Here is a 1153433-nt window from a genome sequence, read left to right as displayed (position 1 = left end):
CTGCAACTCGCATCCTCCCTTTGAACCGAGTATCTATTCTGTTCAAGCTGCCCGCTTGTCTGTCCCTTAGTCACCATTGGTCATCAGATGCGCAGATACACTACCCAGGAACATCACACACATCAGTGCACCATCTGAGGCCTCAGGGCATCCTCCGGGGTTCTTGAAATGGTATGTCCGAGGATACAGGGATTATTTGCATAAGTGACAGTAGAAAAGGCGGGTAAGCAATCTCACTCACTGTGGATTATGACGGCCACATGTTGCTGCTTGACACAATGTCACTTATCCCCTCACTTACAGGTTTAAGCCAGCAGGCATTGGGCTCTTTGCTGACTGCTTTGCAGACAGATGCTCAGACACTAGACTTTACTTGTTGATGCTTGGCTGGTGCCTTGTCTCAGCTCTCTGATGCCGAATCAAGATTAGTGTGATTATGGCTGACTGAGCTGAGACCATCGCCTAGAACTCCCACTCAAGGCTTCTCCAGTTGCTAAATTCAACAGGCACAGTCTAGGAGGCTGTAGAGTCAGGCATTCCTAAGAAACAGTACTGAGGCTTGTGGGGCTTGTTACCTGAGTTGGGGCACTCTCATGGTCCCTGTAGGTCTAAGCTATCACTGAGAATCATAGACAAACTTTGGGCAGATTTCAGGGAATCTTATGAAAAAAGGGGGAGATAGAAAGACCTGGGGGGGAACAGGAGCTCCACAAGGAGAACAACAGAACCAAACCAAACCAAACCAAACCAAAACAAAACAAAACAAAAACTGGCCCCAGGGGTCTTTTCTGAGACTGATACACCAACCAAGGACCAGGCATGGAGATAACCTAGAACCCCTGCACAGATGTAGCCCATGGCAGTTCAGTGTCCAAGTGGGTTCCATAGTAATGGGAACAGGGACTGCCTCTGACATGAACTCAGTGGCTGGCTCTTTGGTTACCTCCCCCTGAGGGGGAGCAGCTTTAACAGGCCACAGAGGAAGACAATGCAGCCAGTCTTGATGAGACCTGATATGCTAGGGTCAGATAGAAGGGGAGAAGGACCTCCCTTATCAGTGGACTGGGGGAGGGTCATGGGAGGAGATGAGGTAGGGAAGGTGGGATTGGGAGGGAATGAGGGACGGGGCTATGGCTGTGATACAAAGTAAATAAACTGTAATTAATAAACAAATTAAAAAAAAGAAATGAGAGTCAACTTCACCTATTAGTAGAGAGAATATCAAATAATTGGGGGGCATCTTTAATTAATTACAATATTGTGAATAAAAAGTGTGATAAAAATTCAAAGGAGGAATGAATTCATTAACATAAGAGTGCTGGTGGAGCTCAGTAAAAGTGTTAATTTTTCTAGCCTTAGGATAACATTTTTGTTTGTGTTTTAGGAACTCCTTTCAGAATGGAATATCTTAATCAGAGATAGCACAATGCAAGCCTGCTGTCTGCACAGACACTTTGCTTAGACAAATAGGGCAGTCCTTTTCCTCACTGGAAAACTTGGATAGGGTTTTGGTTCAGTTCTCATTCTGAACTCAGGCACACAAGTTCAATTTAACACTGGCTCTTTCATAGCCCATGTAGTTCTAGCTCATATTATTCATTCACTTTCTTTTAAACAAATGCCTTTTCCCATGTAGTAACACCCTCATCTCATAGGCAGCCAATTCAGAGCATACCATTGGCATATATTTTCAAATGAGTGCAGCTGGCATATGCAAGAATATTTTTGTGCAGTAGACTTAGCATGGACTTTACCATGCATGCCATATGAAAAGTACACATCAGTGATATTAATACGATCTCAAATGGGTAGAGTCGATATTGTGAATCTATTTCCAGGACATTTCAATTTGCAGGTATGCTGTGATTCAGGATGGCTATCAAGGCCGTGATGGTGTCAAGCAAATGCCTCAAAAAGAAACTCTCCAGTCATTAGCAGTGTCTGTCATTTCCTCTTTACTCCAGCTCTGGTAATATATCTCTTATATTCTGTGTCTTTTAAGTTCCTTTTCTTGTATAGTTTACATGTGATGCATTACACAATATTTATATCCCTTGTGTCTGACCCCATTTCCTTGGCATGGTGTTTTCAAGGTTCACATATGGTCTAGGAGGTACCAGAACCACAACTGCATTATTGTCTAAGGACTTTCATAGCAGGCTGGAGGATTCCCCTGTGCATTTGCTATTGGGACAGTTATTATTAGTATACTGTCTCCACTTCAATTTTTTTTAATGCTGTCTTCTTCCATGCATATTAATTGTATAATACACATTTCTATTCATATAAAATGACATTTCTACTCATGGGTGCTTTGGCCACATTCAGCCTGTCAATTTGCTTAGAGTAACTGGCCATTAAAACCATGAGTTCCACCTCTTCCCTGAAACCAACACGGGGCTTACAGACGTTCCACTGCTGTTCCTAGATTTTTATGGCTATTTGGGGGATACAAACTCAAGTTCTCATGCTTGCATGGCAATCACTTTACCTACTGAACCATCTCCGTCTTCCCAGCTTAAAGATCAAATGGTATTTCATGTATATCTGCACCACAGTTCACTTATCCACTCATAAACGAATACTAGGGTTCTGCTTTTTTGTCATTATGGACAATGATGCCATTAAAATGGCTAAATAAATATGCCTTTAAGGAGCAGGGATGAGACAGACCAAAACAGAGCCACAGCGGCCTGTCACCTTACGTGGAATGGTGTGGGGCTTGCCAATCTCGTTCTCACAGTAGCTTCTGCACAGGGATGATGGAAAGCTTGGCCAAGGAGATGGCCCCTCAGATGGCTCCTTGGAGCACATAACACCAAGACCAATGTGACTATTGTCATCCCCAATAGCTTCAAAAACCTTGAACCTGTTCTGCTGGCCAGGCCCAATTTGTTTCTGCACTGGCATCTTTAAAACCCCATCCTGTAGGGATGTGCCCAGGGAGAAGACAATAATCTCAGATTTCTAAGCAGGCAGGGAGAACAGGTAGATCTCTTCCGAGGACTCTGTCTCTATGTCCTGAACCAGGCAGCACTGCTTGGTGATGGGGATCCACTGGCATCTTCTCTGCTCCTGGGCCCAAGAAGCTACTGATGATGACCAGTACTGATGGCTGCTACACATCAGCCAGGGGCTGCACTGCCACCCTGAGCAGCTTTGCCAAGGCCACCTGTGATGCTGTCTTCAAGACCTACAGCCCCCAACCTGACCCCCAATCTCTGGAACGAGACTGTATTTACCAAGTCTCCCTCTCAGGAATTCATTGGTCGTCCGTGAAAACCCACACCAGAATCTCTGTTCAGAGGACCCAGGCTCCAGCTGTGGCTACCACATAAGGGTTTTCATACAAGAAAAATAAAGTGAATTAAGCCTGTTAAAACAAACAAACAAACATGCCTTTAGATTCCTACTTACATATTGTGTGTGTGTGCATGTGTTTGCGTGTGTGTGCATGTGTGTGTGTGTGGAATTACTGCATTGCGTGGTGCTTTTATTTTAATTCTTTGAGGAATTACCATCTTATTTTCTGTAATAGTTGCTTCATTTCTCCGTCTGAGTAACAGTACACAAAGGTGACAATTTCTTCACACCCTTACCAACACTTGTTAGTTTTCATTACTTTTTAAAATAGTATCTGTCCTGGCGGGGTGTCATCACGTGATTTCAGCACAGCGTGTGTTTCTTTCAGCTCCCACATGTGCCTGTACAAGTGAGCATCTCATCATTTTACCTAAAACCCAGGTTGCACCCTGCTCTTCGCTGTTGTCAAGAAAACGAGGGAAACGTGTGATTACTGTAATTAGTAGAATGATTTTGGCATCTGAGCCAGGGGATAGAATCGCTGGGCTTTAGAGTACCAGGGCTTGTGCTTCTTGCCTTGGTGAGGTAAAAGCAGAACGCTCTCTGAAATGGGTGCACCATCCAGGATATTCCTGAGAGCAACGCATACCACTGCTTCATCTCCACACTCTTAAGCAAGCTTAGTCCTCTCTGGTTTTCTAACACACGAAGTCTTATGCTGTGGACTTCTTACGTGTGTCCCCCTGATCTCTAATTATTGAATTTTTTCTTGGCCTAATTAGCTATGAGAATCTTATAGATTGAAATTTCCTTGTTTGTACTGTTTGTTTCCTGTTTTGAGCTGCTACGAGTTCTCTTTCAACTAGGATTACTGTTGACGTTTGGAAATGAGTCCCTTCCTAAGCAATACACTATTTTTCTACTTTGCACATACTTATTAACCTTATCTAAGTTGTTCAATAAACAAATTTTCTTAATTTTGAAATAATCAAATTAAATAGTTTTTGCCTATGTATGTGCTGTATTTACTCCAGTTGTTCCAGATTCACAGAGATGCTTCTCTCTTATAGGTCTATGAATTCTACATATAGTTTTGCTTTCCATGTTGAAATTTCCAGCCCAGTTTGCATTTATCTTTGTCTACAATGCTCAGTGGCTTTATTTTTTTCTATACATAGTGAAAAAAAATGGCTTTTAAAAGTAATCCTCTTATATTACTAATCAAAATAGGCTTTATTGATGTGCAATGCATTTTTTTATTTATTTCTTCTATCTATCTATCTATCTATCTGTTTGTCTGTCTGTCTGTCTCTTACTTACCTATTTTGAGGCAAGGTCTTCTTATGTAGCCCAGTTGCCCTCCTATGATCCTCCTGCCTCAGCCTCCAGGATGCTAGAATCACAGCCATGTCCTTCTGTGCCCAGATGGCAATGTCTTCTTTATCATTTTGTTCCTATATATAAGCAAGTCTATTTTTACATTCTATTTCTCCGCTTAACTTGCCTTTTTGCCTAATCAATATTAGTTTCTTAAGAAAAACATGCTTTCCATTTACACTTTAAAGTCTATGAAATTGCTGATATTCAATCACTCCCACCAACCAAAAAAAAAATAAATAAAGATAATTTATATGGTTCCAAATCTTAATGGCTGATTAAGAAAGCTTTTGAATTTTTAGATCAATTTGACATTTTATTCACATTTATTGCACTATATAAATTTTAGATTAAGTTTAATATATTTCTTTGTAAATCTGGAACTAGCATTTTTATTGCATTTCATTGAGTTTTAAATCATCATTAGAAAAACAGTCACTTTTATTATATTAAGACAGCTTACCTAAGAGTGTAGAATGTCATTATTTATTAAAATAATTATTTTTTACCTTCTTTATTAAAGTCTTAAAATTTTCCTCACAGACGGTATGAACATTTTTTATTTAGTTAAAGCCAAGATGCTTTCTAGCATTTATTGTTATTTTAAATAATATCATTTTAAATTTTATTCTGAGTAAGCCTCTACTAAAATGAAAAAAAAAAAAATGAATTGATTTTTTCTAGACCAATCTATCTGGATATCTTACTGAACTCTCTTATTACTTTAAATATTTTTCTATCGCAAGTTTGTTGATTGTATTGGGTTTTCCTGATAGATGATCTAGATAATACGATGTTATCGATAACTAGTGATGGCTCTATTTCTTTCTGATATTTTAACTTATTTTCTCCCCCCCCCATGCATTAATCAACACAGTTTAGAGAAGTAGGTGCTGATACAGGCATTCCCATCTGTCTTAATTTTAAGGAAAAGTTTGGTTTCTTCATCTTGTCTCCTTTGATGCTTGGAATTCTCTTTGTGCTCCCTATTCTTTCAGAGGGACCTCAGGACACCCAACTCAATCCCATTGTCTTTATTTAAGAAAAAAAATAAAAAATAAAACCACACACAGTTGATACCTCTGCTGCAAAGTAATGAAAGTTGTTACTGGGTCTCATATAATGTGTCCTTGGATCCTGTGTTATTCAAAGCTTCATCTTTCTGCTGTTGTGTGTAAAATAGGTGAAAACACTCTATTGTTAATTTTCGACCACTCGAGGAGGGCTCAAAGAAAACTATGTCTTGTTGAAGAGCTCTTTGATTTCCTACAAGGGCTAGCCTAACACAAGTTTATCTAGTCTGTCAGAGGCCATATCTGACACATAAGATTTGCACCCACACAAACCTCTAATAGACACGCAGCACCATGAGGTGGTCAGCTGTTCCTCCCCATGGCAACCTCTGCCCTACCTTCTACAGAACCACCTTATAGCTGATAATTATGGCATTACCTTTTACCTTTTCCTGTTCTGTTTGAGTGTGGTTTAAATGTTTCCGAACAAAGGGCTCCCTAGAAAAGCAGTTCGAATTGAATTGCGCTTCTATTCGTTATCTGAACGGCAAAGTAAAACCCGGCCTCCACTGTTATGCCGTCATTATTGCTCACAATTAGATAGGTTTATCCTAATTGATGTTGAGGAAAACATTTGTCCTCTGAAAGTAAAGGCTTGAGGCTTGACTTGGGTTAGACATTCTAACATTTTAATGGGAAATCCTGTTACGAAAGTATAGGACCTCATGGAAACAAGACAAATTGACTAATGACAGATAAGTTAATATCTGATTTGATATCTAATGGAGACTAGTTAACTTTCCACTTAGTGTCCATAGACACTAACAGGAAAGTGCAGGAAAAATGACCGATTCCCACTCACTCATATTACGCTCGGGTAATTCTATGCTTTCAAAAGAGGAAGATATAGATTATCAAGGTCATATGAGGAGTAATGGATCCTGGAGTTTTTGTGGAAGAATTGGAAAGCCAACCTGACTCGATGCTGAGGCCCTTGAGCGGTTCCCTTTAGCATAAAGCCACAGACCATTCTGTGTCAAAGCTAGTGGGTCAGTGCTCTCCCAGAGAGACTTTCGGCTGAATTTGTAGGTCACGGGAGCTGAGGTGAGCAGCAATGATTACTGACTCCCAGTGGGAGGATGGGAAACTTTGCTGCCTGAACAGCCAGCAGCAGCAGCAGCAGCAGCAGCAGCAGCAGCTGATGGGTTTTTAAAAAACTCTGCTGACTGTGTGCATGTAAGCAAGTTTTAACAGTGCCAGATCTAAGAAGACCTTTATCTAGTAACTAATTAGGATCAATAAATGAATACTTTTTCAAAACAGAAAGCACACAATGTAGGTGGGTTCGTTGGAAAATTCTACCAAACATTCAAGGTAGAACTTATACCAGATCGCAGCAATATTCTCCACAAAATAGAAGCAAAGTGAAAATATCTTTGAGCCCACCATTATACTATTAACAAACCAGATACACACATCACGAGGAAACAGCAGACTGGTCTTTGTAGTGAACACAGATATAAATGAATACCAGGAAACTGAGTGGAATAATATGAAAATAATTACATATCACAAGAATGGATTTTTAGCTCATATACTGAAGGCTGAGGTAGCATTAAGAATGAATTCTCATAACCGATCATGTCAAGAGACTAAGGCAGAAAGTAGCATGATCATGTTAATAGAAACAGAAAAGCGGGTTCCAAAGCTCTCAGTACACTGAAAATGGAAAACAATTCAATAAAGAATATTGAAAAATCAAAACAAAGAAAAGAGCCTCAAATTTTACTTGCTCAGCAGCAAGGTAAGTTTGTCCTTTGTCCTCCCCTCCCCTTTCCAACATAACAGTGGAAGTCAGAACCAATGTAAAACATTAAGAGAAGGAAACCGGGCCTGGTGGTTCTAGTCTGTAATCCCAGCTGCTTGCTCTGAAGGCTGTTGCAAGAATGCTCATGGCCTAGAGAGTGGATTCCAGGCAAGTTGGTGAGGTCTCACCCACTATAAAAATCACAAAAGGCATAAGCTCAAGTGCCTACCATGTATAAGGCACAGTGTTCAGTTCGCAGCACCCCAATAAGTAAGTAAGTAAATAAATAAATTTATAGATAGATTGATTAAAAGGCACAGATATTGGGAAGGAAGACATAAAATTGCCTGTTTGTTAATATCACAATTACTTAAAATTTACATGGGAAATATGAAAATATAAATAATACAACTAATCTTGAAACCAATAAAAAATCACAGCAAATTTGCAGGATACATATTTAATATGCAATATTCATTTTTTTCTGATGTAGCAGTAATGAACAAGTGGAATTTGATGCCAAAAACATTCCCATTACATTAGCTGCCCCCTAATAGAACTAGGTATTAGTGTGGCAAAATATGTGCAAGATCTTTATGAGAAATACTATGAGACATGATTAAGGGAATCTAAGAACAACTGGATAAGTTGAGACATATTCCATGCTCATAGATAGTAAAACTCAATATTGTCAAGCAGAGAGTTCTTTCTAAATTTGTCCATAAGTCCACTACGATCTCATTCAAAATTTGGAAAATTAGCACTGCAAATATATACAAACAGATTCTAAAATTCAGATGATGGTGTAAAATTCCTAAAACGTACAATAACCCTAAATTGAAAGAAGAACACAGCTGAAGGAGTGACATTACCCAAGCTTAAGACTTGTCACAAGAATCAACTCTAAACTGATCAGAGGCCTAGGTGTAAAATGCAAAACTATACAACTCACAGAGGATAGGGAAACAATTTAGAATACTTTGTTAGGTGATGCCATTTTACTTGTAACAGCAGTGACATAATCCATAAAAGAAAGGATTGATAAGCTGTACTTCTTCAAAAATTAAAAACATCTGTTCTGCAAAAGGGCAAGAGACTGAAAGATAATGCACAGACTGGAAAAAATGATAAACCTGAATATGATAAAAATGAAAATCTGAAAATGATAAATAGATCTGGTTGGGATCTATTGTTTGAGAGAAGAATCTATTTTCAATATATTAAAAAAAAAGAAGTTCAGTTAAAAATTAAAGGTAAAACTAAAACCTTGAAAAAAAAAGATAGACCCAATAAACCGCCATTATCCAAGACACACAAAGAACTGTGAAAACTCAACAACAAGAAAAAAATAAATAAGTGAAATTGTCAAGAATATCCTCCTTAAAGAGGACGAAAATGGTAAATGAGCTTATGAGAATTGGATTGCTTAATATTGAGTGCTGGGTATCTGAAGACTCAAGATGGTCACTGTCACTGCCTCAGTCGGGTCTTGCCCTTCTAGAACCCATGGGTATATATGTCTGCGATGCAGATTTCTTCCTACTTGAGGCTGCAGAGAATCTTCCTTATAAAAACAAGGAGATGAGTTTTAAGGAACCAGGTTTTACGCAGTGTGAGCTAAGGGTTGGCTTAATAATAATAGCAGGTGGCATAAACAAGTATGTCTATGTGTGTATATATATGTGTATATATATATATAATAATTTATATATGTATATATGTATATCTATGTATATATCATATATATTATATATGCATATACAGAATGATGAGTGCACAGACATTTCCTTGTTTCCAAGGCAGAGAGGGTCTAGAAGTAACTACACTCAGTATTAATGAGCACACTTAGCCCTCAGAAATGTGTTTCTAATACATCACCCAGTAAAAGAGCTGAGAATCCTGTGAGAAATGGCTGATTCTGGGAATGGTTCAGGAAACAAAAGATAATTCTGAAGCAAACTGTCGACCTAGAAATGAAAGAAAGCATTTTTTAAAGCCACAGTATTAGAAGAGAAGGAACAAAATGGCACCAGTTGAAAAATTAGGCAACAAAGTAAGACGTACGAAATAGAATCCCAAGAACAACAAACACCCTGTGAATAAATGAGTAAATGGGGAAAACCACACAGCTAAGCCCGAGTGACAAGCACGTCTATAGGAAGGGGAAGCAGCGAACCAGAGTGAAGTAGCATGTTAAAGAGGTGACTGAGGTAGGTCAACATCAGCTGTCAAAAGGTCACACTGACTGTGCGCATCCTGACTCTGTCAGTGATTAAAGTAGCGGCCATCACTGCCAAAATCCACAGGACCAGTCATTCCCTGGGGAGACAAGATATCGGACAGACTCAAGCTGAGCAAGCAGGCATGCTCAACCAGTGTTCTGCAGAACTGTTTAGATCTTCAGAACCAGGCTGTAAGAACTAATTTCAAAGAAGAGGAGCCTAAAAAGACCCTCTCACCAAATGGCATATGGCTTTCTGGATGGTAGACTGGAGCAGGGAAAGAGCATTACGTAAAAACTAGTTAATAACGATGTATCTGCCATACTGCTATAACATAACAGTTGTTGAGTGTCTAGGCATTCCGTTACCATCTTCTAAATCTTAAAATGAATGATTTATTAGAGAAACCCCACTAGAGCTTCTCAGAGGCTATGGGTGTAGTCTTAGGAGGGTAGTGGTGGTGGGTGGAAATCCACTCGCCACATTTCCAGGCTCTTTAAGTAGATGCGAATGGAAGGGGTGAAGAAAGGATATCTCCCTGACTTACTAAGTCAAAGAATGTCCATCTTGAGAGGAAGCCAGGCGTCTCCATCCCCGCATGCTCAGGGGTTCCTGACTCTGTCTCCTAGCGGCTTCTCCGCAGGAAAACCGGCAGCTTGATTGAAGCCACAATATCGCCTTATCTAACAACTTAAGGGAGGATGGGTGTCTGATGCATGTGTCAGGTACACATGCATCCATATGCATGATCAGACCTGAGCTGGAATAGTCCCATTGTCTAGCTGCTGGCTCTCCAGGAGGCATAGTAAAATAAACAAACAGGCGAGCAAACAATAAAACAAAACAAAACAAAACAGACATCCCTAGAATTCACAGGCTAGGAGGAGGTGCTGGAGGGACTGGGGCACAGACCTGTGGCATCAGAGCTTTTCTTTCCAGGTGCCTCGTCACTACCGGGGACAAACCAACACACCAGTCATTTATGCATTTTTCTCTGTGTATGAAGTGACTCTCTCTCACTGCCCACCTCACATCCCCCACACTCCAGCTTCTGCTTTGTTCCTATTTTCAAGGCCTTCTGGCATTACCTCAGAATAAATGAAAAAATCTCCTCAAATTGCATCCTTGACTAATTCCAGAGGGGAGAGTTTCTTTGTAAATTCTGTTTGCTTATGGATTCTGTACAGTGTTTGCAAATTCCACAGGGCTGGAAGGTCTCCAGGCCTATTTAAATCCCCTTTCCAATTACTCAGCCCCATCAAAGATGTCACTGGCTTGAAACAAAAATCCAGAAGGATTGTTTTCTACAGGGTGTAAAAGGCCAGAATTTTTTTAAGGCACATGTTGCCTGTCTGGTAATGTTACTTAGACACCAGAATTCATAGCTTCTAGCAACGAAAGCTGTCCTTGCATCTCCTAACTCAGAGCTGAAAGGGCCAGAGCCCAGGCAGGTGGTCAGGGCTTTCCACCCAGCATTTGGAAGGTCTTGTGTAAACTGGGAAAGAACATTTTAGGGTTCTGCCACCCACATTCAGTTTGGGCACTCCCTGGAGCCACAGCTGAGCTGTAGCTTGGAGAAGGTTGTAACAGTTGTCCCTCCCACCTTCTGAGAGATTGTTATACGTGGGCAAACCTACAGGTCTACTTTTCCTAAGGCCAGGGTTTCTGCTGTTTTTGTTGTTGTTTGTTTTGTTTTGTTTTGTTTTTTTCTCTCTTCCTTTTGGAGGTGGCAGATTGCTAAATATAAGGGCTAAGAGGCCTTAGTTTTGTAGTCCTTGGACTCTGGGGAGTCTTGCTTTGGAAAGAAAATCCTGTGTTCTTGGATGCTCAGAATGAGGAGCTTTTGCTGCCCCTGGGGGCTGTTTCACTTCAATGAATGTCTAGAACATTTCCACTCAGGAAGTCCTACTTGCCACTCTGGTGTCAATGATGATGCTCTGCCCTGAAATGAAATCTTATTAAGAAATAAAAAAGGTAGAGAGCATCACCTTCGGGGTCCTAGTCTGTGTGTATTTGTGGGTCTGCATCCCTGGAGATTTCCAGGTGCCCTGCACCCCACTCTGGAGGCATGTGTCGGCTGAAGCACATATCACTGTCGGTTGACTGGCAAGTGTGGAGTGTCGGTAGGCAGCAGGGGTCAGCTATGCCAAATTCTAAGGTATTGTTTGAGTAGGATTTTATGGCTTCTTCCTGTGCCTTTGTTTTCTGATTTGGGCATACGTACAGGAACTCATCCACAGACTTACCCTGACTATGGGCATAGCAATGCCATGGACTGGGGTCCCAGTCCGAATAAGAAGAGGAAGTGGTAGCATACTGTCATCTCTAGCTGCTTCCTGATTTCTGAGACCATGTGGTCAACTGCCTCCCACTCCTGCCACCATGCCACCACCCTGTGTCATGGTGGACTATGTCCTCAAACTATCAGCCAACATAAACCCTTTCTTTTTGAGTTGCCTTAGTCAGGTGCTTCATCAGAGCAATAGTTGACAACACAGGCATTTAATGAAAAGCAATCAGAAGGTGAAGGTGTATGCGTCACAAGAGAATACGGATGATGCTAGGCGGAATGGATGTTTCCTTTTTTCTATTTGCTGCTTAGCTACAGTTCTTTAAAAAGTCAGAGTCTTCTTCCTAAAGATTTAGTAGATTAGTACTCAGCCAACAGATTATCTCCTTTAATCAGTCAATCCACTAACACTCCTTGAGGGTTGGTATATGAAAAGCGTCTCACTGCTTACTCTGAAGAACACAAAGTGAATACGTGAATTCTGTGCCAACAATGTCTTCTTGAATAAACAGGGGTACACTATGGAAAGTAATGAGCTTCTTGTATGACATACTGCCTCCGTGTGTGGTGTCTGTTGGTGCTTCATTAATGCTACTCTAGCTCAGTAGCCTCCCCACTCCCTGAGCAAGCGAAAGAACTACTCTAGTCCTCAGTTTCCCTTTGGGGAAGATGGAGATGATGTGGTAGCCTTTGTTCTCTAAATCTGTTGAGTCTTACATAAGATTACATATGTAAAACTGCTTCGAACACTAAGAATCATGGAACAAAATTCATTTTTTGTTGTTGTTGTTAGTGAGAGGGATAAGAGCTAAATTCCAAATGAAGGGAAGAAATCGAGTGCTTTCATTGTAGCCTCTGCTCTTGGTACAGGCCTGGGACACGGTGTTGGGTCATATGTGCTACATCATCATCTTACATTCCAGGTGTTTGTGTGACTGACCATGCTGTTTAAACTATAATTTGATACAACCTAGAATCTCTTGAGAGGAGGGTCTTCTTTTTCTTTTCTTTTCTTTCTTTCTTTCTTTCTTTCTTTCTTCCTTCCTTTTTTTTTTTTTTTTTTTTTTTTTTTGGCACGATCTTACTATGTAGCCCTGATTGGCCTTGAACTCACTATGCAGACCAGGCTGGCCTCAAACTTAGAAAGAACTGCCTGCCTCTGCCTCCTGAGTAATGTGATTACAGGCATGTGCAACCATGCTCAGCTAAGAAGAGGGTCTTAATGAGGAATTGTCTCTATCAGATTGGTCTGTGAGCCTCTCTTTGGAGACTGTTTTGATTGCTAATTGACACAGGAAAATGCACCCTGAGTTTGAACATCATCACCTCATGTTCTGCGCCCTGGGCTGCATTAGAGTAGAAAATGCTAGCTGAATCTTGACTAAGAAAACAAGGACAGTTAACTCTGATGGCTCTTGGTGGTGGGTCTGATGTGACTAGCTGCTTGAATTCTTGCCTTGAGTTCCCCCAAAATCAATGACTATAGGTGAGCATTGTAAGCCAAATACACCTTTTCCTCCCCTCAGTTGCCTTTTGTCAGGACATTTGCCATACCAACGGAAATGAAATGAAGATATTGAATATGGAAGAAATGTCAAAAGAGGAAGCTGAAATTGCTCTCAATTTTTGCTCCCCAGGTAATAAGGCCATCCGCATGTTCATTCACTCAAAATTTCCTGGTAGGATCATGAGCGAAAGACCATATTCCCCACTGTCTGACTCTCCAGAGAATTTTACTCAAAGAATGTTCTCTTTAGATTTTACTGTCTGGCAAAGTGGGCATATGCCAAAAGCTAAGACACAAGAGGGTCACGGTCACCCCCGGAAGTGATTCAGGCCTTTGTCCTTGAGTTATAGCTGCTGCCTTCCAAGTACGAAGGGCTGGATTGCTAGAGCTGTCATAGCAAATCTCTGCAGGGTGCTTGGAAGGATTGCGCTGCCTTGCTAAGCTCCTGAATCTATGGCAGGGGTTCCTGAGCACTGGAAGGTGTCACCTAATGAGCTTCTATTATGCGGACATTTTTATTGTCTATCTAAGGAAGTGAAAGTCCCTTATTAAAACAAAATGCAGACTCACCACAGTTTTAGTCCTCATAGGAGACTGTCCAGGTAAGGAAAGGTATTTGGGCTACTAGCGCCTACCTCTCCCTCCTGTGTTTTATCTGTCTCCTGGGTCTGGCTCTTTTTAGTTACTGTGACACCGTTGCATCAGCTTCTGTGTAAACTCCGTGCTAGCAGTGAACAAAACATTCTAGAAGTTTTCATTTACACTGAAACATGGAGTTTTTGAATCTTGAGGACTAGGATTTTCTGAAAGACTATTCGGGAGAATAAACGAGGAAACAGAAAGTGTGAAATCCAGGACATGGATCTCTAGGTTGGTCACACCCACTCTCTATTCCTGCCCCTTCTCTGGATGTAGCTGGAGCCACAGCTGAGCCGAGACGTGAGTACTCTTGAGCCCTGAATGTCCAGCTCACATTCTTCTGGTTTCTTGTCTCCATTGATAGTGCCTGGACAGTTTGTGTACTTCTGAATCTATGCCAAAGTCAACAAACAAACAGAACATCCCTTCCCAGAGTAGTTATTCTCCATGAGAGCCAGACAGCAGCCACACAAGGATAACCCTTTCTAACATGGTAGCTGAAAGCATATGCCACTCTGATACGTTATAGTAGTAAAAGGGGTGCACTGACAAGCTCATTTAAGACCACGCTCTTTGAGACTCTTTTGGGTATATGCCTAGGAGTAGTATAGCTGGATCTTGAGGAAGTGCTATTCCTAGTTGTCTGAGAAAGCACCAGATTACTTTCCAGAGTGGTTATACTAGTTTACATTCCCACCAGCAGTGGAGGAGGGTTCCCCTTTCTCCACAAACTCTCCAGCATGTGTTGTCTCTTGAGTTTTTGATCTTAGCCATTCTGATGGGTGTAAGGTGAAATCTCAGGGTTGTTTTGATTTGCATTTCCCTAATGGCTAATGACGTTGAGCATTTCTTTAAGTGTTTCTCTGCCATTCGATATTCCTCTGTTGAGAAGTCTCTGTTTAGCTCTGTACTCCATTTTTTAATGGATTACTTGATTTTTTTGCTGTTTAACTTCTTTAGTTCTTTATATATACTGGATATTAGTCCTCTGAAAGATATAGGGTTGGTGAAGATCTTTTCCCAATCTGTAGGCTGTCGTTTTGTTCTGATGACAGTGTCCTCTGCTTTACAGAAGCTTTTCAGTTTCATGAGGTCCCATTTATTGATTGTTGCTCTTAGAACCTGTGCTGTTGGTGTTCTGTTCAGGAAGTTGTCTCCTGTGCCAATGAGTTCAAGGCTCTACCCCACTTTTTCTTCTAAGCAGTTTAGTGTATCTGGTTTTATGTTGAAGTCTTTGATCCACTTGGACTTTAGTTTTGTGCAGGGTGATAGGTATGGATCTATTTGCATTTTTCTACATGTAGATATCCAGTTAGATCAGCACCATTTGTTGAAGATGCTGTCTTTTTTCCATTGAATAGTTTTGGCATCTTTGTCAAAAATCAGGTGTCCATAAGTGTCAGGGTCTTGTATTCTATTCTATTAATCCAGGGAATCTTATGAAAGAAGTGGGAAACAGTAAGATCTGGAGAGGACAGGAACTCTACAAGGAGAGCAACAGAACCAAAACATCTGAACACAGGGGTCTTTCCTGAGACTGATACTCTAACCAAGGACCATGCATGGAGATAACCTAAGACCCCTGCACAGATGTAGCCCATGGCAGTTCAGTATCCAAGTGGGTTCCATTATAATAGGAACAGGAACTGTCTCTGACATGAACTGATTGGCCTGCTCTTTAATTACCTCCCCCTGAGGGGGGAGCAGCCTTACCAGGCCACAGAAGAAGACAATGCAGCCACTCCTGATGAGACCTAATTAACTAAGATCAGAAGGAAGGAAAAGAAGACCATCCCTATCAGTGGACTTGGGGAGGGGCATGTATGCAGAGGGTGGAGGAAGGGAGGGATTGGGACAGGAGGAGGGAGGGAACCACAGGGTGGATACAAAGTGAATAAAGTGTAATTAATAAAGAAAAAAAAAAAGAAAACAAAAAAACAAAACAACAACAAAAAACAACAAAAAAAAAACATGTTCTTTAAGGCCTGCTCTCTGTCACACCCAGTATGACAGTGGCGTCAATGCAGGTCCATTTGGAAGACACAGGACACTGTTATGGGTAGCTGACCAAAGGATTCTCCCTGGCTAAACCTTAATGAGAACCAGAATGTGGTTCAAGGCCTCTTCTCTTTAATTCTTCCCCAGTATATCTCTGTTTCCATGGCTGTCAGACATTCATTGTGGTTTGTCAATCCCCCATAGCTCGCTGGGTACCTCCCAGTAGATCTAGTCCTATCCTGATTGCTGTTTCTCGTCAGACTGGCATGCAACCTGGGAGGGACATTTTAGAGTAACCAGTCTTTGGTCGACTGCAGTCTTTCAGGTTAGACACTTTCTGTTTTCTGGATGGCCTTTCTGGTCCGCACAGCTAGGTTGGCCATCCAACTGGGACCTTCTTTCTTCTCATGAAGATTGTTCCTCTTTGTTCTAGGTCAGCTACCTCACTGAAGGGACAGTAACATGTAGCTGCTTCAGGCTGGGTGCCTGACTTCAGGAACACAGCCGAGACAGCTCATGTAGGTCCATCCACATTATATTATTTATGCCTTTTTGGCAACCTAAGAGGACAGGAGCTCTGAAAGTAGCAAAAATAAATAAACCGAAAGTCAAAACACAACATCCTGTCTGGGAAACCTTGAAAAAGGTAGAGCTGTGGTCACAGCCCAGTCAACAATATGCTGGTTGTTTGGAAGAGCAAAATAAAATTTCCTCTGTGTCCACAGCTGTGTCGGAGACAGACTACACAGACAAAGCACGCAGGCAGACACCTGTCAACACAGCAACACCCAGTGATGGGAAAAGTTCACTTTCCACAAACCTATTCAGAATTTTATAATCAAATAATTTAAAACACCGTCAAGATTTTCTTCTACAAATTGTATAATTTGGCATAAAACTAGATCTGACCCCTGGACAGTCTGGATACAGCTCAAAAACTTATGATCAACTGTGCATTGGTGTTTGAACACAACCATCTCTGAGAAGGGGGCCCTGATTTAGTTTACTGTTAAATGAATGTGCCGTTGTGATGTCACTGAATCCTCAGTTGATCCTATGGACAGTGAGGGATGGGGTCTAATGCCCCTCTTATTCTAATTTTCCTTGCCTTTCCTGTTTTCTACTCTTTGGGGTAGGCAAGGATATCACAGGGAATGAAAACGCGAACTTACATCGGGGACTTCTTATCAAGTTCATGTCATTGTCTATGCTTCCTTACGGCTCATATTTCCTAAGGTGTTTTGGAAAGAGTACATGCTACAGTTTGTATCTCCAACATCCCCCAAACACCCACTCTGAAAGGTTTGGTTCCCAGGTGCTACTCTAGGACCCTGGTGGAACCTCAAGGAGGTGGGGCCTAGGGGAAGGAAGTTAGGCCATGGGGGGTGTGCTCTTGAAGGGCCTAGTGAACCCCTTTCCTCTCTTCCTCTGGGTTTCTGTGATTGTGAGGCAAGCAGCCTTCCCTACCATGTGTTCCCACCACAATTCAGTGTGTTGTTTGTTATTAGACCAAAACCAATGTGGCAGGTGACTGTGAACCTTTGTAAACAGTGGCCCCAAAAAAGCTCTGTCTTTTAAGTTTTTTATTCTGTATTTTGTTGCAACTTAAAGAGCTGACTAACACAATATAACTTGTTTCCTAGTGTAAAACATCCATGGACAGCATGAGAAAATTGTGAGAGTAGTGACAAGGCCTATAATGACAGAAGAAATGCTTTTCTCTGTTATGGGGTCAGCTAGATATACCATAACTCAAACACCAAGTCAATGTAGATGACAAAAATTTATTGTACTCAAGCTGTTGCTGATTTATCAGGGCTGCAGAACAGACTTGGGAGCTGAACTGCATTTTTGAGCCAGAATATCACAGAATATCTAAGCTTACAAACCACAAACATCTATGCCAAATTATTGTTACATTTTTTTCACTAATCAGGATAGGAGTTGGTTCCTGGGCCTGGGAACATGAACTTGATTGACTCTGCCAGCAAGATGGAGAAGTTGCCCTTGAGATGGCTGGACTCAGACAACTGTCTCCTTACAACAGAAGCTGTTCAGCTATTGGGAAGTCACCAGCTCTCCTGGGCCCTGGGACTTTGAACTTAGTTTCCCCCTATCATTAAATGGCGTCTGAAAACAAAATGGCAGTACTTAGAACACGTTCCTTTTGCTTTTTCCCAACATTCCCTACAGAAATACCAATCTTTTTTCTCTGCTCTGAGAAGTGGCTTCAACACTCAAGATGTCTGCGCCAATCAAGTTTGAGGTCAGTTCTCCACTTAACTCTCCAGTCCAATAATAAGGAGAGGAGAAGATTGCTGTTGGAGCTATGGACTACTTGGAGAATTTAATAAGTGCTATCATTCTCTATAGAAAAAGACAGCAGTGCTTAAAAGTAGGCCTACAATTTCATACAGGTCATGGGTGCCCTCTCCCACTCTATTTCATTCTTGAGATTTAATCAAGAACATACATTCTAAAATGACCTTACAGGGCTCTTTTTCTCTATATCGCCTGCCATTTGAACATATTCCTATAAGTTTTTATGTGTTGGAAACTTAATCCCTGACTTCATATGTTAATGGCATTTGGAAGTGTGGCCTCTGGGAAGTAGTAGGATTAGATGAGGTCATATGGGCAGCATTATAGCGGCTTTATGGATTTTCTAAGATAGGCCTGGAGAGATGGCACAGCTGTTAAGAGCACACACTGCTCTTCCAGAATCTCAGAGTTCAATTTTCAGCTCTTATGCCTGGTGCCTTTGAACCCCTGTAACTACAGCTCCATGACATCATCTTTCTGTCTCCCTACTAAGCATTAGGCTCATATTCAAATACCTATACTCATCCCTCCCTCCCTAACACACAGATACTTTTTAAAAGTGCAGATCTAAAAAAAAGATTTCTTTTTTTCCTTTTAAAAAGATTTGTGTTATTATTTTATGTGAGTGTTTTACCAGTATTTATATCTAGGCACCACACGGATGCTTCCTGCCTGTGGATGTGAGAAGAAAGTATTGGATCCCCTGGGACTGGAGGTACAGATAGTTGTGAGCCATCAAGTGTGCTGGGAATCAAACCTGAGCCTCTGCAAGAGCAACAGTGTTTTTATAACTGCTGAGCTATCTCTCCAGCTCAAGATTTTTTTTTTGAAATAGCACCCTTGCTATGTTGTGCCATGTGGTACCCTGCATCATGCTGACCTTGGGAAGGTCCTAGCTAGATGCTGCGCACTGCTACACGTCCAGCCTCCATCACCACAAGCTAAACCAACTTTTCTGCAAAAATTACCTGGTCTATGCTATTCTGTTACAGCAACAGAAAGTGGCTTCAGAAAATGCCCCAAAGTTCCCACAGCTCAGCCGGTAATTCCCCAGAAGAATTTCCCCCCAAGAAATGCAAGAAGAGCTCTGTAAGTGAAAGCAGTCTTTGTAAGATTAATGCCAACCAAGCCTGTGGGATCCCGCAAAGAAGAGCTTTTCCTTCTTCTTTTAAACCCCACCATTAATGCTGTGCACAGGCATGTCTATACACAGAGGTCTCTGCCTTCCCTTAGGATTCTGTAAATTGTCCAAGTAATTAGCACGGGCCAGAGTTGCAGTGTTTTCAAGCTGCTAGTTGTGCAGGGGTGAATGCTGATTAACGAGAGGACACACATGCAATTGTTAGGTATGGTGATGGGCAGACAGGGAGCCAGGAGGGTCTCGGGAAGAAAAGGTCCTTAGATGAGAAGAGCTGTGAAGTACAAAATAATCTTATTAAAAATGCATGCTGTTGAGGAAGAAACCTTTAAGTGACCTCATTTTTGTTCCATTCTAAAAGATTTCCTACTCCAGCTGGTCTCCAGTGAGTAGATTGGGTCACTTTCTCTTTTCTCTTCCAAGCTTCCTGTTTCTTTTAATTTCTGCTGAAATCATCATCACCCTTGGGGTGTGCCATCCTTCCAGAAAGATCAACTTTTCAGTTCTCAACCCAGGCCTCTGCAGAGAGAACATGGCCTAATGTTCCTGCTTTCTTTAGTACCAAGTGAGACCAATTCCATCACATTGATCTTTGGGGATTTTGTCATGGTTTTCATTAGTCTTTTTTTTTTTTTCACTAGTATTTGGTTCGATAGGGATTTAAAGTTGTTTTTTTTTTTTTTTCCTTTGTTACTTGTTTATGGTTAAAATGTTTATGTGTGTTTCCAGAGAGCCTGATGTTAAGGAAAACTCTGTTTGGTTGGTTCAGCCCAGATCAGGTGCCTTCTGCATTGCCATTAGCAACTTCGGACACAGAGTCCAAGGTTAGGGCCCAAGTGATGGTTCGCCATGTCAGGGGCATTGTGGTGACACACACTCTTAGTGGCATCACAGAAACAATTACACTCAAAACATTTGACACAAACAAGAGGTGTGAGGTGCCACAAAAATTTGCAGTGAGGGAGGACCAAGAACACTTCTTGGAGGATGTAGTGATGTAATGTTGAAAGAAAAGTGTCGGGGGGGGGGGAAGTAGGCAAGTACAGAAGAGAGTTTGTGCTGCAGAAATCATAAGGGTTCAAGGGTCGTGAAAATAATTGAATGGTGAAGACATGATGAAGAATAGGAGCAATCAAATAGGGGAAATGACACAGTTAGATCTGGGACTTGTGGTTATTGTTGGTGAGTGGAAAAGGGGGAAGGAGGAGGGGCTGACTGGGAAGGGAAACACTGAAGGACTGAACTACTGTTACTCCATTGTCCCTTACTGTTCTCAGGAGATTGCTTCAAGGACTCCCAAATGTACCAAAATCCTGGGATGCTCACATCCCTTCTATAGACTTGTACAGAGTGAGCCTTCTGCATACTTTAAACTGTCTCCAGAGACTTAGAATACCTAATGTGATGTAAATGAATGTAAAATAGCTGTTATGCTGCACTGTTTAGGGAATGACAAGAAATTGTGTTTATATTCACTACTCAAGTTCTTTCTCTCTAAAATACTTTTTATCCTTGGGCATAATCCCATGGGTGTGAAGGCCACCTATGCTTGTTTTTAGGCTGGTTATGGGTACATAGCAGTTGATTATAAGAATCTTTTTTTTTTTTTGGTATATAAAAACATTTAATATTGGTGGTTTCTAAAGAAAAGCAGTAGACCTAAAGTGAAAACAGGAGAGTGGCAGAGATGTGGACCTAGAGGGTTAGAAAAACATTAAATAGAATATCATTTAGCTTGTGAATAAAATTAGAATAGTATACATTTTTATATATACATATATATTACATATAATTCTATATAGTTGTCTTAACCAATCTGAAATAGTGTAGTGATTGTTTTTACTATGTAGCTTGGGTAGCAGGATTCTGAAGCTCTTGTCTTTAAGATTAAGGGTAGTCTAACCTTTTGCTCATGAGTGATAGCCAGGGACTTTTACCAAGCTTGAGTGTTGATTTTTAAGCCACGGATGGCCTTAGGTTGTACCCAACGTGCAGGGGCAGGAGACAATAAAACAGTTGTTCTCCCTCTAATCATTGCAAAGTAATCTTAAAAACCAATAAGAAAAACACAATTGCTTTATGTCCTGTGAAATATTTTTTAAAGATATAAATGCTAGCTTTAAATGTACATAAAAATGAGAAACAACATACTAGAATTTATAGTGAACTTCGCCGATTACAACTTATAGCAGTCAAAATATCGAGAATTTAGGAGTCTTGTGTCTAAAAGCTTTTGAAAAGAGGGGTAGTGTGAATGGTGCCTGATTTCTTCTTGCACTAGAGCCTCCTCTATGGAGAGGGCATCTTCCCTTCACCTGGGCAAATCTGCACACAGTTTCTCAGTTTGCATCAGCTTCCAGTACGCTAGCCTTTGCACTTTCAATGTCACAAAACCTTTGGGTTTCCTAAATATTTCTTTTTGCTGATGTCACTTTCTCTGGACATCTTCATCCTTTCCTCATGACCATTTCCTAGTTCTTCTGTACAAACCCCTCGTTCCAGTTCCTCTTGCTGCTTAGGCAGGCCTCTTAATGGGGCAACACCCACATCCTTGTAGTCAGCTATTTCTTTTATAAGAGATCACTGCTTTTCAATTTAAATTCATTTCCATAGAGCATCATCACTTTTTATGTCTTTGTTATGCTTCCATTTTTTGTTGTTGTTGTTAGGGAATTCCCTCCTCCAACCCTTTACTTAAAACAACAACAACAAAAAAAACAAAACAAAACAAAACCTTGTAGTTTCTTGCTATACAATTCAGGACAGGCTAAAACTTTCTATATGATCCAAGCTATCTTCAATCTTGTAGGCCTCTGCCTCCATTTCTCATATGATATGATTATAGATGTGTAACATTAAACAAAGCCAGATTCCTTCTTTTTCTGTTTCACTTTGAATACAACATCTCATACAGCCCAGCCTTGGCTTGGCTGAGGCTGGGCTTGAACTCCTGATCCTTCTGCCTCTACCTCCCCATTCCCAAGCTTACAGACAAGGGACACCATGACAGGCTTGAATTTCTTCTCCTGAATATTGTTTTATAAAAGGTCGTTGGAAGATAAGGAATTGCCTTTCTGTCTGCACACAAACTGAAAACAAACTGAAACCAGTTTCCTGATAAACTCTGAAGGAAAAGCATGGTCCTTGGCGAGTATGCAATTTGTTATTTATGTAGCCATTTCTGTCCTAAATATCAAGCAGCAGGTATTGTGCTTAAAGCAATTGTTCACAGGTAATTCACCCTGGTAAGTGAGATCAGAGCTGGGTTCTTGGGAGGACTGACTATTTAACTGACTTGTGGTAATAGAAATTAAAGATTATAGGAACTTTGCAAAGCGTAGTCTGCTTGAGTCTGCTCTTGATTCAGGAAAACAAAAACCTCTCAGGAGAGAGAGAGAGAGAGAGAGAGAGAGAGAGAGAGAGAGAGAGAGAGAGAGAGCACTCTCCTATGGAAGCAGTAGGAAAGGATGTCCAGGCCAGGGTTCCCAGTAGTAATGTGCAAGAAATATATGAGGCATCTGTTTAGAAAATGCAAGACATAGAGCATGGGGCAGGCAGTGACAGAGACTGGCTGAAGAGAGACACTCCTAAGACAAAACTACAGTGTAACTGAAATCAGCTTCTCCTTCTTCTTCTTCTTCTTCTTCTTCTTCTTCTTCTTCTTCTTCTTCTTCTTCTTCTTCTTCTTCTTCTTCTTCTTCTCCTTTTAAATCTGGATTTGGCTTTGTAGCCCAGGGTATGCTTGAACTCTCCATCTTCCTGAAGCAGAGATGGAGAGCCTGACTCTTTTGGGACACTGGTAAGTACTATTAAAGCATCATTTCAATCAGGACCAATGTTCCTTCAGTTCCTGTATGCCCGCCCTCTGATGCCTCTTTTTCTGGGGATAAGTAAAGAGGAGGAGGGTGGGACAGTCTGCCTCCTTAACCGGCAGCTGTTAGATTTACCTTTGCTGTTCTAGACACCTTGAGCGGACAGTCCAAGAGCCAGCCAGATTATCTTAGGCTGATGGCAGCCATTTTGAGTATTCCGCTGACCCTACACAATCATTATAGCCGACTGCTTTAGCTCTTGAAGAGAAGTTTCACCGTCAGCTAGGACCGTTTCAAAGAATTTGCACCAGGCATTTTCCAAGATAACTCCCAGTGAATTCTAGACAACCCCCAAATCATTTCCACTGTGGGCAGAGGGAGAACTCATCCCTCAGAGACTTAGCAGAGGGATAGCTGTGTTTGCTGCTAAGAGGCCAAGGCTGTGATGTTTACAGTCAGTACAAACATAAACCTTCATTTGCTTGCGTGCTTTGCTGAGCTTAGAGCATATGCTTCTCCCTGTGACTCCATAACGAGGTAAGTCAGCCAGGAGATTCCCTCAGGTGCTGCTTCACCTGATACTGCAACATTAGGACCAATAAAATGCTTCTCGTGCGTGGTGCTTTCTTTTTTTTTACTGTAATTTTTCATATATTACAATTTATTCACTTTGTATCCCAGCTGTAGCCCCACCCTCATCCCCTTCCAATGCCACACTCCCTCCCTGTCTCATCCTCTCCCATGCCCCTTCCCCAGTCCACTGATAGTGGAGGGCCTCCTCCCCTTCCATCTGATCCTAGCCTATCAGGTCTCATGAGGACTATCTTTCATAATCTTCCTCTGTGGCCTGGTCAGGCTGCTCCCCACACAGGGGAAGGTGATCAAAGAGCCAGCCATTGAGTTCATGTCAGAGACAGCTCCTGTTCCCCTTGTTAGGAAGCCCATTTGGAGACAAGGAGAGCAACAGAACAACAACAACAACAACAAAAATCTGTGCCTAGGAGTCTTTTCTGAGACTGATACTCCAACCAAGGATCATTCATGGAGATAAGCTAGACCCCCTGCACAGAGGTAGCCCCTGGCAGCTCAGTCTCCAAATGAGTGGTGCTTTCTTACCTATTTTTATTAGTGTAAGAGAAGCTGATAAACATGCAGAAGGAAGCATGGGGACAGCAGGGTGGCAGTGATACCTGAGCAGTTGGTAGACCGAGCTGCAGGATCAGCAAGGGAGCCAGCTGCTTGACAGCTGACGTAGAAGCAGCTGAACAGTTTGAGACTAAAACCCGGGGGATGATGGATGTAAAGATGCTGAAGATGCTGAAGAAGGGTGAAAGGCTTTAAACACTAGGGGAGAGAAACTGCAGGCTCTGCGTACTGGAAGAATTCTAGAGCAGTAGTTCTCAACCCTCCTAATGCCGACACCCTTTAACACAACTTTAATACAACTTTATACAACTCATGGTTCAGTGACCCCCTCACCTCCAAACATACAATTATTTCTCTCTCTCTCTTTTTTAAATTCAATTTACATCCTGATTGTAGCCCACTCCCTCCTCTCCTTCTGGTCCCACCTTCCCTCCGTCTGCCCCCTACCTCCCTTCCTTACTCCTCAGAAAGGGGAGATACCACCAACCCACCCCAGCACATCAAGTTGAATCTGGACTGAGCACATCGTCTTCCACCGAGGCCAGGCAAGGCAGCCCCGCCAGAGGGAAGTGATCCAAAAGCAGGTAACAGAGTCCATGTCAGAGACAGCCCCTGTTCCCCTCACTAGGGTACTCACATGAAGACTAAGCTTCCCATCCAGTACATCTGTGTAAAGGTCTTAGGTCTAGTCCATGCATGGTTCTTGGTTAGTGCCTCAGTCTCTGTAGTCTCCCCTGGACCCTGGTTAGTTGACTCTGCTGGTCTTTCTGTAGAGTTCTTGACCCTCCGGGTGCTTCTATTCTTCCCCCAACCCTTCCAGAAGGCCTAAAATTATTTTGTAGTTTTTGTATTTAGTATTTTTGTAGATTTTGCTAGTTGTGAATCTTACTGTAAATATGTGTGTTTTCCAATGGTCTCAGGGAACCCCTGTTCAAGGGTCTTTTAACCTCCACAGGGGTCACAACTCACAGGTTGAGAACCACTTTCTGGAGCATTATTAAGCATTTAGGGCCAACGGTCTCAGACACACCAGACCTAGGAATGGCATCTTGGTATTTAGGCCTATCTGGGATCTACCATGCTAACTGTTTGCTTTTGGCTAAGAAATATCAAAATTATAGGCTCATCTTGGTAGAGCTAAGGGTCCCACTACACGAGAGCTGGAACAACAGGTGGTGCCACCTGCTGCTGCTCCTCTCACCTGCCTGCTGCTGCTCTCACCTGCCTACTGCTGGCCTCACTGGCCTTTTGCTGTTACCAGTGCTGGAGAGTACAGAAGCTGTTGAGCATTAGCAGTTTAGGACTTCTCCTTACCTGCTTACAATTTCTATTCAGGTAGCAAAAGACTCCAGTCAGATAACTGATAATTCTCCTTTTTCAACCTCCCCAGTTCTGGGGTTACAAGGGTGCGCTACGATGCCCAGCAAGACCAGTTACTCTTGCTTAAACATTTTTGTTGGGCTGGCCATTGGACTGTCGGTTGTTGCACGGAGATTCATTTTATGTTCCTGTCTCAGTGCAGAATTTGTGCCTGTTCTTACATTTCAAAGTAATAAATTATTAAAAGCATAGCACCATCAAACAACTGTCGTTGGATGACTGATTTAGGCATTTACTCTTTTGTACATTAATGTTTGTTTAGAGACCAGGGAGATGGCTCTATAGGAAAAAGCACTTGCTACAAACTTGACAACTGGCATTTGATTCCCCGGACCCATAGGGTAGAGGAGAAAGCTGATTCCCTTCCACAAGTTACCTTCTAGCCTTCTCACTCCTGTGTGCCCTCCCACAAACAAACAAACAAACAAACAAACAAACAAACCCACATGTAATTTAATATGATTTTAAAGGATAGTGTGCATGAAAACAAAACACATATTTGACCTTACTATCGAAATGCAAGCTTGCAAGAGTTTGGAATTTGCAATGGAATGTGATTGAAAAACATCTGGATGATACTATGTGGACAGGTTGAGGGATGTTACGGAGAACTGAAAGCACTCATGGGGCAATTCTCACAACCAAGGAGATGAGTTCTAAATCAATTCTATTTATAACCATGTAGAAGAGTGTGTATGTGTGTGTGTGTGTGTGTGTGTGTGTGTGTGTTCCCTCTTTTCTGATTTGGCAGGTGAGTCAAATTCTCTCAGCAGCTGTTCTGGGTTTGGAGGTCTCCAGGTATCCTCTCACTGCTCAAAATAAATGATGCAATGCTCTGAGAGTAAAAATAGTATCTTTAGAAATCAGAACAGATTGAGAGGGAAACTCAAATGTATTGAGGTCAGAGGAACAGGAATGCTCGTGTCCAGGTGAAAAGTCTAGGCTCAGAGGCTCCTGGAAATGACTGTTGCTTTATGGTACAAAATCACTACTGTATCTTGGTATAGATAAACCCTACAGACCTCAGGTATCATGGTGTGTTATCTTAAAAACATCAATAGACATGTTGGTGTCTTTCCACGATTTCAGAATCTATTGAATAACCTTCAGTTGACAATTTGAGTTTTTGTTGGCTGCAGTTTATCAAGTAATCCTGGTTTCACTTGATAGCAGGCTAGTTATGTATTCCCATTTTAATAACTAATAGTAACCTTCAGATTACATGTTTCACAGAGCAATGTGTGTGTGTTACAGAATGGTTACAAAAGGGTTAAAGAGGGCACAGAGTTCAAAGGGGTGTTGGTGGAGGAGGAGGCACAGACAGAGACAGTACAGAGGCAGAGACAGTCACTGCAGGTGGTTACATAAGATATTAATTAGCCCAGTTGGAGAGCTGCTGGAAGCAACCTAAGCAGAGCTTCAAGGTAGAGCCCAGATGCAGAAGCTTAGTTCTGTCAAAGGCAGAAAGCTACAGCACACTGAGGTGAGCAAGACAGGCTGCAAGACTATTGAGGTGAGGTAAAGTACCCAGCCTGGAAGAGCAGGTGGAAAAATCAATTCAAGTCATTCAAGCAATAGGGGCCATGTTGAAATAAATGTCCAGGGGCAGTTGGGTGTTGTCTGCCCACTGCTCTCTTGACATTTGCACAAAATCATCAAATGACAGGTCAGTGTGTTAGGAGAGTAGTCAGAGATTCTGGGTTTGAAAGTCATTGATGGATTCATTCCTCAGAGTCAGCTGCATTTACAAGTGAAAGCCAAAGGGGCTGGAGAGATGGCTCAGCCATTAAGTGTACTAGCTGTTCTTCCAGAGGACCTGAGTTCAATTCCCAGCACCTATGTGGTAGCTCCTAGCTGTCTGTAGCTCCTGGTCCAGGGTATCTGACCCTTTCCCACCTGTACATGCAGTCAAAAGACCAATGCACATAAAATACAAATAAATAAATTTTTAAAAAGTGAAAGCCAAAGTTGCAAGGTTTTGGAAAAGGGTGAAAAGAATAAGATTTGAGGTCTCTTTCTAGCCAGGCAGAAACATCACACTCTAAACTGCCAAGAAGGTCGGATTATCTGGTGGCTTTCTGAAAAAGAACAAAGGCATACCCTAATCTCACTCATAGAAAATCCAGAGTTAGGGATATGGCTCAGCAAGTAAAGCCGCTTACTGTTATCTGCTAGCCGTTAGTTAATGATCTATCAGGGCTCATTTTCCTCCCAAACACATGTAAAAGCCAAGCCTATGTAGGGTCTGTAATCCCGGTGCACCCATGAGGAAAGAAAACACAGGGACAAGAGAACCCCAATGGACCCTGTCTCAACCAAGATGCAAAAGTGAGGACCAGTACCGGAGCTGTCCTCAGACCTCTACATGCATACGATAGAACTTGTGTACTGCATTCATGTGTGGGTATAATATGTGCACTGGGCAAATAGATAAAAACAAATGAAGAGAGAGATCTAACAGCTAATAGATTGGTCAATTGCTGGTCAGGAAACAGGACTAAGGCTAGGCATCGGATCCGGAGACCATACATGGTATAAATTCTACCTAAAAATGCAGGTTTCCACAATGCTCTTCCTGGCCCTTGTCCACTCTTCACTTTTTGAGATTGTTCCTTACATAGAAAACAATGGTCCCTTTGACTGTTCCTTTCTAACCCTTTGGAGTGCCATCCACTATTCCAAATTTAGTGGTTTCTGTTGTCTAGTCTCTGCATGTATCCTTTGAATTCATTCAGTGCAAACCACTCCATTCAAGTGGAGGCCAGAGTGAGATCCTAGTAACAGCTGTTAGGTTGCCCCCCTTTTAATGCGATCCAGGTAGTGGTGCATCTACTGTTGGTCTAGGGGAATGGTCCTCATCCTTTCTAATGCTGCAACCCTTTAGCATTGTTCCTCATTTTGTGGTGACCCCCAACCATAATATTATTTTGTTGCTGCCTCCTAACTGTAATTTTGCTTCTGTTAAAGATGGTAATGGAAATATCTGATACGCAGACTATCTAATATGTGACCTCCAAATGGGTTGCGATGCACAGGTTGAGAACCACTGGTCTAGAGTGTTTAATAAGGCTTTGTAGCCTGGTTTTTCTAATACATTTCTAATAAGCTCATGTGCTTCCAACTTACGCGATATCCTTTTAATTCCACAAATAGGTTACTTATTACTCTGTGCCTCGTGGTCCACAATGCACAGGTGGTGGTGTTTAGAGTCAATAGCAAGACACGGAGTTATCTAACCTCTGTATTTTCACTCAAAGTTGAGCCAGCTGCTGACCTATAAATGGAATCATCCTGGGAAAGGCGCAGCCCAATGCTATTATCTCAGTACGGAATAAGTTTGAACGTGGCCCAGCCTAATCTCCACACAGGTTAGTATTCTTTATGTCCTCTGTGGAGAAGCTGATGTAGTTGGAGAAATGTCATCCACTTGGGTACATAATTAGTACCCAATCTTGATTTATAATTTTGGGCTTCCCAAGTCCTCACCTTATGGTAGAGTCATCCCAATAAAACTGAATCTTTTCCAGTTTGAACATAAAATGGGCTGAGCTCTTGCTTCCAGGGAGGTCTTGAGTACACACATCTTCAGAGATCACAGAATGGAAGTTCTTCATATGGACTCACCAGTCTCTAATAGATTTTTAAATTTTTATTTTTATTTTTTATGTGACTAGGTGCCTTTCCTGCATGTATCCCCCTGTACCATGTGCATGCCAAGCCCATGGAGGCCAGAAGATGATGTTGGATGCCTTGGAAATGGAAACGCAGATGTTATGAGCTGTCATGGGGGTACAGGTTATTGTACCAGGGTCCTCTGGAAGAGCAGCCAGTGCTCTGGAGTGCTGAGCCACCTCTCCTTTATAATCTTTGAACCAGGGATATTTATTGCTCCTTAATGGTTCTAGTAGTCTAATTTTAATTTTTACAAAAAGTAAAAAATTAAATCTCACTAACAGAGTGAATAAAAGTTATTCTGGAATATGGGTTAAGTATGTGAACTGCAGTTCCCAGGGAGGGGAACCACCTTAAGCCTTAAACGTGTTAGAGATTCTAGAAGGCTGTTGACACACTCCAATTGTGATGAGTTAAAATGTTGCAGAATCTCACTCAAATTATCTTGGACTATCTGACGCCCCCTTAACGGCCATTTGTTTTCTAGACTGTGTCTCCGTAACATCTGTCTACCCTGTGAAACCTCTAGGATATATTTATTAACTGACCATGCCTTCAGGATGTCACCAGCAAGCACCTGAAGCCAATAGCAAAGGTTTTCCCTTGCCTTTTGGTAACCCATCTGATGGTCCCATTACTGTGTTTGAAAAGTGCCTTGATTTAAGGTTTTCTTTTCTTCTGTGACTATAAAAACTTAATGAAGTCCTTACCATACTGGAGCATGTGGTATCTGAGACAACTAACTGAACCCATATTCCCAGGTCATGAGCAAAGAGCAAAGCCTTGTAAACCCTTTGGATAAAGTGATCTCCTCAAGTTCTGGCATCATAGCAGAGGATGATGTGGTGATGGGAGGAAGGTGTGACCTGGTAATCATGGTAATGAGCAGACTGAGTCATTAGGAGCACGGTGGAAAAAGAGCCATTAAGACTCAACAGGATAATCAAAAGAAAGGCGCACAACCCTTATCTGGGATCTCAGATCCCAGGGATCACTCATCCCTGCTTTTGAGTTGCAGGTGATCATGGGAGGAGCTAGAGAATACAGGACCTCATACTGCGTTTTCCCAAGGTCATTAGCCATGGTGGTGTGCGACTTTTCCTGAGACTGCTGTTTTTCAGTAATCCGCTTTCCTCAAAGTAACCCCTTATTCTCAGTCCAATAAACTCACTGGTTCACTAAATTGGACTTGGGTGCAGTCTTGGTTTTGGTTTGTTATTGGTGACTTACCTGGCAGAGGTTAGACATTTGTGAATGTCTCCCCACGAAAAGCATTGCAACACAAGTAGAGAAGGAAAACTTTAGGATATTGTTTGTGGCTTTCGTTAGAGATGTTATGGTGATTGCAATTTAGAGTCCATTTCTGGGTGGAAAATAGAAAAGCCACATAATGAAAGAAAAAAAAAAGTCCCTGCTTGATGTCCTATTATAACTGCAAGTTATTTTTTAAGATTTACTCATTTTTATTTTATGTGTATGAATGTTTTTGCCTGTGTGTATATGTGTCTTGTGTGTTGCTGGTGCCCATGGAGACAAGAAGGTCCAGATCCCCTGGAGCAAGAGTTGTGAACTGCCACGTGGCTTCTGGAGACCGAATCCAGGTCCTCTGCAAGAGCAGCAAGCGCTCTTACCATCTGAGTCATCTCTTCAGCTCCTAGTTATTAAAAGATATGAAATAAAAGATAGCGAGCCAGTGCGTTAGATTTATTTTGCTTAATGTTCACAGAAAAGAGTGGGCTGAGATTATTATCACTGTTACTGCCTTATTACTGATGAGTTACATAGTGGAACTTAAAATATAAAATATATTTTCCATGAGCATCATCTGCTCTTCATAACAGTGAGCAAGACAATGAGACAAATGTTTTGAGAATATTTGAGAATAAGTAAAAATCTTGATGAAATAGGAAATGTGTGTATATATATATATATATATATGTATGTATACCCACATACAAAATTAAAATTCTATTCACCATGGTTTTTATACACCATCAGTTTGCATAGTTTTGTTGAATGTTACTTACTCGTTCTAATTAAATTGCGCTAAAACTTATGTTTTTGAAATATAGTAGCATTTTCACTTAAAATTAAATATGATTATTTATTTAAAAGTTTATTATGCAAAAAGGGAAAGAAATACAAATTATTAATCTTTAATTCTTTTTGAGGCTATTTGATAAGCCTGAGGAAATACTGCAAAGCCAGAGTGCAGCAGAATCTCAGGGAAGAGAATAAAAGTCAAGCCCTCCCCCAAGTATGAAAGTCTGACATCACCCCCATACTTCCACGCAATGTCAGTGGGAGTGGCTGAGAGTCAGATTCAGGTAGCAGCATGAGGAATTCTCTTCAGAGACCTCTCTGGGTGAAACAGGAAAGAATTTCAGCACAAGTCAATATGAAGCAGCATTGGCGTTTATTAAAAGAGATTTAACTAGGAACATTAAGGAGGGGAGAGAAAGGCTTTTAGGGAAGTGGGAGTATGTACCTAAATGTGAGCTTGGGTTTCTTCAGAGAGTGCAAGTGTTTCAGCATCAGCAGTTCAGCAGCGTGTAGGATGTGGCTGTTGCTTAAAGGTGTTTTAACGAGCTTTCTTAAATTTTCCTCAGTAAATGAGATAGAGACTAAGGTTTCTGGGAGAGGCACTGAATTACAGGCTGATAAAGCTAAAGCATAGGTACAAGGCTCGCATGGGGAGCTAATACATGTTTTCATAGGAAACAAAGTTTATGGTTTTGTTTGTGATATTCCCATTAATTGCAGGTTTTGGTCTTGAGAAAGGAGTAAGATCATACTCCAAGGGTATGCTTAAGACTTAAGCATGGCTCATTGCTCTTTTAACATTCTTATTTAAAGCATCTCCATATAAAAGGAATATAGCCTCTGGGTAAGCAACCTTCATAGCAAATTTTGTTAATTGTGGTGGAATTCTTGATCTCAGCTGGGAGACTTTGACCAGACTCTAAAGCCTAGTACCGTTTTTCCTTCCCTCCCCTTCCTTCCCCTCTCTTTCTTTTCCTTTTCCTCTCCTCCTCTTACCTCCCCTCCCCTTCCCTTCCCACATCTCTCTAAGTGTTTATCTTTCTGTCCTCAACATAGTCAGCCTCAGAAGAGAGTAGTCCACAGGTAAACCAGCAGCCATACCTTCTTCCTGGGCTATTTTGAGATCTGCATGGTCTTACATTCATGGTCATTCTACAGCTGGGAGAAGAAAATAGTCTTTCCTGTGAAGGAAGGTCCAACTCTCTGGCTCTACCATCCTAGCTTCAAGCTATGAAAAGTCAATGATAGGAAGGTAGACATGGAAATAAGACATCATGGTCAACTGTTAGCAGACAAAAAAAAAAAAAACCCAAAAAACAAAAACAAACAAAATAAAACAAAACAAAAAGCCACAACAGAAAATAGGAAGACTCTATATAGGCTTTGGGTATAGTTCTAGCAGACTCAGACACCAGCACAACTGCCCAGTCTCTCTTTACTTGTCAGATTACATCTGCTAATGCTTCCTCTTCACTTTTTGGTATTTATGCTTATAGGTTAAACCCAGCCTGTGATTTTTTCCACTTTCAGAACTTTTCTCACTGAATTTAGGCATCAAGATTTTGTTAGAATTCTGGCATGTATTATGAAATATGCCCCCCCCCTTTCCTAACTACGGAGTTTAAGAAAGATTTTGAGTGTTGTCTCTAAAGTATTTTTCCCTGAACTTTAGCATCTGAGGGATGCTAAGGTGTCTTAGTTATTTGTGTGGGAGAGTTACATTATCAGGGCAAGCTGGTTGCAGCTTACAGTATATTCTCATCTTTTAAGTTCTTTGCAATCGATTTTTAGAAGGTAAAATGTTTAGGAATTCAAATTCACTTTCAGTGCTGGAGACAGGGACCAGGGCCTCATGCATTTAAGATAAACACTCTACTGCCAGGCTCTATGTCTCTCGAAATTCATCAATTTCATTTAACATTTCAAATGTGTTGACATAAAGTTGAGAATACTCTCTTGTGTTAATTCTCTGGAGCATGTCTATTAATGCATACTTATGTAAATCTGTGAGGTAGATTTTGTTACCTCCATTCCTTAAACAAGAGAACTGAGGCAAGAAAAATGTCCCCAGTACTTTAAGGATGGATCATATATTTGATCTCAAAATCCAGGTTTCACGTCTCTAATGTTATTAACCACCATGCTACACTTTCTCTATGGTAACAATGATGACAGTGTCTCAAAGATCCAAGGAATGGTAGTTTTGATGTCATAGGATATTTGTTAAACTCCTGTAAAAATTTAACTTGACTAGCTGGAAAATGGTCCTAAGGTGGTCAACATTCCCACATCAATCCCTGGATGGAAAAAGATGTTTAAGCCATTTTTTATTTTTCAGTTCAAGACTGAAACACTGAGACAGACTTATCAGACGAAAATTGCAGACTCTATTTATAGAAAGATTATATAGAACCATGATTCCTTCCTATAATTAACAAGAGATGTATTCCCACTGTTAAAATCCTGGACCAAAGCTGGGAGTGGTGGTACACGCCTGTAATCCCAGCACTTGAGGAGGCAGAGGCAAGTGGATCTCTATGAGTTCGAGGGCAGCCTGGTCTATAAAGTGAGTCCAAGACAGCCAGCAATACACAGAGAAACTCTGTATTGAAAAAACTAAACAAACAAACAAACAAACAAACAAAAAGTCCTGAGCCAAGCTTGACTCAGCTATTCAATCTTTAAAAAGGTCCACCTTTGGTCAGTTTTTACAAAGCCACTGTTCTTCCACGAAATTCTGCCTTCCATCTTGCCAAGTTATTCCCTTACTGTTAAACCTTCCTTTAACTTTTATTATAATGCTTTCCTTTTTCTTTTACTGTCAAAGACACAAGGCTGCTCAAGACACCTGACCTTAAGGAGATAATAGTGTTTATTACAGAAGGAACAGAAACTTAGGAAGTTAAGGATGGGGCAGAAGCCAATGAGATCTTTGTTCATGAGCAATCATCAGGTGAGCCGCTGAGGTAATACCATATAGAGAGGTTTCAAGGGTGTTTTATGTCCCTTCTTTGGCCTTGTTTCTTGGGTCACACAGATTGGATATTTATCCACTCAATATTGAGTGACAGTAGTTAAGGTTTTCTTCTGAGGGAATTAATTTCCTGGCAATGTGTGCCAGTATACTGATAGACCATACATGGTTTATGGTTGAAGAATGCTCAGTAAGAGGGTCATGGGTGCTTGGAGCAAAGAGTCCTTAGTGCATATAGGAATAATGAGTACCAAGACAGCGTGGGAGATGCTGCAATGGGTCACTGCTGTGATCAATTTCCATTCCACTGTAAGGTCACTCTGTTTGACCATTAAGTTTTCAAGGCATCTACAGTCATCATGTCATTCAGATATAACAAAACAAACCTCAACAGGAAGATTAGTGAGGCAAACCACAGCCCTTCGCTACTTCAATCAAAACCAAGGTTATTCTACCTCTTCCTGAATATCCATTCTTGATTCCTGTTCTACTCTTTGGTGCTTCTGCTATTAATAGCTAGGTCACTGTGAAACAAAATCCAAGCATTTATCATGGGGCAGTCTGAGACACTACTTACTCTGCCTTTGGGCATGCCATGACCGTTGTAACTGTCCATATATGGCTACTACTAGGTTTAGAAGCCCAGAAAAGCCACCCTTGAGTTCCTGATATTCTCCTCTCTTTCCCCTTTAACTAACAGCACCCCACCATTCTACTGGAAATCAAAGCTGTTTATACCTATCAACATAATGATTTTTCTATTTTCTTGTGTTATTGGTTTAAGGTGTCCCAAATGGACACATGACAACAATAGCTTTGAATTGAAAAGGTTTAGTTAAATACAAAGTTTACTGTGAACTCTTGGTCACTTCCCCTAAATCACAATTTCTAATCAAGATTAGTTTAAAATTCTACTGAAGTTTCTCCATGTGGGTCACTGGGGTGGTTATGCAGACACTTCCTTCATCCTAACCTCCTGGATCAATGCAGTCTGCACATGCTCACTGTATGTGTAATGCTATCACATACTAGCTGTGGATCACTTTGTAAGTTTATACTATGATGAGTATACTCCATTCTAATCCCATGGAAAGTTTCAGGCAGGCCGGGCTTGTGCCTTAGCTACGTGTTAGGAAGACACGCTAGAAAGCCTGGAAGTTCCGCGTGATATGGCACAAGACGTAGGTGATGAGAGTTGACGTGTGCCTTTTGTCACACTTGCCTCTGAGCAAATGACTGGCTGAACTGCTGGCATTGAATCTCGCATCCAAATATAGTGTGTCTGTCCTCACAGGTCTTTCCAATGTCTTCTTTCCCAAACTTGGTCTTTGACCTTTTAATCTTATGGATGTTGGCCTCTGAGCCATTCAAGCTGTTGTTCATCAGTTTTGGAGAGAATTTGTTTTGGGCCACTTCTTCCGCACAACTGTGATGGCCACAGTGTCCCTCTATACTGGGAGAGCTTCATATTTTCACTGTAAGCATTGGTAACTTCCGAGTATAGCCGCGGTTTATAATCCACCTACTTTTTAAGCTCACAATCTCTGTAACCGCCCCAACGGAGACATGAGAAAATGGTGTTCAGAATTCCTATTTGGATAACATACTTGCACTCTCCAGACCTGCGTGGTCCCGATTCCAAATGTGTAGTTTTTAACTGATGACGAGTTACTGCTGAGGCTTAAAAACTTGTCACTTGTTGCCTGTGATCATCCCCTGTTCATGAAGGTCTGCAACTGTCGTACAGTGTTTTGATCTGTGTTAGCACCTAGTGGCCAGTCAGGGGCCACTTTCTGGGTAGCAAATGATTCTCTGAGGCAGGTGGCATTGCTTTGCTCCCAAACTCTCGGGTTCTACCTCTACTGCTGGTATGTACCTGTGATTCTAGCGCAATTGGTTCTTCTGGAGCATTTGGCCCAAGTAGTGAGATGCTCTCTGGGCTTACTCAAAGCTTGCTGCTAACTGAATCATTCAAGAAATGGACCAGAATGGGTTTTCCAAGTGTGATATAAAATGTCTTCAGATTCCAAGGATGTGCCTCACTATTGCGCCTCTTTCTTAGCGGTGGGAGGTGCAAAGTGCAGTCGCTTGCCTTTTACCTCAGAGGGAGTGTCCTGGCATGCTCGAGACTTCACAGTTCTAGAAACCTCGTCATTTTTTTTTTTTTGTAGAGTATTTTCTTTTACCTTCTGGTATGTGTGTGTCTCCTCAGACCATTAGAAATACCTGCCATTCCCTATTCTATAGCTCTGATCAATGTGATATCATCAGTATAGCAAACTGGCATGAATTTATATAGAATATTGAGATGATCAAAGTTTATTTTGACTATACCATGACAAAGACAAGGAAAGGTTGAGACAGGAAATGTGCAAAGTTATGTGGATCTGGTTATCATGAGCAGCCTTTGATCCTTTCCAGAGAAGCACAGAAAAAGAATTTGCCAATCAGTATTCACATACCAAGAGTAAGATGCTATATCGGCATCGTTCTAAATCCAACAGAACTATAATATCAACTGTAATTGGGCCTATCCCCCGGTTAAGTTTGTGGACTCCTATCAGCAACCATGATCCATCTTATTTTTACAAAAGCCATATGGTTGAATTAAATGGAGATATAATAAGATTCACCACCTCTGCATGTTTTAAGTCCTCGAGGGTGGCTCTAATTTCAGATATTCCCTTTTGGAGGCAGTATCGCGTCTGATCTATCTTTGTTAAGGGTGGGAGGGTTTCAAGGACTTGCCCTTGGCCTTGTGTGCCATGTTACAGTTTTTACTCCATCAGGAGACCAATATGAAGTTTTCTTCCAGAGAGGATGTCCGCCTACCCCAGCTATGCATCTCAAGTTCAAGGAAGTGGCCATACAGTGGATCCACAGACACACTGGATTCACTGAGGGATGAGTTTTAACCAGGCCTCCATTTATCAACAAGTATCTAAAAATGCTAGTCCTAAGAAGACTGTGAGATGGTGTTTGGGGTTTTGTGGCCTCCATTCAGTTCAGGGCCTCGTGGAGTAGCTGTTAAAAATAATCAGGCAACTCCTTTTCCTCAGATTATATTTACTCTGACGAAAAGTCTTGAGCCTCTACAGGAAGAATTGTGATGATAGCTACTGCTTTTCTCACTGTTATATTGAAGAGAACAAGCTGAAGTCAAGAGTCCTGTCCACTATTCACAAGAGGCATCCCCAGGCAAATGTTTGGCTCCAGCTAAACTAAAAATAGTTTGTGGATTCTACCACTCTTGGGATAGATCATGTCTTTCTTCTAGAGAAGGGCTGTGCTTTCTTCTTTTGTTGTGAAGACAGTTAATCCCAGCTATTGGTCTGGAGGTGATGAGTAGAAGCACGAACAGATCTTGAGAAGGATGAATAACATCCCCAAAGCCATGGACCTCAGTTGGGGTATGTGTATGGTCCCTGCATCAGCAGAGGCTTCTCACCTCTGCAAGGGGAAAGCACTTGTATATATTCAAGTAAACCTGGGAGACTTAAGATTCTCAAGTATACCTGCCCAGCATTTCCATTTAAGGACTCACCTCTTCCATTTCATGGTCCCAATTTTATTGTAGGTATCTTGTAAATCTACCACAGTTGAAATAAACTATTATGTCCCATTATTGGTAGGTCAATCTTTACACCATAAGAGACAGGTCTCCCTCTGAACACACTTGGTAGACTTCACAGCAGACTTCAGGTTTGATAACTGCCATTTTATTTGTCAAGGCTTCTGTGATGGTTAATAACAGGCAAGTAGTTCTACCACTACCACTCTTCATAATCATTGCCTGCAAGTTCCTTGTGCTAGAGATATGGCAGAAGCCAGCCAGTGTGGTCCCTTCTACCTAGACTTCCCACAGCCTTCCCAAGGACAGTGCTTTATTAGAAATGAATTCATATAGATATAGTAATGGCTTCTTGCTGGTATCTGATTGGTCAGTTCTAGAATTTCATCCTAAAGTTTTTTTTCTTAGGTCTATTCTGGAACATGATTTTTAGCTAATGATAATAATGAGCTTTTGTTATGTTATCCACCACATCAGAATCGAGTGGCTTTTGACAACTTCATCTCATGATCAGGTAGGCCAATAAGTAGGACTGGAGTTAATTTGGATGGTTCTTCTAGCTTGTGCTGGGATACTCCTGTCTATGTCAGCAATGAGTCATTTGGATGTTAGCTCTGTTGATCTTAGCTAAGCCCTCCACCTACAGAGATTAAAATGTCTTACTCTGGTCCATGTGTTAGTTCATTATTTTGATGACAGTCTAGGCTTTACAGAGCACAGCTCAGGGCCCCTGAGAGTGGGCAGACGGCATGGACTTGTCATTTAGGTCTTGGCTGTGAATGTGTATGTATTCTTTGTTGCAGTTCCCAAAGTTAAACAACTCTCAGCATCATCCCAAAATCAAGGAGTCAGGGAAATTGTCTTCCTTTCTAGACTAGAGAAGTTACAAAGTCATGTTGTCAAAGATGATGTGGTAAGAGGGTAATTGCAGGCAATTTTTTTTTTTGCTACCAATTTATGAGTTTTCCCCTACCATCTGCCAATATATCCAGACAAGGAATTGATTGCATGAAGTTATTAGAAGGATGATTCTAAGGAGTAGAGCAAATGGCCAAAGAAGTGAGATAGAGATGGACAATGTACCAAGAATGTGTTTATGAGAAGCGCATCACCATGGGCAACCAAGGTCTATTACATAGGAAGTCTTAAAGCCTTGCAGAGATGACTTAGCAGAAGTGAAGGAAACTGAGTCTATGGGGCACCACCCCTGTCTCTCATTGTTGGAGGGCTGATCCCAAGGGAAGGAAGAGAAAGGAAGGACTTATTGTATTGAGGTAAATTGTATGCCCGTGTATACAAATGAGGATTGTTTGCTCAGTAGAGACCAAAAATGTGACCAACATGTGAAACAGAACTTCTCTTGGTCCCTTAGATGGATGTGTTTATTTCTGTGAATTCCAAAAGAGACTTCTTGGTATAAGGAAATAGAATGGCAGATTCCAAGAAGCAGTAACAGCATAAATAAACGTAAATAGAGCGCCCCAAGATTTGGCCATTAGATAATCAGCAGTCATCGTGGAAAGGGTACTTTTATTTTGGTAGTGGGAACCAACGTCCATTTAAAACAGGGGGGAAAATTAACGGGAGAAGAGATGGAGTAAAAGGCATGAAAAGAATCATATGGGGTATGAAATGGTCTGGAAGGGGAGGTGAAGAACAAGGAAGGGATTAATGTATTGAGAGTGTATGTCAGTGTCTACAAATGTGGATTGCTCAATAGCGTTGGAAAAATGTGATTAGCATATGAAACAGAATGGCTACGTTTGAGACTGTTGGAACTGGGGAGATGGACAGAGGTAGCGAGTTCTTCATGCCACTCAAAATCATCTTCTTCAAGAGGCATTTACTGATAGGTACCCAGTGTAAGATGTTTCTCTTTGCATAACACTGACCTATGCTGTTCTTAGCACTAAGTGCTATCTGTGCCTATCTTTATTCTTTCTTTTCTTAAGCCTGCCTTGCTGTAAGACATGCCCCACTAAAGCAAGGATCAGGTCTACCTTGCTCAATGCTTATTCACCATCACATTGCAGATTACTAAACAGATATTTATTGAGCAAGTGAATTGCTTGATGGACAGAATAAAAGAGCTTGACAGTCACTTCTTCGTATGACAACGATGTTTCACTGTGACAGGTTCAGTTCTGTCAGCCATAGCCCTCACACCAGCGGTCCTCAAGCTTCCTAATACTGTGACCCCTTAAGTTCCTCATGTTGTTGTGACCCCAACCATAAAGTCATTTTTATTGCTACTTCATAACTGTAGTCTTGCTACTGTTATGAATCATAATGTAGACATCTGATCTGCAGATAGTTGTTGGCAACCCCTGTGAAAGAAGAGTCATTTGACCCTAAACAGGGTCACAATCCACAGGTTGAGAACCACTGGTATGTGGATTGTCAGGCACCAGCACTGAGATTATGTGTGCACCATATGCTTAGCTTTTTACGTGGGTACTGAGCAGCGAGCTCAGGTTCTTATGCATCCAACACTTGAGTGACTGACCTGTCTTCCCAGCCATAACAGCCACTTCTACTAGAAAAACTTGAATTTTCAAGTTCCCATTTTGGCAAAATCAGTTTCAGTGCTGTGGTGGCAAGAGAAAGCCTATTTGAAGTGGAAGAAGGATGATCAGAAAGACTTTGCAGGTCCACCAACTAGTTTCCCCAACCCCCTGCTCCTTCTAAATCTAATTCTATATGCTTCTTCTTCCATTTCCTCTCTTCTCCAAAATCACCAGAAAACAATTGCAATTCTGGCAGAAGTGAAAATGAATCCAATAGTCATACTGATAGATTGATTCATTGCTGTTGGTTTTCCTGTGACTGTGTTTGTTAGCCTTTGTTCATAGCTGTTCAAACACCTGTCACTCAAGGGTTATTGTATAAAATGGAGAAACAGCCTTTCCTCCAGCTAGCTTGTTGTGAACTCTCTGTGGGTGTGTGACATTACAGAAATAGAATAGCACTTGTGGTTACTTAAGATTGCAACAGAGGGAAATGTGAATTTGCTTTGCAGCTGTTCTTTGCAAAATGGACCCATTCAATACAGTCTTATTTTTTTCCATTTAAGATTCCTAATGAGAAGGTCAAGTCAGTTGGCTTTGGTGAACTGAGCTGCATCAGGGACCAATATTTGCTGGCATGAGAGAAGGTGCCTGCTCCCCTGTTGAGACCCTAGTCAGGTCCAGGAGCTAAACAGAATAGGATTTTGGAATGATTTGGCATTTAACTATGGATAGTTTGATTTTCAAGTCCAATATTTTCCAACTTAATGCAGTTTTGCATAGATTTGCTGGTGGCTTAGGAATTTAGTTTCTCACTCTGGGACGGGGGTCTGTACTTGCTCTACTGATAGCTTGACAGCATATCTCAGCACGCTATAGTGTTTTTAGTTTGACTAGGGTTCATTACTTTGTTCTAAACAGTAGTATGGGAATTGGTTTGCCCGGCTAATACAATAGCCCAAAGGCTTGCAATCCTATTTGGAAAGCTTAATGTAATATTTATTACATTCTGGAGATTAATGTTGTTAATTCTTGATTGTCTAGATGTGGTTTATAAATATTATCAAACCCTCCCTTTTCAGATTCTGGCCAGTAAATTACACTGGAGAAACAAATTTCATAGTAAATGAGTTATTTCATATGCACAAATCTTTGTTCAATATGCATATGTTGGAATTTTATTTTGGTTCACTGCTGGGACATTATTTGATCTAAACAAGATGTAGAAGAAGGAGCTTGGTATAAGTAGAGAATCCAGCTTTGGATTAACGCTCCTGTACCACCTTAAAAAGGTAACATTTAAGGATTTTGAACAAATTTGAGCTTGCTCATACTCAAGTTTGGCATAATCAAAACATCAATTCTCTATTTTTCTCAGGACTACGTCAAGGATACAGGAAACTGAATATTGTTTATCTCTCATGTCATTTTTAAAATGCTAATGTGGTTGTTTAAGAAAATGCACCTTGAAAGCTGTAAAGAAATACACACCTATACTGAGATTCATGCTGTTTCTTAATCAGTCCTTCCTATTTCTCCTCTTCCTCTTCTTCTTCCTTCTCCTCCTACTTGGCTCGCTTCAGTTAAAGTTCCTCCTTTCCCTTCTCCTTCTGCTTCCTCTCCACCTTTCCCCCTCTTCGGCTTCTTGTTATAAGAGAAAATTAGATGTTTCTCAACAGAGTTTAAAGCTTCATTTCTGACACACCGCACTACTGAAACTCTTGGTCAGAGTTTGGCTTGTTCCCCTTGCTGCTTTAACTATTCATCCCCCTGTGCACTGTCACTCATATATTAGTTTGTCAACTTGACTCAAGCTAGGCATTGAGATGAGGAACCTGAACTGAGAAAATACCTCTAGCAGATTGCCAGATTGCCTGTAAAAAATCTGTAAAGCATTTTATTGATTAATGATTGATGTGGGAGGGCCCAGTCCACTGGGATTGGTGCTACCCTAAGCAGATAAGTCCCAGGAGATATAAGAAAGCAGGCTAAAAAGCCAGAGGAAGCAATTCAGTAAGAAGGGTTCTTCCATGGCTTCTGCTTCAGTTCCTGCCTCTAGGTTCCTGCTTGAGTTCCTGTCCTGACTTCCTTCCATAACGGTCTGGGATGTAGAAATGTAAGCCAAAGAAACCTCTATCTCCTAAGTTGTTGTTGGTCATGGCATTTTATAAACGCAATAGAAACATAACTATGCATTTCTGAGCATCTCCAAGTTACAGAGTTGGTTCAGTGGTGATGTTAAAAGTACAAGACGTGGTCTACCTCTATGAACAAAATTATTCTAGAGGAAAAAAAATCAGGACATCAACATACCTTTGTCTGACTGTTTAATAAAATCAAGAAAATATGAAATTGAATCTTTTTCTCTGACCCACATGTCCTACGCTAAGAGATTAGAAGAAAGTAGCACATTTTCCTGTTTCCATGGAGATGGACTTGATCAGAAATGCAAGAGACAAGCAGTAGTCACCTAGACAGTAGAATATTATCCTCCTGCAGGGGACATGTTGCTATGGAGGAGAAGGGGCACCGGCAGGATGGCCAGACACCAAGAAAGGAAAATTAAAACTTGGGGGTTTTGTTCAAAAGAAACAGACATGCAATTGAACATCTGTAGAAGCACACATTAATGGAACATGGGAATTAAGAGTAAATACCTTTTCTCTAAGAAAACAAAATTAGGAGAGTAGAAAAGTGAGACAGATATAGGAACAATTAGGGGTGGGAATATGATCAAAATACTTTGTGTGACATTTTTCCCTTTTATTGAAAATAAATTCTTTTCTCATACTATATATTCTTACTACAGTTTTCTCTCCGTCTACTCCTCCCAGTTCCTTCCCACCTCCCCTCCCATCCAGATCCACTCCCTTTCTGCCTCTCATTAGAATAGGCTTCTAATAGGTTGCAATAAAATATAACAAAAGAAAACAAAAACCATCACATCAAAAGTTGGACAAGGCAAACCAATAAAAGGAAAAGAGCCCAAGTGAAGGCACAAGATTCAGAGACCTACTTGTTTACACACTCGGGAAACCCCTAAAACACAATACGTATGAAGAGCACCTGGTGCAGACCCATGCAGCCCTGTGCTTGGTGCTTTGGTCTCTGCAAGTTCACATGAGCTTGCTCAATTGATCTAGAGGGCCTTAGTCTCTTAGTATCTTCAATTCCCTTTTGTTTTACATCCTTTCTGCCTCCTCTTCTGTGGGGTTTCCTGAGCTCTGAAGGAAGGGATTTGATAGAGACATCCAATTCAGATCTGCGTGCTCCAAGGTATCTCACTTTCTCAGTACTGCCTGGCTGTGGGTCTCAGTATTTGTTCCCATCTGTTGCAGGAGGAAACTTTTATTTTTTTAATTATTTTTATTAATTACAGTTTATTCACTTTGTATCCCCCCTATACCTCCCTCCCTCCTCCCCTCCCAATCCCACCCTCCCTCTTCCCCACCTGTGTCCCTCTACAGTCCACTGAAAAGGAAGGTCCTCCTCCCCTTCCCTCTGACCCTAGTCTATCAGGTCTCATCAGGAGTGGATACACTGTCTTCTTCTGTCACCTGGCTTTTATGATGATGACTAAATAAGGTACTGATCGATGAGAGTAGCACAATAACATTAGGAATCATTTTATCACTACTTCTTGTTTTCTTTTAAGATCAGTAGTATTTGGTTTTATTGTAGGTCTTTGGGCTGTATAGTCTCTGGTTCTTACAAAGTTGTCCACTCTCTCCATACTTATTCAATACAGTAATTGAAGTCTTAGCTAGAGCAAGAAAAAATTAAGAGATCATGGAAATATAAATTGGAAAGGATGAAGTCAAAGTATCTTTATTTGTACATGATAAGAAAGTATTCGTAAGTAACCCTAAAAGTTCAACTAGGAAACCCTATAGCTGATTAAAAACTTTCAGCAATGCAGCTGGATATACAATTACTCACAAAAAACAGTGGTCCTTCTATGTACAAATGAGAAATAGACTGAAAAAGAAAGCAGGGAAACAACATCTTTCACACTAGCCTCAAATAACATAAAATATCTTGGGGTAACTCTAACCAAGCAAGTGAAAAATTTGTATGATAAAAATTTCAAGTCATTGAAGATATCAGAAGATGGAAATACCTCCCAGGCTCATTGATTCATAGATTAACATGGTAAAATGGCCATCTCACCCAAAAATTTACATATTCAATGTAATCCCCATCAAAATTCCAGCACAATTCTTCACTGATCTTAAAAAGTCAATTCTTAGCTTTATATAGACACACACACACACACACAGAAAGAGAAAGAGAAAGAGAAAGAGAAAGAGAAAGAGAAAGAGAAAGAGAAAGAGAAAGAGAAAGAGAGAAACCAACCCCCCCTCACAAAAACAAGATAGCTAAAATAATCCTGAATATTAAAAGAACTACAAAGCTATAGTAATAATAAAAAAGAATGGTATTGGCATAAAAACAGACTCATTGCTCAATGGAATCAAATTAAAGATCCAGACATAAATCCACACATCTATGGACACCTGATTATTGATAAAGGAGCCATAAATACACACTGGAAAAAAAATCTTCAACAAATAATGCTGGTCAAACTGGATGTCTGCAAGTAGAAAAAGTCAAATAAATACTTAACACCATGCACAAACCTTAATCTAAGCAGATCAAAGACAACATAAAACTAGATACTCTGAGCATGATAGAAGAGAAAGTGGGGAGTGGCCTTGAACTCATTGCCACAGGAGACAGTTTTCTGATCAGAACACTGATATCACAGGCACAAAGATCAACACTTAATAAATGAGACCTTGTGAAACTGAAAAGCTTCTGTAAGACAAATGGGAAAAGATTTTTACCAACTCTACACTTGATAGAGGACTCATATCCCAAATGTATAAAGAACTCAAGAAACTAGATATCAAAAACAAAACAAATAATCCAACAAAAAAAATGGGGTACAGATTGAAATAGAGAATTCTCAATAGAAGAAAGTCAAATGGTGAAGAAATACTTAAAAAAACGTTCAACATCCTTATTCATCAGGGATATGCAAATAAAAACTACCTTGAGATTTTAGCTTACACCTTTCAAGGTGGCTAAGATGAATAACACAGATGACAGGTCATGCTGGTGAGGATATGGAACAAGGGAAATACTCAAACATTGCTGGTAGGATTGCAAACTTGTAAAACCACTATGAAAATCAGTTTGGTGGTTCCTCAGAAATATGAGAATTGAACCTCAAGATCCAGCTATATCACCCTTGGGCTTCAGCCTAAAGGATGCTTCCGCCGACCACAAGCTCACTTGCTCAACCATGTTCATTGTTGCTCTATTTATAACAGCCAGAATTTGGAAACAACTTAGATGTCCTTCAACAGAACAATAGTTAAGGAAAATGTGGCACATTTATACAATGGAGTATTGCTCAGCTGTTAAAAAATGTCATCCTGGTAGTGGTCCCAACTGATTCCCACACCGTGGGGGTTTCCTCTCACCTAGGAAACACGATCACTGTTGTAGCAGCTTTATTTGTAATAACCAGAAGCTGGAAACAGCCCAGATGCCCCTCAACTGAAGGATGCAGAAGTTGTGGTACATCTACACAATGGAATATTACTCTGCAATGAAAAATAAGGAAATCACAAAATTTGCAAGTAAGTGGTAGAACCTGGAAAAGATCATCCTGAGTGAGCTGTCCCAGAAGCAGAGGGACACACATGGTATATACTCACTCATATAGACATATAACATAGGATAAACCTACTAAAACATGTACATCTAAAGAAACTAATTAAGAGAGAGGACCCTGACTAAAATGCTAAATCCCCATCCCGAAAGTCAGAGGTTAGACATCAGAAGAAGAAGAAAACAGGAAACAACCTAGGAACCTGCCACAGAGGGCCTCTGAAAGGCTCTGCCCTGCAGATTATCAAAGGAGATGCTGAGACTTATGGCCAACTGTTGGGCAGAGTGCATGGAATCTTATGTAAGAAGTGGGAAATAGTAAGAGCTGGAGAGGACAGGAACCCCACAAGGAGAGCAACAGAACCAGAAAATTTGAACACAGGGGTCTTTCCAGAGACTCATACTCCAACCAAGTACCGTGCATGGAGATAACCTAGAACCCCTGCACAGATGTAGTCCATGGCAGTTCAGTGTTCAAGTGGGTTACATAGTGATGGGAACAGGGACTGCCTCTGACATAATCTGATAGGCCTGTTCTTTGATCACCTCCCCATGAGGGGAGAACAGCCTTACTAGGCCACAGAAGATGACAGTGCAGCCATTCCTGATGTGATTTGATAGACTAAGATCAGAAGGAAGGAGAGGAGGACCTCCCCTATCAGTGGACTTGGGGAGGGGCATGCGTGAAGAAGGGGGAGGGAGGGTGGGGTTGGGAGGGGAGGAGGGAGGGCCTTATGGGGGGGATACAAAGTGAATAAACTAATTAATAATAAAAAATGTAAAAAAAATATCATCCTGGAAATCAAAGACAAATGGATGGAACTAGAAAAAAAATTCAAAGTGAGGGCAGATACAAAAAGAGAAATATGATTGTATTTGCTTATATGAAGATGATTAGCAACTCAAGTAAATAGTAACCAAGTTACAGTCCATAAACCCAAAGAGGTTAGGTATAGAGGAAGGGACTAAGGAGGACACATGGACCTTCCTGGAGGGTAGAATAGATTTTATGAGTGGACTGGCAGAGGTAGATGAAAATAGAAGGATCATTTGAAGAGAAGGAGAGGATATGGGAATGAGGGAGGGAATTTGGGGAGGGACAGCTAGAATTATGAGCATTTGAGGGTGATGTAATAACCCAATGCAGTGGAAGCCTCCTAAAATATGGGAAGGAAGTTCTAATGAAGTCTCCAAATAATGAGGGTGATGGAAGTCCCAACTGGCCATCTCTTGTTACTAAACAATGCTTCCGTTATCAGGAATGGGTTACATTCAATTGAGTTGCTAGCTAAAAGGGGTCCCATGAAAATTCCCAAACAATCCAGGCCATTGTCAAGACAACTGGTTGCTCTCCACAAACTGATAGAAAGGCCCCATTGCTGAACACAACACCCACACAACTCACTGAACATGCAAAAGTGAGCTAGTGCCTACAAAGAACCTTCACATCTACATTCTAGTGTCTTTGGTACAGGAAGGTGTTCTGAAGGCCACCAAAGAGAAACAAAGACTCACCCAGCTACAAACCCTTTGATATAAAATGCTGTCCAGCTGACAAAATATGCTAGTGCAATGGTGGCACAAAACTGTTGAAGAAACCAACCAGCATCTGATTTGACTTAAGGCCTGCTCAATGAGATGGAACCCATACTGGACACTGCTCGAGTGACCAAGCACCAGAGACTGTACTAGTGAAATATTATTTTAAAATGATATATACATTATATATATATAGATAGATATAGATATATAGATATAGATATTCGATATCTCTATATCCACAGACACATATTAGTACATGTTATCAGAATAATGTAGAGGTAACCTTTGAGATCTTTATAACTGAGAATGATCTATCAGGGAATGCTAATTAGGGGCTGGCATAAACGATGCCTAGTGATAAGAATAATAACAAAAGCAAGATAATTGGTACTTCCTGTGTGCCAGGAAGCACATTTAATACTTAATACACAGCATCTCTCTTTTCTTCTGAGTATAAAAAATAAAGAGCATTAACTCCATATAGGTGATGAAAAAGAGTCCCAGAAGGTTAAGAAAGTTACTAAGATAAAAGTCATTGGTGAGAAACAACTGAGATTTGAACCCGTGTCTATTGCATTTACTGCTGAAGCATTTAATCATTATATTAGTCTATTAGGCAGCTTTTTAATCACTGCAACAGAATACCTGAGACATGGTACTTATTTTTTAAAGTGGTTTATTCAGTTCATAGTTTTGGAAGTTTGGAGATTCTCGTTCAGTCCTGATGTGGTCCAGTTGTGGCAGGCTTTGAGCAGCACCGGTGGGATTGTTTGCTGGAGTGGCCACATTTGGAGCTGGGAGTCAGAGATAACTGAATGGGCCAAGCTTGCCCTTTGTAACAACCTTCTCTGAAGAACTCAATGGGCGATATGAGCCCCACCTTCAGAGAGTACGTTTCAAGGATCTAAGGAGCTTAGGTCCAGTGACCTAAGCCATAACTCTTAAAGATTCCATGGCACCTCACAGTATGCCCACCTGTGGACTAAGTCTCCAACCACATAAACCGTATGCAACATACCCAAACAGTAGCAAATATCCAAGACGTCCGTAAGGTCTTGGATATCCCAGCCCCTCTGGAAAGAGAACACATTACCTATTTATGAGATTTGGTTCTGCCCTCTGAATCTCCAAACACAGAACCAAGTGTGCCATAAAGGAATACTGCAATAAAGGGGTATGTGAGGAGGAGGGCGGGAGACTCAGGAACTCCCCGTGCTGTGGAAAGTCTTATTCTGGTTTCTTCACCCTGGGCCCAGAATAAATCTCACAACTGGTTCTCTCCTTCTTATGTTACAAAAAATGCTCATTTTCCTCTCTCTGAGCTGTACTTGTCCCTAAAAGCATGCTCACTCCTTACTGACATGCAGCTTCCCTCTCACACCATCCTGGAGGTCCGCTGGCTTCTTCTCCACAGGAGAGGGTGGAGCTGGAGCCTCCTTGGGCTGCTGTTTCTCATACTGGTCCCAAGGAGGCAGTTTATGGCACTGCTCTGAAGAGAACACTTTGCAAAACGCTCAGAAGTGCCAAGGGGCTGAAGAAAGCTGAAAAGATCCTAAGGAGAGATCTGAGAGCTGCCAATAGGGATTGGGGAGTTGTGATGTAGAAGGGAACAGGGCAATTTGAGGATTTCTTGATTATCAGACATCAGTTCCTTAGCCCAGCAGTCTCATTTGATCCATGAAGTTGTCGCATACGTGTTGGGACTTGTCTGAGGTTGCTATGAATGACAGAAAAACTAATTTGTTGAATATTATTTGAACTACAACGCTACCTCACAAGAGAATAGGTACTCCATACAAGGGACAGGTCCCTTTCACCGTTGCTATGTGAATAGAAGCTGTCACTCTCAGAAGTATCCATACACCACTTGCCAATTGCCCTTGTGTATAATTGTAACATTTCTACAAATTACCTTAAAAATCGGTGAAGTTTAGCTTATTTTATTTAACACAAAAGATTTAAATTGTCGGTCCCTGCCATTAAGGTCAACGTCTGGCATCACTGGATAGTTCCTGAGCCCAGTGATAAAATGGCAGACTCCCTTCCTGAACTGGGTTCCCTCCTCTCTGCCTGATCTGGGGAAACCCCAGATCCTCTACGGAGTGTCACAGCCCTCCAGAAGATTACAGGCCCAAACCTTTCCCTATAAGAGACCAGTTAAGTGTGCATCTGGAGATTCCTGGGAATACCCTCCCCATGTTGAAGAGATGTCTTGGTACCTTAGCTTTCAGCCAATGACCTTTCCCCATACCCTTAATTGTACCTGCAGCTCTTCCTCCATCTCTGCCCGTAGGATAAAGTATGCCCACAAGTGCTGCTTTCTCCGTCTTATGACAGTTCTGTGCTGCTGCATGCAAATGAAGTTATTCCTGACATTCCTAGCCCCAGCCAATCAAATGCATTCATCCTCAAAACCTCTCCCGTAGACCAAGGTTTCACATGAAGTAAACAGGCCAGAATCATCTATTTCATCAAAGATCATCTGAGATTCATCATTTATTCTGGGGAAGGGAGGGCTCCCCTTCTCCCTGAAGTATTCATCGCTGGATCCCTGTGCTTTACTCCTGATCAGGCAGTCGTGTGCTGCTGGCCAATGGGCTCTTCCATCATTCACCTGTATGTCAGCTGAAGGTTGCTGCCGCCACCTTTTTTGCATCACTCCTCCCACTGCAGTGCCCATCTGCGGGAGCAAGCGTCCAGCTGTTCTCAAAGCAGCCTTTCGGTCAGCCTGAACAAAGCTGGGCTCCCACCTCTGCCTCCCTTGGTTTTGGAGCCCCGGAGCCTCCATTACAGGCTGCTCATGAAGCAGCTGCCTGAGCTCCAGAGCCTGTATTCTGGCTACAACCTGATCAGGCAAGGGCATTTACCGGTCCGAATGCAGCTTTACAAAGAGCTGTAACCTTTCTCTGCTGGAGTCATGGTTTTAAAAGAGCAATAACGCTTGTTGCAGAGAAATCCTGGCTGAACTGGAGATCTTGTGAAGTGTCATTCTGTGTCTGGGACTTCTAAAGAGATGTGTCTCCCGGAATGTCATTGAACAGTTTCAGCATACCACTTCCGTATTCATTATGAAGCTAATTAATACAGCGCTTTACATCCCATGTAAATCAGTGTTTTTTTATACTCAAGGAATGCCTGGTATTAGACTACATACATTTCAGTTGCTTGCTGAGCCATAAGTCCTGTGCCGGAAGATACAAAAGACCAGGCGACTCCAAATGTATTGTTCCTTGGTGAACAATCATTGAGCAGATACTGTTTCTGGGCACTAGGCTATTGGCAGTGACAGTTTGTGCTTGGGGGAGCAGTAAGAATGCCTTAGTTGAAGAGTGTACTTGCATGCTTACCTTGATTCTGTGGTATTTCTCAGCAGAAGGTGATGATTATTAATCTATCATTAAATGAACATAGGGATTCACGTCTAACCAAAGTGATGTTGCCCTGCCTACATTCTCGGCTGTCGATGTGTGGGAAGCTGCTTCTGGCACGGCTATCTGGGCTTGACTCTAGCTCAGCCGTTTTAGAGGTTGTTGCCATTTTCTTTACTAACCAAGCTTATAGTTTCTGCTTCTCTGCCAGCTAGGACTTTCCCGTATATTAGATGACACGCTGTTGCCGTGGGAAACTTTAGGAATCTGCTACGTGGGATTCTGCTTTCTGGCCTTGGCAGATACGAGTTTTATCTAAAGTTCCGGGACTGCCCTTGGTGGCCCACGGGAGAGGGGTGTTCTGTTCCTGAGAACCAGATAGCAAATTTCCTGCAAGCCTGGGAGCCGGATTGTAATTTTTGTATAACCTTGAGTGAATCCCCGGACACCTTGCCATATGATGCAATTACTGATACTGTGAGGAGACTCTTTTGTGATTCTTTTCTATTTAAGTGCATGCTTTGCCTTCCTTAAATCAGACTTGATCAGAAATCTGTCTTATCTCCATTCTTCATGTCTCTTGTCCCACACCGTTCTAGCCCCTCTCTTAGGGTCTCATTCAACTGACCTGCGGGACTGGTCATAGATAAAATAGGAACATTTAACCTCTGGAGTTTGTTCACTATACTTCACTAAAACTTCATATTTAATGACTCATAACTTCTTAGTTCCAGCTCCCCTTTGTCCTGGAAACAGCCACTCCACTCTTTCATTCCATGAATTTGGTTCTTCTCAGGTATCTGAAATAAATAAAAATCCTTGATATTTGCCTTGATGTCCTCAGAGTTCATCCATGTTGTCACATGTTGCATAATTTACTTTTAGAAGGGCCAAATAGTATATCATTGTGTGTTATATTCATATATGTATGTATACTGCATTTTTTGGTGTGTAAGCATCATTTTTGTTGTTGTTGGTTTTGTTTTTGTTTTGTTTTGTTGTCCTGGCACTCTCTGTGTAGATCAGGCTGGCTTTGAATTCAGAGATCCACCTGCCTCTGCCTCTGGGGTGCTGGGACCAAAGCATACATGTAACATTTTAATGTGCTTTTAGGTGAACATTAGCATGTTTATATATGCCCGAGGAAGCCAGAGGACAGCCTCAGGTGTCATTCCTCAGGCAGCTTCCACTTTTTGAGGAAGAGTCTCTTCCAGGTAAACCAGGCAGGCTGACTATTGAGTGCCAGAGATCTACCTTTCCTGCGGATAAAACTAAAGCAAGCAATTTACCAGCTGAGCTATCTCCTAGCCCCTACATGACTCTCTTCATTATCTGTTTGTGGTCATTTCTGTGACATCCATGCCTGGGCTGTGATGAAGGATGCTGTAAAGACAAAAGTGTCTTTAGTGCAGCGGAATATCTTCAAAGATTCTGATTTCATTTCTTTTAAACAAACACCTCAAAGTAGGATTGTTGGATCACAACAATAAATTCCATTTTAATGCTATTTGCAGAATCATCACCCCCATTTCCTATATTGGCTGCATGGCTTTGATTCTCACCTGCAGTGTGGGAAACTTCAGGTTTTTCCAATATCGTGCCAACACTTGGCAGTTTTCTCTTCAGCCAAAGTATGGAAAAACTGAATGTGTGCATACAAAACAAAGCAAGCAGACATTTCTCTTAGACTGTACAGAAAAATCAGATAAAAATTCATCATGAGATTTTAAAAGAAAAGGTCAGAAACTATAAAATCCCTAGAAGAAACTGGAAGGAAAATGTTATGATATTAGTCCAGGCAATGATTTCACAAAAATGACACCAGAAGCATAAAGCAACAACGAAAATAATCGAGCTGTCTGGCATCAAAAGAAACATCTGCACCACAGTGACCAACATCAACAGAGGGTAGGCAGCCTACAAAATGAGGAAAAAAAGTGCTTGCAAACCATTTATCAGGGAAGGGTTAATCAGATAACACATATTTTGGAATCCTATAAGCTTCTGTGGAAAGATGCTCATACTCCTCATCAGATAAATGCTAATCAAAACCACAAGAGAACACCTAATGCCCTTTAGAGAGAAGTTATCACAAGGGCAAGAGGCATTATCCATTGCTCATAACCCAGGAAGTCTGGATATCTGGGAGGCACAGAAGGTGGTGTAATCAGATTGCTCCAATCTGATGATTTCTTATTGTCCTCATAATGCAATCCATCACTTTAGGCAATATTCTTTGCTTTTCATTTGCCCAGATTGTGAATATCATTTAACCAAGAACTTCATCTGAGGCATTATTAAAGTTTAATAGGACAGTATCCACATACATGCCAATCTAGAAAGTTCTAAGGTCAAGGTGCAAGACAAAGCTGTGACTACTGGGGCAAGTTTCCAATCAGCATGAAGGTGGCTGGCAATGCCAAAAGAAACAAGGAGGTCAAGTCTTGAGGTTTCTAGCAGTTCTAAGGCAAGGTTTTATCACAGTGGTGCAGCAGAGGCCAGGCCAGAGGGGGAAAAGCAGAACTGGTCAGGAAAGTGAAGGCAATCTTAACACGCAGTCTCCTCTGTGTAAGCACACTCCATTAGGCCGGGCTTCCTGAAGTGGATGTGAATGGGCTTAAGAGAGAATCTAATTCTTTAAGTGCTTCACATTCTGAATGTCTGCTAAATTCCAAGTGCTTCCAGGTCATAAAAAATGATGCTATTTCTCATCCCTGATTTTATTCTCATTACAATGAACCTATTCAAAGAAGAAATGGGGGACCCAGAGGGGGTAAGGTAACCTTGATCAATTACCTTGATTCTGGGTGTTGTACAAGGAGCTCTAATCTCTTGAAAAGTAGAGAACAGGCAAGCATTTCCTGAGTTTGCTTGCTGGCTGCTATTCAGCTTACTCATAGTTTTTAATCCATGGAGAAAAAGCAGTGAAACAGAGAACAGGAAATTTCACCAAGCAGCAGGAACTGTTGAAATGGCCAGTCTGGCAAGAAACAACCCAGAATCTCTAACCACAGCCCCAGACTTCCCTTATACAGTGTTTGTCTAGAAAAGAATTGGGCTTTAAATATCACTCCTTTAACAACAAAAGAAAATATATTGATTATTAAAATAACACACTAGACTATTTTGTTAAGAAGTATGCAAGTTTTAACTAATTTAATTTTTATAAGTATATGAAGCCAAATAGTTTTTATCATTATTTTAAAGATTAGAAAGTAAGGGACAGAAATGAAAGGCGACAGAGCTGAACAGTGAATGCCAGAGCCCCAGATCTCACATAGTCTGTATTGTATGTAGCAGGCCATTGAAATAGAGAAAATATACCCTCTTTAAGTATTTCCTGAAGAACCAGGAGTAAACACCTGGCCTGGATGTCAAGGTCATAGAAGCAATTAGATGAGCAGAATAAGGCTTAGAAATCCCAGCATCTTCTTTGATACACTTCTGGATAGAGTCTTTAAGAGGCCTTCTGTGGTAGGTTTCCTGTTTTTTCCTTCTTCTAATGTCCATCCTGTTTGTCTTTGGCAGAGTCCAGGGAATCCTATGAAAGAAAGGGGGAGATAGTGGGACCTGCAGAGGATAGGAGCTCCACAAGGAGAGCAACAGAACCAAAATATCTGGGCACAGGGGTCTTTTCTGAGACTGATACTCCAATGAAGGACCATTCATGGATGTAACCTAGAACTCCTGCTCAGATGTAGCCCATGGCAGCTCAGTATCCATGTGGGTTCTCTAGGAAGGGGAAGAGGGACTGTCTCTGACATGAACTCAGTGTCGGGCTCTTTGACCACCTCCCCACCCCCACAAAGGGAGAGCAGCCTTGCCAGGCCACAGAGGAGGACATTGCAGCCAGTCCTGATGAGACCTGATAAGCTAGGGTCAGATGGAAGGGGAAGAGGACCTCCTCTATCAGTAGACTTGGAGAGGGAAATGGGAAGAAAAGAAAGAGGGAGGGTGGGATTGGGAGAAAATGAGGGAGGGGGCTACAGCTGAGATACAAAGTGAATAAACTGTGATTAATAGAAAAATAAAAATTTAATAAAAAAGAAATCCCCTCGTGGTCACATGCTTGTAATGTCTGTGAAATCTTAACCAAATATGTCAATCAAAACCCAAAATGTATATTGCAGACCAACATGATCACAATTATAGCAATAATACAAAGTAAATCTGTCCTAAAACAAACAATCTGCTGTCACTGGTGCAATCCAGAGGCCGACAGGAGGTTCACATAGACAAGAAGGAGTGGGATTTCACAGTTAAGGTCCTAGGTGGGACACGGACTAAGGTTGTCTCAGACATATGTATGAAAGTGGACATGTTCTTTGCTTGCTCAGCATAGTAGCTGCTAGCCGTGTGTGTTCACCAAGTACTGGTAATACAGCCAGCATGATTGAGGAAGTAAACTGTGGTGGACAAGCTTAGATTTGGTGTGACATTAATTTCTGTAGCTTCTGAAAAAGAGAACAATCCTAGGAGAAGATTACTATTTCCCCAACCTCTGCACTGTCTGTACCATAGTCTCATTTTATTTAAATTAATTAAAATTAATCGAAACTAAAGTTTACTTCCTCAATCATTACATGCATCCCACTTAAGCTTGAACAGAAAGGAGGAAAGCAGTGGTTCTAAGGCTAAGAATTGAAAGGTGGTGCTCATCATCATCATCATCACCTGGACATCAAATTAAATCCATCACCAAATCCCGGCTACTGTATCCTATTGTGTCTTAGGTGTGCCACTTACTTCAGGTGCTGCTTGCATTCTACTATTGTTCTAATTCCAGCATCATCACCCTTAGCCTCCCCACAAATAAGAGTCACCATGAGCTGGCCACCCACAAAGACAACAGAGGACTAGCTTGCTGAAAACATCTGCTAATGCCCCCTCTTCTCAGAAACCGCTGTTGTCTACTAGCTGCATACAAACTAAAACAGAACCCCCAGCCTAGGTTTAAAAACGTCTCCCTGTACAAGCTGACTTTTGTCCATGCTTTACTTGACCTTCAAATTCCCATGTTGAAGATCTAGCCCTTGGTAGTAACCAGTACCTGACTGGACCTGAGACGGGGCCCACAGAGTGATGCTTAAGTTACAGTGGGTCCTGTAGGGTCGCCCTTAATCCACCCTATGAGAGGTGGACACAGAGAGAAACATGGGGGATGCACCGAGGGCAGGCCATGTGAAGACACAGCCAGAAGAGGCCTTGTGCAAGAAAAGGCAGTCTCAGGAGAAGCTTGCTGATCCTTGGAATTCCAGACTTCAGAATTGTGACTCAATAAATCTGTTATTGATACTGTCTGATCATGGTGTTAGTCATGGCAGCCTAGCAATCAAATTCTCCATTTGACCCAGCCTGCCAATGCTCCAACTGGTCACCTAATGCTTTTGCTAACCTGTCCATAAGCCCTAAGGCATAACCTCAGTGATTCCTTAATGATTGGGACCACCTGTGTTGATTGTAGATTGTTCTTTTCCCCAGGCTTGCTTCCAGACCCAGCTCACAGCCCTCATCCTCTGTGATTGGGGAAGCGATCCCAGATGGATGGTTCTCTGTTTGCTCTCTTCTGGCCCTATATCTTCAAGTGTATCTTCCTCTTCTCCTGCTTAACCTGGCTACAGGGCAGTGAGCAAAGTGTCTAGAAAGAATGCCTTTCCAAGCCTCTCTTCAGGATGCAGGTCCCTGAAGTCCATCTGATCACTCCAAGTGGGCTTCTGGCTATGAGATGTGTTCAGTGAATACTGGTGGGTTCTTGTCAGTCTTAGCTGAGGGGAGATGCCCTTTACCCACACTGTCTCCAACATGTTTGTTCCTCCGCAGATTTCAACGTAAGAATGTGGTGACAGACCAAGTGGTATGGTGATAGGTCAGCCTTCAAGCATGTTTGCATGCACTGTCTTGCTGGATGGCTAGCTTTACTTCTTTGTCAACTCCCTGGAAAAAGGTATTTCAATTCTACTGTTTTTGGTTCCAGTCTGGAACCTCCAGACAGACCACCAGGTCCTCCATGTTGTACATACATCTTACTCAATAGAAGCGAGACACATATTAAACAGAAGGTGAGAAAAATTCAACCATTGTGTCAGTGAGCTTGGGCTGCCATAGAAAGTACTACAGACTGAAAGACTTAATGTAAATGTATTCTCCACAATTCTGGATGTTGAAGTCCAGGATGAATTTGGGAACAGAGTTGGCTACTCCTGTGACCAGTCCCGTTTGCTTTCCGGTGGCCCTGTGTGTTCACATGATCTTTTCTCTTAGCATATATATGTCTGGTGGCATTCCTGCTCAGATGGAAAGGTATCCTGGGCCTCTGGAGCCCAGGAATCATACAGTTCTGAGACGGAAGCCTCCTCAGCAGCCCTAAGGGAGGATATCCCTGGCTGAGCTGGAGTACCAGATAGAGTGTAACAGCTCAGCTTCATTGCTCCTATTCTTCAGCATCGCTGCTCCCAGGGAAGGTTATCCCTAGCTGAGCTGGGGACTTCAGGAGCCTCAGTCCAGCTCTGCTTCTTCGAAAATCTCATAAGGGAGATTTATTGGAAGGGATGAATCTAGGGGTGGCTGCCTCTGCTCCTGGGAGAAGACTGCAGGGAACTAAACTGTAGGCAGGGCTCATAAAAGATTTCTTGGGACAGGGTTGGGGGTGGGGGACTTTTTGGGGCAGAGATTTCCAGGGTGAGGTTTGGTGGGATTCCAAGTCCTGAGCTTGGGGGAAGCTCATGGATAGGGCTTGGTGGGGTTTCCTGTTCATAGATTGGTGGGATTTTTCTTATAGGGAGGAGTCTGGGCAGCCTCCTACCTGGGGCTGGGAATGACAGTTACAGCCTTTAGAAAATGATCCTTAGGGCTCTTAGAGAGGCTGGCCAGGGCGAGGCCTGGCTGCTGGAGCTCTTCAGGTGTGGACCAGGCCACTTTACTGCCTTGAGGGTTTACAAAGTTTACAAAGTATACAAAGGTTATAAAAGGGAGTCCAAGACAGGACAGGCTTTCTCTGCTGCTTGAGTGGAGTGAATAGCCAACAACTCTCTGAGACAAATCAAGCAGAATTAGAGCTCCATCTTAGTACCTCTCTTTCAAGGACATTTCTGTAAATAAGGTCATATTTGGTGGCGCTGGGAGTTAGGATTTCAGCATTCACATTGGGAGCCTAATTCAACCCACAATAACCTTCAAGTGTAACCTATGTATACAGAGAATACAACTAGAATTCAGGAACATCAAAGAACCCCTTTATCTCTGTAGAGATAAGGAGACTCTTCTATGTTTTAGTGGCTGAGTTGGGTCTGGAATGGATAGGCTGTCTTCTAGAGCATTCCACAAAGAAATGAAGGCAAGAACACAGAGGAAATTTCATTGAAACAATGAGTAGATTATTCATCTCTACTCAATGTACTGCACAGAATTTCCTTAGCCACTTTTCAAAGGGCCATTGATTATGTATACCTGTTGAGCAGCATTTATGATTGAGGTTTTGCAGTTAAGATAATCTGGGAAATGGAAAGAAAGAAAGGAGAAAGAATGGGGGTGGGCAGAGGGAGGGAAAGAAAGAAGGTGAAAGGTATAGGGAAGGAAGAAGGTAAGCTGGGAAGAGTGGGGGGAAAGGAAAGAAAAAAGTGAGGGAGAAAATCAGTCTGTGGCTTGCTTTTATTTAAACTTGTTAATCCACCGTAAAGCGTGTTCCAAGGATACATTCCTCTCATTTTCTGGGCGGGCCCTGCAGTGAAATAGCTGTGTGGGTGGCATTTCCACCTGTGATTCCTGTTTTATGTGGTATGTGGGAAATGAATTTGCCTGTTATGTGAGAAACAGCAAGAAATGAGCAAGCTTTACTGTGCTGCGGCCTCACCTTGAAGTCACAGAACAGAATGGCTCATAAAACCTTGCAGTGGGAGGGACAACAGTGCTTCTCCTGATGCTCTGGCTGGGAATAACTGAGCATGATTGAATGCGGCAGAGGCTGGGAGGGCTTATTAAGCCTGAGGTCATGAGCCAGGAGCCTCCTTCAGCCATGGAGCACAAACTCACGCTGTTGGGGATGATACAGGGCTAATGTGACTCTGGTCGGTTATTTCAAGCAGGAAAGTCCACCCAACATTTCCGCCTACCTCATCGCATCTGCCCCAAAGAAAGCTATAAACTTAGTTTTCTGACTGCCCCAAAGCTGTCAGATCTTTTTGTTAAAGCAGACTCCTGAAATTTGTTTTTCAAAACTCTGCTCACCTCACCTACATTTGGCTGAATAAAAGTTAAGCGTATAACATGAATAAATTCTCATAGTCGTTTCTAAGAATATTAGAACGTTTTGGATCTTACTGGGTTGATATATGGATTTGAAAAAAAATTAATGCTGAACCTTAAAACATTTGATTCTTAATGATTATAATTAAAAACAACCTTATGGATGGAAGAATTTTTTCCTATTTTTCCTGAAAAGCAAAATTGTCGGAAAACCAAGTTGATAGAGATGAGCATGGAGAGCGTATATTTTTATAAAGTTACTTTTTTTCATTTGCACATTCATTTAATTCTAGGTGTTAGTGTGTCCCAGGAAGGGCGGTCAAGAGTCTCGACTTCTAGGAGAGTGAGAAGGTTCATGTTTAAACATGATGGGTTCATCACCCGACTTTAGAGATGGGAAGCCAATGATGAGTGACATCTGCCACAGATCAGCATCAGTGTGCCTGAGGCAAGGGGCTTCCTCTTACTGCACGGCATACAAAAGAGGCAACTCATTTATCTTTTAGCAAATGTATGTATTTTTTAATTTAAACTTTAATTTTAAAAACAATTGACTGCCAAAGTTAATAAGTGAGATCATACAGCATATGCCCTGGTGTATTAATTACTTCTCTATTGCTAAGATAAAGACCAGGGCCAAATGCAGCTTAGGGAAGAGAGAGGTTGTTCGTTATTAAACAAAGGACTGGAGCTCATGGTGGCATGGGGGAGGTACGGTGGCAGGCATAGGAAACTGAGGCTTCCATTTTGAACCACAAACATGACACAGAGAGAACACACTTGAACTGGCTGGAGTGTTTAAATTGCCAAATCTGACCTTCCGTGGCACACCACCATCCATTTTGCCACACCTCCTAAACCTCCCCCACAGACCGGCACAGTGGAATTCACGCTTGTATGTTTGCTTGCTTGTTTGTTTTCACTCAGAAAAGAAAAGAAAAGAAAAGAAAAAAACATTGAGTTTTGTTTTGTTGCTTTAAAAAGTTGTGTTCCAGAAGTAATTGGCCATAAGTGAATACCTGAATAACAGGTTTAAGAACAGAACTAATGTAGTGTGATAGGCGGACTGGAGAAATCAAGAGGAGAGGGGGAAGAGAGAGGAAGAGAAGGGGAGGCCAAGCTTTGGTGGGAAGAGTGTGTGAGACACAGCCTGGAACTTTCTTTCAATATAAAGTCAGCAGAATGGGCCAACTCAGTAAAAATCTCCTGTGGTGCGGCAGAAATGAAGCCAGATTATGGCTAGTTAGTTTGTCACATCCTTGGCCGTGAGTTACACGTGGGTCCAGATGGCCTCTGTTTTGTTTGGCTCCTGCCACATTATAGAGGTTCGGTGGATATCATCAATTAACTGAATGAGTGGATCCGAACCCTGAGTTTCTATCACTGACTCCTGTTCCACACTAAAAAGCCGCATACGCTTGGCAGGTACTCTACCACCGAGCTCTTCACAGCCTAGAAGCCAGCAGCTTAGCTCCGCAAACCTGGCAATTTATTGAAACAGCTACATCCCACTCATAGTTAACAACCTGGCTTGTTTTCAATTATACCTGTGTTAAAATTTCTTGTGTTGCATCTGATTTCCTATGGATTATGCAGGTTTACTCCTTAATCCAAGGGCTTACCTGAAAGTGGATGCAGTCTGTAATGGCACAGTGATTAGAGTTTCAGGATGTCCATCCCACACTTGGGTCTGCAAAAGGGAGCTTGATTTCCCAGACACATAAACCTGTTTCTGGGATCTCTTTTCACAGAAAATATGGCTCGTGAATTGCAGGTCAGAGACCACTGCTCTGAAGTAATGGAGTTTGCAAAGATACTGTCATATAGTTTTGGCTTGGACATTGAAGAGAAGAAATGGCCTGTGGGTTACTTGTGACACTGCTTCATTCCCATTCGATCATCTCCATCTCCATCACTTCTACCTTTCTGTCCACTTCTGGCTGCAGAATGCTTCCTTGTATTCTGGCTCCTCCTCCTAAAAGAGTGTTCTCAAGATGGGCTTGCAGGACCTGCAAAAGAATTTCCTGGGACAGTCTTTAAAAGTGAAAATTGCAGAGCTGTCCATATTGAGCATGTTTGTTTTTCACATCTCTGTGTCCCGAGAGGCTGGCTCTTGTCCACTGGGCTCCCGACTCCTCTTCTGTCTTTCTTCTCTTTGCTTCACTGAAGGAGAGGCCCAGGGAAGATGCAAGAATAAGAGAGAACAGGAATGGCATACTTTTTCTAGGACTACATTCTACAACAGTAGCAGCAGCATAGTCTCTTCTCCTGCTGGAGGGCCCATCACCAGGGGTCCTACTCTCACTGGCATGGGTGACAAAAGCTCTATGCCTTGACTCTTCAAACTAAGTGATGCCTTTCTGCTGCTACTGTTTCAGCATTCCTAACAGGGCTTCTAAACCTTGCCCACATCCAAGTAAGTAGGCTTTGACTTGACCTTGCCTGTAACACATCATTCTTCTGATAAGTCAGTCCTGAAAAGTCAGGCTCTGCTGTGGGTACAAAGTCATTCTTCATTTCTTTTTCTTTTTCTTATTTCTCACTGTGGTAGGATACAGGAGGAATATCATATACTGTCTTAGCCAATTTGAATTACAGAGGATAGTGGTGTGAAGCACACTCACGTGGTTGTGCAACCATCATCACCATTAAGCTCCAGAACTCTATTCATCTTCCCAAACTGAGAGTGTCCTATTTAGCACTAGCTCCCCAGTGCTCAGCCCAGCACAGGCCCTGGAAACCACTATTCTACTTTCTCTGTATTTCTGTCTCTACATCTGGCTTCCCTGGTACCTCAGTTAAGTGGACACAGACCCAAATTTATCAACTTGCATGGCCTCACAGAAGCTTGGAATGGGCTTAGTCGTGAGTATAGTTTTAAAAAGATGTCTTCTATATTTAATGGGATCTCTTTAGAGGGCATTCATTTTCCCTTTCTTATTTGCGGGACCCTGCTGTTATGTTGAAGTCTGACATTTCTGGATAGCTTCTGAGCTCAGTACAAGATGACAAACTCACTGGGTTCCCTCCTGGCCTGATCTGGGGAATCCCGGATCTTCTAAGAAGAGTCACATAGCCAAGAGAAATCACGGGCCCAACCCTTTCCTAATAAGAAACCCATTCAGTGTGCACCTGTGGATTCCTGGAAACACCCACCCTATGCTAATAAGATGTCTGTGTCTTGGCTTTCAATCGGTGGCCTTTAACTTGTACCTGGTGTTCTTTCTCCACCCATAAGATAATTAAGTACTATGTTCCCTTGCTTATGATAGGACTATGCTATTGAACACAAATGAAGTATCCCTGGCACCCCTACCCCATGGAATCCAACATATTTACCCTCAAAACTCCTCTTACCGCCCAATGTTTATAAGTCCCTGTTTTGCAAGAAATAAACATGCCAGCATTGTTTATTTAGCCACAACCAGCTGAGACTTGTTATTTGTTCTATGGAAGAAAAATTCTCCCTGAGGAATACTTCACTGGACCCCTGGGCCTTGACTGATGATGCCGTGCTGGCCACTGCAAGCTTCTGCCATCCACCAACGTGTCAGCAAGGATAGCTGCCATCATCTTTCTAGTGCTGCTCAGCCCACCACAGTACCCATGTGTAGGAGCAAGCAGGCAACTGTTCCTGAAGCAGCCATTTTGTCCACTTGGACAAGATGGGGCTCCTGCCTCTGCCTCTCTCAGTTTCAGAGCTTCGAGGGAGCCTCCATTACTCATCAAGCAGCTACCAACTCTTCCAGGAGGGACTTTCGTTGTCACCTGGCTTGGGTTTCAGAGCCCTGAGCTCCATTGACTCTACACTTCACCCTTTCCTCCTAAGAGTGCTTCCTCTTTAGTGCTCAACAGGACTGAGCTTCCTGGGAGAGTACCTGACAAAGTCCAGGCTCCTGCTGGACACAGAACAACACTTATTATCATTCATGTAGATGCTAACATGATTTTCTTGCCTTTCTCAAGCTCTAGGAAGGTGTCCAGAGAGTACTCCTGGCTCCCCATTTTAACTGTGTCATTCTGCTTTTGTTACTGGAAGAAAGTTACAAAATTCCTTGGCTTTTTGTCTTTGTGATCGAGTTGGACAATTGCATGGTGGTTAACCTGCTCTTTGTACCTTGTAAATGAAGCACTCTATTTGGTTTAATTAGTATTCAGTCGGGAGTGGTTTAAACTTCATCTGGAAACTGGAAAAATGTGTGGAGATGTTTTGGGTTGTCACAGCTGGGGTGGGAATATGGTGGCCTCTCGTGGGTAGAGGCTGTGATGCTGCTAAATGTTCCTTCGATGCAACAGGACAGCCAGCCAACATGATATTTACCCAGGTGCAAATCATTAGTGACAAGGTCGAGACACCCTGTCCATAGGGAGACCCTGATGCTCCATAAGACACATCCAAGTTGTGCTTTCTCCGTAAGCGTGCCTAAGGAAACCCACAGCTGTGAGCTATGCAAGGATACTACAGAAAGAGTGAACAGAGAGCGTGTTTCGAAATGCTTTTGCTCCTTGTTCAGTGTGCACGGTTAATGGGAACTACCATTTCCCAATCAGTTTCATTTGTGGTGATGAAATAAGCTGTAAATGAGCGTGCCATCTGGGAGTGCTGAGCTGCACGCAGAGGGTAGATGGCTCCATTCACCTCCTCCTCCATACCCCCATTGGCTAAGTGAGAGTGTGAAATGGCTATCTACTCTGGGGTGTTCAAGACATGCACTTTGAAAGGTCCTTTGTTAAAGAAGATTGGAGAGGTGTTCACCTCAGTGTTACACATTTCATTTGTAGGGAAGTTGTCCACGCCTGGCACTTTCCAGGCCTTCTGTCAAGGACGGTGGTAGATCTATTGCCGTGACTTGGCTTCTCTGGATCTTGACTGTTGATCTCATCCGTTGGCTCTCTTGGCTCATGGCCTCCATAGACACTTGGTATACATATGTATGTCTAAACTGTGCTTCTTCAGGGCAGGCTGCTGGAAATCCATCTGTGAAGATGATCCCTAGGAAATGTCCGTGTTCTATGAAAGGGCTAAGCTAATATGTGGTGGCAGCAGTGGGGAGATCTTGGAAGTAAATGTCACCTTCATGCTGTTCCCTCTCCTCTGCCCATTTCCTAATGTGAAGCAGGTGGTGACTGAATGCTAAGGAGATTTGTTCTATGCCAACCTGGATATGCTTCATGTATGAGGAATGCAGGGGGAGGGGAGGAGGCAAGCAGCACAGCAACTGCCCTGTTCCCATGCTCCAGTGACCATGAGGACTAATTGCTGTGTTAACAAGAAGCAGAATGTGTTCAGATTTGCTGGATCGATGGACACATTCAATTTTCTATGGGCACAACTTGGTTCTGTTTCTGCCATTGCACTTGCATTCCAAAGAGGCACCAATCAAGGGACACCTCCAGTTGGCTGCAGGTCCCCATTCCACAGTCTGGGAGAGCCCTGTAGGCTGGCGGCAGCCAGTGCTGCCCTTGACTTTTATAGCCTCTCTCTCCTGCGTATTCTACCTATAGAGTTTTGAAATTGTTTCAAATTCAAAGTAGATGAGCCAAATGAATCCTGAGAGGCTGCGTGAAAATCCAGAACCATTAGTGCTGGATGACCACAGGAAATGAGATCTTGAAGGGTGGTTTGGAAGTAAGAGAGTAGAAAGCAGCTAGCACGCAATTTCAAACCAGATACCTTGTCCCTTTCATAGACTTTTATTATTGCATTAGTTCCCAAATGGTCTTCTCACTCCCCTTTTAGTCCTTCCAGTTTGTTTACTAGCCCAGCCAAGTTGATGATTTGGAAGCCTGAGTCAGACCAAGTTATTCTTCTGTGCCGTTGCTTATAACAGTCTTACCTAACTCAGCAGACTCCGCAAAGCCATTCCCAAGGGCCGTAAGACTGTTGTTCTGGCTTCATCACTTCCTGACCCCGTTTCTTCCTCGTTCACTCTGCTATGACTACTTTCACTTCCTTGGGGTATAAGCCATTGCAAAGTCTGCCTTGAGGGTCTTTGTAGAGAGGTTCCTGTTCCTGGGGCACATTTCTTCCAGATTCCTACACAATTAGCTTCTTCATTCAGCCTCCTCTTGAAGTTTCCATTCTGATAGTCAGCCTTGTGGAACAGCCTATAGAGCACAGAGGAGTGATTTGATCTGATTGTAGGTCTTAGCATCTTCACTCTGGGTGGGCTAGTGAAGGGACTGGAGAGGCTAAGGTCAAGAGGAGACCACTAGGGATTATTGAGCAATACAAGTCAAAGCTGTTGGCAGAGAAATGAATTTGGAGAGCATGGATGGACTGGACTCAGAGATTGTTTTCTATCTATTTACCTCATCCTGCTTTTCTTTATGACCACAATAAGTGTATTGTGTGTGTGTGTGTGTGTGTGTGTGTGTGTGTTATGAGCATTGTGCATAGTGAGCATTGAATATGCGCTGTAAGTGTTAGGAGTGTGGGCGTTTTGTGTGTATGGTGTATGAAATGTGCGTGCCATGTGTGTAGTATGTAGAGTGTATGTGATGTGTGTATTGCTGTATGTGTGTTGTGGATGTAGTATGTTTGGTGTGTGTAGTATGTGTGTGTGGTATTTTTCTTGTATGTGTGGTGTGGGTGGTGAATGTGTGTATGGTGTGTGTGATTGTGTGTGTGTGCGTGATGAATGTGTGGTGTGTGTCATGTGGGTGCTGTGTGGTTAGTGTTTGTGTTCTGTTGTGTTTGTGAAGTTTTTTTTTTTCCAAAATTTCTCCCCCTATTAGTGTGTATTAATTACACCAGCACTGGCTCCCTTTGAACTTCATTTCATACATGTATTTGATGGACTTTGCTCACAGTTACTCTCCCATACTCTTTCCTCCTGACTCTCCACCCAGTTCCCTCTCCTCTTCCTAAATAGTCTCCTTTCCACTCTCATGTGTTTTTTGCTTTTGTTTTTTAGTTTGGGTTCTCCATAAAACAGAAAGCATGGACTATCTAGTTTTGTTCCCCCCTCCCCCGCCCTGGCTTATTTTGCTTACCATGATGATCTCCAGTTTCAGAAAACTACAGTTTCTTGAAAAGGACATGATTTCATTCTTCTTTGGAAATGAAAAAAGCTCTAGGATGTACTCATTTCCTATGCTCATACTGATAGACATCTAGGCTAATTCTATACATGGTTATTATGGATAACACAATAAATGTGCCATCGTGGCTCAGCATTGTTTGCGTATATACCCAGCTGTGGAATGGCTGTTCTATTTCTAGGTCAAAATTTTTTAGGAACATCCCCACTGATTTTCATAGTTGCTGCACTACTCTCTTTCGACCCAGAGAGTATAAAGGGATCTTTGCTCACATAGACCCCATCAGCACTTGCTTGTATTTTCTTGCAGTAAGCCAGGCAATGGGAACTTACTAGAAGGGGTTTTCTTTACCACACATATGCTGTTGTTAAAAAAAAAATCTTCACATGACTAAAGATATCTGTGGGCTGTGGAAGTCTCAAGATGTCATCAACCTTAGAGCTCACAACCTCTGACACAAGGAGAGAAATTCCACCAGTGACTTCAGAATCCCAGATAGTGTCTAGTTGGGCATGGCACTCCACGTCTTCCCCATGTCCTTATAGCCTTGGATCAGCCGAAAGCACATCATCAGAGCAGACGTGTGAGTGCCAGGCTTCGGTCTTCAAAACTCCAGCTTCTGGCCTGGATGAACCACAATCTCTTCAGTCAAACATCAAGATAGAAAGTCTTTCCAGGGACTTATTCCCTATATCTTCACAATTCTCCATATATCAACAGTCAGATTTAGACAACACACAAGGAAAAATTCAGAGTCTTAAGTTAACCTTTTTTTTTTCAAACATCATAGGTCAGCATTTAGTCTTTGTTTAGCAAAGAAAATAACTAAAGCAATTACCTACATTACTACAGTGCAAATTTATCACGCCATGTATTATATGTACTTGACAATAAGCCCCAAGGAAGACATTAGAGTGGAGACAGGGAAAAGACTGTAATTTGAATATCTAGTCCTGGCTTCAGTTCCCAGGTTTCCTGTGGCAATGAGTCAGCTACTAATCCAGTGTGGCCAGGCACCTCAATGTTTAAGGAAAGTCGCTAGGATACTTGAAGTTTGCTGTTGTCATTTAAAACGTGGCATGTGCTGGGTTAGGAAGATAGCTTGTTATATGAAAGTGCTTGCTTGCCACATAAGCCTGACCATCTGACTTCTGTCCCTGCAGCCCGAGATGGAAGAACCAAGCAACTCTGGAAATCATTCCTCTTACTCCCCCCCCCCCCCACACACACATGCTCACATCTCGGTAATAACAATAACAACAACAGCACACCTAAAACAAGAATACCTTGGTATCGGTTATTCCACCCCAACAGCCTGCCGTACTTTGGAAATTAGGACCACATTTGTAGTGTGTCCTAAGAGCATCCTGTACACAGAGCTTTAGTTCTGTGAGCAGAGTTTACCAAAATGACCACGTCCCATGACGAAGAACCCACAGGCTAGACTGAAGGCACAACTGGGTTGACTCTTGCTATTTCCAGAACTTGCTGCTATACAGAGCGCTTGTGTCTAATGAGGAGCTATACTTGCCTGATTCATTTCCCATGACTACTTAATTTATTGCAATTGCTCAGATTAACTCTGTTATTTAATGTGGCATTTTATTTGAGGAAGCATGTCCACTGACGTACTCCAAATTATAATAACCAGAATGATAACACAGTCCCTTTGAGCAGTTTTCCAAATCTATGAATTCATGAACTATATTCATCACTTTTTTTTCTTTGTTTTAGGGATGAATGGAGTGATCATTTTACAAACCAAATTAGGCTGAACATCTGTAAGATATTCGGTGAATTTAAAGTCCTAAAAAGAATCCACCAAAAGCCAGAGAATGTATTGGTCTAGATTTAGTCCAAAGGCTGTTAAGGAAGGGTGTGTTTTATCCAGGTCTAACAGATGAAAGTAGAGGAAATACCTTCACTATTGCTAGCTTCATTTTCTGCTGAGAGCATCAGAGCCTCAAGTGGCTCTGCCCCCCACCTCCACAGCACTAATAGACTGATATTTCTTTTGTCAATTATTGCTTCTGCACGTAGTATATTTACCTCTGGGGCTCTGCACAGTTGCTACATCACTGTCATCAGCATAACATAGATGAGACATTTCTAGAAGATCGCGTTACTTGAGCCTGGCAGCAGTAAGTTTTCTCCTGAAATGGACCTTGACTAAGCTGCATGAAGCCTTAGCAGACACTTGAGACTAATTTTTTTCTATTCAGAGCAGTTAAGAGTTGAAAAGCTATTATTTGACATTAATAATTTAAGAATACTGTGTGTAGCAATGCAATAATGATCATTTGGGTTTTCTCCTCTTATAGAATGCAGCATGTGATAAAGAGACGAGAAGAGATTAAGCAAATCTGGACCCATTGCCTCAATATGTTCTTGACAAGTCATCTCGTGTAATCGCTTTTGGTCATTGAAATTTCCTGCAATGTGCTGGACCAAAGGCACTGTGTAAAGAGAACTGGATACTGGTTGATCACACACAGTGACCCCAATCTACTAACCATCCCAAGTCTGCTTACAAATATTTCCCTCAGTTATAGTCTGTTTGCAGAGTCTCATTCAGGGGCGTAACAAAGAATTAAGAGTGCACCCAGCTGATGGTTCTCTTCCTTGTGTAACGCTGTCCCTGAAGCTTCAAAAGACAGATGTGCCAACATGTAGATCAAGTTATACACGCTGAAATTCACTGGGCCCAAAGCGTAAGCTCTTAAGAAACCCGATTTTCTCATTCAAAAGCATAATGTAGCCTCGCTTCATAAGCTTCTAAATAACTTCAATGATCTTGTACTTTGTGTATGTACCATGATTTACTTCAATATGCCCCCTTCATTGTGCAAACAATAATGCAGTTAGCATCTAGGGAAACATACATTTGCATGCTTGAACAACTATTTGTATAGAATAAATTCCTGGAAGACAAATTTGAGTTTAAAGGAAATATATATTTAAGCAATATTAGGCATTACTAAAAACTTTGTTTCCACTTTCTTGCCAACTCTGAGTGTCAGCACTTTGAATATTTATCAACTAGTGTTTCAAAACGTACTGGTTTTGCTTTTCTTAGCATGTATTTGGTTAGTAGAGAGACTGAATATATTTTCATACATTTACTAGCCGTTTTTTATTTCTTCATTTGAAAATGACCTATTTATGGGCTTGGATCGCAATCCTATAGTTTTTTTTTTTTTTTCCAACAACATGAGCTCTTTACATGTTACAGAAAAAAAGAACTTTTGTTACATATATTACAACTATTTTTATGTGATCAAATATTGATTAAAATAAAATATTTTTCTAATAATATCACCCTTACTTGATGCTCTGGACAACTCCTACATATTTTATGAAAAATTTAATGAGGACACTTTAATATCATTATCAAAAAGAGAAAGAACTCTGGCCTAAATGTAGAATTAATGAAGAGGTGTAAATACTTTTATTAAGCATGAAAGCTATGGAAATGCCCAGAAGGTTGCAACCTCACACTTTTCTTAAAAATTCTTGGAACCATTAATGAAGACAGTTCAGCTAAGACAGGGAAATGATGAATAACTGTTCAAAATATAACAGTAACCACCATAGAAATGGGATATATTATATAGAGAACATGAAACATTCAGACACCAGGCTCATCATTCATCACTCATCATTCGCCACGTGGTCTTTGTATAGCCACTTCCTCACCTGCAAAATACACATAATTAGCCCCGAGTTGTAGGGTTATTATGACTGTTAAAGGAAGAATAATGTGTAAGATGAGACTGTGTATCCAGTAGGTATTCAATAATTCCTTTTGTTCCCTCTGCCACCTGCCATCTTAAGAACAAAAGGAAAGAAACATACCTAAACTCACTCAACTGTGACACAAACATTTAAAATGTAATATCGCCAGATCAATAAATACAGTAAGCTTTTCCTTGAAACACTCAATTGCTGACATTTCTCTCTCATGGGTACATCAAGCCTGATCTGATTTTCTAGACTGAGGTTGAAATTATAGTCTTTGCAGGATAATTCTCCGCCGCCTCACATATTAAATATTTAATGTGAATGCTGAAAATGATAAGTATTATGGTCCATAAACTATTGAAGGGAAGTGAGAGGCTAACCACAGTTGCAGGAAATGGACTGAGGAGCTTGTAGGTATGGCTGTCTTCTCTTTTGCAGAGAGTTAAAAGTTCGGGAGCATTCATCTTCTCGGGGATGAGAAGCAGACACCTGCGATTAGTCACATTATTTTTTTACTCCTGATATTGCGTGATGAAAATGGTACTCCACCTCTGTGGTGTCTCTGTTCAAAACCGCAAGCCCTGTCTAGCCATGAGGAAACTACTCAGAAAAAATTGTGACTGAGCGAGTCTCCGCCATACCTGGCCAGTGTTCCTTCAGACTGTAAGAGTCACACAAACTAGGTCTGAGAAACTGTCACCAGCCAGGGGAGCCTAAGAAGATGTAACAACGAATTATGGGTTGTGATGCTTAATCTTGACTGTCAACTTCATGGGGTTGAAGAGTGACAAAGTGATTTAAAGAGATCATCTCTGAGTGTGTCTGTAAATGTGCTTCCAGAGATATTAACTGAGCAAGGGGACACATTCCGAATATACCCGGACACCAATCACATAGCCTGGGGACCCAGTGTAATAAAATGAGGAAAACACTGAGAGTATAGGCATTTTTTCTCTCTCTGCCTCCTGGTCATTGTGATGGAAAGAGTTATACTCTGCCATGCTCTCCCTACCATGATGGACCAACACCTTTGAAATCCAGCCATAAGCCCAGAGAAATCATCTTCTCCTAAAGTATTTATGTCAGGTTGTCACATGGCAAAATAACTAACTTGTAATCAAATAACTTGTAGGGGATCTTGCAACAAAAAAGGGCAGTAGGTTGAAACTAAGGAATTCTAAATAAAGTTGGATCTTTAGTTAACACTAAGATAAATATCACTACTGATTCATAAGCTATGAGGACTGTAATACGCTAACACAAATCTTAATTATAGAGGACACTAGGTCCATGCTCCACATGGAGCATATGCAAATTCTTTTAACATTTTGGAATTTTATCTGCAAATTTAAAATGCTTTAAAATTTTAACCTTGATTTTGAAAAGGCAAATGGCTCCTTCAATTACTTTCTATTCCATTTTAATGTACTACTTCAAAAACAAAAAAAAAAAAAAAGAATTTTTGCTTCTATATCTGGACATAGTGTGCTTTTTGAGAAGGAAAAACACACTGTCCCTCATGTCATTGTTTAATTTTCTGATGCCTTCCCTCCGTGTGGTTTATCCACAGTTTAGAGGGTTCATCAACAGATGCTCCAAAAAAAAACGTTCAATCAGTGGAGTGATATGATCACCGAGATTGTTCTTAGGCAGCTTCTGATTTCTTGAACAACCATAGACCTTGCCATGAAGTGATTCTATTTTGCAGGAAGCCCATCTGGAGAACAAGTGGTAAATGGTGGGGGCAGTGCCCCAGTCTGCCTGTATATATGTGCAGATATGGCTCAGCTCATGCTCACTTATACATCCTAACAAGTCAATTCTGGACACAGGCTACACAGCCAGGTAGTCTTATAATAATGCCATGGTAGCCCTCTTCTCCTGGCTATTACATGATTTCGAATTGAGGAAGAAACCAATGACTCCAATTTTAAAAACAAACAAACAGTTCTCTTAGGCAGATAGCATGTGTGGAAACTGCCAGCATTCCATTTACGTTAATGAACCAAAGCATTTATCTGAGTAATTGACTAACGTAAAATTTCACATTCAAGTGAGTCCACATTCCAAGCCAATTTGGCATGCTCTTCATCTGTACTTATTGCAGAGTACTGTAATGTTTGCAGAGTATGTGAATTATAAAGATGTATCGGCCTTAACCAATTTATCTCACGTGTGTGTGTGTGTGTGTGTGTGTGTGTGTGTGTGTGTGCACGTACTCAGCATGCTGTAGCTGCTTGTATGTTGATGTGTTGCTGGTTACTAATAAGCTTGAGTCAGAGGAGAGAAAAAAATAAAATATCTTATATTTACTGATCTTTCCAAATCAATTTTAAAAGAAATTGCTGCTTAAGGTTTTCTTTTGTGTTGATAATGAAAAGTGGTGGGGGTGGTGGCTGCATCCTAACTGCTTGGGTCCTGAGGATGGTAACAGAAGGAACCCAGCAGGTCTGCCCACTCCTGTTGTTAATTAAAGTATTTTCACATTCTCCAGGGTGTAATGCACTCTGGGCACTGAGCCCCAGAGAGACTTGTGCAGCTTAATGATCACATATTCAAATAAACGCAGTTGGGGGCCACTGGGGAGCGGCGTGGCTTGCTTCCCCCACCTCATTAAGGGCTGCAATGCTCTGCAAATGTCTGGAATGCATGTGCTCCGTTTCTTATGAATAATAAATATTAGGCTCTCGGTTCTTCAGCACTTTAAGGTAAGGTGGATACCTCTTCGCCCAGCTGAGGCCTCCGTGGGGCAGGGAGTGACATTTTCAGCTGAGTTTTCATTGTTGCATTCACCATGAGGTCCTTGCCAAGCAGATTTCGTGTTTGTTACTCTCCCATCTGGACTGCTCGGAGTCTCGTTTGTTGGCAGTTAACAAGGTTGTCTGTGTAATGGGAGGTGAGGATCTTCCAAGTCTACTAAGTTGTTGGGAGGCAGATCTGCATGTACCCAATAGCCCAGGCAAAAGGGATGGGTTTTCAGAACGCAGTTCTTCCAGGCTGCTAGGTTTTCAGTGTGTGATGTTCTTCCAGCCTGCGAAGGTCTGCGTACAGGTCTCCTGGATGCTTGGAATTTCAGCCGGGAGCAAGCAGGGGCAAACTGACTGCAGAAAAAAAAATCACATAATAATAATAATAATAATAAACAATAATCAAAATGTGAAGCAAAGAACAGACGTGATGATAAGACTTTTACACCTTATTTGTGAAATATTTGGACTCCAGTTTCAGTTACAATAGGCTCAGCACAGGCTAACAGGACTTAATAACAAGTCTTGCTGTGCACATTGTTATGTGTATCTGCAGCTCACATTCGGTCCTCACAGTTTTTCTTCCTAATTTTGCTGTGTGAACTGGAGCATGTGTCTTAGCCCGTCCTGCCCTTAATTATCCTCATCTGTAAAATGGGGATAAGGCAGACCATTAAATGTTAGGTTGTTTGGAAGATTCAGTGGATTAATACTTACAAAGGGCCTAGAGTACTGTACTTAGCAAAGTAAGTACTGGTTGATTAAATCAGACACATCTACATATACGAAGTCTCCCTATTTCACTGGGCTTTATTAAAATATATACAGAACCTATATCATACGTGGACTAGCAAAGATGCAATTTATGGAATGTTTGATTTATGCATCAGCTATGTGATCTAATATAAACATAGGCTCTTTGAATGCCTCTGTCTTCCCTCCCTGTACCTTATTTGCAAGAGAGAAGCTCATGTAAGCACTGGTGATTGATGGCTTTGGCTGGGTTTTGGGAACAGAAGGACTCAGATTCAATCTCATGTGTTGGTAAGTGCATGGGAGAAACGTCAGACTTAGAAGGGAGTAGAGGTCCGGGTGGCCTCAGAAGGAGGAAGGCCTGGAATAGCATCATGCCGCCTTGCTCAGCCCAAGCTTCAGGCAGCTCTGCTCTTCAGACAGTCCGGCCTGGGCAGCCCCACCCTCACCTCGGCATCATGCCTTCAGAGAACATGCCTTAGAATCCACAGACCAAGTCCACAGTCCCATGGATAAGAATAGACCATGGACTTGGTCGAGGGACATAAAAGCTATTCACCCATTCCCTGAGAGTTCACATAAAAACTCCAAACCTGGGATGGGAGCATTGCTCCTTCTCAATTATGTGGTTAATCTGAGGGTAGGAGGAAGGGAGGAGCAGTGGAGGAGTAGAGAGCTGCCTGTGGGCCCATTGCTGAGCCAAAGTCTCTGTGCCAACGAACATGCATCTCTTTCCCCCACCACATACTTGTCTTCTTGGATGCCTCTGCCCTCCTTCCCCACAGGAAGATTGACAGATGGTTGCCAGTGTAGGTGCCCTAGCATCTGACACGCCCTCATTTTTGACCTCACCCTACCCAATCCACTGGTACTCAGAAAGGCACAGCTCTTGAGACTCCGGTAAGAAGTAGGAAGAGGCTAAGACAGAGTTTCCCCTTTGCTACCAACTCAGGGCTGTGCTCCCTGAGATGCATCAGAACGATGTTGAATTTGGGAAAATCAAGGTACACAGAGACCCTTTCACATGAACCAGAATTCAGCTGGCAGAAATGAGACCAGCCCAACCATTTGCCTCCAGGGAAGCTGGGACCAAGTTCCACCAGCATTATTCTGTTCCCAAGCTCCCTAGAGCCTTGCTTGGGATTCCAAGAACCATTCTAGACTTTCCTCAGAGCCTGAGACCCTGGAGGCAGGGGCCACGGTGATTGCGTGCTGCTCACATATCCGATTGTTACCAGTCAAACTTCATGGACACCAACTGTCTCCACTGTCTTTTCTTCTGTCATCAGCCCTCGCCAGCCTTCCTTCCCTGAGGACAGGACTGGACATGGGCCCAACAATGTGATAAAAGGACATTCTAGCTCTACTTGCCCCTCCAGACAAGACACTGCTCTGTTTTCTAAACAGGAAGGATGTGGTTTAGAAAACTAAGAAATTCAGCACTCTACACTGAAAACTGCAGTCCACTACATCTGCTCTCCTTCCCCTGCCACCAGCATCAGTGGCTGCAGATAATCCAGGGTCCACGGCCTTTGGTCAGGAGCAGGAAGAACAGTGTGGCCTTGCGTGATGTTCATGGAAATCATTCCAAGAACATGCCCTGGAGCCAGACTGGGTCCAAGTTCTTGTTCTGGTACTACAATGAGCTGGGATAATTTTTGGGCAATTGTTTAAGCCATATATGTCTCATTTCCCCTCTTCCTATGAGGTTATAAGCTGGATTCAGTTTTGTGACCATGGCAGGGATTACACGTGAGACTCCGCGTGCAGATTTGAGGTGAGTGGTGCTGAAATCTTTGTTTATCCCAGCCTGTAAGTGCCAGAATGATGACAAGGAAGAGATTCCCCTTGGTTGTGTGCAGCAGAACTAGGCTGTTTCTTACTCTGAGCCCCAGTTTCTTCAACTTGGCAAACGAAGAGTCATGTTGCTAAAATGATAGTTATCTGGAGAGTGTCTAGGAGAACAGAGAATTACCAACAACTGGGCTGGGGGCTGCAGCTTAATGGTAGAGTGCTTGGCTAGCATGCCCAAGATGCTGACTTACACTAAGCACTGGGGAGTGGGGAGAGGGGGAAGGAAAGGAAATTACCAGCAATGAAAAGAAAACAGAGACAAATTTAAAGCCCAAATGTCCCATGTCCTTTTCCAGAATAACGTCTCCATAAATGCTTCCTGCCATTGTCCGCAGGGTCTCCTTTCCGACTGAATGCACCCTCATAGTAGTTGAACCAGTGCTATGAGAGAGCACAAGCTACTTCATCAGTGCTTTCTACTCAAGGCCATTCCTACACAGGCTTTCCAAGGAAGCTTCCAGCCAAGAGCTGCCACTGAATCTGTACGATGACCAGTGATGTGCTAACTAATGCCCATGGCCAAGTCTGTCAGTTCTAATTCCATGTTCACAGTAGGAAGGCAGAGTGAGAGAGACGAAACGGAAGCAAGACTGTTTAAATCCCTCCTGGACAGACTGTATCAGTATCCTGGCCTATAAATTACAAGGTGAAGCCAACCTTGATGGTTGAAGACCTAGAAAGTTGAAGACCTGACGGTTCCTATCTGGTCCACCCTACGGGAGCCTGCTCCCAACTTTCTGACTGGGAGACTTGGTTTTGCAACTAACTCTGGACAGGACATAGCCCCTGCTCAAAGCCTTCAGTGAATAAGTTAGGGTGTTGGCTTGGCACACATCAGTTGTCCCACCAGCCTGTTGAGCCCAGGAAATTCACGCTAGCCTGTGCTATAGGTGGAGAGCCTAACTTAAAACCAAAGTAAGCAAACGTGGACTTTCGATGGCTCATTATCCCATGAGAAAAGATGACGAGTGCATGGTACAGGTGTCACAATGTTTCCCACAGTAGTCACAGTGGACAGCACCAGTCAGTCAACACTTGTCCTGCTGTCCAAACCACTGCAGAGGACACATGAACCTGTCCTCCTGCACATCTGCTGGGAGTTGGGGACTATGGTCACCTAAGTTGTTTTTTTTTCCTTCCTGACTAGAGGGAGAACAGGAAAAAAAAAGTCCAAAATATTTTTAAAATTTGTATTGCATCAGCATTTGGAAAGCAGAGGCAGGACAACTGCAGGTTCTGGTCTAGTCTGGACTATACAGCAGCCCCCTGTCGCAAAAATAAAAAATAAATAAATAAAATTTGGGCAAGAAAGGTAGATCAACTCATAAGTGCTTGCCTTGCAAGCCGGAGGATGATGCATACTCATGGATGAGGTGCTGTCCACAGATGTCCTCCCTGGGCAGGCAGGATTTTCTCTGCCCATGAAATAAGCCAATTCAAATCAAATTAAGAACATGAAATCAGGTTTATTAATAGACAATTCTCAAAGAGAGAATTCTCAAACAGAGAGAGAGAGAGAGAAACAGAAAGAGAGAGAGAGAGAGAGACAGCTCTTAGACGGGTTCACTGATCTCACAGGGAGAGGTCAATGAAGTCTACCATTCAGGCTAAAGCAAGGGGATCTTATAGAGCAGAGGAGTGATGGCTGTTAGCTAGGAGCTGAGATTGTGCCCATATATGGTAAAAAGCTGAGCCCCTTGGGCAGGCACTCTTGGGTAGGTTTCCAGGAACACAGAGGCAAGGGGGTGATGACTGCATTAGCCTGGAGCTTTCTCCCTGCAGGCAGGGTTGAGGGAAGGAAAGTGGAAAGGTTTGCCCAGCTTGTGTGGGGGCAAGCAGGGGTTCCAACCAAACATTTCCCACTGGGAGGACAGAACCAGACAAAGCTAGGATGTCTAGGAACAGCCCTTGGTGTACAAGGTCTTTCTTAATTCAACTCAGTGGATCAAAGCCTCTGCACAGGCAAATGAAGGCAGATGAAGTCTGAGAGGGGGAGCCTGCCAGACTGGAAGACCACCAGAGTAGGCAAACTCCAGCAACTTCTAATCCTGAAGATCAAGCAGTTACCCAAGAGACTCACAGCTGTCTCTCTAACATGTAAAACTGGACAAGCTTTTATGAATAAAGCTGCTATGAACATAGTTGAGCAAATGTTCTTGTGGTATGGTGGAGTATCTTTTGCCCAGAAGTGATATAGCTGGGTCTTGGAGTAGTACTATTCCAATTTTCTGAGAAAGCGCCAGATTGATTTCCAAAGTGGTTGTACAAGTTTGCATGCCCACCAGCAATAAAGGAGGGTTCCCCTTTCTCCACATCCTTGACAGCATGTGCTGTCACTTGAATTTTTGATCTTAGCCATTCTGATGGCTGTAAGATGGAATCTCAGGATGGATTAGATTTGCATTTCTCTGATGACTACTGATGTTGAGCATTTCTTTAAGTGTTTCTCTGCTATTTGAGATTCTTTGTTGAGAGTTCTTTTCTTATTTTTTATTAATTACACTTTATTCACTTTGTATCCCACTTGTAGCTACCTCCCTCCTCCCCTCCCAATCCCTCTCTCCCTCCCCCTTCTCTACGAATGCCCCTTCCCCAAGTCCACTGATAGGGGAGGTCTTCCTTTCCTTCCTTCTGATCCTAGTCTATTAGGTTGCCCCGACCCACGGGACCTAGTTATTCGTGGGGGCGAAGGGGGTCAATCCTGAAAAAGATGGGCGAGAGAGAGAAAGGACACAAGCAGACGGTTGCCAGTCAAGTGTCAGCTTTATTGAGCTTTGGTATTTCTTTTAAAGCACGGCTCTGGCAGGGCGGGGGAGAGGGGTGAGAAAAGGGGAGTAGTAGTGGAAAAATACCAAGACCCTTGGTGGGGAGGTGGGAAGTTCCCAAGACTAAGAAGGTGGGTTAAAGAGTTACAAGGCCCAAAGACAATATCTGTGGTCACGGATGTGTCCCAAAGCAAACAGTTTCGGGAACAACGGGTCGTAAAAAACTATAGCCTGCTGACCTCCGGTGCTTATCTGGCGGGCCAGGCTCTTAGGAAGGGTCCCAAGGCTTAGTTCCCAACATCTCCTCCCTTTTTATCTCTTTAAAATGAGGGGGCCCTTTAGGATTCTCAATGAGCATAAAAAAGGCATTTTGGAAGAGCCAATTTGTATAGCCTACTCAGGGTTATCCACACAAGCAAGTTTTGGAGGCCGCGTTCCCCAAAGCAGGACATCACCACCATTGTCGACAGTCTATGCCACTTCTGGTGCAATGGGACAAAACCCTCAGAGTGCTAGGGCCATAGACAGTGCATATCAACAAGTATGGCGGGCATAAGTCCTCATTATGATCAGGGGCACAAACGGGGTCTGAGCCTGGTGGAAGGCAATGCTTGGCCATTACCCGTCATTGGAGCAACCTCCTCTTATTGCGAGGCTGTCCTGTCTTAGGTGGGCGAAGACTGACTTGCACACAACCGTCTCTGACTTACCAGACCACGCAGTTTGTGAAACTGTAACACATTAACTCTCCTCAGAAAGAATGAGGGCCAACCCCGAGTTAAGAGCTACAAGACATTTGTTAAATATGTTTGAATTAATTTTAACAAAATTGGTCAGCCAATTGTGAGAATCGTAAAGGGTCCAGATCTAGTTGGGAGAGCGGCCCCAGAATTTCCATCTTGGGCCAGGGGATATTAGGGTGGAGAAATCGAGGGGGCGGGAGGCTGGGGCATCAGGTGGAAGCTCTACGGCAGATTCTTCTTCAGCCAGGCAATGGTAATGGACTCCGATGGGCTTGATTGCGGAGCTTACCTGGTTCTTAACAAAGTTTGTGAGACGATTAAAGGCCCAAGGGCCAAAAGAGAGGAGCAAGAATAGGCCCATGAGGGGGCCCAAGAGACTGGGAAGGAGGGTGGAAAGCCACAGAGAGGTGGCAAACCAATTTTGATACCAGGATTCTTGTTGTTCTCGAGCCTGTTTGCGTTCTTCTAGGCTCTTTTTGACCTTGTCTAAGCTGTTTTGTACCAATCCAGTCTTATCAGAATAAAAACAGCATTCCTCTTTAAGGGCGGCACAATTAGGTCTCATCAGGAGTAGCTGTATTATCTTCCTCTGTGGTCTGGTAAAACTGCTCCCACCTCAGGGGGAGGTCATCAAAGAGCAGGCCAATCAGTTCATGTCAGAGACAGTTTCTGTTCCCACTATGGAACCCACTTGGACACCGAACTCCTATGGGTTACATCTGTGCAGGGGTTCTAGGTTATCTCCATTCATGGACCTTGGTTGGAGTATCAGTCTCAGAAAAGACCCCTGTGTCCAGATTTTTTGGTTCTGTTGCTCTCCTTGTGGAGCTCCTGTCCTCTACAGGCCTTACTATTTCCCACTTCTTTGATAAGATTCCCTGTACTCTGCCCAAAGGTTGGCCATAGTCTCAGCATCTGCTTTGCTACCCTGCAGGGTAGAGCCTTCAGAGACCCTCTGTGGCAGGCTCCTGACTTGTTCCCTGTTTTCTCCTTCTTCTGATGTCCATTCTCTTTGCCTTTTTGAATGGGGATTGAGCATTTTAGCCAGAGTCCTCCTTCATGATTGTTTCTTTAGGTGTACAGATTTTAGTCTGTTTATCCTATATTATATGTCTAATATCCACTTATGAGTGAGTATATGCCCTGAGTGTCTTTCTGCTTCTGAGATACCTCACTCAGGATGATCTTTTCCAGTTCCCACCATTTACCTGCAAATTTCATGATTTCTTTGTTTTTTATTGTTGAGTAATATTCTATTGCATAGATGTACCGCAATTTCTGTATCCATTCCTCAGTAGAGGGGCACGTGGGTTGTTTCTAGCTTCTGACTATTACAAATAAAGCTGCTACAAACATGGTTCTGTTTACCTCTGTACCCCATTTTTTAAATGGGTTATTTGTTGGTGTTTAATTTATTGAGTTCTTTATATGTTTTTGGATATCAGCCTTTTGTCAGATGTAGGGTTGGTGAAGATCCTTTCCCAGTCTGTAGCCTGTCGTTTTGTTCTGAGGACAGTGTTCTTTGCCTTACAGAAGCTTTTCAGTGTCATGAGGTCCCTTTTGTTGATTGTTGATCTTAGAGCCTGAGCTGTTGGTGTTATCTTCAAGTTGGTGTTGTCTCCTGTGCCAATGAGTTCAAGGCTCTTCCCCACTTTTTCTTCTAACAGATTTAGTGTGTCTGTTTTTATGTTAATGGCCTTGACTCACTTGAACTTGAGTTTTGTGCAGGGTGATAGATATGGATCCATTTGCATATAGACATGTAGCTGGACCAGGACTGTTTGTTGAAGATGCTGTCTTTCCCCCTCATTGTATGTTTTTGGCTTCTTTGTCAAAAATAAAGTATCTGTAGGTGTGTGGGTTTATTTCTGGGTATTCAACTTGATTCCACTGATCAATCAGTCTGTTCTATGCCAATACATAATAGATGTTCTTTAGCTGAAGAACAGATAATGAAAATATGGCACATTTACACAATGGAATACTACTCAGCTATTGAAAATAAGGAAATCACAAAATTTGCAGGCAAATGGATGGAACTAGAAAGGATCATCTTGACTGAGGTAAGCCAGTCCCCAAAAGACACACATGGTATGTACTCACTTGTAAGTGGATATTAGCCATGTAGTATAGGATAACTATACTACTATTCACATACCCAAAGAAGCTAAGTAATAAGGATGGCCCAAGGGAAGCCCTTCTTGAATTTCACTCAGATAGGAAAACAGCATAGGCAGTGGAAAAGGATGTAGAAAGGGTTGGGGGAGGGAAACAAAGGGTATCAGATCTGGGAAGGGTAGGGAGGGAAGGTTTGAGGGCCTGGAAAGAAAAGGGAAAACGAAGGCAGGGGCATCACTGAGACACGCTGGACACCTGTTATAGGATAGGCTACAGGGAGGATATGGTGATGTCTACAAGATGTGCTGAGATAAATATAGAGTGGAGACTGAGGAATGACTAACCAGTGCCTGGCCCAACATGATACCCACTCCATGGAAGACAGCTACCCTCTAACACCATTAACAATACTCTGCTATGTTTAAAGACAGGAACCTAACTTAATCATTCTCTTAGAGTTCCCCCTCCCCCAAGCAGCTGATCCAATCAGATGCTGTGACTCATAACTAAGCATCAGGTAGAGTTTGGGGAGAGTGGAAGGGAAGGATAAGAAGGACCTAGAGAGTCAAGAATGCTGCAAGAAAAACAAGAGTCAACTACCTATGGCAGCTTACAGAGATGGAAGCACCAACCAAAGAACATGCATGGACTTGATCAGACACCCTACCCATATGTAACCAATAGGCATTTTAATCTTCATGTGGGTCTCCTAGTAAGTTGAGTGGATGCTGTCTATGACATGGACTCTGTTGTCTGCTTTTGATCATTTTGCCCTAGCCAGGCTGTCTTGCTGTCTTAGGGAACTAGTGCAGAGCTCAGCCCTCAAAGGACTAGATGTGCTGGGGTAGGCTGGAGAGGAGGAGGAGCTCCACTTTTCTGAAGATGAGGGAAGTGGGAAATAGGGTGAAGAGGGTGGCAGGAAGAGACTAGGAGGAGAGGAAAGAGGGGGTTATGATCAGGATGTAAGGTAAATATATAAATTAAAAATAAATTTAAAAGTGGACAAGCTTGTGTTGAATGGATAAATGGTTAAGCACAGAGCAACTGCGCCCTCAGACTGGAGAGAAGCTCCTGGGGCTTCTAAATCAGTGGTTCTCAACCTTCCCAATTCTGCGACCCTTTAATACGATTACTCATGTTGTATGACCCCTGACTATAAAACCATTTCCATTGCTGCTTCATAACTAATTTTGCTACTGTTATGAATAGTAATATAAATATCTGTGTTTTCCAGTGGTCTTAGGTGACCTCTATGAAAGAGTCATTTGACCCTCAAAAGGGAAGGAATAGATGGGGTGGGGAGGGAGAAGGAGGAGGGGCATGGGTGTTTGCATATTACACACAAGGTCAAGGTCCTTACAGTTTTCTGAAGGAAATTGGAGCCCATGGAACAAAGAGTAGGGAGCAAATGGTCAGAAAGCAGTAAGACAGGAAATACACCTTCAGCACTTAGTGACAGAAACCTGTGAGGGATCCCTTAGGCAGAAGTCTCAGTGATCTACGTTTTCCATATGGGAGTCTGGTGGTCAGATTCGTGTTGGGTAAAAGCAGAGATATTAAAAGCAGACAAGTAAGGACAGCTGCAAAGGTGCATTGCCTTGTTCTTAACGTTTCTGATGAAATCATCATCACTGATCCATATGCAAACAGCAACTGCTCTATCTGCACAATAGGATATAAACAGGGAAATGCAGAACATCAGCCTAAGGTATATGTGCATGCACACACACAGAGACACAGAAAAAAAGAGACAGAGACAGAGAGACACAGAGGGGGGTGAGAGGGGGAGCTCCTGGGCTAGATTGAGGTGTGCACAGAGGACACCAGTGGGCAATCAGCAAGTGCCTAGTTTTGTGAGGAACCTTGCTGCAGAAGCAGCAGCCCAGCCTTCCTACTGACCTCCACCCCAGGCAGGATAATAAATCTGTCAAGCAAGGCCCCAGGGGAGTTCAGAGGAAGCTGGGTTCCTTGAGAACTCTCTAGGTCCCCTGCAGAGTTCAGACCCAATCTTGAAGGCAACAGGGGGTTAGAAAACATTTCAAATCAGGAAACATCAACACAAACAGAGAGGAGAGCTTTGGAGGCAGGGGAGGGAGGAGGATGGGAGGGAGGAAAGGAGAGAGATGGGCTAGGAAGGGCACTTATGTATCTGGACTTAACTCAGTGATGCTTCAGTAGAGATGAGACAACACAGCATTCTGATACTAAAGAGTGTCAGATCTTAGCTCAAAGGCAGGAAAGCACAAGAGGCCATGACCAGGTATCACAGATAGTCACTCTCTAACCCAGATCAAAGTACCTGGCCTGGCTTTGCAGAGTAGATGGTGCTAAGAGAACTCCCTTGAGAAAGGAAGGAGGAGCCAGTCTTCAGAGTGTGAGGATATGTGAAGGAGACCAAAGAGGAGCAGGAATATCTGATGCACAGTGAGGTCTCTGCATATCTCTGTTGATATGCAGACAAAGATTTAAGACCAGAAATGAGGAAATCATTGGTATATGCCTAGACATCACAGTCCCAAGACTCCAGCCACCACCTACCAACCATCAGCTATCAACCTGTGTAGCCTCCATCTGGTCCAGATATACCTGAAGATTTTCTTCATAGTACAGGTTCCCCATAGGAAGATGTTACAAAGGGACTACAGGGTGGTTCTCTTCTCTGACAAGAGTGTTTCAAATCACAGGAAGCCATGGACTAAGAAGGAGAAGGCCTTATGCCCTCTAAGACCTTTGCTCCAGCAACCGAGCACTTCCCTTATCTTCCACATTGATACTGGAGGTGGTCAACATGGAGATTTAATAGTTTTGCCCCCAGTGACTTTCCTGACTATCCCATCCCCCAGTCTGTGGTGTGCTAGAACACCACCTCCTGAGTCCCTGGAAGAAGCCTGGTTTACCATTCCTATATTACTGCTTTGTTCTATCTCAGAGTAGGCCTTGCAGCCTCCATTAAGTCTCCCTTTTCTGTAGGGAGGAAAAGAATGTGGATGGGGGGGTTCCCTTTTTCTGCTCTTCTCGGACCCATGAGGTGGCTTTTGTGGGGTCAGCTCTGAGATCATCAGAATCAGCGACCTCTACGTGGGAGCAATGGGAAGCACTGGTGAAGAAAATGTAGACACCAACTGGAAGAAGGAGCACCATGCCTCAGATCCTGGACAAAGTCCTGCAAGGATGACATAATGTCAGGGAAAGTCCTTCTGCTGGCATCCAGTTGGTGGTGTGCTCCTGGAACTCTGATAATTGAGGTCCAGGTAGAACTCAAAGGGGTCCTGCAGAAGGACTGGCATCCTTTTCCATTTAATGATCTGTGTTTTGAGGCCAAAGCTAAATATAGCAATGGCTTTAAGATGAAAAAAAAAAATGAAGTGATCTGTGGACAGCATGCTGCGTGAATCAAGCAGGAAAAAAAGCACCAATATTGTAAAATATTTTCTGTTGTGCCAGCCTTGGCCACTTTCAGCTCTCTAGGACAAAATGCTTCTCTGTCCTTTAGAGCTCCATCAATAGAAAAAGAGAAACATTCTAATGAGCATTTCTTTTGAAATCCTCATCAATGACTTTGGCAATAATGCCCACTGCAAAAACATAAGCCTGCTGAATTCAAACACAATAAGTAAAGTCATCAACATGCCACTACTAATGCTCATGACAAATGTGTCTGAGGGAAATCACCAAGCACGGATTGAGCCTGGAAAAGCAGTGGCAGCATACCCACTCACTGAGCACAAATATTCCCATGGAATGGAAACAAATTACTTCAAGACACCGCCCTTCCTTCCGCCTCAGGTATCTAAGTACCTCGCCACCCTTTCTGGCTTCCTGGAGCCCTTCCCTATGGAACAGCTACCCTAAGAGATGTCATGCCAGCTAGCTCATCCTCAAGTCAATCCACCTGGCAACAGCCTAGCAACCAAGAGGCACGGGTCAGAAAAGAGTTCAAAATAAAACTTTCTTGAACTGGGTATGTCAATGGGCTTTTAGCCTGCCCATGCGGCCAGCATCTCTCTTGCCAGGGCAGATCTTTGGACTTTCTCTACTTGCTGTCTGTGAACATGGCAATCTACCCAAACCTATCAGGATATGCTGTGCTGTTTTAATTTAAAAAAAAAACCCTCTCAAAAACCATCTTTAGGCTGTCACCAACACGAAATCCTTCAGAGGGCTTAACGAAAAACTAGATTCTGAAGTCTAAAGACACTAATCCCGTGAACCTACTTTTCTCACAGCATCTGTCATACAGAACTTCTGGCAAAATATTCCAGAAAATATCCTCTCATCAGATTTCCTTTATAACTGGGTCTGTGTAGTGGATCAAGGAAATGAAGAGAAAATAAGTACAACCCAAAGGCTGTTAGGCCATTTTCTGATCGCCAATGTTGTTTCCCTAAGGTAATTGTGGGTATTAAGCAATATTTAGCACAGTGTATATGGCTCCAAGAATTCTTTGGCTGCTTGCTTAACCCAGCCCAGAACTAGAAAATAAATTTATAGAAAAGCTTCCCCTGCTTGCACAATTCCTGATTGAAAACTGTTGTTGGATATTTGCAGAAAAAAAAAAAAAAAAAAAAAAAACAAAAAAACATGTCCGTCTCTGGAAATGTTTCTCTGAGATGTGCCATCAGAAAGAATATCTGTCTTATTTCCAAGTTATCAATTCCTTCTATGACAGTCAGACAGACACAAGCCAAATGGGCATGTTGATACTCCTTTAGGAATGAGGTGAAGAAACTCAGCCAAGATGGCAGATGAAGAGAACCTCCTTTAACCCTCATGGATTTTGATGTTGAGCAGCCCAAGGCAGAAGACCTTTTAACCTTGAGCAACTTGGACATTTAAATGAAACACTGTACTGAGGCCAAGCCGGTGACTATTGCTGTGGAGTACAGAAATGTTTCACCAGAGTGTGCCAGCGCCCCATCTGCTACACGTGTGTCCAGATACCTGTCTACAGACGCAGCAGGTGCTCCCAAAACCCTGAAGGGACGGTTGCGCTGTTCAGAGTCCTGCGTCATCTAGATTCAAAGCTTTCTAATCTAAGGGAGTTAACTAGGAAACCCCACACAAGTCCATCTGGGATGCAGTGTTCACTCAAACAGATGAAGGTGGTTTGTAAGAAATTAAGCCCCTCAAGAAGGAGAAAGACATGTTTTCAACAAAGGCTGCTGATGGCAGTGTTTCAGCAGGAAAAACGTGGCGCTAGCCAAAAGCACTAAAAGGAAAATCTTTTCTGGCAGTGATGGAGGTCATGGGACACTTTTCCCTAAATTTAAGCCAGTGGTCCTTTCCACGGCTTCTTATAGTCCTACATCCTTATAGGATCATTTCAGCCCCTAACCCTGTAATGAGGACACAGCTGGATAGTCCCCACCACAGATGGCAGAAGTTCTCAAGGGTTCAAGGATATATCAAAACTGAGCCCTGCACAGGTGTCCATAACTACAAACGATCCTACCTCAGGGGAGTGTATTCAGAGAAGTAATAACAGTTGTGAAGGTGCTCTCTTGCACAAAAAGGATTAGCGACACTGGAGTTTGTCTTTAGAGATGGTGGGACAAAAGCTTACTGATTACAGTTTGGACATTAGGATTGAGATGAGCAAGATCAGTGTTGCACTTGACCCCAAACTTTGACCTGAGGGCTTACTCTTCCAGCTTATCTTCTTCAGACACGTCCCTATCTGGGTCACCAGCCAGCGTGCAGGGCAGGGTTTTTTTCTCAGATTTCTGAACACTCTATATTTAAACCCACTGAAAATTTCTCCCCAGCATATTGCATTTTTTCAGGTGCAAAGGAAAAAGGAAGAACTTTCTTCTGGCTTGAACGGTCCAGCCTTCTGAAATTCTTGGTCTATTGGCAGCCCAGGCCAGCAACCATCAGAATTACATAAGAAAGGATTCTGTAGAGTCACATTCATGTGCATTCTGTAACTTTTTACTCTAGCACATGGTTGAGAAATGTTTTCCCCAATTTGAGGAAAACAATTCCTCAAACTGAAAAGAAAACCTCCAGATCAGAGACATATTTCCTAAATGGACCTTCAGACTCACCTCCACATGTTCCATGAGAACTCTGAGAAGATATACCTTCAGGGAGGCTGAAGGACCCAGAAATGTTTAGATAGCCCACAGATGTCAGTCTTATTTCTATTGGAATTCATGGAGATACTCCAGCTCTCCCTGAGGCCTAGTAGAAAGTAGACCCATGCTCTGAATGTAGCTATCCAGGGAAGAAGAGAGTACAGGGAAGCAAGCTTGAGGTCTTGGCTTCAGGGAGAACTTTGTCTAGCTGTGACTCTGAATGACATGAGCACACTTGATGCAGGGCCTGCAGTGGAGTCTGATGATAGAGACAAACTTCTACTCAAAAGCATTTAAGTTCAAGACAAATCTAATGTAAGAACAGGAGCTGGGCTAATAATAATACAAAGCATGAGTTACCATGACTCCTTTTTATAAGAGACCTTGGGTAGATTTCACTAGAGATAATCATTGTTAGTTCTAAGTCATGAAAATTTTCCTTATTGGAATTTATACTAAAAAGTTTACCACCTAATATCTGAGAGACTTTCTTATTAAAGCATGGGACCAGCCCTGTTCTGAGATTTGAGGGATACCAGTCGATAGTTAAAGTCTCATCATGGAAGTGGACTATCTGTGCTAGCAATCTAAGAGCAGTGATCTGAGAAGGAGCATCAGGAGCAGAAGTGAGGTCTGGGGAAGATGGGACATTACAGAGAAACAGCAAGAAGCCACCAATCAAAGTATGACAAGAGAAGCAGCCAGGGTCCTAAAGAAAATCCCATACAACCTTTCCCTGAATCTGAGACAGTAACTATTCTGTAGCATCAATGAATCAAATGTCTTTACAGGATCATCCTAAGAACTAGCCTACTGATGTGGTTAGGGTGGAGAAAAATAGTGAGTCAGAAGCCATGGATACCATAATCTCCTCCCTCCCTCCCTCCCTCTCTTCCTTCCTTCCATCTTTCCTCCCATTGCCCCTCTTTTTCTTTCTTTCTTTCTTTCTTTTTTCCTTTCTTTCTTTTTTTCCTTTCTTTCTTCCTTCCTTCCTTCCTTCCTTTCTTTCTTTCTTTCTTTCTTTCTTTCTTTCTTTCTTTTCTTTTCTTTTTTCTAAGACAGGTCTCACTATATAGCTCTGGCTGTCTTGGAACTCACTAATTGGACCAGGCTAGCCTCAAACTCACAGAGATCTGCCTGCCTCTGCCTTCTAAATGCTGGGGATTAAAGGAATGCACCAATAAACCCAGCTGATGCCATAGTTTCTAATGCCTGTCTTGGTTGGTTAGTTTTCCCTTTAGTATTATGGAAAGGCCCTAGGAAACAGCTGTGTGGGCAAAGAAGGAAATGTTTGCTCATTATGATGACTTCCCAAAGGTGCCCTTGTTAGGAACACACTCCCAAATGCTATTTGTTCTTTTAGAACATGTCCTCCTGGTAACACCTGCTATCTCAAAGGGGAAAAAAAAGGTGCCTGTGCAAACATAAGAAAAAGGACAAGTTTGTGGGTGATTTTTCTTTCCTGGATTATTGGGGCAGGGCGGGGCAGCACAGAGGCAATTTCACAGAGATGCAGCACGTTGACACATTGGTGACAACATCTATGCAATGAGAAAGGATTGTTGTTGCAATGATGTCAGCAAGATGAATGCTACTCACCAGGATACTGAGAAGAAAGGCTTATCTGGAAAAGGAAAATGTGAGGCCCTTTCCACTAAGTCCAAGTTAGGGGCCATTTCCATGGCATCAAATAGTCATATGTCCTCCAAGGACAGGGCCAGAAACCAGTCTTTGATACAGACATCTGCACCCTTCTGGCTATACATAGCCACTTGCTTGGACTTCTTTAAAAGCTTCATGTTATTTCCTTCATTTTCCAGAGATTTTCTTCATAATATTTTCATTGCTTGTGTTCCCTGCTGATATTAGTGCAATGACAGCTTTTTCTCAACTATTCCACTATTGTTAGTAACATATGTTGAAAACATGGCACAGCTTAGCGAAAGTATTTCCCTGCAGTCCTGATTCTCGGACTGCGATCAGCCAGGGGAAAATCACTGTGGGTTCTCTTTTCTCCCAATTTTATAAATTAGCAATTAAGAGAATAATTTAAATATTTGCAAATTCTAAGGAGTCATAAACTAGAAAACTCAAAAAAGTGGCTACCAGGACTTCCTGGGTAGTCACTAGGTCTGGGTTCTCTTACAGAATTTTTCTATCCTCTCATCCCAATTGACTTGTAGTTTAGAAATAGTTTAGATACAAACCGAGTATTTTTTCTGCTTCTTTCTTTATTATTATTATCATTTATTACAATTTATTTAATTTGTATCCCGGCTATGGCCCCCTCCCTTGTCTCTTCCCAATCCCACCCTCCCTATTCTCTCCCTTATGCCCCTCCCCTAGTCCACTGATAGGGGAGGACCTCCTCCCCTTCTATTTGACCCTAACCTATCAGGTCTCATCAGGATGGCTGTATTTCTTCCTCTGTGGCCTAGAAAGGCTGCACCCCCCCCAGGGGGAGGTGATCAAAGAGCCAGCCACCAAATGCATGTCAGAGACAGTCCCTGTACCCCTTCCTAGGGACCCCACTTGGAGACTGAGTCTATGGGCTGCATCTGAGATGGGATTTTAGGTCCTCTCTGTGCATTGTCCTTGGTTGGGATATCATTCTCTTCAGGGCCCAGGGTTCAGTGTTTTTGGCTCTGTTGTTCTCCTTGTGGAGCTCCTGTCCCCTCCAGGTCTTTCTATCTTCCCCTTCTTTTATAAGATTCCCTGCACTCTGCCCAAAGTTTGGTTATGAGTCTAAGCCTCTGCTTCGATACCTAGATCAGTAGAGTCTTTCAGAGGTCCTCTGCGGTGGGCCCCCATCCTGTTCTCTGTCTTATTCCACTTCTGATATCTGAGGATTGAACTAGGGTCTTCTTAGTCATTTAGCTTCTTTAGGAGTATAGATTTTAGTATGTTTAGCCTATATTGTGTGGCTAATATCCACTTATGAGTCAGTATTTACTAAGATGACTATATTTATATTCATGGACTTTTCCACTCTCTCTTAGTTTATAGGTTACATTGGGGATGTTTTCTTACCCATGAAAAATTACCAGTCCTTGCTAGCCATAAGAGACAGAGGTGTGCCTCTTCCTTCATTTTAGCTACTCACATATAAAGAGTTCACTTGGAGAAGGGAGATGGCAAATGACATGCAGGCACCATCTGCTAGATTCTCCAGGGAATAGTCAGTCCTCCAGCGGAAAGTTGGATAGCAGCTGTCTGAAGAGGTGGACGATGCCTGACTAGCTCTAGTTTTAAGAGCAAAGTAACACCAGGAACTTTTCAAGGCAGGAGGGACAGTCCAGAGTGTCCCTGAGAGATTAGCCCAGATGGAGAGCTCCCCACTCCCAGTGAAGAGTGCCAAGATCTGACTAGCACTAGCCACAGCTTCACACTGGCTCAAGAAGTCTCCACTTCCCTTTCAGCAGTAGACATTTAACAGCAGGAAACAAAGCGGAGAACAGACAGATGGGATATGGCAGAGGAAGAGACGGTACTGTGAAAATCCTCTTTACTGGGCAAGCACCAGAGCAGCTGAGAGATGGCATTTTTAAGAGAAGCCTGCTGAGCCAGTGGCTGGGAAGCTTAGGTCCCTCTGTGAACTGCACTTTTGGAAAACTCAGCCAATTGTCACAGGGCTTTATGCTGAAACCTGGCCTGCAGAATAGATCTAAATGGTAAGAAAGAGTTCTTAATTCAGAGCCAGGCAGCAACCAGCAAAGTGAAGATCTGGTTAGAAAGAGTCTGCAGGACCACAGGCTCAAAGCAAGAGGAAAGGAAGGGCTGCAGAGGGGCGGAGCCAACATTTGCTGGAGTTCATTCCTGGGAGGCTGCTGGTCTTTAGTCTATATTGGAATCCTGAAGAAGCTGGATTTAATATCAGCCATAGTAACAGGCTAGAGAAACTTGCCAGTGAGAATGAGGGCAAGCAGGTAAAAGCAAAGTTTCCTTCCTCCATGTCTTTTTATGTGGGCTACCACCAGGAGGTTTGGCCTAGATTTGAGGTGGGTCTTCCAGCTTCAAATAATCAGATTAAAAAAAAAAAGAAACTCTTATAGGAGCGTCTAGCAGTTAGGATTTTAGTTGATTCTAAATGCAGTCAACTAAGATTAGACATTATACATGGCAAATTAATAAATTAATTAATAAAAGAGACTACAGAGATCTTAAATAAATATATACGAACTTTAGCACTTGTTTTGAAAAAACAAGAAGGCAAATCCCGTATCAGTAGATAGCCATAATGAAGATAAAGGCAGAAATTAGTGAAATGGAGATGAAAAAATCAATACAGTGAATCAATAAACACAATAAGATCTTTGAAAAGATAAACATTATTGACAAACTTTTACCCAAATTAACCAAAGTGAAGAAAAAGAAGACCCAAATTAATAAAATTGGAGATGGAAAAAGTATACGACATCAGACACCCATGAAACTAGGGACATCATTAGAACACCACTTGGAAATTATTATATCAGTAAATTGGAAGGTGTGAAGCAAATGTATGCATTTCTAGGTGCATAGGACCCACCAAGAGTAACTCAATAATTTAGGTAAGCAGTTTAATTAGATCTTTAGCTAGTCACAGGATCGAAGCTATGACAACAATAACAATAATAAAACCTTACAACTGAAAATATCTAGACCCAGATGGATTTTCTGCTTAATTCTATTACTTTCTTTGGTTGGTATTGGTTTTTCGAGACAGGGTTTTTCTGTATAGTCTTGGCTGCCCTGGACTCACAGGCTGGCCTCAGATCACAGAGCTCCACATGCCTTTGTCTCCCCAAGTGCTGGGGTTACGGGTGTGTGCCATTGTGCCTAGCTTCTATCACAGTGCTTCTCAAGCTATTCCAGAAAATTGAAAAGGAAGGCACACTACCTAATTCTATAAAAGCAGTATTCTCTAAATGCTAAAATCAGATAAAGCTACAATTTTTATTTTTTATTTTTATGTTACGTGAATGGGTGTTTTGCCTGCATGTATATTTGTGTACTGTGTGTGTACTCAAATAGACCAGGAGTGGAATTACAGATGGCTATGAGCCATCATGTGCTTGGTAGGAATAGAACCTATTGAAAGAGCAGCAGGTACTCTTAACCAGTGAGCAATCTTGCCAGCACCAAGACACATTTTTTTTAAGTAAATTATAAACTAGTCTGCCTCATGAATGGAGGGGCAAAAGAGCTCAACAAAATGTTGTCCAGCTCAGCTCAAGAGCACATCAAAAAGATCATTTTCCATGTCCAATTTGGCTTTATTCCAGAGATTCCTGATGGCTTAATATTGTGTGACAGTATTCCCAACAAACATTTAGTTACCTCAGGTAGAGAATCAACAACAGGATCAAGGTTATCACCAAGATCCAATTTGGTGAATCAATATTGAAGTACTGGTGAGGAAAACAGATGAGGGGTTACTTACAGGAGTAAAAAATGACTGAAAAACAACAGCATCACCACAAATCTGCATCAATATGGATGACAACTCATGAAATCTGGGAAACTGGAGCTCTCACAGGCAGCTCAGCTGGTCTGAACCTCTTCCATGTAGCTCAGCTTCTCTGAGAATGTCTCTCAGCTGTCTTTACTATTCATGTAAGCAACAGAATGGAGGAGCTTAATGAATCTGGTCAGTTTTAGGGACTTCCTGAAGCTATTGAGCTGTTTACTTTCTCAGTCTTAACAAGCTTCCTTGTAGGATGGTATATTTCACCTCCCTTTAGAACATCCTAAGTTTTAATGAGCTTTTGAAATGTTTTTTTTTCTTTAATCTCAGAAAAATTGCTATACAACATATAACTGAAAAGAAAATACAAATGGTCAATCTATATTTTAAAAAATCAACCTAAGAATCTAGCAAAGAAACACAAATTAAAACTACATTAAGATTCCAAGAAAACAATTTCTGGTAATAATGTGGACAAAATAGAACCCTTAATTACCAATGATGTGAATGTAAACTAGGCTAACTTCTATGGAAACCAATGTGCAAGATTTTCACAAAACTAAAATTATGCCATATGACCCGGCAATCCTACTCTTGAGTGTTTACACAAAGGACAACATACAATAGATACTTGCATGCCAATGTTCCAATGTTTTTGCAGTACTATTGACAATAGCAAAGCTATGAAACTAACCTATGTCCAATAACAAAGACATGCAAAATGTGACAAATATTATATATAAAACATAAATTAGATTTTTTAAGCCATAAGAAGAATGAAGTTATGCTAGTTGCAAGAAAAATGAATGTAACTGGAAATAACTATATTAAACAAATTAATATGCTAGTCTTGGAAAGGCAAATAGTATATGTTTTCTTTTATTCACTCATCTCTTAGATTTTATATAGTTGCATAAATTCACATATCCATTTATGGAACAAAAATGGAAGAGAAACTGCGCATGGGAATGAAAGGGACAATGGGAAGGGAGAGAGGAGACAAAGGAAAGTAGAGGCTATGGGGGATATGCTTGCCTTAGTTTCTTAGTGTCTTTTCCTGTTGCTGTGATAAGATACCCTGACAAAAACAACTTAAAGGAGAAAGGGCTTGTTTTGGCTTACAGTTCAAGGGGACAATCCTTGTAGCTTGATTTTGACACATCAGTCACCTTGCACCCACAAACAGAAGCAGAGGATATGAATGTTTGTGCTCAGCCAGCTTTCTCTTAAAAAAAAAAGATTTATTTATTATTTATACAGGATTCTGTCTGCATGTATGCCTGCCAGCAAGATGAGGGCACCAGATCTCATTATAGATGGTTGTAAACCACCATGTGGTTACTGGGAGTTGAACTCAGGACCTTTGGAAGGACAGCCTCTTAACCTCTGAACCATCTCAGCTTTTTCTTTTTTATGCAGTCCAGGATCTCATCTAAAAGAATGGTGCCACCTACAGTCGGTCAGTCTTTCCACCTGAATTAGCCTAATCAAGAGAAGCCCCAACAAGTGTGCCTCATCTTACTGGTGACCCTGGATTTCACCAAGGTGGCAACTGAGATTAACCATCACACAAAGGGTAGAAGGTTGCAGCTGACAAAAAATTTTAAGTTCTACAGAACTGTTCATACAATAGTTAACCATAAACATTGTGTAATTGATATTTTCTGCAATTGTTCTTGGCCCCAAACTGGTAAATATATGAGATAAACGGGCATTGTAATGAGATAATAGTCATCAATCATTTCACAATGAATAAGCAAATCAACTATCATACCTTAATATACCATAAATACATACAATTTTTATTAATTATACTTCAATAAAAGTAGAATCTCACAAAAAGATCAAACATCATAATATTTAATGCACAATATATACTTGAAGGGATTTTTTAATTGAATTTCTTTTAAAGAATTACTTACGATCTGTATGGAGTCTTTAGTTCATCATAAAATGGAATTATCTTCCGCAAACTAGCTTATTCTGATGCTTTTTTTCTTATCAAGAAAAATCAGGAAACTGTCTTACCGCAACTTCTTGCAAAAGAGAAATTAGTTTTCTCTAGTGGAGTTTTGCTGGTTATATTAACACATTTAAGAGGAGGGCACATGCCCAACAGTAAATGGCCAACATGAAATGAAAGCAATGGTGCTTTTGTCTCACATTGATTTATTTGGATACTTTTTGTCTTTCTGCCTTTTGCTTTTATAGTATGTTTCCTGATTTTGTGATTTTGTGGATTTTGCATCTTGTGTTTTTTTCTTTGCTTTTTTAAAATATTAGGGCATTTGCGGGGGGTATTTGATTTGTCTTTCTTTTTGTTTCTAAAGAGAGAGAAATAAAGAGCATGCATGAAATTGGGTGTGTGGGGAGGTAGGAAGGATCCCAGAGGAGTTGGGAGAGGAGAAACCGTGATCAGACGAATATAGTGTATGAAAAAAATTAATTAAAAAAGAAAGAAACTATCTTATCAGATACTAGGAAAAAAATAGTACAACAAGGTAAAAAATCATGTATTTTTAAAAACAGTTTCAGTCCTACTTAACCTCCTGGGGCTATGGCCCTGTTTGTCCTCCTCATTATAATTAGAGAACTCTGTGAGCAAAGATGTCCTTTATTGCATTGGCGATGCCAATCAGATGTGAATTTCACCTATAGCTAGTCATTCCCACACTGAGCCATGCGCACCTAGGTTCATCTTTTGTGGTACAGTGTTTAAAGTCAACAGAGACGCCTGTTATCCACTGGGCACAGTATTGTCTTGGCTAGTCAGAATGGCTTGGAATGTCTTCCTGGAAGAACTTCTTTCTTTACCCAAAACAATTATAGCCTCTCCCCTTTGATCTTTGCAGGTAGAAAACTATGTGCCCAGTTTGATTGCAGAGAATGGAGTAGTTGCTAAGAATTTTAAATCAACCATCCACAATCCCTCTTGTGTGGATACTTTTTAATATTGTTGTAAAGTGTTGCATGATTTGCAGATGTGCCACGTGTAATATTTACTATATTTTATGAGTCTGTAATATATTAGACTGATCCCTTTATATTATAGATAGATATAGATATTATATATATATATAATATCTAATAATGATGTGCACTTTTATTTGTAGAAAGCTAGATTTATTTCTTAGTTATGTGATTTTTCATGGCACTAAATGAGTACAGATGAGGTCCATGCTTCTGTGCCTTTCTTTTTTTCATAATTTTTAAATTTTTTATATGAATTCGAGTTTATTCACTATGTATCCGAGCTGTAGCCCCCTCCCTCATTTCCTCCCAACCCCACTCTCCCTCTCTCATCTCCTCCCATGCCCCTCTCCAAGTCCACTGATTGGGGAGGTCCTCCTCCCCTTCCATCTGACCCTAGCCTATCAGGTCTTATCAGGACTGTTTGCATTGCCTTCCTCTGTGGCCTAGTAAGGTTGCTTCCCCCTCAAGGGGAGGTGATCAAAGAGCCAACCACTGAGTTCATGTCAGAGATAGCCTCTGTTCCCCTTACTAGGGAACCCACTTGGAGTCTGAGCTGCCGTGGGCTACATCTGTGCAGGGGTTCTAGGTTATCTCCATGCATGGTCCTTGGTTGGAGTATCAGTCTCAGAAGAGACCCCTGAGCCCAGATTTCTTGGTTCCGTTGCTCTGCTTGTGGAGCTCCTGCATTTCTATGGAGAAAGAAGAAGAAGAAGAAGAAGAAGAAGAAGAAGAAGAAGAAGAAGAAGAAGAAGAAGAAGAAGAAAAGAAACAAATCAACACTATAAATCAAAATTGCTGGGATGCAACTAACTCTTTACAGGGAAATCATCACATTAAATACTACTATTGCCAAAGAATAATGACAGGAAGTAAGTGGAAAGCCATAAAAAATAATATTAGTATTAAGTGTTCATAACCCCCGGGGAAAAACATTCATGTTGAGACTTAATTCCCAACACAGAAGTTGAATATTTTCTCTCCAATTTGGATTGTAGATTCTAAACAAATACAGATAAGAAAAAAGTAGAAGGGGTGATTTGTATGGAAGAAGGCACATGCACGAGGGACAATGGGAAAAGAGTAATGGAGAATGATTATGGACAAAGTGTATATTAAATGGTATAATAATGTCACAATGAAACCCATTACTCTGTACAATGTACATGTGTTATTAATATATGTGTGTATGTGACATATTATATTAAAATATATAATTTAGTATAATTCTAGTTTCCTTTATTATTAAGTTAAATAACCATCTGTACTATTATAGTTTCTTCTAGCGTATTATATATTACAGGTGGTTATATAAGGAGATATATTTTATAACATTTGTGTGCGTGTCTGTGTGTACTGTATGGTATAGTGCACAAGTGACCTGTGATGGCCAGAGGCAACCTTCTGAAATTATTTCTCTCTTTTCAGCATATGATTCTGGATATTGGACCCAGGTTGTCAGGCTTGGTGGCAAGCACCTTTACCAGCTGACCCATCCCACCTGCACCAAAGAATACCTATTTTTTTAGCCCTCCTTTTATTAATTTGGCATTTTACATTATTGATTTTCTTGTATTGAACAGCCTTTCAATTCCTAGAATGAATTCCACTCTGTCATAGTACACAATTCTTTTTTTTCCTCCATTAATTAATTAATTTATACACTATATATAGGGATTGTAGCCCCCTTTGCTCCTCCCAGTCCCCCGTCATACACTGCAACCCCCATTAGAAAACAAGGAATACTTTTTAAAATGAAGTGGAGAGGACAGAGTAACAAGACGGAATTCTGCATTTTTAAGGCCTCTGAGCTTTGGTGAGTACCTACGAAGAAGCACTTCAGAGCCTCTGGAGGACAAAGCCAAAGCTCAGGAAAAACTGCCCGGCAGGCATAGGTCTTAACCTGCTGGGGTCTGTGCCTCTTCCTGGGGAGGACACAGATCTTGGATCCCACAGAGCAATGTGCCTCTTTCACAGGGTCAGGGGCCCAGAGGAGCCTCTATGGTCAAGACGACCATAGACTGAGTGATGACATTCACCCTGCTTTTCTGACAAAGGGGCAGTTTCCGCAGCTTCTGAGGAGGGAGCTCACCCATTGGAGAACTCCTCCGAAGTGGAAGAGTTGGGGTCTCCCACACTCACAGACTCCAAGTCTTTCTGTCATTGACGGGCACTGCTCTTCTTTCCTGGAACCGACTGTTAATAAGTGAGAGAGGCGTCACGAACTCTTGCTTCCGCCAGAGTGGTTGCTTACAGTATGGGTACATCAGAGACCCTCGCAGGGAATGACATACGTGAATGCGTAAAGTGTGTGGCTCAGGATATGTGCGTATGTGACATGTGTGTATGTTTGGAGGATGGATGCATGTACTGTGTTTAGTATGTGTACATATTGGATGAGCTGGCAGATTGGTGTATGACAGTGTGTATGCATGTATATGCTGTGTGGCATGCGTTTGTGTGTGGTAGTATGCATGTCATGTGTATTTGCATGTTCCCTGTGCAGGAATTTCTGTTTTTCGTGTTCATGCATTTGGCCTTTTCCTGGCTAACGCTTTAGCTCATACAGGCATCTCCCACACTGCTCTCAAGTGCCTGTGGAAGGGAGACCTCCGCTGCACCCTCCCCATTTCCTGGATATCAGACCTTTCGATACTTACCAAGTCTAGGATCATACTCTCACCAGCTTAGCTCAGTGACCCAGGACTTGGTTAAAGGATCTCGGCTCCCTCTCCAAAGCTTGGGTGACTTTGGGAAGGCAGGCTGGCCAGAACAGTGCGGGATCCGCCCAACCAAGATGAAGCACTTAAATTGCCTTGCTGCCTGGGGTTGAGGCATGCTCTTTGACTGACAGTCCACGGACGTCCGTGCTGACTCATGTGAATGGGTATATACAGATACGGGGACGGGTGTAGACACTTCTTAGGTGGTCAGCGCTCTGCCTGCTTCACGCAGCACCATTCCTGCCTCCCTCTCCTCACGAGTCTCCCCTCACCCCCTCCTTTTCAAGGGAGTAACCCTTCCTCTGCCCCCGTGCTCAACCTTCGCTGTTCTTTTTGTGAGTCCTGCTTCAGGGACTCACTTTATAGCACGCTCACTTTCTCGTCAGGGACTTGATCATGCTGGAAATTCGTGCTGACAGCATTTGGGGAAATCCCCTGAGTTACAGCCACCTCTGCACCCATTTTCTTAGGACAGATGGTATTTTGTGACAGCTGCCAGGTTTACCAAGACCTTCTGAGTCTTGGGAAAGATTCAAGTAGAAGCAGAAAGCCTCCCAGGGAGAGGGTAATGTCACCGGTCTCAGTTCTCTCTCAGTTTAACAGCAGATCTCTTTGATTCGCTGCCCAGTGGCCCCTCCTGTGCCTGTCTCTTCCTATCCATATGCTCTGGGGGAAGCACTTTGAAAAATTCCGAGACTGTTTTCATTTAATTGGAAACAATTTCCTTCCTCGTGTTTACTGTACATTTCCACTTTGGCCATGTGACATGCTGTTCTCAATGTTCATCCCAGCGGTTTTTTGGTTCTGAACATGCACAGGCCTCTTCTTCCTCATTATTCTTTAAATAAAATTTATTCTGAAGTGTCCTCCGATTTGCATCTTATCTGTGTCATGTGTTATATTAGAGAGCATACCCATTTCTCACTCTGATCATCTATTTTTGTGAGAAATCTCTCCATCTCCCTCTTTGAGAGTTTGGGAGACCAGGTGTCCTGCTCTGTTTTACATTGTCATGGCAAAATACTCGAAACAGTATTTTATGAGGAGGTTTATTTAGTTCATAAAATCTACAAGTTCAAGAGGATGGTTCTAGTACAGGCCTCGTGATGGATAAGATGACATGGCAGAAGACCACAGAGAGAAAATGCAGAGGTCAAATGATGAGACAGGAAGCAAGAGCATGGTTCTGTCACACTGTTTGATAGTAATCCGTTCTCCTGGAAATTATCCTCATCCTGAAAGGACATCATTAATCCATTACGAACATGGTGCTTTTATGACTTAATTACCTCTTACAGGATGGCAATCTAAATATCATTATGTGTGGACAAAGTTTCTAACATACTAGCTTTGGGGGAGACAGATGCTGTCCAAAACATAACATCATGAGATGTCTCAGATCATTACTAACTAAAGTGATATTCACAAAACCAGGATCAATCCCATGTTCTTTCCACTCTTACCCTTCTTGGAGGCTTGTCTGCGAGCTACTGCTTATTTGATGACTGACAAGTAATAAAAGGTTATACAAGGACAATTTGCTGTATGAGTGGATAGTCATTTAAAGATCCCGGCTGCTTAGTTAAATGGTCCCTTTCAATCCTGTATTGTCAGCAATAAAAGAAGCAATAGTTAGAAAGACACTTGCTTTACAACTCTGCATTTTACAAAACTCCCGTAACTGTGAAGACAGCATAAATGCACAGAAATAGAGGTGATTATAAATGGGTGCTACAGGATCCCAGATGATCAATATCAGTAGCATAAACCAGACTCACGTCTAGTCTTTTAAACCTCAAGCTGGTTCTTAGCAGGAGTTTACCTAGAGTAAAAATAAGTATAGAAATATTTGCCCATCAGTACCATATTCACTAATAAATTACTGTTTTTGTTTGGTTGGTTTTTTGTTTGTTTGTTTTTCCCTCTGATATAGTGCTCTCTAAGTTCTGGATCTTTAAGACCAAAACCTCATGAAAATAAAAGAACCACATTATTCTAGTTCTCAACTTCTGAAAACTGGGAAAATTTTATGCTTAAAAGGGAGAAAGTCTCTGCGGGAGACAATACCCAGAGGTCATTTTTGTTTTGAAAGCTTTTACTTAAGTCAGAATGGAGAAAGAAGCAAATGAGCATTGTGACTGCATTTCTAATTCACCAGGTCTGACTTTTAATAAAGAAAAGAAAAGAAAAGAAAAGAAAAGAAAAGAAAAGAAAAGAAAAGAAAAGAAAAAAGACATGGAACGCTTTGCCAACCTCTTCCCACGCTGCACAGGACCCTCTCTGGTCTTCCAAACATCCCGTCTTCCGAGGATGAAGGGGCTGAGTCCATCAAACACACCAATTTCATAAACTTAACTGAGGCAACCACCAATAATATGTCGTCGGCAACAACGGGGTGATGAAACACATGTGTGGCCGTCAGCAGACAAAAGCAGGTAAACGAGGGGGATTTCAAACCTTCAGGAGAGAGCATCGGTTTATTGCAAGGCCCAAGCATGTTTCCTGGGAATAAGTTTGTGAGATTCTGTAGAGCCTTAATCAGTATCTTTCAAAAGATCTGTAATTCATTTTTTATATTCTTTTGAAAGTTAAAGTAATTTTTAAAAGTTCAAACGTTTAAGGGCATACTTTTTAAAAGGTTAAAGTGCCAGCACTTAGGAGGCAGAAGCAGGCAGATCTCTAAGTTCAAGGCCAGCCTGGTCTAGATAGTGGGTCCAGGCCAGCTAAGGCTACGTAGTGATACCCTTAAAATAATGAAAATGTTAATTTTTATAATTAGTTAGTAGACAAAATATGCTAAAGACAGAAACTCTCATACGCTAGTCAAAGTAAGATTTTCTACAGAACTTTTTAGGCGACAGTTTGATAATACCAATCAAGAGATATTTTCTGGAGCCTGACACAGAGGGCCTCTGAAAGGCTCTACCCTGCAGGGTATCAAAGCAGATGCTGAGACTTATGGCCAACTGTTGGGCAGAGTGCATGGAATCTTATGAAAGAAGTGGGAAATAGTAAGATCTGGAGAGAACAGGAGCTCTACAAGGAGAGCAACAGAACCAAAAAATCTGAGCAAAGGGGTCTTTCCTGAGACTCATACTCCAACCATATACCATGCATGGAGATAACCGAAGACCCCTGCACAGATGTAGCCCATGGCAGTTCAGTGTCCAAGTGAGTTCCATAGTAATGGGAACAGGGACTGCCTCTGACATGAACTGATTGGCCTGCTCTTTGATCACATTCCTTTGATCGGGGAGCAGCCTCACCAGGCCACAGAGGAAGACAATGCAGCCACTGCTGATGAGATCTAGGTGAGTAGACTAGGATCAGAAGGAAGGAAAGGAAGACCTTCCCTATCAGTGGACTTGGGGAGGGGCATGCGTGGAGAAGGGAGAGGGAAGGTGGGATTGAGAGGGGAGGAGAGAGGGGTTTATGGGAGGATACAAAGTGAATAAAGTGTAATTGATAAAAATTAAAATAAAAAAATTGTAAAAAAAAAAGAGAGATTTTCTAATCTGTTACTGCCATATTTCTGCTTCTTGACCTGTTTTGTTGTTTGTTTTTAACAACAACAACAAAAAAATATTCACCACTGATGCCACTAGTCAACATTCTTATAGAGGTTCTAGACAAAATGATAAGAATTAATTTTGAGATGTTAAAGTACAGAGGTTTAGGCTCTCTGGCCTCTTATCCTAAGGAAGAGTTTGCTTCACTAGTCTTGGGATTCTTTGTGTCCTTCACTCCTTTTTATAGTGTTGGGATGTACTGTTGATTATACCTAGGGCTAGGGTTGAATTGCCAGTACGGAGGGCTTCCATGATCTCCACTGCTGCCGTGCTAGGTGTTACTGTTATCGGAAGCTTGCTGGGGGTCTGGGCTTCTCTGATAGAGTAGTGAATTATTTTAACTGCTGAGCCATCATTTCATGGGTGTATGGATTCTAGGTTTGGGCAAGAAAGAAAGAAGTATGATCATGAACCATCTGTGAGCATACAGCCCCCAGTTTGTTTGCTTGTTTGCTTTTTACTCTTCCTGCTGTCTTGCTGAAATCCTGAATTTCAAACAATGAAGCTTTTCCCCAAGATGAAAGCTTGCTTTAAGAAAGCTTCTCCTACCTTGTGATTATGAAGATTCTCTTGTTTTTCTGAAGCTGTCTAGTTTCCAGGGTTAACGTCTTCACCTTTACAAGCCCTGAGTTGGTTACCCTGGAGATTCTATTTCATTTTCATTTCTGCTCAGGCATCCAGTTGTTCCCTTAGGTGCATTCTCCAACTTAATCCTCACTGCAATGCTTTCATCTCTGATATTCATACCTTGGTTCTGGATCGGTTTTTTGGACTGGACTGAGCAGGAAACATTTCCTTCAGAATCTTCATTAAGGGGTGTGAGTGAGTTAGCATTCTCTCAGCTCTGGAAGAGGTTCTTGGTGAATACCCACCCAGGATGTATTTACCTTGTCTTTTGTTTTCAAGAAATAATACACCATTTGATTGTGACCTCCAAGGCAAGCAAATAGCTTGGGTAGAATACAGATACAAATCAATGGGACCCCTCGGGAGCCATCATTGAAACAAACCTTTAATGCTAACCAAAACCAATTCATCCAAGATGGCATTTGTGATTCTGGAGAAAACTATGGCTGTGAAGGACCTCTCAGAAGAGCTTGGACCTGCGTATACTGAACTCTTCTAATCTGTGGGGCAGAACAGCAATGACCTTCTTATACCTGTATGACCCACTCCAAATGATCCTAAAGGAAAATGCATGGTTACCTAGAGAGCAACATCACAGAAAACATGCCTGGGCGGCTTTTTACAGAATCAGTCATGCTTCTGGGAACAGCCACCACTCTCCTGTGGCTAGGGCCTCCTACAAACTCTTTTCTCCCTTAAGCAGGAGGGATAAGTTCCTGAAGCCAGTTGCAGGCTGTGGTTTTAGGGAGAGGGACTCCAAAACAGGCTACTTTGTCTGCTTCTATATAGGCGTGAGGATGATGGTATAAAAGCAGGCTAACTTATTATACAGCTTAGGTCCTTGGTAGGGGTGGAGATTCAAACAGGGATGAAGACCCAAGCCTTAGCTAGGACCACATGCATTTGCATCTATTGTTCCCAATTTGATGGCCAATTAAAAAGCTCTGGAAGTTCTAATGTGTAGACATAAAAGCGGATCTCTGCCTTGGAGATTAGATAGGTCAAGAAATGATAAAGACTCAATGACATGATCTATGAAGAGTTTTGTTTTGTCTTTCTGTTTTTATTTCTCTATACAAACAGGGTAACAACTGGATGAGGACAATTTCATAATTCTTATAACTCACAAGCTCCATGGGTTTGATTTTACATTTTCTAGAGGTGTGGCCAGTGCAGGGCACACAGATCTCCATGGACAGTGGACGTTCTTCTTCGGGATGATGAATAAAAAGTTCTCTAGAGAGGGAAAAAAGAACTTAGTTTCTAGAAAAATATGAGTTCATTACAATACTTATTGACTGCTTTCTACTCCAAAGAGCTCTTAGGCAGGGATGTGAAATAATTACTATCCAGTAACATTCTGTTATTCCAATAACATCCTGAAGGGGACAACTTGGTCATGACTTCTATCTACTGTTGAAATGGCTCCCAGGGTGAGCTGTCTTAAGAGTTGTGCTTGAAGCCTGTAGAATATGTCACCTTAGACCTGTATGTTCTTTGGGTAACAAAAACTTCAGAATCCTATCTCAAGCCCTGCAAAATAATTTCATCTTGAAATGTTCCAGCAGAAACACCAGTGAAAAAGCTGGTCATGGCTGAGCCCAAGTAGAAATCTTTTGTCTGTTTTTTACTTTTCTGCACCATCTGCTCTCTACTGTCACCTAAAAACAGACATTGATAACCAGATAGGCACAAACCAGTTGTCTTATGATTGAGGGATCAGATGACAGAGCCTCAGACCACCATGTCAGCTGGAAAGTGAGGGGGAAGTCAGAGAAGACAAAGAGCGTAGGAGAAAGCTCAAAATTATGTTAATAAAATTTACTCAAACCTTTGGCTGACCCTTGAAGTATGTATCCCTGGACTAAATATCAAAAATGATGCAAAAATAACTAAGCAGAGACTTTAGCCACTGCTGACCATAAACAATACAGGATTTAGACTTTGAGTATAGTTAGGTGAAATAAGTTCTAAAATGGAAAAAATCAATAGAATCCATGATCCCTTTGACCTATCATAACATCTATATGCAATGTAAGATTACAATACCAATAAAGAAGCTTCAGGCAGAGCCATGATCAAGAGAAAATAAACAAACACAACAAATGGATGATTTGGCTATTAAAATTACCAGGCAACTGTTTTTAAAGTAGTTACTGTAACAATGTCTAGTGACACAAAATAAGAGTTACTATGTCTGTATATATAGAAACTTTACATGGAAATCTAGTAGAAAAAAAATTGCAATTAGGAAAAAAAAGATTAGAAGGGAAACAAATGAAAATTCTAGAACAAAAACAAAGTCTCTGCAATAATACACTTGCCAAGGGGCTTAACAGCCAATGGAGATGACATGAGAAAGACAGGAAACAGGTCAACAGAAACTTTCAAGTCTTGAGGAAAATGTAGAGTGTTCCAATGGAGCAAGAACACCCTTCTAACGATGTCAAATTGGAACCGTAAGAAATGGAGCAGGATAGCACAGAGACTGTGTTTGAAGTAATAGAGGTAGGAAACTCCCAAAATTAGTGAAAAACTTAACAACTTCCTTAACTATGTTCTGTACTCATCTGTTTTGTCTGTTTTTTTGTTTTTAGCTCAACTGAAACATGTGTTTGAACTTATGCTTTTCAGATTTGACTTTTTGGAGAGAGAGAGGAGGGAGTTGAACTTCACAGCAAAGAAAGGTGAAAAAGACTACAGGATCCTCCATTTAGTTCCCTCGTGTGGGAACATGGGATCTCTCCACCTGTCAGAGACCCTTACCTGGAAAGAGGAATCTGAGCCCATGTGAAAGGCAGATGAGGCAATGCGTGGAGGTGGATGCTGCCCTGCAGCTCATACTATGAGATATGATGGAGATGTGATTTCATGTAACACGGCCATGAAATTTCTTTGAAGAGTTAGTGACACAGGTCGCATTGTGACTCGTCTCAAAGGTAGGGACTTCTGCCATGTCTTCGGTGGGGCGGGGCTCTCAGCAACTTTGGTTTCTGAAAAGATAAATCATAAATGGGATGACAATCACCAGATGTTCATGTGCTCCCACTTCTGGGAGGCTTGTCAGGCAATGTCAGAGGTCACCACTGGATGGAATAGAGGCCAACCTAGCAAAGCTCTCACTGTCTTAGAGTAACGGCCAAGAAGGCAGACAGATCTTAACAATTTAGCACAACATTTTGCAAGTCCATTGGTATTTAACCCATAATGCTCATTGGACAGGTCCTGTATTCAATTATAAGACCAAATGAACATTTTAAAGTTCTTATATAGTAATCTAAACTTGTGTTCACAAAATAACATTTTTTATGTAATTAAAATATACCCAGGGCAGCATTCATCTCTGTAGTGTGTGTCTGTGTGTGTGTGTGTGTATGAGCTTCCTCTTCTGAAATGAAAGAGCAAGCTAATTTTATTGTTCAGAAAATACAAATAAGGGCATGTCTTACTATGTTTTTATAAGTGCTTTATTTCCCAAGGGAGAAGCAAACTAAAGGTTGAAGTCTAAGAACAGATAGATCCGTCCTGAAGAATTAAATGAGATTCCTCTCAGCTTCTGAAAAACCTCTTCCAATTAGTGTTCCGCAGAATGATGAATTATGTTGTGACAGAGGATCCAAGTTCCACGTCAGCATCTATTACTCCTCACCACACACACACACACACACACACACACACAACCTTATTTTGCTTTTAGTGATATGTCCTCTTGATCTAGCCATCTCCAAGTGAAGTTCCCGTACAATACATCACTCATTTACTTTCTCCTGCTGGGAAGGGTAAAAGATTTTCTGTGAGTTCCCGTGTTAGACTCGAGACCTTTGGTATCTAAAAGATATCACCGTGTAGTTAAGGCAGAGAATTTTATGGCTGTTTCACAGAAGTTTGTTTATTAATTTGCCGCATTTTAATGAAAATGTGACTCAAAAGAATATGGTTTCATCTGTCTGTAAACAGAAGTATGTAAGCAAGCTTTGTTGAGCTTCCTGCATTGGAAGAACACAGCATGCTTGCTTCTTACCCTTTTTTGCCTCCAAGGAAAATTTGTAAATATGCAAAAGTTCTCATTCTACTTAGAGACTCTGAGAAAGTCAACTTTAATTGACAACATGACAATAATCTAGGGAGAGAGTCTCAGTGAAGGACTGTTTACATCAGGTTGTCTGTGAGCTTGTCGTAATGATCTTAATTAGATTAATTTATGCATAAAGACCTACTGTGGGTAGCACCATTCTCTAGCTAGGGCATTGTGAACTATATGAGTGGAACAATCAAGCCAAGGACAAGCAAGCAAGCATGATTGTATTTTTCTCTGCTTGTGACTGCGGATGTGGTGTAACAAGTTGTCTCAAGAGCCTGATGCTGTGACCAACCAAATTATGAACTGTCATCTGAAATTAGAAACTAAGTGAATCCTTTCATCTGTTGATTTTTGTCAGGGTACTTTATAACAGCAACAGAAATTAAACTAGAACAGGCCCACCAGCTAGCAACTAATATTGGAGCAATAAATTCTAAAGAAGTCAATACCTTCTAATTTTTAATTTTAATCTTTTATATTAATTACCGTTTATTCACTATGTATTCCAGATGTAGCCCTCTCCTTCCTTCTCTCTCAAGCCTATTCTCCCTCCCTCATCTCCTCCCATGCCCCTCTCCAAGTCCACTGATTGGGGAGGTTCTCCTCCCCTTCCATCTGACCCTAGCCTATCAGGTCTTGTCAGGACTGTTTGCATTGCCTTCCTCTGTGGCCTAGTAAGGTTACTCCCCCTCAGGGGGAGGTGATCAAAGAGACAACCACTGAGTTCATGTCAGAGATAGCCTCTGTTCCCCTTACTAGGGAACCCACTTGGAGTCTGAGCTGCCATGGGCTACATTTGTGCAGGGGTTCTAGGTTATCTCCATGCATGGTCCTTGGTTGGAATGTCAGTCTCAGAAGAGACCCTTTGGCCCAGATTTCTTGGTTTTGATGCTCTCCTTGTGGAGCTCCTGTCCCCATTCTTTTATAAGATTCCCTGCACTCTGCCCAAAGTTTGGCTATGAGCTTCAGCATCTGCTTTGATACACTGCTGGGTAGAGTCTTTCAGAGGTCCTCTGTGGTAGGCTCCTGTCCTGTTTCCTGTTTTTTCCATCTTTCGATGTTCATCTTGTTTGCCTTTCTGAGTGAGGATTGATCACCTTACCCAGAGTCCTCCTTTTTGCTTAGCTTCTTTAGGTGTATAGATTTTAGTAAGTTTATCCTATATTATAGGACTAACATCCACTTATAAGTGAGTATATACCATGTGTGCCTTTTTGCTTCTGGGATACCTCACTCAGGATGATCTTTTCTAGATCCCACCATTTGTCTGCAAATTTTATGATTTCCTTGTTTTTAATTGGGGAGTAGTATTTCATCGTGTACATGTTCCACAATTTCTGTATCCATTCCGCAGCTGAAGGACATCTGGGTTGTTTCCAGATTCTGGCTATTACAAATAAAGCTGCTACAAACATGGTTAAACAAATGTTCTTGTTGTGTTCTTGAGCATATTTTGGATATATGCCCAGGCGTGGTATACCTGGATCTTGAAACCTTCTAATTTTGTAATGGGCCATTTTGTTCTCTCACTTCAGTTACAGTATATGAAAGGGTGGCTTTGCATTCATGTCACACAAGTGAAGACTTGTTCCGATTAGAGAGCTCCAAATGCCATTTAGTGCTAGTGTCATATTCATATTAAAACCACATGAGCACAACTAGAGTGTGGTGGAAGGGAGTGAATTTTGCATGCCAGCTCAACTCTTTCCTTCTTTTTTTAATTGAATTTTTATTTTTTAAATATTAGTTACAGTTTATTAACTTTGTATCCCAGCTGTATCCTGATCCCTCATTCCCTCCCAATCTCACTCTCCCTCCTTCATCTTCTCCCTACCCCTTCCCAAGTCCAGGGATAGGGGAGGACCTCCTCCCCTTTCATCTGACCCTAGCATATCAGGTATCTTCAGTCCTGGCTGCCAAGTCCTCCTCCATGGCCCAGCAGGGCTGCTCCTTCCTTGGGGGGGGGGGTGGAGGTCAAAGAGCCAGCCATTGAGTTCATTTCAGAAATAGTCCCTGTTCCCCTTACTAGGGACACCCACTTGGATACTGAGCTACCATGGGTTACATCCAAGCAGAGGTTCTAGGTTATATCCATACATGGTTCTTGGTTGGAGATACAGTCTCACAAAAGACCCCCGTGCCCAGATATATTTGATCCTTGTGGAGCTCCTGTCCTCTCCAGGTCATACTAACTCCTCCTTCTTTCATATGATTACCAGAACTCTGCAGCAGGTTTGGTTATGAGTCTCAACTCTTTCCTTCTTTTCTCTTTGGGAAAAACAACACTTACTAACAAAACTGTTCCTGAGGCACTTTGTAAGAAGCAGTCCTCAGGACCAAAGTGGGTGGCATTGTTCAATCTTGTCCCACAGATGTTTCATCCTGAAGAATCACAAAGAACCAAGTCTTCTTCTCAGAGAAAAGTGGGGACTTATTCCCCCCCAGGATACAGTAGAGTTACAGGATATAGTAGAGTTACTCAGACTATTGGAGGCGTAATAAGGTTCATTTGAGCCAGAGCTGGGACTGCGAGATAAACACAGTGACTGACAGAACCTGAATATAAGGAAATAGGAGAGGACTGAAGAGGAGGAAATGTGAAGTGGCTCCTTCATGGGCCGAAAGTAACTTGATATTGCTTTTGCACCATTACAGGAGAGCTATGTATACATGATTATCCTTATAACGGGAAAATTTCTTTATGTCATGAACTGAACCACCACACTGTAATAAAACTGCATTGCTTTCACTGCAGTTGTTAATACACATTAATTGTGAATTTATAGGATTTGCTGAGGTGTTTTCATGCAAATGTCTCTTTTATTGACCTAGTCTAAGCACTCTTCTGATTCTCATGAGCCATTTTTCCTCTTGTTCTTTGCCCCTTTCCAGTTCCTAATGGCTCCTTCTCTATTTTCCAGACAAAGTTTAGGGCTTCTTATTTTGCAAGAAGATTGTCCTTCATTCACATTGAATGTGAGCCTCTTTATTGGGAAAAATCTAAGAAGGGAAAAGTGTCTTCTGAGTTAGTTTTCAGAGCTGTTCCTGCTCTGGAGATGATGTTTTCAGCAGCACTGGCCTAGGAAAACACTTTAATTGCAATAAAATGTAGAGAATTGGAATTTTGAAACCAGGCCAATCTAGACTAGGGGTCTGCATCTTGCATCTTCTACTTAGTGAATGCTCCTGGGGAAAAGGCTTCCTGTTTCGTGTTGTTTGATTAGCAGAGATGACCATGGTGACATCTAATGACATTGTGAAGGTTTGAAGATTGTAATAGTTTTTTTTTTTTTCTATGCTGTGTCTTAGCAAGTAGCAAATTCTCAAAAACTCTTAGGTGACAAGATTTTTTTTGAAAGTTTTCATTGTACTTTTATTGAGTATGTACTGCTTCCTGCCTTGTGCTAATTGTTAGAGCTACAATGACAAATGAAACAAAGGGTCTGAACCTGCTTATAGAATCCTACGTGGCCAGGACATATGGATGCGAGTTGCTTCTCTGACTTCCCACAGAGCATACAGAGAAACAGTTATCACATATGAGTATTTTCAGAACTATGAAACAGACATTTCAAATGGCTCTTGCTGAAGGCAACAGAAAACACCAAGTGGCTAGAGAAATAGGAGTGCTCTTGTGCTCATTTTAATTCTATGGTTCAGGATCCATTCTCCCTAAGAGTCCTATGGCATGATCTTCCTGAAAACATTGGCTCCAAGTCCAGAGTGGCAGAGAGATGATGACAGTATTTCAGATTTCACCTTTTACACCCAGCTGGGACCAGAGAAAACAGACTTGCTTCTGGGAGTTTCCTAGCAAAACATGCATGAACATTCTGGGGGAAAAGAACTCTATAAAACATAAAAAGAACCGTCTTTAGGCTTTGATCTTAGTGTCACTGACTTAAGTCAATGTTTTCACATCTGGACCAATCTACCGGTCAGCACAGGAAACCAGAGAGTGCCAGGCTGGGGTCCTCCTGGGAGAGACACCAAGTGAGAAGGCTGGAGGGTTTCACAATAGGCAGATGCTGTGAGAAAAGTTCTTCCAGGATTTCCTAAGGGAAAAACCAACATTGTAAGTATAAGGCCTTGAAAACCTCCTAAGACAATGGTCAATTACAATTGCTTAATCCACAGAGAAGGAATCCATGACAGACATAAATAGATAAATGGAATTTTCCATGGTTTCATAGCCAACTTCAGACAGCACTGACTTGGACTTTGGGATTAGGATTTCAGGTTGAGTGTGCCTTCCACGCCAGCTTATTTTTATTTTCACCCTAACTAATAGAAACAAGAACAAAGCACATGGCATGGGCAGATTATCCATTGCTTTAGAATCCCGGAAGCTTCTGGCTACCTGAACTCACCGGGAGGAGAATACTGAAGGCATCTTACTTGATGTAACTTGTTTTCAAGATCCACCAGTGCCTTCTGAGGCTACAGATTACCTCTCAACATTCTGGTGTTTCGTGGTGTTCTGTTTCCTTTCAATAAAAATGAAAAGGGCAGCTTGCGGTCTGAAAGAGGACCACAGTACCTGGGGAGCAGTATGTGCTAATGTGTGGGGACAGTGGTTAGCATGGCAACCACATTGCTGCCTCTCAATCACATGCAATGCATGTAGACTCCTTTGACCGTAAGGCGTGCAATGCAGAATTGTACATTTAATAGATTATTATACAATTAGTGTTTGTTTGTGATGTCTTTGCTCAAGGCCATGGTTTCTTCTCACTTGAAATAAACCCTGGGATAATAAGAGCAATCTCGTTATTCTAGTCATCACTTTGACATGTCGATGGGCTTACACAGAATCATTTTGAAAACAGCTGTATGTACCTGAGTGGACAGTTCTTTCATTTATTTTTCATTCATATCCCTGAGAGAGCTTTCAGGGATGACGACATTCACACGGGCAGCCTCCCCTGGCTCACCCTCACGAGTGAGCAGTTTCTAATCTTATGTAAATCGTTAATGTCACTGCGTCAGCAAGCCAGGCGGTCCCATCTGACCTGTGGCCGTCACGTTAGGTCGCTTCCATGCTGTAACATGCTCCAGTGAGATTTTAGTGTTGCCCTAAGGAGGTAGGTGATACCTGCAACCCATTGGCTGCTCCTCAGATCCCTACTGTACGCTGCCACTCTCATTGAAAAATGATCATGTGACGTTTTGGTGGTGTGTTTAGCCAGCGCACATTTACAATGTCACAAATCCCAAGGTTTCCCTTATATCTTACATATTTTGCCAATAAGCATCACATCATTTCTAAGTATTTGATGAAGGCGGGCAAGGGGATTAGTCTTCCTCACTTTTGTGACTTGTCCATTTGTTCCCAGTTGGAGGCATATCTGCCTAGGATTATCAAAACCAGTGAGCTTTTGGGTGTCAGTTTGTTTTTCCGTCTGTCCCACAGAGCCACGATGAGAAGGTGGCCTGATGCAACCGAGCTGTGCTTCCCTTCTTTTGGGTGTCAATACATAGATTTCTGAAAATTGAGGTGCTTTGGCAATTTCATCAACATGCTGTCTTTCCATTAGTTTGAGGTTTGCACCAATCTCTAGGTACTGCAATAAACCTGAGATCTGAGAGTCTTTCCCACTTCCCTTTCTACACTATGATTTCATTCCATGTCTTCTAATACTCTGGTCCTTTTACCATCCCAAATGGAATTAACCATCCTTTTTTATACTGTGGAATACTGATGAGTTCTATGCTTAACACTGGAACAAGAAGAATGTTTTTTGGAAAAAAATATTTCTAAACTTTCATCAATTTTGTCATATAGGGATGCTCAGATGAAAGTTGGAGGCTTGATTACTATAGAAGGAAAGAAGAGTGTCTATAAGGGATGCAAGTTGGCAGTCCAGTTCTGTGCATAAAGCATCTCTGTGCATAAAGCAGTTCTGGGCATAAAACAATTCTGTGCCCAGAGCAGTAGTACGCAGAGGACAAGAGGAGAGGGCAGCTCTGTGGGGGCCCTAGGGTGGTGGCTGGGAGTACCAGGATAAGAGGTGATTTCATACAGTTACATGAGACTCATGGGCCCATATCGTGACACTTTGGAAGCAAAGGGTTTCAACGCTGGAGCTTCCCTTTTCCAGCAGAGGTACTGCTGTCTGCAGCTGTGTCCATTCAAGAGGAGCTGGAGAACCCTTCCCTGGTGTCATGGAAACTGCTGCAGAGGCCTCCTAATTGTCTTTTCATACAAGGTGAAGGGGAACCATGGGTCTTAGCCCTTGATGTCACATAAGCATTTCTAAAACCTTGATTCACAACACAGCATTTAGCAGATGAGCCTCGCTGTGGCCTGAAGATAGGGCTTCATTAGGAGACATTGAACCAACAGCTCCCAAATAAAGTCAAACAGCTCATCACCCCGAGGAGGAGAGAGTACACAGAACACAGAACATCTAAGACACACAGCAATAGAAGGAACCTAGAAGTCCCCTCCTGTCCTCTCTAGCCCACAATTCTGACCTCTACAGTTTCAATCGCTTGAAGCTCACTATAGTCTAAAATTATGAAATTTGATGGAAGATCTATTTGTTTTTCTACATGGTATGTACTCACCTTTAAGCAGATTATAGCCATATAGTACAGGATAAACTAACTACAATTCACACACCCAAAGAAGCTAAGTAACAAGGAGGATCAGAAGGAAGATGCTTAAATCTCACACAGAAGGGGAAATATATCAGACAACGGAAGTGGTTGAAAAGCAGGAACAAGGTAAGGGAGGTAGCAGGAGAGAAATGAAAGTGGAGATCAGGCATGGGGAGAGCAGGGGCCCGGGGACAGAGGGCCTGCAGAGAGATGAAAAACCATGGGGAGGGGCATCTCTGTGACAAGCTGGAGACCTACAACAGAGCAAGCTTCTGGGAGGGTATGGAGGTGACTGTAGCTGAGACTCTTAGTAGCAGGGTCCACGGAGACTAAAGAGAACACAGTCTAACCAGGCAGGACTACTACTGAAAGGAGAGGAACACCAACCAGGACACCTTTGTTAGCATTCTAAGGTATGATGTCACATGCACTGAAAAATGCACATGTCCTGTGTTTGTAACCAAGACTGTGAAGTTCTACGACCCAACACAGATGAACCGTACTAGAAACTCCTCAGATTCCTATCATGTTGGGTTTCCGATGAATTTTTTGCCCATTGTAAACCCAGAAACCTTTTAGTGTTACTAAATTTTTTATAATCTCATTCAGAATCGTGACACCCTCTTCCCCACAGGACAATATGCTGGAGAAGCTATGATCAATGTGGCCTGTCAAGAAGCAAGCACATTGTCTATAGGTCAAACCTGTGAGAAGTGGTAGAAGCTGCTACCTCTCTTAACAAACAAAAGCCTCCCAGGCAATCAGTCCACATTGGCTAGCACCTAATTAATAGCAACTCTCTTGTTTGTGTCCCTACTTTAAACTTAGAGACATCTAGAGATGGTCACATAAAAATGACAGATATATACTGACTAAGCTGTGTGCAGTCTCCCAAGGGAAAAGCCTCAGTGCATCAGGGCATACCTGCAACCATCACTCCTTTATCCCTTATAAGGCTTCCCTAGTCCCCTGCCTAGTTTGAAGTCTATGCCAGGAATGTGAAGATGGCAGAGTCACTTGCAAACTTGGAATAAACAGATTCCTTGCCCCCTTTCGCTCCATCTTCATTTATTGCTGTAGAAACTACATTCCCAACTCATTCCAGCAGTTCTGCATGCAAGGCCTCCACTGTCACATCTTCCAAAAAAGCCCACTGTTCTCTCCCTGTCCACATCAGCATGGTTTCCTTCCGAGTCTATGACCTCAGGTTATCTCAGACAGTGGCAAGTGATCCGATATACTCAGTCCACAGTGTTCCCGCCATCTCTGTCTCATGCTGACATTTGATACATCTACAGTACCTTTAAGAAGTTGGCATATTTGATCTTGCTATACTATTTTCTTGTTGTCTAATATTCTTGTGTTCCATATCCTCCCATGAAACTGAAAATTTCCTAGGGGACCTCTGCCGCAGTGCTACTCAAAACGGATGCCCTGTTGTAGCACCAGAACCTACTGGGTAACCCTATAAACAGATGAACTGAGTCCTGGTTCTCACCTTTCCAATCAGAAAGTTCCCAGGGACCCGCATGCCAGTTGGGAAAGCTCTGCCCTGCAGCCTCTGGCACTGTTCTGGGGTCCTAGAGTTTGCTCAGATACTGGCAGAGTAGAATTGATTACATCCCTTTGAAAGAGCCAAGGCTTCAAATAGAAGCATCGCCTTTCGTCTTCAAGGACTAAATGAACACAACAGAAGGGAAATTTCTTTGGCCTGAGAACACAGGGTAAAAAGCACCGAGAAACAACCCCTCTCACACATTCAGCCTTCACACACAGACCTCAAGGAGGGGAGATGGTGATGGTCTGTGAAGACCAAGTTAAATACTAGCAAATTCACAGACTTAACGGTAGTGCTGGGTGGCCTACCAGATGGGACATCTTACAGGATAATGGAAGCTAATGGCCATGGGCAGAGCTGTTTCCTAACCAGAGGCTGCATCTAAAATGGTACCTTTGAACCAAAACAGTATCTCTAACAGAACCCTGAGGTATGCTGGCCACCACGGGAAAGATGGGGAAAGCAACATAGCCTCCTTGCTTGCCTTCCACAGCCAACATGGCAACAGATGCAAACACATATCCTGCACATTGCATATGCACAAGGGAACATATGTAAACCAATTGGAGGACTGGGAATAGAAATTTAAATTTTGGGGGAATCTTGCCTGTGGGTTATAGAGGGTATGTGGCAAACAATACCTGTCTGTTTACCTTAAGAAGGACTAGATGACCCTGCTTTTTCCTCCTTGTCTTTCTTCTCTTCCTCTCCAACCCTACTTCTTTTATCAGAGCACACACAGAGTTGACAAAAATAATAACATCTGAAACTAATTACACTTGTCTGCTGGGATCAGAGACCCCTGGCGATCAGCAACTCTATCATTTTATATCACAATAGTTTTTTTGAACAGGCCAGGGAGCCTGCTGGTAAAGGGCTGCAAGGAGGTTTCTAGAGTAGACATTATAGTGACTTAGTAGTTACGCTAAAGTATTCAGAAGTGTTCTGAAACCATGTCCAAACTACAGCTAGAATAAGAACAAACGTCCTGTCGGTCCAATGGGCTCATATTGTATATAAACTAAGGTCAGGCCTCATTTTCAACAGGCCCTATCTCCACCTCTCAGATCCCAAACTCTTCTAAAGACTCAGAGTGAGATTACAAAACAGTGAACGGGTTCGGCCCCTGTCCCAGCTCTGGATGCAAAGACACTGCTGTGAAAACACTGTTCATAAATCCAAAGAAGAGCTCCGTATGTATTTCAATAATGCCCGGTCTTCCTGCCAAGGAAAAACAATTAAAATGCTGCACCAAGATATGAGCCTGCTGTGGATGAGAAACCTGGTAAACGTATTAACACCACCTTAAAAGATGAGTCGTGTCATAGAACCATCTTGGCAATTAGACACAGCAGCGCAGAATAAAGAACTAAAAGCCAATTATAGGTCCCCTGGCTCTGGAGAGACTTCATAAAAAATTAATTCCAAGTGAAATAAAAACCATCTGAATTACAGCTGGTGGACATGTGGGATGCACTGTGACACCCAAGGCCAAGAGACAAAGAATGTTTTCCATCCTTGTTGGTTAGGCTGGGAAGGAAGGTCTTCTGCTTCAGCTTCTGCTTGTGCTGAGAAGCATTTCCAGATTTGAAATGTGTCGGGAAGTGAGGACCAGGGTGGGGCTGATAGTTGCCCATTTTATTGGGAACAAAGGCGTGGTTCTTATGTACTCTGGGTAGCAGAAATGGTCCAGAGGATGTGAATAAAAGTCTCTATAAGGACACGGCTTGTGGGTGGAAGAAGTTAGGGTTGGGAAATCTGGGCTGGATGGTGAATGTTGGTCTTCCTCTCTTCTAAGCCCGAGGGCTAACTGTAACCTAGAAAGGACAATCTCCCAGCAGGTCCCAAAGCATCATGTGATATGAGCAGCATGAAAAGATGAAAGCTTGGCTGTGGCTCATGATTTCAGAGGACTAGAGACCACGAACAATGAATTAATTTGTGTTGGAGCCTGCAGCGAGGTAGTGCAGTGTGGCAGGAAACTGCTTGTCTCCAGGCAGCCAAGAAACAAAGAGAAAGAGAAGAAGAAACTGGGGTGCCCATATTCCTTCAATGACACAGTCCCCGGAACCCTAAATTCTTCCCACTGGGTCCAATCCACTAAAGTTCCACCATCTCCACCACAAGCCTTTAGCAGGTAGACCTCTGAGAAGAATTTAAGATCCAAAGTATCTCAGTCTCCTCCCTGTGCAACAGAGATAGGGCAAATAGTCATAGCGAGAGTCGAGCAGAAATCATAAATGGGCTTTGTGGGGTTCAGGGTATGGGCAGCAGGGTGGGGGGTACTGATATTTTACAATGCTTTGTGGCTATGTTTTCTAGAATCAAAATAAAGAGTAAAGGGGCAGTTGCTATTTTTATAAGTGATAGTACTAGGAAAGCATGGGTTAAAGTGATGCAAATCAATTCGGATTCTTTCCCTTTTCTTGAGGGTGCTCAATTCTATGATATGAATTATGTATATAGTCAGTCCTTAGTATCCGTGGGCTTCACATCTTTGAGGTCCGCATCCATCTGCATCTGTCCTCCAACCAAAACTATTCTTTAAAATTGTGTCTGTGCCACAGTCATTTTTTTCTTGCCATCCCCCAGAAATGCAGAGTAACAACTATTTCCATAGCATCTGCATGACAATAAGTCTTATAACTCATCCAAAGATGGTTAAAGAACATAGGATGTGCAGAGGTTTTGTGCAAATACTAAAGCACTTTCCCCCTCATTTTTGTTCCTGATTTATTTTTCTCCACAGGACTTCTTATGATCTTATCCATTATAAAATGTTACTTTTTTATTTTTCTTTATTTATGAGAATTTTATGCATGTATGCAGTGAAATGTGATTATGTTCCCTAACACATCCTTTCCAACATCATGACTTTTTTTTTTTTAAATAAGCCACTAAGTCCACTTAGCTTTGCTCATGTTACTGATTCAGGAATAGCCTCTTACTGACCATTCAGATGTCCGACTGAATGACTGAAACCTCATCAACTTAACTGAGGTTTATTGATCATTAAACAGACACTGACCAGTCACGGCCACAATTTGGACTCCAGAGCCAGACTATGATATTGGTTTGCTCCTAAGGCAGTTTAAAAAAAAAAAAAAATATATATATATATATAAATAAATATATATATATATTTATAATATATATATAAAATATATATATATATAAAACTATAACCAGATAACAAAACTGTAACAAGGTGTAAGTAACAAGCCACAACTAGGAAACAACCAGGTAATAAAAATGCAATTAGATATTTAAGTGTAGGAAGCAATATTATATTATTTCGATTAGCCAGATAAAGCGTCTTTAACTGACCTTTAATTTGATTGGTTCTGCAGTTGGGGGACTTTATAAAGTGTCCAGGTAACAAAGTAAACAAAGTTTTAGAAATGAAACCATAGAGAAATAATCAAAATGGACACTTGAAGGCAAAATGGCTTCTGATATGCTAAAGGCTACAGCAGGTGTTAACAGAAGAGCCACAGTTACACTAAGAAACAAAGTGGGTCTCAACAGAGGGGCTATAGAATTTCAGCAGTTCACAACACTCATATGGGCATGAGTGTGGGGCCATCCGCTGGAGTGTAGAAGCCCTACTCACGGCTACACCCTGGGACTGGAGCATCTGGGGCTCTTGGCTTTGAGAGGAATATACAAACCATTTGTGAATAGCAAAAGATCATTGAAATATATACACAAATATATGTACATGTGTAGTGTATGCTCTTATAAATACATATATTTATATGCATATAAATTACTTTATGCAATTCCTATATGATAAAAGAGCTAGCTGTATGAAAATTAAAATATATGGTATAAGACAGGCAGGTAAGTAGAAAGATAGATGTATTAGATAGATAGATAGATAGATAGATGAGACATACATATATAGATTAGATAGATGATAGATAGATATAGATAGATGATAAATACATATAGAGATGATAGATACATATATAGATAGAGATAGAGATAGATAGATAGATAGATAGATAGATAGATAGATAGATAGATAGATAGATAGATTTAAATTTAGTACTATGGGAAGCTGTGTTGAATGGGTACTTAGGCCAATAGATCCAAGATTGTAAAAGTAACTTTTATTTTCCTGGTGTAATTGTTGTCTTGCAGGTTTATTGTCTTCTTCTGCTAACCCAGGCCTAACCCTGGAAACTTCTAGCCTCCATGCAATTTAATCTAGGCCTAGAGTGTTTTCAGCCTCTGAGACTTACTGCTGAATAAGCTCACTCTTTCTAGCTTTTTCTGAACTCTGGCTGGCTGGTTCAACTCAGCTGTTCTGGCTCAAACTCCTCTCCAAGCTGACTGATTAAAATTGGGTTCTCTCAGCTTCTGAATTGCTGAATTGCTCTGCTTGGCCTCAAATTAACTCTAACAATCTGTTCTAATATTCTGTCTCTTTCTTATTCTCTGGCTTGTTCTATCTTCACCTCTGTCTAGCTTGTTCTCTCTTCAACCTGTCTTTGTAAAACTGCCTCCTCTCTGTGCTGCTCTCTCAAGTAGCTTCTCTTTCCTCTCTGTTCTCACGAGAGTTGGGTGCTTCTATAAACTAACTTTACCTTCATTGTTAGAGATTAACGCTTTGTAGTAAGATCATGTCTGCATTCCAACCAGATCACACAGACCTAGAAGGTCTTTGGATGTGATTAGAGCAGCCATGTTGCTAGATTAAATTTTCTCTACACAAGATCAGTCTCTGAAAGACATTTTGTAAGACTGTCTCTGCAAATGTGTAGATTAGGGAAACAGAGTGGGCTCACAGGTCTGGTAAATATGGTCAAGTTTTGAAACCATGCCATAGCAACCCAAAGGAGAAAGGGGAAAAGAGCAACCACAACTGGGATGGATGTAAATGGGGCACTGGTTACTATTAGGCGGGTTGGTGGAGTGGGCCCATGTCACCTGATGTAGGGTTACTATGTGTGAATAAGACATTTGAGAGAGCATAAACCTTTACGTACACTTGCATTTATTTTGGTCCTCCCTTTTATGAGGCTTTCAGCCTTGGAAACCCAAGTGCAAAATGAGTGACAACCTGTTTTAGGCAGGAGATAAAACAGAACCCATTCTTCCATACGTAACTCAGCAACAGCCTTTACTTTCCAGGTTGGTCAGCAGCACAACCTGACTTCACCGATGTGAGCGATGTCATGGACTTTAGTTCACTAATTAATCAACATATATTTCTACAGACACACACTATATGCCAGATTAAGGCCATAAAAAGATATTTGTCATGGGAGTGAAAGATGAAATATTTTGAAATCTGCGGAATTATGGGGAAAGACTTGTTGATTAAATTCTGAGAGATTGGCTTTTAATACAGTCTCCCCTTCTGAACTGTATGCCTTAAAGGCAGACAGCATCCCTTATTCATCCCACCACCCTCCAGTAGAAGGTGTTAGATAAATATTTATTGAATTAATGTGTTTCACTTATCATTGCTCTGTAACAAAGTGCCCCAAGGCTTCGTGGATAAAACAGTCATTTTATTTCATTGCTCACTGATTTATGAATTTTTGTATGTGGCTCATCCAGGCAGTTTGTCTGAACTCCATATACCATTAGTTGGGTGCCTCTTTCTGTCCATTTAACCTTGGAGCCTCTGTTTCTCCAAGCATCTTCTGTGCTTCCTCCTCAGGTCAACCAGGCTGCAGGAGTCAGCTAAATTTTCTCATGTAGTTTTAGGATCCCAAGATCATGAAGCAGAAAACTGGCAAAAGCCTTGTGAAGCTCAGGTACTGACCTGGCACTGTCAGATCCGTTGTGCCCACTGGTTAAGGTGAAGAGCTACTGTGGGAGGGGCCACAGAAAAGGTGTGAATGCCAAGAGACATGATTAACTGTCCCATCTTCGGAAATCAGTTAACACAGAGTGAGCACCTGAGCATAAGCAAGAAGGGACTCTTCAGATCTGAAGGAAAATGTTTCAGACAAAAGGAAATACTTCCTAAAGCCAAGCATCCATGGAATAGGAGAGAACAGAGCCCTGGGAGGTGCCTGAGAGGTGGAGTGGAGGAGTGCAGGGGTTCAGATCACTTCAGTCCCATGAAGCCTGAAGGTACATGGTATCTCAGAACTAAGCTTACAACGACTAGTTCTGTTTCCCCCGACTAAAAGGTTTTCCTGTGCTCAGTGGTCCAGAAGGAGCACGGGAAACCAAGGGCAATGAACTGTGTCACTATCACAGACCTCCTCCCAGGAGCTAACTAACCCCACGCCGTTAGCACATTTAGACGACTAAAGCAGGCACACATTTAAGAAACGTAACACGATTTCTTATATTCTTGGGTGTTCTGTGCTCTCTCTCTTCTAGGCAAGTTACACTCTCTGAACTTATTAATAAAGAATTTAGGAATGATTTATATGTAAGATAGAAATGTGGGAAGTATTTCCAGTGGATCGTCATATATGTCCATATGGCATAACTAATGTGTCAGATGCTATTTTAATCACTTACAGTTAGCTTCGTGAGGGAGAGATGTGCCATTCAGAAACACTCTCTGAGTGAGGAAGGGCTTTGGCAGTTATCTGAAACTTCACTGCAGAAATTGCCAAGTGAGCATCAAAGAATGGAGAACTTGCCCAGTTCTCTTGTGGTGTTTTAAGGCCTGTGCATGCTTGTGCAATGGCTGTGGCAATTCATAGTTTGTATCCAGAAGTTCTGCGGTCAGGAAGCCCCTGAAGAACATCACGTCCGTGGTGCTGTTTGCACAGGGATCCCTTCCTGGGGGTTGGCTTTCAAATTAACTGTTTAAGAGCTGGAATACCATTATTGTTCATCTACTGGGCACAGGTCATCTAAAATCCTTCTCTGCTCATCTCCCCATACAGCTTCCTTGTGAGATCCAGAAGAGAGGGCTTTTCGTTTGTTTCGGTTACAAATATGGGTATTGTCACATAGGAAATGACAGTATCAACCAACTCCCACTGACAAGTGTGAGCTGCAGTTGAAACTCTCCAGGTGGCTCCTGGACTGAAAGCGACAATACGTATCATCGATGAGATGGTTAGCAAGTTAAATAGTTGTTTACTTAATAATAGAAAAAATAAGCGCAATAATTAATAGAGAGAGTGAGAGTAGTTATCAGGGTTGAGGGGAGGTTGTTCAGTGCACAGCCACCGCCCCCACTTGACACCCCCCCACCTTCCACCCCTGTGACCCTCGTGCAAGGATTGTTTAGAGCTGGCTTCATGCCCAGGTGGTAGCAGCATGTTGTGGGGGCTCTCTCTCTGACCGTCAGAACCTGTGGACCATTTCACCTGGAAAGTCAGATGATGTGCTGGAGATCCGTGAGTAAGTGGTAAAGAAGCCTAGGTTCTAGCTCTATCACCGCAAAGCACCAAATCCCTGGGGTACACAAATATGTGCATGCCTTCAGGGCATAATAAGCGAAGGCAGCCCAGCCGCCCAAAGTTGCTGGGAAGGAAGGTGATCGGGAACCACTCACAAATGAAGGCCGCGCCTCGAGTAGCCAACACAATGAGTAGACAGCTGGTGTAGAGAGCTGCCTTCAGCATGGATTTACTATTTCCTGAAATGAAAAGATGGAAAAATACCGAGGAGAAAGGAGGTATTTGTCACAGGCTTCCTGGGCCTTTCATTGTCAGTATGAGCCTTTGAAAACCTCGTTAAGAGCTTCTTTAGGAGAGAGAGTGCATGTCAAAGGTCACTTACTATGCTGGCTGGTTTTGTGTGTCAACTTGACATAAGCTAGAGTTATCAAAGAGAAAGGAGCCTCAGCTGAGGGAATGCCACCATGAGATCCAGCTATAAGACATTTTCTCAATTAGTGGTCCACGGGGAAGGGCTCAGCTTAATGTGGGTGGTGTCGTCCCTGGGCTGGTGGTCCTGAGTTCTATAATAAAACAGGCTGAGCAAGCCATGAGATGCAAAGCCAGTAAGCAGCACCCCTCCATGGCCTTTCCATCAGCTTCTGCCTCCAGGTTCCATTCCTGCTTGAGTTCCTGTCCTGACTTTCCTCCCCAACTTGCTTTTTGGCCATGGTGTTTCTACAGAGTGACAGAAACCCTGACTAAGACACTTACCTTCATCACCTGCTCACCACCATGGCTGGAACACAGCTGTAAATTTTTCAGCCTCCCTCTGGACCTCTCTGCCATGACACCTCCTACTGGAGTGGAAAGTTTCTTCTCTGCCACTTCCAGCAGCAAGGGCAGTGGAGGAGAGAAGCTCTCCCAAGAGGTAGACTTTGATCCTTCAGGTCAGAGACCAGGGCATCTTTGTACAAGGCCAGTTGTTATTAATAGCACCCCTCACTTCTTTCTGAAATCCAGTTCCAACCAATGAAGGTCTTATTAAGTTGGGAAAAAAAATAGCGGCATCTAGACATGACTGAGTTCTCTGTTTGTTTGAGATGTGAAATTTTGCGAGTAAATCAAACAGTGTTTGCTGGAACATTCACTACCTGAGCAAACACAGGCCACCTCCTGGAATTTTCGTGCTGGAGAAAAATGGTGGGTTCATTAGTAAAAGTGTCAAAATCACAGACACAAAAACACAGAATTAAGGAGTTAAGGTTTGGGGGTGGGGTGGGGGTTGTTTTGCTTTTGTTTTTCATCTCAAACACCTTCTGTTTGCTCCTTAGTCCCACAGGCTGTTCTGTGTTTCTGATGGGAACTGGAATCCCTGAGTGATGCGTTCAAGCATTCCTGTCTGCCCTTGGGATAGGCAGGGTGGTCCAGCTGTAGCTTTCTTTGTGTTTCAGTCAGTAGGACACTGGGATTATGGCCTTTTGCTGTGGAAGAGTGAGAAAGTCTCAGGCTCATGCAGGAAGAGGCATGCTGGTCTCTTTAGTGGTCCAGTGATGCCAGGAAAGTGAGGTCAAAACAGACTGATTCACTGACAGTTCTTCTTGTTCTGGGCCATAACTGAGGCCTCAGCTGGCATCAGTATCCAGAAAAGGAGCTTGCTGGCTGGCTGTCCACTGATGGGAGCCCTAGAGAGCACCTAGGGGCTTCTCCACACTCTGTCCTGCCCACTCTGTGATGGAGACTGCAGAAAAGAACCCCACAAGCGACATCCAAACTGGCTGTTGTCTGAGACCTGGATTTCAGGAATCTTCCCCGCGTTCCTTGGCTGATCAGTGCCACCCACTGTGACTACACTTAACAGAACTTCTTCTTCATGTAGACCACCTGCTTCCTTATCAGAGTCTAGGCCGTGGTTTCCAACCTTCCCAATGCTGTGACCCTTCCTCATGTGGTGACCCTCAGGCATAAAATCATTTCTGTTGCTACTTCATAACTTTATGCTACTATTAGGATTTTTTTTTTTGCTACTGTTATGAATCGTAATGTGAATGTCTGTGCTCTTCCATGGTCTTAGGCGACCCCGTGAAAGGGTCACTCAACTAATGACCAATTCCCTGGATCAATTCCCTGTAAGAATCCAGGGCACAGAATCTATCTCTCTGATACACACAATGACACGTCTGTGGTCGCTGCTGTGAAGTCTGACCCATCCTATGCGACTTGCATGGGAGAGAACCCGTCATCCTGATTTCCTGTGGCCCTTACCCATGAGTCTTTTTGCTGTAATAAACATATCATTGGAGCTTATGGGGCACTGATAGCTCTTAACATAAGAGGGTGGTCTTAGGGACCCTAACACAGGGACATGAGTCTTACTGCTATTTCCTAGAACCCTTTGCCCTCTGTAGGCTAAACGGTTTTCCGCTAAGTTCAGTAAAAAGGAGGCAATTGAGAGATATTGGACAGGGAGAAATAATCAAAAAGACATATTGGACTAATCCCGACCTTAAACCTTGCTTCTAGTAATGACTGACTCTCAAGCCCCCACCAGACAGACCCATTGGAATCCTCAGCCAAATGCTGACACCAGCTACCCCGTTTCTAATTGCGGGGTTGACTCACCTCCACTGTTTGTCCTCCTGCCTCTTCTATCAGCCTGTATAAATAATTCCTCTGTGTCAAGTTCTCTCTTTAAAAATACATAAAGTGGTTTTCCTTTTCCTCTTTTGACTCGCGTGCTATAAATGTCTTCTTCACGCCAAGTGAAAGGCCGTCAGATGTAAAAGACACCACACCATCCCCAAAGACCCCAGCGTCTGTTTACATAGGCAACTTCTGTATGTATCATTTGCTGGTTCAGCTCAAGGTTCATTCTATGACTAGAAACTGTTGTTCTGTCTCTGAAGCCACACGAGGCAATGCTCTAAGATATATGGGACTCAGCCACCTGCTAGGCTTGATGCTCCTGACACCGGGTTACTGACTACCTTATGAGCCCAGGAAATCCATCACATTTATAAGTAATACTAGATTGGTGGTGGACCAGTATTAAACTAATGCATACGTATACCCACTGGGCTGTGAGTTTTGGGCCAAATGTGATGCCATAGTAATGTCTGTGAAGGGACAAGCACATCTTGAATGCACAGCTTAAATAAAGGGCTGACTTCTGTGTAATCCGATGTAAGATGTGCAAGCATGGCCACTCTCGTTCAACTCCCTCACGGGTCTACCAGAGCACCGTGGCATCTTCGATCAGATCTTCTTCTAGCACGCAGCAGAGACTGGTGGACTCTGCATGGATGTCTTCAGCAGCCTCTCTCTGGCTGGAGTCCCTGTTGTCCAATGGGACACCAGTCAGGGAAGTGACCCTACGAGTGTCAGGAGTGTCGCCATTAGACAAGCTCCAGCAGGACACCCGAGACCCTGAAGCTGTGATCGGGACTGTTGACAGGGAGTAATCTTCTAGCAAGTGGAGAGGGATCAGAGAAGTGTATTTCTGGCTTGAGGCACAGAGTAGGAAGTTTAGTGATCCCAGTAAGGTGGGATAAGGAGTGGGGACAGGAGGGAGAAGACATGACCTGAGAGCGTGAAATATCATACAGGATCTTTTTTCAGTTGATGATTAGAACTTACTTTGAAAGCAAAGTTAGTTAGCCATGGAGGTGCTTTGGGCAAAGAATCTGGATCCAGATTTGATCTCTCCAGGGCTTCCTGTGACTGCACTGTGGAGAAGAAATTGAAAGGGTTAAAGAGGTAAGTAGGTTCAAGACGAATTAAAAGATAGAATAGGAGACATCCAGTGAAAGATTGGATTTGAGGCTCGGAGTGGGATTGCCTGGAATTGCCCCATGTCTGGAATTTGTGGCCGTACTCAAGGTACTGACAGTCACTGAGATAAGGAACTGTATGATAGGTTTTCAGAGAAAATTTTATCCCATCATGGAGACAATAAGTGTGGGCTATCACTGGGGTGTGTCAAGAAAAGATGGCCAGCGGGCAGGTAGTGAGGAGGGGAGGTCTACAGCTCTAGAAAAGACCATGGCTTGGCACCTAGATCTGGGAAGTTCTAGAAGATACATGGAGTAAAACTGTCAGAGTTGCTGGGATGATAAAAGGATAGCATGCTGCCCTGGAGGGAATGGCACAGGGCGCAGTGTCCCAGAGACCACAGAGAAGACCTTCAAGGACAGAGTGGGCAAGAGAGCTCAGTACCTCAAATGATGAAAAACTCAGTCTTCTTCTTTGGCTTGCAAACAGACATTTGGAAGTGCTCTCATCTCAATGTGGCTTCTCTTCTCCAAAACTCCGCTTGAAATTGGTGCCTCAGTGTGATACCATTGAGGGCTGATTAGACCTCTAAGAGGTGGGTAGGCCTTTAAGAGAGATCAGTGTGGCTCTTGTGGGACTAGGTTCATTACTCTGAGGTCAGTTCACTATTAAGCGAAGCTGCCCTCATATTTTCTCTTTTCCAGTCACTCCTATTTTCCCTCCTGCTTTCTGCCTCAGGAATACGCAGTATGAGGTAGACAGAGTCCTTCTTTTCGGCCTGCTGCACCTTGCAGTAGACTTGATAAACCTGTCCCCCTTCTCCCCCCAAAAGATGAGAAAGCACAAGATCTTTGCCAGAAGTTAAGAAGATGACAATGTAATGTTTTTGGGCTTCTCAACCTGCAGAATCATGAGCTAAATAAAACTTTTTTTTAAAATAAATGTCCCAAATTCAGGTATTTTGTGGCAGCAACAAAATGTACTAAGACAAATAGCTGTTTTTTTGTTAGTTTCAATAGCATAATGAAGGTAGAACCCAGAAGCCAGAGGCTTGGTGATAGCAGGGGGAAGAGAGATAATTTAAAAAATGACCAGAAAGACATGAGTTGAGAGAAAGCTTTTCAAAATGTTCAAGGGACTCAAATTGAAATTGTGTCAATGCTGACAGGAAGCAGCTGTGAGGGAGCTGGAGCTTGAAGCTGCCAGAGGAAGAGAGGATAAGAGGCACAGCAAAGCCCTTGGGAAAGTAACATAAAACAAGGCAAACGTTTGGTTTGGACAAAGAGGCAGGAGGACTTTTCCATTTCAAGGATACGCAGAAGAAAAAAAACTTGATAAAATTAGCTACAAGTCTACAGATATGGGACAGAGAAATGGGGTGGGGAGAGTATGAATTCCTGACTAATAGCATCTCTTGTTCCACTTTGAAATTTGAAGATCGTGTGTGTCAGGATCAGACATCTGAAGACAATGAGTGCACTGAGGAGGACCTTTGGTTGAAATGAGTAGTACTTATACATGTGACAATGTCAAAACAAAAGTAGGTAAAGTCTGGGGAAGAAAACTTCCTTTCCTTTCTCTGTAAGTCTTGAAGACACATCAGAATGGCTTTAACAGAAAACACAAAGTGTTTCTCACTTGTATGGCACTCTTAAGGGCATCTCCTCATCTGTACGGGAACTGGATACCAGTGTGGCTGTCCTGCAGGAAGTCCTGTGGTTTGGCTGGGGCTGGGCCTGGGGCTGGGGCTCTGTGGGTAATTCAAGGAGGCAGTTTTCTTTGCTCAAGAGGGACTCATTGCTCTTGCTTTATGTGTGGTCACAACTGTCTGTGTGACCTGTCTGTGAAAAGGCAGATCCTCCCTCCTGCCAGCTCACCACCCATCTGCATGGCAAAGCATTTCTCCACAGGAAAAAAAAAATATGACACTTTAGCCCTTCTGACCCATCAGGAGGGCAGGGGAGAGGCTGGCTAACACCACAGTGCCATTTGCCAGTTACTAGTAGCAGCCAGAGAAGGGAGAAGGCGACTCTGGGGATGGGGTGAGGAGATGACAACATGGGATCTTGGGAGCAAAGGGGTTGTGGTGGCAGGAAGGGGAACACGCTGGAAGAGTACATGGAAGCTCCTAGAAACAGATCTGCCCCCTCCACCAGCTGTCAAGAAAGGGGAGGAGAAATCCTCCGGGATGGGCAGGAGGGTGGGAGCCGTTAGGAAGTTATTTAAGAGCCAACTTTCTGGTCACTTTGCCTGAGTCCTTTTGAGGAAGTACCAAGAGGCACACATTGAACCTACCCGAGCACCCTCTCAGGAGTGCGAGCAGGTAAGAAACCCTCAGAGCAGCTCCGTGCAGCCCTGCCCCAAGCTGTGGCTGTCCCCGTGTCCCTACATTCTACATCTCTAGAGGGATGGGGAGGTCCCTGAGGCAGCCTGTCTCTACAGTGCCAGTCCCTCACCTCTTTAAGAGGGGCCTCTTTTTGAACTCCACCAAGCTATGGCTGGGCTGGTGTAGATGACTTTTAAATGGGGACAGGAGTGGAGTTGCTCCTCTAAGGGCAGGTCCCCTTTCTAGGGGAAGCCAGCTGTGGAGCAAGGACTAAGGTTAAAGGAGAAGGTAAGGCCACCTGGGAATGCCCACCTGACTAGAAGACAGCAGGATTCGTTGCCCTGTCCCGTTCACTCTTTCCCTCATCTCAACAGGGGACTGAAATCAAGCTCCTTTCCCTTCCCTGAACTGACCAAGAAGGACAGCTCCCCACTTGGCCTCACCCAGTGGCTTGCACTTCCTTTCTTGACCATCACCTGGAATGTTCCAGTTCTCTGCTTGTCTTGCTCTCTCCCAGAAGGCTGTCTGGATGGCCAGCACTGCTCCCTACCTCCTGCTGCTGGCCTCTAGTGACCAGTCACTCTGCCTTTGCAGAAGACTGACTTGTTTTTGTCTTCTCTGTCATTAAACCTTTTTCAATAAACTCTTCCTGCCTCAGCTCACATGAGATTATCTGTAAATCACCAAAGACATCTATAGATACCCACACCTATGCTGTTTCTTTATAAGCCCCTTTCTCCTCCCAAGAACAAATACTTTACCAAATGGTCCTGTGCTTGGCCTTGCTTCTACTGCTCCACTCATTTCTAGAACAGCCTAATCAAGTTGGTTTTATAATTGCAAGGGTATGCCTGGTTTTTGCAAACAGCCAGATAGTCAGGGGTCGCTGCCTGGTGAGCCAGGTGAAGAGAGCTCAGAAACAAAGTCCCCCTTGACTTTGGCCAGCTGGTCAACAAGTCCTTTGGGCCCTGAAGGTAAGGTGTGTAGCCTTTAGACTGGCTGGTTGCCTGCACAAACTCTGAGGGAAGGGGAAGCAGGCCAGACCAAGATAGAACACAGCCTTCTCACAGTTCAGCTGGACATGGCCATGGCCTCCATTCCACACACCCAAAGAGATTTATGTATGACTCTTTCAAGCTCATCTTAACCCCACTGAACTGTAAACTCTCAGGAAAGAGACACTGTTTCCATTATACCTACCTAAGTACTAAGATCATAGCCCGGCTCATAAGAAACCAGCAGTCAACAGTGAGGAAATTAAATGGCCGATGAAACAGGTTAAAGGGATCATCCTAATCCGGACAAGTTTAAGCCTCACAGTGACTTAGCCTGGCGAGTCTCCATGAGATGAGTAGGGGGATGTGATTATAAACACACAGACTTTGGGGTGTCGCGGAAAGGAAAATTCTGCTGTCTGAAAACTTCAAAGATTTTCTTTGCTTCAAGCAAACACTCTTTCCTTTGCTTTCTGTACCTACTGACAAACGGGGAGTCTCCCTGAGATCCTGAGCAAGCGCGCTCTGTCACTAGGTTGATTCTCCCTGCCACCTCCTGGTTTTCACTTATGCGTGACTTACAACGTGTTGCCTGGCCACTGCCACGCACCCTTCGCATCCCGGCCTCTCCTTTAGAGAGTAGTACTCGGCTCACATTCCTCTCCCTTCTCTTCTCCCTTCCCCAAGGATCCAGTAAAGCCGAGAATGTCAGATACTCCAGCAACCACCTTTGGGGGCAGGCGAGCAGTCCCACCCAACAACTCCAACGCAGCAGAAGCTGACCTCCCAACTGAGGAGCTCCAGGGCCTGGTGCCCAGGGGTGTCAACCTGCAAGGTAGGAGGAGCGTAGCACTGTATCCGGTAGATCTGGGCCTCCTTTCCCATGGTGGATATGTGTGAGAACCCTCCTCCACTAAGATCTACAAAACAAATGCCCTCTCTCAGTCTCTGGTAGCCACCCTCAGTTAAGATTCCAAAACCCTTTCAAGCTATAAAAACACCAGAGATTCCGGATGATGGTCCTGGTTTTGGCATTTACTGATCCTGTCATGTAGAGAAGCCATGTCCTCTTTCTACTTCTCAATCATTCTTTTTACTCGGTTCTGTATTCACTCAGGTCCTCTTTCACCCCTAACATTCTGTGCTTTGGAGAATGTTCTCTATCTGGAAGATTCCACTTCTAAAATATTGTGGCTGCGTGTGATTGTCTGGCTTGCAACTCCTTCCTTCTGCCTCCTCCGTCCATGGCTGTGAATCTCACAGCTGGTGAGAGGTGCCAGATTCTGACAGTAATAGAGATGGAAGTCCTCTCTGTGTCTCCTGAGCAGCTGGGATGGGGGGAGCAGGCGAGGCAAGCTGCTTCCTCTGCCTCATCCTGAGGGACCTGCTCTGGGTGCAGCAGCCACCAGCTGACCTCCTCTTGGCCCTGTCAGCTGTGACAAGGTCCAGGTGCTGTCACTGGTTTTTGATGCAAGAGCCATTCCCTTGGGGAATGATCAGGGACATCCAGGCTCTTGTCCCTGAATCACATCTAGCTGGATGATGATGGAATATTGTTTATGCACCAAAACCCAGTTTTACTCCTGTGGGCTCTCGGTGCTGTGTTGCACCGGGGATAAACATCTACTTGCTGAGGTAGGTTCAGACAGTCACACAGTGGCTTTTAGTGCCCAAGAACTAACTTTCCAGCTAAATGCCACATTGCAAACCCTGACATTAAAGTCACAGAACTGGGGTACACAACCACCTGGCCTCAGTTTCTTTTGTTAACAGGTTAGGAAACAGGCCTAGGGCAATCAGTTGATTTCCTTTTGCTTCTTTGCTGCCCAGACTAAAAATCTCTCTCTCCCTTTTTTTAAAGAATGCAAATAAAATTGGAAAGCCTGCAGACAGCAAGCTATCCCATGGGTCACCTTGGGGTATTCAGTTTTCTTGTAAAATTCCCCTCTGGCAGAGAAGACACTTTGCTCTGGAAAGGAGTGCATTGACTCTGGAAGAAGTCAGCCATAGGAAAACAAGGAGGAAGGGGCTCAGGGCCCCGCAGCAGGATTAATGAAGACACACACAAACCTCCATGCATGTGGTAGAGGATGCAAAGAATTGCTGGTCTCAGAGGCAAAACAAAAACAAAACAAACAAACAAACAAACAAACAAACAAAAACCAAACCCAGCTCCCTTCCCCCACCCCCAAAAATCCCAATGAAAAATCTAAGTGAGTCCTCAAGCCTTAATTTTCCCAAACAAAAAATAAGCAATGTCTCCTGTGCAGGGTGCTCCTAAGGACAGGATAAATATTGCCCACAATAGCATCTGACCCACCACCCTTGACCAATGATGGTCAGCTGACTGGAATATGCAGACGATCCTTCCCCATCAGAACTGCACTGATGGAGAACCTAAGGAAATGGTAAATATGAGCCAAATGTTGCCAACGACACATAACAATCACCGGAGCCTTTGAGTAGGGCAGCTGATTTTTTTTCCTCTTACCTAAGATAATTGGTTTTCTGTAAATGAGCCTTTGGAAGCAGAGATGGGGAACAAGTCACCCATTTTGAAACAGCAGTCTTTATGTACTTTGCAGTCCAATGTCCACAGCCCACAGGAAGCAGCCCTCACACAGGAAAGTGAGGGACCAGTGGCTGCAGAATGATCTGAAGGGATGGAAACAGTCACCCACAAATTGGATGACTCACCATGCCTAATCACTATAACTCATTAATAACATGTTTTGGTACGCGCTTGTTGAACGTTTTTTTTTTTTTTTTTTTCACTGAGTGCTGCGAGGGTGGAGCCTCTGAACTGATAATCATAGCTAGGTAGTCTCAGGAGAACTGGGCAGGAAAAGAAAACAAAACAAAGAAAAAAAATCAGCAGACATACTGTCTGAACCAGGCTATTATTCTACAGAGTTCGAATTTCTGTTTATTTGTCTAAAAAGCACAGAGTTGGTTTGGCACTAAATATATCAAGCCTCTCCACCAACAAAATCGCCTTTATAAAGGGACTAATGAATGCCGCGGAAGGCACCGGTTTGTGTAATCTTCTTGCAGTTCACCCAGTGGCCACTAGTGGACCCCGGGAGCACTTAGAGCTCCTCTTAGGATCCTCTGACTCCAGGATAACAGAACCTTATGACCAATTCTTTATCCCCACTACCCTCAATGGTAATTGTTTCGTTTTGAAAACTGCCCCTTTGAAAGTAACTGAGCAGATTAGAGAAGAAAGGAAAAGAAAAGAAAGAAAATGTTAATCTTTTCATTTTAATTAGTTCCATCACTTTGAATGCTGACTGTTACTGGAAAGCATTCATTAACATCCAGAATAAAACCACATATCTAGGATGTGACTGATGTGTATAATAGCCTGTCACCATAGCTGGGCAGACTTGGTTGAGAATTTTTTATTTGAATGAAGCAGGCCATATTCTCAACCACTTGGAAGCCTGAGGTAGCTGGAGAGATGGCTCAGAGGTTAAGAATACTGCCTGCTCTTCCAGAGGTCCTGAGTTCAATTCCCAGCAACCACATGGTGGCTCATAACCGTTAATGGTGAGATCTGATGCCTTTTTCTGCCCTGAAATCGTACATGCAAGCAGAACATTGTGTATATAATAAATCATGAAAGAAAGAAAGAGTAAAATAAAGAAAGGAATTAAGAAAGAAAGGCTGAGGTAAAGGATCACTTCAAGGCCAGCCTGGGCACCATAGCAAGAAACCCTTCTCAAACTATTATTTTATTAAAGTTTAAAAAAAAGCTTCACAAATTCACAAAACTTCTCTAAATACATACTATAGTATTTAAGTAAAACAGAAATATCTAAGATTATAATGGGACCTCAGTGGTAGAAGCAAGCTGTAGGCATACCTGATGTTATCACATACTTTTAGAGATCCTTAGTGTTCCCTCTGTGTCCTATAATAGGAAAATTGTCATGAATATATGCTCATAGTATTTAAATTGATATCAGTGTGTGTGTGTGTGTGTACTGGTGATGTATGGTGGCCAGACTTTAATGTTGGCTGTTGGCTATCTTTCTTGATTCTTTTTCACCTTGTATATTGGGGCTGGGTCTCTCACTTAAACCTAACTTATCAATTTGGCTACCTGCCTCCATGTCTGAAGTAAGGAGAAGGATCCAAACGATGGTCCTCATTGTCATGTGGCAAGTGCTTTTAGCAGATGAGCCATCTTTCCAGACACACATTGGCATCCGTTTCCACAAGACTGTTCAGCACATTCAGCTGGTGTTTCTGCAAAATCTCTCTCTACAGCCTTCCAGGTCTCAAGTTGTGGGTGACTAGAAATGTACCTCTACATAATACTGCTTCATCCTCTTGGGCTGTGGGACTCTATTACAAACAGAGTAGCCAATTACAGCAGTAATTCTAGTATTTACGTGGCAGGTCTACTGTGTTGGAGTCGAACAAGAAAGCAAAGATGGCCCGATGAACATTCAAATGGAGGCAGACCCAGCAGTTTTTAGGATGGTGGAATCTAGGTATTTTTCTGAGAATTTCTTCTCCTCTACCATTCTTTGCCAGCACTAAACCAATCTCTTAACCAGTTAGTAATCGCCTTTTCCTTGGAACCAAGGAGACTCTCTAGATTTAGGATTTTTTTTTTTTTAAAAAAATGAGAGGCATTCAATACATGATGAAGAAATGAAATTTTTAGGTTAAGTTCATCACTCACCCAGTTCAAAAACCTGTATTTGCTGTCACTGACATGTCAGAAGCTGTTCCAGAGTCTGTCTGGGGACAAAAAGAGGATGACAATCTCTGACATCAACTAGCTTTTGTTCTAACCACCTCCCAAAAAACAAACAAACAAACAAACAAACGAAAACCAAGCAAAGATCACTGAATAATCACTGATAATTGCAATTTAGACAAATTACAGTAAAACAACAGAGAGACACAGGTCTTGTGACACAGTGGAGTAGGAATATGCATGGGAAAAGCTTCTAGATGACTAAAACCTCTCAGGTGGATCTTATACAATGACAAAGAATGTTCCAGAAATGCTAGGCATGGCAGCAAAGACTTTTAACCCTGGCACTTGGGAGATGGCAGTAGAAAGATAAGTAATTTAAGTTCATTTTATACTATATGAGTTCAAGCTTAATCTAGGTGAATAGGAGAGTCTCTCTTTTTCTCAATAAAATAAGAAACAAAAGCAAGAGTCAAGCCAAGTGTGGTGGTGCAAGCTTAAAACCCCTATGCATGTGAGGCTGGGATCATGATTTTATGATCAGTCTGTGCTATATAGAGATGATATTGACCACATATCAAATGAAGAAGAAGTGGTGGGGTAGAGACAGGGCTTCCTAGATAAGAGAGCTTGATGTATAATTATGAGGACCAGACCCTACTTCCTAGGTAACTAATTAGGTACCCTACATGCCCCTCTAACTCCAGGTCTTGAGGTGAGAGGAGAGAGGAGGATTGGTGAAGTTTGTCTGTTTCCAACCTAACTGAGAAAACTTGAACCTCAGCCTCAAGGACAAACCATATCTTAAAGAAGCACACATAAAGTGCTTGAAGATAGCACCTGAAATCCTCGTCTGGCCTGCAAATACATGCACATGTATGCATACCATTTCCCTACACACACACACACATACATACACACACACACATACACACACACTTCACCTGTCAGGGCAAAGAATAAATAATTCTCTTAAAAGATGAAGGAAAAAAGGATAAAGAATACATGGAAGATTATTTTCAAAAGTGGTAAGAGTTGGCTATAGAACAAAGAAAAGATAAGCCTTAAAAACTTGGCAGGAGTCACACTATAATGAGCATTGAAGACCCTACTTTCATTCCATCCCACAGAACACAGGGGACTTGCTGTGGACTATCAAGAGCAGATTTATGTTTTATAAGACTAGTTATCATAGTAAAGAGAACATTGAGAAGAGATATTTCAGGCTAGAGGAGAGGTAGACCAGAAGGCGTTTAGCCCTGCAGAAGGTGTGAGTCTCATTTCTCTTATTCTAAGATTTTTGAAGCATTTTAGGCTATAGGACATTTTAGTAGCAACAGTTTAAATAATAGCTGCTGAATAAAGATGTCTTTAATTGTTCTAATTATACTTTCTCCTTCTGAGTTGACAAAAGATGTGTGAGAAAAAGCTTTCTTCCTCACGCACAGCATTAATGCCTATAGATTAGTAATAACGTTACCAAAGATTGCAGGGAGAACTCAGCTCACCAGGGAATTCCTAGAATATGAACCTAAACATTTAACTTATTTCAAGATTCCATCTGTGACAGGTATAATCATTCTCAGAAGAATATTTTTGCAACCCAGGGAGAGGATAATCCACTTTTTTTCATATTAGGGAGAGAGTAGGAGGACAAGGAGCCAGCTGACTCTAGAGAAGAGACGTTCTTTCTTTAACAGCCCATTTTCTGAGGTGTTTGGAATTAGACTAAATTGTGTTAGGTAGACTTTTTGAAAGCTGTCACTTTGAAAGGGCAAGCTGCCAAGTTCCTAACCATAAAATGACTTAAAAAAAAAGAAATGTCTTCCAAGTGAGCTGTTCCATTTTGCTAGGAGCTGAACTTGGACAGGGAGCTGTGAATTAATTTCCTGCTTGTGGTGAACGAGGCCTCAACAATGAAATAGCTCTTTCTATCTAAGTTATGTCTTGTTAGGCCGATAAACAAAGTACAATCCATCCAACCAGCTTAACAGACGTTCTCTGAGTACCGTGCACAGAGGAGGAGCATCAACAGGTAAATGGGCATTAGAATGCCTTATGTTATTCTTATACCTATGCTCATGTTTCATGGTAACCAACTGTTGTCCTTGCTATAACCATACACTGGAAGAACCTAATTCTGTTCCTGGCTTACTTTGTGGTGGCCAGCCATGATCAACCAGCGGAATGTTACTCATTTGATGACATTGGAGACCTCACCCCTTTCCCCAACACTAACTCTCAGCACTGTGATTTAGATGTAGTTTGGCCCCAAAGATTCACAAGCTAAAACCTGGTCTCAGTGTGGTGAAGTGAGAGGCATAGCCTAGTGGAGGGTCCTATGTCACTGGGGTGGGAGAAGGGTGTTGAGGTCCTCCTTGTGAGACCCTGAGCTAGTTCTCAGGAGCGTGAATTTTTATAAAAGATAGAAGCTGACCATAAATCACTCTCTGTGGGGCTGGCCACGATTTCTCATTTTTCTCCTATTGAGCTTCTGCCTTTATGATGGCATGCGCCACAAACCACGAGGCATTGTCCAGGCCCTTCATACGAGCCAGAACATGTGGTTTAAACTGTTGGCATCCAACCAATTCAGCTCTCTTCTCTCCTTAATCTTCTCTCTTCTCTCTCTCCCATCTCTCCTCCCTTCCTCCTCTCTTCTCTTTTTCCCCTCCTTTCTTCTCCTCTCCTCTCTTTTCTCCCTTTCTTCTTCCCTTTCTCCCTCTCATAAATTTCTCTTTTCTTTATAAAAAACCCAGCCTCAGATGTTTCTTACAGTAATGAGAAACAGATTAAAACACCTAGTGTTATAATCAGAAGGTTACTCTGAAGAGACGCCAACGTGGCTGTCATTTTCTACTTTCAAAGAATAAGTCGCCTGGTTTTATCTTTCCATGCATCTTACACATTTGACTGGCATTTTAAACATGTATGCTTTAAACCTTTTACCTATCAGGCGGCTTTTAATCTCTTGCACCTCAGCTAAGTTTCATTTTTATGTCTTTTATTCCAAGTCTCATTTTTTAAATGAAATACTTTTCTTAGTTTAGATTGTTGGAAGAAGGAATCTTAAGAGATTAGGTGAAGACTTTTTATTTAACTTGCCCTGGTTTCTCCTCTCTTAGAATGCAGCATTTTCCTATGAGATTTCCCCTTCTTTCCCCAAGGCACTGACTTATTAGGGTGATAGTATAATAAAATAAATAAATAAAAGATACTTGGAAAACATGTTTTTTATTTTTTTAATTCCATGCTTAACATTAAACATCCTCAAAAGCAGTGCAACAGGTCAAGTACATATATAAATACATACACATGCTATACACACATATGTGTATAAAACAGTGCAATAGGTCAAGTACATATATAAATACATACACATGCACACACACACGTGTGTGTGTGTATTTAGATTATGAAGTGGGTACTATGGATATGAACTCAGGTCCTCATGATTGCAAGTACTGCGTACCCATCTCCTAGGCCCTCTCTATTATGTTCAAAACAAGTTATATGTGTTTATTTTCACTAAGAAAAAAATCCCTTGCAAACCATAAGGGGTGTGTGTGTGTGTGTGTGTGTGTGTGTGTGTCTATTTTAGGCTTGATACACTCAAATTTCAGTAGCCCCTTTACCTCCTTTTTGTTCCAAACAGCATGAAGACATGGTGGTCTTATTCCAGTGTGAAACAAAAGTTCTCATACAGAGGCCTCAAACTCTGTCGTCTCCAATCCTTCCAACAATATGATGCCATTGAAATTGCTTGTCTTGAGAATAAACTGACTGATAAATGATATTTAAAGAACTGATAAATGATATTTTCCTCTATAGTTAATGAGACAATTTATTTAAAAATGAAAAAAAAAAAAACCAAACAAACAAAAAACAGGACCCAAATATTTAGGTGTGGAACTCATTTAAGTGAAAAGCAGCAATGCCTTCTGGGACATTTCTCACACACTTCCCCAGGCATGAGTGATGACAAGATGACCAGAGCATAGTCCTCTCCTCAAGGAGCGTCCAATCCTGTAGGTAGCATCACCTGTGTAAATGTAAAATAAAGTTGTTAATGGTGGTCTACACCTTCTTAAGAAGAGAAATGGGTTATTCAAAGACTGGAGTGGGGAAGGACTTTTCTACCCATAGAGTCAGGAAAAGAAAAGCAAGAAGAAAAAGAAGACAGGGGATGTGCAATGTCATGCTTAGGGTCAGGCAGGTTCCTTGAGGGTCTGCTTCATGATGGGATCCTGGAAACTGTTCTGTGTTCCCTGCACACCTTCCCAGACACTGATTTCTGAACTTTAGAGTCCCAGGGACTTCCAAGATGTTAGGAGCTACCGTTGCTGCTATTGCCTTCTGAGTGCTTAGCATGCGCCTGACCCCGTACACAGTACCCCTTCCACATTCTGCCCGTTCCAACTACACTCTGCAGATGAAGAAACTGGGTCCTAGAAAGGGTAGGCAGCTTGTCAAGGTCGTAAAGACAATATGTGGCAGATGTAAAGGGTCCTGACAGTCTGGCTCCAAATCCTGTTATTGCCAAAAATGGGCAACAGCTTCCTAGCTGTACTTCCACCCTTCAAGACTGACACCATCCCAACTCTCTTCCACTCTGTCCCCAGAAGAGGTTTAAACTTGCATGTATTGACTAAATAATTTTGTCAGGTTATTGTTTTGTATTCTCGCTAGCTCCTCAACACAAACTCTAAACCCCTGAACATGGCTGACAAGGCTTGCAGGAGCTGCTGGCCTTCAGCTTTCATTGTGCTCCTCAACCCAACCCAGCCAGCCTATTGTCTTCTAGCCTTTTATATGATCACTCACTATTTTCTGAGCCACCCTCCTCTGTAAGCACTCATCCCGAACTCTCCTGGTCAGCATTAACTGTCAACTTCATACAGCCTGGAATCACCGGAAACATGAGTTTCAAATGAGCATTTATCTTTACCAGATTGGTCTTTAGTTACATCTTAAAGGGTGGTCTTGATTGTCTTTCAGAGGGAATGAGGGCCAGCCCTCTGTAGGAGGGCCATTTCCTAGTCAGGAGGTCCTGGACTATATAAAAAAAAGCTACTGAGCTTATTACAAGCCAGAGCATAACTCCAAGTTCTGAACCCCAGCTTCCTTCAGTGATGGACTGAAAGCCAATTAAACCCTTTCCTCCCCTGAGTTGCTTTTGCTCAAAGTGTTTCATCACAGCAACAGAGATGAAGTAGAACCCTATTTTCTTCCTTTGTGGAAAATTTGCCTCCTCCGTTGGTCACTGCTTCTATCATACTTTCTCCAGAAAATGTCCTTCATCTCCCTTGAGTGAGGGGTTCTCCCACACCCCATTCCAGAACCCTAAACTCCCTTTATTATTTATGCTTCTTTTGGTTTTTTACCACTGTAGGCTTACTTAGCTTTCAGTTATGTAGCAATTGTCTAATTGTCTTCCTGCCTTGGATAACAGACAACACAAAACATCACACTATGGAAATCTGGCCGTAGCAAACAGTAAGAATACTGCATGCACACATAACATCCAAAATGATTGCAAAAGTGTGGAACAATAAACCTACTCTACCAGTAGGCATGTAGTATGAATTCATACAAGGCTTAAAGATGGAGCCACAAAGAAAAAAAAAAATCAGATGCATAAGTAAATATAGCCAAATAGCTACACAGGTGAGAGATCTGTGGGCGTCTGAACAGAACTGCAATCCGCTATCGATAGAAATGACATCAGAATGTGTTTTAAGGGTTTTGCTTCAGCAGATGCTTAATGTAAATCCAAAGTAAGATATCCGTATCCAATGATGCCCGAGCTTAAAAAAATAACCTTTTATTTTTACAAGTTGTAGTAGTTTCATTGTTGTTTATTAGAAAAACTACAGCCAGGATAATGCATTTTAGTTGAGGAAAAATTCTCCCTAAGGGAAACTGACAAAATGAAATCTATCATGAAACAGAATTCATTAAATTCTGAAAATGATTCCTTAAAGAAGAGGTTAAAAGTCGAGAGAGTTTTGCTCAGAGATATCTCCAAGTGGCCTCTAAACTCCAGGGTACCAGAGGGACAGACTTGCCCTGGATCCGTGTGGAAGTCAGAACCAGCACACCTGGTCAGAAAATCCACAGGGAAGCAGGTGACAGGGCATCTTGAGAATAGTAGAGCTGCATGAGAGTGGACTGTGTGTCCCATGAGGTAATGAGTTCCCTGTTCACACAGAGGCCAGGCTCCATGAATAGGGATAGCTCAACTATACCTAGAAGGTCTACCAAATGGTTTAGAGGTGTCTTTACCTCTTAATTTCAGCGAAGTTATGATATTGAGGGCATTCCTTCTACTGCTGTACAGGAATGGAAAGCTGATGAAACCATTTTGAGCTTTGGGGTTTTAGATGATATTGGTGATGATTAAAAAGAGGACCAGAAGAGTTGATCCATAAAGTCATTTTGGTGAGGATTTCCCATCTTGGTATGTGTGTGTGAGAGAGGAAGTGTGGGGGAGATAGAGGGAGAGAGACACATAGAGAGAAACAGAGACACTGAAACACAAAGAGAGGTATGTACATGTGTTTGTGTGTGCTCATGTGTGTGTATACATACTAGTGCATGTGCATGTGGAGGTCAGAGGTCAGCATCAAGCATCCTCTTGTACAATTAACCACTTTATTTTTTGAGTCAGGGTCTCTCTCTGAACCTGGAGTTAGATTGTTTAGCTAGCAAAGCTTGGGGATCTGCCTGTCTCTTAGGTTGCTTTAACATGGGAATTGTGGTTCTAATAAAGTCATAGAAGTTAGAAGAAAAGGCAGCATGGAGGAGAAGGACTCCAAAATTATACATCTGTAGCTTCCACTTTAAAGGAAAAGCGCTCTCCAGGGGTTGCTGTATGTTGACAAGTCTTTGAGATGACGCAAAAGTCCGAGTGTCTTGTGCTTTGCCTGCCTAACAGCACAGTCAGAGGAAACCATAAGTCCCCACCCTATGGACTGGCTTTCTCAGAGTTCCCGGTCTATGAGTCACTGTAGGTTAACGGTGCCACTCAGTGCCAGGGACAGCACCAGACCCATCCACTATAACTATAATCTTCGTAGAAATTTTCCAGGTAGCAATCTCCTCATCTGAGAGGGGAAGATAACTCAAATCTGGAAGAAAAATATCATCATATACAAGGAATTTTGAGACTTGAATTTTGACTCAATTTTACCCAAACCTTAACTTTTTTCAAGAGTGTTTCAGAGACTATTGAACATAAGAGTTCCAGAGAATCTTAACATACCCAACTTCTTCTTTTTTCTCTACAAGGGAAAAATAGAGTCTAAAGGGGCCGGGAGTCCTGTCTCGAGTTCACAGGGGTTCTGGGAGTGTTGCAAGAAGATGTCTCCACAAGGATTCAAGCCCAAGCTATTGTGCTTTCTGAATGCAACATGTCTCCAGCCATAAGAGGAAAGCATGCACCAAGTAGCCAGGCAGCTCTGAAAAGTGTGGCCAGGCTATCTGTCTCAACTTAATACATAGGACTCCAAACTTGTGTACACAAACCAGTTGACCCCGCTAATCTCCTGAACTACATTTCTGCCCTTCCTGTGCATGCTCATATGCACAAGGAAATGAAGAAAGGCAAGAAGGAGCTCCCCTTTCTCCAGGACTAGGACGTGTCAGATTATCTGCAAGTTCCTTTCACTCATGGAATCTCCTGTCACCATCATCTATGTGAGCCTCTGGGTGACGTTGTAGCCTAGCATGCAGGTCTGTAAAATAAGCGAACATATGCAAAATTACATGAGCAGCAGGCATAGAGTTGACATGTATACTCCTGACTCCAAAAGACAGGAAAAGCTTGGACATTTTGGCACCAAAAGGACAAGAGTCTGGCACCTACATGGCTCATTTAGGCAAGGAAGTGTGAGTCTGATTCTGCCTATGCCAGTGGATGTGGTCACATGTTGTCACACAGAGTGCAGCCTTCCTTTCTAGAGCTCTGTCCCCCCTCCTCCTTGCCTTTGAGGAATCAGATCTACTTTTAGAATTTCAGTAGGAGGACATTTGACCCTTCCTGGGGTAGGAGGGGAAGTTTGGATTAATGGCTAGCTTTGTCCCTTTGAGGCTTTGTCAGATTTGATTCCTCCCCTTCGAAAGATGGGGAAACTGATGTGGCGGTGTCACACAGGGAGGGATAGTCACAATGGGAAGAGCCTGGCTTAACAAAACCCAGCGTGAGATTTGAGCTGAAGACTTGAACTCTGACCCTCGCTTCTCTCTGTCTAGATCTACAAACCAGGCGCCCTTCTCTCCCAAAGTGAGTTAATCCTGTGTGCTGAAACAAGCTCGCAGGTGGGGAGAGGTTTAAAATGAATCTGTCTTCTACAGCCAAGAGGCTGATTCTTGAATCTGCTGCTCCCTCCCTTCCCTTGCAGCTCGGTCCAGCAGATTTTCTTCTAGAAAAATAAGCTTGATTATCGAGGGAGGGGCTAGGTCAAACACATTGAATGACTTCCTTACTTTGCTTTCTGCATGGACAGATTACCTGAATGTCACGGCTGTTCACCTGTTCAAGGAAAGATGGGACAGCAACAAGATTGATCACCACACAGAGAAATACGACAACAACAACTTGATTGTCCGCCGAGGGCAGTCTTTCTACGTCCAGATCGACTTCAATCGTCCATACGACCCCAGGAAGGATCTCTTCAGAGTGGAATATGTCATTGGTGAGTGCTGTCTGCCCTAACCAGGTTACCAGGGGTCACTGTAGACAGAGTTGGGCACTGGGTACAATTATTTCTAGCACCGTATTTAAGACTGACTGGAGGAGTGGTTAAATTGACCAAGCATCAAAAAATAGAAAATCTAGCATAGAAGCATATTTAGTGAAAAAAAAAATTATTGAACTGAGTGTTTTATTTTTCTGAAATGGCATTGCACAGTTGTGATTTGACTTCACAGTGATTTAGTTGGTTTCATGGGCTGGGAGAATTTGCAAACCTCAGCATCTGCTCTCCACATAGGCGACCCCAAAGCGAGTTCTGCATGAAGGCAATCTCTGATGAGAAATGAATGGAACAGTAATAAAACTCACTGGCCACTTTGTACTCTGCTCTTGAAGACTGACAACGTACATTTCCAAGGTTCCGGAAAGTACCATGTAGCTTTGTTTGGTCCTTTGATTCTCAAATTAATTTGATCTTGGTTCCTTTTTGCAAAATCACTAATATTTGGCATATTTTAGTAAATGTTTCCTGGCATTTATGGGTATTGAATAAATGCAGGCACAGAAAAGCAAGAGTAGCTCAAGGTAAGGAAATATGTCCACAGGACCACTCACAGGAGCTGAAGGAGAAAGCCAGGCAATCAGTGGGATAGTCTTAAACTTCAATTATAATCAGAAACAGGATAGTAATGCCTGCTGTCAGCATTTGTTTATTAAACAGCCCAATGAGGTTTGTAAAAAGAAACAATGCAAGAGGGATATCTTCTGTTAACAATGGGGAGTAAGAGTTAAACTGTATGTTTTTTGTTGGTGTTGTGTATATTTTTAGAAAACATAACAAAGTCAAAGGAGGGAAGGCATAACATTACTTCGTAAGATAGATAGACAGATATGAAAACTTAAAAATCATTCCCTTTAATCCTCTAGCATTAAGCACTTAGAAATAAAAAATGTTTCCTATATAATGGTACCTGCAATTTTGGAAGATCAAACTAAATATAAAAGAAATAGATATAAATCTAAATATGCGATATAAATACCAGTAGAAATCAATAAAAAGAAAAACATTCTCTTTGTTTTGTTGTTTTGTTTTGCCTTGTTTTGTTTGTTCAAGACAGGCTTTCTCTGTGTAGACTTGGTTGTCCTAGACTCTCTTTGTAGACCAGGCTGGCCTCGAACTCACAGAGATCTTCCTGCCTCTGCCTTCCAAGTGCTGGGATTAAGGGCACGTGCCACCTCGCCTGGCTCATAGTCTTAAAAAAGAAGTTTCAGTGTGTTTATATTTGTCTTTCCAGACGTTAGACAAAAGTTACAACATCCCCATAAACTGAAACACGAGTTTTGTGTCCAATTAACATGGTAACCACAGCTCATTCGTACTATGTAGTCTCACTACAGTTTCTTTGGGCTATCCTTGGGATCAACATGTGTAAAGGAGTTCAGGAGTCAGTGATGGGCAGAGGGAAGAGTTAGCAAGACAACAGCAGCCTCAGTAGACCCCGAGGTTTATAGCTGGACTAGATTCTTCAGAGTTGTTCCATTGCAAGGAAGGTTGTGAGCCCTCTGTCCCTGTACGTGGGCTGGTCCTTGGTTCTAGACTGCCCTTAGGGAAGAGCTGTAATAGAACACAGTTGGTTTCCTGTGTTGGCCAGCAAGACTCTAAGAGTGGGTCGGCGATAGAGAGCTGTCAGCCCCTACACCCTTACCAAAACAGAGAGGTCTGGGCACATACCACAGTATCTACTATGGTAAGAACTGAAGTCTTCAAACACACAAAAGAGAAACAGTATTGATTTTATTTCTTCAATATAAAGGAAGAAAATATATAGAGCATCTTACTTTTAAGATAAAAACCTGTAGAGTCAAACTAACATGTATTTTAAATCTTGTTTAGCCTCTTCATATTTTTAGCATTAAATGCTGTTCCATTGTGGCCCTTCTGAGAATTATTACATATCTGATTCCAAAGTTATCATCAATGTAAGAAAAAGAAAGTAACTGATTTCAACTTTCTACTGTTTAGTAGCCGAGAAGTCACCCACATGTGAAGGAGACGTAGAACCAGGGGTGGGGGATTTTTCTCCTGTCCAATTTTTGTTCCTATCATTCAAACTGTTACAGGGTCAGTGCAGCAATAGTGCTAAGACTGGGAGAGGCTGGAATTGCTCCAGCCCTTATCATTTTACTTCGGGAAGTGGATCTCTTCTGAAGGCTTAGGGGCTAGTTAGAAAGCTCGGCACTTGCTGCCAAGACTGAGGAGCTTAGTTAGATATTCAGGCTTCACTGGGTGGAAGAGGATAAATGGTTCCCACAAGCTGTCCCATCCACATACAAATGCATGCGAAAATACTTAAATTATTAAAAAGTGACAGGCTGAAGAAATGACTCAGGGTGTTGCTCCTGCGGAGGACCTGGGTTCAATTCCAGCTCCTATGTCAGTTGCTTCACAGCCACCTGTAACTCCAGCTCCAGGAAATCTGACACCATCTTCCGGCTTCTGCACACACCAGCATTCACATGCACAGACACACACATGTGCACATAAATAAAACTAGAATTAATCTTTAAAAAAAATAGAGGGTTGTGCACGATTAAATAAAGCCACAATATTACTTGAAATGTTCTTTTTGAAGAGCATTATCTACTACTTGCAGAATGTTATTACTATGTTAAAATCACACACACACACACACACACACACACACACACACACACATGCACACACACACGCACACACACACACACAAATCTTCCTGCTGATTTGCTTCCAGGCCACAGTCAGTACTTTTTATTATTGGTTCCTTCTGCTTTTCGGGAACTTTTGTCTGCCACACAACAGGTAACTACTGTGGAGTGCCCCTTCGTACCTGTCCTCAGAACCTAGCTTAGGGGTCTTATTTAGGAGTTATTCTGCCTTCTAACTAATTTCCTTCTCTTCCTTTCTTCTTTCCTTCCTTCCCTATCATCCATCTTCCATCTTTTCCTCCTTATTTAAATACACATTTAATGTTTAAGTGATTATTGTTAAAATATTTAAGCAAGATGGTCTTATGTGCACCGGTTTTCCAAGAAAAAGAAAAAGGTGTCCAGAAGAGCCCTCGGAGAGTCAGGGCGTTTCCTCTGCCGGCGTTTTGCAAGCTTGTGTTTGACAACCGCATTCATTAGCTGTGGGCAGACACAGCCAGCTGCAGTGTTAGGTGGGAGGCGTTAATGAATTTGAAGAGGTGGGTGTGGCTTTCTCTCTCTCCCTCTCTCTCCACCTCAGCCTGCAGCAATGATAAATCATGAAAGCTGGAACAGGGCGTTAATTGTGGCTCTGCTAACCTGTGGCTGCAGCTGGGACTTGAGAGCAGCTGGTGGTGTTAATTTGCTGTTACTTTAGGGTACTCTCCCCTTCTCCATACCTAGCTGAGAGAGAAAAAAAAATTATCCTTCTTTAAATCTCTACTATTATTAACACATATTAATTGTACAAACCAATAGGTTCTGCTGTGATAGTGCCACACACGTACATGCTGTGGCATATTCTCCCTCTCTTCTGCTATCTCCTACTCTTTCCCTCAACCCCTTCCCTTCCTCAACTTGTTCATCTTCTACTTTCAAGGCATTTTTTTTCTTTTGTTTTCATATACGACAGACAACATGACACCCATCTATCTGTGTGTGCCTTAATTTTAACATGGTGTCTTTTAGCCCCACGGTTTCTCCTGCATGTTACTTGATTCCATGTATCTTTAGAGCTGAATAGTGTGTGTGTGTGTGTGTGTGTGTGTGTAGCCACCTTGATCTAATTACCTATCTTGGCTGTAGTAAACAACATTTCAGTACATGTGGATTTGCCCTAACTTAGCTTCCTTCAGGTATGTTTCCAGGACTGGGATAGCCAGATCATAAACCTATTCCAGTTTTAATTTTTTGGTAGATCCTGCATCTGCTTTTCTACAGGGGCTATAATAATTTGTACCCACCAATAGCAATGTGTTCCTTTCCTCACATCCTGTCCAGTATTCGCTGCCCCCCCCACCCTCCCCATTTTGTTTTGATGATAACTATTTGGGCTGAGATGAAAAAGTTACTCCGAGGAAAGAATCCTTAGTTGCCTTCTTCACCAGTTTTCCCAACACAGGAGAAAACACTTACCCAGCCCTCTGGAGCAATGCTCTGATCCGTGAGCAATGTCCTCCTTCCTGGGCCCAATCTAGGAGCCCCAGAGGGTTGAGGCCAACACTTCAGAGCCTCTGTTGTCCTTTACCTCAGTCTCACAACAGCCCATACAGTCCCATGCTTCTTACTTCCAATTACAGCTGAAAGAAGAGGGAGAGAAAGACACCAGCAAGACCAGAGCCTCGTATCAAAAAAATCAAAAACAAAAACAAACAAACAACAAAAAAACAAGCATTTCACAGAAGCTACCAACAAAGCATGCATGCCTCACTTGCTCCTCTTCAGTGAGGAAAACCGCAAATGCATCCTTTTTCTCTGGTTGTATTAGTCACTCTTACATTGCTGCTGCCCAAACACAAGAAGACCACTTAAAGGAGGGAAAGTGTCTTCTTACCTATGATTCAGAGATTTTGTTCAGATTCCTTGCCCCTGCTGACCTTGAGTCCATAATGGAACATGTATGGAGGAGGTGGCAGTTCAATTCACCTATTGTAGACAGCAAGCAGGAAAACAAGAGGAGACAGAGGGCGGGGTATAACCTATGAAGACAGGCTTCTAGTGCTCTACTCCTTCCAACTAGGCCCCACTTCCTCAATTGTGCAGAACCTCCCTAAATGGTACCTCACCACCCAGAAACCAAGCGATCAATACATCAGCCTGTTGGCACATTGGAGATTCAATCCATAACACTAGGTGCCTTCAGAGGAGGTGGCCTATGAAGCAGGCTAGATTCCCCTCCACATACATCATCTTGTGAACACACAGGGCCAGCCCTTCATAAAAGTACCACGAAAGTGAGTCATTTGTGACTGCAGCCACCAGGTGCCCAAGCATTTCTACATATCTTGACCCCTACCATGCATCCGAATGTTGTCAGCAATACTTCAATGCCTCCGTTTCTTTCATTTCTTGAGTAGCAGGGCTTCAGGGTCTAGGATGGAAATGATACTGAGAAGTCTCATTCATGATGGTTAGCTCCAGCACAAAACATGTGGCTGTAGAACATCAATATTGGAGGAGGGATGCTCAGAGGGTAGAGGATGAGAGCCTGGATGAGGGCAGCAACTGCAGAAAGAAAGGAGTAATGGGATTCAAGAAATACTGAGGAGGCAAAACATATAAGGTGGGTGTGAGGTAAGAGAAAGAAGGAGTCAAGTGTAACGCCCATGTTCTTTAGGCTGTGATGACAGAGAAACAGGAAAGAAACCTGAGTGTGGGAAGCGAGGATGCTGGCAATGTTTCCCACTGGTGATGCACTGGCAAGGGGTATTTCAGTGCAGAGTGTTGTGTAATTTCCCATGCACTTCTTCTGGCACCTTTCTGGGCACTGCATTATGGCCACCTCTTTTCACATGGCATCAAGATTGAAATGATTAAACAAACATACCCAGGTGAACCTGAAAAGTACCAGGACTGCTTTTAAGGGGTTCTTGAGTGACTTTGGTGACTACATATTCAAAGACAGTCTGAGTATGAAGTGGAAAAGTGGTGTCTGATACGGCAGAAAGAGACTTAGATAGCATACACATGCAGATAGACAAGTTGATTCAGCAAAAGTTAATCATGTAAACAGGAGACAGGGACTCAAATCTTGGGGGAAACCAGCTTTAAAGGAAGATGCCAGAAACTGGGGTCCTTGAAGGGAAAGCAAAGGCCAAACAATCTGAGAATTAGGACAAAACCAGGTTATGTACTAAGACTGAGAGAGATAAGTTCCTTAAGAGGACAAGAATGACCAAGGTTAGAATTTCCCACTGGACTCAACAATTATGAAGACATTGATAACTTGGGTGACAGAAACACTTGTAATGATCTGAAATTAAATGAGGTGTGACATAATAGGTAGGTCAAAAGCAGGAAAGTAAAATCTCGGTGGTAACTAGAGACACGAGTTAGAGGGATGGCATCTTGGTTTGGTATTTGTTTCAGAATGGAGGGGCTTGAATGTTGTAGGCAGAAGGGGAAGAACAGTCAGGGAAAAGGCCCGAGAATCAGAGAAGGATAGAGTAATAGAATGGGTGAGGGGTGAGAAGAATGAAGAATCTTTTGTGCTCACAGGACGCAGGGTAGAGTTAGGAGAAGTGTGGTTGCTTTACATAGAGCTATGAGATTGCCTTGCAGTGTGCTCCTGACCCCAAGTTAGTCAAAGTCATGAGGTAAACAGGCACTGCAGGGCCTCAGGGTAGCAGGGGACCCCCCTCATATCTACATGCCAGGCCATTTTACATTGCTAAAATAAAATGCCCAAGGCTATGTACTTCACCGGGAAAAGGGGGGGGGTATTTAGATTGCTGTTTTTGACGTCCAACATCAGGTTGATTGTTCAGCATCTGGTGAGAGACCCATTCACTGTATCCCATCACTGGAGAACTGGAGGATGGCATTATGGAGGGAGCCGATGCAAGAGGGTGGAGTTTCATGGGAAGAAAGAAAGAGACTGGCAAGAACCAGGCTCATCATTCATCCCATCCAAGGCCAAGTCCTCAAGGACCTAATCACTGGGCACTAAGCATTTTGCAATGGTTCAACCTCCCCCTGACTCTGTCACACTGAGGACCAAGCTTCCAACACATTCTTTGGGGAACACATTAACACCTTATCCAAACCATTACAGTCTGAGAGCCAACACTTTAAGGACCATGTTCCCTTTTTTTATCATTCAGAAAATCTGGATGGAATTATCAAGCTGATGTGTGCTTTTCACACATATAACATGGTTTCCCTGCAGAGAACTTTCCTGCCCCAAATCTCACAGAGAAATAAGTCAGAGGGCATGTTGCGCCTGCACTTTATGCTTTATTTTGCTGAGAAGGGGCTATTTTGCCATTTCGAAGAAGCAGTTCTATGGGACGTCATTTTAAATCTTTGCCCTGTGGGTTTCTGCATTGACAACGGGTTTGCTTATTTCTAAACAACCGTGTGAAGCAACTAATAATGGCAGCCGAGAAACTAGGACAGCATTTCCCAGCCCGCCTTCCCTGTGGACAGCTGTCACGAGATGCTCCCTTGGAAAAGAAAAGAAAAAAAAGTTCTGTGGTCAAATGCATTTGCCTCGTGCTGTGGTTTGTGCCTCTTCAGTCACCACGCACATCTGCATATTAGAGGCTTCATGTTGGCGTGCAGTCAAAACACAGATCTCGTTTAGTGGAATATTTACTAAAATTGTTTTGCTGCAAATACTACTCTAGTATATTTTTATTGTTATAGCACCCTTTAATAAAATGCAGAACTCGCCTCTGTAACTGTGAGGCTCCAGCTGGCTATTGCCTTTGCTCTGTAGAACGCCGAGCAGGATGGATGATACAACACAAGTGGATTTGTAGTTTCATGGATGGCGATTAATATAATATCCACCCCCCCTTTTTTTTTACTCTATGGCAGTTTAAGATTTTGTGCCAGCATTACAATAAATGTCAAGTTGGCATTCATACTCAGCGACTTTCTTTTCCAAAAAAAAACAAAAAAAAATATAATTTTAAATATCCTCTTTATAGTTGCATTTTTATCTCCCATAATTTTGTTTGGCTTTTTTATCTCCCATAATTTTGTTTGGCTTCTTTTACCATAACGCTCTTTTTTTTTTTTCCCTTCAGAGTAGTGAGCAGTTATTGAGCACATTGCATGAGAGAGTACCAGACTGGGTAAGAACAGGAAGAGAGCCTCTGTCTTCACAGGGAGTATGGTCAGGACATTCTGAACAGTTAGATGCTCTCTCCCTGACTTCAGGAGGGTGGTCCTGTGGTCAGGAGGACAGTGTCAGAAGTAGGATGCTCATTTCCTGCCTCCAAGGAAGGGGCTGGTCCTCAGTCAGTGGGACAACCTGAGAAGCAGAGGTGGATGGAGTTCAGTGCCAGCTCCTTGGGAGAGCTGTTTAGAGTTTCTTTGAAAGCAGTGTCTCACTGAGCACAGCTCAGGGAATCCCCCAGGAAGAGCTTTTGAAGATGGGTCTGACATGAATGGCAGCGTCTATTCTGGGACAGGGGGCAAGAAGGTTAGTGGAGCATGAAAACTGAAACAGACAGGTTGTTTTATACCACTTGTTAAGAAGTTTCCATGTTGCTCTATAAATAACCATAAGCCTCTATGGAAAGGGCTTTAAGTAAACTGTTAAAGGAGATCTGAAGCGGAGAGCTGTAGCTCGCTCCTGTAAGCCCAGAGCTTGAGGTTGAGGCAGGAGGACAGCTACAAGTTTGAGGTCCAGCTCAGACCAGAGTGGGACTAAGTCTGAGGAACAAGAAGGAAGAGGAAGAGGAGGAGAAGAAGAAGAGTCTGCTCTCTGTGCAGCTTTTGGGATTGATCTAACTGAGGGTTTAGGGGACAAAGAACAGAGGGACACATACAGAAAAGCTGGCAGCAAGTTGTGCTCACTCAGATGGAGGACAGCAGCTGCAAAACCCAGGACAAACTCAGAACGTTTGATTTATTTTTGAATTGAGAAGACAGGTTTATTGTATACAGCTGGTTAAGGAAGAGGAGTTTAATTCATCTTGGTAGGAAGTCCTTATAGAAGGCTAAAGCAGAAGGGCAATTTGATCCCGGACTAAAACATCCAAACTTCCAGTAAAAATAAACCTTTTTTTTTTCTTTATAAGTTAATTCACTCAGATATCTTTTTACAAAGTATGAAGCTCACCAAACCAACTGATTATGGATTAAAAACACAATTTATGTGAAATATCCATCCATGCTAACAACAAAATTGAAAACAACAAAAATGGAAGCATTAAGGGCAGTAATGATTGCCATTGAAGACTGGGAACCAAAGGTTTCTAAGCAACGTTAAGGTCCCAGGGTAGCACAGTATTTTACATCCCACATGCCATATGTCACACACTGGAAGGACTGTGGGGTTGAAATGAGATCTCACTCTTATTTCTCCTGCCTCTTTCCTGGTCCTTCAATCTGACCTCACCCTTGTCCCTCTCTCCATCTCTAAGCTCAGTTCTTACTGCGATCCCCTGAGCTGGTGAACTGATACATTTGGCTCAATAGTACCCACAGAACTGAAACTGTTACAAAGTTGGAGTCCAAACGGAGGTGTGTTGCACCCCTGGATATGCCCTCTAACTCTAAGGCGTCTTGCCAGTGTAAAGTGAGGGGTGAGAAAAGTGGGGAAAGATGGCAAACAAGAACTACTGTGCTAAGCATCACACCTCTTGCTCTTGAGGCTCCCGTCTGAAAAGGAAGTGTGGTGGAAGCGGAGAGAAAACTCACTAAAGAACGGCACTAAGTGGACTAATTATTCACCACCCTTGCCCTCTGGCTCCTCACTAAGCACATTGACAGGGGATAACCGGAAGCTTCTTCAACGGCTTAGTGGTGGTTGCTTGCTAATAAGATGACCCAATTACCAGCCTCATTCTGAATATTGCAAGTGCATTGACAACTGCATCTCCGTGGCGTTACTTACAGGAGAATAACCCCTCAAAAAGGACCACTATAAGAGCAGCCAGACAGCTGCTCAAGATAAGCTATAAACCTCTGGGCATATCTTTGGCTTGCCTCACCTCCCAGGATCTAAGCCCTCTTTCTTGTCTTTCCTTCTCTTGTTGGAATGGGTCACTTTCCATCTCTGTCTCTCCACTCTTTCCTGTTCCCACCGTCATGTACACACACATATGTCCCTGCGTAAATGGTTATGCATTTATTCCCTGGCAAGAGGAGGAATGAGTTGCTGCCTCATGATGGGTCTCACTATTCTGTCTGTTCACAAGGATTTCTTTAGCCTCCAGGCATCCAGGAGCAGTGCTCGGGACCTGCCTCCCTGGCTCTGGCTAAACATTCTCTTGTCTACTTCTCTTTTATTTATCATGCTAAAGGTTGAACTCAGGGTTTTGTACACACCAGGCAAGCACTCCTCTCTGTGTTCCATCCCCAGCCCTTGCTCGACTGTTTGTAAGTTTCTCAGCTAAACTCCTGGAGAGCTTGTGATGGCTTCTTCAGTCTCCCAATTTATTTTTCTTCTATTGCTGTTTACCAGCTTTTAAAACATCACATCTAATGTCTACCTCAGTGAATTTGTGCATCTCAAAGCTCCGCTGTGTCCTGCATCCTGACATCCTGTGTGCTTGTCTGTATAACAGAAGTTTAACAGCCCATACTATCTTCATTTAGCTTGATTGAAATGAATATATCTTTAAGTGGCAGGTAAGAATTACATATTTTCCTATGGGAGAGAATACTATTTTGGTACATATACACATTGCTTATAGGCTTTATTATAAACTTTACACACATATCACCTGTCTTCATAAACACATTTCTCTGTGACGAGAATATTCAAACCCCATACTCTATCAATTTCATTTTCACAATACATTGTCATTGGCTATAATACCACGAAAGCTATTCCACCTACTCATCTGTATCTTTGTTCCCATTGAACAGTCTCCTTATGCCTCCTTTTCCCACCTTTCCCCAACCCCCAGTAGCCAGGCTTATACTTTCTATTTCTGTGAGTTTAGCCTTTTTGAGATATAGATGTGTGTGTGTGTGTGTGTGTGTGTGTGTGTGTGTGTGTGTATCTAAGCCTCTTGGTGTTTCCAGAAATGCCAGGGTTTCCCTCTTTTACCACTAAATAGTATTCCATTGCACATGTGAATCATTTTATTTTTTTCCTTCACCAGAGAACCCGGCTGTTGTAAACAGTGCTGAAAAGGATGTAGAGATGCAGTTTTACATACTGATCCCATTTCTTAGGGAGCACACTAGTGTTCCAAACCTGTCTTTAGAGCAGTGGTTCTCAACCTGGGTCTTGACCCCCTTTCACAATGGTCACTGAAGACCATCTGAAAACACAGACATTTACATTATAATTCATAACAGTAGCAAAACTAGTTACTAGGCAGCAATGAAAGTAATGTTATGGCTGGGAGTCCCCACACCATGAGGAACTGTATTAAAGGGTCGCACTAGGAAGGTTCCCATTAAGCAGTCTCCTTGTCCCTCCTTTTTCCACCCTTCCCCAGCCCCCACTAACTATGATTATAGTTACTGCTATGGGAACACTGCTTTAGAGTCTGCTTTAGCTAGAGTAATAGGAATTCTACAAACAGTTAATCAACAGTTAGGTAACAGGCAGGCAGTCTGGAAGGAGAGTAAAGCAAGAGCTAAAGAGCAAAGTCTTAGATGAGACAGGTAAGTCTTGGGAAGAAACTCGAAAATTGGGAGCATTTTGAGGATAAGATCCATGACTGGGCTCTAGGTGGGAAGCGAGTTATTCAGGGAATTCAAAGGACTTGTTCTCCAATGCTCACCTGCTTCTAATGGAAAAGAAATCCTTTACGGACTAAAGCTCCTGGTTATGTTCAGACAGAGCTTTGGCACCACTCACTCTCCAGAGACAGAGGTGGAGGTCAATTCTAGGGAGTCTGCGAGAACAAAACCCTGATCAGTAATGGAGCCAGTTTGCAGTCATTATTTGGTTGGTAACTTTTTTTCCTGCTACTTGGTGATGGGCTGGGATATCTGGATTCTCCACACAGCACCTCATTATCCTCCCCAAACAATCCATTTCACTGTGTTAGAGTCCAATGCAAACCCAGAAAATTTCTTTCATTAAATGATCAGAATCTTATTAACATGATCAAATCTAATTAAGTTGACATTAGTTTCCAAGGGGAGTTTCAAGGCAGCTCAAGGAAAGTGTAGACCTCCGTGCAGACAGGAGCTGAAGAGATTTCACTAGGACCTGTTCCTTCCACAGACTCTCCAAGAGCACTTGTGGGAAGGTTCCAGATGGTAGAGATGGACACTCCATATTAACCTGCCAATCTAGATAGATCATAATTTCATTCTTGGAGCTGTGAAAAAAAAATACTTTTCAAAATAGATGTTTCTAGAATAGATATGTAAAATGATAAAATGGTTTATAATAAAATCAAGTATTTAATATCAAGCATTCATCTGAGTGGAAATTGGGAGATTATGTCATCTATCTAGCCTCTGGTCAGGTAGAGATGCAGCTATCTGTGTGGTGAAACAGGAAGTGCTCCCAGAACAAGCCAGCTGGGTTCATCCATCATGGAGATACATCACCAGCACTTTCTCTAATGGAATGAGAATGCCCTGTGAAGGTAGTTAATCGTTTTCTGAGCTCTTCCTCATACATTTAAGCAAACTGGCCCTTTTAGATGACTGGCTGCTGCTCTGGAGACAGCAGTATCCTAAAAAGACACAAGATCACCATGGGAAGTTTGGAAGGACAAAGTTGTAAGTGCAGGGAGATGGGTATAAAGAGCAGGAGGGGCTGGCACCATGAGTCAGTGGCAGCTTGACTGATCGTCCTGAGGGTAGAACCTGCAGTCAAGGCAAAGTGGAAGAGTTGAAAGAAGAGACATGTCTGAGCTCAACTGTCTGATGAATAGTCAGGACTGGCTGCTGTGATTAGCATGTCTCTATAAACACTTAAATAGATGTGTCTGCGCATGGGTAAAAGTGATGTCCATCAAGAAGTTCCTTTCATGAAATAACAGCATAATACTTGTTGGGGCTCCATAGTCACTTTCCTCACCCTACTTACTTTGCAGGTCTAGAAATTGTCTGCACCCAATGAGGAGTTTAGACACTCTCCTACAAAAGATCAGATGGAACTGAGTGGGTCATAATCCAGAATATGGAAAGGGAAAGACAGTCTAGGAGTGGTGTTGAGAAAGCTAGCATATAGAATAATTAGAAAAATTGTCCTTAACAAACCTCAGATATATGAGTATCAAATCAGAGGGGATGGTTGTAAGAGGCTGTTACTAGAAATCTAGAGGAATGTGGCGGCGGCGGTGGTGGTGGAAAGAATCTCATGATATTAAACAATGTGAACACATTCCCAAATGGTGCAGAAACTCCATCTCTGTGACAGAAAGCATCAGCAACCAAGAAGATATGATTGGATAGTGTGTGTCATTGGTTGGCCTTAGCACTGCACAGTGGTTGCACTCAGCAGAAGTCAGGTCAAGCAGAGATGCCTGTTAAAGATAAAAACAGAGGGAAAAGAAAACCCATCTGTAAGGAATGGAGCAAACAGGAATAGAGCTAGGAAACAGATCCAGCAAGCACTGGGGAAAAAAAACATAGATTCTTCCCCACATCCTCACTGTGGAGACAGGAGGCTTCAGCCACTTCTGTCCTCCAGTAGTAAAGAGCCAAGCCTGTCTCTGAACCTGTCTGAGCTATGCAGGGTATTTTAGGATGCTATAGACACCCAAGATTCTGTGTAGAAGTTGGTAGACTTGAGCTTGTAGAAAACTTTAAAGGACCTACAGGGGAAATAGGCCTCACTACAGGAACTACCAGAACTTAGAGTAACAAGGGGATGAACAGGCCAAGTCACATGCCTCTGGGCTCTAACACTCTATGTGTAACCCAGCTACAGGAGGGGTGTGCAATGCCACATGGATGTCAGGAAACCTGGATGCTATTCTCCAAGCCTCTAAAGCAGTGGTTCTCAGCCTTCTAATGCTGTGACCCTTTAATACAGTTCCTCATGTTGTGGTGACCCCCAACAATAAAATGATTTCATTGCTACTTCATAACTATAATTTTGTTACTGTTATGAATCATAATGCAAATATCTGGTATGCAGGATATCTGATATGCAACCCCTGTGGGAATCTCAACCTACAGATTGAAAACCACTACTTTAATGTATTGCATGGACTTTGCAGAGAAGTCCAAGCCACACACTTCATCTGGCTCAGCCTTCCCTACCAATACCCTTGTCAGTGAATGTCTCCACGTGACGTTCCCCAAAGCAGCCATATTACAACTCATTCCAAGAAAGTTGTTTTCACCTGACAGTTTTGGCAAGGGCCTGATATATTCATTCTTGCTAACCTTTTAATATTTATGAGAGTGATTGTGCTGATTCTCACTCCATGTTTATACTTTGTAGACAAGAATGCTTAAGGTCCTAATCTGCCACAATATGGTTGTATTCACTGGATAGGTTGTAAAGAGAGTACTGGGTTCTTCATATTCTGTAGATATTGCCTTCCTCAAAGAATTTTCTAGATATAAGACTCACAGTCCAGCCATGAATACTGAAATAAGCCAACAATCACTATCTGACTTCCCATGATTCCTGACCAAAGGGAGAAAATATATGTCATGAGCTCAGTCTTAGTTCAGGCAAGGCAAACTGGAGAGCTCTTTAGTATGGGAGTGAGAGAGGAATTGGTGAAGCAAGATGAGGTAGGTTATGGGCTCTCTACCTCATGTATGTGTCCCTGTCCAAACTCTTATGTTTATATTCTATCCCCCAGTTTGATGGTATTTGGAGGTGGGGCCCTTCGGAGATGATTATGTCATCAGGGCAGAACACTCATGAATGAGGTTAGTGCCCTGCCCAGAAAAAGATGAGACCAAAATCCATACTTTAATCTCTTTTCTAATCACACAGGGACATAAATAGAGAATGCCATGAATCAGGAAGTTGACCCTCACTGGGAACCAAATGTCCCAGCACCTTGATCTTCAAGATCTCAGCTTCAGAAAGTCTGAGAAATACACATCAGTAGATTAAGTCATCCAGGCTACAGCATTTTTCTACAGTAGCCAAGCTGATGTAGATAGGCATCAAGGAAAGAAATATCTGGCCCTTCTTGTAGTCTGGTAGCAAAGTGTTTGCCACCTCACGCTGTGGGAGTGAGTGGCCTGCAGAGAAAGACATCAGCAGGACTGTTATTTGGGGGAAAGGGAGTACATTCATCTTCACAAAGCTCTCAGCCCCTCCAATAGCGGCACTGGGCTTTCTGTTTGAAATGTCCTAAGAACTGATGCTATTTTAAGTTCTATTTCCTTGTCTGGGAAAAACAGAAAAGCAGTACGCCTTTCTCTCCTAACCCCATCACTGGCTCCCCACAGTAAAAGCCACACTTGATACTCCACACTTCAAAACTGACAGTTACCTCTAGGTTCATCAGAAAGTTAGTGCCCAGATAGACAAGAGCCTCCAATATTCTGAAGCAAGTAATTTCACAAAAGAGGTGAAATGATGTTTCTGTGAGTAGAGTGACAGAAACGAGGTGTTGGGGACAGCAAGGATGGCATTTTCCATCCAACAGCTTTTTATTATTATTATTATTTGTGCAACATATTCCCGAGTGAGAGGAAATGACACATTGCCTCCAGGATCTCATCTCAACCATTTCAATCATTCCCAACTCTTGTATTTGTGAAACAAATTGCTTTAAACATGTCAGAGACACTTGAGTTGAGTGTTTAGCCAAATTTTAAAAATAGAGATGATTCATAAAGACAGCACTTGTGTTTGTAGACATCAGGATACAATTTTGATGAGGCAAAAACCACAGCCTTGATTACTTATGGCGTAGGCACAAAGTAATAGTCTTTAGAAATGAAAATGAAATTACCCCTCACACCTTATTTCTCCTAGATTTATTGGAGACCCCGAGCTGTGGTTGATCAGTCATCTCAGTTTTGGGGAATTGCTAAATTACTTCTCACACATTGATTCCTCAGCCCCTGGGTGTGGTCTGTGTTCTTGGCCTAAGCACCTTGCTAGTTGTTTTATCTTATCCTCTCCCACCAATCAGCCAGTGTTCCCTTAAAGCTGATACCTCATGAGGAAAGGGTCTTCTCTTGCCTCCTGGTGGAGACAGTGTGGTCCCTGAGAGCAGACGATGAGGCAGGTGTCCCTCCAACATGTTCTTCTGAAAAAGTGGGACTGATGCACCAGATTAAGTTCAAGAAATGTTACTTATCCTAAGCAATTTAGGGTTGCATCCATGACAGCTGAAAACAATGAAGGACATGGATTTGTAGAATAATAGAACAAACAGCGAATATGCGTGCACATATGTAACTATTTTATTATGTAACATTTTGTTAATTTTGAAACAAACTTCATTTTATAGAAAATTTGTAAGGATATAAAGTTCTGTTTTATACCAGGACCATCAGAGTTGTTAACCTCATATCCTGCCATCTTTGCATTTCAGTGTTTGGGTTGGTTGATTGGTTGGTTTTGGTTTTGTTGTTGTTTTGTTTTGTTTCAGACAAAGACATTCTCCTGCATAAGCATGGAGATCATGACATTATCATTAATGTCACGTGATCACCTAAGTTTCAGAACCCATTTGAATTTCACCATTGTTTCAGTAACGTCTTGAACAGTAAGGAGACCTTACTTATCCAGAACTGCAAAAGACATTTAGTTGGCATGTTTTGTGTCTATTTTTTTAATCTTCCTCAGTTATAGAACCAATTCAGAAGTGTATTGTGGTTTGAATGAGAAATGTCCCTCATAGGTTCAGACACTTGAATACTTGATCTCCAAGTGGCAGAGCTGTCCAGGAAGGTTATTGGGTAGAGAGATATACCCCTGCTGGAGTAAGCATGTCAGTGGAGTGGGCTTTGAGTGCTTAAAGCCTCACACTATTTCCCAGTCATTCTGTTTCATGCTTGCTGTTGTATTGTTAAAGATCTTCCACCTTCCTGTTCTTGCTACCATGCTTTCTGCTTGCTACCATGTCTCCATCCTGTTGTGATGGGCTCTTATCTCTCTAGAACCATGAGCCAGGGAAACTGTCACCTCTGGTCATGGTGTTCCACCACAGCAACAAAAAAGTAACTAATGTAAGCTGTGTCGTGTTCCTGTGACTTCTATTATGTGATACCTGTAAGGATTGCAAAGGGGGCAGTTTTGAGCATGGCTCTCACGGTGAGGTTTTGAATGGCATCTCCCTGTGATTAAAATCAGCTCACAGGTTTCTCAGGATGATCACAGAAGCAACTCTCTATTCTCAGATCATCATCTCAAACCATTTTCTATTGCTTTAAGAGACCTGGTACCAAAAATATATATGTATATTGGGCTTATAGTTCTGGAGGTTGGGAAATTCAAGATAAGGTAGCCATGTCTGGTGAGGTCTCTTAATTTAGTGAGTTACTTACATATGTTATTGATTCCTTAAGTTGATATTCAGATAGTCCTAGATGTCAACAGTTAGAAAGAGTTCAGTCTTCAGCATCCTTACTTCCTTATTTCATGACGTGCCATGTTTCAGGCTTGTTTTGTTCTCCCTGTCCTACCCCTGGAGCTCAACTTCTTTATGGCAGAAAGCAGTAATGAGAGAGGAGAATATGAGTCCTACTTGTGCTTGCATTTTACCTCATTCCAGGGCTTCTCAATATATCCTAAGCTACCATGTGTGGTTTTTTTGTTTTGTTTTGTTTTGTTTTTACTCCTGTGCCGTGCTTGTGGCAAGCCCTGTTTCTTCACCTCCATAATGTTTTTAATCCTTAAAGCTTTTCTGATTCATACCCGACACGACTTAGCATGGGTAACATCCGATAACAATACCACCTGAGAGCATTTTGGGGGTCTTTGCAAGTGGTCCAGGAATGCTTTATGTTCATGTTATCACTCCGCTGATGTTTTGTCCCAAGTTGTCAGAGCTTAGGACCCCAAACAACAAAATGTATTATTTTCATGTCAAATATGATTGTGCTAACTGGGGTTTCTATTGCTGATAAAGCACCATGACCAAAAACAACTTCAGGAAGAGAGGTTTGTTTGGTTTATACTCCCTGTCACATTCCATCATTGGGGAAAGTCAGGGAAGAAACTCAAGCAGAAACCTGGAGGTAGCAACTGACGTGGACGCCATGGAGGAATAAAGCATACTGGCTCAACTTTCCTGTCTTGTTCCGTTTGTTTTCTTACAAACCTGCTCAAGAATGACACTGCCCACAATGGGCTGGGCCCTTTCACATCAATCATAATCAAGAAAATGCCCTACAAATTTGCCTTCAGGCAACTGGTAGAGGCATTTTCTCGATTCAGGTTTCCTCTTTCTAGATATGTCTAGGTTTGTGTCAAACTGACTAAAAGACCAACCAGCACAATATTTGAATACGTGAGGAAGCCATACTGATCACATAGTAGTTAGTCTCTTCCCTTGAGTAGGAATCATAGAAATCCCTAATGATTTCTGGTCCCAGAATTGGATCTGGGATCTGGAAGTGTCTTAGAAAAGCAGAGTTCACATGATGGGAGTGAAGCACAGAAACTCAGTGCCTTTTCTGCATTTAATGTTATGAGCAGAATTCTGCTATAGCACATTGTCCTGAAGATATTAAGGCATTATTTCCTATGAACAAAATGTGGTGGGTGTTCACAATTCCATCACTGTGCCAGTTTTTCAAAAGATGAGAAAAAAAATGTGATTCATGGACTATCAAATCATCTTCTCCCTACACACACACACACACACACACACTACTCATCAGCAACCTTTATTCAAGCAGACTCTGGGCAATAAGGGGCCAGAGAAAATAAAGGTTTTAGGATGTCCAGAACAATTGTCTGTGGCCTTCCCAAGACATCCCTACAACAAAGTTTGACTGGTCCATTCATTGTAGGATGTTGCTGCTTATGTGCACGGTAATAATCACTCCTATACCTATGTTCTTTACAAAGAACAAGGTTGAGCATCATTCTTTGCATGATGTGCTTAAATGTAAGCAATGAACAAATCATGAAGTAGCTCTGAAATCCATCATAAGTGTTAAGCATCCAACGATACTTACTCAATACCCTCTGTGGGCACTCTGTGGAAAGAACTTATGTCAGGATTTCAACGTCATCAAATGAGATCTCCACAGCCATTGCCACTTCTGTCATGCCTAGGGAACTGGTGATGGAGTTGCATTCCATGGCTGATTCTTCCCCAACCTGGGGACAATTGTACAAACAAAGACAGAGAGTCTGACCTGCTGTGAAGTAATGTGAGAATCTTCGGGGCATGGTCTCTGGCATCAAAGTGACAGGCAGTGTCTCAGAAAAATGCTCCAGTGAAATGAAAAGTGTGTGAGTATTCTGATAACCCCCCTTCCATCTTGCTTATCCAGGAAATCTCCTAAGGAGGTGGCATCTGATGCTCTGTTTCCTCCTCCAGCCACCCTTTCAACCATCAGCCCCATTGTGCATGTGGCCCAGGTTCTCCTCCTAAAGAAAGAATGTTTAAGACTGAAGATATGGCTCAGAAATTAAGAGAACTTGCTGCTCCTCCAAAGGACCAAAGTTTGGTTCCCAGTGCCTACAGCAGGCAGCTCACAACCATCTGAGAGTCCAACATCAGAGGGTCTGACACCATCTTTTGGCCTCTGAAGGCACCTCCACACACATTGTATACACATATGCATGTATACACACACACACACACAAATAAAATTTAGTTGAAATTAAGAATTAGGTAAAACCTTTTAAAAAGAAACAGAAGGTTGGTAAGACTCTAATGAACTACATCTCAGCTCTTTTTTCATCAGTAGAAGTCTAATGTGCTATACATTGTGCCACAAAGCCACTTTACATCTTAGTTCCTAATTCCTGGACTTACTAATTCTTTTTCTCTTATTCTAAGACCATAATATAATCACATCATTTTCTCTCTTCCTTTCCCTTCCACCCCAAAATCTTCCCATATACTTGTCCATGCTTCCTTTCAAAGTAATGCCCTCCTTTTTCATCAATTGTTATTACAAATTTCTAAGTACATAAGTACAACATGATCAGTCTATAAATGTTACTTGTATGAGCATCTCATTCCTTTCTTCAAACTCGAATATTTGTGTATTTGGCTAGGTTTCCAGAACCAGACATGATTTCTCTCTTCTTGAGTGGGTTTTAATTTCAGTTAGAGAGCTGTTGGTTATCACCAAGGTGTTCATGTCACAACTGCAATCTTATGTTTGAATTATTTGGGACATCACTCAGGTGTTTATTTTATTTCTTTCTCTTTAAGTTCATTGATCTTCTTCTTTGTGGCACCTTTAAACTCCCTAGATTATCTGATAAAATTTATGCCTGTTCTTTCAAGTTCTGTCTCCTGGGGTTCATCTAGATCAGTGGTTTTCAACCTTCTTAATGCTGCATACCTTTAATACAACTTATGTTATGGTGACCCCCCCAACCATAAAATTATTTTATTTCTACTTCATAACTGTAATTATGCTGTTATTATAAATCATAGTGTAAATATCTGTTATGTAGGATATCTGACATGTGACCCCTGTGAAAGGGTTATTCAGCCTTCAAAGGGGTCATGCCCCACAGCTTAAGCACTGCTGATCTAATTCTCATTGGCGAAGTTTTCTACAGTGCTGATAGGTTTTAGAGATGAGATAATGTCTTGATCTTTCATATTGTTTGTATATTTGCAATAACATCTAGTTGTGTAAATTTGTTTTGTTAGTTCTGGGTCTGATGTGGACAGAGCAGGTTGGATGAGAATTGAGAATGTGCTAGAGGTTGAATATGGCTTAGATGGAATAAAGTCAGGTGCACACAGGGAACTGGGCTGGTGGGAAAGATAAACATTCTGCTCCAAGCATGGGTTATGGGGGTAGATTTGGGAGTTGGGGAGGATAAGTGCCTTTGAGTTAGGGGCAGGTCGAGCATAGAGGTCCTGACAAAAGTCTGGAACTTGGTTGTGGTGCAGGCAAGGGTAGGGTGGGCTAGGCTGGGCACTGGATGTGGGGCCCACACTAGAGCTACATGGTGGAGGAGGGTACATAGAGGGAAGGGTTATATGGACTCACTGAGATAGAGCCTGGAGAAGGATGTGTAAGATCTGACTGGGTGGAGAGGTCGGATGTAGCATGAGAGGGTCGTCTGAGTTGGGGACAGGCAAGGTGGGTCTGGGCTAGACCATGGAGAAGGACCTCATAGATTTTTTTAATGTTTATTTTTGTTTCACCCATTATTGGTTCAATCTGTGGCAATGGAAACTCACTTAACACTCGCTTGTGTATATTGCATGTACATACTGCATGCCAAAGATGAATAATTGTTGGAACTGGCAGTGATTTGTCCTCGTTCCTGTTGCCGTAGCCATAAAATATTAACAAGAATTGACTCTTTTGGATAAAATGCCATATGTTCGGCTTGCTTTGTTCAGACAAGTTTATTTGCTAAGCCTTTGATGTTATCATTGGTAGTCAATCCTTGATCCCTGGTAGGAGGTCCTTCGCCGCTTTTCAGCTTAGCTACCATGACTTAAACTAAATGAGTTATACTCTTTAAGACCTACAAGCAAAAATAAAAAAAAAAGACCTACAAGCATCATTCTCTCCACACAACAGATGAAATGTTTTCTCTTCCACACCAGTACATGGAGCTTTGGACCTTCAGGATTGCCATTTTGGAGGAAATTCAGTTCTTGTGGTTCACATCTGAGAAATTTCCTTAGCCATGGTCTGGATGTGGGCTGTGGCGTGCCAGGGATCTTCAGAGCCATCCAAAGTTTGCCCTGTCTCTCTTGTCCCTCAGATCTCTGGTGGCCAGTGTGAGAGGGCAGAAAGCAAGAAATATGGGAGTACTTTTTATTGGTTGAAATAGCTGCCTAACAGCTGGAATGACATGAGGGGAAGACGAAGCATGCAGCTTGGCTTATGCTTGTGTAATCCAAAAAGAAACGATAAATTAGACCTGTGTTACCAATATCCTCTCTTTTCCCGACATCTGCATCCTCAAAGACGCTTTGACACTTGATAATTATGTATTGACAGGACCAAAAATTAAAAAAGAAAAACCATACCCAGGGAGTGTTGACAATGAGGTGAGATCCTGCCATTCCAAACATCCTAGTATTCATATTAGCAATATCCACTTCCCTCCCAGCTATGAGAAACAGCCTTCGTGTCATAGCATACCCAATGTATCCAAATGGCCTTTCCAGCAGATAGAAACATTCAGTGTCATCTCTGATTTCTCCTCTTTTGGCAGAACCTTCATTGCTAATGGGCAACATCAGCACACAGTTGGAGGTGAAGTGACGCTCACAGGAAACTCCATTGCCTTCCTTCACACAACAGTCTAAGTGATAGTTTTAAATAACTTAGGCCAACCTGGTATCTTTTTCTAGTAACTTTCTTTTCAATCAGAAAAAAAAATACACACAGTAGGCTAGAAGGCCCCCAGGCTTTGCTGTTCATATCTCCCTCTATCCCAGACTCAGCAGCCTCCTCCAGTACAGAGCGTCTTCTTCATGGGACTATTGTACTCTTGGCAGCTCTTCCCCCATGTTTGTATGGCTTGTTTCCTCCCCCTTTTCATGCCTCTATTCAAATGTCCTACTTGTATCAACTTAGCACCACAATCTCTACTACTCTCTGTTTCTTAAGCTACTCTATTTACTTGTCATAAGTTCATCTTTTGACATAGCATGCCTTCGTTATCTATTGTCTGTTAGCTCTCTAGGTACTATACTCTCTGTGACCCTATCTGTTGATGCTACCATACTCTCAGTACCTAGAGCCCCGCTGGCACTCACATGGCACACAATAAGTATACTGGGGATTGAGTGAGTCCCCAAATCAGGCCAAATCTGCAGCCACCTTCTTCTCATGTGATTACTCCCAGATGTTAAAAAAGGAAAAACAAAATGGCACAGGCTTAGTGAGTCTCCTTTTTCTGGTGTGGCGTCAGCTATTATGTGATAATGGAAAAACAATAGTACTGTACTTGGATACTCAAATGCTCTTCCCATTGGTTATAGCTCAACCTACAATGGTCAATTTTATTGATGGAAGAGACTAGGCAGATAGTTATCAGACCACAGACCATAACTTGAACCCGAGTCTGTTTGAACCAGGGTGGTGGCTGGAGGATCTCTCTCTCTCTCTCTCTCTCTCTCCCTCTCTGCCTAAAGTTAGTCATCTGATTTCTGGGTCTTGCTTACCCACACATAAAATGCACAGAATGTTTCAAACAGATCCAAAGTGAGTAGATGTGAAACAGAAACTTGTTTAGATTTCAGCAGCAGAAGTTTCATGGAACACAGGTCAGGAAACAATTGAATCCAAACAGGTAACGTAAGAATTCCAACCAGGAATTAGCAGCTAGAATCAACCTTCACACCTGGAACTAGAGCCCATGGAGGAGGATGTTTTGTCATATCCTGAAGCTATCAGCAGGGACAGGAATCACAGTGGGACCAGCAAGTAAGGAAGAAAGCCATGAAGGAAACAGCATCCTACTCCAAAACCATAGAAAGGAGAGCTGTGCTGTGCAAGTTGGAAGCAAAGGGGATGTGGGAATGTGGTTTCCTGTGTAACCAAGCAGAGAGATATGGGGTCCAGGGGATGGATCTGGGAGCAGATGGATCTGTGACACAGGCACAGACAGCAGGGACCTCAAATTCAAACTCTCCAAGACCTTTCCTTGTTCCTTAGGATCAAATCTATTTGTGGTGTTATGTTCTGTAACCAACTTTGTCTAAATTACAGGGCTTTCTGCTAATTCTTTTTTTTTTTCATAAAGAATAAAAACAACGTGCTTTCTTTCAAATGAGGCAATGCGTGTGTTTAAGGCAATTTCCAGAAAACTAGTCTTTCATTCAATAAATTTGCACTGCAGTTAACCCCACCAAATGTTTGGATCTGACTCACAATGTAGTGTATAGGTCAATACTTGCAGCTCACTTACCAGTCCCAGGGTTACAGGGGCTGTTTTCTCTGTGGCTGTGTGCCTGGTATCTGTGAGCATCCAGAACATTGTACGCCCTTAAAATCTCTTTGAAAAAGAAGTACCAACCAGGGGTAAGCTTCGGCTCAGTGTCCCTGACTCAGTGCCAATACCTAGTCCAAATCAAGGGCCTGTGCTCTGTTTCCCTCCAGAGCCAGCTGTGCTCACTCTGAAGACATCTTTGCCTATGTGGTCAGCAGCTCTCTGACTTGCTTCCATGTCTCCAGTCTGGCCTCCTCCAGTCACTCCATTCTGCAGGGGTCTGTCTGAAGCACAGTCTCACTGTGTCACCAGCAACAAAGACAGAGGCACAGCTTCGTTGCCTCACCCTCTGTCACCTTCACACCTCAAGTTTTCTTTTCCCTTAGAAAATAAAATTCCCATAGAGCAGTGGTTCTCAACCTTCCTAATGCTGTGACCCTTTAATATAGTTCCTCATGTTGTGGTGACCCCCCAACCATAAAATTATTTTCATTGCTACTTCATCATTGTAATGTTGCTACTGTGATGAATCGTAATGTAAATATTTGTGTTTTCCAATGGACTTAGATGACCTCTGGGAAGGGTCATTTGACTCCAAAGCAGTTACAACCCACCAGTTGAGAAGCAGTGCTTTAGAGAAGGAAGTTCTCTTTATTTGGGTAAAAGTGGGAACTATCCAGAGCTTCAACACAGAAAAGAATTCCAAGCTGAGCCAGTAAGGATGAGAATAGGGGTTTATTAACAACATTTTAAACATAGATCCTAAGCACAGGGGTTAAAAGAAAGAAGGAGACTTAGAGAAAGAAGGAAGCAGTTTTTTTCTGTGAACATTTTTTTTTTTGTAAACAAAGCTGTAAGGTGTATTTACAAAGGGTATTGTCCAGACATGAATGAGAAGGGAGTGCTGAGGACTCATGGTTTCAGATCCTATGTAAGCAGAGTTTATTTGCTGAGTTTGACATTTTTGTTTGAGATGTCTGTAGAAAAACAGACTATCTCAGTAGGCATTTTTTTTTTCTTCATCAATGGTGCCTGAAATTTCTATCCTTCCCCAGTAGAAAAATTAGATTAGATCTCAGGACTCACTGCCCTGTTCTCTCTAACCATGTCAGCACATTCCCATCTTTCTACCTAGCCTCAGTTACACCATAGAAAGTTTATTTTTAATGCTTTAAGGAGCCCTGTAGTCCCTCCAGCCCCTCCCAAGAATAAAGCCCAAACACCTTAGCACATGGTCAAAGATCCCCACATTTTTTTACTCTTTTGGGTCAGCTGCTTCCTTTGCCACAGAACAGTTTTTCCTCCCACCCCCAATATGTGCCATGCTTTCATTCACCTCCTGCTAGGAAGACTTCTTTCTATTTTGTCCACTGTCATGGTATGGCAGAAAAATCTGACATAACCAGCTGAAAAGAAAAAAGACAGGTGGACTAGTGGTCTCAGAGGTTTCTGCCATCACAGTGGAGACGGTGTTGTTGGTGGGCACAAGAATATGTGTGCACATACAAGTGGAGGCCAAAGGTCAACTGTGTCTGTGTATCTGCACACATACAGGTAGGCTGGTACTATCTCTTAGAAACTAGGGACTCCACCATCACACCTACCTTTATAATTGTGCCCCCAAACCATTTCCTTTGAGGACTTCTCTTGGATGTCCATGGCATCATTATCTGTAGGCATAAGGTTATCGTGTAATTCAAATGCTGATTTCTGTATCCCCCATATCTGGTTACAGGCCTTGTTCTGAGATTCTCCTGTCTCAATGCTATATAAACTCTGCTTTCCGGGTGTTCCCTGATATGTCAATAAGGTAGCTTATAGCCAATAGCTGAGCAGGGGAGAGAATAAGGATGGAGTTTCCGCCAGCCAAGGGAGGAGGAGTTGGGGGAAGAAGTAGAGGATTCAGCCGTGAACAGATGTCCAGGTGACATCAGGAGAGAGAGCTCAGCACAGACAGCTACAAAGTGCAAGTATCTCCGTGATACATGCTGGGAGGAAGCCTAATTAGCCCAGAGGGTTAAGAATAGACTTAATACTGCTCAGGACTGTGCTGTGAAGAGTGTTAAAATAATACAACAGAGTCTCAATTATTTGTATGGTAGCTGTGTTAAGAAAGAAACTGAGAAACAGTTTTATAAAAATAACTTTAACACTGAGCCACTGCCTCTACTGGGTTATCACTCTGTCTTCTTCATAGCTGACTATACACATAGGGTCTTGGGAACATACCGATTTTATTGTTATTTCACAAGATTACATTCTACTTTAAAAGAAGCCTCCATGACATAGAAGACCTGGAAAGGAAAGAGCAGTATAGTTAAGGAATACCATCTACCTGTATTAAGGCAAGTTAGAGACTTGTAGCCAGAAGCACAAGGTTGGCCTGCCAGTGTGCCCCAGGGGTCCACCTGTCTTCACCTTCCCAGCATTGGGATGACAAGTATGCACCACCATGCCCAGTATTTTTATAAAGTGAGTTCTGTGGGCTGAACTCATGCTCACATCGCATGCACTTTGCTAGCTGAGCCCCTCTCTGTCTCTGACACTTCTTTGGAGTCTTATCCGTACTAAGCATGTGCCCTAACACCAAGATGCTCCCAGAAATTTTGAACACTTTTGACCCCCTCCTCTTGTTTGCTACCACCTATGACTTCTGTACCTTATTGGCTCTTTCTTTTCTGGTAGTATTGTCTTATATTTACAGTTGCTAACCTTGGTTCTAACTATTACTTAAATACCTAGAACATCCTGTTCTCTGGGAACTCCCAGACTGTTAGAACACAGTTGGGTTCCCTTTACAAAACTACTGTATTCAGGTCTCCAGTGTCACACATGCATTATGCTGTCACTGTAAGACTTCTGGAGCCTGCTTGGAGATAGATTGGTTATTTAAAACATGAAAGATCTGTCTTGGGAAAAACAAACAAATGTGATGGGAAAATGAATCAGCGTGTGAAACTCTCCTTTCTAGCTGGCGACAGGATGCATTCCTGAGTTCTTTAGGGACCACCCTCTTCAGGGAAGTCACTGTTGAAAGGGGTCTGCAGGGAGGTGAAGGAAGAGGTCAGATGAAAATGTGCTTGTATGAATGGAAATCAGGCCCAAAAGGGGGGACAAAACACTAGAATTATGAATCTGTGTTTCTTGTGCCGGGTGTTTGCAATGCACTGCTGGATCGAGGCAGACTCCACATTCCAGAGTTTCCACAATCCCTGGAAATGTTCTCCAAGGGTGTGATCCAGACAAGTCCCAGTGACATTTATGGGCCCATACTTAGTGTGAAGCACTGAGGTATTTTATGGGTTTTCTACAGATGGTAAGAACACGTCATAGTTCAGCTTAATAGAAGAAATGGATCTTTAGCAGATAGAAAAGAAAATAGGATTTTGCTTGGACTTTCCTGACAGTTGAGAAAGAGTCATGTGGCTAAGCATTCGCTTCACCGAATCCAGAATATTAGAATAGTCTTAGAGGGGATGTGCCAAAGAGATAGCACATCAGGATAGTGTGTCCTGAGTTAGTAACTTCATTCTGAACATTAGAGGGCCCAGTGATTGATAGGTGTTTTCCAGCCCCAAAGGAAGCTTGCAGAAAAAAAAAATGTGTTATAAAATTAAGTTGGAGCTAGAGGGAAACAGAGGGAGATGGGAAATAGAACAAGATGGGTGATAGATGGATATGGTCATGGATATGGCCAAAGTACACAACGAACTATATGAAATGTAGTGAAATTCATTTTTGCATTGTGGAAAATGAATATATGCAAATGAAATAATAGTAATGTACAAAGGAGAGCCAACTCTTAGGCCTATGCTCAGTTTTAGATGTCTTGAAAAGACAGCACCAATTTTAAGTGGGTGCGAAAGAATGCAATTGGTAATTATCACCCTTGCTTCTATTCGGCAGTCTAGCAGCAAAAAAACAAACAAACAAACAAACAAACAAACAAACAAACAAAAACAAAAAAACCCTACATCGCTAAAAACAAAATGAGGATTGTATGCAGGATCCTCCATTGCTTGTCTCTCTTTTCCTGCTCTCATTTTCCTTTAACGTAAAATTGTGCAATTTGGGGAGAAAAGTCTTTACACGGCCACTACACACTGTTGGCAAACATATGCAGGGGAAACCTATGTTTCCCACCTAGACCTGGCCATTGACAGCCAGGCATGGTGATGGATGAGTGTTCCAAGCTTGGCCTGATGGTGGTCTCTAGAACATGCTTACTCCTCAGGGTGAGAAGGGCTGTTTAGTGGGATGAAATACTACTCTGCCACAACTTCCGTCCTCACAATTCAATCATGGAAAATCCTTCCTCAGCGCTGTCACTGAGATCATTACACTCAGAATTAAACATGGTGTAATGGAGCCGCTGACAAGACCCTGAGGTCCTATTGACGTGCCAGGTCTCACATTAATAATCAGCTTTTTTGTAGAGTGGAAAGGAAAAGACCTACAAATTGGGGGTTGTTTTTGCCTCCCTTTAGAGCTCACATAATGACTGGCAGTTGCTTACTTGTTTTCAGATGTTGATCTGCAGCCTCCTGACTTGCCAGGTCAATGAGGCTCCTCAGCCTTCTCCCTTCCCCCTTCAGTGCCTAACCTTACTTTAAAACTCAAACCAAATCTGCATCAGCTCAAGCCTCCCAGTGCCTTCCTCTCTGCCAGCTTTCCCTTTTCATCCCTTTGATTCATACTTCTGGCTCACACATCTGTTACCCACCACCACAAATTGGCTCTTTGTCCTTTCCCTCATATTTCTTCCAGTTTTGCAGCTTTGTTCTTCCTTTTGCTTCCTATATATCTCCCTGTTTCTCCTAGTGTCTTTCACCTGTTCCATGAAGGCAGTAAGATCGAGAATGTTGAGAACAGTCTTCAGAGCAAATGACAAAGGCCCGATCTTTATTTACCCTTCTCTCTAATTAAGTTACATTCTTGCCTGACTATAGACGGGACTGTTGATGCCCAGACATGGTGCAGGCATTCACAGATGCTGTGATTTACTGATTGCAATGGCTGTGTCTTGGCCCCCCAAAAATGTCATTTCAAAGACTTTTTCCTATCTTCTGGTTCTTGCATCCTTTCTGTCCTTTCCTCCATGGTGCTTTCTGAGCTCTGCAGAAGATAGTGTAAATGACTTGTCTAAGGTTAAACACCCATCTCTCACTTATTCTCAGCACCTGCCTTGTTCATTCATGAATCTCTGCATTAACCACTGTGTTCACTAAAAAGAGAGACTTCTCACATTAAGGCTGAGAGTAGCACTTATCAGTGGGTGGAGGCATAAATGTCTAAAAGAGAAGATTGGCGTTACGGCACCTTTGCTCTACAATACTCAGTTCTGTAATATATCCCATGATTTCCCTCACCACGGCTTTTCAACCAGGTTTATAAGCATATATTCCCTCCCACGGAAGGTGTCTTGAATTCAATCACAGTGCATTTGGTTACCCTCATAATAGTTGTACCACTATAGCAGAAATGAGCACATCTTGCCAATCAGGTTTGTCTGATAGATCATAGATTTAAAAGCCCTTTCAAATGCCACACATTTAAAATCATGGGTGAGCACTGAGTTCAGTGGTGCTCACCTGTAATCCCAGCACCCTGGGAGGCAGAGGCAGGTGGATCTCTGTGAGTTTGAGGCTAGCCTGGTCTAAAAAAAACAAGTCCAGGACAGCCAAGGCTACACAGAGAAACCCTGTCTCAAAAACCCAAAAGCTAATAAACAAACAAATAAATGAATGAATACAAACTGTACTGGAAGGAATTTGGTGACATCAGCTTCTGGAAGCACTCTAGTAACTGAGTTACAGATCACATCCACTGAAAAGATTGCCTCTAATGTCCACACTATGTCCAAAGGCAGCTATGGAGTCTCTGGAGAGTAGCAAGGCCTATGGAGAAGAGAACTTCACCCCCACCGTCCTAGCATGCACAGCGAAGAGGGATGCACAGAAAAACGAAGGCCGGTGGCAGTGAGGGGGCAAGAGAAGAGAGACAAGAGTGATTTGGAATAAAAGCACTCTTGAGGGTGGATTGGTGCAGAAACTCCTTGGAGGCAGAGCCAGTGTATCCCCAAGAACATCCTCTATTTAGACAAAATCTGCAATACTGAGATTGTGGCTTCTTGGCAAATAGCCATGTGCGAGTCTTCATTGAATCAGGATCAGTATTTGTAATACTTGTTCTGAACTGTGATTAACTGATACTCACGACACACAGAATTTTTTTCTCCCTGGTATAACATCTCCTATATAAATCATTTTTAGTAAAATTACGCAACCTTATATCATTACACAGCAGTAGCTGGGGAAACTACTTCCCTTTGAGTGCTCTGATAGATTCCTATCAGAAGACTCTGCTGAGACCAGGATCGCTAGAGAAGGTGAGGTTAGCTTTGTTTGTGTAGTTTCTTACATATTGTGTATGCAACAATGGAAATGAATGCATTTTGCTCTTGAAGATTTCTGTTTGCTTACAACCCAAATAATTTACAAACTTACTAGGTATGCATCCTTTTACAAGTCAAGAAAAACAAAATATTTGCAAAAAAAAAAAAAAAAAAAAACAACCCAAAAAAACAGCTATGAAGTTAATCTTTGTGTCAAATTATACCATCAATTAAATTATAGGCCAATGAGTTCAGGTTAACTTTCTATTTTTAGCTTAGAAAATCACGGGGAATTTAGTTTCAAGGTTAAAGACCATGCAATAAGAATTTGACCCCAAATGGGATTAATAAGAGAAGTAGCATATGCACTGAGATAACTTATGCATAATCTATGATGAGCCTGGAAATATTACAAAATGATCCCCTGTTTAATGTTCAGTTAAAATGAGAGTTCAAGATTTTAACATATTTGTTATACATGATAAATTATGCACAAAGGATTTTGCTTAGACCTGGGTCTGATGGAACAAGTTACTCAAGAGAGACTTGGACAGGACAATTTGCAATTTCAAGGCTCTTCTGGACTGTAGATTGAATTCTAAAGCCATCTAAGAGACTTAGTGAGACCGTACCAAAATAAAAAAAAAAACAAGCAGCCAAACACACAAACAAACAAACAGACAACCCCCCCCCCCGTGGGATGCCACTCAGTATCGAGCATTTTAATGTACTGTTTTATTCTTGTCTTCCAGTGAACTTGTTAGTATTATCACTATTAGTTCAACTTATCGATGGAGATAAAGACAAGACTGAATAAGAATCTGTAAAGCTGGAGTTTGCCAGAGTGAGAAGTAGCAGAGCCAAGATTCAAACTCAACTCGTTTGCCCAGAGAACTTCAACTCAGAACTCTAGCCTGTGGCATCAGGGAGTTGGCAGAGAGCACTTGCTTAGGTTGAATCTAAAAAGGGCTGCATATGAATAGCTTGGAAGGGTGGCCAATTACAGGTGATAGCATAACAAATGCAATGATTTAAAATAAAGAAAAAATATTGGCCTCTGATCCTAAAAACAATGCTCTATGTTAATAGAGTACTCGCATTTTAAAGTATCTGTTAAAAATCTATTGTAACTTTTTACAGTAAAAATTTCAGTGCCCAGTAACCCCACGATAGTGTATAAGCTGTGTTTTATGTTCAAATTGGTATTTCTACATCTGGTTTTAGTTCATTGTCTAACCGATGGTGTGACTTAGATATAGTATCTCCTCCCAAATGCATGTTAAAATTTCATCTCCGTTATGAGGTATTACAAGAGCTGAAACCTGTAATCTGAGTGTGGGAGCCTTTGGGAGTATATTCAGGACTAGACAGCATCATCCAGAACTACCCTTAACGTTAAACACTAGTGACTTCATAACAAGAGAAAAAGGGCGTCCTTGTGATGCCCAAAGCTGTGTCAGGATTCTGAAGCAAGAGGTCATTGATGTGACCCAAAAGAAACTTCTTTTTTTTTTTTTTGTAAGTAAATTACCCAGCCTGTACTATTATATGATCAGTGATAGAAAGCAGGCTGAACTATCAACCAACAAAAATAATCCTCCCAAGAAGTGTTATCTGTATAAATTTTTTAGTAGTCATGGTAAATCAGAGCCCTGAAGAAATTAAGAAAATCAGCTACTATCACACCCTTGGCAGCAGAAGTGAAATTCATACCCGCTCTAGAACTACAAGTCTGATTACATTTTCCTTCTTCTGCCACACGATTGCGGAGTTGGAACAAGAGGTCTGAGAAACCTTTTGTTTCTTTTCTTTTTTTTATTAATTAATTTCCTTATTCATGTTACAACACGATTGTAGCCCCCTCTCTCTCCTCTCGGAGCCGCCCTCTCTTCTTCTTCCCTCCCTTGAAAGAGAATATCCCCCAACACACACACATACAAGCCCACTGCAGCTCAAGTTGCAACAAGACTGAACATGTCCTCTTCCCCTGTGGCCTGGTGAGGCATCCCTACCATGGGTAAATGATCAAAAAGCAGGTACATGTCAGATACAGCCCCCAACCCCCTTACTAGGGTATCCACATGAAGCCTGAACTGCCCATAGTCTATAATTGTGTAGGGGACCTCGGTCCAGTCTGTGCATGGTCCTTGGTTGGAGCTTCAGTCTCCACAAGCTTCTCTGGGCCCTGGTGGGAAATCTTCTCATCCCCATTCGTTCTTTTTTTTCTCACAGGTCGCTACCCTCAGGAGAACAAGGGCACCTACATCCCAGTGCCTGTAGTGAGGGAACTGCAAAGCAAAAAGTGGGGGGCCAAAGTTATCATGAACGAAGACAGGTCTGTGCGGCTCTCCATCCAGTCTTCCCCGGAATGCATCGTGGGGAAATTCCGCATGTATGTTGCAGTCTGGACACCTTACGGCATCCTGCGCACCCGCAGAAACCCAGAGACAGACACATACATTCTCTTCAACCCTTGGTGTGAAGGTAAGGGGCAAGGGTTCCATGTTCTCATCTTGAAAAGTTCCCGCGACTCCAAAGCACACTCCTGTGAAGGAGTAAAAAGGGTTTATTCCAAAGAACATGCCCCTTTCTGACTCTGTTAGTTACTTTTGTGTAACGAGACCAAATACATGACAAGCAGCAACTTGGAGGAGAAAGGATTTATCCCGGCTGACAGCCTGAGAACGAAGCCCGCCACGGCAGAGAAGGTGGCCGGTCACAGAGCATGCACAGTCAGGAAGAGAAGAGAGAGGAAGAGGGCGGTGCTCAGCTGGCGCTCTCCATCTTATGCAGTCTTAGGTTTCCCTCACCAGAAGGTGAAACCGCCTCTAGGGTGGGGCTTCATGGCCTCTCTGGAAATGTCTCCTAATGACTCTAAAGCCACTCAAGTTGGATTACTCACCATTCTGACATACACTGTTTTCTCAGGATTCAAAGTGAGAAAAATACAAGGCTCAGCCCCAGTATAAGTGAAATGAATGCTGCTACACACTTCGTCCAGGAATTAAAGATTGCTTCAAGTTGCATAGTGAGAACCTTATGGACCTGTGGTGTCTACTCAGGATATTTGTTTTCTAACCAAACATTGACCTATTAAACTCAATATCCAAACTACTAGAACCCAAGACTCTACTTTTAAAGAACAATAAATTCAACTCTGTAAATATCGGAACTAGTATCATCACCCTAATCCAGGAACAGAAAGTCTAACGAGATCTCACATTGCTGTCCATGTTCATAGTAGCTCTACATCTTACAAACTATCACCCTGCAAATACAGACCTGTGGCTGTAACTATATTTTAACATTATATTACTTAATCGCTAATATTATTTTGAATTATTTCCATATCCTGAGGAAGCTTAACCTAGTTATATTTAGATACTCAGTTGGGTTCAATGAGTTTCCTATCAAGCAAATTTAAAGCCTCAAACCACACACGATTTTCTCCCCTTCCTCATTTCTGCCATTCCATGTCTCCCTGCTGCTTCCATACACAACATGGACTGAGAGGCACATCTATTTCTAGATCTGTAGCAACCAGGCAGTGGGAGATCTGAGAACTGTGAGCAGGAGACAGCTCCCATTAGCCTATTGGAGTTGGATTTATCACTCCCCAAACATCTTCCAAACATGAGTCTGTGATATTTTTTTTTTTTACTTTGCATAACCTTTTGTTTGAGAAAGTTGCTTTGGGTCTGGACTTTCTGATGTAGATATAGACTAATAACAGGGCAGCAATGTTTTTACCCCTGTTAAACATATCCCTAGATCTCCATCCTTTGACTTAACTCTTCCAATGATCTTGGAGCGTGGAACTTAGCTGATCCTGCACTGCCATCCACCAGCTCTCAATGTGGCCTACTCATCACTTTTATCTAGATATACAAGACCCATGTCAAAGTTGATGTGAGCCAGACATGGCCACACAGGCCATGTGTAGCTCAAAGATGGAATACTGCTTATAGAAATCTCATCAATTATATATAAGGCATTTTACAACTGGGACATGGTGTGCTATTTGGAAAGATGGGCAACAGAGGTGACAATTAAGGGGCTGAAAGTGAATCAGAAGTGATAGCAGAAATAACCAGCAAGTTTGTGAATCTAGGACGGAGAATCAGAGTGAATTTGAGAGTTACGTAGGCCTAGAGAACACATCTAAACACGGTAGGAAAGAAAATATAATATGGTATGGTACAGAATAGAATAGAAGAGACAGAGACCATTAAAGAGTCCAATGGAGAAAATGGTAAAGGAAAATGAGCCTAAAGAAATATATAGAAAGGGCTAAGAAATTCACATTTTAAAACTCCACATTTATAAAATCAGTCAGGAGGTTGTAACTGATTTTTCTTTGCACTGCAAAAAGATAGTCACGAGCTTCGTGTAACTACAGGATGTCTGGGGAATGACATGATTTACCCAAAGTTTAATTTGTACACAGCTTTATGAATTGTCTCATCCATGTAATATGTGGCCACTCCCCCCGAGGAAAAAAATGTTAGTTGTTTTGCCTGACATAGTGATTTTCCAGTTGAGCCATCCAGGGAGTAAAGATCTCGTCATTTTTAACTGCCCCACTGCTTTTGGTCCACTCTTGTATGATAATCAGCTTCCAGTACTTTCATTCAGAATGTTGCTTAGTGACAGTGTGTCCTGCGCCCTCAGACCCAAAGATCCTCATGTTATCCCTGAAGCCTTAGTCGGGAAACACTGGCTCTAGAGGCAAATCAGCCTGAATGAGGTGAAGGAGCTGACGGGGGTGGCCTAGAGGTCCCAGGGTCTGGTGATCATGGCATTTGTGTGCTTGTACATGCTAATGCATTAACAGGGGATTCACTGAGACCCTAGAAAGTGGGTCATAAAAAGGATGGACCTTGGTTCAAGAGGAAAAAAATAACAAAGAAGATAAAACTGTGGAAACAGTCAGGAGCAAGGTGCTGACAACAGGGCACAGCCAGTGTGGCAGTGATGACTAATGTGACAGTGCACATTGGGTTGAAAAATTGCACCGGCCCAGACAACATTTGAGAGAAAATACTCGGCTGTGCTCCTGGGGGCAGTTCTGGCTGCTTCACATTCATGGGCAATTTATCCTACTTAATCACCAGATCATTAATGGGATCGATAGGAACAGCAGCCTGGCAGGGGCAGGGATGGATGCAAAGAGAATTCCTGTGTAGTGCTTAAGTTAATATTGCTAACAGAGCTTTAAGTTTGTTCTAACAGGCAACTCTTCTCCAGAGTGTTGGACTCAGAACTGTTCCCATAAAGGCAGCAGGAACGAGTTGGGCACTTATGGTGAATTTATCTTGTCTGATCACTGAGAAACTATGAGTTATTGAATGTCTTTCACTACATAAATGCCAACTGTTCCGTTTTAGCAGCGTGACATTGCTGTCAGTGAGTTCTCATAGGTTTAGATTTGTAGTGATTTTGTTTAGTACCCTAGGTCAGTATTTAGTGTTTATTTGAGCCATATCAGTATTTGTGTATTGAGTATACATTTCAGGGGGTTCTCCCCTCTTAACAACTGACTTTCCCTTATGTAATTTAACCTCACATTCCCAGCATCTCACACAGTGCCTGGGTAAACAGCTCGTAAATGTTTAAAGCATTTGTTTAATAACTCCAAGTAAACAGAAGTAGGTTCACCAAACCATATTACCACCACAGATCAGGTATAAATGTAATCTCAGGCCTTACCATGTTGTAAAGAGGGGGGGGAAAGCCATATGGGGCATGACAGAGGCACATGTCTGAAATATATATATATATATATATATGCATACAAATATATATATGTGTGTGTGTTTGTAGATTTCCCTATTAGTATCCAATATCAAGTTAGCTTGTAGGATTTTTGCCTTGTTCATTCCATGAAAATTTTGCATTTCATTTAAAGCAAGTAAATTGAATTAATTTAATGGAAAGAAATAAATGCTTGCCATTTATTGTATGCTTCTGATAGAGACTAATAAATATGGCCAGCCTGTGCTTTATTATTAAATCTACCTTTCAACTATTTGTTTAGTAATTACACACAGTCGTTAGGACCCTTTGGTACAGAATAGACTAGGATTCTCAGAGGAACAATGACAAATAGCCCCTGTTCATGAAGGCCCTTGAGCCTATATTCAGAATTCAGGCCAGAGCCATTTATCCATCAATCCACAGATGTAGGTGGTATGTCTTGCCCGTGGCCATGGCAACACAACCTATGCATGGTACAACAATATTGCTTATTCGTTTGCAAATATTAAGGGCTCAGTGCTTAATTTAGCACTAGGGATGGGCACTGAGAATGACATAATTTTGCCCTTACAGAGCTACTAACAGATTTTACAAGTGGGATGCTAATAAAATCTAATTGCAATTGTAAAAAAAAGAAAAAAATGTGCTTAAATAAGTTAGGGCCAAACAAGAGCATAAAACGGGGACCTCTGACCAAGATGGAGCTGAAGGCCGAGCAACTAGTGGCTTGTACATCACTCAGGCCCTAGAATGCCATCACATAGTGGCATGTCAGTTACTAGATCAGCTCTCAGAATATTATAACGCTTGTGTTTGCTTAGCCACAACCTGAAAGTCCACAGAGCAGGGACAGAGTATATCTAGCATGTAGAAGGGCAAATTAACTCTGGCTCGCCATGAAAAGGCAGCAGGACCTGTGAGCAAAATCCTAGAACATGAACACAGCTTCAACTCTCTGAGGCTTCAGACTCTACTTTTGTTACAGAAATTACTCTTTCTTTTCTCTTTTATTCTTCTCTCATATAATGCATTTTGTCCACAGCCTCCTCTTCCTTTCCTCCTACCAGTCCTCACCTCCCCTCTCCCCCAGATCCAGTGCTCTTCCATTGCCCTTCAGAAAAGAACAGGCCTCCCAGTGATATCAACCAAACACACATAACAAGATGCAATAGGACTAGACACAAACTTTCATAACAAGGCTGGACAAGGCAACCCTGTAGGAGGAAAAGGATCTCACCAGTGGGCAAAAGAGTCAGAGATAGCTCCACACCCACTCTCAAAAGTCCCATAGGAACCCCAAGCTAAACAACCACAGTATGCATGCAGAGAGCCTAGCACAGACTCAGGCAGGCTCGTGTTTGCCAATTCAATCTCTATGCACCCCTGTGAGCCCTGCTTGAAAATGAAAAAAAAAAAAAAGGAAGATAGCTAAATCACTCATCCCACCATCTACATCATCCTTTTTTTTTTTTTTTAAATACCAAGTGAACATCATTCCATGTGTCACAGCAATCAGAAGAGACCCTGGGCAGCTCGCAGGAGCACTTCTGTAACATGGTTCTGGAAAGATCAAGGATGAAAGAGACTAGCCTAGCGTCGTAGTCATGCATGTGGCTCGTGTTTACTTTGTGGGAAAATTTTTACACTCTTCAAGTATGCTCCTAGGTGTAGCTTCCCATTTTCTGTGTTTTGGAAGTGTGACCATTGGATGAGTGTAGTGATAAATACAGGTGATCCCAGCATGAGGCAAGATGAAACATAATTGCCAGTTCAGGGCCAGCCTGGGTTACATGATCAGCTTTTATTTCTCTCAACAAGAAAGAGAGACAAAGTAGGGGCAGGGAGAAAGAAAAGGGGAAGGAAATAAGAAGAGAATCAGAGAGAAGACGGAAAGGAGAAGAGGGACAGAGTCACCCTCATTACCAGAAGCTCAGAGTTGGAGCTCAGGGAGTATCTGCCAGCTGAATTGATGAACACCGCACCAAGAGGCCAGGATTAGATTGTTATGCTCATATTTCAAAAAAGAAACAGGCCTTGTGAGGTCACACGAATTGGTTAAGGTCATACAGAAAATTAGAAAACAAACTGGGACAAAAGCTTAGGTGTCTGGATCCATCTAGAGCAATGCTGTAGTTTTTTTTTGAGGCAGAAGCCATTTGCTGTGCTGGTTAAATTTTTGCCAGTGTGACACAAACTAACGGCAGTTAGTTTTTATTTTATTGTAAGCATGTCTGTGGGTATTTTCTTGAATAATGATTGATGTGAGAGGGCTCAGCCCACCGTGGGCAGTGCCACTCCTTGGCAAGTAGTTTTGAGTTGTGTAACAAAGCAGGCTGAGCAAGCCCGTAAGCGACATTCCTCCATGACCTGCTTCAGTTCCAGCCTCCAGGTTTCTGCCTTCAGTTCCTTCCTTGAGTGCCTTTCATGTTGAAAGCTGTAAGCCAAAACAAACCATTTCCCCCCATAAGTTGTTTCTTGGTCACAGTGTTCATCGCAATAAAAACTAAGCTAGAATATGTATAAAGAGAAACATCTGGATGGCCAGCAGACAAAATCTGTGACCATTTGTCAATGTTGGAAAGTCATGTCCTTAAAGTAAACAAACAAGCAAGCAAAAGGAAAACAAGGTTGATAGTTTTCAGATCAAGTGAAAATTCTTCCCTCAGAGGAAAAACAAAATAAAGAAAAGAAATTAAAGCATGCCGGTACAGGCACAGGCTCCCTCAGAGAATACAGCTAAGCAAAGAATCCCTGACATTTTCTTTGTAGAATTGCTTCATGAATAATAGTTTGCTTCCCGAAGGCACATAAGCTAAAAAGCCCTCAACCAGCCAAACCGACAAAGTAGCCCATACAGAATAAACTCACAAGCTGGTGTATGCTACAGCGTCACGCACCATGTTTCCAGAGAACAATAATGGCCCAGTCACTAAAGACCCATTAGTGACTCATCCATCCCCTTCATACTGGAGTTAACAGATATATAGCAAAGGGTTCCTGAATGGCTTCAAGCAGGCTATCAAGATGGAAATGTGTTGGAACATTCCAGAATAAAAGGCCACATTCAGGAAATGCCTTTCTTTCTTTCTTTCTTTCTTTCTTTCTTTCTTTCTTTCTTTCTTTCTTTCTTCTTTCTTTCTTTGTTGAGACAGGGTTTTTCTGTGTAGCCTTGGTTGTCCTGGACTCATTTTGTAGACCAGGCTGGCCTCAAACTCACAGTGATCTGCATGTCTTTGCCTCCCAGTGTGCTGGGATTACAAACATGTGCCACCATGCCCTGAAGACATGCCTTTCTTTATGGTCCAATGTGTTCCAGCTCTTGGAGGCAGGAAGTTATCTCTAACATGCCTGCAGGCCAAGCAGCCTCTTCTGATTTGCTGCCCAACTTTTACACAAAGGGAGGCCAAGTGCTAAAGGGGAGGACATCCAAAGGAATCCTGACCCTCCCTTTGAATCTAAACCTGCTCTAGAAGGGTCCCTGAGACCCTTTGCCTTTAGGATTAGAAGCATGACCAACTTCTGATGTAAATGCCCTGTGCGCAGACTTTCTACCAGCATAGTTTTTTGATCCTTCTGCGATTGTCTTGCTAAACCCATACACGTAGTGGCATTGGATATGGGACCTGCTTTAACTTTAAAACAGTGTGTAAATACCAGAAGGAATTTTTCAGCCTACACACTGATGAATGGCCTCCTTCTCCCAAAGGGGCTATATAGATACTAAAAATCAATGGGCTTGGCATTTGTCCTCATACATCCGTTGTAAAGTCTTCCTTATTCTGGGTGGGAGGCCAGTGGTAATGTCCACGGGGGTGCCTGAAATCAGGCTTATATGTGAGTCTTAAATTTTTTGCAGCCCACAATTTTCTTTTATTTTTTTTAACTACCTCAAAATTCTCAGCAAAGGAACAGTAAAATAAATGAGGTCATCATTCTTTACTGCCCGCCACATGCACATTGTTAGCAGGCCTAGAAGGGTAGGAATTTTCAAGGCATTCTGAAGTGTCCTGTGACAGCTCTGCCGGGGAAGACAAACGGAGAGGCAGTGTCATAACCACCAGTGGCACCTGTGTAATGTGTTTACCGCCAAGTTTAATCTCAAATGATGGTTCTTTACCAAAGGTCACTTAGAACCCAAGTAGGCCCGAGGTGGTATTTGATTCTGTGAGCCACCCACCCCTCACTTGCCCTCTCTACGTCCTCGCCCAAAGCTCCCAGACCTTGCACTTAACACACGCACACACCAACCATCCAGTAGTCCAAGTTGGTGGCCTTCTACAATGACGAGTTGGTTGTTGGTTTGTTTTCCACATGCACACAGTCCACTTGACGAAGTAGAAAACAAATTGCCTGTGGAACTGATAAAACTCACCACCCTTCTGGACCCAATCCCAAATATTAAAATAAACAAAACAACCACCGGCAGCCAAATGTCAAAATAGAAGCATGATTACATTTCCCGGGTTTTATTAGCCTTTCTAAAATAGGGAGTTTGGGGAGTTTCCATAGTGATGTATCTTTTTTCTTTTTTATTTCTTTTTTTTTTCCCGATTCACTTTAAACAGCTGTACTTTAAAGTGACAGATCTGAATAAAACACGGGACTAAGGTGCAGCCTTCCACCCTTAATCTTCCTTTAAACTCAAAAATAAATTTAAAATTAAAATTGGGGTTTCCCATTTGACTTCCTTGCCTTGTTGAGTATTCATGATTATGCCTGTCTGGTTTGAGGTAGCATTTACATCAGGGTGGTTTGGTGTGGGCCACAGAGCTCTGCCCGTTCACAGAGCCCTCAGATTTATAACACTCCATCAGCAGAAACCCACGCACAATGGTAAATTCTTATGCTCTTGGCCTTCTCTCACAGTCCAAGCTAAAGATATCATCTTTATCTCTCAATTCTACAACAGGTATTTATTTAGTTCCTACTGGCTATATGTTCCGTGGCTGGGGACCGTGACCTGATGCTTTGGTAGTATGGGAGACAGTTAACAATCAGTCAAATCCTTGTTTCAAATCTCACTAGAATTATGACTTTGCCAAATGATGGTCCTTTCCAAAGGTTGCTTAGAACCCAAGTTCTTAGTAGACCCCAGTCAGCATTTGATTCTATGAGCTACCTATTCCTAACTTCCTCTCCTCTGTGTTCTCATTTGCCTGGTCCCTGCCTCGGCCTCCTTGTGTGAAAAATGAATGCATTGTAGTACCTTTCTCATAGGGACCCGTGAGTTTTAATGAGTTAGTTAGGATAGGATTGGTCATTTCTTTGTGCTTTTTGGAAAGGGTGGTCTCAGATGTAGCCCAGTCTTAGCCTCATGCCTCAGCCTCATGAATTCTGGGGATAAATAGAATATTGAAAGTTTAATGCACATACTAAATAGTAAATATATATTTGTTTCGTAAGTAATTAAAATAGCAGTGAGGGAAATAGAATAAATGTTCCTTCAACACCGTTGGGAAATAGGAAATCAAGGCTCACTACAGCCTGTTTTGGAAATGGCACATGAAAACTTAAGTTCCATTGATACAACAGGTAAAGAAGACGCTGATAATTGCAGCCCTATTGCTCTTAAAGAGAAGTTAAGACATCCAAGTTGGGCATAAGCTGAGTACGGTGGTACAAGCCTGTAATGTCAGTACTTGAGAGACTGGCAGCAGGCGACTGAGTTCAACACCAGCCTGGACTACATAGAAAGGCTCTGTCTCCAATATAAACAAAAAGCGTTGGACTGTTGAACCTCTAAATAAACAGATAGCTTCACTTAAATGCAAATATGTTTTCAAAAATTGCTTTTCTGGTAATGAATGTTTACCCCAAACATAGACCTGGGGAGATGGCTCAGTGGGTAAAGCATTTGTCATGGAAGTGTGAGTTACTGGAGTTCAGATCCCTAGCACCCCGTAAATGCTGGCTGGACGTCAGACTACCTGCAGTCCTAGCACAAACTGGCTATCCAGACTAGCTGAAGGTGTAAGCTCAGGATTCCCTCGAGAGACCCTGACTCAGTGTATACCATGGAGAGCAACCAAAGCCACTGGACATCAAACTCAGGCCTCACACACCTTCACACATAGGTGAGCCCCAACACAATGAGCATACATGTGCACACAACCACACACACATACCATATGCCAAAAAAAGAAAGAAGTAAGAACCCGTACATAAAATGAAATCATATACCTACAAATCAGAGAGAACAACTATTAATATTTTGAAGTATCTCCACGCATTTAATACATTTAATCGACAATTAATTAATGAAATATATAGTTTTTTCGATAATGTGCATACATGCACATATATGACCAAAAGCACATTTTTGTTTTTACAAAAATGAGAAAAACAACGTTGTGTAATATTCCAGAGATTTTACTGTGGTTTTCTATAATAATGTCTCTATATAAAACTGAATCAAGCATTTGGATTTTTTGTTTTGGTTTTTATTTTTGTATGTGTTTGTGTTTGTTTTGTTATTTGAGAAAGGGCTTCTCTGTGTAGCCTGGTTGTCTTGGAACTCCCTCTGTAGACCAGGCAGGCCTCCAACTCAGAGATCCAATTGCTTCCCTGGTGTTGGATTAGCGGTGTGTGCTACCACTGCCTGGCTAAGCATTTAGATTTTTAAGCACAATATAGTTCGTTCTATGCTTTGCTTGCTTTTCCACTCTCTGTATTTCAGAGAGTTTTCTATACCAGCACACACATATTGTTTACAGAAACCTAGATACTATGCTGTATTGAATGCTATACCTACACTTTATACAAACGTGTTTCTGTAGAAACTCAGAAACGGTATTGCTTACTTAGTTGCACAGATATTACCAAATCACTTCTTTAAAAACCTATGGGGTCAGGTATGGAGAGGTGGCTTGGTGCTGGGGAGTACATACTGTTTTTGCAGAGGACGTGAGCTTAGTTGCCAGCTCCCAAATGCAGGCTGACTACCTCCACCACCAGCTCAGAAGTCCTCTCTGGCCTCTTCTGTTAACGGTCTTCACATGTCCATCCCTGACACAGACACAGACACACACAGACACACACACACACACACACACACACACACACACACACGCGCGCGCGCACACACACACAACATGTAAAGTATAAACAACCCCTTAATGAAAGGCATGGTGTTTTGTAGTACAGACACATGAGAAAATACCCATTTCTTCCTACCCTTACTGTTACCAGATGTTACCATCTGTTTTAATGTTTGCTAACACAGTGGGAAATCGTGATTATTTTCCTGTTGTTTTAGCTTGCGTCTCTGTGACTCTGGGGGGAGTTGAGCCTTTTGGCCTGCACTTGTGGTGTGTTTTGCTTCTGTATGTGATGTTATCTGGAACATGTTGAGTAAACTGAGACTCGGTAGGAAGAGACACGTGCAGATCTTCACCCTGTGAATACATTCTCCTGCTGCAGGTCAATGAGATGTTACAGAAACGTCTTTCCCACGTGCAAGCATGTAGTCGCACCACCACGTAGTGTGAGATCAGTCAACACTCACAGGTTTTAAAATCGTCTATGTATGACAGTCGAATGCAGGCTTGGGTCTTCCATGTTGCCATGCCAATGTTAGTTTTAATTGTTGCCCGGCTCCCGTCAGTTGCTTCACAGTACGACCCTGTAAAAGAACCAGAAAACTTGAGCAGCATGCAGAGATAAGCTTTTGTTCCCAAAGTCCTGGTGTTGGGACGATCTAAATGAGGCCTCTAGACCAGTTCTGCTTCCAGAGAGATCCTCCTCTTCTTGCACACCTATGAAGACACTCACTGTTGGACCAGTGGGTTTGCCAGAGTGCATTTCTCTAATGGAAACAACGGAAGCGTGAGGTCACGTAGCTCTGCAGCAAGCACATGCAGCCACTGTGCATCTGCTAAATCCCCGTACAGCAAAGTTAGCTGACAGCAGAAGGAATCTCCCACCTTTTTTTTTTTTTTTTTGGTAAAGCACTTCACTCTTCAACAATTTTTTTCCAAGTTTTCTTTGTTTCAGTCAAACTTTTGGGTCAGCATTCAGAATTCTACAACCTGAGTGGCATGTTGGTTGAGTCCATCTCAATTGTATTGATGAATTTATATCTTTACATTGAATTTTCACATCCGGTTAGAAGCTTTTATATGTTTTCACTTATTTAAGTTTTCTCTCATGTTCATTGGGAAAGCTTATTTTTACTATAAAAATTTTCAAACAAACTCAAAAGCAGAAAAATTGTAGAATGAAATCCATTTATATAGCTCCCAGACTTGACAGTAATCATGGCATACAGGTCATACATGTGTACCTGTGCACATACATGAAGTCATGTGATATAGAATCACATATGCCAATGACCGTCTTGATATACAGAAGTATTCCCATAAAGTTATAGCCTAGTGACATCATGAATGCTTTGGTTTTATGTCCATAAAACCACAAGGAAGGCAAGTGAACATCTCTCCGAATATATCCTTAGTGTTGGCTGATATATCACTATAAAGTTATGATAACAAAATCAACAAGGGCCAAATTTTACCAAACTAAAATTTACTTTACAGGTTTTTTGCTGCTGTTCAAATCAATATTTATAATTTGAACTTTCTGGAATGTCTTCAACAATCCTCTTCATTTATTTATTTGTTTTACCACAAACCCAATGCTGAAACTACATTGTCACTTAGAACCTACCATATTCTTAGTTTGCTAATTCTGGGCCTTGATGTCACAAAATATGTGCCTGTATCCCCATGACATTTTCTGCTAATATATGTAAGGACTGGATCGAATTCACTCTCAAAGATTCTGGATATTTTCTTGGGGGGATAAAAACACATCCTAACTCACGCCAAGCTTATATTCAATCAATAGATATGGATATTTAGGTTAATCAATAAACTCTGATTTCATTGCACTCGTACATCCATTACAAAGCTCTCCTTTGAGCTAATGATATCAAGTTGCTCCTATGATTTCATTAGGAATTACAAATAGCCATATCTAACTCTCTCATTCTTTCTGTATTAGCATGTTAGTTTGTCAGTCTTTTCTGATTTCTCTGTGTTCAAATCAGCAAGCTGCTTCCTAGCACTCAGTAAAATTGACCAAGTGCACTTAAAGATCAATATTAATTCACAAATACTAAAATATCTGATGTCTTCTACCCTTTTACAATGACTTTTGTTTCTCTAGCATTAGCTACTCCTTTGTCATGGCCCCTGGGATCATTGATGGTTTTCTTATTTCTTGCAGGAAGAAAGGTTTTAGCCTCATCTCTTGTTTCTTGACCCAATGTAATAAGCTGTTTGTTTTGTTTTGTTTTGTTTTTTCCATAGGAATTTGCTTTGCCTCTTGTCTTGGTCACTGTTCTATTACTGTGAAAATACACCATGACCAAGACTATGAAAGAACAAATTTAACTGGGGCCTTGCTTACAGTGTTCCAGGACTAGTTTATGATCATCATGGTGAGAAGCAGACAAGCATGGTGTTGGAGCAGTAACTGAGAGCTTTAAATCCTGATCCATAGGCAGCAGGCAGAGAGAGAGAGCCATGGGGGCTGGCCTGGGCCTTTTAAAACTCAAAGCCTTCTCCCAGTGATGCACCCCTCCAACAAGGCCACACTCCCAAATCTTTCCCAAACAGTGCTACTGTCAGGGAACCAAGCGGGCAAACACAAGAACTTAAGGGGCCATTTTATTCAAATCACCATACATTTTCCCATATCTTTCTTGTTCATGATTTTTTTTTAATCCAAGAATTCTCAGTTCTTTTAGACAGGCTCATGGTGTCCCTTCTAGATCCCCCAATGGTTTTCATTTGATATCCATAAATACATACACATTTTTCAGTCTTTCCAAGCAACGTATAATAATAGTGTGGATCCAGGTTTTTGTATCTGACTGATCATATTTCACATTTGACTCTTTCCTATATCTGACTTTTTGCTTTGTTACGGATGCAGTTCCTATTATCATTACAGTTTCCTTTAAGTATATTTCAGTGGCTAAATACTGTTTATATTGTGGGAAAATTGGAAAATATTTCAGGATTTTTGTATTTCTTCCACTATAATTATTACTACAATGAACAATTGTATGCATTTTTTTGCATCTTTGAATTATTTCCACTGGATAGATAAGCAGTGCTCTAGAATGAGGCCAAGTTACTGTCAGTGAAATTGTTGCCAAATTGTTTGAAATATTGCAGCTACGATCTTATCAACGGATCGGCAATATGGCACATATTAGCTGATATTGGACATTTTAAGTTTAAATATACACATATTTATGTATGCATGTATTTATTATATGTGTCAATTTTATTATTTTACAATTTTAGATTACTACTAAAAAATCATGTTTTCTGTATTTATCTTCCAATTGCAAGTCCTCCTTTATGGACTGGCTTTCATTTTCTGCTTTATTTATGTATTTTTGTGAAGTCTTTTTCAATTTACCAAAATTCTTTACATACAGGGAAATTTTACCAATATTTGTAAATAAATAATGATTATTGTTGGAAGCATTTCTATAGTTTATCACTTGTTTAAAGTTTATAACATCTAAAATACACAAGTTTTGTATATACAAGTAAATAAAATATATAGCATATTTTCTTTACGGTTTTTGAAAAAATATTGCTTTGATTTAGATGAAGATGTGCTGTGTGGAACTGAGAGTCAGAGTGCACAGATATCAAATCAGCGGGATAGTAAGGACAGGAGAATCACAAGAGACGGGGACTGTGCTGAAAGAACAATCACAGACAAATGCAAAGATGCTGTGACAGTGACATGTACGTTTATTATCCTGATTGGGTAACTGTAGGACCTAAGTTCGTGCAGTTTATTAGATATCGAAATATGCAGCCATGCCTTAGCACCCACAGAGGATCATTTTCTGGAACCCTCTGCAGGGTGACAAAGTCCACAGACAGCCAGGTCCTTTATTTTAAATGGTGTTCTGTTTGCATAGACTCTACACACAGAATCTTGAGGATTTGGTACCCAATAATATGAAGGTCGCCCCTATACCACACACACTCTTGCTTTCTCTCTCTCTCTAGCTCGCTCTCTCACTTGCTCTCTCTCTCACACACATACTAAGTGTGTGCACATGTGTAAGTATGTATGTGTGTGTGTATACCTGTGTGTTTGTGTGTGTGTGTGTGTGTAGTTGTATGAATCAATGCAAATGGGAAACAAGAAGCAAAGACTAAAAACAAAAGCTACAAGAAATTGCTCAGAACTACATGATGGAATTCCCAAAGGTTTCAGTGAAAACCACAGGACAGAGCATGATAGGGTCTAGGCTGACCAGACCAAGCAGACCATCAGACCTCACTGTGCTTGTTATTCCCCTGAGGATCCCATTAGTTGTCGTACAGATTTTGACTCTCCAAGACTAAGGGGTGTGGGAGGTGGATTGGTATTTTTCTCAGGCCACCAAAGATACAATGCTTGCTTGTCTTCCCAGTAATTCTTTGAGGAATTAGAGAGTAGGGCTTTGGCTGCTACAAAAATCATGGGGCATCTGAGAAACAAAACAAAACAAAACCCTACTGTCTGCATCTCATCCTGCCCTGGAAGCTCAAACTTAATCGATGCAGGATGCAGCATGGCCATCTTAGCCAGTTTACAGTTACAGTGCCAAACGCCCAGGACAAATCCATTTAAAGGAAGAAAGGCTTATAATTGGCTTCTGGTTTGAGATGTTTTAATCCACTTTTGCCTTTGGGCTATGGTGTGGCAGGACACTGTTGCAAAAGTGCAGGATGAAAAACTTCTCCTCGGTGGCTGGAAAGTGAAAAAGAGAGAGGAGGACACTAGGGCTCTAAACACCCTTCAAACCCCCTCTCTCGGTAACCTCATTTCCTTCCACAAGGCTCTGATGCATAAACACTCCACCATCTCCTGATACTGGCGCAGGCCACAGGCTAAGTTGGTAATACATGGGCCTTTGGAGCATTTAAAATCCAAATCTTAACATGAAATAAAAAACTTAATCTATCTGTCTGTCTGTCTGTCTGTCTAGCCTTTGAGAATGTCATTGGTAAATCTCTCCAGGTGATTGTAATGTTCAGACACTGTTGAGCACTGCTACACAAGATAGAGAGCTTCCTTTCTAACGGACCAGAATAAAGAGGACTTGGCTCTAAAGGCTTATAGAGATGGGAGGTGCAGAGAGACACACTAAACCTTCCCCTCCATCAGAGCCAGGACTGACCCTGTTTCATTTCAGGCAAATATACCTCAGTGGCATCGACACCTGTATGATCCTGCCTGTGCGGAAGATGTTTTTCTGGGCCGGGGAATACGTACCAGACAGACAGCTAAGTGGGTGGGAACAAGGCCTTCTTGACGTTAGAGCCACCAGAAAGGCCTGGAGATGGTTGGAGCTAGCTGAGCAGGCTTATTAGCTCACACACCTACAAATCCATCTACAAAGAAGTTTCATTATAAGATAACTGACATTCTGCCTCCTTCAAAGCCGTGGGCCATGGTGGGGCACAGCAAATGACGCTTCCACGTGTCCCAGATTTATTTCAAACATCATTTTCAGTTGAGCTACTTTTAACTTCAGTAGGGTTGGAAATTTGCCTGAGCACCACGGAATTTGTGAATCCACGAAGCACCCGCATCACAGAATGTTTAATGAGATGTGTCAATTTAATTGTGCTTTTAGACAGTGAGAGCCAGAGTTTGTCAGCATGTTGCTGACAAATGTCCTCATTTATAGACTGATCTTTGGTACTGATTATGTTCACTGCGACTAAAAATATTGGGGAATGAGCTATGCTTTGAGAAACAAAAGACATCTTTCCTCTGGGTAGATTGACTCTCAGCCTAGTAATGGCATGAAGTTGCAAGGGTTTGGAAACAGAGTGGTTGCTTAAAGGTCACTGTGTCCCCATCCTGATGCAGAGGACGCTGTGTACCTGGATGATGAGAAAGAGAGAGAAGAGTATGTCCTGAATGACATCGGAGTGATATTTTATGGGGACTTCAATGACATCAAGAGCAGAAGCTGGAGCTATGGCCAGGTGAGCCACTTAAAATCTGTCATTGTCAAGGACACTTCTCCTTAATATTTTCTGTCACATTTATTACTGCCGGGTGCCATGCATCTATATTAGAAAAGCACAATTTCCTGCTTTTCAGGATCTGAGACTCTAAGACAGAGTGCATGGAAGTGGAGACTTAGAGAGACAGCTGCATAATTTATCAGCTGGAGCCAGCTCTCTTCCTCTTATTACAAATGTCCCTGAGATGGGGGAGCCTACAGCTAACATGGCAGTCACTGAGATACACTTTGGCATCTTAGAGACCATGACGTCTCATTATTTCAATCTGAAATGGGCTGAAAGTTGTCTTTTGCTTATAAAGATATTTTTAGTGCAAATAATATAGCAGGGGGTGTGCCAAATTTAAGGGAGTAATTTTACAAGAAAAGTATTAGGGGACAGTGATGTGGCTCAGTGCTCACCACCAAGCTTAACAGCCCTAGTTCAGCACAGGACCCATATGGTAAAAGGAGAGAAATGATACCCCTAAATTTTCCCTGAACCTCACATGAGCACCCCACCACGTGTGCTGCTTTCTCTCTCTCTCATTCACACACTCTCTTTTTCTTCTGACACACATACGCCACTCAATAATCAAAAAATATAATGAAAGAAATTAAAAAGAGATAAAAAGTGTGAGTCTATTAACAAAAGTTATTAAGGAAAGACTATTTTAATTTTGCTGAAGGGTGTATCACTTAGGGTTTCCCAGAAAATATCCAGAGGTGTTTCCATAAGTTACACTCTCAAATTACTATTTAGGGGTTAAAAAAACTAATAGTAATTCCTTAAGATATTCAGTAATTCAAACTATTTCAACTGAGTATTTTTGACATTGGCTTAAATAAAAATTTGCCCCATTTCCAGAGATACATACAGGTCCTGTGTGATCTAGGCATATTGACTACCAAAAAAGGGAGTGTTTATCTCTCGGAGGATACTGGCAGAAATGCTTGGACCTGAATATTATTGCTTTGAGTGTCCAGGGAAAGATTTTTGTGGTATCTGGCCACACCAGGTCCCATGATACTGTCTTGGCTCCTGATATCCATAAGCAATCTCCCTGTGCCCCCCACACAGTCAGACTGTTGGTGCCATCATCCTGAACTCTTATCCCCATCGACAGTTTAGTGATTAGCTTTACTCTGGCCCTTAAGAATTACATTTAATACTGAGTCTAGCCCAGCTGCATCTCTGATGACCTGTCAAAATATAGTCTGTGGTTACTTGACATGTTTTTTTAAATTATGTCTGGCCCTCTAGTCATCAGACTGTTGGTGCTGTCTTTGTTTTCTGTTATGATAACAAAGAGACTGAGGTTAGATTCTTGATAAAAGGAAGGGTTGATTTGTTTTTATCTCACTGTTTTAGAATTGGAAGTCCTAGCTTGGACAGTTCCATATGGTCAACCTCTGCAAAGATCCCCTTAATGTCATTGCAACTTAATGGGGAGAGAAAGGGGTAACTAACCATATGTGCAACCATATGGATAAGGCCAGGCCTATAGGCTAGCCTTGTTGTATAACAACAGTGCTAGGGAGAAGTAATTTATTCCCTGAGATTGCATCTCAAGAATGCATTCCCTTCTCAAGGCATCCAATGTTCCTGTGACCTTAGCACCTTGTATTAGCCTGACTCCTAAAGGTTCTATCAACTCACTGTCCCTCCTCTGAAGACCCAAACCATTTCCAAACTACACCAGGTGCAAGGTCATTTATGATCCCCATGTGTTGTTATCTAAGTAGCTCATAAAGGGGAAAGTCATCAAAAGGAAATCAAGGAATTAGGATGCCATCCCAGCACAGGCAGGTTATACCTGGCAAACATGACTTTGTGGAAGCATGGGCCCTGTGCCACTATTCAACAAGGCTCTCAAGGTTGGTCATTCTGACAGAAGAACAGGACAAAAGAGTTGTTTGCAGTAATGCAGGGAAACGATGATTTCTTTGATGGTGTCGTTAATGTTGTGGTTAGTGGCTAACACAACTGAGATACTTTGTTTAGTAAGACCCAAAATAATGAGTTATTTATATATCCACAAAAGTAATTATGCCTAAATTATCCAGCTCTCTAGGATACAGCACATTCCATAGTCTAGATAGATCTAATAAGCAATTACATAGTAATCAGCCATTAACATTATAGTTTCTGTCATAATACATGGATGGATAGCATCCAATGTTTCCATATTGAGACGAATCTTCTACTGTACACAGTAGAGGGGAAATGTCCTCATTCTGTCTTTTTTTTTTTTTTTTTTGGCCTTTATTCTGTTTTAAGAAAAATTCTAGAAGCACCTGTAAGGAGAGTTTTTCCAAGAAAATTGAACTAGCTTCCAGGCTCCCACATGAGATACTATAATCTGCCTTCTCTAAAATGCCTGCCCTTTCAGGCTCTAGAAATCACCTTGTCTTGGAGAACAGGGGATCGTCAAGGACTTGCCTTACATGAGGTCTCCTCTTGCTTTACATGCAGGCCAAGAGGACCTGAAGTACCTCCCTGTGATACATCTGACAGTCATATATATATCTCAAATATATATATATTTAATTGAGAATAGATTTTTATATGACATATTCTGATTATAGCTTCCTCTCCCCCAAATATTCCCAGGACCTCCCCTTCCCCTCCTCCTTCCCACCCAAATCCACATCCTTTCTTACACTCTTCTCCTCAGAAAACAGCCATCTACAAAAGAAATGCTAATAACAAAATGAGAGAAAGTACAGTCTTGAGTTGCTTTTGAGGTCCTGGGACTTCCAAGTGACTTTGGGAAAAGGCTGTACTCTGGGCAATGCATCCATCCGTTGGAAGGATCTTAATGAACTTGTGCAGTGTCCTAAATAGTCTTGAGTCAGTGTGTGGTCCTTTGGTACACTGGCTTTCTAGTGGTTCCATTCATATTTCTGGCTTAAAAAAAAAATGCAGCCTTTTCTCCTCTTCAATAGTTCATGCTAAAGGTTACCAGCGGCCACTAACTTTTCTAAGCAGTACTTGTGGCTGCCCTTTATTTTTGCACTGAGTGGAGTTCAGACAGTTTCTCGTCGTCTTCTTCCAAACAGTTTGAAGATGGCATCCTGGATGCTTGCTTGTATGTGATGGACAAAGCCCAGATGGACCTTTCTGGCAGAGGGAACCCCATCAAAGTCAGCCGCGTTGGGTCTGCGATGGTAAGTGGCGGCGCTGATGGCTAAATCCAACATGTCGCCATTGGAGTCAGAATGCAAGTCGGTTCACGATATTGAAATAAATAGTGACTTAACTTTATAGACTTTCATCTGTTATGTTTGAGTTTGTGGTGCCCAGTTATTCTTGAATTTTCTCACTTTTTTATATGCTACAATATGACATTTTTCACTCAAAGCTGTATGTGGCTTTGGCTTCACACAAGATAAAATATATCTTTATACAGCTGAATAGTTATTCTTTTGTCATATTTTGTGTATTTATTTTATTTGTGTATGTGTATATATGTAAGTTCGTGCATGTGTATGAGCTCAGAGGACAATCCGTGGGGGTCAGTTTTTCCCTTCCATCTTGTAGGTCTGGGGATTGAACTCAGGTTGTCAGGCTTGATGCCAGGTGCCTTTACTCACTGAGCCATTTTGCCCTTCCCTGAGCAGCTAAGATTTTCTTGTCTGTAGACTAAAAAATGACCATGACAAAAATGCTCATGACTGAAATCAAATTATCAGTCAGTCAAACATCAGTAATACAGAAGCTAGATAAGCCATGACTTTTCCCCATGTTTACACTCGTGGAAACAATAAGGAAATAGGTAGCTGGGGCTGGAGAGATAGCTCAGTATGTGTGTGTATAGAGGACCCAAATTCAGTTCCCAGCACCCACATCAAGAAGCCTATAAGCAGCTGTAACTTGAGCCCCATGAGATCTGATGCCTTCCCCCGCCCTACTCCCAAGAGCACTTGTGCAACATATGTTGTACAGCCCATGGACAACACCCCCAACACATACATACACATAATGAAAAATAAGTCTTCTGTAAAATAAATAAATACTTTGTGAAATCCTACTTTTCCATGCAATGGCACCACATTGCATGGAAGTGGGGGTTGATTCTCCCCTGAGATCTTCTAAGATAAGTGAGTGGGCATTCATCTCTTTCTTTAGTTCTTATGCAGGAAAACAGGGTGGCAACAGCTTGTCAGTGATAAAGCTTTTGCCAGAACCTAGGTCCCCTAACTCCACCACTGGATGCGTTCTGCCTTTCACCTTGTAGGGGCTCCTAAAACTTCTTCAAGAATGCAGAGATCCCCCAGTAGAGCATCTAAAGAGGAGCTAGAAGCCCGTGGGTCAAAAAGGTAGGACCAGGGTAGGAAGTTAACTAAGGGACTCTCCCTGATCCTGAACGACAGCATGCCCCTATCACTCAGACAACCATGGTGCATAAGTGAACATCATACATGGTCCAGGAGCACAGCATTCCTCAGTCACAGTAGGCCGCATTTATTTCATACAAAGATTGAATGGAAAACATTGCGATATTGCCATTGGCCTTCATCTTTTCAAAACATTCTCCCTGGAAAGAATTTTTTCTTTGATTTTTGGTTTGTGCAACATCTGAGCCAAACAAAATCAATTTTGTTGACACATAATTACAAGATCAGGGAAGATGTAACGTGTACATTCTGACTAGGTGCTAAAAATGGCGATTCTTATTTTATTAAGAACTAAGTTACATGGAAATTTGAGATGTGCTTACAGAATGAAAGCACAAGCCAACACCTAAAGACAGCTTGGGGCTAGAAGCACAGCCCAGTGCTAAGAGCTAAGAGCATCTGCTTAACATGGGTGAAGCCTGGGAGAGAGGGTGCTCGACCATGACCCCCAAATAATAAAGGTACATATTTAAATACATAAAATCAATTAGCAGTTTTGAGCTGGACGTTGCCTTTAATCTCAGCACTCAGGGAGGCAGAGGCAGGTAGGTCTTTGTGACTACAAGGCCAGCCTGGTCTACAGAGCAAGTTCGGGAAAGCCAAGGCTACCGAGAGAAACCCTGTCCCTCTGTCTCAGAAAAAAACAAAACAAAACAAAACAAAAACAGTTTTGTTTTCTGGTGTCATTTGTATTTCATGATGAAAAGAGGATTCGTCCTAAAGCCTTTGGGAATCTCCATAGAGCACCCTTGTATGACACAGATTGGACCCGCATCTGTTCATTATATTTTCTACTTGAAGGGGAAACTTCCTTTCTTATTTATCATGATTATTAATTTTCTTTGTCCTTCTTAAAAGCAACCATGACAGGTTACAGTGGAGAGAGGAGCAATGTGTAGGAATGGTGAGATAGGAATTGCTTCCCTCTGGAGCCTTTTAAAATGATGAGTGTTAAACCCGACCTTATGTAGCCACTGTGTGTATGCCCACCAAATGCAGAAATCACCAGCCAGTGCAGAGCAGTGCAGAAGGAAGGCAAAAGGAGACGGAGACGGTCTAACCCACACTGTTTCTGGCTGCTCTGACTAGGTGGAGGACAGTAGACTGAACGAAAGGCATGACACCAATTTAAGTCTCCTCAAAATACCATTGGTTCTAAAGACCCTCTATCTAAAGTTCTGGTTTGGAAAATGCACACCGTAGTTCTGCAGCCTGGAACCAGAGATGAAATCTGCATGGAGACTAGTGTGGTTGGGGTTTGGTTTACTTTCTGGGGGGAGTGACCTTGGATGCCAAAGGACAGAGGAACTGCTCTGGGCAATTTGAAGGGATAACTCCGTTTCCTCTTAGTTCCCCCATGCTACTGTTCACAGTACAGAAAGCTCAATAGTTGGAGAAAACCCCTTCACCTCCGTTATCTCCTTTAATCCTCAGAATAGCTTTGTGAATCTTTTGAAAAATCTGTTCAGCTGCAGTAATTTTTGAAGCTGAAACCCTGAGCCTCCAAAACTGTCTGCGAAGGTGATACACAGAAAAAAACAAACAAACAAACAAACAAAAACTATTTTCTGATCGTGTAGGCAGACCCTACATGATTGATGGAAACACACAGTGGAATTTCGGCATAAAGTTAAGTAAAGAGCAAAGGTGGGGGTCGGGCTGACCTTCTAATTTCCCAGTTAAAGATTTACCTTAAAATGTAAAAAAAAATATTAATTTGGAAAATATAGCAAGAACAGGTTTGAGGCTGAGTGAGTCTAGCCTAAATCAAATATCACAGTTAGATGGCCATGTTGTTCTCCAGAGCTGGCCCCAAGCTCTAGGTAGAGAGATAGTGAATTGGGAGCATTTTCCATGTCCCTTTCAAATGCATCTCAGCCCTTACCCTGGACAGATGTGCCAGAACAGAGAGGCCTGTGGCCTGCAAACCTTTCGGAGGATGACACAGACCATGCATGGATTCCAGGAGATGCATGTGACCTGTAAACTCTTCGGGAGGACCACACAGAGAGAGTCATTGCGGGCACAGTCCTCCTGAAAGCAGCTGCTACCGGAAGCCGTGGGGAGGAGCAGCCCGACTCTGGCTGGGCACCTGAAGAAATTAAAACAAACATCTTGGAGATGGCACAGGAGCATGTGACTGGAGCCCCAAAGACAAAATGGCTTCCTGTAGTCATGGCACTTAAGGTTGGCAAGGAGATTGTAGGAAACTGGCTATGTGTGAGGCTAAAAGAACACAGATGATGACAAATAATGTGCATTTGGCTTTTATGTATCCAACTTCCAGGTAAAAAATCTTTGTGGTTTAGTACATCCACCCTTGGATGGCTGCTGTACTGCTCCTGTGTGCCACAGCTTGTCCAACAGCATCCCTGAACCTCTAGGAAAGGATTTCAGAAACACCTTCCCATAACACACCAGGTATTCATGATTGTCTCCAGGTATTACCAAATGTCCCTTGTGGGTACAAACCACCCTAACAAGGACAACAGCAGCAATCCTCTCTGTTGCTCAGTTTTTCCACCCATAGAATGGACATAACACCTTCTTGACTGCATAGTATACCTCACTCAATCTTGCTTTCCATTCTTTGCTGAAGAAACCATGGAGAACGCTTTGCACAAGAGAGGCTGCAGCTGTGTCAGGAGATGGAACGTTGGCTCTGGTTCTGCTTTTAACCATGTGAAGCAAAGAAGAGCTCTTAACTCCAGGACATACTTCTTCCTCTTTCAAATGAAGCTTTGCCTCTTCAGCCGAATACCCCAAATTCCCACTATTAGCAAGAAGATCTCTCTCTCTCTCTCTCTTTCATTCTTCAGAGTAACACTTTCTAATTCTTTTCTTGTATACATCCAGTATCTCCTCCTGTTATTTTTGGTTGCTATTGCTTCCCTTAGATAAAAATGTGGGAGAATTGATGGCCCTCTGGAAGCCAGGAGGTGTTGGCCTTAGCCAAAGTCTGGGGTTTGGGCCTGAGATGTGAGGATCTCACATGGATGAAGTTTTTTTTTTTTTTTTTTAGAATCCCCTAAATATCAAATGCTACATTTTACTGATATTATATTATAGATTTATTTAAGAAGGGAAAAGTGGAAAAGCCAGGAAATTAGACAAAGAAATTTGTTCCATGTAATACTTCCTCCCTTTAAATGGCTTCCAAGAGAACTGCTGGAAAGTATATGAGGAAAAGGTAAAGATGAGTTGTGCCATATGAAAACATAATTTCACTCATCTGACATTCAGTCACAGCCCTAGGTTGCAATGCAGCATCTGGATATGGACTCTGAGACCCCAGGAAGCATGGGCTTGGAGCCCCCTGGGGCATGGCCTCTGACACTCCAGGAGACATGGGCTCTAAGACCCCAGAGGGCGTGGATTCTAAAACCCAGAGGGCATGGGCTCCGAAACTCTAACAATAAAAGCCATTGTGCTGTGATATGTTTTAAAGAGAACAGAGCAGTCCTGGAATGAGGAAACCATTGTGACAATAGCCTGTCATTACTGCTGGTATTTACCTACCTGTCCAGCCTGCACCTAACTCATGACTGATGGGCTCTGGCACCTTCCCCAGAGGATGCAGCTACTGCTGTGACTACTGCTGCTGCTGCTGCTGTTGCTGCTGCTGCTGCAGTGGCCTCTCTTACTGCAGATACCTGACTGCTTAGTCACTGTTCAAGCCCTAAATGGCCCACCTACATGCACATTTGTTTTACCTCTAGAGGGTCTGCATCAAAATCAGCTCACAGGTCTAGAAGACTCTCCAGGGGTCTTTGGGATGAGAAAGCAGAAGTCTTTGGAAGTGATGTCATCCATTCAAGGTCATGTGGGAAATAAGTGGCTACGCTGGAACTGGGCACTGTCCTCTCTCTCAACATGTATTGCTTCAGCGCGTCTCTGCCAGCACATTATTGCCAGCAGCACAATCGCTGTATCAAATTATGTGGCTGTTGCCTAGAAAAGTACATGTCCCAAAGAATAGGCGGGTTTCAAAAGCAGGAATAAGTGAAGAAAAGGTGTAAGTCAGAAGATCTGAGGAGCCAGGGACCCTGTGTCCCTGGGAAAGAGGTTTCCAAGAGGATTAGATGCCAAATGTGCTGTGATAATGGAGTGATAATGGTGATGGTGGTTATAGCAGCAGTGATGGTGGTGATGGTGATGGCGGCGGCGGTGGTGGTGGTAACAGTGATGACTGTGGTGAGAGAGATTGTGGCGAGGGTGGCAGGGATGGTGGTGATGATAATGATGGTGATGGACTTAGGTAGTATGTCCTGAGGTGGGGGATGGTAGTGATGATGCTGGCATTGGTGGTGATGATGAAGCAGTAGTGATAGTGACATAATGGTGCTGATGATGGTAGTGACAATGATGATGATGGTGGTAGTGAGGGTAATTATGTGAGGATGACAGTTGTAGTAGTGTTGATGTGCTGATGGTACTGATGGTGGCAATGAGGGTCATTGTGGTAAGGGTGGGGATGGTTAGTGGTATTGGCGGTGGTGGTGATGGCAATGTGGTGATGATGCTGATACTGGTAAAACCTCAATCTTAATTCATCCATTCAACAAGTATCTGGGCATTGGGGTATGGTGGTATACCAAACATAGTTTTTGCCCACACGGGGCTTACCATCTCATAGAAGAGACAGACAAATAAATAGAAAAGTCCAATGCAACATAGAAAATTTTCCAATGAAAACAAGCATAGGTTTGTATGGGAGCAACAACAACAACAACAACAACAAAATATCTCTTCAGTTTAACTGCACACTTTTCTGGCGTCTACACAGAGTATAGAGCTATTGGACCAAAGAATAGTGGGACTGGCTGACAAATACCACAAAGTAATAAATAGCCATGCTGTTATTCACAAAAAGTCTTTATCCATGGTGGGTCTTTTGTGCAGATGGCTGATTACCAAATGCACTGGAGAAAAATGTAATGCGGAGGGGCCGCTGGAATGTGCTCCTCTGGGGCCTGCTTGCTGTGCATGTCAGAAGACACTAGGTTGCCTAACTAAGAGTTGTCCCGTGGTGCCGCAACAGTTATAGTCTATTGATCCTCAGGATCCTGTATTTGATTCGATTATGATTTAAAAAAAAAAAAAAACTAACATTATTGGGAAATTTGGGAAGTTGAAAAAGAAGAAACGAACATTTAAAAAGTTACATATTTTGAATTCCACACCTTTGTCAGCCCGGACTTCCCAGCTTCCCTTGAGGTGTGTACATTTATTTTTAACCATGGTCGTTTGCTAATATCGAGCCATGGTGTCATCATTAATCCCCATTAATGCCTTGCTCTGACTATGCCTTTAGGGAATTAAGTCAAGATTGAACTTTTTCCACCAATCGATGTTCTATGTAGTCTTTAGTGCTATTTCAAAAAAAAAAGTCAGGACTACAGCTAGTAAATCAAACTGACCATGCTGCAGGCAGGTTGCAGGTTCCTCAGACCTTTGAGACAACCACATTGCAGCTTTGGTCCCCAAGCCCCAACTGCTGTCAGAGATCAACTGAAAATAATGCTCTCCTCATTCTGGCCATCTTTCTGGCCCCTTTTTCTCTCCAATTTTTAGAAGATTTTTCCATCTGCGATGAAAACACAGTTACATCATCACTACCTTCCTATGTTGCCAAGCAACTCCACAGGGAATGGTGTTTTGTTTTGTGTTTTTCTGTCTTCCATTCTTTCAGTTGTTTCCTTGCCCATCTTGAATGATGGCTTCATGTTGAGAAAACATTCTTATGAGATGAACCTCAATCACAAACATTCAGATTGCATTTTAAGTTTGTTTGTTTGTTTTTTTTTTTTCAAATTAAGGATTCTACACCTGAACCATTCCAAAGAAACCGTAAAGTCAAAAATAGCTGTACAGAAGCTATTCTCTGGCCGTACATGCAAACAGCCACCATGCAGTCAGTCCCTCACATTTTGAGATCTGAAACTTCAACTCCGAGGTTTGACTTTTTAGATTTGTACAAGGAAAGACCCAAATTTGGTCTATAAAGCACACAAAAGTCCCTTTCTTAGGGTAGGATTGCAGCAGAGAAACCCCGTGGTCATTGTCCTCACCTCTCCACCACCAAAGACCTCTTTCACATCTCCTCCTGCATACCTTATTTCTTAAAAACAAACAAAAACCAACCAAACAAAAAAACCTTCATTTACCAAAAAGCATGATTAAGTAAAAACTCATATTCTCCTCATTCTTGTTCACCATTTACATAGTTGCTGGTCAGTTTTTCCAGTGGTGATGGGGGAAATTACTACCAGATTATCAGTACACACACAGGGATGTGAGTCCATGCCACCCCCCAAGAAAGAGGAGGTAAAGCTTCCATGGGGGTGTTACAAGAATCATGTGCCCATCACTCACTATTCATTTGCAAATTCCCGGTCTCTTGGACGGTGCTTGGAAGGAGTTGAGACACTGTCCAAAGTGCTACACCTTCAAAATTATCAGCTTCTATTTCTGTTGCTATCATCTACCTCCACGGTTCATGCACATAAATATCAGGAAAGGCATTACTCATTTGAAAATGGCTGGAAACGGCAGGCTCATAGATAGCCTCTGAAACCCTACAGTGAGGGCACAACCCAGCCATTGGGCAAGTTTTAGGGAATCTACTGGTTGGCATTAATGAAAAATGTCATAGCACTCCAACATGGTGGGATCCTAAATTAGAATTTTTCCTAAAGGTAAAAGGCCCCCTGTGGATCCAGAATGACCAAGGAAAATTGGGTGATTCAGGGAGGTCCGAAGAATAATTCCATTCTCCATAAAACACACCAGGTGCCTCTCATCACCAGAGACTGTCATTTCTGTTTATTGAAGGTTTTTAACAAATGACAAATCTATCAGAAACATGATGGGAAAGTGAAATTTTATCTAACAACAACAACAACAAAACCAAACAAACATCTGCATAACTACTTGTAAGAAAATATGTCAATTCCTTAAATAACTAATGTGCATGTGGAGAGGGTGAGGCATTGAAAGTCAGTTGACCTTATCCAAGGTCATAGTTATGGAGGTGGCCCTCTGGCTGCCTGTTGCAAACAGGATGTTATACTGTCCTTCATCCTGTCCTCTGTCCATTGCACAAGAGCTCCTTTGGTGTAAAGATTTAATTCCTGTCACTTGCTCCATCTGAGTCGATCCTTCCTTCCCTTCAGGTGGGGGCACGGAGGGACAGTGAACTGTTCAGACATCATTTTTTTTCCCTTGTGGTAAAAGCCAGCAATGTAATGAAGTTTCCATTTGTGGGCAAACAGCTTGGCTTCTCAATTATCAAGGTTACATTTCTTATGCCTGTTTGTCCCATATTTTTGGAGAAAAACAGACATTTATTACAAGCTATCTCTCCAATGTGATAATCATAGTCAATCTAAATGTCTGCTTCCCCTGAATTGCTTCCTGGAATGAGTTTCAACACAGCATCTATTTTGTAATCACACAGGCTATTTCTGAAGCACGGGTGCTTGCTTTTCAGCACTCCCTCCAAGCTGTGCAGACGGAGCTGTTCTCGTCTCCTGGGACAAACATCCCCAGGACAGATGGCTACAGTACAGCGCAGCCTAAGGGTCTCTTAAGACAGGCGCTTTTTGCCCTCTCTATATCTCCTTTTCATCTTCTCTTTTTGTCTCCTTCTCTGGCTTCTTTCTCTATATTTCCCTTCTCACATATATCTCTTTCATTTGAATATTTTTGACAACTGTTCTAAACCAGCAGTTCTCAACCTGTGAGTTGAAACCCCTTTGGGAATCGCCTTATCAGATATTTACATTATGATTCATAGCAGCAGCAGAATTGCAGTTGTGAAGTAGTAGCGATGAAATAATTTTGTGGCTGGGGGTCACCACAACATGAGGAAGTGTATTAAAGGGTACTGGCATTAGGAAAGTTGAGAACCACTGCTCTATGCCAACCAGCTCTATAGCATGCAGTAGGGATACGGCGATGGAAAAATAAAACCACTGGAGAGCTAGAACTCAGTTTCCCTCTTCATCCCTATTAAGTAATTTCACACATAGATAGTAAGAAATAGTGTAACCAAATGAAAGTCCTCAATTAGTAAGACACAAGCTAATAATTTCCTATGGTAATGTAATGGTTATTATGGAAAATGAACCTAAGTATTTACCCTTGTTGGAGTGTATACACACACACAGACACATACACACACACACCGTAATAATAGGTAGGTCAGTTATGTCTTTTATTATAGAGTTATATAGGTTAAGGTTAATTATAAAACATTTTTAGATTAAAGAAAGAGTTATATACAGTAAAAAGGGTAGCTATCAAATGTGTAAATATAAGTGATGTTTATGGGAATGATACTCAGTCCTAACAATATATAGGTGTTTCCAGGACCTCCCTGTAGTTCTTTGATCAGCCTGCACCCCAAGAATTGCTGCTTTATGCTCTTGCATAGGTACGACTCACTTCTTTTGGAACCCCGCATAAACATATTCATGAAGATGAAGTGAGATTAGCTTCATTCACTCCATGAATTGTCACACAAGTCTTTACCTTTATGAATGGAATTTTATTATATTGTGCATTACAATTTCTCTATCCATCTGCCTGTTAATAGACCTTCTAGATGGCTCCATTTGGGGGTTATTACACAGCTGCTATGAACATTCAGAATAGGTCTTTTCTCATTAAAGGTTTTTGTTAGCATATATTGATTATACATAATAAAGGGTTTTTTATGACATTTTCATACATGTATAGGAAACAGCTTGATCATATCCATTCCCACTACCTTCTCTTATCCTTCCAACTCCCACTAATTCCTTTCCTCTTCCCAAGTAGCTCCCCTTCTGTTCTAATGTGTGTGTGACCCAATGTGTGCCATCAAGGTTGTTTACAAGAGTGTGGGTGGGAGATTGTTTACGGGAGCATGTGTCCTGTCAGTGGCTATGTCACGGGAATAAAAGTCTCACTCCTCAACCATCATCTGCATAGAAATCCTCAGGGAGGGGTGGAATCCCATGAGACCCTCCCCATTCCGTGACAAGATGCTGGCAGGCTCACTACACAGAGCTTGCGTAGCAGCTATGAATTCAACAGTACAAAAGCCGTAAAGCGTGTGGAAGTCAGTTCCCACCTCTGCCTGCTTTCCTCTGGCTCTTACACTTTCTGTGCATTCTTTCTTAAAGTTCCCCTAGCCTTGGAAACAATAGAAATGTCCCCTTGGTGGCTGAACACCCAACATCCATTTATTCTCTGTGTTCTGACCAGTTACAAGATCCTGCAGTCACCACTGAGCACTGCAGGGAGAAGCTTCTCTGACTAAAGCTGTTGACAGCATTAGTCTATGGTGCCCACACAGGTATTTAGAAGGCAATTGGACAGGCACACAGAGTACATTTAGCAAAGCCGCAGTAGCAGCTTCCCCACTAGGGCCTGTGACCTCCTCGGCCATGGGCTTTCCTTTTAACTGAAAATTGTTTGTTTGTTTGTCTGTTTGTTTAAGACAGTGTATTCTGATTGCGGTTTACTCTCCCCAGGTCCTTCCCTACTTCCTGACCCACCCAAATTCACACAAATTTTTCTCTCTCAGGCATCTAAATAACAACAATAATAAATGAGATGAGATAAAATAAACAAGCCAGAATATGTAAAAAAAACAGAAAAGGGAAAGAGCCAAAAAAAAAAAAAAGCATAAAACGCATATGCAGGTGCTGAGACTCATGCACACACACACACACACACACACACACACACACACACACACATTCACACACACACAGAAAGTGCACAAAAACAAAATACATACATGAAAGATCTGCAATGCAAAGGGGAAAATGCACCAAAAAAGTATTGTGAAGCACAAAAACCTCCGAAAATATCGTTTTGCCTGTTCTTGGGTGTGGTTTGTATACAGTGAGACACCACTAGAGAAAGCTCATTTTTCCTTTGCAAGCAGTTATCAATCAGAGATGGCTTCTGGGTTAGAGATGGGCTTTTGACCAGGCTTATAGTACCAGCCGTGAATTCCCTTCCGTGTAGCAGACATCAAGTCCAATCAGAAAATGGTCCATTACCCCATAACAGGCCTGGAACTAGGGCACCCGTGGGCACATCTCGCCTATCTAGTTGGTATCAATACACACAGGGCCCAGAGCTGAGTGGGGTATTAGTGACAGTTTTCTTTCAACAACCTGCACAGTGCCTTCCATCTTCTCACGCACAAAAATTCTCCTACGTGTGGAGTAAACACACGTGAGAGTGTGTTTTACAGAATACATAGGCGTTTGATTTTGTGGGGTGCTCCTCTGTCAGTCGTACAGAATAGTTGTGTGCTTTACATTCTTCCAGAAATGTTTGGCAGGCTCATCTGTTCCTGTTGATTCCAGTCTTTTAGACTTACCCAACTCAGTGTGAACGTAGCCAGTTGCTGTTCTCATTTTATTTTCTCTGATGTTCAGTAGTGCTGAGCACCTTTTCACATGCTTCTGCCCATTCATAGACCTCTCCTGCTGCGATGTCTTTTCAGGCCTGCACCTGTTTTCCTGTTGGGTTACTTGTATTCTAATTACAAAGATGGGGTTGTTATGTGTCTATTCTGAAACCATGGCTCGTCTCAGATACATGTAGAGGTTATTTCCCATCAGACTCTGTGGTTGTGTGAGAGAGAGAGAGAGAGAGAGAGAGAGATAGATAGATAGATAGATAGAGAGAGAGAGAGAGAGAGAGCAGGAGAGGCATGCATCATGGTCTTGTATGGACAGAGGAAAGCTTTATGAAGTTCTCTCCTGCAGCCGTTATGTGGGTGCCAGGGTCACCAGGCTTCCGTAGGGGCTTCTTTACACACTGAGCTGTCTTTCCAGCTTTGTTCATAAAAACATTATTTAAAATGGTATAAAATCCAAATTTTAATCTATTTCTATTTGGCTTGATGGTACTGGGGATCACATTTGGGACTTAGGAGTGTTAGGTAAGTGCCCTACCATTGGGCCACACTACCAGCTTTAAACTGCTTTAAAAAATAGTTCTGTCTAGGACATATGCGATTTTTACAGGACACAAATATATTACCCTGTGTTTCTTTTGGAAATGTTCATGACTTGGGCTTTTGCATGTTGACCTATAATCCATCTTGAGGTTTTTCAATGACGTATTGAGGTAGGGTCAAAGGTTTTTATTCCCCACAAATTTTTCTTTTATCTTTTTTTTTTTCCAGCACCTTTTGTTTAAGCCATTCATTTGCCTCTTTCAAATTGATGTGGGGGCTTAGATTAATTAGAAATGAAATGACCAGATGAGTGTGGAGCTACTGTGGGCCCTGTTGTTTGTCTTTCTTACTCCAGACAGCACAGAGTCTGTTACTATATTGCTACAGAATTCGATACTACGATGGAGCAGCTGAGAGTGGCCATTGTCACGGTAAATTCTACCGGAGTGGACGCAGGACTAGCCACAGGATTATCAACATGGATTGCTGCAGCCATGAATCATCTGAAGGAATGGGCGGGCATGGGAGCGTTAGCAGGCCTTCTGGTGTTGGTCTCCTTGGTTTGCCTGTGGTATATATGCAAGATTAGAGTCTCACAACAGCATAATGCAGCCATGATCATTCAGGCCTTTACAGCCATTGAAGCAGGACATTCTCCCCAAGCATGGTTGGATACCATAAAAAGCTAAAATGATACGCTCAGGATGCGAGGCTAAGCACTGCACTCAGGGTCAGCCGCTTTGGACCCAGAGAAGAGCATGTCTGATTGCATGCGGGTTGATGCCCCAGGTCCCGCCTCTGAGAAAAAGGTATTGGACGGTCTGATGCTGTTTGGGTGGATGACACCTAAATGAACATCGGTACAAAGTCCCAATTTATTTCTAATATCAGAGATCAGACCTCTACTCTTGCCTGATGCGTCTAAAACAAAAAGGGGAAACTGTAGAGAGCTGCGGAATGCTATGCCTTAAAGATGGAGCTGGTTTCCGCCTTCCACCTTCCCGATGGTGAGTGCTCTCTGTCACGAACAACTCCACATTTGGCTAAGGCCGAGGATCTGGCTTGCTTCCATGTATGTGGACCTATCTGCATTGCCCCCGTGGCACGCCTGGGTTGGCTACCCAGAGGCTATTTAAGCTGTGGGCTGGCTTTCCCCGGGGTCCGAGGATTGTTCAATGTTCCTGAATAAACTGCATTGAAAAAAAAAAAAAAAAAAAAAAAAAAAAGAAACCTTCATCTTGCTCCGCCAGTATTATTTTGGACACCTTTGATTTTTTTTTTTTTTTTTTTCACTTCTGCACAGTGTTAGAAATTTATCTACTTCTGCCAGGTGGTGGTGGCAAATGCCTTTTTTTTTTTTCAATGCAGTTTATTCAGGAACCTTGAACAATCATCTGACCCTGGGGAAAGCCAGCCCACAGCTTAAATAGCTTCTGGGTAGCCAACCCCAGCATGCCACGTGGGCAATGCAGATAGGTCCACATACATGGAAGCAAGCCAGATCCTCGGCCTTAGCCAAATGTGGAGTTGTTTGTGACAGAGAGCACTCACCATCGGGAAGGTGGAAGGTGGAAACCAGCTCCATCTTTAAGGCGCAGCATTCCGCAGCTCTCTACAGTTCCCCCTTTTTGTTTTAGACGCATCAGGCAAGAGTAGAGGTCTGATCTCTGATATTAGAAATAAATTGGGAATTTGTACCGATGTTCATTTAGGTGTCATCCACCCAAAGAGCATCAGACCCGTCCGATACCTTTTTCTCAGAGGCGGGACCTGGGGCATCAACCCGCATGCAATCAGACTTGCTCTTCTCTGGGTCGAAAGCAGCTGACCCTGAGTGCAGTGCTAAGCCTCGCATCCTGAGCGTAACATTTTAGCTTTTTATGGTAGCCAACCATGCTTGGGGAGACTGTCCTGCTTCAATGGCTGTAAAGGCCTGAATGGTCATGGCTGCATTATGCTGTTGTGAGACTCTAATCTTGCATATACACCACAGGCAAACCAAGGAGACCAACACCAGAAGGCCTGCTAACGCTCCCATGCCCGCCCATTCCTTCAGATAATTCATGGCTGCAGAAATCCATGATGATAATCCTGTGGCTAGTCCTGCGTCCACTCTGGTAGAATTTACCGTGATAATGGCCACTCTCAGCTGCTCCATTGTAGTATCGAATTCTCCAGTCCAATTACCTAAAATATAGCTCGACAATTGTTTAGACAGATTTGCAGCACGGGAAAAATTCTCATGTTGTATGCTAGTGACACAAAGTCCAGCATACTTTCATTGACAGGGTGGCGAATGCCTTTAATCACAGCACTCAGGCGGTGGAGGCAGGCAGATTTCTGTGAGTTCAAGGCCACGCTGGCCTACAGAGTGAGTTGCAGGACAACCAAAGTTAAACAGAGAAACCCTGTCTTGGAAAACAAAAACAAAAACAAAACAAAAGAGAAAGAAATTTGTCTATTTGAAAATGTCATCGGCATTCTAACTAGCCCCATTGTTGTGGTATAGAAAGGAAATGTTAGACTCATATGTGTAATGTCACATTCATCCACGTAGCAGAAGTCTCTGAGTGCCGTTCACCGGTGGCCCTAGGAATGCATTCAAGTTGACGTGATTTCTTTTTTTTGCAAGCACAGGAAATCTGGTAATGGGAGCAAAGACGATCAAACCAATGACATGGCACCTTGTGGTAAACAGACGAGCAGTGTAAAGCAAAGTGTGAGCCGAGCAGGGATACCACAGTGACAGGGAAAAAGGTTCCCCATGAGACCAGCCGGGCTTTACACATTCAACAGGCACACGCGTGGTGATGAAATGGAGGGCTCGGCGTGTGGAAGGGCATCACAGGAAGATGGTACAACGTTACAGCAGCACCTGGGCAGAAAACAGCTAATTAACCCCCCATCATTCCACCCTGACTGTGAAAATCCAAGGTAGCGCTGGGATTTCTTTTCCTTCCGATAAAATGTTAACCTGGCATTGATAAGTGCCGTGAAAGGCCAGGGAGTTCCAAGGCTAAGGAGGCAGGCAGGGTTGAATAGAATCCCTGCAGCTCTATTTCTTCCTTCTTGGGCATATTTGCTGGGTTGGCTGCCCGTGGCATAGTCTCTTAAGAACTTTGAGCTCATCTCCCCTCTCATCCTTACCATGTAACTTGGGGGAAAAAAAAAAACATTAAAAAAAAAAAACAAAAAAAACAGATCTCCACATTCCCAGATAAATGGGGCTTACAGAATCTGTTTTCTTCACTTGCTTTTTTTTGGGGGGGGAATAGTAATTGAATACAAATGTATAAACGAAGAAGGGAACAGCTGTTATTAAGAACAGGTGACGCTTGTGGCCCTACAGCAACACTTGCCCCCCCCCCCCCCCGCTTTGCTCTCAATACAGTAGCTACTGAGTTTCACTGACAAAGCCCTCGTTGTGTGTGGGGGGGCACAGGTGGTCTACTACACCTAAGACAGGTCACCACAAGGCTGCAACTGGGGGACCTGTGGTTTACAAAACCAGGAAAGAATTTTTACTACAAATAGTTTCTTTCCTTCCCAAATGTAGCTGTATACTCCTTACAAGAGTTCGTGTTGTCCCAGATTCATATTCACTGGTTTGAGAAGCTGTAGGCAAGATTACGTATAAAACTATTTTCTAAAAGAGTTACAAAATCCTAAGCCTTTATTAGACCATAACTTTAAACAATGGAATTTAACGGAATAAACCGGGTTTACAACAGAGAAAAGTCATTTCATCATAGCCCGTATAAAATGTACATGCTAAAGAAGAGAGGTCCCTTTACATGCATAAAAAAGAAACAGAAAACAAATTGTAGCTGTATAAAATGAAAAATCTGGGCTGCAGAGAAGAGGACACTCCACAAATGTCAAATGTCTTCCCTCGTCAGTACTGAAGTTAAAATCTGCTTGAACTTCACAGCCCTCTTTCTATCATTCGAGTGGTACAGACAGTGAGCTTATTCCTGCCCTAAAGTGGAGCTCTGTCCGGTGTGAAGCTGAAGAGTGGGGCAGCCCACTGTCTTCAGCTGTGCTTCCCCAGGACCAAGCATGGCCAGTTCTGCAACCTCCCCGGTCACGAAGAGCTTCCTACGCAAGAGGCCCCATGTTCCCTGAACATTCGCCAGGGTTGCATGACTTTCCCTGGGAAGAGAAACTGTTTAGTCCAGTCCAGCTTGTAAACCAGGTTGTTCGTTGGGGTTCTCTGCAGGAATACGGATGACTAAAGAGCAGCCATGTCACGGTGAAGTCCGCCCCAGCCTGGCTGAGGGCTGATGGAAGCTGCATCCTCAGAGCTCCCTTCAGGACTCACAGGCAGCCCTACCTGGTAGCTCTGAGTCGCGTAACTTTTTTGAGCTTAGATTCATGAATCGTAGAAGCTGTCCCTTCTCCCTCTAAGGTAATGGTTCTCTCTTAAGATACAGGTTGTGACCCCTTTGGGGCCAAAAGACCCTTTCATAGGGATGGCAAAAAAAAGATATCCTGCATATTAGGTATTTAAATTATGAGTCATAACAGTAGCAAAATTACAGTTATGACCTCTGAGAAAAAGGTATCGGACGGGTCTGATGCTCTTTGGGTGGATGACACCTAAATGAACATCGGTACAAATTCCCAATTTATTTCTAATATCAGAGATCAGACCTCTACTCTTGCCTGATGTCTCTGAAACAAAAAGGGGGAACTGTAGAGAGCTGCATAATGCCGCGCCTTAAAGATGGAGCTGGTTTCTGCCTTCCACCTTCCCGATGGTAAGTGCTCTCTGTCACAAAATCTCCATATTTGGCTAAGGCTGAGGATCTGGCTTGCTTCCATGTATGTGGACCTATCTGCATTGCCCACGTGGCATGCTGGGGTTGGCTACCCAGAGGCTATTTAAACTGTGGGCTGGCTTTACCCAAGGTCAGATGATTGTTCAAGGTTTCTGAATAAACTGCATTGAAAAATAAATAAATAAATAAATAAATAAATAAATAAATAAAACAGCAAGAGGCCTCATATTTCCATGCAATTGGGCTCTTTGATCATTGGTCTTATGTCCTGTGCTAAATGGAGCCTTATTCAGGAATCCTCATATGTGCCTGTAAGTGGATGCATGATGCTTACTTTTCCCTTTAGTAATTTCAAGATTGTGTTGAAGTACTTGCACCATAACTAGCATTCTGTATGGTTAGGTACAGTTTTCCATCACTATTTGTTCTTGATGATGTCTTTTTTTTTTTCAGTGTGTAATTTTTTTGGAATTTTAATCAGTATCAGTTAACTTTAATTACATTACCATATATCTATGTTATCAATTATGGTTCATTGTGCTAGTGACAAGAATCTTTCATGGCACTGGAATATAATTTGTGATCACCTATGGTAATAATTCCTCCAGTGTCCTTTTGGTTCATGACTATTTTGTCTATAGTTGATATTTTGTGCTTTCATATAAATTTTTGGATTTTTTTGTACCTGTGAAGAATGCTTTTGAATTTGGACTGGGGTTGCTTGAATCCATAATTTTTGATGGGATGGATATTTGTATAATATTAATTGTTGCAAACTATGAGCATGGAATGTCTTTTGATCTTTAATGTCTTATTCCATTATTCTATAGCATCTTAAAATTTTCATTGTAGAGGTATTTTGATTACTTGATTAGGTTTATACCTGTGTGTGTGTATGTGCATGTAAAAAATGGGGTTGTTTCAATTATTGGTTTTCTGTATAGCATCATTCAAATTGGCATCTAGATTACTGATTGTTTTATGTTACTATTTCTATTCTCTTATTTTGCTAAAAATATTTATCAGATCTAAGAGTTCTTTTATTGTCATAATCTTCATGGCCTCATATTTAAAGAATTATAAGTCTCTTCTAGTTCCATCCATTTGCCTGCAAATTTTGTGATTTCCTTCTTTTTAATTGCTCAGTAGTATTTCATTATATAAATGTACCACAATTTCGGTATTGATTACTTCATTGATGGACATCTGGGTTGTTTCCATATTTTAGCTATTAAGAATAAAGATGCTATGAACATAAAAAAAATTACAGGTATGAAGTTAGCAGTGAAATAATTTTATGGTTGGGGGTCACCACAACATGAGGAAGTGTATTAAAGGGTCACAGCATTAGGAACTCTGCTCCAAGGACAATGCTTCAATTCAGGGGAACTAGCTGCAAAAAACCCCACATCTCAGAGCCCCCTGATGGTCTACTTCCTGGATGACTGAGTCTCTTCCCCTACCCCTTACAGAGCACTGTTTCCGCGCCCCACCCTTTGCTGAACAAACCTAGTTTAACGACTCCCTCAGACCTAAGTCATGAACTTGGAGTAACAGCCCCACTAGGCACCTTCCCTGACACTTGGTGGGAGTTTTAACCACTCTCTCTGCTTCAGCAAATACCACAGAAAACATAGATATTAAAATTAAGGAGAAATCTGTAATTGAATTTTCATTGTGGTTGATTTGTAAACATCCCTGCTTCCAATGCCTTTTATAAAAGCCCTTTCTTTGGCAAAAAAAAAAAAAAAAAAAAAAAAAAGCAAAGAAGAAAAATCCATAAAAATCTAAAGAATAAAATTAAAGCAGTATTCCCATAATTTCCCGCATTATTGCCAGATAGAATTCTCTTGTGCCTATATGCTGTGTGCTCCTTACTCAGCCACTTCCTATCAGCTCATCAAGTCTATGGCTCAGCATCCTGGCCGGTGGTGCAGTGAAGATGGCCTGAGACCACTTTAGCATACTGATGTCAAGGCTTTTGCAAAGGTACCCGGGAGTGGATTAACACACTGGGTAGTCATTCCTTCAGGCACTTCCGTCCTACCCTCCCAAATAGCTGTGCTAATTCACAACTCGCCAACACAGTATAGGATTTCCCTGAACAATGTGCAGGCAGCTCTTCAGTGAGAAGCCTCCTCTCATCCCTACAATTTTTTTTTTTTATCTTTATGTTTGGCAGTTCAGCCCCTTATCAGACATGTGGTTTTCAGATGCTTACCCAACCCATGGGTGGTCTCTTCAGCCTTGTGAGTCTTGTAAGTCCTGTGAGCCTTCCTGAGCCCCTAAGGTTCTCTTTCTGTATGATACCCAATTTTTCTATCTGCCTTTGTTGTACCAAATCTTTTGTCTAGAAAATTCCCTTTGCAGCTATGCCAAAAAAAAAAATTGGCAAACTCTATTTGTATGGGTTTATTTTTTGTGTTCTTTGTTGTGTTCCATTGATCCACTTGTTTGTATTTATCATAAATGGCATCATACTATTTAAAGAATTATGTTTAATCATACTGAAATCTTACTTAATTGTATTAAATCTTATTTTAGCAGAAGAAAAACACCAAAGTGTACAAAAGAAACTGTTAAAACTTCAAATAAATGTCTCTTAATTAGAGATATCATTTCCTAACAGATTCTTCTAAAATTAGTTCAAATTATGAAACCAATTAGACATAAAGTGATTATATACTTTAAATTATATTTTAACTTTAGATGGTGTCAATTAACTAAGGGCCAACACACCGAGTCGTTAGCATTTTCTCTTTTGACTCTCATCTCGTTTTCCTTGTAAAAACTTTTGGTCCTACGTTTCCAAGCTTTTAAACTCATTTTCGTAGCTGTAGCTCTGAAAAAAATGCTTAACTGTAATTTTCATGGAGTTTATGATTCTTGTGTTCTCTGGGATCCTTCAAAACTGAGATTTTAGGCTGCTTGGCCTTATTCTGGTACAGCGTGGCTGTGCCTTACACCCTTGAGACACCTACCTCTCAGGACTATGTGAATTGTGGTTGACAATGTTTTGTCACCAAATGGTACTTTGGAGAAATCTGAAGACAGCCCGATTCCCTCCATATTTACTGATTTGCACTATTTTGTCTAGGTAACCGAGAAATTATTTTCTTTATTCAAAACTTAAATTGCTTATGATTCCTAGGTAAGGGGCCTGTGGACCATGGATGGCTTTCTGTGTAGGGTCAGTGTTCTCACGGTTAAGCCAAATGCTCTAGATTATGGTCACACCTTTGGTTTCTATTTTGAGGCTTCTCTGCTTTAAGGACACTCATTCCCTTTGTGCTGTCATCTGTGTCCTCTTAGCTTCTCTCTAATAACTTCTGTCTTTTTAATTAACATTTTTAGATTATATCATTTCTTTTTGATGTCATTTATTTACTTTTAATACTTTCTACTCTGTATTTTGAAGTTAATGGTGCATTATTATTTTTGAAATGATATTATTTGGTCATCCATTTTGTCCCTTAAGTCAGTGATCTCCTTATAGACTGTAAGAAAAATGCTTCATGCTCCTTAGTTTTCTGCTATGTGTGTTCTTTTCTTTCTTCTCCTCATCCTATTTACTAGGTCTTCTGTTTTTATATTTATACACAGTTTTCCTTTGGGTATTTTACTTGTTCTGATAGGTGAAATCTGGCTCTTCTCAACCTAAGATAAATTTCATTTCTCCCCAGACATACAGTTCTTAGGGTAATGTACCACATGGTGTGCTCTGAAATTCATTGGGGGACTGGAGCAAGGATGAGCAACCCTGGGGCAAAGGAGATGGGCTGAGGAAAGGGATCATCCTTTCTAGAGTACTGCATTCTGCTCCTTCTTTTAGGGTTCCATTAGTTTTCATCTAGTCATGGCCCCAACTCCCCTGAGGAGACACTCTTGGGCTTTCTATCATTTCCATATCATAGTCGCAGAATATCTGCCTGTTTTGCCATGTGACCCTTCCCCACCCATTTTTCCACAGAAATTGCTCCATGTCTTTGGTCAGAACAAGATAAAGATACCATTGTAATTCCAGATTTTAAAACGCAGGTGAAAAACTGTAGAGTTGTGCCGCTTCAGCTGTCTGGTTTCTGAACAACCAACGGTTAAATTGGAACCTGAGCCCTGCTGCTTCCCTGTGCCACTTCATAGATACCTTCTGCTTTGGGCACTGGGTATTGGAGTTTCTCGCATTATCTTATACCACTAATGTTGCTGATAGTAACTTTGGGTGTGTGTTTTTTTTTCTTTTATCCAATTTTGTAGGCACTATGACATGAAAATTTAACTTTTTAAATGTATTTTATAATTATTTTATGTGTTTAAGTGTTTTGCCTGCATGCATGTTTGTGCACTGTGAGCATGCAGTGCCTACAATAACCAGAAGAGGGCATTAGATTCTCTGAAAGAATCCTTGAAATCAAACCCTGGGTTCTCTGGACGAGCAATCACTATTCTCATCTCTGAGCCATCTCTCCAGTCCTTGGAATGGAAATTTAATGCAGCCATATTAATGTTAAAGATCATTTTTAGTCTGTAGTCCCAGGTTCCAATTGTATGCTGGATCACCAAAGACCCAAAACCATGACATTTGTTTCTACACCTGCTCTAACTTTGAGTTTATATAATCAGTTGCTATAATAACCATCTCTCTAACAAGTAAATGCCCCAGAATGCCCTTCACTTGTCCTTCCAGTACATTTTGTTGTCTAGAAGGGGCTATTACTTTAACCCTTTTCATCTGTCATTGAAGACACATCTTGCTCTGTATCTGAGCTCCTTAAAAATCAATGTTCTAATTAGAACACAGTAGCTAATCTGGCCAAATGCTAATAAGTGAGAATTGTGATTTATCTAGCTACAGGGGCAACACTCAGCATTAACAATTAAAAGGTCTGTAGGGAAGAGGGCTATTTATTTCTTACTCTTCTCCCCAGCTGATTGGGTTCCGCTTTATGCTATTAGTAGCCTTCGATTTAACGGCTATCTATCTGGAAATCAGACATCAGAGCCAGAGTTTAGGGATTTTTACCTTGGGGATCCATAAACTCTATTCTGCTTTTCAATGATAACGTACTGCCTCTCCACAAAGACCAAGACATACCACAGGTGCTCCCTGCATTCCGCCATAGTAGGCACAGATGTTCTGATAATTTAATTCACCATCAAGGACAAGCACTGCTCAAGAATAGGGCCAGAAAGGCTGGCTGAAGGAAGTTCACATCAAAGCCTTGAGCTTGCTGGCAGAAACATGAAAGATTTCCACCTACCCCTCCCCATACACATTCAATGCATTAACTAAGTACTGTGCAAGAGTCTTCACTCTAGCTACACTGGACACAAAGTCAAAAGGAGGAAATAGCATTTCATTTGGTACTGACTACCTACATGATGATGATATAAAGGTTTCCAAGCTTGTCATATTATTTCATGACATCACAGATTTATTGAACTTCGCTGACTCGTTCTGGACAGCTTGAATGGCATCCCCTCTACCAAACCCCAGAGAATAGGATCACCCTCCAACCCAACTGGTTCTCTTCTCCTTTGAACCCCTGCTCTACCTGTATGCACTTTTGTCTTCATCACAGCAAAAATTATTCCCACTTGCTTGGCTTCTAAGGAAAAGGCCTTATGCATAGTCAGCGTCCAATGCTATATGGCTTTTGAAAATAGACCTGATTGTTGAATAACTATGGAACACCAGCTCTTTATTTGGACTTTCTGGGAATTTAGAAAGATATATTTTCACAATTTAATCTCCGTTTTCAAAGATCTCTTAAAATATTTCAGAATAATTGTCCTTTCCAGCCAAACACAGCAGGCCAAATGGAGAAGTCCAGCTGGTTGCCAAGGCCATGTAGTTGGTTCATGAAGCAGCAGAGACATAGAAACTCACTATATTTCCGTATTTCCTCTATGGCTTACCTAATCTAAGCACACAGCTTCAGAGCCTGTGTTTGGCTTCCATAACTAATTAATATATTCTCACTATCACCCAGACCGACACTTCCGAGCTGATGTGCATGTAAACTATCTGTGATTTGTGCTTTAGAGTACATATTCCTTTTAAGCAGGCTTGGGAAGAGCTTGACATCATGCTCTGATGAGCGTAGAGGGTGCCATTACTGCTGATTCTTGGACCACGCACTGAGTATTCAAAATCACTGTCACGCCAATTGTGAGGTAGTACCCAATTTGAAAAGAGTTCCCACTGTTCCTCACCTGGATTCTGGCAACAAAGAGATGAAAGCTATGGGCCAAAAGAAATAGATCCATCAGTGACATAGATAGATAGATAGATAGATAGATAGATAGATAGATAGATAGATAGATAGATAGATAGATAGATAACTAAATAAATATCACTACTTTCTGGCCTTTGTTTTATTTCTAAACATCTATATATTCTAAGCAACTATCTTTTGCCCCTCATGTTAGGTATACTAGATGTTTCTACTCTAGTGTCAAAGTGTCATCAAACATTCTAAATTGCTGCTATCTGCTTAAGTTTCTACCATCCTAAAATCATACTATCTCAGACCTTCCAGGTAAACTGAAAAACCTTTTAATATAATTACAAAAGCAGTAATTGAAGTGTAGTTCAATGGTAATTGTACGTGCCCAATACAAGGCCCAGTTTGATCATCAACTCAAATACATATGCATATGTATGCATATTAGTCACTTTAAAATCATTAAAGAATATTTTTATTTTATGTGTAGTGTAAGTATGTGCGGCGTGGGTGTATTGCTGCATGCATACATGACGGGGGCACACATGTGCATACAGAAGACAGAGGAGGATATCACTCAGGTATCCTGCTGTATCATCTTCCCCCCTTAGACCTTTGAGATAGGATCTCAAAGAGCTGCAGCCAGCAAAACTCTGCAATCCTCCTGTCTCTGCCTTCCACAATACTGGCGATTCCCAACTTTTCACATAGGTTTTGGGGATTTGAACTCACATACTTATTCTTATGCAGCAAGCATTCTTTTCCACTCGGTCATCTCCCCAGCCTGAACAGTAATCCTTTAGTGAAATTTTAAAAAGTAACTACTACATTATCTAAGGGAATCCATCTTCCTATTGACTGTTAGTGGTGCCTTTGGCAATAGGTATTGACCTTTGCAGTTTGTGAACATCCACTCCTTACCAGAGAAGTAAAAGCCCACTTTCACTGATTTCCCCTTTGTCAGCTGAGCCCACCTTTCACCAGTACAAGATTCCCTCCCAGCTTTTCATTTTGCAGTCCCTCTCCTGTCTTCCCTACGTCATTCTAGGCCAAACCACGCACCTGATGTGGATATTTTTCAAGCCGAATCAAGAAGACTTTTTTCTACTCACCACACAACTACCCTTGAGGTAGTCTTGGTCATCGGGCCTTCTCCTTGCACAGTTCAGTCGTTTATCATTACCTTTGGTGACAAAGTGATAAACTGAACAGGAACGGGAAGTGTTTTCGCCACGCAGGACAAACAGAAGACACTAGAAGCCTCAGTTTGCCCCTTGCCAGTCTGGATGAGGGGATCTTCTACATGACTTTTCTTCTTTTCCACCTCCCATGGCCTCATTTAGGTGAATGCCAAGGATGACGAAGGTGTTATTGTTGGATCGTGGGACAATGTCTACGCCTATGGCATCCCTCCATCAGCCTGGACAGGAAGTGTTGACATTCTGCTAGAATACAGGAGCTCTGAAACGCCGGTCCGATATGGCCAGTGCTGGGTTTTTGCTGGTGTCTTTAACACATGTAAGTATCCGGTAGAATAATGATATTTAATGTAACAGAAATTTCACTTCAAGTCATTTTGTCTATAACCTGGCAAGGAGACCTAACAGCTCCCATTGGCTCTATAGAATTTATGGGTGACTATTCTGGGATGTCATCAATGCATAATTAAATTGTTCTGGGACAAATATGCTCACAGTCTCTCTGACTGCAGAATCTTTATGGGAAGAATGATAGACTGTTTCCTACATGATCCATCATTTGACACCCAGAGCAATAGAGGGTCGGAGAAGCTAAGGAAGAGAATAGGAAAAGTGTGAGCCATTTTAAACATTTCTTTTAAAGGTTAAAGAAAAACTAAATAATAAATAATAAGGTAAGGCATATTACGATTTTTGAAACATTATATGAATATGCTTCTTTGTTTATCCATGAGACGTCTTGTAAGTACTTAAAAGCTTGTCCTAGATATGAAAGGTATAGTCAGGTCATTGCATCTTCTTCATCTGCATGTCTCAAGGAGCCTGATCAGTTAGCCATCAGTTCCCAGTGAGCATCTTCACCTCTCCAGCTCTGCTTCTGTGTTTAGACCACACAACATCCAATCTGCAGAGCAAAACAGATGAGATCAGAATGACTCTCTTTTGTCTTATGCATCATTTTACCAAGTAGCACTAGCCTTCCTTGGCCCGGGCACTGCTACAGTTAATTCAGTGAATATTTTAAAAGGCTATTCATTTCACTATGTCTTCACTATCCGTAATGATTTTCATTCACATAACATTCCTACCACCTTGGAGAAGCATTTAGTTCAAGTCAGGATGTCCTTTCTGCCTGCTCATTAATAAAGAGTGCTTTGCCTAGTTAGCATTTTTTAATAAAAATTTTTAACAATGAGAGTCTGGGGGAGTATAGGCTTGGGAAAGGACACTTTTTAAAATCAATGTGAGACCCGCCTATTTTACCACAAAGTTGTAAGAGTGTAGGGCCTACCTAATCTTGTTCCACACAAACAGAAATGACATTTTCTTTCATTTGTTGTGATTGCCTATGATGTCACCTGAATAAAAATATTTTCTGAACCTTTTGACTATATTCGAGGACTAAAAGAATATTCATTTTCTGGGAGCAACTATCTTCTGAGAGACTTGTCCTATGTCAGACAGGAATTTGAGCTTTGTAGTGACTGAAGGTTGGAGGGCATCTTGGTTCCTTGGGATGTTTAAGCCATGGCACAGAAAGGAAGCCACACCCCTAAACTCATTTCAGGAGACAGTAAAAGACCTCAGTCCTCCTCACACCTACAATTCCACTGCTATAACGCAATACCTTTAGGCTCAGAACCAGGTTAGACAGTGAAACCTTACATCCACGTATGCTGTTTGCATAAAGGAGGTTCTCTGTGCCTCAGAATGGGCTTCAGTGGCAAAATAAGCAAAGGCAGATCTTTGCTATAAAGAGATCACAATACAAGCAAATCAGGAAGGAAAAGTTGGTGGCAGGAGGATCTGGTACCCCAAAGTCAGCTTTCAGCTCTCTTAAATTATGAGTAAGGCAGAGTCTTCATCAAATCCTGTTCAATAACAATGTGAACTAGTACCCAGAAATATACATTATAATTCACCAGCAATGGAACATGAGTGTCAGTCATTATACTGGTGAATAGAGGAATATAGGAGTGACAAGCCAATGGTGGCTGTCACCCTGTTGTTTGGTGCTGGAGGCCAAGTCATTTAAAGGACAGGACACTGATATCTGCTAAGCTCATATTTGTACTTCCAAGGTTGTTCTGTTGAAAGGGCTGGATTGTCTTTGTTTAAAAAATGCTAAATTATTCTGATGTAGAGGAAGGGGGGAAGGCAAGCCAAGTCATTAATCTTAAAATTGTCAGCTGAATTATTTCCAATGAGCCCTGATGTCTGGTGTCCTGGGAGCCAGAGGGAGCATTTGGATTAAGCTTAATCAATAGGTGCATATGGCAAGAGATGCACCCGGGTAATTCATTATGTAATGAGTAAAAGGAGTCAGTGGTGTCACCCTGCACAGAGTGGTACAAGAGCAAATTTCATCCGGAAGTAGCATGCCCCACTGAAGACCTGCCCTGTACAATCCTACCTTAGGACAGACTTTCTAAAAGTTGTGCTTCCAAGAACATGCCTCCTTAAGAGGATTGATTACTGCTACTTTGGTGAACCCGTGGTTAAAATTAAACTATTTGTGTGAGCTATTGGGTTTCTGTTAGAAATGATCTTGTTGGCACCATGTGTTGTTCCCAAGAGTCTAAACACACGTTCTCTCTCCAGCCCTCAGGGGACTGAACAAGTCGCACTTTTTGGGTGTGGAACATCTGAAGAAGGGTCTCTCCATGTTGGGATGGAAGACTCATAGAGAAAAGGAGTTTTCATTTTGTTTTGTTAGGTGGGTTGGTGTCTCAAATGATTGTTCTCACCTACAGTTCTAAGATGCCTTGGAATCCCGGCACGAGTCATTACCAATTATTTCTCAGCCCATGACAATGATGCCAATTTGCAAATGGACATCTTCCTGGAAGAAGATGGGAATGTGAGCACCAAACTCACCAAGGATTCAGTGTGGTGAGTTTGACTTCCAATGGCATGGTCTGGTGTCAAGCAAGAGGGCTATTCCATGGGAGTTCTAAGACAGACATCACCAAGTGCTTCTCTCTTGCATTTTAAGGACATTTCAGTATCATAGGCATAAATGTCTTACTGTCACAGAATTTCTTTTTAAGTGGTGAATGGGAAATGGGAAATGAAAAATGAGCAGACAGTTCGGGCCATGGTGAAAAAAGTCAATCACCTATCTGTTTGAGAACAGTTGTCACAGCCAGCCATGGGCATAGCTAATGCACATACTTGGGCTGGTTCCTCCAGAGCACATGGTGAACACTGTGGTTGATGTGGGACCGCAGCCAGCACCCATATGTGCCCAGAGTCTCCTCTGCACCAATCTCACCTGTTCTGCAGTAATATCACGTGAATGACACATGAACCCTCCTTTGCAGATGAGGAAACTGTGGCCCAAAGAGATTTTTCTCAAGGTCACCTATCTGGTAAACTGGCAATAAACATCTCCGATTCTTCATGCCGCCTATTTTTACTTCTGAAATACAGAGTTACTCTTGGAGTATAGTGTTGAAACTGGCTTTGACGGTATGCCTGGTTTACCCTTACAGATCAAGATGGGGAAAAGGTGACATTGCTTCCACAGGCCAGCTTCATGCATCTTTAACCCTGGACTGCAGTACTAAATGCTGGTCACCCTACGGTAGTGTGAGAGCCCAAAGAAATTGTTGTTTGTGGAGAACCCATAGTCCAATGCAGCACGCTTATGTGAGGTGAAACTCCTCCGAGTCCAAATGAAAGAATATTTAGGAAATTCTATAGGGGACAAAATTGGAAGGAAATTTGAGCTGGCATTGAACTGGGTGAAATTTTTAAGCCAAAATTATGTCCTTTGTAGTTGTTCTTCGCAAGTTCATAAAGCTAAAGCGCTGTAGGTTGTAAAGGCACCCAAACGGGCATGGTGGGAGGTTACAAGAGCATCTTTAAGAGAAATTGAAAGTCAGAAGCACTGAAAATCCTGTGTTGTGGGCATGGATTGACTTCTGGAGCCGCATTAACCCACTAGGACCTGTAAGTGGCCACTGGAGAATGGTGAAAGGCAAATGGCTGAAGTGTCCCCCAACTCCCAGCAGCAGGTTACTATGAATAAAATATAGAGCCTCTTATTTGAAGCAATGGGCTGAGAGAGGGTGCTGGAGGGCATGGGCTAGACAAAGCCTGGCCCATGGAAACCCAACAGCAATTTAAAGAGCCATTTAAGCCTGTGGAATTGCAGCTCCCAGCACTGCCTGTCTGGAATGGCCAAAACAGACCAAAACATCAGCCCCTAAAGCCCACTGCTGATGGTAATGGCAGAATGAGAATGATTTTGCTTTCTCTGCAGCATGGCAACACACACACACACACACACACACACACACACACACACGATACCTTTATATAGGCAAGTTCAGTCCCTCAGCTCCTTGATCCAAATATTCCCATATTAGGTCCCCTATAAGGAACCTGCCATATAGTACGATGAGGCCCTAAATGCTGTTGGTAGGGAGTGGCTCGATCTTGCTTTTACTATCCAATTGTCTTTGACATTGTTCTGAGTTCTGTTCCCTGTCTCAGAGCCTTCCTTCAATATCCCCCCTAGCACATAAGACCTTGATCCTGGCCTGGCCTGCCACATCCCCAGGGTACACAGTGACCTAGGCTCTTCTGTCCTTCCCCAAGGCTCAGGGATTTGGGTATATGGTGAGTAGTGGCCTATGCTACCCCAAGTTGGGACATACAGACTCCAAGGACAGGGACAAAGAACCTAGGGTTTTGGCTCTCCTGCAAGCCAGCTGTGTGACCTTGAGCAAAGCAGAGTTTCTCTGGGCCTTTTCCCTTCTCTAAAGTAGAAATGACAGAATTCCCTATTTCAGTCAGCGCAGAGCCGAGTGGAGCAGGTGCCTAATGAACACTGGCTGCCGGGATCGCCTTCTTTATTAGATGCACAGCTGGAGTCTCGGGGAGGCAATATGTTGCCATCCTCCCGAGTACCTCGACAAACTCCAAAGAGAGGGGTGCCCAGTGTACTGCGATGACTTGCACTTTTGTGACTTGGGGGGTATTTTTAAAGAAAAGGCAGACTCTCGTTTGCGCCTGCACAAACACTGTTGTGCTTCCTAAACTACGTGTGTTCTAGGAAGCCAGATCATGTCAAGGACTCTTTTTGCTTGAGGGATTGATGAGGGGCTCACCAGGACACATGAGCTATGCCATGGTCATCACAGCCACATACACAGCCACACCCACATCAAGCTTTGGGTTAGGCTATTATTTGCTCTTTGGCTTTGAGGAAATGACTTCACTTCTCTGTGTTTCAGGGTCTTCACCACCATTTCCTAGTGGGGTGACTGTGACAAATAATTAAATGGGGTTATCTAGGCAAAAATACAGGTTGAGCATGTCTAAACCCAAAATCCGAAGTATTACAAAAATCCAGAAGTTCATGTGTAGAGAATTCCATACCTGCTCTCATGGGAGTCAGAATCAAAACAGAGCACACTGAAGGGCGTCACACACAATCAAACTTCTGAATGTATGTGAAATGTATATGACATATAGGTCAATTTCAAGTCTAGATTTGGGTTCCACCTCCAAAAATACCTTATTATGTGTGTGCAAATGTTCCCAAATCCAAAGCGATCCAGGACACTCTGGTGCTAGTATAGTTTTCTCAGTCTATATTAGCTAATGGCAGGTCTGACTAAGGAAGTGCTTGCCAGTGGTAGGAAGGAAGGTTGATCTGGGGGTTGAGGGGAGAGACTGATGCTAAGCAGATTCTAAAGCATTGGTAGGAATGATTGATGCACATCAGGCAACTCCTCAGAGGTCACTTTTGACCCAGTAAGTTTTCTAACAAAGTTCTGAGGAGCATTCCCCCTCTCCCAACCCCATTTTCTTACCTCCCTTAATAGGCTCCAGCATTCCTATCAAAGGATATCACCCCAGCCTGACCCTTCGCTTCTGTACCCACCATCAGCCCTCCACTCTCTAAAGAAAGGACATTGTAAGAATGAGTGCCCAATCCTGTTGACACTTAGGTCCCAGTGTTAGCGATCTGTGCTAAGCTGATTTGTCCATTGAGGTCTCTGTGACCTACGACATCTCCCCTTTCAGAATTCAGCCAGGTTTATGAGGGCCCAGATCAGGAGCCAGAGCAGCAGGGCCTTTCATAATGCTGGCTCGGGAATGTGCAAGGGGGTGTGACAAGGAGTACCGAGGACAGGACGTGTAGTTTAACTTCCTACTTCCTGTTTGCTGTCTTAGGTCCCCTCCGGTAGATACTCCGGTGTGGAGCATAGAGGGGATCTGTGAGTTATTATAGGCAGTTTGCCAAAATGGCTAACCCAGCACTTTACTGCTGCATTATGGGAATATGAAGGCTTCTCTAGGAGGGAGAGTCAATTCATGCTCTGTGGACATGACAGTTTCATTGCATCTTACAAGGGCGGTTTGGCCACCTCATTCTTTGCAGGTCACAGTGGAGTTGGAAACAATTTTAAAAGACTGAGTTGGTGTCGCTTACCGGGTCATAAAAGGTACTTCACGGCAGGGGGCCTCCCTCCTGCTTTGTGCAAGTGTTGCTCAAGTGTCCCTTGGCTGGAATGAGTAGAGAGTGGTTTGATGATTCTGAGTGGGAAACTGTGCCCTTCTTGCCTAGTCCCCATCAGAATGCAGCTTCCATCAGCGAAGCAGTATTTGGTCTCTTATCTGGTCTCTTATTTTGGTTTGTTTGTTTGTTTGTTTGTTTGCCTGCATTCAGCAGCTGGCAGGGTATGCAGCAAGCATGGGAAAACAGCAAAATGCTAACCAAAATGCTAACTGAATAAATACCACTTTTCATCCTATAAACCCTCACTGCACCTGACTATGTCCAAACTTCAGGTGCTGAGGTTACAGGACAAAGTAATCAGGTTTGCTCCCCTTGAGATGCTCCCTAGCGTTCCCCAGGAGGCAACGTACATAGAACGCCCTACATAAAATAAAAGGAGGTTCATAATATCCGCTGGGAAGCAGAGAAACCAAGGGGGGGGGCATTATTCTAAGCCCAGGGAAGCAAGACTGCTCTCCTGGGAAGTGGCTATGGAGTCAAAGTCATTATCCTTCTGCAAGCGTCTGGCTGTGCTGTTCAAAGATGGAAAGCCCCAGGAAATGTCCTTAGTCCACAGATGCAGCCCAGAGGTACCTCATTAAAGGTCCAAGGGCTGGACTGAAATGGCCAGACATTAGCTGCTTCAGGGACCAGGCAGTCAGGCAGGCAGGGATAGACCTGCACACAGGGATCGTGGACTGTTATTATGACCGTGGGCATAGTAACATTTTCACTCTCATGATGTGGCCGTCGCAGCACTTCCTGCATGCCAGCAAGAGGCTCTGACTCTTCATGCCACCTCCCTAAGAGAGATAATGGCCCTCAGCTCTGCACCTGCAGAAGCAGATCGTTCTTGCTGGCTGGGGCTGAGAGCGAATGCTGTTACCCAGGTACCTCTCCTTCTTCCAGTTAGTGCTGGCCAGTGAGTTATACCTTCTGCCTCCTTGAGGCAAACCCAGCCTTTGCCCTCTGACCTGTTTTAGAGGCTCCAACTTGCACATCATCCCAGAGTGTCTCTTAGAGCGAATGGCTTCACCACCTACTGAACAGTTTGACTCTTCATTGTCCAGATCCCAACCTTTCACTCCTGCCCTGCTCCAGCCCTCTCGCTGTGCTAGCCGAAGCAAGGAAGCCCACAACTTAGCCATGGTTTCGGCTACCACTGTTGACTATACAAAGCAGCGAAAGCACTTTGGGGTAGTCCAGTGATGGTCATGTGGGTGCTGGGGAAGCTTAGAATTCAACAGTTGCTGAGTCCATGACGATGGATGACTCGGTGGTCTCAGTCTGGCCCTGGAGGCCTGGACAGTTCCTGAAGAGTTACTGGTCTCTAGTCTGCCTGGAAAGCAGAAGGAGCCATATGGAAATCTATTGTTTTATAAGTTAAGCTCTCTCTCTCTCTCTCTCTCTCTCTCTCTCTCTCTCTCCCTCTCCCCTCCCTCCCTTTCAAGTTCTTACACACAGGAACACACACAGCGTAAGGTGGTATGTTTAGATCCGCCACCAATTACCTGGACCTTGGACAAGTTCCTCACCATCTCAAGACTTTCACAGCCTCAGATGCAAATGTAATACCTCAGTATTAATGAGCTATAGAGTCCTTCCCAGCTTCAACAATAGCTTTAGTTTAATACGTTATGCTGTTCTTCTATCCAGACCCTTCCTGTAGAGTTCAATGTTGTCTGTCACTTGCTTTGTGTGAGGGCTGCAAGCATGCACGCAGCCAGGCTGTGGCCAGCCGGCTCATACATAGGGGCCCCTGTGTGAACTAGCTTCACATCAGTTTCCGAGAGGAAAGAAACAGAGCAGAAGGAGCATGAGAATGTATTGCAATTGGTTAACCAACTCCAGTGCATCTAAAACAAAATTAAAAAAAAAAAAAGAAAATAAACAAACATTTCTTAAATACTTTCTAGAAAGAGTATAATTGTTGTTGCCTCTGCTTTAACCTCCAAATGCACCGGAAGTGTTAACCACCAAGCGCTGGCAGAGCACGAAGTTCGGATCTCTCACCTGGGTGCTCATCTCGCAATAGTTCGAATGCCGTTGCACCTACATGGTGATTTATACTCCACAGGCACATTTTTAAAATGGGCTGTACCGCCTTCACATAAGCTTAGACGTGCTGTATAGTCCTATAGGTTGGACTCCTATATTGCTGAATCATCTTCAGTTTCAATCACTGTGGAAAATAGAATGATCTGAAAATAAATCCCAAATAAAATAGTATAGAAGAAAAACCCTGAATATAGACTGAACTACTCAAAGATGTTGAAGAGTTTGTAAAATTATCTCACCATGCATCCAAGTTCCTAATTCTGAAACTGTATCCAAGAGGTTTGTTTTCAAACATTATCTTCTCACCCATATTTTTGGCCAACTCACTCTTATAACGATCAGCGGGAGCTAGCCCATGAGCTCCACCATTTGCAGACTGGGAATGTGCGCTGAACATGGACCAGCATGCTCAACAAAGACTAACAGTTACTTGCAAACTTACCTCCATAGAATCAAACACTCAGCCACTTTCTGAGCATCCTCGCTTGCTCTGAGCGATAGCCTGTTTAACCTGTTCGGTCCTTTAACAGCCTTTCCAAATGTTCTTACTATTGTCCTCATCTAAAGATGGGCAACTTAACCAAGGTCCCAGCTGTCAGATTGAATTACAACCCCATGGACCTAAACTGAGAATGCCCCGTGTGTGTGTGTGTGTGTGTGTGTGTAACTACATATATGAATATATATTCATTATTGGAAGGTAACCCAGAGATACAAAATATGTTCTTTTGAAGTGCACAGCTCAGTATTTTTATTATCTTCGGTGTTGGGTAACTCTCATTATCTAGCACATTTTCATTAACCCCAAATGAAGCCTCATTCCTCCAGCCCATGATGGCTACCAACCTTCTCTGTTCTGTCGCGGTGCCCGGGTATGGACATTTCATATACATGAGTCATACAATGTGTGACCTTTTGTCTGGTTCCGCAGAGCATGCTTCTCGTGGTTCATCCTCATTGGAGCATGTGCGGAGACTTACTCCTTTTAGCCGATGAATGAAATTTCCCTGTGTGGACAAAGCATGCTTTATTTAGCTAGTCATCAGCTGTCCATTGGAACTGCTTCTGCTGCCACTCTGATCAGCCATGTAGAAGTCTTTGTGAGAGCATATGTTTCTAGTTCGTTTAGAATATACTTACAGTTAGGGAGGCTTGGTCAGATGGTGGCTTTACGTTTAACTGAGAAACTGTGAAACTTAGTTCCGAATTATCCCCACTATTTTCTATTTCTACCAACAGAATATGAGGGTTCCAACTTCTCCATATCCTTGCCAAAGTGATAATTTTCCTGGGCTTTGTTTTTATTTTAAACTGTTACAACCATAACTGGAATGGCAGATTCAAGGCCCATTCCTTTGTGGACCGATGTTATTGAATGACTTTTCTCTTTACCTCTTTTACTGTTTTTTTTTTTTTGTTTGTTTGTTTTTGTTTTTAACAAAAATAGCCATTCAAACCCCTGTCCAATTTTAAAATTGGGTTGTCAATCACTGCATTGTAGCTGTTAGTTACATGTTGTGGATGCAAACAAGCATTTTCCTAATCTCTGGGCTGTCTTTTTCACATCACTAATGGTCTGTTTTAAACCAGAAAAAAATTAGTTAGTTTGTTTGTTTATGAAAACCATTTTACAATTTTCTCTTTGGTTGCTTGTACTTTTATTACTACAAGTACATATAAGAGATAATGTAGTTCATGCTGACAAACATTTGCTCCTCTGCTTTCTTTTTAAGTTTTCTAATTTTATATCTTACACCTGAATCTAGGACCCATTTTAAATTAATGTTTACTTAGTGGGGAGGAAAAATAAAGTAAGGAGGAAAGTTTATAAGAATTGCTTCTAGCTGTTGTAGAAAACCCAGACTATGGGTGGAACTATTTATACCAAGTGATCACTGGGTCAAAAGAATAAGAATAAATCCTGAGTTTGAAACTTTTCAAGAAGTTTCTAGAAAAGTGAAACAGTAACAATGGGAGTAGAAGAATCTTTGAGGGAGTTCAACCCTGTTTTTTTCTTCTCTTTAATGAGCTTGTAGGTCGTAAACTTTCACAGCTGTTGAAGCTATTTTCAAGATTGCCGTGGAGATAGAGAAAAGGAGATGAAAATAAATAAAACCAGACAACAATAAGAGCTCTTACCAAGAATGACATGACTTTCTTGAATACATGCTGCTCAGCTCATTGAGAGTTTTATGTTCATTACTAGAGTTCTAAAACTGTTGGTCTTTTTTCCACTAATATTATTGTTGTCATTCTGCCATTGAGGAAGTGCTTCCCAAGCTCTCTCTCTCTCTCTCTCTCTCTCTCTCTCTCTCTCTATATATATATATATATATATATATATATATAAATTACATATCATATAATTTGATATGCATGGGTATCTCTCCTGCATGAACATCTTTGTACTGCATCTGTACCTGGTGTTCACAGAAGAAGTCATCAGATCCCCTAGGACCACAGTAACAGATGGTTATGAATTGCCATAGAGGTGTTGGAACCCAACCCAGGTCTTCTGGAAGAACAGACAGTGCTCTTATACATTGAACCATCTCTCCAGCCCTCTCAAAGCCTATTCCTAATACTATTTAAGTAGATCCAAATGGAGGAATCCACCAGACCCTAAAGTGTTATATTGTATAGAGATATATTTTAGCATCTAATTTAGTCTTCTTTAAATATATATCTTGAAATACGTAAATCACATTAACGAGTCACTTAGTGATGAGGATGCCTTCTGAGAAATGCATCATTGGATTATTGTGTTATCTAAACACCAGCAAGCTCACATACATAAGCCTTGACACTGTAGGCCCATCATTGAAGTGGCCTTGTAAAGCAATCAGGAGGCACGATGGATGAGTGATGAGTTGTATGCAGCTATTGCTGGTGTAATGTACTTTTTGTTACAGTAAACTTTAACTCTTCTTATATTTGTCAGGGAGAAGTTGGAGGGCCTCCAACTTCTCCCTGACAATGTACCTCCCAACTTCTCTCTCTCTCTCTCTCTCTCTCTCTCTCTCTCTCTCTCTCTCTCTCTCTCTTTCTCCCTACTGAGTTCAGTTAGTGTTGCCTGTATGCTCAAGAACTTGAGTTACCCGTCCATTGGAGAATGGGCATCCTAACAGGGGCTACATTGCTGGACAAAACTGACCCCTTTTCTTCAGCAGCCATCAACTCCCAACAGCTTCTGAGCTAGGAGTGGGGCCTTGGGATCCTCTCCACCACTTGTGTTGGAATGTCAACTGGCTTGGGCAGATCTTGTGCAAGCAATCATGGCTGCTATGACTTCATAAGGACACATACCTCTCTCCTACTGTCGTGAAGACACTTTTACAGCAATCTTTCCCAACATCTGGTTCTTTAAATATTTATTCCACCTCCTCTCTTTCACTGTGTCTCTTGACCCCCTGGAGGTGGGAAATATACTAGAATGCCTGTTTAATGCCAAGCACTCCATAATCTCTGTACTTGGTCCAGTTATGAGTTTATATCAATTGCCATCCTCTGCAAAAATAAGCTTTTCCTGTGATGGCTGAGAGCTACCCTAATTTATGGGTACAAAGGTGAGTATTCAGAAGGCAGTTTTGATACTGTGCCCATTGAGCAAGAAAATAATAGTAGCTGCTCCCTTGGGGTATATGACTATAGCCACAGGTTCTCTGCCAGATGTACAATACTAAGCATGAATTCTGCCCTGTTGAACAGGCCTTAAATCTGATCAGAAAGTATAAGATCACCCCAATAACAATCATTCCACTGTTGAACCAGTAGGCAGGTCTTCGCAGGCTGATTATTATTAACGTTTTCAGGGTTCAGCACTGTGTAAGACTGTTAACTTCCCCCACCTTCAGCAGCCTGCCCAACACCTTCTGGTACTATGACAGCTAGACAACAAGAAAAAAGATTCCAAGTCAGTGCCAGTTTGATTTCATCAAGTTCTGCGAGCACACTGCGTATCTTCACCAAGTGTCATGCAGTCAAAATCTGATGTGAAGCAAGAACACTAGCATTACCTTGTATTGTTTTGGGGTTTCTCTGAAATCCCTCTGATCAACAACTTGAAGGGAGGTATCCCAATAGTGGTATTAGGATTTTGTTTGATAACACATGGCTTGTGGGAAGAACATTATCTATTTAGGGTAACTCCATTGTGTGTGAATGAGAGGTAGAGACAGAGAAAGACAGAGAGAGGAGAGAACCTAACTGATAAAATAATAGCTTTCCAAGTGACTTTTTAAGAGTCTTTTGTCATATTTGTCTCTCCCCCACCCTCTCCTCTGCTCTACTCTGACATCCTCATTTATGCCTTCTTCCCCCAATCATTCTCCATCCTGCCCTCACATCACCTGTGTTCTGCTAGTAAAATATCTTCACTTAAGATATTTCCTGTCCCCCCATAATGGCCCCTTCTAGTTTCCTGGCTTCTTCATGTACTCCAAGTGAAACATAAAATCTAAACATTAAAATCTAAGGTCAAAACCAGAGAGAGAGAGAGAGAGAACACCTTTGTGTTTGTATTTATGGGTCTGGTTTAGCTCACACAGTATAAAGTTTTCCAGTTTTGATCTATTTAAACTTTGTCAACTAACAAAAGTATACTACAAAGTAATGTTTAAGATATGGTACATCCAGATGGATATGGTAGCATACCTTTAATCCCAGCACTCAGGGAGGCAGAGGCAGGTGGATCTCTGTGAGTTCGAGGCCATCCTGGTCTACAAAGTGAGTCCAGGACAGCCAAGTCTACACAGAGAAACCTTGACTTGAACAAAACAAAACAAAAAAAAATATGGTACAGAAAATACATACATCAGTGTCAGAATTATTTACTGTTCTGATTACACACTGTGTGTACAGTCACATGTGCTATGCTTTTGTGAGATGGGTAACACAATAGTTTGCTTTATACCAGTGTTGCACAGACAGGTGAGAGAAAGGCAGTGTTGTAATATATGACACCAATGCACAAAAGTAACTTCTAGTTCAACATTAATAATATGTGTGATTCACATCACACACGTAGTCCTGCGTTAATCAAAGTGTCGTTACATGATACACGCTATGTCTCTGGTAGTCCTACTATGCCCTGTTAGGCATTACATGGAGCTGTTAGAAGTTATGTGTTCAGAAGGTGATCTGTGGATTCCATTTTAATACAATAAGCAGATGTGAGAAAGGGACATCCTGTCTGAGATAAGGGGTTTTCTAGGATATTAAAATTAGAATCTCTTCTCTTTCTATCACCTGCTGGGATATAACCAACAAATACTTGTAACCCGTGTTCTGCTTACCTTTCCTGAGAATGGACAAAAAGTGTTATGTGAGCTTCTTGTGATGGGCAGAATGAATAAAAAATAGGGAAAGCAAGTGCTATGATATTTTTTCTTAAGAAAATTTTAGATTCTGGTTCATCCTAAGCTCTGTGTAAGAGAAACTCATTATCTACAGTATTCATAGTTACAAGAAAGAAGTTAGAAGTTAATAAAATATGTATTACCAAGGCTAATTCCATTAGATAGTTAATAAGATTGCTGAAAAACTTATTTTAAAATAAGAGTAATAGCTACCACACACCAGGGCTCAGCTAGTTGAGCGTGGTGCTCAGCCCTCATCAAGGACACTTCTCTTTGCAACAGACAGAGACCATTACAGAAGACCACATCTAGTCAAAATGCAGGAAACAACTGATCATGGGTGCCCAACCCCGTCTGTTCCATTTACATTACTCCTGTGCTGAGGCTCGGAAACCTTGCAGCAGAGGGAGCAGAAAGATTGTCGTCCTCAGAGGACCACAAAATCTGCTGTGAGATTGTCTCCTGGAAATGTCAGAGAAGCTTTACCCTTGATGCCGCAGCAATATGGCTGCTTAAACAAGACCTGAAAAACTACAACACCAATAATCATGCTAACTGGGAAGAGATAAATAAGACAGGGACCCATCTGTACACAGAAAACTACACATAACTAAGGAATGCTGGGAATGAAAGAAATGGCTACCCAACACCCGGTGGTCCTCTCCAAAATCACATATGTATAAGTTGTATTCATGTATTTAGGCCTATGTATGCATATATGTGTGTGTGTGTGTGTGTGTGTGTGTGCATATACATATACAAAGACAATTAAAGGAAAAGAGGCTGATTTCGAGGGAGAAAAATGGGGATTTAGAGAGGATGGATTGAAGAACTGAAAGGGAAGAGAAAAACAATGTAATTATATTTTTAATTTTTTTAATTAAAGAGAAAAAATTCAGTACTTAAAAAGTAAAAATAAGAGCTGTCAACTTTAGAATAATTATTCATAAACATATTTATAATGCAAAACAGAACCTTTGGAACCTACTGAGACTGTAGGCTGTTGGCTGGAATGTTTTAAATCCTCTTTAATAATTATGGGAAAACTTGAGCCAAATTTATTATAGAAAGTTTTTATATATTAGAGTTACACAAATGCATATCTTCAAAAATCTAATCTTTTCTTCATTTTCAGCCAGGAAGGCAATTTCCAACTTGCTATGCTGGAAAGCGTGATGAAGTGAACAGGGTCTCATTTCCAATATGAGTCTAGTGTGGGGCGGGGGGCAGTTTCTTCTTACTGTGACAAACACACATTGATGTGAACGGTGCCACTTTCTTCCTTGAGCATTCTGAGCGTTGTCTTCATTGGGTTGCTTTTCTAGGGTGTGCTTATGAAATTCTGTCAGTCAGTACTTCGTTTTTGCTTAGTTTAGTTTCATCCTCCGTCTCTTCCACTCACTGGTGGTATGTTAAAAACACAGAAAAGATGAAAGAAGGGAAAACGAGGTATCTATGTGATCAATCCCTAATTTTCTAAAACAAAAAAAAAAAAATTAAAAATCTTTTATTTAAAGCAGCTGTAAATTTTTCCTAAAAAAAAATATTCAAGTTACCTATACCTCAAAGAGCTGTGCTCTCAGAACTGATGAACAACATAGTACCTCATTGGCTCAGATTAAGTACCACTTTTTTGGTAAAGCAATTGAGTCTGGACTGATGCTTAGTCAGTGTGTTCTAGAAAAGCCACACTGGCATTGAGAGCCAGTGTTCTGATTTGGTGGCAGAATTTGATAGGTAATTCATGTCTGTGTCAGAGCAGTTGATACATACACTTCAGTTTTCTTTTGGCATGACAGCAAAGCCCCAAGTCCACTCCCATATGCACCTTCTCTCTATCTGTGCCTCATGTGACTCAAGAGAGTATATTAAAATTGACTTCTCAGTGAGCCTAGAATCCCTTGCCTTTGTGGTATAAGCTAGGATAGGCTCCTTCATTATTTCTTGCTTTTCATGATGGAAAACTGGCATCTTTCATGGCATCCTCTACTAATCCGCATCCCGGCATCATCACACAGACTATCTAGGTTCGTTCAGGTGGTTCCTAACCAAGAAGAACCAAGGCAACTGTGCTTTAAAAGGAAGGGTGAACTGGCTGGTTTCTGCCTCTAGACCTCTGGCCTTTGATTGACATGACCTCAGGGAGTAGCCAAGTACTCCTTCCCAGTTTCAGCAGTTCAAGAACCCCAGCTAAGAACAGCTATGCTCTGAAGGAATTCAGTGCTCCCAGCTTCGTAAATGACTCCCCCAGCCTATCTCTGAACAATTTCATTCTGCCATCTTGCTCCATTGTATTTTCTAAATGGCAGGGTTTCCCTCAATCTCAACTTCCATTTCCTCTTTGAAGCATCTTGTTTGATAATTCTCAGAGTCCACCAAATTGTTTCCCGTTTGCCACTCCCTCCATCCTGCTCCCATCCTGTTCCCACTGCCATACTCCAGGTATGCTGCCATTTTTGTCACCGAAATATTGACTGTATTGAAAAATTATCAGACTCAGCGATGCTGGGTAGTTCCATCTACCACTGAAACAAGTAACCTGCAGGGTAGCCCAGGGGCTTTCAGCCTTCCAGCCTCTACTATTTTTGCAAATGAAAGAATTCCAAACATTTGGCTTGCTCCAAACACTTGAAATTGCTCCAAGTTCTCTCTCCTAGGGCTTTCTCTGAATTTAATTGGTGCTCTCCCAAGAGCCTTTATAAAGCTATACAAACAAAATTATAAGCTTCTTTCTTCTCTTTTAGGAACTCCTTCTGTGAAACTTTTCCAGATAAATAGTAAATGAGCTGTCCCTTTAGTATGTTTAAGTGGTTAGCCAAGGCTAGGGGGTGTTTAAATGGTTGGCCAAATCTATGGGGTATGTACGTGTTTAGCCAAGGCTAGGGGGTATTTCAACAGTTAGCAAAGGCTGTGGCGTATTTAAAAGGATAGCCAAGGCTTCAAAGTATTTAAATAGTCAGCCAAGGTAAAAGCTTGTTTTCCTAAGGTAACTATTTTGGTGTTATTGTTGTTTGAACCCAAAATGCATGAATCCAAGGAAATCTGTCTTGGTGTTAGCTACATTCTCTGCCCAAGTGTCCTCCATTCCATGAGCTCCTGCACATCTGGATAGGCTCATCCTGATAATAGCCTTAGGGCAGACCTTGAATTATGCTTTAACTTCTGAATTGAAAATAGTAATAATAATAATAATAATAAAGTCATCTTGGGCTGAGGAGATGGCTTAATGGGTAAAGGTACTTGCCTCCAAGCTTGGCAAGCTGAGTGTGGACCCCAGAATCTGAGTTGTCCATAGAGAGAAATGGCTCTGAAATTTGTCCTTAGATCTCTAGTGGTCTTCGGCAGGCACATGCTGCGTGCGTGTGTGCGTATGCAAACACACACACACACAAATAAAATTAGAATTGAAATAGTCATATTAGTTCCTGGAATGAAAGGTAATACACACTTATTAATGTTTTTTCAAATATTGCAACAGTGTGTGAAAGCAAGAGTTACCCCTTCTGACTACTCAGAACATTTGTCGTATTTTTGAACATCCACTCACGTCTCTGTAGACTGCGTGTATTTTTTATGGCTGCAGAGTGAAGTTTCACAAACGGATCAGCTTAAACCAACACATATTTACTATCAAGCGGTTCCTGTTGATTGGAAACTTGGCACAGGTTGGCTGGAGAGTTTTGAGCCTCCCTTCTCCATCCTGGAAATAGCTATAACAAAGCCCTTGCCCTAAAGCAGCAAAGGCCTCTCGCTCCTGGTTCCTAATTCTGCTGAGTCAACAGCATCCTTGAAAGGAGTCCAAAAATCACTGCCTGTCACCACTTATGGAGCATGGGAAGTGACCTTTAGCAGAGCTTGTCACCTCCATCATTGTGGTCCTCCAGGAAGTTTCATCCATTAAACAATTCTCATGAAAGTTATTTTAACTATTGTTTATTCCTTCTTTGGAAAGTGGCAATGGGGCAACTATACAACGTTGGAGATTTGCAAGTCTTTCAATGTTATAAACCCTGAAACCTTAGCAAGAGCTCAGGTTCCAAATGAAAGATTTAAGAAAATGTGAAACCATGAATCTTTTATTGTTACTACTATTATTGTTGTTGCTATCATACATTCATTTTAAGAAACAAGAGGCTTTAATGCCGCATTCTTATATAGGATATGTGTATGTATGCTACATGTAATATGCATATATACTATAATTGTAATATAGGATAAGATATATGTATATCCTATATAGGCATGTAAAGTATTTTTTATTATATCCCCCTTCCTCGTTCCCTCTCTCTTTTCCCTTACTAAGTCTCTCTTTTATTCTTATGTTCTTTTCCTCCCACATTCCCAGTAAGAGAAAACAAAAACAGGAAATTCTTATGTTTCTAGGTCTGGCTTATTTCATTCACTGTTTTCATCTCCAATGCTGTACATTTCCTGCAAAGAACATGATTTATTTATTTATTTGTCGCAAAATAAAACTACCCTATAGGGCAGGGGTGTAGCTCAGTGCTAGAGCGTTTGCCTAGCATATCCATGACCCTGAGTTTGCTCCCCAGCACTGCAAGCACCAAGTAAGTAAAATAAGAAACTCTGTTGTGTTTATAGACTTTGCAGATACCCTCACAATTCTGCCAACCAATACAGTGGCCCTCCATCTGAGGTTTCACTTTCCATGATTTTAGTTACCTCTGATCAATTATTGTCTAAAAATTCAATGGAAAACTCCAGAAAGAAGCAATTTAGATTTAATTTTTCCATTTTCCATTGTAAAGTGTATGTGCTGCATGTGAATTTGCACACGTCAGTGTGGTGCCCACAGAGTCTCTAAAACCCCATTGCATTCCCTGGAGCTCAAGTTATAGGTGGTTGTGAGCCATTCAGTTTGAGTTTTCTGCAAAAGCAGCACGTCCTCTCTCCAGTCCCTACAATTCATAAGCTTTAAATTCCATGTAATTCAGAGTAGCATGATGAAATCCCACACCAACCTGCTCCATCCCAGCCGGAATATGACTGACAACATTCATGGAAATTTTGTTGGCACTTTAATTTTTATATTTGTCCTATTTGGGTATTTCATCCTAGGTAAGGCTACATGGTGGTATGAACAGAGATGACCCCTTCTCCCCGCTCCCTACCAAAGGCTCATGTGTTTGAATGCTTGGCCCGTAAGAAGTGACACTATTAGAGGGTGTGGCCTTTTGCAGTAGATGAGGCCTTGTTGGAGGAAGTGTGTCACTGTAGGGGTGGGCTTTGCAGTCTCATATGCTCAAGATACGCCCAGTGTGGCAGTCTCCTTCTGCTGCCTGCAGATCAAGCTCCTTCCCCAGCATCATGCCTGCCTGCACACTGCCATGCTTCTCACCACGATGACAATGGACTAAATCTCTGAAAACTGTAAGCCAGCCCCAATGTAAATGTTTTCCTTTGTAAGAGTTGCCATAGTCATGTTGTCTTTTCACACCAATAAAACCCTAACTAAGACAAGCTACATAGGAAAAACTACAGTGTACGTTAGAACTGGTATTATCTGCAGGTTTGGGCATCACTTGGAACATATGCTGCATGGATGAGAAGGTCATCTGTACCCAGCACGTCCTGGTGGTAGACTTGGCTCCAGTGGGGAGAAAGTGAGAAAGAGCAAAATAAACAGAAGATTCATGTCTATTGCTGCATTATTCACAATAACCAGAAAATGGAGCCAGCCTTGATACCCATCAAGAGATGAATGGATAAATATACAATATTTTATTTACATACATACAAAATTTTATATACATAAAAATAAATATGAATGGCACATATGTAAAAAGGAATTTTGTTCAGCCATTAAGAAAAATACAATCATACAAAACTAGAAATTATTACTTTAAGCAAGGTAACTGGGACTCAGAAAACTAAATACCACATTTTTTTTCATTAAGTTAAGATCCTAGATTTTAAGACATAATCCTAAATTTTAGTTCCTATGTATGTGGAGGGTATAGGTCATGAGACAAGAAAGGAGACTGTGAAGGGAAAATGAGAATTAAAAGGATGTTGGGGGAGGGGGGAGGGATGCGAGCATACATACCACATAAAAGCAGAGTGGAGTTCTTAGGGAAGGAGGGAAATATGCTAATTTTTAAGAAGCAGATTCACACCCTCTACAAATACTTGGGAAAACAAATGCACCCAGGGGTTCCAGCTCCCAGTTCTGAGTGTTTCAGGCCCTAAGCTCACATGTACAAACCCAAACATACACACGCACATCTAGATATACAGCTAAGTTTTTTTACAGGACTGGAGAGATGCCTCAACTGTGATCTGGGTTTGACTCCATTCCCAGCACCCACATATTGACTAAAAACAGTTGGCTAAAACTGTCTACAGAGGTTATGAAGCTCACCTCTGACCTCCACAGGCACCAGGAACACACAGATGTGGTACACAGACATACATGCCTACAACACAAACACACACACACACACAAATACACAAAACACATTTTAAAAAATTAAAAATCTACTTGAAATCACACTGAACCCCACAAGTGTATATTCAAAGTATAGAAATTTTGTTATTATTATTTGATGATTTAAAACTTTAAAAAAAACAAATGTTAGTGGAAGCCTATCAGGTCAAAGGAAAAATAATATCATTTGGAAACTTCAGTCCTCAGAAATGTATGTGAATTGCATCGAAACAAAACAGAAACAAAGCAAGCACAAAGTATTTGATAACAGCCAGAGACAAATGTCTCTCCCTTCTGCTAAGTACCTCAATAAGCTGTTTAAATATTTAAGACAAGAAAATGTAAATACCTGCAAACATAGCTTCCTTTATGGGTGAACTTAGAATAGAGCAGGCCAGCGTGTATGCTGAAAGGAGAACTCTCTCACTGCTTCTCCATCCATCCTGAGCAAAAAAAAAAGCTAACTGCACTCTAAACAGAGTCCCCATGGCTGGGGGGGGTCCTCTCCCACTGTTCATGGCAGCTGGCTACCACTGGCCACCCACTGCCAAAGCCAAACCAGGGGAGTACAGCTTTCTTTTCTTTTAAATTAATTAATTAATTTAATTTACATTCTCCTCTGTCCTGTCCTCCCAGTCCCTCCCTCTCACCTTTCTCTCCCCTCCCCCCCCCATTCATCCTTCAGGCTTCCCTTTCTCCTCAGAAAAAGGGAGGCCTCCTAGGGATATCAACAACTATTACCTATGTTCAGAGAGAGGGTCTAGATCCATCCAATGCATGCTCTATGTTTGAGCTCTATGTTTGAGTTCAGTCTCTGTGGACCTCTGCGGTCCCAAGTTGCTTGATTCTGTAGGTTTTCTTGTGGTATTCTTGACCTCTCTGGCTCCCTCAGTCCTTCCTCCCCTTCTTCCACAGGATTCCCCGAGCTCGCCCCTAATGATGGTCTCTAGGTCTCTGCATCTGTTTCCATCAGTTGCCGGGTGAAGCCTCTCAGTTAACAGTTATGCCAGGCCCCTGTCTGTAAGTAGAGCAGACTATCTTTCAGGTGTGGGCTCTCTCTCACCACATGGGTCTCAAGCTGGGCTAGTCATCAATTTCTGTTCCATATTTACCTCTGCATATCTTGTAGGCCAGACAAACTGTGGGCTAAAGGTTTTGTGGTGGGTTGGTGTCCCAATCCCTCCACTGGAAATCTTTTCTGGCTATCGAAGACAGCCTTTTCAGGTTCCATATCCCCCATTGCTGGGAGTCTTAGGAGCCAGGAAAGGTCACCGTCATTGACACTTGCAAGTTTCTATTGTCCTAGGTTTCTAGCTCATCTCAGATGCCCCAACCATTTCCAGTTCTCTCTCCCAGTACTCAGTACTCTCTCCTTCTATCCTCTCCCCATTAGATCCCTCCTGCTCCCCCCAACCCCTTTCCCAGCTAATTCCCTCCCCCATCCATGCCCCACATCTATTCTATGTCCTCTACTCAGTGATATTCAAGTACCACCACCACACCCTTGGGACCTCCTTGTTAGCTTCTTTGGGTCTGTGGATGATAGCACAGTTATCTTGTACTTTATGGCTAATATCTACTTACAACTGAGTATATGCCATGTTTGTTTTTCTGGGTCTGGGTTACCTCACTCAGGATAATCTTTTCTAGTTCTATCCAGTTGCCTGCAAATTTCATGATGTCACTGTTTGTAATAGCTGAGTAGTACACCTTTGTGTAAATGTATATTTTGTTTATCCATTCTTCAGTTGAGCGACATCTAGGTTGTTTCCAGTTTCTGGCCATTATGAATAAAGTTGCTATGAACATAGTTGAGAAAGTGTCCTTGTGGTGTGATGGAGCATCTTTTGGGTATATGCCTGAACATGGTATAGCTGATTCTTGGGGGAGAACTATTTTCTATTTTCTGAGAAATCATCGGGAAAAAAATGATTTTCAAAGTGGTTGTACAAGTTTGCACTCCCACCAGCAATGGAGGATTGTTCTCCGTGCTCCACATCCTTGCCAGCATGTGCTCTCACTTGAGTTTTTGATCTTAGCCATTCTGACAGGTATAAGATGGAATCTCAGAGTCATTTTGATTTGCATTTCCCTGATGACTAAGGATGTTGAGCATTTCTTTAAGTGCTTCTCAGCCATTAGAGATTCCTCTGTTGAAATTTCTCTGTTTAGCTCAGTACTCCATTATTTTTTTAGTTGGGTTATTTGGTTTATTGATGTTTAACTTCTTTTTTTCTTTATATGTTTTGGATATCAGCCCTCTGTAAGATGTAGGGTTGGTAAAAAACTTTTTCCATTCTGTAGGCTGTTGTTTTGTCCTTTTAATGGTGTCCTTTGCCTTACAGACACTTCTTAAGTTTCATGAGGTCTCATTTATTATTTGTAGATCTTAGAGCCTGAGCTGTTGGTGTTCTGTTCAGGAAGTTGTCTCCTGTGCCAATGTGTCCAAGGCTATTCCCCACTTTTTCTTCTATCAGATTTAGTATATCTGGTTTTATGTTGAGGTCTTTGATTCCCTTAAACTTGAGTTTTATGCTGAGTGATAGATATAATATATTTGTGTTCTCCTAAGGTAAGACATCCAGTTAGATCCACACCATTTGTTGAAGAAATTTTCTGTTTTTCATTGTATAATTTTGGCTTCTTTGTCAAAGATCAAATGTCCAGAGGTGTCTGGGTTTATTTCTGGATATTGTATCTAATGTCATTGATCAACCTGTCTGTTTTCATGCCAATACCATGTGGTTTTTAATACTATTTCTCCGTAGGACATATTGAGATCAGAGATGGTGATACCTCCAGAAGTCGTTTTATTGTACAGGATTGTCTTAGCTATCCTGGGTTTCTTGTTTTTCCAAATGAAGATGAGAACTCTCTGGATAGAAATATGTTGGAATTTTGATAAGTACAACTTTCAGTCAGTTTCTTTACTTCCTGTGAGCTCCTCACCCTGTGAGGAAACTACACAGGTTATAGAGAGTGGCTTAGCAATAAGTGAAACTGCTAACCCAGACTTCATGGTGGGCAATTAGGTGATACACTGAGAGGCAGCTTTCCTCGCCTCCTGGATATTCGAAAAGAAATCTTACCTTCAAAGAAATGTTTTTGCCTGCTATCTGAAAATGCAGAGAGCATTTCTCTTGTCCCAGGCTAACCTTGCCAAGGATGTTTGCATTTAGTAAGGATAATCTGGATCCATGTCATCTAGGAGAACATGGAGAAAGCAGGCTAATTCCCACTCTGCCCTGGAAATGTCTTTTTTGTTGCTTTTCCTGGTGCCTCTACCTCCCTTCTCGAGTTAGGCAGGCAAGGTGCCACACAAAGGGACCTTCCTGAGACAGAGGTTGTTTTCTGGTAGGCCTTCCTCCAGCTCCTGCTCAGAGACAACACATGGTGGTCCCCATCACATCCTTACTCCCCTGGAGGCATGGGAAAACTTCCCATGCTTGTTCCATTGACTGTTCCTGCCTCTGCCTCTTGGTCCTTGTTATTTGATACCCTTTTTCTCACTTCCCACCCACTGATCCTTCCAATACTAAAGAAGCATGTCAGTCACTTCTCAGTTTTAAATACTCCAGGTAATCTTCTTTGCATTGTGTTATATAATAGCCCCTGACTCCTTTTCTTCTTCCCTTAACAACTTAGATCTCTTTTCTAGAATACCCTACTGCTCTTTGTCCTTTCTTCTCAATGGGTATTTGCCCCATTCTACCATCTATGAACATTCCAGCTATCTCTTTATCAATTCCAGATCGTCACGTGTACTAACAAAACTGCCTTTGGAGGTTTAACTCCATAGGCAAGCAAATGCCTGGAGTCCAGATTCAGCGGATCACACCCACAATCTCCACCGCTGCCCAGATAAACTTTGCTCTTTTTGCTTCTTCAGTCTGTCAGAGCACACGTCTTCCTTGGGGCTTGGGATGTAGCTCAGTTGGTAGAGTACTTACCTAGCATGCATGAAGCCCTGCGTTCGATCCCCAGGTATGATGACACTGGTTCCCAGCTCTCTAGACGTAGAGATGAATCAGAAGTTCAAGGTAATCCTCAACTACACAGATCAGTGGTTCTTGGCCATCCTTATGCTGTGACCCTTGAACACACCCTCCTATTGTGGTGACTCCCAACCATAAAATTATTTTTGTTGCTACTTCATAACTGTAATTTTGCTACTGTTGGGAACCATAATGTAAATATCTATGTTTTCCAATGGTCTTAGGCAACCCCTGTGAAGGGTTCACGACCCACAGGTTAAGAACCACCGAAATATAGTGTTCATGTGGGCACTAAGAAGGGGTTTCTGGCTCCCATGGTGATGACTCTCTTTGTGGTAGATACCTTGTTGGAATATTGTTGTAGATTATTTCAGAGCTTTAGTGTGTATGTGTAGAGGGGGAGGGGGGACTCTGCCAAATCCGAAGGCAATAGCACTTCTCCTCTTCCATAAACACCAGCTTGCAAATTTCATTCTACTCCTAGAATTATTTCAATAGCTTCTAATTAGAACAAGGCACAGATATTAATTTTATTCAAAATGTCTCACAATTTTCTCCCTATGCATGGGACAGCTCAGTATTAAGAACATGGACTACAAGGCTCTACCATTGATGACCTCTGTGATCTAAGGTTAGGTTCTTACATGCTGTGCTTCAGCTTCTCTTTTGAACTGGGGTCAATCATGATAAAATGTACAGGGTTCATGGACTATCAGGTGTGTTAACATATATAAAGATTTTTTAGGCTGTATGTATGTTAGGAGTCTTTGTTAGTTGCACCTCAAACTCTGATCAGTTTTTAGTGCCCCAGACAAATTGTGGCCACTACTTTCTGCCTACACAGATTGGCTTTTCTCTTCCCTTTGTCAGTCTGCTAAACTCCCCTTCATTATTCCAAACTCAGAACAACTGCCACCACGTCCCCACAGACTTCCTCAAGGCCCCGAGACCAGTCATGTGCCACTCAGTGATCCTGTGGCACATGTCATTTTCATTAATTTTGTTTTAAAACCCGAGCTCCTTTGTTTGAGCACTTACATATGTCAAGCCCTGTTCTAAATCCATGTATTCTCTTACTTATACCTTGCCACAAATATAGAACGTTTTAATAAGTGGCAAGTGACATATGCTGTTATTCCTTATACACTGTGAGGTTTTTTTTTTTGTTTGTTTGTTTCTTTTTTTTTTATGGTAGACTCTGCAATTCATACCCTGATCATCTTTGACTCTTCAGCTCACAGCAAGATGCCCTGTGCATTGTGGGTATGTGATTATGTTAGAATCTTTTCATTGACCCAATTAGAAATGGCTAGAATTAAGAGAGAGACAGAGACAGAGAAGCATGCACAAACTACTGACATTGAGGGACTTTTCAGGAGGATGGATGACGGCTGGATCTGAAACCATCAGTGCTATAAACAGAGCCTGCAATAGCCACCATTAAATCCTTATTACTATATGAACATTTTCCATAGTGCTCACAGGTTAATGTGCTCTCATTTGATTCTCTACTGTCGTATAATCTCAGGTCTTTCCAAGGACGTAATAATACAATTCATGATGACATTTTATTTTGTGCTCTTGCTTCGGGGATCATATGCAAGGTTCTGGGGAGTTTCAAAAGGCCTTAACTCATGGGGTGCCTGCTTTTGGTGAAGGGTAAAGAGAAACTTACCCTGGTGACCTTTTCTTCTCATTGAACAGCAAATGCAAATTGCCACAGATTTAGAGAATTATAATCAGGAGTTAATGTTGTCGTTCCTATAATGATGGTCTAAGACCATAAACACAAATATTGCTAAATTGTTACAGAATACACTTTCAGTAAATTGAATCCATGTGGAAAAAAAAGTCAGAGACAAATATTTTAACTTCAGCTGACATTTCTTCTCTACTTTTGAGCATCCTAACCTTTGGCTCAGAGGATGATTAATATCAAAACTGTTAGAGTATCTCGGGATGACCTTGAAGCCAACTTTAGTGGAGGGAAAGGAACAGCCAGTCATATCAGGGACCCCAAAGGATGCCAGTGGAAAATGGATCCACTACAAACTCAAATATGGGGACACAAGCAAATTCCAAACCCCACGGATTTAGCTTGATCTATTCAAGTGATCAAAGCGCATAATTGAGGTCTCTCTTTGGTTCCTTGGAACTTGGGGTATTATGAGAAGTGTAACGATTCAGGGACTACTGTCTCCTTAGGAACTACCACTGCTGGAATGAGGCTTGGATGACGAGGCCTGATCTTCCTGTTGGATTTGGAGGCTGGCAAGTTGTGGACAGCACACCCCAGGAAAACAGTGATGGTAAGCCTGACACTTTCCTATTCACTTTATTGCTCACCTCGGTGTGTGGGTAGCACGCTCATTACAAATCAACACGAGAAATGTGCTTGCTGGGCACGAATACAGGATTAACTGTCTGTCAATCAAGTTTCAATTCATTTCAATAGTCAGCTTTACCCTGATTGTTTTACAACTTTTGGAAAAAAATAATATAACTTATATAATTCATCTACTCTTGCTTTGATAAGCAGTTTTGAAGACAAGGGTGAAAAAAAATATCTGGGTAAGCATTTTTACTAGGGCTATAAAATACACTTCAACCCTCCCTGATTCACAATGATGAGGTGGTAAAAGGCTAGAGAGAAAATAAAGACATTGAAGATAATTATAAATCACCCATTAAGTTGTTGTTCTTCCAAAGCTTGCTGTCTCCTCATGTTCAGAGGTCTCTTTCAAAACTTGAGTGGGCAGATATTTGTCTTCTAACTTTCCAGCCCTGATGATCAGGAGCAGCTGTGACCAGCCCCAGATTCTTACAGAAGCACACTCTTTTTAACACGATAGACACCGGTGGACTGCAGACCCCATGCACATTCACCACTTTCCCCTGGTGTTGCTCTGAGGTGGTGATGTCATACATCTTCGTCGATATGGAATCATTCCGTCCACAGTCATGATACGGTCGTGCTGGGATACTGGATTTTATGGAGAAAGCCTCATGCTCTCAGGACTTTGCAGTACAAGGAGACTATAAAGCAACTAATAGCAGCTAATTTCTTAGGCAGTATAGCTAGATGGCTAAAGGCTCCTGGACTTCAGAAAGGTAAACATGAGCGTGCTGGATTGTTAAACTGGGATTATTGGCTAATGGGCATGGTTAGTGTCTAAATTCTACACTCCAACCTGACAAACATCCTCAGCAAAACAACAGTCGAAGTGAGAGCACTACAAATTCTGTGGCTGTATCAGGTACACCTCTAGTCAGGTTTCTGCTGCTATGCTAAACATCGTGACCAAAAGTAACTTGGGGAAGAAAAGATTTATTCCAGATCACACTTACAGTCCGTCACGAAGGGAAGCCAGGTAGGTGCTCCGGGTAGCTTGCTCAGTCTGCTTTCACATACAACCCAGAACCATCTGCCCAGGGATGGTACCACCTACAGTGGACTCAGTGCTCTGACACCAATCAAGAAAATTGTCCCCACAGACTTGCCCACAGATCAGCCGGTTGAAGGCATTTTCTCAGTTGAGGTTTCCCTCCCAGTAAATGGCTCTAGCTTGTGCCAGGTTCACAAAAGAACTAACCAGCGTAGGTGCCAGGTTTAAAAGAAGACAGACAGCTTAGTGAGTGGATCTGTAGTCAGCAGAACAGAATTGAGGATTCTGTTAACCCCATATTCTTTCCCTTCAGCCTTGTGATTGAGTTGGTCTCCCTCAGCTATACTCTTTTGATTCATACACATTGGTCATCTGTCTCCTGGAGCCAATGAAAGCATTTAGGCAAAGTCGGTGGTGAAGCTGAGGAGCGTGAGCCCCATGTGGACCTGCTCAGTGCTGTGTGCGGCCCTGTGGATGGAAACAACAGTTTCACAACACCTTCTTCTTTGTTTTCACTACAGGCATGTACCGCTGTGGCCCTGCCTCCGTTCAAGCCATTAAGCATGGCCACGTCTGCTTCCAGTTTGATGCCCCATTTGTTTTTGCAGAGGTAAGTGGAAAGCTGGAGGAAAGTGTCATTTTCCACCGCCGTCTCTTAGCACATCAAAGAGTTAGACACCAGGCTGCTACTTCCCGGTTTCCCAGGTACATGGTGCCGCTCTTCCTGTCAACCAGACACCCTTCCAGCCTCAGATTCTTAACGCTAAATGCAGTTTCTACTTAACACTTCCCTGCCTTGAAGTTTTGAGATTGTTTTTCTACTAAAGGCAAGAACTTTGCAAACCAGAGTTTCATGCTGGGTTTGTAGGCACCAGCATTGATAGTTCTGAAGGCATGAAGTGATGAGCTGAATCATTCAACTGAAACTTGGTTAAAAAACAACAAGGTGGTCTACTCCCATCTAAGACTGGCCCAGCAGTACCATAAATCAACACACACACACACACACACACACACACACCACCACCACCACCATCACCACCACCACTACCACCAGCACCACCAGCACCACCACCGCTGCAGCAGCTAGCCAGCCAGCCAGGCAGCAGCAGCAGCCAAAAAGAGAAGGAAAAGTATAAGGCACAACTCAAGTGGAAAAATTCGGGCCACTTAATGGGTTGATAAGATATTAAGTGAAGGGACTAGGATTCCAGAACCACAGGGCAGGAGTTAGGAGAGGAAACAGCTAACTAAATCAATGTGAAAGACATCAAGTAAAAAGAGAAGACTGGGAGTCTCTTGGTTGGGGGGAGGTGTTTAAAGGCTGAGATGCAGGACTCCCTTGAGGTATTTTTTACAGTAAGCAACTCTGGAATGGTACCTCTCCTGTATCCAGCTCTTGCTGTGCAATCACTTTGCCTTCCGTTTGATGCTCATAGTAACCCTTTTAAAGTGAGTATCTCAAGTTTTCCCCATTCAACAGAAAAGAAAATCAAGGCAATGAATGGCAGAGTGCCTAATATCCTTTCCCCAACCATCTAGCTAATAAAGAGGAATGCTAAATTCTGAAAACAGGTGAGCATCTGAGTTCTGCCAGCCATTCTGGAAAGAACATGATTTAGTTTAGCTCCCATCAGGAGAGGCTATGGGGAGCTCAGAGGCCCAGGTCTTTGGGATGTATAAGCCTCAGGTGGGAATGTGTCAGTACGTTCATCCACACAGCAGAAGTGAAATGTGAAAATACAAAGAACACAGGTAGCTACTGTATGAGCAATAAAGTCAAGACAAAATTGCATTTACACATGGAGATGTATTCATTGAGAAAGTGGAGCCAGGAACTGAAGGACAGGAAGTGATCTAGCAGCCAAGATTCCCTGTGTAAATACAAAAGACCCATGATAGCTCCATTATAATCTTTTAACTTTGTAATGGTATGAAGAAATGGTACAAATTCAATAAACACCACACTTTGGATTTTGAATTCGGATCTCTTCCTCCGTTAATCATACATGGTCAGATCTTGGGTGATACTGGGTGGCAGGAAGCTGCAGCTCCCAGTCATCGCCAGAGCCACATGGAAAATGTCAGACACCCCACAGTGTGCCCTGCCATTCGGCTAAGATGTCCTGTAGGGGAGATATATGAAATGCTTTTTCAGCTTATCAAATCTTCTATTTACAATGAGTTTAATCTAAGTATAATCTTATCAAAAGGCGAAGAACATCTGTGTAGCCATAGTTCTAAGAGCAGAGCACTATGGACTTACAGGGGAAGGAGCAATGATTATTCAGACAAAGGAGGTTGGAAAGAAGTCAAGAGGGCCCAGTGAGATGGACCAGTGGGTAACGTGAGTTCAATCTCTGGGGCCCACAGAGTAAGAACAAACTCCCTCAATTTCCCCTTTGATCTCAAAGAGCACAACACAGTGCACACATTAAATAAATACATTTGAAAGAAAGAAGTCGGGGGGAAAAAGGAATTTCAGGCAGAGGGGATGAGTTGAGCATCCACGCGCTACATGGACAGCTAACAGCCATATAGACCTGTCAGCATAGTAATGGTGTATCAGGGTGTCAAATAAAGGCAAAGGCTAAGGGAAGGCTAAGGGGGATCTTCATATCCTGAGAAAATAAGCCTTTATTCTGTAAGCTAGGGAGAGTTATTAATGCCAAGAGGTGTCAGCCAGAGCACTGACAGCCTGTGGAACATGGGTTGGATGGAAGTGTCACTGACGACAGGAGATCTACCCGAGAGCTTGGGTTAATGGAGTCGGGAAGAGCTTTATGTCCCTCTAATAAAAAACCAAACAAAAACCTGGAAGCATATTTTAAGGAAAGAATGGTTTATTGGGGCCTGTAATTTGAGGGGGAATGGTCCCTTGTAATGGGGAAGGTATGGCAGCTGAGGCAGGGGCATGGATCAACTGGCTGCCTAACCTCAGGCAGTCCACTGGAAGCAGAGTTGGCCCGCCCTGAGCATCTCACTTTCTCCAGCTAGACTGTAGCTCCTAAGGGTTCCAAGGCTTCTCCAAACAGTGCCACCAGCTGGGAAGCAAGGGCTTAAACTCATGAATGTGTGACTCACAGCCACATTCAAAGCTATAAAAAAATGGCGGTCACCAGGAATGGAGGGGGCAGTATTGAGAAGTATATTGGAAGTCAGTGTTGGCATTTAGACAGCAGAAATCACAGCTGTGAAATACACAGAAGGAAAACACTGTACCTGCCATTGCAGCTTCTAGAAGCCTCCGGAGACCAACCTTACTGTGTTTGGAGTTTTATCCATTTGATTTCACTTTAGGATTTGAAAATTTGTACAAACCTCCCGGGCTGTCATCTGACAGTTTATGACACCCTGAGACTCTCTTAATGGGAGAGCGCTCTGAAACCCACGAAGCTTTCTTTGTATATTTTTATTGTGCTTTATTGCTGCAAAGAAGGAGAGAGGATGGCCCTCCTTGCAGTAGTGAAGGGCCTAATAGCTGCTAATGCAGGCACTTTTTGCTGTTATTAAATATAGATCAGGGCGTTAGGAATGTCATCAGGATTTGCAGATAATTGTTCCTCTCTCACTGCTGCAGAGGCGTCTTTGTCAGGCAGGCTGTTGCTTTAGCTTGGGCTGGGCTCCAGGTCCAAGCTATTTTGTCAGAGATATATGAGCTGCCTGAAAGCATACGAGGTACCTTCTCTCAGGGGTGCTCGCTAAGACCCCACAGGGGTGATTGGGTGACTTTAGCATGAGTCTCTGTGACTCAGGTTGAGGCTGATGCTCCCTCCCTCCCTCTACCTGTGTGTCATCCTTCCTCTTCCTACCCGAAGGGTGTCAGCAGGCCGCTTGCCCGGCCCTGCCTCTCAGCCTGCTGGTTTCCCAGCCATTCCTCACCAGCTTCCCGACTGTCCTGCTCATCGACTAATTGTCAGTTTTTCCGACACTTTCCTTGGTCTCTGAGTAAAAATAGAATCTCAAAGTGGAGAGAGACATGGAAAACATCCCCTTTCTTCTCTCTCACATTTTATAGAAAGGGACGGAAGGGAGCACGCTGAGCGTCTACACCTGGGATTCTTTGCCTCTCCCTCCTCATGCCTCCTTCACATTGTTGAGTTCCCTCCGGTTCAAAGAGCCAGGTGCCACTTTTTTCCCCAGCCAACCATGCCTAGGGGCTTCTGAACAGATAAGTGGAGCATAGAATGGGTTTAAATCTGAAGTCATCGAGTTCCCATGTCCAACCTGCCTCAGTGGTCCTCAGTAAAGAACTGCTTCTTGGGAAGGATCATTCTCTTCTGCCTTAACTTGTGTCAGTGGACTCTGCTGCCATCTTTACACAATCTCACCTCACACGGACATACACAGGCTAATGCACACACATGTAGATGAGTCACACACACACACACACACCAGGAATAGAAGTTTCCTGAAAGTAGGATATCCTCCATTCTCATCAGTAGGAGCAATATCTGCTGCAATGAATGAATACATACATACATACATACATACATACATACATACATACAAACAAACATACATACGTAATACATACATCAAACAGAGAACACTGATAAAAACAGCATCTTGGATATGAGGTCTCTTGTGGTATGAGATTTTATGGGAGACAAAGAGCACGTGTGACCCTGCAGAGAGCACCCACAGAGCAGGACCAGGCTCCCACAATCACTAGCTACAAATGGCAAGTGCAGGGTGAATGTTTGGCAGACGTGCCAGGAGGTGCCAGGCTGAGTGGGAATCCAATAAGTTCCGGGGGAAGCATTGCTTTCTCTGTAGGGCCTGCCCAAGGTTGTTTCCACAGATAAAAGGACAAAGCAAAAAGGCTTTGTCCTTGGGTCCTGACAAGATAACTTGAAAAGGTATCTCCAGCCCCACTAGCAGAAAACATGGAGTACACCATGCTATGGGAAACAGAAGCAAGTTTATAGTGATCCTCTAGCTTGCTGTGGGTCCATCCCACCACTCTGAGCCCCCAGGACCTGACAAATAATACAGCCTGTACAAAAAGCACCATGTCTGACCAGAGGCTATGCCTGGAAGGCAACACCAGCTGTCATGGCAGGATGCCTGGCTCTATGTGGCCAGTCTCTTTGACTGTAGAGGTAGGACTTAGGTGTTCACGAAGATGGATTTCCATGCAAAATAAACAAAAACAAGACAGACCACAAAACACAGAGGCTTTACCCACCAGGTGTAGATACAAATCTGTAATCCCAGCCGTTGAGAGGCTAAGGCCAAAGCAGAAGACAGCCTTTATGGGTACTAAGGGTGGAAAGTGTACTAAGACAGGGCTATATAGTGAGTTCCAGGACAAGCTGTGGTACACAGGATGACCTGCATCAAGAATTAAAGACAGGAGCTGCCAAGATGGTTCGGTGAGTGAAGATCCTTGTTGCGAAGGACAACCTGAGCTCAGTCCCTTGAACATAATGCTGGACAGAGAGAACTGACTTCTGCCAGTGTCCTCTGACCTACACAGATGCCTCCCAACACACATAAACAAATAAACAATCATTTAAAAAACACCAAAACATATGTATTAAGCAGTGATTCTCGACCTTCCTAATGCTGTGACCCCCCCAACCATAAAGTTATTTTCTTGCTACTTCATAACTGTTCATGCTACTGCTATGAATTGTAATGTAAATATCTGATAGACAGAATATGTGATTTGAGACCCCCCCACACACACACAGGGGTCACAATCCACAGATTTAGAACCTCTATTCTGTGCTATGCTATGCTATGCTATAGAGAGCTTTCCCAAGCAATTCTGATCTACCTACCAACCCTTCAATTGAAGTCATTTTCTCTCCCATGTTCAGAGAAGGTCGCGCAGCCTGAAGTCATTATTCATTGCAGTGTATCTGTGCATAACTACTGCTCTGGGCAGTTGGCTGTGGCTGGGGCCTATCTCCTGCACCTTTTTGAGCACCTAGATTGTTCATCATTAGACATGGATACAGAACTAGCACACCAATAACTGGACTGAGAGCAAGCTGATGCCACTTTCCCTCCACCTCCCACATAAAGAAATGCTATCTCAGCCATACATTACTCCTGTCCTCTTCCCCCAAGGGGCAGTGTTGTGGGGCTGGCCTGGGGTTTCAGCTCCATACGCTTCTTCAGCCGTAGGTGAACGCAGTCCAGGACTTAATCACTTCCCCATTAACCTGGTCCTCCTGGGAAACTGTGAGCTGTGGCAAGGGTTGGGATTAGGGGATGTTTATTATCACTGTTCGGGGAGGTTGAAAGTAAGGAAACAGCTGTCATGAGTGTGTTGCCTCCTACAAAAGGAGTGTTGGCACTCTCGGGAGCTCATTTAAATATACCCAAGGAGACATGGTTCTTAGGTAGTTGTCTGATCTTTCTTGCTCTACTTTCGGAGGTCCCGTCACAGTCTTAGGTTGCATTAAGCCCCAAGCATGGTGGTGCCTAGGTGAGAGAGGAAGTATGCAATGAGGTTCAAGGGGATAGGGCCAGCCCAAGTCAAAGTTCAAGGGGATGGGCTTATGGGCTATACCAGGTCAAAGGTTGAAAAAAGCCCGTGGACCAACCAATGTGAAGATGAAGAGAATGAGTTTGGGGTTGGCTCAGGGACTGTACCTCTCCAACAGCTTCCTGATACAAGCCCACAAAACTTCACTTGCCCTAATGAGTCATCTGTAGCAAATAGACTAAAACAGACTTTGTGATATTGGTGTTTGTGGCTTCCATTTTCACCTACAAGAAGTCTTGGAACCTTATAGGGCAAGTATTGACTACATTCTCCCTAGCAGAGGCCATACTAAGGAAGTATGGAAAGTTGTTCTCTTTAACCACAAATTTTAATGTTAGGAGTCTATCACCATATCAGCACCATCGTGCTATGGAGAGCATGCCTGTTTTAGTCAACTGGGAACTTTTAAAGTCATGTCCACACAGATCTCATCTCATGCTGAACTAAAAGATTCCTATAAAACTAGCAAAACAGGAATGAGGGATTACCATGTCACAGAAACCAGAGCTGAAGCTCACAGTGACTGACATGGCTTCCTGCAGGGCTACATCCAGCAGCAGTGTCCAGGCCTCCTACCATTAATCCCACATCTCTCCGGAAGGTGAGAGGCCTTGCACCTGCCCATCTTCCACCTTCCTTCTTTTCTTCTTCAGACACCTACGCAGCTTGCACATTTCAACCTGTTATTCTTTGCCCACCTCCACACTAGTCTGTGCACTCACAAAGGATCTTGGAGTTGCCCTCTCACAGTGCTTATGGTACTGTCTCCAATGAGTTCTCAGTCCTGGGTATGCATCAGGGTCATCCAAGACCATTTTAAAAATATATTCAGAATGCCACCAGAGCTTCCTAAATCAGGCATATACTTGTTTTTAAGTCATTCCCCTAGCCACCCCGATGATTCTGACTCCCATAATCACACACACACACACACACACACACACACACACACACACACACACACTGTGTCAACTCTATAATGGAAGGACCAGATCTCAGCATTAGGGCTCTGGCACTTTGGATACTATCTGAGAAAGCTATTAAATAATACATAATTATCGATAACATTTACTAAGTGTTACCTCTATGCCAGGCACTATGGTAAGTAGTTCACATGCATTTATTTCAGTTAATTCTGCCAGTAATCCTGTGAGGAGGGCACTTTTATTACCTCACTTAAAGGAGTAGGAGCTGAGCTGGGACAGAGATAGAAAAACATACCAGGGACAATTGGCAGTGCTGCTGTTTCCCACCTGATGCCCTGATAATGAGCAGAACTTCAAAACAGGGAGTATGTGCACCACAGAAGGGGACTGTGGAATCAGCCACCTCCCAGGCAGATTTGGCATTGCCTCTAGAAAGCACCCTGGGGACACGGAACCTTGAAAGAGCGTGGGTTCAACTTCATTCCCAAGGTACTGTCTCCAGTTTCTACAAACAGCATTGTGTAGATGCTGAGTCACCAGAAATTGTCTGGATTCCTCCTGGATGGTTTAATTATATTTTTTAATTAAAATGCATTCTGCTACAAGTGACACAGATATGACCGAAACAGACAGGGGTTTCTTCTTTCTATGAAATCCTGAACTTGGCAGTCCAAGCTTTGTCTCTTTGAATGGCTCATCTGGGCTGCAAGCCTCTTTCCTCTCAGCTACTTTCTCATGGCTGACCAAGTTTTTCTGTTTTGGATAGACAGCAGGTAGACAATATCTCCAAGCAGTGTGCCACTCCCCATGAAGATGTGTAAGGGCGAAAGGGAGGGAAGATTCTCCTATGCCCCTCTTTCATTTGGTAGCAGTTAGAATTCTTCCCAAGAAGCCACCTTGCTGACTTTCCTCCCTCCTACAAATAGGTTTCATGGCCTTTGCTAGCAGGAAGGCAAGGAATGAGAATTATGCTCCCAGTTTCCCCTCCCCCCAAAAAAAGGTTGAATTCACTGGGAAGAGAAGGGAAAGAAAGAAATGTTCACTGATGAAAGAAATGATAGGCACTATCAGTGAGTCTCCCTTGAGTCATGACTGATCCAAAGTGGATTCTCCTCCATAGTGCTTTAAGCCTTTTTATTTATTTCTATTGGTGTGTGTGTGTGTGTGTGTGTGTGTGTGTGAAGACACATGCATTTATATGGCAATAAGAGGACTCTGTGGAATGGTTCTATCCCAGCATCTTTATATGGGTCCTGAGAACTGACTCCGGTGGGCAGGCCTGAATGGCAAGCACCTTTTCTAGCAGAGCTTTCACTCTCAGCCCAGGATGTTTTTAAAAGGAGCTTGTCCAATGGCTTCACTTCTGTTGAAGAAAGAAAGGAGCTCAGTTCTACAGCATGTGTATCCACAACATGGAGCATTAAAGATCTTGGAGATGGGAATTTACTTTGTTTTTTCCTAAAGCATGATGTTTGTGCATCTCGGTGTGACTTGAGATAGAAATGTGTGCTGACAAATGATGATATAATCCCAACTCTTCAGTCAGTTTTATGTGTTGGGAACTTTATACTTATCTCGGCATTCTAATGTATATCACAGACTGTATTAACCAGAGCCATGGAAAACGCAGAAGGAATTTCCTCACTCCAACTGAATGTTAGTGCCCCTGACTGAACTTTTTTATGCCTTTGCCTTGACTTCCTTGTCTCTAGAAACCCCTACTTTGTTCTCTTCGTCAAGATCAGCACTTCCATTTCTACAAAGTGAGAATGTATGGGATTTGTATTTCTGTATCTGGCTGATTTCATTTAGCATAAAGCCTTCCAGCACTACCTGTACTGCTACAAATAACAGGATTTTATGCATTTTATGGCTAAATAGTATCCTTGGCTATGTGTTTACCTATTCACCACTGGTGAGCATCCATGTTAATCACATGTTTTAGCTAATGTGAATGCTAAAGGTTAGGAACAAAAACATTTGATGATGGCTAATGAGCTCCTCTCCTCTTTCTAGGTCAACAGTGATCTTGTTTACATTACCTCCAAGAAAGATGGCACTCATGTGGTAGAAGCCGTGGATGCCACCCATATTGGGAAGTTAATTGTGACCAAACAAATTGGAGGAGATGGCATACAGGATATTACTGATACTTACAAATTTCAAGAAGGTAATTTGCTACAACTGAATGCATTTTTCCCAATTCCATTTAGTACTTATTCACTGTCAAGATGAAATATGTTCCAGAGAATGGCCTGGCATTCGCAGCATCTGGTATAAGGGCAGAAACATAAACTCTCACAAGCAACAGACACCCACAGTTCTTCATTATTTTGCTTGACTGTTTTGAGCAGAATTTCCCTTCACATGGCTTGTGATGTGAGTTTGTTTCAAATTCCACTTCAGTAGACTACATAGAATGTATTCTTGCTTATATGAATGTATAAGCAAGAATCCCATTAGAACACACTATCTGCATGATATCAACTTAATTAAATAATAGAAATTAAGTCACTACCTCACATTTGTTAAGTACTTTACAAATTATTTTTAATACATTGTTCCATTAGGTTGTCATGGAAACCTTCTGGTGCATATGATAGATTGATAAGATAGTACAAACTCACTAATTTAGGATAATTAGGTTGAAGCCAAGTTTCAATTACAAATTAATGTTTGGGGGTGGAACAAATTAATGTTGCGGTGAGGGGTGGAAACTTCTGTTGTATAGTATATTTCAGATCATACTATTGTGTTCAGTTACATCTCAAACAATAGTATCTAACAATCCTAACAGTAACAGTGCACAGGACAGTTTTTGTCCCCACACAAGAAGTAGAATCATTATCCAGAGAAGGTTGTAGGAACAGGAAAACGCTGGGTACCTAGAAAGAGAGTCCAAAGAACTGAAGAATGAGAAAAGACCTCATTTGAAGACATAAGGATAGGGATTCCAGGAAGCGGAACCATAGTCAAAGACAGGAAATGAGAAACAGCTCCAAATGTTTAGGGCATTGCTAGCCTCCATACCACTTCTAGCCTGGAATGCCCAGTGCCAGCTGAGTGAGAATGCTGGCTGGCTTGAGAGCAGAAAGATACAGTATTTTGGAAAAGGTTCACCTCCAGAGATTCTTAATAGTGGCATTTATTTTAGTGAATGGATAAAAAATTATGGCTAATTAGCATACACTAAATATTCATTGGCATTCCTGAAGTGCTAATGTGTGCAGGGTTTGTTTTCAGTGTTTTATACTGCCTCCTTGCTCTTATTTACAGAGACGATTTGCATTATAAAGACAAAGCCTGCTGAACTGAGACAGGTGTGCAGTGTTGACGCTTACAATTTCTGTCATCTGAACTCATGAATTTTTACTGTTTTTCCAAAATGGTTCGGTCTCTGCGTTTGGTAGGCTTCCACTGCACAATACAAACACACAAAAGAAAACTTCTCTCCCTCGTCGGCATTTTGACTTTTCTCTAGAAGGAAAGTTAAAAACAATACAAACACAATAAGACCAAGCAAGCAAACAATGCCCCCTCTTACAGAGAGGCAAAGAAAACGACTTGAAAAAGCAAAAGGGAGACTCCTTAGAGCATGTGTAAGAAATCCACTGCACCCACTCAGCAGCCTGTCTTAACCACACAACACGCTCCTACGTGGGGCTGGGGACACCACAGCCCTGCTGTGTGGCTTCCTGTGGAAGAAAGCAGAGCCCAGTCCCTGCTGTTCCAGAAGGGAAGTGCTACAACATGGCATGGGCGGATGGCCCAAGTTCAGAGAAGGGCACCCACCAGAAAGGGCCTTCAAATCTTCATGGTATGAAACTCAGTGTTTCAGTCACACTGAACACTGTAGGTTCAGTCTAGGTAGGCTCGGTAGGAGAGCACTTGCCTGGTTCAAGTCTCAGCACTACCAAAACTGCTATCCAAAGAGTAAATGAGAATTTTAGGTTGTGCTGGGGAAAGAGTTCTTCAGGGAAATGGATGAAGCAGGATGGCAGTGTGACTGCTTTTTTTTCTACTGAGGAGCTGTAGATGGTTCAATGAGTGAAAGGTGAGCTCACCATCCCTGTGAACAGTGTTCAGCCATGGGATCAGATGGTGGATGAAGGCAGCAGTAAAACCACTGGAAAGAGATAAAAGCCTGCAGCAGATCCCAGCTACCGTGAACTGTCAGTCCCAAAGGTGACAGTGGTCACCAGATAGGAACAGGGAAGGTTTAGATCTTAAGAGAGGAAGACACCTATCTATGAAAGAGAAGCTGGGGCTTGACCTGTGATACACAAATGTAAATCATGATGCCCAGCCATTCATGAAGAAGACTCCTGGGGTCCAGAGCACATCACCTTAACATGAAGGTGAAAGGTGAAAGGTGGTGGGTGTTTTGAACCAAGTAGAACTCCTGATATAGTGTAAGAGACAATTCAACTGCCTTCTGGGCTACGATTTGACACCAGGTAAAAATGCATCTCTTGATCAAGGATGCTTCCCAATCTAACTGCCCAAACTTTCCAGTGGAGTGCTTTTCTGAGACTCGAGGGACTCCATCAGACTGTAGTGGGAAAAGGGATTGATTATTGATGTCTGCTTCTGGCTTTCAATAAGAGTGAGCAGTGATTGCTCCTGGCTGTGGATTTTCTACTCTGAATCTCGCGGTGTATTTTCTGTAACTTCTCTGAATCCACATCCACTGAATATGGACAGTAAAATATGGAGATGAATGAGGACAGAAAAGAAATTGTACCAGACATAGGGATGGAATGATGCAGTTAATTAACTGGTAGAGAGATTACTTTTCACTTCAACTAAAACAGCATCAATTTAAACTTTTTTCAAAATATAAGATTTAGAAATGTTAAAGCCTTGAAAAGCAGAATTCTGAAAATGTTCTCTGGTGATATGTTCTCTTTTATGACGGTATCTGGACCCATTCTCTCTTTGCTCCATCTATTACTACAGCTATTGCTTCTCTCTCTCTTTCTCTCCATCTCTCTTCGTCCCTGCATGAACATTTAGGCATTTGCTATATTCAACTATTTCTCTTAACAGAACTGTTTGCAACACTCACTGTTCATTTCTACACATGCCCATTCTGTGCTCTTCTGCATCTGCTAGCCACCATCTTGAGAGACCTGGGGAGGGAGAATATATCCAGCCTGTTTTCTCCTGTCCCTGGGGACCATCTGCAAGCAACATCTCCAAAGCCATTCTTTTTTAAAAAAAAATTTAATTTATTACAATTTATTCAATTTGTATCCTAGGTGTAGCCCCTTCCCTCATTCCCTCCCAATCCTGCCCTCCCTCCCTCTTTTCCTCTCATGCCCCTCCCCAAGTCCACTGATAAGGAAGGTCCCCCTCCCCTTCCAACTGACCCCAGCCTATCAGGTCGCACCAGGCCTGGCTGCATTGTCTACTTCTGTGGCCTGGTAAGGATGCCCCTGCTCCTCAGGGGGAAATGATCAAAGAGCCAGCCACTGAGTTCATGTCAGAGACAGTCCCTGTTCCCCTTACTAAAATCCCACTTGGAAACTGAGCTGCCATGGGCTACATCTATGCAAGGGATCTAGGTTATCTCCATGAATGTTCCTTGGTTGTAGTATCAGTCTCAGAAAAGACCCCTGTGCCCAGATTTTTTTGGTTCTGTTGCTCTCCTTGTGGAGCTCCTGTTCCTCCAGGTCTTTCTATCTCCTCTTCTTTCATAGGATTCCCTGCACTCTGCCCAAAGTTTCGCTATGAATCTCAGCCTCTGCTTTGACACCATGCTGGGTAGAGTCTTTCAGAGGCCCTCTCTGGTAGGCTCTTGTCCTGTTCCCTGTTTTCTCCCTTTTCCAAAGTATATCCTGTTTGCCTTTCTTAATGAGGACAGAGCATCTTACCTGGGGTCATCCTTCTTGCTTAGTTTCTTTAGTTTCTTCTTTCCGTTTTGAATTTCCTTAATCTCCTTTATTGCTCTATCAAGAACTTCAAGAACAATGTTGAAGAGATATGGAGAGAGTGGGCAGCCTTGCCTTGTCCCTGCTTTCAGTGGGATTGATTTAAGTTTCTCTCCGTTTAGTTTGATATTGGCTATTGGCTTGCTGTATATTGCCTTTACTATGTTTAGGTAAGTGCCTTTTATCCCTGATCTCTCCAGGATTTTAAACATGAGAGTTGGATTTTATTAAATGCTTTTTCAGGATCTATGGAGATGATCATGTGAATTTTTTTTTCCTTTGGTTTGTTTATATGGTAGAATACATTGATGGATTTCTATCCCCTGCACCCCTGCATATCTGGAATGAAGCCTACTTAGTCATACTGGATAATAATCTTTGATGTGTTCTTGGATTCAGTTTGTGGGTGTTTTGCTGAGTATTTTTTGCACCAATGTTCATAAGGGAGATTGGCCTAAAATTCTCTTTCTTTGTTGGGTCTTTGTGAGATTTAGGTATCAAGGTGACTGTACCTTCATAGAATGAGTTTGGTAATATTCCCTCTGTTTCTATATTGTGGAATAGTTTGAAGAGTATTGGTGTTAGCTCTTCTTTGAAGGTTTGGTAGAATTCCGTGCTGAAACCATCTGGCCCTGGGCTTTTATTTTTTTGGATGGGAGAATTTTGATAACAGCTTCTATTTCCTTAGGGGATATAGGACTATTTAATTTCTTTACCTGATTTATTTAATTGATTTATTAAATCAATTAAATTACCTTAAAGGTAATTTATTAAATTACTTAATTTATTTAATTGATTCTGCTTTGGTAAGTGGAATCAAGCAAGGAAATTGTCCATTTCATTTAGATTTACAAATTTTATGGCGTATAGGCTTTTGTAGTAAGACCTAATGATTGTTTGAATTTCCTCATTGTCTGTCATTATGTGCCCCTTTTCATTTCTGATTTTGCTGATTTGGATAGTGTCTCTCCGCCTTTTAATTAGTTTGGATAAGGGTTTATCTATCTTGTTGATTTTCTCAAAGAACCAGCTCTCGGTTTCATTGATCCTTTGAACTATTATCTTTGTTTTTAGTTTATTGACTTCAGCCCTGAGTTTGATCATTTCCAGCCATCTAGTCCTCTTGGGTGTGTCTGCTTCCATTGTGTCCCACAAATTTGGGTATGCTGTGCCTTCATTTTCATTGACTCCCGAAGTCGCTCTGAACTGCACGGCGGCATTGTCATCAGTGTCTTCAGGCGCCAGCCTGCCTACCCGCCTAGCTTCCTGATGGTGTTCACCCCTTTCTTGTCACGATTCTCTTGTTTCTATAGCAGAGCTCTCTCATGGTTCCACCGCACCTATCACCTATTGTGTTCACTGTCTCCTGCAATCTAGGCTTGCCTTTCTCCACTCCACTCCAAATGCCCCTTGCTTCTGGCTGCCCTTCCTGGGCCCCAGGCCTACCAAATGTATGTTCTTCCTGGATACCTGTTAACTCTCACAGATGCAGTGATCACCCCCAAATCTGCATCTCAACCCAGGTCTTACATGGGTGTGCCACAGAAACCTCAAGCCAAATCTTCCCAAATTCTACTGCCTCCTTTTCCCCCTCCCCATCCTGTCCATTCACTCTCACTTTCTATCCTAATGAGGACATCCGTTATGGATCCAAATTTAGCTACCAGGGAAATAGGTAGCAAATCACTTGCCCCATCTGTAACAGCCCTCGATAACAGCTCTTCTCTCTGGTTCTATAACCATGCTCTGAGAATGAAACAGCACCCTGTGCAGAAAAACTTGATACAGAGCCTGGCACGTGATGAGGGTCCAGCAAGAGTTAATTTCTCCTTCTAATAGTAATGCTGCCTTTGCTACCATTACTGCTCAGAGTATTTCTGGCTGTATTTTTGCCTGGGAAATTAGCCGTTGCTTACTGCTCCCTCCTCAGTGTAACCCTTTCTCTCCACAAAAGCAATGAGTGCTCCATGACATGTATGCCTGAGCCTATCAAGGCAGTCTTCCCAGTGCCTCCAGAACACGCCAGGAATAACCTACAAAGCCACGCTAGCTGACTTTTTGGTCTCCTGGCTGTACTATGATCATCCACAGCTGTCACATGCAACAACCAAATGAGCAGCTGTCACTCCTCCCCAAGTAGCCAAGCTCTTGCATGCGTCCCTGTCTTTTCCTGCTGTGCTGAAAAGAGGGCTCCCGTGCCACACGGGCAAGCTAAGGGTGTTTTATGTCTCGCATATCTAGGGTCCTTATTAAATGTCTGTCCCAGCATCTCTGACCTACAAATCTACACTGTGATAGCTCTTCACCTACCCCTCTGGACCCGTGAGTGAAGAACTCTTTCTTAACGGTGCCTAGCACAATGTCTGTTCCCAGGACTCCAGGGCTGTGAGATAATCAAAGGGAGGGTCACAGGGCCATGCTCTCATGGGTCGCCTGAGCTGAGTGCACACTCTAGAGAAGATGTTATAGAGACAAAAGTTCTGCCTTGTGCTGAAAGCAGCATGTATCTGAAAGCCTCCTCCCCCCAGACTCTCAGTGTCTGCCTGGACCCCCTAGGGATACAGTGGTGGACAAGACAGAGAGCATCACTGCCCCCCTGGGGTCTGTGTTCCAGTTGAGGAGGTGACACTACACAGGACAATTACTGTGCTGAGGAAAAGGAAAGAAAACCTGGGGTCTGGGACTATATTCATAGAGTATTGAGAACCTTGAAGGAGAGGGTATTGAGACTATGACCAGAAAGAACAGTGAGAGGCACTTTATCCAACATGAAGGAGCCAGTTAACACCCTCGTTTTCAGTAAGGTGATTTTGACCTTGCTCCTGCAGAATACAGAGGTGTCTCAGAGAGCAGAGTCTGGCTCTAGATAACTCCTTACTGGTGCCCTGATACAAGAGTACACAATGGCTGCTGGAAAGCAGGGGCAAGTGTCTTAGACTCTGATAAACTTTCCCATTCTCTCCTGCCTGAAATGGCCTCTGCCAGCCTGCAACTGCCCTGTCCACGGGACAGAAGTAGGATTGAGGTTGCACAATCAGAACAGACTCTCAGGATGCTCAGAGCACAAGCCTCACTTTGCCCCTTTCTCACGCCTGGGCCAGCTCAGTTCCTCTCTCCCAAGGCAGCCATGGACTTCCCATGCTTTGTCTAAATGCATCCTTGGTCCTCATCCAAACTGATAGTTGTTAATGCCCTCCTAGTCGTGGATCTGTTTGCCAGTTGATTGCTGCTAAAGTAGTCTACTGAACTTTCATGGCTGGGCTCTCCCCCCTTCCTTCCCTACCTGTCTTCCTCTGGTGGATCTATAAACATGTGTCTGAGCCAATTCTGCTTCTAGACCTATTGTTTCTGGCACTTTCTTGCAGTCTTGACAGAGGAATTTATACTGCATGCTTGTGCACTTACACACACACACACACACACACACATACACACACACACACACACACACTGCATACAGCATTCCTTAGTGTTTTGTTCTGCCCTTCCAGACTAGTTTCCGTTTCTTACACCCCAACCCCCTTTGATCCCTGTAATGGTTTTATGATGCCTGTACTCTTATGTCACTGCTGCTGTTCATGGTGCCTAGCTTGTGTTTGTTAGGAGACTTGGCAGAGCTGTTGCAAGCAAGCCTGCCACGTGATTAGCATGTGATAATAAATAGCATCTGTTGACCTCCTCCCCATCACTGAATTTAGTTATTATTTTCTGACTTAATTTTTGGTATGGTAGAAAATAACACCTTTAAATGAACATTATTAGAAACGCCAGCTATCCGTATCTTAAAGCGATTTTTCCCCACCAGCCATTCTCATACCTAGTTTTCATAAGCCAAAGAATTTGCGTTCATCTTCTCATCTCTGTCCTCCACCATAAAAAAACAAAACAACAACAAAAAACCTGTATGCAGAGATGTTTAGGATTAAAAAAAAAAAAAAAAAAGGCCATGTGTCTTCTGTACTTCCAACAGCCTACCTCTGCAGCTAACTACTCTATCTAAACTTTGTAAGTACTGTTAGTCTATAGCTTGTCAGGGAGTCAGGGTCTGAGTACAGCCCCCATCTGAGGTAACACTTTTGTCTCTGGTTCTTGCTTCCCTACCTTCTTATGCTCTTTCTCTCTCTCTCTCTCTCTCTCTCTCCTTCTTTCTCTCTGTCTCTGCTCCTCTCTTACTCTGTATTGGTGTGTTTTCTCTCTGTGTCTCTGCCTTGCCCACTCTCACTGTGTGTGTGTGTGTGTGTGTGTGTGTTTGAAAAGCTGAGTATGGAATGCATTACCTTGTTCATGCTAGACAAGTGTTCTTCCTCTGAGCTGTATCTCCAACCTTTGTCTTTTGAGGCAGGATCTTACTTGGTAGCTTAGGCTGTCCCTGAACTCTCTTCCTGCCTCAGACTCCCAAATACAAAGGTTACAAATGCACACCACCATGCCTCCCTCCTCTTCCTCTCTTTCCTTCTCCTTTTTTTTTTTTTTACTCCAGAACAGACCCTTTCCCTCTCTTGTCTCCCTCTCCCCACCACTATCCCTCCAGAAACTCACTTGTAAGACTTTTTGCTCAAATAGTACTTATGCTTTAGACTGTATCAGGGCTGAGCGGCATTCCAACAGCAGTGCCTCAAAACTCTGCGCTCAGTGAGAGGCATCTGAGAGATCTTGGGTAACAACATTGTCAGGCTCAGAATCTTTGTGACCTCAGGGAAGCTATGGACCTTCAGCAGGTTAAACCAGGCTTCCTCCAGGGGTCTGACCGAGAAGCCCTTGGGCAGGAGAGCTTAACAACTGACAAGAGCCTTGAAGCACTGTGCTTTGGGGTGCTGGTGGGCACTTTAGGAGGCATAAAAGGGCATACAAGGGCCCTTCCTACCCCTAAAGTCACCTCAGAAGACAGAGAACGGAAGGAATTAAATAGGAGGAGGACTGAAGGGGGACACATCCTGTTTAGGTGCAGGGAAGGCTGGGAAAACATTGACATCAGTAGGTGACATGACAAGTGGTCACGTTTTCCTAACTCTGTGCTTAGAGAACCCTAAATTCTAACCTCACGGCTGGGACTCAATCAGCCATGCAAATTGGTACCTGCCAAGCTCAGAAAAATGGACCAAGAGATTGGCCCACTGGTGTAAACCCATTAATAGTCTTCATAGCAGATATACCCTGCCCAGATACCAAGTACCCTGGCAGCCTTGGGGGTGGGAGGGCACTGCCTATCTGGGAACTTAGTTTTGCAGAATGTAACATGAGGATACTGATCATACCTACCTCCAAGAGGCTGACAAGCTTTCAGAGACCATTAATCAGCAAGGGTGGCACAGGGCTTTTTTTTTTTTTTTTTTTTTTTTTAGCTCAGTGGAGAGTATTTCCCTTTCACTGTTATTATCTGTGGGTCTCTTCTAGGTCAAGAAGAAGAGAGACTGGCTCTTGAAACTGCCCTGATGTATGGAGCCAAAAAGACCCTCAACACCGAAGGTGTCGTCAAATCAAGGTCTGATGTGGACATGGACTTTGAAGTAGAAAACGCTGTGCTGGGGAAAGACTTCAAGGTTACCATCACCTTCCGGAACAATAGCTCCAACCTCTACAACGTCTCGGCCTATCTTTCTGGCAACATCACCTTTTACACTGGAGTCTCCAAGACAGAATTCAAGAAGGAAGCCTTTGAAGTGACACTGGACCCCTCAACCTGTAAGCCAACAAACATCTCTCCATGTAGATCTCTCCATGACTTGTTGCCTGTTCTCTGTCTCACTGTCCACACTGCCAGGGTTTTCATTCTCACCAGATCCCACCATATTGGGGGCCACATTGTGGGGAAATTCTGTAATACAGCCAATCCTCTTATCTCTGTGTCTCATGAACAGAAATGAATGCTGAAATCTTCTAAGACTAGCACTCTGTGAGTTGGAGAATTAAATGGAAACTCACCTCTTGCTGTTTAGAGTGCGTTCTATGAACCCACAGCACCAACAGTCTCAAGCCTTGGGCCGCATCCAAGATTCTGAAAGAGAATCTTCATTTGAGATCTAAACCTGCCACACAGGCCACATCAACCTCAGGCATCTTCCGTGATTCCTGTTTCTTATATATTAAGGCAGAGTCTCCCATGGAGCCAATAGCCACTAACTCTACCTGGATTAGGAACCCGGCTTGCACCCAGGATCTCATCTCTCCCTGCAGGCACAGGCAGCCACCATGCTTGCCCAGTTCTAACACGGGTGCTGGAGACCTAGACTCAGGTCCCACGCTGCATAGCAATGGATTTGATCCCGGAGCCACCCCGAGCTCCTTCCTCCAAGGATGACCTACAGTAGGCTCCATCCCAGAGTCTGCGCAGAGCCATTCCCATTGGTGTCTCTTTCCTGTTTATTCTCTCAGCTTTCCATACATCTGTCAGACCTGTTTTAGCACTATAATAATTCAGGATATTTGAAGCAGGGCAGGACTGACATGCCGCAGCATGCACTGGGGACTGCAATTCGAAAGGTCTCATTTTTCCTGGGGGTATGGAGTATTAGGTGGACTCGATAGGCCTATGATGGGCATAAGGAGTCAAGGAGAACTGTAGGCAGAGAGCTGAGTCAGAGAAAACTGAAACGGATTGTTTCTGGACCAGATATGTGGTACTGAAAAAGAGAAGAAAAGGGGTACAGAAGCAATACTGTTCCTAAAGCAGAGATAAGCAAACAGGCCCCGCCCCGCTCCGCCCCGCCAACGAGCCAATCACACATCTCTGTTGTTCTCGAGCTCTGCTGTGGCTAAGCCCCAGGACCTCCAGAGTTGTGTCCTGAGAGAAAAAGAAAAACTATTCCTGAAAATTCCGATTCCAAGAAAACCAAATTGAAGGAGGCGAGTATTTCTAGTTTCTCTGATGTAGCTAGTAGTCGAGGCATCACTGTGGCATTTTCTGTGGAAGCTAGAAGATTCAGCTTTCTCTCTTCCCCCTACCCGAAGAGAGAAGAAAGGCTTCACACACACACACACACACACACACACACACACACACACACACACACACACACACAGGCAGTATGAAGGACTAAAGAGATGGCTCTCGTGCTTACTGGGAACAGGCATGCATAATGAGCCTGGGAATCAGACATCTCTAAATATAAGGTGAGACCATATCCCCTCTGGATGTGTGTCGCTGGGCAGGTTATGTGAGCAAGATGGCCTCTCCCCTCTTTGAATATGGAAGCTGTACACTATAGGGCTATTTGATCTTTTCCTGCAAGGCTAATTTTGGTTGTCATGTCGACATAGCTGAGAAGAGGGAACCTCCCTGGGTGAATTGTTTACATCACAATTCACCTGTGAGCATGTCTGTGGGGCATTTTCTTGGTTGCTAATTGATGTGTGTGTTGGGGGGGTGCCACCTCTGGGTTGATAGTCCTGGATTGTCTAAGGAAGCTGGCTCACAAGCAGAGGAAAGAAGCCAGTGAGCAGCACTCCTTCGTGGTTGCTGCCTCCAGGGTCCTACCCTGAGCTTCTGTCCTGGCTTCCCTCAACTATAACCAACTATCCCTTTCCTCCTGAAGTTATTTTTGGCTGTGGTGTTTCGACACAGCAACAGAAGGCGAACTGGAGGATCCAGGTTCTAACGTTTGCTGGATGAAGGGGCGTGCCCATCTTTGCAGAGTTTCTGCTTTTGTAGAGGAACCAGGCAATCAACAAGCAAGCAAGTTAGCAAACGCATCATCTGGTTGTATGTATAATAAGAAAATGTGAAGCAGGTTAAGAGGGAGAGTCATGCTAGCCCTGTGGGATTACAACCACAAAATTAAAAAATTCTCTCTAGTATGGTGGTGTTAAACAGAGACCTGACAGAGAGTATTCCAGCCAGAGAATCCCACTGGTGTCATTAGATATCTAATGTTCTCAATGAGACACAAAGAAGAGTGAAGAACTATTTTTGTCTGATATGGCGTGGCCCTCAGTGTAAAGACTGATGATAGGAGAAGGTAGAGCCTTTGAGAGGCAGAGCCTTGTGAAAGATAATTAGGATATGTGGGCTTAATTGACCTTGGAAGGGATTGGTTCTGGCCTGTGGAATGAGTCAGTTCCCGGGAGAACAGCTTATTATAAAGCAGGGCTGTTTTGTGAGCATGGCCCCTTATGCACATGGCCAGTTCACTTCCTGCTATGCCATCACCGTGCTGGTTAGATGCTCCAGCCACTAACACTGTAAGACAACTAAACCTATTTTCTTTATAAAATTGCAAGCCTCTGTAATTTGGTACAACAAACAAAAACAGACTGAAATAAGAACAAAAGCAACCAAAGGAAAGTGATGGGTTTCAGCCACACAATGGATGTCAGCCCTTGTCCAAACTTTGACTTTACTTCTAGTGGGATAGTTCCTTCTAAGGCTTTGAGAATAACTTAACTTGGATTTTGAAAGCTCATACTGGAGCTGGTGAGATGGCTCAGTAACTAAGCACACTTGCCACCCAGCATGGCAACCCCAAGTTCCATCCCCAATGTGCTGGAAGAAGAGAACCAACTCCTGTTACTTGTCTTCTGATCTCCACCCATATGCTTGTGCCTACACACGGTGATAATTTTCTCAATTAAAATATAAGAAAGATCACACTGGCTGCTGTGCTAAGAGGCACATAAAAGCAGAGATGACGCTTGGCAACTAGTTGGAGGCTATAACAATCATTCAGCTGAAATCCGGTGGTGGTGTTGACAGTGATGAGAACAAGTCGGGTCTGAGCCTGTTCTGAGGGTAGTGTCCACTTGACTGGCATGTGCATGTAAGAGGAAAGAGTGGAGAAAATTCCATGGGTGATAGGTGTGAAAAGCCTTGACATTCCTGTTACTTTCCAAAATCGTGGGAAGCTCCGGCTGGCTTGATATAGTCAAAGCCATGAAGGTAGCAGAGCCTAGATCCCACTTGAGCAGGGACATTGAGCCAATGGCTGTATGCTTGAGCCCTAAGTGGAAATGTCTATGCTCCATCACATCTCTCTACGTCAGAAATAGAGCACATCCCTTTTCCAACTTCACACGCACCCTGTCAGTCTTCCTCCTTCCCTCCTTAACTCAATTAAAGGATGGACTTAAGCCATTCCCTAGCTGCAGAAGCAGCATGGCCAGCCCCCACAGCCTCCTGCTCCTGCTCCTAGCTCTTCCCCACTAATGGATTATAAGCCCTCAATCCATAGGACAAAATAAACCTTTTCCCAGAGATGAGTTTACATGAGTTAATGAACTAGAATGGATTACTCTACTGAGTCATTCATGTAGGGACTAAACCTAAGCCCAAGTTAATTTTAATACAGCTCTACCACTCAAACCACCCAGGGCTTGTCCTAGATAACTGCATGGGAATTAGAACGTCATTCTTCTTTCACTAATTTACTAATTAATGCATGTATGTGCTATCAATTGCATGCAATAAAATTTGCGTTGCAATCTGAAGTAAATCTTAGCCTCTTGCAAAAATCACATACCTCTGACCTTAATCAAGCATTCTTAGGTGACTATATTGCAAATAAAGTTTTCTAAGTAGAATGAGAGGCAGACTTTTCAGATTGGTGATTAAAGGGAATGTGTGGGCTACAGTCAGTTTGGGAGATTTGAATAACTTAAACCACCCAGTACCTTCAAAGGTGCTATCATTGTCACTTGGCTATATTTAGTTTCCTTTGCTTTTTGGGAGAGATGAGGCAGCTCCAGCCTGTGTCTCCCTTGGCTTTCCCCAGACACCGTAAATGATGTTGGCAGCCTCCCATCTCCACCACTCATACAGCGAAAATCTATTCCTCCTTCTCTTGCCGCGTTTAATAAACTTTATCTAGAACAATTTCTTGTGCGGTGGCAAAACACAGTACTTATATAACAGACTATTTCAGGAGTACTGTTCTCTGGGGCTCTGATGCACAGCCCCATTTCTTCAGTGCTGTGATTGAGACAAGGGGCTACTGCCAAGAAGAAGTGAGTCCAGAGGCTAAGGCTATAAGTGGTGACAGGAGCCTCTGCAAACATGGGCACAATGAAGGTGCACAAATCCTGCTACTCTAAGGAAACCTAGTAGCCAAACTCTTTCCCCCAAGAAAAGCCAGAAGAAGTTTGTTACTATCCTTGGAAACACTAGAGGGAAAAATACAGTTTCTAAAGACATACATACCCAGGCTTGGCCTATAAAACTGTCCTTTTGGGCTCTAGAATTGTGGAAAATGGAGCCACAGAACCACAGAGCCACAGATATAACTGTGCATCCTCGGCCTCCTTGGAGATTGGAAGGGATGTGAGGCCACACCCCATTTCCGTGCCATCCTGAGGAACTTATCCTCAACCCTGAAACCTAGCAGCAGTGTTTCAGCACAGAGGTCTTCCCAATCCAAAGAAAGGTCTTTGGTGGCCTTAGACTCCCATGCTCCTTTTCTACCAACTTGGGATTGCCTTGACTCAAGTGAAAGCAGCCATAGTTGACGCTCCTAAAGGCTCCACTTTTAATAGTTCTGATAAGGCCTTCCACTTTACAGCATTAAAAGCAATGCTTGAAAGGTTTGACAACTCTTTTCTCTAGAAAAACACCACTGAATATTACATTTCTGGTGTATTCTTTCTTCACCCAAGAGGCATGGGAGCTTGTCCCTAATTAACTCTTTATATCTGACTTTTGCTGTGTTCCTGGTGACTTGTGTGCTAAAGTGAGGAGAATGGGAGAGAGAAAGTAAACCAGATCTCATCTCATTGAGGTCTTGATGGAAGACTGTTGTTTTTTTCTTCCTTCCAGCCAAAAAAACGGAGATACTGGTCAGAGCGGGCGAGTATATGAGCCACCTTTTGGAGCAGGGCCTCCTGCACTTCTTCATCACAGCACGTATCAACGAGAGCAGGGATGTCTTGGCCAAGCAGAAGTCCATAGTGCTGACTATCCCCAAGGTCATCATCAAGGTCAGTAAGCATCCAAGAAAGAAGGGCAAAGTACATAGTCGGATAGTCAGATGGGCGGACTGTATATGTGTATACATATGGGGGTGGGGGGGAGGAGGGGGAGAGAGAGGTTCCAAAAACCATAATGGAGCTAGGATCCTCCTGTTCTTTGAAAGCCAGCCATTCTATATATAGTCAAGTACATGTAACACTCCTCTTCTCTCCTTATTTAAATATATAGATGTGACTGCAGATATAAATATAACCTGTGGTATAAACACACTTGTGGAGGAAGATAAATGTGTGTAATAGAGACAGAGACTCAGAACTCTCTGTGTCTTCAGAATAAAGTGGGTCAGGCTTGCAAACTACCTCCATTGTCCCCATCTGCATTTTGGACAGTGATGTCACTCGCTGAGGTGTGACTGTGTACGGTAGGATGTGCAAGCTGAACTGTACAACTGGAATGCAATAGCTGAATATACATATGCCATTATAAGCACCAGCCAGATGAAAATATAGAGGATTCCCAGTTCTCCAGAAAGTTCCTCCCTGCTTTTTCCTGTTCACAGTCCTCCCCACTCACCAAGATGACAAATTGTCTGGCTTCTGTCACCATGGCTTGTTTTTACCACTTGGCTAATGGCTTTATTCGTACAGATGGCACGGAGTTAGTCGTTCAGGTAATATAGGACATTTCTTCTCAAATTGTTCAGGTGGCTTGGTAAAGGAAAGCTGGGGGAATGGAGATGGAAGACGGATGGGGACCTGTTTTACCTGCTTCTCAGGAGCATAGGCTAACTTCCGGTGGCATCAGTAGACAGACTTAACAAGGCACCTCCCTCCCCTGCAAGCAGGAAGCCAAGCATTCGGTGGTCAGCTTGGAGAATGGAGTTTTATGCCATCTGGACGTGGGCTTAGAGAAGTTCCCGGATATCTGGAGAACATTCTTCTTTTAAATGACTGAGTGATTAGCATAGATCCTGCTAACAGGAAGTCCTTTAAAGTAACTAAACAATCCACATGGCTCCAGAGATGAGCCACTGGGCAGAAGTGAGAGGTAAACCTTGTTTCTTATGAGCCACTTGCTGTGATTCATTTTTTTTAAGCAAATGGTTATTGTGTAGCATTCAATATGGCTGTTCTACTTGCTTACATACTGGACTCTGGCAGTTACTATCAAAGTATGTCACATATATAAGGTTTCAACACTCAATAACCCCTTCAACACTCAATAAGCCTCTGGACTCACTTCTTCTTGGCAGTAGCCCCTTGTCTCAATCACAGCACTGAAGAAATGGGGCTGTGCATCAGAGCCCCAGAGAACAGTACTCCTGAAATAGTCTGTTATTGAAGTAGAAACAAACATTTCTACTTCGTGTGTGAGAAAAAAAACTGAAGTACAGAGAGGCTGTAAAACTTGTGTAAGATCACATAGCTATCAAGAGGTAGATCTGGGTCTCCAAACACAGCAGGATGAGGAGTACCTTGTCCTTAAACTCTGGCTCTGTGTAGATGGTACATGGACCACACCAAGATGAGGCTCACCCAAACCTAAAGATGTATGGGGCCCACTGAGGAACAGAATGCCAGAGCCTCTACCTCTAGGAAGGTCTATGTCATCTTATCTCTTCTTTAACTCTAGCCGCTTACCATAGGCCCCTTATGCACAGAATGTAAATGCGGATATATAGGCTGAGGAAGAATCAGAATTCTGTAGGTAGAATCAGAAACAAATGCTACACAGGAAAAGTGGTTGCTTGGATCGCTCCAGTAGTGCTGTCCTGCCATAAGAACGTGAATTCAGTAGCTCGGGGCACAGGGACCGCAGCAGCAGAAGTCACGCTGGCTCTTTCACAGCCAGGGGCCTTCCAGATCTCCCTCAGCCACACAGCAAAGGCACATTCCCCTGCTCTTCGGGGGGATGTTAAGCAGGGCCTGTGCCCATTCTCAGATCTCTGCCTTTCCCACCAGAGGCAGAGTTCTTGTGTTCACCTCATTATGAAGCGATGGCTCGTCCCTGCCAAGATCTCAGGAGAAGCCTTTCCGAGCTGTGAAGTACTCAGACCACAGCACAAAACAGAATTTAATTGCACCACTGATAATAAACTGTATATGGAAGAAACCGATTCCTTTGATCTTTTTAGGTATTATTAATTAGAATGTTTTTTTTTTAAGCTATCTTCTAGGTTTCTTTAAGGGCAACTGAACTCCCCAAGGTAGAACCAGAGATGTTTCATTCCACAAGTTAGCAGACCAGGGCAGGACTGCTAACCAGGATTGGTTGGGTTTAGTTTGGGTTGGTTTCCATGACAGAAGCAGGGATGTTGGCTCTGGAGGAAACTCAGTCAGAGTCAAGGCCATTAACTAAGACTGAAGTGTGAAAGAGAAGAAAGATCTGATTCTGTGCAGTTCTAATCCTGCCTGGAAAGAGTATAGGCATTATCACACAACCCTTAATCATTAACTTCAAGGCTAACTAAATCCAAACAGGAAAAGAGATGTGCCAGGGGAAGGCGCTGCACACCCTGATGCCACTCAGGTACCACCCAGTTGTGAATGGATTCCAGAAACTATGGGTAGTTTACTAGGCATCTGGGATACTGGAGACATGGAAAACAGAGCTGTATTCTTCAGAAGACAGACAGACTCTGGAAGTGATGGGGAGGGCTGAGAAAGGCAGGGGAAGGGTAGTATGTAGGGGTGCTGGAAAGATGGTAAGGAAATATTCTTTTGTAATATTACATGAGAGATCACTTCAGAGAACTGAGTCCCACAAATAGCATAAAACAGGCACTCTAAACACACTAAAAGTACGAAACCCACAATGGTTCAATACCCATACGTCCAGAATTACTTAAGACATGTGTCACCAAATGCTAGGGAAATGTTAGACTACTTTATCCATCCCTCTGGGATGACAGCAGGCTGAACCTCTCCCAGATGCTGTATATGGATATGCCGGGCACAAAGTAAACTGGAGAGAGCTAGTTAGGAGGACAGGCCATCCTTCCAGCTTCATTCTGCAAGTAGAAGGAGCAAGAAGGCCAGCATGCTGATAGCAGTGACAGTAGCTGCGACACATTAGGAGATAGAATTTTGAGTGATTCCTTTCAGCATCTTATCTGAGAGGAAGGTATTACTGCAACCTTCATTGTAGAGAAGCCCAGAGAGGTCAGTGTTTCGTAGTACTGCCCGAAGCATGAACCCTGAAACCAAACCGTGGGAATTTAAAACAAGTCACTGAAACTCCCGCAGTCTGTTTCCACACTGGAGTGAGAATGATAATAGCAATTCTCAAGCCACGGAGTCTTTGTGTTGCCTGGACCAAGGGTGCCTGGTGTATGCCATTCCTATTGAGGTTGCTTCTTTTTATAAGTGACTGGCTCATGGTTATACCTGACCAGGGACAGCCAGAGGCCTCTCTCCCAGGTCTTTCTTGGTGTACATATGAGACCTCTGGGCCACATTGCTCTCACACTGAAATAGGAAGCAGGAGTTGTGGCATCATCAACAGCAAGGCTTACATATGGCAAAGTGAGCAGATTGCAGCTTTCAAGTGTTTTGTTGTTGCTGTTGTTTTTGCTGGCCTGCCTTCCTCATCAGGTGAGAAGGTATCTAGAAAACCTGAGGGTTGGAAAGTTATCTTGGCTCTGAGGTATCACACTGTCCCAAGGGTATCCTGAGCAATGGGAGCCCAGGAACCTCACAGCTCTGGGGTGGGACAGTGTCCCAACGGTATCCTAAAGCATGAGAACCCAGAAACCACACATATCTGAGAGGAGGCCTTCTCAGCAGAGACATTGCATCTACCAGGGGAAGGTTGCCCCAGCCCTGATGAGCCAAGGAGGTTTGGAGCCTGAGCGCCACTCCTTCTCCAGCCATTGCAGCTCCCAAGAGAGGGTTACCTCAACCTCTGATGAGCTGAGGAGCTTTGGAGCCTGCACTCTGCTCCTTCTTTCCTCCTCCTCCTCCTCTTTCTTCTTCTTTTCTTCTCCCTTCTCCTCCTCTCTTCTCCTCCCTTCTCCTCCCTTCTTCTCCTCCTTTCTCCTCCTCCTCCTTCTCCTCCTCCTCCTCCTTCTTCTTTTTCCTCTTCTTTACTTCTTCCAACAAGTCACAGCAGGCAGTAAATCTCTTACTGGAAGGATGAATCCAGGAGAGGAGGGGCGAATCTAGGAATGGCTGCCTCTGCTCCCAGAAGAAGGCAGCAGGGAACTGGGCAGACACAGCCTTTGTATAGGATTTCTTATGGGATGGAATTTTCTAGGGCAGAGAAAATGATTTCCAGAGTGTGGATTGATGGAATTTCAAGTCATGAGCTTGGGGGGGGGGGCTCAGGGACTGCTGGGTTTTAGTGTTCAGGGATTGGTCAGTTCTCCTGCTCAGGAGTTGGTGGGTTTTAGTGGCAAGCTCAGGGATTGGTTAGTTTTCCTACTCAGGGATTGGTGGGGGTTTGTCCATATTTTTTCATCTCAAATTAGCAAGATCTGGGATGAGTCCTACTGAGGGGCTGGAGATGATAGTTACAGAGGTGGGGGGGTGCGATGCTGGGTTGCTGGGAGCTTCCTCAGGCAGAGATCTGGCCATTTTCTGCCTTGAGGGGTTATAAAGTATACGAAGAGTCCAAAATGTACAAAGAGTCCACTGTGAAGGCAGTTAGGCTGAAGCAGGAAAGATTGGTGCCATCATGGGCAGCTCCCCTGTCAGTGGCTCTAGGTATGCAGAGGAGGGAAAGGTGTTAGCTCCCATTGCAGTAGGCTGAGGCAGGAAGAGTCACCATGGTCAGCTCCAGCTGAGGTGCTCATGGGAGCCGCCATTTTGTCTCCCCTGTCCGCAGCCCCGGGGTAGGAAGGAGGAGATGACAGTGTGTCACTTTAAGCTTTAGTGGCCTGCTGCTCATGGGCTAGACATAGCTCTTGGAGAGGGGGCCCACGGCAGGGGGCCAGGGGGCCACAGGGCTTTGGGGAGGCATCGGACTGCTGCAGCTTGGGGGAAGCAGCAGGCCACCACAGCTTGGGAGCAGATCACTATCCCTGCCCCAGACCATGGCTTGAGGCACTATCTCCACCTCAGCAGGATCTGGCCCTCTCTGAGGCTGAGGCAGCACGCTGCTGCAGCTCTCAGCTCTCTCTGCAGCCGTGGCTTTGTTCACTGCTGCAGGATGATTTGATTGCTGTTGCTGACTGCCAGCCACCACAGCAATGAAGGCCCTACATCAAGAATTTAGACCCAAGGTGTAGGCTATTTTCAATTGAACGATTATCATTCAACCAGCGGAGATGGATAGGGAAACTACCCATTTAGTGTAGGTACTAGAGAAAAAAATGGGAAAGTGTGTGGGGTAGGCTATACCACAGAAGTGGCTTTATTTAGGGTAGAGATTGGGAGGCAGGCAAGACTAAAGATAGCTTTAGAAAAGCCTATAGGGCCATTCTGAGGTGCATTTAGAAAGTGTGGATGAAGTGTTGCCATCGGCTCCATGGACAAGGTTTTAGCCGAAACTCATGACAACGTCTGCAGTATAACCAACTCTTCTCTACAGAGTCTTTGCCCCAATGCATTGCCTTCTGGGACTCTCTGGTTTGACCCCAGAAATAGAGCTACCTGCAAGCTAGAATCCAGCTGTTCTCTCCCATCTCCCTTTAGAGCAAATCTATCCTGAGATGATAATGGATCTGCCCATCTGAATCTAAGCTGCCATCCACCAAAGCACATGGGCCAGTGGCCAGGTTCTTACATCATAATGGGCACATCTCAGGCTTCATTCATCCCCATAGCAATAGAGACTGGGTTTGACTTAGATTTTTTTCCCTTTTAACTATGCCCAGCATCCACCGCTCATGAGTCATAGTCACGGTGTGTGATCCTCATATGGGCAACGGCAGGGGGAGAGGCTCATTAAACTTTAATGAGCATACATCTTTTTCCCCGTGCTATCAAAATATTTTGATGAGAAAAGTATATTTTATTAAAAGCAGACTTGGAATTTTTCTCTGCCTTCCCATGTGTTGATTGTCAAAAGCTGCTTTAAGTCAGGGGGGAAAAAAGGCTCCCCAGCATTTTAATTGTTAATGAGCAGCTGCCTTTTGGAGAAGAGGGGCCACGAACAGAATCAAGCTGGTCTACAGACTACGCACATGTTTGTCCAAGGGCTGTGACCCCCCCACCCAGTGGGAGAACAGCAATCCAACAGGGTTCCCAGTTCCCAGCAATGAGGGCTAGCGATTCTCATGCTCACGATGGGCAGCAGCAACTCTGTCGAAAAGCAGGCATGCACCCTTCAGGGCAGGCCTCCAGGCCCACGCTCCCACCTGGAAGGCCCTGAGCTAAAAAGAGCTTCACAGCTACAACGGGGCTGGCAAGAATAGGTCACATGGGAAGGGCCACTGCTGAGTCCCTGAATGAAATCCTTGGAAGACCCCATCTCACCCAGCACTTATGCCTACATGGGAACCCTTCTCTACCCAATCCAAGGCATGTCATCGTTCAGCCCCATGTCCAGATTTCATCTAGCTCTAGCTATGAGCATGTTTTGTCTCAATAATGATTATACTGTTACGTTCAAACTAGAGCCTTTTGTTATATTCTTGCTGAGGTTTCCAGGTCATCTTAGAACTCTGACTCTATCTGCATGTCTCTGTAGTGAGGCAGGGAAGATGCCAAGGGAACCCTGTTCCTCCAGTGTCCTGACTTATACACCTGTGTCTCAGAGGACAAATTAAAATTGGGGGAAACACCTGGGATGCAATCAGTATCCTGAACTACTTAACAGTAAGCAGGTAAGGGGTGATAAGGCTTCTGTTTTTCCTACGGGAGCTTAAATGTCCCAAGTTTTTTATTAATGCCAAGTAAAAAAGAAAAGAAAAGAAGACCATGTTCTGAGCTCTGTGCTAAAGGCTTGGGAATGCTTACTACTTTCCCTTCTCAGTGTTACAAGTACTTTATGTAGGTACATACACACACACACACGTGCACACATGCACACACAGGCTTACAATTTCAGAGCATCAGTCTGTGGTCAGTTGTCTATGTTAAATAATGATGGGAGCATGTGGCAGAGGAATATGATATCCTGGAAGGAGTGAAAGAAAGGAAAGGGCCAGGATCCTAGTATCTCCTTCAAGAACATACGATAGAGACATAGCTTTCTTCCCTAAGCCCTAATCCTCATGTCTCTGCCACCTCTCACACTTGTAGCCTAAGCCCTTGGTAAAACATATAAGCCACAAACCGTCTTATCCTTCATGTTTTCAATAAAAAAGCACATACTCTCTCTAGCCTCCCTGCTCTACAGTGACTCCAGAACTCAGCCCTCTCCTTCAAGGGGGTGGGGGGGGCACACAGATCTAAAGGCAAGGGAACCAGGAGGGATGGAGGCCTCTCCTCCTCTCTGAAGTTGGCTTCTCTCAGAGAATACCAGATGAGGGACTTCCTGCCACAGCTTTCTGTGCTCACACCCATCCATGCATGATGATCAGAGAGGATTACAGCTGTGCAGTGTGACATATAAACTGTGCTAACAGAAGGCACATTCTGAACTCTGTGAGCAAATGGGCTCTGATGTGGACACTTCCATCTCACCTCTCTGGACAGCTGTGTCATTAGCAGTCACATAAAATGGAAAAGCGGGCATCAGGAGTAACTGCAACACTCAAATTGCAGGCTGTTCTATGTGTTTCCTGTTTGCTGTTGTCTACCTCTTCAAAGTCACAGACACACAAAGGAAAGCTTCTGGAATAAGCAACCACATCTTCCTGCCCTGTAATTCTACTACAAATAGGCTACTGGAGCTCTTTTTTCAAAGTCTATCGCCAACTTTACCCTAAATAGAAAATCCTATTATCATCCAATAATGTACCTCAAGGCCCCAAGGCCACCTTGTCACATTTCACTCTGATGTAGGAATTTAATTCTTTCCTCGTAAAGTCAAAAAGAAAAAGGTGGGCGGTAGCTTTGTTTTCAAATATAGTTCAGGGTCAGCTTAGAACCATTGTCCTCAAAGGATGGTTTAGCGATAACATGAAAAGCCAACCCTGCAAATGATTCTTCGGTGGGCTGCTATTTTTAGCTCATCTGTCAGAGATCACAGTGTGGGTGGTGTTTCAGGGAGAATGTTTTAAGTCAGAAAGACCTAGATTTATTTCCAGGTTGGTTCTTCCAATTTACTAGCTCTGGCTATCTTTTAAGTTTTGCTTTCATGTCGAGAGAATAGAGATAATAATAACAATGTGTGTCTCCAAGCCCATAGAGCTGTAGGATTCAATAGACCAAAGTAAGGAAAATGATGGGCAGAGTCCTCGTGTTTCCAAGTAAGGGACACTGTGAGCTGTCTGTGTCGTTGTTGTTATTAAACAGAGCAGGGCAGGATATGTTTAAGCAATGATCTAGTACCAATTGCATTTCTGTCTCATTCTCCTTACCGTGTGAACTCAAGCAAGTTTCATAGCTTCTCCGTGTCTCCATTTTCTCATCTGTAAACTCCCAGTATCTACTTTGCATCCTTGTACAGATTAACTGACTTTATACAAATTTCTGCAGTGACAGATATTTTAAATCCATACGGTCAGTGTGGTGTATGTGACCCTTGAACCCCCCCCCCAAAAAAAAATGTGGAGGGTGCCACCAAAGGCAGAACTTTTCAAATTCCACTTCATTTTTAATTCATTTGAGTCCAACACAGCCACCTGGGCTGGTGACTACCATCTTTGCGGGCATGGACTTTTACACTACTTGATCTCAGAAAAACTGCTGGCAAATGTTGGCATCGTTTAGAAAATAACAGCCTACATGTCAGCAGAGAGTCGTGCTGGCTATGCAGTGGGTGAGCAGTTTACAAACAGGCAACTCCTTATTTCCAGCAGTGACCATGGGGTGAGTGGGAGGGAAGAAATTCAATTTCCAATCACACGTGGAAGACATGATTGAAAGCGCTTCAAATAAGGACTGTTAGGTGAATCTAATAAATCGTGTGAAACAAACTGCCAACTTAAGTCATTTTCACTCTTTCTCAAACTTTTCTTTCATTTCAATTTTCTCTGTGTGTGAGGTGGGAGGGGGAGAGGAGAAGGGAAAGAATGGTTTTCCTTTTTTTGCCAGAGAATCCAAGTCACTGCTCATTATCCTGAACTTGTATAAAGGTCAGAACTCAGCACATCAGTATTAGCGAGAACAATTATATTGGAAACATGTACTGTGGGTTGATTTATTTTTGCATTTTTTTCTCATTCATTTATTTTTTTCACTTTACATCCTTGTAGCCCCTTCCCTCTTTCCCTCCCAGTCCCTTCCTTTCTTACTCCCCCCTCGGAAAAGGGGAGCTCCCTTTTCCATCCACTCCAGCTCATCAAGTTGCATCAGAACTAAATGTGCCCCTTAACCCTATGGTCTGTCAAGGCAGTCCCACCAGGGGAAAGTAATCAAAATGCTAGCAAGTGAGTACCTCTCTGATGCAGTCCCCACTTCCCTTACTAGAGTACCCACTTGAAGCCTAAGCTGCCCATCTGCTATGTCTTTCTAGGGTGTATAGGTCCAGCTCATGAATGATACTATGCTAAGCTTGCAGACAGGAGCCTGTCAGAGTTATCCTCTGAGAAGCTCTACCCAGAGGCACCTCAAAAGAGATGCTGAGACTCACAGCCAAATATTGGTCAATGCATAGGGAGTCTTGGGGAGTAGTTGGTGGTGAGAGAATAGAATCCAGAAGTGACAGGAGCGCCATAAGAAAAAAAAAAAAAAAAGCCAACTAACCAGGAGCCAGAGGGGTTTGCTGAGATTGAAGCATCAACTGAGAACCATGCATGAACTGTAGGTTGATTTTTAAGAATAGATATTTTAAATAAAATAATTGTGTTAGTTACTTTTCTGTAGTTGTGATAAAAACACCGTGACTAAGGCAATCTATGGAAGGAAGAGTTTCTTTGAGTCTACATATCCAGGGAAATAAAGATCCATCATGGAGGGGAAGCATGGCAGTGGGAGCAGGAAGCTGAGAGGCCATATGCTCAACCGCAAATAGGAAGAAGAGGGTGAACTGGAAATGGGATGAGACTGTAAGACTTCAGAGCCCAACCCTAGTGAGGTACTATGTCCATCAAAGCCACACATCATATACCTCCTCAATAGAACCACCAACTACAACCAGGTATTCAAATGCCTGACCCTGTGGGAGACATTTCTCACTTAAACCACTAAGGCAGTGAGAGATGTCTGTAAAAACATACAGGATCTCCAAGGACAGCACATCCTGAGCTTTTTTCCTCTGGTCCCTGTCAGTTAGCATGTCATAAGCATGACTTTCTAAACTCAATTCCTATGATGTTGTTTCTGACCTAAGCTCCTATGATTGCCCCTTTAAGGCTTTATGAGAACAAAAAAGGAAAAGAGACAGGAAGGAAGGAAGGAAGGAAGGAAGGAAGGAAGGAAGGAAGGAAGGGAGGAAGGAAGAGAGGAAGGAAGAGAGGAAGGAAAGAAGGAAGGAAGGAAGGAAGGAAGGAAGGAAGGAAGGAAGGAAGGAAGGAAGGAAGGAAAAAAGGAAAAAAGGCAACAATATTGGCATAGAAATGTTTACACAGCATGAAAAAAAATAAGCTGTTCAGAACACAGGAAGAATTCAGCACAAACTCTTTTCCCCACGTAGCCATTGCTCTCTGCCCCACAGATACCAATACATCTCCTAAGTCAGTAAATAACCATTAAAATGTTCTATTCTCTTCCAAGAAAATGGGAGGAAATGTGGCCACTCAAATTTTCCAAGAACTGTTGAATATTGAAGAGTTAAGTATTGTGTTTAGGTTGTTTTGAGTCTGTGTGGTTCAGCATCCTCTCAAGAGTCAGAGACAGGAAGGTGAAATTTTGGGGCAAGAGAAAAATATAAGAGAATAGATACCGAACCTTAGTTAACTGCAAAAGCAAAACACAACAGCCTGAACAAAGTCCTCTATCAAGCACTTCTCTCCAGCCTCTTCCTGGTGATGGTACTGATGTAACAAAGCCAGACACTAATCGTAGAGATGACACCTGGAAACAAACTAATTGGTGTGACACCTGAAATTAGCCAAGAAGACTGTATTGTGATTATTCTCAGATCTAATGCCCATCCGCAAAGGCAAGACACGCCAGGCAGCCCTTCAAATACATGTTAGGAGTCCCTAACCCAAAACTCCAAAAGCCGAAAATGTTTGAGTTCCAACCCACCATTAAAAAGGTTCTAAGGGGAGTTAGTATGATATGGAAAGGACAGGAGCTCTACAAGGACCAAATATATCCGGGCACAGGGTCTTTTCTGAGCCTGACACTCAACCAAGGACCATCTATGGATATAACCTAGAACTTCTGCTTAGATGTGGCCCGTGGTAGCTCAGTAACCAAGTAGTTTCCCAAAGTAAGGGGAACAAGGACTATTTCTAACAGGAAATCAAGAGCAGGCTCTTTGACCTCCCCACACCCCCAGGGGAGGAGCAGTCCTGTTAGGCCACAGAGGAGGACTTTGCAGCCAGCCCTAAAGATACCCGATAAAACAGGGTCAAATGAAAGGGGAGGAGGTCCTCCCCTATCAGTGGACTTGGAAAGGGGCAGGGAGGAGACCAGGGAGGGAGTGTGGGGTTGGGGAGGGAATGAGGGAGCAGGATACAGCTGAGACACAGAATTAACAAAATGTAACTAATAAGAAAAATAAAATAAAAAAAAAAAGGTTCTAGAGTTTGGAGTATTTCACATTTTGGATCTTCTTTCTTTTCTTTCTTTCTTTTTTTTTAACTAGAGACAGTCAGCTAGTAAAGTGTATATACAAGTAACCTAAAAATTTCTTAGCCTGTTATATCTAAACTTCTGATCCCCAGCAATTCAAAGGAAAAGACATTCCCTGTCACAGTCCTCAGTGGCCTGGAAGAATATGTTTTTCTTACGACACAGGAATCTTTCTGGGAGTTAGCCCAGTACATTGAATGGGTTCTGAATCTGGGGCTCATGGATCCTAGAAAATAAATGAATAGCCTTTGTAGTTCAGAGCGAACTCCCTGAAAATACATTTATGTGCTACTGAATATATGTCTGTGTAGAGAAAGTGCTAATAGCAGATGACCATTTTATTTCTTTGTAAATATTATAACTAATTATTGATGCTGTTATTAATTAAAGTTTTTCTTTGACAACTTCATACAAGCATATAAAGCATTCTGATCACTCTCAAGCCCACCTCTCTAATCTCCTCCCCACCCCTGTCAACCCTCCTCCTCCCTAAAGTCTCTTTCCCACATTCATGTCTTTTTATTTTTCTTTGTTACTGATTTGAAGCAGGACCCTCTGTGTGACCACGGGTTTGGAGCTATGCCCTAGAGCATGCTGGGCTCACCTTTGGGTACACATTTGAAAACAATGGCTATTCCTCCCTCAAAATCCATCAGTAACCAATAGTTTAATAAAGAAGACTAGCACTCTGTGAATCCCTCCTCAATTTATGATTGACTGTTGACAGGCCCAATCAGGTATATGCCAGGAGCAATTTAGGTTCATTTATTAAGAGGCTTCTGTTCATCCATTTGGTGAAGATACATATACCAAAATACTTATCCCAGAGAGAATTAGTGTCATCATAACAAACATTTTTATCAAAGGTGCCAATGTAGCCTTCTCTAATTTAGCAAAAACTATTTTCAAAATTCCATTGGGTTTTAAAGTTATTTCAATTAGCCATGCTAGAGGGTTAAACTGATGACACCATATGAGATACTCAAATGGACCAAGTCAAAACACCTGGGAAGAAAATGACAGATTCAGTCTTACAATATGTCAGTAGTAATGGCTTTCAAAGGTAGAAGTTGTGTACAAGAAAGGACTTTGCTTCTCAAGGGGTATTTGGCAATTTCTAGATATTTGTAGTTGTCATCATTTGTGGGGTATTGGCTGTTGGCATCTAGTGGACAGAAGCCAGAGATGTTGTTAAACACCTCCTTAGCACAAGACAAGCTCTACAGCTGAGATGCATCGATTCCAAAATGCCACTGGTGCAAAGGTTGGAAACCCTGGACTCTAGTTGACTATTGGCTTTGCTACCACCTTCAGACCAGGTTAATCCTTTCAGACTGTATGAACACAGAAGCTACAAAAGTAATTTCCAGATCATGGTCCTATGCTTTCATTAGTTGGCCTATCTCCTCCTCATTAAACTTTTTTTATTTTCAGTTTATCAACGTGGCTCTTTGAAAATCTCCCTTGCTCCTGATGAGCCTGTGGACATCAGAACAAAGTAGCTTTGGTTGTTTGGATATTATTTGGTTGTTGTACCTTCTAATGACCCTGGCCTGAGTTCTAAATTGATGCTCTTTCATAGAAATACTTTAATTTGTATTTTATCCTGGTCAATAGCTTCAAATTTCCTTGTTAGATACTTATAAAAAAGAAAATGCCAACATCAAAGATTCCACTTCAGAAAGTCTTTTCCTCTTTTATTTATTTATTTACAATTTATTCATTATATATCCTGATAAAAGCCCCCTCCCTCAACTCCTCCCAGTCCCACATTTTTCCCTCCTCCCCCCTAATGCCCTTCCCCTAGTCCACTGAAAGGGGGACTTCTCTTCCGACATCTGCCCATAGCTTATCAATTCTCATCAGGACTGCCTGGATTCTCTTCCTCTGTGGCCTGGCAAGGCTGCAACAACAGGGGCAGGCAATCAAAGAGCAGCCAATCGAGTTCATGACAGAGGGATTCCCGAGTAAGGGGAGCAGGGGCTGCCTCTGTCTTTTCCTCTTTAATGGATGATTATAGTATGACCATCTTGTTCCTGTGTGTCTTAGAGCTGACAGAAATGCAGTCTTGTGTGAGAATTTTCATGAACTGTGCTTTTCAATGGATCTGCCTCTTAGTAATGAGCCAGAGTGCTCAAAATAAACAAATTACAGGGTACCATCTGGGATTCTAGCCCCATGATCTGGAGTGGGCTGGGACTTCTGTAGTTGTAACTTCCCACTGGTTAAAGTAACGACCTCTTGCTAGCACACAGCCCTTACACAGCCTGAGATATGCCTACTGCTGTCTCCATCATTATTAGCCTTCCCCGCATTTAGTACCCCTAAACATATCCTAGGAAATTGGGGCATGAAATAAACACGATGAATTGGCTGAAAGTTTTATTTTTGATAGAATTCCTTAAATCCCATAGACATGAATTTAGTCACAAACCAGAAAAGCAAAACTATAAGATTTTTATTCTTAGCTATAAATTGGTGAGCAAGGGTCCTCTTCTGCAGGCAATGTTCTTCCTCTTAATCTCCATTCATAAAATGTCTCATATCTATGTGTATCTTCATGTAGCGTACACTAGCTAAAGAAACAAATGTAATAATGGCAGGTTGTTACATAGAATATTCATGCAACCAGTAAATGTCACTTTAAAACAATCCTCCTAACTGACTATTTGCTAGGCACAGGATAGTTATTTGAGTCAAAATCAGCACTGATGTTTTAAGAGGTTTGACTGTCAAGCTTATTTTTGTACATCATCTCCTTCCATCCATTTGTTATTAAGAGAAAACTATCATCATCATCATCATCATCATAATCATCTTGTTCTCAAGTGAATTTGATTTTATACAGATCCATCTATTTGGCATTCCAGTATATAAGCAGGAAAAGAAACCTCATTGCTTCCTGACCATTTTCTAATACACTGATTCTGTATTGAAAAAGCCTTCTAAGTATGTGGCACTTGGTAAACAACAACATAGGGAATAACAGTATCATTCTATACACATTATCACATACAGATATAAGCCCTCTTTTAGAACCAAAACTGAGTCTATTTATAGTTCTCAAAAGAAACATAAATAGCCAATTACCATATTTTTTAAAAAACAACTTCAGCAATCAAGGAAATGAAAATCAAAACTGTTGATTGTGAGTATTTAAAGGGCAGCTTGGCACCATTTCATTTTAACGTAACAACAGTATGAAGGTCATTCATAGCGCCTAAGATGTGGTCTCAGCAATGGGCTTTGTGATTGGGTTTACAGTGCTAGCTATGGATCCTCTCTAATGGAGGGGTTGAGCCTCAGATCCAGGCACTGAGTAGTTGGTTACTACAACAGCAGCTGTGCACCATTATTGCATCACTGGGTGCATCTTGCCTGGGAGCTTAGTACTGTAGATGACCACAGGGTTCACAGCTGAGTAAGACCTTGACGCCTTTTCTACCCCTAGCAGCCCATACAGCACAAACACTACCCCAGCTTTAATCAGAGAATCCTTTTTGGAGATGAACAGTAGATTCAGGGTATTCAAGGTGCTGAGAATAAGTTACAGATGAGAATTCATCTGTAACTATCAGCTGCAAATACATCAACCCTTCTAAGGCTCAAGCAATATCAAAGAAAAGGGAAGGGAAAATATAAGAGCCAGAAGAAGAAGGGCTATGAAACCATAATCTCTGGGCATACATAGAACAGTCAATACAGTCATGACTTCATATCATTGATGTAGCTAATCAGTAAAAATCAGTCATGGATCACAGAGTTGCTCACTGGGCTCCACATCTTCCTCTGAACTACTGGCTTCTGGTAGATTTTTATAGAAGGGGCTGTCATCTTCAGTTGTGTACCCAAGTAATTGCTATCATGAGGCTCCAGTGGATAGTTTCAAACCTGTGTCACACAGATGTGCTGTTAGACTCTGAGGATCTCAAAGAGAAAAAAGATAAGAGCAAAAATTTATGAATGTGGGAAGGAAACTTACACGGAGGAGGGAACACAGTAAGAGCAGAAGAAAGATTAAGCGGGGAGTTAAAGTCATTAGAGTACACATTATACATGTGTAAAATTGTCCAAGAATAAACTCAACAAACATTTTAATTTTTAAACTGCATTAAGATTCTATCTGACCCCAGTTAGAGTAGCTATCATGAAGAACACACAAATGTTGAGAACATAAACCCTTATACGCCATTGAGAGAAATGTATAGAGATGCTGCCACTGCGAAAATCGATATGGAGGCTTCTCAGAACCCTAAAATTAGTATTACCGTGTGACCTAGCTATACAACTTCTGGATATGTATCTGAAGGAATTTGAGTCAGACGACCAAAGAGATGCCATAGCAACAGCAAAGCTGTGGAATCAGCAGCCCAGATATCCATCAACAGATGAGCAGATAAAGAAAATAATATTGATACACTATAAAACAGTGTTGTTCTATCATAGAAAAGATGCATAGAGATGGAGATCAATATGCTTACTGAAATAATCCAGACTCAGGAAGACAAATATTGCCTGTGTCCATTCATATGAAGAATCTAGATTTTTTTTAATTTATTTTTAAATGTATTACAATTTATTCACTTTGTATCTTAGCTGAAGCCCCCTCCTTTGTCCCCTCCCAATCCTGCCCTCCCTCCTTCTTCTCCTCCCATGCCCCTCCCTTAGTCCACTGATAGGGGAAGTCTTCCTCCCCTCCCGTCTGACCCTAGCCTATCAGGTCTCATCAGGCCTGGCTGCATTGTCTTCCTCTGTAGCCTGGTAAGGCTGCACCCCCAAGAGGAGGTTATCAAAGAGCCTGCCACTGAGTTCATGTCAGAGACAGTCCCTGTTCCCCTTACTAGGAAACCCACTTGGAAACTGAGCTGCCATGGGCTACATCTATTCAGGGGTTCCAGATTATCTCCATGAATGGTCCTTGGTTGGAGTATCAGTCTCAGAAAAGACCCCTGTGCCCAGATATTTTGGTTCTGTTGCTCTCCTTTGTGGAGCTCCTGTTCCCTCCAGGTCTTTCTATCTCCCCCTTCTTTCATAAGATTCCCTGCACTCTGCCCAAAGTTTGTCTATGAGCCTCAGCATCTGCTTTAATACCCTTCTGGGTAGAGTCTTTCAGAGGCCCTCTGTGGTACGCTCCTGTCCTGTTCCCTGTTTTCTCCCTCTTCCAATGTCTATCCTATTTACCTTTCTGAATGAGGATTTATCATCTTACCCAAGGTCTTCCTCCTTGCTTAATAAAATCTGTACATCTATATTTTTTAAAAGCATGAAATTGAAGGGAGATAATTTGTGAAAAGGAAGGTGAACAGCAAGTGAAGTCTGGGTGGCAACGAGGTAATTGAGGTCGTGACCACAGGAAATTATATGTATATACAAATAAGGCATAACAATGCCTGTTATTTTATACAACAAATAAATCTAATAAAGTGGAGAAAAATGAATGACTCACTCAGTCACCCAAGACAGTAACCTAAGTAACTGTCTTCACTAGTATTGAGCTCTGTCTCATATGATGCTCTGCCAGATACCTGATAGTCTGGGAGATTGTTCTGAGGAAATGGTCAACAGATACCCTCTTGTTCTCTGAATGTCTACCCTCCTGGAATCAGATGTGGCTGTAGGTGAAACCTCCTGTACCTATTTTAGCATGGAGGTTCCTCTTCTTCAGCCTCAACAAGGACTCTCCTTAGGGCTCTTTCTAACACATCTACAAGAGAAAGCACAAGCTTGTGTGGTATTTTCCATGCCTTGCCCTCTAGAATCTCTCATGAGTTCGCTTGACTGCCCTCACTTTGGAAATCTGTTGCTCCACAGGACATGCTCCTGCCTCCTGCTGACAGAGAACAGCCAGTGGCCACAGCTATTAACCTCAGCTCTAATTAGAGGAAGTTTTATAATGAGGGAAAGAGTGTGATTATAATTAGGACATCTTTTCCTCAATAGATACTCCCCAGTCAAAGCAAAAGTCTTTCTTCTTCTCACTGGTGAGTTACCAAGGAGTAAACACACTGTAAGACTTCAGCAACAAGAGATAAACACCTAAGGAGATGGCATCAGAGATGTACTGTGGCTGATGAGCTGTATTGTCATCTACTTGTTTCATAGGTCCGAGGCACGGCCATGCTTGGCTCTGATATGGTTGTGACTGTTGAGTTTACTAATCCTTTAAAAGAAACACTGAAGAATGTCTGGATTCACTTGGATGGTCCTGGAGTGATGAGACCCAAGAGGAGGATGTTCCGGTAAGTAACAGGACAAGGAGGGAAGCAGTGAAGAACTAATGGAGCTCTATCATCTGTCTGTCTGTCTGTCTGTTTATCTATATATCTATCTACCTCCCTACATACCTATTTACCTACCTATCTATTCTTTATCTCTCTAAATCTATTTCTCTATCGCTATATATAAGAGCTAAGAAATATATACGTATATATTATATATATATGAGCTCATGTATATATGAGCTCGTATCTAATCCCACTGAAAATATCTGACAGGTTGCTCCTTCCTGTGGACTATTTCTGTGGGATATGGTGGAAACAGGCTAGGTGTGACTAACACTTCTACTGTTAACTCCTTTATACCACCTTACTGAGGTAGATGCAGGAATATGAGACCTTAAGAATGAGACTGGTGCCAGGTGGTGGTAGCCATACCTTCAATCCCAGCACTTGGGAGGCAGAAACAGGCAGACCTCTGTGACTTTGAGGTCAGCCTGTATAGAGCAAGTCCCAGGACAGCCAAGGCTACACAGTGAAACCCTGTTAAAACAACAACAACAACCAGAAAAGGTAGACTAGTTTGCTCTTGTAAGTCTGATGTAAGGTGACTCATTCCAGAATTCAAGTCCAGATTATTTTTGCCACACTACCACTTCAGGAATCAATCAATGGTAATTGAATGTCTTCAGTGTGTTGGAAGATGATGGTGAAAGACATCCCTTTTCATAGGTCTTGTCTTTCCAACTCCATCCTGCAGATTTTACCAACAGTTACTGCCAAGAACTGTTAGCCTCCGTTGCTGCAGTTCTTTTAATTGATCCTGAAGAGTTTTAGACTTGGTCCAGTCTTCGAGACCAAAGACTACTTCAGCCTATGAAGTAATGTGAATAGAATTCTGCTTCTTCTATGCCCAGCACCACCAGACTGCACCCAGCAGCTCTGTCTCTGTAGCCACTATTAAAAGCCTACCACAGAGGGCCTCTGAAAGACTCTACCTAGCAGTGTATCAAAGCAAATATTAAGACTCATAACCAAACCTTTGGCAGAGTGCAGGGAATCATATGAAAGAAGGGGGAGTTAGTAAGACCTGGAGTGGACAGGAGCCCCACAAGGACCAAATATATCAGGGCACAGGATCTTTTATGAGACTGTTTCTCCAACCAAGGACCATGTATGGATATAACCTAGAACCCCTGTTCAGATATAGCCCATGGTGGCTCATTGTCCAAGTGGGTTCTCTAGTAAGAGGAACAGGGAATATTTCTGACATGAACTTAATGGATGGCTCTTTGACCCCCCCCTCCTCCGAGGAAGGAGCAGCCTTGCTAGGCCACAGAAGAGGACATTGCAGCCAGTCCTGAAGAGACCTGATAAGCTAGGGTTAGATGGAAAGGGAGGAGGTCCTCCCCTATCAGTGGACTTGCAAAGGGGTAGGGAGGAGATGAGGGAGGGATGGTGGGATTGGGAGGGAAAGAAGGAGAGGACTATGGCTGGGATACAAAGTAAATAACTTGTGATTAATATAAACAAATAAAAATTATTATTAAAAAGTTTGCTATTCACACATGATTAGGTAGCTCTAACTACAGAAACAGCATGCCCTTTCTACTTTTCTCTTTTACCAGTGATCCTAATTTCTTCCTGGATAAACATAAAACCCATTTCTCTTCATCTAGTGGCTTGAAAATTTTGTAAACAGCTTTCTCTTCTTCCTTCTCTTCTTTCTTTCTACCAGGTACCAAATACTTGTCCTTCCTTCATCTTTCCTACCTTTAATGTGATGCTAGCTCCCTTCCTGTCTTTATGCTCCAATTTGTCAGTGTTCCTCTTAAAGTGTGACATCCAGAATGGATCCCAATCTTTGAGGTTTATTACTTTCATTTCTACCACAAATAAGTCCCTGTCAACATCAATCAATCTAGCTTTTCTTGGGGGTGACCTTCTTAGGTGTAGAAAAGGAAGTAGAGGATTCTTGAAACTGCCTTATGACCCTATATCCTGGGGATTTTCCCAGTGCCCTTGATAGAAGTCACCCCTCTCAGCACACTGTAGTACAAGCACCAGGCCTCACTCAGCCTTTCTGAAGCTCCTTTATAGTTCATAAAATGCTCTTTGCATTTCTTTTCAACTGCAGAGCTTACAACCTTTGCATCCCATCATCTCAGAGTAGCCTTATTGCAAATGCAATACACAATAGGGAAAATTATTTGAGTGCTTTTTTAAAAATGCAAACACAAGCCATAACAACCTCCTATGCTAATCAGAAAGTTTCAAGAGGAAAAAAAAAAGAATTAAATTAGAAATCAACGCCAGCTAGAGGAAGAGGTCAATAGCAATAGCCCAGCTTCTGTCAGAAACGAGTCTCCCTCACCCATTCTCGCACCTTCCCACTCCAATTAGATACAGGAATTGCTCAGGCAAAGTGAAACATGTTCTCTCTGCTGAACAGCTGCCTGCTCTATCCAATTTTTCCTTCTCCATAATGCAAGATTTCTCTGGGGTGCCACAAAGTAGTGCTATACCTGCACTTTGACTATCCTGGGAATTCCACCTTGACCAAGGGCAACACAAGAGTGCTATGGTTTGTAGAAGTGACCCATAAAGTCCCACATGAAAAAGTCTGTGGTGGAGATGGATGGATGGATAGATAGATAGATAGATAGATAGATAGATAGATAGATAGATGATAAATGTGATTGATAGAGTGATAGATGGTAGAATGATAGATGATGGATAGATAAATAGATAGATGATAGAGAGATGATGGATGGATAGATAGATAGATAGATAGATAGATGATAAATGTGATTGATAGAGTGATAGATGGTAGAATGATAGATGATAGATGGATAGATAAATAGATAAATAGATAGATGATAGAGAGATGATGGATGGATAGATAGATAGATAGATAGATAGATAGATAGATAGATAGATAGATAGGAAGGAAGGAAGTAGTACTTGCTTTGATATATGTTTCTGCCATTAGGTGTCACTTTCACTTGAGGCTGAAAGTCATGGCGTGACTCCTAGGACTTGAACCTTCTGAGGTGTGAGCAGAGGGTTTTTAACTTTATACGTATCTTATGTCAAGCAATTCATTATAATGATAGAAAGCTGACTAACACAGCATGGAAAGGGATGCTGCATCCCTTTCAAAAGATGATCTACATAGTGCAATAGCCTAGCATATGGAGAGCATAGAGGTCAAAACACATGAAGTCTAGAAATGCTTCGCTTAGTGTTAATGTCCAGAATTGTTGGGTAGAATAAGGAAAGGAGACACAAAGCCAGCCCCATAAGAAAGATATCCTCCACACGCATTGGCTTAAAGTTCACTGAAGTGCATACAACTAATACATAAGTTTCTAGCAGACAGGCTCAGGGCAGGCAGCTGGGACTTCTGTGTCCATCAGTTGGGGATGCTACCACAGACATTCTAGTGACTCAGAACCTACACAGCAGGCATTTATTGTTCAGAGTTCTGAAGCTAGGGTAGTCCAAGGTCAAGAGGCAGGTAATTGGATGTCTGTTGAAGACTCTCTTCTTGGCTGGCATATGGCCATCTCCTCACCAAGTTTTCTCATGGTAGAATGAGAGGGTAGTTGTTACTCTGTAGTTCTCTTCTAGGGCCCAAATCTCATCACAGAGGCTCCATTCTCACAACTTTATCTAATTATTTTACAAAAGCTTTCTCTCTAAACATCATCATATAGGGGTGGGATTTCAAGGGATGTATTTTGGAAAAAAACAATAAAAATATTCATTCCATAGGAATCCTCAATCTCTTAGGGAAACTCAAGCCTAGAGCATTAATCTCTTCAGGTAAAAGAAGCTTTCTTCCTCAGGGTCAAAGCGTGGGGGTGGGGGAGGAACAAAAGAATTTGTTCTCAAGATTGGCTTGAAAACTTTCTCTGTTTCCTCCTCCTCCTTAGGCATACACCTTTTCAAATAAGGCCTGAGGCAACCAGCACCCACTTCCATTGGGCCAGATAATTAGAGGCACCCCATTGTGCTTCATGTTGCACAGATCTAACCTGGGAGTGCCAAGTTCATGTAACTTGTCAAATAATCCGTATGGGGCTCTAGGATATTAGATAATTAGGAAAACGCTACCTTCATCCATCCCCCAGTTCTCTGTCTGCCTCGTTTCTAGTACAGAGAAGCTCTCCAGCCTGAAGTAGAGAGGACCGAGGGCAGGACCTAGGGAGCAGAGACTCAGAACCAGAAATACAGAAAACAATGTTGTGGCCCTGTCCACACTCAGTGCACATCACCATTGCCGTGGGGTGGTTCTGGTACCCCCACTCCTGGCCCTGCTGCCTCTTGCCTATCTCAGGTGTTCAGAGGTCCTGGATCCCGTGACCCTTAGCATTTGAAGTTTCTGTATCTGATAATTCTAGAATATTAAATAACAATTCTTCTAGATTCATTTTTTGTCTCTAAAAACATGAATAGAGTTAATGAATTAATTCAAGAGGAAACAAAACAAAACAAAACAAAACAACCCCAACTTGGTGATCTGACATTAAATTTAAGTTCTTGGGAGCTAAAAGCTAGACAGAGGATGAACCCCAGGTGCTTGCTGCTCATTGTGATGATGACTGCATTTGCCTGTGTGTGTCTGGGATGATAAATGGCCAGTACATCCTGATGGCTCAGCACATTCCTCTGCATCATTTTTCACAACATTTGTACCCAGGAAATAGGTTTATTCCAACATGATCTTACTGGCTGCAATGAACAAACAATTTTTCTTCTTTCTGTTAGGCATTTATCCATAAGCATAATGCACCAGTTGTGAATTTGTGTATCTTTGTGTATCTTCATTTATACACAAACTATATACCGATACCTTTGCTTAATAAGAGTGAAAGAATGAACAAGGCTGAAGGTTTTGTTTCTGGGGGAGGGAATTTCCTGCTTTGTGCCAGTCCATGATAGAGCCCGAAGCAGGGTAAGTTTTTTGCAAGGTGAGACATTGACTGATTATATGGGAAATGATGGGTGAGAAAGGGAGTGAACGAAGACAGAGATGTTTTGGAATAAATATCATAAACTCATATTCACATTGAATTATTTGCTCTGCACTAAGGACTGAGCACTATGTATCTATATGCAGGCAGAAGGAACGTCCCCAAACAGAAAGGGCTCAGGCAGAGTAAGCAGCAACCACAAAGGTGGTAACATTAATAATAATAACAATAGTATGCTTCTAACATTTCTTGTCATCATTTTGAGGGCAGAACAACTGTTAACTTTCCCTGCCTGCTTCTTGCCCTATCCAATAGTTAACACTCAATCACCACTGTGAGTAAGGAATAATGACGTCAGTGTTTTTCAAGCTCTGAATCATAGAGTCAATTTAAAAACAACACTTACGTAGAGATTATGCATTTCACATAATTTGGTTTCTGTGAAACTGGTTGAAATAATGTGGAGAGCCACAACTACAAAGAACATATATATACACCCAGTCCCAAACCAAGCCTTGCCACAGCACTTTGTTTTCAGCTTGTTCCAAGTGTCCAGGATAAAAAGCCTGACTCTGGGGCCCTTGAGACCTCTCTTGTCAATCAGTGACATGGACTACAATTTTTTTTTTCTTTTCTTTTTTTTCTTTTTTTTTTTCTTTTTTTTTTCTTTTTTTTTTTTTTTTTATAGAAGGAAGAGTTTATTTTGGCTCATGGCTCCAGGAATGAATTCCAGAATGACAGTTGATGCCACAGGTTCTTCTTTCCTGGGCACAAGCACTGTTTTCTGGTCCCCTAGCACATCTCTGCTCTTGAGATGTGCACCTTGAGTCCATCATCCTTTCCTCATCCCAGTTTTCCCACAACCACAGCTCCTCTCCAAGGCTTCTTATCCTGGACACACATTGATGTGGACAGTGAGATTCTTGCCTGGCTCAGCCAGTCTGAGATAGGCCCCTGTGTGTCTGATACCCTGATAGGAACACATTCCTCTAGTTAGGACACAAGAGGCCCTGTCTCAACACACACACACACACACACACACACACACACACACACATACACACAGGCACAGAAAGATAGACAGACAGGCAGACAGAACACTTTGTTCACTGAATAGATGGGTAGGATGCACAGCTCAGAACCATGCCCTGCTAAATTCTTTTTTCCTCCTTCATTCCCATCCTTACCTTTCCATTAACCTGGATAAGTGCTCTTTCTGGTGAAGTGAGGTGCTCTGCTCTCTCAGGTGGTCAGATCTGCATTCACTTATATACAGCCAAGCTCATATGGTGTGGACCCAAACAGCCCTCCAGGCCCACATACCACTTGGGAAAGAGGACTTGGTACAGAACTCCGCCTGCTCACTAAGGCCATGAAAACTTGCTTATGGGCCCAGTTATGAGATTTACTCTTTTATAGTCCTGACCCAGCAGCTATATGGTGGTGTTTACTTTCTGCTTATCCCTAAATCAGATTAAAGCCCAAGCATTGCCCTGGCCTCAATGTCATGATAACATGATAATCTGATAAAAATTCCATCACTCTATGAGTTTATCTAGTAAGGATTATGGCTGGAAGTGCAACTGAGCCACTCCTTTGTGAACGGGTAACCAAATCAAAGATCTGCTGCCAACAAAGCATCAGCTGATGTTTTCTGAGTCTTTCACTCCACAGGCCCAGTGATGTTTGCTAAGACGTAGGCTGTTTGCAAAGTTTGCTTCATGCAAACCTCACAATGACAATTCTGTGGGGTTAGCACCATGTGATTCCCACTTAACAGTCAATACTGAAGCCTAACAGTTCCCTAATAAAATGAGGGAGTCAGGTCTGAGACCTCCCAATTCCAGAGCTCTGGAGCTGGCGGCCACAAGACATTCTTGTCATTACTAGGCACTGCAGATCGCTTAGATAGTAGCATCTGAGTTTTTAAGTGATTAAATTAATTTCGATCTGCTTTTCCCTCTATAGCTCCAACAGACAGGCAGCCATAACTGTGCAATAAACTGTGCCTACAAGAGTATTTATTTTGGAGCCCTGCTATGACCAAAATGGTTTTCTTTGGTAGTCTTATATAATCAAAATTTCAATTTTTCATAACATCGAAACAGCCGTAACTACGAAGTATATACAGCACCTTTGGGGCTCCAGATCCACATGAGCAACACTGGCATGCCAGTGAGCCATTCAGGGTAAGTCTGCCCTGGGCATCCTGGGTCAGGCTACCTCCAGGTAGAAGCAGTCATTTCTTCTGTTCTGGTCTCTTAACAATTCCCCCTTTTGCTTCCAGATGCTCAGGGTTCTTTGAAATTCAGCCTGACCCACAAGCAAGAACCTAGAAAGAATCCACAATCATCTCCAACTCTTCTCTCCTCTGGGCCATTAGACTCTGATGCTGGCAATTCTGTAGGCCCCTTAAGGCATCAGTTCTGTTATCTATAAAACCAGATACTGTCTTAAGCAGTTTCTGACATTCTGTACCTTCATAATTCATGAAAAGAACAATGGTGTATGTGTATGTGTGTGTGTGTATGTGTGTGTGTGTGTGCATGCATGTGTGTATGCATGTGTGTTTTTCATGCACTCACAGGTGAAGGCCCGAGGTTGACCTCAAGCATTTGTCTCAGTAAGTCTCCAGCTTATATGTTGAGTTAGGGTCTCCCACTAAAGCCAGAGGTCACTCTTCTGACTAGTCAGTGCAGCCAGCCAAGTCTATGGATTCCCTGTCTCAGTCTCCTGTGTGCTGAGGTTGCCATGTCCACAGTTTTCAGTCAGTCAGTCAATGCGTGTGTGTGTGTGTGCGTGTGTGTGTGTGTGTGTGTGTGTGTGTATGTTGAAATAGGTCTTAGAGATCTGAACTCTGGTCTCCATGGTCTCAAGGCAAGCACTTTACTCACTTAGCCATCACCCCAGCTCTCTGTTTCAATGCTATTGTTTAGTCTCCTTTCCACTCTCCCTGAAAAAGACTGTCCAGGCTTCCAGGCAACCCAATATTTGTCATCCCCAGAGCTCAGGAAACCTGCTTGTATAAGTCTTGCAGGAAGCTCTTCAAACTGAAGCAATTAAAGTCATCTGCCTTCTTGGAAAAATAAAACCTGTGGAAAAAAAAATAAGCACAATGGCCATAAAAAAAAAAAAAAAACTTATGACAAACTATCAAATGAAATACACTGTTCAGTTGTAGACCAGGGAATGGAAGGTGTACCTTGGTCAGACCTTGTCTCTGCCATTTGCTGACTATACAATCTTGGAAAAGTAACTTTCTGGTTTAATTCTAAGGTATCTATCTAAGGTGCTTCATACATATGAACTCACATATATTATATCCCCTTCAAGATTCAATGGAAGGATGTGTGAGCCACACCCTAGAGAAACCTAAGTATCCTCCAGCCCTCACAAACATCAGGCATCCCTCAGGATGGGTTTATCCATGGGGCTTGGGAAGGTCCCTGAGCATGAACTGGAGAGGAAAGGCTACTCAACTGTGAGGATAGATTAGGGATTTGGCAAAAAAGAAAGCAACAGAAAGACACATTAGTAGAGGGAACCCAAGCTCGTGGTTAAATTATAAATATGGTTCAGAGACTGAGGATTCTCCATCTAAGGTGTCAGCAGGTAGTTCCTGTTCAGATGTTGGACCAGGGAGCAAGGTTCATCACGAGGGAGTTAACAAGAGCTGACAAAAGTGTTAAATCATCACCAAAGGCTGCTGAAGGACCAGGTAGGATTTTAATCCCTGGAGGGAACTGATAGAGCAAAGATGAGGTAGATACGTCCCAGATACAAGGCCACAGGGGAGGCTTTGGCACCAAACTGGGGTTCATAGGTAGGGATGCTCAGCCAAGCTTTCCCATCCTCTGGGATACCAAAAAGTGTATTCAGATGGAAGAAATCAAACTTGGTAGAACTGGTGGTGGCCAATCTTGGATACCCTCACAAAGGAGCTTCAGTTGGGCCATCACTTGATGAATCAGTCAGCTAGGCTCAGGGACCTAATACGTGGTCCGACAGCCATCATCAGCTGAGAGAGAGACGGGATAAGTGTCTCAGGCCTTCGTTCTCATAGTTCCTAGTTAAGATGGGAAGCTGGATCACCAACCTTTCCTCTGCTTTTTATGTTTTCAGTGAAATCCAGCCCAACAGCACTGTGCAGTGGGAAGAAGTCTGTCGCCCTTGGGTCTCTGGCCCTCGGAAGCTGATTGCCAGCATGACCAGTGACTCCCTGAGACATGTGTATGGAGAGCTGGATCTGCATATTCAAAGACGACCTACCATGTAAATGCTCAGGAGGCTGAGGTGGACCTGGGCACATGGCCTATTATAGTCTTGGCTACGGAAATTCTAATGCATAAAAAAAAAAAGCTAGCTCTTGCTTTAATTTGGGTGTAAAGACTGAGACAGCTCCCAGCATGAGGATGCTATGGATTTCATAGACATGCCTTTCCAAACCCAAGCCATTGGACAGGGGAGTTATTTTGAATTGTTCTACCTTCCAAAGGATCTGAGCATTAGCTTTAATTAAGCTATAATTAAGCCTTCATGGCTCATAAGAGTAAAAGTCATCATTTATCATTGCAAATGGCTACGGCTACACATATCAGAGGACTTCCCTTGAGTAGGGGGAATGTGCCCAATACCTGGCCTCAATTAAGACTTCTGATTCCCCACTCAGTCTTTTGGGGACAGCCCACTTTCCCAAAGGAAAGGAAGTACGTGACTGGGATCCTTAAAATTCTATTCCCCTTTCTTTGAATCAGGTTGTACCCTCTGCGTTAAAATATTTTTTTTTTCCAGGAATTAAGCACGGCATCATTTTTCTTCTCGGCAAAGCCAGAGATAGGTCTTTCATCTTGCACCTGCAGCCAAGGAACTGCCTGCCAAATTTCACAGATTACCTTGTGAGAAGATGTGGCCCCACATTAACAAATTGCATTTGTGAGGGACTTAATCACCTAAGAGGAGATAAGGAAGCAGGTGCAGTGCTCAGATCTATTAAACAATATACTTTACAGTGCATTTTATAGGTGTCACACTGTGGCCTGATCAGCAAGAATGGATAACCCTTACTTTAACCCTTTCAGGAGTTGAGAATTAGCAAGTGAGGGTGCTGATTTGGGATTGGAGAGATGAGGAATTAGTGTTCCCACTTGGTGATCATGCTTCACCTGTCTCTCTGAGATCATCACCTTCACACAATGACACAGGCGAAAAAAAAAGAAAATCCGAGAAACTAGCAGAGTCAGTGGTTAGACATGTGCAAGATCAAAGAGATTCTGATTCTTCCTTTTCCTTCATATTTCCTATACCAAGCCCTTGCCTGAACCCTTGGATGCTAATAGCTAACATGGACACAGCCTTGCAAGTAGCCAGCATTATTATTGACCCAAGGACAGAGGACACCAAAAATCTGTTGCCTTATGTGCCAAGGCTCCAACAGACAAGATTACTGGTGTCTATTTGTAATGCAGATTTATGGTTAGAATTTCCCATTGAAATGCCCTGGGTGTGATTTAAGTCAAGTGACTGTGATTCTTAGCCAGAAAAAGAGAAAAAATACCCAGTGGGAAGGAAGGTATGGGAGAAAGCGTAACGGAATGTTCTAATCTGTAGCTATGCTCAGGTTTTCTTCTAAACCTTTGAGAGGCTCCTGAGCACTGAGTCCTAACCCCCAAGGGTCAGCAGATCATCTCTATAAGCATAACTCCATGAAGTCATCTCCCAGCATTAGCATCTAATTCCAAATGAAATGCATTTTGCTAGACTTTAAAACAGCTTAACTTGGTATGTTGTTATTAATGAGAGTGTAACAGATGCCTATAATAAAGTTAATCTGATTACATGTGCACAGAAGTAAGTGGTATTAATTTTCAGCACTACATATGACTAAACTCAACTGCCTGCAAAAACGCTTCTCCCTCTGCAGTGTCCACTCCACCCTGAAAAGGAGTGCATGCATTTGCCCTTTATGTAAAACAACTGTTATTGATGTGGCCATTAGCATTCCTCACCTTCCCTCTGCGCTTTGTTAACCATTTTCACTGGAGAATGACGTTTGCATGCTTAGCTTAAAATTCAGCTTCTAGAAGTTGACATTTCTCCATAGATATTTGCTTATGAACAATTTTACCAAACAAAACAATGAGTGGGCAGATGGGCACCACAGGGATCAGTCAAGATAAGCACCTCTTGTGGTGTTGGAGCAGGGATGGAGGACATTCGAAAGAATGTTTAGGAGCTTCTGTGGTCATGGTAAACCTCACCAAACAAATTTCAACTCAGATAAGGTCTCAGAATGCTTCTCAATCCCAAGCAGCACCTACCATCTGATATGGAGTTGGTACTCAAGAGGAAAGCTACTCATCACACCTGTGTTAGAACCAGCCTATGCCATTGACAGCTGGGATTCTACAGTGCACAATAATGCTATTGCAATGTGGATCTTGTCTCTCAAGGGTCAATGTAGTCAAGGCTTAATCCTTTGCATGGCCCTATTAGGAGATGATAGAATCATTTGGAGGTGAGGACCAATGACACGTCTTCATGTCATCAGAGGAAATGCTGGTACTCCAGCCCCTTATTCAATCTCTTACTTCCTGGTCATAATGTGAGTGGCTTTGCTTTTACTACCTGCCCCAGCCATTATTTACTCACCACAGACGCCAAATCAATCAACCGCGGCTGGCACCTCTTAGTCAAAGGAAAACTTACCTCAGGTATTTGATATGATATTTCTAAGTTAGATAACAGAATAGCAATGATAGCAAGCAGTATGCCTCTGCAAGCACTAGAGACTGAGAGTTTTAGCTACAGCCTGTGTTCAGCTTTGATAATTTTAAGAAAATGATTCTTTGAGTTCAGAGCTTCACGTAAGAGTAAGGGTAACAATAGCTGTATGTCCACAAGATTCTTCTGAGGGACATATCAACAATAATAACAGATACAAAAATGGATATACGGTGGATAAGTAGATGGATATATAGATAAATGAGAGATAGATGAGAATCAAATAGATGATAGAATTAGATAAGGACAGATTTTATGGTTTTTCATATACTTCATCAATCTTGCAAAGAAAGCACATATAACTGTTTCCAGCCTATTAGTGAAGGATCCAGGGAATTGAAAATCATGATGGGTTGATCTTGGGAGATAACTAGAAGTGCAAACAAACTTTGGTTTCAGAACATTCACAGCGCATTCTTTACTCTCATCTTCTCCTTGGAGATTTAAGAACACAAACTGAAGCCTAACTTTAGACTCTCAGGAGCTGCAGAATAGGACAAAGACACATGAACACAAAGGAATAGCTTTGTGACATGATTATGAAGATACAAGGTAAAAAAAAAAAATGCAGATATCCGTCAGAGTTGAGCACTGCCCAGAATGACACATTGTTCCTTCTGAGCTGCTTTTTGGAGGAGAACTAAGGCCAGGGGCATGTGGTGGCAGGCTAAAAGGCGTGGTTCTGAAGGCTATACCACAGTGAGTTTCAGGGATGGGCAGTGGGGTATATTAGTGCCCTAGTGGACAAAATGGGAGGTACCGTGTGGGGGAGGGAAGTGTTAAAAGCTAATAAAAGTATGACATACAAGATTCTAACAGGTAAAAACTGGAACAACCAGATAAACAGGATGAGCAAAGACCACTCCCTGAATTCCTGGATCTTGCTGATAGAGCCATGGTTCCTCTGTCTCCCAGAAAGTTCTCCATCTTGGTACCCAAGAAGCAGCTGCTTCTGAAGCACATTGCTCCTGCTCTCACCTTCTAACTCTTTCACATGAACTTTACCTTTGTGAATGTTTGCCTTTCTAGAATAAAAACAAAAAGTTTTCTATTGGATCTGTAAGAATTCACTTTATAAAATCAGGGTTTTCAGAAGCATCTCTGTTGCTTCAGGAGAGTGTTGCCAGAATTCACTCCCGGTGTCTTCTAAACTCTCACAGCAACAAGCATTTCCTAGAGGCACCCTGCAAACTTGCCATTGACACCCTTCACGAATCCCCATTTGTTTTTACAGTGGGCATTATTCTAGAACTGAGTTATTTATCATCTAAGCAGTGTTTCATCAGTTCTGAGACTAACAATGGCAACCTGGGAAGTAGTCCCTGTTAGTAAAACAAAAGTGCAATGTGTCTGTAACTCCGAGAGGATTGTTTTCTTAGCTTGGGCAAGCTTATTGGGAAAGTACACCATGAAAAAGAAATTACAATCAGATTTAGGATTGCTTTGCACAAAGGAGGCTGATTTCGAACGACCAAGAACTACTGCTACTCTTCCCACTGAGAGCCACTTCCAAGTGGCTATGTGACCAAGGACAGCTATTCCAAGGTCTATGTTTTGGGAAAGCAGCAACTTTTACTTCTTGCACCTTGGTGTCCCTGCTGATATAGCCACATAGGAAAAGCCACACATAGACACTCCAGTCTGTTAGCAAAGTTCAGCTTAGCACCATCAAGTCACCAGTATGGCAATAAACCAACCTGAACATCCAAGCAACCCATTACCAAAGCATGTCACTAAGTAGCTGCAGTCAATACCGATGGGAGAAGAATCCTCCAATCTGATCTGCCCAGGTTCCTGTCTACCAAATCATGATATAGGGTAAAAGGTCTGCTTTCATTAAGTGCTGAGAATATTTGTGAAATTGTGAGACTTGGCTAGCAATCTGAGGACAAACAGACTTAAGTATCATTTTGCTTCAAGAGAATGCCCAGCAAGTTTTAACTTCACTGGCTCTTCCTGAAGAATACACATGGATATATGTATTGAGAGCAAAAGACACTGCCTGTTCCTGAATCTGTTCTTATTAGAATATGGTTTTCTGGCACTTTTAGTAAGATTGTGTGAGATGCTATTAAGGTCAACTGGATGGTGAGAGAGGAAAGAGTCAGAGTGTGAAGGATGACCCTTGTGGTGAACTGAATAAGAATGCCCCCATAGGCTCACGTATTTGCTTGCTTCAGCACCAGTAAGTGGAACTGTTTGAGAAGGATTAGAGATGTAGCCTTATTGAAGGAGGTGTGTCAGTAGGGGTGGGCTTTGAGGTTTCCAAAGCCCATGCTGGGTTCTCCCCCCTTCTGTTGTTGTTCTTCTTTTTCTTCTTCTCCTCCTCCGCCTCCTTCTTTTTCTTTTCTCCCTCCTTTCCTCCCTTCCTCTCTCTGCTGCCTTCGGATCAGGGTGTAAAGCTCTCAGCTACTGCTCCAGCACCATGCTATCTCATGCTGCTATGATTCTTGCTGTGATGAGAATAAACTAACTCTCTAAGAGTGTAAGCAAGTCCCCAGTTAAATGCTTTCTTTTGGAAGACTTGCCTTAGTCATGATGTCTCTTCACAGCAATAGATCAGTGACTAACACAACCACACTCCTTCTCAAAGCATAGGAATCAGGGCTTTTCCACCAAGAGCCTCTAAGAGATGACATATTCTCTATAACCACAATGAACCCAATTTACCCAAAAGACTGGCTCTTAGTTAGGATTTTACTGCTGTAAACAGACACCATGGCCACAACAAATTCTCTTATAAAGAAAAACGTTTAATTAGGGGTGGCTTACTTTTTCTAGGGAAAGTCTATTGTTGTGGCAGGAAGCAGGCAGACATGGTACTGGAGGGTAGCTGAGAGTTCTACATCTGGATCACCAGGCAGCAGGGAAGGAGAGACACTGAGACTGACTTAAGCATCTGAAACCTTAAATCCCCCCCCTCCCGTGACACACTTCTTCCAACAAGGTCGCACCTACTACGACAAGGCCAAACCTCTTAATAGTGCCACTACCTATGGATCTATGGAGGCCATTTTCATTCAGACCACCACACTGGCTAAATTTCTGGTCATGAGCCTATATATCAATTTTCTCCTTGTACAATAAAAATGGGTTATTTCAAACAATTTAATAAAGTAATTTGGTCTTATGATAGTTACACAACTTGAGTGCCTCATATCTGAAAGGCTTGGAACTAAAAGGTTATATATATATATATGTGTGTGTGTGTGTGTGTGTGTGTGTGTGTGTGTGTGTATTATAAGAAATCTTGGAGGTAGGACCCAAATTTAAACACAAAACTTATTTACTTTTCATATATGCTTTATACACACAGTTTGGGGAAAACATTAAACAGTATTTTTAATGACCTTCTACATTAAACAGTGTGGAGGCTTTGAGACTGTTGCCACTATTGTGTGTTTTAATTTTGTTTTTAGATCAAATACCGGACCCTGCAAATGCCAAGCACATACTCCACCACTGAAATATACCCCAGTCCCCATAAAGCAGAATTGAATGGGATAGAGTTTTCTACTTGAGGTATCATGTCAGCAATTATTTTTCAGATTTTGGAACATTTCATATTTCATGGTTTTATGGGGTTTTTGTTGTTTTTTTTCATTTGTTTGTTTCTGCATCAAGAATGTTTCACCTGTGTCTTGACCCAAAGTTTGCAGCCTCTGTATTAAGGAAGCTTAATAATGGTCTGGAACCCAGGGCTTCTAATAAGGGTGATTCAGAAATAAGCCTAGGAAGTAGGAAGCTTGTCACACTCTTAGTCTGGTAGACACAATGACCCAAGAGTATTCTTGCCCTTTAAAATGGTGTCCTCAAGGTTCACTGGTGGCCACAATGGGAAGTCAGGATCCTGCCCAGCCTCTGACCAACAGACCTTTATGCTGAAGCTAGTTCTTCAGAGAGTTTTACCAGAGTGCTATTCATAGCCTATGACCTGTACAAGAACCCAGTCAAGTGATGTCTCTATGGTCACTGGGACATATGTCTCCACATTTCTTGCAAGCTCTGCTGTTCTTCTCTGCCCTGAACAAGCCTTAGGATGAATGGAGCTTCTGGTCTACCTCTCTGGGCAATTTCTTTTAGGAGAGACAGGCTTCTATGTCAGGACCGCAGTGCTTACCATGGATTTAGAATGTTTCCTTTACAGTTGCTGCTTTGTTTGTGTTTGTTTGTTTGTTACAGGGTAAGTGTGTGTGTGTGTACATGTTTGCCTGTATGGGGTTACACTTGTGTGTGCAGGTATAAATGTTTGTGCATGCGTGTGGGGTGTGTGGGGGTGTGGGGGTGTGGGGGGGGTGTGCGGGTGTGTGTGGGGGGAGTGTGTGTGGGGTGTGGGTGTGTGCGGGTGTGTGGAGGGGGTGGGGGGTGTAGGTGTGTGGGTGGGTGTGTGCGGTGTGGGGGGGATGGGGGGTGGGCGGGTGTGGGGGGGTGTACAGAGCACAAGACAAGGCTACAGGTCAATTTCATATGTTGCACCTAACTTTTTTGAGACATCTCTCACTGGGACCCACTGCTCACCCATTTGACTGACTAGCTAGGGAGTCCTAAGGACCCTCCTGTCTCATCTTCTCCATTGTTGGGATTACAAGCCCAGCCACCCTGAGTGACCTGTTACATGGATGCTGAGGATCAGTTTCAGGCCCTCATGTTTATATAGGAAGCAGTTTACTAATTGAGCTACCCAGCCTCTTACAGCTCTAGTCTCTTAATGACATGTCATATTCCACTTATCCTTTACTATTTCTAATTCTAGTTCATATGGTTAACACTACCCATGTTTAAAATCTGGATATCTAGATCTCACAGACTTTAAGATGTAAAAGGTGCCAAGTATTTACTACCCAAAAAAAGGGGCATAGAGGCTGAGCTACCGAGGGTGATGGTCTAGTGCTGAAGAAAATGCTTCCTGTCTGCGAATTCTATTACTGATGCAATGCTGAGCTCATGCGTATTGTTCTTTTGCCTTGACTGTAACAATGAATTCAAAAATTATGACTCCAATAAAGGAATCTGCTGTTTATGTTGATCATTACAAAGAAATGCTGGGTATTTTCAGTAATATCCCAATTAACTTTATTGAGTGCACAATGCTAAAAGCTCATATAGATCAACCAAATATTCTTATGACACAAAGTTGACTAATAGGAATAATATAATAAAACCTCCCTCTACAATGAAAAACAATATCTTCAATGATGTCTCTGCCAGCAATGTTAGCCAGGAAATGCAGGCTGTTAGCTGGGAAATTTAAGCTTAAAAAAAAAAAAAAGCAGAGGCTAGATACTCAAAGAAGATTATAAAGGCATTACACTTCAACCATTTTTTCTTTAATTCTAACTTCATCCTAAAGAGTTTAATTTAAAGGCAACCTTGTAGCTATGTATTCTGAGCCCAAAACATAACACTGACTACACCTTGGGTTTTGAAAATTAACACTTCATATAATTAGGTGTCCAGAGGAGAGCCTCATTCTTCTTACTTTAGCAGTATTGTTAGCAGTAAAGCACACTATTAAAATGCCATGGCATGTTCGGTCTCGTGCTACACGAGAAGCAGCAAAGAGTCCTGCTGAGACAGTGAGATAAAAGATAGGCCTTGGTCTCTGTTGGTATAAATTGGAGCAGCCCCTTTGGAAGTCATTTTTTTGCCATTATGTACTAATTCTCAATGCACTCCTAAGTATATATTTTAAATGTGTGCTGAAAGGGAATGGATGAATAAGCTGTGGCATATTTGTACAATTAAGTTGCATACATAGCAGTAATAAATATATAACAAAATAAACATATCCATATAAAATATTATAAAAAGGAACTTCCATCTAACCTTGAAAACAAAAAGCCAAATGCTAAAACGGTGTATGTTATAACACAAGTCTGTTCACACCGTGGTCAAAAACAGGCAAAACCAAACAATTAGGCTTAGAAGTCAGGCTAGGGATTGACCTTGGCAGATGGATAGCAACTAACCAGGGGTATGAGAGGAATTCCAGGAATTCTGGCACTGTTCCCTTCTTGCTTGGAATATACTGACATACTGTTACTGTTTTGTTATTTATTGCTATTGAGGGAAACTATTTCCTAACCTTCATAGCCTAAAACACCACTCATATGTCATAGTCCTGGTAAGTCTTGACTCTAGCTGCGGACAGCAGTGTTCTCTACTGCAAGGCTTATTTCTCACAAGTGGCTATCAAACTAGCCATGGCTATAGGGTTCATCTGAGGCTTGGGGAGATGCTTGGATTCAAGCTTGTGCATGGATCCCTCACCAAATGGTAAGTTGGTCCTTGGCTACTTACTGGCTATCAGCTGAATGACTTTCCCAGTTCCTTGCCCTACAGTTGTCTCCAGGGGAGAGCTCACAACCTGACATCAATCTCACATGACAGCAAAAGTAAGAGGCAAAGTCAAGTCCTGCAAGACAGAGCCCAAATCTCGTGACATTATCTTAGCAGAATAGATAGCCTATAATTATTGTTACATAGCTGTGACTCACTCTGAAAAGAACTTATGGTGGACCACAAATTGCTAAGCTTCTCATCAAATGGAAAACAAAATAAGATGAAGACTATGAATTAACAGAGCTTCTGGCTAGGCCTTATTCATCCTTTTCTCCCTCCTCCCTCACTCCTTTTGGTTCCCTTTTCCAGGAAGTGAAGGCCCAAAGAGCAAGGGAGAAAAAGAAAAAGGGAGCAGGGAAAGCAAGCAGAAGGCCTGAGAAGCAAGGATGGAAGGAGGTAGTTGAAGTTGGAGAGCTGATCTTTTTAGAATCAGACCCTCTGGCTACCTCTACTCTGGTCACAAAGTTCTTAAACCTAAAGCTTACCATCCTGATATTCTTTCGGGTCCCAGTATCCTTCCCTCTGCAGCCATTTGAAATATTTTTTTAAATGTCAAGTTATAAAGATCTTCTATATGACAAAGCACTATAAAAATTTTTTAAGTCATTGAGTACAGTTCACAGTCAAGAGAAGGAAACTGTACAAAGACATGAAGATTAACAGGCAAGGATTATTGAGGACCATGATAGTTATACTTCAATAAAAGTTATCAAAAAAATGTAGAATTACCGCCTGGTCTACATAACAGTTTTGGAGTTTTGCATTGCCTTTCTTCTCAAGGCTATGCTAACACTGAATTCTCCCTATGTTTCTTGGGGTGTTTTCCTTCTCTCAGAACATGGTGAATTCAAGGCTGAAAGCACCACCTGACTGGATCCAGCTGAGCCTGTTTAGCCTGGCAGTCAGAGGCTTCATTTTCTGGCTAAGAAAGCAATGTGAGGACAAGGTATAATGGTGCCATTATGTAATCCCTGCACTGAGGAGGCATGAAAAGGAGAATGAAAAGTATGAGGCTCATGTGGGCTAGATACCATGCTCCAGGGCAATGTGAGCTGCATAGCAAGACTCTATTTCAAAGTAAATAGACAAACAAGACAATGTCAAGATGTCAGGGAGAGGGAATCTCTTTCTCATAGCAGGATCATAGTTTGGACTTGGCTTGGAAAAGTTCAGAAAGGAGGGACTATTCACTTAGTTTTAGACCACCTCACTTGAGATTCATACCACTACACATGAAATCAGGTCATTAAAGCAGAAGTTGTTCAGCAGATCATGTTACACACAGGACAATAACACCCACCCTGCACCAAGTTAATCATTTTTTCCATTCTGTCTTACCTTATCATGGCATCCATGGCCACTTCTACAAAAGGTTAGAAGACTTGCAGTGTACACTGATTTCCTTGGCCAAATATGGCGAACAATGGCAGGTTATCAAATTAAAGCCTTTCGGGGCAAGCATCAAATTTCCTTCATAAACAAAGATTTGTGCCTTGAATTCATACTTTGCTATGTACCTGGTAACGAGTTAACATTGTTTTGTGACTAAGTGGGGTAGGGAAGCAGTGTTATTCTCCATGGTATTCTGTAGCCCAGGCTGTCCTCACTCACAGTATTCATTTTTTATGCTCTTCAAGTCCTAAATTCACTGTCTCCAGGCATTTATCTTTTTTCCAGCCATTCTGACTTCAAGCATTATCCTACACAAGGCATCAAAATTGAAATAGTATCAAAAAGATGAAAAGTCAGTATGGAGCATCACCATTGACATCAATATGGAGCATCACTCTTGACATTCATATGAAGCATCACCATGAACATCCATATGGAGGACTCTCCAAGATGGTAGCACCTAACATGTACTATATCTGAGTAGCAAATCAGACTGTGGACCAAGCAAGTGATCTGGCTGCTGATTGCAAAATGTCAACATCTGTGGAGAAGGAAGAGGAGGAGAGGAGAAGAGGCATCCAGGAAGCTAGGGACATACAGTTCTGGGCCCTCAGCAGACAGCTCCAGGGTTCAAGAGACACATGTCCTAGGTCCCCAGCACCCAGCACCTTCCACCTGCTAGAACACGCCTCCTCAAGTTCCAGAAATGCACAGCTCCAACATCCAGATCCCAGACTCCTCCCACCTCTCTGAGGACAGTTCCAGGATACCAGGAACACAGGCCCAGCTTCTGGTCCATAGTTCTACTGGTCTCCCTGTGGAGACTAGGTGGGCAAAAGCATAGAGGGTCCCATCCTAAGATGGTGGTGCCCAGCAGAATCTAAGTACCAAAAGCCCAGTGTCTGCAGGGCAAGTGAGCTTCTGTGATGCTGACTCCAAAATACCAGCTTCAGTTTGTACTGCACCAGAGAGAGGAAACCAGCTGCCAGACATGCATGATACCACCCTCATACCTCCTGGCTACTTCCACCATCTTGAGGATGTCGCTGGATTCCAGAGACATGCAGATCCAGCCTGCTGTTTATAGCTCTACTAGCTGACTTGAGGAGACCTGCAAGACTTCACGGGATCACAGATTAGAAACCCATACCCTAATTCCCTGACTATAAGTCCAACTGGAACACAACCAGCAGAACATATATGTAGGCTATTTGAGAAGATCCAGCTACTGGCCCACAATCTAGGGTAACCCCCGAATGTCCAAGAAGCCCCATCAGGCTCTAGGAACAACCAGCCAATGCCAAAGACAAGCGATGGCTAAAGGCCAACATAAAAACACAATAAACAAACAAACAAAATATCCAGGTCAATATGGCAGCAAGCTCTAAATATCCTAACACAGCTGAAACACAGGAAAAAAATGACCCTAAATCTCTACCTATGAAGATGGTAGAGGCCTTTAAAGGGGAAACAAATAAATCCTTCAGAGAAATACAGAAAAATACAACCCAACAAATAGAGGCCTTTAATAAAGAAGAAATGAATAAATCACTTAAAGAAATACAGGGAAACACAAACAGGTGAAGGAAATAAATAAAATAGTTCAAAATCTGAAAATGGAAATAAAATTAATAAAGAAAACACAAGCTGAGAAAATCCTGGAGATGTAAGACTCAGGGAAGAAAACAGGAGCTACAGAGTTAAGCATCATCAACAGAATACAAGAGATGGACAAGAGAATCTCAGGCATAAAAATACATTTAAAGAAATCCATACATCTGTCAAAGAAAATATTAAATAAAAAAAAATCATGAAACAAAGTATCCAAGAAATCAATGACACCATGAAAAGACAAAACCTGAAAATAATAGGGATAGAAGAAAGATAGGATTCTTGGCTCCAACGACCAGAAAACAGTTTCAAGAAAATTTCCCCAACCTAAAAAAAGGGGGCGGGGATTCATTTAAACATACAAGAGGCTTACAGAACACCAAATAGATTGGAGTAGAAAAGAAATTCCTCCTGCCAAATAATAATCAAAACTCTAAATGAACAGAACAAAGGAAACATATTAAAAGCTACAAGGGAAAAAGGACAAGTAACATATAAAGGTAGACCAATCAACTTCTCAACAGAGACTATAAAAGCTAGAAAGGCCTGGGCAGTTATTTTGTGGTCCCTAAGATGTCAGCCAGGGCTACCATACACAACAAAGCTTTCAATCACCATAGATGGAGAAAACAAGATATTCCATGACAAAACCAGAGTTAAACAATATCTGTGCACAAACCCAGCCCTATGCTAGAAGGAAAATTCCAACCCAAGGAGGTTAACTACACCCAAGAAAACACAGGATATAAATAACTTTGCTAAAGTAAAGCCAAAAGAAGACAAACACAGACACAACATCATAACAGAAAGAACTAGCAATCACTGGTCATTAACAGCTCTCAATATCAGTGGACTCAACTCACTAATAAAAAGACACATACTAACAAAATAGATGCCTAAACAGGACCCAACATTCTGCTGCATAAAAGAAACACAACTCAGCAAAAATGATAAACATTACCTCAGAGTAAAGGGCCGGAAAGGGTTTTCCAACCAAATGGACCCAAGAAGCAAGCTGGAGTAGCCATCCTAATATCTAATAAAATAGACTTTCAACCAAAATGAATCAAAAGATATGGGAAGGACACTTCATTTTTATCAAAGGAAAAATCCACCAAGAGGGCATCTCAATCCTGAACATCTATGCTCCAAATACAAGGGCACCCACATTTGTAAAAGAAACATTATTATAGCTTAAATCACACATAGATCCCCAAACATTAATAGTGGGAGACTTCAACACCCCACTCTCACAAATGGACAGATCATTAAGACAAACACTAAGTAGAGAAATAATGAAACTGATGTGCAGAGCTTTGACGGATTCAGTTGAAATCTGAAATCTCTGGATAGCCATTTGTTTGTACGTGATCTATGATGGTAGACTCCTTTTTCTCAGCAGAGTTCTGAAAGTCTCACCAGATCTGAGTGACCCCAGATATTGTAAGGAACATCACGTAGCTCTAGAGAAAGATTACAGGCCAGACCCTTTTCTGATAAGTAAAACAGTTTAGCTACCTATTTATCCCTGTAGTGGCATACTCTATGCTAATATGCCTTAGTGCCTTGGATTTCCAAATGACTTTGCCTTTACCTGTAGATTTATCCCTCACCCCTGGGATAAGTAAGTACTATGTTCTCTTTCTCATATACAAAACAGTTATCAGAAAATCAGAAATAACACTCTCCCCTTTCTAGACACTGCCTATGTGTCCTTTAAAAAATCTGCAGAAACCATTATCTCACTTAGAGATCCTTGGGTTGCTGGAATAGAGGTTCATGAATGTAGAGGTGAAGACATAAAAGGAAGAACCTCAGCTCTTCTGCAAGAGCCAGGCACATGTGTCAACCTTCGCATTGATGCTGTCTCCAAGTGTCTATCAAACTACCACTCCAGGTAGTAAATTCCTCATCTCCGGAAATATCCAAGCAAAGCCTGGCACCCAGCCCATCTGTTTGGAATGGCTTACTGATGTTGACAAACTAGTCAAAAGAATGAAAAAGGTGACTTCTTATGTCATTTCCAAGTCTATTCTTACAAATCTGTGTTTTGATAAATACTTAAAATTTCCCCATCAGTAATCTGAGCTGAAATCTTCACCATGTCATTCATTCTTTCCTATGACCCTGATTGCTATTATAATTTTGTTTACAATATATGTTCATAACTAAGAATTTTGCTACCCTATCCATAGGACAAAACAGCCCCTAAATTGCATCTCATTAGTATGCCCTTCAATCCAACTGTTTGTAGTAGATAAAGACAATGTGCTCTTGGGGTGTCAATAAGAAAGATGGAAGAACAAACTCAAAAAAAGACAGAAACTATGTGTAGTGACCCTTGCTGGGTTCCGGGTACTTTCATTTCCCTGGTCTCCCCATTCTAAAGAATTACTACCATGTCTCATGGTCCTGTCCCAGCCAACTCAGAAGCAGAGGAACCTCCATTTCATTATACGTGCCTTGGCTCTTCCCCTATCCCCAACAGCATTCCTGACAGCCTTACTTTCTCTTTCTTGTCTACATCAAAAATCATATATATTTTGGATAAGGGATAGGGTAGCCAAACTGTCCTGTACTGTTATAGCTCAGCACCTGTATAAAATTGTTCTTAGAATTGCTTAGAGGGTTTCCTCAACCTTGATCCCTGGGGAACATGTTTCCCTAGCTTTCCCCACCAGGGAATGATAAAGAGTGTTCCATTCCACAGAGCTGAACTGTTCAGCAGCTCTGTAATGCTACTGAGAGTCACAGAAATAAGACTGTTCAGGGATTAATAAGGCATTTAGGATTTATGATATAAACTCCACTGTCAATGTCCTTCATCTTCATAGAACACAGGGAACACCAGTCCTGTCCTGAATAAGTACAGGTTCACATTTCATCTTGCCTTCTCAGACACTGTTTTCTGAGAAACAAAGAGCATGGCATCGCAGATACACAGATGTCTCATTTAGAATGAAATGTAGATGCCTATTATTTCCAGTTGCTGTATAAGAATCGTGGCCTTAGAGAAACATGAATTCAAAGAAATGATGCAATAATTAGAAGCTTCCTAGCTGTACGACGGCTCAGTGAATGAACAAAACAAAACAAGCCGAGCACTGAAGCCTGAGCACCTGTATTCCAAGAACTGCTACAGGGAGCTGGGAGGTTGTCCCCAGAAGCTGGTGGTCCTGCTAGCCTGGGGTAGGTATTAAGTGGAAAGATGACAAAGAGACCATGTCTCAAATAAGATAGAAGGTGAGGACCAATGCCCAAGGTTGTCCTCTGACCCCAACAGGCAAGCTGTGGTGTTGTGTTACCTGCATTCACCCATACAAATGTTGGGGGAGGGGTTGGGAAAGAGAGAGAATAATTATTTTTTTGGAAAGAAGTTTCTTTTACCTGAAAACTAGACCTGGCACTATACCATTGAGTATTAAATGCAAGGACACCACTAGGTAGGGACTGAGGCTCTGTGACATTGCTCTTGCAGACTTGCTGCCCTGACACACGGACTCACAAAGGTCTCTTCACTCATATTTGCCTCCTCCTGACCCCCAGGGTTCTCAGCCTCTTTGCCTCACCTACATAGCTCCTGTAGACTTCAGCATTCTTGTGTATGCATTTGAACAGTGTTGATGGAATTCTGGGAAAGGACACTGATATCACATGTACCATCTCCCAGTGGAAGACCCTAAAAGGGACAAAGCACAAAAATTCATTTCAACCAGAAAGGTCACTCAAGTGATTCTAACTTAGGTCATTAAGAAATTCTTGGCTCTGAAAACGAAGTCTTTGTAGAATGACTTAATTTTTCTTTCTTCTTTTTATAATTTTTTAAAGTATTTCTTTTATTTTTGAGATTATAATATATCACTTCTCCTTTCCCTTTATTCTTTTCAAACCTTCCCATATAAATTTTTGATCTGTGTCCTCTTTTTTCATTAATTGTCATTACGTGTGTGTGTGTGTGTGTGTGTGTGTACACAGCTATGATCCTAACCATAACCTGCTCAGTTACTTGTATATATGTTTTCAAAACTAACAGTTTGGTATTGGATAACCAAGTGGTGTGCTCTTCCCCAGGGAAGACTATTTCTCCTGATCTCAGCATTTCTTATTAACTGTAGTTCTTTGTGTAGGGTTGGGGTTGGAGTCTCATTCATTGTCTTTATCTCACCTACTCTGGCTTCTCTATTGTAGTTGTCTGTATTCATCTCATCTTCAGGAAGACATGGTGAGACTTTATTGGTGTAGCTTTTGGCACTACTAGGAGACACAGTCTCACAAAAAAACCCTCCCTGATTCTGTGGCTCTTACAGTCTCTCCACCCCCTCTTCCGCAATATTCCCCAAGCCTTAGGTAAGGGAGTTATTTTATAGATGTATTCACTGGGAATGGACTTCCCAACTCTGTACTGTGATTGGTGTTGCTTTCTGTTTCCATAACAAAGAGAAGCCTCACTGATGAGGTGTGGGTACTACACTTATCTGTGGGTAAAAAGACAAATATTTAGAATGTACTTAGGAATTACACTGATTTAGTAGAGTGGTGACTATAGGCTTCTCCTTCAAGAACCATGACTTCACTAGCCCTGGGTAGTTGGCTAGGTTTCCATCACCAGGTATGATTTCACTCTTGTTGAACTGGTCATAAGTCCAATTGGAGAGCTGTTGATTAGCATCAAGATATGCATGCTCATTACCGCACTTTTAAGGTTATCATGCCTTGCTGGTCATTGCTGTGGTTCATAGGTATCATAGCTGAGTAAATATGGTTGGTTGCTTCCCTCTTTTGGAAACATTCATGGTGGCTTCTGGTGTCCTCAGAGAAGATACATTCCGGTCAGTTCCTTCTTTGTTAATAAATTACTTTATTGTAATTAACTGACAAGTGAAAGAATCATATAACTAGGTGAAGGGAGCTATTTAAACAATTTTGGGGTCCCAAACTCTATATATCTCAATTAACTTCTATAGAATAGCCATTCTGAAGCCATGGAGCTTCATTTAGGGTTTTACACTTTCATTATCAATTACATTTTTAAATACTTATCCGCTACAACAGATAAAGGAACAAAAGACAGTTAAAATAGAGAAACAATTAGCTTTGTACCCTCTTTCATGATTCCTGTGCTCTTCACCTGTGTTCCCTCCTTTATCACCTTAAAAAAAATGCTTTTTCTAGTTCTTTTCCACTACAGCTAAGCAGGGATTTATTGACATTTGTGCCCATTTCTTATTAATCCTGTTACGTACATTATATTTGCTGAATATAATGACTAGATGTATGTCAAGAGAAGACTAGACATATGTGCCAAAAGTGAATAAGACCTGTTTTAAATTTAAATGATCACAGTCTATGTTTTGAGGTCCATAATATTTTGATGGTCTGGGTAATCTGGGCTATGAAGCAGTGACAATGGTTTTGTCATTTAATCACTGCTGTTATGCAGCATTATTTTAGTCTTAAAGTATAAATTCATTATATTATTTTTGGTCAGTATTTTTAAGAACATAAACAGCAAATGGATACTAAGGCTTACAAATGAAAAGGCACACTTCTCAATATGCAAAATATTTTTTCTTTCTTATTGAAGTGCCTAAGTCTTAATGAACCATTTTGTAAGGCTACCCAGGTAAGAGGAGTGAATCTAAATGGTTTGTGTAATGTCTAAATTTTCCATATTGCCTATATTTGGCTTTATAGAGAGAGTTCTCAATTAGAACTTGAATTTAATTTAATTTTCATTTATTGGAAATATTCATAATCCATATGGAAAGGAATCCTTAAATTCTTGTCCTTGCACTACAGAAAGAGAATGATTGTCTTTTAGTCCTTATCATATGATTGTGTTTGTCCCAAATGCCAGGGACTTATGGAAAATGGAAACGATTTTAAATTAGATTCTTTGGTTGTTAAATAAAAGGGCGAGAGAATAAATGATGATAGTTAAAGACATTCTCGATGGCATGTGCAAGAACAGAGACCTCACTGCTGACATCTCTGACTTCTCATGAAGCTTCCAAATTCAAGCTCTAAGACTCTTTACCAATCAATGCCTTTCCAAATCCCTGGGTGGGCCCTAGTGTTGGTCTAACATGATCACAGATATTTTCAAATTTTGCTAAACAATATTATTTTTCTTCCTGTCACTTTGTTTTGTCAGCTGGCAATAGACATTGTACTGAGATTTGTGGAATTCTCATAAGGGGGGAGGGGATGAATTGAAAATAGGTTCAATCTGTGTATAGTTCATCATCACTCTGCATATAATGCAGTTACTGATAATGGTGCCAACTTAAAAATGAGACCTAGGAATATTGTTATATTTTATTTACAAAGATGCAAATATCTACCATGGCACAAATATAACCTGTGATGCCCTACTTTGCAAGTGTATGCAAATATGGCTTGCAAAATAAGAGAGTTAGCTTTCTTGTTTCTGTTTCTGATTGCAAATATGAGACAAAACTTAATGCTTTTCTTTTAGAGTCTGGTTTATTACACTTAACATGATGATCTCCAGTTCTACTCATTTTCCATCAAACAATATTTTTATTATTTCTTAAAATTTATTCACTTTGTATCCTGGCTGTGGCCCCCTCCCTCATCTCCTCAAAATCTCACCCTCCCTTCTTCTTCTCCCATATGCTGCTCTCCTAGTCCACTGATAGGGGAGGGCTTCCTCCCCTTCCATCTGACCCTAGCCTATCAGTTCTCATCAAGAATGGCTGCATTGTCTTCCTTTGTGGTTTGGCAAGGCTGCTCTTCCCTCACGGGGTGGTGATCAGAGAGCCAGCCACTAAGTTCATGCCAGAGACAGCCCTTGCTCCCCTTACTAGGGAACCCACTCAGAAGATGGAAAGATCTCCCATGCTCATGGATCAGTAGGATTAACATAGTGAAAGTGGCCATCCTGCCAAAAGCAATCTACAGATTCAATGCAATTCCCATGAAAATACCAACACAATACTTTACAGAACTAAAAAGGACAATTCTCAATTTCAAATGGAAAAACAAAACAAAACAAAACAAAAAAAAAAAAAACAGAATTGCTAAAATATTCCTATACAATAACAGATTTTCTGGAGTTATCTCTATCCCTGATCTCAAGCTGTACTATAGAGCAATAGTAATAAAAACTACATGGTACTGGCAGAGTAACAGTCTGCAGGATCAATGGAATAGAAGACGCAGAAATAAACCCACACACCTACAGATACTTGATTTTTGACAAAAAAGCCAAAACCAAACAATGGAAAAAAGATAGCATCTTCAACAAATGGTGCTGGTCTAACTGGAGGTCTACGTGTAGAAAAGTGCAAATAAATCCATATTTATCACTGTGCACAAAACTAAAGTCCAAGTGGATCAAAGACTTCAACATAAAATGAGACACATTAAATCGGTTAGAAGAAAAAGTGGGGAAAGCCCTAGAACTCATTGGTACAAGAGACAACTTCCTGAACAGAACACTAACAGCACAGGCTCTAAGAGCAACAATCAATAAATGAGACCTCATGAAACTGAAAAACTTCTGTAAAGCAAAGGACACAATCATCAAAACAAAACGATTGCCTACAGATTGGGAAAGAATCTTCACCAAACCTTTTTCTGACAGAGGGCTACTATCCAGTATATATAAAGAACTAAAGAAGCTGGAAAGCAGCAAACCAAGTAATCCAATTAAAAAATGGAGAGCAGAGCTAAACAGAGAACTCTCTGTAGAGGAATATAGAATGACAGGAAAACACTTAAAGAAATGCTCAACCTCATTAGCAATTAGGGAAATGCAAATCAAAAGGACCCTGAGATTTCACCTTACACCCATCAGAATGGCCAAGATGAAAAACTCAAGTGACAACACATGCTGGAGAGGTTGTGGAGAAAGGGGAACCCTCCTCCACTGCTGGTGGGAATGTAAACTTGTACAACCACTCTGGAAATCAATCTGGTGCTTTCTCAGACAACTAGGAATAGCACTGCCTCAAGATCCAGCCATACCACTCCTAGGCATATATCCAAAAGAGGCTCAAGTACACAAAAAAGGACATTTGCTCAACCATGTTTGTAGCAGCTTTATTTGTAATAGCCAGATCTGGAAACAACCCAGATGCCCCTCAAATGAAGAATGTATGCAGAAATTGTGGTACATCTACACAATGGAATATTATTCAGCAGTAAAAAATAAGGAAATCATGAAATTTGCAGGTAAATGGTGGGACCTGGAAAGAATCATCCTGAGTGAGCTGTCCCAGAAACAGAAAGACACACACGGTATATACTCACTCATATAGACATATAACATAGGATAAACCTACTAAAATCTGTACATCTAAAGAAACTCATCAAGAGAGAGGACTCTGACTAAAACGCTCAATCCCCATCCCGAAAGGCAAAGAGGATGGACATCAGAAGAAGAAGAAACAGGAAACAAGTTAGGAGTCTGCCACAGAGGGCCTCTGCCCTGGAGATTATCAAAGTAGATGCTGAGACTTTTAAACTTTGTTACAACTGAAAACTTTGTTATGTTCTTGTATATTTAGGAAGTTTTGATGCTGGAGGTATTCTTAGATGTGACTAAAATTAAAAAAAATGACACACCTCTCACATTCAAGGTTTTTAACAATAGTTCATGCTTCTGGTTTGGCAGTTTCAATGAATAGAGGTATTTCCATCAACTTCGGTGTGTCTGGGAGAAGTCATGAGATAAGGCAGTGTTCTCATCTTCTACATTTAGGAACTCTTTCCAGGATGAGTCTTATCATGTATTTTAAAGACACTAGAACAAGGAAAGGCTTTTTCACATGGCTTACATTTATAGGGTTCCTCACAAGTAAAAATTTGTTCATGATCTGATAACCCCGCAAAGAATAAAATGTTTACTGATGCTGCTTACATACATAAGTTTCCTCTCCACTGTGAGTCCTTTTTGTGGTGATTAAAGGAACTGCAGTGAAGACTCTGCCACGTCACTTGTACCTTACAGAATGTCTCACTGTTGTGAGACATATATTCAAAAGGAAATAAAAGAAGTAAAATGAAACCTTTCTCACGATATTCATAGGATCCCTCACCACTGGATTCCTTCATAATATCATAAAGAATTGGATATACTAAGTTTTTATCAAATACATACATACATACATGCATAGAAAGCTTGCTCTTTAATGTGACTTCATTTATATATTTGAAATGAATTGTGGTAAACAAAGATTATCACAATCACCTATATACTTAAGGTTTGATTCCAGTGCAAATTGTTTTAATTAGTCAAATAACCGAAGTTTTTTTTTAACACATTTCTTGCATCTGTAGGTTTTATCTCCAGTGTAACTTTGTCCGTGTCTTTGAACGCTACTCAAAACGGAAAGCCTTTTCTACACTGCTTACATACATTTAGGTTCTTTCCTCGGTGAAATAGTCAGGATATTGAAGAGAATTTGTATAAGTGACAGCTTTCTTATGTCATTATAATTCACATATTTTCTCTCTAGGGTCAGTTTTTACATGTACTTAAATATAAATGAGACTCCTGAAAGTTTACCCACATTGGATTCATTCAGAACATTTCTCTCCAGTGTATGTTCATGCTAAATAAAGCTTTCAGGATAACTGAAGACTTTTCCACATTCCCTAAACTTATAGAAATTTCTTCAGCTATCTCATGTTCATGAGTCCTGTGTACAATCTTAACAATGACAGACATATTTAGGGGTGAAACACCATTGAGGACTTCACAAGCATTTCACACCACAAGGAGATTTTTGCTTCATGACAGTAAGTATAGCCTAGCTAGAGAGTTGTTTATATGGACAGTCTTTATGTTGTCTCTTAACTATTTCACTTCTTCGGTATCTCCTGAATTTTTATACTCAATTTCAGTGCTATGATCTTCCTGAAGATTTCATATATCATCCATGTTCTTACAGGTCTCCCATGTCACATCTTCACTAGAGTTTCTGCTGGGAAGAATCCAGCAAAGTCCATTTTCCAGGGTGAGGCTCGCGGCCATATCCTCAAAAGTGACAGGCTCCTAGAAGCTGAGACCAGCATGGGTGACATAGTGGAGTCAAAACTTAAGTGGGGTTTATACTTACACCCTCTGATTTCTGAGTTGAGGGTCTTAGAGTCCTCTACGGGCTAGTAGAAATTGCAGAGCAACAGATGCTGAGTCACATGGGACACATACCTCTGAGTAGCTAAAAGAGGACAGAAAGTATGTTTCCTTCAAGGAATTTGGATGTTATTATTGGCAAGAAAATGTATTCACAAATTATCAAGGTCAACTTCCAATAATTCCTTAGTTACAGCCACAGAGCATCTGCCAAAGCAGAACACAGATGAAGTAGCAAGGACATCAATCTCCATCTGTGGTTCCATATCTATAAGATTTAGGACCCATTAAGCAAGGGTTTTTAAAAAAAATTGCAAAGAAATCACACCTGTACTGAACATTATCAGGCTTTTCCTCATGTCCTTATTCTCTAATCGACACAATATAGTGACTATTTGCATGGCATTTACCCCCTATTTGGTGTTATAACTCATACGGAGGGAGGCATATAACTTCTATGCAAATACTACACTATTTTATAGAACCGATTTGAGCAGAAAAGATTCTTGGAATCTTTAGGGGTCCTGGAATATATCTTCTGCAGACATTGAAGGATAACTATAATTTACTTAAATAAAATTCATATTATCTTAGAATTAATTACTCTGGAAGAAAATAAAGGAGAGGAATGGGGAAAGGTGTTGAAATTCACAGCAGTGTGAATACCATAATCATAGATGGATTAGCTCAGGAAGAACTTAATAAACAAGTGACATTTGAGTAAATACATCAAGAAAAGTGTCCACTTCTCTAGTGAGTGCATTCTAAGTTGAGGGCATAGACAGAGGGAGTTTTAAGGGAATAGAGCATGTGGTCTCTGTAGCTGGTCTCTACAGAGACCAACTCTAAGGGTAGAGCAGAACATATGGGAGGATGTGGAAGATGATGTTTACAAGGTACTGGACATCTGACTACATGGAACCTTACAGCTGTCTGGGGGACTTGTTTATATGCTGGGGTAGAAAGTCATGGGAGAGTTTTTAATAGAGAAGCCATGTGACCTAACTCCACTTCAGTGAACAGACCTAGGCTGTTTCTGTTTACTAGGAAAAAACGAGCCAAGTACAGAGACAGTGAGGACCATACTAAATGCACTGCGCTAGTCTGGAGAGATGGCACATCAGTTAAGAGCACTTGTTGCTCTTGCAGAAGACTCTGGTTCAGTTCATAAAACTGTATTGGATAGATCACAACCACCTTTAACTCCAGGGGATCTGTCACTCTTATCTGGCTTCTGATGGCACCTATGCTCTAGAAGATTCCAAAATGGCACAGGCTATTGCCATCGGCTTTCACTACCACTGTCACAACATAGCAAGACCCCATTGATGAAGACAGTCATACACCTTGACTGTAAGTAGTGGAGACATCAGTCTCAAATAGCTTAGGAAACTTCTTCCCTGGTGGCTAGCTTTCACAATACCAGAAGGTGCTATGCAGGTTTCCAGGGAAGGAAAATAAATCAATGGCCTTTTTTCCCCTCTTATTTCATATGTACATCACCTCCACTGTTCCCTACATCCTCCATCTCTTCCTTATCATGACCTCTCTGACCACTTTAAAATGGACAACCCATATGAAAGCTTGTTCCTAAAGAAAACCAAGTCTTCCTCACTCGGTGTCCATTGCCAATCTCTAGCTCTTCACGTAGGAGTGCAACCTTGTGGGATTTATCTATGTAGTCACGTCAGCTCATGTCATGCTGGTCTTCTTCCAGCAACCTTACTACTGAGAATCCGTGGGTGCAGTTTTTTTTCTTGTTAAAAAGATAGCGATGGTCTTAAATAGCTCTGGACCTACCATACCAAAATACAAATGTGTTAGGCAAGATCTTTCTACTGGGGCAATAGTAGCTTGATCACTATTAGGAAACATGTTGTGAGCACAGCCCATAGGTCCTAGAGCCTACAGCTCTTCAGAGAAATGTTAAGCACACAGGACTTTTTCCAATGAGAAAAATGAAAAACCTGTTCTTCCCTCTAGAAAACTGAGAACTGGAAGTGATTAACAGCCTGATGATCCGGTTATCTGTTGGGCAAGGCCATATCAAGCTCCTACAACCAGGACCTTGTAATCTAACTGACTCTTATAGCCAGAGGTTCCCTCAAGCTCCTACAACCAGGACCCAAAATGGCTAATGACCTCTATGTTATCTGTATGACAGAGACCTGGCCAGACCCCTAGGCCCTTAAGCTAGTGCATGTAGACTATCTCTAGAACCCATCTTCTTGAGAGAAATGGCATATACCCTGAGATGTGTTTCAATGTTATTACACTTCTTTGTGAGCAGGAGATTGTATTACACCAGGAAACTTTTTTTTCCCCAAAGTATATTGGGCTTAAATACATTGGGAATAAACAGCCTGGCATTAGACTCCCCGAAGTCTGATCCAAGTTGATGAAGTCAGTCTGCACTGGATTCCCATTCTTAGCTCTTCATGTGGTTCACTTCCATGTATGACACCTGCAGAGACCCCCATGGGTAACTAACTGCCCTCTGGTTGGATTCCTTCTGCTCCACAAGAAGGAATTGCATACCTTGGCACTATAACCCTGGTTAAAAGCCCATGTCTGGGGAGGAGTTAGAGCCTAGAGTAGAACCTGCTATTGTTATTTTGGCAAGTGGTTTTGTTGTCATACTGCCCACTAAATTTGTGTTTATATATAGACCTGGTCCGCTCTCAATCTTGGTCAGAGGAGCTTTGTTGCAGTGAGGCGCAGCCAGCAAAGAAATAAATAGTTGGTCAAAGTGCTAAGAATGAGAGACTGGGTGTTCAACCTTAAATCAGGCATCCCTAGCAACCCCACCACCACCAAAGCTCACAGGACATGGTAGAAGGGGAGACAGAAAGGATGTGAGAGGTAAAGGATGGGGAGAATGCTGCCTTCTGGGCCTGATATGCCTATTGCACTCATGAATTTGTACTAGCTGTGGTTATTGGCACATGAGCTGCACAAGATGAAGCCTGCCGAAATTACAGCACAGACGGGAGAGGTGTTCTCAAGGCCCAGCTCATACAGAGGAGCTATGGGCAGGGGATAACTGCTCAAGAAAAAGAATCATTTGATTTTGGAGGTGTGATCATCAGTAGGTTTCCCGTACTCCAGTGGACGCTCCTACATCTATGCACATATGGGTAGCACTAACCAGATTTAGAGCGTTATCAATAACTCTCTCCATTTTCTCCATTTCTCTGTCTCTGTCTGCCTCCATATGTTTCTGTCTCTGTCTCTGTCTATCTGTCTGCCTGCCTCTCTCCCTCTGTCTCTCTCTCCATCTCTCTCTTTCTCACACACTCCTAAACTAGTGCAGTTCTGTCTTCAGACTTGACTGATGTCTAAATTGAAAACATGGTTTTATGACTTAGACTCTTGCTGGGCTTCTACAGATCTATGAATATACAGCTAACGGTTTCAGGTGGGGGTGGCACATGCCTTTAATTCCAACACTCAAAGAGGCAGAGACAGGTGGAACACTATGAGTTCAAGCCAGCCTGGTCTACAAAACGAGTCCAGGGTTACACAAAGGAACCCTGTTTAAAAAAAAAAAAAAGGTAAAGGTTTCAAATGACGTAACAAAGGAAATTAGCAAAGATGACCTGCAAAAAAAGAGAGAACCCTTCCCAGATGGATTCAAAGGATTGAATGAAAACCTGAGAACTAATATGAGGAAGTTGACTTGGAAGGATCAGCACAGATCATCAGCTGCCAGGAAAAGAAGATAGCTCAGAGCTGGAAAGATGCTGGGCCTTCGTATTTGGACTTCGTGTTTGGACCTTGAAGGACAGGGGAGACACTTCTATGACTTTATACAGAATGATCAAGTGACTTTAACTGCAATGGAGAAAGAGTCTTGGTGGCCATATGCTACTGATGAAATTTTCTGGGTACAGGGATTTCTCTTTAAGCTTCTGACCACCTTTGAGCTTTTATTACCTACAAAGCACATTTCTATTGCAACTGCTGCTCGAGATGGGTTGTGTGTACTGTTGGCACTTCAAAATCTATCATAAGTGGGTTACACGGTTGGCAAGACGCATAAAATAGCTTTAACTACATTAGATATTGACATGAGGATGTGGAGAAAATGCAGACATATTTTTATCTTGCTTCATTGTTTCACCCAGCATAATAAAGAATTGAGGAAAAAATGCTCAAATGGGTCCATCTCTGGATTCCATCCACCCAGAAGAGAAGCACTCATTTAAAGTGCTCCCCACATCTGAACCTGGCTAAGTTGGGCCCACCCCTCTATTCATTAGCCACTGTGAGATGACCACTTTGCTCTGAGAACACTGTATACTGTGAGGATTATTTGTGGGACAAAAGCTCTTCGCAAAATGGATCTAAATGATGCTGTTGGGCTGTTCCAATGTTCCTCGTACCCCAGATCCAGGATCATCCAAGTTTGGACCTGGATGCATGTTAACTTCCACAGGGCCTCTGCAACACTCTGGGTTTGTTTCTGTGGGAGAAAGCTTTACTTCACAGCTGGATTTTGAGTGTTTTCCCTCCACGTGTGAAGTCCTTGCTGCTTTTCTTCTAGAGTTCCTATTGGTATGATTGAGAATAATAAATGACACCCTAACACAGTCAGGATTGGTAGCTTCTCAGCTGTCATGATCCCATCAGAAGTGACTGTTCGCCCCATTGTGAACTGCTGGAAGTTTATGTTGCTGCAACAAAAGGCCTCTGTCACCATGGACAAAGTTCTTCATCCACTACTTCCTCCTAGCTCCTCAAGGTGTTGGACCCCAGTGTCTGCTTGGAGCAGCTGTCCACTGATGACTACCTTTTTATGGGAAAATTGGATACAGACATCCTGATTCACCCACTGACCCCAACACCCTATGTGAACTGTCCAAATGTGCTCAGTAACCACCTCTCATGCAGCATGATTTGGTGGGATGCACACGGTGTACCCTGAGCCCACCTGTTAGAACTCACCTAAGGAAATGTGTGGGTAACCTGCTGGTCCCCAAGAAAGACTTTGAAATAGAGGTCTCTTCTTTGGCCACTGTCAGCTGGAGGAGAATGCATGCCCTGGGTGTCCTCTCATTCCCATTTTCCTTGCAACCACACTGCCTGAATGTCTCAGGGTCCTTGGAAGGAAACAACGTCACGGTCATTTGGCATACTTCATTGAGTTGCCTATGTAAAATTATTATTAATATTTAATATTATTCATATAATCATTAAGGCAGCAGTTATTCCTTAGTCCATGATTATATAAATAAAAGACACAGAAATTTGTTAGATTTTAATATGCCTTAAGCACAGAAGCCATACATATCTCATCCCCCTAAGCTATCTTGCCTGCTTTCCAGCTTACACCCCCATAAATACCTGTGCATGTTTATTTGGGCTGCTTCTCTCCATCATGCCAGTCCCCAGAGTAAGCTCCTCTCAACCACTTGTCTCTAGTTCACACTAACCCATTGTGACTGCTCCTTTTTCTTCCTATTTCCTCCATTCTCATGGTCCTTCTCCACACCAAAAGCCCTTGAACCTTGGCTCCGCCTACCTCTCTTCTGCCCAGTTCAGGCTGAAGGCAAATTTATTAGCCAATCGGGGATATATCATTTGGGAGGCAAGGTTTACACAGCATCATTTGCTCATGGAACAGCAAGGATGTGGGGGGCGGGGCAAGCAATTAGTGTTTGAATGCACAATGGCTTCAAATCAACCCCAACATGTCTCTTCTGTGTCTCTCACCTGGTGGGCATGTTCAACTTACCACTTTGTCAGGTCTTTCCTAGAAAGTATCTGTCTTGGTAGGATTAAACTAGATGCAGGTCAAACAAGGACTACAAAGGTCATCATCCAGGATAAACAAGTATTCTATGGAAAAGATACCTGGACATTGGGCTCTTTGTCATAACAAAGTTTAGCCAGGGAAGCACATATTGTAAGCCCCCTGACAAATGCTCAGGGCAGGGATTGAGCTTATGGTCAATCCCAGAGACCTCTAAGTCAAAATGCATCTGGGGGTAGAGTTCAGTGGAAGAGCCTTCACCTAGAATGCCCAGAGACACGAGGTCAACACTCATCACAACAGTAACATAATTAAAAACAACAAAATACCTACCAACTTTTAGAGAAATATACATTCCCTTACTTGCCTTTCTGAGAAAAATGTACTAAGAGATGAAGCCTTGATTTTGCTCTGTCTTTGCTTTGCCTCTCAGTCAACTATAAATCTAAGTTTTATCTTAGCAGATTTGAGAAAGTAGAAGTAACAGTCTCAGTTGTCAAAAGGTGAAATTAATTATTTGAAACCAAAAAAAGGTCAATTATAAAAGGGAATCTTATCATCAGCCTGTAGTGCCTTGACCCTTAGCAGTGATTGTGATAGAAGCTTTGTACAAACTCAGTGATGAACAGACACGCAAATCTGTGTTCACTTCTCTCAGATCCTAACAACCAATTTACCTGGACCAGTTCCTTGGTTTCTACAAACTGGAAATGCTATCACTCAAAGCCATCTCTGGCCGTTCAGACATGGGACAGTCAGTCACAAGACAAGATTTCACCTTTTATAGTCACAAAGCTGGGAGAGGCAGAATAGTATTCAACTATCCTACAAATTCTCACAAAGATTACTGCTCTTCCCATGCTGATACTACTTGGAAATATGTGCGTTTAAGAAAATACAGTGATTTCCAATGGAGTCTCACTGGGTGTACATATCATACAAACTTAAGGAAAGGTTTCATACCCAGCAGTAGATAGCCAATACAAAACAAGCTCAATGACACTTTTGGAAATGTTTTTGTCATACATTGCTTTGTTTGGGCATTTTATTTTTACCTTACTGGTTTTTGCTTGTGTATTATGGCACCTGGTTTTGTTTTTATGGTGTGTGTGTGTGTGTGTGTGTGTTGTACTTTTTTTTAGTTAGTTTGTTTTATTTGACTGTTTCTAAAGAGACAAAGAAAGAAGGTGTGGAGCTGTATGGGGGAGGATGTAGGGAAAATCTGGGAGGAGATGAAGGAGAGGGAAAAATCCCAAATAATGTATGTAATTTTATGGGAACAAACATATTAATGAAAAATAAAAAAATAAATATTTCAAAGGACTAGTTCATAAAATCAAAAGAGTCAAATTCACTTAGTTAATATATTTTATTCAATACAATCCAAAAATATTGTTAGTATCATTATTATTCAATCTAATAAAAATACTATTACTCAATATGTAAGTCAACTCATTGGTTTCTTATGGCTACTATAACAAACTATTACCAAGGTAGAGAACATTGTAAAAGAAGACAAACAGCCAGTCCTGGAGGCTCACATCTACAGTCTCAGCATTTCAAAAGCCTAGAAACAAGGATCATAAGCCCAGCCCAAGATACATAGAAAGTACTTCTTTTACAAACTGTATAAATTAAATAAGTATTAAAAGTAAAACAAGATAAATATACTACATGGAAGTCAGAAGCCTAGAATGATCTTCACTGGGCTGAAATCAAGATGTTAGGGCTTTGTTCCTCAAAAATCCATAAAAACTACATTTTTCCTGCCTTTTCCAGACTCAGAGAGTTCCCGCATTCCTTGGCTTGTGATCCTTCTACCTATAGTCAGCAATGGTCATGGAGTCCTTCTTTAACCCTTTAAATCCTCCTGCCATGTAACAGAACATATTTACATGTTCTGGTAACAAAATAGATGTATGATGGAGAAAGGGCCTACCACGGGCAAAGGAAAGCTCATCCGTTACTTATACTGTTTTAGTCTCTTGTTAACATTGACTTCGATGTTTTCAATACTTATCGTTCTGGTTAGTCATGTTGCAAGAGCTCAGAGAGCCTAGGTTCCAGGATGTTCCCCTGAGGATTCCTGTGTAAGGAGTCTGAAAAGCTCTGGGGTGAGGCAAGAGCCAACCTCATCTTTTCCTGGACTGTTGAGATATATCTTCAATATCTCATCCTCTCCTCTCTTTCTTCTTATCCTCCTCCTATCTTCTCCCCTGCCTCATTCGTCTTCTCCCACCTTGCTGCCACACCCCCACCACATCTGGTCTGTTGGGTCAACTGAACTCTGCTGTTCCCTGATGATCTCTGCTGCACCTGCTCACATGAAACTCTTGCCTGAATGCATCTTCTACTCACACTTTATGGTCCTCCTCAACAACAGAACCTGTGTGAATCCAGGCCAGGATTTTAGCTACTTTGCTGTTGCTGTGATAAAATACCCCTGACAAAAGCCATTTAAGGAAGAAAAGGTTTACTTTAGCTTACACTTCTTCAGGGATAGATGTTAGAACAGTTCATAGCATGGTGACAGGAACAGGAACCTGGCTGACCATATACCATCCTTAAACAGGAAGCAGAGGAGGAGAACAGGAAGCAGGTGAGGTTATAAATCCTCAAAGCCCACCACCAGTGATATGCATGCCCCAGCAAAGCTCTACCTCTTAAAGGTTCCATGTTTTCCCCAAAACAGTGCCATCAACTAGGGACCAAGAATTCAAACATGTGGTGAGCTTATGAGGAATATTTCTTACCCAAACCATCACATCATCAGAGGATGTGATATCACTGCTATCCTTATCAACCTCTATATTGACCTGGGTTCTCCAGGAAAAAAAGGGACCGGTCAGACGGATCTATACCAGCATCCCTTGATATCTGGTTGGTAGTGGATCCAGAACACAGGCAGAAACTCCAATCCAAGACTGATGAAGTCCTTTTGTAGGTCATTCCACTTCAATGAACTTAATCAACGAAATCTATCATGCCATGGCCAAAGACTAACCCAATCAAGAGGATCCCTCACAGCATGCCCAGAGCTTGCTTCCTCACTTCTATTAAGTTGACAATGTTAATTGTCACACTCATGGGGTGAAAATGGCATATGTTGACTGCAAATCATAGACCAGCCAAATTGACATAAGCTATCATGATTTGTTTTTGATCACCTTAAGGTTAAAATCACTTATCTTACCATCTTACCCACCATGCATCATTTTAGCGTGCCATGATTGCCCAAGGAAAGCCCCAACAAACATGTGCTGAGTTCAGTCGCTCTAAAATATATTCAAATAGACAGACAGCATTCTGCCCCCAGGCCAGACTCCATAGGGAATGCCTCCTCTCTCTTCACCATGCTTGCCCATAAGTAGTGAAAAGAAATACCCTCAAAACCAATTACATCTGCCCAACTATTCCTGACACTTTAAAATGGCAAACCACCGCTTGGAGCATCAGAATGGCCAAATACTCCTGGCCTTCTAAGCCCATGGATACAAAAAAAAAAAAAAAAAAAAAAAAGCTATGAAAAATTTGTTTGGTCTGCTTAACTGGGAATTTTCCCAGGGTTGAGAAGTTTCCTTTGCTTTCCACATGGAGCAGAAAAAGCCCAAGACAACGCACAAATGTATATGCACAGACTCACATCAGGATGGAAGGCTTGCTAGTGAAGATAGGGATGAGCCCCTGAGGTACCACATCCTAGCATCCCTGGTCTGCAAGGCAGAGATGAATAAGCAGTTGGCTAGCTAGCTGTAAAGCACTGGGGAGTCTGTAGGCAGGGAGAAGCGGAAAGGAAAATCAACCAGGCTTCCCCATCTGTGGAAGGCCTCCTTACTGGAAGAGGTATAGCGTGGAGAGGATCATTTCCGCTTTTTCTTTTCCACTAAGGCCCATATGATTTTATAATGGCATTTTAAGCACTGTTAATGTGGGTAATGCAGTTTGAGAAAGCAAAAATGTCCAATTATAAGAATCAATATATTGTGTGGAAGGCGAACAAAGGCCTTTATTAAATATGAAGCAGCGCTTCCATTCCAACCAGAACTAGGCCAAACAGGGGAACTGAAACCCCTTCCTGAGATTGATGTAAGTAGGAGAGAAAGGCCCTGCTACTCAATTCATTCATTCCTCCTCCTCCTTTTGCAAGCTGTATTAGTTGAGCAATCCCAGGCCCAACCAGTACATATCAGATGATGGTATTAGCTGAGCAATCTCAGACTCAACCAGCAGAGAGCACATGATAGGTCTTCAGTACATAGTTATTAAATTAATGAATGAGGGAGGTTATATGGATGATTTGGTGTGGCCTTCTTTATCTGTTTCTTTAATTCAGTTCTATCAAAATGTGATCCCTCAGTAGTATCAGTCACTTCACCAGGGAACTTAATAGGATAAGGATCCACCACCACCACCACCCTGCAAACTGTGACAGTAGAACCAGCAATCTGTCTTGATTCTAATTTAAAAAAAAAGTTTGATAAACTCTTTTCCAGTAAATCCCAGGAACTCTACAGCCCAGGAAACACAAACTCCTAGAATTATGACAACAGAAGTCATAATTCTAGAGGTTCACATGTCCCCTGCCATTGTGAGGTCTTTTTCAATAACACCTAGGTAAAGATGGACCTTTAAGGGTACAGTCGGAAATTCAGTTCTTTCCCAAAGCATGAGCCGTGAGATAAATTGGGTTAGATCTCAAGAGTCAATGCTTCTCAGCTGCTCTCTAGTAATAAACAGAGCAGGGTCCATCTTGTTTCAGGGACTCAAATATCTAACTGAAGCCTTAGCCATAAGGAAAGTGCAAGTCAAAACTTTATGGAGACTCTATTTCATCCCAGTCAGATGTCTATCAAGAAGACAGCAAATGCTCGGTACAGTGTGAGGAAATGAACCCTTATGCATGGCTGTTGGGAATGTAAACTAATGCAGCTGTTATAAAAGCAGAAGTGTGAAAGTCCCTAAAACTAGTAAAACTATCATGTAGTCCAACCATATCACTCCTGGGTAGATCCCCTCAGGAGATAAGTACACATATCACAGAGTTTCACTCCCATGTCTATTGTTGCACTATTCACAGTAGCCAAATATAGGGCCAATTTAAATGCCCATCTACAGGTGAGTACATAAAAAAAATAAAACAATGTGACACATTATTACAGCATTTCACTCCAACGAAAAGAAGGAAGTTACATCATCTTGAGGAAAAATGAATGAAACTAGAGATCATCATGTTAAGTGAAATAACTCAAACTCAGAAAGGCAGTGTCATGGTTTTCCTCATGTGAACATCTAGACTTAAATATTTGTAATGTACTAAAACAGAGGAACAAGAGGCACTATTTGGAGGAAAGTAGGGACCAGTAGAAGGGATCATAAAAGAATAATGGCGTGAATACGAGCAAAATACACAATATCCATGTAGAAAATGTTGTCATGAGATATATAATTTTCTATAATTAACATAAAATAAGTGCTTTTGTAAAACAAGTATCCGAGTGTCAAAAATCACCTAACAGCTTGTTCATATACTCTCCTCACTTCCCAGCTCTATTTGTCTCCAAAAACAAACAAACAAACAAAAAACACCATTAAGTAATGAAGGGTGTCATCATCTTCTTTGTCTGTCAGCCAAGTTCTTTCATCCATCTCCATCCAGTCACCAATGCATCTCCGAGTAATCCAGTATTAAAGTGTAAAAAAGAGTGGCAAGAAAAGAGATATTTTACCTAACTGGAATATGGGTGATTGGCAAAACCATAGAACTTTCAAATTTTAGCTTCCTCTGCCAGGGCTGTGCCTGGTACCTTGAGATGTTTCATCCATCCCCTCATCACTATTAGTATTCTCCTTTTGGGGGACCAAACTTGGCACTGTAGGCCACTCTCTTGGGTGAGATTATAGAACTGCCTCTACCTGGTACACATCACTGTGAGTTGGTGGGGAAATTTTTCACTTGGGCTTAGCATGGCAGAGTGACCACTGCAAAGTGGTCATTTGAGACCACTGTCCTCATTCCAGAGCCCTGTACTCTGCAGTTTTTGCACCATCTAGACACATGAATAAACTTCAGGTTACCCAAGAGACAGGTCCAAGCTTTACCTGGCTCTTGCCAAGGCCCTCCAAGTCCCTCCAAAGGAACTTGCTGACCTTTAGCATTCTTCCCTAAATTCTCGGCTTTCAGTGTTCTATCCTCAAACGTGAGTCATGGATGAATAGTTAGCAAAACTTGTTCCCATAAATCTCCTGACTCACGCTACTGTAAGAAAATGTCACAGGTTATGTGATTTGAATAGGAAGAAATTATTTCTCAGAGTTCTGGAGGCTGAGAAGTCCAAGATCAAGTCCACAACAGATTCAGTGTCTTGTGACAGGCTGTTTCCTGTTTGTACGTGACTGTCTTCTTGGTGAGTCTACTCACCGCTGAGACAGAAAGCAAGCCCTTCTTGAGACTTTTACAATGATGCTCTTCCCATTCTCTTGGATTCTACCCTGTGGCCTCATCTAACCCTAATCACTTCCTGTTATGATTAATTCTGTGGGCCAGTTTAACTAGGTTAAGGGATGCTTAGAGAACTGGTAAAGGATTTTGGTGTTTCCAGAGAAGACTTTTGTATGGGTCAGCAAATTAGGTGTAAAAGACCCTCCCCAATTGTGAGCTCTGTTCAATGTACCAGAGGCTAGACCTTTTTTTCTTTGACTTTTATTAATTACACTTTATTCACTTTGTATCCCCCCATAAACCCCTCCCTCCACCCCTCTTAATCCTACCTTTCCTTCCCCTTCTTCATGCATGCCCCTCCCCAAGTCCACAGATAGGGGAGCTCCCCCTCTCCTTCCTTCTAATCTTAGTCTATCAGATCTCATCAGGAGTAGCTGCATTGTCATCTTCTGTGGCCTGGTAAGGCTGCTCCCCCTTCAGGGGGAGGTGATCAAAGAGCAGGCCAATCAGATTATGTCAGAGGCAGTCCCTCTTCCCATTACTATGTAACCCACTTGGACATTAAACTGCCATGGGCTACATCTGTGCATGGGTTCTAGGTTATCTCCATGCATGGTACTTGGTTGGAGGATGAGTCTCAGGAAAGACCCCTGTGTTCAAATTTTCTGGTTCTGTTGCTCTCCTTCTGGAGCTCCTGTCCTCTCCAGATCTTACTATTTCCCACTTCTTTCATAAGATTCCATGCACTCTGCCCAACAGTTAGCCATAAGTCTCAGCATCTGCTTTGATAATCTGCAGGGCAGAGCCTTTCAGAGGCCCTCTGTGGCAGACTCCTAACTTGTTTCCTGTTTTCTTCTGTTTCTGATGTCCATCCTCTTTGCCTTTCGGGGTGGAGATTAAATGTTTTAGTCAGAGTCCTCCCTCTTGATTAGTTTCTTTAAATGTACAGATTTTAGTAGGTTTACCCTATATTATATGTCTATATGAATGAGTATATACCGTGTGTGTCTTTCTGTTTCTGGGACAGCTCACTCAAGATGATCCTTTCCAGGTCCCACCATTTACCTGCAAATTTCATGATTTCCTTATTTTTCATTGCTGAGTAATATTCCATTGTGTAGATGTACCACAATTTCTGCATACATTCTTCAGTTGAGGGGCATCTGGGCTGTTTCCAGCTTCTGGCTATTACAAATAAAGCTGCTACAAATATGGTTGAGCAAATGTCCTTATTGTGTACTTGAGCCTCTTTTGGATATATACTTAGGAGTGGTATGGCTGGGTCTTGAGGAAGCACTATTCCTAGTTGTCTGAGAAAGCACCAGATTGCTTTCCAGAGTGGTTGTACAAGTTTACATTCCCACTAGCAATGGAGGAGGGGTCCAGCTAGACCTTTTTTATCGGAGCATTATTTATTCTTTTTCACGGCCACCCTCACACATAAGACTCAAAGTCTTTCAGCAACCAGGTTCTTGATTTGGATGGCAGCTCGAAGTTCTCAGAGCCTGGGCCTCTGACTGGAAGATGCACCACTGCCTTTCCTCTTTTTCTGAGACCCCTAGATTCTTAGACTGGGCCACGTTAGCACATTCTCTGGCTATCTGGCTTTTGGACAGTCATCATGTAACTTCCAGCCTCCACGATACTGTTAGTCAGCTCTACGTTACAATCACAAAATACCCGAGCTAACTTTAAAGGGGAGGGGAGTGTTTCAGAAGCTTCAGTCCATGGTCAGTTGACCCTGTGGCTTTGGGGCCTCTGGTGAGAAGCACGCATGGATGAAGCTGTTCAGATCCACTGAGTCTGAGAATCAAAAAAAGAGAAAGTATCAATATCCCCTTCAAATATATGTCTCCAGTGATATAATTTCATCCAACTAGCTAATCAGCACAGGCCAGAATCTTTGGGAGATACATCATAAAGTGATCAAGCCAGTATTTGTATGTTTGTGTATGTGCATATATACATTTTATTTTATTTCTCTGAAGGTCTCATAAAGCCTAGTGTTGCCACTACATTGGGCTTAGGGTCTCAGCGTATGAATTTAAAGAGTGTGTGAGCATTTGGTTCGTAGCAGAGTTGCTTTGAAACATGAGTTGGTTGAGACCTGTGGGATCTCAGAAATTGAGGTTGTATTTTAACATCCTTATGTACTGTACATATAAATAACTAATATTTATGTTGTGCTTCCCAGTTTAACAAAGTACCCCCTGAAGTGTTAGAGACGTAATGGCTGTAATGGAAATCAATACATTCTGTAAGAAATAGAGACGTGTAGAGTTTAGAAATCTAAACGAGAGAAGGATCACTTACTGCTGGTGGTTGAGATGGTGTTAAGAGTGATTGCTAGGGGCTGGAGAGATGGCTCAGTGGTTAAGAGCACTGTCTGCTCTTCCTAAATGGACCCACGTTCAATACCCAGGATCCATTTGGCAGCTCACAACTGTCTGTACCCCCATCTTCCAAGGGATCTGACACCTTCACACTAACACATAAAATAAAATGCAATAAATTATTTAAAAAAGAGTGATTGCTAGCAACACATGATTTGTTCAAAATACCAGCAGAAAAGCTCTGGAGAAAGCCCTCTATTCAGACATGCTGTGGCTCTCCCTCCTCTCTCTTCCTCCTCCTTCCTCCTTCTCCTCCCAGCCTTGTCCTCAGTTCTCTGGTCTCTCCCATTGTGCTACTTAGTTCTCATCAACTTGATACAAAACTAGAGTCACCTGGGAATAAGGAATCTAAGTTGTTGAACTTCTCCCATCAGAATGGCCTGTGGGGAGTCTGTGAGGCACTTTCCTGATTAATGATTGGTGGGGAAGGGTTCAACCCACTAGGAGTGATGCCCCCCATGGGCCTGTAGCTTGGGTTATATAAGAAGAGAAGCGAGAAAGCTATGCAGAGAAGCCACTGTGCAGTATACCTTCATGGTCTCTGCTGCAGTTCCTGCCTCTGGGTTCCTGCTTGAGCTTCTCTGAGTTATGGGGCTGATTTGGGAGTGTAAGATGAAATATACCCTTCTCTCCCCAAGTTACTTTTGGTAAGAGTGTTTTCTCACAACAGAGAAGCAAACTAGGATGCACACTATTGCACTCGCCATTTTATCTACCTCCTGTCCCACCATAATACTTTTCAAATATGGAATTTACTCAAGGTCTTGAGAGTTTCTTGAAATGAATACCAGCTGTCAAACCATGGCTTCAGTGCTCTATAGGAGCATTAGGCAATGGTCTCTTTGGACAACATCCCGGAGATACTACAGTCTCAGTTCTTATGCAGGAAAGAGAAGAATGTGGAAGAGATGGAGTTTACACCATGGTCTCTAGCTGAAAGCTGTCACAAGTGGCCCAGGACACTCTGACATATTCTAACCAAACCTAGACCCAGACAAGTAAAATGCTTGTGGGATACACAGAGAGACTTCTGTCACCACAGAACAGTCCTCCCAATAGCTGGGTCTTGAATTGACAAGCCTCGAGGCAGTGAGAGAAGTTTCTCTTCTGTAAACTATGTAGCCCATTGCACTTTGTCTATGACTAAGACATCTATGTCTAATGAACTAAGACACCTACAGATATGTTCAGAAGACCTTGTCTAACTTCTGCCCCATCTCAGAGAGTGCTGTAATCACCTCATCAATTAAATTCAAATCAATTTTCTGACTCCATAAGAATCCAGAAGCAGGTTCTGTAGACCCTGAAAAGTTTCATGTACTTTCCCTTTCATGTACCTCACTGCAAACCCATTTCCAATAGTGCTGTACTCCTGTAATTCCCCCTCCAAGCATGTGACTGCAGAAGCCATTGCACAGAACTTCTCTACTTAACCAGAGATTTCAAATATTGATAACCATTGCCCCTCAGTGTGCAGCAGGCCTTGGCAAGAAGACATTGAGCAGTCATGGAAACGCGTGAAGCTAATTTCTAAACTGCACTCCACAACTGGACTCTCCTGATGGGGCCAATAAATAGAGCACATGAATAATTTTTCATCACAAGTAAAAATCACTTCCAATTGTACAGCATCCGTTCTCTGAGATGGTTTGAACATGCCTCCAGCAATTCCTTCCTCACAACTTACTTCCCACCGACAGTTTTAAATGCAAGAACGGCCAATCTTGACCTCTGAATCCAAAATCTTTGATGTTTTCCCAGGCTTAGAACCCTCTCCACTCTCTGAAAAGTATCTCAACGCTTAACAACTTCTCTGCTGTCTCCCCTTTGACTCCTTCAGCCTCATAAGCACCATTTTCTCTAAGTTCCCATTCTCAGCCATCTATGCTCCCTTAACTACACTCTCTAGTTGGGCAGCATCTTCAAAAGTCATTTCATCAACTTCAGTTGATGTTCCCATCGAGATTTACTAAGCCTTACTCAGTACATGAACAATCTTTTTGGCTGCCTGAAACTTTGCCCTTTTCCCAATGTTAGGAGACTTCCAAGAACGAATGAGTTTTGGTGGGAGACAAAGTTTGCATCCCATGTATCTTAAAAGTCCCCCTCACCCTCAGAGAAAAATGTTGATTCTGAGGTCACACAGAGTTCTAAATTCCATATACCGTGTTTTATCATCTATTCAAATTATGATCAAGTTTAATTTATAAATTAGGCAATAATAAGAGTTAATAACAGTAATCATAGAGCAATTACAACCATATATTGTAATAAAAGTCATGAATCTGACCTTTTCTCTCTCTCTTCATCATGCACCCGGTGACAAAGGGTTTATTCACTTTCCTGGAGGAATAGAGGTGAGCAATTTGTTCTCAGACTGGCAACTTAAAACTTGTGAATTATTTGTTTCTGGAATTTTCCATTCCGCTTTCAGACCATGGTTGACCATGAATGATGGAAACCACTGCAACTGAAACATAGATAAGAGAGACTGTTATGCTCATTTTCTCAGCTGCCCATGCAGCAAGATGAGACAGTATAGTCTCTGCCCCTCTGGGTGGCCCTATTCCTTTGTATCAGAAGCTCAAAATCCAGAAAGCAAGGATCTCAAGCTCGGCACTGTCAGTGATGCAAAAGAGGCCACAAGTACGAGGAGGTCTGAGGTGCCTGCTGCAGGGTCCAGGCCTCAGAGGCAGGGGTGAACTTGTGTCCTGGGCTTGTTTCAGTCTGAGCTTGACTCTCTTCATCTCAAGACTCTGCAAGTAACTCCATTTCCTTTTTTTAAAAAAAACTTGGTTTTTTTTTTTTGGATTAAGAAGCCCATCATCTCAGATCCAACTATTCTGTACTTGAATTCTATTTTTCCTAAAACTTGTTATTTGTGATAACATCCATTTTGCTTGGTGGCATCACATACTATAACTTCGGAACTGTCTTTAACCTCCTCGGTCCCTCTTGCCACAGGCATCCATTTAGCCAGCTGATACTGTTGGTTTTTCTGGATGATGTCTTCCTCCTCCATTCCTTCTTTTCCTTTATCTGCTCAAAACCCTCCGTCATCAATCTAACCTTAACCTAACAGTTATACTAATAGCAGCAAGCAGTGTCCTACCTGTTCTCTCTGCCTTCGACTTCCTGTTTTTATTATTATTATCAACAAGTACTAAGTGTTCAAATTAATAGGGTGTGGCATGATATTTTGCATATGCGCACAGCATTGTGGTGATCAAATCAAACCTCCCCTTTCCTACAGTCTTTCCCATCCAAACCTCCCCTGCCACCCTTCCCGATGCCTAGTAATCGCTGCCGTACTTCCAGCCTGATTTAATGTCTACATACGAGAGAGGATAGTTGTGTTTTAGAGCCCAGTTTGTTTCACGTCACATCATGTCCTGCGGTGCCCATCTACTTCCTTTCATGATGCTGAAAAGGCTAAACTTATTCTGATTTAGAGCAGATAAGACTCGTGTGTGTGTGTGTGTGTGTGTGTGTGTTGTGTTGTCTTCATACAGCCATCTATGCTGTGTCTTAGCCATTGTCAATACCTCAATAAATGTGGACACTCAGGCACTCCTTTTATGTGCTACCTCCTTCAGGCCACATGGCAAACCTATTCTTGTTTTCTTAAGGAAGCTCCATGCTGTGTTCCATAAGCAGCCCGTCATTTTTGTGTGTATATTCAGTTAAGTGCCAATAGTTTTTTTTATTGGTTTACACTCTGTTAAAAATCTTATAAAGGCTGTTTAATCCCATAGGCTAAACTCCAAGCACCACAGTAAACCCCAGAGATCAACAACTTTACCCTTCGATTTTCCTGTTTGTATGCTGCCTCTGCTCTGACCTCACATTAGACTGGATAACATTTTCACCCCTTAATGGGCTCTTCTGAATAAATAAAGCACCGCAAGTGTGGGTGAGCAAGTGACATCACAGGAATTATGGACCAGGTGACCACACTGCATGATTCAGAGTTGTATCCCAGATGTCTCTGTTTCCTGAATACTTCTCTAGTCATGGAGACAGTGGTGTTGGCTTTCTCTTTGCCCTCTGACCCTTTCCTCACCCAAAATTCAGTTTTCCAGGCCTTGTCACACACCCCCCCCCCCCCGATGGATCATGATAGGGTTCTGCAGAAGCAGCAACTGATAAAGAGCACAAGCATGAACTCATGGGCTGATTGGAAAGGTTTTAAATCCTGGTCCAGCCACTTCCTGAACAGGGGAATATCTTCACCATCTTTCAGTGCTCAGGCGATTTCTCTGTGTCTGTTTATTAGCAACATGGCAATCATAACAGAACCCATCAGCTTAGGGTCAGTGTGCCAACTGAATGGGTGGGTAGTCATGCAGCGCTCACGCCAATGTCCTGGAACTGCCCACCTGCTCGTTAATTTTACCACTGGACTTTACAGTCACAGAAGGAAAACAAACGTGCAGTCCTTGCTTAAGCAAATTGGAGTTGGGTTCCTACATCCTTGTCGTAAAAGACGTGGTCATAATGAACACAAAAGACAAAAGACCATAAGGACAGGCTTCATTTTTCTCATTTTAATGGTATGTTCATGAATTCCTCAGCTGGACAGCACATAGTTTTTCTATCTCTCCTTGCCATTTTAGGCAAAGGAAAGTAAAAGCAAGGCCTACTTATGATTACTAAACAAATATTTTGCCCTTATATTTTCAGAAACTACATACATATACACACACACATACACCACAAAAAATATAATTCCCCTAAAAGTCTGATTCACCTACTTTTTTCTTAAATACTACTTTTTTGCGCTGTGACATGTATTACTAATCTAAAAATACTAAAAATAAGGCTGGACCTGGTAGTGTGTGCCTGTAACCCCCAGAACACATGAAATACAGGCAGAGGACCTACATGAGTTGAAGGCAGATCTGATCTACGCAGTGAGCTACAAACCAGCAAGGGCTACACAATGAGGCTTTAGCTCAGAAAAATGGGAAAAAATTACTACAATTAACAAATGTGTTGCTTTTCTTTTACAGTTTATTTTCTATAACAGGCTGTTAAGCCAACAGGAATTTGTTTGTGTGGATAGTAAGAGATGGGCATCTTATGATTGAATCTTTTTCCATCTAAACAGCCAATTGTAGCCACTTTCTTGACTAAATAAGTGATCCATATTTCCTCTGATAACCTGTAGTACTTATTTTGTCTTTTAAATTCCAAGGTATTTGCAGCTGGTTTCCAGATTATGTATTCTCTCACAGATTTGTTTGCGGCTAAGGCTTCTACACCCCGGACACGGGAGCCCTGCGTGTCAGGAACGAAGCTGGGACTGTCCAGCATCACTGATGATACCGAAACACTTCCCGAGAAAACGCTTCTTTGGGTGACTTTGTCGTTGTGTGAACACCAAACCTCGTGCTTAAATAAAACAGAACCTACCTGCACACCAGGCCTGCGTATGTGGCCTCATAGGGAAGTTCTCAGATTTCTACTTTCCTCCGTGTTTTTCTCTTGAGTGACTGCTGGGTTTGTTTTCCCTTTTTTGTTACTTCACTTTGCTTATTTGTTTTACTTATTTATTGCAGTGTTTGTCATTGAACCCAAGGCCTCGCTCATGCTAAGCAATTACTCCAGCATCGAGCTACATGTCCCGCGTCAGATAATTGAATGTTAATAAATATTTGTCCAATCTTGAGGTGATTGCATAACTCCTTTATAATCTGCTCATGTGGTCATCAATACCTATGTTCGGTGAGGTTATGAATGTCAAATCACTTGTCCGTTCCTTGGTTTGGAGGTACTCTCACCTTGTTTAGGATTTTTCCTTCCAGGCTGAGGAGTGAGAGCTTTGCATACTTTCCCTCGTTCATGGTGCCCTTGATGAATCTTTACAACAAGATTATACCAGCCTCATAAAAGGAGCTGGAGAACTCGCCTTCTATTTTAGTCACTGGAACACATTATATAAGACAAGAATTATTGGTTCTTTAGTATTTTATAAGAATAATTAATGAAATAGTTTGGGCCAGTATTTTAAAGGGAAATAGCTTATTCTTTTGCACATTTTAAAGTCCTAGGTTAACCTCTATTTCTTTGAGGAGGTTAGTGTATTTTTCTAAGAATCTGTTTCTACCGAGCTTTTGAACTTATTGACAAAGATTATCTTAGATTTTAAAATACAGACTTACTAGACTTAAAATTCTATTTATTTCTTTTTTAATTTTTGTGTGCATTGTTGTTTTACCTGCACGTATGTCTGTCTGAGGACGTCAGACCCCGTGGAACTGGAGTTATGGACAGTTGTGAGCTGCCATGAGGGTTCTGGGAATCAAATTAGGGTCCTCTGGAAGAGCAGCCACTGCTCTTAACATCTGGACCATCTCTACAGCCCCCTTTTTTATTCTAATGTCACTTTTGGTAACCTTGTTAATCATAAGAATGTATATTATCAAAAGTAGTTTTTCCCTTCAAAGAAATTATTTTGCAGATAATTTATTTCATGTATGATTTATTTTCCATTTTAATTTATGTATTTTTTTATTATTTCGTTCTTTTCGTTTATTCTGTTCTTGTTTTTCTAACTCCTTGAGTTGTATGCTAATTTGTGAATTTTTATTTTTTTCTCTTTTTTTGGCTTAATTAATTTTTTTATTAACTCCAACAATAATAAGTTTTATGGTAGGGTAACTTCATGCTTTTGTAATTAAAGGGTCAATAACATCATCAAGGCTATAGCTTTGCAGTTACTTTTCAAAACTATTCTACCTAGCTCAACACTTCAGATGGTTGTCTAACACTCACTCTCTTACCCCATGGCAGCAGAAGTGACTTCATCTGAAAGAATAACAAATAACGTTTCTTCCCACGGGTCTTTGACAGTGAGAACTCATAGCGATTTTCCCTCACTTCTAAATGTTCAGAATTTTAATGTACCCACAGGTAGGAGGGTAAGGCCATCATGACTGATCCAAGGGAAGCCACCCTCTGATGCTACTGACTGGACATCATGTGCTGAACACAACCAAGGATTCATTAGCAAGATGGGAGACAAAGGGAACAGACTTAGCTCTGTTCCCTTCATTCTGAAAGCAGTTATTTCATTTTTTTTTTAATTTTTCACCAATTACACTTTATTCATTCTGCATCCCCCTATAAGCCCCTCCCTCCTCCCCTCCCAATCCCACCCTCCCTCCTCCCTCTGCTTGCATGCCACTCCCCAAGTCCACTGATAGGGGAGGTTCTCCTCTCCTTTCTGATCTTAGTCTATCAGTTCACATCAAAAGTGGCTGCATTGTCCTCTACTATGGCCTGGTAAGGATTTAAGAATATGGTTATTTGGGGCTGGAGAGATAGCTCAAAGGATAAGAGGATAAGGGATAAAGGATAAGACCTCTGGCTGTTCTTCCAGAGGTCCTGAGTTCAAATCCCAGCAACCACATGGTGGCTCACAACCATCTATAATGTGATCTGATGCCCCCTTCTGGCAAACAGGCTTACATGCAGATAGAGTATTCATATGCAATCAATCAATCAATCAATCAATCAATAGATTCTGTGGTGGCTTGAATGGCCTCCACAGGCTCATATGTTTGAATACTTGGTCCCTTATTATGTCACTGGAGGCAAAATTTAAGGTTTCAAAAGCCACATCCATCCATCTCTCTCTCTCTCTCTCTCTCTCTCTCTCTCTCTCTCTCTCTCCCTTCCCTCTCTCCCTCCCTTCCTTCCTCTTTCCCCACCTTTCTCCCTCTCTGCCTCTTAGTTGTGTCTCATGATATCAACACAGCCATGCCTGCCCCCTGTTGCTGTGTTCCCTACCATGAAGGTTTCTAACCCTCTGCAACTGTAAGCCCCAATAAATTTTGTCTTCAATAAATTACCTTGGCTGGGTATCTTAGTACAGCAATAAAAAGTCACTAGGACAATTACTCTCTAACCTTACAGGTTTAATTGATCAACATTGTGTTTTCACTCCTTTCTAACCATGTTTTGCCTTCTCTTGTGACTTCTACTGACATAAATCATTTGAATTTGTTGTCTTCCTGTAGAATGTGATTAGTGTCTTTCACTGATTGTAGCTTTATTTATGACAGAATATTTATATCAGTAGATAATCTGCATGTCGTTTTGTGTGCTCTAAAGACTTTTTATAACTTACCAAATATATGGTTTTATTGCATATATTTTGTGTGTTCTTCAAAAGAATGTCAATTATCTAAGTATTGGCTATATTCTCCTGTATATACAATTCAGCTCTCTTATACTTATTCACTATTTATGAACTTGATATATATTACCTTCTGAAAGACAAAAACAGACTCACCTATAATGCATGGATCTTTTTGTCCTGTCCTATAATAATATTAATGTGTTTTATTTTTCTCTTGCTTTAATAAAACATCATGACCAAATCAACTTATAAAAGAAAGCCTTTAATTTAGCTTATGGTTTCAAAGGGTTAGAGTCCATGTAGGTAGAGTGGAAGAAAGCTAAGAGCCCACATCTTGATCCACAAGCACAGGCAGAAAGAGCAGTGGGACTCCCATGAGTTATTGGAAACCTCAGATCTTATCCCCAGTGATGTATAACCTCCAACAAGCCTAAATCTCTTAATCATTCCTAAACAGTGCCAGCAACTGGGGATAAAGTATTCAAGTATATGAGCCTGTAGGGGCCGTTCTCATGCAAACCACCACACAATGCTTGCCTTATATATTTCTGTACTTTGTGTTAATTAAATACAAGCCCAGGATTACTTTGCCTCCTGGTGATGTCCATCTATGTCATTGGTTAATGGTTATCTTTAAAATCTATTTTATCTGATAATATTACCAAATTTCCTTTTATATACATTTATATGAGATAATTTCTATCTTTTGGTCTTTTCTTTTTTCTTTTTTCTAATTATTTTTAGGTGTATATTTGTTCTTATATTGGTGTTTGTTTTTACTTTTATTTGTGTGCGTGTGTTCATTAAGTATTGAAGCCAGGGCCTTGAACATGCTGAGCAAATGCTCTTCCTCTGGCCTACATCTCCATTGATGGTGTGTTTTGTGTAAACACCTCATAGCTATGTTTGGTGGAGTTTTCTTAACCTGATTTTAAAATCTCTAGTTTAAATGACCTTTCAAGTTCCATGTTTTAAAAATATTGTAATTTAAACTTTAAGCATATTTTTGCCTATTTTCTCTTCTCTTCTTCCTTTTTAATTATTAATATTTCATTTCAACTCCTTGTTTTCTCTCTTTTCTGATATGGAAGCTATATATTTTATTTTTATTTTAAGTAGTTTACTTTTAAATGTGTAGTTTCTAAGACAGATTCCCCCTTCTTCTTGAGCAGAGCAAGAACCTTATGTAACCTAGTCTGTACCATTTGACACATAGGCCAAAAAACAAAAACAAACAAACAAAAAACAGGAATTGAATCTTGAACTGTGTGAGTCAACAATCTAAGAGGACAGCGATTAACATCTTAACATCACATCTCTAACCAGCATGTTGTAAAGGAAAGGAAAGTAACGACAGTTGGTCATTTCAAAGCCTAGTGGTGTCCCTCTGGTTAAATGGTCAGTCTAGTCTCTGAGATTTACAATACTGGCTCTTTTTTCTTATCCTCTCCTCTCTGTAGCACAGGGTGGGTCTGTAATTAGCAAGACCACTGAGTCTTGCATTCTTCCTGCTCTGGTCCTGTGGCTGACATCTAGACTGAAGGTTAGCTCAAAACAAGCCATTAACATCATGCCCATGTAGATTCCTTCCTACAGAGAAAACTAGGAATGTACCTTTACAGCATAATGAAGTACCTATCACTTACACAATTTAATTCTGATCCCTCATCCTTCCTGCTTTCCCTTTTGACTATCCTTTCCACTTCATTGTCTTTGTATTCCCCTAAACAACCAGCGATTATGTATGTTGCTTTTATTGGGGCTGTGGTAGGGATGATTTGTATCTAAGCTGACATTGTCCAATTTCTTACTCACCGTTGCTCTAATATCCAGCTCCTTACTTTTCTGTTAGTTTCTTTTCCCTGAATTATTTCATTTTCTGAAGACTCATGATTATAACTCTCTTTGTTTTATTTTGAAAATATCTTCATTTTTGTCCATACATTTTAGAGTTTACTTTTCCATATGTAGACCTCTGTGTCGATTTTTATTTCCTTTTGACCCTTTCAACATATTATCCATTGGTTTCCAGCTCATATTGTTATGATGAAATATCTTTCGAAACTCTCCTATTGTTTTTTTTTGTAGGAAATTTTCTCTGATTGCTTTTGATTGTTCTCTTTGATTTTAGCACAAGTGAACAGTTTTATTATGATATGCTATAAACAGACTTATTTTTATTTCACCTGCAACATGAAGCTTACTTTTCTTAAACTATGATTTAAAAAAATCTTCCACCATTATTATAGTGGAGTCCACTTTCTAGTTATCCTTTTCCAGAATTCTTCCCAGATGCGTGTTAATTTCTTATTTTATTCTCTGTACTATTGATTTTGCCTATACAATCCAATTTCTCATCTCTTGTGTTAAACCTTGGGCAATTGGGGGGTTGTTGTTGTTTGTTGATGTTTTGGAAAATGGATTTATATATATATATATATATATATATATATATATATATATATATACACACCATATTCTGATTACATTTTACCCTTTCTTTACTCCTCACGGTTCCTCTCCACCTCACTTCCCTTCTGGATCCACATTCTTTCCGTTTCTCATTAGAAAACATACAGGCATCTTAGGAATCATAATAAATTAAAATACAATAAGAAAAAACAAAACAAACAACTGTCTGAGGTTTTGTACATGCGTATATTATCTTCTGATCAAATCCACTTCCCGTTCCCTTTTAAATCTCTCCCTATTCATACTCCACCATTTTCCCTCTCAACTTAATTTGTTCTTTAAAAAAAAAACCCACAGAGCCCCTGTATACTGCTGCCTGTATGTATATGGGTGTAGGACCATCCACTCAAGCATAGGTACCCTCTCAGGGCTGCTTCACTGAAGAAAACCGAATCTCTCTCCCTAAGTAACCATCAACTGCCAATAGCGCCTCAGAAAGGGTGGAGACTTCCTGGGCCCCTTTGAGCTTGCGGAGTTCTTGCTCATGCAGCCTTACTGGTCGCAGGAGTCATGAAGATGGAGTCCCAAACTTCTGTGATGTTTCAGGCTGGGTTTTGAAAACCTGGAGGAGGACTGTCTTTTCCACGCAGAGCAGTGGATGGAGGAAAGCTCCGTTTTCCTAGTGTAGCCCTTCAGACATCCTACCACTGTACGGGAGCTTGTTCCTAACTGACGTCCGCCTCACACAGACCCAAGGCTCCAACTTCTGCTCCTGTGGACACTCAAGTATCTACGTTAACGAGACCAGCAGGCACTTCCCATCTCCAGGGCACCATAGCATCTGTCCACACTTATTTCACTCAGAATTTTCAGTGCCTTCCCTTTCTGGCACGATAGCAGCATTTTTCCTTTCTGAGATATCCACGTTATATTTAAAAGGAGTTTATCTACTTATTTATCCTTATTTAAATTTTTATAATATATTTTATCGTATTTTCCTTACTCCAACTCTTCACTACCTCCCTACCCAGTCATTTTTATGTTTTATGGTTTCTTTCCAAAAAAAGAAAACCCACAAAATAACAAATAATAATAATAGAAATGACAAAACAACACAAAAACCTGCAAAAATGGACTTTGTTTTGTGTTGGCCAATTAATCTGGGCATGAGGACCATCTTGGGGTGTTTTTTTTTTAATACCCAGTGCCTCTAGAAGAAGAAGAAGAAGAAGAAGAAGAAGAAGAAGAAGAAGAAGAAGAAGAAGAAGAAGAGAAAGAAAAAGAAGACGAAGAAAAAGAATTGTATCTTTTAATTTTTATTTTTTTCTTCACAGTTTATTCATTATATATGCTGATTGAGGCCCCCTCCCTCAACTCCCCCAGTCCTACTCTCCATCCCTCTTCTCCTTATCCCCTTCCCCTAGTCCACTGAAAGGGGGAGTTCTCCACTATTGCCATCTGCCCACAGCTTGTTAAGTTTCATCAGGACTGCTTGGATCCTCTTCCTCCATGGCTTGGCAAGGCTCCATCATCAAGGGCAAGTGATCAGAGATCAGTCAACTGAGTTCATGATAGAGGCAGTCCCTTCTCCCCTCATTGAAAGATTCACTGAGCTGCCAATGGGCCACATCTGAGCAGGGGGTCTAGGTCCTCTCCATGCATGGTCCTCCATTGGTGCATCAGTCTCTGCAGGACCTCCTGGGCTCAGATCTTTTAGTTTTGTTGGTCCTTGTAGGGCTCCTGTCCCCTCCATGTCCTTCTAATCCCTCCTCTCTTCTTCCATAAGACTTCCTGCGCTCTGCCCAAAGTTTGGCTCTGAGGGTCAGCATTTGCTTTGAACCCCTGTTGGGTGGGTCCTTTCAGAGGACCCTCTCTAATAGGCTCTCATTCTGTTTCCTCTCTTCTGCCACTTCTGGTGTCTATCCTGTTTGCTGTTCTGAATGAGATTTAAGCACCTTTCCTACGGTCCTCCTTAGTATTTAACTTCTTTAGGTCTGTATACAGCTGTCCTATATTATATGGCTATTATCTGCTTATAAATGAGTGTATACCCTGCCTGTCTTTCTGTTTCTGGGCTACCTCACTCAGGATGATCTCTTCTAGTTCCATCCATTTGCCTGCAAATTTCATGATTCCTTGTTTTTAATAGCTTCGTGGTATTCCATTGTGTAAGTGTACCACATTTTCTGTATCCATTCCTCCAGTGAGGGACATCTAGGTTGTTTCCAGATTCTGGCTATTACAGGAGTGAGAAAACTAACATGAGTACCATTAAAACAGTAGCTCTATACATTATTCATAGTACATAAGGTACTATTGTACATTAAATATATATAAAATATTTTTAAATATAAAAAGTAATATATATAGTACATTAAAAGTACCTTTTTACAAGTACATTTTTATAGACATTAAAACATCATATTGTTCATCAGGAAAAAGTAGCTGGAAGTCCAATTTCTAGAAAAAGAGTATAAAAATATGCATTTCATTTCCATTTTTAGTACCTAGAAATTTGCCTTAAGACCAGCTTTGACAACAGTGGTTGATAGCATTATTTTTCCATGACAACACCCTATACGTGGGAGGGAAAAAAACACGTACACAGTTAAAGTACCATTGGGACACAAATTTTGTTGGCCACAATGTGTCATTTATGTTTAAAACAACAACAACAGCTATGTTTCCCCAAGGAAAAATCAATGCATTGAGATTGCATTGAAAATTCTAACAATGATGGAACCATGTATAATTTAACAACCCGGGAACCCCTGCTGTTAATGTTTGGGTTTCTGTCTTCTCGGATTTATATTTTACATCTTACTTATATTTAAATTCAAATGATATCACACTATTATAAAAATACAAACATATAAAATTTAAAATTAGTAAATGCCAAGCATAAATATGGAAGAGATTAAAAATTATAATAAAGCATAATGTATAATATCTTATTTTTAAAACTAAACTCACAACAAAAGGGCCACTCTGTGCAAAAATAAAGGTACCAAAATTGCTCTCGAAGAAATTAAAACTGTCAAAGAATAATAACTGTAGAAAAAAAAATAAAAAACATGAGACAGAAGTTTCACTCCAATAGATTCTGGGCTTCAAATGTTTTGCCAGCAAGCTCTTCAGGCTTTTAAGGAACAGAACCCCCAAGCTAAACAGTTTCAGAGTCTAAAAAAGGAAAGAGTGGGTAAAACAAGTGGCTTACACACCAAGAAAAGCACGAAGCTGTTGGGGAGCATGACAGAACATGTGACATGAAGATGGAAGATGGAATTATAAGGGTGAAAGAGCACAGGCAAGAATGGGGAGCAGAGAGGTGGAGAAGGGAAGGGTGCTAGCCAAGAGCAAGTCTGAAGATGCAGTGAGGAAAGCAGCCATTTTGTATGCTAATTAAGATAAACAGTTGAGAAAAGAATGGACTTTGAGTGTGGACTGCTTCATTGTCCTCTTATATATGTGTCATCCTTATTATTATATGTAAATGACTTATAAAAATGTCACACACACACACGCCACCCACCACCCCAAATTTTACCTTTCAAAAGTTTCCAGTCACACTAGTCCAGTGTCACACTACACAGAGAGGGAGATAGTTGAAGAGTGACTTTTACTGAAAAATGATTGCTCTAAATTGATATTCATGACAAAAACTTTCTGTAGCTTCCCAATAATTACAGAAAGCTTGTAATCTTCTTTTTTTTTCTCCCTTATTTTCAAGTTCTAGGTATCTAGTGAAAATATTCAGCTTAATCGATTCAGGGATGATTAATCAAGATCACAGAGCCTGTTTTCATTACTTCTCATTTTAAAATCAAATTGCTTTGTATGACTTTCTCACACATTATGTAATGATTTGCTTCAGCTCTTTGGAAACAGCCCAGAGAACAGACTGCCTTCTCAGATGTCATGGCTCTAACTCATATCATTCACCCCGGGTAGATAGACACAGCATTGGTGCTTCATATACCAATGACCTTAAAGTGTCCATCAATAGGAATAACTCCAGACGAAAACTGCATAATTAGTCTTTTGTGAAAAGTGCATTGCTTGAGCATTGAAAGGGAAAAATGTTACAAAGCATAAAATAACTTCCTCCTCAAAATCCCTAAAAGACTAGATTGCTTTTACTTCGAGAGATCTTCATGAAATTAACATTCCTACCTTGAATTTTTTTAAAAAATTAACTTTCATACATATAATAAATACCAAGTCTATTAATGCGTCAGTGTTACGATAATATATGCTCTTTGAAATCTAGAACTAAAAGGCATTCGGCAGAGCGAATTTTAATTGTCTCTTTTCTTACGCATAATACTGCTATTCTGCTAAGAATGATTTGAAACGCTAAAAATAACATTTGAAAATAAGGTGCACGAAGAGCCAAAAGTTATCATCTCTTTGGGTTGGACCATCAATCTGTAAATCTTGGGTTCAGTTGTTCCACATAGACACAGTACAGCCACAGAGCTTGAACTCGTCCTGAGAGAACATAGCTGGTTTCCACTGTGAACAAGAGGCTATGCATAGCTTTTGAACATGTGTGCATTTCTGGCAACAAAAAATGTTTAGTGGACTTACTAATTGAAATGGCGTATGAATTCCTCTTTTCATAGATATTGCCAAAAAGGTTTATAATGAGTCCTCATAAAAGTAAATAACATGGAAATCAAATAGAATACAGGAAAGATATTATTCAATTACTTGCTAGGCCAGGACTCTAAAAATAAGAAAAAGCCACAGAGGAAAAAAAAGATATGCAAAAATAAGAACTTTGCCTTAAAATGGCATCTCAACTGGGTTTAGCTCCCACACTGTTCACCAAACTCTTGCAATCCTACCTCTTTTTCAGAGCTATGTGAATTATGACAAATGGGTATAAAACCAAAGGTCTTACCAGAGGATGTATCAAATAGAAAATCTGCACATATAGCTACGACCTTCAGGGACCCCAGGCCTTCCCGAGACTTCACCATAAAAGCGAACAAGAACTGCAGTGGAAACTTTCTTCTTGTGATAGACGCCAGAACAAATTATTCTGATAATTATGACCAACAAACTGGGCCTCATGGAAGTCTGGGGCTCAGGTTCATAGTACCTATGCAAAATGAAAACAAAACTCTCAAATGCATTGTCTAATTTGCTGTTGTCTAAAAATAAACCATGCCCCAGAAACTATCAGGCATTAAATGCAAATTCTCTGCGAAGAAATGTAATTTCAGTGGAGACTGTGAAACACTTCTATAAATAAAATTCTACGAAAACGATCTCACAGTTCAAGGTCTTTCATAAACACGCACACATACATAGACACATATGTACACACATGAGCACACACACATACACAGACATGTTCACACATGGGCGCGCACACACACACACACACACACACACACACACACCCCACAGCTGAGTGTGTTAGTGCACACCTGCACTCCCTGCACTTGGAAAGTAGAGGCAGGAAGATCATCACAAACTCAAGGCCAGACTTGTCTGGATTACGCATTTCAAGCTAAATGGGGCTGAGCAGCTAGTCACTGACTCAAAGCGGGGTTGAGGAGAAAGGGAAAAAGAATGAAAATGTGGAAAAGATGCGATGCTAGTGAGAGCCGACAGGAAAACAAAATATACAGCAAGCTCAAATTTGTTGTAGCGACAAAATCATGTTTAATATGCAGCAAGAAATTAAATGGAGTCTTAGAACGGGAGAAAAAAAGAAAGCAAGGTCTAAAGACAACTAAAAAACTTGGGGAAAATGAAATACCGTCATCGAAAACATAAAACCCAAGGATAACTTCAACATGAACATGAAAATAGAAATGCTAAACTGGCAAAGGACCCAGGAATGTGCTCTCAGGAAATTCGAGGATAAAACACAGCGTGGAGCATAAGATACAGTCAATCGTACATTCTTCTGAAATCCCAGAACACGCAACTGGCTGATGCTGCTTAGAAAACCAGTGTTCGTGGAGACCACAACTGCTCATTTCCAGGGGTATTGAAAGGTAGGTAAGTCTCAAATCTCGCACGGTTAAATACTTGTAAAGAAGGTAAATATAAGGAAAGGACTACAGAACACCAAAGCCAAAGAGACAATGTTAGAAGTAGTCAGAGAGATAAGATGGTACTCTAAAGAAATGTTAGGTTAAAGAGTGACAGAACACCGAGCACAGAACATATGTGAGGAAAAAAGAAAACCTGCATGTTTAAAACAGTACAGTATTGAATAAGGTCATTTGTTAAACTGGGATAGCATTTAAAATGTTCAGTGGGGTGTAATCAGAAAATAAGTAATACAAAAAAACACAAACAGATTGAATGAATAATGGCGTGGTAGACAAGGGAGGCATTAATGGTTTTAGAGATGTCTACTGAAATGTGTAGGGATGAGATGGAAAGATAAATGAGATTTTCCATAAGACATTTCAGAACAGAGTGAGGGGAATGAATGAGCTCAAGTTACATGATGTGTAAGTGTGAAAATGCCAAAAGCACATGTGTAATTTTGTAAAGTAGATATTGCTTGCTAATAAAAGAGAGAGAGAGACAGAGGAGATAAAGCAAATGCAGGGAGACACATCCAAGTTTGGGCTGGATGCATGGTATGTGGAGATTTATTTTACTACTCTACTTTTATTTTTGAATTTCTAAGATTCTTCAGTACCTTCGAGGATTTTGAACATGTGTTCAATGAAACATGATCATTTCTACTCTCCATACTCAATTTGACAATATGATGTTTACAAGATAACAATAGCAGGGTTTATAACCTTTCCAGCTATGAGGGTTGTTTTTTGTTTGTTTGTTTGTTTTAACTAGGATGACAGTAGCAAGGCTGGAATTCCCTCCTTGGAGCAGGCCTCAGATACAGTCAGACGGCAGCTGGATGCCCTGTAACTTTGAAGCCTCTGTTGTGCCAAGGAGGTACATCTTTCCTGGCAGGCTGCAAAACACGTTCTGGTACTGTGACATCCAGCCTTGTACTGATTTCTCTATATCCAGCAGCCAAATCCTGGGATAGCTCCTGCAACCATGTCTTCCTGTGTAGTTACGATGGGCAACCAAAGGCGATGCCAATAGCCTGTGTCGTTTCAGAGACCTCTGGAGCCTCCCTAACCAATAACACGCAGGGAGATATCTCATTCCTTCCACGGTGATTATCCTAGAAGGTCTTCTGTCCACTGTCCACTCACGCAGGGTAAATCTGTTCAGGCTTATTTTAAGCTGAAGTTTGAATTAGCTTGCTACCTAGGTGGGTTTCTACAAGTTTTTTTTATACATCCTTATTTTGGGTGAGCCTACCTACGACTGCTCCCCTCCCCCATCCTCCCCTCCACGCCCCTACTTTAGCGTTCCAGTCTTTGCTTTCTTTCCCTCAATGTATATTTGTCAGTTGGGTGGTGAGAAAGTAGACTTCCATGTGGCTTCTTATATACCTTTCCTTTGGGCCAGCCCTCTCCTTGACCTCTTGATTTCCCCTGTACCTCACCCCTTCCCTACTTAAGCCTTTAAGCCCCAGTAGTCCACTTCACTGCTTTCATTCACTGCTATACTCGACGCTCTCCCTCCCTTAACATGCCCTTCTAAGAGGCTCCCTTCGGTTTTCCTGGCTTCTCCTTGTGCTTCAAGTTGAATATACAAAACAAAATTTAAAACTGGTATCCAATTATGAGAACGAACATATGGCTTTCATCTTTCTGGGCCAGAGTTACCTCATTCGGTATAATTGTTTTTCCAGTTCCATCACCTGCAAATTTCATGACTTTATTTTTCTTCACAGCTGAGTAATATTCCATTGTGTGCATTTGTTTCATTTTTATCTTACCCATTAATTTGTTAATGGACACTTAGGCTTATTCTATCTCCTAGCTATTGTGAATAAGGCAGAAATGAGCATGATACTCAAGTAGATCCATAGTAGCACAGAAAGTCCTTTGAGCATATGCCCAGGAGTGCTACAGCTGAGTCATAGAGCAATTCTATTTCTAGTTTTTTGAGGATCCTCCGCACTGATTTCCGAGTGACTGCCTGAGTTTACACATCCATCAGTACTGTCCAAGAATTTCCTTTCCCCCACATCCACAGCAGCATTTATATTTATTTGTTTTCCTAGTGGTGGCCATTCTGACCGGGGTGAGGTGGAATCTTAAAGTAGTTTCAATTTGCATTTCCCTGATGGTTAAGGATAGTGAGCATTTTCAGATACCAGTGTTGACACTGGAGAAAAGGCAGCATCTTCCGCAAATGGTGCTGAAAAACTCCAAAAAGATCAAGGATCTCAACATAAGACCAGATGCCCTGAAACTGCTAGAAAAAAAAATGGCGGAGTGCTTCAACTTATAGGCACAAGTATTTTCTGAATGTGACTCCAAAAGCAGAGGAAACATGATCAACAAATATGATCTCATAAAACAAAACAACAACAACAAAAAGCTTTAGTACAGTGAAGGAAACTGTGAGGTGAATAGATATGCAGTCAAGAGAGTGGGAGAAAATCTTTCTCTGCTATTCATCTGCCAAAGGACTGGCATCTAGAATATACAACAAACTCAAAAAATAAAAACACGAAGAGAAATAAGCAAACCAATTGAAACACAGGCCTATGGCCCTAAACAGAGACTTCTCAAAAGAAGAAATGTTTGAAATTCTTAACAATCTTTTTCAATTCCACCTCAGATGCGGTCCAAGAATGGAGTCATGTGAGGAGAATTCTGAGTGCTTGACAGAAAACTTCAAGAAACCAAGACAAGCAACCTCAGTTTCTTAAAAGCACAGAATTTTTCTTGGACTGTGCTCCCGCGCCCCTCCCAGGTGTGGTGAATAAGAGTAAGTTTGCTCCCATCCCCTGTTGCAGATGGCAAAGGAGAACTCCCCCTCTCAGTGGACAAGGGGAAGGGGATAGGGGGAAGAGGGAGGAAGGGTGGGACTGGGAGGAGTTGAGGGAGGGGGCTTCAATAGGGATATATAATAAATAAATTGTGAAAAATAAAATTAAAAAACACAGAGAAAAAGATAAAACAAAACAAAAAAGAGTGAGTTTGCTTCAGATTATTCATTATAACTGGCCATCGGTGCTCATTTATGGAAAAGCTTTTATTTTTTGGGGTATGTCTATCATGTGAGCCTTACGAATGTACGCTTTGCTCATGTGACTCTTCTTAACACAAAGAGTATCAATGAACTGATGCTCTGAATAAAGTTGGCTATTGCAAGAGACTTTAGTCTGCTTCATTTATCAGCTCCGTTCTCCCTGGTCCCACCTTCTCGATAGCAGTAACCAACTGATTCTCCAGCGATCATCCTGTTTCTGTTTAATCAGAGCTTGGGTGCCAGAACAGAGCTTGGGTCCAAGTTAAGTTTCATTCACTCACTACTCAGTATCTAACTTAGCCAAGACCTGCTGCCAAAATAGCTTTCCAATAAGAGAGTGAAGCCTCCATCTTTGCTCACTTATTATGAGAAATGCATTGAAGAGTAATTCCTGAGGCATATTGATTGCTTCTCAGAAAGGCCAAACCAGGGAACATTCTATCTGGTCCAGGCAGGATGGATTTTCACCACCTGAGCGGTCTTTTTTGTTGTTGTTGCTGCTGTTGCTGTTGTTTTTAATTGCTTCAGGTTGTTTTTGAGGCAACATCTTAGACTGTATCCCAGGTTGGCCTAGACTCACCACGTAGCCCAGACGAGGCTCCAACTAGCCAGGCTCCTTCTGCAATAGCCTCCCAAGAGCTGCTAATGCAGGGGTGAGTTGCCATATCCAGCTGAGTATACACAGTGCTTGTATCTATCACCTTGGCTTAGCACAGGGGGACGGATGATCAAGGCAACAGAACCTCCTTAGCAAAGGCGGAGTCTCAGGACTCCTTCAGTTCTGTTACCAGAATTCACTCATTAGTAACTATTCATGCTTCCAGTCTCTCTCCACTTTTTAAATTTTATTTATTTATTACGTGCATGAGTGCTTTTCCTGCATGTATGTCTTCACACCAAGAGCATGCCCTGATGTCCAGAGAGGCCAGAAGAGGACACTGGAGGCCCTGAAACTGGGATTACAGAAGATTGTGTGCCACCGTGTGTGTGCTGGGAACCAAACCTGGGTCCTCTGCAAGCCCATCCAATGCTCTTATATCCTGAGCCTTCTCTCCTTACCCTACACACACACACACACACACACACACACACACACACACACCTTGTCTCTGTATTTAACTGATTATTAATTCTATTTGCAGTTACAGACACGTTTACAGATGCATTACTAGTAGAATGAGCCTTTCCTTCTTGGTGGAGAAAGAAGAAATAGAGAAGAGGGGTGAGCAAGGGTTTCCAAGGTGTGAAAACTCACTTTCAGGCCTTACAGTGTGCCTGACTTCTCAGCCAGGTCAGCCCATGTCTCCCCCTCTTCTCTCTCCTCTGCTTCCCCCGACTGCCGTCTGATCACTAGATGTATCTCCATACACCTCAAGAAGGTGTATCGGCTCTTGCAGAAAAATTAAAAAGAAAGCATCCAAACACACACACACACACACACACACACACACACACACACACACACACCGCTTTAACAAAGACACAGCGAGTCCCTGGCACTTCTTCTCAACTGAGCTGGAATTTGGAGAGTTTTCAAGATTGTTTTCCACCGTGTGGAAGCCTGATGTTCAGGAGAGAGAGAGACTGGTTTCTTCCTAGTCACTGCAGCGAAGTCGTCCCTGCCTTGGAAAGCCTTGTAGATTTGCGTTGGGCTTAAAAACCAACTCTTTCAACTTCAGCCATCTGCCGTGCTGTGTGTTTAACTCCGCCTTGCTCAGCGCTCTTTATGAGCAATTGGGTAGGAAAGGCAGCGGCAACCACCACTAAAGAGCACGCACAAGGGCCAAAGTGTCCGTCCTCGTTCCTTGACTCCATCTTACAGTGTTTCTGATGGGACCATGTGAAATGAACTGAGTATGTAGAGACACTTAACTGGGATGTTCGTGTGCCCACAGACAGGTGCCTGGAGAGGCCAGAGAAGCTTCAAAGAGCCAGGGACTCGCAGCCTTGATTCACAGGCGCTTCTTTCCAGGCATCTCCTGCCACGGGCTCTGGGGACAAACACAACAGGAAGCAATCTAAAAGCAAGGTTCTCATCCGGATGTTTGAGCTATGAAAGTTGTTTCCAGAAATCTCTCTCCTCCCGGAAAAAAAAGGCAATGCAGTAATCTCTGCCCTTAAAATCTGGAATTCTGAATCAAGGGTGTTGCTTTTAAAAAATAATTCTCTACTATTCTCATTGCCCACATTTGTTGATAAAGATGGGCAGATATTTTTTCTAGTTAGTTCACATGCAAATACACCATTACGAGTATCTCCTCGGCTAACCGTGTTTTCACTCATAAGCAATTTCCCTTCCTATGCAAAGGCGAGAGAGGAAATTTTCAAAATGATGTTAAATATACAAATGTGCTCTGCTGCGTTCTAATATACGTTGTTATAGTACATACGTAATAGTATGTAACATACAGATAAATGCATATGTATGGACAGAGATACAGTGCCCTCTACTGGTCAAACGGGATGTACTTTTAACCTCTTCCTGGGAATGGGAATTAAAATCCCTTCAAAGGGGCCAGAACACAGCCTGCTGTCTGGCTCTGCTTCGGGCAACGTGGCACTCCTCAAGCTTACGGCAGTAAGCAAAACCGATTTGCACATGCTTTGTCTTCATAAGGCCTGCTCACTAGGCTTCCCTTCCTTTTATTCATGTTCATAGGACTATTCAAATTCACGCAAGACCACACACAGGAAAATTTGACTGACTGATTGACTGATCTGAGCCATCTAAGCAAAGATTCAGGCTTTGCAATTCCCAAAGAGAAGGCAAACCTCCCTTTTTGTGTTCAGTATGAACTAATCAGATGTAATATTTAAAACCAGACAGTGTCTTGATCAAAAAAGACAGTCCACGAGTTTATGCAAACTGATGAACACTTATCTAAAACCAAAATGAGAAAGGTAATTTATCAGTACAGAAATCAGCAATCTAAACAGTAAGGACTCTGCAGAGACACATTCTCACTAGTAATAAAAGCTCTTATGTCGATTTTCTTATAATCTTTGAAATATAATCAACTTAAGTATCCAATGGCATAGAAATTATTTAGAAGGATGAAATGGTCTGTTTAAAATTGAAATAGTTTCAAACACCCCCAACCACTGTTGGAGAAGGTTGAGGCTAGCATTGCCTAGCAAAGTCTTCTCAGCTGGGGCACCGAGAATGTCAGCATTTTCTGTTCCCTGGGAGATCCTGTCTTCCCTTCCGTCCTGACCTGCATTTCCTCTGCTGGCCACTAAATGCAAAAACCCACTAAATTAAACCTTCTTCCAATTCTCAGAGGCAAAGCAGAGCTTGTTGTGGCAGTCCACAGCACAGCTCAAAAAAGCTACTAGGAAACTAAATGTCTGTGTCCTGGCTTCTTGAAATCCAAAGGGACGATGTTAGACCAACTGCAATCCCATTCCACCTTCTGCTGCAAAGATACACTGGAGAAGACTTCTCTAGCATTTCTTAGCCATCCCTACCAGTAATGTGAAACTTCACAGCCCTTGCCTGACAGAGCATGGTTGGAGGAAAGGCATGGCCCTGGAGCTGACGATCCATCTGTCCTATAAAAGCATTGTTCCTACAGAGCTGTTTCCTGTGCAAGGTAGAAGGTAGTGAGCTAAGACCAGGAAGCCCGCCACTGGAGGTTGTCCCAAGGCAGGAAATATGTGGGAAATCCAAGTTCAGTAGGTCCAGGGGGAAAGCCTGAGAATCTGTATTTTAATAAGAAAACTAGGTGACTCAGATGCAGAGGGTCCTTAGACAATATGCCGGAGGCGCTGTCTGTGAAGAAGCGTAGCCAGCCCAATGCACCAACACCATAAAGCTTTCTTCATCTGAGCATCCATTTTTTAATGAGATCCTCATGGAATAAAATCTCCTCCTTGCCGATTGCTGTCCTCAAGTAAATAGTATTAAAATAAATGTAGCTGTGACTTTGAAATTCAACTGTATAGTGTCATTCAGGACTCTACATGTACAGACACTACTGAGCCATTTTGTTATCCCAGGAAGGCCCCTTACCATATTTGGTTTTTTTGTTTTGTTTTGTTTTTTAATCTTTCAGTTCCAGGGAACAAATCCTTTGTTCTTTTCTTAAAATTGTTTCCCCTCCTTTCTAACCAAAGCTCTTCCCTGCAGCGCTACAGAATAAACAACCTCATTGTTCTTCCTCACCTATCCTGTCTCCAAAAGTGCATGAGACATTTTAGGCATTCCTTGAGGCTTTATTACAAGCAATGAAGAAAGACAAGAGGAAAATAAATATGGACACGGATCTAAAGAAAAATCTCACAGTCTCGAACAGAAGTCGCCTTCCAGTTTTCCCTTCAGCAGCTACTGACCTTGTAGCAATACCTCTTTTGTGCCTTCTTCCTGGTTTCTCTCCTTACTCCCCCTCTCCTTTGCACAAATTTGTTTTGGGTATCTATTACAGTTGTACCTTCTGGGCTCAATGCTGCCTCAGAAAGTTAGGACACACTGAAAGCAGAGTGCTCTACTGAGTCTCCCTAAGGAATAAAGGAGGAAGGGGATACAGCTAACAGTAACCATAGCTGATGGGAGCCATTGGCTTGGGCCATGTCGGGCAACTAGCTGAACACCCCAGCCTGCCAGCTAGGGTGGCCCCTATAGTCTTCCTGGCCCCTATAGACCTCCTCTATCCCAGATCTCTGGCATATCCCAGAGATGCCTCTTTGCATTTTCTCACCAGGCCCTCTCCCCCACCACCACCACCACACTCTCCTATTCCTAATCTCATCCTCTGCTCCCCTCCCCAGCCCCTTCTCCTACCCACTCCCCCCCCCTTCACCTCCTGTTTTATTCCCCATCGGAGTGAGATTCAAGCATCCTCCCTTAGGCCTTCTTTGTCACTTGGCTTCTTTGGGTCTGTGGATTGTATGTTTATCAACTAACCTGGGTTCATGGGGTCTCACTGAGACTGAAATGTAGGCTTAGATATTTCACTAAACCTACTTTGTTTAGGGTTCTTAAAGACTTCTACCTCCCTTCCACCACTCACTAGAGGTAGGGAGAAAGAAGGTTATCAGGTAAAGGGGGTTGTAGACATTTTTAGAAGTAGTTCCTTGGGGTGAGTCCCCTCTTCGTTGTCCAGATACCAGTAGTCCAGTCCAAAGTGCAATACCCAGCAGAAACATGGATCAGCACAAATTCAGAACATTGGGACAAGTCAGCGAAAGCCACAAGACTCGGTTAGATTGCCTCGAGAGTTCTCTGTAACATTTCTTTCTGCAAAGTCAAGTGTTGAAGTACAAAGATCAGCGCAGCAATGTTGATCCAAAGAGTGACATCTCATTGTCCGTGGACTTCTATATATCTCTTCTCCTCAGAGTTCACCCATGGATGTTCTCAGCTGGCCAAACTCACACCCCTCGCACCAGACAGCTCACAGCAAAACATCACATGCCCTCTCACGAGCCAGCCTCCAACAGAACATCACATGACTCAACTGAGTCTTCAAAGAAACCAGAAACTTCCACTTCATTGAACCACCAACCAAAGAGCATACATTGACAGGTCCTAGGACCCTGCACACATGTAGCAGATGAGCAGCTTGGTCTTCATGTGGGTCTGCTAGCACTGTAGTAGGGTTCCTCTCTGATTCTGAGCTTAGCCTAGCCTCAATTGGAGAGGATGCACCTATAGTGACCTAATCTGCCAAGTGGGTTGGTACCCATGGTGTTCCTTCCCTTGTCGGAGGAGAAAGAAAGGTAAGAATGATGGGGTGGGGTGCAGGGAACTGTGGGTGGGGGGCGTGATCAGGATGTAAAGTAAATTAATTAATTAATTTAAAAATTAAATACCAGGTGTGACACATGTCAGGCAAGTACTTTGTCATGGAGTTACATCTGTAGGCTTTAGATATTCTTTGTAATTGGGGATGGGGAAATACATCCCAGAGCCAGGGAGATGGCTCAGCAGGTAAAGGTAATTGCAGCCAAGCCTGATGAGTTCCATCCCAGGATGCAAATGGTAGAAGGAGAGAAATAACTCCCACACATTGTGACTACCATATATGTAAACTGTAACACATGCCTAAACACAGAGAACACAATAAATAAATAAATACATATATACATACAGCAGATGGATATGCTTTTTTAATTAAAAACAAAAAAACAAAGCAGTATCCTTGGCCAGTGTGTGGTGCATACCTGTAATTCCAGCCCTCTGGAAGCTGAGACAGGAGGATCATGAGTTCAAGGTCAACCTGGGATCCCTAGTGAGAGCTTCCTTTAAAAAAAAAAAAAGGAAGACAAAAAAATGGAAAAATGGTATGTTTAACCCATCCCTGATAATTAGTCATCAAAAGTAAACAATAGTTGTCCCATTTAGAACAGAGTACTTCATAGTCACTTACTCTCTACATGAGGTGAAGGTCTCTGTATTTATCTTCATCTACAAAAAGGAGCTTCTCCTCCATTGCTGGTAGGAGTGTAAACTTGTACAACCATTTTGGAAATCAGTCTGGTGCTTTGTCAGACAATTAGGAATAATGCTACCTCAAGATCCAGCTATAGCACTCCTAGGCATATATCCAAAAGAGGCTCAAGTATACAACAAGGACATTTGCTCAACCATGTTCATAGCAGCTTTATTCATAATAGCCAGAATATGGAAACAACCCAGATATCCCTCGATTGAGGAATGGATACAGAAATTGTGGTATATATACAAAATGGAATACTATTCAGCAATTAAAAACAAGGAAATCGTGAAATTTGCAGGCAAATGGTGGGAACTAGAAAAGATCATCCTGAGTGAGGTATCCCAGAAGCAGAAAGATACACATGGTATGTACTCACTTACAAGTGGATTTTAGACGAATAATATTGGATAATCATACTAAAATCTGTACACCTAAAGAAGCTAAGCAAGAAGGAAGACCCTGGGTAAGATGATCAATCTTCACTCAGAAAGGCAAACGGGATAGATATCGGAAGAGTGAGAAAACAGGAAACAGGACAGGGACTTTGAAAGACTGCCCTGCAGGGTATCAAAGAAGATGCTGAGACTCAGTGAAACTTTGGGCAGAGTGAAGGAAATCTTATGAAAGAAGGAGGACATAGAAAGACCTGGAGGGGACTGGAGCTCCGAAGGAGAGCAACAGAACCAAGAAATCTGGGCCCAGGGGTCTTTTCTGAGACTGATACTCCAACCAAGGAGTATCACCTTGCATGGTGATAACCTAGAATCCTTGTACAGATGTAGCCCGCGGCAGCTCAGTCTCCAAGTGGGTTCCTTAGTAACAGAAATAGGGACTGTCTCCAACATGAACAGAGTGGCTGACTCTCTGAAAACCTCTCCCTCAGGGAGAGGCAGCCTTGCTAGGCCACAGAGGAAGACAATGCAATCAGTCCTGATGAGACCTGATAAGCTAGGGTCAGATGGAAGGGGAGGAGGACACCCCTATCAGTGGACTGGGGGAGGGGCATGGGTAGAGAAGAGGAGGAAAGGTGGGATTGGGAGGGGACTAAGGAGGGGGCTACAGTTGGGATACAAAGTGAATAAACTATAATTAATAAAAAAATAAATATTTTTTTTAGAAAGGAGTTTCTGCTGAGGGTTGAGAAATGCAGTAATCTCTGTGTATAAAGGAAGCTTTGTTCTTGCAGGGCCAGTAGTTATTGTGGCTTCTAGAGACCTGTGGGCAGTGACCCTTTTAGGGGGTCACAGATCGGATGTCCTGCATATCAAATATATACATTATTATTCATAACAGTAGAAAATTACAATTATGAAGTAGAAACAAAGTAATTTCATGGTTGGGGCTCACCACAACATGGGGGAACTGTATCCAAGGGTCGCAGCGTTAGGAGGGTTAGGAACCACTGTCCTAGAGTTGCGTAAGACTGTCGTCCTGCCCAGCACCACTCCCAGAACACCCTCCCCCCAAGCACTTCTTAAGTTACCCAGGAAAGATGAAGCTCCTGGGTCAGTACCAGTTTGATTTCTCCATCCTCTATGACTCAACTGTAAGGTGTTCTTACTATCAAGTTCTGGAGGACAGCCAAGGACAACAGCAGACACCTGTAACATTTGGGAGGTCTTTTGGAACCCGACTAAGCAATAGCTTGGAAAAAAATTAACCCGTACCTGGCTCTAGGCCTTCTATTTGCTGGCCTGCAGTGTGTAGTAAGAGCACTACCCCCTGTTATAAGGTGGCTCCATTTAAACTCCATATATATTTTTCAAGAAGCTTTTTCAGTAGTATGTTTCCATATGGATGTTTCCATATGTCTTCAGTATTAGTTATCCATCCCCATAGCCTCTCTTGTGCCGTCTCTCAAGTCCCCAACCCCATTTAACCCTTCTTTTTCCTCTATCACACCTCCTTCCCTCAAGGCTCTGGATCACCAAGAAAGAAGAGACATAAAGATTCAGAGGTAGTGCATACCCACAGTGAAACACTGTTTTCCAGATGTGACAGCTTAGTTGCACATATAAGCTCAGTGGCTGTACTTGTATGCACAAGACCTGCAGAAGAGCAAGCCAGTCAAAATACCATTATGGAGGAACTCAAGAAGTCCCACCTCTAGTAGTGGAGTTATTGGCATTCAGTGGCTGCAGGAAGAGGAAAAGACAGGTTTCTTCCGGGATGCAGCCTTGAGAAACTCCCCATGGTCCAGGCATTGTCCTACACCCATGCACATTTGTGGTGTGATGTAAGGATAGGAAGAGGACAGTAAGGTAGGTGGGAGGAGGAAATGCAGAGGAAAAAGTACTAGAAGGTATAACTAACCCTAAGGACCTTAGAAAAACCATATGGCAACACATTCTATGTGTGTATAAGATTTTTCAAATCATAAAAAATTAGCATAACCCTAATGAAAATAAAAGTAAAAATTAAGTAAATAAAAACTAGATAAATTCTGAAGAAAAAAATAACGATGAGGACTACCTTCTTTGTGATTGAACAGACACAAGCTATGTCATTTCTTAAATATCAACAATGTGTTGAGTGCTTTTATTAAGGTGTTGGTTTCATAGAGCCAACATTCTGCAACCTGCTTTGTCCAGGGGCTCCAAGAGGCCTCAGCCAACAGTATCACCATCATCCTGAGACAGTCCTCATTTAGAGATCCAGCAGGGACACGCCAGCCCCTGGACACGCTTCCCGGTTATGAGGCTAAGGGGCTGCATGTAATCCTGGAGCTGGAAGATACCACATGGCCTTCTAGATGCCACATGAGCTCAGTCACTTTTCTGCTCTCAGGGGGGGAAAAATCACAAATGAAACAAGTGTTTGGTGTTGCTCCAGAGTTTCGAATGAAATATCTTTATCTCAGGACTAAAGAATTTCAGTAGCAGAAAGATTACCATGTTGTTTCTCTTTTGGGGGTCTTAATCCTCTCTACTAAGTGAGGCCAGATGTTCACTAAATGGGCATTAACTCCATCCCACTCAGGGCCACGTGAAGCGGTTTGACTCCACTAATGAGAAAATGCAACCCCGTCTGGATCTCACTACAGAGGTCACATTGTCCTGCCCTAACAAATAAATTCTTGTGTGGCCAGTTATAGGAGGGGGTCTAGAAGGGTTGGTTATTTGTGAACTGGAGTTCTCGTTAATTGGTGCTCATCTGGTCCAGGGAGGGACCCAAGAGTCTGTGTTTCTGGCTCATTTCCGGTGATGCCAATGCTTCAGGTTTACACTACATCATGAGTCCCAAGGGTCAGGGACATGTTCAGCCACTAAGACGTGTTTTGAGATACTTCCAAACAGAGACATCAAAACACAAAAATTAAGATGGTAAATCAATCCAGAATATTTTAGACATACGGTTCTCTTTACCCCAGAGTCCCTTTGAGCCTCAGAACCTCACATGGGTAACAAAATATTAAAACTTCTCCAAAAATTCAGAGGAATCACTATTTTGAATCCTAACCAGGGTCACTCATGAGTAAACTGGTAACACTGGGTTTATCATTAGCGTCATGCTTGTTCTTATTCTGTGTTTATGTCCCATTTCATTCTGCCCGTTCACCATCTCTTCACTGTCCCCTCTACTCATTGTTCTCAGACCTAGCCCTCAATCTCTCACTCTTAGAAAAAGGAGGAAAGCTTGACCTGTTCCCCACTTGAGGTGGTTAGGAACAGCTCAGTGTGGTACTAACTTCAGCTAAGATGATGGCTGCTTAGTAACAGAATGCCATCAAAGCATGAGAAAATATTTGGGAGCTCAAAACCTTTTTAGAAGCAGTCTAGGAAGTCCCAATGCACTTAGATCTACTCCTAGCTCTACTCCTGTGGCCTTGAATCCCTCAGATCCAACCCCAAAGTACACATCTCCGGTGTGACCCTAGAACCAATGGGCAAGCAGGTCCACAGCTTGGTTCTATGAAGGTGAATTACATTCCCAATCTTTAACCTAAGGTATTTAAAGGGGAATTTCCAAGTTTAAATTCATTTACACATGTTGATAGAGACAATGGACGGTGTGAAATCGTCACAATGTCCAGCCACTCTACAGCACAGATTTTGCTACCGCCAAAAGCAAAGGAGCCTCAAAACTAGTCCTCATCTTCAGGTGCATGGCTTCATCAAAGGTCAAAAACTGGGTAGAAAATAGAAACAAATGTTGGACCTCTGTCCCCTCACCTCTGGTCTTGTGTCCTCAATAGCGAGGCCATGCTCTGGCTCAATGGAAAAATACTATGATCCATACTTCATGTGGGTTAGACGTCTCAGAATTAAACCTGGGAGGCATAGTCCCAGGGGCCACTGTTGGGAACAGTGTTTGCCATAGGTAGTCCCAGCTGTCTATCATGTCATTTAGGAGCTAAGGAAAATGTTGAGTTAGGATACAGGGGGCTGATGAATCCAGATGCCCAGCCAGTGGAAAGATCCGTAATGAGAAAACAGAGCTGACCTCTTTCAGCGAAGCTGGGAAATGGCAGGGGAATGCAAGAAGCAGCTGCTCAGTTTTGGCAGCTGCAGTGAAGGGCAATGTTACAGAATGTCAAAAAACAGCATATATCACTGCAGCCTCTCCGCTGCCCTTTAATGATTCAGGAGCACAGCCATTTTTAAGGACACTTGGCGTGCTGTCTGGTTTAAAGGCAAATAAAATGTCCTCATTTCATCAGCCTTTCCAGAGAAGAAGAACTCAAACACCTGAAGAGAAAGGATGATGATAAAAATGTGCCCTTCTCACATACCACTTGGATCCAGAAGAAGAGGTGCCCGCTCTCCCTCATCTCTACCCGTGAAGTAATTCTCCAGTTTGCCTTGAGACCATCCATCCACTAAGATATTCGCAGATCTTAGTCTTGCCATCATGATATCTAAATATGTTGAGCAAACTAGAACAAAATCTAAGGATGTGACACCAGATCATAACCGAAGTAAATTTTATACCAATAGCCTGTCTAGCATTTCCCTAAGCACAGTAAACCGCTAAATTATTAACTGTAACACTCACTTACAGGATCTCTAGCCCAAAATATCCTCACCACAAGTCACTAAATGAGATACATGTTTTCACATAGTTCAGCTCTGAAATGCTATGGGGGAGACTGTGGGATTATCACATTTGATTAAAAACAAAGAAATCCATCCAATTTTCTTAACTCAGTCAGCAAAAGAGCCACAGTGTGGAGGTTTTGCTTAAGGGTTACATCCAAGTTCAAAGGGAAAATGACAGATGCTCTTTAATTGACAGTGTTTCTATCATGATGATAAACAATGTAAAATGTGTAACCTGCAATGAACTATGCTATGTGAAATCACTGGTTTTCAACTTCGGGGTGTGATTTTTGAGCCGATTGGCCTGTTGATATGATGTGTTTGACAATGGATTTGTCATATCTAATTACTAATGTTCTTGAGTGTTAAAATATTTGCCTTTTATATGACCACATAAATTCTCTCTCTCTCTCTCTCTCTCTCTCTCTCTCTATCTATCTATCTATCTATCTGTGTGTGTGTGTGTGTGTGTGTGTATGTGCATACATGCTACAAGAAATTCAACATTATAATCCTAGCATGTCCTTATTCTTGCTCACACTCTGATTAGTGTATCAGGGGATGTTGTAGCTTCGTTTTAGTTGTCACTTTTTAATGCTGATGACTGAACCTGTGATACATATCCTACAACTGAGCTATTTCTCAACCTTTCTTTTGTTTCTAATCTTGAAACTAAAGTTTCCCAGGCTGCCTTTGACTTACCCTCTGTAGTCCAGGCAGACTTACACTTGCAATCCTTAGCCATGCAAGAAGTAGCCAGTACCATCAGACCTACTCCAAATTACTTTGTTGGGCCAAATGAAGAGAAGATAGGGAGAGAGCAACAAAGGAAGGAAGAACAGAGAGAAAGAGTGATGAAGAAATAATTGTGGAGTGCGCACCGTGAAAAGCAACAAACACATCACCATGTTTGATGGAGCATCTGTGATTTCCCATTCCATTCACCAGGTGTCTCCCACAGTGCTCCCAGCTGGTGCATCTCCAAGGAGGTAGCTGCAGAGCTGCTCTTACAGCCAACCATGACCTTTCTTTCCCCCAGAAGCTACTGGACACTGCTGAGCAGGTGAAGGGGTAAGAAGACCTCCAGGAGGCCAGAGTGGTCCACAAAATGATCGGCAGGAGCTAAGCCATCTTCTCACGCTGATCAGCCTGCTTTTTTATTCGAAGAATGCACACACGAGATTAAGTATTTGAACAATCTAGGCAATTGGTGTACATTAAACTGAAATGAAATGAAAAGGGGCAAAACTGATGGAATATTACTATTGGAATCTTTGGTGGAATTGGAAAAGTTTAAGGACATCAAGACAAGATCAGCAATATAACAATAAAAGAATAAAACAGAACTCGAGAATTTAAAAAAAAAATTAAGAACCATATGGTAGGATCTTTCCATCTACAAAGAAGTCCATTAAGGCTTAGCTGAAAAAGTTCTTTATTCCACACATTTTGGATTAGTTAAGAAACAGTAGCAGTGATGGTTCTTCCAGAATCCCCTCATAAAAATAGGAACAGGATCACAAACAAACAAAATTCTAAAAGTATTGGTATGTTAATCCATCATAGCTGTTACTGCGGTTAGCCTTCCCCCGACCATAAATCTAAGCAAAGACAGCCCATTAGGAAGGCTCACATAGAATAAACAAAATCATCGGGTAAAGAGGAAGCTTAAAATTAAAGGATACACAAACACCACAAAGTTCACTACCACATCAGCTCACAGTTTCTCAGTGCAAAGAATAATAAGATAGTTTAAATGCTAAAAAAAAAAAAAAAAAAAAAAACTTTTAGAACCCTACTTCTAAAAAGAATCAACACCATGTAATGAACTTGAATAAGTGGATAAGGAAATCAACTCAGGTCCTAGACAAGAAAGTTACCAACATGGATAAAATAAGCAATAATTTGGAAGAAAAACATTGAAACATGGAAGAAACAAATCAGCAAGGAAATTGAGATGTGGGGAAAAAAAGTAATTGTGGAAATAACAGAATAAGTAAGTTAAATTTAAAAGACAATGGAAAGAAAATATCATCAACAAACAGGGTAAAGCAGAAAAATGAATTCCATGAATAGGAGATGATAATACATACAAACATATATTTAAAAAAAAATAATGAGCAAAACCCAAACTTCTAAGACAGACCAAAGCCAGACCTAAAGATCAATGAGGTACAAAAAAAAGCTGAGATGAAGTCTATAGGCTTACACAATCTATTCAATTAAGTTATAGCTGAGAATCTCATAAACCTAAAGAAATAGACATCCAAACCCCAGAAGCATTTAAAAGTCAAAGTAGATATGACTAGAGGAGAATCCCTTCACAACACACAATAGTTAAATGTGAAAATACAAAACAGAAATCCAGTACTATAAGTTGTAATGGAAAATACCAACTCACATACAGAGGTAGAAACATCAGAATAATACCAGACTTTTGTCGGCAGCCCTAAAAGCCAGGAAAGAAGGGAATGATAGATTTCGTGCCCTAAAAGTAAATAATTATCAAACAAGATTGCTATGGCCATCTTAATTGATATTATATTTATTAAGTTGTTATGTTATAAAAGATGGAGAAAATATTTCAAAAAAGCAAAAGTTAAAGAAATTAAAGACAGCTAACCCAGCATTGCCAAAAACTCATAAGAGAATACCATTCACAGAAAAACATTTCATTTATGAGAACGCAGGAAAAGCTATATTACATAAGAGAACACCAACAGAGAGAGACCAGCAAAGAACCAGTCATGTCCAACACAGCAAAACAGCAAGCTTCTACTAGCATCAAGAGAGTTAGAAAGAACCATCAATGAAGCAAACAACCAGAATGACATCTAACGGAGTCATCAGTGATAGCAAAACGTTCTCAATGGTTGAAAATAAATACCTTAGTGAGCCAACTGAAGATCTCAGACTTCAGTGGACTTGGAGAGGGGCATGGGAGGAGATGAGGGACGGAGGGTGGGTTTGGGAGGGAACGAGGGAGGGGGCTACAGCTAGGATACAACGTGAATAAACTGTAATTAATAAAAAATATATATAAATTTAAAAAAAGGGAAAAGGAAGTCGTAGACTAACAGGGTCAAAACATAAGTTTCGGGGTTGCCTGCCTCTGGATCCCTTTCCCCTAGCTGAACTGCCTTGTCAGGCCTCAGTGGGAGAGGATGCTTAGTCTTCCAATGACTTGAAGTACCTGGGTGGGTTGGTACCCTTGGGAGGCGGGGGAGCTTCTCCTTCTCTGAGAAGAAGGAGAAGAGGGAATTGGGGAGGGGTCTGTGAGAGTGGAACTGGGAGGAGAGGAGGGAGGAGGCTGGAATCAGACTGTAATTTGATTTAATTAATTAGTTAATCAATTAATTAAAAATATAAGCTTCAACTATCTGCTGTCTTCAAGAAAGTCAAATAACTAGCAAATATGTATTATATATATACATACATACTGAGAATCGGAAGTTGAAAATCAACCTACCAAGCAAATGGAAACCTCAAACAAGCTAATGCAGTCTGCTCATATTTGATAGCATAGACTTCAAATCAAAACTAGTCATAAAAGATAAATATGGTCACTACCTATTTTAAAGGGAACAATTTACCAAAAATGTGGAAAATATACACCTGCTCTTGGGCTCCTTATGCTCCTACTGAGTTGCCTCCCCCAGCCTTGATATGGGTGGTTGTGATAGTCTTATTTTTATCTTGTTATGCCTTGTTTGGCTGATATTCTTGGGAGGTCTGCTCTTTTCTGAAGGGAAATGGAGGAGGAATGGGTCTGGGAAAGGGGACAGAGGGGCTGAGAGAAGTGAACAGAGAGTGGAACCCGCAGTCAGGATATATTAAAAACAAAAGCTAAGAAAATTTTAAAAATTAAAAAGAGAAACAAGCAAACTGAGAGACACGTTAGGAGTAAGTCAGTAAGCAGCCCTCCTCCATGGCCTCTATATCAGCTCCTGCCTCAAGGTTTCTGCCCTGCTTGAGTTCCTGTCCTGACTTCCTTTGATGAGGAATAGTGATGTGGAAGTTTAAGGCAAATAAACGCTTTCTTCACCCCTCCCCAGAAAATATGTGTGAATTATAAATATCTCTGCATCAAGCTTTGGGCTCCCCATTTTATAACATAAACACTGAAAAACATAAAAGGCAAAAATGGTACCAGAAACTAACAGTGGAAATAATATCCATTCCATAGGCAGTTAAGTCTTCTAAACTAAAAGTCACCAAAGGAACTTCAGAACAACTGAATTTAACAGCCCATCCAGCTGATATGGAGCACACATGCTCATCTATCATCACAAAGAAAAATAAATAATCTCTGATGTTGATCACAGTATAGATCACAAAGCAAGCCTTAACAAATACCAAAAAGGTAAAACCTAGTATATCAGATTACAGTGAAACAGAAGGAGAAATCAACAGCACGAACAGCCTTATAAACTACCTAAACACTTGGAGGATGAAAAACACTTTTGAGTGAAAAGTGAGTCATGGAGGAAGTCAGGAAATAAAGAAAAAGATTGTTTTATTTAAATGAAAGTAAGTACACAACCTGCCACACCTCTGCAGTACAGCAAAGGCCTAGGAGAACCACTAGAAGCTGTAAATGATCTGACATTCCCAGCTTCTCAAACAGAAACAAGATCACAAAGATCCATGGATCCTAGGACCCCAGGATCTGTGTGGAACCAGCCATTGTGCAGAAAGAAGCAAAGGCAGGAAGTCAGGTCTGTTAGCCTCTCCAAGATTTTCACACTCAGCCCAACTGGCCTCAAGTATAAAAAGTTCTTGAACAGCAGAAACCCAGGGAGTTCTTTCCTGAGCCCTTCCTTGAAATCCACAGATGACATGCTATAATAAACCAAAATGACTGGAGAGGTCTTGATAAAAAAAAAAAAAAGGATTTGAAGGTGTTTGGGGGTGGAAGATATCATATAGACAACATGGAAATCTGGCTTCAAATAGAAAAAAATAAAATAAAATAGAAGACAGTGTATGAAAGACACTGAAGGAAAAAAAAGACCTGAATTCCCCAACAAGAAGTCAAAAAAAGAAATGGACCTGTAGGTTAAAATATATCACAAGACATCAAAAAATTACAGTGCACAGAATTCATATCCTGATTCAAAAGAACCATTAAAAAGTAATTTACAACCAGGAGTGGGGACACACACCTGTAACCTCAGCACTAAGGAGATAAAGGTAGGGGTGTCAGAAGTTCAAGGCCAGACTTGGCTGCATGAGACCCCAGTTGACTGACCACCCAATAAAAATTATTTATTATTTTTTTAATTTTAATTTTAACCTTTAAAGTTTGTGTGTGTGTGTGTGTGTGTGTGTGTGTGTGTGTGTGTGTGTGCTTTAGACTTGGTGTGAGCCACCTGACATAGGTGCTGGGAACTGAACTCAGGTCCTCCACAAGAGCAGTTTTTGATGGTGGTGGTTTAGGGGTTTGATTTGGTTTGGTTTGGTTTGGTTTTTCAAGACAGGGTTTCTCTGTGTATCCCTGGCTGTCCTGAAACTCACCCTGTAGAGCAGGTTGGCTTTGAACTCAGAGATCTGCCTGCCTCTGCCTCTGAGTGCTGAGAGTAAAGACATGCACCAACAACAACCAGCAAAAATAAATTATCTTAATACATAAAGAGTGTAGGTAATGTGTGCTGTGAATATATTTAATGATATAAAGGGATTGTTGCCACATTTCTTCAAGTGTGATCATATATTTACACTGTTAAAAGATAGTCCACATCTTTTAGAAATGCATATTGAAATGAATGCCTACTTTTCAAAACCTAGATTTGATAGAGTACAGCAAAGAATTAGCTGTGGAGTGGTGGTTATTTGGCTGGGCAAAGGCCCGCAGATGCATTATGCATTGTGGTGCATCCACTTTGAAATATCTTATAATGGAGACTGAAACAACAAAATAGACTATTTTTTAATAAAAATCAGCATCACAAGTAGCCAGCAAGGTACTATAATGAGGACAGAAGGACACAATCCCCTATAATAGAAGCCCAAAGATAGGTGATGTACCTCAAAATTAATCTATAGGAGAAGCAGAGAAATTCTACAACTGGACTGAAAACAGTGTCGATCAGTGGACATTTTATATTCCACATGGAAGCCAGCATAAGGACACAATTTACTCACAGTGTTGCCTGTAAATTTAATGCAACTCTAACATTATAACCAAAAAAAATTGACCTTGATTAATTAGTTGTAAAGTTCACCCATAAGATAGGAGAAAAGAAAGTAATAAAGAAATTTTGGAAATAATTAAGGAAAAAAGGTCATTTCCCTCACTGGTCAACAAAATCCATTTGAACAGTGGGGAAATTAAAACAGTACAGTGCCGGTCTGGCCCAGACAAATCAATCAGTGAAACAGAATAGAGACTTTCTTCAAACAGACATGGGTGTTTATAAGAATTTATTCTGGGGTAACATGGCATTTCAAATAAATTGGAAAAAGATGGATTATTCTCTAAACACTTTTGAGACAACTGGCTCCCCACTCGGGGGGGGCGGAGGGGGGGAATGTGAGATCAGGCTTCACAGCAATGCTCCCTGGACTTATTAAACGCATGCCATAAAAATTAAAACTATCTAAACAGCAGACAGACAGAAAATTAGTTTTTTACTTCTGAACGGCAAAGAGTTTTCTTATCAAGACCCTCTGTAGGTTTAGAGATAATAAAACTCACTAAGTGCTAGAATGGAAAGAATTCCTAAAACAACAAATACAGAAGTCTGTAATCCCTGCACTTGAAAGGCTAAAGCAAGGGGACCATAATTTGGAGGCTAGCCTGGGCTACATGTTGAGTTCCAAGCCAGCCTGACCGACAAAGGCAAATGTCATCTTAGAACGACAGCAGCACACACAACAGAAAACAAGGTGCAGAACGGGCACAACTTCCAGAATTTTATGTTTAGGATAAGTAAAAATAGACATGTATTTGCTTCAATACCCAACGCCAAAGTCTGGAAACATACGTTAGGCAGCAGCACCCACAGCAGCAGTGTCTGCTGCAGTTGGCTGAGAGGCAGGAACTAAGAGGACAGTCACCGAAAGGAACAGGACAAAGGTGTTCACTCTACAGCTTTGGATTTCTGGGTGGTTTTTTTGTTGTTTGTTTGTTTGTCTGAATTTATGTGAATGCCATATGCATTTTAAAAATTGCATTCATTAAAAATTCATTAAAATTCATTAAAATTCAATTCATTAAAAATTGAAAATGAAGTTTATTTCAAACGAAAATATTTTCGTGGAAACATATGCAAACAAGCTGAACTGAGAAGACCAGTGAGAAGAATGGGAGAAGTGACAAAGGGCTGAAGGCTGATATGCAGGAAGCTTGAAAGAAGGGGAGAGTGAGCACCAGGAGAGAAGCCGCCCACAACTCTGCCACGCTGTGCATTTCCAATGTCCTGAGCTAGTCCTATCCTGGCACTGTTGGGAGCTGATGGTTCCTTTAGGAAGTGGAGCCTTGTGGGAAGCCCCTAAGGCACCGGGAAGTGCTCTTGAAAGGGGATTGTGGGACTCCAGCACATACCTCTCATTTTCTTCCGCATCTTAGCCATGAGACAATTGGCTCTGCACCACCAGGTCATGAAGTTACACCACAGCACAAAAGCAACAGGGCCAGCTAAACCCATGTCCGGAATCTCCAAAACTCTAAGCCAAAAGAAACCCTTCCTCTTCAGAAGTGCCTCATTTTAGTATAACAACATAAGGCCAACAATGCACATACTCCTACTAAGTAATCAACTCCCAGAAAAGTGCTCAAGCCTCACGGAAATTCAAAAACTCTTTCTGCAGGACTAGTAATACCTAATGTTAACGAGGGACCCAAAACAGGAGCACGGTAGGTGGTGATGAAATGGTAACTCCACCTCTGCAACATTAAATTCAAGATGACTTTTCAGTATGTCATAAGAACAAAATGTGTATGTATATTAAACATGTATATATACAAATAACATTATATAGACTGGGCAAGTTGCATTTATGTATTTATGAATAAACACACACAAACCAACAAATAAACAGAGTCCATGGGTTTGAAAGAGAGCAAGGAAGGGTCTGGAAGGAAGAAAGGGAAAGGAGAAATGATATAAGTATATTATCATCTTAAAACAGCTTTTTAACTGGATAGGGCCGGAGAAATGCCTCAGCAGTGAAAAGCACTTGCTGCTCCTGCAGAGGACCGAGTTCCATTCCCGTTCCCACATCATGCAGCTCTCTTCTGGCCTCACACACACATGCACATACATTCACAAAATACACAGACATTCACACACACATAAACATAAATAATAAAAACAAAGATTTTAAATTTACACACACACAATGAGACTCTTTAGTGTCCTAACAGTGTTGTATTTGTAGATTGTTGTTACGTAGAGAAAAATTAGATTGATACATCCCTATACTTCAGTGTGTGTTTTGTGTTTAAATTATATAATATATACATGCTTTATATGTATATATACACTTTTTTAAAAGATTTATTTATTTATTATGTACAGAATGTTCTGTCTACATGTACACCTGCACACCAGAAGAGGGTACCGATCTCATTATACATGGCTGTGAGCCACCATGCGATTGCTGGGACCTCTGGAAGAACAGCCAGTGTTCTTAACCTCTGAGCCATCTCTCCAGCCTTATAATAAAACTTTTTTTAAATTCCATTTGAAACTTCTTTGGAATTATATATGTTTGAGATGCTTCTGTTTTATGGATTTATAATTAATTGCAGTTAGTTTTGTTTTAGTTGGTCTATGGGAAGATGTGTCAATAGGTCAAGAATATGATTGCTGGATATATTCAAATGCATGTTACATGAAGGGGAAGGATGTTATGAAGATACAGCTAGTTGAATCAAAAAATATTACTCCAAAATCAGAGGTAGACAAAGTGATCATGCATGTAAAATCAGAAACATTTTTATAGCATTAAAAGTGTGTTGAAAATTGGGGCTGGAGAGATGGCTCAGGAGCTGAGAGTACTGACTGCTCTTCCAGATGAACCTAGGTTCAATTCCCAGCACCCATATGACACTTTACAACTATCTGTAACTCCAGTTCCAGGGGACATACCGCTCTCATAAAGATATACATGCAGGCAAAACACCAATGTACATAAATATTTTAAAAAGAAAATATTTAAGAGTATTGTAGACTTAGAATTTTTTTCACCAAACCTACTTTATTTAGGGTTCTTAAATACCTTTGCCTCCCTTCCAATCCTCCTACCAACTCACCTTCGGTAGGAAGTTAGTAGGGAAAAGCACTGTAAACCTCTTTTATCTACTTCCTGCTGATTAGGGTCGATAGACCTTTAGGGGATTACCAAACTCAGTCATCAAATTACCAGCAGTCCAGTCTAAAGGCCAACCCCAAGCAGCAACACAAAGTCAGGGAAAGCCATAAGACTCAGTTAGATTGCCCTAAGAAGTTCTTTCTCTGGGATGTTTTTCTTTTTGATGTGTGGAAACACGCAGATCGGCGCAGCAATGTCGATCCAAAAAGTGATGCCCCACTATGCATAGGCCTCTATATATCTCCTCTCCTCAGAGTCCATCCACAGATGTTCTCACCTGGCCAAAGTCACATCCCTCACGTGAGAGAGCTCGCAGCAAAACATCATGGGCCCTCTCACAAGCCAGCCTCCAGCAAAACATCACGTGCCCGGCTTGTAGCAAAACATCACATGACAAAACTGAGTCCTCAAGGAAACCAGAAACTTCCACTTGGGAGTATGTTGAAAATCAAAAAACCTGCACCTTGCGATTTGGAGCAGTAGATAAGATTCTTTGACAGCACAGACTTTGGGTCATATTAATATTACTTACGGAATGACTATCTAGAAGCATCGAGTCTCTTTTCATAAATTCAGTCATGTCTTCAAAATTGAATAAGTCACATTTTCTTCATAAAAGAACAAATTTTGAGACCTCTGAAAGGCTGATTCATTACCCAAATGCTTATAAAACATACTTTATGGATGCCCATAAAGTTGCAATGTCACTCACTTCTGGGCAGCATTTTGTGGGGATCCATAAAAGTTTAGACCATGTGTGGCGGCATGTGGCACACGAGAACACCAACTGTCACGTACACAGAGAAAGAAGAAGGGTTAGCCCAGCAGACGGTATAAGGAGCAAAGGCTGAAACCAAACAGTTGGCACCTCAGCCTTGGGTCGCGTTTGTGGCTGAGTTCTGTATATCTGAAAGTCTCCTTCTCTGTTAGGCCATAATTATAATGCTGACATTGCCGAAATAAAGGCCTTCCTCAGAAGGTACTGTGATTGAAGGTACAGGGCATAATTGCCCAAAGAGAGAGGTTTCTGCCCTTGTTCTGACCTTTTCCAGGGTTGTTGATGGAGCAGCTTCCTGTAGATAGTCTGAAAATGGCACCATGGATGTCTCATACTTTAATCTGATAGCACTTGCCACCTGCTTAAGCAGCTACAGTGACGACAGTGATCATCTTGACTGGCAATCGCAGTAAGCAACAAATAAAAAACCTCCACTGCTTAGCAGAGTAATTTTTAAAGTCTCTGTCTGCTAGTATTAAAAAGAGGTCCGTGAGACAAGTGTGGGGTGCTAGGCTTTGTGCTTTGTCACATCTGTATCATTGCTCAGCTAATATTCCATTCCTGAAAATGTCACTGATGATTGCTTTCTTACTAACATGGTCTATTTTTCTTTTCCTCCAGATGCTTAGAATTCCTGGGAGAGAATAGCACAGAAGGAATATAGTTTGTTGTTTTTTTTTTTTTCATTTATGTGTGTATGTGTTTTAAATGAGGTCATTCCAAATGACTTTGGACTTGTGTGCTTGTTGGTTACTTTAACTCTTTCCTTTGACAAGGAATTGTTGTTTGTACTGACCAGCTGGCCGTGTGCAGCTCACTCAGCCCTGCTGCTATTTGGGCTCCATCCACAGAACCCAGATAACACGTATTGATGAGGGGCCTCTAAGCACAGGGCTTCATATACACATGTGGCCATATCACACTGTCTGCACGGCTCCCAACCTGCTCACCTGCTCAGCTGTGCAGGCTCACATCTACTGCCTTGGGTGGAGGGTGAGCAGATGCCAAGTGATACCTCCCAGTCATGGTCACAGTGCACCGTACAGCTGTTTCTGCTGACCTGGCTCTGTGTCACATGAACCCCAGCAGGCTTCTATCCCTACATCCTCTGGGTATACTGTTTAGGGATGTTCAGGGATCCACAAAAAGTCACCCTAAGATACCTGTTCTCCTTATGGATGGAGCAACAAACAGCTCCTCTTGGACCTAACTGAAAACGGAAGAAAACCTAACACTGACACTTTCTTCCCCAGGTATTTACAGCAGAACGGAAACAATCACTGCTCCCTCCAACCCAGGCTTCCTTTAGCTATATATTGATAACTTCTAGTACCACTAGGATTGGTATAAGTGATCTGTCCTAGGATGTCTAAAGACAACCCAAATTGTAGGGGTACCAGTGAAAACACACACCATATGATAGGTCTCGTCATCACATGCTCCCTCTAGAGCCATTGCAGTCCAGAGTTATATGTCTTCTGATACAATGGAGGATGGAGAAGACATGCCCTTCTCTGTGTTTTCTGTCTCTGCCCAGCACAGCATTTCACTCATATCCCTATGACAGCAGGGGCATCCAAGAGTTCCTTGGAGTCTTTCCATCTGGGAAACAAAGCAGAGGAACTCTTATAGTAGTACATGGTCTCTACCACCAGACAGGATCTTGGTGCTGATGCAGGACGTCTGTCGAGACAGGATGCATTTCTGGAAACCTTCTGGCTGTCATGCAAATTGGTTTGCTCAGCTCTGTTGTTCCTGCGCTGACTCCAAGCTCTTCGTTGTAACACTCTGGTAACAGGCAAACAGTCTCTATTATTAGAACTTCTCGCTACATATCTTTGATGTTAACAGATGTTCATAACTTACAACTTGAAAAATTGGAGAATTCTGATGTTGTCTGAGAGAAAATTCCACTTAGCTAAGTTTTAATACACTTGAATACAGACTTTGAAAGCTAAGTTCTGTCAGACCTCTTTCATCTTAGTAGGATAGATGTGTGTCAGTGACTCCTCTCATCCCTATGACCAAAGACCTGACAGGAAACAACTTAAGGAATGAAGGATTTATTTTGGCTCACGGTTTTGAGGGGCTTTAGTCCATGTTTCTGGAAAGGCATGGCAGTAGGAGCATGTGACCCAAGACTCCTCATATCTTTGGTGGACCAGGAAGCTGAGAAACAGATTGGTTTGGAAGCATGGCTGGAATAGACTCCTAAGACTTACCTCTCCCCAGTGGCCTGTATCCTCCAGCAAAGACCCTACCCCCTAAAGGTTCCCTAACACCATCCTCAAAATAGTACCACCAGCTGAGGATCAAGTGTTTAAATATACAATCCTATGTGGAACACTTCATATTCAAATCATAACAGAGTGCTGTATTCTAACCATTCTGGAAAACAGCTTACTACATATAAATTATTTTGTGTTTCTGTCTGCAATGCAATTAAGACATTCTGACACTGTGGCCTTATATACTTAAGGCCATGTTTTGTTGATGTTATTTTCCTTAGTAAAATGTCAAGAATTATTAAACATTCATAAGAAACTGTTTTTGGACCATTGCTGTGAATTGTTAAGTCCACATGAGTCCAATAACCTCCAAATCTGGACTCACAAAATGTGACCTATTTTTTTTCCCAAATGTGAACAAGAACATGGCAAAGGCGAAATCTGGCTGCCAACAGTTTCAGCAGGTCTGGAGAGTCATATCAAACAGAGCCTTTGCAAAAGGCCTACGGGACAATCTTGATCAAATCCCATCTGTGTATACGAAAGTAGCCATAGTCAGACAACTACTACCAAACCCTGTCATGATTGACCTGCTACACAGTGTCATGAATCATATTTGTCTTTAGATCGAGATCAGCAGGAGTAGCGTTAGTATTGATATGGTCCCAAAAATGTCTGTGTCAGCTATCGACTGCCTATCAATGACAAGTTACCTAATATGGAGTACAGTTTTAGCCCAGTGCCTCTGGACAAGAGACTCTTGTTAATGCAAAGAAAATCTTCACAAGCTACTAGACAGCGACTATTACTGTTGGATGCACCAGCCAGTACAGATGTTGTCAGCAAGTAATTCTGCTTGGTCTGTAAATTTTGAATTTTAGGATTTTTCAGTGGGAACTTGTTTGGGGTTTTTTTCATTTTTAAATTTCATTTAAAATTTGTTCCAAAACAATTTTATGCCTGAACAAAATGAATTCTTAACAACTCTCAGTCCTCTCTCATCTTGCTATTACTCCTATCCAGCATAGATTTAAAAAAAATAATAATAACAATAAGTTACCACACTCAGAAACTACCAGATGTATTGATTTATTGTGCATACAATGCACACTGAAACCAGGTATGACAACATCTGTAATCCCAGAATTCATAAGACAGAGCAGGAGGACCATATTGAGAGGTAGTCTCAGCTACAAACTGAGACCCTGACTGAAAACAAAACAAAAAGTGTGTGTGTGTGTGTGTGTGTGTGTGTGTGTGTTAAATGCTTACACTCTGCTAAGCTCAACTTGAGAGCTACTTGAGAATAAGCTTGGTTCCTGCTATCAAGCTCCTCATCATACAGCGATGAGGACAGGCGCTTGAACAGAGGATGACAATTGAATTATGGGATGCACAGGGGTGGAGATATGGAAGCAGCTACAAAGGAAAATTGCTCCGTTATTCTGAGTTACTCTGTTTTGTGGCTAGACATGTATATGTACTGTCTCCTCCACTGCCACAATGACCTTATCAGAGACACTCTGTCAGCCTCATAAAGCATGTGAGTGGCTTGGAGTACAGCTCAGAGGCAGAGTGCGCATCACCGTGGTGTAAATTGGACAAAACTAAGCTTGGTTCTGATCTATTGTTTGAGACAGGACACTTTGATTTAAAAAAATTATGTTAATAGCATATATAAAGCTGTGGGTTTGATTCCCAGCATCACACACACAAAAAGCATATAAGGCCAATGAAAACCAGGAAAATTAAGTAACATGCTTGAGGTTAGACAAGTGATAAGTTACATAGTCTACTTTTAGCTTGTGACTGCCCCCACCTAGCACATTTTTTTAATAATATATGGTATTTATTGTGTCGTACCCTGTGAAGACAGAGGAGAAACAGGAAAGGAATCTCCTAATCATTCAACATACAAATCTCAAATCTGGAAGGGTATTAAATGGGAAAAGAAAATAAGATGATTTTTAAGATTCAACACAGTGAACACCACTGTTTTTTGTTTTCTTTCTTTTTTTTTTTTTTTGCATTCTAAGCAACTAGTATGTTTTCTGAGCAATCACATGAATGGTTATACTACTCTTTCCAGGAAGAAAAATAAGGTCAGGCTGGCCTGATACATCTTATATGCTGAAGCAAGGTAAAACTCTTCTGTGCATTTTTTTTGCTTGAAAATAAGGGAGATATATATATATATATATATATATATATATATATATATATAAAATTGCTGTAGCTATTGCAGTGTCTGTGGGTGCAGAATTGTTCATTATTTATATAGGAACATAAATGCATATGGCAATTTACTATACATAGCACTTGCTGAACAAACAGCTCCCCCAAAAAGCTGAGAAGAGGACAATGTAGAACAACACACTGCAAGAAAAACACATCACCTAGACAAATAGGAGGTACTTTATAGTCTTTATGGCTAGAAAACTTCATAGAATAAATATTGTTCTCTGCTAAAAGTATTCAACTTGGAGACACTGTATACCGAATTTTTAAAATATGAATTTGCCTAATCAGATCTATCATTTTTATGTCCTTCAAGAAACCAATGAAATTGTTTCAAAATCATATTTTTTGGGGAATCAAAGTGGAAGCAAGGACAGTGGTTCAGAAGACGAAGTTGAGAAATGAACAGCAAAGGATACTGAGTGTTATCCCGTAACTCAGAGACCAAGAAAACATGAGGTGCAAAAAAACTAATGTACAGATGGTTGTGTTCTCACCAGCATTTATATGAAGCATCAGAGGAGCTGTTTGGTAGAAGTGTATTGTTGGGTTGGACAATTGACCCGCATGAGGTCCTTTGCAAGCTATTCTGGTTTATGTGTGGCCATAAACTCAAACTCGAGGACCTGTACCTTAGACCTTAGATAAGTCTAAGATGTGACTAGCTATCATAAAAGGAGGTGGCTTAAGAGACAGAAGATATCCCTGTTCTAGAGAAGTTATTCAGTGCTGTACAATGGGGATAGTGATGAATCAAACCATATGCTATTGGAAACTTGTTGTTAAATAGACACAGTTCAGGCTACAGATATTCTTTAAATGGGTGCCAATGGATAACCAATGCATCAGTTGATCTAAATTAGGGCACCATGTGGTCTTCTCTTTGAGCCAGGATACTTTTAATGAAAACTAAAATATGTACACTGTGAACCAATCCTGACTGTTCTGGGCAAACTGGTTACACAGTCATCCTAATTATTCATAAGCCATGTATAAAATGAAAAAACTAGACCACTGGGGGAAAAAATCTAGAAAACATCAATCCTCTGTGGTCATCCTCAACACTCCAGACATCATGACTTCCCAAAAAGAAGGCTAAACTGAAGGTACATTCAACACAGCCTTCTGGAGAGCGAGCAAACTTGAATTTCATGCAAGTTTTCAAGATGTTTCTTTACAAGTTTTACTGACTTCGAAGAAGCTTTGAAGAAAATTAAAAAATGGTTACTATGAAAAGGGTACATTATGTAGGAATTTTTCCTTCTTGACCAGGAAATTTCTACCTAGTGAATGTGAGCCAGCCGTTTAGCCACCCAAAATCCTCTTCACCTCTCAACAGAAGAAAACAACACATGTCCTAAGAACAGACCAGCATTTCTGAATCTCAGCACTATAAACATTTCATCTGCATAGCTCTTTGTGGTGGAGACTGTTCTTTACCTTCCAGAACAAAGTAGATCCAGGCATCTTCTGACATGGTGGCAATAGCATCCTTCCCACAGAGTGACAACCAAAAATGTCCCTGGAAGCAAAGTCCCTAGTCAAGAACTACTGGCATAAGCTATGATATATTTGCCACTCCAACCACTACAATTATCTTGCACTCTGAAATTGTGTACTCTGAATTTGCCAAAGTCTTTGCAAGAGAGCACAGACCACAGAAAGCCTTCTCTTGTGCATGCATATGAAAGCACACACAATGTCTTTTGGTAGTCTACATTCTGCTTGGCTTATCCAATGTGAATGAGCTTACTTCCTCATGAGATATTAGACTATCTCACAATATTCTATTCTTTATTCCATCTAGAATTTATGCTTTGGCATTTGGAATATGAGAAAGTTTATTAAAGCTGAATCAGCTTCCCTGTGATTGACCCCTCTGGTTCCAACTTCTCCAGGGGAACTCAGTGGAAATTGTCTTTACATGGTCCTTCTAATTCAGAATCTTCTTTCTTCCAGATGAAGCTCTATACTTCCTTTCATGGTATCTCTTATAACCCATGAGTTTATCCGTGGTCTCAAGACTTCTCCCAAATGAAAATAATGATATCAGTGAAGATGATGCTGAGCCATGGAAATGCCTCTGATTCTGTTTGATGACTAGATTGCATGTTTTGAATAAACCAGAACAGGAATGGAGACTACGTAATTCTAAGGTTATGTCTTGTCTTTATCATCTTAGCCAGGATGCTTTCCTTTCTTTTCTTTCTTTCTTTTTTTCTTTTTCTTTCTTTCTTTCTTTCTTTCTTTCTTTCTTTCTTTCTTTCTTTCTTTCTCTTTCTTCCTTCCTTCCTTCCTTCCTTTCCTTCTTTCTGTCTTTCTTTTCTTTCTTTTTCTTTTTCTTTTTTTGGGAACGGGGGAGAAGCTCTCATTATTATGTAGCCACTGTTAGCCCAGAGCTTACTATGTAAACCAAGCTGGACACAAACTCATAGAGCTCTGGCTGCCTCTGCCTTGTCTCCAGATCACTGGAGTGTACACCACTATGCCCTACCAGGACACTTTTCCATTGTTATTTATTCTTTGACATTTTCATACATGCAAAAATTTGTCTTGGTCCTATTCTCACAAGTATATTCCCTCCAACTTCCCTCAGCTTCTCCTCTGGAAAAAAAAATTCCCTTCAAACCTCATGTCCTTGGTTTTTTTTTAATAACTCACTATGTCTAGTTAGTGTCACCCATAGATATGCACATGCGGGGGTCTTCCATTGGGCAACCTAACAGTTTCCACTCTCCCCAAAGGAAAGTCACTCTTCCTTCCCCATTAGTCACCAATGGCCAGTAGTCACTCAGGTAGAAGCAGTATCTCAGACACACCACCCCCTCCATGCTGAAATTTTCAATTGACTTGATTTTATGCAGGTTTCGTGCAGGTGACAACACCTGCTGTGAGTTCGTATTTTCGGTGCCCATATTGCATTCAAAGAGCAGCATTTCACAATAATATCCCCATTCTCTGGCTCTTGCATTCTTTCCCAGCCTTCTTCCCTGACGTTCCCTGAGCCTTCTGGTGGGGAAGTGGTTGATGCTGATGTCTTATCTATGGAAGAGCACTCACAGACACTTATTCTCCATGAGCACTCACAGACACCTATTCTCAGCCCTTTGGACAGTTAAAGAGTTACCACAGTTATCCACAGGAATAAGAAGCTTTTTGACCAAGATTAAGAGCAATCTACCAGAGAAAAATAAATATTTCGAAGGCAGCTTGACAACATGATCATTTAGTAAAACAGCATCAGTGGGCTTGCCTGCTTGGGCTTACAGTCTCCTAGCCATGATTTTGACCATGTTTATAAAACCAGGCATGAATTCTTTCCTGTGAAGCAGGCCTCAAATCCAGACAAGAAACTGGTTGGTTATCCCCATAAACAGTCTTGCCACTATTACACCTTTAAGTACACCTTCCCTTTAGCCGGAATACTTTTGAGAATAAAATAAGCAATTACCAATGATGCATATGGAAGAAGTGATGTAAGTGCCAGGAACAATACACCTGAGATAAATCACAGTGCAACATGGGAGCTGAAGACACTGCAAGTTCTGAAACATCACCAAGCTCAAAAACGAATGTCTACACAGAAAGTGACAAGTACAGGTGAAAAGAAATTCTAGGGGAAAAAAATCTTTTCAAGTACATAAGCCAATAATGAACTTCTTTTCTGACTTGAACACCCTATTTCACCTGTTTATGGAATTAATTATATTCCAACTCATATATTGACTAATTTTTTCCAGATTAAATAGTGTAAAAAATGGAAAACATCAGTCTGTTACATCATGAAAAGAAAATAACATCAACTTCTTTACTCTCACCATGCTGGGCAGTGTAGGAGACACAAGAAAGAGAGAGAGAGAGAGAGAGAGAGAGAGAGAGAGAGAGCACGATAAACTACACATGAGAGAGAGAGAGAGAGAACACGATAAACTACACATTGTTTGACCAATCTTATTCTTCCAGACCAAAGGATTGGAACCCACTTTCGAGTTACTAGCAATGATGGCTTTTGAGCAATGCTCAGCAGTAAGACTAATGATATGATGTCAATACTTTCAAGCAAAGAGACAAATATTTCTATTTTTACTAAGGACAGTAAAATGAACTAAAGGGTCATTTACCAGGCGTCCCCTACATCCCAAAAGACCACTTAACAACCCAACACATTCCTACACCTACACTACCAAGTGGAGATAAGTGCTATTTGTCTTCAGCTGTGAAAAGGAAGAATGCTCATTTCATTCCCCATCACTCTCTGTCTCCACCTTCGGCCTGCTACTCCAACTTTACAGTAGTTGAATAAAGATTTTCCAACACTACACGGTAACAATGAAGGAGAATCCAAGAGAAAAAAAAATCCCTAGTGTTGCTTGTTCAGTTAGGTGAGCAGCGGTGCAGAGCATCAGAGAGTGGGAGCCTAGCTTAGCAGCAGCGTTAGGCAACTTCATCAGAGGCAGGAATGTTTCTCTACAAAACCAGCCATTTGAGCTCCCCAGAGCAGAGAAGATGTGGGAAAGCATGGAGATGACTAGTGATGTCATAAATGCCAGGACTTCTGGTGGGAATACCCGGGGGCTGGGAAGGGTGATGCAAAATGAGTCTTTTGATTTAGAAGTCAGTTGACCCTGAGTTCCTCCCAGTGATGACAAGAATGTCTTCTCACCCTACTCAACAGTGAGGCGGAGCCTTTATTCCTTGCCCAGGTCCATTATAAAATCGATTCTTGGACAGACACTTCTATAACATATTGCTTGCTATACAGCTTCAATCTCCTCACCTAAGCCCATAGTAAAATTTACTCCCCATTGCAGGGAATTAACAGTGGGACCATGTGAGAACTTCAAGAAGTGATTATGACATGAAATCAGAACTCTCCCTCCATTTACGAATCCATTCATGAATCAGATTGTCTCCCAGTGGGAGTATTATGAATGCCACTTTGGCTCTGGCTCTTTTACATACCTCTCACAAGCTGATGGCTAATGCTGCCTTAGGACTCTGTAGACAGTCCTCACCAGCAGAAAGACTCTCACCAGATGAAGCTTCTCAACCCGGGGCCTCACAGTCTCACTGTGAGCTGAGTAAGCACTTATTCCTCTCTAATTACCCAGCATATAGATTCATATAATATTCAGCTATAGCCAGAGAACTGGAGTGAGGATTGCCTAAGACATTTTTTGTGGGATGTTTTTCCTGATATTTGCTGTTTATCTACATACATGTTTGTCTAATGCAATAGAATTTAAACATTATAATGAATAATGGAAGAAAAAAAGCTGTTACAGTGTGACCAGTATCAGCAGCAACATGATGTAGGGTTACACAAAATATCAGAAACCTGTATAAAACACCAGCCCACTTATATCACCCCTACCTTGTTTCCAATATGACAGCTCCTTAGAGATTTTGGTTTTCATACACCATATGTCAGGAGTATGTACACTCATGAGCAAAGGTACTTACAAGGGGCAGAAGAGGGCATGGAATCCCCCTGGAGCTGGAGTCCCATGAAGTTGTGAGCCACCAGTCATGGGTACTGAGAACTGAGTTTTGGTCCTTTTTTTTTTTTTTTTTTTTTTTTCCTGAAGCTATAGTTCCTTGTGATTTTTTTCTTTTTTAATATAATTTTTTTATTTATTACAATTTATCCACTTTGTATCCCAGCTGTAGCCCCACCTTCACATCCTCTCCCAATCCCTCCCTCCCTCCCTCATCTCTTCCCATGTCCACTGATGGTGGAGGACCTCCTCCTCTTCCATCTGACCCTTGCCTATCAGGTCTCATCAGGACTGTCTTTCGAAGTCTTCCTCTGTGGCCTGGTAAGGCTGCTCCCTCCTCAGGGGAGGTGATCAAAGAGCCAGCCACTGAGTTCATGTCAGAGACAGCCCTGTTCCCATTCCTGGGGAACTCAGTTGGAGACTGAGCTGCCATGGGCTACATCTGTGCAGGGATTCTAAGTCATCTCCATGAATGGTCGTTGGTTGGAGTATCAGTCTCAGTAAAGATCTGTTCTGTTGTTCTGTTGCTCTCCTTGTGGAGCTCCTGACCCTTCCACAAGTCTTTCTATCTCCCCCTTCTTTCATAAGATTCCCTGCACTCTGCCCAAAGTTCTTTCAAGAGCAGTAAGCATTCTTAACCATCAAGCCATCTCTCCATCCTCCATTTTCTGACACCCATGTTGTTCAGTTCTATTTTAAAGGAAGAATGAAATCTATGTTTTAGTAAAACTACCTTTTCCTGTTTTCCCTTTCCCTGTTTTCGTCACGCCACAGGAGGAGACCACCAATGCCACAGCAACACTGAATTCATTTCAAGGTAGTTGCATCTAGGAACAATCTGCTCTGAGTATAGGGAAGTTGAAATCCCACTCTTGGCTTAATGGCAAATGATCAGGAGCGAGGGGGAGAAGCTCAAAATCTCAGAGTCGAAGCAGTAGTCTAGCCTTTTGTTTTGCTTCTAATAAATATTTCATCGTTGTTTGGAGAACATGAAAGTAGAAGTAGCAATTTCCTCTCTGTGGCTTTCCTGGTAATGCTAGTCACTTCTTCATGAGCTGAAATGAGAGTGTCTTTTCAGTGCTTATCTGTAAATAAGATCTCACTTAGCCTTGCATCCGGTATGCTCCAGAAAAAAAAACTTAGTAAGAGATTATTTCACTATCGTTTCATTCCGTATCTAAACAAGTAAGCATTAGACTTTGGTCAGTGTCTGCTAGGGCATCTGTTTCCACAGCAGAAGATGTCATTTACAGTCTCTCCTTTCATACTTCAGAGATCAGTTCATAGAGGAAATACTCAAACCAATTTTAAGACATTTGTAATTCCTGAAGAGCCTCATCTTTCCAGTGATAGCAGGAGATGTCTAGTTTCCCACAACAGATAAAACTCCTCCAAGCACTGACATTTGAGTATAAGCTTTATTTTCTGAGATGCCAGCATGTTTCTGAGAATCCCCCAGAAATGTATTATGCATCCACCTGTTTTCTTACACATATAATTATGTGCATATAATACTGTCTTTGGTTATTGGAAAAGCAGCCAAGATTTACTGTAGCTAGTTCCAGAGGGAAGCACTATAAACAGGCAAGAGGACTATAGGGTTCAGTACCTGAATGCATCTGCTGGGATCACCCAGAGCACCTTAGAGATCTGTTATCATTGCACAACGTGAGATTCAAATATGTAAAGCCTCTGGAGAGAAAGACAGTGACTCCATGTCAAATTCTCCAGGATCCAACTCTTGTCACACAAACTCACAAACACACATGTAGAGGATCATAGGCATGGTGATGCACACAGGTAATCCCAGGACATGAAATGTGAAGAAAGGAGGATGGGAGTTCAAGGCCATTCTTTGCCATATAACAAATATGAGGCCAGTCTCTCTCTGTCTCTCTGTCTCTCTGTCTCTTTCTCTCTCACTCTCACTCTGTATCACATTCTCACCTATTCTCTCTCTTCCTAAACACACAAGTTGTTACAAAGAAAAAAACACACTTTGTTTATCATAACTGGGCAGAGGGAAAATTCCAGGACTCTGGAGGAAGATTGATTAGTTAGCCTTCTTGGGTACAGAACAAGAAGGTCCCCTTGCCACTTTAGGACCACCAGAACATGTCAGTGATCATAATGCCAGCTTTTCTAGCTTTGTAAAGATGTCTAGAAATGTATTTTATGTGGTCTTCCCTTGTTGTTAAATGCTTTTCACATTCAGCCAAATCTGTTTCTCTAGCAAGCCAAGTTTGACTGAAGGCTAACTTTGAACAATGTCTAGCAAAAGGCACTGGACTCCAGCTCCTATGTGGATGTTTCTCAATACATTTAAGTGAAACTTATCCATGCCATTAAACCATGTCCAAGCTCCAGTTTCTGAGTCTCTGGACCAAGGTCTACACTAGAAATAACATTTCTCTGTTGGTTCAGTCTGTTAGCTGTTTGGGAATGCACTAATTTCTCTCCATTTCTATGGCCACCACCATCTTCTCTCACCTGCTACTTCAACTGCCTCCTGCAAAGACATCTTGCCTCCATGCTCCCATCCTCTATAACCCTATTCATTGCTGTAAGTACTCTGCCTTTGCATGATCCTGGCTTTTAAAAAACTTCAATGGCTTTATATGTTCTTAGAATAAAACCCAGGCTCTTCCAGAGACACATATAAAACTCTGCCTCTAGCCCACTCTCGGCTCTTTACTCCAACTTCAGAGGCTGCATTTCTTTTTACACACACTTCTTCTCACCAGTCCCTATTACAGTTTTTGCTTATTCCTGGAACTCTCTTCCCCTGATTTTTGGCCAACCGTTCCTATTCTTCCTTTAAGTCTCAATATAAGGATCACCTCCATGGGAAAAACATCCCTGTTCCCTATATTGAGTTGAATTATGTCCCAAAGCAATATGGTGAAGTATGAACTCCAGGCACCTGTAAATGCAGCTTTATTTAGAAACAGCATCAATCACAATGAAAGGTTATGCAAAGAAAAGGAACAGGGAGGAAGAACAGGGTAGGAACTGGCAGGGGTGGAGAGGAGAAGAGAGAAAATATGTTAAGATAGAGAAAATATAACCTTATAACCCAGAGAATCCCAGTGATTATCAGCAGCTTGGAGAAAAGCAAGAGTGGTGTAATGGAAAGTGTGGCTGGAGATGTGATCCCTCAACTTCCAGCTCCAGTTGTCTGCTGCCATGTCTCCTTGGCCACCATGTCTTCTTCTCCTGGAACCGTAAGGTGAAAGAAACTCTTTCTTCCACAAGTTGTTCTTGGTCACAGTATTATGTTATAGCAATAAAAAAGCAAACTGGAAGAGAGTCTGTTCTAAGGCCTTCAGAGGCAGCATGGTCCTGCCAACATGTCAATCCCAAGCTCCAGGCCTCCAGGAATACTCCAAAATGTTAGGAAATACATTCCCACTCCCGTTGTCTTAAGCCACCACATCTGTGGTAAATTGTTATGGGAAGTCTTGGGAGGTATATACAAGCAGTCAGTCCAGGGTAACTTTCTCCTCTTGGTTCTTCTTAACACTTTAAGGAGCAATTAGGGTGAGCATCTGTGATTATCATGGCTGTACTTGGCTGTATCAACACAGCTTCACTATGAGACCATAGAAGTCATGAGGTTAGAGACATGTGCAATCCTCTCACCATTATATACCCAGAGTCCATCTATCACCAGCACAATGCTAAGTTACAGGATGGTTAAGTGCTAGGGATGACACTTAGTTTGTGCTTCTCTGGGATAGGTGTTTATTTATATTTTGTGTGCATGCATATATGATGTAGGTAAGCACAAATGCCGTAGTGTCCATGAGGCTGTCAGAGCTCAACTTGTAAAATTCTTTCCTTGCAACTTTGCATGGGTTCTGTAGACCAAACTCAGATCTCCAGGTTTGTGCTTCAAGCAACTTTACTTCTGAGCCATCTCGCTGTCTCCTCCTCTAGGATCTTGAAGCTACGTGGAGTGGTGTATCCTGAAACTAAATAGTCCCAGACTGTTGCACTGATATTGACTAACTCCTCTGTCTTCCTGGAATAATAAACTTGCAGTGCTGGAGAGATTCTTAGATTCCACCTTAACTCTCTGCTACCAGCCCCCACTGGCTTTTTAGATGAGAGAATTGTGCCTTCTCCATATGCTGTGCTGTCACTTCTTACAGCTGTCAGTATATTCCTCTTGCAGAGCAGCAGCCCTATATTGGCTACGGCTGCCTAGCCTGAGGGTCCAGAGGCAGCTTTCCCACCCCTGCAGACAAAAGCACATGACTTTGACAGCCATTCACTGCTGGATGGCATTTTTGCTTAATTAGAATAATGGAATTTTAAGCCTGGAAGGTCCTTAGGCATCATCTGAGCAACCTCATCTCCTCGTTTAATTGAGTAAGAAAAGTCTCCAGTTATATACACTTAAACTGTAGCAAGATGGATAGGCCAGATTTACCCCGTTAATCGCTTCCGAGGAGACGCTCAGGTGTTTCTGAGCATTTCCTGCAGGTTCCTGTCCAGTGAGCTGAGGATTAGCCCCTCAGATTTCTGTATTCAATACCTACCTGGGCTGGTGGAGCCTGGGATGCCCCATCCTGCCCTGGCCTTGAGCCTCTTCTGGTTCCTGTGTCTCCTGTCTTTGTTGCCTTCTTCTTCTTCTTCTTCTTCTTCTTCTTCTTCTTCTTCTTCTTCTTCTTCTTCTTCTTCTTCTTCTTCTTCTTCTCCTCCTCCTCCTCCTCCTCCTCCTCCTCCTCCTCCTCCTCCTCCTCCTCCTCCTTCTTCCTCCTCCTCCTCTTCTTCCTCTTCCTCCTCCTCCTCCTCCTCCTCTGCACACAACCACTTAACAAACTGCAATGGACTGCAACCAACAAGCCCCTCTCAGGATTCTAGCATTTATATATCCTCTGAGAAGTCCCCAGAATTCCAAGCGTCACACAATTTCAGAAACTACCTGCAGCTGTCAAAACCATGGCTCTGCTAGAGCACAGGGCAAATTGCAGTCAGCTGCTGCAGAGCAACCCCATATCCCCACACCTGGGATTAAAACAAAAACATATTATTATACTATTTCTGTGATTTTTTTTCTAAAGAAACGAAAATTCTAAAAATTCTCATTACATATACCTCACAGTCCAGAAGGCTAGATGTCATGACTAAGGTTGGCAGTCCTGACTCTCCCCACTGCCATGAGGGACACTGATTAGATCCATATCCTGGTTTCTAAGGATTTGCCAGGAGCCACTAGCATTCCTGGCCCTGACTATGCCTCTCTCTAACGTTTATTCCATTATTATATGGTCTTGAAGTCATAGGCACCATATGAATTTCTGTCTCTGTGTTCAAATTCCTCCCTTCAAATTTTTATTTTATGTGTGTGTGTGTGTGTGGTATGTGTGTACACATGCATGAATTCAATCAAACTCCGGTAGTAAGGAGTAGCAGCAAGTGTCTTTACATGCTGAGCCATCTTGCCAGCCCTGAAATTTCCCTCTATCATAAGCCTAATGTTATCAAGGCCTATCTTAATGTCCTCTTGTAAACTTCATTGCCTCTGGCTTCTCTAAAGGGGCTCTTGGCAGATAGCATCTTGTGGCATGGTTCATGCAAGAGAGAAAGGTGGCATGGCAAGACAGAATGAAACAGAGGGGGAGGGGCCTGGCTTACTCTTATATGACAACCTGCTTTTCATAAAAGTAATCCTTCTGACTCTTACTCTTACTCTTACTCTTCTCTCTTGCCCTTTTGCCCCCCCTCTCTCGGCACCCTCCTCTTTCTCCCCATCATGTCCTGTTCTCCCTTACCCTCCTCCCATATCCACCTAATAAACCTTTTGCATAGAAAAAAAAGTAATCCTTCCTTCCTTTTTCCTTCCTTTCTTTTTTTCTTCCTTTCTTACTTATTTACTTATTTTTAAGACAGGTCAGTGCCCAGGCTGCCTTCAAACATGCTATGTAGTTTAAGATACCTTAAACTTCTGAACCTTTTATTTCTACCTTTTAAGTGCTAAGATTACAAGCCTGCAACACCACACCTGGGTTTTGCACTGCAGGACATCAAACCCATGGCTTTGTACAGGCCATACTCCCAACTGAGCCACATCGTCAGCCCCTAATCCACTTCAGCTAGACCTAGCCCCCTCCATAAAATAACTATTAATCCACCCATGAAGATAAAGGCCCCATCCACTGGATTTCACCTCTTCAAGGACCTATCACCTCAGCACCACCACACTGGTGACCAGGGCATGAACCTTGGGGACAAAGTGTAATAGCTAAGCAATGTCTCTCTCTCCCCATTCCAAATTCAAACCTGAAGTTAACGTGCTGCTCTTCTGTATCTATAATAAGACTAGATGGCTACAAAGTGCATTTCAAGCCCAGCTGCACAGAAGGTTCTCCATGGCAGGATATAGCTTCCTACAGGGGATTCTTGAAGACGCAAAAAGTCCATTCCCCAGCATGAGAACTGACCGACAGCAGTGTCCTCATTAAGAGGTGACCCCAAAGACAGAGCTCCAAGAAACCAATAGAGAATTGAGCGGCAGAGAAACCAACAGCAGTTCCTTCAGTGAGGACTCGCAGTGTTCTGAAAATGAAATCCTGAGAAGGCAAGGGTTTATTACCTTCTCCAATTTCACACCCCACGATGACCTCTTCCAATACAGCATCACACTTGTCCTTCCCAGCAATTCACCCTGTAAAATATCTTTAGATACATTTCAGACAGGGAAACTGAGGTTTGTGGATAGTGAGTGGATCATATTTTCAAAGCCAATAAATTTAGGAAGGAAGCCAGAACCCAGTCCTTTCTCAGGTTGTCTGACTCCAAGCTGTGATCCAGAAGGGGACCATTTCCACTTCTTTAATGAATGATTCATGATGTTCAGGGGTGTATTGGTAGGGTCAGATGCTCCATCCTGCCAGGGCTAGACGGATTACCTTCCAAAAGTGTGCTACCGGGAGCCTCTTTAAACCCACAGATGGAAAGGAAGTATATCTAAAGAGTTTCATAAAATTTGTGCCGGAGCCCAGGATCACATCAGCGATAGAGAGGAGCCAAGAGACCTTGTGGTGACTGTCATGCTGCCAGCTGAGTCTTCATTTCAACTCCTTTGAAAACGAATTGTGGGCATATGCCGCTGTCCTGGCCCCCGTATCAGGGTGATGTCCCAGAACCCTGCATCCCAGCATCACAGACTTGAGAAGTTGCTGTCACCATTTCCAAAATTACAGTTGGAGAAAAAAAATGTATTTATCTGATTGATACATACTTCAAACAGATGAATCAGTTGTGTTTGTTGTTTGTTTGTTTGTTTGTTTGTTTATTTTTCTTTCAGTTACAGACTAGTTTGAGGACAGGAAAGAGGCCGTCAGGCAGACTGTGAATTAGTTGCCCTCTCCTTTGTATGGCCATGGGCCTTAATGAGGAGGCGAAGAAGCCTGCAGTCTCTAGTGACAAATAGTCACACTATAAATGCCATTCTTAAACCTTCTCCAGCGCAAAACAAATGGTGGTCTCAAACTACTTCCCATTGAGATAAATACAGAAGCCTTTCTAAAGTTAATAAATTCTCCCCAAAACAGCTAATAAGGTCATTCTGCAGGTAAAATAACAGAGATGAATGTCAACACCTCAGGCTCTCCTCTTTGCAAACAAAGGGGCTACCTGTGTGACTTGGGCTCAGCAGTGAGACAGTGGAAATGCTGAGCTGAGCGAGCTACAGTGAACTAAAGGCTGAGAGTAAAAAGAGTCATAAGATACAGCTGTGTTTACTTGTATGTGAAGGGGAAGTATTTAGAGAGTTAAATAAAGTCAAGAAAAGGACTAAGAGATAAGCAGTAGTAATCTTTATTGGGAATTGTTGACTTTTTAGCTGTTTTAAAGTATTTAGTGTCTGGCAGGCAGGCTGGCTGGCTGTTTTCTTGAGATAGAATTTCTCCGTGTAGTCCTGCCCATCCTAGAACTCGCACTGTAGAGCGGTCTGGCCTCAAACTCAGAGAGCCTATGTCTCCCGGGAGCTGGGATTAAAGGCGTACACCATCACCACCTGGGCTGTTCTACTGTGCTGTCCGGGGGGGGGGGGGGTGAGGGGACCTGCTCTCCCAAGTGCTGCAGCCAGTGAGGGGCAGGGACAGCTCTCCTGCTCTCCTGCCCAGGCAAGGGGTGAGGTTATCTCAGCACAGTGCCTCGGGTGGCAGTCCAGACCGCAGATATGTGCATGGCCTTTGGGACATCAACACAGACTGCAGCTGCCATAAGATCAGGAACCCAGACATGGTCAGCCTGGCAGCAGCCTGAGCACATATATCCCCATGGCCTCAGGTGGCAGCACAGGCCATTCAGCATGTTCCCCCAAGGCAGCATGGCCCTCAGATATCCACATGGTCTCCAGTGGCAGCCCAGACCACAGACATCGGACATCTACTTGGCTTTTGGTGGTAACTTGGGCCACAAACTGAGAGAGACCCCAGCTGCAGTAGAACCATGGACCCAGACTTGGCAGCAGCCCAAAGCAGAATCACACCATGGCCTCCTCATATCTGCCTGTTTGAAGAAAAAATAAATTTTTTTGAGACAATGTTCAAGACTGTGTAGCCTTGCCTATCCTGGAACTCATTTTGTAGACCAGGCTAGCTTCAAACTCACAGAGATCTACCTGCCTCTGCCTCCCAAGTGCTGGGATTTAAGACATGTGCCACCACCACCCAGTGTGGAGGAAACTTTAAAACAAGTGTGCTTGGGCCATAACCCAGCACCAGAGCCATCTAGAATAGAACACCATGTGACAATTTTTAATATCATCCATACCCAAAAGACCTTTGGATCTCTAGATCAGAGAGAACAAGAGAGACTAGAGCCAGTAGAGAACAAAGAAGGCTTAGAGCTAAGAGATTTTTTTTGAGAGTAGAGAGCAGAGAAAGCTTAGCAGTAAGAGTTTTGGGATCATTTGTTTGCACAGTGGCAGAAGTTGTTATAATCCTCAAGAATTTGGAAACTGAGTGTTCATTTTCAGGCCACTGAGACTGGTTATGGAGGCCAACCCTCTTTCAGTGAGATCGGGAGGTTTTAATGGAATCTTTGGGTCCAAGGAGAGTTCAGAGATGGAGAATGAGTAGCCTAGTAAGAGCCTGTGGTTAGTTCAGACTCCCTCAGACAAGCACGAAGGATGGAACAGGGTCCAGGAGAGAGCTGAAAGATAGAGCAAGCAGGAAAAAAGATATCCTTCAGAAGCTTATTCAAGAAGCATATTGAGGAGGTAGTAGAGGCTGAAGGAAGATGGTCCCAAAGAGGAACTCTGCCACAGAAGGCTTCCAACAGAGAAGGTAAGTGCAGAGAGAGGCCCTGAACCACAGTGGAGCAGCATGCAGCAAACTCCAGTGAGACAAAGAGAAACAGCTTTTCCATGCGATGGGCATCCGGTCAGGGAGGAGGGCAGGCATAGCAGGCTCTGGGAGACAGTGAGACGGACAAGACACTTGTAGAGCAGATGAGCAGAGGTTAGGGTTAGAGAAGACAGAAGAGAAGTGGCTGAGGAGGAAGACTCTAGGATTTGGCGTTGAATACAGTGGGTAGCAGAAGCCAGGAGAAACAAATGATCTGTTCATACATTAGAAGAGTCAAATCATCTGCTTGATAGGGCTAGGAGAGGACAGGTCCTTGGAAAGCGGTCCATTTATACCCCTCCCAGTTTTCCGCACCAGATGTATAACAGAAGGTGCAGTAGACAAACTGCCAACATAACCAGTTCACTATCAGGGGAAGGTTTTTATTGTGAACAACATCTGGAAAGAGAAAATTTTCAGAGTCATCTAGAAGAGGCCAAAGCAGAGAGAAAGAGATTGGACACAGCCGGCACTATGGGTAGAGAGCCAGGAGAGCGGGAGAAAGCATAGTAGAGTAGTGGAGATAGCTAAACACCAAGAGAGAGAACAGAGCATGGCAAGAAAGAGGCAGTGATCCAGAAGGAGGTGGCCAAATCATGTAGATTACAAGTAGAAATGGGCCAAAAAAAATTAGCATGGACTTTGAAATGTATAGCAGGTACTTGTGACACTCGGGAAGCCTGGACACCAACATGGACTTTGATATGATGATAGGTGCCACAGGTAGCCATATGTTCTTTCTGACAGCCATAAGGGAAAGGACTTCTTTAGGCAAATGGGAACTGCTTTCACAAGTTTTTGAGGAATGCTAGCTTTAATCTAACCACCAGAAATCCTTCCAGAGTGCAGGCTGTGCTCATTTCTGGATATATGGATATCCTGAGACCTAACCGTAGTGGGTGGAGTCTTTGCGGATCTCCAAGGCTACTAAACACAAGGATCTCTTAGATCTTTCACTCTCCAGCAGAGTGACCAGTAGCCATTGTGTCTAATGAGAATTGAGTTACAGCTGGGCTGCTCTGAGTGAGTAAAATACAAATTGCTTGAGAACAACACAAAGTAACATAACTTAATAACTTTTACATGAATTACACATTGAAATTATAGTATTCTGATACATAAATATAATGCATTGTGGTTAATTATTGTTGAATAAAGTATATTGTTAATTGATTTTCACTTACGTCCTTTTACATTTTAATTTGTGGCTAATAGAACATGTCAAATTCCAAATAACTTATTTTTACAGCCACACTGCTTGAATTGCTTTGGGGGGTGGCTTTAAGATTCTCCCCATGTGCCTTAAAATGAGAATTGGCTGAACCGAAGTGGTCATTCCCTTTTCTCAAAGATTCTGGAGCTATGCACATCAGTCAATCCCAATTTGCACCTGTCAAAACTCATAGAATGTACCTGACAAAGAAAGCCTAATGTATGCAAAATTTTTTTAAAGATCATTTAGGAAGTCAAAGACTATCAGGATGGAATTCGAACTGTGACAAGAATCTAATTATATGGCAAGAGCACAAGGTCTCACTGAGGCTGTGAGGGAGAAAGGGGCTGACCCAAGTGCCTGAACCCAGTGGAGTCTGCAAGACAGAAAGAAAAGGGGGGGGGCGTTTGTAAACATCATCCATCCTCCCTTGAACAGTCTTTCCCGTGTGCATTCAGCTCATCACTGACACCACCACACGAGTCTTGGAAGTGAATGACTGGGTGGAGGTGTGGCAGAAAGTGACTGTCAATCATTTACCTGTTGGAGAAGAAGGTGACCAAGCAGCAAGAAGGGAGGGTAGGATAATCCCTGGGCTGATGAGTAAAGTCAGAGGCATCATGTAGACTCATGTTTAGCTTAATGCAGGCCCAGATGGACATATAGCAAAGTACTTACTGATCTGGGGACACACACAACTTCATGCGTCTTCTGACTGAGTCAACTGAAGTGAGTGGAAATCACACCAGAGCAACAAGCACAACACTGTCTAGATTTTGTTTTCTAGGTCCGAGGAAAGGAAGCAGCTCTCCCTGGAGGAATGAGCATTTCTCAAGTTGGGTGAAGCTAAAGGGGTCCTCCTGGGAGCCCCCTCTCTTGCCCCCCACCAAGAAAGGAAAATGGCCTACAGTTACAGAGTCTGTCAATGGGAGACATAGGCTAGCTGAAATAACTCTCTCTCAGTGGTCACAGCTGGGACAATATGAGCAAAATATAATGATAATAAAGTAACACAGACTATAACCAAAAAGCAATTATCAGTCCGTCTATACAGATGTGAATAAATAACTGAATAAATTAACAAAAAAAATAACAAAGAGGTAAATAACTTGCCTGGAAGAAATGCCCTCCCTTCTTATGTAGTCTCTGTCTAGGATGTTACTTCCTGTCTCTCACTTCCCATTTGTGAAAATAATGTTTGAATATAGTGACTTCTTCCCAGGATGCAAAATGGAAAGAGGAACAGAAAGAGCGACATTACAGCGCAGAAGCTCAATATAAGCAGCAACAGATATCAATCATTTCTGAGCTCAGGCCCCAACTGCCTTAGAGGGGGTGGTGTAAACAGCAGAGATTTCTTTCTCACAGTCCTAGTGGGGAGAAATCCAGCATATCTGCAGCAAGGCTGAGTCCATTATGTGGCCTACTCCTGGCTCACATGAGGCTGCTACATCACTGTGTGCTCACACGACCTCTCCTCTGAGCACACGCAGGAGCTGAGAGCAAAGGAAAGAGCCCTAACTCAGTGTGAGACCTGAATTTAAATCTACTGAGACAAAACAGAAGGGAAAAATCTATTTTGTGTGTTGACCTGAACAATTTTGTGTATAATCTCAGAATACAGAAAGTAGAATCTCATCAAATTAATAAGCTTCTGCAAAGCTACAGAAACACAAAGGATAGGAATGGCCTGCAGAAGGGGCCTCCTAGCAAGAAGAAAAATAACCCAACTAAAACATGGGCAAAGGGACTAAAGAGATGGCTCAGTGGCTAAGGGCACTTGTGGCCCTTCCAGAGGACTCTGGGTGGATTCCCAGCACCACACAGAGGCTTACAATCATCTGTAACTGTGGTCCAGAAGATCTGACACCGTCTCTGACCTCTGCAGGCACCACATACAAATGGTGCACAGACATACATGCAGTCACAACACACACACACACACACACACACACACACACACAAAATAAAAATAAAAACAAAGAATGGTACCTGTTACTCAGCTTTTTTAAAAATACCATGGGTAAAAACCCGAATAGACATCTCTCAAGAAATAGCATATAGGGGGTTTGAGATGTAGCTTAGCAGTTAAGAGGATACCTGGTCTTCTAGAGGACCTGAGTTTGAGTCCCACTATCCACATGGTAGCTCATAACCTCCTGTAATTCCAACTCCAGGAGATCTGACGCCTCTGACATCCTTGAACACCCATAGTCTCTCTCTCTCTCTCTCTCTCTCTCTCTCTCTCTCTCTCTCTCTCACACACACACACACACACACACACACACACATACACACAGTTAAAAATAAAATAATTTTTTCTTAATGGCTTATAAGAAGCCAACAAGTATATGAAAAAAAAATACTCAGCATGTTCACAGAAGTTCAAATCGAAAGCACAATGAAATATTACCGGACTCTAAAAATGACAGATATCACTGGACTCTAAAACTGTAGTCCTATGCAAAGCTTGGCCATGCTGATAGGTAAAGTAGTAAATGCAAAAGTGAGTGTGCAACACATGTTTGAGCTGCAGAGAGAATGGATACATACAAGTATGATACAAACAATACAATCAGGGAAGTTGATACACTAGATACTCATACCCACTTACAGAAAAAGTGACGTGATGAATATTCTTTCGAACTAAACACATAAAAATTCCCATTAAAAAATGATTGAAGCTATGCAGCAATATGCTTCCCAGATGCAGAGCAGCTCGGCAGCTTCTGGATGGTGGCACTAGAGAAGGCAGGAAACGCCACACTCCCTCCTAGGTACTCTGCCCCCATGCCACTATTCCATATGGCTCTTTATCCGTTGTGGTAAACATAAGCGGATGCTCCAGTGGTGCAGTCCGGTAGCTCGCGGTACTTACAGAAATAAACATAAGTAAATGCTCCTCCCCTGAGTTCTATGAGCCACGCTTACAAATTCACCAAAATCCCAGCAAGGGAATCAAAGTAACCCTCAGTTTATTGGCAGTTGTTCAGAAAGCATAGCAGATGACCTACCTCTCAATCCTGGCGCCCAGAATGAGGGCAGTCCTGTGGGACTGAGCCCAAACCTGTGGGATCTGATGCTGTCTGCAGGTATCGAATGTGAAAATTGAATTAGAGGATGAGCAGTTGAGGTTTGCTGAAGAAGTTTTTGGTGGGTGGAAGAAAAAAATCTCACACCTTTGGTCCCAGAAGTTTTATGTCAGGTGATTCTATTAGAGTAGAAGCAATAATTCAAGAAATGTCCAAAGGCAATCAAACATCTCACTTAGGGGGGCCTATTTTAACATACACTAACAAAAATAAGCTGAAAATAAAAGAGTGCGGAGGCTGTAGGTGAAGGTCATATGTAAATAAATAGGTGGCATTGTATTAATATCAAAATTAGAAACACAAACCAGTGCTTTTATAGTAATAGCATTTCACAAAGATTGCCCTGATGCAAAAATTGGGGAGACGTGTGCATGTGTGAACTAGGACATCACTGTAATTCCGGAATGTTTCTCCACAATAAAAAAAAAAGGATCCACCCATTACAAAAGAGGAAATAGTGAATCCAAGAGAGGACTCCGAGGGTAAAAGTGCCCTGTTCTTCCAAGTTGAAGGACAGAACTGACTCCAAGTCATCCTCTGAGCTCCACACTAGAGGAAAAGAGAGGTAGAGAGGAGAGCGACAGAGAGGCAAGGGCTGGGGGCAGACGCCAACCCAAGTTACCCCAGTGCTTCAGCCTGTCAACACAGTTATGGGAAGCATGGAAAGCACAGCTCTGATGTCCTGGGGTAATCCTGCTGTAGCTGCATGATTGCAGAGTGGCAATGAGGGAACATGAGACGGGGCCCACTGGGGGTTATCCTTGCACTTGTGGTCTTATAAACTATCTAGGACCCGACAGACATAAGATATGTTTGTTTGTTGTTTTCTTTGGTTTGCTGTTGTTTTTAACAGTGAGCCAGTTTTACCACACTCTTGGATTAAATTACATATGCTCTTTTACACATGAAATTTATTTATTTTATTATGTGTGTGTTCTTAACAACTTTTTTTACATTTTTGAGATTTTACTTTATTACTCTACGTAAAATGCTCACAGCAGTATCTGGAAAGTACCCAGTGCATACGGCACTTATTTTTATATATTAATTCTTTGAGAATTTCCCATGGTGTCTTTTGATCATATTCATCTCCATTCTCCCAGCTCCTTCTAGAATCCCTTTTTCCATGCCCAACCAACTTCTGCCTTCAGAAAGAAAGAGAAGGGGGAAGGGAGGGAGGGAAAGAGGGAGGAGGGAGAAAAAGGACCAATCAAGTCCAATTTGTACTGCCTTGTACTTGGGTGTAGGACCATCTGCTAGAGTGTGATTGACCTACCAGGGGCCACCACTCCTAAGGAGAACTGACTCCCCTCCCCTCCATTGGCTATCAGTTGCCAATAGCTCCACAACCAACTTTCCTCTCTAAGGTGGGTTTACTCTGACCTGAGTTTGTGCAGGTCTTGTGTGTACTACCACAATCCTTGTGTGTTTATATGTGCGACTGCCCTGTCATGTCTGGACAACACTGTGTCCTTGATGTCCTAGGCTGCTCCTGTCTCTTACAGTCTTCCTGCAGCCTCTTCCACAATGATCCCTGAGTTTTGGGAAGAGGGTATAGAACACAGATCTCCCACTTAGGGCTGAGCATGCCAGTCTCTTCTCTACCTCTCGACCAGTTGTGGGTCTTTGTACCACTTTAATACCAATTTTTGTGGTCGTTTGTAATTTGCTTTTTTCGTTTTCTTTAAGGTGTCATTGATAAAGAGTTTTCCGTTTATTATAATTGACATTGTCAATATTTTTCAGTTCACGGTTTTTAATGCCTATTTGGGGCCTAATTTTCACCTAGCTGAGTGTAGTTGTGCGGGCCTATAATCCCAGCCCTCAGGAGGCTAAGTCTTAGTCACATGGTCGGTCACTCTACGAAGCCAGCTAGCAGTGTACAGTCCTGGATCGCCATAATGATCGCGCCAGATCCTGATCACTTCCCCAAGGCTCTGCCTCTAAACGCCATAGTTTCGTTGTTACCATTCTCTTAATGTCTCACTTCAGTCATTAAATTTCTACACAGGAACCACTGAGAGATAAACTAACCTTATGGAAAGTGTAGCAAAGCCCTTAGCCACCAAGAAAACAGAGTATTCAAATCCCCTTTCACTTTCCCCAACTCTTGACATTTTACTGTATGTTTCCATGAGGCTTATTCCTTTTCTGACGCTGTGGAGCAAGCTTGTAACAGCTCAAGACCACTCCAGGAGGGACCACCACTCAAGAAGGACACCCTTCTAGTATTCAGCGCACAGGTCTTCAGAGATCACACGACATCAGTGTGCCCCTCACGGACCTCATCCAAGTAGTTAATTGTGCCAGCAGCACCTTTGCTCCTTCTGGCCCAGGGATCACACAAGGGAACACAGATCCCACCTCATCCTTATTTCTCTTCCAGCTGGTCCAGTGTGGGGAGGAGCCATGCAGATGTTCACCTCATCATACATACATCCTTGCTTTGTGAATTGTTCTCTGTCTACATTTCACAATAACAATGTTTTTTTTTTGTTTGTTTGTTTTTGTTTTGTTTTTTCTGACACAAGGTTTCTTTGTGTATCACTGGCTGTCCTGGAACTAGCCCTGTAGACCAGGCTGGCCTCAAACTCACAGAGATCTGTCTGCCTCTGCCTCCCAAGTGCTGGGATTAAAGATGTGTGCCTCCCTCACCTCCAAACCCCACCCCCGCTCTTCAACGCTTATTTTTAAGAGGAGAACATTTACTTCTGGAATCCAAATGTCTGCCTTAAAACCAAGCTATCTCAGTCAGCCAGGGATTGCAAGACTAAAGGTGTCACTCGATTTTGCAAAGCCTCATGACCCAAAGGGAGAAAAGTCACCTTACCAGGAGTAAGCAGGAGGGTAGAAAGAGGCCTCTTAATAGGGATTTTTTTTTCTAATTAAATCTTTTCTTTCACATTCAAGATAATGGGTTTCACCAGGGCATTTCACAGATGCAGTCATTGTACTATGCTCATATTCATTCACCCCGCTACTAACCCTTCTTATCCTGCCCACTGACTCCCCTTCTTTTTTGTAGCCTCCCCTTCTGCTTTAATCACACACACACACACACACACACACACACACACACATACACACGTATACATTTTACATATGAAAGACAATTTGTGATGTATTATCATCACCCCCCTGCCTCTTCCCCTTCCATGGAGTTTTATTGGGACTTCAAATGACAAGATACGGTATGCCAGTTCACTCCCCTCCTATTTAAAAAAAGGTAGAGCCGCTTCAAGGATAAGAACTAGCGAGATTCGTATTCACGCTCATACTTTGACTAAATGTTTTAGCTGAAGGTTAAAAACAAATGACAGATTGAATTTGAGAGAGATGTATTGCTGGGTCAATTTATTCTGGTACAACATTGGCTCCATTTCTGGCCTAGAAGCCAGAGATGGAACCTCCCACTGGCCCTGACAACTGCTCTAGCAAACAGTTTCAAGGAGTCTTGAGAAGGCAACTTCTGGGGCGCCTACGCATGATGGATTAGTCGAGGAAGCTGGGAAATAAACTGCTCCGCCAAACTGGAGTGGCTAAGCCTGTCACTTAATTACGCACATTCACTTTAGGTGTTCCTTGTACTCAACCTGCTAACCCTAACCCCAAGCACTTTTTTTTTTAACGTCCTGAACTGTATTTGTTTCTTTTACTTTTAGGGAAATTGTTTATTTGAAGAGGAAAAAAGCAAACAAAACCATCGCCTCTGTTGACCTATGACAATACCTACACATGGGTATTATGCTGTGGCTTGTACATTTCCGCTTCCAGACCTGTCCATGATATTCTAGAATAGCCCTGGTTCACAAAAAAAGGCAAAGTTGAAGACCCTTTGGCAATTGCGTCATATAGACCTTTGTTTTCAGATTGGGAGAAGACAACCCCAAACCTCCCAGGGACAGCCAAGGTCATCTGAAGGCTAGAGCTGTGTCTGCCCTCCCTCAAGGCCTTCCTTCACATTAAATATGACACGAATAGGCTTTTCAAATTAATAAGAGTGGAATGTCCACCAATCCATCCCCAACCATGGATACTGCACCCTTGCGTGTGCATTGCCAATGTTGGCTTTTGTTAGCCTTCAGTTGCGGAACTAGGAAAAAAAACCAAAGCCTTCCTGAGCCTAGACTGCAGAACGACCCGCGATTTAAAGATTGGAAATTTCGAAAACAAAAACGTCGTTAGCATTTGCTTTCAATTATTCATCCCCCGGATTATTTATGGACAGTATCTCTGCCAGCCTCTCGCTTCACATTTTTTTAAAGACCGGTGCCAGCGAGGGGAGGCCAGGAAGCAGAGAGGGCCAGTGTGAAGGAAAGGACCCTCAGGGGACCCAGATGTGGCAGCCCAGAGCGGTCCCGAATCTACGCACGCGCGCGGGACTGCGGACGCCTGCCCTCGGGCACCGGCTTCACTCCGCTTCCTTTAGTCTTTCGACGTAGCCTCCTCACACAAACCCTAAAGCCTCAGGTTCCGAGTGGGAAAGGATGTCGTGGGGAGGATCCCAGCGCACCCCCAGAAAACGTTCTAGAAGGTCCCGAGGAGTGAGCAGGAGGGAGGCAAGGACGTTGAGGGCACGAAATGTAAATGCGCCCGGTACCCAGGCTCTGAAACTGTGGCGCGTAGACAGGAGGACTCGGCTCAGAGCCACGGGCGGGGGTGGGAGAGGGGGAAGCCGCTGGCGTGGAGCGTGTTACCCAGGGGGAACTAGCGGGTACCGGGGCTGGCTCCCAACTTTGAGGCCCCGCCCCTCGCCAGCCCCCTCTCTGCCATTGGAGGGCGTTGGGGGCGGGTCCGAGGGACGCCCCCCTCTCGCCACCCGTCCTCGCCCCGCCTCCGTCCTGCCCACCTTTTCTGATTTTCAAGGAGCCTCTGAAGGCTGGCTGGGTTGGACCAGGAAACTCCGCTGGCCCCTGGACAGCGGGAAAGCCCCGCCCACCAAGCGGTGACATCACCAGGGGCGGGGCCGTGACTCCGCCCCTAGAGCCCAGGCCTCCCGCCCCCGGGTTTGCGGGGCTGCGGGGCAGCGGGCCCGGGTCCCCTCCTCCGTGCGCGCGGCGGTCTGGATCCCCGCGGTCCTCCTCCGTCCCCCCATTACCCGACCCGAGCTTTGCACCCCTTTCTCTCCTCAGTCTGTGCTGCACAGATGGCTCTATGGGCTCCCAGTTGCAGGGGCCTCCAGAGGCCAATACAACTGACACCCCAGCTCCCTAACGCCCTTGCGTTTCTGCAAACTTGATAGCCTAACGCGGCCGCTCGGCAGTCTTGCAAAATATGAAGGTTTTCTCTCTCTCTTTCTCTCTTTTCCTTTTCGCTTATCTCTTCGTTGGCTGAAGTGATAAAGTTGGCCAGTGCGGCCTTCAATATTTGATTAAAGAAGCTAGGATTTAGGCTTGGGGAGAGGGTGTGGTGCATTGCAGAAAAAAGAAAAAAAAAAAGGAGGAGGAGAGAGAAAACCAAATTGAATTGCTTTTGAAGACTTAGGCCTGGTTGTTTTTCCATCTTCCACGACCCCACTCCGGGACCTTGCACAAACGCAGCTAAAGAGATATTTCGTTGCTGCAGTCTCTGCTGGATCATCAAAAAAAAAAAAAAAAGACAGCGAGCGCGGATGCAAGTGGATCCCGGTGTGCGTGTGCGTACGTGATGGACGTGGGTGCGTGTGCGTGTGTGTGTGTGTGTGTGTGTACATGTGAATGCGACCTAACAAACGACCCCGTGAACCTCCCAGAAAGGAGCCAGCACGCCAAAGCTTGCCTTGGAAATTTCCTAAAGCTCTCTGAGAGTTGGTAAATCACGAGAATCCGAATCTTAGCCGAAGCTCAACTCCTTCCCCGCCCCCCCCCCCAAAAAATAGGTGTCTCCGCGCCCTTCGGTAGAGCTGCCCCTCGGGTGGGCGCGCGTCGCTAGCGGTTGAGATTCACAACGGGGCACACGGAGTCTATTTCTGGGGCGCCCCCCGTGTGTGCAGAGCGAACCCCCCGGGGCCTGGGCGTGTACGCGCGCTCGCGGGCGGGGTGTGCGGGCGGGCTCGGGGGGCGCTCGGCTCCGCTCCCGGGCGTGCGCGCCTGTGAGCAAGGGTGTGCAAGGTACTAAGAGCCCGGTTGTGTGCTCACGCGCTCCAGGCTATGCCTAGAGCTCAGCCTTGGGGCTGGAGGAAAAGAGGGTAGGCAGGTGCGGGTCTGCAGGCCGCTGGGGGCAGGAAGGGGTGACTCGGCTGGTTGCGCCCCCCCAACACACACACACACACACACACACACACACACACACACTCGGGGCCCTAAGCTCCTCCAACCCCGGTGTCGGGTTGGAAGATCCTGGATTCGTTGTAGAGGAGGGAGCAGGTTGAACAATCGAGTGGGCGCGCCAGGACTCCCCGGCTCCGGGCGGGGAGAGGAGAGGGAGCCCCCGGTTCTGCTGCGCAGGGAGGGGGCGGGGCTGTGGGGGGGACCCTGGAACGAGGAGGCGGGGGGGGTGGCCACCGGGATGGGGAGCGGTCACCCCGAGAGGCGAGATTTCGTTGAGATCGCACATTAATTGGAGATATCTGATTAATTCCAGAGTCTTATGACTATAAATGGCGATTCTCCAAGGTGTCTGTATTTAAAAAAAAAAGAAAGAAAAGAAAAAAAATCAATCCGAGTCATCCCCCACGTCAGGCCTGCTCGTGGGCGTGAGGCTGTACTTCCTCCGCCCCCTCCTAATGGAGCGAACCATTCCCAGCTCTTCTCCCCCCCCCAGCCTCTCACTCTCTCGCTCTCTTTCTGTCTCTTCCTCGCTCCCTCTCTTTCTCTCCTCCCTCTGCCTTCCCAGTGCATAAAGTCTCGGTCGCTCCCGGAACTTGTTGGCAATGCCTATGTTTCAGCTTTCCCCCGCGTTCTCTAAACTAACTATTTAAAGGTCTGCGGTCGCAAATGGTTTGAGTAAACGTAGGATGGGACTTAAGTTGAACGGCAGATATATCTCACTGATCCTCGCGGTGCAAATAGGTAAGTGACCGCCCGGTAGAGCTCGGTAGACGGCCGGAGGTGGCCAGCCTCGGAGGCGCCTCCGCCGCTGGCTGCAGAAAACCCTGTGGACAGCCGGGGTCGGGGCAGTAGCTCTAGGGGACACTGGGCTCCTGGTTTGGTTTTTTTCCTGAGACTTCTGCTGGGAAGCGTGTGCGGCCAGCTGTTTTCCAACGGGGGTTTTCCCCCTTTTCTCCAAGGCGCACATCCATTTTTTTTCTTTGCTTCCCTCTCCGGGGTTACAACAGGATCCGGGCACGGGATGTGTTCCCTCTTACGCTGCAAGATACTGTCTTGAGCGGCCGCCGAAAGGTGAATGCGGGAATAAGATGCCTGGGAAGCTAGATCTGAAAAGTTTCCGTGCAGAAAGCCAAGATGTTCCAAGGCTGTCCTCAAAACTGCAGCATTTAGAACTTTGTCCTTCCCGCGCCCCTCCCCCCCATACCCTAGCTGCAGCATTTGCTCCGGGCACCACAGACTCCTCCGAGGAACAACCAAATATGCACCGAAATACTTTTTCAGGCTCATGTGTATCTGTGACTTTAGCTACTAGCATCTCAATCATTTTTATACAGGAAAGGGGCTTAAGGTGTTTGCAATATGTCTTTCCGTGTGTTTGTTATTTTTGTTTGCGGCGGTTTGTGGATAGATGGATTCAGTCCCCATTTTATGTTAAGGAATGTCCGAGTCTCGGCTACATGGTCGGGAGGCTTTTTTAAAACTCATATTTTTCCATCCAAAATTGCAAATGTCATAAGTACTAGAGGATCCGCTTATCTGGTGCCGGATGGGGACTTTAATTAATGCAGCTGAAAAGTGAAAGTAAAGAAGCTTATTAATAGAATGGACAAAAGGAAAAAAATAGAAACTCTCCAGTGGGCTTTCTGGAGATGGAGGGAACTGTTATCACGCCAGGCTGTAGCGTTCCTTACCGACAAATCCTTGCAGCACGTCAGGGGTACGTTAGGGAATTTGTGTGGGACAAGGGAAGGGATACTGAACACTTTTTTCTTCCTAAGAAATGTAGAGAAGTCGCGGCTCCCGGGATATTAAAACTGATTCTTTCCATCAGGGTCCACATGCATTTGACATGATCTTGAGAATTTGGTTTGGGGGAGTTTTTGTTTGTCTGTCTGTCCTTTTGCAGAAACTGGGATTTTTTGCAAAGCAAAGAGCTTGCACTGGGATGTTGGCTTTTCCTTTAATTTTAGGAAATGACTTAATGCTTTGCATCTGGCGGTTTTGTGCCTTTGACATTAGTTCAAAGGTGCAACGAACGTAGGACGCAGATCCCAAGGGCGACAAATTCTTTAAGTGTTGGGAAGGAGTGTGGCGTTCTTTGCAGTTAGCCTGCAAATGTTTATGGGCCAGGAAACAGAGATTGTTTTAAGGCAGGGGTTTCACCTGCAGTGTGTTGGAGGCTCTGTTTTCCCAGTGGGTAAGAAGAGAAAAATAAATGAAAGAGCTACTGCAGGAAGGGTGCATTTGATTGACCTCAGCCTGAAAATGATCAAAATACTGGCAGTGGGATTAAAATGTATATGTTCCCAAATGTCTACCTTTTTTTTTTTTTTTTTTTTGCACCAGAGCCTCAGTCTTTATTAATTCATGTATGGTAGATGTCCCAAATCACTGACATTTGACAAGAAAAGTGGGGGTTGGGGAGGGGCGGAGAAGTAAGGATGGTGAACGAATGAGGAAGTTTGGAATGAATGAGAGAAGGCCAAGGAATGAATGAGCAAATGAAAACCACACTGGATGCTGGAGAAGACGGAAGCCGGAGCTGGCTGCCTGGGGGTTGCTGTAACCGGGTTCAAGGAGGATGAGGACTCGACTAACCTGCGCGCAGGCTTGTGCCTGCAACCTCTGCCCCGCGCCTTGCTCCGGCTTTCCAGTGCAAGCTAGATCTCTAGAAACCACCATTGGGAGACACAGAAATGTTCCCGAATTCGTATTTTACACACGCTCGCACACATGCGCGTTGCGGGGTCTGCTATAGCAACGCCTGGGAAAATAAAGTGACAGGAGTGTTTCCCGCCCCCTAGAAAGCCCCAAGCCCTCTTTCAAAAAAAAAAAAAAAAATGGTCAAGGCATCTTTTCAGACACCGACTTTTGGGGGTAAAGGGTGAGGAAAGTCCCCGGGCCGGAGAGGCCAGGTTGCACTGTTTCCTCGTCGCAAAGGCATGTTTGTTGCATGCATTAACGAGGAAGCTGGGCAGGGTTTCTCGCATCCCGACCGCGCTACAGTGGAACAAAGATTCACTTGTTCGTAAGGCACGGCGTCGGTGTTTCGATTTTGCTTTTATTACGGTGCCGCGTGAGGGAGGCTAGGATTCGTGGAAGGCTGTACGTGTGCCCCGGCTAAAGTGGAAATTGACCCGGGTCTCTTCCCGTTCCGGATTAGGAAGCTCTAGTCCCGCCTTGCTCTTCCTGCTGCAACCTGCCAACGCGCAGCTCTCCACAGGCTGCGGCTGGCCGGGTCACCTTCCTCCTCCCGGGGCTGCAGTAGCCGGGCATTCAGGGACCAGCTGCTACGTGCGGCGGAGGGCGGTGGGGGACCCATCCTTCCGGGGGGTTCTCACACAGGGATGGCAGCCTGCGAGGCCTGTGCTTGGATTCCCTGGAGCCGAAGGCCCATTTCCACTCTGGGATTCATCTTTCCCTCCTCCCCGCCCCTACAGCGGAGATCTGGGCGCCTCTCTCTAACCCCTTCGGGTACCGCAGGTGTTTGGGGCCTTTTTACCGAATACCCAGTACGGTTCGTTCCCAACGGGTGGGGAAAAAAAATGGCAAGTGAGCAGCGCCGGCCGGCTTGGAAGCTAGCAGCTCTTAAACCCTCCTCCTCCTCCTCCTTCTCCTCCTCCTCCTCCTCCTCCGGGTACGGTTGGTTTGAGTTTGGAAGCTAGGACCTCAGTGTAGCCCGGGATTTTTTTTTTTTTTTTTAATTCTGTCTCCTACCGCCACTGCCACAGCTTCTACCTACTCCCAACCCCATCCCCCTCATAGGGGCCAGAGCCCTAGGCGGCAGTCTCTGGGCGCCTAGCAGTCTGGCCGCAACCTTGAGAGCAAAGGTCTGATCTGGCTGTTTCCTGGGACATTAAGGGGTGTGCAGAGGTGAGCTATGCAAAGAAGGAAAGGGAAAGAAACAGAAAGCGCACGCACAAACACAACACACACACACACACACACACACACACACACACACACCAGCTACTGAGAACATTCCTCACCCCAGCTGGGCATTTGAACTGCTTTTCTTTAGAGCTGCAGGGGAACTGTTCACCTAAGGGTCTCCTCCCAAATAACTGACTCCACGCCAGCAATCAGTTTTATAATAGTAATTTAAAAATAAAAAATAAAAATCCTGTTCCCTTGGCCGATGCGGTCTTCCAAATACTTCATTCATTCATTCATTTTTTTTTCATTCATTCATTAGCAATTATTTGCTGAGCGCCTCCCTAAGGTCCAGGCGCCTAATGGCTACTCTGGGAGCGTGGAGCTTGGTTCAGCCTCGTAACCCACGCAGAGCTGTTTCTCAGACCCCCTCTGCCACCACAGGGAAAAAAAAAAAGGAAGATTGCACCGTGAGACGTGACAGGGTTTTGCTGGAGGACGTGTTGAGAGACAAGGAGGGAGTGAGGGGGAAAAAAGAGTAATAAAGGAGATGAGGGAGGTGAGAAGAGGGGGCGATGAAAACAGAAAAAGAAATAGAGCGCAGTTGGGAGCTAGCTGGAGAAAATAAATGGACTCACCTCCCCGCCATCTGCACCCGCCCACGGTCGGATCCCTCCATCTGCACCAGAGGTGGGCCTACCGCAAATAGGTCATGCCTGGGCCACAGGAATGGACAGTAAAAGAGACCACCCCGGGGCCCTCAGGGTCAGCAGTGGGGCAGAGTGGCGGAGGTACTTACGGCTATCCCTCCTTCCCACAGCTTACCTGGTGCAGGCCGTGAGAGCAGCGGGCAAGTGCGATGCAGTCTTTAAGGGCTTTTCAGACTGTTTGCTCAAGCTGGGCGACAGCATGGCCAACTACCCGCAGGGCCTGGACGACAAGACGAACATCAAGACCGTGTGCACGTGAGTGTCCTCCTCCCTGACCTGGGTCTCCCTTCTGGGGGCGCTGCTGAGGTCAGAGTACAGTGCCACTCCCCACCCCCATCCGCTGCCCTTCCCTCTCCCCTCCTTTGCTCGACGTTCTGCTAGTGGGGGATCTGTGCCTTTCTGCCTTCTGGCCACCGCTGCCCTGAGGCCCAAGTCCCTGGTTTAGAATCTCCCACTGTCTAAGGGGACTCCGTGGTCTGAGGTGGGCTAAGAAAGACAATCCTCCACTAACCTAAGCTTTCCAGTTTGGGCAATTTCTTGTTCATATATTCATATATATACATATATATATGCTTTGAGATAATCTTGTGAGTGGGTAGCCTGCCTAGTACTCTGAACAGTGGACTCCGATTTAAGGAGAGTTGGGGGTTAATACTAGATTTCCCTAAAAGCAAAGCCCTTCCAAAACATACCAAGAAAATGCAAGTGTGAAGGTGTGAGAAAGTCTAAAACAGTATTGTGAGTCAGTGTCTTTGGGGCTTGGCAGGCTTTGCCAAGGCTTGGCTAGTCCATTCCCAGGTTTAGGGTAGCCACCCGCCTTGCCTCCCATGGCTATGATCTCTGCAGAGGAGGGGAGCAGCTGCGGGCCCAGGAGAGAAGAAGCCTTCATTGCTAGGCTTGATGGTGCTTTCTCAGTGGTTGACTAGAAAGCGGGGTGTTCAGAAAGCCTTGCTGTAGTGGAACTCCTAGCTGCTGCAGGCCTTAGAAATTCCCTCATCCTCTACAATATACATTTTCTTTTCCTTTTGGGGAAAACCACCACCAACAAACAAACAAACAAAAACAGCTGTATTCAACCACCCCCACGAAATGGCCCTGCCATGAGCCAAAGCAAGAAGCAGCATTCTTTGTTCCCAGAAGTCAAAGTGCCCCCTTTCCATGCCATGCTCTGTGAGTGTGTGTGTGGTTCCTCTCTTGCTAAACAAGGAAGAGGAACATTCGTTTAAATTACGATCAAATGGGAGTGTCTATTTTGCTATAAACTTTCCTAAACATCTCAGTACCCGCTAGGAACTCCAACAAATTAGTGGCTGGTATTTTGCTATCACAAAACAGAAAAAAAAAAAAGATTTAACTTCAAACAACTGATAAGAATGGACCTGTAAGGAAGGACAGGTTTACATACCCCTGATCTCCCAGCATTTGATAAAACAGTCTATTCCCAGCCATTTTTAATTGTTTAGCAGGACCGAGGTCCTGGAAAACAGGGACAAGAGAAGGAAGGGTGGGTCCCTGAGGTTGCAGGGAGCTGGATACAGATCCCGCTGAGTTAATGGTGCCCATTGCTCAGCAAGTGGACGACGTTGGCCTCTGTCAGCCCAGGATGAATGTTTGCTCCTCAACATACTATTTCGGAAGTGCTCTGTCCCTATCTGGGGTACCTAAAGAAAGGAGCAGTTTGTGAGTCTTTTGCTGTCCAGGTGTAATTACTTTGGAGTCCCGAAGGGAGCTGTCCCTTGGGCCTTGCAGTATCTGTAAATGTTGACGTTTGCTACAAATTGCAGAAGCTGACAGCTCCGTGCCCGGGTCTCAGAACCCTAAGAACTCGAAGAAAGGAGAAAGTCCCTAGAAGACAGCCCGAGTTCCAGGAATTCCAACAAGCATTTATAATTCGCTATGGGCCACCAGCCAGGCTAGGAGTGAAAGCAAAGACTAAAAACCTGCCCTCAACAAGCTTACAGTCCCCACGCGAGCAAAATGGAAAGAGCTGGGGGAAAAATGCACTCCCACCGCTGGGAGTGGCTGCTGACCCTGAGCGGCCGGGTCAGGGCGGAGTGGGAGCCAGGCCGGAGATACCAGACGCGGATCGACCCAGCTCCGAGAGGAGACAGCGCCTTAGGAATCGATCACGGCTTGGGATTATATTTAGTTCCGGGATCTATTTTGGGTTTCCAGAAGAAAGGGGGAACAATAAGAAAGAGAGAGAGAGAGAGGTTGGACGAAGGTTGTGGGGGCGGGGCTGAATCTGGGGGGGGTATTGAGAGATGCTGAGTTGAAAGTGACCAGAGGTGGCGAATTTGGAGCCCTGCCCTGGAGGGAGCAGCCTAGGTGGCCACCATGCCCACTTGGGAGAAGTGGATCCTACAAAGGTTGTAGGACCAAAGCTGCTGGGTTCCAAACCTCTGAAAAAGGATAGGGAGGAAGTTGGACGAAGCACCCAGCTCGCAGAGCCGAGCACAGGAGTTTTGTAAGAGCCAGCTGAGGTGCTCAGGCACTGACACTCACCGACCCGGGAACGCAGAGGACAGAGGGCAGGCGGGGTCCCCCGAAGCCTTTGGCGCACTGGGACTGTTGGAAGTCGGGGTGACCTCGGAGGACCCGAAGCGAGGCGGGAAGCGCGGAATGGGAGAGGGGGAAACTGAGGGTGGGAAGGGGGAAATGAGAAACTGGAAACAAAAGGAAGGTGTGGGGGCTGGGAGGAGGGAGAGGGGCTGAGCGAAGGCGAGCGGACGGCGGCGGGGAGGGGAGGGAGACAGAAGGGGCGAGGGGGTGGAGGGTGTGAGAAGCCAGGAGGGGAGGGCCTGGCTCGGAGCGAGTCACCCATCTTGCGAGCTAAGAGGCATTAATGGGCCGCAGCTTGCGAGGCTTAGTGCTGTTTTCTTAGCTTTCCCGGAGGAGGGTGAGCAATCTGTTTGCGCAGGACGCCGTGCCAGCGCCGCGCAGCGGGCGCGACCCCGCTCCCGGCTGGCAGGTCCTCGCTTGGCACCGGACTAGGTAAATCAGACAGGGAAAGGGGAGCCTCACGCCCTGGGACCGGGGTTCTGGAATGGGCCGAAGATTTGGCTGGTTGTTGCCCAGCTCAGAACAGGTCTGGGAGGCGGGAGGCGAGTGGGGGTGTGTGGGTGGGTGAGGAGGCGCCCGGGGAAAGTTGGGGAGGGTGCGATAACCCGGGGCGCAGACCTACCGTCCTCCCGCGCCCAAAGTGATCCCACGCCTTCTGTTTTGTTCTGTTCCTCGCCAGATACTGGGAGGATTTCCACAGCTGCACGGTCACAGCTCTTACGGATTGCCAGGAAGGGGCGAAAGATATGTGGGATAAACTGAGAAAAGAATCGAAAAACCTCAACATCCAAGGCAGCTTATTCGAACTCTGCGGCGGCGGCAACGGGGCGGCCGGGTCCCTGCTCCCGGCGCTCTCCGTGCTCCTGGTGTCTCTCTCGGCAGCTTTAGCGACCTGGCTTTCCTTCTGAGCGCGGGACCGGGTCCCCGCCCCCCTGCGCACCCACCCACACTCACTCCATGCTCCCGGAAATCGAGAGGAAGAGCCATCCGTTCTCTGAGGACATTGTGATTCTCTGTGATGTTGAAAACACTCATATGGGATTGTGGGAAATCTTCTGTTTCTCTCCTTTTTTTTTTTTTAATTTTGTTTGATCCTTCGTGTTTTTATTTGCCAAATGTTACCGATCAGTGAGCAAGCAAGCACAGCCAAAACCGGACCTCAGCTTTAGTCCGTCTTCACATAAAAATAAGAAAACGGCAAACTCACCCCCATTTTTAAAAAAAAAAATATTTTATTTTTTGGCAAAAGAATCTCAGGAATGGCCCTGGGCCACCTACTATATTAATCATGTTGATAACATGAAAAATGATAGGCTCCTCCTAATAGGAAAGCGAGGAGAGGAGAAGGCCAGGGGAATGAATTCAAGAGTGGTGTCCGCGTGGAAAGCATCTGGGAATAGTCACACTCACGTCTTTCTTCCACAGTACCTTGTTTTGATCATTTCCACTGCACATTTCTCCTCCAGAAAAGCGAAAACACAAGAGTGTGGGCTTTGCGTTTTAAGGATGAGAGAGAGGTTGTTTATAGTGGGAAAGGTGGTCAGAGAAATGCTGCTATGGTCACGAGGGGCCGGTTTCACCTGCTATTGTCGAAGCGTCTTTCAGGTCCACTGCCTTTATTTTCCCTCCTCTCTCTTGTTTTAACTGTTACACATACCTGAATATCCAACGGTATAGATCACAAGGGGGTAATCAATGTTAAATCTAAAATATAGTTACAAAAAAGATTTTGACATAAAAGAGCCTTGATTTTAAAAAAAAAAGAGAGAGATGTAATTTAAAAAGTTTATTATAAATTAAATTCAGCAAAAATTTGCTACAAAGTATAGAGAAGTATAAAAATAAAAGTTATTGTTTGAAGTGGGGGTGTCGTTTTGTTTCCTCGCCGGGTTTCCAGAATGCCCAGAGGAGCACGCGGTGCCAGCGATGAATTCACCCACCGTCGGGATGACCCTCTGACTTCTGTGGACCCTAATTAGTTAGGACACTTGGCCATGGCTCCCAGATTCCGCTTGTACTTGGAGGAGGTGGGGGGAAGGAAGTCGTTTTCGAGTTAATTAGAGAGCAGAGGCCTTTCCTGTGCGCGCTGGAGGGCCAGGCTTGCACACTGAGATCTAAAGCTGGTGGTCAGCGGGCTGCCCAGGCCTCAGGTGGGCCAGATCCCTAACCACCCTTCCTGCTGGCTGGACCCTAACCGCCACACACCTCTTCCTCTGCGGTGGCAAAAGGCCGCTTGCAAAGGAACCGCCATTAAGGGCTCGGCAGAGGGGCCGGGTGGGGGGGGGGAGAGATGAGGCGAATCCTTTCATAATTAATAAGACAGCACGGCCCTATTGATCTGCCAGTCGATCCGCTTCCACCTTCCCTATTTATAGGCTCCGCGTGGCCTTCCAGGTTCGTAAACAGCCGCAGTGGAGACCCAGGTCCCGGGTCTGCAGACCGGGCGTAGGCTGGGAGGAACGCAGACCGACACACACGTATAGGCTCTCGGGTTGGTTGAAATAAAAAATCCCATTTCGCCGTAGGTAGGGGTAGGGGTGGGGGAGTTCGTCGGCGCTCCCCGGGGTACGTGTAAGGGCGGGAGAAGGATGGGGGCTGATCTCGGCGCCGAAGCGGGCTCCCACACCCAGCAGCCCGCCGCCCGCGGCGGGGAGGGTGTGCCTGGGCTCTGAAATGCAATGTGTAAACAATCGCTAGTGTAACAGTTCATAAATCAAACCCAGTGGGTCGCAGCGCAATCTGCATTCCCCCCACGGATTGAATTCGAGCAACACATGCGTCCTTGCGCCCCGAGCGCTGGAAGCCGCGCGGATTCTTAATGGCAGCATACATTACGGGCTCTGGTTCACGCACGCGCCGCGCGGGGCCACTCCAGGGAACAGTCCCACTCGCTCCCCGCCCCCAATCCCTCCTCACCCCTTTCCTCCTCCCTGGATCTGGATCCCAGCCCAAACCAAAGGGGTTCTTGCTGACGTGTTTGAACGCTCCGGGTCGCTCATTATTTTGGAAAGCGGTTGGGATTTCTTCATTTCACTCCAACGGTGTTTTCAAAAAAAGTGCCAATAGACAGGTGCCCAACCTAAGCACAACCGCTAGAATTTAAATGAAAACATCTAAGTCCGTCTCGAATACATCAATCTATCTGATGGGGTGAGGGTACAAGGAGAGAAAAAAAATAAAGAGGGTCTCCTCCGGCCCTGCGTTTTTCTGTTTTTTGTTTTGTTTTTGTTTTTGTTTTGCCATAACGTTTTGCTGCCCAGGATCTTTTTCCTTTGCGAATTAGGAACGATCCGGTGGCCACAGCCCCTAGCTTGCAGAAATGAAGCTTGCGCGGCGTTTTCTGCTAGACTCTGGAGGAAGAGCAGACCAGCAGGCTGGAGATGCACCTCCTAGAAGTGGGCGAGGCTGTGGGAGGAGACAGAAGGGAGCAGGGGGCGGGATGGGGCCAGCTGATCTGTTCTCACAACGGGGTTCCTTTTCAGAAACACCTTGCTCTGAGTAAGGGTCCCAGTGCTCTCCGGGAGGAACTGCCCAGGAGGGAGAGGCCTCCCAGCAAGAATGCCCCTCCACTTACTCCAGGCAGAGACGGGAGCACCGCTTACCATGTAAAGCTACCTTACCGAGCGAAGGGACCAGGGCTCGCTCCCGCGCTCGGTAGAGATCTCCAGGAACTTCAGGCGACTCTGGCCAGTCTTAGAAACTCTGGCTTTTCGACCTGGCTCCTCGCACAACGTTTCTTTTGTTTGTGATTGCTTCCGTTATTATCGCGCCGTCGCCAGCTATCACGTACTGTTTAATCACGGTGACATCTCCATAGGTCGGTTGTGGTGTCACTGTGTCTCGAGCAGCAGCGCAGAAGCCCCGGGTGCCAGTTCTGGGAGGTGGTGTGATCACGCCCTAACACCGTGGTAAGGTGGGCAGAGTGGGCACCAAGTTCAGCACAGCTACCTGCTCCGGAGCTGACCTTCAAGCGTCCTCCTTGGCTCTCCACGCGGCCCAGTGGCGCTGGCTTCCGCCCTTGAATAGGACCACCTTCACATCATTCCTAGGCAAAGTAAATTCAAGACACGCTAGCACCAACTCCTTGGGAATTTGTGAGAAAGGACATTTTTGGAAGGCCCAGCCTCGGTCAGAAATTTGAGGGATGGTGAGAGGGAGAAAGACATCTGTGGGAAATGGAAAGCCAGAGAAAGATGAGGGAGGCCGATCTAGAAAGCGGGGGTCGCGGAGAGGAGAGAGGAGGGCGATTTGTGAAATAAGGAAAAGTGAGTGAAGGGGGAAATTAGGTAGAGCAGGAGAGATAAAGCCCCCGTCAGAGAAAAGGAGGCCCAGGTAAAACCCTTCACTTTCACTCAGGACTCTTCTCGAAGCAAACATTACAAGTGCCCCTGTGGGACACTTTCTTCCTGAGGATCCAGAAAACTTTTCATTCGTAAAAAGAATTTCCGCGTCCGGTGGTGTAAGGGCCCGCTGAATCTTTGCTGGGAGTACCCATTCCTAGTAGCCACAGCCAAACCTACAATTGTGGACCCAGGCCTCCTGGAAATCAGGAGAAGCTTTTCCCATCTCCCGAAGGCCGCCCTCAGAGCTTCTGGGGAGGTCCGTCAAGATATCCTGCGTCCTCTCACTCTCCTGACTTTCATCCAGGCTCTGGTGAAGCCACCTGGTCTAGGCTGGCTGGCGTGGAGGTGGAGGGCGATTTCTGAAACTGTAGCTTACGGGCCCTCGAGAGAAAGATCAAGGTCTCCACTTCCCTTTGCTCCCTACCACCAACCAAAGGGAATCCGTTATCCACATGCTCATCTCCCTCACCCCTTGCTTCTATCGTGGAAACAAAATGGTAAACACAGAGTAGTGGGGAGGGATCAAGAAAGACCCTGAATTTGCCCCCTTTCCTGCAGCCCAAGTCTCTTCAAGTCGCTGTGGAGTAATGCCATGTTTGGATCTGGATCTGGTCCCACTTCCCAAAACTAACAGCCCAAGCGAGCAAAGTAGTGCGCTCTCTCTGTCTCTCTGTCTCTGTGTGTGCGTGTGTGTGTGTGTGTGTGTGTGTGTGTCACAGGATTTTACCTGTTGCAACCCGCCCATATCGCTAACTCTTAATTTAATTTCTTGTCTGATTTAGGCTTTATTTGATGGGACTCTCCGAATTCTTCAAAGTAAACTCCCAGGACAACCTATTTATGCCCCCACCCCCTCTTTTTCTTTCTGAGAAACAAGGAGAGACAAGGTCTCTCTAATCTTGGCTGTCCTGAACTCGCTTTTGTAGACCAGGCTGGCTTGTAACTCACAGAGATAAGGCTACCTCTGCCTCCCTGAGTGCCAGGATTACAGGCATGCACCCCTGAGCTGGCTTCCTTCTGCCTTTTAATATGTAGGGGCAGTTTTAAGCTATAGGCTTACCCAAGCTCTCTGCCCCACTGTTACCTTCTTTGTTGATACCCTGGACAAACTCCTTAGAATAAAGCCATCAGCTCTGGGTGACTACGCCCCCCCCCCAGGCCATTCCCCACAACCTGGCTCTGCCCAGACCTTTACTGCCCAAGACCAAGGAGTGCCAGCTGCAGCACTCCTGCTATTTAGAGAAAATTCTTCTTCCAGCAGTAAAAAATGTAAAGAGAAATTATCCTTTTAACCAACAAAGGGATTCAAGGGCATATAAAGGGAGAGCTTTACCCCTCCATCACTCGCTGTGTTCATAGGATGATGACTGTGTGTTCCTAGTGGTGTGCTGGCAGACACCCACAGTGAGGATGGGTTTAGGCTCTCTCCATGGGATGTGTGTTTCATTTCAACCAAATCTTTAGATGGGCATCTAAACACATAGCTTCTTCTTTTATTCAGCCACACACTATTACACAAAATGCTGTACTACGTACTACAATTTCCTGTTGGTTGGTTGGCTGATTGTTTGGTTGGGTTAAACTATACTGATGCCCATATAGGTTTTTGTTTTCTTGTTTTGTCTTTTGATGCTCTGCAAATGTTACTGTCACAAACATTCCTATTCAAACAACGTTCTGTAGTAGATTTTCATGTCTTCACTACACTGGAGTTTCCCCCTCCCCAGATTGGATTGTTGGGCAGAAAAGTGTGTGCTTTTACTATGGAAGGATGCTAATTAAGCTCCCAAAAGACCCAGACTACTAGTTTTCTTGCATCCTTGTCAACACTAGGTGCTAACAGTGCTTTGCAGCTCTCTGGGAGGCCACCTTCCCCTGCACCCCACCCCGCTCTGGGTTCTCTTGGACCCTGAGGACCAGAGCACTTTTCTCCAGGGACAGGGAAGCCTCAGCTGGACTTTGGGTCTCGTCCCTGGACTGTGGCAAGAGCCAAATAGAAATGGTTTTATTCAAAGCCAGGGGTAATTAGTCCTGGAAAATCCTGGCTCAGCACCCCTAATTTAATCAACAGGCACAGAGAGTCTGGGGCCCCTGCAGGCTCAGTGAGTGATTAGAAGGCTCAACTGAGCCTCACACACACACACACACACACACACACACACAAACACACACACACACACACTTCACCTTTTGTTGTACCTGGCACACTCACCAGAGGGTGTGACTCCCTGGCCTGGATGCAGCGTCAGGCAAGCAATGGAGGACCCACAGGAAAAGCAGAGTGGCATGAGGCATAGACAAGAAAAATGATGGCTGCATTTTTTCTTTTCCTCAACTGCCCAGTGAGTCCTGGAGGCTTCTATAGACAGAATCCGAACCACAGCAAGCAACAAGAAGAACTGAACCATCTATGAGGTTCAATGAGGTAGCTCATTGTACAGAAAAATCTCAGTCCTACACATCTCTGTCCTCCTCCACCCTTCCCCCATTTACTCTGGCCCAACTTTAAAAAGTTAAAATTAACACTCACCGAGTACTTTCTACATGTCAGGTATTATACCAAACAGTTGTGTTTCCTTGGTAACCTCAGTAAAAGAGTTGTATTATCCCCATCTTAGAGATGAGAAACTGGGGTTCAGAGAGAGGCTAATCTAAGGTCAACAGGTAGCAAAAGGAGGAGTGAAAATTGAAAGCCCTAATCTGTTTCAGGAGTCATTTTAAGACCTCAGTTCCTAAGGCATTGCTTGTTATGTTGCTATGCTGAACCAAAAGAGTTTACAGAAGTAAAAAAACAACAGCAACCAAGAAATATAAGTCCCCTGATAAGAGAATAAATTGCCTGACAAAGATGTCCATTCATTTCCTAATTAATCTCTGAAACTGGTGAGTTTCACAGTTGTTAATAAAAGAGAACTAAGGGTTGCAGATGGAACAGGTTACTAATGTGCTGAGTTTAAGATGGGGACATTTTCCTGGATTGTCTTGGAGATCAGTGTAATCAAAAGGTTCTTAATTCCCAAGAAGAAGGCAGAATAGGGCGGAGTCATGGATGGGAGAACCCAGCCCATCTTTGGCTTTGAAATTAGAGGAAAGAATCTATGGGCCAAGAAAGTTGAGATGGCTTCCAGGAAAGGGGGAAAAATGTTTCCAGAGCTTTCAGAAAGGAAATGTGGCTTAGTGATTTCAGCCCAGTAAACCTCAGCCCATGTCAGACTTCCAGCCTACAGAACTTATGAGATAAAAACGGTGTTTAATTCATTGGACTTGTGTATTTGGTTATGTCTGTGGAGAGAATGCTACTCCAGTCAGAAGCTCTTTTGTACTGGTTTAGTTGAAAAGTCACTTTTTTACCTAGAAAAACCAGACCCTTCACAATGTAAGCATGCTAGAGATATTTTCCTCTGGGCTTCCCTTCATCCACGTGTGTGTTTGGAGGAGGTGTCTGACTCATTTCTGCAGCATCTCAGGTGGCAGCATATGCACCAGAGAGGACATCAGAAAATATGTTCCTATAGGACAATAAGAAAATGATCCTGCTGCTGCCTGCTGGTGTCTCAGCAGAGAGACTTTCCCGTGTTCATGCCTTTTCCCACCCCCTTCCAGTTGCCTCCTGTTCATCTCCTTTCCTGCCAATAGCACAGTGAACATGCTAGGAGGTTCTTTGGCTCCACAACCCACATAGGCCTGCCCAGACGTGAAAAGTTCATCTGGGTCCATGCATTAGTGAAATATACTACGGGGTCCTTGAGAAATCACAGGAGCTAATCCTAGCCGCATACTTCGTCACACTGATGACACTCACACATTGCACTGATCTGCATGGTGGTAGCATTCTCAACTCTGTACTTTGCCCAGAAGACGTAAGGCAGTAGGTTCTACCTCTAAGAGAATATCTGGAGTGAATCACTTGCTACGGGCATCCTACGAAGGAAGAACTACACAAAAGAGTGCATTCACACAGGCCCCTAAGCTGTTAATATTCTCTACACCACGAGAGAGCTCTTAAAACAATCCCAACCCAGTAAGCAGGACAAAGAGAAACGTACAGTTACTGACCCTAGATGACTCTAGGAAAGGGTGACAGACACAGGCGGGTAACTCCAGATTTGCTGAAGACTGGCATGGACTCCTCAGTTCCAGCCAGCCACATCCTTGAGGGGTCAGCGAGCTTAGGTAAGTGACAGTGAAAAATGGCTCAGAGACCCTCATGGTCCTCTGGTCAGCTCATATAGCTGTCACCTGATGCACACTGAGTTGTGATCTCCCTTAGGTACAGAGAGAAACCTCAAGCCAAGTGGGCCCCTTAGCTTTCTCCAAACACAAATTCTTTAAAGTAGGCCACTTTGAAGTATACTAGAAGTCCCTTCATCAGCCAGTGTGGAGGGTGAGGACTCAGAGCCAGGTGCCAGCTGGGTCTCCCCAAAGTTTAAATCACCTAGTGAGCTGGAAGGCACATCTGTGTCACATGACCCTTCCACCTTTCACATCGCAGTCTTGGCAAAGCTTCTGCAGAGCTGGGGGCACTGCATTGCCTCAGCTTCTCTGTGGAATGCTTTCTTGTTCTTCTGAACAGCCCTTGGGTACTTTTACAGAAAACAAGTGACCTGTTCTTGGCCCAAATATCTATCTTCAGATTATACTGTAAATTCAAGTCTAACATGTGTGTGAATAGGTCCACATAGATAGTGCAATCATGGATTCTTTGAACAATTTTTTAGGACACACAGGAGCACACAGGCTCGTATGTGCTCACACATGCAGATGTGCAGTGCTCTCCCTGACCTGGAAACCTGTTTGACTTTTGGGATCTTGTCTCCCATCTGGTAGACTATGATTCTTGTTTTGAGTTTCATCCTCCATCTGCTCTTTCTTCCCTGACTACACTAATCTTCTTTCTGTCACTGTGACAAAACATTGTAGAAAAACAACTAAAAGTAAGAAAAAGTTTACTTAGGGTCCCTGTTTAGGAAGTTTCAGCCCATGGCCACTTGCCCCAGCTTTTTGGGCCTGTGATGGCTAAGTGCCTCATGGAAGGAGAACATGGCATGGAAGTCAGCCTACATCATGAGGCAAGAAAACAAAGGAGAGAAAGAAAGAAGGCGACGTCCCACTTCTATGGCACAGTTGTGTTTACCTAACTTCCTCCAATTGTGCTTCACCTCTTCACGGTTCCATCACTTTCCAATAGTGCCACAAGCTGCAGGCCAAAACTTTAGCATAAAATCCTTTGGGATAACTTAGGATCCAAAGCATGACATTGTTCGTCTTGTATGTTCACTCATTTCCCTATCATGTCCCGAGAACAGTATCCACAGAAGGCATATAGCAAGTAATATAGGAAGAACTAGGTCCACAGACACAGATGAGGAGAAGAGCAGAAACTTAGCATGTACACAATGTCAGGAGCCATGAAGTTGGAACAAGCAAAAACAGCTCTAGAACTCATGGAGTGCAGCCCACCCATCAGCAGGCCCATGATGGGCGTGTGTCGGTGTGGGACACCCCTGAGAACGTCCTGAGGACTTCATGATGTTACGGAACATAGGTCTGCTTGTTGCTCTATGGTCACCACCTCCCTCATATAATATATGAGTCGTATGAAAACTCTAAAGGGCTTCCAGCCCCTCACTGGGCAGTATACCTAGCACGTACAATTTAACAATGCTTGATCTCTTTCGGGCATGGTTGCTGGGGCAGGTTTATTATTTAAACCACCACCCTTGAAAAGAACCTACAGATATAGATTGTTAGCAATGGCCGCTACCCTTAGAAAGAATTTGGAAAAATAGATTGTTTAGCAAAGTCAGGCGAAGTTGTTTTTGCTAGTGGCTCTGATGTAGAAAATCTCAGAGAACAATTTGAAGTTAAGAAAAGTACAGTCTTAATAGTAAACCCAGGGACGTTTTGAGGTTGGTGAGCAGGAACACTAGCCCAATGTAGCACTGTCTGATGTGAGACTCTCAAGCTGGGCTCGTAATGGAGACAACAAATGACTTTCTTATACTTGTTTTTGCCCTCACCTTCCCGATATGATTTAATAAGATTATTAATGAGTAGATGTGCATCTTAAAGATTTAAAGTAGAGATGGCTCATTGTTTTTTATATAAAAGCTTAGGTTTGTGATTCTTCTAAGACTTTTATAAAACTACCTTTTGAGATAATTGATTCTCTCTTTGTAACCACACACTATAGCCTGCCGGTAAAGGAAAAGCTGGCTGAGAAGTTACCTTGCTTGCTCACCTTGTTAGTTTATAACACACTATTTAGTTACAAGTGTACATGGGTTCTTGGGAATAACGTGTTTTTCATATTTGTTTTCACCCACAATGCGTAAATCGTTTGCTCATGTGAAGGTATGGGGGAACGTGTTTTTTTCATGTGTACTCAGTGTAATCGTTCACTTAATGACAAATAGAATGTAAGCACGTTGTGATGTTTGTGCTGCTTCAAAGATCTTTCTCGGATATAGAAAGTATAGAAAAGAGAATAAGGTGGTTTGAAACTCTCTGTTCGGAATTTTTTCCATCCACCAAGGCATATGTAGGTGCTTCAGGCCTCACTCTTTGGAGTCTGTTCAGTCCACCAAGATGCATGTATATGTATGTATGTACGGTTGAGTTGAAGCTCACTCTCTGGAGTTTGCTCCATCCACCCAATATGTGAATGTGTATGTATGCAAATATACATATATATATATGTGTGTGTGTGTGTGTGTGTGTGTGTGTGTGTGTGTGTGTATGTGTAAAGTAGAAGAAGCCTGTAAGAGAAGCTAAATGAAAAGGAGTTAAATAAAATAAAGAAGCTTGTTGGAATCTAACTTCTGGATTCTGTCTTACTTCATCAGCAAGTATAAGTGCAGGTGTGTGTGTGTGTGTGTGTGTGTCTTTTTCTCTCCTTCTTGCTTTTCTTTTTTAGATGCTTGCCACAATTAAGTGGAAACCCCGACATTGCCACCACCAGTGGAAAGCTCCCACTAGGAGCCAATACCTAGCTTCCCGGAGTGGGCTTATACCACTCCAGGAAGTTACCAGCACTGGCCTGCCACCAGCGATTTAATTCTGGCACCTAACTTTGCCACTATCAGTGGAAGCCACAGTTGGTAACCATAGGTTCTGGCCTGAAGAATTACCCTCAGAAAAGGTCTATTGGGTCATCAGCCAATTGTTTGTCTATGTCCTGACTCAGTTTACACTGTAGTGTTGAAGCTGGTCTTTGAAAACACAGCTCTTAGAACTGTGTGTGTCCACATATAGATGAATAAAAATATCAGCATGTATGATTACATCTATGTGAATATTTGGGAAGATGATTTACTCAGTAAACATCTGTTCCAGGTATGGCGTTATGTATTGTGGAATATTTTAAAGTAAGAGTCATCTCTTGACTTTAAGGAAGTTAGAATTTAGATATTGATAGCTTTGTTAACAGGTAAATAACAGGTAAGTATGCATGCGTGAAGTGAAAATCTCTGGTTTCGTTCAAGACTCAGTTGAGACATGTGATGTTTTGTTAGAAGCTATCTTGTGAGAGGGCACATGATGTTTTGCTGTGAGCTGTCTTGTGCAAGGGGCATCACTTTAGGTCAGCTGAGAACATCCATGGGTGAACTCTGAGGAGAGGAGATATATAGAAGCCCGTGAACATTGGACATCACCTTTTGGAACAATGTCCCTGCACAGGTCTTCATGCTTCAACACTTGACTGCACAGAGAGAAACATTGCAGAGAACTTCTTGGAACAATCCAACTGAGTCTCGCAGCTTTCCCTGACTTGTCCGGATCTTTTGAATCATACTGATTTGTGTTGCTGTTTGGTGTAGACCTTTGGACTGGACTGCTGCTATCTGGACAGTGAAGAGTGGACCCATACGAAGCAACTACTTCTGAAAAGGTCTACAACCCCTTTATCTAATAACCTTTCTCCCCTACCTCTGGTCAGGGTGTGGAAGGGAGGTATAAGTGTTTAAGAACCCTAAGTAAAGTAGGTTAGGTGAAAAAAATCTAACCCTACACATATGTGCATGAAGAGTAATCAGCAACATCTCTTTTCATGGTAAATCATTGCTGAGTGCTTCCAACTCCCTTCAGAGAGCTCAAGGATCTGGTCCCATCTCATCTCATTGGCCTTTTCTCCACACACAGCGCTCTGCAGACACTGCAGCCATGTTGAATTCCTTGGCCCTCACCCAATGCAGCCATTTTTTATTATGTATCATGGCTGAATTCATTATGTGTACTTGACCAAAACAGTAGAATACAACTAAAGTTTCAATGAGTGACTTCTAAAACAAGGTCACAAAAGGTGGTTCAGCTTCCTTCTGACTCACTGGGATTGTTTTCTTTAGAGGTAAGCCAGTTGCCTTGCCATGAGAACATTCAAGAAACTCTTGGAAGAAATCCACAGATAAGGGTACCGAGGCTTTCTACCAGCAGCCAGCACTGGCTAGCCAGGCACATGAGTAGCTTGAAAAGCAAGATCCTTCAGCTCCTATCAGAATTTCAGATGCCTATAGACTAGCTCACCTCTTACTACAACTTCATGGACTCTAGTCAAGCTGCTTTCAAATTCTTTACCCAGAGAAACATTGATAAATAATAAATGACTTTTTTTTCTTTAAGTCAGTTTCAGAATGATGTGTGGTACAATCTATTCAGCAACAGATTAATAGACTGCACCTGGAATATTCTTTCATTTTATTCTTCAGTGTTTGCTCATCTGTCTATGTATGTTCCAAAGTCTGTAAGACCAAAATACCTTGAGCATCCAAACTTATTTGGGTTGTTTTAGATATTTTTATTTGGATATTTTTTGCCAAACATGAAGTTATTTGGGGACAAAATGCTAAACATTCATACAGGGCAAAATAGTCTAAATAGTTCCAATACTATAAATATATACAAATGATTAGTTAAAGAAGATCTAAAAGGACGAAATGTTACCCTAATAGGAAACCAAAGCAGGACATGAGTATGAGCTCAAATAAGGAAATTGGCACTACTCTCACCCATGAGCAACTGTCACCCTGAGCTGCTGCTACCGCTGCTGCTGCTGCTGCTGCAAGCTGGAGACACCCCAAGAGTCAGAGAGAGAAAGTCATTCTCACCTTCTCATCTCCTCAAAGCTTCCTGTTGGCTAACTGTAAGGAAGAAATGGGCAAAGGAGTCTGGGAAATGTAGTTTGCATACCTCCTTCCCTACCGATAAAGAAAAGATAAGCATAGGGAAAGTGAGGCACTAAGAGTTAGTGGAGTCAATTCATCACCTGGAACAGTAACAGAAATAATAGAAATAAATATACACATATCTGACAGATCTTCGCTCACAAAATGAAACAGTGAACACATATGATCCTAAGATGAGTACATCCCTAACATCTATCCCACAGTTTGCCAAAAGACTGAATCCCAGTGTAAGTGCACATCTAACTCAAAAGAGCCACACAAAGCCCTTCTCGGTAAAAACTTGAAGAAGAGAGCTCCTAATAAGAACTAACACCCCAAGAGAATAGAACAGAGCAATCTCCATTCAAACTGTTAACTCAAGTGCCTCTCACATCCTTTCCATGGAGTTGGTCCCTCTGTTGGTCCTGCATTTCACAGATAAGCCTCTCCAGTCCTAAAGAAGCCAAGTCCCACATATGGTGAGTGGAAGAATTAGGGTCCCAACACAGAAGATGGGGTCTAAGAACCGTATATTTAATCACTGTACTATTCTGCTTCTTACTCTTAATGTCACCTTACCTGAAAAGTGGGAGCCACTGACCACTTGTTGCACCACTATGGTAAAGACTAAATGATATTAAATATATATATGTTAAGTATAAGGAACAGAGCCTATAGAAACTCAACCCCTGAGGTACAGGGCAACCTTTGACTCAGCCTTTCCAATGGTGAGCCTACTGTGGCACAACTCATTTGGTCTAGAAAGTCCACAGTTGGGGATTATCTAGGACATTTTTTCCTGAGGCTCTTGAATGAACCTTTAAGTCTAAAAATAACCCCTCCAACCAAAGCAGAAAGTCAAGTTAACAGCCAAGTGTTGGGGAGAATCTGGGGTGTGGCTATGTCCTGAGACAATGATGAAAGCCCCTACAGAACAGGATGTCTGGGCTACTGTTTCTTACTAATGCCAAAGCCTGAAGCATTGTCATCTACTTGCCTTATATCTTGCCTTCTTTCCCCCCCCCCAACACTTTCTCTGCCTCAGAAAGCCAAGTTTCAAGACTATTGCACCAAGGATTTCCTTTGTCTTGTGTCTTGTGTCAAAAATCTTTGCATGGAAGGCTCCTTCTCATTTAGTTTCAGCATCAACCTCATCCTGTCTGGTAGCTGCTCCTCAGCAGACAGACAATGCCTGGTTTTGTTCTGGCCACAGTCCCGACCACTTGAAGTTTCATAAAGTCACTACTTAACATTGTTGCATCCTCTAAGCTTTGATGCACTTGTGTGAAGCTGTGCTCAGCTCTTGATCGGACACATTCTGTGCCGTTCTCTGTCTCCCAAAGCCCCTGAGTACCCCTAGGCCTCTCCCCTGACCCTTTCTCTGAGTTTGTGCCTTTGAATCTCAACATCCTGATTATTTTTCTTCATCATAGCTCCTGTATTTTGGGGGTCATTGTTAAGCAAAATAGTGTTGTGTAGGCACAAGTGGTTGATACTAGGATAGATGCATGGATTATTTAAATATCTAATAAGTAGTTAATGGGCCAGTAGCATATACAGTGAGGATACACAGGAGAAAGGGATGAATCATGTCCCAGGTGGGGGAAAGAAAGCATTTACCATGTTTCTCCAAATAGAATGTAATTTAAAATTCATGAGTTATTTATGGATTTTTTTTTTTAGTGTTTTTAAGCTGTGTTTGTCCCCAAGCAATTGAAATAATGGAAAACAGAACCAAACATAAGGGAAGACTTCAGTCAGAAGAAGTAGCAAGTGCTGGGTGTCATCCGGAGGGTTCAGTGTGGCTGCTCTTGACCTACATAATCGGCCACTGACAGGATGGTGGGGCTGAGTGAGCTCCGTGCCGGGGGGCAGGGGAGCTGAGCGTGTGATGATTACGGGGCTCTGCTGAGTCTATCCTCACCACAGTCAGCGCCCGCAGACACTGATACACCACCACAACCGAGTGGTCCTATAAGCTAAAATGCCTCTTGGTCTTTTACACTGCTCAGACACCTGTGATCGGGCGAGGCTTTGCACGTTTTCCAGTTAAAGGAGACACCGTTCTCGGAGGCGTGTTCTAACCGCCAAAGTGGTGCTGCGGTGAGGCAGCATCCTGTCTAAGGCAGCCCCTCTCTGGCTGCCACCTGCACAAGCACAGAGGCTAGTCAAGGAGACGGTAACACTTCTACATTGCCATTCCCTTCGTGGGAAAGCCCACCAGTTTAGAAAGAACTCATGTGGTCATCTTTGAATACGCTTTATTCTAGCGATAGCTCTCTGTTCTTGGTGACATGCCGAACTCTGCGCAGCAAACTGCCACTTTTCTGAGTAAAAACATCAAACCCTGGCCCTTCAGAGTCTGCAGTGGAGGGAGGATACTTCTGGGAGGATGACCCACACCCTTCCTTGTTCTCCTGTTTCTTTATCTCCAAAGATGGCTGCTTTACTGAGGATCTCTGGAGACTCTACCACTACCAGGCTGGCCTCCGAGGGCACTGACGCATCCTGCCGGCCTCCCCCCAACCCAGGATGCACCTGTTAGAGTGTAATTCTGAACCATCCTCATCGAGCTCCTGTTTTTAAACACTGGGCGCTCTGCATGTGGTGCTATTTTGATTGCTGCAGAGCCTGGCTAGTAGAAGGTACTGAAAAGGTTTAGACTTTTGAAGGTTATGCTGACTTCTTGCATAGAAGAATCTCTTCCACAGGCTCCTGCCTCATCCGGTCATGATGGACAGACATCTTTCTGAAACCATGAGGCAGAACATGCCCTTCTTCCATATTTCTGTTGGGAATTTGGTCACAGCAAGGCAAAAGTAAATGGTGCCTTCCTTCTCTTTCAATCTATTGGGGAAATGTTTTGTTTTGAACTTTCCAAACACTAGTGGAGTTCCCTGGGTGCTAACCAGTCCTATTGCATCCAAAGGTCAAGTGGAGGACTTAAAAATCTAGTTTGGAAGACTCCACAGATGATTTTCCCCCAGAATCAGAGCTGATGTTAAAGTGTAGATGTGACGCCATTAACCTATCCCCAACCCACTGTTAAATAGCATAGATATAGTTTGAAAAGCATAGCATAGTTTGAAAAGATGTTGCTGAAGGACTGGGAAGCAAAAATGCATGCAGAGAGAAATGTTCAGAGAGATGAGGGAGGTTACACAATTCTGCTCTGAGGTCACTGTGTCCGCAGAGAGGAAATGGCAGCCAATAACCCAGAAAAACCTGTTCCCATTCATTAGATAAAAGAGAAGTTCCCGTGGCCAAGGAAGTTTGGGACAATGCTATATACTTGCTCCTGGTCTTTACATTCATGATGTATGCCAAACTTGTAAATCTTCTACAGGAAAAATCTCACTGAGGTCCATTCATCTGCAATTACCTGCACATACACCACCACAGAAATCCTGCCAAGCAGAGATAGCTAAGGCACCTCTAAGGGTTTCCAAATTGACAGTCAAAGCTGTCTGTGTGGTCCCTCTGTATTATCTCTTATTCACGGGCCCTCCTCATCTTCTGGCCAATTAATCTCTGGCAAAAGTTTATGTGTGGGCTAGGGATATATAGCACAGCAACTATACTTACCTAGCATGCATTAGGCTCCGAGTTCCACCCTCAGCACTGAAAAATAGATATCCCTAAACAGGGGGGTTATTCCCAGCCATAGGTCAGCATCTGGCATTGAGCCCACTGTATCTACAGGTTCCGTTATTGGACTCAACAAACACAGACCGAAATTTTGGCAGAAAAAAAAATACCTTTAGACTGAACACTTACTTTTTCTTTCTTCGTTTTTCTTTCTTTCTTTTCTTTCGTTGATAGGTTCTCATTCAGCCAAGGCTGGCCTCAAACTCAAAATGTAGTCTAGGATCTTCTTCTAATCATCTTGCTTCCATCTCCCAAAAGCTAACGCCATAAGCATGTGCTGCGATGCCTGGTTTATGTGATGTTGGGAATTGAACCAATGCTAGGAAAGCACTCCACCAAATGAGCTACATCCCAAATGATGCACACTTTTTTCATGGCATTTTCCTCCACACCATAAACACAGAGACCATATCTTCCCTGCATTGGTTATTTCAAGTCCCCTGGAAATGATTTAAAGTACATGGGAGGGTGTGGTGAGTTCCTTATAGATACTGCCATGAATAGAAGGGATGTGAGCATCTGAGGGGCTGGAATCCCTATTCACCAGCACTTGTATTCAAGAAAGACACATAATAAGACAGCAAAGAGGACTTTGTTTTAAGTTCAAAATCATTGCGGATAATTGGACAGCCAGAAGATGGAAAACAAATTAATTTAAACCTGAGCTCTATTCTCTCTAGCCTGCAGTGTGCTTCAAGACTCATGGTTTCCCTAATAAACATAAATGTACAGCCCTGTTTGGACATGACTGAGGGTAGTCATGCAGATTTGTGCAAAATGGAATAGGAGGAAACAACTCCCAGTGACAGCCCATTGGTCCACCTGGGAGGCTTGGCCTGATTCTGCTGGAATGCAACTCCTTCTCCTGCCAAGCAACATGGAGGAAAAGTTTTCTAAAAGGAGTCTTCAGTGCAGGATTGAGATCAGAGGACAAAGGATAGTAAAGTAAGTTTCTAGTGGGACTAAAGAGATGGCTCAGTGGGCAAAGTACTTGTCTAGCTAGCATGAGGGACAAGCTCTGGAAGCTCCCGGGTCACATTAAGCTAAGGATGAAAGGTTTTATAACTTGATCTAATAGTATGTTCTTTTCATGAGATAGTGAGTCACGAGCTTCACATCGTAGATAGATGATCTTCCATGGCTCATCCACAGCAACAACACAACTACCTAGACAATTTCCTTGCCAGCACTCATTGTGAAGTGTAACAAACTTTTTAATATCCCAGTTTAACCCTACCTAGGCCATAAGCTAATAGAACATTCCCTGATCTAGAGTAGATACTGAGTACAGATCTGCTGAATTACTGAATTCCAACAGTAAAATACTGCTCAGTGGTTGTAAGCAGACACCACCTTTAATTTTTTATTGGCTTCTTTTTTGTTTTTTTTTTGTTTTTTTTATTTTTTTTCCTTTTTTAAAAAAAGAGTTATGTCTTATGTATACAGTGTTATCCTGAGTGTACACCTGAGTGCAAGGAAAGGGCACCACATCACGTTATAGATGGTTGTGAGCCACCATGCGGTTGGTGGGAGTTGAACTCAGGACCTTTGGAAGAGCAGTCAGTGCTTTTAACCTTTGAGGCATCTCTCCAGACCCTACCTCCTTTCATACTTAGGTCCACACTCATCTCTCCCGGCCTAGATCTTTGTATCTAGAAAACACTCATTGGTCCCTGAACACATGAATCAGTGAATGCAAATACATGACTGAAAGAACAAGTGAATAAATGGAATTAGGTTTTTTTTGTGTGTCTTGCCATAAGAACTATTTAAGTATATGTGTTGTTGTTCTCTGGAGATAGTGTAGGACATGTGGTGAGGTCAGGGGCTTTTTCGGTCCACATTTCACATTCTCCTCTCTGCATTTGTGGGAAGGAGATGCATTTGTCCTCTGCATCTGTGGGTCAAGCCATCCTGGACATATCTGTGCAATGCACTTTAAAATATTTTTGTTTGTTTTGAGCACATACAGATTTTTGGTTATTTTTCCACTTAAACCTGGGAGTGATGGTGTGTGACTTTAAAGCCAGAACTTAGGAGGCAGAGGCAGAGACAGGTAGGACTCTGTGAGTTCAAGGCCAGTCTGGTCTACATTGTGAATTCCAGGACAGCAAATACTAGTAAGAAGACCCTACCTCAAAGGAAAAAACACGACCAATACATTCATACCAAGTATTAACGTTATCTGAGATGATTTTATATAAACACTTTTTTATCACAGCAGTCGCATGCATGTCATACTTTGCTCTGCTTCATCCCCTTCCTCTCCTATTCTCCCTCAGGAAGGGAGCTGGTTCCCTTCCTCCTCCTCCTCCTCCTCCTCCTCCTCCTCCTCCTCCTCCTCCTCTACCACCACCTCCTCCTCTTCCTCCTCCTCCTGGTCCCATCTTCTGCTTTCTTATAAGTAGAAATGATTTGAAGTATATGGGAAGATACAGGAATCACTTTGCCTCTGGGACACTTGAGCCTGACCATGTGATACACAGGGATTTCGGGAACCAGTCTTCCATAGATACTGAGGGACAACTATAGCTTGGGTTCTAGGGACTGTGGTTCCTAGTAGGATTCTGAACCAAACTGAAAACATATTGTCACCATTACCTGCCAAATCACTCTCCAGGAATGTTTTCCCGTCTGCCATCAGAGGGTAAATCGTTCAGCCTGGTGACTGGATAGCTTAGAGAAGCCCAAAACAAAACAAAACCAAAGGCTTCGTTAGGCACTCTTCTCCTCCCTGATTCTTTCTATGAATAACATGTTGTTTTTTACGAGCTATTAGATTTTATAAACTTCCTTTCTGGAGAGATTTGTCAGTGTCGACAATTATTACTATCCTGCAGTCCCCAAATTTCTCTCTTGTGAGCCATAATTTAGCTTAATTTTTTTCCTCTGTGATAAACTTTTATATGGTTATCAAGTTTCTAATTAAGGATTATGGTTATCTTGGAGGTCCCAGCAAAGAAACAACCAACAACTTCCAAATAGGAGACCAAGTGCAAGAGAGAGAACGTAGTTTTGCATATTGCCCCTATGATGTCTCTCACCGCTCCCCACCAGCCAGAAACCAACGAAGGATCATACCTGAACACACTCGTCTCTTCCCTACCCCGATACACTTTTTTGGTGGTAATGGTGATTGAACTGAGGACCAGGAGTGCTAGGCATGCACTCTAACTCCTCAGCTACCCTCCTCAGCTCTCCCTTAGCTCCTCCCCCCCCCGACCAATTCATCAAAACCAGAAGATCTTTCCAGAAGACATCATAAACTAGATGATGCTTACACTTTTGGGGCATATCCGTTTGGTCAGTAGGCTTCTAACTGCTACTTTAGAACATAAAATTAAATTTCCGGGAGGAGGGTTCACAACGCAGCATTTTGCTTTTAAAAATAATAACCAGTTTGGTATCCAAATGTCAATAGCAGGTGAGCATACTTAGTACACAAGAAAGTCTTCCGTGTAGTTACATCTCAAGTGCTTCCCTACATTTGAGGAGTTCACACTTGACACTTCAGCCCGCTGGTGTCTCACCCCTGATGTGCACGGTGGGACGCTATTTCCGTATGACAGCCAAGCACTCCCATGCTTATTGATCAGACACAAGGGCAGCATTGCCAGAAATGGTACTGAGATTGACATCAATTATTTTGTTAATAAAAACTAACACAAGGGGCCCCAGCAGCGTGTTACTGTGTGCATCTCTCTTGCCCGTTCCCTGCTTTAAAAATAATGAACAAGAAAAAGAAGAAGAGGAGGAGGAAAAGGAAGAGGAAGAGGAAGAAGAAGAGAAAGAAGAGGAGGAGGAGGAGGAGGAAGAAGAGGAGGAGGAAGGGGAAGTGGAGAAAGAAGAGGAGGAGGAGGAAGAGCAAACCCAGGAAGAAAGAACGATAGTAATAATTTTTAAAAATGTGATTTTTATGGCTGTTCTGAAACTGGTTTTGTACACCAGGTTAGCCTAGAGCTCAGTGCTGTAATTAAAGGCATGTGCCACCACACCTGGCCTGAAATCTGTGAAAACAAACAAACAAACAAACAGAAAACTTGGGCCTCTCACCCAGCACTCACATATTCCACCACGGACAGTCTAGGGAGAAGGCAGGGCAGATAGTTGAGAAAAATCAAAGAAAATTCCCATCTTCAGAAAAGCACCATTGTCACAGTGAGAGAAACTGCCAAGTGATTCCTTTAGATGAAACAGCTTCAGTGCTCGTTTCCTTCTGTTGACGTAGTGTTGGGGCAGGACCCCAAAGCCTCAGACCCTCCAGGCGTCTCTGTGGAATCTCTCTGGATTGGTTGCATGCTTGAGGGATCTAGTTTCCCATGCGTGTGTATTATCTGTCTCTTCCCACTCATTTTCTGTCTTCTTTCTAAGAATTTCTCTGTATTTCTGGTCTGCTGCTGATGGCTTCATTTCACATTTTCTTTGATTGTAAATTTATTCCTTTTAAAAATATAGTGGTTTTATGTTAATTGATTTACAATTAGAGGGAAGGCGACAGATTGTGTTCGGTTTACCATCTTGCTCTAGTATCATTCATATGTGCATATTACACAGGCATACATATATCTGCTTTATACTTTAAGGTTGCTTTACAATATAGAACATTATACCGTGGAATATATAATCATGTTACTCGTAGTCTCTTTTTATATATTACTTGTAGTCTCTTTTTCAGTTTCAGTCAGAATTATATTTGGAATGCTTCTTTATGGAAAAATTAATTGAATCTTTGCAAATGAAAATGACAACAGCACTTAGTATATGAACTAGAACCTAGGACATCAAGATTCAAGATCTCCTAATTAATAAAATACATTGTTTTACTTTATTAGTGTTTGATGTTAAAATATCTGAATCTTACCAAACCCAAAACACAGCATATTACCCACATATTTGTTCAGACAGCTGTGTGGAAACCCCATTGTTTCAGCCTAACTTGTATCTACTGTCCAAGAGCTCAATAATATAATATAAGACATTTGTTTTAATTGGGTATTTTTAAAAAATCTGTAGTTATAGTCATAGTGCAAAGTTAAGATACAATACAACTGCACAAACATCTCTATTTTAAAATTTCCTTATGGGAAAATCAGAATGCAAGGGCCATATACAATTCTGAAAGTTTAGAGAAGTGAAATTGAAGGTGAGTGAAAAGATTTTCTCTTCTTGAAATGCCTCACCTCCCCCCCAAAAAAGAGAGAACATTGATGATATGAACCCTTTACAAAGGACCTGCCTTCCAGAAGTAAAACACACATACACAAGAAGGAAAAGGAACTTGAACTACTCCTGGTGATGCAAAGGAAAACAAAGAGTGAAAGGGATTTAAATAGTGTTGAGGTTCTTTCTGTGTAGCACTCACTGAGGACTGGAAATGATGCTCCCTGAGAGTTTACTAAAGTAACTAGCTCTCTAAGAAATGCCACTGGATGAAATGTTCAGTGCCAACAGTGTACAGCAGAAAATTTGTAAGGATGTCTGTTTGGTTCACAGAGGTATTTCTTCACCACTCCAAGGAAAATCTCACAGGTACTCCTCCTATATCAGATAATCGTTTTCAGGGAAGGCACAGCAATGGACCCCAAAGATGTCTACTGCTGAACTGTGGAATATGATGGCTTATATGGTGAATAGGACTTTTCAGATATGGTGAGATAAAAGGACCTTGACAGAAAGAGAGATTGTTCTGGATCGTTCAGATGGGCCAAGTCTATTCACATCAGTCTTTACAGGTGATGACTCCTTCCAGTCAAAGAAATGATTCTAAGCAAGAGAGACTTCATGGGACATTGTAGTCTTTAAGGATGGAGAAGGGAGACCAAGAGCCAAGGAATGCAATGGCCACTTAGAACCGGGAATGGCCCTCGGCTCACAACTGCAAAGAAATAAATCCTACCAGCACCCTCCAAAGTTAGGAACTGGATCCACACCCCTCTCTTCAAAACCTGTAAAAGAGAATGCAATCCTCAACATCTTGGTTTTAGCCCAGAGTTCTTTGGTCTTTGAACATACAGAACTGTGGTGTGCTGGTCTCACAAAAGCCACCAACCAACCTTGTAATAACTGAAGACTGCAGCACTAGAAGGAGATTCGGCTTTCAGTGGCTGTTCTCTACTGAGCAAGCCTGGATAAAAACCAACCGTATGATACTTGGCGTCTCCATGTGCAAATGAAGATGTTTATCGCAAAAGCATCATTTCAGACTGCAGAAATTCAACTGCAGGCCAGCTGGTGCTGTTTCCCCCTTTGGGCAAGGCCAAGACTGAAAGGCAGACATGAGGGTGACGCTGACCCCAACTCTGCTCCAACTGCACCACAAACAAGGACATCTCTGTTGCTCCTCCCGGCAGCCTTGCATCAGCCTGTTCCTCCACCAGACGGGTCTGCTTCTTGCCTTCTGCCCACACGAAGGTTAGATTCCACTTCTTTCCGGCACAGAGACCGAAGTCTTCGATGAGAGTAGACTCCCATGTGCTCTGAGGACAGCTGTGCCACAGTGCTGGAGAAAATGGAAAACCACATTCGCAAAGCTTGACTCTGTTTTGACTGCATTTCTTGTATTGTTGAATATTTTATTTGACCCACACCACAGTACGCACACTCTCACACACATGCACATGCACACGCAAGCCCACATGTACACACATAATGCATGTACAGATACTACAGAGATAATAGATAGCACGGTGTGCTTGGGTTTTGTTTTTCATGTAGCCCAAGCATCCTCCTGCTTCAGCCTTCTAAGTGCTGGAGAACAGAAGTGTGTTCTGCCACACCTGGATGAAATATTTTTATTAGCATATTAATTATACATTGTCAGCATAGACATAATTTCTAAACTGTTACATTCTTATAGAAATTAATAAAATTCATAAATTATAGAGATGCTATGTGTGGCAATCATATTCTCTTTTTCAGATACCAGTGAATTGTGTGTTATTGCAACTCAAACTTAGGATTGTAGCTAAGAAAACATCCCCACCCCTCAGTCTCAACATGGCAACAGAACTCGGTTCAGATTATTATTCTCTTCATTCACCTGGTTTCATTGAAAAGATCTTGATATACAGCCAAGGCTCATCTTAATTTAATATCCTTCTCACTTCAGCCTTCCAGGTGCAGGGATTCCAAGAGTGCACGGGCCTGCCTCTCTCCCCCCTCTCTTTCTTATTCTACCTTTCTTCCATTGCTTATCAGTGCTTTCTCAGTCTGCACTGTGCTAGAGAGGGTGTTGGTGCCAGAAATGTAGTGATTAGCAAAACATATGTGATTCTTACTGTAGTGGGGTTTAGAAGCCAAAATGTTAGTGGCAAATAACAGCACCAGAGTATACGAGCACACTGAAATCAAAGTGTTCAAGTAGAGGACTCGGTAAAAGGTTAGAGGTTGTCAGGCTGCTCGAAGAAGGCTCCCCAGAGATGAAACAAGCCTGTGCTACAAAGACTACATGGGAGCCTCCTACGTGAGGACAACTAAGGCAGCTAACGTCTTGTGGACAGACTAAGATAGAGTTCTTGACATTCTAATAGAATCTTGTTTAGCAGGGACCAGTGAGTGGATATGGCTCAAGTCCACAAGCCTTACTTGCCGTATCAAGGATTCTCATCCTGATCTAAAATGCAAAGACACTGAATTGCGTTATATATAGAAGAAAATGGATTCAGATTTTAGGTTTTGAAAAAAAAAATCTTAGTGACTGTAGAGAGTAGACTAGAAGGGCCAGAATAGATTGGATGAGAAACAGTGTCTTTTTGAGGTAGGACTAGTAAATGAGGGACAGGTACGTAAGTGAGTCATCCCCAAGGGTATGAGCACTGGATGGCCCTGGGGTCATGAGAGTAGGAGAGCAGGACCTTCTCCTTGCCAACTTTGGCATTGGGTAAGCTAGCCAGAGCAGTGCTGGAGAGCTTGTCCTGGTAGGTACAGAAGAGCTGGTAAATGACCAACACAGCTACCACCCAGGCCCAGATCCAGGGCTTTGAGTCTATGAACTGCCGGAGCATGTGGAAGGGAAGGATGAGTGTCATGAAGGATCTCCATGACACAGGGCAACAACAGGGTGTGTGAGAGGAGTCCTGGTTAGGATCCAGTATTGATAGTGTCGTAGCTGAAACCCGAGGCCTTGAAACAGACCACTGTCTCATTGCAGTGAGCATCCACAAGTACAGATGTGTGGACAAAAGGCTCTACTGTGAGACAGATCATAACACACAACGATGAGATTTTGTTTTGTTTTGTCCTTTATTTTCTTTTGGAGGAGAGGTTGCAAGCGCAGATACAAAAGGAGAGAGAGATGAGTGGAACACATGATCTGAAACTCACAAAGAATCAATGCAAAATAAACACACACACATCATTTTGGACAATTAATAAACATTGCAAATCTAGTAGAATAGTTATAGTGTGTTTGCTTCTAAGACTTTGGGGGGGGGTTAGATTTTATGTTTCAGGAATATAAACTATATTAAACTAATCCATCAATTAATTACTGCATATAGTTTCAGGGAAGCATACAACTTCATTCATTTTGCTGACCAAATTTTTTTCTTATTTCTTACATGGTCAGAAATCACCTGTCCTTGTGTGCATGTTATTTCTGAGTAAACCACCCCAATTCTTTGGTATGAATGTCTGCACGTTGGCACCATACTGCTTTGACGACAGCTGCTTTGAATAATTCTAAAACTCAGGATAGACTGTTTTGCCTATTTAGAGATCCTTCGATGTCCACACAAATTTTAGAAAATTTTTTTCTGTCTCTAAAACTATCCATTAGATTTGTATAGATTTGGTTAGCAATGACCTCTTAACAATATTGTCTTCTGGTCCACAGACATAAGTATCCTTTCACTTATTCTTTACTTTCTTCAGAAAAGGTTATTAGTTCTCCTTGCGCAAGTTTGCACTTCCTGAGCTAAGCAGATGTCTAAGATTTTTATGCTATTATAAACACACAACGGTTTTCTTAATTTCCTTTTCAGAGTGTGCACGGTTACCTTACTGGGATACAACTGTTATCTGTGTGTGAACTTTCTCTCCTCCTACGTTATTGAATTGTTAATTTTTTAAATATCTGTGCATGTATGTCTGGGTGCATGATTGTGTGTGTGTGTGTGTGTGTGTGTGTGTGTGTGTTCTCTGAACCCTCGTGTATGGAGGGTGAGCCCATGCCAAACCCAGAAGAGGCCACCCAGTGCCATGCGCTATCATTCTCTACCCTTGACACAAGGCCTCTCATTGAACATGGAGCTTAGCTGCTGACCAGCAAACCCCTCAATCCTGTCTCCACTCCTTCCCTGCCCCCCCACACACTGGGGTGAAAGGGGTCTAACTAACGTTTCTGCCTTAACCTCCTGAGTGCTGAGGGATTACCACACAGAGTCCACCATGCCCAGGTGAACTTCTTATTAGTTTTGGCAGATGTTTTTTGTGGAATATCTAGGATTTTAGGCACATACAATCATTTCATGGGCAAACAAAATTTTTTTAAAGATTTAATTTTAAAATTGGGGGAGACATTAATGTGCTCATGAGAGAAGGTGCCTGCTCTGATCGGACGCCTTGGATCCCCTGTATCAGGAGTTGTAAGTAGTTATGAGCTATCTGACATGGATGCTGGGAGCCAAACTCAGGCTGCCTAAAGAACTGGTATGCAACCCCTCCCTGCACAGAGGTAGACCATGGCAGTTCAGGGTCCAAGTGGGTTCCGTAGTAATGGGAACAGAGACATGAACTGTCTCTGACATGAACTGATTGGCCTGCTCTTTGATCACTTCCCCCTGAGAGGGGAGCAGCTTTACCAGGCCACAGAGGAAGACAGTGCAGCCACTCCTGATGAGACCTGATAGACTAGGATGAGAAGGAAATAGAGGAAGACCTCCCCTATCAGTGGACTAGGGGTGGGCATGGGTGGAGAAGGAGGAGAGAGGGTGGGGTTGGGAGGGGAGAGCTACAGGGGGATACAAAGTGAATAAATTGTAATTAATAAAAATTAAAATTAATTACTCAACCATGTTTGTAGCAGCTTTCTTCATAATAGCCAGAATCTGGAAACAAACCAGATGTCCATCAATGGAGGAATGGATACAAAAAATTGTAGTACTTTTACACAATGGAATACTACTCATCAATTTAAAAAAAAGGAAATCATGAAATTTGCAAGCAAATGGTGGGATCTAGAAAAGATCATCCTGAGTGAGGTATCCTAGGAGCAAAAAGACACACATGGTATATACTCACTTATATAGACCTATAAAATAGGATAAACATACTAAAATATGTGCACCTAGAGAAGATAAACAAGAACAAGGATCCGGAGTAAGATGATCAATCCTCACTTAGAAAGACAAATGGGATGGACAGGGGAAGTAGGAGAAAACAAGTAACAGGACAGAAGCCTACTGCAGAGGGCCTCTGAAAGACTCTACCTAGCAGTGTATCAAAACAGATGTTGAGACTCATAATCAAACCTTGGGCAGAGTGCAGGGAATCATAGAAAGAAGGGGGAGTTAGTATGACCTAGAGAGGACAGGAGCTCTACGAGAACAAAATATATCAGGCCACTGGGGATCTCTATGAGACTGTTTCTCTAACCAAGGACCATGTATGGATATAACCTAGAACCCCTGCTCAGATGTAGCCCATGGTAGCTCAGTAACCAAGTGGGTTTCTCTAGTAAGGAGACCAGGAACTATTTCTGACATGAACTCAATGACTGACTCCTTTACCTCCCTCCCCCTGGGGGGAGGAACAGTCTTGCTAGGCCACAGAGGAGGACATGGCAGCCAGTCCTGAAGATACCTGATAAGCTAGGGTCAGATGGAAGGGGAGAAGGACCTCCGCTATCAGTGGACTTGGAAAGGGGCAGGGAGGAGATGAGGGAGGGAGGGTGGGATTGGAAGGGAATAAGAGAGGGGGCTATGGCTGGGATACAAAATAAATAACCTGTGATTAATATAAAAAAATAAAAATTAATTAAAAAATTAAAATAAAAAAAAGAAAAGGAAATTTTAATTAATTAATTAAAAAGAAAAAAAAGGACTGGTGTGCACTCTTAGCTGCTGAGCCATTTCTCCAGCTTTATAGTGGTACAGTTACTTCTCCATTTTGATTTAGGTCCTGCTTGTTTTATTTTCTTGACCAGCTGTTCTGGTTGGGACTTTGAGTACTGTATCAGACACAGACCATGAAAATAGGTACTTTCCTTCTCTTCCTCTTTGTTGGGCTTTCTTTTCTCTTAAATCATGCACAGCATTAAACTTTAGCAATTGCCCTTTTTTTCACCAATTCAGATGGCTGTGTGAGTTTTTTTAATTGTATTTTATTAATGTAACATATTCTTTTCATCGAATTCCCAATATTATATAATCTCTGCAGCCTACAAATATTTCACCTGGCTTTGGTACATAATCCCTTTACTATGTGATTGAGTATGGCTACTATTGTTTTCGACAATTCGCAGCTACATTTGTAACAAAGATATTGATCTGTAGCTTTCATGTCTCTTAATATCTTTGGTTTTAACATTAGAATGATGCCTGCCTTCAAGGATTTGTTAAGAGATTTTTGGGGAAGTTTGAAGAGTAGTGGACATTTTTCTCAGTGTTCGTTGGGATTCATTGGCAAAGGCATCAGATGTAGGGCTCTTCTTAGTTAAGAGAATTTCGGTCATTGGTTTCACTTCCACGCTACTTACAGGCCTATTCAGCCTTTCTAGGAATCTCTCTGTTTTGTGGAGGTTCTCTAGTGTGTGGGCATATAATTGATCATACTGCACTCTTGCAATGCTTTCCATTTCTGTGAATTATTGATAAGGTTTTCACCTTCATTCTGACTTTCCTCATTTGTGTCTCCGTTCTCTTTATTTGTAGTCCAGCTAGGCAAAATTCAGTCAATTTTGTTGATGATTTTTTTAAAGTTTTTTGACATGGGGTTTCTCTATGTAGCCCTTGTTGTCCTTGAACTCACAGAGATCTGCCTGTCTCTACTTCCTGAGTGCTGGGATTAAAAGCGTGTGCCACCACTAACTAGCATAATTTTGTTGATACTTTAAAAAAAAAAACAACTTTTGTTTTGATTGGTTTTCTTCTACTTATTGTGTGTTTTACTAAATCCTGCTCTAGTGTTTAAAAAGTGTACATGTTTAAATTTTTATATATTAAAAACATTTACATATACGTGTGCAAGTGCATGTGTGCTAAAGTGTGCATACGGAAGTCAGAGGATAGCTTGCAGGAATCACTTATCTTCTTCTACAATGTGGGTGCGCAGGGCTGACTCAAGAGTAGTAAGCATCTTTACCTGAAGAGCCTTCTTGCTGGTCCTACTCTAGTCCACAATGGGGAAATAGTTGTTTCAGGGTATAGGGTTTATGTAGCCTGGGCTGGCCTTAGCTCACCATGTAGCCTCGGTTGGCTTGAGCTCACTATATAGCCCAGGCTGGCCTCAAACTCACCATTGGTTTACCATCACCTGTTGAGTACTGGGATCACAAATACGCACCACCACCAAGCCTGGCTAGAGAAAAGATGTGTTTTCAATGCGAGTGAAAAACAGAGAAACAACAACAACAACAACAAAAATGTGTTTTCTTCTGATGCTAGTGACCAGTACAGAAAGAAAAGCCAATGTAGCTAGAGAATTTCTGGAAGAATCGCTTTGATTTGTTAGATAGCGTGCCATTTAGTATGCAGTGATGAAAGCCTTCCATGAGAGCGCTCAAGGTCATCCGTAAGGAGAACGGCAGTGCTTGGTTGAAAGCGCGTCACTTGTGGAAGCCATGGTTGTAGGAAACCCATGTCTCCCCTGCTACCTCGTGCTCTCCATGGCTACGTCCTGGGGTCAGACAGAGGGGAAATAAAATGTGAATGCTGTGACTGATTTTATTGTTTCTGTGGCTGGGAAAATTGCCATGAGATCCAGTAATCTACGAGGGGCCCTGGGTCAAAGTGGTAGAATAGTACACTTTGGGGGTTACTTTCTGCCATTTTGTGATAGTAACGTGTGTGGGTGTTTGTTAAATACAATAAAAACCTAAACATCAATGTGGCCACAGTGTATGTTTACAACTGGAGAACCTTTTCTTTTTCTCCTCCTCCTCCTTCTTCTTAAGCAGTGGAACTTTCTTAGCCTCTAACCTTCTAAAATCCACTCACATCGGATGCTTCCTGGATTGTCTTCCCCACAGGGGATTAACTGAATCATGATAGAAATGTAATCAACTCCCCACAGAATTGTTATAAAGCCCTAGAGCTGTACAAGCTTATCAGACGTCAGGCTAGAACCTGTGTCGGCAGCCCAGATGTTCCATTCTCTTACGGCAAGGAGAAGCTTCAAGATGCTCTCCATTTAGGGTGCTCCCCCACACCCTTCACTTCCCAAATCTGGAGCGTAACTAGATTCAGGCTCCATTGGGATGGTTCTATGCCTGTGTATTGTGTCATATTTCAGGCATAGGATGTGGACCAATCCACTTGCAGAATGCTGATGTTGGTTTCAGAGGTACCTCTCCCTAATAGCTACTGATGGTAGTCACCCGGAGCCTGTGTCTTTAATAAGTGTTGCAAATAGGTGGCTTTAATCACATTCCTCCTCCCTTGATTATTTATTGAAATTTTATTTTAGAGAAGACTTCTTCTCATTGACGATTTGGTCATCCAACAATGTGAGCACAGACAGGTGGGATAAATGCTTTATTCTTTACTCTTATTTATTCGTCTCCAGAAAAAATGAGGCGGTGCCCTGGGAACTTGCAAAGATAGTTGACCAAATAAACAGTGAAGGGCTGTATTGTGTTGTTTTGTTTTACTGTGGAAGAAGACTTGTATATTTTTATATACTTGATATGTTTCAATACATTTTAGTCACTCTTCTTCTTCAAGTTGTCTCATTCTCTGTAAGTGCCTATCCAGGTTGACACTCAGTCTTTTTTTATTTTAACCTCAGCTGTCTGGTCTTTGTTTCTTTTCTTCTTGTCTCAATTTTTTTTTTTTTTTTTTGGCCCCAGGTCTGAAAATGGCCACTTTCCTAAGAAAATCTGATTTCTTCTGATCATAAAGGGTGTGTAGAAATCACAATCTGTAGATTTCAGAGCCTTTCATCTTTTTCTCTAGAGTCAGCTTGCTCCCTCATAGATCAAAGTGGGGCATTGCCAGATTTCTCTTGAAATGTGGGTGGTATATGTTGTCTGACTGTTAGCATTTTCCAACAAGCTTCACTGCGGATGCAGCCTTCCACGTGGGCCTTGAGCTTAAGGATTCCTGCAGCAGGCATCAGGCTCCTCCCTCGCTGCAGCTCCACAGAGGCTTTAGGGCTAAAAGAGGTAGTCCCAGCTCTTGGAGGAGTTTACGAGCACTTGCCTTAGTCATCGCTGGAGCTGACCCAGAAGCTCTGCCAGAGCGTGAGTGGTCAGACACGCAGGCACCAGGGTTGGTCCTTATCCGCGCTTTACCAGCTCTGTGATTCACTAATGGCTACAGGCTCCCGATGTACCAAAGGGGATGATGACAACGGCGTCATAGGGTCCTTGAGGGGAGTAAAAAGGAAGATGCACAACACCCACCCTAGGACACTGACAGATGACAAACGGTGGTTCCTTGCCCTTCCTGGATCACTCGCCCTCTGTTACATAAGCAGACGGTCCAGCTCTAAACATTCTGAGCTCTTCCTGAAGTACTGATGCTATTTTTACCTGTCCTTTCACAAAAAAAGGTTACTGCCCTGTCCTGTTGTCGGGGAGAGGGCAGCCCTGAGTCACTTCCTTCCTTCCTGGGCTGGTCCTTCTGTGCTAAGCTGGCCAGGGGCCAGGCTGCTCCCCGAGAGCTGCCCCAAGCCACCGGGGCTTGTGCTCAGTGACATTCACAAAGATTAAAAAAAAAGCCTACCAGCTTTGTGGGGGACTGGGCTGACCTCCCACTTCCTGAATTGATCACGATTTTCACTTTCCAGACATCCTCTTCCTGAAATGGATGAGTGTTCCACCCCACGGCAGCAAACATTAGCAGGTGGCTGATATTCAAACTTGAGACTGGCAACTTTAAGACTCCAAACAAGTGTCAGGATTCTCTTCCCTTTTTAAATTTTTGACAAATTTCTACTTTGCAGTTTGGGGAGTACTAGGGATAGAACCCAGAGCCTTTGAGCACACCTATCACCAGGCAGCACTTTATTTAAAGACAAGAAGAACAAGTAGCAGCTGTGATTCGTAGCCTCAGAACGATGAGAATAATGCAGAAGTGCGGACAGCTTCGAGTACATCCTGGAACTGGAAGAGTTTGCAAATGCTAATAACATTGAACATTCAGGGACAGGTGATTATTACAAGGCAAATGCCAAGGGAAACGTGGGACTTCCCACACTTGACACACTTGACCCCAAGCAGGGGTCTTGTTGGCTGGAGTGCTCAAGCTGCCTTCCTCAAGCATTAAGACTCTCTGGTGTTAATGTACTCTGGGTATCCATCACAGAAGACCCATATCCATACTAGGGGGCTGGGCTACCCTGATGAAGGTTTGCTAGCAGGTTGGCATCTTGGTCAGATTGACATCCCAAGAACTATTGTGCATTAGGGAGAAAGAACTGGGGTCAGGATAAATAAGCAAGGCTGGCAGATTCCAAGGCAGGATGTTGGGAGATGGGCAGCCATCAAGAGTGATACAGATGAGGCAGGGAGTGCAGGCCAATGAGAAGTGCCTCCCATGGTGCCTGGTCTAGACTCTCAATCTCTATACTGAGTCCCTCGACATTGGTTCCTGGCTTGTTGGAGACTTTTAGATACAGTCCTCCCTTTTCTTAACCATAATAATGACCCACATCTGTTTTGTGTTTGCTATAGCCCAGGCACATATCTTAAAAGTCTTCACCTTCCTGTTCAGAAAACAGAAGCTAGCCAGGCTGGTGGCACATGCTTGTAATCCCAACACTCGTGGAGGCAGAAGCAGGTGGATCTCTGTGAGTTTGAGGCCATCCTGGTCTATGAATTGAGTTCAGGACAGCCAAGGCTACACAGAGAATCTCTGTCTGAAAAAACAAACTAACAAACAAACAAAAACAGAAAGAAAGAAAAGAAAAAAAACAAATGAAAAGCTCAAAAAGGTTGTGACATGTCTAAAGTCACACATCCAGTCAGAAGCGGTGCTGATGGAACTTTTAAATGAACCTGTCTTCCATTTCTACCAGTGATTCAACCTTATTGGAAGCCTGAGCTCTACCTAGGCAAGCATTCACTCACCTTTGGGTTTAGTGAGTGTCATAGGGTAGTCATCCTTCTCTCCCGCCTCAGTTTTCTGCTCTCAAATATAAGACGTCTGAAGTTCTGGCCTTACTGGGCTTCTCTAATCAATGGTTGGTGATTCATTGGTGACACTGAAGAATCATTTGGTCCTATGGTTTTGTAGCTTCATTGTCAAATCTATTACCCCCCCCTTTGGGGACAGGACCCCAGCTCTACTTTGCAACCCTCTCTTTCCAAGTCTATGGTGTCAATGCATACCAAGGTCTCATTAATCAAAATGAAGAAAGCATCAGCTCCATCAGAGATTGCCGAAGAAAGGTAGCAATCAGATTGAGCACCAAAGTCTGAACACCAGGCTTCTCCTGAGAACGCAGGCACCTAATGTGCTTTCTTGCAGACTCCCATTATCAGGAGGCTCCACCAGGGCCACGTGCTGGCCAAGTTAATCTTTGAAGTAGTCAGACATATCTTTAATCCCAAAAACTCCAATCTTATTTTCAATGTGAAAGGACTTTTTGGTAATTATTTGGTAATGATTCTGAGATTATTTCCAAAATGATCTAGTTGAGGATGTGGATACGTTCTTGAGTTCCTTTGGGGGTATCTTTGTGTAACGTGTTGTTTGAATATAGCAACAGAATGATGAAAATTCTGTGCTAGAGGAGCACCTGTTGGCAACATTCACCATGCTTAGCTTGAACAGATGAGCAAATAAAGTGCTTACATTCCAGGACCCGGAGAGATCTGAATTCAAAATACATACCTATCACCTTAAAGGAATGATTGATTTGCCTGGCTCTTTCTGTGTCTGTCCCTGTTTCTCTCACTCAGTGCACGTGTCTACATACATAGATATATATGTGTGCATGTGTCTCATTTACCTTTCAAAGGTACTTTGTACTTCATACATCCTTCTAATGCTGAGGAGGTATGGTAGAAATAGTTATGCTTGGCCATTGATGATTTCCAGTAGGATTTATGAATAGACTGCTTGACTCTGGCGTAAAATGGTACGTGAACAAAGACAGGAATCATAAAGGAGTAAAATAGATCACGAGAATTTTCCTACTTCAATTACATAAAACGGAAAGAAGGCTCTTTTCTGGTTTTATCATACTGAAGAGACTTGTAAAAGGTTCAGTGCGGTGTTCTGCTGGCTTCATTGGAATAATATACCCCAGCATGTTTTACATCATCTGAATAAAGGCATCTCTTTTCTGTGGACGTGAATACATCTATGTCACCCTTACCAACACGCATACCTTCTGAGAAACGCTTTGGTAAGCAATTTTACTCACACATGAACACTGCAGTGCTCCAAGAAGACCTAGACCCTCTAGGTCAATCACTCCATGTGGCCTCGTGATCAGGTTTAGGAGCATGCTCCATGTAACATGCAGTTGGCTACTGCTAGTATCATGTGATACACCAAATTTGCAAAACAGGGAAATAGCCATTACCATTCTTTAGCGCCACAAAATTCACACAATTACGTATATCCTTGTACAGTGAGTGGCATGGCTCACTTATTTACACTACCAATGACACAAATCCATCACTAATGTGTGGCCATGTGGCCTTAGGCAGGCTCCAGTGTCACTAGGAAACAGCAACTTCTTAGCCCCAGTATAATTTGACACCACTGTCCTGTGCACGTTTATTATTGGCTGAGGTGCCTTTCTGGGGTGCAAGATTTTATGGAAATGGCTCTCCGGAGTGCAACAAGTTCCTGAGTTAACACAATGGCCCAGGTGATCTTTCAGGACTCACCCCCGTTTTGTGCAGGATAGGCATAAAGGAGTCTGTGGGGTTTGTTGTTGTTGTTGTTGTTTTGTTTTGTTTCATTTTGTGGGCAGGAAAAGGACATTTTCAGGATCAACCTGTCAGATCGAGCATAGTTCGGTAGTATGAACACTTAAATACGAGAAGGGATGATACACTGTTTACACCGATAGCCCGTGTGTCCCAAAACCTTCTCCGTGGTGTTGCGTGATGCCGAAGAAAACTTTAATTTTCTTCTCAGTATCGTTGAGGCTTTTCAGTCAAGAGCAGAAAAAAATCTAATGACATCAGGCAGTTGAGGAAATCTGCGGCTGCATTTGGGGAGTGCCTCCCAAAGGCAGGCACTGTGTGAGAGAATAGCTGTTTTCTGAAGACAGCTGCCCCGACTTTGAAAAGCTCTTCTGAGGGTCTTATGCTTTGGGGCTTCAAGACATCTGGAGTCTAGGCCGCAGTTTACCCAAATTTCCAGCTCTTGTGGATTTCATGAAAGCAGATTCTCTGTCCCTGTCTCTACTCAGCCATCACACCCTCCTTGGATGAAACTCTTCCCGCTTGAAATGCTTAGCATCCCCCTCCCCCAAAGAACCCTCATTGTTCACTATCTTCAGCAACTTCAGTTGCAAATGACCCAGTCCAGTGCTCAGGCTGGCTTGGAATAGAGACTGTAGAGGGAGCAGCAACACAGTTCCTACAATGGACAACGCAGAACACAGGCCTCACGTGAGAACAGAGCTGAGGTGAGGTTTGCAGCAAGAATCTGGATCAGCAAGTAAACACAGGACCCAGGAATTGCTGGCATAATGACAAGATGAGGTGATGTCCTTTAGGGAGCCTCTGAGTGGGAAGGCTGGCTGCAGGGGCTGTGGGTCAGTTCTCAAAGACATTTCTCTGGCCACTAGAGGACATGGATTATGAAGAAGCAGACCAAAACCCAAGTAAATTCGTTGTCCTTTTGGAGTCAGGACAATGCCTTTTATGTAACTAGAATACTGTAGCGTAAGGTTAAGGTACGCTAAATTGTCATATTTCTTCCTTTGTAGCAATGCTTGGCAGTCACATACAGCCAGGGCCTCATCACATGAGACATTTGATTCAGTGTTCCTCGATTTGGACTGTGGTCATGTGATGTCTTTTGGCTAAAGAGACAGGAGACCCTAATGAGAAAAGAACCTCAGGGTGTATTTAGAAGGTAAGGCTCATTCTCTACACGTTTTCTATCACTATGAAAAACTATACCGTAAATAGTCGATGCCACCAGATGAATGCCACTGACCCACAGGCCCATTGAAGCCCTATTGTTTTCTATTACAACCTGCAGGTGTTTGTTATGCAGCAGGAGTCGTGATAATAGCTGCCTGATACAGACTGTGCACACATCACCAATGCCTTTCTTTATGAAATAATCAAAAGATTATTTGATTATTATCAAATTATTATTATCAAATCAAAAATTTGAGGGTAGCTTTGACTGTGGTGCTGGTAGAGTCAACATAATGAGATCAGCCTCGTACTCACGTGGAGGGTGAGGTTTTATGATTTTTCAATGATAACTTGGTTTTATTCTTGTCTCACAAGTGAAAATTCTGCTGGTTTGTTATAGCTGTGGTCCTGGACAGTTTCTGTATTTACGGGATGAACAGTTGGATTTTGAATAGATTTGGATTCAAACCTCTATGGCTGTATATCTGTAGAAAGTCTTTCTTCTTCTCAGCATCTGGCACCCACACTTTCAGATAAGTTTAGATAAGACTGTTTTAATTCTCCATTTTGCATCGCGGTGAAATTTACACAAGCAAATACATGTCCTTAGGAACGAACCAACTTTCTTAAAAAGGCATGAACAAACTGAGAAATATACATGATCATTCATTTGGCACTATATTCTTGGATTTCACACATCAGGAATAAGCAAAATTAGTGTAATTTGCTTCTTAAATTGCTTGCTGACAATGTGAGGCAGAAGAGAGTCAGTTTCCAAGGGGATATGACAAGGCGATCTTTCCAGGGGCTTTGTGAGTGGAATGACTCTGCCACTAGCACCAAGACCCTTAATCAAGAGGCCTGGCCTACATGATCCATGATCCACTTTGCCCTCAAATGCTCAGATTCTGGATGGTCAAGGGTCAGAAGTATTTCAGTCATGGAGTTTTTTCACTTGCTTTTTGCTAGACAAATTGAATGTCAATGGTCAGTTATCATTTTGGGAGTAGTTTTTAAGATAAAGCACTTTTGTTATGAAAGTAGAGATTAGGGAACATCATGGTTGCTATTGTTACATACTCCTGCCTTGATCTCAGGTGGTACCTACTGGTCCTGCAAACTTTCCATCAGAGAGAGTGAAGACGTTTATTCTAACCAGCTTTTCACTGTCAAGGGAGGAACTCAAGGCATCCTTGACATGGCTACCACACATACCCCGTGTCATCCATTCCTGCTTGGTCTTGCTTGACACTGATTCTCATTTTGTTCTCAAGTGTTTCATGGACACTATTTAGTGTGGCAAAAAGCAGCCCAGGACAGTCTGGGTCTGAGTTTATGACTTGGCTCTTATTAGTTGACTGTACCAGTCCATCTTTTGTTACTATAGCAAAATACCAAAGGCCTGATCATTTATGAATATTCACATAAAATATATGTGTATATACGTATATGTGTATAAATAGTCTTACATATTATATATTCTTATACATACATATATATTCTGGAGATACAAGAATACAACACCAACACCAGTTTTGAGTAAAGATTCCACGGCAGAGAGGACACATGGTGAGAGATGAAGCAGGGCTTGGAACCAAGACATACAAGCTGAATTCATGACCATCTTTCCTGGAAATCAACCTCAGTCTATGAATAGAGACATAACTCACTCTCAGAAGAAAAGCATTAGTCCCTTTGAAGACCATTCTCCCATTACCTCTACACTGGCAACTAAATTTCCTGCTACGTGGATCTTAGAGAGACAAACCACATCACAGAGGATGTCCCTGGGTTTAGAGTTATCATCTCATCTGTGGAAAGGCTAAAATGGTAGTGCCTACTTTATAGGGAATTTGTGAGAGTTAAGCCTGAGAACAATGGGTCAGAATATGTTATCAGTTTGTGATCCCTGCTTGTCTTATTTAGGGTTTCCATTGCTGTGATGAAACATTATGACCAAGATGCAAGTTGGGGAGAAAAGGGTTTATTCTGATTACACTTCCTCAACACTGTTCATCACCAAAGGAAGTCAGGGCAGGAACTCAAATAGGCCAGGCACCTGGATGCAGGAGCTGAAACAGGCCATGGAGGGCCTCTGTTTACTGTCTTGCTCAGCCTGCTTTCTTATGGAACCCAGGACCAGGAGCCCAGGGTTGGCCCCACCCACAATGTTTTGCGATCTCCCCAATCAGTCACCAATTAAGAAAATGCCTTATAGCAGGATCTTACCAGAGGCATTTTCTCAATTGAAATTCCCACCTTTCAGATAACTCTAGTTTGTGTATCAGGTTCACATAAGACCACCCAGCACACTGCTATTTCAGTATAAATGATCATTGCTCTCAGAAAGGGACAAAACCGGAGAAGCTCAATGATAGCAAAACAGAGCTACTCCCCTAGCCCACCTCAGCTCACCGCCTATCAGCCTTTAGAAGTTGCACATAGGATGGTCTTGTTGTAAGATGGTGGTCCAGTACCTCCACTCTTCCAGGGCCCTGGTAGGTTTTTTTGCTCTTATCGGAATTATCAAGTCCAGGTTCTGTGATGGATAAGCCAGTCAGTCAGCACAGTGCACGGTTCCAGCCAACCCCCAATCCTGCAGGGAGGAGACAGCGAGGCCTATTCAGCCCACAGGGGCTGATTTGTGATTTGACATCTTATTTCAAATCTGCCGTAGCTGCCCATGCTCTCACCAGCCGCTGTCTTCAGTAGTTTGACATGAATGCCTGTCATCATGTACATGCCATTTGGGGCTTCAGTGACAGGCAGGGCCACACAACGACACTGCCTTTAGCAGATGCCACGCACAGAAACTTGTGTGTGACACGTCTCTCATTTCTGTGATGTGTCCGGCACCTGCCCTCCCATTTTAACACATGACTTTGGATTTGGAAGAGATAGATCGACCTTAACACTGCACTGTGTGAAGGGTTCCTGGTTCCTTGGAAAGCCTCCAGGGCACAGGGTGGACAGAGCTCCAGCTGCTGAGTGAGGGAGCTATGCTAGTTGCCTCACTTGACTTGGGGAAGCAGATTTGGTTTCCTCACCCCAATACGTACTTTCTCAAACTGGTCTTTACGTGAATTCACTGATTCCTTCATCCAAAGTGGATGGTGGGAACAGGAGTCCCTTCACACTGCCAATGGAGTCATTCCAGGACTCCTGCAGATACCAAACACCAGACGCTCAGATCCCTTAGATAAAATGGCGTCATATTTGCATAGAATCTGTGTACATCCTTGCTCATCTCTAGATGACGTATCGTTACTACAACGAACATTCCGTGTAACAGCGGTTAAACAGCATTTTAAAGAGTCATAGGGACAATCACTTGTTTATGTTCAGATTTTTTCTGTAAATATTTTAAATCATTGGTTGGCTGAATTCAAAAAAGCGTAAAGATACAAAAGGTAATAACAACATTGTGACAAATGCTAAGGCACACAGTCCTGCCCTGGAGACACTGAGGAAGTGTACAGGGCCCATATTCTGGGGGCCCTGTAATGTCAAATAGGAGCTTTGATGATGTGCTGATAGAGCAGGAAAGGAAAGGAAAGCAGCAACCAAGGAAGTGACTGAGGTCAGCCACATGCTGGACAAGCAGCCACATGGCCTCGAAGGGAACTTTAAAGAAAGGGTAAGGAAGCCTAAAGTACAAGAAGCTTCTTAGGTTCTCATTGTCACCCAACAGGACTTCATAGGAACCTGCTTATAGGAACACGCCTAGACCAAGCTCTAAAAGAGAAAGAAACAGGAGAAGGAAGGAAGGTTGGGGAAGATGAAGGTCAAGAAGCTGTGGAGAAGAGTAGACAAGCCTGACACTCACGGAGAGACCACCCGTTTCACGTGGCCCACTGTCCCCATTCTCAACAACAGCCCGCTGTGTGTCAGGACCATGCTTCACAACAACCTGCCTCTGTGGTGGCTAATCCAACCCCTCAAGGCACAGCTTACTCCCTAATCCAGTCTCCAGAGAAAGGCAGCGATGTGAGCATGGAGAATGGCGCCTCACGACTGATGGTGTCCACTACCTGTCAACACTTCAAGGCCGAGAACTAAATCACAAGGGAAATGTTCTGTGTGTGTGTGGGGGAAGCACATCGTAGCCAGAGCACACACACCCTTGACGAGGTTCTGAAAAGAGGGAGCCTGGAAGGAAAGGTTCACAGAAAGCTCACAGATGGGCATGCCTGGGGGGTCCTCAGGGTTTGGGACACAGGCTAGGGAAGTTCGTCAGGATGAGTGTGGTTGATGGCACGCAGCTTTGCTGCACTCCTGCGGCATCAGCTCCGCTCTTTACTGCATCACTCTAGCTGACTCACTTTAGCCATGGAATCTAAAGGCTAACGTGGACTGAGTGCTGGCTTATTTACCTATTAAGCAGAGAGGTGTTTGGTTTTGTTTTCTCCAAGTGGTATCAACGACAATTGTCATTTGCTCACGCATCAAGTATCTTGGGACCTAACTTGTACCTAATAATACTTGTTGTAGCATTGCTAAATGGCCAGCAATTATGAAAATTCAAATTGGCAAAGGCCCTGAATGCTATGTAGTTTCACATAGGGATCACTCTGTTCTCTGTTGATTCTGAGGCAGACAGTAGAGAAGGCTGAGGTGGATATGCCCTCCACCACACAGAGGTCCTCAGGTGACCTCAGCCCTGTCGCGTTCCTGTATCCTTTGGAAGGGCCTGCCTCTGCGTGTGTCTGCTTCTCATTCACAAATCTGTTTCCGAGGAAAGCAAGATATCAAGAAAACATCCTTTAGGAATTTTAAAATAGTCGTGGACACTTTAAAAAATAAAATAAAATCACACGCAAAGTGACTGAGAGCAAAGAAATATCTTTGTAGATAATCAGACTGTGTCATGCCTTTTTTTGTTTTAAGCTACAATCTTAAAAAGATTGTCTTTTCCATTTAATAATTAACCTGTGATTCCTTATTTAAATGAATTACATAATTCTTGGTTAAAAAGCTACAAAGAAACCCGCCTGCTGTGTGGTTTCAGATGGATTGTGTAATCACAGACATTTGGAGTTTAACTATTCATTATGGTGTTAAAGTAGGCAAAATGGGGTTATATACACGATTTTGTTGTTTTGTTTCCAAGTGGCCAGGACAGAGAGAAGATTATAGATTTTCATCATAAATAATGCACTGCCAGGTAGATGGGAGGCGGTTAAACAAAGATGGTGTTTACAGGCTTCTCTGACAGTCTATCACATAAAAACAGCCGGCTAGATTGTTACCAGGCACACCGGGGTATTTCGGGGACAACGTGACAAAATAATGGCTGCATGGCATGGACTAAATTCCGTTTGGACACTTAGGAAGCACCGGTGGAGACAAGCAGCCAATTCTCCTAACCAGCAGAAATGGCTCAAATTAGAGGAACCTGTGACCAGCCATCAGAAGTGACCTATTACATGTTATTAGGATGGGTTGAACTGGAAAGATTGAAATGGAGTGATTTTCCAGAGAAGTCGCAAATACAAAACCGTGCACCCTGGTGGTGAAGTTAATTTTCAGTGGGGACTGCTTCTCACCCAGGGGTTTCCAGTGCCTGTTGTACTGGGAGACCAGCAGAGCGGTTTATTGGTTTTGTGGTTAATCAGGTGCTGCTGTTAGCATGAGCAAGCCCAGCCGGACCCAATAAGTAAAAGGCACACTGGAGAGGGGCATCCCTGCATGGCTCCTATTTAATGGTATGTATTTTCAGATGCTGGGAAGAATTTCGACCAGGAGGATGCAATGTCGGATCTCGTAGAACTTCTTTTGAGACGTGTGTGCAGAGTAAATGTAATCCTTATGCTCCTCTTTAATTTGTTTCTTCATTACTTTCTGAGGCTTCAGACTAACCAGTGCCTGTCGCGAGAGCCACTGCACAATACGAGACTCAGTCTATAAACCGGTGAAATCCAACAGCAGCCACAGATCTCTAGGCAGCTTAGCCCTGCGGAAATCGGGGGGGGGGTCACAAGAAGGTTTCCCTGAACTTGAGCAAGCACACGGGTTTTCCCTTGAGGTGTGTTCGTCTTCTTCTGTGGGTTTAAAGGCTTGTGTTTGTTGTTGTTTTAATTTATGGGCATGCGCTTTGTGCGACCTGCGCAAGTCAATGCCTGGTAAGGCCAGAGGAGGGCATTGAATCCTCTGGGACTGGAGTTTACAGGGGGTTGTGAGCTGCCTGATGTGGGTGTTGGAGACCAAACCAGGGTCCTCTTCAAAAGCAGTTGAGAGCGTTTAGCCACTGACCTATCACTCCAGCCACTTTCTGTGGTCTTAATAATGTATTCACACACCCAAACACGGAAAAGCAAAACTCACTGTAAAAGTTCTGCCTCTGACCCCATCACCTAGTGCCCTTCCCACCACTACATGTGACAGTTATGTGGTCTTCCTCAGGAGATTTACCATACACACTTGAGCAAAATTAAAAAAAAAAAGTGATTCTTTTCTTTATTGCACTTAATACATTTTGAAGACTAGTCTGTCTACCTCAGTAGGTCTACAAAAAGAGATGGTTCTTTCTCCTTAATATCGGCAGCTCAACTTGATGAAGCCTCTCTATTAACCACTGATAGAGGTACCCTACGCCTGTAACTTGGATTTTCATCTAACAGCCTTCCATTTCTGAGAGAAGGCATTTGTGCAGGGCATTATCCACGTAGAGTGATTCTTCTTAAACTCCACTTTTCCTTCTTTCCTTGTTAATTAGCTTGCCCATCATCAAGTTTCCTCCAGACTTTTGCATACGCTTTTAGTTTTATGTTCGTCCCCTTTATCTCCCTCCTCCCAACCTGGCACCACAAAGCCTGTCATCAACCCTAGTAAGAATTTATTACCTTGACAGTTAGAAGGCTTCACTCCCTGTTTGACTTTATACGGTTTTGCTGCTGGACCCTACAGCTCCTGAGTATGAAGATGAAGCACCTTCTAACACCTGTGCCCTAGCCAATGGCACACAGCCATACAAACCTTACCCAGAGACCCCAGCCACCTCCCCAGGGTCATAAATAACCCCCCCCCCCCCACCAGCAAACCAAACCAGTTCTCTGAAGCTGTTCAGGGCTGGGCTATCAGTTTTCAGTTTGCGCCTCATGTTGGATTCAGACACATTGACAGGGCAATTGACACCTTCTAGCTAGGGCTGCTCCTTAAAGGCCTGGAAACTTCTGTATGGAACTGGATGGCATGCTTGGGTGTCAACAACGACCCCTTATCTTTTTCTACTTGAGAGAGACAGACAGACAGAAAGAGAGAGAACCATTTAGGGTGCCAGTTTTTCTAAAATTTATGGTCAGGCGCATGTCTGAGATTTTGGGGAATCCCGAATGGAGTTGCACCTCCCCTGGCCCTCCTCCCCGGGAAAGTTCCCTTCTGGCCCTAGTGTTTCCTCTTCTATTATGGTAAATACCTGATCACATTAAAAAAAAAAAAAAAAAAAAAAAAAAAAAAAAAAAAAAAAAAAACCTAAGATTAGGGAAATACGGGCCTTCTTAAAAACCTGTGGTGGTGATGGTGCAGGGGGCGAGTGTAACCCCCATACCCACACCATGGCAGATGAGTGTTGGGGCCAGCACTCCCTCGCTCTCACCTTTGGGGCTGACTGACCCATGCCCCTCCACCAGGGCCATCCCTACTGTGCTGCCCAGCTGAGGCGCAGGGCCCACCCTCCCGACTGCCTTAGGTGGCAAGAGGTGAAGGGGCAGAAGGCATTCCCCCCTTGCAAAAAAGTGCAGAAAAGTGGAGTCAGCCGTCCCACACTCATGCCCTCAGGGCCGGCTCACCCACACACCCACCACCAGGCCAGCTCCACTGTGCTCCCTGGGCTGCCACTGGTGAGAGGTGGGGCCAGCCTTCCAGAGGGATGGCGGTGGGGGATGGGAGGCTAGGGGAGAGTGCAGCTTTGGCCAGCTTCTGGACATTCATGTGGTCACAGGCCCCAATATGGCCTTCAGTGGTGTCGCGGGCTGAGACCTCATCATGGCCCTCGGTGGTGGGGCTGGCCACTCACAGCAGGCTGCTCCTCTCCACCCTTGAGTCTCCAATTCTATCTCTCTTCACAATGCTCAAGATGCTCCATTTTTCTTTCTCTTCCATCTGACCACCACATACTTGCACATTGTGGTGGCTCCCACTGGGGCCTCTGGGTGGCATCCTTCTTCTGTGCCCCGTGGCGTGGCATTAAGTAGGTGCCTACCACCCGTCTGTGCTGTGCGTCATTGGGCAGGCCTCTGTCTGTCTTCCTCCTCCCGCACTGCGCTGCCTAGATTTGATCTGATCTGATCTGAATTTTAGATGTCCTAGGCGTCGAACGACTTTGACCTCCAGGCCAGGTACCAAGCTAGGAGGAAAAAGAACTTCCATCTGCTCCGCCTCTGACCAACATAAGAACACCATGGCCAAATAGGTGTCTCTTTGCCCCTTGGCAAGGGGTGGTAAAGAAACGTTTTCAGCTTCATGAAATCGCACTTGTAGATTGCTGGTCTTATGTTCAATGCTCTTGCAATCTTATTCAGAAAGTCCTTAGTTGTGCCTCTATGTCAAAGAGTAACCCGTACTGTTTCTTTAAGTAACAGGTTTTACCCTGAGGGCTTTGATTCATTTGGAGTTCAGTTTTACGTGAGTCGAGAGATGACATTCTAGTCTCATCTTTCCACATGTTCACAGCCAGTTTTCTGAGCACTATTTGTTGAAGATGCTTCTTTTTATCTGATGTGTTTTTATTTTCTACCTCCTTGTAAAAAATCAGGTACTTATGGTGGTACAGACTTATATCTGGGATCTCTAGTTCATTCCAGTGATTTATCGTCTATTTTGATGTCAGTCCTGTGCTGTGTTTATTGCTATGGTTTTGTAGAATAACCAGAAATCAGGTATGGTGATTTCTGTAAGGTTCTTTTTGTTCATAATTGTTCGTCCACCCTTGGGCTTCTGTGCTTCCACATACAGTTTAGAATTGTTTTCCTTCTATGCCTAGGAAGAATGACCCTGGAATTTTTATTGAGATTTTATTGAATTTTTAGATTGCTCTTGGAGAAATGGCTCTGATCCATAAGCATGGGATTTTTTTTTTCTTCTAGTGTCTTCTTCAATTTATTTCTTCAGTATCTTATATAGTTTTCATTGTAGAGGTCTTTCATTTCTTTCATTAGGTTTATTCCCAGGTACCTTATTTCATTTCTGTGGCTGTGAGTTTAATTTTTCTAGGATTTTTTAAAAAAAACTATATGTTTTGTATATATATAGAAAAACTAATAATATTTTTATTTAATTAAAATATAATTACATCGTTCCATCTTCCTGCCTCTTCAATGCATGCCACCTCCTCCCTCTCAAATCCACAGCCTCCTCTTCTTTACCCACTGTTGTCACAAACATATGTATAAACCAATAAATATATGACTATAACTCTCTGGTTATTATTGTTTCTTGCATGTATATAACTCTAGGGCTGACCACTTCGTTTCCCTCTGAAACGCCACAGACCAGGGCACTATCGTCTGCATTGTCCCTCAGCATTCTTATCTCCTAAGTCACCACAACAATAGCTTATAAAGATACGAGCACTCAACAGCTTTTCCAGCTCAAAGTTCCAAATGTTTGCACAATCTTCCTCCAAAACAACATGGTCAGGCTGATCACAGCAACCCAATCCTATGTACCAACTTCTGTATTAGTTACTTTTCTGTTGCTGTCATAAAATACCCCTTGAGGAGCAACTTAAGGAAGAGTTTATTTTAATTTACAGTTCCAGAGGAACAGAGTCCTATGGAAGGGAAGACATGCAACAGTCAACAAAAGCCCTGTGGCAGAAGCAGGGAGCTGCCTAGTCACTTTTTCACCCACAGAAAGAAAGCAGAAAAGGGGAACAGGAAACAGTGAGGCTGCAAGCCCTCCAACCTGCCCTCAGTGATACACTTCCTCCAGCAAGGCTCCACCTCCCAAAGCATCCATAACCTCCTTGAACAGCCCTGCCAACTGAGGAGCAAGTATTCAAACACATGATCCTACAGAGGACAGTTATCATCCACACCACTACAAGCAGCCTGACTGGAAGTTAGAACAATTGTTTAACTCAATTGTAATTCAATTGTCTAGTTCCTCCACTTTAAAATATCTACCTCTCCACAGTTCTGAGTGGACTGCTCAAAGCTCAGCTAAGCAAGACAGTCGCAGGGTATAACCCAAGGCAAAAAAAAAAAAAAAACACCTCTAATTCATTATGAGAAGAATGATATCAGTGAGCTATTGCCAGAATAATTCCAGGTTTAAAAAATAAAAACCTCATTTTGTGAATATATAATATATATTAATTTATTAAGATTCACACACACACACACATATTTCATTCATATTTAAAGATTCAAAGCCCAGATCAGTTTTGGTCTCTGATGAGGGTAGAAGAGAACATGGTGGCACATCATTGTAAAAACACTTATTGGAGCAGAATGGCACAACTTTAACTGAGAAAGAAAAAAGAGAGACAGACATGCAGAGACCAATATATAAACACAGACATAAAGCTCATGAGAGACATAAAAACACACGCATACAAAGACAGAAAGAGAGACACAGAGAGACTAGGGCCCCATAATCCCTTTCCAAGGCATTCTTCTAATGACCCACAGATCACCCACTAGGCATGCATGAATGGCATCTCCCAACCCTTATACATGAGCCTTTTGGGTCACTGACTGAGACCACTACACTTAAAATTCAGTTTCTTGAACCAACAATCAATTATTCTGTTTGGTGTACAACTTCAAATGGGTAAATCATCTATACCAGGATCCAACTGTGGGTGTGGCTGGGTTTAACTGAGCATCTCTGCTCCAAGTGTGTTCAATGAGAACCAAAGCGGCAGGAGTCACTTAGAAAAAAAAAAAGGCCACATGAAAATGGCAGAACCAGAACAATTCCAACCACACATGCAATTTTTTGACCAGGATCACTTCTCATTGGTGTCATTATATTACCTACAGTGAATCCCATGGCCAAACCCAAAGTCAAGAACAGAGAAGCAGATTCTTTTCATGATGGAGAGGATCAAGTGGCAAACAATATTTGTGAATACTTCTTTCTCCTGGGTTTTCCTACGGTACATATTATTACGAGCTGTGGAGTCAGGGTGAGGAACCAAACATTACCTAATTGTTCTGAGATTAAGCATGACTCAAACTCAATAGGGTGCGAAGTAAATTTAATCCCACTGAAAACCCTCATTAGTAAGTTAGAGGTTGCGAAGAATTTCCTAAGAGGACTTATTATTTCTGTCTATCTGCTGTATCTAAGTATCCAGGCCTGCTACAAGGTAAGCAGTGATTCTCGATTTATGAGCGTGTAGACCAAATGGTTAATTGTGCAAATTCTAGAAAGGTCACCCATAAAATACATAATTCAGTCATTCATGAATTTTCTATCAAAGCATACCTCCTAATTCAGTTAGCAATATCAATATTTAACTTCTTGCTATACAGAAGTAATTCTGTATTTGGTTTTCATCTGTTATTAATAACTACTTAATAAAACTCTGGTTTTAACTTCCATATTGGAGGTTAGCACCTTTTGAAATGTATTTCTGACTCTCAGAGTTGGCCCTAGTGTTAGGGCTATGGTAGTTTGAGTGAAAACACCCGCACAGGCTCAAATCTTTGAATACTTGGTCTCCAATTGGAGGAACTTTGGGGGAAAGATTAAGAGGTGTGGCTTTCTTTGAGGAGGTGTAGCAATGGGCATGTGCTTTGAGGTTTTCTTGTGTCATTCCCATTCTTTGCCTACTACTTATGGATCAATATATGAGCTCTCAGGTGCTCCTTCCACTCTGCATCATGGACTCTAGTCCTGCAAAACCGTAAGTTCAATTAAATGCTTTCTCATACAAGTTTCCTTGGCCACGAAAGGAAAGTAACTCAGACCGTTAAGGTCATTAGAAAAGTTTTCTCCCCACCACCCTTGCCAGTTCCTTGCATTTACGATTTCCTCCTTTTCTCTGTGATAATGGCACCATTTCTAACTGGACATGGTAGTTCACACCTGCAATCCTAGCACTCAGGAGGCTGAGGCAGGAGTTTTGCCACATGTTTGAGCCAGCCTGGGAAACAGAGTTCCCTACCAATCTGAGCTACAAAATAAGATTTTGTTTGAAAAACAAGCCAGCACCAGCTTCCCCCATTACCTCCTGAAATTTTCTGTGCAGTCCCAATCTGCCATCCTTGGAGATGGTTTAGTTAATTTTATCATCACTGTGAGCAAATTACCCAGGGAACAATGTAAAGAGGAAAGAATTGCTTGTGCTCCCAGTTTCTTCATCTTTGTCTTTATTTGTGTGAATAACAACCTTTCCTTGGGTCCTGTAATTCTTCTCCGTACACTGCTTCCTCTCTGCCAAGAGAAGTGAATTTCATCCACCTGTTTCCTCCATCTCTTCCAAGACTTACCACATCTATCCTCATAGATGAAAACACTGTTCTTGGTATCAGCACAAGAACTGATGTGGGGAGATATTTGTAACCTGAAAAGCATCCCCTACCTCTGTCCATCTTACTTTTCTGTGGCGTATGAAACTCAGTGTATGTCAGATGAAAAGTTCACATGTCTAACGATGGCCATCTATCCATCTCCAGTTTATATTAAATAGTTTCTAAGTAAGGTATGTTCCTTCAAAGCAAAATTATACAGCCATTTTCTTCCTTTTCACGTCATAAATTGTTTTCTTCATTCTGAAGCTAGCTGCAGCAGTCCCTACTGAGGGGGTAGAGGTGGACTATGTCCTCCTCTGGTAATCCTTTATGATTTCTTCAAGTTCCAGAAACTTTTCAGCCTTGTGTTAATTAATCTTCAAAATGTTCCAACTCAGTACCTGTAGCTTTCAAGATGGATTCAAGAACAATGACAAATACAGAACCACGTGCCTTGGCTGTACACTGAATATCTCTCAACCACAAAGTAAAAAAAAAAAAAAAAGAGCAAGTCAATCTAATTTTAAGGAAGAATAAAACCCAACAGGTAAAGGTCAGTATTCTGCCTTGTAGGACATGGAGGTGATTATTCTTATATTTATGAAAGAATGCCATGTGTTTTGGGCTTCTGCTTGTGAACAAACCATGTGCAATTCCAGCAGCCACTGAACTAAGATGATATGGAGAGCCCCAGACTCCTCCCAGGCAGAAGCAGACTTCTAGTAAAATGGTCTTAATCTAGTTATTTAGACATATCTCATGCTCCTGAGGGATCTATGGCTGCCTCTCAGTTTCCTTATAAATGTCAGGACATGATACACTAGTGACTTAAAAAGGCACTTTTATTGTAAATCCCTATTCCTAGATGCTTGGAGTGTTTTGTTTTGTTTTAATAAATTACCCTTTGAGAATGAGCTTTCTCCTCAGCCTGTTTTTGTACTCATATGGGAAGCTTAACAAAACCCAAGTTGCCTTATAATAGAATCTAGCAGGTATCCATTGCCAAAGTGAAGGCAGGGCATTGTTTGTGTAATCTCAGTATTTTTAAGCTTGTTTTGAGGTCTCTTCTTCATCTAATTAAAAAAAAAAGCAGGTGGATCTAAGAGGAAAAGGAAGAAAGAGAGAATTCTGCCTTTGTTATTCTGATATGCAGGGAGCCCCTGAATTCTGTTTTTCTGTCCTCCCAAACCTACTGGCACCTTTAAAACCCAAATGGACACTCCAGCTAGAAGCAAGGCAGTGAAGGTAGAAGGTTGTGCTCTGCAAGACCAAAGTCAAAGAAGAGGATTATCTACATTTACAGATAGCAGGTGGTGTCCAGGAATAAAGCCTTAGCAAAAGAGAGAAATGGAGAGTTAGAGAGAGGGTAGGAAGGAGGGAGGGGAGAGTGAGGGAGAGTGAGGAAGGGAGGGGGGAAAAAGGGAGAGAGATGGGGAGAGAGGAAGAGAGAGAGACAGAGAAATAGAGGAGTGCTTGCAGGAAGCGAAGCTGAATTGAAATACCAATTCCTGGGAGATGGAGAAATGGCCAACCTCAGGAGTCTGGGGTCATGAGTGGAGTTTGGGACAATAAAAATGGAACAAAGTTTAGACCAGTGAACTCCTGGTTGTGGGAAGGGCTGCTATGGACCATCACCTGAACTTGCCATTATATGTAAAGTTTGAGGATGCTCTCCAAAGAGTCACCAGCAATGAGAAGAATTAAAGACCCTAAAGAGCTGAGCCCAGACATCAGTGTCAACGACCTTGGCATGCCAGCTGAAAATGGCATGCATGGGCTTGGGCATGGGTGTTGTTAGAACCTAGACATCTCATCTGTCCTGAGTCCAAACTCTCAGTGAATGTTTTGAAACAAGTGACCTCCTATGCCATTGCCCAGTTATTCAACATTTTTCCCCACTTTGGGGCAATGACTTCAAAATTCCCTACAAGACTGGATTCAGACAATTAGTGGCAGATTGCCTCTGTATAAACTATGCTGAGTTGCTGAGTGCTTTGAATTAAGGATGATTTCTGGTAAGAACTGGAATGTCTGAGCATCCGGGACGTTCCTTACTTCCTTCGATGAGTGGGTGTTGTAAGCAAGGCTGCAGTGGCTCTTGCCTGGCATCACCCCAGTTACTCTTTACAGACCTCCTTACTGCCAGGAGAGAAAAATTTTTCCTTTCACCCTGGAGGCTCTAATTTCTTCTATATTCTGTCTCCTGCCTTCCGTGCATGTGTGGGTGAATGGTAAATGCCTTTGACACATTTGAATAGACCTGTGTTAGGAACAAGTCTCCTAGGCTTTTCAAAACCACCCACGAAACAAGCAAAAGTTGTCTTTCTCACCCCAGCAGAAAATTCCCAAATTTTAAAAAAGCTATCAAGGGGGAAAGTGGGGGCTACCTTGGGCTTCAGTAGCAGTGAACATTCAAGAACTTATTTCCTGGCACATTTGTAGTGCTAACAGACCTTCTCTATCCCTAAACATGCTGGACAAGATGACTTCATGTATCTTTGAGGTCCTTGCAGGACACAAAGGAGTTCAGTTAGAAGATATCATAGCCAACTAATTTAAACAAAGATCACAGAGTCCTAGAAGAAAAAGAAGAAACTCCCTTTTTTGGGGGGGGGGAGGAGGAAAAGGTTAGCAGGCTAAATAACACCATAATTTCACCAGCAGACCTATTTAAAACAAGAACAACTAGCCCTCCTTTATACAAAAGACAAATGGACTGAGAAAGAAATTAGGGAAAAAACACCCTTCACAACAGCCACAAAGGACATAAAGTACCTTGGTGTAAATCTAACCAAGCAAGTCAAAGACTTGTATGAAAAAAAACTTCAAGTCTCTGAGGAAGGAAACAGAAGATATCAGAAGAAAGATCTCCCATGCTAAATGGCTCAGCAGGATTGACAGTAAAAATGGCCATCTTACCAAAAGCAATCTACAGATTCAATGCAATTGCCATCAAATTACCAACACAATTCTTTACAGACCTTGAAAGAAAAATTCTCAACTTCATATGGAGTAACAATCCCTTACAATAAAAGAACTTCTGGAGGTATCTCCATCCCTGATCTCAAGCTGTACTATAGAGCAACAGTAATACAGACTGCACGGTACTGGCAAAGAAACAGAATGGTGGATTAGTGGAATTGAATAGAAGATCCACACACTTATAGACAGCTGATTTTTTTTTACAAAGGTGCCAAAATCATACAATGGAAAAAAGATAGCATCTTCAACAAATGGTGCTGGTCTAACTGGATGTCTACATGTAGAAAAATGTAAACAGATCCATGCTTATCCATGCACAAAACTAAAGTCCAAGTGGATCAAAGACCTTAAAATAAAACCAAACACACTAAACCTGTTAGAAGAAAAAATGGGGAAGATCCTTGAGCTCATTGGCACAGGAGACAACTTACTGAACAGAACACCAACAGCAGAGGTTCTAAGATCAACGATCAATAAAAGAGACCTCATGAAACAGAAAGGCTACTGTAAAGCAAAGGACACTGTTATCAGAACAAAAGGACTGCCTACAGACTGGGAAAGGATCTTTACCAACCCTGTATCTGACAGAGGGATAATATCCAGAATGGCTAAGTTAAAAACTCAAGTGACAACACGTGCTGGAGAGGATATGGAGAAAGGGGAACTCTCCTCCACTGCTGGTGGGAATGTAAACTTGTACAACCATTTTGGAAATCAATCTGGCACTTTCTCAGACAATTAGGAATAGTGCTACCTCCAAATCCAGCTATATCATTCCTAGGCATATATCCAAAAGATGCTCAAGTATACAACAAGGACATTTGATTAACCATGTTTGTGGCAGCTTTATTTGTAATAGCCAGAATCTGGAAACAACCCAGGTATCCCTTAACTGAGGAATGGATACAGAAATTGTGGTACTTTTACACCGTAGAATACTACTCAGCAATTAAAAACAAGGAAATCATGAAATTTGAAGGCAAATGGTGGGATCTAGAAAAGATCATCCTGAGTGAGGTATCCCAGAAGCAGAAAGACACACATGGTATATACTCACTTGTAAGTGGATATTAGACATGTAATGTAGGATAATCATACTAAAATCTGTATGCCCAAAGAAGCTAAGTAAGAAGGAGGACCCTGGGTAAGATGCTCAGTCTTCATTCAGAAAGGCAAACAGGATAGACTTGGAAGATAGAGAAAGTAGGGAACAGGTCAGGAGCCTACCACAGAGGGCCTCTGAAAGCCTCTACCCAGCAGGGTATTAAAGCAGATGCTGAGATTCATTGCCAAACTTTGGGCAGAGAGTAGGGAATCTTATGAAAGAAGAGGGAGATAGAAAGACCTGGAGGGGACAGGAGCTCTACAAGGAGTGAAACAGAACCAAAAAAATCTGGGCCCAGGGGTCAACCAAGGACCATTTATGGAGATAACCTAGAACCCCTGTACAGATGTAGCCCATAGCGGCTCAGTGTCCAAGTGGTTTTCCTACTGAAGGGAACAGTGACTGTTTCTGACATGAACTCAGCAGCTGGCTCTTTAATCATCTCCCCCTGAGGAAGGGGCAGCCTTACCAGGCCACAGAGGAAGACAGTGCAGACAGTCCTAATGAGACCTGATAGGCTAGGGTCAGATGGAAGGGGAGGAGGTCTTCCCCTATCAGTAGACTGGGGTTCACAGGGGGAGAAGAGGAAAGAAGGGTAGGGTTGGCAGGGGACAACGGAGGGGGCTACAGCTGGGATGCAAAGTGAATAAATAGGAATAAATTTAAAAAATAAGTTGAAAAAAGAATGTGAAAAAAAAAAAAAACACACAAAAAAAACCAAGAACGACTTAGACTATGTTCTTGGGAGAAAAATCCAGTAAGATTGATGCAAACATTTAGATTCTGTTTATATTAAAGTTCCTTCTAGAGTAATCTAAGGAGGAGAATATTTTCTCTGTATGTTTACAAATAAGATTTAAGTTATTTTATGCTTTCACCATGACATTGCCAAAGATTTCTGTAGCCATAGAGGTCTGTTCCAAGGAGCACAGTAACATCGCTGGGACATATTAATAGACCTGTGTATCTTCAAAACTCTTCCTAGCTACCAGCCAGCATTCAAGCCACAGGCAGGAGCTCATTCAAGGACTAAGGTCCTCTTAACACCCCTTGCAAAACTAATCAGGTTAGCACCAAATACTAATAATTCCATGCCAAAGAGATGAATGACTTGCTAACAGAATAGCTTCTCTTGTCATTCTGGTATGTCAGTGGTTCACATATTTTATGAAGCATTTGTGCTTTGAATTGGTCTACCCTCAACATCTACCCTACCAACGAACTGTTGGCATGCATCAAGGGGCTGGTCTGGTCCTTCAGGTCCAAAACTACAAGATCTTCATGACACAGGACAGCAACAGGTGTCTAAGCTGGTGAGCCCACTGGCTCTCCTGCTCTCACACCCTCAGGACTGCTCACAGGCAACCCATGCAACCAGGGCCAGCTCTATAGGCAAGGTGCAGGGCCCATTCTTCTGAGTATTTTCAGCTGGTGAGGAACATGGCCAGTTTCCCACTCTAGTGACCTAAGGGCCAGCTGTCTCACCTGCTATAGATGATAAGGAACAAGGAAGGGGAGGAGGGAATCTCTCCCTTATCCACTACACCACCCAGCACACAAGAGGCATAACCATCTCTCCTGCACTCATTCCTCTGGTGCTGACTCACCTTCACCCCTCATATCCAGGGCCAGCTCCACTGTCCTGCCCAGGTGAGGTACAGGGCTTACTCTTCATGCAGTAGATGAGGGGCAGGGCCAACTCTCCTGCTCTCATGACCCCAGGGCCAGCTCTCCCAACTGCCATAGGTGGCAAAGGAGTAAGGATGGGGGAGGGCATCTCCCCTTTGCCCATGCTGACCCATGGCAAACAAGTTGGGGGACCATCTCTCCCACACTCACACCCATGGGGTGGGCTCACCTGTGCCATGACATCAGAGTCAGCTCTCTTGAGTGCTGAAGCTGGTTTAGGGATAGTGCCAGTTCTGTCGTGACCACATGGCCAGGTCTCTTGCCTGCCACAGCTGGTGAGGAGTGAGGATGGAAGAGGGTATTTCTTCCCTATCCATGTACACTGCATGGGAGATGAGTGGCAGGGCCATCTCTCCTGCTCTCATGACCCCAAGGCCAGCTCTCCTACGCTTCTATTCTTGGGACTGGCTCTTCAGCACCTCTTGCATTGTGTGTGTGTGTGTGTGTGTGTGTGTGTGTGTGTGTGTGTGTGTGGTGTGTGGGTTGTCTCTCCCATGTACCACAGATGGCTGGGGATGGTGTCAGCTCTTCTGCTCTTGTGCATTCTGGACCAGCTCTCCCATGATGCCCTGGCAAAAAGTGGGGCCAGTTCTGCACAGCCATCAGACAGCAACCTGTCCCTGGTTGTAGCCCAAACTAGGGACTTCCATCTGGCCTTTGGTGGTAACACACCCCTGGTGCTTCAGAGTCGTGGACTCAGACATGGTCCCCGGTGGCAGCACGGGCCAGGACCCCATCACAGTTCCATTTGGCATCACTGGCTATTCACATTAGGGTGTTCCTCACTATCCTTAAGTCTCCAGTTCTGTTTCTCTTGCTCATGCATTACAGCACCAGTCTGACCATTTCAGGCATGGTCTGCAACCCCTGCCTTAGGCCTGCATGGTGCCAGATTGGTAGGCCATCTCAGGTTAGCTCCCTGTCCGGTCCCCCTTGCTCCAAACTGGTGGTTGTCTCAGGCTCACTTTTTTTTTTTTTTTCAGAGAATGTTAGGCTACTAAACTTTCAGATGTTCATAAGTCAGAACACTGAGCATAGACATAGCCTCTCTCCTCTCTGCCACCTCCTGACACACGTGTGATACAACAGCCACACCTACAATGCCTCTAGGGGCAGGTGGGTGGCCTTTTAAATAAGCTTTGCTTAGTTTAGCTCACTATCTTTGTTGTGTGTTTGTCTGTGTGTCTCTCTGTATCCCTGTCTCTGTCTCTCTCTATGACAAGGTCTCATGTAGTCCAGACTGGCTTCAAATTTCCTAAGTAGCTGAGGATAACTTTGAACTTCTGAACCCAGTGCTAAGTATGTGTTGTCATATCCCTGCAGTCTGCGTGGTGCAGGGGATTGAACCTAGGACTTTTTGTATGCTAAACAAACTTTCTGCCAGTTGGGGCCATGTCTGCAGCCTTTTTGGCAGCATTTCCATTTTTTAAAAAGATTGTTCAAAAGGTTGGTATTGGGTGGGGGATGTGTTCCTACAGTCAATCTCAACTGGACCACTGACCCTCTTAGACCCTACTCCCTAGGGCAGAAACAGGATGCTCATAGGTGATAAATTGTGACTGTGCCCAGCGCCAGGAGAAGCAGACCATTGAGGCTTAGGAAGAAGTTGGGAGCTGCATTCCAGTGTGGTAGATTGGTATTACAGAGGCTCCTTGCTCAGGCAGGAATTATAACCACCTCTTAGCAACCATAGGCTTCTCCTGACCTTGGTTCTCCCCACACCAAGTCACCTTTTCAGCTCCACATCCTGACTGAGGTAAAGTCAGAACTCCCAAAGAGCTGTTTATATCTAGGCCACCAGAGGTCATAAGGACAGCCATAAGCAGGCTCATTCATCTAAACAAATAGCTCTTTTCTTTTCTTTCAGTGACAGGCATTGGATTCAGAACCCTTTGCCTGCTAAGCAAGGGCTCTGCTACTGAGTTATGCCTCAAATTCAAACAGGTATCTCTTGAACAACGTCTGCATTCTCACTTCAGGGGAGGGTCGGGGTAGGGGGACCAGTGAGTGGGATACAACTCATTTTACATTGAGCTTACAGTCTTCCAGACATTAACTAGCTAATTAGACAATTAGTGTTTCTTAGAGATATTTGGGATATAAGGAGCTGCTGGATTATGGGAAAGTCTATCAAATAGTGGCCTGGCTTGATTTGGGGCACCAGCAGAAGTTGTTCTTGAGAGCTGTTTCACCAAGTCTCAGATGTGATCAGGTGTAAGCACACACCAGCATTATATGTACCACTAAGACAGGAAAAATTCCCTCCAACTAAATAAGACACATTTTCTTCTTAGGACTTAGAATATTTCATTCACTTTATTTGACTTAGATTTTTATTAAATATCATTGTACACACAACCAGCAGAAATCACAGGATGGGAGACAGGTTCTTTTTTCTTTTATTGGAAATAGATATTTTTTCTCATACAGTCTATTCTGATTATGGTTTCCCCTTACCCAACTCCTCCCAGTTTCTCCCTTTCCCTTCCATCTGGATCCACGGTGTTTCTATCTCTCTTTAGAAAATGAACGGGTCTCTATGGGATAATGATAAAGTTAAAACAGATTAAAGAAAACAAATCAGAATAGAACAAAAGAAACACACAGACGGGAAAAGGCCAAAGAAAAGGTGTAATAAACACACACACACACACACACACACACACACACACACACACACACAGGTATCCCATAAAAACACCAAATCAGAAGCCGAGAGAGAGAGAGAGAGAGAGAGAGAGAGAGAGAGAGAGAGAGAGAGAGAGAGAGAAGGAACTGCCATTGGATTCATTTTGTTTTGGCCATTTACTGCTGGGAATGGGGCCTGCCCTTAAGTGTGATTTGTATATCCAGTAACACTATTAGAAAGAATTAACTTTTCCTTTGCCAGCCGTTATCAGTTGGAGATAGCTTTTGGATTAGGGGTTGGAGCATGCATCCACTTTTTCTCTTTAGCTCTAGGACTCCTCTAGTGCAGACCTGTGCAGGCCCTGTGAATGCTGCCTCAGTCTTTGTGAGTTCATATATGTGATGATCCTATTGTGTTTAAAAAGCCTTACACTCTTTCTGCTTCCTCTTTGGCAGGGTTCCTTGAACTCTGAAGGGAGAAATTTGTTGGAGACATCCCTTCTGAGGATGAACGTTCCAAGATCTCTCACTTTCTGCACAGTGTCTGGCTGTGGGTTTCTGTATTTGTCCCCACCTGCTACAGGAGGACCCATTCTCTAATACTGGCTGAGCAAGGCACTATGAGTATAGATGAATGCTGTTAAGAGTCATATTGCTATGTTTCTTTAGCATAACAGTAGTATTTGATTATTTTTTTCCTAGATCCATGTCCTATTTAATCTCAAAATTTTAGCCACCCAAACAGTGTCAGGTATGGTCTATCTCTTAGAATGCGCCTTAAATAAAATCAGATATTGGTTGGCTATTCCTATAAACTTTGTGCCACCATTGTGTCAGTGTATCTTGCCAGTAGGTTAACATTGTAAACCAAAGGCTTTGTAGCTAGGTTGGTGTTTGTCTTTCTCTTTTGGTAGCATGGAGAATACTTTCGGGTTTCCTGATCGCTAGGTGTGAAGACCCTAAGTAGGCACCAGCTCAACGTCTTCATGTTCAGTAAGTTGTATAGGTGTTCTCTTCAGCAACAGAGCCTCGTTGTCTGTTTGTAGAAAGCGACCAATAGCATTGGCCATAGTCGGGATTGTTTGAGGATTCCCGTTGGACTCCTTTGGCCAACAACTTGATTAGATGTTGATTAGATTAATTCATCCCCAGTATTGAAAGATTTATTTGATGACAAGAGATGTCCAGTTGGGACTCTGAATCCCCTATTACTTGAATATTTCATTTAGATCATCTTTCATATATATATATATGTATTCGGATTCCATACAACCCCTCAAATGGCCCTTAGTTTTAGTTTTTCCCTTGTATTCCTCCCTTATTTTCCCTCTTCCCTCCTCCTCCCTGTTTGATCCTTCCATTCCGTTCCCACCCCCTCACCTTCAATTTATAGCCATCTATTCTATTTCCCCTTCCTAGGGAGACCCATTCCTTCCTTCAATCTCTTGTTCTATGCCTAACCCATGTTGTTATATGGATTGAAGCTTAATATCAATGACTGAACAACTAACATCCACATATAAGTTAATAACTAAAATATTTGTGTTTCTAGGTCTGGGTTACCTCACTCAGAATGATATTTTCTAGCACCATCCATTTGCCTGTGGATTTCATATTTTAATGGCTAATATTCCATTGCATAAAGATACCATATTTTCTTTATCCACTCATCCATTTACAGACATGTAGTTTGTTTCCAGTTTCTGGCTATTATAAAGCAGAAATGAACATGGTTAAGCAAATATCCCTGGTGTAAGATGAAATATCCTTTAGGCACATGTCTAAGATTTTTATTTTTCCTTTGTGTAGCTAAATCTTCAATTTTATTTCATTTTTTTCCATACTTAGATCTTGAGGTAGATTGATTCTCAGCTTCTTGAGGCACTGTCATACTGACTTCATCATGGCTGTACAAGGCTTTTTTCATTTTATTGCTCTGTTTGTGGTTTCATAGACTTCGTTAATGAATTTATTCATATCCTTTATTAAGAACCTCTAGCATATTAATAATAGCTATTTTGAAGTCCCTGTGCTTCAGCTATATTGCATTTCTCCAGGCCTACTGTGGTGGGGTTGCTTGGCTCGAGTGGGGACATGTTATTCTGGCTATTATTGATTATGTTTTTACATTGGCATCTAGGCATCTGGACTTGGGATGATTATAATTCCAGGTGCTAATGTCTGGTCTTGTCTTTGTTGGATGGGTTCCTTTCCTTAGTTTCTGTTGCCTACTCTGGTTCTTAGGAGAGTGTGGTAGCTGTAGGCTGTTTGGTAGGCGATGGTTCTGAGATCCTGCCCGATGCCACCCCTGGGGGTCCCTGGTAGAATATGCTTCTAGGTGTTGGGAGTTGACACTTAGGAATGAGGGGAGACTAGAAGAGAGGAGGAATGGGGGCAGAGAGGGAGGAGAAGCCATCGCAGGTGATCCTCTACAGAGTTGGGGATGAGACTGGGGGATTAGACTTGGAGGAAAAGAGAGACAGTAAAGATCACCCATCCGATTCCCTGGCTGGCATGGCTGGAGGGTTTCCAGGAACACTTCTGTGAGCTGGAAGCTGAGACAGGGGAATGGAGTGGTGGAGAAAGTCTGTAGGGAAGATCTGGGTGATCACTGGAAATGGGGACAAAGGACAGAGAGAGATTCTTAAGGAATTCCTAGAATCTCTTTGTACTGAGTCCATATAGTTACTTTCATCACAGAATGGCTAATGTTGATGCTTTTTCACACTATATCATTTTCTTGACCATTAAGAGCATTATGATGTGATATTTCTGAAAAGAATCCATAAAAGAACTGGAAGCTATCGGTACTGTGCCGTAAGCCAAATGTGCCATTATGCGTCCATAACCTCTTCCTGACTTTATCTTGGAGAGTGTTGCTTAAGCCACCACCACTTACTGCTCCCCCACAATCATTTACTCCCCAGGAGTTACAAGAGTGAGCCACTTTGTCTTCAGGCTTCACAGCCAAACCACCAGCCCCATTCTCCTTGTTGGGATACTTCCACTGTTGATGTGGGTATAGATGTAAATGAACATGAACAATAGCATCCCAACAGCTGCCAGCCAACAGCCCGTATCAATGGATGCGTCCAGATTTAGGTACCCCAATTCAGAGTTGTTACTATGTGGAAAGTATGTTTGAAAACAATAAAGCATGGTAGTTTCTAAATTGAGAGCATATAGATGAGTAAAAGACAAACAAGGAAAGAAGTTTGAGAGACAGAGAAGTCATTGCACAGACCCTAGGTTGGCAGAGTGAGGTTTTCCAGGAGACTTAAGATCTTGGCTCTATATACATGTTTATTGATGCAATATTTACAATATCTAAGAAGTGGAACCAACCTAGACATCCATCAATAGATGAATTAATAAAGAAAACTCAGGGCATATCAGCAAAGGAATTTTATTCAGCCACAAAAATGAAATTATAACATTTACCAGAAAATTAACAAAATATAGAAATTATTTTGCTGCACCAAATAAGCCAGACTACTAATGCTGTACATTTTCTCTTATATGTGGATACTGGATTTATATATGTGAAACCAGAAAGAGGACCATTAAAGGAGGAAAGAGTGCTTAATAGGGTAAGAGTTATAGAATACATGTGAAATGGAAGCAGAAGAGAAGCCTCTGGGGCCAGGAAGTGCATCATGGGAGGGGAAGAAAGAGAGAATAGAGGAGGAGGTACAAAAACAAATGCCAATTAAAAATATTGCCACATATAAAATTAAAACACTGGTGCTAGAGGAAAGGATTATATGTGGTCTTCATACAGAAATGAGAAATGTTTGGAGCAATAGTCATGCAAATTTTTTTTTTGCTAAATTCTTTGATACAATTATTATACAATAAACACATGTTGAAATATCATACTGTACCCTATCATATATGAAATCTGTGTCAGTTAAAAGGAACAGTAGGAGCTGGAAAGACAGTCAATCAATTTAAATCATGCACTGTTCTTCCTAAGGACCTAAGTTTGATTCTCAGCACCCAAATCAGCAGCTACCAACTTCCTATAACTCAAGCTCCAGGGGACCACCGTGAGCACCTGCACTTACATGCATATACCTACACATATATATGTAATAAAAAAAATAAAACCAAACAACAACAGTATTTGTGTCTGTCACCCAAGAACAGAGTTAAGGCAGACAAGAGTAAGAGTAAGAACACCTTAAGTCTTATGATGATTGTGAAGTTTTATCTCTAAAGACTGGAAAGGCTTTCAGCAAATGGTGACCAAAAGAGAGTAAAGTACAGTGTGTCCATTGATTGGGACACATGTCTGGAGAATGGCCTTGGAAGGTCAACCATAGGCTCTGGCAGCCACACAAGGAAGCATTGTGACTTTGAAATGAACGCACATATGTAGACTTTGATTTTCCAAAAAACTTCTTTATTTAGGATTCTTAAATGCTTCTACCTCCATTCCAACCTGCTGACCAGAGGTAGGGGAGAAAGAAGGTTATTAGGAAAAGAGGGTTGTACACCTTTTTAGATGTAGTTTCTTGAGGCGAGTCCACTCTTCATTGTCCGGATACCAGCAGCCCAGTCAGATAGCCAACACCAAACAGCAGCAGCACAATTCAGCAAGACTCCGCCAAATAGGAATGAGTCGACGAAAAGACTTAGCCAGAGTGTCAGGAGAAGTTCTCTGCCCTGGAGCTTTTCTCTCCAAGAAGTGAAGTGGAGAAAAACAAAGACCAGTGAAGCTATGTGTACACTACAAAGTGTAGTGATGCAAAATCAGTGTCTCCCTGTCTGTTGGCTTCTATTTATCCCTTCTCGGAGTCCACTCAGGCTGTTTAAAAACCACGCCCCTTGCAGGGGACAGCTTCCAGCAAAACTTCACAGGTCCCTTCATGAGTCCCTTTTCAACTGAACAAGCATGTGCCCTCTCATGAATTTGTTTCAACTGATGATGAACTAAAAACATTTCCACACCCCACATTTGGGACCAAAACAAAAAAACACATAAAAGAAACACAAACTTCCACTACACATACGTAAGATGTATGCGTAATTAAAAAATAAAATAAAACTAAATAGCAACAGCAGATGTGTTTGTCATCCTAGAACAGAGGTAAGAACTACACAGCTGGCTCATGACTGATTCATGGAGGAGCTTGAAAGAGAGACAATTCTCTAGCAGCCTTACAGATGCAGGCACCATCTAGTGAGGCAGCAAATACTGTAGCAAGTCCAGGGTTAGGAACCTCACCGTCTCTCTCCAGCCAAGCTGCAGCTGAGGTTCTGAGACATCTAGTGGAGGTGCTTCATGGAAAGAAAGCTGGGCAGGCTAGGAGCTCAGAGCAAAGGCCAGGGCTGGAGACGCACATTTAAATGTCAACAGAGCACACCTGCTAAATGAAGTGAGGCGCATACAGCACCTCCCTGAGAGGGAATCTAGAAGGAGATGTGCAGAGGTCCGTGGCTGCATCTTGAACTGCAGCACCTAGAGCTAGATGCAGAATGGTAAAGCATCCACAGAGCTGTAAAAGGCAGCCACAGAAAGAAAGTCAAAAGAGCATGTTGGGGCAGGGAGGTCAAAGGCTGAGCATTGGTTATGTCTCCCTAGCGGCTTCTCAAAAATCAGTTCTTGACCCCATAGGAACGCCTCACAGAAACAGCTTCCTTCCCACTTCCACAGCACCCTTTGCCTCCTCTATAAAGTGCTCTGTTTCTGACAAGATTAACTTCATTTTCCTTTACATGGAAGAATATATGCCTACCAGTTTGGACAACTTTAACCACGCTCTTGGCAAGCTCATTAATTAGAGTCCTGTTTATAACAAACACTACTCAGTGCTTCTGGGGGAAGAAGACAGACTAAAGGAAAAGGGGGAAATAAAATAAAAGAAAACTAATCAGTCTGTGGAGCCACCTGTCCTTGGTACTTCTTGTGTGTTTCTGTTCCATTCAATCCAGTGCTTGATATAAAAGTAAGAGGATCAGAGTGGCTTAAATGATTTGGGTGAAGTTACTTAGATAAGGTGTTTTGCATACAGAGCTTAGGTCTCCAACTTTGATCTACCTACAGGATGCTATTTTCCTCTGGGCAATCCCTTGCAGGAAACCCCCAGATGCCTTTGAGATGCAAGCAAATCCTCAGTGAGAGAAGAAGACTCCAGAATAAACAACAAGCAGAAATGGTTAACAGCAGAAGCGTAAACATGACCCTGATAGATGACCCCGTGAATAAATTTGTTCTCTCTTCCTCCTTTAATTATAGTGGTGGGTTAGACTCCGGTAGAAATAGCTGCGGCGTGATGGATGTTTTGGTAGCAATTACATGTGAGAAGGCTCCTCTGATAGGCCCGTCTTAATGGGAGCACCAGGCAGTGGCGTTAACGAGGACAAGCCTATTTGTTTCTCTGCCTCACTCGTTAGCTCCTCTCAGCTCAGGGGGAGAGTGCTGTCTGCTGTGGCCCAGATTCCCTTCAGAATAAGCAGGGTCGTCAGAACTCTCATTATGGTGCCTCAGGGTAGATGTGAAGAAGAAGAAGGGCTGAGGACACTGAGGAATTACACCACCCATCTCTGCTACTGGGGAGGGTAGCACCGCTCCTTTGTGCTAAACATTCTGGAAATCAATGAACAACACATACTCCTAAAAGGAGTCGAAGGGAGCCATTCCCAGGCTGTCTGGCCCTCCAGGCAGGCCAGTGTTATGGGCAGAGAAAGTAGAGAAAATGGCTGTGGTCCATGAAGCTGCTTTGGAGGATAGATGGGTGGTAACTCGTTCAGGGTGACATGCTCAGGGCAGAAAGGAACAGCAGGAGTGACTGCTGGACCAGTTACTTTCACCTAAGGTCATCAATAAACTGAGGTGGATACCATCTCAAATGTGCCTGAAATCTATATCTGCCTCAGGATTTTTTTTTTTAACTCCTGCAATTAAGACCATGTCTTAAATGCAAGGTCTTCCCGCCCCTGCCTGGTATTGTAGACATGTGCCACCATCTGCAACTTGCCTAGAGGACTCTCTGGACCTGCTACTGTCCTTTTTGGATTCTTCTTCTTCCAACAAACCTAGGCATAAACACCAAAACACTTAAGGGAAGAGGAGAAGTTGCTGATGCGGTTGCCAGGGTTGTAACCAAAAGATCCCAATTGTCATGAAACAATTTGGAAGTACTGCGATGAGGCATCTTACTCGGCAATTTGATGGGGTCTGGTGTCATCTAAGGGACCAGTGGTTCCAGGCATGTCTGTGAGAGAAATTCCGGGAAGGACTACTGACTGAAGGGAAAAGATTCCGTGGTACCCTCTAGTGCTGCTCAGTGCTGCTTGCCTATCCTTGCTTTTTTTTTCTCTAAAGAACCTGTATAGTCCAGGTACTGAGGTAGAGACTTGAAGTGGTACTGAACTGGCTTCTCTTCCTGTCTTGGAGTTAAACAGAACCACAGAGGAATCCTTACTGGCAGAAAGTGAGCATGTGTCCTGTGCTCCTGCCAGTCTGAAACAGGCTATGACTAGGAGATTATCCTGGGGTGACCCGCCATGTCATCATGGTTCCTCAAAGGTAGAAGAGGATTCAGAAGAGCCAAAGTGAAGCCATGTAAAAGACACCACCCACAGTGCCGGCTGTGGATCCGAAATGAGACCAGGAGCCAAGCTGTGTGAGCAGCCTCCAGAGACTGGAGGAGGCCAGAAAACAGATTCTCCCTCAAACTTCCAGAACGAATGTAGCCCTGCTGACACTTTGTCCCTCTTTGGACCCTTGAACTCTGAACCTTTAAGACAATGATTCTGTGATGTTTGAGGTACTGAGTCTATAGTAATTTGTGACAGCAGCCATATTGGGAAACCATGTACGTGAGAGTCTAAATAAACTAGAGAATAAAGGTTATAGTCACAGTATACAATTTGTTATTTTCTTTTAGAAAAAGAATCATTTATTTATTACTGTTTTTTTTTTCACTTGTATTCTAGTTTATATACAACCATCCTCACTAGTAGAGACTGGAACTAATGTTTCTTTAATAGTCAGCCCAGAAGGATATCATATGGAGTAGATGCCCAATAAATAAGGCGTTAAAATTCATGGTGGATGACAGCAAATATTCCCTGTACGTGTGGTATATTCCCTGTACGTGTGGTTGAGTCAAGCTACACTAAATTGGTGCTAGCCTGAAAATTTTTAGGGATAAGTCAAAAGGAATACAAACATCCGAAATAAAGCAGTTGTGTAAACAACGCTCTCTTGTTACCCAGGGGTTTGGGGGTCACTGAATCTCAACAGCAAAATCCAGACTTCTGTGGCAAGAGAAACAGAGCTAGTACAGAAAATGGCCATGACAAGTCTCCTATTAGTCTCTACTCTAGCCTACCTGGTCTGCTGTGGAGCTGGTAGCAGGTAAGCAAGTCTGACAGCTTTGAGTTTCTGCTCATCTTCTCTTCGTTTGCAAGGGATAGGGCTATGAAGAGAGGAGCATGGGGGGGCAGAAAGAGAGAAGGGAAAGAGATGATGACACTAGGCTATTTTAAACCTTTGGTAATTGGCTCCAGAATAGTCAAGAATAGACACGTATTTTATATAATACCCACATCTAAAGAGGATTATTTTCCAAAGGGAAGAATTATCAGCTAATGGAAAATGTTATAGATAACTTGAGAAAGAACCTTCTGTCTTTTCCATGCATAATTTCACTAGTGCAGACATTTTTTTTTTCTTCAGTGCAAGCTATATGCAACTCAAATTCACTTGAAGACATTTATCTGCTAATGGCTTCAGTGTTAGCTACCAAATGAAGTCATTGTAAGAATTAATGGCACTAAGGCTTAAGTGTTTAGGATGGTGCCAGGCCCATACAAAGCAAAATTCACGTGACAATGACCATTATGGTTCCGTCATAATTAACCATCTTACCCAGAACTCCAACAAGACAAATGGAAGGTGAATCTTGTGGTCTAGGCAATGACACACCAGAGCTTAATGATTGGAGGGAAGGGTCAAAGTGAAGTTTTCACAGCTTCTCAACAAAGACAGAAGAAGCCAAGTAAGGTGTGTTCATCAGAGCAACAGGATGAAAGACAGTCTGGTTCCCTGTCCAGAGGGCTTCACCAAGCAACCAGTCAGTCCCTAGTGGGGTGACTCTTCTGAACCTGTCAGCATGAATTACATAGCCTATAGAAAATATCCTGAGAAAAACATCTTGACTAAATGAGCAATTTTGTGCCCTCCCCTCTCTCTCTACACACACACACACCAAAGTGAGATTCCATTTCCCATTCTATAAAGTAAAATGAATGAACTTTAATTATCCAAAAAGAACATCTTAGGATTACTTGCCATTTGGGGGGGGGGGGGTCCTCTGTAAATTATTGAAAAACATCACAAGCATGGTGGTGCCTACCTGCAGTTCCAGAGCTCAGGAGGCTGTGGCAGAAGAATTCTGAATTCAAGATCAGCTTTGTCTTCATGGAGAATTCTAAGGTAGCCTGGACAATACAATAAGACTGTCAGAAGTTGGGGATGTGAGAGGGATAAGGACAAGAGGAGGAAGAAGAAGAGGAGAAGAAGCGTGTTCATAAACAAGGTCAAGCAAAGGGAGGCCGCACTATCTATACCATAAACCACATGAGAGCTGCCAATTACAAAACTATCTGTTGCTAGTTTTAGCAGTCTGTGTGTGGGGTAGCAGCCCGGGGGTGGCCCTGAGATACTCTCTCAGACTGTGATGTCGAGTCACTGGGTAGCTTGCTCATCATGCTACGGTGGCCAGCCCCTCTTTCAAGGATGTTTACCTCATTAATTCAACCTTACCTTGTTTGTGAACTCACAGTCAACAGACTGAATTCAGACTTCAATCCTGTGTGCAAAAACAGATAGCCTTTCTGGGTTCCTCGAATCCAGTAGAGGCCGTTAAAGGCCACCACAGCAGTAAAGGAGACTGCTACCAAAATCTGTAGCTACTGATAGAAATTGTAAGTGGGTGGGCATCAGTACAGACCTTTGCATATGGTGGGGGCAGCAAAAACGCATGTTGGATAAAACATAGTGAGATTGGGGATTGTGCTTTATGTCTCATGAGAGCCATCTGTCCCCACATGGTGACTGTCTAGTCAAGTGTTCGGCCACATCTAAGCGACTGGACTGTCAGGGAAGATTATGGCCTATTACATTCACTAGGAAGGTGTCATTAATTTTCAATGAAACGGAGTATAGAGAAAAGTTAACATTGATCTGAACATCCAAGGCAGAGAAAGCCTTAGGGAACCCAAGAGTTTCAGTGAGAGCCATCAAGCCTAGCATCTCCGTTAGGATACTGATCCTGTGTGGCTCACTAACAGACCAAACTGGATGAGACTGGTTCCAGCAGGAAGGGAGCTCCCTGCCCGGTACTTACATCTTTCACTGTCATGCTTCAGGGCAGGCCTAACAGCGTTTTGCAAAAGCAGTCTTCATCTTCCTGTGGCTTGGTGCCTGCAGTGGGAGGCAGACAGGAAGCCCGAGGCTGGACAGTGATGTTGTGCTTTAGGAGAGAGGATACAGATGCTCTGGGGGTAAGGAGGCAACACAGAGCCCAGACTCAGAGTCCAGAGGAGGCCTTCCAGCAACAGAAGGGTCTGAGCTGACCCTGTATATGACTCCTCTTGAGACAATGGATGGGGAGAGGTCCCATACAGGAAAGAAGAGGGCTAAGAGGGAAAGGCTAAGCCCTCTGCTTTGGGGTTTGCCTGAAACTTACTTCATGGATTCCTACAATCTGGGAGCCTGGGGACTGAACAGTGTTCCTGTTTAAGTAGAAGAAGATAGCTTTGGTCTTCTGCAATTGAAACATGAAGAAATGGGAGGAGTTTAGAAAGACAGACAGATGTAGCTTATACAACTGAAATTCAGGAAGCCCTGCCTAGGGGCACAGGGCATCCTGATTCCCTTCACTGAAAGTGTATAAATGGACAACATGACCACTCCATGTTATAGTTAAGGGAAAGCTTTTTGTTTTAGATGTGAGAGAGGGGGGGAGACAGACAGACAGACAGAGAGAGAAAGAGAGAGAGCAGTCAGAGGTATCTGAAAGAGTCCAGAGCAGAAGGAGAAAATAGTAGACTGATCATGGCCAGCAGATTGAAGACGGCCAGGCTATTGAGAGTGGGAGAGAATACCAGGGGGTTGAGAATAGAGAAAATATAGTGAGAGAAGCAGGAGCAGAGCAGAGGGAGAGGGGAAACATCAAAAACAGCAGGACAATAAGGAGAATGAGTAGCTGTGGGGAAGGAAGCCTGTGAGCTGGAGGGAGTTTAGGGTGAGAAGGGCTGGGACATCAGCATGAAATGTGTAATAAGTGCTTGTGATACTGAGGGAGCCTGAAGGCCAGCATTAGCTTTGATATGCTAATAGGTACCACAGGTAGCCATATGTCTCTTCTGCCAGAGGTAAGGAAATGTCTCCTTTTGGAATATGGGAACTCACAAGTTCTTGAGGAATGTTCACTTTTATCTAACTACAAGAAATCCTCCCGTAGTCTAGGCTGAGCTCATTTCTGGATGTTTGGCCTGCCCTTTGAAGTTTGGGGAATGGGAATTTCCTTTGGACTGACAGAAAGTAGCTTATCCTAGACAGAGATTTAAATCATTACTTAGATTGTCTATTTTGAGTAGTTCTGGAAGGTGATGTTATAAGATCAAAAATGTGTAACAGCTCAAACAAACTCCCTGGAACCTAGAGTAGGTCCTGCACAATTCACAACAAATGGGATGTGGCTGTTAAGCATAAATGACCTTGTGAAGACTCCATGGCTTAAGAACGGACTCCAGGCCAGGTGAAGGGGCACACACCTTTAATCCCAGGAGGCAAAGGCAGGCATATCTGTGAGTTCAGGGCCAGCCTAGTATATGTAGTGAATTCAAGTACTGCCGGGGTTATAGTGAAACCCTGTATCAAAAAATATAAGAAAAAGAAAGGAAGGAAGGAAGGAAGGAGGGAGGGAGGGAGGGAGGGAGGGAGGGAGGGAGGGAGGGAGGGAGGAAGGAAAGAAGGAAGGAAGGAAGGAAGAAAGGAAGGAAGGAAGGAGGAGGCAATCTTAAAAGTCCTTAATTGCAAACAAGAACTCACAGACATAAATCAAAGAAACAAATCATCTGCTTCATGACATCATGACATTCAGTATGTTAACTAATGACACTCTTTTTCTTCCCCATTTCCCCTCTCCCTTCTCTTCTTCCCTCTTTCTACCTCCTCTATAGTTTAATTCAGCTTCCTATTTTAAGACAATTATAGTCAAATAAACTTTCTCTTTCAAAGTGCCTTATATGGAATTATACTATTAAATACTCAAAACAATTATTGTCAAAGAGTAATTAAACTTCACAAACATTGGCCTACTAAGCAGAGGCTGGACTAAGGAGGAAGCAATGTATTGTAACTATGGTCCTGGCAGGACAGAAGTTTTGATTTGATTTGGTTTGGTTTTTGTCAGTGTCAGTATTTTTTCCTCTTACTGAGAATAAGTATTTTTTTTCTCATATAGTATATTGTGATTGAGGTTCTCTCCCTGTACTCCTTCCAGTTCCTCCCTACCTCTCCTCTTATCTGGATCCAATCATCCCTTTCTGTTTCTCATTAGAAAATAAACAAGCTTTTAAGGGATAACATTAAAATAAAATATGATAACATAACAAAATTAATACATCAGAATAGGACAAAACAAATAGAAGGAAAAGAGCCCAAAAAAACAGATATACATGCAGAGACCCGCTCATTCACATACTAGAAGTCACATGAAAATATGAAAGTGGAAATCATGATATGTACACAAAGGACCTGAAGGTATAAAAAAAGGAAAAGTAATAATTTATAAAAATCAAATAAAAATTAAAAGACACATCATTTGTTATGAGGCAGAACCTCCAAAGATGGCATTTGTTCATTTTCATCTACTGTGAGGCATGCAGCCTACACTTAGAAGTAGTTTCCCCAGTGAGACTCCCTTGGAGAAAACAAAATCTTCGTTGCAAGTGGTTATTGGAGATGGCCTCTGGGTCAGGGATGGAGGCATGTGTCCAATTTCTCCTTTCAGTTCTAGGGCCCCATGTGGTTCAGGCCCTCCCTCTCCTTGCTCCCTCAGTCTCTGTAAGCTTATATGTACATTGATCCTGTTGGTTTAGAAGGCCTTTTTTCCCTGGTCTCCTCTAACCCCTCTGGCTCTTACACTCTTTCTTCCTCATCTTCCACAGGACTCTTGAACCCCGAAGAGAGGGATTTGATGGAGAGATACTTTTTAGAGCTGAGTGTTAATAGGTCTCTCACGATCTGCATATTTTATGGCTGTGGCTCCTTGTATATGTTCCCATCTGCTGAAGAAGGAAGCTTTTCTGATGATGGATGAGCAGGGCACTGATATGTGAATTTACCAGAATGTCATTAGGAGCTATTTTATTATTATGCTCTTTTAACAGAACACTAGAGTTTGGTTCCTGAACTATCTAGTCTCAGGGTCTTGGTCACCCAAGCAGTTTGTGTTACGCGTTCTCTCGTGTAGAGTAAGCCTTCAGATATTGGGTTTTGCTTGTTTGTTTTTTTTCTCACAAACTTTGAGCCATTGTTACATTAGCATACCTTGCAAGCAGACCACCACTGCAGAATGAAGCTTTTTTAACTGGGTTGGTGCTTACATTTCCCCTTTGGTAGTATGCAGAGTACCTTCTTGTATCAAAGATGCCAGGCCACAGAGGCAAAGGCTCTTTGTAGGATCAGCTCAACTTCCCCGTAGCTCAATAAGCTGTGTAGGTATTGTCTTCAGCAACAGAGCCTTGCTGTCAGTTTGTGGGGAACAACCTATAGTCTTGGCAACAGCCTGGTTTGTTTGGGGTCCTCATTGGACCCCTTTGGGCAAGAACTCAATTAGATGTAACCCATTTCTGGTGCTGAAATCTTCATTTGGTGACAAGAGATGTCCAGTTGGGGCTGTCTCTCCCATTATTTGGATATTTCATTTAGATTGCCTTCATATATGTATATATTTTAGGAAGCTCCTACTGTATTAGGTTTCTGTACTACCCCTCAAATGGCCCTTAATTTTAGCTCTCTCTCCCCACATTGCCTCTCTTGTCCCTGTCTTTCCTTCACTCCGCATTTTATCCTTTCATTACATCCCCCCCCCAATCTATTTTATTTCCCTTTCTTAGGAAGATCTATTTGCCTCCACCTTCTCCCCCAGTTCCTTACCTAACCTCTTTAGTCTTCTGTAATGGTATCATCTTGTAGAAGTATAGTACAATATAACAATAGGCTATTAAAATTAATGCATCAACAAAGTGCATTCCTATAGCCACGAGGACCCCCTCGTATTGTGTTTTTATAGCTACACTATTTCCTTTCCTCCATAACCCACCTTTAATATACGTTGGCTGAAAATATGCCCTCCATTCCCTATATTTGTCATGTCAAGGATGCCCCTTAAACATAATTATGTACCAGGTAACCTTTAATGTCTGTGATTTTTACTTAGAATGCTTCCCCAGAGCATGATCCAACCTCTATGTATCAACAGTTAGCTTCCTTATATTGGTGAGCAGAGTCTATGGTCCTGGGGTTCCACAGGCTGCTTGAAGGATAGCTAGGTTGTTTCCAGTTTAGGGTTGCAAGTAATAAAAGTACCACAAGAATTTATAAAGAATCTTCTTACACTTACATGTGTAAGTGCTGAGGATTGTAGATGATGGGTTAGACAGTCATTGCATGTTTGTGTCCAGAAAAATTCTAAACTGTTTTCCAAAATGATTGATGCCTACTTTTTATTAAGACCAATAATACAGTCTGGTGTGGCTGACTCTGAAGCCACAAGTCACAAGTTTTCATGTCTGTGCATTGTATTTTTGCTTATATATCTTGGGATCTGGGTTCAACACCAAATATATACTTACCTGTTTTGTAAATTTCATCCCAATATTCCAGGCTTTGAGACGTTTTTAATAGCTAATACTCTTATCCACTGTATTAGGTATTCTTTTGACTTCATTTTGTCTGAGCACTCTACCTATGTTTAGTAAAGATTCCTTAATTTGAAACCCAAGAACAAAACACTACAAAACCCCAAAGCACTGGAGACAAACTCATCAACTGTGATGGCTGTTATATGCATCTTCCTTTCAGCCTATAGATGATGTGAGCAGCATTTGCAAATGTTTTCTGGAGTCCAGGACCTTATTCACACAGAATTTCCATCTAAACACTTTTTTTATAAATAGAATACCTAGTAAGATCTGGAGAGTACAGGAGTGCCACAAGGACCAAATATATCATGGCACAGGGGTCTTTCACGAGACTGTTCCTCCAACCAAGGACCATGTATGGATATAACCTAGAACCCCTGCTCAGATGTAGCCCATGGTAGCTCAGTAACCAAGTAGGTTCTCTAATAAGGGGAACAGGGACTATTTCTGACATGAACTCAATAGTGAGCTCTTCCACTCCCCTCCCATTAGGGAAAAGCAGCCTGGGTAGGCCACAGAAGAGAACATTGCAGCCAGTCCTGAGAAGACTTGATAAGCTAAAGTCAGATGGAGGGGGAGAAGGTCCTCCCCTGTTAGTGGACTTGGAAAGGGGCAGGGAGAAGACAAGGGAGGGAGGGTGGGATTGGGAGGGAATGAGAGAGGGGGCTACGGCTGGGATATAAAGTAAATAACCTATGATTACTATAAAAAATTAAAAATTAAAAAAAAATAAAAATAGAACACCTTAGGTTCTTCAACCTCACTGCTTCACTGTGAGCACACTTTACATCTTAGTGACAGATAGTTCTTCTCTTTGCTAATAGAGACAGACCAGGATATTTAAAAAATCATTTTAATCAGGGTATCCAGTAGAATTTATGTCGGACACCAAGATTTTGAAAACATGGTAATTACAGGAGGATGTTTATGATGATGGTGATGATAGCAATGATAGTATGACAATAATAGTGATGGTGATGATAATGGCGGTAGTGATGATGCTGATGTTGTTGCTGGTGATTATGTGATTAATGATGTTCATGGTCATGGTGAGAGTGATAGTAGCAGTGGTTATGGTGGTAATGGTAATGATGATGTTATCCGTGGTGGTAGGGGCAGTGGTGGTGGTAATAATATTATTGATGGTGATTATGGTAATAATGGTGATGTTATTGCTGGTGATGATGGTAGTGGTAGGGGCAGTGGTGATGATGGTATTAATGGTGATGGTAATAGTGGCAGTTCTGGTGGTGCTGATGATGGAGGTGGTGGTGATTTCAGCTAACATCAGCAGCACACTTACACTTATGCCAAACAATCCTGAGAAATAGGAAGTTCTGCTTAATCTTGATAGCACATAAGTTCGTCCAGTGTTCATATTATTTATACAAACTGGGACTATGGATGTCCTTTTTTGATACTCTGTATTGCTGCAGGACATTTTAATTTCAATTCTAGTTTGAGTTGTATCTGAACTCTTAATAAAAAAACAAAATTAGATATTATAAAATCAAGGCCAAAGAAAATTTTTGTTTAATTTTATAACTCTGTGAGACCTTATAAAGCTTGAGAAGTCTGGTTACCTTATTTACATTTACTGTATATTCTATTCTTAGGTCATTGTATATCTATGCCCTTTCCTATTTTAGTTAACAAAGTATCATAATTTAAAACAAGAGATATAATATTCAGAATTAAATGAATAAATAAATGTATTTATGTCATGGAAATTGCTTTAGTTTTCTTCTGATTCTCAAGAAAATATTGGATTTATGCTGTACCGTGTAAGAAAGAAATACGTAATTTAGAGACATAATTGAATGCTGAGAGAGAAGAGGATGTGATCAGATTGACAATGTTAAGAGGATGGTGGATGCTGGGAAGGGGACTCAGGTAGGTTAGGTGTGTGCTGTTCAAGCATAAGGATCTAAGTTTGGATCTTCAGAACCTGTCTTAAAAGATAGATGTAGCCGTGCACACAGGAGGCAGAGGATCCCTGGAACTAACTCGCCAGTCACTGTAGCAAATCAGTCAACTCAGCTTCAGGGAGAGATCCTGTTTCTAAAAATAGCACTGATAGGAGAAGACAACTTTTGGTCTCCAAATGTGCATGCCCAGGTTCATGCAGCTACACATACCCAGGTTCACACATAACACACACACAAAAGTCTGCAGCATAAAGACTCATAATAATGATTCTTAATTTAATTCATTTATCAGAAAAAAGTTTTTTAAAAGATAACAAATATTTTTAAAATATTGGAATCCAGCCTGACTTTTGGCATCCATTTATGTAGCCACGGAAGGTGAAAGCCTGCACTGTATTAGAAGGTGTATGCAATAAAGTGCATGTTATTCCACTCACGTGGAGGAAATAACCTTAGCTATAAGCGAGAGCTCATTCCACCTCACACTGTAATGATATTCCAGAGTCAGATGGAGATGTCCGCCCCCAAATGGGATTTCTTAAAAACAAATCAGTTGTCGGAGGAAGTCATGGTTGAAACATCCATCTACTTCATTAAATGCGAAGAACATTGTGCTCCCACTACGGAGCCCAAACCAGTTGTCACCGGGGAAACACTGTGCTATTTTTGATATGTAACTTCAAAGCAATTGAAGCCAGTAAGTCAGTTTCAGCACGGAGAGCAATTGTGAGACAAGGGGATACTTGTGCTTGAGAACCTAAACGTTCTCATACTTGATTAACCATCACTCCGTAGAACAGTTATTGGTCCTGTGATTTTGGGTGAGTTTCTCTAAGCATCTCTGAGACTCATTACCTGGAAAAATGACTCTAAAATAGCTGCCTCAGAGGACATGTGGAGAAAAGCTTTCATTCCAGCATAGGAAGCAAGGTAGCTTGTGGTAACTTCTTATATTATAATGATGACTGTCACATACTAAGCATTTATGACATGAGGAGGATAATTGTTATTATCCTCTCTGCATTGGCTTTCCATCACTGTGACAAAATGCTTGAGAAAATCAGCTTATAGAACAGAAAGGTTTATTTTTGGCTAAGCGCATTGGCAGTTCACTCCAATCACTTTGTCTTGTTGCTTTGGGCCTGAGGTTTCACCATTCAGCATGGATGAGGCACATGGTTGTGGAGGAACCTTACTCACGTGATGGCGGGGTCTGGGTGGAAAAGAAGGAGAGGCGAAACTATAACAGCAATGCCCCTTGAGGCCATACCTCACTGTCCTAATGTCCTCTCACTAGGCATATCTCCTAAAGGTTCCTTGACCTCCCAACATCACCATCAAAAAGGACCAAAAACTTAAACGACAGCACATCAGAACTCTGTAAGGAAAATACCTTCTTGGATTTCATTTGCCAGTATGGGAACAAAGGCAAACAGGCTGAGTGACTTGTCAAAGACTAGTGATCGAAAGGGCTTGATCTCAAGTTTACAGTTAACCAGGGGGAAGCGCGAACTGAGGGCCACATCACCTCACTCCACCCCTGCTATAATAAACAATACCCTGGAATAAAACACTTGACACATGCCTTGTTTTAAATGACAGTCACTCTACCTGGCACTGCTGTCTGCCAGGTCCCTTTCTAGACAAATGGTAGATCAGAAGCTGCCCTTACAGAATTTCCTTTTCAAAAAAGAGAGTTTTATTTATGTGTATGTGTCTGCGTGAGTGTATGTCACCACGCACTGCAGAGACGTCAGATACCGTGGAGCTCGAAGTAGAGCCAGTTGTGAGCTGCCCAGTGACATGGGCACGGGAAACCAAATTCATACTGTCTGGACAAGCAGGAAATACTCTTTTTTCTCCCTAGAAATGTTGGTAATGTTTTTAATGTATATATATATATTACACTTTATTCACTTTGTATACCACCATAAGGCCCTCCCCAAGTCCACTGATAGGGGAGGTCCTCTTCTCCTTCCTTCTGATCTTAGTCTATCAGATCACATCAGGAGTGGCTGCATTGTCATCTTCTGTGGCCTGGTAAGGCTGCTCCCCCCTCAGGGGGAAGTGATCAAAGATCAGGCCAATCAATTCATGTCAGAGGCAGTTTCTCTTCCCATTACTATGTAACCCAATTGGACTCTGAACTGCCCTGGGCTACATCTGTGCAGGGGTTCTAGGTTATCTCCATGAATAGTCCTTGGTTGGAGTATGAGTCTCTGGGAAGTTTCCTGTGTTCAAATTTTCTTGTTCTGTTGCTCTCCTTGTGGAGTTCCTGTCCTCTCCAGATCTTACTATTTCCCACTTCTTACATAAGATTCCATGCACTCTGCCCAACAGTTGGCCAGCGTCTGCTTTGATAGTCTGCAGGGCAGAGCCTTTCAGAGGCCCTCTGTGGCCGGTTTCTAGCTTGTTTCCTATTTTCTTCTTCTGTTTCTTGCTGTGAATTTAGTGATATGCTGCTGTAACCTGTGTGTCCCATGGTTTGGTCAGTTTTGTTAGGGATAACTGGTTGCCCCTTGGAGCAGTATCTGGGGGTTGATCTCGGGGATCCTGGGCTTTTATAGGTCTGAGGTTGGGGCTCTGTGCCCCAGTACCCAAATGGTAATCTGTGGCGCGTGAGTACTGCTCTCCTGGTAACAGCAGGCTATCTGGTGCACAGCAGATAGCTTCCTGGTTTAGGCCAGTCTGTGGAACCTTTTCTGGGGATATACTGGGTGGTCTGAGTCCATGCCCTTTGCTTCTCTCCCTGTGAGGATTTCTCCAGACAGTGACTCCAAGTCTCTGCTGTCCTGGGGTGCACAGTCTGTCTGTGAGTAATAGTTGGTACAAAGCAGGTCTCTGGGCTGGCAGCACGTGCGCCTGCCTGCCTGCTAGTCTGCAGGAGCTGGGTGCCCAACTACTCTTTGTGCTTCCGGCCTAGGACCAGATCAGTGATGGCAGCACCGGTCTACGAGAGACTTTCCACAAGTAAAGCCTGGGTGGCCCAAGTCAGCACTGTTTCCTTTCTTCCCTGTGGGGCCTCTCTAGACAGGGATTCCCAGTCTCTGTTACACTGGGGCACACAGCTCTGTCTGTGCTGGAGAGCTGTGCGCACAGCCCCTCTCCGTGCTGGCACTGGCCTCTCCATGCTGGCACTAGCGGCTTGAGCCCAGTTCAGTGATGGCGGCTCATACCCAGCGGTCTGCGAGACTTTTTCCAGGGAAAGACTGGGTGACCAATGGCCAGTCCTGCTACTCTCCTTCCCTGTGGGTTTTTCTCACGACTGGGACTCCCAGTCTCTGGTGTTTTTGTGCCTGGGAAGGTGATTGGGACATGCAGGTGTGTGGCTCTGTCATGCGACCTAGTGCCTGCAGGACCCGGGATCTCTTTCAGGTTCTGGCTGGGTGACCCGAGAGTGGACCCGACTGATTCCCACACTGTGGGGGTTTCCTCTCACCTGGGAAACACGATCACTGATGTTTTAGGGCCCAGAGTTCAGTCTCTTGGTCACTGTACAGAAAATGTTGTCCTGCTCCTCAGACGCAGTTTCTCCTGGCGCCACCATCTTGTCCCCTCCAGGAAATACTCTTAATCACTGAGCTACTTCCTTAATCCTAAGGAATGTGCCTGTTAAAAACAAACACTAACGGCAGCGATAGTTGACTGCTGTCATGAATAAGACCCTGTAGGGCTCAGGGTACATAGATGAGGGGGTGGAGAGAACCTACGAGAAGGAAGACTTGAGCAGGGCTATGAAACATGGTGTTTTGCAGGAACAACTGTTGCAACCAGCTGTGGCTGCACTGGACCTGTGCAAGAGTCAGGCATAGACAGGGGAGGGCCTCAGGGCTGTCTCCTCACCCGAGGCTGACCTATTGGCTGTGGGTAGATTCTAGAAGAAAAAGGCAGAATTATTGTCTTGTTATGTCTAACCAGTGAGGTCAGCAGACTCTAATAGTAACTCCTAACCAATGGTCTACACAGGTAACCTTGGTTAAACTCTATGGGTCACAAAATAAATTTGAAAATATAAAGCCAGGATGTCGTGGTTTGAAAGAAAAATGACCCCCATAGGCTCCTATGGAGTGGCATTACTAAGAGGTGTGGCCTTAGAGTGGGTGCAGTCTTGTTGGAATAGGTATGGCCTTATTGGAAGAAGTATGTCACTGGGGTTGAGCTATGGGGTTTCAGAAGCCCAAGCCAGGCCCAATGTCATGCTCTCCTCCTGCTGCCTGAGGCTCCTATTATACCACTTGCAGCTACCTCTCCAGCACCATGTCTGCCTTCATGCCACCATGGTTCCCCTCCGTGATGGTAATGAACTAAGCCTCTGAACTATAAGGGAGGCCCAAATAAATGTTTTCCTTTATAAGAGTTGCTATGGTCATGGTTCCTCTTCACAGCAATAAAACCCTAAGACAGCAGAGCTTGGTAGGGATGAAGGGGAGATGAGGGCGACGGGGGAGAATGTGTTATATACTAGACAAAACTGTCAAAGGGCAAGTCTAATTAATAAAAAGTAATAATAAAGAAAGTAAAGAAAACAGGGAAGGTGGGAAGTAGAGAGAGAGTAAAAAGGAAGTATCCTTGGTTTAAGTTTTTTTCTAATGGAGCCAAGAGGCATTGTTCGAGCAGGTTTTAGCTTTGTACATATAGCGTTCTGAACTGGGTATATTTCTAGATAGACACTGATCTTTGACCTATGTTGAAGCATAGATTCCCCAAATATTATTTATTAATCTCTATTTATCTTCTGTTCAATAAATGCTTTTCCCAAACAGAGACCAAGACTTCATCCAATCTCTTTCTTACACAACAGTTTGGCTTTCACCAGCACCAACCATGACACCCAGCAATGAATGATATAATGTCTAACCATACTATGGTTTAAAGCTGTGGATATAACTGTCATTTTGTGGAACCCCGGAGCTATTCTGCACAAATAAATGTGCTTTTTAACTGGCAATCCTCAGGTTGGGCTCAAATAAACCATTTGTTTTCACATCCAGTGTACTTCAACTAGCCTTCTAGGCCAACATACATTTATTCATAAGGGTTAATTTTGGGGTGGGGTAGAGAAAGGGGGTTCATGTTTTCTCATCTTCGAAATGGAATTTCTGAAAAATAAAATTATTAGAAAGTCTAAAATGATAATTCACTGTTCAGCATTTTAGGGAACAGCTATACCATCTCCCAAAGTGGCCACATCCTTTTCAGTCCTTTTCAGTACGAGGATCGTAGTTTTCTCTGCACCCTTGACAGCACGTGTTGCCATAGGTCTTTCGAATACTGCCATTCAGCCAAGTGCCTCAGTGTTGGATTGTGGTTTTGATTTTCATTGGCTGTTAATTTGGGGCAACTTTTTCTTGCCCCTGTTTGCCATTTATGAATCTTTCTTTGAAAAAAGTATCTCTCTTCCAATCTTTTGTCTCTTTTCAAATTGGATCATTATCTTGCCGAATATTCTGCATGTACTGTTATGATTTGAATGTATGAAGTGCCCCCCGCAGGCTCATGTGCTCAAGCATTTGCTCCCCAGCTGATGCTGCTGCTTTGGAGGTACCTAGCTAGTGGATATAGGCAGTAGGGGTGAGCCTTGCGTGTCATAAGCTCTGTTTTCTGTCTGTCTGTTTCCTGACTCTCATAGGAGTATGTCACAAGCTCCTGCTGCCACAGACTAAGCTGCCAGGCCCTCCCACCACAACGGACTGCAGCCCTGTAAACTGTGAGCCAAAGTGGACCTCTCCTCTCTTAAGTCGCTCCTATCAGGGGCTTCGTCACCACAATGAGAGAGGTAATGAGTACATGTATGCCAGATGTGAGCCTTCTGTCAGACACATGATCTGCAATCATTTTTCTTTAGTTCTAGAGCCGTGCGTGGCTCTCAACCTTCCTAATGCCGCAACCCTTCAATGCAGTTCCTCATGTTTGGTGACCCCCCAACCATAAAACTATTTTGTTGTTACTTTGTAACTGTAATTTTATTATTGTTATGACTTGTAATGTTAATAACTCTGTGGGAAAGGGTAATTTGACACTGCCCCCCTAAAAGGGGTCTCGGCCCCCAGTTCTAGAGCAAGCCATATCACTTCCCTGCTGGTATCTCTAGAAATATGAAAGGTTTATTAATTTTTTAAAAATGATTTATACTTTAAGAGTTGTTTTAAAATATTTAATGGGTTTATTTAGTCATAAATTGTAGTAAAATACAGTCAATATGAAATTTATTATTTCAAACATTTTCAAGTGAATAGTTCGGTAGTGTTAAGTACATTTACATACATGGCCACCTTCTACCACCCATATGCAGAATGTTCTCATTCTGAAATTTGGACCTTGTACATACTAGGTAATAACTCCTCCATCTCCTTCATCTTCTAGCCCTTTGAAACCACCATTCTAGTTTCTGTCCCTACAAATCTCAGTACTTTACATACTTCATGTGAGAGTGAATATACGGCTTTTATTCTTTTATGACTGGCGTGTTTCACTTAGCACAGTATCAAAGGTTCTCATTAACGGTAGCATATACCAGAACACCTCTCCTTTCTAACACCTGCTAATGCTGTGATATGGATATGCCAACCTTTCTTTAGCCAGTTAGCCACTGATGGCATTTTAAGTTTTTGATAAAGACAATTTATATATTTTCTCTGTGGCTCAGACTTTTAGTGCCATAATTAAAAAAATCAATGCCCAGCCCAATATCATGAAAACTTACTAAGTCATTTTTGCCAAGAGCTTCACAGTTCTGTGATTTCTATTTGTTCATTCACTTCAGTGCTGAGGATTGAAATTCAGAATCTGTCTTTCAAGCTGCAGTGTATCTCAGCCTGGATTCATTGTATTTGTTTACTATTTAGAATGCTGTGATTTGTAGATACTTGTATGTATTTATGCAGCACAGCCTGTTTTGATTAATGTATGCATCAGATAGAGACTAATTCAAAGTAATTTACATGTCCATTGCCTGAGACAGTTCCAGTGTCTTTATACCTAGAGTGGGCAAATTCCTCTCCTATGCTGAGTCAGATGAGTACAGCGTTCTAGGCTCTTATTGCTGTTATCTTACATGACCTATTTGATCTACATCAATTACCACCCATTTTCCTGGTCATAATCATGTTTGATACTTTCAAAATGAAAATTCCCAGCCCTGTCTCCTGGTGACTCTGATTCAAGGGATGTTGAGATGGGGCTGAAATCTGTTCTTCCTTTCAACCTTCCTCCACTCAGCTGACAAAAGCACAGTTTACACAATGACTTGGGACTTAAAAAGGAGTTATTCTGCTATAAACCAGAGGGTCTCCTTTCCCAGATACTTTATTCCAGGTTCTGACTGTAGTGGGAGAGAGTGCTAAGAAGCTGAGAAAGAAGGGTATACTTCCTATTGTTTTCCGGTGGGGAAGAAGGGTGTATTACCTGTTGTTTTTTCATGGCTTCCTGAGTGCTGTTATTCCGTGGTTATCAACTACTGTAGCATCCTCAAGAGTAGCAATATCATTCAACCACTGGCAATTAAATCAACTATTAAATTTTAAAACTATTCCTGGTGATGCTTCTGTTAAATTTCCAAATGGAGACACCCAGGCCTACCAGCCAGCTTCTCCCTTTGGATATCTGGGTTCCCAGCCCATGGGCATCGCTGCAGGTTTGGCGATGGGAGCACCAACAGAAGCAAGCAAGGCCTCGCCATAGTCTAGATATTACAACACGCCTATAAGTCTTATGTCATACATCTAGGTCTTATTCCAGCTAGCTCCACTGGGTTACTTCTCTAAGTTTCTGTGTTTTTAATAATCTCAGTCTCTTCCCTGTGCTCAACATAACTTCAGGATGGTATCTGCTTCTTTCAGCTGCTTTTATTATTATTATTATTATTATTATTATTATTATTATTATATTTTAGGATTTGATTTTTTTAACCACTAGTTCCTTACACAGTCACTAGTTGATAGTTTTATGTAATTAGTATTTCTTTGAGGACACCCATTATAGGAAAGAGTCACTTGTTTGGGAATTGCTCACTAGGAAATAAGTGGCCATGGAATTATGGACCCCATGTTGCAGGATATTTGATTATTGTACATAGGAAACCTAATTGTTAACAAAATATAAAACATAATACATTTGTCAGATGCAGTTAGGTGTGTGCTGAAGAGATGCAGCTTGGGTGTGTCTTTGAAAGCCTCCATAGATAAAGATGATAAAGAATGGAAAGTTCCTGCCTAGCAAGGGTGTAGAGGAGGAACTAAAGACCTCAAATATAGCAATTGGACCTTTAAGAGCACTCCCTCATTGAATGGTGCAGCATCTTCTGGGTATATGCCCAGGAGTGGTATAACTGGATCTTGAGGTAGTGCTAGTCCCAATTTTCTGAAAAAGCACCAGATTGATTTTCAAAGTGGTTGTATAAATTTGTACTCCCACCAGCAATCAATGGAGGAGATTTCCCTCTTCCCCACATCCTCTCCAGAATGTGTTGTCACTTGAGTTTTTGACCTTAACCATTCTGATGGGTGTAATATGGAATCTTAAGAGTTATTTTGATTTGCATTTCCCTGATGACTAAGGATGTTGAGCATTTTTTAAGTGTTTCTCTGCCATTATATATCCCTCTATTGAAAATTCTCTGCTGAGCTCTGTACCCCATTTTTAATTGGATTATTTGCTTTGTTGGTGTCTAATTTCTTGAGTTCTTTATATATTCTGGATATTAGTCCTCTATCAGATGTAGGGTTGGTGAAGATCTTTTCCCAGTCTGTAGGCTGTTGTTTTGTTCTGCTGACAGAAGCTTTATAGCAGCTTTATTTGTAATAGCCAGAATCTAGAAACAACCTAGATGTCTCTCAATGGAGGAATGGATACAGAAATTGTGGTACTTCTACCCAATGAAATACTACTCAGATATTTAAAACAAGGAAAGCATGAAATTTGCAGGTAAATGGTGGGAACTAGACAAGATCATCCTGAGTGAGGTAACCCAGAAACAGAAAGACAGGTATGATATACACTCACTAATAAGCAGATATTAGCTGTATAATGTAGGACAGCCATCTACAGACCCAAAGAAGCTAAACACTAAGGAAGACCCTAGGGATAATATTTAAATCTCATTCAGAATGGCAAATAGAATAGACGCCCAAAGCAGTGGAAGAGAGGGAACAGAATGGGAGCCTTCTATAGAGGGTCCTCTGAAAGGATTCACCCAACAGGGGATCAAAACAGATGCTGAGACTCACAGCCAAACTTTGGGCAGAGTGAAGGGAGTCTTATGGAGGAAGAAAAGGGTGCAATTAGAGGGGACAGGAGGGGACAGGAGCCCTACAAGGACACCAACAAAACTAAAAGATCTGAGCCCAGGGGACCTGCAGAGACTGATGCACCAACGGAGGACCATGCATGGAGAGGACCTAGAACCTCTGCTCAGATATGGCCCATTGGCAGCTCAGTCTCCATGTGGATCCCTGAGTGAGGGGATCAGGGGCTGCCTCTATCATGAATTCAGCTGACTGCCCTTTGATCACTCGCCCCTGGTGATGTGACCTTGCCAGGCCACAGAGGAAGAAGATCCAGGCAGTCCTGATGAGACTTAACAAGCTATGGGCAGACTTCAGTGGACTAGGGGAAGGGGATGAGGAAAAGAGGGAGGGAGTGTGAGACTGGGGGGAGTTGAGGGAGGGAACTTCAATCAAGATATATAATGAATAAATTGTGAAGAAAAAAATAAAAATAAAAAGAGCACTCCCTCTTTTGGCTTGGAAAAGCCTTCATGGACGGAGCTTTGGTAGGAAATGGAATTTCCCTCTGAGCTTGCAAGAACAACAGAGAAGCAGCTGGCAGGACACAGGTAAAACAGTGTTTTAAGAAAGAGAGCTAAGGAACCCTCATGGGTTTGGAGGAGCTCAAGAGAAAGGCAAACTAGCTAAAAGGACTCAGAAGAAAGAGATTTCTAAAGAGCTCACAGTTTAGTTGTAGAATCAGGCTTGTAAATAGATATTTTGTTCAGAAAATACAGTAATCTTGATGAGCTAGCTGGTTTTTACCTCAGTTTGCACCTCCCTCCCATGTCTTTATTGATAGAAATATTAGAAGAATTTTAAAAAGATAAATGTTACAACCCAAGAGAAGAAAAAAAAGGTATAGGGGTGGGAGGGCAGGACAACTCTATATAACTGTTCTTATTCTCTACCTGTGGGTAATTTGCACTACATGGAACAGAGAGGAATCCAAGTCAAGTCCAGTATTCTCACAAAGCTGAGGAAGTAGGAGCAGGCACTTAGAGATCCTGAAGAACTTCCAGACGACCTGAAAGGAGGGAGCAATGTGACAGTAGAAACCCAGGCAATGCCCCTCATTTCACTACCTGAGTATGATTAAGGTGAAATGCACAACTCCAGGCAAGAAGCACACAGACCACTGACTTGCAAATGGGAAAATTGCTAGGGTAGAGAATGGACTAATAAACCCAAGTGGACAAAAGCAGTTGAATACTTGTGGCTTTTACAGAAGGGGCAAACTTAACAGCTGACTTATACCCACAAAGACCCCTATAGATACACATGATTATATAGATATCTATACGAGTATCTGTGCAGTTATATATATATACACCTATATCTAGCTATATGCTATATATCTAAGCATCTATATAGATATAGATGCTTTTAAATGTGAAAAAAATTCTTTAAAGGATCAAGCTGATCATTAAGTAACTGTTTGTTAAAAACAAACGCTTAAATACTTTTACAAAGATAGCATTTCAGGAGAGAAAATCAGTCAATAGAAATAGTGTAAACCAGACTCTCCAATAAGCTAGCACCAAAATAATACTAAATGCACAAGGATTTTTATTAGAAGTGTGTGTGTGTGTGTGTGTGTGTGTGTGTGTGTGTGTGTGTGTGTAAGACAGAGATGGAGGGAGGGAGGGAAGAAAGGAGAGAGAGAGCTTAGAGGAGTACCCTGATAACCTGTGAAAAACCATCAACTTTTCAAGTTTTCTAAGACATGCATAATTGGTACTCCAAAGGGATGTATAATGAAACATCAAGAATGCTGCTAAAAAAAAAATGTCTTATGAAATGGTGGCTAGTTGGTTTTTTTTTCTATAAACCCACAGATCCAAAAAGACCAACAAACTCCCATCAACACACCATAAAGAAAGCTATATCAAAACACATCAGAGTCAAATCAATAAGAAATAAAATCTAGAAGCAGCCAGAGAAAAGGAACATTATACACAGGAGAACAAAGATAAAGACTGAAACAGTTCATGCATTGTTTTTTGTTTGTCGGAGACCATGCAAACCAGAAGGAAAGGAATGGCACCTTTAAAATATTGAAATAAAAGTCTTTCAAACTGGAACTCTGCAGTGAAAACAGTTTTCAAAAATAAAGACAGATTAAAAGTTGGTTTTAAGACAAAACCAAAACCTGAGCGGCTGTCACCAACAGACCTTTGGCTCAAGAAATACTAAAGGAAATGTCATTCTATTGAAAAAGTTTCTCCTTCTTTTCTCTTAATCCTTTAAGAGGGTTTTGTCCAACATTTTGATGATATTCAGCCCTCTCCCACCTCTTTCCAGATCCACCTCCCCACCCTGACTTATCCACTCTTTTGTATGCTTTTTTAAAAGGAGGAGGGAAAAAAAAACCTTCAAGAGATCAATTTGTGCTGTCTACATATTTTTGTTCTGGTAAGAAGGGAGCATCTACTGTCAAATCCTTCAAAAACATGGGAGCTTTCATAGAGTCGGAGGGTGCTACCCAAGCTGAGGAAAAACTATTTGTCAAAAATCCTGCACAGATGCAGACCCTGTGTGCCACTCTACTGGCCAGCCAGGCAGGAAGTAACAAGTCAGTAATGGAGGTAGCCAGGAAGTAACAAGTCAGTAATGGATGTTAGGACCTCTGCTCTTTGAGAAATCCACATCCACTTCTGTAAGCCTAATCAAAATCCAGGACATAAGCCCCTAATAGGGAAAGTACTGATACAGTTTGGGTAAATATATAGGTTATACCCACTAATTTTTTTGTAGGTAACATTGCTTATAGGCATATATTAGTGACACTGCTTTGTTCAGAGACCTCTTTTTTTTGGAGTGTCAGCGATAACTGCAGAGACCTCACACCTGGTCGAAGTGCTGAGAATAAAGGACTACAGAGTGCTCAGCCATACATGAGAATCCCATATCACCCTTCCAAGGTTCAGAGAATAGAAAAGACCATAGACTAGGAAGACTGTAAGAGGCAGAGGAAGGAATGGAATGAGACAGGGTACTGTCTTTGGAACATGACACTGGGACTGCATTCTTGATCCCACAACAGCAGTGATTCACTGGCACAAATCTGTGCAAGACTGTGCCTGCTAACAACTGTCACAGGGGTTAGAAAGGTCCATGACCCCTCTCCCCAGCTTGTGAACAGATAATAGCTGGAGAAGGAATCCATGGGATGTATAGGCCTTTGAGGAGCTATAGGCTGTTAAAGGTCCCTAGGGGAGTGAACTTCTTTATGAAACCCTAATGAAATTCACTGTCTCATCAATAAATGAATAACTAAATGTAAATAAGCCATAAAAGTAGAACACAAACTAGGTGGGAAGAGGAAAGGGAATCAGGGGGAGCAATAAGGGAGCAGAAGAGAATAATGGGGGTGAATATGATTTATTGAAAATAATGGATAAAAATGAATAAAATAACAGTATTCTCTAGAAGAAAAGATAGGCAGTTAGCTCTGCATAAGAAAAGAAGTGTGTGAAAAATAGATAATACAGGAATATAAAATACATTTTGTTTCTTGTTCTTAAGCTTTTTAAAATTCTGCTCAAATGACGGGCACAGTGCCTGTCTCTGGTTTCCCAGTATTCTTTGAGTTTGAAGGCTTTTATTATTATTATTATTATTGTTTCAGTCTCCTGTTTGCTATGGATCTGTTTATGTTGTTGACGTCTTCTTGGCTTAATTTTGGTAGTCTGATTGAACCTAAAAATTGATCCATTTCGGTGGGTGTCTGCTGGTTAAGGTCTACGCCCGACATTTCAGGGTAGGCTCTGCACTCAGTCTACAATGGTGGACATCCTTTCCCAGCGGGGTGCCCTCTCTACCTGCCCTCAGGGAAGATGACAGGCCTGTCCCTTTCCTGATAAGCAACCTGCTCAGCAAGCACTGGGGATTCCTGGAAATACTCTACCCTACGCAAAGGAGATCTTAGCTTCAAGCAAATGACCTTCAGTTGTACCTGACGATTTCCCCCACCCATAGGATAATTAAGTGCTGTGTTCTCCTTCTTTGACAGGACCGTGCTCCTGCAGGTGAATGAGGTACTGCACCACTACATGTAAATGAAGTATCCCTAGCACCTCTAGCCCCATCAAATCAAACACATTCACCCTTGAGACTTTTTCCACTGCCCATGGTTTATAAATCCCTGATTTCACAGGAAATAAAGGTGCTGTGTGACGCCATCAGCTTCCCACTATGGCTGCCCGAGATTCATCATTTATTCTGGGGAAGGCAGGGCTCCCCTCTTCCATGGAAATTTGCTGCTGAACTCCCAGGGCTTGGCTGCTGGCCAGGCCAGCTGGAGCCTGCCCAACTACCAGGACCACAAGCTCACTGACCACCTGGGAAGCACCCACGAGGTCTGGATCTGCCTTCCAGCTGCTGTTCCTGAGCCCTACCAGGCCTGTGTCTTTGCTGCAAGCCAACCAGACACTGGCTTTTGTCTGTAACCTCCGCTGTCAATACAGCAGCTTAGCCAAAGGGATGTAACACTCAGGTATCACCTGACACTGACAATCTCATTTACAAGAGATAACTGTAACACCCAATGGAAAACTCACTTCCACCTCCCCCAGTGAGACCTTGCCTTGCCTAGTGTACCAGCCTTGCCCTGATCACTGTAGGCGTTCCTGAAAGAAACAAAACCTCTGATCTCAGGGTCCATCTGTTCTTCATCCAGAAGCTGACACCCGCATCACACACCACTGCTAGATGGAGAATCATACATTTCTATTATGTTTTCCAGCTTAGCAAAGTAAGGTTTTAAAAGTATTTTTAAAATAATATTACATATTGCATTGGTGTCTGTTGCAATGTTTCCCTGTTCCATTTTTATTGTTTATTGGGGGCCTTTGTTTATTTGTTTGTTTGTTTATATCAGTTGAGCAAGTTGTCTGACAATATTTCTTGTTTTCTCAAAGAACCAGCTCTTAGATTCATTGTATTATTTTGATTTTCTTGTATTAACTTCTACCCAGTATTCTTTTAGAAACTATGAAACAAAATGAGACTGCTTTTTGTTGACTGCCTCCTACAGCCTAAGAACCACTTTTCTTTCAGAATCATCCTTGAAATCAGTCACCTCTCCTTCCCTGATGTGGGCCTTGCAATCTTCTCCTACTTCAGCACGCTCTCCTTGCTCTCCTCAAAACCGCATCAGACTCTGGTTCTTCATACATTTTCAGTTTTTCCTGTTAGCAGGTGTCTTTTGGTTCTTCTATGACAGTGTGTTTCCTCAGATGTTCTTATGCCTCATCATTTTTTTTAACTTTTTATTGATTCTTTGTGAGTTTCACATCACATACGCCAATCCCGTTCATTTCCCTCTCTGTTTGTATCTACCCTCTGCTCTTGAATCATCCCCTGCCTAAAAGAGAATTAAAAAATAAACAAAAGCATAAAAACATCTCATTTGTAGAAGTCGTAGTGTGTTCACAGTCTGTCCCACAGTGCATCCTTTTGTCCACGCATCTCACTGCAAATGTTCATTGCAATGAGTCATTAGTTTGGTTCCAGGTCTCTGGCTTCTGCTATACTATCAATACTGGATCCAATACTGGATCCAAACAGGGACTCCTCTCGGATATCCTGTGGATGCCCTGTGTCACAGAGATCTTTCAGATATGGATCTGTAGGACTGGCCCCTTCAAGCACTCTAGCAGTACACAGATAAAGTGGCTGTTGGGCGGGCCAACTCAAAGCCCTGAATCTGGGCCTGGGTGGTAGCTGAGTCAGCTTTCCCACTCTCATACCCTAGGGGCAGCTCACCAGCTCTGCCGTGCTTTCCTGTTGGGGCTGTGCAGGAGGAGCAGGAAAACAGCTTTAGAACTCATGGAATGTGGCCCCCTGGTTAGCATAACCATGATGGAGACTGTCAGTAATGATCATAACCTTAGAAAGAATTTGGGAAAATAAGATTGTCCAGCAAGGTTAGGTAAAGATGTGGCTCAGATGTAGAAAATCTTTGAGAATAACAGTTTGTTTAGTAAGGTCAGGTCAAGATGTTTTGTTGTTGTTGTTTTGTTTTGTTTTTCGAGACGGTTTTTTCTGTGTAACAGAGCCCTGGCTCTCCTGGACTCACTTTGTAGACCAAACTGGCCTCAAACTCACAGAGATCTGCCTGCCTCTGCCTCTGCCTCTGCCTGCCTCTGCCCCCCAAGTCCTGGGCTTAAAGGCGTGTACTATCATGCCCAGCTTTAAGATGTTTTTGCTAGTGCAGAACATCTTAGGGAACAATTTGAAGTTAAGAAAAATACAGTCTTAGTAGTTAAGCCAGGGACTTTTTGAGGCTGCGCTGACATGAGTCTCTCACTGAAGCTGGGCTTCAGGGTGATTAATTTCTCATACTTATTTTTGCCCTCAGATTCCTGATATGATTTAATAAAAATTATTAACGGGTAGATGCTCACCTTGAGTATTTGAAGTAGAAATGGTTGATTTTTTTTTTAATATAAAAGTTTAGGTTTGTGATTCTTTTAAGATTTTTATAAGTTTATCTTTTAAGATAATTGATTCTTTCTCTGTAGCCGCAATTTGCAGCCTGCTGGTGAAGAAAAGCTGGCCGAGAAACTGCCTTGCTTGCCCACACCTTGTTAACGTCTAACAAGTTGGTTAGGTTACAAATGTTTACGGGTTCTTCGGAATAATTTGTTTTTCATATTTGTTTCTCCCCAATAATATATAAAATATTTGATCATGTGAGGGTATTGGGAAACATGTTTTTCTTACATATACTCATTACAATCGTTCACTTAAAGAAAAATAGAATGTAATCATCTTGTGATTTTTGTACTGCTTGAAACTTGTTGCTGGGATATACAAGCTGAGGGAGAAAAAACAAAGCTGCTGGAATGTTGTGTTTTTTATTTTTTTATCCACCAAGATGTATGTATGTATGTGTATGCAAAACTGATTTGAAGCTTTGCTCCATCCACTCAGTGAGTGAGTGAGTGTGTGTGTGTGTGTGTGTGTGTGTATGAGTATGTGCAAAGTCAGAGAAGCTTATAGAAGAAGTTTGTTGGAACCTACCTGCTGGAGTCTGTCTTTCTTCAAGTTTAAGTGTGTGTGTGGTCTTTTTCTCTCCTTCTTTCAGTTCCTTTTTAGACGCCCTCGTTAGATAGCCATCAGCCCTAGTTTGCTTCCAGCAACAATTAACTCTGGCCCCTTATTTACCACTATCAGTGAAGTCCCGTCTATAACAATCAGTTCTGGCCTGTAGAGTTAAGCCTTTCACCCAAAGAGAAAGTCTGCTGGGTGATCAATCAGCTGCCGAGCTACCCCCGACTCAGTTTACCCTGTGGTGTTGAAGCCGGTCTTCCGACACTCTCCAGTCAAGGAGGGGGACCCACTCTCCCAAGTGCTGCAGCCTGTGAGGGACTGGAACAGCTCTCCTGTTCTCACACCCTTGGGGCTGGCTGACCTCTGCCTTTGCCATCAGGGCCAACTCTGCTGTACTGCCCAGGTGAGGAACAGGGCACTCTCTCCCAAGTGCTGCAGCTGGTAAGAAGGTGGAGCCAGCTCTCCTAAGTGCTTCAGGTGATGGTAGGGGAGGGCCTCTCCCTGGAGCCCATACCACGGCAGGGCAGATGAGTGGTAGAGACAGCTCTCCCATACTCATGCCCTGGCAGCCAGCTCACCCGGGCTAGCTCTTCTCTGCGCTGCCCAGGAGAGGTGCAGGACACACTCCCAGAAAGCGGCAGCCAGTGAGGGGTGGCGCTAGCTCTGCACAGCCCTTGGATATCAACACGGTCTCAGGCAGCAGCCCAGAGCACTGATGTCCTCATGGTCCGTGGATGTTGACACAGACCCCTGCTGTTGCATGGCCATGAACCCAGACAATGGCCCTCAGTGGCAGCATGGACTGGGGTTTCACCATGGCCTCAGGTGGCGGGGCTAGCTGCCCACAACAGGCTATTCCTCTCTACCCTCGTGACTCCAGTTCTATCTCTCCTCATCATGCTCAAACTGTTCCACTTCTCTTTCTCCCTTCCATCTGCCCACCACACACTGGCACAGCACTAGTGGCTCCCACTGTGGTGGGCTTCTGAGCATTCCCCCAAAACCGTGCCATGTGGTGTGGTGGTGGGCAGGCCTCTGGGTGTTCTCTGCCTGCTTCACTCTTTAATACTAATGGATGGCGGCTTGAATATCACTCTGCTAAGAGATGTTTTCAGCCTGTCTCAAAATGAGACATACCCTTGTATGTTGTTTCTCTCTGCCTTCAATACAACCACTCTTCATTTCTATTCACTTACTCTGCCCACCTCTTTTCAAAGCATCACCATTGGTCAATTAAGCTTTCATTTAAGCCATGTATGGTGACTCATGCCTTTAATTCTAGACAGCACTGGAGATGTAGAAGCAGGCATATCTCTGTAAATTTGAGGCCAGCCTGGTCTATACAACAAGTTTTAGGAGACCTGGGGCTACATATTGAAACCCTGTATCAAACAACAAAAAACAGAACAACAACAAAAACAAACAAACAAAAACCCAAAAGTGCTCATTTGTCTTTCCATTAGATATTTGGGATCTCTGGCATACCAAGTAATGGCTTCCTGAAGGTATTTACATCCTAATCCCAAATCTACTATTATGACTATTACCTTAGATGGTCAGAGATTGAATTAAAATTTTAATCTGATGGTATGACATGGTAGTGTACACCCATAATTCTAGCAATTGGGGGACAGAAGCAGGAGGGTTGCCATACTTCAAAGCCAGCCTAGATTACACATTAGCCCTCGTTCCAAAAAAATAAAATGAAATAAAAGTGAAAACAATGACAGCAAATGAATTAAGGATCTTGAGAGGATGAAATTATCCTGGTGACCCAGTGCAATCATCAGCTTCCTTATGAAAGGGAGACACAGGGGGTCCACACATGGATGGGGATGGCACAGTGGAATGCAGAGGGCAGGGGCTAAAGTGATACCCTCTGAAGATGGAGGGTGAGCCATCAGCCAAGCTTGAGGAGCTAGAGAGAGTAGGGAAATCTACTGGCTTGTGAAGCCTTCAAAATAGATAAGTATAGTCTATTCCTTAACTCCAGACGATGAAGCTGGTTTGGGGCTTCTGCATCCTAAAACTGTAAGTATGTTATATTAAACCATAATGTATGTGATTGTGTCAACAGCAAGAAGAACTAATGGGGGGTGCCTACTCTAGACCATAAATTCTGTGACAGGGTCAAGTGATCTTTGATTTTATATCCTCTGTCTAAAATCATTAGACTGATCACATCAACTTTCCCTATATTCCTGATCCAATGATGCCTTCAGATTCCTAGCACTAAGACCCAGGTCTGTCTAGGCTGCTGAGGATTCTGAAGCTCCTTTTGACTCCCAGCCCTCATCTTGCTATGTAGGTACTCTTTCTGTCCTTTTTTAAAAATGTAAATATGTCTCCAAATCTCCAGTGGCTTTTCTTACCACTTCAGGGAGAATCTAGTCTTCAAGGGGTGTCTCAGGCATATCCTGTCTGGAACAAGGATGCCTCTCAGGTCATTAAATGGCTTGCTCTAATAAAGCCTTTCATGAATACCTAATGGACACAACAAATGAATGGAAATTGGGAGAGGGGGGAGATAAAGGGACGTCATGGAGAAGGATCCATGGAGTAGTGGGATCTGAGGAGATTTTGACATGTGAACATAAGAAAAAGAAGAAAAGGGGACTTTCTAGGCAAGGAACATGGCCTGGACGAAGATATAAATCCTTAAATATTTCATTTGCTAGAACAGTGATGGCCTTTGACTTTTCTGAAGTCTTTGTAAATCATTTCCAGAACAGCCAGTGCTCCACAGAAAAAACCCTGTCTCAAAAAAAAAAAAATACTCAAAGAGCATAAACAATTTTTAAATAGTCAGCCAGGTTCAAAGTGGTACAAGCAGGACTTGAACATAGGGTGCAGTCAGCAATGACCTCAGCTGGATCAGATATTATCGGACATCCAATCAGATCCCAGTAGATAACAGGGCATCTCTGCCCTCCAGTTAAACTATATGGGACCTGTGTTCATTACCATGATTATCACTGGGCCACTATCCCTAAGATAGTAATTCAATAGTACTAGCTCAGCACCCAGAGATCTGCATTGAAGAGTCAGAGTCAGTTTGAACATCCACTCATGGTCTGATGAATGTAGTAGAGCTCTCTTCTTTTAATACTTCCTTGCAGGTGGAGACAGCATCCTTGTGTGTCATGGATGAGTTTGAGTCAGGAACATCTAAGACAAAAAAAGATTAATTGAAACCCTCCCCACTCATCTCAGGCGAGCGGCTCTTTGGGTAACTAGCTTAATGAAGCTGCATTATTATAGGGAAAACCAAACAGTCAGAGAAAAATTATCATGGTATCAGTTATCTGCCTCATGACTGAGAGAGTACTGAATGAAGTTTGAAGTTTGTTGACAGGTCAAAGCATAGGCTGAGGCTGGGCCAGTGACAGATGGGTCAGCCGAGACCAAGACAAATGCAGGATCGATCAAATGGTATGAACAATTTTCTTAGATAATGAGGATGATCATCCAGTACAATGTTCTTTTAATGTCCATAAGAGATTAGTTCCACAATATCTCTGAAATACTACGGTTCAAATAAAACTGACCCCCATAGGCTCATAGGGAATGGCATTATTTGAAAGGATTACGAGGTATGGCCTTGTTGTAGTATGTGTTTGAGGGTCAATTCTCAGGAATGGAATGAAAAGTGTACTATGTGGTCTGTGTTGTGGGTCCCAACAGCTCTTTTTAGAAGCAAAGCTAATTTGTGAAAATAAGCCCTTTGTGGAAAGAGAATGGTGATTACCAGAATGACTGTCTATGGAGTGCCTCTCACATGTCCAGAGCAAATACTCTGTAGACATTTTCATGTCAACATAATTCTCATGAGCACTTAATGAAGTAGGTCTGTGAGTAAGTACAGTCAAGGGTGTGCTTAAGGTGATACAGCTGGGGGGGTGGGGCTGGCTTACAGTTCAGAATCAGTTTAGACCATTATCTTCATGGCAGGAGACACGGTGGCAGACAGGCAGACATGGTGCTGGAGAAGGAGCTGGCTGATGGCTCTGGGCCTTGAACTTGAGTCAGCCAGACTCCATAGCCTATATGTTTGAGCCTCCGATATGGTCAGTTTCTGTACCTGTGTTCCACATTCAGAGCTAAGAGTTCTACATCTTGATCTGCAGGCAGAAGAAGTGAAAGTAACACTGGGCTTAACTTGAGCATCTGAGACCTCAAAGCCCACCTGTACAGTGACACACTTCCTCCAACAAAGCCACACCCACTGCAACAAAGCCACACCTCCTGATAGTGCCACTCCATATGGCCCAAGTTTTCAAACACATGAGTCTACGGGAACCACCCTTATTCAAACCACCACGGTTGTTCTCAACATCACTCGTCTTGGTGCTACTATGTTTGATCTTGAGACTCTTTGACAATGAGTTATCAGCTACCAAATGGCTTGTAAAAATTCAATGTTATAGAGAAACCCATGACCTCACCAGCCTTTTAGTGAATGCCATCTTTATAGGGAAGGGTCACAAAAACACAATCGTCTGAGGGGCCTGGAATGCCACAGTATGAAGAGGATAGGCTGTGAGCTTGGGAAGAAGGTTGGGCAAGGGGGTTCTAGGGGGATGGAGACAGTGGCTGAGAACAGGATGTACTTGGATAAAAAAAACAAATATCTAGCGCTCTGCAGCATGGCAGAGTGGCTGTGTTGAAACAGTTAATCGAATATTTCAAAATAGCTGATAGAGGGGATCTTGTATAATATATTTTGGAGGTACCAGTCATCCTGATCACTAAACACTGTATACCACTGTATATACATATGTTCAGATATATGTATATATGTGTGTATACATATAATCACACTGTATTCCACGTAGACAACCAATTTAAAGTAAAAAATGTATGAATAAAACAAAAACTGAAGAGTTGTAAGAAAGCTTTTTTCCCCCTATCAACATGTGAGGAGCTTTCTGTGAATGAGGAACCAGGTGTATAAAACATCTTTCGAGGACCTCAAACTCAAACTTTTGGTGTCCAGAGCTGTGAGCAATAAATGCCTGAGGTTTTCAAGCTGAAGGAAAGCTGGAGCTATGGAACATCGTTCTACTTTTCGTTCTCTGTGTGAATGGGGTCGGTTCACTTAATTTCTCAGGTCCTTGGTGCCTTCATCTGTCAAATTTGACAGACCTAATGTGCTTCCATGCTGCTCAGGAACACTGGCCATCATTACCTGGAGGCTAAAGCTGATCTGGAGAGTCATGGTCCAGTTTCTGGACTAGTTCTGGTGAAATAGCACTACCACTTTTAAAGAAAGTAAACGTCAGACAGCAGTCCCTCAGCATCCACGGGGGATTCCTGCCAGGGCTCGTGCCGAAAGCCCACAGTGCTCAAGTGTAGCATTTGCACATGACCTAACATATCTGCCATATGGAAAGCATCTCCGTGTTCTTATGATGACGTTGAACACAGTGTAAATGCTACATTAACAGTTGTTACATTTAGATAATAATGGCAAGGAAATGTCCAGGTGTGTTCTATTCAGATGCATTTTTTAAAACTAATTTAGATCTCTTGTTGCACAGACACACACCCAAGAGCCTCTTACAAGACTTGGTCATAGAGGATATTCTACCTTCTTTCTTTCTCACATTTTTGGGGAAAGAGCTGTCTTGTCTTGAGGTCATTCTGGTGATCCTGCAACAAGCCCCATGGTGTGGAGCTGAGCCTCTTACTAACAACCACAGAGGTGAACACCAAAACAGCCTCTGTAGCTGGCAGGTGACCTAGTCTCCATGAAGACCCTAAGTCAGACCCAGCAGCTATAAGAGCGCTTCAAAACTGGGAGAGGGAATTCATATTTACTGTATGAAGCTGCTGGAATTTGAAGGCCTTTGTTACTCAGCAACAGGTGAGTACTTCAGCTCCTAACTGCCGCGGGGAAGGTGAGGGGTAGTGCTTAGCTTTCCAGCTCTGTGGTACAGAGAAGCATCTGAGGAGGCTGGTCATGTCGAGTGGTTCCATCCATAGAACAAACCACTATAGATGTGCAGGAGGACTGTGGGGTTGTTTTTCAGGAGCAAATCCTTCTCATGCAGACCTTACCCCCACCTTTGCTCGGCACTACAATCAAACCCTTCCGCGTCTGTTGTCACCCACCAATAGTATCCTTTTTCCTTTGATTACATGGACAAAAGGGAATTCTCCTCACATAACACAGAGAATGTCTGAGGATTCCACACATAGTAAAACCCGCTCCTCTGGGGCTTAGAAAAAGGAAAAAAAAAGCATGTCTCTCCCTCTCAATAGCAGGAGAGCTGGTCCCACGTTCAGCTCTGAGAGCGGGAGAGCTGGCCCTGTCCTTCACCAGCTGCAGCACTCAGGAGAGTGGACCCTGCACCTTGCCTGAACAGCACAACAGAGCTGGCCCTGCTGGTGTGGACATGGGTGAGCTGGCACTGAGGGCATGAGGGAGGGGGGCTCGTCTGGGCCCTGTCCGCATTGGCTGAGCTAGCAGGAGCAGTGCGGGAGGGCTTGCCCTGGTGATGTGAGTATGGGAGAACTGACAGGATGACAATCCCAGCTACCACCAGGCTCAGGGCTTTGAGTTGGCCCATCCCAAAATCTACCCCATTTAGGAACTGCTAGAGTGCATGATGGAGCTGGCTTGACAGCTCCAAAGCTGCAGGATCTCCATGACATAGGGTAACAACGGGATATCAGAGAGGAATCCTGGTGAGGATCCAGTATATGAGTGTGGCAGAAGCCAGAGGTCTCAAGACAGACCAACGACTCAGCACAATGAATATTTGCAAATAAAGAAGTGTCAACAAAAGGGTACACTGTCGGACACAGTATCACACGCTACAGTATCCACAAGATTTTTTTTTTCTTTTTTCTTTTTTGAATTGGGGAGGCTGCAAAGACAGGGGGCAGATACAAAGGGATGGAGAGATGACTGGGATTGGGGTGCATGATGTAAAATTCACAACGAATTAATACAAAATTAAATTAAGGAAAGAAGGAAGAAGCATGAATGCTATGTAACACAAATAAGCTTGTAGACAGCCACAGGCTGAGACGGTCTGAGTGGAGACCAGTAGCCGATGAGCTTCCGTGGGCGAGGGTGAGGAGGAGCTGCATCTGAAGAAAAGCCAGCAATTCTTAGCAGATAACGTATGCAGACAATGGTACTGACTCTAGGACCCTCAACACACCAAAACTGCAGAGAGGCTCAGGTCCTCAAGTCTGTTACATAACACAGCAGTGTTTTCACAGAGCCCACACAAGCTTTCTTGTACTTTAAATCACCTCTAGAGGATAGAATACCTAACACAGTTACAAGCCGTGTAAATAATTGTTACACTGTATTGTCTGGGGAATAAAGACAGAAAAAAAAATGTGTGTGTGTGTGTGTGTGTGTGTGTGTGTGTGTGTGTTCAGTGTAGATTTTATTCCATCTGCCACCAGTATTTTCCATTCATGGTGGGATCTGTGACTGTGGGTCCCACAGACAAGTGAGGATAAAGGTAATATTTTTAATTGCTCTATTTTTTTTAAACATCTACTTTTTTTTTTTATGTGTATGAGGGTTTTGCCAGTATATATGTGTGTGTATCATATATGTATCTGATGTCTTCGGAGTCCAGAAGAAGGCATCAACTCTCTTGGGACTGTAGTTACAGATAGTTGTTAGCTGTCATCTAGGTGCTGGGAATCAAACCTGTGAGTGCTCCAAACCACTGAGCATCTCTCCAGCCCCCTACCTGAGATATTTTTTTTTAAAGTCTAAACAGAGTGGGCAGGAGACTATGAAGCGGACGTTTCTGGTTTCTCTGAAGACTGAGTTAAGTCCTGTGATATTTTGCTAGAAGCTGTCTCGCGAGAGAAGGCACGTGATGTTTTGCTGCGAGTTTGCTTGTGCGAGGGGTGTGACCTAGGTCAGCTGAGAGCATCTTCCGGTGGACTCTGAGGAGATAGGTCAATCCAAAAAGTGACACGTCACTGTCCCTGTCCCCGGGCTTCTATATATCTCCTCCTTTTAGAGCCCACGCGCAGATGTTCTCAGCTGGCCAACCAAAGTCACGCCTCTCACACAAGACAGCTCACAGCAAAACATCACATGCCTTCTCACAAGACAGCATTTAGCAAAACATCACATGACTCAACTCAGTCTTCAAAGAAACCTGAAACTTACACTCCAGAGTAGTTGCTGTTCGTGAACGAGTCCTTGTCAGTAAATTAACGGGGACTTTTATTTCTGGGTTTTGAAATAAAATCTTGACATGTGGCCTAGGCTAGCCTCGAATTGACATTTATTCTCCCGCCTCAGCCTTCTAATGCTGAGATTGTAGGCACGTGTTTACGTGTACTTTTCAAGAGCGAAAGTGAAATAAGGTTTGAGACCCGCTGCCTGTCTGACCGCAGCCCTGACCCCAGTCCTGGTTCTTGGAGGATTAATCCTGCCTAGCCTCCCCGCTGTGGACTAGCTCTCCACAAAGGGCTTCTGGGCTGCCACCAACTCCACAGGGGCTTCGGGAGACCGAGAGGATGTTGAGGAGAAAGCTGCCCCAATCGATAGGCTGAGTGGTTCAATAACTCATTTTGCTGCTGACGCAGTGAAATAAATAAGTACCTGGTTGGAAGTTGAAACTGTCCGCGCTCAGCTTCTGGGAGGCTGACTTGATGGGTTTTAATAGCTTTGGTCGGCACAGAACGCGGGCTGACTGTCCCAGCAGTGTGCCCTCTGTTTCCTAGGTAACCAAACTTGAAATCAGATGATGGCTGGAACTGAGGACCAAATCCATTTGTCGGAGGTACAGATGCGGGGAACGCAGACCTCACACAAGCCTGAAGATGGCAGCTTCATTTACTGTTACGTTAAGCTCCTGTGTGACCGCTGTTCCTTTCCTTCCCACCCAGCGATGCTAGCCCCTTCCTCCCGACCCCGGAGCCCAGAAGAGAATGCCGGAGTTCCAATTGTGCTGTTGGAATCGATATGAGTATGCTTCTTTCCAGGCTGCCTGTCAGAAGAGAATCGGATGAAAAGACCGGGCGACGCGCCTGGGCAAAGCTCTTTTGTGTGATAGAAGACTGAGCAGCGAGCTGCTGCCTGAAGCCAGGATCTCGGACCTGCTGTGCAAATCTGGAGCTTGAAATGATTGTTCCAGGACTTTCCCCCCAGGGAGGAAGAGTCCCAGGTACTGTAGTGGGTCAATCAGCAATTCGATGACTTGCCTGGCTTTAGCCTCGGAGAGTTAGTTAGCACTCTAACTCCAAACAGGTAAGTTAGGAAGACAGAAGACCTTTTTCCAGCATCTTGCACCACTCGGAGCCTAGCAATGCTGGTTGTAACTACCTGATAATACCCTGGTTGGCTTTACTGTTATAGAGGCAGTAGACATGGATGAATAAATTTGAATAAATGACTTTTAATGGAGCTAGTAATGAAAAAAGTCTCTCTGCTGATGCAGAATGTCTCTTCCCCACAGTGAGTCTCTACTTTCCAAAGTCACAAGGGAGGGAAGCATTTTTCTACCATCTCTGAATCCCATGGACTCCAAAGGAAAAGCGTCACCCCCGAGTCTGACATGAAACTAACAGCAGAAGCTCTCCAGTTGAGCAGTAGTATCAATGTGCAACGTAATTCGGCATTATTTTAGAAACAGCTCTCAATTTCTACCTTATGCCTTGTCAATGCGATAGGTCAAAAAGCTCCCATGAAGTTTATCCGTCAGAGGAGGCAGGCCTAGCAACTCTTTTCTCTACGGAACCAAATAGTATAAGATTCTGTGCTTTCCAGTCGACACAGTGCAGTGTTACAGCTAATCATCGCCGTCCTTCCCTGCGGCGTGAAACCTGCTGTAGAACATTTGAGTTGGCAAGGCTGTGGTCTAATAAAACTTTATTTATAAGGATAGGTAGAGGGGCAGATCCAGCACACGAACCATCCAGTATTCCAACTCATCATCTAGATGAGGCTGCAGGATCAAGCACCAAGAAATCTCAGAGGTAAACACACTGCAAAGTTATTTTTTTCTTTTTCTGGATGACAGCACCATTTCTTATGAGGTTTCAAGTGGGAGAAGAGGGGACCCACAAGTGATGCGCATGACCCAGAAAAGGCACATCACCTGACACGGCATGGTCTGGAACCCATCACCTGACCACATACCTCCAAACGCAAGGATGAGGAGAACTGTACTCTGCAGTCAGACCGGAAGTGACAAATAGTGAATCACAGTGATGTCATCCTCAAGACGTTTTAGTCAGAGCTGAGTCCTGTTCAAAAGAAAGCTGTGACAAAGGCCACAGCTCAGTCCAATGCTTGAGACCTATGCTCTCTGCAGAGACAGTTGGTAACAGACCACTAGCAGGACTGCCCCTGGCCCTGAACTCCGTAACAATTTTGAAGCATGGTAATAAGCATAAAACACAGCATACAACCGGGGAGATAGGCAGGAACACCAACTTCTCCCATATTCATTGAGCAATGTAAATTTAAATAACTATTTTCCAGGCCCAGCTGGGCCTCCAGCCAATTCTCCGATGAGAAGAATGTGGGTCTTTTGAGGAGAGGGTTGGAAGTAGCCAAAACATCCTACCAATGAGCAGAAGGATCATGTACCTTTAAAATGTAATCAGTCACCTGGACGGGGGCAGAAGGCGGCCTAGGTACCAGGTCTGCTTTTGTCACACTGTCCACCGCCTCAGCAACAGGCCCCAGTGGCCATTGGTTGAAATTCCCGATAACTCCAGGAGGAAAATGTAAAACAATTCATTTACTAAGGAGGGAAAAGTCGGGATTTGAAAAGCCTGGCGTGAAGCTGGCAGCAGCTGGTAAGGGAAGAGGGCACATACATCTGACAAGCTGTGCCCTGTCCATTCTCACCTCCGCACCCTAGAGGGAGGTACAAGCCCCAGGCCAGTCTGGTGCAGAGGGAATTTCTGGATGTGGTGCTGCACAGGGCTGGGGAAGTGGGGACCTAGTTAATGAAATAATCCATTTTGTCGGTTCTTAAGAATACTTACCTTCTCCCCTGAGACTACCAAGAATTAATTAATACTAAATGCTTGTCAGGCCATTTGCCAATATAAAGGATTTGTTTAACCTGAAAGACCAGAGTAAGCACAAATAGAGGACTTTGTCTTATTTTACAAACACCCTGTGTGGTCATGCAAAACAGCCCTGGCGTGTGGTGTGGGAACGACCCTTCTCTGTAAAAGGAACAGCAAGACGCACAACTGCCTACTCATGTCCAGATACGTAATCTGTCTGGAAGGAACCATGTGATGATGGTAAACCTCAGTGTCCAGCTGAAGGTAAGAACTGTCTCCTCCAAGAAGCACCCTCAGCATCTACAACAGACATTAACAACACAAGGTCGGTGGAACAACCAAAACCAAAGACAGTTTCTGTGTTGTCTAGGGGAGGCAGAAAACCAGAAGCAGAGCCCACCTAGAGCCTGTCAAATTGTCCTGCTTGAAGGAATACTTCCAAGGCTGTCCTTGCTTCTGCAGGGGGCAGGAAACCCTAATCCCACCTCTAGTTCTGACGCTTTCTTGAATTCACTGAAAATAGCTTTCCTGAGGCTCCAGTTTATTACAGGAAAAACACTGGGACCAGACAAAAGTGAGTCTGCACAGAAGGCAGCATAGAAGAGATTTTCCATACACATACACATACATACACATACACATATACAAATACACATACATGGTGCATGTTCTTGGAGCATCCCACCACTCTACGTGTGACAGTGCACAGCAAAGCTTGATGTCTAGAGTTTTTATGCGACTGATTGGTTGATTAGCTGTCTGGGTGACCTTCATTTCCAGTGCCCTGGAAGTCCACCAAGGGCCACCCCATTAGCATAAACTTTCAGGGCGTAGTGTAGGGGACCTACCATGAATGGCAGGCTTCTGTGTTACTGTCACCCAGGGAAGTCTAAAGATTTAAAGATCAGATCACATCTGGAACAAGAGACAAAAACCACATCTCTCTTTGAATAAAACCAAATTCCTTATTATATAGGCTCTGGAGAAGAAGAAGAAGAAGAAGGCCCCATTGGATTTCCTTGGAGAGTTAACTGGGGACAGAGGGATCTAGGCAGTGGTGGGCTAAAGTGATCCCCAGAGAATAAGTCGATGCCTCTATCCTTTCAGGATTGGATATTACCTCAGAACACGACTCCCGTCCTAGAATCTCTTCTCTCTCTCTCCTTTCCACTCATTAATCCCACTCATCCATGGCTCAAGGTCTATTCAAGCTTCAGACAGTTTGGAATGTGTGACAGCTACACACATGCACACACACACACACACACACACACACAATGGCTACAAGCAAGGCAGGTTTGCATTTGTTGCTAATGGGAAGCAAACTGCCACTTTGGAAGACAGCTTACTTGGTCTCTTCCAACTGAACATTCTGTAGACATTCTATTAGCCCTCAGTCCAGCAATCAATACTGTCCAGCAGCGCTGAAAACTTATAACAACACAAAAACCTGGGTGCTCACAGCAGCCTTATTCATAATTGCCAAAGCTTGGAAGTAGCCAAGATATCCTTCAACAGGTTTCATGACAGATAACCAACTGTCACTCATGACTTAAGAGATAAGAGCTGATAAGCCAGGGAGGAACCTTCGGTGCATATTTCAACTTAAAAGAAACCAACATAACAGGGTTTCAGACAGCCTGATCTCAACTGCATAGCACTCTGGGAATGAAGGCTGTGGTGACGGAATAGATTCTAGGAGTTTGGGGGAGGGAAGGTTGAACTAGTAGAATGCAAAGGACGTAACGGCTGTGAAAAGACACTGTATGAGTTAATGATGAACACAGGACACCGAGATATGTCCAAACTCACACAATGTACCATGCCAAGAGCAAGGTCAGCTGTGAACTGAGGACTGAGAGCGACTGATGAAGGGGATGAGGCAATGAAGGCTTGTCAGGGGGAACAAACGTTCCACTGAGGTACAGGATAACAATGGGGGACGCACCAGGTGTGGGCTCCTGGGTACATGGGAAATGTCTGTGGCTTTTATTCAGTTTTGCTAAGGATTTAAAACTTTTCTTCAAAGTAAAGCCTTACCAGAAGTAGCTGCAAATTCTTTGACCTCCTTCTCACTGAGAGACAGGCAGTCTGCATGTCCGTCCCACTAAATCTGGGTAGGCTTGAGCATGCCTGCCTTTTGGGGCTAGGTTAGGGAAGAAATGCCACCTCTTTGTTGTTCCCTTGAACACTTGCACTTATGGCCTTAGGCTACCAAATAAGGAATGTTACCACCCTGAGATCATCAGTCTTGCAGAAGTCCAGGCAGAGGCATGATGAGGATTCCAACCAATCTCAGCCCAAGCTAGACCTTGTTTGACGTCCAGCAGCATTCTCTGGCTCTTGAGTCTGGATGCTTCTAGATGGTTCCAGACAAATTTAGTCAACCCTTCCTGCTAAGGCCCCACCCGTGGTAGAGCAAACACAAGCGGCCTCTGCTGAGTTAAGTTCAAACAAATTCTTGCTTCAGTGAAACCTTTTACCCGCTACATCAAGGGTATACATCGCTGTATTTCCTGAGAAGCCACTGTTTGGATAGGGAGTACATGTGTGCAGAAATCCTTGGCATTACTCAAAGTTGTTAGGTGGAGGAACTGTTGCTGCCTTATCCTGCTACTGTCAGAACATCTCAGTGCAAGCATTTTGGGAAGCAAATTGGCAAGACATATTGGAGGCCTTGAAAAATATATGCCCTTTGCAGAAAATTTGTTCTAGAGAAGTTGGGTATCATCCAAAAGTTTGTTTGTTTTTTTTTTTTTTTTTTTTGAGAGCAGAAGACCCCATACACACATGATCTAATAGAGTGAGGAGTGAGGAAAAAAAGCCTATCCAGATGTGTCATACTAGTGCTCCAGCCAACCAATGTCAAACAAGAATTTGCTGTGTTCCAGCTGCTGCTCCAGATATGAGAAGAGAGGAACTCACTGAAGAGTCAATATCCTCCTCTTGCAGACTTCATGCGCCATGAGCAATAGACAACCAGAACCATCCAGGTTCCATACAAGCACGACATGTGGTTCCCTGAAGAATGGAATTGGGCTATAGAGAAACATAAACCAGGGCAGGAAGATGAATAATATTGGGATGAAGGAAATATCAGACAGGATAGCTCGGTAAGAGCTGCCAAGCTAATGTAATTCAATGTCTCGGGTGAGATTGAAACAGTAGGAGATTCTGTCTGTGTTGGCTAAGGAAGGGCCAATGGGATTTGTCACTGAGTTGGGTACAGGGTGTGATGAAAAGGCAGAAGTCAGGAGAATTAACTATTCAGAATGATGTACAGGAGAAAGCGCAGTGGCCTGAGAAAACATTTAGGATATGTTTGGACATGAAAAAGCAGGTTATGAAACAGCATGGCCAAAATGATTTTATTTTTGGAAAGGAAAATACATATGTGGGTAGACACGGAAAAGGTACTTAAAGGCTTTCAACTGAACAGTGCTTTCTTCTCAACTAGGATCTCAGTGGTTTTTATTTTCTTGTTTGTGTATATGGTCATATCCTATGTGATGACATTTTAGTCAATAACTAAATACCCTGCCCCCTGTGGTTCCATAGTTATATTGTATAAGCATGCTCAACAGTGTTCGCACAATGACAAAATCACTTTCTAATGTGTTTCTCGGAGCATCATTAGGCAATGCCTGACTTGATTTAATTTCTTTCTTTCTTTCTTTCTTTCTTTCTTTCTTTCTTTCTTTCTTTCTTTCTTCCTTTCTTCCTTTCTTTCTTTTTTTCCACAAAATTGCTTCAAGGAACAAATTTGCTGTGCTTCCTGCTGGCCTTGGATTAATAAGCCTGGTGTGGGCTCAGGTGATTCTCCTACTTCAGCCTCCCAAGTAGCTTGAACTACAAGTGTATGTGCCCACAGCCAGAGGCTCTGACTTTCAACTAAAAAAAGCCAACCATTTCTACACAATGTCCATACTTATCTTCTGAACCCAAACTTTTGACCCAACTGTATCCATAAGAACTTTCTAGGTTTTCTTTCTTCTGGTCTTCTCTGCTTCACTGATAATCTTGGTTTTAAGGCACCCACTTTTTGTTCTGTTCTGGCTTTAGTGGAAACAGAAGTTAGTAAGCATTTAATAATCCTTGTTTCTAGGATCAGTCCCAGGTAGGAGTGGAGCTGTGCCTCAGGAACTCAGGGCAAGCAGTGAGGATGGACTCCACTTAGGAGCACCATACCACTGCTACTATCGAAGGCCTGACCTTTGCTTCATTATGTAAGGCATACATGGAGAAGAGTAAGGTAACAGGGGAGTGGAGGGAGAGTGAGTAGGCTTGATTCTGAAGGTTGTGGCAGGTGACCTCAATCTAAAGGATGAGAGAGGAAGGATAAGGGTCCTCACAGAGAAGAGAGGGGACAATCCAGGTTGCAATGATTCCAGATTCTTTGGGGGAAGTCCTCTTAGGGACATTCAGTCGTTCTCTTCTGAGGCTCCAATACTACTAGCATAGTAATCATTGCACTGTACTCTTTGTCCTCTCTGCTTAAAATGAAAGTCCTTTATGTCTGGGATCACTTAACTAATCCTGCCCTCATGTTTTTCAATGACCATCTAAAAGTGAAACCTTTAAATTGCATGCATGGTGATGTTTATGTGTTTAAGAAATTAATTTCTTCAGCACAACGTTTTAACATTGCCAGTCTCAAAGCTAATAATTACATAAATGGTTTATACTTTGGTATTTAGTAAACATCTCTTTTCATTATTGTTTATTCCCTTGTGGGGACCATTAATGCTGTCATTAATCTAGCAGAGAGAATGGGTCTGAGTTTATTTTATGCACCTTTAGTAGAAACTTTTCTATATCATCCGTTGGGGAAAATAGTGATTTCTTTCACTTTTGAAAAAGTCTATATGTGTACGACACACATGAAGTAAGAATCTTACACTCCAGACCTGGGTCTAGCTAAGTTATCAAGTTTCTCAGACTTAGAAATAGACACAAGGACATTTCCTGCCATTATGCAACTACAGAGCCTCTGCCATTGCCTGCACAGTGGAAGAAAATCAGCCATTGAATAAGACTGAACACCTGGCACCCATGCAAATCTGAATGGATGCATGAAATTGGGAGTTGCCGGGGACCAATGAGTTGCCAGGCATGCCACAGGCTCAGAGTGGGCACTGGGTCCAGATACTTCTCTCTCAGTGAAAATGGTTTCATTCCCAGCAATGTTCAGCAAGTGGTCCCGGTTGCATACAAAGAAAGTTGGCTGTGCCATATGCTCTCGGAGGATGCAGAGTTAATTCACACCCATGTCAAGATTCGTGTGTAGGGAAGTGGGTGCCTCTCTCCTTCCCTTCCTCAACACATATGCAATCTTCAGTACCTTCACTTCCTTGATTTTGTTCCAAACCACTGCTCACCATCTGTATTAAGCAGGGTTCTCTGGAGAAATGGTCAATGGTTTATACAGAGAGAGGGAGAGAGAGAGAGAGAGAGAGAGAGAGAGAGAGAGAGAGAGATGGCAAAAGGGAGTAGAAGATGTGGTGGTTTGAATGAGAAATGTCCCCGATATATTTGAACATTTGGTCCCCACGTGGTGGCACTATTTAGGGAGGTTGTGGATCCTTTGGGACATAGAACTTTGCCAGAGGCAGTACTTTACAGTGAGTGAGATTTAAGGGTTCAGGGCCTCACCCCAGTGCTCACTATCTCTGCTTCCTGTGTGTGGTCAGGATGTGATCTCTCATCTTCCTGCTCCTGCTGCTCTGCCAGCCCTCCCTAGCCCTCTGAAACCATGAGCCAAAGTAAACTCCTCCCTATGTTATGCCAGGAAGCCCCATGACCTCTCATCTGCAAGTTTGGGAAGTAGAAAGATTGGTGGTATAACTCTCAAGGCCTGACCACAGTAGACCCCATGGTCAGGAATCTGGGGCCAAAGGCCTAATGATGGAAGGATGGTACTTTAAATACTAGAGTTCAATGGGCTTTGGACCAGAAGCTCTAATGAAATATAGAAGATGGGCATCCTTACCAAGACAGAAAAGATTTACCAGATCTCTGTTTTGTTCTGTTCAGGAATTTAATGGACTGGGTGATACCCACCTGCATTGGTGAAGATCGGTCTTGCTTACTCAACTTACCAATTCAAATGCAAGCCTCATACAAAAACATCTTCACAGGTGTACCTGGAAATATTTTATTGGCTACATGGAAATGCTTCATGGAAAACTAGCCCAGGCAAGTTGACAGGATGAATTAACCATTATGCCATCTGCTTGTTTTATTTAAAATTTACCTGTGATGTCTTGCTTAATGTCTGTCTCCCTTCATGACACATTTGCCCCATAGAGCAAGTAATTTGACTGTTTTGTGCAATGCATTTCACCAAGTACACTTTTACTCAATAAACATTCAATAAAGAATGAGCAAACACCATAATGCTGTATCTATACAATCACCTACAGCCCAGTAGATATGTATGTCCAGGGCCCTTCCTGACTGGCAGCCCTTAAACCCAAACCTTATTATGCTTAAATTAGCATATATCAATTGAGCAGAGTAATGAGTTTCATTACATTTTGATTCAAGTATGTCTGGCAGCTTGACCACACTTGCCCCCTTACTTCCCCTCCCACCATTCTTTTCTTCTCTTCATATTGTTTCTCTTTCTGTTTCCATGATGTGTGTGTGTGTTATTACATAAGTGCTCGATAAGTAAGGCTTTGCATGTAAATGCAAATGATAGGCATTCCTTTAATGAAAAGGTAAAAGGAGACTTAAAAAGGTGTAGCAGTTTGACTGAGGGATATGAGCAGAGTGAAAATTAGGCTAGAACATTAACGCCAACTGGTATAACTTAATTATGCCAGCCTAAACAGGATTGTTTAATGTGAAATTTGGAAACAGTTCCATTGAGAATGCATAGATTTATTGATATGCACATGTACATTTAATTACAGCTTGTAAACACTAATGATCCAGAAAGAAAACCGTCTAGGACCTGGTCTAGGTTCTCTTTTGTATTTACCTGTTTATCCTCAAGTTACTTCTCCAACATCAAAATGTGTTTAATGATTGTTTATTGAGCCTCAATGATGTGTCAAGCTTGATGCATCAAGATACCTTATTGAACAAAAAATGATCCTGTACTCATAGGATATTGGAGGCTGCTCTGGTGCTATATATACAAATGCTAAATTCTGTGGTTTCAGTTTAGAGTACAGTCTCACATACACCGGTCTTTGTGTATAAACTTTGCTCCCCAATTATTTCTGATTGGTTAATAAAAAAGGGTGGACAGCCTGTAACTGGGCAGAAGAGAAGGAGGAGGGGCTTTGAGTCAGAGGCTTGGGGTTTCAGATACGGACCAACAGGTCAGAAAAAGGGGGGGGGAGGAAGAAAGGAAGAAAATGGAGAAAAAGGATGTGGCCTAGTGGCCAGATCCAGCCCTGATAGGATGAATTTTGGCAAGTAACTTGAGGAATGTGGCTCGGAGGTAGCCAGAGTAGCTTAGAACATTACATTAAATCATACCTGCCCAGTAATTGTGCAAAAGCTTATTAAATAAATCAATAGGTCTCTATCTCAATTATTGGGGAACTAGCCAGGTCATAGAAAAGCCCTCTAGAATTAATAAATATTTTCAACAGCACATAGTGTCTATAATCTTACAAAGGGAAGAGATAAGAAGCAATAAACCATGCTGTATTAGAAGCATACTATGGGAGAGAAGGAGCTAAGAGAGATGAAAAGAGCCAAGAGTACCAGGAAGAGTAAATGGAGGAGATACCTGATGAGGACTTGAAGTGGGTGCAAGTTTGCGCCATACCGGGAAGATAGGTCCAGGCTGAAGGACTTAACCAGAGCAGAGACCTACTGCAGAAGTGTGCCAGTTGTGCATGAAGGTGGCAGGAAACCAGAGTGACTGCCAAGGAATGACCAGAGGCAGAAGTAAGAGACAGTCTGTGGCATGAAAGTGCCCCTGTTTAAAGGCTTAGTTGCTAGCTTATGGCTGGCGAGAGGTGACAGGGCTTTTAAGGGGTGGGCTGAGTGTGAGCTAGGTCACTGGGAGTATGCTCCTGAAGAGAGTTTTGAAACCTCCAATGGTTTCCCATTTCTGTCCCAGGATAAAAGCTGAGGTTCTTAGGAACAAGTTAACAGCCACAGCAACTGTAAGATTGGTCCCTTTCTTTTCTGACTGTGTTATCTCCCTGTCATTGTGACAAAATAGTCAACATAATTAACCTAATGGAGGGAAGGCTTGTTTTGACTCATTGTTTGGAGGCTTACAGCTCATGGTCAAATGCCCTCATTGTTTTGGGGCCTGCAGTGACACAGTTTGTCATGGTGGGAGCACCTGGCAAAGCAGGTGACTCATCTCTTAGAAACTGAGGAATAAAACAAGTGATAGGGTCTGAGTTATGAGTCTAAAACAAGCCTGGGCTACCTACTGAGACCTTTCCTCAAAAAAACAAAAAACAAAAAACAAACAAACAAACAAAAAAAGAGACTTTAAAAATGGATCATTTACATAGGTACCATAGACCCTGAACCCTCTAGTTAGAATTATGTATTGTTGCTGCTGAGTTTGAGAACCTTGAACCCTCTCAGTTCCTTGACCCATCTGTAGCAAGAGCAGCATCTCCTTCCTTGCAAGAGGAGCACAGCCTCCTGCGACTTACATACCACCGAAAGTAATCACCAAACGGAACCGCATACCAGACCACCCTGTCCCACACAAGATCCACCTTCCCTGCCCCTGTGGTCTCCAGATCACGAGTTCTGAGGAATGCAGTCGGATTACAAATTCAGTGATGAAAACCATTGATCCAACTTTGTGAAGGCCTTAATACGAAGCCATGAAAACCAGAGAAACTGTGGGAGTAGCCTTGAGAGGATTGGTCCAGTAGGTAGCTCGTAAGAGTGACCGGGACAGTGCTTATTGGCTCTCATTTGTAACTCAGTGTTCTTACAAGAACAAACTTGTTCCTAACATGCTGATCATGAATCACTTGAAGCTTGAACGTAAGGACAACATATGGTTAATCAAGGAATTCCCTTACCTATGCCTTAGCATGGCATTGAGAAAAGGGTCAGGAGTCTTGGAAGTCCAGGGATGGTTTATAATGTGACACCAGAATCCTGGAGCTGTTCTGGGAACCCCAGGGAATGCATCCCTCCCTGGTGAAGGAGCACACATAAGGGACATACATAACAGTAAGTGCCACCATCAGAAAAGAGGAAAACTGGGTGTGTCACAGGCCAAGGGGCGAAAACCAACCCTCAGAGGCAGGTGACTAAGGTGACCATAATGAGCAGTGAGGCCAGAGTGGCCCAGGGCTCTGGGCAGAGGTGATGAAAAATGGCTTGTTCCTAGAGGAGATGCAGACAAACAAACAATAAGGCTCCTTCTCTACTCTTATAACAAGAAAAAACATCATGGAGAGAAGATGCACTGAGATCTGATGTCAACTGCCAAAATGAGAAGTTGTTATCCCTTGCCACCCATGGCTCAGAGATTGAAGAGGAGGTTAGGTTCCTTTGAGAAAAGACCCCACCATGTCACAAACCTTCCCAAGGCACTGTGTAACTTCATGCTAAGAAAATGAAAACACACCAATTTTCAGTCGTACAGGGTCTAAACTGACACCAGTTTCAATAAAATCCAAGGTGCCATGGTGGCTGGAGTCAGGAAGGAGAGGGAGAAAGTCACATGATGGATGGATTTCTTGCCGAAGTAGGCCCCACAGTGGACCCGAGCATCTGTGGATTATCCTGAGGATGTTTCCTCTGTTCTGTGTGCATCACTGAGATGGGCATGCTCAGCAGCTTCCTTGACTTGTGGAAGAAAGAATGAAAAAGGCTAGAGGGAAGGAGTGGAAAATTTCAGTAAGTGCCTTTCTTATCTGAGATGAGAAACAAGCAGTGCTCCATTCCAGGTGGGACAGCAGAAATCAGCCCAACTCTTGAGAGGTGAGTGAATGCAGGAATAGACAATGGCAGCCTCCTCAAAGAGCCCAAACCTCCTACCACATTACAGGGTCACTCTACCGGAAAAACAACTTAAACCACACACTACCAAGAGTGGAGGATGTATAAACTAAATTAGAGCTAGGACTATGACACAGTTAGAAAGGCACAGAGAGTTGCAATTCTTTTTTTGCTTCAAAACTGTGCTTGTGTTATCTAGGTGTGTACACACATGAGCATTAGACTATTTAAAAAAAAAAAAAAAAAACAACATGATCTCTACAGAAGGGTACCTGGATATGTGGATCTCAAAAACATTATGAAAGCATCATCAAAGACTAAAATGAACAGTCTGTGAACGAACAGTCTGATACACCTAAATACATGTGGAACCTGGAAAAGGAAAGCCTAGGGTTGTAATTTTCATGGTTAAAGGAAGCATATTTGCATATTATACCTGCTGCTGGAAACACTTTCAAGAACCATGGAGGGTTGCCTCCTTTATCTGTACTTTCACTTTGCATAGCTTTATTTATTTCTAATCCACCAACACCCAAAATTATTAAACAGAAAATTCCAGGAATAAATGACTTACAAGTTTTAAATACACATGATATTCTGAGAAACATGAAAACTCATGGTGAGTTTTCATCACACTTTTGTCCAGTGTATCCGTGCTGTATATGCCACCCTCCTGTAAGTCACTGAGTAGCTGTCTTCATTATCAGATCACTAGCCACAGCACCCTTGTCCATGTGTTCGAGTGGCTCTCACATAGTAGCTTAGTGCTGGCTTACAATGTCTACGCCATTCTCTGCACCATAACCCATCACAGAAGCATCATATCGTATCAAATCACTGTGAAAGCAAGTGCATGCAGTACAATAGCTACTGAAAGAGAGGCTACATTTACCTAACTTGTATCAATTTTGTTTATATTTCAGCATATTGTTATAATTGCTCTATTACTGACTATTCTTATTAATCTCCTACTCCCAAGTTAACTTTCCCACGAAGTTTATGCACAGGGTAAAACAGCACGTACAGGGGTCAGTACCACCTTGGGTTTCAAGAATCCACTCGGTTCAAGGGTCATATGTCCTGTGGATGGTGAAGCACTGAGTCATACTTTGAAAATCTGAAATAAGCCAAGCCCGCTTTGTAGACACTTTGCTACTCAGTCAGCTCTAGTGACAGCCCATTCATTTGGCTAAAATACCCTGTGGAGGTCACAAGACCAGAAGACCCTGTGAGGCATTGTCATGCTGTGCCTCTTGACCCAACACTGTCTTAATGCTTTCCAGCTGAAACTCCATCCTAACCTTGGCAGAAATGGTAAAAAAGGTGACACAGTTTGAGTAACCCTTTTACAGACCTCCGGCTAGTTAATAGTGCCTAAGTTAGATCAGGAACAGGAATTAAAAGGAACTGGGATGGATGCAGCTCTTCATTGCAGTGATGTGTGCATGAAATTTGTGTTTGCTGCTCAAGCAGATTTATTGCCTACACTTCATTTTTTTTTCTTTCTTCTGGGAGCTGAATTGTGCACCCCATCCTCCAAAACAATGATGTCTTCACCCCTATTAGTATCTCATAATGTGACTATGTCTAGAAGTGGAATAATTTAAAATGAAGTTGAGGTAGGGTGTGGTGGCTTCTAAACCAATGTGACTGGTGTCTCTGATGGGGAATGCTTTTGTCAACTTGATGGGATCTGAAATCGCCCAGAAGGCAAGCTTCCAGACACACCTGTGAGGAACTATTTAAATTAAATAATCCCCTAGGCGTGTGTTTAAGAGAATAATCTTGATTAGACTAATTTAGGTGAGAAGATCTAAGCTAAAGTGGGCCATAGCGTTTCCTGGGTTTAGGTCCTGCATAAAATGGTAGAAGCTAGGTGAGGAAGAGCATTCCTTGTTCTCTTCTTCCTGACCACAGATATACAATGCAGCTAGCTTCCTACCATGGTGGACTGCTTCCTCAAACTGTAAGCCAAAGAAACGCCTCTCTCCCTTCAGTGACTTTTGCCAGGGTATTTTATCATAGAAATGGGAAAAGTAACCAAGACAGTGGCCTTACAGAGACACACGGGGAAAATGCCGAAGGGCTGCCTAGGCAGAGACTGACAAAGCAAACCGGAAGATGGAAGAGTCCAGGGATGCCTGCAGCTTTCGAAGGTGGCCAAGCCCGGCCAACATCGTGGTCTTGAACATCAGGCCTACAGAACCTTGTTTGTTGTTTTAAGCTGCCCAGTTTGTGCTGCTTTTGTTATAGCAGTCAAAGAGATGAATACATGTGTGTGAATAGTTTATCTTTGTGAAGTATCTAAGACGTACTGGTCAGGACAAAAATGCGTCACCGATTTTCACCCCTTTCTTCTCTTTGGAAGTTTCTGAGTTGAGACTGTTAGGGAATGGTGACACCTATTCCCATCTCGGTTTTATTACAAAGGAGTAATTCTTCTTATAAATGCTCTGTCTCTATCCACCTGGGACTCAAAAGCTACAAGAAATTGAAACAAGCCCCTCCCTCTGCAAGGCTCAATAGATACCCAATTTTCTCCAAGAGTAAAAGAGCATTATTCTAAAATTAAAATAATCACTAAAGCTGGGTGACAGAATACCTTTATGCGTGGCCTCTACAGGCTCGGCTATGCCAAATTTAATTAAGGAGCTTTATCTGCATCAATAAATTATTATCCAAGGTAAAATAAAAGTTACACGATTTGTTCACACTCAATTTCATTTAGGTGTACAATTAGTGATTTAGGTCTGTTGCAAAATAATTCAGCCCAGAAATCAATTTTAGCACCTACAAAAAAGCCCAGCCATGCTATAATTGCAGTCTCCCAAATGCTAATTACGTAGAGTTTTGCATAGAAAAATACATGTACGTGTATACGTAATCTCACTGTTTACCACAAAAACTGTTTACTTGCATAAAACATGAGGAAATTATTTACATTATTTATGACTCTCAGAAGATTAAGATATTCCTCTTAGCATTCCTTTTGGATCTGGCCACATTCATAATTAATTGTTCTCCCTAGCTGTATTTGTACATGAATTCCTCCTGTGCAGTCAGGAGAAAATAGGTTGAGGCAGAGAACTCCAGAGCAGGAGTCAGCGGCAATCAGAGATCAAATTGGGAACAGGGACCCTGAAAGAAGAGCTCAGGATCCAGGGCTCCTACTGTCTACACCATCAGTTCTCTTGGGTGGTCACTTCCCAGAAACGCCAAGTTTTGCTGTGTCTCATCCCCTCCCAAACTCACGTTGACACCATTAGGTTAAAAGGAATTGGTGGCTAATTTAGACAAGAATGAGCTCTCCTGCATCAGACCGCTTAAAGGTCGCTCTCTCTGCCTTGTCTCTGCCACCTGTGCTGACAAGCCTCACACTTCCCTACCGCGATGGGATGTGGGCTTCCACAGATGTTACAGCGTGATACTGGGCTTCCAGCTCTGGAACCATGAGCTACATGAAAGTCCTTCCTTTATAACTTAGCCAGTCTCCGTTATTCTGTTATTCTTAAGATTAGTGATCTGACTAATCAATCTGGGCCGATTGATGGAAACAATATTTGGTTCCAATAGAAAACTATATAGATGCTCCAGGGAGATCACGAATTGACCAGATTTAATGAGGAACCATGAGAAGTGAAAGCACATTCCACGGGTTGTTCCGAGAGTCTTAATGGCTGCTAGATCCTTCAGGGTAAATCATTGAGAGCAATTTAAGAATGCAGAGTCAGGACAGATTGGGTTTTGTTATTTCAGCTGTATTCTGTTGGCCAAAGTCACATCCGTGGTGACAACCCTGACTTGAACTAGAGCAGCAAGTCCCAGTTTACGAGAAGCCAGCACTGGGAGGCAGATTTGCGAATGATTGTTCCTGCCATGCTCATTTCAGAGTAGGGGTGTGGTGGGAGAGAGAGAAAAGTAAAGCACTTCCTCCAAGGCCCCACGACCACTCAAGCTTTACATGTGACACTGTGAAGTTGATCTTTGCGCTTTACAAACAGGGTGACCGTGGTGTGTTATTGTTGCACATTGGACCTTCCTTCCTGGAATTCAGAATCCCCTTCCTTCCCCCCTTCTTTTCCCCTGTGGTGCCAAGAAGAGAGCCCAAGCCCCTATACCATCCCCAAGCCCCATGCCCAGCCTGAGAGAAATGTTTGAATCTCTTACCACCACAGGGAACTACTGCCTTGAACACTGGGACAGTTCCTGGTCTGTTTTAATTTTAGAGTTGACAGCTTTGGGATTTGGATACTTAACCCCGTGGAAATATTATGTGAATGTTTAAAATGAACAGTAACAAGCATTATTTAAAAAGCAATGTTTAGGGGCTGGAGAGATGGCTCAATGGTTAAAAGTGCTGTCTGCTCTTCCAAAGGACCCGGGTTCAATTCCCAGCACCCACATGGCAGCTCACAACTGTCTGTAACACCAATTCCAAGAGATCTGACACTTTTACACTAATGCACATAAAATAAAAATTAAATAAATTATAAAAAGAAAGATTAAAAGAAAAGCAATGCTTAAGTACTGAGCACTGGCTTATGGCATCTGCCAGTCCCCCGAAACATCCTGTGACACTCCCCACACTGCAGAAGCTAGGGCTGAAGCTCAGGCTGTGCAGAAAGTGGCTCAGCTTCAGAATGGCTTGCCAGGTGTCTGAGCAAGGTCTGTTTCACAATACTGGTAACACGGAACGGTAATTTGATCAGACAAGGGATTTAAACATCAGTTTAATTGATCATAAATAAGTCAAGCACTAAAAATGGAGTAAATAAGCAAAGATTTATAATCACTAAACGACCACTTCTGTAAGTGGTCCATCAGGTGTGCTTTGTCTGTCACAGCTCTCTGAGTGAAGACACACTAACTAAAGTATCCTTCAACAGAGGCTCAATGGTTAAAAGTGCTGTCTGCTCTTCCAAAGGACCCGGGTTCAATTCCCAGCACCCACATGGCAGCTCACAACTGTCTGACCTGACTGCTTCTCATAAAGCCAACCTTGGTTACCACCCTACAAGATATTTGTCAGGAAGATCCTAAAGTCCCCCTAAACAATGACTATTGCCATTGCTCTTGGTTGTCCATGAGAACTAGAGAGTAATACCCTGTTGATTAAGACATTATACCACACAGGATACAGCACATGAAGAAATCAAGCTAGAACTGACAAGAAAGCTGGAAAGTGTTATATAGCCTACTGGAGGAGAAAAGTCATCAACAGTATTACACGGTGATGGACTCTCATAGCTACAATACTGACCTGCCAGGCAAGATGGCCTATAATGCAATAGTGGTACAAAGGTTATGGACGCAACCAACCACTTCTTGCTTGGATTGAAGCCTCTACCACAGGAGCAAATGTGGAGAGTGGATAAAGTCCTGAGTGAATGTATCTTGTGGACATGCCCCAGTGCCTCAGACCCATGGGAATTGGCAAACCCTCCCCTAGGTGAGGCTCAGACAGTTAGCAAAACCTCCCTCTGGTCTAAGTATGAATGGTTATGAACAATTAACCAATGTGCATAACTACAGCTTTCTCCAGATGGATGACTGAAGACTGTTTCCTACAGAGACCATCCCCCCCCCACACACACACAATAAGATTAACAAAATTTGCCTCCTTGTTCAGCTGTATACATTAAACCTGCCTCTTTGGCTCATTGATTCATTTTCATAAAGAAAATGCATTGAATTTCCAAGCTGCTGTTTTAGTTGGTAGTCTCCATCACATCTACCAGAGCCCACCTGACCCTAGCTTTTCTCTACCCATCTGAGTGTCTTTTCTTTCTTTATTACTTGGTGGCTCCAGTCAGGTCAATCCCAGAAGCCATGCAGATGGCATCAAGAGAATTCATGCTTGGCACTGTAAATATGGTCAAAATCCATGTAGGCCCCCGTGGAGGAATTAACTACTGTTGTTTTGCTAAATGAACATGTTGCCAAATTCTCTTCTGTCTATTCTTTCACCCATAGATGATCAGCCTTGACTAGAGAAGCTTCTTTTTTGAAGTGGGAGGCAGTTCATGCAGAGAGTTAGAAATTCAAAGTTCTAAGAATAGGTGACAGTTGAGTGCTCAATTTTAAATGAGATCTCTACACCACACTTCACTGCTCAGTAAGGCTCAGATAACATCACAGAAGGGGGAGCAGAAAGAATGTAAGATGAAGGAAGGGGAGGAATATAGTGAAATGCTTTATGAACATGACATGGCCATTGAGATCATGAACTCACTACAGTTGTGGCTGCCTGCATAAGATCAATATAAGGTCAAGCCAACATTCCAGGCTTCACTAATTGGTTATCAACACTGTCCTCCAAAAGAACAGGGCATTAAGGTAGGAAAGTGACATGTTGAAGAGGTATCTTTGAGAAGTGGGAGAAGGGTATTGGGGGTATATGTGATCAAGATGCACCCAATACTTCCAGAAAGTTCTTTGTACTTCTGTTCCTTTGTATTCTTTTTGTGATAGGACCATTTACCATAAAATTTATCTTTATTACAAATGTAAAGTATGTGATACATTATGGCTGACTCCAGGCTCAATGCTATAGCGTAGATGTCTATTACAAGTCTTCCTAGCATAATTGAAAGTTCACATTAACTGCACAACAGTTTCCTGTTATCCTCCCCTAGACCCTAGTAGCCACCATTCTACTGTGTCTTCTGTGGCTGTTTCTGGTACCTCATGTTATTGGGATCTTGCACTACTTACAGTACTTATTCTTCTGTATCTAGCTTTTTTTCACTCAGTGTGCTTGCCTCAGGGTCATCCATCTTGTCTCGGTGGCAGTATTTATGTATTTTAACAATTAATTATTTGTGTATATGTATGCGTGTCTACTTGTCTGTGACATTCCCCTGGAACTGGAGTTATAGGTGGTTGTGAGCCTCCCCAACCTGATATGGATGTTGGGAACCAAATGTAGGTTCTCTGCAAAAGCAGCAAGTACTATTAACCACTGAGCCATCTTTCCAGCCCCTGATTTCTTCCTTTCCAAAAGTCGAATGACATTCCGTTTTACAAATGAGCTATCTGTGAAAAGCATAGCATATTTTCTTTGTTAATTTATCTACATTTTTTTTCTGAATCTGAGCTGTTGTAAACAATGTTACTGTGAGGTTGGTGATAGTGCAGAGGCTACAACACAGATTTCAATTCCTTAGGGTATATACCTTAGAGTACATTGCCGAACCATGTGGTACTTCTCCTTTTACCATTGTGAGGGGCTTCCATCCTATTTTTCTTGGCAGCCACACCACTGTGCCTTCCCACCAGCAGGTAGAGGGGTTCTGACTATGGAGTATTCTTCCCAGCAATGTTCTTCTCTCTCTAACATAGCACAAGCCGCCTCCGCCAGCACCAGCCAGTCTTTAGTCAGTTTAGTATCTAGGAGCTGTTTATCCTCTCAAAGCTCAAGAGCCGCATTCTAGGGGAGCCTAAGGCAAGCTTCTCATCCTGTTCCTCCCTGCCTGATATACATTCCTATAATCCAACTATTAGATTACGCATAGTTGATTCACTCAAAACAAGAATTCAAAGCAAATCTAATTTTCTTCACGTATAATTTTGAACAAAACCATCCAGCAGGGTCAGCACAGGTTTAAATAAGAAAGCAGGCAGATTAATTATGTGGCCAGCTGCAGGGTCTCACCCCAGGGTTCAGCAAAGGTATCTCACGTGTTCAAAGAAAGTCAAGTGAAGAAGAATAGGCCATGGCCCCCTGCTGCAGTGGCATCTGACCCAGTTAGGCAAACAACAGCAGCTATTACAACAGAACATAATATATATGCTAAAGGATATTTCCAGAAACAGATGGGGAAAAAATGTAGGTTGGGTAGCAGAAGTGTTGGGTGATTCACACATAACTGGTTGAACAAACACACTCAGCAGGGCCTATTAATGAACAAATGTCAACCGATAGTGAGGTCTCTATCAGCTCTGTCTCCTGGCAGGATGCTACAGCATTGTGCTAAACGATCTGGGGAGGAGGAGGGATGGTGTAATTGATCAATCTGTGATAATGTGAAACCAGAGACAATTATAAGTCACCGAATGACAGAACCAGAATCCTACACACCTGTGCTATGGTTCCCAACTGCCTGCACAGTCCTCAGCATGGGATGTCCAGGCAACAGGAGTTGTGCCTGGCATCACCAGAGATGTTTGTGTCCCACCTATAGTAAGGACCCTTCCCAAAAGGGAATCATAAAGCAGTGCACATTCTGGAATAAGGGACCAGTGAATCGATATAATGGATGAAGCATCAAGCAGCTTCATCTGGGGAAAGCTAGCTGGGCTTCTGGGTAGACGCACCCATGAACCAAGACTTCAGCTACCTGTTGTCCAGAGGTGCATTTGTTGTCCACAGGTGTTGTGCACAAGTGGGACATTGGCCAGTGTCATCTTCAACGACCCTCTGCCTTCTTTTTTGAGACAAGGGTCTCTCACACCTGGAGCTCACCAGTTGGTTGAACCATAACAAACCCCAGATATCCGCCTATCTCAGCCTCCCAGATGCTGGGATTCCAGGCGTGCCCACCCCACCCCACCTGGCTTCTCGTGTAGATGCCGGGGATCTGATCTCAGAATTCCCATTCAAACACTTTATTGACAGGCATCTCAGCTGCCTTGACTGAATTTGAGATTTACCTTGCAAACACACATCTGGGAGTATCTACGAAAGCATTTCCAGAAAGACTTAGCTGAAGAGGAAAGGCCAACCTTGAATGTGCCCAACACCAGGTACATCCTGATCTGCAGGCAAGCAGAGAGGGAGACTGAGCCTGGCATAAGCTTTTAAACTCTCAAAGCCCACTCCCAAGGACACACTTCCTCCAACAAGGCAACACCCACTCCAACAAGACCACCCTTGCTAATCCTTCTATCAAACAGTTCCACTCCCTGGTGACTAGGCTTTCAAATCTATGAGCCTACGGGGGCCATTCTTATTCAGTCTGCCACAGGCAAGCTTAGAACAGCTCTCCAGCCACTTCTTCCTGACAACATCACTGAGCTGGTTCCTGTATCACAGAATTCACCCTCTGAAGTGTAAGGTCCAGTGGGCTTCCAGATATTTACAGATTTGGGCAAACATGTTCACAGCCAATAGAGAACAATCTCTTACCAGCTCAGGAAGTACCCTTTGGTTCTCAATCCTCTGTTACCTAACCCCAGCCCCTAGTTGCTCCAAACAGACTTTCTGTCCTCTTACATTTATGTATTCCAGACATTTCATGGGATGGAATCCTACAATCCCTGCTCCTTGATGACAAGTTTATTTCACTGAATAAAATATCCTCGAGCTTCATTCCTTTTGTAAAATGTCAGAAGTTGCTTCGTTTTATGGTTGAATAATATACCATTGTGTGGCCAGACCAGTCACTGGTTGATAGACATCTGAGTTTCTTTGACCTTCTGCTATTATACATAATTCCATGGTTCTATTATCTTGGAAACTCCCATGAATTCTTCCTGTGTCTTGCTGCCAATAAATTCCGCTTAAGCAAAGTAATCCAGATAACTGACATCTTGGTCTTGACACGGAAAGCATTTCTTCCCAGACTATCTCTCAGTATGACCACAGGGAAGCAAGGAGGTCACAGGCAGGCTGGAGTTTTAAAAGCACTTGCCAACTGCTGCTGGGTTCAGCCAGACACAAAGCCAGCAGCCCCATCTGAGAGTCTGGAGGAACAGTGAGGCCCCTTCGACTCTAGTTTACTATAAACAGGGACACAAGTGTAGGGATTCCCAGGGCTTCTCTTTGCTTCCAACAGAGATACAACCTAGGCTCAGAGGACCAGAGCCAGGCCCAGCAATGCCTCACACATCATTTTAGGCTGGGAAAAGGCCACATCAGCTCTGGGGTCTCCTATGTACACACTGTGGTCACATGTACCTGTTCGGTGCCTTTCTCCCTCAGCAGCTACCACTGTGGTGACCACAGTGACTTTAGACAACTTGCTCAGCGTGGACCTTTTCACCTGGATCACAGGAGCGTTTGGCAGAAACACCCCTGAGAGTTTGAACCAGACCAGCACAAGGAAAGCACATTAGCCACAGCAGCAAGTTACTGTTCCCAAAGCAAGTGCTGCGTCTCAATGAGATCCCCACTACCCTACAGGGCCTCTTTACATTCTTGGGATCTTGAGTTTTCTGTCTCAGTTACTTCCAGTAGTTTTGTTTTGCCACCCATGACAAATGACCTCAAGTGTAAACTTAGGTATCCAGAAATTATGCAGGTCAGGAGGTTGGGAGTCCACTCTCCTCCCCTCCCCTGAGTTGGAATCAAGGCTCTGACAAGACAGTGGTCCAGCCTGGAAGCCCTGGAGGAGAGGTTGGTCTCTGGTGTCCTCCAGCTTCCCGGGCTGCCTGTGTCCTTAGCTCCATCTGTAAAGAAGATTGTCTCCTTGACCGAACGTTCACCAGATCCTCTGGACACTCTCCACTAGACCTCCTTTTTGGTGTATAGAGCTGTGCAAACACTACCTGATTGTCATAGCTCAGGGCACTTCTCAAGGATGGTCTTAACCCTCTTCTAAGGTGCCAGCCTGAGGAAACTCAAAGCTTCCCCATGTTCCCCAGCAGTGAGGGGAGGAGGACCTGCCTCCAAAAATTACACAGCTGGCCTGGCTGCTTGTACACAGACTAACCCTTGGTTATTTCACTTGGCTGGATCTGCTGAGAGCCTGCTTGCTCCCCTTCTCTGAGCTCCCTCATCCTCTCTGTGCCCACTCACCTCTACACAAATCAAAGGTGAGCTGAGCTCCTCATGGGCTTGTTCCTCTCTTGCGATCGTTACTGCTGATTTAAATCTGTCCTGACTGCTCGAATTCATGTTCAGCTCTGTGTATCTTTCTTAGTTAGCCCCCTTTCTCCAAGGCAGCCGCAGCCACTCCAGTCTTTCTCCTGCCTAATTAGCCTGACTCTCTGAGATTGCTACTATATCCCTGATTCCCCACTTCCCTGTCCTACTTATAAGAAAAGACCCTTGGGATCACACGGTCCCCACCCCTAAGTAATCACCCCTAGATAATTAGTGCTCCCTGTCAAAGTCTGCTGATTAGCAACTTTAAATCCACAGGCAACTAATTGCCCCTTCCTGAATAATGAGAGTCACAGATCCACACTAGTACACGGACACCTTTGGGGATCATTTTTCTTTCTATCATACCATCTTCCAATTTTAACCAGGTACAGTTGAGGGTTAAATACTACACATAGTTAAAGTGTACACCCCAATGCTTTGCTATATGGATACCCATGAAACAGTCACAGCAAATCTAACAAGTACACCCTACTAACAAGCTAACATAGTTCCTGTAGTTTTTGGCATGGTGAAAACCAAGGCCTACCTTCTCAGCAAAGTCAAGCATAGGACAAAACACTGCTAGCTATAGTTAAAATGGAATTCCAGGATTTACTTTACGTAAATGAAACTATGTATCTTGCTCAGCATCTCTCCACACCCATCTCTGGTCATGGCTTATTTCAGTTAGCATGATGTTGTGCAGAAGGCAGAAGTTTCTGCTTCTTAGAGGCTGAATTTACATATATGAGTATGACAGTCTGTATCCATTTTCTTTATCCATTTGTCTGTGGATGGGCACTTTGCTTGTTGCTTTTTGTATGATATGGCTACTAGGAACAATCCTACAACAACACAGGGAAGTGCTTCAAGATATCAATTTCCTATCTTTTAGACACATGCAGATACCTAGCAGTACTGCTAGGTGCTAATTCAGGGGGAAATATCCATGTTTCCCATGATGGCCATTTGGTTTATATTCTGTCGAGAATACAAAGAGTTCCCTTGTCCACTCATTCTGGCCTCCAAGGCCTGTTCAAAGTGTGGTTTGGAATTCAGCTCTGGGTCTCCAGTGATGTCCACATTTCTCTATTCAGCTATTGGCTATTTCTCTGTCTTCTTAGGAAAAGTTAACACAAATCTTTTGGCCACTTTTAAATCCAGTTTTCTATTGAGTTGCAAGAATTCCTTATATATTTCAGATATTAATCTTTTACTTTGTGTATTGCTTGTAGATATCTCCAGTTGGCAGGCTGCCTTTTTACTCTGCTGATGACTCCTTTGTGACCCAGAATGCTTTCAGTTGGGTGGAGCTTCACCTGCTCATTTGGATTTTGTTACTTAATTATTTATTAATTTTTATTATTAGTTACATTTTATTAACTCTGTATCCCAGCTGGTTACCTCTTTTTTAATGTTATGTCACGATCATCATTATTAGGCTGGGGAGATGACTCAGTGAGTGGAAGTACTTTCCACACAAACCCAAAGATCTATCAAATATCCAGAACCCACACAAATCCGGGCAAGTACCTGCAAATGCTGTGGTGGTCCTGTAGCAAGATGGAAGATGGGGGCACAAGAATCCCTGGGAGTTGGTGCGCCGGCTCTCCCGATGAGCACAGCAGCAAAAGATGATATCTCAAGAGAGGCAGAAGATGTGCACCAGCACTTGAGGTTGTCCTGTGACCATTACATGTGCATACTGGCATGCCCATAGCCTCATACTCATGAACACACACACATACACAATAAATGCACATTGCACACACACTTAACACAAAGGTTTCAGACCACTGATTGCTCTTCCAGAGAACTCACACGGTGCTTCCCAACCACCTGTAATTCCAGTTCCAGGGGATTGGGTGCCCTCTTTTGGCCTCTGTAGGCACAGGCATGCATATGGTGCATAGACATACATGTAAGGCAAAACACCCCTACACATAAAATAAATAACTTTTAATTACAAAAACTAAATAAGTAGCCAATCAGGTTTGGGGATTTAATTTTTCTTTTTTGTCTTTGCCTTTGAATAGCCGGTTTCCCCAGCACTGTTTATGAAAGAGATTATTCTTTCTTTCTCTACTGTGTTTTCATAGTGATTATGCTGAAGATTAGTTGACCAGATATATGAGGGTTTTTTTTTCTAACTGTCCATACTGTTCTGTAAATCTATGTATCTGTGCTATGCTGTTTCAGTTAGCTTAGCTTTGTAATATACTTTGAAATCAAGGAGTATGATGCTTCCAGCACTGTTCAAACAACTTCTCAAAGTTGTTTGATCATGTGAAGTCTTTTGCAATTCTATTTGAATTTTAGAATTATTTTCTCCGTAAAAAAAAAAAAAAAAAAAAAAAGAAAGTATTGGTATTTTAACTGGTACTGCATTAAGCCTTTGAGAAGTATTGGCATTTTAATATTAATTCCTTCAGTTAACATGGTATGGTGGCACTCTGGTTCACTTTCTCTCACTGTGATAAATCACTCTAACCAAAAACAACTTGGAGAAAAATGGATTTATTACATCTTTCCAGTCACAGTCCATCAAGAAAGAAAGCCAAGACAGGAACCCAGATGCAGGAACTGAAGCAGATACAATGGAAGAATTCGGCTGACTGGCTTGCTCGCAGGCTCACCTTCAGCTACCTTATATGCTCAGGTCCACTTGCTTGGGGATGGCACCACTCATAGTGGGCTGGGCCTTCTCACATCAACTAACAACCAAGATTGGTCCACAGACATGGCCACAGGCCAGTGTGATAGAGGCAGTTCCTCATTTGAAGCTCCTCTTCCTGGATGTGTGGACAACAAAATTTAGCCATCACAGATGATTAGTTTTGATTGTTGAGAACAAAACATAAAATCACCTTACATTCAGTTGTCTCTTGGCCACTGGGTCTGTCTCAAATGTTCTAGTCTCCAGTCCCCATTTTCTGAATGTCCACTTAATTGGTCAGACGTAATCTTTTTTTTTTTCTCAATTCAAACTTTGTTATCTGTTTCTCCTCTTTAAATAACATGTCCTTAATTGTTGTGAGGCAGCTATTTGGTTTTCAATAACCACATTTGGGGATACATTCATAGGACGACTCAAGACAGTCCAAGAAAAATGGTTATAGAAATAGAGGCAGTGTCATCTCAGAAAACTCTTTTTTATATCAAAATCTATTTTACTATCTGGAAGTTTACAAAATTGCTGACTTCTTCAAACTAATTATGCTCTTATCATTTATACCTTCTTCTGACAAGAGCAAGATGAAGCTTATTTATTTATGAAAGTAAAGGTGCTTAACGTTGTTAAACTTTTCTTTTGAGCTTAGATTTGGGCTATCTAGGAAACTGATAACCAAGAAACAAGCATGTTATTTCTACAATTTCTCTACACCATCCATCCATCCATCCATCCATCCACCCCTTATCTATATTCTTCTTAGCACTCAAGACTAATGAATCCCACTTTATGATGTAACCTTCATTTCACATGTGTTTTATATCCACAATGAAATCTGAAGTCTGCAAAAGTTCAGACCACATCTCAGAATCTTGGAGAAAGATGATAAGTATGGCTGGTAGAAAGATGGAAGATGGGAAATTAGGAACCCAAATCTGGGAAACCAGGAGCAAGTTCCCCAGCACCTCTGATCCTCATTTCTTCTTTACAACAAAGAACCAACCCAAATTCTAGTCAAAGTATAAACAACCATAAACCAAACAACTCAACTACGAATGGTCACAGGAGTTGAATACCCCCTTCTCCAAAGAAGACATAAATGTCAGCTTCCTTTTAAAAGGTATTCATCATCACTCGTCATTATGTAAAGGCAAGTTGCCACCACAGCGAGGTATCACTTCATGGCAATTATGTACAAACAAAACTATTGTGGTTTGAATGTGAAGTGGCCCTCAAAATGGCTCCGGAGGTAAAGCACCTGCCTCGCAAGCATAAGAAGCTGTAAAAAGCAGAGTGTGGTAGTATATTTGTAATCTCAGCCCTAGGGAGACACACAGAGAGGGGAATCCTAGGGTCTGCTGGACAGCCAGACTGGCAAGTTCTGGGTTAATGAGAGACCCTGTTCAAAAGGGTGTATGTAAGGAAAGGAAGAAAAAAGAGGACACACACACACACACACACACACACACACAGGACACACACACACACACAAACGCCACATTGTTCAGAGGTTGATGTGTTTGAAGACTTGGTTTCTAGTTGGGAGTACTGTTTTGAAAGTTGTGGGATCTTACTGACATAGAAACTTGCTGGAGGAAGGATGAAGTGGGTTCATGGGGGTTGGCCTTGAAGCTTTCTGGCCCAGGGCTATTTCCTCCCTTCTCACTGTTTCCTGACTGCAGATGTGACGTGACCAACTACCTCATGTCCCTGGAGCTGCGTCTTCCTACAGCAAGGTGGATTGCATCCCCACCAACTGTAAGTCAAAATAAACTCAGGTATTTTTGCCAACAGCAATAAGAAAACATTACTAAAATAGAAAGCAAAGTAGAAATCAGTAAACAGAGAAGACACTGAAAAAACTGGAGCCCTTGCCCGCTGGTAGTGGGAGTGTAAAGTAGAGATATGGATCAGCTGCTGTGGGAAAAATTGTGTCAGGCCTTAAAAAAATAATTACGGAATTTCCATGTGTCCCAGCATTCCCACTTCTGGTTAAGTACCCAGCAGAACAGGGGCCCAAGCAGACATCTGCATACCCGTGTCTACAGCAGTCTTTGTCCCAATAGGAAAAAAATGGAGGAAACCCAAGTGGCCATCAGTGGGTAGGAGACAAACAGCACCACATTCTCTCTGCAAACAGGAAGTATTACTCAGCCTTTCAGGGAAGCAAATACCCATAATGCAGTCTGTGTCATATGGAAGACATTATGTTAGGTGAAATAAGGCAGTCTCGGGAAGACAACTACAGAATGGAGTGTGTGAATCCACTCACATGAGGCCCCCTAGAATTGTCAAAATTACAGACACGCAGAGAGCATCCTGTGGTCTGCGAGGAGCTGAAAGGAAGATGGGGAGCTGGAATTTATGGATGTGGGGCTGCTGCTTAGGAGAAGAGAGGTCGTAGAGCTGGATGGAGGTGGCAGACGTACAGCCTTGCATACATTCTTAATATGCCCCAGAACTGTACAGCTAAAACTGGTTGTGAAGGTCCGTTTTGTGTTATGTATAGTTCATCACAGCAAAAAATAACATTTGTACAGTATGAGGTGGCATGAGTTCTGATGCTGTCACCTCTCCCCCTCACACACCTGCCCCTACTCCCATGCATATTCCTGATGTCTGCAAGCAACTGCGGTCTCTGCAGAAATTAGACTCCTCCCTTATTCTTCCCCCTCGCATCTGCCAGTGCGTGTAGCTGGCTGCCTTCGCTGACTACACCTTTAAACCATGTCACTGTGAACATTTTTAGTGAGATAAAACACGGCGATGGAGAAAGCCAGGGAGAGAGATGTGTGTGTCTCCCGAGTTTATAGGTTTGTATTTATCCCAAGTGATGCTGTTATTTTTAAAGTCTGCTAAAAGCCGGTTCCACCTGCTGGTTTCTTTGGGTGACCCAAATCTGTGTATGCATTCGCCATATGCTTTGGAGTCAGCGAACACAGGCTGTATTGGTCTCCCGGCTGGTTTGATGCAGGAGAGGGGAACAACAGAACTCACAGCAAGCAGGACTGGGAGCCCCAAAACCCACACAGTGCTGCGAGCTGGGCGCAGGACCTGAGGGAAGCAATAAGACCTAATAACACCACCACTCCCCACCCCCATTCTCCTAATTGCTTCCTTCTCCTCACAAAAGAACCACGCCAGCAGCTCTGGAGGCCCTCGGGGAAATCTCTGCTTGTTATAAGGCTGGTGGGCAATCCTTTCATCACTGTGAAATACTGGCAGTTTGTGTCAACAAATCCAATTTCAGTCAATCAATAGGCAACCGGGCCTCCCAGCCCCATCCTCCCAGCTGGGCAGAGCCACAGAGCCCATCTCCTCCTGGAGCCCTAGAGCCCCGTAGGAAGAGCCACTAGCTTGGAGTGCTCCCCCAGCCGAGGAAGTGGGGAGCAACATGAAAATGGACGTGGCAGGGAGCAGTTGACATGGTTGATCCCACCAAACTGAGGGTTGCATCCCACAAGAAAAAAAAAATCTTGGTGCGTAACCCAGAAGGAAGGGCCAACTTCGTGCCCCGAGTTCTGGGCACAAGATTTGTTTGTGCAAGGTGCAGAGGCTGGTACTGTTCTCCATGGCTTTGAACTCCATCTTCCCACTTACAAAACAGGATGCTGGCGCCTGCAGATTGGGAGGGATAGTGAGTGCAATAATGGATACTGGGCACTCTGTCTTGTTGCCAGCACTCAAGTGCACACACACACACACACACACACACACACATACAAACACGCACAAGCATACACGGAGGACTTTTGATGCACGGCTGTGGACATCATCATTGCCATCATCATGTTCCATGTTTGCACGGAAAACATCTCAGGACCATGCCTGTAGGGTGGGGAACAGTATGTATGTGAGTGGTTCGGCCAAGGCAGTCTGATGCCCTTCGGCCTCTAGCTCAGGAAGGCCCATGGCCACTGGATGAAGGTCTCCTCCAGGGAGCAGCGCTAAAGACTCTGCACAGCCACATGAGCAGGGGGAAGGACTTGCCCAGGATTTCTGCATTCCCTCGGGAAGCCAGAAAGCGTGGGGGCTACCCCAGAATGAAGCTCACTGGCTGCTGAGGGAGACCACAGCATCGTGGAGGCACAGCTATTTCCCCCTTGGGTGCTAGAAGTCCCTACTGGGCAACAAAGAGTTACAGCCAAATCTAGCTCTTGCCTGCAGCTGTCATGTCTAATAGGTGGAGGTGAGAAAGCATAAGTCTGAGTTCCCTGAGATGAAGGTAGCAGCATAGCCCTTGAGAACCTGACAGGGAGGGCCTGAAACAAAGCAATCAAGATGAACACGCTTGATCCTGGGCTCCTGGTGTGGGAGGAGCGTGGCATTCACAACTGCTGGGGATGCCAGTGCTTCTCCAGCAGGCATGGTTAAAAGTACCTCAGAGCGTGGTTTGTGGCTGCTGTTCCTGCTGCTCCGCTTTATTTAATTGGGAAGGGACAGAGAGTAATCAAAGGTAGTTTTCAGGAGCAGAAAACCCTGGTGTTACTGGCTTTCGTGGGAGGCCCCTCCATGTCTGTTATTTCCCTTGATTCATCACAGTAGCCCTGCAAGACAGGTGTAGGTGCCTTTTTTCGTTCACTGATGCTGGGGCTCAGGGGAAACTGGAGGCTCAGAAAGCCAGCAGCAAGCACTGGTCAGTGGTGGGAGACTGTCATGCATCAAGAGGGGACCAGAAGGGACCTGACTAGGAAATGGTTTTGGTTCATGGAAGAGAGGTCCAAATGTGGAGAGGGGGAGCTCGGAACAACAGCTTCACTTCACTGCATTTCTCAGACAGATCTTTATAAACATTCAGTCCCATCTTAGATATCTGTGGAGGGGGGGGCATCCCAAGATTCCGAAGTTCAGAGCGAAAACATAAGCCCCAAGCCAGAAGTAGACGAGGTCGACTCTGAATGGCAACTAGGCCTTTATTACATGGTGGGGTCCTCAGTGGGGTCTGAGGTCTTCTTAAAATTTATCTAATATACTGGCAGTGATAGGAAGGCAAGAGAAAAAGCAAGAAAGCAAGCAAGAAAAAAAGAGGATAGAGAGATGTCTCAGCAGGTAAAAGAATCTGCCAACAAACCTGACATCTTAAGTTCATATCCAGGATGGACATGGTAGAAAGTGAGCCAACTCTTTAAAAATGTCCTCTGATCTCTATACACATGCTGTGACACAGGAGGGCACACACACACACACACTAAAAATATATATTTAAAAAAAAGAAGGAAGAAAAGGATGGAAGGAGGCAGGAAAGGAGTCAGGAGAGATGGCTACAAATGTTTGGGGAATTTGGGACAGAGACAGTAAATATGGTGGGAAGATTCCTGGCTCCTACTTCTGAATGAGTAGGGATATGGAAATCTTTGCTTCTAACCCAACTTGAACCCGACATTAACATGACAAAAGGACCTAGTGTAATCCTTCTGCAATGTTCCAGGAAAGTAGAATTCAATGTGCATAAAAACAAATGCAGTTTGACCTGTACCTATACTGCCCACTAAAGAAAAATCAGACAGCTGCTTTGTTTTCATTGGCAGCATCGTCACTCCCTTGGCCTCTTATAGGAATGTCCACCTGGCCACTCTGCTGAATCCTTTTGACACCACCTGGGCCCTGTGACAGCTTGCTCCTTCAGTGCTTCAAGAGAGATCATTCTAAAAGCCAGATTTGACCTTAACAGCATAACATAGAGATATCTTCACGGCCAAGTTTATTCTAGCACCATTCATTATCAGGTTAAATGATGGTCAACAGATGAAATAGAGAAAGCTGAGGTACATATACACAAGGGAGTTTTATTAAAACAAAAACATGAATGAAAATGTATCATTTGCTGGAAAGTTGATGAAACTGGATTTCAAGAAGAGCTCAATTTGGATGAACGCAGTATCTCTCACAAGCAGAATCTAGAATATATATAAATCACACACACACACACACACACACACACACACACACACCTTCCTATAGAATACCAACAATTTCACCGACTGGGGAACAATTTCCCAACCTGGGAAACCAATGAGTTTATCGGGCATACTCACAGAGCATGGATAAGGAGCTATTTCGGGAGTGTAGGGGATCACTAGAAGCTGCACTTCTAAAAAATCTCACCTCAGCATGGATGGTGAGTTCATAGCTGCATAGGTAAAATCACAGATGAAGCACAGGGCATATGTTCTAACTCCCCAAGACCACCAGGCCTCAATAACTTAAGGCAGAATTACATACAAATAGCCTGGAGGTGTAGGAGAGAAAGACTGGAATATCAGGGGAGGCTCTAATGACACCCCCTCATTCTTATTCAATAGAAAATGCCAACAGTCAACAGGCTGGATCTTAGGGGTCTCTTGTAAGTAGTCAAAACTGTTCTGATGAGGAAAGTGGCTGTTATGGTCAGAGCTATAGCACTACAAACATGATATTCATGGATGAAAACACCATAACAAGATGCATTATTTTGTATGCTGTTAGGAGACATTTTTCCCAGTCCAGCAATCTCAGGAACAAGTTCCGTCTTGTTGGCAGGGTCGAAACTGAATTCATATCCCCAGGCCCTGGAACCCAACTCCTCTCCTGCTTCTTCAGGTGTTTCATGTTTGTCTGTTAATCAGTAAAGGATGGAACAAGGGAAGTTGCCATTACCCCATTATCTAAACTAAGGCACACAAGTTGTAAATGGGTTGCCTGTCTTGACTAAAGCTTGCCCACCCCTTTGTTCCCTTATCATTCAAAATTCTAGGCCAAAGTCCAAGAGAGGACTGGACTGCAGAAAACTGATTCAAGGATCCTGAAACAGGCGACCAGGCCTAGTCAGCCACGATTACTTCCTTGCTCAACCCCTTATGTCAAAATAGGATTGGTCAGTACAACAGCCCACCCTGCTCCTGTTCCCATTCTTTAAAAACGTTGTACAGTTTCCTTTCAGGGACGCTTGCTAACACACACACACACACACACACACACACACACACACACACACAGTCTTCCCAGCATAGACAGATCTCAAACCCAAGCCCTTTGGCATAACATGAAAGCCTATGCAGTTCCCAAAGATGGATAAACGGCTCCTGTCATACAGTCTAGACACAAACACGTCGCAATGGCAATGACTGAGCTTGTGTCAGTGTTATTTTCTACGGCGACCATACAAAGTGCCACAGCTAGTGTGGCTTGGGCAACAGAAACATTTTCCTCCTGTTGCAGAGCACCAGAAGTCAGAGGCCAAAGCAGGGCAGGTGGATTGCTCAGCAGCCTCTCCCCTCAGCTTGCTGCCTCCAGGGACTGCTCAACCACCCCGCGCCCACCCACCCTTACCCCTGTGTGTCTCTAGGTCTCCTTGAAAGCACAGTGGTCAGATCAGAGCCGGGTGTGTCCTAACACTTTGAAGGCCCTGATTTGAAATAATCACATTCTGAGAGTCAGAGAGAAACAAGATTCAGCCATGATTTTTACCCCCAGTCCAATTTAGATAGCTCTGTAGTGTTTCTTTCTCCATAGTGTGGGAGACCCTTGTCCAATCAGTTGGGATTTAAAATAGAGGTGAAATCCTGCCTGCAAACTCCTGAGCGGCACCATTAACTCTTCCCTGAGGACACAGATTTCAGAAAGTGCCAGCCCCACCATTACATAAGCCACTTCTCTGTGGCAAACACACACACATTTTCCCCAGCTTTATTTTTGTTGTGGTTTGTTGTGTGTGTGTGTGTTGGGGGGTTAAGGCGTGAAGGGCTCATTTTGTTGCCTCAGCTGGTCTTGAATTCACATCAATCCTCCTGCCTCAGCCTCTGGAATGCTGGGATTACAGCAGACATCAGCCAGAATGCCCTTGGCCACAGCTTACTTATTTCTAGTTACGAGGGAACTGGGAATGCAGCCTTCATTCCAGAAACAATATGCCCAGCACAACTCCAGAGATGGTGGTTGATGTAACGCTCAAAAAAAAAAAAAAAAAAAAAAAAAAAAAAAGCGGCGGGAAACGCACCGCGTCGCCGCACAGGTCCCCAGCGATGGGTGCAGGGACCAAGTGCCTCGGAAGTCCGGGGCTCCGCAGGCCGGCTCTTCACAGCGTCACAAGTCCCGGCAGCCGACACCGGTGAGCGCGGACTCCGCTGCCATCCTGCGGCTGGGCCGCGAGCAAAGTCCCAGAGCTCCCGGCTGGAGGCCAAGGGCACGCGCAGGGCATCTGGGGCGCGCACACTGGGCTGCCGGCGCGGACTCCGCACCGGGGGAGGGGCGGGGAGCCGCATCTCCTCAGGGCAGGCCGGCCAATGGGCGGCCTCGCTGATGCTGTAATGCTCCAGCTCTGCCTTTCATTGGCCGGCTTCGCTCAGGGCTCCAACTAGTTAGTTGTTTGGGGTTTTTGTTGTTTTGTTTTGTTTTGTTTTGTTTTCTCTCCAGAAATCCAAATAAGAGGAAACAAAATCCAAAGCCAAAGCGGGGGGTCCCTGAGCCCTGATCTCGGGGAGACAAGGAGACCACGCCCCTGCAGCGCCTTCTTGGCCCCGCAAGGCCCAGTTACCTGCCAGGCTTTAAGATCAGAAGACAGAGTGGTTGCTGTTCAGATTTCTTCCTGAGGGGTCTTTCCGAGCCAAGGGTACTGAGATAAGCTGGCAAGAGGGACACATAGATTTTCAGGGAGCTGTGCGTGCCAGACTTGGCTGATCTCTGAATCGTTTACTGCTGGAGTGTATCACCCCAGCGTCCCATGGATCACACTCTAGAAAATGCTCTTGTGGAGGGGGAGGGGCGGGGGCCAGAGCTCCACAGTCTTGAGCTAGTCAGACAAGCCCCACAGGCCTTCAGACTGGGCTTTCCAGGCAGCACCGTGGCGCAGTGGAGCTTTGTGACATGACCCAGCTGCCTCCCGTTACCCCCTCCCCAAACCCTAAATGGGGGCTGGGAAGGGGGTAGTGGTTGAACAGTTAGCAGTGCCTTTTCCATCCTCCCGTTTGCGCCAGGTTTCTGTCTCAGGTGGTCAGATCCCAGCCAGCCTAGCTTTCAGGACCAAGACTCCTTTCAGAACCGGAGATGACAGATCCTGGACCCAGGTATGGCCAAAGTGACCCCTGGGACGACGGAGAGACAGAGAAATAAGTAAGTGTGCTGGGTACAAGAGTCAAATGATGCCAGGTATGGTGACACCTCCTCAAAGGGGAATGACAGTCTGTCAGGGAGGAAGGGGCAGGAAGTACTAACAGACTAACTCAGTGTGGACTTGTTCAAGGAGCCCGTGCCCAGCGAGGCGCCTGGGAAGGACTTTCATCCCAAGGCAGATCTCTGGGCTCCGAAAGGCAAACTTATTCTCTTGGGGAGAAAGTGAGTGTCCTCAGCCTTGGCCAGCACACCCCCTGGCTTTAGCCAGTTCTTTCCCCTCAGATGCTGCTCCTTCGACATTCTGCCTGTGACCACTCAACGAGCTTTATCTAGGCAAGTACTACATGATCAGAGGCCAGCAAGACCTTCAGGCCCAAGCAGGAAGCAGCAGCTTGCACAGAATTGGGCAGGGGTGTCCTTGAAGCTGGGGCACAGGGCTGAAATGGTGCAGAGTCTGGAGGAGGAGATGAAGCAAAGACAAGATGAAAGGGGGAGGAGTGAGTCTTGCTGCAGTCCAAGTACCGTTGGGTATTAGAAGCCCTTCATTCTGGTCCCAGCTCCCCAGTTTTTGCTGGGGTGACCTTGGGCCAGTCACCTCAGCTGTGGCCTAGTTTCCCTACTTATAAAACAGTAGGGAAAGAGCTATGATTGTTGAAATCCCCTGCTCTCCAAGCACAGTAGCATCCTCTTTGGGGGACAGGTCCTCATAGCCATTGCAGCTGGTACAACCCTGGAGAGGCTAGGCAGATGGCTGCCGATGGCACAGTCGTGCTCAAGGGTGGGGTGGGGGCGCTGACACTCAGGGATGACTGGAAAATGGTGCAGCACGAAGCCATCTCTCCCTTCTTCTTTCCGTATCCTGCTTGCTGAGACCCTGGGACCCAGTGACTAATGTGAATGTACCCTGAATGGCACAGGATGGTCCCACAGCTGCCTCTGCAGGCTCCACCTCTCTCTGCTGGCAGCAGGCAGCAGAATTTGGGAGAAAAAAAAAAAAAAACAACTCCTGCTTTCAGGAAGGTGAAGTCAGACTCCGGAGCGAGGCCAGGCGGCCAGAGATAGAGAAGTGATTTTCCCAGAAACAGAGAAAAGGGGGTTGGGCCAAGGGAGTTCTGCTGTTCCTTTACCCCACAAGTGGAAGCACAGTTCCTTTGCTCTCATTTGATAGCATGCCCTGTCTTGCAGTTGTTTTCTGTGTTTAGCTAAGAATCCTTTCTTTAAAAAAGAAATCTGATATAAAAACAAAACCAAAGCATGATTCAATAATTATTTCTTGAACTAGGAGTATCTAGTGCAATGTTAGGAACTGGGTGCAGGTTGGTAGCCCACACAAACCCAGCCTCTGTTTTAGAAACTTTGGTTCAGTTGGGGAGAGCTATTGTAAGCTGGTAAAGATTTAATGAACTTCCATGATCAAGGTAATGAAGAAGATGTCTTTGAAGACGGCCTTTGGTTTGCATGGTCAGGGAGGAGTTTTCTGGTTGGGTAGGGATATTCCTGCTTCTAGATGACCCCCCCTTCAATATTGAAAGCTGGGTGCATGGCTAAATTGGATCCCTGGGAAGCTGCAAGAAAGCACCTAGGAGAAATGAGCAAGCCACTACAGGCAGATGAGTCAGTGGTGGCATGCTTGCTTACTGTGTATGAGGCCCTGGATTCAATCCCCAGTATTTGCCAACCACCACCACCCCCCCCGACAGTAAATGGAACAGTGAACTGCCTGCATGGTGGCATGGCCACCATCCCTCCCCATGGAACTGAACGAAGGCTTTTGCTCCCTTCCCACAGGCTTGCTAAAGCACAACCATGATTTCATAGCAAAGACCAAGTGCAGATATTTGTATACAAGCAGAGGCTGACCTGTTTGGGAACAGATGTCGGCAGACTCAACCAAAGAATGAAGCTATGACCGAGTAGGCAGCTAATATTCTAACCAGAGCAGAAAGGCTTAAATATACTTATTTAATATCTTGGGGGAAATATGGGCGGGCATCCACATACCAAGTAAGCAAATTGTCATGAATGAAGAAAAAAAAAACTAATTATGAAAAAAAAAAAACACAGATTCTAGAAGTAGAAAACTTAATTATTCAAAAGTCATTCCAGCCAGTGTAGAGAAATGAGCTTCCAAGAGGCAAGGAGCCATGGTGGCCCAAGAAAAAGATGGCTGTGGCTCCTTGGTAGGATGGAGGCAGAGGGCTTAGAAGGGAGCAAGCACAACCAGATGCAGCCCTGGCTATCACCTCATCCTCAAGGCTGCACCTTAGAGGTCTTGTCCTTTCCCTGTCATTGGACAAGCATTTCCCCCAGGGAGCTAGAAAGCAAGAAGAAGCTGAGTGCACATTGGCTATGGCTGTGTTATCTCTCTGCTACCTTCAGGAGTCCTGGCAATGGAGAAAGGAGAGCACGACTATTACAACTGAGATGTCTTGGAAATAGACTCCAAAATGGAGGGCCTCCTGTATTACCTTAAGGACTCACTTCCACACACGTGGGAAGGAACATGCAGAGAAAGAGACGGAACCAAAGCCACCTTGTTCAACCCCACTGTGGTGGACCTTGGCAGCCCTGACGGCTCTTGGGATTGTTGTGGGTTAGGCTGAGATGCTAGATCTTTCTGCACACACAGCAACCAGTCCTTGAGTGTGTGTTCTCTAGGAAAGGCTGTGATCTCAAAGGTCCTTTTGCTACAGCATCCCATGCCTTCTCTGCACCAGCAGTACTTCTCACTAGAGACAGCAGGTCCACGTTGATGGAAGATCTGGGAGGTACTATGACTAAGGGCACAGCTGTCCTGTAAGAAGCTTAAGGATCAGCCTAGTATATACCCCACTGTGTCTTGAATATGGCTGCCTTAGGGTCGTTATGGAATTTCTTTCCAATCTGGAGGAAATTAGAAGATCCCAGGCCAGGCTTATGCAAAATCAAAGAGACCTAGATTGGGATAAAAGAAAAAGGAATGGCTTTCTACAGGGTCGGCATCCAGCCGGCAGCAACTCACTCGGGGTAGGCTGTGTCATCTCAGCAACAGTCTTTGGAAACTCTTCTTCCACAATGCAAACTCTACAAGTTCACAACGTGGACACCCCATCGAGGGGAGCAAGTCTGGCAGAGTTGACAGAAATAACCCTCTGTGCAGATATAACTTCAGTTTTCGGGAGACCCCTGTCTGGCTGTGGCTGAACCCAGCCTCTCAGAATCCTTTGATGCATGGGATGAAGAATGATGAGCTGCTAGAAGCCATCTTTCTGTCCCTGTGCCACTCAGGGGCCCCATGCCCCAGTAGTTTCTCCCTTTACGATCCTTTGGTTTTTGCTTGGAACAACTAAGGTGTCAGGCAAATAAGGACGAGACTAAAGATGCCGCCCCCCAGTGTGGTCCAACAGGGACTGGAAACTTCAAAACTTCCGATTCTGCTTTGAGATTAGTTCCCCAGAATCTGGCCCTGAGGTGAGGGCTTATGAGAAGTGGCTTTTTGGGCAGAAGTGGTTTATTAAGCAGTGCCCCCCCCCAACGGACAGTAGAGAGTAGAATTAGGCAGAGAAGAAAGCTAAGCAAAGTGCCTGAGCCAAGAGCTCATGCTTTCCGGATGACTGGCTTGTCCCAGGAGGAGGTCTGGAGACCTAGACCTACCTATCAATTAACTGTTTCTATTTATTTGGCTATGGCTTGAGAATGTCTCCCAAAGGCTCGTGCAATTGAAGGCGTGGTTTCTCAGTGTGGCAAAGCTGTGAGGTGAAAACTTTGAAAGGCTGAGTCTAGTATTATTAGTTCTCGTGACACCACAGGAGCAACTTAAGGGAGAAGGGAATTATTTTGGACACAGTTTTAGAGGAGTTACAGTCCATCAATGTAACATAGTGGCGTGTATGTCAGCAGGCGTGTGTGGTGGGAGACCGAAAAGCAGAACGTTCAGGTTGGGACTGAGGTTGACATAACTTCCATAGGCCTTCTCTCGGTGACCTACTTCCACCAGCCAGGTCCAACTTCCTGAAGTGTTCACAGCTTCCAAAAATAGCACCACAAGCTGGGGACCAAGTAGGTAAAACATGAGCATTGGAGCACATTTCAGATTTAAACTACAGCAGGGCAGTTGGCACTGCGCTCTCAGGGAGGACAAGATCCCAAACCCCTGCAAAATCAATCTGTCTCTCTCTCTCTCTCTTACATTCTCACACACACACACATTTATACACATACACACCACACATACACTTACACATACCACACACACACACAAATGCTCCTGAGACCATCTGCCAAGATGTCCTCATACTACAGATACTATGCTCTCTAATCTAAAAAAAAAAAAAAAAAAAAAAAAAAAAAAAAAAAAAAAAAAAAAAAAAAAACTGTGATCTACAAAAACCTCTTTCATTTATCAAATGAACTCACCTCAGGCATTTTGTTGTAATAATGAAAACAAACTCACACAAGAGCTGTGTCAGAGGCATGTATACTCCCAAGCACTTCCCATCTTCAGTTCACACAGGCAAAGAAGCTTCTAGAAGAAGCCTGAGGAGAACCCTCCAAGAGGCATCTACGTCTTCTCACAGCAAATAGAGATTCTACTACTTGCAGCCAAATTCATCCCAGCTGATTAGACTGATACTTTGTCAGACGCTCTCAAGAAGCGCGCAGACATTTCTATATTAGATCCAATACCTGACAACAACATTGTAAGGTAAGAAGGGTTTATTTTGGCTCACAGTTCAAGGGCACAGTCAATCATAATCGTGGAAAATCATAGCAGGAGGAGCCTGAGTCAGCGGGTCACACTGCATTCACAGGAAGCAATAAAGGCTGGTCAGCTCTCTCTCTCTCTCTCTCTTTCTCTCTCTTTTTATCCAGGACCTCAGCCCATGGAATGGTGCCATCTATAGTTAGGGTTCATCTTTGCACCTCAACACACCCAATCTAGAAACTTCCTCATGGACACACACAGAGGTTTGTCTCCAAAGGGATTCTAGATTCTGTCAAATTGACCACCAGTGTTCACCATCATGGTCCCTAAGTCCCTGCGCCACCAAGGAGCTCACAGATATCTATGGCGATGCTTGGTTGCACCTCTGCTCCTCCTTTTCATGCCTTTGCTCATACTAGCCCTCCATGGCAGAGGTCATTTCCCCTTAATTCTAGCATAACAAATCCTGGCATGTGTAGACCCCTGCTTTCCCAAGCTTCTGTACCGTTTTTCAGTGTAGATGTTGAAAGCTATGACCCCCGTTGCTTTGAGAGCTGTTTTCTTAGGTTTCCATAGGTGAGGAATCATGAAGATGAGCTTGTTTTCATTAGCCTTAATTAACCCACACAAGGTCATTTGTGAATTTTACATGTTAATTAACTTTTATTGAGCTCATGCTCAAAATGAGAAGCAAAAACAAAAAAGTTCATTAATGTAAATCATGAGGCCTTTTGTATAACAGTGTGGAACAGTGTGGCTGTTCCAACAGACAGGAAATTGGAAATCTTTTTTTTTTTCTACTCAGCATGCAGTAGGGTCTTATAATTCCTAATTTCCCCCCAAATACATCCATCCCTCTTTCAGAGGATAAGTAGAAGAAAGCTTGAAGTCATTAACGGTCTCAAGATGCCTTTCCCAAAGCTTCTATTCCTGCCTCCCTCCTTGGCCACCTACGAGGACTCTAGTCTCTGTTAATGTGCTGTAAATCTATCAAAAAACCTCCATATTAACTCCAAGTTAACACTGTCCTCCTTTACTTCTCCCATCATTCTGTGATCTTCTTGAAGGTTAAACCATGTGTTGTTTATATTTTGTCATTTATATGTCATTTATCTGGCACACAGCTGCTATTCCGCATAGATGTACTCAATAGATGAGAGTCAAGAATGTTTTGGCTTCATTTAAGTTTCGTTAAGAATGAATTTGCTGGGTTTGTGAGGTGGCTCAGAGAGCAGAGACACTGGCCACCAAGCCTGGCAACTTGAGTTCCATCCCTGGGACTTATATGGTGGGAGGAGGAATCCAACTCCTGCAAGTGTCCACTGACCTCCAAATGCATACTGTGGCATATGTGTGCCCACCTCACATACATACATAGATACATACATATACATATAAGATAATAAACAAATAAACATGTCTATATTGCTGTATTTCAGTGTATAAAATGACCCACAAGAGGGAAATGACATTTTGTAGTAACAGCCACAGACCACAAAGATCTGCTTTCATTCTGGGTTTAAAGCGCAGTTGGTGAAAAACAATGGCTGTACCACTGCCTGAGGTTTGATCGTGGGGCAAATCCATGTCCTCTGCAGCTGGGGTTACAGACTCTTGAGGTATGTCTCCCAGGTGGTTTTCATAGGCACTCTGGTTGCAAGTTTTAGCTCTTCAGATTGTCCTCTAATTAAACAAAAGCATTTTTTTAAAGCAGAGCTGGCATTGATTCTGAAAACACTTGCCCACATTAATCATAAGTCTCTCAACACCTACCTGTTAAATCTTGACCAGCCTCGTTCAAATGAAACCCCACCCCACCAGCTTTTGTTGATCACATGGATAGCCTGGTGATATGACAAGCCCTTACGGTGCACTACGCTCAACCTTCCCCACTGCCCATGCGCCATTTTATTATTCTCCTTTCAGCACCCCATGTGAAATGACCCTCCTCAGGAAGAGAACTTGTGCTGCTGTCTCTCAAGGAGAAACCTCATATTTGGAAGAGCTGGAGCTGATGTGATGTGTCCTGCTCAGGGTTTTATCACTGGTGAGATCGTGAGTACTTGATTACCTGTTTCTAAGAAAACCTAAGTTTCAGATGTCTAAACATAGAACCAGACATTATTTATATCATACTGTCTCTCATTTTCATAGGAAAATTTCTTTCAAACCTACTACAAGTCTACATGAACATGACATTACCCAAAAGAAAAGTGAATAAACTCTGTAATTTTTCTTCAAAAGGTTATCTGAATAACTACGAGAAAACAGAAAGCTGTACTCAACCTCATTAGTCATTGGGCTAAATACAAGTTGATATATAATCTGATATCATCATCATTACTAAAATATAAAAACAGAAAATAGTATCTGTTTGACAGGGCTGTGAATCAACAGAAACTCCAAAGCACTGCAGGCAAGAGGTTGAGTTGGTACAACCATTCTGAAATTATTATGAAGTAACTGGCAACATCTATAGACTGGAGTGTGCTTAGAACCTCTGATTTGGAGACTCCACTCTTCAATTCTACTCAGAATGGATACAAAGAGTGTGTGCACTGTGACACGCAGAAAGCAAGGATGTCAAATAAAACAAGTAATTCTACAAATGCCAACCAATGGTGGGATGACGATAAATGAATTCTAACATGTTCACAGAGTGGAATATTCTACAGGGATGAAGATGAATTGTCAACTATTTGCACAAAGTGCATGAATTCGGCAAACACAGTGTTAAGCAAAAGAAGACAGACATAGGAGTACAAGCTGTCTGGATCCCTTTAAGCCAGGCAAACCAGGGTAGAGTTAATCTGTGTTCTCCTAATCCAGGACGGCAGCTGTCCTAGAGGGATAAGTGAATCGCTGGGGCAGAAGAGCAAGGGTGTTCAGAGTTTTAATAGTGCTCCAACTTTTTAAATCTGGTGTGTTTTCAATTTGTGATGTGACTTTCCATATGTGTTATATCTTTTATTGAAATTACATGCTTATGTTGGGTGGCTTAAAAGTACCTGTAGCTCCAGCTCCAGGGGATCTGGTACACTCTTATGGCTGCCAAGGGCAAAGTACTCACACACATATAAATAAATGTAAACAAACCGTGTGTTTATTTTGTTTCTTACTAACACGTTAAACACAAACAGGAGTTGGAGTAATAGCTTCCTGTGTACTATAGCTTGCACTGATAAGAGCCTAGCAGCCTTCCACACATATACCACACAGACCTGTCTCAGCCCCTGGTAATCACTATCTTCTTCCAGTTTTTATCCCTTAGTTTCCACATGCCAGAGAGAGAGCGAGACAGACAGAGAGAGAGAGAGAGAGAGAGAGAGAGAGAGAGAGAGAGAATATGTGGTATTTGCCATTCTATGTCTGAAAGAAATTGCTTCACCTGAGAGCCCAAACAATGCATACCCAGGCCAGCTAGAGGAGGGATAGATCACACAGCCTTTGGAAATGGTGCTGAGTGGACTCCAGGTTCTTCCACTAGTGTTTAGTTATCAGACACAAATCTTTTCAGGTTCTTCCACTAGTGTTTAGTTATCAGACACAAATCTTTTCAGTCGTCAAGAGGAGCAGAGCATCTGTCTCAGCTCAGAGGAACTGGCCAATAAAACTCTACCTTCCAGTCAGTTTTGCACAGGGGTCAGTGCCTGCCCTCTATCCCTACTGCCACAACAACACCTTGCTCGTGGGATCATGTCTGTCCTGCTTAGTTGTTGTTGTTTGACAGTTTAACACAAACAGGTGTTATAAGGGAAGAAAAGCCTCCGTTGAGAAAATGCCTCTTCACATTCTCTTTTAGTTACTGTTCTGTTGCTGTGAAGAGACACCATGACCAAGACAACTCTTATAAAGGAAAGCATTTAGTTGGGGGCTTGCTTACAGGTTCAGAGGGGTTAGTCCATTTTCATCATGGTGGGAGCAGGCAGGCATGGTACTGGAGTGATATGTGAGAGCTTTACATCCTGATCCCCAGGCAACGGGCAGAGAAAGAGATACTGGACCTGGAATGGGCTTTTGAAACCTCAAAGCCCACGTTTCCTCCAACGAGGCCACACCCACTCTAACACCACCATACTTTCTAATCCTTCCTAAACAGTTCTACTAACTGGGAAGGAAGCCTTTAAGCATATGAGCCTATGGGGATCATTCTCATTAAAACTGCCTGTAGGCAAATCTAAAGGGCATTTTATTAGTTAAAGACTGCTATGAGAAAGCCCAGACCACCATGGGCAGAACCATCCCTTGGCAGGTGGTCCTGGGTGTATAAGAAAGCAACCTGAACAAGCTGTGGGGAGCAAGCAGGTAAGCAGCATTCTTCTGTGATCTCCACTTCAGTTCCTTCCTCTGGGTTCCTGCGTTGGCTTCCCCTGATGAGAAGTTATAATCTGTAAACTGAAATAAAGCCTTTTGTTATTGTGTTGTTTTTACTCATGATCTTCATCACAGTAACAGAAAGCAAACTCAGTGTGTGACAAGTAGGAGCCACTCATACCATCACAACTGGTTTTTATTTTTACTTTTTTGTTTTGTATATTTGAAACAGGGTTTCTTGTATAAGCTTTGCAGACCAGGCTGTCCTCAAACTCACAGAGATATCCCTGCCTCTGCCTCCCGAGTGCTAGGATTAGAGGTGTGCACCACCACTGCCCAGCTTGTTTTACTTTCTTAAGACAGGGTCTGACTCTGTAGCTGAGGCCAGCCTGGAGCTCTCGAAGCAATCAAGGCTGAACTTGAACTTGACACAATTCTGAAGTCTCAGCCTCCCAAGTGCTGTGATTACAGGCAAGAGTGAATCACTATGCCTTCCAACCATTTGTACCCAATATGGTCTTCTATCATTTCAGTGAACTCACATGGATAAGGAAGCAAGGATGTGTGTGTGTGTGTGAGAGAGAGAGAGAGAGAGTGTGTGTGTGTGAATGTGGTCACAAGCTAGCGAGCAGTCTGGAATCTCCTAGCCTCAGTTTAAGAGGCAGGGGTCATATGGGCCATGGAGCATGAGTTGCCTGGTCATTTGTAACCTTGTCATCATTTCATGGGGCAGAGGACAGGCTCTGGGCTGGCAGTGCTCAGAGCCTGGCCTGACCCTCCTGACTTGGGTACCACCTGAATCCTCACATCATCTTAAGGCCTTCTCCTCCTCATCTATCTGTACATCACAGCACACTGTCCTCAGCTGTTGTGACATACTGGGGTACAGTGCGTGAATCAGGGGTTCAGTCATCTCCTTGTTTTGGCCCCTTCTGAGGCACATGTTCTCACAAAGCTGTGCTGGTGGGGGTGGGATTCATTTCAGTAATCACTTAACAGCATTTGACTGGGAAACATCCCATTCTCCCATTAACCTCCTCAGGCAAAACTTATTCTTTACCTGCCTCTCCTTGGCTCCTTCCCTCTTCTCCAATCCTCTCAGACAAGTCCTTGTGACCTGGACATTATTTCGTACTTGAAATCATTCCATGAGTACAGAAAGGATTCTGCTTAGCCTCTAGACAACAAATGGCCCTCGGGCAACTGCCTGGGAGGAAATCTTCCTAGGACAGAAGGGTCAGTTTCCTGGGAGCCCTGAGCAGGGGAAGCATCACAAACACTTTGCACTCTGAGCTGGGACATTGGCAGGCCAGAGGACACCAACACCCACAGGCTTTCCCCTGGTACAAGTTGCAGCTGAGTGACAGCTCAGCTAGGCCTAGGGACATGGTGTTAAGTGAAAGAAGACAGGCATGGGAAGGTACACACTGCATGCTCCCACTCACATGTAGCACCTGGTAAGTTGGATGGAATGGTGGCAGCCAGGCTGGAAAGGTTGAGGAGATGGAGTTCAGTGGGTTCTAAGTTACTACCAGGGAAGAGAGTCCTGGATTGTGACTGCAGTTTGGGTGATGATTACAGGTAATAATGACATGCTGACTACACCAAAAGCTGGAAGAGAAAACTTCTAATGTCACCAGCAAAAAGAAATGTTTTGGAAAGTATACTTACTGTGACTTGCCTCTATTTTTTTTTCTGTGTCTCTCTATACACTAGGCTGTTCTCAGACTCAGTACACAGCCAGTGCTTGCCTTGAACTTGCCATGTAGCCTAGGTTTGTCTTGAAGTTGCTATGTGGCCCAGGTTGACCTCAAACTGACCATCTCCTTGCCTCACCCTCCTGAACATTAGAATTGCAGGCATGCACCACCACACATGGATTGTGTATCTGGAGTGAAGCCTCGCACGGCCTCCTATCATTATGTACAATTTCAAAAACACAAACAGATTTGTTTCTGGTCTTCAGGTGTCAGGATAAAGGCCCTTGTCTGAGGAGGCTGCAGTCAGAAGGGATTCATTGAGATGGAACATAGGCTGTGCATCTTGTACTCCTAAGTGGAAAGGATTCCTGGCCATCTCTCTTCCTCACAGGACCAGCAGAAAAGGGGTCTTAGGCCTGGCCCCTTCTGGAGTCTTCTGCACCTCCAGGCCCTCCCTTTTCTGAAGGACCTGACTCTCCTGGGCTGATATCTGAGCTCCCTTCATGAATATTCATGAAACTCCTCAGGGCTGCATTCACTTGAGCAGATTCCAATTATTATTAAAAAGAAGCACTGCCAGTTAGGCAGCAGCCTCCATTAATGACTCCTGCCCCTGTGTTGTGTGTGTGTGGGACTGTTATTCTCACCACCAGTCCCTTTTATTCAGTATTGGGGGGAAGGGGGGTAAAGCACAGGCCCAGAGAGATTTGAGGCATCCTCAAGGTCATTTGGCTCAAAAGACTCAGGAAATTCCTGCCCGACAAGGGAGCCCAGAGCCCTGACAGGACAACTCTGTCACTAGGTGCCCACCCTGCAGCTTGTGGGTCATTCTACACTAGGTGCTGCTGGCACCTAGGGCCAGTTCTAAGCCTTAATAATGGAGCCGGGCACTCTCCAGGGGACTCCATTCCCTCAGCATAAGTGGAACTAGTCAAGCGCACAGAGACACAGCGCCCATACCTGTGGTTTAGACGTAGAGATAGGGTCTGAATGTTGGGGTTGGATGGCAGGGATGATGCTTCCCAAGCTCTCGCACTCTGGGACACACGCAGATAGCATTCTGCTCAAAAGTTCACATACAGAATGGTGGCCTCAGACTCCTCCGAGCTCTCTGCAATCCTCTCCAGCAGCAGAGCCTCCGACTATGTTCACGGCCTCTCATCAGCAGTACAGAGGTGGAGGAAGGTGCCATCACGTTCTGTTTGTACTCAAGCAGAAGAGACTAGGAGGCTTCAGCAGAGAGCAGGCAACCACAGTGGCACCTGTTACCCCAGTTTCTTTTACTGTTGCTGTAATACGCTGACTGAAGCAGCTTAAGGAAGGGTTTATCTTCACTCGCAGCATGGAGAGGAAGTCACGGTGGCAGGAGCCGTAAGCAGCTGGTCACACTGTCAGGAGGCAGAGATCCTTGGATACTTGGGCTCAGCTCACTTTTTCCTTTTTATATAGTCCAGGATGCTAACCTAAGGAATGGTGCCACCCACAGTGGGCTGCTCTTCCCACCTCAATTAACCTGATCAAGACAGTCCCCCACAGGCAGGCCTAGAGGCTCTTCTCCCAGGTAATTACACATCTCATCAAGTTCACAGCTGACGTTACACTAACGCACCTGCCCATCAAAACTCCTTTTTAGCCCCAGAGCAAAATTACAGTTATAAAGTAGCAAAGACAATTTTATGACTGGGGGGGGGGTCACTGCAACATGAGGGACTCTTTTAAAGGATTGCAGCATTAGGAAGGTTGAGAACCACTACCATAGAGGAAAGAGAGTTAATGGTGGAGGCAGGGAGAAATAGCCTTCAGAATAAAGAAGGTTACCTCACTTCTCAAGGAAGTACACCCCACTCCCCTATAAACCTAGCCACAGTTTCCAATAGCCCTCCCCAGAGGGCCTCAAGTACAAGCACTAAATGCTACTGCAGTTACGGTAGGCCATTTGCTTAAGAGCCTGGTGCTCCCCTACTGTAAGTATGGAACCAAGGGGCCAGGGGCTACCGTAGCTCCGTCTATTACCCATGCTTCCAGTTGTCCCCTCCAGACCTCTGTCTCAGCCCTCCCTCCCTCCCTCCCCCTCTCCACGCCAGAAGCACAGATACCCACAGAGGCACAGATGGCCTCACACAGCACTGGCCTCACAGTTGCATAATCTAACTTTCCCCAGGCCCTCCTGTTGTTCTCCACTCCAGCCGCTTTGCTGTGAGGACAGGATAAATTCATTTGCAAAGGACAAGCATAAAACCTCCAGTGAAATGCAATGTACCACAGTAAGTGGGAGCAGCTTAAAAAAAAAAAAAGCACAAAATCCATTGGGGATCCTGTTGCCATAGGAACCAGTGTTACAGCTTGCTTCTGATAATTAATGGAGGGTTTTGCTATCACCGTCTTCTCGAAACTTTGCTTTCCCCTGCGCTGCACTGCAGAATGCAGCCATCCACTCCCCATTCATAAATATTTCATGACTACCGGCTGCTGCGTTTCATCACTGTGGAGAACACTGGGCCTAAGCTACCCCTTGCCAAATTCCCGCTGTCCTGTCAGAGAGTGGCTTCAATTTCTTCATTTCTTCCAAAGTCTGCATGCATCTGCTTGAAGTTCTTCACAGTCCCGAAGAAACGCGGCTTTCATGGATGCTTTGCTCTGGGAAGCTGCCTATCTGTCTCCTGGGCCCATCTTGTTTTCTTAAAGGCAGAGATGACCTTCCCTGGGAACGTGGCTCTGCTCAGGCCCCTTTAGACACTGGCTTTAGAACTCATTTCCTCAAAGCGCTGATTCAGTCTCAGGTCCCTCACTGGTAAATAGAGATGTCACAGCCCTGCAGGGATGGGGACATGTTGAGATGGGCCATAGCACACTAAGGTCTCAGCATGGCCCTACCCTCGGGGTCTGCTTCCATTGTTGGTACTTAAGGCTCACTATGCTTTGTTCCTGCAGATATCATTTTGGTCGAAATACAATTACACTCATATATATATTTTTTAATTAACAGAACTGTTTATATTGTGGCACACAGCATGGCGTTTTGATACATCTATACATGGAATGGCCAAAACAAGCTAACATAGGCACTTACCTCACAGAGTTCATTTTCATCGTGAAAATCCTTATATATCTGCTCATGGCTGCTTTCAAGTCCGGCACGCACCGTCACTGGCTATGCTCACTGGGTGGTTTCCCCAGGACTCTTGAACTTTCTTTCTAACTGAACGTTCTCATCTTCGAGGTAGCATATCCCCTCCCCCTCTTTCCAGAGCCCCTGGGAAAAAGGACATTATGTCATCATGTGATGTTTGTCTTTCTATACCTGGCTTAGTTCACTCACCGCTGCATCCTCTCCATTCACTTGTATTGTTGCAATTGACAAAATTTTAATTATGAAGACTGACTGTTATCTCTGTGTGTGTAGTGGTGGTGGGGTCTATAAAACACTTCCTTTCTCTAATCATCCGTTGGTAATTCCATACATACCTTGGATATTTCGAACAGCCCTATAATAAATACAGATGGGCAGGCTCCTCTTCCACATACTGATTTTCATTACTTTGGATATACATATACATACATACACACACACACACACACACACACACACACACAGGCACACACACACAGAGCTCATGCATGTGGGGGGGGCTTGAAGATTGAGCAGTTTCTGACAACTCCTATAAGGAAGAGCCCTGAGAATATTATCACAGTGAAATCATATGGTCACGGAAAGATTAGCACAGCAGGAGTCCACAACTTGATGGTCATGGAGTTGTTGAGTTTGCAGACAGGAAGCAGGACCAGGTTCTGGAAGGCCAGGGAGAAGGAAGCTGCAGAAGTCTGACAGATGTGGTTTTGGACTGAGGAAAGATCAGTGTGGTATACGTGGTGGAGACGGTGGCCCAGCCACACAAATGTCCTCAGTGCCAGGTCTAGGGAATCTCTCCAGACAGTCAATACAATGATGGGGATAGGACAGGAAGTAGGAAGGACAGGAGGAGGATGGAAGAGCATCTCACTTTCCACGTATACTCCATCTGCCATCTGCATCACTCCAGGAAGGGGCCCATCCTACACTCACTGTGTTGAGAAATTGTGTGCTTGGCCACCTTGACACCTGTTTCTCCGTTGTGTCTGAATTTGGTGGAGCAAAGCTTCCTAGAGCAGAGTAAGCTGATGAGCCTGTATTCCCTGGTCCTAACCTCCAAAGGTGCCACCCCTCACCCAAGACATTACATGTACTTATAGGTTAGCTCTGCCATCTGAGGGCAGGTACCTCTTGCCTCTGAATGCATCTGTCCTTCTGAGTTAACCTGGGGAAGAAGACAAGGAGCCCAAGGGAAGACAGAGATTGGGATGCAATGGAGGAGATTAGAATGCAGTGATGGGTGGGGTAGAGAGTGAGGAACATGAGCAGCAGAGCAGGAGTTTATTGAAGCTCTATTCATAATTGCCACACTTTGGAAGCCACCAAGATGTCTGCCATTAGGGAAATGGATAAATAAACTTCGGTATGTCTGAATAAATGAATATTAGCCTGCACTAAGGAGAAATGAAATTCATATGACCAAGTGAAAGAAGCTCATCTAAATGACCTACACATTGTAGATGACACTCAATAAAAGATGAAAAACCATGGGGAGAATTCAGAGATCAGGTTGTCAGGGGTTGGGGAGGAAGCACTGATAAACAGATGAAGCCTGGAGGACTCTTATGGAATGGAACTGCTTTGTATGATGCTGTGATTGTATATGTATGTTATCCATTCATCCAAACCCTTAGAATATATCACACCCAGGGTGAACCCTAATGTAAGCTGTGAACTCTGGGTGATGAGGATGTGTCTCTGTAGCTTCACCAACTGTATTAGTTACTTTGTTCATCAATGAGACAAGAAGCAACCTTTGGGGAGGAAGGGTATAGTCCACGATGGCAGGGACAACAGGCTGGCAGGAGTGAGGTGGCTGGTCACGTTGTTTCTGCAGTCTAGAAGCAGGCAGAGATGCATGCTGGTACTCGGCTCAATTTTGTGCTTGTATTTACTCCGGTCCCCAGCCCATGCTGTGATGCCGTCTGCATTCAAGAGGCTTCATTCATCTTCAGTTGAGCCTCCCTGGAAATTCCTCGTGGATGTATTCAAAGGCGTGTTCTCATGGTGATCCTAAAGTTCAGTCCCATTGACAATGAAGACTAACCATCACATTAGTTGTACAAATGGACCGTTCTGGTGAGCAATGGAATAAGCAGGGAGGCTGCATGTCTGTGAGACACGATGCTGAAGACGAGGGTAAACAGGTGTGGCCAACAGTCTCTCACCAAGGCTTCCTTTAACTCTAGGAAAATAGATGAGGTTGCCACTAATGAGCTCCTGGCTGACATCAGCTCCTTATTGTACATGTTCCAGTATGGTTCTACCGCCAGGACGTCTAAGACATCATCAATGGGACACCTGCATCCGCACTTCATGTGCAAGACCCTTCCAGCAAATGGGTGATACTGATGCCATGTATTCCCTGGCATCTCCCACACCTTGAAAAGGCTGGGGCTCACTTCGTGAGAGGAACCAAAAAAGTCACCGTCCCTGCTTCACGTCAAGTGTAGAACCAAAAGGCCACCGTCTCCACCATTCCACTGATATCCTCCTATCTACCATGATGTAAACCATGAGAAGTATTTCAAGCTCTCTGAGAGTGTTAGCAGTGCTCTCTGGACCACCGAACACTTGGACCTTGTGCTGGCTCCTTTTATGTTCACTTGACACAAGGTAGAGGCAACTGAGAGGAGAGACCCTCAATCGAGAAACTGCTTGTCTAAGACTGGGCTGGAGGCAAGCCTGTAGGGAGAGTTTTATGGGAACAGGTTGCAGAGAGAGAAGGAGCCAGAAGATTAGAAAAGATAGGTGGAGTTAGGCTGAGACCAAGCAGAGCAATTCAGAGGCTGAGAGAAAAGCCGGACCGAGTCAGTTAGCTGGGAGAAGAGTTTGAGCTAGAACAGCTGAGTTGAACCAGCCATCCCAGAGCTGAGTAAGAACAACAAAGGGTGAGCTTATTCAGCACTAAGTGTCGGAGGCAGAAAACATTCCAGGCCTAGGCTAAATTGTATGGAGGCTAGAAGCTCCCAGAATTAGGTTTAGGTTAGCAGAAAGAGGCAGTAAGCCTCCAAGACAACAAAATAACGGAGAATAAAAGTTCTCTTTACCATGCCCTTTGGATGCTTCGAGATGAGAAGGTTCCCTCTGCCAAGGGCTTCCCCCATGACGTGCTATGTCCAGGGGCCCAAAGCAACGAGCCCAAGTGATTGTGGGCTAAAATCTCTGAGACCACGAGCTAAAGGAACTTTTCCCTCTCTGTGTTGATTGCCTCGGGTATTTTGCCGGAACAATAGAAAGCTAACTAGCACACAGAGAAATGAAAACTCAAGACAAATGGTGACATGAGGCATCTAGGCCATTACTCAAATCACAGTAATTTATTGGTTTGCACAGTAGAGGTTGTCACAGCTTCTGAAATCACACAACTTTGGGGATAGATTTTTATTTTAAATTTCTTATTTACTATTTTGTGTATATGTGTGTACAATGAGGTATGTGTGGATGTTCATGTTATAGGGCACCCATGGGGGGCAGGGCAGAGGAATGGTTGGTTGCATGTGTATGCTTGGTTTTCTTCCTATCTTCATGTGTGTTCTAGGGATGGAACTTACGTTAACAGGCTTGGTGGCAGGCGCCTTTACCTTCTGAGCCCTCTTCTTCCCAACCCTATGTTTTTAACTCATCATCATCATCATCATCATCATCATCATCATCATTAAAGTGCTGGAGAGAGAGAGTGTTTCCTGTCACCATTAATGTAGGCCCCAATGGTCATCTGAGGTTGCTGCCCTGAGGTCAGAGCCCTGCACAAATGGAAGCTGCCAGCCTGCCCCTGCGGATGCCAATAAATCCAAGATGGTACAGGAGCCTGAGGGAAAAAAGGGTCCCCATGGACGTCTCCTTTTGCTTCTGCTCTTAGCACCTCTCAGCTCCACCGAGAGCACGTGGCAACAAGGCCCCTTATGGATAGGCTCCTCTGGACCAGACACCTGTCTTCTCCAAGCAGTCCTTTAAAAGACACAGCCAGCATGGCAATGCTGGCAACATTCTAGGGCTTTTTTTTTTTCCTTTCATTTTTCTCCTTCCCAATTTTAACTGTTAAAATTCATCTCCGACACTGCACAAACGAAAGAAATCAACAGCCTCTTATCAGATCCCAAATCTGTCAGCCAGTGTCTACCAGCCGCTTAGAGCCAAAAGCCTCTTAGCACATGTGTAACTTGAGCTGAACAGGGACCGGGACAACAGTGCAGACAGTTTTGTTCTGGCACCCTCGTTCCCAAACATTTGCTCTTTTGGAGGCCAAGAGGCGGCCCTGCCTCTGCTGCTTTCCGTCTCCATGCTGTGGGGTTCGAGCACTGTTCTGGCGTTGCTCAGAAAGAAATGCCTCCGTCTGTGTCAGCTTTCTGTAGGGACCAGTCAGCAGCTGCAGTGATAGTGGCCAATACTGCCCCCCGCTCCCACCCCTACCTTCCATATATACCCAGGTCTCCAGAGGATGGGAGCAGCTACGGGCGCTGGACAGAAGCCAGATACACAGCTGCATTTGCTGTAGTTCACGGCAACCTTACCACTAACGGGATAGGGATAGACAGCTGGAGAGAGGCCCTCTCGATGCTCCAGCATCCCAGCAAAGACAAAGAAAATGCCTGGTCCACATGCTGCTGCTATAACAGAACACTACAGGCTGCGTAGTTCATAAATAGCAAAAGCTGTTGTGCTCACATTTCTGGAGGCCTTGGAGTCTAAGAACATGGCGGCGGTATTTGGTGAGGGCCTTCCTGCTGCGTCATCACATGGCAGAAGGACAAGCAAGCCCACCAGAGAGAAGAAATTAGAGTAAACTATCCATTTAGCAAGAATCCACATCCACAATGACTGGCCAGCTCTCAAAACCTCAGTGGTACCACACTGATAAGGCGGAGTCCTCATGACCTCATCACTTCCTGACTTGCCACAATGGTACAATGTCAACTATCCCAACATATATTTGGGGCGGGAGCATTCAAGTCATAGCAGAAGGGATCTCTTTCTTTGTTGTTAGCTGTTCACCTCCCTGCACACAAGAGACAAGTTGTATTTTGACAAGATTGCTCCTCAAGGAAGAGTAAGTCTGATTTATCCTCCATGAAATGAGGCAGAGGGAGCGGGGTAAGTGCGGAGGCTGTTGGGATTGGCCACATCCCCGGAAGACAGTAATTCCTTCTAAAGGTAGAGAGAATATCCCTGACCTGCTCAACAGCTACCAGGCCCTGCCATTGGTTTCTTTGTTTTTGTTATTCCAAACAAGGTTTCACTGTATAAATCTGGCTGTCCCAGAACTGCAGACCAGGCTGACCTCGAACTCACAGAACCCCACCTTCCTCTCCCTCCTGAGGGGGATCAAAGGTGTGCACCAGATCCAAGACCTCACAGTGCTGGTTCACCGAGGGCCAAGCTTCCAGTACACGAATCTTCGGATGACACCCCTGTTGTAGTTGAAAATTAATATTTACTATTGATATATCTTCTGGTAAAGCTTGCTGTTAATCCTAAACAGCTGTATAACCAAATCACCACACAGAGACTGTTTATTTAATTAACCTAGAACACAATGCTGTGCAACAGTTACTCCATCCTAAACCTCCAAGCCCTCATAGTTTCCTAACATTTAGATTTCCCACATTATACTTGCTTTTATTGATATATTATGTCCAGTCCATCTCCACGTAGTTACAAGATCTCTCCTCCAGCTCTGCTCTCCTAGTTCTCCTCGCCCTTTCTCCTCCCACTCATTTCCTGCCCTCTAGCTCCTCCCCTCGTTCCTGTCCTCTGGCTCCTCCCATTGCACAACATTGTAGCCAGTTGCTTTATTTTGGCCTGTTTACACACAGTTGAGACAGGATGCTTAGAATAAGTATCACATGCAATATCCAGATTGAAACCAGAGAGTGGGGGAGGGGGAGAAATCAGCATTTGAATGAACAATGGTAAGGTGCATACATTTCAAAAGAACATTATACCAACACACCCCTAAGCCACTGTGCCTCATGCTTCTCCTGAAGAGGAGTTCATGCAGTGAGAACCTGGTACAAACCCTTGGGGACCTAATACGGACAGATCTCTGACCCAGTGGTGTCACAGTAGGAAGGCATTTGGTTCTCTTGGCCTTGTACATTCAAAATTCAAACATAATCCCCTGTTATTGTAACTCTACATATTATCTTGGTGTCCTTATGCATAAAATAAGGTTTCCATTTTTCATTATTTTTTATTAATTTTTTGAGAATTTTATAAAGGAATACAGTATATTTGCAGTTTCCATCATTCTCTCAAGCCCTCCCATGTTTCAGCCCACCCCCTTGTCTATAATTATAGTGTATGGATAGATACATACATACATACACACATATGTACATATGGTCATATGTACTACTGTGTCCAATTAGTGGTGCCTGTATTTTCCCTCAAAGACTAGGAACAATGTGTGCATTTGCAGCTCTGTGAATGACAGTTTTTCTTTCTGCCTAGACCCTTACTCAATTCATCTTCATGCATCAAAAATAAATCCAGCCAATAGTTCCCTTATTGTCTCTTCATTTTGCTATTGATTTCATGGCTAATCCAATGTTCATTAGAAAATATTGTGAAATATTTAACATACACACACACAATGTATATGGAGATTCAGATTCAAAGAGCCACCTGCCAACCACCACCCACTGGAAGAAATGAGGCATTGCAGCATCCTGGAAGCTCTAGGCCCCAGTCCCTGGTGTAGAATGCATTCTCTACAAACACAGCCCTGAAACTAGTGTTGATACCGGCCATGTTTTTCTTTACAGAGTTGGCAATATACTTGTCTCTCCACAGGGTCTTTTTCATGTTTTATAGCTACCATGAGTGAGTCTTGATATTTGCATTTCAATCATTTGTAAATGGATCTTAAATCTTTTGTTTTGTACCTTGATTTTTCTTCATCAGCGTCACATTGTTGAGGTTCATATGTACATACACGCACACTTAAATATATTCATATATATGATGTATGTAAATATATGTGTTTCAATCACTGGGTCATGGTCATGAGTTGTCACTGCTACACCATACTCCCTTATATGGCTGTATCATGAGCTACTTCTGTTTTTACTATTCTACCAGTGAGCATTTAAACTGTTCTTACTTTTGCTTTGTTTTGTTTTTTAATTCAAACAGCACTGCTGTGAACTTTCTGAGCCCTGTCTTCATTCAGTTTTCAGCATAACCATTTAACAGTGTGGTGCATTATCTCACCAGATCTCAAGCCATCTCTGCCTTCGGGGCTAACCTAGCCTAGTCATGACATCTTTGTATTTCTGTAAACCTCTGGACTTTGTTGGAAATGTATCACAGAGACCTGTGGTCATGAATGGCAAGAGGCCTCTTTCAGGAGTCAAGAAAATTTCTGAAGCCTCAAAGAATTTACGGTTAGTGGTACACTTGTCTTCCCGCCTGTTCCAGGCCCACATCTTTTTTAATTTTTTTCTTCACAATTTATTCATCTTGCATCCCAGTTGAAGTCCCATCCCACAACTCCCCCCTCCCCAGTTCCACCCTCCTTTCCTCTTCTTCCCATCCCCTTCCCCTAGTCCACTGAAGGGGGGAGTTCTCCACTATTGCCATCTGTCCATAGCTTGTTAAGTCTCATCAGGACTGCCTGGATCCTCTTCCTCTGTGGCCTGGCAAGGCTTCATCATCAGGGGAAAGTGATCAGAGAGCAGTCAACTGAGTTCATGATAGAGGCAGCCCCTGATCCCCTCACTCAGAGATCTACATGGAAACTGAGCTGCCAATCAGCCACATCTGAGCAGGGGTTCTAGGTCCTCTCCATGCATGGTCCTCCATTGGAACATCAGTCTATGAAGGACCCACTGGGCTCAGATCTTTGAGTTTTGTTGGTCTCCTAGTGGGGCTCCTGTCACCTCCATGTCCCTCTAATCCCATCCCTCTCTTCTTCCATAAGACTTCCTGCACTCTGCCCAAAGTTTGGCTGTGAGTCTCAGCATCTGCTTTGATCCCCTGTTGGGTGAATCCTTTCAGAGGACCCACTATAGAAGGCTCCCATCCTGTTTCCTCTCTTCTACTGCTTTTGGTGTCTATCCTGTTTGCCATTCTGAATGAGATTTAAGCATCCTCTCTAGGGTCCTCCTTAGTGTTTAGCTTCTTTAGGTCTGTAGATGGCTATCCTGTATTATACTGCTAATTTCCGATGGAGAGATGACTCAGAGGTTAAGTGCATTGTCTGCTCTTCCAAAGGTCCTGAGTTCAATTCCCAGCAACCACATGGTGGCTCATAGCCATCTATCTATAATGAGCTCTGATGTTCTCTTGTGGCCTGCAGGCATACAGAACACTGTATACATAATAAATACCTAAATCTTTTCAAATGGATGGAACTAGAAGAGATCATCCTGAGTGAGGTAACCCAGAAACAGAAAGCCAGACATGGCATACACTCACTTATAAGCGGATATTAGCTGTGTAATACAGGATAGCTAGGCCCGCACCTTAATCTCCTTTTTTTTTTCTCTCTCTCTTCTTGGAAACACCTCCAACTGCATGCTGTTTGTTGGCTTGTGGAGCAGAGGGAGGGGGGGGGGCAGCCTTTTCCTTCACCAGCAGGATCCAGGTCTTCATGCTCCATCTTCTCTTTTGTGGGCTGTGAGCATAACCACCCCTTAGTGGTAAAATTGCTGTTCTGCCTCACTGGCCCACAGCTTTAGAGAGGGCTGTTCTTGGTTTGTGACTTAGACTGCAAACAGCAACTTGATGGGAATTCTGGTCTTGCAAAGTCATAACTCGTCAAAGCATACACCTGCCTCGGGATCTCTCCGGCTCCCTGAAGCTGGCTTTCAAGCTGAGGAAAGCCGATAGGGATGTGGAAAATGTGGCTAGAAGGGCGGCCGAGACCTTTTGAGCTTCCCGTGGACGGTTCGGAGCAACGTGCTGCCAGGTCCTCAAAGTCCCACCGTGGTAACTGGTGGCAACGAAGCCCTGCTGGGATTCAGCACGTGGATCTGAGCCTCCCTCCATCTTCCTAGTTTCCGCGCGGCCTAAATAATCCCTCTGCTACTTCACTGGTTCTCATCAGACCGTGAGCTCCTGTGGTGGGGATATTTGCCACTCCGTGGGCCGTATGTAATTAGACGCATAGAGGACACAGGTGGTTCTATTTTATTACAGCAAAATTAAAACAAATGCGGCCGAGAGAAAAAGATCAAACCTCGAAGCCGTACAGGAAAAGGAACGGGCCTGAACGTTCTCTGCTGAGTCCTGGGTGCCGATCCCCGAGGTTAACAGGTACGGACGGTGCCTTTTAAAGCCACTTTCTCTTCTTCTCCCTATTTTGAACTAATTCTGTCCAGACACCCAGCGCAGATTCAGTACTGTTAACCTGGAAAAGAGGGGTGATGGGGAGGTCTCCTTGGTAACTGTCTCTGCACCAGCTGGAGCTGCTGTCTGAGGTGGATCTGAGCCCAGCGCTCCCCCATTTCCCTGGTTGCTGGGCTCAGCTCTCAGCTCTGCCTGAGGGCATCCAGAAAGGGTTAGGAAACACAGGCACCCAACAAGCCTGTCTTCAGAGGACACTGTCTGCACGAACGCAGCCCCTGCTTTTCCCTCGGGATCTTCATGTTGGCTCCTTACCCTCTGCTAAAAATCTGTTCATTTCTCTACTTCCCTCTGCCCCTCCCCGCAGTCTCCTTCAGATCATCAGAAACATTTTTATAAAAATGAAATAGTACCTTTTGACTCTGAAACTTCCACCTGGGAATCTAGCTCAAATAAACTAATCCACATGCTGAGACAAGCCTTATGCATGAAGAGGTTCGCTGTCGTATTCGAACCAGTGACTGACGGCAGCTGCGTATGAAACAAAGCAGGTGAGCCTACGTCAATGAAGGCAATCGAGGGTCAACAAAACTCACTCAGCAGCAACTCGGGTAAGCATCACACAGTCTCACGCTTTGAGGGAATACACATGCCAATTAGTGTATGGATCGATAGTCCCATTCCAAGACCTATGTGTTCAATTATTGCTCTCTAGCTTGTGGTACTTCTGGGAATTGTAGTGTATTTAAGAGGTGGGGCCTGTCTGAGGCGAGGCAGTTAGGTGAGCAAAGGCAAGCCCTTGAAGGGACTATACAAACTCAGCTTTCTCTCTTTCTTTCTCTGCCTCTCTGCCTGCCTTCTTTTCTCCTTCCCTCTTTCTCCCTCTTCCCCTTCATCCCCTTCCTGCTCTTCCTCCCTGTCTCTACCTCCCCCTCCCATTTCCTGGACGGCATGAAGAAGAGCTCCTCCGCTACTACATGCTCCCTCCATAGTATCTTGCCTCACCACAGGCCTTGATCACACTGCAGTCAGGAAGCAGGAAGAGAGGATGCTTCTACTGACCGCACATTCTCTTCTCCCCCTTTCATGCAGTCAGGGACCCCGGCCCACATGATGGTGTCAGACTCACTCAGCGTGCCTCCTCCCGCCTCAGTGAAACCTCTCTGGCTGGACCCAAGTTTAGTCAAGATAAACTTGACCATAACTGCAGTCCTGGCCCTTCTGCAGCCTCTTCTGGATGAGAGCTCCTCTCTGGTCTATGAGTTCACCTTATCCAGAGTCCCACCACGCTGTTTGAGCAGAAATCTCATCCTCCCATCATGCCTGCTCATATTTATGTGCAACCACAGCCCTTGAGGCAGAGACGGAGGCTTGTGAGTTCCAGGCTAGAGGGTGACTTCTAAGCCAGCCTGAGCTACAGAGAGAGAGAGAGAGAGAGAGAGAGAGAGAGAGAGAACAAAACATCAACATAAACCTTCAGAAAAGTCTTTCCTTTATATAAAGATGGATAAAGCTGGAGGAGAGAGCGCAGAGCAGAATAAGCCAGAATAAGCATAAAAGGACAAGTGCTGCATGATGGCGTCACTAGTACGCGACACCTAAAAAAGCTGAATTCATGGAAACAGAGGTTAAGGTGGCAGTTGAGACACTCAGCAGGACACAGGGAACTTGGGAAATACTAGTCAAAGGTAAAGTATTTTAATCAGGAGAAACAATAAAGAAATGCACTATATACCATAATGACTATAGTTAATCATGATATATGATAAAATTGAAAAGTGCTAAGAAAATAGATCACAAATGATCTCATTGCATACAGGTAATAGATACATACATACATATATATGAAATGATGGATAAGGTAATTCAGTGTGGCAATTATTTCAGAATAGACATATAAATATCACACTGCTTACCGTAAATATATGCAGTTTATTTTTAACATTTATATGTGACTAAAACTGGTGCAGAAAAGATTTAGCTCAAGTGACAGAGTGGTGGTTATAGACCTCTTCAGTCTGGCCTCAGACTTGTGGTCACCTTGCCTTCATTTTCTGAAGGTGGTTCTAGATGTGTTCCCCACAACTGGTTATATATATGGAGTGGGTGCTTTACAGAATGACAGGGAACTCACTGAGTAGTATGGGCTAGCTTCAGACTCACAGCAACTCTCCTGCCTTCTTCTCCCAAGTGTTGTTAGGGTTGCAAGTTGTAAGCCACCATAACTTTTTTTTAAATAATAGAATATTGTATTTTTCAACATGAAGTTCTTCTGGGTCATCTAATAAATGACTATGCCCCAAACTGCTATTAGTTTTAGCTAGGAAAAAGAGAGGTGTGGGGATGCATGCTGATAATTCCAGCTCTAGGGAGACTGAGGCTGGAGGACCAAAAGTTCAAAGTTGGTCTGAGATGGGTAGACAGAGTTCCATACAAAACAAGATTCCAAAACCACCACAAAGAAGAGTAAAGCAGTTAACTGAGCTAAAGCAGAGCCAGTAAGTACAGATACTAAAAGGAGACAGTCATGGGTTCTTCCTCCTGTCAGTAGCTGCTCTTCGAGGTTTGGGTATTATCAAAACATGGAAAATGAGCAGTGTCCCTGCTGGACGCTCTGATCTGGTTTTCTCTAAGTCCTGGCCTCCATCTTCAGGTAGAGGCCACTCTATTTTTCACTAGGTAACACTTGCATTACTATACCAAAGTGAGCAATGTTGAACTGTGGCCCCAGAATTCATGTCCTGGAGCCAAGATCTGCACTTCAGAATGTGGTCATACTTAGAGATGAATAAGATGAAACCATGAGAACTGCCCTAAAGAGAAAAACAGGGCAACAGCAGACAAGGGGAAAGATGACAAGAAGAAAAGAAGTGGTCATCCGCAAAACATGGAGAAAGACTCAGGAGAAGCCAAACCTTGTGGACACCTTGATCGTGGGCATCTAGCCACCCAACAACTGTGAGAAAATGAAGGTGGCCGTGTAAGCACCCAGGGTTATAGTTTGAATTAAGACGACGTGTCCCCAGACTCATGCGTGAACACTTGGTCCCCAATTAGGGGAGCTGTTCTGAAACATTGTGAAACATTTAAGTTGTGGAGCCTAGCTGTGAAGAATGGGCTGTTGATGGGGCTGGCCCTAAAGGGCACAGTCGGGTCCTGCTTTCTGTCTGAGCTGCTTTCTGACCCACACCACAAGTCCCCTTTACTGCAGATGAAGCCCCTTCTCTGCTGTGGAGGACTGTTTCCTCTTAAACTGAGAGCCCAGGTCTTTCCTCCTGGAAGTCGCTTCGGTCAGATACTGAGTGACAAGATGAGAAAGGTAATGGGTACATCTGACCCTTCGTACTTCCTTACTACTAACTAATGTATCATCCACTCTAGGTTGACTATCTTTTCAGAACATTACTGAACTATGGCAAATATTTAAACACTGTTTTATAAAATACAAGGAGGTGTTTCAGTAAAGTTTTCTTCATTATACACTCACATGTCAGTGACTCATTAGCTGACATATTCATGGGTTTAACCATATGCTATTTGACTCATTTCATGTGTATCTTTAGTCTCATCTCACAGAATTCTTTACTTATTCATGCTCCTTCCTAAAAGGACTTCTCCATGTATTGTTAAGAAGAAACGATTATCTGGGAGGTAGTGGTACATGTCTTTAATCCCAGCACTCAGGAGGCAGAGGCAGAGGCAGGTAGAACTCTGAGTTCAAGGCCAGCCTGGTCTATAGAGCTAGACCAGTACAGTTAGGGATACACAGAAATGCTGTCTAGAAAAATCAAGAAGAAAAGAAGAAAGAAAAGGAAGGAAGGAAGAAAGGAAAAGAAATGAAAGAAAGGCAAAGAAAGAAAGAAAAGAGAGAAAGGGAAAGAAGGAAAAGAAAAAAGAGACAAGAAACCAGAGAAGTGGAGAAGAATGACAATGATCTGGGGTATCACTCATACTCTGTGTGGAAGGAATATTGGCTTACTTTCCATGGAGTGGTGAAAAAATCCAGTCTCACTGCCCTGAGTTCTCAAAAAGTGGAGAAATAAGTGCAGAAAATGAGTGAAGAAATGTCAGAGAGCAGGAAGTCAAGAGAAGAGTCCCTGCATTTTTGTCAGTTCCTTCCTGGAAGAAGGACTAAGACAGTGAGGAAAACAGATCTCCTGGAGCCTGGAGATCTGTGCTCTTAACCACTGAGCCATCTCTTAAACCTCACTAGTATCTTTCAAATACAATATTTCTCTGTAATGTGGGTGAAAAATTTCAAAGAACCCCGTTGAATATATCTCATTCCCTTTTACGGATGGATGGCATGGTTCAGCTCTGGGTTGCTGGGTTCCATCCTAGCTGCAAATCCTGTGACAGTTTATGACAATATGCTAAGACAGAGAGGCTCTCTTTGCAGTTGTAAACTCCTCCCAGGAGGAGTCACCAGAGGGCGAAAGCTGTGTGAATTCTCGGGGACCTGGGGGCTATTTTGGTGGTTTGAGAGGCTGTAGTGGATCGCCTGCGTTCCTATGGTAAAGCCTTTTGGGATATCTACAAGGACAAATGACTTGCTTTAGGCTAGGGTTAAATCACCCTTTGTGGTCACAAGAGTTATTGCTGCTGTGAGGGGCGCTGGCTGGCGTGTATACCAATGACTAGTCTGCAGAGTGGGAAATGAGTAATTGATTATTTGAAAATTACAGTTGTCTGGCAAACGAGAATCTCTTAAAAACCAGGATAATTGGGAAGAGAGAATGCACATCAGTTTCTTGGCGGCAAGAAAATAACATGCACATTCTGAAGAAGCCCTCACCTGCATGCCTGGGGCTCTGGGCCTGGCCTTGCTTCAGCCATGGACACAGTGCACAACCTCCATCAAAAGCTGGCATGACTCTGCCTGCCCTTTCCAGCCGATGCCACCATCTTCCTGCAGCCTGGCCTGAGCCACTGAGAGCTGTGCACAGTCTCCCGGATGGTAGCTTATTCCATGCTGCCAGCCTCTAGGTCACCCATAATTGCTTTCTTGACATTTAGCTTGAAAAAGTGACAAAGGGCTTAGCATTTTGATTCCTGGCACTAGATCCTGTCCCTGCCAACGGTAGCGCAAGCCCTGTGGGGGCTCTGTGTGCAGCTGGCCCCATCCCTTCACCTCTGTGGGTAAGAGAGACACTGGGCATAGCAAAAAAATATTTACCATGGACCTTACCATGAGTAATGGGCATAAATAAATTAGCCTTTGCAAAAAGCTCATAAACCCTGCAAGGAAAGGCCTCTGGCAGTGAAGAAACACATCTCCAAACTGCCAGCCTCAGGAGGCAGTGTTTCATGCTGGCCACCATCCCTAGGAGCAGCAGCAAGAATGTGGGGAAGGCTGAGCCATCAGTTGGTTCCCTTCCTTGAGCCCCAGGCTGAAACACTTCTCACTTGTCTTTAGACCTTGGGACATTGAAGTCAGGAAATCAAGGGCTGGCTGGGCTGGCCTCCTCCACACTGTTCAGTTTGGACTCAGTCTAAGCTTCCTGAATCTCCCTCCTCCCCATGAGGACTCAATGAGGATGTCACGGCACAGGAAAGGGAATGGTATTTAGAAATAGTGCCAAGCCCAGAATATACAAACAGGGCCTGCTTAATTCTAGCCAGACTCTTAGAGGGAAGGGAGAGAAATGTTCTCTATTGTGGAAAGACCCTTAAGAAGAGAAGCTAAGATGCCTTGCTCTCTCCCTTCCAGAACTCAGAAGCTGTTGCATGCTTGTGCTTCCGCTGCTCCACTGCAATCATGAAAGGCCAATACATCATGGACAGCAGAGCTAAAAGCAAAATGGGAAGAGCTTGGGTCTCTGTGGTAGTGTGGCTCCTCTGATCTCTGGTTGTATAGGATATTTAATTAAATCACTATAGCTAGGCTGGGCATTCTGATCTTTAATAGCTTAACTATTCAAATAATTCAGCCAACCATTTTATACCCACGGGCCTTGCAAACTTACCCCTCAGGTATGTGTCGGGGGGGGGAGTAGAGGGGTGCTGGATAAATCCTGAAGTTTCTTTCAAGTCAGGCCTTCTGCTACATTTCCAAGTACCGTGTTTTGCAGACATCTATCTCCCTGTCCTTAAAATCCTTCAGTGGGTATGGTGGCCCTCTGAGATCTGTACCCTCACCAGTCCAGTAACAGCAGCTAAGTGTGGCTTTGGCTTGAACTTGTATCTGCCCTAGTCCAAAGTCAGGGTTCGTAGTCATTTTGAAAGCTGCCATGTCCCTCTTGACGATGCACTTTCCACCATCACAGTGTTTCCTGCCTCTGATGCCACTCCGGACAAAAACTGGAAGAGTTTCCAGCCCCTCTCCTGTCCCAGGGTGAGTTCCTACACAACTGTAGCTGCAGCTCGCTGGATGGACACAGAAATGGACAGTCATCTGCAGGCTGGGGCCCAGCTGGAACAGCGCAGCGTGACCTGTCAGAGCTGGTCAGCCTGAGGCGTGAGGCAAGGAAGCCGGTGCTTTTTAGCTTTCCCCTACTGGGGTTCTGTGGTGTCAGAGCTGTATAGACAGGGAAGCTGCCCGAGCTGGAAGAGGCCCTGCAGCCTGTGCTTGCCAGGTCGTGGAGGTGATTAATGGACAGAGACAAGAGCAGGGCCAGCTGCCCTGGCCAAGGAGACTTGATTTACCAGGTGCTGTTTCCCTCATCAAGGAGGTAAGCAGGTTTCAGCAGGGCCTACAGTGCTTCCCTCTGGTGGGAGCTGCAGCTTACATGACATCATAGCAGTCTGGCTATGCAGGCGAGGGCAGCCTCCTCCAGGGTGGCTGGGTAGGAGACAGGAGAGGATAGGGGAGAAGAGAGCTGGTGAAGGAAGGACCACATAGAACAGCTGAGGAAGAGGAGAGAGGGAGAGAGAAAGGAGGGAGAGGTCTGTGAGAGGAAGGGGGAGGGGAAGATGGAGGAAGGCAGATGAAGATGATGGGTGGGGAGGATGGAGAAAGAGAAGAAGGGAAGAGTGAAGGGGAGGAGGGGAAGAAACGTAGGGGAAGGGAGGGAGGGCAGTATGTCCTGGCCTCAGGACCAGGAATTTACTTTGAGGGCAGAGAAATAGGAACCAAAGGATATGACATATCATCCTGAATTACCTGTGACTATCGAGACTTCTTTTCTTGAGCCAGTCGGGGCATGTGATGACTGCAGCAGCTAAGGGAGCTTAATGATGCCAGCCAGCTTCTCAGAACCCTTTGAACCTCTTGTCCAGGTTGCTTGCAGCCCTGGGGTCCTGTAGTCCTTGAGGTGTTATTTCTCACCAAGCATTAACCAGGATCAGCTCTGCTGCACCCCAGGCTCAGAGGAAATCAGAGACGTTTAGAGGAGGAAGGCCCCAGACTCTAGGCTGGGGAGGGAAACCTTGCCTACCTCACACATGCTAGGCAAGCACTCCACCACTGGGCTCCACTGCCAGCATTTGCTCTCACTGTTCCCAGTCCCTGCCACTCGGTGGCCAGTTCCTGAAGATTCCAGAGAGGTGCATATAGGCATTTGATCATTTGCTCTCCTTGTCATGGCTGTCAAGGATAGCCCACATTCTTCTGTTACTCAGGCCCTCATGTTCGCAAGGTCATCAGCAGGCAGAACACATGGCCAGGACACTCGATACGAACTGGCTCCTTGACTGGCTGCTTCAGTTCAGTGCTTGCAAGCTTGGCGACTCCTCTGAGTTTCAGGCATGTGTCTGGATCTCCAGACAGAGTTAAGGACCCATGCACCCCTGCATCTGGCAGTCTCTTGAGAGGTATATGGCATGGGCTTCCCTGTTTTGGGTGCTATCTTAGGTTCCCAGGACTGCCATTACAGAGTACCTCAAACTAGAAATGTCCTTTGTCACAGTTCTGGGGGACAGAAGTCTGATGTCAAATGTTAAGCAGATCTTTGTTCCTCTGTCTCCCATGGCTTGTTGGCAAGCTTTGGGAATCCCAAGCTCACAGACAGCTCTGCTGGTCTCTCTGTTTTCATGTAGTCCTCTTCTCAGAAGAATGCCAGCCATTTTGGAATAGGGTCTACTCCCCCATAAGATGTCCTCTTAGCTAATTATATCTGCAATAAGCCTGTTTCCAAACACAGCCACACTCTGAGCAGCTGCCCGCCCCCTACATGCTTGCTGATAATGGCTACCTCTCATCAAATATTTATCTCGGCACTCAGGAGTCTTCCATCAGCCTCCAGCATCTTGTCAGGCATGGAATCTGATTATTAAGGCTGGTCATGAGTAAAGCAGGCAGACTACAAAGTGCCCTGGATGGAAAGGGGAGACATCAAAGCCCTGTGCTCTCCCTTAAAGGTCGCCTTCCTTCTGGAAGCGGAGGCCTCCTGCAGGGAACAACCTGGGGAGTTGGCCGACCTGGCCCTCTGTGTGTCTCTTGGACTCAGGGCAGTTCTTGGTCCTTTCCTTCGTCTGCACTAGGGCAGAAGGCAGGGAGGTCCAAGCCCAGGGCCAAGGGGCTGGCCCCAGCCTTGAGTTTATGAAAGCAAATAGCTGCCTTGCCTGGTTCAGAGAGGTGACTCTCCACTTTCAAGGGAAGCCCTGGCATTTCATCAGTGGCCTCTTTGAAGCCTGCCCTTTGCAAAACAAAGAAGAAAAGGGAGAAAGGATGGCAGAGATTCAAAGGCTTCCTGGACAGGCTCAGGTTGGGGATGATGATCTGGTTCCAGACCACTGTGATAAAGTGAATTCATCATGAAGCAAGTTACAGGCATCTTTTGGTTTCCCAGTGCACATGAAAGTTAGGCTTACCTGATACTGCCCTCTGTGAGGTGCTCAATAGCTTTATGTTAGAAAAACTCTGTTTATTTACACCAATTAAAAAACCACTAAGAGATAATAATGATCATTTGAACCGAAGGAAATTGGGAATGATAGGCTTGCTCAACACATGTTGCCACAAACCTCCGGTTTGTCAAAATGCAGGGTCTGTGACCTGCAGCCAAGCAAACCCACAGAAACTAGGCATGCCTGCACAATATCCAGTTTCTGAGGCCCTTCTCTGTGGCTTTGCTCATTACATGGGTGGAAGAGCCTGTCAGGTGAGAATCATGCCTGGTGCTTAATGGAACCCAGGGACCAATTAACCACACGAAGAGCCAATGGGCCAAGCGTTTCTAAACGAATAGCAGGGAACTCTTATATCAGTGCCTGCTTTCTCCTTCCCCCCAAAAAAAGACAAATGCTATGTCAATGCTTCTCCAAAGTGATCCTTTATTTCCTGAAAGTCCCAAAGCAGACCCATTTGTCAAACAATGACAGACACTCCAGTTCATAAACAATGTGTTTCCCCATCTCCAGCGAGTCCTGGAGCTCCATGAGGGCTACAGCCTGGGTAAAGCCATGTCATCAAAAACGGCCCTCCACGCCCAGCAGCTGCACAGCGGCCTCCTGCACAGCTTGGTGGACACTACGGACTTCTTTTTGGGACAGTGTCCGTTCCATGTGGCGGTAGGTGATGCGGTAGCAGTGGCTGGTCCTGTGTGTCCTGGAGGAGGGGGAAGATGCAAGTAGGTGAGTAAAAACATGCCTGCATGTGGATTGACAGCAGTAGGCTTAGAATTGTACAGCAGTTGCCATGCCACTATGGTGTGTATGGCATCACCTGCTAGGAGCAGACCTAGTGGGACAGGGTCCAGGCATCAGTCATATGTCAGCACAGAAATACCACTTGCCACTAGGGACCACATCTTTCTAGTGGGTGGGAGGGTGATGGTTAACTTGAATAATGGAGGAGCTGGTTCCTTCATGCTGTGTGGTAGTTTGAAATAAAATGGCCCCCACAGGCTCAGAAGGAGTGGCATTATTAGGAGGTGTATGTAGGAGGCCTTGGAGGAAGTATGTAGAGATAGGCTTAGGTTTTGGAAGCTCAGGCCACTCTCTCTTTCTGTTGCCTGCCAATCTGGATGTAGAACTCACAGCTATCTGTTCAGCACCATGTCTGCCTGCATGCTGCCATGCTTCCCACCATGACAATAATGGACTAAACCTCTGAGCTGTAAACAAGCCCCAATTAAATGTTTTCCTTTCTAAGAGTTGCTGTGGTTATGGTGTCTCTTCACAGCAATAGGAACACTAAATAAGACATGCTGGACGGACTATAGTCTCCAAGGTAGGTGCTTTTCACAGGTTTGATGTCCTGAGCTAAGCAAAGAGTCTGATCCCAGGAGATAGGACCTGGAGTTCTGAGCTCTTTCTGGCTCCCCAAGTCATTTCTGACAGTTAAAGTATTGGGAGCCAATGCCAGCGGCCTCTACCTTGCCATGGCATGGAAAAGAACCATGTTTGTAGAGCACACAGCAGCAAGGGCCAGAGACAAGGCTGGGAAGTATCATCCCCAGCATGCCTGTGGGACTAGGAGGTACACACATCATGCTATGTACTCCAGGCCTACATACATGTTGGATTGACTCCACTTTGCCATGGTAGTGCTGATTTGCTTTGGTGGCTCTCTCTGGAAGTGTGGGGTGACAGTAGTAGGGCTTCTGCTTGTATGGTAGATCCTATACCATACTGGTATGGTGGCCTCCCCAGAAAGGCAGAAAGGTTATGCGTCACTGACCCTCTGCTGTGGTATCTCTCACTGGCGATGAGGATGGAGAGGGCTCTGAAGAGCCCTCACTGAGTGCTTTAAGTACTCGTCTGCATAAGGAGGAGCCATGGAAACTCCTACTTTCCAACACCAATAGTAGCAGAGCCAGCCCTAGGCTCTCAGGCAAAGAGGTTACAGCAAAGCAGGTGACCCCCTGGAGCTCCTCCTAATGATGTCACTCATCTCTGAGCCTGACTAGGAGAGGCATCTCCAGTAGGTAAGGAAGGGCTGGGCTTTCAAGCCAGAACCTTGGACTGGTTTGTTTCAGGTGGGGTGGGACCTTGGGGAAGCCCCTCACAAGAAGTTTTCACTTGGCCACTAAAGCCCACCCAAAGCCTCTGCTTCCAGGGTCTTCTTGATGTTTTAGGTTTATTCTCACAAGGGTGCTCTCTCCTTTGCCTCCTGCCTTCTGAGTTGAAGTCACACTTGGATGTAGACAGCACATGCTTGAGAAGAGAAATGTCCATCTTGGTCCTAGCTCCCAATATCTCCTTATTCTCTTTTTCCATTTCTTCCCCACCCTGGATTGTCCACTTTACTTTTCTTTATTTTCCCCTCCCACCTTGAGCCCACATTTGGGATGGACGAGTCAGAAAGGTGTCACCTCCAAGGGGCTCATGTTCAGGGCTGGCTGGCATGTCCCTTCCTCTTTAGCCTCAGCAGTTCATTTCAGGTGAAAGAAAAAAAAAAAAAAAGATGGCCTTCCTTCTGCTCCCTCTCACTTTCCCACCCTAACCCAAGTCATAAATTGAGTTCAGTTTTAAGGAGGGAAACCAGGTCTGTTTAGCCCTGTAAACCACAAGGCTCAAGGAGCTGCGGCAAACTGCCTAACATGTAAAGAACAGGATTTTCTGAAGGGAAGGATGCCACTGGGTTTGGATCAGAGCTCTTTAGTGCCTTTTAGTTGTAGTGCTTCTCAGCCTTTCATTGAACACATAAATTCAATTTGACTCACATCTTCATTAGGCATCACTGTAGCCAAGATATAGCTGCGAGCTCAGAAAGCAGAAGTGACTTGTCCGAGTTCAAAGAGCAGGACTGTTAGAGCCAGGCAACATGATAGTATGTGTTGCTGTGAAAGCTTTTAGTGGGTTTCCAAAATACTATAGAGTTACTACATTCAGTAATTCCAGGTATATGCCCCAGGGAATGGGAGGCAGCAGCAGCTTAAACTAAAGTTAGATAACAGTATGCTGCTGAGCCTCAAGATCAAGCCTGTAACCTTGGCTAGCTGAGGAAACAGGCAGAGGATTTACAAGTTCAAGGCCTGCTTGAACTGGACTATAGAGTGAGTTCAAGGCTAGCCCTGCAAGTTCATGAGGCCCTGTCTCAGAATGAAAAGTAAAATGAGGACAGGGGCTATAGCTCAGTGGTAGTATATTTGCCAAAGATGTGTGAGGCAATAGGTTCAACACACACCCACACACATGCACATATTTTCCTAAAAGCTCTATGTTTAGTCATTACCAATAGATGAATGGGTATCAATAAATTTAGTATAGTCAGAAAATGGATTATTTGGCAAAAAGGGACTGTTAATTCCAATGAGTAGAATCTAGGTGAACTTTGAAACCAAAGTATGTAGAATCATACATATCACACACTGCATGGCCCCACTCAGCTGAAACACCCAGACTAGAGAAGTGCCCAATGGCACTGAACTGTACACTCTCAAAATTACAAATTTCATGTTATATGAATCTCATTTCAACAGAACAGAAACAAAACCTAGATGGTTAGCCTTAACCACCACACTTGAGAGCTCTATCGGACACATCCCTCCCTCTCCCCTCCAAGCTCTTGCTATGGTTTGGATACTGAATCTCCCCAAAGGCTCCAGCTACAGGGAGGTGGTGGGGCCTTTAAGATGTAGGGTGTAGTAAGGGCACTTTAGGCTGTTGGGAACAGGTTCGAGAGGGAAATAAGGGGACTCCTGCTTTCTCGTTTTCACACCCAGCCATAGGGTAAATGAATCTCGTTGACCCTAATATGCTTCTACAGGCTCAAAACTAGTGAGTCAGTTGGTCATGGCTGTAGACTATGGGTTCAAATATACACATCACCATTTCGCATAGTAACAAAGTGGATACATCCAGCTTCCTCTAAGTAGCATAGAAGTTTCAAAGCAACCAAGAAAGACAGAGAATGAGGCCTGCACTCCTTTCTGACTCACAGAGGACACAGTGTAGACTTGGAGACTGAGATGTTTTATGAGTGGCACACACAGACCAGGAGTGCATTGATAGGGTCTTTCCTACTGGAGGGCCATTAAAGGGTGGTCTGGGCAGCAGGGAGTTGCCTGGGAAAATAGGGCCCAGAGAGCAGAAAAACAAGGTACAGTCCTGGGGTCTGGGTGGCAGGTGTTTGCTATACTTTCTATCCAATTCATAGGGCCCAGTGTTCAGGGTGAGCACAGTGGGCTAGACAAGCTGCGGCTTTGTAAGGAAAATCAAAGTTTCCCTTTATGTACTTTACAGTTTCTGCTCTGAGAAAAATATACAAGACTGTTCATTGTTCAGTGAGGAAGGTCAAATCCTTTTGTTGACAAGATGGAAGGGAGTGAAAAAAAACTACTTAAAAATACCCAAAAGAGGCTCAAGTACACAAAAAGGACATTTGCTCAACCATGTTTGTAGCAGCTTTATTTGTAATAGCCAGAAGCTGGAAACAGCCCAGATGCCCCTCAACTGAAGAATGGATGCAGAAACTGTGGTACATCTATACAATGGAGTATTACTCAGCAATGAAAAATAAGGAAATCATGAAATTTGCAGGTAAATGGTGGGACCTGGAAAGGATCATCCTGAGTGAGTTGTCCCAGAACCAAAAAGACACACATGGTATATACTCACTCATATAAACATAAAACATAGAATAAACCCACTAAAATCTGTACATCTAAACATACTAAGCAAAAGAGACGACCCTAACTAAAATGTTCAATACCCATCCTAAAAGGCAAAGAGGATGGACATCAGAAGAAGAAAACAGGAAACAACCTAGGAACCTGCTACAGAGGGCCTCTGAAAGCCAGAAGAAGAAAACAGGAAACAACCTAGGAACCTGTCACAGAGGGCCTCTGAAAGCCTTTGCCATCCAGACTGTGAAAGCAGATACTGAGCCTGATGGCCAACTGACAGGCAGAGTGAATGGAATTTTATGTAAGAAGTGGGAAATAGTAAGAGCTGGAGAGGACAGGAACTCCACAAGGAGAGCAACAGAACAAGAAAATTTGAACATAGGGAACTTCCCAGAGACTCATACTCTAACCAAGGACTATTCATGGAGATAACCTAGAACCCTGACAATGCAGCCACTTCTGATGAGAACTGATAGACTAAGATCAGAAAGAAGGAGAGGAGGACCTCCCCTATCAGTGGACTTGGGGAGGGGCATGCGTGCAGAAAGGGGGGGGGGGAGGGTGGGACTGGGGGGGGAGGGTGGGACTGGGAGGGGAGGAGGGAGGGACTTATGGGGGGAGCCCATAATTCATTATTACAAAATGAATAAAGTGTAATTGATAAAAGTTAAAAAAAATTCATTGCCTTATAATACTGCCTGACTTTTAAAAAAGCTGGCTGCTGGTTAGAACTTGCTTTTTTTTTTTTTAAAAAAAACAGGTTTTGATGTAAGTGTCTTACAGTGTTCTCTACTAGGAATAGTTCATTTACAGACTTGCTTTAATCAGTCATTCAATAAAAAGCATCTTGTAGGCACTGAGCTGGACAGAGAGGAGCACAGGAAGAAAATGGACAATCTGCCATCCCGCAGTGGGCCAGCCAGGCAGTGAGAGGGGCTGCAGTCACTTGGCAGTGAAGCCAGCTGGGCCACTCGGCATGCAACAAGAACGTCTGAGTTTCCTCTCGACAGCTCATGGTGTTTCCCATGTGCATTGGCATGGTGCTGTTCTATAGAGTTGAACACTGCAGAAATCAAAAAAGAAATCTGGGTCACTCTGCCTGTAGACACTGGACACAAGGCAGCCATACGTGACCATCCTTGTCTGCTTCTGAGTGACTGAGGACACGCTGCTGTGCCAGTGCCACTGCCTTTGTGCTTTTCCCATCCAACCTGTCATCCCCTCCCCCTTTTCAAGGTCCAGTCCGATGGGGGAAAGCCAGAAACATGACTTACTTTCTCTTGGGTCCTGTTCTCTGCTCCACTGTGAATGCCAAGGTTTACCCAATCCCACCTCCCACCCAAGTCCAGATGCTCAGGCAGAAACTGAGAGCTGGGATGGGCAATCCCATGTGAGCCACGGGGAGAGCTGGCAGGACGCTGGGGCAAGCCAACGCAGAGGGATTCTGTCCTAGTGCCTCCTCCTCCCAGGCTCCTAACTTTAGACCAAAGAGAAAGCTGCGTAGGAGTCGAGACCAGTGAAGTCTGGAGCAGTAAAGGACTGTGAGGCTCATGATTAGAAGGGCTCAGTAATCCATTCTTGGGTATGCATCCAAAGGAAGTTTTAATCACTATGTTGCGAGGACACATGTACCCCATCCTTACTGGCAAAATAGTCATAAAGCCAAGATACTGGATTACCACAAGCAGCCATCAGAAGATGAAAGGAAAGAGAAAATGCGGGGAACACATACTCAATGGACTACTATCCAGTCTTTGAAAAGGTAAGAGCCTGTCATTGTAGCAAGATGGATAATCACAGAGGACATTATGCTTCATGGAATAAGACAGACACAGAAGGACATTCTGTAATATGTGGAACCTAACAAAGCTGATCTTTAAAAGAAAGGGGGGCTGCCAGGGGCAAAGTTATGGAAGATACAAGTGTCCATGGCAAAGCATCTGACTATGGCTAGTAATTCTGCTTTGAATATTTTAAATCAGCTACAAGAGGATTTTAAATGTTCTCAACACAAAGAGATTATAAATGTTTGAGGTGACGAATATGCCAAACACCTTGATTATTCTATCATTACACATAGCTCAAAATATTACATTGCATCTCATAGGTATATATATATATATGTCAGTTTTAATATAAAAAGGCTGAGAAATAAATGTCTTAAAACCAAACAAAATAGAAAAAGTGACAAGTGAACAATTATCAAAAGTACTGTGAAGACTACTGTGAAAACTACTGCTCCTCTTGCTCAAAGAATGCCAGTAGAGAGATTTTTCTGAAGAGATGCAGAGTTACGGAATCTACTGGAAAGAAAGAACAATGGGTCAGAGTGCTAATGAGGGAGGAAAGAATTCTATTATACAACCACTAGATTCACCTTGGCAACGAACTAGCTCTGAAGTTGAAATAAAACCCATCCTCACACGCAGCCCAAACCTGGTTCCTACAGCATCCACAATAGTCTGCTTTTCCATCTGTGACAGAACAGCTACTCTGTGTTCTTGGATGGTATGCCTGACACCTCCCAGAATAGATCAGGCATGACCAGTGGGCACTGCAGACACCGCCTATCCACACGGAGATTACTCAGTAGAGAAAAGATGCTGTCCAGAAGAGTTCCACTAACAAAGTGAGAAAGCTGGGTCCTTGGCTTCGTCTTCAACTGGTTGCTGCTTGTGACAGATGTAAGTGTAGCCTGGCGTCCCATGTCATAACCACTCTGCTCAGTGGGGAGAGCAAGTTCATTCAGTATGTTTATAGGCTTGTTGAACCCAGACACGAGGCACAGAGTGGTGAAAAGAAGAAGGAGGGGAGACAGCTCCCTGTCATTTTCAAGAAGAGAAGAGAGCTGATGGGATGTGGGAGAATGGAGAAGAACTTGACTTTGCAGTTAAGAAAAACCTGGTTCCAATTCCTCTTCTCTTTGCTGTGAGATCAAGGGCAGTTTGTCTGACCTCTTCTGCCTCAGAGTTCTTGCCTATGGAGGAAGACCTCCGTTTCCTTCTCAGGAAGGGAGCAAGCAGTTGTTTCAGATCCTGGCCGCCATTAGTGCCTGTTCAACACTATCATACACTTTTTGGTGGGGAAACATTCCAAGACCCCAGTACTTTGCCTGATGCCAGAGATAACAACAAACACTACAGATACACTTTTCTAAGTATATATGCCTTTGATGAGTGGAACTGGGACGAGGGGAGGGAGGGGCTATGATCAGGATGGAAAACGAATAAACTAATTTAAAAATTAAGCATATTAAGAAGCTAAAACCATTCCCCCTCTCCCCTCACCACCAGAGGCAGTTCGAAGTGCTGGACCCGTCCCTCACCAGCTGCAGCAGTTTTGGGGAGTGGGCCCTACATCTTGCCTAAGCAGCACAGTAGAGCTGGCCCTGGTGTCGGGGCCATGGGTGAGTCTGCCCACGGGTGTTAGGGAGGGAGAACCGGCCCCTGCCGTGAGGTTGCCTGGGGGGGGGTGGTACCAGATGCAGTCAGGAGAGCTGACCCCATCAGAGTTGACTTCAGGAGAGCCCTGAGGTGGTGTCCTCCCTGTTTCGTCCCTGGCCATGAACAATAAGTCTGGAAAGTAGTGATGTGATGTGGCATAAAATTTCATACGGCCCAAACCACTTGATTAGAACTTATGAATTATTTACTCTTAGAATTTTAATATTTTGGATTATAGTTGACTTCATATAACTAAAACTAACTGCTAGAAGTGAAACTAAAATGAGGGGGTCTTACTCCAATTTTGGTAGTAAGACTTGGTGGCTGGGAAGTGAAGGCCAGGTTATAAGCATGGACAATAGTAGGCAAGCTTGGGTGAGTCACCATGCCTGGCCTCGTTTTCCTTAGTAGTGACGGGTGGGCTAAGTGAGCTTTAATTACTTCTGGCTCTTATATCCCAAGAATAAACAGGAGAGAAGGGAGATTCTGGAGGAATCTAACAGCTGCCTGGAATGGAAGGGCTAAGGAGGGCACAAGATGTGTTCATTCTTGATGTGAGGGATACTAGAAGAATGAAGAGGTAGTTCACTGGCAGAAGTCACTGCTTGGAAGGCCAATGAAATGAAGCATCCTGTGGTCAGTGCGCCTCCAGACACTCTGGACTTCAGTTCCATCGTCATCCCTATGCCCCATTAGCAGTTCTAGTCACTTTTGCATAGCCATGAACAAATAGCACACAGAAATATTAGAGTAAAATTTGCTTGGCTCATGGGTTTAAAGGGTGTTGTCCATGGCTACTTGGGCCTGTGTGTTTGGAAAGAAGGAGGCTCATGTCATGGCAGATATGAAATAGAGACAGGAGTTAGAGGAAGAGGCCAGGGCAATCTTTTGGCTTACATCATTTTCCAGTAGTGTCATCATATAAATACATGAATAGTTTAAATCAGTGATTAGGTCAGAGCCCTCAGGATACTGTCCTCCAAAAGCTTGGCAACTAAGCCCTTACTCAATACAGGAAGCTCTGGGAGACATTTTACATCCAACTGAAACAACAGCTAAGAGGCCTGCTGCCTTATTTTCAGAACTTGGTCTTCTTGGTCTGGTGCTCCCTGGGGGCCTTTCTGAGCTGTGCCTCTCTGTAGTTCTCTGCTAGACAGGGAGCTAGCCTCAGACAAGCGTCTCACTGCCCCTGCCAAGCTTGCCATCTCCCAGAGGGATTTCTGTTCCTTGGAGTCAGTCAGAAGAAACTGGACCAGATGGTTTCCCTGACAGTTTCTGCCTGGGGAAAGACAACTCCCATGCAGGCCGTGACAGAGGCAGGGCCAGCAGCTGGGAAAGAAGGAACCGGGCTGGGCCATCCCCACTGGTCCACTCCCTGGTCAGCCTCAGTTGGCAACTTAAGAGCTCCAGAGAGACACATTTTATAGGCAAGAAGTGCTTTTGAACATCAAACACCTGCCAAGTCCTCTGGGAAGTTCAAAGCACCCCCAGGTTCCCCCCCCCCAACACTCCCCATAACTTCTGGTACTCTTGAGCAGTGGTGTCTGCCAAGCAGGCATGAGAGGGAGGTGGAGTCTAGGCCTCCTGCAGGGTGGAGCCGAGGTTCTGGATCTTTATCTGAAAGACTGAAAATAACTACTTTTGGAAGTCTTTTAATGGCCTCTCTTACTACTGCTTCTCAGCTAAAGGTTCTGGGGCCAGTTTCTAATCTGATACAGGTCCTTACTCTACAATATAGATACAGACTCAGGGGTGTAGAAATGATTGAATGAGACAAACCAGGGCACTTGTTTCACATGTGCTGTTTACAACTGATCTTACTGTATGTGCAGGCAGCGTGACAGAGCCTTTGCTTTGGCCTATGCAGAAAGGCCCAGGTGATCACACATGATGCTTGTGACAACATGGATGAACACTGAGGACATGGCACTCAGTGAAACAAACCAGGAACGAAAGACCAGTATTCCATGACTCGGCTATGCAGAGTGCCTAGAAGGCAAATGGACAGGCTCGGAAGACCAAGTTCTGGAGATGGGCCGAGGTGATGGTCACACAATGTGCATGTGCTTAATGCCACCAGCCTCCACACAGAAAAGTGGCAGAAGTGGCAAATACTGTGTAAATTCTGCCAAAAAGGGGGGGGGGAGGGAGGAATTCAAAGAGTATTGCCTGAAATAAGCCACAAGTTAGGAATTTACATTATACTTAAAGCAACACCCAAAAAGCAGCGAAGGGTTCTGGATGCCGGTACTGGTCCACTCTGAGTTCTGCCGTGCTCAGGGGAGTGCCTCTGAAATTCCAGACAGAGCAGCCAAGATGCCCCACATCTTTTGGAGGTGACTTTTAAAATCCTCCTCTCATAATACAGAAAGGCTCCCCCCTCTTGGAGGGATAGTGTAGCAATCTGCCTACACTTCTAACAAAAAAGAAGGAATTGTGTGGAAGATTTGGAGGTGATTTTGGCCTCTCTGGCCTAGATCTGCCAACTCCAAGTCAAGAGACCCAGCTCTAACTTTGTGCGGTTGGAAGGCTGCTCCTGTTGACAGTGGTCACCAAGTCAGGTTACAAAAGATTTGTGGCAGGTGAAGTGTGACAGTTCCAGCTCAGCCCATTGATCAGCAATTGTTTGTTCTGTGCAGCTGGTTGATCAGCAACTACTTACTCTGTGCTGAGGTACGCACTGTGGGAGATACAGACATGTAAATGAATTGCTTGATCAATACATGAATATTCATGCAGCGGCCACTCTGCCTGATATAATGGTAGTGTAGAAATGTCCCAAAGCCTCAAAAAGAGGGATGCCACTGCATAATGACATTGTGGTCAATGACAGACAGACAACACATACAACCACACTCCTGGGAGTCTATCAGATAGTGACAGCACACCCACTTTCACTTATAGAATTAAACAGAATAATAACACTAAACGGAATAACAATAAAACAGTAACAGAACCATCTGATACTCATTTTTTTTAGAACATAACCATGGCACTTAGCAGGAAGGCGGTCGCCAGAGCTGGACATATGCAAAAGTGGTGCAGAGGAATGGCCAGTTCTGTAAAGCTTGCAAGAAGTTCAAGAATGAGTTCGTCAGAGTAGCTCACGTAGGGTACGGAGGGCAGAACACAGAGATTATGTGTGTGCTGGGGCTGGAGTTTCAGAGGTGGGCTCATGGTTCTGGTTAAAAAGCCTCAGACAAAAGTCCATTTTAAGCTACCAACCCCCCCCAAACTGAGGTCAGACTTGGCTCCTATGGGAATCTTCTAGAGGGGTGGGAAGGTATTGTGGCCTGGATGTGAAATGTTCCCCACAGTTGGTGTGTTTGAACATTTGGCTCCAAGTTGGGGCCAAGCTAGAGGAAGTGGGCCCCAGGAGGTGGCTCTTAAAGTTTCTTAGCCTCATCCCACTGGCAGTGAGACCAGCTGCTGGAAGTTCCTGCTGCCATGCCTTTTCTGCTCTGCTGGACTATACCCTCAAACCATAAGCCAAGACAAGCCCATCTTCCCTTAGGTTGCTTTTTGTCGAGTGCTTTGTTAGAGCAGGTGAAAAGGAACCAAAGCAAAAGCCCTTGTTCTAGGGATCTTGACTGCACACAGCGGCTGGCAGGCCATGAACAGAGCTTACTGGAGATTCCAGCATTGGGATCCATTCAGTCCTGCCCGCCGTTAGCGGTCACTGTTTGAACACGCTGCAGGCATCACCCAACTCTACTATTCAGGAGTGGGATGCCATACTGGATAGCTTTAGCTTCCTTAGTGACTGATAAATCTTTTAAGACTCAGCATGACCTCTGAAAGAATCACACATTAGTAAAGAAAGGTTTACAGACTTTTCTAATGACATTATTTTGCAATTTTTTTTTTTTTTTTAGAAGAGACTCTTCCGATCTAATCTATAGAGCCATTTCTTCACAAAAAGAAAGTCAGAGGAAGAGGGTAAAAATAGGGACTTTCTAGGCATGGTAAGTGTCAACTATGATATTCTACATTGGAATGATGCAGTGACGGTTTTACTAAGTATCACTGCACAGGTGACACGATTTATGAACTCACAGGATTGAAGATGACAGACCTCAGCGCCCTTCCGGTCCATGCTTGTGTTCTTCCTACAAAGTGTGATCACTTCTAGGGCAGCCTCCCCAAGACTTCTACAGTGTAATCTGAGAGGCCAGTTCCCTCACATGGAGCTGAAAGATGTGTCCTGTGATTCTCTTTGCTGGGCATGGATTTATTCAGGCCTCTTTCTATGGCTGCAGGTTAAACTCCTTAATTTACCACCAGCAGAAAAAAAGGCACAGGGTAGGGTATGTAAGGCTCAGCAGTGATTAGAGATGGAAGAGATCTTGGAGGGGAGGGAAGTCCATGTCTTATGTAACACCACTGTTTCCAGTGTCAGGAATACAGTTATTGATCCATTGATCCACCCAGTTCATTATTGAACTCATTCAGAAAATGGTGTATACCCAATCCACTCTATGCCATGTATTCTGCAAAGCACTGAGAACTTAATAGTGGGATAATACAAAGTAGACATGAGCAAGCCCTTGTGGAGCTCCCAGCCTAATGCAGGAGATAAGTACTAATCAAAGAATTATGAAAAATGTAAATTACAACTATGTTAAAGGTTATAGAGAAGATGTACATGGCGCTATGAGGCTACATAAAAGGCCCATTAACTTAAAGGTCAGAGAAGGTTCCCTGTGGAAGTATCAGAGCTGAGACATGAGGCCTGAAAGAGGATGGGAGCCAATGAGGTGCATGAAGGTGGGGGAGGGGGAGGTTAGGCATGGTCATGTCACAGATAAAGGCTTGGGGAAATTGCAAAAAAAAAAAAATTATAATTTATGCTCTTCAATGTCAGAGTCCTGCTCAGATCTGCTACCTTCTTCTGTGAGTTTCCTTGTCTTGAGGAAAGACTTCTTTCTGCCTGTCACACCAGAACTTCTATCCATATACCGCTGCCCCAGGTGTCCTGGGTTAGTGGTGTGTGTGTGTGTGTTTCAATAGAAACCCAATCTCTCTGCCACTTGACATCCTAAGAACTTGTGTCTTCTAAACTGACAGTTCATGTATCATAGTGGGAAGCAAAGGTGCTCTAGCGATGGTGACTCCGGGGTCTCACCCATTCCTGCCTTCTTGATAGGGGTTGGCCTCTTCCCCTGCTCAGATTCCAGGATGTTCATTGGAATACTAATCAGGCTTCACCCCAGAAGATAGCAGGCTCACAGAGGCTCAAGGTCCACCCAAATGCTAGGCCACAGATCAGTAGTCCAGGTGCCTCCAAATGCTCTTACCCTGTGTGGGTCATCATATGATATTAGTGGCCAACGTCTAAACAGCACCCTATTTCCAATACCTGCAGCTTCCATAAGGCTGTTCCTGTAATCAAACCGGAAGGATTAACTTTACAACACTATCTCAGGATCTTTTAAAACAGCAGTTTTGCTTGGGGTGTGGGTGTGTGTGGGGGCTGGGAAAGACTTTTTCTTTTTTTTTAAGTCGCCTCATCCTTGCTACTTGGATGAATCTACAGATCTCTCCAGGTCTCAATAAAGTACAAGCGGTGTTATTTGTTCCTAAATATTCCCTCAGTTAGGAGGAATTGAAGTCATGTAAGCAAAGCCTTGTCAGCAACTTGGAAGGAAGTGTTAATAAAGTGAAAGTCACAGTCAATAAGACATCAGCAGCGGTATTGACTTGCAGTTGTCCATGTTCAGACCCAGTGAAGAGAAGTACTCACTCTGTTTTCTTACTCCAAGGAAAGAAACATTTTTTTTTTTTTTATTTTGCTTTAGATTTTTAGTGTACAGGAGAGAAACACGATCAATTTTCTCATCTTGAATTTGTCCATTATAAATGTTTCAGAGAGATTCAGGAGGACAGGCTTAGTTTCAGAAACAAAAGTGACTCAGAGGAGGGTTCAAGGGCACTGTCACACATCAGTGTGAAGTGACCCTGGTGTTGCCCGCGTGTTGAGGTCCCTCACTTGAGGCTGAATTTTTCTGGGCTAAGGAATGAGCAAAGATTGGGCAGAAGATGTTTCTGGATAGACTGCTGGAGCAGGTGAACCCAAGGATGTGTCTCTTTCCAATCACAACCTTTTCTATGTGTGGCACTTAGTTTGGCATAAGACAAAATGACTAAGAAGTTCTAGAATAACGTCAGAAAAATGTGACCAAAGAGCCCACTGCTGTATACACCCAGATGTGCCAAAGTACAAAGAAGTACAAGTTACATACATGAAAAATGTGTTAAGGAAATGGTGAAAGAGAGAAGACAGTAAGGGAGAAATTTCCAGTTACCAAGATGAAGAGCATAAATGGCAGCAGAATGTCTCTGGGTGGGTGGGCAGGGCAGTGTCAGTCAAGAAAGCCTACAGTCTGAATTTTAACATCCATCCTAGAAAAGATCAAGGCTGACATGAAGCCAGAAGCATTGGATATTTGGAAGATCCCATCAAAGCGGATGCTACAAAGGATTGGCTTCCTAATATAGCATATACTAGGAAAACAATATACTAGTGAAGATTGGAGGAGGAATCTTGGCTCTGTGGGGATCCTGAGGACACAGGAAATGAGGCAACCCGGAAAAACCAAACCTCCAAATGTATCTCAAGCTGACTAATGAGCCACCGTGCATACTACCTCAGATCCTAGGGCTAAAAAACCAAGCATAAAATTGGTTCTGGAAAGTCTTAACCATAGGACAGCTAGCAAAAGAAAATAGACAGTATCTAAGAAAGCAGGGATAAGGGATCACCCAGTAAACAAAATCTCAAATCCCAAAGTTATGCATCTCATAGTGGAGGCAAAGACCAGAGGATTGCAAATTTGAGGTCAAGACAAAACAAATGTATGTATGTGTGCAGGCATGTGCATTAAACTTTTAGGAAAAACATTTACATAAAAATATGTAGAAATAAAATTGTAGCTGTGATGTAAAAGGAGTAGAAGGGTTAAATGACAGATTAGACACAGATCAATGAAGTGAAGAACAGATCTGTGGAACCTGGTTTAGAAAGCAGTACGGCGAAGTACAGAAATGAAAAATATGAGAGGAGGCCTGGAATTCCAGCACTCAGAGGCTGAGGCAGGAGGATCAGGAGTTCGAGGCCAGCCTCGGCTACACAGTGAGTATCCCTCAAAAACAGAGTAAAGAATAAATAAAAATAAAAGAAGAGCAAACATGTAAAATAACAAAAATGCTAGAATCATACAGAAACAAAACAACACGTGAAGAGGGATGAGTAGCAACTGAGAAGTTTCCAGAATTAATGGGACTTTAAGGAGGCACAGCAAAGCCCTGAATGGGAGGAATAAAAAACTAAGTCTTTGTTTTATACCCTGTGCTACAAAGAGATGCTCTGAAAATAGTCGGGGAGCCTACAAGGAAAACAGATTTTCCCACAGCTACAGGAAGGCAACATGGCTTAACTGCAGCAGAATACCCCCATGCTCTAGCCAGCTAAGCTGCCACTCTGGAATGGCAAAACGAACATATTCTCAGGATTCCCATGCCTCCGTGAGAGACATATAAAAATTGTTTCGGGAAGGAGACTGACATAAGATGAGAAGCAAGAACCCAGCAACAGCAGTATGACAGCTGATTTGACAGCAGCGGAAGCACGTTCATCCTTCCTCCTTACTTTGCCACGCTGGTTCAGAAGCCTGGGTGTGCCAGAGACTTTCTCCATTTTAGATAGAATTACCAACATTTCCATGAGTTGGCATGAATGGCCAAGGAAACGTTGATGATCTGCTCTATTCAATAACATCAGCACTCCACAGCACAACTGAAGGGCTAAGAGCATAGCTTGGGGGCCACAAAGACTTGTTCTCAGCACATGGAAGGGATTATAATCCTGATAAAATATACTTCATAAAATTGTACATAACTTTTCGGTATGGGAGCATCCTGGGAAATGAGTCCTTAAGTGATTAACTTTGCTATTGGTTCAACATCATAGAATCTAAGATGGCTGTGACAGTGCTGGGGAACTTCCTTCACGTATTAGCCTAGCATTCACAGCGATATGACTATGCAGCAAGTGACTGCATGCATATATGGAAGATCTAGACAGCAATTCCCACAGAACAGTCAATAAAAGAAAGCAGTTAGGATGATGGTTATTACAATTATGAGCTTGATTAATTCACAATTATGAGCTTGCTTAATTAACAACACATACATTTATTTTGAGAAAAAGTTCTGTGTCCCAGGATCTAGTTACAAAAGAAAAAAAATCAGTAAGAGAATTGATATTAACTGAAATTTGGACACCATGTGTCAAACACTGGGCAACTACTTTCCACAGTCTCTCCAAGTAAGCTTGCTAAGTAGGGACGAGACGTCTGCTGTCAGCATCACCATGACTTTTCTGTTGGTTCGACCTACGGGATGTGGCTAGTGGTTCTCCCAGGGCGGATGTGGAAGCTAGATCCTGGCTGGTGTTGCTCTGCAAATCACTCTGTAGTAATGTATAGCCACAGGAAAAACCAAATCAGGGCAGAGAACTGGAGACTGTTTCTTTTCAACAGACAGGACATGACCATGAAATGCAGCTCCTGTCACATGTGGAGCTGATGGCTGGTAGAAGAGAGACAGGACTGCTGCCAGCTCCATGCCATGCTGATCACTTCAGCAGTTCAGTGAAGCCCAGCACTTGCCACTGTCCCCAGGGGTAGACAGAGGTCTGTTCCAACAACAAAAGCAGCGAAGGCACCTAGCAGAGCTCTTGAGCTGGAATAGTGATTTAAATAATAATCCCGGGGCCCTAAGCAAAGTTATCAGGAAGTCACACTTTCTCATTGTTACCAACCAAATAAATGGATATCCTAGAGATCCTACTGGCCACCACTTTTATTCAATATTTGGAGGAAATCACTTTGATTCATAATATTTTCCTATAATACGTATTTTCTCTTATCTATTTTCTTCTCTCTCCCTTGCTTCAAAGCTTCTAAACCATGAAGGGATCTTTAGCCGATGATAATAAAGAGTCCCTACTTTGTTTCAGGACAAAGTCCAGCATATTTTCATTGACAGCCAAGTTGAGCGATTTGCCATTAGGTATCAATTTGCTCCTGCACGAGGTCAATCCTCTGATTGAACACCATCAAGCCTCCTTTTAGTTGAGCATTAATTCCTTTTTGTACATCTAAGGCATGAGCTACATTGGCTAAAAGATTATTCAGGGTCTGAGCAGTCTGCACAGTATGACTCATGGCTAATGCCGCGGTGGTAGCTCCAACAGCCGCCAATGAGATGGCAGTAACAATGGCGGCTGTAGTTCCAAGATCCCTTTTCTTTCTGAAGAGAGTCATAGCGTGAGGGGCATCAATGGGCACAGGCACCCAGCGAGGCATGCGAGTAACCAGGGCATACCTAAATTCACTAGCATTCCAGCATTGGGCAAAAAAGCAAGTATCATTACCACAATTACTTGGCTCTATCTGGCTAATCATGAATAAAAATGGGGGATATAAACAAACAGGACACTTCTGTACAGCTATCTTACATGCTAAAAGTTTTACATATCATATTACTTTCTTAGTAACAATCAGCAAACATGACCAGAAAGAAAATCCAATTTGCCCACTTTGCTTTGCTGGGTACAATAGGGTCTTCTGAGCTCCTCCTTACCATACTTATCCTTCCTTGAATGGCTATGGCTCTTGGTGGTAGTCATGGGGTACTAGGAAGGGACAAAGCCTGGGTCCAGAGGTTGGCATTGCAGTGACATGGAAATTTCACCTCTGTCATCCTGAGCAAGGACCTAACATTCTGGGCCTCAATCTTGCATTGGGATTAGATGGCCCTGGCTCCCCAGGTCTACAATCTCCTGTTCTCTCAACTGCTGGTAAGTACTATCCGCAAGTTGGCAAGGCAGGTTTCTAACTCACCAGGAGACCCCCACATTTGTTCCCCCCCTCCTTGGCAGAGGTCACTGCTGGTAACAAACAAGTGGGCTATGGCCTGGAAGCCTTGGCTGTGAGGGGTTCACAGCCAGACTTTGCTCTAGCTGTTCTGAATAAGCAGCCACAAAGCTGCTAATTGGATTTGGCAAGCTGCTGAGTCACTGTCGTGTAAGATCAAATCGCTGTGTGCTGAAGATGAAGCCCATGCTGTCAGCAGCCGAGAACACGTCTTTGTGATGAAGAAGAACGGGGTGCACAGAGGCACACTGGGGATCAGCTTTCACAATTTATGACGAGTAATTAAAATCTAACAAACCACAATTAGAAGGCACCCACCACAACCTTATTTTGCCATTTGTCTTTTAATTAAACGTTTCCTATGATTTAGCTGTAGCTCTGCACACAGAGCCAGAGCCCTGATGCATTGGTTGTAACATCTTGGAGGAGGAGGGTTGAGAGAGGGAGCCTAAGTGTTTCTTTAAATCACTTATCTCTGCATATCACAAGGGAGACAGTGAGGCTGGCCCTTCATGATACCAGCAAGGGCAGGGAATGTGCCCAGGGAAATCCTAAGAGCAGAGCTAGGACAAAGCCAACTGGAGGACAGTTTTTAATTTAGCAACACGGACAAGGTGATAACTGGGAGAAAGGTACGATTATGTCACAAACAAGGAATATTTGGGAGGATACTGTAGTAAACTAGGGCAGAGGGAATAACTTCTCAGTGTGAAGAAACTGAGTCCCCTCCCATGTTACCAAGGGCTGATCGTGAATGAGAAATGGCCTAGCAAATGGAATTAGAGACAGGGTACTTGAGCGAAGGGAGTGATGGCTCCAGGGATGGATCTGTCTTCCTGAGCAATGCTTCAGGAAGTGTAGGATCCCTCCGGGGAACTGAGGCAGACAGAGGACAGGCATTTATTCATCTACTTATTTTTAAAAAATATTTATTATTTAATTATACAGTGTTCTGCCTGCATGTGTGCCAGAAGAGGGCACCAGATCTCACTCTAGATGGTCATGGGCCACCATGTGCTTGCTGGGAATTGAACTCAGGACCTTTGGGAGAATAACCAGTGCTCTTAACCTCTGAGCCAAATCTCTAGCCCCTATTTATGTACTTTATTATAAAGCTGATCAATAAAGGTGATCTTTATTTATAAAGGTGATCCATTCTAGAAGATTAGGAAGGACCCATGCTTGATTTCACATTTAAAGAATTTCACACCAAAACATATGCTGTTTGAGGACAGAGGTGAGGTAGGTCAGTCAATATGATGGCCCAGTGTTGAGCTTGCTTTCTCTTAGTCAGAAGGTTGTCTGCTGCTTGGTGGGAATTGGGGCAGTTTTATTATTGCACCCACTATCAAGTGTCCATGACAGCAGCACCCTACTTCCAGGTTGGATGATGCCATTGTCTAGCAAGCTAGAGAATGCATAGGTCCAAGTGCATTTTATGGGGACAACATTGGCCACCATCAGCTGACTTCCCAAGACTGACAGGCCAACAAGTTCAACCTCTACAATTTCTCCAAATAACTCATCACCCAAGAAAGGGTCTTTATGTAGAAACAGGTTCCAAATACCATTTCTGAGTCTTGAGTTTGGGCCATATAGCACATGCTCACATCTAGAAACATGTATGGTATTAGGATCCTACTCTACCCCCTCAAAACATGGCAGTCACCTTGGTGTTGAAAATGAAGCAATACATTCTTGACTGAGTCAGCTGGGTGCACAGTAAAGCGTTAGCCAATATGGCAGCACAGAAAGGCTGGGGAATGGTAAAACAAGATCCCAAAAACAACCAATCAAGAAGAAAAACAAAGTAGGCTTGTCAGCAAGGTGCTTTGAGATAACCTAGAAGATAGAGAGAGCCCCCCTTCAACAGTCAACTTTGAAGATGACCTTCCCTTCTGGGCAGCGAGGAAAAGCTGACAAGAAATTTCATTGACTTCTTGCCAGCAAACTTGCAGCTGGCTCTGGATCCGTATCTTTTAAAATCCGTTTGGCCATCAGAATCCCTTAGCATGCCTCAGATTTTTTGGGATGTTGTCTAACAGCATCCTTACTCTTCTGTGCCTGTCTCCTCCTTATTCCTGGGACCTTTCCTCTCCTCAAAGGTACTTTTTTTTTTTTCCTTTCACAAGCTGAAGTCTGTCTTAAAGAACTTAATTTCCACTGGGCTTCAACACTCAGTGTCGTTTTTGTCATTCGCCTTTCTTTCATACCCAACCTTCATGAAAATGTGTCTCTCCATTGTGATCCCTGACTCATATACTATAATCCTGGATAACTGAGGGGGCAAGAAAAGGCTAAGGTCTAGTTGGTGCTGTGTCTGGTACAGGGTAGTCTTCCCTCCAGAAGAGGGTGCCCTGCCAGCACTCCCATGAGGGCTAGTTCATGGCTGAGAATGTCATGTTTTTGGTTGCTTTCAGCTGTACAAAATGATGGGTTTCATCACCACCTTTTCACACATGTATGCCATTATACTTGTTTCTTATTCCCCCCAATTACTCTTATGCTTTCATGTCTTATGTCTACACTTAAATATGTATTTACATCTAGGTCCACATAAAAGAAATTGTGACATGTTTTCCTTTTCTATTACTGCCTTAATTTTCCCTCCTGTCTTTGGCCCCCTTCTTGTACTCTCATGTCATGTGCATGTGTTACACATACACATCTAGATTCCACATATGACAGAACAATCACATGGTATGTCTTTTCGAATTTGACTTCACTTTGTATGATGATCACTAGTTCCACTCAGTTTGCTACAAATGAAGGCATTTCATTCTTCCTTACGGCTGAATGAAACCCCATTGTGCATACACACATCTTCTTTGGCTGTTTATCTGAGGATAGGCGTCTAGGCCAATTCCACATCTTGAGGATACTGCTCTCTGCTCCATATGTACCCCCGCACTGGGTTCCACTAACTTCTGCTCATTCTGCAGCTGCCTACAGAAGAGGTCCCTGTCCCCCTCTCCATGTGCTCCCCCAGTGCCAGCATGTCACTGTGCTGTGATGGTCTGGCACTAACATTGAGAGATTAGACTGCATCCCTCTTGTGCAATGTTTTGTCCTCAGTGCTCACCACGATGCTCTCTCCTCAGGGGCCGCAGCACATTGAGCTGGACTGGCAGGTGAATGCAGACCTTCTAACTCCATGGAAGGCCTGCAGTGAGCAAAGTCACCAAAGGCACAGCTCGGCCATCAATATGCAAATGTGTTTCTTATTCTGTCAATCATATCTGCACTTCTGCAGGGGCAGGAGGCAGAAGCAGACTGCACTACTGTCACAGCCCTGAGATGCTTAGGAAACTGTTAAGATCTAGGAGGAAGGCATTTCCACATTGGGGATAAAGCTCAGAACACTTTTCTTGGGAGCTTTAAGCTCTGAAGGCTTAGGCCAGGGTTGGGGCTCCTGGCACAAAATGCCCATGTGTCTTGATACAGTGTCCTCCATGGTCTCCTCCATAGCTGTGCCTATTTGAACCCAGGTTTGGATTTACTCTGAAGAGGAGCTGACAGCAGGCCACACATAGGCCCTCACCAGCCTCCTCCATCCAGCCTGGCCTGGTGTTCAGTGAGCCACTATGGTCTCCCTTTTTATGATCCTCACCACCCTTTCAGTTGGCCTTTTCTAACCCACTCTCCCCCAAATCTGGTGGGATCTTTGAAAAAAAAAAAAAAAGAAGAAACCTGACAATGCCACATCCCTGCTTAAGGAGCTTAATTAGGCTGTCAGCACCTCTGATACAAAGACAAAGTCCCTGCAGGCCTGGCCCCCACCTGCGTGTAGCATGCTGATGTTACCTCCCTCTGCTCCTGGTCCCTGGAACCCACAGTCTCTCCTGGGTTCCTTCAGGTGTTCATCACGCTGCCCTCCCCTGCCTGAGCTGATCTGGGGAGGAGGGCTAGTCTGGGGAATGGGAGGAAGAACAGAGGATACATGGTTCCACCCTCATGAGACCTCCCTGCGACCCAGCCTTTACGTGAGGGTCTCCCTGTGAGGGTAGGCTGGCTGTGGATTCCCAGGAGGCAGCTTCATGAGAGAGCACACTCATTTAGCCTTGTCGGAAATACAGCTCTACTGTGGTTGTCACCCGTCTGATTCCTGCATCTGCTTCTCAGTTATACCTGAACTTGTCAGAGGAAGGAAGATAATTTGTCATGGACCTCTTAAAACAGCAGCAAACCCAACCTGTTGCTGTTTCGGATTCACCACATGTAAATTAGAAAGCAAAATGGCAGAATCCACGGTCTTTCCTGAAGTCAGCACTTACACTGTATCTGCTGAATGCACCAATGGGGAGTACTGAGATCTGGATGCGGATGGCTGAATCAGAGCTTGCCTGCTGTTCCAGGCTCTGCCTGTACCTTGTGCTCTGTCTGAGCAGGTTACCAACCTCTCAGCCTGGTCATGTTGGGGCGAAATGACAGTGCAGCACAGTGACATCTACGAGGAAGCAATTATTACCACTTTTCACTCCTGTTTCTCATTCTTGCCTGCAGCCACGATGCCTGGCCGGCTCTGTGCCTGGCCTTCAGTACTCTCAGTTAGGGAAATGGTCTAGAGCCTTAAGCACAGTAGCAGGAGTAGAACTTTTTAGACTATTACTTTTCATTCTTTCTGCATTTAAGGGAGCTCTACGATTTGTATTTTCACTACGAGTCTTTGTTGTTGTTTGTTTGTTTTAGCTTTTGCTCAAATAGGAGGTGGTGTTTTCTCCCTTGATCAACCATGAAGAAAGGGTTCCAGATGTTGGTGGGAAAGTGGCAAGGGAGAAGGCCAGAGTGTTAGGAATCAGACTTCAGTGCTGCTGAAGTGATGGAGACCAGAAGATGAAGGCAGGAATGGGTGGGATAGTGAAATAGGGAATTTTCTCAGGATGAGACTGATTGACAGGCAGATTTTGAACAATTTCTGTTAAATCTATGTCATAGAAAGGCCTACTCTTTTTTCTTCCTGTTTATCTTATTTTATTTTTTTATTAATTATACTTTATTCACTGTTTCCCCCCCATAAGCCCCTCCCTCCTCCCATGCTGGTCCTACCCTCCCTCCCCCTTATTCACACATGCCCCTCCCCAAGTCCACTGATAGGGGAGGTCCTCCTCTCCTCTCCTTCTGATCTTAGTCTATTAGATCATATCAGGAGTGGCTGCATTGTCATCTTCTGTGGCCTGGTAAGGCTGCTCTCCCCTCAGGGGAGGTGATCAAAGAGCAGGCCAATCAGATTATGTCAGAGGCAGTCCCTCTTCCCATTACTATGTAACCCACTTGGACACTAAACTGCCATGGGCTACATCTGTGCAGGGGTTCTAGGTTATCTCCATGCCTGGTACTTGGCTGGAGTATGAGTCTCTGGGAAGATCCCAGTGTTCCAATTTTCTGGTTCTGTTGCTCTCCTTGTGGGGTTCCTGTCCTCTCCAGATCTTATTATTTCCCACTTTCTTACATAAGATTCCATGTACTCTGCCCAACAGTTGTCCATAAGTCTCAGTGTCTACTTTGATAGTCTGCAGGGCAGAGCCTTTCAGAGGCCCTCTGTGGCAGGTTTCTAGGTTGTTTCCTGTTTTCTTCTTCTTCTTCTGATGTCCATTCTCTTTGCCTTTCAGGATGGGGATTGAGCGTTTTAGTCAGGATCCTCTCTCTTGATTAGTTTTTTTAAATGTACAGATTTTAGTTGGTTTATCTTATGTTATATGTCTATATGAGTGAGTTTATACCATGTGTGTCTTCCTGCTTCTGGGACAGCTCACTCAGGATGATCCTTTCCAGGTCCCACAATTCACCTGCAAATTTCATGATTTCCTTATTTTTCATTACAGAGCAATACTCCATTGTGTAGATGTACCACAATTTCTGCATCCATTCTTCAGTTGAGGGGCATTTGGGCTGTTTCCAGCTTCTGACTATTACAAATAAAGCTGCTACAAACATGGTTGAGCAAATGTCCTTATTGTATACTTGAGCCTCTTTTGGATATATGTCTAGGAGTGGTATGGCTGGATCTTGAGGAAGCACTATTCCTAGTTGTCTGAGAAAGTGCCAGATTGCTTTCCAGAGTGGTTGTACAAGTTTACATTCCCACCAGCAGTGGAGGAGGGTTCCTCTCCAGCATGTTGTCACTTGAGTTTTTCATCTTGGCCATTCTGATGGGTGTAAGGTGAAATCTCAGGGTCGTTTTGATTTGCATTTCCCTGATGGCTAATAACACTGAGCATTTCTTGAAGTGTTTCTCTGCCATTCGATATTCCTCTACAGAGAGTTCTCTGTTTAGCTCTGTTCCCCATTTTTTAAGTGGATTACTTGGTTTGCTGCTTTTCAGCTTTTTTAGTTCTTTATATATACTGGATATTAGAGCTCTGTCAGAAAAAGGGTTAGTGAAGATTCTTTCCCAATCTGTAGGTGGTCGCTTTGTTTTGATGACGGTGTCCTTTGCTTTACAGAATCTTTTCAGTTTCATGAGGTCCCATTTATTGATTGTTGCTCTTAGAGCCTGTGCTGTTGGTGTTCTGTTCAGGAAGTTGTCTCCAGTGCCAATGAGGTAAATGCTCTTCCCCACATTTTCTTCTAACATGTTTAGTGTCTCTGGTTTTATGTTGAGGTCTTTGATCCACTTGGACTTTAGTTTTGTGCAGGGTGATAAGTATGGATCTATTTGCATTTTTCTACATGCAGACATCCAGTTAGACCAGCAGCATTTGTTGAAGATGCTATCTTTTTCCATCGTATGGTTTTGGCATCTTTGTCAAAGATCAGGTGTCCATAAGTGTGTGGGTTTATTTCTGGGTCCTCTGTTCGGTTCCATTGATCCACCATTCTGTTTCTATGTCAGTACCATGCAGTTTTTATAACTGTTGCTCTATAGTACAACTTAAGATCAGGGATGGAGATACCTCCAGAAGATCTTTTATTGTAGAGGATTGTTTTAGCAATTCTGGGTTTCTTATTATTCCATATGAAGTTGAAAATTTTTCTTTCCAGGTCTGTAAAGAATTGTGTTGGTAATTTGATGGGAATTGCATTGAATCTGTAGATTGCTTTTGATAAGATGGCCATTTTTACTATGTTAATCCTGCCAAGCCATGAGCATGGGAGATCTTTCCATCTTCTGATATCTTCTTCTAATTCTTTCTTCAGAGACTTGAAATTTTTTTCATACAAGTCTTTGACTTGCTTGGTTAGGGTTACACCAAGGTACTTTATGTCATTTGTGGCCTATTGTGAAGGGTGTTGTTTCCCTAATTTCTTTCTCAGCCCTTTTGTCTTTTGTATACAGGAGGGCTACTTATTTTTTTGAGTTAATTTCGTATCCAGCCACTTTGCTGAAGGTATTTATCAGCTGTAGGAGTTCCCTGGTAGAATTTTTGGGGTCACTCAGGTATACTATCATATCATCTGCAAATAGTGAAAATTTGACTTCTTCCTTTCCAATTTGTATCCCCTTGATTTCCTTTAATTGTCTTATTGCTCTAGCAAGGACATCTAGAACTATGTTGAAGAGATATGGAGAGAGTGGGCAGCCTTGCCTCATCCCTGATTTCAGTGGGATTGCTTTAAATTTCTCTCCATTCAGTCTGGTGTTGGCTATAGGCTTGCTGTATATCGTCTTTACTATGTTTAGATAAGTGGAAAGGCCTACTCTTAAGAAATGTTCTAGAATGACACATAGAAAAGTTAAGAATGCGCCATCATTGTCTGGCTCTTGCTCTTGGACCCTTTACCTCCTCTTAGGTGGCGTCTCCCAGCCTTGATAAGGGCTTTTGCTTAGTCTTATCATAACTTGCTATGCAACATTTAGCTGATATCCCTGGGAGGTCTGCTTTTTTTTTAATCAATCAATCAACCAACTAATCAACAACCAATTAATTTTATATCCTGACTATATAATTTTTCCTGTAGTTTTCCTTATTCCTCTCTTCCTAGAACCTCTACCCACTCCACTCCTCCATTTCTTCTTAGGAAAGAGGCCTGCTCTTTTCTGAAAGGAAAAGGAGGAGTGGATCTGGGGGAGAGGAGAGGAGTGTGTGTGTGTGAAGGCTGGGAGGAAAGGAAGGAGAAGGAACTGAAGTCAGGATGTAATGTATGAGGACAAGAATAAAAAAATAAAGAAAAGAATGAGCTTAAAACTGAGAAAAAAAGAGAGTTTTAAAATAGACTTTAAAGTCAAGTGATATCTAAAGTCAATAATGAAAATAAGAGGCATCACATCATGGGGATCTAACCATGGGTGATGACTATTTTAGAAATCAGACAGGTAAGTTTAACAGGACGGAGATGATTCTCTGGTGACTGTCATATGACTCTCAGGGTGTTGTGGGCTTCAGCAGGTGACTTACCACTCTGAGGCTCTATACCCGACACTGGTAGCTGCTCACCTGTCTATTCCACTTGTGCCCATCATGGTATCTGGTCTCTAGGAGGGGCCTATGACTCCTACCATGTAGTATTCATGGTCTTGTTATTCCTTTCCATGCTGCACCAGGGCCCTGGCCTATGTGACCATGGGCTATTGTGGGCATGACAGACTTCTTTATTCCCCAATAGGGACAGGCAGTCAAAAAATTGGCATAATCACCATTGATACTCAGATGGTGTATGGAAGAGAACAATTAAAAAGTGTGTGGGGGTTGGAGAGACAGCTCAGTCAGTAAGGATGTAAGGCTCTGACTTCAAAACTTCAAAACTCAGGGCTGGCAAGAAGGCTTAAAGGGAAAGTTGCCTGCTGCCAAGCCTGAGGACCTGAGCATGAGCCCAGGACCTTGGTGAAAGTCGAAGGGAATCCCACAAGTTGTTCTCTGATATCCACAGAGAAATACTGTGGCACATGAACACACACACTTCCCCACCTCCCACAGATCACTAAAGAAATATCTATATACCAGTGTTACCTCCTCTCATCCCCTCTGTCACTAGCACCTAAGCTTTCCCCATCTTCATTTGGATTCCCACAATGGTCCACTTGTGCCTGGTATCCACCTTTGCATTCCGAGTAGGCGAGTGCTAAGTCATGCTCAACTATCTTTGCTCCAAGCCATGCAAAGCTTTCTCGAACTGCTCAGAGTAAGAGTCAGCCTTTCAAAGGCCTACAAGACTCATGCGATCTCGGCCCCACCTGCTCTTTCTGACTATCTCTATAAACATAACCGTTCGACCTTCTCTACCTAATGTGGGCTTTTGATTGGTTCCCACTATCTATCCATTCACGCTTGGAGACTTCAGCCTTTGAACCATTTCAGCTGCCCTTTCCTCTGTTGGGAGTGACTTTTCTCAGGTCACTCTAGGACGCATTCTTTCATCTTCTGCAAATATTTACTTAACTGGTACCATCTTTGCACAGCTCTCCCTGATCCCTAGATAGAACCCACATTACTCCCCATCATAATCTAAACATGCAGTATGCTGCTCATTGATTCATGTCTGGCCTCTTCCCACTGGGCTCTTGGCTGGGTGTGTGCAGATCTTCCTCCTTGGCTCCTGACCACTGCAGTCTCTTTGAGCCTGGCCAACAACACGGAATAAATAGCAACAGACAGACATTGATCACTACCGGTACTCAGGGGACAAGGGTGAATAAGACCCGACACCTCTCTGGCCCCCATCTGTCTAGCTTCCTATTGGCTGGTCCTTGTGTTTTCACTAAATATTGCCACTGCTCAAAAGCTGAGCCACCTTCTCCGAATCTGCTGTTCTAAGCAGGTGCTAGTTGCAAAGAAATTTAGTTTGAAAATAACTAGGCCAACTTGCATGGCTGGGGGACTGAGTGGCAGGATCTCAATGATATGGGGGTGAAAGCCATAGTCTGATTTATTCTCAAAGTGCCCACAGACTATGGCAATCAGACAATCTGCCAATGTCAAGCATATGAATTGGACACCATCAAAACTGAAGATGAGTGTATGTGAGTGTGTATGTGTGTGTGGTTCCACATGTGCACAGACAATTTTAACTTTCCTCTTACATTTAACGCCACTGTCTTTGTTCACAAGGGCAGACACCTAGCAGAAAACTTGGCTTTGAGCTGGTCTCAGCAGTATACAAAGCTAATTATGTGGTAGTTGCCTGGGAATGCTTTGTATCATACAGATTACAATAGTAATTAATGAAAGAAGTTACCTGGGCTGGAAGATATGTTTTTTTTTTTTTTTCTGAAATTGAAGACCTGACAGAAGGGTTAACATGAGCAAGAGGGAACATCCTGATTAGTCTTTCTCATAGATAGCAGCAGGGGTGAGGCCTTTTCCTACATGATGGGAATTCAGGTTTCTGCCACTGGTGCACTTTCCCCGGGATCTGCCTGCCCCATGCAGGCCACGAATGGCTCACTTTGGTACAAAGGTGCCTCTATGGGCTCCTGATTCACCTGTTCTCTGGCTTGTGGCAAGCGGACATTGTGTGTTATCTTCAAAAAGACCCTTTCATTGTACTGTCTTTGAAAAGAGCCAATAAAGACTCAATGACAAGAGACATACAGATAGAAATTGGCACTTACTTATGAAAAGGAAAGGTTCATTAATTCCCAGGCACACAGAGAAGTGTGGCCAATGAAGACAGCCTCTCCACAAATTTGGATGTGCCCTCACATGAAAGGCCAGGATCATGTTCTAGGCAGAAGCAGAAGGGTCAAGGGCAAGACCCTGTTGAGAAGGACAGTTATCTCTTTGGCTCAACTCTTCACACTTCAGATTTCCTGGAAATTTCTTGAGATCCACTTCCCCCCAAAATTTAGCATTGCAAGAGTCAGAGTGTGCAACAAGGCAGCCAGGGCTCTGCTGCCGCCGCTGCACCAAGCCAGATGGCTTCTTTGTAGAGCACCTCTTTTTTTTTTTTGTAAAGACTTGGTCTAATATAGCTTAGGTTGACTTTGAACTCGCTATGTAGTCAAGGCTGGCCTTGAATGGCTGATTTCTGCACCTCTGCCTTTCCAGTGCTGGAATTATAGAGCAGGCACTATTTTGTGGGTGTTATCTGGATACTCATTATAGAATAAATGGTCTCATCTACGGTATACTTTGGTATCTATGGTATATGCGACTACTTTCTCTAGACAGTACAAAACCTGCATATACAGTCATGACCAGACTGGGGAAAATACCCGGGAGGATCATTGCCATTGATGATATAATTGCCAAATCTAAACAGATTTTGATGGGGGCATTATCTTTATGGTGTTCATTATACTGCGTATTTATATTTTATGTTCTTTTTCTGTAGGTGTGTTATATGTAGTCATAAAAAGAACTAAAGATTTAACAGGCTGCCTTCTGTGCAGTTCCTGTGGCTACACACCAACTTCAGGACTGACCTGGAGCTGGGAGGTTCAGGGCAGAAGCTGATGAGCTCTTGCTCTGTGCTCCTCTAGGCTCAAAGGCAGAACAGTGCTGTGCTTCCTCTTGCTTCCCAGAAAATGGAGTGCCTTCTTGGGTGCAAGCCTGTCAGGACAGAGGAATGGATGGAGACCTTTGGGAAGGGAGGTTGAATAGGAATACAGCAGAATGGGTTTGTACTCATCTTTGCTAACTACTAGTTCTAGACATCGGAAAGCTGCTTTGCCCTCTAGAGCCTCTGATTCTTCCACAGGTACAGGCCATATAGTACTGATCTCAAATGAGCCTCATTGATGGATGGAGGACTCACATACTGATACTGTCACTCAGATTGTTGCTGGTTCCAACAGAATCCCCGAATATGATAGCCTCTGAGAGTGCAGGGCTGTGTTGGCTCCCACTGTCCTGCAGTGGAGGCCCTGGGTTCAGATGCTCTGCTGCTGCTTTTTCAGGCTTGTTCCTTCATACATGGTGGCATGTTCCTTAGATTTGTACCAGTGAATCCAGGTTCTCACCCACAGGAAAACACATTCTCCAAGCTAGTCCCTAGAGAAGGACACAGGCCTAGCCCCTTCCAAATAGCTCATTTTTTTTTTCTCCAACCAATAACGAATCTCTTGGGCAAACACTCATTCCTTAGCCAGTTCCTATCATGTCAAAAGTGCTATGCACTGTTGGTTTGGACCTAGTAGAAAAGCAGAAGTTGATGGTTGAAACAATATGGTTTCAACTCTAATAAGCAGGAGGGAGGATGTTGAGGGGGGATGGATGTCAATGACCTGTCACTGGATGGAAACTTATTAGTGTGCAATAGTGTAAGTAACTGACATTTCCTAAATGCCTGCTGACAGAATAACTTTTCTTTTTTTAACTTCCTTCAAGGAACATTGTTACATCTGGATTTTAAACACCCTAAACATAAACAGGTTGGTTCCCAGACAATGGTGCTACTGGGAGATTACAGAAACTTGAAAAAAATTGGGATGAGTTGGACACAGGAAGTTCCCTTTCTCTTCTGGCTCGAGACAGTAGGTGAGTTTGCGCTCCCTGCATGATGCTCTGTCTTGTTATAGTTCTAAAGGCAGTGGGGCTAAGCTGAGTATGGACTGAGACCTCAGAGACCATGGACCAGAAGAAACCTTTCCTCTTTATAACTTGATTATCTCAGGATTTTTTTGCTATCATATTGGAAAGGTGACTAACACAAAAGCAAAACAGTCAGCTTCAAACTCAGCATGTTGTCAATGAATACACTTTCTAGGGTATTTACCAACAGTGCCACCCCCCCCATGAAGTTACCTTAAATGTTAAAACAATTCTTAGTGTGAGTATGATCCTCCAATGACTGTACTAGAGACGTTAGGTGAATGTCTTTGCATTCCCTGCATGATGCTCTGTCTTGTTCTAGTTCTAAAGGCAGTTGGGGCTAAACTGAGCATGGACTGAGACCTCAAGACCATGTATTAGAAGACAACTTTGTTCTAGTCTGTGTTGGTAGAGATCTACCATGAAGCTTTCAGACGGTCATGATAAAGCATAGATTTCACTTTCTAATACTAAGCCAGTGTTTTATACAGTGAGACAACAAAATGAAAAGCATTGGTGAAGTAAGTACTCTGGAGACCATAACAAACATAGTGACCTTTTAGCCACTACAAGAAAGGCTGTGCAAGCTTTGGGCCGGACATGCTGTTGTTTAGGATGGCAGTTCCCAGTGCTCAGGGCTAAGGAAGAGGAAGGAAGGGTTCCATGTTTTCCTGTGTGGCATTTTGAAGGGTGAAAGTTGCTATCTTAAAGCTGTCTCATCAGGAGATGAGAAAAGTGAAATGTTTGGAAGGAGCTTCAACAGCCATTTAATATGATGTTGGAATCCTTGAAAGACTCCTCTTGAAGTTCTTGACAGGGCTTGGATCACTGCTGGGAAAGAACTGCAAAACTCACGTCACTAGTTGTGACCCATAAGGCACCGAAGGTTGGTGCTGTTACTGATCCACGTGGCCACACATCCTGCCTCTGCTTCATGATCCTCTTACAGTCTTTTCTGATCTACTTCCTAGGGATGGGGTTATACACACTCAACTGATGTCTGGATAGTAAATGGAAAATTCTAGAAATAAATAATTTATGAATTTTGAATTAGTTTCATTACAGTACCTCGTTCTAATTATTCCATTTGCATTATTAATCTCTTACTTTGCCTGACTTAAGCGATTAACTTTGTCACCAATATGCATAGAAAGGAAGAAACATAGCCCGAGTGAAGGGGTTCAGTGTGATTCATGGTTCAGATCTCTGCAGAAATTCTAGAATGCATGCCTCCCTAAAGGAATAATCTTATATTTGCCCCGCTCAAACACATACACATCTGGAGGTCACTGGTTGGCCATTGGACAAAAACACAAATTCTCCCAAGAGTGCTGTGACCCCATTTATCAGCAGGAATGTGGGTATTTGCTTTGTTTCTATGTTCAGGAGTTCCTTTAAGATAGGTTTTCTATTGAAAAGTAACTACTATGGGATGAGCAGTTTGCCTGCTTGAACAATGCTACCTGCTTCTCCTCCCTTGGCTGTAATACTCTTCCCCGGAAGAGTAGGAGAGTGGATATATTGTGAGGTGGTAGGAAGGTAGGAAAATGCAAATAGCCAACTAATCTAGGAAAAATGTTCTCACAGCGAGAAAAAAAAAAAAAAAAAAGGAAGCTTTGTACTGGTAGGAAAACATTTGACCAGGTGAATTCTCATTGAAGCCAGGGCCTTGGAAGCATGGTATATAATGAAGGGAAAAAAAAAACAACAAAAAAACAAACAAAAAAAACAGTTAACAAAGCAATTTATTGGAATTCTTATTCCATTACTATGTCCATTATTCCTCTTCCTACTTTCATTTCTTAGACATTGTTCTTTTGTACAAACCATGTTTAGAATGAAAGGGGTAAGAAATCTGGAAGATATGCAGTACAGGAAAATACAGGAAAATGGTGACAGAAAAAAAAAAAAAGGATGGGAAGAACATGAGATGATTAAATGTAGAGTTTTGGGAGGATGAAAACCTGCCTCCCAAACTGGATCTGTGGGAAAGAGACACTAACAAATGCCCCATAAGCCCATTGCATGTAAGCATCCTTGTAAGAAATGCTAGAAAATGATTTAGCAATCAGCAAACCTAGTGAGATTTTCAAGGAAATTTGGGGGACAAGGCTGGCTGCAAGTACTCATTAATCTTAGAAGTAAAACACTTGGGACTGTCTTTCCCAAAGCCAATATACACCGGCTCTTTCTATCTGAAGCAGGATAAACACAGGCTATTGTGACTGAATTCACCCAGCACAGAGCCCAGGGGCCTGATGAATCTGGAGAGGTATCATCAGAACAGTCAGATGAGGCTGTGGGAGAGAGCCTGATGCTTGTGAACAGTCATAGGGGTGATAGATCCACAGTGCCTATAGGTACAGTGCGAATGATCCTGAGCTGAGCCACAGTGCTAGAGATGTTCCAAGCTGTTTGGAATCCCAGTCTTGTGCACACTGGGAATGAATGTGTAGAAGGTCGAGGGGAGGTGAGACACCACAGTTCAAACTGCTGCATCAGTGCTTACGGTTACATCCCATACGAATCCTTTATTTCCCCGCAGCAGCACAGGGTAACTGCTCAACTGGAGGGCAGCCCAGAGGCAAGCTGAAGAGAGAATGCTGAAAGAGATTCTGTGAACCCTGTCCGTGGCAGAGAGGAGTGAATGCACCAAGTACCGCGGAGTAAGGATGTGCTCAGAAGGTGGTGATAGTACCTGCTTATCCAGGGGCTTGGGTCTGCTTTTCACTTTGTACTAAAGGAGGCCCTACATGCTTTTAAACCGTGTGTCAAGTTTGGCTTCAGTAGCTCATCTTCGTAGGGATTATTTTTCTAAGCATTAATTGTTTCCCCTGCCAAATGGCATCAGTGACACTATCTATAGAGATACTGAGACCATCAAATCAAATGATGCAATGAGTATATTTAATAAAGGGCTGGGAATGAGGCTTTGAGAAGGACAGAGGGAATCCAGCCATCATGCGAAAATGCTTTTGAACAGGCAGCACATAGGATTCTTGTTTGATATGCAACATCTTGAAGAGATTTCAAGGGAATTATGCAGTATAGAAAACCCACTGCAGTAGGTCACATAGAGAATGGTGACGAGCGTATAAAATGGCAGTTAGAGAGAGAGAAAGTAGTATAGTAGGTACATACTAAGTACGCTGAGAGAAGGAGGGTGGATGTAACCACAAAGAAGCTGTTTCTCTTGATAGAATGCTCTGGTGCCTGACATACATGCTGTGGAGAATCAGGGCCAGGCACCACTCCTTGTTAAATACTTTCGATTTACCTTCCCATCTTATAAGCATTAGTTTTACATCTAGAAAAGGATAACAATAACAACAACATCAGTACCAACTGTTCATGAAAGTTTTCTTTCAGAAGTCCTGAAGCTTTTGACTTTTTTTCTTCTAAATGTAGGGTCTGTGATAAGTATTTTGGATTTAACTGTTGGAAAGCAATCCTACTAGCTTCGTGACTTGTAACCAGCTCTTCTTGCTGTTACCATATGGTGTTTCCTTTAATAAAAACATTTTGCAGAAATAATGATAAAAAAATTACTTTAAGCTTGTATAAAAGTTTGAGGTTCCTGGTGATAAAAACACCCCTTTAATCGCGTAGATGGCTGTGTAGCTGGAACCCCGGAAAACAATCTCTGTTCTGGCTACCTTCTCTTGGACAGAATCAGCACCCACTCCTGTGTCATTCATCCTCAGCAGTGTTCTGATCTCATTCATTGACCTCACTGTAGACTGCATTGACGAATTGCGTATATTCGGAGCTCCTGCTCTACAGGGGGATCCCATTTCTTTGATGAATTTGGTAGAACGACACATCCTAGCTCTGCACAGCTGTGGCACACTACATCATTTCTGATCGGCTCAGCCGTATTCAAACAGTGGGAACACGAAGCTGACCTGGCTTAAACACATTAGAAACAAATTGGGGGTGTAAAGAAGCTGTTGACGTTGTGACAAGTGGTCTGGGCCCTTTCCTCTTTCTTTCAACCATCCTGATCATGCACGTGTGTTCCCTAGTGGTTGGAAGACTGCCACGGGGTCACAAATAAGCACTGCACAGGTAAGAGATGAGGCTGGGTAGGAAGGGGTCATAGGGGCCTGCAGGCCAAAAGCCTCAGGGCAGTGGCTCTCAACCTTGCTAATGCTGCAGCTCTTTCCTGCAACCATTAAATTAATTTCATGCTACTTCATAATTGTAATTTTGCAACTGTTTTGGGTAGTAGTGTAAATGTCTGCCATGCAGGATGATCTTAGGTGACCCCTGTGAAAGGGTTGTTTGACCCCAGAGGAATCATGGCTCTTGAGAACCCTGCCCTAGGGCATCTCACAGAAACTTCCCATTCTCCTTAGCCAAGAGTCTCCAGGCCATGTCTAAGATGAGGAAAGGGAAGCTATAGATAAAGTTAGGTCAGTCAGCTGACAATATCCTGACTTACCTGACTCCAAAAAGGAAAAAAAAGGCAGGCTCCCCTCTTCTCTGTGGAATGCGACTTTTGAAGATATTTTATTCCTTGTTTTTCCCTATTGCCCTTTAGGAACACAAACGCATGGTTATGAGCCTGCATGAGGTCTTGGCTGCTTGGGTTTGCCTCTGGGGGAAGCAACCAAGGAGACTCCCTTATGCATACCACCTCAACCATCTTGCTGAGGCCTGGATGCTATGATGTTTAATTTTCTTCCTTTCCTGGATGATAAGGGTAATGTGTCAACAGGGTACATTTAATTCACCGTCTTCACCCAGAGTCGTCTGGCTCAGTGCGGAGGGCAGGGAGGCAGGCAGGTGGAGACGGCTGTGTGAATGGGGTGGTGGGGCAGCTAAAAGGCGTGGGCTGTGGGGTGCAGTTTTTCAAGCAGCTAGCAGAGACTGGCTTGCTAGTATTCAGCCTCTTAGATAACTCGTCCTTCTGGATTAAAAAAAGAAGTGTTCTAGCACCTATGATGGTTTTACATTTAAAACAGAGCTGAGTTCTGCTGGTCTATTTAAAGATCTGTAGCCATTTCTATGGTAAACAGTGAGGGGACATGCAAGTGAAAAGGATTCCTTGAGGTTAAACTGCAGACTCATGTTTCCAGCTTTTATTTGAAAGCTAATATTATCAGTTGAGATTTTTGCACATGGCTCTAAACCATGCAGATGACCCAGTAAATGAGGATTGAGCCTTCTCAAAGGCATTCGAGCCTGCTGGGTGGTTCATTCCAGAGGCAACAGGTTGAGAAGAGGAGGCAGAGACACAGCAGGGCGCAGACGAGGGCTAAAACAGCTTTCCAGAGATGAGACTGCCTCCTGGGGGCCCTGAAGATCTCCACTTCTAGAGATTCCTGCTGTGTGTCGCCTCTCTCACACTGCACCAGGGCTGCTGTGTGGATACCACAACAGGGCAGAAGAGATGGTGTGAGACCTCCAAGATAGGCTGTGAGGGAAACCATGGCTTCTGCATTGTGTACTCTCTTTGGTGGCTCTTTTCTGGAAGCCAGTGGCTACCTGCCCTGTGAGAGGCCTTATTGGGAGGAGCTGAGCTCTTCCTGCATATCTGAGTTTTAGACCTTAGACTTGGGTCCTCCAGCCCCAGGTGAGCTGTCAGGCACCCTGTGGCCCTTGCTAACACCTAAACTAATCTCATTTTTCTATCTATCTATCTATCTATCTATCTATCTATCTATCTATCTATCTATCTATCTATTCATTATTTACTACAATTTATTCACTTTGTATCTTGCTATGGCCCCCTTCCTCATCTCCTCTCTATCCCTCCCTCGCTCCACATGCTGCTCTCCAAGTCCACTATCTTACTTTAGCCCATCAGGTCTCATCAAGACTGGCTGCACTGTCTTCTTCTGCGGCCTGGCAAGGGGGGAGGTGATCAAAGAGGTAGCCTCTGAGTTTATGCCAGAGACAGGCCCTGCTCCCCTTACTAGGGATTCCAGTTGGAGACTGAGTCTATGGACTACTTCTGAGCAGGGGTTTTAGGTCCTTTCCATGCAGGTCCTTGGTTGGAATGAGTCTCTGCAGGGCCTCCAGGACCCAGTTTTTCTTTTCTTTTCTTTTCTTTTCTTTTCTTTTCTTTTCTTTTCTTTTCTTTTCTTTTCTTTCCTTTTCTTTTCTTTTCTTTTCTTTCCTTTTCTTTTTTTTTTATTGTGTGTTTGTGTGTCTGTTGGTCTCCTTTTGAAGCTCCTGTCCCCTCCAGGTTTTTCTAGAATCTGGAAACAACCTAGATGTCCCTCAGCAGATATAGAAATTGTGGGTACATTTACACAATGGAATACTATTCAGCTATTAAAAACAAGGAAATTATGAAATTTGCAGCCAAATGGTGGGAACTAGAAAAGATCATCTTGAGTGAGGTAACCCAGAAGCAGAAAGACACACATGGTATATACTCACTCATAAGTGGAGATTAGCTATATAATACAGGATAAATATACTAAAATCTATAGTCCTAAAGAACCTATCATCAAGGAAGACCCTAGGGAAGATGCTCAATCTTCATTCAGAAGGACAAATGTGATAGACATCGGAAGCAGGAGAAGACAGGGAACAGGACAGGAGACTACCACAGACAGCCTCTGAAAGACTCTGCTGATCGAGGTATTGAACTTTGGGCAGAGTGCATGGAATTTTATGAAAGAAGGGGAGACAGCTCAACTAATCTTGTGAGATTGGAGGCAGAACTAGCCCACCCAAACAAACATATACCAGTTCCTGGCTATGAGGGCTGTGAAGGATCTGGGTATTCTGGAGTATGCCCCACTAACAACCTTCCTATAGCAACAGGCAACCAGCAACCTTCTTCTATTCCAGTGGTTCAAGACAGCATTCAAGTCTTCCTGAGAATAGTTTCCTACCAAATGATTCTCAACAACTATCAGGACACCCAACCTTCCTGGACAGTTTTGGAAAGTTAAGTTAATGTGAAGCCACAGGGTCCTAAGCCTGAGCAGGCACACAAGTACTCTATAGCCTTGGGGCAGAGGACACTGTTCATTTGAAGGTTTAGGACTACAACTGACTAGAATCACTGACAGTGACAAGATTTGGAGTTATACAACAGCATTTCAGATTTTACACTGTTATACTACATTGAGCACTCTTGATCCAAAATATCAAATTCTAAAACTCTCTAAAACCCAAAACATTTGTCATTGACATAATGCTAGAAATTTGATGATTCAATGTAAAAACTCTGTTTCATGCACACAGTGATTAAGAACACGGGAAACATGAAAAATGGATCAGATGGTAAAGCGGATGCCAGGTGAGTGTGAAGACCTGAGTTTGGACCCACAGCACCTACCTAGAAAGCACGTGCAGTGGTGACACCTGCTTGTGAGCACAGTGCTGGGAGGCTGAAGGGTTTTTGAGGCTCCTTAGCCAACCAGGTTACTCAAACCAGCGAGTTCCAGCTTCAGTAAAAGACCCTGTCTCAAAAAAGGAGGTGGGGAGCGACTGGGAAAGGCAGCCACCATTGACCTCCGGCTTCACACACACACACACACACACACACACACACACACACACACACACACACCTGTACACACAGTACTGTATGCTGAATTCTGGTAAAGCCAGCACCCGGATGCCTGAGGCAGGATGATTGGGAGGTCAAAGCTAGTGGCAGATACAAGGGTGTTCTCTCTCAAAAATACAAACAAAAACAATATAAAATGTTGTTCAGGCTATGTGGATAAGATGTATATGCATATTGTAACTTAAGTCCCATAACCCTCAAATGTTTCATTATGTGTATATGCAAATAGTCCTAAATTAATAAAATTTCTATTATGAAATATTTCCCATACCAAGCATTTGTAATGAGGGATATTCAACCTGTGGTAGCCGATGAATAGTTAACTACTCCTGGGAGAACGGAGCTAGGAGTGTACATGTGTGAGCAATCACAGCCCAGATGTTCCCGCCTGTGCCATGGAGCCAGTGGAGCCAAAGGCTGATCGGAAGCCACATGCTCTTACTACTGAGCTTTCCATATTTTCCTTGGTACAATGTATTGACAGGATCTGGTAATCTACCTATGTCAAGTGGAGAATTATGTGAGAAACACCTAGAAATGGCAGTTGATAGATCCAAATGCTCTGAAATAATGCATATTCACCATTAACTAGCTTTGTGCCTTTGAGTAGGTAATTCATACACAGACAAGAGAGAGGCGACACTTCTATGCCTCTCTCTTGCCTAAGAAGAAACGGGTTTATTTCTTCTTAAATAATGTGGTTGCTAATGCTGTTACCTGGCAGGGTCTAGAATCACCTGGGAGACAGCCCTGGGTATGCCTGAGAGGGAGTTTCTAGCTTCTGGTAACTAAGATGGGAAGGTCAGCTTCATATGTGAGCAGCGCCTGTCTATGGGTGGGGTCCTGGATGGAATAAGAGAGGAGGAAGATCTGAGCACCAGCGTTTCCCCCCTCTCTGCTTCCTCAGTGCAGGTGCAATGTGACCAGCCATGTCACATGTCACTGTAACTGAGTACATACAAATCAGGTGCTAGAGCTTACTAAGAGGTGATGACCACTGTCTACAACAAGCTGTTGTAGGTTCCTCAACTGTTTTTGAATCCCATGACTTACTGGTTATTACAGTATCTGGCTTTTATTGGGGCCTTATGACCTAGACTTAATTACATCAATTCATTTCATTCTCAGAATAGATCTGATGACAAAACTATTCTGACTTCTATTCAATAGAGAAACCGACAATCAGGTTTCTTTATAAAGTTACAGAGCCAGGAACCAGGCAGGGGGACAGGGTCCAGGTATTTAGTTTCATAGCTACAAACTCCCCCACACCATGGTTGGGGCCATGATACAGAGCAAGCAGGAACTCTTCTGTTTCACACTTACATTTCAAATTGTGGCTGGAACCACAATGCAGCACAGACATGGACTCCTTGGCTTCATTCCATAATTGAAAAAATCTGATGGAGCAAAGAGCTAAGGCTTCGTGGTCTGACCCACCCAGCTCAGGGCCACAGTGCTCTTGGGCAGAGGCAGTGAAAGACTGGGGATTTAATGTGGCTACTAAAATCAAGGTGAGGCAAGGGCGTGCAGAGAAAACTCTTCCTTGGATAGTGGGAGATTTTTGGCATATCAGAAAGAGACAAGAGGCAGAAAAACCCCATCATTTTCAAGCACAGATTTCCTTTCTCGGTGGTAAGGCAAAGATGAGTGTGCTGTGTGAGCCCCAGCCGCATCTGAAGTGACTCAGGCCCACCCCTCACGTGAGTGACAGAACTCCAATTTCCCCTACCAGAAACAAAAATCCCATTTTCACTTGTGGGCATTTCATTCATCTTTGCTTTTTTGGTTTTTTAAATTACATTGCAGAAGTGTGACTGTAATTTCCTCTCCACGTCATGATGGCAGCATCCATCAAGAAGCTTTTAATTCTACACAGCAATTGCTTCTTTTCCCAACTCCAATGCAATCTCTGTCCTGCCAGAAAGGCAGGCTGCCTTGACCCCGAGGTTAATTATCTGCAAATAAGTTAAAATCACACAAACCCTCAAGTCCTGAGAGAAAAGAAATCATCTAGCCCAAGATGTCATGTGGCTTGTCCTCTGATGGGGAAGCAGGGACGCAAGTTGGGCTGGGAAGTCACCCTTTGGGGTCCTCATCTGTCCTGCAGGATAGGCTGGGTGAGAGGGCAGGCCTGTTTCACTTGTGGCTGTAGTTTTGAGAACCTATTATAGCACTTGGCATAACTTCAGAATGTAGGAGTGCCACTAACTCAGAGGGCTAGGAAGGGAAGAATGGGCCTTAGAAAAGATAAGGACACGACAAACTCTCATTTCAAGGGTTTGGGGAAAGAAAGCAATAAGGAAGCTTCCTAGGGCCTCTGAAGGAACTGACTCCTTACAGCTGTTGGAGGAATACTTTTTTATTTTACTTTTTAGAGAAGGGTCTTAGATGTCATAGAAGAGTGGTTCTCAACCTTCCTAGTGCTGTGACCTTTTCAATATAGTTCCTCAGGTTGTGGTGAGCCTCAACCACAAAATTATTTCATTGCTATTTCACAACAAAGTAGTAATTTTGCTACTGCTATGAAGTGTTAAGTAAATATTTGATATGCAGGATATCCAATGTGACCCCCAAAGGGGTCACGGCCCACAGGTTGAGAACCACTGTCCTGGTACTTGCCCTATTCCTCTATATGTCTGTAGCTGTAGGGCACAGGGAAGTCTGCAGGGTAATTCCCTGTTTGACAGCTTATGTGGAGGGGCTCATTGGAGAGCAGCACCACCCCTGGGCAGGTGGTCCTGAGTGGCATAAGCAAGTGGCTGAGAAAGCCATGGGGAGCAGGCAGGGAGCAAGCCGGTAAACGCCATTCCTCCACGGCTTCTGTTTCAGTTCCCCCCTCTTTGTGCCCTGACTTCCTTTGATGATGGATTGTGATGTGGACATGTAAGCCAAATAAACCCGTTTCTTCTTAAGCTGCGTTTGGTCATGGTGATTTATCTCAGCAATAGAAACCAAATTAAAACATATGACAAAAACAAACAAACAAAGACAAAAAAAAAAAAAACCAATATGACAAGTGCCTTTACCCACTGAGACATTTTACTAGCTTTCACTTGCATTTTTGTTACAATGCTCTCTGAACATCTGACCGTATATGTCCTAATGCTGGAATCTGAAGGTAGAAGAAAATGACAGCTAGCCATTGTCAAGTGCCTTCTGTGTCAGGTGTACCCGTTTCCCCAATCTTAACCATGGAGTCGCTGTCTTCCTGGGAGGCTGAGCACATAAGGAAATCTCTTCCCTGAGGAAACTGTGTGCCCAGCTCCTGCCACTGCATCTCGGGTAAACAGAACTGTTACTTCCACTGAGTATTCATCTGCTTTTGCAACCTCAGCATCTAGCACGATGGCTGGCATGTGACGGGGCTAAGGCTTTATTATTTAAGTGACCTTCAATGCAGCAAGGATGTGCACACCTGTAAGAAGCAATACAAAGCCTCACTTAGGGAAGCTCAGAGGGAAGAGTTTGGCGTGAGACAGAATGACAGAAACACAGATCCTAAGTTGGGGGATCTTTGAGATACCATCTCTTTGATGAGGTTGACAGGACCCCATAGGAGGTAAGATGAGAAGGTAGAGTTAGGGGGGCCCAGAACCTACTGGGGGCCGGTCTTCAGATCAGCCTGAGACTTCTGTGTGGCCTGGACATGTAGGACCCTGGTAATATTTGATGGGTATATCATATCAGGACATTGCTAAGGGAATGGGTACAGCTTCAGATAACATCCTTTGAGTCCCTGGAAGGGACTAAGGGACCTATTTTTACGCTCTTCAATTTTTAATGAGAAAGGATGTTGGAGAAGACAAAGCAAGATCAGAAGGCAGCCATAGCTTAGGATGGAGTTTTACTGCAAAGAGGCTTTGAGCTCCAAGTTCACAGTCTGCCCAGCTTCTGCCTCCCATGGCATCATGACACTGGTGGCTCAATGAGGGATGCTTGAGAGATCACAGGCTTAAGATGGCAAACACTGTTCATTAAAAATTCTATACTGCCATGTGTTAAAGGCTCAGCTTTGGGCCCTTTGGCTTTTAATGAGCCCACGTGGCAAGCATCATGAAGGTCTAGTATCTCACTCTCTGAGGGCTGGGATACAGCGCAGAAGAAGCAGTGGGTCTTGAGGGCTACATGGAGAAAAGATAAGAGACAGAGGAAGGGGCATAAGGAGAAAAAGATAACAGGAAAGGGGGCAGAGAAGAGGGAAGGGGTTTAAACTTCTAGGTGGTGGTTGCTGAGAGGCTGTCTAACTAAAGCACCCTCCTTCCCCAGTTCCTTCTTGCTTTAAAAGCCAATCTCCAGGTTCTCTGAAATGTCCCAGGTTTGCTATCCACATGCGCTACCTTCCCTGAGGCTCTCCAGGTGATGGTAGCAAGGCTCTAGGTCACATCCCAGCTTTCAATCGCCTCTCTAGATACACTAGCATCTGAACATTGGAGCTGAGGCTTTCAGGGCAGCAGCACGGGTTTGTAACCCCGCTACTTCACTTGGCAGCTGTGTGATGTCTGCCAAGTTACTTATCTTTATTGGGCTTCTATTTCCTCATCTTTAAATGGCTACCCAGGACACAGAGGATCAACAGCGTTGATCCAAGTAAAGCTCTTAGTGCAGAACTTGGGACACAATATATACACCCTAAAACCAGAGATTGTCATTACCAATTCCCAGCAATGGAAAGAGATGGGATCACTGCTAACAGAAGAAACATTCAGAGGAGCGAAGAGCTCAAGCTTTGCTCGGAGCCTCTGAAAGGCTGCCAACTCTTGCATAATCTGCCCCTGGGGTGACAAATATTTCTGTCACTTGGACTAGAGGCTCCTGGAAGGAGGGTGAATTCCTCTCTTGGTCCTAGGCTTGGACACAGTTGCTGATAAAAACACATTACCACTCTTTGATGTCTCCAGAAAAGAATTTCTCCCCAAATCCCAATTCTAGTTGGACAAATATCTACTGATAATCCAGTGAATCTCACAGAGGCCTAGAACTGGGGTTAAATGATGTTACTATCCCCACTTGACCTGTCCTCTCTCTTTCCCACCCTCCTTTCTCTCTGCTCTTAGAACCATGGCACCCACCTTTCTAGGTTCCTTCTGGACACTGGCTCCTGCCTTTTGCGTTGGAAAGGGATCCGATCTCCACTTCTCTGAAGGAAGTTCATGTTTCTTACGAATACATATTCATAAACATTTAAAGGCTTCTGTTATTTTTTTTTACCTTTTCTAAAAAAAACGTTAAAATATTCAAGTCTTATCTCCACTATTGGTAGATGGGCGGGCCCCTTTGTACTTTTCCTATAATGACAGACTAAGACTTTCTGAAAATCTTTAGGGATGTGTTTCTCCTTCCTGTCTTCACCTGTGTGACTATATGTAGTGACCCTAACCTTCTCTTCTGAACCTTTACCTCTCAGCCTTCTGTGGTTTCAGAGTGCTCTGGGAGAATGCCAGAACATTGCTTCTTAGGCTTCCCATCTACCACTGTTTCCAGCCTCTACTCCATTCTCCAGCGCAGCCACTTCACCTGGTTGAGGGTGCGGCCAGCATTGTTTCTGATCCTTTTGTTCCTTCGTTCTTTGCTTTGTGCACGCAAATGGTTCCAGCAGCCGCTATAAGGAGACTGATACACTATCACCAGCGCCTACATTTCTAAATGTTGGCAAAACACCTTTAGGGGACTTCCTGTCTATAGGTCTCAGATCAACATGGTTAAAACTCAAACCACTTTCTTCTCTCTTGCCTACCGTGTTCCCTGAATCTAGTATTTGATCAAATGTGGACCTCCCCAAGTCACTTGGATGATTTGGTATCCATCAATCTTTATAGCCTCTGTATTTGAATCTTACTGACCGCCATCTTTCAGCCTGCACCTCTTCCCTAGTCCTTACTAACCAGTGCTTGGCTTGCCTTTGCACTTCACTTTCAACCCAGAATCTGGAGTTTCTTTTGTTTGCTGTTTTCTATGGCACTGGGGGTTAAGTCAGTTTCTTGGACAAGCTAGATAAGCTATTGGATCTTGCCAGCAGCTTTTTGGGGAGTGTGGTGGGCTGGCAGGCTGCCCATTTTCCACTTGGTGGGCACTGCTTTCTTCTCATCTACAAGAGGTCAAGGTAAGGATCAAAGCAATTAGTCATAGAGAATGGATTCAAACGTGAGTGTGTCTAGTTCCAATATACTACTGTGGTTGGCTGGTTAGTGCCGCAGACAGATGGGTAGATCTGTAGGTATAAGGAAGATGACAATTCAAGAGATAATATGGGTCTGGAATGTTCCCCAGTATTCATGGTTAGGGCTTGGTCCTCACCCATGATACTACTGAAAGGTGCTAAAACCATCAGGAGATAGGCTAGTTGACCAGGTCAGGTCACTGGGGGTGACCCTGAAGTAGAACTACAGATCCTGGCCCCTTCTTACTCTTCTTTTTACTTCCCATTCTCCACAGAGAAACAGACCTCTGACATGCACTCAGCATGATATACTGAGCTGACATAGTCTCAGTATAGGGCCACGAGATCATGGACTATAAGGTGTGTAACTGTGAACTCAAATTGGTTGATTAAACCCTTCCTGCTTTAAGCTGGTCACATGCGATACTTCCTCATAGTGACGAGAAGCTGACTGGAACCTAACAGATGAGCTAGAACGGCCCATGGACCTCACCCAGGCTGGCTCATCCACAAAGGGTAGGCTACTTTGGTGGGTGGGTGGGGGCTCCTGTAGATCAGAGGCTCTTAACAGAGGAATTGTTTAACCGAGTGAAATGTTCTCCTCTAGGGACATTTGATGGGCTGGCGGCATCTTTTTGTGGTCACAACTGGAGGAGAGGGGATGCTGCTCCTGGCACATGGTGGCTGGGGATCAGAGTGGCTGCTGCACCCTCTGCCACACACAGGAGCACTGTGGATAACAAGTGATTTCCAACATGCCAGTCGTGCTAGGTTAGAGGGACTCAGAAGCCATCCCTGGGAAACAGGCAGGCTTTGGGTAAGTAAAGGAACATAGTGGATCATTCTACATTTGGAAACCTCAGAAGCAAACAAACTCAAAAGAACATCAAAAGCATGGACACCTGTGCTATAAAATGAGAGCACAGGCACTTGTGTTTAAGTGATGTGTTTAACATTGGGGAGGAAAGAGTCTGGGCAGGACAGAAGCTGAACTCTGAATATAAAAGAGTCCAAATTTTTTTATGAAATAGCCTAGAAATTCCCCCAAGAGAAGAGCAACGTGAGCACAAACTTCGCCTCTGACAACTCCCACCACCAATATGAGTGGCCTTTTCTGAACAAGCTCCCAACTCTGGCATGTGTCTGCACCCCGCTACCCTGTCACCCCTCCTCAGATCCTCTCCACTGTCCTCAGTCTCACTCTAGGAGGCCCTGTCACAAAACAGTTTGTTGGTCTAATCAGGTCATTTATTAGCAAACCCTGTTCAGCACAGTTACCTAGAGAAAGGATAGTCGGTGCCAGTTTAAAACAAACGTGAGTGGGCAAGAGCTGCCCAGGGCTGGGCTCTTTCCTGCAGTGGAAGACTGATGCTGCCTGGGACTAAATGCCTGCTTTGTTTAAATGCCCTTTTCTGTCTAGTTGTGGGAGATGAAAACAACGACCATCTGTGGATGCGTGAGCAGCACAAATGCCCACAGCCATTGGACCTTACCAGCAGCTTTCTGGGGAGTGTGGTGGGCTGGCAGGCTGCCAGGCAGGCCACTCTCATGAGCATATATCAAGACACTGATGGAGACAAGGGACATTTCCTCCCACACTGTCCGAAGTTGGTGGGAGAACAGAGTTTAGCTGGAGACTGAGGCCAGTCTCCACTCCATGGAGGTAGGGAGAACAGAAGGACAAGCACTTGCTTACCCTGTGCAAGTACTTGTCTCTTTTAAGGAGAAAACTCAGCTGTGTTTGAGGGGCCTCTGGCTGGGCTTACAGCCCTTTACATCAAGCTCCCAGCTCTCTCCTGCAGTGAGGTCCTCCGAAAGTAGGGCTAGCTGCATACTCCTAGCTCGTACTGTGATTTAAGCCCATTCTCTACCAGCTATAGAGATCCGCAGTGCACAATGTGTTTTTCCTGTCACTTCTTGCGGGCAGGGACTCCTGTGAATATATTCTCAGCTTTGCCAACAGCAAAAATCATTTTGAAGAAGTCATTCTTTCTAGATGAGCAGAATTATTCCCTTTACCTCCTTGCCCCTCGCTTGTCATGAATAAAGAGCCATTTCAGCTTCAGCAAACCTCACTTCAAAATAAGCAAAGCCCAAAACAAAAGAATAAAACAAAACAAACAAAAAACCCAATAAAGCCGTAATGCTCTGAAATCCATAATTTTCCTCCAAATGTCATGGTATGAAAACACCAAGTTCCTTCTAAGCACATTTGCAAGGCGTATCGGGCCATTCCCAGCTGTTGGATTATTTTGAAATACACTCAAATTAATGAGTAGACTCACAAGCCAGGCATAATTCCTCCATTTATGTTGCTCATGAAACTGTCCCTATGCCTGGAAACTCCTGCCACCATTTGCAATGCATCCCTACTGCTGAAATTGTGATAGCCAATTTGCAAGTGTTCTGAGTCTCTTCAGTTCACTGCAAGTTCATCAAGGCAGCACTTGCCTATCTTTCAGTGATTTAGCATCCATTAAGGGCCATTGTAGATTCAGCTCTGAGCCACCTTTTGGCCCCACTCACAGTGTCATTCATGGGGTGGCCCTGTTAATAGTATGAGCAAACTGACCTCTGCCCCAGACAGGCATCTAATTTAGAAAGAACTTTCTGTTAGAAGCCCCTTGGTACATTTCCAAGTTCCAAGGACACTTGAGGACAACCAGGGGGTGACAGGAACACCCAGAAGTATTCATAACTGTCATATGCACCAGAGGGAAAGGTACTAAATCTATGAACTCCTCAGATTCACTGAATCTGCACTTAAGTAATTCACTGGGGCATTTTTAAAATATGTAACAAGTGCCCACATGGTAACAAGCATTGTTTCTCTGGGAAGATGGAGAGCATTAGACAGAGGACAAACAAATGAAAGGTTCAGGCAGCAAGTGCTGAGCAAAGCTGAGACTCAGGCCAAGTTCTCAGTATACACATTCGGGTGGATGTATGTGTTTTATATTTTTGTGAGATGTACTGGCTCTTCTGGTCTTAACAGAAAGCACCTGACCTGGACTTTCTATGTTCTGGAGATTCAGCATCCTGCCTCTAGCTCTAAAAGTAATGGCAAATATAAAAGACATTGCTGCCTCACCCAAATATCAGATGTCAATGGAAGAGGCATGGACATAATGTCTCCAGAGCCCAGGTGGGACAAAAAGCATTGGGGAGGGATAGGGTCCAGCCTCACAGAGGAGAGTGACTTAGAGCTGACCAGAATGATGGCACTTTAGTAATAGCAACAAGACAATTACAACCCTGCCCACCTTCTACAGCTGCAGCTGCTGTAGCCTCTCTTTTCACTGCACAGCTTCCAGGGTGCCAAGCAACACGCTTTTACCTTTCCTAGTAGCAAAGACTCAGTGGAGCAGAAACTGTCACTCCACTTTACAGATGGCAAAGAGAGGCTCAGTGATGTCACACGAGTTTTCGAAGGTCCCTCATTTGTGCCTGACGGAGGTACAGCTATTCCTAGAACTGGGCTTGTTCTAGTTGAGCTCATCAACCTAACAGCCAAAGGATGCTACTGCCATTCCATGCTTCCTGGAAGGGTTGTCCAGGTCTAAGGGAAGGACTCATAGTCTCCGAGAGAGGCTGCAGGAGTCACTGGCCAGGGGTTGCTAGTTAGAAGATGGTGCATGCCAGAGTGAAAGAGTACACAAGAGTGCTCAGCTCTGCACTCCATGGTGGTTCCGTCACACGTGCAGCCCCTCTTTTCTGATATAAGCACAGCTACTCGGTCGAGGGGCTCATGAAGTACAGAGGCCTCTTTGGCCCTCCTTATCCTTTCTATGTTTATAAAGATATTAATGAGAACCATGGCTAGTCAGGCATGCGCCCCCCTGACTATCTACCTGTGTCTAAGTTTCTCCAAGGGTCAACCTTCAAGGATGCCATACATTTTCACAGCCATAGACTTAACAGGATAGCTTAAAGAATTCCCCCGCTGCTCTCGTCGTCATCACTATAAACATCTTGACGGGCTGCTGCCATTAAACGTGCACCTTTTAGCACTGAAACTTGCCAGTGCTTGCAACTGCTTCCCAGAGTCATTTGTGGGAAGTGCTTCACTAAACGTGCACACGTTTGTTGCACATCCTGATGAAGGGTTGTGACATGTGATTAATCCCAAGCGAGGATTTAAAAGAAGGTTTTAGAAAGGAAAAAGAAAATAGATATTCTATTTGTGAGAGGAAGCCTGGATCGGGTGCCATGGTGGCGGGCAGGTGAAGCACGTGCACACGTAGTCTTCTTAAAGACAGGTCCTGAAGTACGTCCCACTGCGACAGTCACTTGCCTGATGAACAATGCCCACCTGCCCTCCGATTAACATTCCCCAAACAATGACACCGACGATGCTAATATTAATAGCAGCTCTAACAATGGAGTCCCCTATCACGTTGCCTGCTCTGGTATCTACTAGTTCCTCTTAGTCAGGGTCACCTGAATTCAGACCATATTTCTTAATTCTGCCATGGAAGGCACTGATACCTGCCATGCTGGGCTCTGCTGGCTGACAGGCCTGGGCTATCCCCGCTACAGGAAAAATGGTCTAAACTATTGTTATGGTTTGGATGTGAGGATACCCCCACGGGCTCATTTGTTTTATTACTTGGGACCTGGCTGCTGGTGCTATACTAGGAGACTGTGGAACCTTTGAATCTGAGTCTGTAAGTGCAGGGCTGGAACAGAGGGCTTCAGCCTGTCCTGCTTCTGGTGCATTCTGCTTTCTGGCTTGCTGAGAAATGAGGCCGAGCCACGTCCCTGCCACCATTAACTGGGTGTACTGCGTCAAAACGTATTCCCCACTCCCTTAAGTTGTTTCTTGCCAGGTATTTGAAAACAGCGATGAGAAAAATAACTAATATAATTATGGAAATAGACTAATCAGGCAGATTCCAAGCCCGCTCAAGAGAATTACAGCCACGGAGGGTGGGGAGAAACGCACATAAAAACCTCTGCCTGGAGCAGCCTTGCAGGCCCCACTGAACCCCTTTCTCCAACAGCCCTGAGCAGGGGACATCCCAGCATGACCACTACTGTGCAGGGCTTCTGTAGTCCTAGGGGAATGCCTGCCACCAGCAGGCTGCTCGGCTGAGGCTGCCCACTATGGATGCTTCTAAAATTCATTTCCAGACACATTTTGGCCCAAAGCCCTGAAGCTTCTTTTCAGGAAGAGAGCATGTAGCCTCCCAATTTCATTTTGCTTTCTTACTGCTTGTTCAAAGAACAATCATCTAAGATAAAAATATAATACTCTGGCAAAAGGAATTGAATCCAAACATTCTTGAGAACAGATTCAACAAGTTTCTCCTCACAAGCAAAACCAAACCAAACCAAACCACAAAGGTGCTTCATTCCTGGTCCCTAGTTACCTTAACAAAGGGAGAAAAGAATGGCTAGAAGAAGGGGAGTGTATTCAGAAGAGTGCCAGTGGATGGGCTGCGTCCCAGTAAATGGTCTCAGCAGCCCTACAAGGGGACTGTTGCTAGTCTAGTGCAGATGACATGCAGGCCTAGGGGGACCAGCAATGTGTCTTGGGTTGCACAGTCAGTTTCAAGCAAAGTGTCAAAACCAAGCAGCCTTCTCCTAGGACCCATGTTCTTACCCACAACGCTACACTTGGTATTTGCATGTAGCTACGGTCCAAACAAGCTAGGAGCTAAATCTTGGGGAATAAAACATAAAGCGTGTTGTCATTTGACTGTCCTCCTCGTCCCTGTCTTTTGTTTTTGTGGGAGTGGCTCTGGGCATAGAATCTAAGCCCATGATGTGTCAGGGAGTTGCACCCTCCACCCGTCTTCCATTACACCCCACACACTGCCTGTCATGATGTACAGCTCCCACAGCCAGCTGGCCCACTGCACAGTGCTTTCCTTCGCTGTTCCTTATGAGATACACGAAGTCACTGGAAATCAGAGCTTGGACTTCCTGCCCCCTGCACTCTCCTCAAGCCATCATCTGGACGCCTTCTATCTGAATGTCTACAGTGTTCCCTACACTTTCTTTCTCTTTTATCCCTACCACAACTATGGCAGCTTATGACTTGGTTTGGTTTTTATTTGATAAAATAAGTATTGTACCATATATAATCCTCGGGGATTTTCTTTTCATTATATTTATAGTGCTAGAATTTTGAGAGCAGTTATGGCCACTTAGAGAAGAACGGAGGCAGAGGTAAGGTAGATGCAGCCTTTGTGTGTGTGTGTCTGTTTGTAGGTGTTGTCTTGTTGTCACAAACCTTCCCAAGAGCATCCTTGGGACACCTGCAATGACATCAGGCTTTGACCTTGGTTCTGAGCTAGATCAGGTGTGGAACAGCACCTCACTGATCTTCCCATCACATCCTCTCCTCACTGGGCTCGGAACCGGGGCTGAGAAACCTCCTTCCTTGGCACCTGAGCCAGCTGTTCCCTCTGCTGCTCTGGACTTCAGTTCACTGTCACTTCCACTGAGAAGATCTCGTGGCCATGCAACTGGAAGAGCTGTCCATCTCGACAATGCACCCCACTTTATTCTGTTCTCCTAGCAGCTACTGTTTTTTATCTCTTTTACTTTATAAGGAGAAAGGGCCAGAGGATGTATAAAGTACCACAGGGTACTTTATACCTGAGGGCAGGCATCTGAGGAGGCTCAAACTTCTTCCTCAGGGATTCCTGAGGTCAAACCATTTTCACAGCATTCCATCTGTTTCTCTGTGTCTACACTCTGTTGGTACAAGAGCAACAGGTGGATAAGGCTCACGATATGCTAATGTATACCAAGGCAATGGGGGAACATAGTTACTAGATTTCCTTTTTACTGTCTTCATATTTGTGGGGAGAAAAGTATAATAATTTACATCTCACTGAATAAATCCAAGGAAAAACAGGATTTTTGAAAATTTGTGTTAAAAGCAGTGAAAATTATCTTGATTACATCTCAAGTCTTTGGTGTCCACTTTTTCTTTCTTAACAGTCTGTGTGACTGGATGGGAACTCCTCATGTGCACGTCTACACAATGACTTATCAAGTTGTCTCAAGGAAACAAAAGTTGAGCTAGCAACTACTTTATAGAATAGTGTTTTTTATTGGAAATAAGTATTGTGAGACCCAGGATGGCTGAGATTTCTAATCATGAGTACACTGGGTCTGCTATTCATGCTCAAGTGAAAATGTGAATTTTGGAAAACCTGTATCTAACAATAGTTAAGACACTTCTGTTAAGATTGGTGGTGTGGATAATGAACACATTTTGTTGAACTTGGATACTGGAATCTGTCAGTATTTGTAAGAGATCCACAATGAAGGGAACCAGCATTTCCAACTGGTGATGCACTATGGCACAAAATCACACACTTGTAAAAGACTGGTTCACATTTCTGTACAGACTAATGAAGTGCAATATTACAACTAAAATAAAGGTGCACTGATGCTGGTTCAGATTTCTAAGTGCAGAGAACTTTCTAAAAACCTACTTGTCAATTTAAGTATTCTCTTAGGGAAGGGTAACCAACCACAGTGTTCTCAAAGGCAGTGGTCATTTTCTTTCCTTTTAAACAGCACATTGGCACCATGGCTGGGGTTTCTTCATCTACTTCAACAAAAGCAACTGTGGGCACCAGCCTGAACACAGAAGCAGCTCTGGAAGCTAGGTACCAGCTAGGCCTAGTGGCTCACACCTATAATCTCAGCACACTGAAGACCAAAAACAAACAAACAAACAAACAAACAAACAAACAAAAGAGGATTGCCATAGATTCAAGAGCAGTTGACATAGGTCTAGTTTGGCTCAGAATAGAGTATAAAACCATGCCCTACCCCCGGGGAAAAAAAAGGAAAGGAAAATGATGCCAGTTTTTTTTTTTCCCTTATTGTTTTATTTTTTTAAAGAGGCAGAAATTAAGCAGGCCCGGGAAAGAAAGAAAGAAATCCTGGGTAAGGAGGAAGGAGCTAGCACAAGAAGTGCAGAGGGCAGACCAGCAGGCCAGAAACACAGGTGGAAGTAGGGGTTGCTTCTTGAGCTGGGATTTCTTCAGGAAACCTTAGCTTCTGCTCTTAAAGCCTAACCATGGTAGGGCATGGCACATTTATATTGTAGAGGGTAATCCTCTCAGAGTATAATAATTACAGATATTAATCTATAAAACTCCTGAACACAGACAATTGCATCAATACTTTTAGCTCAAAAGCTGGGCACAACAGCTTAGCCAAGTTCAAACACAGGTCAGAGAAAACCAGTTGATGTGGTTTGATCTGTGTTGATCTGCCTCCCTGACACGGAGAGGAATGGAGGAGGGCTAAGGGTAGGGCAAAGAGCACAAAAGCTATCTGGTACTTCAACAGCCGAGGATCAGGGTCCTACAGTAAAAAACCTTGAGAAACACAAAGCTGGACAAAATAAAATCAATTACTTTTTGGCAAAATGAAGGTGAGAGGCATTCTGGGCAGGAGAGATGGGGCATTCAAAGCTCTCAGGCTATTTGATGAAGCCAGTATACACAAAGCAGACATGGGATTACCTACGTGGACTGAGGTATCCAAGTGGACAGGCTAGCAAAGGGCCACTAATTACAGGCCAGGTTACATTAAAAATTATCCAGGGTTTAGGACTGTCATCATTGAAATAATACTTAAAGCACCCAAGCCACTTCATACAGGATACTTTGGACTGAAGACAAGAAGCAGAGAATCCAGCAAGGATGCAGGTGATTACTAATGGGTTTACGATGGCCATCAATTACTACAGGATTGGTGGGAATAAAATAGAAGCTGGAAAGCCAAGAAAGGTTACAGAGAAAGAAATCCTTAGAAGAAAAGCAGGAAATAGAAACTGAAAGAGAATTCTAAAGTTGGGAATAATTATAGTGTATTTCATCATAATTAAAGACCTAAGATGCTCATGCACTCCATCCTACTCCAATCATCAAATGGCTCTTCCATCCCAAGCGAAGATGAGAGGCTCTTTATGTGCGAGGTCGAAAGAACTTTACAGACCCCATTCATTCCATTGTGCCACTGGAGAGCAGCTTCTCACATTAAGTTGCAAATCAAGCTGCAGCAGCCTCTCAAGGAAAACCTCAGAGTGGAGGAGTTTCATAACAGGGCAAAGCAGTGCCTTTGAAGACAAGTGACACAGGCTATGTTACTAGCTGCAAAAAGGAATTTCTTTAAATAAATGCCACAATCAACAGGAAGCTATGCACCCCAGTAGGCAAACCAGAAAAGGAGCCATAGAAGGAATACGAGGAACATTTTTTTTTTTGTTTGTTTGTTTTTTGAGACAGGGTTTCTCTGTGTATCATTGGTTATCCTGGACTTGCTTTGTAGACCAGGCTGGCCTTGAACTCACAGTGATCTGCCTGCCTCTGCCTTCTTGAGTGCTGGAATTAAAGGTGTACACCACCACATCCAGCTATAAAGGACATTTTATCCAGAGTTTTCGTCTCCTATCTTGGCACCTGAAAATTTAATTGGACCACATGAAGTTGCATCTTGTTCCATCACTTTCTCCAATCACAACACAACTGTAAAACTGCATTTCTTCCAACTACCCCACCACCACGGAGCAGACCTGCTGACACCAACTGCGGCCCGGAAGGATGGATGTGCAATGATGTAGGAAGGATGGATGTGCAATGATGTAGGAAGGATGGATGTGCAATGATGTAGGAAGGATGGATGTGCAATGATGTAGGCTCTGCCCTGCCATTTGCCTATGTTCCCTCACCGTTAGAGTGGAAATAACTTATCTTAGGCCAAATGAAAATAAATAAAAGAAAATATAAATCAATGCCACTCTTTATGAAAACTTTAATAGTTATTTTTCATGGCTGTATATGCTAATTACCCAATGCTTCATCGAAATAATAAAATATTTATAATAAGTTTTTAGATGGCCATTATCTGCAGCTATAATTTCATGTAAACACAAACTCTTTAGAGTCTTCAATTAATTTTCAAAGATGTGAAAGGGGATTTGTGTAATCCTAGGACGTCTGGGCCTCGGGTAGGAGAATTTTAAGTTTGAGGCCAAACTAGCACAGCGAGAACTGCATATAAAGACTGTCTCAAACACAAACACATGCAGGCATGTGCACGGGTGAGCGTGCACACACACACACACACACACACACACACACACACACACACAGCCTCATAAGCATGCATGCATCAGGAAAGCAAAAAAAAAAAAAAAAAAAAATGCACAGGAGAGCTAGAGATCTACTGGCTTGGGAGCCACAGTCCTACTGTTCTCCATACTGAGTACTTGATTAACTCTGGTCCAAATACTGAGGACATTCTCTCTGGCATCTGTCTCCTTTTTGAAACTTCTTTCTTTAAAAACATCCCCAAATAACATCTGGAAAAACCTATTTACTTGCTTCCTTTCCCTTCCACATGAGTTCAAAAATATAAAGGGAAAGCCCCCACCCACACACCATGCAGACACACACCTCAGGATCATCATGAATGTCTATAGTGATTTTTTATCCTTGACTTTTTCTTAAGCGCCTACATCAAGACAACAATTTTAAGGCTAATTTTTACAGGAATATGATGTAATTACTTTACTGTTACTTACTGATCTTACAGTATTTTTCACTTTCTGCATTATGAACAGAGGGCAAAGAAATCATAGTATCATTTAACCATTCCTTCTCCACAGGGAAGCACATGCCAAGTTTTAAAAGCAATTCTAATGCTCCTTTCTGGAAGAGAAAAAAAAAAAAAAAACAAACAACACTGTGATTGTAGCATTTTGTAGCATTTTCTATGTAAAATAGGCCCACACAGGGTCATACTACAAGGAAACCACACTCACGGAAAAGCAAACACTGAACTTTATAGGATTATATTTGAGTGGGTTGCAGAACCTGAACTTGGGGTTATCTTGTCTTGGGAAATATACCCTCTCTATTAGTGATATATAAACGAACTACCGGAAATCCCAGGTCTTGGTGGCCACATCATCAGAACTTGTGGTAGATGCCATGTAAAGCTCAGCTTTGTGCTGAAAAAATATATCAAGAATGGATTTATATGTCCTTGCCTGAATTTTGCAGAACAGGGACACTGTTTCCCAAATGCTTGGCTAGAATTTAGGTGCTGCCTTTAAGGTACAGGAAGCTGAGTCCTCAAACAAATCTAACAGAATCAGTAGTGAAGGGGGTGAGGTGGGAAGAGATCTCAGACCCTCAGGGAAAAACACCGATTTGCTTTACACAGGTTGTAAGCACCAGGAACATACTGATGAAAACTGGAAAGACAGGCAGTGGTTCAGGAAAAACAAAGACAACATTAACAGCAAGAGTCTACAGATGTGATTTGTTTTAAGAACACACTGGCCTGAATTTAATAACCAGAATTTAATAAAAAAAAAAAAAATCTTTATTTTAGATCCAAAACAATGAACCACAGCCTTAGGCTGTGAGTCAGATTCCTCAGGCTAAGGTAGAATAGACTTCATCTTCTGATAGGTATGCAGCCCATAAATTTTTTGGTTAGATTAGATTAAAAAAAAAAAGTTTGGTTAGAAGAAAGAACATATAGCTTGCACTCTGAACTGCACCCCTGGATTTGATGTTCCAAATGTGGCTGTGTATGTATCAACCTCCACTTTGTGAGCCCTGACACAGGCCAGGCTGGGCAGAGGTGTGTAATGACGGGCGGAGCTGATGCTGGCTCTCAGAAGCTCACAGTGCAGCATAATCAAGCTGAGTAAAATTATTACGTAGTTTGCATAAAAAGGAAAAGTCTCCTTTAATTATCAGTACCTCACCATCCTTGCAATACAAGGAACCGCAGTATGGTTGAAAGATCACAGCTGCCTTCTCAGGAGGTATCTAGTCAGACTGATTAGGAAAGCAAACTTCCCTAGTGAATAACAGGTCCAGGCAATGCTTATGGATGACTGCAAAAGTTGCTGATGTAAAAAAAAAAATAATACTGAAAGAATGTGATGGCTGAAAAACAGGCTACACAAAGGAATGGATGCCTAGAGAATTGGCCAGGCACACTTTTGGGCTGTATCCATGAGCGTTTACAGAGGGAACCAGCCTGTAGGCCAGGGATGAATGGACATGACCTACTCTTAGTGTAGACAACACTGTCTACAATGACTAGAGTTGACTGAGAACTTGAGAAAAGTTAGAATTCTCTGGGAGGTGGACCTCTGGGCAGATTTGTGAGAGACCATCTAGACTACTTTGATTGAGGAGGGATGACTCGCTTTGGGTCATTCCCCAGCACCATTCCCTAGGCTGGGTAATCCTGGATCAAGTAAGAGTCGGGGAAAGCTAGGTAGTATTAGCATGTGCTGCTCTCTACTTCTGATTGTGGCTATCACGTGACAGCCTCCTGATTCCTTCTCTTTCCTGCCACCAGGAACTGTAACGCGGAATCATGAGCTACACAAGCCCTTTCTCCCTTAAGTTGTTTCGGTCAGAGTATTTTTTTTTCCCCACATAAACAAGGGAAGAAACAAAATGTCATCTAATAGGCTGAGGTTTTTGAAGCAAAAAGCTCAAGGTAGACACGTTCTCTTGTTAGTGCTTGACCCTTCAAGTGGTACACTTTTCCGCTTCTCATGGACATCATGTTCCAGATTCCTTAGCCTCTGAATTCAGATGAGCATCATGGCGTCCTCGGGGCTTATATTAATTACTTTTCTGCTGCTGTGATAAAACACTATGACCCAAGGCAACTTATGGAAGCAATATTTTATTTTGGCTTAATTTGCAGAGGAACGAGGAGAGTTGATCGTTGTGAGTGACTATGGCTCCAGCAAGTGCAGGCACTGCAGCTAGAGCAGAAAGCCAAGAGCTCAGATGCTCAGCTTCCGGCACGAAGTGAGGTGGAAGCAGGGGAAGCTGTGTAACCTCAACGTCCGCCCTAGTGATGTTCTTCCAGCAGGGCTGGACTGCTTAACCCTCCCCAAACAGCCCAACTAATTGGATACCAAGTGTTCAAATATCTAAGCCCATGGGAGACAATCTCCTTCAAACCAGCACAGTCTTCTGCCTTGGACTGGGACTACATTACTGGCTCTCTTCTGATATCCCACCTTTTTGGATTAGGCAGTTAATAGTTTCCCTGGCTCGCTCGTCTGCAGGTGGCCATGGTATCCAGGATCTTATCTTCTGAGCCAGTGTAACAGATTCCATCTTACATACATGGTGGTGGTTTTGCTTTTCTGGAGAACAGGAATACAAGAAGATTCTCTAATATATATCTTATACAATACCCCACCTAACTGACTAACCCTAAGGGCAACGCAAGAGACACAGGGATGTCCGTCCGTCTCTGCTAATAAAAGTCTTGCTAAACATACAAAGTAACTTTACTACTTGCTTTAAGGAAATCAGAAGACAGAAGAGCATGTGAAATGACATCACAGGGAATGCACCTGTGAGAATTCAGAACTGAAAAATTGCTGAAGTCATATGAGCCAACTTCAATCACTGCAGGATTATGTGGTAGGGTTGGGGACTTATAGATTAAGAGATCTGGGGTGAAGAGATGGCTCAGGCATTAAGACCCCTGGCTGCTCTTCCAGAGAAGCCAAGTTCAATACCTAGTACCCACATGGTAGCTCACAAGTGTCTATAACTCAGTACCAGAGGATCTAGCACTCTCACACAGACAGGCAGGCAGAATATCAATGCACATAAAATAACTTATTATTTTTTTTTTAAAAAAGAAAGATCCAAGAGACATCAAGTGAATGCAAGCGCTGGCCTTGCTTAAACTATGGAACAAAGAAGAAAATTTGAATATTATATAATCTGATAATTCAGTTTCAAAAGCACTGATTGCAATATTGTGGCTGCACAATTTATACACCCAAGGCTCAGAAACATTGTGACAGAGGGTGTGGAAAGAGTGTAAGAGGTAGAGGACCAAGATGCTTGCTGTGAGACGGTACATTCTAGATGTGACAGAAATGCTATACTCATGAAATCTCAACAATTTGGTTGCCTGGATATAACAGTCAACCATTTGGTACACCAGTATAGATGTGGACATTTTCACAAGGCCCCACCCCTAGATGGAGGACTGTAGCCAGTCAATGGCTCCTGCGGAAGGGAGATTCAGCTTTCTCTAGGGATGAGACTCTTGATAAGTATTCCCAGTAGTCAGTCCAAATCATAGGTACCTGTGAGTAACAGTAAGTGAATTCAGTATAATCTATAATATTTAATTCTATCTATAAGTCTATAATTATAATGTATTTACATTATATATCAATAGTATTGATAGATATATATATCAATATACATACATTACATATTAATATTATTTTGTATCTATCAATAGTAATTATAGAAGAAAATCTATGTATGTGTATATATCAAGAGTAATTATAGAAAAAGAGGTCATGAATTCAGGAGGGAGTAGGGAAACATTAATGGGAGTTGGAGGGGAGAGGAATGGGTGGAAATGACATAAATACAGTATATCAAATTATTAAAGAGATTATGGTCATCTTTTTCTGCAATGTACACATATAAGTTTGTGTGGAAAAAGACTATAATTAACATAAAATGGTGGGTGGCGAGGTGTGACGGTACCTTGCATATAACCCCAAACTCAAGAGGCTGAGGCAGTAGCTAGGTGTGGGAGTGCATGCCTTTAATCCCAGACTTGGGAGGAAGAAGCAGGTAGATCTCTATGACTTTGAGGGCAACCTAGAGAGCTCCAGGACTGCAAGAGCTAAACAGAGAGACCCTGCCTCAACCAAAAAAGAGGTTGAATCAGGAAGATCATAAGCTCCAGGACAACCTGGGCTACTATACAGTTTAAAATAATGAAATAAAGCAAAAGGTGGGCCAGCAAGATGGCTCAGTGAGTGAGGGTGCTTGCTGTCAAGGCTATACCTAAATTTCACCCTCACATGGGTGAAAGAACTGACTCCTATGAGTTGTCCTCTGACCTTCACAGATAAACCATGACAGGTACCCACAATAAATCAAAAAATGACAACACTCTTCCCACTAGTTTGGCCGAACTAAAAGCTAATGTTCAGGTCTAGGACCCTTCACATACTCTAGCTGGAATGCACAGTGCGCATCTTTCTGGAAAAAGAAATATTTTGGCGGTCCCTCAAGTGGTTAAACATGGAATGACCTGGTGATCCAGGAATCCACACCAGAGAAATGAATGTGTCAACAGAACACCTCAACACAAATGTTTACAACAGGATTATCATAATGGTTGACATTTAGGGGCAAACCCAGCATTCTTTAATGCTTACTTAATGCCTTAAATTAATTTAAACTAATTTCAGTGATCAATCAATCACTAGACATTCATACAATGAAATATCCAATCATAAAAATGAACAGAAGGGGAGGGTAAGTGGGGTATGGAGGGAAAGCACAGTACATACTTGTGTGAAAATAGCCTTATTTAAAACTGCCTAATAAAATATATACACAACTAACTATCAAAATGCTTTAATATTTCTTCAAAAAAGAGTGACATATGGATGGAAGCCATAAAATGGACAACCCTTGAGAGTAGACAGTCAGAAGCAGCCATATGGTATAGGACTCCTCATATATGAAATATGTGAGAAGGCAAGCCTATAGCAACAGAAAGCACGCCAGTGGTCACTGGAGTGGCGTTTGATAGGGAAAAACAGAAGAAGGAGGGTAGTGAGCTAAGGACTCCTAGGTTTTCTGAGGAAATGAGAATTTCCTCTCTTACAGCCATGGGGGTGTGTGTGTGCATGTCTCTGAGAATGGTACTAGAAAGCATGAAACAGTACTCTTATCTAAAGACAAAAAGTACTGAGGAAAAGTAGGTAAGGACACAGCTGAGATACAGCAGACCACATAAAAACTGGTTTAAATAGGGAAGCACATCAGGACCTGTGGGTCAGATCCCGGCTCTGATCATGACCAACTGTGTGACCTTGAGAACACAAGCAGTTTGAACCTCAGTTTCTTCAAATATAAACTGTGGGGGCATACAGACTTTTGGAAGCCTGAGCTAGCCTGTGGCACACATAAGAAGATGTTCATAGTACACAACAAATTATGCCTGCTTTGTCAACTGGCTCCTGCCACCACTGCCACCACGGGCACACATGGAGGCTCACGCAAAGCTTCCTGAAGGCTCACATCAGGTTGGTCTTTTAACAATTTTAAGGTGCTCTTTACCATGGCATTATCTCCAGAAGGTCTGGATTTTTGTGACTTAGTTTTCTGGCTTTAGGCTACAATGGAGATTTAGGGAGAGGCAAGAAATGTAAGGAGGCCCTGGGTAGTAATATAAAAGTCTCTGCACCAGAAGGTTTGACTATCTCATCCAACAGCCACTAGTGAACCCAGATTCTCTCTTTGGGTGGGAGAGCTTAGGAGACCAGCTTAACCCACAGGTGGCTGTGTGCTGTTATTAACCTTAGAAGGCCTGCCTGGGTTCTCACCTGGTCATTGCCCTGCACTTCATTTTCTGTACACCAACAGTAGCCTCCTAAGTGAGCAAAGTGCTGACTCATCAATAATAAAGGCATTATATAGATCTAACCAGCGAAACTACTTCAAATATTTTATAAATGGCTTCATGAAAGGAGAGTGCACACACGCGCGCGCGCGCGCACGCGCGCGCACACACACACACACACGCAAACACACGCAAACACACGCTTGCATGCTCACATATGTTCTCAAAACAGAACTGCAGTATTTCATAACATTCAAGTTTTTTCCAAAACAGACTTCTTAAAAAATTGTTGTGCTATATGTATTAACTGCAGAGGGCAATCAGCCAATGACAGATTTAAGCATATGGACTAAATTTCATGGTTTTAAAAACACAGCAGAGCCAGGCGGCAACATGGTCTTTAGTTCTGCTTCTTGAGAATGCTACTCATCCAGGCAAGGGCCATGTCATTCACCTGGCCCAGGTTCATAGCAATGGCTTGCTTAAGCACACAGTATCCTGTGGCAAGGCAGGGGTGGCGAACTCAGGGTTAGGAATATAAACCTATGAAAGCTGTTCAGGAAGTGCTGATCAGTGCTTAAGACACTCCCTTACAAGACCTTCCTATTGAGTCAGGATGGGGGGGGCAATTAGTAAGGTCAGAGTTCAGTGCATGTGTGCCTCTGACATGTGAATAGGGCCGGAGTTATTATTTAAAGTGATAAATGTGGTGGTTAATTCGGTAGACATCATTCTGACTTATAGGGTAAGTAAGCATAGCCTGCTGAGGAACAGAACAAAACACACTTGGTTTCACTGCTATAATAGTTATAATGTATACATTTATATTACTTGCCAAAATGAACAATGTTCTTCCCATTTGCCTGTATAATCTCCTTGGCTCCCTCTCCTTCGGTAATTGAAATAGAACTGCATACTGTGTTGCTTTTCAGAGACAACATCAGCACTGATGTTTGTAACTGAAATGCACTTCTGAGTGCGCAGTGTATCCTTGTGGAGACTGTAATATAGTATCCCTTCCTGTCCAGCAAAGGTAGAGGCAGAGCTTAGAACCCCCAGCAGTTCCACCACATGGAACACTGCCACGGAAGGCTTATGATGGCTCATTGGAGGCAAAGGGGCATGCCATCTGTTGTCACTTGACCTCTTCTCTAATTTCCAATGCTATGATAGCGAAGACTGAAGATTCTCTAGTACTTGTTTTGGAGCGCCATGTAGGCGCAGGTATAGGAGCAGGTGCAGGTCTAGAACCAGGTATAGGTAAGGGCACCCAGCAGACTCCTTAGGGCACAGCTATGAGGCTATGAGGTGTATGTCTGAGCAGGGCAGCTGTGGGGTAGCATTCAGCAGAGTACAGGGCTTCTGCCCTGATAACCAGCCAGGACAGCACTAGAACCAAGGTTAAGGACTCAGGTTGGTGGGCAGGAAGAGGCATGTGCAGTGGTACTGTGTGGCTCCTACAGTCACACAAGCCTTCGAACCTTGACTCTGCCAAGTGGCAGAGTGAGTCGGGGTAATTCACTTGAGTCCCAAATAACACAGGAGATATTTAAGATCTAAGATCAGGCAACAAAAGTTGTAACAAAAAAGCTAGCTGTGAAAGCGAGTTCTGCACTCTCAGTGTCCAGCCTCTCACTCAGGAGCCTAGGAACTAGCATGTCCCTAAGACTGCAAGGCTCAAGGTTAAAATAGCGTTTGCCTGGCTTATTTCTGTATCGGATATCTTGGGTTTCTTTAATCTAGATCTACTGTATTGCCAGATCTCTATGGAGTCATTAATGAACATAGTTGAGATGGGAGGAAGGCCTTTCAGTGATGGGAAGGGAAATAAAGAAGGACAAGAGATGGTTTCTTTAACTGTGCTGGCTCATGTGACAACTTTGCTTTAAGTATGCTACTTAACTGTAAATTTATATAAACATTTCTTGATAAAATTTGCATCTGTAGGCATTTTAGATTTAGAAGAAAAAAAAAAAGAAACGGAAAGGCAGTTGTCACATTTCCACCCTATACAGTGTCCTCAGTTAGTAAGCTCCCATTAACTAGGTACTTTTTTCTCAACTAATAAATCTGTATCAATCCCTATATTTTTTCTAAAGTCCATCATTTATGCAGATTTTATTCACTTTTCCTTAATGTCTTTTGTCTGCCCAGGATCCTACTGAGCACTGAGGTGTGTGCTCAAGATTTCTAGGAAAAAAATTTAAAACTTGAAACTTTTTACCAAAGCAAAGAACACTTTTTTACTCTGAGTTCCCAGAGACTGGGAAGTAGAACTCTGCCAAAGGAAATTGTCCCATGGAGCACAGTAGAGTTCCCCTGTTCAGCAGATGATGCTGTAGTTTGCAATTTGGAGAGAACAAGATACCTTAAGGAACAGTGTGTAAGGTCCATCCTGGATGGGGTGTCCTGGCAGCATCTTGGGCCTCACCTCATCTTCTGTTCCATGCCATGTACCCCACACTCATACTGTAAGGCCCAGGCAAAACAAAAGAAACAAATGTCCCTCCTCAAAGAGGCCAGCACAGGACTCTGACTTCTGTCTCAACTTGTTTACTTTGTAATCAGTGACATGGGCTCTGTTAAGGTGGGTTAGGGCAAGTATCTGGATTTGGGCTATTGATTTGCTGGTTTTTAAAAGGGAAGGGGTTGGATGCATGTAGGGGTGTTCTGTGCTCATCTGTCACAGGAAGCCTCCTTTGAGCTGGGCTTAGGCTCTTTACTGATGAAGTGGGCTGCTTTCAGTGACCAGCAGTCCCTTCCTCACTCCCAGCAGGCAACCTCAGGGGTCATAGCTCTAGATTCTTACTTCTGATAGAACATAGAACAGCTGAAACTTAACTAGCACCTACTGCTAAATGACCAAAGTTGGGGCAGTGATAGACCAGTGCTGGACTGGAGTCTGCTTCTGCCCTCAGGGTTTCCAAGAACAGTTGTGCCCTGGGCTGTACTGGAAGGAATGAAGCTTAGCAGGGTGGATGGGTTAAAAGGATCAGGGTTGGTGGTGAGTGTAAGGGAAACAGCCTTCTCTGAGATGAACAGCCTTACCCTTGTGAATGGTAGTGGTATTCAGGGTGAGTGTACATCATTGGCTGGGGCCAAGGTGCTGGGATTGCTTCATTTGCATGAAGAGAATTCCAGGTGCTAGCTGGACATGTCCTTCTAAAGACAGTGGTTTAACTTGAAACCTGGCCACCAGGCTACATGACCACCTCAAGAGTGGCAGAGGTAAGGGTCGTACAGGCTATGTGTGTTGGGACACACAGGTCCAGAGCCAGGAGGAAACAGTCCTACTCCTGCCAGCCTCAGGATGAGATTTTCAGGGTTTAGACACATGTTAATCTCACTCTTTTCCAGACGTGTTCCCTTCGTCATACTGCTCTCTGACCCCACACCCAGAAATAAGAACAACAAAAACAAATCTGATGCAAATGCAGAGTGAGGCTCAGAGCACAAGGGAACCCCACACCTGGGGCAATTCAACAAAACGAAGCTGCCATTCTCCATACTTAGACTGCCTAGTACCTCTAGGACAATGCCCTTGTGGCCCTACCCCACCAGACTGCTCGCTGTTCAAAACACACCACACATTTCATACACTCACTCCCAGGCCTTGCAGGCCTTTTCATTCTATCCAAAGCATCCTCTCTCCCTGCTGCACCTGAGGAAACACTCATTCCTCAAGGCATCCTCTGTGTGGTGTTCCAAAATTCCAGTAACATGCGTGACAGCTAAACAGAACTAATGGCCAAAGCCTTCCCTACCCGGGTTCTCATGGGTGCCCTGTGACTTCTTGCTAAGCTTTCCTTCCGTTTTGGAATGTGAGGTACTGGGGCAGTGACTGTGGTTCCATAAACTTCCGGGACCCCGAGCCTAACGAAAGACATTGTGCGAGCTCACTGTGATGTGATGTGATGTGTGGGGATAGACATGACATGAAAGAAAATGTGTTACTCTGTTGGCAGGTTACTGTTTCAAGGTAGGTCGGCAGATAGAGGTGTTACCACAAGGATATCAGTATCCAATCCAAGAGAGAGATTTGGATACCTAAAGCCTGGGTTCCAGCCTTGGCTGTCCCATTGCATGCTCTCAGTGACTTGGAGCATCTCTGCAGGCCTGGTGTGTATGTAATCACTGCCTTTAATCGTGCTGTACTGGTCTCTGCCTCTCCTCGAGTCACGTGGTCTAGTGGTGAAGCCTGATCCAGCATCAGGGTTTCCTGATGCTTAGCAGCTCATTGAAGGTCCCAATGTCACTTTATTCTTAGATGCCAAATTTGTTTTTCAAATCTGTACAGTATTGGAATAGTGGTTTTTGCCCAGCTGGCAACGAGAATATGCTTTTATAAGTGACACATGTATTGCCAGCATGGTGAGGGCGGGACCCACAGGAAACTGAATGGACACACTTTTTTCTTTCAGCAAACATGGCAACAAGGTGATGATATCCAGCAGGCCTCTAATCAAAGAAAGTGGAGGGAGGACGCAGCGGAATAGAGGTGAGTAGATCAAGCAGGCACGTACAGGCTCTGGGGTGATTGTGCCTTGGTTAAAATGAAAAGAAGACATTTTGTTTCACCGGGGCACACTGGAGAAAGCTGAGGTGCATCTGCTTGGGATTTACATGTGACTTTGCTCCTGGAAACATGAGCTTCATAAAGGACGCAAAGACCACAAACTCAAATTCTACTCTAACAAAACCCTTCTCTAAAAGGCTTTCTGGCTATTTTTCCCCATGGCATCTGGTAAATGGCAGGGCTGAAAGCAAGTCACAGAAGTAACAGGACTTGGTGAACACATTTCTCTGCTCAAACATAGAGGCCAACACAGACAGTTAAAATATAGTCCACAATTGCCAATTTGTTTGTAGCCAAAGGACTCATGCAGAAGCAAGCCACATATCTTCCTGGTTGGAAAGTCAGCCGTGTGAGCAACCCTAGGATTAAAGGAATCTCCCTGGGGTGCTCTTGTTAGGACTCCTGGCAGGGTCCTAGTACTAGCTGACACCCAGCCCTATGACCTTCCAGTGCCTCAGAAGTCAGCATCACTTGATGCCGGCTGGGACAAGTCCTGAAGTGACCATGACAGCAATAAGCAGTGGGCAGCGACATCAGATGGATGAGATGACGATCAAAAAACAGCCCCTGGCTATCAGAGAGCTGTCATCTAACACAGACAAAAGACCAAGTGTCAGTGCTGAACGCAGAAGATAAAGATAATGATTGCCAACGGAGTAAGCAGTGCAGTGTTGCTTAGACCTAGAGAAGGGAGTGAGCACAAACAACTGTAAAACAGAGTGGTTGGGGCAGGGGCACCCAGGTTGGGCAAGACCTCCAAATGGAGAGGTGGAGGATGGGCCAGCTCAGATTTGGGGAGCATAACAGGCATTATGACGTGGGACACTCTAGACCTGTCAAGGAGTGACTATGTCCATTGAATACAGAAAGTAAGGAGTATTACGGGATCATTAGGGCCTTGAACACTGGGTCAAGACACTTGGTTTAGCAGAGAGAATAAGCAGCAGTAGGCATTCTCACAGGAGGCACCTGCCTGCATTAAGGGAGACTAGTTAGACATCCAGTTATAGGAAGAACGAGAGAGCAGAGACCCAGGGAATCCAGCAGGAGGAAGTGGCTCACACAGGGAGGAACTGCTCTGGGCTGGCCACCTTGATCAGGGAAGAAATGGATAAAAGTGAGTGGACAGCATAGGGGCCAGTGGAGAGGTGATGCTGGGAGCCCTCCCTACCAGGTTAGAGATGGAACCCAGGTGGCACAGGTAATCCTGTTCTATTCACATGTAGCTCAAGGTGTGGTCATCCAGGCCAGAGTGAGCAGCAGGGAGCTGGGATGTGGCTCTAGGGTTGGAAGAGAAGATGGCTTCAGAAACAGATCCAGGAGGTACTCGTGTGGGTATGATAGAGGATGAAAGAGGAGGGAACAGAAACCAAGGCAAGCATCCCAAGGAGGCTCATCTTCAAGAGATGGTAGACGGCGGTGAGAGGCACAGGGGCACCAGGGCTCAGGCGCACATATCTGCCAGGAGGACATGTCTGAGTGGAACTTTGCCACGTGTGCTGAGGAGCCCCCAAACAGAGGGGGTGGGCACAGGAGAGGGTGTCACCATGCCGTCTTCCACCAGTTTTTGTTTGTTTTGTTGAGTCTTACTAGGAAGTCTATGCTGGCCTCAAACTCACGACCACCCTGTCTTGGCTTTCCAGGAACTAAGAAGACAGGCATGTACCATATCAGGTTACAACTCTAATAAGAGGAAACTATCTCCTGTGGTTACCATTTACCAGCTCCAGTGAATCATGGCTTTTGTGACCAGGCCAGAGCTTCTTGTCTTCTAAATACCAACTGAAGAGTATATGGTACACACATGAGCTTGTGGTATTTAGTGACTAGTTTTTTAAAGGTGAATACACGTTAGATAAGAAAAATGCAGGCATTTATGAAAAACTATCACCTTTGGCGGCCATCGGCAGGGACCTGGCAGTGAGCGGTCTCGTGGCACACCTCTTTCTGTTTACTGGATTCAGTAAAACACAGCCACAGACCCTGGATTCTCTGTCACAGTCTGCGCCATGGCTTTGTTACCGTGGGCTGGTTATTGAGCTCTCCATGCTTCCACCTTCTCAATTAATGTGCAGAGAAATTGGTAGACCCATCCACTGCCACAGGCTACCTGGAGTGTTCTTGAGGAAAAGGAAATACACCGAGCCTGAGAGAGGGATATGTGTCTCCTGAGAGAAGGGTATGCCATGAAAGCTATCACTGTGACTTCTACTGTTAGAAACTCCAGTAGTGCCATGAAAAGCCATCAGTGCCAACATTGGCAGCTTAGGATAGCAGTGTCAGAGCAATCCAGACAGGCCACAGTGGGACTTCTCAGAGGAAACTACACTGGGAGCACTCAGATCTTAAGTCCAGAGCAGAAGCTGCCCTATTCCACGGGAAAAGGAAGACCTGTCTTTCAGGAAGTCAGTGGTGAGTGGATTCTTGATCCTTCCCTTATTGCCTTTGTTTCTACAGTATTTCTTCATGTCCTACAAGTGGCTAGCAACTCTGACCTTTAATGTTTCCTGAGTTCCTCTCAAATGAGCCAAAGGAAAATCCAAGGAAAGATGAAACTCTCGGGGATCGACCCAGCTGTGTGCACCTCGGTTCATCTGGCTGGCTGATGTGGATGCAATCTGTGGTCCTTCCCTCTAAGTGAGAGTGGGATGTTTCTGTGACAAGTTCAGACTACTCAATATTAAATTCAGCTCTGTCTTATTAAGTGGGTCCTTGAACTCATATAAGGGGGTCTCTACTGACACAGTCCTGTTCCAAAAGATGCTACCTTACTTCAAGCTCCTGAGGATAATCAGTGCAACTCCAGTTCTCCAAAGCTCAAGCACAAGTAAGTACCAACAGTATTGCAGTATTGCAAATAAGGATGTTTGTTGCCTTGAAGTATGAGGTGGCATGAGAAGGAGCCCTTACAAGAAAGCAGTATAAGGGAATTCTTTAGAGTTAGTGCAATTATTGAGTTCACCCAACTGAACAAGACTGCTGTATTTTACTTAGTTATATAAGTCCTATTTCCACAAAAGTAAAAATATTTAAAAATAAAGAAAATCTATGTGAGTATCCTGTTCTTTCACAGCCATGGGTTCAGGGGTAGAATAAGGCACTGTAGGCCACAGTCCCCTCTGCACTGGATCTAGATAGGCCCAACCTGCTGTCATGCTTTCTATTTTTGCATCTGAATGGATCAAGAAATGTCTGGTTGCTCCTCCCCACAGGTCTTGCAAATGATTTGGGCACAGCCTCTTTCTTTGGAGAAGTTCTTTCCTTCTGGGCATGTAGTGCGACCACTGACGATAATCCCTGTATTACTTCCCAGCCAGAGCATGCCTGAGAAGTCCCTTAACAGTTTGGGCTTGGGATGAATACAGCAGGAAGTTACCCAGAACCTCACCAGAGGCACCAGCCATGTGGAGAAGTGTGCCAGCAGAGGGCAAAGCAGAGTATCTGCTAAAACCACTTATTGGGCTTGCTCTACTTACAATCCACATTGTGTGGCTTCTGTGCTGACCCTGATTACAGGAATTCTGCCAATAGCTCAGTCTGCTTTTTCTCTGAGGATAACATATCCAAAACATATGGATTTCAATATTTAACCATTTTGGATTTTTCAAGTGGCAATTTTATGTTTTGAACTATATTTTTTTATCTCACACGTCAGACAGGCCAACTTTTGCAACTGTGAGGGATACTGCTACATCTTTGTTCATTTCTCTAACATTATCCATAAAACCTGGCCCTTGTGCACCAAGAACATTGTTTCAACTGCTCTAGAATAAAACCAATGGGTTTCTGGAGTTGGTTGTTAACAGTACAGACAGCACATGGATGTATGCACAGCAGATATGTACCTCAGTTATTCCTCAGAGTATCTGGTGCACACGTTCTATTATTAGAAGAAAAAATTAACGGTTCCCTAATAGATAATTGCCAATGGCTAGAGTGGAATGGCACTTCAGTATAAGTCAGTCAAAAGTTCTTCAACACATTCCCGACTTAGGCTTTTCTTTCTTGACTACTTTCGCAAAAAGACCACCCCGGCAAATTCGCACCTTTAGTCACATCATGCTCAAGGCTCTGGGTTAGATCTCCAGGATTTGGGGACACTGAGGGATGGTATAGAGATTTAGTTTTCAGATTCACTCTCATTAGCTAAGGCTGATCAGAGTTGACTTCATTACCTCCGTGGTCACTGTTGTCCCAAGAGTTTTTCTTTTACTTTTTTTTAAATTAAATTAATTTTTTTTATATTAGTTACAGTTTTTTAACTTTGTATCCTAGCTGTAGTTCCCTCCCTCATTCCCTCTCAATCCCACCTTCCCTCCTTCATCTCCTTCCTTCCCCTTTCCAAGTCTGATAGGGGAAGTGCTCCTCCCTTTCCATTTGACCCTAGCTTATCAGGTCTCTTCAGGACTGGCTGCAATGTCCTCCTCTGGGGGTGGGGGTGGGGTGGGGGGGGAGAGGTCAAAGAGCCAGTCACTGAGTTCATGTCAGAAACAGTCCCTATTCTCCTTACTAAGGTACCCACTTGGATAATGAGATGCCATGGACTATATCCAAGCAGGGGTTCTAGGTTATATCCATGCATGGTCCTTGGTTGGAGAAACAGTCTCAGAAAAGACCCATGTGCCCAGATATATTTGGTCCTTGTGGAACTACTGTCCTTTCCAGGTCATACTAACTCCCCCTTCTTTTATATGATTCCCTGCACTCTGCCCAAGGTTTGTTTGAGTCTCAGCATCTGCTTTGATACACTGCTAGGCAGAGTCTTTCAGAGGCCCTCTGTGGCAGGCTCCTGTCCTGTTACTTGTTTTCTCCTACTTCCAATGTCCATCCCATTTGTCTTTCTAAGTGAAGATTGATCATCTTACCCCGGATCCTCTTTCTTGTTTATCTTCTTTAGGTGTACAGATTTTAGTATGTCTATCTTATCTTATAGGTCTAGTATCCACTTATAAGTGAGTATATACCGTACCGTGTGAACACTGAAGAGTTGCCAGAAATCTGGCTGAGTATAAACTTTGTCAAAGGACTACTTTTCACTTTCTGATATTTGAGTCAAAAAGCACAGGACAGCTGCTGACAGACAGAAAAATGCTTTCTTTGTTTTACTTTTCTTTTGGTTTATGTGCTTGCCCTCAATGAGACATTAAAAAACCGTCTATAGCACGTGTCTTCAAAGCCCCAGCTTTTCGGTTACTGTGTTAACCAAAATTTCCAATCTGGAGTTATGTCAAGAGCAACAGTACAACAAAACAGAAGGAAGAGGAAGGCTAGACTGGCTTAAAAATAGCCACTATCAATGTGAAAAAGGCACAAAAACACATATATGCGGTCTGTTATATTCTGTATCTGACAATCACCCATCTATTTCCATCTACATTACTGCTCCCAAGGTCTACTCTAATATTCACCATGTTAATAAAAATGGGTAACAAGGAGGCCCACAACCCACATGCCACTAGCACCCATTAAAGGACAGTATAATAAAAACTCTGTATTAGAGAACAACGACTTTCAATGAGTCTTTTTATTTACATGATCTGAGTCACCCTCTCCATGCTTTTCATTCATTTCATGTTAATGACCGCTTCTCCTTTCTCTGTAGTGTTCTTTTAGGGATTGAACCAGAGACTGTGAAAACAAAAAGGGGTGTGTGCCTGAAACTGGGGTCCTTGGTGTCAGTGCATGAGACAGCTGTGAGGCCGTCTGTGTCTAGCTTCTAAGACTTCATTAGAGTCTGCAATTCTGCACCTGTCCAGAGACGTGTGCAGTGTCCCTGTTCTGAGCAAAAGCCCAGCCCAGAGGTGCAGTGCAGCCTGATTCACATCCGGGCTTTCCCACGGACACATGGCCCACACCTCCAGGGTGCTCCTAGGCAACCCATAGAGGCAGTCCCAAGGGAGAGATGGCAGGGTGGCTCCCAGGCACACCACTAATGCCAGCTTTCTGCCAGTGACCAACAGCTTGTGTGAGAAAGCACACAGGACGCTGGTGCTGCAGGCCGGGCAATCTGGAAAAGTGAATGGATCCTGTCTCCTGGGGCTGGGTCTGCCACAAATGCATGCTTGTTGCAGCCTGGCAGGCCATTTTTCTCCCATAGCCCACCAAATCCCACAGAGCCTTCTGGGCTTTCTGCAACAAGCTCTTCATACCTTGACTCTTATTTAATGCTCACAGGGAAAAGCAACTGTGTGTGCTGTGCTCATAAAAGTCTTGTAGAATATTAACAGCATATGTGGATGAAAACAGGATGAAAACATTTATTGTCTTCTGAGGCTATTTGGGAAAGAAAACACTATCCCTGTGAGACACAGTCTAGCACAACAGGTGCTGTGGTGACAGAGGGGTCCCTTTCCAGAAAGACAGGGACCCTGCATGTGGCAACCCTATTATAGTGAGAAGGTTTTAATGAAGTCAAGGACCTTTACATTTGTCCCCCAAATCTGAGTGTCTCTCAAGTATGTGTCACTAATCATGAGTTGAAAGTGAGAAAATTAAATGAAAATGAGCACTACTATTCTATCTATCTACTTAGATACATATATATATATATATATATATATATATATCTTAGGTGAATTCTCAGAGTTAATTAGATGAAATGCATTATTTATTCCAGTCAGCTGTGTTTTATTTTTTGATGTATTGGGGACTGAATTCAGGGCCTCCTGCATGCTAGGCAAGCATTTTATCACTGAACTATAACCTTAGCCCTTCCTGACTACTTTTGAATTTTCAATAGTGAGTAAAACAAGAAACCATGGTAGCACAATGAGTATCCTTAGGCAATCACCGGGGGGGTGGGGGGACCAAGTGTTAAATTTCATACCACTGGAAAATACTAACAGAACAGGTTAGTAAATGAATGTATTTGTATCGTTGGGACCTGTACCCACAGCATCTTTAAATGTGGCTATCTTAAGCACTCTCCAGTCATGGAAAGAGGCAAATAATGGAGTGCTGGGGTAGTTTACCATTCAAGTACTCTGTTAGTATTGCAGGACCCTGGACTTGATCCTCAGCCTTCAAAGGGGGGAAAAGGTATACACAATATTGTGTGACTTCTAAAAGAAGCTAAAATGCTGCCTTTAAAAGCAGAGTGTATTTGGGGACCAGAGCCCAGTTGTTAACAGTTGGGAAGGGAGATGGCCCTGGAAGGTTCTGGGCTACAGCAACTGCCTGTGAATGGTGCTGGAGAACAGCGGCGCATCGCACAGGCTGCAGCCTGAGTCACTTGAAAGCTTGAACAAATCTTGGTGTAAGACCTCACTCCAGATCCAAGGACAAGGCATTTGCAATTTGCATTCTTTTTTCGGCTCTCTAGGTAGTTAAAAGTGCTGACAAAGTCGAGAAACAGCACTCTGGGGAGGTGCTTTTCAAACTCCAATGTCCACACATCTCCTGGACTGTCACTGAGGTGTGCAATGTGATCCAGCAGGCTGCAGTGGGGCTCAAGAAGCTGCATTTCAATAGTACCCCAGCTGCTGGCAAGGCTGCAGACCCATGCACCAGTCTGAGCAACACAATTAAGGCACAGAAATTAAGGAAACTTTCAGAAATTCCTATGTGAAAGAGTGATGTAACCAAAACTGAGTTTTCCAAAGATCGGCCATACATCCCTCAGCATGAGGAGGCTTATGGGGAAAGGATGAGGGAACACACCTCCATGGGCTCCAATCAGAGAGGTAGGGCTAGAGTGGCCTGGGTGAATCTGAGAGGCTAGTGAAAGTGAACCTACAGACTGCAATTTCTCCTTCCAAGGGGCTGCTATGGGGGAGCCTTGTAAAAGACCCTACAAGTGTCTCGACGACCCTATAACATGGTGGCCTTTGCAGTTTTTCTGTGTCAGCAGTGTGACTCACCACCCAGCAAGGTGCAGGGTGGATGCTTGTGTCTGAATGTTGTTGCCAAAAGAACCTTATCTCTGCATCTCTCTTCCTATCTCCTTGTAGGCACAGGTGGCCATGTCTTGCCCTGCCCTCTGCCCTGCAGTCGGAAGGGCTCCTGATTGCTTTTGATCAGTGCAGTGGCTTCCTGCTTCACACTGCATGCTGAACCACAAACAGTACAGAATGAAGACCCTCCATAACTTCAGCATGGAGGTGCCCCAAGAATCCCTCACTGGGTTAAATCGCCACACTTTCTAGGTAATTTGCCATTGTACCATGTGACCAATCAATACCAATCCTGACTGACAGCCACAACCACTCACACAGTGGCACTGTGACCTCTGGAATGGTTCCAGGAATCCAGAAGATATGATTTGTGGCTCTGTTGGGGATTGCTCTGATGCTTGTATTTGATGCCAGTTACTGGCCCTCAAGATCTGGTCACTGCCCTATCCTTGTTGTGGAAACCTGCCTAAGACATTATTCTTTATTGGCTGATTAAAAGGCCTAAAACCTGGGCAGGGCAGAATGAGAGAGGTGTGGCTAAGGTTCCTGGGCTTTGGGTTCAGGGAAAGAGAGAGAGAAAGGAGGAGGAAGGAGGACACCTAGAGGGTTAGAGTAGAGAAGGAACCACATGGGCCGGGAAAAAGCACTCCAGTAATGGCGTAGAAAGGCCCAAATGAAGAACACAAGTATTTATAAGATTATGGATGGAAGGTAGCCCAGATGAGGATGGTCAAGGTGGATGATATTGGATTGGGGCTAGGAGGTGGATTGTGAGGTTACTGAGATAGCGTAGGTGGAAATATCTGCCCAGTTCAAGGTAAATAAAGTAATTACAAAATTTAATGGTGTTCGTGTCTTATTAATTGTGATAGCGGGTTGAATACTACTGCTGTATTATTTACAGGGCAAATAATAAACATTATTTAGCATAGTACCATTTTACTTACAACAGCATGGCTACCAGTGCCCAAATTCCACTGATCTAAGGGAGCTGACTGAAGATCCTGACAGCAACTCCTCTGACCTCCAGCCCCAGGGGAATTTGGCAAGGCCGGAATTAAACTACGGATGCTTTTCACATTAGTAAGACACTTTCAAAGTCTGCACTCTTGGCCATGGGGTAGCCCTTCCTTTTCTTTTGCTTTGTGTCCACAACTTTAGTATGTGGCTTTTGCTTCTACCCTCTACATCAGTCTAGACTTCATTCTCTACAAACAGAGCTCTAACTAAGGGGCATGGCACCAATCTGTTAAAATTCAAATACTATCAGATAATATTTTTGATTAAAAAAGAAAGTGCTGTTTTTAAGTTGAGGATATAGCTTGATACTGTCTTCAGCCCTTTCACTTCACATCAAACCACAAACAGTTCAGAGGGCTCTAATGTTACTCAGCTCAACTGCACCCTAAAATGAGATATTTGAAGTTTGCAAATGAGTGTAAAATAGGTTCTCTTTAAGTAGAGTACTAAAATGATGGCATAAAGCCATTTCAATGGTGAATCTTCAGTTCTGGTCTTATCTCATGGCTTGTCTTTGTTGAAAGTCTTTGTTGAAAGACCCATGTCTCCAGTGAATAAAGACCAATGCTCTAGGAAAGCATGCTTACATCATACAGTGTCAGCAACTGGGAAGAAGACTGCACAGAATATGTGGTCTTTTTAAATGGAGTTCATAAACTGGACAAGATTTTCGCTTTGATAAAACAAAGGAGCCAGAAGTCTTTTCATCTCCAAACTCCTATACAACACTGGTTTAGGATTCTCTTTCAAAGAAATTTGAAAGAATGACTTCACTTCTCCCACACTAATAAATTTTAAAATTATATGTATTTATTCATTGTGTGCATGTTCATGTGGAAGTCAGAGGACAACTTGTAGGAGTCAGTTCTTTCCTTGCACCATGTGTGTCTCAGACTGGACTCAGGTCGCTGGTCTCGGCAGCAAACACCTTTACCCTTGGTACTATCTCTCATGCCCTCTTCCATACCCTCTACCTCCTTCCATTCCCCATCCTTTTTATGTCTCCTATAACTCAAATAAAAAAAATATTCAAAAGTCACTGTCATACATCATCAGCTCAGTCATTGTTGTTTTTTTTTTTCTTCCACTTTGGTTAGATACACTTTTGTTATATATGTCTAAATCTCCAGCTGTTAGAAAGAAATCCCATGAGAACTTACTGTGATTCTTCAACGTCACTTAGGTAAGTAGGAAAGACAAGGGCTCACAAAGTATCCTGCCAAAACTCTTGTGTTTTTCTAATATCTACTAGACTGAAAAAGTCATCAAAGCCAGCTGGCTTTGCTGTTTTTATTTTTCTGCTGTATTAAGTCACTTCTGTCTGTTTTCCATGGTTGGTGAATTCTGTCTGTTGGCATGCAGTGATCCATTTATGCAAGCTGCTTCCTGCACCCAGAGCCCTGATAAATGTTGTCTTCATACTTCCTTTGAAAAGGAGTGCTTCTTATACAATGTAATGTAAGTACATCATAGTAAAATATTTAAACTGTAAGTGGTTTTCATTTTCAGAGGTAAGTGTTAAGGATATTTCCTTTGTATCTTTTATTTATGTTCTGATAAGCACAAAATTTGATAATAGTCCATAGACTACTTTCTAACTAGATTTTCTCAACATATATGTCTTTCCCATGTTATTGGTATATAGAATACATCATACTGACTATTAGGATCCCATACTATAAACATTCTATGATTTACTCAGTCCTCCATTGGCAAGCAGTTTCTGGTAATATATATATATATATATATATATATATATATCATTGTAATCACTGTATATACACATATCTTTGAAGGTCTGTGTTAAGATTTGTGGGAAGTAGTGTGGTGATGCATGTCTGTAATGTCAGAACTCTAGAAGCTCAGCCATGGAGGATGTGGAGTGCGAGGTTACTCTGGGTTATACAAGGAAACCCTATCTCAAAAGAAGTCAACGTAAATTAACTCTAGTCAAAGAGGAGCAGTATTTTAAATGTTGACGCACATATACCATGACACTGCTTTTCAGAAGATTTCTAGGTGAGCAGCATGCATCATTCCACATGGACATCACTGAGGTGCAACCCCTTGGTGTCTATGGAGGACAGGTTCTGTGACCCGCCCCCAGACATCCAAACAGACAGGTATCCATTTCTCTTATGTAAAATGGCACAGTATTTGCATAGAACCTATGTAAAGCTTCCCATTTACTTCAACTCAGCTCCAGATGGCTTGTAGCAACCATTTCAAGTGCTAAATAAGTAGCAGGGCTACTGTACTGTTTACAGAGAGCAACAAGGGAAAGCCTGTGTGCTTGGTGCAGGTGCAATTTTTCTTCAGGTATTTTTGATCTGTTGGCTCAGTTAACAGCCTTGGAACCCATGGGTAAGGAGTGCCGAGTGCATTATCCACCCTTTAAGCCTTGGCCAACAGCTGAAAGGGTGGCCTTCTCTACAACCTTTAATCTCAGTAACATACTTATTCAGATGAAAAGCCACCCCAGATGCCAGGTGGCTGACTCAAGGCGGCAGCTGCTTTTCTGCTTAAATTTCAATTTAGGTAACACAGGCACACTGGAAATTAGCATGTAGGTCTACTGGGCGGGCCTCGCTGACCTTCATCTCTGGAAGACAGCTGCAGGCTTAGCTACTGACCTGTGGCCATACTTGGATATTTCTCCTACAGAAAACTCCATTTGAAGCATTGCAGTCTCCTTCTAGAATACAGTGACCACGGTATCTCCCAGGTAGCCTTCTTCTGTCAAGGCTTAGTCACCTTTGAGAGCTGCAGGCTGCAGTCCTGTCTCCTGGAAAATGCTGGTCATAAGGACTGTTCTCACTAATAGAGGGGAGCAGAAGTGCTGCTATGGACCACCAACATTTGGTCACAAACACTGCTCCCTTTCCTCTCTTGAAACCATTGGCCAGTAAATGAAGGTTCTTACAACTTAGAACACTCTGTATTGATACACACTGGGTCACATGGAGGAGAGGTTTTCCTGTCCAAATCCCACGAGTCCCAGGTGATAGCTGGTGTTCACTAACAGGCATGTAATTGATGGTCCTCTGCTGTCAATACTTCCATGCAGGTGTATTTTTTAAAGGCTTTTTTTTGGGGGGGGTGTCATATATCTACCACTCTTCTCCATCCCAATCTATTCTAACTTCCCAACACTAGGTACACTAGAAAGAAAGTTACAGGGGGAAGGGCATGCAAGTCTCTTTAAACTACTTCCTGCTAACCAGGGTCATTGGGTTCCTAGGGGCAAGTCCAATCTTCTTCATCAGAATATCCAGCAATACAGCAAACCAGCAATCCAGTAAGAACAAACACAGCTGCAGAAACCAACAAAGCAGAGAGCAACAACAGCAGGTACCAGCAGCAGCAGGTGGAGCAGCAACTGCTCCAGGCCCGATTGGAGCGCTCCCATTTATAGCCTCCCAAGAGCACCAAATAAACTGTCTGCAGCTGGCAAAAAATCACATCCTGCAAGGCACGAGACACATTATAGTTAGCAGCTGTGGACAATCTTAAGGAGTCCTATATCCCACGCCTGGGATTAAAACAAAAACATTCCCATAACATAACTGTGTTTTTAAAGAAACCAAAATTCTCACTACACTCCCAGCCTCTAAGTTTCCTTACACAAGACCTCACATATTGAGCATAGTGAAATCAGCACGGAGGAGCTCCAAGTTTGGGGGTAAATTTCTACATAGCAACAGACACGGACTTTCATATGAGGTTTATTTGAGAATGGCTACTTTGAAACTGGTGAAGATCAATCATCTCCTGAGGTGTTGCAAAGCTTCCATGGGAACAGTGTACACCCATTAGCTACCCTGCTCATTAATACACCGTTCAAGATCACTCTGTGAGAAGCAGTCTTCCGTCTCTCCCACACTCTGTCAATGCTAAGTGGTGGATTCCCCATGAATCATCAAGCAGCACCAGGATCAGCATTAAGGGTGAAAGTCTGCAGAGGCCTTCCCATAAAGGCAAGAAAATAGTCATCCCATCTTGTGGGGCTTGTCACATGCCACAGTTGTCACTATAGCTTCCAGCTAATGTTTCACAGTTGTCTCCATGGCTGTGTAAGTGTAAAACCATCTTTCCAGAGACTGGGCAAGATAACTGTCAGGCATGGTTTGCTATGTGTAGGAGTAAACTAATGGGATGCTGCTGTGTCAGAACAGCACAATGATAACTTCCTGTTAATATTTATTTTGCAAAATGAAATACAAATTCTCGGCTATAAAACCTAACACAAAACACCAGAATAGGGAGGAACTCTGACACTGATTAACCTCAGTCTCTGAGGATATTTATTTCTGATGGCAGAAACAAACACACAGGCATGCATTCGTGTCAGAAAGGGGAATAAAGAGCTAGGAGATTAACTTTGAGATTTGGGAAGGTTATGTGGCAATCTGATGGCCTCGACAGTGCCACTGGCATGGCCAATTGAGACAGGCTGTACATCAGGACCAACATGTAAAGACATGAATGTATGCATGTATCAAAGCCCACATAATCATATGATGGTAAACTCAATACATTAGTGCAGTATAAAAATAATGTAGTTTAAACCATCAACTACTAAAGACTGTTATAAAAATATTTTTCCCTCCTCTACTAATGCTGGTTAGCAATAAATGTTGCAATTCCTCTAGATTAAGTGGGGCACTGTTTAAGCCCATGTGTCAGTACTTCCAAGTTTTTAATAATCCAATTATGAAGGTCAACTTTGACTTGCCAGTATACAGCCCATGTTTGGGACTGGCTAAGTACCCTGATAGTATTTTGATGGCCAGGAAGGAAACCCAGAAGCCAAGAGAGTATGTATGTGCCTTGACAGAAGGCAGATCTGAGGCTAATTATTACATCCAAAGCCAAAGCTGGGGCAAATTTTAAACAGATGGAGAGGCCACGGAAGCCAAGCCTGTTACCATCAACGGCTGAGTCTGCATGCCTTCTTCAGACAGCTGAGAGATGCTTAGGCAATGAGCAGGGGACACGGGAGAAATGAAGGCCAACCTCAGTGCTCAGCAGTTTCCCAGGATGTACTTGTGGCTGCTTTATGTTCAGCCCAGGCATCACTCTCAACATGTCACACAGCATCCTAGCCTCTAGCCCTAATGCCTGTACTTATGTGGTCAGCTTCCTCTAGGACAGGGAACAAGGAAACAGAGCACACGCCTTGATCATGAACATGAGCTACTTGCTGGTACCAACCCATTTGGCAAAATTCCTACGAGTGATGCCCGAATCTGACACTCTGGACTCTTGGGGCCTTAGCAGACCATTGCTGGCTTTACTCTTGGAGGAGTCTTTCCCTGCTGTTGGTTCCTGCAGAGTGCTGGCAATGAGCTGGCCAGGGCTGGCATGAATCAGTTTTATTTATATAGCAGAACCAGCCTGTCAGGTGGTCCTTTCTAAATACAACGCTCACTGCCTGGGACTGCAAGCTAACAGTGACACCATATCACATCTGCCTGTGAGAGGCAACTGGGCAGACATGCACTGAAACTGCTTTGGGAGGGCTTGAGTAGGTTGTCTTTGGTCACACTGCTAGGATTAGCAGAGGGAGGCCAGACTAGAGTGGCAGGACCCTAAGCTGCTGTCTTTCCACTTTCTAGGCACTCCCATTCCCTGCTCTGAATACACAGTCACCAAGTTCAGGGAAGTAGCAACTGATTCCAGGCAGAGCCAGAGACAGCAGAAATTGTCCCTCCATCTCAGAAGGACTTTACCGTTCCCTGGCCACATAGACCTTGCAGACATAGACCTTGTCCCCTGGCTCCTTAGTCCTTCCTCAGTGCATCCTTTCTCCCTGGCCTTCAGCATGGCATCCACTCCCACTCCTGTCACTCCTGCCAGGCCAGGGCCTCACTGTAACCTCCACTGCTAACAGGTTCTAGCTGACCCTCCTCTCCCTGAGTCTGATTCTTTCTGTTCACGCTGCCGGAGATGGTCCATCACACACTTTTCCTTATTATGGCCCACCGAGCCCTATAATTCCCAGCTTTTGCCCATCTACCTCAGCCCACTCTCTCTAGCAAACACACCAAACTCGTCTCTGCCTTAGGTGCAGTGCCTTTGCACACAGTTTCTCTGCCTCCCAAGAGAGAAACTGTACTCTCTTTAACTTTTGTTCACTGCAAGTGATGCTGTACTACAAATGTATTTGCTTGCTCAGTTCGTGTCTGTTTTTCCCAATATCTTGGAAAAACATAAAAGGACAGATCCTTGCCATCCTATGATGGCAAAAGCCTGGCACACAGCAGGACTCAGCATCTGTTGAGGGTGTGGCTGGGAGAACACCGTGCAAGCAAAGAGGCAGACAACCACACCGTGAACTGCAGACACACTCACTAAACTCCAGCCCAGGCGCTGTACTTGATCCACTGCATGGGAATGCTGCATTGCAGGTTCTCCTTGGTTAGAGTCACAGCTGCCCTTAGGAACATCTTTGGAAAGGAATTCTATCACCACACCTTACACTGCTTTAAAATTCAACACATTAAGAAATGTTGTTAGAAAAGCAGTCTATCAAAATTCTAGGTAAAGTTCAATGCTTACTAAGGAATGACTGTTTTCTCTTCTTCCATTAAATTATTTCCATTTCTCATGCTTCCTCTATATCCTTACAATACAAGTGGCATTTTTACATTGTTGTGACCACAGCCAGATAGGTGCTTTTCATTTTCCTTTTGTAACACTTTGATAGTGTAACCCACTTCTTATAATCCTTAGTGGCTGCGTAAGAGTCCATTACGGTGATACACTGTAAGTTACTCATGCATTCTTCTCTTTTGGGCATTTTGCTAACTTAGCTATTGAAAGTTCATGGAGGATGAGTGCTGCATGAATCCAGGCAGTGTGGGAAGTATCCTTTCAGTAGCACTCAAACCATATTCGAGTGGGGACAGATCAAGTGCACACAGTCTGTTTGGGACAGCCTTAACTCCAACTCTTCATCTTGCTGGTTTATGAGAGCAAATGGTAGACTGTTGTCAGGAAGCTGTAAATCACTTCACAAATTATTCATGAAAGAATGACTTCAATTGCTGACTGAATGGAGCCACAGACTTAAGAAAAGGCACCAACCGAGGAGGGAGGAGCAGAAGGCCACAACAGCTGGGGTTAGGGGTGGGGCAATCTAAGTCAGAAGGAAGGAGGAGGCTTGGGTGCCCTGGAGTTCCCATCTTGCACTGTAAAGATGTTTCATAAATGGCTGCAGTTTCTTGTTCATTTCCTAATATAGGATTTCACATCGCGCAGGATGGCCTCAATCTCCATGTACCCAAGAAAGCTGGTCTCCAACTTCTAATCCTCCCTGCTTCCACCTCCCAAGTGTGGGGTGTGTCACCATCCCAGTCTTCTTTGGTCTTCTGTATCTTATTTTTGGATAGAAAATGGAATCACTACTATTTTAAATTGCATTTTAATGACAACTAATGAGGTTGAATTAAAAAAAATCCTTTTTATTAATTCTTTGTGAGTTTCACATCATGTACCCCAATCCCACTCATCTCCCCATCCTTTCATATCCACCCTGCCTTTGCACACCCTAAATAAAAATAAATAAATAAATGAAACAAAACAGAAAAAACATCTCATCATAGAAGTTGTAGTATGTCAGAGTGTGCCCCACAGCATACCCTTTTGTCCCCACATCTTTACTTGCAAATATTCATTGCAAAGAGTCACTGGCCTGGTTTGAGGCCTCCACCACACCATTAATACTGGATGCCCCCTGGGACTGCTCTTGCATATCCTGTTTTTGGCCTGTGCCGTGGAGAGTCTTCAGCTTTGGAGCTGTAGGAACGCCTCTTTCACATGTTCAGCAGTTCATGGATGAGGGTGAGAGAGATGTTGGGGTAGGTCGGCTCAAAGCCTTGGCTCTCTCTGGGCCTGGGTGGCAGATGAGTTGGTCAGCTTGCTAGCTCTCCCACGCCCACACGGCCAGGGCGAGCTCTCCAGCACTACTCCCTCAGCTCACCCAGTGCAGCTGGCAAGCGGGTGGGTTGGCTCTCCTGTGCTCCCCTCTCAGAGCTGGCTCACCCACACCTTTGCCATCTGGGGTGAGGCTGAACTTTTAAGTTTTGTTTTAAATTTAGATAAATTGGTGAAGTGTTTTTATTTTATTGCTCATTTCCTATTAGAATGAAGTATGCTTTCACTGAGTATTTGAGCTACTGTAACACTGCTTTGAAGAAGCAAAACAAACAGCATACATTTACACGTAAAAAAAGAAATGGAAATAAGATCAGAGAAAGCTCTCTGAAGTGTTAATTATGGGTTAGGTGATGAGAGTGGATACTTGAATTTTCTACAGGTGTAATTTAAAAGGTAACCGTAAATGAAAGGTAAGCGCCATGTGGTGATGATTCAGGTGAGATGGAGTGAAGGCAGCCTTGTGGAAGATAAGGAGGGACGCGTTTTCTATGCCTGACCTCTCATTTCCTCACTCGCGCTTTCTCTGTGGCCTCCTAGGCGGAATCCTCTGCGATTTGCCTGTGGGCCTGGGGTAGTGGCTGCTGTGGAACAGGCTACACACTACCACCACATCTTCAGGGGTCACTGACTGAGTTCCCTGGCTAAGAGCTCCTTGGCACTCGGACTCAAACGACTTGTTACAGAGCTCAACACTCAGCACACGCTAGTGTTCAGAGCCCGGCCACCAGGTCTGAGGCTTTAATTAAGGCCCCAACTGCACCAGGGCTACAATGCTGTGTTCCAATCAGCTTTTCCTTGTGTAGCAGGAAGGAAACATTGCTAAATATTAACACCCGCTACTGCTGCCTTCCCTTTAGGCTAGAGGGTGAATTGAGCTGTGGAGGGAGAGCTGCTCTTTGGTTTTGGGAAATGCTCCAGTTCCTTCTTTAGGGGAGGAAGTCTCTGCAGAGCTGGGCGGTTGGAACTGATGTTAACTGAGCTGTATGACTGAGTACAGGTGTCACTGTGAGGTATTGTTGTGAAGGAAAGGGAGTCAGGTCAAAGACACAGGAGCCTTGGAGGAGACTGGGCCCTCACTTGGGGTGGGGCAGGATTAGTCAAGAATATTTGCTCTAAATGAGGCTGTTTTGTAGTGCTGCCCTCGCTGCAGGTCGAAGGTGGTAGCGTCCATGGAGACAAATCACTGAAGGGCTATGAGACTGCTCTATAGAAACCCCGCTGTAAATGGTGTCTCTGTCGCTAACTTCTGAAAGCCATTGCACTTTTGAGGGGCCCTGGGGACCTGGGGAGCTGAAGCGATCAGCCCATGTTGTGAAGTTAACGCCAGGCAGGGAGGACTGATACATGTGGGGGTAAAGAGATGAAGGGGTCAAGAAGCAAGAATGAGAGCTGGGGAAGCAGAATACAAGTAGCCACAGGCAATCTGGAAATACTCAGCAGGGCATGCTGGCAAAGTAGGTCTATACTCACTTACGGTATATACTCACTTAGGGTATGTACTCACTTACTGCTTGTGTCTGATTTTAAAGGAAAGGTGATTTCAGTGTGCACTGCAGTCAGAAATACACCACAGTGACCCATATCAGTCCTGATTGCACGGCAGTGGCCAGTGTCAGTCCTGACTGCACTGCAGTGGCCAGTGTCAGTCCTGACTGCATTGCAGTGGCCAGTGTCAGTACTGATTACACTGCAGTGGCCCATGTCAGTCCTATTATACTGCAGTGGTCAGTGTCAGTCCTGTGAAGACCTGGTTTTCATCTCCTGCAGACATGTTGTCTGCAAAGAAAGAAAGAAAGAGTATTGCTCCTAAGAGCACTGCCTAAAGGAAGCACGAGAAAGGAGATCACTTTGTCACCTCAGTTTTCCAGCCTTCTGAAATCGAGGGCCAGAGTGTGATAGCTCTACTAGAAGGATAAATCTGTGAGGCCATTTCCTAAGGACAGGCCTCTGGCATGATGCTCCTAGAGCTTATCTTGTGATTCGGACGCTGCATCGATGTGTTTTGGACAAACCTGTTGACCCCAGAGGTGCCACTTTTCGGTAGAGACAGGCTGTGGCCTCATTCACTGGTTTATCAACCATAATGGGAAAGTCTTCAGGGAAGGGCCTGGCCGAGAGCCTGCTCCCCATCACCTGCAGAACTTTCACAGGTGTTCACAAAGCTCATTGGAAACTCTGGGAACAGAAGGGTGACGTGATCTAATGAAGTATTTACCACATTCTCTTAGTAGCGCACTCCATTAGGTAGTTACCATTGCTGCGGTGAGACATTACAGCTAAAAGACACTTGGGGAGAAAAGGGTTAATTTTGCTTAAGTTTGCACATTACTGTTTATCAGTAATGTGATAAGAATAAAGTCAGGGTGAACATTCAGTCTGGGCAGGAACCTGGAGTTAGGGGCTGATGCAGGAGCCATGGAGGAGAGCTGCTTCCTCCTGCTTTCTTATAGTACCCATAAAGACCAGCCCAGGGAAGGCCCCACCCACAGTGGGCTGGGCCATCCAACTCACTAATATGAAATCTGCAGGCAAATGGTGGGGTCATCCTGAGTGAGGTAACCCAGAAGCAGAAAGACACATACGGTATATACTCACTTATAAGTGGATACTAGACCTATAAGATAGGATAAACATACTAAAATCTGTACACCTAAAGAAGATAAACAAGAAAGAGAACCCGGGGTAAGATGATCAATCCTCACTTAGAAAGACAAATGGGATGGACATTGGAAGTAGGAGAAAACAAGTAACAGGACAGGAGCCTGCCACAGAGGGCCTCTGAAAGACTCTGTCTAGCAGTGTATCAAAGCAGATGCTGAGACTCAAACAAACAGAGTGCAGGGAATCATATGAAAGAAGGGGGAGTTAGTGTGACCTGGAGAGGACAGTAGTTCCACAAGGACCAAATATATCTGGGCACAGGGATCTTTTCTGAGACTGTTTCTCCAACCAAGGACCATGCATGGATATAACCTAGAACTCCTGCTTGGATGTACCCCATGGCAGCTCAGTATCCAAGTGGGTACCCTAGTAAGGAGAATAGGGACTGTTTCTGACATGAACTCAGTGACTGGCTCTTTGACCTCCCCCCAACCCACCGAAGGAGGGGCAGCCTTGCTAGGCCACAGAGGAGGACACTGCAGCCAGTCCTGAAGAGACCTGATAAGCTAGGGTCGGATGGAAGGGGAGGAAGACCTCCCCTATCAGTGGACTTAGAGAATGGCAGGGAGGAGATGAGGGAGGGAGCGTGGGATTGGGAGGGAATGAGGGAGGGGGCTACAGCTGGGATATAAAGTAAATAAACTGTAACTAATATAAAAAATTTAATTAAGAAAAGAAAATTAAAAGAAAAAAAAGAAAGAAAAGAAAATGCCCTACAGGCTTGCCTACAGCCCTCTGTTAACGGAGGAAATTTCTCAGTTAGGGTTTCCTTCCCTCTTCTGACTGCGGCTTGTGTAAAGTAGACATGAAATCAGCCAGTGCACAGACTTAGGGATCACATGCAGAGTTGCTCCCTCCTCATTTACACGCTCAAGAAAGACTATTTGGACCTTCTGAAAGGTACAAGAAGCTCCAGAGGTCACAAGGGACAGAACCGGTACCCAAACAAGCAGCTCTCACATTTCACAACAAACTCAGGGCACAGCATGAGCCATCAAAGTCAATCTTCCTGGGTGTATACTGGGTGTCTCTGAGAGATACTAAGTCCTGTGGGATCATCCACGGCCTATACAGCATGACAGACACATAAAGACCGACACACCATTTGATAAAACAATTTCTCTGATTTGCAAAATTTATTCATCTGTGACTATATACCAATTAATCTTACTTGGTTTATGTAAGATTTAGAATATTTAAAATGTTTTAAATGAAAAAGTAACATTTAATGAAACTAACTGAGTGTACTGTTAGATGTGTGGGCAATTTAAATATATATATAGCTCTGAATTTGAGAGCAATAACCATGTCTTGGATGGTGCAGGCATGCCTATACAATGCCATCCCTCACACAGAATTGTACTTACTCAATTGTCTATATTGATTGCAGGCATCAGCAAACACAAGGGTAATCTCTGAGCAAGGAAGGGAAGATTGCAGGCATAGGATGGAGTAAAATTTAAGGTAGGTTACAAGATTTTCTTTTTCTAATTCAGAACAAAAGTACAAGCCAAACCCTATTAAGGTCCAGAGCAGTTAATAGATAATTGAAGAAAATAAAAATTTCACATTAAGAAATATGACTCCATATAGTCTTTAAAGTATGCCAAGGCTCTGAGACTCTTCCATATGAAATCCTATTGTAACAATTCAAATATATTATCACAAGGGAAGGAGCACATACTACCTTAATGTGACACTGTAAATGTCCTTATGGCTAGCTCTGCTCCCTGCAAATGGTCTTATTAAAGTGTTATTGAGAATTAGAGTAGATCCCAAACTAGGACACTGGAGGCATGTGTAATGAAATGTATTGTTAGTGTCATGATTTAAAAATGGAAGATTAAATAAATGTGAAATATTGGACATACATCCAGCCCAATATGACTGCTGTATGTAGCAAGTGCAAAATGGAACTAAAAGACACTACCTAATCTAAGGATGGAAGAAAGAAAGAAAGAATCAAATTAATAAAATTAATGCAAAAAGACATATGCACCTAATGCCAAATAAAGAAAATTTCTTGGACAATGGAGCCAGGATCTTTAAGTGCCACTAAGAAAGGCTTCTTGTATGTTCAAGCTGCTGTGTTGAATTGAGCCTGTCACAAACCCAAGTCAGTTGAGTTGGTGGCTATTTTATCAGTTTTTATATGAGTCTAGTCAGGTTTAATTATCACTTGTCTTCATTTTAATTCATATTTTAAATGCCATTTTCAGCCAATAAAGGGAAATTTCCCATAATTAGGAGAAAAAGAATAACTCTCACCAGAGGTCCATTGTGGTACATGATCCAATTATGATCAGCATGCTGCACAATGCATACGGAAGGTGTCAGGGAAACACTTTTTGTGACATGAAAAAAAAAAATTCAAACAAAGTATTCCACTGATGCTAGCCAATGAAAGACACTATGGGAACAGCACACCATTTATAGCCCGCTTACAGATTAGTTCATTTTATTTTCTTCTCTGAGTGCTTTACTTTGTTTCGATAAAGATCAGCTTTCCCAGCCATTTACACTTTGCTACTCTTTATGTTTCTTACCTTGGCCTTTCCATGTGAAATATGATATGAGAAGCTTGGATGCACTAATCTATCTATCCATCCTTTTTTCTGTTTTATGTATGAGTATTTTGCATGTATGCATGAACACCACATATGTGCAGTATTCAGTGAGGCCAGAAAAGGGTATCAGTGTCCGAGGAACTGGAGCTACAGACAGTTGTGCCTGTGAGTAGCCATATGGTTGCTGGGAATAAACAAAGATTGTGCAAGAGCAATAAGTGCTTAGCCACTGAGCCATCTCTCTAGCACACCAGGTGAGCACTAGCTGAAGTGCTTACACTTGTTCTATGACTGATCCTAATCTGGCAGGGCTCTTTTTTAACATTCTACTTTAACATTTAACATTCTAGGCATGGGATCGTAAGGAGCATGCTCAGGACTAAAGAGTTACTGCATACAATGCTGCATTGCTATCAAAATGTAAGCATGCTTGCACACAAAATGTAAGTTATGGCTGGCATACCATAATTGTTCTTGTAGGTCATCATTAAAAGGAGCCTATCATACCATGCCTTTCTCCCCCAAGTCCCTGTGTGGTTTTATTTATCTCTCTACCCATCCCATCTTCTGCTTTTCATGTCTGGCAGTCTAACCCTACATATTTTATTCTAGCATCTTATCTAGCAGGTAAACCATCCATCCATCCATCCATCCATCCATCCATCCATCCATCCATCCATCCATCCATCCATCCACTCACCCTCCCATCCATCCATCCATCCATCCATCCATCCATCCATCCATCCATCCATCCATCCATCCATCTATCCATCGATCTATCCATCCACATCTGTCTTTCATCTACCTATAAGTCATGCATTTTTACTGATAAATGTTTACTGATGATTTATGCTTTGGGCAGGTCCTCTAATATTTACTTCTTTTCCCTCTAAGAATGCAAAATGTGAGACTTTTTTCTTCTTTCCTGTTCTGTGGATTGAAGCCAGGGTCTTTTGTATACTAGAGATGTACTTAATCTTGGAATCAAACACCTAGTTCTAAAAGATTTTAAACTTTTACCTTAATTCCCCACAACTATTTTGAAATATGACATGAAAAGCACTGAGATTCAGAAGTAAAAAACCGAGGTGGCCTTCACTTGGCTGTGCTGACCAGGCTTGGGTACTTTCCTTGCCTGTGTTGGTGTCAAAATTTCCACGTGCATAAAAAGGAACTAGACCAGACAGTATCTTTAAAAAATTCCAAGTACAAAATACCACAGTTCCAAATATGGAAATGCTTTATAATGGTGGAAGCTGGCAAAAATAGTTCTTCTAGAACAAGTGAGCAATCCTGAGCTTAGGTAGGCTATAAGCATTCTTCCGTGAGAAGGCATTTCCATTGTGGGAAGACAAAGCCTTCTCACACACACTTTCCCACTAAGAATCTGGGCCAAGGCAAGTGAAATCAGGTATTCACAGATCCATAAGTGAAAAAAAATCCCGAGTGACCATGAACATTTGCAGATGTAAAAGACAACTAGCACTTTCTAACTGCTGGGAGACAAGAATGCCCAGCTCTGAGATAGTTTCTTTCTGCATGGGCCCACATCCTCCTTGCATAGTGTCAATTATGTAGTAGTCAACCAGAACCAAGTCCTGAGAAAGAGGCTTTCCTCTTAATAAGGATGTTAGCTGTATGAGACTTCAAGAAATGGAGAAAGTGCCCTGGCCGGGGGTTCCCTAATGTGTGGCTCAGAGGCAAATTAAAATGAATGGAGTGAATCTATCAAAAGTTTCTCTGATTTACACCTCTGCGCTTGCCTGCCTGCTTTCCTTCCCACCTTCTCCTGTCTCTACCCTTTTTTCTTTCTCTTCTTTCCTCCCTCGTCTTTTCTCTTCCTTCCTCCAACCATCCTCCCCGATCTCTTCCTGTCTTAACTCATTCCTTGATTTTTTTTTTAAATGCACTGAATTAAAATAGTCATTTTGAAACTGAAAAAAAGAAAAGGGAGATATATCTTCAGGGTGAATGGTTTTAAAGTCAGCATTTGAATAGTACACATACATAAACCTTTGGCAGAATCACCCCTTAGTTTTAGTTCAACATTCTGCTGAGTATTTGGTTGGGCTGGAAAACTATGCAATAATTCAAATAGATTATTTAAAATTAAATAAGCAAAATAACTAAAAAAGACCATTGTCCACCCACCCATAAGCTTTCTAACCTTCTAGCTTCCTGGAATTATATATACCACACACATATTATATTGGATATCTGTATCGCAAATTAATTCCATAATCCAGACAAATGCAATTGTTCAGAGACTCAGATCCTAGTGCTGGCATGCCATACATGTAAGCCTGTATACTAAGTTGCCAGTTGGGATCTCTGCCCTACACTGTCTGTCTGTAAATCTGTGTTCATTGGGGAAGCAGCTTAATTTCTTGGAAAGTCCCCATGTTTCTTCTTTCTGCCCCTAATTTCCCCAGAACTGGCATAAATTCAAAGAGCATAAGTTTAGTTGAATTCTGCTCAAGTCCCATTTGGGAAATAAAACTACTGTAACTGTACCCTGGCTAATACAGATCACCGCTTGTGCCCCCGGACACTTGCACCACAATAGACAGACCCAAACTTGTGGCTTGTCCCTGAGGGCCCCTGGAAGGAGCTGAGATAGTGTCTTAACTGAGCTGCTGTTGACAGATAGAAAATCAGACTCTGTAGGAGTGTCAGTTCACTTCAGTTCCAAAATTACAGTGGGTCCCTCAAATATGTACCAGCAAGGTCAGATGTGGTTTCTGTCCTTATGACGCAGAATCGGAATTTGGAGCGGAACATGGGACCGCACAGAGCTCCTATATTTTGATCGGTTTCTCCCACACTTTGGATTATTCATCCCGCTGTCCCTCAGTGTGGATCACAGTTCTAGGACACGGGGGAGACGCACAGGTATTGTGGACTCGACTCCACGCTGCAGAGGCAGATCCTTCACGGTGATCGATCAGCTCCACGGCTCTTGCATTATGTTAATAATTCACATCTTCTCCTGATAAACGGCTAGAAACTGTGTCACAGTGGGAGCCACCAGAGGGGCGCATTAATAACAGAGGCTCATTTTGCCCCATTATGATCATTATGATAAAAAATATGTTTGCTATAGAGGTAAACCAAATTCTAGGGTGAGAGCGGAGAGGGATACATGTCAGTAGTGACAACCAGTGTTAGCTTTCATCACAGCTACTGTGGCCTGCTTCTGACAAGTTCAGCTGCAGTCCTGTCCTGGGCCACACTGAGCAATGAGTCAGCCACATGGAAGCTCTTCAGAATTGGTTCTCAACCCTAACGCTGTGGCTCTTTAATACAGTTCCTCATGCTGTGGTGACACCGAACCATAAAATTATTTCCCTACTATTTCATAACTGTAATTTTGCTGTTCTCGAGATTGTAATGTAAATACCTGCAATGCAGGATATCTTACATGTGACCCCCAAAGGGGGTTGAGGGCTGCTGTTGAGAACTGCTGCTCTAACTGATGCTATTGTTAAGGGTAGGCAGGGGGCTGCAGCTGCAAGGAGATGGGGTCGTGCGCAAAAAGCTTTATCTTTTGCCCTGAACTTTAGGTTCAATTAAATGTTTGCATTGAAACCAGTTACACCCCTGAAGTGTACATCACCCATAGCATTTAGCATCCATACTGCACTTGCTGTAAAGGCTGGAAACCCCTTCTGTGGCCAAACTGGGCAAAACAGAAAAATTTTCAGAAATGCCTGGGTCCTAAGGCTTAGTATCAGAACCTTCAGAGGGGAAGCCATGTCCCTGACACTGAATATACAGGATGTGTGCAGGCGCTGTGTGGCACAGCAGCTGTCTTAGCTGGAGTCTCTGGGTGGCTTTTGGATACCCAGGCTTCACTGAAGGGGACTATTAGATTTGCTGTGGATTTTATAGATTCAATGTTGTCCTCCTTTTCCTCTTTTCTTCTTGTGAATGGGAGTAAAAAAGCTGTTCTAAAGAGTGTGTACTGTGAGGACACATGTTGTTCCTTCCACAATTGTCCCAGAGTAATCCCTTTTGGAGATGGAAGACCTAGGAAGAAGTAATACCTAAATGGCCCCTACTGTATGGAAAAGAAGGGGGCATGAAGGGAGGAAGCCCATAATCTGCTGACAACGTGTTCTCATCACTGACTTTGGCATCATGGTTCCTCTGGTGCTAACTGAGTTAAACAGAAGAAAGAACTAGGCAGAACCCTAACCTAGAGCTGAGATTCCCCCTCACTGGAACATACCAACCCAACACGTCAATGGGTCATTAGCACATCACTTTCAGCAACAAATGCATCTGACTGGGGACAGGAAGGACGAAGACCAAGTGGGAGAGCAATGCCTACATCATGTTCTGCAAGCTTAGCTGTGGAGCTTCATTTTTCTTTCTGGGAACTCACAGCACTGAAACTTTCTCCTCCTCGGCTGCTGGCCAGCAACATGCCCTAAATCAGTTAAATTTAACTATAATAAACATACTGCAAACGAATTACATTTAACCCTAGCATCCACCTCAGGCTCGTCTTCAGATGGAATAATTTTAGCTTATGCTACCCTACGTCCCCTAACTATGGCAGAGAGTAATTACCCAAGGATTTACCATAATGAGTTCACTGATGCTCATTATTTATTATAGTGTGGGGACACTCCAATAATTACAGTTAGGCATAGACTGAAGACTTCTCGATATGTGGGCTGGGATGGGAATTAACAGGACAGTGAAAATTAAAGTGTTCCAGGTACCTGTGAATTCAGCTAAGGCTCACCATGAAGAGTCCCAGCTGAGCCTTGCAATATGGCGAGAGCAGTGACTGCTAGAAGCATGGACACTGAAAAATCAGAAGCCAAGCTCTTGGAGAGAATGAACCAAATGGAAAAACAGGGGGCTGGAGATACATCCCAGGGGTTAAGAGCACCGGCTGCTCTTCCAGAGAGCACGGGTTTGATTCCCAGTACCTACAATGCTGCTCATGGTTGTCTGTGGCTCCAGTTCCAAGGATCTGATGTCTTTTTCTGGTCTCCTAGGGCACCACGTACACTGTGGTGCACAGACATACATGCAAAGCACACACACATAAAATAATAGAATATATCTAAATTTTTTTTGAAAAGAAAAAATAGTATGCAGGCCTACTAGCGAGGACTGAAGCTGAGCTAAGCACAAAAGCAGGGCCTGAGTCAGGAGCCATTGGCTAGCACACTGTCTGCTTCTGAAGCGCCTAGAAGTGAAGACAGCTTATCCAACAAGCCATTTCTTATTCATATTAGAATAGTCTGCATTTTATTATTTTGACATATATTCCCATTAAAATGAAATTTTCTTTTCCCCCTTTATTGAAAATAGATTATTTTCTTAAATAATATATCCTGATTACAGTTCTCCCTCTTCTAACTCCTCCCAGTTCCTGCCCACCTCTCCTCTCATCTGGATACACATCCTTTCTGTCTCTCATTAAGAAGAAATAGGCTTCTAGGAAATAACAATAGAACATAATAAAATAAATTATAATAAGATAAAGCAAAACCCATGACATCAAAGTTGGATAAGGCAACCCAACATAAGGAAAAGAACCCAAGAGAAAGCACAGGAATCAGAGACCCACCTGTTCACACACTCCAAAGGCCCATAACAATACTAAACCGAAAACTACAATATACAGGAAGAGGGCCTGGGGTAGACCCAGGCAGGCCCTGTGCATGCTGCGTTAGTCTCCGTGAGTTCATATGAGCTTTGCTCAGTTGACCTAGAGGGACTTGTTCTCCTGGTGTTTATCTAGTCATCTTTTACATATTCTTGCAGATCTGTTACGGGCTACATTTGTTAAGTAAAATTTAGATAAGGCCCACACATGGGCTCTGCTCCCTGGAGGCTACGACTTTAGTCGGGGCACAGCTATGCGAACAGATAATTGACCAAAGCATGACGTCGACATTGGTTAGTGCTATGTACTGCCTGTTGCATATTAATTAATTGGTTGCAATTGAAACCTAAATATAACTTGGCCAGTGATTAGACTATCTATAGCCAATTTTGGCCATTAAATGCTTCTTGTATACTAATGCATAATACCCAATCTTGGGTGCATATATCATTAACTTGCTGTGTGTGATTTTCATAAATTTATGCCTTGTCTCATTCATGGGGATTTCAATTGGCTAACAACAGAAAGTATACAGTAACATGGTGCATGATAAAGAATCAACTGAAGGGAACATTTCCCACACTTCACCGAAGCCAGCTCATTTTGCCCTCTTCTTTCTCATCCGTTTCCAAGGTCATAAGCCATATAAACACGTAAAGCTGTCTGAAAGCCCAGGCTCAGAAATGGTTCTTAAGCCAGTTCAGTCTCTTCTCCTTCACCTGAAACACCCAGGCCTGGTGCTCTTATGGCTGATGAGGTGATAAGCAACAGCTATTCTCTTTCAACACTAAATTTTTGGGAGTTCATAGATGCTGGGGCGACAAGAAAGGTGTTAACTTCTTGAGTGGTAACTACGATACTATGTTATCAGCCTTGGATATAATATGTGAGGTCAACATTAGTACTGCTGATACCAGAGAGAAAAGTAATGCAAATTGCAAGCCTTGAAGAGACAAGGAATCAGCAGTGTTTCTTCCCAGCCAAAAGAGGCAGGGAAACCAGTTAAGTGCAAAATGCTTACTATTAACTTTAACTGTAAAACGAAGACAGCTAGATTCTCTTATACTGAACTCCTAAGAAATTCTCACAGAGGTTTTACAGAGGCTTCTAGGACTAGACCTGGAACAAGTTTACTAATGTGTCTATAGTAACCAACTTCCTCTGGCTTTTTCTTACAGGGTCTGTTGATAGAAGCTGAGATACGTAACATTCAAGGACCATTGATGAAGTCCACGCCACCAAAGGCCACCGTTCCTGCAGCTTGCTTGGTGCTGCTATATGACTTGTGGCTTCTTTCAGCCCAGTGGGTCCCCTTTCTTTTGAAGAAAAAGATTGAACATCTGCTTGGATTTGCAGGTGCAGTGGGAGGCATCTAATTCGACTGGAGCCTTCTTGAAAACTCCATGCAGAATCACTATCATTACCACTGGAAGGAAGCTCTTAAAGTCCAGACATATACACACATAGACAGCCTATTAAAGTTGACACACCTATGAAAAGGAAAGCCAGGATTGCACTTAGAGATGCCTTCACATCCACCCATTTGGGCCTTGGATATCCCCAAAGAAAGAGAAACAAGAAGCGATCTGTCTGAATGAAGCCATGAAAAACATGTAGCAAACATCAGTGCATTTAATTAATAAATTTTAGGGAGGTCTTTCACTCCAGTGTCTTTGGTTTTTTTGAAATGTCAATGGGCCAGCTCCTTCTATGACCTGTGTCCATTTGTACAACATCAAAATTGTTCTGGGTGTCCACCACGCTTCCAGTGGCAATGAAACAGTACCGTTTCACTAATGTTCCATCCAATAGTGCAAGAGTGAAAGTAAATTAAATATTTGCTCGTGTGGCTGCTTAGAAAAATGCATATGAAACAGAAGACAAAGCTCGCATTATAAAAGCAAGCCATCACTGCTTAGAAGTGAACCTCAACAGAAAGCCTAGATCATCCCCAGGGGGAAAAGGTAAATTTACACACCTCTCATCTGTTTTCTAAGCTATCTGTTATCAGAGCGCAGAGACTTCTGAAGGGGCCAGGCAGAGCAACAGCAAGGAGAGTGCTCTGATGGAGGGCATTAAAGGAACGTCGGGGAGTGTGGAGAGCCCTGCAGCCCAGAAACCCCCACAGCAGACATGTTCCACAGCCATACCACAAAGTGCTTCTCAGGCTCCATGAGCCTGTCAGCAACAGCCAGAATCTCTTCGGAGAGAACGGCTTCTGTCTTTCCCAGCCCAGTGATAGTAAGGTGCATTTCCACACTGCACACACTGCCAAAGAGAAGAGTGGCCGAGGGCTGCTGGCATTCCCACCTGACTTGGACAGACTGTTTTAGGGGCCTGTCTTGCTCTGACATTTTGCTATTCTGTGAATTTTAACTGCTGGCTCCGTAGTTGATATTTTATATGATTTTCTTTTCTTAATGTCAAATGAAACTTCCTTTTCATTTTTAAAGTTTGATTTTGTTAGATATGATCTTAATCTTATTCTACTCACTTTGCCTCTTTGAACTGCGTATGCCTGGTCCATAGAAACCCAGCTAAGTAATGAATTGCTGTTGATACTTCAAGCATTGTACAGGAGAGAAGACAATCCTGTCCCTGTACAACCAAGCTGGCTGCTTTCCTGAAGTGAACAAACTCACGGGACACTCAGGTAGTGCCCTTTAAACTAAAAGTGCACTTGGGGAGCTGCAGTGTTCTTTACCAGAAAGTATTTACTCAGCTACATTCTCTGCTCTGTGCAGACTATGGATTTCACAAGCATAGGAAGACCAACGAGCAGATTAATTGTGCCCTCTTTTAGTAAGGAATAAGTGTATGATGAAGCTACTGCATTCTCTGTGTAAGTTGCCATCCTGAATCCCGGCCATTGTACACAGGGGGATCCAAGAGTATTGTAGGGTTAGCTGAGTGCAATCAATCAAACACGGGAGCTATTTAGTAAGTACAGCTCTCCAGAGGGAATCCATGGAACACCATTCCTCCTTCCAGATTCTCCCATGGAGCACTGTGCACTTCCCTATATGGGGCACCAATGCCCCTAGCAACCCTCTCCAAACTTGTCAGGACACAACTACACCAATACCTAACCTGGAATTCCTAGAGAGAAGAAACAGGAAGCTCTCACCTGTAGACTGCTGCCTGGTTTTTCATTTATTCCATCTGAATTCTCTCAGAGCATTTTGTGAAACAAAAGAAAACAAAAACAGAAAGGCAATACTCCAAGTTGAAGCTCTAAGAGAATACTTAAAAAGAATGGCCAGAGCACATATCCGTTATTTTTCTGAGCAGCTTCACGAACTTTCTCTTCTGGGTTGCTAACCTTGCAGTGTGGTTCTGGCTCAGATTTCCCAACTGAGAAGAAGATGAATTCAGTGGGCTGATTTCTTAGGAGCAGTCAAGCACCTCAGCCACACATGCCCATGTCTCTGTAGCTCTGATTCTCTTTCACACATCTGCAAAATCAAGTAGCATCACAGCCTGTATGCAACTCTGCCAGTATTGCCTCAGCAAGGTACCCCAATGAGATGGCATCCAGGTAGCCTCTGTGTACCCTACTGCACTTCATCTCCCCCCATGCCATTCTGCGCTGAGGCTCCAGTTGTTGGTACCAAAAGGGAACTCTGAGGGAAGCCATAAGCATCCTAGCCAGCTGAGAACTGAGCGGGCATCCTAAGGACAACAGCCCATGGCTGAACATCTGACTCTGCTTATGTGTGCTCATTTGCCTTCTCAAAAGCTTCTTCCTACGTTTTCTTCAAGGTTGAGAGAAATCTTTTGTAAATTTATTCTTCTGGTCCTAGAAGGCTCCAGCACACTCCTCTTTCATCATATATTGTCTCTTTAAATAAACCAACAAATAAATGCTTCACAGTATAAGAAAAGAGACAGGAAATAAGAACTGATAAGATTAAATAAAAAGAAGAAGAAGAAAAAAACAAAATCAAGGAAACATTGCATCCTTTCTTTGTGCAGGTGGCCTGAGCCAATGCCCAGCATACCCATGTAGAGCCGCAGAGAGCACAGCCATATATCCTTCATGTATACCGATGCAGTGCCCATCCTGAGCAAGCTCCCGTGTTTGTGACCATACCACAAAGATGACTGAGGTGAGGGTTCCATCTCATGATCTAGAAACAAGAGCAAACCATCGTCCACATAGACTTACAGTCATGGCTTCCAGGCCATTCTGTGCTGTTGAGAAGATGCTCTGAAGAATCAATAAGCAGAATCAACACTGAGATCGGAACCTGCAGGGAAATGTTAGAACTAGGGGGGACACTTCCTAGGCCTGGGGGTGGCAAAGGAAGCCCTTGCTCCTGCCCTGCCCCTGAGGGCAGACTTGGCTGCTTGAGGGACATTTCCTCTATGGGAAGAAAGGAAAGGTCTGCTGGATTTTCAGCTACTCAGATGTTCTCTGACTTCCAGCCCCTTTCTGTTCTTTCTACATAGGCAGTTGCTGTTTCCAACATAAAATTAGCATAGAGATGAAAGAATTCCAGGGAACTGAGTGAACTGACACAGGAGATATTAAGTTTTCCATTTCTAATGTGAAAAATCCTTTTTCTTTTTTTTGAATCCACACAGCTGCCACTTAATTTGTGTTTAGACTGTGCTTCTCAGTGAAGCTGCCAATACATGACCTGTGCTGAGGAAGCATGAGGAGAACTGGGAAGGGGACGAGAGGGGATGGAGGGGTAGAAGGATGGGGTGGAGGAGGAAGGCTAGGAGGAAAGGCTAGGAGGGGTTAGGGCAGAGGAGGGGAGGTTGGGGAGGAGGGAGCTGAGATGAGGAATGGGGCAAGGGGTGGAGATGTACAGGAGGAGCACTGAGTGGGGAATAAAAATGGGTAAAAAGAAGAAGAGCTCAAGGGGAGTAGGTAAGGCTGAGGGAAAAAAGAAGGCTTGGGGTAGAGGAGAAAGGAAGGAGGGATGGGTGATAAAGGGGGAAGGCTAAGAGAGGAAGGAAGGATGGACAAAGGGGAAGAGCTAATGTGGGGAAGAAGGGTTGGGATAAAAGAGTAGGAATGACAAGGAAGGCAAAGTGAAGCTGCAGAGCAGGGCTGGAGAAAAGGAAGAGTGAGGGGCAGAGGAGGGTTGTGGGGGATAAGAAGGGCTGAGGAGGGCAGGTAATGAGGGAAGCTCATTAAAACTTATGGGAGGTGGCAGAGAGGCAGGAAGCTCAGAGGGGCAGAGGAGCACGGGGACTCAGAAGCAAAGCAAATGTGGGCTGTGGACAGGGCCACCTACAGTGGACAATGAAATGCCCACTGACATGCACATAGTGGGGTGGTCCGTCCTTTGCCTCCCAAGCAGGTGAACATGTCTAGCTGGAGAAACTAGAGCTTTGCTCAGCTCTATGTCTGTCTTTGGCTCCCCTCAAATCATTTCAAAGATATCTTTGTTGCTCTTTTCCAAGGATTTCTTATCTCTCTTGCCACTAGGAAAAAGCTCTGGGCTGGGAGGAATGACGAATTTGCCCTCCGCTTGTATCAGCTTCTGTCTCTTCACAGGGCTTCCCACATCTCTTCTCTCAGCTATTTTAAGCTCTCCAGTTCTTTCCTCCCTTTCTTCAGTGGATTGCTTTTGCTCTCAGGGGAAAACATTGCCAAATCATCACTGATAAAAGACTAGAGAGAAGGCTGCCTTTTGGATGGCTGGGAGGTAGTCCTGTCTAGGGCCAGTGTCAAGGCCTTCCAATTAAAGAAAAGCAGGGCAGCTTTGAACAATGTCATATTCCCATGATAAAAGGCTGCACCCCCAATTCAAACATACTATAGTTAGAATTTTATTTTATACATTTACAATTTTTATTCCATTGTTTTATCAGGACTAACTAAGCTGGCTAAAGATGCTCCTAGTATCAAAGGTGCATGCATGCTTGTGTGTGTATATAATGCACACGGGTTATTGCACAGGTGGTAGAAAACACAAAACTGCTATATATGTATAATATATACAGTTTATATACATTATAAACTCTTATTATGGATTGCACATAGACACTGTGGAAAACAAAGTCCAAAGTAGTCAACTTTCAGGGCTCCATGTAACAAAACCAAGGAACATCCTAAATGAAGTAGTCAACAAGTGGCTGGAGAGACAATGAGAGACGTATGTAAACAGCTATACAGATCAGATGCTGAAGTGCTCATTATGCTTTACCATTCTATAAGCTCCATAGAATTAACCCATTTAATCTCTAGGACAAGTATTCTGTATTGTACAGAGAAGAAAGAAAGTACAATGAGATTATGAATTGTCCAGAGACTGCCTGGCCCAACATTCAAACCTTGGGTATATGACTGGAGGGTATTCTAACCAGTGCATATATTAATTGCTTCTCACACAATGGCTTCAGAAGTGACCCTTTGGCAGCACTTCATTAAAAATGAAGCTTTGATAACTGATGGAAAATTATAACATTTTGAGTGAAACACACATGCCTGCTCCTGGGTTCATCAGAAGCCAGCTAAGGGGGGTCATTTGGTAAGCAATGCCTCCTTCCAGTGCAGAGTGGTGACTGCCACAATCAGGGGCAACTGCAGCTTTGGGAGAGGACAGGGCGGGTGGTCACTTCTGTAATGTGGTTTGAATGGAATGGACACCAGCACTGGGGTATTAGAACGGCTTTATAGTTCCTGAACTGCTTGCTCTCATTCACAGAGTAGTTTCTACAAGACTGACGGGAGCAAGCATTCAGAAAAGCAAGAGCAGTGCTCCAGGAAATGTGCTGGAAGGACAGGGAAGGTAGGAAAGAGGCAAGAGGCCCAGTCCAGAATAACAAGGGCTGCCAGAGATGAAGAGAGGAACAAAACCGTGCAGTGAAAATGGGTAAATGATCCAAGGCAAGAGATCAGAGAAAATTAGCATGGCCTAGATCCATGTTAAAGGTAAAGTCCAGTGAGAAAGTATCACAAGGCACCATGGAGGGAATTGTACTAGGACAGGTGGAAGGGCAGGCGGAAGGCCCACCCTCCTCCCCAGCACCCATTTCTCTCACTTTTCCATGTGCTCCCCCAACCTTTCCAAATATTCTCGAGCACCCCCAGCTCCTCCCCACTCTACTGTGGCCTGGTCTCTCAGCTGTCCATGTTGGAAAGAATGCCTGCATGTACTCCAGAGAGAAAGAGAAGCTACTGGGTTGGAACTCCACCACCTTCTAGTGGCTCAACTGAGTCCTACAGCTTTGGTCTCACCTCTCTCCTTCAGCGCTGGACAGAAAGGTGCCCTGCCACCTCAAGAATACTGCTCCAAGGTGTATCTCTCTTCCCTGACTCTAAGAGTCAACTGCTTCTATTTTTCTGGACACTTCTTATTTTCCCATACACACAAGCTAATATCTTTTCTTTTTAAATACCACTTCTCTTGATCTGACCACTCATTTCAACTATAATTTCATCTTTCTCAAATTCACTATCTGATCTTCCTCTCCTCTGGCTTCTCTTTTTCTCTACCCACCATAAGATCCTCTCTGAACCCTAAAACAAATCCTTTCCCACTATAGCTACTAAAGACCCTCATGTTGCTAAGTACAATGGTTGTCTGTCATTTCATAGTTTCTTGGTAGTTTTTGACATACTGGCTACTCTCAGCATCTTTTCTTTAAAAAGATTTATTTATTTATATATTTTATACTTATGAGTGCTGTCTTCATGTAAGTTTGCATGCCAGAAGGCATTGGATCTTGTTATAGATGGTTGTGAATCACCATGTGAGTGCTGGAAATTGAACTCAAGAACCTGTGGAAGAACAGTTGGTGTTCTAACCACTGGGCAACCTCTCCAGCCCCACACTCTTACCATCTTGAAGTCTATTTGTCCCTGGCTTGTACTGGTAACAAGTTTCCAGCCTCACATGTTCCATTCAGGTTCATTTTCCTCTATTGCTTTTAAATGCTCAGGTTCTTAAAGACTCACTCAAATCCTTGTTCTCACTCCACACTTTCCAAGCCATCTTCTCTATGCTTTCAGTTACAGACACATTCCAAATGAGGATTGCTCACCAATTTATACACCAGCCCTCATGTACTCTCGAGCCCCAAGCGATTCCAAATGTATAGCATGCTGTCTCAGGATTCATGGACCTGTAACCCTCCTGTAGGCCCTACAGTGTCACTTTAAAAAATTTAAAAACCAAAGCTGACCATGTCACATTCTGATATGGTCTAAGTTTCCCCAAAGGGCATGTGTTAAAGAGTCAGTTGCTAGTCTGTGGAGCTGTGGTAAGTCTATCGTGAAGAGTTTAAGTAATTGGGAAAATACTGTAGAAAGGGATTATGGGACTTTGGTCTCTTCCTTTCTCTTTGCTTCCTGTGAGGTCAGGACTTCCTGTACCAACTGTTTTTCCTGAGATGGTATATTACTACAAGAGAGAGAAAGCAATGGACCAGGTGACCAGGGACTAAAAGCTCTGAAACCGTGAGGCGAAACAAACCTTTCTTCTTTGTAAGTTTATTATTTCAGTTGTTTTAGAACAGTGACAGAAAGCTAACACACATATCCCTTGCTTTAACATTTCAGGGGAATCAGAGCCTGGATAAGTCAAAGGTCTTTGCCTGCCTCTCCTGCCTCATCACCATGCTCCCGTTTCCTCTGGCTGCACGTGCCTTCACTCCGAGTCTCTGATGCATTGGGTTTCTCCTGGCCATGACACCTTGCTTTTCAGCTGACTGCCCTTCTCTTCCCCACCTCATATACAACTTTGGTTCCCAAAACACTTCTCAGGTGTTCCTTTACATTTTTGGATGTTGTTTGATTAAATTTAGTTTCAAGTACCAGAATAGACTCTAGGCTTAGGGAACACCAACCATCTCTGTCTCTGCTATCTGTACTGGGCACCCAGCAACCATTCAGATGAATGAACAAACAAAGGACCCAGTGAATGAACTGAGCACCTGACTGTAAGCTATGGAACACAGGACTGGGAACAGCCTTTTCTCATGTTTTATCTGTACTGTCCTCCAACAGAACCACTTTCAGAAGCTCCACACTCAAGGCACACTCTCCAGCTTCTGAATGTAGCAGAGTGTGTGTGCTAGTGCACACCTGGGGCTCACTGGTCCCACTCAAAACGTATAAGCTTTTGGGAAGGCACAGTAGAAACTCAACTCTAACACAGGAAGTATCTGTGAAGACCCCAGGAGGATTTGGCAGGAATGAAACTGTGCCTTCCATGTATTTTGCCACATTTATATCAGAGATCTTTTTTTAAAACATATTCTATATCTTTTTCTGTATGTTCCTGCCTCCTTTAGCTAGACTATAAATTACTTGAAGGCAAAGGCCAGGATTATCCTCTCAGGCATACATAAGTAAATCAGGTCCAACATAGCTTGGGTACTCCTGTTTTTGATGAATGACTCTTAGACAGAAACATGAATGAATAGATAATCAGAGACAGACCATCAAAAGCCAAAGTGCTTCAGTTTACAACAGCATGGATGGCCAAGATGAAAGAGCATCTCCCAAGTGTTTATAGCACTCTGCACTCCAATGGAGGAATGGAAGCAGTGGCTGGGCTCTGGACAATTCTGTTGCTGTTATCTGCTCACCTGTCACAGTATCCAAATGGAAGCTCTCATGCAGGGTTTTTCATTTGCTCTGGTGCAAAGAAATTTTGAGTTTGCTTTTCTTCCTCCCTAGTTACTAAATGAATTAAAGTTTAGTCCCAGCTCTTACACAAAGTGTTTAAATTAATCTTGCCTGTAAAAGTCTTTCATCTCTCTTAGGCTTACTATAAGACAATAGGACCACATAACTTCAAAGATCTTTCTCTCGGCTTTAACACTTGATGAATCTGTAAGTCACCATCCAAATAAACAGAAAAGAGTTGGGGACAGCGAGGGTCACCATACTAGGTTATAAATGACTCTACAAAACCTTTCAGATCATTAGTCACTCCAGACACTGCTAGTACGGACCACGATAAAGAAACAACTAGTTCAGTTTGCAAAGGACTCTCCCATTATTCCAAAGAGCTGTAGGGAATAGTCAGGAGACCCAGTAGTGAGTGAACCTGAGTGTTGGGTAACCTGGCAGCAAAGGGTTCAAATAGAATGCAATGAAAATGTTAAGCTGGTTGAAAGCATGCTTTTATCATTACTGTCCACAGAAATGTGGTTAAACAAATTGAAGTGAATTTTCAGTTACTCCGTAACTTGGTTTTATCATTAAGGAAAACTGCTAACCTTTTTCTCCTTCAAAATTTCTATGACAGAAATTGAGTTCTATATTTGGCTAGTGATCTATTTCATGCTGGAAAAAAAAGATCAATTCTGGAATGGAAAATTCTTGGTGGCATTCCCCTAGTCCAGAGAGATAACAGCATCATGGCCACGACAATGCACTACTGGGCTCCTGAGCATTCCTGAAGAAGTGAAGTGCTGCAGCTAGTACAGCTGGAATGAGACCATGCTGGAGTGCACAGCAGTGCACATTCATCACCACCCATGACCCCAGGACTCAGGACACAGGAACAGCACAAGGCTCACCCATATTTAGCAGGGACTTAACTCACGGGGATTAAAACCTTGAAAGACAGACTCATGCTTCAAATCTCTGCCATGGAATACAATGCTATTGTCACGTGAACAACTCTGTTGTGTCATGCACTGTTCTAAGTGCATCTCACTCATATTCTTTTCAACAACAGGGGAGAACACAATACTTACTACGTTTCCCCATTTCATGGAACAAATTGAAGTGAAGTAATTTAGCTACAGTTTTTGCTTCCCTTTCCTTTGAGATGCAGGGTCTAGATGTCCCAGAGCTGGACTGACCTAAATACCTTCTTGACAACTAACTTTCATGGTACCAGGAGACACTATGCAAGCTTCCCAACGGGAGAAGCAATCGACAGTCCTATCTAGTAATGACACCTAAGAATCAAAACAACTACCACCATGGCACAATAGCACTGAGAGTGCAGTAGTGGTAGGCATACTTTGGCAGTAACCAATAGCTCTCTAATTGGATTTAAGACCAGATCAAGAAGAAAGAAATCATGCCTGGTACTGGAAACTTAGCCAACTATCCAGGGCTAGTGAAGTCTTACATGTGGAAGGAAAATCTACAACTACCGCTTTACTAAGCCAGTATAATTCCTAGGTACATATTAAATATTTGTCCTTCTACTCACAGATAAGTGCTGTTCTCACTCCTCATGAGGAATCTTCACAACAGATGGAGATAATTAGAATATCACACCAATCAAAATGCAGAGTTGTGGAGACTGGTTCCAATCTATACATATACATAACACTCCCATGTCTCAGGCTCAGGGAACATTGCAGGTAAGAGGGTAGAAAGAGTGTAAGAGCCAGAGAAGCAGGGAGTTTGCTGTGAGATTTTGTCTCCTAGCAATATCAGAAGCAATACCCATAAAGTTTTGCCAGAATGACTGCCTAAATATGAGCTGAACAAAGGCGATGACAATAGACATGCCAAGGTAGACTGAGGAAACACTACAAGGCTTCAAACCTACACCAAGAACTGTAGGCAACTAAGAAATGCTAAGAGAGGGAGAGACAGTATTCTCTACGGGAGAGTACACCAATTGCCTACTAAATACCAAACAGTCAGCCTTGAAAACATACATGTGACTAACATTATGTAGACCGAGAAGGTGATGTTTAGGACTATATATGTGTACACCAATGCACATACACATGCAACAACAATTAATGAGAAAAGAGACCATGAATTTAGAAAAGAGTATGAGTGGTAAATGGGAGCTTATGATAAACTGTTATTGGAATGCTTCCTGCTGGTATAGCTCTAGGTAAAGCGGGGCCATAACTGGCTACCAAGGCTAACCCACTTCTAGGTCTTTAAATCTTACAAGCCTCTAGGGTTGTAAAGATGGTTGGCAAACATTCAGGGATCTTTGGTCCTGGGAGGCAGGACCTGAACCCTTGGATAACTAATGTTTACTAGGCTGTTATTCATAGAGGAAGTGCCAGGATGACATCTTTCTTCTTAGAATGGATATATTAAACATCAACTCTACAAACCATTTAAAATTGTAATTTAAGTCCTCTGACATCATTACTGGCTAATACTATGACAGACTGGAAAAAAAGCCATTGTCCATCAGGGAGGTGTGGCAGGCAGGTAGAATGGTCCAGGCAGGGATGATGCAATCACCTTTCAGGACAGATGACTCTGCCTGACACAGCTGGGCTTGGTTTCCCTGCATTCTCAGAAGATTGTACCTGCCATTCACCCAGGGCTTGTGGCTCAAGTCTGACTTAGATGCCATGGTTAAGGTTTGAATTAGAATGTGTACCTTCTAGTGATACCACTCACTCCACAAACACAAGATGATGTCAGGGGATCCAAGGCATCAGTGTCCATGTTGGCCACTTCTGAGACCACCAAGAAAATGGCCTTGGTGAAGGTAAGTGTCACATGTGCACATAGAACACAGACCTGAATGGTAACTAAAACTAAGATCAGGTCAGAGCAAAGGAAATGAACTCATCCCTGCCCCACACCCTTCCCTGTGCTTCCACAAAGCCAGGGTTTCGTTTTGTTCACAGCTATATCCAGATGTCCAGAGAGAGCCCCCATATATACCTAGCATGCACAAGCATGCATAGTTGTTGAGGAAATGAATGAATGCATGAATGCGACAGCACAAATCCCTAGGATTCAATTCATTTCACTCTTTTTGGGACCTGAACAGCTATCTCTTTCCTACCACATTCCCAGGACACCCTACTTATTTCTTTCCCATGCAATTCTTGTGAGACTTGCATTAGTGTCACTTAGTAACAGTGACTGTCATCTTCCAAATAAGCATATAAGGGCTGAGGTTGAGCCTGTTTCATTCGCCATTGCAACCAGGGAAGATAGCCCAAAGCCCCCTCTGTAAAGCATGATCAATAACTACAAGTAGATTTAAAGGAATAAAACATCTTTTCTCCAACTATTTTTTCTGGAGCACTGGGGTCTGCATACACAGGGTCCACTTGTATGAAAGATAGCATGGGCTGTATAGTGAGACCTTATTCACAAACCACAACAAATCTTTAGAAAACAAAGTCATTGAAGAAAAAAATTTAAAAAGGGTTTATTATTGAACAGAAGATTAGAAGCATACTCCTTTTTTTCCCAAAACCAATGATTATAATTTGTTTGTAATAGGAAGAACTACAGGCTGAAATGATTTAAAATTTAAAAGTTTTAAAGTAGCAATGTGAAATCACAAGTGGAAATTTTTTCATTTGACCTCATGGGATAAATTATATCAAAATACAGGACTAAAGCTAGCACATAAAATTGCCTTTAGAATCTCCATATAATGTATATATGAGCCAAGTATGAGGTTTTCTGGTCTCACCATCAAGGTCGCTCATCATGTGTTTGAGAACATTTGAAATCCAAAACACCTTTGGTCCTAAGCATTTCATGCAAGAATCAACTTTTGTTTTCTTTTCCTTCTTTCCTTCCTTCCCTTTCCTTCCTTTCCCCCTCCCTTCCTTCCTTCTTCCGTCCTTTTTTTTAGTGTTTGGTTTGGTTTCAAGATAGGGTTTCTCTGTGTAGCCTGTCCTGGACTCACACTGTAGACTAGAGTGGCCTCAAACTCACCTGCCTCTGCCTCCCAGAGTGCTGGGATTACAGACGTGTGACACCATGCCCAGCTTTTAGCTTGTGTTTTCAAATTCTGGGAGACATTTCAAGAGGACCATGACACCAAGGTCCAAGAAATGAAAAGCATTTTAACTTCAATTTCTCAATATACAAACACTTGTGTTAACACACATACATATATGGGTATGTATATGACTAGATCTACTAATTAATACTCTTTCCTTGTCTCTGAAGAGATAAAAATAAAATAGCATATTGCATTGAACATGTGGCATATGGTGTGCTTTATAAATATGCACACTGCGTCTTCTTGCTTTTCCCTCAATACACAAAACCCAGACTCTGACTCATGGTCCTGACTTCTTGCACCCCTGGACACCTCTGAGGTCCTGAATACAATCTTTCCTGCTGAAGGTCTGGGGGAGCTCACCATTAGCATCAGTCAGGAGGGCACTCATGCTCCATGCCAAGACTGTGTCCAGGTGCACCCCCTGACCCTTTTCATCACCACCATATTGTAAATCTGGCCATTGTCTGAGTCTCAGTCACACAGACAGCGAAGTCCACGAATTTCCAAATTTGCTTATCATTTTTACAAAAATTATATCTGCACACATTTGAAAGGTCATATAATTCTAAAAATTTATACAGACAGACAGACAGACAGACTGTAGTTTCTGTTCCCTCTTATTAGCTCCCCAGAGCAACTTGTATTTAGTTTATCTACATAATTATCATTTCATAGTTTTATTGTTACCTTTTTTCCTTCCCCTAGTTTGGACAGTAAAGTCGTGCTTTACTTGATGCAGGTGCAATTCAGAAATATGCCATCAAGCAGTTTTGCCATCATTAGGCAGAATCACATAATCTCACAGCTCACCATCTTCTAAGCGGGCTGCCATTGGCTGGAAGGTTATCACACAAAGCTTCTCCAGGCTCGAAGGATGGGACCTGGCTTTTCCTGCATCACTTCCTGATCCTGTATCATTTTCTGTTCATTCTGTGTTCCACCTTTCCAGGGTAGGTGTAGTCTGTCAGATTCCACTCACATCATCACAGGTTCACAACCGAACCCCACAGTGCCCAAGGATTTCTTTCCCTTATCTGTGCAGCCTTTGACTTCCTCCTTACTTTCATCTCTTTGTCACTGTACCACCTACTTTGTTCCACAGGTTGTGAGGGGCTGCTGGCTGTGGTGTGCTAGTTGTAAGCATGGGCTGCTTGGGTATAAATCTTGTCTTTTCACTAGCACAGAATATTGGGCGCATCAGTTTCTTCATTTGCTACATGGAGACAATGCCTACCCACAATACTTCTGACAGGAATTACTGGCACACCTGAAGTGTGGCCAAGACCCAAAGAATTCTTACTAGGTCCAAGTGGTGAGACTGTGGCTCAGTACTCAGTAGTTCTGTCCTTGGCAGTCTAGTCTGCACAGTTAACTCTCTGGACTGTGCAACTGCTGATTTGAGGCAGCCTATGCTTCTCTCTTCTGACTGGTGTGCTACCTTAGAGACAACAGCCTGGCTAACTAACTTCTCAGGGGACATTCTGCTTAGTCTTCCGTAGAGAAAGCCTCCAGAGTTCTATCGAATGCAGGCATGCTTGTCATTGGGCTGAAGGTTCCTTCTATTACCCAGAACTAGGGAGACTATCTGAGGTTCTGCTTTGCATCTTCACTGCATTTGTCTGTATCTGCCTCTTTCTACTAAATCTTCTCAGGAAGATTCCAGTTCATTCCTGGCTCTTTGCGGGGTAGGGGTGGTGGAGGTTCTGGAGGCTAAGCTGGGTTGAGTCTTAGCTTCCTCTACGATCCAACTGCTTAAGGTGGCCAACACTTTTCCATTAGTGTTTTGGCTTCCAAAGCAATAATGCTGGTCCTCCCTTGACTTTCACACAGCCCATAATTAATTTATGCCTAGAACACATTACCTCACTGCTTCTGTAACAGCAGCTTGGCGGCAACTGAGGTTAGTGCTGTGCTCAATCTGCTGTCTTTAATCAACAGCCTATTAACTGTAGTTTCTCCAGCAAGGAAGCTGAAGGAGAATGTGAATGATTAGTTGAAGCTCAGAGAATCTGTTACTAAAGACCCACCCCTTCTGCCTCTCTAGGAACATAGGTATTGCCTCGGTAGAGACATGTATTAGAGATGGGTCCCACTCGAAAATTCATGCTAGCATAAGTGCCTTCAGACCTCCAAGACACAGCCAATGCCTCTCAGACTTCTGCTGCAACCTTCCCCCATTGTGAATGTCCTGGGATTGATTGACAGCATTTCTATAGTGAAATGGGTGGGTCTAACAGTAAGGCCCTTTCTCTTGCTGTATTAGTTACACTACTAGTTTCTTTATGTGTTTCTCTGACAAAATACCCAACTAAAGCAACCTGGAGGAAAGACTGGTTTTGGTTCATGGTTCAAGGGAGTAGTCCATCATGGTAGTGAAGCGAAGATGGCAGGAACACTAGGTAGCTGAAATCAGGAAATAGCGCCCACTTCTAGCGATACTCAACCTTCTAAACGTCCCACTACCTTCCAAAGCAGGGCCACCGGCAGAGGACCACATACTCAAACACACACAGCATACGGTGGACTTTCAAATGCAAATCATAACACCTGCCCAAGGACACGACTGTCAACTGAAAGCAGTTTGCAGTCACAGCACTTGGAGATATCAAAGCCCCCTTTTTGAAAAAGTCTGGGTATCTTCTGACCCAAATGTCAATGAAAGGGATGTTTTGAGGTATCATTTACTAATAACCTAGACCACACGTAGCCAGCTTGCCCTGTGGTCACCTCAGAATTGCTCTGCCCGGTAGAGTAGAATAGGTGAGAGTGTAGTCCAGGACCACAGGAACCAGGGTTCAAGTTCCAGCTCTGTCATTCACTGCTTACATGGACGTTGGGCAAGTCTTTTAGTCTGCTAATCCTTCCTGTTCACATCTCTAAGACATTCATCTCACAGAGTTATCTATTTACCTAAGTTATCATATGTTAAGCACCAGCAAAATAAGTAGACTGATGCCGAGCAGGTAAAATAGCACTGCGGTCCTGTATGGTGCTTCTGGACTAGAGCCTCAGAACCCGCACACATAATTCCCAGCTTTGCATGTCCTTCTAGAGTCCAAAGAAGCCGGTCCCTCGCTTTCCAGGATTGCCCCAGACAGTTATCTTCTGTACAAGGCATACCGGGGACAGAAACTTTGGTTATGTAAAAGTTTAAAAGACTGAAATGATGCAAGCTACTTTAAGGATACCGGAGATAAACGATCTATTTATATTTTTATGGTGAAGACATAAATAGAAAAAAAAAAACACAGCACCCGATGAAATGTTCCTTAAAATATATGTACAGCATGGGTGAGAGATACACGCAGAACACCCAGATGCTAAGTAGATACCTTTTCACATCAGCCATAACTTTGCAAGACACATTAATTCAAGGAGATTCACCAGGCACTGATATAATTATAAAAATGAACTGTCTGACAAACTGGGGCATGGGGTGCTTCAGCGACTTTGGTTTTTTAGAAGTCATTATGTAAGCAGTTTGTTAGAACTGAACAGTGAGGATCTCCTCAGTCGTGGCCTTGACTCTTGACCCACAGACATTGTTAATAAGCAGCATCAGTCCACTCGACAACTGTTTACTAAGTGCTTACTGAGCACCAGGCAGCACCAGCACTCTGGGGGTAGAGCAAAAACAACAGAGATGAGATTCCTACCTCCATAAGATGCTGAGATAGGCAACGAACCTGATCATGCTAACTAACGCCTTCCATTAAGCAATAAATCTGTGGGGCTTGCTCGCTGGCCACTCGAGCCTGGCCATCTGAGTTTCATCTTGGATCCCAGAGTGGAGGAGAAAAATCAATCCTGACATGTCCCTTGACTCATGAGTACACCGGTACTTACAGTTTTGGATGAAGGTAAGGAAGGAAAATGGCTCTTTGACCTTAAACCATGTGTATATTGCTCTTCTACTTGTGCTATCATTCCAAAATGAATCCATAAAAACCCAGCCTAAGTGTGAGGTCCTGACACTTGTGTCTGGTCCTTCCAAGTGTGTTAATCTCCTTTCACTTCCTTCCAAGGTAATATTCAAATCAAGATACAGCTCAGTTTTATTTTCCTTGTGACTCTAACTGCATAAATCTAAAGCAACAACATACGTGCCGCACCTGGCTCACAGCCTTGCACAAATGCTCTTTGGGCACTTGGAACACATTCCGGCTGTTTAAATTCTGTCTGCATGCAGGTAAATACACTCTGTCCAGTTCCTAATTTTGTCCCAGAGGCACAATGATTGCCATTTGCTGCTTTAGAGGCAACTAATATTTAACTGATGAGTGAAAGCTCTGCAGATGAAATGTCTAAGGAATTTAAGCATTCTTGAAGGTAGGAGGGTAGCATCATCCTTGCTGCTTAGTCAGCCTTTAAAGCAAAGATGCTCAAAAAGATGCCGATGTGTGGCTTGGTATTACTTCTGCAGAGTCCAAGAAGCTGGGAACTTAGCAGATTTTTCTATGTCCTGTTAGGAGAGTCCTTAATGATTCTGAGTTCATAGTTATTCACATTTGTAAACATCTTCAGAGAGACTGCTATAATAAACTACCAATCATTCTATCCTCCCTAATTTTTTTTTTTTTGAAGAAGGTAAGAAATTTTAAAACTCTTATCAACGGGGAGGAGGAATAAAGGTGGGAAGAGTAAGTAAGCTGTTGAAGCTGTTGAATTCGAGTGGGTGGATCACGCATGGAGCCTCAGAGCCTGGCTCTGGGGGAGCATCACCCAGCATTTCAAGGGAAACCTCATGACTAGCACTGCTGAGTGAGTTTTTAAGATTACATGAGTAGATCTGCTGTCATTCTGTAAGCTGCTGAGAGATAAAGAATCAAAGGTGCCTGTATGTGATGGATCCTGCGTAAGAGAAACGTGAGAGTGGCTGTGCTGAGTTCAGTGGAGAACAAGATCCTTTGTTTAATGATTAGTGAAGCCAGTACCTCTATACAAATGTGCGTGTGCGTGTGTGTGTGTGTGTGTGTGTGTGTGTGTGTGTGTAAACATGATGAGACAGTGTGTTCACCGCATTTCAATCCAGTGCTCTCAAGAGTGAGAAAGCTATTTCTTATACCAAAGCAAGCACTCTGTCCTCTGCTGTAGAGACCAAGTGATTCTCTTTACTATGCTGTTAGAACAACTCCCAGCCTTTCATTCCCTCTCCAGGGTTCTGGTGTTGGTTTGATGAGTAAGGCACAGGTATAACTGCTGCTGGGGCTGCTGGCCTGTGCCAGACAGTCTGTGCTTGCAAACTGGTTTCTAGCTCCAGAGAAGCAAACTTGTGTTGTGGGGCACAGTTCCTTGAGTATGCTTGGGTCCCAGGACAGCTCTACGTCCCTCCACATGCCTGTCTTTGGACATTAAGGCAGCATATGCCAAGTTACCTTGCTATGAGTGAAATGCTATCACTGATGCTCAAGACAGGCAAGGAATGTTTACTGGGCAACGCAGGAGCACCAGTATTGCTATCTGGAATAGCCTTCTTGCTCATTAAACCTCCCACAGCCTGTGCAGTTCAGCTCCTGCTTGAGAGTTTTCTTCTTATATCCATTTTATGCCCCTCTGATCTCACATCTTGTTTCTAATCACAGCTCTGAGTGAAACACATGTAAGGTAATTACTCCTCGGCGTACTGTGGTAGTGCTCATTGATTAGAAATAATTTTCAGAGTGAACACCATAGCAAGGAACTTTGATCAAGCTGGGTTATTATTTCAGTTCTTCATCTCAGCCACAAACACATCTGCTTCTTCCTAGAAGAAAGTGTGTGTGTGCGTGCGCATGGACGTGCATGTAGGCCTGCCTGTGTAAACAGATCGTTGGGCAGTTAAGAGTTGTGTGTCCCCTACCCCACCTCACACTGCCCTTTTACAGGGTCTCATATGGTACAGGTTGCTGAAGATGCCTTTGAATTTACGTTCTTTCTGTTCCTACTTCTTTATTTAATTAAATATAATTATATCGTGCCCCTCCCTATCTGCCCTTCTTTTCCTCCAATGTCCATGCCTACCTCACTCTTCCAAATCCACAGCCTCCGCTTCTTCAATTATTGTGACATTATGTCTAAATCATAACCCTATAAATATGTTTCTAAAGCTGACCACTTATTAGATAACCAACTACAGGGCTCACCCCCTCTCCCGACAGTTGCTAATTGCTTACAGTTGTTCACCAAGGATTAGGGTCTTGTGAAATTTCCCTCATCTATGTTGGGATGTCAACTGTTGTTGAAATCGTTTGGGTCTTGTGAGGCAGACATCTCAACAACATGGCTGCTTTTACTCGGAAGTGCTGGAATAACGGGCATGCCATCAAATTTGAGCTATTTCCTTAATCTCATGTAATTTTTTTTCTTTTCTTCTCTTGGGGGGAGTAGGGCAACATTATATAGTCCTAGCTGATATAAAACTCACTATGCTGGGGCTTGTGACTACTCTCCTGCTTCTGCCTCCTAAACTCTGGGATTATAAGTGTAAACCAAGAGGCTCTGTACACCAGCAAATATTTATAACATTCAGATTCTGGGCTTACTTCTTCCCTAAGCTCCCTCTCTGAACCTCTGTGTCACTCTGCCCATTCTGGTCCCTGAGATGAGCCTGTGTTCAGGTCAATATTCAGTATGTGGCACAACTAGACAATCCAGGCAGTGAGACTCCAACCTCACGAGGACAGTGGGTGCTGGGGTGTCGGGTTCCAGTGGGAATACTTTAGGACTTCACATAGGCTGTGGGGTTTTGAGGGCTGTGAGTTGGCTTATAGGTCCAATCTTTCTATACTTACTCTATAAGCAGAAAGGGCTCTAAAAGATAAGCTTCGACAGCAGTGCAGCATTGAGGTGGGGCCTTCTCTGCAGATGTGTGCGCTGCACATCTCCTGACTGCTCACTGCGGAGCTACAGTCTGCTACAGAAGTGGGGCAAGGTACACAGGAGAACACCAAAAAGATCACTTTTATATGCTAATATGTATAATGCACACACACACATGTATATTCTAGAAGTTCTTTGTAAGTTCTGTGTTAGATGATTCTATACACAGGAAAGGTAGGATGTTCTATATGTCAAATCTCAGATCCTGTTTAGATTGACAAAGAAAACAAGACAATCTACAAGACTTTAAAATTGAGATTTTTTATAAAAGAGATTTTACTATTATTTATATTAAGGGGTGTGTGTGTGTGTGTGTGTGTGTGTGTGTGTGTGCATATGAGTGCAATGCCTATGGATACCAAAATAGGGTGTCATATCCTCAGAAGCTCGAGTTTTTGGCAGTTATGACAAAACAGATGTGGATGTTGAGAATCAAACTTTGGTGCCTTAGAGGACCAGCTGAGCCATCTCTCTAGGCCCTTTTAGAGTCACAGTTTTAACTTGGAGGAAGCTATCATAAGTTATTAATTCAAGCAACCAAAAAGCTTAAGCAATGGACAAGACACTTAAAATAGCAAGTCAATCAGGGGGTTTTACAGTATACAAAAGAGCACTTGGCCATGGATTGTCCTTGCTCAAAAGGACTACGGCTCTTACGTGTATACCACTCTCTACCATTTTACAGAGTCTATAGTAATTATGCAGTGATAAGCTGAAATATGTACTCCTGTATGAACAGGACTACATATACAAATACAGGTATACATATCTATATGTATACTAGTCTAAGTGCAGGCGTTTTATTCATTCAGGAAATACTGACTGTCTAGTTATATCAACAGATTTCCTGTCTGCAGGAGTTTACAATTCACTGGGAGAGCGTGGAAAACAAGTATGCAACAGTCAGTGGTCACTTCATAGACCTACATGCAGGCAAGGAACCCCAAAGATGGCTGACTCTTTGGAGACTGGGATATCAAGGAAAGTTTTCTAAAGACCGGACCTTCAAGTTACATATCTCCATTGGCCTTAGCATGGGAACATTTTGACCCTTCATGACTAGTGATCGTGGTGACTCACAGATAACCATGCTGGTAATGTGTATCTTCCGTATTGGCTCTCTGGGCTAACATTCATCCTGACGTCCATAACCTGCTTAGTGGCAGCGCGTGCACCTGGGAGAGAGCTAACCACTTACTACCTAGATGATCAAGCTCCAGCAGGTTATTTCTGGCCACAGCCCTGCCAAGCTGCCAGTACACAACGTGGTGTTTCTCGCACACACACATGCACTCACTCCTAAGAAAAGTTCCAGCATATCAGTAAAGACAGATTTAAAGACAAGGAACCGTTCAATATTACTTTAGGAATATTCCACTTCAGGGCAGACCATCTATCTTCAGAAGCCAAGGCAGTACATGAGTTTGCCAGCTTCACAGCCATAAGACTTTGCTTCAACAACAAAACCAAAGGCAGCTTGATCCTCTCAAGATTTTTTTTTTTTTAAATCAAAAGCAGTTTAGCTTGACAAGGACTTCTTGAACCTTCCCCTTTGTGCACACTGGCCAATTCTATCACCTGTGAAGTTGCACTCCTACAAAAGGGATGAGACAGTGTCTCACCTGTGTTGGGGATGAAAGACAGGGGCCATCTTGGCTGTGCATATGCAGTAGCTGGTTTGGTTTCTGGCTCATCCTTTCTGTAAAAAAGAGACTGTTTTCCTGAGTTACTTTCTCTTTGTTCACAGGCTCCTTTGTGCAACACAGATTGTTCTTTTTTTTATAGTTCAATAATGAAGCCGATATATAAAAACAGACTGATTTGAAAATTACAAAAAATTAAATTATCTAGAAAGAGAGTACTTGGGGAAAGTGTGGGGTACATATAGAACACTCACTTGTGAAGTGACAGAAGAGAGCTCATGACCCTTCAAAGATTTCCCAGTACCCAGGGTGATGTCCCGGCCCTGAGGAGGAAGCCAGGCAAGTATACACTTCCTGACACATGGCACAGTGCTGAGTATGAGAAGTTTTCCATGTGGCTTGTTGGTTGATCAGTGACCAGAATACAACAATGTCATGAGCCATCGTAGGTACTGCTCTTGCCTGACTATCTGTAATCATTGAGCCATATGTAAAGACAACAGAGCTGGTCTAGTCTCTTAAATGATAACAGAATGTGGCCTTTCTCATCCTTAGAGACTTTCCCATAGGACATTTCAGCAAAAGACCCAAGGGAGGGACTAGCTCCCTCTATTTAGGGAAGCAGACTTCTTTTTTCTGAATATGTCTGACAGTATTCTCAGAGGATTCTCTAAGTGTAGTGTGTAAACACTGGTGGGTAAATTTAAAATCATCACCAAGCCAGGCTTAGAACAAGCCTTTACCCTAGGGACTTGCTGATGGAGGATGTACCCAGGCCAACACGAGGGTCTCAGGGACAGAAATGGAGCTGGAAACCTCCAGGAGGTCTCTGCTGTACTCTAGGGTGATGACTTATAATGGATCAAGGCTTGGCACTCCTCCTTAAGGCACAGGAATGGGGGCCTTGATTGCTTGCTGCTTGGACTCTCCTGTTCCCTTTCTCTACTTCCATCAGTCTGCCCCACTCTCTTCAGGTTGCCCTCCTCTGCCTTGTTGCATAAATCAGAAGGCAAACAGATGATGGAAAAATGCTTCTATTAAAAGAAACATGGAGGATCTGGAGAGCTGCCTCAGCCTACTAGGCAATCACAAGAACTGGAGTTAAGAGCCCAGCACCCCAGCTAACAAGTCCAGCTACCCACAGGTAGTTGTAGCACCAGATGAGAAATCCCATGCCATCTTCTGGTCTTTCAGGGCACACAGGCATGTGTATAGGCATTTGTACCGACATACCCACATGAATACGTCTGCTCACATACACACACATACACATAGAAAATAAAGAAGAAAGATGGAATCTCTGTTACCTCTAATTGTGAAATTTCCTTCAGGAGTCTTAGTCTAATAGGATGAGACTCAGGCTACCGCATACTTACATGTCTGTCATGGCCCTGCTTTTGGCAGGATAGGAGAAACAGTTTCCAGACAGGAAAAAGCACTGTGCTGGTTGAGGTCCGCAAATGGTGGTCATCAGACAACCTCTCAGGCCACTGCTGTCAGAGCTCAGAGTTGTTTGGCCAAGTTATCTCAATCCCATTATTATATGAGTGATACTTCTTCGCAAAGATTTCCATTTTCAACCTTCCTTTTCAAATGTTATCATTTTTAGCCAGGTGCTGTGGCATAAGCCTATAATATCAGCAGGCAGAGGTAGGAAAATCTTGAGTTCAAGACAGTATGGAATATATGGAAAAATGCTGCTGTAAATAACCATATCAAACAAAAAGTTATCATTGTCTTGGACTTTATCCAACATTCTAAATTCACATATAACTTTAAATTAGGAATGCTCAAAAGACTGGAAAAAAAAAAAAACAAACCCAACAACCCAAGGGCCACCTGAGGGGTCATACAGAAAACTACTACAGTAGGTTTCTTAATATATAGATGAAGGAAAGAAATCTAAGTGGAATCACAAAATAACAGAGAGACAAAGCCCCATTTAGACGTCTCTTGCCATGAGTGTCATAAATGGGTTACATTCAAATGAGTTTTGAGCCAAAGGGACCCAACGGAAAACCCCAGTCAACTACAACTTCTGCCAAGGCTATTGGTTGCTCTCCACAAATTGATGGCAAGGCCCTGTTACTGAAGACAATATCTCCATAACCCATCCAACACAGAGAAATTGAGCTAGTACGCAACTAGAGCATTCACAGTAGCAGAAGGTACTCTGCATGTTGCCAGAGGAGAAAGGTAAACACTATCCCAGCTATAAAACCTTTGATCTACCATGGTGATAAGCCTGCATGATATGCTGGTGCAAGAGTGGCACAGACGTTGTGGAAGTTACCAACAACTATGTGATTAGATTTAAGGCCTGCTCCATGAGATGGAACCCATGCCTGACATTGCTTGGAAGGCTAAGAACACGGAATTAGATATAGATCATGGGCCTATGGGAAAACCAAATACTAATGTTCTACTAAAGAAATACAGCACTAGAATGACTGCTAATAACATTCTGTTATAGCCATAGATCAGTGTCTCGCCCAGCTACCAGAGGAGCTTCCACTTGCAATATATGAGAACAAATACAGAAATCCACAACGGTACAATGTGAAAAGATTGTGTGAGCTTGGGACACTCAGTCCTAAATGGACTGTCTCCATAAAATTCCTTCCCTCAGGACTCAGAGAACTTTGCAGAAGAGGTGGTAATTAGATTGCAAGAGCCAATGGGAATGGACAACACCAAGGAAACAAAGCATTCTAAACACAGCATGACTGATGGACATATGAACTCAGAGACATTGGCAGCATGCATGAGGTCTGCAAAGGTTCAACCCAGATGAGGTCCCAGCACTGAGAGGTGACAGTAGACACACTCTGTCATCTCTAATGAAGAACCTACCTCCAGTTGACAACCACTTGCAAAGGAAAATTTAGTTTTCTCCAATGGAGTCTCACTGGGTATACAAACCACATTCAAGGGCAGGCCCCATGCCCAGCAGCAGATGACTAGTTCAAAACACACTCAATGGTATTTTGGGAGATTTTTGTTTGTTTTATAATGCTTTGTTTGGGCTCTCCCCCTTTCTTCTCTCTCTCTCTCTCTCTCTCCCCCTTACTGGTATTGCTTATATGGTGTGGTTTCCGGTTTTGTGCCATTATGGATTTTCTGTGTGCACGCATGTGTCTCTGAGTGTGTATGTGTTTCTCTTTCTGTTTCTTCTTTTTTCCTGTTTGTTTTGTTCTAGTCTGTTTTTTAATTTGTCTGAGAGCAAGAGACAGAGAGAGAGGTTGGAAGGGTCAGGAGGTGGAGAGGATATGGGAGGAGATAAGTGAAGTGAAACCATGATCAGAATATATTAAATGAAAAAAAAAACTACTTTCAATTTTTAAAAAAGTGTATTAAATGAAAACAAAACAAAACACAAACAGTTAGGCATGAGGGCACATACCTATAATTCTAGCTCTAGAGAATCTCACAAAGGACCTTAACTTCCAGGCCAACTTGGCCTACTTGGTGAAAGCCTGTCCTGGACAACAAAAACCAAACCCATTACACTTCCTGAAAACCCTATTTCAAAGCATTGCTGTTTATAAGTCAGTATAACAACACTATTTTAAAACAACTGGCTAGTAGTTGATGTTTTAGAAATCACTTTACCATGAAACATTTTTTCGAACACCAATAGGTAATGAGAAAATAGTGTCATTTCCTAACAGTGATTGGCAGCCCTTGTCCCAGGAATAGGGACAGCAGCAACTACTTGGTATTTACTCACATTGTCAAAGGAACTATTCACTGAATTCCAAATCTGACCACGTAGAGCTGTGAGCCACAGGTCCCGCTGCTAGCCAGGCACTACGGGGTAGACCCTTGGCCTGGACTGACACTTGAGAAACAAAGGCCCGGGTCTATGATGTATGCACTCTTCAGCCAAACCTCCTGATCCTGAGGGAGAGCTCCTTCCATTCCTTCCAGGACTCCTGCCAGCCTGTAAGTATCATCAAGCACTACTCCGCACAGTGGTGCTGGCTGTTATGTTTACCACAGGCACCCAGTGGCTTTTTTCTGTTGTTTGCTCCCCTCAGGAGAAGCTTGCTACCCACAGAGTTACTGTGCTTCAAAGAGGAACAGGCATGAATATCCTTCCAGTTTACAGAAGTCCAGCTCAGAGATCTAAGGAAACACAGGGCTTCTATTTCCTTACCATTCCTTTGTCCTGCCTTCTCCTTTTTCCTCTTTCCAAAACAATTAGCTCTTGAGAAAGTGACTGCAGTATTTAGAGTGAATTATCAGTGAAGCAAACCAATGCCTATTTTGAATATGAGCTTTAGTAGAGTTCAAGGAAGACACAAGCTTTCTTACCAGGACTCTTCTGTATTTTGAGGGTGTTCACACTGATTTACAATTAGTTTTTCTCAGAAGAAATTCTCCCATAGAGTTTTATCACTACCGTTAGCAGTCAGTGCTTACTGGATACAGGCATGCTAGCTCTGTTCCCTCCCTTTTTCCTTATCCTTGTCTGACACAGGGTCTTGCTTTGTACCTGAAACTGGCCAAGAACTTGCGATCTTGCCTTAGCTCTTGTCTTCCTAAGCACTACCATGGCAGGCTTTGTAAAGATAACTTTTAAGGCAAGTTCACTGTTAAATTCATTTTAAAGACAAAGAAGCTGATGAGGCTTAGGGAGTAACTGACTCCACTTTGATGGCCTGGAAGTGACGAGGGAAAGAGTTGAACTCAGAGTGGCCTCAAAGTCCTTGCCATAGAAACGACTCTGCAGATGCTTCTTGGTCCTGAGTGATAATAACTTTCATTTCTTCCAGGCTTAGTAAGGTAAGACAGACTATACCAAAGGTCCCATACTGAAGCTATGTGGCCAGCTTGAGTCTCATTACAATGGCTGGCAGAATCCCAAGAACTTAGCTATTTGCTGTGTCAAGAGAATGAGGTGTTGTCCTCTGTCACCTTTGGTAGCATGGTAGCCTCAACAAAAGGAACTAGGGCTGTGTCATGGAACTACGGAGATATGAAGTGAGAGTGAGGTGTCTTCTGGCAATGAATGGAACACACAAAAGTTGAACCAGAGACAAACGTGTTGCATGTATAAGCTGGTCTCTGGGATAGCATTAAAAATGTCATGTGGAATAATCAGCTTTATGATATTTGTAAGAGAGCCATTTATTGCAAATGGTTAATCTTATAAGTGGCATCATGGAACTTGTTTAACTATTTAGGAAAATAAAGATATAATATTCACATCTTAGGATACAGTGGCAAAGCCAAGACAAAACTGAAAACAGTTTAATAGTAACTTGAGAAATGTAAGTATTTACAACATCTTTTGGGAATGAAGGACTTTCTACCTGTAAAAGCAATGGAATAAATGGGTGAAAAATGTTACTTGTGACGATATAAAAATCTCTCAATGCCTTAAACACTGTAAAGGAAATAAAAGGTAGGCAACTACCTGAGAAAAAGACTGGAAACAAAAATGGGAAGCATCAGTCTAGTACTCCGGGCGGATAGTACCTTATGATAACTGGCAAGAGATGCTGTTGTCTGCACAGCCCCAACAGAAAGGAAGTGGAGACAAAAAACACTGGAGGCTGAGACAGGCTGGGAAGGTCCTGTGCAGGGAGACTGTTCACAGTGCCTCCTGTGAGCTGCTGACATCTGTCTTTCCACTGAATTCACTTGCACCATATTTTAACAAAGAATTTCCAACTTTTCCTTTTAATTGGGAGGTAGAGAGATAACCTACCTTAAAACATAACCCACAAGGGAGGGGCCCCCAGCTTGGATACAAATTTAATAAATTGTAATGAATGATTATATATATATATATATATATATTAAAAAAACATAATCCAAATGAACAGATGCAAAATTTGATGAAGATGTGGGTCAAGAGGTGTAAAGTGTCAAGAGAGCAGGATGGCAGCTGAAAAGTTCCAGCATACAGCCTGAGAACCACAAATGCGGCCAGCACAATACATGCAGAGTTCTGAGAAGTGAGCAGACTGTAGCTGCTTTTCCAACAGGAGAGAGATGGGTAACCAAGTGGATGCACTCATTTGTTTCAGAATAAAAACCACTTTATTATACATGAATCTTGTAATGTGATCCTGCAGATCTAAGATATATACAGTGTCCTGTATTGAAAACAGTGTCAGAATGGTGGACTTAGCCTTTAAAAAACTGCAGTTAGGCTCTCTGATCACCTCCCCATGCGGTGGGGAGCAGCCTTGCCAGTCCACAGTGGAAGACAATGCAACCAGTCCTGATGAGACCTGATAGGCTAGGGTCAGATGGAAGGGGAGGAGGACCTCCCCTATCAGTAGAATAGGGGAGGGGTATGGGAGGAGAAGAGGGAGGGAAGGTGGGATTGGGAAGAGATGAGTGAAGGGGCCACAGCCGGCATACAAATTGAATAAATTGTAATAAATGATAATAAAAAACTCTGTAGTTATTGTTGCTTTTAAACTACAACACAAAGTAGAGATGAAACCTAACTGACAGCAGGAGGGAAGGATGACGGCTCCTAAATGCCTGCCTTGAGCACATCAGCAGGTGATTTCTGACCGTAAGAGTGGACAGCCACAGGCTTGCAGGGCAGTGCTCAGGCTCTAAGATGACGCATCCTGCAAGATGGTCACGTTTGGAAAGGAAGTGGAGGAGTGGGCACTCCTTGAGTGTTCTTGGTTCAAATCTGTTCTTAAAGAAGAGGTTCTGAAAGAACCTGGAATCATCTTTGCTTTGAAGGTTAAGGGGACCTTGAATTTTGGTTAACAATTAGAATTTTCATCTTGAATATCTATATTGATCTCCCATACTCATAGAGTGTTAAAAATAGCACCTATTCACACTAGTCTTCTTGAGAATTTGATCTGTCTAATATTGCAGGTATATTCCTGCACCAGACATGGTATAGCATTATTTCAGACTTAAGCAGCCTCATGGAGCAGGAGGAATCCCAAAACTAAGATATAGGATTCCCCAAACTAAGATGTTCTATGGATAAATATTCATCAATTCAATTTAAAAAAAAAATCTAAATATAATCACTGCTCTTCCATTTCCTCAAGCTTTCCTTCCCAGACAGCTTTCTTTCATCTTGGGGATGCTGGTTTTTGCTGCAGAGGAGAGCAGAGGCCAGGCATAATTTCAAGAACCATGTGTACTCTGCATTGTATTGCACTTTGGTTCCCAAGACATGGAAGTGACAATTCCACATAGCAGTGCAGATTCCCTGCCACCTAAAGTAGAAAGTATGTACAGTTTTTAACAAGGTGGGTTTGTTTTTCTGTCTCCCATTTTGAGAAATGTTGACCAAAGCATGGCTCAAGTTCCATTCACATTTTCATCTTCATGCCATCCTTTTAACGTGAGCGACACGGTTAAGCCTTATGAAGTGGGTGGTTACCTCAGTGCTAGGAAGTTGTTCACTCTACATCCCTAAGATTTGTGTATGTGAGTACTTTGTTTTCAAGTATGTCTGTGTACTACATGTGTGCCTGTTACGTGAGGAGGCCAGAAGAAAGCATTGGATCCCCTGGGACTGGAACTAGAGTTACACAGATGGTTGTGAGCCTTCGTTTGGGTGGTGGGAATCAAACTTAGGTCCTCTTCAAGAAGACTTGCTAGTGCTCTTAACAGCTGCGCCATCTCTCCAGCACAGTCCTAAACTTTAAAAATTTTAAAACATTTGTGCATTTATGTATGTATGTATATGTGTATGTAGTATGCATGCCCATGCACACACACATGTGCAAATCCTTTTGCCTTGTGGGTCTAGAGTTCTTTTCACTAATCTGAGGCATTTACCTCAGAAGGGGACTACAGAGACATCAGGTGTCTTATCCTGCCCTTTGCTAGAGGATGTACATGTATGGAAAATAAAAACAGAAATGACAGGAAAAGGAAAAGCTCCCACACCATTCTTTATATGACATTTGGGGACAAAAAAACCAAGAAGACACAGGTCTAATTTCCAGTCAAAACATACGATAAGTGCATAGATACATACTTAAGAACTCTCTCATCACCAACACTTGTGGGAGTGAAGGCAAAATGTGATGTGTGTGCGCACATGCACAAGTACAGAAATATGACTCCTTGGAGCATTTTCTAACGCTAGGCTGAGCACCGAGGACCTCAGTGTCAGAGCTGTGCCATCAGGCCTACACTCTGACTGCAAAGGAGTGGACCTTACAAGAAGGCTATCCCCCAGCCTCCGTTCCTTCCTTCACATTTTCTCTCTACCATAATCACTTGATGTTTCCAGAGTCCTTCCTTTTGTTTTTCTTAGCCAGACACTCACAAGGCCCCTGGGTCTTCTCTGGAGTAGGAGTTCCTCAGTACATTTTTTTTTTTTTGCACCCACCACGTCTGTATCTTTCTTGAATGGCCCACCTTTTCTATGGTTTTCATCTAAATATTCTTCTAGTCAGCCTCTTCCATAGGTCCTGACCCTGTCTTAGCCCAGACTGTCAGACAGTCAGACAGACAGACAGACACATTTGGGATTAGGTTGTTCCCTACTCTAAACTACAGATTGTGTAAATTGGTGGTTTTTCAGGTTGGATCTTGTCTCAAAACTCTCTTTTACAAGCAGACTTTGCGGAAGAAGGGTAGGTATGCACCGTGGTGGGCACACACACCACCTGTCTGGCACAGCACAGGACTTATTTTTGGGAGTAAAAAGGGTTTCACTTTCTATTTATAATGGTGAATTTCGATTCTAAGTCATACTGGCAAATTAATATATATATATATATATATATATATATATAATAAATGGAGAGAGAATGGGAGAAAGGGGAGTATTGTGTACTATGTGATATGTGATTAAAGTAAGTATTAGAAATTAAGGTAGAAGAGGACAGGAGCTCCACAAGGAGAGCAACAGAACCAAAATATCTGGGCACAGGGATCTTTTCCAAGACTGATAATCCAAACAAGGACCATGCATGGATAACCTAGAACCCCTGTTCAGATGTAGCCCATGGCAGCTTAGTATCCAAATGAGTTTCCTAGTAAGGGGAACAGGGACTGTCTCTAATATGAACTCATGGGCTGGCTCTTTGACCACCACCCCTGAGGGGCGGGGGAGCAGCCTTGCCAGGCCACAGAGGAGGACAATGCAGCCAGTCCTGATGAAACCTGATATGCTAGGGACAGGCGGAAGGGAAGGAGGACCTCCTCTATCATTGGACTTGGAGAGGGGCTTCGGAGGAGATGAGGGAGGGAGGGAGGGGGGTTGAGAGAAGATGAGGAAGGGGACTACAGATGGGATACAAAGTGAATAAACTGTAATTAATATAAAAAATAAAAATTTAATTTAAAAAACCTGAAAAAAAAAGAAATTAAGCTAGAAATAAAAGAACCTGTGTTCACCTTGACCAGATTACCAAAGCCTGAGATTATCAGGCAAACTGTTGCCTGTAAAAACACTTTCCATTGTAAATTTGTTAATCAATACATTCTGACATCATGAGAAGACACAAAAAAAGTTCTAAGCCCCAGCCTTGGATTACTCTGATGACAGACTGTAACCTCTAAAGCTAAAACGAACCCTTTCCTCCACCAAGTTGTTTGCAGCCAGTGTTTAATAACGGTGACAGAAAAGTCAACTTGGGCAGGAAATAATGGTGAGCAGGAGACCAGGAAAGAGGAGTGTCACAGTGGATCATGACTTTGTGAGGAGCGTCGAGAGCCAGCACTCATGCTACTTTACTTTCTCTTGGGTTATGACACACTGTGCTCCTGACCACTGTTAAGTTAACTAGCTTTTGACATCATTATAAACACTGAGAGAAGATGGAAGCAACCTGTTTCTGTCTTAGCTTATTTTTGCTGCTATAACAAAATATCTTACTTAGGCTGGTCAATTCATAAAAAATAGAAGGTAATTCCTCACAGTCCTGGCAAGTATGAGATGATGGTGGCAGCAGACCTGGTGTCTGGCCGAGGCTCCTCTTATGCACACGCACAGGGCTGGGGGGACAAAAGGACACCAGGACCAAGACTGTCCTAATAGGACGGACGAGAAACACGGGACAGGCAGCTCTGAAAGCTCCTCAAAGAGGGCAAGACAACTCATCCACGAAAGTACGGCCCCATGACTCCCCCACTTCTCTGAAGGCCCACCTTCAGGACCAGCACAGTGCTGGTTAAACTTCGGCACAAGTCTGGACAGACAAAGGATTCCACACACAGTGCCTGCTATGCTGTAGTGGCCATAGCACCCTCACCTTAAAACAGCAGCTGTGTGAGTGAAGAGTGTAAGACAGGAGTGAGCAGTGTAGAGCCCACAGAGCGTGCTTGTGAGCAGCCAGGACGGGGAAGGGACACAGTGCTTGTGTATGAAAAGACTGTCCGGTCAGCCATCTTGAGATGGCGCCTGAGAGTATAAAACATCAGGGCTGTTTGAGACGTGGCCCCAACTACCTCAGAACTGGATTCCCGGCCCCGTTCGCCATGGCCATCCACAGACTGTGTGGAGCCCCAGCAGGCAGCCTGATCATAGCACTCTGCCCCACAGGTGTTAATAGTGAGCTCCACTACTTGAGCCACAGGAATAATGGGAGAGGACTGCCCAGGAAAAGCCATGAGGGAGCCATGTGTGAAGTGGGAGGGAGAGCTTGCTGAGAGAAGGAAGAAAAGGGACAGTCGGAGTACCCAACGCAGAGAGTCTCTGGCCTTTAGATTTGCCTCAGGTACCAAGGTCTTTGCAGTACAATTCAAACATATTCTTAAGCAAAGCCCTTCTGTCCTAAAAGAGCCAGGTTGCCACCCTGGAGAAGCACTTCTCCCAATGAAGATCCCTTTGGAAGCCTGTGGAAATAGTAGTGTTTGGGTATGTCCTCTATGATACGTCACAAAGGGGAATATAATCTCTAGAAAGCTAAGAAGAAAAGTGACATTCATCTTTAGGTGATCCACAGGGCGGGATTTATCTCTGTAGTATCACAGCTCTGACTGTCAAGGTTCAGAAGACCCCAATTTGGCCATATGAACAGTGGCAGTCCCGCAGTCCCGCAGTCCCGGAGGGACTTCTGTCTAGAGCAGATCTGGTGTGGGGACATCACCGTATCTTATTTCTTAAACCAGCCCCTGATGCAGATAGCTGCAGTTTTCACCACTACGCACTTTTTTTTCTCCAAGACAGGGTTTCTCTGTGTAGCTTTGGCTGTCCTGGACTCACTTTGTAGACCAGGCTGGCCTCAAACTCACAGAGATCGGCCTCCCTCTGCCCCCCCCCCCAAGTGCTGGGATTACAGGTGTGCACCACCACACCCAGCTCACTATGTACTTCTTAAGAGTCAACCTAAATATGTAAAAAAAAAAAATAATAATTATTTTTCTTTCCTTAAAGATTTATTCATTTATTATGTATTTACATGGTGTTCTTCCTGAACACCAGATGTCATTATAGATGATTGTGAGCCACCCTGTGGTTGCTGGGAACTGAACCCAGGACCTCTGAAAGAGCAGCTAGTGCTCTTATCCTCTGAGCCATTTCTCTAGCCCCCATAAAATTTCAATTCTCTCAAAAACAACTATCTTAAACTTAACCCCAAATCATCCTGAGGCCATTTTATTTTCTAATTTGTCTCTATAATTCACAATAACATGCTGCCATCTCCAAATGGAGTGTGAGCCGGAGACAATGCTCTGGTTTTTTTAGCTTCTCTTTTTTCTTTCTCGTGTCACAGGCTGGGAATATTCTGAACAATTGTGTTGCATAAGAAAATAAACTTGGCACTGTAGTTCTTAAAGTTGCAGGAACTTGGAGACTAACGATAACTGATGCCTCCTGACGGAGCGGAAGGAGCATACAAGAGGACTTATGATTTGCCTCATTAGACAGGACATGCCTAGAGGGCAATAATCCACAGACGCCTGGACAGAGACCCTGGGAAGGGGTGGCCACTACGACATTTGTTGTTAGGTTAAGCTTTGGGACTCCAGAGTCCCTTGAGTACATCAAGTGTCCCATAGAGGAACACTGTGACCCTTTGGAAGAAGGTTCTGAATGACCGGCTAGAACCAAATGCCACCTCCCGCCCCCACTAAGTCATGCGTCTATCTTCCTGCAGGGGACAGAGTGTTATCTGTAATTGAGACAAAATTCCTCCATTTGTTGAACATGATGAAATTAGCCCCATATTCAGTGGATTATGCTTCCCTCAGACATCCGGATATGTGCTCCTGTTCAAAGCACAACACCCAATTTGTGCAACAACTTATTTATTTCATAGAGGATCTTTGTGCTTCTCCCATGTTGGTGTGTGTCACAGTTTTGGACTTTGGCAGAGACAGGGTCTGGGCTCCTTTGTGGCATCGTCACTTGTTTGTAGAAAATGTTCACGGTGGGGAGGTACTGGCAGGCGTGAGTCCAGGAAGCCGTCCACACCCCACCCAGCCAGGGGGCCTTCTGATGGGGAGAGGAGGCTGCGGAATGATCAGGAGGGGCAATCTCGCAGGCCAGGGCTGCACACTCATAGTGGGGTCTGCAAACTGTAGGCCACAGGCCAAATCTGGTTTCCAGGGCAGCCTGAGGCACACCCTGAGGCCTGTACACATACACTTTGTCTGTTGCTGTTTTGCAGTGGCAAAGTCAGGGAGTTTGGAAAGACAAGCGGCCCACCAAGTGAAAGCTTTGCTGTCTTGATCTGAACTGGAAAGAGCCTAACGACCTATGTCCTCAAGACTCTTGAGAATTACCCCACAGTGAGCAAACTCACTAAAGAACATCTTTCCTCAGACATGTTTCTCAGTGGTACAGGCTAGGTTTAACTTTGGATGAGAATGCTAAACAACTGTATTCAATAACCTAGTTTACTGTCACCTAAAATTCTAAGGCTGAGGTGACATGCCCCAGAGTTTTGGGCTTCTCTGGCACCGCTGTCCTGACAGCTTCACACCTTGGTATAAAAAAGCTGTTGGAGTGCCAGCCATTGCATCTCAGCCAGGCATTTTATGCAAAATTAGGAGACAAATAGTACATATAGGCTCCAAAAATGGAAACCAAATAGAATGCATATAGGGTGGAGTAAAGATAACACATATAACTGCTTACCTCAAAAGACCCCAACAAAATAGCTTTCATTTTATCCCAGAGCTAAGGTTTATAATCTGAAGGGCAAAGGAAGCATTAGCAAATTGCATTCTAAGACAAACGAGAGTACATCTGCTTTGAACAAGTTTAGAGAGGGGTACGAGTAAGGCATGGAAGATGGAGAAGACTCAAGTTGAAGTTGGCTTGGGCTCGAGTGAATTCAAGGGCAGTCTGGGTAGATCAGTGGAAACCCATCTAACATAAAGGCAAAAATATGTTTAGGGATGTAAATGAGTGGCAGTGACAAGTGTGAGGCACTGTATTTACTCTCCAATACTGGAAAAAAAATAAAAGCTGGTTCTTGGGAGTAGAGAGAAAAAAAAAGCCTTACTGTGAAGAAGGACCTCCCCTCAGGCCAACTCCCAACCTCCCCCACCAAGCTATGCAAGCACTTGGTCTAGAAAACCCAATGCACTCAAATATGAGTGACAAAAGGCAACCACATTTCTACCACATTCTCATCAATCAAAAGAGAGTGAGGGAATGAATAAAGATGGTAGAAAAGCTTACAGGAAGGATGAAGGATGAAGAGGAAAGAATGCTTCCGCTGGAGAGCACACAAGTTCTGACTATGTATTTTACAGTGATTTGTTAAAACAAAGTGAAACAATTTATTTATGAAGGAAGGTGATGAGACAGAAATAGGGAGGAGATGGTGGGATCTGAGGAGCAGGAAGTGAACTCTTAGGATGTGACACAAAGGAAAGATAAGGATGGGTGTATGGGCAAGGAGGACAGACAGAAAAGATATACCCAGGGTCTGAGATTATCACAGTATGGAGGCCTATCAAGTGAAGTGAAAATAAAGAGATTTAAAAGACAAGAGAAAAGAATATTAGGTGCTGAGTTAGACAAAGGAAGTTCTCAAAACAAACTTGTAAAGATATAATTTAAGAAAACTTCCCTGAAACAAAAGCAGAGTCAAGTGTCATGTCTGAGAGCTCACACATCAGGAAGAGCTGGTTACTACTGAGCACTCTCCTGAAAAAAAAAATAAAAAATAAAAAATAAAAAGAAAACAAAACAAATGAACGAAAAAATCATTTAGGAGAAAAAGCAAAAAGGGTAAGTGTGGCCTTAAACCCCAGAAGTCAAGAGAGTAACTATTCAACTCTCAGTAAAAGAAAGGGCAGGTTAAGGATGTTTTGTCTGAACCAAGTGACACTCATTCAGATATAAACAGACTGCTAGTTTCAAAAATGCACAGGGTCATGATATACTGCTTCCATAAGTCTGAGTAAAACTTGTCCCTGAAAATGAACTTTATGATGTCTAAATAATGGGGAAAATGAGGCAGGAGCTGGAAGTGAGTATCAAATATCAAATGCCTTCACCCAGGAAGGAAAGCTAAAAAAAAATAAATAAAATAAAAAAGAAAAGAAAAATAAAAGAAAAAGAAAACAAGAGTGCATAGAGGAAATGTGTTCACCAGGATAGAGTGAAAGTGCAAGGACAGCAGTCAGGGTTTGATACAAGTGTGAAGACAAGAAAGGGAATGGGGATGGGGTTAGAGCAGATCCAGTGACCTCAACTGCTGGGAGTCAAGCAGGATCTTTGGAGGGGGATGAGTGAGGAAGGTAACCATCTCTCCATCTCTCCTGCTCACACACTTCTGGAGCTTCCATCCACAGCCAATGTAAAATGCAAGTCTCAGGCCTTGTACCTTATGGCCCTGCCTGGTCCTGTGGACATAACTCTACTCAAGGATCACCTCTTTTCTCCTACTTCCCCCTAAGTCTGCAGTCACATGTCTTTGTTGCCTTCAGCATTTTCCATGTGTCACTGTCTGGCCAACAGAGGATTCAATTTGGATTTCTTTTTATGTAGGTTTTTCTTTTGATCTTTGAGACTTGATGATTTTTGGTCTCATTACATAGCCCAGGCTGACCTTGAATTCAAAACAATCCTCCTGCCTCAATTTTTCAAGTGCTTTGACTACAGACATGAAGCTATTAAACCTGGCTTTCAAATCTGCTTCCTAGAATGTTCTTTTTCCCATTCCTAGACTGTTCATCATCCTTTTTTCCGAGTGTTTTCTATGGTGCGTGGGACCTCACACAGGCTAATAAATGATTAGCCATTGAGCTGTTCTATTCCTTTCTTTTTATTTCTAAAACTTGGGTGAGGATATTATTAAGTTCCCAGCCTGTCCCTGAACTCACTCTATAGCTCAAACTGACCTTGGCTTGCAATCCCCCTGCCTCAGTGTCAGGGGCAGCAGTGTCTGGACAGGTAGATACTAGTAAACTCTTGCTCATCATGCTTATCTGCTCACCTTAAATATATTCAGAACTGATCCAATTCCCCAGCTGCCATCAACTCTGTGATTGATTGATAACATGTCTTCCCTCATTAGACTGCAAGTGTACTTAGTTATTTATTTAATTCATGCCCCTCTTATACCTCAGTAAACCTGAAGAAGGTACTATTAGGAGCACAGTAAGTATGAAGATTTAGTGGATTTTACTGTGTGGAAAGTGCTTAACAAATGTACACCTAGGTTCATTTCACAGGCTTTCTTCCTTTGTTCCATCAGCTCTGCACCTGAAGAGTGACACAGCTAGAAACCACTCCTAAAACAAAGGGACTTTCAAACTTTGTGCCTCATGTATTTTTTAAAAGAATTTTAAAAAAAATTTGTTTTGTTTTGTTTTTTTTTTAAAAAACCAAGGCAGGAAAGGAACAGAATGCACTTTGGGAAGTCTTCTGAGAGGACTAATGCTAGTTTTCATCTATCCTCCCCTTGGTATGAATTCAGAAGACATTGTGTCTCGGCAGGTTTGATTTCAGCAAAACTCTTTTGTAAGTCTCCAGGTCCCATTTGCCACACAGAGATGGTAAGAGATAAAATCTGAAAGCTTTTCACTTACTTTGGATGTTCAAACTTGTCTATAAGATCAACCTTTTCCACCAGGTCTCCTCCGACTGTTCGGACCATGTCATAGAAATCATTCTCCGTGTAATTCTCAGAGGGCAGCCAGAATGAAATGTCATTGAACACAGCAGGGTACTTGCTAAGAGGCTAACAAAATGAGAGAGGAAAAGATACATACTTGTTAGTTGCCAAGAATACATTCTTCATGGAAGGTTTCAGTTGGGCAATTAGGAAATACTTATAAAACATTATTTTTAGTGTTTGAATTTTTAGAAACGAATTTAAAAGATAAATCAGTGTTCAAAATTAGCAAATTCTAGTTTGAATGTTACAGATTCTTTTATCACTTTCATGTATATCACTACCACATATTATATTTCTTTGTCACTAATGGTCAATTTACTAAAAAATAATTTGAATATATTGCTTCAGCTTTTCTTCATCTGAATACCCCAAGGAAAAATCTAATTAATATAGGATTCAATAACTACTTGTAGTACTGCCAGGAAACCATCTTAATAAAGAAATAAGTGAAGGCTTGTTGAAACTGAGATTTCAATTAGTAAAACCATTGTCTGCTATAATTTTTAATTATTAAAACCATGGACTGGGCTGATAAGCCATCATTTAGAGATTATTTTGTAATTATGCTTTAAAGATGTGATAAACATAAATGTGTCATTTCTAGCATGTTATTCCACTTATTCTTGGTTTAATAGCTTAGTTGTTCATTATTATATTAAATATTTAAAATTAACTCTGAATGCTTTGAAGACGCTATATTTATATTCATTCCTATATGTATGTATATCACTATCTTATCCTATCTATCTCTCTATCTCTCTCTCTCTCTCTCTATCTATCTATCTATCTATAGATATCTATCTATAATAGACAGACAGACAGATATAGACTTTATAAGTAATGCCACAATGAAAAATGTTGCAGTATATAATTAGAAAATCCTACAGGAATATCTGTTATGTCTGTACACTTTTTAGATGGGCAGATGTATAAATTGACTTATGCAATTCTGGTATTACAATAAATCCTTTGGTGAATCATTGATTAGAACAAATATAAAATTTTAAATGGTACAATCTCCGAAGAACTAAAAACTCATACATAAGTGATTACTGAACTTGAAATATCAATAAGTTGTCAAACAAATGAGTTAGTTTAGGACACACATTTCAAACAAGTATGACAAAGCTGTGGTGTGGCTGCTCTCTGCAGAATCCCTGGACCCTGAGAAGCATCCCATGCTGTCTCTCCATAGACGGAGGTCAGGATGCTGTGGTCACAACCCTGGGATGATGGGAGCACATGGCACTTCTGTGCCTATGCATGAGGCTTTCCCTTTGTATTTTATCCCCTCTCTCTCAAGAAACACTGGAATTTAGGAAGATCAGAGACTGAAACTACCAAGGACAGCCATAAAGTCTTCTCTTCAATGGGTCCACCTGAAGTTCCACACTTTCTGAGTTCTGGTAAAAGGCAAGGTCTGATAAGAAGCAACTCTGCTTTGTAAATAATGACAATTGCGGAGCCACGATGCTCAGGACATGGGCGTTCAGTGCTTAACCACCAAACTACCCTGGTGGGGGTTGCGAGTGCCTCAGTGGTAGAGTACAGAGAAATGAGGAAAGGAACCCAAACTGAGCACCCATGCTAGCAGCCTGTGGACAAGCCAAAACAGTGACATGGTCAGGCAGAATACTTAAAAGATACTTAAAATATATAGATTATAATCGTAAATATAGCTTAAAAACCTATACATTTAAAAGTAACAACCCACATAACCAACTCTATTACCACCTCTTTTGAGGCTAAGAAACATAAGAAGTCTACAGTACTAGCTTAACGAAATGGACTTTGAAGATTGGTGTGGCCAACTGGACAGATTCTAGAATGACCTCCGAGAACAAATCCGGGCATCTGTGGAGAATTACCTTCATTGTGTTAAGTAGGCTTGCTAATGTGGGCAGGGCTATTTCCATTCCTTGGCTTACAGCCTGGGCTGCGGAAAATGGAGAAAGTGATCTGTGCACAAGTGCTCCTGATTATGGATTTGACAACTCCTTTCACCTTGACTCCCGCTTCTCGAAGGGCTGTATCCTTCATAAACCACATAAACTCTTCCTCCCTAAAGGTGTCTTTTCAGGGTTGAGCTCTAAAAGTTAAAACAATTTCTGAAAGCTTCTACTGCCTTGTTCTCCACATTTGGAACTATAACAAAACGCTCAAAAACTTCAATTAAACAGGTAATATCTACTCATGATGGAAAACCCACACCAGCACCTATGAATCAAATGAAGTTATTTTTCAAATCTCCTTACAACAGAAAGTTAGACTGATGGTTTGCAATGTGGTTTTATCATGTCTCTAGGGGAAAGGAACTACTTTCTGTATATACAGCATTTCAGGAAACAGAGAAGGAGGTAAGTTCAACAAATTTTATGAGGCTTGCAGTCAAGATCAGACAAGCACAGTACAATTTCTAAGAAAACTGTCCATCAATTTATGTTGCAGCCTACATAAAAAAAATCCTGTCTTCACAACATCAGTAAATACAATTAAATGCATGTTAACATAAAGTTTCAAGATGGCTAAGAAAAGATTACTCTAAAAATACAGAAGTGATTTCAAGCCAAAAATAATTAACATACAAAGAAAAACAACACATAATTATTTCATCAGGAAGAAGTATTTGATAAACTCATTATTAATTCATTATAAAGAAAAACAATCTAAAATTAGAACCAGAAGGCAACTTCCCTAACCAAAGTAGATATCTTCAAAACTGACAACAGACATCAGATTTTACCACAGAATATAGGAACATCTCCAAAAGTCAAGTGTCAGAATAAGATAGCGCCTCTGTCCACAGTCCAGTTGCTCAGCAGATCACACCTAAGCAGTGAAGAAGTGAAACAAGGCTGGGGTTCAGCGGTTAATGCTCTTCCATTATAGCGGAACTGAATGACACAGAAACACTGGTGTGTCTGTGTGCGCACACGTACCAACCCAAAATCTAGCCTCAGAAGGTAGAGCCAGAGCACAGAGCAACCTGGCTAGTAAGACTAGCCATATCAGAGGGCTCTGGATTTCGTTTAGAGGTCCTGACTCATGAACAAGATGGAGGAGCAATAGTGGATGATTCCAGACATCAATCCCAGGCCTCCACATGCAAAAACATTCACACACACACATCACTCATACATCACACACACACTGAAATCAAAGACTAAAAAAAACTAATTAAAAACTAAGAATTGAATTTCAAGAGGCAAAACTTTGTTACTTAGAGTTGGCCTTTTTACACAGTGACTTAAAGACACACACCAGCATGAAGCATCCAGGACACACACTTGCTTATCCTTACATGATGGCTGCTTTTTCCAATTGGCTTGGAACAAAATCCTTATTTTATTAGACATGGACCATCCGAGAGGTCTCTAAACTTTGAAATTTCACCCCTTAATAAACCTGGCTAAGGCCATTATTGACACGTAGCATCTCTGGAAATGCAGTTAATCCTTGCGTGGTGCAGGGCAAGGAGATCACGGAGTTGTGTACTTTCATTGCCCTAGGTCCACCCTAGGCCTCCTGAATGTTTAGTGTATACCTCTTGAGTTCATACCTTACCCTGTCCTGTAGGATACCAGGCTCTGCCCATCTGTGCAGTCTAGCACCCTCTGATAAATCTGCAGTGAACTCTAGCTGAATCCATACCGCTATAGGGTGCATGGCCATGTTCCAAGTTTCCAACACAGTCAGGACTCTCAAAGTAGCAATTCTCCATGATATCTGGGCTACATGAGCTTGGCTTCTAAAGAGGATGCAAAGCAACAGAACATGCTTTCTTACTAACTTCTGCCCGTTAACCTTACCCCATTGATTCTCCTATCTAAGGCTGGCTAATCTAGGAGTTCAATCCCTAGATTTGGGAGAGTTAAGAGTTTTCAATTTCTTTTTCCCACTGTATGGTTCTGGCATCTTTCTCAAAAGTCAGATGTCCATAAGTGCGTGGGTTTATTTCTAGGTCTTCTATCCGATTCCATTGATCCACCATTCTGTTTCTATGCCAGTACCATGCAGTTTTTATTACTGAGACCAGGGATGCAGATACCTCGAGAAGATCTTTTATTGTAGAGGAATGTTTTAGTGATTCTGGGTTTCTTGTTATTCCATATGAAGTTGAGACTTTTTCTTTCAAGGTCTGTAAAGAATTGTGTTGGTGATTTGATGGGAATTGCATTGAATCTGTAGATTGCTTTTGGTAAGATAGCATTTTTCCTATGTTAATCCTTCCAAGTCATGAGCATGGGAGATCTTTCCATCTTCTGATATTTTCTTCTAATTCTTTCTTCAGAGACTTAAAATTTCTTTTATACAAGTCTTTAACTTGCTTGGTTAGGATGAGACCAAGGCACTTTATGTCTTTTGTGGCTATTGTGAAGGGTGTTGTTTCCTAATTTCTTTCTCAGCCCTTTGTCTTTTGTATACAGGAGGGCTACTGATTTTTTTGAGTTAATTTCATATCCAGTCACTTTGCTGAAGGTGTTTATCAGCTGTAGAAATTCCCTGGTAGAATTTTTGGGGTCACTCAGGTATACTATCATATCATCTGCAAATAGTGATACTTTGACTTCTTCCTTTCCAATTTGTATCCCCTTGATTTCCTTTAATTGTCTTATTGCTCTAGCAAGGACTTCTAGAATGATGTTGAAGAGATATGGAGAGTGGGCAGCCTTGCCTTGTCCCTGATTTCAGTGGGATTGCTTTAAGTTTCCAAAACCATACAGTGGAAAAAAAAATAGCATCTTCAACAAATGGTGGTAGTCTAACTGGATGTCTACATGTAGAAAAATGCAAATAGATCCATACTTATCACCCTGCATAAAACTAAAGCCCAAGTGGATCAATGACCTCAATATAAAACCAGACACACTAAACCTGTTAGAAAAAAATTGGGGAAGAGCCTTGAATTCATTAGCACAGGAGACAACTTCCTGAACAGAACACCAACAGCACAGGCTCTAAGAGCAACAATCAATAAATGGGACCTCATGAAACTGAAAAGCTTCTGTAAAGCAAAGGATACTGTTGTCAAAACAAAATGATGGCCTACAGATTAGGAAAGGATCTTCACCAACCCTATATCTGACAGAGGGCTGATATCCAGAATATATAAAGAACAAAAAAAGTTAAACAGCAACAAATCAAGTAAACCAATTAAAAAATGGGGTACAGAGCTAAACAGAGAATCTCAATAAAGGGATATCAAATGTCAGAGAAACACTTAAAGAGATGTTCAATGTCTTTAGTCATCAGGGAAATGCAAATCAAAATGACGCTGCGATTTCACCTTATACACATCAGAATGGCTAAGATAAAAAAACTCAAGAGACAACACATGCTGGAGAGGATGTAGAGAAAGAGGAACCCTCCTCCACTGCTCCTGGGAATGTAAACTTGTACAACCACTTAGGAAATCAATCTGGTGCTTTCTCAGACAATTAGGAATAGCGCTTCCTCAAGATTCAGCTATACCACTCCTAGGCATATATTCAAAAGATTCTCAAGTACACAATAAGGACATTTGCTCAATTATGTTTGTAGGAGCTTTATTTGTAATAGCCAGAAGCTGGAAACAGCCCAGATGCCCCTCAACTGAAGAATGGATGCAGAAATTGTGGTACATCTACACAATGGAATATTACTCAGCAATAAAAAAAAAAACAAGGAAATCATGAAATCTGCAGGCAAATGGTACGAAATGGAAAAGATCATCATGAGTGAGGTATCCCAGAAGTAGAAAGACACACAGGGTATATACTCAGTTATAAGTGGATATTAGACATATACTATAGGATAAACATACTAAAATCTGTACACCTAAGGAAGCTAATCAAGAAGGACAACTCTGGCTAAGATGCTCAATCCCCATTCAGAAAGGCAAAGAGGATGGACATCGGAGGAGATAGAAAACAGGGAACAGGACAGGAGCCTAACACAGAGAGCCTCTGAAAGGCTTTACCCTGCAGGGTATCAGAACAGATGCTGAGACTCATAGCCAAACCTTGGGCAGAGTGCAGGGAATTTTATGAAAGAAGTGGGAAATAGTAAGACCTGGAGAGGAGAGGAGCTCCAAAAGGAGAGCAATAGATCCAAAAAGTTTGGGCATAGGGGTCTTTTCTGAGACTGATACTCCAGCCAAGGACCATTCATGGAGATGTCCTGGAACCCCTGCACAGAGGTAGTCCATGGCAGGTTAGTGTCCAAGTGGGTTCCATAGTAATGGGGACATGGACTGTCTCTGACAGGAACTGATTGGCCTCTTCTTTGATCACCTCCCCCTGAGGGGGAGCAACCTTACCAGGCCACAGAGGAAGACAGTGAAGCCACTCCTGATGAGACCTGATAGACTAGGATCAGAGGGAAGGGGAGGAGGACCTCTCCTATCAGTGGACTTGGGGAGGAGTATAGGTGGGGAAGAAGGAGAGAAAGTGGGATTGGGAGGGGAGGAGCGAGGGAGCTACAGGGTGGAAACAAAGTGAATAAAGTATAATTAATAAAAAGAAAAATAAATTTAAAAAAAGCGTTTAATTTCCAGACACCAGGTATTAAATGGGACAGAAATGAGAATGTGGGCAGTTTTTAATAAAATCTCAATTAATTCCTCTCTCTCTCCTTCTCAATAGTTTCATCTGTAGCTAGGTAGCCGCAAGCTTGAGAACCTTCTGCTTGTTTCTCAGCCCCGAGTGCAGGCACACACCAAGCCTGGCATGATTTCTCTTATCTTCTTGTTTCATTGATATCCATCTGTTCAGTCTCTGAGTGAAGGATTAATTCATGTGTTTGAAGGAGTTCTTAACCCTTAAATAAAAACATGTCTCTTTAGATATACTGATCAGCTTAATATGTTATTTTCGTCGTTCAGTTTCAAATACTTTTATTTTATGTCACTATTTTTACTTTACTTGGCAATAAATTGTTTTAGTTTTCAAATACATACATTTAAATATCTATTGTGAAATATATTTATACAAATTTAAGTATAGACATATTTCTGTACTGGGGATAAAAATCCATCTATCATGGAACTATACCTCCAAATTTAAAAATAACTGTATTGCTATTTTCAAATTTAGTTGCATTGACACTGGAGAATAATTCTTTCCAGTTTTTTGGAAACTTGCTTTATAACACAGAACATGGTCAAATCTGCATTTGTGGTTGGAGACTGGACCAGCTTCACTTTGGCACAGAGTTCTACACATGCCTGTACATGCCTGTGCACATGTATACACACAGAGAGACAGAAAGAGAAAGGGAGAGAGAGCGCTCCTTTTCTTTATTTCACTGTTCAAATCTACATTCCTTTCGTATTTTATGTGCTGGCTTTTTCTTGACCTACCAGTTTCTAAAAACAGATAATAAAATTACCCCCCATCGTTACTTCATAAGCTTCTCATGGTAATTCTATCAGGTTTACTTCAGTTTTTGAATCTATATTGTTAGGTATATAAGAGCTTATTTTATCTTTAGTAGTTGAGAGTGCTGGCTGCTATTTCAGAACATCTGAGTTACTTCCGAGTCCTCACACGGAGGAGCTCATACTTACATGCAACAACAGCCCCAGGGCTCGAACGACCTCCTTCTGGCCTTCACAGGTTCCTGCACGCATGTGTACATAGCGACACACGAACATGTGCATATGAAAAAATAAAAATAAAAATCTTTCAAATTAGCTTGAGTTCAATAACTTGTTTTGTGTATGTTTCTTAAAATGATAGAGCGTGGGGGCTGGAGAGATGGCTCAATGGCAGGAGCCCCGGCTGTTCTTCCAAAGGACCTGGGTTCAACTCCCAGCACCCATATGGCAGCTCACAACTCTTTGTCATTTCACTAGAAGGAGATCTGATACCCTCACACAAATTACATACATGGAGGCAAAACAGTAATGTACAGAAAATAAAAAAAATTAAATAACTTAAAACAGATAAAACTCAAGACACCTGCCATAAAGAACACAGTGTTGGAAAGGGGTTGTTGAAGAAAATGAAGATTATAGTTTTATTTAGGTAACTATACTTTAAATTAATTTAAATGTATAAAAAACATTTTATGAATTTTATAAAAATTTCATACATGTAAGCAAAGTATTTTGATCATATTGATCCTCCTATATCTGCCCCCTCCTCCCAGCTTCGTGGCCCCTCCTGGCAGTCTGCACTGCCCAGATACTCATGGGTATAGGGTCATCCACCAGAAGATGGCCAACCTATTAGGGGCCAGGCCCTTAAAGAACACTGACTTAAAGAAGCCCTCCCATAGAAGCCATCAACCAGTTAGGCCTCCGCAGTTAGGGCTGGGGACTCATGAACTCCTCTGACCCCATGCCAGAATGGGGTCACTGGACTGGCCTTGAGCAAGCAGCAGCTTTTGTGAGCTCATGAGTACAGATAGTCTGTCATGTCAAAGAGGCATTCTTCACTGCACTCTTCCAGACCTCTGCCTCTGACAAAATTCTGGCCCTTCCTCTGACAAGCTTCCTGGGTTTGGAGGAAAGGAGACTGATGCAGATACCCACTTATGGCTAAGCATTTCATGGATACTTCTGCTCTTTGACTACTTGTGAGATTTTGTGTTAACCACCATCCATTGAACAGAGCAATGTTCTCTGGGGCCCGAGAGCCTCACAAATCTCTGTAAAGGCAGACTAACAACATGCCCATTTATAGAACTGTTTACTTTTGCTGAAACACATTTGACAGCTATTTCTGACACAGAGGAAAACAATTAGAATAAGTTTTAAATTGATCAGTCCAGAAGAAGGCAGATGAGGAGAAAATATGAAGCCCCACATTGATCACAACCTTGTTCCAGAGTATCTTTTTTTTTTTCAGCAGGATTTTTTTTTTATTAGAACAAAGCAAAGCTAAAGGGAGGGGGGCAATTTGAAAAAAAGAAGGGGGAGAGGAAAGAACAAGACATTTCAGCTGGTTTATTCTTTGGTTGTTAAACAATTGTCTTCTCCTGGAGGCAGCAAAGGATAATGAAATTCTCCAAGGCTGATGGTAGGAAACCTTCCGAAATCCAAGTTTTAGACTGTAGTAGATCCAAAAGGCTGAATCTGCCATTTCTAGCATGATTCTTTTTGGCAGAATTCTCAACATCTGAGTCTCAGTTCCTCCACCTGTAGGTATACGGTATCTTAAGAGGAAGAAAGGAGCAAACGTGGAATTCTATCTTCAAGGTCTGGCTGTGTGTGTGTGTGCCGCTGGGGTCACACCAATAGCCTCAAGCACACCAGACATTTTATACCAGGGCTCTGCCACTGAGCTATGTGACAGCTTTTATAGTGCAGGGCCTTGGAAGATACACACAGTTCCTCCTGTGGTGAGATGGGGTGGGAAGAACAGAATTGTTACCTCAGAAGAATGATACGAAAGTGGAAGGCTCTTAACAACGCACCATTTCAGTAACTGAGAGGAAGCAAGGGACTGTAAGTGAAAAACTGAAATATACGGAGGTCCCTAAGTGTAACTTTCATAACACTGCCCTGCAGTTGACATCTCTCTTGGAATTGGGGCTGGGAGAAGCCATATGAAAACTCCTATTGCCTCTGTGCTCAGAGTAACAATGTCCTCTGTCTCTAATGAAGTGTTTCCTTGGCATTTTGTTCATATCCATGAAGCTAACTGACAAGCAAGAGTAAAATCTTCAGCCTTTCTAGGTATTAATATCCACCTTACTAGTCTTAGTGTTCCCTTCTGTGACAAAATAGCTCGAATGATAGGAAAAGATGAATGGTTTGTTTTGTCTCATAGTCTCAGAGGTTTCACCACAAGGGTGCTTGGCCCCATTGTCTTTGGGTCTGTGTAAGGCAGTAAGACATCATGGTACAAGTAAGTAGAGAAGTTAGCTGCTCTCCTCATAGCAGCCAGAGAACAAAGAGGAAAACAGGAAGGGCTGTAGTTCCAATATCTCTTTTAAAGATACTTTCCCAATGACCTAACTTCCTCCCACTAGGTCCAACTTCCTACATCCCAGTAGCATCACAGGCTGAGGGCCTGTGACACCTGGGCCTTTGGAATGTCACCATACAGCACCTGGCTTTCTCTTTTGATATCTTTGATGAATATCCTTGAATAGTTTTTTTTTTTTTTTAAGTTTGTGGCAGGCAAACAAGTTTAGTATTTCTATATCTAAAGCCCCCCACCCTTAAGTAATTTGGCAGTGCACAAAACCATGGGCTTGGGGTTACTTCACCTTAGCACTTTGAAAGTATTCTCTGGTACCTACTAGTAATGATGACAAGTTTGCTGTCAGTGCTATTCCTTCTCAGGTAATGTGTCTCTTCTTCCTGACAGTTTGGGAGGCTACGTCTTCATCCCTAAGGCTCTGCAGTCTGGCTCTGATGAGGTCGAGTATGCATTTATCTTTATTTATTCTGCTCAGTTTGCAGGGCGTGCTCTCAATCAGAGCTTGGTTCTTGTTCTAATTCTGAAAAATTCCAGCCACTGCTGCTCAGTCATTCCTTGCACTGTTTTCTTGAGCAGCAACCAGGACCTTCTGTGGGCACTCCTGAGTCTGTCTTCCATTTCTGTTAAGAGACCTTCTAAGGTTTTATCTGTGCGTCTTTACACACAGGTGTAAAGGTGTTTTTATTACAGGTGACTTCTTCAATAGCTTATCTACTTTTCCCTTAAGGGAGACTCATAGTACCTGTTTACTTCCCTCTTTGCTTCCATGAATCTATGGCTTGTTTCTGAGATTCTAATTTCTTTCCTCTTGATACTGCTCATACTTCATTTCTACGTGGTTTTGCCTGCCTATCAACAATTTTCTGCTGTTTTTTTGTTTATTTTACAGTTATTTTTCCTCCATCATTCCTTCCTTTGAAGAAATGAGGCAGTTGTTTTAAGTATTGCTTTTAACTTGACTTCAATTAAAGCCTGACTGTTGATTTACAAGGCTGACAGGCTAATTTAGGGCATCCCCAGAAATGTGTGGCATGTGTGTGCAGGCTCTTCCTGACCGAGAGACAGCTCCGAAGGTTCTGTCTAGAGTACTGTGGTTTCTCCACTTGCAACTTTAGGCTCCAATTGGAGATGGCCATGGTGGTCTGGGTCTCTGCCCAATGGTCCCTGCTGATGAAGCTGCACCCACTCACATCATCCCTGTTAGAGCAACCTTGTATCTGATCAGCTCTCTTACTGGAATCAAGATGCCACATAAGCTAAAGGCCGCAGCTGACCTCCCATTCAGACCCAGCACAGGCTCTGGAACAGCAGGCCACTCTCAGCTTGTCCGGTCCTGGGGCACCTTAAGCCTAAGGTATCATTTCTGCTGTGATAGCGCTGGATTACACAGCATTTGCATCCTCATGCTCTCTGCTTTGGGTTGGACTTTGCCTCTTGCTCATGGCAATATGTGGGGCAGGGGGACAATGATTAGACTTTTTAATTCTCTCTTCTCAAGTTTTAATCAGTTCTGTGTGTTTGGAGCAGGCATAGAAGTGTGGCCTGTGAAGCAGCATCAACTGGGCTACTTATGTAACAGCTGAGTACGAGGGCACAGCTCTGCAAGAATGAGATGTAAGTCCTGCTTCCTTAAAGATCTTATTTTCACAAATGCGGTGTTTATAAAACATTTCTAAGACTGACAAGCCCCATGATTTTGTCAGCTTAAAATAAGTCAATGTGTGTGCTGGTTGGCTTGTCAACTTGACATGAACTTAGACTTACATGAGAGGAGGGAATCTTTTTTTAGGAAAATGCCTCCATAATATTGGCCAGTAGGCAAATCTAGGGGGCAATGCCTTGACCAATGGTCGAAGTGGGAGGGCCCAGCTGGCTGTGGGCAGTGCATTCCTGGGATGGTGGTCCATGGTTATATAAGAAAGCAGACTAAGCAAGCAAACCAGTGAGCAGTTCTCCTTCATGGCCTCTGCTTCAGCTCCTGCCTCCAGGTTCATGCTCTACTTGAGTTCCTGATCTAAGTTCCCATGGTGGACTGGTTGTTTAGTAGGGTAAGATGAGATAAACCCTAAGGTGCTTTTTGTCATGTTGTTTTATTACAGCAATAGAAACCCTACATCAATATGCAATGAGCCTCTCAATTGAGGCACACAGTTCAAATATAGATTTCTGGGATGACTACACTAAGAATAAAAAACTAAACTTGTATTTTGCTAATAAATCATATTTACATGTATACATGTATCTACAATATAAAGGATATCAATATTGATGATGGAAGTACATATCAAAGTGTCATCATTGTTTTACAGTAGCTACGAGAGATACTTTAAAGTCCTCCTTTTGGGTGCAGGAGAAATGCTCAGTGGTTAAGTATACTTGCTATGCGAACAGTAGAACCCAAGTCTGAGTCCCCAGCACCTACATAAAAGCCATCTAGCCATCTATATTAGTTAGGGTTCTTCAAAATAGAACTGACAGAATGAAACAAAACAAAACACCAAAGAGTAAAGGGGATTTATTAGATTGGCTTAATCCAATACAATTGGTATATGTACAAAAAGGGGAAATCCTTGTTTTAGACACAGGTACACATGTAGGAAGAACATCATAGGATGATAATGAGCGAGATTAGGACCATGTGTCTGCAAGCAAATGAATGACACAGATGGTCAGAAAGCTAGAAAAGAGGCATGAAGTAGACCCTCGGAGGTTGTCGACCCAGTGACTGCAGACTTCCAGCCTCCCCAATTCTGAGACAATGTATTTCTGATGCTCACTGCCTTATCCAGCTGTTGGTTATACTACAACTATGATAGTTAATGTCTGTCAGCTTGATGAGATCTCCAGTCATCGGAAACTGTAGGTTAGTTGAGGTAGGAAGACCTACCCACTAAAGGTGGTCCCATTACCTGGGACTGAATCCTGAACTGTATAAAAATGAACTGAGGTGAGCACAGGCGTTCATCACTCAGCTTCCTGACTGTGGATACAATGTGCTCAGCTGCCTCAAGCTTGGCACAAGGACTAACCCACAATGCTGGACTTTACTTTCAAATTGTGAACAAAAATAAACCCTGTCTTCCTTAAGTTGCTTTTGTCAGGGTATTTTATCCACAGTAACAGAAAGAGTAACTACGACACTTAGTTTTGCTGTGGCCCCTTTCAGAGGGAGTGGGCAATTATGGCTTGTCTTTCCCTGTGTCTGGGTAAATGAACACCATCCAAGACGCCAGGAAGCTGGCTGGGTCCTTTCCTGACAAATCATGACTATTCCACAGTGGTGCAGATAACACAGGTGACATTCATGAGCCCACATGTAGTAGTTTTTTTGGCTAAAATGTGGATTCGGGCAGCTCAATGGACACATAAGTTTAACAGATGTGTATGGCTAGATATTAATTTTAAGTTTGCCAAAGAGAATGGGATAAAAGGTCTGAAAGGTGAACTTCTGTTTATACCACTCTTCAGTATTGCCTGGCACCTGCTTCAGGCTCATCTGCCCTTACATCTAAAGTACAAACGTTTCCAGGGTCTCATTAGGTTACAGTCTCAAAGGCTCTCTTGTTTCCATTCTATAATAAAACCACAATCTCCAGCTTCTGTGAATATGCCCTAAACGAAGGGACAAACACACAGTGGTGCTCCTTCCTCGGCCCTGGATTAGGCACAAACCATACCATAATACCCACTTTCAGAGACAGATAGAGAGAGATCCTTTATTAACTGGAGAAGAAAAGTGGCTGATTTCTGAGTCAGGTAGAAAACAGCAGCAAATGGCCTTGCAGGTGTGATTTTTTTAAGAGGAAAATAGGGGATGTGGTGGTATGTTCTGACTGGGCATACTAATTAGGTGAGCCAAAGCGGGGCTTTTGATTGCTGAACTTCAATACTTCGATAGATAGATCTTGGTGATCAGCATTAGAAATCAGTGACATAAGAAAGTATCCAAATAAGGAAACAGACCTTGGTGGTTAGCTTTAAGGATATAATCCATGGCTTACAAGGAAGAGGGGAGAGGGAAAGGCAAGGCCTGTAGAAGCCATATTTGCCATGCTCAGCTCTTTAATAAAGCCATTTAATACTAAATACTAAATACTAATACCAAAGCCCTTTAATAAAGTTTCCAGGAAGATCACCCTGAGGGTCAGGCGGTAGTGCGCCTGGCATGGAGCACCCTTATTCAGTGGTTTGTTTCTACACGACACATCCTCTTCTCTTACCTCTCTTTCTTCAGTGTTCCTGAGGCGGGATGACAGCGCACTGCCCTCCACTATGCAGTTTTAGCAGCTCCAGCCAACCACCAGTGAGGCCACCTCCAGACTGTCTTCCACTTAGGCTGAGTTATCATGCTTGCTTTGGGATGGGGGGATGGGAGTTAACTTTGACAGTAGTCCAACAGAAAAGGGTCTTGTTCCTATAACAAGTTCTTCAGAGTTCTGCAGCTGTCAAGATGACTCTCAGTTAGCTTTTAACCTTACCTGAGTTGACCCCCTGAATTCTAATGTGATTATTATTCTTAATACCCTTAGCATCCCTGGGGTGCTGTGGGCCAAGCAGCTACTTTATGTGCACTGCCTCATTAATGCACAGTACAGTCCTACAAGACAGCCACTATAGCTATTCCCAGTGTTCCTGAGGGACCTGAATCACAGAGACTTAACTAGTTTCCTTAGATCAAGCAGCCAGGAAGTGGCAGATCCAAGGTCAAAAGAGCACCTACCAGATCTAGGCTGATTGCTAGTGCCCAGTTGTAGGGTCCCTCATTTAAAACGGAGGGCTCTGTCTGAGTTGTAGCTGCTGAAACCAAAACACCACAGCCTGATGGCCTATAAAACAAACACTTCACATAGCTCTGTAGCACAATGAGAGGCTGGAAGGCACCTCCTCCCTTAGCCCGCTTCACCCTGTGTGTGGGGGTGGGCACGCCTGTGAGAGAGAGAGAGAGAGAGAGAGAGAGAGATAAACACACACACACACACACACACACACACAGAGAGAGAGAGAAAACACACGCTTTGGAGGCCAAAGCTACTCTCCATTGTTTTTTGGTATTTTGTGTTGTTTTGCTTTTTAGATTTTGTTGTTGTTCTCTCAAGAAAGGTTTCTCTGTATAGCCCTGGCTATCCTAGACCTCACTCTGTAGACCAGGCTACCTCAAACTCAGAGATCCATGCCAGCCCACTGTTTTGAGATAGGTTTCTTACTGAACTTACAACTAGGCTGGTGGCCATCAGTCCCAAGTCATCCACCCATCTCTCCACCCCACCTCACCCCAACAGCCCCAATGATACAGTGTCCGGACTTTATATGGGTCCTGGGATTCTAACTGAGGTCTTCATGCTTAGGAGTAAATTCTCTTACTCACTGAGCCATGTCCACAGACATTTCTGAGAGCTCCACACCCACGCTCTAACCACTTCCCTGAGACGCTCATCTCCAAACACAATCATATTAGAGGTTAGGATTTTAACTATGGATTCTGTGAAGAAAACATTCAGTCCACTACAAGCTTGCAGGAAATGGCTCAGTTCCCTCCACTGTTTCCAGAACTCTATTCATCCTAATTAACAAGTATGTAAATAAGACCAAATCTAACATTTATCCCTGTGGTGCTTTCTTTGACATTTCCTTTTCAAATGATTCATGTACCTCTTAGGCTAATTATCCTGATATACAAGTACTTCCCGTGTGTTTACTGTCCATGAAATTGTGTTCTTATCTAAAGTAACTTAAAAATCGCTTTATTATAAAAATAGTATGTCCTATCAATTATTTGCTTTTACATTCAAATGTTTGACAGCCCTTATTTTAACCCATTTAGGCATTTGGTAATAAAAACTGCTTATTAAATTTGACTAGGTTGTTTTAACTCATGGCTCTGTTGTCTTGATCTTTACAGATTTTCTTACTTTGTTCCAATTTTGTTTTTAATCTTCCTTATTCTTGAGTGTCAGGCACACACTGTGGTCTGAGGCAGGCACAGTTCCGACTTGCAGCTTTGGCTCTGTTTCTTCACCAAGAAGGTGCAGGAGGCTCACTGAGTTCTCACTATTCTTTCCAACTAGCTACTGTATTTTTGCCTACCTTGTCAAAGAATTTTAATTCTTTCTGAAGATCACAGAAAACAGTGTTTCCATTATGGTGTCATGTGGAACAAACACTGTGGGTTCAATTAACTGTCAGACTCTTTATAACATGGTCTCCAATTCTCTAATGAATACCAAGGAAAGAGATAGAATTTCAAATCTTTCTGAGCCCTCTCACATTCACTTTAAACCCTGGAAGGCTTTATTTGGAACAAATCATAAAACGCCACCATGTGAAAAGTGAAGATTAGGTGAACAGGGTAAACTGGTAAACAGGGTAGAGATGGGTACCCTGACATCCTAGCACGTTATGCATAGTCCCTGTGGGCCTTGGGGATCCAATAACAGATTTCAAGTCCCCTCCCTGAACAAGATGCTTTTTAATTTAAGGGGGGGGGAAAGAGAAAGAGAAAGAAGGCTTAGACATCACTGTTCAAATATCACATAAGATTTTAAAGTTAAAGAAGTAACTGCAGAAGATATCTTACACAAGTAAAAATGCCAAATTAAATTAATATATTTTGGAGTGACAAAAAATGTTCTAAAATTGATAGTAGAGACGTTCCTATGTCTCTGTGAACACACTAAAAACCCCACTGGCATCCACTGCACCCCAGTGCTGTGTGATTTAAATATTATATATTTTCTAAACAGCAACAGAGACAATTACAGGAAAAAGATATTAATACTTAGCCACGACCTAGGAATATTATATAATGGTTAGGAAATTTTAGCTGCAGTCTATACACAATTGTGTTTTCCTTAAAATCACTTTTTTTTTACATACATAAAATTCTAATTGTTAATATTAGAGTTTGTGTCAACAAGACTTTAGGAACAAATGTGAAGTATTATTTTCTTTGGTACCACATTCAAACACAATATACAGCAAAGTTCACAGAGGGTCATAGTTCAAAGTAGGATAGAAGTGAGCATGGAGTTCTGCTAGGCCCCACCCCCTGATCTCAAGCTGTATCTCTCAGAAGAACCAGGAACTCATCAGTCTGCGAACACTGCAAAGAGCTCCTACCAGGTACCTGGCATGTGCCTTGCCTGTGCTGCTTGCTCTGACCACTCAGACTTTACTCCAATTTCCCAAGAACCCAGAGACCAGAGTGAAGGGGACAAAAGAAATGTTCAACGCAAATGTGATATGTGCAAGGTGTGTTCATGCCCCATGGGCACAGGCCAGTTTGGCCATCACTGCAAATGTCAAAGCTACTACTGGTCTAAAGCTACTACTTTAGATTTTCTTGCCTGATTTCCAGTGACAACTGTAGCTTCCATACAGAAAATAAAGTCTCGTTAGGTAAACTTGTTTGTAGCACAAAGCTTGTGGACATAGTCAAGATGCTTTGCCCTACATAGCAGGCCAAAAGCCAAACCTGACATTGAGAAAAAGACAGCCCATCTGGTTTATTTCCAGAAGAAACCCTCACCATATGGTGCATAGTTCCCAGGTCAGGTCTACGGCAATGACCTAGCACAAAATGTTCACTCTCTGCACCCGAGCTTCTTCACCATCAAGGGCAGCTGTTTACATGCTGTTGTCCAATGACAACTTTCCCAGAGAGTGTCAAAAGAGTACCTTGAGAAAGCCAGCCATGGCCTAGCATATCTGAGAAGCAGTGGGTTAAACAAGTTAGGCAGAGGAAGCTGAATGAAGCTCACAGGAGCTTGTCCTTCTTAAATCTTAAAACAAAAAGGCCAAGTGAAAACAAAATTTTAGGTCCCTCTAGTTACCTCAGCCCTGCCATCCTGCCTGTCAGAGGGCAGAAAGAATACCACAGGAACATTTGGTGAACACACTAGTCCTGCTTTCTGGGGTGCTCGGCTCTCACTTCTACTAAATCCTGTCTCTCCAATGACTGTGAACTTCATGACAGTCTATAAGTTTTAACCATTAAGGGCCAGGAAATAGCTTTATAGAGTTCTATCAAATTCTCAGAGGATCCCAGTAAGACAGATTACTAACTCAGAGGTGGCATGCCAGACCCACTAATGACTAGTTTCTCTTTTCAAAATGTTCAAAATAAGTAACACATGCCCAGGATCGACCCTAAAGCTACATGTTCCAATCTCTTTTCCCTCAGACTTGCCATATCTGCTGGTTTCCGCCATAGGATTTACCTCTCACTTCCCATGCTCACAGCACAGCATGGCAGATGGTGTGATCCAGATTCATCGGATGGGGAAAGGGAAGTGCGGAAGCCACTGTGCTCAAGAGTGCGTGGTGAAAGTGAGAAGAGAGGGGATCCATGACAGCACGTGACTCCCCATCCTCCCCACACTCATACATCACAGCCACAATGTGCCCCCTCTTCCTAAACCTGGTGATCCCACCACGGCTGTGCTCTTTCTTCTGACTTTCAGGCTCCCTCTAGTTCTCTAGATGCAGCAAACTTCTTCATCAAATTATTGCGAAAATTAAATGAGATGAAACAGCCAGATGATCCTCTACTTCTGAGGAGAGTTACATCCTGATAAACCCATTATAAGTGGAACATATCAAAAGCAGAAAAAGACAATTAATAAATGCAGCAACTGAATATCTAAGCTTAGTAACCCCGGGTGTGCAAAGCATCACTTGTTTCCCCTTGTGATTGAAAAACTGGCTGTGACCATGGGTCTTTGTTCAGAAAAGACAGCATTAGACCAGACATGGGTACCCAAAGTGAAGACACAAGTTCGCAAATCAAAGCAGGGTTTCCATTGAATGCTACTACTGTGACGGCTATCAATCAACAGTCTATATTAAAAGCATCATGTCTGTACAGCTTCAAAATCAGTGTGGCCATAAGCAGCAGCTGAATGCAGCTGCAGCTTTCCTAATTCCTACAGAATTGGCCTCACCTGAGCTAGGCCTCAGGTTAGCTAGCTCTGAGGTAGCCCTCCTCTACCATGCTGCTGAGATGCATTAATATCAGCCTCTACCTTGGTTACCTCACCTCTTTAGAAGAGTATCTTTCTGTACCTGCAATCCTTTATATTTCCTCCCTCAAAGGTTGATATGTCTTTAGAATAGATTCTTTATAACAAAGCCCAATCACTGATATGGTCTCACCCATCTGCCTAGACGCCAACTAACATCCCCAGGAAAGAAGGGAAAAAGAGACTAAGTATGGTCTGTAGTTGCTAGCCTTGTTAGCATATCTGATAAAAACCACAACAGAAGATCCAGAAAACCCAATTCACAACAGAAATCTCAAGAATGAGATGAAAAAAAAAGGCAGTGCTGGCAAGTTGCTCAGGGATTGGCCAAGCTGCCTTCAGTGCAAATCTAATTGCCATTTAAGGAAATTTCAAAAGTACCAACTTTGTGTCCTATAATACTCTTAAGGTGTCCCATCCCTGCAAAGGGAAAGACCACACCCAAGTTTCCTCCCAGAAAGAACTTAAGAGACACCAGAAGATGCTTCAACTGGGAAAGGGAAGCCGTAATGAGTAACAGGATAGAGTGAGAATGGAGGCTGATGGAGGAGGGCTGTAAAAGATGTCACTTATGTCTGGCACGTAGTGCTAAGTCTTATCCCTGGCTCCTTAGCCAGGGATTTAGCTGCCTCAAGTCCAGCTGTCTGCTGTCCTGCGGCCACTGTTAACAGCAGGGATAGCTCTGTGGCATGTAGCCCACATTCTTATTAGCCCAGGGTTCTTTCGCTTCCCCAATCACAGCCTCTTTGCCGCCTGGCAATGTAGTGAGAAATTAAGCTTAAGCCTGAATAAAATGGAATCAAACATCTTCCTGTAGGCCATTTCTCAGAACTTTCTCCCCAGATAACTTGAGGACTCAAAATGCTTTGTATCGCTTCATTGTTGTCCTCACTTGACAGGGAATCTTTGTTCCTATAAACCTGAATCTGATGACCCTGATAGGCAAAATTTCTTCTTTGCAGTTTCCAAGACTTTTATTTTTCTTTTGAACTCTCTCTTTCTCTATTCCCCTCCCCCTCCCTCATCCCACCCTCTACTGTATATTTTCAGAGATGGAAGCTGAGGTGGGTGGGGAGCAGGAGAGGAAACTGCCTCCTCATTGCATTTGTACAGTCTGGCTTTCTTTATTTCACCGGCTGTCTCACTTAAGTCTCAGAGTTAGGAGAACTGCTGTGTTGCCAAAGGCCAGGGAGTGCAGAGGGACGCTCCTGCACACAGGTACCACAGCAGAAAGTGTTCCCAGAGAAATCAGACAACACTGAGCTAGAGATCTTTGGACTTCCAGAGTTGATAATCTTGTCAGTTGCTTAGCTGTCCCTTTGTCTCGCCTTTGTCGCATGCTGCTAAATAAAGCAGAACCATGCCAGTGCTCAGAAACACTCTGATTTCCCACTCTCTCTTGGCCTGGGACAAAGAGATGAGGGCGAAAGCTGAGTTGGGAGAATGAATGAGCCAGAAGGGAGGTTTGAGAGCTGGGGAAGAAGGAAGGTAAGGAGAAGATACTATTGGAATAAAAGGAGCCATGAAAGGCCTGAAGAAGTCTCAGAATGTCAGTCATTACATTTAGACTCATGAACCCACTCCAACTTCCTTTCTGGGCTTCTTGGGACCTGCAGTGGCCTTCTAGGAAGGTTGACTATTGGGAACAGGGAGCATTTCCTGGCTATGGAAGGTAGGGAAGACACAAGTAAAAGATGCCAACATCAGAGACAGGGTCCACTCTGCCTTTCTCACTGGCTCTTGAAAGTGAGTGGCTCAGCCATATATGGTAACCTTTTACTGTAATCCCAGCACCAGAGAGGTCATGACAGGAAGGCCTCATGTCTGAAGCCAGCCTGGGAAACATGACACAAACAAACAAACAAACACACAAACACACAAATAAATAAACAACAAACCTGAGTGTGCTATGGCAGACTAAAAATGCACTGTGAGCTTGAAGCAAAGGCACTAGAAAAATCCAGTAAGTCAAGAAAACATCTGTGGGTTTAGTGAACCTTTCAGGGTAAGATGTTATGACAACATTTTGTAATTTCTTTATTTTTGAGATAAAATATTGCCATGTAGCCCTGGCTAGCCTCAAACTTATAACACTTCTGTCTTTGCATACCAAATGCGGGATAAGAGGCATGCATCACAACATCCCCAATGGATGCTAGATATCTTAATATCAAACTTGAGTCAATAAAAACAAAAGTGTCATGTTCTAAAAGGAAATAAGTATCTATACAACACACTATGTTTAAATACTTTGACATCAATCAACCCACTTAATCCTTCTTATCTTGATTCATCCAACATAGACTCTTTGAACTTTATGTGCAAAGAAATGCGAAAGATATATAAAAATTAGTAAAATATTATTGTTCACAAAAATGTACAAACTAATGAAGTAAGTAAATTTGATGTTAGTTAAATTGATTTCAGGAGTGAGGTACAAATACAAAACTATGGGAATTCAAGAGGAACATGACAATTGGGACACCAATGAGGAGTGGCCATGGAATCTGAACAGGAGTCAGCAGGGTCTGTGAAGTAAGAATGAACCCAGCAAAGAACAATCTATCATCAAAACCCATAAAAAATACAGACGCTCCTTCAAGTGCACAACCTGTTGCACAGCTGAATCATGTTCAGTCTGTTGAGTTTAAAATACAAATAGGGCAGCAAAGTGGACAAGGCTAGCAGCACTCAGGCTGCTCCTCCTAAGCAGGAGCTGAGGGGAGAGCGGAGCTGAGGAGAGCGGAAGTCCTGTCTCCTGCCCGCTATCTTCAGGTAGGTTAACGTAACTTTGAGATAGAAGATTTTCTGTTGTAGTCAATGAACTGTCAAGTATGGAATACTGGCCATGTAGCCCAGAACCAATCAATCCTTGCAGTTCCCTTCTTCTGTGGCTTGTCAATCCCCCAATGCCACTGAGGTACAGTACTCTTTCCGACAAGGCTCAGGCTCAGCAGTGTGAGCCCCAGAGTCTCCTCACCCAATGAGTGCTTCTGAGTGCAGCCATCTGGGAGTTTGCTTCTGTCCTTCATCTCCCCTATCTTGGAGAAAATTCATCTCCCCTATTTTTGAGACAATTTAATGATATCACATTAAACTGTCTTAGCTTATATTGATAGCTAGTTAGCCTTTTCATACAAGTAATCCACTTGGTGGAATTTTCACTCATTTTAGAATTCACAAAACAATGTGCTAGGCATGAAGAAATTTAAAATGAATATAATATGAGCTAAAAATTTAGTGAGTGAGGAAAAACCATGCAAAAGCGAAGCAAAATTTTCTTCTTCCAACAAACAAACAAACCAAAGAAACAAAAAACACTGACCAGGTCAGTACAATTTACAGAGTTAAATTACGTGGCTACTGACTGATAGAATGTTGACTAGGAACTCCATTCACGGAGCTGTGAGATAAAGATCTGTCTGAACAGTGGATCAGTCCCATCTCCTGTCTGCGAAGAATATGATGGGAATAGCATTCTACAGGTGGGAGGAGGTGGAAGTGGACTTGAATGAACACTGATGCTCCTGGCCTGCTCAAGGAACCCCAATAAATGGGGAGCCAGTGCTCCAGACTGAAGCAGCAGGGAATTTCACTGATCACTGGCTACACATGCATCCTCTCTACCATAGTATCTACCCACAAGACAGGGTAGTGCTGGATGGTCACTTGTAAATAGACAGGGATTTCTGTTTCTTAGGTACTAGGCTAAGGTGTCTGTACTCATTTTAGCATATAGTGAGCAAAACCTACCTTAGCAGGCATGAATTATAGTTTCCTCAATTTATAGGAGAAACTAGTATGGACTCACTACAGGAAAGTCATATAGCTTCTACATGGAGCTGTGCCTCGACCCCAGCATGTCTGACACCAGAGTCTCTGCCTTCTAATCATTAAGATTCACCAGCTCATTTACTCATTTTTTTTTTCAAATATGTCCTATAGCTCTACAAATAAAGCTTTTAAATCACATTTATCCATAAAGTGCAGAAAATAAAATTTCATTTGGAAATGACTTGTCCAAAGGACATGTTCGCAGCACTTATTTTCACAAAACAGTTCCCTGGCTCTGTGTTCTCAGTGTGAGCACAGAGCCTCTGAGAAGAAGCCCACTGGAACTCTCAGATGCGATGTGTCCCATGGTGCTTCGTCTACGGCTTATGCAGTCACTGCAGGACTGCTGCAGTCCAGCCCATCTGCAGAGATGACCAAAGACAGCCTACAGATTGAGCAGGCGCTGAAAACCACAACACTACTGAGTGAGGCTATTGGAGTTTTGCTGCTTTTACAATTAAAAACTGATTCTCCTATCATTGTTTCTTGTTTCCGGACAGAGACAAGCCAGTGCTGCTAAGTATTCTATGCTACAGTACCATGATCAATCCCCAACCAATGAAGATATTTACTGCATGCTGACTTTGTGTCACATCTGGTCCTAGTGCTTTCCATGAAGCCATACTACAACGTGTATGATAACATGGGCAGGGAGGCTGAGGAGCTCGCCAGCATTATACTTAGGCACTGCAGAACAGGGTGGGCAAGCCAGCTCCAGTCCTGGGCTCTGCACACACACACAACCTTATAGACTTGAGCTCTGCCATTATCTTGGGGTATACCTGACCTAGAAAGAATCATAGCTGGCCTCACCAGCTTTCCACTTACTTGGACCATTTACAATAGCCTACAGCATACTAAAGTTGATTTTGTAATTAAGTGATGAAGATGAATACCTCTCAAATATTCATAGATGAGTATTTTGTAATCATGATGGGATTTAAAATAATAGAAAAAACAATATCTGAAAGATAATGCAGACAACATAGTCCTCTGAAGGGGTAGTTGTTGCGACTCCTGGCTACACAGCTGATTAGGGTTGTGGTTGAATGCTGCTGCCCAGCATCACAAGAGACGATCTGAGTGCATATTACCAGCCTGGGAAGAGATCAAGGACAAAATTCAGGGCTGGAACGTAGCTTGGTGGCAGAATTCTTTCTATAAAATCCCAACAGTTGTTTTCATAGTCTCCCACTGGGGAACCTCATAAAAGACCAAGAAAGCCCCCAACACTACTAAATCAATAAAATGACAAGGAGCAATATGTAGCTTTTTATCTTAATTCAGAATATCAATGTTCTCAACTCACCCATTTAAAAAAAAATATAGACTAGCAGACCAGATTAGAAAACAGAATCCCTTTCCATGCCTCCAAGAAATTCAATTTATCACCCAAGATAAACTCTTTCTTCAGAAGGATGGGAAACAAACAAACAAACAAACAATCCAAGAAATAGAACCAAGAAACAAGCAGGTGTTGGCTCTTCTGATATCTGACAAAACAGACTTCACACCGATTTTTGTCCAGAAAGATAAGGAGGGTTCCCATTACATTGAATAAGGGATCAGTCAATCAAGAGAAAAGTACAATTCTAAATATAAACACACCAAATATATGAGGATCCAATTCTGTAAAGCAAACATTACTAAATTTAAAACCACACGTTAACCTCAACAGAGAAACACTGGGTGACTTCAATACCTCACACTCCTCACCATTAGACAAAACTGAATAAATAAATACTGGAATTAAATGAAAGATTGATCAAATAGGCTGAACAGACATCTATAGAACATTCCTCTGAAATGCCAAAGAAGACACATTCTTGTGAGCACTCTACAGAACCTCCGATCATACTAGGACACAAATGTCAGCAAATAATGGAAAATTTTAACAATATCCTGTATTCTATCTGACCACAATGGTATGAAGCTAGAAATAAACAGCAAGAGAAACTAGAAAAATATATAAACTCATGGAAACTAAACAATGCATTACTGAATCATGAATAGATCATTGCAGAAATCAAGAATTAAAAGGACCTATAATTACGTGATAAAGGAAACACAACACACCAATATCTATGGGATGCAATGAAGGCAATCCTAAAAGGGAAGTTTATGCCTAGATTAAAAAGCCAAGCCAGTTGTGGTGGCACACAACTTTAATCCCAAAGCTTGGAAGGCAGAGGCAGGTGGATGTCTTTGGGTTTGAAACCAGCCTGGTCTACATAGTGAGTTCCAAGAGACCTAGAGCTTTGTAGAAGGCTCCTGCATCAAAACAAAACAAAAAAATCCCATACAAAACACACACACAAACAAAAATCCCAGAGTGACCTTAAATAAATAACCAGATGATTAACCTTAGGGTGCTGGAAAAACTAGAGCTCAGCACAGGGAGAGCAATAATGAAGATCAGGGCAGAAATTAATGAAACTGAAAAAAAAAAAAAAAAAGAAAAGACTCAAGAATGAGTTGGTTCTTTGAAAAGATAAGTAAAATAGACAAAACCTCAGCCAAATTAACCAAAAGAAAAAGAATACCTAAAATAATAAAATTAGAGGTGAAAAGGGCTAGATTACAACAGACCCTGAAGAATTATGAGGACATACTTTAAGAATTGTACAGTCCAATAAATTGGAAAACCTAAAAGCAATAGATAAATTTCTCTTATATATAACAAATTTCTACATACATAACGAACTTAAACAGATGAAGAATGAACTTTAAGCAGGGCTATAGAACTAACAAGATAGACGCAGTAACTGAAACTCTACCATTTAAGAAAAGCACAGGTTCAGACAGATTGAGTACAGAATTCTACCAGACCTTTAAAGAACACATTAACACCAACATCACTTATATTATTTCATAAAATAGCAAAACCAAACAAACAAAAACTGAACATTTCTAAAGATGGTTTATGAAACAAGTATCATCCTGATAACAAAATCTAATAACCATACAACAACAGTTGAGTTGCTTCCTTCTCCATGGGATTTCCTCTGACTGGGAAACCCAGTCTCCATGAAATTTTCAGGCAAATGGGTGGACCTAGAAAAGATCTTCCTGAGTGAGGTAACCCAGAAACAGAAAGACATGCATGGTATACACTCACTTATAAGTGGATATTAGCCATATAATATAGGAGAGCCATACTAAAATCTACAGACCTAAAGAAGCTCAACAACAAGGAGGACCCTAAGGTGGATGCTTAAATCTCATTCAGAATGGCAAACACGACAGATACCAGAAGTGGTGGAAGAGAGGGAACACAATGGGAGCCTACCATAGAGAGCCTTCTGAAAGGCTCTACCCAACAAGGGATCAAAGCAGATGCTGAGACTCACAGCCTACAAACTTTGGGTAGAGCACAGGAGGTCTTATGGAAGAAGGGAGGGATAGAAGAAGACAGAGGGCACTGGAGCCCTACAAGGAGACCAACAAAGTTAAAAAATCTGAGCTTAGGTGGTTCTCCAGAGACTGACGCACCAAGGACCATTCATGGAGAGGACCTAGACTCCCTGCTCAGATGTAGCCAATTGGTAGCTCATTCTCCATGTGGGTTCCTGAGTAAGGGGAGCAGGGGCTGCCTTTGTCATGAACTCGATTGCTGCTCTTTGATCACTTTCCCCTGGTGATGAGGTCTTGCCAGGCCACAGAGGAAGTGGATCCCTGATGAGGCTTGATAAACTATGGGCAAATGGCTGAGGAGGAGAACTCCCCCTTTCAGTGGACTAGGGGAAGGGAATAGAGGGGAAGAGGAAGGGAGGGTGAGACTGGGAGGAGTTGAAGGAGAGTATTTCAATCAGACTATATAATGAATAAATTGTAAAAAATATTAAAAAATAACTTAAAAAAGATACAACAACAACAAAAATGGAGAATTATAGGCCAATCTCCCTGATGCAAAATTCTCAACAAAACAAATCAAATCAAAACAAAACAAAGCCAAAAAAAAAAAAAAACCACTTGTAAATCGTATTTAAGAAAATACCTGTAAGATCATTCACTATGATCAAGTTAGCTTCATCTAAAGATGAAGGGATGGGTCAACATATGAAAATTAATAAACAAAATTAATCACATAAATGAACTCAGTGACAGAAATCACATAATCATTTCAATTGATGCAAATAAAGTAAGCCTAATTTAATAAATCCCTTTATGAGAAAAACACTGGACACTAGGGATGGAGAAAACATATATAAACATAATAAGCCTATAACAAGTATATCGTCACCATCATGTTAAATGGAGAAAAATTTAGAGCACTCCCACTAAAATAAAAGACAAGTGTGTAAACTCTCACCTCCCTTATTAAATATAGTGCTTAATATTCCAGTTAGAGCAATAAAACAAAAAGGAAAACAAAAGAATACAGATAGGAAAAGAAGATGTCAAAGTATCTCTATTTGCAAATTACATTGCAGATATATGGCAGACCCCAAAGACGCCAGCAAAAAAATCTTAGAGCTGAAAACACTATCAGCAATGCGGCAAGTTACAAAATTAACGTATCAATAACCTTCCCAAACGGAAGCAGTGAGACACAAATCAGGGAAACGTTCCTATTTACAGTAGCAAAAACAAACCACAAAACCAAAATGAATCAAAGATTTCAATGTTTGACCCAAATCTGACTCTCCTAGAAGAAAGAAGAGCACACACGGTATTTCAGGGTACAGGCTCAGCTTAGTGCAGCTCTCAGACATAGTCAGAGATGCTCCTTTGTACAGCTGACAGTGGCTAACACAGAGACTCAAAATTGGGCAGACTGCAGAAAATAGATATCAGTGTAGAGCTCAGGTCCACATGGACATCTACATCACTCTTCCACTAAGGTTAGGGACCACCTTGGAAAAGGGGCAGAGAGACTGTAACAGCTGGCAATCAGAGATGACTGCGTTAAACAGTGCTTTCTGGACAAGACTGCTGCACTCGTGACCTCACAACAGTTGTGGCTGCCTGCGCAAGACCTGTACATGGTCAAGCCAGTTAGCACTTCAGCTTGGGGTGGGAAGAGCTTATGAGCCCTACCACCAACAGAGGAGCTATGGAGAGCTGATGGATCCTGGAGGAGGGAAGAGTCAGATTTCTTTCAGGGTGCAGCCCCTGGGAGGTCTACTGTACGTCAGCGGATGGCCCCATACCAAGAAGTGTAAAGGACAACACTAATTGGAGTCCAGGGGCCATCAAGTTAAAATCAGAAAAGAGGACATGAGAGTGGTAGTGAGTGGGGGTACATCTGGGAGGGGTTATAGGGAGGAATAGAAAGTAAATATGATTAAAATACACCGTATGAACTTTTTAAAAAAAAAATCTATTCAATTTACATCCTCAACACACCCCCTTTCCTCCTCTTCTTCAAGTCCCACCCTCCCATTCCCCCCCTTTCCTCCCTCCCTTCTCCTCAGAAAAAGGGAACACCCCCAACCAACTCAACCCGGAACATCCAGTCCCATGAGGACTAAGCACATGCTCTTCCACTGAGGCCAAACAAGGCAGCTCAGCCAGGGGCAAATGATCTAAGAGCAGGCAACAGAGTCCATGGCAGAGACTACCTCTGCTCCCCATACTAGGGAACGCACAAGAAAACCAAGCCGACTGTCCCATCTGTGTTGGGAGCCTAAGTTCAGTCCATGCCTGTTCTTTGGTGCTGCTTCCATCTCTGTAGGCCCCCACTTTCCTATGTTAGTTGACTCTGTTGGTTTTTAATTGTTGAGTCCTTGTCTCCTCCAGGTCCTTCTATCCTTCCCTCCAATCTTCCACAAGGGTCAGGGTTTGGCTCTCTCCTATGGGGTGGTAATCAGGGTGGGGCAGTCATTGGTTGGCCTTGAATGAACTTCTTGAAGAATTAATATAAATATAAAAAGAAAGGCAGCGGGTGACACCTGTCTATGTGGGGGTGTTCCATAGTCATAAGGCTTCTCAGAGCCTTATTAAAGATTTAAAAGCACTTTGTTTTCTACTCATTAGTCATTTGATGATTATTTTATGTGACAAGTCATACAGCCACCAATTAGGCACATATTTTGATTCCTTATACATTTGCATTCCTTAGTCATAGTGGTTTTCAGTGAATATACTAAAAACAAGGCTTCTAAACAATGTGGTTTATGTAAGCTATAACAGTAGGATTTTTAACACACCAAGAATGTTCATCCAAAGCACCAACAGTCATCAATACAGAAACGTACGTGGCAAATACTTGAAAAAGAATTGTCACTTTTCAAACTCTTCCAAATAATAAAAGAGGAAGGAACTACTTCCAAATTCATTTTTAAAGCCAGTGCTCTCCTCAAAATCTGAAGAAAAAAAAAAAAGACACTGCAAAAAATAAACTATGGGTCTAATACACCTCTAATAAACATGAATGTAAAATTTCCAAAAGAAAAAAGTACTTCTCAATTCAGATAAATATCACATTGAAAGAACTGCTGGATTGGGACACAAAAATAGTTCAATATATGCAAGTGACAATGCGACAAACTGCATTAAGAGAATGAAGGATAAACACCACACTATGCTCTCCAAAGACACTGCAAATACATTTGACAAAATCATCCTTTCAGAATAAAAACAATACAGTTCAGGCATAGGTTGATATTTCTGTCACTGTGATAAAATCATTATCAAGGCAACCTATGCAAAAAAAAAAAAAAGTTTATTTCGGCTCACGGTTTCAGACAGTAAAAGCCAATCCTGACAGGGAGGCCTGGCTGCAAGTGGCCCATGTGGTAGCAGAAGCAGAAAGCTGAGAGCTCACATCTTTAACTAGAAGCTGGAAGCAGAAAGCGCAAACTGGAAGCAGGTGAGTATTTTTACACTCAAAACCCACCCCCAGTGACATACTCCAGAAGAACTATACCACTTTTTTACCACCCAAACACAGATCAAGTATTCCAATGGCCGAGACTACAGGGAATGTTTCTCATTCAAATCACCATAAATACCAAGTCAATGTTAAAAAAAAAAAAATAAGTTATACTTTTATATAATAATAATGAATTGTCCAAAAAGAAAAATTAAAAGAAACAAAAAAAGGAAAGAAAATCCTATATACAATAGTGTGAAAGGAAAATATCTTGGAATAAGTACACCAAAGAAATGGAAGATTTATAAGCTGAAATAAATTGAATATACAAATAAAATGAAAAGCTATCCATCCTGTCTGTATTCATGGATTAAAAGAAGATCTCAAAAGCATTCATAGTAGTAAAAGTTTCTACAGAATCTATGAATTCAATCAAAATTCTAACAGCTCTTAAAAAAATAAAAAACTAGACTATGTACAAAAAAGAACAGAAGGACAACAGCATTTTTGAGCCCTAAGAACAAAACTAGTGAAATCATACTATGTGATTGTCACACATTACAATGTAAACACTATTATAGCAGCAGAGAAACAGACAGACATGATGGAATAAAACCCAAAAACTCAAGAACTCAGTGGCTGGCTCTTTGATCATCTCCCCCTGAAGGGGGAGCAGCCTTACCAGGACACAGAGGAAGACAATGCAGCCAGTCCTGATAAGTCCTGATAAGATTGGCTAAGGTCAGAGGGAAGGGAAGGAAGACCTCCCCTATCAGGGGACTGGGGGAGGGGCATGGGAGGAGATGAGGGAGGGAGAGTGGGATTGGGAGGGGATGAGGGAGGGGGCTACAGCTGGGATACAAAGTGAAAAAACTATAATTTATAAAAAATAAATAAATTAAAAAAAGAAACCTCAGAAATAAACTCACTTCGATGAGGTAATCTTTTGACAAGGTTTCCAAAAAAATATACAACAGGGAAAGCACAGGCTTTTCAAGAAATGGTATTAACACAACTGGATATCCACATGCAATCAGAATGAATTTGAAAGCTTATCTTATAGCCATACAAAAATCAACCCCAAATGAATTAAAACCTTTTAAGATCTAAAACCTTAACTTCCTGTAGGAAAATATAGGAGTACAACTTTTGAACATAGTGTATGTGAGCCACCAAAATGTAGATAACAAAAATAAAATTAAAAAATGCTTGACTACATCAAAAAACATTTCACAGCAAAGAAAAAAAATAACAAAAGGCCAACCTATAGGATGGGAAAAATATCTGCAAACTTTTATCAAAGCAAAACTCTACAGACCAAGGAACCTCTGACAAATAGGCTTATTGAGCCATTGCAGTACAGACCAGAAAGTGAATGAATGAATGACCGAACAGTCCTGGAACAAGCTCCTATACCAACAGAGGCATAAAATCGAGATTTCACTGTAAGAAACCTTTGGGAGCTGTTTGCTCATTACTTCTCTTATCTGTTTTTCCCTAAATTTACCCTCTGACCTTTCTAATTGAGGAAATCTCAAATTTCTCTTTTATCATTACAAATCCAGTAAGGAATTAAGAGCTAAAATATATTAGGAATTACAAAAAAGTAACAAAGCTAAATGGTTCAATTTAAAAATTAGGCCAAGAACCTGAGTAAACATTTCTCCAAAGGAAGCATATGAAGTTTCAACAGTGTCTGAAAGGATGCTCAGTGCTAACCATGCAGGCAGGGGGACATCACCTCCCATCTGCTGTGACAGCTATGAGAATGTGGAGAAAGGCTAACTTGTTTGCTGTGGAGGTGACTGAAATTGGTACAGTCAGTCTGAGAAACAGTATGGAGGGGACTCCAATCTGAAAGAGAACTACTTTATGCTCTGGTTCTGTCATGGCTGTTGTACGCATCCAAATCCACGTGATAAGGCCTGGGCCTCTGTGTTTATTATTACAGCACTAACACAGCAGCCAGGCCATAATATCAATGTAAATGCCATCAATAAATGATAGGTATGAAAAATGCATAGAGTATGAGCACACACACATGCACACTAATACATGTAAGCATGCATGATCGCGCAAGGGGGCACACACACACACACGCACACGAATACATGTAAATACATGTAAGCATGCATGAGCGCACACGGGGGCACACACACACATACACAAAGTACCTCCGAACAGTGGCATATGTGATAATTTGACTGTGGTAATTATTACAATGAAATCAGCACAGTATTTGCCTTGAATTCATATATTTATATTTCAACTAAATATTTTTAACTAAAAATAATACAAAACAGAATTATAGGTGGGCTTTTAATCTACACAAGAGCAAACATTCACCTGAGACAATTCTTTCTTTTTATATAGAGTCATTCCTAAAGGTCTCTGGCACTATGTTTTGTTATGACAGAATATAGGAAGAAGAATATTACAGTAATAAAAATAAAGCATTTTCCTCCCTGGGCTGCTCCTGTCATTTAGTCTCTGCATATCCTAATTCATATTCCAAGGAGAAAAGGAATGGAGAAGGGTTTATTAACCCATCGTAGCTCCTACTCTCAGCGTAACTCTGCAGTTCCTAATCATGCATCTACAGGGGAGCATCCAGCTGCTCTCCATGCACAGGATGCATAATGTAGCCTTTGTTTTCAGAGATCTATGTCAAATACCTCTTCATTAAATGCTGTGGAAGGGCAGATGCATGTTAAAATAAAACCCAACATGCTAGTAAAATAGTCATCCACAGCAGTGAGGGGTCCTAAACTGGTCCTTCTCCAAAGCTGAATCTCACACACCACACACACACCATACACACACCACACCACACATACCACACCACACAAACATCAAGAGGGAGGACTTATTGTTTTTTTTTTTTTTTAAACCACTTAAAACACCTGATTCCTATGCAGAGGAAAGATCACTTGTAAAACGGACAGCTGAGTTTACACAGAAGCTCAACCAAGAGCTTTGCTGGTTACTGGTTTGGTGTGAAGGTGGGGGAATAGGAAGATGCTGCTGCTGCAAAGTGACCAAATGCCTTCTGAGACTGCTGACTTCTGCAGCATCTGTCTTGCAGCTTAGATGAGTCTGCAGCAGTAATTAAGGAGGAGGGCAGAATTCTGATTAAGGAATAGCATCCACAGCCAAGGGGCAGGGCTGCCTCCAAGCTACAGTGACAGTTGATGAGAGGAAGTTGGCCTGACATACTAAGGAGGTGAGAACAGAAAGATCTAAATTTTTGCAATTTTAGGAACATACATACAGACACACACACAGAAATAGACACAGACACAAACACACAATAAAAACTGTAACACAGGCCCCACAAAGGAACAGTCACTTACCAGAGTCAGACAGAGAGCACCCCCAGAAATCACAGACCAGATTAGCTGAATGCCACCCTGACTCTGCCTGTGGCACTGGACCTGCTATATTCCCTGTCTCAATCTCAGTTTCCTCTTCTGTAAAATGGGGCCATTTATACTTCAGTATCTAGGCAACAGGCTTTTTATATAATATGCTTATCCCAGAGCCTGAAAGTAGGACAGAAGATCTGCTAAACAATAACTCTAACAGGGCAGGTGGCACACACCTTTAATTCCAGCACTGGAATGGCAGAGGCAGATGGATCTGTGTAAATTCTAGGCCAGCTTGGTTTACAAAGAAAGTTCCAGGACAGTGAGTGATATATATAATGAGATTCTATTTCAAAACAACAACAACAGCAAAACAAACTACAGCAACAAAACCACCAAATAATTCTACTTGTAACTATAGAGGAGATGGGATTGTTTTTGCTACTAAACAATGAGTTTATTAATAATTTAAACAGCATCTGTGTGATCCTGGAAGATTTTAAGATGCCATGTAAATGAAATTACCTAGAAATAGAGTCACATTTATTCATTTATAACTAGGGAAACTAAGGCAGAGTTAAGCATGCATGATTCTTCTCCAAATCAAGCAAAACACTGCTCAACTGGCTGTGATTAGAGCAGACACTCAATCAACAATGATGGCCTGAGATATATCTGTGCCAAACGACAGAAACATCCGTTTAGGTTCTAATTGCACTAATTTTACAGAGGCTAAGGGAGAGCAGTGATATACTTGGTATATGCAACCATTTTCTGTTCACAGTACTTTTTAAGGACAGAAACAATCATTCATTGGTGATATATTTGTTTAGAGTGACTGGCTGTAATGATGACTGAAAGAGGGTTGAAATCACAAGACACTGAAGCACAGATACTTCTTAGGGCTCCTGTGTGTTGGTTAAACATTCACAGAATATTTCTCAGATGGCTCTAGGTGAGCGCTGCCTTGAATATACTCAATTGTCAAAGAGAAATCAGCATGGCCCATCACAGCATCTATGTGGTGACCAGTTATCTCTGCAATGACTCTACTCTGAATTTCAGCTAATACAAAAAAGAACTGTCATATTCTTTTTTTCTGAAAGACAGTTATTTTTTAAACATTGAAAAGGTCATTTTGTTCACCTGCTGAAATATGATTAAATGTTACCCAGTTGTGGAGAAGCACACACAGAAACTTAGTTGCATAATGCCAAAGGTTCTGCCATGAACCATCAGAGAGAACCAAATGAAACTGCTGGTTAGGACTGTTTTGATGCCCCCAAAGCTCTACCTGATAGTTGTGTAACTCTGGACAAATTTCTAAATTCTCTAAATATCAATTTTGCCATGTGCAAAACGGGACACGCAGTACTTCCTCAACAGTAAAATGGCAAATCTCAGAGCTCACCTGGCAAGTGCTTGGCAGCCACTGTGGGTACTTGAGTGCATAATAAAAGTTAGTGGTTACTCACAGCAGGGGACTGGCATCTGGCTCTGAGGCCTACCTGGATGCTGAACACAGACTCACTCCTTTGGGCTCATGTTAGAAAGCTCTGGAGAAACAGCACCCTGCACAGGCCCTGCTGCACACAGGCAGAAGCACTTGACCCCCAACAGCAGTTTCAGCCAAGCAGCTGTCTGCTATGGAGGAACTCAGAGCTCAAAGCAAAGAATAAGCACAGCATACTCCTTGCCCACACCTGGCTACAAGACTGTCTGTGTGTGATGGCCAGAGTGACGGTGGCCCAAGGGACCATGTTCAGCAACACACCAGCGGCTGTTCCTGCAGCACCACTTGCAGGCTACACATATGGCTGATTTGGGTTTTAATACAAAGTAAAAGAGAACTTAGTTAAAGACTTTCTGAATCAACCTCACCTGCACCACAGTCTCCTTTCCTTTCTCCAAGTGTGCATTCTGCTTTTCATTTTCAATATGTATGTATGCATGTATTTTTTATATGTGTGTGTGCCTGTGTGTGCGTGTGTATGCGCGCGTGGGGGGGCGCGCGCCCATGTTCCTGTGTTCATGTGTAGTGTAGCTCACATGGAGGCCAAGCATCAGATCACCCGGAAGTGAAATATATAGGTAAGTGTACGCTACCCAACTTGGAAGCCAGGAAGTGACCGCTGGTTCTGTGCAAGAGCAGCAAGCACTGTACTTCTGAGCTACCTCTCAAGCCCCTAGGTTTCATTTCAGTAAAATGAAAATATGGCCCCTGTATTCCCAGTCAGAAGTGAACTAGACAGATGCCCTGAAAGGGTTCCGGGTGCACTGATCTCCCCCCACCCCCAGCTGCAGGGAGTGAACTCTAAGACTGGCCCTTCTGACTGTTAGGTGGACACAGCCTCCAGGGAACCAGACTGTGAGGAGCAGATGCTGCAATCTACCTGTGGGAAGCTCCTCACCCTTGTCATCATTCACACCTTCAAGTTTGTAAACTTCTCCTCACACAGAGTCTCTTTCAGCTTTCTGTGGACTCTGCCATATTGCTGTGAATCCCAAATCCTTAATTCTAGGTACTCAGAGAGAATGTTGCAGAATTGATGAATAGACAGTTCTCCCAATAGAACTGCTTAGCTTTCTTCATACATGCTTTCATACACACACACATACATACATATATATATATACACACACATGCATACATATACATGTATATATACATACATACATACAAACATACATATGTGTATGTGTGTGTGTGTGTGTGTGTATGTACATATACACACTGGCATCCCAAGCTTTTCACTAATCACATACATTGACAGATTTCTATCTGCAGCTGGTAAAAGAGTAGTATAAGTATGATGGCTACCTGGAATGGGAAGGTCAAGCCTGGACTCCCTGGCCATCTTTTCTATCAAGAATGGTAGTCTCTAGAAGCAAAATGATAGTTCACATCTTGATGGCAACATCAAATTCTGGACCTGTTCACAAAGTTGACAGGCAAAGTCTCAGGCACTGCTGGGAGACATGCAGGGGCAGGTGGAAGGACTGCCTCAGAGAGACTCTCTGGCTAGCTGGCTGCAGGGCCACACGGCAGACCAGGCTGCCCGTGTCAGTATTGGGCTGTATGAAGGTACAACAGTTAGAAAAGGTGCACTCTGCTTTTGGGTGACTGTCTTTCTGGATGATGGGTAAATGCCCTGGAGCTTTACTTCCTTCAAACAAAAATCAGAGGTATTACAACCTAGAGAATCAATCATCTTCAAGTTCCACGTTCTTGCTATAGGCCTTAGGTTCTAGGAAAAAAAAAAAAGGCAGATAAAACTATGAGCAGAAAAAGTAGAACAACAAAGTCCAGAATTTGTGCTTGATCACAAACATGAGAATCTGTTTTTAACAAACCATGCTGTGCTGCAGTCAATTCGCAGGCACATATCTTGCATTATCAATCAGTGAGTGACAGTGTTGCCATGGTGATACCTAGGTGTTGAAAAATAATCAGAGAAACTATCACTGACTCAACAGGACAAAAGATGTTAGTCAAACACAGGCAGGTACAACGTTTCATATTTAATATACAGTACCTTAATGGACAAAAGGAAAATATTAGTTGGGGGAAAGAATTAGGTTCTTCTACTAACCTTAGACATGCAAAGACAAGATGGTAAGCAAAATCATTATTGTGAAAAAAAAAAAAGCTGTCAAAACACCATTTCCATACATTGCGTGTTATCTTTAAATTTATAAAGTAATGCTTGTTATTGGACTGTGGGAGAGTTTATGTTATGCCAACCTCTAACACAGCCATTTAAGTGTGTGCCAGGTATTTATTTGCTATACTAACACAGACATTTACAGCTACAATATTCAAGATTTACAGGATACTTTTTATATGGCGGCACTGTGCTAAGGATTTGTATTGTATTCAAATCCCTTAATCCTCTTCACAACCCTCTCTGACTAGTAGGAATTAGTATTTTCTTGATTTTACGGTTGAGAAATCTTAGACACATAAAGCAGTGGCTTGGGGACTCGAGTTCAGACAGTCTGCTCCAAAGCTCATGGCCCACATCCAGGCTTCTTTACAGGTTGGGGCTGTGAAGACAATTTGTTTGAGCACAGCCGCCACAAAGCCCAGGGAGGTTACAGCTCCTGCCCATGAGTGCCGCTCGTAATGTGTCATGGCTGCACGTGGGAACAAGTGTTCTGGTGGGACACTAACACTCCACAGGTGTTGAGGAAGAGCCACTGGGCAAGGTTTCACAAGACAGAACGACCAATCATTCTTGCTCAAATGGGATGGAATGGCTATGGAATTTCAAGAAATACCACCTAAGGTCACTGGCAATCAAGTTGTTTTTTAGATCCAAACTAATGCTTTATGTTTGCAAACCCTACCTTTTGGGTCCATGCTTATTGAGAAGAGTGTGCTCTCATTCCCTTGCAGTTTCAGGGAAAAGCTTAAAGTGAAAGACAATTAAAATTCATAGATATTATTGTGAAAGGAGAAACAAGAAAATATCAAAGTCACATAAGGTTCAGCATAATATTTCAGGCTCATCATCTTGTTTTCCCTCACATCCCCTTAGATTCAGTCTTTTGAATAAGGAGCCATATCTTCTTCTTAATGGAAAACAGTATTAGAAACAGAGGTTGCTCACTGCTACTGTTCTAGATGCTCAAAAAGGGCAGAACTATGGAGCGTCTCTGAACTAACAGATGAACACACATGTACAAACACTCTTACAGTTCCACAGAGATATTTTCGAGGCCTGCCTGGGCAACTAAGCAAGATCCAGTATTAAAACAAGGAATGAGGAAGAGTGCTAGACAGATGGCTCAGTGGTTAATAGAACTTGATGCCCTTGCAAGGACGTCTTGCAGAGGTTTTCAGTGCCTACATGGCAGCTAGTAACTGTCGCCCCTGGTTTAGGAGATCTGACACCTCCTAAAGCACTGTATGAGCATAGTGCACACACCCACACACATAAAATAAAATACAGTTTAAGTAAATAAAAAACAAAGGGGAGTAGTTGATGGGCATACACCTTAGTGGCAGAGCACTTGGCAAGCCTGTACAAACCCTAGGTTCAATCCCCAGCAACACACACACACCCCCCAAACCAACCAAGTAACCAACCCATTAATTCATATTAATTTCTGTGATTCTAACCTAACAAAGGTTTGTTCTTGTCTTTTCTATTGTTGCTATCATCTATCTATCTATCTATCTATCTATCTATCTATCTATCTATCTATCTATCCATTCATCTATCTGTTATAGAGGCAGGTTCTCACTATGAGTCCCTGTGGGCCTGGAATTCACTAGGTAGATCAGACTGGCCTTAAACTGCTTTTCCTTCATGAGTGCTAGAATTAAAGTCTTGCACTACCACTATTTGTGTATCTACAGTTCCTTTTAGAGTTCCATTTTTTTCCCAACATTCTGCTTTTGTTAAAAAAAAAAGTGTAAATCTCTATATAAAGAAGAGCAGAGAGTATGGGTGTTCATCTCCATGGTTTTCATACACAGACATACTCAATTCAGCTCCTGTCAAAACACAAAGCATTTTCAGTGAGCCCAGAAAGTACAGAGTGTGTCTAGGAATCACAGAGACACACACGCACAAGAACACAGTAGACAGATGCGCACACAGTCAGAATCACACCCGACACTAGGCAGAGAAATGCTGAATCAATGGATCAGGAAATCATTCACTTCAGCAAACAGAAGTCTACAACTGTCAAGGAGTAAGCATAACACACGTTTTCCCACATGTGTATGTGGACAAAGAAACATCAAAGGAAAAGGATGGGGTATTATAGAACAGAAAGGGCACCAGTGGGAGCAGAAGAGAAGAGGTACAGGAGGTGAATATCATCAAAGCACAGTATATGCAGGTATGAGAACCTTAAAATGAAGCCCATTATTCTATGCAATTAAGACATGCTACTAAAAAAAGAGAGAGTAGGTATAAGGAGAGCAGAGCAAGTGAGAGTGGACAGGAAGTGATAATTAGTGAGCAAACAGCCTGGATAAAATGGTAAGGCATTCTAAGTAATGGGGACTATTGAAAAGGTTAAAACAAGAGAGCAGCAGCAGCAGCAAATGGGGATGGCAGAAATGGGACGATCTAGACTTAGGAGACAGGCAGTTACTATGGCAGGGTGACCCATGGCTCTGAACTCTGATACAGGAAGAACCTCAGAGAGTTGTAAGGAAGTGGACTCCTGGATTCCATCCCCAAAGGTTCTGACAGAGGACCTAGAGTGGATGGAAGTTTACAGGAGAAGCCAGAAGTGGAGATGGAAACGGAGGTGTTCATATCTAAAACCCTTAGTTCCCTCTTCCCCCTACATGGAGGAGATGAAATTACTAGTGAGGATGGAGAGGCAGCACCAGGAAGCTACTAAGCACACTTCAAACTCAAAACAGGAAACCAACACTTGCAAAGAGGCTACTCAGCTCTGCCTTATTAGTTTTAGGATGTTCAACGTACAACAACAGATCCAAACCCCAAGATTTAACCTTGGGGTTGACATAGCAGATTCCTGACCAGGCTGCTGGCGGAGAGATGCAGGATAGGGCAACAATGGACTCTGGCTGGTATGGATGAGAAAGAAGTAAGGTTCATGGAATACAAGCAGAGTAGATGGCAGATGAATGGTAAAGTTGAACCCCATAAAGGATCATACAAATGGCCCTGTAGTGGGGGACAGGGTGGAGGGTTATGGTACATGACAGATGGGCCTGTGGCTATTTGTGGTAGCTTGTATGGGCTAGTTGTGAAGTCTGAGGGAAATGCTTTGTTCTTCCAGAAGGTCAAGAAAACTATGGCACTTCGTAACTGTACTTAGGCTATTGTGAGAAAGATATCCTAGATACTAGGAGTTGGGAGGTAACCAAGAGGCAGCAGGCATAGAAGGGTAAGGTGTCAACATTAGACAGAGGAAAAAAGGTCTACCTCTGAAATCACTGTCAATGGAGAATCCTAGCAAAATTTTCCTACGCCTTCCTGGCAGCTTCTGCTTACATCATGTAGTGATTTATTTTCACTCTTTGCAGCTAGGCAAACATCCTATCACTCAGTCCACGACTGTTTTTATGTTTTAGTAATTCTTTTATAAAAGGTTAAATCTATCCATCCATCCACCCATCTTTCTTTCTTTTGGTACTATGGATTAAGCCCAGGGCCTTATATATGCCAAACATATAACCTAACAAACACATACATCAGGTACTAGAGTTAGTCCATAGTAGCAAAAGGTGGAAAGGTGTGCCTCTCCTCCTTAATTGACAGATACAAACCAAGTATCTAAATCAGTGTGAAATAAAAAATATGCCTATATGTCACAAAGGAGGCACGAAATAAGTAAGAGCAGAATGAATTTCATGCCTGCCTGAATGCACACAGGCTCCCACCCTGCTTTCCACATCTACAGGCTCCCCTTCCTATGACAATAAAACTAATTAGTCAATGAATAATATTTGAGGCTTTGCCTCATTCGTTCAGCATTCAAGTTCAATTTACATACTAATAGTTGTATATTTGTCTTTAAGAGATACAGTATGTGAAAGTAAGTATAATAAATGGATATCCATTTTACTGTAAAGTTACTACAGCCTCATGAAAAATAGGAGAATGGAATAGTCAATAAATCTGTTTATTTCTCCTCTGGTACAAAATAAACCTACTCCAAGGATGAGAAGTTAAATGGAAATTATTGCATAGTAGCAATATAGTGTATGTTGTTCAGAACCTCCTTGTTAAAAAAAAAAAAAAAGATGGGGTCAGGGGACTCTGATGGGAAGGTCTATCCTGACAGGTTGGAGCTGGCAATGTCTGCATAGCTGTGGCCAACAGGCAGGTGCTTCCAGCTTGCAAGGATCTTTCCTGTTGCTGCTCTGAAATGTGTTGGGCTGACATCCCCCATGATATGGAGGCTCCACCCACAGGGAGCCAAAACCACCATGGTTTGAAGCTGAATCTATCTTCTAACAAGAATAACAAGAAGCCAGACGTGGTGGCACAGGCCTGTAATCCCAGCACTCAGGGAGGTAGAGGCAGACAGATAATCTCTATGTTCAAGGCCAGCCTGGTATACAAAGCAAGTCCAGGACAGCCAAAGCTAGACAGAGAAACCTTGTGTCAGAAACAAAACAAAACAAAACAAAAAAAAAAAAAAGAGAGAAAAGAAAACAAAACAACAACCAAAGAATAACAATAACAGGAACATGGTTTCCATCCTTCTTTTTTATCCTAAGTAAAAAAGCTTAAATGGTAGACTACGAGTTCTGTGTAGTGGTGCAGAGTTAATAAGGTGCTAATTGGAAAACTGGGTAAGAAGGAGGAAAAACAAACCACCCACACAAAACTAGGAACCAGAATCATGGGAACACAGTGACTAAATTACCTTGTGAAGATGTTGATGTCATGGTAACAGGACCCTAAAGATGAAATGCTGAAGAGTTAAACAAGGAGAAGGTAGCACAGGTTTTTATAATGGTACCAGAATGCAAAGGGCAGACTATGTTGTTCAAGATTGTCAAAATTAGGTGAATAATGTAAAACTTGCACTAGCCTCTTCTCTTCCCGTTTGCTTACATTTCTACCACATAATCCTCCTCTGCATGACCCACCTACTCAAGTGGCCCCTTCCTCCAGGAAGACTCAGCCTTGTCACTGTGCAAGCCGTCTTCTTTATTTCTTAGCACCACCTACGCTAAGCTAAGTACCTGTGACCAACTGCTTCTCTCTTGGTAATCACTGCCCAGGCCAACTTCTCAAAAGGGCTCAGCTCTGACTTATCCTCCACAAGAAACATTCTGTTACAGCTTCTCATTTCTTGGCCTATGCTGTTACTTGCTCACAGTCTCATCTGCAGTCTTATGCCCAGCAGAAGAGCCGACTCTGTCACATAAAATAAGACAAAGACAATATCAACATACCAACATTACACTCATGTCCTCATATTGGACTCTTATTTCCTTCTCCAAATATGTATTATTTTTATTTTTCTATTTCCCTTTTCTAATTCATCCAGTTCCAAAGACAAAAATCTGGGAATCACCCTAGATCATATATACTTTAACTTATGGTGACTATAAACCTGTGCCAAAGTCAGTTAAAGATTACCCTTCTGGGGTAACTGTGCCCCCTTTCCATGAAAGCCATGTCTCAATCTAGATAAAAAAAAAGGGGGGGTAATCACTGTACTTCTGCATAAATCATATTCCGTGGCCTACCATCTTTCAGTGTTGACCTCCAAAAATCTCTTGATCCCAGAATCACCTTTCCAGCTCGTTCTACTCCTGTCTTTTTGTTCTCACATCACCCCTGTGGGTTTTATGTGGGCTCCTAATCTCTTGGCCCCAACCCATACTTCTCACTGTCCATTAACACTGGCAACTAATGTGGAAATGAAATGCTTTACTATTTTATTCTAGAAAAAAATACAAAGATAGGCTTCATTACACAATCTTTCCTGCCCAGACTGCCCACCCTACTTCAGAGCACACTCCCTCTACCCACAAGTATCCTAGAGTAAACTCTATAGACTCTGGCTGCATCCTGCCACCATGCTGTGGTCGAGCTTCCTTTCCTCATTATTGGCCTGACTCCTCCTGCTCAGGACAGATTCCCTAGGAAGCCAGCCTGCTTTATCAAAGCTCTCATATATATTACGGCCCACTACCAAGATGAGCGATCAGAGGGCAGGGACTTCTCTGTATCCTCAGTATAGAGCACAGGGTCTGACACTGAAGTAGATGCTCAGAAATGTTTGGGGAATGAATAATTCATCGTGTTCTTGTGTTTGGGGAAAATCCTGTCAGATTTCACATACTTCAACTACAGCTTCAATAAACAACAGGGAAATGAGTCCCTTTGTGGATTCCATGCATCCTGAGACCACTTCTTCCTTGCTGTGCTGACAACCTAACTTGAATCAGAATCACATATTAAAATGGTGACAGGCACAGAGTGGGAGAAAACATCACCTACAAAACATATAATGAGAAAGACAGGGACAGAAAGATAGAAGAACAGAAAGAGGAAAAGATAGATGTAGAGAGAGATGCTGCCTCTCAGCACTGTCAGCTTAGTCATTAGCCCAGGGCCACAGCAAGACCTGAGCAATTTGGCCACAGAGGTGGCTGCAGGGGAGGAGGGCCACACTGAGAGGATCTTTCTACTGAGGTGTTCTACAAATAGTTCTAGAGGAAGTGACTGTAACAGTTAAAGATCTGGCGTGACTAATCCCATGTCACATGACCATAAAGAATTCTAGAGACCGCCGGTATATAGACTAATGTAAATGTGCTATTGACAAAGAACTATCAAATTAAGAAATATTTATGTGCTAAATTTTATGTTACATGTAATTAATACAATTAACACATATGAAACCAACTTATTACTTTAGGAATATTAATTTGACTCTATGAATATTAATTTGACTCTTTAAAGTATATACACCATATCTATATAAGTCATAACTTCATTAAAAGGTATATAACCAAGTTTATAGTCATACTATATTGTTTGTTTGTCTCAAGTGTGTTTTAACATTTAAAAATGTAAAAAAGATCTTTATAAAAGTGACAAAAAGGCTGAAAAAGAAATTAGGGAAACAACACCCTTCACAACAGCAACAAATAACATAAAATACCTTTCTGTAACTCTAACCAAGCAAGTGAAAAACATGTATGACAAGAACTCTAAGTCATTGAAAAGAGAAGTTGAAGATTTTACAAGATGGAAAGATCTCCGATGCTCGTAGATAGGTAGGATTAACATAGTAAAAACTGCCATCCTTCCAAAAGCCATCTACAGATTCAATGCAATTCCCATCAAAATTCCAACACAATCCTTTACAGATCTGGAAAGAGCAACCATTAACTTCATGTGCAAAAATAAATGACCCAGGATAGACAAAACAATTCTGTACAATAAAAGAACTTCTGGCGGTATCAACATCCCTGATTTCAAGCTATCCTACAGAGAAATAATAATAAAAACTGCATGGAATTGGCACAGAAACAGTCAGGTTGATCAATGGAGCCAAAATGAAGACCCAGAAATAAACCTACACACACTTGCTTTTTTACTAAAAAGCCAAAACCATAAAATAGAAAAAAAAAAAAAAAGCATCTTCAACAAATGGTCCTGGTCTAACTGTGTGCATATACAGAGGTAAACAGAGACTTCTCAACAGAGGAATCTCAAATGGCCGAGAAGCACTTAAAGAAATGTTCAGTATCCTTAGCCATGAGAGAAATGCAAATCAAATAACTGTAAGATTTCATCTTATACCAGTCAGAATGGCTAAGATCAAAAAGTGACAACACATGCTGGCGAGGATGTGGAGAAAGGAGAATACTCCTCCATTGCTGGTGGGAGTGAATGTTTGTACAACCTCTGGAAATCAATCTGGTGCTTTCTCAGAAAATTGGGAATAGTTCTATGTTAAGACCCAGCTATACCACTCCTGGGCATATACCCAAAAGATGCTCTAACAAACAACAAGGATATTTGCTCAACTATGCTCATAGCATCTTTACTTGTAATAGTGAGAAACTAGAAACAACCTAGATGTTCCTCAACCAAAGAGTGGATACAAACATTGTGGCACACTTTCACAATAGAATACTACTCAGCTATTAAAACCACAATTTGCAGGCAAATGGATAGAACTAGAAAAGATGATCCTAAGTGAGGTAACACAGACAGAAAGATACACATGGTATATACTCACTTATAAGCAGGTATTAGATCTATAGTACAGCATAAGCATATTACAATCCATAGACCCAAAGAAGCTAAGTAACAAGGAGGGCACAAGGGAGGGTGCTAGAATGTCACTCAGAAGAGGAAATAGAATAGACAGTAGAAGTGGATGAGAGAGGAAACTGGGCAGGAGATGGAATCAGAAAGGAAACAAGGGTGAGGATCAGATGTGGGGAGAACTGGAGTGGGAGGTCAGAGGGCTGGGAACAAGAAGGGAAACTGAGGGGGACATCTCTTTGTCAAGATGGAGGCCTGAGACAGGGTAAGCTACTGGGAGGATATGGGTGTGACTGTACTGAGACTCCTCAGATGGGGCACACAAGGACGGAAGTGACCATCTTTTAGCCAGGCAGGACTACTGGAAGGAGGGGAACAAAAACCCACTGACAAAATCTCTGATCCAAAAATTACCCTGTCTACAAGTACAGGGACAAAGAGGAAACAAAGATTGAGGTAATATCCAACCAACAAATGGCCCAACCTGAGATTCACCCCATGGTAGAAAGCCAGCCCCTGACACTATTAATGATGCGCTTCTATGCTTACAGACAGGAGCCTAACTTGACTGTAGTCTGGGAAGCTCCAGCTAGCAGCAGATCAGATGGAGTTGCAGCCAAGCATGGAGTGGAGCTCCAGGGTCTTGTGGAAGTGTTGGGGAAAGACAGAAGGACCTGGAAGGGACAGGAACCTCACAAAAAGACCACCAGAGACAACTAACCCAGACCCATGGAGGCGTACAGAGACTGAGACATTACTAAGGAGCATGCACGGTTTGGACCAAGAGCCGCTGAACATATATGGCTGATGGGCAGCTTGATCTTTATATGGGGCACCTAGAGAGTGAAGGGGGGGGCGTCCCCTGCTTCTAACATGTACTCAATTGCCTGCTTCTGGATCACTTCCCCCTGGCAGGGCTGTCTTGCCTATCCTCAGGGGATGAGGCTATGATCAGCCTGATGTGACTTGATGTGCTGGCGAGGGTTGGTACAGGTGCAAGGAGAGCTCCCCTTTTCTGGGCAAAAGGGAGAGGGGAAGGGAGCTAGGATGGAAAGGAAAGAGAATAGTAGGAGAGGAGGGAGAAGGCACCCTTGGGATGTAAAATAAATAAACTGAAATAAAAATAAATTAAAAAAATGTGAGAAAGAGGGGGAAGAAGATGACTTACTAATAGTTCAAAAGCCTGAGTACACACAGAGGAGTGGGCTGTGCAGTTGTGAAATCAGGGAAAAGGCTGATTTAATAAGCACAGATTTGGACCAAAAGCTTAGTTACTGATGAATAACAACTTAACTGAAGATGATAACGTTAAAATAATTATTTCCTCAGAGTCTCACTGCAAAATCTCGTTATGATGCTTCAATGAGTTCATGAACTGAATCATTCTCTATGAATCAATCTCCTCTAAAGGAAGCCGTGTGGCCAGGGAAAAAGTAATATTCAATGCTCTTCATGAGTTATTAGCTCAAATCCCACTAACATGGTAACTATATAATGAAGAAATAGGTATGTATTCTAAATGTCTTTAGAAGATTGGTTCTCAAAGAGAATGCATAAAAGACAAAGTTGAAGATGTACAAAAACAATATAGACAAAACGTAAAAAAAAAAAAGAAAAAGAGAAAAGAAAAAAGAAAAAACAAAAGCAAAAGTGAGGGGAAACAAATGTGTTCAATGACCTGAAAGGGCTGAATTCAAACACAGAAAACTCAGAATGTGAAAAGAACAATCAACTAAATCGAAATATAAGCCAGTTTTAGATAGGAAGCTCCAATATGCACAAAAGGAAGATTTGGAAAAGACAAAGAAAGGAATAGTGGAGAAGTGCTACTCAGATTTCTCGAGAGTTAATTCTGATACCGAAAGTACTTGGCAAGTATTCAGTGGGGTAAACACAGGCCCACTGATAAAGCGATATCACAATAAAATTGGAAGACATGAAATATAAACAGAATTTCTTAAGTATTACCTAAGCCAAAGGGTATTATTATATACAGAGAAACAAGCTGATTAAGATCAGACTTCAGAACATGGGCCTGAAGTAGTATCTCAAAATGCTCAAGAAGAATGACTGGTCTTCAAAAAGAATTTATACCCTGCAAAAGTAGCAGCTGATGATGAGCTCAAAAAATCTGGTAGTATAGTTCAAAGGCAGACTGTATGTTTAACATATGAAAGGTCCTGGGATCAGGGCCCAACCTAGAAAATAAGGAGGAGGGAGAACTATTCCTAATTGTCTGAGAAAGTGCCAGATTGATTTCCAAAGTGGTTGTACAATTTTACATTCCCTCCAGCAATGGAGGAGGGTTCCCCTTTCTCCACAACCTCTCCAGCATGTATTGTCACTTGAGATTTTGATCTTAGTCATTTTGATGGGTGTAAGGTGAAATCTCAGGGTCATTTTGATTTGCATCTCCCTGATGTCTAATGACATTGAACATTTCTTTAAGTGTTTCTCTGCCATTCTATATTCCTCTACTGTTTAACTCCGTACCCCATTTTTTAATTGGATTGCTTGATTTGTTGCTTTTTAACTTCTTGAGATCTTGATATATTCTGGATATAAGCCCTCTGTCAGATATAGGGTTGGTGAAGATCCCTTCCCAGGCTGTAGGCTGTCGTTTTGTTCTGACGACAGTGTCCTACGCATATATCCAAAAGATGCTCAAGTACACAACAAGGACATTTGTTCAAACATGTTTGTAGCAGTTTTATTCATAATAGCCAGAACCTGGAAACAAACCAGATGTCCCTCAAGAAAGGAATGGATACAGAAACTGTGGTACATTTACACAATGGAATACTACTCAGCAAGTAAAAACAAGGAAATCATGAAATTTGCAGGCAAATGGTGAAATCTAGAAAAGATCATCCTGAGTGAGGTATCCCAAAAGCAGAAAGTGACACATGGTATATACTCACTTATAAGTGGATACTAGACCTATAAGATAGGACAAACATACTAAAATCTGTACACCTAAAGAAGCTAAACAAGAAAGAGGACCCAGGGTAAGATGATCAGTTCTCACTTTGAAAGACAAATGGGATAGACATTGGAAGTAGGAGAAAAAAAGTAACAGGACAGGAGCCTGCCACAGAGGGCCTCTGAAAGACTCTGCCTAGCAGTGTATCAAAGCAGATGCTGAGACTCAAACAAACCTTGGGCAGAGTACAGGGAATCATATGAAAGAAGGGGGAGTTAGTAAGACATGGAGAGGACAGGAGCTCCACAAGAACCAAATATATCTGGGCACAGGGGTCTTTTCTGAGACTTTCTCCAACCAAGGACCATGCACGGATATAACCTAGAACCTCTGCTTGGATGGAGCCCATGGCAGCTCAGCATCCAAGTGAGTACCCTAGTAAGGTAAGGGGAACAGGTACTGCCTCTGACATGAACTCAGTGGCTGGCTCTTTGACACCCTACCCCCCCCCCCCCCCGAGGGAGGAGCAGCCTTGCTAGGCCTCAGAGGAGGACATTGCAGCCAGTCCTGATGAGACCTGATAAGCTAGGGTCAGATGGAAGGGGAGGAGCACCTCCCCTATCAGTGGACTTGGAAAGGGGCAGGAAGGAGATAAAGGAGGGTGGGATTGGGAGGGAATGAAGGAGGGGGCCACAGCTGAGATACAGAGTAAATAAACTGTAAATAATATTAAAAAAATAAAAATTATTAAAAAAGGAGGGAGAAAAAATGAGAATAAGAAAGTATAAAAGGAGGAGGAGGAAAAAATAAAATGTTGCAAAATGTAAGAGAAGGCTTGGTTTATAAAAATACATCAGTACACAAGTTTTATTACTAATTTAAAGTTTTTAAATATCAGAATAATAAAAAAAACACTATAAAAATTTATGCCAATGTATCTGAAAATTTAAATGCAATAGATATTTCCTGAGGAAGAACACAAGTTAATCAACTGGTACATAATAAAACTTAAAATCCGGATAGCCTAAAAGCCACAAAATTTAATTTGTAATTTAAAGTTTCTAAAAGAAAACTTGAGCCACAGATGATTTCACTGGTAAATTTCAAACAATGTTTAAGAAATACCATCAACCTACAAAATATACTTCCAGAGATTACAAAAGGGAAATACTTCCACACTAGCTTTATGAGAAAAGCACAGTCTTAACACCTGAACCCGAGAGGAATGAAACAGAAGACAACTACAAGCCTGTAACCCCTGAACAAAGACTTAGAAATCCTAAACAAATATTAGCAAATCCAATCCACAACTGCAGAAGGAAGATAATATAACCAAGTTCATATATGTGTTTTTTAAGAACAGAAGAATGGTTAACATTAAAAGAATAATCATTATTACTACAGTAACAGAACAAAGCCCCAAACTCATGAGAATATCTCAAAAATCATGGAGGTTTTGATAAATTATAACACTCATTAATGATAAAAATACAATTCTCAGCAAAGGAGAAACAGAAGGAAATATTTCTAATTTGATAAATGCTTTTCAAAAAATGCAGACCAACCACTTTAAATAAATAAGCATTTCAAACTTTCAAGATCAGACATATAATTAGATTTTAATTTTACATTACCATAGTTCATTTAGTTCAATCTCCTCAATTCAATTTACTCCAATAAGAATCAAAGAATCACTCATGGTAAAATTAGTTTTTCAAAGGCTGAAAGCTAATAAATTCCCTTTTGCATTCAGATCTCCAAACCCTACCCACCACCCCAGAACTTATTAATTGCTAATGAGGAATACAGGGTCATTTCTCCTTTTTACCACACACATACTCAATTAGCCCAGCTACATCTCTACCAACCATTCTTCTTGGCACTGCTTGGCAGGGCCAATGTGGCTGTGAACGAGCATGATACTGTGGCAGCGGAAAGTTTTAGGTTGTTCAGACTTCTTCTGGACTCCTTGATACCCTAGGGACGGTTTGCTTGGCCCTATGTGAGTACCACACATTCTCAATTCTTGTAGATCATTATTTGGCCAATACAGACTCTCTATATTTTTGTATCAGTTTGAAAATTTGGTTTTCAAAAATTTTCACAAAGCTTCTTTGCATTTCTCCTTTTTAATTGCATTCATCATATAATTAAAACTTTGAGGGATGGAGAGATGGCTCAGGGGTTAAGAGCCCTGGCTGCTCTTCCAAAGGTCCCGAGTTCAAGTCCCAGTAACCACATGGTTGAGATGAGCTCCAGTGCCCTCTTCTGTGGTGCAGGTGTATATGCAGGCAGAACACTGTATACATAATAAATAAATAAATCTTTAAAAAAAACTTTGAAGCAACCCTATAAATACTTTTTAGACATAAACAAAGCATAGCAATAAGATTGGCAAGAATGGAGACCAAGCAAGTGGTGACATTAGGATGGGGAGAGAAGAAGGGGAATGCCACCTAAAGGGCAAAGGGGTCTGAATGAATTTACCTTTGTCTTCAAAGAAACACGTGGCACAAACTAAAAGGAATGCTAGGAGGAGACAGCAGGATGACTGTTGTCTCCTGTGTACAGGTCTGCACAGTTCTTAGCAAATCAAACTGATAAATATATAAGATGTTTCATCATTTTAAAAGAGAAACTGAAGAAATCCAGAATTAACCCTCTAGTAGCAGTTAAGCTGGGGCTCAAACTGCCAACTGGACTTCACAGTGGCCACCTCTTCACAGTCACTATCCTCATTAGTGAGTGACGTCTCACAATTATAAATTGTACATCTCAGAGAGAAGCCCATGAGAAAATCCATTTTTCCTTCTCACTGAAAGAAAATTTCAGTTCATTGCTTAGCCAAGTGAGAGGAGGAATAATTAAGCCATCCACTATGCAAATTAGTGCTTCCTTTAACTAGTCTTAGATCTTGGGATCAGGAATTCACACATAAAAAGAGCCAACTTAAACGCACACTTTGAAAAGCTACAATTTAGCTGCAAAGTAATTGTTGCTTCTCTGTCTTACCATGGGCAGCTTTTAAGTCTGACCATCCCAGATGCATCTAAATACCCCTCTTATCCTCTGTGCACAGGGGCAGGACATGCTTCTGATTGAATCATTCGGGAGATTTATCTTTTCTTATGAACCAAGAGGAAGTAAAGACACTTTAAACTACACTTACCTTCTCTACTAGCTATTCGTATAGGCAAATTGCTTTACTCTAATTTGTTCTCATCTCATTAACATAAACTTTGGATTTTATGCTGCAATTGACTGATCAACATTTTTAGTTCTTTTAAAACTCCAAGAATCACATTCCCACTCTGAATGACCTTGAAGGGAGTAGTGCAGACCTTTTTTCTCTAGGCTAATTCAGTTAATTTAGTCTAAGGCTCCAGGATAACAACTTAGTTTACACAGAAAACCATGCCCCATAGCATAGAACATTTGTTCTGTGAAAGTAAACACAGTCGGTTCTAGACAAAAGGAACTGTTTAACCAGGAAAGGAAAGGAAGTAGGATAGGAAGAGAGAGTGGAGGTATTAGTCAGAGAACGAGATAGTAGGCAGAATTTTATTGTGAGTAGTCTATCATTCTATTTCATAAATGACAATCTATTAAAAATGAGGTCGATACAAAGCTCTATTGTTTTGGATATAGTTTAATTATATATACCTGGTGCCGTTGATTGTACAATTCTGCAAGTGTAAGCTTTCATGACAAAAGCACTGTCTATGTACTAGATAATAGCAGGTGAGTTTCTAGATTGCTGCAGCTACCTTGAGATGAGTTATGAGGAAAGTTGGATGAGGACTCCTGGAAGGGTTTTCCAAATCATCCTCCAATAAATGAATAAATGAATGAAAAAATAAACAGATAAATAAAAGTGCATGCTTTTTCTCCTCTTGTATATGGCAAATCCTTCTGCTGCCATCTTTCAGTCTTGAGGGGACAACTGTGAGCAAAATCTATTCAGGGTTCTAGAGCGCAGGTGTCCATGTAGGTTTGTTCTTAGCCATGCCAATTCCTATTGGGTCTTCTCTTGGTTGAAGACTTCCTGCTACTATAATTCTCATTTACGCAACAATCTCTTCCGATGGTCACCTTTAAGAAAAACCATGCGCCTGTCCATTACCATTTAAATGATATGCTGTCTCTATCTATGTCAGTTCCTGACTATTCTGATGATATCTTTCAAAAATTCTGCCATCAGTTATTACTGTCCAGTTTAGATGATTTTGTACAGCAAATCACTAGTTCTCTTCTTTCAGAAAAAGAAACAAGAGCCTTCAGCTAATCTAACAGATAATTATTAAACTATATTGCCCATTGGTCATTTTTATAGATGTTGGCAAGATTTAATGTTTAACATGCTGTCTATCCACAGAGAGCATTTGTATACTGTCAAAAGCTTAAAAAAATTACAACCAGGGGGCCTCACACCTGACTGAGAAAGCTATAAGCAGTTCATGGTAACTAGGGGAGAGGCAAATGTTTTCTTCAGTGGTATAGTCCCTGGTAAATTGCCTTTGCTCCTGTAAATAAATTTTCACCCATGCTCCCTTTAATAATCCCAATGAAATTCCATAGCTTACCCTAAATAAACATGAAAGTAGGAGGGTAAGTTGAGAAGAGGAGGGTGATCAGCAAGAGTAGGAGAAGAACAGGAGAGAACAATAGGGGTGAATAGAATAAAAGAGACATAATCACATAGAATGTAACTAGGGCATTACACATGCATAAACATCATTACATTTTTTTTTATCCAACACGACAAAAAAAATCATAATACTAAGGTGTGTGTTATGTGTTTTACTAAAGTGCCTTAATTAAAAAAATAGTGGCTATAATTCTCTAAACATAAAACACAACAAGATCTGCTAATTTTTAGTTAAAATGGCAGTCAAAGTCCAATAAAAACATGGAACTTTAAATGATAGGATAAGATGGACTATGACCAATGAAACATCTGAATGTTTTAGGCTCGGATTGTGGAAAAGCAATGCTGTCAAAGGAAGCTGGAGAGAGTAACTAAGGGCATAAAGAACCAAGAATGATAGGAGTGAAGTCCTTAGCAGAGCCTGTATTCTACAGTGGTGGTAGAGATACAAGATGATGCTGGTGAAGACAGATGTAATATTGTGGATTAAACACACTATTTATGAGTGAGGTCTCTTCTAAGGTTTTATATTTAACTCCACAGAGATTTCCAAAAAGTGAGGCTACACTTTTCCAAAAAGTGGCTCAGCAGTTAAAATCATTCGCTATTCCTGCAGAGGGTTAGGGTTAGGGATAGGCTCAATTCCTAGTACACATTTGACAACTTATAACCATTTGTACTTCCAGTTCCAAAGGATATGGTGCTATCTTCTGGGCTCTAAGGGTACTGCACACAAGTGTATAGACATACACACAGGAAAACAGTCACACACATAAATTAAATTTGATGAACAAAAGGGTCTGGAGGGACACAAGATGTAAGTCCTGGGCCTAATCCTGGAGGTTGGGAAGGCACGGGTAGAGCGTTGGGTGTGGGATCTGGGCTCTGTCTAAGGACAGAGAACATCCTGTGGGCTTAGCAAGAAGGAAGAAAGCTCACCAGGCAGAGCTGGATGGAGCACAGGGTATGCTGGCAAGGATGGACATGGAGGGCAGATATGACATGAGGTGTGATAGGACAAGGTCTAGTGAAGAGAGGCAGCTAGGCAGATCTAGAGCTAGTGAGGTCACTGCTTTTTAAATTAAATTTTTATTTTTTTTAATATTAGTTACAGTTTATTAACTCTGTATCCCAGCTGTATCCCGCTCCCTCATTCCCTCCCATTCCCACCCTCCCTCATCTTCTCCCTACCCCTTTCCAAGTCTACTGATAGGGGAGGACCTTCTGCCCTTTCACCTGACTGTAGCTTATCAGGTATCTTCAGGCCTGGCTTCAAGTCCTCCTCTGTGGCCTAGCAGGCTGCTCTTCCCTTGGGTCTGGGGGTGGAGGGAGAGGTCAAAGAGCCCGTCATTGAGTTCATGTTAGAAACAGTCCCTGTTCCCCTTACTAGGGTACCCACTTGGATACTGAGCTACCATGGGCTACAGGAGAACCTACTCCCAACACTTTACTAGACCAGCATAATTCCTAAATGGATTCTCAGTACTTATACTCACAGATAAATATGGCTCTCACTCTTCATCAAAAAAGCTTCTTTTTGCAGCAGATGGAGATTATTACAGAAACCCGTAACTGGTCAAAATACAGAGAGCAACTGATCATGGGAATACAAAGCCCCAATGAATATATCCAGAACAAAACTGCTACGGGAAATATCTTGGAAAAGAGGGCGGAAAGATTTAAGAGGCAGAGGACCAGGAACTCTGGTGTTACACTGTGACTTCTAGGTGTGACAGAGGAGCTACTTCCATGATACCTCAACAACATGGCTGTCTAAACTAAACTTGAACAATGACAACTCCAGTAGAAATGCTAATGTGGAAGAGGAGGGGTCTCAGGTGGCCTCATCTACACACAAAGAACGAAAGGCAACTGATGACTGTTGAGAGAGGGAAAATCTGCCTTTTTCAGGGAGGATTCCCTAATACCTGAAACTATAAACATAGAAACAACACTCTACAAGTTGTTTTTATATATTTTAGCCAGATGTGTATAACAATAATAACGAAAAGGAGGCTATGAATTTGAGAGGGGTTGGTGAAAGGAAAGGGACGCAGGGAAACTATATATATATATATATATATATATATATATATATATATATATATTTTTTTTTTTTTTTTTTTCTTCTCAATGCAGTTTATTCAGGAACCTTGAACAATCTTCTGACCCTGGGGAAAGCCAGCCCACAGCTTAAAATAGCCTCTGGGTAGCCAACCCCAGCGTGCCTCATGGGCAATGCAGATAGGTCCACATACACGGAAGCAAGCCAGATCCTCAGCCTTAGCCAAATATGGAGTTGTTTGTGACAGAGAGCACTCACCATTGGGAAGGTGGAGGGCGGAAACCAGCTCCATCATTAAGGCACGGCATTACGCAGCTCTCTACAGTTCCCCCTTTTGGTTTTAGACGCATCAGGCAAGAGTAGAGGTCTGATCTCTGATATTAGAAATAAATTGGGACTTTGTACCAATGAAACAATATATTTTAAATTTAAAAAATTTAAAAACCTAGAAACACAATGAGAAAAAATGGTTTCCAAATGTGTCTGTACTTTTACTGCTTCATCGTTCACATCTGTAACTCAATGATGCTTACTGAACTTGAGTAAAGCCCTTTGCTTTTTCATCTTTCTAGTTATTCCTATGGCTCTTTTTTCTTGGAGAGACATCTCTTTTCCAAGAAAAGAAATGTTTAATTTTAATTAAGTAGGAAAAAGTGCATATGGTAGCAGTTAAAAAACATAACTTCATTGCAACACACTGAAACTCATGAGATTCTCACAACCGAATTTATGTAAACTAGAGGGAGAAAATACTGTGAAATCCTACATTAAATCTCTATCAGATGCCATTTATGATAAGGACAGAAACATCAGATTTAGCAGCTCTTCCAAGCCAGGATATTAATATATTAGCAGGTAAGAGCCCTGAGACAATTCTAGAGAGATAAAGGAGGATTTAGAGAATTAATCAGCAAGAAAGGATTAAAGGAAAAAAAAAAAAAAAGCTCAACCTCCACACTCCCTGGTCAGTGTTACTATAACCATGCAATCCCCTATGTGTAGGTGCACCGCTGTCTTGTCTGTCTCTCTGTTATCTTATGTGTCTTAGCAAATCTGCTTCTTCTTGTAGATCAGAAACATTTCAGAGTTGAGAACTAAGAACTTCCCCCCAGGGTCTCCATGTCTACTAGTTCTTTGTTACAGGTAAAGTGGAGCTTGCTGACTACCAGCAGCTATGTGCACTCAGGTTTGACTTAAAATTCTGCCTGTCACTAAGTAGTAGTTACCACGGCTAGGTTTACATAGTGGTACCAAGCCTCACTTTCTTGCCTACAGAATATACACATAGCATCCACCTAACCCACTGGGGCGCATCAAAGCTGTAATAGGCAAAGTATTAATACACCATTTGCATAGAGCACTCAGTAAGTGCCAGGTGTTACAAGGTCTTAATATAATCACATACAGGACTGGTGAGATGGCTCAGTAAGTAATAGTGATTATAACCCAAGCCTGATATCCTGAGTTGTAATCCAAAAACACACAGTGGGAAGAAAGAAGTGGCTCTCAAAAGTTGTCCTCCAGAGTCCACATCCACAGAAAGTGTTCTCTCTCTCTCTTCTCCCCTTCCTCTCTCATAGACACATTAAGAGTAAAGATTTTATATACAGAAAAATTATATATTGAGTTATGTCTACTCAAAAGTACAGATAAAAAAGAAAGAGAGTTAACATACAATATTCCCTTAAGAAACCATCAGTACTCAAATAACACAGAACTCACTGCTGATGACTGCTGCCATTGGAAGGCACAGACAAACAGCTTCTCTGGGTGACCAAGGATAGCTGGCTTCTGACAAGACTGAGTTGATACAAGAAATCTTTGCAACTGCCATTTGCTGATGCCTAAACACCAAACTGTATACAATTTATTTCTAAAAATCTCAATTTATCATTTCTAGTTGATATTTATTCTGATTTAAGGACTAGTATCTCTTCACTTTAAGCATAAAGATAAAGAAGAATTGTAAGTACCAATAAAGGGGAAGGAGGCGGAGAAGCAGACAGGGGAGGACAGGGAAGGAAGGAATCTTATGCAGTTCAAAAATTTAAAGAGTGTAAGAGTAACTACAATACTAAAAAGCTTTAAAAAGTAGGGCAAGAAGAAAGGTTTATAGATTGGCTTATAGAAGAGTAATGCTAAATTCCCAAGTAGAGTGCATCGGAGGAAGAAGGCTTAGCACCTGCTCAGAGGGGCTGGCCTTACTAAACAGATAAGGCCAGAGCTGCCAGTCAGAGTATTGCTTGTGGAGTTGTGGTACCACCAACCACAGGCAGGTAGTAAGAAATGCACACTCCCATTTCTCACATGGAAGCAATGAACCAGGATCCATGAGTAACTCATCTGTATACTAACGTTTGAGAATCATTAATATATGTGGTTTGCTAGATTAATAAAGGAGGTTAGTAAACCTGACAGCTTATATAGTAACATGTAGGTACCATATGCTTTGGCCAGGAATAATGCATCTATGAATTTTAAGTCAATTAAGGCTGATGTTGAAATGGGCTTGCTTCCTCATGTGTATAATGGAGGAGTGTGTATCTGATTCACAGGGTTGCTGAGGTTAGGGCAGTGATACCTTCTTGTAATGCCACAGAGCACAGCTAAAGGGAACCTCATTCAAGCTTAGGAAGAACATAGTCTGCAGACAGTGAAGCTAGCCTGCAAAGACCCTTCATCTGGCAGAAAAGGAAACAGCCACTATTGCTAAATAATTGGTAAACTACTATGGACAGATTATGATTAATGCCATTTAAGTTAGCTATGTAAATAAAGTACATGATGCAGTAATACTGTGTGGGGCTAAATATTGAACTAACAGTTGAAGGCTGTTTCAAAAAAATTTGAAGGATATATAAAAATTGATTTACTGTGCTTTCAGTTTAGGGCACTAATATGCATGAGAGTTTACAAAAACATCCCACAAAAGGCACATGCACTTAGACGCCTGCACACTGGGACCAGTGCAGTTGGCAGAGAGTTCTTGTGCAAAGCAAGAGAACACTTGCATGACAAAGCTACCACATTGCTTGCCCACTTATCTCAAGCATTATCCAGATGGGCTAAAGAGAGTTATCATAGGCAAAGTCTTTGGTCAAAATATGCATACTGAAGATGAAAATTAAAACAACATAACTCAAAGTTTCCTACTTACTAGATATAAGAAATGGCTCTCAAGGTTTTACAGTAGTCTCCTAGATAAGGCCTTGGGGTATTCTAAATCAGAGACTGCCCTTGCAGCCAGAGCACCCTTACAGCTAGGAGCTGATTTATAAGACCTTGGAGGCTGTAGAGAATACAACTACTGAAGTCAAGAGAGCTTGAGGCATATGTTAGGAGGGCCCAAGAGAAGATAAAGAAGACAAATTTCTTTCTCCATGCAAACAGATTCTGGAGTTTCCTGGCCAGAGAAGTCATAAGGCACAAGATTACAGCTGAAGAAGGCTTTTCTCAACATGTCTACCCTTCTGGTCTGGCAAAGAGTATTCTTTAGGACTACAATCAGCTGCTTCTGTGACAAGAGGCTCTTAGTTCCTTCTTAGGAATATAAACATGATGACTCTACGAAAATAGTAAAACGTTATAATAACAAAATTAGAATAGTTAACGGCAGTCAACTTTGTGTTACGAGGAGAGAGGCAGGTAAATACCCCAAAGACATCTAGAGCCCTGGGGCTTCTGAATATGTTCCTGTGCTTTCACAGAGGTGCTAAGACAGGTCAGGAGAGGCTGGTCATGGTGGTGTACATTTTTAATCTCATCACTTGAAAGGCAGAGGCATATTGTTATCTGTGACTTTGAGGACAGCCTGGTCTACACAGCCATGGCAAGATAAGGGAGGTCAACAAAGTTAGATCATCTCTCAAGCAAAAATAACAAAAGAAAACAAAACATCAAATAAAAGTCTGATAAAAGTCTTGGGGTAGGGAGAGTTTCCTTAACTATGTTGCTAGCAGCATGGAGTCACGGCAAACCTTATAAGGAGAAGGCATAAAATTCAGATAAAGTGATGAGCATTCAGGTGTTAAAAAGACCACGTGGTATATTAGGAGTCTGGAGAGCTAGCAAAGGCACAGGAAAAGATTTTCTCCTGAAACCTCCCTAATGAACCATATCTATTCCCACCTTGACTTTAGACAGCCAGGCCACCTACGTAAATGAAATGAGATAACTCCATATTGCTTTCAGCCTCTGGACTTTGTAGTCACGTGTCAAAGCAACATTAGAAACGGGTATATACTTTTGGTATCTTGGGATTAGTTACTGGGTGAAGAAACTAAGGGGAAAGTCATGGTAGGGGGCTTTCACAGATCACACTCCAGCAATGAGGGGAAGTCAGGACAGAAATTCGAGGCAGGTACCTGGAGGTAGAACGGAAGCAGAAACCATAGAGGAATGATGCTTACCGACTTGCTCAGCCTTCACACACCCCAGGACTACCTCCCCAGAGATGGCACTGCCCACAGTGGGTAGGATCCTTCCACATTAATCATTGGTTTAAAAATTTTTAAAAAGCTCTACAGGCTAATGTTATAAAGGTATTTTTTCAATTAGGATTCCTTCTTTCCAGATATATTTAGGCTTATATCAAGCTGACAAAACTAAATTATGTCTGTGTGTATGTGTGTGTGTGTGTGTGTATACACAAAGAGAGTGTATTTAAATGGAGTTAGTCTCTAACAGGGCAACAATGTCCCTAGTAGGCACCATAGGCTAGTATATTGAAAGTCCAATGCAAGGAATGGTTACCTCTTTTCAAGTTGATGGTCAGTAATGTCCCCCAGGTCTTTATGTATTAAAGACTTTTGCCATTGCTCTTGGTTACATTCTAAGTTCAATTACTGAAGACACATTGAGCTATAGAGTAAAAGAATATGGAGAAATCAAACTGGAACAGATGTGGAAGCTTTATCCCTAGCAACTGGCTTTTATAATGCTAGACAATGTTATGAACAGTAAAGAATGAAAAAAGTTATCATCAGTCTTACTCAGATACGAAACCTGAAAGATACAATAACAACCTGTATAGATAAGCTCACTGGTGCTATAGTGGCATGAATACCATTGGAGTAATCAATCAATATTTGATTAGATTTAAGGCCTACTCTACATGAGAGAACCATGTTTCACACCATTATAAGGGCCAAAAACCTGTGGCTAGACAGGTCGCAGGACCTAGGGAACAGCTTCCTACTTCTCCACTCCGAGGATATGGTATTAAAACTCCTAATGACATCATTACACACACATACTAGTGTATCTATCAAACCATGAGAGAAGCTTCACCCTCCCACCCCTGGTGGTGACTTACAACTGGTCAAGGTGAAGATAATAATGGACTGTAGACTGCTCAGGCCTAAACGGGGTATCTAGAACACATTCTTTCCTTTTAAGTAATAGGGGGAACAAAAGAAGGAGTACAAAGAGTGTAAAAACCTTAGGCAGTGGATGACTGTAACAAAACAATATTTTTTGGACACTATAGAGCATTTGCACATATAAACTCTCAGAGACTGACAAACCAGTGCAAGTTCAAGCTAGCCAACTATCCCAGTATAAAGAGGGGAAGTGATTGTGAAGATCCTAGCTGAGAAGCTATTGATAGAGAACTGCAGGACAAAGGGGAGTTACTTTCTTTAGGGCTCTGGCACCTGGTAGGTAGAATTTAGCCCACGGAACGCTTGCAAACCCAGCACTAATTAAAGTGCTTTATTTTATTCATGTTTTATTTTCTTAATGAGGTCACAAAGTTGGGTGGGTATGGAATGGGTGGTGCATCTGGAACTGGGAGAGAAGAGGAATATGATCAAAATACAATGCAACAAATTCTTAAAGAGTTAATAAAAACATGTATTAAATCTACTTCAAAAGAAAGTGTTTTATTTTGTTTAAAGATTCAGGGGATATAGCCCACAATGGTATGGAAGGAAGAATAGAAGCGACTGGAGTCGGGTGCTCACAATTTGTCCACAGTAAGCAAGGGGAGAGTATGGGTGCTTGTGCACAGTACCCTTCTCCTATTAATTCAGACAGGACTCTGGCTCTGTGTGACACTGCCCGCATTTAGGGTGGGTTTTCTGATCTTGATGTACCTAATCTGGATAATTCCTTAAAGACAGACCCACAGATTTGTTTCCACGGTGACTTTAAATCCCATCAAGTTGACTGTTACCCCAGTTTTAAAATAGTATTTAAAAATTCAACAGAAAAATTCAACAGTTTTTAAGTGAAAGATCCTTCCAGATTTTGATGACAAGTTGTATCAACATTAACCTAATTCTTTTACGTCTTCCTACCTGAAACTTGACCCTCTGATTGATGTCGGACAGGCGGAACTGCTTCAGGAAGCGCTCCTCCTTACTCCAGAAGAGGCGGATGTCAGGGATGTCGTAGAGGATCATAGCCAGTCTTTCTAACCCCAGGCCAAAAGCCCAGCCAATTCGATCGTGAGCACCAGCTATGATTAGGAACAAAGCAAAATGTCTGTTTAGGAAAGTATCAAGATTACACAGATGCCTGACGCTGTCTGATGAAGACCAGCAGTGCTGAATAATGGGTGCCTCCTGGTAGGAGGGCTGAAAAACACAATGGACTCACCTAAGACAATGTTCAATTTTACCTTTTCTTTTTTTCCACACTTCTTATAGCCCACCCCTAAAACTGACTGAAATCATACCAGCTAGAGAATATCTGTAACATTACAATAACGTCCAAAGGGGAAGCTTATTCATCCTCATGTTTTCCCTCCCTTCTTACATCCCTTCTGTCATGTGCACGCATGTGTGTGCATGTGTGTACAAGCACATTTGTGTTCACTTATGTGTGAAGGTACATGTGTATTGAGGCCAGAGGTAAACATCAAATACCTTTCTTACTCCCTTTTATACTTCAAATTCCAGTATAGATGGTTGTGAGCCACCAAGTGGTTGCTGGGAATTGAATTGAGGACTTCTGGAAGAACTTAACCACTGAGCCATCTCTCCAGCCCCTATACCTTATTTATAAAAAAATTATTTACTTTCATGTTCTGTGTATGGCTGCTATGCGTGCATGTTTGGATGTGCACTAGATGAGCACAGGGCTCAGAGAAGACAATGGTGTTTGCTTGTGTGTATGTTGGTACACCACATGCATGCATGCAATTCTCACAGAAGTCAAAAGAGGGCACGGGAGCCTTTCTAATTGGAGCTCAAGATGGTTGTGAATTGCCTGGTGGGTGTTGGAAACTGAACCAGGGTCCTGTGAAAGAGCAAAAAGTATTCTTAACCATTGCCAGCCTCAACACATTATTTTTGAGATAGGGTTTCTTAACCCTGAAACTCCCTTGTTCAGTGAGATTGGCTGGCCAGCAAGCACCAAAGATCCTCCAGTCTTTGACTTCCCAGAACTGGGATCACAGGCATTCACTGTCCTGCCTGAATTTTCATTTGGGTCCTGGCGATCCAAACTCAGGTCCTCATGCTTGTGCACCAAGTACTTTACCTACTGAGTCATTACCCCAGCTCCAAGTCCAAGCCTTGGTTCTCATCACTGAATTAGGATTTTCTATAACATATGCTTGTTCTGATTCAAATATTAGTACCCTATATGCAGACAACTTAAAAAAGAAGATAAAATCTCTCCCTAAGTGGCTTGCCGTCCAGAGATAAGTCTTCAAAATATGCCACAGCAGATGGCTGACATTAAGGAAACATTATTAGGCTATCAAGAACAAAGCCCCTATCCCTAACTCAGAGGCTACCTCCAACTGGTAACCAAGGGAAATGAAAATTTAGTTTTCACCAAGAGAGTCTCACTGGGGAAATGAGCAAATCTTAAGGGCAGACTCCTTGTCAGTAGTAGGTTATCAGAAAATTAACTCAGTTGCATCTTTGGAGGTAACTTATCTCATAATGTCATATCAAGGGTTTTTCTTCTTTTTTAAATGTGATCTTTTTCTCTTTTTATCCCACAGGTCCAATGCATATATATTACGGCTTCTGGTGTTGTGTTTTTATGGGATACCTGAGTGTATGAGCAAGTGGGTCTCTGCATCTGTATCTGTCTCTTATGCCTTTTCTTGAACTTTTTTTCTGTTTGTTTTGTCCTATTCATTTGCATTTGTTTTATCATTACTATATATTATATTATATTATATTTTATACTTATTATATTACATCTTATTATATTTATTATCCCTTAGAAGCCTGTTTGTTTTGTAATGAGAGACAGAAAGGGGGTAAATTTGGATGAGAAGGGAGGAACTCAGAGGAGCAGAGGGAGGGAAAACGTAACGGGAATACATTATATGAAAAAAATGTTTTCAATTGAAAAAAAAAACTTCACCTTTTAAAAAATACCATTTTTACTCTTCATAAGCTATCCCAAGAATGTGAAAGCAAGTAAGCAGTTGGAAATGTATGTTTAGCAGCATGTATTCCAAAGATAACATGTCCTATTCAGATTATGACACAGCCATATTTCACATATATGAAGCAAAATAAGACATGATATGGAGCACTGTGTGGAGGAAAGCATGAGAGCCATTCATACAGCTAGAAATGCTTATATAAAGAGCTCATGAAAAGAATACCATTCTAATAGGACACTAATGATAAACAGAATCCCATGGCAGTCAGAGGTGACCTCAAGACCCCCATACCCCATTCACATGTCCTAGACAAAGCCTCGAGTGTGGTGAGGACCCATAAAGGTCGATATTTCACTCCTGTGATTAGCCCATTTTATGTAAAACTCCATTTTCACAGTCTAGATAGTTTGGACTTTGCTGGCTATAAGCAGCCATATGGTCTTTGGAAGCTTCATGGAGCTGCGAGAAGAAATGGGAACCTTGTTCCTATAATCCTAAGAGACAAATTTCCTCAGTACCCTAGTGTGCTGAGAAGTGGGCTTGTAAACTCCATATGGCCTTACTGCCAATGCTTATTCCAGCACGATCATTTTCATGATTGTTCTGGCCAAAATGCTTGATCGAGGGGCTGAAGAGATGTCTCAGTGGTTAACAGTATGCACAGATCTTGCAGGACTGGAATTTGATTCCCAGCACCCACATCAGGCAACTCACAACTCTAATAACTCCAACTTAAAGGGGACCTGACAACTGTAGCCTTCCCAGACATCAGTAATCACACACACACACACACACACACACACACACACACACACATTTTCAAAAAATATAAAACTTCCTTATGTGTGACAACCAACCACAATGGAAGCTTTCAAAAAAAAAAAAAAAAGAGCATAGTTTGCTGAGTTATAACAAATTTCACTTTTAAAATGCTTTGTTTTGATCCTATCTAGACTTATATCTGGAATACACTCAGCACTATATCATGGTACATTAAATTATTAAGACAATGTCAGGAATGCCTGTTAGGGATGTTGGTTACCACATATAGTCTCAGGAAATAAATAGATCTCAGATCTAAGAAAATGCCTTCTGAACAGAAAAGGCTTCCTCCAGAACAACTGGGCTGTTTTTAACTTTGAGGATGCCATGTATTACATAATTGGTCATAATAATTCACATTTCATTTTGGCTCTGTGAAAACTTACAAGCCAAACATGCACATCCACTCAACAACTAAAAAAAAATGCCTAGGGTTTAATTCTATGTGACTCTATCGCGATCTTATTTCTATGTCCTGATTTTCACTTTGCCCTGATTATTCAACTAATTATTTTCTCCTCTTCTGTGTATTTTATATGGTGTTTCAAATTCTTTGTGGAAGAGAGTAAGCCATAAAAGCACAACACTAACAACTACTGTCACCTGAAGTGGGGACACTTCAGCTCTTTGGCATACTTGAATGTCATGGATTGAAAGGTTCAAGGTCAGACAGTGCTTACAGTAGCATTTCCCCTCATTTTAGAACCATAAATTCTAAAAAGCCAGAGTCACCAGAAGAGACACTGAATACAGATGGACATCCTTGGCAACAGAACCCTTGTGAAGAGAGACAGCCAGGCAGTTTAATGAATGCCATTTTGCATTGACTGAACATTCTATGAGAGAAAGTTCATGTTTTCACATTGTTGCTGAACATCTTTATGAGAAGGCCAGTCTGTCACTACATGGAAGGAAGAGACTGTAAGAATCCAGAGAAAGGAAAGTTAAGAACAAAGAGGAAGGGTAGGAGTAAGAGAAAAGAGGACAACAAGGTACTAAAAAAAATGATCTTATAGCTGTAGATGATTCTAATCCATGACATGACTATGAGATGGCTGGCCCTCCAGGCCTTACCTATACAGCTACCGAGGACAAGGAAGAAAAATACTAGCTAATGCCTATTAAAAGATGCTACTTCTGGAGCAGATTTTCCCCAGAGATCACAACATAAAAGCAGATTAAAAAACTAAAGATAAAATTTAAAGTAAATACAATTCCAAGGTGGACGAGTCTAGAAAAAAAACACACAAAAGGGTATCCCCACTCAATAGTGGAAGACTGCTCCCTTCTCTCCTCAGAACGAGAGAGGTACTTCACTCTTCCATGTATAATCCTTGATCAGTGGCCTATTTAACTCTTTGGAGATAGAATATAATTTTCATTGGGATGTAATTTAGGTCTAAAGAAATGTCTCAGGGGCCACATGTGATTTTCCAGATGATCTGACTTCGGATCTCAGTACCCACACCCAGCAGCTCACACCTGTAACTACAGCTCCATGAGATCCAATGCATGCTGCAGCCACAAACCCACACTCATTCACACAAGTAAATCTTTCAAAAGCTATAACGACTAAAGCTTTTTTGGTCTCATGTATCTATCATCTATCTATCTATCTATCTATCTATCTATCTATCTATCTATCTATCTACCTACCTATCTATCTATCTATTTTTGTCCTTGCCATGCTAACAAATGGCAGTATGTATTCTTGGCTCTTATTAAAAATAGTAAAAGAATTCCCAGAAGACATTTTTTTTTCAGCAGTTATAACACAAGAGTGAAAATTCATTAAAATAAAGATAATAGAGTATTAAAATAAAATAAGAATTTCAGGGGAGCATGATAGGAAAAATAAAGCACAGACCAATATCCCATATGAACACAGATGCATAAATCATCAACAAATTACTAGCAAACCAAATTCAGCAGCATATTAAATGGATTATACACTCTGATCAAATGGGATTTGTGCAGGAATGCATGCAAGGGTAGTTCAAAATGAGACCCAACCAATGTGATAAAACAAGCTGGTAGAAGAAAAGGGAGGGCATCACACCATTATCCTAATTAATGCCAAAAAAGCGTTTGATAAAACAACATACCTTTGTGACTAAATAAATTTTCAATAATTAGAACACAATGCAATTTCCTCCACATGAAGAAAATTGCGTGTGAGGAACCACAGCTACCATCATGCTCTGTGGAGAAGACCTGAGAAGGGCGCTCACAACCCCACTACACGCACACAGTACTACCAGTTCTAAACAGAGAAACAAAGCAAGAACAAGAAATAAAACAAATACCTATTTGGAAATTACTAAATATAATCGTCTCTGTTTATAGATGACACAATTTTCTGTGTAGAAAACTTTAATGTATCCATAAAAACATGAATTTTCAAATTCAAGAAAGCTATATAAGATATATAACCAAAGTTGCAAACATAATATATAACCACACTGCAAGCATCAATTACATGTCCAAATTTTAAAAATGAACAATCTTTAAATTAAAAAACCCAAACAACTTTATTTGCAAGAGCATCAGCAAGAGCAAAGTACTTACAGACTGCCAAAAACTGTCTTTATTTGCTGAGCCATCTTGTCTAACCCCCACCTTATGCTTTATGCAAAACCCAAAGTAGATTGGAAATCTAAATTTAAGACTTAAAAGTTTGAGTCCTGAAAATATATATAGGGAAAAATTGCCCCTTATGTATAAAAGTACAGACAACTAAAGAAAGAAATTGCATTTCATCAATATTTACATGATTTTGCTCATGAAAAGACACTTCAGTAGAGTGAAAGCTTGATCTACGGAATGGCAGCAAAGGATTGCCATGTGTCTGTTAAAATTGACTGTTCAAGGTAGAAACGAATTCCTACAATACAGCCACAAACAACCCTACTGAAAAGAGGGCAAAGATTTCAACACCCCACCTTACACATGTGGACGACAGAGTAAGCTGTTCAACATCATTAGAAATTCAGAAGCTCAAAATAAAACCATAGTGAGGAACTACTTCACACATACGATAACAAAGACAAAAAGTACTTTTGATGGCTCCTGAAAGGTTATTGAATTAGGGCCGAGGGCAACAGCTACGATGTACAGTACCAGCTAACATGTACAATGCCTGGATTAGATTTTAAACATAAAACAAAAAAGTTACAGGTTCATAGGATGTCACAGTAATGCATTGTCTTCCTTCTCTTCATTTCTCTACTCAACTAGTTGCATACTGGTGTTAAGTAATATTGATCTGAGCTAAATAGTGGAAATAACTGATGTGCATTTCAATAGATGAAGGGTTGAAGAGAATGCATAATTTACAAAGAACAGAATATATAACAGCTAGCAAGTACAGGAGACAACAGGCTGGTGGCTTACGAAGAATAGAGCAGGTACGTGCAGAGCCTCTCTTCCCCACAAGAGAGCCCTGAATCTCCACATTAAATCCTTCCAGTCTTCAAAATGAATGATGATGATCTGTGTGACTTCCTCTACCATTAGCTATGGTTTTGCTTCTTGTTGAATGATGTATAAAATCTTAGATGACAAGCAATAGGGAAAGAAATATAGAAAGCTATTTAAATGGCAGGTGTTGATAGGGAGAAAGGGTGATTTCAATGAAGAGACTTCTTTCTTTATACTTTCCCTTGGAACAGCAAATCTCAAGTACCAGCTTCATTTGAGTCTCAGACCGCCTCCTCCTAAGGCAGAGTATCATTCCCTGGTAGGAGAAATACAGAGCCAGGATACAGGTCTCAATTACACAAGACATGGAGCTTTGGGCATAAATAATAGTACAGAAATTCAGTATAAATAGCACTGATAGTGGATCAGGAAGCATTTGGGGAATTTTGGAAAGAAAGGAAAAAAAAAAAAAAGAAAGGAAGGAAGGAGAGAGAGAAAAGCAAAGATTCATCACAAAAGTGTAAAGACTAATAAATATATCATCTGGTACTCCAGACAGGAAGAGGCTTGAATAACACAGTGTCAAGGACACCCCAAGAGGATAGCTTTGTGTTTTACTCTATTTTCTTCAATGTGCTTCACAACACAAAAACACAGCCCCATAGGAATCAGGAAGACTTCTTTCCCTGTGGAGTGAAGTGGTATGATTATCTTAGTCAGGAAAGATGTTAACACTGCCATGCATATTAATAAACTTCTATAAGGAATAGGACACACAGGCCCAGGGCTCCAAGGAGAAGGCACAAGAAATCCAATGGGATCAACAAGAAAGATTCATCAATTAGAAATTTAAAAACCAACAAACAAACCCTAGTATCAAAAGTGATGATCACCCCATAATGGATAAAAGAACAGCAAAGGGGCTCAAGGCAATGGTATTACAGTCTGAGAACCAGAAACAGGATTTTTGGTCTCACTCTGTGATTACAGCTTCACAGATCTCACATGCAACATTCATTCCAGAAGTGCACAACAAAGCATACAACCAATAGAAATGCAAGCACTCTGTAGAGACAGACAAGTACATCAACTTCCCTCAGCTGAGAGAGGCTGGCAGTAGCCGTATGAGCGACCACTTGACACATTCCGTTTACTTGTTAGATCTACAGGATAGATTTGATTCTTTTTCAATAACAATGCAAGTTTATGTTGACATTTACGGACATATCTGTACATACTCATTGCATATCATAGTAATTTCTTAGTTCATCTGAGAGCGGCTGCTGCATACAGCACACACTTTTAGCTCTTGGCATCTGTTGTATATGTTCTAAACAAGAGACGAAGATTTCATATTGCACAACTATAATTTGAACTCTACATTCCATTTTTGTGTCTCTGTTGTTACCTCACAGCATTCTCCCCATTAAGTGGAGGATTACACATTACCTTTACATGCCATGCCTCTGTCATCCTAACGTGGAATTCTCTAGTATTTCTCGGTTACTGGATTCAGGTTTTAAAATCCAGCAGAAACCTGTGGGTAGTACTTCTCTAGGCTTCAAGCTGAGACTCACAGTACCCATTCCCTAGGTTACTGCTTCTAGCATTTATTTTCCTGAATAAAAAAAATACACAAAAAGACAAAACAACACAACAACAACAACAAATACCACTGCCATAACACTGTGGTTCATTGAGCTTCAGATCAGTAGTTCCTGGGATCTTCAGTTCGTCACTGGATTCATATAAGCACACATAGCCAGCTGGACTCACTCACATGGCTGGTCTGGGCTGCCTATTGTTGGGGCCTTTCACATGATCCTTTCACGTGATCCAGTAAGGCAGTCTGGGTGCATGTACATACTCAGGGTTCTACTTGCATTAAATCTTGGTATGAACACACTCTGAATATCTTTTTGCTGTTGACCTAATTGACTAAAGCCAGTTATCGCCTCAAGCCACATATGAGGAGTGGAAAAAGATTGTCAATTCAAGTCATTAGCAAGTCTGTGGAAGGACAAGCAACACTATCTTAACACATAAAGTATGTATAAATGCTTTATGCTAATATTCATTTATTCCTTCAGCAGATACTTATTATGGCTTATTTTTGTAAAAAACAACATGATAGATGCTTTCTAATTAGCAATATCAAATAAAATCAGAAAAAGGAATAAACAATTACTTGTTATGGTAAACCAGGAAATAAGCGCTCATTAACTTTCATATCACTATGTGAAATGACTGCTCCCAGTTCTACATATTCACAGCTGAGAAAGCCAAAGTCCAAAGAGCTTAGTTCATCTGCCCAAGGTTATACAACTATCTAGAAATACTTCTGGTTTTACAAAGTAGAAAAAAACAAACTGAAAATTACACACATCATTAGACACTTGACTTCTACAAGAAGAACTCTGGAATTGACCATTTCCTGGTTGGGTAAAACAACTCTAAGATGCCAAGAATAATCCTGCTCCGTTTATCTTCTTGTCCCAGTCTCAGAAATGGCTGCCATGAGCACTGCTTTAATTAAATGTTGCTGCACAGGAAAGAAAAGTTGTCTAATACTCCCTACTTCTTAAAAGGCATCCCCCAGAGCTAGCTTTCGAGGCTGCTGAGTTTTAAGGGGTGAAAGAAACATAGCTGCCTGGCTTTTCTAAGTCTAAAGTGAAAATGTCTCTAAGGAGAGCTGGCAATGGGGTTAGTCAGCCAACAGTTAGTTAAGTGCCAGATCTGGGATGTGAATTCAGGAGCATGGAACTTGAGAGCTCATGCCCCCAAGGGATACATGCTTTCAAAGCAAAGAGACAAAGAGCCCTAAGTTCTGTGAGTGCTAAAAATGAGGTTCTATGGGGCTACAGATTAAAAAGGAGTTGCTTTAAAATAGGTTGAGCAAGTCTATTTGGAAAAGTACATCAGAAATGTTCTTAAATGACTGCAGGGTGTTGAAGGTAAGATTACCAACCAGAAGCAAAAATAAGGCAGAAAAATAGAGGCAGAAGCATGGCATTGGGCCAAGCTGACCTAACTGGACACGGCACAGTGCAGAAAAATTCAGAGCTTTAAAAAAACATAGGAATATCATACATCATACCTCCCTCAGCCTTTATTAGGAGTTAAAGGCTAAATATAGTGATATTCAAATCACCAAACAAAGCTCATAACCTACCTCTTATGCCTCCCTCAGACTATCCCAAAATATAGTGCTTCCATCTTTTAGCCTACTTCCCTCAATTTCATTGTAAAATCTTAGATCTCAAGAGAATTAAATGTTTTTAAAGTAACATGTTGCAAACAAGCTATCTTACGGCAAATCAGCCTTCTTAATAATTTAAAAGCTTTGTTTAACTGCTGCATAGTTTAATACTAAAAATATTTCCTATTTTTATATAGAAATTGTGATTTATTTGCTACTTGTTTGTTTATATGTTTGTTTGTGGCCAGGGTCTAACTAAGTAGGCCCAGTTTGCATTAAACCCTTGCCTTGCCTCCCCATGGAATGCTAAGAGTACAGGGTTTTGCTACCTCCTGACTTGTTTTATTTTGAAATAAGTTTCATGTAACCCAGCCTGGTCTCAAACTGTGTAGCTAAGGAAGACCTTAAAGCCATTGATACACATGTTTCTAGCTTGCCAGTGCTGGGACTATGGGGTCATTATGCTTGGTTTTATGTGGTTCTAGGAATTAAATCTAGAGCCCCAAGCATGCTAGGCAAACACTGAACCCATTATGCTGGAACCCAGCGCATTTGTTCTAAGAGAGAATAGGCTATCCTGAAACTATGTAATCAAAGCTGAGGTCTGATTCCCAGCAACCATCCTGCCTCAGCTCTCCTATTGTTGGGATTACAGGCATGAACCATAGCAGAAGTCAGAGAGTTCACTACATTATAAACAAGTCTTTCAAGACAAGAGAGCAGAAATGGAAGGAGGTTGCAGAAATCTCTTTAGTACAAATTATCAGGGCATTGTGATTCTAGGAGCTCTTGTCTTGGACAGCAAGGTGAATGCAGTCTCAAAGAGACAAAAGCCACATATTGCTCTGCTGCCGCTTACCACAACCATCAGCTTCCACTTGATAGGATAGTCACCGGATTCAGCCCTTTGCTGACCAACAAAGATAAGCCCAGGCACTGGCAGGTTTAAAACATAGTAGGCTAAATGCAGAACATATACACTAAAAGTACCCATCATCTATTCATCTATCCCCCTAACGAGTGTGTGTGTGGGTGCATCAATACCCACATACATGCATGTTACACACACACATAAGCAACACATTCACATTGCGTCCATAGTAAGAAAAATGCACTGTATTTTTATGGGCATGGAAGACACGAAAACATACCAATGTCCACTTTAAAACCATGGCTAGAATCCCTAAAGGATTGAATTAGATCACTTATCTCTTTATGTGAAAAGGAATGATAGCTGTTTTCATCTCTCCACTAGAAAAACAGCCTTATAAAATAAAAGTTAACACTGCTCTGTTTCTTGTGACATTGTTGTAATTTTTTTTTTTTTATCCATGAAAGGAACTTAATTTAGAGTAAGTAATGCCACTGCCACTTAAGTCTATGAGTGATGAAAGGAATGCCAGCTGCTCTAATTCCATAATTCCCAAGCACTGACAATTAATGAAACACTCTTTACTAGTGGGAGTTGTTTTAAGCAGCAGATAAAGGAGTCACTGAGCCTTTTAAGATTTATTCTCATAATCAAATTGCACATCTCTTCATCATTATCCAAAATATAATTAAAAGATGACATTTAAAAACAAACCTTAAAAAAAAATCAAACTGCAACCCACTCTCAACGGAAAAGTAAGTGAGAAACAAGGCTTGCCTTCCAGGAGTGCCGGGAGGAACTGCACAGCCAAGCCCATCTCGATCTCAGTCTCCCTATGTGCTGCAGCTGTCACCCCAGGCATCAGTCTCACTTGTCAATACAGGAAATGCTCAATTGTATCACTGAATGTTATTGGACAGATATTAATTGTGCTGTTTCGCTGCTGAAGAAATATCCGTTGACCTTTCCCGACAGAAGACAAATCAATAGGAGGATCTTTTGAAAACTGTTTCCTCCCTGGGTTTGCTCCAGAACTCGGAAATTTACTGAGTTACATATTTGTTAGACCATCTGCTTCATAAGTATCTACACCAAAAGAGAAGGTGTCCTTTCATGTTAGCCCAAACATGAAATCCAGAAACCTCTACAATTCTTTGACTGGAATCATGCTAATTATCAAAACACGAAATTTCTGAGCAAAAGCCAAACAGCTCAACACTCTCTAGCCCACATATCTTAAAGACCACTGTACGAATGTGCCTTACTTTCAGCCTTTCCTCTTTGGTTCCAGCTGTGCTCATCAACTCTAAGCAAGTTTGCTTTGTAGTCCGCATCACCAGAGTGTACAACCTCATGAAGCACAAGGGACTAGGGTCTGGAAGGAGGGAGGATCATGACCAGTATCAGTATGGGGATTCCAGGGCTTTCCAGCTGTACGCAAGCATTCATAACAACTTCTGAAAATACAGGGACCTTGACTAGTACAACAGTAACAAACAGTTGCATAAGCAAACAAACTTTTGTCTAATAACATTTCACATATATTCACCAATACTTTCTAGTTAAAATATTAAATATAAAAATAAGAAAAAGGAAAATGAGCTGCCATGGGCTACATCCGTGCAGGGGTTCTAGATTATTTCCATACATGGTCCTTGGTTGGAATATCAGTCTCAGAAAAGACCCCTTTACCCAGATTTTTTGATTCTATTCCTCTCCTTGTGGAGCTCCTATCCCCTCCAGGTCTTTCTATCTCCCCCATACTTTTATAAGATTCCCTGTACTCTGGGCATGGTGGCACATACCTTTAATCTCATCACTTGGGGAAGCAGAGGCAGAGACAGGTGGATCTCTTTGAGTTCAAGGCCAGCCTGCTCTACAAAGGGAGTTCAACCCTACAAACAGCCAACCCTACACACAGGGAAACTCAGTCTCAAAAGAAAAAAAAAATTCCCTGCACTCTGCCCAAAGTGAAAAAAAAATTGTAATTAATAAAAAGTAAATTAAATAAAAATATATTATTTATAAAAAAATAAGAAAAAGGTAACTAACTCCAAGGCCAACCCATACATGAACCAAGGGGTCTTAAGCAGGTAACAGATGTCCTTTAATAAGCACATGATCAGAACAGCTGTGATACATACACATCAAGGATTAATACTGTACAAAAAAGGATGAATAGCTGAGAAGATAAATCAGCCCCCATGACTCTTCAAGAAATTATACTGAATGAGAAAAGCTAATCCCTAAAGGCTACGTCCTATATGATTGCATTTTTGTGCTAGTATAAATAATAGAATTTTAGAAATCTGTTTTTTGTTTTTTTTTTTGGGGGGGGGGGAAAGGCGGCTGGGGAAGGTTTGAGACAGGGTTTCTCCATGTAGCCTTGGCTGTCCTGGACTTGCTTTATAGACCAGGCCAGTCTCAAACTCACAGTGATCTGCCTGCAGTTGCCTTCCCAAGTGCTGGGATTTCAAGCATGCATAACCAAAAGACCTGGAGAGTACAGGAAGCTCACAAGAAGACCAACAGAGAGAACTAAGCCAGACCCATGCAGTCTTACAGAGACTGAGACATCAACTAAGGAGCATGTCTGATCTGGATAAATGGCCCCTGCACATATGTGGCCAATGGGTAGCTTGGTCTTTCTTCATATGGGTTGCCTGGCTAGTGGAGAGGGGCAGGGCTCTTTTCAACATGGACTCTATTGCCTGCTTTTGGACCACTTGCCCCTGGTAGCACTGCCTCAGGGCATGAGGATATGCTCAGTCTTGATGGGACTTGATATGCTGGGGAGGAGTGGCATGGAGGGAGGGGCCTCCCATTCTCTGGGAGAAAGAGAGAGGAAAGGGGGAAGGATAGAAAGGGAGAAGACTGGGAGGAAAGGAGGGAGGGGCACCCTTGGGATGTAAAGTAAATAAACTGAAATTTTAAAAACAGAAAAAATATATAAAAAATGTAACTAAAGGGACCTCATGAATCAGGAAAATAAGAATGTTAGAAACTGAGATATTGATTGGGTTAGGGTTAGGGAGAGCTGCTGGGAAGCAGGGTGACTGTGGTTTTGAAAGGCAAGAAGAAGGATCCTGGTGGTGACAGAATGGCTTTGCATTTGAAAATCATTAGAACGAAACACACACACACACAAATGACATTAAGCACAAGTTGGGATCCTTGGTATCAAAGTCAACTTGGTGTGGCATGGCCGCTTCCTTTCCAATTATTACCATGGAGAAACTGGGGAAATTTATTTTCTGTGGCTGTTCTTACAACTGCACAACACATCTACAATCTCTGCCCCAAAGGAAGTGTAAAATCTCCACAGCTATAAAGAATTTTGCCCATCATAATCCTCAGGGTCTAATGAAAATGTTCTAATAAAAGGCCGAGAGTTGCCACTCTCCCCTGAACATGGGAAATTTATCTGCAGAGGTCCTGTGTCACGATTCAGTCATCTTCTTCCCTTCTTGTTCTTTTTTTCCCTTTCTTTCCTTCCTTTGTTCTTTAAGACAGGGTCTCACTGCGTAGTCCTGACTGTCCTAGTACTCACTTTGTAGTACAGGCTGGCCTCAAACTGACAGAGATCCACATGTCTCTGCCTCCCAAGTGCTAGGATTGAAGGCGTACACCATAAGGGCTGTTTCCTCTTTTCCCATTTCCCATGACACACCACTAAAATCAACCCCAACTACTCTTTCCTCCTCCTCTCTTACCAAAATATATTATTAATACATACACATATTTGTGAGACAGGGTCTCACTCTATAACTCTGGTTGGCCTAGACTTCACTATGTAGATCAGGCTGGCCTCAAACTTTGAGAGATCTGCCTGTCTCTGCCTCCTGAATGTTGAGAGTACAGGCAGGTGCCATCACATCTAAAAAATAGTGTTGATTAGCTTCTTGAAGGAAAATAATTCCATGACTTTTCCCCAGTGTAAATCCTACCAACCTGGGTTCTTTCCTTTCCTGGACATTTCTGGGCTCTCAGAGCTGGACTGAGAAAAATGTTGAGTCTGAGCACAGGTTCTATTTGTGGGTAGGCATAGGCCATGTGTTAGCACCCTTTATCTTCTAGAATTTCCCCCAGTAGGGCATGTCCAAAGGAAAAGTGGAATCCCAACCTTGCTCTGATCCACAGAGGTAGAAAGTTCACACATGGCAGCATCTGCTTGTGAGGAGTGGAAGGATATAAGGGCCAGGGCAGAAAATTGTTCCCACTTGGCCAGATCTGCTTTCTACCTCAGGGAAAGTGGATTCTAGTAAGTCATTGGCTTTCCCATCCTCTCAGCTTAGGTATACACTAGCATAACCATATACTGCTAATCTACCTAAAGAGTAGGTGAGCTAACAAAACTAACCCTAGAGGCAGACTAATCCTGGGGGTCTACTACTTAGTAGCTGGGCACCTAGACAACTTTCTCAATCTCTCTTGGAGTGAACATCCCCATTTATAAATTGAGGATGATTATAAGTTATTAAAGGAAAAAGGCCCAGGATAGAACCTGGAAAAAGCAAGAACTTTAGAAGCTTCATGGTGATTATCATGAAGCTATTCTGGGAAGCTTGGAGGACATCAATTAGCGATGGCCACACCCCTTTTAAAACCTGGTTTCTCTGTGAGCACAGAGTTCATACCACACATTCATAACTCTTCTCATGCTCACACAGCATCTTATGTGCAGTTCAAGAGAACCTAGAACTCTGCACTTTCCAGGAAATGGGCCCCAACCACAAATCTGCAGTTTGTGGAGCTTGGTGCCCTCCTGATGCCTCTCTTCTACACAAACATATCTTCTTTTGGACTTGCTCTCTCGAGTGGTCTCCCTTTGTGCACTATTTCCGGGGAGGCCCATCACAACGCTGCCTTTTGTAGGCGCCACTGTGGTAGAAAAGAGTTTTAAGTAGCACACTTGCTACCATCACTAGAAGTACCACAGTCTAGAAGACAGATACTGGGGATATGTTTGGTTTCCATCAGCACAACAAAACAGCCCACATAACATATATGAAAAGATTTATTTTGGCTCACAGTTTCATAGGTTTAAGTCTGTTATCATAAGTGCCTCTGAGAGCGCAGGAGTATAAAACCACTTCCTCTAGCCTGAGAAACAATAAAGAGAGGCAGGAATCCCACAACCCCCTTCAGGGAAATACTCTCAATGACCACCTACAGGTCACCATTGCCTCAAAGCACTGCCATATTCCAAGAAGTAACCCTAGGGAGGAAGTCTTTAATCTATGCCTTGTGGGACAGTTAAGGTCCAAACTACAGCAACCAACTGCAGGACAGTGTTACCCATTCCCAGCTCCATAGTAGATGAGTAAAAGCTAGACATTCAGTGTTCTCTGCCAAATGTCCTCCTTTGAGGACTCATTAACTGACTGCCTTCTTCTACCTCCTGAGTAACTGCCCCACAAAGGAAGAAGAAAAAAATGACCACACTTGGGAAATATTAAAGGAAGGTCAGCAATGCAAGTCAAAGGGCCATCAGAGGAGCAGGAGGTGGGTGTCCACGTGGATTAAAGAATTGCATGTAGTGCCACTTCATAGACTCCAAACACAAAGTAGCTCTCCACTGCAAGCAGCTGCACTCTCCATAATCTTCCGCTCTACCCCAAAAGGCTTCACCAAGTTCTTTCGTGCTCTCTCTGTCTCCACCTTTCCCTGTCATACGTCCTGGTAACAAGCAATGTTCCTAATTAGAGCAACACATGCTAAACTGAGTAAAGACGAAGGCAAAGTAGACTACTGTGAGTTAATAGGTCCTAATTTTCTGACTATTCCTCTGTCTTCCAGTGTTAAATCTTAAAATTTCAACCATTTCATCAAGTCAGTATTCCAAAACAAATCCAACATATCTTTTAGCCATGGATATTGAATATAAGAAGAAAAACAGATGGAGGGGAACTTAGAAGGACATTGGAATAGAATTGGATAAAAATAAGATATCAGTTGGCAAAGCCAAAAACACACTTCCGCCAGTGTGAGTACATAGAACTTCTATAATAATATGTGCTAATCAGGCAGACCAAATCGGTAAAACGAAGCCTGTGGAACTCAATGCCAATTGTCCCTTTCACCAAATAACATGGTCAAGTGACACTAACACTAACACTTAGATAAGTGCTACTTGAAAGGCATGCCTTGCTTCATTCTCTTTCCTAGATACAAAGGAAGCTATGGCCCTCAGTCACCTTTGCAAATACTGAGCCCACACACTGCTTGTTTGTTATAGATCTCTAAGCAAACACAGGTCTGTTCCTGGAGACCCTCCAGTTGTCTCATCCCTTGCTGTAGGGATTTGGTGGTCACATATTCCAGATGTTTTGACCATGATGAGACACTCCACAATAGTCCGAATGGAAGGTAAGCATTCAGTGAATTTGAGAGGTAAGGTATTCCTGCAGCGATGGCCTAACTTATCCTGACTACCATCAGGCTTCAGATTCTGGTGAATAAGGAATCTAAAGTCACTGAAGGGTGGCATGGCCTTGGAATGGTAGCACATTCTTAAAACCAATGTCATTTTATCCTTTACAAGTAAGTTTGGTAACTCAGTATAAACTTTTTACTTAGTTTCTGGAGGAGAGTTAAAGAAACACAGGTACTTATAAATAATTATGAAAAAGATGAATATAACATAAACATAAAGGTGCATTAAGCAAGTATTTGGATAAAATGTAAGAAATGAAATCCCCAAAAGTCTAAAGAGCAATGCAATGAAACAGACTACCCAGAGGGGCTGTTGAATCATGATTTCTAGAAGTTTCTATACTGAAGATTGACAACCAGCCTTAGCTATATTAGAATTTAATTAATTCCTTGGCTTACCTAGAATCCTCTGGTCTTGGTCAGAATAGCCAAAAATGCTTTTCAAACTTTCTAATTCTTTGTTCTGGCAGTGGCTTTCTGTTTCAGGGTGAAAATTAAAGAAACTCTGGTGTGCTTTCGCTCAACAGCAATTCATTGTGTACTACTTAGGGAAGCACGGCATGAGCAACACTAGGGTACCATACAGGGTACAGATTTTCTGCTTCTCCAATAATAAGATCGTAGGCTTATTTGAATATCCAATTTTTGTTTGGTTTTTATTTGGTAGGCGAGGCTACTACCATGCACTCACTGTACATGGCTTTTCACATCAGTGTCAACCACCAACTGTTATTCCAGATACCAAAGGTTGCCACATGCCAATGCAAACAGAACCTCTCACTGCATGTTGTCACCCAAATCCAACCTGAGATAAAATAAAAACACAAAAGGAACCACTGGTGCTTCTTCCGGCCTTTAGGATTTAGTCATCTTAGAAATTAGCATCTTGACAAGCACAAAGGAAATCAGGTGAAACAGAAAAAAATAGAACTGTTACAAAGGAACAGGAGAGACTTCCCAGAACTCCTGAAGTATTCAAAAGCTTCCAAGCACCAGGGGCCATCAGTAGCACTGGCTTTACCCAGAGAGAGGCAGAACAGGGCTGGTGCTTCATGTTAAATTACATTTGTCAAAAGAAACTGACCCTGATTCCTCTGAAGGTAATAGTCGAATCCATCATTCAGGGACCAATCAAAATCCAACAGGATGTCCAAATATGCCAATTCACTAACATACGCACATGTTGATATTCTCTCATCTTCTATTGTAATAAATTTATCATGATTTTAAATCAATATTTCACTTCCTTGGGGGCTGCGTTTCTTTGAAAACTTACTTTTATGTGTTATCTACTCTCAGAAACTCCACAGGTAATTTGAAAAATAGAGCTCCATCATTTTTTCACTCAATAGGATTGGCAAAAACTTCAGTGTGACAATGAAAAATGTTAGCAAGGAGGCAGATAAATAGAACTTTCACATATTGCTGCCAGAATAAGGAGAGGAATGCAGGTGGCTGCAGTTCTACCTGTAACATATTACCAGAAGCTGGTAATGTCAATTGAGCATGCACAGCATTATTTTCTGCATTTTGGGGAACGTTTCACATTTTTCTTGAGGAGAATTTTAGAAACATACCCTGCAAAGGGATATGGGGTGAGACAGGTCACTTCCTTTATACCCTGCCAAATAAAAAAGAACTGTGCAAACAAGGTGTGACTATTAGAATGAAATGCTTTTAGCTTTTCTGGTCCTAAAGTTCCTGTTATCGAGTTTGTTTGTTCCCCATTTTGAGAAAGGGTCTAACTCAGTAGTGCAGGCTGCCCTACAGAGCAATATATAGCCCCGGTTAGCTACAAACTCCTCTTAAGCCTCTTGCCTCAGCATCCCCAGTGGTGAGATTACAGATGTGATCTACACTCATAACTTAAACATACAAGCACACACTCTCAGGGTCAAGCAAGATGCTAAAGGCTAGATTTGATAATATAAATTGGGTTCCTGTAACCCACAAATATAGAGAAAGGATGGAATTAACACTGCAACTTCTCTGGTAACATCTTTACAGACACAGATAGACAGACAGATAAACACAGACACACACACACATACACGCACTCCCCTCTCAAAATAGATTTTTTTTTTCAATGCAGTTTATTCAGGAACCTTGAACAATCCTCGGACCCTGGGGAAAGCCAGCCCACAGCTTAAATAGCCTCTGGGTAGCCAACCCAGGCATGCCACGTGGGCAATGCAGATAGGTCCACATACATGGAAGCAAGCCAGATCCTCAGCCTTAGCCAAATGTGGAATTGTTCGTGACAGAGAGCACTCACCATCGGGAAGGTGGAAGGCGGAAACCAGCTCCATCTTTAAGGCATAGCATTCCGCAGCTCTCTACAGTTCCCCCTTTTTGTTTTAGACGCATCAGGCAAGAGTAGAGGTCTGATCTCTGATATTAGAAATAAATTGGGACTTTGTACCGATGTTCGTTTAGGTGTCATCCACCCAAAGAGCATCAGACCCGTCTGATACCTTTTTCTCAGAGGCGGGACCTGGGGCATCAACCCGCATGCATCCAGACATGCTCTTCTCTGGGTCCAAAGCGGCTGACCCTGAGTGCAGTGCTTAGCCTCGCATCCTGAGCGTAACATTTTAAGTTTTTTATGGTATCCAACCATGCTTGGGGAGACTTTCCTGCTTCAATGGCTGTAAAGGCCTGAATGATCAAGGCTGCATCACACTGTTCTGAGACTCTAATCTTGCATATATACCACAGGCAAACCAAGGAGACCAACACCAGAAGGCCTGCTAACGCTCCCATGCCCGCCCATTCCTTCAGATGATTCATGGCTGCAGCAATCCATGATGATAATCCTGTGGCTAGTCCTGCGTCCAAAAATTCTTTAAGAAATCAACCTAGAAAGTTATCTTTGAACTAGATTTATAATGCTCTGGTTTGGCCTACCTTAGGGACAAGTAGGAGTCTTTGACATAATAGTGATTGGGGTCACAAGTAGTACTTGGGGTCAACTTTCTCAAAGCTGCTACTAGCCTGGCACTGTGGGAACTGTCCAGGTCAGAACTGAACAGCAATTTTAAGAAAGTTACCAAAGGTCATTCATAGGCAGAACTAATCTTGAACAGAACCACCAGTCACTCCATTTGTCTTCTCAAAGCAACACCAGGAAGAACCCTGTCACCCGCTTTTCAACACAGTTCAGCATTAAGACTATAAGAGGTAGGGGTAGGCGGAGACTGCAGAAATGGCTTAGCGGTTAAGAGCACTGGCTACTCTTCTAGAGGACCAGGGTTCATTTCCCAGCACCCTCATGGCAGCTCACAGCTGTCTGCAACCCCAGTTCCAGGGAATCTGACACCACCACACCGGACATATATGCAGGCAAAACACCAATGCACATAAAAATAAATAAATTATAAAAAATTTTTCAAAGACTATGTCTGGATCCATCCAATATTATACAGTGGAATGAGGACTACATTGGCATTGCAACCAGACAATAAAATCTGATAATATAAGATGAGGTTATTTACTGTCACATACTATTACTGTATAGAGTACTGGACTCAGAGACTTACTATTGAGAAAACAAAAATAATTCTTGAAATACAGAACTGCTCTTTGCTTAGAATATCTTCTCTCCTGGCTTTGTTGGGAACTATAACTGAAGAAATTAACAGCATTCCTTCCATTCCATAACCAGGCTAACTCGGTTTTTCGCTATTAAAATCATGACCTTTTAAAAAATATAGTATTTGCATTTAGTGACTTTTCTATTGCTGTGATAAGAAACTATGACCAAGGCAACTTGTTAGAAAAACATTTATTGGGCTTTTGGCTTGAGGCCATTAAGAGTCCATGATGGCACAGCAAACACATGGAGGCAGGAAAAGCTGAGAGCTTTTGTCTCCAACCACAGGCAGGAGGCGCTGGGACTGGTAGGAGGCTTTTGAAACCTCAAGCTGTAACCCCAATAACACATCTCCTCCTAATCCTTCCCAAGCAGTTCTACCAGGAGGGAGCAAGTATTCAAACAATGAGCCTATGGAAGCCATTTTCATTCAAACAATGAAACTCTACTCCCTGGACCCATAGGCTCATGGCCATATCACAGTGCAAAATACATTTAATCCAGTGAGAGAAATTCTCATGGTCTTTCAGTCTCAATACCTATTGAAAGTCTCTCCTAAGACTCAAGGAAGTACCAACTGTAACCCCTGTAAACTAAATAAGCAAATTACAAACTTTTGACTTAATGGTACTGAATATACATTACCATTCCAAAAGGGAGGAATCCAGAAATAGTGAGAAAACACTGGATAAAAAAAAAAAGACCAAAACCTAGCAGTGCAAACTTCAAATCTTCTAGGCCCATTTTTTATGTCAAAGGGCTTAGAAGGCTCTTCTGTGTTTGCTGCTTGCCGGATATCACCTGCTCTCTGGCTGGTTCTACTCCCCATGTATAGCTTTGGCACCCATCACATGGCTCTGGCAAATCTCCAACAATGTAATTGAGACTTCACTTTCACAGCTTCCCTCAAAGGCCTCCATGCAGAGTTTCCCCTGACAGATGCCTAGTCTTAGCAGCTCCCCTGAACTGTGAAAGAATATGCTACAACCACTTTACTAGTACATTTTTCATGACTATAAGGGTAGCGACCTATGGAAGACACTGCCAGGTATAGCTACCAATTGAGATGATCCCTGGGCCCCTTAAATTACATTAGTGATAGATTTGACTTGTTGATTTTGAGGAGCAGAAAATCCCTTAGACCTTTTTCTTTCACCATCTGGAAGCTTAGCTGCCCAGGGTCCCATGCTGAGGACACTCCTCCCTTTAATCCAATGTATCAGAACACTCCTTATTTCATTATCTCTTTCAGCACAAGTCTTGCTTTTTTTTTCTTCCAACGTGTACACTTAGTATTTCTTTCCACAACATTTACTATTTTTCATTGTAGACTACATAAGAGCAATTCCTAAGCATGTAACAGAGTCAATATCAGGTTGTCTTGAAATCACCTGCACCAAAAAGTAGATCAATACTTTCTGAATTAGCCTCAGGTAAATTCTTAGGACAGGGGCAGAAAGCAGCCACAATCTTTGCCAAAACATCATATAAATGGCTCCAAGCCCAGCTGCTGTTAAAGCCCTTGCTTCCTGTGGATGCCTCCTGAGCCTCCACAGTCCCGCATATCTCACAGCATTACTGCCTTCCAGGTTCCTACTGGGAGAACCAGAGTTAAATGCTGGAGGCTATCGTCTATATGTTCAACCCCTGAGCAAGTATGCTTGACCCATCTGCACCAGGTGTGCTTGATCACATGTGGACAGAAACTATGTCAAGATATATACTTGCCCCTGAGTGGGCCTGATGCAATGAATTGTGGGTTTTGCTTTTTAAAGCCCCTGCAAAATGTGACTCATGGCCATTTTCCTGGGAACTCTGGAGTGGTCCTGGCCAACACACATCCTCTTGGCCAGAGTTTAAGTAAAGCTTGCTTCAACTTTGGCTCAAAGATTGTCATAGTGATCTTATATCAACTGTTCTGATTAACAGTATTAGTATTATTCATTAAGCTCTGCTTACAGTACTAAACTGTTTTTCTAGTCCCAAAGTCTTATACATCCTTCTAAAAACAAAAACAAAAGAAAACGAAACGAAACGAAACAAAACAAAAAAACAATAACCCTGTGGTCAGGTCTGTCATGGCAACAGTCTACTTTCTGGCACCAAATTCTTAGTTACTTAGTTGTAAAATACCATGATAAAAGCAACATATAGAAAGAAGAGTTTATATTTCTGATATGAACTCAATGACTGGCTCCTTTACCACCCCCCCCCCCCCCCCGAAGGAGGAACAGTCTTGCTAGGCCACAAAGGAGGACATGCAGCCAGTTCTGGAGATACTTGATAAGCTAGGGTCAGATGGAAGGGGAGGAGGACCTCCCCTAGCAGTGGGCTTGGAAAGGGGCAGGGAGGAGATGAGGGAGGGAGGGTGGGATAGGGAGGGAATGAGGGAGGGGCTACAGCTGGGATACAAAGGAAACAACCTGTGATTAATATAAAAATAAAATCACAAAAAAAGAAGTAAGACTTTATTTCTAATCCAGACAAATAGGATTCCATCTGCATCATGATGAGGTGTACTGGCAACAGGCAGTCCAGAGTAACAGGGAGGTCTCACCCTGTCCACAAACAGGAAGCAGAGATTACACTGGAGATGGCAAGAGGTTTTGTAATCTTAAGCCCACACCCAGTAACACATATCCTCTAACAAAGCATAGCATCTGAATCCTTCCAAAACAGCAACTGAGGACCAAGTATTCAAATGCCTGAGACTTATGAGGGACATTTCATTCAAACCACCACAGTATTTAGATGAATTCTTCGAGAATTTCATAAATGTTTAAATGTATTTTGACAATATTCATACTCTACCCCTCCCCCAACTCTTCCCAGATCACCCCCCACACACACACACAATTTAGTGTCATATCCCAACCCCCAATAACACTCTGAGTCCAATTTGTGCTGCACATACACTAATGGGTATGGGCCATCCAATAAAGCGTGGTCAACCAACCACGCTTAAAGAAAATCGACTCTTCCTTTTCCAGAAGACAACAACTGTCAATAACTTCTCCACTAGGGGTTGAAACCCACACACCCCACTTCATTCCAAGCTGCAATGTTGACTGGCCTGATCTTATGTGCATACGAGTTCATGTGCACAGCAGTTTTATCATGTCCAGAAGATACGGTTTCACCCTGGTTCTCCCCAACTTATGACTTATAATCTTCCCACTCTCTCTTCCATAACATCAAGGACCTCCTTAAAATAATGTATGTGTTTAAAGATCTCTAATTACGAGCTAGAAAGATGGCTCAAAAGTAAAGAACAACAGTTGCTCTTCCAAAAGAGCCACGTTCAAGTGCCATTTCCTGTGCTTGTTAATACCTATAATTCCAGTCCTAGGACATCTCATGCCTTCTTTTCTGGACTTTGCAAGCACCAGGCACTCATATGGTACACAGACACACATGCAGACAAAACATTCATACACATTAAATAAACACATTGGGGGAGGAAGACTCTCCAATGGTGACAACCCTGTGTGATCTTCAAGCAGGTGGCATACTTCCCTTTTTCCCTTCCAGATAAGCTTTTCTTGAAAGAGTTGTCTACATTTAGCATTTCATGTTCTCAACTCTAATTTACTCCTTGGCACCATCAAATTTGAGTGCTGCATGGCTTCTGTGATACCATTGTTTTAGGATTACTTTACATGCTAATAAGAGCCACTACTTGTCAAATATAAACCAACTCCTTGAGCTTCAGGAAGTTCACTGCCTCTGACACTTACAGCATCATTCATTTGGTTTTGCTGAGACAAGGTATAGCTCCCGCACTCAATATGGACTTGCATGAGGGATAACCTTCATTGTCACCCTGACCAGATTTGGAATAACTTAGAAAACATAACTCTGAGCATGTCTGAGATTATTTCCAGGAAGGTTTAACCAAAGAAGGAAGACCCACCCTGAATATAAACAGCCATATCACATGGACTGGGGCCTAGACTGACTGAAAAGAGAAAACTGGAACACCAGTATGCCCGGTCCTCTGCTTCTTGTTCTGGGTGCCCAGCTGTGAAAATCCCTGGCTCCACTCTTGCTTTCCGTACTCTCTTAAACAGTAAACCAAAATAAATCCTTGTTCCCTTAATGTGATTTGGTTAGGTATACTGACACTCTCTTAAGAAAAGTAAATAATACAACACACTATAGCAAAGTTTAATTTATTCAAGGCAAGAGCCTGGTCACCAGCTATTCATAGCTTTGGATAGATTTTTCTCATGATTTTTGATGTGTACAACATAATCTCAGGCATTACATTTTATATGTAAAATTTTACCATAAAATAGACATTCTGCTTTGGTACAAAAACAGTCCCCTAAAAACAATGCAAGTATTACATCAACCCTTACTACTTCGAAAATCTTCTCAACATTGAAAAAAACTGCAAGTGCTGATGGTAAATCTGCTACACAACTCCTGATTACTTCAAAAACCCTTACATGTTATTAGGAAATAATTTTCTTAGTGATAGTAAAAAAAATTAAGATGTTTTTATTAAAGATTATGAGTTGTGAAATAAAATTAAAATAATAGTATTAAAATTATCAAGTAGTTAAAAAATTATATCTTACCTGAAGGAAACAACATTTAAATTACTATTAGTAGAAATACTATATTTTAATACATTATACTGAAAATTAGGGATTCTTGATGGACTCCATCATAGTCGTATGCATTAATATATTTATTTCTGTGTCTTTCTTGAGTATAGACCTCCCTCAGACAGCCATTTCTATTTTCTATATTTTCCACCATATTCCTTCTTTGTAATCACGTAAAATACTACTGTAGGTAGAACAGTTTCAGGATCGCCCAGCTTTAACTTCCTCTTTGAGCACCACAGACTCATATATTTTAAACTCCTTTGAGTATATACATCAAATCTTATCAAGTTACTGTTTCTACTAAATGCAAAATTTGGTTGCAACACAACCAGCCACCACCAGTTACAAAAGACTGAAACTTGAGAGTGACAATTTTCTCCAAACATCGAGTCAGAATCAACCCTATCTGTATGCCCAACAGAGACTGCAACGGTTTCAGGCGAGTATCCTAGCTTGTGCTCCCCTTTAGCCACTAGATGAACAAACTACAGACTTGAAGATGCTCATAATGAATAGTCTCCATTTTGAAAAGCTAGAGAACGAATGACTAAGGAAACCCCTAAGAATCTCCATGTCCTTGCAAATAGCAGATGCCTTTCCCCAGATATCACACTCTTAACAGGACTCTGTTTCCCCTCAGACTGACTCATTTTTATAGATTTAGCTCAGACAATCCTTCCTACTCCCTTATGCCAAGTTTGGAGACTCACACTCCATCCACCCTCATGAAGAACAGCATCATGGCATCTCAATAAGCATGGGCCTGTCTCTACGTGCACAATTCTAGCTTCTCCAGAATGTAATTTGACCAAATCTGCTCATACTTATACTTCAACCTTCTTGCAAAATCTTGTATACTTAAGAAGGCAAATAATATGCTTTAGATTTAATGGACAGAAAAATACATATATTATTCCTAAATAAAAATTATATTAATGGCTAATTTAAAAATGTGAAGTTGTATTCTATACACATACAGTGCTCTAACAGGTTCTCTCTCAATTATACAACTGTGATATAATACTGTACCTATAATCAGAACTTGAATACAAGAAATAGATTTAAATTCTGGAGTTAAAGCTCTCTAAGATCTGATCTACCTTAAAAATAGAGAAAAATAGGTGAAAAAAATTCAAGTGGTGATACAAATTTCGTGAACATATAAGCACCACAGTCACGTGTGTAATCACTTAAGGCTTCTATCACACCACTTGGCTGATGTGGTTATGTCAACTATCCTTGTTAACCAGATTACACCCAAAGGTTATAAAGTATCCACACTACTGAATCTCGTTTGTCAGCCCCTATCAGGATGGCAAAGCACAGAACATTTTCTTCAGCTAAAGTTCATGGTGCGACATTCTCAGAATCTTCTAGAACCATGTTAGTAGTTCTATCCCATGAAACAGGTGGGAAGGGACATGTGTCACTTCTGCTGTGAGGAAATTCTATGCCACTGAAGTGCTTCTTCCCTGACCTAGGAGCTGATGGCTGGCACGGTTACAGTGTGGAACAGGCTGCTGAGTTGCTCACTGGTCCCTGCTGACTCATCTAGCATTTTCAGGAGCAGGACATATGCGTTTGTTGTGCTAAGTGACTGGGATTCTGAGGAGTTTGTTTGTTTCCTGCCACAGCAGCTCATGCTTAATTACCCAGACTAACTCAGACAGCAAACTAAATTACATACATAAGGCTGTGCATCTCCAAGTTGAATGCTGTGCCAAATGTAATTAATACCACTCGAGCTACTGAATACAAATCCACTGTACTGATATTGTCACCATTTTTTATTTTAAAATGGTGTGCCAAGTTACACATTGCATTCAAAATCCCACAGGTGTGTAAAATTTGAATAAATTCACAAAATTATGAATGTCGAAAACACAGACAGGACCAAATAACACTGGCACTCTCCCAAGCAATGCCCATACCATGCCACTGTCTGAGTTGGGCCACACAGCTTTCTTTGCACATGGGGCTTTCACTCCATGAGGAATTCCTGAGTAGGCTTCACCTGGCCTCCTCAGTGCCACTCTTTCTTATTGCCTCTCAGTGGCATCCTGAGTAGCATCACTTATGTGCAATAACCACAAAAGCTACTATTATTACTACTGCCAGGTAAATATACTTTAAGTTTTAGAGTCCCCAATTATTTCATTCCCGCATACATTACAATACAGGGACCTGAAGAGTGATCGGCAAGGTGCTTCTGGAGACTATCCCAACATGCTGATACTAGTATATACTGGAACAACTGGAAAGAACTAGAGTTGGTATCAAGTAGAGCTGCTCACAGCAAAGTGACATTGTAAACTGAAAATGACTTTACTTTGTGTTTCAGCGAGAACAGTTTTATCCAAATGGAGAGGGAAATCTCTAAGCCCAGAATTTCCAAATTTAAAATTCATACTTTAACACAATTAAATTAAAATTTCATGTATGATTAGTTTTCAATGTCACCAAGCCTCTTAACAACAGATACACCTATGCAATCCCCAGTTACAATTACAGTATGGGACTCAGCGACCTACACCTGAGTGGGGCAACACTTGTCTTGTTTTTGAAAACTGTCCCTCTAGCATGCACTTCCTTTCATTAAAGAACGTGCACTGTTGACGAGAATTTCACTGTATGGCCCTCGATTTATTTTAACTGGATGGCTGGAAGATTACCTGTGCTTCATTTAAAGGTTGGCTGAATAGTTTTTGAATTTGTAAGACAGAGAATTATTTTAAAAGCCACAATATAAAATGGGATATTCCTAAGTTCCTTCATCTTTTTTTCCCTTCTTTTTACATCATCATCATCATCATCATTAGTATTATTTATTACAATTTATTCACTTTGTATGCCAGTTAGCCCCCTCCCTCATCTCCTCCCACGACCCCCTCTCCCCTATGTCCCTCTCCTAGTCCACTAGTCCACTGATAGGGAAGGGCCTCCTTGCCTACTATCTGACCCTAGCCTATCAGGACTTATCAGGACTGTCTGGATCCTCTTTCTCTGTTGCCTAGTTAGGCCACCTGGCCATGGGGAGGTGATCAAAGAGCTATTGAGTCCATGTCAGAGGCAGCCCCTGCTCCGCTTAGTAGGGAATGAACCCACATGGAGACTAAGCTGCCCATGGGCTATATCTAAGCAGGGAATCTAGGTCCTCTCCATGCATGGTCCTTGGTTGCTTTATCAGTCTCTGCAGGACCCCTTGAGCCCAGATTATTTGGCTCTGTTGGTCTCCTTAATATAGGATAAATATACTAAAATTTACAGTCCCAAAGAAGCTAAACAACAAGGAGGAACCTAGGGAAGAGGCTTAATCCTCATTCAAAAGAACAAACAGGACAGACTTTGGAAGTGGGAGAAGATAGGGAACAGAACACAAGCCTTCCACAGAGGGCCTCTGAAAGACTCTCCCCATTAGGGTATTGAAGCAGATGCTGAGACTCATAGCCAAACCTTGGGTGGAGTGCAAGGAATCTTAAGTAAGAATGGGGAGATAGAAAGACCTGGAGGGGACAGGGGTTCCTTTATCTTTTATTTTTTATTATCCTCATTTGCACACTGATTTCTGTTTTCTACCTATGTATTTATGTTTTTCTATAGTCACTTTTAACTCTTGTATACCACGAGAACACGCAGATGGCCACTTGAAAGGAGGCAAGGGTGCATTTACCTTGACTAGTGAATGCTTTTTTACTTTTTATTTTATGTGTATGAGTGTTTGAACTACATGTATGCATATGCACCATATGCTTTTCTGGTACCTGCAGAGATCAGCAGAGGCCATCAGAATCTCTGGAACTTGAATTATAGGTGGTTATGAGCTATGTGAGTACTGGGAACCAGACTTGGGACCTCTTGAAGAGCAGCAAGAACTCCTAACCACTAAGTCACCTCTCCAGACATTAAACATTTTTTTTTAATCTAAAACAAAACAAAACAATTCGTTTTGAACATTTAGAATGTGTGATAGTACATAAAGCCTTCTATCCTCTGGAAACACAACAGGTCTCTGTCAAGGACCCATGTACTGAATGAGACACCAACTTAACCAAAGAAATTAATGTTCATTTTCTGGGCCTGAGGGCTGCAAAAGAGACTGGTAAACACAACTGGGTAATAAACAGTAGTTACTATGACAATCTTAACCCACTACCTCCCTAGATACAGAAGGCTTCTGGAACAGAAGGCCAAGAAAAAAAAGCCAGGAAGAAGTTGGGGGAGGGAGCACCAAGAACAAGAAAACAGGATCACCACAGGTAGCATTTTAGTCACAAGCGAACATATTATATATTCCTTCGCTAATTCTAAATCATTTTTCAACCCTTGGCTAAATGGCACTTTGTGAGATGTTTTTCCATGGCTTTCTGGATTAGGATAGATTCGCATTAACTGCTTGTTTTATAATACTTGATAATCACTTAATGCTATTTATGGAATCCCTCCTCTGAGTTAGGCACCACTCCAGGTAAGAAATGCAAATACAAGGAAAATCTCTGCTCCTTTCCTAAGTTCCAGTCTTAGCTAAAAATTTCACTGTCCACCCTAGCCACAGAACTTCTGAACTCTGCTCCCTCCCTTACTAAGTAAATAATTTGCTCTACTTCATTCTGACCTCTGTCTCTCGAGCCTAGCTCCACAGTAATAGCCTACTAGTCTCCAGCCTTTTCCAGGAATTATTCACATAATCCCTGACTTCTGGGGCTCTAACCCCTGTTCTTGGCAACACAATTTACATAGCTACAATTACAGAATGAAGCTAGAGGGTGGTGATGAGGCAAGCCTGTGTGATCCCCAGCAGGACTGATGGCCAGACACAGCTACCTTCTCTCAGCTTTTGAATATTCCCACTTAAAGCCTATGCCACACTGTCTGCAGTTCCTTACCTCTTGGCTACTTTTAGGCCCAACTTTGTGCATATACTACTATGTCCCCTTACTGGCCAGCAGGTCTTGAACTCTTATTTGCTCCTGAAAAGAATGAACAAATGGAGGTATTAATTCCTTAAAAATAAAAAATAAAAAAAAATTTAAAAAAAGAAATAAAACAGCATATTTGCTAGGATTCTTGCTTGGCCATCGTTATCTGCATTTGTGTGTTCCTTACATCTGCTTCCCAAATCCCTAGCACACTATCTGTAACTCAGGAAGTACCAAGTCATGTCTTTAGAATGAATGGCTGAAGAAATGAACAAATGGATAGACATCATCAGCTGAAGATACAGTGGACACAAAACAATCATCTGCATCTTCATGAGGAAGCACAAAGTTGCCTCCCTTCAGGAATGTGGAATGGACAGGCCATAAGAGGTAAAAGCAGCACAAATGACCACTGGGAACCCAAGAAGGAGGTGTGTTTTGTTTCATGTCTCTTTTAATTCCTCTGATATTGATTACAAAAGTATAAGGGTAGCACAATATAGTTCTACCCTGGGAGTGAAAGGACCTGAAGTAAGTTCTAGTATCCACTGTGCTTCCAATTAGTGGTGTGGACTAGATCAAGCAGCATTGTAAGCCAGCCAAGTCCACAGACCTTTTATTTACGAAAGTAGTCAATCCCTCCACCACCTTTCATTTTTTACCTTAGTTTAAAACTAAAGAGTGTTAATAGGTTGCACTTACTGTCCCTTATGACAGAATTTGAGGGCTAGCTTCTGAAACTTGTTGAACCAATAGGTGCAAAGGATCTGATTGATGAACATATATGCTTGGCCACAAATCCCATGCGTGACTTCTGGCCCTGACCTTTCCCTATTTTATTCATAGTTCTCAATCAGAACTTGAAGAAATGACAACCCTGCTCATCTTATTTTTACATCTTGAGTATCTAGAAAAAATACAGTTAAAATTAATATGCATGAACAAACACTCGATGGTCTGAGAGGACCAACACAGGTAGACATAAAGCAACTTTAGGGACATAGGCCTCTGAAATGTCTCTCTGCCTTAGTCAATCATGCCTTACTGGCCAATCATTTATTTTTATGAGTTCAATTTCTGTGGCAGTGAATACTCCAAAGGACAAGAGGGTGGTGGTGCAGCACAGGTATGGAACACAGCCTAAAACACATGTGACCACTCTCCTCACTTTCTTTTCCCTTCCCCTAAAATACATTTGGAAACATTGGATGAAATAAGAAATAATCCTTTTATTTTCTTTGTGGCATATAATGAAGTTTCCTGTCTAGGCATGTATTTTTATTCTTTGTGGATAGGGCATTATTTCTTAATTGTAACTGTTCCTACAGTTACTTGGGAAAGTTGCCCATAAGTGATTAATTAGCTTTTTGATTATTGTGAGCTTAGGAGCCTTGAGGTCTTTTAAGCATGTCCACCTGAAAATTAAAATTTATTAACATTTCCATAATGAAATAAGAATATTTTTATGTAACTATGATTTATATTTATTCAGTAAGTTAGTTAAGGATAATTTATAGGTTATTTTTCTTCCCATAACTGCTTTTATTCTCTTCATTTCCACCTTGAGGGAAATTTCCATATTCCTCAAATCCCCGCTTACATACAAAGTCTACCTTTTAGTCTCTATTATTCTTTCTTCTTGCCTGTCCTTCCATTCCCCTCTTTCATTTGTTCCTTGATTAGAGTTCAGGCAATCTTAGGTGGGCTGTGGAGTGCCTGAGCTTCTCAGACTCCTGGTATGAATGAACACTGCTCCCTCTGATTTTTATGGCCTCAGCAGTGTTAAGGAAAGATGAAGAAAACTAGAAGATTCCAGCCCAATGAGGACTCCAACTCTGTGATTTAGCAAAGCCCCACATGGACAAGCCAACTGTCAGATGCACACCCAGCTATTAGCAACAGTCAATCATGTCTCACCTGCCTGTTATTTGTTATGACTTCTGTTCCCTTGGCACTGAATTCCCCAAAGGACAACAGGGTAGTGCTGGAGCTTAGGCTTGGACACATTCTACATCACCAAGCTCCTCACTTTGTTTCTTCCTTCACACATTCATTTGCTTATACAAGAAGCAAGCAACAGTGTGCTAGGCCCAGGGAGCAAAGGCAAGGCTCTGCACTGCCCAGAATCCCTTCAGCCCCTCAGCAGTGTGCCTGTGGTGTGTGTGCAAGGCCCAAGCCACTGCTCTGGGAGCCTTAGAGCACTTACAGATGCAGAGGGAAGCTAGGCTGTGCTCTTGATGTCAGAAGGGGAGAAAACTGTCCCTGCTCCCTGCTGTAATGGGCTTGCCTGGAGGAAGCTGGGCATGATATTGGCTTGCAGCAAGAAGCCAAAGGAGTGTGCATTAAAATACCACCTATTTGCCTGCCACCTCTCTAGGAAGAGTGACAATCTTCCACTCCACAACCCTGAGAGGGGAGCAGCCTTACCAGGCAACAGAGGAAGACAATGCAGCCATTCCTGATGAGACCTAATAGACTAGGATCAGAAGGAAGGAGAGGAAGACCTCCCCTATCAGTGGACTGGGGGAGGGACATGAGTGGAGAAGGGGTAAAGAGGGTGGAATTGGGAGGGAGGAAGCTACAGGAGGGATACAAAAGGAATAAACTGTAATTAATAAAAATTAAAAAATACCTCTGCCACCATTCAGATTAGGTGAATTGGAATTTCTTTCATTTACTCAAAGAGCTAATTAAATCTCTTGGAATACATCACATATAGGAGAGCAGTGGATTATTAGGAGAATTAAAAGATATCCATGAGCTATAATGTATGTCTCTCCTTTGGCAAAGTTACCGGTAAGTTACCTAATTTGAGGATCTAGTCTCAAAGCTAATATGTTTTCCCATCTCTTTTTACTGGTTGGCAAACCACCACTCCCCTGTCAGGCATGAGCATAGCTCTTCCCATGAGTTCCCTGCAGTTGCCCTCACAGAAGGACTAGTTGGAGACTGGCCCAAGAACTGCTGTTCTTTACTCTCATACTTTACGGAAATGTCTGTGCACTCCTATTTTACATTCGTCACTAGTTATTGTCACTTCTTTCTCTAGAAAGCTTCCCAAATCGAGGTGCCTTCTTGTGTCCAGTGAAAGCACTACATTCCATCATTTCCAAGGTTCATTTGCTATGGAGGGGCTTCCTCACAATCCAGCTCTTTCTGCCTCTTTCTCATGGTTCTTTGTGGATTCACTTACTGAATCCTCTCCCTCTCAGGCCTAAGAACCTTCATACTCTTAATTGCCATCAATAAAGGCTCCAATTTTCCCATCAAGGGCCCTGAATTCAGACTTAGACTCACTTCTTCCTGCCCTTGGCCCCATCCAGGCAGTGTCCACACTCACACACACACCCTAAAGTCTCTCCACCACCACATTGGCTTCTGCTCCCCTGCCCAGCCTTAGCTCAGTCTGGCTCCCATTTCCCTCACAGGGTCTTCTTTTCCCATTCCATAGATCCCTCATGACATCCACCCTTGGTTTAGGGTTCAGCCACTACTAGCCAGGACTCACTCATTTACTCAACAGCTATTTCCTATTAAAGTTTTTGGTTCATTTTATAGATCTCAGTGGCAACAAAAATAACAAAACAATGGACACCCAACACTTGAGCAAACAAATGTTGAACTATGAAGAACTCGCTTTAGGGTTGATCCTCTCTTAGATGTGGAATGCCAACTTAAGTGAGTGAACCAGCTATTTACCAATCAAAACGCTTGTCTCCATGCATATAGCAATAAAGTTTACATCATACTCAACTGTGTTCAAGATAATTAACATTGTTTACTTTCATTTACTCAAAGAGCTAATTAAATCTCTTGGAATACATCACATATAGGAGAGCAGTGGATTATTAGAAGAATTAAAAGATATCCATGAGCTATAATGTATGTCTCTCCTTTGGCAAAAGCTAACATCTTGTTTATTTTCCATATCTGCATATTCCAGCCCCCAGAACTGATCACTACTTGCTCAGCAGACCCTGAGCATGGGAAGACAGACTTTGAGATCGGGTCTTTAACAGGCGGAACATTTATGAATAAACATCTGGACTTCCAACAAAATAACAAAACCTTGCCGCAAAAAAAACCCCTAGCAGGGCACACTGGAGGTTTCTCCCTGCTGCTGCTCTTTCTTCTTTGTTGCTCTGCTATCTCTTTGGTTTTCTTGACATATGCCACCAAAATATGCATGCCCTGCTGGCAGAGTCAGACCTGCCATCCTAGAGGTCACCACGTGCTAGACAGGGCCACTGAGAAATGATCCTGATTTAGAAATTAAGCTTCAGTTACATTTTCTGGTTCTCTTAAAAGCCATTACCACTAACAATTAGTGTCTCACACTCTCTTTACAGTCTCTTAAAAACCATCCTGAGCCCTAACCTTCTACACTAGCCCACCAATTACTCACTCTTGACTGGGAACTTTCACTTTTAACTGCTTTTTCAAACACAAATTAAATACTGAAAATTAATAGCTGGGAGGAGATGAAAAAGAATTTAGTTCAAACTCATTTTTAGCCAGTCAAGAAGTGCTAAACATCAGACTTAGAGGGGGGACAAAAAGCTTCCTTTCCATGGCCAGGTACAACATATGTAAGAGATAATACTTCAAACCCCAAGTGGGTTGTGAGCATACAAATGTGTGTGCCCATTTCTTAAATAAACTGTGAGCTGGCATGACACATGTAACAATGACAAGGCCAGTTACGCACAGCAGAGTTAAATACCTGCTACTGTCAACCAAGTCATAAATATGACAGAACCATGCTTCTTGCTGCCAAATTCTGAAGCCTTTGCCTTTGAAAGGCTATAAACAGTGAATTCACAGGGAAGGCAGGTGGCATACAGGGGTTGGTGAGGTGAGATGCTTTTGTGAATCCATTTTAGAAAGATCTGAAACGCTAGACAGCAGTGTGCGTGCACTCAAATGTGCAAAGCTGGGAACAAGCCGTGCTGCATTGGAGAATCAAAGCCACATGCAGCACACCCACACCCAGCACATCCACATCCAGCACACCCACATCCAGCACACCCACATCCAGCACAGGGCCAGCCTTTACATATATAGTTAGCCTTTTGGCTTCTCTCTGTGGAAATGCTAGATCGCTAAGAACAACACCGAAGATGTATTATTATACTCAAATTTCCCTGCTAGTCAATTGTCTGTGGACTTTCAGAGTTGCTTTCCATTTAGCACTTCTCAGGACAATGAAATGACCAACCAATGCAGCACAGATGCTTCTCACCGTTAGCCATGTTTATTAGCTGTACCTGCTCCATGCTTCTGAAGCAGATCTGTGAGAGGTAGCATTGGCAGTGTTAGTAAGCTTGGTAGATTCCAACTGCAGGATGCTAAGACAACATGGAAACTGAGGCAGCAGTGAGAGTTGCTAGCAAAAACTGTGAAGCATGTTCACTTATCACAACCAAATCCAAGGAAATGTGTAGTAGGAGTTTTTACTTTCTTTAAAAACTCAGTTATGTTAACATGTTTTGGTTTTAATCCCAGGTGTGGGGTATGAGGCTGCTTAAATTGTCCACAGCAGCAGACAGACTATTTGCCTCCTGCTGCCTCTGAGAGGGACATGATCTTTGCTAGCTGCAAATAGTTTAATTCTGGGAACTCTATAAATGCCAGAGTCCAGAGAGGGACAAGGGTGGGGTGGGTGAGTAGGGTGGTGCAAGAAGAGAAAAAAAGACAGCTGCTGGTCTCCCCCTGTAGCTCATGGCTGCTGTTGCTGCGATCTGACAAGAACCTAGATATATTCTGAAATAACTTTCCCCAAGGAACCCAGTGACCCTCACCAGCAGAGAGTAGCTAAAGAGAAATACCCCCACCCTCCACAGTAACCTTCTTTTTCTCTTACCTGACCTTGGAAAGGATTGGAGTGAAGGAAGGTAGAGGCATAAGAAACCTGATAAAATAAATTAAGAAAAAATACACGCCAACAAAAACATTTGTCAACATACTGGCATGCCCTAGTTTGGTTAAACAGGCTTTCCCTGGCCCCAGCCATACCTATATTCTAGTTATCCTCCTATTGCATGTCACAGAACTACAGCGGGCCATTTTCTAATCTTCAGTCTAGGTCTGGGCATTACAATGGACTTGACAGGCTATGTCTAAATTTCTTTTTCTGCCTTGTGTGTTTTTGCTGTAGAGAAATGTCAAGTAGAATGACAAGTTCATATGTGTGCATACAACATTTTGGTTATGCCTTTCCCCCTCTTCATTCCCTCCCATTCCTGTCAGTCCCTCTTCTTCCTTACATGTCTCTTCTTATATACATTTTTACTTTGTGTTATGTTGTACAGAGTGTAACATGGATGTCTGTGTGACCAACTCTCCACTGGCAGGAAGAACTTACCTCTCTACTTGAAATTTCCCCAAGAAGTGGAACTTGTGTATCAAAAGATCTCAAGGCATAGAAATCTTCTTTTCCTATATTATTCTCCACTTCACATAAAAGAGAGACTATGCCTTTTATACAGACAGCAACACTCCCTTTAGTGAGCAGAAGTAGACAAGGGGAAGGATGGGAAGTGACAGCCAACCCTCAGGATGTAGGTATGGGCCATGAGGTCCAGTCAGTTTGTGATAAATAAAGTTAACAGGAATGTGGTCAGTGATGTTGCTAGGCTTTTATGTGAATGCCAACTGTTGGAAGGTTAGACAATCAAGCTCAACTTTCAGGAGAAACTAAATAATCTACTTTTATTAGAAAAGTACTCAAAGGTTTTGTTAAAACATAATAATCCATGGTATAAATATACCACATGTTCATCACCTGTGTTCTGACAGTGGCATCGGCAAAGCCTGTATAAGCCCAAACCAGACCAAATCCCAACATAAAGAAGAAGCTGGCCACACAATCCCACCCCTAGCCAGGGAGCATTTAGAAACTTTTAGCTGCCAGGAAAGGAAGGGTCAGTTTCCTCTAACAGTGCAGTTTCTGGTAAAGCAATCAGGCTCTGATGGAAGACCACACATTCAAGAATGCACATACTGGTACTGAAGGTTTTTATTGTGTGTTAGTTTGTTTTTAGGACACAAAGTTGGGTGGGTAGGTAAAAATAGAACTTTTTTAAGTAAAGACTTTCAGTGTACCCTTTAAAATTCAATACCAATGGATTCCCTAAGCATGAACGCTCTCCTGGCCCCCTTTTTACATATTTCCATCTGTAATTAGCTACAACTGACTGTCAGGCTCTAAAAAGTAAGGGATGGTGGTATCGAGGTGGCTGACATCTGGAAGAGTGACAGTATAAAGTACTTCTCTCATACCAGGCAGAGCCTTGTTACCTATCCCAGCATGCCTCAGCACACTATCATTTCCCTTGTGCCTATAAAATCTAGGGCATCGTGAAGATGGAACTACTGGGTAAGTGAGACCTCTCTACAAATGCTCTCTGTGCTCCTGGAAGATGCTCTACCCAGTGGTGGACAAAGAAAAGGCCCCTCAAGGCCATCCTCATGCACTGCAACTCCCTCAGGAAGAATGGTTCTTCAGCTAAAAGGTGAGAAAGCCAAAACAATGGTAATTTGAAAGGAATAAAGATAAGACCTGGGGCCGGATAAATTGAGATATGCAGCTACTTATCCTCTTAGTTAATGAGTCTCCTAAACAATGAAATGAATATGTGGGGTCACTGCTTACTCTTTTCAAGGTGTGCTTAACAGCTCTTCAGGCTTTGTCTTTTTCTATGTTTCCCATGGGAAAAACCATAAAATGGGTATTATCTTTTTATCAGGCTTAGACTTTTCATTTTGGGATACAAAGCTGAGATACTAAAAGTATTGCATAAAGTATCTGACATTTATTAATTTACAAATATCACAATTCCTTATCCCTCTGCCCAAGAACCTTCACTCCCTCTTTTGGTAACACTAGCCAAGTTTGCTTCACATAAAATAATTTTATGTTTTCTAAATGTTATATTCCCTCTTCTAACCATATCACACTTAATGAGACCAAGGCCAAACCAATCATTTTCTCTAAGGGAACTGGATCTTGAATAAAATGTCACAGAGACAGAAAACATTTAAGGGTGTTTCCTTGAAATTGCTGTCTTACATAGCAGAGCTACCCTGGTTCTCCTGTTTTCAAGGCATAAAGATTAGTTTTCTGCTTATCTACTTGCTGTAAGTAGGTGCAACATCTATGTGTTTGTACAGCACATGTCGTTGGACGCTTGTGGAGTAGAAGACATCATCAGATTCCCTAGAACTGGAGTTACAGGCAACAGTTATATTTCACCTGACAGTGCTGGGACATGAACTCAGATCCTCTGGAAGAGCAGCAATACTTATAACTGCTAGCCATCTCTCCAATGGATAGACCTCAGGATACAGCTTGCCTCTCTGATCAGTTCCAAGAATTACTTGGTGTCCTTTCAAGCTACTCCCTCAGTTTTCCCAAGGCAGAGTACCCCGACTTGGATGTTAAGGCTCACAGCCAAAGCAGTGCCTTCCTCATAAGCCCAGGTCCGTCTGACTTTAGCATCTGTGCCTTAGCTATGGTATCTTCCCAGTTCCAGGTACCAGAAATCAGGCACACTGTGCTGCTGCGGAGAAGAACACTGGAAGGACAGTACTATCTGCCTAGCTATAAGTGGTCACTGAAGCCCTGCTCCAGGCTCTGCTAGCCTTGATTCTCCAAAGGGGTGTCCACTGGAAATACTTTCTTTCTCATACCTCATTTAATTCACTCTGCTTCTGTTAGATCCCCAGCAGCTTTCCATAACCCTGAGACAAGCTGCATTCCTATGAATCCTTCAGTTGCTTCCACACTGGCTGGGAAGTAAAGATCCCACGAACAGAATTCCTCACTACACCCCACATATTCTACCAACAAGAGTTTCCTGGGGTCAGAATAAAAGGGCATTGGATCAGATCTTCAACAAGCTTTTTAAATGATGTCAAGTGGCAAAACTGCTGATGCAAAGAGTCATATAGAACTCATGTGTTCCTAAGACAACACGTTTTCCAAGGGCACTCACTGCTCTTAGAACAGCTGCCTAAACTGGCTCCAATTACCATTTGCTTTTGCTGGTGTTTTAGATGCCCCTCATATTAATTTATATACAGAGGGGGGAGATGGAACTAAAAACAAAGCAATCAAATAGGAAAAAATGAAAACCAACAGCAAAGGAATAGAAATGTAGACCACAGCTGGACCCAAAGGTTAAGTAAAGTTAGTCATTACTATTTAAGTCAGATTCAGTTTTCAAAAGGAAAAGAACAATAAATGAGCTCATCAGATATTCTGGCACATAGAACCAGAGAACTGAGTTTTTACCAGTTTTCTATTTTTACATGTGATGACATCAACAAGCAAAAGGAAAGCAAAATAGAGACTGATTGTCAAGCTACTTTAAACTATTACAAAAGGTGAAGACTCTGAGCAATTTATGAGAACTGAGGTTTTAAATGGCAGCACTGCAGAGTGGGAATCACTAGCTCTCAAGTTACTCAACTCTTGTGCCATGGATCTGAAAGTGGAGGCCCAGAGGAATGCACCAAGTTATAGATGCAGTTAATAAAACTATGTGTCCATGACTAGAAACCACACCCTCTGATTATGTCCTTCCCATCACACTGCAATCTAGTCCTGTTGTTGGACTGAAAGATGACAGTAGACCTTTCATCTCCTAGACTCCTGGGGGGAAAAAATCACAGGAGTTCTCATACCATGGGTCTGACACACTCCCTTTTGTTTTCTGCTTCTAAGATACTTCTTCCCAACAAAGAGAGCCTATTCCAATCTCTTGGGCTCCTTAGTATCTTTGGCAGAACCAAGTTTGAGAACTGTCAATGGCTTCATCAGTGCCCACACCACCCAAGCCTCCTTCAGAAACAAACAGGCTCTGTTGGCTTCAGGTGAAGGTTAACCACCTTGCTTCGGGTTTGAACATCCTGGCTCACATGACTGTGGATCCCTTCAGGTGAATGAAGGCTCCTCGGCAGTCCAGACATTCTCCTCATACTGCTGCTGCCCTGCTGTGGTATGTAGGAATTCAATTCAAACAGCAACTAAATCAGCTAGTAGTTAAAGGGATAACTGCTTTTAGGAAGTCTAAAGAATTTAGTTACAGCCAAGATAAAGCCAACTCTACTTTCTGCAGAACAACAGCAAAAACTACAAACAAAAATATATATGGATCTTAAATCTAATACAACAATCAAAGGTTCAACTTTGCCAACATCTACTGAGTACCTGGCAAGTATCATTAGTGCTGATGTTCAGAACACAGCAGTGAGTAAATTCCTCCTGCAAACAACCCCAAATCGAGAGGAGAAACACAGAGGCCAAAAGAGCTACCAGTCACAGCCTTAAGTAAAATATGCAAGGAACTGGACAGGAGCCTACCACAGAGGGCCTCTGAAAGATTCTACCCAGCAGAGTACTAAAGAGGATGCTGAGACTCATAGCCAAACTCTGGGCAGAGTGCAGGGAATCTTATGAAAGAAGGAGGAGACAGAATGACCTGGAAGGGTCTGGAGCTCCACAAGGAAAACAACAGAACCAAAAAGTTTGGGCCCAGGGGTCTTTTCTGAGACTGATACTCCAACCAAGGACCATTCATGGAGATAACCTAGAAACCCTGCACAGATGTGGTCCATGGCAGCTCAGCCTCCAAATGGGCTCCCTAGTAAGGGCAAAAGGGACTGTCTCCAAAATGAACTCAGTGGCTGGCTCTTTGATCACCTCCCCCTGAGGGAGTGGGGGCGGAGGGGGGAGAGGCAGCCTTACCAAGCCACAGAGGAAGACCATAAAAGACAGTCCTGATGAGACCTGATAGGCTAGGGTCAGATGGGAGGGGAGGAGGACCTCCCCTATCAGTGGACTGGGGAAAGGGCATGGGAGGAGATGAGGAAAGGAGGGAGGACAGGATTAGGAGGGGATTTGAGTGGGGGCTACAGCTGGGATACAAAGTGAATAAATTGTAATAAATAAAAAATCATACAAAAAAAAATAAGCTCCATTAGAACCCTCTATTGAAAAGAAGGCTGGCTCAGGCCATTCACCTTATCATTTCCTTTCTTTGCCCATGCTCTTCAACAATGGCACTAAAAAAATGAAACAGGCAAAGGTATGGTAAAAAGCCCAGAGAAAAACAAAACAAAACAAGAAACATAAAGGTCATGAAAATTCCATCTTCAGATAATGATATCTTCTGGAATCAACTTCTTTTTTTTTGAATCACAGCAGTCATGTTTCCAATTTAGAACTCTAAAATATCAAAAAATTAATCATTTCCTATTTTTTGAAGCTTCGTCCTAGATTCCATTTACTGAAACTGTGAGTAGCATAAATTGCCTAACTCAACAAGTATGTAAGTCCTAAACATGCCCAAAGAGGCTCCCTATCCCCTAGAGTCACAGCACAGGCAGCTAGAGCAGAGCTTTGGGGAGGTGGTATTTATCCCTCTCATCTGGCTCTCGAGCTGTGTAATTAGCTACGATTGCTGAATTATAGCAGCCTAGGGAAAGAGGACTGAAAACTATTTGTTTATTCACAATGAACGATAATGTAAACACTTAATTGCTTTCAGATGCTGCAACTCCTGTTAAGAAGAGAGGGCAATGAATTACTAATTTAGGGTAGAAGAAAATAAATTCGAGAATTACAGTTTTCTAAAAGACATTTTTGGAAACTGCTTAAAAGGAAACTGTAGATAACCAAATGACCACATCCCTAGGTCTTGATCAGAACACTGACAAAACATTATAAATATATTGAAGGAACTGTAAAAAGCAAAAACTCCCAATGATGAAACTGGCATTCTTTTTTCATGTTAATAGCTTTTGATACTATGATAATAGTTAGTACAGGCAGGAACTGAAGGCGTGAAGTGGTGGTGAAACAGTGTGATTTCTATTATTAAATGAGGTAAACACACAATGTTCTTTGTACTCAGTTTTCTGACATTTAGCCCATGACAGCCAATCATTTCAGATTCCAGCTTTTCCTTGGCCCACATTGAACACATCGTTTACAATGGGCCCACCAAACGAACCCCTCTTCCATCCTCAGCAGAGTTGTAAGCACCCTGGGCACCTGTGCAGCCCGTTTCTCTGGTACTCTGGAAACAAGCATGAAAATGATACTCTTTCCTAAAGCCGGTGCAGTCTCTTCCAATAAGCCTAGAAGCTTTGCTTAAACTAACCATCACAGTCACCACTGTGTGTTAGATCATAATAACGCCAGCATGCTTGGAAGTAGGGATACAGAGTTTTTTAAATCTTAACACAAGATTTTGAGTCTCAATACCATCCTGAGAGAATATTTTATCATTCACTATTGTTCAGAGTTATAGGATTAGAGCTTAACTGCCTATCAATGCTAACTGTGCCTCCTAAAATCTCATATCTTAAAAAGCGGTACCTGAGAACATAAGTACACTAGAAGACAGAGAGCCTTTAAAGGACCACTTCACTCAATGAAAGTCACTAGGACGGACCATTTAAGTGATAAGGACAGTGGTATATACAAAGGGACAATATCTGAGGACACATGAAGAAAGTGTCATCTACATGCTGAAACAAGGAAACAAGAAGGAAGACTCAGAGAAACAGCTCTGCTGATGCCATGGTCTCATCCTTCTAGTGTCCCGCAAGCCCCAGTCTGTTGGAACTGTTGTGGCAGCCTAAGCACATTAACACATATGTACACATTCTGTTGCTTTCTATATAAGAAAGTCCAACTTTTAGGTAGTGCAGATTCAGGACTTTGACCAATTTTCTCCCTATCTTGCTGTAAAATATTATGGAAGCTGAAAAATCTCCTAAGGTCTCATTTGACTTCATCTTAAGCCAACTTCTCTAATGCCTGCAAGCAGAGTCACCGTGTAAGAGGCAGTGAAAGTGACCTTTACACACATCTTCTGCCCCACAGCAACCACAAAGGGGCACAGCATTCCAGAAGGCTTGAGTATGAAGCCTCCTTTCCTTCCAAAGGAAAAATCATTGCATGGGTTCATAGTAACTGGGAAGTAACAGAAGAATCAGTTGGGGTAGTACATACGGGGGACCTCAGTGGAAAATCAGGGCATGGTAATTTTATAAGATTTTTTTGTTTGTTTTTGACACAGGGTCTCACTTGTAATCCAGACTGGCCTGAAACCCACTACATAGCTTAGGATGGTCTTAAACTCCCAGTAACACACCTGCCTTAGTTCTGGGATTATAGACACAAACCACCATGACCATTCCTGAGTCATGATTTTAACAAGGTGACATTTTCTGCCATATGCAAACTTTAGAGAGCTGGCTGCTCAGGGACAGCCTCACAGAAGCGGTGATATTCAAAGAATTCTAGTCTGTTCCTTAGACTTCTCAGCCTACACTCTAGGCATCTACTTAATTAGGGTTCATCTACAAGTTGAAATCAATTTACTATTCCTACAGAGAGCATATTTAAATAAAAATCAGATTCCAAATCATTCTATTAAGGGTGTCTGGTTCTTGATTACAGTAGCTGGGAAGATAATTAGTGAGCTCAAGCCAACCATGCACTTTATGAGCTACCACTTCAGTGTTCATGTTTCAGTTTGGGATTAAATTTAACTGATGATCTTCTGACCTAAATAAAAGAGCAAATCTGGAGGAGCCAATCCAGAAGCTCAAGATGTCCTGTTCCCTGAGGATCTTATTTACCCTGAAGATTTGGCTTCCATTTTTTTTTCTGCAAGTCTCCTGAATCCTTTGTTCATGACCTTTCACGATTCTATCCAACTAGAACCCAGACATGTCACAGAACAGAGGGAGTACTTCCATCTCCAACTCATTTTTAATCATAGAAAACAGTTGGCAAAATATCAAAGGGCCGTGTGCGAGTTCCCATGGTCTCCCTGGGAGCAGAGAGCTTACCAAGAAGGGTGAACAGCAGCATGTGATTCCTATAATGATGCAGAAAAGAAACGATAAAATGAAGGTGGGAACCAATGGCCATATGCATCTTCCAGCTGGCAAGACTGTGGTTCCAAGGCAAAAGACTCCATTCTAATTTAGGGTGGCTAGGACTTCCCCTAGGATTAGCCAGAGCCACATTGTTGACCTCCACAGTTTCTATAGTTGGAAAATGGTTTTATTATTTGAGTGGGTAGAAAACAAAGGTAATGAAAGGCAGGAAGAGAAAATAACAAAGTTCTCCAGTCTGGCTGACCTTCCTCCCAAAGAAGGACAACCCCAAGCAGCTAGTCATTTCACAGAGTGTGTTCTGAGAAAAAGAGCAATTATCCCTTCCATGGGCCAAAATGTGCATTTGTTTAAAAGGGTCAAAAGGAAACAGTTTTGTCTAAGCTGTAAGGAAGTTTATAATAGTTATTTTCCATTACTTTTTCCCTTGATAGTTTTCTTTTGACATTTTAGGTTACAGGGACACCTTGAATTAGCTCTAGGGGAAAAAGAGAGAAAAATGAAAATAATAAGACATGTCTTTGAACACACCGTGTCTGAAATTTCATTTACCAAGCACATGAACTCATATAGGCAATATAGAAAGGGGGGGCATGGGAAACTGAAAGAAGGATTCAACATGGCAAATACAACAAAAGGGCCAACCCAATAGAAGGATGGGAGGGTGTGGGAAGATAGATTTGTAGGCTTGGATCTAATGATGAAGCTGATCCATCATGAGTAGAAACCACCCTCCCACTGCCCAATGGAGGTCTCCACAGGGCAAAGTACAGTATTGGTAAAGACTGGATAGAACAAAAAGAATGAGAGTATGATAAAACCCACAATGTGGCCAGGTTTCTAACCTGTGAAGCATGCCAAGCATGGGGCAGTATGGAAATCACACAGACAAGGATCCAGCCCTACTACTGTGCAGTTTCCACAGACTTCCTGGCCTTGCTGTGCCTCACTTATCAAGTTTAGAATGAACGAGTGGCAGCGGCACCAGGGTTTAGGCTTCATTTCAAAAACGTTGTGGAACGTAAAATCTAAGAATTTTGCTTTGTGAAAGTAATCCTGCCTCAAACAGTAATCACTAATTACTTATCCTCTGAGTAGATACCCTAAAGCAGTTATCACAAAGGCCATGTGAGACCATCAAACAAAAGAAATAGGACAACTGGAGATAAACAAGCAGTTCAAGGACTGTTAGGATGGCTCCAACAGTAGCCCTAAATGAACTATGAGAAAGCAATATAATAGATCCCTAGCCCCTGACTACACTTCCCCTTCACCCTGCCAGTCAACAATGACCAGGCTATCTTCACACTGAAGCAGTGCCAGAACACTATAAGCAGGAATGCTATTAACGTAAGGGGCAAGGAAAAAACAGGAGGGAGTAAAACTTGGGCAACACCTACTGCTTTATGTACCAGACACTGTCCTTGAACTCCTGAGCCCCACTCACTACCTCCACCACCATGCTCAGAAGACACTGTGTACCTCATAAGACATAATTTACCTGTCATTAATTTTTCTTGTTTATAACAAAATTGCTGGAAATATTTTTAAACATTTTGAACACCGACTATTTAAGATCTTCCAATTCTGTGTGCTTTCTGTATACAAGTCCTCAAAATATATGTATTTAAAAAAAAAAAACTAACTAAAAATAATGTCCCTATTTCACAAACAGGAAACTAAGGCTGAAACAGCAAGGGAGTTACATCAGGCTCAGAGCTAGTTATCATGTCCAGAATCCTGGCTTGGTCATCTTCCTAGGAAACTGTGGCCTCCACAGTCCATTACAAGTATAAGGCCAATCTATTCCAACTTTGATCTAACCGAGCAAGCAAAAGCATTTACCTGATCATCCCTCTTGTAGATCCGTCCCCACCTAAACAGAATTCCTAGATTGCTCTATACCAAGCATTGTGCCAAGAAACACCAAAATCCCTAATTTCAAAAATATTAAACTTTGTTGAGAAGAGTACAAATGAAAATTGATAGAAACTAGCCAATAATTAAATTAGTCAAGAGCAATATAAAATGGATGCCCTTTATCAGCAGAACCTGTTTGTAGACCGCCCCCCCTCCCCGCCGCCATGGATGCCTGAAACCACTGACAGTACCTAATCCAATGTATTATTTTTCTCCCTAAGCACAAACACTCATGATAAGGCTTAGCCAAGCACAGTGAGAGACGAATAATGACAATAAAATAAGACAGATACAGAAATATGCTTAATAAAAGATAATCACATTGTTCAGAATGGGGTATAATTTAGGGTCTGCTCAGCTATGGTTGACTTGGGGTAACTGAGGCTGCAGAAAGTGGGCCCTTAGGAAAGGGACACATGCAGTGTGACAGGCACTTCACGCCCACTTAGAAAGTGTATGTATCAATAATATTGCCTTTGAGATCCACTGAGACCATCTCCAGATAAGGAGTAGGCACAGGCACCCGATTATGCTGTTGGAGCTGAAACCTCCACCTGTGAGTGGCTGGTCAGAAACAAGTTCTGTTGAGTCCAACACAGCTGGACTTGGCTCAGGTCACTGAGCAAATGATATACACAAAAGACTGTGGGGAAAAGAACAAATTGGTTTAATAACAGACTGGATAAAGTTAAAGTGCCTTCTCAGGCTACATCAGTTTGGGCTCCAATTACATAACAAAGATGCAGAAATAATGAAATTACATAGAGAAAAATGGATTTGACAATCAGCAAAAATAGAAGCAAATGCACTAATAAAGTTAACCTAAGTAACCTGGGTCAATGCCGAGCAACAACCAAGAGTCCACAAACCCAAAGCGGGATGATATCAACTGCGATCTAGTCCCCCAGCACCCAGGGATTTGTTGCAGCAGCTTGCAGCCTCCCACAGCCTGGAGGGAGTGGCTCGAAGAAACCTGTGTGCTCCAGTTCTGAACGACTGCTCTGTGTCCTGCCTCATGCAGCTCATTTGGAAATAGTCTTTCCTCACTCTCCATGTCTGCTGAACTTTTCCACAACCCTCAAGATTCTGTCCAGTATTCATCTTTCAGAAGGCTTTTCCTATGGTTACAAAGCAAAACTAACGTGGTACCCCCAAGGAGCCAGTTCCCGACTGGCAAACAGTTCCTGCTGCTTCCAGCAAGGCCCCAAGGGTATGCCCAAGCTCCATGTCTCCCTCTCCAGCAAGGAGCTGCCAGTCTGTAGGATTGCTGGCTTACTATTTTTTTCCACATACCCACTAAATAACACTGTCTCGAACATATTAGAAACTCCATGAATACTTGTTGGATAGAAAATTAATCAAAATTCACAGAAGATACATAAACTGCCAACATCAACATGCATAGAGCAGGTACAATGCTTATCAATACAGAACAGATACTAAACAAATATTCCTAGACACCACAGTATTGCTTGGTATAATTAAAATCTTGCATAAAGCTGTAAGGAAATGACTACTTTAACTAAATCAGCAGTAAATAGTATATGCCAATGTTTACCTAATATATTTTGCGCTTTCATTCTACCCTTTATCTCTATAGTAGTAAAAGCTAAGACACATCATAATCAATCTTTAACAACAACCCTGTGAGGCAGGTGCTAAGAAACTGCTAATCTAGTTAACTTTTCATTCCAGGACAATTCCTGGTGATTAGTGCTTGATTTTTTTAGATGTTAGAAAAATAATACTAACCTTACAAGACCTAGTAATAAGCACCATGGTCCTTAAAGGGACTACTGAAACAAAATAAGATTATGACTCATATAAATCATGGAATGAGTGAGAAATGGTAGAAGTAGTATGTCTATGAAATGAAATGGCAGCTAGAAGTTCTAAGAGCAGAGACACAATCACTTATCCAGGAAAGGACAGTGGATATGTAACAACTAATTCCTGGCAAGAGACAATGCACCTCAGTTGTGTGCTGCTGATCACAACAACCAGCCCGGATACACACTGTGCACAGGGAGACAATGCACGGAAAGGCTGTGCACAGATATGAAGTCCAGGAAGCCATGTTTGGGTTAGCTACTACTCTTTTTTTTTTTTTTTTTTTTTTCAATGCAGTTTATTCAGGAACATTGAACAATCCTCGGACCCCGGGGAAAGCCAGCCCACAGCTTAAATAGCCTCTGGGTAGCCAACCCAGGCGTGCCACGTGGGCAATGCAGATAGGTCCACATACATGGAAGCAAGCCAGATCCTCAGCCTTAGCCAAATGTGGAATTGTTCGTGACAGAGAGCACTCACCATCGGGAAGGTGGAAGGCGGAAACCAGCTCCATCTTTAAGGCATAGCATTCCGCAGCTCTCTACAGTTCCCCCTTTTTGTTTTAGACGCATCAGGCAAGAGTAGAGGTCTGATCTCTGATATTAGAAATAAATTGGGACTTTGTACAGATGTTCATTTAGGTGTCATCCACCCAAAGAGCATCAGACCGTCCGATACCTTTTTCTCAGAGGCGGGACCTGGGGCATCAACCCGCATGCAACCAGACATGCTCTTCTCTGGGTCCAAAGCGGCTGACCCTGAGTGCAGTGCTTAGCCTCGCATCCTGAGCGTATCATTTTAGCTTTTTATGGTATCCAACCATGCTTGGGGAGAATGTCCTGCTTCAATGGCTGTAAAGGCCTGAATGATCATGGCTGCATCACACTGTTGTGAGACTCTAATCTTGCATATATACCACAGGCAAACCAAGGAGACCAACACCAGTAGGCCTGCTAACACTCCCATGCCCGCCCATTCCTTCAGATGATTCATGGCTGCAGCAATCCATGTGGTAATGATACTTGCTTTTTTGCCCAATGCTAGCTACTACTCTTAACCACTGCTCATTAAATACAAAAACATACAAACCTTTTGAAAACTAACCAAATCATTTGAGTTCATTTGGGTTTATGGTTCTGATCCAAATCAGTGATAGGCTTCTAGCTATCACTAGAGTCCTGAGATGGCATGGGGCATTTCATGGTAAGAAAGAGAAGGCCTGGGTAAATATTTATCCCTCTGGATTCTGGTTTATGCTTCAGTTCTCTACTGACCCCTCTCTGCCTCCCTCCCTCCTTCTCTTCCTGGAATGCAGCCGTATCTAAGCACAAGTTCTACCCCAAAGACTTCCTTGAATGCTAACAACTTTCCAAAGGCCCTACCTCTACACCTCTCTATCATATGAGGTTCTAAATCTCTTAAATCTCTCAATAGGAAGTCAATTGAAGTGTTGATCTTGGAAGGGGCAAACCATATTCAAACCATAGCAAGGAGAAACGCACATATGTATTCACTCACACAAAGATGTACTCATTAATGTTCACAGCAGCACCACACACCTAAAAGCTCTGAGATAAAAGAAATAGAAATTTCTATTAGTAGACATATGCCTGAACAAACTGTCACACATCCACACTATGAAATAATGCTCAGAAAATACAAAAAGCAGAAGACTAATACACACAGTAAATGAGTCCCAAAAATACTTTGTGAAAGAAAGAAACCAAACACCAAAACCATTTACACAAAACTCTACAAGAGGTATACTATAAGGACAGAAATCAAACCAATAATTGCTAGAGGTGGGGTTTTGGGAGGAGACAACTCCAGGGCCAGCAGGAAGTTTTTTAGAATGACAGAGTTATCTTCTATGTCAATATATAAACTATTAAATACTGTATAAATTATTCAGACTGAATATTTGAAATGGATTCTTAGTTTATGTAAATGACAATCAAAATACCAGTAAGTTCATAATATCGTGGTATGATGCTGAATTCCTAAGAAAAGGATGGGAGCATGTTACAATGTACAAAACTCTCACCATGTATTTACTAAGCTATACAGTGTAAAGCCCTTCTATGCAGCAACAATGAATACTCTTTAAGAATTAAATGAAAAAAGAGAAGCCAACCTGCTGGAGATTCAAATACATTGCACAGAGAGGAATGAAAAAAACCTAAACAAAAGTAAAGGCTCCACAAATGAAGAGGGAGAACAGGAAGCCATTTTATGCCAGTAGAACTGTTTGAATTTTTCAAGGAACTAGAGACAAAGGAGATATTCAAATATCACAATACAATTGAAACATCAAATGTCAACTTCACTTGGAGGCATCTGTTGGTTGTCTCATTTTAAACTAAAATATACTCACCACCCCCTAACTCCCACATTCAGAACTTCCTCTCATCCCTTCCCTATTTTACTTTAAGTTGTCTCATTTAGGATTTGAAGACACCAGATAATATAACTCATTTACTTAGTTTTCTCTCTGTACCTAAGTTCTAGTAAGGTAGTGTGTCCTGTTTTCTCACTGTTTGATAGCCATTACCTAGTATGCAAGGCCAGTAATATTTAGCAAATGAAAACATTATTATGAGAAATCAGCCTCTAGGAAAAGAAGGTGTGTGTGTGTGTGCATGCATGTGCATGTGTGTATTTGAAAAGAGCAACAAGAAATTCTGTCTTCAGATTTGGGTACATCAGTATGAGATATTCATAGCTAAAGAAGACCCAAGGGAAAGAACAGAAGTCAGAGGTGCTGATGTTCCAACAGACAATGGCTCAAGCTTTGCAAACACATGAGAATCTAAAGATGAGCCTCCATTTCAACAAATCCACAACTAAATTATGAATGTGCTATTAAATCCAACCAACAAAAATCCATAATACTTCTCCAGTCCTGAACTTATGCACCTTTATAGAAATGTCTTTGCATACTGCCAAGTAGAATTGCAGAATAAATAATTCTGGCCACAAAATCAGATATAGCTATATTGGATAAAAACATTCAGGTAGGTCCACAGCAGATGTTAACTTTCCTGCATCCTTAAGCCCTGACAGCACTCTGAGAATTCGGGGTCCTTTATACAGAGTGCTGCACCAGAAGAAGAATAGCAGGGTGACAGAAGAAAACCTGTGAGGCATTTTCACAAAGGGATATTGGTACTTCCTTCCTTGAAGCTTGAGGTTTGGGGTTTTTGGGGTTGTGGGGGGTGGCATCACTTTTGTTCAAGGGGACGCTTCGAACAGATCCAGGAAGACAAAGGTAAACAAAGAGTGGGAGCTTACTGCACAGGACATAAGAAGCATTATTTGTCTGAGGACAGGCAAATATTTTCTGCTGAAGAGCAATGCCCAAAGAAACTTTCCTCAGAGAATAGATGCTTCTTCAGAGTAAGCTCCTGCCCTGCAGACCAGCTCCCCAGCTCCTGCCAACAAGGAGTGCAGAGAGCTCTGCCTGCTCATTTGGTATTCATGGAGTCTGACCGCATGGCACATGCCCAGAGGGAGCTCAGTTGCCATAAACAGAGCTGTGCTGAAGGAAGGCCTATAATTCTGGGGGGGAAAAAATCACAGCAAGTCACCAACTGAATGGACCTTGCAAATGTCTGGTGCAATCACTCATTTTCCAGCAGAGGCTCAGAGCCTTTGTTAGCAGCCTGGAGACAGAGACAGAAGAAACCCCACTGTGTAGGCCAGACATTGGGATCTGCCACCAGAGCACCTGGAGTTGAACACAACTTGCCAATGATTAACACATGAATTTGGGGCAAGTTTCCTTCTCTAAGTATCTGCTCCATCACCAGTGAAATGGGAACGGCAAATGGTGACAGGAGTGTCGAAAATAAATGTAATAGGAGATGCTGGATACAGCACACCTTCATGTTGCTACAGGTATGAGGTTGCGGAGTGACCACAGTTGTTACTGCTATGACTGCCATGGTTATTAAGGACCAGCTCTTACTTCTCTGTTCCGAAAACAGGGTCACTGGTTCTCATGCTAAACTCAGCTTCCTCAGCCCTTCTGTCTAGATAGCTTTTGAAAATTTTGGGCTCACACAGGTGCTTTTGACCAGAGGCTGTTCTCAGCCTACCACCTTCCAGCAATAGGTACTTGAACCCCACAGCACTGGAAAGGGCTGGGAAAGGATTGGGTGAGACCTCAGTCCAAGCTGTTCATGATGATAAGACGTTATCTCCATGGTGAGCCCTGAAGCCATTAACAGAATGCTGGCAGTGCAAAGCAAACAGCAAAACCTAGAAGGTTCTCTACACGTGTAGTGCCACTGCAACACAGCACCACATTTTAAACACATCAAACTTTACGATTTATTTCAAATGCTCAGCTATGAACATGAGCAGTCAACATCTAACCACCTTCCTTTTTGTCTACAGTGGGGGCCTTCTGATATTCTAATATAGTATACAAACAGTACGGGAAAGACATGACTTGAATATATAAATCATAAAATCCACCAATGAAGGCTTCATTTGCTAACAATACTGTCATCATCATCTGCCATAGTTTGATCTCTGTTGCTGGGATAAACACCATAACCAAAGCAACTTAGGGGAAGGAAGGGCTTATTTCATGTTACAGGTTTCAACCCATCACTGAGGGGTGTCAAGCCAGGAACTCAAGCAGAAACAGAAACACAATCTTCAGAGGAGCCTTGCTTAATGGCTCACTTCACTTCATGGTTTAAGTTCGGCTAAATTTCTTACACAGCCCAGGCCTGTCTGCCCAGGCTGGTACTGCCCAGAACAGGCTAGGCTCTCCCACACCAATTAGCAGTCAAGAAAATACCCCATAGACACGCCCACTGGCCATCCAAAGGAAGCAATTCTTCAACTGATGTTCCCACCTCCTAGGTGTGTCAAGTTATCAGCCATGAGGAGCTACCATACCAGCTGATAACATTCCTAGGAATTTTCTTCAGGGAGAACAGATGCAGATCACTTCATGAAGAGACAAAGGATTAACTCCCAGTGGGCAGCTTACATAGTCACATGATACAAACAACCGAGGAAGGGAGGAGGGCAGCACTGGACTTAGAGGTTGTGGCCCTATGAGTTGGTTGGTTGACACCACATTTGTTTCATTACATATGTAAGAAATCTGTTGCTCAGCAACAAGTGATAACCAGCAGGGCAGGAGGAGCCAATCAATGCAGTGCTGGCTCTCATTCTTAATAAGCAAAGGTAAAACAATACTTTACTCTGTAATCCCAATTTCAGAGTATTCTCCCATGTAAGATAATGGTCATCTCTACCACTAAGCCAAATAAACATTTACTGTGGCTTTTTCTCAAAAAGTGAGCACTCACCTGATAGAAGCTTAAAATGAAAACAAGTTGTAGAAATGACAGACAAAAAGAACAGATCAGAAATGCAGTCAGGGCTCAGCTCAGAGGAAAACAATTACTGGCCAGCTACTGAAACACAAAGCCACAACCTGTTACTACACAAATGATGGCACTATCCTTTGTCAAACACAATGTCTTTAAAACTTTTTGTTTAACTTTACTACTATTAACAATAACCAAAATATGTCTTTTACCATTATATTAATAGCCAGCATTTACCAAGTGTAAATGGCTCTGTGTTAAGTAATTCATATTCATTAAATCCTGACCACATCCTTGAGAGAGGTAGAGCAATAATTTCCACTTCACAGTTGAGGGAACAAAGCCTCAAGAATAATAAGTAAGCAGTCTGCAAGGCTGGGGAGCGGTATAGGACTGCAGCAGACCTGGGAGCAGAGCTTCCCAGGCAAAGTTTTCTATTTTCTGGAAATGTTCTCTAACTGTGCTGTCAAATGGTGGCCTGTGGCCAACTCAGGTCTACGAAGCACTGAAAGGGTGGCTGATGTGACTATGGAAATGAATTTTCATTTCTGCTTAAGATGGATTGATTTAAATTTACACATCCGTGTGTGGCTAGAGGCTGCATGCTGGACAGGGCCACCTGGAGCAGTGGCTGGAAACTTACAGGTTGCCAGCTCATCAACTCTGACTGTGATCTGGGATGGATGATTATATTGTTAAAAGAAAAAAAAGGACCAGATAGATGGCTCAATGGTTAAGAGCCCTTGCTGCTTGTCCAAAGAACCTAAGTTTGGTTTCCAGAACCCCTGTCAGATGACAACTGCCTGTAACTCCAGATCCAGGATCCAACACACACACACACACACACAGAGAGAGAGAGAGAGAGAGAGAGAGAGAGAGAGAGATTAAAAGAAGAAGAGTAGCAGGACAGTCATTTAGTCTAGGCCACCACATCATAGCTCCAGTCTTCATTTAAATCTTAATAATTTGAAGTTGGCAAGAATGAAGGTAATGAGAACATATTCCTATTTTCCATTACAGTATTTCAGTAATTGAATAGCAGATAAGACAAAATAAGACCAACACATATCCTTACCAAGAACTGCGCTGTCTGCCACTCAATAACATGCCACAGTTACTGCATCTGCATTCCTTTCCTGTGTTTTATCAAATAGCGTCACCAGCACACGTGCCCATTCTGTGAAGGAGAACAGTGAATTGCAGCTCTTGTACACACTGAAGGAAGGGCAACTTGGAGTGCACCCATGTACAAGAAGAGGCTGAAGACCCTGGTTATAGCAGTGCTTGCTAGTTTTGACTGGTGCACACAGGACAGCTGAGATCCTGGGTTTTCTCTGTCTAGGAGAAACAGCCTTGGTCATCTTTAAGTAAGTACATATAGAAGGAGAGATGGGACAGGGCTCCTGTAGGGACATTTGTCATTCACAGAACACCTGCAACCTCTGAAGAACAGGGTGCCTTTCCTGAGCAGGTGCTGAAGATCTGGAGCCCACCTGTGCTCCTCTCTCACCAGCCCAGGCAGCAAGTGCTTCCACTTCATCCAGGGCCTACCATTCTCTCAGCAACAACTGAGGATGCACATACTGCCTGCCCATCAAGTGAAGGAAGAAAGGGCATCTCTGCATCTCTACACACAGTTGACTCAAGCATTCCAAGCCTCTTCTGGGGCTTATGCTTCCCACAGGGAACAGCAGGCGAAGGGGCCCAGTGGTAAGAATGGTAACTAGGCCCTACAGACCTCTCAGCAAGCCTCCTCCTACTTTACTTAGTTCAACAGAGGCCCCCGTCCATACAGTCCTAGTTCATCAAATCTAACAACGCTTGTTATAACCACATTATTTTATTTACCAATTCTGGCAAGATAACTGGAAGATGATGTGGGCCATATCTAACAAAATGCTTATTATAACCACATTATTTTATTTACCATCAGGAATGAAAATTCTGGCAAAATAACTGGAAGATGGTGTGGGCCAAATGACAAAGCTGAGTCCAGAAATACAAAACTGGGGTTGGCAAGGTATCTCCTAGATTTTTTGAAATGCAGTGTTTTGGAAGTTAATTACAAAAGAAAAATGGCCAGTGTTTCCTTGGCTTTGCTCCCTCTCCACTTCATTAAACTTAGTCATCACTCTGGAACAATTCCCCAATAAAGTTCTTTCTTGCTTAAAAGAACTTTCCACAAATGACCTTAGGTACTTAAAAAGGAGCAAGAAGCCACTAACCAAAGGCTAACTCTGCAGTCAGAAAGGCAGGACAGGCCCCATGACCCTGGAATAACCAGGAGAATATCTGGAAGACAGAGTATTGTCCCAACAGAGCCTGAGGTTCAGGGACCCTATAGGACATGATTATTAAAAGGCCTCCAGTCCTCAGGGCAAGGGTTTGTATAAACTCAAAGGCTGAATGAGGAATGCAGGAGGAAGTTCTCATGATAGTAAGCATAGCATAAGCAAGCAACAAGTAAGACTGTGTGCTTAGAGAGAGTGGATGCAATGATGGAAAATTAAATCCGATTTTTGTTTTCTTTTAAAGAGTCAACATGATGGGTGAAAACCCTGGACAGCTGGTGAAAAATGGCTGGAGACAGTTCCCCCTTTCCTCTTCCGAAGTCCAATAATAACAAACTGAGAGGACACAAAGGATAGAAAGGAGGAAAATAACCTGTGGTTGTAATTAAGCCAGCCCTGTGTCCAGCTGACAGCTTTGTAATAAGACCCACGCCTCTTTATTCCCTCTTCACAACACCATGGGCAAGCTTAACGAGCTAATAAATAGGCAGTGGTGGCTTCAACTCTGCTGAGCTCCAGCATGGTGCCTCCCCTCCCCTTCCTCTTAGCACACTGGTCTGGCACCATGTACACACCTCCATGTGTCATGCCCCGGGGAGACACATGAAGTGCTCCCCTAGGCTTAGGAAGCAGGTGGTACCCGTTCTGAGTCAAGACAAAAGGATGCTGGTGCCAGAGTATTTTTCTTCCTGAAGAGGGGGAGACTGAAAAGGGGTGTAAGACACATAAAGGACAGGCTGCTTTTTCCTGCTGCCAGTAAACACTGCTGAAATCTAATTGCAAAGAGAGGTCTACAGAGCATTTTCATTAACTTTGCAAAATGGATCTCTCTCTCTCTCTTTTCACACATACACACACACACACACACACACACACGCACACACAGTGCTGTTTAATTTTTAAGTCCTCAGTGGATCCTATAGAATCCCATTTTCAATTCTCCCTCATGTCTAGTCAGGAGGAGAAGGGTAGCATATATTTCAACTTAGAAAAAAGAGATGCTGTTTGGTACCCTTGTTTTAGGTCACAGACATATCAGGGGCCAAGAGTGACAGAAAGGCAGGAGGGACAGAGAAAAGGGCCTGTCCTGCTTCAGAGCTCTAACAATTTCCCCAAATCTGTTTCAAAACACTCATTTCCATTTCAAAGAATTTGTTCATAAATTACATATTTCAGCTTGCAGTTAGAATATTCTTACTTAACTCATTAAAATATGTATGCCATTCAGTAATCCTATACGGCAAGTATCCAAGATAAGGGGTGTGTGTGTGTGTGTGTGTGTGTGTGTGTGTGTGTGTGCAGAAGGGGGAGGTATGTGTGACAACCCAATGAGCTAAACCCGGTCTTATTTTTCACGGGATGCATCTGTTTTTCCATAATATTACCTACATTCTTCAGCAGACTTGTCATAAGTTAACTCAAATTGAACTTGTGACAAATTACATCCTCTCCCCAACCTGGAGTTGTGCAATTAATTTTCTAAACCTAATTTGAAGACTTTATATTTAACCTTACTATTTTTCACTGGGTTATTTCTGGTGCATTTCAGGCTATCAAGATTTTTCTTAACTCAGGGCCAAGTCACTAATCATCTTAGCTATCCCCCCAGCCTGGTGCCAACTGCCAATTTGATAAACATGTCTTTATCAAAGTCATTGATAAAAATCATGAACAAGACAAGTCTGGGGACAGGATGCTGTATCACTTTACTGGAATATTTCTTCAGGTTAATATTAAGTCGATGATCTACACCCTGGGAAGATATGTTCATTTAAAGACAAATATAACTAAGTGCATTCTTCTTCAACCCAGACCACATTCTCTGTGTTGCTCACAAGGGCCGCAGAGGAGATCTTTAGGAGATGCCTTTGGATAGCCCATGTAAGGTACACTACATGGCTGATTTACTGTTATACACTCAGGTGGAGGGTAACAAGACAGACATTTTCAGGCAAGTCTTGGTGGTACCATGGACATGAGAGCCCAGTCATAGCTGCTGCCTCATGGGCACAGTAGATCCCTTATCTATAGGGTCATGTTGCAAAGCTCCCAGGGGATTTCTGAAACTGTGGCCAGGGTGGACTACTATACATACTATGTTTTTCCCACATATACATACCTGTACTAAAGACTATTTTATAAATTAGTGTTGAACAGCAAGAGGTTAACTAATTAAAAAGAACAATCATAGATATAGCTACATACTGCAGTAAAGGCACATGATTGTGGTCCTTCTAAGCATTTGTTCATGTTTTGTGTTGCTATGATAAACAGCAGGGCTAAAATCAACTTGGGAAAATAAAGGATTTACTTCATCTTACAGATTCTAGTTGTCATTAAGAAATCACAGTAGGCCAGAAAAGATCATCCTGAGTGAGGTATCCAAGAAGCAGAAAGACACACATGGTATGTACTCACTTATAAGTGGATATTAGACATATAATATAGAATAAACATACTAAAATCTGTATACCTAAACAGGCTACGCAAGAAGGAGGATCTTGGGTAAGATGATCAATCCTCACTCAGAAAGGCAAATAGGATAGACATTGGAAGAGAGAGAAAACAAGGAACAGGACAGGAGCCTACCACAGAGGGCCTTTGAAAGGCCCTATCCAGCAAGGTATCAAAGCAGATGCTGAGACTCATAGCCAAACTTTGGGTAGAGTGCAGTAAAACTTATGAAAGAAGGGGGAGATAGAAAGACCTGGAGGAGACAGGAGCTCCACAGAACCAAAAAATCTGGGCCCAGGGTTCTTTTCTGAGACTGATCTCTATGCAATGGGAAAACCTAGAAACCCTGAACAGATGTAGCCCATGGCCCTAGTAATGGGAACAGGGACGGTCTCCAAAATGAACCCAGTGGCCTGCTCTTTGATCACGTATCGCCTCCCCCTGAGGGAGAAGCAGCCTTACCAGGCCACAGAGGAAGACAATACAGCCAGTCCTGATGAGACCTGATAGGCTAGGGTCAGAGAGAAGGGAAGGAGGACCTCCCCTATCAGTGGACTTGGGGAGGGGCATGGGAGGAGATGAGGGAGGAAAGGTGAGATTGGGGGGAATGAGGGAGGGGCCTACAGCTGGGATACAAAGTGAAAAAACTGTAATTTATAAAAAATAAAATAAAGTCACAGTAGAAATGCAATCACAAACCCATGGAGGGAGATCTTTGTCTGGCTTACTCCCTAGCTTGTGACCAGTTACCTTTCTTATACAATCCAGGTCCACCTGCCTAGGGATGGTACAGCCCACTCACATCAATTACCCCCCACCCCCTGCTAAGAAACATGCCCATAGGCCAAACAATGGAAGTAATTCTTCATTTGAAGTACCCTCTTTTCCCAGTTGAGTAAGACTGACTACTAAGACTGGCCATCTCCGCATCTTGATGTATTAAGGTAGGTCTTTGAGTCAGGATGAGCTGAAATGACAATGGGTACTGATGTGATGGCAGCTGGGTAACAAAATATGAGGACAGTATACAAAGAGATGGTTTACAACCCAAGTGGGAAGCAGTAGGCCTGCTCAAAATTTCATCAGGCAACTTAAAACAATGGAAACAAAAACTTATGGTAGGATAGAGTTAATTCACAAGCACAGTTCTTCTTGGCCCCAAACTATCTCTCCATCATATCAGAAAACAGAATTATGTGGCTAGCAGACTCTCTTTCTAACACACTGACATCCCATCTTAAGAAATGACTCGATACAAAAGAGACACTAAACTTAAAAACTCCTCTTGAAGCAGGAGAAACATGAAATCTGAGCTGTTGCTAATGGCTATTCTCAAGGCAGATGCTAACAGGCTCAGAGAAGGGGGACAGGGCAGACAGTTGATGCTCTGAGTCCCCACATCTGACATTTGTATCTAGGTACTTCAACTGTCTCATCTGTAAATGAGATGATAGGCCAATACAGAATGACCTCATTTCTATACAAGCCTGTTCAAACTTAGTTCCTGGTTCTTCGTTGAGAGCTGAGGTCTGACTTATAAGGACACTGAAACATCAACAGTGTCTACATGTGTGCAAATGCATGTGCCTGGGCAGGTGCTATACTGAAGGAGGTAGGCCTCACCAGGTCCCCATTCTTTCAAGCATCACACTCTTACCTTCTCCTAAAGCAGGATGGCTGGCTAGTGTCTCCTGAGACACGCAGCAGATATGGCTGTGTAAGTTTTTGCTTAGATAATTTTAAGTTGTTATTTAGCCTCAAAAAATCATACTGTAGGAATGTAGTCAAAATTATAGTTCAAACCATAGTAACTCTAACTATTCTGCAAATTACACACACACACACACACACACACACACACACATACACAAACCAAACAAACAAGGAAACAAACAAACAACAACAACAAAAACATAGGTCCGTGCAGAGGGTGTTGGTGATTGTTTCCATTTGCACAGATTGAGCTATAAGCATGTTCTTCATAAGAGGCTACAATATCTACAGATATATGATCTACAAATAAGAGTTGATAAACAGTGATAAAAATTAAAATGTATTGGAAATTACTTTATTCTCCTGAGAGGCAAATAAAGATGAAAACCTGCAGGCCTTCCTTCTCCTGGATTTTAAAGGAAACTATACCTTCGGCCAAACATTAGGACACCAGAAAGAAGAAGTAAATTCTGGCTCCAGACTCCTCAGTATTCTATGTCATGCTACCTCACTTGTGGCGGTACTTGGAATAGGGTACAACAGGTTTTTTAAAACTATGCCAGCAAAAAAAAGAAGAAAAGCCTAACACATTTCACAAACAACATGCTAAACGGTCTAGGCACAGTGAGGATTTTCAAATAAAGGTGTGAAGGAAAAGACCTGCATCCAGAAAAATCAAATGTCCAGGCCTTTCACCTCACTCAAGGCTCTGTATGATATGTCTCCTGGCCAGGAGACAAACACAAAGGACTTCACCAAAGACATAATTCTACACTATAACAAATCATATAAGTGGTTCAGAACATTTCAAACAGTACAAATAGATGATGAAAGCCATGGCTTGCAGATTTTCATTGAAAACAAAACAAAACAAAACAAAACAAAACAAAAAAGCCATAAGATGCTTCTAAGCACAGTTGCCTTGAAGCATATGGACTCTGTTTTCCCATGGGTCTTAGCTCTCTCAACTGGGCTCCGAGAAAGAGGGGAATCCCAGGAAGACACAACACACAGTCTTGTCAAAAAGCCTTGTCTCTCACAGTATTCATACTAAGATGGCCCAATCTGCTATCAACGTAAGGTAACTAGTGAAAGTTCCCTGGATGAGCTATTTTTACCTCCAAGCAGAACCATTTTCACAATGGTGGTAGGTTAATTGCAAGATGAATTCCTCAGTCAGCTTGAGGGGCACCATGGTGGTTTGAATGTTGGTTTCTCACCTAGGTTCTGTACAGAGTACTGATAGCAAAGGCTAGGAATAAAAGATTAACACTTCCAAGTAGGGTCTAGGAAACTGTGATCTCAGATTTTACTCATCCTCTTGCTACTACTTATTAAGGCTTTATTTTTTTCTCTTTGGGGGACAGGGTCAGTGCTAAGGCTTACTCTGAGCATTGTGTGCATGCTATGGGAGTAGTCTAGTACTAACCCTCTTATGCAGCCTCAGAGCTTATGGGTCTATAACCTTTATGTCTAAGCATCCTACCTGAAGTAGAAATGCTCCTTATTAACCAGCTGAGCTATTGGGCTTTCATCTGTGAAAAAACAATCTGTGAAAGTCCCACCGAAATGTTATACTCATCTAGAAAGTTACTTCTAACATTCTAGAAGTTTACATAGAATTGAAAACAGCTGACTGACACAGAGAGGCAGTATCCAATCAAGGGTGTAGAGACTGAAACTGTCAGATCCCTCTGTTGCACCCACATCAGTCTTTGTAGATCCAATGCCTGAAGGCTCTCCTATGCCAGGTCAACATCAATATGGAACTCCTCATGTGCTAAGCACAGTCTAAGAATGTTAATGAACCCATTCATTTAATCCTTTAAAAAATACCAACTAACTACACATAAAAATTAATTACAACATTCAGTAAATGAAAACTTAGAAAGGTTAATTAACATGATCAAAGTCACCTCCCTTAAAGACTGGGTTCAAACTCAGGCATGCTGACTTAGAAGTCCATGTTCCTCATCACTTTATTCTATGTCTTGAAGATGCTATAACAAGACAAGTGACATGTTCTCACTGATCAAACAATGTTTGAGAGAAATGGGGAATACCAGGAAGAGAATAAAATCGGTAATGATACAGTGGATGCCTGAAGCAAGGCAAGTACAAAAGCTCAAAGACTAGCTCCTGGGACATATTCTTAGGCAGCCACTTCTTGTGAGAATCAACAGTCAAGGAAGGTCCTTGTCTGTGTGTTCCCCTTGTTGGGAGTACTGCAGATTGAGCATTGGGCCTCCTGCATGGTATGCACACCACTGAGTGAGCTCTGTCCCCAACCCACATACTATCTTTCATTTTGCAACACTCTTAGTAAGTGGCACAACAGAATTTGAATGAGTCAGTAGTCCATGAAGACACTGGTTTACAATCCTGCCTCCAATCGCCAAGTACATAGGGTTACAGATTCTTGCCACTTATCCTGGCCTTGATTGCTTATTCTAAGTATGAAACCATACCAAGTATTATGGAGGCATATGTAACCAGAGTTTAGATAGACAAAACTGAACTGGCCATGGTTCAGACGCAATATGATATCATACATAAGAACCAGGAATACTGGTTGCCAGCCCTGATTATAACAAGTGGCATTTTCTTCTGGTGTCTTCACTCCTAAATTTTCAACCAACATCTAGATCTCCACTACATTTCAAAAATTTACTTCCTTCTTCAGTATAGCAGGTGCTCTTCTTCCTATATCCCCCATTCCTCCTTAATACCTTCAATGCCAGCAGAGTAAACCCCCTTAATTCTCTGGCTGAGGACATCCCTTTTGCATAGCCCTTTACCAATGCTTCTGCCAACTCCATCAGTAGGTTCTCACTGCTTCCTTAGAACTTTTCTGCCATTACAACTGCTTTTTACCAGCCATCTGCATTGGCCCTGCATGGTATGTATTAGAAAATTATATTCACCTGCCTGCTTAATTTCATTCATTTAATCATCTATCCATCCAATAAATTTTTATTGGTCAGCCATTCATGTCTTTATATTGGCTAGAAGTTATGGATTTGGTAGCCACCAAGACAGAACTTGCAAGATCTTGTTCAAATGAAATTTAAATTCTAGTAAGAGTGACAATAAGTATTACAACAAACAGGATAACTCACAGATTGCTAATTTCAATGAAGAACATAAAACTGGGCAATATGAAAGTGCTCAAACAACAGTATATCTGACAAAGAGCCTTGAGATGGAAATAACTCCTCAGATCCTAAAGCCTTGAGATGGAAATAACGCCTCAGATCCTAAAGAGAGTTCTGAGCCAGTTCCAACAAATCCCTTTCACTCTTTAGTTCCTATGGGGCCACCTTTTTCCAGATCTGGTTTTAGCTAGTCACAAGACTAAACGACACTCTCCCATTGGCTTCAACTTCCAAAAAACATCAAAGAACAAAACACCTTACCCAATGACTTTCTCCTAAGTGAGGACATTTTTCCCAGAAGCCCCTAGCTGACAGCCTCTTATCTCTTATTGGTCCAGCTGTGGGCCATGACTAAACTAAACTAGCCATTGGCAAAAGGAAAATTACTCTGGTGACATTGTACTCATCAGAATCTGCCTTGGATAAGAGATAAAAGCACCATCCCCCAAACACACAAGTTACCATATAAAACAAGCCAGGGGAACAACCTGATACCAAGACATCTGGGTGGAGGGCAGAGAGGAAATGAAAGACGCTCTCTGAACTACACCTAAACAAAGAATAAGAGGTGTCCCTGCAACATCCCAGAAGAATGTTGCAATTATCCGCACTGGGAGAAACAAGGCCAGCCACTTGGAGCACAGAAAAGAATGAAGGATGATGAATAGAGAGTCAGAAAACAGTTGTGCAGTGCCCCAAAGACCAGCAGATTTCTGGGAGCACGTGCTTCATAACAGCCATTTGTGCATCATTTCACTGTGATTCAATTCACTGACCATAGAATGAAGTCCAGAATCTGGATGTGCCCCTAATGTCCTCCCTTACCTGGATCCACACTGTGCTCACACATGCTCAAATCAACTTTTGTTCTCTGGTCATGGTTGTAGCATACCATAATTGCATTCTTCTCTTGTTCATGTCTAGGATGTATTTCTCTTCCACCCTGTAAAACCAGTTTAAAATGTGTAGGGGAATTGTGAAAAATTTAGTCTTTTAAATATTGGTTTTGGGTAAACAGAAAACATATTCAAAGACTGATAGCAAAAACTGTCCAATGTCTAAGGAAAAGTCATTTCCCTGTCTGAAACAAATGTGTCCTTTAATCTAGTATGCTTTCATAGCAATCGCCAATCCCCGCTTTGAATACAGTTCCTTTTACTTAATCTACCTCCACTCTGCCTGCAGCAAAATATAAGTGTCTCTGGCTCAATTTCCCACTTTCATGTCCATTGCACGTGCCAGGCACACTGCCTGGTACACATCAAACCATCCAGTAAATAATAAATGAAATAACACTTGGATAAACAAGCAAATGGACAGATTGCCTGTTGTTCCTGGTCATTAAGTGCCCAATGAAATGGACAGAAGGAGACAGTGGCACTGCTGCTAATGAATCCAGAGCTGCAAGGGTGGTTCAAGAACAAAGTGTAGTGTGCAAGAAAGCCTTTCCTGAGTAAGTGCTTTCCAATGTTCACACTGGGGCTGCTTACATGAGATCAGACACTTAGCTAACAAGTGCAAGATGGAAGTTCTGAGCTTCTCTATCTTCTACCCGCAGGTAGGCTGGCACCCTTGTTTGGTGCTCAAATCAGTGGTACTATCAGCAGTTAGGATATTCCACAATATTCCACAGAGATCTCACAGGGCAGAGACTGCACTTGGGCTGAGTTTTGTCTTCGAGTCTACTGTGTTGGATGCTGTGGTCCAGGTCACAAGCAAATCTTCTATGTTTATGTATTTGGGTAGGTCATGCTAAAATTCAGGTAAGAAGACAACCCAGTTCAGTCTGGCAGGGATATACAGTGTCCTTCCAAATTCAATTAAAAAAAAAAAAAAAAGCAACAGCAGAAGGAGAAGGAAAGCTGCAAGGAGAACTATGCAGAAGCATGCATGCACAACTCAGGGTAACCTCCAGTGCCTTCTGCATGGGGCAAGCAGGCCGTCACTCAAAAAAACGCCTCCCAGGCATGTGAGAAACAAAGCAATAGGCTCTGCTTGTGCTGCTTTGTGTTACAACTCCCTTGGCATTATTTCAGTACAGTGTTTCATAAGCAAAATGGACAACAACGCATCACCTAAAGAAAGAATAGAGCGTGCTTTTTAAACATAACATACAGCCATTGCTACGGGTGACAAGCATTGCCTTCTTATGCTATGAAAATGTATTTGAAGATAAGTTAATCCAAATAGTTTTCTTTCTTGGTGCATAACATTTTCTCTGCGATGCATACTGAACTTGTGTTAATCTTAATTTACCGAAGTTGGGACTCATTTCTTCCAAATAACCAAGCAGACTGACACCATAGGCTTCTCTTGCTTAGGCAGATTACTGAACAAACAAATATTTATTCTGGGTTACTCAGCTGTGATACATGAGGGGATTCACGACATGATATGCCTGGTGCCTACTTAGCTCTTACAAGATAATTGCACTTTGGCCCACCTGGAACATTGTGTTCAATGGATAGACAGACAGACTTAAAAATTCAAAAACATGGAACGAGCAGAATTTAATCAGTCACACCTCCATCAAATTAAGGCAGATAGAAATAAACGGGCAATAGAAAGGTGCAATAAAACCAGGATTAATCAAACCATGATTAATTCAGGCTCAGATTAAAAACCAATAGTGCCAGCTGCATCAGATCTATTCTGTGGCATTCACCTCTCCTACTCCCTTTTTATCCCCATGTTTCCCCATCTTCTCATCCCCTCTGCTCTCACCCCTAGGGCACTTTCCCTGGCTGGATAAACCTGCAGGAGAGTTAATTGTCACATACATGGATTTAATCACATTGTCCATCACATTTGCGGCCCTGCCTTCAGTGATCCATGACTAATTGTTGTGGTAATTTTTCAATCATTAACAGCGGCACATATGCTGCAGACAAATCCCAAGGTGCCTAGTAAGCCCCAATGACAAGCAGACCACAGGCTCCAGAAGGATTGCCACACGTCTCCCCCCACCCCCACCCCAATCCTATTAGTCATGCCTCCTTGTTAATATACACTTATCCCAAGGATGAGGCAGGCTGCAGAAAGCTCCAAGGGACTTCAGCATGCCTTGTGACATTGCCTTGTTTTCAATCTAGATTCTGAAAAAGGAAGAGGAAAGGAAAGGAAATTAAAACTCCATGTGGGACAAGTAGCTGAGGGCCTATTCTGAATTCCACTTGTTTTTCATTCACTTTCATGCAGGCTCCTGAGCTGTGTGGCAAGTGCCCTTTCTTTGAGTTTCAGCAGTATTAGCAATCTCCATGGCAACCACCGGTGCGCATCTGCTGCACCACACTGCAGCATCGCTGGCTCAATTCTCAAGTTGCCCTGGTGTCAGACGGGGCATGCCATGTGCACTGGTGGGACAAGACCCTGCCTTGGGGAATCTTTCAGCTGATTGAAGCCTGGCTCTAATCACCACATAATATGAGCGAACAAGATCACTGGGAATATGATCCGCCTGCACTAGGCAATAGGGTTTCAGAAATGCTATTTATTTTTTCATTTTCTTTTTCTTAAGGGTCTTTGTTGGCTAAAAGCAAAGAGGCACTAGCTATCTAACAAAAAGGATTAAATTTCAAGTAGATGCCACAGTGTTTCAAGTCACTGATTTGTTTAAAGTCTATGTCTCACATACCTTTCATTAAGAAAACTATTCAAGAGGAAATGTAAATTCCTGAGGTTTCCATTTGGGTTTTCTTAAGAAAATGGATATTTGGGACATTAGCCAGAGTATGGAAAGGCAAGAGAAGGATTCATAGTTTCACTGAAAATTTTTTTTCCTCCTGCAGAGTTTCAGAAAATTCCCCATTATACTCAGTTTTCCTGAGATTAAAATGAGACCTACTTTACTCTAAGGCACTTAGTCCCAGATCACGGAACAAAACTTAATTAATATGAACAATTCATGTTTAGCTGCGCAGAAAAGAGATGGTGGTTGCAGGCTCCTTTATTGTGAAGCGAGGGACAGAGCGCCCTCTGCTGCTGCCTCTGGATGACTCTCCCCTGTCTGGAACCCCACTGCTGGGCTTTACTTCTGTTACCCGGCACTCCTAGAGAACTCTACTGTAAAAGGCATTTGCTGATCTGTAAGAGGAACAGCAGACATCCAGGTAACATCACACGGGTTTCCATTACTAGAACAGTCACCTACAATGCCATTTACCAATACCCCAGTTATTGTTACTAACAGCCCAGAAAAGAGCTTGGGAAAATTCAGAGTGCTGATTTTATATCGTAAACACTTTATTATAAAAATAAAACTACAGAGGAAAAAAATCAAATACACTAAACATTACTCCTAATCCTCTTCTATAAATGATGTCAATCTACATTTAAACTTCAAACACTAGTTCAGCTTAGAGTTCAAATTCACTCTATAGCTAATGATACAGAAATTGTGCTTCTTTACTACAAATTAACTCCTTCCATGATGTCTAGATAAAAATAATGATCACAATGCACTAGATAACAATCTATTAAAATTCAATGCATGGAGTTACTCCAGCTAGTGCCAGCAAGGTCTTCACCACAAGGAACAGAACAGCCCACCATAAGCAACTATGGGCAGCACGGGCCCTGGGTGGAATGGTAGCACAGCTCTGTTTGCAATAGTGCCCTGGAAGAGCTATGGATAAACGCAGGAGAGAAATATCAGAGGACACAACCTGAGCAGCTGGCTGGAGCCTGCCACTGAAGCCCAGAAATGGTCTTGTGGACAGTGGTGAAAGCTAGGGACGGCCCATGACATGTTTTCTAGGGGATTCACAGAGCACTTTTTAAGAACCCAAAATCTTGAAATGATAAGAATCCAGCAAAGAGACTAGCAGAAGATTTCCCAGTGTTTTCGGTTAGACAATGCTTGGAGGAGGAAGCTGTGAGATGCCAGGCAGGTATGAATTCCAAACACAGAATCCCTCAACTGCATCATTCTAATAGACATGGTCCAAACATTACATTGCAAAGACAAGTAAAACAGCGCTTTACTCTTATCTTATGACCATTTTTCTATACCAGATTGGTGACTGCCTGGAGCATCCAAGACATCCTAACCTTGTGAGCAGTGTGAATAATTTGTTAATTGCTAGGAAATAAAACAGATTGCTGATTATGCAGACTCTGCAACTTATTCCACAGACATAGAAGGAAAGATCAAGCCCTCATACTCAGAATGGAGACATTCCATTTTATGAATGAATGGCTCTTTGAAGTAGATCTAAGGATTTCTAGTCAAACTGTACTTCAAAAAAATGAGTATCCTTTCTATAGTATTATGGATTCTTTTTAAATAAATCCTTTTTTAGACTACAAAGCACTTGATGAGAATATAAAAAGGACTTGCACTCCTTTAGTAAGATACAATAGTAATTCACCAACACACAAATCCTTTGATTTAATTATTTGGCTATTTTTTTTCCCCTATCACAAGTCAAGAAAGAATGGCTCTAAATGACACGCCTGAAATCTTCAGCCAACCCTATCCAACACATAGTTAATTTCCTCACAGTTCAAGAGATTACTTTGCAGTGCCCTGGAGGGTGAGAAATGCCACCCACAGCATCACAACCTTTGCCACTGTTGACATGAATGGCTTTGATGACATCCTAGCACTTAAAAGTAAGCTTACCAAAGTTCAGGGTTGAAAATACCATAGGGTTTCTGTAAGGGGAAGATAAGATGCCCTCTGAGGTCCCTCTTAGATAATATATTGTAGCTGTGTGTTTAAACTACTAGATTCTGTCTCTCAGTTAGGAAAATGGCTGATTGCTACTTCACCAACACACATTCCATCTAATAAAATTGTGAAGTTAACCACATTAAAGATAAAATAAATGTCTGGAAACAGAACTCATTCTCTTGTGATGATTTGTAGGGTAAAAAACTACCTACAGTCATCAAAATTACTATCTAAGAACTATAGAAACAAACAAACAACAACAGCAAACAAAAAATCCAAGGGCAAAAGGTATCTAAAAGACAAAATTTAACCCAATCCTATTAATTTTATTGATGGAGTAACTCAGAAGCTCAGAGGATGATGCTGAGGATTATGATGACAATAACAAATACCGTGATAATATTTTATCAAGCTAATATTTACCAAAACGCAGTTATGTTCCCCAATTTTAAGTATTTAATGTACAAACATCTTTGATATTCTCAAGACCTTTAAGAGATAAACATTGTATTATTTTCTCAATTTTCTTAGACAAAAACAAAACAAAACAAACAAACAAACAAAAAAAAAACAAAACAGAAAACAAGGAGGTTAAAAGATGACTCCCTTGCCACCTCCATCCAACAGACAGCAGATGGCAAAGCAAGGCTTGGAGCCCAGCAGAGCACCTTTCAGCACCACTGGAGTCCAGAGGCAGCCACAGCCCTTGAAACAAGTTGACCATGTCAATACAGGTAAATTAATATCATTAACTAATGTAAGGTTGACTGGGGCTGGCAAGATGGCTCACCAGGTAAAGTCATTAGCCATCAGGCTTCACTGCCTAAATTTCATCCAAGGAACCCTCAGGATAGAGGAGGAGAAAACCAAGTCCCCACAGTTTTGTCTTACATGTGCAGTCTATATACACATACATCCTTATAAACAGAAAATAAAGTAAGGTGGAAAAATTATGAATAAAAAAGAAGACTGAAAGTGTATTTCAGGTATTCCATGGCCATATATTCTGAAATTTCTCTTTGCCAGGTACCAGACATACACAAAAGTTTAATGCAGGCATATTAACTTTATGGGAGCTATCTTCTTTGCTAGCTTGGAGGCCCATGCCTTTAATCTCAACATTTGGGAGGCAAAGGCAAGTAAAATATCTGAGCTCCAAGCCAGCTAATATTACAGAGTAGCACCTTCACAGGAGTGTGAGAGGGAGAAAAGGAGGGAGGGAGAAGGGAAGGAAAAAAGGAAAGAAAGAAGAAAGAAAGGGAGGAAGGAAGGAAGGGAAAACAATGAACTAAGGTAAGCAAGGAGCTTAGGTGCGTCCATGTGAAGAGATTCTAGAGAAAGAAGCAGACAGTAAGTCCTGTGCACAGTGTTAAAGCTCACATGAGGTGCATACATTGAAATTGGTCATATGTGGGCCTCCACAGTCACAGTAGTGTTTGGTAAAGTCAAACAACAGCTCAACCATAGTGAAATCCAGTGCTCTGTGTTTAAGGAGGAAGGAAAAGAGGAGAAGGTCATGTCTAAGTGATACCTGCTGCTTTACAATGAAGATACCTTTTCCTTTCATATTATATATTACTGAGCCCAGGGTACCACAAGAAATGTGTTGCCTCCCCAATAAAACCAGATAAAAGCTTTGACTCTCATTACCTTCTAAAGAAAAAAATTCGACCATAAAGTAACTAAAGGATTTATCAGAAATCCTGGAAGGGGAAGAAGAACTTACTAAAAGAGATGGCTGTACTGCTAGAGCATGTCAAATGGTGGGAAGGAAAGCCAATACTTCTGGAAGTCAACATTTTCAAGGACACCACAGAGGACTATTTCATTACTATCTCAGAACTACTGTGTCTCAGTTCAGCATCTAAGAGTCCTCTGTGGCCAAACATGAGGGTTCATGTGTAGGATTTGCAGGGTCATAGTGGGAACAACTGGGGCAAAGGTCATAAAGACATTCTCAGAAACCAAGCAGATAGAATAGGGGCATCTGGAGAGTGTTACTTCAGGAAAACATTGTTAGCTGCATTTAAAATATTCAGTTAACAATAACAACCAAGAAATTAGAAAGTGACTCTTCAATTTTACTAAGAAATTCATTACTAGTGTCTCATTGTCCCTTCATGAACCTCCATTTCTATTCAGTCTTTAAGAAGAGTTCTGGCCAAGAAAGTCATAGGCTGTGCTCACAGAGAAAGAGTTGCCACAGCATGCAACTGTCCACGTACTCTAGGACTCAAAGAACCCAGAAAGGAGCTAATGCCAGTGGCTGACTCAAGGTGGCTCCATTGCCAAAGGCAGTACTCTTCAAGAGCGTCTAGATAAGACATGACACTGGAATTGTCCAGGGTGCCACAGAAATATTAAGACAGTCCCCATTTTGGTCAAGAGTGGGAACAGGAATAGAAACAGGAGGGTTGAACAAGAACTTCTGAAGACCTAAATGTGAGAAGCAGGTTGCATCTTTAGAAACTACGGAGAGATAATGACAAATGGCAGAAGGAAGGGTTTGAGTTAAGCCACAGAAGCAGATATGAGGGACATTCACAAAGCCACAGATTCTCCAGGTTTCTTAAAAGGAAAAACAAAACTATATTGTAGGAGTGGTCTGTCAGTTGAGAGTTTTCAGGAGCTCGTAAGGCCAGTGTGATGCTTGATATCTGGAGGCTCAGCTACTTGAAGGCTGAGATAAGACAGGTGTTTGAGAGTGAGAACTGAGCTAGTCAGGGCAATACTGTGAAACCCCATTATTGTAACAGGAAAAAAATAGGTGACTCTTAAAAAAGAAGTATGTCTGTCCTGCTAGGTATCATTTAACCATAGGGTTATGGAGATATGTTAAAAATAAAGTTAATTCTTCTATAATGAGCATTTTGATGTGTCGAGACAGGAGTCATTTTCTTAATGTATATAGTTGGGAAGTGCATGTGTGTATTCACGTCTGTGGATGTGTACATGTGTGTGTGCCTGTACGCATGCATGTCAATGTGAGGAGCAATCTGCCGTACCTTAACGTTTTTGGATTATTTATTTTAGTTTATGTGCATGAATGTTTTGCCTGCACCAGTGTATGTGAACTGAATACATGTGCGTTGCTGGGGGAAGCAAAGAGGAGATCGTTGGAGCCTCTGAAAGTGGAGTTAGAGATGGTTTTGAGTCACCATATGGGTGCTGAGAACGAAACCCAGGACTCTCTGAACCACTGAGCCATTTCTCAGCACCACACTTTTATTTCTGAGACAGACTCTCCCGTTGGGCTCAATGATTAGGCTAGACTGACTGGCCAGAAAGCTGGATGAATCTGCCTACTTGCACCTCCACAGTGCCGAGATTAGAAAAACTGCCAGCACCCAGGTCTTTTTGTACATGAGTTCTGAGGATAGAACTCAGATCCTCATGTTTACATGGCATGCACTTCAGCAATGGAACTATTTCCTCACCCCAACTCTGTGTGAATGTGAAGAGGTGCTGTGACAAATGAGTTAAAAGTAAAAAATAATAAAACAATAAATAATAATAAATATAATAAATAAATAAATGGCAATAATAATAGAAAGACTTTTTAGACTTACACAAGAAAAAAAAGTATCTCTTGGTGCTTTCAAAAATTTCTAGGAGACAAAGAAAGCTAAAGGGTCTGCTTTCCTACTGGCCCTTTGTGGGCACAGATGGGGCCACGGGATGAAGACTCAGAAACACACCCATCTGTGTATCTACGGGAATAAAACACAGAAATGTAATACCTTCCCCAGGGTCTCTCCAAAGTTATAAGCAAGAACAAGAAGTGACCAGGGGCCAGACTGAAGCTATAAGAGCATTTTAGTGCCAGGCTACAGTGCTGGGCAGCTGGGATTCCCTTCAAGCCAGTGAGCACAGTGCTGTGGGTGTCCAGGCCCAGGTAATTCTCCATGAGTGTAACCATGAAACAAGAATGGCACACAGGGGACAGCTCCAAGCACTAGCAAACCTTCCCTGGGAAGCTTCTCCCCCGACACAGGAGGAGGCTTAGCTGCAGGGCACTCCATGAAAGGAATGCTTAGTTTGTCCAAACACAACCACAAAGGGGGAGGTTCTCAACATCACTTGGCTTTTTCCCTTTTGTTTTTGAAAAAAATCAATTTGAGGGAGTGCTGGTGCCAGAACGGACTTGTCCAGGGATGTTCCACAAATTTACTGCTTTTAAGAGGACTCTGTTTAAATGATTCTAGGACATGACAAAGTACTGAGGAAGCTTACAAGGTTCCACCTGCTGGGTACTGTGTCTTCCCTGTCTCCACAGAGAATAAGTCTTCCTCCTGTCTAAACTATGGTCCTCAAGCTGCAATATAAAAATTCTTCTAGTTGTGTTTTCAAGAACACTTGAAAAGACACATCTTCTTGAGAGAAAGGTTCCGATGTTATTATTTTCTACTATTTTCAGGCTCTGTCAGCTAAATAAGCAATTACACCATTAATCTATGTGAAGCAACATTGTTGTCACACATAGAAGAGGTCCTCATCTCTGGCTCAGTGTTGCTGTTAATCTTAGATTCTTAAAGAATGACAAAATGTTGGCAATTTCATAGTTACATGAAAATACTTCATATATCTTCCTGAAGAAAACAAATATCTGATGGACTGAGAAGAGTTGAGCACTATTAAGTAATATTTTCATCAAGAACAACAAAGGTAAAGAGTATATTCTAAATCTGGCAGGGACAAAACAGACTGGCAGGCTGAGGAAAGCTTAACTATGGCAAAGATTCACTTTTCCAAACAAATCCTAAGTGTGAGGAGGACTTAGGCTTTTGAAGCTGGTGGAAGCCCTGGGCTCCCCAGGACAAAAGCCAGGCTGCCCCACTGGATCTGAAGACACTGTCCTGAGAGCAGGTCAAGGTCATGGCTACCCAAACAGCTAAGTGTGAGGGCTGCCCATAAGGGATCCAGATGTGGGGGAAGCCTGCTGCTCTGCAGTCACAGCATCTTAGCAAGCTCAGTGGGGTGGCAGTGTTTGAAACTGTTCTATCCCAAAGGGAATCCTGCCCCTTAACAAGACTGACTTTCCTTTGCATATGTGAGAAACTGCCCAGAGCAGATGCTATTGAAAACTGCTGAATAAGTGAATGCAATGGACAATAAATTAATGAAAGAAGAATTGGACAGTCACTAGGGAAGCAAACTCTAAGTCTTTAGGTGCTCTCCCTGGTCCAGGCTGCAATCACATTAAAGAAAGATGTAGAGATACAGCAAGTCAGAGGTTGCTCACTTGGTTGCTCAACAGTGCCTGCCCCGAGTTCCCAGTGCTGGGGCAACTCCTGAGGGCACTTCCTGTGCCTGGGTATATTGGCATATCAGCAACATCTTAGCAGAGACTCTTCTCCTTCTCTTGAATAAGACTTTTCTCAAATTACCATTATCAAGGGAAGGGAGGAAGGAAACCAGTGATGTAAACTAAAAGGAAAAGGGAAGTAGCCTAGGGTTGAAGCCACCAAGAGACTGTAACCCCAGAGACAGCACCAAGGCTCTGTATACAGAAACAACAGGAAATGGCATGTGTGACAAGCCGTAACCCCAGCGTGTTTTTAGAAAATAAATCTATTCAAAAAAAAAAAAAAAAATAGCTGAGCCAGCTCTGCAAAAGCTGCTTATATATTTGTGCCACAGGCACATGAAACAAAACTTGCAGATAATATATATTATTAAAGTTTATCACACCTATTATTGCTGTAAATTTTTCCCATAATATTTTCAGTAGGGGCATGATAACGTAGCAGTGTTCTTTTCTTTTCCTTATAAAACAAAATCAAAATAACACAAACCACACGAAACTCAGCAAATAAATTTTCATTATCAGTGTTGAAAGGTTGACCAAAAAAAGTAGGCCCAAAACATGGGTGAAGGACCCACATCAATGTCTCTAGTGTATGGTTTCTAAACAAAAGTAGGTTCCCAAAAGCTCTCAGGATTTTTCAAGGTTCTAAAGCACAAGATCAAGATGTAACATTCAATCTTATTCAACTGACCAGCAAAGAGTAACTATAAAATATGATTTTTAAAAAACACTTCATTCACAACACCATTAAAAAGAATAAAACAGAGAGAATCAAATTTCTTAAGTGAGCACTTGTGAAAACTACAAAATACTATGGACAAAATGAAATCTGATTAAGTCAATGTCCAGATTAAGCAGACAAAGTGTTCCTGGAAGCAGCCTAGCTCAATCTCCATGCTGCTCCAGCTTCTCCAGCTGCTCCAGCTGTTCCAGCAGCTCCAGCTGCTCAAGCTGCAAGGGTCTTGGAATAAAACATTTACTGGTGCTGTCTTTAAGAAAACATTTACCAAATCAGAGCCATAGACATTGTACACACGAACTCAATACTACTAAGAAGAAAATTTCTTTAACATTATCCACAGATTCAATGACTGTACTATTAAAATCCTGGCAAGTTATTTTTTTTTTCTTTTCCTTTTTCTAAAACGGGCAATCTGATTCTAAAATCTGTACTGAAACAAAAATTTTCAAACTGCCAAAACACAATTTAAAATGAACAACAAATTCTAAAAAGTTATATTACCATTTGTACCATGCTATCAAACTGTATAATCAAGACTGAAACTGCTATGTCCTTGGCATGGATTTTCCCCCAACAATGTCAAAGCAAGCCAATGGGGAAGACACAATTATTTCAACAAGTGGCTTTCTACAAAGAGGCATCCACAATGATGAATTTATAGCTTTCTCTTATACCAGTCACAAAATTTGAACTAAAATCATCTCATGTGAGAAATAACATAATTCTTGGATCTTGTCCAAAAGACTATATAAACAATGCTATATTAGGACAAATGGTCCAATTAAATTAACGCAATAGTTGACCATACATTTCACCTGAGAAGCTATACATGTGTCTAATGAATATGTGAGAAGACGCTTGCCTTTCTCCTGATGAGGAGAGTGTAAGTCACTACTGACAGTGTTTGCCACCCATGGGAAAGGCTAACATCAAGACGCCAGTCAATAATAAATGCTGGTGAAGAAGCAAAGAAACTCACATGTGCTCACATGTTGCAGGTGGGAATCCAGAGGTTTTATTACTTTCAAAATGTTTTGGCAGTTTCTTTGGAAAGCCAATCATAAGCTTACTAGATAGCCAAACAATTTTACTCTAAAGAATTACCTGAAAGCTGAAATCATATGGCCACACAAAGGCCAGCCTATGAATGTTCACAGCAGCATAAGCTTAAAACAATCTAAATATCCATTTTCTGGGATAAGATTAAGAAGGAATGATCATGTGGTTTTTTTCTCCTTCAGTTTATTTATATGGTGGATCACATTGATGGATTTCTGTATATTGAACCATCCCTGCATGCCTAGGATGAAGCCTACTTGGTTGCAGTAGATGATATCTTTGATTTGTTCTTGTATTCAGTTTGCAAGTATTTTGTTGAGTGTTTTTGCATCAATGTTCATAAGGGAGATTGGCCTGAAATTCTCTTTCTTTGTTGGGTCTTTCTGAGGTTTAGGCGCCAAGGTGACTGTGGTTTCATAGAATGGGTTTGGTAGTGTTCCTTCTGTTTCTATTTTGTGGAATAGTTTGGAGAGTATTGGTGTTAGCTCTTCTTTGAAGGTCTGGTAGAATTCTGTGCTGACACCATCTGGCCCTGGGCTTTTTTTGCATGGGAGACTTTTGATGACCGCTTCTATTTCCTTAGGGGATATAGGACTATTTAATTGATTTGCCTGGTCTTGATTCAGCTTTGACAAGGGGAATTGATCAAGAAAATCACCCATTTCATTTAGATTTTCCAATTTTGTGGCATATAGGCTCTTGAAGTAAGACCTAATACTTGTTTGGATTTCCTCAGTGTCTGTCGTTATGTCCTCCTTTTCATTTCTGATTTTGTTGATTTGGATTTTGTCTAAGGGCTCTACCCTACAGGATATCAGAGCTGAGACTTATAGCCAAACTTTGGGCAGAGTGCAGGGAATCTTATGAAAGAAGGGAGAGAGAGTAAGACCTGGAGAGGACAGGAGCTCCACAAGGAGAGCCACAGAATCAAAAAAAAATCTGGGCACAGGGTTCTTTTCTGAGACTGATACTCCAACCAAGGACCGTTCATGGATATAACCTAGAACCCCTGCACAGATGTAGCCCATGGCAGTTCAGTGTCCAAGTGGGTTCTGTAGTAATGGGAATAGGGACTGTCTCTGACATGAACTCAGTGGCTGGCTCTTTGATCACCTCCCCCTGAGGGGGGAGCAGCCTTACCAGGCCACAGAGGAAGACAATGCAGACACTCCTGATGGGACCTGATAGACTAAGATCATAAGGAAGGGGAGGGGGACCTCCCCCATCAGGGGACTTGGGGAGGGACATGGGTGGAAAAGGGGAAGGGAGGGTGGGATTGGAAGAGGAGAAGGGAGGGAGCTACAGGGGGGATACAAAGTGAATAAACTGTAATTAATTAAAATAAAAAAGATTAGGAACAAAATAAGACATGCATATTATTCAATGATATGAAAAGAAGAATAACTAAGATATGGTAATAAGATGAACCATAAAACTGCACCAAGTGAAAGATGTCTTAAGCAAATGGTTCCACTTACGTACTACTGGTAGAGAACACAAACTTACAGAGAGTAGATCAGGTTTTGTCTAGGGCTGGGCACATGTGGGAAAGAGTAACGAATGACTACAACAGGCAGAAGGAAACTTTTGTATGATAAAATATTCTGAAACTAAATTGCATTCATAATTACAAAACTACAAATTTTAACTACATAATCCTTAAAGTGTATACTTGAAGTGGAGGCTTTAAAAAACTTTCGTGTGTTCAGGTATTTTACATATGTATGTATGCATATGTACTACATATATGCCTGGTGCCCAAAAAAGCCAGAAAGTGTAAAAATTCTGAGAATTGGAGTTATAGCTAATTGTGAACAATCAAGTAGATGCTGGTCCTCTTACTGTTGAGACATCTCTCCACCCCAAGGTGGAAATTTTTTATTTCTGAAATTATTCTCTAATATAACTGTAGACAAAATTTAAAAAATACTAGAAATTAAAATGTTAAATAAAATTTTCAAACATAATAATGGAATCTATATAACAGTTCTAAAGAAGTCAGATTTTTCACAGCAAAAGATATATCCAGCCTGCCCTTCATTGCTTTGTTGAATATATTTTTGTCATAGACACAAGAGAAATAGTTTATTCATACCAGAATTATCCAACTGTCTTCTAAATATTTATCTTTAAACCCACAGATTAGCAAAGCACAATCCAAGGCATAAGGAGCCATAAACCCAGAGGATGAGAGTGAATCTTAAGTTGGAACATTTTAATTTAAGAGAAATATAAATGTTGGCCTCATAGGAGCCTTTGTTGACTCGTAACTGTTTTGGTCATTTCTTGGCATCTTTCTGGCAGCAGGTGGAAGTGAAGTGTGCAGACTCAGAGCACAAACTTTGTAAAGGTCCACAGCAGCAGGCCCACTCAAAAACTGCCACATCAGTAAGATTTTGGAAGGAAGTACTTCAAGGTTTACTAGAGCAGTGCCCAATTTCCTTCAGGTAAAAGCAAATCACCTAAGATGTTTGATTTTCTGGTGTGACTGATTATTTGGTTCATCGTTTGAAAAAAATTAATCTAGGCTTCAGGTAAAGCAGCTGATTGCTTTGTGTGTAAAGTTAGGAAGCATAGAGAGATGAATGTTGCTGTTCAGTCCACTTTTTTTTCTTGTTGTCCACTTTGGAAGCCCAAATCATGATATTGTACAATACAAATTCAGAGCACATCTTCTTTACTCAATTAAATAGTTTTTGGAAAATCCTCAGAGAAACACAAAGGTGTGTTTCTATGGTGATTCTATTCATTAAGTTAAAAATGAAGATTAACCATCTCTCTCTCACACAAACACTATATATATGTAAATATATGTATATACATTACTAATATTATAAAAATTAAAATGAAAAATATATATAAGTCTTCATTCTTCTTTTGCTATAAAATTAATGTATTGTCATATTTCCAATACTATAAATACTGGTGTTATGAATATTGTCATAATAAGAATTTAGCAATGATTATGAGTCTCTGTTCATTAAACAACTAAATTATTTAAAAAAAAAAAAGATATATCCAGCCCAAACTAGGCAATGATCAAGACAGAGTAAATGGGTTTTGAACATGCAAGGATCCAGGGAATATATATGCACCACATATCCTTTCTCAGAACAAGATGAGGGTAAAAACCATCAAGACAAAAGAGTGATCAAACATACACACACACTCTCTCTCTTACACACACACACACACAGAATGACTGAGAGACAGACTGACTGACAGACTGACTAACTGACTGACTAACCGATTGACTGACTAACCTGGTGTGTTGTCTGGGATGGTATCACACTTAGCACTCATTTCCATGCCTCTCTGTCCTTCAAAAGTTCAGAGGTTCCTTGAATATCCGAGTTCCCTACAATTAGATACAACTGAACAAGGATGGGAAGCAGGAGTGAGGGCCCTCCTTCTGCAGCTTTAGCTTTCTTTATGTGTCAGCATGACACAAAGGAGAGAGCTGCTTTTCTATGAGTGCTATCACCAACAGCAACAGTATCAATACATAAAGACTGCAAAGGGTCTGGGCCATCCCTGCAGCTACAGTAGGATGTCCTTGGGAGAAGCATTCACAGAGTCACCTTCTGGTTTCCTCTAGCACAGTAAGGCATAAGAAGCAATATCCCTGGCAGCTGGCAGCTCTGTAGTTATGAGTCAGTCTGGATATCTTGACTTAAGCATAGTCCCTTTGTGTTTTCCAATTGAAGCATTCGAAAAAAAGAAAAAAGAAAGAAAGAAAGAAAGAAAGGAAGAAAGAAAGAAAGAAAGAAAGAAAGAAAGAAAGAAAGAAAGAAAGAAAGAAAGAAAGAAAGAAGAAAGAGCTACAAAGAAAGTCACAGACAACAGTATATCCCACAAGAGAACAGCATATGGCAAAAAGAAGACACCAACATGGCAGCTGAGAGTCAGATGTGGAGATGAACTAGAGCAGGAATGAGTAGGTTCTCAGAATGCTATGAGGAAATATCTCCAGTACATCAAATAACCAAAATGGTACAGGTGGATAGGTGCAGAATGGATGCAGTCTGCTTGAAGGTCATGATTCCGAATCAGTGAAAAACTCACAAAGTAGGAAATAATTAAAAAGTTGGATAGACGACAAGAGGCAATCACAGTTATACCTATGAATAGTGATGTATCCCAATTATCCTACAACTACAGCAAAGTCCATGGAATGAAGAGAGGCTTTCAAGGTGTTTCAGTGTGAAGAGTGTGCTAAATAGCAATTGGTTCATATTGCACAGTCATAAGAGAGTATTTAAAATAAAAAGAGACCAAGAAGTAGTGATATGGGCTATTTAGAGTGACAGATTACAAAGAACCACTGTAAGAACTGAAGCTGGACATACCTAGCAGGGTGGTTCTCAACCACCTTTGGGGGTCAAAAGACCCTCTCACAGGGGTCAGCTAAGAGCATCAAAAAACACAGATATTTCCATTACAGCTTACAACTGGAGCAAAAGTACAGTTATGAAGTAGCAATGAAATAATTTTCTGGTTGGGGGTCACCACAGCATAAGGAACTGTGTTAAAGGGTCACAGCATTAGGAAGGTTGAGAACCACTGCCTTAGGAACTGGAAAAGAGGAGGAAGGCTGTAAAGGCCTGCAGAAGGATTCTGTTAAACCTCAGAGATGTATTTGACTCTGTAAACCAGAGTGAATAAACTTTAACAAAAGGAGAAAAGTCTTTTTTTATTAACACGAAACTTATATAAGAGCAGAGACATGAACCCTCTGGATCATTCTACAGGCAAGACCACAGTACTCGGCACAGACGATCTTCCTGATCTTACGCACATCGATGCAGGCAGAATGGAATGAGGTGCCTCCTGTTCTCATCTGTAATGGTAGCCAGGTTTCTGCCAGCCAAGAAAGCTGCAGACAGAGAGTGGAGAGGCTCCACAGCAACTATGACTGGGGAAGACCAGGTCCAAAGCAATAATCTCTTGTCAGAGGGAAGAGGAGCCTCAAACTGAAAAATCATATACTGGTTTTCACAGGTAAATAAGGCATCTAAAATAATTGTGAGGGGATCACTAACAAATGCCTCTTATTTAAAAGACTTGTGAAAAATGCCAACATTTTTAGCTGAATTCAAATTTATTCATGAGATATCCAAAAGTCAACACTTCCAAAAAAAATGCATGGCACAAAACTGCTTTATCATAGAAGCAGATTCACCACACTCTGGAGAATCCTGATTCCCTCCATTCTGTCCCCATGGTCCAATGTCAAGGTCTGTTAAACACAGGTGATGAGTCAATGTTAAAATTTTGACAGAGAGACTCAACACGTTCTATGCATTAATCTTTAAAGCAATCTGAAAGAATAGGGCTAATGGTTCTGTAAGAACAAAGGAAAATAAAAACTCCCACCCTTCATCCACATTAAAATTTATCTCCAGGACAGAATCACACCATTTACACAGGACTGGCCTTTCGTAACACAACAGATAAATTTGCACTTGCCTGAGCAAAATTTCATTCTCTCCACAATCAAATAGCTACCAGCATGTTTTGTGAACACTATAAATCTGTCCATGTTGATTCATGAAATGAAAAATATCAAGGGAAATAAATAATCTTTTACTCCCTGCCATTCTCAGGAATAAGAAGCTGCAGACATTCTGAGGAGAGAAAAGAACCATTAAAAGGTTGTCCGTAGCAGGTGTCTGGATAGAAGCGAAGTCTCAGCAGTACCCATGTGCACCAGGAGTTATGCTACTGAGGTCTGATGATCTGATATCTCTGCAGAAAACAGTTCTGGCTTCGTGCTCTTAATTATTCACTGTCATTAACAACCTCGGGAAGAACTGATCACCTCTTGTCCTTTCCATTTATGGATTAATGTACAGTTAGAGAGGCCCTGGATCTGGCTGACCAGGGAGCCAGAGAGCACGCCTCTTTTTGGCCTACAGCATCACTCAACCCTGAGCAGGAGGTCAGCTCTGCCCACCCAGGTTCCCATCCTTCCTGGCCCCATCAAAGCCTCCAGTATTCTAACTACAGTGCAATTATATCTCTCTCTGTCTCTCTGTCTCTCTGTCTTTCTATCTCTCTCTCTCTCTCTCTCTCTCTCTCTCTCTCTCTCTCTCTCTCTCTCCAATTTACAAGCTGGTTGTATCCACATACCTCCTTTCTCCCATCCTCCTCCCCTCTCTGGGGAAGTCTCTTTCCCATCCACCTCAGCTCATCAAGTGTGCAATCAGTTCTTGCCCAAATCTTCTTCCCAAGTTGAGGATGCATTTCCAAGCATGGTAGGCCACATTCTAAATCATTCCAGACGACCAAACCTAGACAGATCTAAGGAGCAGAAGGCAGAAGCAGGCTGACTGGAGCCAAGGGTATGAGAGCCAAAGGGACTTGGCCACAGGAGCAGATGTACAAGCTGTGCCCTGGAGCTGATCAGAGGACATGATGGGATGGGCAGGGGAACTAGGGCAGCCACACTGAAGCCACCAGAGAGACACAACCTAAGACTCTTTCTCTACCTTCTGTAGAGCCTCTGCACATACCAGGCACAGTGCCCAATCTGAGGAGGCTTCCATCAAGCAAAGAAAACCTTTAGACAGGATGTACATGGACACTTGAAAACAGATCCACAGGAGGGAGGGATGCAAAAGCTTTTAAGAATTATAATGATCTTAAACTACTGATTTTTTTTTCTGATCTCTTAGCTATAATCCCCAGTGTTTAGTCTTGGCTGATATACCAGCCTATCTGCATGTTCCCTATTTTTCTTAGCTTCCGTAATCCCAATCCCACAAAAGCACCACAGAATAAAAACTGTGTATTTACATCCACCCCTCAAATTCAACATTGTAAAAATTCCGCCCCTTTTTATTTCAGAACATTAAATACTCATCTAGGGACTAAGTGTTTAAGGGAATTAAAAAAAATAAATACATAATAAATAGTTCTCAAGAAACTATTAAAAAGGGAGTTTTAAGACTCCTCACTCAAATCAGAAGATAAAGTATGGTTAATATCACAGAGGATTACAGAAACAGTCCATTCAACAAGTTTAGCCAATTTTAGGGTGACTTGTTAGGCATCCAAGATTTGATCACTGAAACTTTGTCATCTGTAGGCAGCACCAGGTGGCAGTAGAGGCTTAGGGTGGAAAACAACCTCTGATCCCAGGGGTTAAGCAAGTAGTGGCACTGTTTTCCAATATCCATGCCCCTAACCGTGGGAGTATTGGTAGGCAGAGATGACAGTACAGCCTCTGAGGGAGAACATGCATACAGTTGCTTAGAGATGGATTGCAAACTCCTTGGATGCTGGGAGAATCTGAATTACCAGTCTACGCACTGTTGTGAACACCCTTGGAGGACAGGAAGGAGGGTCTTTTTGGAAAATCAGGTGCTTGAACACAGAAATCTTCATGAGCATTTTTGATGTTGCAGCTGAAAGCTGTCCAATGACAAGCAAGACGCTTACTAGTCTGAGCAGAGAAACTGCCCCTCAACATCCCTCTCTTTGCTATTGTGCTGGAAGCAGGATTATCAACCAAAAAAAGGAACAGAGACAGAGATGAGCAACATCCTGCCCTCCCACTGACTTTTCAGGCACTACCAAAAATGCCCAGAAGGTAAGCATATACACCAGCCACTTTTCCATGTTGCTTGCCCATTTCTTCACTCAAAGGCTTTGCTAGCCACATCCCTTCATTCACAAAGTATTTAAATGCCATTAAGCCCTCAAATGCTCCAAGAATACAAGACTGATAGAAAAGTAAATTCAAATGTTTGCATTCTAATGAATCTCCAGGACCTAGGAGAATACTGAACACAAAGTAGGTGTACAAACAATATTTGTTAAATGGATGAACAAGGCTTGATATGTGGAGGTGGCTGTTATCTGAGAACATAGAAATTCTATCACCTCCATTGTTCCTTTTGTAACTACGAAACTGGATTGTGGAGCTGTGAAAAGTTTCCTCAGGTCACACTGCAGCTATGGAGAGCATTAGTGGGTATAACAGGGTCCACTACTCCTGATCAGATACAGGATGCTCCTTCTTCAATCCATATATCTTCTCTTGTTACTGTCGATGCCCTATAATTAAGAGCAATGAAAATAGAAGAAATTTATAGATCTCCAAAGAATTTTAGTGTAAAAATGCTTAGAGGAGGTACTACAAGGAGTGTCAGGTAATAAAAATAAATTGGGAAGATGGGTGAAACCACCTGATTTCAGGTCAATTAAATAAAAGCCTTACACTCTATTTTACAATGCTGCTGCTCACAATTTCAGAGCTTACTTCTATTACTCTGCTTTGAAATTGTTCAGTAAGCTACATCAGAGATTCCTCGACTAACACTCTCGCGTCTGGCCTTCCCTGCTGGCTCCCTGGAGACTAACACATACCCAAGCTTCAAATGTTCTCCCTTGGCACGAAAAGTGTATATATTTTGAAAGGCAATAAATAGAGGTTTGTGTCATCTTTGGAGTAGCTTTTTGGAATCTTCTGCAAAGATTTAAAAATCAAAAAGCCGCTTGGTAACCATCTGCAGGGTATGGAACAAGTGATAAATAAGCAGTCCCCAAGACAGTTGTGAATAACAGGGAACAACAGGGAAGGGGACCTCGTGGCAATGGGGATGCTGTTTATAAACAAGAACTGCAACACCTGTATCGACACCATGTAATTTGGGCACTGTTAAGGGGGGAGGAGGCCAGGAGAAACATTAACAAGACCCTTGCCCCTGGGGCACTACTGTGTTGGAAAAGGGAGGCTAGGATCCGGGACATAGGTTGTGATTTCAATGTTGATTCTCATACAGAGGAAAGGGAGGTCGTGTGGTGGTGACCCATAGGGTCCTCCGAGTAACACCAGCCATCCTAGCAGAAAGAAGGCTAAACAAAAAATGCTGTGCAGTGGGAATGCCACATGCCATGGGGATAGTGGGCATGTGAGGTTACATAGCAGTCAGGCTGAGCAAAACAGACTGGAGCACTGACAAGGGCACTGACAAGGGCCTGTGAGCAGTGAGAACGCAAACATTGTGCACAGAAAATCACCGTCTCAAGATCATTCCCTGAAAATCAACTCTTTATATTTGTATAAACACTACAAACAGCTGGAAATAAAGCAAGGTTAATCAGGATGTGAGGATTAGTTAATGGCATAGCATTTGTCGGGGAGGCACGACAGAAAATCATTTCCATAAGTTCAAGGAATAGATGGTAAATGTATTAATTCCAAATGCAACTAACACAAGCAACATATCTAAGAATATGAGCTGAAGAATCTGGAGCTTCCTGTATAAGACATAAGATACATAAACTAATGAGATGTGTGTGTGTATGTGTGTGTGTGTGTGTGTGTGTGTGTGTTTTATTACTCAACTCGCTAATTAAACATCTATCTTTCATGGTTATGCCTGGCCTGGCCACTAGGGCTCATACACGCCTCTGGAAAGGTTTCTTGGTTCCCTGAGGCACCTGGCAACCTGCCACACAGAAGAGTCACCAAGGACTGACTAACTAAGGTAACAGACAAGCAACAAAGAATTGCAGATGTGAGCTGTAGAGGTAGTTCGCAATTAATTCCATCATGTGTCACACAGAGCAAATCAACTCCTATCACTGCAGTAAGAAGTGCAGGAGCTCTGGGAAGAAAGTTCTGAACGGCACATCACTTGTATTATAAGATGTTCTGTCTTACAGAGAAGGGGAACATTTCCCTCAGCTTTCTATGTCAAGAACGCTGTCTTCCCTGAAACGAGTTTTCTCTTGCAGGCTCTATAGGTAGTATTAATGAATTCTTTCTCCTTCCCCTTACCATGGGGAGCCAAGAGGCAAATACATGTCTCTCTATAGCAACACAGAGAAATGTGTGTCTTTGTTGCTAACTTGTAATAGCTTCACTATTTTTCTATTCTTATTTCCCCTTTATCTCCTACTTTGCATTTCACACAGATATATCTATATCAAGAGATGTCACTGCCTCATACCCTTAATGTATGAACTGGTGCATAAAGATATCTGTAAGTAACATTTAAGCAAAGGATGCTTCCTACAATTCATTCCACAGTGCAGCTTTTGGCGGTTGCTTTATAAACCAAGGCAGAGAGCTAATCCATAATTAAGCTGATTTCAAATCGAATATAGGAGTGGCTCCTAGTGAACCCAAAGAAAGCATCCAAAGAATGACATGATCAAACAGTATCAGAGGTCTGTCCACCAATGTTCACCCTCCCTAAGCCTTTCACAGCATCATTCATTGCTTGTGTCCCACCAGTTCTGCTACCCCAGCTCTCTGGAATCTCTTGCCCTCTTTGAGTTTCCACTGCCATGGCTGCGAGTTTCTATTGCCATGATGGTGACTCAGGTCCTCATCATTTCTCTCCTCAGCTACCATGGATGCTCCCTGGCCAATCTCCATCTCCCAGCTCTGCTCTGTACAATCAGTCTTTCAGTCCACAAATGGAGCTTTGTGCCAAAAATGTATTCATCCATCCACTCACTCAATAAATATCTACTGAGAATCTACTAAAGGTTAGGCATCTGTGAAACCCTGGCAACAAGGAAATAAAGAAGCCTGATCTCCTCTCTTAAATATTTGTGAATAGTGCAAAACCAAAATAATAAATAAACCAGCACAGTTTGACAAGCAAATAATAGGAATTCCCAGGGTAATGCCTGGATGTTCTGAGTAGCAGGTGTACTGTATACATAAGAGCTCCTGGGCACAGTGCAGCTATAGGCAAGAGTGAGAGGGGAGAGCCAGTGTGGTGGTCTATGACAGTAAACATGTACTACAAAGGCCAATCAGGGTGATCACAAGACCAGGTTACCCTGGATAACATAGCAAATTGGAGGCTACCCTGAACTGTACAATGAAAACCTATCTCAAAATGCAGAAAAGACAGAGTGGGAGAGACAGTATGATAGGCAGAAACTAGGAAGGAAGGACCTAGGAGAACATTCTATTTTGCTACAATTTCTGTCTAAAAGAACTCCAAGAGTGGCCCATTCCAAATCCTGAAGGATGGCTTCTATGCCACCAGATGCAGGGTCAGCTCCGTTCCCAGTGCATTCTCAACTCCCACTCCAACACCATGCATGCCTAGCTCTTTCCTTAAGGACTCTAAGCAATGTGAATCCACAGCTAAACTCACCTTTCCTCTCAATCAGTGTGTGACCAGGTCCCACCCACTCCAGTCTCTAACAACTAACCCAATTCTCTTCCATGTATTTTAGCATCAAGACTAATAACATGAATTAAGAATGGTTCCTACCTCCATAGAGATTGAAGCTTTGTAGAAGAAAAATAAAAAAAAAAGTCATCAAATAACCATAAAAGACATGAAAGTGTCACATGAAAGAAATGTCTACAAAGTAATTACTTAATTGCAGTAATGACATACAGCGGGAGTACACTTGTTAAAGTCCTGTCCAATACCCTGGAAATGTTTTAAAAGAAAAGCAACATTTAAACCATTCCTTGTCATCTAAATTGGGTCTAATCAAACAGCAGAGAGAGCCATGTCCACCACTGACTGCTTTTATTTTCAAATCCATTATGTCTTGTCAGCAGAACAAACTAAAATATGAACCACATATAAACAGAGTAGACTCCAAACTAAAACATTAATCATGCAAGCAGCATCCTTAACTATCTATCAGTTTTAAGAAACATCTAGGAGAATGTTGTAGCAGCCCGGTGCTATAGAGACAAATGTCCCCAAAACTTGGATGAAGATTAGGATCAGCAATGAAAACACAATTAGCCATTTCTCCACAAATTATAAAAAGCAAACAATATGCTCAGATCTCTAATTCTTATGACAGTTCAAGAGCCACCATACTGACTTACTTGAGAATTAAATACTGATTAGAACATGTTTCTTAGAGACAGGAATAATTGAATTTTCATGAAACGTAATGCCATGTTTGTTCATTCTATGCAAACATATACAGATTGCAAGCAAGGCTAGATTGATTCCTTCAAAGCACACTAAAGTTTTACAAATATAATGAAGCTGTCTGAGGTAATAAAGCCTTAGAAATCAACATTTGATGACTTTTTCATTTATCTCCCTATACCTGAAGTGGCAAGTTAAAAATGAGATGAAAATACAGGACTTTTATATGTAAATTAATACAAACTCTTGCAGGAAATAGATAAAAAAAAACCTCAGAATGAAAGCAAATTACATATGCATACGTAGAGGTGAGCAATGGCCTAGAAAGCCGTTGAAGTTCTTACAGCACCTGCAATCAGATCAAAACACTATTGTCACAATATCAGTGACGCAAACCTTTCCTCAAGCACCTGCAGGGGTAATCACTAAGGATATTGTCATAAGACATGGAACTGCTCTCTGCTGTGCCATGTACCACCAATGTACTGCTGAAGAGAGCAAGTGCTGAACGAAGAGCACATAGCCTCTGCACTGCTCAACTCAGAAAACTCACCACAGGCAAGCGAGATTGGTTTGAATTATTCAGTTAAAAAATCCAGGACCCAAAGAAATGGAGCTGCACACAGATATGTTCAGGTGAGCTTAGGACACGTGTGCTAGCCAGCCAGTGTGGTGGTACATTTACCAACAACCCTTCAGGAAGGACACAGACATACCCAAGAGACATGTCCAAGGAGGGCCAGAATAATGGTCTGGAAGAGAGAGGAGCAACCAGACAGTAGGTGTTTCAATCTCAGTACACCCAGGTTTTGTGGAGCTCAGAGGCAGTATGATTCAGTAGAACTTTCTACGGGATATAAATTTATACGACTGTAGTAAGATCAGGTGGGAACTGTTCTCCAATGACACTTTCCTCTAAAAACAACACCTCAGCAATGGTGAAGATGCTGTGCTAGTTATTACATACAGGTGATTTATGAAGCAGAATGAGGGAGATGTGTGGAACGCTCTAGATGACTAGAGCCACCACTTCTAGGTGGTTCTAGAAGAGAACACTGCTCAAAAGTCTTGTGTGCTAATTATTCTTGGGAAAGTCACAACCAGAACTAAATTATCCTTGAACCTCCAACTTATTATCATCCTAGACTGTGGTCAACTTGTACTGTCTCCTATTAAAACACTTGGTTTTCTTGTCTGCCCATTGTCAATATCAGCCCCATGTAAATTTCACTGAAACCATGACAGGGCCACACGTCCAACATCAACCTCCCCCCATTGTCTCTCCACTTAAGTTCTCTCAATGGATGGTTACTACCAGAAGAATGAGATTTATAGGCTTTAGTTCTGTGTGCTAAGCCCTTGAAACACTCATCCTGGTGCTGGAAAGATGGCTCAGTGGTGAAGTGAGGCCCGCACAACCTCACAACAATCTCTAGCTCCAGTTTCAGAAGATCCAATGACATCTTCTGGACCCCACGCACACCATGCATACATGTAGAACACAGACATTTATGTAAACAAAACACCAATTCACACAAAATAAGTAAACATTTGTTTGTTTGCTTGCTTGCTTGCCTGTTTGTTTTAGATTTTTGAAACAGGGTTTCTTTGTGTATAACCCTAGCTATCCTGGATATCTCTCCATAGACCACACTGGCCTCAAACTCACAGAGTTTTAGGCCTGCCTGTCTCTGCCTCCAGAACGCTGGGATTAAAGGTGTTCACCACCACTGCCTGATAAGTAAATTTTTTCTTAAAAATCAAACAAACAAAAACACAATGAACTGGCCCTGCTTAGACTCCATCCTCCTGGACTCCCCATGCCTCAAGTATACCACAGCAGGTCCTATGTACCTGCCACCCCAGAATATGTACACCCGCCTTCCACTCCTCGTAATACTCTGCACAGGAAAGAAATCTACATCTAGATCATCATCTAAATTACTCAAGCTTGTTGCTCAGTTCAAGCCTGGAATCCAACAAAAGACTACTTTCTACAGCCTTGCCAGTAACAACTTTCTGTCTCAACTCTTCCTACAGAACCCTGGGCACAGTGGCCTCATCATCATCCTCACTCCCAGAATGTGTATACCTCAAAGGCAGGTAACTACCTCTCTGTGTCCAGCACCTAGGACAGAGCCTGCCACACAGATGCTTAATAAAAGGCAGGAGGAATAGACAGCAATAGAGAAGGGGGTTCTAAAATACAGGCGCTTCAAATAAGCTTAACAGATTTTGAGAGCTTTTCCTTAAGAGCTTTTAAAGCCCGAAGGCTACGCTTCCACAGGTACCTAGCCAAACCTGCCAAACAGGTATTCTAAACTGCTTGTGTTTACATAGACACTTTTGTTGCACTGAAGATACACCTAGAGGTAAAGTTCATCACTCCTTTCCCAAAATGAATTTCTACCTTCCCTTTAGTTTACTATCAACCTCAGTATTCAATGAAAGCACATTATTTAACTCTCCATCTTCGGATGCATACCATAAAAGGGTTTTGTTTCTGTGTTGTTTTTTTCTTTTTTGGAGGGAGGGGAGTTGAGGAAGAGATATTACAGAGGTGTCCTGAGCTAGCAGCTCACTAGCTAATAGTTTACAGCTTACTAGCTCCTTCTAACTTGGACATCCTATAGCAAAGAACACAATGTCTTCAACTCAGCATTTCTCCCACGGAGAACTAAAAAGCCTCACTGCGTATGCGTATACCTGTAAAAACACCTAACAATAGCCAAATCCTAAAAGGTCAATTAAAAGTCATTATTTTAAAGCATGGCAAAAATCATGCCTGATGACAATACTTCATTTCCTCCTTTAAGCATTACATGGCCATTTCCTGATGCCATTGCTTCTAGCCTAAAGTGCAGAAATAAACCTTGGAAAAAAAAAAAAGACACAAGAAAATATCTTAGTAGATTGTGTTTATCCTCACAGTACCATAAATAATTCCTAAACCTCTAAATTGCCTTTGTGCAAGGGAAAAAAAATGAAACTTAGCCACTGGGAGCACATCACACCCGCCTGCAGAGCTGCTGAGATCCTGTAAAGCAGGGGTTCCATAAATACTTTACATCCAATTCAATTATATGAGCATTCTAGGTTTTTGTTTTTCGTTTTTTTTTTTTTGTAAGAATTTCTTTAAAGATGAAAATGAAAAATCTTTAACCAACCATATACAGCAAATTTCCATGTGGTACTACAGAACAAAATGTGAGGCCCAGTTAACATTTAAAACTTATGGGTTGTTTCGAAGACCATACCAGAACTGGAGACTTTTTAAAAACCAAAAACCTAGATATGTCTTAGGGAACTCATTTTTCAGCGAAGAAACCAAGATTCCTATGACTTGAAGGAGATTTGCAGCCCAGCAAGCAGCCAGATCTGGCGGCATCCAGTTCCTGAATCCAAAGCCCTTATGCTCATACTAACCATCTTCATTAGCCAAGATCACGCAGCAGCTTAGCACAGAGCAAACGAAATGCTTGGGAAAACAGGTACCTTTTCTTCCCACTGTTCTGCTTCTATGAAACTGGGGAGGAGTCTACCCAATACCACGAGGGGAGAGGCTCCTCGCATGTATCTGGCCATTTACGTAGATGTGTGTACAAGTACCATGTTGCAGGCATTGACATAGAACTCAGAACACCACAGTATTCAAAAGCAAAAAAAAAAAAAATCCTCAACCTCATAAAACAACTATTCTAATGATTTCTGAGTTTTATACCTGTGACTGTTTAAATTCAGACACTGAAATCTAACTTAAAGAGGGTTATTCCAGAAACACACTGTTTAACATTCTATTATGACGTAATCAAGTTAGAATGAAAAAAGATTTATGTTGGCAGTTTGAACATGTTTGGTTGGCCCCACTTCTTCTTGGGCCTGTGGTAAGGTAGTATCTCCTAATGGGATCGCTTGGCAAGTGAAGCTGCTAGGGCACTAACGTCCTCTTCAAGGGTACGCCCTCGGTGACCAGAAATCCCACTAGCATTCTCTTCAAGGTTCCACCAAGTCTTAACTTTATCTTGGTCTCCGAGGAACACTCTGGCATGTGTGTAATGCACACAATCCTCTGTAAGAGCTTGTAAGAGCTCTGAGGGGGGCAACTTTCCAGATAAACTGCACTGTTAATGTCTCCCTGGCTCACAGATCCACAACTACACTTCATACTAAGGATTCTGTACAATGGGAAGGAAGCAGAAAAACTCCCACTCCTTTCAAACATCTTTCCCCTAAACTACAGAAGGAAGTAGGATAGAAATGATGGAAAGAAATAAGTGATTTCTCCTGAACTTTCTGTGAAGTGAAATTGAAGGAGATGATATCAAGATCTCAGTCAGCCCAAAATAACACACAATACAATCACTAGGTACATATTGTGACTCAGTAATGGAGGACAGACAACAAATCAGTACAAAGTCTTGGGTTATGTAACAAGCACTTAGCAGCTGGACTAAAACAAACCCAATGGGCCTCTCACTGTTTTAAAGCCCGCAAACTACACAGGGAATGTTCCCTTATTACAGGGGTAGCAAAACACTAGCATATACAGTTCAAGCCTGTCTTCCTACCACATCTACTAGTATCTCATTGGCCATAGCAGCCAGGAGCCAAGCACCAAATCAGCAGGGCAGAGAAATATGTTCTCCCCACAGAAGAAAATGCTTCAACACCCCAGGACGATGAATGGGCAAAGGAAGGAGTAAACTTGAATGAAGTTACAACTTGGAGCAATCTGAAGTGGCCAAATTTACAGACTTCTTCTTATAGAGATATTTCCTAATCAACTTCAACAGTCTAATCACATGGATGGGAAAGCAGTGGGGGACTGAGTGGCAATTGCTTTATACAAATATACAAAACTTTAGACGATGAAAATAATCCTAGACACATTCTTCTCCCCACTTTTTAAGTATACGTGGTGCAAAAATTCAGCTGCCAATATTAGACATGCAGCACACGGCAGAACTGCTGCAAAAGCTCCGAGGAGCAAGCACATGCCCCAGACTGAAGCCAGAGTTGGAGCCTTTACTTTTACACTAGCAAGAGAAACACTGGAGGGTGACAGGATTACAAAAAAGATTAGGGAGAACTAAAACCTCTACCAGGAAACCCATCCAATTCCCTGCAAAAGGCATAATGGAAACCCTGGGCAAGCTGCAAGCTACATCTCCTAATCAAGCAGGAGCACCCTACAGCATACCTTCCCAGCCAGGAGAAACTGTCACAGAGGTTGGGACCAAACCTGACAGAACACTAGAAGACAGAGGTGGATGCCTGGGAGGATTAAATATTTAGAGTCTCAGTGTTAAGAATATGAATGATACGACAATAAATGAGAGATGTAAAGTACCAGGACCAAGAATGACAAGCACAGGGGCAATCTTCATGGAGCTTGTCAACTTCCACCCACTCATATTTCCTGGAGAACTGAATTTATTTTTTTTTAAAGAATGATGTGATACAAGAAAAACTAAAGCTATTCAAGGGAGAACTATATATATTTCACACACACATATACACAAATATGTGTATTATATACATATATATTTCTTTTTAAACTAGTGACTAAAAAAAGTCACAAACCTGTAAAATTATAATACATGCAAATAACAAGTGAATAATATTTGATATAAATGTAAAAAGCCTACCAATAAGTTTAGAAAAAGAAATGAGAAGATAAACCCCAATGAAAAATGAAAAGAACAACTATAAATGTCAAACAAAGATATAAGAATGCATTCAGCCACAATATGAATCACGTAAATGAGAACCACAGTGCGCTACTTGTATACTCCCCTGACAGGTAAAGCAGAACAAGGGAGAGGAGAGAAGCAGCAAGGGCTCTCGAATGGAGTTACCAGACAATGCAAAACAGGCAAACAAATTAGTGACTCCCCATCAAACACAAAAACCCTGAAAATGCTCATGAAAACTGACTTTGCAATTAAAACTCTGTCCTGTACATACCTGGCACCACAAGAACATTCAACATGAGCAACCGAAACTCCAAACAATCAGGTCTGGTTTAAGTCATACCCAAGTTAATTCACAAAGTGTGGGATGAGGTTAAAATGTCACGCACAAATCACACAATTGTATGCAGTGTTACTCCACTGGTAAAAATGTACAACCAGGCTAACATATTGTGCAAAACTCTAATAAGATTCAAGGTAGAACAAAATGTAGAATCATGCTTGTTGGCAGGTAGAAGATGAGGAGGAAAGGAGTGAAGACATTGCCACAGAAGGAAATGTAGGTATTTTCAACACAGATGAAAATAAAAGTATAACTTGAGAGGAGAGCATAAAAGGAAAGAATGAAGATTTCCTGGCATCCTTTCAAGTGGCATCAAAAAGTCGGGTGACAAAAACTACTGGAAACATGTTCAACCACACTAGTGACAAGAAAAAGGTGAATTAAAATAGCATTGGCACAAAATGTCTTCATCATTTTAAGTGTGAAAAATAAGTAACTGACCACATTTTCTGTCACCCGAGTGCAATTGAACAGAAGTTGTGTCACAAAGCCTATCCTTTGCATGTGTTTACCAAGAATCACAGATGTGTTTCCATGAGCTCTCCCCAGACTTGGACTAAAGAAGTGCCCAAGGGCACATGTATGAAGACTACTTTCAAAGCCCACTGACAAGGAAGTAACCAGAATGAAGACACCACAATGCATGTGACTGTTAACAAAGTTCATATTCAGCACACATTCATGGCATTTTCACTATGAACAAAATAGGACAATGTTCAAAGAGTGTTTCTGCTTTTACGAAACGTAAAGATGCATGTGATAATTACACTTATGTGCTTAAGATTTTGAAATTTGGCTTAGGTGGCCATAGGATTAACTTTAATCTCTTTCTCATACTTTATTTTTTACATTATTGCAGAATGTTTTTATATCAGAAAAGTCGATTACCTATTTCAGAAAGGGTGAAACACTATGTCCATTTTTGAACAGACCTCTCTAAGCAGGCAGTCTTAAAACACACCACAAAAATACACAATGAGGCAGAATCTGCACACAGGCCTTGTGAGTTTTGTGAAAAGGCAGCAAAAGAGCTAAAGACTAAGAATGAGGAAGGAGTGTAAAAAGGTAAAAATGAGATGGGTGGTAGCAGTCGGACTGAGTTCAGCCAGCCTTAAAGTACTTTGCCTCAGAAGAACCCTAGCCTGAATCCTGATTAATAATGCTGAAAAATGCAAGACAATACAACCACATGTTTCCATAACACACACAAACATATACACACACACAGACTTGTGTCACACAATTGTCCTTTCACCTGGAGCATCTGTACAATCTCACTTACAGGTCACTACAGGGCAGCTCTTGTTCAGATTAAAAATAAAAGCTCTGGGCATTACCACAAAACAACCAAGGGAGGTTTCGGGGAAGCAAGCAGAGAAAGAAATTATGAAGGATAATCAAAACCTGGCGATACATATCCACAGCATGCATTTCTTGGCTTGTTCTTTTTTTCCAGCCTTGTGTTACTTTTGTCCTAAAGGTGATTCCCAGCTACAAAGCCACAGGCATCACAGGCAATGCGTGTTTGAGAGAGAGTGTGTCTGTATACAAGGCTCAGGGTTTATGTGAACTAGACACAGACAATCCCACACAGAGCATCAGAAGCAGGTGTGCTGTTTCTATGTGTAGACAGTCCTCATCCCGTGTCAGTCAAAAGCCTCAGTAGCACATGCTCAAACCAGTCCAGGAATGGGAGAGTGGACTGAATGTGCATGTGAGCCTCTCTCCCAGGTTTTAGACTAATGTCCAAGGGACTGGAATCAGCACAGCAAAGACACATGGAGACACGAATCACTGCACACAAAAAACAAGTCACACACAAGGTTCCTCACCTATTACAATCCAGTTGTCCAAGGAATGTAATCAGACAAGAATGTACACAATTCCCCTGCTCAGTGCTCTCACACAATACACAATCAAGGCAAAAGGACAGGATGGCGTGATCCATTCCACAGACATCAGTTTCAAGATAACCCAGGTATTGACATTATCAGTCAGGTTCCTTAAAATGGCCAGCTGTAATTTTGCTCTAAGAATAATTCATTTGGTAAGAATGAAAATACAAGCATTCACAAAAGAAAATGGAAACTATGAAAAACAAGCAAGTGTCAGCTACAAAAGGAACACAAATATTATGGAAGTTATTTTATGGCTACTGCAGCAAAACTGAGATAACAAAGGATACAGGCAGTTAACATGAGGTTATTCCATAATGGTTACCAGACTGAAAGATGGAGGAAGAAAAAGAGTGGAGGGGACAGGAGGAAAGGGAAGATCCAGAGGCTTAGAGCACCAGCAGTTCATCCAGAGAAACCATTTTTGGCTACCAGCACCAAAAGACATGATGGCTCACAACCATCTTTAACTCTATTTCTAGGAAGTCTGACACCTGTTTCTAGCTTCCACAGACACCAAGCATGCAACTAATCAACTGACATACCTGAAAGCAAAACAGTCATCTATATTTTAAAAATTGTAAATAAAAGAAAAGCAGAATCACAGAGTCTCTGTGGGGGCAGGAGGAGAGAAAAGAAAAGTTAAGTAAATTGAAAGAAAACCCTTGCTAAAAATATGAAAATCACATTTGTGAAAACCAAAAATGCAAAAAGTAATCCTGAAAGTAGCTCAAAAAATAACAGACAATTCTGGATAGATAGAAGAACAATTATTAGGTGACTGAAATTACAGTTTTTCTTCATTTAACCATGAGTAGGAGACAACAACAGTTTTAAATTGCTAAAAGAAAGGAGGTAGCCTCCAATCCATAATTATGTGATCAATAAAAGTATTCTCCCTAATAAAGAAGAAAGAATATATGCTCAGATAAAGTCTTAGGACTTTTCCCCAGCAGACTCAGCCTATATGAGCCTCCTAAGGAAAATTTCCTGGTAGGCTATGGTCAGATGAAAGGAGAGGAGGTCCTCCATTAACTGGGGAAGGGACATGGGAGGAGATGAGGGAGAGAGGGTGGGATTAAAGGGGATAATGGTGGGGGATACAGCTGGGATACAAAGTGAATAAATTGTAATAAAAATTATATTAAAAAAAGAAAGAAAAAATTAAATGCACATTTAATTATTATGAGGTTTCCAATGGAGACAGACTTAATATATGTAAATATAATAATAAAAAGGTATTTAAGAAGGAAGGGTATGTAATATCTAACATGAAAAGCTTCAAGAAAGAATTATCATAAATGAAGATATATATCCCACTATCTTTTTTTTTTATATCCCACTATCTTACAGGAATAAAAGAGAAAATCTTCTGCAAAACATGCCAGATGTAGAAATAACCAAGTAACAGTTGTAAAAATGAGGAAAAATTGACAGAGTTAAAGGACAAAGCATAGAATTCTATAATAGAAGCAGGTTTTTTCCCCCTCTCATTTCTGATACAACTAAGAGGAGAAAATCAGCAGGCACTGAAAAGGTGAACAACACTAGGCAATTACTTGGATGTCACTGATATCTATAGAACATTCTACACTAGATTTATTTTCAAAAACAGAAACATGTCCACACAAAGGCTTTTCCACAAGAATTTACAGCACCTTCATACTTAATTGCCTCAAGCTGAGAGCAATCTAAGCAGGCATCAAAAAAAGAATGGGTAAACAGGTTGAAGTGTGTCTACACAATGGAACCCTATTCAAAACAAGCAGCAATGAGCTGACACAGTACTGACCAATACCTTAAAATAGGGAAAACTGAAAATGGCTGAGTGCTAAGTGAAAGAAGGCATATATGAAGAATACATCTGACCATATGACAGCGTTTACTCAACTAGAAAGGAAAAGCTGAAAATGGAGCAGGTATCAGTGGTTGCAAAACAGGGGTGGGGTAAGGCAGATCACAAAAAAAAAAGCAAATATGCTTATAATAAAAATATTGTTTACCTTACTGTGGTTATAACATCACCTACACCAAAATTAAGGGCATTCAATTTAACCCAAACACAGCATTTTCAAAACATGATGGGAGTTTGAGAGGTATCAGTTCATGGTTAGTTGGCTCAGAGTTTTAGACCAGGGGTACCATAGCACACTATGATAAAAACATGGGGCAGAGTATGCAGGGAGGAGACAAGAATGAGCCTAAATCCCCTTTAAGGCCATGTATACAGTGAACTAACTTCCTTCCAATATACCCCACATTCAAGAGCACCAACCTGGGGACTAATCTTGTAATGCATGAGCTTTGGGGGACACCCTAGATCCAAACTACTATGTTGTGTTTTTACAAGGAAAGGGTACTTTTAATTAGTTTTATAAGCTCTTTGTCTAATACCTTGTTTAGCATTTTTAAAACTGCTGTTACACAGCTTGTCTAGTATACCTCACAAGCCAAGGCTGTATCAAGGCTGATGCCCTTTAAAAGCTGATCCACTTAGATCACTATCACTATACCATGTAGAGACTACAGAGATGATCTATCAAAGTGGAGCAAACAAGAAACAGACTCCCATTCACACAGGGAAAGCACAACAGGAAGACTAACTGGCAAGCAGCAGTGACAGGCGACAAACATAATTTCTGGGAAAGCTTAAGCTAACTTATCTCAAGACTCACTTGGCCAACCTCTGTATCCTGAATGCTCCATCCTGAGAATTCTTGACAGAATATTGCCTAAGCCTTCCTCTTCCCTTTCACTGAACCAACTACTCACCCTTGTTCCAAACACCACAGGGTATCATTACCATTTTTACACCCGTGTGTCTCAAAGGAACAATTCTGATTCTATTTCCTATTAGGCTTAGAAGGACTGCTAGAAAAATAGATACACAAACAGGCAAACAATAATTTTTAACAATACAAACTGATAATGAATGGATTTACAAAGGTTTCCCAAGAGTACATTTCATAATTCAACAAGGAGGCAAGGAGAAATTATATGTCAGAGTTCTCTAAAGGAACAGAACTGATAGAATGAAAATACATGGTAAAGAGGATTGATTAGAGGGATTTACAGACCAGTGTCTGGCCAGTCCAACAATAACTATCTCCTGATAGAAAGGCTAAGAATCCAGTAGTTGTTCAGTCTACGAGGCTGGATATCTCAGCTGGTCTTCAGTCTATGTTAAAATCTAGAAGTAGGTTCTAATGCCATGAAGGAATGCCGCAGCAACAGGACTGATAAACTTGCCAGTGAGTGTGAGAGCAAGGAGGCAAAATTAGAAAGCTTACTTTTCCCATGTCCTTTTATGTGTGCTGCCACCAGCAGGTGTGGCCCAGATTTAGGGTCATCTCACCTCAAATAATCCAATGAAGGAAATCTCTCACAGGTGTACCCAACGGCTTCGGTTTTATTCAGTTCTAGAGGTGGCCAAGCTGACCACCTCAATCAGACGTAGGAGAAGCACGCCCTGTGTTTTAAGTTTTTTTCCACCACAAACCTTCCTTCTCTGCCTTGGTCTACGTTATGATCTTCTAAACCTCAGAAGGCCTCAATGAATAATAAATTTGTTGCTGACACAGTCGTAGCCACCCCTCATCCCTGGTGACAGTTTCAGATGTTTGTATTGCTTATCCCATATGAAGAGACAGAAGCAACCTGAGTCATCGCAGTGGGAAACTAGTATTGAGACATGACGCAATATTGTCCTAAAAACACCAGGGGTGGAGGGAGGGTGGTAAGCCAAATCATCAGGAGAAGTTAGTATGACAAACTCTTTCTGGGTTCTTAGACACTAACTTCAAGTTCAAGCAGCATATCCTACACAGACTTCCTTTTATAATATCAACTCTCCTTCCATTGCTTTAGTCTCCCTCTCTAAAATACTTAAGTTTCATGCCTACAACTTTGCAACAACTTGATTGTTGATAAATGGCTCTAACCGTTAGCAAAATTCTGGATGTTGCAACATGGGCAATTGATCTCTACTGCACTGGTAATGTGTGTCAGACTGTTCCTTAAATACCTTCATGCATCACCTCAATGGCTTTTGATATAGGAACTTTACAGATGGCATCTCTCTGTCCACTTCAGCTACAAGAAAACCAAGGATCACAGGACAAGCAAAGTGTATTCAGCTGTTACAGAGCAGAGCTTCAACAATCAGCCTGGGTTTCTATACACCCACTCTCAGGCTCTAATTCCAACCTTCATCCCTACGTTAGTTTTTCATACATGTAAAAACTGTCTATGATGCATTTGTCTCTGTGCAGAGGGCTCCTGCCGATGGAGGGCCCTCAAGGAAAGCCAGTGGAAAGCCATATGAGAGATTGCCATGTCTTTCTACATTACTTCACCTAATGACAATATATTCGCTGACAGTGGGGAGCAACAGGGGCCTGTGTGGTCTTATTTTGTGCTATAGTGTAGTTATAAAATCTCTCTTGAATTCTGGCTACTAAACTGAATGCAATAAGAACAAAAGAGGATTATATAGTAGCTTTATTCTTGAATAGCTGGGAAGATGAACTGCACTCATGTGACACATACCTCAAAGCCTTTGGGGCAATTAGAAAGCAAGCACGCACACACATACATGGCCCCAAGGAGTACTGACTCCTAAGATCCAAATCTAGCTTCCAGGAGCTGACAAGGGAGATCCCCAAAGATAACTCATTTGCAAAATGAGGAGTGACAAGCACAGCCTCAGAGATGGGTCTCCTTGGGCATTCTCGGAAAGGATGGTAATGTTGCCCCGCTAACTTAACTGTTGGTGACTATGCAAATGAGGCCACATGAGAATAGAGGGGTCCTCTAGGAAACCTCTAAGTACTTGTGGGGTTCTTTCTTACCTGAATTGACAAGCTGCTGTTCCATCACCCCACAGCCAAGGACTTCAAGCCATTCTCCATGGAAGTTGATCTCCATTTCGAAGGATGGATGGGTAAAGGGAAAGTAGCAGTCCACCCACCGGACCTCCAGACCTGCAGAAACACAGAGGAAAGGCATGCTGAGTCATAAGGCAATATACCCTCATTTGGAATCAAATTTGCCCTTCAGCTAACGACATCAATTGTAACATTCTGAATATCACAAACAGCAAACAAATTTGCAATAAGTTGGGACGAGACAATGAATCTTAAAACTTCAGAAAAACTAGGCATGTCTTTTTAAAAACAACAAAACAAAAAATTTTGTGCTGTTTCAGGGCTTTCTAAAAGCAAATTAGCCCAACACCATAGAAAAGCAGGTGATTCTGGTGGTTTCTCTAAGTGACCGTGGCACTTTAGAATGAGAGAAACTATACTTCACTAGACTTCCCTCCAAATCTATGTATCAATGGTGAAATAGCAATTCTGAGATATCTTAAGTTCAACTGCAAAGGCCTAAGGATGGTATACAAAGAAAACAGAGAGTGAATAATTTACTTGTGTACGGGGTTCACCTTTCTGGGTAGATTTTGAAATTACTGACTTGAAATCCATCCAGTATCCTCCCTAACCCCAGAACACATATGAACATTCTGAGTTGTTAAACTGACCAACCCCAGAGCAGCAAGATAGATGTTCCTTACAGAACACTTTCCAACCCCAAACCCTCTTTGTCTGACATAATATTATCATTCTACACTATTGGTCTTCCTCAAATTTCATCATCAAAAAATGCCCTCCTATCTGGCCCAGTGGGCATCATTCCACTAGCTCCCTATTCCCGCTGCTGACAGTCTAAAAACTTACTGTAGAACCTTGTCTGTACTCTGGCTAAAATCTGCCAAGCATCAGCAAACCCTTGACTTCAGAGATCCCCAGTCTCAGAGTTGTTTTCACAAGCCACAATGTCTACCTGAAGTAAATGGGACCAACTTCCACTCTCTGAGAAGTACATGTTGGTAGTTTTATAAATTATTACTAGCTAACAACAAGTTAATAAAACAAAGTCTTTCAAATTTAAGTAAAATATTTAAAAATACCAAGCATTTTTCCTACAGTAAATGACAAATATACTTAAATATCAACAAATAAAAAGCAATACCTACAAAATGTCAGAATTGATCTTCAATATGCAATCAGAAATATGGTACTTTGGAGCAATGATCTTATTATTTAGCAAAGAAAAAGATTAATGAAATCAAAACAATAATGCCTGAGAAGGCTGGAGGTGACCTAAGAGCAGAGAGCAGATAAAAAGCCAACTAGTGGCCTGATGACCCTATCAGGAACACAGAAGACACACAGTCATCTGATTCCTGTCTCTCCCTGGGATGCTTTTGTCTTCCTCTTTCTGACAACTCCACAAAAACCAGTCCCTGTGAATTTAAGACACGCTATTTTCTTGCTCAAGACTATCTGACTTTGAACCCTAGAAGACCTAGCAATTGCTTCCACCTTCTGAGCACTCACTATACCTCTACAGGCCTGTTTCATAGAGAAAGTCTACCTAACCCAAAGTCACACAGCTAGGACAGGAGACCAAGGCAAACCCAGGTCAGCTCTATTCTAAATCCCTAAGCATAACAATTTCAGCATAATTCCCTGACCATAAATCAACTCGAGATAGAAGCCAGCAGTGATGGCACAGGACTTAGAAGGCAAAAGCAGAAAAGCTGCCCACAAGTTTGAGGCCAGCATGGTATACACAGCAAGTTTCAGGCTACATGGTGAAACTGTTTCAAAACAGTAATAATAAAATCATATGGAATCAAAGTTATATGACACAGCGCCTTTTCTGTGAAAGTAGAGTTTTCTCTTCATTCCACTCAACTTGGTATTTTTCTAGTTACCAGATGTCTACATGCTGAGTAAATTTTGTTACAATGATTATTCATTTCCTTTTCTATTATATGTGTGTTTGTGTGTGTATAACAGAAAGACATTATTCATGGAGAAAGTACATAATCTGACAGATATCAACAGATGTATGTATACACATGTGACTATGTAACTACATTCAAGTTAAAGGCAGACCCAAGAATACAGACACACACCTGTATCCCTAATATCTAGGAGGTGGAAGCAGGAAGAAGTCAAGTTTAAAACCAGTATGGTCAACCTAGCAATGTCTGCAAGTCAGCTGCTAAGACCAGAGCAGCTAAGGAGAAGCTGTATGTGCCAGCAATTGCTTATCTGCAGCTGTACTCAAAGAAGGGCTGCATACAACTGTGCACTTGTGTAAGCCCTACAATCCCCTAGAAATATTTCTATTAAAAGCACAAGAGACCATCCTGCTAGCAAGAAGTGTGTGAAGTCTCCAGACAGAGAGCTGTTGATGGGTAGACAAGAAGAAAAAAGCTTTTTATGGCTCTTGTAACTCCTGTCAGATAGCACAGGTCATGTAATGGAAGCAGTTAATGAAACAAGATAGGTGTATGTGGATTTTTATAGTTGGGCTGAATTCTACCAAAAACACACTCCAGGTTTACATCATGATCATTACCACATAATCATTACCTAAGTGCCTTTAACATGTTAAGAGGATTCTACACAAATCAGTTTTGTTCTGTGACCTTTAAAAAACAAAACTGTTTGAGCAGGCTAACTGAAGTTCCACTTATGTACCTGGCAATGGAAAGTACAGATTTCACCTCAAAGGAAAAGAGAAAAGTTTATTTTTGGGCCAAATATGAGTCATCATGGTCCAGAAACACAGATTCAGATGACCTCAAATACCATGTTCTAATGTGAACATAATTTCATGATATTTACATAATTACAGAAGCAAAGAAAGGCCTGCATCAACGGACTTCCCAAATACAGAAGCAGAAACATCAGGTAGGCAACTACAGCAAAGTGTGGAAATCTCCACTGTAGGTTTCAGACTCTATGGAGGACACTCTTAGCTCTAGGTTTGGTGTAATCCTGTAGTCTGTGAAGTTAACACCTTTCAACGGGTTTATGTGTCAATCAAAGTAAACTAACTATATGACACACACGGGTGAGCAATTGGCCATTACAGGGGCTGGAGGTAACCCAAGGTACTATGGCTCTGGATTGCAGCATTCCAACTCCCCATATTCAAGGACTTTCTGGCCAGCCTTAACATAGGTGTAGCTGTACTCTGGGAAGCACAGATTATTAGCTTCATATTTCACACTTCCAATGTCATGAGCTCCTACTGGTCTGTGGCAGAAGCTTTAGAGCATTAGTAAGCACTCAAAATAATAACCAGTGTCTCCCCTGTAGAGTCTCAGGGGAGCAGGACCTCATGGAGACAGGGACTTAGGTGTGGCTACATAGAGGGGTAATGGCAGCAGAGAAAAGGGAGGAGGCCTGAGATTTCTTGCTCCAGGACTCCTCTTATTGTAAGGCTTCAGCTTTATCATTTCTTCTATAACTATGAAGGGAAAATTTCTGTTTGGACTGAAATGTTCTGTAACAGTGAACAAATCTGTAAGGCTTTTCTCGCACTTTACATCTTCCCTTGCTCTTTTAGGCTTAAGGCCCAGGCCACCATGATCCTCAGTTTCTTTTCCTCAATCACTCTACAGGTGTCTTTTTCAGCAGAAATGAAGGAAACTGCTACACACTAAAGCCTGCCTAGAGCAAAGCACACTGGGGCAGGAAAGCCAGCCAAAGCTTTACAAAGGGCACAAGAATGAATGCTAGTGATCTGTATAGCAGAGCCTGTGGGGCGAACAGAAACTTCAGAAGACACAGATGGGCCAAAGGTATGCCTACTGAACAGAAGCTTGAATGCATGTACTATCTTATATCTTAGGTCCTGTAAAGGTCCCTCTGACCTTGCAGAGGACGCAGAGCCCCACACCATCCATGTCCTCTGCTCCACCAAATGTAAGCACTTTCTTGGTTGTTACTTTAGCCTTCTTTACATAAACAAAGGCCCAAATCTTCCAAAGCCCACTTTTGAGCAGGCTGTGGCTCAATTTCAAACCTAAGCACTGATTGTAACAACGGAAATGATATTAGTTAATATATAATAATGGCAAAACTGCCATATTTTCTTACATGTTTTAACAATTTAAACTGTTACTTTGACACATGAACAATGGTTATTTTTAAACACTGCTAACAGAATCATTTATAGAAAATTTAAGACATTAGTACTATTTTCTTCTTGGTTTTTGTCACACACTTTCAAGATTATTTTTTAAGTGATTTATTGGGTACTTCAGTATTTGCACCAAAATATATTTTTTTCTTTGCTTTTATTCATGACCTCAAAATTCCTGTACCAACTCCAGTTTTAAAAGCACCTTGGTATGCTTCCTATATTAACAATAAAATATTAATAACTAGCTGAAACTATGGTTTCTTTTACATGTCAAGTATCAGAAATAAAAATATCCACCCAAAATGGGATGTTTGGGGTTAAACATGTCCAAATCACACAGATCAGATAGCCACCAACTGAGGTACCTGAGGAAAATTAATCTGTATTGTAATATAGCTCCTGCAAAATCATGTCCAGGTTTTTTCTCTTTCTTCTGTCTTTTCTCTTGGCAAAGAGGCATGATACTTTACATTTATAAATAAAGCACAGGGATTTTCATATCAACTTCAAAGTTCTGTGCATATAGGCTGTTGTACAAAAACATGGCCTTGAACTTTCAGACTAGGGTCAGGAAGAGAAGGACCATTTCACAATAAATGCAGACTTGAGTTCAAGTCTCCAATTTCAAAGGCAAGTTCATTCATCCTGTGGGTCCTGCTCCTCTACCTCCACGTTGTGCGAAGACAACTATTATGCCCAGAGGTTCTGAGGAAAAGCACCATGGAACGCTTGTACCAAGGGATACAAGCTCTCTGATTAGCTGTAGTCAGAGTACAAGGAGTAGGGTTGCAGAATTAAAAGAACCTTTGAGGTACCTATGGAACTGTGACAATGACATGAGTCAATGGAAAAAGGACCATAAGAAGTTGAGTTCTTTGTCACCCCTGAGAGGCCATACACGTTGCCTACACACTGCCCCAGAAAACAGGAAACCAGGAAAGGCTACACCACAGCCCACCCAGGTACCAGCCTCCCAACTGCTACATTCTTAGCAAGACCAACTGGAGATGCAGTGTAGGAGTAGGTGGGGCACTTTCTATCTTCTTTTGCTAGCGTTTCTAACACTTTGACGGCCACACTGTGAGTATCAGTACAATGGTCTTTCCGTTCTTCTTCCTCTCACCTTCACAATAGATCCCATCCTTCATAAATAATCACATTCAAGTTCCCTGAGTAAAGACTAAACAGATTCTCCTGCTAGCTCCTAGACCCATCATATTTAAAACGGGACTTTGCCAAGAGAGCCACTTCCACAGGCAGTAGAATCTAAATGTGAAGGGCAGCCCAAACCAGAGCACATAACAAGGATTTCCTAAATCCTTCCAAGGCCTCCACTAGAGCAAATAATTTTAAAGCTGACTACATATATGCCATTAATCTCTGTGGTGGCATTAATTTTCCAATAGCTCTTTGCTTGGTGGTGCCAGGTATAATTAGTAAAATGCAGCCATTTAAAGCAATGGCTCTGGCTTCTTTCTAAACAGCATGAAGCAGGCATCCACCAGAGTGAAGGAAGGTAGAACGAACAAGACATAGGATATACTCTGGATGAAGATAAGCACCTACAGAGTGTCACTGAGTTGGCAAAATGGCTCAGCAGGTAGGAACACTGGCCACCAAGCCCAATGACCAAGTTTGACCTTCCAGCCCCCATTACACTCCTTCCAATTGTCCTCTGACCTGCACATATGCACTGGGACACACATATACACTTCCAAGTAAATAAATGGAACAGAAATGTTTTCTTTTAATTGGCAGCATGCTAGAAAACCAAAGGGAAGCCACTGACAGAGGCACCTGGCAATTCATCTCCCCTGCTTCACAGGAATCCCATAGTCCTTGACCAGAGTGTGCAAGAATGTACATGCAGGCCATGCTTTTCAGACTTCTCAGCGGTGTTCTACTTTAACAGTGTCCTTTTTTTTAAAAAAAAAAAAATCTTTTCTTGGTTAGATAATACAGTGACAGGGTCCAGAATCAAAACAATCAAGCAGGATAAATGCAACTACACACCAGGCCTTCAGTGAGGAGTCTAGCTCTGTCTCCTTTGCTCTCCTGAACCTTTACAGTAGACTTATAATTTCCTTTAACTGCCAAGGGTAAGCAAATATAACCATCCATTTCAATTTTCCGTCTTTTAGATAAAAGCAGAATCCTAACCATATCATCACTCATGGATTATCTTCATGCTGGGGCCTCTCTGCATGAAGCAGATACACACTCATCCCCTTCCTTGTTCCTCCAAAGTACTGCATATGGCTATCTCATGTCCACAGGAGCCCCTAACTGATATGTGCTTACAGCATACACAATATTTTGCTATTCAAAGCAATGCAACAACAATATAACCTCCTGGGCCCAAGAATAAGTGCTTCTAAAACTAGAATAAGTATTTCCAGGTTGTCCTCTTCAGATAGTACATAATATTTTACATTGACATTATCTCAATGCTTTTTACAGACGTTAAGAAATGTAACTAATGAGTGGTAGTGTCAAATTGGTGTTCTGGCCCCAGATGAATATCCCAGGAGCTGCTGATAAAAGGCAAAGATAAAAACAAACAAATAAATAAATAAAAGAATAAATAAATAAGCAAATAAATAAATAAATAGATGGAGGGTGGAAGGGCTTAGTCTGAGTGCCCTGAGGCAAGTGATATAGCCAGTGTGGACAAGAGCCTCAGGTTCCTGCTGCCTCCACAGCCACTTGCTGTCTGCATGCAGCCCTTGTCTCTCTCTCCCCTAGCAAAAAAAAAGAGTGTCTTCCAGAATCAGCAAGTGTGTGGCGAATGGTTACGAGAAAGAGAAGGCACGTTTAATCTCTGAAACATCCTTGTGGGAATATGAGTGTAAATTCCATTTCCAAAGCAACAAAACTCATTCATGGCATACCCTTCATCCCCACCTAGGGCCTCAAAACTTGCAATGTCCCCACTGTAAATATTTGGTACATCCACATAGGCACTTGCCAGGGACTCCAATACTGCAGTCTGCTAAGCTGGGTAAGTCATGCCTACCACAAAGCCTACCACAAAACCATGGCATAAGGCCCTGTGGTGCAGATCTCTCCAGTCACACACCAGATGCTAGTGCTGTGTTGGCCACAGTGATCCTCCTGCAAATACATGTACAGAATAACAAGGAAATATAAAGGCTAGCAACTCCCACACCACTGGTGATGTGTGGCTGATACCACAGCTATCAGTCTCCTTCGTGTTGGGAACCAGTGTTCAAGGAAACTACTCTGGGAGCTCTTCCTTTAGATTAGGACTAGGATCTTCAAGATGAATTCATTTCTCCAACTCATCATGAAAAGAGAAATCGCCACCAGCATTTTAAATACTGAGTATGAAGTCAGAGGTGCTAGGACTGGTGACGCCATGGCTGCTTATGACACAGCAGAAGAAAGAACCTAACAGTACTCTAAGCACAGGCTGTCTGAGTCCAATGTTCCTCCATAATGCAGTAAGTAAGCACAGGCTGTCTGAGTCCAATGTTCCTCCATAATGCAGATTTAACTTCACTCCAGAATGCAAATCTGATCACAAAGGCTACAGGCGGGCACTGTAGCTGCCAAGAACTACACAGACCTATCAGATCCCAGCTCCACTGTTTATACTTTACCATCTTGGTGCCTTAACTCATCTAAATGGTGCTTTTATGAAAGTTTAGTAAGGAAAGCATGGAAAGGGCAGAGCACAGAGCCTGGACGCTGGAAGATACTGTGAGTAGTTTTCAAATGCAGCCTGGGGCTGTGGCCTTGAAGAGCTATAGGTTTAGACAAGGCAAGACACTGGATCCCCTTCACGATCACATAAATGAAGCAACGGGTTCTTAAATCATGTTCTAGATCACTGAAATAGAAACATGAAAGTCTATGTCAACGATTGTTAAGGGATTGTTTAGAGAATAATAACAGAAGAAAAGCATTTTGCTTAGGGAATAATTCCAAGAAGAAAACATCTGTATGTACAGAGTACAGAAACAAATTTCTACAAAAAGGTCTGACCCATGGAAGGTTGAATCCCAGGTGCAGGATTCATGAATATGCAGGACAAATATGCACAAAGCAAAGCCATTCAAAGCACTGGACACTGAAAAACCAGGAACACTTACCTCTTTTTTTTTTTAAATATTTACTTATTTTACATATGTGAATACTCTATCTGCATGCCAGAAAGGGGCATCCAAACCCATGATAGATGGTTGGGAGGAACTATGTGGTTGCTGGGAATCGAACTCAGGAGATCTGGAAGAGTAGACAGTGCTCTTCTAACCTCTGAGTCATCTCTCCAACACTTATCTCTTTGAGATGAGACTTACTTCCTCTCTAGGAGGAAAGCAGAAAGCAGGAACAGAACAGCAATCTCTCTAGACACAGCTGGAAGGCTGGACAGCTTAAGGAGGGTGGAATGCGTGGGATAGAGCATAGCAGGAAGGAGAGACACAAACTGAACAAGCTCCGTGGATCTGCAAAGCATCAACATCAATGAAATGTTAACTACTGTGTGTACACAGAATAAGCTGTCTACAACTAGGAATTGAACTATACAAAGGAATATAGGAAATGACATTCCCACAGGAACAAGAATGGTACCAGGACCCACGAGCCAAATGGAAAGACCCATAATGCACTGGTTATCTATCTGGCACAGTACTCAGCAAAGCACTGCATCAGTAAAGGGGAAAAAAAAACCAGCCGTATTCCAAACACTCTCCCAGTCTTGCCAAAGAAAGAGTGAAAAGATTATAAATGGATCCCAAAATAAACTTATGGGGACTGAATAGAAACACAATTACCCAGGGCATTACAAGGTGAAATAAGCAATGCTGGTATCACATAAATAATCACCAGGCATTCAAACAAGAAAAATGTAGGTAGAGAAAAATCAATAGCAACTTACCTTGAAATGGCAGGTAACAGATTTAGAGACAGAAGACATTAAAACAAATATTATAGTGATATTCAATATATTCAAAAGCTAAAGCAAAAACTGAATGTTAGGCAAATACTGAGAAGGTATTTAATTAGATTCTCATAACATCATGAATGTGATAAAAAAAATGTACAGGACAGGATTAGTAGCAAAAGCTGATCCTGCAGAAGAAAAGAGGGGGACTTGAAAATATAGCAATAGGAAGTATCCAACATAAAACAAACTAAAACAGGAAAAGACAATGAATGGAAAGGAGAAATTCCACATGATAAAGTACTTATAACTAGATTCCCAAAAGGGAGGAAGTGATAGAGAATATCTGACCCCCATGGTGATGTCCTATTTCTGTTGAGCACTCAGGTGGCATGACGCAAGGCAGGTCACATCAACTCCACTGCATAGCGATCTCAAGCCTTGGAAAGGACCAGACACATTAGACAGTTTTTGTTGCAAAATAATCCTGCTGTGAACTACAACCAAGCTACAATGAGCACAGTCAAGTCAACACTGCTGATTGCAAAGAATGATTTGTTACTTCACTATCTAGGAGTAGTCTAAAAACAAATGCAATGGTATAGATGAGAAATGTATCACCACAGGCCAGCAATTCTCAACCTGTGAGTCGCAACCTCTTTGGGGTCATGTATCAGATATCCTGTATATCACGTATGTACACTATAATTCATAAGAGTATCGAAACTACAGTTATGAAGTAGCAACATAAAAAAATTTCTGGTTGGGGTCACCATAACATGAACTGTGTTCAAGGCTCATAGAACTAGGAAAGTTGAGAACTACTGCCACAGACTCATGAATCCAAAAACTTGGTGCCTAGATTGGGGACACTGTTGAGGGAAGTTATGGAATCTTTAGAAGGTAAAGTTCAGCCTTGCTGGACAATGTGCATCACTGAGGGCAGTCTTTGAATGTTTATAGCCTCACAGAGCTGCCTGCTTCCTGTGTGCAGCTGAGATGTGATCTCTCAGCTTTGTGCTTCTCCCAGCATGCCTCCCTGGCACTGTGGACTTCTAGCCCTCTTCAACAGTAAGCTAAAATAAATTCTTTCTTGAGCTCCTTTTCATCGGGCTATTTTATCACAGCAATAGAAAAGTAAGAAGACAACCCTCTTAAAATCGGACCGGAATAGTCAGCAGGTTTAAAGGCAATTAAAGAGAAATGATTAACAGATTTTACACCAAATTCAATTTTATGAAAAAGTAGAAGAGTAAGGGTAAGAGTAACCTCAATCACTTTCACTTCCTTTACACTAACAGGGGTTTATGGATAGAGAAAACAAAACAAAATGTTCAAGGCATGCTGTCTTTATTACCATTACCTCACAGTCTCACTCTGGACTGGGTCACTGTTCAGAGCACAGAGTCCTAGAAGGTTTCGATTGAATGGGACATATATTGGTTCCTATGCACGGCTAACCGGCAAGCAGGTTAGCTGAGGGGAATCAGTGCCTGTGGATGGGCAACACAGTAGGGATGAGGTTCAACACAAGAGGAAGAACACAACACAAACAGCCTTGAACTTGCAGAGGTAGGAATAGCTATCAGAACAGTATCACAGAAGACACTCTTGCCAGTCTCAGGCTCTGGACATGGGAAGGACCATTCTCAGGCAAGAGGGCTGGCTCCTGGCAGCTAAGATTATCTCCTGAGGAACTGCTGGCTGGAGGCTCCTTGTACATCAGGAAAAGGATCGTCGGAGATGTGCTTCACAGACCACCACAAGCAGAGAGAAGTGTACTCTGTTGTGGGGACATCCAGATCGTCAGGAGAGTAACACTGCCCTTCTTTCCCTAGACTTAGTCATCTAAATGGCACCATGTGAGAAAGCAGTGCTCTACTGGAAAACACCAATGCATGTCAGACAGTGCTCTGGGGAAAAAGGCTGTAAACACCAAAGGATTCAACAAGAAATTAAAATCCCAGGCATCCTAAATCCCTACCTTACCTGCTCTAAAAGAAATGATCACCAGGCAGGGTTCAAAATATATAGAAAGCAGTAGTAATATGGAAAACAATGATAAATTCCACAAGCATAAAAAGTCTAAAGCGTTATTTTATTTCTTTCTAATTCTAAAATGATAACTTCTCTTATAACTGCCTTAGGATACTGGTACAATTGAAATGTTAGCAGAAAATAATAAACCACATTTGGAGATGGGGAAACGCTGAAGTTAAAGCTGCTATAATAACAACAAACTGCCACAAGGACAGGACGTGTTCTAATTTTTAATTTTTCTTTTCAAGTACAAAGGAATCCAATAATATTAAGTGAGGGGCCTGGGCCATATGAACAGATATAAAAAAGTCTTGAGGAGCATGTCTGAGGCTGACAAACTGTGCCCATTAATTAAATGTAGAATGAAAAAAGTTTGGGTTTTTATGTGTCCTTTAGAACCCAAAATGTAGCAAACAGAAGCTTTGCAACAAGCTGACCCAGGACAAGATGGATAAGAAAAAAGCCAGAGGGCAGACTATAAAGAAAGGCCCACTTTAATTAGCTTGTCTGACTATTTTTACATCATAAATTCCATTGTCTCAATCTCAGAAATAATGTTAAAATGACTGATAGCTCTCATTTACACACACACACACACACACACACACACACACACACACACACAGCTTTCTCTCCTTTTAATCTTTCCTGAAAGGTTCTGTCCCTGGGCAGATATGATCGTGCTGTCTCAGCTCTAGTAATTCAGGAATTACGAAACTGTATTGAAATGGTTTACTTTTATCCTCTACCAGGTTTAAGAGTCAGAATTCCGGGGCTCCATTTGGCAGCAGGATCTTCATGTGGTGCTTAAGTTTGGGGTGGGAAAAGGGGAGGAGAACAATTCCCTCAGCAAGTGCTCAGTGTCATGGTGACTGAAGCAACCCTCTCTGTGGCTGCTGCCATCACTCTTGACTGTCCTCTGGTTTCAGTTACACTCGGCTGGATGGTACTGGAGCAACTTTATCTATACTCTCCAGGCTCTTTCCAGACTTCAGCTTACATGAACACTAGCTATTCTCCAAGAACACAAATTACCATTAATGTTGTTTTTGCCATTATTATTGTTACTATATTTTACTTTAATTACATTTGACACCTGTGCAAAAGAAATATTACAACCAAAAGTGAATTTGAAGATATATAAAAACAACAATAGTGGCCAGGTACAGTGACTCACATCTTTAATCTCAGGACTCAGGAGGCAGAGGCAGGAGATCTCTAAATTACAGCTAGCCTGGTCTATATAATGAGTTTCACACCAACCAGAAATACACAGTGAGATCTTGGAAAAAAAAAAAAAACTGATAAGAGATGCAACCTCACTGCTGTTTCAAAACCGAATATTCCTATGCTATGCTTAGGCATCAGTATGTGCCCCATGTCAAGACAGGCATCACAGTAAACACAAACAAAAAATGTATTGTAGAAGCAGCCTTTAATAATGAAATTTCAGCTCAGTGCAGTTTTGAAAGGTATGCAAATACAAACACTAAACATGCTAATATAAAAGCAAGTTCACGACCAGATCCCCAGAAATGCACATGCTCAGTCTCCATGGATTCTAGCATAAGACATTCATTGACTCATTTATTTGAGAGCAGGAGCCTTTCACAGTGCAACGACAACTTCTGAGAGTGATCTCTGTCCTTCCAACCAAATGGACCCTGAGGATGAAGCCCAGGTTGTTAGGGGGGACCCTGGGCACATTTATGTGCTGAGCCATTAGTCCAGAACTAAGATGTCTTTCAAATGTACACGCCAGTTGTTGCAGATGATGCAAAGCCATGCTGAGCACCAATGTGATGGCCAGGGTACAGGGTAAGGGAAAGAGGCATCCCATTTCATTTGTTGCAAATCTGTCACTGATTATATCCCTCCATCCTCACAGCTGTTCTGTATTCAGTGCCTTAACTTTGTAACTCTTTCTTAGTTTTTCCCCCCACATTCATTTTCAACTACATTTTGCATGTTGTATTTCATTTGTGAAACAAATATTATTTAAAAATAAAACTTAGATAACTTTATCTAAAGTTAGAATCCTAAGATATCAAAGAAACTGAAAAATAAGCAGGGTTTAAGAAGGTAGAGAGGAGACATGAAAATCTGATTCCACTGGGCATTCCTCAGAGGATATGGGACTTACTGCCACTCACATTCCTTCCTCTTCTTTGCTTTCTGTCCCTGTATTGTTGCCGCAGTCACTGTTTTCGGTGGTCAGCACCTGTGTCTGCAGACTTGGTTATCAGGTGTGCCCTTTGTTGTCTGGGCCTACCCTGGTAGTTCTTGGCTCCCCTCCACCAAGTGCCCTCCTGAGTACTGGTCCACCCTAGATAAGGCTCCTCTCCTGAGTACTCACAGACCCTTACTGTTGCCTTGATAGAAGAAAAAGATGCATGACCCTTGAAGACAGGGATTAGGTCTAGACTATTCCATACAGTGAAATCTACAACCTAGCAGAAATCAAGTTCATGATATCTCACAAACAGCAATTGCAATTATTTGCTTAAAATATGTAAAAAGGAAGGATAAGGAGGGTCACAAAATATTTTGTACATAACTTGAGAAAGGAAAAAATACAGATGAAACCCTGCCGTGCTGTATGAAGTTACTAGATGCAGAACACTTCTTCTTAACCCTGAGATTCCTTCTTCGCTGCCCTGCCTCTTAACTACCTGAACAATATAATCTATCTCCTCACATTTCAGTGTTAAGTCGATTATACAACTGCTAAAACAATCACAATTCTTTTATTGCAGAAGTAAAGAGGAGCTAGTGAAGCAGAAGTTTCTGGTTTCTTTGGAGACTTCGTTGACTCATGTGATGTATTGCTAGAAGCTGTCTTGTGAAAGGGCATGTGATGTTTTGTTGGAGACTGGCTTGATAAAGGACACGTGATGTTTTGCTGTGAGCTGTATTGTGTAAGGGGCGTGACTTTGGTCAGCTGAGAACATGTATGGATGGACTCGAAGGAGAGCAGATATATAGAAGCCTACAGACGGTGAGACATCACTTTTTGGATCAACATCGCCAGGATGATCTTCATGCCTCAACACTTGACTTCACAGACAGAAATATTCCAGAGAACTTCTCAGGACAATCCAACTGAGTCTTGCAGCTTTCCCTGACCTGTCCCGATCTTCTGAATAGTGCTGATTCATGTTGCTCTTTGATGTTGGCCTTTGGACAGGACTGCTGGTATCTGGACTACAAAGAGTAGACTCATCCCAAGGAACTACTTCTAAAAGGTCTATAACCCCCTTTTCCTAATAACCTTCCCTCTCCCCTACCTCTGGTCAGTGGGTGGAAGGAAGTTAAAAGTTTGTAAGAACCCTAAATAAAGTGGATTAGGTAAAAAAAAATCTAAGCCTACAGGCTAGCTATAATGGGATTTTTACATTAACAACCTCGGATTGAAATCTGTTTCACATTATATCATTTAATATGAAACACTTCAAATCTGGAGACAGAAATAGAAAATAACAACCATCCATGTACTTGTTATTCTATTTTATCAAATCATAACATTTTGTCATATTTTACTTCATACTTTTACAAAATAAAACATCATGAACACAGATGAAGACAGTTTCCCACGCCCTCCCATTACTATTCCTTACTGCCTAGAAAAGTGTTAGTCTGGCATTGATGTTCAAATTTAAAATAATGTATGCCATATACAGAATGTATAGGGCTAGTCAGTAGTTTCTTAAATGTTACATGAATTATGCAGCTGATGATATGGAGTTAAAATATTACTATAAACCTTGTTAAAACAGAGCAGCAGAGCCTTACTAAATTATAAGAGTCGTTTGAAACACACATTTGTGTTCATGCGTAAGTAGGGGAGTTTGAAGGAATAAAAGCCTACAGGTAAGCTCTGTGCATCAGTGAGCTCTGGGATCCAGCTAGGGATGGTGACTGTGACTCCTGCAGCAGGAGGCATCAACAGTATTTTCCCTCTTGGAGGAAGATTTGAAGACAAGTATATAAAGTGAGAGCCAAAATCTGAACATTATTATTCTTCCTATAGGAACTCAATGTTAATATTGCTGCTCTTGACAGTAATGGTCAATGTGTCAATGTATGGTTGTGACATGGGATACTCCACATTGTGCTGAATCTTGTCCATATAATCTAATAATACAGAAACAAAACCAAGATACCAAGATAACCAGACACTTTCCATTGATAACAAGTAATCCACCATCGCTGTTCCTTCTCTAGCTAATTCCATTCTAACTTACTATACCTCAAGTTGAAGGAAGCAAGATGTCCATAGGCTCCCTCCATCCACCTATCACTTACACAAGAGCAAATCAACAACAAAACCCTTACATACAACCAATCTCATTGGTCTGCTGCAGAGTCTTCAAAACAATCAAACTATTAAACTTTCAGACACAAAGATATCTGAGTACCTACCATCTCCAAAAAGATGTGTCATAAGCCTGGTCAGTACTTGTTTAAGGTCAAACTCCACTAGCTTCACAGCCTCCATGGTGTGTGTCTCTTGCTTATGAGCTGAGCGAGAACTTTCTTCAAAGAGCTCCAAACTTTCTCCATCCTTTACACCAGCAAATAACTGTAAACCAAAAAGAATAATGAAATGTATAAAACAAGGGTTCTGGTTAGTCTCTATCAAACAGCATAGAAATTCTGGAAAAGTACATATTGCTACAGTTACAATGTGGGGATAAGAATTATACCTTAACAAAAATATAAAAAAATAAATTAAAATTTATACTTATATGCACATTGAAATTTACAGTACTTTGTATTAACTTTGAGCCAAGCTCTGAGCCACCCAGTGTGGAAGGTTCTTGGGGGATTAAAAAATGCTGCCCAGATCTTTGCTCATCTGTTTTACATTTGCCTGAATTTACAGTCATTTCCTTATAAGAGACATTATCCTCAATTTTAATGGAAATGCCAGGCTTTAGACTCTAAAATAATATCCCTAAGTGTCCCACAGGATCTTCCCAATGTGATCTAAGACTAAGTAAAAAAGTACAGTTTAAGAATTAAATCCTATAAAGTCTATGAAGACAGGAAGCCTGCTAGAGTTTAATAGTCTATTTCTAAAACCCATGTCAGAGCTTCACACATATTTCTCCCCCTTATTATAAACAAAAACATGAAAACAAAACATTAAAACAAACATTAAAAACAAAAACAAAAAATTATATGATAGCTAAACCTCAGCTCATGACACATGCATGATATGACATCATACTGAATTCATAGATTTTTATGGTAAGTACTGTAAGAAAATACAGAGTACATATACACAACTAAACAAATACAAATACAACAACTAAACAAATTTCTTTAGCATCATCATTAACTACAGATGTCAGCTATCATATGCTACTTTCCCAATAAAATAGAGTATCAGGTCTGATGAGATGGCTCTGTCAGTAAATGCTTACTACATAACCATGAAGCCCTAAATTCAATTCTTAGCAGCCACATGAGAAGCCAGGCACAGTGATACACCTGTGATCCAGTACTGGGGAAGCAAAAAACAGGAAGCTTCCTGGAGATCACTTGTCAACCAGGCTAAACAATGCAGTGAGTTCCAAGTGTAGTGCAAGACACTGTCTCAAGAGAGTAATAGAGAAATATTCTCAGAGAGTAATAGAGAAAGTCACTTGATATCTACCTATGGCCTCATGTATGCACACAGGCATACATCACACATACAAAAAGACACATACACAGAAGCAAAAAGCAAATCCAACTGTAGTGACAAAGCAGATCAACTTTACCTATGAGGGGAATAGGTCAAGAAAGAGAAATAACCAAATGACCATCACTGTATACACCTTAGTCCCATGGGAAACAATATTTTACTAAAGGGTTGTCACTTCTATTGCTTATATTAGTTGATTAGAAAAATCCTTGTTCTGAAAAAATGAATGCTAAAGGCACAAGAAAGTACCAAAATAGACAGGAATTACTAAATAAAACTCTACAAAATAGCATGAAACCAGCAAAACAACAGTTAAACAGTTGCTGAGAATGCCTGCCTTCCCAGCACACTAAGGGCAAAGCTGAACATATGAGTAACAACTAAACTGAACACAGCCAGCAAGACACAAGTGCAAGCCTAGTAGTTGACCAGGACAGAATGTCTTCTGAAAAACACAGAAAGACTCATTCCCCCAACAAGGACCAGACATATAAAAAACAGAACTTGTGGAAATCTGCGGTCAGGTCCACAGCTAGTGGGTAAAACGGGAGCTACAGCTGCAACCGCCCTCTAGACTGAAGGCTCTTCTAAATGTTAAATAAAGTCTTTTCAGAAGATCCAGCTACCCTGGGTCTTAAGGGAATCCCATGAATCCTGAAAATACACCACCTTGTATATAAATAATACAGCTCAGGACTCAAGTGTAGAGAACGGTGCTGCCTACTATCAGGCTGGGTTCTCCCTCCTTAATTAATATAAACGAGAAGATGCCCTACAGACATGTTCACAGGACAGCTGAGCCCAGAAAAATCCCTTTCTGAGACTCTATTTCAAGATGATTCTATACTGAGTGAAGTTGTTGACCAAACTAGCCACCATATTGTACAATGTCCTTCTGGAATTTTTAAGAATTCAAAAGAATAAACAAAAGTTTTTTATACTGGAGTAATATTTGAATAAAACTGTGGTCAGTCCATATAGGTAAACACATTTCAAGTGTAAAAGACAAGGCAGAAGACCTTCCTGAACTTGTAGGAAAAGATGTCTAACATGCAAGAAAGCCAAGTACCAAGGAGGAAATTATATCTCTCCTGTATGATTCAGCAGGGACATGAAGAAACACAGCCCTCACGTACCTGGAAATGAGTACGTGAAGAATATGCCAGACCCTGGAGAATGGACTGAAGAATGGAAGTAGGCAGAAACAAAGGATAAGCAGGTGAGAGGGAATGGAGTGTGAAGATGGGCAGGGGACAGGGAGTGATAATTCTCTAAGTAAAATTTTTGTACAGTTCTGTATTTAAGAATCAAGCTAAAACCTACACAGAGATGTGGAGAACCCCAACTGTGGTTTTATTTAAATGGCACAGTCACACCAACGAGAGTGAAGCACTAGCTGCAGTGACTTTGAAAATTACTATAGTAAGTCATTTTGTAAGATTAAAACTGTACTTACAGGAAAAAACATGCTACACAAATCAGTGACAATTCTGAAACCACTTTTAGTGCCTTCTATGGCTTATTGTGTATTAAATGCATTATGGGTAAGAAGAACAAGAGCCTAAACATCACTGTCAATGACAATGGAGATATCCAGAAAGAGCTATGTGGTGCTGGCCTGAGACTGGAGGTATCTACAGAATTCAACACACGTACAGATACATGTCAAAATAGAAAACAAATGTATATAGATTTCCTAGCTGCGTCTAAGAAGGCCTAGACAAAACACCATTGCCTGTCACAGTAAGCACACCCAGGTCTGGGTTTCTAAATACCATTCTCGTAAAAAAAAGAATTCCTTAGAGAAATAACTGATTCTAAAAGATGAATCTGAACGCTCTGCTGGACACAAAATAACAATAGGCCAGGACACAGGAGACCACCACAGGGGTCCCCATGGCCAAATCTGGATTCACCTGAACATTATATAAATAAGTTGAACATAAATTACACCACAAATATAGAAACAAATATCCAGGAAGTCACGATCATATTAAATACTGAATAAATACGTGTGGAGAATAAAATTCTAATGAATGCATTTAGAAGAAGAAAGCTTGCAAAGCCACAGTAATCCAAAAGATGACCAGTGGACTCTAAAGTTGGTGGGAGAAAATGTGAGAAACAGGGTATTTACAGATGTAAATTAAGTTCCACGGGAAACTCCCTAATTATGTGGGATAACGTTAATGGAAGAGATATGTTCTATTTTTATTAAACAATCAACCGAGAGCTGTACATATCAACACACTGTCCCCTAAAAATCAACATACTGACAAAAGCAGAGAAAATATTCCTTGATTTTTTTTTCTTTTGGTCAAAAATGTATAACCCAAATCTGATTATGAGAAAATATTAGATAATGTCCAAATCAGCAACATCCGATGAAAGATTTGGAAAGCGTTGTGAAGAGAGTCAGGGTCACTTTAACCCGGTGGTTGTCAACTAGTGGGTCACGACCCCTGTGGAGCATAAGTGAATCTTTCACAGGGGTCACCTATCAGATAACCTGCATACCAGATATTTACACTACAACTTGTAACAGTAGCAAAATTACAGTTATGAAGTAACAACAAAAATAATTTCATGTTTGGCATTCACCACAGCATGAGGAACTGTGTTAAAGGGCCACAGCATTAGGAAGGTTGAGAAGCACTGCTTGAGAGGAAGAAAGACTGACAGGGTGTAAGGAAGGTAATGGGTGTGTGCTCACTACAGAGTGTCATTCTGGAGAGAACCCTGCCTCAAGAGGGGAGAGAGTTCGGAATTCTAGCAAATACGTCTGAATGTTCTATTTAACTCCTCAGAAAAACATGGGTTTGTGTTTTTGTTTTTTAATAAAAACTAATTTTGAAGAGCAGTTGAGAGCAAACATGAGAGGAAGGTAGACTTATCAGTACGCTGCATGCCTCTAACCCCCCCATACACAACTTCCTCTTCTAGCAATATCTCCACCAAGGGACCTATGTGATTAATGGTCACACCCTGGCATATTAGCAGTCAGCCACATTCCTTAGTATATATTAGCTGTGCTCACTGCAGCAGAGTTCACACTAGGGATCACTATTGAAGCTATGTGTTCTATGGGTTTTACAGATGTACAATGAAATGTAGCCACTATTTAAAATACTTTCTATGCCTTTCAATGTGCTCTACCAATTTATGTGTCTCTCCTAGGTAACCCCTGGTGCCCACAGATCTTTTCACTTCGGTCTATAGTTTCATCTTTTCCAAAATATCATAACTGGAAGCAAGGAATATTCAGACTTTTTCAAATTGGTTCCTTTCACTTAGCCATATGCACGTAAATTTTCTCTCTGTCTTCTCTTGGCTTGAGAGCTCAAGTATGATTGTTTTGAATAAAACATTTTATTATTTATACATATTTTAGATTTGATTGTTTTAAATTTTTTTAACACTTTATACTCTTTGCCTTAGGATTACAATAGCTGAAACAACTGGGTACTATTTTGCCACCCCTACAGCAGCATTGTCCAACAGTGGGTATCTGTGTTAGGTGATTTTAGGTCTGTGGACACTGATCACTAGGAAGCCAGAAGGCCTAAGCTGAGGGAGCTTTCAACCTCAAAGACCACATGACCAGAGCACTGATGGCCCTACAGCCAATTTGCACTTCCCATCCTGTTTAGCCTTCTGGTAGTCCTAAAGAGTAAGGCACAGATGCATGCAGAAACCCCCACGATGCACCTGAACCCTCTCCAGGCTCTCGCTTCAATGCACATGTCCTGTCCTCAGGGAACTGTCCCATTTCTATAAGCCTTAAGTACTGCAAGGTTCAGTGAGATGGAACAGCTGGTAAAGGTGCACACCACTAAGCGTGACAACCTGAGTTCAGTTCCTAGAGCTCCCACAGTAAAATTTAGAGAACACACTCCATGTATACTATGTCTCCAGAATACAGACACACACACACACATACACACACAAACATGCATATGCAAATAAAAAGGTTAAAATCTGAAGAGAATATTTTTAATTATAACAATATTATTTCATATGTTGCTTGAAACTATTACCCTTATCCCTTCTGTTGTGACATCTAGTCCACACTTAGGACAAGCTTCTGGAACTCAACTTTATAAACTGCTTTTGGAGTCATATTACAAGCCTCCCTGGAAGTGACAGTCTTTCATATTTTAACCCTTGCTTGTTTGTTCCTTTGTTTTGTGGAGGTGGGTACTGAGAACAGGGTCATAGTGTGCCTCATCCCTAGTCACCCACCCCCTTTTTAAAAAATTACGACAAGGTCTCACTATATAGCCCTGGCTGGTTTCAAATCTGGGCAACTTCTCACTCTAGTTCTGGGTACTGGCCACCATGACCAGCCTGGTTCTTAATAAAATGTTACCCAAATTGATCATTCAAAATTCTAGGCAAAAATCTAAATGACTTGTAACTGTATTCAAAAAATGAATCTCTCAAGCAATATGATTTGAACTGACAATATGTCATCCCAATACCTGATGATGGAATTGAAAACAACTCCAAAAATGCTTTTAAGGGCTGGAGAATGGGCTCAGCAATTAAGCACACTTGCTACTCTTCCAGAAAAGCAAGGTTTAAGTGCCAGCAAACACAAAGTGGCTCGCAACCGCCAGCTATAATTCTAGTCTCAGGAGGTCTGACCCCACTTCTGGCCTCCAGGAGCATGAGGCACGCATGTTGTGCACAGATACTCGTGTGGGATAAATAAAACTAGAGGAAAAAGCATTTTAAATAATTCCAGCACCATCAGCGGTAGGAAACTAGATAAAAGATACTAATAGGACTTTACTTACTAAAGTACATTTTTCAAAAACAAACAAGGATAAAGCCTCCACCCAATGTGCTTTTTACACTGAGGGGGGCACTCTGTAGAGATTTAGGTTCATGAGCACTATTTTCCCTTAAAGGAAAAGAATTTAGTAACTACATTAAATTAACAAGCAACACTAGTCTTTCTTCATAGAAAAGTTTATATGAAATAATGCTATTCCATTACTAGGATGAGGTTGAGCCATAGCACAACTATTAAAAATTCAAGATTTAAAAGAAAACCATAATAGTAGAATATTTATCATCTCTATGTGGTGGGATCACTCATTATTTTCCCTTATTCTTGCTATTTTTATGTATTTTGTATACTTCCCAATAAACAAGACTACATCTGAAGTTAGAGAGAATACAACAAATGTCATTTGAAGGACAAAATGAGAAACGGTGGGGGCTGGAAAGATTGCTCAATGGGTAAAAACACTTTTTTTTTCTTCAGAGAACCTGGGTTTATTTTCCAGCACCCACACTGTGGCTCACATATCATCATAACTCTAGTAACAGGGAATCCAATGCCTTGTCCTGGCCTGCATGGGCATAAGACACAAACATTGTATAAACACATATAAGCAGGCAAACTCTCACACATACACTATACATAAATCTAAAAGAGAAGTGAGGGGCACGGAGGAGCGCTGATTCCTCAGTACTGTATACTACAATAATATAGTGGTCAGCCTTCATGGCCACGGCATACAGTGCTTTGCTGTTCTGTGTAGAAACAGAGCTGCTGCTTCTACGATTGCAACCACACCCAGGACAAGCTAAGTGAGGAATAAGGACAGGAAAACTCATACGAGAGGAAGCATTTCATTAGTTGTAGAAAGGGGAAAGAGTAGGTGCTTTTGGTCAAAATGTATATAATCGGTACAGAATGTTTTCGATTTTATGACATTTCAAGCATAATTTACTTCTGTGAATCCTTCTTTGTCTCTCATACTCACCTATATCCAATGGCCTCGGTTCACTCTCCTGTTACCTGTGCTCTATTACCGGCCCCTTTCCTCAACAGCTCCTTTTCCCCTCAGCACTCAATGGCCCCTTCCATTACAGGACGTATACCCACACGCATACCCACCTACATACATGCACGTTAACATTTCAAGGTGGGCTCCATGCATGAGAGAAGGCATGTTGTATTTATGTGAGGTTGGGTTACCTTGCTTAATGTAATATTTTGAAGATTCATCCATTTCCGTACAAGTATCATAATTTCCTTTTCCTTTCCAGTTGAATGAAGTCCCATTGTTCATTTGTTGGTGGCATATTTACATGATCCACACATGTTCGGATGGACCTGTTCCTAGGCTGGGTCCATTGTCTTGCTATTATGAATAGAGCAGCAATAAACATGGATGAACAAGTATCTATGAGGTAGGATGCACACAGCACTTTAGAAATTTGACCAGAGGCCGTAGGGCTGCGTCATATAATAGCTTAATTTTCAGTTTTCTGATGGCCCTCCACACTCATCCCCACAGTGGCTACAGCAGTCGATACTCCCTCTATAACTCACAGGGTTGTCTTTCCCCCATGCTAGCTAGCATCTATTCCTCTCTGTTTCTTGGTGGAGGCCATGTTGACTGAGGTGTGATGGAATGTCAGAGATGCTGTAATTTGGATTTGTTGACAAGTAAGGATATCGAACACTTTTAAAATATATTTATTGGCCATTTGTGTTTCTTCTCTGGAAAACTGTCCATTTCATTCACCAATTTATTGACTGTTCTGTTCTTTTGATGTTTAGCTTTTGCAGTTCTTTATATTCCAGATAATAACACCTTGTCTGGCAAAAACCTTCTCCCACTCTGTAGGCTGTCAACAGAGCAGACATTCCAAATATATTTTAATATGCTAATCACCTTATGCTTCTCTATAGTCTTAAGATTATAATCCCTCTTTGGCACAAATGTCATCATACTGTTTAGCAAAGAAACATGAAAACGTGTCTCAATTTTGCATTAGACATGAAGAGAAACATCTGCTCACATAAGAAGTAAAAGCCTTCAACTTTAATCCAATGTAGACTTTTGTTTTGTTTTACTGAAGCACTACAAAGAACAGACACCCCCCCAAAATAAAACCTAAAGCTAACACTTACCAAAGTTTCACACAACCATACAACATTACAAGAAGGTTCATTCACCCTGCCCTTTCCTAAAGGATCAGCACAGAAGCCATGACAAAAACTCTAGCACAGCTGTCACTCCTTAAGAAAACTAGCACTAGTGTGCATGGTCACCTGGTATGGCCTTCTCCAAACTGAAAGTACTTTGCCTGATAGTACAGTGTACTATAACTTTTATAGCACATGATCCTTCCCCACACCATGCACAGACCTTGCCATTGCCACCTCTTTACACAGATGGAACCTCCAACTTGAAAGTGTGTCTTCTCCAGGTCCAGAGTCAGCAGATAATGCTGGGAGGCAAGCTGTGGCCTATAGAACTCAGTTATGGACTTGGCAAACCACTCTCAACAACTCAGAAACACTGGAGTATTTTTGTAGATACATCAAACATGCCAAAAGTGTCAGAAAGCAAAGAAGGAGCAGCGATAGGTAAAGCAGGCCTACTGACATTGCTCAAGTGGATTCAGCACAGTATAAAGCTGAACGCTCTTGTTTAATAATTATGTATTAACTTCAGTGTGTATTATGAAAATATAGGAACTACTATTTATACATGGGAAGTAGGGCCCCATTTGGGGGTTTTAGTATTGTTAATAAAAGAATTTTAAAAGTTGATTCAAATGGAAGCACAGGGACAATTTTATTAGAGTTAAAAAGAAAAACCACAGGACAGGCAAACTGTAAACCTTCAGCTGCTGTCGAGAGGAGAAAAATGGAAGAAAGAAGGGGAAGGCTAAACCATTTAAGCTGACATGGAGATCAGAAGACAGATAGTGGGCCGGGGAAGCTTTAAAGAAAGGGTTAGGACGTCTACAGATCGTGCTTAACGCATTCTGCATTAACCCGTAGATGCTGATCAGAAGCAGCCCACCTTTTCTACCAGAGCCCTGGCCAGGGGAAGGTGGAAGGAGAAGATGGTCTTCCCAGGCTCTCGGAGAAAGCAGGCATTGGTGAGTTGTTCCTGAATAGACTAAACAACATCAGGCACTGTGCTAATCCAGCACTCAGGAGACTGGAGCTGGTGGTTTGTTAGATTGAGGTAAGTCTAGGTTACGCAGGGAGAGTCTCTTTCAAACAAACACACAATATTTTGGGGTGATGAAACCAAACAATAGCTAAAAGGTGCCAGACACAAGAAACTGTGGTGGAAGCAGAAGACTATGTTTAGGAAACACTGTGAATCAAGTACAGTGTTTCTAAACTGCAAAGGCAATTGTAACATTAAATAGATGTGATAACAATCATTTCAATCACATTTGAAAATTACAAGCCTTTGGAGAAATTGTCAGCCATTATTATATCAGTAATTTGGCTATGTGGACACTCCTAACGCAATCCCTGTCTGAGGTAATAAAGCCAGAAGGCTATAGCACTATGGGTATAGCTATACTCGTATAGCATTCTTGCTCTGCATGATGTCATTCTGCATGAGGAGAAGTGGCTTCAGGAATGAACAGAACATCATGAATAATATGAATGGAAACTATGGCTAGTTTCTGCTGCCAAGCAAAACCGTTAAGTACAGAAGTTGAATGAATTAAAGAAAGGAGGGCAGAACCATGAATACTGGTTATACAAATCATGGTTTTCATAAGAAGAAGGAGCAGCAGAAGGAGAAGGAAAGGCAAAAATGACTTCAAATGGGACAATGGTCTTCAAATGAAATTCTGGTTAGCAGCATGTTTTGTCTACATCATGGTACTTTTCTTCAGGTTGCTTTGTTTAAAACACTAATTTAGTCATGTGACTCTACTAGAAAGTGCCTAATAGAAAAGACTGAAAGATTCTCAGACTAAAAGATTCACAGTCAAAAATGGGCAAAACAAAAGTTACTTTCTCAGTGATATGAGAGGTCTTTGGCAATTGGAGGAAAACAGGAGATATTTTGGGGCAAACAATAATAACTAAGGTGTTTGGAAGTGAAAACTGAAGAGGTCCATGAAATATAAGACAGTGGCTAAGTATTTCCATATGATAAGCAGAGGGTCTTTCCTACCCTCCTTCCCGCAGTATGCAATTCTCTAAGATTAGGAACCAGCTGTCAGAGAGCCAAGTTCTACCCAGAGAAACTGTTGAGAACAACTGCCCACTAATAAGTGACAAGGGGGCTTGGAGAGAAGCAGGTGGAGCCATTATTGATTGCCCAGAATGAGTGCTGCGGATTACAGACTCAAATATCATCCATAGTATAAACTCCCCAACACTCATCCAGGCCACTTGAACACTTAACAGTTACTAACAGAGCTCCCTAATTCTGTGTTCTGCTAAGACAAAAATGAGTACAGAGTGCTCAACAACAGAACACACATGTAGTGCCAACCTGATGAAAGTATTTTCATTCCAAATCCTGTGGTTTAAGCATTGTAGGCCAGCAAGAGACCAGTGCCATCTAGAGGCAGAGGACAGGGACCTGCTCCATCACTGGCCAGGCTACAAAAACTTGTTTTTCAAAATGTATTCTCCATTACTTATTTCCATTTCAAAAGATTAATGTCTAGCAAATTGTGCTTATAATACCTTTTAAATTAAAGCCAGACATAACCCTCAATAGTATAATTTCTGAAAGAGACAGTGTTTCAGGAGATGATCCTAATGAAACACGAAGACAGACAACACAAACTCTGGCTTAGCTATGCATTTGGAAGTCACCAGCTCCTGATATAGACAACAATAATCCAAGAGGTTACAGCAAGAAGGCCTTAGAAATGAAGAGGGTAGGGTGGGGAGATGCAGGTAGTCATGCAGAAAAAGTGGTTCAGGACAGGCACAACAGCACAGTCCTGTTCCAGCAGCAAAGCCACCTGATCAAAACAGTCTAAACACTTGCTGGGACAAAAGCACGACATTGTCTTAAAAGAAAACAGAGAAGAAAAACCTTTAAGGTCGACTGCTATGGTTGGGTTCGCAAATGTTCCCTAAGGCTTGTCTGTGAAGGGCAGGTCCCCATCCTGTGTTCACTCCTGAAAAGTACGCAAGGAAGCCCTGTTGTCGTGGCGTGTTCTCAGAAATTATGCGAGCCCAACCTCTTTGTCTCTCTATGCTTCCCACCTTCCCACAAAGTGGGCATCCAGCTGCATGGCAAGCTCCAACCATGATAAACTGTGTTGTCGTACGTAAAAGACAACAAGGCCAAGTGACCAGAGATTAAACTAAGCCTTTCTTCAAATACTGATATATCTTACGGATTTGTTATGGTAACAAAAAAGCTGGCTGCCACCTTAATTAATTGTGATAAATGTGTCATGCTAATATAATGTTTTTAAAAGTGAGAAAGCTAGTATTGGAGATTTCAAGAGCTCTCTCTATTGTTGGCAACATTTTTGCAAATCTAAATCTATTCTACAATAAATGTGCTGTTAAAATGAATATGGAGACAATATACTTCTTTAACTGAAGTCAGCATGATACAGAAAAAACAGAGCCCCAAGAGTCTCATCAAACTCTTGCTGTGAATGAAGATGGATGACCACGATTTTCAAATAGCTTCAGCACCAGCAAAGATCTCTGGGTACCAGCAAGACCTCCAGAGCAGGGACCACCCCCGCAATGCCTTCAATGCTGCAGATGCTTCATGCCTTCCTCACTAATTACTTGATTAATTTAGAGCTACTGCAACAAAACACACACTGAGTCAAGGATCACATTTCAGAGTTGAAAGTTTTAAGTGTTCTATCCAATTAATACACTAACAACACATTCCACTCTTTACATTATCTATTCCTACCCCTCTGTCTTCACTTGAAAAAGAAATGTGTCTTGCCCTGGGAACAGAAGCCATTCAAAAGTTTCCTAGAGTGTAGTCTTCCATCCTCTGCTATAACCATTCCTGTCTTTGATGAAGCCATGCTTCAATCTTTCAAGAAGGTTCTTTGAAGCACACTCTCCTCAGGGCAAGCTCTAGTCCATGCCCCTCCACTGCCTCCTACATACAGTTTATTATATCACTGTATCTTTAGTTCCTTTCATAGAGCTCATGTCCTCACTCCTGTGCCTGCCATCCCTCTCCTGGCTCTAGGGTCTCAATGAACACATTTAATTCTTCCCTCGAAACAAGTGAGCCAAACAAATGAAAACTGGCTGTTCAACCAGAACATGCTCCCCAGTCATGTGTGAATGAAGGGTTCACTCTTTGGCCATCTTCCATACAGCTTCCTTTTCTTTCAATTGGCACTGTACATTTCTAACCCAAAAGCCTTTTTCTCAGCTTTCCATACTCCTTCATTTGCATATCATGCCTTAGGTGAATGAATTTACCTCTTAACTCTAGCTTTCAGCTATCTGCCAATGCCTTTGACTTTTGATGCCACAGTTCTTAGGAACCTTAACTAAAAAGCACTTCAGCCAAAAAGCTGCGCTGGGACCCAAGCATACATCTGACTACAAAGTGACTCCATGGGTAAATTCCTCACCTAAGTAGCCCAGGCTCAGTTCTTTTTCCTGTTACCATCACAAAACGTACGTCTCTTGCAATCCTTAACTCTGTAAATGTACCAAGAAAACCATGTCAAGGCTCTTACTTTCCCTTCTCACCCCACATGCAATGATGAAATCCATTTCTACCTCCACAAGTGCCTTTGTACCTACATTGTCATCTCCTTGGCCAGGCCTGCAACTCATTCAGTCTCTTGGGATGTAACTCTTTTCTAATATGGTGTCTCCAGCTTCAATGTACATGGTGGTTGTATTCTGCTAACTACTCAAAACGGTCAAACTGATTACCTCACTCTTATTACTGAAGATCTCCATGTTCTGTTTCGTAGCCTAAAGTTCAGATGTCCTGAAAGTTATACAGAAAGCCCTTCATAAAACTGCCCATGCCCCGCCTCTTTACCTTGATCATCTATTACCTCTCCATGTGCCAGGAACTCCATAATATATGTTCTAGGGATGTGTCACAATTGCTATATTTTGATGCTGTCAAATATGCTACTCTTTTAATACCTGAGATGCAAGATCATTCTTTTCTGCAACCATAATTTTTTGTTCAAAGTCTTCAAAATACCTATATTTCTTCCTGCATCAGAAGTGATTTCTCATTTCTCTGGTGAGACCATCTATCATGGTATAGAGCCTGTAGCTGTTTATCTCTCACAAAGCTATGAACAAGGAACAGTGACTAATCAACATCTTCTTTGATACCAACCCTGCTTAGGATTAGGTTCCCAGGAACATGTGCCATCTATAAAGAGAAAGCAAATTATATCCAATTCAGCTCAACCGAAGCCTGTATGGCTAAATACAAGACCTCTAAGCTCCAGGACAGAACAGTCATATAGTGGCAGATACAGCCTGTAACTCCAGAAAGTACTATCTCATCTACTCATCCTTGACTCAGAAAGAAACAGGAAAGAATCCCTTTAAACAGAATCACATGCACATACATGCACATACCACACCACAGGAGCTCCCAGACCTTCACATCCCATGAATGTAGCAAGCAAATTCAATTATATTATTCAAACCCAAATAAAGCATCTCAGCAAATATTAAGTATTCAAATCACTTTGGTGGAAGGACTGGGACATCTTATATTAAAAGGATAGCAGACTCATCTAAGTGGATTTGAGTTGCTAATTTCCACGGTTTTTAATTTCTTTAAACTACTGGGATCGTCTGCTTCTCATTGGGGAGGACTTGTGTTTGAAAGGGCCAGTTAAACACCACTCTGTCCTAGGGTCTCTGTGGGAAGTCCATTCTTGTTTCAGTTAATTGACATCGAACCAGCTTTGTCATTCCCTGGATTTTCTGTAATGCACCACATGCCAATTAATCAAATTACAGAGACCAGCAGAGGGGAGGGAACGAACTGAAACTGGGTATTTTGTAAAGAAAGAGAGAGAGGGAAAGAAAGAGAAAGAGACTTCATTCTCTCCCTGCTGCTCTTTATTTCCTCTCCCTGTAATGAGACTTTGTGCCAGTGGAGCAAGGGGAAGAGAGCTGAAATAGGCTACCTTTTAAAATACTGTAGCTAAGAACAATAACTGTCAGACAGCTGAACCAAACATTGCTTGTCAATGTGCTGTTCCAGATGAGGTATCTACCTTCACTGGACACACACTCTTCTGGGTTCAGTCTAAGCTTCTTCAGAGAATAGTCACCCTTCATTTAAAATGACTTTCATTTCCAAACTACATGATCTGCCCAAATCTTCCAGCTTCCATAAAAATACAAAGCTCAACTTGAATAGACAGATCCCTGGCCAGGTAGCACAAAGATGTGTTCCTGAGATACCAGGGCCAACAAAAATCCTCAGGGAGGCAGGTTTACCAAACATGGTTTCATGGAGCTGTTTTCTAGACATGGGCTGACACTGTCCTCCATGATCAGCCAGTACAGCACCGTCAGGAGTTCCTGAACCACAGTACTCACAGGAGATCCTGTTCTTGGGTATTCACAAATATGTGAGTTGTCCTCCCTGCTTTCATTAAGTCTCACATAGTAGACTTTATAGCACCTTTATTATCTTGTAGGTTATCCCAGGGATAAAGATAGGAAAATAATCTGCTCTGCTATACACACAGAAAATATAAAAAATTTTAATACATTACACAAAGGAGAGAAAATACATGTATATTTTCTGTATACAAAGAGCAAGGGATGTTTAATGCATGGACATGCTGTGATAAGAAACAAGTATGGCAGGTAGTTGAGGTGATGATTCAGCTGCCCACCAATCCCTATAATTCCAGGGCTGGGGAGGCAGAGACAGGAAATTCTGGTCTGGGGTTTGCTAACCAGAGGCTAGCCAGATCAATAAATGTTAAATTCAAAGATAAACTATCACTGAGAAAGGTATCTAATATCTACTTCTGTCTTCCACAAAGCACATGCATGTATATGTATGTACGTACACACACACACACACACACACACACACACACCTCTATATGCACATACACACAAATAATACAATAAATAACAATCAACAATGGCAACAACAAAAATACCATATCCCTATGTGAACGGGTTCTCATGACAAACAGTTTAAAGGAAAAGGAAATACCCATTCTGCTGTCTAAAGTTATGACCTCTCCTTATCCTCTTCCCACGCCACGAGGACAAACAAAACAAGGGGAAATGATTGCTAAACAGATCATTCATGACGCCAATAGGCAAAATACTGCAGAGTGAATATACTACCAAAAACTATCCTCCCTGCCAAAAAGAGAATGTCACTCCTGATATTATTTAATATTATTAATATTTATTATTTATAAAATAATAACATCATAATTAAGAAGGGCCAGATACCTGTGAATGTTGACAATATTCAGGCACCTCTATGTGTGATCAGCACAGAAAACGCAACCATTTATTTTTAAGGTGAATTTAAGAATAATGTAAGAGTAGGCACCAAGTGTTAAGTTCCTTCCAGCCATCTGGAAGCCTTCCAGATACTGTGAGGAATTTTTTTTTTTAAGATCTCTTTATTATATATACAATGTTTTGTCTGCACACCAGAAGAGGACACCAAATCTCATTATAGATGGTTGTGAGCCACCATGTGGTTACTGGGAACTGATGTTGGGACCTTTGGAAGAAGGACCAGTGCTCTTAACCTCTGAGCCACCTCTCCAGCCCCTGCCTTCCAGATACTGTCACCACCCCTTGGACATTATCCTCACCTGAAGGAAACTGAAGTTCAGTGTGATTAATCAAATAAGCAAGGATTATCAAAGAGTGAGCTGAAGACTTAGGACTTGATGTCATTTTAATCAGCTCAAATGCTTTTTTGAGAACAAAATCACCACCAGAGGCTGAGGACAAAGTGTTTGTTTTGCAAGCATGAAACCATTAGGTTTATTTCCAGAACCGAAGTAAATAGCCAAGTATGATGAGATGAGCTCGTAATCCCATTATGGGAGATATGGAGAAAAAAAGGCTCCCGAAGTGTTGCTGGCCAGTCAGTCTAGTCAAAACAGTGGGCCTCTGGTTCCTCCAAGAGACCCCATCTCAAAACCTTAATAATAATAAACAATCTTTTAATAATAAATCATCACTAATACAGATGATTCATTGTGGATAAATTTGTTGCACTCTGCTTAACAAGTATATACTATAGTATATACTAAGATATGGCAGAATCAATATCTAACTATATGATTTTAAAATGATATTTTGGGCACCAGAGTTTAAATAATCATTTGTACCACAACTGCCAAAGCAGGTAAGGATGCATATTCTACATATTCTTAACCACAAAACCTCCCATGAAGTGATGCAACACATCCTGAAAGAGAAAGGAATTAAGGCAACTCAGTGGGCTTTAACCTTATTTGGGAATCAATGACCTTTAAATTTTTAAAAATTTAGAATCATCAACCACAAGAATATAAACCCATTTTTCCTTAAAATTCATCTTCTCAACAACAAAAAATCCTTATGGTAAGAAAGTTATGCTTTATATTTCTTCAAACCTAGCTCACAAAATCTTCAGAACACAAACAGCAAATTACGTAAATCCTAGCGGTTAAGAAGACTCCAAGAATCAATGTGTACTAGATGTACTTAACTCTGAGCCCAGTAGTATAAAAGTGTCACCACTGATAGGTGGGACTGAGGGTGACAGGGAAAGACTCTCACTACCACCTATCAACCTCCTAAGCTAAATATGTGAAATGTTGCCAGTCCATTCCTGCTAAGAGCATCCAGGTATGTGTATCACACAAAGAGATGTAGTCCCCAACAAAATGTGAAATCACTGTGCAAGAGTGCAAGAACACTGAAAATATATCTGCCACTTTCACAAATCACTTAGGCTAGTAGAAAAGACACTGTTGCTGTATTTACAGGGTTTCAATAAAACCTAAGGAGGCCTCTTGGTCTTCTAAAGCAGCACAATGTGAATGGTGGCCATTTTCTTGAAATCTTGGAGGAACAGGATAAAAAGACTCTCATTTCTTTTGATGCTGGCTCAGAAGCACAGGTGCTCACCATTCAGTACATCTTTTGACCTACTGTCATTCTATATACTAGGAAGCAGTACTGAGGAAGCCTACACATTAATTACATTCAGAAACTTTAAATTAGTATTCACAGTAAGTATGTTTGTCTCTGTAGGTATGACTTTTCCATATCAACCCATTTATTGGATGAATAGTAGCCTGTCTCCCAAAATGTGCTTAAACATTATGGAAAGGGAATACTCCCACTTTGCCAGTTACTGATGTTTCATTCTTCCAACATCAAGCAATCCTCCTTTATCTTCTCTGTGAGAACATGGTGAGCTCTTGAAACATTTTCTTTTTGCAGTGTGACACAATGTGAAGTGATCAGTATAAGCTGCTGGAGAGACATCACAAAGGCAGGAATTCTTTTTTATTTATTTTCTATTATTACTATTTTTACATTCAGATCATAATTTCTCCCCTCCTCTCCACCAAGTTCCTCCCCTCTTCCCACCCCCACCCACTCCTCCTCTGTTTCTCTTCATAAAAGGACAGGCCTCATATCAATATCATATCCCATAGATATCAATCAAACATTGCATATCAAATTGCAGTTAGAAAAGGCACCTCCCCTTGTATTAAGGCTGATCAAGACAACCCACTATGAAGAAAAGGGTCCCAAAACCAAGCAAAAGAGTTATAACTCTAAGAGTTATAGGCTCTATTCCCACTGTTAGGAATTCCACAAGAAGACCAAGCTACACAACTGTAACATGTGTGCAGAGGCTAGTCCCATGCAGGCTCTCTGGTTATCAGTTCAGTCTCTGTGAGCCCCTATGAGTCCAGGTTAGCTGACTCTAGGTTTTCTTGTAGAAGTTCCCTGGACTGCTTTGTTCTGCTTTGCAGAATGGGCAGACAGGGGGGTTGAGCTCCCCCAGAGACCTGTTGCTTCCTCTGGTCTCTATCATTTGCATAACAGTACTTCTTGCAGACAATATATAAGATAACTTTTGCTAAATATCCCAAGATAGCTTTTGCTAAAACAAATATTTTCATCAAACTCTTAATAGTAACACCTTCTCTGATGAAGGTGCTCTGTGATTGCTTCCACATGGTTGGCCCTTACTACACTTGCTCCTCTGGAAGGAAAAATAGCTCAAAGAATGTCTGGCCAGAAAAGCAGACAGATGAACCACCATGGATTTAAATGTGTTAGCTGCCATTTTTTGCAGTTCAGTTTGGCAATCTGGAGTGAAAAAGACACCCAAGAGCTGCACATACTAACTGTGGCTCTGTTTGGGATTCCTGTCAACAGAGGAATCACAAAGAAAATAGTCTGGCACCCTCAAGAAACCTACTAATCTAATGGGGACACCAGGGATATGAACAATGAGATTTTTCAAGATATTAAATTACACAATGCAGCCGGGAGTGTCATGAGATCATATGCATAAGGGTCTCAGGCTAAAGGGCTATAACTTCTATCTCACTACCATCAACAATGCATTATTTGCAAAAGCCCCATGGCATAGAAAAGACTGGTCGAATCAAATGTGTCTCCAAATCCCTCTACATCTTCCAATAATGGGGTACTACTCAAACCACATGAGCGATGGATTCCTGTGATCAATAATTTCACTATCAGAGAAAAATCTAAGCAAACATCTGGGTAAATGGAAGAAAAACTAAAGACAAGCTGTTACTAGTAAGTGTGTCTTTGACAAGAGCCCTGCCTAAAAGATTTTTAAAGAAGAGATCAGAGAAGTGTAGTCACTGTAATCTATCAAGGCGAAATTAAAATGCCCTCAATAAAACTCCTCCACATGAGGCTATTAAGGAAACCCAATAACCACACAGTAGAGAATAAATAACCACTACTCACTGAAAGACAGAAAAGTGATTTGGGGCTGAAAGCAGAAATAAAGAAACTACCTTTGTCTCACAATAGGAGTGGCTCACAGAAAGAAGCCGAAGAATAGGAAGGTCCTAATGAACCATCTGGAAGGAAAGCAACAGCATCGAAGAAGAAACTGTCTAATAATGATTGGCAGTGGCTTCCTGCAAGAAAGCGGAGAGCTGTTTCTTGAAAAATACACACTCCACTATGCTTCAAATGAAGGGTACCAACTCCACTTGAACTCATGACAACCAAGGGAAACAGCCAAAAGAAGAATGTCCTCCACACACTCCTACCTACAGAATGGCCAATGAGCATGACCACTTTTTAAAGGCAGTGAGTGGTATGTGAACTGAACGCTGACATGTTGATGAAGTGCCATTTGAATAAATGTGTTCTGGCTAAAACTTGCTCAGAAGCTTTCTTTGTACACCTTCACATATCTCTGCTATGAAAGCATTTCTTTGTTTCTACATCAATATTCTTTTTTTAATTAAAATTTTTATATTAATTATTTACTTTGATTTATACACTTATATTAAAGTATTAATTACTTCCTCATAAGTTGTATCTTCATCTATTAAGACCTAATATTTTATACCTGACATAAGAGTAAGAATTTTTAAAATATTCTAAGAACTAAGGTAGGCAAGTCTTTGTAAATAAACAACACTTTGTCAGATGCAGGTATGGATTTAAAATTCTATTTCTAACACTGATAAAAGAAAGTAACCCAACCCTCAGAAAAACATCAAAGACAAAAGCAAGCAAATATAATTTTATAAAACTTGGTGCACTGCTGTTGTGGTTTCAGTTTTCCAATAATACTTGGACTGACAAGGAAGAGGAATAATAAAACAGATGCACACATTATTACATACAGTAATTTTAAATTGTGCACTTAACATGGTTTTTGAAGCTGATTAACACAGAGTAGCAAGTCTCTTCAAATTGGATAAAGCTTGGAAGCAGTGATGCATAAGTGCATGTATGGACAAAATCCTAAGTACAGCTGCCTCAGAGGATGCAGGGGGATGCAGACAAACTTGTGAAATGTGCAGACTGTACAGTCCTGAGTGCTATAGAAACTAAGGCTGTCAGTCTCCTCCACAACTCCACAGGTCACCAGCACAGACCACTGGCACAGGAAACTGGTCAACCTGGCTGCACAGAGCACTTTCAAGCATAGCTGGAAACAGAACAATTTTGAGCACTGCTCCAGGTATATATTTTTGATTAATACTTTTAATCATATTACATTGACCTAGAGTTTACATGACAGACTTTACAGTGGATCTGTCTAATAATGAAATTTGACATTCTGTACAAAATAGGTTTAAGCTACAGAACAATGATTCTCACATTTTTTGTCTTCAAATCCTTATATCCTAGGAATCATAATATTCTCTCCAATGTGCAAAGACTATAATGCTTATCTATTGCATTTATCCCTTCCTTCTGATTGATCATCACTGACCTGCTTTTTTTAATCACGTCCATGAATTTTTTTCATACTTACATTAGAGTTATTTAATTTGAAACTTGTGTCTTATACAATAAGGCATATTCTGAGTAGCTATAAACAGATAACAGTTTAGTACAGCTCCAGTTGTTAGAATCCTTCAAGACAACATCAGTAATAAAGCCTCATCACTATGGAGAGATGTACCCAATTCATTTTATTTATTATTTCTCCTCTTGATGGACATTTGAGCCTTGAATAAAAAAAGTCAAACCATGAAACATGAAATTGTTATTTTCATAGAAAATGACCAAACTGTTCTGTGCAGTGGTGGGAACTGCACTTCCTTTCAAAAAGCTGAGAATCCTATGATTTCACTCAACACTGGCAATCACAAAGATTATGATCTGCTTTTCTACTCACATATTTCCTAATCAAACTGTTGGTCAATCATGTACCATGTTCTATCAAGAGTTCTTTATGATATTCACCCTTTATTTTATTTCTTAAGGCATAGTACATCGTCAGAGTATGAAGGTAAGTAAATGTCTCGTGTTTAAAGAAGAAAAGCCCTTGTGTGTGTACTTACCATCCACACTCACTTTTAGAAAGAACTTTAGCACTGGAAACATGGAAAGCCTCGCACCCAAGTCTCATTACATTGGGTCATTCCTCAGGTGGAAAACAATTCTTTTGGTTTGTTTATTTGTTTTCTATTCTCTCAGTTTGGTTTGTAACTTCTCAACATGTACCTGAACCCCTACCTAATATATTGAGTAATCATGTTCCCTCTTTCAGCTTTACACAAATGTAACCAACTACCAAAGTGCCTACAGCTTCCTCTTACTTATTGGTCAATATTGCGTCTCCTATTCTTTACTCTGGCAGAGTTGTGACTTCACTACTACAGACACATCATCCTGCAGACAATCAAACCAACATATCCCAATTTAGTTCACTGTTACTGCTGCTGGTAGAAATTGGCACTCTTCCAGCGTTCATCTAATTCTAATAGTTTTATTTTTAAAATTTGGTATCTCCTTCCTGTTAGATGAGACACACTCAAAACATGGAATGAATTCAAGTACAGGTCTTTACACTTTCAGACTTATAGATCCATGGTCCACAGTCTCTTGAACTCAGTGTTGTTGAGCACTTTCATAAAGAAAACATTTCCACTGCTGAAAAGTTTTAATGATGCCAACATCATTTTTTTTTAATAAATGCAAGGTTTTCAACCAGACAGGGCTTACCCTGTCTCTCTTCAATCTAATATGTCCTTAAATGGCCATATGTGAAGGCTTTTATGGCAAATTTTAATATAATCAACTTTAACACTCTTTTCTTTCCATGAGCTTTTTCCTCAAAGAATCTCACATTTCAGATATTATATTCCACCAAGGTAAGAATAATGACCTCCAGTATTTTCTTCCACATTTTTAAAAGATTATCATTTCATAAATGGATTAAATCACTCGGGAATGAATTTCGTATCCATGAGAGACTGAGATCAATTTTCCCATGGATAACTGTCTCAGAACAATTACAACAGTTTATCTTCCCGCTTTCGTAACTTCACTATTTTGTAGGTTTATAAATAAGTATGATTATTTCAAATTCTCTAACTTTCTGCTACTGCTAAATCATCTTTACAACCATAAATTGTATGTCTTAGCATCAAGTAAGGCAACTGGACCTTGAATTTTCTAATCAGTCATTATTCAAGTTCTTCAATACCCAGGAGACACTGTCAGATTTACACAGTAAGACAGGAGAATTACTATCTTCATGACATTGTTTTCTCACTTATAAAATACTTTTATGTGGTATATTGCTTTTATTATATGTTTAACGACATTTAATCATTTTGCCTATAACTATCTTGGGCAGCTTATACAGTATTTATATACAGGACTTCAAAGTTCTAACTGGTACTGTGAATGGAATCTTTATGCTATTACATTTTGTATTTGTGATATTATCATTCTCCGTTCAGCAGGGGCCTGGAGTTCAGCAGGGGCCTGGAGTCCAGCTTCCAGATGGTAACAGGGGTTCTGTTCCTCTCTGGGGCAGCTAGAATACCTTACGCTGAGTCCCAAGTGCACTAAGGTATGAAAAAGTTTTTCCAGAGTGCTACAGTTTAGCTCTTTTAGCATGAGGTCACCAGTGGCAGTGGAAGCTCGACATTCCAAAGCCTAGGTGATACCAAAGTGTTACAGCTCTTGGTCAAGCTGCTGTGCTGAGCATGGCAGAGGTGTGGGCCAAGGTCCATGTCCATATGACTTGCAGCTAAGACACAGGAATGGCGAGGCCCAGGCCCAGTGGGAACCAACAGAGGGTAAATGCAAATCTCAGATGGTCTTGAAGTGAGAAAGCTCCAGCCTTTATTCATGGGAAATCAAGGGCAAAATAAACCCTGGACAGAGGGAAGGATTTCGAGGGTGAATGATTTGATTCGCTGGGGTCAGGGGATCAGGGATACTTAATGGTCCTATCACAAGAAAGAAAATGCAGTGCTTAATTAGCCTTTGGGGAGATAGGGTTCTCCAAGTACAACTGAAGTTCACTGCTGGACTAAGATCCTTAGTAAGGTGGGGCGTTTCTAGAAATTGCTACAGCAGTTTTCTTATCAGGGGAAGCTTCTGGCCTATAATCTGTCCTAAGGGCTATGTGACCTCCTAACAAGATCTGGGATCGCCCAGATCAGGGGAGACTTTTAACACCCTCCTCCCCCCATTGAGAAAAGGGAGTCTATCATAAAAGTCTGAGCACAAATAGTTAGCTATCTGGAGAAAACCGACTTCAATCTTCTCCAGCAGAGCCCCACACTTGTGATAAGAAATACTAATGTTTCTACATTTTCCTTGTACCCAATACCTTACTGAAGTACCTTCCTATTCTGAGTAGATCTAGACATTCTATTAAACTTGCATATGCACAATTATATCATATGCAAAGAAAATAGCTTTATCTCTTGTTATCTAGGGTTTCTACCCTCTTTTCTCTAAGATTTCTTTTTTCTTTCTTCCTTTTCTTCCTTCCTTACCCGCTTACTTACTGACTTTTATTATATCAATGGGTGGATCCATGTATAGGGATGTGTATGTGAGTACAAGTGCCCAAGGAGGCCAGAGGCATTGGATCTCCTTGGAGCTGGAGCTACAGATAGTTGTTAGCCGCCTGACATACGCGATAGGAATTGAATGCATATCCTGTGTAAGAACAGTTCGCACTCTTAACCACTGAGCCACTTCTCCAACCTTTGGGTTCTCTTTTTTTTCCATATTTGGTGGTAGTAAGGACTGAAGGCAGGTCCTGAGGTCCTCTATTTTACTGTATGAGGGAGACTTTCTAATTTACTAATGAGCAGAATCAGGAAAGCAGGTGACTCTGAATGGTGGCTACTTTTGATAGAAACATGTATAATGATTCATTATTAGTCATGATGGATGCTGCTAATGCCTGACAGACATCATTTGCAAAGTTCAGGAAGTTCTTTTCTATTCTTAGTTTGCTAAAGTTTTTACCATGTGTCATTAATGGCATTAAATGTATTTTTAATGCTATCAGATAATTAAATGTCAAATTATTTTCTACAACTATTGAAATACGCACATGCTTTTTTTTCTCTTTTTATGAGTTAATATGGTAGAACATAATATATGTAAACAATAATGGAACACAATATTGAATTAAACTTGTAAATACTTCATTCAATAAATGTTTGTTCATTAAAACAGAATTACTAGTATCGTAACAGTGAAACTTCCAAATTTTCCTTTTCATTTAGCATGAATATAAACAGGTATAACCTCATAAAATGAGCTTGATAAATGTCTTGTTTTCTCCTGTATGAAACTAATATTAAGTCTTTTATTATTTGGTAAAAGTTCATGTATTAAATCACATGGAAAATGTAGAAGTTATCAGAATTATTTCAGATTTCTATTGTGTGTCATTTATACTCTTTTCTTTAATGTACCCTCCCTTTTAAAAAGAATTGGTAGTTACCTTCGCATTAAAGCAGGCTGAGCCAATGTCTCTTGACTGTCTGGTCTCAATGTTTTCTGTGTTTTAGTTTTTGCAGTAGATGAATCTTAAACACATGTTAACACAAAAAGAGATGACTCCTTAAGCACACAATACTCAAGTAAATTACAGTTCAAAACCTGTAGTGGATGTTTTGATTTCTTTGTTATATAAATATGTTTTTGTTTTAAGCCCAACTGTGGGATATGGAACTCCCTTAGTTTGTCCACAGCAGACAATTGCCTTGTGTGGGATGTGGTCTTTTGCCAGATGGTAATAGCCTTCTGCAACCTGGATAAGGGCATGGTCTTTGCTGAGTTTCTGAGGACTCTGAGAGGGTATAAATACGAGAGCCCAGACAGAAGCAAGGGCTTCGAGGAGACGGACAAAGAAGGCTGCTTTTTCATCCTGCTGCACTTGCCATTTGCTGTTACTGGACTACTAGATGTCTTAACAACTGAGATTAGTATTTTCCCAAAGAACCTGACAGCCCTAATCACCCAGAACTATGTCTGAAATGGTCTACATCCCCTTTTCCTTCTAATTGTCTTTCTCTCCCACCTAGGGTTGGGGATATGGAAGGGAGGTAGAGGCTTAAAGAACTCCAAATAAAATACAGTTTAAAAACAGCATCTATGGGCTAGAGAGATGACTCAGCAGTTAAGAGCACTGAATGCTTACCCAGAGGTTCTGAGTTCAACCCCAAGCAACTACACAGTGGCTCCCAACCATCTATAATGGGATCTGATGCTCTCTTCTGTCTGATGTTTTCTTCTGTCATTCAAGCATACATGCAAATAGAGTGCTCATATACATGCATAAATAGATGTTTTTTTTTTTAAAAAAAAAAAAAACAGCATCTACAAAAATCAATCCTCTTACACACACCATAAAATGTCAAAATCACTATTACTATGAAGAAAAATCCCAAGCCCTGTATTTTCCATACTGGTGTTTCAATATGGATCTCCAAAGTAAAGACTTTATAAAAAGATTAGATTTTCATCACATTTTAAGAAGAAACACCTTATCTTCAGGTGTTTCATTAGTATTCAAATTTCTAACCACCTTAAACACTGCTTTCCTTTTTCCCTAAAAATGATTTCCCTTCATAGGATCTACACATCAGGATCAGATGAGCCGAGCAAACCCTGCCCCCACCCAACATTCCATTTCCTAAAATGTTGCTTCTTCTGCAATTTGCTTGAACTGGGTCATTCTTTATATTGAGTGGCATTTCTTCCCAAACTAAAACAAAGGGACAGTTCTTAGTTTCCAATGGATTGTAAAGAGATTCCATCGGTTTACTCCACATAGACCTACACACACACAAAGAACACACAAGGAAACAGTTAAGAGCACATGAACCCCTCTCCACTCCATGCAACAAAAGAAGTCCACTGCCAACACTGTGGAAGTTCTGAACTGTACTTGAGAATGAGTTTATGGAAGAGAACAGTAGTACCTGGAAAGGAGACCTTCCTAAAAACATTGCTCAGAAAGAAAAATTTGGGTTACCAAATTTGCTAGAAGAACTCTGACATGACATACTGATAAGATTGGTAAGACTGAGCGTCAGTGATTACCACCATCCTAAGAAAAGAATTCGTCAGGGGCTCAGAAGGTAGCTTGGGTTGTAAAGTATTTGTCATGAAAGCACAAGGACCTGAGTAAAACCTAGGCATAGAGCTCACCAGTTATGCTAGGCTGACTAACCAATGAGCCCCAGGGATCTTGCCTACTCTGCTTTACCAGCACTGACATGTCAAGTACATGAGACCACATCTGGCTTCTATAAAAAGCTAGTGTAATTGGTACTGGGAATTGAACTTCTAGCTGTCAGGAGTGACTTCCTACACAGGGATGCTCTTAGGAGAACCCTGCCAACTAGTTTTATCTGGATGTTGAATGGTTTTTAGTTTTCTTTTTTATTTATAGCTTTTTATTAATTATATATAAATTTCACATCATGTACCCTCATCCCACTTATCTCCCCAACCCTTCATATCAACACTTTGCCCTTGCAACATCTGCACAAATAATAATAATAATAATAATAATAATAATAATGATAATGATAATAATGTCGAAAAAAGGAATCTTGTTGTGGAAGCTGTAGTGTGTCCCACTGTGTTCCACAGTATATCCTTTTGTCTATACATTTTTACTTGCAAATGTTCACTGCAATGGTCACTGGTCTGCTTCAAGGCCTCCGGTTTCTTCTACACTTTCAATTCTAGATCCTCCCTGGGACTCTTCTTGGATATCCTGTTGTTGCCCTGTGTCGTGGAGATCCTGCAGCTTTGGATCTGGAGGACTGGATCTTTTAAGCACTCCAGAAGTTCACAGAGGCGGTAGATGTTCAGTGGGAATGGGTATTACCTAAGTTGGTCAGTCCATGCCAGCTCTCCTATGCTCAAAACACCAGGGCAAGTTCTGCCCCAACTATTTCCTTCAATGCAGCAGCCAGCAAGGGGAGAGGCCAGCTCTCCTACTGTCACATCCCAAGGGCTGGTTCACCTGCACCTTTGCCACCAGGGCCAGCTCTACTGTGCTGCCCAGGCAATGTGTAGGGGCCCCTTGAGTACTGCAGCTGGCAGGGGGTAGGGCCAGCTCGCCAGCTCTTGTGACCTTGCAGCCAGGCCTCTTACTTACTGCAGGTAGCAAAGGGTGGTGAAAGGGAGGTGGACATCTGGCCTTACTCACACCACCCAGCCACCCCACGGCAGATGAGTGGCAGGGTCAGCTCTCCTGCAATGACAGCATTGGGATCAGCTTACCTGCACCCCCAACACCAGTGCCAGCTATACTAATGGGACCAAGCAAGGTTCCAGGCCCACTCTTCAGCAGTAAGGGACAGGGCCAGCTCCGGTTAGTGTTGCTGTTCTAGTGGCCCAGTTCTTCCGCAAAGACTTGGGAATATCTAGAACTGTACACCTATCTACCTTCTATTTTTTGTTTAGAACAATTTGGCAAACTAGCATTTTAAATGAATACTGAATTAATTTTTATACAACATGTAAATATAGATGACACACAAAATTCTTAAATATAAATCATGCTTGTTCTGACTTCTATACCGTTATTTAGTCTAAATAATCCACACGTCTCTGACTGATATCATTTAACATCTTTGACCATGATCATGAATTTGTCAAACTCGACCTTTTAGTCATCAGTGTTGCTTCATATATCAAGTTTATAACAGTAGGCAAATGAAAGTTCATAATTCATAAGGCTTCTTAGATTATCTATTTTAGGCTTTATCCACATTTATCTTTTTTCTATAAATTCTACTTCTGATGTTAATAAGGCTACATCTGACACATGTGGGGAAGCATTTGCTAGACAAACCTTCCTATCCTTCACCCCTCTCTCTACTGGGTTTTGGTTCCAGGGCCTCTGAACATCCAACCTGAACATGCATTTCTATACCTGCTTTGCTTAACTAACATTGGTGTGTGAATATTGACACATTAGAACTCATACCAAACTTATAATTTTGACTTCCTTTCTTTTAGTCCTAACTTCTACATTACTCCTCTTTGTGTATTCTTTTCTTCCTCTATTCACTCTGAAGGCATAGGTGAAATTCCAAGCTTTACTTCAACAGAGAGTAAGCTACTTAGTATTTCTTTCTATCCTTCTTCTGATTCACAGCTTTAGCAGCCTTACCTGCTAATTATTCCTCTGAAAGTGTTACTTTCATTTACTTTCTTCAAAGAACAAAGGGGTGTTTTTCAATGATTTCTAAATATGCTGTCATTGTTCATTAATTTCTGTTATTATCAATATTTTTCTCTCTACTTTCTCTTCTTGAGACAGGGCCTCATTATGTAGTCCAGGATAGCCTCAAACTTGAAATCCTTCTGCCTCAGTCTTGCAAGGGCTGGGATTGCAGGTTCATGCACTACAACCAGCATCACTATTTCTTTTACTCTATAAATCTAATAACTTGTTTTTTACATGTAATAATGAATACAAAGATTATTAAATAGGAAAATAAAACAATATAGTGTTTTGAGTACTGTACACACATCTAAAAGAAAATTTTAAAAGTCATATTCATAGAGAAAAAACAAAAATGAGTCAAACCACTTTTCCTGGTATTAAGAGTAGATACGATTCAGAAAGAAAATTTCAATGGAAGATAGGAAATCAGAAATGAACCCTTTCCAGTGCTCACCATTGCTATATCAAGCTTGCCTTGAGTCATGAACAGGAGTGACTGACAAGCACAGAAATGAGCAGTAGCTGAAACACTGGCCTTAGGAAACCTGCCTTCCAGTTGAGTTCTGTAACTGACTGTTGTGCAATCTTGAGCCAGTCACTAGACTTTTCCAGACTGTGAAGTGAGATAATCAATCTAACTCTTAAGTTTTTATTGAGAGGAATAAATGAAGCATTGGAAATGGAAGCACCTTGCAACTTGAAAGGAAGCTAGTTACATACGTATGTAGGTGCATAACTTATTAAACAATGACCCAGAAAGCAGTCACAATATCAGACTAGACTATCTACACATGGTGCCTGGAAAACTGGACTGGATTACAACAAACATAAACCAAGAAAGGGCTATTTTTATGTGTGCCTTTCACTGCTACCTTCATTTTGTACCCTAAATTTCCTCCCCAATAATATGTCACTGTGGGTCTCTGAGCCTTCAAGGCCTCTCCTCTATCATGACATACAGGCTTACACCTTAGCGTGTTCTTTATTACTTTAACAGGGTAAGCCTGACTGAACACCTATCCAACGCCATCCCCTAGGCACATCACACCACTATTATCATGGCTCCCCTCACAGATGAATCAGAAGAGGCATTCTATTACTTTGTCATACTCCAGGCTCTGACTTGTCTCTTTTCATTTCCTTTAGGTTCTCTCACGTATCCATATCCTTTCTTACAGTTATTATTACTACCTTGGAAAATAATAAGCATCCCAAGAACTAGGAATGTCCATCTGTGATCCCTAAATCCAGCACTGAGCCAACTTTGAGAAAGGCTCTCCTAGGGGAATGGCCTGAATACCAAACAAGCTCTGTGCACCCAAACACAAACATCCACACTAACAAGTAAGACACCTCCCACCATCAATGCCAGGAAAGAGAGGCAAGAGCTTAGGGACAAGAGCACTGCTGATGGTACAAGCTGGAACAGCACCAGTCACGCTCAGCACAGGAGATCATTACTCTCCAGCAGCAGGAAACAGCACTAAGTTCCAACAACACAAATGGAATAACCAGCACACGGGCTTCAGCATTCTACCTTCACTCAGCCTGAATTAAAGCTGAATCTGAACCACTGGCCAGCTACAAGTAGTAAACCTGTATAAAGCAGACCAGTGCTGAGAAAATGGAACAAGAACAGACAAGTACAAGAGAAAGACGTTTTGTGAAGTCAACAGTTTGCAGCAGTGTGAGGCAACAAATCACTCAGACACACTGCGCCTTGGAAGGTCATCACAAAAGACATCAGGAAAAACGAACAGGTCACTAAAGGAAATGAAGATCAAGAACAAGACTCCTTGTTTCACTGATCACAAGTCTCCAGTTACAGCAATACAAATGTTCTTCAACAAGACTCACCTCATGTTTGGAGAAGAGCCGGACCCCCTCCAGCTGGTGGAAAACTGGGTAGTGCTGGGAATCGATCTGGTCACGGCGGTACACATCACCCACCACAAGGAAGGCATTAAGTCCCGCATGCAGCAAGTCCCACTGGTGTGCTGACGTGTGTGCTCTCAGCATGTGCTCCCGATTCAAGTAATAGTTGTCCCCCCTCTTCCTGCTGGGGTGGTCTGCTGGGATTAGCAGGCTGTCAAAGTTCTGCCAGGTAGTGACCACGGGGGGCAGCTGGTCATAGACAGAGAACAGAGGGGTCCTGGATCGCCGCATATACTGCTGGTAGAAGTGCTCCTTCACCCGCTCCTTGATCAGCCACAGAGGGTGGAACTGCTGGTTGTGCAGGTTCCTGCCCACCTTGGAAAGGACCTTTGGGGTGAGGTTGCTATAGTCATCCTGAGGATAGGATTTCCCCAGTAGCTCCACCACACCGCTGGGAGCGCCTTGGGCAGCAAACTGTGACGTGGCAGGCCTTGAGCCCCAAGCCCGATGCTGATGGCATCTGCAAACATGACTGACCTTCCTTACCAGGTAGGTGTGCGCACAGGCAGCTCTGATGAAGGCCAAACAGACCATTATAGAAGCTCCTCACAATTCTGGAAAAAGCACAGAAAAAGCACAAGTCAAGTTCCATTCTGTAGACAACAACAGATGTGTCCATGAGTTCTCTCACTACTTTCCTAGTGACATACATATGTGGCCTGGCGTTGCCTCCAGGAAGACCAACTGAGAAAAATCTATTGACAAGGCTGCTGTAATTTGAATGTGCTCTCCAGAATTCATGTTGAAATCCCGCTGGCATCTAACAGAACTAAAAGGTACAAAGCCACCATGGCTCGGCCTCTAGAACACAAGGGTAGGTTAAATCGAGTGGGAGTGGGCTCCTAAGGTAAGAATAAGCTCAAACCCTGTTCTCTCTCTTTTGCCATCAGATGATCCACAAGATATCTGTTCTTGTGCCAGTGCCTTCATTTTTTACCCCAAACTGCAGAGCTGTGAGAAACGAGTTTCTTTTAATGATAAATTACTCAATCTGCAGAATTATGTTATAGCAAGGGGAAAAAAAACAAACAGCTCCAGCTTTAAACCCTGCAGTCAGGAGCAAAGGCAGGTGGATTTCTATGAGTTTGAGGCCTGGTCTAGCACAGCAAGCTCCAAACAGGTCAAGGCTATATATATAATTTTTAATTCATTAATTAAAAGAAACAAGACTATGGCAAAGCTTTAGTGTTTTCGCACTAAGTCAGAAGAATACTGAAGGTATTGATCTCTAATCCCTAGGTGTGCTTCTCCTGTCATTTAAATCCTTTCCTCTGCAGAAAAAAAAAAAAAGAAAAAAAAGAAACAAACAAACAAAAAGCCTTCACCATGCTGCTCTGGCCAAACTCCTCATGAAGAAGAAAACATTAAATGTAACAACCTCCTTTATTTTTACAACATTCTAGCACCAAAAGAATGTTTAGAGGGACCACCAGCTCCATGGACATTCAAAAAAAACTGTATCTCCAAAAAAAATTTTTTAATTAAAAAAAAATTTTTTTTAATACAATCTTACAAAATGGCTCAGCTGATAAAGTACCTGTCATGCACACAGGAGAGCCCAAGTTTGGATCCCCAGTGTCCATGGAAAAAAGCTGAGGACATCCGCAAACATCTGGAGGCCACTGCTGAGTGTCAGAGGCTCACAGGCCAGCAGCCTAGGTGAACTGATAAGTTACAAGTTCATTGAAAGACACTGTCTTATAAAGCAAGGTACAGAGTGTGAGAGGCCCTGTCTCTAAAAGAAGGTGAAAAATGTCTGAGGAAGACATGCAATGGTGGTGTTGACCTCCACATGCATCGACACATATGTACACATGTACCCAAATGTATACATGCACACAACCACATGATCACATACACACCAATATATACAAACATATTTTTATTCAGATCTTCTGAATAAAATTACTACTTTAGATGGTTTCATTCAGTGATTAAAAAAATAAAAAGAAATGTAACAAAACTTTATACTAAGTAACAGGCTGTGCCAAGGAGGGTAGAAATTTTATCTGTGAATGAAAATCTTCTCTGCTTTTATTGGTCATGGCATTTAATATAAAACCATTCACATCATTCTATAATTGACTATTTTTCCTCAAAAAACACAAATTTTCTACAGCAATACACAAACACAAAAAGCCAAAAACACAGGACAGAATTTACTGGAAAAGTGACACAAAGATGACAGAAGACAGAGGACTGACAGGGTGAAAACAAAGATGAGAAATTGATATTGTAGAATTTCACAGTTAAGAGCCATCTCAGCAGTCATGTGGGATAGGTCATTGACCTCTCAGAACAGATGCCCAAACTCTGTGCCTGTTAGTGAAATGACTGTAATCTACTAACTGTTTATTCCTTACTTCAACAAAGGCAGTTTTGACTCCCTCAAGGACCACAACAACAGGTATATAACTGAAGATCAAAGTTGAAAATTCAAAAGTGATATAAGTTCTAAAACTTAAGTCACTCAAGTCTTTTGAATTTAGAACTTCCATTCTGAGTTACTTTAAAAATAGACAACTTCAAAACTCATACAATTTCACCAGGAATACATAACTCCACTGTCCACCAAAAGCCTACCTCACACATATGTGAACAACACCATTGCCAGAATCAAAATTACAAGTGGGAAGAACTTGTGAGATGCCTGTGCATGGAGCTGCCGTGATGGAGCAGCTTTCAGAAATGCCCAGGAACACCCTGGATTTATGCACCTGGCATCCTTTTCTCAGAGTTGCTTGAGTGGTTTTGGCTGAACTTCAACTGAATCTGTCTTCCCATCTAAGCTGCTCTGTCCCTGCAGAGGGTCTGATTTTCAAATTTCAGCATTCAGCCTTTCATCTCCTAGCACAAAGCAACACTGCCAGGCTGCTAGTTACCCAGCTCAGCCCTTTTGGCAAGACATAGGAAAACATTCCTTTCTTCCACAGGCATATGCTGCTATCCAAAGTTCAGGATTGCTAGAAAAGGACGTCTTTATATAGTTATTCATGGTTGCCAACTGTTTTGCCTTATCAGTGTCTGTCCTACACACGAAAAGTCCTTCCAGGTTCCCACAGATGAGCAGCAGCCTAGCATCCTATAACTGATCTTCTCACACACTGAGCCTGTCCATTAAAGTGTAATTTGTTGTCATCTTCATTTTGTAACTTTTGGTTCATCTGCTCAGCCCCAACTTAAGTCCATACTCCCATTCTTCATCCCCAAATAATTATTCATCTATTATCATCTATCAAGGAAGACAAATGACTGGGATTGCTTTCTGGCTTCTAAAATTTGAAAGTCTTCCCTCTGCTTCTACCTAGTTTCTCCCTAAGAAGTACGTCATCTGAAAAATGCAGGAGGTTCAGGAAGGCTTCCCAAGGACAGTGCTGTTCCACTTGTGCAGTATACTTGTGTGCCACCTTTTCTGAAGTCCTGGGTAAGAATCATTCATAGCCACTCATCAAGAAGGACACTAAAGCCCATACAGATAAACTAATTTACATAAATGACTTCACCCACCCAGTAAACAAAGTTCAGAACTCTAAGTAATTCAAGTACTTTTCAAAGTCCAAGTAACTTTAACATGCCTTTCCCATAACTTTAGTTTTACCCAAATAATTAGGACCAAACCATATATATATGAATAATTAAAGCAAATAAATTTATAACTTTCGATGTTAGAAATGAAATAAATATTTAAAGGAATGAACAAAAAATCCAAACCAAGAGCCAAATTGGCCTCTGGCTTGTTTTTGTACATGAAGCTTCCTAAAACACATCAGAGGGCATTTTTCAGGGTGACTTTTTCAAAACATGCATCCCCCAAAACACAAATAACCTACAGCATGATCTGATCCTTTATAGAAAATATTTGTTACCCTCTACTTTACTTAATTTACTGAGGTTTTATTTTTGCAGTTAGTATAATTTCCTTACTAAAAAATATATGTAGACAGTTGTCCCAGAAGCAAAAAGACACACATGGTATATACTCACTCATACAGACACACAACATAGGACAAACCCACTAAAACCTGTGCATCTAAAGAAACTAAGCAAGAGAGAGGACCCTAACTAAAATGTCCAATCCCCATCCAGAAAGGCAAAGAGGATGGACATCAGAAGAAGAAGAAAACAGGAAACAACCTAGGAACCTACCACAGAGGGCCTCTGAAAGTCTCTGCCCTTCAGACTATCAAAGCAGATGCTGAGCCTGATGGGCAACTGTTGGGCAGGTGAACGGAATTTTAGGTAAGAACTGGGAAATAGTAAGAGCTGGAGAGGACAGGGTCTCCACAAGGAGAGCAACAGAACAAGAAAATTTGAACACAGGGAACTTCCCAGAGACTCATACTCCAACCAAGGACTATTCATGGAGATAACCCAGAACCCCTGCACAGATGTAGCCCAGGGCAGTTCAGAGTACAATTGGGTTACATAGTAATGTGAAGAGGGACTGCCTCTGACATAATCTGATTGGCCTGCTCTTTGATCACCTCCCTCTGGGGGGGAGCAGCCTTACCAGGCCATAGTAGAGGACAAAGCAGCCACTTTTGATGTGAACTGACAGACTAAGATCAGAAAGGAGAGGAGAACCTCCCCTATTAGTGGACTTGGGGAGTGGCATGCAAGCAGAGGGAGGAGGGAGGGTGGGACTGGGAGGGGAGGAGGGAGGGGCTTATGGGGGGATGCAGAATGAATAAAGTGTAATTGATGAAAAATTTAAAAAATATATATATGTAGACAATACAGACACAGCAAGTAGAAGTGTAAGCACAAGTACTCAGTATTGACTTTAATACAAAGGACAAAGGATGGCATTTGAAAGAAAGGCGAAACAATGAACAGCTGGCAACTTTCAGAAATATTCATGTGGTTTAATCCTTAAGCCCTTCTCTTAGGCCCCTTATCATAAAACAAAAAGGTGAAAGAATACACATCTCATAAATAAAGAAGTAGTCCAGACCTTGTTCATAAGATACTCAACTCACTGCCCAATGTGTAAGAGCTGACCTGAAGCAAAACTGATCCAGAGACTTCTAGACATCTGTAACACAGTAAATAGCCATGCTGTTCACTGAGACTGAGAACTCAGAAAAAATGAAATTTTTGCTTGTTCAGTTTATTTTCTGTATGCTGGTGGGACACAGAGGTACTTATGACTCAGCTAGCTGCAATTTCCACAAAACAGTAAGAGATGCTGCTCAAAAGTAAGGTAAGAGATTAGACATAGAAATGTAGACCTTGGGGCTGGCAAGATATCTCAGGAGGTAAAGGCTCTAATGCCTTATGCCAAGCTGAGCGATCTGAGTTCCGTTCCCAGGACCCACATGATGAAAGGACAGAAAAGACTCCCAAATGTTGTCCTCTGCTTTCTATACAGGCATCACAGCACAAACATGACCCCACAGTGCACACACATGCAAACACATTAAAATAAATAAATGTAAAAATGAGGGGTAGGGATGCTGGAGAGATAACTCAGCAGCTAAGAATGTTTGCTGCTCTTCCAGAGAACCATACTTCACCCTCCATGGCAGGCAGCTTGCAACAACCTGTAACTACAAACCTGGGGAATCTGATACTCTGTTCTGGCCTCCAAAGGTACCCAATTACATGCAGCATACATTATCACAGACATACACACAAATGAAAATAAAGTAAATGCTTAATTTTTTTTAATGTAAAACTTGGACACAGCTGGTGAGAACGTAAATCATGTAAAAACCTAGAAATTCTGTGCACAGTAAAATGAAAACTGGTTCTTGGAGGGTAGAACACCAACTCTGCATTCCAGTCACTTAAGAGGCGAAGGCAGGGACATCTCGAGCTAAAGGCCTCTGGGGATACAAAGCAAGATGGTAATAAACCAGCAAAAACCTTGATTCAGAAGACTGTATCTGAATACATAAACTAGCTCCTACAACAGCATATGAATTGCAGCCTTCAGATAGATAGGAAAAAAAAATACTTAGTATAAAATAACCTCCAGGAGCCATTCAGTCCATTCAGCTAATGTATAGCTCAGACTCTATACATTAGGATATGCAAGCAACTATAGTGAAATAATCTGAGCAGATAACCGTGGTGATTTGAATAAGAATGGCCTCCATTTGAAAGCTTAGTCAACAGGGAGAAGAAATGTTTGAAAAGATTAGAAGGATAAGGAAGTGTGGCCTTACTGGAAGAGTGTGTCACTGAGAATGGGTTTTGAGGTTTCAAAAAAAGCCCACAAGTCCAGTGTTTCTCTCTTTCATAGCCCATGGATATAGTTGTAGCTCTCAGCTACTTCTCTAACACCTGCCTGCCAACCTGCCAACCTGCCACCATGCCATGCTCTCAGCCTTGATGATAATGGACTAAACCTCAGAAACTGTAAGCAAGTCCGCAATTAGGTGTGTGTGTGTGTGTGTGTGTGTGTGTGTGTGTGTGTGTGTGTGTGTGTTAATAATGGTTGCCTTGGTTATGGTCTCTTTTTTTAGCAATAGATCAGTGACTATGACAACGACTGATTCCAGTGACCTGATTCCTAGGTAAAACTCCTTTCTATTCCATGTTATTACAATCTCCTTTTTCTCACTCCACCTGCTCTCTAGAAGAATAATCTTAGTCTTGTCATCCTTAGTCAAGAGGTCCTATTAGGTCACTATGACAATTAAGTCAGTTAATAGACAAAGGACCCTACAAGAGCACCCAAACCATAGAAATGTCTCTATAAATAGCAGCTATAACTGCTAATAGCTACCTTACCCAAGTACATGGGACATCTACTCTCTGAATCACATGATCCAACAAATACTAAGACAGCAAGGTCAACAAGAAGCCCAGAGATTCATCCCACAAAGGGATGCTAACTGACCCCTCCACACTGAGCTGAGAGTGTTCTACAACTTAAGGCTTATGTCAGGGACATAAGCACACTCAAAGAATTTCCATTTTTTAAAAGGGTCAGACAGGTGGATTACCATGAGTTCAAGTCAAGGCCATCCTGAGCTACATAGACACAATGCCACAAAAACATAGGAAGAAGAAGAACCTAAAGCTTGATTTTTATAGCCATGGATTACACCTCAATATTGAAGGTAATTTTAGGATGTTGACTACATTAATAAGACTAGAAGTTTTCTTTACCGCCTCAAATCTAGCATAGTGGCTAAACTAATAAAATATTAATTAATTACTATAAAGTTTATTAGATTTTATTTTTAAATTTTGTGTGTGCTCATGCATCTGAGCATGAATGCAGGCACCAAGGGTGGCCAGAGAGTGTCATATCCCCTGAAGTTGGAGTCAGATACAGTTGTGAACTACCCAATATCTGTGCTGGGAATTAAACTTGGGTTCTTAGTAAGAATAATACATGCCCTTAAAACAGCTGGGCCTTCTCTTCAGCCCTAGAATGGTTTTAATAGTCCTCTCTCTGACTCCTTTATTCTTGTTGAAGATCTAAGCATTTTAGGCATTCTTATAGAAAATATAAGCACTTACCAGAACAATGATTTCTCTGAATTATAATTGCCTTGCTGAAAAGGGTCAATCCTCCTGGAGGGGACTGGAGCTCCACAAGGAGAGCAACAGAACAAGAAAATCTGGGCACAGGGCTCTTTTCTGAGACTGATACTCCAACCAAGGACCATTCATGGAGATAACCTAGAACCCCTGCACAGATGTAGCCCATAGCAGTTCAGTGTCCAAGTGGGTTCCATAGTAATGGGGACATGGACCGTCTCTGACATGAACTGATTGGCCTGCTCTTGGATCACCTCCCCCTTAGGGGGTGGGGAGTCAGCCTTACCAGGCCACAGAGGAAAACAATGCAGACAGTCCTGATGAGACCTGATAGTCTAGGGTCAGATGGAAAGGGAGGAGGTCCTCCCTATCAGTGGACTAGAGGAGGGACATATGGGAAAAAGAGGGAGGTAAGATGGGACTGGGAGGACATGAGGGAGGTCGCTACAGCCAGGATACAAAGTGGATAAATTATAATAAATAATAAATCTATTAAAAAAGAAATAAAAAGAAGTGGGGTTAAGCCTGAGTAACTATAGCCCATACAAGGTCACGACTGTGCAAAAGCCATCAGGCATATGCTATAACAACAGATATAGCATATAGTCTATATAGTGAAAAACATAAAATTTGAACGTTTCAAAATACCATGTATACTAGTTTCCATTTTTACTCAAAAAAAGATCACATCAAGGGAGTATGTTTTGCATTCCTCTGACAAGAATGAATAACAAAAAATCCCTAAGCAGGCAGTTTCCTCTATTACCTGTGGGAGAATTACTGGCACAAGCTTTTTAGAAAGCAATTCAGCACTGCCATGAAATTTAATAGTGTTCACAACCTGTGACACAGTAATGGTAACTCTCATAAGGAAAACCCAAATGCAAGCAAGAGTTAAGTATGCAGCTTTATTTGATGATATTTATATAAGAAAAAGTTAAAAACAATATTAATATCCCCAAAGAAAAGAATGATTATGCAAATTACAGAATAACCACATAATAAAATATCATGCAGTCATTAAATAAAACAAATTTTGGAAAGAATCCTAGAGATGCAACAATATACTGATAAAAATTAAGACATATAATTGCATGTATAAAACCTTACCTATACAAATGCATGTTTACCTACACCACTGCACTCTAGACATAAAAGCCATAGGAAGAACTATGTAAATGTTTAATAACAGTTATCACTGGTTCTTTATTCCATGGTATACTGCTATTAAAATTTTCTAAATACATTTCTATTATACTTTAAAGTTTACTTTGAAAACATATCCAGTTGGGTCCAGTTGTGTGATAGACATTGCATGGCCTGTGTTAAGCAAAAGCATCAGTGCAAATGAGGCGTTGACAAGATTCCTGCGTGTGAAGCCCACTACACTTCCACTTCATATGAGAACAAAAGCAGAACTTTGTGGGAAAAACTTTGTGCCTGCGCAATTTTCTCTGTTCAGCCACAGATCAGCAGTAAGAAAATGGTGGCAGTTACTCAGTGCCACTTCTTGAGGAGAAAATTTTACAAAACTGGCCCCATTGTAAACACATTTCTCAACTGTACTCGTGAAAGAAAACTTAGAGGTGAAACCTCAAATGCTATGAAGCATCTTAACAAAGAAGAAAGCATGTCTTAGTTCGAAGGAAAAAATTCATGTACAGTTTGGTGAAACTAAGGCAGTTCTGCTCTCCAACAGGTTCCTTACCCGGGCTGCCGGGCCAGCGAGGAAGCAGGCCGCAGTCAGAATCCAGCACCCTTGGCTGGAGCACCAGCAACAGTGCCAGCAGCAGCACTGTGAAGGCTGACTTCCATCAGAAGACCTGGGAACACTAGGCAATCGACAGCAAGCTTAGCATTTCATTTTGCTTTTGAACCTGTGCAGACCTGTTCTTCAGGAGATTCAGGATCCCTTACCCACGGTTATCTCACACAGATGATTCATTGTTGAGAAATAAGGTACGAAGGCATCACTTCTCACAGTAGGCAGAAAAGTGAGCTGAATGAAGAGCTGCCTGAGATCTCCTTTTACTTTTTCTGGCCAAGCTCAGCTCACTGAGCATCTACAGAGAGCCACTGAAATGATATGCAAATATGTCCTGCAGCAGCCTATCATTTCTTTTTTTTTATTTGTATTTTTTTATATTAATCACAGTTTATTTACTTTGTATCCCAGCTGTAGCTCCCTCCCTCATTCCCTCCCACATCTCCTCCCTGCCCCTCTCTAAGTCCACTGATAGGGAAGGTCCTCCTCCCCTTCCATCTGACCCTCATTAGGACTGGCTGTAAAGTCCTCCTCGGTGGCCTAGCAAGGTTGCTCCTCCCTCGGGGTGGGGGGGCGGGGAGGGGGAGGTAAAGAGCCAGCCACTGAGTTCATGTCAGAGACAGTCTCTGTTCCCCTTATTAGGGAAACCCCCTTGGATGCTAAGCTGTCATGGGCTACATCTGAGCAGGGGTTCTAGGTTATATCCATGCATGGTCCTTGATTGGAGTATCAGTCTCAGAAAAGACCCCTGTGCCCAGATACATGTGGTCCCTGTAGAGCTCCTGTCCTCTCCGTGTCTTACTAACTCCTCCTTCTTACATAGGATTCCCTGCACTCTGCCTAAGGTTTGGTTATGAGTCTCAGTGTCTGCTTTGATACACGGATAGGTAGAGTCTTCAGGAGCCTACCATAGAGGGCCTCTGAAAGACTACCTATCATTTCATATGTAAAAAAAAAGAAAGAAAGAAACCTAAATAAACTACATACCCTTTTGAGAAATTTGTGTTTCTCTGTGTGTGCCTGTAGCACTGGCATATCCTAGAACCACAAAGAGGGCTTTTTCACAGAAAAGTATTCACACAGATTTCTAAAGCATACACTTCTTATAAGCCTATAGTCAACTCCTTACTCAGCTGTCCCATTGACAGTGCATCCTGTATTCTAAGTTGTCATGAGTAATAAGCCACTCATTGGACACGTTCAATTCTTTAGTTCCAACCCTTCTGGGCAATATAATCCTTCCTTGTTTTCATTGTTCTCAGTAATCACAGACACTATCCAAGATCAACAGTTTGCCCAGTCTCAGTATGTCTCACTGCAGTGCTGCAGCAGACCTCTCGCAGCCAGTTTTTATCAACTCTATTCTCTGTGCTACTGACAGATCTTTCCAGTTCCCCTTTTCGCTGTTTCTGGTTTGCCAACTCCTTTTACATTTTACTAGTATAATTAAATTTAAAGTCAGAGAGAGAGACCTACACACAGAAAGAAGTAAACAGCAGAGATGGCTATGGCCCCTCTCACACTAAAATTCAAAAGTCAAAGCAGTTCACATTTTGGGCCTAGGTAAGTTTTAGTATCTATTTATAAGGGGAAATAATTTTTAATTCAGAGCTTTTCTCAGACTGGAGAATTACAAATAAAGACCTAGGGCTAAGGTTTCCTTGGTCCTAAGTCCACCGCTTGCTTTCAGCCAGGTCCCAATGAGTGTCTTCTCTCTGCTTTAATCTTTTTACTTCTACCTGACAATAAAGAAAACATGAGGGCCATCTAGACATGTGTGTCCACATCACTTTTCTGCTGGGAAACCTGCTACAGTCCCAAAACAAAGTCTAGACTTCCTACGGCCCAGACCCAACCTCCTTCTTGGAATCCTTCCTACAACATGCACCTATTTTACTGTTCAGCAACCACCATATGGACAATGATTCCAGAAGGTTGAGTCTTTCCAATAACAGTATTTCCATTAATTCTGATGTTTCCATGTTAATAATAGTGGTGTTATAATTTTAATTAATAACAAAACTAATAGACCATAACGTAGTTTCATCACATTTTGCCTGTCCTGGCTAGTTCTTCAGCAACTTGATGCAACCTAGAAACACTTAAGAAGAAAGAACCTGGGGTTGAGGATTTAGCTCAGTGGTAGAGCACTTGCCTAGCAAGCGCAAGGCCCTGGGTTCGGTCCTCAGCTCTGGAAAAAAAAAAAAAAAAAAAAGAAGAAGAAGAAGAAGAAAGAACCTCAACTGAAAAAATGGCTCCACAAAAATGATCTGTGGGTGAGCTTCTGGAGCATCTTCTAGATTAATGATTGATGGGAGAAGGCCTAGGCCACTGTGAGTGGTGCCATCCCTACACAGTTTGTCCCTACACAGGGATGTATAAGGAAACAGGGTGAACAATGCATGAGGAGCAAACCAGTAGAAAATGTCCTGTAAGGCTTCTGCATCAGTCCAAGCCCTAACCTCCCTCCGTGATGGAGAATGAGATGTAAGATGAGATAAACCCTTTCCAACCCAAGATGCTTTAGTCATGATGTTTATCATAGCAATAGAAACCCTAAAATATAGATTATCAACAATATTAATCAAACGGGAAATGTAACTCAATTTGACTGCACCAATAAAATTGATTGATAGCAAGAGCATTTGCTAGATTTAGAAGAATATGTTCTAGAATTCAGGCTACTTTTAAAAAATGTAACAAGATCAGGCAATAAGAATGCCTACTTTTCCTGAACCAAAGAAGTTAATGAAGTCAAAGCACAGCTTGGTCAAATATAAAAAATGCCAAAAAAAAAAAAATTTAAATGGGGGCTGAAACAATGGCTCAGGGGTTAAGAGCAGTCTGTTCTTTCTGAGGATCCAGGTTTGATCTCCAGCACCTATATGCTTGCTCAGAACCTTCTCTAACTCCAGATGCAGGTTACCCAAGGTCCTCTTCTAGCTTCTGAGGGCATGCATGCACACAGTGCACAGATATACATGCCTGCAAAGCATACAAGCATAAAATAAATAATCTAATAAATTTTAAAATTAAAAGATTAAAATGCATGTGCCAAGAGCTCTAGTTACACTGGCCACAGCTTCTTCCTGAGAGGAGGAAAAAAACCACTCACCATGAAGTTAGTCATCAGAGACAAAGCCACATGATGATATCCAGAACATAACCCTAGAGAACACCTTACAAGCTACACAGGAGCAGTTTTGTGTGATCCACCTAGATCACCAAAGGGTCAGCTATGATGTGCACAGGAACAGAATTTGCTACATCTACACATTTGAAACTAACTAGAAAACCTGTCTGCTTTGTGCTTCACTGAAACCACTGAAAACAGCACAAATGTTTAAATTGAAAACAGTCACACTTTTATATCAAATTATCCAGTCAATAATCACTTGTTAACACAAATTTTGCTCCACTGGCCTATAACAGGGTGAGCTCCTGGGAGGATATGAGGGTGATTCTAGCTGACACCCCTGGTGTCAAGGGTCATGGAGACTGAAGAGGACACCCTCTAACTAGACAGAACTTCTGGTAGAGAGGGGAATACCAACCCACCTACAAAAACTTCCATCCAGAATTTACCCTACCTTCAAGGACATATAGGGATTAAGACAGCACAGATCAAGCGAATGTGCAACCAATGCTTGTCCCAACCTGAGACCCACTCCATGGGAGAGAGCCAACTCCTGACATTAGTGATGACACTCTACTGTGTTTGCAGACAGAAGCCTAGCATAGCTGTCCTCTGAGAGCCTTTGCCCAGCAAAGATGGAACAGATCGAAACAGAAACTGTGTAGTGTAGGGAGCCTGGTAGAAGAGTCGGGGGAAGGATGGAAAGACCTGGAGGAGACAGGAACTTCACAAGAAGACCAACCATCTCAACTAACCTGGGTCCAGAGGGGCTTGAGAAGACTGAAGCACCAAAGGACCAGGCATGGACTAGACCTAGACCCTCTACACATATATACCCAATGGGCAGCTTAGCCTCCATGTGGGTCCCCAGAAAGAAGTCAAAGGGCTGTCTCTGACATGGTCTCTGTTGCATGCTTTTCGATCACTTGACTCTGACATGGCTACCTTGCCAAGACACTGTAAAAGAGGAAGTACACAGTCCCATGCAACTGGATGTGCTGGAGTGAGTTTGTGGGGGTGGGGGAATCTCTTTTTTTCTGAGGGGGCAAAGGAGGAGGGATAGAGGTATGATGGAGGGACACAGGGAAAGACCAGGAGGAAATGAAGGAGGAAGCTACAATTGAAATGTAAAATGAATAACTAACTAACTAAATAAATAAATAATTGGGATCCACTGAAAAGCAACCACTTTGGAGCAGAAATCATTAACGTTATAATTCCTAGAGGTGATACTTCTTCCAAACTTAGTGAACAATTTTCCCTGTACTGGGCTCACACAGTTTTCATGAGCTCAATACGAAAAACTTGCTCAGTAGGATCATTCACAAGGCATATGAGTAACACACAGTGTAATTTGAAAGCACCAACTTGGAATACCATGTACTGCTTAGGAGGACATATCAATACATGTGGCGTGGTATGGACCGCACCCCCACCTTCTCCTAGAACTCTCTATTTAGACAGGTATAGTTTTCACAGAATCTGGTGCACCTGAGTCCTGAACACGGTTGCAGCCTCTGATGAGCAGTGAACTTGCTTCTACGCTGGGTACTTAAACACCCTTGACAAGCATCAAGTGAATGAAGTCTTCTGTAATGATTCATCGCCATGTGTTTTCCTGATTGATTCCAAAGCATATGTGAGACAACAGAGAGGCGTCTCAGGGCAGGCAACTGCAAGGTCCCACACACACAGGGGTCTCTGGCTGGTGAACACCAGCTGTCCCTTTCCATGCATCAGTGCTCCTGGCTTGCACATATAAGTGTAAATAATTTTTAACTCAAATGGTGATTTATTTACCTATCATTGGCCTCAAGGCATATTTAAGGCATGGTTTATAACCATCCGCAAGAAACTGACACTGGGCATTGCTGCCTGAGGCACATGGCTTCCACTAGTTGGCAAAGGCCTATTGCAATATTAATGAGAATGCCATTTGTCAAGACAATTATGCATGAAGTTGACAGCTACAGAAAGCAGAGAGCCAAGTGAAAGACAGGCCCAGGGCATATGGATCAGAAGCCTGAGAAATCCCTTGGTACTTCTGTCCTTTGTAATAGTGGCCTTTTGTGTAGATAATGTCTTATTAAAACATCAAGTCTGAGAGAAGAAAAGTAGGGGGAGAAGCATGTGCTAACATAACTATTATCTGTGTAATCCCCTCGTCCCATTCAGAAGATCTTTTCATTAGTGTAATTCAGTTGAGAAGCGACTACCAATATTAATCTTTGATAATAAAGGCAATGGTTTCAATAATGAGAATTCTGAAAGTGATTTCCAAAATGGGAATATTCTTTATTTATTCAAAACTAAAAGAGCACTCATGAGAAAACTATCATGTGATGGAAACAAAAACACAGGAATAATATCACTTTGAAAGGTTTTTCTCCCCTCTGCCTCCACCCCCAACACACATTACAGGAGGAATCAGTTTGGATATCTTAAGCCAAAAGGTTAAAATACATAATTAAATGAATGCATGAGGGATTGCCTGTAGACCAAAGATCCTACAAATTAATCTGAACGCTGGTTAATAAGTGACAGAAGATATCACACTGCTCAGAGTTGATGTGACTCTGGATCACTCTTTCACTAGTTTTAACTTCTCCAAGTGTCATGCAGAATTAAGTTCATGTTATCAGTATCTATTAGTATGAATGCTTTACGAAATATGCCAGTAGACAAGCTTTCAGTGCACAAGGTACCACACAAGACACACACACCACTATATACAAAGAGCAAAACAAAAATAAATAAATAAGTAAATAAATAAAACACACTTCCCGTTCCTCACTATCTCAAGAAATCCAAGTGAAATAGCAAACTGCTAGTTACTTTCAATATATATCAACTTCTTTCTTACCTTATTTTCTACAAAAAATAAATAAATAAATAACTACTATTCTATGTAATCCACATTTAGGGAAAAGTGGTGCAATTAATTATTCAGAAACTTAAGCATTTAAAAAAAGTTTTATAATAATCTTACTATATGAACACAACAGTTTTAAATTTTTAAATGTTCAACTAATGGGAGAAGATTTTCACCCAGAAATTATTTAGCAAACAGAAAGTAATGGCAAATAAAATTCAAAATTGTTTCAAGTCAGCTCATTAATTGCCTATTAAAAAACTATTTTAAGGAATTAGAAATATTACTAATATACAAAAAATCTATTTTTTGTTATTTTTCCCTAAGTGTTCTAAATAAGCTGATTTTTAACTATGTTTCTCCAAATACGTTCACTGCATATAAAATGTTGGTATGCTGGGTCTGGCAGAGAAGAGAATGAGTTAAGTACATGGGCACACCTAGTCCTTAGGCCCCAAATTAGTAGACAGAAGCTGGCATCCTCCAGTGTCCCTCCCAAGAGGTGGAAGTGCAACATGCTCAAAGCCTTCATGACTATTTCTTATTCCTGAGACTGGAAAACAGCACAATTACATATGTAAACTAGCTGATCCAAAGCCCCGTATTCTGACAAAACATTGCTTAAGGGAAGCACTGGGCCATGACTCATCCTGGCCATCCTGCAGTGCCCACTGCCTGGCCACACCCACAAACAAGAGCCTGCCATGTTTTAATCAGTATGTTCTCTCTATAATTCCTTCACAAATTGAAGCAATCTTCCCAATAATGTTATTCAAACTTCCACTAACATTTTATCTACATTAAAAACTGTCTTAACTGGCTTGATGTATGCTCCTGTAACTGCAGCACTCAAAGACTGAGGTCAGACAATGTGAGCTCCAGGCCTGCATTAAACAGCAGCAGCCTGTTGACGACGAGGAGGAGGAGGAGGAGAAGAAAAAGAAAGAGCTTGTAGTCATCCTCTCATCTTGCACGTCTGGGAACTGAGCTATCAACTCTTTGCTATAGGTATTTGCTTCTTCTACACAGGTCATTCGTGGCTCATGAAAACACTGTATCAGTTAAGAACCTAGTCGGTCTGGCAGCTCTTAAGCTACCTAAGAACAGGGCAAACACTGTCATTTAATGGAATGTTTTTCTAACTCAAAAGGAGTAACTCTGTGGTGAACATATAGATTTCCAGATTATCATTCACTCAAGAACCCACAGCATCCACTCATTTCACAGTGACATTTACATGGCCCCTTCTGTTATCCATAGCAGGATAACAGAAGAGACAGTAGTGAGAAAGCCAACTGCAGTCAGTGTAGGAAGCCAACTGCAAGCATAGAATCAAACATCACTTTTGAATTAATAATTCAAAAAGCATTATAAGCCTGAAGATGGTAGAAAGACAGCGAAAGAGTGAAATTTCATCCTATCAGCCTCACCCCTCCCCATATAGCTAGCATCTTCTCCACCTAAAATGATCTTTTATCTCTCTATGACCTCACCAGTGTTGGTAAGAACACCTAATACATGAAGGTGCTTAAATTACCAACATAGAGAAGATAGCCACTGTTGGTGGTTAATGTTATCCTGCAAAGCCACTGCGATTACCAACTGTAGAGAAACAGTGCACAGAGAGAAAATACAGGGTTGATTTCCTGAAAGCTTCCTGTCACGCCATTGCCACATGATCAATACATAATCTTGTTTTAAGTGCTTTTGTTTCAATGCGTGTAATATGGTTAATATGTTACATTAATAGTGATTTCATGGCTTACCTCTGTGAGTTCTCGGTTGTGGCTCACAGAGTTCCTACACTCAGAGGTTCTCAAGGAAACTTCGGCAAAATGGCTGAAGATCACTTTACAAAATAAAATAATAAAAACCAGACGAGTATGCAAAATATAATACCAAACAGACCAGGAAAAGGCCCTTTGTGTTAGGATGAGAGCTGAAAAGTGAAGGTGGAGCAAGGCTTAACGCGACCTCGGCATCAGTGTGACTATCAGACAATTCTAATTTCCCCTGTTCTGCAAGTGTGTCAGTAACTCAAGTCCTGATTTGAGGTACGAATAAATTCTGAAGAGTGAGCAAATACAAATACAGAAGCCTAGCATGGTGTAGACTGAATGTATACCAACCCACTGATCACAGTAGATACCTCACAGGAAGGGAAGAAGGTGGCTAAGCAAAGAAGGAAGAAAAACTTGTGTTTTACTCTAAGCCTTTTTAGACTTTGAGTTTTGCAGAGGGAAGGTGGAAGGGAGGGACAGGGAGAATACTCACAGGTATGCAGGTTATGATGATATGTGTGTGTATTAGAAAACAGCATTAAACATTTTAAAAATGTACAAACATAAATTTTAGCTTTGGGCTTAAATAATAAATGAAACAAAGGAAGTAAAATAAAAATACAACAAAATTGTAAGAAGCATCTATTCTGTCTACACTGAGGCAACTTCGGCAGACTCTTCATGTGAGGAAATGGCACATAAAGTGACTTAAAAGTAAAGCATATGAACACCTTAGGTTCTCAATTCCCACCAAAAGGGGAGGCCCTGGAGAACATGACACACAGAGAAACTATTTTCAAAGAGCCACATCAAAAAAAGAGCTTTACATAACAGCTATGCTTCCCCAGGAAACTTAAATGTGATATTTTGTACCACACTTAAAAATGATTCTGCATGGAGCAGCAGCTCCCATATGCGTTCCCAAGACCACCAGGAGCAGCTATACCCACTTTCACCAGATACTGAGTGGGTGGCAGTCACTACTTTAAAAACTCCCAAGGCAGGTTCTGATGCCAGTTAGGCCTCTTAGCAATAGAAATATATCAAAATACTGTACTATTAGAAATTATAAGCTTTTCCTATGGACAATGGTTGATTGTTAAAAAGATCTGTGGCTGTTTTGTGCAATCACACAAGAGTCATCATAGACCAGACAAATTGTCTCATTCATTTTATGTAATGTAAGAGAGACAATTCATTTTTGTGAAAAAAATTTAGAAAACTACACACACACACACACACACACACACACACACACACCAGCAAAAACTGGTGAGGAATGACTGGAATGAGGCCAGAGGGCACTTCTTAACATTGATGATAACTTTAGGACCTTCATAGGTCTGAATTACTAGGGTGTAAATGTTTGCCAGGAAGTGACAGACAATGTACCTACTAACTGTGCATTTCACTGAATGTAAACTTATGTGAGTGAATCATAGTCATATACAAATATGAGCTCCAGTTAGGTGGCTGTCTGCATTTAGGAGGAGGTCAGCACCTCACACTGAAAATCGCCCCACCATGGAAAGGAAGACGGATCTGTAAGTGGAGAGTGGGACAGAGTGATGGTACAGCTTCGCAATACCATGTTAGCTGAAGAATGCAGATAGGCTTCATGAAAACAAACCATGCACTATTCCAGCCCGCTTTCTGTGCTTGAAAGCCTTCAATAAAATGTTGCCAGGAGAAACAGCAGGTGCTGGGTTGCACCATACCATCTACATGGATTTCAAATCCTACAGCATTGTGACAGTGGCTCAGGCAGTAAAAAGTGACAGGAAAATGGGGTTCAGATGCTGATGAAAACACAGAGGATTTACTTCAGAAATTGCCATTTCATGAAAAATAGTTATAGACTGCATACATAGCAAAATTACTGCTGGAGAAAATTAAACATGTACCATGGGCCTCGGTAAAAAAAAAAAAAAAAAAAAAAAAAAAAAAAAATGCCTTTTATAGGAGCACATGAGTAACATACATAGAACTAGAAGAAAGTTTTTAGTATATAGTCCTGGCTAGCCTTAAAATCTTCCTTTCTTGGCCTCCTGGTGCTGGATTACAGGCATAAACCACCAAGTGTAGCTAATGCTACACATGGCTTCATGTCTTGACCTCACAGATGGAAAAGTTAAGTCCAGATGGCTACTCTTCCAGGATATCAGAATGAGGGTGCCTGGGCGCTGAATACACTGCTGGTCTAGAGCCTACTATTTCACACCAAGCCATGCAACCACGCCCCAGGGTGTCTTTTAATAAGATTTCTCCAGTTATTTTGGTGACAAAGCATTAAGAAAAAAACAGAAGAAAAAAGATCTATATTTCCTATGACAAAATGCTTCAAAACCAGAAAGTCCATTTTCTTTTTAACTGCTTATGAAAGATTACAGCCTTTTCTTTTTCTGACTTTGACATTTATTTGAAATTCAGATTCTTTAGTATAATCTAATATGAGCTGTGGAGATAATTAATATAATGTGAAAATTGCAGAATAAAGTGAGAGAACAAAGAAAAGGAACGTCTTAAAGTTCAAGCCTCTTTCCTATGCCACTTCACAGCAGGTAGCTGCTGCTCTCAAGCACACAATTCAAACACTGAGCTGAAATTCTTCCTCTCTACATCCCAGTTGCCCTGTTCTTCGTGAAAAGGGCATGGCACTCATTGTGTGGGTCTGTGTCCAAGAACTGGCAGCTTTAGCTTTAGTTATCTTTCTCTGTGATCAAGATGCTTCTCTTATTTGACCTGAGAGTAAGGTAACATCCAGTCCAATACACTGGACCAAAGTGTATATGAGTCCAGTTGTATTGCTATAACAAAATGCCTGAGGCTCAACAGGTTATTTGATTCACAATCCCAGAGGCTTGATAGTCAGAGTCTGATGACAGTCTTCTCATTGGGAAAGTCCTGGGGTAACACAAGGCATCACACAACACGAAACAGGAGGCAGGAGTGGCTTTCTCATCTCACCACACTTCTTGGAAAGCCACTGGGATTCAGTAATTGCATTTCACCCTGATGATCTTGTCACAAAGGCCTCATCACTAAACAGAGAATAAAGTTCCACCTTCAACTACTTCACATTGGAGACTCAAGCTGCATTTAAAGGGCCATCAGTCAAGGAGTGAGCCTCACCATCTTTGCAGTCCTAGCACTCTTTGATTTTCCAATATTCAAAAAGCAGCCTACCATAAGTTGTTTACCTCTAAAGCAGACCAAAGAATGAACATTACAAAAGGCAGCTATTTCCTTACAATCACATCCAGGAAGAGATCTGGTAGAAAAACTGACCAGTAATAAATATAATAAACAACAAATAATAGCATTATTTGTGTCACTGACTGAGTCATTAACCATGCAATTCATATATATCAACTCATTTAGTCATCATCCAAATTCAAGACCGCTACTATTCTATAGAAGCTGGACAGGGTAACTCACACTTGTAATCACAACACTCAGGAAGCTGAGGCAGAAAGACTGCTATGAGTTCAAGGCTAGCTTGGGTTATATATAGCAAGATCCTTTTTGTGAGGAGAGGAGGACCAGATACGAAAAGTTACATGGCAAGGTTGGACTGGCAAAAAATCCAAAATCTAAATCCAATTACCAAACTCAAATCATACTATTTTGGAATAAAGATAAGTATTAGTTAACCAGGCCAAGTCTGTTCACCCTTCATTCTGTGCTTCTGGCTGATGAGCAGAGTTCATCATTTGGAGTAATGGGTCCTGTAATAAAGTAGCACTTTGGTTCTGGCTCAGACCCCTAGAACACATTCTCAACAGCCTCTCCACAGCAGGTTAGAAATTTGTAGTAAATTCATGGGGTAACAATGGACGCCCATAAGTAAGAATATGCAGCTAGCAGCAACCATGCAAGAGAAAATGAATCTGAAATCTATCATAGGGCCAAACACCTACGACCTTTCTCCAATTCCAGCTGTCTGTTACATTGCTTTCCACCTCTATGCCCACAAACCCACTCTGCACAGCAATGGTATCAAACACTGCTGCAGAGGTCAAGGTACCAGCCCACAGCAATGGCTAGTTTCTGCATATAGCTGCAGTGATCTTTCCAGTTCATACTTTAGACATTCTTAGACCTGGCTGGCTTTGAAGTGGAACATCAAACACAGTGACTTCTGTGGCATTAGGTAAGCTGAAATAGATGTATCCATTTGGGTGATTCCATAACTTGAAACAAGCAAAGCATGGAAGGACAGACAGAGCAAAGAACCACAGCACACTTCAGATCTGAGCAAGGACTGTTACTGACATTTGAGTGAACAAGGGCCACTCCAAGTGTTCGGAGCATTTGAAGTAAAAAAAATAACTTTTTATTCCCTAAAGAAACTAGGGGAGTGATTTCACTGTTAGAATTTTTAATGTATAAAACTCGTGGTATATACCCAATCACAGAGACATGAATGCCTGTAAGATGGAATGGCCTTTCTCCCACAAGATCACTCCAAGATAGGTCCATGCGACACTAGTCCTAGGAGGGCTTGGCCTTCCAGCTCCCAGAGTCCCTGGCACACTTGAGCCACCCATCTTCCAGGGCATGCATGGGTTCACGATGCTGTACAGCTTGAAGAATATTTAGTATGGCGCTACTTTTTCATCTCCTTCCAATTTTCCCACACGGGAGCTATAGCAATCGTAACATGTACTCTATTCCAAGTTTCTCTCAATTTTTCTATTTAGGAGAAAGTCAAAACATTGACAATTCCAACATCTCACCTGTACGGGGCTGGGGAAAATGGGATAAATACAATCAGCTTGTGATGACACTGCAAAGAACTATGCTCAGTTTCAGTACAGGATGTGTCTAAATAAGGAAGGTTACTTCACACTTATCAAATGAGACATCCACTAAGAGGCTATTACAGTTCTTAACATCCACACATTGAGCACAAGTGTATGCAACTTCATGAAAAACAAAATCTACTGGGCATGAAACTCCTAATATGCCAACAATGGGTGACTTTAATTCCCCACTCTCACCAATAGAGAATTCATCTTGAAAAAAAAAATTAAAAGACAAACACTGGAGTTCAATAACACCATAAATCAAATGGATATAACAGGCTTCTAAAGGACATCCACCCAAACACTAGAGAAAAGAAATTTTTATTAACAGCTCATATTCTCCAAAATCAACCATATTTAGGACACAAAGCAATTATCAACAAATATAGGAAAATTGAAATAACATCCTGAATTCTACCTGAACACAGTAATAGAGCTCTTATCAATAGCAAAAAGAACTAAAGAAAGTACACAATCTCATGAAAATTGAACAAAATACTACTACATGATAATTGGATCAAGGCAGACATCAGGAAGGATTTTTAAAACTTCCTAGAATTCAATGAAAATGAAAATAAAACACAGCAAAATCGATGAGACACAATGAAGGCATTCCAGAGAAGAAAGTTAATAAGATTAAAATATTTGAGAGATCTCAAATTAATAAATTAAAAATACACCTGAATTGGTTTGGAGAAAAAAAACTCAAAAGCAGTAGCTAGGAAGAGAGAATAAAAATCAGAACTGAAAAATTAATAAAACAAACAAAAAATACAAATGCTAGTTCTTTGCAGAGATTCATAAGACTGACAAAACTTGAGCCAAAATGACAAACAGAAAAACACAAATACCCAAATTAATAACAGATGAAAGGGAGACATCACATCAGACACTGAGGAAATTCATAAAATCATAAGGATATACTAGAAAAATTATAATCTATTAAATTGAAAATCTAAAAAAGATTAATTTTTAGATACAGTTGACCTAAGAAAGTTAAACCAAGATGAATTAAGTACTTTAAACAGACCCAACAGGGCTTGTAACAATCAAAGCAGCAATTTTGTTTGGTTTGGTGTTCTCTGTGTAGCTCTGACTGTCCTGGAACTCAATCTGCAGACGAGGCGGGCCTCAAGATCCACCCGTCTCTGCCTCCCCAGCGCCGGGAATAAAGGTGTGCACCACCTCTGCAGCTAGAAGCAGTAATTAAACAAACAAACAAACAAACAAACAAAAACAGGACCAGATGGGTTCAGTAAAGAATTCTACAGGACCTTCAAAGAACTAACACCAATACTCCTCTAACTGTTCCATAAAATAAATGGTACCAAGAGGGAATCTTCATCCCTATTAGCCAGCTTTCACAGTGCTGCCTGGAGAGAAAAACTATCAACAGTCTTACACAGTGGTAAACTCAATGAGCTTCGATAATGACCAGCCACGCAAGATATGTCCTTTGGTGCAACAGAAGCACAAATGTTTTGGGCATAACTAACCACTTTCTTTTTAGAGTTGAGGCTCACTCCACAAGACAGAGCATGTGTCTGGTACTACTAAACTGGTCAAAAAAAAAAAAGGGGGGGGGCTAGACCTACAGGAAAATCTATCCCACATTAGTTTATTACTATACTAAATAGTCTAGTAGTCTATTTAGTCTATACCACTTAGTTTATTACTAGACTAAATAGTAGTCTATTAGTGGTCTATTTACTCCTCACTAAATAGTCTAGTAATAAACTAAGTGGTATAGACTAAATAGACTACTATTTAGTATAATAATAAACTAAGTTCTTATCTTTACACCCAAAGAATAATCAATCTCTCAACCCTCATCAGAGAAGCTTTTTTTTTATAACAAATAATAACTAATACAGAACCATAAATGGTCAAGATGCAGAGAATAATAGATGGTAAAAAGCTCCATTCTAAATAAGACAACCATTTTACATCTCCATCCCTTTCCCCACTAAGGCTCAAGGATCATCCTGGAAGAGTAAACAGAAATACTTCAAGAGCCAGAGGCAGTGAAAGGCTATAGCAAAACAGTATTCTCTGAACATAACAGGGTACTGCACTCGTGAAATCACAGTGGCTATGACTGCATCTACAAGACCTCCACAGCCATGCTTGGCTGGCTCTTGAGTTTGAAGTCATGTGGCCTACATACAACCCTACCTCAAACAAAAAAAACAACAAGATCAGAAGACAAACTTGGTCATCTTAAAGACCATCGCAAAGAGAATAAAAATACAAGAAAAAAATATTTGATTTAGTTTAGAATGCAAGCTACTGCAGCATTCTACACTGCACAGCCAAACTCCATGTAGGCCCACTTTCAAACACTGATTGTTCACCCTCAAACTACCTTCATAGGCTAAATGGGGCCACCCATGCCTTAATTGACAAAGAAACACATCCTCCACATCATCCCATTGAAGCACAACCATCCAGGGCTCCACGTTGCCAAAAAATGTTAACTTGCACAATGATGTCAATGTGACACATTTACATTAAATGTGTTGATACTAACAAGAACACAGTCTGAGACAAAAGTACATATAATAAAATGTGTGAGTATTTGTCACCAATAGTCAAGTGGACAACAAACCTAAGCTGATCAACTTAGTGGACTAAGGGGGTCAGAAGAAAAGGGTACACATAAACCTAGCACCAAGAAAGGCAAAGGTAACTAAAGACTGCCCATGAATCAAGTGAATAGGAAGGAAGCTTAGAAAACACCACTCTACTACAAAGCCAAAACCAGCACCGAACATTCCGGTAACTGTAGCTCAAACTACAAATTCATCTATCAGGAGAGGGTAGCCAGGGTTGTACAAGGGAAAAGAAGGCAGGACAATGCCAAAATCTAGTTCATGCATCCCTATTCTACCCTTTATAATACACTCACCAATGAACCCTTACTTAAAACTGCACTGACAATTTATATCAGTGATTACAGCTAGTATTCCTGCTGACAGAAGCAGAATTTAAGCTACAAAATAACTAGTTTGCAAAACTGTCCAAGTTTCAATTTAACATATTTTTATGTTCTTAAAAATCTATTTGTGTTGCAAAAGTCTTGTACATAAAAATTTATATTTATAAGTAGAAATGTTATACTGCTTTAGTTCTTTAGGAATAAATCAATCAAGTATCTAACTTATGTATATTAAATTTGGGTCATATTTTCCAGGGCTGGATTATGAGTGAAGAAAGAGGACAGCATATGCTAGGAGAAAAAGGACCAGAAACCAGCATTCTTTGCAATCAAGCTCCTACTGGGTCTGACATGGGCTTATGACTCCTGGCTATGAGGAACTGGGGAAGGCAGGCTGTTAGTTTGCTTGTTTGTTTAGAGAGTCTCATAGAGCCCTGGCTGGCCTGGATTTCACTATGCGCAAAAAATGAGCGTGAACTCTTGGACCTCCTGTTTCTACTTTTGGATTATTAAGATTACAGTCTCCACAGTCAGTTTTATGATTGAACCCAGGGCTTCATGAATGCTGGACAAGGTACTCCACCAACTGAGGTACATTGTTAGCCCTTTTAGTCACATACAGTTAATGGTGCAGAATTCTGCCTACCTTGATCTGAGTTTGGGCGAGGAACCAAGTTCTGAGTGAGCCTGTGGCCCAAATGGCACTGCAATTCAGCCTTGCAACTTCCTGAAGGGTAAACCCACTGAGCTGTGACTAGACATCTGCAGAAACTATGGAACAGTAAGTAGGTGCCATGTAAAGCTGCTAATCTAGTGTTAATTATTACACAATAACAGGATATACAGTCAATAAATAATGTTGAATAAGTGGCTTCCCAGTCATGTTAAATGCTTTGAATACTAAAAGCTATATCTACCAAGGTTCCCAATCTCACATACACACACCACATACACATGTACACTTTTGATGCTCCAGCTAGTAGGTCACTTTATCACTTTATCTCCAAGCCAAAAGAATTGATATGTTCTATGCCAAAAGATAAAGCCAGGTAAGTGAGCACAGGCATTGCAACCAAACAGTACATGACAGTGAAAACTTAAAAACTGAAAAAGGTAAGTAAATATATAAGAAACAATGGGGGCTTTAGTGGTTTGGATATGAAATGTCACCCACAAGCACCTGTGTTTGAACACTTGGCTCTCAGCTGAAGGTGCTATTTGAGGAGGCTTTTACACCTTTTAGACATGTGGCCTAGCAAGCAGAAGGGGGTCACTGAGGACGAACCTTGAAAGATAATCTGTTGGCCTCTGCTGTTACCTACAGTCTGCATCATGTTCTTATATGAAGAACTCCGCCTCTTGCCACACCTTCTCTATAATGATAGATGGAAAGCTTAAGCCAAAATTAAGGACTCCTCCCATAAGCTGCTTCTGTTGGGTGTTTTGTCAGAGCTATAAAAAGGGTAACAATTGCAAGAGTTCTTTTCCTTCTTTTTTCTCTTGTACTCTCTGTACATCTCAAATGGTGGCTCTAGATAAACACTGGTTGTCACCATAACAACTTTTTAAAACACCCACAACTTCCAGCTCCTTGGGCATAAAAAGGGCCTTAAGATTTTTTTTTTGTTGTTGTTTTTGTTTTTTTTTCAATGCAGTTTATTCAGAAACCTTGAACAATCCTCGGACCCTGGGGAAAGCCAGCCCACAGCTTAAATAGCCTCTGGGTAGCCAACCCAGGCGTGCCATGTGGGCAATGCAGATAGGTCCACATACATGGAAGCAAGCCAGATCCTCAGCCTTAGCCAAATGTGGAATTGTTCGTGACAGAGAGCACTCACCATCGGGAAGGTGGAAGGCGGAAACCAGCTCCATCTTTAAGGCATAGCATTCCGCAGCTCTCTACAGTTCCCCCTTTTTGTTTTAGATGCATCAGGCAAGAGTAGAGGTCTGATCTCTGATATTAGAAATAAATTGGGACTTTGTACCGATGTTCGTTTAGGTGTCATCCACCCAAAGAGCATCAGACCCGTCCGATACCTTTTTCTCAGATGCGGGACCTGGGGCATCAACCCGCATGCAACCAGACATGCTCTTCTCTGGGTCCAAAGCGGCTGACCCTGAGTGCAGTGCTTAGCCTCGCATCCTGAGCGTAACATTTTAGCTTTTTATGGTATCCAACCATGCTTGGGGAGAATGTCCTGCTTCAATGGCTGTAAAGGCCTGAATGATCAAGGCTGCATCACACTGTTGTGAGACTCTAATCTTGCATATATACCACAGGCAAACCAAGGAGACCAACACCAGAAGGCCTGCTAACGCTCCCATGCCCGCCCATTCCTTCAGATGATTCATGGCTGCAGCAATCCATGATGATAATCCTGTGGCTAGTCCTGCGTCCACTCTGGTAGAATTTACTGTGACAATGGCCACTCTCAGCTGCTCCATCGTAGTATCGAATTCTCCAGTCCAATTACCTAAAATATAGCTCAACAATTGTTTAGACAGATTTGCAGCACAGGAAAAATTTTCATGTTATATGCTAGTGACTCAAAGTCCAGCATATTTTCATTGACAGCCAAGTTGAGCGATTTGCCATAGGGTATCAATTTGCTCCTACACGAGGTCAATCCTCTGATTGAACACCATCAAGCTTCCTTTTAGTTGAGCATTAATTCCTTTATGTACAACTAAGGCATGAGCTACATTGGCTAAATGATTGTTCAGGGTCTGAGCAGTCTGCCCAGTATGACTCTATGACTCTCTTCAGACAGAAAAGGGATCTTGGAACTACAGCCACCATTGTTACTACCATCTCATTGGCGGCTGTTGGAGCTACCACCGGGGCATTAGCCATGGGCCTTAAGATTTTAAGATGACAGGGTAGCTCTTCCAGAGGAAGAGCCTCTTTGTGTGCGTGTGTCCGCGTGTGTGTGTTATGACCCTGAACAATATACTTACAGCTAAGATTATTGTCTATTCTTAGAGTGTTCATAACAAAAAAAAAGCAGTCTTAGCTTTGGGTTTATTTTAATCCCCCAAAAGATAGTATTGTATAAGTAAGACTAAAATTAAGGGGAAAGCAGCTAACATTAACTCAACTACCCCAACTCTGCCTGGTTCTGTGAGTTCCGACAAGCGCTCTGAGCTGAAGAGGTTCTCTGCTTCTTCCACTCTCCAGAAAGGCATCAAGGAAATGGCGCCTCTGAGGTCAACTCAAACAATAAAATCTATCCTTGTCTCTCCCTTTTTTACAAAAAGTCACATAAATGCCCAGAAGAAGAAAAAGAAAAGGGTTAATATCTGCTATCTGTAACATTTCCTATGCAATATAATTACAATTAAAGTGATTGTACTGCAGAGAAAATATTAGCCATTTTTCACTTTCCTTTGCTAAGTATAATAAGCTGTTTCATTATTGCTCATACAACTTCTACAAAATCTTTCACTTGCTAAACAAGTCAATATAATTTGGTTTCGCTTAACAGAAGTGACAGCAGTTTACATTATAACCAATTAGTAGTTGTTCAAAAACATGTAAATTTCAAACTAAGAATATTTGTCCAAAATAAGCACTCAATTGTTTCTATCTGAATGACATCTGTGCATTTAATTAAAATAGTTATAGATGTCAACACTGGTCAAAAATAATATCAATACATAAGTACAAGATAGAAAGAATAAAAACACAGCTATTAATAGTATTATGGATACAGCTCAGCCATGCATAAGGCTTCTGACATACAAGGAGAAACATAAAGTACAGTATAGTGTTAACCGTGGTTCTTCTTCTCCTGGCACCGAGACTGCTTCTTACTACCAGGTCTCAGGACAGCATGTGTCTCAGTTAGCCAAAGCCATCTAACAGATCACGGCAAGACACAGTGAAGCAGACAAAGCCTTTGCAACAGACTAACCACTGAAAGCAGTGAAAATTCCTGAAGTTTGGACATGAATTTAAAAATAGGAATTCAAGACTATAGCTCTGCAGGGCATGAGTACGTGTCTAGGAAACCTACGCCCTCAAGGTCAAATTGTCAACAGATGGTGGCAGGCCTGATAAACCAAATTCAATTCTATTATCTTCACATAAGTCATCAGATCACCAGAGAAATCAAAAAAAGGCAGGCTCAGACCCTAGTATTAATATATATATACAGAATGCTTTGCTTTTCCAGATAGAGGTAATATACACATAAGACATGGGCAGCACTGACCAGGATTCTACAAAACCAGAGGAAAACAGGATTCACCTTGCAAGACAATTAACATTGGTTAGTAAACGAATTCTTTTTAATTTCTTGGCAATATAACTTTTCTGACTATTTTCCTTCATGTTAAGTGATTTATAATTATTTTACATTTAAAAGCAATAAGAAAATATTACAGAGAACTAAAAAAACACACAATGCACAAGAACTATTAAATATCTCCTACTTTAGGCTGTATTCTTTTAAGATTACTAACATTTCATGAGGGACGCATGCTAATATCTAGAGACAGCTCAGGGAAAGATGAGTAGCATAGAACAGATCCCAATGGTAAAAGTCTCCATAACGGCAGACTGGTTCCTAGCAGAGGTTTTGAATTCCATACCTACCATGGAAAAGAAGATGGACGGTTCTCTTTTTAACATTTACTTTACTATTTTTTTTAATTTCATAAATGAGTACAGTATTCACATCATTTTCACCCAATAATCTCTCGTGTCCATATCTTCCACTCACTCCCTTTCAACCTCATGACTTCTTAATTATCACTACATGTGTGTGTATACATATATGATATACATTCTGCTGGTATGGTTTAATCCCTTTAGTATTGTTCATATGTATGTGTCTAAGAATGAGTACTTGAGATTGGAAAACCTATCAGGATAAGCTGGATAGAGTATGCCAACTTAACACAAGCTAGATTTGTCTGAAAGGAAGGACTCTCAATTGAGAAGATGCCTCCATAAGATCCAGATGTGAGATATTTTCTTAATTAGTGGTTAATGGGGGAGGGCCCAGCACACTGTGCGTGGTGCCATCCCTGGGATCACGGTCTGGGATTCTATAAGAAGGCAGGCTGAGTAAAGCATGGGGAGCAAGCCAGTAAGCAGCACCTCTCCATGGCTTCTGCATCAGCTCTTACCTTCAGTTCCTAGCCCTGTGTGATCTCTCATCCTGGCTTCCTTCATGACTGACTCCCAGACTTGATTTTTGCTCATGCTGTTTCATCACAGCAATAGAAACCCTACCTAAGAAAGAAAAAGACTGAATCTTTAGCAGCGATTAATTGTATGTAGAGCTTCCTCTGGGGTCGGGCCTTGTGAGTTTTGCAATATCCACATTGGGTGTCAACTACTGTCATTGTCGAGATGTTTAGGCCACCATATAGTTAAGATTTCATGGGTATAACTGTCACATATAGAAGATACTATGTGCTGGTCCACTGGCCCATCCCCTCTTTAGTGATGGTCCCTGAGCCTTGGGGGTATGGGTTGTGTTACAATTTACAAACAGGGATGGGCATCCCCACAGTCAATAGCTCTGCAGGATGGCTCTTCTTAGAAAGGGTTCTTAATTCAAAATGCCTCAATACCTCAAAAGCCAACAGAGAGGTACGAGCATGGCTCAGTTGGTAGAGTGTCCTCCCTAGCATGTCCTTAGCATAGAATCTGATGTCCACTACTACATGAATGAGGTATAACACATACCTGTAATCCTAGCACTAGGAAGGTGAGCAGGAAGATGAGAAGTTCAAGGTCATCCTAGGCTTGCTGGGAATTTCAAGGCCAGCCTGGAACATGCAAGAAGCTGTTTCAATAATTTTTTTTTTTTTTTAATTTTTAAAAGCCAAGGGAGGTGAACTGGGAGATACTAACACAACAAAAATACACTTCCATCACATTCATTCATTTACTTCACTAGAAAGACACAATAATGAAGACTACTTGGAGCTGTTATATTAAAAAGAAACAAACAAACAAACAAAAAACCACTTGAATCAATTGAAAATACAAAAGATCAATTGAAAATATGGAAGAGTGCATGTCCAATTCTTAAAGAAGTCCTGGGAGCAGAGGGCAGACAGAGCCTGGGGCTCCTCACTCTCAAGCTATTCTTCTATGGCTACAACACAAGAAATGGAAAAACAACTTTAAGGGCCCCCTTTTTTAAGGGATAAAAGAAATCCCTGTATCTTCAGATCTTCGTGCATGAAATTCATGGAGAAACAAGACTATTCTTAAAGAATGTATGACCTAGGTCATTTTCAAACACTGCCCATAATGAATTTGAAGACACAAAAGTGGTAAGAAGCAAGACAAACCAGTCTCTAGTTAAAATTAAAATATTCACAGCCATAAAAAGAAGCAGAGAAAGTTAATATAAAAAATCTGGCAGCCACTTACTAATGCTACCCCATATTAGAACCAGTAAAAGTAAATATTTCCTTTTACAAAAACAGAGGGTATTCACTTAATTATCTTAAGATCTAACCAGGTACAGTGGCGAACACCCCTTAGCCCAGCACTCAGGGAGGCAGAGGCAGGCAGATCTCTGTGTGTTCAAAGACAGCCTGGTCTACAAAACAAGTCTAGAACAGCCAAGGCTACACAGAGAAACCCTGTCTCAAATAAATAAATAAATGGATCTACCAAATTGAGTATTTTTAAGTGATTAAAAAGAATATCTTTCAGGAATTCTTTATTTCTTATTATGATCTCTGAAAGACTTAAACTTTCCCCAAAGCTATTATGTTTAGTAGTACAAAACAGTGGCCAATACACTACCTCAGGAAAGCACAGGTGCCAGAGGACTCAACTCCAGGTGAGTATTGATGGGGACTTAGCCACCCATCCCCCAATTACTGGTTATATAGGCTACTTAAGAAAAGGGTTAATAAAGGAGAAAAAAAAAATAAACTCAAGAGTTGTGCTATGCATTTGTCTGAGACGTCACTGTAAACCCAAAGAAAATTTCCTCATAATCTACAAAATCTACAATGCCAAGTTTTCTGTATTTCTAGTCTTCATGAACTGAACGAGTAACGAAGATTTCTTAAAAACAGAATGAGAAACACCTGTAACAGTGTTAGCCAGGTGCCCTTTAAAAATATGAAAGACTAAAAATGTTAACTGTTTTTCTTTACTTTATTAATTTATTTTAGGAGAGAAGAGTTAATTCAGAAAAGAGATATGCATAAATTCTTTGAATTTGGTTAATTGAGATACCATGCCAGCATAAGGAATTACAACTAAGAAGCAGCTACTGCCAGCTGCATGTGTGAGCAGTCTAAGCTGATTTACCACGGTGAGGATTTTCAAATCAACTCAATAATTAATGGCTGTGATGCCCATTAAAGGTACAGGTTGCCCATTAATGCAGAGTTGGGCTGAAAACTAGGGATAACTGCACTAACTACTTAGATTGATTGGAGAGAATCTGAAGTCATCACAGGAAGATAGATAAATCCACATAAACTGTATGTAAACAGATTGTAAATGTTGCCAGGTGAGGAGAGTTGATCCACAACACAGCCATTATGTACCCCACAGCCTGGTAAGTATAACTGAAGGTGGTGACAGGAAAAACCACAGAGCCAGTCTTGCTGCTCTGTGAACACCCTTTAGGGCCCCATGTGGACAATAGGTCCAAGCTCAAAATTCTAAAGAGGGGAGGGTCAAGCCCGCTGCACTGGGAACTGGAGCTTGAATAAAGATGGTAGGCAGTGAATAGGAGGAGGAGCCCCAGGCCCATCCAGCCTGACCTGTTGGAGAGGACTAGAGTGGGAAAGACCACCCTCCTCCCATTCTCCTATAAGGACCTGCAGAGGAGTACCACAGCAGCCATCTGGGTTAGGCTTCATTTGCAGAGTCACATAATGGCCATAATAAGATACTGTTTTCTTGTACTCAAAGCTACACCAGATCCCCAACTCCAGAGTTATACACCAGAGGAAAAGAACGCAGAGTGTACATTCCACAGACAATCCAGGGAAATTAATGGTGTTGAACTGGACCAGCCTCCTATGGGCTGGTCCTGTATGACAGAGTCAGGCAGGGAGTAACTGTCAAACTGATAAATGTCTATTTCAAATTGTCACCATGTACTGCCAAACAACTTTATATAAAGACTGACCACCAGTGACATAATAAACGCTACTTTTCAGTTCTTCACAAGCATGGTATTTATGAGGCTTTCTCCCCGATATCTGCCAGTCTAATGATTAAAAGTAGATGCTTTCACAGTCACTCATAAGGACATTAAAATGTTTTCACACTTTTATTAAATTTCAGTACTATTTTATTCCCCATTCTAAGATACTGATTATTTCCTTGGTGATTTGCCCATCATGTCTACTACAAATGCAGGTCATCTGACCTTTTTTTTTTTTTTTTAAAGAAAAAGAGAGAGAGGGTTTTCTGTATAGCCTTGGCTGTCCTGGATTCATTTGTAGACCAGGCTGGCTTCAAATTCACAGAGATCCACCTGCTTCTGTGTCCCAGAATGCTGGGATTAAAGGCATGTGCCACCACACCCAGCATGGTCATCTGTCTTTTATTCTTTATTCTGGTGTGTAACAATTATTCTCTAAAAGTTTTCATTAAATAGATGGTATCTTTATAAGCAAGAGGACCATTTTGTTCATGGCCAGTGTGTAAACACACACTGACACCTGCTGAGGACCCTGTTGTCGTCTGAGCTGCAGTAAGGTCTGTGCCTGGCTCCTGGCTGGGTGGTCAGACAGAATAATCTGGCTTGAAGGCCACTCTCTGCTGAAAGGAACCCCATTCAGGTAAGCACCCAGGTAGACTGCACAGTGGATCCTTTGTCAGGCTCAAGAGATGCTGATGGCAGAGGGCAGGGTGCAACAGTGCTACAGGGCTGCACTCAGCAAAGGGGAGCAGAATTAATAAAGCATCCCTAGCTACGCAATTTGAACTCCCTGGAGACTTGCCTAGGGTGCAGGGATGAGGGCTCAGGAACAGAATATGCCAGCAGTTCCTTTCACTTTGTACTTCAGAAAAGAAAGCCAATTTGAAAAATGGCCATCAGAGCTGCTAGCCTGGAAGATGATGAGTATCCAAAAAAGACTGTCATGCTCTAGACCTGTGTAGCAATCCTGCAATGTTCTAACACTCTTAAGAAAGAGGCAAAACTTTAAAGGGTGTATTTTCCACAGAGTGCTCAAATTTTTCAATCTGAAACTGTGAGGTACACAGAAAGTACAAGGAAGCAGATGTTTGCCAGTGCTTGCTGGCAACCTCCTTCTTGCTGCACAGATGGCATGTCTCATAACATGACAATCTCAGGAGGCACGTGACAAAGGAAGTGTGTGATCTGTCCTCTACAGAAAGCCATTTGACTTGCCCTCAAATGTACATCTTCAGGGGAGATGGAAGCTGGAGGCTCAGAGAGCCAAAGAAATTTCACATTACAGACAGCAGAAAACTCCCAACCTAGGCAATTAGCGCACAGCTTCCTACATAAATAAGGTAAACTGACAGAATGAGGTAATGGATGTGAAAGATATGAACCAAGTATGTTGGAAATAGATACAACATAGCATACTGCAAAACCTTAGCTACTTGACCACTCTTCACATCACAAAGGAAAGAGATCATGAGCAAGTACTGTAAGAAAAAAAGACAAAACATGAACACCCCCATCAGAACTTGCCACATTTCTGCCTCTATATGTCCAACTCCTATGCATCCAGGACATACCATGAAGGCTCCACCTACAAACAGTAGAAGAACAGATGAATACACTAGATTTTAATTCTCTGAGTATCAGCCTATTAGCTCAATGTAATTAAGCCTGGAATATACAAACATAGTAACAGGAGAGAAATTTATATGACCACCTTGTAAGTGGGATTCAGGAACAGAGGTTCTGTAGATGCAAAAGAAAGCCATTCCATTTTTTATTCCCTTGATGTCCAAGTGACCCTAGTTCACTGGTAACTGGCACAGCTATAGCTAATGAGAACAGGGAAAGTCATAAATCCAGCATAGCGGCTTGACAAAGATCCAGCAAAGCTGAGCCATGTGATGTCATCACCATCAAGCCATCTTTCACTTTTGGTTTTGATCTCCGTATGCTACATTCTTGGCTAGCTTTTAATATTTGTACAACATGGAGATACTGTTTTGATGAGAAATTTCTTATCAATCATTTACGCCTTCTCCCAGGAGTACTGCTTCTAAGCCTCCCCAGGAAAGTCCCGAGCATGTCACACACACACACACGTGCACAGGCACACGCACACACACCAACACGCATGCACGTGCACGCACACGCACGCGCACACACACACACGCACACGCACATACGCACACACGCACACACACTTTTAAGGAGATATCCTCTTATGGCCTACTTGAAGGTCTTCCTTGTGCTCTGGAGGTTGTGACTCACACAAAAGCACCAGGGACCCCTTATGAGACTCCAGCTCCACAATACTCTCGGGATGTTTGCCTCTGTATTTACTCAGGAGCAAGATAAGCAGAACAAAGTAAACTGAAAAGGGTAAACAAGATTCACTGGGCTGAAGGAGTTGGCAGCATCAGATTAAAAGCCTCTGCCTACTATATGCTCAGGCAATTACGTGGCATAGAAGATCGGGACCTGCATATGGTAATCACCATAAGGAAAAGATACAGCAACAAAGCTAGATTGGCTGCAGTTATCTACACAGCCCTACACAGGGGCCTCTACTAATGGACAAAGATGGTGTGGCTAAATGATAAAAGAATGAAGTTTTAAAGATTCCCCCCTTTCCTAGAAAAGTTATCTCATACAGAGGCACTGTGGTGTTACATGATCAGGGGGTGAAATAACACCAAGATTAGATATATAAATAAATTCTACAAAGATCTAAACATTGTATTATGGCAGAAACTGAATTCTAACTGCAGCAACTTTATTTAACCTGCAGATTTTTCTTCCGCCTAATGACAATTAATACTCTGACCATTAAAAGTTGATAATACACTTCTTGGAACACAACAATCTGCCCAAAGCTGGCTTGAGATCTTCTTTCTGCCTAGTGTCCTTGAAACCTCAAGAGCTATCAGTATGAGAATGGATTGTCATGCTTTGGAAAATATGCCTTTAGATTCCTAAAAGGTGAGTTGTAGTGTTGATGAGGAAAAATTATTGTAAAATTAACTCTGTTCTGACATGGTATATCAATGATGACTAAACTTATGACCAAGAGAAAATTAAAACACAAGTTGAGGACAAAAATTATCTATGATCTATGTTTTGGAACAACATGAATCCCTGCCTACTAAGTTCTAGATAAATAAAGTAACACTCTGACTTCCAGTCAGTCAGGTGGCAAGATTCCCTGCCAACCTCATGCCTGACTCACCCTCCATCACCGACTCCTTACCTCCTCTGTGGGACATGGCCATCACTGGGGCTGGCCCCTGGCAGGTAAGCATATGATTCCCTATTGGGAGAGATGACTCTAGATAGACTTGGCTACTTGGCTGTTGTGGACTGAATCTTTGTATCAAGCTGAGATCCAAATGACTAACATGATGGACAGTATAAGCACTGGGGATTCGAGGAAGTGACTAGGTCATGGGGCAGAACATCATTAATGAGACCAGTGTTCACATGAGGAACAAAGACCTAACTTGCCTGATCCAGAATAGAAGGAAATAAACAAGAAGGTGTCATCTAAGAGAAATGAACCCCCATGGCCACCTAAAACACATGCTTTGATCATGGAATTTCCAAATTCTGAAACAGTGAGAAATGAACAGAAGTAACTTAAGCATGTGGAAAAAACTGAGACATGCTCTTTGCCCAGGGCACCAAGTGGGTTAAGTGTCCTAATGATATACTAATCTCCATCATTCAACAAACCAAACAAGTATTTGTTTAGTTCTAGGTGTTAATATTCAGGAACAAACTTGCATCTGAGATCCTTAAGGACAGGAATTATATTTCATTTAACATTTCCAGCTATAATGCCATGAAAGAATATGAGAAAGCTTCTAGCTTCTCAAAAAAACATGTCTTAGAAAATACCTCTTTCACACATTACACAGATATCCAGTTCCTAACCTTTCCAAACATGAAAATATCAACTACTTAGCTAAATTAACCTTCACTTAGGAGGCACTTAGACTGAAAAGAGAGCTATTCTAGCCAAGCAAGTTAAACCTAAGTGTACAAGCATGAAGGTGTCATTACACACTTATTCTCTAGGTCAAGACTTGCATGAGGCAGAGCATCAGGAAGCCACTCTGCCAGCCACCACCCTCACAAGTAGATCTGGACCAGCCTTCCTAAAGCAGTAACAGCAGAAGCTATGTATCTACCAAAACTTACAAGTATGCCATCCCTCAGGCTATCAAGGTTCTGTGCTACAGTATCCCACACTCTGTACATGGTTTCTTCAGCATCTCCAGGGCAGAATTTGTACCTAAGAACCATGTCCAGCTCCAGCAGAAAAGGATATAGGAAAACTAGGGAAAAATTAATTCACAAAAATACCAAACACAAAGTTAACGGTTGCTTCATGCCCTGTATGATCCAGTGCATACTCCCACAACCCACAGAAGACTACTTACTGAGCTTCTGTAACCTGCTTTCCTCGAGCAACAGAATGATCTTCCTGCTACAAAAACTTGCTGGCTATAATCGTCCAGAGATCCTTTGCCTCCATAAATAAACTCCAATACTCTAATACCTTAGTATAATTCTATATAAATTGGCTTCAAAATTGAAGCTTGTTTTGAAATGTAAAAAATATATTCACATTGTTGAGACTACAATGTCTGACACAAATGAGAGAGATTTGTTTGCAGTTCACAGTTTCAGAGGGTTCAGTTCACCCTAGAGTGTAAGGTCTACTACAGTAGCTTAAGTCACAAACACAGAGGCAGGGGCTGTTCACATCACTGCAGACCAGGAACCAGAGGCCGAGCGACACCTTTAAAGGCCTATCTCTATCGACCTGATTCCTAGGTAGGCCCCATTCCCTAGAGATTGCAGAGCCTTGCAAATAATGTTCTCAGGGAAGAACACACACAACATAAACCTGTGGGGACATTTCAAATTCAAGCCATAACAAGTTGATTAGTTCTTTGCTCTTTGTAGATCAGCCTGCTTTGCTTCCTACAAGATTTCAAATAGTCAGATATACCCATTTCAGAATCCTCAAATCCTAGCCACTTGTCACAGTTATGCCCTTTCTGGTAAATTATACTACCCTATCGGACCACTGAACACAAGGTGTCCAGGCTGCATAAAGGCCCCGGGGCTTATGAACAAGCACAGGTGTAGTTTGGTGAGTAGCTGAAAGCCTAAGCAAGGGACAGGGTCTGCTGTTTGGCACTGGGTCTCCAGTAGTTACTTCACTACTTTTTGCACATAGTGGTGACACTAATTTTTAACTGAAACTCAGTTGGACCTCTTGAAATTTATATTTAGAACCATGGCCTTGAAAAACTGAGAGATGATTCTTCAGGGAACAAGAGCACAGAATAGAGGGCAAGAACAGACAGTTCCACGTTTTCTAACACATCCTGCAAATAACCCTATATTTCAAAACCCTCCTCAATGAGCACATTCCCCACGGCTACAGAGACAAGCTACATTCAGGAAGCTTTGATATTCCCTGGCTTTTTCTGCTGTCTTACTCTAATATTCTGAACCATTGTTAAAATGTCTTTTCTAGGTTGGCAATATTGTCTCCAAATATCAAACAATAAGACCTCAGATAATAAAGGCAAGTCCCAGTCGACTTCTCAGAATTGTCATGAAACTTAAATTGAACATCTATTTAAAAAAAAAAAAAAAAGTCTTCTGAAACACAGACAGTATCACACAAATATAAGTTACAAGGCTTATTATGGATTAATAGTAAGCAAAGCCCAGGGGAAATTCTCATTGAAAATGCTATGCTTTAATTTCTCAGGATAAATGAATATATGATGAAGCTTCCATACTTCTGAATTAAAAGCACATTCAGAAAAACTGATTCTTTATTCATAATTTGAATTGCTACCGGAAGATGGTCCCAAGTTATTTGCTTTTTTCAAAATTAAATCCATTTATTGAATATTGTGGATACACAGAAAGTTCATTAGAAGTCAAGGACCTTTGTGCCCCTAAATTTTTGTTTGTAGATGAATGTTTGTATCATAAAACCCATGAGCATTCAAAGGATTCTATAATGTAAGAAAAGCTAGCTGAGCTAAATTACAACCCCAACCACATCTACAATGAGAAAATTCACAGAGGACCTGTCATGGATATGTCACAGGAATCAGAAGCGCAGTGCAACTATAAAACAAAGCAAGCTGGGTAACTACTTCTACTTCAGTTTCACCAAAGTCAAACCCAAACAGGAACCATTCCTTCCCATCCACTCTATGCTAATGATTAAAAACAATTTTCTTAGCTATTTAAACCAAGGCCAAAAACTGGGCAAGTCTATAGATTAGAACAGTTTTATATATCCCAAAGCCAAGATAATAAATATAGCTGTTGTCTCAACAGCAGAGTGGCTGGCTATAAAGATCATTTTATAGGAATTTTTGACGAAATAACACTAAAGTTGAGTGTTTATGCTCCGATGCACAAAATGAAAAGAGATCTTTTCACTCAGCTGATCTGCTGGGAGAAGCTAAGGGTCAGCAACAGAGCACATACAAGTGCAAGGTCCTAGATTTGTCTCTGCCATAAACGAAGAGACCTTGTCAGTCAGTGTCCCCTGCTTCACACACACACACACACACACACAAACACACACACACACACAATTCAAACCAGACCCCTCTTCCATCTTTGTCGCTTCTTATCATTTTTCTTCAGTTCCCTGTGATCTATCTTGGCAGAGTAGAGGAAAGCCTCCCCTTGCCAATCTATTGGTAAGACATCCCATTTGTTTCACAACAGTTCCCCCTTTTGATTAACAGCAGCCTGCCTTGGAATCCAGGGTCTGGTGGCACATCAAGTCTAGCCAACATGTGTCTGGTGTGCTGAATGTTGCCAGGACTGTTTCAACAAACCTCCCTAACCAAAGACAATGGGCAAAAGGAAAGATTGCTGGGAAAACATGTTCTGCTCCTGTCAGAAAAGACTCCCAACAAAGAGATATATTTCCACTCACTCATTTCACATGGATTTACAGAATCCTGACATTTCTACATATTCTGAATACAGGGCCGATTTTTTCATTCAAATATGCAAAACAAAAAAACCTTTGTCCGTGCACCTCATGTTCAGATAAAAGGTAGATTTGCCAAACTCTCATGAGCAAGTAGGAAGCGTCCCACTGCCCTGGCTGCTCTGGACAATGACTCGCTGCATACCTGTCCACTAACTGTCCAGGAGCCTATACATTTGTACTTTTAATAAAACTATAAAAGTAATCTATTTGACAGCTTTTTCACTCTTACTTTTTATAAATTAGTTAACATTGTTACTAGCAGCCCTACCATTGTGTATGCTACAAATAATTGTCAACTTGTGAATAAACATTTCACAGTTGTAGATATTTCTTTATCAACCTAAATATCATATAAGTTTATGAATGATTACAACACTGGAACATCATATCCTGCTTGGTACTCTTTGCAGTACCAAACTTATGAATAAACCCACCTGTGTTTTTTACGTAAGTTTTCATTTTGTGATTTTATGCTTAAATCTTTTATTTCTCTGGCATTCACCTGGATATAAAGAAAGAACTAGAAATAATGCCCTTTGTTTACTATGGTCTCCCTAACACTTCTGTTGAGGGAAATGTTTTTCCAGTATTGATTTAAAAACCAGTGTCATAACCAGTATCACAAGTCCAGGTCCATTTCAGGTATATTTCTGAACAATATTTTATTCCATAAATATTTTTTCTGTTTCTTCTTCTGTAGCAAAAATTTAAATGATTCAGTTCCAAAGGTTAAATTACTGCAATTTCATAATGTACCTATACCTAGAAAATTTAAATAGGCAAAACTTCAGAACCATACAAAGTTCAAAACTCCATCCCCACATTTGCCTTTGGTCTTGAGAAAAGACTTTTCCAGAGGAAGTCTTGCTTACCAGTGAAATCAATCAGAAGGTTCCTCAGAAAATTGGGAATCGATCTACCTCAAAACCCAGCTATAGCACTCCTGGGCATATACGCAAAAGACTCCACCATACCACAAGGAGACTTGTTCAACATGTTATGAGCAGCTTTATTCATAATAGCCAGAAACTGGAAACAACCCAGATGTCCCTCAACAGAAGAATGGATAAAGAAAATGTGGTATAATGACAAAATGGAATACTACTCAGCTACGAAAAACGAAAACATCATGTAATTTGCAGACAAATGGATAAACAAGAAAAGATCATCCTGAGTGAGGTAACCCAGACCCAGAAAGACACTCATAGTATGTGTCTTTCAAAGGCACTTATATGAAGATATTAGCCTTAAAGTACAGGACAACCATGCTATGATCCACAGACCCAAAGAAGGCTGGAAGGCCCAAGGAAAGATGCGGCATCTCACTCAGAATAGGAAATAAAAGACACCGAAGTCGATGGAGGGAGGAAAATGGGTGGAAGAGAACCTAAGGAGGGTAATGGGGGGCAGGGGTTAGGTGTGCAGAGTGAGGAATGAAGGGGGAGAACTGGAAGAGAGAAGAGAAATCAGTGGGGAGGTACTTCTGGGACAGAGGAGTCTCCCAGGAGTCTATAGGAGTGACCCTAGCTAAGAATCCTAGCAGCAGGGGTTAAGGAGCCTAAAGTCTCCACCTCCTGAAACCAGGTGGAACTTCCAGTAAAGGGAAGGGGCACCAACCCACCCATAACCTTTGACCCACAATTTGTCTTGCCTACAAAAAGTATAGGGGTAAAGATGGAGCAGTGATTGAGGGAATGGCAAACCAATGACTGGTCAAATTCGAGACCCACACCATGGGAGAGCCAATTAATGGTACTCTGCTATGCTTGCAGACAGGAGCCTAGTGTAAGTGTCTTCTGCCAGCAGCTGGCTTCATCCAGCCACTGATAGAAACAGATGCAGAGACCCATTGCCAAACAATAGGCAAAGCTCAGGGAGTTCTGTGCAAGAGTGGGAGGAAGGACTGAGGGAGCTGGGGTCAGAGAGACACCACAAGAAGACCTACAGACTCAACTAACTTGGACCCTTGGGGGCTCTCAGAAACTGAACTACCGACCAAAGAGCATGCTTGGACTGGGCCTAGACGTCTCCCCAACACACATACATAGCAGATGTGCAGTATGGTCAACATGTGGAAGTAGGGGCTGTCTCTGACTCCGTTGCCTGCCACTGGATCCCTTTCCCCTAGCTGGGCTGCCTTGTCAGGCCCTGGGGAGAGGGTGCGCTTAGCCTCGCTGTGACTTGAGATGCCAGGGTGAGTTGATACCCCTTGGGCCTCCCCTTCTCTGAGAAGAAGGAGAGGTGGGAATGGGAAGATGGGCATGTGAGGATAGGACTGGGAAGAAAAGGAGGAAGGGCAAGAGATCAGGCTGCAAAAAGTGCCAAAATAAATAAAAATTAAAAGTAGAAAGAATCCCATTTTCAAATACATTTTTTTGGATAGGTAAAACATCAGTACCATATAGAATTCAAAATCCCTCCCACATTTGCCTTTGCCACCAGATTTCTTTTCCCAGAAGTATTGCTTATCAGTGAAAGTGATTTGCAATCAGCATTGGATATAAGCAATTTTGCATGTGAGATATTCGTACCTGTCTAATGCACACACAAAACAGTAAAGGCTAAAATGATCTCACAGGAAACAATCAAGTCTAAAGACAAGCTGCTCTATCCTCAGTAAGCAGTAAGCCACAACTGTCAGTCAATCTTGAATCCCTTCTTAAATCTTCCACTGCTAATCTGTCCAAGAGAATCTATCTCCAAAGTATGCCTCAGATTCACCCAGAGTTCTCCCAACTCTGCATTTTATTGATTCCCCACTATTTACTTTGTGCACAGCATGGCATCTGGTTTCGATTATTGCTATAGAATGAACACTTGTGTCCCTGAAAAGGCACAGACTAAAGTTCTCACCTCTGAGCTGATGCTACTGGAGGTGGTACATCTAGAAAAAAAAATATATATATATATATAATCAGTGTCATTATTAACAAAAAGGAGCAAACTCCACTAGAAAGCCTTCAGCAGACCCTGGGCCAGCTAGCACCTTGACCTTGGATTTTCCAGCCTTCAGAACTGTGAAATGTTTTGTTATTTTCAAATTACATTGCTGATGTTCTTTTGTTATATCAAACCAAATAGATCAAAAGAAATCTTAACAAGGTACCACTGCTTGGTTGACATGAAAAACTAAATACTTTGCTGAATAGGAGAAAAGTAGTTTCCACCTGGGTGTAGGCACATGTACTTTCAATCTCAGTACCCGGCAAATGGAGCCAAGAGAATCACAAGGTAAGAGACAATAAGGCATAGAAACTAAATGCACGTGAGTAATAGGAAATTTCTCAACAAGCTGACACAACCCACTGCTACCACATGCAAACTCCTGACCACTCTTCTTGTGCTGCATGCTTCTTCTACTCTACAAATATATCGTCTACAACAAGCTGGAAATGCAAATTACTGCCTCTTACCACAAAAGGTTTAAGCAGCACTGGCAGGAAGCCCCACTATTTGCTCCATAGCCCTCCTCCATCCTCTAGGAATCACTGGCCCCCTTCCCCTCCTATCTATTTTCACTGTAGCTCCTTGATGAAGTTACACACTATCACATGCGTGCAGTCAAATCTTTGTGTGTGCCAAGGCATTTGCATAACCCTCTATGGCTATAGATTTCTTTCGGCCTCTGTGACTTTCTCCAGACCCAAGAAATTACAGCTGTAAGGATGTCCCCATAGCCACTGAAGATATAGCCAGTGGCCCAGATGAAAACAGTACTTCAGCACCTTACTAAAAGCTCCTCAGTAGACAATGACAAGTCTATAGAAAGATGTTAAGTAACAGCAAGAAGTATATATGTATTAACTTTTAATGTAAAATTTTCCTAAACAGTTTTATTATATCCACATAGTAATTGCATATAGAGAAAGAATGAAGGGAAACTATAGATGTTATAAATGGTTTGCCTCTAGCTAAAGAATATTAGGCAGAAGGGTTAGCTTGGGGTGGGGGTGGAGAGGACTAAGTAATAGGCAACAAAACAGTACATGAGAAACTAATAGTAGTTATAGCATTCTAGGCACTGTACTAATAAACCCAACAGTTCCCAGTTAGCAGCTTCACTATGCATGTGTCTGTCCTCTCTTCATTCCCTCAGTGCCCCTGCTGCCCCTCATCAGGCTTCCAATGTCCAAACAGCAGGATGCATGGTACTTGGTATTATTTATGGGTTTATGCTGCAGCTTCTAATCCAAGTAGCCACAATGGCTATTGTTCATAGCAGTGTGTTAGACAATCAGAAAAAGATGATCTTGTCTGCTGGTCCAGAGCAGGAATAAATGGATTCACCTTTGAGCTGTCCCAGGGAGAAAATGTGGACAGAGAGGATGCCCTGGACACAGCTTGGTGCTTATACACTCTACATAAATAAGCTCTTCCATAGCTCAAAATTACAAAACCGGATCAAGAGCCCTCTGAAATGTTCTAAACCTGATCCTACAGCAACTGTGACCACTGACAGCTGACTAGGTTACCATGGACCTAAGGCCACCATGGAAGAAGCAAGTTCTGGTATCTACAAATCCTTCCATTTCCAAGGCACACACATCTGATAAAAGCTGGTGCACTGATAGCTCTCCTTTGTCTCCATCTCCCATCATTTGGCATTCATCATGAATACTGTCTTCCTATTAATTTTCTTATCTTCAGAATTTCAATAACACAACTAAATGCACACAGCACATGGGGGCAAGGGGTTAGGGAAAGAAAGGAGGAAAAATCAACCCATAGCAGAGACAATACTAAAGCTGAGCTTTTAGTCACAAGAGAAATCAAGAAGCCCAAAGTTAATGCTCCCTTGACAACCTTGCATCACTTCTCTGGACATTTGGGTCAGAATGAGAGTTTTATTACGTTCACAATTATGAAAAATAGTCAAATCACCAGTCATATATATCACTGCACATTCTCCCTTTAAAATAAAAAAACTGAAAATAAAAAAAATAAAAACACTGCTTTACAAACCCAGAAATAATACTAACTATAACTTCATATGGAACTGAATTTTGATCCTACACCATCTATTGGAACTCACTACAAAGCTCCAGGCCCGTACCAATCTGGACACTCTAGCAGAGTCCACTGAAGATATTATCCTACACACATTTGCACTCCATGACAAGAAGCATGTGTGATATGTAGTGAATCTCAGTATGCATCTGTAGAGGATGACGTAGGAGGCACAAGTCACACAAGGCCCTCCAAGTTATCCCCATAATGCAGAGAGGAACGAAGGTAATCTGGGTATCAGGATTCCTCCTTGGACTTCCCAGTCACCCACCATCTGGGGGACTCCAAAAAAGACACTGATCCCTCTGGGCTCAAGGCCACATGAAAAGTGGCAGTCCCACCAGATGTCTTGAAAGACTACCCAGAAGAGGAAGAAGTCAATTCAGGCATTTTGGTGAAGGCTAATTTTCACTGTCAATTTGATTGAACTTAAAATAGCCATGAAAACAAACCTCCAAGTGTGTCTATGCAGGTGTTTCCAGAAAAGTTTAATGAAAAGGACACTCGGGCCATGTGACAGCCACACTTTCTACCATATGAACCCAACGACTTCAGAACTGACTCCTATAGAAACGATGCTATCTTTGAATGTCCCCTGAGGTGGCAAGGTGAACATGACATCTCATGCTTAACCATAATACATGAGAATGAAGGAGAAATCATCTAAGTTTGAATCCAGGGTGGACTACACAGCAAGTTCTTAGTCAGCCATGTCTGCATAGTAAAAAACCCAGAAGGGTATGAGGGAGGGGCAGGGAAAGTGGGAGGAAAAACAGGAAAGAGGGAAGAAAGAACAGAAAGGAGGAGGAGGGGGAAAAGAAGACCCAGGAGCTAGGAACTGGGGAAAAGGAAGAGCTGACAGAATATCTCAAAGAAACAACTGGCTCGGTTGAAAGAATAATTTTTATTTCCAATTTCTATAATATTTTTTAAAAGACAACAAACTGAGTCAAGATATCAGAAAATAAAGTAATCCTAGACTATTCTTAGTGGCACATATAACTAACCAGGCAACAATGGTGGTCAACAATCTAAGACAAGGGAAAATAACTAAGTGGAGCCTAGAAAAGCCATGTCAACTGCTTCAGGAGATGCTTGGGAACCTCCCAGGAGCACAACCTCATTTTCTAAAACTTCAGAGGTGACCAGATGTCACAGGCTAAGCAGTCTGTCTCATATCCATCAGTGACACCTGTCACCTCAGAAATTAACTAAGGGAAGAAATCTGCAAAAAGGTTAGAAGAACCATTTCTTAGGTTCACCACACCGTTAAGAGATTACTTAAACAGGAATGTCATGCCAAATACAGTATGCTCCTCTCTGAAAAGACCAAGCAAAGTAAACAGCAGGTGTCCCCAGTAAAATGTCACAGGCCAAATGTGAGTGAGAACTTTCACATCACTTTCAATCAGCAGGTACACACCATACAAAAAGACTGAAAATTCAGATATTTTATAGTATTCATACTTATTGAGCATCCATACATTCAGTTCAAGGAGTCCTTTCTTTAAGATTGATTTATTTATTTATCATTTATACAGCGTTCTGCCTGAATGTATGCCTGCACACCAGAAGAAGGCACCAGATCTTACTATAGATGGTTATGAACCACAATGTGGTTGCTGGGAATTGAACTCAGGCCCTTTGGAAGAGCAGCCAGTGTTCTTAACCTTTCAGCTATCTCTCTAGTCCAAGTTTAAGGAGCCTTTATCCATGAATTCAAATATATGTGGGTGAAAAATAATTAGGGCCAAAAGGGGGGGAGGGAGACCCCGCATTTATACTAAACACATACATACTATTTCTTATAATTATTTCCTGACAACAGTGTAGCAGTCTTCTGAATAGCATTTACAATATCTTAGGAGCCATAAAGTCATCTGGAAATGTATGAGCATATTCATATTCAGGAGTATGGACACTTGTGACATACAAACACTCTACTGTCATATGAAAAAGAAGGACATTTGTGCACTTTGGTATCGGTAGTGGCTTCCCAGCAGATAGCAGGGGATCTGTGTATGGAGGCTCTAACCATATCAAAAATGGTTTTGGAGTTAGGGAAGTTCTTGTCCTCAGCTACTCAACTCAGTCATTTTAGCCATCAGTCAGACCTCTAAGACAACACACAGCAGGAAGGCCACCATCAGTTGTGCATTTTTGTTGCTCCAACTATGAACAGCACTCTCACAGAAAAATAGGAAACAAAGTGATGACACCATTTTTAAATATTATATCTAATCATTCTTTCATTTAATTTTCAGTTTTTGAGACAGTATTACTATGTGTTCCAGACAGCCATGAATTCACAATCTTTCTGCCTCTGCAATAGTGTGCCACTATGCCCAGTATTCAAATATTCATTTATAAATAAATACATACATACATACAAACAAGGAGAGTACACAGTTTCCCTAATCTTAAATCTAATCCCCAAACTCTGAGGAAATTTCTTCTAAGAAACCTTAACGTCATAGTCCAACACAGCCATTGCCCCTAGATAAAAAAGAAACTCAAGAGACACAGCTTCCTCCCTTGTTTTTCAGATATCATGAGACTCCAGTGAGTCTGTGATGCACTCACACAAGCCCAAGCCTTCTGCTTTTGTGGCATGGCTGGGTGTTTGCAAACACAAGAAGCACAAAGAGCTGGAAAAGTGTGCCTCAGGGATGTGAACATTTAAACAAGAAGCCTTCAGGAACTATCAGAAATAACAGCAAAAAGGCAACAGTCTTCAGATTACACAATTATGTAGCCACCTGTGAAGGCTATTATCGGTTATCAATTTGACTACACCTGGAACTAACTAAAGCCCAAAAGGCTGGACACAGCTCTGGGGGATTTTTTTTCTTAATTAAATCATTAAGTGGGAAGAATCACTTCTAAGCTACAACTTTGAGGTGGGAAGAAGATACACCTTTAATCCACATCTTTTGAAGTGGGAATATCCCCCTTTAATCTCACTAGCAAATCAATTCCTTCACTGACATTAATTATAGCCTATTGTATACTGAAGAACTGCTGAAACATCCAGCCTCATGGACTGAACAACTACTGGATACTAGGACCTTCCATTGGTAGACAGCCACTGTTGGACCAGTTGGGCCAGAGACTGTAAGCCACTCTAATAAATCCCCCTTTTTATATACTTACAGATTCATCCCGTAAGTAACGTTCCTCTGAAGAACCCTTATTAATACACCCTCAAACTCTGGAGTGCATGGCTCTACAGAGTGAACTAAATCTTTCTGCTATAGCAACCAGCACTAAAGCAAAGACAGGAGAGTAATTTTCTATCACAAATCAAATAATAATAAAAGAGATTCCCCCTCATATGTAAAAAATATACCCTAGCAATGTCAGCTAATGAGGATACCATGAGAAAAGGCATTTAAGTAAAACCTAAAGAACAATGTATTAGAAAGAAATTAGGGAGAATATAGCCAAGTCCCCATACCTTCATATGTTAAAATCGCAATAAGAGGATGGGCCCCTGGTATCTCTTTGTTCTACATCTTCTCTGTTTAGTGCTTGGATTGCACTCAGCCTCCTGCATGACAGGAAGTGCTCTGCGTCTGAGCAGGAGCTCAGCAGGATGTGAATGCTGGAAAAGAATGTCCTTCTTCCCTCTCAATGCTGCAAGAGAAACTGAGGACAGAGACCACCCTGGCTCCCTGCTGACAAGGTACTTCTGATGACACCAGCTCTGGATGACCATCATGTACCCTTGATAGTATCAATGTGAGGTACTGGAGACCCTATGACATGAACATACCACCTGAGCTGGGCCAGCACCCCTTGCCATGGCTCCATTTCGAATGAAAGCCACCTAGCCCCATGTGTCCCTTTGAGAGAGAACCAACACTTTCTTAACAAAATATATGCAGGAGAATGAATATGTTTCCTATTCTTCCTCTGAGGATAAAAGCTGTAAATTCACTTTATCTGAATAAAAAGAAGCCCACAATGTTTACCGCTGCTCCCCTCCAGGCTTCCCCAGCTTACATCGGCTTTAGATACTTTGCTTAGTTTTATTTGAAAGCAAACTTCTGACAGAGAGGGATAGAGTAGAGCTATATTTTAAAATTCACTAGAATCAATGCTTATTTATTCAAAGGATTTAAAGAAAAAAATTTACTCAAGAAAGTCAAAAAGAAAACCAAATAGTGCTGACATTTTTAAGTTAATACTTTAAATAAAAGAAACATTTTAAAGTATAAACTCAGAAAGTCAAGGAAAAGGCATATAATGGCATTTAAAATTACTATATTTTAAAGAACATTTTTACATGAAATGGGGAGGCTAGCAGCAGCTTCCCAGCATTGGCTCTCCAGGCAGACTCTGAACTGAGGTGCTGCTGCTTCCTGAACCTCCTCACACCTGTGGGCATGGGACATCATTTGGAATCTGATGACGAGTGCAACCCACACATAAAAACTGACTTCATCTATGTGACACTCAGCTTCTCTTTGCTGCCTTCCTGCGTTCTAACACTGAGGACACTCGTACCTACCTCCTAGGTGGAGACCTGCTTGTGGGAATGCAAAATCAGACAGCCACCACGGGAAATAATAACAATGCCTGCAAACCTGAACACAAAATTATCATAAAGTTCAACAGTTCCATACGGCAGTGTATGAACACAAGAACTAAAAGCAGAGACACATGAGCTATCCGGAACATGTTGGTATGGTCATGTTATCCACAAGAGCCAAAACCAGAAACAACAGAAAAGTCCATCCATCCGAAGATACACGGATAAACAAAATGTTTCATGCATGCAAAATGAAGCACTGCCAGTATTTGCTACAACACGGATGACCTTGAAAATGTTATGCCAAGAAGCGAAGCGCTCATGAAAACACAGACGCTGTATAATTCCACTTAGGTAAGGTACTAACACTAGGTATGCTCACAGAGATGGAAAGGAGAACACTGGCTGCCATGAGTTGGGTGGGGAAGGAATGGAGAGTTCAAGTCTGATGGATGCAAAGGTTCGGTTTAGAATGCCTGAGATGGATGGTGGTGACGGAGGTGCAACAATGTGACTTACTTAATATCAACATACTGTATGGTGAAAATGGCAATTGTGTCTGACATAGTTTGCCATGACAGAAACATTGCATTTGACGTTAAAAAATAGTCATATCTCAGGATGAGCACCTATGTGCCATTACCTGCTGTGGCTTTCAGATTGACCTGACTGGGGTGAAGAGAAATGAAGAATGATAGAAGTATGGAAAAGCTGGGATCACGTAGGCCACATGCTGTAATAGAAGCACCAGCCCCCAGAAAACTCAGCACATTTACTATACACAGAAGAACAGAGATGGGTTACCTAGTTTCAGGGCACAGACTCAGGCGGCAGGGCGGGAGGATGAAGCTGTATATGTATACTTTCTGCATATAGACGGCTGAACATCCATACTCAGACCTCTGGAAGGTCTTGCCGTTCCCCTGTGCCCGACCTAAAGGCCTTACCATTCCCATGGGAATGAGGCATTAGGACACTTGACATTGCTGTTCTCACATCAACAATACACATTTCCTTAGGACTTCATCCACGCCCCATCCAGGTAAGTTATGAAATATGGGCTAGCACACAGTAGATATTCCCACGATACCAGCTCCTATCTTTCTCATTTGCATGCTTCTCTGACTCCCTGCAGTCCTCACTGACTCAAAGACTCTGACCCTCCACCTCTGGACTGTATGCATTCTGTGAGGCACTCCTTCCAGCACTGGGCTTCTCAGTCAGGAAACATTCTTCCATGTAAACACCCACGGCAGTGGAATGAAGACCAAGAAGCCATGTATCTCTACACTATAAAGCTAAGATGACTACAGAGAACACACTGATTCTCATACTCTACTTCCTAGATAGTTTGCTAACAATTATCTCAAAAACAGGCTCACAGGCTAAGGCTATCATCCAGATCTGACAGGAGGAAGGGAAGAGGATAGCTCCCTGCTTAATAAATATACTTCAAGAGAGTCTATGTAACTTCTACTGTGCTTTTAAAAGTACTTTATAGGGGGCACATGGACCTCCCTGCGAAGAGAAAATAGAATGGATTTTGTGGATGGCCTAGGAGTGGGTGGGGATGGGTACAGGGGGGATTTGGTTGGAGCTGGAGAATATGGGAAGAAAAAAAAGGAAGAATTTACTATAAAATTCCCAAGCAAAAATTGAAATTGAGCTCACTCAGTCCAGTCTCCAGGTAACCAGCAGCATATTGCATTTTTACCCTGTACATCCTAAAAATCTAAATTTCAAAACAAAATGAAGTTTAAACATCTGAAAAACAGCTACACTAAAGCAATTCCCACATCTAAGAGTTGTCATCATCATCATCATCTCGAATTTTCTTTACTTTTTGAAGATCTTTTTTGCTAACTTCTCACCTCCTTTTATTTATTTCATGTAAACTACAATTTCACTATTTTTCTTATCAAGGTCATTGTGTGGATGTAACATATATACAAGTATATGTAGCTCAGACCTACCCTGCATTCAGTCCTGAGATGTACCTGTTCTTCACCAATTACTGCCTCACCCCACCACCCAAACACCCTCCTTCTCTCTGCCCAGTGAGAGCTTCAAGGCTTCTGCCTACAGGCTTCCTTCCTTCTGTAACACTTCCTCCTAAGCAAGGGACCACAAATCCAAGTGCCTGATCACAAATCTAATAATCTGAAAGACCCCAAATAAAAAGGCAAACAGAAAGGCTAAATCAAGTGTAGAGTAAGTATCAATCTCTGCATTAAAAGTTTTAAAACAGGTTCTGGCTATTACGAATAAAGCTGCTACAAACATGGTAGAACAAATGTCCGTGTTGTGTACTTGAGCATATTTTGGATATATGCCTAGGAGTGATATAGCTGGATCTTGAGATAGCACTATTGCTAATTGTCTGAGAAAGCACCAGATTGATTTCCAAAGTGGTTGTACAAGTTTACATTTCCACCAACAACAGAGGGGGGGGTTTCCCCTTTCTCTACAACCTCTCCAGCATGTGTTGTCATTTGAGTTTTTTTATCTTGGCCATCCTGATGGGTGAAAGGTGAAATCTCAGGGTCATTTTGATTTGCATCTGCCTGATGGCTAAGGACATTGAACATTTCTTTTAAGTGTTTCTCTGCCATTCTATATTCCTCTACAGAGAATTCTCTGATTAGCTCTGTACTCCATTTTTTAATTGGATTACTTGATTTGTTGCTTTTAAACTTCTTTAGTTCTTTATATATTCTGGATATTAGCCTTCTGTCAAATATAGGGTTGGTAAAGGTCATTTCCCAGTCTGTAAGCTGTCATTTTATTCTGATGACAGTGTCTTTTGCTTTACAGAAGCTTTTCAGTTTCATGAGGTCCCATTTCTTGACTGTTGATCTTAGGGCCTGTGCCCAGATGTCCCTCAACAGAGGAATGGATACAAAATTGTGGTACATTTACACAGCAATTAAATACTACTCAGCAATTAAAAACAAGGAAATCATGAAATCTGCAGGCAAATGATGGGATCTAGAAAAGATCATCCTGAGTAAGGTATCCCAGAAGCAGAAATACACACACAGTATATACTCACTTATAAGTAGATACTAGACCTATAAGATAAGATAAACACATTAAAATCTGCACACCTAAAGAAGCTAAACAAGAAGGAGGACCCGGGGTAAGATGATCAATACTCACTTAGTAAGACAAATGGGATGGACATTGGAAGTAGGAGAAAACAAGTAACAGGACAGGAGCCTACCACAGAGGGTATCTGAAAGACTCTACCTAGCAGTATATCAAAGCAGACACTGAGACTCATAACCAAACCTTGGGCAGAATGCAGGGAATCATATGAAAGAAGGGGGGGTTAGCAAGACCTGGAGAGGACAGGAGGTCCACAAGGACCAAATATATCTGGGCCCAGGGGTCTTTTCTGTGACTGATTCGCCAACCAAGGGTCATACATGAATATAACCTGGAACCTCTGTTCAGAAGTAGCTCATGGCAGCTCAGTATTCAAGTGGGTACCCTAGTAAAGGGAACAGGGACTGTCTCTGACATGAACTCAGTGGCTGGCTCTTTGACCTCCCCTTTGCCCCCCCGAAAAAGGAACAGCCTTGCTAGGCTACAGAGGACATTGCAGCCAATCCTAATGAGAGCTGATAAGCTAGGGTCAGATGGAAGGGGAGGAGGACCTCCCCTTATCAGTGGACTTGGAGAGGGGCAGGGAGGAGATGAGGAAGGAAGGATGGGATTGGGTCAGAATGAAGGAGGGAGCTACAGCTGGAATACAAAGTAAATAAACTGTAATTAATATAAAAAATTAAAATTTAAAAATTTAAAACACTCATTTAGTGATTGCATATGTTTATAAGCATATGGAAATGTCCTTGATATATCTGAATTTCTGGATTGTACAATACTAAGTATGCCTTCTTCTGAAGGTCATTCGTGTGTGTGTAAAACATAAAACTTCCTTTTTGATGATCCAAGAAGTTTTCTCTGCTGATGAGATTCATTTCCTTGTAGTACTTCTCACCTGTGGCAAATCTGCCACATCTAATTTGTTTTAAAAGGAATTTTAATCACCCAATCAATCAAACCCTTGACCTTCAGCCTTCACAGCCACTTCACTATGGTAAAAATCAGCAATGAAAATTCATGTTGCAACACTTCTGTTGTCCTCAACCTCCAAAATGCCCATGACAAGAATATAATTTGAGCAAGCCCTCTGATAGATGAAAAATGGTACACAGAGTTTTGAAATTGGCTTTTGTCAAGACTCTTTAATAAAAGTAAGTATCTACATTACCACTGAGTAATAACATTTTCTCCACTGAGGTTTAAAGACTTAGGAAAAATTTAAGTTTCTATACAGTGAAATCTAAAACAACGGTCTATTTGGGGTTTTAAAATAACTTATCTTCATGCAGAGATAGGGGGTCAGGATCATGCCCAAGCTCATCCCACCCTCTTGGTTTTTTTGTTTTGTTTTGTTTTTCTCCCAAGACAGGGTAGCTTTGTGTAGCCTTGGCTGTCCTGAACTCAATTTGTAGACCATGCTAGCCTCGAACTCACAGAGATCCACCTGCCTCTGTCTCCCCAAGTGCTGCGATTACATGTGTGCACCACCTCACCCTCACATCCTGCCTCCTTGCATGCATTCTTCCTGATTCATCCTGTAAGTAGAGGAGGAAGCTTGCATCTAGCCTATGCCAAGGCCTATGTGCTCAGACCTTCAGCAAATACACACACCCGCATTTCTCCCACTAAGACCAAAAGTACCACTCTAGCAAATCTGATCTGGTGGCAGCTCTCATCCTTTCAGGGCTTTATCTCTTTCTTTCCCAAAAAGGAATAGATTTAGTAATCTAAACAGAGCTTAAATATTTTCCACTCACAATGCCTTTGTACCAGAAAAATTTTATGCCGCCCTGGATATATAGCATATAAAACAAATACACAAATCAAGTATTTACTGATAATAAATTATTATGAATATATTTTAGAAGATTTCTTAGTATGTACATAAGTTCACTATTATATGGAGGAAATTTGCATAAGGTAATGGATGTGCTTGTTTATTTTTTCATAAAGAATTCAATAGTGCTTGAAAGTTTAATTCTCCATGACACAGACAGAGAGCATCTTCAATGTTTTCAGAGTTGATTGATGTGTTGATTTTATAAGTATCAATACTAGATATGACACTTCACACAATATGCAGTAAATAATGGCAGAAGTGTGGTTAGGGCCACTTCAGAAATTGTAGAAACCTGTGTCCTAATAATGGACCAAAATCTTATGGAATTATCTTTTATGAAACCTAAGTCAGCAAATCAAACAATTTTTTAAATCCTATATCCTAAGACAATACAAATTAAAAAAAAAATTTAAACATGCTAAAGAATGAAAATAGAAAATATTCTTTGTTCCCATAATGAAAGCATTTTACTTCTATGAAGGCAGAAAAACTTGTATGCAAAATAAAAACAGCAAACAACAAGAAGCACTGCAACAAGTAACCCCAAATACTGCTGAATCAGAACCCAGGCAGCTCAGAAAGCTTTTAAAGTCCTCAGTGTGTAGTGTGCTCAGAGCAGAGCAATGCTCTCTTGCTGTGTCTCGGAACCAAGGCAGCAGTGAGTCACATAGCACAGCACAGGTGAGTGTGGCCAGAAATACTAAGGGTTCCATACAGGATGGATTTTGAGCCAATTTTTGGTTGCTGTAGATTCAGAAACTGTTGCTGTTGCCAAAGTCTCCAGAATTCCTTCACGCAGTTACATGACCCTATTCAGAAACTGACAATTAAAACATTCATCTCCAATTTCTCCTCCAGCTGTCTGTCAGCCCCGTGAGCACTTGCCTCTGCTCCACTGTCCTGGGTGACTTCCCCCACTGTTCCTCGCAGCCCCTGTGTGTTCAAAACAGTAGCCACCTCTGTGCTCACCTCACTTGACCTCTGCAGAATCCCAACAATACCAGTTGCACCTTCTTCAAAACTGGCCTAGTCAGGGTGTTTAAAGTTCTCTCCTTCTGCCTTTCTCCCACATCTCTGAGTATTGCAACTCCTTCAATGTCTCCTAGTCTTCAATCAGGCCTCTCAAGTTTCAATGCTGGCTATGTGATAGTCCGTGCCACACACCCTTTCTGGGTTTTTTGTTCTAATCTATCTTCAATCATCATGAGTGTCAAACGTCAATGATATGTCAAGGTTGTTCAATATGTCATGGATGCTCACATATGCATCCATGTGTGGGGCTTCTACTGTGGGTGTCACTAGTCTTCCATCTTTTTCCTCCACTGCTGCCTCTGACCATGAATCTTACCTAGATTATCAGATTATTCCACAAATACAGATCTCTGCTGCCAATCAAGCCATGTACTCCTGACCAGCCATGCATGCTGCTGTCAAAATTCTGTCCTATAAGGCCGTTTTCCTACTTAAAACTCTCTAGAAAAATGTAAAGAATATTAGATTCATAATTTGTTTCCTAAACATCTGACAAACCTCATGTCTTCCCATCAACTGTCTCTCCCCAAACACCAACCAGCCAGAAACACAAGTACCATGTCAATAGTACCCTCAGTCAAGAGCAGCCTACCAATGCCTCCTAGCTAACTCCTGTTCACTCACACATCCTTAGAGAGAAGCTCCCCTCTGCCTGTCTGCTCTCAGACTTCACATCACCGTGGTGTCTCCAGATTTTCTTGAAGTGGGGGCATTTCTCTCTCTCCCTGAAACATCCACTCTTTGGAGGAAGGAAATGTGTCTTCCTAGACTTTTATAACTACCACATATTAGAGTAATAAATCAATGAAGTTTTGTATAGAATCATTATTTTTCAAATACATTAAATATTTAATTCTAAAGGCAACAAAAGTAGATAAATCTCTAACTCATTAATATTACCAAAGAAAATAAACAGTTATTCCTATTTCAAGGCTTAAAACGTCATTGTACTATAATTAATAAAACGTGAGAAAATTATTTTTCTTTCTCTCTCTGAAGTTGAATAGTATAGGGATTTGAAATTCCCAGCCTCTTAGACTCTTTGTTCCCCTCCTGCCAACTCTGTGGCACCTTGCCTTCAGAGAAGGGCTCTAAGCAGCAGTGGATTTTCAAATGGTGTTTAGAAGAAGCTAGAGGAATAACTTTACTATTAAAATCTTCATAATAAATAAAATAATAAGGGTTTAGCTAGCAGCTTCCTAAACAGATAAAACAATCCTCCATGGGCTGGGGAAGAGGCTCATGGGTAAAAGCACTTGCCTTGCAAGCCTGACAACCTGAGTTTGATCCCCAGGTCCTATGATGGACGGAAGCAGCCAACTCCTGAATGTAGTCCTCCAGCGTTCACACACTCACACACAATGGCATACACTAATAATACATAGGTCATGTTTCTTATATGTTAGCAAGAGTAAATGTATAAAAGTTACAAGAAATAAAGACATTTAGAAGTCTTGTGCCGAATGGTCAACACATACTCCACCATGTATATATTTTTATTCCTACTGTTATAATGTTTCTAAGTGAGAAGAAAGAAGATACATTGTTATATACGGTACTATACATCATCTACTTCCAGTGAGACGCTCCAGTAAGTATTCCTTAAACTACTACCACAGTCTTCTTTCTGCAACTGTTCAAATTAGCACCAAAGAAGGTAAGGATGTGTGGCGGATATTAACAACTAAGGCTAACCTCACTGGCGTCAGCCAATCACACATTACCATGGCATATCAACATCATCCAATCACATGTCATCTAAATAGCACCGTCATCCTAGAGCTCTGTAGTTCATACAGAAAAACAGAATAACACTACTAAGAAAGCACAGTTTCTCCTCAGCTGTCTTGTTTTCAAATCTCAAACTCTTATCAGAACGCATTACTCTGTGTGTGTGTGTGTGTGTGTGTGTGTGTGTTTTAGTAGGGATTAAAACATAGGTCTTTGAACATAATAGGCCAGTGCTCTACAACAAAGCTACAGCCTAAATCAGTAAATTTTAAATTGCCAATTAGTTATACAACCAAATTACATGAAATTAAATTTCTGCCTAGTAAAAGAAACTATCGACAGACAGACTACACTACAGGAGAAAATCTTTCTCAGTTATGGTTCAGACAAAAAAAAAAAAAAAAAAAAACCTATAAAAATTAAGCACCGAAAATAGAAAAATTTACTCATCAACAAAAGGACTAGGAAAACCAACTGCCAGTTCTTAAGAAAAGCAACACAATGTCCAATAAGTATTTTAAAAAGAGCACAGCACCCTTAACCATCAGAAAAATGCAAATTAAAGCCTTTTGAAGCTTGGCATGATGGTGCACACCTATTTAAAACACACACACACACACACACACACACTTGAGATTCCACCTCACACTCATCAGAATGGCTATCCTAAAAAGAAGAAACAACGCTAGTAAGGGTGTGAAGAAAGAAGAGTCTTTCTTCATGGCTGATGAGCCTGTAAATGAGAACAGCCATTATGGAAATGTAAAATTTAAAAGTAGACCTGCCATATTCCTCAACTCTACCCAGCTTTGCTCAACACAAGGAACTCTACATCCTATCATAGAGACAACTGTACATCCATGTGTACTGACACATTATTCACAACAGCAAGGAAATGGAACATGCTTAGACATACATCAAAAGAAGAATAATGAAAATGCAATGTATATACACAATCAAATATTATACAGCTATAAAGCAAAATTAAATCTTTTTTTTTTAAGAAAATAGCTGGATCTAGAAAGTATTACATTGAGATTTAGATTTAGAAAAACAAAACTTGTGTGTTCTCTCACAATCAAGAACCTACTTAATACTATTTATATGCATGCATGTTAAGTCGGGGTGAATGTGGATATTGACTATGAAATTAGAAAGAAGACCATGAGGGAGAAAAAGAACCATTGAGAAAAACAAGGGTACAACTGGAGGGGCACAGTGACATAAATGGCTAAAGAGGCTAGGAGATGCAAACATGCAAGAAGGAAAAGGCTACTGACCTCTAGGAAGCTATCGATGAACTTGGAAAAGCTTTCTCAATGAGAAATCCGATATAAAGCAAACATTCCTAAGTGCTACTTGTTAAAGTCTATGCAAAATAATAAGCAAAATAATGACAAACAGAACTCTTAATTGTTAATGCATGGTAGGGAATGTGAAATATGACAGTCACACATAAAATGTGGGGATAATTGTTATTGGGAATTCATTCTTCCAATCATGTGTTCCACCCTCCAGACTCTCTAAAGGCATCTGGAAAATGCTAAGGCACTTATGATGAAAGCTATACTAAAGTACAAAGAGATTACTGTTGCCTTGATGCTATTCCAACCCTTGAGCCAAAATCCCAGGGAAAGCACCCCAACAGCAAGCACCCACAGTCCAGCTTCTGAATGGAAAACTAGGAATCACCAGAGACAGAAGGAAAACTTGTGTACAAAAGGGAAACAAAAGAGAATTGCAAATACCTCTGAAAGTTATAAAAATATCCATTTTACTTGAGAGAAATGAATATTCAAATGATGAGATCATTTTAAATAATCAAGGATTGGAAAAGATCCACTACTGTAAGGAAAAAAATGGCTGATAAAAATTTAATGGGAAACAATTTGGGAAGATCCATCTAATTTGTAATGCATGTATCCTTTATTCAGCAATCCCATCTGTAGCAATCTGAACCTGCAAATAGACCTATTAAGATAAGGGAAAAAAATGCAGGAACAAGGACATTCACTAAAGGAAAGGGGAAAAAAATACTTCTGCATTTGTCTGTCTAGGAACTACCTAAGTAAAGATAGGGCACTCCTCCTGTAATAGTTCCAACCAGGAAATGACTCAAAACATGAGCAGGATATTGATGTGTGCAGCCTGGCTGACCTTGTGGAAGGAATGCAAACAGAGTTTATGTGCATGCATAAGAAAATGCATAACAATTAGTGAGAGCTAAAGGACAAACAGGAGGAGGGCTCACTTTATAACACACACATTACACCTTCAGAACTTCACAAGGCATTACAGCCTAATTCTCCTTCCCCTGACATGAATAGCTAATACAGCCTTTAGCTTTACAATCTCCAAGTCACTTTGGCCCTGAACTGATACATCAGTATCAGATCCTCAGTACTTCCTCCTGGAAGAGTCACCACAGGCACCAATCCTGATTGGCCTTTCAAAACTAACGTTTACTCAGCTTCCAAAGCCCAGGGACGTCAGGCCTGTCAAGTGCCCCACATAGACTCAAGTCTCCATTTTCTCCCGTGAACTGTATCCCGTACTCTAGCTGAATGTAACAAACCCTAACTTTTTCCTAGCAGCAAACCTAACCTCTCCTGTTATCAGCCATGGGGCTGTATTATTCATTCCATGTCCATGATTCCTCCCCACCTGCACTGCTAAAACAGTCTGCCATCTCATCACCACAAGGACTCAGGAGCCTTTCCCTGAGGCCCTCTCCCAAAAGCCTCTGTCTCCTCGTCTCCTGAACTCAAGGATGTGCCCACAGCAATCTCCAGAGCAACGCATCTGGGAAAAAGAACGCTGTCTTTCGAATTTCCAAAAATTCATGTTGCTCATTAAATGGCTGCAAATCCATCTTGAATTCACTGATTCAAACGTCCTGCTCTGCATCCCTATCTTAATACTGATAAAACAGAATACATTTTAAAAGTGTGATTGTTTCAGAAACTGGTAAAAAGTTTGAATACCAAGTATATACTCAAGAAAGTCAGTCTTGCCACCTGTCACTTAGGTAAGTTTCAAGAATTATTTTCTTAAATGAGAGAAATACTCAGACTCAGGGTGAGGTGTAAGGTTAGTGATGGCCAGAAGCACTGATTTGTATGGCTCCATGTCCTTAACAAGAAGTGTCACCCATTCCCAGTGTGAGGCGATTAGTGGGCTACAGTCATTTTAAAAGACATGCTCCCTGAAGACAGGTGTCGGTGCCACACACCGGCCTGAACAGTGGCTATGGACATAGTTTAACATTCATGGCCAAGCTTGAAGGAAGGAAGTAGAATGATTACCAAGGGCAGGAAGTGATGGAAACTGGAATTGCTCTATAGAAAATTAAGAATTTTGCTCTCAGGTGATAAAAAAAACAACTTCTAAAGAAGAACAGTGGTGATGTCTACCTCATAATGTCAGTACATGGGAGGTCAGTGTACAGTATACATAAAAATGGCTAAAGCAGTAAATTCTCCTGCTATATACTTCACTACAACAAAAATATCCAAGTGAAACATGGCTACAATGTTTATTTTTTTAAGGTAGCAAAAGATACAACTTTAAGCTCTTTTTAGCTCTTATCTAAAGACTTAAATGAGAAAACATAAATACAACAGCAGCCTGTCAGATACTTCAAACCTATTATAGTCTAGGTTATACCACCCGGAAGAAGCCTACCTGACCTCTGCAAACCTAATTAAAGTCTATTCTGCTAATTTCTCATTAAATCTTACCTTTACTTGGCAAGTGCTAATATGTCAGTCAAGTTCAATCTGACAATTCTCTTTTTAAATTTTACTCTTCACTTGAAAACTGGTTATCCTCTAGGATAAATCCATGCTGATAGTTACAGTCACACCTTAAACAATGATAATCCACACAAATGAACATGCAGAATACCTAAATACAAAGGAAACCCAATCATACTTCGAAAGGCATAATCTCTCAAACTTAACCCAGGAAGGCTCCAGTCAAATCATATAGTACAACTAAGATAATAAGAACAATGACTAGAAAGAAAATGCAGTAAGCAAAGTAATACATTATAATGAAAAGTATAAGATTTTCTACAAATTTCAAGTAAAAAATACAGCCTAACAACTATGTACACATAGTTGTATGAGTTATACAAATGTACTATATTTACACAGGCTTTCTGGCTCCAGAAATCACCAGTGTTTGCTGGCATAGTGGTCCGTGGCAATATTTATTGTTAGAAATTAATAAAATCTCATCCTGAAGATATATGTTAATAAGTAATTAATAACTAGCCATCTGTGGCTAGTTCATTAAAACCATATGAAGCAGAAAGTATGTCCCTCCATTCCACAGTCATGCTGCAAGTACTCCAGAGCCACTTGTGGTCAAGGCTGGCATGTTAGGGAAATAAGTAAGAAACCTGTCCACCACCAGACAGACTGTCTGATAGATACTCCTCTAGAACTACTCAAGACACCTAAGTGCCTTTTTCCTGCTTCCTTCAACAAATGTTTGTGGGTACCCGTTTTGTGATGGACACTGTACTAACTGCAAACAGAGACCAGAAAATAAAGTTGGCAATTTGAGACTAAAGGTGGGAGTGGGAAACCATATTTTCAGATAAAAAAATGACTGAGGAAGCTTATCTGAGGAAGCAATATTTAAGCAAAGGTTAAACAAATAAGCCTTCCAAAAGACAAGACACAAACCAAGTTTCGAGACACATGAAACTTAGTACTATGGTACTCAGGGCTAGGCATATTCTAGACACTAAATTTAGTACATTTTTTAGCTATCTCATTAACTTGAACCACCAAGCAAAGTATTTAACTGACACTCAAATCTATTTCAAGGAGGAAGTTAGAGTACAGCCCATATATAAACCAAGGCAGTCCTCCTTCCTCTAAATCACCTGTCTTTTTGTAATCTCATTTCTTGAAGTATCAACTTCTAAGTGGGCATGTACAGAAAGAGCTATTAATTCTGCTGCTTCCTAGAAGAAGAAAGAGGAACTTGAATGAGCTTCTAAATTACTGTGAATTTTAAGGGGCTGTGTCTTGCAATGCCACTATTAACATGGATAATGGAGATATTTTCATCATGGCAACCTTCTATTTAAGGGCATCGCCATTATTTTCACCAAAGCTGAACAAGCCCATAGTCTTCAACAATATCAACCTGCTAAGAATAACAGGTCTGGGTGAAAAATCCTTCCCAGTAGGCTGCAACCTGGTAAGCCCCTCAGCAAAGCCGCTACGGGAACAGCGGGGGGTTGGGGGTGGGGAGGGGTGAGGTGAAAAGCTCTCAGACTTTAGAAGACCATGCTGATTACAAAGTTTAAACTCTGCAATCCCTCCATGCCTGTGAGGGGGTCTCTGCAGGCATCTAGGCAGGGGCACAAACCCTGGAAGAGAAAACACAGTGCAGACTGCAGACCAACTTGGTCAACCTGGATCAGACTTTGGGGCGTCTAATGCTATGCAGTTCATTGTCTGCATATTTAAAACACAGTACAATTTGGTTCAAGGTTTCTAGAAAACTATCAGTCCAATTCCAGGTGCTCAATAAAGCTGAAGGCGTAAACTCTTTCAAAGTACATGTGACCTTGAGGGTGAGTTCTATAGCTAAAAGGCCGAGAATCTAGTGTAGTCTCTGACTGATAGCACAGAGATCAGCAGGCCACAAAGTACATGTAAAGGTCTGGGAGGGAAGAGTCTGTGATAATCATTCTGGGAAATTAGGATGAGGTCTGCCTCTATAGCAAAAGGTGGGTGAGGTCTGTCTCTGCAGATAACAAACAGATCACCAGGTCATTAACAATCCTCTCTCAGCTTTCTGAATGAAATGCAAGTATTTTATTTTGATCCTCTACATGAGGAGATACCCCGGGATGACGTTCTCTTAGTGCTTCTGTGAGTACAGGGACCTGTATGCCTCCAACATCTATAAACCCAGGAGCTTTAGATACCTTTAACACTGTTACATGTCCAGATATGTGCTTACTCAGTACCTGAGTGTGACTGCAAAGATGCCTGTGGACAATGTTAGCATTAAAATCAACAGATTATTGCAGTCTATTTTAGGATAAAGCCCAAAAAGAGAAGAGACCACATTCTAAAACTTCCCAGTCCTGCTTAACAGCTTTACCTTGAAGCTTTCTCCTCTCACTAGACCTTTCTTCCATCTCAGAGAGGAAGAGTCTGAATTCTTCTGTATGAGTTCTATTTGCTGTATGAAACCTGCTCTAATTGTGTCATGTCTGTTCGTGGTAACTGCTATCATGTAATCATCATTGAAAAAGCATAGACTGAGAATTCTTAAGGATTTTTTTTGTTTTGAGAATTCATCTTTCATTTTTATACAATCTTAAAGCTTTTTATTAATTTTTTACTAATTTTAACATTTATTTACCTTAGATGTAGTTTTAAAACTCTGATTAATTATAAATTAAAATTTCAGTTTTTTCTTTAGATGTTTTAAAGCTTAACTTAAAGTAGGCTATCCATTTGTGAACTTAAAAAAAAAAAAACAGATTAGGGAAAGCCTGCCCTGCTTCCCAAGGTGGTGATCCTTATCCAAGTAACTGGGGGTCTGAATAAAAGGAATCATATTCTCATCTCTCTCTCTCTTTCTCTTTTTCTCTCTCTTCCCTTCCTCTCCCTTCTTGACCCCTCAAATTCCTCCTCTCTCCTTCCTCTTTTTCAGGCTGGGATAACAATCTATCCTGACTCTGGAACAGAACTTAAACTACCAGTTTAAGGTGGGAGTGGGAAACCATACATGACAAAAACTCACACCACTGCCTCTCCTGGTTCTTAGGTCTTTGAACTTAAATTAGGGCTTAAAAGATTAGTTCTTTGGGAACTAAAGATTTGACTCAGTGGTTAAAAGCTTGCTGCTCTTACAGAGGAGCAGAGTTCAGTTCCCAGTACCCATATCAGGTAGCTCACAATCGCTCTAGCACCTAGATATCTGATATGCTCTTTCACCTTTTAGGTAGATAGGAGACAGTTTTTAATTTATGTGGAAAAAAACTAAACCATAAAAATACGCACCCAGATCTCCCAGCTCCATTTACAAGAACTCTGAGGTTCTATGGTCTCTGTCTCTCTGCCTCATTAACTGAAGTTTCTGGCAGCAGGTCGTCATGTCCCTGATTCACTACAGTACCATCCTCAGCCCAAGCCACCTAGAAGATCCCACTTGCACCTTCATTCAGGAGGCAGCCCCGTGCCCTGATCAGACTGTAGAAAGGAGAGCTACGCGGACAGCTCCAGCCTTTGTCCTAAGTGTGTGCAAGTCCTCCTGAGCATGACAGAAGACATCACCCTTTTCTCGGCTCCGAGAGAGAGCTAAGCTACCCAGGTATTTCCCTTCTTGTCGAATTGTTTTAGGGGAAGAAAACAAAACCTCTGCTAGAAAGTGTTTAGTAATGAAAACAAGAATGTCACATTTCTTACCAAATAAGGAATCAAATGCAAAACAAACAAACAAAAAACCAAAAAGCATGTCATGACAGTCAGTTTTGTGCTGGTTTTAGTTTGGGATTTTTAACCTTATTGGGCTAAAGATGTAAAGTAAATTTACAGAACCCAACAAGGGTAAAGAACTGTAAATGATAATGCTAAAGAATGTACTTTAAATGTACACATCAAAACATTCCCAGAGCACAGACTCTCTGTCTGAACATATTTCATTAATTAAAATTCAGTTTCTTTAAGTAAAATGTCCATAACATGGACATTCTGAATAAAGTATCAGATTACTATGGTGCCATGGTGCCCATTGTTTCAGAAGGTTGGTAACCCCAACCATAAAATTATTTTCATTGTTACTTCATAACTGTAACTTTGATACTGTTAAAAGTCGTAATGTAAATATTTGTGTTTTCTGACAGACATAGGTGACCTCTGTGAAATGATTGTTCAAGCCCCAAAGGGGTTGCAACCCACAGACTGAGAGTCATTGCTCTACAGTGTCCCTGAAGGTAAGGAGAGGACAGACAATTTCACTTAATTTTAGACTGAAGAGAGCAGGCAAAGTCAAAGCGGCTGTGGACCACACAAGCTGGGGATTAGCAAGGCTCACTGTGGACTTCCGGGGTGATATTCAGTCCTGCATTTCAAGATAGTGAGGTAACTGCAAGTGTCAACAGCTAATGTCTCTGTGAGGTATGATTTGGATAAAGAGGAGATGGACTATACTTTAAAGAAAGAAATGCTTTAGATAACTAATGTATAGCTTAAGCAGAACTGTATCAGGACAACAACTCACTAATACTTTTTTCTCAACACTTCCCTCATTTACTGAAGTAGGATATTGGAAACAGGCCTATGCTCCCTGACTCATTACATCCCAGTAAAGCCATGCACAATAACTGACCTTCACTCTCAGCTGGATGTGCTATGGAATGACCTGGGAGACACCAGCTGACCCCGTCTGGAAGGGTGTTTCCAGAAAGGCTTAACTGAGAGGAGGGAAGATCCACCAGGAATCCAGGTACCACTTCATGGCTGGGACCCAGAACTAGGAAAAAGGAGGAAAGAAGAAGGCAGGCTGAAGACTAGCATTCATCTCTTCTGTTGCCTGACTGCACATGCAACATGACCAGCTGCCTAGTACTCCGGCTACCATGACATCGCTGAAGAAATAAACCATAACCTCTCAATCTAAATATAAACCAATATAAACCTTTAACCTCTTTTTTTTTTTCTTGGAGGTGGGAGGGTCAGGTATTTTGTCACAGTATTGAAAAAATAACTAATAGACCATGACAAGTTTAAATTAACAAATTCTGAAACCCCCTAAGCAACAGTGTACTTTAGCTCAGCAACATAGCACACTGTAGCACATATGTCTCTCTCTCCTGTTAACAACAGGGCTGACTGGGAGAAGATGCTCACTGCCAACGCAGAGCAACCAAGGTCTTCCCACACATTACTGGCCCTGCAGAGATTCAAAATCAAAATTCTAAGTACACACTGCTATGGATTCAACTCTACATGAATGTATATTGCTTTTGTACCACAGTAAATTCCACATAATCAAAACTCACCCATCCTAAATCATAAACTACCATTACTTGAAAAATATATATAATTCACTAGCAAATATTTTCTGTCAGTGCTCAGGGCCTCATGCAAGCACTTAACACTAAGGATACATTCTAAGCTGCACCATTAGCTACAACCTCGCCTATTTGCACTTTTTTTATTTTGAAATAAGGGCCAAGTTGCTCCTGTTAATCAAGAACTTGTTAACAGGCTTAGGCAAGCCTGAAACTAACAATCTCCTGTTCCTGCCTATCAAGTACTGAAGACTACACACATGTGCTCCTAGACCCAGATTATTCTAAGATCTTTACTGTGCGTTAAAAACAGGACAAGCTAGCATCCATTGAGGAAACAGTACAGAGTACAAAAGAGGCTCTAATTTCAAAGACTGACCAATGTTTGCACAGCCAGATTCCCTAGTCTAGGCATGGGCAATCGTTGTGATTCCATCAGAGACGCATATCCTGGACAGTACTAAGACCATCTGTCTTTAACTTTTTCTAAACAGCAGATTAAGTATGAAGCTATTTTAAAAATCCATGTCAAGGCACAAGCTCCAGTGACTCTGATAAGATTGTGGGACATGCATTTCCTGACAGTAATTTTACAAACGTCCAATGACTGTAATGTGCAGCCAGGGTCAACCACTGCTTTCAACCATCAGTTTACAAATTTCCAAGTGTGAAGACCCAAGATGCCTCAAACTGTTCGATTCAGCTTTGGAATTCATGAAATACCTAGTACTCTACTCATAAAATGTTCTGCTGTATGTTTCAAAAGCTATTTCTGCAGTTCAAACTGCAACTAGTACATAACGGCAATTTAGGAGGCCATGCCCACTGTTAGGTTTTTCAAGTATCTAGATTTCTACACAGTGCTATTTTAAATACAAATACTATACCATATGAAATTTTGTTATAAGCTAAATTTTGAGATGAGTCAAAACATTATTTAATTGAAAAGAATCACAATATTTTGTAAGGAAGTTGTCTGGATGTGCTGTGGCTTGGAGAAGACACCAGGAACCAAGGCAACTCTTATAAAAAGAAATCACTTAACTAGAAGCTTGCTTACAGTTTCAGAGGGTGAGTCTGTCATCACCATGGCAGGAAGCATTATGGCACACAAGTATGGTGCCGGATCAGTAGCTGAGAGCTACATCTGAACCACAGGTAGACAGGGGAGAGACAGACAGACAGAAAGAGAGACAGACCAACAGAAACACTGGGCCTACTGTGAGTTTTTGAAACACCTACTCACACATTTCCTCCAACAAGGCCACACCTCCTAATCTTTCTATTATTTCCAAACAGTTCCATATAGCCTATGGAGGCTACTCATTTTGAAAGCACCACAGAAGTGAAAAGCACTGGGGACACAAAAATTCACATGATCCCTTCTCGCTGTATAAAAGGAGTGAGACTCACCCTTGCTCCAAAACAGGTGAGAAGCCAGTATGGCAACCAACTGAGCTGGCAAGGCCAGGATCTTTTTGTTTTCTTTTGTTTTTTGAGACAGGATTTTGTTCGTGTGTGTAGTCCTGGCTGTCCTGGAACTTGCTCTGTAGACCAGACTGGCCTAAAACTCCCAGATTCACCTGCTTCTGCCTCCCAAGGGCCACCATTGCAAGCCAGGAATCTTTTAAATCTCATATCTTTCTACTAAAAGTTGCAGGGCTTAAACATGGCTAGGGGAGAAAAGAGGAGTAGGGGGAGGGCAAGAACCTCATACCAAAGTAGCAAAAAAAAAAAAAAAAAAAGGCTAGGAAGGATCCTCACCAAAATATAAAACCACAGCTCCACTCTCACCCATCACTGAAGGAGCAGGCTCACCACATGCTGACTTCATGCAGTGATGAAATGATGATCACACTCACACTCACACTCACTCACTGTAGTCACACTCACTCACTGTAGGCACACTCACTCACTGTAGGCACACTCACTCACTGTAGGCACACTCACTCACTGTAGGCACACTCACTCACTGTAGGCACACTCACTCACTGTAGGCACACTCACTCACTGTAGGCACACTCACTCACTGTAGGCACACTCACTCACTGTAGGCACACTCACTCACTGTAGGCACACTCACACTCACACACTGTAGGCACACTCACTCACTGTAGGCACACTCACTCACTGTAGGCACACTCACTCACTGTAGGCACACTCACACTCACACTCACTCACTGTAGGCACACTCACTCACTGTAGGCACACTCACACTCACACTCACTCACTGTAGGCACACTCACTCACTGTAGGCACACTCACTCACTGTAGGCACACTCACTCACTGTAGGCACACTCACTCACTGTAGGCACACTCACACTCACACTCACTCACTGTAGGCACACTCACTCACTGTAGGCACACTCACACTCACACTCACTCACTGTAGGCACACTCACTCACTGTAGGCACACTCACTCACTGTAGGCACACTCACTCACTGTAGGCACACTCACTCACTGTAGGCACACTCACTCACTGTAGGCACACTCACTCACTGTAGGCACACTCACTCACTGTAGGCACACTCACACTCACACTCACTCACTGTAGGCACACTCACTCACTGTAGGCACACTCACTCACTGTAGGCACACTCACTCACTGTAGGCACACTCACTCACTGTAGGCACACTCACTCACTGTAGGCACACTCACTCACTGTAGGCACACTCACTCACTGTAGGCACACTCACTCACTGTAGGCACACTCACACTCACACTCACTCACTGTAGGCACACTCACTCACTGTAGGCACACTCACTCACTGTAGGCACACTCACTCACTGTAGGCACACTCACTCACTGTAGGCACACTCACTCACTGTAGGCACACTCACTCACTGTAGGCACACTCACTCACTGTAGGCACGCTCACTCACTGTAGGCACGCTCACTCACTGTAGGCACGCTCACTCACTGTAGGCACGCTCACTCACTGTAGGCACGCTCACTCACTGTAGGCACGCTCACTCACTGTAGGCACGCTCACTCACTGTAGGCACGCTCACTCACTGTAGGCACACTCACTCACTGTAGGCACACTCACACTCACACTCACTCACTGTAGGCACACTCACTCACTGTAGGCACACTCACTCACACTCACACTCACTCACTGTAGGCACACTCACACTCACACTCACTCACTGTAGGCACACTCACACTCACACTCACTCACTGTAGGCACACTCACTCACTGTAGGCACACTCACTCACTGTAGGCACACTCACACTCACACTCACTCACTGTAGGCACACTCACTCACACTCACTCACACTCACACTCACTCACTGTAGGCACACTCACTCACTGTAGGCACACTCACTCACTGTAGGCACACTCACACTCACACTCACTCACTGTAGGCACACTCACTCACTGTAGGCACACTCACTCACTGTAGGCACGCTCACTCACTGTAGGCACGCTCACTCACTGTAGGCACGCTCACTCACTGTAGGCACACTCACTCACTGTAGGCACACTCACTCACTGTAGGCACACTCACTCACTGTAGGCACACTCACACTCACACTCACTCACTGTAGGCACACTCACTCACTGTAGGCACACTCACACTCACACTCACTCACTGTAGGCACACTCACTCACACTCACTCACACTCACACTCACTCACTGTGGGCACACTCACTCATTCACACCAACTCTAATTTTTTAAACACAGAACCAAAGAGAATGAAGAATAGCCAGCTCTAGGACAACAAAGAGATTGGAAATGAATGCTCACCCTAGGTAGGAGGATGGAAACAAACAAAAAAAAAAAAAAAAAAAAAAAAGCAGTAAATATAAACTATTTCTTCTGTTTTCAAGGGTGCTCTCACACTTGACACTATCAAATCAAATGCAACCTGAAAGCATATAGAAAATGCAAACATATCAGAATCAAACAGTCTCCAGGTCAAATATCAGTATCACCTATTTATTGATTCCTGTTGCTACTATTTAAAGGCCCTAAACTTTAGGATGGGTTTTGGGTTTTATTTCTGCCATCTGGTTTATTCACCTAGTATGAGAGCAAGTCTTTGTCAGATTCCTTTGTCAATGCCCAGTAAGCAACTAAATCTTGCAAAGATCCTAACAATTGTCAGTAACTATCAGGAAAATTTCTACCTGAGGCTTTAAGCCATCTTACACTGACATGTAATCATTTGCCACTGATGCATCGGGAGTATGAAGCACCCTGAGTTAGACACCCTGAGTCATCCCAGGAAATACAACATTAGGCCCCTTCCAACAAAGCCCATGCTGCAAAGCTGCAAGGGAAAAGCCTAGTAAAGTCTATAAATGTCATGCTGCCCAGTGCTAGCAGAAACGTTTGGTTACTCTCTGATGTTTTTGTAATGGTTCATATCTGTCTCACAGAAGCCCCAACAATGAGACTGTGATTAGACCTAATTACAGAGCTGTAATTACTATATTAAATGAAATGATGGAAGTAGAACACTGCCCCCCAATACCTGAGTATGACCAGCTGATCATGCACAAAGTGATTCAGCCCTAAAGCAAAGAGTCACTTTTACTGAATCTGAACACCTGCCCCCACTGACCACAAAAACACAGCAATTTGGAGATCCGAAATCCTACAGGCCATCAAATAACTGTACTTTGAAAGGCCTTGGATGAGCCCTTTCAAGTCTCTAGGCAAAGCATGGCAATGGTACGGATATAGCCATTCTCTGAAGAATTAAAGACAAGATAAGCCAGTTTAGACACTAACTCAAAGTTCTTGAAATTTTTCTCTCTTTGCAAACAAAATAAATTATGGCCTTGCCCTAGGAGAGTGGAGACCTGATTTCAGAAGGCCTTTGGACACAAAGCTTTGCAGATTAGCAGTCTGTAACTGTTAAGAATAATTCCAGGATCAAACTAATGACCGTGCCTGTGTCTCTAACACAGCTGAGGTACATGCCATTGTCCTGACATAATTATTAAGACACTCACTTTCGGGCTGGAGTGATGGCTCAGAGGTTACGAACACTCACTGTTCTTCCAAAGGTCCTGAGTTCAATTCCCAGCAACCACATGGTGGCTCATAACCATCTATAGTAAGATCTGGTGTGTGGGCAGAATGTTGTATAAATAATAAATAAATCTTAAAAAAAAAAAAGACACTCACTTTCATTGCTCTCAAGTGTCTTGAGTTAGAAAATGAATAACGTCATCACCCAAATGCTAAGTGAATCACCCAAAACAAAACAAAAAGTCTGCACAGTTGTGAAACACAAAACAAAACTCTAACCCCCTTTTCTTCCTTATATGGCCTTTCCAGTGTTTATCACAAAAACATACAACCCTCCCTAGGTACAGTAGAACTAATACCAATCTAAGATTATATCATGATGAAACTGAAAAATGTATTGGACAGTATCTCCACTGTGAGTCAGTAACAGTATCAATAACTCATGAGACTCTTTCAAAAGCAAACATGATTCCAGATACAATTTTAATGGTGTACCCAGCACAGTCATCTACTAAAGGCTCATTTCCATGCTTCCAGCGTAATCCATGAACATAAGGCAACAATTTTATTTACCATAGACTATTCATTCCAAATTACTAAAATTGTGCCAATAAAGCAAGCTTTAAGATAACACAAATTTAAGAATAAAGCACCAGAACAGAAGTATTTAAAATATGCACCATTATTCTAAAAGAACTAACGTGATGCTTGTCCATCAATACACTCAGAGGCAATAATATCTACAATTAAACCCTGACCAAAAGGGAGCAGTGAACAAACTCTATGACATGGAGAAACATTGGCAACAAGAGATGTAAAGACTGTAAGCATCCTTTCTTTCATTCATCAAATGTTTCCTGAGCATCTACAAGATGTTATGATTTCAGTGATGAACAATACAGACATGGGCCTTTCCTCATGGAATTCACATACTGATATAAGAAATCAACACTGAGCCAGTATAAAAATGGAAAGATTCAAAATGAAGTTGCTTGTGTCCAGTCCCAACCAAAAAAAAAAAAAAAAATTAATAAAGCTGTTAAGTTTTTTTTAAGGACAGGACCTCAGGCCCATATGCCTGGTAACAAGAGCTATCTATTACAGGACACTGTCAGAACCACAACCTTATATAACACTGGCCATACAAGGCTCTGTATCCAATAACTGTCTGCTCAGGCTTGGACTGGCATCAACCATATTATTAATTTTCAAATACCTTTATGTAATCATAAAGGTTGTGGCAATACATTGTGGCAATGTATTATTTTAAAGCAACAATAAAACTTTCACTTACCCATAAAATTCTGTGTATCTCTTCAAGTCACCTCTGTTCCTCTCATAGTCATCTGCCTACCCATTCCCGTTAATATGCTCCTAACACCCAAAGCACAAACATTTGGCACTGCAAAGCTTCCTGCTTATTACCAATAAATATCATTATTCTTCAGCAAGCCTCTGTGACACCAATAACCAATCTCTAATATCACCCACAGGCCCATGTACTAAAAGGCTTGGTCCTCAGCAGACACTATTAGGTGACTGAACTACAATGAGGAGCTCAGTGGAAGGTATTGGGTCATTGGAATGTGTCTCTAAAAAGGATCAGAGGATACTAGTCTTCTCCTTCCTCTCTTGTTTTTATACTCCACCTTGTGCTCACTGTACTAGCTAATTTTATGTCAACTTGACACAAGCTAGAGTAATCAAGAGGAGGGGGCCTTAATTGAGAAAATACCTCCATAAGACCCTGCTATAAGCAAGCCTGTAGGCAATTTACTTAATTAGTGAATGATGTGGAAGGACCCAGCCCATTGTGTGTGGTGCCATCCTGGGCTGGTAGTCCTGGGTTCTGTAAGAAAGAAGGCTATGCAAGCCATGTGGAGCAAGCCAGTGATCAACACTCTGTGCTTCAGCTCCTGACTCCAGGTTCCTGTCTGACTTTCTTTGCTGGTTTCCTTCAGTAATAAACAGTGATGTGGACGCATAAGCCAAAAATAAACCCTTTCCTCCCCCAAGTTGCTTTGGTCATAGTGTTTCAACACAGCGGTAGTAACCCTAACTAAGACACTCACACTATGATCTGCCTCCACAGACTTGAAGCAAAGTCAGGAGGCAAAATAAATCTTTCCTCTTTATCATTGGATTGTTGCATGTATACTGTTTCAGTGACAAAAAGCTGACACAGGGAATCTTTGTCTCAAAAACTTCAGGAAAAGTGTGCTTGCTACATGCTAAACTTTCCCCAAGAGCACTACTTAACTTACTTTCCTCCAGGAATTATTACAAAGATAATTTTCCCAATAAAGTTATCCTCATTAACTAAAGGTAACTCTTACTACTGTCTGCCAGTATTACAGTAATCCATTTCACAAAAGGCAGGCATGCTCTTACTACTCCTAAATGTTATTAGTTAATTCATGATAACAAGTACACACACATAACAAGTTTACCAAACTAAATTGCTTCCACTGTGCTCAGCAAATAAATGTTTTAGTTAATAAGTTATAAAATATTAAATCACATAAACATATTCATTGTGATGGCAAAGACATCATGAACTCTATGTATGGACTCTCTGGTTAATCAGAGTCGCCAGTATAATTTCAAAGACATATTATCCTACTGAGAAATCAGTTACTATAATATCACAGAACCGTAGGCTAAAGGTTTAACTCAATGGTAGAGCACTTACTTGCCTTGAATACCCAGGTCCCGGGGTTTGATCCATAGTAGCAGAAATCAATGTGGAGAACTAAGTGTCAAGTACATTAAGGACCTGGGCTATTTCTCCAGTGCCTGACAAACATCAACAAGGTCAGCACTGAAGATTCCCCAGTGTTTTCTGAAAACAACCAACTGGTAGGCACAAACAGAAAGTGACAGCTCTTAGTCCTCACTCAAAAAAGCCAATCACAGCTTCAAATTTATCTTTAGAAAAATTTCTAAATTGTGATGCTGATAAACTGCCTCACAAAGCTCAAATAAGAGAAAATAAGGCAAAGGATTAAGAGCTGATACTTTTATTACAGCTAGTTTAATTAGTGCATTGTTCTCAAATACAAGAAACACCAAAACATAATAGTTATACTTAATAAGTAGAAATAAGAAGATGATGTAACAGAATATTACCCCTGTCAAGGAATTCCCACGTTGGTGGTGACTTTAGTGAAGAAAATATGGTTTCCTTCCAAAAGGAGAAATTAACTGGTTTAAAAATAAAAATTCTCTACAACTAACTGACTGACAATTTCATCATTGCTGCCCACAAGCCAGGGAACCTGATCACTAAAGAGGACAGGATAGATTTCCTTATTTGAAAAGATGCTCTACAAAGACATGTCTTTGAAAATCCCAAGAAGAAATGTCTGCATATCTGTCTGTCTGTCTCTCCCTCTCTCTTTCACACACATAAATACATACCCATACACACACACACACACACACACACACACACCACAAGAAGGCAACAAATCTTTTCCCTTTGAAATGTAAAATAATACCATAACGGACCAAAAATAAAACCAAAAAAAGGCATAAAAACACTTCAGAGTTTCAGTTAGTACTTACAGGATTTTCTGCACAGAGGAGTTAGCTTTACAAGTATGAGAGGATCCAGCCAAACTGAAATTCAAGTATGACTAAAATTTACCATTATCCAAAAACCAAACAACAACAACAAAAAAAATCGAGAGCTGGTAAGATAGCTAAACAGGTAAGAGAGCCTGCTGCCAAGCTGAACAGCCTAAGATCAAGCTTGGGACCTACCTGGAGAAGGAGAGTACCAACTGTGCATAGCATGGCACACAAGATTGAGAGAGAGAGAGAGAAATCAGGCCACACCTTTAGTCCCTGCACTCAGGAAACAGAGGCAAATGGATCTCTGAGTTCAAAGCCAGTCTAGTTTTCAGAGCAATTTCCAGGACAGCCAGTGCTACCCAGTAAAATATCCTGTGTCCAAAAAAGATAAAAGGAAAAAAAAAAAAAAGACAGAGCGAGAAATCAATTCAATTTCAAATTCCTGAAGCTGGCACAGAAGACTATGTATATGAAGTAAGGTAGCAAACGGTATAGCTGGACAGATCCATCCTCAACCAACAGCCTCTACAGCCCATTTTCCAACTGTCTGATGCTACTCTCTCAGCTTGTTTCTCCTCAGAGGAAAAAATTATTCCCTCAGTTCATGAAATAATAGACGGAGATCACATGAGAGTTCAGATCACCTTGAGTCTTCCCACTGGATGCCCTTACCTTCAGCTCTGGAAAGAATCTCTCATCCCTACCAGTCTCCAAGCTATACTTATATGCTCTCCCTCAAGAGGGTCTTCCACTCTCCTCAAGATAAAAAGGAAAGCTTCCTCATCTAAGAAGGAACTTCCACACCAACATATCCAAATCCTCTGCTCTCAATTCAGCTCAAATCTGAATCTTCTCAAGCCAACTTGAACATTATCCCCACCTTAAAGACCCTAATTCTTAGGGCTCAAGGTTTCTATTCCCTAACAATATCTGGTGCCCAGGGAATGCAGTCCTGGATGTAATGTAGGCATCAAGGATAGACATGACCTCTCCCTGCATTTAGACCAAATATTACATGACCATCCCTTTGTGCTTTCTAACCCATATCACCATTACCTACAAATGCATTCAAAGTATATATCCCCAGAAACATGACCTCAAGCCCTAACTCATTACAAGAAGCAGGCTAGACAGCTTCCTGCTAAATACATAGATAAAGAACAAAGCTTGGAATGCTCCTGTCGTACAAAGTTTGAAGTCTCTGGATAGAACAAGTCTGCCAGTACATTGTTAACAAATTCCATTCCACTAGGTCAACCAGCACATTCTACTTGCTGGTACACAGGGGAAGAAGATGACTTAGTTCATAAAGAGGAAATACCAGTAAAATGAAGCTGTCTCCTGCAGTCTGACAAAAAAAAAAAAAAAAAAAAAAAAAACCCTACTTCTCACACTCAGCTATTCTAAATCACAGAAAGATGTCTACATAAATTGTGTCCATCCTGCTCCTATGCCTAAAACAGGAACTACAATGTCAAACTTCCCACACTCACAGACATTTTCCAACTGTCTTCTATGAGGCACCCTCACTCAGGTCAGAGCCTTGAGCTCTGGTGGTGCATACCTATAATTCAGCACACAGACACAGGCAGAAGGATATTTGCATGTTTGGGGAAAGGATGTTTGTAGAAGAATTTTAATTCTCTGGCAGGAGATCACATCCAAAGACTTTCCAGGTCTGTGTGATCCAGCTAGAATGCAGACATGCCTTTACTTCTAGGACAGAGGCAAGCAGGTCTCTGAGTTCAAGGCCAGTCAGGTATGGTACACGTTTCAGGTAAACAGAAGTTTAGATCTAGGTGTGGTGGTATAAGCCTTTAATCCCAGCACTCAGGACACAGAAGCATGCACACCTCTGAGTTCCGGTTGGTTCTCTTTGGTTAGTTCGGTTGAGTCAGGGAGTTTAGAGGCAGTGCATTGGATTGAGTTCATGGCAGTTCAGTTTGTGGAACTCAGAGGCAGTATTACAGGGAGAGTTTTACAGAGACAGGTTAAAGGGAGAACAAGCTAAACAGACAGACAGACAGGTTAAAAACAGAACAAGACAGAAAATGAGAAGGAGCCAGAAAATTAGAACTGATTGCTAGAATTAGTTTGAGGCCAAGCAGAGCAATTCAGTCAGAAGCTGACAGAAGCCAGTTTGAATCAGGCAGCTTGGAGAGTTGTTTAAGACAGAACAACTGAGTTTAACCAGCCAGCCTCAAAAACAAAATGGCATGAAAATCAGGCAACATATTCAAAACTAAACAATGTAAGTGCTAGAATTCTAACATCAGTATGATCTGAAAGCATTTACAGAAAATAGAAACAGCACTGAAGATGTCACTTGTGGCAACATAATCAAGCAGGTGGCAACATAATCAAGAAGTCAATAGCTTGCAACTTGGTTATTTAATTGGTTTTAGGGCATCTGGAATAATTTTTTTTTAACAAAGTATTTTTTCAATTTATTTATTTATTTATTTACTTAGTTACTTATACAGCATCTTGCCTGCATGTGTGCCTATGCACCAGAAGAGGGCACCAGATCTCACTAGATGTTTATGAGCCACCATGTGGTTGCTGGGAATTGAACTCAGGACCTTTGGAAGATAGGGCAATGTTCTTAATCTCTGAGCCACTTCTCCAGCCCCATCTGGAATAATTTTAATTACTGTGATTAAACTCTACAAAAGATGAGTCTGTTGTGTCCATTGGTGGTACTCACTTCAAATCAACAGCATCTAACAAACTTTACTTAAGACTAAGAAGCTATCAGTTTCCTAATCACAACCACTCGTTGAAGTGACAGATCTACTCCCCAAACTATTTAACTTTGCACATTCTGTAAGCTGCATTTGATCAGAACAAAGATAAGATATTAAGATACATTACTGTACACATTAGTAATTATTACCTTTGTAATTTGGCATAAAACATATAGAACAATTATCCTTTCACTTTCAAGATAAATGTGAAATTCAGAAAAAGTGTATTTCCCATTCTTTTTGACAAATCAAAACAATTTAATCATTTTTTTCCTCTCATTGTGGTAATTTTCTCTATCTGTAACTTGCAATGCATAGTTTTTCCCGGTTCCCTATATCAATAGCCTCAAGAGAGCACAGCTCTCCTCTTACTCTGTAACAACGTGAAAATCTACCTTACAATCAGATATTCAAGAAATTACAAAGATAATCTCAAAATATTAACGGGTTTCCTTAAACCTGAGTCAATGACCCGACCAAACAGCAAGGGAGCAATAGTGAGACAAGTCCCGTTACTGTTTATTAAAAAATTCAATTAAAAACTTAAAAACCTGTTTTTATTAGGACAAAATCAGACAGAGGGCTTAAGAGTATTTTTATAAAAGAACTGTATCGTCAGTATCTTTAAAGGCCACTATAGGTATATTTAGATGCAGGGACAACAGATTGCAAACACACTAAAGAAATTATGTCCTGCATTTATATTTCTAAAAATAAAAGTTGCTTCACATAGAATATACACCCTTTCAAAATTAGATACAACAAAACAGATGATAATATATACTTTAATCTCAGTCTTATCATCAAAATTACTCTTTGCTATGTTTGGGGGCGGGCAATACGAAAGGAATGGCTCATTGCAATGTCATTATATAAAACAAGATTACAAAACTAACACTGATGCTTTCAAAACACGATAAAGAGGATTAGCTGACTCTTCTCTTCGCGCAGTCCTAAAATGAAGGACCAGAGCAGGAAACTTAACTACTTTAGCAAGATGATCCATAAAAGCTGAATTCTGTGAAAAACCCGCTTTTCGCCTTGGGTCTGAAAAGATGCCTCGGAAATCCCCAAAGTCCTAAGGGTTCCCTAATTAATAGTGACAGACTTTTATCATTTTTTTACGCGCTTCAAAACTGTGCTTTTAAAAGTAAAAAAAGAGGTGCACGGTGTCCCAAGCCTGTAATCCCAGCTGCGACCATGAGCTCAACGACAGTCTGGACCCTGTCTCAAAAAAAAAAAAAAAAGAGAGAGAGAGAGAAAGAAAAAAGAAAAAGAAAAAAGTAAACAAAAACATTCTAGCTCCTCAATGAAGATCCCGGAAATAGGAAGTCATAGCCAAACGCAAAGTGCACAACAACCGGCTATCTGTCACCCCTCCGCTGCAGTAAGGCCAGCACTCACCCAGCGTTCACCGGGCTTTTTCGAAGTCAGCAGCGCGGGCACAGCATAGCTCTGAAGTTACTGAGCTTAACCTCCCACTACCCAGACGCCGCGAGGGCTGGGCGCCGCCATCTTGACAGGAAAAGGCCCGGGCCTAAGGTCCCTGCGCTCGCCCAGAGAGAAGCCCGTACTCCAGGAACTCGCCAACTAGTTAGCGCCTCCCCTTTGGCGCTTCAACCACTAGCCAAGATATTAATTCTAAACTCTGACTGCCAACCAGGCTTTTCCAAAGCAAAGTCACTCTCACAGTTGCGCACAGCGGGTCAGGCAGCGCCGAAGACAGCCGCACCAAGCGGGAGCGGTGCGAAGGGCTGCTTCGTAACCCGGGCAACCGGGCCTGGGCAGGTGTAGGGGGCGTGGTGTCAGGTCTCGACCACGCCCCCAGGCGGTTCGGAAGCGTGCAGGCTGCGGAGGCTGAGAGCCACGGTGTTCGGGCCCGTGACCGTCCCGCCAAGGAGCGTGCCTGGGGCAGGACGGCCTGACCTCCTGCCGCTGGGGTAGCCTGTGAGCAACACGGAGCCTCCAGGACGCGAGCGCCTCCTCTTAGCTGCCCGCCGCCCTGCCTGCGCCGCCTCCTCGTGCGCGGGACGCTCCCCAGGCCGCGAGCCAGGCCGAGCTCCTGCTTTCCAGCGTGCTTTTTGCATCGTTTGACATTTGGGTCCAGTTAAACTTCGGATCTCTACGAAGAAGGACCTGTTTGTTTTTGTTACTAGTTTGCTTGTTTGTTTCCAACATGGCAGCCTCCAGCCGCGCACAAGTTTTAGATCTGTACCGGGCGATGCTGAGAGAGAGCAAGCATTTCAGCGCCTACAATTACAGGTGACCCGGGGGGAGGGCCGGGAATCGGGTGCCCAACTCTGTCGCCAGGGGTCGCGGGGCAGGTGCCCACAGCCTGGAGAATGACGGGGTCCTGTGCCCTGATGCACACATGCAACTGCCGACCCCCAGGTGTGACCCTAGGGGCCAGGGAGGGGTGGAGCCAAGGGTTGCCCTTCAATCCCTGGGACATCTTCCCTGAACTGACACCAAAGTAGGTACTTTAGGACCATTGGTCAGTGTCTTGCGTAAAGCCGCAACTGAGAAGTTAGGACAAGCAAGCATGTGGTACACATGAAACTTGCCTTGAGAATACAAAAGTTGAAAGCAGTAGGTCCAAACCACAAGGCCACAAAGCTAAAGGCTTGCTCTAGGGACCCCTTTCATTTTCAAGGGTGTTTTAATTCGCGTCTTTAGTTCCAAGAACCAGATGCATTCTGATTAGGGGTACATATACAAGGAATGTTAAAGATAAAAGGAGTTGCTAAGCCTTTAAAAACTAAACTGTTAGTTTATCCTGTCTTGCAGAACTAAGATCTTCCCTCCAAATCCTAGAGTCTAAGACGTATAACAACAAGAGGACAGGAGTATTAATTCAAAAAATTTAAAGCTTAAATTTATTTTAAGTTACACATAAACACAAAAATTATACATGTTAATGAGGTGCCATGTGTGTACCTCACTTTCATTTAATAAGGCTTACATTTTTAACCCAGGCCATTTTTTCCATACCTGGCCCATTCCCCTACTTGTGTATGAGTCTTACTAATTTGCCAATGGTTCTGGTGTTGGTACGTGTTTTTAATCCCAGCACTTGGGAGGCAGATCTCTTGAGTTCAAGGTCAGCATGGAGTACAGAAAAAGTTCCAGGACAGCCAGGGCTACACAGAGAAACCTTGCTCCTCACCATCCCCGCCCCACCCCGAAAAAAAAAGGTAAAAGCTCTCAGATCCTCCACCTTGACAGTTTCTGCATCTTTGATATTTCTGACCCAACATTTCTGTAGAGCCTTCCGGATTTTTCTGAGATTTGGTGTCTTATTGAATAATTAACTGAATCCTCTGAGGTTGAACCATACTTCTAAGAACAAGAATCTGATAAAAAAAAAAAAACAACTACTTTTTTAATGGATTGCTTATTTACTGTTATTACCCAAGCGTTCCAATTATTTAACAAGCTATTCTTCACTTTGTATTATTTCAGACATTATCAGCATATGCCCTTAGATGACTGACTGGCTAGGCTATGAGCTGGATGGCCTTTCAGTTAACTCCTGAAACAGCCCTGGTTCTAGATGTACCCTTCACTAGGAACTGAGCTGCCGGCTTCTATGGAGGGCAGGCTATGCACGACCCCAATCTGTGGACAGGTGCACCAAACCTCTCCCAAATAAGTAGTTTGTATTTTAGAAACCTGCTAAGAAAACATGCTTGTCCCATCAACTTGAGAACAGCACATGGGTTGTACGAGTGAGCTCATACCCACTGAGCACATGGTTTTACCCGAGGACATTGGATTTGGAGGAAATGGGGGCATGAACACTAAGCCTCGTGGTAGGAGTTTCCATACGCACCTAGAACTAAGCGCTTAATATTGATGGAAAGCAGGAGATAGGTAAGGAAGTACTCAGAGTGTTCCTCACAGTCTAGAAGATGCTCTGTCTCAAGAAAATAAATGGGCTGAGAGTAAGCAGAGGTTCACACTAGAGAGCACATGTGGGAACAGGTTATGTAAAACACAGGTAGCGGCCCATGGAGTAACCTTGGAGTTACTTGTTTTAGGATTCGGTTTTCTTGATGGTAAAACTTAAGTCCTTGGACTAGATAGCCTCTTAAGGGACCTTTCATTTTTAAGTTTCCATCTGGAAGTCACTTAGGAGCCAAAACGCCAAGTTTCCCAAATCTGTAGAAGTCAACAGAAAAGCCTAGGCTGTGCCTAACATAAATTGAAAATGAGCTTCAGCGTAAGCAACTATATGCTGATATGCACTCGGAGAGTCGCCTGTGCCTCACACCAGATGTGTTTTCCACAGGAATCTGGTGGTCACCTTCTCCAGGTATCATGTACCTAAAACCTGAGAACCCTGCTAGCATTACATACCATGAAAATAAAACTTCCTTGGAATGAAATATGTCAGCCTTTACAATACTCTATATAATTCAAAAATAGCTCCTTCTCTCCAAAAAAAATTAAAAAAAAAAAAGTCTACCTTTCCAATAGCCCCTTCCATCTTCTCTCAAGGCACAATACTGTCATGGCAGTCACCAAGGGGATCCATTGATCACTTCTGGGTGGCACTGTTTTCTGTTCTTTATGTCTATAAACACATTTATTTTTGACAACTTCCTGAGGTATTATTTTTCAGGAACCAATCAAAACCGAACACTAGAGAAAATAACCCATAAAAATCCAAACAGATAAAGTGGTGCTTGATAATCCACCTAGATATTATTGTAGAGCCTGAATATGGTGGGTAGTCCACAACTGTCATCCTAACACTAAGGAGGCAGGATGATGTGTTCAAGGCTGGTCTGGCCTACACAGTGAGTTTAAAGCCAGCTTGGGTTACATACTTCTTTGTCTCCAAAACAAAATGAAAAAAAAAAAAAAGGAGTGAAAATTTTTTAAATAATCTGCACATTTTGATGTCTAAAGTAACTGTATTACAGAAGTAGTCTAGACCTAGGTATAGATCTTATTTCAATAACATTGGCCCTGGCAGCCTCTCTAGGTTTCACTCCAGTACCAGCAAATTTCATTCACACACACCCTATATGTACACTCTCTCTCTCTCCCTCTCTTCCTCCCTCTCTGTGTGTTCCCCCCCCCCCCCCCCAGTGCTGGGATTAAAGGTATCCACCCCAAGGCAGCCACTTGTCATTTGAGTGTACCATGTCCTTTGGTGCTCAGGCCTTTTCAAGTGTTGCTTTGTCTAGCACATCCCTTTTCACCCCTATCCTGGATCCCTTCTCTTCCTTTAAGATATCCTAGTTATGTTATGATCTTCTCTGAACAAGGCTTCTCTGTATTCCCTTCACTGCCTAGCCTCCACTGCAGACAGTCCTTTTACCACCACCAAGACATCCAAACAGGCCCCATTCTTAGCTTCATTCAACTTAGTGCTTTCAGAAAATCTCTGATGCTCTCTTTGCCCAACACTGAACCTGGGCCCTAGAAAGGTAAGAATTTGGGGCTTGACAACCCAAGTTCCGTCAGGAGCTCTATAGTGTGGGATTACGAACAGGAACATTTTTGCAGCTTGTTTTGATAGAAGCATATGGAAAGTGTAGATGATTCTACACTCACAGTCACTGGCATCAGATCAGTGGCATGCCGCAGCAGCATAAGCTCATGTAACTACAAGCAGAATATTGCACCTTAGATAATAAGCAACAAGTCAGAGACTGGAAAGGGCCACATATACCAGGGCTTGTAGTCTTTGCCATGGAACCTGGAGTTTGTTCTCAGGGAACAGGCAGCCGAGCCACCTTTTTGTGGTTTCAAGTTGTCAAGTGACAACCAGATCTGAGGATTAGGTAAGATCCTTTGGACAGCAAGATAAAAGAATCTCATGCTAAAAATAAAGACATCAGAAGGAGTTGATTTTAATAGTGCAGAGGAGAAACTAGAGGACATAAGAAAACAGACTTTTGGTAAATAAGTAGAGTATTCAGACTCTGATGATTTGTGTGCTGTCTTAGTCACTATTTTTCTATTGCTGTGAAGAGACACCATGACTAAGGCTACAATGCTTATAAAAGAAAGCATTTCATTAGGGCTTGCTTTCGGTTTCAGAGGGTTAGTGCATTATCATCATGGCATGAGAGCATGCAGGCAGACATGGTGCTGGAGCAGTAGCTGAGAGTTCTACATCCTGGTCTGCAGGCAGCAGGAAGAGAAAGAGACTGACCCTGACTTCTGAGACCTCAAAGCTCACCCCAGAACACACATCCTCCAGCAAGACCACACCTCCCAATCCTTCTAATCCTTTCAAACAATTCTATTGCCTCATGACTTAAGCATTCAAATATATGAGCCTATAGGGGCCATTCTTATTCAAAACACCACAGGTGCCAAAATAAGGAAGAACATCAAAGGGAGCCTAGAGTATGGGTCAGGTTAAGCTAAGGCCCAGATAAAGACAGACACATCCCCTACCATTAACTGAGTGAAACAGTAAAGAAATAGCTGATCTGGAGAGATTTCTCACTCACTCTAGGAATGTCTCCCAAATATGAATGGAGCAGAAGTCACCCTGCAGGAACAGACTATCACAGTCTATATTTCCAGATGCCAGCCCTATCCCTATTACAGCTCCCTGTCCACCCTAAAAGTGTGGGTCCCCAGCTGCAGTTTGGTCTTCAGAGCACCTACTCCCCAGTTCCTCAAAACTGAAAAAAAAACAAACATTGGAGCTGACTCCAAACAATGTCCGTGTCTGTCCTGACAGGCATCAGCCCCAGGTCTGAGCCTGTGTGTGGAAGCCTGTGTCTCCTAGCCCCGCCCCCAAGCACCACAGGGTCTGGGTGCACTGTGCCCATCTGGTCCTGGGGGCCACATACTGCAGAAACTAGCAAAACTAACGGGGAACATGAATGTGAGTTGTGAACTGCAGCTTGTAGTGGTTTTCAGGAAACACTTCCTAATGATGAATTGGCTGCCACTTGTTACACTGCTATAAACATATGCCTAAAAAACATTGTGACACTTGTTTCAGCCCTTTGGGCATAACTCAGTTCCATTTTGATCTTAAGTCTGTGTATCATTTCTTACTTAGAAACTAATATACCCCACAGCGCCTTTCATTTCTATAAAGGCATCTTAAACCCTCCAAGAATAACCTTGGATCTATTATCAAATCAGAGCCTCCTGCTACCCAGCACTTGCCTATCAATGGGAAACTCCACCCCTCTGGTCTTTTTTGCCTCTTTCCACTTGACTGAGTTAGAGCTCCTGAGAGCCCACCCAAGCACTATCAGATTAGTATCGGGTTCTTTGTGTTTTGTTGCTGTTTTCTTCCTTCTCTGGGTGCTAAGGATCAGACTCAGCCACCACATATGACAAGCTTTCACTCTACCCTAGGTTATAGCACTCAGCCCAGGTAAGTTCTTAACATTGTTAGGGATATTTCCCCTTCAGTTTAAAAGGGAAAATCTTTTTTTCCTCACGTTAAGTCTGGAAATGGTGCTTTTAAGACCTGTGTAAATCATGACTTACTGGAGAAGACGTTAGATCTCCTTTAAGCAGCCAATTAAGGATTTTACTGTGAAATACCGAGTAAATTATACATCTTGTTGAAAACTACCTTTTCTATTGCAAGACAAAAGCAAAGTTTTTAAAAGAAACTGATTGCTTTGTTAAATAATTCTTGCTTTATATACTTGGATATTCTGATTTCATGCAGTTGAGGTCATGCATAGCCCGTGGCACATTGCAAGGAAGAATCCTTGTGCTGCCCTTTCTTTTGTACCCCACAGACAACTGGAGGCAATTCCTGTGTACTGAAAATGACTGCTTAAACATGGTGAAAGAACAATTATTAATTATCACTAAATGTGACTAAGTCTCAAAACCAATGTTTTCTTATACTATAGTTGTTAAATTTTGTCCTATTTGTTAATGATTTTGAAAAAAATAAGCTAAAATTAGGTAGTTATGATGAAGATACTTTTAAAAAATCACATTAAGCAGCTAAATTGGGGGATGAAAAGAATATATTCATTTTCACTCGCTATTAGATGATAGCAGGAGCTAATGTGAATGGATTAGATGCAGATCTGAACCTGGAGCTCAGTTTTGCCGAGGATGCACAACACTCTGGTTTTGTTCACCAGCACAACATTTAAGAAAAGCAGAAGGGCACATTGCCACTTACGCACAGTCTCGGCACTCAACAAGTGAAGGCAGGAGGACCAGAAGTTCAAGCTCATTCTCACCTACATAGCAGAGTTCATGCCCACACTGGGCTACATGAGACCTATGTACATCATTGCTGGGGTTTCTTGTTTTCTTGGTTTGTGGGGTTTTATTGTTGTTTGTTTGGTTGGTTGGTTTTTGTTGTTGTTGTTGTTTTGGTTTGTTTTGTCTTTGAAAGTATTTCCAGTTTGTATTTTTTCTATCTATACTTCAGCTTAACATTTTTAAATAATGTTTTAAAAATACTCTGTGAAATGGATTATCATTTAAAAAATAATAAAAGAACCAAAGCAAAGAGAAAGTAGAGGTAGAAAATAGAGAACAAAAGACTACAAAATGCTACTTCAAGTAAATAGGCTGCTTGGAAAGAGTCTTAAAAGCATTCTGCATTGTAGTTGGATAATACTAATTGTTTTAGTCTGCCCTGTGCAGACTTCACTAAGGAAGAGAAGTCTTTCATGCCATTCCTCTTACCCTGTATGACACCTTTCCTGTCATTGAACTCTGCTCCAGTAAGTGTAGATTTTTACATTTGTCTTATCACTTACTTACTTACCTACTTACTTAACTGGTACTAGTAAATCTAGGAACGTTCTACTTATTAGGAACCATGTTAAGTAGTAAAATCAGGTAGCGTGCCTGAAGCAAGCTATGAATTTGTACATTTCCAGGGATCAGCTAAGAGAAGGCTAGTCCTAAGACCATTGTTTGATCAGTAATCAGAATACCTGCATTAGTGTTCTTGCAACTGGGTCTCTATTGCTTATTTTAAGAAGCAAAATAAGGGTTGCCAAAATCATGTTAAAATGTTATTACTATGGCATCTTAATATCTGCATGACCTCATGGGCACTCAGAATTCAAGAGAAATGAAATCTTGATTCTTGAGCTTTGAATTTTCTTTACATATTGTTTTCAGTATTATAACTGGGTACTATGAGTAAGGCAGTCTTGGTTATATTCAACATATAGACACTGTTTTTCTTGTCATTAGTACCCAAAGCAGTGGTTCTCAACCTGTGGGTTGTGACCCCGTTGGAATCAAATGACCTTTTCACAAAGGTTTCCTAAGATCATCAACAAACACAGAAAATTACATTAAAATTCATAACAGTAGCAAAATTACAGTTTGAAGTAAAAAAATAATAATTTCATGGTTAGGAGTCAGCACAGCATAAGGAAGTATATTAAAGTGTTGCAGCATGAGGACTTGAGAACCACTTGCCTAAAGGATACAACAACTATTTTCCACAGCATTTACATTATAATAGGTATTGGTAGCCATCTCAGGGTGATTAAAATATGCAGGAGGATGTATTTAAGACTTATGAAATACTGTGTCATTTCCTATAATGACTTAAGTTCATTGATGGAATTACGTATAGGGGTGTGGAAGGTTCTGGAAGTAGGTCCCTGAAGATACAAGGGGATGCCCTTACATACAAATTGATGACTGTATAATTATAACTAATAGTGGTAGGCCACCTCTCAAGTTTTTTTAATTTTGTCATATCAGTGGTCATTTAAGCAACACAGTTAATCAGTTGAACCATCTTCTGTACCAAATGTTTATGCTTGCTTATTTGTTTTTCAGTCTAAAAAAAAAATAGAACTCTATCATTGTGATTTATAGTTTCATTATTACACTTAACCTTTCATCTACCAACTGATTGTTAGGAACTTCCCTTTGGCTGGACTCTGCTCCTTGCAGAGGATACAGAGATAAATAAAACTTACTCTTTGCCCCAGAGATGCTTACAGTAAGTTCAGTGTATAGACTAGTTTGTTCAACAATATGGTGGCATTGGATCAGTAAAGTAATGAACTGGCCATTACAGAAACGGAAAGGGCAGCATAGCCCAACTTGAAGGGAATTGAAGCTGGCTGACCCAAGCCATAAAGAGAAGAGGTGGGAGCAGAGAGGACAGCTGTGACCAGCAGCATCACTGGTGGCAGGTCTGAATTCTGAGAGACATGTCTTACTAGTATCACAGTGCACTTTGAGAAGCCCAGAGTGCTTCAAGACATGACCCCATGTGGCCTGATCAAGTTAAGAGAGCTGGTGAAATCCACATGGAGGAGGCAGCAACGAGTGTTAGACAAATGGTTTTTTACTTTCTGAAGACACTCAAAAATTGTTGAAAGTACAAAATAGTAAATATGCAAGCCAGTGACATGGCTTGTTATTAAGTGCCTTATGCTATCTATAATCATATATGCTATACTTTGATACTATTGGCAGTGCAGTGGGTGTTCACAGCGGCAACAGCACAATTATGGGAGTAACATAGTCGCACAGTGACATCATCATGGCTGCCATGTCAGTAGACCACAGTATTTTGGGACAGTGGTATAATCTCGTGGGACCTCATTGAATATACAGCTGGCATTGACTTGATTCTCTGAGTGTTAGTTTCATCTTCAGCCCTCCCTCCCTTCTCACTTTTCTAATTATGCCTTTTATGTGTTGGTGTTATTAATTTGCCTGTTAATGTTCATCAGTTCTCATTGACTTGATTGATCTGTTCTCAGGGTAATTATTTGTTTTATTTAACAAATGGCTGCTGCCACATTGAGTGTTGTTAATGTATTACCCTAATATTTAGTCTTTTGTTCCTGGGGTAATTTTTGAAATGTGTTTAAGCCTCCATTTAGCCTGGTTTATTCAGTTGTTTATATTTTCAATTCATTATAGTTGGTGAAGATCACTCTTTGCTCATTTAATGACCTCATATGTTTTTTTTCTATCTATCTATACCACCATTTTCCTCAAATTATTATCTCTCCCCACATCCAAATAGCTAAGACTCATCCTGTTCTACCAAAAACCACTTCTGTAGGCAGAAATGTCTCACCTGAAATTATCCTTACCTTTGACTGAACAAAATGCAGAACTGAATGCAGAAGTATTTCCTTGCAGACAGATTGAAGGGCAGGTACAGCCACTGACCCCAGGGCTGTCCAGCCGTGTTTTATTAGTTCAGCAGGTTGTTGCTAGCACTCAAGTGACTTGGAGTATGGAAGGTCTGATCCTTTCTCCTGATGGTACAGGGAGCTGTTGCAGCACTGTGCTGCACCTCCAGGTTTAATACGGAAGGACCTAGTGATGCTTTCACTGTCTACTTATTGGCCCTTAGCTTGATCTGGGAAGGAAGGAAAGCCCCAGTGGGTGAACAGTAGCCTAGAGCTCCCCTTTAGCTATCAGCCTTTTTCAAGTAGTGCTCTGCCCATGCGCAGTTTTGTTGACCACAGCCAGCCTTTGTATCCGACTTAGTGCGCGTGTCATCCCTGCACCTCCGTCAGCATCAGAACTGCCACACAAAACTGCGACGAGCATTCGTTTATCCAGGACTCCTTCCTAGCCCCGGTTGCGTGCAGCCTCCCCAGACCTTTCTCAGGCACATCCCCTCCCCTTGACTCTCCACCTTAGCCATCCCGTCCTGACTTCTCACCCTGTGTCTCTATGCTGCTATCTAGCCCCCTCTGTGCCTGCCCTCCTCACTGTGAGGTTTCTCAGCTGCTCTGGCAGCCTCTTCAACTGTGTGGTGTACCCTGGGCTACAGATAGCCACCAAATAATTTCAGCTGAGACCTCATGAAGCAGAGGAGATTTTAATATGAACACAGAACTCCAATCCCTCTCCCCTTTATTTCAGAGGATCCATGTAGCATTTGAAAATTAATTCATGGAAAATTCTCATGCTATTTTTCTGCCTTCTCTCTTAGTCTTCAGTCCAAACTCCTTGCATGTTCTCATGGAGACTTTGCCTTTGTGTGGTCACATACTGATTCCTCTACTTTGTATATCCTGTTCCTGTTAGCCAGTCCCTGCACATCATTTAGACTTCTGCCAATGCAGCATTTCAGAGGAAGCTCTGCAGCCTCCCACTGTACTCTGCTCCCTTACTAAAAAGCCATAGCTCTAGGTCTTCTCCTTGCTTTTGGGATAAAGACCCATATCCTTCCCTGCTTAGGCCTTGGCTCGCTGCCTCTTTCCTTTGTGTCTTGTTACCTTCCCACTTAAGGATGCTCAGAGCCACCGTCTTTTCTCAGGCTCTTGATTGGTCTGTTCTTCATTATGGATTGTACTAGCTAGGTTTGTTTTTTTTTGGGGGGGGGGTTATTGTTTGTTTTGATTTGGGTTCGTTGGTTTGGGTTTTGGTTTTGGTTTTGGTTTTTTTTGAGACAGGGTTTCTCTGTATAGCCTTGGCTGTTCTGGACTCGCTTTGTAGAATAGGCTGGCCTTGAATTCACAAAGATCCACCTGACTCTGCCTCCCCGAGCGCTGAGATGACAGGCACATGCCACCGCACCCAGCTGCACAAGCAAGTATTATGTCAACTTGACACAAGCTAAAGTCATCTGAAAGGAGAGATTCCCCAGTTGAAAAAAAAAGACTCAACCAGATTGGCCAATGAGCAAGCCTGTGGGGCATTGTCTTGGTGCATGATTAATATAAAAGGGCCCAGATTCCTGTGGGTGGTGCCACTCCTAGACTGGTGGTCCTGGGTACTATAAAAAACAGGTTGAGCAAGCCATGAGGAACAAGCCAGTAAGCAGTTCCCCATGCATCAGCTCTGCCTCAAGGTTTCTGCCCACGTTCCTACCCTAACTCCCCTCAGTAATAGACTGTGAATCATAAGGTGAAAGAAACCCTTTCTTCCCCAACTATGTATGGTTTTAGTGTTTTATCGTTATCAGTAACAACCCCGCTAAGACAAGGCTCATTCTTTTCCACTCGCCTCCCACTTAGCCTGGCCCAGCAGCAGTGTTCATTCCCAGCCCTGTTCACTTCTCCATAAGGACACACCAGCTGAGGTCTAGCAATTATCTCCATTTCCCTAACTAGCCTGATGGCAGGTCCAGGATGTCAAGTTCTATGTGTGTTTGTTCACCATCACTCAAGCATAGACAGTTAATTGGGACGGACACAGGATGTGGCAATCTATGAATTCCTCTTACAGTGCTGTCCCTGACTTTCAGATCATCTATGCAACCTTCTGTCATAATATTTCCCCCAATGCTACCTTTCCACTGGAATGCCACCTTTCAGACTGGTGACTGTGTCAACTTAGAGTTCCATCTGATTTTTGTATGTTTATTCATTTATTTTGGTGTTGTTGTTTTGAAACAGGGTCTCACTGTATAGCTCCAAGCTGCCCTGAAACTAGCTATATAGACCAGAACAATTTGCCTGGAACTCACAATGAGCCATCTGCCTGTGCCTTCCTAGTACTGGAATTAAAGTCACTGACACCACACCACAGGCTATACATACACGTTTCAAAACATTTACTTAGGAACTCTTACGCCAGAAGAACATCTGGGAGCAGTATCTATTAAACCTTCAACTATGAAACGACAGCTTTTAATTATGTTTCACCTTCTCTCTTAAACAGGATCTCTTATTAGTTTGCGATTCTCTCTCTTTCTCTCTCTCTCTCTCTCTCTCTCTCCCTCTGTAAGCTCTGAATTTAGAATTAGAATCCAGTGCTGAAGTTATGAACCACCGTGTTTGGCTTTTATGTGGGAAATGGGGGTCTGAACTCAAGTCTTCATGTTCACACAACAGGTACATTACTGACTGAACATCTCCCCAGTCCCATACTGCCACTTTCAACTTGTAACACATTGCCATTGTCACTGTGGCTCTCTCAGTTCCTCATGCTTCCTGGGAATAAGACATTACCAGTACTCTGCCTGAAGCCAGTGCAGAACTGCTCCCCCAGAGTGAGGGGCTTGGCTTGGTACTGAGTCTTCCTGTATTCTTACTGACGTGACCAGCTGTCCCAGACAGTGGCCTCCCTCCCCTGCTTGCATCCCTTTGGCTCACCTTTCCCTCAGTCTTTTAGATTTGGTCTGGCCTAGGAAGGAGGAGCAGAAATGTCATGGCAGTGGGATTTGTGCCATAAGTAGACTAAATTCATGAAGCAAGATGTGTTGAAAATACACTTTCTTCAACATCATTTTCTGGAGCTGCAGTGTAACTTAGTGGTAGGGCATGTTAGCTTAGCGTTTGCCACCCCTGGAAAAAGGCTTCTGTTGTAAAATGTGAAAGCCAAGGGGGAAATACCCTAAATCCTGAGGCAGCTCAGATGATGAGCAGAATCTGGTCCTTGCCCTTTGCAATGTACGCTGGTGATAATGGACGTTTTATCAAGATGCTGTGCTCGGTTTCATGGACAGTTTTCAAAGGTCAGAAGAATGAGTCTGGAAGGTAATGTGTGGGGAAATAGGCTTCACTGTTGTAATGAATTAGAAAACTGAAATGCAGAAGCTCCTTGTTTTCTGACCTCTGCTGCTATCACACACAGTTGCATTTCGTTGTATTAACGTGAATCTGCAGCCTCTTGAAGGGATTGAGACTGCATTCTCCTGACCCTAGGGAGTAAGGATGAATCGAATGCTTCTTTTTGCTTCTGTCTTTTCCCCCCTTTTAGAATAGTGAGAAGAGTTACACCTTGCCGTACAGCATGTCTTAATTTCATAATTCTATAAATTCATTTGTCAGTCTGGTGGAAAATGTTTCAAATGTTTTTCTCTTGATTGTTATTTTTTGAATCATTTCCATATGCAAGGCCTGCCTCTCTCTGCTTCTTGGGATGTGCTTCTCTGTGAAACAGATACCCTCAAATGGTACCTGGGTAGATGAGAACAAACTAAACTCTGGAACCATGTTTAGTATTGGTGAATCTTTCTGTGCAATTTTCCTTGGGTGTTCATGGCTGACTGGGAGGAGGACCTATCTTGAATACCAAAATCCTCAAATATTCAAGACTGTTAGAGTAAATAGCATAAATGCTATGGAAATTGGGGTCACTGTGTTTTTGAGGGGATAACAAAGAAAAAGTGCACATGCTCAGTCTACATACTACTTTGCTTTTGGTTTTTTGTTTGTTTTGTCTGTGTTTTTTTCATACAGTTTTAGTACTGGTTGTTTGAATTTTTAGATTCAGAACTTGCAGATATGGAGGGCTGACTGTACTTCCCACCCCTTGACTTTGAAGTACAGGTCAGAATTTAGGCTCGTCCATTATTTCCCAAGTAACTACTTTTTTAACCTTGCCTTGGCCTTGATCACAGATCTAAGACCTATAGTAACCACAGCGCATTTCCAAGAAGCTCACAGCTTCATCTGTGTGGAGAGTCAGGTCCCTGTTCACTGTTGTCAGAGACGTCTCAGCTCTGGATCAACCCCCTCCCCACCTTTTAAAGAGAGAAGGTAAAGCATAATTAAAAGCTGTCATTTCATAGTCGATAGTTTAATAGAGATTGTTTCCAGCTGCTCTTCTTGTTTAACAGTTCCTAAGCAAATGTTTTGAAACGTGCATGTATACCCTATGGCATTGTTACCACAAGGGGTGTAGTTTCATAAATTGAAAAGAAATTAGCTTGGTTACATTGCCACATTCCAAGATACCAGCAGAGGTATGGGAGTAGTGTTAACGAAAAATATTTCTGCATTGTAGTTGTAATGGGAGACCAAGAAGTGGATAGGTAAGAGGCCAGAGAAAGAATGGGAATAAAATGTGTGTTATTTAGAAGAGCAGACTAAAGCTGGGGAAAGTTAATGTGCTGGAGTAGGGGCATCAGTGATAGAATATGGGCCTGGAACCACGTGGAGTTCTGAAGAGTAGCCACTGGTGGCCCTGTTTACCTCACCAGAGAAAAGCATTTCTGGACACAGCCTATGGCTCCAGCAGTGTGAGCTTCCTCCCTGCTGAGGCACTGAGCTTCTCTTTAGAATTTCTCTCTACTAGTGCTGGGTCCTATCCCCATGGGGATGATGAGGATGTCAAGACTAGCTGCATCCAGGGAAGCTCAGAACAGAAAACCCGGTTTCGCTTGAGTATGGCCTTACTCTCCAAGAGCCTCTAATCTTTTAAAAACACGCATGGCCAGTGCTGTTGGGCGCTGGCAAGGAATGGTCTCTACAGCCTATACCTCACTGGTCTCACCCTCCTCACCCCATCACAGCCTAGCTTAGTGCTTCTCATGCTCCTTTTTTGTCTTGGCCATATTTGGTATAATGTCACCTCCTGACCCTTCCTTGCAAGACAGTAGGTGTTTCATCACCAATCCAGTTTGTTTACTCTCCTCTCCCCCTGCCTCTTTTCCTTTGACAATGAAGGCTCCAGTATTTCATCTCTACCTTTTCACATAATCCCAAAATCCCCTTAGTAACAGTGGCTTCCAGCCCATGTGTTTTGATGATTTTTGATAGCTAATCCTTGGCTCCTGAACCACACCCTCATCTTTCCAAGGCCCTCCTGGACATTTCTGGGTGTATCACCAGTGTCTCAAGATGAGCAGATATGAGCTCTAAAACTGTACCCCGCCTAATCTGTTGTGCCTTCCCAGCAAGCTTGGCCCTTCTTTTTTCCCCCCTCATGGTCTAGACACTCATTGCTTAAACTGGAAGTCATATTGATTTCTCCTAACTTTGTATGAGGTCATAAGGTCTTTATTTCCTATGGAGTCTCTCTTATATATTCCCTTTACCAGCTGCCTTTGTGTCCTCACAGTGATGACCTTTGTTACCCATCAGTTTTATCTGGTTTTGTTGCAATTTCTGTTCATCGCTCTGTACCAGCTCTGGATTGTGTCAGACATCCTCCATGCTGTGGCCAGGATGCCCTACTCCATCAGCAGTCTGACTGTAAAAAAAGAAGCATAAAGGATTAACAGAAGAACAGTTCTTCACAAAAGAGCTGAACTTTTTCAAGAAAGTTTGAGTAGGCTATCTTCAGATGAATACATGCTGAAGACAGGCAACTCCAGTAAATAGTGTAGGACTATGGATCACCTATGTCCAGGATGTTGCTTTGTTTGTCTATATGAAATATGTTGAATTTGTTTATAAATATGTTATAAATTTTATAAATTTGTTTATAAATTCAGAATTTCTTTAGAAATCTAATGGTTTAGTTTTCTGCTACTGGAAATATTAAAGATTTAACCCCAGGTCAAAATTTGAATTTCTTTCCTAGCACACAGAAGCTATAGCAAATAAATAGGATCATAAAATTAACATTTTATTGTCCTTCAAAGATCTTTACTCACTTCACTGCTTGCACTGAATTAAATTACTTTAACTATTTGTTTATATAAAAATAAGTCAAGTAGGTTGAATCAAATATGTATTTACTAAGCCCTTGAACTTTCTTTTAAGAACTCACAAATTTGCTTTTTGACCTAACCTATGTGTCTTATGTGTAGGAGTTTGGGTAATCACTGATGTTTCATTAAACACAATTCTGTAATAAGAAAAGAATTCTATACTGTGAATATAGACTTACCCTGCAGAGTGCATCTTAGGTAGCATTCGTTTACCTTAACACTGTCATTTGCTATGTTGGAGTAAAGTTTCTTAGCCCTGGTCTGGAATCTTACCATCATTTCATTCTGTTCCAAATTCTCAGTGAAAACTTCCAGGATTGGGGATTTCATGGTATAATTATTGAGGCATACATGAGGCCCTAAGTTAAGTTCCCTAGCACTGTAACATAAAAAGCTTAAAAAGAAAGAAAATTTTGATACTTCTATCTCTTCTCATATAAAATGGAGCTAATTGTATTCTTGGTTTAACTAAATCAACTTTTTCTTAACTGAGTAATCAGTATTGTATGTGAGTATTTTAAATGAAAACGTCTAGAAAATATGGAAAGAAAAACCAAAATAAGAGCCAGAATGAGGTTTAGAAGCATGCAGGCTACTTGGAAGACAGAACAGTTGACACCAGGATCACCATGCCAGATTTGACTCAGAGCTTCTCAGGAGCAACTGCAGGAGAGATGGTACTTGGTTCTATGGGTTAGTGGCTACAACATGGAAGCAGCCAGTTGCTAAGAGGAACTGCAACTCTTTTTCATACAGTTCTTTGAAGGTCAGTATCCTCCTATAAACATAGCCAGGGCTACTTAATAACTGGACACTTTCTGGGAAATAAAAGAGAATTTTATCATCTCACAAACCAAAATGCTGGGATATCACTAAGTGATGGTTTCCTTGGACTGCTGTCATGCATGACATCCCTTATTAACTAAAGTAACTATTCAGCAGGTGACTGTCTGGCAGCCTGAAAGGTGGCTTCCTGGTATCCTGTGATGTTGGCTGATGGCATACCACAGTAATGGATAAGCTTGCAGGGAGCCAAGCTTCGAGTCCCTAGCACACCCCACAGATAAAGCTTATCGGATGGAGAAGACTGTACAGCCCATGTGCCTTTCCACTAGTACTCCACAATAACATTCTCTTCAGTTTTGACATGTTTCAAATAGAAATGGGTAAGAATTGTTAAACTGCCCAGTGAAGCTTAGGCTTAGCTGAAGGCCAGTTGTTTGCCTTATCCCTAAGAACTTATGGACAGAGCATTAGAGGCCTCCTAAGAACTGTGTACATTCCAGTTCCATGCCACTGAAGTTTTACTTCAGGGACTATTGTGGTGGGCCATCTGTTGAGAGAATTTGTTTCTTTGTTAACTTGGCTTTTTAAAAAATAACCTTTATTTGATATCTTAAAGAAAATTCTAAAATAAATCCACATATAACTCAATAGTTTAAGGTAGGCACCACCAACTAGGGACCAAGTGTTCAAATACATGAGCCACCACAATCACCATTTCAGCTACCTGTTTCCACCCTGCAATGCTGGGTTATAGGTGTACGTTCTTGTACCCTTGTTATTTTGGTACTAGGAAATCAAACTTGGGTCCTTACACATGTATAGCAGGCACTGTTAGCTACTGAGCCATGTCACCAGCCCTCTGACCTTATATTTTGAGGCAAGGTTTGTCACTGAACCTAGAGATCACTGGTTAGACTAGTTAGGACTACTTAGCCATCAACCTCCAGGGATCCACTGTAAACCTATGCACAGAGCTTACAGACAAACTCAGCTTCCACATGGGTGCTGAGATTCAGTCCCAGGTCATGTTTACATGTCACTTCACCAACGGAGCCATCTCTGCTTCCCTTGAGCTTTTTATTATTGAAACACTTTTGTGGGCCAGGCATGGTGGCACACGCCTTTAATCCCAGGCAGAGGCAGGCAGATCTCTGTGAGTTCGAGGCCAGCCTGGTCTATAAAGCGAGTCCAGGGCAACCAGGGCTTTGTTACACAGAGAAACCCTGTCTCAAAAAAATAAAATATCAAGGAAATACATTTGTGAGAATGGAAAGGAAACTCCCTGACTTCACCATTTACAACGTAGGCTCAACATGAAGTTTTCTTTGCAATGTAGTTTTTTTTCCTGCCCTTTTATCCTTTCCTGTCCTGGGCTCTCTTTGTAGACCAGGCTGGCCTGGAACTCACAGCAATCTGCCTGCCTCTGCCTCCCTGAGTGCTGAGAACCCTTACCCTTCTTAGCACATCATACTGGCTGCCTCCTTTGTAACATCACTCTGTTGCTTCTTCTGTGTCTTCTGCCTAAACAAAGCATGCTCCTCAGTGTCCAGAATGTGTTATAGCCTTTGAAAATAACATCATCCATAGCCAAAGATACATTCTAAGACCTGAGCAACTCAGTAAGCAGAACTGGGATCTGACTATGCTGACTGCAGACTTCTAAAAGGCTGCATCAGCTGCCTATAGCCAGGCTTGTTTAAACGTGATGTGTTCTGAAAAGAGAGAGGCTCTTTTCCCATTGGATAAGGAATGTCAGTCCTCTAGTAGAATGAGGAGATTTAAGCCTGTGTTAATAATCAGAGTACTAGACTGCAGTATTTTTTTGACCTACCATGTACCTTGTGTGCTTTGGCAGATAACTACCAAATACCATACATACAATGTTAATTACCATTGCTGGGGGTCGGGGGCTTGAAGTAGAGGTGTATTGTTTTGTTTGGGGTGTTTCATTTTTAAGGTAGTCTCAGGTAGCCCATGCTGGCCTCACAGTTTCTATGTATCAGAAGATGATGCAATTTTGTGCCTCCTGCCTCTACTTCCCAAGTGTTGCCAAACCACGTGTGAAACACAACTGGTTTATATGGCTGGGGATCAAGCCCAGGGCTTCATGCATGCTTGGCAAGCAACTTTTTGAGCTAAGTTACATCCCAGCCCAGTAACAAATTTTCAAGGGCAAATTTTGCTTGATTTTGGTTTTTTTGTTGTTGTTTTATTTTGTTTGCCATAAGATGCCTCTTTTTGGTGCTGGAGCTGTTTAGACCATAACCTATAGCACATACTAGATGATGCATAGATAAATTATGAAGATAATGTAATATATAAAGTGTTTTGACCCACTTCTAAGAAACACATAAATAGTTATTTGTGTTGTCAGTTGGCAAGCAAGCAACTATCAGATGACAATACAGTATCCAGGTCAAAATAACCATCTCTGTATGTGATATATGATGTTATTCCTACCCATCCTCAAGCGATGAAGAAGTCTGTTTGGTTTGGGTTGGGTTGGGTTGGTTTGGTTTGGTCATTTGAGAGTAGGTTTTGCCATGTTGGTTAGGCTAGCCTCAAGATCTGTATCTTCCTGCCTCAGCTTCCAGTGATATTTGTAAGTTGGTGGACCTTGGAACTGTGCAAGATTCCAGAGATACCTTTTATAAAGGAAAGATGAGTTTAAAGCAATCCAGTGGCTAGCAGATTTTGTGTGTAAATTCAGGTGTCTTTGCATAAATATACATATAAAATTGAGAGCCATTCATCTCCAGTCAGATAATTAGATGAGTGCTCAGGGGTGAGCCCGGAACCCTGTGTGTGCTAAGCATGTGATCTACCACTGAGCACAACCTCACCCTTAGTATTCAAGTGCTAAGAGAACATACACCCAGCCTGTTCTCTGCAGCCCTTTCAAAGCCAGGACACTGGGAACACTCACCTAGACTTTGACCATGTTCTTTAGTCTTTATGCAGTCCAGGGCCAGAGCTTTATTTACCCTTTGCAACCCTGTGAGTAGATGTGCTTATTATATCCCTGCGGTATACTATACAGGTTTGATTTCCAGTTTGGTTGGCTGGTTTCACTTTTGGAGATTTCTTTTGTTTATATTGTTTTGGGTTATTCAGCTCTCTGGCCTCAGAGAAGGGAGTGGAGGTTGCTCTGCATCTGGCCACCCTGTAAATTATCCTTGATGATACACTGAGCTCTGGTAGATCACTTACACTCACCCTTTTTCTCTTTCCTTACCCACCTATTGTTAGTGCCTGTGCCTGGTGACTACTGGTAACAAAAAGGATAAAAGGGAAGGTGGTTCAACTTGGTAGGCTATTTTAATGAATTTTCAAGTTCGTTGACTAGGGGAGATTTCCATTGTTCGTGAGATTGTTTCTCTCATAAAGTGGAAATTGCAGGATTCATTGAACAGTCTGCTGTAGGTATTTATTCCCCATAAATTTTAAATACTTTAAAGGTCCTGTCTTACGTTGGCTAGCTCACACTATAATTTTGAAATAAAAAATAATTATGTCTGTAGCCCAGTATTTAGGCCTATTACATAATGAAAGCTAAGGTTTCTTTTCTGGCACAGTGCCAAGCGCTCTTCTCTTGGGGGTTGAAGTGGACACAGGAAGTTTCATTCCTAACCATGGAGACTGTACATCAAAATATTTGTAAAAGATGCAGCCGGTTACTAAAGAAACATGTAGATGTGAAGAGATGGCTAAAAATCTTCTGTTTACTTGCTCATAAGGGAAGTCCTCAGGACTCTGCAAATGAAACCTGGTTTCTCCTCCTAGTTTGGGGACTAATGACAAGGGAACCATTGACCTCTGGGATTACAGCTTTCAGAGTAGTATAAGTCTAAACCTCCAGGTAAATGAAAAAGGGTCCTGCCCCTCTCCATATGCTGTATTCCTGGGTGCAGGCATGGCAAATCCATTTGAAGAGTAGCCTTTACTGTGATCACTTGGTTAGCATTTTGGAAAATCTTGTTGGCCAGAAATTGAAGTGACTGATAATAGACCCAAGTGATAATGATAAGTTTAAGTTTGAAGAGCTCAAGTGCTTTTAAGCATTGTGAAGGATGCCTAAGTCAGAAATGTTCCTCAGCTGTTCCCCTAGGGACAGAGATGAGCACCTGCTACAGGATAGTGTCCTTGCTCACTCTCTGCTGGGCCGTTAATTTTTTTAAAGATAACGTTATTTTCAAGTGTGTGTTTATAGAGCCTTACCCAAAATTTGCAATTCTAGGAAATTATTAAACCATGTTCTAAATATACTGTGGTTTACACCTATTTTTTTTTATATTTGCACAATTTTATTGTTTCATTCTTTTTATTTGCTTATGTGTTTATTGGATGCTTAGGTTGGTACTTGAATCCTGCAAAGGAAGCTGAAGGACTGTGGTAGAGAATCATTCCTAGCGGCATCTTTTAAGCTGTGGAGTCTCTCCTTTGCCCTATTGTATCTGATGTCAGAAGTGCATCCAGGTGTCAGTGTACACCTGTACTCTACCTGTGTTCACCTGTGCAGCTGAACAGGCCTGCCATTCCAAACAACCCTTTTTCTTGGCAAGTTCTGAACTATATTCACATTGGTTCTAAAATCTTTTCTCAGACCTCCCAACTTCCTCACTTTTTTCTTGTAATTGTTTTTCTTGATATATAAGCTAGATAGTATAGTATTTAAAAAAAATGAAACAAACAAAAAAACTTAGCTGTCTTAGCTAATTTCATTTGACCTTTTTTTCAACTTTATGATTTTAAATACAATGTTTTCTGTTTTCTCAGAAGGACTCTACTATTTTTTTTCTGGAATATATGGAAGTATTTAATTTGTTAAATTTAGCATTTTATTAATAAAGATATTTAATCCATTAATTTTTATATAAGTATGGCTTTGACTACATTCCAAAGATTTTTACATATATATTCTTATTATTAAAGACATTTTAATTGTGTTATGAATTTCTCCCTAGTCCTTTTTTTTATTTTTTAAATATTAGTTACAATTTATTAACTTTGGATCCCAGCTGTAGCCTGCTCCCTCATTCCCTCCCTTCTTCCTAGTCCTCGTTATTGTTCATGCACGTGCTTCCAGGGTTAGGGCTTGTGCTACTCTATTTACGAGGCTGTGATGGTGTTTCTCCTATGGATGTCACTGCTTGACTCCCCAGAAAAGATCTCATCCATTCTCTGGAAAGATTGCCTTGTCTTATGTGCACCACTCTGGCTTTCCTGACTGCTATCTGACCTCTTTATAGATTCTCCCATGTCTGTACTTTATATTGTAGGACATCTCCAGGACTCTGACCAAAGCCATATTCTCTCTGGCATCTACTGGTTTCACTGGGAAAGTTCTTCTGACCCTATGGTTGTCTCACACTGTGTATCAATAAATTAGACTCACGACCAGCCTATATTTCACCTGAGCTGTGAAGCCTCCTTATTTCTGGAACTCCACTGGAAACAGTACCTGTCGTCCTAGAGTTAGTAGTGTCTCTAATATCTCAGATCTCTGGGAAGCTGCATAAGAAACTGAGCATTATAGTGCTACCTCAAACTCCTAGGCATATATACAAAAAATGTTCAAGTATACAACAAGGACATTTGCTCAACCATGTTTGTAGCAGCTTTATTCATAATAGCAGAAGCTAGAAACAACCAAGATGTCCCTCACTTGAGGAATAGATACAGAAATTGTAGTACATTTATACAATGGAATACTACTCAGCAATTAAAAACAAGGAAATCATGAAATTTGCAGGCAAATGGTGGGAACTAGAAAAGATCATCCTGAGTAAGGTATCCCAGAAGCAGAAAGACACACATGGTATATACTCACTTATAAGTGGATATTAGACATAAAATATAGGGTAAACATACTGAAATCTGTATACCTAAAGAAACTAAGCAAGGAGGACCCTGGGTGATGCTCAATCTTCATTCAGAAAGGCAAATGGAATGGACATCGGAAGAGGGAGAAAACAAGGAACAGGACAGGAGCCTGCCACAGAGGGCCTCTGAAAGGCTGTGCCCTACAGGGTATCAGAGCAGATGCTGAGACTCATAGCCAAACTTCGGGCAGAGTGCAGGAAATCTTATGAAAGAAGGGAGAGATAGAAAGACCTGGAGGGGACAGGAGCTCTACAAGGAGAGCAAAAATGAAAAATATTTGGTCCCATGGATCTTTCCTGAAACTGATACTTCAACCAAGGACAATTCATGGAGATATCCTACACAGATGTAGCCCATGGTAGCTCAGTGTCCAAGTGGGTTTCCTAGTAATGGGAATAGGGACTGTCTCTGACATGAACTCACTGGCCTATTTGATCACCTCCCCCTGTCGGGGGGTGCAGCCTTACCAGGCCACAGAGGAAGACAGTGCAGCCAGTCTTGATGAGACCTGATAGGCTAGGATCAGATGGAAGGGGAGGAGGACTCCCCTATCAGTGGACTGGGGGAGGGGGAAGGGAGGGTAAGGTTGGGAGGAAATAATGGGAGGGCGCTGCAGCTGGGATGAATAAACTGTCATTAATAAAACAATAAATAAATTTATTAAAAAAAGAAAGAAACTGAGCTTTAATCACATGTAAAGAGCTGGTTGCCTGAGGGGCTAGAATAGGAAGGAGCAAATTTTCACCTCATACTTTTTTTTAATTTTTGTCTTCAAATTTTTATTTAAATTTATTTAAAGTCAAGAAGCGTCCTCCTTCTTGATTAGCTTCTATAGGTATACAGATTTCAGTACGATGATCGTATATTAAATGTCTAATATCCACTTATAAGCACCTTACACTTTTTAGACCTGTGACTACTTTTGAAAACATTTATCTCAGAAGCATAGTGTCTTAGTTTATTTAGCCACTTCTTCAATGTCAAACATGTTTGTTTTTCCAGTTTGTAATGCATATATATCTGGAATGAGCATTCTGCAAATAACTTTTTCTAGATTACTTCCATGGGATTAGTTACCAAAGGTGGATTTTGCAGGTTAAACTTAAAGAATAGTATTACCCATTATTATGCTATAGTTCCAGCTCATGTTCCTACCAGTATGGTGGGTGACCTGTTCCTTGGCTTTTTCTAAATATGTTGGCTGAAGACCAGAGAAGCTGTACTTTATTTGTGTTTCTTGAATGATGCCTGGGGCTGGCTGTTCATACAGATCTGTCTTCCTAAAGTTAGTCTCTGTGTGCCTACTTGTAAAGTTCTGTTCTGTACCTCTTACTCATTGATTTACCATGGTCTTTTTCTTTTTGCTTGCTTTAGTATAGTGGTTTTTGGAATAGGATATTAATCCTCTGTTGTATTTGTTTCTAACTGACTTAGATCTTTAGATATGAATGGAGTTTGCCAAAAATAAAAATAAACCTCCAGCAAAACAACATTTTATGTACATAGAGGTAGCTCACCTCAAGGAGAGAACTGAAGCATGCCTTCCCACCTGGCTGGTGATTTGTTCATATACAAGGATCTAGAAGGAATGAAAGAGATGCCCAGGTGTCCCAGAGTCCTTGATAACCCACTTGACCATGATCTCTGGACAGTGGAAAACAATGAGAAAATTTTTAACAGAGAAATGTAGTAACTATTTATTGATAGCTGCTCCAAAACTCGGAAACTTTGTTTTAGTCCCCAAAGTGTATTTTCTCATGGTAAATTAACCACCTTGCTCTACGACCCTTGGGTTGTCGTTGCTTCCTTTTCAAACAATTAAACTCAATTATTTCACTTTTCTTGGGCTTATATCAACAGCTCTTTCCCTCTAAGGCTCTCAGCCACTTGTCTTTTTGTAAGACAGGTTCGACACTTGAACTGTTTGTGGGAACACTTGACAGTGTTGAGAGATAAGCTTTTCTGTGCCAGAGACAGTTTTTATAATGCCTTCTCAAATGAGTAACAGCTTGGCTTGGCTTAGGCCAGGAACTTATCAAATATTGGATAGTTTGTTAACCTCAGTGGAATAGCTTAGGATTGAAAGATAATCACCTGGGTCAGGGCCCAGCATTGCCACACACTCGATCAAACATCTCTGTGTCACAGTGTATGAGGATTGAATGAAAAAAGGCGTATCAGGTGCTGTACACCTCATGCTTGGGACTGACTGTACTGTGGATTATTTATGCTTTGTTATCCATTTGGACGTCACATGTGAGGAGCTTTGAGGATTAGAAAATACACAGCTGAGCACATATCTGCCCCATTCACTGTCGTCTGCTTTGAAAGTATTGTCTACTCTGACCTTGGAGTTGAGGGTTGACGGTAGATAGTTTAACATTGTCCTCTAGTTGTTAAATCTCAGTGAGTTTTGTCGGGTAAAGTTATACTCAGTTCCCTTCCATTGTAACTTTAATCACATAAGCAATTTGGTTTGTTCATCCTCAGTATTCACGTTATGTCCTTATTCTGGGGTCTATTTTTTTCCTTTGTATTTCTCACTAACTTACTTTGGCCTTAGTGTCCTAGGTACTGGTATTAAATGTATACACCTCCTTACCCACCTAAAATCTGTGATAATTTTTTTTTTTTTACATTACCAAAACTTAGTAGTCTGTATTCACTGAGTTCACTGTCGATATTAAGGCCCGGTGTGTTGTGAGACTTAATCCCCAGATGTAAACAGATGACCATGTCAAAAAGATTTACAACAGGACTAAACTCAAAGATATGAAAGGATGAACCAGTAAGCTAGACAATAGCAAGCTTTAAGAACCTCTCCCCTTGAGAAGAAGTCAGGGCAGGAACTCAAGAAGCTAGTCATGTCACATCCACAGTCAAGAGCAAAGAGAACACACATATCTTTACTTTCTTGCAGCCAGCTAGCTTTGTTCTCTCTTAAACAACTGAGGACCCAGCCTGTGAAACAGTGCCATCCATATTCAGGGTAGATCTTTCCACCTCAATTAGCAATCAAGACAATCTCCTGTAGACATATCCATAGACTGGCCTCATACAGATAACTTTTCAGTAAGAGCCCCTGCCTGGGTGACTTTAAGTTGTGCCAAGTTGACATTTTAAGCTACCCAGTACTGAGGCAGTTGGAGGTTGGTGGGAGTTTGCTCCAAGGAGACCAGTTAAAAGAGTTGAGCTGTGTTGGCCCTGGGATGCTTGACTTGGAATTGGAGAGAAACAAGAAGAAAGGTGTGTTCATGGGATGGATAAGCAGACAGTCTACACTTTGGATACTGATGAAGAATAAAAAATAAGAGACTTTACATTAGCTGGTCAGGTCTTTCTTTGGATCCTAACATAGATGTGGGCGTTTAAGTGCTGGAGGCCAAGATTATGCCTTGCATCCTTTTAACACACAGCTCTTTGCACAGTGTGCAAGCATTATGTGCCATATGAGTTTTATAGGTAACTTTCAGCATCCTTTGAGGTTCGTCTTTTCACCTTGTATGGGCTCGCTGACCTTTTCGTTATAGCACTGGCACATTTTTTTTTTTAATATTCTTAGAGATACAGGCAGGAGGCTGATAATCATCAGAATATGTTTAATGGTAAATGCTTTCCTTCAGTAGCCAGAAGTAAAAAAATGAAAAGGAGTGAATTTTTTTAAAAAATAACTGGTGGTTAGTCCTCCTACAATGTGACAGATTATCTAGATTATGTTGATCTTCTCAAAACCAACCATCTGAAGCATAGTTACATAACTGGGAAAGGAATTACTTGTGCAAAAGCATCTTTGTGGTTCTGAGCCAGTGAAGTGTTTTCTTTTAGGGCCAATAACACACCATGACAAAGGAACAAAAAACAGAAGGGTACCATTGGTAGTATTGTCATGTCAAAGTATGTCTAGAAGTTGAACTGAGATTTTTTACATTGTATGTGTTTCTGTATGTGTGTGTGTTTGTTTGGTACTGGGGAGAGTGACACACAAATTCTACAGTGCATTTTTATGGAGGTCAGATGCCAACATTGTGGAATTGGTTCTCTTTCCACTTTTTTGTGGATTCCATGGATGAAACTCAGATCACCAGGCTTGAGCAGGAAATACCTTTACCCACTGAGCCATCTCACTATCTGGCTTTTGGCATCTTTAATTCTGAGGTATATAGCCAGATTTCCTTAGGCAAGGGATTTAGGAAGCTGAGGATATTAAAAAAGTGTAGAGCCAAATATTCTGAACTCGACCTTGAGTTCAGTTGGTAAAAATTGTAAAGCACCTTAAGCAGCTCTCTGATTTTCTTAAGCTTTGGAAAAACTTCACATTTATTTCCATTCTGTGCAGTGCTCCTTTTCTTTCAGGTATTCTGAACCAGTTACCTGTTCTTAAAAAAAAATAAAAATAAAAATCAGGCTATTGATAGCTACTCTAAGCTGTGGCATTCCTGCAAAAGCTTGTGCTGAATCCTAAATGAAGAATTAAAGCAGTGGTTGAGGGTGCAGGCAGAGCTCAGTACTCAGGCACATGCCTGGCCTGGTTTAGAGCCCAGACATAAGAAAAACATGAGACCTGGAGATCAGTTCTTGTTATGAAACCAGTTTGTGAATGAATTAAATATTAGAATTAAGCCAGGTGGTGATGGTACACGCCTTTAATCCCAGCACACTCAGGAGGCAGCAGAAAACAGACCTCTGAGTTCAAGGCCAGCTGGTTTACAGAGAAAGGACAGGACAGCCAGGGCTGCACAGAGAAACCCTATCTTGAAAAAAAGAAACCAAAAAAAGAAGGAAGAAAGAAAAAGAGAAACTATATATTAGAATTAAGCAAGGAATTATGATACATGCTTATAATACCAATATTCCTGAGGCCAAGGCAGGAGAGTTGTAAGCTACAGACCAGCCTGGCCTACATGACAAGACCCTGTCTCTAAAAAAGTAGAATTAAAACATTTTGTACCTTTTCTATTTCCATTAACATAAATAGGAAAGTGCTTTGGAGGAGAAGTTGGTGTGATAAAGAACAGACACTGTGTCATAAAAAGTACACCCCACTTGTCGGGCCTGCTTACCCAGCTGTCATCTAATGGGCAGGAATTAGAAGGGTGATCACTGTCCTTGCAGATGCATATGAAAAGCATCACTTGTCCTTGGAATTCGTGGTTTGTCTCTGCACAGTGAAGGTTCAGTCATCCATGCTAATGGAGGGAAACCAGCATGCATAACTCTAAAGAGCCAGTGATCTAAGGAGCATTCCAGCAGCAGTTTGCCCTTTATCTGTGCCCTGTTTGGGATAGACTTATTTTCCTAAATCTGCTTGCTTAGCCATCCTTGAATAGACAAGTAAAGATCAAACTGGGTTACCTGTAGGAGAATATTCAACTGTTAATTCTAAGGGGAAAAAATTTTTTTTTAATTTATTTAAAAGCAGAATCTTTTACCTGCTGACATCTTTTCTCTTTTTCTCTGAATTCATTAGAATGTATGCTGTCAGGAGAATAAGAGATGCCTTCCGAGAAAATCAGAATGTAAAAGACCCTGTAGAAATTCAAAACCTGGTGAATAAAGCCAAAAGAGACCTTGAAATAATCCGCAGACAGGTAAGATGGCTTAGTGACAGACTGCTTTTCATTAATCGTCTTCAGCTTTTGACATTTCCTCCTTGATTGCACTTCACTGCTTTGGTGTTTATGATTTGCACCACAGGATGGTGAGGCACCGTCCTCTTTCCTAATGCAGACATACAAAGATGAACTGTCCTCCTGCCAGATTCAAGGATATCCTACAGGAAAATACCAGCTTTCCAGAACTTCTAGGGCATGGTTCTTTTAGGAAACCAGGCTCTGGGATGTTACTGAAGTTGAGGCTTTCAGTGTGAGAAACTCTGGGGGAAAAAAACCCTGCTTTTAAACCAAGTGTTTTTAGGATGTACTGTACCTGGCTATGTGGCATATATCAGAGCATAAGTACATCCTCCTTTGTCGTAGTTGTCATCAGAATCTAAGATGAAGAGAATGGGTTTGCATGCGTTATGTTACCATCTGAGAGGTGTTTTGTGGGCATAGAGTACAGGGCACATCTGCTTACATTCTGACCTACACTAGACCTGAGAGGTGTTTCTGGTTTCATTCTGCATCGATTCCAGCGGTCACCCTGAGTCAGACATGTTTTTCTGGATCTTTGCAAGGCGAGCCTAGCATACATGCAACATGGTCTCCTGGCTAGTGTGTTGTATGACATGTCCATCTTCTGAATCAATTGAAGTTCCAGAGACTAATGTAGTCTTCTATTGATTGGCTTTCTGCCCCAAACTTCCCATTTCACTTTTCCTCAAATTGGCACAGCTCCATTTCTGTTTTTATCTGTTTTCACCCTTATAGCAAATTTGTTTGTGAACTGTGGAGTGTGAACATTTCCAAAGTTCTATTGTGTTCTAGGACGGGCTTGTTTGCTGCCCCTATTCCCCGAACCTCACCCCCACCTCCCGCCCCCTTAGGAGATGCCTGCTTGGCCTACATTTCATCAGATTCAGTCTTTCCCTGACTCTTTTCACAATTGTCCCAAAATAGAAGTAAAACAAAGAATATGATGTTAAAAACAGAAATTTGCATTTTTTTGGTAAGATTAAGTCAGTTTCTATTGCCTACATAGTGGAGCACTCTCTTCCAGAGTAGCATCACACAAAGGATTCTCTGAGCTCTGCAGTTACCCAGTGAGAGATATCAGCCACATTCACATTGAGGTGTGTCTAGGAAATGATCATCAGCTAAGGCCAAAAAGGTAATAAGGTGACCAGGAAAAGGCCAATCTTCACATTTGCATATGCTTGAGAGCTGCACATGCGTGAGTCACTTGGAAAGCTCAAGGCTGGTGGCACTTTCCAGGCTCCGGTGGGTGGGTCATTTCATGGGATCCTCTAGCAGTAGAACTTAGGAAAATAAGCAGCTTGAGTCTGTGTATTACATAGATACACGAGGATTTGGTTCTTTGGTACTTTCTCTGTGTTGAGATTGGCAAATATGATCAGAATACAAACTATTGGAAAGGAAGCCTGTAAGGAATCTCTGCCATCGTCTCTCATGTCATGTTTGACTGTCTGTGTTAACCTCTCGGTTTGAGATGCTGAAGCTACTCTCAAATGATAAGCCAGAGTTGGGGCATGGCTTAGTGGTTGAACATTTGGCCTAAGGTGCACAAGGCCCTTAAAATTTGTCCTCAAAATTGCAAAGAGAAAACAAACCAAAAACTAAAAAGACCATGCAGACTGTGGCCTTCAGCCAATATGTCCAGTGAGCATACACTGAAAACAGGCCAGGACATCAGGAATGGACTGCAAGGTGGTGGTGCCCACCCCAAGACAGCCCATTGACTGCCCTTTCCTCAAGAGAGATGCACACTGCCTCCTTCCAAGACCAGGGTTTCTGTAGTAAACGAGTAGAGACACATGTTCCCAAGGCAGAGAGACCTAAGGCAGCACTCCCACTGAACTAGAAAACCTAGAAGTCAGTTATTTCTCAGTAACCAGCTAATTTCTATTTACTCTCCTTTTCTGTCAAATCCTCTAGATCCAAGTGCCACATTTATCATAGTAGAGCACTTGCTGAGCCAGCTTGCTACAGGCGGACATAAGCTGGTCTTAGAACAAAGGCCTAAAGGAAAGAAGAGACTAGATTGTCACTAGTCATCTTCTGCACTGGCCACTATTATTTCCATCTCAGTTGCCTCATTGTATCCTCTGGGTTCTCTTCACACACTAGCGTGATCTTTTTTCAGAGAAAGATCAGATTGAGTCACTGTCCTGTTGAACTCCCCCCCCCATCCCCCAGAGGCATCAAAGAAGCATCTTGACAATAAACCTGAAATTCTCATCAGATCCTCAGAGGCCCTCACTGTTCTCATTCCCCTTACTCACCACACTGTTCCCATTGCTGGCCCTGAAACAAAGCCAACCTTCACGCCCCTTCTTCCCAGAGGAATCCAGCTACACTGCCAAGGTGTGTTTTTCCTTTGTGGCTACCTGCTTCTTATTCCTCAGAGCACTTATCAATACCTAAAATACTAGTACTCAGTCTTTTCTGTTTGATCCCAACCCCCTTGAGGACAGGATCTGACCTGTGTCATAGGCTCTGATTCCATAAGAACCTATCTGCATTAAGTCCAGACTTGACCTCCCAGGTATACAACTTAAGCAAGATACTTAACTCCTCAGTGCCTAGTGGAAAAATACAAGTGACAATACTAGAGTTGTGATAAGCATCAAACTAGGTAATATATGAAAAGCTTCAGAAATGATACTAGCATATGGAAAGAATTTGCCATTCCTATCGACCATGTAAAAAACAGTCTCACATAGAACTAACTCCCAATGTTTGTTAACTAAATGCAAATGTTCAGTTTGTCCCACGATCACCTCAGGCAAAGGATCTGTGCTACCAAAATTGTGGTGTTTTCAACTCAGACCACAAGACACCTAGAACTTTCTTTTAGAAACCTTGAATTGTGAAAGAATGGGGGAGATTTCAAGACAAGCTTGACCTATCACCCACACGAACTGTGACCTCTTTCCTATCAAGCCCCCTCTTCTACGGGTATGGGTGGACCCCAGCCACCCACAGGTTGTATACCAGTTCAGCCATAATTTCTCCCAGTGCTTTGAACCAGAAGCCATGGACACCAGCTCAGCTACCAGGAACACTGATTCTAAAGACAATGAACGGAAGACCAGCTGAATCCCCCCCATCTCATTTGATGTAACCTGCTACCTGGCCTGCTAGTCACCCTTATCAGGGCATTTCAATTATCCCTGAGGCTATGAGGCCACCAAAAGTCCAGTATGATTTTGCAATTTTTAAAGAACTCTCCAAATAAAACCCAAGGTTCAGGAAAGCTGAATGCTTTTTCCAAGGCCAAAAGGCTAGACATGCGCTCAGATCTCCTCATTCTGTAGCAAACTCAGAAGTTCAAGGACATTATTAGCTCTTGAGTCAGTAGAAACTGGTTGATAAAAGTCATCCTGCCTTTTTGTTCCCAAAACGGTAACAACATGACTTACCTAGCTCAGCCTCTCCTCAGGTCATTCTCTCTTCCTCCACATTCTTCCTATGCAGGGTATTAACTCTTCAAGTGGCAACCCGAGGGATTCCAGGTGGCACCAGTACTTCTTAACATTTGCAGGGCTGTAAGAATTATTCTCATTCCAAGAAGAAGCAGGCTGTTTTTGTTTGTTTGTTTGTCTGTCTGTCTGTCTGTTTTTTTCAAAGTGAGCAAGTTAGCTTCCTGGTTCTTGTCTATAATTATAGCCCCAAATGACATTCTTGGTCTAGCTTTCTCTCTGAAATTGCAGTCTGCTGTGCTAGTCTCAAGTCTCTTAGCTATATTCACTGTATTGCATCTCAGAGCCAACAAATGTATTCTTCCACCTTCTGCTCAACCATCATTCTATATATTGGCTTCTCTCCCATAAGCAAGTTCTGGAGTAGTTCTCACTAAACCTGCCTTTTCTATTTGTTCTTCAGGTGGTATTAGAAAGGTTGGGTGAGATTTAGGGTATGGATCAGATAGAGCCAGACAGTGAAGGTAAACTGTAAGTGGGCCTGGGTGAGAGGCTCACACGCAGTCTGGCAGCGAGGAATTGCCCACTATGAATTGCCCACAGTGTTTCCACCTCAGGCAAGGAGCAAGAAAGTCAGCCACAATCTGTCTTGGGTCTCTTGCTGCTGAAGGCATTCCAGATTTCCTTCTGTAATTGCTCTCAGTTAATCATCCTCTATATTGATAAGACTCATTTGGACACATGCATATGATCATGATTTCAGAAATTTCCAGCCATGTCCTAACTGATAATACCTCTGCTTGAAAGCTTGTGAAAGTGATTCATCGAAAAAAATAAATAATTTATCTCATGAGTTCAGGAATGTGCACCTAAGTCCTAAGTACACTAACACCTCTACGTGAAAAGTAGTGAAAGCCAAGTCATCCATGGAAGGAAGCTTGAGATCCTTTCTGCCTGTGTCATGCCAACAGGGGTCACCAGAGTGAAGTGACTCACTGGTTCTCATATAGCAAAAGTTGGTTAGGGTGCAGTGTTGGAAAGAGTGTACTTCACAGACCTTTTACATAGTGCGGTGAACTAGGTGAGTCTATGATCTGGAGGAAAGGAAAACTGTTCTGTATTGAGATGTTTCTGGCCACTAGCTTCAACACACTGCTAAATTTAGCACTAAAATTGGTGGGGGTTTTTTTGTTTTTGTTTTTTTGGTTTTTTTTTTACTAAAATTGTTTTTGATAACCCTATCAAAGACAAGAGGTTTCTAAAATGTACACTGATAGAAAGACAGCAACCAGATAAAACAGATTTTCTTATCACCCAAGAAATATATTAGTGCTGTTGTACACAGCTGCACAATAAGAAGGTAAAGTGATTACGTTTGGGTCCAGATGACATCAGGGTTCCAGCACGATAACAATCTTGGCATCAGCTTTCTAACCATCATTACTTTCTTATCCAATGTTTCTTCTTAAACTTGCTTTCTTTAACTATGCAGCTCAGACAGTGAAAGGGTTAGAGTTACGAACCTGTGATGGAAGCTGTGAAGAGCAGACAGACTGTGCTACATTAAAGATACAGGGGGGTGGATTTTGGTGAGTCTATGTATATACATGACCAAGTGAAGTTTTTTTGGTGTTTCTTGGTGTGCACTTAAATATTTCTATAGGCTGCTAAAGAAAATTAAGGTGCTCAATTTATAAGTATTTTTGAGTAGTAATAGTAGATAAATTTCAAACTGTACTTCCTCTTACTTTCTTTGCTGTTCTGTTGCAGTTTCTAAATGACCATTCAAGGTAAATATTCTAGGAGTACTGAATGTACTACTGATGACCTCTATTTTTGTCTGACACTACAGTGTCTGTACCAGCACCCCAGGGAGTGATGAAATCTATCTCATAAATCCTATCCCTACAAAATACCTTTGAAAATGGAGGATTATTTTAGGTTCTGAAGGGGGAATACATTTAGCTGAAGTACCATTGAATATTTGGATCAAAAACATACTTAGCTATGGTTTTGGTGGACTAAAGGAAGGTTGATTTTTTTATTATTATTAATTATGGTTTATTCACTTTGTATCCCCCTGTAGCTCCCTCCCTCCTCCCCTCCCAACCCCACCCTTTCTCCCTCTTCCTTACCTGTACCCTCCCCCAGTCCACTGATAAGGGAGGTCCTCCTCCCCTTCCCTCTGATCCTAGTCTATTAGGTCTCATCAGGTGGCTGCATTGTCTTCCTTTGTGGCATGGTAAGGCTGCCCCCCCCCTCAGGCGGAGGTGATCAAAGAACAGGCCAATCATTTCCTGTCAGAGACAGTCCCTGTCCCCATTACTATGGAACCCACCTGGACACTGAACTGCCATGGGCTAGCTCTGTGCAGGGGTTCCAAGCCATCTCCATGAGTGGTCCTTGGCTGGAATATCAGTCTCAGAAAAGAGCCCTGTGCCCAAATTTTTTGGATCTGTTGCTCTCCTTGTGGAGCTCCTGTCCTCTCCAAGTCTTACTATCTCCTACTTCTTTCATAAGATTCCCTGCACTCTGCCCAAAGGTTGCCCATAAGTCTCAGCATCTGCCTCAATACCGTGCAGGGCAGAGCCTTTCAGAGACCCTCTGTTGTAGGCTCCTTTCCAGGTCCCTGTTTTCTTCCTCCTCCAGTGTCCATCCTTTTGGCCTTTCTGAATGGGGATTGAGCACCTTAGCCAGAGTCCTCCTTCTTGATTAGCTTCCTTACGTGTACAGATTTTAGTATGTTTATCCTATAGTATATCTCTAATATCCACTTATGAGTGAGTATATACCCTATGAGTCTTTCTGCTTCTGGGATCCCTCACTCAGGATGATATTTTCCAGTTCCCAACATTTACCTGCAAATTTCATGATTTCCTTGTTTTTTATTGCTGAGTAATATTTCAATAATATTGTGTAGTTGTATCACAATTTCTGTATCCATTCCTCAACTGAGGGGCATCTGGGCTGTTTCCAGCTTCTGGCTATTACAAATAAAGCTCCTGCAAACATGGTTGAGCAAATGTCCTTGTATACTTGAGCATCTTTTAGATATATGCATAGGAAGTGGTATAGCTGGATCTTGAGTAGCACTATTCCTAATTGTCTGAGAAAGCACCAGATTGATTTCCTAAGTGGTTGTACAAGTTTACATTCCCACCAGCAATGGAGGAGTGTTCCCCTTTCTCCACGTCCTCTCCAGCATGTGTTGTTACTTGAGTTTTTGCTCTTAGCCATTCTGATGGGTGTAAGGTGAAATCTCAGGGTCGTTGTGATTTTGCATTTCCTTGATGACTAAGGACGCTGAACATTTCTTTAAGTGTTTCTCTGCCATTCGATATTCCTCTATTGAGAATTCTCTGTTTAGCTCTGTACCCCATTTTTAATTGGATTACTTGATTTGTTGCTGTTTAACTTCTTTAGTGCTTTATATATACTGGATATTAGCCCTCTGTCAGATATAGGGTTGGTGAAGATCCTTACCCAGTCTGTAGGCTGTCATTTTGTTTTTACGATAGTGTCCTTTGCTTTATTGAAGCTTTTTAGTTTCATGAGGTCCCATTTATTGATTGTTGCTCTTAGGCAGGCTGCGCTGTTGGTGTTCTGTTCAGGAAGAAGGAAGGTTGATTTTTACATTAAGGATATTTGTAACATACTGAAAGAATTTCATACTGTCTACAAAAGTCAGAAGGTAAAAGCAACACAAATATCTTGACAAATGGATAGATCTGTGGCCTGTACTTAAAGTAGAATGGAAGTTATCCCTGCTAAACGTAGTACACCTTGAGGGTATGGTGTTTAGTGAAATGAACATGACATGAAAGCATAGCTGTGCATGATTACATACATGTGGTACTAATCAGAGTCACAGAAGTAGAAATAGAACAATGGTTGCCACAAGCTGAAAGCGAAGATGTGAAAAGGTACACAGTTTTCATTTCAGAAAGGACAATATTTTAGAGATTTTATTTTGGTGGGGGTCCGATGCGACAGGATTTCTCTGTGTAGCTTTGGCTGTCCTGGACTTGCTTTGTAGACCATGCTGGCCCCCAACGCAGCGATCTGCCTGCCTCTGCCTCTCCAAGCGTTGGGATTACAGGCATGCAGCACTGTGCCCAGCTTATTTTAGAAATCTTACTAACAAAAATCTAAATATACTTAACACTGTTAAACTATATGTGTGAAAATGGTTAAACTGATAAAGTTTATGTTAGGTGTTTTTCACAATTAAAAAGACACCCCCAAAGTAAATTATAAATAGCCGTTTAATTTTAATTGGAAAGAGTAAAATTAAATGCTTTATGTACGTGTATTTGAGAGAGGAAGCTGAAGTCATTTGAAGCATGAGCTAGTGAATTATATCAATGAGCCTTCAGTTTGCTTGTTGGGAAAAGATGGAACAATTATACTCCAATTTCTAAAGCTACTTCCAGTGCTCAGCTCCCATGATTCTCATAAACATCTGTCCCCTCTTTCTCTGCAGAAACCACTGATACATTTTCAAGTAAACGTATCTGTGCTGAGATCTTGCTGATCATAATTCACAAATTATGATTAATTCTGCTGAGTTTAGGCGGTAGATGAGCCAAGTTGTACACCAGTGTTTATTCATCATAAATTTCAAAATCTTGTCTTGGCAAAATGCTTCTGCTACGAGGAAACTGAATTATTTCTCTCGCGTTGCTAGTACCTCTGCTGTTAACCTTATTTTATTCCTGAGAAGAATCTTAGTAAGACTGGAGCAAATATGACCAGACTTGTTTCTTGCCAGCAAGTCAAACTTTAGTTAAAGAACAATATAACTTACAGGAAAGGGAAAGATTAAAATGTTTTCCCAAGGCCCTCCTGGATGGCAGTACAGGTTTCATCTTGGTTTTCCCCTTCCCTGTACCATAGCTGGCTTCTCAAATATATTTAACACATCTGTCATTTCAGTCGAAAGCAGTATGTAATTTTCCAATTCCATATAATACTGTCTTTTCCTTCCATGCTTATTGAACACCATCACTATGCCACATAATTGATAAGCTCTTTGGAAATACTCTTGACTTGAAATGGATTATGAGGTACATAAGAACCTTGTTGAAGCTCTTTTTTATTGGGGTTCTTCTCATATCTAGATCTTTTTTAATTCCCTCATTTAATAGAACAGAAACAGCTTAAAATCCTATCCTGAGGGATCAAGAAATAGCTTTGCCTTAAGAGCATTGAGTGCTCTTACAAAAGGCCCAGGTTCCATTTGCAGCATCTCCATGGAGGTTCAAAACATCTGTAAATTCAGTTTCAGGGAAGCTAAGAGAGCCCTCTTCTAACCCATGTGGGTGCCAGGCATGCACCTGGTACAGACATAAATGCAGGGAAAACATCCATACACATAAAATAAATATTAATCTATTTTTTAATCCTATCCTGGCAAGACTTTCTGCTATGCCTAGATAGATCAACTGAGATTAGCTCCAAAGATCGATCTTCGCTTAAGAAGTGATAATAAAGCAGTCAGCAGCAGAGGAGATGGCCATACTCTGTCTTGGACTTCAATAAAAAGCCTCACAAATGCAACATGAATTTATATAGGTTGAGCAGAATTGCACCCAAAGTGAACCCTGAATCTTTTGGGTAGATTGAGCTTTTTGGTATGAATGAAGTATTCTTCAGTCCCCTGTTGGCATTTAAGAAAACAGCAGTGAGAGGGGCTGTTTAGTTTTATAGCTTGGCCTATATAGAACATTCCTTTTTTTTTTTTTTCCTGTTTGTTCAATATATAGCTGCTCTGAAGCCATAAAAAGATCTCTTCAGTGAGAGTTTAGACTAATTCCTCCTCCCTGCTTTTTGTAGGAGTTTCCAGTTAGCCTGAAGTCTGAGGCAACAGTCTTTCCAGTCAGCACTCCTGTAAAGGACATTCTTCTCATCTGCTTGCAGGCTGCCTGTGTGCTAGAGTCCTCCAAAATGGACATGCATAAAACAAGGTTCCCTTTCCTGCCTAGAGTAACCTGCTTTCTTCCAGTAGTTCTTTAGCATGTTCCATTCTGAGAGAGCTCTATTTGGATGAATGTGATGGTGTGTGTCAAGACAACTTGAGCGGGAATTTCACAGGGGAGTTTTTCATAATGGTGTCCATCCACTTGTCACGCACATAGTCACCAGAGCCATGGTTCCTGCTGTTCCATGGTCTTTGAAAAGATAGTAGTCAGTGGTGAGTACAGCAGACTCACAGACAAGAATCTCAGTGGAGACAGTACTTCAGAATCTGAGACAAATTGCCTGTTTACCACTGTGCTGTGTCCATAAAGCAGCATGCTCATGTTGAAAGAAAAAGAAGGTGGTGGTGGTCGTGGTTGTGGTGTGTCTGAGATGCTTCCTCTATGCAAGGAGACCACCCAGAACTCTTGGAGTACATTATCTTGTTTCTTATAATGATAGCCTTATGAGACAGACATAGTTACCCTGACATCTAAGAGAGGAAAGGTGACTTTTTAGGAGAAAGGTACTGACACATTCATACCATTCTCACTTTTAAGACAGCTCTCAGGAAGACTCACACTTTGGGTGGCTGTGTCTTAACAGAAAGCCAACAGGTTCTGTGAAGATGAGAGTTGGTATGTTATTGTTTCCTTTTCCTAGGTGTATGTTCATTTAGAATCACTTTGGAAGGTAGCAATTACCCTCTGAAGCTCACAGTTTGATTTCTATAGGACAGGCTTCCTTGTCCTCCACCCCACCCTCGCCCCCAGGACAGGGTTTCTCTGTGTGGCCTTGGCTGTCCTGGACTAACTTTGTAGACCAGGCTGGCCTTGAACTCACAGTGATCCACTTGCCTCTGCTTCCCAGAGTGCTAGGAGTACAGGCATGTGCCACCGTGTCCTGCTTCCATGTCCTTTCTTTAAAAACTACCTTCAAAATAAAATAGGAAAACCACATTCGGAACATGTTAAAGTTCAGCCATTTTATTTAAGAAGCATTTGCTGGTATTCCCTCAACAGATCTGAGGTTGCAGCTCCAACTGTGCTTTTCCTGACAAGTGATGGCTGAAGTGGCATTCACTGGGGCACCATTCATGCCTCTCTGTTTGGCTTGTCCTTTCACAAAGTGAAATCAAAGATGAAGCCAGCCATGTTATGAAGCATGAGGATAAAGAGACGGTGTTGCATCTTTTAGGGAGGGCAAAGAAGGCCTTTCCTCTTGTTTGTTATTGGTTTGTGGTTCTCTCTGGCATCCTCCATAGTGGCAGGGAAATGATAACCTCTGTTCTGGTGCAAGAGATACTTACTTCCTGAGCCTAGCCGAGCCCAGGTGGAATTTCTGTTGGGTGGCAGATGTTTTACCTGTGTACCTATGAAGCATAGTTTCCTGGGGACTGTTAGAAAGGTATTTATACACCTCATTCTCAATCACTTTTCAAGGTTTTATTTTGTTTGTTGTTCTATTTTTTGTTTGTTTGTTTGGCTGGTTTGGGGTTTGTTTCTTTGTTTTCTTTGTTTGCTTGCTTGCTTTACTTTCCCTGCGATATAATAGGAGTGGTGTAAGAGAAGAAACATGTTTGAGCAAGATATACCTCAGTGGAAACACTTAGTAGCTCTCCTTCCTTGGTAATTGTATTTCATCTCTTTTAAAAATGTTCATATTTCAAGTTTCTGTTTTTGTTTTTGTTTTACTGAAGACAAAGGAACAAATCATCAGCTTCGCTTTTACAATGCTGGGCGTAGAACCAAGAACCTCATACACCCGATGAAACTGGTCTACCACTGTTCTGTACTCCCTAGCTCTGTTGGGTTAAGTTAATGAAGTTTTACACTGGGTATGTTTTTGAAACATCAGGCTCTAGGTCACAAGCTGAGTAAGGCTGTCATCTCAAGGGTCAGTTAATTACAAATCATAAAATATCTCTAAAACTTCTCTGATATACCGTGATGATCTTCATTTTCTCAAGTTATATTACTATGAAAATAAATATGTATTTAAGTATTTTCCTTTTTTTTTTCCAGTTAGACCTAGCCTATAAAAAAAATAACTAAGTCCTTGGAGAAAAAAAACTGCATTTTTTTTTTTTTTCATAAATCATGTGCATCTAACAACCGAAGTTGAGCGGCCACTTTGAGTGCATTGAAGAATTGCTTCCACAGACGTAGACCAACCACAACAGCTCTGTTGGTACCCACAGACTGCTAGCCCGGGAAAACTATAACCTGCAAAAATAGACTTTAAGCAAGGTCTGTCAACAGAGCCGAACTCAGTGGGGTTTGCTTGTTTATTTTTAAATAACCGTGAGCTGTATTTGCAGTTTGTAGATGCACTCGAAGTAGCCAATGCTACTTTGGAAAACTACTCTTGAACAAAGTAATTCTTCTATAAAAAGCAAAATGAAAAAGACAGTTTGCTAGGTCATAAAGCATGGCCCTCCCAATAACCACATCTCCCTTAGGCAGCTTCTTGGGGTACCATACAAAGCTTACATTCTTTCCGTTTGTACTTTAGGAGATTGGGAATGGTGCAATCGCCCTGCCTGTGATAAGTAGAATATCTAAAGCAAGTCCAGGAGCCAAGTACTACTTACTGAATTTCCCTCTCAGTTCATGGCTCTGGAGCTCCATGGAGTACAGATAGTATAAACACAAACCAGCACACTGTAATTTAGCTAGGGGAGGACACTATTTTGTGAATTCGTTTTCTGGGAAGTAGTTACATGATATTTAGGAAAAACTACCAAGCTGTACTCTTAGACTAGTGCACTTTATTGTATGAAAGTTTAAAATGTGCCACTAAAGTAGAGACTGCTCCCTCACATATTCTCACTCTGACACCCATAATGTATAGGTTTTGATCCCCTAATCATAACTTAGCAGCTCTGATAGCCGGGCATCCCACACCCGAGCATTGTGTCTCGGGTAGATAAAAAAACAACCCCCAGCCAGGTGTGGTGGTACACACCTTTAATCTTAGCACTCAGAAGGCAGAAGCAGGCAGATCTCTGTGAGTTTGAGGCCAGCCTGGTCTACAAATCCAGTCCCCGACAGCCAGGGCTCTGTTACAGAGAAACCCTGTCTCAAAAAAACAAAAACCAAACCAAACCAAAATAAAACCTATCCAGTGTGTCTTCTTGAAACTTTAAAAAAATATTTATTTTATGTGTATGAGTGTTTTGCCTGGATGTTTATACATGGAAATGCAGGAAGATACACAAAGTGATGCTCTTGCTAGGTGCTGTCTTCACACAGATTTGTTTTTTTAAATATCAAATTTACCAAGAAAATAGAAGCAGAAGCCAAATGAGAGCCCTTAAAGTTGAATTCTGGTTGTGGCTGTTCACTGACAACAGCGATAGGGGGCTTATCTCTGCCCGGTATGCAGGTCCTACAGGCATTGAGCTTTTACCTGTGGTGCCCCCTCCTGTCGTTCTCACCTTTTTCAGGCAAGCAGACAGGCTTGGGAATTATCTCAGAGAGGACGAACATTAGGCAGTGTACCAGCAAAGATCAAGACCAAGGTTTAGGCTGAGCTTCTGTCACCATTCCACACAGAGTGCCTCAAGGTAGAATCCTTCAGTTGCTTTAAGGGTTTTGTTGTTGTGCTGTACTGTGTTGTGCTGTGTTGGAACTGTACGTGTTGGACAAACTCTCAAGCGCTTATGTATACATCGGAACTTTTAATTGTATTTTAATAAAACTGTATAAAAGCATAAGGTCCAGTATACTTAAATAACCTTGGGTAAATAAGTCCTTAACACTAAGAGGCATGCTCTGAGGGGAGCACCCAAAGCCCCAGGACTTTTTACTGTTCCTTCTGTATGCCCTTGTTCCTTCGGAGGACACAGAGAAATGAGATTCACCCACTTCAGCCCTTGGAGTGCTCCAAAGGTCACTACCAGTGGTATCAGAAACATGATTCTCTCTGGAGCAACCAACCAACTAAAGAAGTAAAGCAGGTGAAATCCAGAACTAAGCAAAATGCTACGTAGAGGATGGCATCTGACCAGTTACACGACCCATTGAAAGTAAATTCGAGTCCTGCTTTCTAGAGGACAAGGCAGAGGCTACCTCTTCTTGATAGTAGGAGAACCCTCTAAAACCTCTGGATCCCCAAACTAAACCTTTGTTTCTATGCTGTTTTTGTCCTGTTATGCTTACAGTGGTTCAGACTCTGTAGTTTTAGAGATTACAAAATTGAACTGAAAAAGTGCTGTGCTTCCGTGTAGTCGGGTGGAGCACACCAGACTGAGCACTTGTTGCGCAGTGCTGAGTCAGCTCAAATTCCTGTTGTCAGCAGTTGAAGTCTCAAACATGTTCCAAGTCCTGGAGAACCTAAACATGTCTTTCCAAACAGGAAAGAACTTGATTGTCTCCCATGCACTTGCATTCCCAGGACCTGCTAGGCATGTGGGACTAGGCATATTTTACTGTCTACTTACTCCTGGTTTTTCCATGACAGAAACAAAAAGCTAACTGAAGACTAGCACATTCTATATTAAGTGCCTCCTCTCCTCAGATACTTTAGATCTCATATAAGTAGAATATTTTATTCTGCAACACTTTGTGACATTGGGAAAAGAAAACAAAACATAACATAATCTCCAGACAACCCTAGTACGTTTCTACAAGAAAAGAGAAAAAAAATTAATCCTAACCTCAAAGTGTCTTACTCTAATATGCTGCAGGACCCTTGACATTTAGCTTAACTTTCTATTTTATGCTGTCTTGGTGAGAAGACCAAGGCTATCTGGTCTTAAATGAGAACTTCAAGGACAGGACTCTTCATCTTACACAGACAGATCTCAGCCTTGACATTAGAGTCATCTGTGATACTGTGGCAAATCTTAATAACCCAGTCACTCTGGAGCAGTTGCATTTGAATCTCTGAATTGGGACTGCAGCATTAGCATTTCTGAGGTACTCCAGGAAGTTTGGCGCTGCAGCCACAGTTGGGAAACCAGTATCCAGCACTAAGCCTACCAGGAACCCTGCCTGCCTGCATTCACCTTGTCAGATGCCTACTTTCCAGAGAACTAGGAAATGAGGAAGTTGCTTTCCTGTGATATAATCCCTGATTTCCAGATCTGCAAACAAAACCTGATTCCAAGGTCAAATTTATCCTGTTACACTTCTAGAGTAATTGTTTACATTTTAGAGTTTAATAAACACATTGTAACTAAAAACTCCCTGGGTGTCTGCTCAGTAGGATAGAGTACACATTTCTTATGGCACTCTTTTGAACTTGGGGTGATATTACAAGGTAGTGGGTTTTTTAAATTCGGTTTTTATTTATTTATTTATTTTGTTCATATGTACCACAGCACACATGGGAACATCAGAGGACAATTTGAGAAAGTCACTTCTCTCCTTCTACCATGTAGGTCTTGGCATGTATTTTAAGATGCCCAGCTTGGTGGTGGTCACCTTTATATGCTGAACAATCTTGCCAGCCTACAAGACAGTATTAACAGCCACATAGAGTAAATTTAATGTCAAGAGAATAATAGAGTCACATCTTCAAAATGGAGCATTCATCCCAAGTAGAGTTTAAGTTCTTTGGGACAGTGTTCTTTTCTGCATAGAAAATATAGTTTTTTCCTCCTCACTCACCTCTGTGAATGAACTGTGGTGTAAACCCTGGTAGCAGAATATTCAGTGTTCAGTATCTTCATCACTTTTATCCAAGCCAGATTCTAAGTAAAGGATGAAATGAAGAGAGATGCATGTTTTCTCTTCATTCAGATAGAGTGTAGGAAAAAAAGAAAATCAGTGCTAGCCCTGTATCAGGAAAGAATGCTTGTCAATTCATTCAAGATTGTTGTTAGGAGTGTGTTCCACCTACTGGTCTGTTTCAGAACTACCTACAACTATCAGTGGCATGTTTTGTTCTTAACATTAAATGTCTGATCACCTTGGGAGCAACAAAGAAACCTGTAAAACCAGAGCAAGGTAGTGGTTGTGTGGGAGCCAGTGCTGTGACAGATACTGTCACATTGGACCAAATAGTCTACATTTAAATCAGTATGTCTAGGGCCCAATTAGAGCAATTTAACTAGTCCAGCAAAAATTTTAAGGAAATTGCTTAGAAATTACTTAGTCTTGATTTTTCTCAACTTGACCACGTGAGATCTAGTTATGTTCATACCAATCTCTGTGACCATTTTAGTTTGGAGATGTATATTAGTCAGGGTTCTCTAGAGTAACAGAACTTACAGAATGAATATATATGGAAAAGGGATTTACTAGAATGACTTACCAGTTGTGGTCCAGCTAGCCTAACAATAGCTGCCTTTGGGTTGAAGGTCTAAGAATCCAGTAGTTGTTCAGTGCACAAGGTTGGGTGTCTCAGCTGGTCTTTAGTATACGCTAGAATCCTGCGGAAGTAGGCTGTAATGCCAGTGAAGGAATGGAGCAAGCAGCAAAGAATAACACTTCCTTCTTCCAGATTAAATTTTAGATTAAAGATCCGGATTAAATGTGTGCCTTTCTTCCTCAAAGATCCAGATGAGAAGTAGGCCTTCCCACCTCAAATCAAGCAGAAGTCCCTCACGCGTGTGCCCTCCATTTTTTGAGTTTTACCTAATTCTAGTTGTAGTCAAGTTGACAGCAATCACAAGTTGGAAGACCAGTACTGTGAATGTTACAGAAACGTGTGTTTCACAGCTTCCCAAAACACCTTAGTAATTGTTTTATTGAAACAAAGCATTAACACACTTAAAGAATAAAATTCAGTGTTTTTAGTGTAGTCACAGTACTGTGCCTTTATCAATTAGAACATTCTTGCCACCTCCAGAAGAAACACCAAATCCCTAGTGATGACTCCCATTTCTACCCAGTCCATTCTCCAATAGCCCTCTCTTGCCATCATTTTGCATGTTCTCCCTGAGAGTTATGTATTCTGGATATTGCCTTCTCAGATTGCCTTCTCATGCTGTGATAAAGACCATGACCAATAGCAGCTTGTGGAGAAAAGGATTTATTTCAGGTTATAATTCCACATCACAGTCCATCATCTAAGGAAGTCAGGAAGGAACCTGGAGGCAGAAGCAGAAACAGAGACCTTGCAGGAATGCTGTTTACTGGCTTGCACCCCGTGGCCTGCTTAGCCTGCTGTCTTCCATATCTCAGGACTACCTATGCAGGGATGGCGCCACCCTTGGTGATCTGGGCCCTTGCATAACAATCATCAATTAAGAAAATGTCCTACATATTTTCCTACAGACAGTCTGATGCAGACTTTTTCTCTGGTGAGGTTCCTTTTTACTGATAACTCCAGCCTGTATCAGGTTGACAAAAAGGAGGAGCAAGAGGAAGGAACAGAAAGAAGGGAGAGGAGAGGGGAAGGAGAAAAGACAAGCAGGACATTACCTGGAGTTTGGGCTTGGGAATAGCTCCTTTCACATAATATATTTTCAGGGTCAATCCATATTGTAGCAAAGTTCAGTACTTCATTCACCTAGTTGCTGGACCATACTACACTGTAAATTTATTCACTCCGCAGTTATCAGTGAACAACTTGCTGTTTCCTTCTTTTTTTCTCTTAAACATCTTTGTACAAGTTTATGAGAAGAAATTCCTAACTGTATGCTCTCACTTCTCTTCAGCAAATACTTAGGAGTGGAATGGACAGGACTTTACTTTGTGAAAAACTGCCACATTCTCTAGAGTGGCAATAGCATGTGTGTTGCCATGAGCAGTGAATAAGGGTTCCAATTTTGTCATGTTCTCTTAAGGATTTATTAATGCCTATAGTTTCTATTGTAGTCATCCTACTGTGTATAAGTTGGCATGATGTATGGAATAATATATACCTTTATTACATAAACATATGGAGTTGACTTAGAAAATCGACTTTGAAACATCTAAGGAAGGCTAAGATAAGACTCAGGGTATGGCATAAACCTTGGGCCTGACCTTCTTGTCATCTATAAACTCTACTCTGCAATAAAAGCCCCTTGCTAACATTGCAATGCTTTTTTTTTAATTCAATAAAGTATAATTGGACCAAGTTGAATTATTGTATACCAGGGTCATTGTACCATCTGTTTCCACAGAATATTCATTTAATTTAGGTGGTTATACTTACTTTTCTTTGTTATTGATTTATTATTTATTACAATTTACTCACTTTGTATCCCAGCTGTACCATCCTCCCTCATCTCCTCCTAGTCCCACCCTCCTTTCCTCTTCTCTGCCTATGCCCCTCTCCTAGACCATTGATAGGGGAGGCCCTCCTCTCCTACTCTCTGACCCTAGCCTATCAGGTCTCATCAGGACTGGCTGAATCCTCTTCCTCTGTGGCCTGGCAAGGCAAGGACATTTGCCCAACTATGTTCATAGCAGCTTTATGCATAATAGCCAGAATCTGGGAACAACCTATATGTCCCTCAACTGAGGAATGCATACAATAATTGTGGTACATTTATACAAGGGCATACTATGCAGCAATTAAAAATCATGAAATTTGCAGGCAAATGGATAGAACTAGAAAAGATCACCCTGAGTGAGGTAACCCAGAAGCAGAAAGACACACAGGGTATATACTCACTTATAAGTGGATATTAGACATGTAATATGGGATAAACATACTAAAATCTATAGTCCTAAAGAAGCTAAACAAGAAGGAGGCCCCTAGGGAAGATGCTTAACACTCATTCAGAAGGACAAACAAGATAGACATCAGAAGTGGGAGAAGACAGGGAACAGGACAGGAACCTACCGCAGAGGGCCTCTGAAAGACTCCACCCAGCAGGGTATCCAAGCATATGCTGAGACTCACAGCCCAACTTTGGGCAGAGCACACAGAGTTACAGTGCTTAAAAGAGAAAATGTGACTGGAAAATACCATGGGATGATTCAGCCTGCAGCTCCGGATGTGAGAATCACATGGCCCTTCCCTACTACTGATGAAAGACAATGCTCTTCCAAGATGGATGGGACAGTGTGCCTTTTTATACACAGTGGGTGTCAGTCAGTGTGTACATACAGTTTTTTTTTTTGAAAGCTAGCTGTTTCACTATACAAATTCAGCTGCCACCATAAAGACATAGACCTCCTTATTGTTAATCCAATTCGATTTTGATCTTATTTCTTCTAACTCTGATATCATTGACTATCTCCTCTTTGGAACTTCATCTTTGGTTCTCTTTACTCAAATAATTTCCCTGTCTGCCCTGTCCTTAACCCCTACCATGTGCTGCTTTTCTCTGAGTATGTCTTCAGTTGAAGTTCTGATAGAGCTTCCTCTTGACTCCCTGCTTCTCTGAATATTCTCACTTGTAATGTGAGAGCATTGTTTCCTGGCAGCCTAATTTCTCTGCATTGGTGGTGACTAGATGTGTATTGATGGCATTACTCTCTAACTGCTGCTGCCAGAGCACTTTGGGAAGCTCATCAATCTTGTGCTTTTTTAATTGACATCAATAATATGTTTGCATTTATCAATATTTCCTAATTACCAGGTTATAACAGTGGAATGTCTACAATAAATCATATATACAGATAACTTCAGACAGGTGGGCTTTAGATTCCTGCCAATATCTGATGTGTTGTAAGGTGTTTTTCTGAGGAATATTTTGCATGTGAAAGAAGGAGCTGTGCAGCAAGACAGAAAATAGAGCCCATGTTGCCAAAGGACCATAAGTTAAAGAGCCAGTCATACCAATTTAAGTAGCTATTTCCTGAGGAGCACATTGTATTTCACAAAGTTCGGTATCTTGTCCTGACGAATGCAAATATAACTCCCCTGAGAGTGACCTACAGTGTGGAGGCTTCTGCTGAAAGAAGAAACAGGGCGTGTTACAAGAGGAGGAAACTAAGCAAGCCTGTTTGCTTGAATGGCTTGCCCAGAGTCAGTAACTTTACAGGACTGGGTTTCAGGTCGGGACCATCTGAGTAGATGTGACAAACTTAACCAAATCCCAGAGAGACCCCAGATATCAGAAAGATCAATCTGGGTAACTGTTGAGGACATAGGCTCAGTTTGCTTCTAATCAAGAATCCATACGGGAGTTGAGCATTGCATTTTGTAGTCATGTCTCTTTAGTCCTTAACATGGAAGTCTTCTGTAAGTTTTATTAAAATTCATGACATTGGCACATTAGAATATTCTTCCATCTGAGTTTGTCAGGTTGTTCTCTAGCAGCATGCTTAGAATTATACCCTTGTCAAGAAACTTGCATGAGTAATAGGGTATCCTTCCCATTGTTTTATATCAGGAAACCTATAATGTCCTATAATTGCTTCATATTTAGTTTGTTAGAATGGATTTAACCAGATATGTCCATTAATTAGAGAGAAACAGGATTTTCTCTCTAATTAAGAAATAATTTATTTATTTATTAATAAATAAAACCCCAAAAGCTTTTCATCCATTGGTTTTCATTGTACACGCAATGGACCATGTCTGTGTTTATTCTTAAATTAATGGCTACAAAATGGTGGCTTTTCTCATTCTCTTATCACCAACTTCTGCATAGCATAGTGGGACCAACTTCGAACAAGAGGAAGTCCTGCCTTATAATCAGTTGCACTTATCAGCCTGTTTTACTCCTTGTTTGTGGTTGAACACACTCATGATCTAGCCCAGTCTAAAGCCTAATCTTGGAGTTAGTGTTCCCTGTTCATTCAGAGAGGCCTGAGGCTCAGGCTTTGGCAGAAGGACTTCACTTCCCTGAGTGGCCTGACATACCACTGAACCTGCTTGCAGCACTAAAGTTAACAGGAAAACTGTTCTTCCTTTCTAGCCCCTGTGCAAAGAAAACCTGCACACTGGGTTTATTAAAGCTATTTTTATCTATCATAAGGTGAACATTTTTCATATGACTCAATTTTCTTTTGACTTACGTTTTTTAATGGTCTCCAGGATTTCATTTTTACCTTCCCATGATTTGTTTACTTTGTGCCTCAAATATTGAATATTTACTTAGCTTCTGGAGCTTCCTCCCAGTTACAATATTGCCATAAATATTTTCGTGTGTGTCCCAAATAGCTTCTATAGGATAAATGTATGTCATTAAAAGGACCAGTCTGTGTGATAAGCATGTTGTTTAGGTATATGGAGCAACCTTTTTAGTACAACACCTTATACAGAATAAGCCCTTGCTCTTGCCTTAGAAACAGCTATACATGTATCTAGAGGTGATGTTTTGTGCACTTCACTGAGGGTTCAGAACCTTTGGTTTGCAAGATTAGAATCTGAAAATTTCTCAAGAGTTTTTCCCACTGTTTTTGAGGCTTTCTCAGATTCATTTGGTTTAATACATTCTACAGCTATGGACAATAGATTTAATTCTAATTAACCAATTATGGGGCTCTTGGGGGCTTTTCTGCTCTGTTGGTAAGAAATATTTACAATTGGCATCCATCCGATTGTCATTTCTGAAGAGAAGATTTGAAATATTTTCTATTAGTAATTGAATCTGCAGCTTCTCTTTTAATTCTGATAATACATTGAGTCCAATTCCTCTTCTAATCAACCTCTGCCTATCCGCATTCTGTGTTGGGTGGTGTAGGGTAATGGCACATTGTACACTGGGCTGGCATTTTCCTTACCAGAGTTGATCAGACCACTTACTCCAATTCTATTTATTTCTAATTTGGAAAACTGATCATAGAGTATTAGACTCGCAATTCAAACTACTGGCAAACCCTTCCCACTTAAGAATAGAGTGGGCCATAGTGACAAAGATACAGAAGCACAGTGGGAACTAGGTTGCCAGCATTTGTCCATGAGGGGGCAGTTCATGTTTATGGGGTCTCTGAAATGAGTAGCTGTCCTCCCACTTTGCCATTAAAACACCCACATTGTAACTTGTGCTGTCTACACCCATCTTTGCAAGTACTCATTTCTGGGCAGTTGAGACATGGAACAGAGATACCTAACAGCACTTCCCAGAGTCTCGAGGCTAAATGCTTCCCAAGATGTCAGAGGGAAGATCTGTTTAAGATTCTAGTTACCAAAATTCACTGTTGTAAGTCACATAAAAGACAGTCATATTATGTCCTGAGTATATGTGTTTGTGTGTTGCTGCATGTGATGGGGAAGATTTTAATCAAGTACGTCATCCCATTACATTTTCCATGTAAAAGCCTATTAGAGCCATCATATTCAATTTATTCCTCATTAAGATTTTTATAACCAATACTACTACAGAATAACACATGAATTTCTTCTGTATAGATTTTTTTTCTAACAGTTATATTGAGCTAAAATTCATCTTCATATAAGGAAAGCATTTTGACTCATGGCGCTGTTTTTTTGTTGTTGTTTGTTTTTTAAGTTTAGCCTCCCTGCTTAAGACAAACTATGTTTTAAAAACAAAATTATAAGCCTCAAAATCAATTGCTTCAAGCCTAATAAGGAATTTACAGAGACAGCACTGCTGACTATTCTGTTTGCTTAGTATAATACTTTATTATTCCAGAGCAAACTCACACCTGGTTCTAGCAAAACCGTATTAAAAAAAAAAAAATTAAAGTGAGGAAGAAATGATCCCTTTGTGTGGCTGCTGAGGCAAATTAGAAAACATGTGACTGTGAACTCTGGTTGTGTCATTAAATCACAGAAGAGACTTGGAAAGATTGCATGGATGCTCTTTGTTCATCTATTAAATAGAGATGTCCATATTAGTCTACTTTGCTATGCTAGTAAAGAAATTCTTTGGATCAGGTCAACTTAAGCAAGGTTAAGCATAGTAGTATCTAATGAAAATCCCTAAATTTGGGGAGAGCAGTGCTTAAAGCATGTGTTGACATGTTTTGACTGGTGACTCAACCATCTTTGTGTGTGTGTTTTTTTTCTTCTCTGACTTTTTAATTGTTCATGTAAACATTGCAGGCAACTCATAAGAGTCAGCCCCGTGCTCAGCAGTAGATATCCGACACAAAATGAACTCAGTGCCATCTTAGGAGTTCTTTGTCTCATAATGTGGTGGCAGGTCTTTTTTTTTTTTTTTTTTGTAACCTTACTGGCCCTTTACATATATATTTATGGCTTCCAGTTTTGTGTTTTTATGGAATTCCTGTGTGTACAAATGTGTTTCTTATGCCTTCTCTTTGGCTCTTTTTCTCCTGTTTGTTTTTTCTTATTCTGATTTGTTTGTTTTGGTTTATCTTATCTTATTATTATACCTTAAATGTTTGTGTGTTTTCTAAATAGAGACAGAGAGGGTGATCTAGATGGGAGAGGAATGGGGGAGGAACTGGGAAGAGTCAGGGAAGGGACAACCATAATCAGAATATATTGTGTGAAAAAATCTACGTTCAATTAAAAAAATCATTTAAAAAATCATAATCATCAAGAGAGTTGAATCCTAAGTTGTTCTTTGCTTTGCTTTGCTTTGCGGAATGTTATAGACTGCCACGGTTCCTAGTGCCTAAGATATTAGAATCATGCATGTCAGAATTAAGGGGATTGGTGTGTTTATTGATCTTCTGACAGTAATATCAATTCCCTTCCACACACAGTTTTCAACACTGTTCCCTGCAGCCAGAGGCTCTGTGGAAGCTTGCAGGTGCTGGGCTTGCTCCAAGGGAAGGACATTCAGTTAAAGGTGTGGGTGAGGTCTTGTCCCCCAGACTTACACAGCTCCAGTGTCCTAGAGAGTTATCTTGATTCTTTTATTTATTTACCACTTTGTGGAAGTACCTTATAATTGGGTCATTTCTTTACATTCAGAACCTCGAAAAGTACCTGATGAACATGCAGTAGTGACTCAGCAAGGGTTGGGTTGGTGGTATGTGAGTGGACATTGGAAAGCACAGTTTACTATGTCCTCAACCCAGAAGCAGGAACTTGGAGCTCTTTGTATCCTGTGTTTATTTTTTTTTTTTGGGGGGGGGAATAGGATTCATTTCCAAAGTCTTAACAAGCTTTACTGTGTGAAGTGTAAACAATCCTTTTGGGTTTGTGTTAGTTTTAACAGCATCTCCATAAAGAACTCTATCCTGATGGGTACATAGCTGTTGAGGTATTTAGTATCTGCTACCTTCCTAACAACATCAATAAAAGAATACGTTGTTTCTTTAAAAGAAACAGTTCCTGTGAGGAAGGTAGACTGCCTAATGATAGCAAAGCTCTTTCTTTGTGGTGCATAGTACCTACCTTACTTTTGGTTTCTACAGTTTGACACAGCATCTACAGTATGGACAATTGAGGATAGTTATCTTTAGTGTGTTTGAGAATATGTAGCTCAGTGGTAGAGTGCTTTCCTAGCATGTTTAACTAAACTTGGGTTCAGTCCCTCTTGTCTTATTAAAAGAAAACACTTGAAAATAGTTTGGAGGATAGGAAAATGGATAGATTGCTCTGTAATCCCTTACACAGAAGTTTTGAAACACAAGAAAAAGATATAACTTTCATTTTTATTATTATTTTTGATTGACAGATATAAATTGTGTATTTTCAGTGTGGAGTATGATTGTTGATTTATATATGTTGTAAGATGATTTTATCAATCTAGCTGCCATGACTATCACTTCTCATCCTTATTGAATGTGTCTGAGTGATCCATGCATTTGAGGTTTACCCTGTCAGCAGCTGTCAAGTACACAGAGCATTAACCCTGATATCAGACTCTATGTTGTACAGTATATTCCAGGAGTAGCTTAAGAGCCCTAGTTAGCAGTTCTCCTTTTGTTTACTTTTAGCTGTCACCAAAAAATGAAAAGTGACCACCTCTATTCCAGTACTTATTTCCTAGATCTGAGAAGAGAAGGAGAGCAGATAAATGAGATGTGGTATGGTGTTCCAAATAGGACTTTATTCTCCGTATTTTTTTACCAAATAGAATCTTAGAATTATTGTGCTGGTGCACAGCCCCTTTAGGAAGAATAACCTTACTCACTATAATAAGTATCATTTATTGAACTGCCAGATGCCATTAATGTTTTCACTGGGTAAATACAAACAATGCCTCTCTCTTCAGGCTGCAGAATTTGACAATAAGTATAGAAGATGGTTTACCCAGCAGCACATAGAAGATGTGTTGTAGGATTTGAGGGCACAGAGAACCCCTGGTTTATACAATAAAGAAAAGGACAAACATTACAAATTAGTACATGTGATTGATTTTCTTTTCTCAAACATATGCCTGTGAGCCTTGGGTAAGCCAACTAAAAACTCAGTTCCTGAATGCCTTTCTTAATCGTGCCTGTGGGTTTTGGTTAGTACTCATCTCCACATAGACACTAAACTTCCTAGGGTAGGGGCAAAGAGATGGGAGCAGAAGTCTTTAGTAATTAAATATGTGTCAAAATCTGAGATTTGTGCTTCCATGGTAGTTTCTCCCACTGTTTCTGGTAAATGCTAGATAATAAGAATATAGCATGTATACAGATAAAATCTCCTTACAATAAAGTCTCTGCAATGTAAGATATTCTTCTCTCCAGGTTAAACCTCCTTAACAGTGATGCATTTCAGCTAAAGAATACAGAAGGTCCACCAATCCCAAGCAAATTGAGACGGACTTGGCTCATAATCTGAGTGTGACACACAGCTAGGGGTTTTGATATTCTCTGCAGTGATTAAGGGTGGACCTAAACAGCAATTCCACAGAGGGGCAGTCCATCAAAGCCACTTTGTTAGAGTACACATGCTCAGGCTTGTGGTTGTGAGCACCTGCTCCTGCTCTCCTCCCTTTAAAGCCATGACCCTAAGCCATTAAAACAAATAAGAGATGTATGAATGATGCACATGGAACATTGATTGGTTTTTAAAAGCCTGAGTACTATGACCATGAATAAATTGATCACACATAGTGACCAGTTTATTAATCTTAATATCCAATAAATGAAACTTTAAAGTGGATCTTTGGTAAACATTTAAGCATTGATTACAATCTAATCTATGTTGTTTTAACCAGTTTTAAAAGCAGTTGCTACTCTAATATAGTTTTTTTGTTAATTCAAACAGATTAAAGAATAGCTAAAACAACACAAAATAGTCATTACAAAGCCAATTACTACATTTGCACTTGAGCCTGTTCTAAAATGTTAACAGCACTGGTTTGATTTTGCTCTTCATTATGTCTACCTAACCTTGTGGGGTTTCAGAAATGTCACATTAATTAATAACTGTCTGAGTTTAATAATCTATAATAGGACCCAGAAGCTGCTCTCCCTGATTGCCAGGGCACCAGTCTAAGCTGCCCCATTAAGAACAAAGTCTGCTTCTTATACTAGTGTGAGTGTTTGTATGTCACTCAGTTCAAGGAATTCTGTTAACTACAGTGGGGAACAGAGGAGAGCCAAATGAGAAAATAAGTTCCTTCCGACTGAGTCTAAGGGTTCAGTTCTTGACTTTCTAGGTGCATCCAATAGGATGTAGACCTGGAGCTCAGAGACTGTTCAACCATTTGATGACAGTTACAGGTAGGCTGTGTTGAATATAAGAGAGTGAAAGAGAAAAGACAGGAGTGGCAGGAATAAGCAAGGATAAGATGTGGAAGAACTACTTGGGAGGAAAGAGCAGAGAATGTTTAAGGCAAGTGTTTCAATGAAAGGGCAAATGGATCCATGAGTGTGTGAGGATGTGAAGATGGTATGATGCATGTTGGCTATGAACGGAGCTAATACAGAAGTGACCATTAAAGCCCAATGAAGAATGTAACAATGTGATTCTAGAGCTACAGGGAGAAGGCATGCTTCCTGAAATTCCTGTTACATAAAGAGAGAAAGAGGGAAGGAGGACATAGACTATAAGATATAGAAGATAAATCTGAGTTAGAGGACCTGAACATACTCCTGTTTTCTTTCTTACTTTCACATTCAACTTTCACCCTGGTTTTCTTTAACAGTGTAAGCTCAGATAAACCAGGACTCTCTCCCTTGTGCTTTTCTTTTTATTGACAAGAAAAAATAATTTTAAATGGTCCTGATCTCTTCAGAGACTTGAGAGTGAAATTCTCTGAGTAAAGTCTAGATTATAAGATTAAGATATAGTAGATGAGGAAAGTGGGGAAGTGTGGGAAGAGGGAGAGCAGGCAGAGGGATAATAAAGTTGGAATTGAGTCACATGCTTCATAGCAAGAGTTTCCAGCTTTGATTTGCAGTATTTAGAGCACACAGGGAGATTGTCACCTTTTCCCCAATCTAGAAGCAGCAGACACGACAGAAATGGGAGTCATTTGAAGGCCACACTCAAGGATATCACTGCAGTGACTGATCACCAATGCCACATTAGCAGAGCAGAATGGGACTAGGATGAAGGGAGGGCCCAAAGAAGCAGAAGTTGCATGGAAGAGAAAGAGCAAGTACAAGGGCTGCAGTTTGAGAAAAGCAGAAGGCTGGGAGGTAGATCAAAGACTTGGACAATGCCGGTGAGATCCAGTCTAAATGCCAGTGAGATCCACGTTGCAGCATACCTGAGAGCAGGTGGCGTTAAGGGGGAAATAAAGGTACTGGGTTTGAACATGGTAGATGTCCTGATTGAGCCAGGGTCTCGGGAAGATCATTAGCATAGATACTGAAGAGACTTCACATGAAGACAAAAGAATGAGTACACAGGAAAGCAGAGCCAGATGCTAGTGTCACAGGAAGGATAAAAGGTATACATTTGGGAGGAGGTAGGGCCACGGGGCACACTGCACTTACACACTTACACTGTGGTACTGCAAGAGGACTTTGATGTATTGAGTAGCCTGTATATGCAGTGTCCTTGCTTTTCACGTGTAACTCAGAACTCTATCTGAGATGCCAGCGCTCCTGGGTTAACCCAAAAGGCAAATAAGCTTACTTAGCTGATTCGTAATTTATTCCTATATATCATCTTAGCTTACTTCTTTCTGTGTAAGAAGCTGGAAATTGGTTGGCTTCTGTGGCCAATGTAATAGGACTCCCACCTGCATAATCACATCTTCTCTGATTAAGTTCAGTATGAAAGAATTAGAAGTCAGGCCTGGTGGTGAACACCTTGAATCCTATAACCCAGGAGACAGAAGCATGTGGATCTCTTTGAGTTTGAGACCAGCTTGTTCATCATAGTGAGCTCCAAGCCAACCAGGGTTACATAATATGACACTGCCTCAAAAAAATATTTTAAATAACATATATTGGAAAAAAGAACCATAACATAAAATGTATTGTAAATAGGAGGGATACAAAGAATCTTCTTAGGCAGGAAGAGAAGGAACACAGGTGTTCATTAGGCAGCACTGGATAAGCAACACCATGAAAAGTAAAGCTAGAACAGGATGGCTCTAACCAGAAGCTTGCGTAGATCTGGCTGCATATGTGTAAAAATATATACTCCTGCACTTTGATATGTAGGAGCAGATTCTTGACTGGCTGTCTTGGGAAGGTTAAAACATGGTTCTCTATTTCCGTGTTAGTCAGTTTTCCTTCGCTGTGACAAAATACCTGACACAGTCAACTTGGGAGCAAGGAAGACATACGATAGATTATAATTACAGGAATTTCATTCCACTGTTGTCAGTAGACCCTGTCACAGCATGGGAGGAGGGGCAAGGAAGAGAGAAAGGAGGAAGAGAAGAAAGGAGGCCATCACTGTACCCCACCTCCTACAGGTTCCATCCACCTCACATGTTTCAGCACAGCTTTGGGGGAAATGCTGAAGATCTAAACTATAAGCCAGGCATGGTGGCACACACTTGTAGTCCCAGCACTTGGAGATAGAAATAGGAGGAAGTCATCTTTGGCTACATAAGTTCAAGGCCAGTCTGAACTATAGAAAACTCTGTCTCAAGAAAACAAAAATCCTAAACTATAGCAATTAACTGTATCGTTAAGCAGATATGGGTGACCAGATGGGTTTTGAAGTTAATTTTCAGCAAGATTTTTTGATTAAATGTAAAATGTGATTTTCTTTGAGGTGACCAAACTGATCCTTCTGTCCCTGTCATTCATAAGAGCTATATAAAATCAATTTGTATTTCTGAATGTGGTCTTTTATTGAAAGCTCTTTACTTTGAAATTTCACTGGAAATCATTAAATTGCTTTGAGGGATTATATTTTAGTTAGGTTTTTTTTTTTTTTTTTCTTATTCTTGACCTAATTGTTACTGATTTTTAGTGAATTCATTTTTCCCCCTTTTGGAAGTGTAAGGAGAAGGAAAATTGCTTCCTTTAAGCAATTAAAAACATCACTTCACTTACCAACAATGTGTGTACTTTACCGATGTATAAATTTTATGTCCTTTAGCAAGAAGAGGAGGGCTAGGGTAGAGTTCTTGCCAGACCCTGGGAATAAAGAGAAGGAAGAAAGGGAAACAACTCTAATGGATAGATTAGCCTGGCACAGACATTTAATTTAAGCTATATGGAGGCTAGAGAGACAAATCAGTGGTTAAGAGTACTTGCTGGTTCAGTTCCCAGCATCCACTTTGTGGCTCACAACTCTCTGTAACTTTGGTTCCCAGGAATCCCATCATAGATACCTTGCATGTACATGGTGTACAGAGATAAATGCAGTCAAATCACCCATAAATACAATAATTGAAAAAATTAAGTTGGCATTTAAATACATTAAACATGGCTCAGCAGTTTAAAAACTGATGATGTAGAAGGAAGCTAAATTTCATCTCTGATCTGCTATACTCCCTCCATGGGACCTAGACAGCGTGCTTCTGGGTGTTACCTGGCAATGTTGATCCTCAGCCATACTTTCTTCCCCATGCTGTCATTGCTTTTTTTCTTAGTTGATTCAGGTTGTCTGCTAGCATTGGTCCCACTCCATGCCACCACACTGCGTGGGTTAGAGAACTGACCACGCTCAACCAGTACTGTAGAAAGTGCAACAGAGAAGCATGAGCCAGACAAAGATGGTGGCCAGGGCTTTCTAATTATGCTTAGATGTGGCTTCGCTTTTGCTGAAAAGTAAAAGAGTAAAAAGGCTATGGCATAAGAAGCCATGAGAAGGGGCCAAGTATTTGGCCTTTCACATTATCACATGTGCTAAAATATCAAAACCATCGGTAGTTCACTGCCTACTCAAGGAACACACACACATACACACACACACACACACACACACACCACTTTTTTTTTTTAAGTTACAATAGAAATACCTAAGAAATTGTTATTTAAAAGCCATATGAGATTACTCCATCTGAGTTATGGTCTTCAGGGTTTTGCATTGGGGTACCTACCAATTAACTCTAGTACATTTGCAGAATGACTTGCCATTCTAGTTTTTAGTACATGTAAGAAAACTGCACAGTACCAAGGCCTGTCTCCACAAATGGCTCTGAATTACATTTGACTTGCTCCATAAAGGCAGAGTGACCCTCAGAGGGTGAAACAATATGCAAAACAATATGATTACGTGCTTAATAAATATTTCCAAGTTCCCAGGGGTTCTGCCAGTCACAGCAAATGTAAGATGAAAAGACATCTTCATTCTCTACTCTTAAGCTACTGAAAAGAACCCATATACTAGTGGGTAGCACACTTGTGCATCTTGAAAGCCATAGGAAGGAGCATCTTTCTGGAATGCTTTGACAATAGTCAGAAGTATTATCCCTGGGATACAGTTTCATCTCCCCAAGGAATGGTCATGAGCAGTGTATGAGGCAAAGTGAAAATTGCCCTTCTTTTCCTGATAATCACTTCCTGTCTTTGTGTAAATACATCTGACCTTGCTTGTTTGCGAGAGCACAGAACATGCACTGCTGCAGGGTGATGATTTGTCCTTTAGCCCCCGGACTGGTCAGAGAATACAAATCAGTCCATCTGTGATTCTTGCTAGATTTTCTTCTTTTGTTAGTTATTGAAGTAACCTACTGTCATAGGACATATTTGACAGCCATGGATAAAAGGATTAGAGAAAAGATTTAAAGATTTCTTAGGTCAGAGCATCAGGACAGAAACTATAAGTCCTTGCCAGACAACCTGGAAGAGTGAGTCTTAGAAGTCAGCTATCAAATGCCCTTCTCTTGAGTGATCACAATTCTGAGACCAGGAGCTTGTACACCACGGGACTATGGCCTTACAAAGGGAGGTGGTACTGGGAGGGCTCACCCTGAAGAGCCAACGTAGCATTTCTACTCAGGAGATTTTGCTCCAGACAACATATAGTTTGGGGAGTGGGACTCCTTCTCCAAAGACATGATTGTCTTTGACATGACCAGCACTGTTACTTTCCATCCTGAAAGCACAGTGGCTGTGTCATTTGAGGAAAGCCTTCAACTACTGTGGTGGGAGGATGGTAGTAGCTCCATAATAGACTCCTTGCCTAGCATGTGTGAATTCCTACATTCCATCCCCGGCAACACCACATTTTTAAATGCTGATTCACAGAGGAATTTAAAATTGAAGAGTTTCCAGACTGCTCTGTGACTTCAGCAGCGGTCATGCCTGTTTAGAACAGAGTTGTCCTAAACTGAAAAGAGATAGGCGACTCAGGAGGCCTTCTCCAGAGACTGTACTAATATTTCCCTACTCCTCGTCATAGTGCTGTTCTCAAGTTTCACGCACATTTAGGACAGCTACACAGCAGAGTAGCTGTTCTTAACATGTGGGCGTGTCCCCTGTGGGGATCAGATGACCGTCCCCCAGGGGTCACATATTAGATACTACATTTCAAATATTTAAATTATAACTCATAACAGTAGCAAAATTACAGTTATGAAGTAGCAAGGAAATGATTTTATAGTTGGGGTTCACCACAACATGAGAAACTGTATTAAAGGCTCACAACATTAGAGAAATTGATAACCCCTGCAGTAAAGGATCTACTGACCTATTTTCAAACAGCCAATAACCCTAAACAAAATGAATGCAACTAAAATAATTATTTAGAGTACATTTATTTAGAGTATTGACAGAAATGCATCCCTCTGAGCAGTACTGTTACATGTATTGTTTGATGGGCAGCTTGCGGAAAGATAGGAGAGGTATCAGAAGTAATACTTTCCTCCACGCAATTGCAAATTAAGTCTCCCTCTTTGGCAGTTCTAAACTTCCCATTCACCCTAACTTTTACTACTGCTGTGAAAGAACTCTACAGTCAGCCATCATACCCTTGTTTCCTTGATGAATAGGGAAACTTCACTTTCAAAAGGAAATGTCAGATCTGAACATAAGCACACCACCTTTGATAGTTTAGCCTGAAGAAAATAACAGGCAAGAAGTATTTCTCAGTCACACTGCTTGTGGAAGCCCAGTGCACGAGTGCCTGGGAAATTTTTTACTTAGTTCTTGATGAGAAGAGAAACACACTGAAGACAGGTTGTCCTGACTTAGTTTTAACTGTCTATTTGGCACAACCTAGTATTATCTGGGAAGAGAATCTCAACTGAGGAATGGCCTGTGGGCATGTCTTGAGGTAACTGACTTGAGTGTTAGTTTACATGGAAGGGCCCAGCCAACCCCCTCTGGGCTGAACCATTCCCTAGGCAAGTAGTCAGAACTATATAAGAAAGTTAGCTGTTGGCTGGGCATAACGGAACAAAGCTGTAATCCAAACCTCGAAGTAGCCAGTTCCAGTCCAGCCAGCCAGGGCTACATAGTAAGATCCAGCCCCACACACAAAAAAGAATGAAAAGATAAGAAAGGTAGATACGTATCTGCCAGCTGCCAGCCATCAAAAAGGCATCCTTCATGATTCGTGCTATAATTATTTGGGTATGACATGAGTTCCTGGGTCATGGGTAATATGTGGAATAGAAGCAGGCCTGTATTCAAGTTTCTACCTGGTATTCTTGCCTTGACTTCCCTTGATGAAAGACTGTAACCTAGAATTGTAAGATGAAATAGACCTCTCCCTTAAATTGGTTTTAGTCAGGCTATTTGTCACAGCAACACAAATAAAACTAAAACACAGTTGAATACTTACTTTATGTATCTCAAGTAAAGTTTACCCAGCATAGAAGAAAATAACTCAAAAGAAGGCATTTCATATATTTTCTTAGTATCCTGCAGGCACTAATATGTCAAAGATCTTTTGCTACCACCTCAAAACTCAACAGAGTAAAGAGGCAATGGTCATGTTTTATTATGCTCACAGAATCTGGGTGTCAGGAGTTCTGGGAGTGTTCTCTGGAGCTGGTTCATATCTGATGGAGAATGTCAGCCTCTGTTGAGATACCACACAATGTGAAAATAAGCCTCATGGTTGGTTTTGGCTGTGTGTACTAGGATCAGCAGTAACCACTGATGAAAGTACTTATGTCTTGGCTTTTTCGTTTGGACTTCCTCACACCATAACAACCTCATAGTTCCCTGACTTCCTGCATGGAGTCAAAAGTCCATTGAATGAGTCAAACTTGCATGACCTTTTGTGACACCATCCTGGAGTCACACAACATTGCTTCTGTGGTATTGTGCCAGTCAAAGCCAAGATTCAAGGAATAAAACCAGAGACCCCCTACAAAGTGGGAGTGGCACAGAATGTAGACCATATTTTAAAGCCATCAAAGACGTCTCCTGATGGTTGCACCTGCCCTTTAACCTGGAGTCCTCAGGAAATAGCTCCTTTTAATTATTCTACTACCCTCCTTCCTATCCTCCAGTGTAGGATTCAGTGGTAAGAGCCAAGGGGCTCACCTGTATCCTGTTCCTCTAATTTGTGGGTCAAGCAGAAAAGAAAAAGATGATGTGGACATGTGTAACAATGCAAAAGTGAAGGGGTCACCCTAGCTTCAGGGTCCTGGATTTGACCTCATTTTAGCCAGGAGTAGTGGCACATGCCTATAATCTCAGCACTTAGGAGAATGAGACAGGAAAACTGCCAGGATTTAGAGAAAGTCGCCCTAGTCTATGTAACAAAACCCAATCAAAAATCAGAGAGTTAGTAATCTATAACTAATTACAATGTTAGTATGTTTGTTTTAAGGGAAACTATTAAATTGGACTGATGACTATGAATTTTATTATGAAGCTAGAAATTTCTTTTTTGTTGGTTCACTTTGTTTTTAAAAAATATGCTGTGGAATAGCCTTTAGGCCCTATTATCTATGCATTGGCTCTAAAGCCCTCTGCAAAAGACCCTGAACTCTCAGACAAGATATTATTGAATAGTGCTTCCTCCAGACCCAGCTATACCACTGCTAGGTATATACCCAAAGTTTGTTCAAGTACACAAAAAGGACACTTGCTCAACCATGCTTATAGCAGCTCTATTTGTAATAGCCAGAACCTGGAAACAACCCAGATGTCCATCAACGGTGGAATGGGTACAGAAATTGTGGTATTTTTATACAATGGAATACTACTCAGCAATCAAAAAGGAGGAAATCATGAAATTTGCAGGCAAATGGTGGGATCTAGAAAAGATCATTCTGAGTGAAATATCCCAGAAGGAAAAAGACAAACATGGGATATACTCACTTATATAGACCTATAAGATATGATAAACATAATGAAATCTATACACCTAAAAAAGATAATCAATTGAGCGGACATGGGATAAGATGATCAATCCTCATTTAGAAAGACAGATGGGATGTGCATTGAACGTATGACAGGAGTCTACTGAGCGCATCTGAAAGACTCTAACTAGCAGTGTTTTCAAAGCAAAGACTCATGACCAAACCTTTGGCAGAGTACAGGGAATCATAAGAAAGAAGGGGAGTTAGTCTGATGGGGAAAGGATAGGAGCTCCACAAGGACCAAATATATCTGGGCACAGGGTCTTTTCTGAGACTGACATTCAACCAAGGACCATGTATGGATATAACCTAGAACCTCCACTCAGATGTAGCCTGTGGTAGCTCAGTAACCAATTGGTTTCCCAAAGTGAGGGGAACAGGGACTATTTCTAACAGGAACTCGATGACTGGCTCTTTGGCCTCCCCACCCCCAAAGGGAGGAGCAGTCCTGTTAGGCCACAGAGGAGGGCTTTGCAGCCAGTCCTGAAGATACCTGATAAAACAGGATCAGATGAATGGGGAGGAGGTCCCCCCCATCAGTGGACTTGGAAAGGGGCACGGTGGAGATGAGGGAGGGAGGGAGGGAGGGACTGGGAGGGAATGAGGGATCGGGACACGGCTGGGATACAGAGTTAATAAAATGTAACTGATAAAAAAATAAAAAATAAATAAAAAATAAAAAATAAAAAAAAATAAAAAAAAAAGATATTATTGAAGAATAGCTATTTCTGATTTCACACTGGAGTTTGGCATGCCCTCACCTTTTAAACACTGCTTATTTTAACAACTTACACAGTATCTGAGACTGTAAGTTCTGAGTACGTGGCAGGCATCCTTAATCTGCCCATGTGTGGTTGTATATTATTTATGTGTATGAAGCCCAGTAATGATGGAACATACCAACACTTGAAAGGTTGAGGCATAGAAGGATTATTAGTCTGAGGCCACTCTTGGGTAAATAGCAAGTTCCAGGTCAGCTTGATCTACAAGGTGAAACCCTGTTTTAAAAGAAAAAGGTATGTGTATAATGTCTAGATGTCTCTCAGCTTCATTGGTTAAGACAACTCTTCATGATTAATTGCAGAAACACTTGCATTTTGAAGCTAGTGCTAACTTGTAATTTATACTTTCAACTCTTCTCAGTATTTTTTAGAATTTATATCTGTTTAGAAATTAAGAGGGCACTAACTATTCACAAATGCACCTTAACTTAGCACACGAGGCCTTCTAGATGCCAGTTATAACTATAAAGATGAACAGAACCTAAATCAAAGGAGATAAAAATCATAGTGGCCCAGACAGGATGAAAGAAATCTTTAAGACTTAATTTTGTCTTCTTGTCCTTTTTGACCTAAACATTGAGTTTGGGCTGAGAAGAAATATCCTTGTGACAACTAACAGGACAAGACACGGGAATGGTCTTCATTTTCATTTTTGAAACTAGAGTCTTAGTGAAAACCTTTCTCTCATTCTTCTTTCCTCCTGTTCTGTTCATTATCACCTCTGTATTATGCATCTCTGGTGAAGCCATGAGTAGGGAGAGAGATACACTCCTCTTTGTAGTAACTGATTTTAAAGGTAATATTCCTCTCAGGAACATGACTGGTGCCCTGTAGCAGTAAAATTAGTAGCTTCCTCTGTGCTGGAAAGATTGTAATGATTTTTATATTCTGTATCGCTCTCGATGCAAAATGTATTGTAAGATCTAAACAGTCGCTTATGGAAGACTCTTGACTTCTTAACGGATGGGAGAGAGGGAAAGACAGGTGTTTGCAAAGAATCCAGGGAGAAGCTGGGCTCCAACAGCAACAGGAAAGAGCGGCAGAGGAGCAGGTTCTCTGCAGGTTGCATAATAGATCCTACTCCTGTTCTCCGAATGCTGCAGTGTAGGACTGGACAGATGATTCCTCTAACCCCCATCTATCCTGGTCTCCCTCTTCCATAGTCATATGTCTGTCTTATTGCTCAGCACTCAGACCTGCAGGAATCTGCAAGTGTCTTTTAGACAGTTTCCTATTGAAAGCAACAGCTGACTGCAGCAATATTTAAATGGGGGGGGGGGGGCAGTGGAAGGAGATATTGGCTTTATGTATTTGTTTGTTTTGTTTTATTTTGTTTTTGAGTTAGGATCTTACCATATAACCCAAACGGAACCTCACATGTTACATTGGGACTGTATTTTGAAAGTTGGCATATTACTTCGACATTCACATCCTTACTGGATCGAATCATCATCTGTGCACATGCTAAACTAGGAAAGTTGATCATAAAAGTGTCCAGTACTTAATAGACATTCACTAAGCGTAAGTTAGAAACTGAGAACAAGCCTGAAATTTTATATTATATATTCTTAGTCACTCTTGTACTCATTGACCATTTGTTTCAATACATAATTTGTTGAATTTCAAATGTGTTAAAATAGATAACCTTATTTTACAAGAAAAGGATTGTTAGTCCACTTATGTTTTTCTTCAGAGTGCGACATCTCTGGTGCTATTATTCATTTTTATTCTACAACTAATTCAAACCTTTTTCCCTGTGCACCTTGGAAACATATCTGAATATGCTCCTTTTGGGGTTACAACCTTTGGCTAAGAGAATGTTCAGACAAAAGGTTCTGGTTCCTTGAGCAATGCCCAGACCAGCAAGTTACTCTATGTATGGTACGTGCAGCACTGTTCGTAGTAATAGATGTAAACTGTTTACTGGCATAATGCATGAGAAATTTTGTTACACCTCTGGCAAATTGATACTGAAAGAAAAAGGGACAGATGGTTGAAAGTAGCAATGAAATATCCTATTACATGTCTGCAGAAGTCATTAGCAGTTAGAGGTATTATTAATGGGTCAGATTCACTTGGGGACTCATGTTTCTGTAATGCACATTAAAGCAATGATACTTCTGATGTTTTTAATGCAATCTGCACCAGAGACAAACATGTCTTTCTGTGTAATTAGAAAATGGATTTATTGACAGTAAAGAACCCACTCTCTAGCTTGACTCTAGGTCACTTGTAGAAATCACTGTTTTTAACCACATAGCACCAAATAATGAAACATAACAGAGTGCTAGTCCTGCAGGTCACTGGAATAATGTTATACTGATTCTTTGCTCTATTTTGGAAAGATAGAGAAAGGGTGATATTATTCTTTCTAAAATTCTGTTTTTAAACAGCCTTGGCTAACCTGCTTGTGAACTCTGCAACAATAATTCCCATCTACCAAGTGCTTTCTTATATCTCTTTGTAGTTGAAGTCAATCTTGGGGTTTTTATTTTAAGCGTAAGAGAAAATTTGGATGTTTATGTTGCCAAAAGATCTCAGGACAGAGGTCTTATCTCTCTAGCATCAAAAAGCCACCCATCAGATCCGTGAGCAGCCCCAAGTGAGGAGTTTTTTGGTATTAGCCTGTATTGACTAAACAAGGCTAACACCAAATTCCTAAAAAAACAAGTCTTAGACAATCTCCACCATGGCACCCACTTATCAGAGTTTTATCTGCAGCCAAGTCAGTGAGAACCCATCAATGGTTGTATATGACTTCTAGAAACTGAATGATGGGCATGCAGACCTAAGAGCAGGTGAAGTGGGAGAGGGAAGGAGTGTTCATAAGATTTATCCTCACTACACATGTATTGAGCCACATAGAACCAGTTAGATGGCAAGGCTGCCTGCTGTGGTCTGTACTACAGAGTGGCTGCCAGGTCAGGATCAGGAGCTGCTGTTTCCTAGGGAAGTGCAACACATTGCACAAGCCAGAAGACAGGCAGCTGCCTCAGCACCCAAGTGAAAAGAACAGCTCCTGAGGCCTGCACAGACCTCTTGGGTAGTGAGCATTTCGTCTCCCTCAGTTTGCAGGCATGTTGCAAATCATATGCTCTCTGCTGGGTTTTTTCTTCCAGATCTTTCTAGAAACTATTGATCATCAGATAGAATTCTTTCTTTAGTGGGGAACCATGTTTCAGGATACGATCCCAACATGTTATTGCATGCTTACCTGTGGCTTCTAGGTAGGGCTTCGACTTGGCAGTTCACACGTCTTCAAAGCTGCCTGTAGGAGTTAGGAGAGTTTTTATGTACAACCTGTGGTCTTATGGGTGGTCTATGCATTCTGCAGCCAGGAATGCTGTAACAGTACATAGCAATAGCCGTAGACCCAACAAGCCTGTCCACGCCACAATGTGGCTGATGCTGGTATCACTTAAGCGTTTCTGGATGCTGTTCCATTGGAGTGGTGATTTACAGTGTTCTTCACTAGAAACTGATGAGCTCTGAGTAGGTTTACCCCATTCATAATTCTTTCCTTATCCTTTCAACCCAAAAATAATAAAAAATCAATCTAAAGATGCTACATAAATCTTCTGTGTTTGATCTTAGTGCCTGCAGTGACAGGAGAGGAAATGCTAACATTTTACTCGGTGAACCTCTACCGCAGAAAGAGATGCTTTGTCATCACTTTAGACATTTAAAATGTTTTTGTGGCTGATTAACAAGCATCAGCAAAATGATAACTGCAAATTGGTTCTTACATCAAGGTTGTGGAAAGTTTAAACTTCTTGATTTATTTCTGATTATAACAATTTCTTCTAGTGTTCTTTTAGCCTCCTTTGTCCCTCTACCTAGTCTCCCCCAATCATTCATGCTTTGTTTGACATTTCTGTGTCTTTCTCAGATAAGAGGTATAACTGTGAACTAGAATAGATTGTCCAAATACTGCATTCTAAGAGCAATATGATTCATACTGGTTGATGTGGGACGTGAAGGGACTCTCATGAAAGAGTGTTAGTGCTTTGCCTGCCAGGATAAGAGAGTTAAAGAAGGATGTAAATATTGATGGATGAAGGGCATTTTGTTGATATGGGAAGACTAGTGTAAGGGAAATGTTGTTTTTTTGAATACATAAATTATACGTATTTTTATGATAATATTTTGGGGCAAAAAAAAAGGATAAATTATAGGGCTGCAGAGATGGCTCAGTGATTGTGAGTTGCTCCTGCCCTTCCAGAAGATTTGAGTTCACTTCTCAGCACCTACATCAGGCAGCTCATAATCAAGTAGCTCTAGACCCATAGATCCTTTGTGTCTGATCTCTGTGAGCACTAGCACTCAAATTCACATGCATGAGCACACGTGTGCACACCTACACACAATTAAAGATCTTTTTAAAGCAAAACTAGTGTTAATCTTTCTGTCGTGAAACAAGGTTCATCTATCTATTTCCATCCAGAATATTACTTTTCCAGAATTGTGTGTGTAGTTTGATGAAATCCTACTAGTCATTTTTCGCATGTCTAAGTTTAATGCCTTGCAAGACAGTACATAATATGCCTACATCATCACTTTAAAGGGAACAAGCAAGGTGCTGCCCAGTACACTGTCTATCCTTTATATAGCTGCTCTCCTCATGTTGGGCCTTTAGGTCACTTTCCAGCTTTGCTGGAGTATACAAAGCTCTTATAAATGCCAAAAGAGATAAAGAGGTATATATTTGATTTTAATACACACACAATACCTGTGTGTTGGTCTTATGGTTAGAGATTGGACAAAGTCCTGTTGTAAGGAAAGCTCTTTACAGATCTATAGTTGTATTGTGAATCAGAGGTATTTGGAATCTAAACATTGGATGTTCCACTTAAAACTACACATATAAAAACTATATGCATATTTCAAGTGGTTGGTTGACTTCTGAACCTAATCTTAGACTCCAGTCAAATCTGGGTTACAGTTTCTTAATTGATTACTGTGTTGTTGTGGGATGGTAATTGTATTGCTGTCATGCAAGTTAAGAATGGGGAACGGAACTGACTAAAATGATTATGGAAGCAAGCTCCAAGACCTGCACTGTGAGTGGTCAGCAGATCCCAGACCCAGGAACATCCAGTGATTCAGTTTTAGTCTAACAGCAGGCACAAAATGTTCGTGCTCTATTTTGAAGGCTGGTAAACAGGAAGAATTCTATCTTACCCAGACATCAGTCTGATTGTTCTTTCCAGGCCTTCAGTTATTAGATGAGGCCCACCTACATCAGGGAAGACCATCTGCTCTGCTTAGCCTCCTGGTTTCAATGTTACTTCCTAAGAAATCCCCAGATGCCATGGGGCTTACAGAATAATCAGATCAACAACCAGTAGTAAATAAATCAACATAGAAATATAAGCTAGGATTTATAACCCTAAATAAGAACATTTTCTCAAGGTTGTAATTCTCAAAGAAAATATGTATATCATGTCCACATGAAAATAAGTATGTTTCGTGTGCAGTCATGCATAATTTGCAGATCATACTTTATAAAATTCACTAAAATGTATTTGTAACTTTAAAATCATCGGGCAGTGATGGCATAACACACCTTTAATCCCTGCATTCAGGAGACAGAGGCAGATATATCTCTGATAGATCTCTAGCCATCCTGGCCTAGAGTGAATTCCAAGACAAACAGAGAAAACCTGTCTCGGTGGGGGAGGGGAGGAGAATCAGCAATGATGGCATTTTTGTCTTATGTGGTCAGTTGACATAATGCCAAATCTGTATCTGCATGGCTGTGTCCTGACAGGCTCTGTTGTGAACTTTTGTTTTGTTTTTAAAGATTTCCTGCTTGAAAATGCTTATATGTGAATGAACAGGTGTATCTTTACTTTTTTCTGTGTAACTTGTTGCCTTGTATTTTGTTCTGACCAATTTTACCTTGTCATTTCTCTTAGTTAGGATTTTATTGCTATAAAGAGACACCATGACCATGGCAACTCTTATAAAGAAAAACATTTAATTAGGGCAGGCTTGCATTTTCAGAAGTTTGGTCCGTTATTGTCATTGCAGAAAGCATGGAGGTGTGCAGGCATGGTGCTGGAGAAGAAGCTGAGAGTTCTGCATCTGGGTCTGAAGGCAACAAGAAGAGGGAGGAACACTGGGTCTGGTTTAAGCATTTGAAACCTCAGAGCAACACCCCAAGTGACACACTTTCTTCAACAAGGCCACATTTACTCCAACAAGGCCATATATCCGAATTCTTTCAAATAATGCCACTCCTTATGAGCCTATGGAAGCCATTTTCATTTAAACCACCACGCTGTAAGTTTCAAAATGACAGTATCTGACTGGTGTGTTACAAGTCATGAGGTTTGAAGTTTCAATTAAAAAAAAAGAAAGAAAGAAAGAAAACAATACCAAATGTACATGGCTCTCCTCTACTCAGTTTTTCACATAGAAATTTCAACATTATAGAAGAAAGTATCTCTTCCCATTCTCTAGTTACCAGTATTTCCTCACTTGCTGACAGTTGCTCACCTACATTAGATGAGTTCTATTGCATTGATTGACATGACATGTACCCCACCCCAACTGCTTCCTGTATGTGTTCTTCCTGAACTCTTTGAGGGCGGATTGCACACATGATGACACTTGGCCCCTGAATTCCGTGTTACGTGTCTCCTAAGAACAAAATTGCCCTCCTGTTTACCATAGTGCAGTGTCACATTCTATACATGAGAAGTAGCATCCGTTATTCTGGAATACAGTTCATTTCAGAGTTATCCAGATTCCACACCAAGATTCCACAACAATGAAAGCTTGTTGACCGTGTCAGATTTTAAGTCTCGGACCCTCCTTCCTCTCTCTTGTGCATCTTTGATTTTTCAGTTTTGATGAACCCAAGGCATATGTGTTGACCAAGTTGAACCTTATGTGCAAGGTGCCCTTGGTTTACTGTCCTTATGTTTAGATTCGAGCTAAATGTTTCCAGAAGAAAATTACTTGGCTCATGTGTGCTTCCAATCTGACTTTGTCTCATTGTTAGTGCTGCTAAGCTTGCTAGCAGTCCACCTTTCTTTTCTCAGCTATTCTTATGAAATCTGAGAGGCCTGATGGTTACCTTTTCTGCAGTGACCTTTCACATGGTTATTTGTGCTCACCAGTAGGAGCCCTTCCCTGACATCTTAGCATTAGTAGTTGTAATGGGGCTGGCTGACCTTCTGTAAAGGATGCCATAACACATTACACGATTATTACTCTGTGTCTGCATTGTTCCATGAATGCCAGTGAAGCCCTTTCAGCTCCTTCCTGTGTCCCTTTGGTATATCTATTGGTCACGTTTGTCTGTCTTTCTTTCTTTCTTTCTTTCTTTCTTTCTTTCTTTCTTTCTTTCTTTCTTACTAGTTCTCTCTATGCTTTTCAGGCAGCATCTTACTGTATAAGCCAGGGTGGCTCAAATCTTCAATCTTCCTCCATCAACCTCACAAGTTCCAGGATTCAAGATATGTTCCACCATGCTCACTCTTAGTGTGTGAGGAACTCCTGATTTATGATACAATGTTCTTTGTCCCTTTCCAACACTGTGATGAAAAGTACAAATGAGTTAAAGGCTACTCCCCACTTTTTCTTCTGTGAGGTACAGGGTATTTGGTATTATTTTTAGGTCTTTGATCCATTTGGAACTCAGTATTGTAAAAAGTGATACATCTATTTGGATTGCTGTATACAGCCATGAAGTTTGACCAGCACCAAATGTTGAAGATGCTGCCTTTATTTCCAGTGTATACTTCTGGCTCTTTATCAAAAATCAGCTGCCCATTGTTTTGTGGACTTACGTCTGGGACTTCAGTTCTATTGCATTGATTGACATGACTGTTTTTGTACCAATGCCATGCAGTTTTTATTAATAGGTTTGCAGTACAATTTTTGAAGTCAGGAATAGTGCTACCTCCAGAAGTTCTTTTATTCAGGATTGCTTTAGCTACCCTGTATTTGCTTGTGTGTGTGTGCATGCATGTGTGTGTGTGTGTGTGTATGTTTCCATATGAATCTGTAAACTGTCCTTTCAAGATCTATGAAGAATTGTGTTGGGGATTGTGTTGAATCCCCTTTGATGGGGATTTTGTTGATTCTATAGATTGCTTTTGGTAGGATGGTCATTTATAGTATGTTAATCCCACCATCCATGAGCAAGGGAAATCTTTCCATCCTCTGATATTTTCTTCACTTTCTTTCTTTAGTGTCTTAAGAGGTTTTTTTCAAAACAATATTTTTTAAATATTCATTTATTATTTATACAGTGTTTTACCTCCATGTGTGCCTGCATACCAGAAGATGGCACCAAGTATCACTGTAGATGATTATGGCCCACCATGTGGTTACTGAGAATTGAACTCAGGAACTGTGGAAGAACAGCCAGTGCTCTTAACCTCTGAGCCATCTCTCCAGCCCCTCAAAATAATACTTTTATTGATTCTTTTGAAATCTTAAAGTTTTCAATCATATAAGTCTTTCACTTGCTTGTTTTAAGTTACCCCCAGATGTTTTCTATTATTTGAGGCTCTTGTACAAGATGTTATTTTCGTGATTTTTTTTTCTCAGTCTATCATTTGTATATAGGAAGCCTGCTGATTTAGAGTTAATTTTGTATCTATCTACTTTCTTGAAAGTATTTATCAGCTGTAGAAGTTTCCTGGTCAGATTTTTAGGGTCGTTTATGTATGTTATCATATCATCTGCCAATAAAGATACTTTGACTTCTTCCCTTCATCTTCTTGATCTTCTTCCCTTATATCCTCTTGATTTTTACTTGTCTTGTTGCTCTAGCTAAGACTTAAAGTACTATTTTGAATAGAGAGAGAGAGTGGACAGCTTTCTCTTGTTCCTCATATTAGTGGAATTGCTTTGATATTATCTCCATTTAAGGTGATGCTGACTATGGGCTTGCTGTAAACTGCCTTTATTATGCTGAGACATGTTCCTTATATCCCTCATCTCTCCAGGGTTTTTATCATAAAGCAGTGCTGGATTTTGTCAAAGGCCTTTTCTGCATCTAATGTGATTATCATGTCGTTTTGTTTTTCAGTTTATTTATATGGCAGATTACATTTGTTAATTTACATATGTTGAATCATCTCTGCATCTCTGGAATGAAGCCTACCTGATCATGGTGGATGATATTTTAGTTGTATTTTTGGATTTGGTTTGCAAACATTTTATTGAGAATTTTTGAATCTTTGTTCATAAGGGAAATTGGTCTGTAATTTTTTTTTTCTTTGTTGGATCTTTATGTGGTTTGGGTATCAGAATAACTGGCCTCATAAGCAAATTGACAGCATTCTTTCTGTTTCTGTTTTGTGGAATAATTTGAGTAGTATTGGCATTAACTTTTCTTTGAAAGTCTGGAAGAAGTCTGCACTAAAACCATCTGGCCTTGGCTTATTTTTGGTTGATAAATTTTAATTACTACTTCCTTTCCATTTCTAACTCTATGTCATCTGGTGACAGATGTCCTGGAGTGGTTTTGTGTGAGTTCATAAATTTCTTGCCTAAACTGTGCGCTGCCTTCAGCACTGCATTTTCTTCATGTCCCAGACTGCATTGTCCTTACTTACAAACAGGTGGGAATAGAAATTTCCTGAATGTATGAGGCCCTTTCTCTTCTGGAAGAACAGCTGTTGCAATTGCAAAGTAGTTTGGTTGGTTTGACTGGGCTTTTCCTTCTTGAGGGACTTTTGTATGTATGTAGGGTTTTTGTTTGTTTGTTTGTTTATTTATCCCTATCCCTTAATACAACATATAATAGCAAAAGAAATTTATCAGGCTCCAACTAATTTAACTTTCATTTACTCAAGTAAAGAATGTCTCAACTTTTAACAATTAATTCATGACAGTGAGCCTTTTTTAAAAAATCTTTTATTCCTCCTCATTTTAAGCAAATTATTTGCCACTCTCTTTTATCTCAAAAAGTAAACACATGGGACCAAAGAGGATGGCTGAGTGACAAAGAGTGTATACTGCTCTTCTAGATTACCCAAGTTCTGCTACCACAACTCACATCAGACAGCTCATAACCACTAGCTCCTGCCTCTCTAACTGCCACATGCACCTGCACAGACACAGACACAAACACATACACAGAATACATAAAAATTTAACATTAATCTTTTTAGAAGTGAGCATCTCCATCCCCATCTTATCTGCTGGTGTGATGGTAGGGCACTTTTCAGTATACTTTATTATGAAGTAAAATGACTTTTGGCATCCACTCTTTGACAGATGTCTTGAAATAAATAAAGACAGTAGAAGGAAGCATAACTGAAATTGCCTTCTTTGCTCTCTTTTTTAAATGGAGACTAAGTTCAGCAGAGTCCATAGCACATACTGTTGTCTAATCTCTGTACTGTCTGGATCATACTGTCATTACTCTAACTTACACTCCAGGAGATCTCTAACAGAGCATATCATGTGGTTTAAGAGGGTTTTCCAGCTGGGTGTTGGTGGTGTATGCCTTATGCCTTTAATCCCAATACTCAAGGAGGCAGAGGCAGGCAGATCGATGTGAGTTAAAGGCCAAACTAGTCTACAGAGTGAGTTTCAGGATAACCAAGGCTACACAGAGAAACCCTGTCTCTCTCGAAGGAGAGAGGGAGGGAGGAAGGAAAGTTTTCCCATGAACTACTTTCAATACTATCACAAATCTCTATGCAATAATGGGTTGTAATGTATTTCCTTTAAATGACTTTTCTTTATTTTTGTTGCTCTTTTTCTTTCTCTTAAATTTCCTGTGTATCCCCAAAACCAGAATCAGCACAAACACAAAACAAGCTGTTTCTCAGGTAGACCTTTCTCAGCACGTTCTGTTGAAGTGTGAGAAAATTATTAGCATCTAGGATAAGAACTTTTTGTTTCATGGAAACTTGAGTCATAGTTTTATTTATAATTTTTACACACAGCAAAATTGGCCATCTAGCCATTTCATATTTTACAAAAGAATCTTAGCTTTTTTCATGATTCCTAGTTTTGTTTCTTATTTCCATTGGGTAGATTATAGTAGCAATCACAGTGGCATATTTCCTAGAAAGAGGCTAAGAGGAAATAAGCTCCCTGCTTTACACATTTATTAGGAAATCAGGCTATGTCATATTTGAGAATGAATCTCCTGGAATTCTGTATTTGCATCTACTATACTTTTAAACTGACACAAATCTTGGGGTAAAAAAAACTGAGTGGAGAACATTTGTAACTAATCTCCAAGAACATAATTGAAAGGGCTGGAAATGTAACATTTACCCATCATTCACTCAGTCCTGGGTTCAATCCCCAGTTCAGGGAGCTGGAGAACAATGTGACTGAAATAATCTTCAAAGATACCTTAATGTTGTTTCCAAAATATAACACCAAAAACAAATATTTGTATTTGTTTGTAAGTTAATGGTAAGATAAAACAAGAAGAAAGAGATAATAGGAAAGTAGTCGAACTGAAATTTTCTCAACACCCCACCCCCACCCCTGGGTACATCTTGTTATTTGTTTGAAACAACAGTGTCTCATCTCACTCAGTTGCCCTGGCTGTCCTGGAACAAGCTGCCCTTAATCTCAGAAATCTGCCTCCTGAGAACTGGAATTTAAAGTGTGTACTACCATGTCCATCCCCATCTAGTTTTTATCTAAATAAAAGATAAAGTATTTCTAATCAGTTGCCTAAAAAGAGATTGGCATACTGTAATACATAATACTCAAAAGTAATGCATTAACTGGAAGAGGGAGATAGAAAGACCTGGAGGAGACAGGACACCACAAGGAGAACAACAGAGCCAAAAAACCTGGGCCCAGGTGGTCCTACAGAGACTGATGCTCCAACTAAGGACCCTGCGTGGAGAGGTCCTAGACCCCCTGTTCAGAGGAAGCCCATAGGTTGCTCAGTTTCCAAGAAGGTTCGCTAAGAAAGGGAACAGGGGCTGTCTCTGACATAAACTCAGTGGCCGGCTCTTTGATCACCAACCCCTGGGGGGTTCAGCCTTGCCAGGCCACCCTTGATGAGACCTGATAGTCTAGGGTCAGACAGAAGGGAAGGAGGTCCTCCACTATCAGGGGACTAGGGAAAGGGCAGAGGAGAAGACGAGGGTGAGTGGGACTGGGAGGAGATGAAGGAGGAGGCTACAGCTGGGATACAAATGGAATAAATTATAATAAATAAATAAATTAAAAAATAAAAAAGTAGTGCATTAAAAATGTTATAAGCTAATATATAGTATGAAAACCCTCTGTAGAACTTTTCTGGCTACAAAGTGAAACCCTGTTCCAAAATAAAGTGACTGACTCTATTATGAATTTTCATGTATGCATGTAATGAATTTTAATTATATTGACATATTTGTACCTGTATATTATACTTTGATTACATTCACCTCCCACATCATTCTCCTGTTCCTGACCCCCAGTGTGCCGATCCCCCTCTTCTGAAATAGGAAGGCTTAAGGGCTGGAGAGGTAGTCCTGTCCTTAAAGAGCTTGCCTCACAGAAATGAGGGCCTGCGCGTCATACCTAGAACTCACATTTTAAAAACCAAGCATGGGGCTGGATAGATGGCTCAGCAGATAAGAACACTGTCTGCCCCTCCGGAGGTCCTGAGTTTGATTCCCAGCAAGCACATGGTGGCTTATGATTGTCTGTACTGGGATCTGATGCCCTTTTCTGACATGCAGGCATACATGCAGATAGAACAGTCGTACATAAAATAAATGAAATCTTTTTTAAATAATAATAATAAACAAGCATGGGTATATATGTGTAATCCCAGCCCCGGGGGCACAGGGAGAACAGACAAGGCGATCCCTAGAGCTGACTAACCAGCCAGCCTAGACTTATCCATGAGCTTCAAGCCAATCAGAGACTCTGTCTCAGGGCGACTGGCATTCTGATATTCCTGAACATAATACCTGAGGTTGGCCTACATACCTACAGAATGAAATAAGACATACGACAAAAGACTCGATCAATATAGAATGAACTAGAAATTCACTTTTAAAATATCCACCAGCCATCTTTTAAATATGAGGAAAGGACTCAAGCACTCCCTTTGCAAAGGTAATATCTAGGTGGCCAAATGAGGATTCTTGTTCCTTTTTTTTTGTTTCCTCTTAACTTGTTATAGCAGAATATATATATAATGTTTGCTTTGTTTTATTTTGTTTGAGAGAGTCTCGCTGTGTAGCCATGGCTGACCTGCGACTCGGTTTGTAGAACAGGCTGGCCTCAAACTCACTGAGATCTGCCTGTTTCTGCCTCTAAGTGCTGAGATTACAGACATGTACCATGTGTATAATTTAGACACTTCCCTATGACAGATGTTATAAATTACTGTGTTTATAAAGAGCCAATATTATGTATAATTCCATTAAAATCTCATGTCCTGTAAATATTGTTGTTTTAGGCTCATGATATTTTGATGCCATAGACATATAAACATGCGGGATCTCAAGGATGTGACAGCAGGACTCAACAGATGGCTTCAAACATATTTACAACCTAAGAAAAATGTAGCTTTCCCATTACCCTGAAATTGTGAGCAAACAAGATCTCTCCCACCAAACCGCATGGCCTACTCATTCCTTCCCTCTCTCTGTTCCCTGAGCCATTGATGTCATAGCCCATACACAGCCACCTAAGGCTACCTTTGCAGGTCACTAATGCTGTCCTTGGAGGAAATAATGCAGGTGCTCATATGTGATAGAATGAATAGAATATAGAGGCTTCTTAGGTGTCCCACTGGGAATTATAAAGCTAAAAGGCACAGTGGTTGGGGGTGAGGGGAGTTAAGTAAAATGAGTGTCAAAGTGACATCAAAAGGAAGTTAAGGCAGTCCATCTGTTGTCTGTGAATAACTGGAATCATTTGGAGAGCTTTGGCAACCCCTGCATTGGGGCCTGGGGCTTTAAGTTTGCCCCATTAAGTGATTTTTGCTTGGTTGGGGAGGATGGATCCTTGGCCTTTTTGCAGCTCCTTTTTAGGGACTTATCAGTTCTAAGGACTACAAAGAGGAAGTGATAAAATTATCTTTTTAAAAATAGGTGACTTTCTCTAAAGAAATGGAGTCTCCTTCCTTCTGTCTTTAACCCTGGGCACCCAATGCTGTCTGAACTGAGAGCTTCTGGAACCATAAGGCCCTGAGGAATCAGCACTATCTGCCTCCTTTTGCCTGGCCTTCTCCTCAGCCCTTCCAACACTGATTAAGAATTCATGATAGCTCAGTTTTCTATTAATGCCTTGAACCATAAAGGTTTGCCACTTGTTCCAGTAAGAAACATGGTAGCAGTGGTTGTCTGAACTTTGGTGTTTTTTGGTTTTGGTTTTGGTTTTGGTTTTTTACGGATCTTCAGCTTTTTTATTCTATCCATTTTTTAAATTCTTTATTAATTACACTTTATTCACTTTGTATCCCCCTGTCGTTCCCTCCCCCCTCCCTTCCCAATCCCTCCCTTCCTCCACCCTCTGCATGCATGCCCCTCCCCAAGTCCACTGGTAGGGGAGGACTTCTTTTCCTTCCTTCTGATCCTAGTCAATTAGGTCTCATCAGGAATGGCTGCATTGTCTTCTGTAGCCTGGTAATGCTGCTTCCCCCTCAGGGGGAGGTAATTAAAGAGCAGGCCAATTAGTTCATGTCAGAGACAGTCCCTGTTCCTATTACTATGGAACCCACTTGGATACTGAACTGTCATGGCTACATCTGTGCAGGGGTCTTAGGTTATCTCCATGCATAGTCCTTGGTTGGAGTATCAGTCTCAGGAAAGAACCCTGTGCTCAGATTTTTTGGTTCTGTTGCTCTCCTTGTGGAGTTCCTGTCCTCTCCAGATCTTACTGTTTCCCACTTCTTTCCTAAATGCGCCATTTGAATACAGTTGCATTGTAATGAAAATATAGTCTATTTCAAAGAGATCTGTAAGTAGTTGTGTTGTGTTGTGTTTTGTTTTGTTTTTCGAGACATGTGACCAGGACCAGGATGGCCTTGAACTCACAGAAAATATTTTCTAGTTCATACATTTTCCAATAGCTTTTGTTACCAACTGAATCATTTTATTTTCTTTCTCACTGATAAGAAAATGTTAATACACTGCAGTTTAATGTTTTTACTGTGCTGCTTTGCTGAATGTCATAACCTCCTGTGATATATAAGACCATGGCGGGTGAAGACAATGCAGCAGAAAGTTTTTAACTGACAGAAATTTTTCATATGTTATATTTTTCTATTTTCTTTATCTATCTCCTCTGCCAAGCAAATAACAAACTGGAAATAAGATTTAAACTTATAAGATCCAGCCAGCTTCTAGCTAACTAGATTCACTAGTTCAGTGTATCAGCATTTGGCCTCTTGGCAGGTACAACAGGAAGCCTGCAGTATACATTTGCAAAAGAGGAAACATGTTGCTGGTGGCATCTTCAAAGTTGGAATGAAGGAGCTTCTGACTTGGGAATTGCCTGAAGGCGGCTATTCCAGAGTTAAGATCCAAGATAGAAATCATTACCTTAGCCCAGGACACAAATTGTCCTTAACAAGAAGCATTGGTTAATCTAGGGGTTATGTGCAGTAGTCCAAAAGAAATCCGGGTTCCATAAAGAGAGTGCAAAACTTTTTGCTGAAAAGGTGACTCCAGTAGACTTTGTGCCATTTGCCCAGGCAGAGTCTGTGTTAAAACTCCTAGCAGGTCTTGTTCTGCAAAGGACCTGCTTGAGGTGTGTTGTGATTCACAGTGCTGAGCGTATATTGTCTATAAGGTCACTATCCCAAGACAGAAGGCCAGATCCATGCTGTTTGTCTGATGGTCCATAGTAAAGGCCATTAATACTATATTGACATCACCATATGATCAGACATGGTGTGCTAAGAATTAAGATGTTGATCATACTCTGTGACCCACATGATAAAGCTATCCCTAAGAAGCACCATGGAACCCAGAGATGAGATCTACCACCAGCTCCACCTCAGAACAAAAGGTGCAAGGCAAGAACCACCTGCCATGGTCCATCAGCCTCTGAAGCATCAGAGGATTTCCCTCACAGCTGTATCTAGAGCCTAGATATTGCTATATGAAAACAGTTAATAAAATCATAAACAGACACAAAAGAGATTATCGTTATTAAGACCTAAATGCATATAACAGTAATTAAATTTTGGAGTAGTATATAATTCTGTAACTTGCCAACCTCCTGTCCTGGACACATTACATATTATCAGTGTTAATTTCTCCACATTTTCAACAGATTAGGACAAAATCAGAATTTTTGTTGTCTACTAAGAAAAGGAAAGCCAAATTCAGAGACCTTAGGCCATGGCTTTCTTTGTTGTTAACACATTCATTCCATAAGATCCATATTTGTTTTCAATCTAGGCTATTTGCTTACTATATTGTTTTGAACCGTTTTTATCTCTGAATTCAGTCATCCCTTGGACCCACGCCTTGGAAAACCCAATTTAAAACTCTAAAGATGCTCAAGTTACTTGTATGAAATGACATATTAATGCATAGGACCTCTGTACACTCTCGCATGTAATTTATAGCTCTAGACTCTTTGTAACGCCTGCCACTGTGATGCTTTGTAAATAGTTGTTGCACTGTATTCTCAAAAGAATATGCAGGAGAAGTCAGTGTGTAACTTTTTTCAGAATAGAGTATTTTGGTTTGAGTTTCTAGTACAGATGTCATTTTATTAGGGTTTTTTTTTTCAAGGTTTATTTTTATTTGTGTGAATGTTTGTCTTTGTGAGCATATACAAGCATGTGCAGGTGCCTGCAGAGGCCACAAGAGTTCATCGGTCGTCTGGAGCCAGTTTAAAAGTTAGAGCCATGACTCCATGTCATGGGTACTGGGAACTGAACTCAGGTCCTCTGAAAGAGCAGCCAGTGCTCGTAATGGCTTAGGCATCTCTCCAGCCCTGTTCAAGTACTTTTTTAAGTTTTTGTTATGGTTTTTTATCATCATGATTGGATAAATCCAAGAATATGGAGCTGGCAGCTTGAGAGGTCAGCTGCCTATGAGCTAGTTAGCTCGGAGACGGGAGAACTAGCAGGAGAAAGGAAGTCTAGCATCATCAGTGAAGGACCCCAGAGCCAGAACCAAACAGAGAGCCTTCAAATGCCCAACAGGTGGCACTTCCTATCAGTTTTCTGCCCTCCATTCCCAGTCAACCACATGGAGGTTCAGAGGTCAGAGACCAAACATCTGCTAGACTGAACAGTGTACTTTACAAGCTTCAAAAACAGAAGTCAGTTTCATAAAAGATATTGAGCGCCAAGAGTCTTCTTGGAAAAGAATCTCCAGAACTGCTACACGGAGAAGCTCTGCACAACTAAAGTTACGAGAGGCCATTTCAAGAAGAAAAGAAAGAAAACATTCCAGGACAGGATGATGGCTTTCCGTGAGATTGCCGTTAACACAGGGTAACTGGCTCAGGAGACAGGCTGATGGCTCAGAGAGATGGCTCAGTGCTTAAGAGTGGGTACAGCTCTTACAGAGGACTTAAATGTGGTTCCAACCATATTAAGGGGCCCACAGCTTTTAACTCCAGCTCCAGGGGATCTAAACCCCTCTTCTGGGCCCCATGGCACCTACCCTTACTTGTAGACACACATGTATGCACATACTTAAAAAATAATTTTTGTAAGGGGCTCAAGAAAAGCAAAGCCAATTTGAAGCCTGACTGGTGGACGTAATCTATTTCACAGGTGCCATAGGTCAGGTATTCACATATAGACTTTTTGAAGTTTAAAAAAATATATATCAAGAGCCCCCTAGTGCTTTCTAGCAAGGTTTGATTTTTGAAGTAGAAGCTAGATACATACTTAGAAAAATAATTGAACAAAGTATCAGAATGGAAAGATTCAGTATCTAGGCATTCAGAGGATGTAGGACAGGTTTGGAGGGCGTTTGTTTGTCTGTTTGAAGAGAAAGCTTCAGATGGATTTAGGATATTCCCACGGAGACAATGAAGAACAACCAAATTGTTCTATACAAATACAACCAATACCAGTCACCAGTGCCCTCTTTCTTGAAAATACAATGCATAAGTCAGTGAAATAATAAATTTTGTCCATCCTTCAACTTCGATCTTTCTTCTCTAGCAAATCTGGTCCTCTGCCTGCCTTATCACCTTCATGTGCTTTGGAGAGTACCAAAAATAGCGATACCCAAATGTGTGCCTACTAGACATTTCCTTGAAAATAGCAGCTGCTCTCTCATCTGGCCCTCACTGACTGCCTTTTCCCTAGACACTGACCTAGTCATGCTGTCTGGGTTGAAACCATCCCATGCTATTCCATGCAGTGGCATTAGAGCTTCTGTGCTCTCTCCTAGGGTACCCAGCCCAGGTATGTTCTGGCAGATGCCCTGTTCTGACCCTGCCTGAACCATGACAACACATGGCAGTAATAGTATGAATCTTTAAATGTTTAAACTAGTAGATGTGTTATTCTTATCAATCTTTTTTTTTTTCTTCTGGATTTGCCTTCTTGTAGACTTTCCTTGACCAGCCTGATGTTAAGAGCTATAGGCCACAGGTAGAAGCCCACTATATAGCCAGCATAGACCCCTCTGTGGCACGTGCCTGGGAGAAGAATATGGCTACATTCAATTTGCATCACCAGTAGAACCTGCTAACTGTTTTTGTTCACATTTTCTTATGTGGCTTGAAATTCTTTGAAGTACCTGCTGACTCCTCATTAGTACATAAGTAAATATACCTATATATGTTGTATATACATATCTAATTTGTATTTGCATGTGTTCATAGACACACATACATACATATATGCATACATACAACTTTTAGTGTGTAGAACTATTCTTTCTCCTTCCCCCATACCTCTTTGTCTGTGCCTAGCCCTGAAGCAAACACAGGAGGTTATGTATGGTATTATTGCCATGGTGCTTAGTTTCATACACACACACACACACACACATGCACACACGTGCACACACAGACACGCATGCACACACACGCCTGTGTTCTCTTTGCATCAGACTTGAACCTGGCTGACAGCGGGGCCCACCAACAGTGGCCACAGTGCTGAGATTGGCCAGCAGTTGCCTGACTGGGAGGTCCCACTACAGTCTTTGCCTACAGGCTTCACTTAAATCTAACTCAGGTTGCCCAGCTGTGGCTCAGACACTGTTAAAATTGAGAGATACATTCAATTTTAAACCAAGAACAAATGAAATCTGTCTTCTAAAGAAAAGTAGGAATGGCCTCCTGTGGCATTTCTGTAAGGGACTAATATGTTGATCTTGGAGAAATTGGGAGCCATCTTTCATGTTTTCATTATTAAGCCAGGTGAAATGAAAACAAAATCTCATTTCTAAATGACTCTTCTGGGAATTCTCCTGTGTTGTTTCTGTTTTAAAGTAAACTGCACTATTTCTTTTGTAGTTAAGGCATACAGTTGAAAATACTGAATTTCAGTGTTTAGAGTTTTGTTTTTTGCTTTTTAGCTTTAGTTATTTTTCTACTGCAGTGACAAAATACCATGACTAAGGCGACTCATTAAAGAAAGCATATAATTTGGGGCCCACAGTTGCTAGGGTTAGAGTCCCTACCCAACACAGTGGGGAGCAGGTAGCAGGCCTGGGTGCTGGGCAGTAGCTGAGAACTTATATCTGAACCACAAGCACAAGACAGAAAGGGACCTAACTGGGAGTGGAGTGGCCTTTTGAAACCTGAAAGCCCACCCCCAATGTCACACCTCCTCCAACAAGGCCATACCTCCTAGTCTTTCACTAACAGTTTAACAAACTTGGAACCAGATAGCCAAACATGAGCCTAAGGAGGCCTTTCTTCTTCAGACCACTGCAGACACCATCTAATTGCTTCCTTTTTGTAAGCAGAGCTTACACAGAGAATATTTGATAACATTAGCTGGCTGTGGATATCCAGTTGTGTGAGGGGCATTTGCTGTGGACCCACCTTCAACGGTGAAAGAAGCTTTCTTAGAACCTGGCAATAAAGCACCAATTACCAGAGCACTGCATCAGAGTCCACATTCACATAAATGTGGGCTTTTCAGTGAACTTATCAAAGAGAAAATAAACTCAATGCATTAAATCATGGCTTTTGACCCAACATGTCATTCTTGATCTAGGCAAAAGAGAGGAGGGGGCGGGAGCTTTTACACTGTTTATAAATCAGCATACATTCTTGCAGTTCTAAAAAGATTGTAAAGACGTTTTTTCTTTGCCCTGAAGATCACAGCCTGGCTGACCTAGTCTGCCGCTGTTTACGTGAGTGCACTGGGGATCTTCCTGGAGATGGCTTTGGTCTTCTCTCACCAGGCAAGATTCAAAGTACAGAGTGGCTGTGTACTTATTCTTCCTGCCAAACAACAGTTGGCCTGAAGCGAGGGGTTGAGGAAGGTCGTGATAGTGTGTGTTACGGTATGAAACCCCACAGATCTACAGCAGCTGCAGAGTCGCTTAGTCAGGATTCAGACATGCACGTGCATGCTCTCACACACTCACTTCCTGTCTCTGAGAGAACCAAGGCTCTTCCCTGTGTCAGATGCAAAAATACAAGAGAAGGTTTGGGTTCAACTTGCATGAAACAGATCTGGCATAGTGCTCTTTCACTGTTTGTTTAAAAGATTGCCATAGATATTTATGATGTAGGGCTTCATTCCAGTTTCCAAGAACAATGTACAGCTTTGTGAGAAGCTGCAGCAGGTCAACCACCCAAACTAGAAATCCTTCTAAGACATAGCCACAGCTCCGGCCATCCTCCACATACATGCTTTCATGCTGTTGCACTCTGTATCATTTCGTGCCTCCATTTCAAATGCTGCTTCAGCAAGCTCAGTATGAGCAGTGCACATAAACACACAGTTCCTTGGGCGCAATGCCTGCCCCCAGCACTTGGGGACACCTGAATCATTAGCAGGTACCTAGGGTCACTTACCTTTCCCAGGATCTGTGTATTCTCCATCTGAAGTTGAACATCAAGAAGCCATATTTTATCATTGTGTAGATTAGGAACCATGTGCCTCATCCCTGGAGATGGCTCCATTCATCCTGACTTCTGGCTGTATCCATGGAGCACAGTGGTCCTCTTCAGAACTAACAAAATTCAGTAGCTTAGCTATCATAATGGACTGCACATGCTTTTTCTTTCCCTTTCATGGCAAATATCCAAGAAGGGAGATGGCACCCATTGAAAAGTTCACAGCTGAGTATGCAAGATTATAATTCTGCATTGTTACTTCTGGAGGAGACATGTGAAATAACAGGTTGACTCAGCCTGCCTCCACGCAAATCTCAAGACTTTTTTCTCTGTGTGTTTTTGCTCACCACAGAAATCAAATGTGTTCACAGGAATCAAATTATGTATGATACCTTGGAACATACACAAGTCTGAGAACTATAAAATGCCAAGTAGGCATTTGCTTGGGTTAATGCTGCAAGCCTTTTTAAGTACATTCCCATGTATTATCATCATAACCTTGCAGTAGCTGGGACAAGCAGTTATTACCTTTTGACATGATAAAACAGGTGTGACACTATGTAAGAAGGTAATAACAGAGCTGGCCTTGAAAGTCAGGAAATAGTCCCATTCATATGCATGATTTACACACACACACACACACACACACACACACACACGGAGCCATTGAAACACAGTTGCTGAGAAGTGATAGAATTTGCCAGCATCAGTAATTTCTATTCTGTGTCTGCAATCATGGTAGCCGAGTTTTATTATTAGCATCATAAAGATGGGATCTTTCTGTTCAGATGGGATCTGAACAGCTGCCCTGTGTTTCTGTAGTATTGTTTTTGGTAAGCCTTGTAATCCTCACAGTAGGGGATATAGTGATCCTCCACAGAATGGAAGCAATATTTCTGAATCATCCTTCTTTCCATCGATACATTCAACCAATCATCCTTTTAGAATGATGTTGTATACTGAAGTCCCAGACCTAGAGCGCAGAGACCTGAATTGTGATGCCTCACTTTGACAGAGTCCAGTTGAGAATGTTACTGCAACCTTGTAAAGTTGATGGCTTTTAAATGGGTAAAATGAGATTCTGAATTGTGTTTTCTCATTTATCTTTGACCTGTGTGGTGTTAGGTTTATACAAGCTACTTTTTATTAAGCATATTCCTCCCACTGATGGTGACCTCTTTCACCCACCTAGGGCCAGGGGACCAGTGATAAGGGGCCAGCAATATAGTAAGACATCAGCCATATATAGACCCAATTTGCAATGTTTATGTGAAATTCCCTCTGCTGTTTAATTCCACTAAATTGCATTTTTATGTTAACTTAATAAGCTAATATTTTATGAACTTGTAAGATTGAATGTGTAGAATGGAATCAATATTTCTGATAATTACTTGATGGGGGTGGAGAGGTTCAGTAAAAAGTCATTTAAAACTTCCAGGCTGATATTGATTAAAATTAGTGGCTTTAAGATCTAGAATATCTAATTGCAGGGTTGGGTTTTCCCCCCCTTATGGTTTATCCAAGAGCTTAGGTTAAAAAAAAAAAAAAAAGTTGCCCCGGCATTTATGATAACATTCAGCAGGTAATTTTCTTTACTAGATTTAGCAAGTAATTTAGAATTGGTGCATTCTGTAGAGGTTGTTCTCAGCTTTATTGCTGCAATTTAACATATATGTCTAGGATGTTGTACTTCTAAGGGACAAGCCCTCTGCTTCCTCTTTTGTAATTAGTAGAATCCGTCTTTGTTTCTGCATTCACTGTGTACATGGTCACTTTACTCAAGTGGCTCTAAAAGCATCAACAACATCTTAGAGTTGTTGAGTGTAGTATAACACTGTTCTCCAGTTCTGGCTGACAGTCAGAATATATGTGTAAGACGTGTAACAGGGATGGTCTTGATGAGGCTCCCTGTTAGAAAGCATGGGTTCCAATGGGAATGTTGAGTCATTGTTCACTTGCTTCTGTACCACCCGTGATGATGGAGGCACAGGGTGTGCTGCTGGTAATTTCCTTTTACCGGAAGGAGACTAAGGCTCTGGGAAGGCAGGTAAGGTTTCCCTTCATGGACCATCTCATCTGTTTAGTTCTAGAGCCCAGTTTCCTACCAAAGTGGGCTGGCACAAGCACATGCTGTTACAACCTGAGCTCTTCATTGTAATTTAAGATTATCAATTAAAACAAAGGTTTTTAAAAAAAATAGTATATTTTGTTCATCATGGGGACATAAGCAAAATTAGATGAATGCTTCATTTTAGGAGCCTGAGAGTCCTGAGATCTCAAGTAAACATATTAAAAACCTGCATCAGTTATAATAAGATTGGTCTACAGATTAATAAAACATTACTAATGTTAATTATATAATCAGATCACCAAGTTCATTAGTACAGATCACTGAGTAGATTGCTGGCCCTCTGGTCATATTAACTGCCTCACCTGCCTGAAAAATAGACCTCAGCCCCCAGCAAAGCAGGCCCCAAAAGGAGGGCTTCAGAAAGATAGTCTCCCACATTCATACAGCTTGGATAATGAGATTGGTGAGTCCTTGACTTAGGAAGCCATATACAGGACCTCTGTGGTGATATGAGAAGGAGGGTGCAGGCATGAAGTAGACAGCCAGGCCAGAGACAACAGCCTGATAGTTCCAGCCTCCACATGTGCTGCCAGCCCCTTCTTCTAGGTAGAATAAGATAAACTTTCTTTCTTGGTTAGAAGGATATCAGATTGTTAGGTGAATGTTTTCATTCCCTGAATCATTTAGGATGCACGCACTGAAGATACAGTACCTGGCTTCTCCGGTTGCAAGTTGCTTATTGTCTGTGGGTACCTCCCAGAGAGACTTGGGGTATTAGATGGTAACATTTTCATAACAAATGCTTCTGGTATCACGAAATGGCTAGCCCTGTTCAATTGCTCAGGAAGGGAACATTGCAGCACAGGAGAAACACAGGGTTAAGAGTCTTCCCTCTTTACTTGCCATGAGTAAGCCACCTAACTCTGGCTAGTACTGTTTCTCCAAAGGCTTTGTTGTCAGACCATGGTGCTATTAAAATATGGTGGAACTTTTAGGAGGTACAGCCTAGAAGAGGAAGTGCTCTTGAAGGGAATAGTCAACCCCAGCCCCATCTTGATTGGTTTCCAGGCACCATGAACTGTGCAGGCTTCCTCTGCCATGGTGTGTTCTGCCACAAGCCCAGAAGCAACAGAGAAAACCAGAGGTTTCTGAATCCTCTGAAAGCCTGAGCCAAAAAGACTCCTTTTTAAGTTGATTTTCTCAGATACGGTGTCACAGTGACAGACAAGTACTTTTGATTTGTGACTTGTCTCTGAGTTCTTTCCCATTTCTGGTAATATGTGAACTGTACTTTCACTCATATATTGCTTGAGTCTCACCTGCTAGATGCTAGGGGCTGTGTGCAGTGCAACAGTGAATGCCAAAAAGACCTTGGCTTCCTAGATCCTTCCATCAGCCAGGGGGTGAAATCATACAAACTGATTCTTAAGGAAAGTCAGAAGTGGGAAATACCAGTACAGAAAGATGTGAACTGAGTCTCTCAATGCCCTAAGGACTTACTTGATGCTTGCTATACATGTGTCTTAGGGTTTTATTGCTGTGAAGAGACACTATGGCCACAGCAAGTTTTATAAAGGAAAACATTTAATTGGGGCTGGGTTACAGTGTCAGAGATATAGTGCATTATTGTCATGACAGGAAGTATGTAATTGTGCACACAGACTTGGTGCTGGAGAAAGAGCAGAGAGTTCTACATATGGATTACAGCAGGAAGAGACTGAAACACACTTCATGGAACAAGGCCACACCTCCTCATAGTGCCACTTCCTATGGTGAGAGAAGGCAATAGGCAGGTAGAACCCAGATGCTTTTCTATAAGCAAGGATGGTGTGGTAAGGGGCAACAGTGGGTGAACCTTCAGAAAGTGGCCAGAGCCAGGTAGGGTCAACCCAAGCATGCCTGAATAGGAATGTGCTCGTAGAGGAGGCCTGGAGGCTGGGGTTGTGGTTAACTCAGCAGGCGCCTGGTGCTCTGCTGTTTGCAGTTCTCATGTGTATCTGGTGTCTCACATTCTTTGTGACAGATGCTGGAGGGTAGACTATTATTGAAAGGATAATTATGCTGATAGCTAACAATGAGTGTCTTCACTCCCCAGGCACATACCTTAGACCTCCCATGCTGAAGAGGTGGGTGCTAGAAGAACCTCTACTTTACATAGGAAGGAACATGACAAAGATAAGGAACTTAACCAAGATCAGACAACTAGAAAGTAGAAGCCTATGGTGGCCTTAAGAATTCCCAGACTGCTTGAGGCAAAAAGGAAATGAGGTGCAAGAGGGGAAAATCATACTGGAAAAGAAAGACTTACAAGGAGAACAGATAGAGCCAATTGTGTTCATTTGCCATTAAAAACTGAGACTCAGGATGGAGGGTGGAGTGGCTTTATGGTAATGGGTGCCTAGTTCACCACCATTAATAATCATGTGACCTCCACAGAGTTCACACATTGAGCTGCAGCAGAACAGATGTGCTCTGGCACGTCACTGCCTCTTAATACCTGAAATATGGGTTAATATCTGAATGTTGGCAACAGAGGCACACAGGCCTGATCCTTGGCTCTGTGCACTTAACATTTGCCCTTCTTTATATTTATCCTAGAGATTGACATTATTGTTAAGAGATGGATGGCTTACTTGTAGGAAATCAGTGATAGCATGAGATGGACAAACTTCCCTGATGAGCTAGCAGGACAGCTGCCCTTGGAGTGGCTCCCAACTGAACACGCATTTATATCTGTGTTTTTTAGAGAGGATTGTGTGTATATTTAGTTTTTACATATTCAGATAAGATTATATGCTACATATAAATTGCTTCAGATTCTTTTATTATGTCATGATTTTATTATTTCAGTCACAGCTCAGAGGAATATTTATTTGAAGCTCTGGCCATCTACCCCCAGAAGCACCTGGGATACCCTGACTTGCATAGCCCCCAAGGACCTTTACGGATTATTTTTTTAGTATTATTAATAAGACATGCAGAGTTTTTTAAATAAGTTTTTCTCCATCTTTAGAATAATTTTGGGAATGTGTTTCCAAACTATCTTTAAGGACCAGTGGTATGAGATGTAACTTTGAAAGCAGACGTCTAAGGCTTGAATCACAGCTTTATAGCTTTTCTGACCTTGGCCAACTGCTGAAATTCTCTCTCACTTCACGTTTCAGAGGGATAAGGAGCCAGACACCATCCTTGACTCCTGTGTCCTCTAGACCGGAAGTATTAATGAGCTGATGCTCAGATACTCTTAATCTAGGATGGAGGTGCCCTCACAAGAAACTCTCCACGGCAGGCATTCTTTGCCAGCATGCCTTTCCCACACATCTTGACTTCTTGCAGGTCCTCATTTTATGATCATTGCCACATTAGTACCTATTTGACTCTAAAACCTGAAAACATCACTTTTATTAATGAAAGCATCTCTGTTTATTAATGAGCACTCAGAATTATGCCTGCAACAGAAACTAAATTGGCTATTACTCACCCAATAATTCCTAAAATGTGTCACCTCAAAACCATAGAAGTACAATAATTAATGGAAATTTTTAGGTTTAATGTACAGTTTTGAAATATCAAACAAGCATCATGTCAGAAAATGAAATTTTGTTAAAGATCTATTTTTATGGAGGTCAAGAAATGAATATGTGAATTCTGATTTTAAAAATTACAAAATATATTTGATTTTATCCTTGACACATTGTAAGCAGCGAGGTAATTTTTTATGTGTATTTATGGGTTTAATTGGCGGTCATTTCATAATTTATTTCACATGCATATAAATGAAAAAGGCTTCAAGTAAGAAGTTATGTCTTCAAGAATTATTGGTGCTGTTTGGGAAGAACTGGGTTTTGTTCTTTCGTTTTGTTTTGTTTTAACTCAAGGGCAGTTTCATTAATTTGAGGGAAAGTTACATTGCAGGCAAGCTAGCAATCTCAGCAGCTGCTAAGTGAAGAGATATGAGTAAGAGCAAGAGAGGAGGTCATGGCTGTTGAATTAATTTTTTACTGTGTGTGTGTGTGTGTGTGCATTCCCAACAAGCATTATATATCACCTAATTTGAACCTGTTTTTCCTAGCTTTCTTTCTTTTTTCTCTCATCCATATTTTTGCTCCTTAGAACATTTAGAAGAAACTAGCCTTGCTCAAGGCTTGTTCAAATGTTGGCCCAGATCAGGACTCTCCCTCACAGCACCAAGAAGTCAGCCCTGTTAACCACAGGTGTGGGACTTGGACTGGCCTCTGCTTCTTCTTGATGCTCTCAGTAAGTGCTGTGACACTGAGTGGGTGTCTCCACACACAGGCTAGGTGAGCACAGGTGCTTATATGCACCCAGGTAAATCTCTCCCCACCAGTAAGTGTGCTGGAGGAGGGCGGACTGAGAGGGCCTTCCTGCCTGTGTTATCTGAGCACTTACCAGACGTGAGTAGAGATAGTGAGGGAGCACTGGGGTCGGGGAGGGGAGTGAAGAGACACCCTAGGTATCCTTCTGCCCCTGGTAAGGAAATGCTTGGCCAAATCCAGGAACTAAAAAAGAAAGTTGGAGGTTTTTTTTCCTGTTCTGCTTGTATAGTGATAACCCACAGTTTCAATTGTAACCTCATATTGATTCTCAAAGAGAAGCGACACTTAACCAAATCCTGGTCATGACATTCTGAAATGATTGTTTCTTGGTGGCCTAATTAGGTGCTTTATTATCTAGCCCAAGGTCCAGCTAGACCATGACTTCACATTTGCTTCCTGGAGCAGTTAACCTGGTTAAAGAGGAGAAAATTCTTTCATGGCCTTGTTTCCCTGAGAAAATCAAAGGAATTCAGATGGAATGTAAATCTATGTTTAAATTCTTAATAAGCAGGATTTTTTTTCTTGCTAAAACACAAATAATGCAGCAAAGCTTAACTCCTTACCACCCAATTGAGAATATCATTAAAGTAGAAAAATCCCAAATCTCTTCAGATAACCAGTGGCTGTGGTTTTGCATCTGGCCTTTGGATTGTGAGTCCTGACTAGGAAAAGCCTCTCTGAGAGGATGTTATGAGCTCACTGTCCAAACTATAGATAGACATGCTTTGTCCACAATGTCAAAATTCATTGAGCAGCATTAAGTCCACAATACATCTGTTTTGATGCCTGAAATTTACCAAGTAATCTAGGTTTCCTTTGAGACTGTGGCCTTTAGCAATCACAGGTTCTTTTATTCCTGTCTTAATTACTGTCAACTCTTCATACCACATGTCAAACAATAATACAAGGGAGTGAATGATTATGAAAGGGTTAAAGAGGGGCAGAGAGCTATGGAATGCAAACAAAGAGTCCTGGGTATGATTAAATAAACTGTTGAGGAATCCAGTTTGAGAGCCTCTTAGGTGCCCAAAGCCTCAAGTGCAGGACCACTGAAGCAAAACATAGGACCAGGTCCAGGTGCATAGGTGAATGGACTGTCAGAACTCAAGTGGACCACATAAAGCCCAGGGAATATAGTGAGCTGAAGCCCTAGGGACAGCCAGGAGTTTTCTGTCAGTGCCTTGACAGGCACCAGATGGTCAGGTGACAGGGCCTCACTGTCGCAGCACTGGGTAATCCCTCTTCCTACGTTATCCAGGTGAAGAAGTTGCCCTGCTTTGGTGTCATGAACCAGGCTTTTCTGATAGGATTTTTATGGCCAGCACCTGTGTGCCCCCAGTCTCCTTCAGGTTGGGTAACACTTTTACCTACATGAAGAAGTTTCTCGTCACTTGTGGTGGTGTCTGCACAGATAAGGTGCAAAGTCATTCTGCCTCAGCATTTGCACTCAAAATGGAGCCAACTGCTGCTTTGTAAAGTGGAGTCAGCTAGGGCACAGTCTGAAAGGACTGTAAAAAGCACTGGTTCCCACAATACAGAATACCTTAGATCAGGGCAATAACTCAGAGCAGGTCACAGCATGATTCCAGAGGACAAACGATGACAAGAGCATTCACACTGAACTAGGTGCTTTTCTGAAAATTGGTCCAAAGAAACAGTGGTCTGCCCTCTCCCTCTCCTCCATCAAATTCCTGAATAAGAATAAGAACAGTTTTCTAGGATATCAAGCCTTGGGATAGTTAATATTGGAGACCTGGTGGCTTCAACTTGACAATATCCATCAGTGAAAATAGAAAAATCCATGACTCCTGTAGTCTTCTTTTATTATTTGCTTTAGTTGACACATGCTGTCTGAGTTTTCCTGGGTATACATATTCACCATTACTAACGAGGGCACCAGCTCACCTAGAAAGGGATTCTGTCCAAGTCCCGCTTAGTGAACCAATGGATTTATTAGGGTTATTTACAGGAGCATGCACAAAATACACCATCAAGAAGTCCCCAGTCAACCTTCCACCTTCTGTGTTCTCTGGCAGCAGCTGGGGCAGGAAGGAACCACCCTCCAGTGAGGTCTCCTTACCTGCGCACTCCTTCCACGAAGCAATGGCCAGAGCCCTGTCGTTGCTGTAGACCCCACTATCAGTGCTTGTTTCAGCGCCATGCCTGTGCTCAGGCTTGTGTAGGTCACCACAGCAGCTCTAACACAGAAGAATCAGCTCCACTATGGCACATAGTAATCATTCTTAATTCTGGGGAAGACTGTGATGTTTCAATACACATATACCATGTGTAGTTTTTTTTAAAGCCTGGTTATGTCCTCTAAAGGGGGATAAAGATTTTCCAGGGGTCACAACACCAGTGCCCTCTACACTAGTTTCCTTAGCAGTTGTGTCAGTTGAAACTCACGACACAGAGCTGCAGAGAGACTGGACTTCCCTGGGGCACATGGGAGACTAAACATCCTAGCACTTTTCAGGGAAAGCAGAAATAGAAAGGGAACAGCCAAGAACGGGTCATCAGTAGCATCATCTGCGAGAGTGGGTCCATTACAAGGGTCTGGGAGCCTACATTCAGTACATACAGCAGGTATTGCCTGGTGGATTAGTGAAGCATTCACTTGGTTTTGAATCCTGGCCGTCACCCTGGACAAGACCCTTGCATCTCAGTTTTCACTGATAAACATGAAGATGACGGTACCTCCTTCAGAGGATTTTTGTGTGATGAATATTATACCTGACCCAGACCCTTGTTCCTAGTAAAATCTAATCCTAAGGGCAGGGCATGATCGAGGCAGCCTCAGCAGTGTCACAGGCATTTGTTTACTAGGACTGAAGAGGGTGAGGATGCTTCCACTGTGCCATTAAACTAGCAAGCAGTGATACAGGGGTGGGTGAGCCATCCTGTGCTCTAGCCCAGGCAAGCAGGTCGGAAAACAGTGCTGGAAGCACCATATGCAGTGAGAGGGAATTAAAATATTTTAGGCAGTGAAGTGATAATAGAAAATATATGTGTTAGAGAAATTGCAGAACCAAGAAAATGTAATTGTAGAGAGTTGATAATAGAGGCATAATTTCCACGTAGAAGAACCAATGTAGAGCTCATTTGAGTGCTGGCAGAAGGGAATGACGGTGGAAGAAAAAGGGGTGTGGGGGTGATAGGGATAAGATAAATGTTGATTATGCTGGGTGAGGAGGGTCAAGAAACAGCTCTGGTCAAGCAGTATAGATCTAGCAGTCAATACTGTGAGAGCACTGGTAATGAAGCCATGGGGATAAATGAGACCACAGGTGGTAAATATTTATTAAACGCGTATTGGTGGGTTTCTGGTATTCTGTAGCATTGCCTATCAATATGCATGAGGAATGAAGGCATGAAATGAATTTTCTGCTCCTTCACAGCCATCTCTCCTGTGATTTCTTCCCCCCACCAATTGCTTCCCCTTTAGATGAAGCTTTTTTTTTTTTTTTTTTTAACTCTGTGGACAAGAAAGCGTTAGCTGTCACTGAGAAATACCACAGCTATCACCCTCCCTGTCATGGTGATGAAGAGCACTGGCAGGAGTCAGGAAGCCTCTGGGTCTTAGTTTTCACCCCATTTCAGGCCTGACTCCTGGGTATTGGCCACTTAAAATTAAGGTATTGCCTAACCCTCAGTTTCCCCCTCCTGCTAATAGGATCAACAATGTAGAACAGCCATACAAGCTGTATGTAAAGATGCATTCATTAAGATTGGTTGGCATTCACCTGGCCTACAGGAAATGGTCAGGTGTGAACTGTTAACACTGATAGCCAAGTGGAATTGCCTTTCCTTTGTGTAAATATAAATACATGTGACTCTTGCCTATCAGCCGATGTGTTTGAAATAGCAGATTGGTGTTTCCCACAGGGACGTACCCAGTCATTCCTGATTTCTAGATGCTGTCTCCCTGCTAGAAGAGAGCACCTGACTTTCTTCCTCTCATGCTCTAAATAAGACATGTTTCATTCTCTGGGAGCCTGTCCATCTAGCTGAGGCTCACCATTGGCCTTGTGGCCTATTCTAGCACCTGTGACCATCACATTTCGCATGATGCCAGGCACCAGAGAAGTCATCTGCTGCAGCCCAACAGAGAAGGCCTTGAGCCTCAAAGTTGAGTGCCATACAACTCAAATGGATCCCTGCTCCTGGATTTAGTTATTTCTAACACGGTGCTTGGAACAATAAGAGATTTCCCAGCTCCCATGGCTGTAGGTAGCTGGGATTCTGTGGAAAAGGTGGAGAAAATTGTGAAGAAGACATTTAATTGGCATGAGTCTCATAAATAAGCTATTCTTCCTTGTGCAAACTGGGGCAGGCATTCCCTCTCCCAAGGCCAGAGAGTGAGGTGTGCTGAGAAGCATCATTCAGAAGGAAATTAGGGAACAGCCAGCATGGGGAGGCCCCAGACGACTTAGCCACAAGGAAACTGCCTGACAGGCATTTGCTTTTCCTCACACGTACTCGGTAAGCTGATCTGACGATGTGGTCACATCAGATCTCTCTCCCTAGCTCAAAGCATTTCTTTTTCTGGGGTATGGAGCAGCTCTTCAGGGAAGAAAAGCAATTTGATGTCAGGGGCTCCTTTGAGCCTTGGGAATTAGGCCTCAGAACCTTGGAATTGGAGCTCAGCTGCTGCTGGAAAATACACTGTGAATGTTTTATTCAGCAATGCATATATAACATTGAGCAGAATCCAAATACATAAATCACTTATACAATAGCTGTTAAGAGCTACCTGCCAGCATTTCAGAACCCACTGCTGCAATCACTTCCAAGGTCCTTTACTGCCATCTGCTGGCCAAAAGTGTTTTATGTTGGTAAATTCTTACTAGTTTGTATTTTGGGTATGCCCCTACCACACAAAACCCTATTCAGATAGCTTTTTGGCATTCATGTTTTTCTGAGGCAACCCCCCCACAATGAAAGCTAATTGCCTTGTATTTTTAAAAGTTTCTGAAAGATATCTTTACATTCTAGAAGTGTGACAGAACAGAGAATGATGACAAAGGCACTTTCTCCCTCTTTTTAGCTCTGTGCTGTCTCTGAGCCCTCTAGACTAAGTCCCCATGCCAGCCAGCACCTCAAGGTTAAAGACCTACACACTTTGTCCTTATAAATGGGTCTTGCTGTTGTGACTCTCAGCCTCTCAGTAACTTTGGCCTTCCATCACCAACATATTACATCAGTGAGGTCAGAATCCTGAACATCACCCGAGAAACCTCCCTACAACTAGCCACGGAAGGTCTACCTGCAGTGCAGTTCCTGGCCTCTTCACTGTGGCCACCACAGGCCTTAGTGCACTAGCAGATCTCACCTGAGCCTTCTCAAGTCAATCAGCATCACCCCGGGGCCATGCTGAACATGAAGTGGCTACATACTGGTCTTTTCTGCTCTAAACAATATGTGTGGCATCTGCACTCCGTGAAGGCTCATGAAATGGGAATAGAAAATACACACCTTTTAGACCACAGGGAGCCAGGGTCAAATAGGAGCACAAAGGGATGTTGACATGTCCCTGAAGACGGCACTGACCGTGCAGCCTCTGAGATATACTGGGGAGGGCAAGATGCCTAGGGACTCTGTAATAAATAAAGACTTTATAAAACAGAAAATGATTGGGCTACTGTTATGTATTGCACTCTTAAAATATGGGTGTGGCTAGAGTCCCAAAGAGATGTAACATTATCTTTTGATACAAAGGATGTTGTTTTTCAAATTTTAAGGAGAAAAACATTTAAACAGATGGATTCTCACTTTCTCCATTAACAGTGGAAGAATGTGTGGAATGGAAGAATAGTTGAAGTGAAGATAAGAAGTGTGATGAAAACTATTAACCCAAGGATCGTATATACCCATGATTGTTGTATAATAAATTCCCAGTCTGAACTTGGTGGATTGTGATAACAATCTTCATTTATACCACACTCTACTTCTGCAGGTCAGAAATACAATAATGGCATAAAATACAAATACATGTTACTCCATGGTGAGCAGAGTCTGCTAGGAGACCTGCAAGCTGGGCGCCAGAGTACTCTGATTCACTTGGCTGGCAGCTGGTGCTGGCTGGCAGCTAGGGGCCAAGTCAGGGCTTTTAGCCAGAACACACAATCCTGAGGCTTCCTCACAGCATGGCAGCTTCCCAGGTCTGGAATCCCAAGAAAGAGCCAGGCAGAAGTCACAGTGCCTCCCATGTCACTCCCGTGTCAGTATCACTTCTGCCGTCAGGGTGTAAGGCTCAGAGTCACAGACCTTTCCAGGTGCAGTGAGAGCATCTCCATTCAGGTCCAGGTCACGCTGTAAGAGAAGCATACAGAGCACCAGTCTACCCTTGGGAAACACCGCCTACCAGACTTGTTTTGCACACACAGACAACTACAGGGAACATGCCACAGACCCATCGGGGCCTTAGACCCATTTTCAGTGGGTGACTGGTTGGGCCAGCGAGGCAGCTCTAGGTCCAGATCCCTCTCCAATTTGCAGTCTGACCAGGTCCCAGGCTCCCTCAGCTTTACTTTCTTCATCCTGGAAAGAGAAATTCTGGGGCCCAAGAAACACCTTGGCACTTGCCACCAAGCCTAAAAACCAGAGTTTGATGCCTGAAGGGAGCCAACTTGGGCAAACCTGTCCCTTGTCCTCCTTACATACTCCATGGCACATGTGTATGTACACAAAAAATAAATAAATTTAATTGGAAAAGAGAGTGGGAAGGTGAGGCTCAGTGATGGGCCATGTGGCTGTCAGACATGCACAAGGCTTTATGTTCCATCCCCAGTGTGAGAGGAGGAGGGAAAAAGACTGCACTCTGGTCTAGTGCATGTGCAATTCCAGTTAGAGTGTCAGAAAGCTTGGGAAAGCCTCCCTCAGACTGTAATACATCCGCCCTCCCCACCGCCTTCATGATCTCCGAAATCCTTCCCACGTGCACTGAGATCTTGGCCATCCTTGCTGTTCTGAGGTTCAGTTCCCTGCTCTGTAAAATTAAGGGGCCTCTCATGTCCGTGTCAGTCAGTACGCTTTTTCACAGAATGAGGTTCTTTTCTGCCGTTAGGTACCCAGAGTGTAAGTAAGAGCTTACAAAAAAAAGAAACCCTGTACTCTTACCTAGGCTATTTGAGATACTTTCTTCAGGGAACTTTAGTTGCATAGAGTGCCTTTTGTGATCAACAAGAGCATTTGAAACCATCACACCTGGCATTTTACACATGAGGAAAATGATTTGCCCAAAGTCAAGGGGCAAGTTAAGTGGCAATGAAAACCAAAACTCTGTTCCTGACAGCTGTGCACTTTACTGTTCATGTGATCACCTTTTACCAGAAGATATGTAACCATGGGGACCTCAGCCACATCAACCCCTACCTCTCCTGCATTCCCGGGACACACTAAAAGTGTGTCTATTCACATGTAATAAGTACCCTTAATTTTATAAAGTGTAATTTTTCATGCATGAAACCTCTAGAATTGGAAGACTAAAAGTCCAATGTATTGCAAACAGAGATAGCCATGAATACCCATAGTTTCTTGATATGCTCTCTGAGGAGACCAACAATGCTGACTATAAAACTGGCTATTTTTAAAGAATGCTGATCATCTTTTAATCTAGGGAGCTAATTATGTAGGAAGTAGAAGGTAGCAGAAGGAAAGCTTTCCTGCCAGAATACAATATAAGCAAAAAAGAAAAAAAAAAGGGTAAGTGTCGACAGTTTAGTTTATCACTCTCCCATTGTTACTTACCTTAACACACAGGTAACACAGACTCTGTCACATTAATAATCCAAAATTTTATATGACATCTACCAGACTTTGTCCCAGGAGCAACCAGCCAGGAGAGGCTGGCCTTCGGGTACACAAGAGCAGTCAGTGAAGCAAGGTAGCTTTTCTGAGCCCAGTTTGAGACTCTGGGTGTGGGGGTCACCATCCACAAAATGTAAGTGTCTGTAAAATATGGAGACATCATAAAGCCTGTAGCCCACATCCTCCTTTGTCTAAGGCTATAGAGCCTTATATTGTTCTTAGTGCTAACACCTGTGTGCTTTGGGGATAGTTGTGATGTATGTACAAATTTCTTGTCCTCCAGATAGTATGTTATGAATCCTAACAGGTGTCAGTTAATGCCTTGGAGGAAAAAAAAAAAAAAAAGATGTGACATTAGCTATGATTAGCATTATCATTTAGTATTGTCAGTCAATACTAAAATCTCAAAAGTAGCCAAAGGCATGCTGTTGTCTAATCCTCTCCAGTCTCCTGTTCAAGTTCGTGGTTTTTATAAATGCAGTGTCATGTCCTGTGTCAAGGGTTGGACTTCATACTCAGTTGACTGATTTTGCACTCTGCCTTGTCTTGGTCAGCATTTTAGGAGCAATGCATTTGCTGTGCTCCTGGTAAGGAGAGGGTTTGACCTTTCACCCTGTTTCTCCATTAAATGAGGTGAAACTGGGCTGGGAAAGTCATGTGAACTGGGCTAGCAGGCCTATCTGGTCAGTGCTGCCTGTCACTGCTGTCGTCACTTAGAGCTGATTATTTACCCCTTTGTCTATCCTATCCCTCCACAGAGAGGCTTTTGTTTTTTGTCTTTAATTTTTAATTGATGAATAACTGTGCATGCTTGCATGATAGAGTGTGATACTTTGATATATTTGTGTAATATAAGCTTTGTGTTAGGAACATTCAGACTCCTGCATATTTTTGGGATACCTTGTTAAGAACTATGGTGACTCTACTGTGTGAGAGAACACTAGAACTCACTCCTCCTGTCAAGGTGTATGACAATCCTTCTACCTAGCCCACCATTTCTAGCTGATGATACCCACTTTGTTCTACTCTCTATTCCCACAAGGTCAATTCTTAGCCTCGGCATATGAATGGAAATAAGTGATATTTTTCTGTCTGTGGCTAGTTGGTTTTAGTTAACATAAGTCCTCCAGTCCCTCTCATATTGCCATAGATCACAGAATATCACTCTTTTTTGGACCAATGCTATCCTATCAATGAACATACAGTCGGCTGACAAGTATGTAAAAAATGTTCAACATGAGAAGTCAGCAGAAAAATGCAAGTGGAAAGCACAGTGAGTTTTCTTCTCGTTCCCAATTAGAGTGGTTATTATCAAAAAGACAAACTACAATGAAGGTGCAGAACTCTCGTGCATTGCTAGTAGAAATATGAGTAGGACAGTCTATAGAAAAGAATATGGAGGTTCCTCCAAGAAATAGAAGTTAGTCTACTATATGGCCAAGCTATGCCTCTGTAGGCACAGACCCAAAGGCAGTGAAATCAACACCTCAAGGAGACACCTGCGCTCACATGCTCATTGTACCGCCATTCATAGTAACCAGCAGAGCCAGCCAAAAAGCCCACAGTATACGAATGGTCTGGTGTTTGAGAAATAGCTTCCATAGGTTCACGTATTTGGATATGTTGGTGGCTCTGTTTGGGATGTTATGTAACTTTTAGGAGTGCAGCCTTGTTGGAGTATACACTGTAAGTAGGCAGCTTTGGGGCTTATAACCCCCACACACACCCCACCCATTTCTTTCTGTTTCCTGTGTGCAGTTAAAATGTGAATCAGCCAGATTCATGCTCTGGCCACCTGCTCATGCAATCTTCACCACTATGGACTCACCCTCTGGAGCTTAAGCTAAAATGTGAATCAGCCAGATTTGTGCCCTGGCCAGCTGCTCCTGCAGTCTTCACCACTATGGACTCACCCTCTGGAGCTTAAGCTAAAATGTGAATCAGCCAGATTCGTGCCCTGGCCAGCTGCTCCTGCAGTCTTCACCACTATGGACTCACCCTCTGGAACTTAAGCTAAAATAAACTAGAAGTTGCTTTGGGTCATGGTATTTTATCACAGCAACAGAAAAATAACTAATAATACAAAAGAAAATGTGGACATACGTACAACATAGATGTTAATAGTTATTTTGTATTGTTAAATGTTAAAAAGACATTAATTTCTGTAATTCAAGTGTCTGGAATGTAGTAGACACTCAGCATAGAAACCATTCTTTTGAGAGTTTTCATCTGACTGCTCATATGACTAACACTTTAGAGTCCTAGCATAATTATGGAGAACAGGACATGTGGGTCCAAAGGAAAGATGCTTCTGGCTTTCACCTTTCCTCTGACACCTCTAGCACTTGCTCCTGTGTGATGTCCCAAAGTCTCCTTTCTCTTAACTCTGAACTTGTTAACTTGTGTTTGGGTTTTGTTGTTGTTGTTGTTTGTTTGTTTGTTTGTTTGTTGTTCGTTTTGTTGTTGTTGTTTGGTTTGGTTTCCTTTTTTTGTTTGTTGGTTTGGTTTGGTTTTCTTACTCCATTTCCATCTTAAGTCGTATGGTCATCTCTAGCATGGGCTTGCTTTCTATCACATGTTGGTATTTTCTATGTAATACAGTGAGAACACAGTAGGGTTCCTTATGTAACATACAACCATTACCTATATAAGGCTTTTTATGGCAGTTTAGAAATTATAGATTTTAAAATCATTATTCCTTCAGATAACTGAATATTAAATTAGTAAAATGGTTTAATATCATTTTTAGATTAATTTATTTATTATATGTACAGTGTTCTGCCTGTATGCCAGAAGAGGGCGTCAGATCTCATTATAGATGGCTATGAGCCACCATGTGGTTGCTGGGAATTGAACACAGGACCTCCGGAAGAGGAACCAGTACTCTTAACCTCTGAGCCATCTCTCCAGCCCCATTTAATATCATTTTTATATGATAACATATATTTGGTATAAAAAGAGAGTAATAAAGGACTAATAAAGATAACTTTTGAAAATATGATGCTGTATGAAAAAATCCATACAGGAGTATATACTGTATGGTTTTGTTTTTATGAACAGAACAGAAAAACCAAGAACCAAAAAGATTAGTCATTGACGGGGACTGAGAACTTTGGAAAGTATGAGGAGTCATGTATTAGTCAGCTGTTTAATAATACAACTAAACTCCTGAGTCAGGCTACTTTATATAAATGATGGAAAAGGTATATTTTGGCTCATGGTCCTGAAAATAAACAGCATGGCCCAGGCTCTCACAAAACACTACCCTGCCAGGGTCACCGCAGGAGGAAGTCTGTGTGTAGTCACAGGAGCATCACCCAGCGACATCCAGCCACATCCAAGGCCTTGGACACTGTTGTGGTCACATTATGCTTCCAGCCTTTTGCCACCACTCAGTGAAGAATTTGGGGATTAAAGCCTTTCATTCGAGGAAACAAATTTATTAAAACTGCAGTAAGGTGCCACATAGCAAATGTGATGAGTCTGTCAAAGGTAGCAAAAAATATTCTAAGATTAATTACAGTCATATGTGCACAACTATAATTTTACCCAAAGCTGTTGTGCTTTAAGTGAGTAGAAAAGGTCTTTCTATGAAAAGTCCTTTAGAATGAGACATGCACAGTTGGCCCAGGACCCCACAGGTCCTCAGAGATATGTAGCTGTCCATCAGGAGAACCTGTGGCAAGGACCTGTGTGGCAGTCACCTCTTAGCCAACACCAAGGGCTGTTACAGAGGAAGGAATCTTAGTGGGGCCACTCACTGAATGCCACCTTCCAGCCAGTGACATTATCTAAACACTCTGTAATTTCTATAAGACCAGTAACATCTCTTTCTGTATTCTGAGGCTTCAGGGTTAAATGATGTACCCAGCGATTGACAAAGCATTGTCATCAGCTTTTCTTCACACAAAGCCCATACTCTTCTCTGTATTATCTGACTTCCTCCTCCTCCTTCCTCAGTCCAGTCTCATTCCAGAAGGCAGCAGGAAACGTTGGATAAGTCATCTGGAAGGATATGTGAAAGGATTACCATATGACCCCACATCTTCATTGTTTATATATACTCCAGAGGACAGAGCCAGTGTCCAGAGCAACATCGTTCTCAACAGTAGAGAACCATGGTCTGGGAACACAAGGAAATGTCTGCCCTCAGGGGGAAAGAATTCTGTTACAAACTACAAGATGAGGGAAATACACCAGTCACAAAGAGCACAGACGATATGAGTCCACTTATACCTGAGCCACCTGCCCATTTCTCATTCTAAGGACTTTTTCTAAAGTAGTCAAACTCAGAAACCAAAAGTAGAATGGTGAACAAAGGACCTAGGAGAAGCGAGTGGAAGATTAGTGTTGAAGGGAGGCGGTTTCTGTCAGTGAGGGTGAGATGCTCTAGAATGCTTCACTGAGAGCAGTCCTGGTCACTGTAATAAAATGCACCCTGACGTATGCAGCTTAAGGGAGAGAGAGTTAGTTCTGGCTTACAGTTCCAGGGAGATGCAGTCCAGCATGGCAGGGGATCCAGAAGGGTCACTGGGCACATTGCACCTGCACTCAGCAAGCAGAGGGTGACCAGAAGTGCAGCTGAGCTGTAAAGCCTCATGGCCTGCCTGCCGCAAGGAATGCACATCATCCAGTGAGGCTCCACTTCATCAACCCTCCCAAACAGAGCCACCAGGCTGGGGACCATGTAGTTAAACAAGTGAGCCTATGGGGGCCATGCCACAGGCACAGCATTGCTGTGTGGAGTTCCTAGTGCCCTAGAACTATACAGTCATGCATATACTAGACCTTACCACACCCAAAAATAGCATTAGGCTTATCTCAATTCTAAGAGTAAAAAAAATGCTTTTAAGTGGATTCAGTAGGAAAACCTAAAAGGAGAGTCTTGTCTTTGAAGGAGACTGGGTCAAAAGCATACGAGTAAGCCCCACCTCGGGAGCTAATTCCATAGCCATAAAAATCTTACCTGCAGGGAATCTCTTCTCTGCAGTGTCCTGGGACACAGGAAGGAGGTGAGGATTTCCTGTGGTTGAGATTTTTTTTAACGTTCTTTTACTGAAAAAACTGAGTACATCCACAAGACAATAATCTAACAAGCCGTGTTACCCATCCAGCATCTATGACAGCTACATGAACAGGGCTACAACCGTTTTGTAACCTGTGTTTATGCCCACATTATCCCATATTATTTTGAGGAAGGTTTTATCATTCCACTGAAAAGTATTTTAATGTGTATCTAAACTTAATATTCTCCTAAAGCATTATTTCAAGAATATTGCCATATTAATAAATTTAATGATATGCAAATGTTCACATTTTCCTTATAGCTCAAATATAATTTTTCCAAATGTGTTTTTGAGCTGGGATTAAAATAGAGGTCCAGATGATGTCTCTCTTAAATGTCTTTAAAAGAAGTCTGTAGGTTCCACTTACATGTTTATCTCCCTTTTCTTTATAACTAATTTGATGAAATATTTAGTATCCAGATTTGCCAACTTCATCGTTTTGTTTTATTTGTTCGTTTGTTTATTTTAGGGTTTTTGTTGTTGTTGTTGCTCCAGTTGTATAAAAATTGATGGCTGATCTTAACCAACCTAAGTCTAAGTCTTGGCCTGACAGTAGAATCACCTGGGGAGCTTTTACCATCCTGACCAACAGGCACACTCCAAAAACAATTGAAACAGATGTTTGAAAAAAAATATCCAAAGATGGAAACAACTCATAATCTCAGAGTCATGAACAGCTGACGCATTCCACAACCTACATGAGTATGGCAAATGTGTGATTCCATTCACATGAAATCTCCAGAGAGAAAGTAGGTTATTGGCTACATGTATTTTTAAAAATCTGCTGCGTAAACACCATCTCAGAGCAGAGGAATCATTGGCTTTGTGTGACTCAAGGAAAGCATCAGCACAGTCTGAAGGCCTTCCTACCTGGGATAGAGTACATGGAATCAGGATTTCTGTTTTTCTTCCTCTTTTCAGTGCTGTGGAAGCAAAGACATTATAAGTACTAGGCAAATACTCAGCCCTGAGACACCTCCAGCCACAGGAGGGCTTCTTCTGAGCCTTCATAGTTCAAGGTAGTGCTGTGCCGTGTTTACACCCATGCTAGTATGTATGTTTCTTCTAGGGAATTCCTCACCCCTGCCTGTTCAGCTCCTATCAGACAATGACAACAATCCAAAATCTGCTGTCCAACATGTGCACTTTCATATCCATTTTTTTTTTAAATAAAATTTTGGAAAGCCTGAGATAAAAGTGATCTGTCATCATGCCCTCCCATGACTGCTTTTTAGTATGAAGAGAATGTTCTTCTTAAGTTTTCCTGCTGAATCCACTCCAAAGCTTTCCCACTTGTAGATTTTCAACAAATTCAATATTATTTTTTTCAGCAGGTTTTTTATTTTAATTTTTATTAATTACACTTTATTCACTTTGTATCCCCCTTGTAGCTCCCTCCCTCCTCCCCTTCCAATCCTACCTTCTCTCCCCCTTCTCCACACATGCCTCTCCCCAAGTCCTCTGATAGGGGAGGTCTTCCTCTCCTTCCTTCTGATCCTAGTCTATCAGGCCTCATCAGGAGTGGCTGCATTGTCTTCCTCTGTGGTCTAGTAAGGCTGCTCCCCCCTCAGGGGGAGGCGATCAAAGAGCAGGCCAATCAGTTCATGTCAGAGACAGTCCCTGTTCCTATTACTAGGGAACCCACTTGGACACTGAAATGCCAGGGGCTACATCTGTGCAGGGGTTGTAGGTTATCTCCATGAATGGTCCTTGGTTGGAGTATGAGTCTTGGAAAAGATCCCTGTGGCCAGATATTTTGGTTCTGTTGCTTTCCTTGTGGAGCTTCTGTCCTCTCCAGGTCTTACTATTTCCCACTACTTTCATAAGACTCCCTGCACTCTGCCCAAAGTTATTTTTGTGTGTGTTTATATGTGGTAAGTTACAGATATGTGTATAACCCCATAAGTGAAACAGAACTTCCTCAGAACTGTGAGGGAAAGCAGAAACAGTGAGTGCATTCCTTTCCCCCACAGTGCTTCATGTCCAGGTAGTGTGAACAGAGAGGGTTCTCTACACACGTTCTCGGAATTGCTGTGGAGATGAAGAAGAGGGTGGAGGCATCCTCTTTGTGACAGCTCTTTCAAAGTGGACCATGAGATCTGCAGCCATGATTTCTGTCCCTGAAAAGGCAAAAGTTAAGGGTGGTCCTTTTTATCAGCTGTCAGTCAGCCCAGCAACCTTGTCACTCTGATTTTCCTCAAGGGGAGTATATGCAGCTACTGTCAAACCTGACAGCTTCATTTAGCCTTTAGTGATTGGTGAGCCAGAGACAGGGCTCATGTCTGCAAGGCCCTTGGGTATCCTGATTCTGCAAGTCCTTGACACCCACAATTTGAGCTAGGTGCAGGGGTTTGTGAGATGATGGGTAGACAGTTTCCCAGGTGCAGTCCTTTGAACATTGGCAGATCTAGAAAATGTGAGAAACCTACATTTGAGCTCTACTTAGTTTTTATTGTTCCTAAAGGAACATTATTGATCTGATTGAGAATCAACTTCCAGATGCTGTTCCCACTGCATCCCAGACTCCTCTAACTGAGAGCTGAAGTGTGATCCGATAGATAGATAGGTAGGTAGGTAGATAGATAGATAGATAGATAGATAGATGGATAGATGGATAGATGGATAGATGGATAGATGGATAGATGGATAGATGGATAGATGGATAGATACATAGATACATAGATATATAGATACATAGATACATAGATGGTGGAGTGTCACTTCCCCTGGTGTTTCTGCAAGTATGTACCACAGGAAAATAGAAAGGGGGCAAGGAGTATAAAGGTCCTCTCTGTAGTACATGTGTCAACTTTCCATTCACATGTATGTATTTCAGAAACGAAAGCCAACGTGAACATGGTGAATTGCAAAATAAAATAATGTGTACTTTGCCAACTTAAAAAAACATTTTAACAATTAAAAAGTGATTTTTTTTTTCAATGCAGTTTATTCAGGAACCTTGAACAATCATCTGACCCCGGGGAAAGCCAGCCCACAGCTTAAATAGCCTCTGGGTAGCCAACCCCAGCGTGCCACGTGGGCAATGCAGATAGGTCCACATACATGGAAGCAAGCCAGATCCTCAGCCTTAGCCAAATGTGGAGTTGTTTGTGACAGAGAACACTCACCATCGGGAAGGTGGAAGGCGGAAACCAGCTCCATCTTTAAGGCACAGCATTCCTTAGCTCTCTACAGTTCCCCCTTTTTGTTTTAGACGCATCAGGCAAGAGTAGAGGTCTGATCTCTGATATTAGAAATAAATTGGGACTTTGTACCGATGTTCATTTAGGTGTCATCCAGCCAAAGAGCATCAGACCCGTCCAATACCTTTTTCTCAGAGGTGGGACCTGGGGCATCAACCTGCATGCAATCAGACATGCTCTTCTCTGGGTCGAAAGCAGCTGACCCTGAGTGCAGTGCTTAGCCTCACATCCTGAGCGTAACATTTTAGCTTTTTATGGTAGCCAACCATGCTTGGGGAGACTGTCCTGCTTCAATGGCTGTAAAGGCCTGACTGATCATGGCTGCATTATGCTGTTGTGAGACTCTAATCTTGCATATACACCACAGGCAAACCAAGGAGACCAACACCAGAAGGCCTGCTAACGCTCCCATGCCCGCCCATTCCTTCAGATGATTCATGGCTGCAGCAATCCATGTTGGTAATCCTGTGGCTAGTCCTGTGTCCACTCTGGTAGAATTTACCGTGACAATGGCCACTCTCAGCTGCTCCATCGTAGTATTGAATTCTCCAGTCCAATTACCTAAAATATAGCTAGACAATTGTTTAGACAGATTTGCAGCACAGGAAAAATTCTCATGTTGTATGCTAGTGACTCAAAGTCCAGCATATTTTCATTGACAGCCAAGTTGAGCGATTTGCCATTGATTTTAAAAGATATCAAATCTATAGTATCCAAAAGTATATATAATAAAAGGTATAAATTCAAGCCAGCCAAAAAATTGTTACCTAATAATAGTATTTAAAAAAAAATAATCAGGAAAGCTTAGGTCTAGGATTACATTGTCTTAAACTCAGTGTATTTAAAACTAATCTTGAAAACTCTATGTATATGATCAAAAAGCATCTCAGCTTAGACCAGCCATGATTCAAATGTCCAATGGCCCCATGTCACATAGGACAACACTGTCTAGTTGGCATTGCAGCAATAACTACAAAGTCGTTTAGCATCTTTTCCATCTTCACAGAGATTCACCATGCCATAAACTATACCTATTTGAAGTGTATTCCTGTTTTTAGGGTCATCTGTGTGTGGCAAACAATAAAATCAGTTTTAAAACATTTTCAGGGTGCCATTCAGGAACCCCACAGTCATTCAGTCATTCCTCATTCTCCCTTCTTCTCTATCCATTCCCAACCAAATAATCTGTATCCAGTCTTTACAGATTGCATGTTCTAGTTATTTCAGATGAGCAGATTCAAACAAAGTGTGACCTTCTCTGTCTGTGGCTTTTTTCACTTAACATAATGTTACCCAGGTCATCCATGTTGTAGCTTATATCCAAATTTCATTCCTTTTATGATTAATAGTCCATGTGGATCTGCCGCCTTTACCGCCATCTTCTCATCACTGAACATGCATTTGTGTTCTTTCTACTTCTTTGTAGCTGTGGCTTATACTGCTGGAGATATCCTCGGACACCTTCCTGTGTGGGCATGTGTCCATATCTTTGAGGTATAAGTGTACAAAATCATCCTTACACTGTTCCTTAGCTATTTCTACATACATTTCCTTGTGCTATGCCTTTCTGCAGTTTGCATCCCTTGGATGTGTGAGTATTTATAGCAGCTGTACTGATCTCCCCATCATCTTGAAGGATTGGTTTCTAGTCCCTGAGCTTGAGCATTATAATCAATTGCACTGGTGGCCCGGCTCTGCCCGGACACTTCCTAAGGACTGAAGATGTAAAGGGCTTCCTTTACCACTTATTCCAATAGAAAGGAACATTTGTGTTCTTGCATCTCTGGGGGCTCCACTGCTCTGCCTTAGCACAATTTGGGATGTTTCCATCGGTAACAACAGTAACAAACCCTGGATAGTAAAAGCACTGGAGATTGTTTTAAACTCTGCAGCTTTCTGTACTAGGATCCCAAAACTAAGTGATGGGAATATGTCACTCCAGTGAAGAAACTGAACACAGCAAAGGCAAAAGGTGACATCTCTACAAATTATCCTGGAATAGGGCTTGTCACTCTGGCAGGCATTATTGTCAGGGTTAGATCCTGGGTCAGGGTTTTCTTCCTCTTGCTGTTGAGAGCAATAAATAATCTACCCTGTGTGAACTGAAACACATCAGAAATTGACCCAAAGAATGTTGTATATACCAGATCGTATTTGAGACTGACAGGGCAAAACAAAACCCCTGAGACAGCTTTTGTCACTGAACTCAAGTGAAGCCTAAGAATAGTCTTCCAGATCCAGGGCTTCTTCGTTCATGAGTGTGCTGAAGCTGTTGTGTTGCCATGTCCGTGAGAGTCTCTCAGGAAGGGAGCACTCCCTTGCCAGATTCACCTTCGCTGGCACCAGCCTACCTTCTGGCTTCTCACCCTACCTGGGATCTTGAACGAGGTCTCTTCTTGGAATCCTTTCCCGCATTCCTCAGAGAGGGTGCGAGGACTGTGTCAAGCACTGGGGGCAGGTTATGGCCCCTTTGTGCTAGGAGCTGTCTGTGGAACTGGCAGGAGAGACATGTGGATGTTAGTCCATTTCAGTTTACAAGGAAGAAAGGTTTGTGCGGACTTATTCTAACAGAGGTTTCAGACCTGGTTGGTTAGCTTTCTTGCTTTTGTACCATTGGTGAGGCCACATCTCACTGCAAACCACGTAGGCTGGAGAAAAGCTGCTCACCTCATGGCAGTCCAGAATCAAAAAAAGAGGGCAAAGAGGAGGTCCCAGTTTCTCATTCATGGCCACACTCCCAGGAACTTTGCCCATATTGCTGCTGATGTCCTGGTTCCCTGCACTTCCCTGACCAGCTTTTTCTGAATGCTTCTAGCACAGCTGCCGTCTCCTTGCCACTGAGCTGTAATGAGGTCCCACATAGGACTGGGGGCCCCTCTGAAGCCCTGCCAGACAGTCTGGATCATACTGATATTTTTCTCCCGCTGACTAACATGATGTGCTCTACAACCTGACTGCTAGAGGGAGAGAGAGGAGGGAGCCCAGGAATTCAGAGGTGACCCTTGATTATAACGTCATTCTTGCCAGTGCTGAAGCCCTGGAGAGTAAGTGCTGCTGACCACATGCCTAAAGTCCTTTCATGTCACTCACAGCTCCCTGTTGGCCTGTGAGCAAAGGGCCACAATGAAGCCATTGCAAACCTGTGGGCCTTGAGGACCCTGAGGGAACCTGCTGTAGATGGCCAGCAGGAGAAAGGGTGTAGGAAACTGCCCACTGAGACTCTGTTCTTTGTTTCTGTTGTTGCCCAGCCTTTCTAACATGTGCCTCACTGACGTCAGCTCATGAGGGCACAGAAGAGGATCTGCTGCCAGCTGTGGCATCCTTTTAGGAACAATTTGGGATAGAATGCACCAAGAGAAACTTCCATAAGGTACTGAGTGTACAAAATGATTGAGTGCAACCAGAAAAGAAGACACTCATTGTGAATCATGGGGAACTTTTTCATCAAACTTCCCAGGCCACTTTTGAAAGGTAGTAAGTGAGTGCATTTCATAGGCCTGAATCCGAAAATGAGTGTGACCGTGGCTCCTACCCAGAGTCTGATTCCTCTGTGAGGATTTAGCCTTGACCTGGGTTCTGCTGTGTTCAGAACTGAGGAAACCATAACTCTCACGTATGACTCCTCAATTCTAGGAGCCCACAAAGTCCAAAACTTAGAGAATGACATAAAGCAGTGCAGACAACAGAACTGTCCACTGTCTTGCCAAGTGAGGCACTGGGCAATTATCAGCTGATAAAGATGATGGACCAAAAGCAACTGAAGCAGAGGCAGGCCAGAGCATCTGCCATGGTCTGAGCTAAGCAGGGCTGCGCTTGGTCCTGAGCATGCTCTCTGAGCCTGCCTTCTCATTCACCCTGAAAACAGTGGTCCTTCGGGAATAAATAGCTAAGGGCATCCTGGCGCCCCAGTGTTCATCAGAGATGCTCCCCAGTGCAGGGAACAGACATACAGTCAGGAGTTTGCTCGTTCTGGCCTGTGACAGAGGAGGGGTGATGGCCATTTGTACAGCCTTGCCACTAACTGTATGAGGGCAGGGCCAATGCTGAGGTGCTGGTGACCTGAAGTGTTGAGTTCAGGGGCTGACGTGTACCAAGCTTGGATCTCATCCTTAGTGCAGGAGCATGACCTCCAGTGGAACATTGTCTCTGGCAGCAGGCCCAGACTCTGTTGTCACTATGCCTGGCAAAGCACCAACTTTTACTCTGACGTGGTGTTTGGGTCTCAGGCTTTGCTAAGTTCAAAGAAGAGCTGGGTGCCTGAGTTGAGCCTGCTTTCATTTCACAGACCCTGTTATGTAATGTTCCATGAGTCTCTTAGGGACTCCAGCTGGGCATGTTTGTGTCCACTGCCCTTGCCTTACCAGTCCTACCTTACCCTGGCAGAGGTGGGAGAATATGCTGGAAGAACACCTTGAGCACTGGTCTAGACCAGCAGCTGGAAGCATCCACAAACAGCAGCTCTGGCGAATAGTGCATAGGCCTCATGTCTCACAGCAGCACCATTATCTGCAGTCACACCACCTCATTTGTTGTGTATGTGGCCTTGCATTCTAGAGGGACTTGGTGAGGAAATGTTCTACTCTGGGGTGGCTCTGTTTGTCTTAAAGAGTACCCATTCAATAATAAGGGTAAGTGCATGGCCTGAATCTCCTTAGATTACACTCCCTGTCATTTATCACCCAAGGATGTCAATCAGAAGGCAAGAGCAATGTCTTGCCTACCTTCCCCTCATCCCATGGCTTCTCTAATGATCAACTCTAGTGTTGCCCATCCAGGACTACCTGGAAAAGCGAACACCTGGTTAGGGATATGGCCATGTTAAGACATCTGCACCCACACGTGCATTCATTCAAAACAGACCCGACCCTGTAGCAAGTATCAAAGCTTGTTGAGATGGGAAGCCTTCTGGCCACTGTGACTTCAGGCTCCTTAGAGACCACAGTTCCTGGAGGTCCCTTAAAATAGTTGCATTTCCCATAGAACTCAAAGAAAGGCCCTCACGTGGTGGGCTCACTTCTGGAACTGAACAGACACGCAGGCAAATGATGAGATGGCCCAGAAAGCTGGTGACAGCAGGTGAGAGTTCTAGAACCGTGTCATTTCTTGTCCAAGCCAGGACACTTGACAGAAGGATTACTGTGAATCACTAATCCTACAAGGACCGCCAGTATAAACAAGATTCGTGCATATGCTAATGAGAGCACACACTTTGCACCTGCTTTCTCTCTTCCTAAGAGCAAGAATAAAAACAGTAATTTCTAGCTGTAACATGGCATGTAAGGAGAGGAATGTATTTCTCCTTCTCCTCCTGCTGCTTCTTGTTGTTCTGTTCCTATTATTCTTATTCTTCTTTCTTCCTTACTGGTAAGTGTTCCTGAAAATTGCCAAGCAATTGCTCTCTCTACCAGTGAGCTCCACCTCCAACCCTGTTCATTACTCTTGCCAGGAGCAGTTACACAGAGAAACAAGTGTTGTGTCACCACCTCTGTCCTCATTAAGAATGTCTCTAACTCAGGGCTTCCAGACAGAATGGACAGGGACGACAAGGCTGCGTGATGTCACAGAGAATGGCTGAGTAAATTGCACAGACGGAAAAGCTGCCTGTCTTTGGCATAAGCAGAGGTCCTGACGCTGTGTTTGCCCACTGTAGTACAAGCTACTGAGAGTGGGCAGCTGGGCACTTGCCCGCTGAGAAGAGGCCTCAAGCTGGAATTCCATGGGAGATTCATTAACTGATAGCTGAAATGTGTTTTGTTGGTTTGTTGCCTTCCAAATCCCCTGTTAAGCATAGCCATGCTTAGAAAGTGAGAGCGCTTTAAAGTGTTTCCGAAACTGAGCATTTGGAAGCACAGGATAAATTCAGTGTATCTTCCTAGAAATTCATGATCACCTTGGGAAAAGCATGTTTAGATTAAAACAAACAAATCTATTGAGCAATATATGCCATATATTTAAGGCTCTGTAGGATACTTCAGAGACATGTTCTCAGTAACCCCTTCAAGCCTAGTCCCAAATCCCCAAGAATAAGATCAGTTTGTCAACTAATCCACAACAGGGTTCAGTGTAAAAGGCTCCATCTGTTAACCTTTCACCTCCAGTGAGCACCATGCAAAAATGACTTCAGATTTTCATTTTCGAATTGTTCTCTGTCTTGACATCACTGTCTTTGGTATTTTGTTTATTTGGTACTTTGTTTTGTTTTGTAAATCATGTCTTGCTGTACAGCTAGACTTGAAGGCTGGCTTCAAATTCACAGTCCTCCCACCTTGACTTGACACTGGCATTGTGAGCATATGCTGTAAATGTAGCCTCAACTCTTCTTTCTTATTAGCCAAATATATTATGTCTTTCCATGAGCATGGCTTAGCTCACATTTCAGTAAAATCTGTTTTAGAAGCTGAGCACAACTGCTCACACTTGTAATCCAAGCATTTGGAAGGCTAAAGCAAAAGGATTTCCAGGAGTTTGAGGCCAGCCAGGGCTTTCATAACTAGGTTAATCTGGAGCTATAATGTGAAACTTGCAAGGGAGGAGATACTCTAAATTTCTAAGGTTAGGCAGAGGGATAATTGTGTTATTTTGGCTTTCTAAGACAATATCAGTATACATACGTGTGTGTGTGTGTGTGTGTGTGTGTGTGTGTGTGTACCAGCCTAGATTTTTAAGTTTTCTAGCTTCTTCCTGGAGATCACACATATTTCCTTCCGTTTTTAAATATTATTACATTTGTGTGGGAGTGGGTGGACAGTGGGTGTGTATGTGTAGCACACACACCCATGCTACACGCATGCATGTAAGTATCAGAGGACAATATGTAAGCTCAGGTCTTCCCTACCACACTGTAGTCCAGAGGGGTGAACTTGGGTTGCCAGGCTTGGCAGCCACCGTTACACACAGAGCCATCTTATCACCACATATTTCTTATTAAGGTTATATTTTGGTGTGGTTTTGGTTACTGTAACAGTTGGTAGTGGCTTTTATCATACGTTCAGTGTGGCTAACGGCCATACTGGCTTCAGTATGAAAAGTGGAAGGACATGCTCATCAGAGCAAAGACATGCCTTCCAAAATCAATATTGAAGCCAACAAGCTATGTTCTCCTACATGAAATACTTGAGCACTTAGAGCAGTCTCTGCCATGTAGCAAATGCTCGTCAGATGCCACTGTCACCTTCCTCCTGATGGGTAGTAACGGTGTCATCACAATGCTTTTGAGGCACATTTGCCACTTGCCAGGAAACGCCCTTGTCTAGCTGGCTCTACTAACCTTTACCAGCAAAGCCAGAAGCTCTCGCCTCTCTTCTCACTTCCAGTGTCTATGTACTCCCTTCTCAGCAAGCCCTCAGACCAGTTGTGAGTTCTGAGGCCCTTGCAGGGAAGGAAACCACAGCCCTAAAGAAGATAAGAATCAACCCAGCAGTCATTTCTCAATACAAAAAAAGAAGAAGAAGAAAGAAACCTCATATTCAGAGCAACATGGACTTATTATCAATAACATTGGCACGTCACTTTCATCATCACAGACTCATAGACTCTTACAGGTAGAAAGAAAGGGGCCTTCTAAGATTCCAAAAGTTAATACACATCATGACTGAGATGGGTCATGCACGTAGATAGCATTTAACATGCACTTGCTGTGTGCATCCCTGTATTTGGACTCTGGGAGGAGCTACAACAGTTGTTAAGTTCTCCCCATACCTGTTGTCTGGTTTGATTCCCGGCTACTCTGGGACACAAGCAGGAAGTAGCAGGAATGGTTTTAGGATTCCTAGCAGGGCAGCTCCATTCCATTGGCAGGTCTCTTTGTCCCCTCTTCTGGCTGTTGAGCCCAGCCCTCCTCCCTGCCTTTGAGTCTCGGATGCAGTGGAGGATGATTGCACATCACTTCTGAAGAGTTAGCAGTAAAGAGTTCAACAACTAAGATCAATTCTGATTTCATGGACCCTGCTTCCTCCTCTCCAATAGCATGTGTGTCTAATGTTTCAGTTCCCCCACACACACTTGCAGTTGAATAATCTGTATTTTTCTAATGGACTCTAATGCCCAAAGTTTATATAAGAAAAGTATGAAACAAAGAAAAGTATGAACCATTTTAATGGCCAAGTTATGCTCAGTAATTGTCTGGCCTGGCTGTGGAAGTCAGTTGTGGATTCTGAGGGGCTGTAAATTGAAAGTGCTAATTGCACTTCCTTCCTTCCCTTGGACAGGCCCTCTAACCTGCAGCCCAGGGGCAGCACGCTGCGGCATCAGTGCTGCCGCTCAACCCCACTAGCCTTCTGCGTGTGCTGATGCCTTCTACAGGCCCCAAAAATTCAGCAGCACAGTTAGATGCACATTTGTGGGCTCGACTCTGTAGCACTTACTGAGGTGGCTGTTTGAAATTCCCTCCTGTGTGAATTCAGTGTTTCCCTTACTGCCTCTGTGATTATTCTGGGTTGATCCCTATAGCCCTGTGAAACCCTCTGCCCAGCCAGCTTTAAACTGCTGGGTTCTGTTTATCATCAGTGGATGTCTTGTTCCAGGAATTAGTCATTCTTTTGCTGTTTTTATCAGCTTTCCTTCCTTGGGTGTCTGTATTTCTACACTTAGTTAATCATAGCAGATCTAGGTTTCACAGTAACCAGCATAGAGTCTTATGGCCAGAGGTTGCCACACACCACCACGTCAGTTACCAAGTAAAGCCACGCATCACCACTGATGGGCTAGCACGTCCAGAGAAATGAATCATTAGCCCATTTTACTGCTGTGGAACCGTCACAGGGCTCAAAAACTACAGTGCCACTAGACAATATGATCTTGTAGGGCCACCATCACGTAGGAGGTGTGTCTTTGATCAGAACATCATTATGTGGTAGGTGACGGTACTTACTGGACACTGCCTACATGCCTTTCCCTTCTTGAGTGGCTGTGAGAGCAAGGCAATTCAGTAATCATACACACACACACACACACACACACACACACACACACCCGCCTCATCCCCACCAGTCACTGAAACAAGCTCATTCAGAGTCAGTACAGGATGTGTGAAGATCATGTGAATGTTGCCATCTCTGTCATGCTCTCTCAGGAAGACAGCTCCATCTACACAGGAGACCAGGGAAGCCTTAACCTCTGGCCCAAAGTGTGGGCAGGCTTTGCTGGGGTGGACATCGAGGGAGCCTCTCTTGATAGCATACCAAACAGAGACACATAGAAGTCAGGGGACCCACAGCCTGAGTTGCAGTATGTGAGACATTCAAAGGCAGAAGCAGTGAGCAGCTATGGGAGGACTGTAGGACAGACAAGATCCTAGACAGGCAGCTTTCATTCACCTTTCTACTTGCTAACACTGTCCACACTATCAAGATCTGACTGCGTAAACTACACCCCAGGCCATAAAATTACACAGCTGACAATTTCGGGGTATGGCTCAAGGATAGATCATTTGTCTAATATAACATGCATGTGGCCCTGGCTTCTATCCCAGCACTGAAAATTTAAATGGACTTTAAAAACTTAACTAATAGCCAGGCTTCCCAGCACTTGGGAAGCAGAGGCAGGCAGATATCTTAAGAATTTGAGGCCATCCTGGTCTACAGAGAGAGTTCCAAGACAGCCAAGGCTACATAGAAAATAATAATAATAATAACTGATACTTGGTTCAAAATGAATTGTAAGTTGGATTCGTTTGGGCTCTGTCAATTTCAGAAATTAGTGGGGTTTGTGAAGCTTGCATTAAGCTCAGTTGTCATGGGGGAGCTTTCATTAAGAATGCAGCCAGGAAACGCCTTTTTTCCTGCTTTACACATCCAGGTCAACACACCATGATTGTGGGGCAGGACACATTTGTCACAGCTTTGTGTCAGTGAAGCCTTCAGACAGGCATTTGGTTGGTTTTGTTTTTATGTTTTTGAGACACGGTTTTAAGTAGCCCAGGATGGACCTGAAATCAGTCTGTACTAAAGATGACTCTCAACATGTGATCCTCCTCAGCTTCCCAAGTGCTGGGCAACAGGTAAGCGCCTGGTTTATGGAATTCTGAGGAATGGGCACAGGACTTATCTGGAAAACACTGTCAAGTCAGTTCCATCCCCTGCACATTTCAACCTGTATATAAATCAACACTGCCAAGAAGAGCTCTTGTTAAACTGAGTGTGATGGCACACGCCTTTAATCCCAGCACTCAGGCAGGTGTGTTTCTGTGAGTTCAAGGCCATCCTGGTCTACATAGAGAGTTCCAGGACAGCCAGGGCTATGTAGAAAGACCCTGTCTCCCAAAATGCCCTTCCCCAAAAGAAAGAAAGAAAAGAAAGGCTCCAAAATCAACTAAATATAAAACAAGCTCCCACTAGTTGACCCATTTGAGCTGTCAACTAAAGTCACATGTAGGTAACCTAGCCCAGCTATGTAAACATTTGTTTAAATAATGATTTGTTACTTTGTTTAAGAAATTATTTGTATTTTAACTTTTCTGAAAACTATTTGACAGTGAGTCCATAGGTCTATATTGTATGAGAATGGCTCACAATAGTCATGCTTTGGTTTTGAAGGAGTATATTCATTAAGTATACAACAAGCAGGAATAAAAAATAAAACAGCAGAAAGATAGTAGGATATCACATCAGACTCAACATTCAGCAGAAACTGACTGGGGAAGCTCCTAGAACCAAAACAGTCAGGCAGAGTGTGTGCTGGAGAAGTTCCAGGTGAAATGGGTACTCCAGGGGGAGGCTTCCAATTAGCCATCCGCCACAGGCCTTTTCAGGTTCTGTCATGGAATAAACAGGAGCAAAGCCTTGCTTTGGGAAGGTCCTCCTGGCTGTGTTCAGGGACATGAAGTTTTTATTCTAATGAGCTGTGTTTCTGTTCTCCTTTGTTTCTTACAGGGATGGGTAGACGGGGCCTTTGCGGACACACTGACCATTCTTGGGTCTGAAATGGGGCCAGGGGCAACAAAGCCTCCAGAGCCAGCTTCTTGATGACTTAAACGGCAGCAAACAATTCACTGATGTATTTTACAGATGTATTAATATATACTCTTTTATAATTTACTAATAGATATTACAAATATTCAACGTTGAGAAAAGCACTGGTCTTTCTCTTAAGACTTATGCTTCAGTACACCAACAGCTACATCAGGCTGTCAAGAAAATCTACCCAGCTAATCACAGACCTGAAGAAAGGCCCAGCCATGCTCATCAATATGTTCAGTGTCCTGAAAAATGCAGCTTCCCAGGTCCCATCCACCTGGCATTCCCTGTGTCGATGAGAAGACAAGACCGCAGACACAGACACAAGCTCACCACTGTGATTTTTGTCCAGACCCCACCTCCACACACTTTTGCTGGCAACTGTGGCAGTGATACCCGTCTCCACACTCTGAACTTAGATACGCAGCTGTTAAGTTGCCTGTGTGGGTGGCTTCTCAAGTGCAGACCACGTCAGGACCAATGCGTGGGAAAACAGGAAAGGCAGGAGACCTTCTGCAGCCGCTACCGTTGGTGGGAGCAATCCACACTGACCATGTTCCTTACTAGGGCCATACTTCTCTACCCTGGGGCCTCTCTTTAAAATACAGCATCAAGACAGGGAAAGCACCCTTGAGAAGGTCCTTCGTGGTAGTGCATGCCAGCACTACTGTGCCAGTCCCATCACTCGGGGGCAGAGGCAGGCACATCTCTGAGTTTGAGGGCAGCCTGATCCACAAAGCAAGTTTCAGGACAGCCAGAGCTAGACAGAGAAACCCTGTCTCAGGGGGCTAGGGAGGAAGAGCCCTTGAGAGAGTCTGGATTCTGACACAGGACCACTCTGGGTGGCAGCCCTGGCCTTTGGGAGTGTGCTCTCAGTCCCCTTTGTAAAGAGCAATTTCTCGCCCCAGATGGTCCATAGAGAGTGTCCAAGTGCTGAGATCCAGATGGACATCTTAATGCTCAGCACTTTCTTCCCCAGTTCTGCTTGTTCCTTAAAGTATTGCCCAGGAAGTGCCTTTAATGGGAAACCATGACAATGTCTCTCTGTTCTAGAAAAGGGACAGTCCTGCAATGCTGTTCCAGCATCTGAGGTAATAGGAGCACTAGGATACTAACAGAGACACTTAGTTAAAAAGGACACAATGAAGAGGGAGGAAACACAGGAAACAGAAGCCTGGTGAACACAGACTGCCAGCCTCGACACCACACAGGCTGCTGTCTCTGAGAGAAGGAATGCCCATGGCGAAGCAAGCTGTACACAGGATTGGGTCTGCCTGCAGCGGGCAGCCAGGGAGCCTGGTAGATGGCCTTGCCAGCTCCAAATACCAAGACAGGCCATGGTGACACCTGAAAGAAATATGGGGGTCTTCCTAACCTCCCACATACAGGAGACTGGCAGGTGGAAAGTGGGGGACTAGCAAAGGCACATGGGCATGAACTTTGCCCTATAGCAGTTTCCAGAGCCATCAGCCTGCCATGACAGACACCTGCATATAGTTGTTAGAAATGAAACCAGGCTGGTGGCACACCTCTATAGCTGCACCTGTGAGGCTGTCAGAGGATGGCCAAATCAAGGATAGCCTGAATTACATAGCAAGGCTCTGTCTCAAACCAAATAGCTCACAGAATCCAACAGTTCTTGACCATGTCTTTTGTTTGCCTTCAGGTGCATATTGGCCAGATGTATTCAACTGACAAGCTTATCATTGAAAATCAAGAGAAGCCCAGGACATAGGAGCCCAGCACTAGGAAACAGCCTCCGCAGCAGAATTGACCACCTTCAGCATCCATTCTACATAGAGTGTTCACACAATCCTGGCTGAACATAGCCTGCCTGCTTTGTAGTTGCTGATAAACTGAGTCACATTTGCATTCTCTCACAGCCATATTGTGAAGAAATGGCTGTGCATCCTCAATTCAGGTGTTAGAATGAAGAGCTGGAAGTCACTCAGAATAATGCTATATGTTATCGTGTCTCCTCACCACCCCACCCCTTCTCACAGATCACCCACATTTGTATAGAGCCTTTGCATATTTTATGTCTTGGTCCTTAACAATAAACATAATTATCTCCCTGTCCTTTTGTACCAAATAAACCCATTGCAATGAATGTGCATTTATTTCCTGACATGGCAAGGACAGTAGAAGTGGGAACCATCAGCTGAAGATTGTCTTTTAAAAGGCAAGTGCAAGCACCATCTCAGACACAGATAATGAGGACATGGATCAAAACAAGGAATTTAAGGTACAGCCCAGCCACTCAGATCTACAACCACAGGTCCCAAGCCCCTCCAGGGCACACTGAATCTTAGTTCTGGCAATCCCCGGGAGGCCATGCACACTGAAGTCTGGGATGTACTCTGTGTAGTCCTGCGACATCAGGGACGCTAGGAATGAGTTATGAATGCATGTTACCTTTCTGTTTAGCGCCTCAGAGTCATCAGGGAGTGGAGTACCCAGAGTTCGGAATGGTTAAAAATACAGTTCTCAAGCTGGAGAGATGGCTCAGCACATTAAAAAGTGGGAGGGGGGCATTTTGCTCCTGAAGAGGACCAAGATGCAATTTCCAGTACCCACATGGTGGCTCCCAACCATCAATAACTGAAGTCCTGGTACACTATTTGGGCTGCTGCAGTTACCAGTACACACAAGGTATACATACATACATACATACATACATACATACATACAAGCAAAACATTCATACACAAAAATTAATTAAATCTTAATTTTAAAAATAATAAGAATAAAATACAGTTCTCCAGGTGACTGACTATCAGCCAGTCAGCAGTGGCCACTGTCTTTGAGCCTTTCCCAGGTATTAAAGATGTCATATGTTGTAGAAAACCGATTCCTTCCAAACATAAGAAGTTTGAAAACTCCCTGGGGAGTTTTCAGGGACGTGTCCCATTGGAAGAATTTCTTCTCAATCCTGAGTAGACTCGGATTCGAGTCAGAGTTGTAACAGACATTTAAGTAGTGAAGTTGCTACAGTAACTTAGACAGTGTGTCATTAGTTCTTGTGGCATTCATGTGACTTGAGAACGAGCCATCTGTTAACCTTAAAACGCATAGAAGTGGGGCTGGGGAGACCAGTCCATGTACAGTAAAGTGAGGGCCTGAGTTCAGACTCCCAGCACCCATTTAAAAAGCTGGGCACACCAGCATGGTGATCATGGTATTGGAGGAGACGACAGGTGAATCTTAAAAGCTCCATTGGCCAGCCCATCCAACCAAACTGGTCAGCTCCAAATTCAGTAAGAAATTCTGCATCAAAAATTAAGGTAGAGAATGACAGGAAGATATCCAGTGACATTGGCCTCTGACCTCCACATGCATGCACACGTATGTATGTGTACCTACCCACATGACCATATACACGTGCCTATACCACACTCACATAGAGTATGAGTGAGCCAGCTGTGGTGTTGCACATTTGTGTTCCTTGCATTTGAAGGCTGAAACAGGAGCACTGTCAGTTTGAGGCTGCTTTTGGCTGCATAAAATCCTAAGCTAGCCCATACTACATGGAGCCTGTCACAGGTTTACCCTGGTGTCTCTGCGGTAAGGATTCAGGCAGACATGGTGCTGGAGAAGTAACTGAGGGATCTACATCTGTATCCATTAGCAGCAGAAGAAGAAAGACACGCTGGTACTGGCGTGGGTTTTTGAAACCTCAAAGCCCACACTCAGTGACACGCTTCCTCCAACAGGGCCACACCCAATACTTCTCAAGTAGTGCCACTCCCTTATGACCAAGCATTCAAATATATAAGCCCACGGGGGCCACCCTTACTCAGCCATCCCAGGTTTCATTTTAGAATTTCCTTACCTGTGTGTCACGCTTGGTTCTCATTCATCCAGCTGTACAGCTCTTGAGCTCAGAAGTATGTCTTGTATACCTGTAAGAGTAGTGAAGATCACTGGGAGTCATGAGTCTCATACCACTGGGTCCATTCCTGGGAGCTGAAGTAGCCAAGAAGCAGGGCATTCGGCCTGGGTGAAAAACAGGTGACATGTGTGTTCTCCCCTTTCAGCTGACTCGGGCAGCCGTGTCACCCAGCCCTGGAGGAGGTGGTCCTTGCTGCTGGGTACACTGAGCACCACTATGGGGTTGCTCAGCATCTAACGGCAATGCTGTGGACAGTGCTCTCCCAATTCAGAGTTATCTTTAAGCACCTGTTCTGTGCAGCCTAACTCGCTCCCCTGAAAGGGTCACATTGCAAGCAGAGTGGCACTCCGTGGGAGACTCCCCACAGGATTGCTTTCCACAGACAACATGGAGTAAACTCGGCTTGTTCTGCAAACCATTGACAGCCGGCTGTTTCTGTGTTAATTAAACCTCATAAATGGGTTTGGACATGCCCAGGGCTTGATAATACAGAGCTACTTATTGTCACTTAGATCAAACTAACTGTGTTTGGAATCTACATGAAAAAACAAAGTAGAATTGAGACCAAAAAGCCCACAAACAGGAGTTGCTGTGCAGAGCCTCACATTCAGTGTTCCCCAGATGCAGGGGACTTTGACTTGCATCCTCGAGTGTCCAGAGAAAAGTGGCATTTAACTGTGTTTGCATAATGCGGCCTCATGCTTGCCTGATGGCCCCAACTGTAGAGCTTGAGCCAGGCAATGTGTTGGAGGGGCTAAACCACACTAGAGCAAGCCATCTCAACTCTCCAGAGTGCGCTCCGCTCTGAAGGTACCAGGGGTCACTGTGTCAGCAGCTAGCAGATGAGAAATGCCACCAAAAGTTCACCTCTGCTGAGGCAAAAAAAAAAAAAAAAAGAAGAAGAAGAAGAATAAATAACCACTTACTAGGCAGCCATTTCCCAGACAAATCAGCTGCCTTTGGGTGGGCCTATCTGGTTTTCCAACTCTGGTTCTAGAGCAACCATATGTGGCCAAGCTGTGTTGCTCTGGTGGCTCTTGTGCTCTGAAACTAAGAGAGCATCTTCAGGATGTGACATAGATTGACTAGCATGCTCTGCAGCAGTCACCTTTGGCCCTTTCCCACATAGTCACACCCAACACAGAAAGCCTCTTATTTCCAAGGAATGGAAATATTGTTCTTACTCTTTCCCAGTGCCACAGATAACTGTGTGTGCTAGGGAAGTGTTCTGCCTTGTGTCATATCATAAAACAGTTCAAAAAAACCTCCATAGAGGTTACCTCAAGCTTACCTCAAGCTCTGTAGAACAGATATGCACCCATAGCAAGATCTGCCTAGAGAGAATATTGCTATATTTAGCAAAAGAGAGTGGGTTTTGTTGTTTTGGGTTTTTTTTCGGGGGGCGAGGGGGTTATGATGTTTGTTTTCTGTTTTTAGTGGATGAGGAAGGTTGAGCTACATGTTGGCTTCCTGGCTCTTAAGGAGCACAGAGTGAAACATCAGGTTTAAAGAAAATCCAAAAACACATTTTTGTGACTAAATAGTCTGCCCTCCATGGCCCAAGATTTCACGCACGTGGATCAAACCACAGAACAAAAACAAAAACAACAACAACAAAAAATGCTTGAAAACACATCAGTACTAAGCAAGCGCTTTTTATTGCTACTGTTACTAACAACGGAGTAGAACAATTACATGCACCCACTTCCAGTGTGGTGGATAGCATAAAAATGACTTGAAACTGAGAGCACAGTGTGCTGTCCTATGCAAAGGCAATGCCTTTTCTTGTGAGAACTGAGCATCACAGCTTCTGAACTCCACAGCAGTTCCTGGAATTGGTCCCCTGCAGATACCAAGGGACCATTGTGCTTCACACCAACTGCTACTGCCTTCTACATTAAAAGGACACCTTAGGTGTTGGTGCCAGGCTATAAAAACAACCAAAGCCAAGGAAAGGTAAGACACCCCAAAAGCAGAAGGGGGGAGTGTCTTACACTCAAGATAATGTGCTCTGGATTTGAGAGCTCTTTGAGGGCTTAAACTCACAGACAAAAGGGTCCTTGAGAGCTGGGTATGGTGATACACGCCTTTAATCCCAGCACTTGAGGAGGCAGAAGCACTCAGATCTCTGTGAGTTTGAGGCCAGCCTGGTCTACAGAGCTTTCTAGAACAAACTGTCTCAGGATGGGGGTTGGGAGGCAAGGGAGTTTTTGAGAATATTACCTGAATCCTGTAACGGTACTTTTTTTGGTTACTTTATTGGGTTCTTTTACCTACCACCCTTCTCCACCCCAATTCCTCTAGCCCCCCATCACTATATAGGGGAGAAAGGGAGAGGATAGAGAAGAAAAGGGGGCATAGATCTCTTTAGAATACTTCCTGCTGATTAGGGGCATCGAGTTCCTCAGGGCAAGTCCAATCTTAGCAACCAGCAAAAGCAGCTGCAGGGGGAGCAGCAGCCACTGCTTCTCTCTGGCAGTTTTTAATACCATGACAAGAGTTCCCAGAATTCCAAAAGTCAACTATCTTGCAGCTGGCTAGAGCTCTAGCCCTTGCTAGAACATGAGACAAACCATAGTCAGCTGCTGTGGATAATCTTAAGCAGCCCCATATCCCACACCTGGAATTAAAAACATATTCCCAGCCTAACTTAGAAAAATGCAAATAGATCCATACTTATCACCCTGCACAAAACTAAAGTCCCAAGTGGATCAAAGACCTCAACATAAAACCAGACACACTAAACCGCTTAGAAGAAAAAGTGGGGAAGAGCCTTGAACTCATTGGCACAGGAGATAACTTCCTGAACAGAACACCAACAGCACAGGCTCGAAGAGCAACAATCAATAAATGGGACCTCATGAAACTGAAAAGCTTCTGTAAAGCAAAGGACACTGTCATCAGAACAAAATGACAGCCTACAGATTGGGAAAGGATCTTCACCAACCCTATATCTGACAGAGGACTAATATCCAGTATATATAAAAAACTAAAGAAGTTAAACAGCAAAAAATCAAGTAATCCAATTAAAAAATGGAGTACAGAGCTCAACAGAGAATTCTCTGCAGAGGAATATTGAATGGCAGAGAAACACTTAAAGAAATGCTCAACCTCATTAGCCATTAGGGAAATGCAAATCAAAACAACCCTAAGATTTTACCTTACACCCATCAGAATAGCTAAGATCAAAAACTCAAGAGACAACACATGCTGGAGAGGTTGTAGAGAAAGGGGAACCCTCCTCCGCTGCTGGTGGGAATGTAAACTTGTACAACCACTCTGGAAAGCAATCTGGTGCTTTCTCAGACAACTAGGAATAGTGCTTCCTCAAGATCCAGCTATACCACTCCTAGGCATATATCCAAAAGAGGCTCAAGTACACAATAAGGACATTTGCTCAACCATGTTTGTAGCAGCCTTATTTGTAATAGCCAGAAGCTGGAAACGGCCCAGATGCCCCTCAGTGGAGGAATGGATGCACAAATTGTGGTACATCTACACAATGGAATATTACAAGGAAAAAACAAGGAAATCATAAAATTTGCAGGTAAATGGTGGGATCTGGAAAAGAACATCCTGAGTGAACTATCCCAGAAGCAGAAAGATGTACACGGTATATACTCACTCATATAGACATATAATATAGGATAAACCTACTAAAATCTGTACACCTAAAGAAACTAATCAAGAGGGAGGACTCTTGCTAAAATGCTCAATTCCTATCCAGAATGGCAAAGAGGATGGACATCAGAAGAAGGAGAAAAGAGGGAACAAGTCAGGAGTCTGACACAGAGAGGGCCTATGAAAGGCTCTACCCTGCAGACTATCAATGCAGATGCTGAGACTTATGGGCAACCTTTGGGCAGAGTACAGGGAATCTTAGGAAAGAAGTGGGAAACAGTAAGATCTGGAGAGTACAGGAACTCCACAAGGAGAGCAACAGAACCAAAAAATCTGAGCACAGGGCTCTTTCCTGAGACTGATACTCCAACCAAGGACTATGCATGGAGATAACCTAAGACCCCTGCACAGATGTAGCCCATGGCAGTTCAGTATCCAAGTGGGTTCCATTGTAATAGGAACAGGGACTGTCTCTGACATGAACTGATTGGCCTGCTCTTTAATTACCTCCCCCTGAGAGGGAAGCAGCATTACCAGGCCACAGAAGAAGACAATGCAGCCAGTCTCGATGAGACCTAATTGACTAGGATCAGAAGGAAAGAAAAGAAGACCTCCCCTATCAGTGGACTTGGGGAGGGGCATGCATGCAGAGAGTGGAGGAAGGGAGGGATTGGGACAGGAGGAGGGAGGGAACCACAGGGGGGATACAAAGTGAATAAAATGTAATTAATAAAGAATTTTTAAAAAAATAAATAAATAAAAAGAGAAAAAAAAAGTCAAAAAAAAAGAAAGAAACCAAAATTCTCAATACAGAACCCAGATGACCTCAGCACTGCGGAGCACTCTTTTGCTGAGCCATATGCAAGCCCTGTGGGATCAAACCTTGACAATCATAAGCTCTATCTGAGGGAAATTGGTCAATGTCAACTTGTACCAGCCACCAAGGTACAAGTCGGAAGCCACCCGGAGCAGCTGGGTCATTGTAATAAGCAAATCTGGTAAGGTCACATGATGACACTGGAGATGCTTATTCAGGTACGCAGCACTAACAAGAACAGAGGCAGCCTGTGTCCTCGTGCCTCCCTGCTAACAGAGCATATGCCCCTTGTTATAAAATGGAGTTGGCAGTGGAGACTGTGCTGGGTGACAAAGCAAACCTCTCTCCCCGCTCCCCTCTTACAGTTTACCTAGAGTCTAGATGGAGCTGATCTTCCTTTTTCAGTCTTTGCAGTGCTTTGCAGCTTTAGGGACCCATTGATGAAAATTGCTTCTTGTGTTGATACCCACATAGGGAGCTGGATGGGCCTGGTGCTTCTGCTCAGGAGCTCAGTTTCAAGTCCAAAAACCCTACAGAGAGAACAGGAAGGAGAAGATTCAGTGATGGATTTGACTGTTCCTTACGTAGGGGGACAGTTGCCATCACTGTGCAGACCACAAACAGAGTGGGTGTCTCACCGCTTTGAAATTGGATCACATGAATTGTCAACACAAATAGTCCTGAATTTCTACATGTTAGAGTGTTTGTGACCAGATTGTGTTGACTGAGATGTCCTGATGACCACAGTGTAGCCCATGTGAGTCACCTATATCTGCCTGCACCTCCCCAGGGAATCAAGGCTTCCATGATTAAATAAACTGTAATGTATAAAAGAAAAAGGGTTACAGAGTTAAAGGCATTTACAGTCAATGCATACAGAATGACCAACAAGGATCATCTTTCATACAATATGCATTGTGTGTGGACTTTCAACATGAGCCAATAGAATTTTGTTCAACTGTGGTTTATAATCAGTGCCATCAGATGAAGGACTTCCGTTTAAACCTAGTGTACATCCACTTCCCTGGACCAAGGAAGCATTTCTTAATGTATATATGAGATACGCTTGTGCATCAGCAGGAAGTGAAGATCCTAAATCTGCATCAAACAAAAGCCAGGTGAAAGCATAAAGAACCTGTGTGTGGCTGTGATGCTGGTTGCTGGGGACTCCCTTGTCTGTTAAATGTGGTTACATTCCTCAACTATAGAAACTGTCCAAGACGCAAAGTGTAGAGCTCTACCGAGCTTGTTTCTCTCAGCTATAGCTGTTAATGGTGCTAACCTTCCCCAGATTGCTCTGAGGTGGAGAAAACCAGGTCACTAAAAGTGAGCTGAGCTTGTCACCTCCCTGCCCTAAACCTTAATCTATCCCTAATGACTTCAAACAGCTGCAGGTCCCTGGTCCTGTGAACCTGGCAAACCCCTACTTAGGGGGGACTTCCCAGGCAGAGGCTGGGGCTGTCACCTGGAAGTGCCATTTGTTATGACCTCAGTGATTTCTCTAGTCTGAGTCCTGAAACATGTCCAGAAATGCACATTTGATTCAGTTCCATGAAGCCAAGGAAAGGAGAACATGGCATTTCCACCATTGTGCCGTTCCTCCCTCTCCTGAAGAAGATATGATGCAAGCGGCTAAGCCAGGGGTTTCAAGGCACAGTGCTCAAAAGACCTGCACAGCCAAGACAGGGGAAATGAAAAATCTTAGCCTAATAAACTAGAAAAGAGCTGTGTGGCTACAGCTGAATTTTGTGAAACTCATGAATTGGTGAATGAAAATCCTATAGCCTAGCAGAAAAAGAAGGGTGGAGCAGATGGAAAGACCTCAGAATAGAAACCTGCAGCTACAATGCATGCACACACACACACACACACACACACACACACACACACACACACACTATGAGAAAATTCTCAGGCTTTTGAGAATAGAGGTTTGTGGATAATAAGACAGTCACCCTCCCAAGCGCTCTCAGGTCTTCGGAACAGTGACCATCTCTGCTGCTGGACAGAGATGCCTGGTCCCCAGAGCTCCCTGGACACCCAGAGTGCAGTGACTACTCTCTGAGCATGAGACTGATCCCCCTCCCCAACCCCAAAGCCTTCAAATAGATTGCCCATCTTGCTTTATGAACATGGAGTTTCCTCGGGAAACATGTTGTACCATGGAAACTTCCAGGCTTCCTTTCATTGCTTCAGAGAACATATTTTCCAGCCAACATCCCCTGAATCAGAGATTCATGGACCAGGAAGCTTCTGGAATCTCTCTTTAATGTAGGGCAGGGTCATTAAGTCACAGGGAAGAAGATAGTCTTTAATGACTAGAGCTAGATAAGATTTTCGTTGTTGTTGTTTTTCAAGGGGTTTCACTGTGTAGCCTTGGCTGTCCTGGAACTTGTTCTGTAGACCTCCACCTGTCTCAAAGGTGTGCAACACCACAACCCAGCACAAGATTTTTCGTTATTACATTTTCATGCAGAATGACTACATTTGTCAAATAAAGGTGAATCTTCTGGCAAAGGGCACCAGCTTCATTGTGGAAATTTTGTGTTGAAGGGGTATGTTCCCTTTCTTTGGGGAAATCAACTGTTAAACTCCTCCTCTACTTCTTCCTCTTCCCCTCTCCCTTTATTTTGTGGTGCTGAGCATCAAATCTAGGCCTTCACACATACTAGATGCAATGGTTAACCATCATTATCCACCTTGGCAGGTTTACAATTACACCTCTAGCTGTACCTATGAGGATATTTCCAAAAAGGTTTAACTGGAGAGGGAAAGCAAAGCATGAATGTGAAAGACACCATAAATGGGCTAGGGTCTCATTGACTGAAAAAGAACATGAGGCGGGGATATGGCACACTTGGTACAGAGCTTTCCGTGCTGGAATGAGGGCCTGCTTTTGGACCCCTGAGCTATGTAAAAGAACGCTGTGAGGCAGAGGCACATAGATCTCTGTGAGTTCTACGCCAGCCTGGTCAGTCAAACCACACAAAGAAACCCCATCTCAAAAGACAAGAGCTGTTGCAGGATATTTGATCCCATTGTGAACCCCAAAATTGTGAACTGTAAAACCCTGTTTGTTGTGTGGTTTGGTTGAGGCCTAACATACACCTTGATCCAAGAACTTTGTTTTATTGTAAACAGGTGATTATGATGTGGTTCAGGTTAGGTCCAAGAGCTTTCTGTATACCCGATCTAATAGAGTTAACCCTGGGTCAAGAGGCAGAGCAAGAAACCAGCTGACAAAGATTAAAGAGTAGGAGGGGTATTTAAGACAGCATGAAGGAGAAGGAGCTTTTAGCTCATGCTCTGGTTTTAGCTTAGGCTTCAGCTGCTCAGATCCCTGGCATTTTGGGCTTTGAACTAGCAAGCCTTCGGCCTTGGGCTTTTTGGCCTTTTCCTCCTGGGCTCTCAGCTGAGCTACTTAGCCTTTTGGGTTTTTTTTTCCATCTAGACCTCAGCTGAGAAGGAAGGTCAGCTTGTTGCTTTCTCTGCCTCTCTGAGCTAGCAGGTTTTCACCCCAGCATCTGGTTCCTGAGTCCTTATTGGTAGAATAGAAAGGTTGGGATTTTCATCATTGTTTATAATAACAATGTGCGATGGGGTGCAGCTGTCACCTCAGCCTTGGACAACGGAAACAGGAAACAGGTGCTGGAGACTGACTGGCCAGCCAGTCTAGCCAAGTGATGAGCCTCAAGTTCAGTGAGAGACCTTGCCTCCAAAAAGAGGATAAAGTGGAGAACCGGAGAGGAGGACACCAGATGCCAACCCCTGGCTTCCACATGTGTGTGTATGGACACAGGGACAAGCACACATATGCATACATCACGCGCACATACATGAGCAAAGAGGGGGCTAGGAAACAGAGATGAGTGTGCATCTTTTCCTGATTCACGATTGTGGGCACTGGGAGCAGCTGCCCCAGAGGAGAAAAATTACCAGCACACCAGGCTGGTCACTGAAAGGCACCCAGACCATAGCCAACACACTTTTAAATACTTAGTGGCTTTGCTTAGGATTAGCCTCCCTTCAAAATAAGCATATATATATATATATATTATTTCAAGGATGGCCTTGAGCCTCCAGTCCTCTTTCATTACCTTCTAAGTACAGAGATTACTAGTCAACGACACTACACCCAGATTGAAATGACAACAAAGCAACAATTTTAAAGCAAAATCGTATTTCAACCTCATTTATATTTATGAAATGAAATATTTCTTAAGGGTTTGGAGAGATGGTTCAGCAGTCAAGAGCACTGGCTGCTCTTCCAGAGGATCTAGGGTCGATCTGCAGCACCCACGCGGTGGCTCACAACTCACAACTCAGCGGACCCCACACCCTCTTCCGGCTCCTGAAGACACAAGGCATTCAGGCGGCACAGAAACACATGCAGGCAAAACACCCATATTCACAACAAACAAACAAGTGTTTCTTATAGGCTAAGGGTGTATCTCAGTGTTAGAGACATTAACCCCTTAATCTACAAACCTAATATATCTGAGACCCTTGGTTTCACCTCCCACAACAACAAAAATGTTGCTATTTGTTTTCTTTTGAGAAGGAATCCCTCACTATGTAGCCCAGGCTGGCCTGGAACTCAAAGATCTAGCTGCCTCCAAGTGCCGGAATTGTAGGTGTGTGCCGCCACACCCAGCCCATATTTACGATTTTAAACCGCAAGTGTCACTAGAAGGTGGACTGTCTCGTGGATTGTAGTTCTCAGCATATGGCCTTAAAAATAGTAAGCAGTACTGACATGCTTCCTATAAAGGGTCAGAGAAGAAATGTTTTACACTTTGCATCTGCCTAACTTCGCTGTACGTGCAGGAGGCACCCACCGGACGTTGCAGTAAATATTTGTGGAGGGTTAAGTTTGAATGCCATACAATACTGTCCTTTGTTGTTGGGTAGCCTTTTTTTTTTTTTTTTTTTTTTTTTTTTTTTTTTTTTTTTCTAATCCAGATCTCATTCTACTGGCCTCCAGCTAGCTGTGATGAGCCTATTTAAGCTTCCAGAGTCCTGGGAGCGCGGGTATGAGCCACCATACTCAACCCTTGTTACTGTAGTCTTTCTGGGTGACCAAGGCTGGCCTCAAACTCTTGACAATCCCACTTTAGCCTCTTAAGTGCTCGGGTTACAGATGTGTGCCACTATATCTGACTTTAATATAATTTTCATGTCACAAAGTAATAGTTCTTTAAAATTTAAAAAAAAAAGTTTAAACATGTGAAAATCATGGTTTAAAAGTCCTAGTTCTATGAAAACAGACTTTGGGGTCATGTTTGGCCTGTGGTAATTGTGCTGACCCATAGAACCATAAAAACATCCCCCTCATCGCCTTAAATTTAGTCCATTATCCCAAACTAATTATTTATGTTAGCCACGTGCTAGAAAATAGAACACGTTTTGTTGTTGTTTGAGATGGGGATTCTGTGTAGCCTTGGCTGTCCTAGAACTGTCTCTATAGACAAGGCTGGCCTCAAACTTAGGTATCTGCTTCCAGGGTGCTAGGCTTGAAGGTGAACGCCACCACTTCCCTAGGTCAAGAAGCAGAGCAAGAAACCAGCTGACAAGGATTAAAGAGCAGGAGGGGTATTTAAGACAGCATGGAGAAGAAGAAGGAGCTTTTAGCTCATGCTCGGCTCCTCAGCTCCCTGGCACTTGAAAGTGCAGGGCATTTGCAGTAATACTTTTTTTTTTTTTTAAAGAAAATGAGTTGCTCAGGAAGAGTGGGAAGGAAGGAGCTAAGGTTTCACCCAGAATGCCCTCCCACTCTGACCTGGACATAGGGAGCCATGCTCAGTGCGCGAAGGTGGTCCCCACGTCTAGGGTTCTGCACTGCGGAGTGCCTGCCCCGTCAGGTTCTGAACAGCATGAGCTGGGCGGGCCTTGTCACCATCAAGTCCCCACTCCCCCTTATGCCTGAGAAGTAAGCCACTTCTCCGGGCCCCAACCCCTGCACTTGGAGTTCCGCCTGCAAGAGGCCAGCTTCTCTGACTGCCAATGGCCGCTATTACCAGCTCTGATGTACAAAAGGCTTTGGGATGAATGTAATGGGCCTTGCAGCTCACAACCAAGGCCTCTGGCATTTTAATTCGTCCAACATTTTGCTGTGGCAAAGAACTGAACACATTTTTACAAAACATTCTGAAGATCACTTTTTCCCAGTGTGGGGAACTTGGGCTATTCTGTAGCAAGAGAAAACTTAATTCTGGTGTTTCCTACTTGTCACGGCGCCTGGGTCCTCAGCTGAGCATCCCCGGGTTGCCACGGCCTCCCCAAAGCCTTAGAAGGTAAAACATGAAGCACAGAGCGAAAGTATGTTCACGTGGCCTTTACTTTCTTAAACATTTGTATCCAATCACAGAAGAAAATAGCATCTGTCGGGGCAGGTGTTTCCGGAGCCCAGTTAAAAGGACACCCACCTAGCCTTCTGAGACTCCAGCCTGGCTGTGAAGGTTGCACGTGTAAGGAAGGACCTTCCTCTCCCACGTGGACATGGATGCCTTGTCCTTTCTCGGCCAGTTTTCATTAAGCTGCAAGGACATCTCAAGTGAGAAACAAATCTCCAAGGTCACAGATCCTGGCTCGGAGTTCCAGAGCCCCTTTCTTAGAGAGAACCTCAGCTCAGGGAGCTGGGGTGTTCCTTATCCCAATGCAGGCTGAGAATTCTAGAAGGCGAGTAGAAAGGGCAGTGGAAGCGATGAGAGGAGTGAGGGATCAGAACATTGCCAGACCCGCTGCGCCTGCTGGTGCGTGGATCTTCGCTCAGAATTTATGGTTTAACACTTGGCTCCTTTCGCTCCAAGCTCGGTTAATGCTAAATCTGCGACGCTCGGCTAAGGGTCCCCGGAGAGCCCTTGCTGGAGGTTCTGGTCAGCCTCTTTCCCAGTCCCGAGGCTCCCATCCTCAGAGAGGGTCTGTGGAACACACATAGCGCAGGGTGTAGTTGGCTCCGTCGTTGTTGTCCCAGTATTCGCCCTGTTCGCAGCGGTAGCAGATGGCAAAGTGGATAGCGACGTCCCTCGCCTCGGCGTCCTCCCCTTCTCCGGGCTGCAGACCCGGGGGCAGGCACAGCGTGAAGCAGAAACGCTCGGTGGCCGGCTCCTCCTCTCGGTCCCCAACCCCTGCCAGAGAGTCCCCGGACAGCCCCGGGGGCGGCGGTGACACGGGACGCAGCTCGGCCTGCACGTCCAGAAAGCTGCGCCACTCCGTGAAGGTGTAGCGCACAGCCACCGCCCTGGGTCCGGGGGAGCTGAGGACCCGGCCGGAGCCGGTCACGTCGGCGCCCGGCGGCTGCGGGCAGCGCACGCGCTCCAGGCACACTCGCTGCCGCCGCAGCCGCTCCTCCGCGGCGCCGGGCCCCGGGAGCTGGAAGAGGGGTCGGAGGCGGACGCGCGGCAGCGGCGGCGCCAGGGGGGGCGAGGGCCCCTCCGCCGCCGTCAGCAGCTGCTGCAGGTCCCCGGCGCGCAGCGGGAAACTGTGCAGGCGGGAGAGCACGGCGGCCGGCACCCGCGGCTCCTCCGCCTCGCTGAAGTGCCTCACGCTGGCCAGGCTCAGCCCCAGGGAGTCTGCGAACTGCACGCGCTTCTTGCACTTGGCGCAGCAGTCCCCGGCCGGCCCGCCACCCTCGGAGCCGGCCTGCCCCGCCTCCTGCTGCCGCCCCCGCAGGAGCCGGGCCGCCTGCAGGATGGGGTCGGCGGGCAGAGAGAAGAAGCGCGCACGAGGGCGGAGGTACCCCTCCTCCGGGAGGGCGGCCTCTCTCGGCGGACACTGGGGCTCGTCCTGGAGCTGAGCGTCGGGGATCGGGCCCTCCGAGGCGCCGCTCTCCACGCAGAGGACCTCGGGGACCGACAGCTCCTCCGCGGTCCGGGGGTCCCCGGAAGAGCTGCGCGCCTCGGAACTTTGCAGCTGCTCCCCGGAGGGCTCCATGACAGCATCCGGGCCCGGGACTCGTCCTGCAGGGGGCGCGGCGTTGGAGACTCCCCTGGAAACTCAGCGACCCCTGCCGCGGAAGGGGCCTGGGCTCGCCCTCCCTGGCTCAGCCTAGCCGGGCTCCAGAGCGGAGAGTGGATTCAGCCGGGAGCCTCCCGCTTTTAGCTGCGGCTGCCCGGGACCGAGAGGGAGGAGGATGCTGGCCTGGGGCTAGATCCCAAGGGGAGGGCCAGGGGCGGGGAGTCGCGGCCGCCGGAACACCTGAAAGCTAGGTCCGCGGTGGAAACTAAGACTTTCTGAAGGTCGTAAGCTAGCCTTGATCCACCCCTCAGCAAGGCAGCGTCCGTTCCACTCCTAGGGGGAGGGAGGGCTCTCAACTTTCAGAGCCCAGAGCGTAGACAAAGTTTTCCAGCCAGTGAAGTGAGTCTTCGGAGGAGGGTTGTTGCCCAGCGGGGACATCCCGGCTGCCTCTGGCCTAGGGAATCCGAGAGACCAGCACGTCATTGGCGCTAGCACGCAGCCCTTCAGAGCGAGGCGCATCCCTTCCCTTTCATCCTAATTGCCCCCCTTCCCCTCATTCCTCAGATGTCTCGGGTCGCAGCTGTGCAATTACCCCTCGGTGCTTCTAAAAGCTGGGCCGAGGTTGCAGCCCCACCTACTTGCCCCGTGACCTCTGCTGGGGGGCCGGGACAGAGCAGGAACCCACCGGGAGCAGACCCCAGCGGCCAGACCAAACAGCGGGAGGCCATTTGCACAGGGCACTAGAGCACGTAGCGGCCCTCCCCTTGTCCCGCCGTTGGCACCTCTCTCCACAGTGGGAGCTTTCCCGCAGCCCGTACGCATCCTTCCTCCCCTGCCCGGACTGCGGGTCTCCTCCCCAAGGAGTCCAGGCTAATACACCTCAGGCCTTATGGGAGGTTGGGGCCAAAGTCTAATCGATGGTGATGGGGGAACACCTCACTGTCCTGGCATCAGGCCAACTTTGCCTTGACCAAACTTCAACTGATAACTTCATCACCATTGTCTCACCACCCCGACCCCTCATCTCTCCCACCCCCATATCGGATTCAGGTAGGCCCAGGTGGTGCCTGAGATTATTTCTAACAGGAAGATGCTAAGGCTGGGCTCTGGGGACCACAATTTAGAAAATACTAACCTCTTCCTGGAGGTCAGCCTCCAAACACTGGTTCTCTCTGGTAATCAGCTGGGCTGGCTGCCTAGGGTAGCCAGTTTAAATGGCCTCGTTAGCATGAACTCAGGTATTACCAAAAGCAGCTCTTTATAAAATTTGGTTATAACAAAATAACAAATGCATAATCGATGACCAATTTCCCTTCCCTTTGAGCTGTCTTAGGAGGTCTATATCAGCAACTAGGGGCAAAGGCTAAATGTACGTGGTATGGAACCAGGACTCTTTGCCCTGGTGCAGGATGCTGGTTACTGAAATGATAAGTTTTGCAAAACAGAGTATATTCATAGATTCAGGCCAAATCTCAAATCCACCTCCTGTTGTAAATTATAAAATAAAGCAAACGTTGGGCTATATAATGTTCATTATTAGCCCCAAGATTATCACGGAGGTATAATTTAACCTGCTATCACAAACAATAAGACACAGACCCCTGTTAGATTTATAATTGTCTTATTTACCTTGGGCCGGGCAGATATTGCACCTGCCCTGGCTCAATAACCACACCATCCATCTCCCAGCCCCCACCCAATGCCGTCTGCCTTAATCATTGCTCTCTGGACTACCTTCCATCCATAATCCCATGGTACTTGCTTATATTCTTCACCTGGGCCTTTTCATGTCATTATTGGAGTCCTTCCTCTGAGCCCAAGGGTTTTCTTCTCCACAATAAGCCATCATGGCATCCTCCTTCTTTCTCTCTTCCCTTCCATCTGTTTCTGTTTCCCGTGGTTCTCACCCCAAATCCTAGGAACCTTAGCCATGCCTATCTCATTCTGCCCTGCCCAGGTATAGGCCATTAATCAACCAATTAGGTATATCTTAGGCAGGTTTACAAAACAAGGATAGGCATATCCAGATCTTGAGGGCCAGCAACATGCATCAGACCAACTTCTAACAACCTCCCAAAGGACATGGTGGAGGGTGGTTATGGATGTAGCAGAGTGATTTAAGATTTAAGAAAGATAGGGGCAACGGTAGCACACACCTTTAATCCCAGCACTTGGGAGGCACAGGCAGGTGTGTCTCTGTGAGTCTGAGGCCAGCGTGGTCTACATAGTGAGTTCCAGGACAGCTAGGGCCACACAGAGAAACCCTGTCTCAAAAAAACTAAAGTGGGGTGGGGGACCAGATTTAGGGAAAGGTGACTGGAAGTGATGTAATACACGGTTGATCCTTACAGGATACTTATATGTTCAGAAAACAAGATATCAGCATGATCTGAGAATGGAGATTTTGGTCCCGTGGTAGCAAGAAATGGCCCATCAAACAAGCCCACCTTAAGAGTCAATGGTTTCAACAAAAGTGGCCTTCTCTCCCCTGAAAAATAGCCTAGACAACATTATCATCATGACCCACATATCAGAGGTGTTATCTTCAGCAAGGCTAGTGGGAGACTAATGTGTTGCTTAGATATCTGACCTCCAAAATTTGTGCTTTTTTGCACAACTAAAAGCAGTGAGGCAAGAGCTTCATGGGCTTTCATTACACTACTGTAGGTCCAGAGCTCAAAACATCTGGACTGAGATTTGAGCAACTCTGATAAGCAGAAGCAGAAGGGTAAACTTGCAGAGATGGTGATGAGCAGAGGAGTAAGGGATGATATCCAGAAACAAAGGAAAGACCTTAGGAGCAGAGACAACGACCTCCTCACTCATCCATCATGGAGGCTTGGGGATAGTCTGGAAGACATAGTGGTCTCTGGCTTCCACTGCCTATCTGTCTTCTAGCAGAGAGGGTAAGACACAGGACATTTCCCTCAGTCTTCCTCTCTGAGACAGGGCAAGGTGATCTGTTCTGGCTCCCAGAAGTTAAACAGATGGCCTATGACATAGAGGTGGCTCAGCTTTTGCTTCTTTGTTGGCATACTTTTAAAAATCTCTTTTATGTACATATTTTATATCTCTTTCTCCCTACTCCACCACAATCCCTTCCAATACCCCAATACCAGGTAGGAGAAAGGCTTAGTGGGAGAGGGGGCACAGTTCTCTTAGCTGCTTCCTGCTGGTTAGGGTTATTGGGTTCCTTGGAGCCAGTACAATCCTTGTTTCAAGAATCTCCAATTTCTTGTCCCACTGCAACAACAGCAACAGGAGCTGAAGGGGGGAAGCAGCAGCCTTGTTCTTTCTCAAGAGCTACTACACACTCTCTGGGCTCTGGCATTTATTCTCTCTCCAGAGGCCTCAGGTTTAAACTGTCTGGAGCTGGCAAAGAGCTCCTCTCAGCCTGTATGAGGCAAATAATTGGCTGGTATGGACCATCTGAAAGTCAGTCCCACATCCCACACCTGGGACTAAACCAAAATCATGTTTACAGCCACAACAGTTCTTTTAGTTCATGGTGGTGTGAAAGCAGCACACTTTCGGTAGAAACTGTAGTTCCAATTTTGAGTTTGGATGTTTGGGTGTCCGGTGTAGACCACATTGCTGAACCAAAGTGTGAAATAGATGAGGTATATTCAATGTATTGTTCCACTTGGGATATTTTCAGCATTCGGTAGATGTACTGGGACCAAACCCCACTGTAAATTGGTGAGCACCCATAGTCAAATGATGATACAACCTGAAAAAAAAATTTTTAAATATTTAGACCATCTAGTCTATTGATATGTGGCTAGGTCATCCACAAACATCACATGATCACATGTCTCAGCTGCTAAAGTATTTACTTCCAGGCCTTCAGATTCCTACTTTCTTGTTTGTTTGTTTGTTTGTTCTCTTGTTTTTTATTGTTGTTTTGTTTTGTAGGAGTCAGGTAGTACTTGCTACAGAATACAAGCTGGCCTCAAACCTGTGATCCTTCTGCTTCTCTCTAAAATGCTGGAGCTGGCATCATCTGGTCTCCATGTGTGGGGCCTGGGAAGTCTCAAATGGTTCAAGGAAAGTCAGTAGAAAAGAAAATTCCCCTTCGCATTAAAAACAAAAATGATGTGGTCTGAACCCATGGCTGGCATCCTCAAACCAAACCACCAAATTGTTTTAGCTGGGTCACAGGCCACACTTGTGCAACCTGGGGGCAGTTCAGCTGCTTACCTGACGACACTGCCTCACAACAAAAATTATGAGTGAGTAAGCCAAAACCTGCACTGACTTGGTCAAGTGTCACACGAAGCCTTACAGCTGCCAAAGTCAGACGGCAGGCCTATTATGTCAGCTATTTCACAACCTGTCCCGCTCTTCCAATCTGAGATGGCATAAGGAGGGCAAAGGCACGTAGACAGGGCCCAGCCTAACCAACAACAACAGCCTTAAAGCAACTCCAGCCTGGAGAACTGCAGGTGGCACTCCAGCTATGTCGTTAAGCGGCGTTAGTCATTTTCATTAATGGAACCGCAAAATAAGAAGCGCTCAGCCTAAACCAGTCAGGGCGAAGAGGAGGTGGCTCACACTCTCATCACTGTTCTTTGTTGAAGTGGGTACATGAGGGGGGCTGGGTGATGGTCCTGTGGATAAAGCACCTGATGCAAAGGTTTAAAATCTGACGTTGGGATGCCCAGCACGTGTGTAAAAGTTTGGCGGGTGTGGCTGCTGCTGTAATCCCAGCAGAGACAGGAGATGCCCAGGGCAAGCTGGCTAGCCAGTGTACCTGGATTCTGTGAACCCTGGGCTCAGGGAGAGGCCTTGCTTCAGTGTGGAAGTCAGGGTGTGATGGTGCGCACCTTTAACCCCAGCACTCAGAAGGCAGAGGCATTACTGAATAATAGGACAGCCAGGGCTACATAATAAAGCTGTCTCCTCCACCCACCCACCCACCCCAAAAAAAGAATCTCTATGTCTATCTGTTTGGTGGAGAGCAACCAAGGAAGATGCCCAATGTCAGCTTTGGGCCTCCACACACGTGTGTAAACACATGCACCCACACACGTGTGAACGTACACATACACAGAAGGCACATAAGCCCCAGATCATTAACTTCTTTAGGACTCCATTTCTCAGACATGCAGGCCTCTGCACACACATCAGCATGGTCACGTTAAATAAGATCCTCTTGCCGAGGACGCAGGCTCGAGGCACAGCACCCACAGCTCACAGAAGTGTGTAACGCCACTCCCAGGCACCCGGCTTCCCCTTCTGCTATACTCCGGCACCAGGCATGCAAGCAGAACACCCATACATTAATAAAAGTAGACGAGCAACTGTAAATAAAGGTTTATAATGCCTCTCTGTTGATCTGTACTTTGTGAATTTAATTCTCAGACTGAATCATGGCTCCCAAGAGAATGGAATCTTTCCTGTATTACTCTATTCATAATATGTTGAAGTATTTTGGTTTTGGTTGTGGTTTTTGTTTGCTTGTTTTTTGAGACAATGTCTCTCTGGAACTGTCCTGGAACAGGCTATCCTGGAACTCACTCTGTAGACCAGGCTGGCCTCAAACTCACAGAGACCCACCAGCTTCTGCCTCTGAAATACTGAGATTAAAGGCCCATGACACCATACCTGGCACATTATGTGTGTATGTATGTATGTATGTATGTATGTATGTACGTATGTGTTTTTGGTTTTTCAAGACAGGGTTTCTCTGTGTAACAGCCCTGGCTGTCCTGGAACTCATTTTGTAGACCAGGCTAGTCTCAAACTCACAGAAATCCTCCTGCCCCTGCCTTCCAAGTATTGGTATTAAAGGTATGAGCCACCAGACCCAGCACAGCACTTATTTTTAATATTGTAAAATTTTTAGTTTTTTTTTTTTTAAGAACAGAAGCATTTTAGAAATACTTTTATGGACTTTAGATTTTTGAAGCTTCTTTAGATTTTTGAACTTGTTCAGGTTAAAGTAACAGTGATTTTTCAGGGGCTGAAATTCAGCAATGGGAAAAAAATGCCTTGTAACCTGAAGGGATCAAATTCTATAGCTCTTCAGGTTCCATTTATCAACACAACTGTAGTGAGACAAAATAGTAAACTTGCAATGCATTTGAGAAATCATGACCTGGTTTTTCTGGATCCTTTTTTTTTTTTTTTCTCACATACATGCCAGGGGCCTGGTTAAGACCTCAGAAAATAATGCCAAGAGAGAGCCATTCAACTGATTTGTCTAAACAAAGACATTCAGCCAGCCCCTTAGAGCTAGGACTTGAATGGTATCTAGTACAGTTAGTGCCTACTGATCATCACGTGCTGGTTACTACACTCACACATACCCCAGTACTGCGTGTGTGTGTGTGTGTGTGTGTGTGTGTGTAACCGGATTATTCAGTTCAGTTCATCTATCTTGCTCTGCAGATCTTCTATCTCCATCTCCCGTGCATTGGGCTTATAGGCGGGCTGCCATGCCCTCCTGGCGTTTACATGGATGCTGGGATCTGAACTTGGTCCTTGTGCTTGCAAAACCAGTGTGTTCCCCACTGGGCCATCTCCCCAGGTTCTAAATGCTCATTTCTTACCCTCCTATATAGCCTCATGAGACAGGGAACATTACAGTACCCAGTAACAGGGTACTGAGAGGGGAAGTAGGTTGTTCTAGTTGCCCAGTCCTCCTGAGCTCATGTGTCGAGTCCCCAAATCTATGTTCCTTTTCTTAGCTTTAGTCTCTCTCTCTCTCTGTATCTGCGTGTGTGTGTGTGTGTATGTGTGTGTGTGTGTGTGTGTATGCTTGTACACATGCACACAGGCCAGAGGTTAACATCTTCCTTAATTGCTTTGTACCTTATTTGTTTTTTTAAGATTTATTTTATTTATTATTTATACACTGTTCTGCCTGATGCCAGAAGAGGGCACCCAATCTCACTAAAGATGGTTATGAGCTACCATGTGGTTGCTAGGAATTGAACTTGGGACCTTTAGAAGAACAGCTATTGTTCTCTGAGCCATCTCTCCAGCCCCTGTACCTTATTTTTTGAGACAGAGTTTCTCACTGAACCTGGAGCTTTGGCTAGACTGGCTGGCCAACAAAACCCCTGGGATCCTCCTGATTCTGTCTCCCAATGCTTCAATTATAGAAAAATGCCACTGTGTTTGACTTTTTTTTTAAGATTAACTGCTTTTTATTTTTTAATTGTAATTTTTTATTGGTTCTTTGTGAATTTCACATCATGCATCCCAGCCCTACTCATTTCCCAGTCCTCCATATCAGCCTTCCACCCTTGTAATCCTTCCTCCCAAAATATAATAAAATTAAATTAAAATATCTCACCGTGGAAGCTGTGGTGTGTCACAGTGTGTCACATAGTATATCCTTTGTCCAAAGATCTTACTTGCAAATGTTCATTCCTGTGAGTCATTGGTCTGGTTCAAGCACTCTGACTTCAGGAACCCCATCAATATTAAAGCCTTCACAAAGACACCTCTTGTATATCTTGCTGTTTCCCTGAGTCATGGAGATCCTGCAGCTTTGTTTCCACAGGACTCACACCTTTATAGATTCCAACAGCTCATGGGTGGGGTAGATATTGGGGTGGGCCAACTCAAAGCCCAGGATCTGGGCCTGGGTGGTAGCTGAGTTGGTCAGCCCAACAGCTCTCCTGCACCCAGGCCAATGGGGCCAGGTCTTCAATACTGCCAGGGGAGAGACAGGGAGAGCTCTCCTGCACTCACAACCCCAGGGCCAGCTCTCCTGAGCTGCCCAGGCAAAGAGTGAGATATGCCTGGCTTTTTATGTGCAACTCGGGATCCAAAATCTGGTCTTCAAGCTTTCACAGCAAATTCTTTACCCAATAAATATTGCTTAGTGCCTAGTGAATTTGTTGCTACTTTTGAAACACAATCTCATTTATCCCAGGCTAGCTTCAAATTATGTAACGGGGAGTGGACTTTAACTCCTCTACCTCCCTAGTGCTGAGATTTCAGATTTGTACCGGCATACCTGGCATGCAGTGGGTTTTAGAGGTCTAGTTTGGAGAGGTAACAAAGACTAGATGATGTCATGAGAAGGAAGTCCATGTGACGATGACATTACAACAAGGAAGAGAGCTGGGCCAGGTGCATAGAATTGCAATCTCACCTACTTGGAAGGCCGAGGGGGAAAGTTGGCAAATTCAGTTCACTCTGCCTGGAGGTGAGTTCTAGATTGGTCTAAGAAACTCAGTGAGACACTGACTTAAAATAAAAAATCATACAAAATATTCTGAAGATGTATCTCAGTAGTGGGGTGTTTGCCTAGCTAGCATTTGAAGGATCCTGGGTTCCATCGGCAGCACTGTAAAGAAAAACAGGGGTTCTTGGCATCATCATGTGATCTGGTGCCAAGAGAAGGCTCAATGAGACAGCCATTAGTGTTTTAAGCAGAATGTCTTTGTTGTGATACACTGCCCTAAACATTCCAAGACCTGTAATATTTGCAAACTGTATTTTTAAAGTGTTCCTAGAAGCTTCAGGAAACTTAAAAAGCAAATCAGGTAAAAATATTATGTCTTGTATATGTTAGCATGATCTAAAAAAAAAATGTTAAGACTGAAAAGCTGTTGTAGCATTCATCATTGCTACACCTGGCTTCATGGCAATGTTTGACTTCTTCCCTCTTGTGGCTACCTTTAGCCACATAATCTCATTTCTGTGCCCAGTCTTCTTGCTGTCATAGTACAAGCCATGTCTATCCTTTCCTTTCCAGATCAGTGTTGACATCTGGCATGACCCTTCTCTAATCCTCTGGTACCCTGATAGAGAGTCTTGCCCAGCCCTGCTCTGATACCAGTCACATACATGTACCAGATATGGGTCAAATTCCTATCGACTCATGCCTGATGTCAAGCATATCATCATCCTGTCTGCCTTAGGTCATTTTCTGAAAAGCATCCCAAGAACTCCTGGGAGAATGTGAGCTGAGACTGCAAGGCTCTGAGTTCTGCTCCAAATCTGAGGATTTGAATTTTTACCTTCTCTTATGTATTAAAATTTTGTAAGATTTTTTTTTTTTTTTTTTTGCTTGGTCAAAGAACTCCACAGCAAAACAACCAATTCATCATCACGGCTGTCACCATCACTACCACACCATGGCCTCAACAAAATCACCAGCAATACCTCTACCACGGTCGCCATCATCACCGCTGTCACCATCATCAGGCTGTCCCCATCATCACCAGTGTCGGCACCGGTCTTTGTAACTCCTCCAGAGTGTAACATAGGAGGTTTTGTCTAAACTAAAATCCTGGAAGACAGAAGACCTGAGTTTATGCCCAGTACAGCCATGTTTGCAAGCCACATGTGCTCCCTGAGCTGTGGTCTCCTCAGCAGTGAGTTGGGGCCTGCTGGGGGTGCTGTGAACAGGGAAGCCCACATGGAGCCCACTGTGTGCTGCCGAGAGCGTTTGCTCCTATTACTTTTTAGTGCAATGCCATCACTATTTTAACACAGTTGCATGCCAACTGATTACCGGCAACAACCACAGAGAAACCACACCCTTCTTCTACTCTCCCTTCTCCTTCTCCTTTTCTTCCTCCTCCTTCTTCTCTCAGGGTTTGGTCTTGAATTTGCAGTAATCCTCCAGACTGCTAGATTACAAACCCAGCTAGAGACGTTCCTCTGGCTGGGTTTGAGACCAAGCTGTCAATAAAATAGGCTGAGAGTCCTGTCCTGGGTGTCTGGGAATCCTGGTGTCTGGGAATGGAATGGAAATGATACATAAACAATTACATAAAATATGTAGCTGATAAGACACATAAAACTTGGCACACAGTAGGTACTCGCTAAACTGGGGTTGATTGGGTAGTTCCCCTCACCTTCACCTCTCTGACCTTCTTTCTGTGTCAAACTCCTCTTTCCACTGTGGTTAAGTAACAGCAGCAGGCTCTGAATGCCTGAGCCTGGAAACAAGACACAAAGACAAGAATGCAATGCGACAGAACAGAGCCCAGAAGTCATGGGACATTGGGATCAAAGACATAAACAGGTATTTTGACGTGTGTTTTCTCCTAGCTGATCACACTTTTTGTACTCCAAAGTTTACACTTGCTAGTGATCAATAGCTACGCACTCTGAAGTCGGGACAGTAAACAGTGGCACTCATACTGTTTATGGTCCCAGGGCTGCCTCCTTCCTGTCCCAGATGTTTCTGCGCTTTTGCTGCTGTGGGAACCTTTCACCGAGTTTACCTTTCTTAGCTCTCTCTAGAGACCATGTTTTCATCACAGTCCAAAACAGACCAGAGCTTCAACTTTGACCCTTGTGGTGTGAGGGTACAGAGACCACAGTACTATAGCCACAAGTAGATGCCCAGAATCCCTGGCTCAGAAAGAGGTGAACACAAGCCTAAAATAAATCTGAGTGTGGGCACGTGGCATAGCTGTCTGGGGGAAATAAAATGGCAATCCTCTTTCAAGCAGTTTCCCATCCCACACCCATCACTGTGGTAAGTGCAGGGCTTTCTTGAAAGGTTCAAACTAAGTGAAAGTTAACTGATCGATGCAATTTTTCCATTTCCAAGTATCAACAAGTTATTTTTCACACACCATAAATCCTCACACTACATATTATATTAATATTCAATATATTGATGGTTAAGAATTTTATTTTCTATTATTGTAACGATTAAAATTTCTCAAAACAAATCGCTCCAAAGTACTGTGAGATCTATTTTGATCCTGTGTGTATCAGTTAAATCTTACTGGGATTAAACCTTTACCTGTGTACCCTGTCCCCTCTAATGGGTTCTCTTCCTTACTCCAGATAGCTCCCATTTCTGCTTTCATTTCACATGTATTCCATTAACTTCTCTTTCTCCCACTCTCTTCAGCAAAGTACAATATCACATGGGTCTGTGTCTTAGTTAAGGCTTCTATTGCTGAAGAGACACCATGACCACAGCAACTCATTTAACTGGGGCTGACTTACGATTCAGAGGTTTAGTCCATTATGATCACGGTGGGAAGCATGGCAGCATGCAGGCAGACACGGTGCTGGAGAGGGAGCTGAGAGTTCTACATCCAGATCAGCAGGTAGCAGGAACAAAGAGTGACAATGGGCCTGGTTTGAACATTTGAAATCTCCAACAAAGCCACACCTACTCCAACAAGTCCACACCTCCTAACTCCCTATGGGCCTATGAGGGCTATTTTTATTCAAACTATCACAGTATGAAAATGTCATAGTGAATTAATTACTTTCTATGAAAAAAAATGATGTACACCCATAACATTGTGGCACTATTGTCATTATCCCAATATCCTAGGAACCTGTTAATGAATGAATAGATGAAGGAAAATGTAGCATGCATGTACACACACACACACACACACACACAGAGAGAGAGAGAGAGAGAGAATATGGAATCTACAGTTTATAGACATGGAAGTAGAGAGGCTACTTGGAAAAGGGTCAAGAGCAGATAATGGAGGTGAATCTGAGCAAAGTCCATTACGCACATGTATTAAAACGTCACAATGCACTCATGATTTGTGTACTACATATGTGCTAGTAAAAAGAAAAAGGAAAGTAAGGGGTACAGGGGCTGTCTTTGACATGAACTCAGTGGCTGGCTCTTTGTTCACCTCCCCCTGAGGGGTGCAACCTTGCCGGGCTACAGAGGAAGATGATGCAACCAGTTTTAATGAGACCTGATAAAGTAGGGTCAGATAGAAGGGGAGGAGGTCCTCCCCTTTCAGGAAATTAGAGAAAGGGCATAGGGGGAGAAGAGGGAGGGTGGGTAGGACTGGGAGAAGATGATGGAGAGGGCTACAGCAGGGATACAAAGTGAATAAATTGTAATAAATAAATACATAAATTAAATTAAATTAAAAAATAAATAGACTGTATACTGAGATTTGTCATTTTTCTAGATAGAATTTCCACAAGCCAAAAAAATCAAATTCATCACATTTCTCTATGTGATGGTCATTCCCTAGACAATCCAAAGCAATTTTTACCCCCTTGTGTTCACAAACCTCTAACGACCTGTGCAATCAAGAGGAGAAGGTAAGGGGCTGAAGAGATGGTTCAGTGGTTAAGTGCGCTGCCTGCTCTTCCAAAGGACCTGGGTTCAATTCCCAGCACCCACATGGCAGCTCACAACTGTCTGTAATCCCAAGGGATTTGACACCTTCACACTAATGCACATGAAATAAAGTTAAATAAATAAAAAATATTAAAAAAAAAAAAAAGAGGAGAAGGTAGACATGATAGTGTGTCGTGGAAGGTGCTGAGGCTTCCTGCCCCTCTCCCTGCTCTGTGGCTGCCAGCCATCCTGCCGTGAGGGCCATGGGCATCAATATGCCTGTCACGTGACAGAGCAGTGGGAGTGCTCCTAGGCAGGGGCTAGCTCTCAGGTGACTGCAGCCCCGACCAACACCTTTTCTGCAACCTCTTGAGAAAGCGGGCCAGGAACACTTTAATAAAGCACTCCCAATTTTCAAGCTCTGGAAACCCGTAAAGCACGACATTTTAATTGTTGTTAAGTCACTGGGTCTCAGGCAGTTTGTTATAGAACAATCAGAGATTGCTAATGCCTAGCTAGATTTTTTTTAGTAGCTCAAGATTAGATTGGCCTATCAGCGTGTCTGTAGGAGATTTACTTTATTGTTAATTAATTGATGTAGGAGGGCTCATCCACTGTGGGCAGTACTATTCCTGGGCAGGTGGTCCTGAGATTAGATAGATAGATAGATAGATAGATAGATAGATAGATAGATAGATAGATAGATACATACATACATACATACATACATACATACATAGATGCATAGATAGATACATAGATGCTGCCCTGAGCAAACCAGCAAGCAGGTAACCATTTCTGCTAAGCTTCCTGTCTTGAGTTCCTCCCCCAACTTCCCTCCAGTGGTAGACTGCGACCTGGAAGTGTAAGCCAAACAAATCCTTTCTCTCTAAGTTGATTTTCATCAGGGTGCTTTATCACGGCAACAGAAAGGAAACTAAAACAAAAGGGAACTGTGAGAAGGGAAATGAAGGTTTTGAGGAAGAAGAGGGGTGATTGAATCCATGTGCCATGAAATTAGAAAAAAAAAACTGCTTTGGGTGGAAACGGCACAAAGGGGATGGAAGAGGAAGAAGGAAATACAAATCAAATTATGTATAAAACTGCCATAATGAAACCCACTAGTATATAGGCTAGTGGATAAAAAAAAAAAGTCTATAAAAGGTCTAGAAAGAAATGTGTGGGGAACCAGAAGAGACTCATCGTTAGTAAGTTTATATATGCTGCTCTACCTCTCCTCCAGATGCAAATGCATTACATGAGGAAATAAACTTAAAGAATAAACCTAGAATAAGCCAACGCACCCTCCAATAGTTCTATTCTCATTCCTGTTGCTGTGAAAAAACACCCCAACCAAAAGCAACTTAAGGAAGAGAGAGTTCACTCAGCTTACAGCTCCAACCATAGTCTGTGAAGAGGATGTCAAGGCAGGAACTCAAACAACCAACCAGTCACATCACGTCAAGAGCAAAGAGTGAATACACACAACCTTGCTCACCCGCACCCAGGCTGCTTCCTTTTCTTTTATACAGTTCAGGGGCCAGCACATGAAATGACACAGCCCATGCTCAGTGAGGGTCTTCCACCCACCTCAACTAAGTCAGGAGAAACAGTATCTCTTCCACAAGCTTGCCCACAGGTAAGCCTGATCTAGGCAGTTCCGCATGCAGACTTTCTTGCAAAGTGAGTCTATGTTGCAGAAAGTTATCATGTCAAAACTATACACCAATAAGTAAATGAGTAAACAAACCATGCTATACAATGATAGAGTATTGTTTGGCAATGAAAACCAAGAGAGTTATCGGCTAGCTGGACTGTATGGCATGACCCTGTCTCAAAAAAGAAGGAAGAAAAGAGGGGGAGAAGAGAGAAGGAGGAAAAGATCAAAGGAAAATGAAAGTAGAGAAGAGGACATGAGGGGAAGAGGGAGGGGAGGAAGGAAACTGGAGTGGGGGAAAAGGAGGAAAGGGAAAAGAAAGACAAGGGAAAGAAAGACACTATCAAGCCAAGAGAAAAACATGAGAAAACATCAACACATATTGTGAAGTGCGAGAAGCCAGTGCCAGAAGCCACCACGCTGCGTGGCTCCTCTGACCCGCTAGAAGAGGCAAAATCATAGAAGCATCAAAAGACCAGCAGTTCCCAAGAGCTGGGCAAGAAGCAGCTCTGGGTGCACAGAGCAAGAAGCTCCTGTGTGGTGCTGGTCCTGGACACATACACAGACCCCAGTGGCCCCTTCTGTAAACTGTGGGCTTGAGATGACAATACTGCACCAGAGCAGCGGCAATGAATGATAGGATATTGGCAGAAGATGTGAGGCGGCCAGTGAGGAGGGGACAGGGTGTGTGGGAACTTGCTCCTCGCCCCTCAATATTTCTATAAACCTAAAAACAAAAATATCTGTTAATTCTGAGAACACAATAACTTAAAAGTTGCCAAGCCAACTGGACACCGCTGCCAAGGTGCAGGGCCCACCAAGAAGGCACGCGCTGGCTAGTCCTGACTGTTGCACCTTGCCTGCCAAGCCGCTCCTGGACGCCCAAAGGGCCACTGGTCCCTTCACCGCTCTCACTGCTGTACCCTGGCCTGATCAGCCCAAGGCTTTGCCACATGTCTCTGTGTGGCCAAGATGCCCTGTCGGAGGCCCATGGGAATAATAAGCCTGTCTCCCTCAGTCTCTCTCAAATAAATAAATAGCTACCGCTGAATGGTGTGATAAAGACAGAGTCCAAACTAACAACAACAACAACAAAAAAAAAAAATAGAAATCTTTTGGTAGCTAGTTCTGAAATAACTACGTGGGGAATTCAATTCTAAACCTCACATTTAGCACCAGATAGATTAAAATTCCTAATGTAAAAACTGAAACCCAAAAGTGCTAGAAGACAGCAAAGGAAAGGAAAAGACACCTTAGACTGCAGAGTCCAGTCTTCCTGTAAGACAAAACGGATCGTAAACAACCCCCAAGACCTAGCACTTTGACAGAAAGTGCCTTCTTTGCGGCACTATGACCTTCTGTCAAACATTTTTCTTTTTCTGTAGTGCTAAGGATCAAGCCCAAGACCTCCTGCGTGCTGAGCAGGTGCTGAGCTGCGGAGCCGAAGCCCAGGCCTATCAACAGCTGCCAATCAAACAGCCTGAAGCAACAATTCCATTGCAGCAACTGAGTCTCTGCATCCACCAGCATTTCACCAAAGCCCCGTTTGTGATAAGGGAAAAGCAGGAAGGATCTCTATTCTGGAGTGGTCCTTCCAAACCCTGAGATTGTTCTTTCCCTGCTTGTATGGCCAGGCCCTGGGGTATGAGATTGTATTCATTACTTTGCTTTTTGCTGTGACAGAAGACCTGGCATGAGCAACTTTCCAGAGGAAGGGTTTATTTAGGCTCACAGTTTGAGGAGATACTGTCCATCACAGTGGGGGAAGACACAGCAGTGAGAATTTGAGACGGTGGTCTCTCTCTATCCAGTCAGGAAGCTAACAAAAGATGAGAGGTGGTGCTCAGGCTTCCTCCCTTTTCTTCATTCCAGAACCCCAGCTATTCTGGCTGGCTTGTTTTATGTCAACTTAACAGGAGCTAGACATCTTGGAAGAGGGAACCTCAACTGAAAAAATGTCTCCAGCAGATTGGCCTGTGGGCAAACCTGTGATTGCTTTTCTTGATTGACGACTGATGTGAGAAGGTCCAGCTCGCTGTGGGGTAGTACCAGCCCTGGGCTGGTGGTGCTGGGTGCTGTGAGGAAGGAGGCAAAACAAGCCATGAGGAGCAGGCCGGCAAGCAGAGGTCCTACCGGGAGGCTTCAGCTCCTGCCTCCAGGTTCCTGCCCTGACTTCCCTCGGTGACGGACTATTAGCTGGAAGTAGAAGAGAAAATGAACCCCCTCCAACCCAAGTTGCTTTTGGTTATGATCTTTATCACAGCAATAGAAACAGGAAGGGCCCAGCACATGGGACAGCACCATCTACGTTCAAGGTAGCTTTTCTCGGCTCAGTTCAATATCTGCAGATAGTTCAACGTCTGAACTAAGACAGGCCCAGTGTGTCTCCAAAGGTGATCCTAAATTCCATCTACCCATCAGTTGAGTTTAACCATCACACAGAGGTTAACAAACACCTTCATCTCCGCACTTGGGAGGCAGAAGAAGCAGGCACATCTCTGAGTCTGAGGCCAGCCTGGCCTACAGAGGATCAGCCAGTGCTACCCAGAGAAACCCTGTCTTGAAAAACATGACAAGCCAGAAAATAACGTGTTCAGAACTGCATGAACAGTAGGCTACTGCTGCAGTAATCTGAAGAAGCATCCCTATGACGCCCTGTAGATTCACGTGAGCCTGTGGCACAGAGGAGCCAGGGACGGAGGCACGGGGGACGGGGAAAAGGGAGGACGGGGCGGGAGCTGTAAAGCGGTCTCCTTGAACTCGTATCAACTCCTCACTCTGGGCCCCCTTTGACTCCACTCTTAGGAGACCCTGAACCAAAATCCTGGACCCTGGGTCAGTGAGACAATAAAAGAGATGCGCTCACATCGGGAACTTGATATGGAGGAAGCATTTGTGAGTAACTGAATAAACATTGAGCCGTAAATGACTGAATAAAGGTGCTTTGTTACCAAATACTTTAGACTTCCAAAGAAGGGGTAAGGCAGGGCAGAAAGAAAAAGAAAAAAAAAAAAAAAAAAAAAAAAAGAAAGAAAGAAAGAAAAAGAAAGAGTCCTGAGCGCCCCCTTCAGGGCAAAACACGAACCGCTTCAGCCTTCATTACTAGCTAGGACGCCTTTCTCTGTGCAGATTGACAGAGGTGGAGGAGGGCAGTCTGGTGAGATTGAAGCTGTTTTCCCGTTCATCTCGCGGGCTGACTTGTGAATGTTTGCACTGGCGATGTAGAATGGTGGAGCGCGGTGTTAAAACCTCCTTAGGGTTACCTAAGATCATCCGGGTGAAACAGTGGGAAAGGTTTATTGACCACCATCAGCTGCACGCTCTGAGTTCGCTATGTGAACCACTTCTCCAGGAGCGGGCCTCGAGGACGGGGCTTGGTGGCCGAGTCTGGCCTGCCCTGGCTGCTTTCTCTTTATTGAAATGAATGGCTGATGAGCTCAGCGCGCTCCAACGTGAGCATGAGCATCGGTTGTCACTTTCTTGGAAGACAATCCACGACGGCCTCCAACTTAGTTGAAAGCGACTGGAAAATGTGTGGCTGATGCTAAAATCTGAACTCTGGGGGGAAGCGGTAATTTGGGAGTACGTGGTGCAACACAGCTTGGCCGCTTCCTGTCTTTAAAGAGTTCACCCTGACATCGACGGGAAAGCAAACGTGAACCATGCGCTGTACTGATAGGCGTCAACATGGGAAAGGTTGGTGGTTTTCAGGGAACCCTGTTTCCTACATGATGGATGGATGAGCCTGGAAGGTGCAAGATAAACCCGATGTAACCGCGTGCGAAAACCCCGTGAGATTTCAGATTCCGCGCTGTAACTACCTTAAAGAAACTTGCATCCGGGTGCGCTCACACCTGGAAAAATCAGCATTCGGGGCGGGAACAGGCAACCAAGAACTTGAAGCCGGCTTAATCCGGCCACGGGGGTTCAGGGGTGGGGAGGATGAAGGGATGAGACCAGGTAATTCACGAAGAAACAAACCTAAGGATGCTGGGTTCAATATCTGGCCTTAATGAATGCTTATCGTGCCAGGGCCCTTTGCCGCCATTTGCCGCCATCCCCTCTGCTGCAAGATGGAGGAGCCTTGCCTGTGGTGTTTTGGAGAGATCTGCTCCCTCTAATGTTTTTTTGTTTGTTTGTTTGCAAAGGTTTGGTTCTTGTTTTCATGAGAAATGGCTGCTCTCTTCTTCTGTTTTCGTGGGAGATGTCCAAATAAAGTGTCACAGGCTTAGCATCCCTCAAACAACAAAAACCTGTCTATTGCTCACAGTGTCCGTGATGAGAAGAGCAAAATCAATTTACTAGTGATTCTTGTCTGGCGAGGACCTGGTTTTGGCCCATGGGTGATACTGGCTCTTAGTGTTCGTGGCAGCAGGGGTGAGACCGCTCTTTGGGGTCCTGAACACTAATCCCATTCATGAGGACTCCACATTGAAGACCTAATCACCTACAAAAGGCCTCACCCTTCCTAGACCCTTCCTCTCCCTTCTGACCTCTTCCATTCCCCTCTGTTCCTTCATTCCTCCCCTCTCATTACCCCTACTCTGTAACTAGGGCTGGGCCTGAGGTAGGGACGCTGTCCTGAAGCCAGCCATTCTCATTGTCTGGGTGCTCTGCTATGCAGAACTGGAGGGAGGGTGTGTGTGGCTCGCTCTCTGGTGAGAAAAGAGAAAGCAATGGTCAGGGGAACCCCTCCTGTTAGGAACAGGTCACCACGGCACTTCCTAGTCATACCACTTACCAAGTCTCTCATTCCTACCCTCTGCAGCTGACCCTGCCGGTAACTGCATGACCACGTCCCACTGAAGAAAGCTCGTGCTTTCTGAGAACCAGAGTCAAGAGAAATGGCTTGCCTGTCTTTACGTTATACACAACCAAAACACAACTCGTAGTTTGCGTGGCTCTCGAGATCAAGAGATGGCAGCTGGTGTGTGTGGATACCTTAACAATCTTGAAAAGTGTTTTTTTTTTTTTTTTTTTTTAAAGTGCCACTGTGTAGTTAGGAGTTTTTAATTGCCTGAGCTTGAGATTTGGGGAAGAGTTTATCCAAATGAACATGTTCATTTGGAGAGCGTGTAATGCAGTGTGGAATTCTGTGAAATATTGAGGCTGAAAGTGCATTTTACAGTCTGCTTTCCACACATAAAGCTGAATTATACTGGCATAGGGTCAATGCATATATCTCTTACCAAATGGCAGCATTTCAGGGATCATACTTTCTTGTAAATATATAACAAGGCAATTAACAGGTATCAAAATTTTTATTGCAGTTTAAAACATCTTTCAATTCACTATCATTCTCACTGACTTGTTCAGAGCAACTCTGTAAGCCCCCTTGTGGGATTTTCATCTCAGTTACTGTCCTTTTCAGCTCCGGGATTTCAAATAGAATCTTTGGGGTGATGATAGAGGAGATGTTTAGAAAGTAGAGTATCATTTGTCTAGACACCATAAGGTCAGTTCCTTATGAAACTGAAAGGGAGGAACACAAAATATGGGTTCCTGCGGAGCAGCCTGTGACGGCCTTTCATTTATACAACATTAGCCAGAAAAATAGTTCTGAGCTCTCTAACAGCATCATGTCAAAACTGTGTCAGAGCACACTCTCCATTGCAACTTCAAGACAATAGCTATTCAAGTTAACCTAAAATAAGACCCAAACATTTACCACAAATTATTTGAAGAAAAAAAAAAAAACAATGAGAAAAATCAGCTGTTTAAAGAGCTATGTATGGGCCTGAGACATGGTTCAGCAGGGAAGGATGCTTGCGGCCAAATGACTACTTACTTCTCTCCCAGGACCCACATGGTAGAGGAAGAGAAGTGACTTTTACAAGTTATGCCCTGAAATCTACACATATGTTGAACCATGCATGTGCTCCCTCTAAAATAAATGCCACCAAAACTTAAAAATAAATATTCTTTCCAGAAACTTTGAGGAAAATAATTTGAAAAATAACTTTTAGGTCAATTAATACCACCATGCAATTATTTACTAAAATATTACCTAGACCTTTAAAATCACAAAAGACTAAGGTGATACTACAGATATTTATTCTGTTGCTTTAAATAAAATAGCACAGTATACCTATTCAAGAAAGCGTTTATACGTTAGCATCTCTGTGACACTGAGGCAGCTGTTTGTAGCACCCCGTGGACAAGAACTTCTGAAGTGCCTCCAACTGTGTGTTTGAGACTGTGTGTGTTATGAGTCCTCACCATGGATGTTCCAAAGTCTAGGGGTTTTCCCAGTAAAACAGATGACGTAATAAAAATGAGTGATGCTTGCCTGAGGATACCTGTCATCCTGGGGCCATTTGGGAAGGCTAAGCAGGGCACTCTCTCTGAACAGTGCACTTGGCAGCCTATGAACCTTACCTTCATGTACTATGCACAAACAACCCTTTCTGAATAGGGCATTTAGCAATCTGTCAGCAACCCAGCACCCCCAACCTGAACTGAGCTGAAAGCGCACTCATCCATGACAGTGTAATGTCCTTCACTAATGATCTTCAAACACAGATAATTCCTACTCAAAGCTTCATAACACATCTAAACTAAATGATTTGGTGCAATAATGCAAACTGTGTCTTCAAAGTGAATTTTCAGTGAGAACCCCGGATTTGTCCACCTTATGCCTGGGCATTATTGGACAAGCACAATTAAAACGGGAGGCTTTATGGGAAATGAGAGAAATGATAATATAATTTTACCTGTCAATTGAAGTGGAGACCAACCCAAACTATACCTCAAGTAACCTAGTAACTGCAGAACCCTTCATGTTTTGACCTTATAAAAAGAAATCCTTGCATGCCACTCCCCAAGTCCACTAATAGGGGAGGTTCTCCTCTCCTTTCTGATCTTAGTCTGTCAGTTCACATCAAAAGTGGCTGTATTGTCCTCTACTATGGCCTGGTAAGGCTGCTCCCCCCCCCCCCAGAGGGAGGTGATCAAAGAGCAGGCCAATCAGATTATGTCAGAGGCAGTCCCTCTTCACATTACTATGTAACCCAATTGGACTCTGAACTGCCCTGGGCTATATCTGTGCAGGGGTTCTAGGTTATCTCCATGAATAGTCCTTGGTTGGAGTATGAGTCTCTGGGGAGTTCCCTATGTTCAAATTTTCTTGTTCTGTTGCTCTCCTTGTGGAGACCCTGTCCTCTCCAGCTCTTACTATTTCCCAGTTCTTACCTAAAATTCCGTTCACCTGCCCAACAGTTGCCCATCCGGCTCAGCATCTGCTTTGATAGTCTGAAGGGCAGAGGCTTTCAGAGGCCCTCTGTGGTAGGTTCCTAGGTTGTTTCCTGTTTTCTTCTTTTTCTGATGTCCATCCTCTTTGCCTTTCTGGATGGGGATTGGACGTTTTAGTTAGGGTCCTCTCTCTTGCTTAGTTTCTTTAGATGCACAGGTTTTAGTGGGTTTGTCCTATGTTGTATGTCTATATGAGTGAGTATATACCATGTGTGTCTTTTTGCTTCTGGGACAACTCACTCAGGATGATCCTTTCCAGATCCCACCATTTACCTGCAAATTTCATGATTTCCTTATTTTTCATTGCTGAGTAATATTCCATTGTGTAGATACACCACAATTTTGGATACCATAAAAAGCTAAAATGATACGCTCAGGATGCGAGGCTAAGCACTGCACTCAGGGTCAGCCGCTTTGGACCCAGAGAAGAGCATGTCTGATTGCATGCGGGTTGATGCCCCAGGTCCCGCCTCTGAGAAAAAGGTATCGGTCGGGTCTGATGCTCTTTGGGTGGATGACACCTAAATGAACATCTGTACAAAGTCCCAATTTATTTCTAATATCAGAGATCAGACCTCTACTCTTGCCTGATGTGTCTAAAACAAAAAGGGGGAACTGTAGAGAGCTGCGGAATGCTATGCCTTAAAGATGGAGCTGGTTTCCCGCCTTCCACCTTCCCGATGGTGAGTGCTCTCTGTCATGAACAATTCCACATTTGGCTAAGGCTGAGGATCTGGCTTGCTTCCATGTATGTGGACCTATCTGCATTGCCCCCGTGGCACGCCTGGGTTGGCTACCCAGAGGCTATTTAAGCTGTGGGCTGGCTTTCCCCGGGGTCCGAGGATTGTTCACTGTTCCTGAATAAACTGCATTGAAAAAAAAAAAAAAAAAAAGAAATCCTAAGCTGTAAGAAGAGCACTTGAGGATCTTCATTCACATGGCCCATGTCTCTCATACAGTATTTTCTGGCCTGTTCTGCCCTGATTTTGAATAAAGTTCCTTGCTCCTCTGTAAAAACAACAACAACAAAACAAAACCTGTGTCAGAGTATCAAATATGTAATACAAATACGAATATTTTGGGGTCAAGTTGTCTATTCTACGGCAGTAGAATATGACCTGATAAGATAGGAAAGTCTATGCCAAGGATTGCTGCAATGATTCATGGGCAGTGGGCAGTTGTGGTGGTCGTGGTTTGGGACATTCCGTGGTGAGAGGCTGTGTGTGAAGCTGAAGGGGAGAGTCGAAAGCGCTGGAAGGGGTGTCCTCTCCGTAGGGGTGAAGGAGCTCACACACCTGACACTGATGCCTCCTGCAGAGAGCAATAACCTCTAATCATTTTGGCTGGCACTGGTGTGTCTCCCAGTAGGGGAGGGTGTGGTGTACACCTTGAGTTCTAGAGAGCAGAAAGAGGACAGGATCGTGGGGTAACCCAACGGTGAGCTCAGGACACAAAAAAAGAAGACCATCAGTGCTCCGTGTCCACTGGATGCCTCAGGAGGCTAACACCGTAGGCGCCCCTAGGAGCGGGTCTCAGAGTCCAGGATGCAGGTGCTCTGTGGCAGGGGTTGGTGACATCTCCAGGAGAGGCTCTTGGGCTGGGATAACCCGCCTGAAGTGATGCTCTTCTAGCTGTGAGCTCCAAGGTGATGTCCCCTGAGATGTGGATCTGGGGCACCCTGAGGAAGGCAGGTGCAGTAAAGATCTCTGTAAAGGAAGCCTGCACTGACGGAGCTGTTGCTGTGTTTTACAGACTGCCCAGAAAGGTATACTGTGTCCCTTTGGAGGTGCCAGTGACAAAGAGTGAGAATGTCGAGATACTCACAGAGGAGAACAAAGCAAACGCCACAAGAGAAAACTATTTACCAGTCATCCGTGGATCACGATCATTGCTCTTCCCTAAGAGCAGGGGCTCAGGCCTCATCCTGGCCTCGATCCCACCTTCCACATGTGGATCAGGAAGCAGGAGTGTGAAGGACCCCTCCACCATCCATTACATGTATTTGGACAGGCTGAGCAGGGGCAATCATTTGCTCCATGAGCTGATTCTAAAGTTTTTATTTGCTCCGGCAAATGTACACACCTCCTGCTAGACTCAGAAACCTGGAAATGCCTCTGGAAAGAAATGTGTCCTTGAAGCTTCTATCTGGTATCAACACTGGGTCACAGTACCTGTGGCTGATTTTAGACTTCATATTCCCTTGGTGGATGCATCTCATGCCCATCTTGGCTTCAGTCTTTAGTCCTTGTGGCTTGGGTCACTTGGTGGCTGAGGACAGTGTCATACAGAAGAGAACACCCCCCCTTACACACACACACACACACACACACAGGCCAGCCTGGTGGACTGGTGTGAGTGTGTGATCTGTGCAGGGGGGTAGAACGGGGGCTGTTCTGGTGTTTTCCCTCCTGACTGTTGAAGGTCGTTACCTGGGAATGTTTGTAACTACACCTATAAGTTTATTTGTCCTTTTGATTTATGTAAGGTTTTTTTTTTTACTCAATTCTTTATAAAATGACAAATTTTGTTTTTCTACAGTTCAGGAAGAACATTGGGCCCCAGCAGGTCACTGTGTATACCAGCATGAGATGAAATGAGATAAATTGTACCGTGCATGGTGGCTCATGCCTTTAATCCCAACACTCACGAGGCAGAGGCAGGCAGATCTCTGAGTTCAAGGCCAGCCTGGTCTACAGAGCAAGTCCCAGGACAGCCAGGGCTACACAGAGAAATCCTGTCTCGAAAATCAAAACGAAAGTGAATAAATTGGCGCTTCCAGCAGGTGGCCCTGCTGCATCCTGTCTCATCACGCATGCTTCTAAAGCTGTCCCCTGTTCTCAGGCACTTCCCACCGCTCGCACAGAGGTGGACACATATCTGTCTGTGGTGGTACACACATCAAAGCTGACATTCACCAAGTCTCCAGGCTTCCCCTGTGCCACTTCCTATAAATGTACAAGTTGATTGTGCATCTGAGCGGGAAGACACGAGTCTGGCATGAGGGCTGCGAACAGCGACTGCCTTACTCATCTGGCCCATCCACGCTCTGAAGATTTCCCACTTGAAGACTGCTGGGGCTGTCCAGGAGCCCTGCCTTTTCTTGAGTGAGGAAACGAGTCTCAGGCCAGTGCCGATCACTCAATGAAACTGGACTTTTGCTTTAAGTCCTTTGGTCTCCTCTGTATACATCTTGTCTCATCAGTTCAGCCCCCTCCGCTCTGCCAGCATGGGCACACCATAAATTATTCTCTTAAGCGGACTTGGGTTTTTGAGCTCCACGATTCAATTCCTTGCAACACGCGGCAGAAGCGACAACTTTGGGACTGCAGCGCAACATAATTACCAGCAGGTGGTGCCCTATTCCTGGTTTGTCTCTAAGGCTTAGTAAAACCAGCAAAGAGCCAACAAACTGCCTGTAATTTGCCCCTTAGGACAAACTAGTTTGCTCACTATACCAGTCTTTCAAAATATAACAGATTAATAGAAATCCTGAGGTCCTTTAAGGATAATGGGAGAAATTTTGTTTATTTGTTTGTTTGTTTGGGCGTGGCAGTTATTGAAACAGGGTCTCACTCTCTAACCCAGGCTGCCCTCCAACTTGTGGTCTTTTGGTATCAGTCTCTCCGAAGAGATGGTTGCTGCAAATTTATTATTCACAGGGTTGGAGCAATGCTTCTGTGGTCAAGAGCACTTGTTGCTCTTGCAGAGGACTTGAGTTTGGTTCCCAGCACCC

The 1153433-nt window shown here is 42.4% G+C and overlaps 5 protein-coding genes, 1 long non-coding RNA gene and 1 other non-coding gene across 21 annotated transcripts; 4 read left to right on the top strand and 3 right to left on the bottom strand.

Moving 5' to 3' along the window:
- Positions 1-105473: 105473 nt before the first annotated feature.
- Positions 105474-299954, top strand: F13a1 (coagulation factor XIII A chain). Of its 3 annotated transcripts, none has more exons than XM_060372378.1 (16): positions 105474-105667; positions 130057-130204; positions 142591-142779; positions 175034-175285; positions 191456-191574; positions 194658-194765; positions 219313-219487; positions 221922-222060; positions 245746-245849; positions 247448-247536; positions 256371-256524; positions 265682-265969; positions 271029-271189; positions 289016-289152; positions 298230-298379; positions 298899-299954. In XM_060372378.1, the coding sequence occupies exons 2-16, from the start codon at positions 130075-130077 to the stop codon at positions 298903-298905; spliced, it is 2202 nt and encodes a 733-aa protein (XP_060228361.1). In that variant the 5' UTR covers positions 105474-105667; positions 130057-130074; the 3' UTR covers positions 298906-299954. The 3 variants fall into 3 exon arrangements, with proteins under 3 accessions (XP_060228361.1, XP_060228360.1, XP_060228363.1); XM_060372377.1 differs by lacking the exon at positions 105474-105667 and adding an exon at positions 128041-128371; XM_060372380.1 differs by lacking the exon at positions 105474-105667 and adding an exon at positions 128041-128371 and having other exon boundaries at positions 298230-299954.
- Positions 299955-406343: 106389 nt separating this feature from the next.
- Positions 406344-415037, top strand: Nrn1 (neuritin 1). Of its 2 annotated transcripts, none has more exons than XM_021645440.2 (3): positions 406344-406773; positions 410726-410870; positions 413857-415037. In XM_021645440.2, the coding sequence occupies exons 1-3, from the start codon at positions 406719-406721 to the stop codon at positions 414083-414085; spliced, it is 429 nt and encodes a 142-aa protein (XP_021501115.1). In that variant the 5' UTR covers positions 406344-406718; the 3' UTR covers positions 414086-415037. The 2 variants fall into 2 exon arrangements, with proteins under 2 accessions (XP_021501115.1, XP_060228342.1); XM_060372359.1 differs by lacking the exon at positions 406344-406773 and adding an exon at positions 410451-410595.
- Positions 415038-468764: 53727 nt separating this feature from the next.
- Positions 468765-468896, bottom strand: LOC132649421 (small nucleolar RNA SNORA17). The gene has a single exon (XR_009587854.1). It is a non-coding gene; the product is annotated as a small nucleolar RNA SNORA17 (small nucleolar RNA).
- Positions 468897-546439: 77543 nt separating this feature from the next.
- On the top strand, positions 546440-554916 carry LOC132649199 (uncharacterized). Of its 3 annotated transcripts, none has more exons than XR_009587646.1 (4): positions 546440-546632; positions 546997-547132; positions 553743-553871; positions 553971-554916. It is a non-coding gene; the product is annotated as an uncharacterized LOC132649199 (long non-coding RNA). The 3 variants fall into 3 exon arrangements; XR_009587645.1 differs by lacking the exon at positions 546440-546632 and adding an exon at positions 551616-551816 and having other exon boundaries at positions 546640-547132; XR_009587644.1 differs by lacking the exon at positions 546440-546632 and having other exon boundaries at positions 546660-547132.
- A 24528-nt stretch (positions 554917-579444) lies between these two features.
- Fars2 (phenylalanyl-tRNA synthetase 2, mitochondrial) lies at positions 579445-995578 on the bottom strand. Of its 5 annotated transcripts, XM_060372573.1 has the most exons (9): positions 995420-995564; positions 982017-982160; positions 946913-946995; positions 916340-916971; positions 886241-886400; positions 870714-870845; positions 770718-770878; positions 710012-710163; positions 579445-579738 (listed from the first exon to the last, which is right to left on the bottom strand). In XM_060372573.1, exons 4-9 carry the CDS (start codon positions 916949-916951, stop codon positions 579600-579602), a joined length of 1356 nt encoding a protein of 451 aa, XP_060228556.1. In that variant the 5' UTR covers positions 916952-916971; positions 946913-946995; positions 982017-982160; positions 995420-995564; the 3' UTR covers positions 579445-579599. The 5 variants fall into 5 exon arrangements, with proteins under 5 accessions (XP_060228556.1, XP_060228555.1, XP_060228554.1 ...); XM_060372572.1 differs by lacking the exon at positions 982017-982160 and having other exon boundaries at positions 995420-995569; XM_060372571.1 differs by lacking the exon at positions 946913-946995.
- A 235-nt stretch (positions 995579-995813) lies between these two features.
- Lyrm4 (LYR motif containing 4) lies at positions 995814-1114582 on the top strand. Its single transcript, XM_021652399.2, has 3 exons — positions 995814-996277; positions 1023445-1023565; positions 1114139-1114582. Exons 1-3 carry the CDS (start codon positions 996192-996194, stop codon positions 1114205-1114207), a joined length of 276 nt encoding a protein of 91 aa, XP_021508074.1. The 5' UTR covers positions 995814-996191; the 3' UTR covers positions 1114208-1114582.
- On the bottom strand, positions 1101278-1139811 carry Ppp1r3g (protein phosphatase 1 regulatory subunit 3G). Of its 6 annotated transcripts, XR_009587672.1 has the most exons (8): positions 1139694-1139811; positions 1138583-1138666; positions 1137885-1138011; positions 1129894-1132488; positions 1127228-1129212; positions 1121173-1121332; positions 1116305-1116374; positions 1101278-1104014 (listed from the first exon to the last, which is right to left on the bottom strand). XR_009587672.1 is itself a non-coding variant. In XM_060372577.1 (6 exons), the coding sequence occupies exon 6, from the start codon at positions 1128732-1128734 to the stop codon at positions 1127712-1127714; it is 1023 nt and encodes a 340-aa protein (XP_060228560.1). In that variant the 5' UTR covers positions 1128735-1129212; positions 1129894-1132488; positions 1136062-1137063; positions 1137885-1138011; positions 1138583-1138666; positions 1139694-1139811; the 3' UTR covers positions 1127122-1127711. The 6 variants fall into 6 exon arrangements, 5 of the variants coding, with proteins under 5 accessions (XP_060228560.1, XP_060228559.1, XP_060228561.1 ...); XM_060372577.1 differs by lacking the exons at positions 1101278-1104014; positions 1116305-1116374; positions 1121173-1121332 and adding an exon at positions 1136062-1137063 and having other exon boundaries at positions 1127122-1129212; XM_060372576.1 differs by lacking the exons at positions 1101278-1104014; positions 1116305-1116374; positions 1121173-1121332 and having other exon boundaries at positions 1127122-1129212.
- Positions 1139812-1153433: the final 13622 nt, after the last annotated feature.

Source organism: Meriones unguiculatus, chromosome 19, assembly GCF_030254825.1.
Source record: "Meriones unguiculatus strain TT.TT164.6M chromosome 19, Bangor_MerUng_6.1, whole genome shotgun sequence".
NCBI classification, from domain to species: Eukaryota; Metazoa; Chordata; class Mammalia; order Rodentia; family Muridae; genus Meriones; species Meriones unguiculatus.
Note: the sequence above shows the minus strand (reverse complement) of the source record. Positions and strands in the feature narration are given on the sequence as shown.

Coding starts and splice junctions, on each gene's coding strand:
- F13a1 (XM_060372378.1), top strand. CDS start 130,075: ATGTCAGATACTCCAGCAACCACCTTTGGGGGCAGGCGAGCAGTCCCA. Junction 222,061..245,745: donor CTCACCAAGGATTCAGTGTG/GTGAGTTTGACT, acceptor CTGTCTCCTTAG/GAACTACCACTGCTGGAATG. Junction 271,190..289,015: donor TCCCCAAGGTCATCATCAAG/GTCAGTAAGCAT, acceptor CTTGTTTCATAG/GTCCGAGGCACGGCCATGCT.
- Nrn1 (XM_060372359.1), top strand. CDS start 410,481: ATGAAAACAGAAAAAGAAATAGAGCGCAGTTGGGAGCTAGCTGGAGAA. Junction 410,596..410,725: donor TCCCTCCATCTGCACCAGAG/GTGGGCCTACCG, acceptor TCCTTCCCACAG/CTTACCTGGTGCAGGCCGTG. Junction 410,871..413,856: donor AACATCAAGACCGTGTGCAC/GTGAGTGTCCTC, acceptor GTTCCTCGCCAG/ATACTGGGAGGATTTCCACA.
- Fars2 (XM_060372570.1), bottom strand. CDS start 916,951: ATGGTCTGTTTGGCCTTCATCAGAGCTGCCTGTGCGCACACCTACCTG. Junction 770,879..870,713: donor ACAGCAGCTTGTCAATTCAG/GTAAGAAAGAAC, acceptor TCCTAATCATAG/CTGGTGCTCACGATCGAATT. Junction 710,164..770,717: donor ATCAGAGGGTCAAGTTTCAG/GTAGGAAGACGT, acceptor TCATTTTGTTAG/CCTCTTAGCAAGTACCCTGC.
- Lyrm4 (XM_021652399.2), top strand. CDS start 996,192: ATGGCAGCCTCCAGCCGCGCACAAGTTTTAGATCTGTACCGGGCGATG. Junction 996,278..1,023,444: donor TTCAGCGCCTACAATTACAG/GTGACCCGGGGG, acceptor TGAATTCATTAG/AATGTATGCTGTCAGGAGAA. Junction 1,023,566..1,114,138: donor TTGAAATAATCCGCAGACAG/GTAAGATGGCTT, acceptor GTTTGCCTTCAG/GTGCATATTGGCCAGATGTA.
- Ppp1r3g (XM_060372577.1), bottom strand. CDS start 1,128,734: ATGGAGCCCTCCGGGGAGCAGCTGCAAAGTTCCGAGGCGCGCAGCTCT.